Source organism: Schistocerca cancellata, chromosome 5 (genome assembly GCF_023864275.1).
Source record: "Schistocerca cancellata isolate TAMUIC-IGC-003103 chromosome 5, iqSchCanc2.1, whole genome shotgun sequence".
Classification (NCBI taxonomy): Eukaryota; Metazoa; Arthropoda; class Insecta; order Orthoptera; family Acrididae; genus Schistocerca; species Schistocerca cancellata.
Window position 1 is genome coordinate 257955466 of NC_064630.1, and position 1153433 is coordinate 259108898.

Sequence of the window (1153433 nt, forward strand, 5' to 3'; positions counted from 1 at the left end):
CGATCACATCAGTTCGTCTTCTTCCTGCTGGTATTGTAACTGAGTTTTGGCAACAAGACAAGGTATGTTTTGCAACTCTGTGATCGACGAGTTACTTCCTGGTGTGCACGGAATAAAGCCTCAAAGTTCACTTGATTTTTCCTCTCATTTCCATTGAATAATCTGAGTTATTATCGCTTGAGGTGTAGCAAAAGATTGTAAATTTACCGTTTTCAGCCCAGGAAAGCCATTGCACGTGCAAATCGCAACTAATCTCGTCCTTTAAATAGCGGTGTACGAGTTCTACCCGCTATTGGTCTCGTAAGAAGAAGCTAATATACATACTTCTTCGCTAGGTCTGTGGTGACGTGCTGACCTGTGAAAAATGACTGTTATGGTTCACGGTTGCACTATGCGCTCTCCCCATACATAATACAAAAGCTTCGCGATGCTTCTGCTGCCTGGCCGTCTATTAAACCTGAAAGAAAACAAAATGTCGCAGAAGTTAGCCCGTTCTCCACATGTGGCTATTTCGGGTTGAGAAGTGAAGGGAATTATATTCAAAGTTCTATTAAATTGATAACTTCAGCAGACAGCAGAATTGCGTTTTATTCGTCCGATAGCACTGCGTAAATGTTTTGTCTAAGAGGTATCACAAGAAGTGTTCCGGTAGCTGTGGGAATCATTGGTTGAAAACGAGTTTAACACCAGTGGTTACAGCACTTCTAAATTTTCAGAACTGACGTGTTGTCCAATGTATTGCCCGTTTACGTTATGTAATTTAAAGTTGATATTTGCTAACTGATACTGTCTAAAATCGAGGTATCTGTATGCCTACTCAGAAATTACTGTTAGTTTCCGCCAGTCACGAAATCATAGTCTGCATGACCTCGGTTTGAATCCATATGCAGAACGAGACTGTTCGTCCAGTCATTTGAAGTTCATACATATTCTCAACTAGCTGCTCGTGAATAACGTAAATTTTTTATGTCATTTAGTGTTAAATAACAAGTATGGTATGTCGCTTGAAGAGTAAATCATAAATACGACGAACTTACTACGTGCATCGCCTTAAGGACAATCTTATCTGTGATAAGGTGTTCCCTGGTACCTGTAGTATCGTGGTATTACTTTACATCTTGAGTTATTGCGATACAGAGTAGAGTTTTCTAGTGGTGACTTGTTGGAACCATTTTCAATAGTCAATCGACTGTACTAAGGAGCGATTAGAGGACCTGCTAGACAGCTGCGTTATGTGGGTTGCATGCGAATTAGGAGAAATGCAATTCAAGTCGTTCGGATACTTTTGAGCACGACTGTACATCAAACATGAACTGCCTCAGCTTCAGAATTTACATGCATGATCCCATGTCTTTGCTTGTATCTTTGGCAAAACCCAGGAATGGACACCAGAATCTGTGAAACAGCAAATGTTTGTCGTCACAGGTGATCAGACCATGATCATCTGCCACTGGAATCAGCTATGGCTGCAGCAAACCAACGTCACGACGACACTGCCTTCACTTCCGGGAGCAGCAGATACTTCCAGCGTCCATAGTCAGCTGACACCGCATTGCACAACCATAACTATCTCCTCTGGCTATACCGATATTTCCTGTCGTGGTGACTGGGCTGCTATAGACGTCACCCCTTTCCATACGCCAAGATATCGAACTCAGCGATAAAGGGTGAAAGCAATATTACACCATATCCATCACTACCATAGGTCAATGGGTGGGGTTACTCTCAACGGTCTCCCTCCTGCTGCATCAAACCGTGGATTGTCCATATTACTTCGAAAACTATGAGCCTATTAAAGGAGGGAGACATTTTGTATACCCATCTCACATCAAGATTCGCCATGACAACCAAGTACAAAATAAGCTACGAGTGGCGCCACCAGGTACTGGTTCAAGTACTCACCTGTTTCACTGCCAGTGGTGGGTCAGTGCAGTCGCGCATTAATCACACATTAGGCCTACAGTCACCATTCGGCGCTGAGAACGAGAGTGCTGTCCCACTCGCCATCTTTCTTCACTCGCACCGTCTCGATCTTTGCTTACCTCATAGCTTGTCAATCTAAGTGCTACTTTAGCATGACTTGGCTCCAACAGTAATTCTACTGCCATGTAGTAGAGCCTAGGAGAGCATGTTTTTGGAAAATTGAAGTGTGTGTCAGCAACAAAACAAAAGTTAAATTCAAAAAGAAACAATACTTGCTGCATAATCTCTGTTTATACGGGAATTACGAATATTAACGGAGCAACAGAGTTCATTGACCCTCTGCATTCTGACACATACCGTATATAACTTTTTCATATCTTGAATCAATCAAGAAATAAGAGGCATTTGTCTCGCTCGCCACATTTAACTGCAATTTAGCTATGGAATAATAAAAGAAATGATCCGGATGTAAAACTAAGGAAGAAAAGAAACATGCAATTACACAGAATAAGTCGCATTGCTAAAAACTCATTCTGAATGCAAATCCTTATCTCTTTCACTAACCACGGCATGTTATCTCTCGAAATTCGCTAGACATGTTCAAACTGCTTCAGCTATTTCATTTGGATACTCCACCTAGATGCACCCCATTTCATTTTTTATTATTGTTTGTAGTGATTGTGTTTTCGTTTCTCTTGCTTCTAGTCTTGTTTGTATTCACTGCGGTAACCTTTCCCGCTGATTGTTTCTGCCTTACTCACTATACAAGGTCCGAAGTCATAAGGACAATGTCATAATGTAGGTGGATCTATGTACAGGTACCCCTAACCTCCCTTCTTTCTATACGTGTCTCTCCTATTGAAGAAATTCTGTGTGACTTAATTAAATAAATGGCATGCCACCTCGAATCTTTCCCTAATTCCTTCTTCCATTTTCATGTCTCCACAGGCACTTCATTTAGAAACCTATTCTACTGGCTTTTTCGTCAACTGAGGTACTATATAACTCTTTTCATCTCTTTCCTTATCACGGTTTCCGTTTTCCGAGATTTTCAGTCAGTTCCTTCCTCATATCATTCCTACACATAATTAATTAATCAGACATTATTTTAATGTGCTTGAGTGATATTTATTGATCCGTACATCCTAGTATACAGCCTCAAAATGCAGTGTTATGATCAAACAACCAACACGTGTTCGTTGTCCATGGATGCAGCTCTTCACTCAATTTCCAGGGAGAGCAGTTCGTCGCGAGCTGCAGCGTAGTCGCTGTAGATGTCTGGGCTGGAGTACTCCTGGAACAGCTGGTCGTAGCTCTGGTGGTAGCTGTTCGCCAGCACCATGGCAGCCGCCGCTCTAGGGTACAGCGACTGCACAGAAAGAGATAACACGTCACTGTGACTTCGTCTGTCTCTGTTACTTAGGCCTAATTTCACTCTAGACAAAACCAAAGCTCAACGACGCCAGAGTTAAAACTTCAAGCACATCTAATAAATGAGAGCAAAAATTTTGAATAGGATGTTAGAAGACTTACAGGAAGAATGAACAGAATGGCAAAACTTTCACGTTTCAAGACTTCCCGTATCAGGAGAATAAATAGACTCTGATACAATAAATTCACATTTACAGAAATTAATAATTAACAATAACGATAAGAAGCTCTTCTACAATAAAACATTAATTTAGTCGATCAGTTTTCTGAATGGTTTGATGCACCAGCCACATGTTTCTCTCAAATGGCAATTTCTTCCCCTTAAAGTACCACTTAGATGGAATATCCCCAACAATATGTTCTATACAGGGTGAACCAAAATTTGCACACACATGGGACCCATAGCAATTTATTTACACTAACACCACAAAAGGATCTGCAACAAAATATTGTCCTGTATATTTTTCAGTAGAAAGTGGACGTTGAAAATACGCTATAATCACATTATAATAAAGGTCTTCAAGCTATAGCATGCAGCTGTGCTGGCCATATAGTACATTTCATAGAGCATCGCGGTAGAATGCACGAGTTGAAGTGCTCTATTCAGGGTGAAGGTGTAATTCTTTTAATTTTTGGTTCCTTGAGAAGGTACCTTACTTCCTAATCGTTGAGAACCAATACAGTAGGTCTTGCACAAAACAGGTATAATTATTTAATACCACATCAGAAAATCTACCTCGGGGATCTCGGAACTCTAACGCAAAACTGTACCCACTATACCAGTAACGTGATAACTGACGACTCGCTTGGCTTCCACGAGTAACATTATGTACCTATGGTAGGATACATTCTCTGGCGATGCGGTATCTGTTTTTAGGAGCCACTGTGTACAATTAGTATTAAAACTCAGAGAACAACGTTAGAAAAGGAAACTGCGTATCAACATTTTCATACAGGCTGATTCAGTTTCCCCTACCGCTGTCGTTTTATGCAATCCGCATTGAAATACCTACCCTTCGAAATCCAGGCACAAAATTTTCAAGCTCTCTCGCTCGCTACCCCCAGACTATTAGTCCTATAGAAAAAATTATCAGTAGCTTTCTGTAGGGAATTTCATGTAGTTTATGTTCGCAAAGGAGCGCGTTTTCGAGTTGTTCAAGGAAAACATATTCAAAAGTGATCTTCAAACGCACCTCACACTCATTCCTCACCAATCAGGATTTATACTGTGTTCGTGGCAGTCAGATGCTTTCACTGTAGTTCTTCGTGTATTCATACGCAGATCGCTCAGCATGTAATTGTACAAAGCTGATGGGTGCGCATTACCGTCACTATTTATGGCCTGCTCAGAAGATGCTGAATGATTTACAGCAGAAACTTTGGCAAAGGGTAAAATTAGTTTACGATTTAATTCTCGCAATATTACGTAAAAAGAAAGAAGAACATTTTGCTGGAGGAACTGATGCAGCAACGAAACACTGACCAGAAAGTAAAGGCGTAAAGACCTCGATTCACAGGACATGGGGCTTGCCTGCATGAACAGAGTGTAGCCAAAACTGCAATAATCTTGAAGAAATAATAAACAGCTAATTCTGTTGCAAAAGGGTTGTTTATTTAAACCCCTCTGCAATGGGTTTAAATAAACCTTGCATTTTGCAACTGATTGCTGTTTATTTTCTCCTCAATAATATTTGATCCTACGGTTACCGCTCCATTCTTATAAAAAGTTTAGAACCTGTAATGGTGTAAAACCCTAAGAACGGCTATGGTGCACGCGATATAAAGGCAGCGTTCTCCAAAAGAAGGAAACGTGATAATGCTGCAACCTCACAGGATGAAACACCGATTGCGGTTCTTCCTTTTTGTGGCGCAATTTCCAGCAAAATAGGAAGAGTCCTGCGTAGACGTGGTATTAGACCGATTTTTCGTACTCCTAAGAAAATTAAGGAGATGATGCGCCCTGTTAAGGACAATCTCGACCTCAGGGTCCCCGGTGTTTATAATATACCCTGTGAGTGTGGAAGCAATTATATAGGTCAGACTATTCGTACCGTTTCCGACCGCTGTGCAGAACACCAACGCCATATTAAAAATAGAGAGCTTGAGAAATCGGCAATTGCGGAGCACAGCCTCACGAACAAACACAAAATATTGTTCGATGAAACTAAAATTCTGTCCCATGCCTCCACGTACTGGGATTCTGTTCTTAAGGAGACTGTTGAAATAAGAATGAGCCAAAAGAACTTTAACCGCGATAGCGGATACCATCTGAGCTGTGCATGGAAACGAGCGCTTGATGCAGAGAAGCAGCAGAGACGTTCCTTCCAAGGTTTACGTTTAAACGGAAGCGGTGGCGCCACCGGCGCACACAGTGACACCGTCTGAGACAGCAGCACGTAATCGCCGACCAATCAGAAGCCGACCAATCAGAAGCCGTCTTCGGGCTATATAGAGGCTACCATAGCAGCAGTGGAGACAGTCAGCTCCTGACGATGACGATGGAGGTAATCGTCGAAAGCTCGAGATTTTATCTAGAACTGACGCGGCAAGAATACCGAGAATATTTTATACATAAATCCAAAGAGCCCAAGAGTGCAATTAGTGAAGATCGTTTCTACTGTCCACACAGTCTTCAAGACCGATAAACACTGAATAAGTAAACAGATGCTTTCCTCACTTCCTTCTCATTAACTGGTCTCCAGATCCGATCATTACAATGAACTTGTATCCGTCTGACAACATTAATCACGATAACCGACTTCTATTAACTCCCAATCATAATGGTCAGTACGCCACTGCGGCCTGACAGGGCAGTAGATGGAACCTGATACAGCGACTAGAAAAGCGTACAAGAGGTAAAATTGTTCAAGTATTCACAAAGCCTAAGACCTGTAATACAAATAAATCCGTCACACAAAACAGTCCATACAACACAACATAATCGTTTATCTTCCAGACACAAGCCAGGAGAGACGTATCTGATATTGACTTTCCCCACTGTAAATCCTGCAGTCCTCACCGTCACCCGGCGTTCCTCCATGATAGCTGGCAGCTCGGCAGTGGCGTTTGAGATGCCGATGTAAGCAAAGTCGACGATCCAGTCGTGCAGCCGCTGCAGGTCAGGTGCCACTGTCTCCGGCAGGTGGACGAACGCCTCGTCCATAGTCCAAATGCCGCTGTCCCTCTGCTGTCCAGCATCTGTTCTCAAGTTCCCCTGTGAAACATATCGAAACACTGATGAGCTAAGGCTATTTAATTGCGGTGTATGATTACGGCAGAAAAATGATGAGAGTACACAACAGAATCAGAGAACAGTCTCTTACTTGTGAATTGAAGTGTTTCGTGGATCTCAAGCCCCCCTTGACAGCAGAAGAGAAGTTGCGGTAGGCTGTGGCCAGCACTGGCAGGATGTTGTCGAATGAAGCATTGACTCCACTCTGGATGCTGCTAGCAGTGTATTCTATGCCCTCCTGCATGTTGCGAATCGACCTGAAAGTCCACCGGGCTGCGTTGGCTGTCTGGAAGCCGATTCCGTCCGTCATGTTGGCAAGGTAAGAAGAGACAGCGGCTATCATCATCTCCTTCATGGCTGTCCCATTCACGGAGAAGTATGATAAGCTGGGAGCAGGGATGATTTTTGTCGTATTCACGAAAGCTTCCTCCAGTGAGGCTGCGTCCCCTGTGGACAAGACCATACTCTCTCTATGCAATGTAGCTTCCAACGCCTTGTCGCTCACATTTCGATGAGTATTAGCGGTCGCAAGATAAATGCTATCGGATATTATTTAGTTAAAGGTGAAGTATTCACACACAGATAAACAAAGGATGGTTGAGAGATCTGACAGTGCACGCAGTTACAATGCTATGGTCCCCTTTCGATTTTAATGCAACCTGATTATTGCCAATTGAGGGTTCATAGATGGTAGGTTACCAGCTTCTCTTTCAGGTCCAGGGTTCTCTACTTGACTCTTCTCTCATTGTCTTTCCTCTACTTATCTATCACTGACATTTGTTTCGTCTTAAGTTTCAGTAATATTCAACACAATTCTGTTCCACCCAACGTGCTGTCTACATCGACTCCAGACGGCACACTCTCTGTGACTCTGATTCACATATTTTTTGTTTCTGTCTTCTTCTTTTTTAAAAAAAAAAGCAATAGCGTTCCAATCCTAAAACTTGGATTGTCAGGACTACAATGTTCGATGAATGCACGTCTCCCAAAGAACCCGCAACTCTGACGAAAATGATAAGCTTACAGTTGACGGAACAAACACCTGGTGACGTACCACAACCTGACTGTAGATGTACAAAAAGAAAAAAAAAAGACCTGTGGTGGTTGAGACAGGGTGCCTGTGGATCATCAGCACATGACGTCATGACGTGGAGACAACCAAGGAGAATCCGTGTGTTCTCTCCATTAAAGTGAACGAATGCGAGAAATCACTCTGGAAATTTCTCAAAAGAACCATTGGGTGCAAGCACAAATGCGCATATGGATAACTGCTGATTGAGAGAGAAATGCGCATTCATTAACAGTAGTGCCTTCTTTCAAATTCTCTCCCAGACACCCAGCTTTATGTTTTATTTGGTTCCACGAAATCCCTTAAGGCCAACGCCAGACATTTTTCCCCTCTACTGTTCACCTCTATCATCGTTGAGGCTCTCTTCTAGGACCTGTCTGTGATAAAATGCTTCTAAAACTTTAATGTTGTGGTGGAGGGAGAATTATTAGAATCATAATAGGCTCAAACGTTTCAATGAATTTGTTCCCCATTCTACGCTGCTGATGAGGTGAATGCGTTGAATAGCGTATGTCAAAATGTTCCCCTATAGCATAGATTTACTGAATAGTGAGTCGATCTTTGAACGACGTGACATTATAACTAAATATAAATTGCAAAGTGCAGTTTGCTTCTGGATATATCTTACCTGGGGAGACGGCAAGACAGACGACTGCGACGACAACAGCAAACGTGGTCTTCATGTTGAGGCTGTAGGTCTCCAAATGTGCCACTCGCTAGTCTTCACTTCCTATATATACCCGGTATTCTTTACCGTGATACTGTGAACGTCACAAGTGTTTTCATTAAATTAGTGGAAACGTTTAGTTATCTCTCCCTCGGAGTATGAAATGGCTTAAGGTTAGATAAAAGTACTTGTCCTTCAATTTTTCATCTGACATTTTCTGTGGCTGATAGGTTCCTGATAACAGTCGTACCGACATACATATGCCTATCATTAAACTCCATCTGAATTGCCAAATGTAAAAATAATGCTTATGTTATCTGATAGACATTTCCGTATGAATGAATTTTAAATTGAATAACACCGATTAGCAATTTGTTTATAACATATAGAGACAATGACGCATATACACTGAATGTCGTCAGTCGGCTGGTTTGATTATGTTAGAAGTCTAGACTTGCTCTGAAAAGGAGCACGTCAGCACAAATGCTGAATTGCTCTTGATCGAGCACATCGATCAATATTTATTCATCGTCTTTTATGTCTCGAACTTGACAAATACGATGCTGCAGCTCTGTCAACTGGAAGATCACAATACCCTCAAATGTATGACAGGTTGTCACTGCTGATCTTACACATCATGTCTTAATTTTTAGAACAATCACAGTAATTGTACATGTAAATATCTACCTCTACATACATATCCGCACGGTAATGTACAGTTCGTGGCCGAGGTTACCACGTACCTCTACTAGAGAATTTCTTTCCCGTTCTATTCGAAAACAGAGCTTTGGAAAAACGACTTTCTATAAGCCTATGTATGAACCGTAATTGCCTGCATGTTTTCCGCGTAGTACTTAGACAAATGTACGGCTGTGGCAAAAGACTCGTTCTTCAGTCGGTGTTAAATACCGATTTTCTAAACTTCCAAAACAGCACCGTGCGAAAAGAACTTTGTCTTCCGCTCGAGGAATTTCCATTTGAGTTTACGAATCATCTCCGTAATAAGAGCGTGCTCATCGAACCTACCGATAACATGTCTAGCAGCAATCTCTGAATCGCTTCTCAATGTCTTCTTGTAATGCCACCTGAAGGGGAGTCCAAATACTAGAGCAGTACTTACGAATGGTTCTCACTAGTGTTCTATAAGCCGTCTCTTTTATAGACGAGCTTTACTTCCTCAAAATCTTCCCAATAAAACATTGATCATTCGCCTATCTTACTACCATTCTGACTTGCTCGTTTCATTTCATTTCGCATTTCAGCGTAACGGTTCGGTATTTACTCGAGGTGGTTGTGTCAAGTATCACGCTACTATCGCTGTGTTCAAACGTAACAGGATTGTTTTTCCTTCGCTTCCTGATTAACTTATGTTTTCATAGATTTGGAGCAAGTTGACATATATCACACCAACAAATTTTGTCTAAGTCATTGTATACTCCTACAGTAGTCACTCGACGACGGCTCCATTCTGCGCACCACTGTGTCATCAACAAACAGTCTTAAATTGCTGTTCACACTTTCCCTCGATTCTGTTGCTTCATTTTGTAACACTCTCCGTAGTATTTGATGAAACACCCAATCTCAAAAGCTGTGTAGGTGGTTATAGCTTTGTTCATCCGTGGATGAATTGGTCAGACGTTTAATATATACAGGGATTGAACAATTTAAAAGTCTGCACGGGACAGGTAATGGACGTGGCTATATAGCAGTAACCATCCCAGCATTTACATGAAGTAATTCACGGAAATCACGGAAATTATAAATCGCGATTACCTGATGGAGAGTAGAGCCTCCATGCTCCTGAACGCAAGACCAGTCTCTTTAAAACAGCGCAACCTCCTTCGGGTTGTCCCTAGTATACAGTAGTATTTTGTTTACACATTCTTTCAGAGAAGTTATCTCATAATGTAAGAAGTTAGTGCTACACTGTTCTTCCATTTCAAGAGACCATACTCACCAAACATGTTGATATGCGTAACTGATGGGTAAAATTACTTACAGTCTGTGGTTAAAAGCTATAATGTTTTGAACAGATCTGTATAGTGATCCCAACAGCAGATTATAGCGTCTTTTTTCTTATGATCCTTCTTTGAAGTTTGTCAATTGTATTTAAATATTGTGTATTTGCCCCCATAAAATAGTGCTCGAGGATACTTAACACTAGTATCCAACGAAAATGTCATGACTATTAGACACTGATGACGCGGCTTTAACAACAAAACAGGCCGATGGCAACTGTTTACAAGTATATTTGTGTATTCAAGGTATTCAGTTGAGAATCATTAATCATTATGAAGTGGTTTATTTACAGTATGTGTGTTGTGTGGAATTCAGCAACATAGACGAGCTGGAAAACCACACAGACTACAGTAAAACAAATCCCCATCTACTGAACCTTGTTTAAGTAAATATAACTACGCTGATCATATATAAAAAATGCAAGCACTTTAGCGTATTTTTGTTAGTGAAACAACTTATGAAGTGGCACTAAATATTAAAATGTTCTTGTGCTGTGTGGAACAGATCACATGATGTTGGTCAAAACCCTATCTAAAAAAATATATTAGCCATCTGAAGATGGGCGTGGTGGCCCAACACCGCTTGTGGCATTAAAATGAAACATTTAAAAAGTATTTGTGTTTCATTAAGTCCTTCATCAACTATCATTAACAGCTACGGAGTTCAGAACTTCCAACATGGATAAAATAACAATGAAATTGTCAAGTCAGGCACTCCAAACATTTTATACATTTAAGAACTGAAAAGTGAGGATTATGAAACTAGTACAAGTTGTAAAGTTTAAAAAGACCTATCTCGCTTTCAGTGTAATCCCTAACTATATTAAGGTTAACATTAAGAGCCAGAGTAAATCTGCACAGATTCTCATATCTATGTATGAAATAATGTGGTTAAAAACTGAAGTCAGGTCCCTCTACAAGGAAAAAGACATACTAAACAGGTAAATATACAAACCGAATCTTGAACTTAGTAACCAGATGCTTCCTACAGCCGTCATGCACATCTTACGCAACATTAATTGACAAATAAGCAAAAACAGTTAATTATCTCTATGAAACATAAAAAGAAAATTCTGTCAATTACTTCAAAATTAACACCTTATCCTGCTGACACCCTCCATCATCACAGAATTGGCGCTTTATGATAGAAGAGTAGACTCCGCCATCATTCTACTTGATGGAGCTGAACTTGGTTTACTAAATAAAGGTCTCAGACATAACACTGTAGCAAAATGTAGCGACAAAAACATCGACGAATTGGTTGTCAGCCCTGTGACATTGCCAAACTAAGTGAACAAAATGCTTTAAGTTCAAAAGCCAGTAAAATAACTGCTAGAAATCTACATCAACACACAGGTCTAGGGAAACTTATTCAGAAATACTCGCTACCATTAATAAAAAAGTTACATATAACAAAACCCTTATTGTTAAGGCAGATAAAAGTAACGCTGCATTAGTTATTTATGAAGAAGATAGCATCGACAAAATGTTAAATGTCTTTCTTCAAAACAACACAAAATAACTGAAGACAATTCCCACACCTAATTATCAAGCCCAGCTTCGGAAATTAATTAAAAATTCCACCTACCTTTATCAGATGCTGATGTTTAACATAGTCTGGTTATGAACCTTGCCTCTCCTAAACTAAGATCTCAACCAAAGAAAAAACACAGTGTCCACTACAATCCGATTATTATCTCAAGGAACACCCTGCACCTTAATCCCTAAGAAGCTTAAGGATTTCTTCAGCAGTTTTTACGTATTTGAAGACAACTTCTCTATCAGAAATCCTCAGCAGTTTATTAATGATGTAAGTGATGTGGACGTACCAGACAGTGCCAGATTTGCACCTATAAACATCACATAACCAATTCCCATTCAATTACAAAGTCTGTATGCAGCCAAATGGCTTGGCAATGGGAACCAGTCTCATAGGACTTTTAGCTGATATTTACAGCAACGATTTGCAAAATAAATTTTTCAGGTCCAATGCTCATTTAAAAGATAAACTGATTTATTACAAAATGTATGTTGATGACACAGTCATCTTTTTCAGTCGTGCAGTAGATGAAGTGGAATAATTTGCAAATGCCATGAGTAACTTGCACCACAATATCAAATTCACTGTTGAGCATCAAGCAGAAGAGGGTATTAATTTTATTGGTCTTAGAATAAAAAGACTGATTCAAAAGCGTGCTTTTCAAAATCACAGAAAATTAACCACTACAGATGTAATTACGAACGATGCTTTGTGCCCTCCTATACAGCAAAAAATGGCTTATTTCACTTATTTGTTAAACTGTATAGTTAAAATTCGCCTAAGTTCATCTGCCAAGGAGAAAAAAATCAATATTATCAAAACTGTAGCTAAGAGTAATGGTTATAAACCACAAATAATTGACCATCTGTACAACAAAATTAGATAGTGTATCATCTGCAGCAAATTCACAACCAGCAGCAGGAAAGAAACTATCTGCTTTCATTCCATTGCTAGGCATAATCTCATTACAATTTCCACCTGGAGTTCACCAAACCCACCTGTCTAGGCTCAGAAACATCAGGAATTTAAAAGATTATTTGTGAAAAATGCCCCACCTTTTAACTTGGACAGACTGGCAGAAGCTTGAGTACAAGATATTAACACAATGATGCCTTTATACTAAAAAAATTAAATAGATCTGCAATTACTATTCACATTAATCAGTTGGAGTCTATTTCTATCATTAATGACAACTTACAGGCAACTTACAGGCCACTAGCAAAAGCAAGAAAATGGACCTCTTAGAGAAACTACAAATATATACTCACACCCTCAGCTCACCGTAGTACATTCTAAATTAGCAGCTGGAGGTAGCCAACAAACATTTTCTAAATAATTTCCTTGAGCTGTTCACAGAAATCAAACACCACAAAGTAGTCTCACCACTGCAGTTTGACATAACATTGTATAATTGTATAAATATAAACTACCATAATGAACAAATGTGTTACTCTGGTGCTACCCTCCAACATTTTAATTTTGTGTTTCCTAATATTAACTTATAAACTGGAATGATAATCAAATATCTGTATATTTAAATGTGTGTACATAAATGTCTATTTATAATATGCATCCAGTTGGCTTTAAAGTATTTTGACAATAATTTACAGTGACAGTAAAAAAAAAAAGATTTACTAAAAACAAAAACAATTTTTCCCACTCTTTTAATATTAAGTTTACTTTTAGAGTGCAAAAATTTTTCTATTATGAACAAGTTACATTTTGCATATCCCAAACTTCATCTGTACTGTGATTAGATCATTGGTCAATATTTAGTGAATAATGTCTTTGTATCTTTGCTTAATAATAATTTTTTGCATTATAAATAAGATGTCAAGTGTCTAGCACATATTTGATGCTCAACACTCGTTTTAAGAATATTCTGAAGTGTACTGTGGCGGAAATCAAAAATATATACAACGAGCTAGAAAAACACATGGACCTCCAACAAAACAAATCGCCTTCTACTGGAACATATGTAAGAGAACACAACTATTCTGAATCGTATATAAAAATGCAAGTACTTTAGCGTACTTTTATTAATGAAACAACTTATAAATTATTCTTGTGTAGTGTGAAGCAGACGACATACTATTCGTAAAAACATATACGTAACGAAAAATATTAGGCATCTAAAGATGGGAATTGTTGTCCAACAGCTGGCCGAGCGGTTCTAGCCTCTACAGACTAGAATCGCGCGACCGATACAGTCGCAGGTTCAAATCCTGCCTCTGGCATGGATGTGTGTGGTGTCCTTAGGTTAGTTAGGTTTAAGTAGTTCTAAGTTCTATGGGACTGATGACCTCAGAAGTTAAGTCCCATAGTGCTCAGAGCGATTTTTTTGCTGTCAAAAACCAGTTATGGCACTAAACTAAAACATTTATGAAGTATTTGTGGCACGTTGCCATATCGTCCGTCTCTCTCTCTGTTCTTTCCCCTTTTTTTAATGGAGGGTATCGGTTTGTTGTGTTTAGAATCGTGGATGAAAATATTTATGAGTCGTTACGTCGCGTATATTTCCCACACTCGGAGCAGCGGATAACTATCGTCAATGTTTCTACGTAGGCGAATACTTCTGAGTCAGTGTACTGGACTGGATTAGAACAGTTTACCTGTGTTCTTAACTCACACGGCTAGCTTAATAATACGCTTGATTTGTTTAAAACAGTAGAAGTTAATGCCTGATAAATAAATACTGTTGCAGAGAGAGACTCGACGTTATCACCCACATAGCTATACTATTATTCTCAATGTTACTTAAATTCTCTGTTAAATATTGTCCTTTCATCCTGTTAATTATGATTTGAATAAAATAAGCAAGTTTGAGTCTCACATTATTGTTAGTTAGCTTTGGGTTCGTCGAGTACATTTAATGAAAACTTCTCTGCAAAAAATATTTTCTTTTCCTAATAGCAAAATATATTAAGTATTTTTTTTTGTTATCTTGTGCATGATGCCCGAAAATCATGCGATTAATTATATTTGGCGTAATCGCTACCAGTGCTCCATTACGATAAGAGAAAGGCAGATGGCAAACGATAAAACTTAAATTCTAGCTATAAATAATTATTTCCATTGAATTATATTGACATGAAGAGAGAGGTAAGAAATGAGATTAAAAGGACAAACGCATGTAGTGTGAAAAAACTTATTCATCCAAGTCTTTATCCCACAATTATATAGAAATTCCTTGAATGGTATAGTCAAAGTCTTTATTTCTCTTAGTATTTACTATATTACTGTTCTGTTATTTTATTATGTTATATTACTATTTATTATTAATGTTTTTATGTTCAAAACACGTAGCAATGCAGTTTTTTCTTGTTCCAAAATCATATTTAGTCATTGATGTCACTTTTACATACACAAACACGCTTTCTTTTTTTCGTCATTGACTAAGGATTTTCCCTCCCAGCAGACATTACATTGCGTCATTCATCACTTATTAGTAGAAATTTCCTGTTTGGTATGTAGTATATGGAGGAGCCATCTACTTGTAAAAGTAAGTGTCAATTTGATTCTTCGAAGTGAAATTCATGCCATTTGTTTTCTTTATGTTCAATGTACCTTTATTGCACGTTGACCTAACTTCCTTGAGGGTTTCATTTGCATTTTATGTAATGCGTTTTATTGTTTCTTCAATGTTATACTGTCTCCTGGTAGCCACAGTGACTACGTAAATGATAAAAACGGGCTATTGATCTTATGTTATTGGTAACGTCATTTATCAGAGACAGTACTAGTCTTAAAGTTTTATTCTGAGGTCCTCTTCTATTAGTGACTTATAATTGTGACAAGTGTTTCGTTTAACTTTAGTCATATTCAAGGTTTTTTATATCTCTACTCTTGTCCCTATCTAATACCTAACTAGTCATTAGCTACAATTCTTTTCCTGTGATTCTGGTATAGTTCATAGAATACTGTGATCAACAGTATCAGTTACCTTTATGGATCTAATAACATCACTGTGACGCATTAATCGCTGTCACGAACATCAAAAATTATGCTATGGCGGTTTTTTCTGACTCATGCCTTCATCTCTGCCAATGCTCAGAGTGTTTGAAAAATTCCTTACACTACCGTAGTTTTGATTCCACATTAAAGTGTTGTTCTTCGAAATGTCTGGCTTGAAACCATGAGAACGCTTCATTCATTTTTATTAATGTTTCTTCGATTTCGAATTTTTTTTTATTTTGTGATGACAACAGAAGCAGTTCGCATATTCGCTGCAGTGATGTTGGAGCAATATTTGCGCTGTCTGGATATGATTTATTTTATTTCTTTTCTTACCTCCCTTTTTTCAAGTCTTGTAGAATGTTGTGAAATTTCATTGCTGAACAAAAAGGAAAGTAGAGTGGTAGGATTGAAGGGACCACAACTGTAGACAGAAGACACTAAGGAGTGAAGCATGTACCTCATGAAATATTTGACAACTGCCAGAACATGTTTGTATGTAAACATAGTGTATTTCACGAGTGCACATGATAACAGTGTAATATGGAGCTATACCTGATATATGGACGTGAAAATGACCATAAGTGTGTAACTAAGTGACAAAACTATCATCACAGCAGAACTGTAATAATGGTGCTTCATCTTTTTTGATCTCCAACGGTACAAACATGTAAATCAATGTATAAACACCTGAAGATGGGCGCAAGCGTGAAACCACTCGTGTGACGAATAAACAACCTGTTATTGTGACTGGTAGCGGATATTTTTCTACAACCGCATAAAGGAACAGTCACGGAGTTCGACAGCATCCACTATGAATAAAATTCATTTAAGAGCATTATTGTCAGAGAAGTAGGTGCCGCAGCCCATTGTGTTTCGCCTACAGACAGTGTCTACTCATCGTCCAGTTATGTTCTGCAGCACACGTCTACCCTGTTAGAAAATGATTAGAGTTTCTCGACTTGAAAATCTGTAGCTGAATTAGTCGCACTAACTGTATCTGCAGGATGCATCGAATATTTCGTACTACCGGTTTTCACTAGTTATTCAACGAGAGAAAGATATTGTGTGAAAATCTCAAAACATTGTTGCTTCTTAGCAACAAATTAACCCTGAAGTCTGCTCTTATTTGAATAAAAATTTCAATATTTACACTCTCATTAGCCAGTTCATCGCATCCGCCCAACCCGTTACCGGAAAATTTATTTAATAGAACGTTCTCTTGGCATTCTACATTTCGGGAACTTTGAACAATCAGTTCCCGGTCATGACTTGTGCAACACCCTACGCCTATTTAAGTTATCCACATACAAAAAAATACGGAATTCGCACATCGTTCATCCATATATACTGTCTGACATTCCATGGTTTTTTCTAGACTACAGTTTAGCAAAATAAAAAATATTTTCAGAGCTCAGTGTAAACACGTGCGATCATCTTGATGCCTGAGCCCCGAATTCCTTCTGCACTTAAAAGTAGTTATCTAGAGCAGCAAATGCCAGCAGATGCTCTCATTTCTGATTTGCAGACATCTATCATAGCCTATCAGCTATTAGTTCTAATCCTCGCTCGCCATCATCTTTTACTTTGGACCAATCACAACAATAGTATCTTTTAATGTAATTCATTAAATAAACAACCTCAGAAATTGCACAAATAATAATTTCTGGAGTATGTTTCCTGTTTCCGCAATACTGGTGAATTACATATTACTAATTTAACCTAGTGCATATGATTCACTCTCACTAACTAGATCCAAATTCCCTCGCTATCACACACCCAGTTAACATAAATTTAAATATTCACATACCACATTGCATCGCATTCATCCCTTATGCTTTCTAACAACAAAACACATTAAATGAGCAATCATTATCAGCAATAATGATCAGAAAACACTATATCATACGATGAAAATTATATATATCAGAAAACACTATATCATGCGATGAAAATTATATATATATATATATATATATATATATATATATATTCACATACCACATTGCATCGCATTCATCCCTTATGCTTTCTAACAACAAAACACATTATATGAGCAATAATTATCAGAAAACTCTATATCATACAATGAAATTTATATATATATATAAAAGATAGTGTTTTCTGATAATTATATCATATGATGAAAATTATATATATATATATATATATATATATATATATATATATATATATATATATATATATAAGATAGTGTTTTCTGATAATTATTGCTCATTTAATGTGTTTTGTTGTTAGAAAGCATAAGGGATGAATGCAATGCAATGTGGTATATATATATATATATATATATATATAATTTTCATCATATTATATTGTGTTTTCTGATAATTATTGCTCATTTAATGTGTTTTGTTGTTAGAAAGCGTAAGGGATGAATGCGATGCAATGTGGTATGTGAATATATAAAATTTTCATCATATTATATTGTTTTTTCTGATAATTATTGCTCATTTAATGTGTTTTGTTGTTAGAAAGCATAAGGGATGAATGCGATGCAATGTAGTATGTATTATATATATATATATATATATATATATATATATATATATATATATATATATATATATAGGGTGTTACAAAAAGGTATGGCCAGACTTTCAGGAAACATTCCTCACACACAAATAAAGAAAAGATGTTATGTGGACATGTGTCCGGAAACGCTTAATTTCCATGTTACAGCTCATTTTAGTTTCGTCCACCTACGCTCAATGGAGCACGTTATCATGATTTCATACGGCATACTCTACCTGTGCTGCTAGAACATGTACCCTTACAAGTACGACACAACATGTGGTTCAAGCGCGATGGAGTTGGACATTTCAGTCGAAGTGTTCCTACGCTTCTCAACAACAGATTCGGTGACCGATGGATTGGTAGAGGGGGACCAATTCCATGGCCTCCACGCTCTCCTGACCTCAAGCCTCTTGACTTTCATTTATGGGGGCATTTGAAAGCTCTTGTCTACGCAACTCCGGCACCAAATGTAGAGACTCTTCATGCTCGTATTGTGGACGGCTGTGAAAGAATACCCCATTCTCCAGGGCTGCATCAGCGCATCAGGGATTCCATGCAACGGAGGGTGGATGCATGTATCCTCGGTAACGGAGGACATTTTGAACATTTCCTGTAACAAAGTGTTTGAAGTCACGATTGTACGTTCTATTGCTGTGTGTTTCTATTCCATGATTAATGTGATTTGAAGAGAAGTAATAAAATGAGCTCTAACATGGAAAGGAAAGTTTCCTGACACATGTCCATATAACATATTTTCTTTCTTTGTGTGTGAGGAAAGTTTCCTGAAAGTTTGGCCGTACCTTTTTGTAATACCCTGTATATATTGCCTGCCGAACGTTTCATTGCCTGTACATTAGTCGCACATCTCGGCCGGCGCGTAACTACTAGCACTCAGCTAGATGGTAGTAACATACTTGTATATCTGTCACGAATGAGCGGTGACTCATCATATGTAAATGGCTGCTTGTTATTGAGAGACTTCTTGAGGAACGATGTAGGGTGCTACGCCATGAAGACTTATTGCAAATACGTTTGGCAGAAGATGTCATTAATCACGATGGCCGCTATCAACCTAACAAGGCGTGAGATCTAGCTGTTTCCTTGATATCTTTATATGGAATTTTTTTCACCAGGTGAGGAAATATTTTCCAAGTCCGTTTGTTTATGACCATTCTGATTTATCATGTTGTTAGATATAAAGTAAAGCCGTATGGCCTGAATGTCTAGACACCATGAAGGGCTTGTTCAGACACCTAATTGGAAAGGCTTTCTCTATCCTCAGTTTCCACATGCACCATTCCTTTGTGTAGTATGCACGCTGTGTGTGTAAGTGTCTTCGTTAAGTGTGTAGATAACTGTAAAAGTATGTGAGTCTACGTAGTGTCATGTTTGCATAGGAAATGGAGAGTATGAAATCCGGTTGGCACCACTACTATGAAAAAGAATCCAGTGGGCCACCGAACTTAAAGTCCTCATATGATGGATGGGTCACCATCAAATAGCGTCGCATGCACTGCAGAGAGATTTGGAATTTAATCTGCGACAATGGAGCAGATTGATAATCAGGGACTTCTAACCACGCCACCTGTCCCCTCCGTCGCAAAGGCAAAGGAAAGTTTGTCAACAGCGCAAAGCAGACCCAGACAGTCACCCATCCAACAACTGAGACTGTTTAGTCATTTTCACAACCTAATTTCACAGCAGCAACTTTCTGCTCGATTTTATGCACATCCTCGTTTATTTGATCTACCCCTTTCTTGCTTCCAATAATAATCTTTTTCTACAGTGAAATTTTGACTCTGCAGTGGATTATGCACTGATATCGTACTGGCTGCCACGTTAAATCTGTGTGCCGGACCGAGACTCGAAGTTGGGATCTTTGTCTTTCGCCAGCTGAGCTACCCAACCATGACTCACGCGCCGTCCACACAGCTTCAGTTCTCCCACTATCTCGTCTCCTACCTTCCAAACCTCACTGAAGTTCTCCTACGAAACTGCAGAACTAGCACTCCGAGAAGAAAGGATGTAGTGGGGACATGGCTTAGCCACAGCCTGGAGGTTGTTTCCAGATTGAACTTTTCGCTCTGCAACGGAGTCTGTGCGTTGATATGAAACTTCCTGGCAGATTAAAACCATGTTCCGGACCTAGACTCGAACTCGGGACCTACGCGTTTCGTGGGTAAGTGCTCTATCAGCTGGTTTCGGGTCTCGATCCGGCGCGCTGTTTTTATCTGCCAGACAGTTTCAGTCATCTTTTTAACAACCTGTGTTAATTGATATTTTATATCTTTTGTGGGCTGCCTATACTTATTCTAAACTCGATAAACATTTTCCTCAACCCTAGTGTCAAACAAACGCAAATCTGTCACTCACATTTGCTTTAGTTCAGCTGTCAGCTGTCTGGCGCCCTATTTTTCAATTAATATTAAATTTCAACTTTTTAACGTCACCAACTAAGCCACTGATGCGACTAGACTGTTGGTAGATTTTTTATCAAGACTAACTGTTGTTCCTTATTTTTATTAGTTCACAAAATTTTTGTTTACCCCCACAAAGTTGTTTTCATTTTTCCTTTCAGTACAGCAAACATTTCTTGTTCACTTTCTGTTCCACTTTCTTCAATTGATACCTCAACTTAACAGGCACCAAACCACTTTTGGCTTATACTTCCATTGTTTTTTGCTCATTACCTCAAATTGACTAACTTCAGTCACATTAGTATCACTAAAACCTTTCAGCGGATTGCTGTCAAAGTTTATACTACCTCTCATACTTACATTTCTCGAAACATTCTGTTCCAGTTCTGCCTGCACAACTGGAGACAACTGAAGTACACCTTCATCTGAAGCATCATTATTTTCTAATTCTGTTGCTGATATTGTTTAACTGGAATTCACACTAAAATGGAAATCATCCCCTTCTTCCATAATTACAGAACTGTCACCTTCCTTCATAATGACAAGTATTTTAATACAAACAAATGCTAGACAAAACAGTTTCGTCTTTCTGAGGTTTCAAAACTCCTCTTGACGCTTTCCCATGTTTGCCATTTAAAATTTGTTGGATGTAATGTAGAACAAGGTGCTGTAGATAAGTTAAACAGAGCAATTTTTGGCTTAAAGCAGGCATCAATGTCTACGAATTTAAGGCTTGTTAAAAATCTAGGCCGTTCTGAAATAGGTGCTGATGGGTGTCTATATATGTACAGGAACTTAAATACTGTGATTTACGTTTTGTTACATCTAAATGATATTATCATTTTAGGAGACAAGGTGAAAACTGAATACTTCAATTTAGCTCTAAGCAGTAAATTTCAAGTGAATATAAGACAGATAAGAGGCAAGCGCCGGTAATTTTTAGTCAGAAAATTTATTTGGAAAATCAGCTGAAGAGGTCTGATATGAATGAATGCAAACCAATTAAGACAACCTTGTAATTTATTACAGAGAAGTTAAGGGTGATAAGAGACCAAATGAGAATGTGCCTTGCTGAGAATTGATAGGACGTTTGCTTTATGTAACTCCGATAAAACGACCTGTTATAAGTTGTGCTGTTAATTATTTCACTTTTCTTCAAAATGATCCAAAGCAATGATAGTATATCACCCGCAGCTTGGCTTGTGGATTTGTAAATTGGTATGGGTATGAGAACGTGTTCCATAACCCAACAGTTTTAAAAAAGGAAGTCTTATAATTGACGAATACAGTCATTCCCATATTGCCCCTCTTTAAAAATGGAAATATAAAAGACTAATACACATAGATGGTAACTTTATTACAAACTTCAGTTTAGTCAAATACAGTTAGTTCATATTTTTAAAAAATCTTTGCGCAAACAAAATTTTGAAAACTGTAAATATGTAAAGCTGTAGACCATAGTTATTCAGAAATAAGACAGAAGGAAGTATTCCGTTTCTGTATTGCTCTCCTTGTGGTTCATCTTTGACACTGTGGAGTCATTTACTTGTTCTTTATAACGACTAACAATGTTTTTGTTGTCTGTGAATTGTCTCTGACGTACTGTCGTTTCACCAGTGAATACTAATGTTTCTTGCTTGTAATCATGCTTGGATCACAATTTTGTCACTAAGTTATGGGCCCAAAGTTGGAAAGTATATAGTCGGAAGGTTTAAAACGTAACTATCGTGCAAGGGTTTTTGTATTTCTGGTTTGTCAGCTTAGAAAATCAAGATGGTGAAAGAATATGAAAGAGTTTAGCACACTGTTCTTTCATCAGAAAACAAAATTAATTAAAACTAAATTTAATGCTTTCATTGCTACCACCTATTTTTTCAGCAGAAAATAACCTAAAGTGTAACAGAAGAACTACTAAAGAGAAGGTCATTGAATGAGTGATCAATAAAAGCGTTTAATGGACAGAACCATTTGAGATGAAAGTTTTCTGAATGTATAACCTGATAGTCACTTGCAGACGCAAAGGGATGCCCCTGCAACTGTGGCAAAATTTCTGATTTTTTCACCCAGTGACAGTTATTTTAAGATACGACACAGGTATACACCAGCAAAACTTCTGTGCTAGTGTACCGAAGAATCTGATAACCAAAACAGTTGACAGCAATAAAAATATAAAGGGAAATAAATAAAAACTTCTAATTATTAAAGAAGCCAGATGGCAAAGTCATTTTTGAAATTTAGTAGTTGCATTGCAAAAGATGGGAAATCAAGAGATGAAATTATTACATTCTGTGTAAAATATTACTTGAAGTGTACAAAGAAGTTGGAAGTACGAAAGTCACCTGGAGATCATAACGTTACGATACAAATTATTGTTCCAGTGGAAAAAGTAATGCAAAAGGGTTTAGTGTATATGCTACAATATGTTTGCAAAAGAAGAAAAGTTCTCATAATCGGTACGCTGCTGTAATTATTCTAATTGCCAAGAAAAGAGACAAACATAAAAAAATTGTAAACCTATGAACTTTTAATGAAATTAAATTAAAAAAAATTAAATAGTTACTTTTTTATAATGGTTTTTTTTATTATTTTTTCCTATTTTCTTTCAGTACGAACTTTGTTGTAGAACCCCTTATTTACGTGTGGTAATAAAAATCCATTTAGACAGAATTAAGTACATTTAAAATTACGTGAACTTAGTCAACCCTCTCATGCTGATAAATTCATATTAACTGATTAAGAATATTTAGTTGAGAATTAAATCCTTTACATAATTCGGCCTTGGCACACATTTTCTAAATGCAGTGTTTTTTTTTAAATATTTACTGAATTCTTTCCCGGCGTTAGCTATGGAACACAAGACTGTCTCTATTAGCAGAAAATGGTTAAATATTGCCAAGCCGACGTTTAATAATCATTGATAAAACACACTTCACTATAGATTTAAGTTATTTGAAAGAACCAACAAATTGTTAAATTTCAACGTTAACTATCCGCCTATGAATGCACAAATGTGAAACTAGTAATAAATTCCGTCAGTCTCAGGATCGCTGTAAAAGAAAAACATTTTCTTAATTCACTGCTAATTTTTATCTGCTCCCGATTTACGGGTTTGGTTAATTTTTCTTAGCGGAACAATTTTTTAAATGTTCCGCCGCTGCAAATCGTTCGGTCGCGGCACAGCCAAGCAACACCAACGATCATTGCTAAAAATGCTGAAAATTCTTTAAAGAAATATTATAGATGACATGGGGAAGCTAATTTACATTAGTAATACACACTTTTGATAAATTATAATGTATTTAGACCACAACAATAATTCAACTTACATTAGTTTGTAACTTCTCCTCTAATGGCGGCTAAATCTAGATACAGACAAATGATGTCTACCCATTCATAAAATGCTACGTCACAGGTTCCTCTCTCTCTCAGCTCTCGAGGAAGACGACAAAGAATACACACTACGTGGTGCTTTTTATACTGCTGCTGACCATTAACATCTCTTTGTAGTCTTACAACATTATTTTCCTCTGTGGCTGAATTTTACATTTTTGTTATCGCAGATATTGACACATTTCGCAATTACATTATGAGTATAGAAATATTACAATCATAAATACATCGAGAATATTACTACAGAAAATATTACAATAATAACGAATGTCCTTTACACAAAATTAAATAATATTTTTTGTTAAATAATTACAGTATATACAAATTGTTTCATAGCGGCGTATATAGTACAATTAAATTTTAGTTTATTAATAGTGTGAGTGTTGCCAGGGAACGTTACAAACTTCATCTCATAATGCAGAACATTAGGAGTAGTATAGAAAACACATTGGATCTTAATCAAGCCAAGGAACAAGATGCCTTAGAGATGTGTGCAGCAGAATGAATTATGTTCATCTAATGACCAAAATTATATGATGTAGTAGTGTGCATGGGCTACCTCGTCGTCTGGATTAATATATTTTGAGGAAGTTTTAGACAAAATTTCAACAGAATCTGTTCTTGAGAAGCAAGGCACTAATTCTGATTGTGTCAGATTATTGATGAACGTAATGCGAGGCCATCATTATGTTTCGGCGCAGTTTTGACGAGTCCCTGGCGTCGCCGCAAGCCGCCGAACGACGCCAGCCGCTAGCCTGCATCAGCGAGGTCGCACCCACTGTCTCCGGGCGACGCTGTTGTAGCTGCTTCTCTAATAAAATGTATGCTGAATTAGTAATGTTTTCTTGAGGGCTCCTCAGCTTTCTGTCAGGAATCAACTCTCTGCACCACTTTCACCCCGCCCTGCGTGATGAAACTACCAGCTGCTGCCGCTACCAACTTAGTTCTTCGACGTTCTGTAGTGGCCGACCATCTGTGGCCCATTCAGCACACACCAGTGCTAAAGCTCCCACTCTATCAGGATTGCAGTATATTCATAACTTCCAGAGTAAGCAGGAAAGGTTGTTCCATGTCAACAAAACTATTCTCAGTAGTCGTGGATTATGTTTTCATGGTCAGAAACTGGGAAAGCGAAGGGCGAAATTGTGACAATGCAAAAGCATTGTGCTATTTGCTCCTAGTGCAGATAAACTTCAACAAAGAATGACAGAATATAATAGAGCAATTTTGAGAGAAGTTCTGAAACTAATTTGTAAGTAGCTGAATTAATGCACGTTGAAAGCACTGGAAAGAAAATTGTACAACATAATAATGATGACAAATAAATATTCAGGTTTTGTATTTGGGGCAATTACAGACACTCACTGGATGGACAAGAAAGAAATCAACTGAAGAGTAAAAATGCGCTGTGGTACTTTTGGTAAACTAAACATAGTTTTTGAAAGCACTTTTGAAATAATATTCAATTAAACAACTGAGAGCTGTTAAGTGAGCATTGGAGAGACGCCTGTTGGGAATTAAAGTAAAATAAGCTAATGGATCACGGAACAAATGGACTGATAAATGTTACAACCTGGTAACAACTATGAAATGCAGATGGGCGAGACATGTAGCAAGGGGGATGAATGAATGAATGAAAACATGCATTAACGAAAGTTTGGTACGCGACAATAAGAGGGGTGCAGGAGCAACATGGATGCGAAGATGATAAAAAATATATATAGTTTACTTAAATGGTATTATTTTCATTTCCCGCGCACGGGGTCTCGGGTTTGATTATTGACGGGGTCACGGATTTTTCCCGCCTCGAGATGTATCGGTGTAGTGTCGTCATCATCATCATCATTCATCCCCATTACGATCGGAGGAAGGCAATGGCAAACCACCTCCGCTAGGACGTTGCCCAGTAGGACGGTGCGGGTCTCCCGCATCGTCTCTACGCTTCTCGAAGTATGGGTTCTCATCATCTACATGTTATTATACATAGAAGGAAAAAATCGCAACACCAAAAATTATTGAACATAGAGTAATGAAATGTCGGGAAAACATTCGTAGGACTACCATATTTAAGCGATTAACACTGCAAGATCACAGGTTAATGTAAGCATGAGAAAAGACATCGCGAATGGGAAATTCTGGTACATTCATAACCGGTGTAACCGCTTGAACATTGAATGCAAGCATGCAAAAGTGCAAGCGTTGTGTTCTACAAGTGCGGGAATTCGGTCTGTGGCAGAGGTCGGTCAGTCCAGGGACGGTTAATGCTGGAGACACATTAGCTTGGAGACACGTCAAGTGGTCGAGCATGCGGACGCAACGCGCCGGCATTCTACAGAATATGTTGGTTTATAACAGCGGTATGTAGGCGAGCGTTAGCCTGTTGGAAAACACCCCCTGGAATGCTAATCATGAATGGCACCATAACTGGTCGAATCATCATACTGACTCACAAATTACCAGGCTGGGTGCATGGGATAGTCACGAGAGTCCTCCTGCTGCCACACAAAGTTACACCACAGACCATAACTGCAGGTCTGTGTCCAGTGTGTCTAGCAAACAGACAGGTTTGTTGCTGGCCTTCAACTGGCCTCCAGCTGACCAACACACGGCTGTCACTGGCAACGAGGCAGCAACATCTTTCATCGGAAAACACAACAGACCTCCACACCGCCCTCCAACGAGCTCTCGCATGACACCACTGAAGTCGCAAATGGTGATGGTTTGTGGCCAGTGGAATGCGTGCCACAGGGCGTCTGGCTCGGAGCTGCCCTTAAGTAACTGGTTTGTAACAGTGCGTTGTGTCACTGTGGTGCCAACTGATGCTCAGGTTGTTGCTGCAGATGCAGTACGATTTGCCAGAGCCACACACCCAACACGATGGTCTTCCCTCTCAGTACATCTACATCTACATTTATACTCCGCAAGCCACCCAACGGTGTGTGGCGGAGGGCACTTTACGTGCCACTGTCATTACCTCCCTTTTCTGTTCCAGTCGCGTATGGTTCGTGGGAAGAACGACTGTCTGAAAGCCCTCGTGCGCGCTCGAATCTCTCTCATTTTACATTCGTGATCTCCTCGGGAGGTATAAGTAGGGGGAAGCAATATATTCGATACCTCATCCAGAAACGCACCCTCTCGAAACCTGGCGAGCAAGCTACACCGCGATGCAGAGAGCCTCTCTTGCAGACTCTGCCACTTGAGTTTGCTAAACATCTCCGTAACGCTATCACGGTTACCAAATAACCCTGTGACGAAACGCGCCGCTCTTCTTTGGATCTTCTCTATCTCCTCCGTCAACCCGATCTGGTACGGATCCCACACCGATGAGCAACACTCAAGTATAGGTCGAACGAGTGTTTTGTAAGCCACCTCCTTTGTTGATGGACTACATTTTCTAAGGACTCTCCCAATGAATCTCAACCTGGTACCCGCCTTACCAACAATTAATTTTATATGGTCATTCCACTTCAAATCGTTCCGCAGCAATACTCCCAGATATTTTACAGACGTAAAAGCTACCAGTGTTTGTTCCGCAATCATATAATCATACAATAAAGGATCCTTCTTTCTATGTATTCGCAATACATTACATTTGTCTATGTTAAGGGTCAGTTGCCACTCCCTGCACCAAGTGCCAATCCGCTGCAGATCTTCCTGCATTTCGCTACAATTTTCTAATGCTGCAACTTCTCTGTATACTACAGCATCATCCGCGAAAAGCGTCACGACCTTCTTGCGACCGTACCTTCTCATGAATACCGCTTGCAGTCTTTGCCGCCTTAAATTTTGTATTCGTGACAAGCATCAACTCACCATGTCCAATTTCAAAGGTAACTATGGCTCACGACCGTTGCAAGGTGTATTTAAAGTAAACCTGATTTGCTTTCTCATAGTTGCGCTACTAGCGCCACTATTATACGACTGGCGCGAAATTTGAATGGACATCATCTTTGAGATACAGAAACCCGCCCACCAACTTTCGTTTATGTCGCACAACTACTTCTTGATGTTGAGCTTTTTCGTCAGGGTACAATAAGGAATTTACAATAACGTGCCACTCCATATTTGCAGTCTGGGGGTGCTGGCAGTGTCAGTCATTTCCTTCGTTGTGTAATGTCCAGTATGGGCGCTGTCTGATAACCGAAAGCCACACACAATTCCCTCAACTCGATGTTACACTCGTGTCTGGAGACATTGTGCACCACACTACAAGAGAAGAAGAATAGTTCCTGGTGTTTCGTGATTGCTCGTGGCTTTCTGCATGGGGAAAGTAGATAGCAGGTGTGACGACATCTTATTCCATGGGGAACTCATTGCTCTCATCGTGTCTAAAATGTCGACTGCAGGTCCCTATAAAGCAAGCCTAGATTGCCTTTGTTCTATTTATAAATGAAATCTCGGCTTAAACTGCTAAAGGTAAATAAATCCCAATGAACCAATGGTGTCTCTCGCAAGATTTATGCTGATTTTTGAGTCAATCAGCTCCAATCTTGAACATACCTTACAGCAGATCTTAAATGACCACCCCCTTGGTAAAGAGACTAGGTCCCGAAGAAAAAGACGATTATGTGAGATTCAAATCACGCTCTTCCCCGTTGATACCGTCCGTCCCACGGATACACCAAACCAAGCTGTCTCATAAGAGTTTTAGTTAGGTTTGTGACTAGATAAAAACTATCCTGACGAAAAAGATGCAACTCTGTTTGTCCAGCGCCCACTCACTAAAAGCGGTACATTATAAAACACAAAAAATAAGGCACCACAGAGGAATTTTCCGAATGGGACGGAAATCGGTAGATATTCTGCACATGTGCAGAAAAACAAATGATCAAAATTTCAGAAGAAATGGTTGCTTTATTCAAGAGAAAGATCTCCTCAAATTCGGCAAGTCAATAACGCTTTGGTCCATCTGTGGTCATTATTCAGGCAGTTATTCGTCGTGGCACTGATTGGAGAGTTGTTGGATGTCCTGCCGAGGGATAACGTACCAAATTCTGTCCGATTGGAGCGTTACATTGTCAAAATCTCTAGCTGGTTGGGGGACATAGCCCATAATGCTCCGAACGTTGTCAGTTGGGCAGAGATCCGGCGACATTGCTGGCCAAGAGAGCGTTTGAGCAGGAAGACAAGCAGTAGAAACTCTCTCCCTGTGTGGGTGGAGATTATCTTGCTGAAATCTTGCTCAGGATGGCTTGCCACGAAGGACAAGAAAACGGGACGTGGAATATCGTGGAAGTACCGCCATGCTGTATGGTTGCTGCGGATGGCAACCAAAGGGATTCTGCTATGAAAAGAAATAGCACTCCAGGCCGTTATTCCTGGATGTCAGGCTGTATGAAGGGCGAGATTCAGGCTGTATTCCACCTCTGTATGGGCCTTTCCAGACACCTCTTCGGTCGGGATACTCAATGACTGGAATGCAATGAAGGTCTGATGATAAGCGCAAACATGTCTGGAACCGCTCCAGACAGCGGTGGGATACTAACCTGACTGTCACCCGCCATTCGGCCCAACAACCAACAGCGATGGTCTGGAGTGTCATCCTTCTCATAGCAGGCTCTCTTACAGCACAGCAGTATGTCGGAGATATTCTGCATCCCGTTTTGTTGCCCTTCATGGCAAACCGTCCTGGTCTTACATTTCAGCAAGATAATGGCCACCCGCACGTGGTAAGAGCTTCTATTACTTGTCTTTGTTTTTTTCAAACCCTTCCTAGGCCAGCAAGGTCGCCGGATCTCTCATAATCGGGAACGTTTGGAGAATTATGGGCATGGCCCTCCAACCAGCACGGGATTCTGACTATCCAACACGCCAGTTTAAGTTCGTACGACATCCTCCAGAAGGACACCCAACAACTGTGTCAACCAATGCTTAGCCGAATAATTTCCAGATTGCAATTTTCACTCTGCAGTGGAGTGTGCGGTGATATGAAACTTCCTGGCAGATTAAAACTGTGTTTTTGTAATACACGTACATCACGCCTACTAATTTCCGCCCCGTTCGGAGAATTCCTTGGGTTTTTTACTATTTCTTGTCTTAGAGTGCACAATACTTAAGGACTTCACAAAGTAAATTACACTTGTCATCCCACTCTAAGAATCCTGTGCAACAAGAGTGGTGTAATATCTGACGAGAGTACATGTTCCGGATTTCCTGCTGACACAGTTCTGTTGCGGTATGGATAACATGGACATCACAGAGTGAAAATGCAACTGCAGACGTACTCCAAAGTTGAAGTACGCGGAGGCAGTATGAGTCTTAACAACTAAATTTCGTAGACACATCATAAAAAGTTTTGGATCACCCCAGTTCCCAGAACTCCTGAAGATAGACGGACGTGGATATTGTATCAGAGAGACAGTCCACTTGACTGTTCAGTGATGTCACTAAACCCGCCCAAAGAAGTAAACAACCTTGCATGAGCAGCACATATTTAGACGAAGGGGGTCCGACAGACGATCAGTTCCAGCCGTTCCACCAGGAAGGAGGTACACAGCTCGTGTTGTCTGCAGTTCAACCAGGTCAATACCGCAGTTCGATCTTGTCCGCATTATTACATCGTGCCAGGAAGGGTTCTCAACAAGGGAAGTCTCTTGGCGTCTCGGAGTGAAGCAAACCGATGTTGTTCGGACATGCAGGAGATACAAAGAGACATTAATGTCGACGACATGCTTTGCTCAGGCAGCCCAAGGGCTACAACTGCAGTGGACGACCGCTACCTACGGATTATGGCCCGGTGGAACCCTCACAGCAACGCCACCTTGTTGGATAATGCTTTTCGTGCAGCCACAGGACGACGTGTTACGATTCAAACTGTGTGCAATAGGCTGCATGATGCCCAACTTCACTCCCGACGTCCAAGGCGAGGTCCATCTTTGCAACCACGACACCATGCAGCGCGGTAGAGATGGGCTCAACAACATGCAGAATGGACCGCTCAGTATTGGCATCACGTTCTCCTCACCGATCAGTCTCGCATATACCTTCATTCACACAATCGTAGGAGACGTGTTGGGAGGCATCCCGTTCAGGGTGAACGCCTTAGACACATTGTCCAGCGAGTGCAGCAAGCTGGATGTTTCCTGCTGTTTTGGGGTGGCATTATGTGGGGTCGACGTACGCCGCTGGTGGTCATGGAAGGCGCCGTAACGGCTGTACAATACGTGAATACCTTCCTCCGACCGATAGTGCAGCCATATCGGTAGCATATTGACGAGGCATTCTCCTTCATGGACGACAATTCGCTACCCCATCGTGCATATCTTGTGAATGACTTCCTTCAGGATAACGACATCGCTCGACTAGAGTGGCCAGCATATTCCCCAGACATGAACCCTATCAGACATGCCCGGGATAGATTGAAAATGTTTTTTATAGACGTCTGACCCACTAACCACACTGAGGGATTTGCGCCGAATGGGCGTTAAGAAGTGGGACAATCTGGACCAACAGTGCCTTGATGAACTTGTGCATAGTATGCCACGACGAATACAGGTATACATCGTTGCAAGGTGTCGTGCTACTGTGTATTAGACGTACCGGTGTGTACAGCAATCTGGACGACCACCTCTGAAGATCTCGGTGTATGGTGGTACAACATGCGATGTGTGATTTTCATGAGCAATAAAAAGGGCGAAAGTGATGTTTATGATGAACTCTATCCCAATTTTCTGTACAGGTCCCGGAACTCTCGGAACCGAGGTGATGCAAGAGATTTTTGATGTATGTAGATTCACTGCGAAATTCTGGTGGCGTGCGAACCAAATGCAGTGTCGTGTACAGTTACAGGGAATTGGTGCCAATAATTTTATAAAAGTCACCCAAATGTGGGCGACACTGTTCGGGAAGGTAGGCTGTCGATATCCACCACAGACGAAAATGTCCAGGCCGTCTTGCCGGTAAGCTGAAAGTACATCTGAGAGGAAAGAGTTACACAACGATAGGGACGTTCAAACAGCTTCGTGACCAAGGAACTGACCGACTGGTAGAACCTTCCGACTATTGTTTACAGAAACTTTGTACCAGTATCACCGTGAAGTGTAGTGCGGCATTAAATGAAAGTTACTTGGCCAGCCATAATAATGCGAAACTTACTGCTTGAAGTCCGCTCTTAAGGGACATGCAATGACTTAGCACATGGTTTAGCCGTAATCTCAGGCTTTTCACTGATGGTCGCAGAATATTGCAAAGTTCGTCCCACAGGAGATATGCCATAAACAGATGTACTTCACACGTATACAGAGATTAGCTTGGGTGTAGGAACACCGCCATTGTACGTCCCAATCCAATCTGGCAAGAGGTCGCTTACACCGATGTGTTGCGGTAAACGTTGTTATACGCCAGTGACAGTGAGGAGTAGATCCGAAACTTCATGAGGGGATGCATTCTACTTGCCCATCGGACACGTTTCAGACCTGTGACGGCTGAGGATGTTCTCATATGGGGAGAGAGGGAAAGGTGGCGCAACACACTACTTGACAGATGTGTAAAATTTAACTGTTCAACTGCGTAAAAATTCAGCTTTAATACTATATAGAGTTAATGGATAAAGAAATCTATAGTATGATAAACTACACTTTATTAGCATGGTAATGTTACAGTCTAGAAGACAACAGCTTCAGGTCGGAAACAACCAGGGTAAGGCACAGTATCGAGAGACTTCTTCCAAAATTCATCGATGGTCGTAAACGAGTTGTTCAGGTAGATTAGAAACAGTCTCCAGTTCTGAATATCAAAGTTATGTGGCTAGTGCCTTTGGAGCGAATTAGCAATGGATGTATTGAGAACACCGTCGTTTACCAGTTGCCGACACGTATCAAGAAGCAGCAACGGGCATGGTTACGTAAAAATCTGTGTATCTCACGGGATAATGAATCGCCTCGCCACTTCTGACGTTTCTGACGCAGAGCCTCTTATTTGCTATCCACTCGAAGAGTACATAGTTCGAAACTGTAAGAGAAAGGAAGTGTCAAGACCGTCGCGGTTTCCTAATCAGATAGCGAGGCTCAAATAGCCGCCAGATAACGTCAGCCCACGAAAAAGTGATTGAACCTGCCGCCATATCTCATTGAAGAAGCTATAACGGCTATCGTACAGGTGCGCTGCACACAGCGGGCCAATGTTGTTGGTGCAGATCTCTGTCCGAGGACTGGTTTGATTTGATGCAGCTCTCCACGCGAGTTTGTCCTGTACAAGCCTCTTCATTTCTGCGAAACAATTGTGTCCTACTACTGTCTGAACATGCTCACTGTACTTAGTGTCTCTCCCTGCCATTCCTCCACTATTGTCCAGACTTCCTTCTTTATCACATTTAATGTTCGCCGACGCTTCTAGAAGTGCCGTATCAATATAAATCTTTCCTTTACTAAAGTTTTACCATAAAACTCTTCTTTTACAACTCGATTCAGTGCATCTTCAATAGTTTTCCTATCTGCGCGTCTACTCCATTGCAGTATTCTTAAACGCAATATTTCTAAAGCTCCTATTGTCTTCTTGCCTGTATTGGACATCGTTCACGCTACCTATCCACATAACACTGTACTCAGAACAAATACCGTCAGAAAATGTTTCCCAACAGATTAATTTATATTCCATATTAACAAATTTCGCTACTTCAGAACCGCTTTTCTTGCTGTTGCCAGTGTGCACTTCATATGCTCTTTGCATCTGCCGTCATAAGTTACGTTGCCCAAATAACACAGATCCTCAACTGCTTTCAAAGTCTCTTTTTATAAAGTAAGAGGGTCATTTCAAAAGTCAAGTTGAAATTCACGTCAGTTCTGAGCGAGACTTTAGGTATGACGGTCATATATGTTTTTGCCGGTTCCCGTGGCTTTGTCGTGAGTAATTCAGATTTATAATGGAAGCTGAAACCGAGTCACGTCTGATTAGACGTAGTGACATCTACATCTACATCTACATTTATACTCCGCAAGCCACCCAACGGTGTGTGGCGGAGGGCACTTTACGTGCCACTGTCATTACCTCCCTTTCCTGTTCCAGTCGCGTATGGTTCGCGGGAAGAACGACTGTCTGAAAGCCTCTGTGCGCGCTCTAGTCTCTCTAATTTTACATTCGTGATCTCCTCGGGAGGTATAAGTAGGGGGAAGCAATATATTCGATACCTCATCCAGAAACGCACCCTCTCGAAACCTGGCGAGCAAGCTACACCACGATGCAGAGCGCCTCTCTTGCAGAGTCTGCCACTTGAGTTTGTTAAACATCTCCGTAACGCTATCACGGTTACCAAATAACCCTGTGACGAAACGCGCCGCTCTTCTTTGAATCTTCTCTATCTCCATATCACATATCACCAGCACTCATACATCAGAATCGAACCCCACAATGGAAATTTACAACGCTTAGACAGAGGTGTGTGGGAATAGAATAGTGGAAGTAACACAGTATCACGGTGGTCTGCTCGTCTCCATGAAGACAGGGTTAGCTCTGCGGACAATCCAAGAAATGGAAGGCCATCAACTACAACAGACAACACCTCTCAGGTATTCGTCAACAACATATTAAGAGAAGATGAAAGAAGCTTGTAAGATGACTGTATATGAGGCAAGAATGTCACTTCAGTTTACAGGAAGGTAACTGAAAAAAATGACAACAGTTGTTGCCAGGTGGCTTCCACATAGTCTGAGTGAAGAGCAGAAAGCAGGAAGCAAAAGAACCTCTGAAGAATTGCTCAAACGTTATCGAACAGAAGGAGAACAGTTTCTGAAAAGGGTGGTTGTACTCAATGAAACCTAGATACGAGATTTCAGTCATCAGAAAGGAAAAGTTTCGATCGTCTGAGCCCCAATTAATTCCACCACTAAAAATCTAAGGTGAAACAGATGATGATATTTAGGTGTGACATTAATGAAGTTAGAGAAAGAGTTTCCCACGGACGTCTAAACGACGCGTACTACACGCTGGTTCTTCAAAATACTTCACACCCGAAAATTCGTCAAACAAGTCCTCAGACTTGAAATGTTTGCAGATAGTGCCAGCAACACTGCTTATTGGCCTATTAGTGAGAGAAACGCTCAACAAATTTGGACGGTAAATACGTCCCCACCCACCATACAATTCTGTAATGAACCCACCAGTCTTTGATTTGTTTTCCAATTTGAAGGAACAACAGCGTGAAAAACTTTTTTATTCAACTGATGAAACTTCCAGAGGGGTGACCCTAGTAAAAAAGCAACTCAAAAATGAAAGTGACCTACCCCGAATACAGAATTTGCCGAAACTTTGGGAAGGTGTCATAAGCAAGAATGGAAGGATTCTGAGGGTAGTTTGAAAAACAAATAATTTTCTTCAGTTCTATGGTGTAGTGAGCAGAACTTCTTGTTGTACATTTATTTACGTTCATCCTATTAAGTGCAGAATGGCTATAACAAGAAACGCATTTCTGGAAAAGACAAATTTGTTGACCTTTCTCTGTAAGTGTTTACAAGTCTTTTCTGAATGTATTTTAAGTGTAGCCTTCGACGGAGTGCACACAAGAAGAGACTAAAAGCTTTTCAAATGCGATGCTACAGAAAAATACTGAAGGTAAGAAATGTAGATCGCGTAACTAATGAGGAGATACTGGATAAAACCGGGGAAAGAAATTCCTGGCACGACTTAATTATAAAACGGGTTCTGTTGATGGGACACATCCTGAGGTATCAAGGAATAGCCATATGGTAATGGAAGGAAGAATGGAGGATAAAAACTGTAAATAGAGACCAAGACATGAATAGAGTAAGCATATTAAAATCGATGTAGGTTGCGGTAGTAAAGCACAGTTGAAGAGGCTTGCACTGAATAAAATAGAATGAAGAGCTACATCAAACCATAAGAAGACAATAATGACAAAAACCGTTCATCCTTTAACGCCTTTTACAGATAACATCAATCCCATTCATTGAATCTCCAAATTCTTTGCTGTCTCTGCGTGGCAGGTTTCAGAACATTTTTCCACACAAGCGACTTATCATTAAGCGCTGCCCTCTCCCCCTACCCCTTGCGACGTACACTTTCGTTCACGTCAGTTTTGATTGTTAATTGTGTTACACACTGTACTGAAATCTTGTAGTTGCAGCGTCTCTGGCGCTCGTCTCGGCTTGGCGTAAGAAGGGACAGCTTGTGTCGCCTGGATCTTAAACGGAATTACAGCGAATCTGCAAACCAGAAAGTTGTTGTATATTTTCCCTGAAATGTTATTCACTTTCTAATTTTCTCTGTAGTTTCCTGTACTGCATGTTCTTTGTTCAAATAGACTGTAATGACAGATCGGCTACAACCGTGCTCCATTTCATTCTCAACTGCTGTCTTGCTATCGCAACCTCGACTTTTAGAACTGTTGTCAGGAACGACGCAAAGGTAGCGACAAGGCTGCTGACACGCGATCACTAACAATATAAAAAAGTATCGGCATCAAGATGTTTTGTGGAATTTCTAAAGTAGCAGGAAAAACATCAGCAGGAATTACCCTGGCACAACAGCTGATATAATACTGCACAAAGGGCGTCCACACTATAGTATGTTGGGTGTGGAGTCATATGTGGGAGGACAGAGTATTTTTAATATCTAGGAAGACGAATGACGAGTTATTAGCAGCCACAAAATATTTCGAATTCTGACCCTTTTAGAAACGTTGGCAATACCGATATTTAAATTACTTTCTTGAAAGAAAAACACCTGACTACACTGCATTTCTTTCTTTTTTCCGAGAGCTAGGGTTGGGGATGACAACTCACGCCCTTGCCCCTGGGTATGGACATCCTTGAACTGCACCACAGCAACACAAGCCGTTAATCCTCACTACAGTTGCTCCCAGGGGACAGGATCAGCAAAAACTATCAGCAGAAAAATGCACCTATCAGACCACAAGAAAGGCAAATATGCCCCTGTTTGAAAGAATCTTTCTGAAAAGTGGGTTATCAGGTGCCTCATTTTACCTTCCTCAGCACCTTTAAAATTTTTCCCTTACATTTTGACATGCCAACATCTTCGAGCTCTTTTAAGGTGCAACTCACCTCTGTTTCGCACAAGCTGCCCTGACTGTCACTCGCTCTCACTCAATAGCAAATCGCTGCAGTTCACTCTTACGGAATCACTCTCTCTTGCCCATTCAGACTCACTCACCGAGCCCAACGTATTGTCATGATCTCTTTGTGTCTTCCTAAGTATCACTGTCTCCTGTCTCACAGCCACAATCTCCTTCTCTCAGTCCTGCTTCTACAGTCTCCTTTCACCGTCAATATTGCCCTCTTATTCTCTCTTACTGCTACTACCTTATTCGTTCCTTCCCACTGCTGCTGTCTCTGCTCACCGTTACAATCCCTCCCTTCCTCATTTTCATTGTCGTAGACTCTGTCTGTCAATGTCACTAGCTCTCTCCCACTTCCCCTTTCTCCATCTCTTCATTCCTCTTCAACTGGTACTCTCTATTTTACTCTTTTCCTAGAACTGTTGTGTCACTGGGAACTGCCATTGCGTCCTTTTCCCACTCGCGATGACACACACTGCCATTACCTCCACTGCTTTCTCTATGCTAGACTACTGTTTATTACCTTCCAATATTTATTATTTTTCTGCCTCTTTCTCACTGACATTGTCTCTTTCCCTCCAAGCATAAAAAAGCGAATATCTTCGCATTCCAAATTTTTGGGAAATTTTGAAAAGTTCAGAGAACGGTAGAAGGGGAAAGTTGAGACCCCACTTTTTAGTCAGAGATTTTTAAATAAATAGGAATACATTCGTCTGTTTAGTGCTCCAATAGGAGCATTTTTCCCCTGGTTCCCTTCCTTTCTTTGCCAAAACAGCGTATGTCACTCATATGAAAAGAACTTTATGGGTAATTAAAATGTTAATAGTTTATTTATGTGAAATTGAGATAAAGCAAAAATTAATTTTACACCTCATACCTGATTATAAGTGCGCAAAAATTTTGTATGTGCTTCAGTACTACAACATGGAATTTCCAGAACCTTTCTGTTGATAACGGAAGCACTTTACACCAGATTTCTCCGTCACTTAATAAACTGAATTTTCACCTCTGACTGGATGTTGTGTGCATATTTTACGTGAACAAATAGGTTAACTTTGAACCTCTGTACCTCGAAAATGGATAAAAATGCCAAGAAAATATACGTTTAACATTGTGTCATTGAAAAGATCATGAACTTCCGTTAATGTGTTTCAAGGTACGTCCTAATGTTTCAGTAATGCTTATAGTGTTGAAATGCGACCATATATATATACCCCATATGAGTCATGAACCTTGCTATTTAAAGAATGGCTTCCATGTCTCGACGATACACATATCCATATTCTAGGTGCAACCACAATGGAGGGCTATCTGTTGAGAGGCCAGAGAAACGTGTGGTTCCTGAAGAGGGCAGCAGCTATTTCACTAGTTGCAGGATCAACAGTCTGGATGATTGACTGATGAGGCTTCTAATATCAACCAAAACAGTCTTGCTGTGATGGTACTGTGAATCCTGAAAGCAAGGGAAAACTACAGCCGCAATTTTCCCAAGGTCAAGCAGCTCTGCTGTGTGGTTAAATGATGATTGCATACTGTTGAGTAAAATATCCTGGAAGTAAAATAATCTCGCATTTGGATCTGCAGTCGACGACTACTCAGGAGTATGTCATCTCAGGAGAATCAAAGCAGTTGTCCTACAGCCCGGAGGGAGAAATGTTAGCTCCCGTAATGGGGCAGGTAGGTCAGAAAATTTTAAAAATGAAATGTATAGGTTGAAGCTGTATATTGTGGGAATCAGTGTAGCTCAGTGGAACGAGGAACAGAGCTTCTGATCAGGTGAATACAGGATTATAAATACAGAGTCAAATACGGGTAATGCAGGAGCGGGTTTAACCGTGGCAGGCAAGCTGCTATGAGCTACTTAGGTAACACATTATCAAAGCCAAGATAGGCACTAGGACCACATGTACCACAGTAGTGCAAGTTTATAAGCCAGCTAGCTCCGCAGATGACGTTGACATTGAAGAATTGTATCATGAGATAAAAGAAGTTATTGAGATAATAGAAGAAGATGAGAATTTAAATGTAATGGGTACTGGAATTCGATAGTAGGAAAAGGAAGAGACTGAAAAATAGTAGATATATATAGACTGGCGGAAAGGAATGAAAGATGACGCCACTTGGTAGAATTTTGAGCAGAGCATAAATTGAAACTTCCTGGCAGATTAAAACTGTGTGCCCGACCGAGACTCGAACTCTGGTCCCGAGTTCGAGTCTCGGTCGGGCACACAGTTTTAATCTGCCAGGAAGTTTCATATCAGCGCACACTCCGCTGCAGAGTGAAAATCTCATTCTGGAGAGCATAAATTAATCATCAGTAACTCTTGCTTCAAGAATCATGAAATAAAGCTGTATATATGGAAGAGACCTGGAGATACTGGAAGGTCATTATGTAACGATAAGAGAGAGATTTCGGAACCATATTTTAAACTGTAAGACATTTCTATGGGTAAACTTTGACACTGACTACGCTCTATTAGTCATGAGCTGTTGATTAAAACTGAATGAATTGCAAAAAAGGTGAAAAGTTAAGGAGCTGGGACCTGGATAAGTCGAAAGAACCAGAGATTGTTTAGAGTTTCAGAGGTAGCATTAGGCAATGGTCGACAAGAGCAAGAGAAAGGAGTACAGTAGCAGACACATGGGTACCTTTGAGAGACGAAACAGTGAAAGCAGGAGAGGATCAAACAGGTGAAGAGACAAGGCTAGTAAAAAGCTTGGATAATACAGGAGATATGGAATTTAATTGATGAAAGGAGAAAATATAAAAATCTAGTAAATGAACCAGCCGAAAGGGGATACAAATGTCTAAGAATTGAGACTGATAGGAAGTGTAAAATGGCTAAGCAGGAATAGTTAGAGTACAAATGTAAGGATTAGAAGCATGTTTTACTGAGGAATAGACAGCTACTGTCTACAGAAAAGTTAAAGCGGGCTTTAGAGGACAGAGAATCGGTTGTATGAATATCAATAGCTCAGATGACACCAGTCGTAAGCAAAGAAGGGAAAGGTGAAAGGTGGAAGTGTATATAGAGTATCTATAGAATGGAATTGAGCATGTAGGAAGTGGATGTAGTTGAGGCTGAGACGGGAGATATGATACAACAAAAGAATTTGATATAGGACTGAAACACGTAAGTCGCAAAAAGGCCCTGGAGATAGGCGACATTCTGTCTGAACGACTGATATACTTGGTGAAGTCAGCCATAACTCTTCCGTCTGGTGCGTAAGATACATGAGAAAGGCAAAATATCCTCATACTTTGTAATAATTTCAATTCCAAGAACTAACAGTTTAATGAATGATGGTTGCGAAATAGTAACACGAATTCTTTGCGGAAATGGAGGAACGTGTGAGGCAATAGCAGCCCTACGACTTATCTTAGAAGCTACGGTAAGAAGAAGCTAACCTACGTTTACAGTATTTATAGATGTAGAGAAAGGTTTCGACTATGTTGACAGGAATGCTCTCTTTAAAATTCTGAAGGTAGTAGGGACAAAACATAGGGAGCGAAAAGCTGTTTATAACTTGTAAAGAAAGCAGACAGCTGTTATATGAGTCGAGGGTCATTAAAGGGAAGCAATGGTTGAGAAGGGTGTGAGACAGGATTTTAGTCTGTCTCCGATGGTATTTAATCTATATACTGAGCAAACAGTAACAGAAAACACAGAAAAATTTCAAGTTGGAATTAAAGTTCAGGGAGAAGTAATAAAAAAGTTTCATGTACGCCGATGACATTGTAATCCTGTCAGGGACAACAAAGAAGTTGGAAGACCTGTTGAACGGAATGGACAGAGTGTTGAAAGGAGGATATAAGATGAATATTAAAAAAAGCTAAACAAATATAATGAAATGTAGCCGAATTAAACCGGGTGAGTCTGAAAGAATTAGATTAGGTAATGAGAATTATGTTACTTGTCGGCAATACAACTAATGACGGCCAAAGTACAGAGGCTATAAGATGGTGCAAAAATGGTTCCAATGGCTCTGAGCACTATGGGACTTAGCATCTGAGGTCATCAGCCCCCTAGAACTTAGAACTACTTAAACCTAACTAATCTAAGGACATCACACACATCCATGCCCAAGGCAGAATTCAAACCTGCGGCCGTAGTGGTCGCACGGTTCCAGACTAGAACCGCTCGGCCACACTGGCCGGATATAAAATGGTGACTGGCAATGCCTGGGAGAGGGTTTCTGAAAAAGAGAAATTTGTCAACATCGGATATAGATTTAAGAGTTAGAAATGCTTATGTGAAGGTACTTGACTGTGAGTGTAGCATGCATGTAACTGATGCATGGACGATAAACAGTTTAGACAGCAAGAGAACGTAAGCTTCTAAACTGTGGGCTACAGACAGATGGTGAAGATTACAGGGGTACATTACGTACCTAGTGAGGAGGTGCTGAATAGATCTGGGGAGAAAAGAAATTGGGGGCAGAACCTTTCTAGAAGAAGGGGTCCATGGATAAGACACATTCTGAGGCGTCTAGGGATCATCAGTGTAGCGCTGGTGGGAAATGTGGGGGTTAAAAATTATAGATGAAGACCAAGAGCAGACTCAGATCGATGACAGTTGTTCCGAGACGAAGAGGCTAGAGGCTTGTACAGGATAGAGTAGCATGGAGAGCGGCCTCAACTCAGTTTTTGGACTGAATACCACAATCGCAACAACTCTATACGTATTAGCCACCTCGACTTGCAATTTTTGTTTATTAAACTCTCATATTCGGTGATGACAGCAGAGATCTGTCAAAGACAGTAATAGTAAGAATATTTACAAGCCATCTCGGCGATTACGAGAATACCAACTTTGTATTGTAAGTAGGGCCAATTCGAGAAAATTTTCCCACACAAGTTAATTATCTTAAATTTGGGAGCCCCTCCTCCTTTATTTTTCCCTTGTACGATTTCACCCGTGTTAGGTTTCGCTACTAACAGTGATGTAAACTGTGCACATGTCTTCCGGATGGGCGCCCCTTTTAGTCTGGCACCCCAGGCAGTCGCTACTAATTGTGACAGGTTCCGTACAGAAACCTTACAGTTATGAAGCCTCTGGCGGCTCCCCTCACAGCGATTGTTTCTCTCTTTCGTATGCAAACTCAGCTCCAGTGGAGCCTCGACATTGCAGTCCATATCCACCTTTCCCGAAACTTTTCACAAATATCTGATGAGGTATTGTACACGCCCTAGTGAGATATGGTGCTACATAGCAAGACGCTTGTCCAGTTCTGTACTAGAGCGGCATTGCTCTCATGCCAACAACATCTCGTCCATCTGCCCCAAGTAAGTTCACACTACCAGCAACAATGCAACGATGTTTGGTAGAGTTTGTAACGGCCCCTTGCCTTAATACGATAAAATTCGGTTTTATGTTAGTAAATGAAATGCCACATGCTTTAGGAGAATATAACTTCTCATCAAAACATTTCAAAGATGTTTGCAGGGTGGTCGTCACAGTGCTGAATAATACTGTATCAAAGATAAAGTTTATGGCTCTTCACTTTTGTTGTCTAGGGTACTATATATTTATAAGAGGTCCGGATTTTTTAAAAAAGGTAACGCCGGAGACATCTAGTAATTTTATAAAAGTCATCACAAGTTTTTATTCCTCTTTAAAATACACACATAAAGTTTATATGGCGTCTCTGACAAAACAGTTACATCTTGTGGATGAACCTCTTTGGTTCTGCGATCCACACATGTTTACATACAATGGAATTAGCCCACACTAAAAACACTGACCAACGTGACTTTCACAACTACACTGAGCCAACTGCCTGCCGGTCTTTGACAGTGCTCGTATTTATAACCTTCCAAAGAGATCAACAAATTATCTCTTTTTTTAGAGTGAATTAAATTGTTATTAAATGAATTATTTACATGAAATAGTTACAAATGATTCTGGTGCTCAGGTGTTTAGATTAAAACCATAAATGGTGCAAGTGTCAACCAAGTGAAATAACTGGATTACAAAGTGTTGAATATGACCTTTCTCATTTGCATAATATTGGGGTCAAAAAGTGCAAATCTGTAAATTACGTGAGTATACAGTACAAAAGTATTATTAAACTTATTTGTTTTTCATACTAAGTGTAGTGAATAATCAGGTTTTCCTGGCCAAATTTTATAACAAACAATTTCGTAGTCACATATGTTGACACTTTGAATAATCCTATGTGAGCAAAACATAACAATTCCTAATGAAATATTCGTGTTAAAACATCATCATCATCATCATCATCATCATTTAAGACTGATTATGCCTTTCAGCGTTCAGTCTGGAGCATAGCCCCCCTTATACAGTTCCTCCATGATCCCCTATTCAGTGCTAACAATGGTGCCTCTTCTGATGTTAAACCTATTACTTCAAAATCATTCTTAACCGAATCCAGGGGTACCTTCTCCTTGGTCTGCCCCGACTCCTTCTACCCTCTACTGCTGAACCCATGAGTCTCTTGGGTAACCTTGCTTCTCCCATGCGTGTAACATGACCCCACCATCTAAGCCTGTTCGCCCTGACTGCTACATCTATAGAGTTCATTCCCAGTTTTTCTTTGATTTCCTCATTGTGGACACCTTCCTGCCATTGTTCCCATCTACTAGGACCTGCAATCATCCTAGCTACTTTCATATCCGTAACCTCAACCTTGTTGATAACGTAACCTGAATCCACCAAGCTTTCGCTCCCATACAACAAAGTTGGTCGAAAGATTGAACGGTGCACAGATAACTTAGTCTTGGTACTGACTTCCTTCTTGCAGAAGAGAGTAGATCGTAGCTTGGCGCTCACTGCATTAGCTTTGCTACACCTCGCTTCCAGTTCTTTCACTATGTTGCCATCCTGTGAGAATATGCATCCTAAGTACTTGAAACCGTCCACCTGTTCTAACTTTGTTCCTCCTATTTGGCACTCAATCCGTTCATATTTCTTGCCCACGGACATTACTTTCGTTTTGGAGATGCTAATCTTCATACCATAGTCCTTACATTTGAGATCTAGCTCTGAAATATTAGTTTGCAAACTTTCAATCGAATCTGCCATCACAACTAAGTCATCCGCATATGCAAGACTGCTTATTTTGTGTTCACATATCTTAATCTCACCCAGCCAGTCTATTGTTTTCAACATATGATCCATAAATAATATGAACAACAGTGGAGACAGGTTGCAGCCTTGTCTTACCCCTGAAACTACTCTGAACCATGAACTCAATTTACCGTCAACTCTAACTGCTGCCTGACTATCCATGTAAAGACCTTTAATTGCTTGCAAAAGTTTGCCTCCTATTCCATAATCTTGTAGAACAGACAATAACTTCCTCCTAGGAACCCGGTCATATGCCTTTTCTAGATCTATAAAGCATAGATACAATTCCCTGTTCCACTCATAACACTTCTCCATTATTTGCCGTAAGCTAAAGATCTGGTCCTGACAACCTCTAAGAGGCCTAAACCCACTCTGATTTTCACCCAATTGGTCCTCAACTAATACTCGCACTTTCCTTTCAACAATACCTGCGAAGATTTTACCCACAATGCTGATTAAAGAGATACCTCTGTAGTTGTTACAATCTTTTCTGTTTCCATGTTTAAAGATTGGTGTGATTACTGCTTTTGTCCAGTCTGATGGAACCTGTCCCGACTCCCAGGCCATTTCAATTATCCTGTGTAGCCATTTAAGACCTGACATTCCACTGTATTTGATGAGTTCCGACTTAATTTCATCCACCCCAGCCGCATTATTGCACTGCAATCTATTGACCATTTTTTCCACTTCCTCAAATGTGATCCTATTTCCATCATCATTCCTATCCCATTCTACCTCGAAATCTGAAACATTACTGATCGCATTTTCACCTACATTGAGCAACTCTTCAAAATATTCCCTCCATCTGCCCAAGGCATCCACAGGATTCACCAGCAGTTTTCCTGACCTGTCCAAAACACTTGTCATTTCCTTCTTACCTCCCTTTCGAAGACTGCTAATTACACTCCAGAATGGTTTTCCAGCAGCTTGGCCCATAGTCTCCAACCTGTTTCCAAAGTCTTCCCACGATTTCTTCATCGATGCTGCAATTATCTGTTTGGATTTGTTTCTTTCTTCAACATAACTTTCTCTATCTACCTGGGTTCTGGTATGTAGCCATTTTTGATACGCCTTCTTTTTCCTTTTACAGGCTGCCTTGACTGTATCATTCCACCAAGCTGTTTGCTTCATCCTACTTTTACACACTACTGTTCCAAGACATTCTTTAGCCACTTCTAGTACTGTGTCCCTGTACCTTGTCTATTCCTTTTCCAATGACTGTAATTGACTACATTCAACTAACTGGTACCTTTCTGAGATCGCTGTTATGTACTTGTGCCTGATTTCCTTATCCTGAAGTTTCTCCACTCTTATCCTCCTACATGTGGACCTGACCTCCTGCACTTTCGGCTTCACAATCCCAATTTCACTGCAGATTAAATAATGATCAGTGTCATCAAAGAATCCCCTGAATACACGTGTGTCCCTCACAGCCTTCCTGAATTCCTGATCTGTTATTATATAGTCAATGACAGATCTGGTTTCCCTGCCTTCCCAAGTATACCGGTGAATGTTCTTATGTTTAAAAAAGGAGTTTGTGATTACTAAGCCCATACTGGCACAGAAATCCAAGAGTTGTTTCCCGTTCCTGTTGGCCTCCATATCCTCTCCAAATTTACCCATAACCTTTTCATACCCTTCTGTTCGATTTCCAATCCTGGCGTTAAGATCACCCATGAGCAGAACACTGTCCTTGTCCTTTACTCTAACAACTACATCACTGAGTGCCTCATAAAAACTATCCATCTTATCTTGATCTGTCCCTTCACAATGCGAATATACTGACACAATCCTAACTTTCTTGCTAGACACTGTCAAATCTATCCACATCAGTCGTTCGTTTACATACCTTATTGCAACTATGCTGGGTTCCATTTCTTTCCTGATGTAAAGCCCTACACCCCATTGTGCTATTCCTGCTTTGACTCCTGACAGGTAGACCTTGTATTCTCCCACTTCCTCTTCTTTCTCACCCCTTACCCGAATGTCACTAACAGCTAAAACGTCCAGCCCCATCTTACTTGCAGCCTCTGCCAGCTCTACCTTCTTCCCAAAGTAGCCCCCATTGATATTAATAGCTCCCCATCTCATTACCATTTGTTTGCCAAGTCGTATCTTAGGAGTCCCTGGTTTGTCAGTTAGAGGTGGGACTCCGTCACCTCCAAAGGTCCGAGGCATTTTGCTCTGATTGTTGCCAGCGTCATATTTAAAGTACCAGGGAAGCAGGTTGCTAGCCTTACTTGCCCCGAGTCCCATTGGGTTTTACCCCTAACGGCTGAGGGACTACCCGGTGGATTTGGTAGTCTTTGCCGTATGAGCACAAAGGTGACCACGACTCAGAATATGTCCGAGATGCCCAGCCTTATTCCAAAGTAACTGGTATCCCGACTGTCGGGACCACTTACTTGGCCACTCATACGTTGCCCGTGGTTCATGAACTAGGACATGACTACAGGAACCCACACCATGAACCACGACCCACACCATGAACTGTTAAAACAGTTTAAATAAATGTACCTAGCTTTAGCAATCTCTTTTCGTTCGAAATATTATATATTAATGACATTGAAAATCATTGCATCATAATTGCACCCATACGAAATTTAACTAAATTAAGTTTCATTTACTGAAAAATCGTAATTAATCCCCAGTATCAAATACTTCCAAAATTCTTTTCCCTCCTATCGGGATCATTACAAGTTACAGCGAGAGTAAGTTACTTTTGTGTCCCTCATCAATGCACAAATTATATTGCGAACGCTTCATCAAAGACACAACCTACGAGTGGGTGAGTCTGAATTATAGTGCTGTCTGTACTGAGTTCATACAGATATCCTTGTGATCAATTTCACTTCTACTTGTGGTGTGACATGTGTGGTCCAAATAACATCCTGAAGAACGACAAACGGCTGTACGAATTGTTCTTTATTCTTTACCGGTTTGGGCCGCAGCGACCATCGTCACAATATATCACATGGCTAAGCGTTTTATCTTTACATAATCTGAAGATCCTCAAAGCTACAACATGCTTATATGACTATACTTGGCACACAATGACTCTAAATAACATAAAACTAGACTGACTATAGATCACAATAGAATATGAAAGAAAATAGCATGGGGCTGACCATAGTTCAGGTGTTGTCCTCCCAAATAATAATGGGTGGACCACCTGGAACCAGAATTAGCTAGAACTGTGGCAAACCAACGATATCATAGCTTCCCCTGCACCTCGGCAAGCAGCACTTACCTGCAGCGACCATACCTAGCTAACTCTAAACTAGTCATCCTCAGGTATCACTTCCGGCCCTGACACGATACACTACCGCCACACGAGCAGAGGAAACTGAGAGGTGAATTCTGGGCAGCTATGGAAGTCGAGCCCGCCACCAGTGACCAAGACGGCGAGTTCCGTGTTTCAGGACCAAGATAACATCACACCCACTCCTTACAACCAAGGATCCGTAGGTGAGTATACATTTGGCAGTTTCTCCTCTGCAACACCACACTCTGTAACAGACCCTTGGTGGGGGAGCACTGTTTCAGTCTGTTCGCATGGCGTAGCTGCTCTCCTATCTGGGCTTTGTTGGTTTTGTCGACAAATGAGCGAGACAGGAGTTTGTCGAAGGTGTGGATACCTGCAGAACGATGGACGGATTTCAGGAAACCTCTTTATTGTTACATCAAGTTCGAGCGGATACAGGCGTGCACTGTAGTCCAGTAGACACAGACTGGAATCGATCCGTGGCGTCTGTGGATTGGAGGCAGTCGTCACTGAAGTCCACGAGCACTGTTGAGCAAGTTGAGTGGCGTCGGCGGCAGCAGCAGCGTCCATCAGAAGCTAGCGCAGCATTGCACGAATGTGTGGAGGAAGAACAGACGCAACATATTCATATAATCTGATAAGCCTTGCTGGGCATTGAATCCACCTTCTTCACTGCGCATGCACAAATACGTCCGACCTCCTGTGGGGATCTCAGACAGCGAGTACGGAGGAATTGGACAGGTGAGGATCGATGGGAGTGCGGATCTGTCGTGAGGAGAGCCGAGATAGTCCGTGCAGTTACGGTAACACTGTGTCCCGTATGGCGCCGTGGTTACCGCACCTGCCTAATAAGCAGGACATCCCAGGTTCGAATCCCGGTCCGGTACACATTTACACATTTTCACTCGTCGCCGCCGTCTCCGCGTAATGTCCCAATGCAGCTGACAGCAGTGATCCCCTCCTATTCCTTTCCTTTCTTCCCCTCTCCACCTTCAGTTTACATGTGACATAGCATTCTTGCAGTCCTACTGCATCAGGCGGAAATCTGGTGTAGGCTCGCTGCATTCCAAGTGTAGCCCAACGACGTCGAACGTAATACCCTGAGAAGCGCGGCCTGCAGCTGGGTAGAGGGAGCTATCTGACGCGACATACAGATCTGCTACATTCTATCGCCTAACTCTTTGCTGCTGCTACGCTATCGAGACCGTCTGCCAAAATGTTGTGTCTACGTGTCGTTACGGAGCTGCACTTGGACTTTGTTTGGTGACTGGCATATATTGCCCATAACTCCTCAGACTCCTGTGAGTTTTTTTGTTCATTTTGCTGCTCCCAGCGTTGAGATAGCTGAACTGCAGTGAAACTACGTATGTAAACATATACCTGGCTATTCTGTAGTCACGTTGGACTGAAAGTGCTGTCTGTTGTCAGGTGGAGCAGGCTGAATGGCCCCGTGAAGCTTGCCAGGCTATGGAAACCCAAGCTGGCCTTCTTTATTCACAGTGGTTCAGTACACAGGCACTCTCGTGTCTCCGTCGCGAAGGCTGAACTGCTTTAACGGTTGCGACGGAAGTAAGGGCCAGCAAGCTGGAAGCAGAATTTGAACACCTCCGACTCCAACAGTCTTCTCTATGAAATCGCCTAGTTAATACCAACCTATTTGTAACTTCATCTTTTTGATAAAGTTGGGCTCAAATTTCACTCAAGACGTAGATAAGGTAAGGTAAAGTTCCTCCGAGTCACCTTCTGCCAATGACTTCATTGGGTGCGCTGTGGAGGGGCATGTGGCTGGCGCACTGCTCTCCCAGTGGTTGTCAGGTCTAAAATTAAAGAAACAAACTGCTATTTCGGCGCCTATGTCCAATACACAATATAATCATACAAACTGACAACAGATGTCCGTACGATAGTGTTCTGCACGAAAGGTGGCATTCCGGTCAACGGACAACCACGCAAACATTAACGTCAGGGCACCTATCAAACGGGTTAGTGTTTGCCGGGTAGCCCTGCATCTACAATCGCTGCGTGCGCAGTCACATACGGTGCAGTATGGCACAGAGGAGACGCCTATCAGATTCTCTGCGGTGGAGGGCTGTAGAAAGAACGGAAGCCGCGCTAGGAAATGCTCGACAGCCATGCACACGTCCTCTGTTAAACCAGGCCCATGCGGCAACAAGCCGCCGACACGAAACACTCTCCCAGAAACTAAGTAAGAGCAGTTGAGGAAAATAACTGTTTAACGGGACTTAACTACAGGTAAAGTTATAGTTTAACCATGATAGCACGAATAGAGCGCTTCCAATAACTTGATACGCCCTAAGAAATAAGCTTCGCTAACAGAGAACTGCAGAAAGGGGGCTGTAATTTCTTCCAGGAAGGAATGTAATAAACAATTCAAGAGGGTCTTATCATTAGGAGGAGCTCACAACATGCTTAAAAGGGCTGGATAATAGTGATATCAGAGAGCCCACCAGGTTCTAAAACATCGTCAAAACTAGTATTAAAACTTAGAAACAGCTGCTTCTCTTGTATAAGAATTTTAAACAAACACATTAAAAAAAACTATGTGAGACGTTAACATTAACCATGGCAAATTTTTTGAGACAAGTTACTTCATATCACACAGAGCAGACAGGGCAGTACGCTAGTCATAGACTCACAAAGCCAAATAATAAGGCGTGCATGACGACTCATTGAAGACAAACACGAACATCCGTTTAAACAGCTCGCGAAGCGGAAAATCGGTACACACAGCTGAACAACTTGTCGCGCACAACGTAAGCGGACGACACCTTTGTCTTCTGCCCAGTCCTGGCGCAGAGGAGTGAATGACGACCTGGAAAAGACGTTGTCCCGCTCTTCACCGCTTGTCTGTTGCTCCAAGCACTGGTGCTGTCCGCGGCTCCACACTTTGCGAAAACTACCCGTCAACTGCCTGCATCGCGCTCTCCGGAGGTCTCTCTGTAGAAGCGACTCCAGCGGCCGCTTTTGAAGACTAGGCGAGGCAGAAGAAACTGCACTATGGAGTAATCCGAGCCCACTGGTGAGACGCCAGCTAAAAGTTATCGATAGTGAAATTAGCCGCCACGGCTCAGCAATATTTTGTATAGTCTGTCATTGAGAAACTTTAATTGAAATACACTCCTGGAAATGGAAAAAAGAACACATTGACACAGGTGTGTCAGACCCACCATACTTGCTCCGGACACTGCGAGATGGCTGTACAAGCAATGATCACACGCACGGCACAGCGGACACACCAGGAACCGCGGTGTTGGCCGTCGAATGGCGCTAGCTGCGCAGCATTTGTGCACCGCCGCCATCAGTGTCAGCCAGTTTGCCGTGGCATACGGAGCTCCATCGCAGTCTTTAACACTGGTAGTATGCCGCGACAGCGTGGACGTGAACCGTATGTACAGTTGACGGACTTTGAGCGAGGGCGTATAGTGGGCATGCGGGAGGCCGGGTGGACGTACCGCCGAATTGCTCAACACGTGGGGCGTGAGGTCTCCACAGTACATCGATGTTGTCGCCAGTGGTCGGCGGAAGGTGCACGTGCTCGTCGACCTGGGACCGGACCGCAGCGACGCACGGATGCACGCCAAGACCGTAGGATCCTACGCAGTGCCGTAGGGCACCGCACCGCCACTTCCCAGCAAATTAGGGACACTGTTGCTCCTGGGGTATCGGGGAGGACCATTCGCAACCGTCTCCATGAAGCTGGGCTACGGTCCCGCACACCGTTAGGCCGTCTTCCGCTCACGCCCCAACATCGTGCAGCCCGCCTCCAGTGGTGTCGCGACAGGAGTGAATGGAGGGACGAATGGAGACGTGTCGTCTTCAGCGATGAGAGTCGCTTCTGCCTTGGTGCCAATGATGGTCGTATGCGTGTTTGGCGCCGTGCAGGTGAGCGCCACAGTCAGGACTGCATACGACCGAGGCACACAAGGCCAACACCCGGCATCATGGTGTGGGGAGCGATCTCCTACACTGGCTGTACACTACTGGTGATCGTCGAGGGGACACTGAATAGTGCACGGTACATCCAAACCGTCATCGAATCCATCGTTCTACCATTCCTAGACCGGCAAGGGAACTTGCTGTTCCAACAGGACAATGCACGTCCGCATGTATCCCGTGCCACCCAACGTGCTCTAGAAGGTGTAAGTCAACTACCCTGGCCAGCAAGATCTCCGGATCTGTCCCCCATTGAGCATGTTTGGGACTGGATGAAGCGTCGTCTCACGCGGTCTGCACGTCCAGCACGAACGCTGGTCCAACTGAGGCGCCAGGTGGAAATGGCATGGCAAGCCGTTCCACAGGACTACATCCAGCATCTCTACGATCGTCTCCATGGGAGAATAGCAGCCTGCATTGCTGCGAAAGGTGGATATACACTGTACTAGTGCCGACATTGTGCATGCTCTGTTGCCTGTGTGTATGTGCCTGTGGTTCTGTCAGTGTGATCATGTGATGTATCTGACCCCAGGAATGTGTCAATAAGGTTTTTCCTTCCTGGGACAATGAATTCACGGTGTTCTTATTTCAATTTCCAGGAGTGTATCTCAGTACACAAGAAAGTCACGTTTAAAACCATTACTGACAGGTCGAACGACTCCTCAGGTGGCCTCACGATGTTGGGTGCACATCGCACCTGTCCTCCCACCAAGGGAAAGTACCTGGCAGTAACAGGAATCGAACCCGAGTCCCCAGCATGGCACTCAGCCACGCTGACCACCTTTCTTTGCGATAGATTGTGGGGCGTAGTGGACAGAGATCGAGCTTGGAGGCATAGCCACTCTGTCCTCGCTTACTGACAGCATAAGGGAGAGACAGCGGTAAGGAAATATTGTACTTTCGTTTAAAATCTTTGCTTTTATTTGTATATCCCATAAAAAATCCGAACCACATCTGAAAAGAAGCGACTTCCTTGTCACTCCAATGGGAGGAATACCCCAGCGGCCTAGCCTGTGAAACTGCTCCGTGGAACTTCTCTCTGGATGGTCATGAAATATGTTGCCTAATAAGGAAGGTTGTTCCAGTAGATAGAACCAGTAAACCACAACTTATATCACTGTTCGAGAGGGCACGTAGTGCGAAGCATGTCCAGAAATCCAGCAGACTGCCGACATTTTCTGTGAGGGGAAGAGAGAGCGTTCGTGTAGAACTAAGCATCCTTTGTGATCGCGGAATCATCGGTGCGTTGGAGGAGTGCCGTGATGCGTTGCGTCAACCCCCAAACATTCTTCGCCTCACTGCACTGCAGACACCGTTCGTCGGTATCTGCATGCCACATATAAGGCACAGTGAGCAATTGACCATGTCAGTGCCGTACAGCCGTTGGAGTGTGACTGTCTTGCGGCTGATAAATGTATACCAAGACGATCTCGCTGCCGTGGTGAGGAGACGTGTATGGACAGCACACCAGGTCTGTCTCCAATCCCTCGAAGATATTCAACTTCGACGACATTGCTGCGATGATGACAAAGATCGATGTATCTCGCGGGTGGTGGGGATACTCGTGGAACTTATTTGTAAATGATCATAACCAAAATCAGCAAAGAACCGCACGACGAGGAAAAAAGAAGGCGATATTGTGCCCTCCACAACCGGCCGTTCAAACGACGGCAGAAGGAGAACGTCCAGAGTCGCCGACGTGATGGACTGCTGCTGTTGTTTCCAGGTCCATATCGTCCCTCGCAGGAATAGAGCGAGAGCCTTGTTCCGCACATGCGTGAGATTAAGTCCTTCAGAATGGTGATAAAGTCTTGTAATTGACCTTAAACTGTATTCCTTGGCTAAATAGCGGACAATTCCGCCATTATCCTGTCAGCAATACCATGGGGCATTTACAGTACCTGTGCCAGGTGTGGCAGTCGTGAGGCAAGATGAACTCTGGTATACACCGTCCTTTACAGCAGGTCCTGGGTTCGGAGCGAACTGTTGGGAGCAGTTGCCGTTAGCTCGCCGCCACTGATTGCCGTAGCGATAGGGTAAACAAAACCCCTAAGCTCGCACGATGTCCAACGTCGTAATCTGACTGTGCAGAGTGTTCAGCCCCAGTCCAGTGTGCATAATCTTGGTTTCATTCATGTTGACCCTTCTCCCACCACCACGCCATATGTTGTAGGAAGCGCAATCACGTGAGATGCTTCGTTTTCTCATCAGACGAGTATCATCATACATTGACAATACGTAAGCCATTCATGGTCATCACTAAATATTGGGCCGAAGCGATACAATCGAGGTCTCACGCCTGATTCCCTTCACGACTAAGATCGCCGTGCCACGTCCTACGTCTGCATCGGCGTTAGATAAACGTGGTATCGATAGTTCCGATGACACAGCGTAGGTTGGCACTACGAGAGCGGAAGACCTACACCGACGACAGCGCCCTCTAGCCGACGCCGTGCAGCTCTACGAGCGCCGCTCCACTTTCGGCCAGTTCATGAAGTGCAGACTGCCGAGAACCATCGCTTTAGCTTAACTTCCTATTGAGACTTTCTCATCTGGACTTTGTCTGCGCACCTACGTGCTCATCACCTAAAGTTATGTAATATGTTTGCATATGTTTATACTATAGTAAAACCACTTTTACTTTACTAGCAGTATCGACGTGTTGTCGTGTCCTGAGCGGGAGAAGAAGGACATGCGCAAAGCACGACATGGGAACTTACCTCGTTCGATGTTGACGAGTATCTACGTGTGGGCCGCCTACCGTTGCCTCCGACCGTAGCTGAAAGTAGACTAATGAGTGGTGTAGAGCACGGAACTCGGTTGGATAAGGTCGGAACTGGGGTGTAACTTAAAAGATGGTATATGGTATTACATTCCCTGAAAGTACCCCCTGGCGCTATTCCTATGTACAAGATTCTATTTACAAGTCTCCATAAGGATAAGCATCCATCTGGTGGACGTCTAATAAGTTTCAATAAAAGTCCCACTGAAACGGAGGCGAGTGAACTTCCCGAAGTGCTGCCTGCTGCAACATTTTGCAAGTCCAGACCCTGACCTCGAGCCACACAGTCGTAGCGTCCCAGACGGCTGCCACTGCACTTCCTCTTCCACTCGGTGGCCAGACCCTTTTATTAGGCCCGTTGCACACTGCACCACCCTTCTAGAACATTCTATGTTAACTGTGTCACTCAAGGGTCATGGTATCGCGACGCTTGACGATGATGGTAACTTTCCGTAGCGTTCCGAGGCGAAGCTTCATGAGTCGGGACTCTGTCATTGCTCAAGGGTCAAGCTGCCTCGCTCACTCAGCATAGTCCGCTCTGTATTAGCGGAGCAAGTATCAGATAGCCGCTTTCGGCGTTTACACTACTTTTCACAGCCTCTTGCCCAAGAAGATTTCCCAACTGACTTACTGGTTTCAAGTTAACTACTTATAACAATGAATATACTGCCCCTTGCAGATTTTTAACGTTCGCGACACCTCCGTTTCCCAAGGGAAAATTTTGAAATCTCGGTCCTCCGAGGTTAAAAAATTTTCGTTGTCTGTCACCGAGTGGACCTTGCCAGCTTTTATTTCTACTGAAAGATTGTTCTGATTTTACATACGTTTGCAGAAATTGTCATCACTTCAGTAGAACATACATTAATTGTAACTTCGGTTATATTTGTAACAAAACAGCACTCTTCGAGGTTACGTACCCCGGTCAAGTCATTGTTTGGTGTGAGTATTCTCCCCTCACAGTGCTTGTTGTCATTATTTGAAACTCATTTTCACTCCATTCACTTAGTTTGAATACATTACATATTTACACATTTGTGTCACATCAGAACCTTAATATCTTTCTTACCGTACTTACAGCTACGTTCATTTATCTTTTGTCAGATCGTAGCGCTGACGACTCCAACATAGGGGTGTCCTCCTCTATCTTTTTAGTGAGTCGTGGTCTCTGACTACGTTCCTTCCATACCACTTGATCCGGAAACGGGGTACGTTGTACGGATCTTACTTCCTACTGCACCACGTCTTCCTCGTCTTCACGCTGTACGGACTGGCGTGAAGGAGTGTACCTCATTCTGCTCTTAGGGCTACCTCACGGAACTACCGTATTTCTCACACACACTTTTGTACAACACCTCCCTCCAACTTCACAAAGCTGTTTGCCACACCTCCGGCAACATTTACAATATATACACAAACAACAAGTTATAATTATTACATAAATCACTACGGAAGCAGTGTATCCCCACAAAGAATACATACTCCTCGACCATCCTCTGAAGGTCGTCCGTTGTTGGTAATCTATTTCATCTTGCAAATCGTCTATTTTACGACCTGCTACCTTGAGCTCGTCTAAATGTCTAACTATGTGCACTAAGGGTAGGAGTATGGGAATTTGGGTTACATTCCTGTTTCTATTCTCTATGATACAACAGACTATATCTAGGGTTAACTTAAAAACTATATCGATCTTACTGATATTTGTACGAATTACATGGTCTGCTTGCAGCATAACCTGTGCACCATATGAACTGCATTTACTTAGAAAACTTAACTTGCCAGTGCCTCGCACAATGAGGTCACTGAGAGGTGGATTATTACATAATATGGTCAAACCCTCGTCCTTTGGGGCTACGTACAACCATTCACTGTCTTGTATCTGCGTCAGATACTTTCGTTTAATATGATGTATTTAAGATTGCAATCTTTGGGAATTTGTCGTACGGGTTGTAACATAGGAGCTTCACATCTCTCGTGGTCATAGGTAGATAACAGGACGAAATTTTGTTTACATATTTGATTTCTCAGAGTGACTGTTTTACAGCGTAGCTGGTAACTGCACAGTTGCGCATGCTGTCGCTTCGCTTCGGCAATAAGCAGGAATTCCTTTGCAGGAGTTATGTAAGTGAACAATTTCTTTGACTTGTCAAACTCAGTTGGTAGTGGCCATACTTTATATAATATACAGGGTTATCCAGTGAAACGGGCAGATTGGAGATGGACTTGACAGCTGGAATGTGAGTGGTGGGGGTAATGGTGGCCGGCTCCATTCTGCCTGCATGTCTTGCCATTTAGTTGCGATGGATCGTTGGACGGGTGAACATTGCGGCTACACAGTTAAAGCGTATTATACGAATGGTGAGAGTTTGGTGAAAATGCGACGCGCTTTTCGACGCCATTTCAATATACCGCGCAGCAGGCCTGTTCCCTCGGATAACTCAATTCGTTCATGGATAAACAACCTTGAACAAACTGGATCAACGTCTAAAAAACGAGGTGGGCGTGCAAAAACCGTTCGAACCCCTCAAAACATCGCTGCTGTTCAACAGGCAATGCTCAGAAGTCCACGCCGATCTGCCAAACAACATGCTCTACGTCTTGGAATAAGTAACACTTCGGTGAGACGGATTCTTCGTCAAGATTTACATTTTCACCAATACAAAATACAGATTGTGCAATCTCTCAAACCATGTGACTATCAGAAACGATTAAAATTTTATGAGGAAATAGCCAGAAGACTTGAAGAAAATGACGACCAAGTAAACCACTTGTGGATGAGTGATGAGGCGCATTTTCACCTCTCTGGCTTTGTTAATAAACAAAACTTCAGATACTGGTCGGAGGAAAACACTAGCGAACTTCATGAAACGCCTCTTCATGCTAAAAAAGTGACGGTTTGATGCGCAATGTCGGCAAGAGGAATCATAGGTTCATTTTCCTTCGAGGATATCAATGGAAGTGCTGTGACTGTTAACTCTGTGCGTTACGTTGCAATGATCCAGGACTTCCTTACGCCAGAACTCGCCCGTTTTCCAGTGAATGAACACACAATGTTCCAACAAGATGGCGCAACAAGCCACACTGCAAGAGTTGCCATGAATGCTTTGTTTCCAGGCGGCGTCGTTTCCCGAAGAGAGTTTTTCAGAGCGATCCACCAAGAACTATCCTAGCCCTAAAACAACGAATTCGGGACGAAATTGAAGGACTGCCGGTCAATATGCTGCAAAAAGTCATGATAAACTTCCAGGCCCGGCTGCAGAAGTGCATAGATTCCAATGGAGGACATTTGGCAGATGTTATATTCAAAAAATAATTTGTTCACTTATTGTACAGTAAATGGCTACCTTGGTACTTTATATTTATAACCATTAAATTCATCATCATCATCATCATCATCATTTAAGACTGATTATGCCTCTCAGCGTTCAGTCTGGAGCATAGCCCCCCTTATACAGTTCCTCCATGATCCCCTATTCAGTGCTAACATTGGTGCCTCTTCTGATGTTAAACCTATTACTTCAAAATCATTCTTAACCGAATCCAGGTACCTTCTCCTCGGTCTGTCCCGACTCCTCCTACCCTCTACTGCTGAATCCATGAGTCTCTTGGGTAACCTTGCTTCTCTCATGCGTGTAACATGACCCCACCATCTAAGCCTGTTCGCCCTGACTGCTACATCTACAGAGTTCATTCCCAGTTTTTCTTTGATTTCCTCATTGTGGACACCCTCCTGCTATTGTTCCCATCTACTAGTACCTGCAATCATCCTAGCTACTTTCATATCCGTAACCTCAGCCTTGTTGATAAGGTAACCTGAATCCACCCAGCTTTCACTCCCATACAACAAAGTTGGTCGAAAGATTGAACGGTGCACAGATAACTTAGTCTTGGTACTGACTTCCTTCTTGCAGAAGAGAGTAGATCGTAGCTGAGCGCTCACTGCATTAGCTTTGCTACACCTCGCTTCCAGTTCTTTCACTATGTTGCCATCCTGTGAGAATATGCATCCTAAGTACTTGAAACCGTCCACCTGTTCTAACTTTGTTCCTCCTATTTGGCACTCAATCCGTTTATATTTCTTTCCCACTGACATTACTTTCGTTTTGGAGATGCTAATCTTCATACCATAGTCCTTAAATTAAAAAATTAAATTTTCTTAAAGAATTAATTACTTATTTGAATCTTCCCATTTCACTGGCTAACCCTGTATATACCTTACTGTCAACTAAAGGAACATTTAACACATAGCTTAACCTACTGCCAGCTAGAAATACATCTAAATCTAGCATACGAAGTGACAGATACCCTTGGTCCGGCGTGAGTTCAACCGAGAACCTTTTGTCTTCCAGATCCCCTTTTATAAGTTCCAGTTACTCAACCAACTGTACCGAATTTATCGAGTGTGGTTCTAAAAGACTCTTCTGCGCATTCACTATGGCAAAAATCAACAAGTCATACGCTATTTCTAATTCATTAAACATGGCCGTGATTTGCACTAACTGTTCTGTGATAGTCATTAGAATCATGGCCTGCTGTACCTTCTTGCTGGTACAGTTTCCGTAATCGTCTACATGCGCACTAAACTTTCTGACACCATTAGCAATTATCTGCGTATTCTTTGTTACCGCGTTTAGCATCTGATTTTATTCCTCTTCTAACCCGTGTTGGCTCATGCCTAGCCTTAGCGGCCGTAACCTTAGCCACCTCCATTTTACCGTTGTCTGCACGCTTTCGCATTCTTTAGTGCTCACCCTGATGTGAAGCAACTTACTTACGCAATGCGTCACAGCTCTCTTAGTCGATATGTGCGTTTGCTCAAGCTTTGTGTGCAGCTCTCCTAAGTTGAAATAACTCACTATTCTCCAAGTTGTACTATACAGACTCACGCTTTCATGGTGGTCTTAATATATTGCCGGTGCTGACTTAAACTGTTGCGCCGGCCGGAGTGGCCGTGCGGTTCTAGGCGCTACAGTCTGGAACCGAGCGACCGCTACGGTCGCAGATTCGAATGCTGCCTCGGGCATGGATGTGTGTGACGTCCTTAGGTTAGTTACGTTTAATTAGTTCTAAGTTCTAGACGGCTGATGACTTCAGAAATTAAGTCGCATAGTGCTCAGAGCCATTTGAGCCATTTAAACTGTTGCGCCTGTATGTCCAGCGTCGGCGCATCTCGTTCAGCGATGCTAGTCAGCAACATACTCCCGATAATTGTTGTCACCCACTGTGCCTTCACCCCTGGCATCAGCAATATAGAGAAGGTCTCCTTAACCTCTTCATTTCAATCGAGCAAACCCCGGTTGCTAACATTACGTTCCCATTCCATGTACTACACTGACAGCGTAATTGACAAAATACTTTTATGGAATGGCTATTAGGCAAAACACACACCGTGTCGATGAAGTGAAGAAGACTTTTTTTTTCGTACTTCTTTCAACCTATGAAAGTCCCAGAATGAGATTTTCACTCTGCAGCGGAGTGTGCGCTGATATGAAACTTCCTGACAGTTCCGTAACTGCACTGCCCTTTTATAGCCTGCGTACGCGATACTACCGCAATATGTGTGTGTCCATATGACTATCACATGACTTTTGTTACCTCAGTGTACAGTTTAACGTGATCCGAACGACAACTTGTTTCTGCCATATTTCGCCATCACTGAGAAGTGAACGCTAGCGTAAAGGCATACTGAAAAGTTCCTGTGTCTGACCTGTATTGGACACCGTGACCTTCCGGTCTGCAGGAGCGTAATTCGCCTCTACACCAGCAAGGCCCACAGTGACCTGGTGCCCGGCTGCCGCAGTTGCATGGAGGACTGCCGGAAGGTGACGAGCGTGGTGGGAGCATACACACTCCCGAGCCGGAGCCGGCAAGATAATCAGCGCATCCGTTGTGAGGGCACAGGCGTTTGGCCCGCCACTGCTCGCTCCCTGACGCCTCTAGGAAGTTCGCTCGCGACCGTCGGAGCCAACATGCTTCTTGCCGGAGAAGTACCCGCAAAGGAGCAAAAACTTCGATGTCGGACACGTGGCGAGCTGCCAAGGCTACGAGAAATATAAAACTCGATAGCAAGCAGCCTGCTCCGCACGGAACACATTATTCCGCACGGTACGTCACTGCTACACCGGCAGCTATATTCCGCAAGCCGCTTTTCGGCGTTTGGCAGGCGGTACTTCTGATACCACTATTGCCCCTTGTTCCATACGCGGATGGCGCGTGGTAAGAATGACTATCAGTAAACTTCCATATTAGCTCTACCAAGAACCGACGGAAGATTCTGTTAATATATATTAAGATAGTTACCATGAGAGTAGATTGTTGCTGTAAGGTGTAAATTATTTATGTGAATAAAAATTATGCATTAATTACCGAAATTGATTCCTTCTCTCCGATTACTCAGTTTAGGAACTTATAGCATCTAAATAATATTCAATGTGAAGGGCTGGGACGCCATGGATAGCAGTAGTCATTAATAGGAGCTAGTCTGCGTGTACACTCTGAGCTTACCGCTTGAAATGTAAAGCAGGAATAGGTTACATTCGCTCTAAAAGCGGGAAAGACTAGTTGAAATAGTTTTTTGGTAAATCGAGCCCGTGTCAGTGAAACGCAGTGTTGTAAAATTTTCAGAGTCTCAAGACAGCCATCTATGTATGCTACAATGGAGCACGAAATCGCGGCACATTACAGCGCTCTAACATCTGTTGACGTTTCTCGCTAGTTAATAGTTAATGTTAATGTGAGGTTCCTAAGTGTGCGTTATTCTTTCTCTGACGTCATAAATCCTTTAGACCTGATTAAATAAATGCCAGTAACAATTATATGTTCACCTGATTTGATAGGAATCAACAATAATAATTTTCTAATTTGTTTCCTGCAAGCCTTCTATCTTTTTTGTTATGAATAGATTGCGTACTAGGTGACACTGTAGTTTCATTTACATTCCTTTTTTTTACAGTATAACAATCATAACCTGTAGTTTACAGATATCTGGAGAGAGATCTCAGAGGTATGGAATGAAATCAATGATGTACATTTTTGAGTGAAAATTAATGAAAAGACTTCATATTATAAAATATTACTGTATTACAATGTTAATATTAGTTATAATATCACCTCAAACAGTGGTAGCTGCTGTCGTATGAGCACAGGAGCACATGAACACCGTAACTTACGATACCTTGCGGATTTATTGCTTATTTTTCTTTGAATGCTATCAAACGTAATGTAGAAGCCGTAATCTGAAATACTCGCCACTAAATGTATCGCGCTATGCTACATTGCTCCTCTAGAGTCGGTGAAACTTGGCATCAGGGTCGCGACCACATCTTCAGTTGTTCACGTTTTAAGGAGTTTCTGCACATGCACAACTGGCGTGACGCAATTGCCTTACAGGCCAAATACATACGGATTTCGTAAACAACGTGCACGGTTCTCAGTGTGCACAGCTAGCCCTTACTCCTGATCTACAAGTTTATGTCAATACTACTAGGTGGTAGCACACTACAGCAGACTTTACCCCCATTCACTTGACAAATGGCAAATGGTTCAAATGGCTCTGAGCACTATGGGCCTTAACAGCTGAGGTCATCAGTCCCCTAGAACTTAGAACTACTTAAACCTAATTAACCTAAGGACAACACACACCCATGCCCGAGGCAGGATTCGAACCTGCGACCGTAGCGGTCGCGCGGTTCCAGACTGAAGCGCCTAGAACCGCTCGGTCACTCCGGCCAGCTTCACTTGACATAAATCCCGCTTGTCGGTGGCAGTTCCTCAGATATGACAATCCACTTACTATGTAATTAGGTTGGACATCAGTGCATGTTGTAGTCACCCTTATAGAAAAACCTATTTTGCGGGTTTCCGAATGAGATACATTATATTAAGTTTTGGATTTTATCATATAGTAATCCATTTGAGGTGCTGAGAACCATAAAGCACTTCATCCTCGATTGTGGGACTAGCATTTATTTATGCTTCTGACGTCTGTTGATCTTATGGTTGGTCTGGTTTATCTGTACTGTAGGCCCACATTGTAAGCATATATGAACATTCACGAAAAGCTGTCTCACTGGTTTCTCTGGTATTCACTTAAATATGGGGTCATAGACGGTGTGCTTTTGGCCCTTATGGTTCTCAGCACCTGGTTTGTATTCTCGTCATGTGACTTTGTTGATAGATAGCATTACTTGAATTTTATCATTTCCTCAAACGGCAGTTTGTGTTTGGAGTTGGTTATTTACTGTGCAGGAATCGGCTTTCCCCTGCAGTGTCGACATGAACCCTGTTGAATCCCTTTTAAGTGTTAACAGAAGAGAAAATTATCAGGAAGGAGTCCCAAAGGCACTAGGGCCTCTCAGACCACATGCATTGTCTGAGAAAGTGACGAAATCGAATAAGTGTGACTACAGGCAAACATTTAATAAATAGGTGTATAATAAGCGGAAGTTATAGTGAGGGGGCAAGGTAAGAATGTGTTATTTTCAGCTCGGAGGTTCATTCGTTAACTAATACTTGTATTAGGGATCTTGTCCATTTCTCTGAAAAAATAAAGAAGCATGAAAACTCCCACTCACACAAAAACGCGAAACGGAGAGTACTGAAAGCTTAAACACCATTTAGTTCTTGCCACAAATTGTACATAATTATTTTAAAAACAACAAAAGTCCACTAAACAATTCTTTCTTTTTTTCAGACAAGTTATGCATGGTATTATTATCATTACTATTGTTATTATTATTATTATTAAAAGTGACCGAAGTTCTATAAACAAGCTGATAAGCATAATTGGTATACAGCAGATGTTGTTAATTTCACACTGTCATAACCACCTGAGTTTAAAAATTTATGGACACCAAGAATATATAATTATGAGCCGCCATTGACCTAAAACATTAATTTTAAGAGTTTTTTTTTAAAACACTATTCCAAGGATTAAAAGGAGTTGCTCAAAATAAAGTTTTTTAAATCAGTCTTGAACTCCACTACATTTCAATGCGACTTTTAATATTCTCTATCAAGTTGTAGTATAATGTTAAGTTGTTGAACATGTATATATCCATTTATCTGACTACATTCTGCACTCTTGTAAAGCCACTATAGTTTTTATAGTGGTTGTTTTTGTCCCTAACATTCTTCTTTCTTCGTTTCAGCCAACTATGTACCATGTCAGTTCTCTTTCCTCTTGGCTCTATGCCGTACCTGTCTTCAGCTTTGGCTTTTACTGGAAACCTTTGTGTGTTTGTAATTTTTCATTAAGTAGATCACACTCCAGGATATCTTTAGGAAAGATTTCCAGTTCTCATAGCTCTTTGCTACCTTCTCTGAGCAATGCAATTTTGGTTTTTTTATCTTGAGGTTAATATTCTTTTAGACATCCTCTCTGGGCTCATTTGTGTCATGTGGTCATAAAACGCAATGCTTCTTTTCTGAATTGTATCACATATCTTCTCCGTCTGTTTATACAGTTAATGGTAGTAGGGAAGCTGGGCTGGTATTGCAACAAAGCCCACATTGCTCTCCTTAAGTAAACAAAGCAACTACTTGCCATGTCCTAATGTAACGGCCCTTAAAACAAACCACTCACTTGGGCTCTTGTTTTGTTTATTTATGACATAATTTATGATCTGTAACCATCATTATAATAACAATTAGTGGTCCATTACTGTCATTATAATTGCCATAATTTATAGCCAGTATGGCGACCGAGTAGTGCTCTTGCGCTCGTGTTTACCCATGTGTCCGAATGCTTCTAGCCTGAAATGATAACTGTCATCATAAAGATGGTATTTTATTGCGTAAAAATGGCCTGTATCCTTTATTCACAGCATCCTGATAGGTGACTTGGCGTTCATATCCTGTATCTCAATTGAGCCACGGCAACAAATTCAGGTGATATTCGCAAATTGCCAGCAGTGTACGGTACCCAAGGGTATTGGCTTAGTTTTCGCAAATTTCGAGCAGAATATCTCCCCTAATGCTGTTTTCTGCCACATATGACGCTATTAAAGTTTTTGCGGTTATTGTAGCGACTTATTAAAGAAAACACACGTGAATATTAGACTGTGAATATTCAAAAATTTCCACAATACATTATTTAGCAGCAAATAAAGTCTGCTATGCACCTTCTGTAAGCACAACACCGCTGTTTATGATTTTAACGATTTTTTCTTAGAGTTCTCCAAGTAGCCTCTTTTACTTTTTTTTCGAGAAGACACACATCAAAACATGTCAACTAACCACTACAACGACAGTTTAACAAATTACATGGATCTACAACATTCAACAATTTGTATTTGGCAATACATTCGCGGTATGCTTATGTTTCACTGAAACTAATTTATCTCCAACGCTATATGTGTGTGATGTCACGTATCACCTCGCCTAACACTATAACATCGTACTGGACTAGGATCAGTAACACCGAAAAATCTTTTACGGAGAAAGGATATGCTTTGCTAATGTCCCACACTCGCAAAGCCCACACTAGGCCGGGGGAGCACACTTATTTGTGTCCACATGACCCTGCATGCACCTAGCGTATAATTGTCACTTCCAGCTCGCAACCACGCAGCTACCACTGTTGCTATGCATTTTAGAGATGCAAACTGTGGGTACTGTATGTGAATAACTGTAACATCTATATTTAGAAAAAACTGTACTTATCTGTTGATCCAATAATTGTACATTGAGAGCGAATTAAACAACAAGTACATGCTGGACCAAATCAATGTCGATGTTTACTCCAGCAGCAGTAACATCAACACCATCAAAAACAGTTGTCTTTATGCCTCTTACACTTCAGTCTGAATTATAATGCCTCGGTCAGATGCTGACAGCATATGCAGACACTCGCCTCCTACTCACAAGTCGATCTGTCAGTTCTCAGTGGGTGGATTACATTCCCTAAAGATTCTCGCAAATGAATCTGAGACCGACATATTCACTGCTTTAGCTTGCTCCTAAGCAGAAGAATGTGTTGGGCTCAGATTTATTTGCAAGAATTTTAATAAAACGTAATCCACCCACTAAGAACTGCCTAGACGATTATGTTCAGCAAGTGAGTGGACGTAAATACTGTCGGCATCTCATCTAGCCACTAAAAATCAGACCAGAGAGTAAGAGGCACTATGACCACTACTGTTGCTAGTGTTGACATTGCTGCTGTTGGAGAAAACATCGACACTAATTTGATTCGGCACATACTTATTGCTTAATTCGCTATCGATGCACGACAGTTGGATGAGTGCGCAAGTGCAGGGTTTATTCCTAAATAATTAACTACCACTACACATGTGCGCTCTGTCAATTTGGAAAAGGATGAAGATATAGGCTACTCTAGCTGGAATGAGATATCATGGTCAGTCCACCCTCGAATAGCACATGAGGAGATTAGAGATGTTCAGGTTTCTGTTTTCTGGTCGGATGTTTGAAGGCAGTTGACTTTATAACTAGTTTGAATACTCTGAATAATTCCACTAGTCCTTCTCCATTGTGGTTAATTCTCCTGTCACTTGGCAAGTTCCAATAATCTTCGATATTTCCCTTTTTTACCGAGCTAGGCAGAGATATCCCCTTGGCAGAATGGTGGCGTGTTCGTCGGGTACCTTCCAGAAGATATCTTCTAGCTCCTCCCGGAATGCATCTGTTCCTTCTGGGTCCTTCTTATTAGCTTGACTGATTGGTACATTGTGTAAACTATTTGCGCATCGAAAAGAAAGCGAGTAAATTCGACTGCAAGGGGGATTAATTCTATAATGGAGCCCAAAATCTTTCTGCTGACAATAAATCCTGCTCATAGATGTGGGATGGTTTTTATACACGTTCATTGGTCTTGCCTTTGAACGTTATATAAACCTTTTGACTCGAAGCAATGTTCAGAGATGAATCTTCTTTCCTCATTTGCTGCGATCACTATCTGATATGAGGATAAAGAATCAGTGACTTGTTTCAGTTTGCTGGTCTTAAGAAAGGAGATTGCGTTGAAGGTAGCAAAAAATGCCCAGCGTCTGTGTCAAATCTTTCCTGGAGTCTCTGGTACCAATGAGCATGTCGTTGCAGGTTTTCCAGAATCCAAAAGCCCGTTTGCATCGTTCGAGACGACGATGGATTAGTTACCCCCAGGAGTAGTAGCTACTGATGAACTTTCCTCCTTGTTTGTGACATTTAAAAACATTAGGTTGGGGCCAGTGATGTTTCACATTGAACACGATACTGCTAATGTTGCAAGCCTTGGACAAAACCTGATATTTGCTTGCATTGGTACGTTTGGCCCGTGACAGTTATTTCATTTTGCTCAAGTCCACCGGAAAGCCGGTGAGGACCTCCCTATCCGCCACGCAAAATATGCCGCAGGGAATATCATGTCAGTCCTGCTAAGACAGCGTAGTAGGTCTTGGTTAGGCCCTATTATTTTTTCCATGTCTTGTACTATTTTTTGAGAGAACAGAAATGTTGGGAACTTTGAGGGACATTAATAAATGTAAGGTATTGTTCATTCATTCATTCTTTCAAACATCATGCTCCATAGATCCCATCAAGAAGGAGAACCTTGAGGGCAGAGGAACGAGTCAACGTATGTTACATAAGGCAAAGTTGTAAAACGGCTGCCCAAGTTGACGAGATCAGATGCTACTCTAAGAACACACTCCTGTATTTTGAGACAATTATCCCTCTCAGTTGTGTTGAGGTAAAACAAGCATTGTGTCATTGTAAGAGGTACAGAGGCGAGCGAGTGTTACCCCTGATCACTACTACAAGTGCCACATCATCATAACGCGTTAACATACAAATGATCTAAGAGTGAAATTTAAAATTAAAATAACTTTTCCAAACTTCTTCAGTGTATGCTTTAGAACATTAGGGTTAAAATTGTAAGGTCTCAGAATTTAAAATGGATATGTTACACAAAACACACGGTCTCTAGAAAAAATAAGTTGCGCTAAATAATAAAACTAGAAAGCTAACACTTGGTCAGAATATTCAATAATATGTCGAAATTAAAAGTTATAAGTCTGAATTCGATCAGAGCAATATTTTGGTCAAACTTGGCGTTTCTACTAAAATTTGAAAGTGCTAAATATTAGACTCAGAAAGACGAAAATTCGTATGTAGCCTCTGTTTGATGTAGAAATATCAAATAGATGACACCAATAAGCTATCTCTATTTGTTTTCAAGTTATTTACTAAAAACAAAATTTGGGACAAAAATGTATTTATTCATAATACACTACTGGCCATTAAATATATACACCACGAAGATGACGTGCTACAGACGCGAAATTTAACCGACAGGAAGAAGATGCTGTGATAAGCACATGATCGGCTTTTCAAAGCATTCACACATGGTTGGCGCCGGTGGCGACACCTACAATGTGCTGACGTGAGGAACGTTTCCTATCGATTTCTAATACACAAACAGCAGTTGACCGGCGTTGCCTGGTAAAACGTTGTTGTGATGTCTCGTGTAAGGAGGAGAAATGCGTACTATCACGTTTCCGACTTTGATAATGGTCGGATTGTAGCCTATCGGGATTGCGGTTTATCGTATCGCAACGTTGCTGCTCGCGTTGGTCGAGATCCAATGACTGTTAGCAGAATATGGAATCGATGGGTTCAAGAGGGTAATACGGAGCGCCGTACTGGATCCCAACGGCCTCGTATCACTAGCAGTCGAGATGAAAGCCATCTTATCCGAATGGCTGTAACGGATCGTGCAGCCACGACTCGATCCCTGAATCAGCAGATGGGGACGTTTGCAAGACAACAACCATCTGCACGAACAATTCGACGACGTTTGCAGCAGCATGGACTATCAGCTCGGAGACCATGGCTGCGGTTACCCTTGATACTGCATCACAGAGAGGAGCGCCTGCGATGGTGTACTCAACGACGAACCTGGGTTGCACGAATGGCAAAACGTCATTTTTTCGGATGAATCCAGGTTCTGTTTACAGCATCATGATGGTCGCATCCGTGTTTGGCGACATCGCGGTGAACGCACATTAGAAGCGTGTATTTGTCATCGCCATACTGGCGTATCACCCGGCGTGATGGTACGGGGTGCCATTGGTTACACGTCTCGGTCACCTCTTGTTTGCATTGACGGCACTTTGAACAGTGGGCGTTACATTTCAGATGTGTTACGACCCGTGGCTCTACCCTTCATTCGATCCTTGCGAAACCCTACATTTAAGCAGGATAATGCACGACCGCATGTTGCAGGTCCTGTACGGGCCATTCTGGATACAGAAAATGTTCGACTGCTGCCCTGGCCAGCACATTCTCCAGATCTCTCACCAATTGAAAACGTCTGGTCAGTGGTGGCCGAGCAACTGGCTTGTCACAATACGCCAGTCACTATACTTGATGAACTGTGATATCGTGTCGAAGCTGCATGTGCAGTTGTACCTGTACACGCCATCCAAGCTGTGTTTGACTCATGCCCAGACGTATCAAGGCCGTTATTACGGCCAGAGGTGGTTGTTCTGGGTACTGATTTCTCAGGATCTGTGCAGCCAAATTGCGTGAAAATGTAATCACACGTCAGTTCTAGTATAATATATTTGTCCAATGAATACCCGTTTATCATTTGCATTTCTTCCTGGTGTAGCAATTTTAATTGCCAGTAGTGTACTTTCTCTGGCTGTTCCCACTATCTGATTCTGCCTTCATTCGCTCAGATAATGGCCAATGGTGGCCGACATCGGTTAACAGTATAAAATATTTTCTGTGATTGCGTCAAAAAGAACACATTTAGTGTAATTTTTATGAATACTTTCTTGTGTTGTAATGTAACAGAGCTGATAGTATCATTATGAATTGCAATGCTGGTTGTAGCACGTTCGGAGCATAGTGCTTGGAAATGACAGTGCTACCTAGTCTTAGTTCTGTAGGAGCCTGGCGTCAGATGAAGCAGTCTGCCAGCGAGCGAAGTGCAGTACAATCGGATAGCGTTTCGAACAGCAGCCTCTGGAAACAGTTACGTCAGCAATTTTAATGGCCATTAGTGTAGATGGAGTGTCGTCTGTATTTGTAATAGAAAGTTCTACTTACAGCACTTCATTACATTCATGTAAAAGTACAGCTGTACCAAGCTTCAAGACTGTAATGTAAATAATAATAATTATAAAGAATCTTAAAGAGGTAGTTCAGAGGTCACATTTTACTGTCAGTTCTGTTGTAAATATTCTAGGCGACAAAGTTTAAATGCAGTGGAGCTAAAACCTTTTCAGTAATTAAAGCAGACTTAACTCTGTTCGTATAAAAATTTAGAAGATTCAAATTTTTAAACTACAGATAAATTAATCAGTAAGTGTCCAAGAAAGGGGCCATTTAAATACTGCAACTTGTGCCTATGGCGGTTGATAGCAGATGTTCCATTTGGTGGTCCGCTGAACCCACACATAAATACAGCCAGAGAAGCAGTGGAAAGAGTCACTTTGCAACGAGAAATCAATATGTCCGCCTCACTCAAACGCCTACATGCACTGTGACTCATATGATATCAGACCCGGGCAGGTACCAAAAGCGTTTTCGATAAAAGTAAGAAGTGAACTCAAGAAGACTGTACACCATCCCGAATTACTTAGACTTCACGTAAGTACTCGTTTGTTTGAAGCCCGCATTGTTGACAAAACCACGTCGCAAGTGGCGTGATTATTTTTCCACTTTTAAGGTGAACAATAAACTTTGGGTGATTAGAAGTCAAGGCGGTAGACCATTTTACTAGGAAGTTCCCATAGAAGTCGCCTCTAAATTGTTAATAGTACTGTTACCGTAATTGATATTATTATTATTGCTGATGTTATTAGTAGTAAGGCAAACTATATTCTGCCCTACACTGCAGGTTGCTTACATCAGGGGCAAGTATACATTCAGGGGTAAAAATATTGTTCTCTCTTGATTGATGGTTCCTTAACCTATTAGCACACTGGACTCCCATTCAGGAGGACGACGGTTCAATCCCACGTCTCGCCATCCTGGTTTAGGTTTTCTGTGATTTCCCAAAATCGCACCAGGCGAAGGCCAGAATGGTTTCTTTGAAAATGAATGGCTGGCTTCCTTCCACATCCTTCCCTAATCCGATGAGACTGATGACCTCGCAGTTTGGTCTCTTCCCCCAAACAACCTAACCCAACCCTTAACCTATTGTTCTACTAACAGGATTGCCGGCCGGAGTGGCCGAGCAGTTCTAGGCGCTACAGTCTGGAACCGCGCGACCGCTACGGTCGCAGGTTCGAATCCTGCTTCGGGCTTGGATGTGTGTGATGTCCTTAGGTTAGTTAGGTTTAAGTATTTCTAAGTTCTAGGGGACTGATGACGTAAGATGTTAAGTCCCACAGTGCTCAGAACCATTTGAACCCCCAGAGATAATCCATCTTATTGATTGACAGGTTATGACCCCCTGGGGATAAATATTTCTCTTGACTGACAGGTCCTTAATCTATTGTTCCCCCACCCCTACCCCTCCTACTCCTCCCCTCCACCTCATCCTCTCCCATCCCTCTGGGAACTCCCATCCCTGATACAAGCATGCTTTTGATACCAATTTGAGTGAATTATTAAATAAATCGTTCAATTAATTAAATCCGCCCTCTGGGAAAACCCCCAGACCTCCCTCTCCCTTTACCCTCCCGAAAATTGATGGGAAAAAGACTCATCTTTCATTTGGAGGGAAATCGATTGTAGTGTATAGAATATTGTTTAAACAATTTAGACATTGTGTGGAATATTGTTTATTTAAGCAATTTAGGTAATTCAAGGCAGTGTATGGAATATATTCGACTTATTTAGTTAAAATTTGGAAATTTGTGATAAGTTCCAGTGCGACCAAACTGCTGAGGTCATCGGTCCCTAGGCTTACACACTACTTAATTTAACTTAAACTACCATACACTAAGGACAACACACACACGCACCCATGCCCAAAGGAGGACTCGAACCTCCAATGGGGGGAGCCGCGTGAACCATGCCAAGGCACTTCAGACTATGTGGCTAAACTGCGTGGCTATTTAGTTAAAGAATTTCTCAGGAAACTGATTGCAGTGTATGGAATATTGTTTAAACAATTTAGACTATGTGTGGAATATGTTTATTTAAACAATTTGGGTGATACAAGGCGGTATTTGCAACATAGTTTGTTTTTGTTTAGTTAAAGAATTTCTCAGGAAATTGACTGCAGTGCGTGGATTACTGTTTATTTAAACAATTTATAGGATACAAGATGGTGTATGGAATATAGTTTATTTAAAGAATTTGTCAGGAAATTGATTGCAGTGTGGAATTTTTAAACGACTGCAGTTTTCTTTTTTTTTAACCTGATCTCACTTGGAAATGCTGAGCAGGATTAGTTTATATTTGCTGCCGGAGTCGGGGATGTTAAGGGTCTTGTTATTTATTTTCTCACTTTTCGAAGCACACTAGTATCTAAGCACGGACGGGAAAATCAGAACAATTACATATCTAAAAGTTCATGACATATTTAGAAACCCACCGTCACTTTTTGCAGATGTACAAATTACTAGACTCTCAGTAGCAAACTATTTGGTACAGGTCGATAAACATACAGCAGTCATATTGTAATGACAGTTAAACCCTCCAAAAGCGGTCTACAGATTGTGAATGGAATGAAGTGTGGTACAGTAGCCGCCATTTGTGGACTCCCGTGCGTGTCTCTACGCCAGGGCACCGCAACGAAGGTCAAAACCACCCAATGTCCTAATTACAGATCAGGTTTCTAAATACCACCGACCACCGACCACATATCGGCCTCCTTTGATCTCGCGGCCCTCAAACAAAGCGTCAATTGGCAGCATCCTGTCTCTGTCTTTCTCAAGAGGCCACTCCCTGATTGTCTGTGTGAACCACCGTGCTGAAACATGCAGACAGAGCGCTGCGTGTCTCCTCAGAGCACAGTTTTCCTATAGGGTAACGCTGGAGACAAAGGGAGAGCCGACACAATTTCTACTTCAGAAATAGAGTGAAATAAGCTGTTATCACTATCTTTTCAAATTAATTGTTTAACAATTTACAGCAGTCAAATAGATTGCTTACAATACTCACCTCCACCTTACGATGATCCTTCTTCGTAATAAAACATATTTTCAAAGTTTGGGTATCACACACAAACATTATGCAAATCAAGTAATGAAATTTCCACCACAAATAGATCGTAGCACTAAATATATCCGAGGTCTTGTGCACACCAACGTTTGAGAGCACAAAAACTCTCCTCCACCACAATGTTCCACTTGAAAAAAAATCCTACCGATCACACACACTAGCGATCGCGGGGAACGCGCTGTTCTCCGTCTACAGTGCAGTATCCCTCCACACCGGCTGAGAGAGAGAGACCCACACCCAAACGCATGCATGCACACAATTTGACATCGCGATTCGATTTTTAAAAGTACTGTAAAGTTCCTAAATTAATTCTCTCCGCTACATTCGGAAAGAGGGAGGTAGGAGCATCATACCACAGAGACAACAGCAAATACCACAGCAAGACAAAGCCCACTGCAAGGTATTGGGAAGCAGTAAACACGACACACGTAAACCATAATCCAGTCCGTGACAATAAGTTGTCATGGCTAGATGCAAGAGATCCGTAGGGAATCTCTCCCCACCATCCCTGCAGCTTTGCGCATGCGGTCGTTCCAATTTAAGTCGAACTGAGCAGAATTCAGAGAGCGCTGTATCTAGCTCCTTCTGCAACCCGTGTGGAAACAGGATAAGCTGAGTTAATGCGACAGGACCGCGTTTTGACATGTTTATGGAAATGAGAACATGCTGTCATAGTTCCGCCAACAGGTCAGCGCCAAAACGAAGCTTTCTCCAGCCACACGAAGTTGTTAAAAGACAGTTTGAACAGTTAGGGTGGTGTTTCTTACAGGGAAAATTTGAAAGACTCTATATCATACAGCATCTGGAAGAAGGACGAGGATTTTGCTACTGCATTGTGATGCGTTTTCGAACTACATACAGGTACTACAGTCTGAAGTAGATCTGCATCCCACAGGGTGCCTTGACGTCTGTTACCCAAACATTCGATCATCATTATTTTCTAACATCCAACAGAGAAAAACTATTAACTATAAATGCTCCGCTAACTTCACTCGACGGAGAAATCAATAAGATTTTTTCTGCATATCGAAAACAAATACCGTCTGCGTGCCGGTGTCGAGCATTTGTGTGATATTATTAAATATACAAGGGCTGATCCATTGGAGCTGGTGGCCAGTGATCGAATTCGCTTGCACAGACCAGTGTATAGTTTCATCACCTGCGCTGTAGCATAACTGTATCCCATGGACTATCTGTCACAACAGAGGGCCCCTGTTTTGTTGCCTGACACTTTTTTCTGCTGTAACACACTTTGTACACCGCTATACGTTTTTTTTCCGACATGACTTCGAGGTCTGTGTCAGGTTCGAAACAGACATTCACACGTTTCAGTCCATTGGTTCTCACAAAAAACTGGACATCGCATGGTGTAAATCATGTTGCTGCTGCTCCCAAAACACACACACTGGACGAGTGAAATAAAAGACAGTCACAACATAAGGAAACTGGAATAATTCTGCGACGTTGTGGGGCGTTTCCAAATTGCTGCCCGAAGGTGATTGACCACTTCTACGTTTAAAATCCTGTTTCACAGTGACAGGATAGCTGATGGCTCAGTGTTCCACTTCGATCGATTCCTCATACTGCAGTCATGTACGCAATCACTGTTTCGGCGCTAGCCATCCCCGGAAGGTGTTGCCCCTCCATCAAGACTCTTTTTCCATCTCAAACAAGCGATGTCAGTCCGTCATTATGTGGCAGTCAACAGCATACCAGTGGATGGATGGGATGGAAAAGACACCACCGATGTAATGTAATAAGCATCACAGTAGAAAGCTCGAACAATTGTAGCAATTTTTACAACAGCGACCAGTGACACAGCAGCATGCGTCCCAGTTTCTGAATCATCGCTAAACCGCCCCTCCTCTGTCCATTCATTGTTAATTCTCGAACATACATACGAAAGTACAGCAGACAGCACTCTACATATTTGTAGCACTTCGTTCATAGCACGTAATTTACAATTATGATTTGCCTACCTTTCCCTATGCGGCGGATGTGAGTCACAGAGCATTCTTGCAGTCTTAGAATAACGTTAGAGCCTGAAAGATCTCCTCACATTGTCTTTGACCAACGCTCCCTGCAACACTGTCATCGATTTCGTGAAGGAACGGAGCGAACAGAGTCTGCAACTGCTGTCCCGCACTCATTTACAAGCACAAGATTTCTCCCCTTATCGGTGTATAGTAGATATGAAAATGTTCTAATGATATAATAGATAGTTAAGAACAAGAAATGATGGTTTTTATGCGTCATTGAGCTCCAAATGAAAGTAGTTTGAAGCATTTTACGTAAATCATCTGCACTGTCAATTCTAAAGTATTGTTCTAGGATCTGGAGTCAGTACCAAGAAAGTATTGGTAAAAGAGAACATAAACACATGCATTCCTGAGGCTATATGGTTCTGCACTTTACTCTATAATGTTAGATCGTTGTGGTTTCTGACCTATTAGTCGTGTGGAATGTAGCATTGTTACTATCCCAATGTAAGAAATATTTTTCCAGCGCATGACATACATTCTCCTTGTAGGTTTCTCTACGGTAAATGATGGTGACGAACTGTAAAATGAAAAAACTACTTCCTTAAAACATCGATTCTTTATGATACTAGCACAATAAAGCTTTCCAGAGGTGTATAGCGCCCACTGTTCACATCCAAACATGGTTCACAAATTATACCATGCTCGCATCAGTCCTATATAGAATGATCGTTAGTAAGGGAGAATGCCTCTTACAAAGAAAGAGACAAACACATAACACGATATTTGATACGTGGAATTACAGTAACTCAGCCACTAACTGCATAAACAGCCACCTGTCAAACAGATGTATACATGGGGATTGCAGTAACTCACAAACACATGTCGCTAGCTTAGAATCGCCGTAGTTATGAAACTGATGACTTGATTTTACGCCATAGATGCTTCAGGGGAATGGAGTACGTCGCATAAATCTTCGGCCGTCTAGAGGAATATGTTGAAACAGGATGGACATGTTTCATCATACACGAGATAGAGGTACTCTGATGACTGAGAGGTTTGCTGTTAATGATCGCAAGCAGACAGTGCCCTAAGTCGGACACAGAACATAAGTGAAATGCAGGTTACGTCACGCAACTGGTGCATCTTGCCAGAATAACGGAAAAAAATGGTCAAATGACCTGCAGCAACATCTCCCTCTAGGTCTAGAATGCATCATCAGTCTACCAATAAATCATACCTCATTGCAACTCCATCTCAGCCGATCACTCCATCCACTCTCTGTCATCAAAAACAGCTGTCAACTCGCGTGTATCACTGTTACCTCAATAGACATACAGTAGAATGTTGCCTCGACGAAAAAAATGACTGTTCCTCTGGTTCCCAGTGCTTCCACGTCAACTTTTTCTCACATTCCTCTTCGTGTCACATACCTGCTCCCATGTACAAGAATTGTTCTGCACCCAGCAGAAGACATGCAAGTACTCCCTCAATTTTTCCCATTTCGGCGTGTTTCCCCTCAATTTATACGTATTTACCGTCATTTTTCGTAGTTAAATAGATTTTATGTCGCTTCTACCCATGCGATCATGACGTCACTTTTCGCCCTGTATTCTAAAATTGCTTGTAAATGTACTACATTTGCCAACACCTAGCGCAAATGTACTATTTTACTGGTCGGGCAGCATAGCGTATTAATGTACTCGAATGCATCCAGTCACTTCCAACCACATATTCGACATTTGCAGTGCGTTTGCTCTGTTTTCTGTATGTCTGTGTCTGTGCACGTATGACAGAAGGCTCCCATGACCCGGTCCTCCCTTAGATGTCTCCCATGATGCAGAGTAGACCCAAGTTAGCATTCAAGTGTGGATCTGCCACGCGTTATATTGGGAGTGATGTTGGGATGTAGATCCACAATTTACCACATCTGGGATAGAGTTTTAAGTTGGATCTGCTACACATTGTATCCAGACCGATATCAGAGGCAGATCCACAACACTTCACATCTGGGATAGCACTCGAAGGTGGACCAGCCACGCTTCATGTACAGAGATGTATTCTATGTTCGAAGATGTATGCACCGTGGGAGAACCCGGTTGGATAGTACAAAATAAGGATGATAGAATGTTTGGGTGACAGATGTAAAGGTACCTTGAGGGACACAGATCTCCTTCAGACTGTAGTTTGGAAACACCTCATAATGCAGTAGCAAAGTTCTTGTCCTTCTTCCAGTTCCTGTATGATATGGAGGCTTCCTAATTTTCCCTATAAGAAACACCAGCTTGACTGTTCGAACCGTCTTTCATACTACCTCGTGTTGCAGGTGAAAGCTTCGTTTTGACGCTGACCTTACACATCGATAAAAGTTGGCAGAGCTATGACAGCATGTTCCCATTTCCATCAACTGGTCAAAACGCGGTCCTGTCGTATTAACTCAGCTTATCCTGTTTCTGCACGGGTTGCAGAAGGCGGTAAATATAGCGCTCTCCGACTTCTGCTCAGTTCGACTTAAATTAGAATGATCATATGTGCAAAGCTGCAGGGATAGCAGGGAGAGACTGAGAAGCAGTTGCAAGATGCGTAGGGACTATCAAAAACCACGTTGGAGTTTACCTGTAGCAGATACAGTATGTGATCAGAAGTATCCGGACACCCCCAAAAACATACGTTTTGCACGTTAGGTACATTGTGCTGCCACCTACTGCCAGCCGGCCGCGGTGGTCTAGCGGTTCTGGCGCTGCAGTCCGGAACCGCGGGACTGCTACGGTCGCAGGTTCGAATCCTGCCCCGGGCATGGGTGTGTGTGATGTCATTAGGTTAGTTAGGTTTAAGTAGTTCTAAGTTCTAGGGGACTTATGACCTAAGATGTTGAGTCCCATAGTGCTCAGAGCCATTCACCTACTGCCAGGTACTCCACATCAGCGACCTCTGTAGTCATTAGACATCGTGAGAGAGCAGAATGGGGCACTCCGCAGATCTCATGGACTTCGAACGTTCTACATCTACATCTACATCCATACTCCGCAAGCCACCTGACGGTGTGTGGCGGAGGGTACCCTGAGTACCTCTATCGGTTCTCCCTTCTATTCCAGTCTCGTATTGTTCGTGGAAAGAAGGATTGTCGGTATGCTTCTGTGTGGGCTCTAATCTCTCTGATTTTATCCTCATGGTCTCTTCGCGAGATGTACGTAGGAGGGAGCAATATACTGCTTGATTCTTCGGTGAAGGTATGTCCTCGAAACTTTAACAAAAGCCCGTACCGAGCTGCTGAGCGTCTCTCCTGCAGAGTCTTCCACTGGAGTTTATCTATCATCTCTGTAACGCTTTCGCGATTACTAAATGATCCTGTAACGAAGCGCGCTGCTCTCCGTTGGATCTTCTCTATCTCTTCTATCAACCCCATCTGGTACGGATCCCACACTGCTGAGCAGTATTCAAGCAGTGGGCGAACAAGCTTACTGTAACCCACTTCCTTTGTTTTCGGATTGCATTTCCTTAGGATTCTACCAATGAATCTCAGTCTGGCATCTGCTTTATCGACGACCAACTTTATATGATCATTCCATTTTAAATCACTCCGAATGCGTACTCCCAGATAATTTATGGATTTAACTGCTTCCAGTTGCTGACCTCCTATTTTGTAGCTAAATGATAAGGGAACTATCTTTCTATGTATTCGCAGCACATTACACTTGTCTACATTGAGATTCAATTGCCATTCCCTGCACCATGCGTCAAATCGCTGCAGATCCTCCTGCATTTCAGTACAATTTTCCATTGTTACAATCTCTCGATACACCACAGCATCATCTGCAAAAAGCCTCAGTGAACTTCCGATGTCATCCACAAGGTCATTTATGTATACTGTGAACAGCAACGGTCCCATGACACTCCCCTGCGGCACACCTGAAGTCACTCTTACTTCGGAAGACTTCTCTCCATTGAGAATGACATGCTGCGTTCTGTTATCTAGGAACTCTTCAATCCAATCACACAATTGGTCTGATAGTCCATATGCTCTTACTTTGTTCATTAAAGGGCTGTGGGGAACTGTATCGAACGCCTTGCGGAAGTCAAGAAACACGGCATCAACCTGTGAACCCGTGTCTATGGCCCTCTGAGTCTCGTGGACGAATAGCGCGAGCCGTCACAGACTGTATGGACATTTTGTTTTGATCCACCTACCGCTTTGACATAAGACCAAAATTTCTTAGGATTTTCTGCCAAGTCAGTACATAGAACTTTACTTTCGAATTCATTGAACGCCTCTCGCATAACCCTCCTCACACTACATTTCGCTTCGCATAATTTTTGTTTGCCTGCAAGGCTTTGGCTATGTTTATGTTTGCTGTGAAGTTCCCTTTGCTTCCGCAGCAGCTTTCTAATTCGGTTGTTGTACCATGGTGGCTCTTGTCCATCTCTTACGATCTTGCTTCGCACATACTCATCTAACGCATATTGTACGATGGTTTTGAACTTTGTCCACTGATCCTCAACACTATCTGTACTTGAGACAAAACTTTTGTGTTGTGCCGTCAGGTACTCTGTAATCTACTTTTTGTCACTTTTGCTAAACAGAAAAATCTTCCTACCTTTTTTAATATTTATATTTACGGCTGAAATCATCGATGCAGTATCCGCTTTATGATCGCTGATTCCCTGTTCTGCGTTAACTGTTTCAAATAGTTCGGGTCTGTTTGTCACCAGAAGGTCTAATATGTTATCGCAACGAGTCGGTTCTCTGTTTAACTGCTCAAGGTAGTTTTCAGATAAAGCACTTAAAAAAATATAACTGGATGCTTTGTCCCTGCCACCCGTGATGAACGTTTGAGTCTCCCAGTCTATATCCGGCAAATTAAAATCTCCACCAAGAACTAAAACATAGTGGGGAAATCTACTCGAAATATTTTACAAATTATCCTTCAGGTGCTCAGCCACAACAGCTGCTGAGCCAGGGGGCCTATAGAGACATCCAATTACCATGTCTGAGCCTGCTTTAACCGTGACCTTCACCCAAATTATTTCTCGTTGTCAAGTAATTGGGTGTCATTTGTGTCATACGTCTACACGCGATATTTCCAAACATCCCTTATTTCCGATGCGATGGTGAAGTAGAAACGTGAAGGGACACGTACAGCACAAAAGCGTACAAGCCGACCTCGTCTGTTGACTGACAGAGACCGCCGACTGTTGAACAGGGTCATAATGTGTAATAGGCAGCCATCTATCCAGACTATCATATAGCAATTCCAAGATGCATCAGGATCCACTGCAAGTACTACAACAGTTAGGCGGAAGGTGAGAAAACTTGAATTTCATGGTCGAGCGGCTGCTCATAAGCCACACATCACGCCGGTAAATGCCAAACGACGCCTCGTTCGGTGTAAGAAATGTAAACATTGGACGACTGAACAGTGGAAAAATGTTGTGTGGAGTTACGAATCACAGTACACAATGTGGCGATCCGATGGCGGTGTGTGGGTATGGCGAATGCCCGGTGAACGTCACCTGCAAGCGTGTGTAGCGCCAACAATGAAATTAGGAGGCAGTGGTGTTATGGTGTGGTCGTGTTTTTCGTGCAAGGGGTTTGCACCCCTTGTTGTTTTGCATGGCACTATCACAGCACAGGCCTACATTGATGTTTTAAGCACCTTCTTGCTTCCCACTGTTAAAGAGCAATTCGGTGATGGCGATTGCAGCCGCGCGGGATTAGCCGAGCGGTCAGGGCGCTGCAGTCATGGACTGTGCGGCTGGTCCCAGCGGAGGTTCGAGTCCTCCCTCGGGCATGGGTGTGTGTGTTTGTCCTTAGGATAATTTAGTTTAAGTAGTGTGTAAGCTTGGGGACTGATGACCTTAGCAATTAAGTCCCATAAGATTTCACAGACATTTGCGATTGCATTTTTCAACACAATCAAGCACCTGTTCATAATGCGCAGCCTGTGGCGGAGTTGTTACACGACAATAAGATCCCTGTAATGGACTGGCCAGCACAGAGTCCTGACCTGAATCCTACAGAACAGCTTTGGGATGTTTTGGAACGCCGACTTTATGCCAGGCCTCACCGACCGATATCGATACCTCTTCTCAGTGCAGCACTCCGTGAAGAATGGGCTGCCATTCCCCAAGAAACCTTCCAGCGCCTGATTGAACGTATACCTGCGAGTGTGGAAACTGTCATAAAGACTAAGGGTGGTCCAACACCATATTGAATTCCAGCATTACCGATTGAGGGTGCTATAATCTTGTAAGTCATTTTCAGCCAGGTTTCCAGATACTTTTGATCACATAGTGTAGGCTCGAAAAAGGTGACTCGTTTTGAGATAAGAGAGTGGCACGAATATTATTTGCCAGTGGCTGTAATCATTGAATGACGTGTCCATAAGATCCAACGTAAGTATGTGGTAGAATGGAGAGACTTGATTCCAAATCGCATACAGCATTTCTACCAGAAAGCGTAACATTATCAGCGACTCTTGTGTGTGCCTGTAAAACCAAGACCGTTCTTTATATGCAGGGTGACGGTAACATAGCCGTTGTGATCCTGTTTCAATTGCGCGGTCCTTGCACATAATGTATGTTACTGGCGGTAGAATTCTTCTGTGGTCAGCTTCAAATGTCGGTTCACAATAGAGTTCCTAGGAAAGAACATCTTCTTCCCTGCAGGGATTCCCATTTGAACTACGTGGTGAGTGTAATCCGACTACTGAAAAAGAAACATTACTCGCTCTGCAAAGTGACCCGCATGATCAATTTACTTAATTAGCCTATCAATTTGATAACAATGACATGCCGCCTGGCGGGTGTAAGCGATGGGTAGGGCACTGCGGATATGATTCTTCACTTAGTGTTTTTTTTCGTTACGGCGATATCTTTTAATGATATCTCAATCGTCAGAGAGAGACAACCATCGTAATAAAACCGGATGTGTTACCAAATTTATAAAGTGATTCGTAGTATAAAACTTATATTTACAACTTCTCTGGGCTGCTACCTTAAAGAGACTTAGTATACGACGAGACATTAGGTTACGTTAAGAGAGAGTTCAAAAGTGTGGAGGCGTCCTGTGACAGTGGTAGATCTGAGCACTCCATCACGAGCAAAAAATGAGTTTCATATTCTAGTACTGTGATGCAAGACGTAATAGATAAGGAAAGATGATGAAAGACTGGCTCTGAGCTCTATGGGACTTAACACCTGAGGTCATCAGTCCCCTAGAACTTAGAACTACTTAAACCTAACTAACCTAATGACATCACACACATCCATGCCCGAGGCAGGATTCGAAGCTGCGACTGTAGCGTTCGCGCGGCTCCAGACTGAAGCGCCTAGAACCGCTCGGCCACATAGGCCGGCGATGAAAGAATATTTCGAGGGAATATAGCATATGACATAGTCCCGTACAGGATTTTCACAACAAGTGACAATACTTTAGCGACGTGAAAACATTTTTGTCCGACTTCTTCTATCTTCGAAAATAACTCGCATAAACGGGAGGAATCTACATCTCACATAGGAAATTCGAAGTTTAAGATCAACAACATCGTTGTCTCGGATTTGGTAAAGTCATTTTTTAAACTGGGGAGTCTATGTCAGGGTGTGATACTGTAAGTAGGCTGTTTATATTTTCTTATTGGCAACGTTACGTAGCGCTCTATATGAAAATCACTGGCTGTGCTGTGTGCAGTCTGTGGCTAGTTTTCATTGTTGTCTGCCGTTGTAGTGTTGGGCAGCGGCAGCTGGATGTGAACAGCGCGTAGCGTTGCGCAGTTGGAGGTGAGCCGCCAGCAGTGGTGGATGTGGGAAATGAGATGGTGGATTTTTGAGTACAGAATGGATGTCATGAACTGCTGTATATATTATGACTATTAAGGTAAATACATTGTTTGTTCTCTATTAATATCTTTCATTTGCTAACTATCCCTGTCAGTAGTTAGTGCCTTCCGTAGTTTGAATCTTTTATTTAGCTGGCAGTAGTGGCGCTCGCTGTATTGCAGTAGTTCGAGTAACGAAGATTTTTGTGAGGTAAGTGATTTCTGAAAAGTATAGTTTAATGTTACTCAGGGCCATTCTTTTGCAGGGATCTGTGATAGTCAGATTGCGTTGCGCTAAAAATATTGTGTGACAGTTTATGCACAGTCTCGTATACAATTGTTCTATGGGGACGTTCCAATACCTTAGAACTACTGTATACGTCGAAGCTGCAGCTGCTTGTTTCACAGTGCACTGCGACTTGCCTGCAAGGGTGGTCACGAGGAGTTGGCAACTGGAAGTAACGGATTAGCTCAGCCTTTATCGTGCACAAGGAATGAGTCTACCTATCTGATCTTGCCTGCGGCTGTGAGGGCTGGCGAAGTGACCAGTGTGCTGGGTGAGCGTGACAGAAGCGGACGCTTAGATGTTACGTGAGAGAAGATTCAAATGATGGATGTTTGTGCTGGAGGTATTGATAACATCCGAATTCATACCACTCCAATTCTCCCCAGATGCCCTCCGTTGCCGGGGGTGGTGCACTCTGGCATACACGCGCGGTCACGACTGCGGCTGCGGCTGCGGCGGTCATTTTCACCAACTTCTTTACGTGGCGCTGGCGCTGTACATGGGGGCCGGCGCGCTGCGTATGGACCTCGAGGCAGGAACTCGTCAGCGTGCGAGTTTTTTTAGATACCTCCGAAGCTAGTCATAATATCTACTGCTACGGATTGGATCGTGGTATAAGTGTGTCATGTTTAAGGCTTCCTAATACGTTGCAGTGGACTCTGTCTTGGAGTGGTATTTGCTGTTGTCTCTATCCTCTCATGCAGTAGACCTTTTCCTTCCTAACACAGCGGATACAATTAACACCACTACAGACTGGATGGTGGTTTATGTGTCTCTTGTTTCGGGCTTCTCAATACATCGCAGTGGGTTCTGCTGTACAGTGGTATTTACTGTTGTCTCTGTTGTATCACGCACCTACATCCCGCCTCCGTAATTTAGTAGAGAGAACCAGTTTAGGAATTTCTACAATACTTTTATAAACCCAGTCGCGACGTAAATTCCCGACTGATCAATTTATTGTTTCCAGTAGTTGTATTGCGCGCACTCTTGCGTTCGGGTATGGGTCTCTCTCTCAGCCGATGCGGAGGGATGCTATGCCGTAGACGGCGAACGGCGCGCTCCTCGCGATTGTTAGTTTGTGTAATCGGCAGGATTTTTTTTTTCGTCAGATTATTTAGGTGGAACATTGTGGCAGAGGAGGGTGTTTGTGCTCTCAAACGTCTACAAGACCTCGCATATATTTGGTGCTACTATCTATTTGTGGTAAAAATTTCATTACTTGATCTGAATAATGTTTGTGTGTGATACCCAAACTTTGAAAATATGTTTAATTACGAAGAATGATCACCGTAAGGTGGAGGTGAGTATTTTAAGCGATATATTTGACTGCTGTAAATTGTTATTTGAAAGTGTAGTGATAATGGCTTATTTCACTCTATTTTTTGTATCGAAATTGTATCGGCTTTCCCTTTGTCTCCAGCATTAGGCAAAATAAACACTGTGTTCTCAGGATACATGCAATCCTCTGTCTGCATGTTCAAAAAATGTTCAAATGTGTGTGAAATCTTATGGGACTTCACTGCTTAGGTCATCAGTCCCTAAGCTTACACACTACTTAACCTAAATTATCCTAAGGACAAACACACACACCCATGCCCGAGGGAGGACTCGAACCTCCGCCAGGACCAGCCGCAGAATCTGTCTGCATGTTTCAGGACAGTAATTCACACAGACAATCAGGGAGTGGCGTCTTGAGGAAGACAGAGACAGGAAGCTGCCACTTGACACTTTGTTTGAGGGCCGTGAGATGAAAGGAGGCCGATATGTGGTCTGTAGTCAGAGGTACGAGGGTCACTCCAAAAGAAATGCACACTATTTTTGTAAAAATACAGTTTTCATTCTGCATGTGTGAAAGTTTTACAGTGTGTAGATACATCCTTCCCGCTTGTTTTCAGACTTAGTTCAACCTGTTCCCGTGAGTGGTGCCATCACAGCATGTCTTCAAGATGGCTGCTACACTTGACGTTCGTCAGAAGCAACGTGTTGTCGTAGAATTCCTGTATTGTGAACACAAGACAGTGGGAAACATCCACAAGAGGTTGAAAAAGGTGTATGGAGATGCTGCTGTCAATCGCAGTACAGTTAGTTTGTGGGCAAGCAGGTTATGTGATGAAAGCGGGCACGGCAATATTGAGGATTGTCCTCGCTGCGGCAGGCGTCGTACTGCACACACTCCAGACAATGTGCAGAGAGTTAATGAATTGGTGACTGCTGACAGACACATCACAGTGAACGAACTGTCACGCTACGTTGAGATAGGGGAAGGAAGTGTTTGCAGAATACTGAAAGTGTTGGCGTTAAAAAAGTTTTGTGCCAGGTGGGTTCCCAGGATGTTGACAGTGGCCCACAAATAAACAAGAAAAACGGTATGCAGCGAAATTTTGGAACATTACGATAATGGTGGAGATGAATTTCTTGGAAGAATTGCGACAGGTGATGAAACATGGCTCCATCATTTTTCACCAGATACGAAGAGGCAATCAGTGGAGTGGCATCATGTAAATTCACCCAAGAAAAAAAAATTCAAAACCACACCTTCTGCTGGAAAAGTTATGGCTACGGTGTTTTTCGATTCCGAAGGACTTTTGCCTGTGGACATCATACCAAGTGGAACCACCATAAATTCTGATGCATAAGTGATGACACTGAAGAAACTTCAAGCTCGACTGAGTCGTGTTCGACCATAGAGGCAAAAGCAGGATGTTTTGCTGTTGCACGACAATGCACGGCCACATGTCAGTCAAAAAACCATGGAAGCGAACACAAAACTCGGATGGACAGCACTGAAACACCCGCCTTACAGTCCTGACCTGGCTCCATGTGACTATCATCTCTTTGGGAAACTGAAAGACTCTTCGTGGAACAAGGTTTGAAGATGATGACTCCCTTGTGCACGCTGCCAAACAGTAGCTCCATCAGGTTGGTCCAGAATTTTACCATGCGGGTATACGGGCGCTGGTTCCAAGATGGCGTAAGGCAGTTGAAAGGGATGCAAATTATGTGGAGAAATGAAAATATTGTTTCTAGAGGATGTATCTACACACTGTAAAACTTTCAAACATGTAGAATAAAAAATGTATTTAAAAAAAATAGTGTGCATTTCTTTTGGAGTGACCCTCATATTTAGTAACGACATCTGTAATTAGGAGATTGGTTGGTTTTGACCTTCGTTGCGGTGCCCTGACGATAGAAACACGCACATGAGACCACAAATGGTGGCTAATATACCAGACTTCATTCCATTCATGATCTGTAGACCACTTTTGCAGAGTTTAACTGTCAGTACAATATGACTGCTGTATGTTTCTCGATCTGGATAAAATAGTTTTCCGCTGAGATTCTAGTAATTTGTACATCTGCAAAAAGAGACAGTCGGTTTCTAAATACGTAATAAAGTTTTAGATATGTAATTGTTCTGATTTTCCCGTCTATGCTTAGACACCAGTGTGCTTCGAAAAGCGAAAAAATAAATAATAAGACCCTTAACATCCCCGACTCCGACAGCAAATATAAACTAAGCCTACTCAGCATTTCCAAGAGCGTTCAGAATAAAAAAGCGCGGCAATTGTTAAATATTCATACTGCGACCTATTTCCTGACAAATGCTTTAAATAAACTTTATTCCATACACTATCTTGTATCCTGTAAATTGTTCAAATAAACAGTATTCCATACATTGCAGTCAATATCCGACAAATTTTTTAACTAAATGAATAAACTATATTTCAAACCCCGCCTTGTATCGCGTAAATTGAGTAAATAATCAATATTCCACACATAGTCTAAATTGTTTAAACAATACTCCAGACGCTACAATCGATTTCCCTCCAAATGACAGATCAACTGAGATTTTTCCCACCAATTTCTGGGAGAGGGGGGGGGGGTCATTGGGAGGGTTGGGAGGGGGGGGGGTACCCAGAGAGTTTAATTAATTAGTCACTCAAACTGGTAGCAAAAGTGTGCTTGTATTGACGAGGGGATTTCTCAGAGGGTCTGGGGAGGATGAGGATGAGGTGGATGGGGTGAGATGGAGGGGTCATATCCTATCAATCAAAAGGATGGATTATCTCCAGGGGGTCTTAATCCTCCTATCAAAACAGTAGGTTAAGAACCTGTCAATCAAAAGAAAAGAGTAGGTTTGCCCCTGAATGTATACTTGCTCCTGATGTAGGCAACCCGCTATATGGGGCAGAACGTAGTTTGCCCTTCTACTGTTGTTAAATTTTGTGCGTATGAACTTTTACTGAATATGTCAATCATTTAAACCTCAAAACTTTGATTTATATTCATAGTTACTGATTCCACTGAGTAAACAGCACGAAGGAACATTTTTTTCTGTGAGTGCAGAGAGTAATGTGGACTTGCAGGCTGGAAATTATGGTCAGTATGTTCTCTATCGCTTTGTGGCTGACTGCAAAAATAATTTTCAGGCTCTTGTAAACGGCGAAGGTAGGTGTAATGCACGCACACACAAGTTAAGTGTATTTGCATAACGATATTGACGAAGTAACAACAGTTAGAATATTTATCTGACGCCGACAGTGTTACGCCAAGAAATAACGAATTAGTGAATGAAAATGTTTAGAACAAACTACTTTCATCATTGTTAAAACACATATATATTTTTGTTCTAGAGAGTAGTTTTTCCAATCCATTTATTCATTCGCTTACACATTGTGTTCCGTTATTACCATAATGAAAGTGAGCCTCCAGGGATGTGGGACAAGTAAAGTCCTGTTCAAATAACTGAAGTGAATGCAGCTGGGAGACGTCTTCGAAACCACCTTTATTTCGAACCTGGATGTTCGTCAGCTCAGTCAGCCCACCTCGAAGTCATCTTTTGCCAAAGTGGTTATAGTGAAAGACAGACCAGATACCAGATACGAAGGATTGCGTGGTGGAAATAACGAGATGGCTCCTAAGTCTTTGACCTTTTTTCCTTATGCAGGAAGCATTTTGAACAGTATTTTGTCGTATTCTGCCGAAACTCTGTGTGAAGTGTGTTTTCGACCACCAAATAAGGTTAGGGTCGTTTTATGGTCTGTAAAGGGTGATCTACGTTTGTGCAAGGTGGATGTCTATAGTATTCCTTGAAGCTGTGGCTTGTAATACACTGGTCAGACAGTAAGAACCATGGAACACCGGTGTATTAAGCATAAGCATCACATACGCCTACGACAGCTGAGCAAATCCGCTGTTACATAATACTGCCTTGACAGAGGTCATGTGTGCACCTGTAGAAATGTCGGCAGTTGTCGAACATGTCACCCAGCTACGTTTCCATAAGTTGTTTGAACGTTTTATATACCTGGAAAAACTAAAGTTTAACGTTTAAGTTACGCATTAACGGACAGTAACAGCCACCGCTGGCCAATACTGCAAAGTCCACTAATAAAAAAGTAGATCTACCTCTAATTTATTCAGACTGATAATTATATTGATTAAGCTACTTCTAGACCACTGCAAGTGTGAAAAGGTGCATCTACACACGTCTGTGAAATCAAAATATGCTGGTGAGTAGCATACAATACCGTTTCGTTCCACCCCTTGGACTGTAAAATATTTTGTTAATCTTTGGCATTCTGTCCACAAGGTAGTCGAGATGTTGTTGTTCAAGCCTGCCTCACTCTTCGACAGCGGCTCTTCAGAGGTCAGCTTACTGTGACTTGAGTTCCTACAGCAATGTACAGCAAGTTTCATTGGTTCCAATCATGCTCAATAATGAGATGCCATCATTCTATTCATTTGCTTCTTGCCTTTTGGGGAAAGTGTTCACGAAGTGGATGCAGTGTTACATTGAAAAACGAGCTCACTGGCGAAATATTGACTCTAGGCGAGGACAATAGGTTGAAGTATTCTATCCTGACGCTGCACTCCATCTGAACGGGCCTCAGAAGTCCCAACAGTGCTGACCGACAGCCACGTCATTCTCAGCCAACTAGTGTCATCAGATGTGGATGTGGAGTGACGTGGGGTCAGCAGACAATTTTCCCAGCCTTGTTAGTTGTGATCTGGAGTCACTACTGCTTGATCAAGTAGCTCCTTAGTCGCCATCAAGAGGCTAAGTGCATCCCGGTAGGTCAATAGGGCACAGTGGCCCAGATGGTCACCCATAGAAGCGCCAACAGTGTCCAATAGTGCCTAACTCCAGTGATTTGACGAGAGCTGGTGTATCCACCATGGCATGGCCGTTGACTAATATTAACAGCCCTCAAATTAACATCGATAGTTATGAGAGGTACGGTATAATACAAGCTCGAAACGTAGCTCAGCTAACTTGTTGTTGAGCAACATACCTGAGATGTTTGTTTGTTCCTGATTACCTCCACAATTTTCTATGATAATCACCAGACATCAGACAATTCCTGCACTCATTAGTAATGACAATAAGATGCATTCCTGCACTCATTAGTAATGACAACGAGATGCCATTTAGTCAGGTTCCAATACTGGTGTTGCATCACCGACCACCTTTGTGCAGCATTGGGCTAAGGGATTTGTACTGTTGTTGTGATCAATGTGCAGAGACGAAATAGAATGCATGGATACTTGCTTACTGTGTGGTTCAACATATGCCTTCAAAGTCAACCCCAAAAGGTGGTGTGCAGTTTTGTTGCATTTCTCTTGGCGTACTTAAGAGTGGTTCAACATATCCCTTCAAAGTCAACCCCAAAAAGTGATTTCAGTTCTGGTGCATTTCTCCTGGCGTATTTAAGAGTCTTAATTTGAAAGTACTGACCATCATCTAGTTTTGTCGATCATGAACAACCACAAAGAATCAGATATTAATATTTCATGGGTATTGATAGCATCTGAATGTTCGACTAACATCACTGCAACAAATGTCAGTGCTGTGGACAAGTTCCCAAGCTGACAACACTTCTTGCAATTTAAATTACATTACATTATATGTACTTTTCATTCCAACTGATCAACAGTGAGGAGATCCTCCATGTCAGAAGAATAAGAATACACAATGAACATTTACAATGAAAAACAAATAGGAATATGACAATGTACCTTCCACAGGTCCCAAGTGAGATTATCGTTGTGTATGTGGAATGAGTCAAAATATTTTTCAACATATTTTCATTTGTGAAATAATAAATGCTGAATAGAAAAATCATTCTATAACATTTATTTACAATGGTTTCATTACTGAACTGAATTTATGTAGAAATCAGATTGTACTAATATTCACATTATTCTATACAGTTACCCACTGCTTTGTTCACTTATCAGTAGTTTTGTTGAGCGATGGTGAGTAAGTAAGCTAGTAATTTTACAAGATGTCTGTGTCTACAGTGTTATAGAGATGCATGTATAAAAATGTATGCAATGCCAGTATGTAGGTACATAACGAATGTGTTTCTATTACTTTGCTGTATTTCAAATCTGAAAGTAGCATTACATTTTCTAATTATACTTATAAATGCCTTGATGCCTTACATTCATGCAGAAGTAGAGTTTCCAGGGTTTTCTCTGGCTCACCCAGTAGTAGATGCGAGATTTAGCCACCAGAACAACACATACTAACAGTTTCTCTCTTCTATTTTGATGTGTTATGATGCCTACTTTTCATCCATCCCCCTATGATGACTAATTTATGATTAACATAGTCATTTAATGGATCATAATCAAATGCAGTCTCACTAAAACCCTCCCACGTTCTACATGTTAAGGTAGAGCTCTCTGTTTGTCGTACACCCTTTAAAGGACACTGTCGTGATTCTTCAAGCGTCTGGAAGCTATAAGAGACGTTTGACCTTCAGCATCTAATATACGATGGGCTTATGACTGTTATAATGTCTTTGTAGGTCTTAAGGCCGCCGGACGTAGTGCATCCAAGTTCCAGCGGGCAAGAGCTTGCTCTGAGTTTTTTTGAGTTCGAGTAACTTCCAGAGCTTGAGCGAGGCTTGCAGTAATATGGTTCTCAGGCAGTAATATGGTTCCCAGGCTTATCTTCTGATTTTATTCTTATATTTCCACCAAAAACTCTCCAGCTACGCCAGCCTATGGTGTTCCTCAGGGCTCAAGATATCTCCACACCAAATACCAACGGAATCAGTTCAGCAGTAGAGTCGTGAAAATGTAGCAGAGAAAGTTACATTCGCAATTATTAATAGGCTGGTTGGTTGGTTTGTGGGATTAACGGGACCAGACTGCGATGGTCATCGGTCCCTTATTAATAGGTTGAGAATTGAATAAGCATTGTACTGATTACATTGAATCATATTATATAGAACACAGAAACCCATAAAAGAATTTTCACTAATATAATTAAGTTCAAAAGTGGAAGAGTAAATAGCTTTTTCGAAGAGCAAAATATTTTCCTTAATTTTCGCAATATTTTCAAATCAATAAATATCTTGTACTGCACACTTTTAAAGTAGCCTATCTTCTTCATCAGAGTCCAAGCTATATTACGCCAAATTTCATGCATATCGGTTATAATACTAGTGTGAGAATATGGATTGGCACAGATGTAACACATTGAGGACCGTATAAGCTTCGTGTTCCAGCTATTACCCATGTCTGGGCTCGCATATCAGTAAAATGAAACAAAATGTACATATGGTTTTATTGTCTGGGAGGCACCAGTTGGGATGTTCAGGAGCTTGGTGCAAGTCTTTTTATTTGACACCACTTCAGTGACTTGTATGTCGATAGTGATAAAATGATGACGAGGACAATGCACACATCCAGATGCGAAAAGAAAAACAAACCGACAGAGGCGGAAACTGAACCCACCATCATGAAGGACGAACGCTGACTGCATGACCAAGAAATATTCACACAAATTAGAATTCTACGAAGAAGTTATAAGAAAGCATGACGCTCAGTGGCTAAAATGTGATGAGCTTGAGACTGTTATTAATACTGAAGTATGGTTTGTACACACAGAGGATTTGTATAAAAATTATATTCGTGATGTTGAATCCATATTATGTATAACATGTCAATCAATAAAAGCATTTTCACGAATATAACCAATTGCTAAATCAAAGAGTAAATAGCTTTTTCAAAGAGTAACTGGTGTAGTCTTCAAATCAGTAAATGTGTTGTAATACATACTTTATACAGTAGCCTATGTTCCTCCTCAGTGTTAAAGGCACCTCCATACCAAATTTTACTAAAATCAGTTCAGCGATTTAGTCATACGAGTGCATAACAGACAGAGTTACTTTTGCATTTCTAATATTAATATGGATTATTAGTGAAACACACACACACACACACACACACACACACACACACACATCAGTTGTGTCTACTAAGAAATTCATCACTGAAGTAGAAGGAGTTGGCTATTCATAAATCCTTTAGGCTTATCTTAAACTGAACTTTATTGGTAGTTAAACTTTTCATGGGAGTTGGAAAATTATTTGTGGACCAAAGTAAGTGACATTAAGTCTTTGGGAAGATTATTCTTATTTCTAGTATTGATTCCATGAAATGCGCTGTTGGTTAAAAAAAGAGATGTATTTTTAATTACAAATTTCATTAAGGAATAAACGTAATGGGAAGTGTTTGAGTTCATACCACAAACAACTCTTATGACACTTTTTTGTACCTGGAAAACTTTAGCTTGGCTTGATGAGCAGTTCTGTGGTGTGCTCCTCCGAGTTGAATTTACACTGATGAGCCAAAATATTATGACCACTGCCCACCGCGAAGTTGTATGCTGCCCGGCGGCGCTGAGGGCACGTGACGCGATAAGAGAAGTATATGAGCGTAGCAGAGACAAATGTGTAATCATCCCAGCGATGATAAGTGGCGAAAACGAGGAAATACGCCAACTGAAGCGACTTTGACAAAATCCAGATTGTTGTGGCCCACTGCCTGGGGGGAACATCTCGAAAACAGCGAAGCGCGTCGACTGTTCGCGCGCTACTGTCGCGAGCATCAGTGGAAAGTTATTGAAGAATGCTGAAACCATGAGAAGGCGAAAAGAAATTGGAAGTCCATACCTCATCACAAAACATAGGGAAAGGCGCTTGCGCTCTCTTTAAAGCAGGATAGCAGGTGATCTGCGGCAGATCTGATAACAGAGTACATTGCTGGCGCAGGCACAATTTTTTTGGTGCACACCGTTCAGCACACAGTGTTGAACATGGTGATCCACAACAGATGTTAAGCCACGTCGATGGTTGTGTCCAGATACGCCGTCATTCAGGTGAACAACTGCTCGAAACATGCGGTGTGCCATGGATGCAGGCTGGTGGGAGCAGTATATGTTGTGGGGAAGATTCACCTGTGCTTCCATGGGATGTGAGGTAGTAATCAAAGATGCCTTGACAGCTATGGTCCACATGAACATTATTAGGGAACACCTGCAATCAGTTATGCTTGATGTCTTCCTCAACAGTGATGGCATCTTCCAGCAGGATGAGTGTCAGTGTCACAAGGCCAAGGGTTTGAGGAGCATGATAAAAGAATTCACGCTGATGTCTTGGGCATCAAATTTGGTTTATCTGAATCCACTGAAACCCAACTTACCAACTGAGACGCTATCGGGCACCAGCTCCGCGCCCACAGTCCAACCACCCATAAACTATGGGAAGTGTGTGACCTGTTCGTAGGCAGCTGATCCCACAAGTTCTGAATTGCATATGGCGTGTTTTTTCAAAGTTTAGTGATAGATAATTGGTTAGCAACTATTTATTCATGTCCATGAAATTTTAATTAACTGATCTTTCTAACATTACACTTCATTTGCTATTTATTACAATGTATCTATCATCTAAATACAGAACAAACTTGGGATCTGGTAATGTTGCTGATGGAAGGTCATTGACATACACAAGGAAAAGCAAGGGCTGTAAGAGAGGACCTTGTGGGATGCCACATATAATTAGTTCCCAGTTGGATGATGCCTGACAGTTTAATATATGTCTCTTCCTTAATAACACCCAACGTTTCCCATGAGAGATACAGGCATTGAACCATTCTGCAGCATTTCCTGTTACACTGTAATACTCTAATTTAGTTAAAAGGATGTTGTGATTTACACAGTCAAATGCTTTTGACAGATCACAAAATATACCAGTAGCCATAATTTATTTTCTAATGAATTAAGTAAATTTTCCCTGATTGTATAGATAGCTTTCTCAATATCAGAACCCTTTAGAAATAATAATGAGACTTGAACAATATATTATTTGTTGTCAAGTGTTTAAGAAGCTGACCATATATTACCTTTTCTAAAATTTTTGAGAAGGCTGGCAAAACTGGACGAAAATTTGACAGTAATTCTTTATCTCCTTTCTCAGACAAAGGCTTAACTTCAGCATATTTCAACCATTCAGTAAATGTCCCACTGATAAACGACTGGTTACATGGATACCTTAATATGTTATGAAACTTAGAAGCACATTCTTTAATTAACTTTGTTGATATTTTATCATAACCACTAGATTTTTTATTTTAGACTTTTATGATGGACACTAGTTCCGCTAGTGTAGTGAGGGTCATATTTATATTAGTGAATTTCTGTGTATTGTCTGGTCTGAGGTACTCTTATGACACCATCTACTGAACCTGACAACGCCATCTTTTCAGTGACAGCTATGAGATGTTTGTTAAAAGGTTTTGCAACACTGCACACATCTATTAGCAATGTATCATTTACTCTTAATGCTATTTGCTCCTCTTTAAGTCTGTTTCTACCAGTCCTTTCCTTTACTGTATCCCATATTGTCTTTATTTTGTTATCTGATGTGATTATCTTTTTCTTGTAGTGTATTTACTTCGGCATACCTCTTACTTCCTTCAATATTTTGTAGTATGTCTTGTAATGTGCTATAGCATCAACATCATAGCTCTTTCTGACTGACTGATACAGTTTCTTTTTTTTACAATAAACCTTTATTCCTTGTGTTATCCATAGTTTCTTGTAGACTTTGGTCTAATCTGCGTTAGTTTTGGGGAAAAACGGTGTTCAAATAAAATAAGCACTTATTATTAAAGGTGTTACTTTTTCATTCATGACATTAGCGCTGTATACATCATTCCAGTTCATGTTCTTGAGGAGTGTCCTAGAATAATCAATTTTTTGCTTACTGACCAGCCTCTTGGATTCAGATTTAATAGACTTTATACACAGTTCAGTATTAACATTTAACAAAAGGAACTGCATGTCGTGGTCTGAGTGACCATTGACTGTTGCTTTTATAATATAATTTTGTTCATTAGACCTGTATATAAAGATATTATCAATGGTAGGAATTAAGTTGAGTGGTAGTGTCACTGACTCTAATAGATCCTTGCTGTGAGAGTTCTTAAGGAAACCTACTTTAAAGTCACCAGCAAGCACTATTTCCTTTTTTTATGTTAAACAGGCTACTAAGCTTAAAGGTGATTTATGAACAGATTAAAATTACCTGCTGGTTCTCAGCATACGCTTACTATTATAATTCACTTATTATGAAATTCTACTTCTGTTGCATACACTTCCTTGTGTTTCTCTAGGCAAAATTTATGAATGTCTATGTTCTTAAATAAATGACAGTTCTTGATGAATGAGGCAACTCCTCCTTTTTCAATGTCTGCCCTACAGAAGTTAGATGCTAACCTAAATCCTGTACCAATTAACACATAGACAAGGCTATTCAAAAAGAAGTATCAGATTTCAAACACTTAATGCTTCCAAACTACAAAAGATAGAAACACAATTCTAACGTTCCTGGAAAGAGAAAAATTCATATTTCTGTCCATTGAATGTGAGCAGCATTCTCAGACAGGAGAGTACTGCAAATGTTAGAATAAGGAAAGGTTCTCATAAAAGTATAATTAAAAATAATGTAAGTATATTTCATCAAAATATCGGGAGTTTAAAGAATAAAATAGATGAGCTTCTGGTTTGTTTAGAAGATTTAGAAGCTGAGGATAAAATAGATATACTATGCCTGTCTGAGCATCACATTGTTACTGATATGGATAAGGTAAATGTAAGTGGGTATAAGCTCTCTGCACACGTAATGAGAGAAAATATGGAGAAAGGAGGAGTTGCCATATATGTCAAAAGTTATCATTGTGCAAAAAGTATAGAAACAAAAAAGTTTTGTGTAGAGAAACATATAGAAGCATGTGCCTGTGAGCTTAAATTAAATAAAGGCACATTTATAATTGTAACTGTATATAGGTCCCCATCAGGAAATTTTCATCTATTTCTGAAAAATTTGGACTCCTTGTTGTGCTATCTGTCAGACAGGGGGAAGCAAATTATTATTTGTGGGGACTTCAATGTAGATTCTATGAAAGAGGGTAATAGGAAAAATGACCTCGAAGTATTACTCGGTTCTTTCAATTTGACACCCGTTATCGATTTTCCTACTCGGGTGGTAAAGGATAGCAGCTCACTGATAGATAACTTCTTTATAGACCAAGATAAGTTTAACCAGATAAATGCTCAGCCTGTTGAGAATGGTCTTTCTGATCATGGTGCACAGCTAGTTACAATATATGACATAGCTCCATTCAGCAATACTAAACAGTCCTCCAAAGTAGTACGTTCAGTCAACGATTTAACAATTGCAAATTTCAGGGAAAGCCTACAGCAGTTAGACTGGGATGAGGTGTACTGTGAACCTGATGCCAATTTAAAATATAATTTATTTCACGACATTTTTGTAAATGCATGTGAAAACTGCTTCCCCAAGAAAATAGTTAAATATACTCATAAGAAACCTCGTAACAAACCATGGCTTACTAAGGGTATAAAAATATCTTGTAACTGGAAAAGGGAAATGTATCTGACGGCAAGAAAGAGTAGTGACCCAGAAACTATCAAACATTATAAAAACTACTGTGTTATATTAAGAAAAGTTATTAAAAAATCCAGAAGTATGTGTATCATGTCTGAAATCAGCAACTCTGATAATAAAATTAAAACAATTTGGAATATTATTAAAAGAGAAACAGGTCAACCAAGAGCACAGGAAGACAGTATTACCATCAAATTGAATGAAAACTTTAATAATCATTTTCTAAATGTTGTGGATATAGTAGGATCCAGTTGTTCATTAGAAGATGCTAGGCTGTTAATGGAAGAGGCCATACCTATGCAATTTGATACAATTGAAATCTCACCCACTTCTCCCTCTGAAATTAGGAAAATAATAAATTTGCTTAAAAGCAAAAACTCACATGGAATTGATGGCATTTCCAGCAAAATACTAAAAGCTTGTTCTCAACAGATGAGTAAGATTCTCAGCCACCTGTGTAATAGCTCTCTGGAACAGGGCATTTTCCCTGATAGACTGAAATATGCTATTGTTATACCTTTGCATAAAAAGGGGGATAGATCTGATGTCAACAATTACCGTCCAATCTCCCTTCTAACAGCCTTATCCAAAATTTTTGAGAAAGTAATGTATTCAAGAGTAGCTTCACATATCTGTAACAATGAAGTACTAACAAAATGTCAGTTTGGTTTCCAGAAAGGTTTTTCAACAGAAAATGCCATATATGCTTTCACCAATCAAATTTTGAATGATCTGAATAACCGAACACCACCCATTTGGATTTTTTGTGATCTCTCAAAGGCTTTTGATTGTGTAAATCATGAAATTCTGCTAGACAAGCTCAAGTATTGTGGCATGAGTGGGACAGTGCACAGATGGTTTAATTCGTACCTAACTGGAAGAGTGCAGAAAGTTGAAATAAGTAGTTCTCATAATATGCAAAGATCAGCACATTCCTCAAACTGGGGAACTATCAAGAATGGGGTTCCACAAGGGTCAGTCTTGGGTCCTTTGTTGTTCTTAATATATATTAATGACTTGCCATTCTATATTCATGAAGAGGCAAAGTTAGTTCTCTTTGCTGATGATACAAGTATAGTAATCACACCTGACAAACAAGAATTAACTGATGAAATTGTCAATACTGTCTTTCAGAAAATTACTAAGAGGTTCCTTGTAAACGGACTCTCACTGAATTTTGATAAGACACAGTACATACAGTTCCGTACAGTGAATGGTATGACGCCATTAATAGATATAGACCTTAATCAGAAGCATATAGCTAAGGTAGAATATTCCAAATTTTTAGGTGTGTCCATTGATGAGAGATTAAATTGGAAGAAACACATTGATGATCTGCTGAAACGTTTGAGTTCAGCTACTTATGCAATAAGGGTCATTGCAAATTTTGGTGATAAACATCTTAGTAAATCAGCTTACTACGCCTATTTTCACTCGTTGCTTTCATATGGCATCATATTTTGGGGTAATTCATCACTGAGGAATAAAGTATTTATTGCACAAAAGCGTGTAATCAGAATAATAGCTGGAGTCCACCCAAGATCATCCTGCAGACATTTATTTAAGGATCTAGGGATATTCACAGTAGCTTCTCAGTATATATACTCTCTTATGAAATTTGTTATTAACAACCAAACCCAATTCAAAAGTAATAGCAGTGTGCATAACTACAATACTAGGAGAAAGGATGATCTTCACTATTCAAGATTAAATCTAACTTTGGCACAGAAAGGGGTGAATTATACTGGCACTAAAGTCTTTGGTCACTTACCAAATAGTATCAAAAGTCTGACGGATAACCAACAAGTATTTAAGAAGAAATTAAAAGAATTTCTGAATGACAACTCCTTCTACTCCATAGAGGAATTTTTAGATATAAATTTAAAAAAAACAAAAACAAAAAATGTTAAGAAAAAATAAAAATAAAAAACACAAAAAAATGAAAGAGTTGTTATATTAACTTAAGTATGTTGTTAAATTAACTTAATTATGTCATATATTGGAAAATTTGACTCGTTCCACATCATTACGAAATATCGTATTCATGATCCATGGAACTAGTATTAATCTAATCTAATCTAATCTAATCAAGACAAATATAAAAACGGTGGCTCATTTCCTGCCACACACGAAGCAGCTTGTCTCTCGTTATTGAATTCACAGCTTCAACAATGTGATGTCGCAGACTTTCAAGAGTGTCTAGCATACAGGGGATAAAAACACAGTCTTTTACCTAACTCCACAGATGAAAGTCAAAAGGTGTTAAGTCTGGAGATCTTTGAGGCCACCAGCAATGAAGTTCATCTTCCGTTCCTCCCAGGTCTCAAAACTCACACCTTGTGACTTTTATATGTAAGGTTATGTAAAACACCGCTTTTGTATCCTCTCTATACTTGACACTCTTGAAAATCTGTGATATTGCAGTGTTGAAGCTGTGAATTCGATAATGAGTGACCAGCTGCTTTGTATGTGGCTGGAAACGAGCCACTGTTTTGAAATTTGTCTTGTAACACATGGTACTCACACTGGAGGGCTAAAAATTTGAAATTTCTCTTTCCAAGACCGTTTTGTAGTTTGGGAACAATAAATGATTGAAATCTGTTCCTTTTTTTGACTAGCCCTGTATATCAGTGGTCACAAGATGTTCGGAGAGGCCGTTTATGCCAGCTGAGTTTGATGACTGTAGTTCATCAGTGCTGATAATTATTTCATTTATTTTATTTTTTACTTCTCAAATATTTTGATGCAGTAAAGATAGCTGACATTCTCCACTGAATGAGTTAAAATTGGGTGGAAATAAGATTTCTGCCGATTGCTGAAAATTTTTAACCAACAGTTGTTTTTGCTGGTGGAATATGCCAAGATTATGTTATTTGCTTTTTTTCCTAAAGTGGAGATTTGTTTCACTCTTAACATCTCGTAAGACTTGGTGTCTTTCTGTCATCCCTAACCCTGAAAAGGTAATAACAATGTGCACATGATCTAACCCTGAAATGACCATCTGAGGCATGCTGACAGACTGAACAGTATAGTATACAAAAGCCGCATTGTCCCATTCACAACTGGAGACCTGCTACATCTACTGACTTACAATGAGATTACAGATTCACTTCTATCTCCATTACACAGGCGACTTCACATAACGATATCTTGTGATCCAAAGAGTATTTAGAAAGAGGTTTACGACAGAAAAGCCATGCCAGTGAAGCGAAACTTATCTGAACAGTTTTTCGGCGAATTTCACTAATTAAATCTTCATAGCGATCAGTCAGGTAGCATTGTCGTCTTGAAGTAAGTCGATGCTACTACACCGTTGATAACCCAAGATAATTTCATCATACTCATTATTATTCAACAATTTATGAATATTTCATTACTTATTGACCCTAGGTTGATCAATCTCTATAACATTCTGGAAAGTATCATGAGAAACAGTTGGAGATCAATGGAAGTCTTTGAACGAAAATAATTTGACTGTGTACCTCACATATGCTTATGATAAGCAAGTACGCGAAATTAATGACTAGATTGAGGATATCTTGGTTCGGAGGACACAGCCTGTTATATTGGATGGGGAGTCATCGAAATATATAGAAGTAATATCGGATATGCTACAGGAAAGTTTTTTGGGACCGTTGTACATTAATAACTTTCTAGTCACGTCAGTTTTTGCTGATGTTGCATTTATCTGTAATGACGTTACGTCTAAAAAATTCTGCACAAATGTTCATTCAAATCTCGATAAGATGTGAAAATCATTCAAAGGTTTGCAGCATGCCTTACATAATCGGAAATATCAAATTTGCTCCAGTCCAAAAAAAGAAAAAGACATATGAGCCTATAACTACGATATTAAAGACACACAGTAGGAATCGGTCAACTTATATGTGGAACAATTTGTAAATATATGAAATGAAACGAATCCATTCGTGGGTGAACCAAGTGGCAGACACGGATTTGGACTGCGAGGACAAGATTACAGTAACTACAGCGCGCACCTAGGCGTTTAAGTAATCATTCTTCCCACGCTGAATACGTGAATGGAACGGGAAATAGCACTAACAAATGGTGGAATGGGAATTACCACTCTGCCATGCAGTTTGCAGAGTATGGATATAAAAGTATACAAGAGCCACTTGAAATAATTGATAGTTTATTTATTAGTGCAGTTACAACCAAGTACAAGCTGCTCCTTGGGTGCGCTAAAGTAAAAGTGATTTCTATGTATCACCACAGTTATTAATTATATTAGCCTGTGATATCACTGATGAAAATTTACTTTTCGATACTAGTTTACTTTGATGTATAGTCGATATTATGCTGTATCTCGAAAAATCGACAACAGTACCATCGATTAAATGTCGACATATTACCGCTTGGTGTGGTTTGCAAATTGATTTCTGTACCTGCCAACAGGTGGCATTATCGTAGACGTCAGGGGGACTTTTGAATTCGAAACATAAACAAATCGGTGTACACAATAACTACACAGAATATGAGAAGCAGAAGGCATAGTGTGGCAATGCATTGCCCCGTCAGTTGCAGTTTTGGGTTGTACAGTGCAATACTTATTATTTTTGCATTCATTAGTGCAGAAGAACTTACCGATCCTCAAAGTTTGAGAGATCCTACGGTTGTCATCGCAATTCTAGTTCGAAATAAAGCTCATACATTGCCTTACTTTCTGACGCTCCTAGAGAGGTTAGAATACCCAAAAGACAGGATATCATTGTGGTACGTTCGTTTTCAAAATATCTTTTCATATTTTATCTATAAAACCCAAGTTTTCTTTAATGTAAGGCTAATTTCGAATCCCTCACTAAAAGAACCTGGGGGAGAAAATACAGCCCTTATAAGTTATAATGTTTTATTTGTTTAGTTTTAAATGATTACAATGTGTAAAACTCCGCGATGTGTTTCGTATATTGATGGTTAGTGAGTGCTATCCATGAAAAGTGTAAAATTATTTTTACATGTGCGCTGCCAGTGTTTTATTGTTCTTGTTAGAAGTAACATTGCAGTTCTGTTGCAGTAAACTTAAAAATATAGGCGTGAAATACTTGTATGTTCCTGTCATGGAAGTTGTTTGAGATGGACTGGTTGTAGATAGTCTTTCAGAGTAGAGTTCAGAAAACGCGATGATATGTATGACATTCAGTGTATTACTTACTCAGTGACAGTGTTGTTGAGTTTTGCAGTATTAGTTTATTTATATTTTGTAAGTAGGTTAGCTACGCTATAAATTGTGGTCAATGTGCTGTAAGTTTTGTATTTGTATCAGACAGGGAAAAATTGTTAACAGCTTGTTTTAAAATACGTGTAACATGTTACTTTTCTTTTTGTTTGCTATCCATATAACTGTTAATATAAAGACTGTGAGCTCACAGACTGGAGAGTTACTGATTTTCAGCTTGCTTGTATTTGCAGTCTCTGCTCATGATTGCTTCCTTGGAATTTATGTCCCAAAGTTATCCATGATGTACCTCTATGTGCCAGAATATATCCCTTACATCTGTATTTGACTGTTTATTTTTTACCCATGGGTATTCTGTCGGAATTTGCAAACATGCACCAAATTTGGTTGGCAACCACTTTGCCCAGTCTGTATCTCTTACAACTGGTGTATCAAGGTTATTATTTCTTGTTTGATATTCCAACTTCTTTTGGTATTGCTCCTTTAATTTAGATTAAGTATATGGTAAGTCAATTTTTAAAGACATAAGTTTATTACATTACAGCAGTGTCTGAAATTTGTTTTCAGCTACAGCTGATTCTCTGCTTTCTCTCACTGAAAAGCAAAATACTGATTTCAGCCTCTTACAGTAGGCCAATCTCACTTTTAATAGAAAAAGTTAATTTAATATACTGCAGAAACATAACAAATCAGGAATTGCTTGTACTTGATCTTTCATTACTAAACCACACCTATCCTTTCTTTTCTTTCTTTCTTTAAATTTATCTAACGATTACTGAGACAATAGCTACGGCTATATTATAAAATATTTTCTTTAGTAAGGACCCAAGCTGATCACAATATTTTGCAGTTCTTATTTGATTACCATTGTCAGACGGGTTTTTTGCCACCTATTAATCTCAACTAGGCCCTACTTAAGACAGTGGTATCTAGAAAGAGATTCATTGTCACACCATACCCTTGTGTCATAGTTTGAGTGTATGAATTTCAGTGAATTATCAACAGCTATTGTTGTCATCTTCAGCCTAACAGCTGGTTTGATGCAGCTCAAGGAAAAAGTTACAGTGTGTCCTTCTCATATTTTTTTGTAGTTAGTCTAACGTGTATACATAATATTCACCAAAATGTCCACTTGATATATATCTGTTATTTAATTCAGCTTCCAAAAACATATCGTGTGATTTGTTTTTTTATAAAGAAGGCTGATTGCATCTGTATCACTGGACTTCAGTCAACTGTACATCCTACAGGCTATTCTCAATATAGTATCCTTTCCATTCAGATGATTTTCCAAGTCTTTTGTGGCCTCTGACAAAATTATAATATCGGCAAATGTTATGAGTTTATTACTTCTCCTTAATGTTTAATTTCTTGTCTAAATTCTCTTGAATTTCTGCTACTACTTGTTTTGTATATGAATTGAACAAAGCGGGAGATAGACTATATCCTTGTCCCAGTTTCATCCCAGATGCTACCTCCCTTTCACATCATATGTCTCTTACAACTACAGTTTGGTTCTTTACATGTGTAGACAACATACCACCATACAAGGACTATGCCTAGCAAAGTACTGTGGGATCCAAACAAACAGTCGGTCAGATGACAGCATTACTTTCTTGGTACTGCCAGGTCAATTTCATCATGTTTGGCTCTCCTAAGGCTCTTAAGACTTCTGAGGGAATGTCATCTAGTCCAGCTTCCTTGTTTCGACTTACATCTTTCTGTGATGTATCAAATTATTCTCATAGTATTACTTCCCCCATGTTATCTTCATCCATTTTGTCATGCATTTCTGTAATATTGTTTCAACCTCCTTTCCTCTGCATAGTCCTCATATTTATTCCTTCCACCTATTGCCCTTTTCTCCTTTGTTTTGTGCTAGTTTGCCATCAGAAATTTGGATGTTCATGCATCCGCTTATCTTTCCTCCAAAGTTACACAACAGATCACACACACATTTACATAAACGCATTCTCTCTCTCTCTCTCTCTCTCTCTCTCTCTCTCTCTCTCTCTCTCTCTCACACACACACACACACACACACACACACACACACGACCATTGTGTCTGGCTGTCGAGGCCAGAGACAGTGGACGTCTGTGTGAGTTGTGTTTGTGTGAATGTGTGTGTGTGTGTGTGTTCTGTTGTTAATTCAGAAAAAAGGCCTTTTGGCTGAAAGCTCCCCTGTGTAGCAGCTTTTTTGTTGTGCCTGCCTGTGACTCAACATCTTCACTTTATGGCGAATAGCAGTTTATCCTTTTCGTTATATTGTCATTATTCCATTCTGGGTTTTCCATTGTTGGACTTTCTCAACAATTTCTGGCAGATTCAAATTACTGAGGCCTCTCTTCCTTTATTTCATTTTTTTTTTTTTTATTTTTTTTTTTATTTTTTTATGCAGTCTCTTCAAGTTTCGGTCTGCATGTCATAATTGTCAAATTAGGGTCAGAGCATTGTCTGCATATGGACACATTTTACAGTGTTAATTTGTCGTCTGGTCTCATTCATATGTACAACCATGCTCCAGTATTCTTAAGTCAGGTGCATACAGGGAGGCTTTATTCCTTTCTCACAGTCCACATTTTCGTAACTTTTTTTCCTCCTGTTCCTTTTCCCACTATCAAATTTGACCATTTTAGCTAATTTTTAATCTCCAGTAACATAGTGGATGATTTCTTTTAACTAAGCATACCTTTTCCATCCCTTCATCATGTGCAGAGCTATCAACCATGTATACTTTACTATTCTAGTTGTCATGTTTTGCTATCTACGGTGATTCATTCACTGTGCTGTTCATGGTAGTTAAGCCACATAACTATTTTTTTCTTTTGTTCATTATTAGATGCCCCAGATATAAATTCTATTTTGCATGTATACCAGTGCACTGAGACTCCTGTTCTTTGTGCCATTCCACTTCACTAATACCATCTATATTTAGCCTGGACCTATTAATAACTGTACATTCCACTGACCAAATTTTTGTATGGACAGCCACTCCTTTATTTTTATTAACTGTATAATACAGGGTGTACATAATGTCCAGGAACGCTTTCAATTATTTATTGCACAAGAAGTAAGCATTGTACAGATGTCATACATATTGATTGCATTTTGAAGAGAAACTCGGAAAGTTTTTTTTACAAACATTCGATATGTGAACCATGAGTGACCCGGCAGACATCAATGTGGTAATCCAATTCTTGCCATGCCCATCCCAGCATGGCATCGTCAACTGTGGCAGTCGCTTCCCGTATTCTCTCCCGGAGCTCTGCTTTATCACGTGGTAGAGGCGGTACCGACACCACATCTTTAATGTGTCCCCATAGAAAAAAGTCATGCAGAGTGAGATCTGGTGTTCGGGGAGGCCATTTCATGAAACAGCTGTCCTCTTCTGTAGCACGGCCGATCCTTCATGCCACAAGGTACCCACGAACTTCTTGATGAAAATGGGGTGGCGCCCCATCCTGCTGAAATGGCCTTCCATGTTGGTGGCTTCTTACCGTACTTGGTTCTAAACATCCGTTGAACAGCTGTAGCACACTTGTTTTCGTCAAACTCCAACACACAGAAAGCTCGCTCCACACGGGAACTTGCCACATTTGCGACTAGCGCTGACTTTTGGCATATTACCAAGCTACAATGTGGCGGTATATGTGAAAACAAAAAAACTTTCAGGGTTTCTCTTCAAAATGACATATATATATGATATGTGTGCAATGTTTGGTTCTTCTGCAATAGATAATTGAAAGTGTTCCTGGACTTTATATACACCCTGTATTATAATACACATGTGTATCTATCAAGGGGAAACCTCCAGTTTTACTGATTTTTCAAGTGATGCCCAAACAGAGATTACATATATGCGTGTTTTACACATTCTCTTCTTCTTCTTCCATGATTGACAAAGTCTGAATGGTTAAATTTTACCACACTGGCTATCATTGGATAAAATAAAATACCCATTTATTTTAATTCATTCAGTTACCAAAAGTGAAGGCTGTCATTCAGAATTTCAATATTGGTGTGAAAATCAAACACTTTATATTTAAGAAGCTTTTTATATCTAGGTGCATGTTTTGAAAAGTGTGTTGTTCATTTGTATTCTGTTTTCTCTATTCTAACCTTGCTACCCACTATCATTGTTTCTATTTCATCTGTAGATGTGGTGCAACTCTATGTTGTAGAATTATTTATGCTAAAAAAGTCCTTCGAAAAGGTTCTGCTCTTGGCTTACTAAGTGTGTTTGGTAATCAGCCTTGGAGGATAACTCAGCCAATGTTTCTTGATGAGAACAGTTCTTTGCATTATATGAAGGAGTGAGACATAATGTATTACAAAATTGTTAAGGCTCTCGTGATCACTTGTTGACAAATTGCCTGTTGGCTTGTCTCTGGTTCCTGGGCTGACGTACGTTTGACAACAAGTGTCAGCCACAGAACACGAGATGTGAGTTTTGCCCTTCTTTGAGTAACCTCATGAGCTTTGAATCCCTTGATCAGTTTGAATTTATTAAACTGTTATGCAGTTCCAGTATAAGCTGTTTTCAAATTTATGTTCCTCGAATAATGTATATTGTACTGTGCTGGTGTGTGACATCACTTCCTGTAACATGACACGGTAATAGTGTGAGTAGTTGTTTGCCGACATAACTTGCTATTATATAGTCGCTAGCATGTAACACAACAGTGGAAGCCTGCTTCTGCAAGACTTGTTTTTGTAGGAAGCAGTACTTTCCGTCAACATGTGATGAAATGATCAATAACATTACAGTGGTAAACAAGTTCCATAAACTTTAGGCAGTGAATTCAAGTTGATAAAAGTTATCAGTTTTGGCTTCAGCATATTAGCTAAAATAACAAGAAGACTATCAATGTCGCAGTTGTGTCTGTCATCAGAAGAAAAAAAGAAACATGAAATCTGTAAATAGTTATACATTTAAAAAGATTTATAAAATAAATTCAGTTAAATGCTGTAAATGTTTTATGATAAATGCAGTGCAAATGAATATAAATGACATTTTCACAACAAACTTGATCTGTGGAGGTTCCATTATGTTTCAGTAAACTCCTCTGAAGAACTGTACCAAAAGTGCTCAATGTTCCCTTATGGCTACATTTATGTAATTACTCTGCAATTCACAATTAAGTGCCTAGCAGATGGTTTATTGAACCACCTTCAAGCTAACGAGTGTGATAGCATAGCACTGGATGACGGTTCAAACCCATGTTTGGCCATCCTGATTTAGGTTTTATGCGATTTCCCTAAATAGCTTGAGGTAAATGCCAGACTGGTTCCTTCAAAAGGGCATGGCCACTTTTCTTCTCCGTCATTTCTTAATCTGAGCTTGTACTCCGTCTCTAAAGAACTCCTTGTCGACAGCTCATTAAACACTAAAGTCCTCCTCCTCCTCCTCCTTCAAGCGGTTTCTCTACCATTCCACTCTCAAACAGTGTGCAGGAAAATTAACACTTAAATCTTTCTGTGTTAGTGCTGAATTCTTATATTTTATTATGATGATCATTTCTGCATATGTATATGGGCACCCACAAAATGTTTTTCACTGTAAAGATATGATTGGTGATTGAAATGTCATAAGAAGACTCTGCTGCAGTGAAAAATGCCTTTATTTTAATGATTACCACCCTAACTCGTGTATCATATCCATCGCACCCTCTCCCCTATTTTGTGATAATATGAAATGAGCTGCCCCTCTTTGGACTTTTTTTGTGTCCTCTGTCAGTCCTATCTGAAGCATACCATGCAGCAATACTGCAAAAGAGGACGGACAAGCCTAGTGTAGGCAGTTTCTTTAGCAGACCTGTTAACATTTTGCAAGTGTTCTACCAGTAAGCCACAGTCTTCAGTTCCCTTTCCCAACAACATTATCTACATGATCATTCCAATTTAAGTTATTCGTAATTCTAATTCCTAAGTATTTAGTTAAGTTTACAGCCTTTAGATTTGTATGATTTATCATGTAACCAGTATTTAGTGGATTCGTTTTAGTACCTCTGCTGATGGCTTCACACTTTACATTACTTAGTCAATTGCCACTTTTCACGCCATACAGATATTTTGTTCAAATCATTTTGCAGTTAGTTTTGACCATCTGATGACTTAAAAGGACAGTAAATGACAGCATTATCTGCAAACAATCTAAGAACGCTGCTCAGATTGTCTCATAAGTTGTGTATGTATATCAGGAACAGCAGAAGGCCTATAACACTTTCTTGAGGAGCAGGGGATGTTACTTTCATTTTAGTCAATGACTTTGTCAGTTACTGTGAACTGTGATCTTTATGCCAGGAGATCATGATTACAGTTGCACAACAGAGATGATACCCCATAGACACACAATTTGATTAGAAGTTGCTTGTGTGGAATGGTGTCAAAAGCCTTCTGGAAATGTAAAAATATGGAATCACTTTGAAATCACCTGTTGATAGCACTCTTTACTTTGTGAGAATAAACAACTAATTGCGTTTCACAAGAACAATGTTTTCTGAATCCATGTTGACTGTTTGTTAATAAATCATTTTCTTTGAGGCAATTCATAATGTTAGAACACACAATATGTTCCAAAATCCTACTGCAAATCACTGTTAGTGATAGTGGTCTGTTTATATTGAAAGTGGCATAAATGTCTGACTGTTGTTTTTTTCCAACTTGATACACAACACAACAGAAGAATACCAATTGTAAATACATTTTTACTCCATAATTTGTCGTACCTCTGAACACACACGGGTCCTCTCTCTCTCTCTCTCTCTCTCTCTCTCTCTCTCTCTCTCTCTCTCTCTCTCTGTCTGTGTGTGTGTGTGTGTGTGTGTGTGTGTGTGTGTGTGTTTCTTTTTTTTTTTTTTTTTTTTTTTTTTTGTTTTTGATGATGAAGGTCAATGGCCAAAAGCATTAAATGTAAGAGTCTTTTCGTTGTGCCTATCTGCGACTCAGCATCTCCGCTATATGGTAACAACTTTCCTTCTCATAATATTGTTACATCCCATCCTGCATTTTCCATTATTTCATACCTCTGAAATAGTTAAATAACTGAATTTTCCACATCAAGCATCACTAATATGAAGTTTCATACAAAATAATGAAGTTGAAGTCCATGTCTCCTTCATCTGGTCACCTATACACCACATTAGGTTCCCCTTGCACTTCCAGTAACTTTTTACAAATGAATTTTCGAGTCACTAAAGTTGTCATAGTAGTAGTATAACAAGTATTTATTCCCATGGCTTCTCAAGGTAGTTTTCTTCCCATTCTGATGATAATTATTTTGTAAGCTCAATATCCAAAATCCTCAGTCTGACAATTCATTGCATATTCTGTTAATTTTTTTATGTGTGCAGTTACCTTGTCTTTTTATGATAGTGAACTCAGAGATTGAAATCTACCAAAATCTTTTGTTGAGATCTGCAAATCTAAATAAGAGACTACTTTTTATTACTGTAAGATGAAAATCCAGTTTGCAACTTGAGACTGTAATGTGTACAAAAGCAACACTTGAAGGCTGATTAGGTATCTGAGTAAGTGAGATATATTGTTAGATATGAAAATGCTGCTACATTCATAAGGGCAAAAATTCTGAATAAATAGCAGCACTGAAATTATCTGTTTTCAAAAATGACATATTTGGTTACCCCTAAAATGGTTTAAGTATTTTCTTATGTTTTGTCTGTATCTTCAGTCAGATTGACACACAAATGCTGTAGCCAATTGCATATGACTGCAATTTCATTAAGAAATTACATTGTTTTGCTTGGCAAATGTTTATCTATTGTTAATAAAGTTGCTGTTGTACTGTAATTATACTTTTCTCCAAGGATAAGAAGCGACCACAATGAAGATTCATCCCTGGAAATACTAAAGAAGTGGCTGACAACTGTTGAAAATGACTACCATTCTATAAGTGCTGAGCTGTTGTCATCACCACCCGACCGCTTGCCAGGGGAGAACAGTTCTGTTGCATGGTCTAAACAAAGATTTACTCATGTTATTCAACTGAGAGAAGAAGCACTAATGGTAGCGAGATATGTGTGGGCAGATTATGTTTGGGTGAGTGACAATATGTGTATCATCAGTTTACTACCAGGACAATATTGTGACTAATGTTACAGTCGAAGCCATTTTCAAATAACAAAATATACCTACATTTTTATAAATTTTTATTTGCAGCTATGAGATGCAATACACATTTAGGCAATTACACAAAGAATACGAATCTAATGAACTGCTTGTACTTTTATAAAATTGCTAGATAGTGAACATCTGTGGATAATTTTTTACTTGAGCAGTAACGTTTTTGCCATTGACTGGATATGTTTACTGTAAACTCCTCGATTTTTAATCTTGGATTTCAGTGTAGCAGCAAGTTGCTTAAATGCTGAAATAAACAAAATGGATGTTACCTTGTATTGTGGTTATCAACATTCGTAACACACACCACTGGTGTGTAACAGATGGAAATGATCTTTGAGGAACTGTTTTTATGCTCCCTACACCCGTCACTGAATTCAGTTCCTTGGGAACTGTTTACATCTGCTACAAACCAATGCTACACATAATGAATACTGATGAGCTGTACAAGCTCACATCCATTTTTATTTCTTTTACCTATTTTGACAGTTGCTATGTTTCAGTAAGTACACAAACCACTGTAATGGGGAGTAATGACTTAGAAGAAAATGTGATGTTTGATGATTTTGTACACTTTTGACGATCTTGGGGAACCTGGTAGAGATTGAAATTTCAGCTGTTCTGGAAAAAGTGATGAAAATGATGATGGACCAAAAGACAATTCTGTCTGTGATTTAAAAGGGAAAAAATTGTCATCAGAAATGTTGCACATGTGCAACCTCAGAACAGAAGTAGACAATGACGTATTTTTTACTTTGGTTGCAATAGAAAATGTGCTTCACCAAGCGTGCTGGGCATAACTGAAGCAGAAAATAATCACTGATTTCTTTGCAAAATAAAAATGAATTTTTTTGCATATTTTTAGAAATATTTATGTTCATTCAAAGTGTTAAAATAAATAAAAATTGGTACAAAAGATCAGCTTTCTCTTAATTTTAATTGTAGCTCTTCCTTTCACTTTTCATTGTAAAGAAATATGAATGTTTTTGAAACTGTTGCATTATTTTTTAACTATGTTCACATTTACTTTTTCTTGGTTCCCCTCGATCAGCCAAACATCTTCCACTTCAGTCCGTGAAAATTTTATTAAATTTGCTCTCAGTTATTTGAACTTTTGCTAAGCTCCCTTGAACTTCAAATTTTCAAGGGTCATGTTTGTATAAAAACTGAATGAAGAAAATCTCTTCATTTACTGTTTTCAGCATTGTCCCTGTGTTATTAGGCAGCTCCCTTACAGTGTGAATCTGTATAGCACCTCTTGTGTGCACACTGAGCAAGACCCACAAATGTGCTCCAGCTGTCTGGAATCATGTGGCACAAAGCTATTTAAATCGCATTTGCATGTATAAATTCCCTTGACCCCCTTTAATCGGCATCTATGACCAATAACACCTTGTGTGGTGGCTTGTATGACAAGGAAGGAAAGGAGATTGATGCTGGACGTCATACTAGTGTGTCCTGTGGCATACTGACATTGGGCTTGGCCAGAGATGGAGCTAGTGCAGGTGGGTTCTGCCACCTCTGGAGGGAGCTGTTGACTTTGCTGTGGTATGGTGAGTGCCATGTATGGCATGGGAGGATTAAAGGCTCAACCTCTATGGGCACCAACAGTTGTGTGAATGAGTATTTAGGCTCTTGTGACTTGTGGTGGGGCCTGAGGTTACAATGATGGTGCACTCAGGGCATGGACATGGGTGGTGCAGGCCTGTGGGCAGGATCACAGCAAGTTACACATGTCCTTGTGAGATGTGAGCAGGGGTATGGGCTATTCATGCTGCTGTGGCCAAAGCTGTTTCCTATGGCATACCATCTGAACTTTGTCTGCCTGTGATGTCATAAAGCTGGGGGACCCCTGTGATGAACGATGAGGCCTTGCAACCAACCTGGGTCCAATTGAAACTATGAGCCCAGTGGTGGGAGCATGTAGAGTATTAGGTGCTCAAATACCCTTTGTGAGCCCTCACAAAAATGGTTTAAAAAAATTTGAACACAAAGCAATATTTATGTAAGTGCAAAATTTTGGCCAGGCTGCAACTAATGTCAAGGGTTGTTCTATACATTGTAAGGAAGCTGGCGAGGGTTTCGTTGAATGATAACGTAGCTTTCCTCAGCTGCCCACTGAAGTTTGTGACAAACTACTCCTCTGCCTCTGAATTAGGTGCTGTGTGAAAAGGACAATGTCTGCAGAAATCCACATAACTTCTGGAAAATTTGACACTGTATCCACTACTAGAAACCACATTGCTCCCTGGACTGGTCTGGTGAAGTCTACATTCACTCACTCCCACAGGTGATCTGGAACAGGCTGTGAGTAAAATTCTTTGGTGGGGTCAGCCAGATTATACAGGCAAGTGACATGCTTGGCCCACATGTTAAATATCTTTGTCCAACTGGGGCCACGCCTGGGATATAATATCCCCAGTGCATTATGTGAATCCTCTGGACGATACAGGGGGGCAGAATCTGAGTAAGACAGTGACTTGGCATTCCTCCTCCTCAGTAGTGAGCAATGTAGCAGTAGAACATCTTTGTTGGCATTTAGTTGGAGATGGAGGAGAAGCATGTCTTAAATGCAGGTTCAGGCTCTGTAGGTAAGTGCTCTGGTCACCCTGCTCTACTGACAGTAGTAGCAGGTCCATCTTGTGGCTGTGGCTACTTCAAGAGCTGTATACTCATCAAGGGTATTTTGCATAGTACATCCAGGGTGAAACAGCATCTTGTGAATATTGAAGTCTGGGTGCATTCCCATAGATATGTGATGTACTGCATTGGCATTTGTTATTGGACAGGGAGGTGGTGATGTATTTCATAATTATAGTTACTTAAAAATGTCGCCCACTGTTGCAGTGTAGCATCATTTTATCTGGAAGCTTTTGATAGGGGACCAAAAAGTGAGAGCATTTGCACATGGAATGTTGTGCCCGTACAACAATACATTAAACTTTTTTGTAGCACAGATTATTGCCAAAGCATCCTTTTGAATGTGAAAGCAGTTCATCTGTGCTGCTGTCCATGTTTTATAAGCAACCACATTGGGTGATCCATGCTGCCATAGTTCTTGAGACAGTATAGTACCAATACTATATTGAGACGTACCAGTTGCTGAAGTTGGGTGCATGCTTGGCGTGAAGGTTGCCAGGCAAAGAGAAGATTTGAGACTTTCCTTTTTAGTTTAAGAATAGGCTGCAACTCACTCCATATCTGACGATTATCATCGCTGGACTCAGTGTGGAAGCAGTGGGGTTCAATTCCCAGTACCTCCTCAGAATTTTTCTGAGATAAGAATGGGGTTAACTCAGTCTTGTGACAGCAGCTGGGGAGCTGCATCAGTAATGAAGCAGCTGCATCGTCAGGATTCATCTATTGGCATTAACTGTGGGAGATATTGGCAACATGCCAGTCACAAGTCCCATGATCATACATCACTCATCTTATTGCCTTGTAGACAGCAGTTGGAACAGGCCTAAGCCCTGGGTGGTGGTTAAGTTTTTATTATAACTTGTTGGTAGCTGTTGGTGGACCAACAAATTTTATGCCCGTTTTACAAGTTATATTTGTAGGCCATGCAATTTAAACTGATTTAATTATACACTTACTATAATATTTACCTCTCCCCCAAAAGATTGAAACTCTTTTAAACCTGTAGGTACAGATAATTTAGTTATGCCTCATGTGTGCCCCAAATAGGCATAAAACGAAAGCTGAAAGTGTGACCCTATGCATTTAATGGTTAGCTCTTATTGAGTTGGCACTTCAAATGATTTTCTTCTCAGTGGGTAAACAGTGTTTGAAGACTTTAGATATACTGCTCTTGTGTGGTCCTCATTACAGAAATATTGACCAGGTAATCTGCACAGGCTATAGAAGCATATATAACTAGGGAAAAGATAGACACTGTGTATAGGAAAATTAAAGAGACAGTTGGAGAAAAGAAGAATAGATGTACGAATATCAAGAGCTCAGATGACAATCCAGTACTAACCAAAGAATGGGAAATTGAAAGGTGGAAGGAGTATCTACAGGGATTACAAGAGAAATGAACTTCAAGACAATATTATAGGAAGGGAAAATTATGTAGGTGGAGATGAGTTGGGAGATATGATATTGCAAGAAGAATTTGGCTGAGCAATGAAAGACTCAAGTTGAAACAAGGCCCATGGAGTAGATGACAATCCCTTAGAAATACTGGTACTCTTGGGAGAACCAGCCATAACGAAACTTTTCCACCCAGTGTGCAAGAGTACAAGATAGGTGAAAAACTTTCAGACTTCAAGGAGAATGTAATAATTCCAATTCCTAAGGGAGCAAGTGTTTCACAGATATGAATATTACCAGATTGTCAGTTTAGTACAACATGATTGCAAAGAACTTACCCAAATTATTAATAGAAGGATGGAAAAACTGTTAGAAGCCGATCTTGGGGAACAAATGTAAGAACATGTGAGGCAGTACTGATCTTATAACTTCAATTAAAAGATAGATTAAGGAAAGGCAAACACACACTTAATGCTTCCGACAATGTCAACTGGAATACACTCTTAGAAATTCTGAAGCCAGCATGCATAAAACACAGGTAGTGCAAGGTTTTATACAACTTGAAGGAAACCAGACAGTAGTTACAAGAATCAGGGAACATAAATGGGTAACAGCAGTTGAGAATGGAGGGAGACAGGGCTGTAGCCTATCCCTGATATTATTCAATCTGTACATTGAGCAAGCAATAAGGGAAACCAAAGAAATATATGGAGAAGGAATTAAAGTTTTAGGAGAATAAATAAAAACTTTGCTGTTTGCCAGTGATATAGCAATTCTGTCAGAGACCGTAAAGAGCTTGGAATAGCAGTTGTTTCAATGGATAATGTCTTGAAAGGAAGATATAAAATGAACATTAATAAAAGCAAAATGGAATGTAGTCAAATTAAATCAGTTGATACTGAGGGAATTTGATAGGAAATGAGACTCTGAAAGAAGTAAAAGTTCTGCTGCTTGGGCAATAAAATAACTGATGATGGTTGAAGTAGAGAGGATATAAAATGCAGTTGCAAGAAAAGCTTTTCCTAAGAAAAGAAATTTGTCAATACTGAAAAATAGATTTAAGTATTAGAAAGTCTTTTCTGAGGGTATTTGTCTCGAATGTAGCCTTGCATGTATGTGAAACATAGATGATAAACAGACAAGAAGAGAACAGGAACTTCTGAAATATAGTGTTTCAGAAGAATTTATTTTTAACATCGTGCAGCCGTGTCAGCAACTGTGATAAATGAACATGTAACAAGTCAGCCTCAGTTGCAAATAGAAACCTATCTTATCTCAGGTTTCAGCCAAAATAATTTGTCCTTCTTCAGAAGCCAGTGACACTAAACTATTGCATGCCAAAATTTGGCTATGTCAAGTATAAAACTGTAGCACCGTAGTAACCAGTCATAAATCTACATTACTTGGGCTGAAGACAAACAGCAGGCCCAGCTTCACGGATAAGATTGGTAGGCCACGAGAGCTGCGCCGGAACTCCAGCAGCTCTCGTGGCATACCAACCTCGTCCGCGCAGCGGGGCCTGCTGTTTCTCTTCAGCCCAAGAAATGTAGATTTATGACTGGTTACTACGGTGCTACAGTTTTATACTTGACATAACCAAATTTTAGCTGAAACCTGGGTAAAGATTGGTTTCTATTTGCAACTGAGGCTGATGTGTTACATGTTTCAGAAGAATGCTAAAGATTAGATAGGTAGATCTTGTAACCAATGAGGTGGTACTGAACAGAACTGGGGAAAGAAAAAAAAAGTGGCATAACTTGACTAAAAGAGGGGATCTGTTGACAGGACATGTTATGAGACATGAAGGGATCACCAGCTTACTGCTTGAGGGAACTGTGGGGGTAAAAATTGTAGAGGGAGACCAAGAGATGAATACAGGAAGCAGGTTCAGAAAGATGTAGGTTGCAGTAGTTATTTGGAGATAAAGGAGCTTGCACAGGATAGTGAATTATGGAGAGCTGTATCAAACCATTCTTTGATTGAAGACTACAGCAACAATTTGCACAGTTAGTAATATCTTGTATTAATTGTTCTAAGTAACATTGTGATAAGGGTGACGTATCAGTCAGGCTAAAAGGCTAGTGATTGTAACAGTAGATCCCAAAAAGTGTATTGAATGGTGTGATCTACGTGGTCTGCAAGTCCAGTGGCAACTATAAATGTGTGTCTGCTGAATCAATTTTAGATAAATATTGGCTGCCAGCCAGTTTTGCCAGTAATTCTATCAGCTGCAGGATTGCATACAGGTCAAATTTAGATTGTGTGTTAATGGTTATTGTAAAAATTATCACAGATCTATGTTTTTAAGTACAGTCATAGGCTTTGCCCACTGATATCGGCACAATGGATGTAATTAATGAAGTTTTATCTAGTGCTGATTTAACTGCATCAACAAAGTGAAGGCAACTCTCTGAGCTTAATAGATGCAAGGTTGAGTGATTTTATGATCACCAAAAGCTGTCACTTCTCCTTGTGCCAGCTAAATTGTTGTGAAAAAAAAACCTGTGATGTGTGTCCAGATATATCAGGGACACAATGGTTCCAGAATCAACTTGGAACTGCACTTGCTGATAGTTGATAGTTTTCTATGTATGTAAGTGTGTTTGCACACCTACTGAGATAACTATTTGAAATGGCAGAAACAGATGAGGGTACATACCTTCCATTAGTTGCTTCCCTAGGCACCCTAATGATTAAGTGAATCTAGGATGTTTTTTGTATTTCCAAGAATGAGTCAATCACTACCATTTAACAGCTATGTTGACAATTAGCTTCCAGTATCTTATGAGAAAATTGCATGGTGTGGAAGTGAATCAGTGTATATGATGTCTGAAATCACAATTACTTATGAATGGCATGGCTTGTGCACTATTAAAAGGCGTCCTTCTACTATTTTTACTGTTACTTGATGCATCTTTATCATTGAATACTTTTTCCACTTCTGGTATGCCATCCCATCTGCAGCAAAACATACAGTTGCAACAGTGTTCTTAATGAAGCAAAATTATTGTATCACAGCAGGTTACAACAAGATAGTTGGGAACCCCACTCCACATGGAAATATATTGGTTCTAATGGCATCAAACAGACGTGACCTCTTTGAGGATGTTCACATCAAAACTGGCATCAGTGATCATGATGCAATTGTGGCAACTGTGGTCACCAAAGTACAACAGACAGCTAAAACAAGCAGAAAGATATATATGTTCAGCAAATTAGATAACAAATTAGTAATGCCATATCTCAGTGAGGAACTTAAAACTTCCAGCACTGGTCAGGAGCATGTAGATCAACTCTGCCTCAAGTTCAAAGAATAGTTGACCACAAACTGGATAGATATGTACCCATTAGAACAGTTTGTAATGGAGGGGAATCTCCTTGGTACACAGTCACTGTAAAGAAATATCTATAGAAACAGAGATTACAGCATAATATGTGTAAAACAAAGCATAAAGCTATAGATAGAGATGCTGAATGAAACCCATTTGATTGTCAAGAGGGCAATGTGTGATGCCTTCAGTGACTACCGTAGCAGGATATTGTCAAATCGTATTTCCCAAAATCCAAAGAAATTATGGTTGTATGTAATGGCTGTTAGTGGCACCAAAGTTAGTGTCCAGTCCCTAGTGAATGAGACAGCAACTGAAACTAAGGGTAGCAAAGCAAATGCTGAAATGATTAACTCCATTTTCAAATGTTCCTTTACAAGGGAAAACCCAGGAGAATTGCCCCAATTTAATCCTGGTACCACTGAAATGATGAATCAGATAAGTATTATTGTCAGTGGTGTTGAGAAATAGCTGAAATCATTAAAATTGAACAAAGCTCCAGGCCCCAGTGGAATCACTATCAGATCCTATACTGAATTTGTGGCTGTATTAGCTCCTCTCCTCACTATAATCTATTGTAGATCCCTTGAACAAAAAACCTTGCCAGTTCTTGGAAAAAGACACAGGTCACAAGCATCTAAAAGGACAGTAGAAGTGACATGCTAAGTTACCGTTCAGTACCCTTGACATTGATTTGTTGTAGAATCTTGGAACATGTTCTGAGCTCATTATGTTTGAGGTACCTTGAACAGAGTGAAATCCTCAAATGCCAACCAGCATGGTTTTCGAAAATGTCGAACATGTGAAACCAATCTCACACTTTCCTCAAATGATGTACTGAAAGCATTGGATCAAGGCAACCAGGTAGATGGAGTGTTTCTTGATTTCCGAAAAGCATTTGACTCAGTACCACACCTATGCTTATTGTCAAAATTATGATTGTATGGGGTATCAAGTAAATTTTGTGACTGGATTGAGGACTTTTTGGTAAGGAGGACACAGCATGTTATCTCAGATTGAGAGTCATCATAATATGTCAAAGTAACTTTGGGTGTGCCCCAGGAAATTGTGTTGGACCTGTGCTGTTCATGTTGTGTATTAATGACCTTGCAGACAATATTAATTGTAAAATCAGGCTATTCATAGACGATGCAGTTATCTGTAATGAAGTACCGTCTGAGAGAAGCTGCATAAATATTCAGTCAAATCTTGATAAGATTTCAACGTGGTGTAGAGATTGGCAACATCCTCTAATGTTCAGAAATGTAAAACTTTGCACTTCACAAAACTGAAAAAATGTAATATTCTATGACTATAATATCAATGAGTAACTGTTGGAATTGGCCAACTCATACAAATACCTTAGGGATGTAAAATGGAATGATCACACAGGTTCAGTTGTTGGTAAAGCAGGTGGTAAACTTCAGTTTATTGGTAGAATACTAGGGAAATGCAATCGGTCTACAAAAGAGATTGCTTACAAATCACTTGTGTGACTGATCCTAGAATATTGCTCAAGTGTGTGGGACCAGATAGGACTAACAGGGGATGTTGAAAATACACAGAGAACAGCAGCATGAATGGTCACAGGTTTGTTTAATTCTGGGGAGAATGCCACAGAGACTCTTGAAGACAGTTTTAAACTATCCTGAGAGAGTCTATTAACAAAGTTCTGAGGACCAGCTTTAAATGATTACCATAGGGTATACTACAATGCCCTATGTATTGCTTACACAGGGACATGCTGATAAGATTAGAATAATTACTGCATGCACAGAGGCATTCAAACAATCTTCTTCACGCATTCCATACATGAATGGAACAGGAAGAAACCCTAATAACTGGTACAATGGGACGTACCCTCTGGCATGCACCTCATGGTGATTTGCAGAGTCTAGATGTAGATGTAGATGAGAAATATGTAGAACTCTTTAAAAAATACATAGCCCCCCCCCCCCACGTGGCACCTCATTTTAGTAGACAAGAGGTATGGGTTCTAATGTAAACTATGGTCTGGAACACTGATTAATGTATCTTATTTTTATATACTGGGACATATTTGTCAAAAACATCATAGACAGACTGTCTACAACTGCCTCAAAACTTCTTCATAGAATGGCCTTGGAACTGGCCTTTATATAAATGAATAACAGTAAAAAACTTAAATTCCATACAAGCAAAGAAATCATCTGAAATAATTTGTTTTGTTTAATATTAATTTCCCCTATATAAAAATTTGTGAAGATTTATGTCAAAACAATCACTTTAAAATATGTAAATTATAAACAAAATGTTCAAGTATTCCAGTTGCCTTCATTTACAAATGTTACCATGTTGAAGTATTTTTAATTTATACATTTTTAAAATAATGTTAATGGAGGGATGCACAGTGCCACAACAACAAAAAAAAAATTGTTTACTTACCCAGTGACATAAAATGTCTGACATACAGTAAAGAAAAGTTTAAAAACAAAGTGAGAAAATTTCTCCATGACAACTTCTTCTATTACTGTAATGTGTGAAAGATTGTGGGAAGAAACTACCTACTCACATATGCATATCCTTTTTTTTTAAAGCAATTAGCAATATTCAGCATGTAACCATACATACAAATTAATTTGCTATGTGAGTGTAAATGACTCATTCCACATCATTACAATTTATTGTGCAAAATGATCCCTGGAGGATGAAACTAACCAACCAGTGAAGTTTGAAATATTTACAGCTTGAACGACTGATTACGTTGTTCTACATTGTTTTCTACAGAGTTCTATAGTACAGATCTGGGTGTTTTACTCAAATATTTTAATGCATAAATGAATTTCTTTTTTGCTAAATATGGAAAAAAGTGGCTGAACTGAAATATATGTACACAAAGTTCTGATCTATATAATTTTGCAGTTTACACTATGAAATGTGATGATGAACTTTGCCATCTACAAGTCATTAAATTACTTTAAATGGTGACAGGAGAGGAATTCGTGATGGATCACGTCAAGTCAGTCAGAAGACTGATGGTTCTAAACAAGAAATTAAACAGTGATTAATATGTGTGCCAAGAATAATTGGAAATGTGGGTCAACGTAATAAAAATACAATATGTCAAATGCAGCATAACCACTGGTGTTATATAATTCATTTGAAAAGTGTATCACATACGTCTGTATGAACAAGGTCTCATGAATTGCATTATATAGCTCTCCTAATAACATAGCCGTTAACATCCAGATCAGCTGTTATAAGTTTTAATTATTTGATCATCTCATTTCAATAATGAAACCTCATGTTTGGTTGACTCTCTCTCTCTCTCTCTCTGCATTTTTCTGTTTGTGTGAAGGCTAATCTTAGAAACTACTGTACGGATTTTGGTACAATTTTCATTAATAGATAGTATGACTCACGAGGAAGGTTTGTTGATATGGTTTATTACTGCTATGCCAGGCAAGTCATCAGGTCATAAATTCTTACTGCTAACTGTGTGAAGCTGGTGTAAGGTGGAGGGAGGGAGGTAGGTAGGTAGGTAGGTAGGTAGGTAGGTAGTGTCAGATGCAGAAACACACACATATCTTGATACATGTGCACTCATGGCTTCTGCAGTGGGGGGGGGGGGGGGGGGGGGCGATGGTGGGACATAGTAGTGGCATGGGACTGGGAGGGGAGGGATAGCAGGGCAGGGGGGGTAGGGGAAGGTGCTATATCGTGGCAGGGAGTGTGTAGGGATGGGATTGTGGGCTGCTATAGTCTGTCTGTAAACTCAAGAGCGAGCAGCGCTTTTGGTGGGGGAAATGGCCTTTCTCAGAAGAATGCTGCCAACGGCTTATAGGGGCACCCAAAGTCAGTTGCTTGTTGCCTGCCTAGCGATATAGATTGGCGTGCAGTGATACACGTCATTTATGTTTGTGGGATCTTAGTTGCCAGCGTCAGTCAGTTAACTTTGTATACTCACTGATATACTTTGGTATCCGGAAGTGATGGCTGATCACCCTGCATTGCAAGAAAATGTGCAGAATATGAAGAAGAGGAGGTATTTGTGATGTAACAAGCATTCAATCATCTCTAATGATATTACAATGTGTATTGAAGAGTGACACAAAAAGAACAGTTGGCTAATATTACCAGTCACAATCAAAGGGCTGCAATTTGTGCAAACATCAGCCTCACCACAAAAGGATGCGTAAAGAAGGAACATGAAAATAAGCAGCATGGTTTACTGGAATTGCCATGAAGGAACAATAATAATTATGGGAGGAAACCTATCGTTATAGGCAGTTTCACAATCACAGAAAACCTTTGATGCTTATGGAACAGCAGCATTTGATTGTATTCAGTCACTAGATTTCTATCTCAGTTATTGTTCACCTGGTTCTAAGACATATTGCTTAAAACATGTGTGGAATAGCTATTCTAAACACTGCTGAAATTTCCTTCAAAACATATATATTGATTCTGGTCTTTTAAGTAAAAAGCTTGACATATGAGGTTGTTCACATATTAATTTTTATTTTTTGGTAGGAATTTTATTTGTTAATCTACAGCAATTTTATCCTCTTGAAAACATTCACCATTACATACTAAACACTTACACCAGTGCTTTTTCCAATTCCCGAAACACTGTAGGAACTATTTTCTTCTAATAGTTTATAGGTCTCTTAACTGTGCATTTTAAGTCTCATCCATGCTTGTAACACTGCTGTCCTTTAGGGCCAGCTTTGAAATGTTTATATCACTTGTATGCCCTTGGTCTACTCATAACAGATTCACCAAAAGCAAAATTTAACATTTCTAATAATTTGATACACTTTATTCCATTCTTATAACAAAATTTAATACAGATTCTCTAATCTATTTTTATACAAAACAAATAATTGTTGGTGGTACCAAAACACATGTCATCTTTTTGACAGCTGACAACAGAGTAAATATCCAATATGCATAGCACTGTACACATATTTTTCAGACATGTTTACGAAGACAGTGACAAAAAAAGTAGTGCACATTGGACTAATACAACACACAAAATTATAAATTTCTGCTTACTTTTTGAACACTCTTCATGTTGCAAGAATTGTGAAGTTTCAATGCAGCCCTCCAAAGAAAACTTCTACCTTTTAGTAGAAACAAAAAGTAAGAACAAGCCTTAAATTCTACAGATTAATTGCATTACATGGGGTTCGTTTCACGAACAGCAATAGACAAACATACATTCACTTGAACAGGCATTCAGTTCTATATTTGTAATAGAATTCTGACTTCTGTTCTTATGTTAGTATTATTTATTCAATAATGTTGTGTTTCAGAAAAAGCTACTGTCTTTTGTATTCCTTATGGTCTTAACGCATTTGTCTAAAAATAAATGCAACTGGGACATACTTGTATACTGCACTGCCACAGATTTAAAGCGTGTGTTGTGGCAGGGTCAGTACTACGTTGTGAAACAGCCTGTAGTAGTGCCATGTGTTGTAGCTGGGTAGGCAGAGTGGTGACTCGCTCACTCGCTCTTCAGTTTACAGAAATAGAGGCATATAAAGGACGGAGACCAGCAAAGGCTGTGTTGCATAGAGAGTTCCCACTTGCAGAATTCAATGTTTAAAATATGTGAGTAAACACAGTTTTTACATAAGTGACTTGAAAAGTGCATCACCTACTCCTGCATCTTGTATTGGGTATTTCAGTATGTAGTTCTCCTGAAATGTCAGTTAGGCCTTCCCACTGCAAACTGTTTAAAATCATAAGGATTTAAATTCTTTTACTTTTTGTCCTCTGTACCTGCTATTTATCATGACATCAACTTTAACTTCTATTAAATATCATGGGATTTGGCTGATACGTGAATGCTCCATGTGAAACTTCATTTCTTTCCAGGAAATAATTTTTTGTTTGTAATATTTTTCATTTATGTTTCAGTTTCTGGACTGTGATGTGTTTCTGACAAATCCAAATACACTCCAGCTGCTTGTGCAGGAAAATCTCACTGTAGCAGCCCCAATGCTCAGATCTGATGGAATGTATTCAAACTTCTGGGCTGGTATGACAGAGGAGTATTATTATCAGCGAACAGAGGATTACCAGCCTATACTGTACCGGGAACGTACTGGCTGCTTTTCGGTCCCAATGGTAAATTCTGCAACACTGATAAATCTAAAGAGAACAGCTTCCACAAAATTGACATTCGTGCAGAATAAAATTCCTGCTTATGATGGACCATATGATGACATTATTACCTTTGCCATTGGAGCAAACAAATCAGGTACATATGAGTAATAGTTTAAAGATTGATTTGTATATATTGTTGACATTAAATTTTCAAGTTGTGGCAACATGGAGGCAGGTAAAATGATACAGTAATTTGCCAAAAACAAATTTACTTGAAGGGGCTGTTAGATCCTGCACACAAGCAGAGTAAAGTAGTAAAGCAGAGTAGTGATAAACATCAGCATTTTTCCAGTTGTGTTTAGTGACCATTTTTAGCTGTCATGTTTCTGCAGCTTAGTTCTTCATATGTATAACTCCGAAGGAATCATTGATACTCTTTGAGGGAGTAAAGTTCACCATCTCTCTAACATATCTGAAGTAAAACCAAACAATGGAAAGTCCAGGACAGAGCAACAACAATACTATGGAAATGATAAGATTGTTACTCATCATATATAGGAGATGATGAAACACAGGCAGGCACATCAAAAAGACTGTACTTCTTCAGAAAAAGCCCCATTTCGTCTAAAGCTAAAATATATAACAGTCTTTTTGTTGCAGCCCAGCATCTCCTCTATATGGCGAGTTGCAGTTTATCCTTTTCATAATATTGTTGACATTTCTGAAGTACCTAGATGGGGCCAAATTTTGAATACAGTAGAGAGCTCAGTCAACACTTCCTGTGTTTGGGCTTCTAAGCCCAGGCTAGTGAAAGCTGATAAGCACCATCGTTCCTCTACAACCTCAGTAAGCTCAGATTCAGTTTCATTGGCCACTGGTGGTTGCAACACTGTACTAGTATACTCACAACACTGGTGATTCCATATCTGAAAGAGGACTGTGAGCTTCTTGGCAAAACAGTCCGTTGGATTGGATTGATAGTGTGAATTAAAGTGTGAAGTGAGTGGGCATCATGAAGGAGTGGAAAAGGAAGACATGAGAACAAGGAGAAATTACAGCAAGAGGAGCAGTAGATAGTTTTGCAAAGAGTCAGTGTAGGAAAAGTGCTCTTTTTTGATGCAGTGGTACAAAAAGTATGACATTCTGAAGTATCTTAGAGTCATAGGCACCACTTTTAAGGCCTCTGGACAATGATGATGATGTTACTGGCTGGAAACAAGAATTTAACAATGCTACTGGTGCTCTATGCAGAAACAGATTTTGTGACTAGTGGCATTTCACAGTCAGCCTCTACTGATACGTTGTGTTGCTATCATTGCCCTCGGGTGACATACTATCTCTATCTCTCTCTCTCTCTCTCTCTCTCTCTCTCTCTCTCTCTCTCTCTTCCTTCCTCCTCTCTCTTCCTCCCACATATAAACAGGAACAAATAGTTTGGTTTCTGGCTGAGTAATGATGGTCCCACAATAACCCAAGGAAGGTGCTGCCAGTGGCTCTAGAAATGTAATATCATGGAACAGTGTCAGAATGAGCTTCGGGTCTACAGGGAAAGTGTGCAAGGGAGCATGGTCTGCCTGGTGCATAGATTTTTGTGGTAGATTGCTGATTATGGCATTGTCATATTGATGGGCATGAATGTGATTCCAGCGTATGATCGCCAAAACTCATGGCCTATGCACTTCCACCATGGTTACCCTTTTGGTGGTGATCAAACTAGATGATCAAATCCTTCATTGTCTGATACATATAGCCAAAATTCAATCCTGGTGTGGAAATAGTGGACTGTGACCTCTGTGAAGTGGGCACAGCCATTCTGCTTGACAAGGTGGAGCATCATGGTGTCTTAACACCGATGGAGAAGTTCCACCCTCATCTTGTTCTTAAATGATTTGTTCTGTTTTAAGAAATAGTGAAAGTTGTTCTTCATCCTCAAAATGCAACGATTTTTCCATGTAATTTAAAAGAAATGCTAAGCGTCTGATCTTGCATTAGACTGAGCAATGAAATTATTCATTCCATTGCCCACTCATACTTTAAAGGACTGCACTTACAACTGGCACCCAAAGTTGATGCCTAACAGTTAAAGCAAAAATTATGTGAACACCAGGAGGTGGCCTTGCATGTTATAGAATTCCTCTTTATTGCATAAGGGATACATAAAATGTATCTACTACTGTTAGTTTAAAAAATAATGATAATAATAAATTAAATTCTTTTGTTCCTTTGACTATGTTGGTGTTGACCAAGATGTGAAAATCTGCATGGCAAATGCTTTGTTTTCTGAATAGGTGAGTAATGGTCACAATAGATGTTCAGTACAATTACTGTTACAATACTGGACACAATATCTTTCATGCCAACAACTTCGTGTAATAAGTGCATGATTTCTGGCTCTTATGTTGGAGAAACTAATATCCAACAGCATCTTTTTATGGTACTGTGGACAAGGATGAGGCCCTGTTGTAAAACTTGATGCTGTGGGATAAACAAATGCTGTACTTCTGGGTGCCTAACATTGAATCATTCCACATACCACCCAAAATGTATTTACTTATGGACATGCCTCAGTACTAAATAATTGTCAGTTTGTTGAGGACAGATTTTGCCTTTACTGGAAAAGCTTTTATATTTTTAGTCCTTCCTGTATCAATGGGAAAAAAATATATTTTCTGTGGTATCTAAAGTATTATTAGGTTCTGATAATAGGCATAACAATATGCATGCATTAGTACATTTCACTGTCAAATGAAAATGATAGTAATTGTTGTTGTTGTTGTGGTCTTCAGTCCTGAGACTGGTTTGATGCAGCTCTCCATGCTACTCTATCCTGTGCAAGCTTCTTCATCTCCCAGTACCTACTGCAACCTACATCCTTCTGAATCTGCTTAGTGTATTGATCTCTTGGTCTCTCTCTACGATTTTTACTCTCCACGCTGCCCTCCAATGCTAAATTTGTGATCCCTCGATGCCTCAGAACATGTCCTACCAACCGATCCCTTCTTCTAGTCAAGTTGTGCCACAAACTTCTCGTCTTGTAATTGTCTCGTCTAGTAATTGTAGTTGACCTAAAAGTATGTCCAGCAGTTCAGTTGGTGTGTTGCACTTAGTGTTTCTCTAGTGGGATTAGAAATTCAGTGATTCATTTGTGATCAGTAACCAGATGGAACTTGACCCCAGAAAGGTACTGGAGAAATTTCTGCTCCACATAGGTGATATAAGTACCTTTTTCTTGATTTGAAAGAGTTCCATTATATACATGTTGTAGTTTTTAAAAGCAGCTGTTAAGTCCATTCATTCCATCTTCAGCTTAATGTGAGATGATTGCTCCAGTTCCATGCATTCATTCATCAGTTGCTGCTGTGAGTGATTTTCGTAATGTATAGTGTACATGGAGGCTATAAACAGGACCCATAGGGCAAGAATTTGGTACACCTCTGCAGGGGAAGAGTCTGCAGAGGTGTACAAAATTCTTGCCAGTCATTTGACAGTAGTAATGGTGATTTCAAGCTGCTTACAAATGTCAGCCAACTCATTTTGTGTTAGAGAACAGCATTCACAGTGGGACTGCATTTTGGCTGGTGCTGTGTGTTACAGGATAGTGAATGAATAACCTTAAACTAAGCCCACTGATTGTCTTTTAATCTGAGCTAAAAGGTACCAGTTCCCTATAAGAATTGAAACAAATACACAAAATTAGGTTTCTATTAAGGCAACAGGAAAACCAGTGATAAAAATTGCCAATTTCCTATAGGTTTTTGAGGTTAATTTTAGTTGTTAGGAAACTCAAAAACAGAATTAATTTATGATAAATGTAGAAAATATGTAGGGCTACTCCTTTTTAAGGGAGAACTAGATGCAACACATATGTATATCTGGTATAGTAACTAAATCACAAACGCTGATTTACTGTGAATTAGATTGTGGACAGGACAATGGTATCTTATGAAAATTCTCAAAGATTCACATTTATATGCAGCAGTATACAATGAAAATCAGGAGTGATCTATTCTTTGGCAGTAACTGTGAACCGCAAATGCTGATTTGCTATGAAATAAGTTACGTATCCGAAACACTGATGTTGACAACTCATGAAAATACAGTTTTGTAAGTGTTCAAAAATTCCCAGAAATAACCTATTTCTCACAGTTATATAATGAAATTAGATAATGATTGTTTTGATCGAGGATAGGCCTACTTTCTCAAAAAATTTTACTAGAGCACAAATAAATTTAAGCCTATTGACGATAAAAGTAAGAGTTTATTGTGGCCCTTCCGATTATTTGAAATTTTACAATATATCACAGTACAAATGGCTAAAATTATGCAGAAGTGATGTGAACAGTAAAATATGTGAATCTAAAATTTCAAATAGGCACAGGAATCCGCACACATAGACTCACCAATGGTTCTGACCAGCTGCTGTGCCTCATCAGTCCACAGGCATCACTGGATGTGGATATGGAGGGCCATGTGGTTAGCACACTGCTCTCCTGGCTGTATATCAGTTTATGAGACCAGGGCTGCTCAATCAAGTTGATTGTCAGTTTGCCTCACAAGGGCTGAGTGAACCACAGTTGGCAGCCTGGATGGTCACCCATCCAAGTGCTAGTCCAGCCCGACAGCACGTAACTTCAGTGATCTGATGGGAACTGGTGTTACCACTGCAGCAAGGCCATTGGCCTTTTTTATATACAAACAAACATCCAAATTGCGTGGATTTTTCACATAGCTGTTTCTATGGCAATGTGAACATTGGTGTGCTGAAGAACAACACTGTGGCTTGAGTTTATTTCCGTCAAAATCTTGAAATTGTGTATCATTAACAAAGCACACAGATATTTGCCAAATAACAACACATTTGGAGGCAATAAAAGATTGGCATCTCCGAGAAATTTCAATTATGTGCAGTCTTTTTGTGGTGAGGTAATCACTGTCTCATAGTTATTCTGCAAGATGCCACTAACATGGCACTATACTATAAAACCAGTAATGAGTCTTTCAGTATGAAGATATAAAATCTACTCAGCAAACTGCAGCAGGAGGAAACCTATAAAAGATATGGAAATGTGTGCCATTTCAGAGCCAGTGGCCCTCTGTTCTGGCAGAAGGGTTGGATGAAAAAGAAGAGGATGAAGGAAAAGGGCTGGCAAGGTTTAAGAAATGGGTAGAGTTACTGGAAAGCCATCCAAAACCCCTGGGAAGGTCTCAACCACTTTTTGTTTCAGTGTGCAAATGGCAACTTCTGCAACTCATTGTTTGGTAGCATGCCTGAGAGTCGTGTCTGCAGTACTGGTACCAAAGGTACCACAAGTACTATCTTCTCCTGTGGATCCTGTCTTCTCGGCAAAAAGTATGGGATATGTCATTACTCATACACTTAATAGTGAGTGGCATTTCAATGATAGAGCTAGGTGTCTTGTACATGGTGCACAGGGACCAGGATAGACTCAGGGTCTTATATTGATTCACATAACCAACAAGTTAGAGGTGCTGTCATTCACTGAAAGTGACCTAGAGGGACACACTTCACATGTTTTGGGAAAACTAGTTTTGTCTGGTATAAAGAGGAGCAAATGCAAAAGGATAGGCATCTTTTAATCATCGGCAGTTCAAACATACGGTGAATGATGGTAACCCTTACAGCAATACCAGCTAGAGGCAGGAAAGGACACCAGGTGCACTCAGTGTGTATGCCCAGGGGCCTCATTCAGCATGTTCAAGAGTCTCTTCTGGCAGCTGTTGAGGGAACAGGGTGCAATCCATCCAGTCCAGACAATAGCTGTAGGAAACCAGAAGTATCCGTGTAAGATCAAAAGAAATGCCTCCCGAAAGTGAGAGTATTAAAATTGTAATGGTTAACTGCTGAAAAACTCAGGGAAAAGTGCCAGAGTTTCCGGTACTCTGAAAAGCACTGAAGCTCACATAATACTAGGCACAGAAAGCTGGTTGAAACCTTAAATTGACAATAGTGAGATTTGTGAGGAAAATTTAGGTGTATATCAAAATTATAGGCTAATTGGAAAAGAAGATAGATTATTTGTCACCTTAGACAAGAAACTCAAATCCACTGAGATAGAAATTGAAGCTGCATGTGAGATTCTTTGGGTAAACTCAATATCAGGGATGCGCATAAAATGTTAATTCGATCCTCTTATTGCCCCTGGACTCAGTTCCAGGGTAACCCAATACTTTAGAGAAAACCTCAGTTCACTTGTACTTAAGTTCCCCAGTCATACTGTAATCATCAGTGGAGATTTTAATCATCCAACAGTCAACAGGGAATACAGGGTGTACATAAAGTTTGGGAACACTTTCAATTATTTATTGCAGAATAACTAAACATTGTACAGATGTCATACATATTGATGAGAAACTCTGAGTCTTTTTTTTTTTTTTTTTTTTTTTTTTTTTTTTTTTTTTTTTTTATACAAAGATTCAATATGTGAACCATGAGTGACCCGGCAGATGTCAATACGCGCTCCACATTCACTTCATTCTCACTGGGATGTCCGCTTCTCTTTGCCAGGCAAGCAACCCATCATAACGAATTTGTTGTGCCAGTGGTAAATGGCTTTCCTTGTTGGTGTCTTCTTACCGAACTTGGTTCTAAACATCCATTGAATAGCTGTAGTACACTTGTATTTGTGGAACTCCAACACACAGAAAGCTCGCTCCGCACTGGAACTTGCCATGTTTGTGACTAGCGCTGACTATCAGCAAATTACCAAACTACATTGTGGCGTAGCAGAAAGATTCCTAAGTTTCAGTACACAAGCAAAAAAAAAAAGAAAATCAGTAGTGTGATATCTCAATGAGGAACTTGAAACTTTCAGCACAGTGTAGTAGCTTGTAGGCATATAAAGAAACTGTAGCTCAAGTATAAAAGAATAGATGACCATGCATTGGCAGACTTGTACGCAGATGTACCCAGTTACCCAGTAGAACAGCTCATAATAGGAGGGACCATACAGTCACTTTAAAGAAACAGAGACTACTGCATAATAGACTTAAAACAAGGGATAGGACTGTAGGTAATGAGACACTGAATGAAACACATTTGTCTGTCAAGAGAGCAATGCATGAAATCTTCAATGACTACCAAAGCTGAATGTTGTCAAATGATCTTTCACAAAAACCAAAGAAATTTGGTCATATGTAAAGACTGTTAGTGGCAGCAATCGAGTGAGATATTAACTGAAATTTAGGGTAGCAAAGCAAAAACTGAAATGCTTAACTCCATTTTCAGATGTTGCCTTACAAAAGAAAACCCAGGAGAATTGCCCCAGCTTAATCCCACACCACTGAAAAGATGATTGAAATAATTATTAGTGTCAGTGGTGTTGAGAAACGGCTGAAATCATTAAAAGTGAACAAAGCTCTAGGGCCTGATGGAATCTCTATCAGATTAACTACTGGGTTTGTTCAAAAAATTCTAGAAAATTTATCTGTACTTACCTTTTACATTTTGTGTATGGTTTGCTTTGAAATACTCTTCTCCACAATTGATACACTGCTCCCAATGCTGTTTCCACTTCTGGAAGCAGTCTTGGTACACCTCTTGCTGGATCACATGCAGGGCTATCTGCGAATTTTCTTTTATCTCATTTATCGTTGCAAATCTTCTTTCTCTCAATGGAGTTTTCAACTTCAGACACAAATACAATGTCCACAGGGGCCAGGTCTGGAGAGTACGGATGTTAAAGCAGCACAATGCTTCCATTTTTTGTGTAATAGCCACGCACCAACAGTCATGAATGTGCAAGTTTGTTATCATGATGCAAGTGTCGTGAATCATCTCTCCACATTTCAGGCCATTTCCTTCTCAGATTTTCTTACAAGTATCACAATATGTCCCGATAGTACCATTGAGTAACAGATTGTCCCTATGGACATGATGAACTAATCCTTCAAAGTCAAAGAAAACTATCAGCATGACTTTGACACCTGACCTGATGAGGTTTTTTTGGTCTTGGAGTACCTTTTCCAATCCAGAGTAAAGATTGAACCTTGGTCTCAACATTATAACTGTAGACCCACATCTCACCACAGATTATGATTGTCCTAAGGAACATCTCGTTTTCATTTGTGCGAACCAAAAGCTCTTCACAGAATGTGAAGTGAAGGTATTTCTGGTCTTGACATATGAGCCGTGGTGTGAACTTGGTGGCAAGACGGTGCATTCTAAGATGCTGTGTCATGATTTCATGACATGATCCAACTGAAATGTTACATTCTCTTGCAATCTCTCGGACAGTCTGTCTTCGATTGGCCCACACAATTTTGTTGACATTTCTGGCATGAGTATCACCGGTAGACATCGAATGGTACCCTGAACAAGGGCCATCTTTAACTTCCATATGACCATTTTTAAATCATGTGAACCTTTTGTAACATCAAGTACAACTTAAGCACTCATCACCATAGGCTTCCTGCATCATTTGGTGTAAGGTTTCTTGAGTTTCATGCAAAATGTAATGCAGGTGCAGTGCTCCTCTAACTCTGCCATCCTGAAATTCGCAAACTGTGCGACACAATGTTCTACTCAATAAGCACTGAACAGTAACTAACAGAAATACAACAATGAAACTTCCAGCAGCTACACTTTAAACTTAGACTTGTGCAGGGATGCAAACCACGTTTTGTTCCAATGAACCACTGACGTGAAATTATGACTGTTCTGGAATGTTTTGAACAGACCTCATGTAATCAGTTGTTGATACCTCAAATGAAAAACCATGCCCAGTTTTCGGAAGAAAGCACAGGTCACACCTGTCTACAAGAAAAGTAGTAGAACTGATCCACAAAACTACCATCCAGTATCCTTGACATCGATTTGTTGGCGAATCTTAGCACATACTCTGAGCTCAAGCATAATAAGGTACATGGAACAGAATTACTTCCCCCATGCCAGACATCTATCATGTGAAACTAAATTCACACTTCTCTCACATGACATAATTAAAGCTTTATATCAAGACTGTCAAGTGGATGCAGTATTTCTTGATTTCTGAAAAGCCTTTGACTCAGTACCACACCTACACTAATAGTCAAAGGTACAGTCATATTGGGTATCAGATGAAATTTTCACTGGATTGAGGACTTTTGGGTATGGGAGAATGCAGCTTGTGAACTTGGATGGAGAGTCATAATCAGATGTACAAGTAACTTCGAGTGTGCTCCAATGAAGTGTGTTTGGACCCTTGTTATTCATGTTGTATATTAATGACCTTGCAGACATTAATAGTAGTAACCTCAGACTTCCTGCAGGTAATGCAGTTATCTGTAATGAAGTACTGTCCGAAAGAAGCTGAATAAATATTCATTCAGATTTTGTTAAGATTTCAAAGTTGTGCAAAGACTGACAAATATATTATGTTATGACTATAACATCAGTAAGTCACTTTTGGAATCGGCCAACTCATACAGATACCATGGTGTAACACCTTGTAGGAATATGAAATGGAATGATAACATAGACTCAGTCAGGGATAAAGCAGTGGTAATTCTTTGGTTTGTTGGTAGAATATTGGGGAAGTGTAATCAATCTACAAAGGAAATTGCTTACAGATCACTTGTGCAATTCATTCTAGAGTATTGCTCAAGTATGTGGGATCCGTACAAAATAGGATTCGGAGAGGATATTGAATGTATACAGAGTAGGACAGCATGAATGGTCACTGTTTGTTTGATTCATGGGAGAGTGACATAGAGATGCTGAAGAAACTGAACTGGCAGAGTTTTGAAGATAGATGTAAACTGTATCAAGAAAGTCTAGTAACAAAGTTTGAAGGAACGGCTTTTAAAGATGACTCTAGGAACATACTACAAGCCTTTACATATTGCTCACATATGGATTGTAAGGACAAGATCAGAATAATTAAAGCATGCACAGAGGCATTCAAACAATCATTCTTCCTGTGCTCCATAAGTTAATGGAATGGGGAGAAACCCTAATAACTGGTACGGTGGAAAGTGCCATGCACTTAACATTGGTTTGCAGAGTATAGATATAGATGCAGATGTAGTAGGTCTCATATATATCAGTGATAGTCAGTCTATGGTTGACAATATTTAACTTTTTTCTGTTTCAGTTCAGTCCTTGATTTTTAATGTATGGAGCAATTTGTTGACGTGCTTTGTTTTGTTGCATGATAGTGATTCTGTACTCAAGATAACTGGGGCTGTCTAATGATATGCACTGGGCCAGTTGCTCCAGAAATGCGGGAATATCATCAGCACCTTAGAAATGCCAGATTGAAGTCACTGGTGTTGGTGAAACCCAAAGGGGGTATTTAGTATTGGGTATTGTTTTTATTCTTTTTCCAGTTGGTCAGTTTAGGAAAAGTGCTGTCCACTAATTATCTAGTAGCTCTGTGGGCTGAGAGGTGGAGTATTTCTTGATATTGTCGTAAGGTTGATTGTGACTCGAAATTGCTGCAAATGTGAATTGTTATGGATGGTTTCTTTATAATTAATGTGAAAATGATGAATGGGAAACAGTGATTTCAATTTAAAGATCCTTCAGGGTGCAGGCATCTAATGAAGCTTCATTAATGTAAATTGGATGTTGTGCACTCAGTAGAATTTTGGCTATGTTATCATTTAAAAGAATGTGGCCATTGACCACATTGTCACAATCTATGTTTCCTAAAGGTGTGTGAAAAAGTAATGAGACTTATTTTTTATGTAACAGAGTTTTTATTTCTTTCAGACAACATTTTCCTCTTCAGAGTAGTGCCCTTCAGCAGCTGTACACTGATAGAGCCATTGTTCACAATCTTGGTAGCAGTGCTGAAAGGCTTCAGCTGGTAGGGCCATTAACATGTCAGTCACATTCTTTTGAATGTTCGCCAAAGTCCCAAAATGACATCCTGTTAAGGCATTTTTCTATTTTGGAAAAAGAAAAAAGTCACGAGGACTTAGATGAGGGGAATACAGGGGCTGTGGAACAACAGGAATGCCTTTTGAGGTCAAAAATTCCATGATGGAAGTGGCCGTGTGACGTCAGGCATTGCCATGATGCAGCATCCACTTTCCTGTAGTGTCCAACCACACTCAATTCACCCTTGCCTGAGCCTTTCAAGGACATTTTGTAAACCATAGGTTGACAGTTTGTCCTGGAGGAACAAATTCTTAAGCACGATACCCATACTGTCAAAAAAGCAAATCAGCATTGTTTTGAGCTTTGATTTGCTCATTGTTCTTTTTTTTATTTATTTTTTAATTGTCAAGGAGATGTCTCAGTGTGCCACTCCTCACTTTGCTGCTTTTTCTCAGGATCATGCTAAAAATCCAGGGTTGACCACCTGTGATTACACAATTGAACCATTTGTGGTCATTGTCAGTCCTCTTAAGAAGACCAACGCAATCATTTCTTTGATTGTCTGTCTGATCAATTGTGAGGTTGTACGGCATCATTTTGGCACAAGCCTTTTGCATGTGCAAAATTTGGTCAAAATTTCATGTATGGTGAACGTGTTTAATAGGTCATCCATCATCCTTATTGTGAACCGTTGGTTTGATCTCTTGAGAGCATGCACACATTGGATGTTTCGATTGGTTTTTGAAATTGAAGGTCTTTCTAAGCAAGATTCATCTTCAGCATATTATCAGCCTTCCAAAAATGATAAGTGCCAGTGAAAAAGTTGTGCTCTTGGTAAGGAATGTTCCCTATAGGCCTGCTTCAACTTTTCAAAGGTGATGCTTGTGGATTCTCCAAGTTTAACACAAAACCTGATGGAAAACATTACTCTAAACAGCACTGTTCCATTTTTGTAACACACAACAAAAACAGTATTTCACTGATGCACTCTCAAAAATAAAGTGATGGCTGTCAGAGCTGAAACTTGGAATGAACATCTGGAAGGAATGAACACACCGGTCTACAGTGGTGGAACAACACAATGTTGCCAGATCACTTGTAGTGTTGCCAGTTCCATTAAGTTTCTCACACACCTTGTATATCTAGTCAGTAGGTTGTCTACAATTTAAATAGACAAAATTGATGATACCACATGAACATAAAACATTAATGTAATCACACACAACAAAACCAAATATTTAAATAAAAAAGCAGTCTAGATCAAAAACATTATTTATTTTCAGTTCCTGTAAACAGTTGTCATCTATAAGACCATCTTCAGACCAGAGGCTTTGCAAATATTACACAAAATAACTTAAACTCTACAAATAAATGACTTAAAAGTTACTAAAAATGAAATATAGTGCAGGCATCCATTCCGGCTATGTTGGATGTACCAAATCTGTTAATACTGGGTCAGTTAGAATTGATGTTATTTAACTTTGAAGATAACTACAACTCATATGGGTATTGTGTTATTCCTGTATGCAATACATATTGTTCGAAACACAGGCTGCCAATCTGCTATGTCTGCAATTTTAGTAGTGACATTGTAGCCACAATAACTACTTGAAACATTGCTTTTGTTCAGTTTATACAGAGGGAGAAATAACTGTGTTTTTATCTTGAAGTTGGAGAATTATAGCTATCTCTGTGACGGCACTGATGTACAATTGTACCACATGTTTTCAGACATTGTTTCTATAAGCCATTTGATGGAGATGCCTTTAGGTGAAGCAAAAGGTGCAAAAGACATTTTTATGGATGCACTCCAGTGGAATTTTGCATATATGACAATTTTGACATGATTTTGCAGCTCTACATAAGGCTGTTAGATGGCATAACTAGGGTACTGTAATCCTCACTCCACTGTTCCTCCTATTCACCATTGTTATATTGCTACATTTGAATGCACCAATAAAGCAAAGTCAGTAGTTAGGTACTTTCATTAGTTGTTCAGTATTCTACACAAGAATAATTTGTAATTCTAGAACTTTTTGTAACCTGTTTTGACAGAAAATAACTAAACTGTCAATTACAAACTCCACTCCTACCACACGGTCTTAACTTGTAAGTTGTAGTGATAATGCAGTATTGTGATGCCTAAATAATTAAAAATAATTTAATATGAAATGGTTTGGTTGCTACAAAAGCTTAATTATTGTAATAATATAAAATCTTATTATCAGTGTTATGTTCCTGCAGAAAGAAAACACTGTAAATTTCGATTTTTAAAATTTATCTGTATAATGTTAACAAAAAAACTCAAATTTATATTCAAAACATTTTTTTTAATGTTTAATGTCAAGGTAACTGCACAAAAACTTGTGTGATATTAACTATACTCTTACACAAAAGAGGAACAAAAATTAAATTGTAATCAAAAGGAGACTAATTTATTACGTGAGAGTTCAGTTTGATGGAAAGCACTAGTCTTATTTTTTGTGTCTGAAATGCTTGTCAGACCACCATTTTTACCACAAGAGACAGTAAAAATGTCATAAGCAACACTGATTGCACTTTCATCACTATAAGTCATTGAATTATTTTTGTTTTAACAGGAACAGAATAAAAGTTAACAAAACCGTAACCATTTTTCTACTCACAAATGATATACTGAAAACTAATCTTTAATTGTTTTGCTGCTGAAGATTACTCAATTGCTCCATCAAACTGACATCTATATCTATAGTACATACATACAGCCACCTTATGGTGCATGGTGGAAGGTATCCTTTACTTCTAGTCACGTGAAATGTACATTGGTGGCAGTAAAAATGTTCTGCAGTCAGCCTCAAATGCTGGTTCTCTCAATTTTATCAATAGCATCTCTCAAAGCGAATGTCACCTTCCCTCCAGTGATCCTGATTTAAGTTCCTGAAACATCTCCATAATACTTGTGTGTTGTTTGAACCTACCAGTAATAAATGTAGCAGCCCACCTCTGAATTGCTTCAGTGTCTTCCTTTAATCTGACCTGGTGAGGATCCCAGACACTTGAGCAGTATTCAAGAATGGGCCTCACCAGTGTTCTATATGCAGTCTCCTTTACAAATGAACCACACTTTCTTAGGGTGACCAGATGCAATTGTTTAAAAAGGAGGACAAACAGCTTCAAAAAGGAGGACAAAGGAAGAAAATAGAGGACACATCAAACAGGTCAACTGCAGATGAGGATACCACCCGTCAGCTTTGGACATGTTACATGACTGCCAGGAATTACCCGTGAAACTAGTAGTTAATTGTTACTGATGGTCAGGTGGTGGTTAACTGAGCAATATAAAAAAATTAAAAACATTGATTATGGTGACAGTGTGGCGTCAATTGTTTTGTTATGTTAGCAATGTAGAATTGTTTACAAAGCGAAAAATGTAAGACCATTCACCTCCCTTCATTCAATGCACCGCTACCAACATCTACAATTCAAGCAGCAGCTGACGACATGTAAACTGCACTTTAACCTTCCGAGTAAAAATAAATTGAATAACCTTCCAAGTGAAAATAAATTGAATGACTATGAAACAATGAACTAAAACCATGACGGTTAATCTGTTGAGTTATTTCTTACCTTTATTGGCTACTGATACGTATATTCCAGCTCCACATATCTTATATTCCGCTTCAAAATCATTTCTCCCTTTCTTACAGCTGGAAATTTGCAGGAAAGGACTTCAGAAAATGTACACTTTCATTTAGGCATAGCCAAATATTTTACGTAACTCACTTGGTTAAAAATTGCACTCACAAATCACACATGCACTACAGGAAGTCAAGCCAATACAAAGCGATGATACGAAACGAAAATTTTAAATAATCGATATTTGCATTCGCTTATAGGTAGATCAACGGTAACATCGACGATCCTGGTGCCACTTACTAACACCACCTTCGTGTGTGTTTATCACAAAGGCTGTGCCAATAGTTTAAGTATTTAAGAAAAGAGCAATAGAACGGGATGAATAGTAAAAATAACCATATTATGCTCAACTTTGTGAAAAAGCCGTACACTGTAAAAATCTGCCCGGATCCCGGACAAAGAGCTAAAAAGGACATTTCTGGATTAATCCAGATGCCTGGTCACCCTACGCTTTCCTAAAACTCTCAGTAAACCATAAACCAAAGTGGACCATTCACTTTCTTACTACAGTCCTTACATGCTTATACCATTTCATTTAGCTTTGCAATGTTACTCCTAGATATTTATTCGACATGATTGTGCCAACAGCACACTACTAATGCTTGATTTGAATGTTATGTGTTCATTTTTCATACTCATCTGCATTACCTTACTTTTTTCTATATTGAGAGCTAGCTGCTATTCATCACACCAAATAGAAATTTTGACACCTTCCCCTACACCACAGCATCATCAGCAAGCAGCTGTACACTGCTGCTTAATCTGTCTGTCTGGTCATTTATGTATGTAGAAAATAATAGTGGTCCTGTTACACTTCCCTGAGAAACTCTTGATGATACTTTTGCCTCTGAACACCCACTATCAAGGACAGCAAAAATTTCATTTGTCATCAAATGAGGTGATGCAGTGGTTAGCACACTGGACTCACATTCAGGAGGATGATGGTCCAAACCTGCATCGAGACATTCTGATTTGGGTTTTTCTGTGATTTCCATAGGTCACTTGAGGCAAATGCCAAGATGGTTTCTTTGAAAAGGCACAGCCGACTCCCTTCCCCAATCTTCCCTAAACCAATGGGACCAATGACTTCACTTTTTGGTCCCCTCCCACAAATCAACCAACCAACCAATCATTTACCAGTCTCCACCACCATGCCATGTAAGGCCACTGAGCATATTTTGAGATATGAAAAAATAAGCTTAAGTTTGCTACAGTACCTCATGCAGTTAGTGATGGAGACAGTGACTGCCAGCATGATTTGGGCAGCTACTCTTAAATTCTGGAAGACACTTTCATTAGTGTGTAACAGTGACCTGCAACAGTACTTCTACCTTTGATAGTTTGATGGAATTGCAGCTTGATGTCAACATCCTGTAGGTGAAAATTTTTCCATACAGTTGTGCACCATCCACACTGCAGCTGTAAATTTTGCTTTATCTGTGACATTTGCTATTCACTTCCTCCTTATCAGGACTAAACCATATTTTTCCTGTACTGAGGAGAAACTGAAAATTTTCATCCATTTTGTTTACTGTGGCGAACCTTGTGTTCATTTCCACATGAAAATGCTACATCATTCCTTTCATTACTCTTTCCATTTCTTGATCAGCCACCAATCCTGTGTCGGAGGTCCACACACCAGCCATTGGCTTTCTTCATCTAATGTTCCTTGCAATGTCAAGTTCCAATTCTTTGCATGATCTCATCCTTCCTCATGTGACTTGGGCCTTAACTTCTCTCTTTCTTCGTGGAACTTGTCACATACTGTCTTACTATCAAGCACAAAGTCATGCATATTCATATAAGTTTCTCGGAGGCTTTTCAGAACTTTGCCTTTGTGAAAATTTCATCCCAGAATCCCAGCATACTCAGGAAGTCAACTCTCAACATGCAGTTGTGTAGTTGACTTACATCATCTCTTGTTTCTCTGTTCTCAGAGTCATCTGCTTCCAACCTGAACTATCTTTGCAAGATACTGCCTGATGGGATGCAAGGCTTCTCTTTTTATGTTCTTCCTGGTCTTAAATTCACACAAGAAGACTACGGGCAAGCTTTTTTTAGGTACCTGTCAATATAGTGTCAAATGAGGAAAGAAAACATGCTACAGCTGAATAGTTCCAAAATGATACCATCATCGCATCTTAGTTGACCAAATGCACAGGTGCTAAATTAAAAGATTAGTTATCACAGTTCACGAAAAGAGCTGTATCGTGTCTGTCTTCAATCTGTCAACTAACTTTGCCCTAATGACTAGCCATCCTGCATCACTGCCAATCCATTTCCGTTTATCCTAAGATGTTGTTTCAAAGTGTTTTGGTTTCTTTCAGGCTTATTTTGATGAAGCCAAAGAAATACTCTTGAAGACACATAGTTTTATCTTCAGAATCCATGTCAACATATCTAACAACTTGTGATGTCTGCTTGTAATTTGCCTGATCAGGAGTCAAGTTGAACAAAAACTGTTAGTGTTTCACATTATGTATCTCATTGTGAAGGCTGCAGTGAACAGCAGATCCTCTTAGACGAATGGGAGGAGACATGTAAGATGTGGTAAATGTTTAAATTTCCACTTGGATGAGATATTCTTTCATGATAAGATGAATTTTCAAGTAGCTTCAACAGACCAAGAAGTTGTCCTGCACACGAGGTGTCATTTCTCACCAAAGCCACTCCCTGTGTCCAGAAAGCCAAATTTTGCAGTGTCAGGTATTTTAGGCAATGAACAACCCCTTTTAGAGTTTGCACTAGGTTTCCTCCTCCTCTTCAAACTCTTTCCACTGTGAGTGTAACAACTGTTTTTTTATGTTTCCATGAAGATCCAGTATTTCAACTGTTTTCCATCATGTACATCTACCTGCCTGCCTCAAAGAAGACAAGAAGGCCCAGTTGGTGAACAAAATACAGTACATACAAAATCATGATACCAGCGAGCAACTTATCACTTTGTCTTTACATCCATTGCCAACATTCCTCTTGAACCAGCATTTGCTCATTAGATTATTTATTGAATGAAATGATCCATCATAGTCCACAGTTTTGCTTGCATTTTCACTTGAAGCATCTTCGCTGCTGGATTTGTGCAAATCATCTTCGCTGCTAGCTTGAACTGTAGTTTCAGATCTAGCATTTTCTGTTTATGCTGTCAGATCAGGAGATATCACTGAAGACAAGCTACTTTCTCTACTGATTTCCAGAAATGCCTTGAGGTACCTTCTGTAGTTTCCACTTCTTCTGTCTTCAAATTTCCCTTCTTCCCTTCTTCCACTTCATTTCCCTTTTTCTTTGATACATTTGGTGGGACAAGAAAAAAAGGGAAGTAAGAAAGGTGCTATTCAAGAATTCAGTGAAATGCATGTGTAATGACTCTTTGGCGGACTGGGATTCAATTCTCCGTCTGGCCGTATCAATGCTTTTCGTAAGTCGCTTAAAGCAAATTCTGGGGTGATCCATTTGGACAATTTCTTTCCTCATCCATTCCCAATCCAAGCTTGAACTCCTTTTGTAATGACAAACACAGGTAATACAGGAGATACAGTTTGAGAGTACACATCAATGCAGCTGAATAAAATTCAGGAAGAGGGCTCCAGCATTGGAGCCAAAGTGTTGGTAACAGGAAGAATATAGTCTTACAAATACACACAAAATGTATGGCAATATGGTGAGAATGACTTTCTTTTTAAGTAGATTTTTATATCTCTTTGATTATTCTAAATACAGAAAGTTCCTGATGAGTCAGGTTGAGGTGAACCTGCAACTGCACAAATAACCAGAAAATGTGGATAATCCAAAATACAAATCTTTTACAGTGCTACTTATTGTATGTACTGTATTTAACGTTCATGCTACATGCCACATGTGAAAGCCCACTGTATTATTTATGTGTTACTTTTTGGAAACTGACAACTTGTTTACAAATTACATTTTTAATACACTGTATTTGGTGTCACTTGCTTTCAGTTCATTTTGGGAAATGAACTGACAATGGTTCTCATTTTATGGAGAGATAAAATATGGAAAATGTCAAACTTATTTTTTCCTTACACTCTAATAACAGATCATCACATTTGATTGCCTCAGTGCGCTTGTTAATGGAATCGTTGGTCATCTCTTCCTCTGCCAAACACACTTCATTCACTATATGTGCATCACTTAACTGTGCAAACCCCTGCTCATAGGCATCACTGTTTACCCAGTCATGGATGATTTATGTCGCCTGTGTCTTCACAATGAGAAATTTGTATTTTAAATGAAAATAATGATTATAATTACAACAGATTGTTTTGAGCTTCATTTTATTTTGTCAAAAATTCAATGGATAATCCTTAACCAGGATAGCCCACAAGCTGGATAATTGGTACATGGATAATCAGGAGCTTTCTGTAATTGAAATATGTCAGCTCTTCATACACATTCCACCTTCAAAACTTCAAAATGGGAATGGGAATGTGAAGAGTGATATTGAGTATATAACATGACCAGAGTTGACAACAAACATATGAAAAGTGACAGATGCAACATAACTTTCAGTACACTTCTCTCACCAGGCTACATAAAGTCTAGATGTGTGTTGCTTATATTTAACCTGATATTTTCCAAGGGATGATTTGCTTTAATTGCCAAGCCTGGATCTTCTCATGCTCAGGAAGAGGCAAATTATGGGAAATGCAGTCAGCAGTAATCACATACTTGCTCCTAGAAATGCGAGGCAACTTTTTAGGGAAACACCCAGTTAGGAGCAAGGAATGTCCAATGTTCCAAACAGAAGATAAATACAAGACTGGAAGTGACAGAAGATATACGGAACCATGAAGCCAAGAAGACGTATGAATGTTCGTACTGCCAATATTCTTTCTTTCACCATAAAATAAAGATGAAAAAAGTGTGTCTGAAAGCAGTTATCATTTAATAGATCAGAGATACTGAAGCAGAGTTGGAGCTAATGGTTAAAAATACATGATCTATAGGGATTCCTTCAGCCAGTTTATTGTCTCTGAATTGTACCCAGTAAATACAACAATCTAGATTCTTGTAGCTGCAGGTGTCTCGTAGGAAACAATAACAGCAACAGTATTTACATCATCATCACGCAAAGGGGGAAGCACATCAAAAGGGGAGGCACTAGAGGTGAAAGAGTTGCACTTTCACATACCTGCACTCTAAGACAGTGATAGAACTGTAATGAAGGTTGATATGTGTTGTAGGGTAACACTGCAAAAGTGAAAGGAAACATACCCATTTCACTTCGAACTTTATTCTCTCAGTATTTTTGACACATCTGCAAGATTTCTCTGAAAGAACAGCGTTCCTTAAGATGCACTTAAATCAGTTTGGTTGCCATAGCAATCAATAACACATTGTTGTCCATAAAGGGGGTAGACTCGTACTCGTGTAGGTTTCCTTTTGCTGTGCATCTAACATATTCACGACCTGCACATGGGTTTCACAATTTATAGGCAGGTGCTTGCACATCACACTCCTTAATGTCAACTTGCATGTGGGTAAGAACATGGCCCTAAACTGCACACCACAGCTCTGCACACGTTCAGACACACGCGCAGATGCACCCTTTTCAGTTGCATGGTTAAAACGCATGTGTGAGGGCCTATATTAACCTATGGCATGTGGGATCTTTTTTGCTTAGAGAAACAATTCAAAGCCACTTCAGTTTGACTGTATTAGGGCTGTTTAACAGTAACTTACATTTTAGAATAAAGAAGTGATAGGTAACATCTTTCGTTGCATACATTTGAAAGGAGCAGTTTTGAAAAATATTTTCAGCATAATCTCTCTAAACATTAAGACTCATCTTGTAATGATACCCCATCTTTCCAATACCATAATCATAAAATGTCATCACCTGAGACCTCAACCATGCAGGACCACCTGCACACAGTTCTTTATCATCATCAAAGTTTTGTGTTGTGAGACAGGTCCTCATGTGTGGAAACAAGTGAAAATCACTTGGAGCAGGGCCTGGACTGTACGGTGGATGGACAGAACACTCCCATCTGATACCGTATGAGATCTGTCAAGGTTTAATGGCTGTGTGGGGTTGTGCATTGTTGTGAAAGAAAAAAAAAATCCTTGGAAAACAACATCCCTCAATGTTTGTTTTGTATCTCTCTTCTTTATTATGTTAGTGTTTCACAGTATCTCTCACTATATATTGTTTTCACATTCAAAGAAATCCCCCGAAAGCTTACCTCTCCGTCCCACAAAACAGTTGCCCCATGGTCTTTCTTGATGGCAATGTTTGCAAAACATTTCCTCAGTTTCATGGGAAAACTTATATAATCTCATGCCATAAACTGTTGTTTTGTCGTGGAAGTTCATGAACTGTACCCAAGTCTCATCTCCTGTTATGACATGATCACGAAATGATTCACCATGCTTGTTGTAGTTGTCGAGAAACATCAAAGATGCCGTGTTGTGATTTTTGTGGTCTTCTAGCAAGAGTTTCAGTACCCATCATGAGCACAAAGCTCATGGTAGCCTAGGTTTTGTGTCCCAACACCAAATGATGAAGTTTGTGAAATTTGAGGAAACTGTAGTGACAGCTCAGAAATTGTGAAGCGTCACTTTTTGTAAATCCTTTACTGATTTTCTCCACTTGTTCAGCATAAACAGTGCTTGGGCATTTCGCATTTCATTATGAACCTTAGTGAAGCCATTGTTAAACATGATGCACCATCGCTTCACTCCAGGTTCACTCATTACATCATTTCCATACACTATACAAAATTTCTTTCAAGTTTCAAATTATCTCAGTTTTTTGGTGAACAAACACCAATTCAGTGGTCTTACTTATCAACTCATGGAATTTTCTACCGCAGCTCACACTATAAACATACACAGTGAACAAAGCCACTCCACCTCGCTCCCCCTCCCACCAAGGGCTGACCAAGCAAGGTGGCACAGTGGTTAGCACACTGGACTCACATTCGGGAGGATGACAGTTCAAACCTGCATCCAGCCACCCTGATTTAGGTTTTCAGTGATTTCCCTAAATCACTTCAGGCAAATGCTGGAATGGTTCCTTTGAAAGGGCACAACTGATTTCCTTCCCCATCCTTCCCTAATCCGATGGGACCAATGACCTCTCTGTTTGGTCCCTTTCCTCCAAGCCAACCAACCACCAGGGGCTTACCACATTTTGATGAGTTCATGTTTGGCTACCATGGTGCTCCAGCCTTTGCAGCACCTTTTTCCTTCTGTGCTCCTTGTCTATTCTCCTGCTATTCTTTTTCCCCCTCCCTTGGGGAACACATCTGGAATATTTTTGGGATTGTATTCTGAAGGCATAGTAGCCTGACATCAGAACAGTCCCTCCTCTGTTTTTTCTTTCTTTGTTCATCATCTCCTGTCCTTCCTCTACTTCAGCATTTGAGTTTCCTCTTTGTTTCTTCTTCGTCCATGTGCACTCCTGAAGGCCAGCCTGTGTGTCTGATGTGTAACGGGTGGATGAGTAAAGCATAATTCTCAGCCCTGGGTTGACAGGTAGGTTTCGCACATACCCTCTGGTACAGGCCAGGCTCAGGAGGAGCGATTGCCTGAGCTGTTACCTTCCCCAATTGCCAATTGGTACCTCTGCCAGGAGTTTGGGATGCATGACCTGAGGTGTGTTGATGCAACCTTAGTGCCTACATGCATTCTTTTTCTCATGTTTGATAAAGTAGTGTCAGAGACGTTGGCAATCATGGGGATTTTCTCGCAATGATCCAGTCACCACTTCACTCTGTCTACTAAATGTAAATGTAATGAGGCTTAAGATTCCAAGACTCTCCCCGCTGCACTTAGGTTCCTCATGGTATTATGTACTGAAGAAGGTCAGTCTTTTGCTAGGGTTAATCCGTTTATTTTTCAGAAAGATGTTGATACAATTGACAATCTTGTGAAATCATGCTCTCGTTTATGTAGTAGCACTTTGCTTTTGGAGACCAATTGTGATTCTCAAGTCCAACAACTGCTTGCAGCTTCATTCCTCCATGGCGTTCCTATTCATGTCAAAGGCCCATAGAAAGCTGAAATCTCCATGTACTGTTGTTTCAATTAGGCTGCTCAATGGTCTGGCTAAGGGAGAAATCCAGACTTCCTTCTCTGATCAGGGCGTCACTGCAGCCCATCGGGTAATGAAAAAGGTTGATGCAACCTTAATGCCTACACGCATTATTTTTCTCAGGTTTGATAGAGTAGTGCTTCCAACAAAGTTCAAAGTGGGCTATGAAGTCATCACAGTCCCACCATACATTCCAAACCCAATGTGCTTCTACCAGTGTCAACATTACAACCACACTTGAATGTCCTGTCAAAAGATGGCCCAGTGAGTTACTTGTGGTAGGGATGCTCATGATGTAATTTCCTACCTCCTCCTCCCTGCTGTATCAATTGCAATAGGGACCATGCAGCCTCATACCAAGAATGTCCCATGTATCTTGATGAGCGGGTCGTCTTGGAGATCTGGGTGAAAGAAAGATTGCATTGCACTGTTGCTTGCAAATTGTTGGCTAGTCATAAGCCCTGCATTTTACCATCTGGCACTTAAAGTACCGTTCTTGTTACACCTTGTTCCACAAAACACATGGTCATGCTGACTTGTGACTTCAAATTCAGCATTGCAGTTGTAAAATTGCCCAGTGCCACAACAGCATCTCCATCTCCTCCCCTACCTATGCAACAAGCCACCAAATCTTCACTTTCGTTGGCAAAATCACTTGCTACACAACCAGAATGCCAGAAAGGACAGAAGGAATACTTCTGCGAAGACATTTTATGTCCCTGCAGCCAACGAACATTGGAGTCTATATCAGCCAACCCGCAGACTCCAAGAAATCAAACAAAGGCAAACGGTATTTTCCTTTCACGGTCTTGGAGATCCTCTTCAATGGTGTCACCATACGATACCCTCACCTGGCTGACCTCCGTGTTGCCGGTGCACACTGTCAACCATTTTCTGCCCTGGACTCTGCAGACCGACCAAGGGAGAATGCCGACAACTCTGTAGGTCTCATGGAGCAGGATGCTCCATCCTCTGCACCCTGTAGCAGTGAGTCTTTAAAGGTTGTTGCTCAGCAGCCATCAAGGTGTTGAAAACACTTAACATTTTTCTCCTCCCCTTTGCCCGTCATAACTTTCCTCCAAAGGAATGTTTGCAGCATTAGATCCAACAATGAGGAGTTATGCCCTTGGAATCACAGTGTTCACTTGTTTTCTGCCTCCAAAACACAAAATTTCTCCTCGTAACTGCTTTGACCTAACCCATTTCTTTGTGGTCCTTTTTGACCTTCCTTCTGAGGACAACATTCCGTCTCATGAGGGAGTCACACTGCTCATCCAGGATGATGTTCAAAGTCAAATCGTCTCACTGAACACCTAGCTCCAAGCTGTGTCAGTCCACATTTTCCTTCCATGCTTCACCTTTTCTCTTTGTACTGTCTACATCCCCCCCTCCCCCCCCCCTCTCCCCATCATTCAGTGTCACTAGGACAGACTTCCTCCAGCTTACTGGGCAACTGTCACTCTTTTTTGCTGCTCAATAACTATAATGTGCACCATCCCTCTTGGGTCTCTTCCAGAGCCTGTCTATGAGGTGCCCTCTTGGCTGGTGTGAATCAACTCATCATCTGCCTTATCACTGGAGGACCCATGTTCCTTTCAGACTCCATGCACACCTATTGTCATTTGTACCACTCGTTCTGCAATGCCCAGCTTGCCCATATCTCAAGTGGTCCATTCTCTCTGACACATACTTGAGCAACCATTTCCAATGTGCTACCCTTTTGCTGACTCCCACCCCACCTGTGTGTAAACCCAACTGGCAGCTTTACTCCTCCCTGGCGACCTTTGACGAACAATACTTCCTCAGTTGTGATGATTAGGTTGAATACCATACAAATGTTATCCCTACCGCTGCAGACCATTCCATTCCTTGTACTGCACCTTAACCATGCCGTGTCATGCTCCCGTGGTGTACTGAGTCATGTGGTGATGCAATTCGCACATGGAGACATATGCTCTCAATGTTGTTAACCATTATCCTACAGTGGCAAACTGCATTCGTTATAAACAGTTGCATGCACACTGTCATGGCATCTTTGGGATAGCAAGAAAGCTATGTTGTTGTTGTTATTGTGGTCTTCAGTCCTGAGACTGGTTTGATGCAGCTCTCCATGCTACTCTATCCTGTACAAGCTGCTTCTTCTCCCAGTACCTACTGCAACCTACATCCTTCTGAATCTGCTTATTGTATTCATCTCTTGGTCTCCCTCTATGATTTTTACCCTCCACGCTGCCCTCCAATACTGAATTGGTGATCCCTCGATGTCTCAGAGCATGTCCTACCAACCGATCCCATCTTCTAGTCAAGCAGTGCCACAAACTCCTCTTCTCCCCAATTCTATTCAATACCTCCTCATTAGTTATGTGATCAACCCATCTAATCTTGAGCATTCTTCTGTAATTTACCATAATTTACAAGCCCACCAGGAAGATACAGGAATACCTTAGGCTTGCCAAGGACGCTCGCAAACCATTGGAAAAATCTGGAGTGTATAGGATCCCATGCAGCTGTGGTGATGTTTATGTGGGTACCACTAAAAGAACTGTTTCTAAACGTTTGGAAGAGCACAAGGGAAATTGTAGAAGAGGAGAAACAGAACGATCAGCTGTTGCGGAGCATGCTTTCCAGCCGGGGAACCACAATATTCGTTTCGAGGAGACGCAAGTACTAGCGGCCACGAGCGGATATTACGAAAGGCTCTACAGGGAGGCGATCGAAATCGCTAAACACCCAAATAATTTCAACAGAAAGGAGGAGGGCGTCAAATTAAACGGTATATGGATGCCGGTGTTAAAAAAGATGTGTACCACTCGTCCACTACTGGATGACGGCAACGGCGATCGACGGCGACGGACAGCGGCCAATTGCACTGACGTTTTCAAAACACGTGACGTCACGCCGCGGCGCGGGGGCGCGCGGACACGGAATGTAGCGGCAGTCAGTAGCGAGCCAGTGTGTGTGTTGGATCTTCCATCAAGCTACGGACCCCCTTGAAGATGTCTCCCGCAGTCGGAGACGAAACGTTGGGAATCACCACAGCATTCATCAACCGACCATGGCATAACAGCCCGGATAATTATAATGGACATCATTCTTCTGTAGCACCACATTTCAAAAGCTTCTATTCTCTTCTTGTCTAAGCTATTTATCGTCCACGTTTCACTTCCATACATGGCTACACTCCATACAAATACTTTCAGAAACGACTTCCTGACATTTAAATCTATACTCGATGTTAACAAATTTTTCATCTTCAGAAATGCTTTCCTTGCCATTGCCAGTCTACATTTTATATCCTCTCTACTTCGACCATCATCAGTTATTTTGCTCCCCAAATAGCAAAACTCCTTTACTACTTTCAGTGTCTCATTTCCTAATCTAATTCCCTCAGAATCACCTGACTTAATTCGACTACATTCCATTATCCTCGTTTTGATTTTGTTGATGTTCATCTTATACCCTCCTTTCAAGACACTGTCCATTCCGTTCAACTGCTCTTCCAAGACCTTTGCTGTCTCTGACAGAATTACAATGTCATCAGCGAACCTCAAAGTTTTTATTTCTTCTCCGTGGATTTTAATACCTACTCCGAACTTTTCTTTTGTTTCCTTTATTGCTTGCTCAATATACAGATTGAATAACATCGGGGATAGGTTACAACCCTGTCTTACTCCCTTCCCAACCACTGCTTCCCTTTCATACCCCTCGACTCTTATAACTGCCGTCTGCTTTCTGTACAAATTGTAAATAGCCTTTCGCTCTCTGTATTTTACCCCTGCCACCTTCAGAATTTGAAAGAGAGTATTCCAATCAACATTGTCAAAAGCTTTCTCTAAGTCTACAAATGCTAGAAATGTAGGTTTGCCTTTCTTTAATGTTTCTTGTAAGATAAGTCGTAGGGTCAGTATTGCCTCACGTGTTCCAACATTTCTACGGAATCCAAACTGATCTTCCCCGAGGTCGGCTTCTAGAAGTTTTTCCATTCGTCTGTAAAGAATTCGTGTTAGTAATTTGCAGCCGTGACTTATTAAACTGATAGTTCGGTAATTTTCACATCTGTCAACACCTGCTTTCTTTGGGATTGGGATTATTATATTCTTCTTGAAGTCTGAGGGTATTTCGCCTGTCTCATACATCTTGCTCACCAGATGGTAGAGTTTTGTCAGGACTGGCTCTCCCAAGGTTGTCAGTAGTTCTAATGGAATGTTGCCTACTCCCGGGGCCTTGTTTCGACTCAGGTCTTTCAGTGCTCTGTCAAACTCCTCACGCCGTATCATATCTCGCATTTCATCTTCATCTACATCCTCTTCCATTTCCATAATATTGTCCTCAAGTACATTGCCCTTGTATAGACCCTCTATATACTCCTTCCACTTTTCTGCTTTCCCTTCTTTGCTTAGAACTGTGATTCCATCTCAGCTCTTGATATTCATACAAGTGGTTCTCTTTTCTCCGAAGGTCTCTTTAATTTTCATGCAGGCAGTATCTATCTTACCCCTAGTGAGATAAGCCTCTACATCCTTACATTTCTCCTCTAGCCATCCCTGCTTAGCCATTTTGCACTTCCTGTCGATATCATTTTTGAGATGTTTGTATTCCTTTTTGCCTGCTTCATTTACTGCATTTTTATATTTTCTCCTTTCATCAATTAAATTCAATATTTCTTCTGTTACCCAAGGATTTCTACTAGCTCTCGTCTTTTTACCTACTTGATCCTCTGCTGCCTTCACTATTTCATCCCTCAAAGCTACCCATTCTTCTTCTACTGTATTTCTTTCCCCCATTCCTGTCAATTGTTCCCTTATGCTCTCCCTGGAACTCTGTACAACCTCTGGTTTAGGCAGTTTATCCAGGTCCCATCTCCTTAAATTCCCACCTTTTTGCAGTCTCTTCAGTTTTATCCTACATTTCATAACCAATAGATTGTGGTCAGAGTCCACATCTGCCCCTGGAAATGTCTTACAATTTAAAACCTGGTTCCTAAATCTCTGTCTTACCATTATATAATATATCTGATACCTTTTAGTATCTCCAGGGTTCTTCCATGTATACAACCTTCTTTCATGATTCTTGAACCAAGTATTAGCTATGATTAAGTTATGCTCTGCGCAAAATTCTACCAGGCGGCTTCCTCTTTCATTTCTTAGCCCCAATCCATATTCACCCACTATGTTTTCTTCTCTCCATTTTCCTACTGATGAATTCCAGCCACCCATAACTATTAAATTTTCGTCTCTCTTCACTACCTGAATAATTTCTTTTATCTCATCATACATTCCATCAATTTCTTCGTCATCTGCAGAGCTAGTTGGCATATAAACTTGTACTACTGTAGTAGGCGTGGGCTTCGTGTCTATCTTGGCCACAATAATGCGTTCACTATGTTGTTTGTAGTAGCCTACCTGTACACCTATTTTTTTATTCATTATTAAACCTACTCCTGCATTACCCCTATTTGATTTTGTATTTATAACCCTGTATTCACCTGACCAGAAGCCATGTTCTTCCTGCCACCGAACTTCACTAATTCCCACTATATCTAACTTTAACCTATCCATTTCCCTTTTTAAATTATCTAACCTACCTGCCCGATTAAGGGATCTGACATTCCACACTCCAATCCGTAGAACGCCAGTTTCCTTTCTTCTGATAACAACGTCTTCCTGAGTAGTCCCCGCCTGGAGATCCGAATGGGGGACTATTTTACCTCTGGAATATTTTACCCAAGAGGACACCATCATCATTTAATCATACAGTAAAGCTGCATGCCATCGGGAAAAATTACGGCTGTAGTTTCCCCTTGCTTTCAGCCGTTTGCAGTACCAGAACAGCAAGGCCGTTTTGGTTAGTGTTACAAGGCCAGATCAGTCAATCATCCAGACTGTTGTCCCTGCAACTACTGAAAAGGCTGCTGCCCCTCTTCAGGAACCCCACATTTGTCTGGCCTCTCAACAGATATCCCTCCGTTGTGGTTGCACCTACGGTACGGCTATCTGTATCATTGAGGCACGCAAGCCTCCCCACCAACGGCAAGGTCCATGGTTCATGGGGGGGGGGGGGGGGGGGGGGAGGAGGAAAGCTATCTGGATTTAATTTCTAGTTCTTTTAACAGTTTACTCCCTCTTCCCTCATGTGGGCCAATCTTTGACAGCTCTCTGGGACCAAGATCCATTCCCCAATTTCTGGCCTGACTGTAGCAGATGATGTCGCTGTGGACCACACTGTGTCTCCAACACCTTTGGCCACTATTTCTATGAAATTTAGAGCTCCACCCACCATCACCCTGCCTTCCTCCATTGGGAATGAGTGGAGGAGGCTCAGCTGATACCCATCTCCTCTCATAATCATGAATGCTACAATGCTGGCTTTACTGTGAGGGTGCTAGATCATGCTCTCATTTCATCCAGTCTCCCTCCCCAGGGCCGAACGATGTTCACATTCAGATGTTGCAGCACCTTTCCTTTATGGGCAAGCCCTTTCTCCTTCATGTGAACAAATGCATCCGGGCAGATGGCACATTTTTCAGGTGCTGGCGTGAAACCAGCCATACCTAAGGCCAGTAAGGACAAACACCTTCCTTCTAGCTACCACCAAATTTCTCTCACCAGCTGTGTTTGAAAGGTGGTGGAACATATGAGTCATGACTGGATGGTATGGTGGCTAGAGCCTCGCAATTTACTAACCACTGCACAGTATGGATTTTGAGCATGCCATTCTGCTGTTGACCATCTTGTCACTTTGTTAATCTATGTGATGATTGGTTTTCTGCAAAAAATATCAATCTGTGGCCATGATTTTTGATTTGTAGAATGGGGCTGTTACTCTTGCATTCACTAAAACTACAAAATTCCTGGGGCTCATGCTTGATAACATCTTCAGCAGTGTCTTGATCATCTTTACTTGTGGAGCATCAGCAATGGCATTGTGCTTTTCCCCTGACAAAGCCATTTGTTTGAATTTCTGGTGCACAGTGGGTTTCTTCCACTGTTTTTATATTTTGGGCCTGTTGCTCTTCCATTCACTGAAATTACAAAATACCTGGGCTCGTGCTTGATAGAAGACTTTCTTGGTCCTCCCACGTGACTTATCTGGCAATCCACTGTGCCTGGTCCCTAATGACCAATGTGTCCTAAGCGGTACTTCCTGTGGATCGGATCAGACCATCCTTATTTGTTTGTACCGATCCCTTGACCATTCAAAATTAGGCAATGGGTATTTCATTAATGCATCTACACATCCATCCATCTTATGCCATCTAAATACAATCCACCATTGTGGAATCCATTTGGCACTAGTGTCTTTTATGCTAGCCTGTTTGAGAGTCTCTATGCAGAAGCTGGCAAACTACCACTGTAATACTGACATGATGTTGCCCTCAGCAGAAATGCAAACCATTTGTCTGCCATGCCTGGCCACCCATCCTATGCCTCCTCCTTTGATGACTACTAAGACCGCTAGTATGGGGCAAATCATTCTTCTCTGTTACCACCTGGAGTTTGCTTTTGACTATTGCTGCAGCAGCTTAATTTCACATTACCTGCCACTTTCCCGATGGGTGTGAACCCTTCACCACCTTGGCTTCATGCAGTGGCCCATGTTCACCTTGGACTTCATTTGCTTCCTATGGAAACTACTTCAGATTTGATCTATCACTGTATGTTTCTCAACCTTCACACGGAACTTAGTGATAGTAACTTCGTGTACACTGATGGCTCTTGGTCTGACCGTAGTGCTGGGTTTGCCTTCATCATTGGCTCCGACGATTTTTGATATCGACTTCCAGAAGACAGCTTGGTATTTACAGCAGAGTTCTTTGCCCTGTATCAGGCCATGCAGTACATTTGGCAACAAAGGCTTTTCAGTTGTGTCATCTGCTTTGATTCTCTCAGTGCCCCTCAGAGCCTCTGAGTGCATAGACTGTCTACCCCATAGTGCAATGGGTCCAAGGAAACTTCCACTTACTCAGTCTTGAGGGAGCCACTGTGATGTTTGTGTAGGCTCCTGGTTTTATCTCTCTGATGGGAAATGAGTCTGCAGTCCTCCTACCTTGGCCCGCTGGTTCTTCCATTCCTTCCAATGATCTCCATGTTGCCATCTGTCAGCAGGTGGTGTCACTTTGGCATTGCCACTGCTCTTCCCTTCGTGGGAACAAGCCCTGGGGAATTAAACCCTTCCTAGCAGCTTGTCTGACCACCTCTCTGCCTTCACACTGCAAGGAGGTCATTTTAGCTAGGTTGCGTATTGGGCACTGTCATTTCAGCCATCACCATTTGTTAAGTGGTAATCCCCCACCGCTTTGTGCTCATTGTAATTAACCTTTGACGGTTCACCATTTCCTGAATGAATGCCCTTATTTTAACCACTTGTGTTCTAATGTATGTTTGCTGTTTGAGTTAACAGCTGTTATAGCGAATGACGCATGGGCTGTCGACTGGTTTTACTTTTTACCCATTGCAGCAATATGATGAAGGACATTTAATCTTTAGTTTGGGACCTCTGTTGTCTCTACAGCATATTTGGTGGACATTTCTCTAAGAGGAAGTCCTTGCTGTTAGTGCTATTTCATTCCATTGATTGGGCTTAACATGTAATTGTTCGGCCCCGGTAGCTGAGTGATCAGCGTGACGGAATGTCAATCCTTAGGTCCCGAGTTCAATTCCCGGCTGGGTCGGAGATTTTCTCCGCTCAGGGACTGGGTGTCGTGTTGTTCTAATCATCATCATTTCATCCCCATCGACGCGCAGGTCGCCGAAGTGGCGTCAACTCGAAAGACCTGCACCAGGTGAACGGTCCACCCGACGGGAGGCCCTAGCCACACATTTCATTTCAACATGTAATTGCTTTTAACTCCATTTTCATCTTAGTTTTCTAAGGTTCTGACATGGGCGTGTATGGACTCTGTTTTTGCACCCTTAAACAAACTGGACAGTGAACAAAGCAGAGGCAACAAGCACCATAAATGATTGAAACCTTATGCATAAAGATTCAGTGATACCAAGACAGCAAAATGGGGACATAAGTTTCACAAGCTACGACATAGTTGCGAATATAAACAGTGATCCAGGTACTGTCAGATGGTTTTTATTCCAGTCTTTGATCACAACATTAAGTCTTTCGATGATGACCGGTTTGAGTCAGTAATTGCCATCTTCAGATCTGTTCTACACCATGTCCTAATGTGATAAAGCCATAACGGCATCGTCAAAACGTAGAAATACACTCAGCAAAGCATCGTCATGTAGAATTAAAATATAATGTAAAATAGGCCACATCGTCCACACAGTCATTTTGCAACTTGTGTTATTATACAGTGCCATTGTACATTGACATAAGTGCCATTTCTTGCTGCTCTGATGAGAAATATTCTTCTTATGCTATTACCATTACTAAGATGCTGGTAATAGTAGTACTAGTAGTAGTGTAATATAAAAATGGAGATAAGGAAGTGATTTATAATTATATATCCATCTTCCTCCTTCCATTGTGCTCAAACTGTTTTGAGATACTACCTTAAAACACATTACTGAACCACTTTCATGACAGTAACCTCTTAACAACAACTCAATTTGTCTCTTGTAACATGGACAGTTAAAACAAACAAATGACCACTCACAAAATACTGGAGCTAATGGCACCCCACAAGGGCAGACTCAATTAAAATTTTTCATGATGAAGAACTACAACAATTGAATGGGCAAGTACTCAATAATAAAATAACTCGGCTTCATTTGGAAATATCCCAGTACTCATGTGTCAATGCAACCATCCTGCGACAACAGTATAGTTATGGCTGCACAAACTTCCAACCATTGCTTTAACTGACGATCTCCTTTGGGCAGCACCAGTATCGTGCAAACAAAGCACTCTTGCCTCCTTTCCAAATTACAGCATGCTAAACAATGGATCTCATCTACATCTAAGTCATACTATCACTCCAAATGTGACCAAGTCTTTTTTTGGCACATACATGGACTGCTGTCAGCACAGGGCCTTGCTCGCCACCTTCCTTGTGCACCACAAGCTTCTCTGGCAAAGAGCTTCTACACAACCAGCGGTTGCATCAAAGAGGCATAAAGTCAAAATATACCAAACTTTGCAGAAGGTTTCAACACATGACACATTATCGGTTTACCACTGGATGTTTCACATACCAGGAACATAAGTGGGGTAAGAACCTGGGTCACTTCATATGGACCCAAAGCCTGAGGGATCATCTTAGATGTGGTTTCATCAGTGTCTTTACTCTGCGTCCAAAATTTGTTTACATAAATCTGACTGCCAACGCGAAGAGTGATGAGACACCTATCCTTGCTGTATCACACAGTCTCCCTCTTGTGCACATGCAGATTGTTGTTCCTAGCAGCCCGCCAATTTTTACTTATAATCTCCAGACTACCATCCATGGGCAATGTGTGATTGATCGACTATAGACATTCGACAGTGGTGAATTAACAAATAAGGCAAAAATGAGACTAGCAGATATAGCCTGCTAAGCCTCATGGTGTACAGTATTCAATGAAAAGGTCAGCAACCATATTGACTAGTCCCACCGGGTCTGATCCTTCAAATGAAATATAATAAGGGCGGATTTCGAGCTGCGATTTCCCACGCTCTGCAAATGACAGTTGTGGGTCATAAGGTGTAGTAGTTACATGGTGGATAGCATTGCCAAAATAAAATTTTTTAAGTTCCTTTGACAGAAAGGCTTGAGCATTATCACTGACCAGGGCCCCCCCCTGTTAGCCATGTGGTCTAATGCACGGCTTTCTGTATTGGGAGGGAGCACCTAGTCCCCGGCATGAATCCACCCAGGGGACTTGTGTCGAGGTCCAGTGAGTTGGCCAGTCTGTGGATGGTTTTTGGGCGGTTTTGCATCAGCCTCGGTGAATGCGGGATGGTTCCCCTTATTCCGCCTCAGGTACACTATGTCAGCGATTGCTGTGCAAACAATTTCTCCATGTACCTGTACACTACCAATACTCTACCACGTAAACATAGGGGTTACACTCGTCTGGTGTGAGACGTTCCATGTGGGGATCCACTGGGGGCCAAACCGCACAATAACCCTGAAAGAGTGGTTCGGTGTGTGGTGGCGGAGGGGTGAAGTGGACTGCAGTAGTCGTCATGAGATTGTGAACCACTGCGGCTGCGGTGGGGATGGAGCCTCTCCGTCATTTCCATGCCCCCGGTTAACATAAAATACAATACAATACAATACAATCACTGACCCTATGTGCCCCAGAGATGGAGAAAACCTAAGACAAATGTTGAATATTTTCCTCAGCTGTATTCACCCTGCTGGGAACAACCAGGAGAGGATCAAGATAAACAATAAATAGCTTTTTCCCATGGGGTGTTCTGCCCTATCAGAACTTAATTCACCTTCCTTGGAATGCAGACTAGGTTTAGCTCTATGACACTCTTGGCATTGGCTAACCAACTGCCTCACCTTCTTATTTAGGTTTGGCCACATTAATTTCACCTCAATTTTCATGAGTCTTTAAGGTACCTAAGTGACTGCCCGAAGTGAATTCATGAAAATACTTAAATATGGCAGGCACTAATTCCTGGCCAGGCAAATCTTAGGCTTTCCATCAAGACAGGTAGTATAACACAAAATCCTCTTATTCAACCAGTACCCTGGAACTCCACCCCTCCCCTTTCTTTTAACCAGCCCTTAATTGCACCATCTGTGCATCCTTGTCTTGCATAGTACCCAGATCACCAAATAGTCCAGGTTCTTCCTCTAGTATAGTACAAACACACATTTCATTAATTTCTTCAGTCCCCAGCTCTGCTGTTTCCCCCTCAGGTTGGAACATCTGGCTTAGGGTATCAGCGACTTGGTTATCGGTTCCCCTAATGTGTCAGACCTCGAAGCAAAATGCCGATATCCACACCGCCTACCTAGCAAGTCTTCCCATCTTGCGTAGATGAGCCAGCACCCAGAAGAACGCTTGGTTGTTGGTTTCCAGTAGAAACTGCCTATGTTCAAGACAGAATTTTAACCTTTCAGGTACAAACAACACAGCCAAACCTTCCAGTTCATAAACAGAATATTTCGTTCCTGCTTCAGTTAATGCCCAGTAGGCTTAAGCTATTGGCTTCCTTTCTCCACTAATTTTCTGAAGCAAGATGGGGACAATACCAGTGTTCGAAGCATCAGTCTGCATGATAAATTAGCAACTAAAATAAGGCACCCCCAAATCAGGCTCATTGGCTAAAGCAGTTTTTATAGCATCAAAAGATGCATGCTGGGATGGTTGCCAGACAGAAAGTTCTCCCTTGTGCCGTAACTGTTTGAGGGGTGCGACTAATTGTGCAAAATGCGCCACAAACCTGCAAAAAAAAAAGTTTGCCATCCTGACAAATCTAGCGATGTCCTTCTTGCTTCTTGGTATTGGAAATTTCTGTACTGCTAGAGTCCGTTGCTGATTGATATACACACCATCAGCAGAAACTACATTCTGCAAAAATGAGATTTCCTTATGCACTAAATTGCCTTTGGAATGTTGAACTGTGAGACCAGCTTCACGCAACCTTTCCAGGACCTGGGCAATATGCAACAAATGATCATCAAAGGTACAACTATAGATCACGACATCATCAAGATGGTTGTAATACATTTTTATTTAAGATCTCCCCAAACTGAATCTAATAAACAAGATAACATTGCCACCCCTGTGGCAACACCAAAAGGCACTGATTATACTCAAACAGATTCTAGTTAGTGGTAAATGCAGTCAGTGCTTTAGATTCTTCAGCCAAAGGAATTTGATGATAGGCCTGGTTTAAGTCCATTATGGAAAAATACTTAGCCCCAGAAAACCAAGTAAAACAATTATGCAAATCAGGCAACAGGTTAGATTCCAAAATCATCTTTTTATTGAGCACTCTATAATCCACTACCGGTTGGTAACCTTACCCTTGAGTTCTAGCCACTAAGAACATGGCTGAGGCATAAGAAGACACAGATGGTCTGATTACTCCCTCCACCAGCATTTTATCCAACAACTGCCTCAACTCATTTTATAAACGACATGTGGCTGGCAAACCAGTATCTTATCATTCAACTGACTGATGTACTCAGTTTTATTTGTGATGCCCAAGCACTTCAGGAAGTTACCTCTAACAAGGCCTCGCTCTGTTCAGTACTGAAATGTGATGTATCAGATCTGGAAACACTAGATTGGATGGTACGTACATTAGCTCAACAACGATGCTGACACAAATGGTATTTTACACCCGGCCTAAATTTAAATTGAATGGCAGAATCCACATAATCTAAAACACAACCAGTTTTCTTTAAAAAAATCACATCCCAATATGACATGCATAGCCAGTTATCAGTAATAAATTGAATAGGCCAACTCAGCTCCTGAATTTTATCATATAAGAGAACAGTGTCTACTACAGGAAGAACCTCTCTGTTGACTCTGTAGCAACATAAATCCGAGTTCTGCGCCTGCGGGACCTTGGAAAGGTGTTCAAAATGCTGAGAGAAAAATTACTGTCCAAGTCTAGTAGTGGACAAACAGGTTCTCCATAAAACATTGCACATGTAAAGCAGCAGTTGCAGCACATAAATGCTTTCACTTATGTGTCTTTTCAATCAATACATTCATATTATTACAGTGCCCCTTTTCCGTGTGGTGTCAATTAGTTTTCCCTCTTCCCCGATTTTTCTCATAGTCACTTGCAAAATGGCCTTATTCATTATAACAGGAACACCTATAACTGTTTTTTTTAAAGGGTTTGTTTCTTCATTTGACCCTCGACACAATTACATGCAGAATGTCCTTTTCTGTTACATTGGAAACACACTATATCATTTCTAAATTCAGCCATAGACTAAGTTTGTTCACTTGTGGGAGCTTGTATTTGGTTGTTACAAGCATTTATTTCCTCATTCTTGTGTTTTGTATCACAAAACTGAAACTGCTCAATGTGCAACACTAATTGATGCATCATTGTGCAAGACTAATTGATGCAATTCAACAAATGTCTGTGACTTAGTGCAAAATATTGCCCTTGCTCTGTCTTCTACCCAAAGACCCTGAATTATATTTCCTAGCACATCACTCTTTGAGATTTATTCCCACAGCGTCAATAGTGCTACTCAGATTTCCTCAATATACTGAGCCAAATTCTCCGAACTCATTTTAACACAATATTCATGAGAATTTATAAATTCATGTTGTGCTTACTCTGAAAGCTGACATTGCAGAACTTTTCTCCTAAAGTTACTTAATGATAGATGTTCATTAATGGCATCGGTAATCACTCTTTTTAAGTTTCCCTACAGTGCGAGGAAATGTTTGTAACCCTACTATATCAGGCGCTTGCAAAGCTTTGCTCAAATTTTATAATCGAACTTTGAACCATAGTTATTTCCGTTCATTAGTATCTATTGCAAACTCTGATGCAGTTGCAAACAGGTTGAAAAAGGATTGGGTAGTTTATTATACATTTCCTAAACCCCTGTACCAGTGTCCACTCTATTACACTCACTGACCGTTTCACTTGCGTGACCAGAACCATGCATGCTTTCCTTCCCCTCATTTTATTGCCAGATTGGCAAACTACTTTGTAACTGCACTTTCATTATTTTCTTGCGCAAATCCTGAACAAGCACTTTCTCTTTGGAGTCAGCAACTACTTTTTAAGATCTTGAACATGATTGAGCAAAAGATGCATTTGCACTTGTATTCGGAACGCTTGCACATGGCTAGGAACGTTATCCTGCAATAACTCCATACTAGCCTGCACAGGTTCTAGGAGGCTATTACAACACACACAGGCATCTCTCACACGGCTCACAATTTCTGTGTTGACAACAAGGCAGCGTCCCAGCAATCCACGCAGCCATTGCATTAATCACAGTTACGCTTCCATCAACTTTTCCTTGATCAATGGCGAGCACATATTCAAGTTGACTTTTTGTTAAATATGATATCCCCAGCATGTTCCTGGCTTCCATAGTATGATTGGTGTAAACTGTAATGTAAGAATGGCTATATTAAGACAATGATAATTGGTGCCAAGCACTTAAAAATGGAAACTTGTCCATCCATACAACAGGCTCAGAAACCCACCACCTTCTTATTGCGCTCTGCTACCATTGGTATGGTAGAAGCTATTAAGGAGTGGTAAGGTGTCAGGCTAACATGAATTGAGACATTCTTTAAAACAAATTTATAACAACAGTTCTTATTCAAAAATTATTAGAAAACATTGTCTTTGAGCCCAAAGTAATTATAACATCAATTAAAAGTTTCAGCTGAAGCTTGATAATTATTTGTCATGAAAAGTTTAAAATGCCTGAGGCTATTTCAAAATATGTGTAGTAACCTTTAAATGAATTTGTAATAACAAAGTGACAGCAATTCAACTTAGAAAGGTAGTCAGATAAATCGAATTTAACAAAAGTATTTGAAATACACAGCAAATTACAGTGGAACCCCTTTATCACAAGTTTTGTACACACCAGTTTCTCATGCTACAATATAAAATTTGCTCAATTACTGTACAGAAATACTAAACAAATTACAAAATGTAATTACTTAATTCAAGAAAAAATTTGCGTCCACTGCTACCTCAATGGGTTTGCAGAGCTGTTATCTTGTGTCTTATTTTATTTCGTATGCCAGTCTTGTGCACACTTCCTGACAATACATTACACACATCATTAAATTGGCATGATAAGACCTGAAACATAAATCAATTACCACTGGTCCTGCAAATGCATACAAAAAATGGCCGCCCACCAGGGCAAGCTTAATGACAGCCTTGCAACATGAACAGTTAAAACAAACAAATGACCAGTCACGAAACATTGGAAATAATGGCACCCCACAAGGGCAGACTCAATCACAATTCTGCAAGATGAAGAACTACAACACACAGATGGGCAAGTACTCAATAATAAAATTATTCAGTTCATGTGGCATTATCCAGTACTCATGTGTCAATGCAACCAGGCACAGCGATAGTATAATTACAGCTGTACAGACTTCCAACCATTGCTGTAACTGCTGATCACCTTCAGGCAACACCAGTATTGTGCAATTGAAGTGTTCTTCCATGCAAAAGGGGAGCTCCTTTCCAAATTACAGCTTCCCAAACAACTGCTCTCAACTACAACCAGGTCACGCTATCACTCCAGATGCAGCCAATTCTTTTTCTGGCACATACATGGACTGCTCCCAGCACAGGACCCCACTTGGCTACCTTCCTCATGCTGCTGCTAATTTGAGACCCCCTTGTTGTCTGAGCCACACTGCCTCATGGACCATATTCACACCACAAGCCTCTCTGGCAAAGAGCTTCTACATAACCAGCAATTCTACTATAGAGGCACAAAGTTGAAAAATAGTGAACTTTGTGAAAGGTTTCAACATGGGGCACACTGTTAATGCAAATGAAGTTAATCTTTGAATTGGACTCATTACAGGAGTGCAGGCTCTAATGTCACTAAATGAAATTATAATTATTATTCAAGGAATGTAGGCTACCACCAGACAGAATACCAATGCATGCCACACTATAAAACCTGAATATTCCACTAAGTGAATGCTTTGTATGTGATCTTTACAGAAAATTTATTATCTACATCATAAATCAGGACTGAGGTACTTGTTAAGATGAACCCAAATATTTCATTTAAGATATTTATTTAACCTAGAATATTACACATACTACCTTCTCCTCAGAAGTGATCGCAAATGAGATCAATCAGAAGTGTGTGAAAGAGAGAGCCTTGAATAGTAATGATTTTATGTATTATAACTTTGTAATTTCCAATGATTGGAGTTGAGAATAGCATGGAATCCTTGTATTGCCTTTAGGTATAGATATCTTGAATACATATAATCTGAGCAAAGATAAATTTCAGGTGCAAAGTGCAGGCTTGTAAATGTGACATTGCGGTATCTCAAAGTCACACGTGATAGAAATGAACAAGAGCATTTTCTGTGATTATACTAGTGCCTAGATTTGTGTAAATCGTAAATATACTACTAGGGAAATCAAATGGCAAGGCATTAAAGATATTAGTGTTGAAACTTGTTGGGTGTGATGTATGCTACAGTCAATTATGTTAGCCAAGTTGCAGTAAAGAACACTTCTATTCACAGCATGAGCTCACAATATAATTCAATAAGCCTAACAGCTGAAAAATTTTTCATGATCACATAAGAGTAACAGAAACAGAGTCCACTGCTGATACCAGTCCCATTGTGGAGTGTCATCCCAGGTCAGTTCAAATCGACACCCAGCCATCCAGATTCAAGTTTTCTATGATTTCCCTAAATTACTCCAAGGCAGATACCAGGATGGTTCCTTTGAAAGAGCATGCCGATTTTCTTCCATATCCTTGGCACAGTCCAAGGTCGTGCTCTGCGTCTAATGACTTTGCTGTCAATGAGATGTTAAACCCCAATGAGAAGTTAAACCCAATCTTCCTTCCTTCCTTCCCATACGAGGGGGTGTTGGAGCGATGTCTGTAGTGCAGTGCAGTGCAGTGCAGTGCAACTTATTGGCCTTGCAGTACAGCCTGGAGAGGGTGGCGATGTAGATACAAGTGTCCGGGCTGGTCTTGACAAAGTTCTGACAGATTTGCTGCAAGGTGCAGCTGGCCCTTTGCCTGGAACTGAGTGTGTGATGGAATGCTACTTGCTAGAGGTTGTGCTCAGCTTTAAATATTCAGCAGGAGGAAGGATATCTGCAAGAGTCGGATGACCACATAACCCGTGGATGGAAATGCTCTGTCGATAGCAGCACCACTATTTTGCTGATGTGCATGTTGCTCGGGAGCATGGCTGATGCTATTTGGTGCACCTGTAACAGCCAGTGTCTCAACTGACTGTTAATAATGATATCGTGTACACAACATTTAATGACTGTGTGATATTTGTAAATAGTCATAGAATGGAAACACATGTGGGCCAAGGCTAGGCAAACCTGTTGGTTGAAGACATTGTGCTGGGAGTGTAATTCAGTTGCATACACCTCACCTGATGAACAGCAATTACCCTTACATAGATGGAGCCATATCTCAACAAGAGAAAGCAGAGAGTCACAGTAACAAGTGATATCAGAGGACTAAGATAAAATTTAGAGTGAGGAAACATTACTTACACAAAAATGTGCTCAGGAAATTTGAGGACTCTTCGAAAACTGTGATGTTTTCTGATGCCACAAGTATAGTGATAAAGGACCCAAACACATCAACACTCTGCACAAACAGGAGAATAGCTGAACAGGCTTGCAGCTGTTTCCTTAATCTTAAAAGAAAAATAAACTCATATTATGCAATTCCAAACAAACAAAATGACTTCCAAGTACCAGAAGCAGAGACCAATGTTCATGCACTGAGTGAGGTGCTATATGCGAGTTTCCTTGCCGTTATGATGGATAACAAACTGAGGTGGCACCAGCTCATAGATAAGTTAATTAAAAGGCTGAGTCCTGCATGCTTTGCACTCATGAAACACACTCGTTGTGTTGACCTGCTGACAGGATTGCTAGCAAACTTTCTCTCAATACTTCCCTGTAGCACATTCTTCTGGGGCAATTCAGCTAGGGTCAAAAACAGTATGTTCTACAGAAGTATGCAGTAAGAATATTAAGACAGGAAAGTTGCTAACTGAACCACTTTTAAAAGTCTTTTCAGGGTCGAAAGGTTTCTTACACTTACACCCACAATGACATTTGTATTTAACATCAGTAATGAATTTACAGTGAGCTGTGCAGTTCACAACCACTATACTAAAAGTAAAATTAATTAACAATGTATCCTTCTCCAAAGCTCAGAATGGAGTTTTATATTCTGATTACTATTAAAAGACCAGTCCTAGGTTGCACAGTGCTTTTTATTGGCTGAAAAACAATGCATTTCATCTGGTTAGGGCATCATTAGGTTATCTGAAAGCACAATGAAAAATGTACATAATAAATAACTAGGCATGGTGCTCAAAAGTAAAACAAAAAAGTAAGTATTTAGATGTAAAGGGTAGGAAATCACACAAATAATTTTATAATTACTGACAAAAAACATTTGTCAAACTGTCCTAAAATATCCAGTATAAAAACCACCAAGAATAAACCTAAAGAAGAATACTTAAAAAATTTAACTATTGGTACTCATACTACTAATTGGTCTTCAGCAGACCTAAGCATATTGTTAATTTTAACATTGGGTGGAAAATGGTTTTTCTCCATTATCCTGGCAGCCCTCATTGTGGGCTGTCCTGTATATGGAAGTAACACTAGGCACTTGTTTTCTTATTTGAGTTCTTGACGTGTGTGAACAGGGCCCTATGAGAGGTTTTATTACCTGTTTCAACTGTTTGGCTAAGCCATGCTTTGGGGATTTATAGTGTTCACTGTCAGGTGTAGTGAGACCCCCTATTCCTTTTTTTCAGATGCTTTAAATCCATAGTGTTATTGGTGCTGAAGGGTACAATATTCTGACCGTATCCTTGTCCAGTCCTGAGTTGCTGAGAAGTAAGATGGTCTTCTTTGTCACACTATGTGTGCGGGTCCTTCTTCACTTGCTTGTATGCTGCGTCCTGTGCAACATCTCAATCTTCTGTTAATAGTCATCTGACTGTTAGAGCACTGTCACGTTGCCTTTGTTGTCAGCTGCTAGGATGACTGACTCAGTGTCCTAATGGAGGGCATGTATAGCCCTGCACTCTGGCAGTGAGACATTATTATTCATAATTTTGGCTTTTTCACAGGTACGGCTCATTTCCCTTCTCATGTTTTTATCAGTATCAGAGGAGAGTCGACAGCTGGCTTGTTTGACACTGCTGATAATCTCTCACATAGGTAATATTCTTGGAACCAGTGTGGGGTGCATGTCCCCCGCCTTGAAGGCCACCCGCATTGCCAGTCAATCCACATTCTATTTGTTCATTTCTTTCATCAGTTGACTGAATCGAGTAGTTGTACTTTTCTATGTAGCACGCACATGCATGTCATCATCATTTTATACGTTTCTGTCTGACACGTAGATAGCCAACACATACGTATGAGAAAAGTCATGGCCATTCTAGTGATCACAATATGATATTCTGTCTGGCATTTGTTCGAGAAAAGTCGTGAATATTCTACTGTTTTCTTGTACAGAGAACCTTCGATACGTAGTGTTATAAATATGGACTGTTGCTGAACTGTAAGCTAGTTTACATTCAGAAGCAGAAATATTAAGACTGAGGTCGACTGTGGAGGAGGATCAACTTGAACTCTCACCCTGACATTGATTGTCCTATTGATGATGTAATTAACCAATTTGCCAGGAAGAATGGGCGAATAGAATTCATAATTTAAGGAAGAGAACCACAGCTGTAACTTTTTTATATCATAAGGTGGCATTGTCTTGTATGTATGTATAATCAGTTTAAATAAAACTTTCTTCAACTTTGCATGTGACTTGATTATTTTTTATTACTATAAAAGTAAAGGTAGCTCAAGGTATCTTTAGCACCCCCTCCTTTAGGTTTTTGTGTATCCACCACTGCTTGGAATTGGTGAAAAATTCAGACCTTTTGACAGCAGTAGCGTTGTCACCTTGTTCAGTTCCTTTCTTGTCAAACTGACTTATGTCACTAATGTCACTAATGTCAAGGTCAATGTTCTGCAGATGAGCCCCAGAAGTAGTTAAAACACATTCTCTTGTTTCACAGCAGCTTTCTGCTTGGAGATTTCACTGGTTGCAAAGATGTTTCATCCATCACCTGCCATATGCAAAGTGAGAGACTGAATGCTAATTGCAGGTAGCTAGTGAACAAAGTTTTTTTCAATTTTGTCCAGTTATAGCCTGTTGAATGTCACATTTGTTTTTGAACAGACTAAAGTGTTGTGCTACACTATAGGTCCTGAGATTTGATCATCGGTGGGCACAATAGAAAGTCAGCACCAGGACTCAACATCCAGACCCCCCCCCCCTGGCCCCCCACCCCACTATCCAGCTGGGGGGGGGGGGGGGATGGACCAGCACTGCTGGGCTCAGCGTCTTTTCTGGATGCATGTGACTGGCCAACCCAATGGCCTGTCTGCAGGGTCTGCCATCCAGCAGCTATAAAGGAATGAACATGACATGAACCCACCATCACTTCATCTGAAGATGAGGGGTAGGAAAACTTTGCACCATCACGGTGCCATGGCTTGTCTGATACCTCCAGAAGATTTCTCAAAGTTAAATAACATCTCATTAGCCATTCCTTCTATAATTCATTGGAATATTTGGACTCTGGGATGTAATTTATGCTTAATTCTGATGTTCATATTAAGTAGATTTTGACTTTGCCAATATACAGACAACTGGTAGTGTTCTGTTCTAGGCAAATATTTTTTTCAGGTATAAGATTAAGAAAAAGCATCTTGGAGTGTGAGAAGAGGAGCAATGGCTTTTTCAAATCAGCATTTACATTTATAAAGTAATCTAGAATTCCATAATTATCAGTGTGAGTAGATTAGCACTAGTCATAATTTGTTATGAGCATACTTTGCAGATGTAAGCTGCATAAGTAGCTTATGCCTGGAAATACTTGAGCTGTTCCACATGTCTGAAACTTTTCCTTCATGACGGAATTTACTAAACATAATGTGTGAATTAATTAATTAATTGGTAGCTGTTTCTGCATCCTTCATTTTCTGAGAACATCTACCATACCTTTTGCATTGTCAGTTAAAAGTGGTAAAAGAAAGGACCTTTTTAATCTTTGTTTAGTGCTTGCAAAAGAAGTTAAAAAGTTTCAAACTTCTTTGCCTCAAATAAGCTGCTGTTTGATCTCTCAATACAGGGGACAATTTTTCCGAACCATAAAGTTACAAACAGCTAACCAGGATTATTTTTCGCCACTTGTCGCCAGTCTCTCAAGTGAGTTATTATTGCCTTTAAATTTACAGTCAGAATGGCTGGCCAGAACTTGCATCCAGGAGGTAAAATTTTAGTATTTCTGATAGGTGCAAAAACTGAAAAAATATTCCTAACTTTTGGCATTATTAGTTCCTTCTTCAGGGAGGAATGACATATTTTTTTCTGTGCAGGATTAGAAAGAAGGCGAACATCACAATTCCGCACAATTGCTGAAAGAGGCCCACCTTATAATAGATATGGTTTTATATAAAAATATATGACTGGAGTGAATTGTATTGGAAGAAAGTTAGTTAGGGAGGGACTAGATGAGGAAAAGGGATATTGTAAAGTATTATTGGAAGGTTGGGTGTAATTGTATGCTATTGCTAAAGAATCTAACATGATGAATGCGAAAACTGAGAAACCTGTAAGAGAAGCAAAAACGAAGTATGCGACATAGACTGTTGGGGCTGCTGGTTTAGAGATGTACTGGATTCTTGTAGTTTGCCCAGTTTAACACCCTGTAGGATATATTTAATGGATTATCTGCAGCAGTTAATTCTGTCAATAGAAACAAAGCTACTCCTTATTCTCACGAGCTAGTAGAAATAGTAATAGAAGAGATGGGTAGCATTTGTAGGATTATTTTATACATGTAATGTAATGTTGAGCTCAGATTTGATAAGTTTTGTTAAATTTTGTAGCATCCTCTACTAAAGAATGTTTATGTTGCAGGAATTCCACTTCATATTTGCAACACAGAACCATTTGGGTACATCAGTATACCACTTGGAGATGAAGCAAAGCTTGAGGATGATTTTCTCCAGATAACTAATGTAAAGGTGTCAGCAATTGGTAAGCAACTTGTGTTATGCATTGAATCAGAAAGAGCAGCATTCAAATGAAGATTTTAAAGGGAGTTGACTATGTCTACTTAATTAAATGGATGAAATCAGAGGGCTCAAGTCTGAACCTTTCATTTTCTCAAACACTTTAGACAGAACGGATGTATGGATGGGTGGGTGGGTGGGGGGGGGGGGGGGGAGGGAGGGAAAAGAGGGGAGCTTAAGAGAAAATGTGGATTTCTGAAGCATTATGTATGTGACTTTATTACGGAAAAAGAAGTAACTACATGATCAGCACCAGAAGACAAGTCAGTGCTGACTTGTCATTCTGTCATCATTTGCCAAATTACATCATTTGGATGTTTTGTGGTGGGACATGGCATCAGCAAGCTGCTGTTCAAAGTGTTGAAGCGTTCCAGACATTTGAATCACTGCTTCTGATTCAAGTAGTTCCTCAGTTGGCCTCATAGGCTGAGTACATCACATTCTAGTCCTCCAACCAAGGAAGCATGTGTGGAAGTACCAGGAATTGTACTTGGGTATTCATCATTCCAGTCAGGCACATTGACCACTGAGCCAATGATTTGGAGCCTAATTGTATAATAATGAGGATTACGGGAGCTAGTCAAGGTAGTCCCAATGTACCATCCAAATGTTCACAGTGTTCAGCCTGCAAGTTCTCAGAAGATAATCTTGATGGATTGTCTCATCTTTATTTGCCCACAATGCAGAAATCATAGTGGATCAGTTCTCTGCTCTCCGCACTAATCTATTGTAGGTTACACAAAGAAAGAATGATTGACTGGGAAATGATAATGGTGACATGAGGTCCCTGCTCACATATGATCAGGTGGAAAACTATTTATGTTGAATCCAGGCACTGAGATTTAACAGCAGTCAGATGTGGACTGAGTCTGCTGAGATCATAAGACTGCTGCCAGTTAGCATTGTTCACACCTCATGAAGCTAGTGTACTGTGGGGAGGGTTCCTGGGATTATGATATTTTTGCACAGATGAAAGAGTATTACAAATAAAGGAAGAGGGGAAAATCAGGCAATTGCTTCAGGCCAAGTCACACATGCAGCTACTTCTGCACCCACCTTTGCTGCACAAAGTTTGGCAAAATGGACAATAACAAATCTTGAAGCCCATTGTTTCTGATGCTATAGTGTTCTATCATTCCATCTTTCCTTTTCTCCTAATGCAAAATCTCTCTCTCTCTCTCTCTCTCTCTCTCTCTCTCTCTCTCTCTCTGTCTCTCTCTCTCTAAACATTGTATATTTTGTTCTTATTATTTACTTTAAAAAAGTATTTACCATATGTTAAATTGATACCCTTTGTGTGTGTGTATGGGTGGAGGGGGGGGGGGGAGGCACATGTGTGGACTCAAGCATGTTTGTTTACTTACAGCTGACGGTGCTGACTTTCCAATAAATGACATTTTTCTGGACTACCTTATTTACCCAGTGCCAGATGCAATGGGCTTTGATGAAGTTTATATGATCAATTTACAAAGACGCCCAGAAAGGAGGAAAAAGATGCTGAAATGTTTCCAGGAATTAGGTATTGCAGCAAGTATCATTGACGCTGTCGACGGAAAGTGAGTAGCAAAGAAATAAAAACCTTTAGTTCTTTTTTGCCTTTCTATTATGTACTGTTTTCATATCTGTTTTTATGAACAAACACTGCCTTTTACATGAAATAATTGCTGACAATATTCGTGTAATATAAACAAAAACAATGAAAAGTGGTTGATATTGGACAGAAACACCAACATACAGTATTCACCATATAGCGGAGATGGTGAGTCGTGATAGACACAATAAAAAGATTCGCACAATTAAAGCTTTCAGCCATTAAGGCCTTTGTCAGCAGTAGACACACATACACACACACACACACATGCGTGCACACACACACACACACTCACATAAATGCAACTTGCACACAAGTCTGCAGTCTCAGAGAGCTGAGACCACACTGTGAGCAGCAGTGCCAGTGCATGATGGGAGTGGCGACTGGGTGGGGGTAAGGAGGAGGCTGGGGTGGGCAGGGGGAAGGGAGAGTATGGTGGGAATGGTGGACAGTCAAGTGTTGCAGTTTAGACGGAGAGCAGGAGAGAAGGTGCGGAGGGGGGAGGGAGTAAGTAGTGGAAAGGAGAGAAATAAAAGAAATTAAAAGACTGGGTGTGGCATGAAATGATGGCTATGTAGTGCTGGAATTGGAACAGGGAGGGGGCTGGATGGGTGAGGACACTGACTAATGAAGGTTGAGGCCAGGAGGGTTATGGGAACGTAGGATGTATTGCTGCGAAGCAGTCATTAAGATGAGGGATATCAGGAGGGTTATGGGAACGTAGGATGTATTGCTGCGAAGCAGTCATTAAGATGAGGGATATCATGTTCGGCAGCGTGTTCAGCAACAGGTTGGTCCACTTGTTTCTTGGCCACAGTTTGTTGGTGGCCCTTCATGCGGACAGACAGCTTGTTGGTTGTCATGCCTACATAGAATGCAGCACAAAGGTTGCAGCTTAGCTTGTAAATCACACGACTGGTTTCACAGGTAGCCCTGCCTTTGATGGGATAGGTGATGTTAGTGACTGGACTGTAGTAGGTGGTGGTAGATGGATGTATGGGACAGGTCTGGCATCTAGGTCTATTACAGGGGTATGAACCATGAGACTCCATGAGCAGGGGTTGTGTAAGGATGGACGACTATATTGTGTAGGTTCGGTGGACAGTGGAATACCACGGTAGGAAGGGTGGGAGGGATAGTGGGCAGGACATTTCTTATTTCAAGGCATGATGAGAGGTAATCTAAACCCTGGTGGAGAATGTAATTCTGTTGCTCCAGTCCCAGATGGTACTGAGTTACGAGGGGAATGCTCCTCTGTGGCCGGACTGTGGGCTTTGGGAGGTGGTGGGAGACTGGAAAGATAAGGCACAGGAGATTTGTTTTTGTACAAGGATAGGAGGATAATTACAGTCAGTGAAGGCTTCAGTGAGACCCGCGGTATATTTTGAGAGGGACTGCTCGTCACTGCAGATGCACAGCCACGGGTGGCTAGGCTATACGGAGGGGACTTCTTGGTATGGAATGGGTGGCAGCTGTCAAAGTGGAAGTATTGCTGGTGGCTAGAAGGTTTGATATGGATGGAGGTACTGATGTAGTCATCTCTGAGGTGAAGGTCAACATCTAGGAAGGTGGCTTGTTGGGTTGAGGCATTACCTACAAACAAATTCGCAGTACGGCTATGGGCACCCGCATGGCGCCATCCTATGCTAACCTATTCATGGGCCATGTAGAGGAATCCTTCCTAAAAACCCAAAATCCTAAGCCCCTCACCTGGTTCAGATTCATTGATGACATCTTTGCTATCTGGATTGAAGGTGAGGACACCTTATTCACATTCCTCCACAACCTCAACAGCTTCTCCCCCATTTGCTTCACCTGGTCCTGGTGGGGCAGATAATCAGCAATTTGTGTCATGGCCTCCACATTCTTCCGACACAACCCCGTGCGATTTCTTTGGGTGGCGTTATGTGAAAGATTCGCCGTTTACGCCTCCTCTACCAACAAAACTACCAGAACTACGAGCTCGCATCAGCAGTGCTTTTGAACAGATTGATATGAACATGGGAAGAACTTTACTATCAGCTTGATATCTCCAGAATCAGTAGGAGGGCAAATATGGAACACTTGAAAAAAAAAAAAAAAAAAACACCTTATTGAGTTTTTCTGTGCGTACAAAACCCTGTGACATTAAGTATATATACAGATTGATATATATACAATGAATCTGAGAAATCGCTTTAATCATTTATAATAACGTTGTATAATTGAACAAAATCAGGCTGATTTGACCACGAGGTTTTTGAAGATTTGTTTACATCACTTATTCTCCCAATTTTAAAGAAGAAAGTAAGCCTAAAAGCTAAAACTGGTGACAATCTTAAGTTTCCATATAATTCTCGATGTATTACATCCCTATGAGGAAAATAACATGAAGTTCATCTCGCTCCCGTCAAATGCAACCTGTCCATTGTAGCTTCTAAAATCCCATTGGAGAGAAGTATTGACAAACTGGAAAATGAGTTGCACCTCTGGAAGATGATGCTCCACAGTGCGAAGGGACGAATTCCCGCGCCTTCCCAAAGAGCTGATGACTAACTTTGATTCAGTTATAAAGAAGCAGAAGGATGATTCCGAAAAGACCAGAATTTTTCCTCTGGATAGGAAAAAAAAAAATTAAAACATCTTCCACAAGCAGTCCTTGAAAAAAGCATAGGACTAATGACTGGTCATGCGGGCGAAGCATTCTTGCAAGAATTAAATAATAAGAGGGAGGAATTGACGAAATGCCGTACCACTAATAGACGCAAAATGTTAATGTCCCACCAGGAAAAATCATCAGTCCTGTCGATTTTCAGGAAGCCATCGACAACAAAAAGATGATGGAAAAACTATTTGGGAAGAAAGGGAAACAGAATAAAATGTAATTTCCTGCAAAGGTTCAAAACCGTCCCATACAATTCCTGTGCTCACAGAAACGCCAGACAACGAGACTGACGACACCAGTGACACATTTTCCCTTCACAATTCTGACGAGAGCGTGGAATTGAATGAAGATGATTCGAATATGTCGGACGTAGAGCGTTCTCCATCAGCGTTGCTCACAAATTATACTAGCTTTCTGGAAACAAACGGTGCAGATGTCTTTCGAGTGGTCAGTTTCTTTTGGTTGTGTTTGAGGGCACCTCCTACCGTGGCAAAATTATGGGAGTAAAAAGTGGAGGATACATGGTGAGCGGCACGGAACGATAAAAAGTTAATTGGAGATGGCCGATCCATTCCGATGAAATTTTATACAAAAAGACAAAAGTTTTGTACGCTATTAATTTCGCAAAGCCAGAAGGAAACCGAGGGCATCGAAGTAAATGATATAAACTAAGATAAACAAATGCTAAGTTGTATCGCTGCTGAGGTGAAAAAGGAATGTTCTCACTGTATAAAAATCATGTACTACATAATTTAAATCACACACACACACACACACACACACACACACACACACACACACACACATATATATATATGTATATATATCATATTTCACGATTTCCGTAGCTGTGTGAACACAATTTTTTCTCTAACCTTTCAAGGATAAAAAAGAGCTGTTAACAGTGTAGCCCACCTGGCGGAGTATCATTGTGACAACTTTCAACCAAAATTTCTCTGTTGTTGTTAAAGATTTCAAAATAAGCGACAAATAACTATACCGAGGAAGACTATACATTTGTTATGCAGATAATGTGTTTTGATTATCTTTCGAATATAATATTTGACGTAACACAAACCATAAAATCTGCCACAATGTAACCCCTCTCTACAATATCGACAATGTCGAGAAATTTATGAAGAAAAAGACAGTGATTGAAGTTCAAATGGTTTAGTGCCTGACGTTTCTTCAACATCAAATCATAACAGGAGGTGGTATAGCCTGATGAACAAGTAAGAAATGCATGGAAGGTAATCCACTCAGAAATTTTATGCGCAATAGCAGTTTGTTGCTAGATTGACTAGTTGCATTACGAATAACTAAGGACGCAGATTCGATTACGGGATGTTTAGGGAAGTTACAGTAATTGCAAGGATTACCAAATTCACATTGTAAGATTCAATGCGGTAAATGACACTATTTCTTACGTCTGCTTAGATAACATTGGATTACCCGTTTACGTGATTTTATTTTATGTTATAACTGAGCAGCAGGAAATATTTCACACAGCAAGACATCACTGCCTGGAGCTCAGTCTACATGTTCTGTTTATGCACGGGATATTAAACGCCACAAAATTACCATGTAAATTGAAAACGGGCAATAAAGGCCTTGCCCTTGAACTGTGGAGGGTGGTTGATTCGTAAACATCAGCGAATCACGCACTTCAGTCTTCACTGTGTGACTCTTAATTCGATTACCAAGTGAAAAATGCACCGTAGAAACAGCCGTGAATGAAATTTATATTTATGGCGAAATCTGTTGTATTAGTTTTATAAGCCATATCTAGGTTAAATACGAGAAACCCAACAGACCAATAGATAGCTGTTATTATTATTATAAATTATCCACTCAATCTGTCATGTTTTTAATAACCATAACAGTTTCAAAGACAAGTTACCAGTATGTTAAATATATTCTGCGAAACCTGCCTTCTGCATTTGCCAAGGGCCGGCCGGAGTGGCCGTGTGGTTGTAGGCGCTGCAGTCTGGAACCGAGCGCCCGCTACGGTCGCAGGTTCGAATCCTGCCTCGGGCATGGAGTGTGTGATGTCCTTAGGTTAGTTAGGTTCAATTAGTTCTCTAAGTTCTAGGCGACTGATGACCTCAGAAGTTACGTCGCATAGCGCTCAGAGCCATTTGCACCATTTTCCAAGACAATGCAGATGGAGTTTCAGGCCCTACAGGCTCTTGAAAGTTGCCAAGAGAGTGCAGGCTGGAGTTTTAGGTCCTATAGGCTCTTGAAAGTTTTCTCTGAGATAATGCGAGTATCCGATATTATAAATCGAAGTATGTGCACAGATTCCTTGTTTCTGCATAGCTATCTCTTCACCTGCCGGAGCCTGCCTCCCTCTCATTCCAGAAAGTATGCAAATTGTGTGTTGAGTATAGAAGTGTTTATGAGCAAGGCAATTTGGTCAGCCTTGTTGATAACTGGTATATCAAATCGATTGCATTGTTCTGTTTTATCATTTGTTACACTGTGTTTCCAGTAAGTTTGGAATTTGCTGTTTTCTGAACACTGAGAAGAAAGTCTGTCAGTAACTAACTTCTGGTCGGCTATTTTCATCTCATGAAACCTTTTAAAACAGTCTGTAGATGCTAGAGCTTTATCGATTTTAATATGGGATACTCTTTCCTTCTGTTTCACCGACTTTCAGTGACCTAATCTTGTATCGCTTTCAGTATTGTTTTAGTTTCTGCAGGCAAATCAGTTGTTCACCACCAACAAATCAACACCGTCCTGCCTCAGGCCGTTCACATTTTAACCACTACTTCTTTTTCGATCAAAATTGTCATCGTACTGTTATTTATGCCTCATACCTATAATTATCAACATATAACGACTAATATAACTTAGATTGAAAATTGGGAATCAGAGAAAGCACGGTTTATGGCATGTTACAGTGCCTCACTCAGAAGTTCACATTTTTTCTGTAGCTGGGGAAATTCATTGCGAGCTTGCTGATCAGTTGACTTGCCTCTGCAACTTGACTCTTTCAGGATTCAGTGATAAATGGTTTCAATAGATCAGTACGGATATTTTTGTTTTTGTTTTGTCCATACGAGATTATTTCTCACGTGCCTCGGATGCTTCGTTCTTTGGCTAAGACTAACAGAAAAGCTGCATTTGTAACTGCAAATAAACTAAATAATTTGGTTGTTTCGCTGTGTATTTCAAACCTGATTCGTAAACTTAAAGACAAGCCAGTAGGTAATCACAGTGAAGTGACGCTCTGAAGACGTGAGCAAACAATAACAAGCGATCAAAAAGTTTCCGTTCGAAGGCAGTAAAGTCCAGAATCGGTGTGCCATTCGGGGAAAATCACCGTGAGCATTGCGGCGATCATCCCACCGATGCACCATGTTGACCATGTTGATGGTACCCGGTCGGTAAAACGCCACGTCCTGCTGCGTAAAAACGCCATGCCCTGCTGCATAAAGAATTACGTAATTGCTGGAAAATTGGCTCCTGCCACAACTGGAGACAGACAGTGTGGACTTCACCTACAAAAAGTATGGTGCTCCACCCCTCTTCCATCATTATGTTAATGATTTCTTAAACAAGAAATTGAAGAACCAGTGGGTCAGTCTTGGTGGGGCTGATAATCAGCAATTCGCGTCATGGCCTCCACATTCTTCCGACGCAACCCCGTGCGATATTTTTGTGTGGCGTTATATGAAAGATTCATCGTTTACGCCTCCTCTACCAACAAACCTACCAGAAATACGAGCTCGCATCAGCAGTGCTTTGGAATAAATTGATTGGAACATGGGAAGAACTTTATTATCGACTTGATATCTCCAGAATCAGTAGGAGGGCAAATATGGAACACTTGAAAAAAAAAAAAAAACTTATTGAGTTTTTCTGTGTGTACAAAACCCTGTGACATTAAGCATATATGCATACTGATATATATACAACGAATCTGAGAAATCGCTTTAATCATTAATAATAACGTGTAATCGAACCAGATCAGACTGATTTGACCGCAAGGTTTTTGAAGATTTGTTTACATCACTTATGCTCCCAATTTTAAAGAAGCAAGTAAGCCTAAAAGTTAAAACTGGTGACAATCTTAAGTTTTCATATAAGTCTCGATGTACTACGTCCCTGTGAGGAAAATAACATAAAGTTCATCTCGCTCCCGCCAGATGCAACCCGTCCATTGCAGCCTCTAAAATACCGTTGGAGAGAAGTATTGACAAAATGGAAAATGAGTTGCACCTCTGGAAGATGATGCTCCACAGTGCGAAGTTACGTATCCCCGCGCCTTCCCAAAGAGCTGATGACTAACTTTGATTCAGTTATAAAGAAGCAGAAGGATGATTCCGAAAAGACCGGAATTTTTCCCTTGGATAGAAAAAAAATTTAAACGTCTTCCACAAGCAGTCCTTGAAAAAAGCATGGGACTAACGACTGGTCATGCGGGTGAAGCATTCTTGCAAGAATTAAATAATAGGAGGGAAGAATTGAATTTCTTTGGCTGGTAGTATAAGGCGACTCTTGGAACGACCCTTGGAGTAAATAAGGCAAGTTTTGGAACGATGGCCGATTTTTGTTAATGATTTCTACGGTAAAGAACAACTTTTGCGTGGATATAGAATAATCAGTCAATGCGCCGGGTACGGAAGAAAATCGGAGTAGGCTTCACTCATTTCGTAAAAAAAATTGGATAAGACCAGTTTTGGAACGGACCGCCTCAAGTGAGCAAACAATAACAAGCGATCAAAAAGTTTCCGTTCGAGGACAGTGAAGTCCAGAATCGGTGTGCCATTCGGGGAAAATCACCGTGAGCATTGCGGCGATCATCCCAACGATGCACCATGTTGCTGGTACCCGGTCGGAAAACGCCACGTCCTGCTGAGTAGAAACGCCATGCCCTGCTGCATAAAGAATGACGTGATTGCATGCTGCTCATACTCATCCGACAGGAATCTCCGGCCCGTCAAGATCTCTTTTAAGGAACCGAAGGCGTGATAACAGCATGGGGAGAGATCAGGATTTCAAGGTGGGTGCTCAAATGTCTCTCACTTGGGTTGACGTTACGACATTTGCGATATGGGGACATGCGTTATCATGAAGCAACAACACCCCTTGTCGCAATATTTCCGGACGTTTCACCTTAATGGTAAAGACATTCGTCATTCTCAGACTGATGTTACCGGTGTTTGACATCCGGCGGCCAAGAAAAGAATAACGCCACGCTGGTCCTGTGTTGACGCATTTGGTAATAACGTCGCCTCACTTTACGTTTCCGCATTTACTGTACGCGCGTGGGAAAGACACGAATGCTACACTAATTCCGTGCCTACATGTCGCTGCTTACATACGCACATCGGAGTCACGCTACGTTGTATATACGCAGTGGCAACGTCCTCAAAAGTAAATTTTTTGATCGCCCTTATGTTTAATATTTTCTAAATGTTTATATTTCGTTAAGACAAGTAACGTTAAATTCGTTATTACATGTATGGGACATTCCTTCTTCGAAATTGTGCAGGCATCCATGTCTGTTCTGCTGAAAGATGACATCAGCCCCCATGATAGCGTGTTGTTGTACTTCTTGCACCCAAAACATATGCAGTTAGATAGAAAATACATTCTACAAGCCCAAGGTATGTGCTCAGAAGCAGATTTAACTAAATGTTCATGCGAAGATGCAGTTCATGAACCAAAGTTTTTTAGACAGTACTAGTATCCGGTGAATTTGAGTCCTACATATGATCTGGAGTTAATTATCATGTTCCACAAACTGTTATAGCAAATTTCTGGACTTATTGCACAGACAAGTTTCTGACTGGGAAATGCCATGTTCACCAGCGAAGTAGTCAGCCATAAAAGGATGGAAATGGGCGGCAATAGCACTATTTTAGTGTAACAACAGCAGGTAGCAAGAATACCGAAGCGATTTGAGTCCCTCAGTCATGTACAAACTCCACGGACTGGCATACATTCCAGATCCACGTGCTGAAGAGACATTCTTGGGAGGACAGCGTTTCCTGACAGTACCGCCTATGTAGCGTGATAGGAGTCGTTTAGTTGATATGTCAACTCGCTTTTGTTTTTCCATGATCCAATCAAGTTTCGGAGCCTCCAGCAGTCGTAAGTGATAATGTCACTCCATCAATAAATTCTCTCTTACATGTCGTTTGCTATTAACAATATGCTCATAAGCACTTCTGACTGTACCAACGTCGCTTTAAGGTTCTCAGTTGTAGTGCATATTGCACCCTGTTCTGCTGTGAGGAGCATGGAAGCCTGAAATATGTACGTTTTTGGCAAGGATATGGACATTAAACATTTATTCGTTCACTTGGTTTCCTATCAGTTTCGGTAGATACTTGCACGTGAACGTGCGACGAGCCAGGCCGTTTTCATGTTCTATTTCAGTTGCTGGACCATTTCAACACAACCAGCTTTGTGTCGAAGTCACATAAATCAGTAAAATTTTCCATTCTCATCTCACAGATTCGACCGAATGACTACTCTTCAGCCTTTGTAACATAAGATCCGTATCGCCCCATATGCCCTCGCGAGACAGACTGCAGTACAGTACCTCGCGCGATGGAAAATTGGCTTTATTATTTTACTGGGTCATTGTAAGAATACTGCAGTGAAACACTGCAGTTTCATGGCACTCAACAATGACGATAATCAGGACGCAGAAGGAGCTGGCCACTGTTCGCGAACAGCTGAACGTGTTGATGGCCGCGGTCAGCCGTCTTCAGGCTGCTGCCTCGGAGTGTAGCGGCAGTGGGGAGTCTGGTGCGTCGCATGGTACACCCCAGGTGTTACATGCTTCACCCACTGTCCCTGCTGTCGAGACACCTTCGCGGGTACTGGGCGCTGTTAGGCCACCCTCTCCCCAAGGGGAGTGGCGGGTTCGGCGGCGCTCGCGTCGCACGAGGCGGAGGGTCAATGTGGAGGCTGGCCGTGTGGCATCGCCCGCACTGCCTGTAAGTGGACATGTGGCCGCTCCTTCAGCAAGGTCCGAGCAGGCGCACGGGGGGAGGGGTTTATTAGTTATTGGGAGCTCCAACGTTAGGCGGGTGATGGAGCCCCTTAGGGAAATAGCGGAAAGATCGGGGAAGAAGGCCAGAGTTCACTCTGTCTGCTTGCCGGGGGGTCTCATCCGAGATGTGGAGGAGGCCCTGCCGGCGGCGATAGAGAGCACTGGGTGCACACGACTGCAAATTGTTGCTCATGTCGGCACCAATGACTCCTGCCGTCTGGGTTCAGAGATCATCCTCAGTTCATAGAGGCGGTTGGCGGAGTTGGTGAAGGCGGAAAGCCTCGCTCGCGGGGTGGAATCAGAGCTAACTATTTGTAGTATCGTTCCCAGAACCGATCACGTCCTCTGGTTTGGAGCCGAGTGGAAGGCTTAAACCAGAGGCTCAGACGATTCTGTGGAGATCTGGGGTGCAAATTTCTCGACCTCCGCTATCGGGTGGAGAAATGTAGGGTCCCCTTGAATAAGCAAGGCGTGCGCTACACACAGGAAGCGGCTATAAGGGTAGCGGAGTACGTGTGGAGTGCACATGTGGGTTTTTTAGGTTAGAGAATTCCCTCCCTAGGCCCGACAAGACGCCTCCTGAGACGCGACAAGGTAGTAGTAGGCAAAACGCAACAGGGAATAACAATATTATTGTGGTAATAGTAAACTGCAGGAGCGTCTATAGAAAGGTCCCAGAACTGCTCTCAATGAAATTATAAACTCAGATTGGAATGTTTACCGCAGAGACAGGCTGGACAGTGAAGGGGGAGGCGTGTTTACAGCGATAAAAAGTGCAATAGTATCGAAGGAAATTGACGGAGATCCGAAATGTGAAATAATTTGGGTGAAGGTCACGGTTAAAGCTGGCACAAACATGGTAATTGGATGTCTCTATACGCCCCCTGGCTCAGCAGCTGTTGTGGCAGGGCACCTGAAGGAAAATTTTGAAAATATTTCGAGTAGATTTCCCGACCATGTTGTGGTTCTGGGTGGAGATTTTAATTTACCAGATATAGACTGGGAAACTCAAACGTTTATAACGGGTGGCAGGGACAAAGAATCCAATGAATTTTTTTTTTAGTGCTATATCTGAAAACTGCCTTGAGCAGTTAAACAGAGAACCGACTCGTGGCGATAACATATTAGACCTCCTGGTGACAGCCGGCCGAAGTGGCCGTGCGGTTAAAGGCGCTGCAGTCTGGAACCGCGAGACCGCTACGGTCGCAGGTTCGAATCCTGCCTCGGGCATGGATGTTTGTGATGTCCTTAGGTTAGTTAGGTTTAACTCGTTCCAAGTTCTAGGGGACTAATGACCTCAGCAGTTGAGTCCCATAGTGCTCAGAGCCATTTTGAACCTCCTGGTGACAAACAGACCCGAACTATTTGAAACAGTTAACGCAGAACAGGGAATCAGCGATCATAAAGCGGTTACTGCGTCGATGATTTCAGCCGTAAATATAAATATTAAAAAAGGTAGGAAAATTTTTCTGTTTAGCAAAAGTGACAAAAAGCAGATTACAGAGTACCTGACGGCTCAACACAAAAGTTTTGTCTCAAGTACAGATAGTGTTGAGGATCAGTGGACAAAGTTCACAGCCATGCACAGTATGCATTAGATGAGTATGTGCCAAGCAAGATCGTAAGACATGGAAAAGAGCGACCGTGGTACAACAACCGAGTTAGAAAACTGCTACGGAAGCAAAGGAAACTTCACAGCAAACATAAACATAGCCAAAGCCTTGCAGACAAACAAAAATTACACGAAGCGAAATGTAGCGTGAGGAGGGCTATGCGAGAGACGTTCAATGACTTCGAAAGTAAAGTTCTTTGTACTGACTTGGCAGAAAATCCTAAGAAATTTTGGTCTTATGTCAAAGGGGTAGGTGGATCAAAACAAAATGTCCAGGCACTATGTGACAAAAAGGGTACTGAAACAGACGATGGCGGACTAAAGACCGAAATACTAAATGTCTTTTTCCGAAGCTGTTTCACAGAGGAAGACTGCACTGTAGTTCCTTCTCTAGATTGTCGCACAAATGACAAAATGGTAGATACCGAAATAGATGACAGAGGGATAGAAAAACTATTAAAATCGCTCAAAAGAGGAAAGGCCGCTGGACCTGATGGGATACCAGTTCAATTTTACACAGAGTACGCGAAGGAACTTGCCCCTCTTCTTGCAGCGGTGTACCGTAGGTCTCTAGAAGAGCGTAGCGTTCCAAAGGATTGGAAAAGGGCACAGGTCATCCCCGTTTTCAAGAAGGGACGTCGAACAGATGTGCAGAACTATAGACCTATATCTCTAACGTCGATCAATTGTAGAATTTTGGAACACGTTCGAGTATAATGACTTTTCTGGAGACTAGAAATCTACTCTGTAGGATTCAGCATGGGTTTTGAAAAGGACGATCGTGTGAAACCCAGCTCGCTCTATTCGTCCACGAGACTCAGAGGGCCATAGACACGGGTTCCCAGGTAGATGCCGTGTTTCTTGACTTCCGCAAGGCGTTTGATACAGTTCCCCACAGTCGTTTAATGAACAAAGTAAGAGCATATGGACTATCAGACCAATTGTGTGATTGGATTGAAGAGTTCCTAGATAACAGAACGCAGCATGTCATTCTCAATGGAGAGAAGTCTTCCGAAGTAAGAGTGATTTCAGGTGTGCCGCGGGGGTGTGTCGTAGGACTTTTTGCGGATGATGCTGTAGTATATCGAGAGGTTGTAACAATGGAAAATTGTACTGAAATGCAGGAGGATCTGCAACGAATTGACGCATGGTGCAGGGAATGGCAATTGAATCTCAATGTAGACAAGTGTAATGTGCTGCGAATACATAGAAAGAAAGATCCTTTATCATTTAGCTACAATATAGCAGTTCAGCAACTGGAAGCAGTTAATTCCATAAATTATCCGGGAATAGGCATTAGGAGTGATTTCAAATCGAATGACCATATAAAATTAGTCGTCGGTAAAGCAGGTGCCAGACTGAGAATCATTGGAAGAATCCTAAGGAAATGCAATCCGAAAACAAAGGAAGTAAGTTACAGTACACTTGTTCGCCACTGCTTGAATACCGCTCATCGGTGTGGGATCCTTAACAGACAGAACTGATAGAAGAGATAGAGAAGATCCAACGGAGAGCAGCGCGCTTTGTTACAGGATAATTTAGTAATCGCGAAAGCGTTACGGAGATGATAGATAAACTCCAGTGGAAGACTCTGCAAGAGAGACGCTCAGTAGATCGTTACGGGCTTTTGCTGAAGTTTCGAGAACATACCTTCACCGAGAAGTCAAGCAGTATATTGCTCCCTCCTACGTATGTCTCGCGAAGAGACCAAGAGGATAAAATCAGAGAGATTAGAGCCCACACAGAGGCATACCGACCATCTTTCTTTCCACGAACAATACGAGACTAGAATAGAAGGGAGAACCGATGGAGGTACTCAAAGTACCCTCCGCCACACACCGTCAGGTGGCTTGCGAAGTATGGATGTAGATGTAGATGTAAATCCGTTACATCCGTGCGCATATTGATTGTGCATACATGTCGTAGAATCGGTGCATATTTAACGTTGTATAGAAGAAAGCTATTATCTTTTGGAGTTACATGAAACGCTTTTGGTCTTTGAACCCTTACTACATCACAAGAATGAATGGAAACTTAATAAAATGTATTCAAAACTTTGAGACATACTCTCAATTAAGATTTACAATATGTAACAATATTATTTACTATTACAAAAATAAGGAAGTACGGATGGCTCAAGTTACGCCTTGATAAGGGGTTTCTTGAAACACTTCTGTTTCTGATATTAGGTCACCTGGTGAGAAATTCAGGTGTAAGTAATAACACTGTAGAAATGTTTTTAAAAAACCTGCAAAATAATTTAATTTAATTACTGTACTGGAAAGTTTGACGAATGTAGTGATTGTACACGTTACTGCTTATGTCACATCCACAGGCAGTTATGACACTTTAAATTGCATCGTAACATTGAATGCTAAAGAACGCCAGTAGCCACCAAAGACTTCTTTCTTTTTTTAAGAAAAAATTGAGCAACAAACCTCTTTGAAGCTTCCTTCTATGAGCGTCCATCGCACTTCAGGGACACTACAATAAAATCATTCACACTTAGATTGCGAAACTCGTAAAAATTACATTTTCAGACATTTCTTACTTGGTGATACTGAAGCTCATTTCTAAGTCACTACTGTACTGTAGTCAGTAGGTTATCACTGCGGGTTGGGGCAGCGGCGAGTCTTAGAAACACTGTTCACGTTACACGGCTCACTAAGGCAGGTTTTTGTCCGCCCGGCTAGCCGCGCGCTCTACCGCGCTGCTTCCCAAGCGGGAAGGCGTGCGGTCTCCGGCACGAATCTGCCCGGCGGATTAGTGTGCCGGCCAGCCTGTGGATGGTTTTTAATGTGGTTTTTCATCTGTCTCGGCGAATGCGGGCTGGTTCCCCTTATTCCGCCTCAGTTACACTATGTTGGCGATTGCTGACGTTCCTTCCGGTAGGGGGGGGGGGGGGGTCCAACCGCACAATTACCTTGGGTTCGGTTTGTGTGGGGTGGGGTAGGTAGACTTCTGTGGCCTGTTGTGGGGTTGTGAACCACTGAGGGCTACGACGGGACGGCACAATACATACACAAAAGACAGCTTTTGCCGAGTGGCAAATGAAAATATTCTGTGCGTATGGGTCTTGCAATAAGGTGACGTTATGTGAAGCAAAATGTTTGTCTCGCAGCACGGGACATCACAGTTTTCTTTTCTGTCTTTATTTGAGTAGTAGGCCATTAGTTAAACATAAAATTTTTGTGTGTATCACTACCTGATTGTTTGCACACAACGAATAAATGTGTTATTTTCAATTTTTATCACAATTGTGATGGTAAAATCAATTAATTTGATCTTACTTTAGGGATGGTTTAAAATTTATACGTTTCGTGTCTGGAATATTTCGTGTGTGATATGTTGTACTTTATTCAGTGTACTGTAATTCACTTTGCTATTTGGTGGCACATTGAAATGTCAATTTGCATGAGTATGTTAGATATTTTGAGTTATGTACTGACACAGCAGTAAAACTACGTTTTTTTAAAAAAAAAGGCGATAAAAATACTGAATATTTAAAGCATGCTCAGCATTCAGATTCCAACCCGAAAAAGATTATTTGGAAAAATTATAATTAAACTCCTTAAAAGTCCTGAAAAAAAAAACAGGGAAATTTAGTCAGCTAGTAGGGTGTCCACTTTGTCCCTCTTCTGCCCACCCTCCACTGCCCCAAGGACAATGAGATTGAAGCATCCCCTCCTCCATCTTCGTCTGTTATAACTGCGGCACTTGAGTAGGAGGGGTTCATTCTGGAGCTGGAAACCATAGGGTTTGGATCAGGCTGTGTGTATTTGTTTATAACAAAATGCATTAAGTCATCTCTTGAGTTCTCTTTGTCAACAACAGTTTAATATTACATCATTTCAGACGCCAGCAGAGACAATACCGTAACAGTTATAGACTGAGGTGGCAGAAGTCATGAGATAGCGATATGCACATATACAGACGGCGGTAGTATCGCGTACACAAGGTATAAAAGGCCAGTGCGTTGGCGGAGTTGTCATTTGTACTAAGGTGATTCATGTGAACAGGTTTGAGACGTGATTATAGCCGGACGATGGGAATCAACAGACTTTGAATGCGGAGTGATAGTTGGAGCTAGAAGCATAGGGCATTCCATTTCAGAAATCTTTAGGGGATTAAGTATTACAGTGTCAAGATTGTGCCGAAAATACCAGATTTCAGGCACTACCTCTCACCCCGTAAACGCAGTGGCTGATGATTTTCGTTTAACGAGGGAGAGCTGCGGCGTTTGCGTAGAATCGTCAGTGCTGACTGACAAGCAACGCTGCGTGAAATAACCGCAGAAATCAATACGGGACGTACGACTAATGTATCCGTTAGGACAGTATGGCGAAAAGGGGCGTTAATACTGTAACTACCGTATAGTGTGGGGTCAACATTTAAACGTTACACGCGTCCTCCAAGCCAGATAAATTTAGCAGATCGGTTGGTTGTTTTGCAATAGGTGTGGTCTAGAGTGGACTTCAGGCGTCTTATAAAAGCACATTCTGTTCATGGGTTCCTGAGAAAACCCCGAAAAACTGAGTTTTGCGTACGAAAAGGACGAATTGTGGGGAGTCTTCTTTTGCAATTTCTATTCACGGCAGATAGTCGGAAATCTTACCATACATGCTTAAGAAGATTTTCTCGGGGAACTTGAAACATTTTTTACACCATTATCCGTTACTGTGATCCAGAGGTTCGAAGGTACGTACTTATAAGCGTTAAACATGCACGTGATATCCAGTCTGAGGAGGCAGTTTGGGTTTTAAGTGACGTAGTGAAGGGTTCTAGTGTCATCCAAAGGGTTCCGATATCACTAAAGTACGAATTTAGTCACCAGCGAAGCTTTATGACGCGCTATCTCTGTAGAACGGGCGCTTCACGCCTATACGGATATGCCCAATGTGGTACTGCGATAACAAAAAATGAGCTGAAAAGGGCCATACCATGCCTGAAAGTAACTCAAAATGACCACCAAAAATTATGTAACACTACAGAGAGTACAATCTCAGTAAAATATTTCTAATATTTTCACTCTTTTAAAATATATTCTGGGCTTTTCGATTAATTGCGATCGATGAGCAAAATACACAGAAAACATGTAAAGCAAACGATTTTGTGTTAACTTTATATTTGTGTTGTTTATGTGTGTCAAAATACATAAACGTGCTGAAGTACATATATAAACTGTCAAAACTGTACTGACCTACACAGTTCGTTTTATACGAGCAGTACACCCTGCTGTAATGGGGGGCGGTGGGGGTGGGGCAGAAGGGTACAGCTGAAAAAGGCTCCCGTCAGACCACAGAGAAGGTGAATAAGCACCTATTTAAAAGACTCAGTCAGAGAAGTGGATAATCAGCTGCCTGAGTCCTCATTTCACCTTCCTCAACAAAATAATGACACGTGAACATATTCGCGCTTTTTGTGCCTGAAAGAGAGTAGCAGAGGTACAGTCGACGATGGAAGAGAGAGGAGACAGTGCCAGTGGGAGAGAAATAATAGAGAGAGAGAGAGAGAGAGAGAGAGAGAGAGAGAGAGAGAGAGAGAGAGAAGGGGGGAGGGGGGAGAGGTGAAGGGAGGGAGGGGGGGTGATAGAAGCAGTGGGAGGAAAAGAGAGAGAGGAGATAGTGGAAACCATACATAGGCTTAGGTGGTCTGGACTTCACGAGACCACTTTAACACGAAAGTGTAGGGGAGGACATATTTTGGACCGAAATTTTAAACACGTCTGTGTAGGCCACCGTCCAGGATTTTTGAGCTGCCTAGGTATGCTGGGGCCAATGGCAATGGGAAAAGAAGACAAAAGGAGACAATGTGACATGTAATGTAAATGAATGGGAGAAAAAGGAGACAGTGGGAGAGAGACATATAGAGACATTGACAGTGAAAGCAAGAAGCTATGAAATTGTAACTACAAACGGAGACTGGGTAAAAGGTTTTGGAATGTTCTGTGTTAAAAGAGCACAAATATGTTAGCATGCCAAAGTTCTTGGTGAGGAAGGCGGAATGAGGCTGCTGGTTCTTCCACACCTTTCTGAAATAGCCTTCCGAGAGGAGCATTTTTCCGCTGGTTTTGCGTACTTTTCACACATTTTCGAATTTTTACGTATTTTCCACTATTTGTTTTTCCACATTTCTTTGTATTTTTTCCCAAGTTTTATCGACTTACGTGAGTTCAGTTCCACCGCTCCTGATGTCACTTCAATGTCGCGTTGGGTCGACGTCATGGCGCTCTCACCGAATCACAGTGCACTATGGATTTGTGTGATTATATAAAAGAACTGTACAGGAAATATTCGGGAGATAAATTGGGGTGTAAACTGAAAAGCGAGCAGCGCTCGTAGTGGAGGAATCCGCCTTTCCCGGAAGAACACTGCACCTGCCGTACAGGATGACTAAGAATAAATTTCCGCCGTAACAGTACAGAACACAATGCTACGATTCACGCAGAATGTGTCCATATGCTTTCCTTTCGTTTGTGTTATTAGAAACTCATATCTGTATAAACTGTAATGTTAACATACTTTGTGGAAAATAAACACTCTTCCAGCGGGACTGTTCGCGCACTCCGTCGCCAGTGATTCATAAGGAAGGATCGGTATAACTTCGTGAAATACCCTGTAGTTACTTTTTGTGACGTATTGCGGTAGAGAGAATGGGGAACTGCCTGTACGTTCTTCATTTTGAAGTCCTCTGAAGGAGGGAATTGCACGATGACAATCCAGCGACTACCTTCCCACACGGTCCACCACCTACTTTCCACCCTGTTACACCTCCAGAACACAATTTATCCCTTAATACGATTCTACTACACTGAGATGTGGTACTTAAGTTTCATATTTGCTCTTACCCCACGTCATTTAACAATAAACATCAATTTTACACAGTAGAAACACTATTTTTAATAATCAGCGACTTTCCCATCCCTTACAATGAGGAAAAGACGTATAGGAATTTTTTGTAGGGAATTTAATTTAGTTTAATTTTATATTGGGATACTTTTGGCTAGAAACCGCTGTTTTCGAGATGTTAGAGACAAACCTTAAAAAGTGACCTTTACACCACCTCTCACCCGCACGCTCACACCCCACTGGTCAAGATTTTTAGTATATTGTGCATAACACTCCCCCCCCCCCCCCCCTTGTCACTATACAAAAAATTTGAAACTGTACGAAGTTTTCTGCAGTCGACATTTTTTCGTGTTCATTGGCTAGGATAATTGCACTGCTGGAGAAAAACTATGGAGAAGAAAGATACATCTGTCCATAAAATATTAACTGGATCATACATTGATCTACATTACTGTCATGTGCGAATGCGAGCCCAGTGGTTTTAAGATTTGCTTTTCTTCTGTCGTCATTGTAGGATAGTTCGTTTCGATGACAATACACAGCACAAAACTCGCTTTACAGGTGTTTCAAGCATTCATTTACACCATTTGCAGCTTTACAGGTAGGAGGAAGGCAACGACATATTTATTTGACATCTGAGAGAATCTCCTCAATACGGTTCTGTGGAACAGAAAAAAAACTTTTGGAAGGCCCAACGGTACCGACCTGCCGCCGTGTCGTCTTCAGCCCACAGGTGTCACTGGAGGTGGATACAGAGGGGCATGTGGTCAGCACACCGCTCTCCCGGCCGTCTGTCAGATAACGAGACCGGAGCCACTACTTCTCAATTAAGTAGCTCCTCAGTTTGCCTCTCAACGGCTGAGTGCACCCCACTTGCCAACAGCGCTCGGCAGAACGGATGGTCACTCATTCGAGTGCTAGGCCAGCACGACATCGCTTAACTTCGGTGATCTGACGGGAACCGGTGTTACCACTGCGGCAAGGCCGTTGGCTGTGGAACAAGGAGTTCACCTAAACTGACCTAATCTTTACTTTGGGAGATGCTCATGAGCGCGGTGATCATTGTCATCGCACTGCAGCATTGAGTATACGTACTTACCCCCAATCAGCAGTCTGTTGCACAATGAATAAATGTATTTTGTCCCTGTAGCATATCTTTTCTGTTAGGAATTGTTTGTTTTACACGAAAACATGACGAGACGCCAGTCATACTGTAGGAGTGCGTCGTTTCCTTGTTTTCTAGTTTGTGCTGAGCTCCGTACATGTGGTTTAGCATGCAAGAGAATACGTTGAAGAAAAATATTTTACACGACACATATGAATATCTCGAACACAGAAGTACGTTTCTGTCGAGCTGCTTCAAAGGATTTGCGGCTTCAACTGTAATACAGAAAGTTTCATTCGTTTTTATTTGTAATAAACATTCAAAATTTAAATCACAAAAGTATTACAAACATTAATTATTACAGTAAATTTGTACACAAAACACACGTAATACTGAAAAAATTTTTTGTATCTCAAATCAAGTACAGACAAGCTACGTAACGTTTTTATGCACGCACCATTTGCATCGTAGTGGCTCTGGGGTCTGATACTAATTATTCACAGAACACTATCACGACCACCAATCAGTTTATTGTGTTGCGTATAAGGACTGTTATTCTCATACGCAATTAACCGAAAGATTACACTCTTATGTTAAGCGTACTCTTTTAATCAATTTAAAGTCTTGACGATGGAATTACTCTTGTGTTCAAAGACGTTCGTGAGAATGATTTATAGTAAACTGCCCTTGGTGCTGTGGAGTTAACCACAGCCCTCATACTCATAATTGGTTTTTATTTTATTTTACCGATGCAATTTCTTATCACTTAATATGGTTCATCAACGAGTTTCATCAGTATCGTTGACTATTATGATCAGTTAACTGCTAGATAATATTCTCTTCATTGCATTTAATAGTATTCTCTTCATAGCATTTAATCTTCCAGTTGTTATACAGATCGTAGCGAGTTTCGTGGCGATTTCCTCGGAGTGTTACCATCTAGCACGTGAGCAAATCGTCACCAAATGTTTTGAGCATCGAAAAATTGTAGGTGGAGATGACCTGCTGTGAGTCTTCGGGGCAGACGAGATTGTGTTGGGGTTACTAAAGGACGTATTTGTGCCCAACTCTATGAAGTTCTCGTACCCTACCCGTCGTGTCTGATGCCATATATTGGCTGCTGCGTTCTGCGACTGGTCATACTCTTACTCCAACTTCTTACACGACTTTCGGGAGATACTGTAACGAGTAGCGCTAAGACTGTGTTCCCACTGGCGCCGACAACGATCGCCATAGTTCGCCCGATAACATCGGCCGACATCGTCGTCACAGTATGTCTGTTACAGTATGTCCGACCTCCCTCGTCAGTTTGCCGTGGGGGATAGCCGTGCGGTCTAGGGGCCTTGCCACGGTTCGCGCGGCTCTCCCCGCCAGAGGTTGGGTCCTCCTTTGGGTATGGGTGTGTGTGTGTGTGTGTGTGTGTGTGTGTGTGTGTGTGTGTGTGTGTGTTGTCCTCAGCGTCAGTTAGTTTAAGCTATATTAAATAGTGTGTAAGCCTAGGGACCAATGACCTCAGCAGTTTGGTCCCATAGAACTTACCACAAATTTCCAAATTCCCACGTCAGTTTTTGGCGGGATCAAGGAGATCATATTCCATTAGAATCAGTTCTGTCCAGGAGGTTAGATTCGTGGTGACGTTGAGAAGCAAGATTACGAATACTGGCCAACTTAAAATAAATTCAGCAAAACATACATGCGTCAATTAGCCTTCAATGAGTGTCATTCATAGTACATGTGAAAGATACTCATAAGTTTTAGAAGAACATACCTTGAACATGTAAAGAACTGAAAAGTGAGAACACACAGACGTACGCCCCACTTGCTAACCACATCGTCTAACAGAATCACAATCCTACTGGCATGGTTGGTTGGTTGGTTTGGGGGAGAGGGCCAAACAGCGGGGTCATCGGTTCCATCACATTAGGGAAGGAAATTGGCCCTGCCCTTTCAAAAGAACCATCCCGGCATTTGCCTGACGCGATTTCGGGAAATCACCCTACTAGCATGAAAATGCCAATAAACGGTAATAATAACTTCTAGACAGCTAATGCCTCCCTACCACAACCCAATAAAAGATCCACTACTGTAACTTTAAGCATAAGATTCACCATCCAACTCACCTGACAAATTATTTTTTGAGGTCATAATTTACGCTCAGAATTTCCAATAAAGGTTTCGCCTATTTTTGGTTTCCAGTAGAACTGCGATTTCAGTCCAGAGATTCAGAGTTATATCCCGATAATGAGATTTTTATCCTCACGATGCCACAAATTGCCTGTGTCTTGCAGCAGACTTAACAGTTTCTCACAGCCCCATTTCGTGTGTGAGGACATCGGCCTATTGGACCAAAGAAAACAAACTGATTGGAATTTTACCGATTGTCATCCGAAGAGTGCACGTTCGAGCGCTGAGACGAGCTGTTTTGTTACCGCGCAAGTAGTCGTGTACTTTCTTGAAAATGTCGGCCGATGTCGGTCGTCAGCGGAAACCACCGATGTCGGTGCCAGTGTGAGCACCTAACTGTGTCTACAATCGGCGTATAGCAACTTTTGTTTGCAAGCCACTGCGTAAGTTATGATTAAAAATGCAGCCAACAGCATTAGGTAACGGACATAACTTTTATGTAAGTTAAACTATTTAAGCAGTACACGCAAGGAATGTTGGGAGGAGGCACGAATGTTACCTGTTCCATGTTTAATTGACGTTTGGGGGTGACATCTCGTGGCAGTGATGAGAGATGTAACCGCGCCATCTATCAGCCTAATCGCAGCGCCCGTTTGGTGCGAATTACGGCCACTTTTCGGGCTCCCGACTTAGGCGACAGCCCGGCGCGAACTATATTTACATTTCCTATGCGATTTTACTGTCATTTCTCTTCACGTCGCTTAAATATGTACTACTCAGCGTAATATCTGATACGTCCCGCATTGCATGTCGTGTAAGAAGTTGGCGGTAGGTGACGCTAGCCTCCCGGTAACGGCAGCTAGCGCCGACCTTGTGCTGTATTCGGGTGACCTTATGCCTATCCTTGGTGGCCACTAACCTTACACGCGAATTAGTCGATCTGTTTGTGAAAACAGTATCAAAATCCCTGCAGTATTTCCTTAGGTTAGCCTTTATGTAAAGGCAGAAACTGCGGCGAGGACTTCAATTTATACAGGGTGGTCCATTGATAGTGACGGGGCCAAATATCTCACGAAATAAGCATCAAACGATAAAACTACAAATAACGAAACTCGTCTAGATTGAAGGGGGAAACCAGATGTCGCTATGGTTGGCCCACTAGATGGCGCTGCAATAGGTCAAACGGATATAAACTGCGTTTTATTAAATAGGAACCTTCATTTTTTATTACATATTCGTGTAGTACGTAAAGAAATATGAATGTTTGGGTTGGACCACTTTTTTCGCTTTGTGATAGATGGCGATGTAATAGTCACAAATGTATAAGTACGTGGTATCACGTAACATTCCGCCAGTGCGGACGGTATTTGCTTCGTGATACTTTACCCGTGTTAAAATGGACCGTTTACCAATTGCAGAAAAGGTCGATATCGTGTTGATGTATGGCTGTTGTGGTCAAAATGCCCACCGGGCGTGTGCTATGTATGCTGCTCGGTATCCTGAATCACATCATCTAAGTGGTCCAACTCAAACATTAATATTTCTTTACGTACTACGCGAATATCTAATAAATATGGGGTTCCCATTAAAAAAAAAGAAAACGCAGTTGATATCCGTTTGACCTATTGCAGCGCCATCTAGCGGGCCAACCATAGCGCCATCTGGTTTCTCCCTTCAAGCTAGACAAGTTTCGTTCTTTGTAGTTTTTTTCGTTTGACGCTTATTTCGTGAGATATTTGGCCCGGTCACGATCAATGGACCAGCCTGTATATGGATAGATAGATAGACAGGATAAGATGAGTGAAGCGTTAACCGCACCCGGCTGTCACTAGCTTCCCGTTCAGCGGTCGAGCCACAGAAATTGAAGAGCGAATCGTTGACTACTGAGCTGTTCCGGGGACATTAATTGGTCTACTGCTTTGCCTAATGACGGTAATCAGCTTCCAGCCGCTCCGACGGGCAGTAGCAGCGAAGTAGTAGAGTTAACTGAGAGGGATTTTCTCTGGCCGAACGACCTGCAGACGTTTTAGCTCGGACACATGATGAAGCACACATTGTTCAGTTGCGAAGTTTACAAACAGACGCGTCCACTGGCGGCGTCGACGACGAATCGGTGGGCGACGGCGGCTCTACAGCGCGACGCCAAGCTGTTCGTGGCGCAGGCCGCTGGTCCTGCGCGCGCTGGCTCGTAGGCTGCCGTTGCGGCTGGGCGAGCGCAGGGAGCGCATGCGGAAGGAGGAGGGCCCCGCGCTGCCCGACAGCTGGCGCAGCTGCGTCGCCTCGCTGGAGCTGCCGGCGCCGCCGCCCGCCTCCGCCTCCGCCTCTCGCCGCCCGGCCGCACGCCGGCAGCACACGCCTCGCACCGTCGCGTTCATCCGCTTCGTAGCTGCCTGCAACACGCCACGCACGCACAGCGATTAGTGAAAGAACAGAAAGAAAGCTGAAAATTCTTGGCAGATTATAACTGTGTGTCGGACCGAGACTCGAACTCGGGGCCTTTGCCTTTCCCGGGCAAGTGCTCTACCATCTGAGCTACTCAAGTACGACTCACGCCCCGTCCTCACAGCTTTACTTCTGCCAGTCTCGGTCCGGCACACAGTTTTAATCTGCCTGCAAGTTTCATATCAGCGCACACTCCGCTGCAGAGTGAAAATCTCATTCTAGAAAGAGAGCTGGTTGCCTGCGTGCAGACTCGCCGCGCTGTCCAGCGCAGCTGCCCTCGTCTTTGGGTGCACACATTATCGCTGGTTACGGTGCAGCAGTGCCATTATGAGTAGAGCGTCAAGCACGCTCCGTTAGCTCAGTAGTCTTTCTCACACAATTTTACACAAACTAATCATAAAAAAATCTATTTTGAGGCTACGTATAGCTTTATAGCCAGCTTAATGATGAACTGCCCATCATCTCGCTGATGGTTATACTTACTGTGATATTCTCATTTAAGTAAGTCGCTGTGCGAAGTTTGCCGTAAAATACCGGGTGATCAAAAAGTCAGTATAAATTTGAAAACAATTTCGCCATGCTAGGTACATTTGGCACACAGCATTGTATGAAGTAAAATGCACCCAACGTAAACTGGCCAGCGTCTGCATTTTTTACTACAAGTTTTTCAGGATTGTGCTTTCCTTAATTTCGATGTATCACAGTGACTATGGAAAATAGCGGAAAGAAAACACGTTGTCATATCAAACTATAAGATGCCAAAAAAAAAAAGCTTTTACCGAATAGTTTCCTCAAAATTGAATGAGAAAGATTGCCTTGCGGAGAACTTGCAAACAGTAATTTTAATTTTTATGCAAAAAGTAAAAGTCTTACTGAGAAATTAACTACAGAGATTACCTCATCTACATAAAACAATTTTTTTAGGCATATCAGTTTACCTTAAATTCCCTCCTTGTGTCTCTTGTGGTATACTTGCGTAAAGCAAAAACCACTGTGTGTTGCGCTGGCCGATACAATAGAAAGTTGTACTACTGTTCTGCAGCTGTAAGTTAAGTCGCTTCACCCACGTTTCTACGCGATCCACCTACACTGTGTGATCAAAAGTAACCGGACACCTGGCTGAAAATGACTTACAAGTTCTTAGCGCTCACCATCGGTAATGCTGGAATTCAGTATGGTGTTGATCGACCTTTAGCTTTGATGATGGCTTCCACTCTCGCAGGCCTACGTTCATTCAGGTGCTGGAAGGTTTCTAGGGGAATGGCAGACCACTCTTCACGGAGTGCTGCACTGAGGAGAGGTATCGAGGTCGGTCGGTGAGGCCTGGCACGAAATCAGCGTTCCAAAACATCCCAAAGCTGTTCTATAGGATTCAGGTCAGGACTCTGTGCAGGCCAGTCCATTATAGGGATGTTACTGTCGTGTAACCACTCCGCCACAGGCCGTGCATTATGAACAATCGCCATTCCCGAATTGCTCTTCAACAGTGGGAAGCAAGAAGGTACTTAAAACATCAAAGCAGGCCTCTGCTATGATAGTGCCACACAAGACAACAAGGGCTGCAAGCCCCCTCCATGAAAAACACGACCATACCATTACACCACCGCCTCCGTATTTTACTGTTGGCACTACACACGCTGGCAGATGACGTTCACCGGGCATTCGCCATAACCACACCCTGCCATCGGATCGCCCCACTGTGTACCGTGATTCGTAACTCCACACAACGTTTCTACACTGTTCAATCGTCCAATGTTTACGCCCCTTACACCAAGAGAGGCGTCGTTTGGCATTTACCGGCGTGATGTGTGGCTTATGAGCAGCCGCTCGACCATGAAATCCAAGTTTTCTCACCGCCCCCCTAACTGTCATGATACTTGCAGTGGATCCTGGTGCAGTGTGGAATTCCTGTGTGATGGTCTGGGTAGATGTCTGCCTGTTACACATTACGACCCTCTTCAACTGTCGGTGGTCTTTGTCAGTTCAAATGGTTCAAATGGCTCTGAGCACTATGGGACTCAACTGCTGAGGTCATTAGTCCCCTAGAACTTAGAAATAGTTAAACCTAACTAACCTAAGGACATCACAAACATCCATGCCCGAGGCAGGATTCGAACCTGCGACCGTAGCGGTCTTGCGGTTCCAGACTGCAGCGCCTTTAACCGCACGGCCACTTCGGCCGGCGGTCTTTGTCAGTCAACAGACGAGGTAGGCCTGTACGCTTTTGTGCTGTACGTGTCCCTTCACGTTTCCACTTCACTATCACGTCGGAAACATTGGACCTAGGGATGTTTAGGAGTGTGGAAATTTCACGTACAGACGTTTGACGCAAGTGACACCCAATCACCTGAGCACGTTCGAAGTACGTGAGTTCCGCGGAGCGTCCCTTTGTGCTCTCTCACGGTGTTTAATGACTACTGATGTCGCTGGTATGGAGTACCTGGCATTAGGTGGCAGCACAATGTACCTAACATGAAAAACGTTTGTTTTTGGGGGTGTCCGGATACTTATGATCACATAGTGTATGTAGGTTGCTTCTGCGACATATGCATCACGTCGCGTGTCGTATCGCATATCTTGTAGCCTTAGTGATAACTGCGTCTTGCCCTAGTTATGCCACAGCACAGACTAATTCCCAGTCAAAAACGACACTAGAAAATGACTTACAGCTTTAATGCAAATCTACACGAGAATAGCTCGCACAGCAAAGTATACAATACCTTTATTTCGTGCATACGCGCAGCATATATGATGGGATTGATGAGTGTCTTGAGGATTACGAGGAAGTTGACGGTAATGAAGATGAAGAACATGTTGATCCTCTCGTTCGTGCGCGTGGGCAGAGGGTAGAGGCAGTCGTCGCAGTAGAGCACGAAGACGAGGACGGCTGGCATGAGCGCGACCAGGTAGGAGCCCAGGATGAGCAGCGTGGTGTAGACGGCCTTGACGTTGCGCGCCATCTGCCGGCTGCGCTTCTTCTGCGGGCAGTTCCACTCCTGGACGTACTTCATGCGGCTGAAGCGCAGCCGGCTCGCCTGGTGGCGCTGCACGATCACGAAGATGTGTGAGTAGATGAGCAGCATGAGTAGCAGCGGCCCGAAGAACAGCGACGAGAAGACCGCGCGGAACTTATACTGCCGCAGGAACCTGCCACACGCCGGACACACCTGGTCAGATACACCAATATTTGGCGTAATTTAGTGCGTGCATAAATATTCTTGATCAAAATGCAGAAGTTGCCGAACATCTCCGGGCTTTGATCAAAAATTTGTTTGCAGACTAATGCAGTGGTTAGTGTGTAAGACACAAGGTCTGAACACTTTATTCCCAAAGAAGTTACACAAGGATTAATTCCACTACAGGCTTTTTCAACATACACTATCTGATCAAAAGTATCTGGACACATGTTAGTAAATGTTAATGTAGTGTGTCCACGCTTTGTGTGTGTGACGGCTTGAACTTTGCTGGGGACACTTTCAGTGAGGTTTTTCAATGTCATGGTGGAATGATAGCACACATATTTCTTCAAGAACGAAACCAAAGAAGGTAGTGATTTTGGGCGCTGGATCTGTAGTGAAGTCGACGTTCTGACTTATCCCAAAGGGGTTCCATTGGATTCATGCCAGCACTTCGGGCAGGCCAGTCCATTTTAGATATGTTATTGTCCACAGACCATTGTCTCGCAGATGCTGGATTATGGCAGGGTGAACTGTCATGCTGACACAAACAAACATTGTCTCCAAATTATTCCTCTTCTGTCAGCGCTGTAAAATATGTTCGTATCCTTCCGCTTTTAGTGTATTCTGAAGTGCAGTTTGGGGACCACACCCTAATCACGAAAAACAACCCATACTGTAACACCACCTCCTCCATTCTCATTGTTGGCATTGCACATGACGACAAGTAACGATCTCCAGGAATTCGCTAAACTCGAACCTTTACATCGGCTTGCCTCAGGGCATAGCGTGATTGTTCTTCTTCTTTTCATTTTCCTGGTCTCTTGGGGGTCGGCTTTGTTATATGGGTTTTTGGCTATGTTAGTGACAGCTGGCAGCCGACTGCGCTTCCTGACGCCAGAACATAACTTGATCAATCATTCCGTATCACTCGCTTCCAGTCATCTACTGTCCAGTGGCTTTGCCCTTGCATCACCTCGAGTGTCGCGTATCATTCGCTAAAGAACTGTGTGGCGTATGAGGAGATGCTTCAACATTGTATCTTACTCTTTTTAACTGCCTTTTTAACTGCCTGCGCACAATCTTTGTGCTAACTGGACTTCTGTAGCACATTCGAGCTAACCTGTGATTCATTCCGCTGATTTCGTGTGACTTTTCACAACCACCCTCCACAATTCTCGACGGTCCCTATGCGCCAGTTGAATTATCCTTGGTGGTTTTGTTGCTCAGGGGACAGCAGGTGTCCAGTCCACTTCCGAAGCCACTGATCTCTCCTGGCCGACCCATTGTGCTGTTACTTCTTCTCTACTGACAACACAATTCTGCCGGCCTCTCGTGGCATCTACTGGTCAGTTCTGCATTGCGTACATGTTTTCGGATACTTCTGATCAGATAGTGTATTTAAAGAGTATGTTATCAGTAGAATTATTGATGACTGGCATGGGGGAATTTGAGTTAAAGGATTCCGAATTAGGAATTTCAGATTTTCTAATTTTTATATTTTCCACAGTTTCTTAAACAGAGTTGAAGGAACTGTTTGGATGAATGGAGTAGGAAAGCAGGAAATTTCGTTCAAAAAAATGGTTCAAATGGCTTTGAGCACTATGGGACTTAACAACTTAGGTCATCAGTCCCCTAGAACTTAGAACTACTTAAACCTAACTAACCTAAGGACATCACACAACACCCAGCCATCACGAGGCAGAGAAAATCCCTGACCCCGCCGGGAATCGAACCCGAGAACCCGGGCGTGGGAAGCGAGAACGCTACCGCACGACCACGAGATGCGGACGAAATTTCGTTCAGTGCTGAACAAAAGCAAGACCAAAGTTACAAACCCTAATCGCCACGCCGGGTAGCCGCGCGGTCTTAGGCGCCTTGTCATGGTCCGCGCGGCTCCCCACGTCGGAGGTTCGAGTCCTCCCTCGGGCATGGGGGTGTTTGTGTTGTCCTAAGCGTAAGTTAGTTGAAGTTCGATTAAGTAGTGTGCAAGCAGTTTGGTCCTGTAAGATCTTACCATAAATTTCCAGTAAACCCTAATCGTGATGAATTCTGCCGTAAATAATGACTGATTACTTCATTTTATAAGCATGACAGCTGCGTCAAAAAAAAAAAAATCGCGAGTGAAACACAATTAATGTTAAGAGTTGTATGGAAAGGCCCTGGTATTAGTACACACTAAAAATACCCCATTGTGGCTCGTAAGAACACTATAAGAGGAGCTGAACATAAAATAGGTATTTTTAACGTGAGTATATAGGAGACTATTCCGAATATTCTTCATTGAATGGAGGACCATTGTCGCAATTATCATACGGTGTGAAAATCTAGAATCGTAATCGAACTTCTCGTTTTTTGTTCCTTTATCATTCTATCAAATTGTCTTATTACTGATGTCGAGCAGATTGTGTAATCTTCGAAGTATAATATTCGTCAGAGTTGTTGCTTACGTTGGGAAAGGAAATAATGTCATGCGTCCAAAAATTACGTGAAACACAAATATCGTATCTGTAATCTCGAAATAAGTAAATCGGACAAGAAAACCGAAATGGGAATGATGATTGAATGTTTCAATTTGGTTCGCACTGTATCTGAATACAATAGTATAGTGCTCTAACATTTGTGACGAGCTCATCAATACACCGTGAAGTAATGCTATACATTGGCTAGTACCTGAACTTAAGGTCAGGTGGAAACTTGATGATACGTGTCAGTGTGTTTTTACGCCTCCCTCTATGGGAAGGGGACAGTGTTGAAATCTTTTCAGGGATTCGTTTCGGCTAGGGATAGTGTAATGTTATTGTTTGCTAGCAGCTCATTCGATTCAGTTTTACATCTAGTCGTCTGTTATTGTGAGAATTCAGTGAAGTCGCTAGTGGAGCCAGAAGACAGCAATTATGGCAGTACACCCTAATTAAAAAAAGAACTGCCGACTGCGTCCGATATTTGCGTGAAAAGGAGCACAAATTTTCGCCGTTTGTCTGTCGTATTCTGTTTGCTATGAATTAATAACAGGAGAGTGATGCATCTGCTCAGCAACAGAAGCTTTTTTGCACTCCGTGAACAAACTTTAAATCTATAGAAAAGCTTATAGTGTTTCGGTTGTCTTGTGTGTACTGTGTAGCAAGAAGGCTTTGCTGTTAATGGAAGACTGGAAACCTATCCTCTCGAAAGCTAGGCGAAATTAATGCTCTGCATTACGCGCGAGTGATGGGAAACTAAAGACCAGTACTGGGCTCTGTTGTATGGAAGCCCAAATAATGGGAGTTCCAGAATGCTGATGTAACTCTCGTTTAAACAAATTACAGCGTTTACTCTGCGGAAAATGTCCCTATCAAGTAATGCATGATGGAATTTATGTCGCTTGTTGTTTCCCTGCATACAACGATGAGTGATATTGACTTAGGAGATCGTAAAATTGTGCTAGAAGGCGTTAAATGTCCTGATATGGCGTCATAACGATGACCCTCGTGTTTTGGGAGGGTCGTATAGAAAAGTTACAGAGAAAGCCTTTATCCAGTAATGACACTGAAAAGTACGAAGAAAATGGTTCAAATGGCTCTAAGCACTATGGGACTTAACATCTGAGGTCATCAGTCCCCTAGACTTAGAACTACTTAAACCTAACTAACCTAAGGACACCACACACAGCCATGCCCGAAGCAGGATTCTAACCTGCGAACGTAGCAGCAGCGCGGTTCCGGACTGAAGCGCCTAGAACCGCTCGGCCGCAGCGGCCGGTAAATCCGAAGATGCTCATTGCTTCCTTAGGTAGGCGGCGTTGTAACTCTGGTTAACGTTTACATCTTTGGACGTGAATAGTTGCGAATTGTGTGTCAGGATGGGAGGAGAACTGATCTTCTTCAGCCATCAGGGAAACTATTCGTAGCTAAAATCCAATGAATGAAATACTCCTGGAATCTTCCAGGTCATTTAGACGAACTACGTTTTAATTTTTTGTATGATTTTGCGAGATATTGGGCGCATTTGAGTTTAACGCCGTAAGTATTCTTGTCCATCTACGATAGCTCTATCCCCTCTCTCTGTCTTTCTCTCTATCGCGCGTGGTTATAATAGAAAACACGCTTGCTCACTTTTCGCAGTGATTATCGGCAAATTCATTCCACAGTTTCATAAACAAAATATTGTACTGTATAAAATAGCGTAAGAAACCTTGTAAAATCTGAAGCAGAGTGAAATTACTAACGGATTAAAACTGTTTGCCATACTCTGTCTCAAAACCGATTCTAGTATACCTTTCGGAACAAGCGAGGTGACATATTGGTCATTCTGGCACAGTTTCGATTTTTAAGGACGAATTCTTGAGTATTCTTGTTGGTCTGGGATCCATACTAAATTTGGTACTTCGGAAAAATAATCTTCTAATTCAGTGACTGAAGTATACAGCATGCAGAAAAAAGCCTATGCTATTAAAGTCACGGCAGGGATTGCCGGACCGAGCAAAACTATCCAGATAACATAGGAAATACATCGTTATGGCATGAAATAGCTGCCAATCAGCGTCGACCGTGCGCAGGTATCAGCATTTTTCTGTCTTGCCCCAGATAGTGACCTTAAGGTTAAGAACTGCAGATACTGGTTAAATTAAGTTAATTATGTTAATAGCTTAAGCTGAAAAGTCTAGATTAGGCAAACTTTAGATTCGTATCCCTGGTTTGATTGTTAGACGAAATTTTTCTGTGATGTTAACCGATTGAAGTGGCTGCTAAATCGTGCACGCTTGAAGTAGTACAATACTATCGTTTTGTAAAAGTAATAAGCTGCGCTAAAGAAACAGCAGTATAGTGAAATAGTTGACATGAGCCACTGTGACACTCAGTGCTGGCAGTGATGAAATATTAAGGACACTTGTTACAATTTTTGCTAATGTACAGATAACAAGATTTGAGCTTTATTCTAACAAATATATCAATAACTATACACTAAGATCATGATAAAAAAGTTTACTGTAACTACTCTAATTTTGTTTCTAAATGAGGCTTAAGATTTCTTGCTGTTTAGCCATGACATTTTGTTGCACGCAGAAGCGTCATCGGCGGAATGTACAGACAATTTGCTGACGAAAATTCCTCTTCCGTTGTCGTTGTTACCGTCAGTTTGTACAATGACTGATGTCAAAAGTTTTTATTGATGGGAAGGCCACACACTGGAAACTTTCTATGGCCAGAATACACAGCCAAGCGTTAATGTAGGTCATGTACAAGGAGAAAATCGGTGTTTCGCTTGGATCACGAGTCCAACTTTTCGTGGATTTTGCGGACAACGTGCTCTGTTGATAGAAAACGGCTCAACCTCATTATTTTACATATGAATTAGTTTTGTATTTGTCTTAATTGTATCTAAACTACAGAAAAGTATTGATGGCTATACAAAGTGTATCATAATTAATGGCGTAAACGCATACATTTGAATGTACACGATACTAGAAGCCAAAACATTGTAGTTCCCATCCACCACTGACTTGATTTTGTGTAAACGTTATCCCGGTTAATGACAGGTGGCAATACTGTACGACATTAAGAAAAGTTATTAGAGATACTTTGGTAGAAATGGAGACGTTCTGAATGAAAACAAAAATTGCGTGACTGTACTCGTAGTTAAACTAGGTGTGCCAAATGTCGTTCCTGTATCCGGATGCAGGCCTGTATCCGTCGCCGAAATGAGTTTCGATTCCTTTCAAACACATCTAGATAATTTCGAAACTCTTTACAACCATTGACTAGTCTCTTATCCAATTCTTGAACCGTGTTAACCTTGATACACTAAGGTTATCACGGTTTAAGAATTGGATAAGAGACTAGTCAGTGGTTGTACACTGCACCTTTAATGTGGTCCCAAGCACAGAAGTCCCTGGGGTTCTGATCAAGTGCTCTTGGAGGCCACGGTCTAGGTCCTCCTCGTCCAGTTCACATTGGGCCATATCTGCGCGTTTGATGTCTTAAAATTGCAGCAAAATGTGTCAGTGCTTCGTCTGGCATGTGCCACATCCTCTGGCGTTGCTCTAAGGGAACTTCAATCAATCCTGCGAGATGATGCTGCCAAACTGTAGGTAATTTCGTCCACTGAGTTTGTTTGACAACATGTATGGCCCAATAAGACGATCACCTACTGCGCCTAACCACTGCAGTAAGCATCTGGGTTGGAGCCTAGATGACTCCAAATATGAGAATTGTGATAATTACGCACACCATCACGAGTGAATCCTGCTTGATCTGTAAATAAATCCTGCTTGATCTGTAAATAAAATGTAATTATAAAAGGTAGGATTGCCTAAAACGTATTTTTGCATCCACTGAAAGAACTTTAGTCTGGGAAACTAAACTCGTCGATGGTCATACCGCTAGATTGCATCGCATGCGTTATGCTTCAAACACTACCGTGGTGGCTCATTCCAGGAATTTCTATGGCAAGTGTCCTTGTCGAGATTCCTAGAGAGTGTTTGACTGTGTCCAGCGCCACACTTTCAAGCACAAGTGTAATTCGTGCAGGCCTACCGGCTTCCGCAGCATGTGCAAAGCTCTCAGTTTCTCGGAGACGTTGATGTGGACTTTTAAACGGGATGCCTTCTGGCAGCGTATGCTTCTTGGTGCAAGCGTGCAGCCTCCCGTGCATTGCTGTTAGCGCTACCATACATGAAGTATCTGCATACTCCTCGCTACTGTGACGTTACATGCTACCACCAACACTCGTACAACACAGCTGTCGCTCCATAAACAACTGACGCGAGTGGCACTCTGTGTACTGTACTGTCGTATCCATTCTGCTTACAGCTCTACGCCTCGAAACTGTAAATAAAAACCACGCCACGGACTGGCATACAGTGTTTACACGCAGTCACGTCAGTAGTGACTGATAACCACAAAGTCGCAATTTTCTCGGAAACGGTTCGTTTGCAGACCTATGTTTACTGAGACTTCTTGTTTCTAGTGACGTGTACTTTAAACTGTAAACTTTACGCCATTGATTATGATACATTTTTATAAGATGGCAAAAGACACCGCCCTGGCTGTAGAATTTTTTTTAACTACCAGCGATTTCATGCTGATTTAGGAGCATCCAAAGGTGATCTAAGCAGCGTTTGAAAAGGAGGTATTTTACAATCTTTGTTCTTACACTGGCTTATAAAATATTTTTATACGAGGTACAGTGGACATACTTTCTCCAGCGCCATCTCGGAGGGTTTTTGGAAACCACGGCCATTGCAGTTTTCCTGGTGGCTGTTTGTGTAGGGCGCTAACTAGTTCAATTTTCTTTATGGCTATGCCCACATTACCTCCAGCTGATAATACGGTATGTTTTTGTTGAAGCTTATATACACTTCCGCGCGCTTTGTAGGACTTATTTTAATCTGTCCTTACCAACTACTCGTTTTATTTTCTTTTAGGTACCACACCTCCTTTTATCATTTTGACTAGTGCTTCTAGCGGGTTTTAATTTATCAGTAACGTGAAGGACGGGGGGAGGCTTCAGGACAGCGTAAAATAATGTTGTAGACAGGACTAATCTACTTCACATAATAATTTTTAATAAACGAATGTAAAGTGGAACGTTGTAAAATACTTCTTTTCTAATTCCTGTATAGATTAACTGAGGATGATGCGCCTAAATTGGCGTGAAAGTGGTTGTGGTTTTAATAAAAAGACTTCCTACAACCAGGAAAGTGCTTTTTACATTCTTAAAAAAATGTGTACATTTGGCTGCTGTTGCCCGCAATTCAAAATACACTGAGATGACAAAAGTCACGGGATAGCGATATGCACATATATAGATATCGCGTACACAGGGTATAAAAAGGCAGTGTCAATTGTACATGTGTTAAGATTTCCGTCGTGATTATGATCACACGACTGTAATTAGCAGGCTTTGAACTCGGAATGTAGTTGGAGCTAGACGCTGGGACATTTCATGTCGGAAATCGTTCGGAAATTCAGTATTCCGAGATCCAGAGTGTCAAAGCTGCGCCGAGAATACCAAATTTCAGACATTATCTCTCACCACAGGCAACGCAGTCCGCAGTGACCGACGGTCTTCACTTAACGACCGTGAGCATCGGCGTTGGCGTAGAATTGTCAACGTTTACAGACAAGTAACACTTCGTGAAATAACCACAGAAATCAATACAGGAAGCACGACGAAAGTGTCCGTTAAGACAGTGCGGCGAAATTTGGCGTTAGTGGGTTATGGAAGCACACAACCGACGCGAGGGCCTTTGCTAAGAACACGACATCGCCTGTAGCGCCGCTCCTGGGCTCGTGGCCGTATCGGTTGGACCCTAGACGAGGTGAGCCTCGATTTCAGTTAGTAAGAGCTGATGGTAGGATTCGTGTGTGACGCAGACCCCACGAGGCCATGGATCCAGGTTGTCAAAAAGACACTGTGCAAGTGGGTGGTGGCTCCATAATGGTGTGGTGTGTGTTTACATGGAATGGAATCGGACCTGTTGTCCACCTGAACCTGTTATTGAGTGGAAGTGGTTGTGTTCGGCTACTTGGAGACCATTTGTTCCCAAACAATGATGGAATGATGAGCACGCACAATGCACCACGTCACCGGACCACAGCTGTCCGCAATTGATTTGAAGGACATCCTGGACAGGTCAAGCGTCGATCTGGTCACGCAACTCACCTCCCATTAAGCCCATCGAACATTTATGGGACATATTTGAGAGGTCAGTTTATGCACCGGGAACATTTTTGGGATTATGGATGTCTATAGAGGTACAATATATCTGGAGGTGACTACCAACGACTCGATGAGTCCATTTCCATGTAGTTGCTACACTACACCGGGAAAAAGGTCTAACACGATATTACGTGGTATCCCATAACTTCTGTCACCTCAGTGTTTGATACACTCTGTATAATTATTGGTTTGCGTGAAAGGTGGTACTTAATAAATATTGAAAAATAAATAGGAAATTCGGAATTACTGTTATTTTGGCAATTTTTGCTCAGTTAGACGTCCCCTACTCAAAATCTCAGCTTAAACCATGGCGACCAGATTAAAACTGGTGTGAACTTTGCTGACAGCGTAATTTACACATTGCAGAAATCATGCGTCCGTGACAGTGGTGGTATTTTCAACGTCTGCTGTGAAGACATGCCAATATGGGCGTGCAGCTGCATAAATTCCACTTCTTCTGATATTTCAGCAGTGTATCGTTCAACCATCTTCAGAGTGAGCCGAATGACTGACGCCGCATCACTCGCTCCGTCCTTTCAAACTCACGGACCGCGCCAATGCGCATGCGGCCACACATGCACAAGGCGCCAGAGAATTTGATCGGCAGCAAAGAAGTACAACATATGCATAAATTAGATCTGTATCTGCACGGTCGATCCACACTGTGATATTGATGCATAACTGCGAGCTGTACTGTGGCGACATCTTTGGAAGTTTATTATAGAAAGTGCCGGATTCCATAATCTATGCCGGCCGGTGTGGCCGTGCGGTTAAAGGCGCTTCAGTCTGGAACCGCGTGACCGCTACGGTTGCAGGTTCGAATCCTGCCTCGGGCATGGATGTGTGTGATGTCCTTAGGTTAGTTAGGTTTAAGTAGTTCTAAGTTCTAGGGGACTGATGACCACAGATGTTAAGTCCCATAGTGCTCAGAGCCGTTTGAACCATAATCTATCCAAGCTAAAGCCGCTATCTCTCTTAATTAAATTCGTCGCCAACCAATTTTCAATTGATTCTTTCGAATTCGATTGGCGACGAATGTAATTAATAGAGATAACGGCTTCTGCTTGGATAAATCATGGAATCTGACACTTTATGTGGTAAACTCATAGAGTAAATATCTCTGGAGTGAGCATTGTGTTCTGCACATGTTGTCAACATTAAACCAGGACTGTCACGTGTTTTCGGGACTTCGCTGTGCGTGTGCTTTCTGCAGCATTTGCAGTTTATAATATCAAGAGTTTTTGTTGTGTTTCACCGTTTGTTGATAGTGTATTAGCGATGGTCAATTACTGTTGTTGCTACGGATGCAAAGAACAATATGTGAATGGAGGGATAGTAACTTTTCATGGGTACATACCATGTAGCTCTAATTATAGTTATCAAATTAGTAAGAGACACTGTATATGTTTAAAAATTTCGAGGCGCATTATAATTAAGGCTTCATTCTGTAGATCTATTTTTCTACGATTTTATGACTTTATAATAGATATTACGGCTCGTACAAAAGCTTACAAACAATCGCTTCCTCTCGTAAATTTGCTAGTGGAACAGGAAAGGGAATGGTTAGTTGTTTCAGCAAATACTGTCCTCCATGCATTTATGAGTGACCTGTCGATTATGTCTATAGATTACTTAGTCTACTCTTTATTTAATAAACTGGGAGCAAGTACGTAAAATGCGTTAAATAAATACTTCAAAGCGCCACCAGTAAGAAAGATTGTGCTTTAGGCCGCAAAAACGAGAAAATAAATACGCAAAAATAGCAGAAAAAAGGACCAATTAGCAGGGATAGAATCGCTAATGTGTGGCAAATTCGGTGTTTTTCGGACAGTTGCAAAAGTTCTAGCGTACTGTCAAGTCGTTTTGCAAGACTATCACAGCAAAAATGTACGTCAGTCTCTGGAATACTATAAAGTGCCGTATCATACCGAAAACTACCAAAAATCGATTGCATCTGAACTGCGACACCTATCGCAAAAAAGCAGGATGTAATATCACTTGCTCTTGAAAGTACGTAGCTGGTTTATTCCCTGTATCATATGGATACTGTTACAATGTCTGCGCAACATATATAAATAATCCACGACACGTACGAAAAGAATCCGTCTGTACTAGGGATGTAGTGACATTCTAAATGTACAGGGCGTTATTCGGACACACGCACGACGTCCCGAGATCACGTGACCAGGCCGGCGATGTATGTTGACAACACAAAATCTGTTCTGCGCATGTGAATACTCACTCCAGAAATATTTACTCTATGGGTAAACTTACAAAGACATCGCTACAGCACAGCTCACAGTGTTACATCGATATTCCAGCGTGGATCGACCGTGGAGTCACAGATGTAATTCATGCGTATGTTGCACCCACAGACATACATTACTAGACCGGCAATACCGTATACAGAAGCATTAGTGTCACTGAATAGCAATATGGCGGCGAGCGCAACGAACCTATGAACAGCTGTTTATTTACTGATAAAACACTCGTAAGAAGTGGGAATAGATTGATAAAACTACGTTACCTTTAGAGTTTTAACATAATGGTTATTACATGCGTCGTGTTTATCTGTAATTTTTGGTACAGCAGACGAAACATGCAAGGAAAGGAACAAGTCTCAATGCAAGCATAACTAGAAACATCTTACGAATTTTGGCTTTTGTAAGCCTAAATAATTACATTTCAGTTTGTTGTATCCGAAGTACCGGCAGTATTTAAATAGGTTGTGTATATTTTAGGTGGTTTAATAATCTAATATTAATAGACGTAGCTTAATGAAGCGCGTTTAACCAGTTTTGATCAACTTCGGCTTTTCTTCGAATAGTATGCTCGTTATGAAAGTGCTCCTATACGCAGAACGTGCTATTTGTCGTTGATAACAAGTTTTTTTTTCTTCATTTGAGTGCTCATATGAAAACTACAGTCTGCTTTAAACGTGTTTTATGTGACTTGATGCTTTCTCGAAACACCTTTCTACATTGAATGTGTTAAACTCAACTAATACATAAATTTAAGAACCTTGAACATTGCAGCGCGTCCGCAATCGTTGGTTAATATATTAAACTAAAAATCCGCCTCGATTGCGAAAAAAGCACCTAGTGTTAAGTACCTGAGTTTATGGCGGGTCATGGCCCATCGAACATAGGCCGGTGTGAGGTGGAGCGTACACCATTAAGTTAAGTAGTGGTTTTGACTTTGTACATATGTACTGTTTGTGTTTTCCTTTTCTTTTTCGTTTATAAATGTATAGCTATGGTGTTCTTTTAATCATTGACAAAGGTCTTCTTAGGCACTTGTTGGTTTTATTGTTGTTCTGGAGAAGGTGGAGTTATCTATGCCGAAACCTTGGTTAACACTTAACACTAGGTGCTTTTTTTCGCAATCGAGGCGGGTTTTTAGTTTTTTAATATAATTCATAAATATTTGCTCAATTGAAGAAATTCTTTAAAACACCTCGTGTAGCTTACAACGCCACATTTTTTCAAAAAATCGTGTTAGTACCACACACAAACTTCCTGACGACGCCATCTTATGTTACCAAATGTCAGGCTTCAGTAAAAGCTACGTCTTTGCCAGTCTAGTAATGTATATTTGTGGTTATATCTCTTTGCCGTCGGTCAACATCTCTGGTGTCTTGTGTATTTGTGACGGCATACGCAGCGACTGTGTCACCTGGTTTAAAAAGGACGGAGCGAGTGCTGTGGCGTCATTCATTGGGCTCACTTTGAAGATGGTAAACGATACACAGCCGAAACATCACGAGGAGGAGGAGTGGAATTTATGCGGCTTAAATTACAATGAAATGAACACCCTTAGCTACTTACAGGCGTTGACATTCGTCAACGGGTACAGATGAAAATGTGTGCCCCGACCGGGACTCGAACCTGGGATCTCCTAGGATTACAACATGGCAGACGATCTATCCATTTTTTTTCTTTTTTTTTCGTTGTGTTTGGTCGTCGCGGACGTCGCAAGACATCCTGTTCAAGTTCGGTGGTTGATCCTTCCACTCAGTTTTTTATTACAGAGGCCAACCGGCTCTCTGACCGAACACGCTGAGCTACTGTGCCGGCGAGCCATCTGAGCCACCGAGGACACAGAGGATAGCGCGACTGCGGGGATTTATCTCTGGCACGCCTCCCACGAAACCCACATTCTCAATGTATTGTCCCACACTACATTCGTAGTGCCCCCGCCCATTATACTCATTACTCGCGCCGCGTTGCTTTTCCCGTAAGAGTTCGGGCACTGTTTGTGCATTCGCACAGAAGAAGAAGAAGAAGAAGAGGGTCAAGTGACCGGTGAGCCTATATATATATATATATATATATATATATATATATACTAAGATGGTATCTGTTCTTTCGTTCATGTCCGAAGGAACAGATACCAACTTAGTATATATTAATGCGGCTGCATGCCTGTAGTTTAATGGAGCAGTCATTGTGGCGCGAGAACGTGAAGATACACATCTTATTGGCCAGTTTTATGTCGCTCACTCTGTACCAAGTTTTCTTTTTTGGGCGCGTTTGTAGTCACTGACTGACAAAAAGACAAAAATGCCGCCCGCAGTACGTACGTGTAGTGGCACTCGGGGCTCTGGAAGCCCTGGTCAGGCACGAACGAAAAGTAGGCGAAGAAGAAGAAGGTCGGCAGCAGCCAGAGGGCGGCGATGCAGGCGGCCGTGTTGCGGTGCGTCATGATGGTGAGGTAGTGCAGCGGGCGCAGAATGCCCAGGTAGTGGTTGGCGGCGAGCGCCAGCAGGTGCGCCACGGTGATGATGACGCCGGCGAGGCGCAGCGCCTCGAGCAGCAGCGGCACGCACTGGTCGTGCTGCCAGCGCGCCAGCAGGCTGTTGACGATGAGCCCGGCGGCCAGCACGGCCGACGCGAAGCCGTCCGCGGCCGCCAGGCTCAGCGAGATGTGCAGCGTGGGCGACAGCGGCCGCCGGATCCAGTAGGCGGACAGCAGCACGCGCGCGTTCACCGCCAGCGACGCGGCGCACAGCAGCAGCAGCGACGGCACGCTGAAGGCGTACAGCTGCCGCAGCGTCTCCTCGCCCCCGCCTCCCACGCCGCCGTCTGCGGCCTCCTCCCCCGCCACGCCCACCGGTCCCGTCGCGTTCGGCGCCAGCGTCGCGGCGCCGGGCGCCCCGTCGCCGTCGGCCGCGTCGTCGCCGTGCATGCCCTGGCGACGTCGCGGATGTGCCTTACCGGGAACACTCACCGCTCGTCGTCATGGAGTCCTTAAGTGTGGCCTCACTACCTTGCATCGCTGACAGGCACTGTGCCAGCGGCCGACGTAAACCTACCGCAGTCAACATTTCGTACCAGTTCGAGGGCGAATATCACCATATCAGAGTAGTCCCACACTGTACCTCACAAACTAGGACACTTCATTTTCCCAGTTCGCTGCTAGAGTACGGTAGCAGTTGTTCCTGCATTTACATCTTCGCTGTCCAGTAGTAGATTAGTGCCTCTGCGCTGTTAAAACCACATCTCAGAAAAAACCTGCAACAGAGAAAACATATATTAGGTACGTATAAGAATGAAAGCAAAGAGAACATTCCTCACTAAATAATAATAATAATAATAATAATAATAATAATAATAATAATAATAATAATAGTTACATGTGGCTCACAAGGGGACCATCAAGCTGTTAAGCACGGATTTTGATGAGTGTTAATTATGTTGAAGAGGCATCTGTCCTGAGCACTTGGCTAGCGACTTTTAATGCGACGGTCCCTAGTTAATGAGAAAATTGTTCTCGAAGTTTTATGCGTTCCCCCCTGTATCCGTAATGTTATCACGTCTTGACCAAGCGACCGTAGCGGAGCGGCTAGAATTCACAGCCACCACGCTGGTGGAGCCGGTTTAAATCTTACTCATGTACTTTTTTTCAGTTTCACCGTACAGAATATCATTACCAGAATGAGATTTTCGCTGTGCAGCGGAGTGTGCGCTGATACGAAACTTCCTGGCAGATTAAAACTGTGTGCCGGACCGAGACTCTAACTCGGGACCCTTGCCTTGGTAGAGCACTTGCCCGCGAAAGGTAAAGGTCCCGAGTTCGAATCTCGGTCCGGCACACGCTTTTAATCTGCCAGGAAGTTTCATAGCAGCGCACATTCCGCTGCAGAGTGAAAATCTCATTCTGGAAACATCCCCCAGGCTGTGGCTAAGCCACATTTCCGCAATATCCTTTCTTTCAGGGGTGCTAGTTCTGCAAGGCTCGCAGGAGAACTTCTGTAAAGTTTGGAAGGTAGCAGACGAGGTACTGGCAGAAGTAAAGCTGTGAGGACGGGGCGTGAGTCATGCTTGAGTAGATCAGATGGTAGAGCATTTTCTCCCGAAAGGCAAAGGTACCGAGTTCGATTCTCGGTCCGGCACACAGTTTTAATCTGCCAGGAAGTTTCAGAATACCATTAAATAGGAAAAAGGGTGATTCAGCTACCCCTTCCAATGTCGTTTTGTGCAACCCGCCTTCCTAAACCAAGCGTAGGACTTTCATATTCTGACTGAATTTCCTGGTATTGAGAAGACAGAAAAAGCGATCTGGTTTTCCTAAGAACATTCGAAAGCCAAGATCGTATAAATATTTATTTAAAACAACTGGTTTCGAAAGTTTTGATGTCATCTTCAGATCTAAAAAAAAATCTCATCGGAATGAAACGTGTGTCTAGTGATCGTGACAGGACGTCGTTGAAGAGGCCCGCACACTCGCGAGCCCTGTCAGCACCAAAACAACCTGAATGAACGCTCTATACGTTGGGAATTACAGGGCGAGCTGGAATTCGAAAATCACTCATCAGGTTTGCAAATTCCCATGGCGGGAATATGTGATGTCGAAGCCATAGAAGCTCGGCTATGGTGAAATGGAAGAAAGTCTCTTTGTAGGGCGAGTCTTATTTCACACTGTTGACAACTTCTGGCCGAAGTTACACCCCAAGAGTGAAACATGGCGGGTGTTCGGTGATGGTTTTGACAGCCATATCGTGGTATTCTATGGGCCTCATGGTTACTCTGCAAGGTCGCATTGGTGCCAAGGATTATGTGACCATTTTGGCTATTAGGTCCATCCCATGGTACAGTCTGTGTTCCCTAATGCTGATGCTGTGTTCAGAGGCGATAGGGACCCTATTCACTCAATTCACACCGCCCAGAACCGCTTTTGTCAGCACGAGGATGAATTGTCGCGTGTTCGCTGGCCACCACAGTGACGAGACCTAAGTGTTATTGAGCCTTTGCGGTCTGCTGTGTAGAGAATTGTATGTGATCGCTATCAACCTTCATCATCGTTATCTGAAGTTGCCACTATTTTGCAGGAAGAATAGTGTAATATTCCATTGAAAACTATACAGGACTTGCGTTTGTCTATTCAGAGTCAGTCGACTGGAAGCTGCATTGAATGCCAACGGCTTTCCTACACCGTATTACACATGGTAATGTGTTGTGTTTTTGGTGTCCCGTATTTTTGTCCACTCACTTAATATGCTGAAAATGCAGTTTCATTTGAGTAAAACGCACGTACGAATTTTGGAATTTCAGTGGTTAGGCAGAACGAGAAACTGACAACTCATGTACCTGCGCAGAGTGAAATATTCCCGTTAGTTATTTGGTAGTAATGGAATTAGACCAGTTGACACCATTATTTTAGAACAACATGTTGCATCGAATAATTTTCCTAATTTGCGCTTGCAGACTATTGTGGAAATACCTCTAACCTGTTTGTGAGCCTTATTTTGTCCGACTGCACTATAATTAAATGTTGTCTTGGCATTCCTTGGACGAATTATCGCCGAGAAGTGATTAAAACACTGCACTAGCATTCAGGAAGAGTGGCTTCCATGATTCCGGCCAGAGAAAGAATGTACCTAGAGAGTTACTCTATCGAGGGAATACCCGAAAACTCGTATATTTCCGTCGTCTCCAAATGAGCCAAAATTTTATCGGTAATTTCCTCCCTGTTATTGAGTTCCTACTAATGCACTTCATTCTTCCCTCTTGCCACACTGCAAACGTGTAAGAGAATTCTCAATAGAACTATGTAAGTCATACGAGATCCTGGGGAACACTTCAATGTGGATACAGGGGGAATTGGTTTTCCCTCATATAAAAGGGTGTGATCGACAGCGGCGTCGATATACCTTTTACAGCGCTGATATAGGCATTTATCGCACAGTAACGTCGAAAGATGCGTGAGATGATGCCACCTGTGTAAATGAAAATCCCCGGTTCGTTGTGGCCGCATTTATGCTGCCATGGCAGCTGCAGCTCCTCCGCAACATGTCTCGCAGGACTCGTTAGGTCTAATGCGCTCTCTTCACTGCAGGTTTGTTTAGCGCTGTACTAAAATAATATATCTGCATATTGATTCATGCCCCTCAAACAAAAATACTTCATTCTGTTAGCAAAAGAAAAGAAGTGCTATTATTGGTGTTGTCGTCTTCAGTTTGAAGACTTGTTTGGCGCAACTCTCCACAACAGTGTAGTAAACAAGACTCGTCTTTGCATAACTATTGCAACCTACATCTACTTGAACCTCGGTACCCCTCTATAGTTTTCCCGGTCCCCGTCACCGTTCCAGACTGATTATTCCTTGTTACCTCAGAACGTGCCCTATCAACCGACCCCTTCTTTCATTCAGTTGCACCATAAATTTCGATTCATTGCCTCCTCATTTTTAATGCGATCTAACTGTCTATTGTTCAGCATTCTTCTGTAGTCCCACATCTCAAAAGCTTTTATTCTGTTCTTGCTTACGCTGTTTATCATGTACGTTTCACCTCTACACACCGCTACGCTCCAGACGTATACCTTAAGAAAAGACTTCTTAAAATCTGAATTTATATCTGATGTTAACAAATTTCTCTTTTTCAGAAACGCTTTTCTTGTTACTGCCCATTTGCTGTATGTATGCTCTCTACTTTGGCCATCGACTGTTATTTTTCTGCACAAATAGCAGAACTCATCGAATCCTTATAGTGTCTTGATTCCCCTAATCTAATTCTGTCAGCATCACGTGATTTAATTCACCTATACTTTATTATTCTTACTTTAAGTTTTTCAAGACACTGTCCATTCTGTTCATATACCCATCAAAGTCCTTTGCCGTCTTTTAAAGAATTACAATGTCTTCAGCAAATCTTGAAGTTTTCCGACCCAAATTTCTTTATGATTTCCGTTGTTGCTTGCTCAATATACAGACTGAATAAAATCTGGGAGAGGCAACAACCCTCTCCCATTCCCATCTGCACTACTGCAGTCTAGTATCTGTACAACCTGCATACAACCTTCCACTCCTTGCATTTACACCTGCTACCTTTAGAATTTTAATGGCTGTATACTAGTCGACATTGTCAAAAACTTTATATAAGTCAAAATATAAGATAAACATATAAAAATTGCAGTACTTTAGAGGAAAAACGCTATTTGCTAATTAATTTTTATATTATTTCTATACACAGACACGCTTCGCCTCCTCAGACACTCTAAACCCAGAAAATGGCAGTTAAAGTGCTACGCTACGAAAACACAGTGACTAAAGAAAAAAAAGGGGGGCAGCAGTACGTGCGCGGTTGAGTACGTGACTCTATGGATGTGCCATCTGTCGAGGCTTAACGACTCAGCTGTGCTTGCTTACTACGGTGACTCATTTTTGGATCAGTGAGTCAAAGTACCCGCTTGGTGAATATTTGGGCATATGTATTGTCTATGAAGCCCATTAGAAAAAAATACTGAGAACAAACCCAGCTGCATCCCAGCGCTGGGGTGCTTACGAAACTCAAGTACAGAAAAATTTACACTTGCCCAAAATGCCGTTGCGTGTGTCTAGCAGTTATTGTTCAAAAATTCAGTCTTTTTAGGTAGTGTTGCAGAAGTTAAGTTATGCACTTAGAAACTGTAGGTGGTTTGAAAATGTTGGAGATGGGGAGGATTAAAAATGAATTTAATCTGGCAAACAATTTGTCTATATTATAAATTGGATTCTGTTATTTCTAGCATAGGCGGTCTCTAAATGTGATGACGAAGTAATCATTGATTATAATGACTTACTGATGTTGTGAGTGTTTGGCTACTAATTTACTGCCAACCATTGCCAGAGTTCTCAAGCGACCACCGTGCATGCCAGTGTAGGGTCTAGGGACAGTCTGCCAACGCGTCTTCGATGTGTAGTCTGAGATGGTATTGTGGAGACGGAATCCGATACTGGACGTTAACAATCCTTTTCTAATAAAAAATATTATTAAACTTTACACCCCCACCCTCCCAGTTACCTTGGTATTGTATACGAAGAGTTTTAGTAGAAGTGTTCCTAACTTCTAAGAAACTTTCCAGTATTTACTGCTGTTGCGGCTACAGAAAGTTGAGTTTCATGTTTACTTTAACTAATCGTCATTAAAACATTCATGTAATAGAGTATTCGATAAGTTAGGGGATCTATGACGGAGTGTATCAGCAGGTGCTTGAACTAGTTTTACTTAACGGAAACATTCACAAAAGAGACTCACTTCATCAGTTGTTTGCTGTTTAATATTTGTCTTGTTAGACGTATAGTAACCTTAATTATGACAGTAATTGGACCGTCTACTAACGAGCGGAAACGTACAGGTCAACAGGCGTCGTTGAAACTGGTGCAGACTTTTTTTAAATAGTTCGTCACAGCGTTACAGACTGCTTTTGAGGATTGTTTCTATTGTTTCGAAACTGTGTTCCTCGTACAATTAGTGCAATCCCTACAGAAAATGGCATGAAAGACAATACTTTAAGAATCTTATCTTCGTAATCAGATTATCGCCCGAAGTCTCATCGTTCATTGTTCTTTGTTCTTCATGTTGAATTGTTGTTACAGTGCAGCGTCTATAATCTTTAGAAAAGCGTTTTGGAGATCAGCCTGTAATTTGTCTATGCTTATTGCTACCACGAATTGTATAATTTACAAAAGATGTGCTTGAAAGATTTTGTCACTGGAACGTTTGCTCAATCGTGAAACGTATTTATAGTTCATCAGATAAATGAAACTTTAGCGTATTTATTTTCCAGAACTTTTCTTCCAGTATGGTTTGTAATGCAGACGTGATACCTGATTGACATTGGTACAACCAGTCTACATATACATCTACATGTACATGGATACTCTGCAAATAACACTTAAGTGCTTGGCAGAGGTTTCATCGAACCATCTTCTCAATAATTCTCTATTATTCAACACTCTGACAGCACGCGGAGAAAACGAACATCTGTACCTTTCCGCGCGACCTCCGATTTCCCTTATTTTATTTTGAATCGTTTCTGCTTCTGTAGGTGGGCGTCAACAAAACATTTTCGCACTAGAAGGACAAAGTTGGTGATTTAAATTTCGTGAGAAGATCTCGCCGCAACAAGAAACGTCTTTGTTTTAGTGTGATCCACCTCAAATCCTCTACGGAGAATTTCTGATTCTACTGTTCCCTGTCTTCAGCTTCTTTCTCCAGTCTGTTTTATCTCCTTCCATCTTTCATGTCGTCCAGATGTTGAATTCTTCTTCTTCCTCGTCCTGCATTTCCTCTGAGTTTCCCTTCGATGAAATCATGTATGAGTCCCTCGTGTCTAAGAGCATGTCCAATCCAGTTGGCCTTTCTCTGAAGAATTGTATGCAGAATACTTCTCTCCTACTCTTCGCAGTACATCCTCATTTTTTTTGCGATCTGTCCACTTGATCTTTTCCATTCTCCTCCAGCACTACATTTCAAAGCTCTCTAAGTATTTTTTCTCCTTCTTTCTCGTGGTCCAAGTCATTACTGTGACTTTTTGAAGTACAAGGAGTGTTAACATCACTGTTTCATTTTATCCATCGTCCTTGACTAGGGTTTTAACCTTCACAGATTAAAAACTCCTTCACGGATAGCAATATAACAGTAGCCGCCGTACATACTGTGCGGTAACTACCGCGAACTGATGAAAAATACTGTAAGTAACTCATTTACAGCCCTATTAAAGCGAAGCGATCGTGCAGCCACACAGCAAGTGGTTTCTACTTTCTAAAAGAAAACAAAGTTTCCATCTCTCCAGCACAGTTGTGGCAGCGAGGTCGCTTCTAGAGTTATCGCTGGCCAGCATTATAACCGACTCGCAGATAAGGAGCTGCGGGAGGTCCTTGATCTTCCGCTTAGCCGCTAACCTCTCCGCGGTGCTCGCTGCGTTGAGACCTGGCCAGAAATGATTTCTCCGGTGAGTAAAGCGCATCTGCGAAAACAACTAAAGCTGCGCTGTATAGAGGCATCGTTTCTGAAGCCTTATGTGCATGAGAGTAAGCGAAATGGCTTTCCACTGTCCGTATGCGAAGTCTCTAGCAACAACTCCTTATATGAACCGTCCAGCAGATTAGGATTTTCAACACTTACTGGTCTAAAGATGACTTGGACAACATACAGAGAAGGCACAGATCACTAAACGCACAGTCAACAAAACAAATTGTTGAGGCTTTCTTTGGCCACCTGTTGGCAGACTACCTGTTGGTGTATGTCTCGAATTCTTCGGCTGACAGATGTTTGATGATTTTGCTGACGTTTCACCAGCACAAGTCATAGCTTCACTCTCCATTGCTGGAGTTTGCCACCAACAGTGGACGGTGAAGCTTACGCAGTGTCAGCCGCTCGTGCTGCGGTAACATCAGCAACATCATCAAACGAACGTCGGCCAAAGAACACGAGACAGAAGCCAACAGGCAATTTGTGACGGCGAGCAATACCCGTCTCTCAGCCGAGTCCATAATGCCTCTACTATAGAACCTGAAATTACCCCGGGGAAATAACCTGCAGTTGTCTTTACCTGATCACGCGCAACCCGGAATGATTGTTGGCCGATTGTGAACTAAGCTTGAGTGGTTAGTAGACGGGTGGGCAACCGACGGCCAGTGTTTCGGATCCGGCCCCCGATTGGTTTCAATCCCGCCTGCGGAACAAATTCATTGAACAGAGAGCAAGGCGCTCGCATTGTATTCATGTAGGGTTACACAAAGGACCGGTACGCTTAATGTGGCCTTGACATGTAAAGAGGTCCAGCGATAATATACCGTAGTTGTTGAAACCTTTACTAATTGCCCATCTGGTAGTCAAGAGCGTTTGAATTACGGTCTACCTATAAGCAGATTCAGAAGGATGTAAGCTGCAGTAGGTACTGGGAGATGAAGAAGCTTGCACAGGATAGAGTAGCATGGAGAGCTGCATCAAACCAGTCTCAGGACTGAAGACCTCAACAACAACAACTATATGCCGATTTATGCTTTTGTTTGCACTTATTTCATCTGAATCGTCTTGTTTTTAAGAAGCTTGCTTATACTGTGCATATACGTATGAGCTTCTTATGAATAAGAAAAATGAAATTTTGTTGGGAGATAGGGATTGAATTTTTAATTGCGCACATAATATTTTCTTTGGCACCATCATAGAAAGTGTTTTTGTTTTATACTGTTAAACGGCCTCGGCCACCATTAGCCATCATCAAAACCACAGAAAGCACCATCAGGTGGTCACCAAGTAATACACTACTGGCCATTAAAATTGCTACACCACGAAGATGATGTGCTACAGACACGAAATTTAACCGACAGGAAATAGATGCTGTGATATGCAAATCATTAGCTTTTCAGAGCATTCACACAAGGTTGGCGCCGGTGGCGACACCGACAACGTGCTAACATGAGGAAAGTTTCCAACTGATTTCTCATACACAAACAGCAGTTGACCGGCGTTGCCTGTTGAAACGTTGTTGTGATGTCTCGTGTAAGGAGGAAATATGCGTCCCATCACGTCTCCGACTTTGATAAAGGTCGGATTGTAGCCTATCGCGATTGCGGTTTATCGTATCACGACATTGCTGCTTGCGTTGGTCGAGATCCAATAACTGTTAGCAGAATATGGAATCGATGGGTTCAGGAGGGTAATTACTGAACGCCGTGCTGAATCCCAACGGTCTCGTATCACTAGCAGTCGGGATGTCAGGCATCTTATCCGCATGGCTGTAACGGATCGTGCAGCCACACCTCGATCCGTGACTCAACAGATGGGGACGTTTGCAAGACAACAACCATCTGCACGAACCTGGGTGCACGAATGGCAAAACGTCATTTTTTCGGATGAATCCAGGTTCTGTTTACAGCATCATGATGGTCGCATCCGTGTTTGGCGGCATCGTGGTGAACGCACATTGGAAGCGTGTATTCGTCATCGACATAGTGGCGTATCACCTGGCGTGATGGTATGGGATGCCATTTGTTACACGTCTCGGTCACCTCTTGTTCGCATTGACGGCATTCAAAAAAAATGTTTCAAATGGCTCTGAGCACTGTGGGACTTAACATCTATGGTCATCAGTCCCCTAGAACTTAGAACTACTTAAACCTAACTAACCTAAGGACAGCACACAACACCCAGTCATCACGAGGCAGAGAAAATCCCTGTCCCCGCTGGGAATCGAACCCGGGAACTCGGGCGTGGGAAGCGAGAACGCTATCGCACGACCACGAGCTGCGGACATTGACGGAATTTTGAACAGTGGACGTTACATTTCAAATGTGTTACGACCCGTGGCTCTACCCTTCATTCGATCCCTGTGAAACCCTACATTTCAGCAGTATAATGCACGACCGCATGTTGCAGGTCCTGTATGGGTCTTTCTGGATACAGAAAATGTTCTACTGCTGCCGTGGCCAGCACATTCTCCAGATTTCTCCCCAACTGAAAACGTCTGGTCAATGGTGGCCAAGCAACTGGCTCATCACAATACGCCAGTCACTATTCTTGATGAACTGTGGTATCGTGTTGAAGCTGGATGGGCAGTTGTACCTGTAAACGCCATCCAAGCTCTGTTCGACTGAATGCCCAGGCGTATCAAGGCTGTTATTACGGCCAGAGGTGGTTGTTCTGGGTACTGATTTCTCAGGGTCTATGCACCCAGATTGAGTGAAAATGTAATCACACGTCAGTTCTAGTATAATATATTGGTCCAATGAATACCCGTTTATCATTTGCATTTCTTCTTGGTGTAGCAATTTTAATGGCCAGTAGTGTACTTTCTCAGGCTGTTCCCACTATCTGATTCTGCCTCCATTCGCTCAGATAATGGCCAATGGTGGCTGACATCGGTTAAGAGTATAAAACATTTTCTGTGATTGCGTCAAAAAGAAAACATTTAGCGTAATTCTTATGAATACTTTGTTGTGTGGTAATGTACCAGAGATGATAGTATCATTATGAATTGCTGTCCTGGTTTTAGCACGTTCGGAGCATAGTGCTTGAAATGATATTGCTACCTAGTCTTAGTTCTGTAGGAGCCTGGCGTCAGATGAAGCAGTCTGTCAGCGAGCGAAGTGCAGTGCAGACGGATAGCGTTTCGAGCAGCAGCCTCTGGAAACAGTTACGTCAGCGCGGCGGAGCTGCGGAGGAAGCCGTGTGTTGTGTTCTGTGCTCGGCGGGCACAGCTGTCGCTACACCCATCCTCCGAGTGCAGAACTTTGTCAGCAGCTCAGTCGAAGCGGCAGCGGTCTGCTACAAACCGCGGATCACATCGCACTGCGAGTGCCGCAGCTGAGGAAAATGCACTGCGCGCCTTTACGAGATACTAGCGAAAGCATGTCGCCAATTAAATAGTGCAGTTACTAAACGAGAGAGGATGTTTGTCTTAGACTAAAACATTAAGCGATGACGCAATGTTCACCACTCTGATAACTACTGTGAAGTTGTGGCGGGTTTTGTTAAAGACCGTCATGGCCTCAGAGTCGCAGCCGTTTAATGATATTCCATGAGAATGTGGCATTAGCTACGTGGGACAAACTATTCGAACCCTTTCGCAGTCATCTACGAATATCAGTTGCGCGGCAAGTACGAGAATCTAGAAACATTTCCTGTCGTCAAACACAGACCTACGAGTAAGCACAAAACCTTGTTAGAGCAGACGCGGAACTTCTAGGTTCTGAGAATCATCAAACGGTCTGTGGGTATTATAGTTTGTCAACAGTTGTAATATACTCATGGAAAAAAATCGCAACATTAAGAAGTTGTGCGACGTAATGGAAGTTGGTAGGCGTGTTACTACATGTGAAAGATGTCTATTCAAACTCCGCGATGGTCGCATAAGAGTGGCGCCACTATGAGGATGCAAATCAGAATTGCTTTAAATACACGCTGTAACGGTCATGAGCGTTAGTTTCCTGGCAGACTGGACCTGGAGTTGGCGTTAGTTGAAAATGCCTTTAAGACGACGAAGACGCCATTATCAACACCTCACTGAGTATGAACGAGGGCGTGTAATAAGGCTACAAGAAGCTGAATGTTCCTTGTGTGATACTGCAGAAAGACTGGGCAGGAATGTAGCCGCCGTGCATTATTGCTTTCAGCGAAGGCGACGGGAATGTAAGGTTGCAAGAAGAGCGGTTTCCGGACAGGCACGTGGCACTACCGAGAGGGAAGACCTTCGTGTTCGGTGCATGTCTCTGTCGCATCGTACTGCATCCGCAACAGCAATTTCAGCAGCAGTTGGCACCACAGTGACACAACGAACTGTTACATATGAGTTACTTCAAGGACAGCTCCGAGCCAGATGCCCTATAGCGTGCCTTCTACTGACGCCAAAGAAGCACCGTCAATTTCGACTTCAGTGGTGTCAAACTATGATTCGACAATAGATGGATTTCAGAGCTGTTGGGCGGTAGTTTTGTCCATCATTTTGGCTACCCTTCTTGCAGACGGATGTAACCTGTGCTTTCTTCCTACTGCTGGACACAGGTTTTTTGTTCAAGGTATCAGCCGAATATAAGGTTAAAAGACGGGCTAACTCAACAACAGATTCTGAATAGAATTTGATAGGGATTTCATCTAGGCAGTTTTGTTCAATTTTCATAGTGTAATAACAGTGATACGAAGATGCTAAGGAAGCAGACAGTGCTGCACTAAAGATTCAGAATAGATGAGATGAATGTGGAGAAACTCCAGTTCAAGGAAATGAAAATAAAGCTAGTCAAAACCCATTCGAGATATGTGTAAGATACAAGCCCTTCACTGCCGGAGTCGATTTCCACGAAATTGTTCTGGGTTGTAGGCCGCGCCATGTTGTAAATGTTCCAGATACCTAGGTATGGTATATTTTACATGGCCCGGTCTGCATCTCAGAAGTACTTTATGGAAATTTTCTATGTGCCTTAAACGAAAACAGGACACAGAAGTATATTATTACGACAATAAGAATACTGCGTCAAGTTTCAATTCTAAATGAAATCAGTAAGCGGAGTGAAATCATTAGCCCAGTTCTGATTTTTTAAGCGTTGTCGGCAAAACTATTCTCGATATATTCAAGTTCGGAGCCGAGTTAATGTTATTTTTCGTGGTGTTTCTGTTTCCCTACCTATCTTCCTGAGGTTTCAAGAGCACAGATCTCTGTTGCCGTTGTGCGCACTTTTCACATACCTAAAACTCCAAAATGCACACTGCGAGAAATAGAGATTATATATATCACGAAAATGCGATTTTTCTGGGAGTCATATCGGGTTCTGTTGATCATATTTATAGGGAGTCAAGTGTTATGAATAGCCCTTGGCCTAGTGAGCATTTGTATACATATCGGAAGAACGGGTATACTGTAGCTATCTTGCAGTATAGGCTCAAAGTTTTAACATTACACACTTCCTCCAGCCTATGGAAACTGAGCAAATAGGTTGGTTATTTTGCATTAGGTGTGGTCCAAAGTGATCCCTAGGCGGCCTATAAAAGCAAGCACAGTTTGCTCGTGTTTGGTTTCTGAGAAAACCCCGAAAAAATTGGTTTTTGCGGACCAAAAGTACAGATTGTGGGGGATGGCTACTATTATAATTGCTGTTCGTGGCAAATCGTTGAAATTTTTACTGCATGATATGTACTACAAGAGAGATGATGTTCCCAGGGAACCTTGAATCTTTTTTTCGATATCATTATCCGTTACCGAGATCCAGAAGTTCAAAGTGATCGTACGTACACATGTAAAATATGCACGTAATATGCAGTTTTAATTGATTTAATCAACGCATGGAAAGAATTCTGGGGTCATCGCAAGGTTTCTGAGGTCATCAGGGTAGGTTTTTTTCGCCAATTTTTCACCAGTTAAACTTTGATTCTCTGTCTCTGTACAACGGGCACTTCACGCCTTTACAGGCTGTCTTAACCAAGAAATTATTCGATGGTGCCGTCTGGCGCCGTAAGCACCTTACAAAAAATAGTTTTGTCATACGAAATTCGTGGTACTTGCAAATAAAACGCCACATTTTTTGCTGTAGTGTAACCTAAAAATGTTGTGCATTTTCATGTAAGGTATTGTAAAGTGGACTTGGGTTAGATGGAACACGACTTTGTGTGACATTATATGATGCGTGCTTATTTGTTGTTTATATGTTTCGAAGAATAAAAATTTGTCAAAACTTTACTGGCCTACAGATTTCGTTTCATGTAACAGGGAGAAGAAGGGTAGCAGCTAAAAAATTCTTCTGTTGGAACACAAAAAAAAAAAAAAACCAAATGAATATGCTCCTCCTTAAAAGACGCTGACAGAAATGTGGGGAGCCAGATACCTCAATCCTCATTCCGTCATCCTCACCAAAAATTTTGGCATTAGAATATACGTGGCAGAGAGTCAGTGACGGTTGAAGAGAGATAAGACAGTGGCAGTGGAGAACGGAGGGGGGGGAGAGAGAGAGAGAGAGAGAGAGAGAGAGAGAGAGAGAGAGAGAGAGAGAGAGAGAGAGAGAGGGGGGGGGGGCGAGAGGGGAGGGACAGTGATGGTGGGAGAGGGAAAGTAGCGGTGAAAGAGAAAGAGAGATGGATGAAGACAATAGCAGTAGGAGCCGTAGAGAGAGTAGTTAGTAATGATCAGTGAGAGGCATTGGAGGTAAAAGAGAAAAAGAGCATGAGAGAGAGGAGGCGGTGTATATATATAAACATAAGCTTCGGGGATTTGAACTACTCTCTGACCGGCGAACTTTGACATCGAAAAACTTTGTCTACTTTCCTCCATCTACTATACCCTCGTGTCAAAGTTTCCCCTTCTAGGGCTCAAAACACCGAGCAATCTACCCCCAAAGAGATATGCGTCGAGAGGAGACAATGGCGGTTGAAGACATGTAAATGTGGAAAAAGGAAGCAGGAACAATCAAAGAGAAAAATAATGGGAGAAAGATATTGTCAGTGGGACAGAGTGAAAGTGTCAGAGAAGGAGAAAGCGGTAAGGAAGATCGAGAGTAAGGAATGAAGACAGTGACAGTGGGAGAGACACATATAGACAGTGGCAGTCAGAGAGATGCTTAGTATGAAAGCTTTACTAGCAAGAGAGACTGGGTAGAAGGATTAAACTATTCCATGTTAAAAGAGCGCGAATATTCTCGCTTGCCAAACTTTTTTGGCGAGGAAGGCGGAATGAGGATTGAGGCAACTGGCTCTCCAATTTTCTATCAGAGTCTTTTAAGGAGGAATGTATTCTCCTTTTATGTGCTCCGGCAAGAGTATTTTGCAGCTGGCTTTTCTATCCCTCTCCGGAAGGGCGGAAGCTTGTTCATGGGAGGCCTTGCAGTACTTAGATAATTCTATAGGGGCGCCTTTTGTGCTTTATGTGAACTGGATAAGCTGCACTCCGCTTTTTTTAACAGTAATTGTTTTCCAGCACCGATAAAAACGTTCCGTCCAAAGAACACTGGTCCAAAGAGCACTGCGCTGTGAAAAAGAAGAGGAAGCCGCTCCGAAGGCGCGCAGAAACTAAGACAGGTTTTCTAAACGAAAAAGTACTCATATCAACATATCGATCGTGATCTGCGACAGTAGACAGTGCCACCTTTAAACGAGATCAGCGCGAAGAAGGAAAAAATTCACAATGGTTCATATTGCTCTGGGAGGCATTTCTTGCGCTACTGCCCTGCTCCCGGTCACTTAGCTCGTAACATAGCTGTAGCCCTGGTGTGGTGATACCGTACTGCCCACTCCATCTATTACCGCTGCGTCCAGGAGGTTTTGCAGAGTACGGCTAGCCCGTCTCGCAAGCCCTTTGCGTACATGTTGCCGTAACCTACATGTCGCGACACTCCGCTTATCGACCAGCGGTAGCTAACGCAACATTCCACGGCAGTTTCTTTGGCGCTTCAGTTTCTTGCTTGATCTAATGCTGTTTCATCAGTATCATTCTGCCATTAGAGTTTATCTCGTTCATTATTTTATTGTTATTGCTCTTGTTTTCGTGCATCGTACGGTATATTGAAGTTTGTTCTCCTGGCACTATATATTGAAGTAGAGCTCTAATTTTGGAGCGACTGGAAGAGGAAAGGTTGGAAGTGACATAATAAATGGTTCAAATGGCTCTGAGCACTATGGGACTTAACATCTGAGGTCATCAGTCCCCTAGAACTTAGAACTACTTAAACCTAACTAACCTAAGGACATCACAAACATCCATGCCCGAGGCAGGATTCGAACCTGCGACCTCAGCGGTCGCGCGGGTCCAGACTTGTGACATAATACTCTCCGCTACGTGTCGTAAAGTGCCTTGAGGAGGAAATATGTACTAAATGTAGATATAGAATTGAAAGGGTCTCTACGTTAAAGCCTTGCCTTTGTGAGCCTATACAGGCATCAGCAAAATGCTTCGGTTGTTTGACTCAATTCTGTTACCCTTTTTATGCAATAGGGCGCATTTTTATCCCCAGAGAAATCATGTTTCTTCCTCTATATCGTAGGTTATACGATAAAACTTACCTAATGTCTTACTTATTGTTATTAAGCACTCCTGCGGCCGAGTACCAACATCACATTGAAGCTTGGCACTTAGCGCAGGGTACCGCGAATAGAGCTAAATGACAGTACGCGTACAGTACGCAGCATCGACGGGCCTTCGAGCAGCGCGCTAATCTGTGAGCTACTGGCCCACAGGAGACGAGGAATTTACACTGCCAGGACCAAGTGTTACCGGCGCGTGTTCACACGTGGCCGCCATCACAAGAGGGGTGCGCCTCAAAGAGGTGTTTGCTTGGTTCCGGCATCGTTTTCCGCGGCCACCCGTCAACCTGGACTGCAATTAACTGGGCGGTTGTTTGAACATTGGGCGGGCCTTGTGTACTCTCTACGTCCGGTCCACTCCATTCCCTCCCTCTCTCTCTCTCTCTCTCTCTCTGCCGGCCGGGGTGGCCGTGCGGTTCTGGCGCTGCAGTCGGGAACCGCGGGACTGCTACGGTCGCAGATTCGAATCCTGCCTCGGGCATGGATGTGTGTGATGTCCTTAGGTTAGTTAGGTTTAAGTAGTTCTAAGTTCTAGGGGACTGATGACCTAAGATGTTAAGTCCCATAGTGCTCAGAGCCATTAGAACCATTCTCTCTCTCTCTCTCTCTCTCTCTCTCTCTCTCTCTCTCTCTCCCCCCCCCTGTAACCTGGTCTTGCTCAGTTTTATTCTGGAGAAATCACGGTTGCTGAAAATCATTTCTCTTACCTCCAAATAACGCGTTGTAATCATCAAAATATGTTATAGATACAGTTAATGTTCTTTAGACACTTCCCAAATTACATACAATTTTCGATCTGCGAAGTGTATACAATTTGTCCAAGAAATTGCAGATAATTGAAACGTTTGAGGAGAGTGGTTCAGTTGCTGATGTTACGTTGCTAAATCGATACCATACGGCCGGCCTGCTGAAAATATTGCCACCGTGAGAGTGAGTATAGCCCAAAGTCCCCGAATGTCGATTCAGAGTCGAAGACTTTAATATTTCGAGGAGCATTATGCAGCGAATGCTGACAAAGCGTCTACATCTGCACCCTTCCAAGATTTAGCTGGCGCAACAACTACTGACAACCGACCATTTGCAGTGGCTTGAATTCTCCGATTGTGTGTTGAAATATCAAAATCTGGATGGCGCATTTGCGAGAAGTACCATCTTTAGCGCTGTTTTGCGTTTCCAATTGCACCACTATGTCAACAAATGTAACTGTCGGATCTGGGGCGTCTGGGACTCTCGCATAACACAGTAACAGCCGATACAACCACGAGGGACCACTGTTTAGTTCGGATTTTATGCGGGTGGACTGATTGAGCCTTCCGTTTTAGAGAATGCTGGAGATAATGCATGTCATCGCAAAATGTCATGAGTTTTTTGCCCCCAGCTGGAGATATGGACCTCGAAAACAAGTGGTTCTAGCAAGGTGGCTCTATACGCCGGCGTTGTACCAGGACCTCACGCAACGGAGACCAGAACTGTCCACTAATGTCTTTTTTTGAGTCGTCAGTCTTCAGACGGTTGATGCGCCCCGCCATAAATTCATCTCTTGTACCAACCTCTTCACCTCATAGTAACACATGCAGTCTACGTCCTCAGTTACTTGCTAGATGTTCCAAAATCTTGTTTTCCTCTACCATTTTTACCCTCTACAGCTCCCTCTAGTACCATAGGAGTTTTTCTGTGATGTGATCTACCATCCCGCCCATTGTTCTTGTCAGTGTTCCCTTACATTCCTTTCCTCGCCGATTCTCCGGAGAACCTATTCATTTCTTACCTAATCAATCCACCTAACAAAACTAATCCCCGAGTCAAAGGGCCAAACAGAGCGCATCATTGCAGAAATCGACTGAAAAATTTGCGAGAATCTCATTGTAATTTTGTAAACTAGTGTTTGCAACTAAGTTTTGGCGAGCTTTATGATTACCACAAGTGATTGCATTGTATACTGATGAGATTAAAATAAATCTATTTCAACCTTTCAAGTAACTAATGTGTTGTTCAAAAATTAAATTTGCTTTCTTATTGAGACTTAGTACTAGAGGCAACTGCAGAGGGTAAAAACTGTAGAGGAAGGCAGAGAGTGGAACACATACGCAAATAATTGAGGACGTAGGTTGCGAGTGGTACTCTGAGATGGAAAAAAAAGGCCCACATGGAGGGCAAAAAACATTTTAGAGTTCAGGGGAGAAAATTGATTATAGCTTTGTGGGAAGGTTTCGCTGCACTGAAGAAGCTTTCCTTTTTTAAAATGATTGCATTCCCGATTCGCTTATTATACCCGTGACATAATCTCTCTCATTTCGAGTATTTTGTCAGTCCCGTATGGTAAGCATCCGATACTGCACATATACAGTTTAGAATATTAGGACAAGGGTTGTGTAAGGAGTTTCTTCAGCGGATCCGTTGCGTCTTGTAAGTGTTCTACCAACAAATGGCAGTATCTGGTTCGCATTCTCTACAAAGTTCTCATCAGGATGAAGACGAACGCCATCGACAGAATTTCGGCGTTTGTTCAGGGATGGCTGCTTAGGAACACCATTTGTGAATTTCTCACAAGCCGCTAGATGAGCATTACTTAAGGCCCTAACCATTCCAGACATTTAAAAATACATTTGTCTAAACATTTTATAGTCTAATAGCAGGAAACAGCTGACACACAGTGGAGCGTGAATTCGTTAAATACTTTTTTAATGTAAATAAACCCCAATGAGGTACTGTTTGTTTTTTTAAAGTACCTATTGACTCATGTAATTTATAAATGTGTTTATACATTTATATTATCCATATTGTCTTTCCTTTTTCATGTGTAAGCTTTGTTATCAAGAGAAAAGACTTCGTTACACTGATTGTGTTGCTCCGGTTATCGAGAGTAGAAAAGGTAAGGAAGAGCTTCTGGAAGTATATACATTCTGCAACAGTATTTTATTTGTTAAACAGCAAGGACGTGCTGTGTTTTACTAGCATCGATCATAAACAAAACGTATGACGTTTAGTAGATGTTACTGTTCCGTTATCGACGAGAAGCTACCAGTCACAGTTAGTATTGCAGTGCAAGTGCTCTTATTTTTAATTTTTGTGTTGCTGGATTAAACTTAACCTTACACCATTTTTTTAGTGCATAAATCATAGAAGTCCAAAATTTCTAGTCAAGACCTGCGTGAAGCGACGCAGTGATAACATGTTCCACTAGTCTTCGGGAGAATTGACACTGAAATGAGCGTAATAACAGGATCTGTTTTTGAGCACAGCGAACGGCAGCTCCCGCCTTCCTTGCGTCTGTCCGTAGTGGCTATGACTGTGCAGCTACAACCTTCGCATCTCCAGCAGAAAAATGGCAGAGAGGTATTACTTTCCAGCGTCGTGTTATTCCGGATCGGATCACTCACTCTGCAGCGGAACGTGCGTTGAAAAGTCCCTTTCTGATAAGTTACAATCTCATAGTTATTGTCCAGAAATACGATTGTTAATGTTTCTTAAATCTGAAAATCTGTACGTTTTTAAATACTGTAGGCGAAAGTCATAAAATAGAGAAGGGTCAGCGCATAACCATTTCCCTAACAAGTAGCAATAAAAAAATGCGTTCCATGTACTTACAGGAAAGTATCTATCACAACTCTTCTACAGTGTCCGTAGAAACAGTGTGGATTGTTTGGGTCCGGATTTGTATGTTTTCGATATGGTAATTACAGTGATAGGGAAAAATCGCGACACCAAAAAATAATTAATGTAAAGTAATGAAGTTTTGAGAATACGTTTGTCTAGGTTACATATTCAAGTAAGTAACATTGCAAGATCACAGGTAGGTGCGAGTTAAGCCAATGCAGATGTCAAATGCTGGTACAGTAATAACCGTTCTAACTGCCAATATGTCGAATGGAGACATGCAGTCGTGCATGCACTATATGTTCAGATTCCGGATGTGATTTTGTGTGTGCTGCGCTTGGTCTGTCATTACAGGGATAGTTAGTAACGCTGAAGTTCTCGTCCGCTGATGTCAAATATGTGCTCGATTCGAGACAGATCTGGCGATCGAGCTGGCCAATCTGTACAACAGCAGTATTTAGGCGAGCGTTATCCTGTTGGAAACACTCCCTGAAATACTGTTCATGAATAGCAGCACGACAGGTCGAATCACCAGACTGACGTACAGATTTGCAGTCGGGGTGCTTGGCTTGGGATAACGACGAGAGTGCTCCTGCTGTCATACGAAGTCGCATCCCTGTCCATAGCACCAGGTGCAGGTCCAGTGTGTCTAGCACGGAGACAGGTTGGTTGCAGGCCCTCAACTGGTCTCCTAACCTGGCCATCGCTGGCATCGAGGCAGATCCAGTTTTCATCAGAAAACACAACACACCTCCACGCTGCAGTTCGATGAGCTCTCGCTTGACAGCACTGATGTCGCAAATGCCGGTGCTTTGGGGTCAGTGCAGTGAGGGCCTCGGAGTGTCTGGCTCGGAGATGTCTTTGATGTAACAGATTTTTAACGGTTCGTTGTCACTGCGGTGCCAACTGCTGCTCAGATTACTGCTGCAGATGCAATACGATGCCAAACGCCAAACAGAATGGTCTTCCCTCTCTGTAGTGCCACGTGGCTGCCTGGAGTCCGGTCCTCTTGCGACGGTACAGTGCCAACATTCCTGCCAAGGCTTTCTGCAATATGGCAGAAGGAACATCAAGCTTTTCGTAGCCGTTACACGACCTCGTTCAAACTACGTGAGATTTTGATAATGGCATCTTTGTCACCTTAAAGTAATTGTTGACTAACATCAAATCACCACGCCCAAAGATAACTAACGCTTACGACTTTTACAGTGTGTATGTGAAGCAAAAATTGATTTGTATCCTCATAATCGTCTTGATGTTGCGGGTTTTTTTTCTGTCGGTATATGTCGTCTGTTGTGGCTCGGCAGGTCAGGGTTTATGCATGAGACTTGTAATTGAAGGTTTCGGGATTCGATGCCTTGTCCGTTCTAGGATTTTATTCTGTCACTGTCATTTCCTTCACTCTGACGATGATTTATTAATGTTATTAACCTGTGGGGAAAATGCCATTTTCATCGTCAATCGTTGTCCACGTTGAACTGTGCGTTCCCTTAGAACAGACTGGGTAAGACATTCCGTAAGCCGTACCACCTTCATTACGACCAACCAGTGTTCAAACCAACTTTCAGATTGAGCACAGGTTTACCTAACCTACAGACTGCTGCGGACAGTATTTTGGTATTTCGACATCTCCATTGAAACGTAAAATCTGTATGCAAATAGCGTAAGTTCTCTCCAATGATCGCATCCACAAACAATGATTTCACTCATTTCTACGTTCCCGACTTGAAAACGAATAGGTGTTGGTCTCATACCTCGTACACTGATCGCAAATTCCTGCCCGAACTATGCAGGTGCCGATACGAGTGTGGTAATGGTTATCGGCTGACATCCGATGACAGATCACAACTAAATGCGAACATGCTAAATTTCTAGTGAAAACTACAACCTTTGCGTGGTGCATGCACAAAAGTAGCAGCCGTGTCGCAGTGTTTGCAGGACTCACCAACGGAGCTTGTTTTCCGAATGTAGTGTCGTGTAACAGGCAGTGCACATTTCTGTAATGAGCTTTGTTTAACATGAATAGGTCTTAAATTAATAGTTCCTAACAATTGAAGGCTTTTTACTTCTTATTTCAGACATCACCTTTAAATTACATTTTACGTTAACTTATTCCATTGGCGTGCTGCATCAAGACAAGCGCTAATCCATTCAAACTGATTTAGTCATACTGTGACAAAGGGGCGAAAGAGTTGCACTCCTCTTCTCTCTGTAACTGTGTGTGGTCAGCACAAGTGTAGATCGAAGATAGGATTTAACATCCTGTCAACATCATGCTCAGTAGAGACGGCAATGTCCTTTTCAGTGCAACCATTCCAGCACTTGAGTTAAGCGACACAGGGACACCACGGAAAACCTAGATCTGAAGGCCGCTAGACGTGGATTTAATCTAAAAGTATAGGAGAGAGAAACTGTATTATCATGCGCAGTTCAAAGGTGGCAACCGTCTCCCGTACGAAAGAGAGACAGCCACAGAGAGAAGAAAAACTACCACTCTGCAAGTTCTGCACGCCGTAGACGTTGACAGGGAAACGACACCGTGTAAACCTAGAACAGATTTATTATGTTTGTGCTGTGGCCGTCTAGATGAAAAAGACGAGTCCTTTTTCCACCAACTTCCAGAACTGCCGCTGCTCCTCAAGTTCAAATTAACGTTCGTGTAAGAGCAGACTATAAATGAAGCTAATTAGCGTTCCCTGTTTTCAAGGCAACAGTGAAAGACGAGACTTACGTCGCATTGACAGCGGGAAGTTTTTATGACCTATTACACCTTTGCAGCATTCTACTTGTGAATCTCTAATTCCTGCTTACGTCTGCTGCACGATGTATAATGATATGCACATCGACTGTTGTGAATGAATACATTGAGACAGTAAATTGTAATCTTAATCACTATCCAAGAATAATCAGTGAAAAATAGAAAATAAGTAAAGAGTACAATAAGAAGAAAGTTCCAGTACTCGGAATACAAGATATTTAAAAAAAACATTCGTCCAATTTCACAAGACTGTATCTTGTACTGGGTGGTATAATTAAAGTGCAGGTACTCATGGAGGTCCAGTGTGGGCTATAAATATCGTATGGCAACGAAACTGTGTAGATGTGCTAATTCGTTAATACGGAACCTATGTTCGATGGACAAAAATTAATCCCAGTTTTGGCCACCAGATGCAAATCTGCCGCTGTACGCTGTATGTATGACGGCTTGACATCAACGTAACCATAACGTAAATGAACAGTACGGCTATTGAGGAGAGAGACGGTGAGCTGTTGGTGAATCTGTATTATGTGAACGGCAGCAATTTCAGTAGTGAATTGAGTGATTGTCGCCAATGAAAGGTCTGAGGAGAGACTCGATGTCATTAATCGTTTTGAAGAACAGGATAGTGAAATCCGAAGACACGGTTGTTGTTCACTTGTCTCCTTCCAGCACTTAAATTCAATATCTGCTCTGATATCCAAGGATTTTGCTACACCTGTCTTCTTACCTATTTGATCCCTTGCTGTCTTCACTATTTCATCTCTCAAAGGTACCCATTCGTCTCCTTCTGTATTGCATTCCCCTGTTCTACATCTACATCTACATCTACATCCATACTCCGCAAGCCACCTGACGGTGTGTGGCGGAGGGTACCTTCAGTACCTCTATCGGTTCTCCCTTCTATTCCAGTCTCGTATTGTTCGTGGAAAGAAGGATTGTCGGTATGCCTCTGTGTGGGCTCTAATCTCTCTGATTTTATACTCATGGTCTCTTCGCGAGATATACGTAGGAGATAGCAATATACTGCTTGACTCTTCGGTGAAGGTATGTTCTCGAAACTTTGACAAAAGCCCGTACCGAGCTACTGAGCGTCTCTCCTGCAGAGACTTCCACTGGAGTTTATCTATCATCTCCGTAACGCTTTCGCGATTACTAAATGATCCTGTAACGAAGCGCGCTGCTCTCCGTTGGATCTTCTCTATGTCTTGTTTCAACCCTATCTGGTACGGATCCCACACTGCTGAGCAGTATTCAAGCAGTGGGCGAACAAGCGTACTGTAACCTACTTCCTTTGTTTTCGGATTGCATTTCCTTAGGATTCTTCCAATGAATCTCAGTCTGGCATCTGCTTTACCGACAATCAACATTATATGATCATTCCATTTTAAATCACTCCTAATGCGTACTCCCAGATAATTTATGGTATTAACTGCTTCCAGTTGCTGACCTGCTATTTTGTAGCTAAATGATAAAGGATCTATCTTTCTGTGTATTCGCAGCACATTACACTTGTCTACATTGAGATTCAGTTGCCATTCCCTGCACCATGCGTCAATTCGCTGCAGATCCTCCTGCATTTCAGTACAATTTTCCATTGTTACAACCTCTCGATACACCACAGCATCATCTGAAAAAAGCCTCAGTGAACTTCCGATGTCATCCACCAGGTCATTTATGTATATTGTGAATAGCAACGGTCCTATGACACTCCCCTGCGGCACACCTGAAATTACTCTTACTTCGGAAGACTTCTCCCCATTGAGAATAACATGCTGCGTCCTGTTATCTAGGAACTCCTCAATCCAATCACACAATTGGTCTGATAGTCCATATGCTCTTACTTTGTTCAATAAACGACTGTGGGGAACTGTATCGAACGCCTTGCGGAAGTCAAGAAACACGGCATCTACCTGTGAACCCGTGTCTATGGCCCTCTGAGTCTCGTGGACGAATAGCGCGAGCTGGGTTTCACATGACCGTCTTTTTCGAAACCCATGCTGATTCCTACAGAGTAGATTTCTCGTCTCCAGAAAAGTCATTATACTCGAACACAATACGTGTTCTGAACAACCTCTCGTTCTTTCAACTTATTCAGGTCCCATCTCTTTAATTTCCTACCTTCTTACGATTTCTTCAGTTTTAATCTACAGTTCAAAACCAATAAATTGTGACCAGAGTCCACATTTACCCCTGGAAATGCCTTATAATTTCAAATCTAGTTCCGAAATCTCTGTCTTACCATTTTATAATCAATCTGAAATCTTCCGGTGCCTCCAGGTCTCTACCACGTATACGACCCTCTTGCATGATTCTTAGCCGGCCGTGGTGGCCGAGCGGTTCTAGGCGCTACAGTCTGAAACTGCGCTACCGCTACGGTCGCAGGTTCGAATCCTGCCTCGGGCATGGATGTGTGTGATGTCCTTGTTAGTTAGGTTCAAGTAGTTCTAAGTTCTAGGGGACTGAAGACCTCAGAAGTTAAGTCCCATAGTGCTCAGAGCCATTTGAACCATAATTCTTAAACCAAGTGTTAGATATGATTAAATTATGCTCTGTGCAAAATTGTACTGGGCGGAATCCTCTTTCATTCTTTTCCCCCAGTCCACATTCGCCTTCTATTTTTCCTTCTCTTCCTTTTCCTGCTATCGAATTCCAGTCCACCATCACAGTTAAATTTTCGTCTCCCTTGACTATCTGAATGATTTCTTTTATCCTATCACACATTTTTCCATTTTCTTCATCATCTTCAGATTTAGTTGCCATATAAACTTTTACTGCTACGGTGGGTGTGGGCTTCGTATCTATTTTGGCTACAATAATGCTTTCACTGTGCTGTTAATAGTAGTCTACACACACTATTTTCTTACTCATTACGAAAGTTACTACTGCATTACTCCTATTAGGTTTTGTATTAATATCCGGTATTCATCTGACCAGAAGAACTGTTTCTCCTGCCATCGAATTTCACTAGTTCCCACTGTATCTAACTTCAAAACTATCGATTCCCCTTTTTAAGTTTTCTAACCTACCTCAGGAGGACGTCGTTACGGGAGAAAGAAATCTGACATTGTACGGATCGCAGTGTGGAATGTCGCGCGGGATTAGCCGAGCGGTCTAAAAGCGCAGCAGTCGTGGACTGTGCGGCTGGTCCCGGCGGAGGTTCGAGTCCTCCCTCGGACATGGGTGTGTGTGTTTGCCCTTAGGATACTTTAGGTTATGTAGCGTGCAAGCTTAGGGATTGATGACCTTAGCAGTTAAGTCCCATAAGATTTCACACACATTTTTTTGGAGCGTGGAATGCCAGATCCCTTAATCGCTCAGGTAGGTTAGAAAATTTAAAAAGGGAAATGGATAGGTTAAAGGTAGATATAGTGGCAATTAGTGAAGTTCGGTGGCAGCAGGAATGAGACTTCTGATCAGGTAACGCAGGAGTAGCTTTAATAATGAATAAAAATGTAGGAGCGCGGGTAAGCTACTACGAACAGCATAGTGAACGCATTATTGTAGCCACGATAGACACGAAGCCCATGCCTACCACTATACTACAAGTTTATATGCCAACTAGCTCCGCAGTTGACGAAGAGATTGAAGAAATCTATGATGCGATAAAAGAAATTATTCAGATAATGAAGGGAGACGAAATTTAATAGTCATGGGGGATTGGAATTCGGTAGTAGGAAAAGTAAGAGAAGGAAAAGTAGTAGGTGAATATGGAGTGGAAGTAAGGAATGAAAGAGGACGCCGCCTGCTAGAATTTTGCACGGAGAATAACTTAATCATAGCTAACAATTGGTTTAAGAATCATGAAAGAAGGTTGTATACATGGAAGAGGCCTGGAGACACTGGAAGCTTTCAGATAGATTATATAATGGTTAGACTGAGATTTAGGAACCAGGTTTTCAATTGTAAGACTTTTCCAGGGGCAGATGTGGACTCTGACCACAATCTATTTGTTATGAACTGTAGATTAAAACTGAAGAAACTGCAAAAAGGTGGGAATTTAAGGAGATGGGACGTGGATAAACTGAAAGAACCAGAGGTTGTACAGAGTTTCAGGGTGAGCATAAGGGAACAAATGGCAGGAATGGGGAAAAGAAATACAGTAGAAGAAGAATGGGTAGCTTTGAGAGATGAAATAGTGAAGGCAGCAGAGGATCTAGTAGGTAAAAAGACGAGGGCTAGTAGAAATCCTTTGGTAACAGAAGAGATATCGAGTTTAATTTATGAAAGGAGAAAATATAAAAATGCAGAAAATGAAGCAGGCAAAAAGGAATACAAATGTCGCAAAAATAAGATCGACAGGAAATTCAAAATGGCTAAGCAAGGATGGCTAGAGGAAAAATGTAACGAGGTAGAGGCATGTATCACTTGGGGTAAGATAGATAATACCTACTGAAAAATTAAAGAAACCTTTGGAGAAACGAGAACCATCAGTATGAATATCAAGCGCTCAGAAGGAAATCAATTTCAAAGCAAAGATGGGAAAGCAGAAAGGTGGAAGAAATATATAGAGGATCTATAAAAGGACGATGTACTTGAGGGCAATATTATAGAAATGGAAGAGGAGGTGGATGAGGATGAAATGAGAGATATGATACTGCGTGAAGAATTTGACAGGGCACTGAAAGACCTGAGTCGAAACAAAGCCCCAGGAGTAGACAACATTCCATTACAACTACTGATAGCCTTGGGAGAGACAAAACTCTGCCATCTGGTGAGCAAGATGTATGAGACAGGCGGAATACCCTCAGACTTCAAGAAGGATATAATAATTCCAGTCCCAAAGAAAACTGATATTGACAGGTGTGAAAATTACCGAACTATCAGTTTAATAAGTCACGGCTGCAAAATACTAACACGAATTCTTTACAGGCGAATGGAAAAACTGATATAAGCCAAACCTCGGGGAAGATCAGTTTGGATTCCGTAGAAATGTTGGAACGCGAGAGGCAATACTGACCCTACTTTTCTAGCATTTGTAGACTTGGAGAAAGCTTTTCACATTGTTGACTGGAAAACTCTCTTTCAAATTCTGAAGGTGGCAGGGGTCAAATACAGGAAGTGAAAGGCTATTTAAAATGTGTACAGAAACCAGATGGCAGTTGTAAGAGTCGATGGGCATGAAAGAAAGTTGTTGGGAAGGGATTGAGACAGGGTTGTAGCCTCATCCCGATATTATTCAATCTGTATATTGAGCAAGAGGTAAAGGAAACAAAAGAAAAATTTGGAGTAGGAATTAAAATCCATGGAGAAGAAATAAAAACTTTGAGGTTTGCCGATGACATTGTAATTCTGTCAGACAGAGCAAAGGATCTGGAAGAGCAGTTGAACGGAATGGACAGTGTCTTGAAAGGAGGATGTATGATGAACATCAACAATAGCAAAACGAGGATAATGGAATGTAGTGGAATTAAATCAGGTGATGCTGAGGGATTAGTAAATGAGACGCATAAAGTAGTAGATGAGTTTTGCTATTTGGGAAGCAAAATGACTGATGGTCGATGTAGAGAGGTTTTAATGTAGACTGGCTACGTCAAGAAAAGCGTTTCTGAAGAAAAGAAATTTGTTAACATCGAGTATAAATTTAAGTGTCAGGAAGTCTTTTCTGAAAGTATTTGTATGGAGTGTAGCCATGTATGGAAGTGAAACATGGACGATAAATAGTTTGGATAAGAATAGAATAGACGCTTTCGAAATGTGGTGCTACAGAAGAGTGCTGAAGATTAGGTGGGTAGATCACGTAATTAATGAGGAGGTACTGAATAGAATTGGAGAGAAGAGGAATTTGTGACACAACTCGACTAGAAGAAGCGATCGGTTGGTACGACATGTTCTGAGGCATCAAGGGTCACCAATTTAGTATTGGAAGGCAGCGTGGAGGGTAAGAATGGTAGAGGGAGACAAAGAGATGAAGACACTAAGCAGATTCAGAAGGGTATAGCCTGCAGTAGTTACTTGGAGATGAAGAAGCTTGCGCAAGATAGGGTAGCATGGAGAGCTGTATTAAACCAGTCTCTGGACTGAAGACCACAACAAGATCAACAACCTATCTGTCCGATTCAGAGATCCAACGTTCCACGCTCCGATCCGTAGATGCCAATTTTGTTTCTTCTGATAACGACGTCCTCGTGAGTAGTCCCCGCCCGGAAATCCGAATGAGCGCTGCATGCCCTCGGGGACACAATTGTTCAACAAATGCTGCATCTATTTTGTACAAACCTTGATCATAATTAAATCTTGGTGTAAAAATATAGCGTCCCCTTTCTTCTGATACGCCTCTTGCGTGCGGCATTCCGCATGCCTCAACTATCACACAGCACCGTATTTCACGATGACATCCTGTGTGGTTGCAGTTTCGGATGTCTGCAGCATTGATTATTTTAAAGAGTAATATAGCATAATTTGAAGGTAGCCGCTCGTATTCTAACTATTGGAAAATGAAGAAATAGCTAAATGAGACCTTTGGCAGTTTGAATGATCGGTAACAAAGGATTTTATAAGAGGGCGTTATTCCAGGTCATTCATTTGAACGAAACACACATCACTAAATTTTTCAGAAAGGCATACGGACAAAACTATTCCGCAGGTCACGTTAAGGCTTTCCTAACCTAGCATACAATACGTGCTACCACAATAGTAAGATAATTTGTTTACAGTCAACATCGTTTCTTGTGTTGTATGACATTCGGCGTGTAGAGAACCTATCCGTTTTCGCTCCTATCCAGGAAGGTTCCAAGAGCTCTGCGGGACCTGTGCGATACACCACGAATTTGCAATTGTTTTTACTCTGGTGCTCTTGTGCAACTGCACCGCTGTAATGAACACCAGCCAGATTTGCACTGACTTCAAAGCTCCCTAAATGAGCGTTCTGCTGGACCCCAAGGGCAATTTACTCGGGTTTCTGGATCATGAATATTCACGTAATGTCCGTGCTCGCATAATTTTGCGGTCACTGTTGCCGTTGAGAGTGCAGCACGACTACGGACTCGATATGTTTCTCCATGACCATAAGTATTTACTTTCTAAGATCCAGTCAGATGAGGAACAGAGCTAGGATGCTATAGTAAGCAATATGTAACAGATAATTTTTCATAAAGCAACGAAATGTTTCCGTTGTATGGAAATGCTCCTCATTTCGCTTCTTGGAAAGAATTCAGAAATTTTACAAAGAAAAAGTAAATTGTTGGGATACTTTAATCCAAAATTTATACAGTTCGTTGTATGACAAATAAATCTCTGTAGCTTCAATACCTGTGGCCACTTCCAGTATTTTGCCGGCCGGTGTGGCCGTGCGGTTCTAGGCGCTACAGTCTGGAACTGCGTGACCGCTACGGTCGCAGGTTCGAATCCTGCCTCAGGCATGGATGTGTGTGACGTATTTAGGTTAGTTAGGTTTAAGTAGTTCTAAGTTCTAGGGGACTGATGATCTCGGATGTTAAGTCCCATAGTGCTCAGTGCCATTTGAAGCAACTTCCAGTATTTATCCCAAGTCCGTTTCTGTATTTGCAGTTTTTAAGCCGCTATCTTTAAGTAGCCTGTGGATTTTAGTGGATGCCTGTAGCATACATTTGTAACGTTTTTCACACATGCGTTGAGAATTATCAAATTAGCTTTTTAATGACAGAAAAGTACTCATTGAGCCTCTTCACATATGACATGTTATCCTTTTATATGGCAGAGAATGGATGGGTCCTTTGACCAAATAGAACTTTTCAAAATGAATACACTAGGCTCAACATCGACATAGCTATGTTTCACAACGTAATCAGTAAATGAGTGAAGTAGGCTAGCCCTCCTTCAGTTGAATGCACTGCAAGCTAGCACTTGTCACAACAAACAAACATTCTCTGTCATACTCGAAAAAATGGCTCTGCAACCATTTACACTCCTGGCTGCACCGTGTGCCCTGGATTCGCAAAGCCAAGCACCGTCCATTCCCCTGGCGAGAACGGTACCTAGCGTTGTCACTAAACCACCACCAGCCTCTGCCATCTTCTGCTCTACCCCGAGCTTCCTGCTTTGTTTCTCTGGGTGATATTACTGGTCCTCCAAGTTGTTAGCTACTGTATCTTCTCCATCGCTGGCAATTCCGAACTCTGCTCCACCGAGGCCGTCCATCCCATGGCGAAAGCCCTTTCCTCGATCTATGCGGACTGCACTGACACCGGCAACTCTCTGGGCCAGCTACGCTGATACACAAACAAGCCCGCCCAGTGCGCCGTGCATGATCCTGGCGCCACACCGATGACTCAGCCGCCCCTATCCGTGGGGACGAGGGGCTGGTTGCAAGATCTTGTTGCCACTACAGTTTCGGTCAGTAGAATTGCCTCCACTGTCCTACTAAGCTGGCCGAGCGGTTCTAGGCGCTTCAGTCTGGAACTGCGCGACTGCTGCGGTCGCAGGTTCGAATCCTGCCTCGGGCATGGATGTGTGTGATGTCGTTAGGTTAGTTAGGTTTAAGTAGTTCTAAGTTCTAGGGGACTGATGACCTCAGATGTTAAGTCCCATAGTGCTCAGAGCCATTTGAACAATTTTTTCCTACTAAGCCATATCTTACCTCGGCGTGATGCGGCGTCTGAAAAACTCGCCGATACGCGCACCCGCACGGCGCATCGTGGGCCAGTTCAATACCTGGTCAGGATACAAATATAAGAAGGTGCACGTTCCGAAATCTTGTGTAGAATGGACTGGTGCGTACTTGTCCAATGCCACGGTGGCATTCTATCACAAGTCGATATGATATGTGCCGTGACAGTTGGCGATAAACAGTGAATGCGACAAAGATAAGTTTTCAGATATTGTTTGTGTTGCCTGTTTAATGTATAACAGCGATCCTACCCAGTTGTCAGGATAAAATAAGATGGATATCATTGCAGAAAGGTGTATTTATGTCATTTTCAACTGACCCAATGAAGTATATTGAGCCACCGAGAATTCTTCCGGGTTGTATGGGCGTGGTCCATGGAACTCTTCAATCCCTGACGTTTCGTCCAAAGCTACGTTGGACATCTTCGGAGGTGTTCCTCGTTGTGCTGAGTCTTGTAGGCAAGACTCAGCACAACCAGGAGCACCTCCGAAGATGTCGAACGTAACTTTGGACGAAACGTCAGGGATTGAAGAGTTCTGTGGATCACGGCCATGCAACCAGGGAGAATTCTCGGCAGCCGAAACATCCGGTCGTGAAAGCCGTCATTGTATGAAGTATATCGACTTACAACTAAACCACTACCGATATTAGTCGAAATAGTCGGCTACAAAATTTCCTCTGAGCTAAATGCCAATTTTCTTTTCTTTTCTTTTTCTTTTTTTTTTTTAAAAAAAAAAACCTTTGCGTGGCTCCACTTTAGTGGATAGCTCTCCTGCTACCTTGATAATATAGTTAACAAATTCAAATATATGTTCGTGCTCATACTTGTCCATTTTTAGTGGACGGTCATGTGTCTGCAATACGGCACTTTCACACGGTAGAAAATTACTGTCGAACAGTGCACAGTATTTTGCAATAATGAAGGATGCCTACATTACTCCACATAGTTTTAATGTGCGGATATGTTATAACCGAAGATGCGTCTTTGTCTATTTGTCGGCTGTCTGAAGAGGCGCAGGAAGATCGGAATAAGGATATTTTGCGTTAGCAAGGAGATTCTGTGCTTAAATATTTACGTGATGAAACGATGCAGTACTTATTCTAGCGTATTTCGTACCTTCGGATCCACTCATCGCCGGACGGTGTGGCCGAGCGGTTCTAGGCGTTTCAGTCTGGAACCGCGCGACCGCTACGGTCGCAGGTTCGAATTCTGCCTCGGGCATGGATGTGTGCCAAGTCCTTAGGTTAGTTAGGTTTAAGTTCTAGGGGACTGATGAGTCCCATAGTGCTCAGAGCCTTTTGAACCATTTGATCCACTCATCTACAGATTCTAAAAATGACAGTTGAAGAAGAAAAACAGATGCCATCTACATCTACATCTACATGATTACTCTGCAATTCACATTTAAGTGCTTGGCAGAGGGTTCATCGCCGGCCGCGGTGGTCTAGCGGTTCTAGGCGCTCAGTCCGGAGTCGCGCGACTGCTACGGTCGCAGGTTCGAATCCTGCCTCTGACATGGATGTGTGTGATGTCCTTAGGTTAGTTAGGTTTAAGTAGTTCTAGGTTCTAGGGGACTGATGACCATAGATGTTAAGTCCCATAGTGCTCAGAGCCATTTGAACCACAATCATACTATCTCCCTACCATTCCACTCCCGAACAGCGCGTGGGAAAAACGAACACCTAAACCTTTGTATTCGAGCTCTGATTTCTCTTATTTTATTTTGATGATCATTCCTACCTATGTAGGTTGGGCTCAACAAAATAGTTTCGCATTCGGAAGAGAAAGTTGGTGACTGAAATTTCGTAAATAGATCTCGCCGCCACGAAAAACGTCTTTGCTTTAATGACTTCCATCCCAACTCGCGTATCATATCTGCCACACTCTCTCCCCTATTACGCGATAATACAAAACGAGCTGCCCTCTTTTGCACCCTTTCGATGTCCTCGGTCAATCCCACCTCGTAAGGATCCCACACCGCGCAGCAATATTCTAACAGAGGACGAACGAGTGTAGTGTAAGCCGTCTTTTTAGTGGACTTGTTGCATCTTCTAAGTGTCCTGCCAATGAAACGCAACCTTTGGCTCGCCTTCCCCACAATATTATCTATGTGGTCTTTCCAACTGAAGTTGTTCGTAATTTTTACACCCAGATACTTAGTTGAATTGACAGCCTTGAGAATTGTACTATTTATCGGGTAATCGAATTCCAACGGATTTCTTTTGGAACTCATGTGGATCACCTCACACTTATCGTTATTTATCGTCAACTGCCACCTGCCACACCATACAGCAATCTTTTCTAAATCGCTTTGCAACTGATACTGGTCTTGAGGTATAAGCTCTGGTTTTCGGACCATCTCCCGATGGACAACCCGATAATGACACAAGCGACGAATTTGACTAAGATTTCAAATTAAAATCTTTAAAGTATCGAATAAAACTTTTCAATACAGCAAATTGAGCTTCTGTTTCGTTAGCAGCGACGTCAAAATACTTTATACCCGATGTTTTACTCGAATCCGCTAAATTTATAATTTTTGATGCATCAAATTGGATCCGCCATTTTGAATTTTGTAATTCCGACATCGGACTCGAAATGAGCGACGTATGTTTGTATTACGTCCATGTTTTGAAGCGAGTTGACCCACTGTGTGGCGGCGGGAACACTAGCCAAGCTGGCCCCGCCACTAGACAGTGAGGGAAATCAGCTTCGCCATGAATTGCTAATTCTCGGGGCAACTAGAAGCAATCAAAATTAGTCACTGAACCGTTTAACTCCTTCATCTCGAGCACATTGTTAGCAGTCAGCATGTCAGTCCCCAAGAGCACTGTGATATGGAAGCGTGATATTTTCTCAGACAGCGGAAAACGTTAATATTCGCTCGCCTGATACCAGTTAAATCAGTGATCGTTTTCAGTATTCTTAGAAAACCTACGCAGGCGCAAAATTTAGAAAAAAAAAGACATTTTATGTTATGACCGGTTCCTAGTGAAAGAGTATCACAAACAGTTGTTGGGAATTCTTACTTGTCATAGTGTTCATCATTGTTCAACTACTAACTGTATCTGTGATTAAATTGAAGAAATGACAGCAAATACTGGAAACGGTTTGATGATGTGTCATCGCGCAGAACTAGTCTTGTACTACAGTGAAGAACTTTTTGAAGAATTACCCTGACTGGCTGTGTTTTCTTCAAGTATCGTATAAGTTTGAAAAGTTCTTGGCCAGGGAAACAACATACTGGCTGCGACGCATTGGGCGCTTGATGTTGCATTCGTGTCGACTTAAAATGGTAAATAACTTTCAGGTGGAGATATTGTAGCTAGTGGGTTCTTGTTTCTGTAATGTTGATGCTGTCAAAGATTTGATCAGTCGACTGGGCCTGTTGACATTTCACTTTAGCACTTACTGTTAAGGCGACAATTTTGAGCTGCCAACACAAGTCGATTAAACAGCTAATTTATTATACAGCTGATAGTGTAAAGACACAAATATTTTCACAGAAACTAACGTTCGCTGGAGTGATTACACACCGTTTCATTTTCGATTGACATAAGCTAAAGTAACTTTGAGGTTAAGGAAGGATTTAAGAACAGATGGAAATCTATAGACAAATGGTTTGCTCTTTCTTTAAAAGACATTACTGGTTGTTTTAACGAGTTTTTTCAAACTTTTTCTGGATTTCGTACATTGAGCGCGCACTACGGAGATAGAATCTTCTGAATGAAAATTATTGTAAAATGTTGTTATAGTTTTCGTTTAGTTGATTCTTCGTCATGTCAGTGGAGAACTAAAAAAGGAAATGACACTTCCATATATACATGTATGAAACCTACGAAAACCAGTAAATCAGTGTATCAGCGTTGGACAAACTGTTATTTAGAGTGGTCAAGATAAATGGGACACCCTGTAATATAACTATTTGCTGTGACCGGACGAAACTTCAATCAAAATATTTGATCGAACATCCGCAACTGAGGAAGGTATTGATAGAATAAAAATCCGCTTCAGCTGCCAGTAATTTCTTAATTTATTCCACGACCGGTTTTGAAAATCACAGCGCCTGGAGAGCACAATACTGAAGCGAGTAGTGCAGATGGGCCAGAAGCCAGGTGACCGCGGCGGCGGAAGGCACTGACCATCACAAAATGGTTCAAATGGCTCTAAGCACTATGGGACTTAACATCTGAGGTCATCAGCCCCCTAGACTCAAGCGCCTAGAACCGCTCATCCACAGCGGCCTGTGACTGACCGACATACTATGGTATTGTGGCGCAGGGATTATAATCTGTACCAGGACTGCAGATGCTAATCTTCGTACGCTCACCACTACGTTTCATTTTTAGCTATTACGTGAGATAATGAATCGAACTAATTTTATCCGGAATCTTAGAGAGCGCAAGAAGGAACATGATTGTGTAAACGAAAAGGAGAGCACAAAACTCGATTTTCTGCATTGACTACAAAGCTGAAAAGCTCAGAAATTAGTGTAATTTGCAAACTGCTGACCGCTCGTGGCACAGTAATGTGTTACTGACGTGACAAAAGTCATGGGTACCTCCCAATATCGCGTCGGACCTCCTCCTGCCCGGCGTAATGCAGCACCTCGACTTGGCATGGACTCGACAAGTCGTTTGAAGTTCCTTGCAGAAATATTGAGCGATGCTGCCTCTTTAGCCGTCTATAATGGCGAAAGTGTTGCCGGTACACAGTTTTGTGCACGAACTGATCTCTCGATTATGTACCATAAATGTTCGATATGATTCATTTCGGGCGATTTGTGTGGCCAGTTCATTCGCTTGCCCAGAATGTTCTTCAATACAAACGTAGAAAAATGTGGTGCGGTGACATGGGATATTGTCATCCACAAAAATTCTTTGTTTGTTTGGGAACATGAAGTCTATGAATGGCTGCAGATGGCCAGCGATTGGTTCAGTTGGATAGCCACAACCAGCTTGCGGAGTGCCTAGTTGTCAACTTGGGTCCATGGCTTCGTGGGGTCTGTGCCACTGTTGAACCCTACCAGCAGCTCTTACCAACTGAAATCGGGACTCAACAGACCATGGTTTTCCAGTGTCTTGAGCAAAGAGCGTTCGCATAGGTCGTCTGCTACCTTAACCCGTTAACACCAGATTTCACCGCACTGTCCTAACGAAACATTCGTCGTACGCCCTTTATTAATTTCTGCGATTATTTCACGCAATGCTGATTATATGTTAGCTCTGACAACTCTACGAAAAACGCCGCTGCTCTCTGTCGTGAGGTGAAGACTGTCGGCCACTGCGTTGTTCGAGGTGAGAGTTAATGCCTGAAACTTGGTGTTCTCGGCACACTCTTAACACTATGGATCTCGGAATGTTGAAGTCCATAACGATTTCAGAAACAGTCTCTCTCATGCGTCTAGCTCCAACTACGATTTCGCCTTCAGAATTTGAAAATTCCCGCCGTGCTGCCATAATCGCGTTGGAAACCTTTTCACATGAATCACCTGAGTGCAAATGAGAGCTCCACCAATGCAGTGCCCTTTTATACCTTGTGCACGAGATACTACCGCCATCTGTGTACGTACATTTCGCTGTCTCATGAGTTAGGCACCTCAATATACAGCTCTACACTTAGCGTGCGTTGCATAATAAATGAGAGAATACGAAATGACGGTTGTTTTCAGTTAATTGAGGCCATTGTCTCATCTGTGGAGCCTCGAATCTCGGTATCTGCTTTAAACATCCATACGAAATGAAATGGCCGAGTTGTCCACGATTAGTTCCCTTTATGCTCTGGATTCAAACGTCCCTCGTAATTCCCATTCTCAAAAGCGTCTGTGAGGTGGTTGGCAGGTCGAGTGTTTTGACGAGAGGATACGAGATGCAGGAAGTGGGGAGGTGAATATTGAGCCGGCCAGCGCAGGGGCGGCTCTGCCGTCGCAGTGGTCTGTTCCCGATGGGCGCCTACAGTCACCCGGCCGGCAAAAAAGTCGCAGTCCGCCAGCTGTGGCTGTCCGCGTCTCTGCTTTTTAATCCGCCGCCACCGCCTTCTCCGCGTGTTCATTTGCAGCGCTATTTTGACCTGACAGCAGCAGCTCAGCGTCATAATACTAGACGGACAGAGCGCTATTGAAAGATGACGGCACAGAAACTTTGGTTATACAATGAATTTTCATTCAGTAATGAAGAGTGTATGCTCTGATATGAAACAACCAGGAGGCTGTCGCGGAACCGAAAGGGCGCATCTGTGTAGCTGTAGCAATTGCTCCTATGCACAGCAATTTAGTTTAGATACTGTGTTCGTACGTACTTCTGCGAGGAAGTTAATAGTGCATGTGTATTTTTGTGTAATGACTACTGTTTTACTGATTTTTTAAGGTTTTTGCGTTAATTTCTTGAGATCTTAGGCTAAAGTAAGACCTTTACGGAGCAGATTTTAGTACATGTTTCTTCTTCTCGTTTACATCTTGCTGACATAGCAGCTTCAGCAGCGCCACAATCGAGTAATTTTGTCTTTTGCAGTAGTCTGCTTGAGACTACTCTGACTGTATGTTTTCAGACCTAATACAGCTTGTTGCACAGTACGGTATAGATAGAGACTGTGGTGGCCGAGCGGTTCTAGGCGCTTCAGTCCGGAACCGCGCGACTGCTACGGTCGCAGGTTCGAATCCTGCCTCGGGCATGGATGTATGTGATGTCATTAGGTTAGCTAGGTTTAATTAGTTCTAAGTTCTAGGGGACTGATGACCACAGACGGTAAGTCCCATAGTGCTCAGAGTCATTTGAACAATTTGATACAGACTGTGCTTTTTGCGTGCGGACACGAGGATGAATTGATCGCTGTCCGTATGAACAGTTGGATACTGCGTTGATCACTGCCAGAGGCTTCTGGCTGCTGCTGAAATTTACGCCGACATTGTGGCATCAAAAATGGCTCTGAGCACTATGGGACTTAACATCTGAGGTCATCAGTCCCCTAGAACTTAGAACCACTTAAACCTAACTAACCCAAGGACATCACACACATCCATGCCCGAGGCAGGATCCGAACCTGCGACCGTAGCGGTTGCGCGGTTCCAGACTGAAGCGCCTAGAACCGCTTGGCCACATCGGCCGGCATTGTGGCGTCGAAGGCGAGATCTGCGAAACCTTTGGTTCCATTGGAATCCGCTGGTGACTCGTCTGTCGTTGCGACTTCCAGTAAGCACCATATGACCAGTCTGTCTTTACTCGAGAATCAGCGGCGGACAATGGTGGGTTCGCGTGTCTCTGGGCGGAAGACGAAAGTGGGAAATTGCTACACGTTTGACTCCTTACACCTTAGCAACAGGGACAACGGGCTGCCGAGTGTTCATAGCACTTGTGAGCGAGCACGGACGTCTCTCCTGTTGCGCCAATGGTCAGTTTTCCTATTCAGTCCGGACAATGCGAAGGGCTAGTCAGAGGGAGCTCCACTGTTAGGCAGGTAAGGGAGACCTTTCGGGAAATAGCAGATATATTGCCAGCGTGTACATTTGCGGGGGGTCTTGTCGAAGACATGGAGGAGTCTCTGCTGGTGGCTGTCAAGTGCGATGGGTGCAACCGACTGCAAATCGTGTCTCAGGTCGGCACGAATGACGCCTGCAGATGGCGTATTTGGTGAACACACTTAGCATCGCATGTGGGGTGCAGACTAAGCTCGCTATTTATAGCATCGTTTTGAGAAGCGTGGAAGGTTTAAACCAGAGGCTCAGAAAATTCGGCGACGGCTTCGATTGCGCATTTCTCGATCTGCGCTATTGGGTGGAGAGTTGTAGGGTTCCCCTTAATAGACCAGGCGTGCACTACGTGCAGGGAGCGGCTGCTAAGGTAACGGAGTACCTGTGGTGTGCACATGGGTGTTTTTTTTTTTTTAAATGTTTGAGGTACCCCCCTTGGCGTCAGAGATGAACTGTCTATCGAAATCAAAGAGGCATCTTCCACATTATTCTCAGAGAATTGTCGTTCCATAAGGTAGGTAACAGAAAAGTTTTATATGATATCAGTAAATTGCAAGAGCATCCACGGTAAAGTTTCAGAATTAGTATCGCCTACTGAAGGTTGTTAAAATACCCAGGTAGTATAAGGAACAGAAAGCTAATTGAAGCCGAATGTGAACAACCACGAAATTCTAAATTCAGATCGCAATATTTGACGTAAGGATAGGTTAGTCGCCAATGGTAGCAGCGTATTTATTCCAATAAGGAATCCGATAAAATCTGGTGAGGTTATCTCGGATTCCAAGTGTGAATTAATGTGAGTAAAGCTAAGTATCAAAGATGGGTCAAAAATTAAAATCGTATGCTTTCATAGACTATCAGCAACATGAGGTGTAGTGGTATAGCGTTTCCGAGAGAACTTCCAGAATTTCGTAAATAAGTTTACTGATCATGCTGTTGTAACTTCAGCTTGGCAGATATAGATTGCGAGGGTCATGCTATCAAAACTGTTACCAGAGACAGGGATTCATGTGGTGTTATTTTGAATGTCTTTTCCGAAAATTACTTCGAGCAGATAGAGGACTAACTCGTGCAAACGGACATGATAGTCTCGAATCAGTTAACATAAAAGAGGGTATCAATGATCATAAGGCTGTGATAGCATATTTGATTATGGGTATTACAAGGAATGTTAAGAAAGACAGGAAAATATTTTCGCTTAGCAAGAGTGAAAGGATACAAACTGAAGAGCATCTTAGCAGTCAACAAGAAATAGTGAGTGCTCAGCACCAAAAGCGTCGAGAACAAATGGAAAAATTCAAAAGCATCGTTCAATATGCCTTATGTAAGTATGATCCCAGCAAGATCTTAAGGGAGGGCAAGACCCGCCGTGTTAAATAGCTGTGTTTGAACACTGCTACGTAAACAAAGACACTTTCATCGCAGTTTCAAGAGAAGTGAAAACCTAGCTGAAAAACAAAAGCTGAAGAATCGAAAATGAGCGTGAGAAGAACAATGAGAGAAGCGTTCAGTGACTCGGAAATTTTGTTAACCGATCGAACTAAACACCCTAAGAGGTTTTGGGCTTACGTAAAATCAGTAAGCGGTTTGAAATCATCTATTCACTCACTCAGTCAAAAAAATGGTTCAAATGGCTCTGACCACTATGAGACTTAACTGCTGTGGTCATCAGTCCCCTAAAACTTAGAACTACTTAAACCTAACTAACCTAAGTACATCACACACATCCATGCCCGAGACAGGATTCGAACCTGCGACCGTAGCAGTCGCGCGGTTCCAGACTGTAGCGCCTAGAACCGCTCGGCCACTCCGGCCGGCCTCACTCAATCACCATATAGGTAACGAAATGGAAGATACAGAGATAATACCGGGATACTCAATTCGGTCTTCCGAAATTCTTTCACCGCGGAAAATCGTAATACGGTCCCTCCTCTTAGTCATCGTACAAACCTCGAAATGGCTGATATTGAGATAAGCAATTGTGGAATAGAAAAGCAACTATAATCTCTTAGTGGTGGAAAGCCATCAGGACCAGATGTGATACCTGTAAGGTTCTGCAGACATAATGCGAAATAAGAAATAACTTACTCCCCTTCTAGCAGCAGTTTACCGTAGGTCGCCGGGGTAACGAAGGGTACCTAGCTTTTGGGAGGGGGGGGGAGGGGGGGAACACACACCAGAAGGTCAGATCATTCCCCTTTTCAAGAAGAGTCAAGAACGTGCACGTAATTATAGGCTTATATCGTCGACATCAACATGCTGAATTATGGAACAGGTTGTATGCTCAAGAATTTGACGTTTTTGGAGAACGAAAATCTCCTCTATATAATGCAACATGGATTACGCAAACAGAGATCTTGCGAAACTTCGCTCACTCTGTTCCTCCATGATATCCATAGAGTTTTAGACAACACTCAGGTTGATGCCGCGTTCCTGATTTCACAAAGGCTTTTAACACCGTCCCACACTGCCATTAAGTGAGAAAAATATGAGCTTACCGGGTATCGGATCAGATTTGCGACTGTTTTGCAGATAGAACTCAACACGTCGCTCTTAATGGAAGAAAATCGGCGGATGTAAAGGTGCTTTTAAGGCGTACTCCAGGGAAGTGTCATAGAGCCGTTACGACTGTTACTATTGACAATTGGTGTATATGATGTAGTAGAATGCGTCGGAACCTCTTTAAGACTTTTTATCAGTGTAGTGTAATACCTCTTTCATCCTGCACCGAACTAAACCATAATGGTGTATTAGCGTTAGCTTCCATGATAATATAGATCCGCGATTCTCAACGTGTTTGGCTTGGTTCACAACAGAGTAGTTCGTAACTATCGCGACACCCCTACATGTATTGTTTTTTCCTAGATGCAAACAAGCAAACACGTAAAGCACATTATTTTAACTGAGGAACGACTATGAGATGCAAGTTTATTACGTAAGACTCTTGAATAGCAGTATGTGGACATAAAAGAAATTTCTGACTCTTAAGCACGAACATAGAAAATAAATATTAATATCAGAAATATAAAAAGATATGAAACCTTAAAATAGTGAGATACTTGTCCTGGCGAACTTCACAGAGGAGATCTATGCGCGGACGAACTCTTGATAGGCACACTCTCATCTCGCCGTTCACATCAAGGAGGCGAGACCTGTAGTCACATTTTATTTTCTTCAAGGTAGAAAATCCAGACTCGCACAAGTAGGACGTTGAGAAAGGTAGTAAAAAAGATAGTGCTTTATTCGCGATATCTGGATACTCGCTTTGAATTAAGATCGGAAAACATCAGGAGCATTTTCTTTAAATTTCGATTTCAGGACTGTATTCGATTATATCTCGATAAGCTGCTCTTTTTCGAAGCTGTTTAATTCTGCTTCGGATGCGGTTTCCTCGTCAGGTGCGATCAGCCATTCCCAGCCAAGTCTAAAGCGAGGAAAAGTCTTTGGATTTCCCTTCTTGCAACTCAGTTAGATGCCTTTCACGTGTTACTTTATCTGATTTCTTTCTTCTGCGTACAGCTGTTATCCCTGTAATGCGCTGGTCGTAGCTGGGAAAGCAGTTAGATCGTTCTTTCCTGTAGTCGACGTCCAATGGACGAGTTTTTTTCGAAAATGCTCTGATTTTATCATTTGATGATATGATCGTTTCTGCTAATCCCTGCGTACATTAAGTGTATTGAAAACATCGGGAAAGGTAAGCCAGCTCAGCACGCTAAACGGGGTTTTTAGGTTATTCACAGTAATCAAACTTACAGTTATCATTTTCACCTTTAAGTTCTGGAACTCTGGTATCTTTTCTTTGGAAAGCCAACGGATTTAGTCGTGGAGTAACAACACTTTATGATATGCACCCGTTTCCTTACACGTTTCTCGAACACTCAGAATTTTACTGAACGACTATTTACATAGTTGATCATCGTTTGGATGACGTCACCAAACGATTTCCGTCTTTATCTAAAAAAACAATAACTCTCAACGGTAGCAAATATATCAGGTTCAGTTGTTGTTTTCTATTCTCGAAAAACAGACGTAGTTCAGTAATTTCTGATCCGCAAACAAATCTCACAAAAGATAAGAATTGGGTGTTTCGAGAAATGTGTTTTCAGCCTTCTGTCGAGCAACTCACGTGTTTGTTACGTTTCTATAACATTACCTACAATATCAGCTGACATGTCTATAATGCACCGATGAACTGTATTGTTTGACAGAGGTACTTTCTAAATCTGTTCAACTGTTTTCGGTCCCAGAATAATAGGAACAATTTCCTGACAAACCGGTAAAATAAGTTCTTCGCCGATGTTATGGGGTTTCTGGTTCTTGGCTGTCATTTCAGAAAGGGCTTTATCTGAGAGCTTTATTCGTTTTTCCATCATGACAAAAGAGGCTTCGGTGGAAGTATACAGACGTTGAAAATATTTGCGCGGTTTTTGAGAGACGCTTTGGTGTGGTTTCGATCCAAATGCCTTTTCACCTTTTTGGGTACCAAACAACCCGGAGCCGCGTACCAGACTTTTCGGTGTAGGCTTGCCGTCCTCGCCTGACCATGTGAATCCGAAATTTATATATTCTTCTTTATAGTGGCGTAGCGGTTCTATTGGACCTTGCTTGATCCTGGTTTTACATTTTTCTGGTTAGTAGATGAGGCAAACGGCGCAATTTTTGTTATCTTTCGAATTTTAGAATTTCTATCGCTTCATAAGTAAAAGAGTTGCCGACGGTCTAAGGCTTTCTTTTTCCTTATCATCAAAATGTTAACGTTGAAAAGATCGGACCAGCAACTAGCAGATGCACGAAACTACAGAAACCAATATGAAATTGTACCGAGCAACGAAACAGAAGACACACGACAGCTGATTCGTAGAGAGAGAGAGAGAGAGAGAGAGAGAGAGAGAAGTTGAAGTCGACTCTCTTGGTATATACTGAGAAAGGAATAATCCAGAATTTCCAGGAGTGCAATATGAGTACCCACCGACATTTTGTACTGACGGAACCGAAGAAAAAGTATGTGCTGTGATGCATGTTTGAGTGCATACAATCACGTATAATGAGCGACGATTTCTTACAAACTGGACTACTCCAAGAAACGATTTCGTAATAAATTATTTATGTCCTAGATTTTTTATCTGCAGAAAATTAGAAGACATTAAAAGTCTCGTGACACACCTGAACTGTATTCGCAAAGCACCAATGTGTCGCGACACGGCGTTCGAGAGACGCTGGTATAGATAACTGGCTTCATGCGGCCAAGGAGACTGATGCCTTTAAATTGCTGTACGTGCCCATCTGTGGGTGTCACTGAAATGGAAATACATTGAGACAAAAATCAAAGCTCCAGTGACTGTCAGAACTTCGTCGTAAGTCAGGTGGTCTTCAAAATCTAGTGCTATTGTTGTAGTTGAGATTTTCTTATTAAATGTGACAGTAGCTGCATCAGTTTTTGACCTGAGCTGCGCCGGCATTCTAGAGATTTTTCCACCTTTTGTGTATGATTCCTGTAAGCCTAAAATGTCGAACTTCATTTCCTCCTCTATTTCCTAGATGTGATGTATACAGCATGTTAACTACTGGGTTATATTACTTCCTCTACGGCTCACGATCTCAATGATTTGTTATGTACACAAAGCCCCGACGCAGTAGAGAAAATATCAGTTTCCACAGTCATAGACAGTTATGATAATAAAGCAATACAAACAATATTCTTTATACCGCCAAGGGTATTAAACAAGCCACTTTCGAAACGCATTATTCAAAGCTAGAACTTGGGTGGGCAAACCCTATTGGTGCTTCTGCGACCCAAATGTGCGCATTCCAGACGTCGCTACGCAGTTAGCTCTGTGCTGTGACGGGTGTATCGTGTACTTCCTTTCTTTCCAAGTTACGACGAGGAAAGACCAACGTCTTGCGGGTCATAGGTAACAGTATTTATGAAACAGCGAGTTTTATGAACTACACACAAATTCATGTGAATACTTAGAGAGCACTACTATATGGAAATTATGGAGCTTACTATCTCATTGATGTTAGAGATGAAAGAAAATTACACTAGTGCATGAACATTCGTAGTAAAGATCGTATCGACATAAAAAATACTTGAATGTTCTCCACTATATCCGAAACTGAACTGCTGCTGAACTGGGACGTGTAGTCCACGTCGGTAACTTGTCTTGACCTAACATTGGTTACGAGTAAGAAGAGTGGCAGGCATTATTTATTCCGTGTTTGAGATATTCAATAAAGTTGCACGAGTGAGGCAATGTTGGCCCCCGTTTGGGACTGTTAAGCCACTTATTTGCAAGGTCTTTCCTATCTGACGGACGGTGAATCTTTCATTCGTTATCTGGAAGTGTTGTGTGTTGTGAGTGGCAAATTTCCATCAACAGTGTCACATTCCCTTACTCTACGAAATTTTGCGGAGAGGTTTTAAATTTAACACAGGACACCTCTCTCCTCTTACTGACGGTCAAGTACTAACGACGAAGTTCATTTCAATAACATTCTGTTGGATATGGGACCGCGTTATCATATGGTAAAACTACAATTATTGACAACCACCAGAGTTCGAACCGGCTACATCAGAGTCCCGCACAAGCGAACGTTACCGACCATCTCCTATGGAGCGGGGTGAAGCCTTCAATGTTTCTCGGGAAGGACACACTCTTTCTCCAAATACGTGATTTCCATGTATGAGTAAGTTACCCTGTGAGCCTACGTTACACTGTCTGACTGAACCGGCTTGTTAGGGTTTTGTTTTAGTTTTTCTTTGTTTCGTATGACCTGTCGTGCTTCATTAGGATACAAACGATGCAATGTTCTAACGTGGAGTGATGAGGTGGCCATTCTCGCAGCATGGGGTCGTTTTCACTCGGCAGATTAAGCTGTCCCGGTCTTCTTTCGTTTTCTGCCAAGCCAAACGTCCAGTTGTGAATTTTCTGCCTGCATTTGTTTGTGTTTGTAATATAAAATTGTATTATTTCTTACTTCCTTCATGTCTTCTTCAACTGAAGCGATCAATTTTATTATTTCAGTGTTAGATTTCTTGCGGGTTTCATAGAAGTCCGTTACATGGCTGGGTAATCTGGTTGAAATCATAGCTTGTGTTTTTTCATTTCTGGATAAATATTGATTATGTTCCAGATATCTTTTCAAGATTACCCGGAATTATCTGGCGCAAGAGCCTGAACCTAGAATAGGGCCACTGATGCCGCAGTGGAATTCTGTTAGAGTTCTTTTTACGTTGTTTATTCATATTTTGCTGTATTTATTCATATATAATGTAAGATTGCCGTTCAGTACCCGAAGTGCAGGTCTATTCCTATGTGTGTCTGAGTTCACTTGTAGTAATTCAACGATGATGCTTTTGCTGTAGACATCAGGATCGTTAGTGTTGCTCCCTTCGTCTGTTGTATTGCTTATGTTGAGGAGATGAAAGGTCCTGATGTGCTTCATTGTGACACGAGCGGAGCTGTGTTCTGACGTGGAGTGATGAGGTGGCCATTCTATGCATAAAAAATGTAATGTCCCCATGCGGCAATCAGCGGTACATTCTGTTACTGTGTCACTATTTTACTGGTGGCGTGCTCGTAGGGGTGAAGCAGTGCGCACGTTCAGCTGCCCCGGTACGCCAACGCTTCCAAGTGACGAGCTCATCAATATGGAAATACGCTGCTTTTATCGTTAAACTCACTGGCACTGGCCTCGCTGTAGCCACCATCAGTCAGTTGCAGCATTTTCTTTTCGGATACTCTTTTTCTACCATAATGAAACTACAAACGGTAAACGTTTTCGAGTTGTATTTGGAAACAATTTTTTATATGATTGCAGTAATTTGTAATAGTATTCGACATACATGGTCATTCCCTGCTGTGTTTCGGAGCATCTTTAGACAACGTAACACTGTAGTTTTGTGCATGTGTTTGGTCTTAGATTCAAAGGGAATTTGGAAGAATAAATCTTATAAATCATGATCAACTTACAAAGGGACCGCATGAACTCCCCCCTCACCGATCTGATTCATTAGAACACGATGTGCAGGGCTCGACTACGGCTTCATCATATGTAAACAGGAAGTCCCAATTGTCACTTGTTTCGAAAAAATCATGTTCAATAATTTTAGCGTATTTATTTATTTGTATGGTCGGTAATACTCTAGAAATCGGCAGCCGAGGCAGTGAAGAAAGTCTTCTCGAATGAAGGACATATGCTACTGTTGTAGACTGAATAACATTCCTCATTCTATGAATGCTGTAATTGACGACTGTAATTAGATGTCACTTATTTATGTCATAGCTTGAAAGCGAATCATTTTTTTTACTACTTTGTGGAATCGGAAATACACCTATTGTTTCTCTTAAAAATTTTTAAAAATATAAAAGGAGACGTGTTAAGCGTTTAGTTTCAAGAGCGGGAGGTCCAAGAATCAAATATCCCGGCCTACACTTAATTTTTAGTTCTTCCCACGTAATTATTATTATGACTGTGCAGATCGTCATTATTGAACTATTCAATTATTATTTTCATAATATTTATCCTAAAAAAAAGAAGAGGAGAATTTTCGTAGTGAAATTGAAAAAAAAACGGATACACAAGAACGTTCAGTCGAATCGGTATAGTCATTCTGTTTATATTATTTTATGTACATGTGTGGCACTTATAATGTGTAACCTATGGGGCACAGTACGAATCAGGATGATACTGATCATAGAAACATGGAGAACAACAATTATTGTGACATAGAGCACTTGTAATGAACGCTGAGTCTTTGTGTTTGTGCATGTTTTATTTTTTTCAATTCTAATTGCTATTGCTAAACAAACTTGGATTATATTCCTAAGCGGGTCTCGGTCATCACACAACGTCGCGGCGTACTACGCGTATCTGTTGTTCGAATTATGTGGAGATGAAATAAAAACAGAGTAGCAGAAGCGAGATTTGATCCACAGACTTCGAGGTTGTGGAACTATGCTCCTACCCGCTTGGCAGCAGAATATTTGTTTACTAATGACCATAAAAAGAATATAAGCAGCCGTAAAATGTTCAATCTCGATTTTCTCGAAAACGGTTGAGAGTTTCGTCTTGCTGTTGGCATACACTGAACTCGTGGTCTTGCCTAACACAGCCTCATAATGTGAATTACATCGGTGCAGGGAAGTTCGTACGGTCCCCTTGTTAGCTGTGAAATAAAAATAAAACAATAACCCAAATCAAAGCAGTCCTTTAAAAACTACGCAGTTGTGTAACATCTGTGAAACAAAATACACTCCTGGAAATTGAAATAAGAACACCGTGAATTCATTGTCCCAGGAAGGGGAAACTTTATTGACACATTCCTGGGGTCAGATACATCACATGATCACACTGACAGAACCACAGGCACATAGACACAGGCAACAGAGCATGCACAATGTTGGCACTAGTACAGTGTATATCCACCTTTCGCAGCAATGCAGGCTGCTATTCTCCCATGGAGACGATCGTAGAGATGCTGGATGTAGTCCTGTGGAACGGCTTGCCATGCCATTTCCACCTGGCGCCTCAGTTGGACCAGCGTTCGTGCTGGACGTGCAGACCGCGTGAGACGACGCTTCATCCAGTCCCAAACATGCTCAATGGGGGACAGATCCGGAGATCTTGCTGGCCAGGGTAGTTGACTTACACCTTCTAGAGCACGTTGGGTGGCACGGGATACATGCGGACGTGCATTGTCCTGTTGGAACAGCAAGTTCCCTTGCCGGTCTAGGAATGGTAGAACGATGGGTTCGATGACGTTTTGGATGTACCGTGCACTATTCAGTGTCCCCTCGACGATCACCAGTGGTGTACGGCCAGTGTAGGAGATCGCTCCCCACACCATGATGCCGGGTGTTGGCCCTGTGTGCCTCGGTCGTATGCAGTCCTGATTGTGGCGCTCACCTGCACGGCGCCAAACACGCATACGACCATCATTGGCACCAAGGCAGAAGCGACTCTCATCGCTGAAGACGACACGTCTCCATTCGTCCCTCCATTCACGCCTGTCGCGACACCACTGGAGGCGGGCTGCACGATGTTGGGGCGTGAGCGGAAGACGGCCTAACGGTGTGCGGGACCGTAGCCCAGCTTCATGGAGACGGTTGCGAATGGTCCTCGCCGATACCCCAGGAGCAACAGTGTCCCTAATTTGCTGGGAAGTGGCGGTGCGGTCCCCTACGGCACTGCGTAGGATCCTACGGTCTTGGCGTGCATCCGTGCGTCGCTGCGGTCCGGTCCCAGGTCGACGGGCACGGGCACGTGCACCTTCCGCCGACCACTGGCGACAACATCGATGTACTGTGGAGACCTCACGCCCCACGTGTTGAGCAATTCGGCGGTACGTCCACCCGGCCTCCCGCATGCCCACTATACGCCCTCGCTCAAAGTCCGTCAACTGCACATACGGTTCACGTCCACGCTGTCGCGGCATGCTACCAGTGTTAAAGACTGCGATGGAGCTCCGTATGCCACGGCAAACTGGCTGACACTGACGGCGGCGGTGCACAAATGCTGCGCAGCTAGCGCCATTCGACGGCCAACACCGCGGTTCCTGGTGTGTCCGCTGTGCCGTGCGTGTGATCATTGCTTGTACAGCCCTCTCGCAGTGTCCGGAGGAAGTATGGTGGGTCTGACACACCGGTGTCAATGTGTTCTTTTTTCCATTTCCAGGAGTGTATGATGCTGGGCCACATTCGATAGCGCATTGTTTCATTGCGTAACGTTCTGTGATCCTCCTCCACATCCTGTTCAAAAGGTAGCAGAAGCATTGCAGCCCATAACTGCCTGGCGCCCCCATCCCCCCCCCCCCCCCAATCCCCCTTCGAGATCATCCATTTTGTGAAAAGGGTTCTCGCGACGACGCGCTGCACGTTTCAACTTACACTAATTATGCGGCCCGCCCAGCTAGCCGCGCGGTTTAACGCGCTGCTTCCCCGAGTGGGAAGGCGTGCCGGTCCCCGGCACGAATCCGCCCGGCAGATTGATGTCGAGGTCAGATGTGCCGGCCAACCTGTGGATGGTTTTTAAGGCGATTTTCCAGTTACCACGGCAAATGCCGGCTGGTTCCCCGTATTCCGCCTCGCGTTACACTACGTCGGCGATTGCTGTGCAAACACTGTCTCTACGTATGCGTACGCAATAATTACTCTACCACGCAAACATTTGGCTATTTGGCGTTACCACTCGTCTGGTATGAGACGTTCCCGGGAGGGGGGGATCAACTGGTGGCCGAACCGAACAAAAACCGTGTGTTTGGTGTGGGGCGGCGGTGGGATGGGTGGACTTCTGTGGCTTGTTGTGGGGTTGTGAACCACTAAGGGCTACGGCGGAACGAAGCCTCTCCATCGGTCCAGGTCCCCGGTTTATTACACATAATACACAGAATGCTCAGTCGGTTTCATTTCAACATATACTGCAGGCCATTACATTTTATTGATAACTACTACTTGGAGGAATATGTGCACGAAGTGAACGACTGCAGACCTGGTTCCATGGCACCGCTAAACTCTTCTCCGACGGTCATGAGGCTTAGAACAAATTCTGCATTTGTCGATAAAAGGAATCCGATTCTTTCGATTCAGTTACATTTTAGGTGTTTAGTTGGCGGTTTTCTTCGTGCATACTGTCGCGGGGGTTGCGTAATATTATTCATAATGGAATCCTAGCCATTTGATCGTGTGGTGACGGTAGATTACTGTCTGGATCGACACAGCCGTCCTAGTTGCCTCTATAAAGATGGCATGCAGTTCGGTTGCTTTCCCCTAAAGGTACCTTCGAGCCACAATTTTGTAGGTAGCGGCCGTCAAATGGTGTGGACTTGACGGCACTACGAAACGTAATTTCAATGTTGTGTTCAAGTTTATAATGATGTCGCCGTGGTGTACTCCAGTTCGGCTGTCAACACCCAGCGCTGACAGCCTTAGTTGCCGTAATGCGCCCTCAGTGTAATCGTGAAATGACATTTCAAGGAATACTGACAAAGTGAACAGTATACACAGGCCCCATTGCCCTGTTCACTATTGCAGCAGACACAGCATGCTTTACTGAACCACACTGAGAAGTGGGAATGAGAAATTACTTTTACGTCCATTACTCAAGTTGGTGTCCCTATAAATTTACTTTGGTTAAAGGAGTATCAAAATAAGGTTTCCGATAAAATACAAACAGTACAAAAACATATTTTGTCCAGTTTGTATCAGTTGCAGGCCGCTCGGATTTCTGTAGCCAAAACGTTTTTTTTTTTTTTTTTTGTCATGCACATATTCCACCCTCATCTATAATGTAGTTTAGGCTCTTGTTTGCGAACACGGTAATCGTATACACGATCGGAACCTGTCGCAAAAGTTTCCTGTCCGTCTATCGTGATGTTTTTCGTGGATGACCTAAATTGGTTAATGTAAATGCCAAGAAGGTTCATTTGAAAAAAGAGACACGGCCGGATTCTTTCCCCAATCCGAGTCTGTGCTCCATATCTAATGAACTTGAAGTCAACGAGACATCTTCCCTTTCCCGATGAATATCACTGTATCTGTCGTCCAAATATTGTCCACGAAAGCGTATTACACAGCTCGGCCGGACACGCGATATAATTTCGTGTATCAATAACGCCGGGACGCCATTACAAATCACAAACGGAATATTAAATAGCTCGTAAACTATGTTTGTTGCACGGTTACAAAATTCAGTCCTTTACACCGAAAAGAAGTTAATTTGCTCTGCGTTTTACTTCCCTGCGAGCTAGTACGCAGAGGAGTGAGGTTTTCAGGGGACCGTGGAAGGAGCAAGTTATTGCGCAAAAGTTACGGACGATCGACCATCTATCTTACTTTCCGTAGGGCGGGCAGCTTTGAGGTGGTCTCCAGGTTTTGGACGGAGGCGGATTAGCGGGATGACGTATCACCGGGGTGGGTGGACCGGTAGAATCCAGAAGCCAGGAAAGCGCACGCCAGATGATCAGGTTCAGCGGGCAAGCTGTAGCGGGGCACAAGTCGTGCGAGCGCTAGCGACAGAGTGGCAATCCAATAAACTGCCGCAGCCCTCGCTGCCGCCTCCGCGCCGAGGCGTGGGTGCCGTGGAAGGTGCTGCACGGTTTCCTTTGCTGGTATTACTCTTCCCTGTGCATACATCACTGCGCCGCTGCAAACGGGAGTGCGTTAAAGCGCTTCACCGTATCTAATACCGGAGGTTCCCTACAATCCGCAGTGATTAACCCACTCCCACACAGACTAGTTGTCTGTCCTCCAAAAAACGGTAACAGATACTATGGTTTCAACATTCTTCAGTTTACATTGTACAAGAGGACATTTCAATTCACTTCACCTGAACGAAGGCATATCAAACTAAGCTATTTACTCGAAATATATCTCTCGCGAAGAATCACTCAGTTACAGACAAATAAATTCATCCATGTTGCCCTGAAAATAGCGTCGATCACGCACCATTCTAACAAAATTCCATATCACCAGCTTAAAACCAAAATAGTCCTATTATTATTTTGTCAAAAGAAAATTTAGTATCTGCTGGATGACGACCACTTTGGCTAGAGATAGTATTGACGGTGCGATGGATAACGGAAGCAAGACTTAGGAAAAATCAAGATTTCTTCATAGGATTTGTCGACTTAGAAAGAAAAACAACGTAAAATAGTTCAAGATGTGTGAAATTCTCAGTAAAATAAATGTACGCTACAAGGAAAGAAGGGCGTTATACAGTGTGATCGAAGGTAAAGGTTGTTACACCGTATCATGTTCCTCTTACATTTCATCTCACACAATCGACGTTTCGTCCTCTCTGCTGGGATCTCATTCAGGTTCTTCTGGTGTCCTTCGATAGTTGAACACTATCAAGATCGCATTCGCGTTCACTTATTAAAGGGACTTTTCCCGGATTTATTCTGAAGAAGTGGCGTTATTAGGTGATAATTTTCTGACTAATATTGGTGGGCCATCGTTATCGGGTAGATAATGAGAAAAGCAGAGAAAGAGGGGCGGAATATTTACAAAAATACCCTGCGCAACACAGTTACACGATCATTTTTTCGAAACAGCGTAAGTGCCTCCCATTGCGCTGTAGAAGTCTGAAATTTGACTACAGCCTTCCTCCGTAATGTTGCAAAAGCATAGCGCTCTGCGACGTAATCCTCGGCCTGTGTCGATGCATCCAAAGACAGCTCAGAAGTTCATGAGAGGAATCACTGTGGTAATAACTTGGCACTGGAACAAAATTTCTCCACAAGTCTGTCAAACGTCTTGTTGGACGTGTCTCTCAATGCGAAGGTTTTCACATTCCTTCTTAGATTTCACCTCTTCTTTGACGCCGCTGCTATTGAGATCAGAAACGCGAGACTCCCGTGTTGAAATCACAGGTACAGGGTGGAACTACTACGGGCCGTCCAAAACCATTCCACGAAATTTCAACGCGATCCGAAGCAGCAGAGAGTGATTGTTTTTTCAACCCTCTTTCGCCCACTCCTACGACGTGATCACGGGGGTGAAACATTGACGCGTGTGTGCATAGAACGCCAATAGGTCTTTCTAAGACCCCCAGTTTGGCAACACCCTCAGTGTCATCTGCTCATCTTTGTTGAGCACTTTATTGTACAGAGACCCATGCAGCTGAATGGCGCTCCGCTGCTGCAATAGGGCCTACACCGACAGTTTTGCCGAGTTGGCGGGTCTTAAAGTGACCCTTTGCCGTTTTACTCACTCTTGTGACTTCGTTGCACCCATCCGTGATCACACGACAGGAGCACGCGAAACAGGACTGAAAAAGCTTAACCACCCTTCGCGGCTTCGTATCTTGTTCAAATTTCGTCGAATGGTTTTGAACGGTCCGTACTAGTTCTACCCTGTATACCAGAGGGAAGACTGGAGCTGCGCTACACCCCAATGGGGTCAGATAACGTTCAGTGTCTTTGCAGCTCCATTGTGTCCCTAGAAGGCTGTCAGCAGTGTCGAATGTTGTCAATATTGTCGTCCTTTTGCTCATCACACTGCGAATTGCTGTTTTCGAGCGCCGCGCGGGATTAGCCGAGCGGTCTCATGCGCTGCAGTCATGGACTGTGCAGCTGATCCCAGCGGAGGTTCGAGTCCTCCCTCGGGCATGGGTTATGTTTTTGTCTTTAGGATAATTTAGGTTAAGTAACGTGTAAGCTTAGGGACTAATGACCTTAGCAGTTAAGTCCCATAAGATTTAACACACATTTGAACATTTTTTGTTTTGTTTTCGAGCGCGAAATTGTGGGAATCAACGCCCTATGGCAAGGGGTGGCTTCATTGACTGCCTTTATGCCATCTCTTGAGACGTTGGCGTTTTCATGACGATTTTTCGCGGCGGTGAGTCTGAAATGTTTCCTTGGCCACATCTGAGAAAACAGCGTGATTTAACTGTTGGTATCGCGGTTCTGACTTCCATGGCAGAGACTCAAAAGAAGAGGTGAAATCCAGAATGAAATTTTCACTCTGCAGCGGAGTGTGCGCTGATATGTAATTTTCTGGAAGATTAAAACTGTGTCCTTCCTTCCAGGGGATCTTTTTCTGCAAGGCTTGAAAGAAGAGCTTCTGTGAAGTCTGGAAGGTAGGAGACGGGGTACTTGGCAGAATTGAAGGTGAGAGGACGCGTCGTGAATCGTGGTTCGGTAGAGCATTTGCCCGCGAAAGGCAAAGGTTCCGAGTTCGAGTCTCGGTCCGGCACTCACTTTCAATCTGCCAGGAAGTATCAAGAAATGATATGTGGGTAAGAAACTGTGTCACGACTTTTGCGTCGTGTGACGCTTCCACCGTGGCGTTGGGAAGAATTGTGATGAAATTTGGTGCCAATGTGACATCATTGTCAAAGTGATACCTCATTTGAACTTCAGAGCTGTAGCCTTCTTTTCGCATATGTACGACACCGTGCTGTTCAAAGCGTCGCCGAACTCGAGAGTGGCGTCGTAGGGAGCTTCGCTTTTGTACCATTACAGAGGAAGGTTGTAGGCATCTTTGACCCAAATTTAAAACTCCATAGTCTCAATGGGGTACAGTTGCGAGTTTTAAAAAACTGGCTCTTTAATTGTTTTGTATAGCATATATTTTTTCATTCACATCCATCAGATGAAAACAAGTCCAATTCCAGACAAACGAACGTAACGTGAATTCCGAGAAAAGCATGCAAGTCGTCGGATGAGACATTTAAAAGTGGAAAACCAAATTGTTGGTGGTTGCTGCTGTTTGTTATCGACAATCTACAAAAATATCCTTCTTGATGCTGTAGTTTCCATTTTGTGGATTACTAACGAAAGTAGCGGTGATACTGTGGCATACTGCAAGTTGATTAGATTTGGCTATTTCCTAAATAGCAGATGACTTGTGAATTGAGTCTCGTATTTAATGCGTAGTTAGTGCACATACACCCATCCATAAGATTAGACTGAGTACTCCCTGTGACTCGAGATATCTACTACAGATAATGAGCTTTTGAAAAGCGGTAGCGTTTGACACATCATTCATGAGATGCGGTACGTCGAAGGAAACCTGTTTCAGTTGGGGGATAGAGGAAAATCATCAGCAATGGCAACCGAAGACTTTCACCATATGATGTCAGCCCAATACTGCCAACGGCCTTGTCAAAGAGGGCGAAGGCGCGGATAGAGGTTCAGGGCACTTTCTTGCCACTGTGATGGGAAACTGCCTTTAAAAATGCGGAAGAATCAGCAATGATCAATGGCATGAGGATGCAGAAGACAATGGAAACCACTTCATTGGAAACACACAACGTGTATCCGCAGAACATGTGGCCTGTAATTGAAAAAGCGTTATGATGATCTTTCCATTGGCAAAAGATTTCGGACTACTCCCCCCATTCGCATCTCCGGGAGGCGACTGCCAAGGAAGAGGTGACCATGAAAAAAGATGGAATAACCAACGAAAAGACAGGTTCTACGAGTCGAGGCGTGGAATGTCAGAAGTTTCAATGAGGTAGGGAAGCTAGAAATTCTGAAAAGGGAAATGGTAAGGCTCAATATAGAGATAGTGGGCGTCAGTGATGTGAAATGGAAAGAACACAAGGGTTTTTGGTCAGATGAGTTTAGGGTGATATCAACATCAGCAGAAAAGGGGATAGGATTCGTTATGAATAGGAAGACAGGGCAGAGAGTGACTTATTGTGAATAGTTCAGTGATAGGGTTGTACTCATTAGGATCTACAGCAAACCAACGCCGACAGAAATAGTTCAGGTATACATGCCACATCGCAAGCAGTAGATGAAGGCATGGAGAAAGTATATGAGGATACTAAACGAGTAATTCAGTACGTAAAGGGAGATAAGAATCTAATAGTCATGGGGGATTAGAATGCGGTTGTAGCGGAATGTTCAAATGGTTCTGAGCACTATGGGACTCAACTTCTGAGGTCATTAGTCCCCTAGAACTTAGAACTAGTTAAACGTAACTAACCTAAGTACATCACAAACATCCATGCCCGAGGCAGGATTCGAACCTGCGACCGTAGCGGTCTTGCGGTTCCAGATTGCAGAGCCTTTAACCGCACGGCCACTTCGGCCGGTGTAGCGGAAGGAGTAGAAGAAAGAGTTACGGCAGAATATGAGGTTGGCAGTAAGGGTGACAGAGGAGAAAGACTAATTGAGTTCCACAATAAATTTCAGATTCTAACAGCGAATGCTCTGTTCACGAATCACAAGAGGAGGAGGTATACTTGGAAAAGGCCGGAGATACTGGAAGATTTCAGTTAGGTTACAACATAGGTAAGGAGAGATTCCGAAATCAGATATTGGATTGTAAGGCGTACCCAGGCGCTGATATGGATTCAGATCACAGTTTGGTAATTATGAAGTGTAGGCTGGAGTTTAAGAGACCAGGCAGAAAGAATCAATGCACAAAGAAGTGATTTACGGAAGTAACTAAGGAATGAATCGAAACGCCTGAAGTTCTCCGAGGATATAGAAACTGCGATAATGAATAGCTCTGAAGCCAGTTCAGCTGAAGAGGAAAAGATATCTTTAAATGGCAATCCCAGAAATTGGAGGTACAAGGAAGGTAACAGCGATAACATAAGAAATATAATTGATCGACGAAAAAGGGAATTACAGAAATGTTCAGGGAATTCAGGAATGCAGAAATATAAGTGCTTAGGAACGAAGTAAATAGGAAATGCAGGGTAGCTAAGGCGAAACGGCTACGTAAAAATGTGAAGAAATCGGAAGGACGGACTCGGCATGTAAAAAGTCAAAACAACCTTCGGTGAAATGAAAAGCAATGACTGTAACATTAAAAGCACAATGGGAATTTCACTGTTAAATGCAGAGAAGAGGGTGGATAGGTGGAAAGAGTACATTGAGGGCGTCGACCTCTCTGATGACACGGTAGAAGAATAAATAGGAGTCGACAGGGAAGAGATAGGGGATCCAGTATTAAAGAGACAGGGGATCCAATATTATTAGAATTTAGTAGAGCTTTGGAAGACTTAAAATCAAATAAGGCATAAGGTATAGATAATATCCTCGGTGAAAGTAAAGAAGAATTACCGGATGTTTTGAATGTAATGAACGATTTAATGAGTACAGAATATGGATCAGAGAAATCAAAGATAAACGAACATAGAAGTATCAGAAATGAGAACTGCGAGAGACTTAACATACGAGTTGGTGATCACGAAGCAGATGAAATTAGGAATTATGCTGTCTAATTACCCTAATAACCCATGACAGAGGGAGCAAGGAGGACAGGAAAAAAAACAGACTAGCACTGACAAGAAGGGATTTTTGGGCAAGAGATATCTACTAATATCAAACGTAGGTCTTAATTTGAGGAAGTAATTTCTAAGAATGTTCGTTTGGAACATAGCTTGTATGGCAATGAAACATGGACTGCGGCAATTCCGGAACAGAAGAGAACAGAAGCGTTTAAGATGTGGTGCTACAGAAGAATGTTGAAAATTAGGTGGACTGATAAGGTAAGAAATGAAGTGATTCTCCGCAGAATGGACGAGGAACGGAATATATGGAAAGCGTTGACAATAAGTTGGAACAGAATGACAGGACATCTGTTAAGATATCAGGGGCTAACTTCCAGCGTACTAAAGGGAGCTGTACAAGGTAAAAAGGGTAGAGGAAGACAGATATTGGGTACATCCAGCAAATAATTGAGGGCGTAGGTTGCAATTGCTGCTCTGAGATGAAAAGATTGGCAAAGAAGAGGAATTCTTGGCGGGCCGCATCAAACCATACAGGAGACTGGTGAATATATTCAGCGGAAAGTTATGAGAAGTTGATGAAGGTTTATAAAACGTATGCTTTGTGATTTTTCAGCAGTTACAAAATCGACGGCTGAATGGAAGCACAGGCGTACCTCTTTTGGAAGTGAACCTCTTGGAGGGCGCTGTGCAACAAAAGATGAACTGATTGTGAAAATTCAAATTATGGTATTCAGTAATCGGCTCTTAAATGTGGATATAAGAGCCAAATCCATGGATACATTACCAGCGTACATTGTATGTTAATAATTCTGCTCGATTTGGCCTCCCATACCCTGCTCTGACCTTATTAACGCGCTGTTTGTTTCCATCCTTTAGATCGTACACTCACACTTCGAAGAGAAGGCATAAGAAATAAGAATAACAGTGTAATGCGGCTCATAGTCGAGTGCAAGTCTTTTCGTCCGGCGTCATTTCGACAGCTTGTGTCAGTGTGCCTTCTTGCTTATTAAACCATTTTCTGAGATGGATCTATAATACAAGTTCGACACAGAAAAGGTGAACCGGACTTCATTGACGTAATTCAGCATCGTTAACAAAGAAAACACAGAGATAGCCAGTAAAAGAGTGTAAAACAGTACGCTTGCGCCTGTAGAAGAAAAGAAGCTAAAAATGGAAGACAGGCATGGATGTACTGTATACCCCTTTTGGGTAACATGTGGCAATTTCTAGCAGAAGAAGAGAAAGAAAAAGCGGTTTTAGTACAAAGCTCAGAATGTATGTGGAGGTTTTGACTGGCATCTTTCAGTAGTCACAGGCTGCTTTTCAATTCGTATTTACATCACACACACACACACACACACACACACACACACACACACACACACTCCTACACACTGTAGTAAGCAAAGATGGCGTATTAGAAGCTAGTAAGTACAAATAACAACAATAATAATAATAATAATGCAGTCAACATGAGCAAATTGTATACAACATTTTAAAGTTGTTGTTTTGTGTGTGTGTGTGTGTGTGTGTGTGTGTGTGTGATATATTTTTTTCAATTGATACGATGGTCACGGTCAAGTCAACTTCCGCATTATTATCTATTTCTAGGTTCACAGTGAGTTATGTGATAGTAAATATTTATACTAATAAATCAGGAGCACAAGATCTGTGCTGAAAAACTTTGACAGATTTGCAAGAAATTAACGGTGTTAAGTTCTGTTGGGAAACATATGCCCTTAGGAGAAAGACATTTCCCAAAGTGATGGTATTGACAACCAATTTTAGACCACGTATATAAATTCATAATTGCAGCCACTTCAGTATCAGTCATACTTTACGAAATCCTTCTTCGAGCACAGGAAAAATATGTCCTACCTGCTGCATCTGGACTGTACACTTACCCCGCTGGTATACTTCATACTGTGTTATCAGAATACCGTCAGTTACTTTAGTAGTGTTTGAAACTGTATACATAATAACTACAACATCTGCATCAAAGCCTCCTCCAAATTCTCTAACATCTGCATGAGCCATGGAAATACGCCACCTCAATAGATGTAGTAAAAAACAATAAAATTAAATAAAATAAATCGCGACTATCAGTATGATCTCTTTAACTATAAACACCACAAAAAAGAGTAACTAATTGCCTATTAAATTCATCCATGTGCGTAAACTGTTTCAGTCATACTGCGTATTTCCAGTAATCATCTGTAATGTGTGCATTGTGAGCGGAAATAATAAATCGTATGTAAGCGGCTACCATTTTAGAAGTAACTTGTTAAACAGAGTATCTATAATGTTCCAGTTTCCTTTGAAGAAACATTTCGCAGCATGAAATCAGTAAAGGTGGATGTAGCTGGTGACTGTTTTTACGACAATCCTTTTGTTTCCATAAACTAGCAGTAAATATGCTTAAAAACGGCTCCCGTGTTGATCTTATGCTTACTAATGTAGGAAATGTTACTGTGAACTGAACTCACCATCGTTTATATCAGCTGTGACGAATGCTATCTGAATACAAAGCCAGATCTGAAGACGAGTGTCTCAAAGGCCATCGGTAAATATTCATGTCTTTACTCACATTTTCGCCGATATCTCAAGCGCACTGACTTAGAAACACGAAAATGGTATTCATACTTACCAGAGAAACTAATGTGAATATACTAATAACGGTTCTTGTAGTAAATAAAGTAATTTTTTGGCATTGGCACTGAGCAGTATGGGAGTTAACATCTATGGTCATCAGTCCCCTAGAACTTTGAACTACTTAAACCTAACTAACCTAAGGACATCACACACATCCATGCCCGAGGCAGGATTCGAACCTGCGACCGTAACGGTCACGCAGTTCCAGACTGAATCGCCTAGAACCGCACGGCCACACCGGCCGGCTAAATAAAGTAATAAGCAGCATTTAAGACGAGTAGTATACACAAGCGTTGCAGAATAAAGTTTTAAAAATTTGGAAGATTGTAGAGGATAAAATTAGAAACGTTTTGATATAAGGAACCTTTATCCAGAAATACGGAATACCGCCACTGCTGGGCTGTTGAAAATCCACGCACTGACTGTACGAGAAGTTACCAGCTGAGATTTTCAGCCAACATTTGGGCTGGAATTCCTGGAGATCACCTTACTGGAGCACAGAACTAACCAGATCTTTTGAATGGTGCATGATATTTGAGTGGTGTGGATGATGCTTTGGCTGTACTTCTGGAGGATGTTCCCTCGCCCACTGCGCGCTAATTTCTGGTTTTAGCACGATGCTGTTCCAGCACCCTTTGACTGTCGGGCCAGGGAATATCTCACAGACTCCGGGCAGAGAGTAATTAGAAGGGGGTGTCCATCCCTCGGCCTTCGTGCTCTCCTGACATCACCCCTCTGGACTTTTTTTCCCTCTGGCAGTATGTAGAGTCCCTTGTGTACTCAATCCCAGTAGGAATATGTACTGAATTTATTAAGCATATTTTTACAATTAAAACTTTTGATATAATCAGAGAGGAACGGGATACTTACAGAGAATCAGACAAACGAAGTTTGTCGTCGTACATTATGTAACGATATTGATGTTCGTCACATTAAACAGTTACTGTACGGTATTGAAACCACGGACTCGGTTTACAGTATTTGATTGTACTCTACTGTTATTAAACGTCTCCCAAACAACAGTATTCTGGTGTTTCATTTAGCCTTCCGAAAGCGCAGAAACGTGGTGTAGAAACTTTATTTCACATTTCTGGCTGTTGTTCCCACATTTAAAACGCCATTCTTTAAGGCCTTGTGTACATACTAATCTCACTTAAACGGTTAAAGTTCGCCGCTCTACTCGGTCAATGGGATGACAGTGAACTGATGAGCGTAAACCGCGTGTGAAGTCTACTGCCTTCAATCAGCGTGCAGGGCCCAGGTTTTAACGACGTTAGTGCCAATACCTTTACCTTGTTGACAGGACTAAAAGGGAGTTTTCTTCAACTTTGTGAGGATAATTAAGGGGTACTTGAAAATAAATAACGATTCTAGTTTGCAAAGACTTTAACGGTTGGTAACACTTCCTGCGAATAGTGGCGCCCGTTGACGCAGTGCGAATGAAAAAAAGGGGGCACTGTATTTGTAGTGAGAAAAAAGAAGTGGCAGCAGTGTATTGGCGAGATGCGCTAATTAGCTTACTACGATGCGAGCAGTGCACCGCCAGACGTGCTTCGGAATAATAGTGGAGTTTATCCATGACGGGCGTCGATAATTGAGCGAGTTCGTGTTTCCGGGCCCTCAGAGACTGTAGGTGTCTCCGACGTATTGTCGCATAACAGAACAATGCCACAATGTGCCAATTAAAACAGTTTTCCATTACATGTGTAACAGGAAACTACTGGAACGATCGCAAAAGTGAAATTTTGCTGAACTGTGTCGCGACTATCGCAGTACATACAGTCAATAGCAAATTAATTAGTGACATCTATCTACCTGTAACAGTAGCGCACAGCACAACATATTATTGCCCTGATGACTCTGTTGCATGGACTTCACGTGTCACGGAAAGTACTGACGTGCCATCGTGACCCAAGGCCGTTAATCCACCGTCTATAAAGAGACCGGCATGGATGAACTCAAAAAATCAAAACTCGAATCACTTTTGCAAGGCCCTTGGTAGATACTTATTGGTATGTGTTGATTAAATCGTATATGTTTATTTTAGACTGAACGTGTCGCGTAGCCTTTACTTCTGCTTTTGTATTCCCTGTCTTCTAACTCGGCATTGCCTAAGTTTCAATTCGCATTAAAACAATAGTGAAAGGTTATTATTTTCGTCTGTACTAATTGAATATCTGCTGTTACACATATCAGTTACATCGAGACAACCTACATGACCCATATCCATAGTGAGTGTAATACATGCGCCACATTATTGGGCCGGTACACCATCGTACATTGGTACGAGTTTTTGTCGATTATCCACACTTGTGTAGCTAAACTCTGTAGTAGCTTTTCATTGCGACATAATAAACTGTATCTACAAACAGTTAAAATAAGACAACACACGAAACACAGTTTACGCGTATTCGAGGAATCATCTTTACAATCATCACCATTATCACCATCAGGAAGGGTATCTGGCCAAAGAAAGTAGTGCCACATTCACTATAAGCCAAGATTCATAACCTGCAGCATTTGCACTGGTTCAAATGACTCAAATGGCTCTGAGCACTTTGGGACTTAACATCTGAGGTCATCAGTCCCCTAGAACTTAGAACGATTTAAACCTAACTAACCTAAGGACGCCACACACATCCATGCCCGGGTCAGGATTCGAACCAGCGACCGTAGCGGTCGCGCGGTTCCAGACTGAAGCGCCTAGAACCGCTCAGTCACAACGGCCGGCAGCATTTGCACTGAAGACGGTAACGCCATAGAGCAGAGGAAGTGTCTAACTGTTAAACTCTTGAGGATCGAGAGGTTGTGTGTAAGGTGTCAGAAAAATAAAGCTTCTGCTGCCAATTGGAATCCTCCTAATATATTTTTTTAAAATTAAACAGCACACGCTAATGTTTGTCACACATGCAGACATTAGAAGCAGTAATATATAATATTAAATGTCGAAAATCAAAATTTTATGCAGCCACCAAGTGCTGGAATAGGAGCAGAGGCCTCCTACTATGTAGTATAGATTTCTGCTTGAAGAGAGGCAATGTAAATAACTCCTCTCTGAGTCCTAAAATCCAGTTAGAATACTTCCTGGTTCAGCTTAACAAAAGAGACTCTCAGTTACGAAGATCACCACATGTATAATGTCCAACAAGTGAGGTGAAGGAGTTGCTATCTGTCATACAGAGGAGGGGTCTTAATCATTCTTGACAATAATTTGAAAAACCATTATCCTGTTGGAATGCAGCTCCTCGAATGCCTTTGAGAGGGGGTTCGAGTTTGTTATCTTCATCTTTTACACACATCAAAAAAGTTTTTACATCACTTTGGTTCCCAGATCTCCTAAAGATAGACGTAGACTGTGGGTATTGCATCACAGACACAGTCCCTTTGACTATTCAGAGATGTCACTAAACCCGCCCAGAGATGTAAACAACCATGCGAGAGCAGCGCTTATTAGACGGAGGGGGTCTGACAGCCGATCAGTTCCAGTCATTCCACCAGGAAGGATGTACACCGCTCGTGTTGTCTATAGTTCAACCATGCCTAGACAGTCAATACCGCGGTTCGATCGTATCCACATTGTTACTTTGTGCCAGGAAGGTCTCTCAACAAGGGAAGTGTCCAGGTGTCTCGGAGTGAACCAAAGCGATGTTGTTCGGACATGGAGGAGATACAGAGAGACAGGAACTGTCGATGACATGCCTCGCTCAGGCCGCCCAAGGGCTACTACTGCAGTGGATGACCGCTACCTACGGATTATGGCTCGGAGGAACTCTGACAGCAACGCCACCATGTTGAAGAATGCTTTCCGTGCAGCCACAGGACGTCGTGTTACGACTCACTATGAGTAATAGGCTTCATGATGCGCAAATTCACTCCCGACGTCCATGGCGAGATCCATCTTTGCAACCACGCAGCGCAGTACAGATGGGCCCAACAACGTGCTGAATGGAGCATTCAGGATTGGCATGTTCTCTTCACCGATGAGTATCGCATATGCCTTCAACCAGACGATTGTCGGAGACGTGTTTGGAGACAACCCGGTCAGGCTGAATGAATGCCTTAGACACACTGTCCAGCGAGTGCAGTAACATGAAGGTTCCCTGCTGTTTTGGACTGGCATTACGGGGGCCGACGTACGCTGCTGGTGGTCATGGAAGGTGCCGTAACGGCTGTACGATGCGTCAATACCATCCTCCGACCGATAGTGGAAACATATCGGCAGCATATTGGCGAGGCATCCGTATTCATGGATGACAATTCGCGCTCCCATCGTGCACATCTTGTGAATGACTTTCTTCAGGATAGCGACATCGCTCGACTAGAGTGGCCAGCATGTTCTCCCGACATGAATCCTATCGAACATGTCTGGGATAGGTTGTAAAGGGCTGTTTATGAACGACGTGACCGACCAACCACTCTGAGGGATCTACGGCGAATCGCCGTTGAGGAGTGGGACAGTCTGGACCAACAGTGCCTTGATGAACTTTTGGATAGTATGCCACGACGAACACAGGCATGCATCAATGCAAGGGGACGTGCTACTGGGTATTAGAGGTACCGGTGTGTACAGCAATCTGGACTACCTCCTTAGATGGTCTCGCTGTTTAGTGGTACAACATGCTGAGTGTAGGTTCCATGAGCAATAAAAAGGGAAATCTCGGAACCGAGGTGATGCAAAACTTTTTTTGATATGTGTAGAATGTAACGATAGCTATCGAGAGTACAATACGTTCGATGTCGAGAAGCCGAGTTTCCCCATGATACGCAGTGTTGCGAACTAGCGTCACCCGTTGATTGGCTCTGAGCACTATGCGACTTACCTTCTGAGGTCATCAGTCGCCTAGAACTTAGAACTAATTAAACCTAACTAACCTAAGGACATCACACACATCCATGCCCGAGGCAGGATTCGAACACGCGACCGTAGCGGTCGCTCGGTTACAGACTGTAACGCCTAGAACCGCACGGCCACTCCGGCCGGCTCACCCGGTGATTGTGCCCGGTTTCTCACTAAATAAAGCACCCTGAAAGATGGCCATTTTTGTGTATATTGCTTCGTGCGTGCTTATCAAAACTGGAGCGAGAATGATCGAAAAAATCTGTTTGTTGCCAGTTGGGACTCCATTGTGCTGACCACACCGTTTCAACTGAAATCTCCGATTTGATAACCAAGTGTCAGAGAGAGAGAGAGAGAGAGAGAGAGAAATGGTTGCTGCGGTAGGAAGAAAGAATACGTGCAGGCAATGCATGTTTCTGCAAGTCTTGAGAAATTGTTGTGACAACACATGATGTGACTGACAGCGGTACACAAAACACCCTTCGTCCATACCGTAAGGTGGCTTGAGGAGTATAGATGTAGATTTAAATCAGTGCTCCAGTTTTTCACATGTAGAGGTTAAAGACGTAATATTACGTGTGATTCGCAGCAGAGGTGTTCCTTTTTCAGTGTTTTCCACTCTTTTAAGCAATAGTAATGTATGCCGTATGGGTTACAATTTAAGCTGCTCGTGTAGGTTAACATACAATGCGAAACAGGAAGCTGGGTTAGGTAGGGATTAAGTCTGGGCACCGGCAGGACAACTAAGTGTTTTTTATGCTATTTTTCTAACGTATCTTCTTAAATGCTGACTGGTTCCTCATCTACACTTCAGAAACACAACCCTTAAACATTACATAATTACCAAACAGTAGATCAGCTGTTATCCAATTTGAGGAGATCCTTCAACAGGCGAGACAAAAACTAAAGGAGTAGAACTAATACACTCGATAGTTTCACAACACGACCAATCACACAGGGGACAGATCAGTTCAGACCTCTTCTGGGCCAACCTCTTCACCTTAGAGTAACACTTGCAACATACGTTCTCTATTGTTTGCTGGATATTTTCCAGTATCTGTTTACCTCTACAGCTTTTAACTTCTACTGCTCCCCTTAGTACCACAGAAATTATTCTATGATATCTTAACAGATGTCCTACCAACCTTTAATAGTTACAATAATTTAAGCCGTACGTCGGCTGTGCCGTTCTAATTCGCATGATATACATGGTCCACTTACGGTGCATTTTTACAGGCAGTGTAGAAGTAAGTGGCTTCCGTAAAATGTTCTTTGTCGTTGTCAGCCGTGCCTGGCGTCGTTGAAAAGGCATACTCCAGCGTCGTTCATGCGTTTACCATATATTATTTGTTATTAGAAATACATCTAGATATGCATCCTAGTTTTAAGCTTCCGGCGTACTCTTCAACAACTCTTATTCTCCAGAAGGCCTAGAAGTGCCGTTTTTCCACACAGTGCGGTGTCAGTCATGCATCCTTGAGTATAAATGGATTTTACGTTATTTTTCGAGCCTGCATGCAGTGTCCTGAAACAACATGGCTTTATATACGTTCCGGAATTTTATTGCTTCCTTTACTCACGCCGTGCCGCGTCGTATGTATGTCGTTAAACCTCAAATATCTTGCTAGTTTTCGTTTCCGGACCGACAATAAATCACTACTAGTAGTCGCGTACGCGGTTCATGAACTTGGCCAACAGCGACTTTCTAATTTTATTTTTTATTCCTTAAAACCTCTGTAATGTAACGCTTTCAGCAGACATTAAATGAAAAAAAAACAAGAACACTAAGTGGGCAGTAATAATTATTATTACAATAATAGTGTGGTGGTGACGATAGTGTGTGTGCGTAAAAAAGTCCTGAAACCAGGAAAGAAATGGCGACGCGAAATATCAGTCCATAGAAGGGCACATGGTTTACTGTCCCCGAACTACAACTGTACTTTGTATGCAAGCAAAATAATGCAGGTTCACTACACCATGAATGTCAGCACCGACTGAAACTGTATGCGTCAAGGCGTGTAATAGCAAAGAAATGTGGTCTTCACTTGCATTTAGTCCATCTACATCTACATCCATACTCCGCAAGCCACCTGACGGTGTGTGGCGGAGGGTACCTTCAGTACCTCTATCGGTTCTCCCTTCTATTCCAGTCTCGTATTGTTCGTGGAAAGAAGGATTGTCGGTATGCCTCTGTGTGGGCTCTAATCTCTCTGATTTTATACTCATGGTCTCTTCGCGAGATATACGTAGGAGGGAGCAATATACTGCTTGACTCTTCGGTGAAGGTATGTTCTCGAAACTTTGACAAAAGCCCGTACCGAGCTACTGAGCGTCTCTCCTGCAGAGTCTTCCACTGGAGTTTATCTATCATCTCCGTAACGCTTTCACGATTACTAAATGATCCTGTAACGAAGCGCGCTGCTCTCCGTTGGATCTTCTCTATGTCTTGTATCAACCCTATCTGGTACGGATCCCACACTGCTGAGCAGTATTCAAGCAGTGGGCGAACAAGCGTACTGTAACCTACTTCCTTTGTTTTCGGATTGCATTTCCTTAGGATTCTTCCAATGAATCTCAGTCTGGCATCTGCTTTACCGACGATCAACTTTATATGATCATTCCATTTTAAATCACTCCTAATGCGTACTCCCAGATAATTTATGGTATTAACTGCTTCCAGTTTGGAGTTTCTTTGAGCATATCATATTCCATGGTCTTTTCGTTGCAGATTTAACAAAAAGTCGCGTTGTGGGTGCATGATCCAATGTGAAGATTTTAATGGCGTGATTTGTGTTCATAACATGCAAGACCATCTTTCAATTATGAGCTAAATTTAAACTAAAAATTATCGCGAGAGATATATGAGAAAGTCTTGAGTGTATTTTTGTTCTGTCATTGCAACTACAAAAATGCGGATTTTTGTCACCAGACACGTTTCGCTTTATTGCATCGCTTTATTGCACCGCATCTGGTGAAAAAAAATGCATTTTTGTAGTTGCAATGACAGAACTAAAATACCCTCAAGAATTATAAATCAACTACTGTCACTATGGCCACACAAATGAAGAATTATACGAGAAAGCGGCTGCATTTCGCTCATTGCTATCATGTGTAAAGAAAATCAATTATTTGAAAATTGCACGAATCGCACAATAATAGGCTGTAAACCCGTATGGGGAGGGTTTCTTATGAAAAGGTGACATTAGTGATACGTGCCTCTGTGGTATAAGTGTCTCTTAGATGTGATATGATTTGCAATAATCGTTGACTTCGACAGTCAACTAAATCCTCTGACATGCTATACTGGAACAGCAAACCGGCATCTATACTCACAACGGAAGTGATATAACCTTGGGAATGTTTTGGTGATGCTCCGCAGCACATTTACTCCATCTGCGTGGCACATTTAGTACGAAGAGTGAGGCAGCATATTACTTTCTCCCAATTATATCTCGCAAAATGACCGCAACGGGAGAAAGGAGAATTTGAGCACGTTAGGACTTAGCAGCAGTTTGTCATGCCGGCATTCGATGATGGAACAGTAAATGGGGGAACATTTCCTCTATATTGCTTCTTCATTGTACTGTTTTGCTTCTCTTCTGAAGTATTTGCACCAATTTTCTCACCTGTTTCAAAAAATATTATTATTAATAATAATTGCTACACATGAACTTTCTTGTACAATGCACTGCTCTCTTTAACATAAATAATGACAGCTTCTGTGGCTTCTTTCCTCATCTTTCTTCTAACAATATTGCGTGTTGATTTTATTTTACATTCCAGGAGAAAAAAAATCAACGCACCACGAAGGGATTATCCGAATAAGATGTGTGTACAAGTGCAGATAAACAAGTGATTATAATTTCAGAAAAATTGTATGATTTATTCAAGAGAAAGAGCGTAAGTTGAGCAAGTCAGTGACGCATTGGTCCAACTCTGGCCTTCATGCAAGAAGTTATTCGGCTTGGTATTGATTGATGGATTTGAGGATGTCCTCCTGAGGTATATCTTGCCAAATTCTATCAAGCTGGCGCGTCAGTCGTCAAAACCGTGAGATGGTTGGGAGCCTTGCCCATAATGCTCCAAACGTTCTCAACTGTGGACAGATCCGACAGCGTTTATGGCCAGCACAAAAACAACTAGTAGTAACTCTGGCTGTGTGCGAGTGGGCACTATATTGCTGAAATGTAAGCCCATAATGGCTTGCCATGAGGGCAACAAAATGGACCATAAGACATCGTCGCTATACCCTGTGGTGTAAGGATGTTTTAGATGGCAACAGAAGCGGTCCTAATTGTCGGACCGTTTGGTGGATGACAGTCAGGTTGGTGGCCCTCTCCAATCTGGGGCGTCTTCGTACACCTCTTCGGACCTCACTGAGTAGAATTGCCTACGGTGATAAGTCCCGGTAAAATTGAGCTCCGATGATCAGTGAAGACACGTCTGGAGACGCCCTCGACAGCGGTGGGATACCAACCTTACTGTCGTCCGCCATACGGCGCGACAACCACCAGTGATGTTCTGGGATGCCGTTTCATTTCATAGCAGAACCCCTTTGGTTGTCATGAGCGTCACTCTTACAGCACAGCATTATGGCGAAGATAATCTATACGCCGTTTTGTTCCCCTTCATGGTAAGCCACCCTGGGCTTACATTTCAGCAAGATAATGCTCGTCCGTACACCGGGAGAGTTTCTACTGCTTCTCTTCGTGCTTGCCAAACCTTACCTTGGCCAGCGAGGCCGACGGATCTCTCCTAACTGAGAACGTTTGGAGCACTATTGGTAAGCCCCACCAACCAGCTCGGAATAATGACGATCTGATGTGCCAGTTGGACAGAATTTGCCATGCTATTCCTGAGAAGGACGTCTGACAATACTATTAATCAATTCCAAGCCAAATAACAACTTGCATAAAGGCCAGAGGCGGACCAACGCATTATTGGCTTGCTCAATGTGTGAAGCTCTTTCGCTTGACAAAATCATCTAACTTTTCCGAAAGTCTAATCATTTGTTTGTCAGTACATGTACGCCACATCTATCGATATTCGCCCTACTTCGATAACTCCTTCGTGGTGCGCTTTTTTTTTCTCTCAGTGTGTATGAAATGACCTTTAAGTTTCTGATGGATGTGCATACCACTGTACTTTTTTTTTTTTTTTTTGTTTTACAAGTTTCGTTGGTGTGTTACAGTACGTTAATAATAAAGTATTTCTGTGTCATACTTGTTCTAGCGATTTTGTAAGTCCTTTTTCCATTGCGAAGAGGCTCTGATACCCATAGTGATCCAATGTCTCTTTAATGACTTGACATTATTACAGTTAATTCACCTTTTAGTAAAATCACTTTTAACTCATTAAGAAATGCTTGGAATTTAGAGTTAGTATTAGGCTCATTGTAACCTCACCTCCCGCCTCCCCCCTATAAATGTTCAAATGTGTGTGAAATCTTATGGGACGTAACTGCTAAGGTCATCAGTCCCTAAGGTTACACACTACTTAACCTAAATTATCCTAAGGACAAACACACACAACCACACACCAATGCCCAAGGGAGGACTCGAACCTACGCCGGGACCAGCCGTACAGTCCATGACTGCAGCGCCTTACACCGATCGGCTAACCCCGCGCGGCCTCCCCCCTCCCTCTGCCTGCTTTCTTTAAAATCGTCAACAGTTTTGTCGTTAATCAGCTTCACAGTTTTCTTAGAGTGTTTTCGAACTACGCGAAAATAAGTTACATAATGTGACTAACTCCGCATTGTAATCTGACAACCCGTTTACCTCAGGATAGGCAAGTGTCTCATTAGCTTATGCTTGTCGAATCATTACATCTGCAACGCTACTTCTATCTTGAGCAACTAGGGTTGGGAAATTTATGACTGACAGCAATTGATAAGCGGTTAAAAGCACCTCTAGTTAACTTCTCCTCTCAGATTCTTTCAAGAAATTTACATTATAATCAATTTACCTTTGGCGTGCACCCTAAGGTGACTTCTAAGTATAGCCTCTGATGTTGATCGAACAACTTAAGAGTTCATCCTTGGAAAATTTTCGACATGTACCTACTGTTGACTGCTCTGAGAACGAAAGGGTCTTTCAGCAAATTACTGTACCGTAGCATTTTGCACTAGTTTGCTACTTGATGAAACGACACTAGTTTCTCTGGCCCCATGAGCCCGAGCGTTTTGTTCTATGTGGCTCCTTTGTACACACGTTTCGCTAAGTGTGGGAACCAGTGCAGGTAACAGAGCAGGGTTCTGCCTGTCCGTAGAAACATCCAGTGTTGCCAAGATTAAACTGGCTATAGAAGTGTTTGTGGCATTTCGAAACAACATAGTTTAAACAAAACAGATATCTTCGGAGAACTAAGACTGTAGAAGCAAAGGATCAAAACGTACTTGATAATTCGTGTCGTGTTATGCAAGTGAAATTGTAGGCTGCAGAAAAGTTGACAAAATAGAAACGTCCTTTACATGTGCAAGTGAGAGTTCCGAGCTCATGGTGTCAGAACGTAATGAAAAAGAACTTCCATCTTGGTACCGATGAAGTTGCTCTTGTGCGTGAGCTACAGCATTCGTACCAACTTGCACCTATTCATTTCTGCCAGAGGTTTATGAATGAATGAAGTGCTACTGAGACATTTGGATACACAGTTTTTCAGTTCTTCACATGACGCCACGTTCAGTTTGTCGCGGTATTTGAAGTCACGGAAAACGCACAATTATGCATCTGAAGATAGCCTTCAATATGTTGAACAGCCGTCGCATTTTTTAAAATTGGTGTTTGATGCACGATTTCTGTGCCAGATTTATTTTGACCATCCTATGTAAGCAAATGCCTGAGTCACTTGATGTTCTTCTCACTGTTGTGTATGTCACAAACAACTAACAATAAAGCCAATCTACAGTTTAGTTATATGTATTTGACAACGGTTATTGGCAACATCTGTAAGCTGACAGATTGCGATTCCCATACGATCTGGAGATATACACTGAATCACCCAAAACTCGTGGGTAGGTTGTGGATTGTACTAGATGTGACGGCCGTCCGTTGCTGAAGTCTGCGCGGTGCATTTCTTTCCGCACTATCCTGATAGAAATGCGGTCCCAAATGCCCAACATTCCAATTGGGAGAGAGTGTTTACGATTTATCTGAGTTTACCTTTTAGTTTTTCTATCACATTTTCTTCGATTTAATCACACGCGTTTCAGTTCATCTTCGTATCAACGCTGATTACCTCCACGTTGAGCGCCCCTAGTCTCGACCTTCTCCCCGCCCCCCCCCCCCCCTTCCCCACATACACACACGCACGAGACAGAGAAAACGCAGTTTCTTGTGTAGTGTCCAATGTGCTACGACCCATGCGTCATGCACCGATTATAGCCCTACGTTCAAAGCAGGCTAATTAGCGACGTCCTGCCATGTTGAGGGTTCAGATGAAGTATCCACACTCGCGACAATTCAGAGAAATGGTATCGACAGCAATTGAGAGATTTATAACAAACGATGGAGCGCAGTCCCCGTGGAACACAAAACGGATCAGAACACTGTTGCAGTAACAACGAAAAGAGCATGCCAATTTTAAACGAACGCAAAACCTGCAAGAAGCGATATTTTACAGAATCTCGAAATTTAGCGCAGACTCCAGTGCGAGATACTTATATCAGTTTCCACAACGAAACTTTGTCTCGAAACCTGGCGGAAAATCGTAAGAGATTTTGGTCATATGTAATGCATGCTAGCGGCAAGACACAGTCATTGCCTTCCCTGCTCGATAACAATGGAAATATACTATCAACGGCAGTGCTTAACGCAGCCTTCCGAAATTCATTCACCAAAGAAGACGAAGTAAACATTCTAGAATTCGAATCAAGAACGGCTGCCAACAGGATGGTTCAAATGGCTCTGAGCACTATGGGACTTAAAATCTAAGGTCATCAGTCCCCTAGACTTAGAACTACTTAAACCTAACAAACCTAAGGACATCACACACATCCATGCCCGAGGCAGGATTTGAATCTGCGACCGTAGCAGCAGCGCAGTTCCGGACTGAAGCGCCTAGAACCGCTCAGCCACAACAGCCGGCTGCCAACAGGAGTAACTTATAAGTGGATATCTTCCGATTAAGTCTTCCGGTCAAGACTGTTTATTAATTTGTATGCTGGTCCAATAGCTTCATAATATATAGCCGCTCGCTCGACGAAAGACTGGAAAGTTGCACAAGTCACACCAATATTCAAGAAAGGTAGTAGGAGTAATCCACTAAATTACAGACCCGTGTAATTAATGTCGATATGCAGCAGGATTTAGGAGCATATATTGTGTTCGAACATTATGAATTACCTAAAGGAGAATCGTCTATTGACACATAGTCAATACGGATTTAGAAAACATTGTTCTTGTGAAACACAACTAGCTCTTTATACACACAAAGTGTAGAATGCTATTGACAATGGATTTTCAGATTGATTTCATATTTCTAGATTTCCAAAAGGTTTTTCTCACTGTACCACACACGTGACTTTTAGTGGAACTCGTGCTTATGGAATATCGTCTCAGTTTATCAGAGAGGTCACAGTCCGTAGTAGTTGACGGAAAGTCATTGAGCAAAACAGGAGCGATTTCTGGCGTCCCTCAAGGTACTGCTATAGGCTCTCTGCTGTTCCTTAACTATATAAATGATTTAGGAGAAATTATGAGCAGCCGTTGTATGTCGTTTGCAGATGGTGCTGTTGTTTATCGTCTAGTAAAGTCATCAGAAGATCAAAACGATTGATAAAAGATGTCTGTCTGGCGCGAAAATTGGCTATTGACCATAAATAATGAAAAGTGTGAGGTCATCCACATGAGTGCTAAAAGGAATCCGTTGAATTTCGGACACACCATAAATCAGTCAAATCTAAAGACAACAATCAACTAAATATCTGTTGTTGTTGTTGTTGTTGTCTTTAGTCCTGAGACTGGCCTGATGCAGCTCTCCATGCTACTCTATCCTGTCCAAGCTCCTTCATCTCCCAGTACCTACTGCAACCTACATCCTTCTGAATATGCTTAGTATATTCATTTCTTGGTCTCCCTCTACGATTTTTACCCTCCACGCTGCCCTCCAGTGCTAAATTTGTGATCCCTTGATGCCTCATAAGACGTCCTACCAACCGATCCCTTCTTCTAGTCAAGTTACTAAATATCTAGGAACTACAATTACGAACAGCTTAAATTGGAAAGAACACACAGAAAATGTTGTGTGGAAGGCAAACCAAATATTGCGTTTTATTGGCAGAACACTTAGAAAACAGATCTACTAAAGAGCCTGCCTACATGACGCTTGTCCGTTCTCTTTTGGAGAACTGCTGCGCGATCTAAAACCTTTGCCAGATAGGATTAACGAATTTAATCGAAAAAGCTCAAAGAAGAGCAGTTCATTTTGTATTATGGTGAAATAGGGGAGAGAGTGTCACCGAAATAAGACAGGATTTTTGGCGGACATCATTAAAACAAAGGCGTTTTCCGTTGCGGCAGAATCTTCTCCGAATGCGGAAATATTTTGTTGACGCAGACCTACAAAGGGAGAAACGATCATCATAATAAAATAAGGGAAATCAGAGCTGGCACGGAAAGATATAGGTTTTTGTTTCTTCCGTGCGCTGTTCGAGATGGGAATAATAGAGAATTATTGTGAAGGTGGTCGACGAAACCTCTGCCAGGCACTAAAGTGTGATCTGCAGTGTCCACGTAGATGTAGATACGCCGAATTTAGCCGCAACATCAGGACGTCATACACGGTATCTCTTCAAATAGAACAGCACTTACCGTGACTGTTGGCAAGCAGGTTATAGAACTTCCAGCTAACTGAAAGTACTGGTCAAAATATTATACGGTGCGGTAAAGGGTCTGAGGGAATGCCCAGTGGCTGAAGCTTTCGGTCACGGCGCAGAAACTGTGCGCCAGTGAGAAGCAGCTTGTTCAGTGCGCAGCATCGAACTGTCGATAGGTTTTCCTAAGGAAAAATCCGCGGAATTTCGGTAGAATGAGCACAACGAAAAGTGACAAGGCATTATCATGCTCGAAAGAACTGTAAAGGGGAGCAGTAGCTACGGAAACCGTATAATGGAGAAAAGAAAATTCTCGCAAAAATGCACGTTCCGCGTAGTCGTTTTGTAATTACACCATATCTTTTCAATTGGAAATCTGTGTTGCTGTTGCTTTTCGCTGGTAAAACGTGGGCGTTAAGAATGTTTTATTAGTTAACCGTTCCAATATTACATGGAAATCTATCCGATCTCGTTTTACGGTGTCATCGCTGACTAGCAAGAAAGTAACGGTACTACAATAACTCTGCTTGGATTTGTCATTACAGTCTTCACACCTGTGTTACAGATGAAATACGTAACATTTTGCTTTCTCATGTTTTGTTCTCGTTCCGACCCTTTTTTTTCTCTCATTCCTTTTGGGGATGGCAGCTATCTCTGGGACAACCGGTTTTTGGTTACATCAATCATTTTCAACGCCAATTTAACCTGAATGTTAAAACCCCACAAAATAGACAGTTTCTAAAATGACCGATTTTCGTTTTTTTTATTGCTATTACTTCCTGTAATAAACATAGAAATCGAAGAAAGATTGAAAAATTTTGCCTCCCCCTGTTTCAAAACATTCGGAATCAAAATATGAAATTAACTAGTCACGAAAAAGAAAACTGTGTCAACCGTTCGTGACTCTTCTCGAAAAGTGATAAGACTTTGAATACTACAAAAAACCACTAGTACTCTCCTGCTATTTGTAATTTTTTTATAGTCTGCCCAAAAATCATGTCATCGCGGCTAGGTCACTATTTGGGCGTTACGAATAGTCAATGCCAAAGGATGAAAACTGAGGTTGAAGAACTTTATTTTTGATGCTGATTTGTCTGTTTTCAAAAGCAACAGTCAGATAAAGGCTGGTCTAGGGGTAGCGTATTTGATTCATAATCAAAACGTCTTCGATCCCGGGTTCGATTCTCCCCACTGCCTAAATTTTGATAAATAATCAGCATTGGCGGCCGAAGACTTCCGGCATAAGAAGTCAGCCTCATTCTGCCAACGGCCTTGTCAAAGAGGGCGGAAGATCGGATAGAGGTTCAGGGCACTCTCTTGTCCTAGGGGTGGGAAATTGCCCCTAAAAGGCGGAAGAATCAGCAATGATCAACGACATTAGGATGCAGAAGGCAATGGAAACCACTGCATTAAAGACACGTAACGTGTATCCACAGGACATGTGGCCTGTATTTGAAGAAGTGTCATGATGATCTCTCCATTGGCAAAAGATTCCGAAATAGTCCCCCATTCGGATCTCCGGGAGGGGACTGCCAAGGGGGAGGTTACCATGAGAAAAAGATTGAATAATCAACGAAAGGATAACGTTCTACGTGTCGGGGCGTGAAATGTCAGAAGCTTGAACGTGGTGGGGAAACTAGAAAATCTGAAAAGAGAAATGCAAAGGCTCAATCTAGATATAGTAGGGGTCAGTGAAGTGAAGTGGAAGGAAGACAAGGATTTCTGGTCAGATGAGTATCGGGTAATATCAACAGCAGCAGAAAATGGTATAACAGGTGTAGGATTCGTTATGAATAGGAAGGTAGGGCAGAGGGTGTGTTACTGTGAACAGTTCAGTGACCGGGTTGTTCTAATCAGAATCGACAGCAGACCAACACCGACAACGATAGTTCAGGTATACATGCCGACGTCGCAAGCTGAAGATAAACAGATAGAGAAAGTGTATGAGGATATTGAAAGGGTAATGCAGTATGTAAAGGGGGACGAAAATCTAATAGTCATGGGCGACTGGAATGCAGTTGTAGGGGAAGGAGTAGAAAAAAAGGTTACAGGAGAATATGGGCTTGGGACAAGGAATGAAAGAGGAGAAAGACTAATTGAGTTCTGTAACAAGTTTCAGCTAGTAAAAGCGAATACCCTGTTCAAGAATCACAAGAGGAGGAGGTATACTTGGAAAAGACCGGGAGATACGGGAAGATTTCAATTAGATTACATCATGGTCAGACAGAGATTCCGAAATCAGATGCTGGATTGTAAGGCGTACCCAGGAGCAGATATAGACTCAGATCACAATATAGTAATGATGAAGAGTAGGCTGAAGTTCAAGACATTAGTCAGGAAGAATCAATACGCAAAGAAGTGGGATACGGAAGTACTAAGGAATGACGAGATACGTTTGAAGTTCTCTAACGCTATAGATACAGCAATAAGGAATAGCGCAGCAGGCAGTACAGTTGAAGAGGAATGGACATCTCTAAAAAGGGCCATCAGAGAAGTTGGGAAGGAAAACATAGGTACAAAGAAGGTAGCTGCGGAGAAACCATGGGTAACAGAAGAAATACTTCAGTTGATTGATGAAATGAGGAAGTACAAAGATGTTCCGGGAAAATCAAGAATAGAAAAATACAAGTCGCCGAGGAATGAAATAAATAGGAAGTGCAGGGAAGCTAAGACGAAATGGCTGCAGGAAAAATGTGAAGACATCGAAAAAGATATGATTGTCGGAAGGACAGTCTCAGCATACAGGAAAGTCAAAACAACCTTTGGTGACATTAAAAGCAACGGTGGTAACATTAAGAGTGCAACTGGAATTCCACTGTTAAATGCAGAGGAGAGAGCAGCTAGGTGGAAAGAATACATTGAAAGCCTCTACGAGGGTGAATATTTGTCTGATGTGATAGAAGAAGAAACAGGAGTCGATTTAGAAGAGATAGGGGATCCAGTATTAGAATCGGAATTTAAAAGAGCTTTGGAGGACTTACGGTCAAATAAGGCAGGAGGGATAGATAACATTCCATCAGAATTTCTAAAATCATTGGGAGAAGTGGCAACAAAACGACTATTCACGTTGGTGTGTAGAATATATGAGTCTGGCGATATACCATCTGACTTTCGGAAAAGCATCATCCACACAATTCCGAAGACGGCAAGAGCTGACAAGTGCGAGAATTATCGCACAATCAGCTTAACAGCTCATGCATCGAAGCTGATTACAAGAATAATATACAGAAGAATGGGAAAGAAAATTGAGAATGCGCTAGGTGACGATCAGTTTGGCTTTAGGAAAAGTAAAAGGACGAGAGAGGCAATTCTGACGTTACGGCTAGTAATGGAAGCAAGGCTAAAGAAAAATCAAGACACTTTCATAGGATTTGCCGACCTGGAAAAAGCATTCGACAATATAAAATGGTGCAAGCTGTTCGAGATTCTGAAAAAAGTAGGGGTAAGCTATAAGGAGAGACGGGTCATATACAATATGTACAACAACCAAGAGGGAATAATAAGAGTGGACGATCAAGAACGAAGTGCTCGTATTAAGAAGGGTGTAAGACAAGGCTGTAGCCTTTCGCCCCTACTCTTCAATCTGTACATCGAGGAAGCAATGATGGAAATAAAAGAAAGGTTCAGGAGTGGACTACACACAACGTCTCCACACTAGGAGTGGTGCCATTCTACAATACAACGGACGCCCAAAGACAACAATGAGAAACTTCAATGTCGACCAGATGCGTTAAGTCTCGCACACTGCATGTACACGCATACGATCCAGTAGGCCACGCCACACGGTGATACATTGTCTCAGCAGTGCCGTGCCCATTCTTACGCTATTTGTTTGTTGCTCGTTTCTGTCGGCATTGTCATTAAAACAGCACTGATCCCTTCTCTCATTTTATATCATAACGCAATGTTTCAAAGCAGTGGAAATTTTACGAACAAAAATTACTTGCTTTTTAAATAAGATATATTTAAAAACCAAAATTTTAACACTGCTGCTATCGCTAATTGACATTTTTTTTACTCAGTTATCAGAAAAAATCAAAAGAACATTTGTTACAATAGAGACCAAAGAAATATACACTTGACGAATGACATACGACTACGCTGCTATGTGAGACATGAAAGGTTAGTGTAAGAAGATTTTATGTATTGTGTACACACAGTGTAGTAGGAAGAACAAATGATTAAATTTGGAGATGATGTGTGTAAAGAGTAATGATAACCACCCCACTGCCTTTGCAAATTTGGTAACGTGCAGTACTGGTTCAAATGGCTCTGAGCACTATGGGACTCAACATCTTAGGTCATAAGTCCCCTAGAACTTAGAACTACTTAAACCTAACTAACCTAAGGACATCACACACACCCATGCCCGAGGCAGGATTCGAACCTGCGACCGTAGCAGTCCCGCGGTTCCGGACTGCAGCGCCAGAACCGCTAGACCACCGCGGCTGGCGTGCAGTACTGTTCGACCAGTTTTCATCACTTCTGAACCTCCGTAATTTCTGGGAATGTTCCTTATTTTTGGAGAGCGGTGAGGTACAAGTCTGTGTTGCTCTACTCAGGTATACGTGTCTGAGGCTTGGTTTGAAACGGAAATCATCTACATCTACACACTTCACCGTTCCTTCTTATTCACGAGGAGTCTACGGGAAGAACAGTTGTTGGTAGACCTCCGTCTGGGTTCAGATTTCGGTAATTTTGCCTTAATGGTCTCTTCGCGAGATATACCCATAAAGAAGCAACATTTTTGTTGATTCTTCTAGAAACCCACGCTATCGCAATTTTAGCAGTAAACCATAGTGGGATGCACAAAAACCTCTCTTGTAGCATCTACCACTGGAGTTGGATGAGCTTACTAAACGAGCAAGTGACGAAACGTACTGCACTGCTCTGGATCCTCTCTACTTCCATTATCAGTTCTACGTGATAAGGGTTCTAGACTAATGTGCAACATTCTGTTATACACTACTGGCCATTACAATTGCTACACCACGAAGATGACGTGCTACAGAAGCGAAATTTAACCGACAGGAAGAAGATGCTGTGATATGCAAATGATTAGCTTTTCAGAGCATTCAACAAGGTTGGCGCCGGTGGCGACACCTACACCGTGCTGACATGAGAAAGTTTTCCAACCGATTTCTCATACACAAACAGTAGTTGACCGGCGTTGCCTGGTGAAACGTTGTTGTGATGCCTCGTGTAAGGAGGAGAAATGCGTACCATCACGTTTTCGACTTTGACAAAGGTCGGATTGTAGCCTATCGCGATTGCGGTTTATCGTATCGCGACATTGCTGCTCGCGTTGGTCGAGATCCAATGACTGTTAGCAGAATATGGAATCGTTGGGTTCAGGAGGGTAATACGGAACGCCGTGCTGGATCCCAACGGCCTCGTATCACTAGCGGTCGAGATGACAGTCATCTTATCCGCATGGCTGTAACGGATCGTGCAGCAACGTCTCGATCCCTGAGTCAACAGATGGGGACTTTTGCAATACAACAACCATCAGCACGAACAGTTCGACGACATTTGCAGCAGCATGGACTATCAGCTCGGAGACCATGGCTGCGGCTACCCTTGACGCAGCATCACAGACAGGAGCGCCTGCGATGGTGTACTCAACGACGAACCTGAGTGCACGAATGGCGAAACGTCATTTTTTCGGATGAATCCAGGTTCTCTTTACAGCATCATGACGGTCGCATCTGTGTTTGGCGACATCTCGGTGAACGCACATTGGAAGCGCGTATTCTTCATCGCCATACTGGCGTATCACCCGGCGTGATGGTATGGGGTGCCATTGGTTACACGTCTCGGTCACCTCTTGTTCGCAGCGACGGCACTTTGAACAGTGAACGTAACATTTCAGATGTGTTACGACCCGTGGCTCTACCCTTCACTCGTTCCCTGCGAAACCATACATTTCAGCAGGATAATGCACGACCGCATGTTGCAGGTCCAGTACGGGCCTTTCTGGATACATAAAATGTTCGACTGTTGCCCTGGCCAGCACATTCTCCAGATCTCTCACCGATTGAAAACGTCTGGTCAATGGTGGCTGAGCAACTGTGGTATCGTGTTGAAGTTGCATGGGCAGCTGACCCTGTACACGCCATCCAAGCTCTGTTTGACTTAATGCCCAGGCGTATCAAGGCCGTTATTACGGCCAGAGGTGGTTGTTCTGGGTACTGATTTCTCAGGATCTATGCACCCAAATTGCGTGAAAATGTAATCACATGTCAGTTCTAATATAATATATTTGTCCAATGAATACCCGTTTATCATCTGTATTTCTTCTTGGTGTAGTGGCCAGATGTGTAGTAGCGGTCGAACTAGGAGTTTGTTAGCTGCCTCTTTCATGGGTCAACTACACATCGTGTGGATTATTCCAGCGGTATCTGTCTATCTGTACAAATGGTTTTATGTCTTCGTTCCACTTTCTTTTTCGACTGCTCTCGGATATTCAACGGGTGTAACTGTTTCCAGTAATTAATTGGCAATAACGTATAAAGGCAGTAATTCATACAGCAATGGTCATTACTGTGTATTTATTCGCATTACGTTACTTTTTTGTTAACATCGAGTATAGATTTAAGTGTCAGGAAGTCATTTCTAAAAGTATTTGTATGGAGTGTAGCCATGTATGGAAGCGAAACATGGACGGTAAATAGTTTGGACAAGAAGAGAATAGAAGCTTTCGAAATGTGGTGCTACAGAAGAATGCTGAAGATTAGATGGGTAGATCACATAACTGATGAGGAAGTATTGAATAGGATTGGGGAGAAGAGAAGTTTGTGGCACAACTTGACCAGAAGAAGGGATCGGTTGGTAGGACATGTTCTGAGGCATCAAGGGATCACCAATTTAGTATTGGAGGGCAGCGTGGAGGGTAAAAATCGTAGGGGGAGACCAAGAGATGAATACACTAAGCAGATTCAGAAAGATGTAGGTTGCAGTAGGTACTGGGAGATGAAGAAGCTTGCACAGGATAGAGTAGCATGGAGAGCTGCATCAAACCAGTCTCAGGACTGAAGACCACAACAACAACAACAACGTTACTTTTGTATATGTCGAGGGTCAACTGCCAATCCCTGCGCCAAGCTCCTATTCTCCACAGGTCTTCCTGCAATTCACAACAACTTTCTAGAATTGTGACGTCTCTACATACAACAGCGTCATTTGTGAACTGCTTCGTGTAGCCTCCGACGTTATCTGCTATGTCACTTACATACACACATCAAAAATTTTTTGCATCACCCCGGTTCCCAGAACTCCTCGCGATAGTCGTTGACTGTGGATATTGTATCACAGACACAATCCCTTTGACTGTTCAGAGATGTCACTAAACCCGCCCAAAGATGTAAACAACCATGCGAGAGTAGCGCCTATTAGACGGAGTAGGTCCGACAGCGTATCGGTTCCACTCATTCCTCAAGGAAGGAGGTACACGGCTCGTATTGTCTGTAGCTCAACCATGCCTAGAGACAGTCAGTACCACGGTTCGATCGTGTCTGAATTGTTACTTTGTGCCAGGAAGTGGTCTCAACAGGGGAAGTTTTCAGGTGTCTCGGAGTGAACCAAAGCGATGTTGTTCGGACATGGAGGAGATACAGAGACAGGAACTGTTGATGACATGCTTCGCTCATGCCGCTCAAGGGCTAATATTGCAGTGGATGACCGCTACCTACGGATTATGGCTTGGAGGAACCCTGACAGCAACACCACCATGTTGAATTATGCTTTTCGTGCAGCCACAGGACGTCGTGTTACGACTCAAATTGTGCATAATAGGCGTCATGATGCGCAACTTCACTCCCGACGTCCATTCCGAGGTCCATCTTTGCAACCACGACACCATGCAGCGCCGTACAAATGGGCCCAACAACATGCCGAATGGATTAGCATTACGTTCTCTTCACCGAAGAGTGTCGCATATGCCTTCAACCAGACAGTCGTCGGAGACGTGTTTGGAGGCAACCTAGTCAGTCTGAACGCCTTAGACACACTGTCCAGCGAGTGCAACAAGGTGGAGGTTCCCTGCTGTTTTGAGGTGGCATTATGTGGTGCCGACGTACGCTGCTGGTGGTCGTGTAAGGCGCCATAAGGCTGTACAATATGTGAGTGCCATCCTCCAACAAATAGTGCAACCAAATGGGCAGCATATTGTCGAGGTATTCTTCATGGACAACAATTCGTACCCCCCATCGTGCAAATCTTGTGAATGAGTCCCTTCACGTTTTCCAGTATGTTATAATTTCTGAGATCATGTGCATATCTCTGATTCGTGTTTACTTTGACCGTTGGTCACTGTCACCCCAGGATTACTGGGACACGATTCATTAAACAATGTTGATGCCAATGACATTGTAGAAGTAAGGATTACAAATATTAACGATAGCTATATCGACGAAGGGTTATTTGTAACTGTTAATGTGCCTACAACTAAGAAAAACAAATAACAGTTATATATTGCTCAAATTGCAAGCTGTTGTGGTTCGACCAGTGGTTAAGCTATAACGTATAAAGTCAAATGTCTCCAGAAACAAGGAATGAAGTTTTTTTGGGCACATGTTGCCAGATGTTGATTCGATAAAGGAAGAACAGATAACTTTAGTTCTAGCTACATCAGATGTTTTGAAACGAGATTTTAGCTTTAAGAGGGATGAAACTGAAAGTATTTTGCACAGTGAAATTTGGAGCTGTACGTGTGGTACTCGATCATAGTATCTTCCATTAGTAGTTATAATTCTGAAGATGGATCAAAAATGGTTCAAATGGCTCTGAGCACTATGGGACTTAACTTCTGAGGTCATCAGTCCCCTAGAACTTAGAACTACTTAAACCTAACTAACCTAAGGACATCACAAACATCCATGCCCGAGGCAGGATTCGAACGTGCGACCGTAGCGGTCGCGTGGTTCCAGACTGTAGCGCCTAGGACCGCTCGGCCACCCCGGCAGACGAAGATGGATCATAATGCTTGATTTACGTCTAGGCTTTTTCTCTTTTGAGGCTTAACAAAGCAGTAAAGAAAACGAAAGATCAATGTATTTATTTGCGGATGGTTAACGCTTAATTGTGTTTTTGAAGTTTTGACCATAAACGGAATGGTAGTTGACAGATGTGGTGGAAGTATAGGCCGGTCAGTGTACCCCCAAACCCATGCCAACTTTGACCCTCTACACTGCATTGTGTAGAAAATGTATTGTGATAGTTAGTGTGTAATCCTTTCATACAAGCTCCTATGTTCATTAAGACGTTAGAAACCTGTCAATATAATCACATCAGTCAATTACGGTATGTGGAGCAGTATAGGTATCTCACAAGGTCCAGTCACTTTGTTGAGCGAATTAGTTGTTTCTTTGCTAACTAATTAACCTGTTGTTGTTGCAGAATAACAAGCTCTCATAAAATGCTACACCGGTTAAAGATGTCCTACAGTGAAGACTGCATTCCGTAATGCGCCTGTTTAATCGTTTGTAGTGACTGGTTTTAAACGAAAAAGATTTGCAGCGGATTAATGTGCTTCGGTGGTAGGCTGGTTGAGTGCCAGGTGTTCGAAGCTCAGAAATATGGCGTTTCCACGGAAACTGGGCTCTCGCACGTGCGGCTATCGCTGACGTAGTGTAGAGCCACTGCGTATCGTTGGGACCGTGGCGTGGCGGCGCTACTGGCTGCCGTCTGCTGCAATCTCCGGATCAGAGTAGATAACGCGCGCCACTCATCTCCACTACTGGACACGTGGGCGCGTGAGCTATCGCTCCAGTGGCTACAAAGCAGCAGCTGCCATCGTGTTGTGGATGCTACATTCCCCGTAAATAGAGATCGCGACGTTAACAACGCAGTATAAAGTTGTCATTGAAAGTGACCTAGCTGGCCGGTGTGGCCGAGCGGTTCTAGGCGCTTCAGTCTGGAACCGCGCGACCGCTACGGTCGCAGGTTCGACTCCTGAATCCTGCCTCGGGCATGGATGTTGTGATGTCCTTAGGTTAGTTAGGTTTAAGTAGTTCTAAGTTCTAGGGAACTGATGACCTCAGATGTTAAGTCCCATAGTGCTCAGAGCCATTTGAACCATTTTTTTGAATGTGACCTAAAGTGTAGAAGTTGTGACATAAATAAAATATAATGACAAAATTATACAGCTTAGGCTTTCACGGCCAACGTGTACAATGAGCGTGTACACCGAGGTGATAAAAGTCATGGGATAACTCCTAATGTCGTGTCGGACCTCCTTTTGCCTGGCGTTGTTCGGCAGTTCCACGTGGTATGGACTCAACAAGTCGTTCCAAGTCCCTGCTCAGCTGCCTCTATAGACATCCACAGCTGAGAAACTGTTGCCGCTCGATGACGTGCCATATGTCTTCGATGGGATTCACGTCAAGCGATCCAGGTGGCCAAATCATTCCGTCGAATTGTCCAGAATGTTCTTCACACCAATCACGAACAGTTGTGGGCCGGAGACGTGGCGCACTGTCATGAAGTCCATGAATGGCTGCAAATGGTCTCCAAATAGCCGAGCATAACCATTTCCAGTCAATGATCGGTTCAGTTGGACCAGCAGATACATCAATTCCATTTAAACACAGCCCATGCCAATATGGAGCCACCATCTGCTTGCACAGTGCCTTTTTGACGGTTTGCGTCCGTGGCGTCGAGGGGTCTGCGCCACACACGAACCCTACCGTCAGCTCTTACCAATTGAAATCTGGACTCATCTGATTAGGCCACGGGTTTCCAGTCGTTTAGGGTGCAACCGACATGGTCACGAGCCCAGGAAGAGGGGCTACGAAGTACGTCGTGCTGTCAGCGAAGTCGCTCTCGTCGGTCGTCTGCTGCCATAGCCCATAAGGCCAAATGTCGCCGCGCTATCCTAACGGATACATTCGTCGTTTGTCCCACATTGATTTCTGTGGTTATTTCACGCAGTTATCCTTGTCTCTTAGCACTGATAACTCTACGCAAACGCCGCTGTTCTCGGTCGTTAAATAAAGGCCGTCGGCCACTGCGTTGTCCGTGGTGAGAAATAACGCCTGAAATTTGGTATTCTCGCCACACACTTGAGGCTGTGTATCTCGGAATATTGAATTCCCCAGCGATTTCCGAAATGGAATGTCAAATGCGTATAGCTCTATCATTTCGCATTCAGAGTCTTTTAATTCCCGTCGTGCGGCCATTATCACTTCGGAAACCGCTTCACATGAATCATCTGTGTACAAATGACAGCTTTGCCAATGCATCCCCCTTTTATAGTTTGTGTACGCTATACTACCACCGTATGTATGTGTGCATATCGCTATCCCATGACTTTTGTCAGCTCAGTGTACTACAGTTAAAACTTGCGGACTGGGAGGCCATGGTCGATATATAAAACTAATCACTAACGTTTCGCCACCATCTGCGGAAGACATCTTCGGATACAAACCGGCTATTTCATCGAAAGTTCAATGGGCCCCTGAATTTATAGAATTGCATAGAGGGTACTTGATGCCGAATGTGTGATTATTGAACGTAACCAATCGGAAACGATGTCACAACGCATTCGGCATTGCGTGACGAATGGTTGTGTCCTATGTGTATCTCGATAGATCAAGAGGCCCCTAAGCTTTTGGTGTACTTGCCGATCTATGTACAAAAGTAGTACAATCCTGGGGTTTGTATTGTATTGTATGGAATTGGGGACCTAGAAACGACGGAGAGGCTTCTCCCCGCCGTATCCCGCAGTGATACACAACTCGACAACAGGCTACAACAGTCCACTGACCCCATAGCCGCCCCACACCGAACCCAGGGTTATTGTGCGGTTCGGCCCATAGTGGATCTCACCCCCCCCCCCCCCCCCCCCCGCCTCCCCGGGAACGTCTCACACCAGACCATTGTAATCCCAAATGGTTGCTTGGTAATTATGATGGTGTACGCATCGTGGAGAAAGTGTTTGCGCAGCAATCGCCGACATAGTGTAACTGAGGCGGAATAAGGGGAACCAGCCTGAATTCGCCGAGGCAGATGGAAAACCACTTTAAAAACCATCCAGAGGCTGGCCGGCACACCGGACTTCGACACTAATCCGCTGGGCGGATTCGTGCCGGGGACCGGCACGCCTTCCCGCCCGGAAAGCAGTGCGTTAGACAGCAAGACTAAACGAGCGGGCTAAAATTAAAGGTAACAAAAATTTGTTGAAAGCTGTAACTTGCAATGATAAATAGGTTTTAATGGTTACTAAGTGTTTTATTCTGTTCCCCCTCATACGTCATGTCAGTAATCCTGTCGCCAGCAATATTCGATAATTTTGTAAATTTAATCCAGCAACTTTGCATCTACATGGTTACTCTGCAATTCTCAATTAAGTGCGTGGCAGACGGTTCATCAAACAACCTCTAAACTACTTCTCTACCGTTCTACTCTCGTGCAGCACGCGGGAAAAACGAACACTTAAATCTTTCCGTGCGAGCTCTGATTTCCTTTATTCTATTATGGTGATGATTTCTTCCTATGTAGATGGGCGCAACAAAATGTTTTCCCGCTCGGAGGAGAAAGGATTGAAATTTTATGAGAAGGTCCTGCCCCAGCGAAAAATTGCCCCCCTGTTCGTGTGATATATTCGTTGCACTCTCTCCCCTATTTCGCGATAATACAAAACGAGCTGCCCTTCTTTGAACCTTTTTCCTTGTCCTCCGGTAATCCTGTCAGATGTGGACCCCACAACGCTCAGAATATTCCAGAGGAGGACGGACAAGCGTAATACAATCAGTCTCTTTAGTAGACGTGTTACATTACTAAGTGTTCTGCCAATAAATCACGTTCTTTGCTTTGCTTTCCCCAAAACATTGTTTGCGTGGACGTTCCAATTTAAGTTATTCGTAATTGTAGTCACTAAGTATTTAGTTTACAACCTTCAGATTTGTGTGATTTATTGTGTGACTGAAATTTAGCGGATTTCTGTTAGTGCTTATGTGGATGATTTCACACTTTTCATGATGTAGAGCCAATAGCCACTTTTTGCACCATACAGATATCTTGTCTAAATCATTTTGCAATTTGTTTTGATCATCTGATGACTTCAAATGACGCTAAATGGCAGCTTCCTCTGCAAACAATTTAAGTCGGCTATTCAGATTGTCTCCTAATTCATTTATGTAGACCTCGAACAACAGAAGTCCTATAACATTTCCTTGGGGGACGCTTGATATTACTTCCGTGTAACTCGAAGCGTTTCCGTCTATTACTACGAACTGTGACCTATCTGACAGGAACTGAGACGACACTCCATAGGCACTCAATTTATTTAGAAGTCGCTTGTGACTAACGGTGTCGAAAGCCTTCTGGAAATATAAAAATGTGGAATCAATTTGACATCTCTTGTCGATAGCACTTACTACATCATGAGTATAAAGAGCTAGATGTGTTTCACAAGAACGATATTTTCTGAATCAGTGTTGGCTGTTTATCAATAAATCGTTGTCTTCGAGGTGATTCATAATGTTTGAGCATTAACGCATGCCGCGACGCAGCGAGGACCACAGCGAAAGTACTAACAATACTGAAATTCGCTTGTAGTCGGCGATGAAAACTAGCCGCAGTCGGCTACTTGCTAGGCGCGGCACGTTCATTATTGGCTCCACCGAATTATCGGCTTGCTTATTGTTGTTCTACATCTACATTTATACTCCGCAAGCCACCCTAAGGTGTGTGGCGGAGGGCACTTTACGTGACACTGTCATACCTCCCTTTCCGGTTCCAGTCGCGTATTGTTCGCGGGAAGAACGACTGCCGGAAAGCCTCCGTGCGCGCTCGAATCTCTGTAATTTTATATATAATATTATATATATATATATATTATATATTATATATATATATTTATAATATTATATATATATATATATATATATATAATATAAGTAGGGGGAAGCAATATATTCGATACGTCATCCAGAAATGCACCCTCTCGAAATCTGGACAGCAAGCTACACCGCGATGCAGAGCGCCTCTCTTGCAGAGTCTGCCACTTGAGTTTGTTAAACATCTCCGTAACGCTGTCACGCTTACCAAATAACCCTGTGACGAAACGCGCCGCTCTTCTTTGGATCTTCTCTATATCCTCCGTCAACCCGACCTGGTACGGATCCCACCCTGATGAGCAATACTCAAGTACAGGTCGAACGAGTGTTTTGTAAGCCACCTCCTTTGTTGATGGACTACATTTTCTAACGACTCTCCCAGTGAATCTCAACCTGGTACCCGCCTTACCAACAATTTTATATGATCATTCCACTTCAAATCGTTCCGCACGCGTACTGCCAGATATTTTACGGAAGTAACTGCTACCAGTGTTTGTTCTGCTATCATATAATCATACAATAAAGGATCCTTCTTTCTATGTACTCGCAATACATTACATTTGTTCTTTCGTTACGTAGTCGTTGTACTCATTTTTAAAGTGATATTACTTGCGGATTTCTTTGAAGAAACGTATAGGCTTAACCTCATCTTGTAAGGAAATACGGCGAATATTTTGGCATACAAGATAAGATGTCAGTTTTCTTCGCAGATTGGACCTTTACCGAAGCGGGGCTGACGCTTGAGATATTTCGATGTTCCCAGAACTGATATTGTCAACGTCAAACGTGAAAGATGCTGATTCACACATGAAATTAGTCCGTATTTATCACCAGAAACATTTTCTGTCGGTATCATTAACTGGAGAATCGACGAGTAAATGCCTAGGTTTTACGACCGTTTTCAGCGAATGAAAGTATATTCTGAGATAGTGGAGTTCAAGTGAAAGAAGAATTTCTTGGACTACGTGAAGATGACACACTGGAAATAGATTTTTCTGAAACACAAGTAACAACACTTTGAATAGATTGTTATCAGAAAAAGACATTAGAGAACTGATCCCATCCGACACAGCGTACAGGTGGGAAAGACGATTTGGATCTACAGTGGCAATGAAGATAAGACCAAGGAACCAGTTGAACTTGGAACACGATTTACGATATGCATTGGCCGAGACCAAACCGAATATAAAAATTATTGCTAGAAATAAGCAGTAAAAAACCCTCTTCACTGGCTTTCATGATCACAAAAACAAGTTTTGTTTGTTTGACGATAGCGAAATATATATTTTTTCGTGTAATATTAAAAATATTAGAACACTATTTTACCAATCTAAACTTTATTTAGATACTAAACAATGTTGGGGGTATTGGTTTGTATATGATCTCGTTCAGTGGCAATACGTAATGGATGATTAATAGAGCGTGGCCTTGAACGAACTGAGACAGAAGCCCGAACAACAGGGGATTGACGTACTAAGACATGCATTGGTACCATGAAATAGTGCATTGATAATGGCTAGGCACTAGCCGAACTCTAGATTTGCTCAATAAAACCTGAAAGCAAACGACGATTGATTTCTGTGCTCTATCATTTGAAAGATTTATTGAGCAACTGACCCTTAGCATTTATCGACTACATAGAGCTTTCGTCTTAAAACGAGTGGGGTTATTGCCAGTTCCGCTTCCGTAACTGATATAGGTGTCGTTTTAATATGGCCTCCACAAATACGCAAAGGTACTGATTGTATTCAGTCTAAGGGATAAACTTAGGTGGTGAGTTGCTGCAGAACAGTCTGCGTACTGAAGACAGCAGCAGTAAGAAAGACAAAAACTACAACCACCATAAACTTCCGTCTTGATACTGCCTTTATTCAACACTATTTTTCAAAATTAAGAAAATTAAGACCCAGGTAATGATGCTACCGGCGCGTTCTTTGTTGCTAACTATTCTCTTCTCACGCGCAATTCTTCCTTTGTTTGTTACCACACATTCCCCATGCCAAGCGAGTAAAACACGTTTTATATAGTGTAATCAGTAAATATCAGAATCCTTCGTCATTCATGTAGTTTTTAGAAAATTACAGCCTTCTTTTTCGATTTATTTCAACAACGATTGCTTTGCACGTAACAGCACTATTCTTGTAACCTTATTTCCTAATAACTCCTGAATTTGTTACATTGTTTCAAGCCGTACTCGTTCATGTCGTTGCTGCAACGGTTGGAAATAAAAAATGCGAGTTTCTTTTCTTTGCTTCACATTTCATTAACTACTTCGTCTGGTCGATCTCAGGTGATGAGTCCAATTTATCTTTCATCTTAAGTCGTCAAATACATCACCTAACTAATTAAGATTGTCACAAACATATGTTTCTTCGTCACTTCATTCTGTTCTTTTAAATTAAATTATGTTTTGTATTGCCTGTGTGCCCACTAACAGTTTCACGGCAAAAGAATGATATTTAAAATAACTATACTTAAAAACCAAAAGGTGCGAAAATTGCTTTGCCACAAATGTTCTTGTTCGATAGAGAGTTTTTCGCATTTACGTAAATCTAAATACTGGCGTGACATTCGGAACGTCGTAATGTAGCGAAACACCTCCGGTAGTTTAGAACATTTCGTAAGTGCAAATTGCTGTTAAACATTTTTCCATAAACTGTCATTTCATCCGCATTTTCTGCTCGTGTAAGGATATGCACACCCTGTAGCCTCAGTGCGCCAGATCTGATGCGTTCGCTGTCTTAATTATTGCCCAAAAGAAAGGGGGTCACATTCAGAAAGAAGGTCGTTAGCAACGGACGCGCGCGCCATTGTTTATTTTCCTGTTCCCGCGTGCGTCTTGGCTCGTGGCTTCGATTATTTGGGATCCAGCTTGCCTTTTGGTTCGTTACTCTTGACGTGCGATGGTATGGGTGTGGCGCATTGTGTATCACTGGTGGAAACGGCTCCAAACTCTTCGGTGGTGGTGTTACAAGCAGTGCGGTATAGCAGAGCGGCATAGGAGTTGGTCTGTATTCAGAAAGTACAGATTCATAATACTGGTCCAGCTACCATACAGCTTTCTTCACTTTCTTAAGTCATCTCAGCACGCACTATCGTATTACGTTTCACAAAGATGACGTTGATTTCTTCTGGCTACATTAGAAATCGCTATTTGCTTTGAAGACGTTTGTTTTCGGCAATTGTACGAAGGCCGTTTAATAAATAAATCCTAAAACTTTTTTAACATCCGTTAATATATTAAACTTCCTATTACGTGGTTCAGATCTTATGTTTATTCTGCATTTGTCGGAAATTTCAAACAATTCTGACTGATGGCAGAGCCGTAGTGAACCATCAAAATGGCATCTGTCCATGACACTCGTTTCAGGGAAGGTACTATAATCAAATTCTGGCTGCGGTGAAAGAAACCGTAGTCAACATCTATAACCGTCTGTGGGCAAAGTATGCAGTTGACAGGAATACTATTCGGCAATGGGTAAAGATAGTTAAAGCACCAGGAAGCGCAGGAACTGAAACCAGCCACGTTTAGGACGTCCTGTAATGGTGAAATGTGCCCTCTCGTTAAAGTTCTTCAGAGGAAAATTCTCCAGCTAAATGACGCTGGAGAAGGCGAATGATTAAAGTTTCTCCTGCGTATTTTTTCGCTTCAAGAAGGCGATGGGATTGTCTTTGATGCTTCCAAAATGCATGAAACCTTTTGTGATCTGAAAAAAGTAATAAATGCGATTAATAATTATTCCCACGGCCCATCCCAAAAAAATGCTAATACCTCAGGCCAAACGCTTTGGCTGTCTGCCGTCATTCTTAATAGAATGTAGACTCTTGTGACTCACTCTGAGGATGGCCGGACGATACGCGGCCGAAATATCAGTGGAGGAAATTTTATTTGCACGGCTGCATGCGCGAAATTTAATGGATTATTCATTACGCCGCGAGAAAGTTGAAAATGCACATAGACTGTGGAAGTTTAAAAAATTCTTATACTGAAAAAATGTAGAAATTAATGTAATCGAACTTCGATATTGACGAAGACAGGTTCTTTGTCAATTAAAAGGATGATTAACGAAAGGGCATAAATGAAGTCTAATGTTGACGTATTATTCCGTAAGCAGGCAGTACACGACACATGGATGGTGTACGAGAAGACAGACAGACAGAGGAGGGGAGGGAGAGAGGGGGAGGAGGGAAGTAAGTAAGTAAGTACGAAAGTGACATGTGAAGCTAAAACATAAGCCTGGTAAAACAAAAAAGTGTGGCATATGGTTAGCCTCTCAGACTCGTCGTCTTGTTAGTAAATAAGGGGCGTTCAAAAAGAAACGTGCCGAAGGCGTAATTACAGAAACCAGTACCTGTATGTTAGAAGTATTGACCCTGGTTGTTGAGACAATTGTCGCTCTGTGACACAAGACAGTCAATGGCTGTCTCATAAAATTCTCGGGGCTGTGATGTTAACCAGTTCCGCACGTACAGATGGACGTCGTCGTCGGAGTTGAGTCGTTTGCCCCTAGAGCCTTTTTAAGGGGACCAGAAATGGTGTAATCACAGGGAGAGAAGTCCGGACTGTATGGAGGGAGGCCGAGAACCTCCCTTTTGAATTTCTGCAGGAGTTCCGCGACTGTGTTGGCCGTATGAGGCTTTGCACTGTCGTGGAGCAGAATGACGCCAAGTGTGAGATTGCCTGGTGGTTTTGATTTGATCTCTTGGCGAAGGGTGGTCAAGGTTTGCCAGTAACGCTAGGAATTCACTGTTGTCCCGTGCTGCAGGAAGTGAATGAGAAGGGGGCCATCTTGGTCAAAGAAGAACGTCAACATAGCCTTTCTTGCACGCATGTGGATGGCCTTGGCTTTTTTTGGTGGTGGTGACCCTGGGTGCTTTCACTGGAGACTTTGTCGTTTTGATTCTGGTTCGAAGTGATGACACCGTGACTCGTCTCCAGCCACCACTCGTGCCAGGAACGCATTCCCTTCCCGAGCATAGCGCTGCAGATGAGCAAGATAGTGGGCCATTCGACATGCTTTCTGGTGTAATTGAAGACTGTGGGCACACATTGACATTGACACATACTTTGCGAATGTACAGTCGTTCCTGCATGATGATGTGAACACTTCCGACGCCCAATCCGACCACGGCGGCTATGGCTTTCACTGTCAGTCGGCGGTCCTGGGTAATGAGCGCATCCACCAGCTGGACGATGTCATCGGTAATGCAGTGCGGTGCTCCAGACCGTGCATCATCGGCTAACGACAACCGTCCTTCCCTGAAGCGCTAGCGCCACACCTTGACCCTTGCAAGGGACATGCAGCGTTCGCCGTACACTTCCGGCATTCGTTGATGAATGTCCGTTCCTCCTACTCCTTCCGCTGTCAGAAAGCGAATAACACCTCTTTGCTCTTCTTTTGATGCCTCCATCTCACTGCTAGTAATGCGTTACAGCATCCCAATTTCTCTGTCTAATGGCAACATCACAGGGTTGCAACGTCTGACGATCTTCCTTCTTACAGCTGGTGTGGAGACGGATCCGTGGCGGACGGTCACTCCAAAGAGTATTATTCTACGATGCCAACTGTCGCAAAATAGGTTTAGACATGAGCGTGTCTGTTCCTTTGTGTGTGTGTGTGTGTGGGGGGGGGGGGGGGGGGCGGAGCAGGAGTTGTATGAAGATTGCGGAATGCGTGTCCAGTCAGTACCAAAATACGAAAATAAAAGAGCTACCCACTAGTAAACAGCGTATATTATTGTATAAAGAAACATAAATTGCGTGTAACATCGTCAACAATTACATGTACGTGGTTAGAGGCACTGCACGTTACCCTTACGAATAACAGGAAATCTTTTTTTCGCATAGTGATTCAGACATAAATATTATTTACCACACGGAAGTAGTGTTTAATTCTACAATCTCTTAAGTCGTGAGTAAACGACTAAAGGCAGAGTGAACGTGCAATCGTATCTGGTTACAGCACACCTTCAATCTGAAAAATAAGAATGCAGGCACAGTCTGCTGTTAACTGATACATTCAAGTTGGGTTTAGTATCAAACCAAAAGGTCTGGTCGCTCGTTGACTCAGTCACCCATTGTGAATTTTGAATTTCATGAGTAACGCACAACTTACATTTCATATTATTCTCCACATGGTGATGTAAAATGGTGAAGAACTTCAATATTAAAGGTACCAGAATACAACGTACACAAAAATCTGCATGAAGGAAACTCGTTGTAAGTTATGAACAAAATATCATGTTTCAGACTACGAAGATGGTTTCCAGTTCTCAGCACCTGTGGCTTTCTTGCTGCTACGTTTTCCCTTTCCTTACGTTTTACTTTCTTATGTAGCAGTTTCCTTCTTTTCGTGCTTTCTTTGCGTGTGTGCTTCAGTTTTATTAGGTCTGTCCACATTCGTTCCTTTTAATGTGTGTCAGGGCGCTGATGACCTCGACGGTGAGCGCCCATAAGCCCCAACACACACACACTCCAGTTCTCAGCGAGGAAGAGAGCTAGAATTGTAATTGAAGGTTTGTTTTAGTCATTCCCTCTTAAAGGGAGTACGTATGGTGAAACTGGTCAATAAATGACATTTTCTGATTATTATCTCTTAATAATATCTGATCTCTCCTAAATAATTTGATGGGTCTTTCATCGATTAATTCCAATTGGAAGTGTACTTTTTATCATTTCAAAGTTAATAGTGCAAGTGCAAAAAAATCCGGTCTCTCTGCATTGACTTGCTATCCATGGAACTATTCAGTCTACAAGGCTGTGGTTTTCAGCTATTTATTCCTTGAATTCATGTTTGGAGGTTGGATGCACTGTGTAAACAGAAATGACAGTATTACACATGCATCTTGTGGATTTACTTTGTGGGTGTAGTGTTTTGTAGGTGTTGAACTATAAACATAGTGCTCTGGTGTACTATTACATGTTCTTATACCTCTCTTCAACATGACGAAAAGAAAGTTCTTTTAAGAAGCGACGTTTCCATGGAAATCAGCATACGACTGGATCTGAATCCAGGCTGATCCTGAAATAGATGTTTCACAGACACACGGAAAGGACACACCTACTAGTGATTTGAGGAAGAAACTTGGAAACCATGGGAATTTATTTATTGACAAAGGAGATCATGTAAATAGTTTAGTTATGTTTTATTAAATTTGAATGTGTTAGGACAAGTTTTACAAGACGCTGTATAAAGTAAGGTTTGTGGTGGGCAAATTAGCATCTTTGAGGGCACACCTGCAAGGACTGGACCAGCTAACAAACGTGTTGTTGAGTGCAAAGTCTGCAGGCTCTCTACGTCATTTTTGACTTCTCAAAAGTGCAAGGATGACTTGTTTGAGAGCAGTGTTCTTGTATGGAATGAGGTGCATAGGTAAAGGATTGACTGCAGCTCAAGTATTATGTGCGACGCTGAACTTGTCAAACCCACCAACCAGATCAAGTAAGTACACAGAAGTAATTGGTGAATGTGTCAAATCTGTTGCTGTTGCTTCTATAAGAGCCGCTGCTAAAGAAGCAGTAGAATTAAATAACACGGCATACTTACCTGCGGCAGTTGATGGTACATGGCAGAAGAGAGGTCACACATTAAAAATCCAGTTGAAACTGTCATTAGTTAGACACAGGTAAAGTTTTAGACATCGAAGTGCTAACTAAATAGTGCCATCAGTGTCAATCAGTTGACAATGAAACAAGTGAAAGTCATAAAACAGATTGTGCCAAGAATTATGAAGGAACTAGTGCGGGTATGGAGGCTGCTGCAGTTGTTTCTGTGTTCAGACGCTCACAGCAGGAAAGACCGTGTGCCACGCTGAGTACTTGGGGGCGATGATGATTCGAACGCCTTACAATCAGTTCGTGGAAAGCCAACCTTATGTTGAAAAGCATATTTTGAAGATTGAATGTGTGAGCCACGTTCAGAAACGGATGGGAACACGCCATCGAAAATATAAACAGACAAAAGGAAAAGTTATCGGATGGAAGGACTAAATGGTAAAGGGAGACTTACAGACAAAAACATTGATGGACTCCAGCAATATTATAGAATGGCAATAAGGAACAACACACATGACCTACAAGGAATAAAAAGAGCAGTGTGGGCTACATTCTTCCACAGATCCATTGATCATACACCTATACATGGTCTTTGCCCATCTGGTGCTAATTCATGGTGCAAGTACCGCAAAGCTCAGGCAGCGGGTACAGAGGAACAATTTAGGCACAAACACAGCATACTATCTGCAGTGATGGAGGTAATTAAGCCAATAATATATAGAGTGTTAGCACATCCTGATCATCTTTCCAAATGTCTTCATGGTCGAAAGCAAAACTCGAATGAGTCTTTCAACAATGTTACTTGAACCCGCATACCAAAAAAATGTCTTTGCAGACATGAAAACTCTATGCTTGGGTGTTTTTGATACTGTGGCAACGTTTAATGATGGCAATAAGGGAAGAATTAAGGGTACTAGAGCAACTTGGTAGCACTCCAGGAGCCAGCACAATGCAAGCCTTCCAGCGAATGGATGGACACAGGTTCATGAAAGGGCAGCGTGTAGCAGAGGAAACGACGAAAGAAGCAAGAGGCGGGAAAAGAAAGAAGTTTCAAGGTTTGCAGGATGATCAAGTATACGGTCCAGATAATGCTGATCATGGGCCTGGCTGTTTCTATGTGTTGGCATGGCTCCATTTGTGAGTTAATATCAAGTAAAATGTTAAAACTTGATTTTCTGGAAATGAATTTTTAAAAACATTTGACACATTATCTCAGGAACTATTACAGATACGTATGTCTTATTTTACACTATGTTACCTCTTAATATACTGCACCTACTAAACCACCAAAACATCTCTACTTGTAACGGTTATTACTTAGAGAAGGAACAGGGGACTTTCTCCAAAATAAATTGAACATAATTTTTGAAAAATCATAACTATCTAATTATTTGTCTTTATGTTCTGATCCTGGTTCAGTAATCAGAGAAGGAGTGAAACTATACTTCCTAAACATTTCAGATCTCTATCTCTCAAAAGTTATGAGATAATGGGTTATCAATAATGCAAATTTAACACTGTAGGTATAGGAAGTACGTACTCCCCTTAAGACAAAAGACACACCATGGGGGAATTATCTGAGTGGGACGAAAATTGGCAGATTGGATGTACATGTACAGGTAAACAAATGATTTCAGTTTCAGATAATTTGAATTATTTATTAAAGAGAAAGAGCTTGACAGATTGAGCAAGTCAAGAACACGTTGGTCCATCTGTGGCCATTATGAAAGCAGTTATTCAACTTGGCACTGATTGAGGAGCGTTGTTGGATGTCATCCTGAGGGATGTCGTGCCAAATTCTATCCAATTGGCGCCTTAGATCGTCAAAATCCCGAGCTGATTGGAGGGCTGCGCCCATAATGCTGCAAACGTTCACAGTTGAGACGAGAGTTGACGGCCTTGCTGGCCAAGGTAGGGTTTGGCAAGCACGAAGACAAGTCGTAGAACCTCCCACCGATAGCGGGCGGGCATTAACTTGCAAAAATTTAAACCCAGGATGGCCAGCCATGAAGGGCAACAAAAGGGAGGCTTAGAATATCGTCGACATACCGCTGTGCTGTAATGGTGCCTCGGATGAGAACCAAAGTGGTCCTGCTATGAAAAGAAATGGCATCCCAGACCATTACTTCTGGTTGTCGGGCCGTATGGCGGACGTCAGTCAGGTTGGTAACCCAGCACTGTCTGGGGCGTCTCAAGACACGTCTTCGCTTGTCGTTGGCGCTCAGTTCGATGCGAGATTCACCACTGAAGACAGTTCTGCTCCAGTCAATGGTATTCCAGGCCGAATGTGACAGACACCACTGCAAACGGACCTGTTGGTGTACCGAAGTTAATGGAATGGCCACATAAAACAAATAGTGGGAAAAGCAGATGTTAGACTCAAATCCATAGGAAGAATCTTATGGAAACGTAACTCATCCACGAAGGTGGTAACGCACTTGTTCGACCGATTCTTGAGCATTGTTTATCTATCTAGGATCCATACCAGATAGTAGAACTGACAGAAGAGATAGAGAAGATCCAACGAAGAGTGTTGCGTTTCGTCACGGGATCGTTTAGCATGCTGTGTAGCATGCTCGACTGGCAGACAGGCGTTGTGCAGCACGAGGAGATTTACTATGGAAATTTTGAGAGAATACTTTCTGGGAAGAGTCGGACAACATATTACTTCCCTCCACATTTGTTTCGCGTAGTGACCACGAGGAGAAACTCCGAGTAGTTAGAACCAATACAAAGGATACCGACGATAATTCTTCCCACGCGCTATTCGCGAGTTGAACAGAGTTGGTGGGCTCAGTTAGTTGTACAAAAGTACCCTCCGACAAACACACCATTAGGTGACTTGCGTAGTATGATGTAGATGAATGTGTAGGTAGTGGGTGCAGTGGGCATTGTGAGCTCAGCCCAAGTTTTGTGAACGGCCTATTAACGGTCCGTGTGGTCACAGAAGCGCCAGTTACACGTCGGATCACGATGATGATGAATCTGACGATTGCTTGGTCCTCACGTTCTGTCGTCTCTCTTGGTCGACCGGTTCCTTCTTGACGCTGTGTTGGGCCACGATTCACTCATTCCTGCCAACATCGTCGAATAGTGGCATTAGTCCTACTCAAACGTCGAGCGATTCTACAACTATTCCAAATGGCTTCTTTGCGCCCAACTACAGTCCTCTCTCAGATGCTGACTCTTAATATAAAAGACTCTTCATGCAGCATTTCAGTGAATTGCTTTTGTCTAGTGCGAAACTGAATGGTTTGAAACACGAATTGTTGGACCATCCGTGCAATTCAGTGCGCATCTAACTTCTGCTTATTCCCACATGAAATAATTACGACGGTGTTTGACTGAGCTTCCAGAACCGCACTTGAACTATGGAATCTACGTGAACCCATCCGTTTCATTTCCGTGCATGTAATTCATTTCATATATATCCCTTGAGTAGAGTCAGCCACGGCCCTTCACCGAATGTTTCATCAGTGGCGTTATTCACGCAGATCCTGTGGTAAAATCTCTGTTAGTAGTTTTCGGAAATCATTGGAGTCCAATCTGGAGACGTGCTCAGGTAGCTTAAAATAAATTGCGAGTACGCACAATAAATGGAGAGTCCAAGTTCGACTCCAGGTCTGGTGTAAATTTTCGACTGACACAGCATATTCGCCGCGCGGGATTAGCCGAGCGGTCTGAGGCGCTGCAGTCATGGACTGTGCGGCTGGTCCCAGCGGAGGTTCGAGTCCTCCCTCGTGCATGGGTGTTTGTGTTTGTCCTTAGGATAGTTTAGGTTAAGTAGTGAGTAACCCTAGGGACTGATGACCTTAGCAGATTTCACACACATTTGAACTGTATAGAATATTCGTTACAATGGAAAAAAATAGGACAAAGTGCGTTTGCTAACATGGAAGTATATCAAAGCATGACCCCATTTTTGACCTAATCAAACTAGAGATTGTTTTCGCCATTGATGCAAATGCATCTAAAACAATTTTAGCGAATACAGTATACTTCTCGCCGATACAGACTGACACAGGGTAAAGTGTACGCAGCTTTATTAGATCAGAGAAGATCCAGAAACAACCTTAATTCAAATAGGTCTTCGAAATTCAGTCAGAATACGGTGGTTGTTTGCCGCCGTCTTTTCCGGTCTATTTAAAAGTACAAATTCGCAGATTGGTTATGGAAATAGCCGCGATAAGGGATGGGGCCATGCCTGGCAGGCTGTCGGTGTGTATTATGAAAAGCCGCGCTGCTTTGGCGGCCCTGCGAGGACAGAGGACGGGCCGATAGCACCACACTCTATCAGGCTCCGCCCTTAATTAAAGCCGCAGAATGCGTCGGCAGCGCTCAAGTGGGCGGCTATCGCCCAGACGGTCGCGCCGCACAGCAGCCGGATGGTGCTCGTTTAATCACTCCTTTCTTTCCCATATCTCCGCTCCGCCGTTTTGTTTCTCGCTGAGGAGCAGCAGTTGATCGCTTATTTCTCGTGTGCACACGCGTTCACTGCTGGTAGTTTTGTCACTAGGCCGTTGTCATTTTAGTAGCCCCTCTACGAATAATCGTCATCTTCGTCATAATCTTTATCAGTATATAGTACAGAGGAGAACGAGACATAGTACACTGCCGGAAAAATTGGTACATCCTTTTAGAGATTTTCAGTTCATTCAAAATTTATTGACGCAACAGTGCATATGGAGTAGATGAAATGATTACATGTATAGATAATAACACGGGCCGCAGTGCAGGCGCTGACTCCAGAATCCAGTTGATCGTGCAAATGGCGAATACTGCCGTGGAATACGTTATGCCACTCCTACCCGCCCTGTTCACGTAGTTCTGTAAGAGTTGTTGGTTGACGAGTTGCACGAGTCACTTCTCGTCCCATCATATCCCACGTGTTCTCGATTGGAGACAAGTGTAGAGATAGTGCGGGCCGGGAAGGTTGTTGCACGTCGTGCAGAGCACATCGGGTTTCATGGGCAGTGTTTGAGTAGCATTATCCTATTCGAACAGCACGTCACTTTCTTGTAGCAAGAACGGCAAAAGAACTTGTCTAACAAAAGTCTACATGTACCGAGCTCCAGAAACACCAGACTTTATCGGGAGTTGTAGGGTATCGCACCACAGACTACAATAGCTCGGGTCTTGGACGAATGCATTCTGCAAGATAGCGCTCATCAGCTCTACATCGTGCACGCAAACGACCATTGCTTCCGTTGAAGTCTGTGGCGCTCCATTCCATCTTCCAAGTGATCCTCTAACGGCATCAGTCGAGCCGTGCACGTCGATGCTGTGGCGTGAATGGAAGACGGCCTAGAGGTGTGTGTGCCCATAGTCCCATCGCTAATAGCCAGTTCGCAACAGTTCGCGTTGACACATCTGGGCCCGCAAGCCCTCCTATCTGTGCTGTGGTATCTGCACGATCGGCCACTGCTGCCCTAACAATACGACGATCCTGCTGGGTGTCTGTGCTGCGTGGACGTCCAGAACCTCGTCTACAGGTGTGAGAATGTCCACGTGACAACCAGCATCGTTCCACCACTGACGCAGCAGGTCCAACATGTGTGGTAATTCTCCGAAAGGACCATTTCGCGACTCCGAAGGACACAATTTGACCCCTTTCAAACTCTTTCTCTTGGTTGCAGGAAGCACGAGCGCGTCTCCATGGCATGGTTGTCTGCTTGCTTCACGCGTCTGCACCACGCTGAACGTTCTGGCTGTAGGAATGGCGGTTATCGCTAAAACAACCGGTTTTCCGCTACATTGTTTTTTAACGCCAGCTTAACCGGATTGTTAAAACCGCTCAATATAATCAGTTCTAAAATAATTGATTTTCGCTTTTTTATTCCTATTATTTCTTGTAATGAACGTAGAAATCGAACAAAGATTGAAAAATTTTAACTCCGTCACTTTGAATATACATTGAATGAAAATATTAAATTGAATAGGCAAGTAAAAGAAAACTTAACAAACCCAGTGTTGACTGCTACAAAAAAAATCACAAGTATTCTCCTACCGACTTTTTTTATTTTTTTATTTTATAAACTTTGCTCAAAAGACGTGTTGTAATCGGGAACAATACCACTGTTTGAATGTTACGAATAGTCAGTTGTAAAGGCTGAAAACTGACGCTGTTGATTTGTCCGTTTTCAAGGGCTACAAGCAGAGGCGTGTTGTGTAGACACAAGCAGCAGATCAGCAGCTGTAACTATGAATGAACTGTACAGCTGTAAGTTTTCTCCTTATATTATGCCAGAAGCTTATTGCGCCTTCTACCATTTTTAATCTTTTAAAGCGAATGGGGCAGTATACTTCACTGATAGCACATTTCGTAAAATACTTCCAACCTAGGAATGGTGGCATTCTGTAATACAGCTGAGGTCAGACGACGACTCTGAGAAACTACCATATAGACCAAGTGGGGGCAAGTCTTGCACATGACATGTACACACCATCTAGTAGGCCATATCCTTTCTTCCAGGAGTGCTAGTTCTGCAAGGTCTGCAGAAGAACTTTTGTGAAGTTTGGAGGTAGTAGACGAGATACTGGCAGAAGTAAAGCTGTGGGAACGGGTCGTGAGTCGTGCGTAGGTAGCTCAGTCGGTAGAGCACTTGCCCGCGAAAGGCAAAGGTCCCGAGTTCGAGTCTCGGTCCGGCACACAGATTTAATCTGCCAGGAAGTGTCATATCAGCGCTCACTCCGCTGCAGAGTGAAAATCTCAACTTGGTCATGGTTCCCTAAACATCGTGAGGATGGCGTAAGATATTACATAAGTAAATGGCGGGTACATTTTCGAAAGCCTATATTAACTGCCGGGAGAAGGGCTGTGCTGACTAGATTGCCTTTCAGAACAGCCGTCCAATAAGGCCTTCGTCATAGGACATGTTCTGTGGGACGAAAACTCCAAGAAGTTTTATAGTTTAATTAGATCGTGGAAAGTAAATGTGATTACAAGTAGCAACTTCCGTTGTTCTATAGATACATGTATTACAGCACTCATCGTATAGTTTGAACTGTAGTTTATTCAACTTATCAGTAGACTACGTCCAAGTAACTCTGTGGCTTGCATCATTCTCTCACCCACTAATCTCACAAACACATTTGCAATTGCATCGTTTCGCTAGTCTTAGAAAAAGGGAAGAAAAAGAAAACTTGGACTCGGTACATTCGAACACTGTTTGGGGTTTCCAGGTGTAATTGATGGGAGTTCCGAGAGAAAAATTTTCAGTGATCTTAGACATACTTGCAGCGGCTTACAGAGCTGAACTAACTTAAGACGATTACGGAAATATGGAAGTAGTCAGTAATGAGTAGTGAACATACCTGGAGACCTGAAAATAATACTTCTATTCACACAATATTGTTTTGTGATAAGTGTTAAAGAACGTTAGTTCAATGCAATACACGAAAAAACAGAATGAGATCACAATATTGGTATTTACAAACACCAAAAGCCTTTTCAGCACAATGCATTACTTCAGGAACAACACATTTCCTCTGTGCGAAAAATCTGCGACAAAATATATGTAAACTGGAACAAAAATGAAGATAGACTCTGAGACATTTAATATGAAACACATCTCAGAATTCTATAGTCATTTTTGATTTTCAGGGAAGAAATACCTTTTGAGACATTTCTTTAAGCATTTTTTAAATACAGTGTGTTTCATAACTCCTATTACAGGCTTGTATAGATTGGGGCTTCGTAGATAAAGTTTTGATGAAGAATCAGTGTCCGCAAATGTGTATTTTGGATCTGAAATCTCGAACTACACGGTTCGCACACAAACTGAGAAGAGACGCGCGGTTGTCAGTTCCTGTTGTAATTATGACTGGTAGATTCGTAAAAAGGAGGGATGACTGGTGCTGCAAGGAAGAGAATGTCCTACGTCACGTAGAAGAGAACCCGAAACATTATCCATGCCAGAGGCTCCTTATAGCACAGCTCACTGCTCAGCGTCTTTGCTGTGTGCGTACCGTGAAGCGGGAGCTATGAAAGTGGTCTGACCTTCATACTTATTTTACATTCAAACGATAAATGTCAGGGCATAGGTCCTAATAAAAACTTTATCTATTAAGACCCCTCTACAAACACTAAAAGTTTATAATAAGAATCGTGAAACACCTTGTATAAAGTACATGATCTAGAATTCACTTCGTTTTAAGAACAATTGAAGTCTCTGCAGATGGAAAAACGACACCCTTTCTAGCAATAACATTTAGGAGTGAAATTACTTTTATCATTGATTGCGCGATTCGGAGACCGTTAAAAATTGTCAACAGTCCGGACAGCAGTACTTGAATTGGTAGTAATACTTGTGACATTCTGTGTATAAGGCTCTATAAAATCTGCTTTTCGTGTGAAAACCGTACTCATTTGGCAGACCCAGATTTAAAATTAAATTACGTTCTGTCGAAAGGCAGCAGTAAGGGTAGGATTCTTGGAGATGTCTGCAGAGGTGTAGCACCAATAGATATCTACTGTGTGTAAACTAGCGGAAAAAGTCGATAACGATGAAGGTGATATCCAATCTCTGTCTGTCTCATCGATAAAATAACTTCAGATAAGGAAGTTGAGCGATAAGAACAGTAGTAATGTTGTACTGTTGTATACCTTGTAGTGTCTGTAGATTAGCTGCAGGCCTTTGTACCGAAAAAAAAAATGGCCAGGAGGTCTTCAGCAATCGTGGAGTTTGTCGTACTGTTATAAATTCCACATGTCTTGGGAAGATAACAGATTTCGTAGGTTTTCTGATTGTGGTGGTGATAGTAACAATAATCAATCGGAAACAAGTTGGATGCAACTCGCCAAGCTAGTCCATCCTGTGTAAATCTGCTCATGCATAATTACTGCAGCCCACATCTTCTCGTAGTTGTTGATCTTTCATTTCTTTTAGTCAATAAATATGATTTCTTCCCTATTCGTTTCAGTGCTTCTTCATTTAATTTTTTTCTTTCTTTCTTTTTTTAAATTCCTATGCTCTAGACAGATACCTCAGGAAACACTTCAGAACACTTAAATATGTATTTGATGTCAGCAAATGTTTTTCTTGGTGTTGCTAATCAGCATTTTATATATTGTTTACCTCAACGCTCAATTGAAAAGGTACGCTCAATTGGTTCATTTAATCTTTTTCTCTCTTTCTTTTTTTAAATTGCTACGCTCTAGACAGATACCTCAGGAAAGACTTCCAAACACTTAAATGTATATTTGATGTCAGCAAGTATTTTTCCTGGTGATGCTAATCAGCATTTTATATATTGTTTACCTTTGCTATCGTAATAGCAAAAAGCTCAATTGAAAAGGTACGCTCAATTGAAAAGCAGACCTCCGCTGTAGCGGCGTTGTATGCAACCCTACTTGTTCAATATTTTTGCAAAAAGATGGTGTCGTGGCATTCCCAGTTGCACAAGCGGAGTTAACGGCTTCACAGTAAAGAGTGCCGTTTCGGCACTACGTTGCATTATGGATTCGTACCGATCAGCAGAAAGAGCGGTTATCCAATTTATTCGCGCAGAAGAGAAGCCTGCTTCACAAATTTAACGCGGGATGAAAGAGGTGTAGGGAGAGCACTATTCCGCACGTTGCAAAATTTTCCGATGGTGTCAGAGTTATGGGGCGGGATGTATGGCCAAGAAAACCCACAAGCTCATTCAAAAGTTTCGATAGGAGCTTCTGGAACATGCACCCAATAGCCCCGATATCTTCCCATGTGACTCGCATATCTTTGGCCACTTAAAACAATCACTGAAAGGTCGGAGACCTATGACAAGATGTTCAGGAACCGTGGAAAACTGGATCCGTCTTCAGCAGAAGAGTTTTCAGTATTGTTATTTTGTTCATTTATCACACCTCATACTTTTAGTGCCACATTTCCTAATCTAATTCCCTCGCTTGATCTCATCAGACTCAATCATTATAGTCATTTCAGATTTAATTACGTTCATATTTACAATCTTCTCAAGAGGCTACGCTGTACATTCTACTGTTGTACCAAGTTCTTGGCGTCTCCGACATAACTACAACGACGTTACGAAACCTATTTACGTCTTCTGCCAAAACTTTAACTCTTTTTCCAAATTTCTTTTTAATTTTATTTGCTAATTGCTTATTCTACATTTTGAATAACTCGGGGATGGTCTACAATTTTGTATCACTCCCTTTACTGCTTCTGTCATCCTTTCATGTCCTCGGTCGTAGAACAGAAGTCTAGTTTCTGTATAAATTGTAGATAACCTTTCGCTACCTGATTAGTCGTAGGGACATGGCACCAATTGTGATCTGGATCTTTATCAAGAGGATTATCCAATTTAACAGTCGGCTATTCTATCATATTACAAAAAAAAATGTTTTGTTTCGTCCTATACAATACTTAATCATCTTTCTGGCCCTTTTTGCTACCACGAAAACGTACAAAGAAGTAGGATACTTGCAACATCATTCGGCCAGGGACTCTTTTCTTAGTGTTCTTGCTGTGAACAATGCAGGACCAACAATAACATAAATAAATGCTTTTAGCTTCATGGCGTTTGCGTGGCTGGAAAACGAAACTTTGAAGATCACAATGCGGCAGTCGGTTATCTATTTTGTTCACCAATGTGTAAGCAGCAAGCGATTGAAGTGACCGATGTTACTGCGTTTCCCACCACTTGCGCGGTACGCTGTCATTCGCTTCTTGCAAGCAGGTGTCAGTACCGCTGAGATTCATCGTCTGGCATGTCATGTGTAAGAGGATTGGATTACGAGTAACAATATTGTGAGTGAATGGTGTAGAAACTTCAAGATCGGTCGCACGGATATGCACGATGAAAGTGGTCGAGGAAGACAGTCAGATGTGACTGATGAACTTGCACAACATTATGACGAAATTGTGATTGAGAGACGTCGGTTCACATTTTCCGAAGTTTCTGAATATGTACCTTAGATTTTAAGGACAAACCTCTTTATACTGCCACAGAGAGGTTAAGATATCATAAATTTTGTTCACGCCCGGTGCCAAATTGTCAAACCGGTGTTCACAAAACTAAAAAAAATGGGTTCGGATTCGGCATTTCTTCATCGCTACCGTGAAGACCGGCAGGAATTTGTTAACAGAGTGGTGACTGAGGGTGAGCCATGGGTGCAGTACGTTAAGTCCAAAATTAAGGAACAATCCAAAGAGATTATGCACACTCATTCTCCCAATAAACCGAAAACTGCTTGTATGTTCAATCTTTTGTTCTATTTAAAGTAAGGAATGCTTTTCCGTACTGAATGTCCATTTGCTGTGAAGATGACTGCAGAAAGCTAGCTCGAATTTCCATAAAAAGTGCCCGTCGTCATGCACCTGAGGAACGAGCGGACTGCGCAACGTATGTGAGCGGCTGACTACGGCCGGCTGCCCTCGCGATGCAGCAAGCGCAGTGGACCGAGCAGGCGAGGCGCCCTGCCCGCTTGCAGTCCGTATCGCTTGGATGGTACTTCACTGCTACACTCTCCGTGTTCCTCGCTCTCCTATTGCAGCACTCCGAGAATAGTTGCAAAACATTTTTCTCTGCCCCTGCGATTTTTTCTGATAAAAAAGGACGCTCCTGCTAGTTCGCAGTTTGTAAAATTGCGCAGATACCACAGTACCAATGTAGTCGCCCTTTATTCGCTCATGTCTTCTGTCCATCACGCAGAAGTAAGTCAGATGGTGGTAACAGAACCTATCTATTTGTACTGCACAGTCCGCACTACCAAACCTGGATTCCATTATTTCAAGACGCTTTCGAAAAGTAAGCCGTTTGCTTGTATTTAAAGCTCAGTACAAAGCTGCGCTTATGCAGTATCGCCTATTGATTGTTTACGAATCCATAGATTCAGTAGTCGTTTGACTGTGTATGAAAGCAAACAACAGTGGCTTCGAACATAGCTGTTAGCGCAAGGTTCTAAGTGCGCGCTGTAATTCGATTTTTCTGTGCCAAAGGGTCAACAGCTGCTGAAATTCATCAAGAGTTGTGCTTGTTTTGTGGGGTCACAGAGGTGAGGTAATGATATGTAGACTATTGAAGTGATTGTACAGATGTACTTAATGAAGAGCTAAGCGGCAGTACCCAGCCTGATGAAATCATGTCGCAAGTGGACCAATAACTATGATACATCAACTACTGACGATTACTTTGCTAGCTGATGAATTTCCTTTCCATTATTTAGACGATTCTCTTAAGACTGAATAAATATGATTTTCTTGAAATGAACGATGCCTGTTTTTATGGCTTTAAGTAACTCATGAGAAGAAAAGTCATTTATGTTACACCTGTCAATACGTCGAATCCTTCACGAAAAAAAATGGCTCTGAGCACTATGGGACTCAACTGCTGAGGTCATAAGTCCCCTAGAACTTAGAGCTACTTAAACCTAACTAACCTAAGGACATCACACACATCCATGCCCGAGGCAGGATTCGAACCTGCGACCGTAGCGGTCGCGCGGATCCAGACTGTAGCGCCTAGAACCGCTCGGCCACTCCGCCCGGCCCTTCACGAAAGCAGCCGGAAATATGATAAGTGGGAGACCGAAAACACAATGTATTATCTGCCCATTTGTTTCATGTTGACATTACAGTTAACTGATTGCCCAATTTGCGAACTATGAACTCTGAACTGCCTTCAGCAAATAGAGGACAACTTCAATCGCTCTCACTATTCCATTACTATATCACTCGATTGCTGTTAATCTTCATTGTGGGCGGGAGAGATTCAAAGGGTTTGGTGGGGCTGTCTGCGGTAGGTGTGTGCCCACTGTCGCTTTAAAAACGCCACAACTGTTTCGTGGTCCTTACTGTTCAAGTAGGCTGTAGCTTCATTGGTTATGTTCTTGTTGTCAACGGGCTTAAATCTTAGTAAGAAATATTGCGCGGTGCATAAATTCGTAGCATTTCTCCATAAGTTTAATAATCACAACAGAAACACATAACAGAGACTATAGTCATCAATAATATATTCTCCTTCACTGTTTACTAGCCTGCCAACGCTGCGGCAACTTCCCGATTCCGCGACTATAGAAATCAAGTGGTTTTGAGGCGAAGAACGCGTCTAGCCATGTTCGGAGCGCATTTTCATCGGAAAGAAAGTTCCTGCAAGGATGTTCTACAGAGAGCAGAAAAGGTGAAAATTTGAGGGGCAAGATCAGGTGAATAAAGTGGGTGCGAAACGACTTCCCAACCCACCTCCTGTATAGTGTTTCTTCTCAGTCTAGCAGAATGTGAACGGGTGTTATCATCACTTCATGCAAAGTCTTCCTGGTCGTTTTGCTTGGATCGCGTCTGCAAGACGTCTCAGTTGTTGACAATAGTTATCAACAGTGATTGTTACACCTCGGAGAAGCAGTCCGTAGTACACCACACTGTCGCTGTTCCTTCACAAGCATATCTTTTGTGGATGCGCGTAGATCTTTGTACGGGAGTTGCTGCTTTGTTTGGGTTCAACGATTCTTTCTTTTCCTCATGTTACCATGAAGACACCGTTTCTCATCACCTGTAACGATACAGTATAGGAATGAAGGGTGTTGTTCTTGAGCCAATCGATGACCAGCGGCAGAGATGCACCCGCTGATTTTTGTGGTTTTTGCCTTAGAGCATGCAGTACCCTTACACCCGATATTTGAACCTTCCTCATTGCACGAAAATGCCGCACGAGGGTACAATGATCACAGTTCATCACGTTTTCCAGTTCTCGAGTACACTCACATGGACCATTGTGGATTAATGCGTTTAAACGATCTTCATGAAACTCCGAAGGTGTTCTTCAACGTGGAGAGTCACTAATGTCAAAACGATACTTTTTAAACGAGATAATCATTCTCTCGTCGTACTCTGCCCAATGTTATTAACCCGTTCACGGCGCAAATGTTTCTGGCTGCCTCCGCGGCTGTTATCCCTATACTGAACTCAAACAGAAGAATATGTCGGAAATTTTCCGATTTCTCAACTTGGCACTCCATTTCCTAGCGTCCACAGCTCCACTCAATATCTCAAAATGACAAAATGATAATATTTAAACTCAAATAGGAACAGTGAACTACAAATAAAAGATGTCATTCAATAAATAAACCGAAATACGAACGTGAAAAACAAAAACGTCCTGAATTTATGCACCAGCCGAATAGGAGAGGCGAAGAAAAGTTTGGAACCGTTTCTCCATTTGTTGAATTTACGCGTGGTGGTTTGCACATGGGATAAAAATAGCTCTTAGTCTGTCGAACATGGAGGGTAATACGACTAGCGCAATTTTGCCTTATGCTGGACTGTTGAATATGCGATAATGGGTCTAACAATGCTTCTGGACTCAGTCAGCAGTTGAAATGATTGTGAGATGACTTGTTCATTTCTAGGTGAAATACTGTCAAAACTTTGAGGTTCAGTGGAACAGTTTCAATTCTCTCACTGACGTCTATGTGGAGCTTTTAACACTTGAAGACCCATGTTGGATTCAGACAATTGCTTGTCTGTGTGCCCCGTCGCCACGACGTGCAGGCTAAAGTAATCAGCCTCCCTGGTTAGCAAAGCTCCTCTAAAGTTTTCTCATTTTCTCCCCGAATGCAGTCCTTGAGCAAAGTAATCGGCTTTCCGGAATGCGCAACACCCATTCGCAACAGTCTGAAGTGTGGAGCAAAAAACAGTTCCACATCTCTCGCAACTGAAGTGTGTGTGTATAACACAGAAATCAGCGTTGTATAGACAAGCATCCTGCCATTAAGTGAGGGGTTTGTAACTGACAACTTGCTGGACGACCTGCTGTTCACGTTATGTTTATTTTTATGCATCTCTTGCTACGGTCACGTATGACTGTACGTCAGGGAAGATACGTTCTTCGCAGTATTGACTTTATACAACGGGAACTTTTACATTATGTATGAACGCCAACCGTCATAAATTAAACAAGCGTAGAAAACACAGTTAACAATAAAATGTCGTGGAACAAGTAGTTTAGTTACAGTATAAAAAACTTGATACATTCGCGAAGTGTCCATGTAAACTATGAAATTAACTAAAAATTTTCAGGCAAATAATCGCTAGGGAATCTGAACCTCGAAGGCATTTCCCATTTCTTTCGCGGGTTTGTTATTTCTGCACCTGGCTATAGAAAATGAGTGATGTCAGTGTTCCGAGCACTCCAGCAGCGCTCTGAGGCTACCCTAACTTTTCAGTACATAGCGTCCACTCTAGATCCTATCGCAGACTGCTCGTTAAACAGTTAGGTTTGGCCGCGGTGACCAAGCGGTTCTAGGCGCTTCAGTCCGGAGCCGCGCGACCGCTATGGTCGCAGGTTCGAATCCTGCCTCGGGACTGGATGTGTGTGATGTCCTTAGGTTAGTTAGGTTTAAGTAGTTCTAAGTTCAAGGGTACTGATGACCTCAGATGTTAAGTCCCATAGTGCTCAGAGCCATTTGAACCATTTTTTAAAACAGTTAGGTTCGCTGACCATCTACCTTGAGATGTGAAGAATTTAATAAATAAATTTAATTTCAAACATAAGCTGAAATCTTAGCTGCTTGAGAATTCCTTCTACTGCGTACAAGAACTTACGTGTAAAAATATGGTGTGTGTGTGTGTGTGTGTGTGTGTGTGTGTGGAGAACGGGAGACGGGAAGCTTAAGAGTGAGAGGATGAACGTGGTTCAGTACAAATCGTTGTATGCATAAATAATGCTTAACTTAAGATTTAAACGATCAGTATTTTTCAAATTTTCACGGAGAAAGTGTGCTGCGATGTTATAAACTGACTCATTACACACCACAGAATTCACAAAACATGAAAATAACTAAGCTAATCTAAACTTCTTACAACTGTGACTCTCATGAATTGCGGATTTATTTAGCAGTTAGATGGTACACAGGGCAGAAAAGGTGTGCTCTTTGTCTTCGTCAACTACTGGATTGGTCCCGTGTGCTAAGCTAACTGTGACGAGTCGCCGATTCATCCTCCTTTTTCCCCGAGCTTAAACGAGTTCAAATGGTTCAAATGGCTCTGAGCACTATGGGACTCAACATCTTAAGTCATAAGTCCCCTAGAACTTAGAACTACTTAAACCTAACTAACCTAAGGACATCACACACACCCATGCCCGAGGCAGGATTCGAACCTGCGACCGTAGCAGTCCCGCGGTTCCGGACTGCAGCGCCAGAACCGCTAGACCACCGCGGCCGGCTTAAACGAGTATTAGCGTGCAGTCAGCTGCCGGTCGACGTCACACTCACATCGGTGCGCTAAGCTAAATGCTATTGGAGGTAGATGGAACTAAATGACCTATTGTGCCTTCTCACAAGGGAAGGATGCACCCAACGAGTCAGCATTTTACTCGTTCTTAGCATCTTCTTATTACGTAATTATATACAACAAGCGCTGCTCTACTACGCTACACTCCTCAAGCAATTTCTAAATTCCTTGTTCAAAGTTTAATCCCCCCCCCCCCCCCGCTACACTACTCAAGCAATTTCGAAATTCCTTGTTCAAAGTTTAATCCCCCCCACCCGGTCGAGCACAACACCGGCGTTAACGCAACCAGCGTGGCCAATAAACAGCAAGTCTGCTTGTACCGCATTCTCTACAACGAATGTTGTTTTTTTCATAAAGGAATAATAATAATATCAGTGTGCTAAATTCTTGGCAAAGTATAATAAGTAACCGTGGTGAAATGTATAATGTTGTGTGTATTGCAGTGAAGTCATACCAGTTGCCACCTGCTATGAATAATGTACACTGTATTTGCGATATGCGCATGACCGTATCGATAAATAAATGTTATTTCATCACGATTCATAATTATATCTCTATTACACACTATTATGCAAAATTTAAGGACGAAAGTGACCTCTGCATGTTCTGTTACTGCCAAGTAACATACCTCAATCAAGCTTGGAACACACATAGAAAGAACTGCTACGGTATAGCACAGAATAAAACTGAAAGATATACGGAATGACACGAACAGAAATGATACTTTTGTTCAAGGACAATAGTTACACTGAAGTCACCAGATTTATGATGGTACCCTGGACATTACAAAAGGCGAGAAATGGTTCGTAATAGAGTTCATGATCATCAGGGATGACAGTGCAGACTCTGCAAAGTGTTCGCATGCCGGCCACAAGGTTGGTAAGAAGTTATTGTTATAGGGCGTTCCATTCCTCCACTAGTGCGGTTGACAACTGGAGGACTTACCCTTAAACGGCGAGAGGTGGGAACACTTAATGTACCCAGGGACACTGTCAAATATAATAGTCATTGTGTTGCATGTGTTATGGTGTTGGAAGGCACTATTCCATGGGCGTATTGACGTCCACAGCTTTGAACTTGGTACACTCACGGGTTACGTTATTGTGAAAATGTTCTTCTCCTTGTGCGTGTTCTCAGAGCTGTATTCCGCCCTGACTTCATTTTTATGGATAACAGTGCGCGACTGCATCGGATAACGCAGGTGGAGTAGTACTTGGAATGACAAGTGGACTGACTGCCCGTTTTCACCACCAAACTCCCATCGAGCACTTTAGGTGTGCGTTGGGGAAACGTATTGTAGCACATCCGTCCGCACCAACGAGGACCCAGCCCTTGGCCGGCCAGGGTGGCCGAGCGGTTCTAGGCGCTGCAGTCTGGAACCACGCGAGATGTTAAGTCCCATAGTCCTCAGAGCCATTTGAGCCAACCCAGCCCTTGTCAGCTGCGCTGGTGGCGGAATGAAATTCCCTACCACGATCTTGTGGCCAGCATGGGAGCAATTTGCAGAGCATGTATTGCTGTCCATGGGGATCACACACCTTATTAAGAATCATGTCCGACCGTTTGTAATATACAGAGGATCACCATAAATGGTGGTAGCTTCAGTATAATTATTATCTTCGAATAAAAGTGTCATTTCGGTTCGTCTCATTGCCTGTTTGTTTCAGTCATCTTGTGTACTGTATTATACTTCAGTAGTTCTTTCTATGTTGGCAGTGACACATCATGCGAAAGTTACTTTCGCCCTCAAGTTTTGCACAACGATGTACATTGCCAAGAATATACCACAGCTTTTATCATTATTGTTATCGTTGTTCCTTTACAGGAAACGACATTACTTGAGCAGTAAAAGTGTTTGGTGGTTGATTAGGGAAAAAAATTGAAACTAAAACTGAGACTTGAGCGCACTATATACAGACTTCTAGTCTTGATGGGTGGCGCTCTCCTACGTTACTCAGCAGCCTCATGAAAGTTGAAAAGATCACCGTAGTAAAGGAGCGTTTGTTACATCTAACTGTTGCACGTATGAGTCTCGTACACATCTTTAGGAGCCAGGTGCGGAGAGGAATTTCACGGCAGGAGGAGACGCCGCGCTCTACATTATCTCCTGTGACATTCTCCTACCCAGAGAATGATAGTGCCAAAACTGAGAGAAGTAGTGAGATTAAATTATCAGTAGCTGATACATATTTCAGATTTATTACAAACGTCGTTGACGGCTTTGGGAGTAGCAGACATGCTGATATGAAGTTGATGAGGCATAGGAGGGAAATATGTGGAACGCCATGTCAAACCAACGAGAAGAAACCAATGAGAAGACTATATTCCAGTGATTGGTCTCACTAGGATGTTCCGATCGATCAATATTTGACACAAAACGTGGCTGCCGGCAGTTGTGGACCAAACTCATGGATCTGTATCTTCACTGCGCGACGTTTATCATTAGGCCACGTTCAGATACAGCGCTATAACAGCTCGAGTGGGAAACAACACTTGCCCTGGAAATTTCCATATCATACAACGTTGCCAGATCATGCAGATGGTTGGACTTGGAATTCTGTTTCGTTGCCGCCTTAGGTGGACAACTCAGTCTCTGTAGCAGCCGACCGTTGGCCGGGTTTTGTGAGACTATACGTAGTCAGTGAACGGATCGAAACATTCCAGTCAATCTGTCGTGGATCCGTCTGGCACTGAAATTGTGGAGGGCACAAAGAAAGCAGGAATATTAAATTCTGAAATTGAAAATGTATTTACGCTTAAGGATAATACTATATTAATATATCACTACTGCACAGACTAATAAATGAGAGTAGTTAGTATTAGCATTCTTAGCATTAAAAACAGCTAAGACTATTTAAAGCCAACAAGGAATCGACCCCTGTCGGAATTCCGGTTTTATTTCACACGAAAATGCTTGTAATTAGCTTCTTTGGTGGAGGGGGAACTAGCTTCAGTCGACGAGTTACCAAAGACGCAGGAAAATCCACTCATCTGAAACACAGCTTGCTTTATTCATACATCGCCTCTTGCACATAACAGGTACAAATGATCAGGTATACTCCAACGTCTTATATTGTCCAACTTCTAGATAAGCAGAAAGCGTTAGACACCGTGCCACATAGTCGATATCTAATTGAGGACACTTGGTTGACGATATATGCAAGTTCACAGAGGCTTTTTGCAGATGATGCTGTTGTGTATCGAGAGGTTGTAACAATGGAAAATTGTACTGAAATGCAGGAGGATCTGCAGCGAATTGACGCATGGTGCAGTGAATGGCAATTCAATCTCAATGTAGAAAAGTGTAATGTGCTGCGAATACATAGAAAGATAGATCTCTTATCATTTAGCTACAAAATAGCAGGTCAGCAACTGGAAGCAGTTAATTCCATAAATTACCTGGGAGTACGCATTAGGAGTGATTTAAAATGGAATGATCATATAAAGTTGATCGTCGGTAAAGCAGATGCCAGACTGAGATTCATTGGAAGAATCCTAAGGAAATGCAATCCGAAAACAAAGGAAGTAGGTTACAGTACGCTTGTTCGCCCACTGCTTGAATACTGCTCAGCAGTGTGGGATCCGTACCAGATAGGGTTGATACAAGAGTTAGAGAAGATCCAACGGAGAGCAGCGCGCTTCTTTACAGGATCATTTAGTAATCGCGAAAGCGTTACAGAGATGATAGACAAACTCCAGTGGAAGACTCTGCAGGAGAGACGCTCAGTAGCTCGGTACGGGCTTTTGTTAAAGTTTCGAGAACATACCTTCACCGAAGAGTCAGGTAGTATATTGCTCCCTCCTACGTATATCTCGCGAAGAGACCATGAGGATAAAATCAGAGAGATTAGAGCCCACACAGAAGCATACCGACAATCCTTCTTTCCACGAACAATACGAGACTCGAATAGAAGGGAGAACCGATAGAGGTTCTCAGGGTACCCTCCGCCACACACCGTCAGGTGGCTTGCGGCGTATGGATGTGGATGTAGATGTTTAGGTCTGATCGTAAGTCATATTCGGATACCCTAATGGTAAGGTGACCGCTCGCTGTAAGTGGGACAGTCGGGTTCGAATTCTGGTCTGGTCCAAATTTTCATTGTCGTCATTCCATTATACAGATGATGATTGTCCATATTCGCAAATGCTGTTGTCTACAAGAAAAGATTGTTTTTGAAAAATTTTAAGTAATCGCATAGAGACTTTGACAAAATTTCCTCTTGGTGTAATCCATGGAAAATGTATAAAGCCTACAACAAAGAGAAAGAACCCGATATTGGTACGGAGCCATGCACTGTTAAGTAGCTTGCGGATTGAATGTATACATGTAGATGTGTGTGTATGAAAGAAAAATGCTTTTCATTATAACTTTGCATATTACCAGTCGTATTCGATAAGCTATTAGAATTTTTATATACCTTTGAGATTTATTCTCAGTTATCTTTTGATCTCGGATCTTTTTTTTTGCGGATCAAACAATGACCTAAAAGCGATTGAGTTATTCGCTATTTCAGTACTGTCTGTAATTTGTATTGGACTGTCAGTTTAATAGTTGTTTCAGTATTGTGAGCGTTCATGAATATCAAAGTAAACGTGTAGCCTCAAAACGACTAATTTAATTACAGAATGTTCAAAAGCGTGAATTGGTTGCAGTCTATTGGTATACTACAATCAAAACGGCTAAAATTAGATGCAAGTGCTCGAAACCAGGTCGCCAATAATGATTGTGCAAACTCAGAGTTTGTGAAGAAGGGCGAAAAAACGGTATACTAGTCCACTAGCAGCCGGATGTTTTGATTGTTACAGAGCTTTTATATCTACGCTCTTAGCTTAGCAGCTGTTGTAAGGGGATTTTCTAAACGATACAGTGTCAAAATTTAAGGCTGAATTTTAATTATCACGAGGGCATGTTGGAAAGTAATTCCTCCGAATTTATGTGAAAACACTTAAAAGCTTTTCAAGTAAATCAAATGTCATTAACATTTTCTATCTTTATTCTTCATATATTTATTTTTCATCATAGTCATCCTGACGACGAACGCATTTCTCCCAACGAGAGATCACTTTGTTGATCCGTGACTTTAAAATTTGCGTTGCCATACCTAAACTGACTGCCACAATTCTCGTATCCTGGCAGCCGATAAGAAAACAACTTGCCCCAGCTATCAGGCGAGATAAATATTGATGGGATATCCTATTAATATTCTACCCAGTTTCAAATCGTGGAGAAGGCATGGACTACTACCTTACTTGCAGGGAGCCATGATGTAAATGATCACTGGGGAAAGGTGGCAGTAATGGCAGCATTAATAAATAACATAGTTAGGAATAAACAAAGATATGTTCTGCAATCAGTGCAGAACGAGGTACTCTTAACAGAAGTCAGCCCCCTGTGTCATAGAACATTCATAGAACAGCTTACACGAGGGTTGCCACTTCAATAGTGGCAACTATTTACTTACAGCTTGTACAAAGTAGATACGTGTTCCAAAGTTTTACTGACCTTTAAAGTAGTCACCAGCATTGCGTATAACCCGTTGCCGTCGATGTGGAAGTCGTAGGATACTCTTAGCAGTACCAGTTGTGTTGACAGTTCGAGCGGCGCGGTGTAATGCCCGACGAATTTGTAGCAGTTATGAAGCAAAGTGTTTCCTTCAGTTTAGAAATCGAGTTGAACTCACGATGGCTTAAGTCAGGGGAGTGCAGTAGGTGGTATAGCACATAGCAGCCACATCAGTCAGACAAATCAATAACAGCTTGCACTGTACGTGCTTGAGCATTGTCCTGCAAAATGATGGTCAGGTCCTGCAGAAAGTGTCATCACTTCTGTCTCTATGCTGTTCATTTTTGGAACAAAACCTACGACCAGCTTAGAGACAGAAGTAATGAAGCTTTCTGCAGGATCTGACCATTGCTTTGTAGAACAATGCTCAAGCACGTACAGTGCAACCTGTAACTGATTTGTTGGACTGATGGGGCTGATAAATGCTATAGCACCCACTGCACTCCTCTGACTTAAGCCCTCGTGAGTTCAACTCGATTTCTGAACTGAAAGAAACAGTTCACGGCATTTGCTTCAGAACTGCTACAAATTCGTCGGGCAATACACCGCTCCGCTCAAACTATCAGCACAACTGCCACTGCTAAGAAATGGCTCTGAGCACTATGGGACTTAACATCTGTGGTCATCAGTCCCCTAGAACTTAGAACTACACTCCTGGAAATTGAAATAAGAAGACCGTGAATTCATTGTCCCAGGAAGGGGAAACTTTATTGACACATTCCTGGGGTCAGATACATCACATGATCACACTGACAGAACCACAGGCACATAGACACAGGCAACAGAGCATGCACAATGTCGGCACTAGTACAGTGTATATCCACCTTTCGCAGCAATGCAGGCTGCTATTCTCCCATGGAGACGATCGTAGAGATGCTGGATGTAGTCCTGTGGAACGGCTTGCCATGCCATTTCCACCTGGCGCCTCAGTTGGACCAGCGTTCGTGCTGGACGTGCAGACCGCGTGAGACGACGCTTCATCCAGTCCCAAACATGCTCAATGGGGGACAGATCCGGAGATCTTGCTGGCCAGGGTAGTTGACTTACACCTTCTAGAGCACGTTGGGTGGCACGGGATACATGCGGACGTGCATTGTCCAGTTGGAACAGCAAGTTCCCTTGCCGGTCTAGGAATGGTAGAACGATGGGTTCGATGACGGTTTGGATGTACCGTGCACTATTCAGTGTCTCCTCGACGATCACCAGTGGTGTACGGCCAGTGTAGGAGATCGCTCCCCACACCATGATGCCGGGTGTTGGCCCTGTGTGCCTCGGTCGTATGCAGTCCTGATTGTGGCGCTCACCTGCACGGCGCCAAACACGCATACGACCATCATTGGCACCAAGGCAGAAGCGACTCTCATCGCTGAAGACGACACGTCTCCATTCGTCCCTCCATTCACGCCTGTCGCGACACCACTGGAGGCGGGCTGCACGATGTTGGGGCGTGAGCGGAAGACGGCCTAACGGTGTGCGGGACCGTAGCCCAGCTTCATGGAGACGGTTGCGAATGGTCCTCGCCGATACCCCAGGAGCAACAGTGTCCCTAATTTGCTGGGAAGTGGCGGTGCGGTCCCCTACGGCACTGCGTAGGATCCTACGGTCTTGGCGTGCATCCGTGCGTCGCTGCGGTCCGGTCCCAGGTCGACGGGCACGTGCACCTTCCGCCGACCACTGGCGACAACATCGATGTACTGTGGAGACCTCACGCCCCACGTGTTGAGCAATTCGGCGGTACGTCCACCCGGCCTCCCGCATGCCCACTATACGCCCTCGCTCAAAGTCCGTCAACTGCACATACGGTTCACGTCCACGCTGTCGCGGCATGCTACCAGTGTTAAAGACTGCGATGGAGCTCCGTATGCCACGGCAAACTGGCTGACACTGACGGCGGCGGTGCACAAATGCTGCGCAGCTAGCGCCATTCGACGGCCAACACCGCGGTTCCTGGTGTGTCCGCTGTGCCGTGCGTGTGATCATTGCTTGTACAGCCCTCTCGCAGTGTCCGGAGCAAGTATGGTGGGTCTGACACACCGGTGTCAATGTGTTCTTTTTTCCATTTCCAGGAGTGTACTTAAACCTAACCAACCTAAGGACATCACACACATCCTTGCCCGAGGCAGGATTCGAACCTGCGACTGTAACGGTCACGCGGTTCCAGATTGAAGCGCCTAGAACCGCACGGCCACACCGGCCGGCGCCACTGCTAAGAGTATCCTATAACTTCCGCATCGCTAACAACGGGTTATACACAATGATGGTGACTACTCTGATGGTCAGTAAAACTTTGAAACACGTGTCTATTTTGTATGAGCTGTACATAAATAGTTGCCAGTATTAAAGTTCCAACCCTCGTAGAAAGAGCATTGACCCATAACTACGTAACTTCAATGAAACACTTCAAAGAGAGAATACTGAACCACGAGATCTGGATTTAGCTAACAAAAAGGGCTACGTAACTTTAATGAAACACTTCGAAGAGAATACTGAACCACGAGATCTGGATTTAGCTAACAAAAAGGGGGTGAACCTTACGGTATGGCTGGCACTCCTGCTCTCCCGTAGTGTCGCGAAATAATCACGATCGCCAGACTGTCGAAACGACAGTCCGAGCGTCATTACTACACAGTGTCCGAAGTAACTAACAGCTGAATTGTACTGCAGCATGGCGGAGCATGCCTATAGCTAAGACGCAGTTGCGGCCGAGACGGTAGCTGGTGGTCCATCCCAGGACAAGTTGCAGAATGGCCCGGAGCGGCGATGCTCAGGGAATTTGTTAGCTGGCCGGCACCTCACACTCGTGTGCCTACGGCTGAAAATATTTTTGTGCCAACTTGATAGGCGGTCAGGAAGCTACATTATGCTTGCTAGACCATCGAGCTGGCCGCTTCCATTTTGCACGCCGTGGCCATATTAAACAAATGAAGGCAGCCGAAATATGTTTACAGATTTCAGTTCCTCTGAATGGAGGGAGTTGTTATCATAAAGTTTTTTCTCCCTCTAGATACTTTAATTCACGGTTGAATCTTTAGACATTACGAAATAGAACTTCTATGTAAAGAACTTCTATGTAAATTATGGATCCGCAGCGGTTGGGTCCTCGTCAGAAAGTCTCGAAACCTGTCATCTAACTTCATATGCATTAATTATTTCTCGGCTCATCCTTTGTTTCCGGCCTTGAGTGGCGTCTGATGCGTCATAAAATTTTTGACTTTGTTGATGGAGCCACAACCTCACCTCTGTTTCCATGGTTTCATTACTGTCAAAGTGAAATCGTCGAAGAAGTTCTTTAAGTTTAGGAAACAGACAAAAATCGGAAGCCAAGTCGGGACTATATGGAGGATGATCGATGACAGTAATCCCAAGGTATTGGATTGTTGCACATGTCGCAGCGCTCGTGTGTGGTCTGCCATTGTCAAGCTGAACCAGAAAGTTCTCCATGTGTGGCTTATTTTCTGCGGTTAGAAACTCGATTACCTCACACTGTTTGTCACGCACCGAGATAGTAACGTTACACACCGCCATATTAAACACTACGCTTCGGAGCGCTCTTGCAGCAGAAGGTTGCAACTGGCGCCTGCGAAGTTGAAAGTCGACTGACTGTGTAATACGCATGACATGTAATAAATACCTCAACCGATACTGAGAAAAAATTCGGAGGCATTACCTTTCAGCACGCCTTCGTACTCTTAGTTGCTATGGGAGCTGACCTCTATCTTTCTCGTATCCAGTCTCCAAGCGAGTGAGATGACCGCAGCTCGTGATCGTGCGGTAGCGTTCTCGCTTCCCGCGCCCGGGTTCCCAGGTTCGATTCCCGGCGGGGTCAGGGATTTTCTCTGCCTCGTGATGACTGGGTGTTGTGTGATGTCCTTAGGTTAGTTAGGTTTAAGTAGTTCTAAGTTCTAGGGGACTGATGACCATAGATGTTAAGTCCCATAGTGCTCAGAGCCATTTGAACCAAGCGAGTCAGATGGCGCAGAGCCAACGGGAGATACAGGAATCGTATGAGCGAGGGTGGTGGTTCGGATCTTCATTCAGCCGCACGGTTATGGTTTCTTAGCAAGAGCACAGCCGATTTTGTTCTCCAATCCAAGCCTTTCTTTCGTCTCCAATGACATCTCTATCGAGTGGATGTTAAACCATAATCTTCCCTACAATTGTGGTAACTTTAAAGATATTGTTTTGTGCAAACGATGCTTACAATAATCTTACCGCTTAATGCTTCATGTGGTACGAATAAAACAGCACGAGTTTATTTCCGTATCTTATGGTCATCCAGAGATAAATGGTACTTTCAAATCCTTCACTTCTTCCAATATTTTTCTATATTTTCACCCTTTTTTCCCTCAGACAAACGATACCTGTTCTCTTACATCTTCAGCCTACTAATTTTTGAATTTATTAGCGCTTTAGTGGTGAAGGCATTTATTTTTGCTGTTTCTCCTCTTTGATGTGAATCTTTTTTAACTGATCAGTTCCGTATGGTTAAATTACAGGAGATGGTTCAAATGGCTCTGAGCACTATGGGACTCAACATCTTAGGTCATAAGTCCCCTAGAACTTAGAACTACTTAAACCTAACTAACCTAAGGACATCACACACACCCATGCCCGAGGCAGGATTCGAACCTGCGACCGTAGCAGTCCCGCGGTTCCGGACTGCAGCGCCAGAACCGCTAGACCACCGCGGCCGGCAAATTACAGGAGAATATGGGCTTGGGGCAAGGAACAAGAAAGGAGAAAGACTAATTGAGTTCTGTCATAAATTTCACCTACGATTAGCGAATACTCTGTTCACGAATCACAAGAGGAGGAGGTATATTTGGAAAAGGTTGGGTGATACGGTAAGCTTTCGGGTAGATAACATCAAGGTCCGACAGAGATTCTGAAATCAGATACTGGATTGTGAGGCTTACCCAGGAACAGATATAGATTAAGATCACGTTGTAGTAGTGATGAAGAGTAGGCTGAAGTTTAAGAGATTAGTCAGGAAGAATTAAAACGAAAAGAATTGGGATACGGAAGTACTAAGAATGAGGAGATATCCTAGACGTTCTCTGAGGCTATAGATACAGCGATAAGGTATAGCTCAGTAGGCAGTACATTTGAAAAGTACTACCATCTCTAAGAAAGGCAATCACAGAAGTTGGAAAGAAAAACGTAATTTCCAAGGAAGGTAACTGCGAAGAGACCGTGGGTAACAGAAGAAATAATTCAGTATATCGATGAAAGGAGGAAATACAAAAATGTTCCGGGAAACTCAGGAATAGAGAAATACAAGTCGCTGAGCAGGGAAATAAATAGGAAGTGTAGGGAATCTAAGAAGAAATAAGTTCATAAAAAACGTGAAGAGTCGGAACGACAGCCTAAACAACCTTGTGTGACGTTAAAAGCAAGGGTGGTAACATTAGGAATGCAACGCGAATTCCACTGTTAAATGCAGAGGAGAGAGCAGATAGGTGGAAGTACATTGAAGGCCTCCATGAGGGGAAAGATTTGTCTGATGTGATAGAAGAAGAAGAAGAAGAAGAAGAAGAAGAAGAAGAAGAGGGCTAAGCTATAGGATTAGACGAGTAATATACAACACGTACAAGAGCCAAGAGGGAATAATAAGAGTGGACGACCAAGAACGAAGTGTTCGGAATAAAAAGGGTGTAAGACATTGATGTAGTCTTTCGCCTCTAGTGTTTAACCTGTACATCGAAGAAAAATAATGGAAATAAAAGAAAGATTCAGGAGTGGCATTTAAATTCAAGATGAAAGGATATCAATCATAAAATTCGCTTGTGACGTTGCTATCTTGAGTGAGAGTTACATGATTTGATGAATGGAATGAACAGTCTAATGAGTACAGAATATGGACTGAGAGTACACCGAAGAAAGACGGAAGTAATGAGAAGTAGGAGAAATGAGAACAGCGAGAAACTTAACATTAGGATTGACGGTCACGAAGGCAGCAAAATAACCAACTACGGACGGAGCAAGGAGGACATCAAAAGCAGTCTAGCAATGGCAAAAAGGATATTCCTGGTCAAGAGAAGTCTGCTAGTAGCAAATGTAGGCCTTAATTTGAGGAAGAAATTTCTGAGAATGTACGTTTGGAGCACCGCATTGTTTGGCAGTGAAACATGGACTGTTGGAAAATCGAAACAGAAGAGAATCGAAGAATTTGAGATGTGATGCTACAGACGAAAGTTGAGATTTGGTGGCGTGATAAGGTAAGGAATGAGGAGGTTCTGCGCAGTATCGGAGAGGAAAGGAATATGTGGAAAGCACTGATAATTAGAAGGGACAGGATGATAGGACATCTGTTAAGACATCAGGGATTGGCTTCCATGGTACTACAGGGAGCTGTAGAGGGCAAAAACTGTAGAAGAAGAGAGATATTGGAATACATCCAGCAAATTATTGTGGACGTGGGTAGCAAGTGCTACTCTCAGTTGAAGAGGTTGGCACAGGAGAGGAATTCGTGCCGGGCCGCATCAAACCAGTCAGAAAGCTGATGGCAAAAAAAGGTCAAATTCATTTCCTGATATACTTGAAGATCTATCTTATTAGTCTATTGTCTTTCATTGTGTTATTTATTATATGCCTTGACAGTCGGGCACGACGGTGTACCGTTAAACCGAAAGGTACGGGATTGAGTCCCGGTTGAACAGCGGAATTTTGCAGTTGGCCTTCAACTTAGCTATACCAGGAACGACATGTAGTTCGGAAACAAACGTGAAACTTTTAGTCGCTTTCCCTAGGTAGGCTTATCGGGGTTGGTTACGAAAACACAAGTCGCCAAAGTGGCGTCCAGTCCAAAGACTTACAGGAGGTCGTTTGAGCCATTCACACTGTCGTCGTCGTCGTCGTCGTCACCATCATCATCATCATCATCAGCATCATCATCACCAACAACGTTTTGACGTATTTCATCACTACTTTTAAAATTACGTGCTTGTGTGCTTCTTATTCGATCTAAAATTTTGCTCATAACTCTTATGTTGAGTACCTCTCCTTCGTCCTGTTTTTTGTTCACTGCTAGGCATTCGCTTGCTTCGAGACGTGGTTTCACTACCTTATTATAATGCATTGTTGTGTTTCTCGATATGCACTTTTTATAATGGACGATCAAACAGTTGCCGTTTGAGGGTGTTGCTGCAGCGTATATGCAACGTAGCGCCACTCCGATGCGGGTATGTAAGCACAGACAAGTAGGCAAGAGATTAGTTTTGCGTTTATGTCTTTCTGGCGTGTATAGGTAAATACGGGCGCGTGAGCTATGGCGATGGTATTAACAAATGCATCGAAACAGGACCAATGTGCTGTTAATCTTTCCTTGGCTACCGAAGGAAAAACATCGATAGGTATCAATCGGAGAATGAAAGATGTGTATGGAGTAGTGGGTCGTCGGAAACCGCCTTTGCAAAATCGTACTGGATGCTGCTGCTTCGTGATAACGCGCGTACCCATACCGCAAATGTAACGCAGAAGTTACGCCAACTCAAGAGGAAGACACTCGAGTACACGCCCTACACTCATGATCTCCCTCTATGAGATTATCGCCGGCCGCGGTGGTCTAGCGGTTCTGGCGCTGCAGTCCGGAACCGCAGGACTGCTACGGTCGCAGGTTCGAATCCTGCCTCGGGCATGGGTGTGTGTGATGTCCTTAGGTTAGTCAGATTTAAGTAGTTCTAAGTTCTAGGGGACTTATGACCTAAGATGTTGAGTCCCATAGTGCTCAGAGCCATTTGAACCATTTTTTATGAGATTATCACGCTTTGGGATGAGGATGTGCAACAGGCATTTACGGACGTCTTCACGCAACAGGACACGGTGTTTTAGGAAACGGGTATCTTTAATCCATTGCTCATTCATACAAGAAGAAATGTAGACAGCTGCTAATTACATAGAAAGTTGAGCACCCCAATCCAGGCCCTCAATATTGCATCGCATAGCAGCGTTAGGCCCTCGTTTTCCCTACGTCGTTACATGGTACCGTGTAACCTGAGTGTGAAGGGTGTTGTGTGTAATAAATGTGCTAAGAACTATCTTAATTTTGCAGTTTAAATGGACAGCAGTGTAATAGGAAATATATGTACGTTAGGGCAGAAGAATAAAGAGATATACATGCAGAAGTCCCACGCACGGGAAAAAGTATTCGTTGAGTCTGTTTGGGATTCTAATAGGATCAACACAACAAAGAGTATGTTGCTTAGGAACACAAAATGAACACTGTCGGAAGCGAGCATAAATTTAGGTTGTGACTGAAGAACGTAATAACCTGTTACAAGACACTGCTAAATATAGGTTGACTGCAGTTGTTTTTTTCCTTTTTCTTTTTGTACGAGCTTATGGGGCTTGTAACAGTCTGCTTGCAGAAGCTAATCTTTCGTGTTTTGAGCAGACGCTTCCACGTGGTGTATATTTTAAGGCAATGGACACCTAAATCTCAAGGAGCGGATTTCGTAACCCAAGCCGACAAGCCAAATTGTATCTTTTTTCGTATTCTGTCTACATCATTTAAGGCGAAAGCCGAGATGACTATTGAAAAGTGATGGCTGATTTACTTCCCATTCCGTGTCAAATCCGAGCCAATGCTGTATCTCTCCTCTCCTTTTATTTTTATTCGACGACGTCATTTGTACTCTATGTGACATTAAACATTAGAATTGCTTGTAGAGAGCCGTCCAAATAACAGACACCAGTAATAGTAGCAATAATATAAAGAACAGGTACGATGTTGGATTTCGTACCATTTTCCTTGCGGGAGAGAGGGCAGAGTCTTGCTTCCTAACCAGATACTTAATTTACTTTGACGTTTCGCTGATTCGTGGCTTGATACAAGGGCGCTACTTTTGCTGAGCAGTGGTCTCGCAGTCAGACCGAGTGACTGACTGTTCCCCTTGGTGAGCGCAGTCCAGCGTGCACAAAGCCCGTGCACTCAGCCTGAGTGGGCGTGGTGGCTCCCCGGTCTCGGGGGAAGTCCCCTACTCTCGTCTTCCGTCAAGCGCTTCGCGACGGGTGTTCCAGGCAGGCAGGCAGGCAAACTTTACCATTAGGCACCGAGTGAGGTGGCGTCGTGGTAGCAGGCTGCACTCCGATTTAAGAGCAGTCAGATCATTACTCCTAACGACAGTACTAATAAGCCTTTCGTTTTTCTGTACCTGACTTCCTATGAATACCTCTATGCCCAGTTCAGTATTTCAACGGTTAATTCCCCCTCCCGTCCTTGCTCCTGTCATATTTATAGAAGCAGAAAACTGTTATTAGATAAAATTCAAATCAATAGTAAAACCATATGACGTTCTAGGACTTTAGCACAACCAGACCACAACACAGTTGTCACTACCTCTCTCCTTTAAGCCAAGATTTGGCTCAGATACGCCTGCTAATCCTACATATCTGACAACTACGACATGAAGAAGGGAATATTAGGGTTTAACGTTCCATCGAACAATAGAGGTAGTCTGCCTACCACCTGCTTTACCTGTGAGTGAGTCTATGTGATCATTCCATTCGGGGGACAACGGAAAGGAAATCGGCTGTGCCCTTTAAGGCGGTTTAGGTAAACGATGGAAAATTTAAAGTTCGAAGGTTGAAAGGTTATTTGAACCGTCGTCTTCCAGAATAGTAGCCCCGGCGGAGGTTCCAGTCCTCCCTCGGGCATGGGTGTGTGTGTGTTTGTCCTTAGGATAATTTAGGTTAAGTAGTGTGTAAGCTTAGGGACTGATGACCTTAGCAGTTAAGTCCCATAAGATTTCACACACATTTGAACATTTGAACAATATGAGTCCAGTGTTTGGCCAACGGGCAGTGAGAAATCGTTGTGTTCCTCGAGGCCTCAGCTGACAGGGAACTGTCGGCAAAATAATGGTTATGACTCGAGCCCAGTCTGTAATGGCATTCAGTGCTATGAATTTTTCGCCATAAATAGAAGGTTAAAAATCTATACATAATGTTTGTGCTTACACGACGTAATATAGTGTGATTTCTGCGATGTGCTACTTCATCTTTGTTTCGCAGGTACACGAAGGACCTGGAATCACAGCCTGTGTAATAATAGTTGTAAGGCTGCAGATGCTATCTTGCCGACAGACGACTGTTCTACTTGAAGATATTGTCAGGCAAAAACTTCGACATGAACATCAGTTAAATGTGTCGATGGAGTATCTCTGTCATATATAACGTGGGCGTAATGTGAACTTCTGACTGGATTGGTCTAAAAGTTTTCCTGTACGCCAAGTGTTTTATAGACCACATCAAAGAATACAGCGTTTACAAAACTATTCGATATTCATTACTTATTTCTTACAGCTTTGCAAATAGCGTCAAGCACCGACACTATACAGCCAACTTGTACCGTGCAATGCAACCTTCCACATTGCGTTAAACCGAGAAAATGTGCCGAGCCCTTTCGATGCAAATAATTAACTCCGTAAAAGTGCTCACTAGTTTCACTGTATCGTAATAAGAACAAAACTATGATTGAAATTGAAGTGTTAAAGTACTTTATGGCAGTTAAAATCCAAAACTTGCGTCGTAGTCTCACCAGTGTGAACTCGCCTGGTTTTTAAAGTTTCGTCTTGTCTCTTTGGATTGTTAAAATTTAGTTCTTTCTAACACATTTATATCACTTTTTCTCATTGTATCATTGCGACGGGTTTTTGTGACGTATAACGCCCTGAGGTTAATTTTCGTAGCTTTTATGGCATCTGTGCCTGTCAAATATGGTATGTACCACTGCGTGTAAAATAGGCAAGAGCCCATAATTAACTCAACGTGAAGCTAGTTTGAGTGAACACACACGTGAATTTGTTTAAAAGAACATAACTCAAATTTTGTAAGGTAAAAGTTAGTAATTAAAAAATAATTGTGACTTAATGCTCGCAGGTATCAAATATTTTATATTTTTCTCTAAATTATTAATGAATGGACGTATATTTACATTAATCGGAAACAACGTTAGACAGCTATTATCATTTATTCAGCGCTATTAACGTATTTCTTCCCTTTTATTGCGCCTTAGAAACTGAAACATAGGGAGATAGGCTCATAATGAAATCATAGAATTCTTTTTCCTGTTGGCTATGAATGAAATTCTTTTACAGCACACAAATGTTCTTAAAGCTGATGTCGTATTTACTTTTTGGTCGAGAATAGGTAAATATTGCTGCCCCTGTACACAAAAAGCTGAACGCTTCAACCAAACTGCGACATTATCAACTTGTCCACATGGTCTGTCATCATTGCACCCAGTTAGTGTACTTGGAAAAGTGCTACATTTGGCGTCTGCCTCAAGCTATGTACGGAAAATACACTAAACTTAATTCTGGAATTCAGGCCCACTATCTTAACCACTGTGCTGTCACGCTAGGTAAATGTCTTTGACGAAAACCATAAACTGTCTTTTCGAAAACGATGTGCAATCCTTCGGAAAATCTGGAAAGTATTAGTTCTGTTCAATAGTTGGACTCGCAAGTATTTCCCTTGGCGGTTGAAGACGTTGACTTTTGCCTGGTATTTAATTCTTAAGAACGCCTGAATTCTTTCAGAAGTTACTAACAAATTAGCGGTCTCATAATGTGACGTGAAATCTGTCGGTAAGTGGCTAGTAGTTCTTGCTAGTTACGAAATTACTTGTTTCAGAATCAAATGTCGACACACTTTCTTCTGCTACCAAACTCTGCAAGTTCTTTGTTTCTTAGGAATATGTTTTCAGTATAGTATTATGTGGGCTGGGTACACAGCCTTCATGTAATTATGGAACATGTTCGTTTCTGTATTTTACTTATTACTTACTGAGATTGGTATTTCGAACATTAATTACCTTCAGGCAACTCGAAGCATGCTAAATTACCGTTATATACAGCGATTCGCAATAAAGAGAGTGTGTTCTATATAAAATACAAGAAACTAAGGAATAGTGATACTTACAAATCTCAAATGCAAAAGTACACACATGTATAAACACGCTTTCTATCCCAACATACAAGCGAATACAAGCGGTGTCAGCAACATACGGCTCAGAACGAAATATAAAACCAAACGAAAACTACGTATGGTGCAGTTTGACAGTTGGATTACAAATGTGGCACAGCCACACTTCGGAGACAACTTCAAAGAAAGTATCAAGGCAACGATAAAAACATAACAGACAAAGGCAGAGATAATTTCTCCTGCTTGCAACAAGGCGGAGCAGCGATTTGAACATTACGCCACTTCAATGTTAAAATATATACGTTTGTATTTAAAAACAAATGGAATAACAATGTAAAAAGAGAGCCCTGATAAGCGTGTGTTACTAGCGATAAACTGTTGGTACAAGTTTTAAAAAAATCGTCTCTGATGGTAACCTTAAAATCACTTGTGCATTTAGCCTTATGTGGTCTGTCGTGACATAACTACCAGTTTTTTATATTTTTATATTGTAGTAAATATTATGGCACGGTATTGTTGTCATCGTAGTGCCCAGCTGCAATATTTATTGTCCAACTGTCAAGTGGGACCATACGAACATGAGCAAATATTTCAGCATGACGGTTTTTGATCGGTTTTACGTCTACTTGTGTATTGTATGACATGAACACCATTCGTACCTGCTTGAATTTTATAGTAATGCCTATATTTACGCCTGCGTGATTTGTAAGCAGCACTCACTCACTGTTTCTGGTATTTTATATAGAACACCTACTCTTTGTGAACCATAAACAGATATGTGGAATGTTTCCAGTTGCCTGAAATTATGTTTTGACAGCCGTAAGCAGAAACGACTATGTTTAATAAACTATTCAGTGTGTCCTGCGTTAGATCCGCGTTATCTGTAATCAGAGCGAAGGCATCACAGAAATAACAAGTTCCAAAGGAAGATGGAAAAAAGGCGTAAGTCATCAAAGAAACCGCTGTTCTCAAAATTCGGAGTGACGCTGTTCTAATACGACCCAAGAAACATGTTATATTCTCCATATCATACGCCAAGTCTTGGCCACGTAGGTAAAAACAGAGAAATTTGGCCGTACGCTGAGACACCGACAGCGAACAAAAAATGCGACATGTTGCGAGGACAGCCTAACTGTATAGGCTGCAAGCACAACTTTTAAAGCCATGATCGAATCCTAGGTGATGTTTGACTGCAAAGACGTGAAACGTTCGCTCCTACAGCCAACCCAGACCTCTCATTCGTGGTGTCTGTGGTTATGTAGCAAGTGTAGTAAAATGCGAGATTGAAATCAATGTGTAAACATTAAAGAAACGGGAGAGTTCAAAAAGCAATGTCTGGAATAAGTTTCTGTTGGATGAAGACGAAACCACCAAGCCTGCTAGGTACGTGTCGTACATAAACTGCTGTACATTATTGCGTTTCCAATCGGGAACTATTTATTTAAAGAAACACGGCTGTAAGAAATCCCACACAGAAACAGCTCCTTCAGTGATCCCGGCAGTAATAAAAAATAATAGATCAACAATGTGTGTTGCAGTATGTGCTAAATATATGAGACCGTTTGATGCTATTTCAGGTGAAGGTTTCAAGGAACTAAACCTAGAATAAGCCGATCTAAGTGCACATTATGGTGAAGTCAGCGTCTTAGATGTAATTCCGCATCCATCCACTGTAAGTAGACATATCAGAGAACGGATTGATGCGATCCGCAGCCGTTGGTGCATTACTTGACGCTTATAGAACATACTTAAATACAGACTGTCCTCATGTTTATAATGTTTTATTTACAACTAATTCCCCGAATATTAAGAAGGTAGGAGTAAATACTGCAAAATAAGTAGAAGGAGGATAGCTGATTGGAAAATTTCGCTATACATATTGCATAATTGTTTTTTTCCTCGGTCTGAATTCCAGTACAATAAAAGATTTGAAAACGCACGGAAGTCTACTCTTGGCTGCCCATTGTATAGCACTTAGCCACACTTTCCATGAAGAAAGTTTCTTGTTAAATCCTGCCGTGAACATCGCAGCAACAATAAATACTGCAAAATGCATTTTACAGTACATGAAGATGGATGCTCTGCGCTCATCTTTGAAACAAGAGGTCAGCACGTGATGGAACAGCTTGTACACTGTGCCAAAATCCTTTCAAACTCAGTATTACGAATTTGCTCTTTTTCTGGCGGGAAAGAACTCCACTTACAGATTGCAGGGATATGATAATGAGCTTGCAGGAAGAGCAGGGGAATTTCTGAAACGATTTAAAGATGCTACAGATGAATGAGAAGGTGAAAAAGAACATGGAATCCTGTTAGTTCTTCCCAATGTTCACAGTGTCAATTACTTACTGCTGCGTCAAGTACGGCTTCATTATGATACGATGAAAGGACAGATTTGTATTTATGTAGCGTAATTTATGGGTTCTAACATACATGTATTTTTAACAGGAACTTCAAGGGGTTGAAAATCGAACCCCAACTTGCCTGTGTGAGAAGGTTGTAATTATTTCTAAACATAAAATTGATACGTTCCTCTGGTCGTGTTTCCGTGATGTCAATATTCTTGACATGAATGAAAAGCAGGAAATTCTTTGCAGTGTGGAACAAATGTGCCCAAGTTTATGTAGCCAAAACAAGCAATCACTAAAGTAATCGTTTTTGTATATTTGGTTTGATCCATTATTGAAATGAGGTCGCGGCTGTAAAAATCAGTGTTAAAATGTCAGGTCAACCACCTATTTAGTATGTAAACACTAGAATTAACCGTTTCGAAGATCAAGCCTTCATTTTCAGAATTAATGTATAAGAAACCTCTAATAGCAAACAACATAAAACAAACAAGAGTAATGAAAATATTGAATTAAAGTAGCTACTTCCCTCGCAGCCGTGTCTTCTTAAGATGTATATCCATATCATCGACAACTGTTAATATCGGTTAAAATGAAATGGCATGTGTTGCACATAAGCACCGGCCGGCTGAAAAGAACAGCCGTATGCCTGAAAAGTCTGTGTACCTTCCTGAAACCTATATCCCTCAGACAAATGAGGCGCTAGAAGTCATAAAAACAAACATGTTAAAGTCGTAAAAGCTATCTCAGCAAGAAATTGTCGAATTCATTTATCATCGAGAATTCGTTCGCAGATTAGTGATTATTCTTTTAACATTTAATTTTGAATGCAAAAAGACGGTCTGGCTACGGTCTCCGGTATATCTGGAACCGTAGCAGACTGTTCATCAATCATCTCCCGGAACACACCGTGGATAAGATTTTATATACAAGTGCTACGTAGACGATACGCTTCTTGTGATCGATGGCGGGGAAAAAGATTTTACCGAAATTATAAGTAAACGTAATGACCCACACGATAAAACTGAATTCACTGTAGAACATGAAAAAAGTAGTAAACTACAATTTCTCGGTTTAAATATTATGAAGCAACATGGCACATGCATTCCAAGTATTCAGGAAACCGACAACATATATTTTAATGCACAGTAACTCTTGTTAACCGAAGAGCCAAAAACTTTCTGCCTTCCGATATCTAATAGCTAGAGAATTTAGGGCCCCAATGAATAAGCAAGACAGAATGATTGAGCTGAACATAGTAAAGCAGCTAGCCAGAGCCAAACGGTTATCACGAAAACATTTAATAAATTTTTGATACGCAAGAAACAGCGCTCGCGTATTAAGGAGAGTGCCGCGCGGAATAGTAAGAGATTCGCATTCACCTACCTCGGTAATCTTTTTCAGTCGATGCCGTATTTGAGACCAACAATAAGCTGCTTGATTTAAGCTAAGGAGCAGTTTACAACATGAAGTCGACAAATACGAGAGAGGCGGTATCTACAAAACTCAGTGTGACGCCTGTAAAGCTGACTATATTGTCCAAAATAGTAAGTCCAGTAAATTAAGGTACAAGAAATACAGGGACGCTATTCGCCTTAATAATTTCGAGAAGTCTGCAGCAGCCATGTATATTCACGAAACTGTCTACGCAATGTTGGGTATTCATATAGAAAATGTTGGCAAGAAACTGCATCTATAAGGACGATTAGAAATTACGATACATAGCACGAGAAATCATAATAAATTAAATGAACGGCTTACAGGACACAGAAGTAACTTTTTGAGAAGCTTTGTAGATCCTTTGTAATACCTATAATTATTTAGTGACCTCACGGTATACCGTGTTGTTGTTGTTGTTGTGGTCTTCAGTCCTGAGACTGGTTTGATGCAGCTCTCCATGCTACTCTATCCTGTGCAAGCTTCTTCATCTCCCAGTACCTACTGCAACCTACATCCTTCTGAATCTGCTTAGTGTATTCATCTCTTGGTCTCCCCCTACGATTTTTACCCTCCACACTGCCCTCCAATACTAAATTGGTGATCCCTTGATGCCTCAGAACATGTCCTACCAGCCGATCCCTTCTTCTGGTCAAGTTGTGCCACAAACTTCTCTTCTCCCCAATCCTATTCAATACTTCCTCATTAGTTATGTGATCTACCCATCTAATCTTCAGCATTCTTCTGTAGCACCACATTTCGAAAGCTTCTATTCTCTTCTTGTCCATACTAGTTATCGTCCATGTTTCACTTCCATACATGGCTACACTCCATACAAATACTTTCAGAAATGACTTCCTGACACTTAAATCTATACTCGATGTTAACGAATTTCTCTTCTTCAGAAACGCTTTCCTTGCCATTGCCAGTCTACATTTTATATCCTCTCTACTTCGACCATCATCAGTTATTTTGCTCCCCAAATAGCAAAACTCCTTTACTACTTTAAGTGTCTCATTACCTAATCTAATTCCCTCAGCATCACCCGACTTAATTCGACTACATTCCATTATCCTCGTTTTGCTTTTGTTGATGTTCATCTTATATCCTCCTTTCAAGACACTATCCATTCCATTCAACTGCTCTTCCAAGTCCTTTGCTGTCTCTGACAGAATTACAATGTCATCGGCGATTCTCAAAGTTTTTATTTCTTCTCCATGGATTTTAATACCTACTCCGAATTTTTCTTTTGTTTCCTTTACTGCTTGCTCAATATACAGATTGAATAACATCGGGGAGAGGCTACAACCCTGTCTTACTCCCTTCCCAACAACTGCTTCCCTTTCATGTCCCTCGACTCTTATAACTGCCATCTGGTTTCTGTACAAATTGTAAATAGCCTTTCGCTCCCTGTATTTTACCCCTGCCACCCTTAGAATTTGAAAGAGAGTATTCCAGTCAACATTGTCAAAAGCTTTCTCTAAGTCTACAAACGCTAGAAACGTAGGTTTGCCTTTCCTTAATCTTTCTTCTAAGATAAGTCGTAAGGTCAGTATTGCCTCACGTGTTCCAGTATTTCTACGGAATCCAAACTGATCTTCCCCGAGGTCGGCTTCTACTAGTTTTTCCATTCGTCTGTAAAGAATACGTGTTAGGATTTTGCAGCTGTGGCTTATTAAACTGATTGTTCGGTAATTTTCACATCTATCAACACCTGCTTTCTTTGGGATTGGAATTATTATATTCTTCTTGAAGTCTGAGGGTATTTCGCCTGTTTCATACATCTTGCTCACCAGATGGTAGAGTTTTGTCAGGACTGGCTCTCCCAAGGCCGTCAGTAGTTCCAATGGAATGGTGTCTACTCCGGGGGCCTTGTTTCGGCTCAGGTCTTTCAGCGCTCTGTCAAACTCTTCACGCAGTATCGTATCTCCCATTTCATCTTCATCCACATACTCTTCCATTTCCATAACATTGTACTCAAGTACATCGCCCTTGTATAGGCCCTCTATATACTCCTTCCACTTTTCTGCTTTCCCTTCTTTGCTTAGAACTGGCTTTCCATCTGAGCTCTTGATATTCATACAAGTGGTTCTCTTATCTCCAAAGGTCTCTTTAATTTTCCTGTAGGCAGTATCTATCTTACCCCTAGTGAGATAAGCCTCTACATCCTTACATTTGTCCTCTAGCCATCCTTGCTTAGCCATTTTGCACTTCCTGTCGATCTCATTTTTGAGACGTTTGTATTCCTTTTTGCCTGCTTGATTTACTGCATTTTTATATTTTCTCCTTTCATCCATTAAATTCAATATTTCTTCTGTTACCCAAGGATTTCTACTAGCCCTCGTCTTTTTACCTACTTGATCCTCTGCTGCCTTCACTACTTCATCCCTCAAAGCTACCCATTCTTCTTCTACTGTATTTCTTTCCCCCATTCCTGTCAATTGTTCCCTTATGCTCTCCCTGAAACTCTGTACAACCTCTGGTTCTTTCAGTTTATCCAGGCCCCATCTCGTTAAATTCCCACCTTTTTGCAGTTTCTTCAGTTTTAATCTACAGGTCATAACCAATAGATTGTGGTCAGAGTCCACATCTGCCCCTGGAAATGTCTTACAATTTAAAACCTGGTTCCTAAATCTCTGTCTTACCATTATATAATCTATCTGATACCTTTTAGTATCTCCAGGGTTCTTCCATGTATACAACCTTCTATCATGATTCTTAAACCAAGTGTTAGCTATGATTAAGTTGTGCTCTGTGCAAAATTCTACCAGGCGGCTTCCTCTTTCATTTCTTAGCCCCAATCCATATTCACCTACTACATTTCCTTCTCTCCCTTTTCCTACACTCGAATTCCAGTCACCCATGACTATTAAATTTTCGTCTCCCTTCACTATCTGAATAATTTCTTTTATTTCATCATACATTTCTTCAATTTCTTCGTCATCTGCAGAGCTAGTTGGCATATAAACTTGTACTACTGTAGTAGGTGTGGGCTTCGTATCTATCTTGGCCAAAATAATGCGTTCACTATGCTGTTTGTAGTAGCTTACCCGCATTCCTATTTTCCTATTCATTATTAAACCTACTCCTGCATTACCCCTATTTGACTTTGTGTTTATAACCCTGTAGTCACCTGACCAGAAGTCTTGTTCCTCCTACCACCGAACTTCACTAATTCCCACTATATCTAACTTTAACCTATCCATTTCCCTTTTTAAATTTTCTAACCTACCTGCCCGATTAAGGGATCTGACATTCCACGCTCCGATCCGTAGAACGCCAGTTTTCTTTCTCCTGATAACGACATCCTCTTGAGTAGTCCCCGCCCGGAGATCCGAATGGGGGACTATTTTACCTCCGGAATATTTTACCCATTTAATCATACAGTAAAGCTGCATGCCCTCGGGAAAAATTACGGCCGTAGTTTCCCCTTGCTTTCAGCCGTTCGCAGCACCAGCACAGCAAGGCCGTTTTGGTTATTGTTACAAGGCCAGATCAGTCAATCATCCAGACTGTTGCCCTTGCAACTACTGAAAAGGCTGCTGCCCCTCTTCAGGAACCACACGTGTGTCTGGCCTCTCAACAGATACCCCTCCGTTGTGGTTGTACCTACGGTACGGCTATCTGTATCGCTGAAGCACGCAAGCCTCCCCACCAACGGCAAGGTCTATGGTTCATGGGGGGGGGGGGGGGGGGGGGGGGTGTTAGCTTTCTGATTCATGATGGAATTTGAATTTCTGGATTATCCGCCATGGATATGCATCATCTTTGTTTCTTCAGTATCACTTTGATTTCTTGTTTACGTTCACGGAGAACTCACACATATTACATCTGTGCTTTTCTGCGGCGTATGGCTTTCAGAAAGATACATGGGCAGTGATGCTACCAATATATATGTAAAGCATAAGCCATTCCATTTTAATCTGTTTTATCAGTTGACGCTCTTATGGATGTACGACTTAAAAAGACACGGCTGCAAGGGAAGTGTCTCTGTTATTTTATTATTTCTATTGCTCTTGTTTATGTTTTTTATTGGTCTCTCGCAGAGGGTTTTCGTACAATAATTCTGAAGATGAAGGCTTGACATTCGACTCGCATATATTGTAGTGTTTGTTACACAGCGGTAGGTGGTTGAGCCGACATTTTAAAATTGATTCGTTTGTGTTTAGTTGGTGCCTAGTATCTTACAGCTAAACGGAAGTATACATAATTCGTATAATATTTCATTAACGTACGGTTTCATGTTTTTCACATCAGTTCCGTGTTATTCTCTCTCTCTCTCTCTCTCTCTCTCTCTCTCTCTCTCTCTCTCTCTCTCTCTCTCACACACACACACACACACACACACACACACACACACACACACACACACACACTTTTAAACACACAGCTTGCAACTGCAATGTCATCGCCACCTGAATATAGAGATCGTTTCAAGGACTGAAAGAGTTAGAAATCCACCGCAGCAGATGAAGTAGATACCTATATTTTAACGCACTCCGGCGATGATTGTATCTTAAAGGAGTGGAGTGAAAATAAAAAGGACCTGCCAAGGCAGGCTCCAGTCGCACGTCAGCAACAACCGCACGGAGTAAACGGTTGTACAGTGAAGCTAGCATGTTTTATTAATAAATCATTGCAGCCAGTTCCAGAACGCATCAGTGATCTACTGTTGATCAAGAGTAGGTAACTATAAATCTTCTTCTGTTTCGAACAAGTAAACAGTGTGGAAATTTAGAGCTGCAAATATATAGTGTTCTTCGTATGTTTTCTTCATAAATATACTAGTGCCATACATTTCAGGGGTAGTATATGTTTAATGTGTACCTAGTTTCTTTTTAATGATAATCAGAATAAATCTCCTGCTTGGAAATGAGTGTTACCTTTTTGACGGTTGCACTACAGTATTATTTTCGACGTGCTGTATTCAGTTAACTGTGTCGCGAAAGCGCTACTGGAAACGTTGCATTTTTGACCAAGAGAGAGAGAGAGAGAGAGAGAGAGAGAGATGGATAGAAAGAAAGAGAGCGAGAGCGAAAGCAAGAGGAAGGGAGTTGGAATTGGATGTGTGCTGTGCGGCTAGGGCAGCGACGCGTCAGCAAAGACTGGCCATGCTCGGTTGTTCACGTGTCTGATTCCAGACTTCAGACTCATCCGGGACGGCCACTAGCGTCTCGGTCTTCAGCAGGCGAGTTCTAACCGGTCAAACAAACCGTTGCAGAGCTATAACCGACACTTCTTCTTCCCGCACACAGCTGCGGATGGAGTAAGAAGGGGGAAAATAATTCTGCTAAAGCATACACCGCACAGTAGTTTGTGCAGCACAAATATTGACGTATCTCTACGCCGTAGGACCTACACATACATGTAGTTCCTTTTGCACTTGGTAAGGGGTAGCAAGAACCAGTGTAACGAGGCCACGTTTACTTTTAGTTCACTTCAATTACCATTTACGTCTCACATGATATATTAATGTTTACACATTCCTCGTCGAATCCACGCTAACGAAACTTAAGTCTACTATAAAAAGCACTTCCGTCATCCGAATCCACTGAGTGACATGAGCAAAGCTTCGTCCATATGACCGAGTATCACTTCGTCTCATAGCCATAGACATCATGTGTTTATTGTCGTCACGTTAGAAGCAGTTTTTTTTATTCTATCCGGAGTTATGAAATCTCAACTGGGTGACTGATAGATGCTACGCCGAACTCGTCCAACAGTTTGCGAACCGTCATACGTTTTGCGTTATTTCCACGGCGTAGGTTAAAACCAAACGTCCTGATCATAATGATTGTGTCAAGCAGCCCATTTTCTTTGGAAAATTATTGGTTATCGGAGCATCATCCTTCACACGAATAAGTATGTACGGCCTCGGCAACTGAGTGCGCTGTCAATGTATGAGTCCTACACATTTCTCAAAGAGATGCGGTCTGTCGCCATGTGCCTCCGACATAAATGTTGCTTATAAGGTATGTAACAGTTTAGAACAGATGATTGTAACTTATTCTTAAGAAACACGATTCTTTATTTTTGTTTCTGGATGTACGGAAGTGAGAACGACTGTGTTAAAGCCAATACAAAGGTGTAATCCTGGAAAACGATCAACGAGGCGACCAGTTGAATGTCTTTATATTTGTAATTGTGGTCCAAAAACAAATTGACAATTTCTTTATGTCTCCCAACGTGTCCTATTAACCTATCCCTCCTTTTAGTCAAGTTGTGCCATACATGTCTTTTCTACATAATTCCCTTCAGTATCTTCTCATTAGTTACGTAATCTACCTATCTAATCTTCAGTATTCTTCTACAGCACCACAGTTAAAAAGTTTCCCTTCTTGTCTGAACTGCTTGTCGTCCACGTCTCAGTTCCGTATAAGATTACACTTCAAAGAAATTCCTTCATGAAAGACTTGTTAGCACTTAAACTGATAGCCGGCCGCTGTGGCCGAGCGGTTCTAGGCGCTTCAGTCTGGAACCGCGCTGCTGCTACAGTCGCAGGTTCGAATCCTGCCTCGGGAATGGTTGTGTGTGGTGTCCTTAGGTTTAAGTAGTTCTAGGTCTAGGGGACGGACGACCTCAGATGTTAAGTCCCATAGTGCTTAGAGCCATTTTGAACCTAAACTGCCGGCCGGTGTGGCCGTGCGGTTGTAGGCGCTTCAGTCTGGAACCGCGTGACCGCTACGGTCGCAGGTTCGAATCCTGCCTCGGGCATGGATGTGTGTGATGTCCTTAGGTTAGTTAGGTTTAAGTAGTTCTAAGTTCTAAGGGATTGATGACCACAGATGTTAAGTCCCATAGTGCTCAGAGCCATTTGAACCTAAACTAATATTAGGTGTTAACAAATTGCTCTTTTTCAGAAATACTTTGCTTCCTGGTGTCATTCTACATTTCACATCCTCCCTACTTCGGCTATCATCAGTTATTGAACTGCTACCAGTCACTTTATTGTTAACGTTTTGCTTTTTTCAGGACGCGACGACGCTTTTAGAAGTGTAAATCCTCATCTTCATGTATTATATAAATTGCAGCTGACAGTGACACTATGAGATATTCCATCCTGCAACGACCACATCAATTGAATGTTCATTCTAGTTTATACTTATGAGTCAGTTTTAGTGTAAGTAACTACGATACTTTTATAACGTGTGGTCAAGGGTAGCTTCTTCGACTACTGATCAAAACGTCGTAGGTCCTGGGTTAAAACTCAGCCACTGCTTAAATCTTGAATAAAAATCAGTAACATTGACGGTCGAAGATTTGCGGTCAAAGAACTCATCTTCTTTCCGGCAACGGCCTTGTCAAAGAGGGTAGAAAACCTGACAGAGGTTCGGGGCACTCTATGCACTAGAAGTGGAGGAGGAGGAGATTAGTGTTTAATGGTGACTATGCAGCTCTCACAGAATGAAATTATAATTAAATCTAGACCCTAAGTTGTCGACAGGCGTTGATATACACTCCTGGAAATTGAAATAAGAACACCGTGAATTCATTGTCCCAGGAAGGGGAAACTTTATTGACACATTCCTGGAGTCAGATACATCACATGATCACACTGACAGAACCACAGGCACATAGACACAGGCAACAGAGCATGCACAATGTCGGCACTAGTACAGTGTATATCTACCTTTCGCAGCAATGCAGGCTGCTATTCTCCCATGGAGACGATCGTAGAGATGCTGGATGTAGTCCTGTGGAACGGCTTGCCATGCCATTTCCACCTGGCGCCTCAGTTGGACCAGCGTTCGTGCTGGACGTGCAGACCGCGTGAGACGACGCTTCATCCAGTCCCAAACATGCTCAATGGGGGACAGATCCGGAGATCTTGCTGGCCAGGGTAGTTGACTTACACCTTCTAGAGCACGTTGGGTGGCACGGGATACATGCGGACGTGCATTGTCCTGTTGGAACAGCAAGTTCCCTTGCCGGTCTAGGAATGGTAGAACGATGGGTTCAATGACGGTTTGGATGTACCGTGCACTATTCAGTGTCCCCTCGACGATCACCAGTGGTGTACGGCCAGTGTAGGAGATCGCTCCCCACACCATGATGCCGGGTGTTGGCCCTGTGTGCCTCGGTCGTATGCAGTCCTGATTGTGGCGCTCACCTGCACGGCGCCAAACACGCATACGACCATCATTGGCACCAAGGCAGAAGCGACTCTCATCGCTGAAGACGACACGTCTCCATTCGTCCCTCCATTCACGCCTGTCGCGACACCACTGGAGGCGGGCTGCACGATGTTGGGGCGTGAGCGGAAGACGGCCTAACGGTGTGCGGGACCGTAGCCCAGCTTCATGGAGACGGTTGCGAATGGTCCTCGCCGATACCCCAGGAGCAACAGTGTCCCTAATTTGCTGGGAAGTGGCGGTGCGGTCCCCTACGGCACTGCGTAGGATCCTACGGTCTTGGCGTGCATCCGTGCGTCGCTGCGGTCCGGCCCCAGGTCGACGGGCACGTGCATCTTCCGCCGACCACTGGCGACAACATCGATGTACTGTGGAGACCTCACGCCCCACGTGTTGAGCAATTCGGCGGTACGTCCACCCGGCCTCCCGCATGCCCACTATACGCCCTCGCTCAAAGTCCGTCAACTGCACATACGGTTCACGTCCACGCTGTCGCGGCATGCTACCAATGTTAAAGACTGCGATGGAGCTCCGTATGCCACGGCAAACTGGCTGACACTGACGGCGGCGGTGCACAAATGCTGCGCAGCTAGCGCCATTCGACGGCCAACACCGCGGTTCCTGGTGTGTCCGCTGTGCCGTGCGTGTGATCATTGCTTGTACAGCCCTCTCGCAGTGTCCGGAGCAAGTATGGTGGGTCTGACACACCGGTGTCAATGTGTTCTTTTTTCCATTTCCAGGAGTGTACATCAACGGAGACAGTTGAAAATGTGTTCCCCGACCGGGACTCGAACCCGTCTCCTGCTTACATGGCAGACGCTCTATCCATCTTTTTTTAATTTTTTATTCCACAAAAACAGTAACAAAAATGGCTACAATGAAATGACATCTGAGCCACGGAGGGCACAGAGAGTAGTGCGACTACAGGAATTTATCCCTTGCACGCTCCCCGTGAAACCCACATTCCCGACGTAATGTCCACACATCACTCGCGGCAGACAATCTTACCTAGTAATGAGTGTAATGGGCAGGGGCACTACGAATGTAAACTACTCAGAAAAGGTTCATGTTAAGATGCATCTTGTGAATTTTAAATTTCCCGGCGTAAGCTGCTGACGAAATCATCTGGCGTTTTCCATACGGATGTCTGCGCCTAAATTTCATGATGTTTTGATGAGTGTCACTCTCATCATCTTACGACGAAGTGGCGAGAGGGACACTCATCGAAACGTCGTGAAATTTCAGTGCATCACCTGTATAGAAAATCCCGAAGATTTCGTCACATGTATCTTATTTGTACACCTACTGACACGCTTCACAATACAGTTAGTTATTGCGAATGTGATCAATGGAACATGCAAAAAAGTAAACTAACTAAACCAGACATTGTTGCAACTATGGAATTTCGCTGGAGATTGCTCCAATATGTCGTGTTTTTGAGTCAATGTCGTCAGAGAAAACTTTTATTTGACGCTAGTTGCCTGGTAAGCTCAACCATATTTTTTCTATTACGTCAATGGTCGTGTCACGATAGGCGGTATCTCAAGAAAAGGATGCATGATGTTCACTGGCAGCGGCTGGAGGGTCTGTGGATGTTGTTTTCTTCACCGTATCAAGTTGGCGCAGCGTCGGTGTTATTGTGGATAACTTGCACTCTACCTTGGGTACTGTAGATGGACGCGGGACATGAGATTTTTATAAGCTCTGCTTTCATACCACAAGGTTTAGTAATACTATAAATAGGCTTCATTAATTTGTTAATGGATTACAGTTAACGCCATTTCACTAAAATTTGCCTTACATTATTTGGAACTTAAAGAAATTACACGTGTGTTCGATGAAGATTTTAGACGGTAGGCCAGATCTGGTAAAGTGTGGCTTGCGAGCTCTCCCCTCTAGAGAGTGCTTCCCGTTCCTACTCTACCGCCACAGCCACACCGGCCAATACAGGTATGTCAGTTGTTTTGGATCGTAAGGCTTACCTATTCCTGAACGTAAACATCAATAAGACATAAACTATTAAAAGTTGTCTCGAAAATACTGTACTTATATTTAAGAGTCTTTTGAATATTTAGGTTAGAGTTATTTAACTTGCTCTTGGCAAGTGCTGTGATGTCGATTATGACTGGCGTTGTAGCGAAACTAAATTTGTTGCAACAACTCATTTGCCACTGTGCAGATTTAATGCACTTCATTGAAGAAAATGTACGTATCAGATGTATGTTGATATGAAAAAAAGATTTTAAAGACGAAGTCTGCGAGTGGTGGTGTCCGGAATATAGACTATATGTACACTCTCGAAATTTTATTAGTAAACATCTCCGTGACGAACAACGAATCTCTTATAGCATCTGCCACTGTTGTTTGTTGAGTATTTCCGGTGCGTATTCACGTCAACCAAGCGATACAGCGTGATTAAAAGAAATTGCAAATTCTACATCTACATGATTACTTTGCAATTCAAATTTAAGTGCTTGGCAGAGGATTCATCGAACCACAATCATACTATCTCTCTACCATTCCACTCCCGAACAGCGCGCGGGAAAAACGAACACCTACACCTTTCTGTTCGAGCTCTGATTTCTCTTATTTTATTTTGATGATCATTCCTACGTATGTAGGTTGGGCTCAACAAAATATTTTCGCATTCGGAAGAGAAAGTTGGTGGCTGAAATTTCGTAAATAGATCTCGCCGCCATCCCAACTCGCGTATCATATCTGCCACACTCTCTCCCCTATTACGTGATAATACAAAACGAGCTGTCCATTTTTGCACCCTTTCATCCCAACTCGCGTATCATATCTGCCACACTCTCTCCCCTATTACGTGATAATACAAAACGAGCTGTCCTTTTTTGCACCCTTTCGATGTCCTCCGTCAGTCCCACCTGGTAAGGATCCCACACCGCGCAGCAATATTCTAACAGAGGACGAACGAGTGTAGTGTATGCTGTCTCTTTAGTGGACTTGTTGCAACTTCTAAGTGTCCTGCCAATGAAACGCAACCTTTGGCTCGCCTTCCCCACAATATTATCTATGTGGTCTTTCCAACTGAAGTTGTTCGTAATTTTAACACCCAGGTACTTTGTTCAACTGACAGCCTTGAGAATTGTACTATTTATCGAGTAATCGAATTCCAACGGACTTCTTTTGGAACTCATGTGGATCACCTCACACTTTTCGTTATTTAGCGTCAACTGCCACCTGCCACACCATACAGCAATCTTTTCTAAATCGCTTTGCAACTGATACTGGTTTTCGGATGACCTTACTAGACGGTAAATTACAGCATCATCTGCGAACAACCTAAGAGAACTGCTCAGATTGTCACCCAGGTCGTTTATATAGATCAGGAACAGCAGAGGTCCCAGGACGCTTCCCTGGGGAACACCTGATATCACTTCAGTTTTACTCGATGATTTGCCTTCTATTACTACGAACTGCGACCTTTCTGACAGGAAATCACGAATCCAGTCGCACAACTGAGACGATACCTCATAGTCCCGCAGCTTGAATAGAAGTCGCTTGTGAGGAACGGTGTCAAAAGCTTTCCGGAAATCTAGAAATACGGAATCAACTTGAGATCCCCTGTCGGTAGCGGCCATTACTTCGTGCGAATAAAGAGCTATCTGTGTTGCACAAGAACGATGTTTTCTGAAACCATGCTGATTACGTATCAATAGATCGTTCCCTTCGAGGTGATTCATAGTTTTTGAATACAGTATACGTTCCAAAACCCTACTGCAAACCGACGTCAATGATATAGGTCTGTAGTTCGATGGATTACTCCTACTACCCTGCTTAAACACTGCTGCGACCTGCGCAATTTTCCAATCTGTAGGTACAGATCTGTCGGTGAGCGAGCGGTTGAATATGATGGCTAATTAGGGAGCTATTGTATCAGCGTAATCTGAAAGGAACCTAATCTGTATACAATCCGGACCTGAAGACTTACCCGTATCAAGCAATTTGAGTTGCTTCGCAAACCCTTAAGGTATCTACTTCTAAGAAACTCATGCTAGCAGCTGTTCGTGTTACAAATTCTGGAATATTCCATTCGTCTTCCCTGGTGAAGGAATTTCGGTAAACTGCGTTCAATAACTCCGCTTTAGCGGCACAGTCGTCGGCAACAGTACCATCGGCACTGCGCAGCGAAGGTATTGACTGCGTCTTGCCGCTTGTGTACTTTACATACGACCGGAATTTCTTCGGTTCAAATTCAAATGGCTCTGAGCACTATGGGACTTAACATCTATGGTCATCAGTCCCCTAGAACTTAGAACTACTTAAACCTAACTAACCTAAGGACAGCACACAACACCCAGCCATCACGAGGCAGAGAAAATTCCTGACCCCGCCGGGAATCGAACCCGGGAACCCGGGTGTGGGAAGCGTGAACGCTACCGCACAACCACGAGATGCGGGCGAATTTCTTCGGATTTTCTACCAAATTTCGAGACAATGTTTCGTTGTGGAACCTATTAAAGGCATCTCGCATTGAAGTCCGTGCCAAATTTCGCGCGTCTGTAAATTTTAGCCAATCTTCGGGATTTCGTGTTCTTCTGAACTTCGCATGCAGTTTCTTTGCGTGTCAAGCAGTATAAGTAAATGGAAGGTGGAGGGTGGGGGTGTAGGGAAAGAAAAGGAAAGGGAAGGGAAGAAACTGTTGATGGCAGCTGCATCGGAACTTTATGCGGAATCAGTAGCAACGAGTGAGAAAGTGTGTCAGACTGGATTCGAACCCGGGATCTCCTGCTTACTGTTCAGTTGCGTGAATCATTGCACTACCCGAACACGTTGTTGGTCACAGTTGTGCCGACCATGTCGGCACGCCTCCCGACCGACTCATACTCCCAACTAGCGCCAACTTTCTGCAGTCCCCCTCCGTGTTCTTCATGCTCTCTACTTTGAGATTCCCACAGGAGGCCGAACGCAACTGTGTATCCATACAGAAGGTGGCAGATTCATTACCCATCGAGGCGAATCAATTATATGACTGCGTGGTGTCTTCTCTTTCGGACATGCCCGAAAGAACAGATACCATGGATTCGTGTAACGTATGTGAATCACTGTAGTACGTACTACCCTCTCCTGGCACGGCTACGGGCGGCTAGCAGCAGCGACGGCGGAGCCACCTGCCGACAACCGAGAGCTCTCAGCGCTGTCGCCTCATTAGCCTAGTGAAGGCGGACTCATCACGCCTGCTGGCCCGCTGTTAGACCACCCCGCGCTACATACATTACAACACGCTCCATCTGAGCACCTCTCTCCGGTGTTGATTCGAATTGTAGCGCGTAGCGGCGAGGTCGTTAGCATACAAATGTTAACAACACAGTGTTGTGTAAAGGAAACCAGTTCGTAAACTATGTACCCCAAAGAACAATTGTAACAACTAACAAGTTTAGAACAACGGAAAACTGGTAGAAGCCAAGCTCTGGGAAGATCAGTTTGGGTTTCGAACAAAGAACAAAATGTACGGTAATACTGACCCTACGACTTATCTTAGAAATAGGTTGAAGAAAGGCAAAGCTACGTTAATGGCATCTGTAACTTGAAGAGAAAGCTTTTGAAAATTTTGGCTGGAAAGCACTCTGTGAAATTCTCAACGTGAAGAGAAAAAATATGGGGAGCGAAAAGTTGTTGATAACTTGTACAGGAACCATACCGTAGTCATACGAGTGGGAGGCCTGAGAAGGAAGTAATAATTGAGTAGGTAGTAGGACAGGGCTGTCACCAGCCCCATATTATTGAGTTTATGCGTTGAGAAATTTATGGTTGAAAGCAAGGAGAAATATGGAAAGGAAATTAAAGTTCAGGGGTAAAAAAATTAAAACCCTCAGGTTCGTCGAAGACATCGTATTTAGTCTCACAGATACAGCAAAAGTCTTGGAACAGCAACTGAACGGACTATAGTGTCCTGAAAAAATGTTATAAAGTGAATATCAAGAGAAGTAAAACAAATTTAATGAAATGTAATCAAATAAAACCAGGGGTCACCAAGAGAGTTACTAGCTTAGGGAATGAGACTTCAGAGGTGAGAGATGAGAGTTTCTATTTCGGCAGGAAAGCAACTGACGACGGCCGAACAAGCGGGGAAATAAAATACAGACTGACAGTAGCGGGAAACGCATCACTTAAAACAAAAGAGAACTTGGTTAACAAATGGTTCAAATAGCTCTGAGCACTATGGGACTCAACTTCTGAGGTCATCAGTCCCCTAGAACTTAGAACTACTTAAAACTAACTAACCTAAGGACATCACACACATCCATGCCCGAGGTAGGATTCGAACCTGCGACCGTAGCGGTCCCGCGGTTCCAGACTGCAGCGCCTAGAACCGCACGGCCACTTCGGCCGGCACTTGGTTAACATCGAATAGAAATTCAAATGCTAGGAAGTCTTTTCTGAAAGTATTAATTTGGAGTGTAACCTTTTAGAGAAGTGAAGCGTGAACCATAAACAATTCAGACGAGAATGGAAGTTTTTAAATGTGGTACTACAGAAGAATGCTAAAGATTAAATTAATATATTGGATAAGGAATGAGGGTTCTGAATGAAATTTTGGAGAAAAAACAATTTGACTAAAACAAAATATTGTTTTATAGCGCACATTGAATGCTAAAGATTAAATTAGTATATTGGATAAAGAATGAAGGCTCTGAATCCAATTTTGGAGAAAAAAATTGTAACGCAGTTTGCCTAAAGGAAAATTTCGGTTTATAGGGCACATTGTTAGGCATCAGGGAATCGTCAGTTTGGTAATGGTTGTAAGTATGAAGGTAAAAACTGTAGGAGGAGACCAAGGGTTGAATATTGTTATCAGGCTGACTACAGTACTCTGGGTCAAATGGGTTTAGATTGCATTATTTATACGGGAAGGAAGAAACCTGCACAAGATAGATTAGCATGAAGAGCTGCGTTAGACTACTATTTGTACTGAATACCATCACGACAAATAAAAGCTGAAAAATATGTAAGAAAGTATATGTATACAGATGGAAAAAAAATAATTACAAGAATTAGCTGTATCAAGCAGTTTCAGGGGAAGTTACGCGATACTTCCTAACAATTTGACTAGGTGCTTCATGTCTCAGAAAATCTAAAAAGGCTCTTGAAACGTCCTGTGATATTGCCGAAATCGAGGGCGAGTCCTCACCAGAGCTGCGAGTTCTCGTGTGAAAGCTGCGTGCACGCTTCCAAAATGTGGTAAGATACTTTCGCACGCACCAAACACCGCACACGCGTGGGTGCTCTCGTCGGTGTGGGAATCCCTGCATCCACGCTGACCAGTAAGAGGACTGCCGCAGTGACTGGAAGGAGTCACATCATGGCCAGGATTTTGGTTTTATCAACTGCAGCTCGCACCCCAACGCTACTCACTCATTCTCCCTTTGATTCTCAAACCTTTGCATTAGTTACGAGGTCACTGCACGTCGAGAGACGAAACAATTGCCATAGTGGATCCGTGCCGGTCTAATTTGGTTGCTGCATCCCATAATTTCTTTCCCTGAATTATCGCACGGTGTTTTACCCAGCAGTTATTATCGAAAAAGCCTCAACGATAACTAGCTTATTTCCTTCGACAAATGACGCACTTTTTCTCGTAGTTCCCTGTTTCCAAATAAATATACTACCAGACTTCTAACTACTTTTTTGAAGGATTTTATTAAATTCCAGTCGATTTTTTCAGTCATATTCTAAGTGTCTACATCGTCATGTACCTTTTTGGATATTCATGTTGACGCAGTCGCGTAGAATAACGTGAAACAAACGCGAGCCGAGGCATTTTCCAATTGTAGTTACAGTCAACCCACTATGGATTTTCTGTTCTTCCCCAGCGTCAACATCTTCCACTATTAGAGCTAATACAAATGAAGTGCTCACATTTAATACGTGTTTTGGTTTATCGGGTGGCAACTGTTTTACCGTCTTCCCTGATCAGCCATAACAGCCAGCAGAAATGAAAATTTCCTTTGCAAAGTGGGAGGTTCGGGAATTTATTTTGCCGCTTGGACGTCTGTTAGAGGCGATTTGGGAACCGGTCCAGATCTTCAGACGTGCTTTAAAATAGACCACGAAACCGTTTATTTTCCGGTGGGTATTATCGGAAAGAAACCAGCACCATTGACAACAGCTTAAAGCTCACTGGCGTCTAAAGATGCGCATTCTTAGGACGCGCCGCACGACCCAGAAATAGTACTGAAATTCTCCATGATTATTATATCTTTTGTTGTAGGTTATATGCACTTAAAATGATCTGCCCAGACCACGAATCGCAGTAATCATTGCCACTTGTTTTATCGCTGTGTGATATGATGGAAGATGTGCAACTTAAAATTGAGCAACGGATAGAGCACGCTTCTGACGTTTTCGATACAGGGCGATAAACACACTCCATTTAAATAGTCCGTGTCTTACGATGTGGCCTATTGATCGCTTATCTTTGTATGATATACGGGAACGCTGAGTGAATACATCAATTGTGTCAGTCAGAGTTATGTGTGTGTGTTTCCTTCATCGTTACAACTCCTCCTAATATATAGAGAATGTTCATACCTCTATGGCATAACTTCATAAACTTTCCACAATTATCAACCCACGTATAGCTTTTGCACTGCTGTCTTTTAGAGATATCTTTTGAGAAAAACCGTTATTGAAGTTCAAAGAGCATCTTAATTAAAAATAATGAAGTTGAGGTAAAATCTAGGGAAAGTAAAATTACTGTACCTGAATTACAGATCACAGATTTCATTTTACTGCCTTCGTAATTATGCCTCTGTATTAAATGATAGTTATCAATTATTTAACATATTTTTTATTATCAGCAATATTAATTTGTCTATCGGTATACTTTAGCCACTGCGTACGTTTTAGCAGATTCGACTGCTTGTATTTTTTGTAATATGATGCAAATAAGGCAAGATAAAGTCTTGAAGTCAGGCTTCAGGTGAAGTTATTACATTACTTATTAAAGAATAGTAGGTAATCTAGCGGTTTCGTTCTGATTTGTTCGAATTTTTAATTGGCATCGTTTCAGAAGTTAAGAGACGATTTCGTTAGAAATCGTAATGCAAGGATGACTCTATAGAATTCCAGTATCTACCGTCACTCGATGGTTTCAAAGTCTGAAGAGAATACGTCACTTAAAGAAAAACACTTTGGAAGTATCCAAGTGAATTCAGATTTTGTGGTTGGTGTTCGTCATTCTCAGATACGGACACCGTCGGCGTCAAAATTTATCCTCGCTTCTTTTAATATACGTTTTCCAAAATATTAGGTTTTCAGTCGTTGTTGCTATTTTCCCAGTTACTTTGTAAGACTGTGACTAAGCTTCTGTCAACATCCAAACCTGTTTTACTTTTAGGAAAAGATTTGATTGAGGACATGGCTGTAAGGACGACTGCTATCATTTGCAACCAGTCTAAACCGATTACCATAAAGACTAGAGAATAAAAGTAATTTACCTGCGGAGGCTACCCACTGTTTTAAGCTGAGACCTGAACATCATGCAGTATCGTGATGGTAATTAAAAAATCTTTCTCGTTTCATCTCCATCACAGTCCATTACTTCATGTCTAATTTCAGCTTACGACGATTCAAAGCTTATTCGTAGCTAATATTTCCCCACGGGCATAAATGAATTTTGTGTATTATAAAATGCGGTACTATACCAGTTACCCAGCGCATTACATTTCAGTAGGAGTTGTGGAGTGTAAGTTTTACTACAGTTATATATGAGAATTACTTAGTGACTGTTAATGTTATTGGAACATTTTCTTCCTCCGTTTGTGAAATGCATCTGGTTGTTCGTTTATGCAGTGTCACTCAAAGCTGAGAGAAAGAAAGAGAAAATGATATATACTATTTTAATGTAAAGAAGATTCCCACTCACTCCCTCGGTTTTTTTTAGTCAAGGTAACCAGTTGAGTTGGACAAATTCGAAAGAAATAATAGGTTGCTTCGTTATTAAGAGAATAAGAACCACTATTGAGGTAGCCAAAAACGACTAACTACAAACTTCTTACACAACAGTCCGTTTCGGGAGGCGTAGGGTATGTTTGTAGCGTACTAACTGCCAGCTGCGGCAGAAGTCCATTGACTCACATGAGCCCGTTGGCGAACGTACGAGTTACATAAAAGTTCAGCAGGGGCCAAGTCTTTGACCTCAAAGGCTAGGAAACTGTATGCGATGTACAGAAGAAGCTATCAAGGATTCATGCAACATGCAGTTGGATGTTGCCCGGTTGCAATATAGCACCAACATATGCTTAAGGTTGAGCGCATCGAACGCGGTAGAGTTTTCAAGGGGTAGCTGCTACTTCGCAGGAAGGTCACCGTATTTTTTACTAGCCATAATTAGCTAGGCTACAATATGCACATAATCCTATCGGCCCTGGAAGCAGAAATCTCTTTTAATGTATGTTTAGCCGTAATTATATATCAAACTTGAAATAATTCTTCGAAAATGAGGGAGAAACGAAGATGCGTTGGGATCTGACGTTTCCTCTGTACGGGGGTCATTACAGATGGAAAATTCCCTCGGTTGGTGCAGGTAGTACCAAGGAATTCGATTGCGGCCTTACCAGATGAATCAGGTCTGTACTCCCTTAGAGTGATGGAGGGGAAATATAAGAATGCCAAATCGGGAGGAACAGACAAGGATTTGAACACTACTTCTCGTAAATGAAGGCCTTGCCTCTTAACCAATACACCACCCTGTTCACTATCTGTCCGGTTCCTGTATTGTCACAAGTTTTATTTCATCGTTCGCTTTGAAGTTTCCACTTTTGTCTGAGGAGTTTGTGGTTCAGCTTCATGTTCCCGTATGCGATCTAGAGCATCATATTAAACGGACAGCAAGTGTTGACATACCACATGTTTGGATATTTCTACAACACTTCGGAACATCTTTCAATACTGAACACCATGCGGTTTAACTGGGCGGTTAAGGGTCTGAATTTGTATTACGAAGGAGTCGAGAGCAAAGCCCTGTTGGGTGAAAAACGATGTATGCTTTGTGATTACCCATAGTAATAGAGAATCCGGGAGAGTTCCGTTGAGAAAATTTCCTTTCTCGTCCTTGTCCAATCCGAGATTCTGCTCAGTCCATAATAAACGCGTCGACAGCGGGACATCAGACCTTCTATCTTCATCCCTTTTTTCAGTTCGAGGAAATTGGGTCACCGGTAGGAAGTCTCCCATTTGCATGATCCTAGAGCTGTGTGGGGTCCTAGCTGAACGTTATGCCTCCTTTCTTATCCTTCACGCGGTTTGTAACGTAGTAACCATGAACTTGTCGCACTTGCGGAAACCTTCTAGTTCAGCACACTCGATTTACAGCTTCTAACATCAACAGATGGCAAAACTGTATAAGTTTAGAAAATAGTCAACATTGACGTACGTATTAGTCAGCGTTCTGTGATTGAATTCGTTTCTGCAGAAGATGAAACGCGTTCGTGAAAAGCTGAAGAAACTTCCTGACATGTTAAAACCGTGAGCCAGATCGTAACGTGAACCTGGGATGTCTGCCTTACCGGAATAATCTATCCAAGTATGACTCACGATCCACCCTCACAGCTTCACTTCCGTCAGTAACTCACCTCCTACCTTCGCAACTTTACAGAAGTTCTTCATACTTTGCGGGACTAGCACTCTTAGAAGTAACGGATATTGCGGAGATGTGACTTAGCCACAGCTTGGGGGATTGGTTCCAGAAATAATTTTCACATTGCAGCATAATGTGCGCTGATTTGAAACTTCTTGGCAGATTAAAAGTGTATACTGGGCCGGGTGCCTACGAATTTAGTTACGATGAACAGCGATCCGGCCGGCCGCTGTGGCCAAGAGGTTCTAGGCGCTTCAGTGTGGAACAGCACGACCGCTAGGGTCGCAGATTCGAATCCTGCCTCGGGCATGGATGTGTGTGATGTCCTTAGGTTAGTTAGGTTTAAGTAGTTCTAAGTTCTAGGAAACTGATGACGTCAGATGTTAAGTCCCATAGTGCTCAGAGCCATTTGAACCATTTTGAACAGCGATCCGTAGCTGAAGCAGCCTGGAGCCCCATGCTACGACCCTACAGGGTCTAATGGCGACTTGCTATAACGTATACGTTGTGTTGATTTTAGATATTTTGTTACTCAATTTTGGCCCTTTTCCATTACTTCTTTCCGCTGCGGCAGTTTTTAAGAATTTGACGGCGTGTAATAACCGTTTGGTGCTGTTCGTCATCGGATTCGATGGAGAAATAGTTACAGCTTCTCAATCCCAAGTACGACACTGGAAGAACATGATGTTCGTCATCAGCAAGTCAAGAGCGTTTTTTGTTCCATTGTGATCCTTCAGTGGAGAGGTAAGAAATACGAAACGTAAAGGATATATTGAGGATTAAAATTTCATTTGCCCTGTGTACAGAAACAACTGCATCTGTTTCTCTCCAGAGCACAACACAGCACAGTGCTGCTCCCATCGCGAGGCATGCTTGGTTGGGCTATAAATTATTGGTTATTACTACTTGTGTTTGTCTCGAATTCTCGCAGTTAAAATTACTTGATGGCTTACTAGTTCTGTTTTCGAGAAGAACTGTCAGGAGAAATATTAGTTTTTGCACTGCCATCAACGTTGAGACAGTGACGTTACAATCTTTGTTGGACAAGGATAGAGTTGAAAATCGACTGTAACCTTGTTGGTAATTTGCGCTCAGCACTTTTCTTCTCTTCTAAATGTTGCTGACTGGAGCGAAATCAGAAATCATTGTTTGTTTGTCCTTTGTCTCAGATGGTATGTCCCAAAACCTATCTGACAAATAAAGGTTTTCGAAATACAGCTCATGGTTTATGACAAATTCTTCTTTATGAATTCTATACAAGCTGCGTAGCATCCAACATAAGAAAGATAACTCTGTTGTCGTATGTATTTGTTATTCGACGACATTACCCGTTTGCATTTTTTTTTTTAATTTGGAGAAAGGTCGTTAGTGATTATATGTCCAACTTCAGTACTCACGTCTATGGCGTATTGTATTAGCAGCGTCACATAATAGGTTGACCCCCAAAGTATTGCTTAGGGGTTGCGGAGGGTTTAACAGGAACGATGTGGATACACTTTCTGGCCTTTTTTTTTTTTTAAAGTGTCTTGGCTTACAATTCACACCAATTCTGAAATATCTGATCAGCAAGACATATTTATAATTTTCGTACACCATTAAAAGCTACAGATTGTAACCAGTACTCTTGATCAAGTTAACTATCACTTTACATAGACGAACGTCTTTAGTACACAAAAGATAAGAAGCTGATTGAGGAAGATTGTAGCCCATACTCAGCAAGGTCTTCAGAAAGACCAACCGTTCACGGTCAAATTTGGGACACATAAATAAGATGTGGTTGACATCAGCTTCCGACTCAGGATCACACTCACATGCTGGTGAACTGTAAACGTTGATGCGATGTAGATGTTGTGGGAAAGAGGCATGATTGAAGCAGAGTCTTATGATGGTAGAAATCATGGATCGGTCCAGATGTGTCCTCATGAACCACGGCTGTGAAGGAATCCGAGGTTGTAGCACTGCGTAATAACCGCCTTTTGTTTGTTGAGAAACGTTCCACATTTCCTGCCATTGTTGTCTTGCGTGATCCTTGACTTCACGTAAGTAGTCTGTATAAGGAAGGTGCAGATCCAGGACGGTGCCTAAGGTTGCCGCTTGTTTGGCTAATGCATCAATATCATAATAGAGGATACCAGAGTGAGAAGGTACCCACAACAAATGGATCGTCCGGCCCGTGCGTGTGCTGCGAATATATTCAGATATCACATCCAAGATATAACTGTTGGTTGTTTTGTTCCATCGACTGTACTGAATGATTTTAAGAACCCTTTGCGAGTCAGATACTATCAATATCTTGGGGAAGGAAGTGCTAGAGACAGACTTAAGTGCTTCCAAAACTGCCACTGTTTCCGCCGTAAAAATAGAAGTGCTCGTAGGCAGTTTAAAGGTTTTGCGGATCTGGATCTGAGGGCACAAAAAAGCGCATCCTGTACACTCTTCTTGCGGAATTTTGGAGCCATCGGTCTATACACAGAGAAAACCCGGCCATTGTGCTTGAACGAGACGATTGAAGCCAACGTTGACATTAGTACTGTCCAGCCAGGTCGTACTTAAATAATGAACTGGGATCTGGGAGCAGAGCGTTTGAAGATCATATTCAAAAACAGGTAGATGCGCTGAACGCCGTATAGAATGTATGACAGGTGGCCAAGTGTCAAAGCTGGCACAAACGGCTGGCACTTTATTCCTTCTGTGGGATGCAATCCACAGTTGATAAATGCAGTCTCTACTTTGATAGACGGAACTGTCCATAATGGCTATGCCTTGAATGTAGAATTTGTCCGATAACATTTGGCGCCTAATGCTCAAGGGCATCTCCCCTGCTTCTATTAAAAAGGCGTTGGTGGGCGTCGATCGCATGGCACCAAGACAGGTACGAATGGCTCTGTATTGAAATCTAATTTGGAGAGATGAATCTTTGACGCATCGTGCTAGAATTGACAGCCATAGTCTAATCGAGATCGAATTATCCCTCGGTACATGGTGAGTAAAACACTCTGCGCTCCCCACCAGACACGAGTGAGTGATCTGATTACATTTAAACCTTCTTCACACTTGGTAACGGTGGAGCGGATGTGGGGCGCCCAGCTTAACCGAGAGTCAAAAATCATCCCCAGAAATCGAACGTGAGATTTTATTTGGAAGGTGTACTTGCCACAGGTAATGTGATCTTCAGTGCGAGCTGTCGTTGACTTGGAGAAGGGAACGACTGCTGATTTCTCAGCTGAGATCTCCAGCCCATTGATAGACAGCCACCCATCGATGTGTGCGATGGTTGTGGTTAATGCCGTTTTGGCCTGAAGATATGAAGCAGCAGTAGAATAAACACATATATCATCAGCATACTGTAGGGTTTTTGTGGGGGGAGTAAGTATGCGTTCTAGGTCGTGCGTATATAGAGTATACAGGAGAGGACTTAAAATTGCACCTTGCGGCAAGCCCTGGGAGACATAAAAATGTCCGATCATGGTACCTTTGAAACGGACGTAGATCGTTCTTTGAGTAATCAGGGTACTGATACCGTAGATCATCCGTGAAGGAATTCCGAATCCTGCCAGCTTGTCCAAGAGTATCGGTATTTGTACGTGATCATATGCACCCTTAACGTCAAGAAAAGCTGCCACTACTGTCTCATTCGTTTGAAAGGCTGACGTGATATCCATATTAAGCAAAAACAGGTTATCCATGGTTATCTGAAGCCGTATTGATTCCGAGGCAACAAATTACTTTTTTCAAGCCACCATTCTAGTTTCCTTTTTACCATTCGTTCCAGTGTTTTTGCAACACAAGACGACAAGGCAATAGGACTATAATTAAAAATGGTTCAAATGGCTCTGAGCACTATGGGACTTAACATCTATGGTCATCAGTCCCCTAGAACTTAGAACTACTTAAACCTAACTAACCTAAGGACAGCACACAACACCCAGCCATCACGAGACTATAGTTGGTACCGACATCTGGATCTTTACCACTTTTGAGAATTGGAATTATTACTTGCGTCTTCCATGTTGATATGAGGTCTTTCTTCATCCAGTACTGATTAAAAATGTTCAAGAGAAAGTTTTCGCTTCTATAGGCAGGTGTGCAGGCATAGAGTAGTGTATATGATCAGTGCCAGGGCAACTGTCGCTCGATACTTTAGTAGCTTCGTTGAGTTCTTCTTTAGAGAAAGGACGAAGGAGAACATGATAGCGGTCTTCTTCAGCAGGGAACCGATGGTTTAAAAATGGCACCGTGGGAGGAGCGATTGTATCTATGAATTCCTCTAACCAGGCCGTGGTAGCAGGAGGGGAGGAAGACAGTCTTCTTGTTCTAAAAGCTTTCATTTTATGCCAGATGCTTGCCATACTGGTTTCATTATTTAGGGACAGGCAAAATTGTTTCCAACTGTCCTTCTTGGTTTTCTTCAGGAATTTATTAACTCGTGCATTCACTTTTTGCACAGCCAAGAAGTTGTCTAATGAAGGATTCTGACGATAGGTTTTCAAGGCGAGCCGGCCGCGGTGGTCTAGCGGTTCCCGCGCTGCAGTCCGGAACCGCGGGACTGCTACGGTCGCAGGTTCGAATCCTGCCGCGGGCATGGGTGTGTGTGATGTCCTTAGGTTAGTTAGGTTTAAGTAGTTCTAAGTTCTAGGGGACTTGTGACCTAAGATGTTGAGTCCCATAGTGCTCAGAGCCATTTGAACCATTTTTTTTCAAGGCGAGTCGTCGCTTCGCAACTTCCCGAGAGCATTCAGAATTCCACCAAGGAGGAGAACGGTGCTTCATTACTGTAAACTCATTTTTCTTAGGGATGCTGATGCCAGCCGCGACGTTCATAGCATTGAGTAAAACTGGGTATGCATCTTCGTCCCCTAAGTCACGTCTCGTATTTGCGAGTGCCCGCCGAACCGTTTCCTTATAAGAGGCCCAATTGGCTTCCTTGATTTTCCACGTACTATTAGAGTAACAGATGTGCGTAGTATCGACGTTGATGTTAATGTGAAACTCTATTGGGAGATGATCGGATCTCATTGAATCCTTTTTAACGCACCAATTAGATATTTCAGTAAAGCAGAGGGTGCAAAGAGTTACATCAGCTGCGGAGGGTCTACGGAGAGGTGAAGTTATCGTAGTAGGAGAGCCATCGTTGAGTATCACTAGGTTATTATCTTCGATAACGCTTATCAAGGTCCTGCCGTTCCTGTCTGTCACGTCTCCTCCCCACGCTACATGGTGGGCATTCACGTCTCCAGCTATGATAAAGGGAGGACGAAGCTGACTTATTAATTGTCTCCAGTCATCTTCCACGATACTGTGGTGGGGAGCGTTATACAACGAGACAACTGTAAAGGTTTTGTGGGCAGTTCGTATCTCCACAGCAACTAATTCAAGGTTGGTGACAGGTACGTGTAACGGGTGTGGTCGAGGCGGCAGCGAAGTTTTTACCAGTATAGCTACGCCGCCGCACCCATCGAGACGGTCTTCCCTTACTATAGAATAATTTTGAAAGCGAACAGTTCGTTCGAATTTGAACCAAGTTTCACATAACAGAACGATATCAGGCTGACTTACGAACAGTTCTCGTTGCAAGGTTTCTCTATTAGAATTAGCCGATCACGCATTCCACTGCAATACTTTTAAAGCCGCCATAATTTAGGGAGAGAGAGATTGAAATATGCCAGTAACGAGGTGCCGGATATTGGAATTGTTCATAGCACTATTTTGTCTCATGTTTTGCATGACAATATCAGTCACATTTATTATCTTATCTATAAGTTCAGCATGACCTTGAGGCTGTCGTTGATTCGGCGCTTGTGGGGTTGCTAATCTGTGAGCAGCAGGCTGGTATGGATTTTGGCTGATAGGAGTGAATGAATGTTGCATGGGATATAACAGGCTGCGGTACTGAGACCACTCACGAACGTTACTTTGGTTGTTTACTTGCGCCTGCCGCCGGGGAGGCCGGTAAGCGACGTGTGTCTGCTGGGGTACAGTTGCACACTGAGTTGCGTCGCTACATCCGCGTTGTTGACTCTGCATGCTTGCGGCGGGCAGCGGCAGGAAGAGTTGTGGGTTTTGAAAGTCCGGAGAGCTCAAATTTGTTGGAGCAGGAATGATCGGAGCCGGCAAGTGATGTTGTTGAACCCCGGTGACGGATGCATAGGTTGGCATACGAGCAATAGACAGCGCATCCCTGAAGTCAATGTTGTTGAACGTAGCTAATTCTTGAGCTCGTCGCCGTATATGGTATTCCGGGCAGGAACGGTCCGTAGATGCGTGTTGTCCCCCGCAATGAGCGCAAATAGTGATAGGTGAGACACAGGATTCAACATTATGTGGACCACTACATTTAATGCATCTCATCTGAGATCGACATTGTTTGCTGATGTGCCCGTAACGAAGACAATTAAAGCACTGTCTGACAGTTGGTACATAAAGGTCTACGGGACATCTTGTTCTGTGAATAGACACGGCTTCCGGTAAGGTTTGAAAGTCGAAGGTTAACAAACAGGTCTGCAATTTAAAGATTTGGTCTTTACCATATCTCTTCGTAAACCTCCGAACGCGAACAACAGGGAAGGGAGATTGTACGACTTCCAAAATCGCTTCTTCAAGGTTGGTGTCTACTTTCCTGATTACTCCCAGCTTCTGGACAACTAAGGAAGGAATGTAAGCTTCTATATTTTTTGACTTTAATACCTCACTGGTAACTAGGAAATTAGCCTTGTCTGGGGTTTTCAGTTCCACCTTAACTTTTGTTTTTCCTGCTGAAGAGATGTTAAGTATAGAATTCTTCACTTCTGGCAAGGAAATATGCAATAATTTCCCTAGTGCCATAGGGTGCAAGCGGCCTAGGTTTTTGTCCAAACATTCCATGTAAACTACGAATGGTCCCCTATCTGTACGTTTGTAAAAGTAGAGAGACATCGGAGTGGGTGCAGGTCCCACAGGAAGTGTGTTAGTTGCAGCATGTTGGTTAGGAGTGAGCCCAGAAGCAGTTGCTACAGGGGGTCAGCTATATTTGTAACGTCAGTTACTGGTAAGAGTTGATTAGCGTCTGCTATGAAGGTTTTGGAATTTCTTAAATCCTGACTGATCACTTTGTCGCTTGTTTCTCGTAGCGGAGAAGCTGGAGGAATCCTGTTCCGATAAATCCATATGCTCTTCTGCCGGCTGCATTCCAGATTCTCCCCGAACAACTGCTAACGAGTGGCTCATCACAGCCGTCGTGTTGTTCAATGTAGTTCCTGGAGGAGCTGGTAAGGTTGCTGCATCTGGATGTATCCGCTGGGCAGGTGGTTGTTGTTGATGTTGTCCCATAGGGGCGTCGAAGTCACCACCCCCTTCTCCATACACCCCACCAGACATGGCGGGGCTTGCCGTCACTGATAGTAATGTCAGGTGTTAAAGTGCCTAACAGCAAACCGTACCAAACGAAAGCTGTTACGCGCGTGCACTAGTAGGTAAACACAAGCGTCACTCGGAAGAGCGACCGCGTAGCACTTCTTAACACTTCCGCGTCTGCAAGCGAACTGACTTTCTGGCTTAGTGATGGTGGCAAAACAACCGCCTTTATCGCATCAACAATTTATCGGTCAAATGGAAGCCTCATTGTAGGAACTGCTTCACAGAGAGCGTTGGAGTGTGATACGCGTATGCGTGTTTGAGCGTCACCAAATGTGAATCTGTGTTGCCATAATGAACATGACAAAAGGAAAAAGCCCTCTGACAGCAGCAACATCAAATTTATTGCTCGGTACTCACGGAATCCAGCGACAAATACGTAGCAGCGAAGGCTAATGTCGCTCATTTTCTATCCTTTTTTTTCCGGAGGTTGAAGCATTGTGCATCTGCTTATGAAAGAATGTCGTGTCGCGCTGAAATTCCCAGTCGTAATAATCTTGTGTTCTTAATTTCTGAATTAAAAGGAGGACAAAACACGTTCCTGTGGATTGTGCATAGATCATGGCAAAGCAGTAGCAAAATACTGGAGTATATGGATACAATGCGTCTCTGTTTTTTGTTAACCACATTAACAGGAATTTCGCCTTCCTTTGTGTGGACGACTATACACTCTGCTTCGATGAAAAATACGAAAGGTTTGTACACTGATCAGCCAAAACATTGTGATGACCGACTTACTGTCGATATAAACCCGTCCAGGTGATAACAGCGCCACCTGGCGAGAAATGACTGCTAATCAGATACACGCACGGTGCATGTAGTATCAGTGAGGGTGCTGTCCGTGTGTAGAACGGGAAAGGCGCACGATCTGTCTGAGTTTGACCGAGGGCAGATTGTGATGGCCCGGAGGCTCAGGTATTGGAGTAGTGCTATGGTGAGTGTTTTCAACACGTGACGAAACCAAGGTGAAACCACGTCCAGATGTCGTGGTGTTGGACGGCCACCCCTCATTACAGATGTAGGACGTTGTAGGTTGGGTGGGCTGATAAAACACTACAAGCGGCGAACTGTGGCGGAACTAACATCAGACTATAATGCCGAGCAGAGTATAAGTGTGTCTGAAGACATAGTGGACCGAATACTCCTAACGATAGGCCTGAGCAGCCGATGACTCATGCATGCGTCGACGTCGCCTTCCAGCTCCTTGACATTTGTACAGCGGGACGGAGACAAGCTGGCGGCGGCTGCATTACGCTCTGGGGAACATTCACGTGGGCATCCATGGGTCCAGTGGAGCTGGTGCAATTCCCCATGATGGCCAAGGAGTATCGTACTTTGGTTACAGACCACGTACATCCCTTCATGACGATCATGTTTCCTTACAGCAGTGGCATTTTTCAACAAGATAATGCACCATGTCACAAGGCCAAGAGTGTGATAGAGTGGTTCGAGGAACACAGTGTCGAGTTCTAATTGTGCTGGCACCCCAACTGGCCAGATTTGAATCCAATCGAACACATCTGGGATGTGATTGAACGGGGCGTTAGAACTCATCGGCCCCCTCCCCGGAATTTACGGGAATTAGGTAACTTTTGTGTGCAGATGTAGTGCCAACTTCCAACAGCGACCTACCAAGGCCTCATTCTTTCCAAGCCACGTTGCGTCACCACTGTTGTCGCCACATAACGACTGTTAGGTAGGTGGTCATAATGTTTTAGCTTATCAGTGAATGTTTGAATGGTGTTAGTTATTGTCTCCGAGTTGTGCTGAGATGGCTGGGAACTCCTTAATCGGTTTACAAGTATTAATTTTGGGCTTTTATACGAAGTTACTAGGGGATAAGGCCCTAACAAATTGATAAGACTGAGAAACGTCGTGAGTTCTCATCGATACTGTAGATTTAGTTTTGTTACCGTGGTCAAACTACACTTACCCTAGTTTACACATAAAATGTTTATAGATTGTTTCCGTGACTATATTTGTATCGTAAATAAATAATTAAACAAGTTACTAAACTTCAGTTATGGCCCTTTTTGTTTTGTAGGCTATCGTTATAAATAGGTTTAAATGGTGGCTTAATTCCTTGTATGCCATGTTAGTACCCGAAAAGTTTGCAACTCAACTCCCTGTCAGTCGGACGATATTTCCGTGGCAATTCATTTCGTAGCGAACGGATTGCCTCACCGGCAAAATATTTGCTTTCCACTGAGAGGGAAATATGACTGTAAATACATCTTTCTTATGCGGGGGAACAACGGATTTTAGATTGTGGCTGTGCTGTAACTGCGTACAAAATCGAAAACTATTTTTTAAAGTAATCTTTGGAAGTCAATTAATCTCGCGTGAAAAACATAATTTCCTGAGTCAGCGTCTAGAATGGAAATTTTCAGTTGCCTTCAATCTCCTCATTCGTAACATTGTTATTTAACGTGTCCCACGTTTCCGTTAGTAATCGGTTCCTATCATTTATTCGGCCGAGCCCCGCACACTGTTGGAAAATCTTCAGTCTGGTGGATTCCTTGGTATACATGTTTATTTCGGAGCTAAGCACTGATCCCTCTCGAACGGTTGTCCATTCTGGTTCGTACTCCGAACTGCAGGTCGTGCCGACTGGTACGGCCCTGCTTGCCCCACGGCTGACTAGAACGCTCGCCCATTCACGTATCACTGCTGTCCTGTTTACGTTGTGAGACATAGCTCAGATGGCTCAAATGGCTCTGAGCACTATGGGAGTTAACTTCTGAGGTCATCAGTCCCCTAGAACTTAGAACTACTTAAACCTAACTAACCTAAGGACATCACACACATCCATGTCCGATGCAGGATTCGAACCTGCGACCGTAGCGGTCGCGCGGTTCCAGACTGTAGCGCCTAGAACCGCTGGGCCATTTCGGCCGGCTTGAGACATAGCCTCTGCCAAAATATGTAAGCTGGAAATAAAAACAGCGGTTGTCAGAGTGTAACATCACAAATTACTTATACATGTTAGAAAGTGTCTGTTTTGTCGAACAGTTCGTAATGATTTGACAGTATTGCAAATGACAAATTTTTCGTGTGGTTGTTTTGGTACAAGGACTGCACATGATCCTCTTAATGAACAATCTGGTTGAGCGAGACTTGCCATTGACTAGCTCTTCGATTTTTCCGTCCTATCCATTTAAGAGGTCTCGGCAAATGCCTGTTTATAAATCTAACAGATGCAGATTGCCATATCTTTAACGTTAACAGAAAAACACAAAATCATTGATAACGTAGTGCGTAAATCTTTTCCGAATAGTCCTATAAGCAAGATAACCACATTTTTAAAGTGGTCTCACAGCAGATACATCATCACAGTTAGTCACAGCATCAGGCGGAGTGACGGGACGAACTCCATGTGAAGTGAATGATGCACACTGTCTTCAATTGAATACACTCTCTATTGCATACTATTTCTGTGTGTGTGTGTGTGTGTGTCTGTTTTATTTATGTGCGTGCTTGTAGCGGGATGTACATGGGTGCGTGGGGAGTCGGCTTGTGGGAGAACACTGTAATAAAGGGATGGGTAAACACGGAATCATCCCATCACTAAACGGTACTTACTTCGGACGGATAATGGCTTCCATTATTTCTAATGGCTAAAAACCTCAGTAGCTCGTAGTTTAGCTTACAGGCGCGACTGACTGAGATACATAAATATTCATTGCAGCAAGTTCTCTATCCAGTTTAATCCAAATGAAAATGCCACGAAAGCCACGTTCGGCTTGTGAAGCCGAAATAGACGCAGTTTGTGGTTGCGGAATAACTAAACTGTTACTGCATTCAAGGTGAAATTGTGTTTGCCGTAATAACTATTCACTATTCCTGGTTTGTCCGGGGGAACTGCGAAAGGATGCTTTGAACTTGGGTATTTTCGTTTCTTTGATTGGTAATCTGTTGAGGACAAGGTGATGCGACATTATAGCGTTAGACTCGTAGTCCGGAGGACTGTGTCTCAAATATCCTTCCTGCTAGAGCAATTTTGATTTTAGTCAACTGTGCATCCTTCAGGGTATTAAGAGCAAGTATGTAAATGGTTTCTCTGAACTATTCTCCAAACTTTAATTTTAAAAGGTTCATCATCAACTGATTTTTCGATGTATTTTGTTTTAAAGAATACTGTTCCGAAATTGATTTATTTTGAACTATTTACTCCACTTCTTATGAAGATAACATACATTAGACCGTAAACATCAAATTTATTTCGTTGGGAATCATCTGAAAAGTTCTTCATCTCAACATAATTATATTTTTGCTAATCTTTACACTTGTTTCAAATCCTACGATATGTTTTTCAAACTCCAGTAGGAGCGACATTTAAAACAAATGAGAACATCAGAAATGGTTGATGCACAGAAACTACATGTGTATTTTTCGACAATGTCACTATGGCAGTAGCGATTTTTACTTCAACGACATACTAGCTTTCTTATCCTTCTTGCATGGAAGGCGGCCCAGTGCTGGTAGAATGTGTCGTTACGATGATGACTAGCAGTTCCCCATTTCAGTCAGAAAATCTCAGCACCGAATCCGAACTGCATGGAAGGTGATTCACCGTCTCACCTTTAAAACGTTGTTAGAATGTGCTGAGTGCAGCAGAACACCGTCGGATTTTTCAGTGTAGCAGAAGGACGCCTGATGACAACGTGACGCCTTGTTTTTAATGGACCCGTGTAGCTTTCGCTGCGTCTGACAACATGCTGCCACAGTGATTGTTTTTCCGCTTTGTGTGGTGTTCTGCGGCTTCCACAGATGAAGGACTGCAGAACACGATTGTGATCTGGTTCAACCAACAGCCGGCAGACCTTTTCTTTCAGAGGAGACAGAAAAGCTGGTAGACATTGTGTCAAATATCGGAATCGACATGGGCATTATGTTGAAAAAGATGTAGCATTTATAAGTAAGCGCCATCTGATATTTACTGTTGTCTTAATTTCTGGCCATATTGGAAGCCGCAAGTAGTTCACATATTTATTTAATTTATGTTTAAAAAGTAAGAACTTGTGTTACCTCATAAGAATCGGTTGTCTTCAGCAAAAGTTGTATAAAAATAAATTATAACAAATTTAGTCGATGCTTATTATTTAGTACAGTGCTTGGACAGACCGAACCCGCCGTCATATGAAGAAATGAAAAAAAAACCTGAGGCCCTCGTGATCAAACACGAATCGGAACCCCTGCAGTGAAAAATACTTTCTTTTCATGAAACACTGTTGAAAAAATTTAGAGAATTGGTACTTATAGCAGACTAGAGAACGGTTCTACTGACACCAGCATGCACCTTGCATAAGGACGATGAAGACAAAAGAAGAGAAATCAGGGCTTGTATTGAAGCATGTATATAGTCGTTATTTCCTCATTCCATTTGTGAGTGGAGCAGGAAGTGTACGAGTAGTTGTGGTTCACGGTCCCGTTCGTCATACACCGTATGGTGCTTTGCAGAGTATGTATATATACATATATGCAAATGTGGATGTAATTGATTTGCAGTTGTTAAAGGTATGTCACATCCTTCTTTCCAGCTACTAAAAATTTTAACAGATTGCTTGTATGTTCAGGGTCTCCTCCTAAGCCTGTGGATCGTTTTCAACCAAATTTGGCACACAAACACCAGACTTCACGAGTATCAGCACTGTGGCGATTGTTACGTTCTAGCTTCAATAGTAGCCGAGGTGTAGGCGAAAACGTTTCTTCCAACCTTGGCATACAGGCTGCCCTGCTTGATAGACTTGTCATGTGGGAACAGTATCGGCCTGCCAAATCAACTGCTTTGCAGGGAGACTAACGGTTTTCCTGACCATGACACATTGGCTGCCATGCAGGACAGACATGTTGTGTTGGTGTAGTATTGGTATGTTTTATCGATCTGCTTTGTATTGAGGCCTGTACGTCAGGGGCAAATAATTGAGTTTCAAGACCCTGATGTGTAGCTTGCCCTGCATAACAGGTGTGCTGTGGAAGTAATATCGGTCTGATTTATTGAAATGCATTGCAGGGACCACACTTACTGATCAGAATGGCTTGGGGCGACTTGAGATGGATAGAGGAGGGGATGAACAGAATGAGAGGTAGGAGGAAATGGACGGAGAGAGGGGAAAAGGGGGAGATGCATGAAGCAGGTGCAAGGTGTAGGGGGAAGAGCGGAAGGTGGAGATGAAAAGAGGGAGGGGATGGAGGATTAGGTCAGAGGGTGAGGCAAGGAATGTATGGTCAGAGAGAGGAGGTAGAGTAAGTGAACAAAGAGAGGGGAGGAGGAGATCAAGAGAGAGAGAAAGAGAGAGAGAGAGAGTGAAGGAGCGGATAGACAAAGGTCAGAGGATGACTTGGACAGACAGAGGGAAGAAGAGGTGAGCAAAGGAGGAGAGGTAGCAGAAGATGTGTTCAATGTATGTATGTGCTGAACGCATACGCCGGCCGGTGTGGCCGAGCGGTTCTAGGCGCTTCAGTCTGGAACCGCGCGACCGCTACGTCGCAGGTTCGAATCCTACCTCGGACATGGATGTGTGTGATGTCCTTAGGTTAGTTAGGTTTAAGTAGTTCTAAGTCCTAGGGGCTGAAGACCACAGATGTTAAGTCCCATAGTGCTCAGAGCCTTTTTGATCCATTTTTTGAACGCATACGCGGGGAAAGCCGTGTAGAAAAATCTAGTCCATTTTATACATCGTCTAAATAATGCAACATTAGTGGAGACACTACGATGCAATATTTTGCCGTGTTTTTTGTCAAGAAATGTGCAATGCTGGAACCCTAAGTGAAATTAGACCAAAAACATCAGTGTCACTCGCAGGCATACTTGTAAAACATGCATGTAGTCGACACTTTCAGATGTTAGACAATAATGATGCTGCTGGCGATATTTTAAATGAATAAAACGAAGCGCGTGTGGCAAAATAAATACGCACTTTCAGTAGCTGCGGAAGTGGTTGTCAAATGTGTTTCACAGTTCACAGTATCCCTTCGCTGCCTCTATTATGTTGTCATGAAACGCTGAAAGCTCTTTTGGGGTCTGTTTACTTTTGGCCGCCCAGTATAATCCGATCCATTGCTGCGCCCTCTCATGGCCTCCTCGCCCACGGAACGCTAAAGCCTAACCTCCCCTCTTCTTAACAGCAAGCAGACGCCTGCGTTGTTGGAGGACACGATAATGGAAAGAAGGAAGGAAGGAAGAAAGTAAGTGGCACTTATCTCGTCCGGTCGCGGTTCTGCGCCAGCAGCAGCTGTGGCGGCGCCATATATCAGTGCAGTGGCCGGGAGTGAACTGCCTTATCTGCCTGCAGTCTTTGCCCAGATGCTTACGACCGAGTGTTCTCAAAAGACTCAGCGCGCCTCAGTCCGCCTGCGCGCCGTATCTACTGCACCGCTAACACGGTGAGGACGAGCGAGATTGGCTGTTTGGATAACCGGTACAGCTAGAGATCTAGTTTCATCTGAGCAAAGCTTAGACTGAGAGCAAACCTCTCACGAGAGTACATGTTCACTCAGAAACAGCAAAAAAAGATGTGGAGCATATGAAGATATGAAAACTGTACAGTACGTTTTAGACACGTATGTACCGCGGGATGGTAGAGACCCGCCGTGGTTCACTAGCCGTGTTAGAAGCTTGCTGTGAAACCAAAGAGATTTTCGTCACAGATTTTTACCATGTTAGAGTCTTGTTCACAAATAACAGCTGAGTGGTTCCAAAATGATGATCAAGAGAGCATTGTGAGAAACCGTTCACTGAATTATAAAGTAATATTTTGCCAGCTAATTTGGTCAGAAATTCTTAGGATTCAGTCACTGAGTGCGGAAACGGAAGATGACAGAAGGAAGGTGCAAATACTGAATTCGAAGTTATTTCACTACGGAAGTTCATAATACGGTTGCACCTTCCAATCATCGTACGAACGCTGAAATGACAGATATTGAGCTAAATGATTACGGTATAGGAACTCAAAAATGGAAGAGCACCTAAAACGGATGAGATATCAGGGGTATTCTATACAGATGATGTGATGGACCTTGCTCCCTTCTAGTAGCACTTAGAGTTGGTCGCTGGAGCAAGAGATTTAAAAATTAGCATCACTTCCGTTTTCAGGAAGGGTAGTCAGACGGGTGCCCATAATTATAGGCCTATATCGCTGACGTCAGTTGCAGAATTATGAGTACATTCTGTGTTCGTGACTCCGAAATGGCAGATACTGAGACCTTTTTTGCAGAATGAAGATAACCTCTTTGGGACTCGGCTTAAATTCCTCAGAGAACTTGTGAAACGCAGCTCACTCTGTTCGCTCATAAGAAGAGCGCCGTAAGCAATAGTGCACAAGTTACTGCTGCTTTCCTTCACTTTCGGAAAACGTTCAGTAAAGTTTCGCACTGTCTTTTAGTGAACAAAATAAGGTCACCGGACAAATAATTAGTCACCTCTATGCACACGAGCGAATGCTAGATGCGCAGCGATCGAATGACTACCTCAACCACGTGTGCATGGCCAATAGGTGACCATAAAGCAGTATCAATCAATGGGACGTTTATATTTGAGCGGATATACTACACAAACATGGGTAAATGTAAAGACGTGACTATGGTGTTTAGCTGCACTCATGGCCATACGGTGTGCGAAATTGCTGCATTTGTTGATGTTTTTTGGCCGACTGTTCAACGTGTCTACAAGCAATAGTGTAACACACGTGGCCACGAAACACGACGCCAGAACTGTGGTCCGAAAAAGATCCGGACTAAGATGGACTGGAGACGAGTTTCACGGCTAATGAATCAAAATCACTTCCAAGCCCAGCAGGAATGGTTGCAGGCAGTAAGAGAAGGTCCATTCCCATCTACACCACAGGCCATTAAAATTGCTACACCACGAAGATGACGTGCTACAGACGCGAAATTTAACCGACAGGAAGAAGATGCTGTGATATGCAAATGATTAGCTTTCCAGAGCATTCACACAAGGTTGGCGCCGGTGACGACATCTACAACGTGCTGACATGAGGAAAGTTTCCAACAGATTTCTCATACACAAACAGCAGTTGACCGGCGTTGCCTGGTGAAACGTTGTTTTGGTGCCTCGTGTACGGAGGAGAAATGCGTACCATCACGTTTCCGAATTTGATAAAGGTGGGATTGCGGTTTATAGTATAGCGACATTGCTGCTCGCGTTGGTCGAGATCCAATGACTGTTAGCGGAATAAGGAATCGGTGGGTTCCGGAGGGTAATACGGAACGCCGTGCTGGATCCCAACGGGCTCGTATCACTAGCAGTCGAGGTGACAGGCATCGTATCCGCATGGCTGTAACGGATCATGCAGCCACGTCTCGATCCTGGAGTCAACAGATGGGGACGTTTGCAAGACAACAACCATCTGCACGAACAGTTCGACGACGTTTGCAGCAGCACGGACTATTAGCTCGGAGACCATGGCTACGGTTACCCTTGATGCTGCATCAAAGACAAAATGGCAAAACGTCATTTTTCCGGATGAATCGAAGTTCTGTTTACAGCATCATGATGGTCGCATCCGTGTTTGGCGATATCGCGGTGATCGCACATTGGAAGCGTGTATTCGTCATCGCCATACTGGCGTATCACCCGGCGTGATGGTATGGGGTGCCATTGGTTACACGTCTCGGTCATCTCTTGTTCGCGTTGACGGCACTTTGAACAGTGGACGTTACATTTCAGATGTGTTACGACCCGTGGCTCTACCCTTCATTCGACCCCTGCGAAACCCTACATTTCAGCAGGATAATGCACGACCGCATGTTGCAGGTTTTGTACGGGCCTTTCTGGATACAGAAAATGTTCGACTGCTGCCCTGACCAGCACATTCTCCAGATCTCTCACCAATTGAAAACGCCTGGTCAATGGTGGCCGAGCAACTCGCTCGTCACAATGTGCCAGTCACTCTCTTGATGAACTGTGGTATCGTGTTGAAGCTGCATGGGCAGCTGTACCTGTACACGCCATCCAAGCTCTGTTTGACTGAATGCCCAGGCGTATCAAGGCCATTATTACGGCCAGAGGTTGTTGTTCTGGGTACTGATTTCTCAGGATCTATGCACCCAAATTGCGTTAAAATGTGATCACATGTCAGTTCTAGTATAATGTGTTTGTCCAATTAATACTCTTTATTATCTGCATTTCTTCTTTGTGTAGCAATTTTAATGACCAGTAGTGTATTATCGAGAGATTATTGCGACAGGTACTGCGTACAATGAATATTTGGAGTCGGTCACCTTGCAAGATATCGTTGCACATACAGGCACCTAAAGGCCACAACAGCAAAGTTTATCGGATGGGAAGAACATATGACTTTCTGGACACTCCAGCACTCTGTGAAATTGCGATTGGCCTGCAAAATCACGTGACGTGAAGCCGGTAGAAAATCTGCGGGACATGTTGGAACGGTGGGTAAATCGTCAGCATCAGCATCCACACAATTTCGTGGATCTGTGCTATCTGATCCTCAGCAATTGGCTTTCCCCGGATGCAACGTATCTGCACAACCTTGTCTACTCAGTTCCTAACCGAATCTAGGCGGTATTTATGGCCAGTCGCGGAATTCAAGGCATTAAATGATGCTTGTCATGATATCCAGTGAGCTTACGAGATTGCCGAATATCTCATTAGATTTGTACTGGATGCAGAGCCTCCACACAAGCACAACTTAACATGTCATACTTAAAGGGGGCTAAATCGGCAGATATAAATGTAACTTGCATCTCACGTGAGCGTTACAGGGCAGAGTGATTCAACGGCCCTTACCTATGGGCTTCACACAACCCTCAACAACAAATACTAAGCGCAAGGTTTTCATATTCTCTCAGTCGCTGCGCCCAAAGTATTAGTCCTACAGAAGAAATGAACAAGACCTTTTTTTAGGAAATTTAATGTAAGTAAATTTTTTATTTTGAGATACATTTTTGCTAGAGGCCATAGGTCTCTAATTATTCAGGAAAAATCGTTCAAAAGTAGCCGTCAGACGCGTTTTTCTTGAATAATTTGAAATCCGGGGCCTCCAGCGAAAACGTATCCCGGTACAAAATTTAATTACACAAAATTTTTTCTGTAGGGCTATTAGTTTGCCCATGAGGAGCAAGAGAGTATAAAAATCTCGCAAGTGGCTCGTGAAGGCGTTGCGGGTTCCATAAAACCCATAGGCAGAAGCAGCTGAAACACCCTTTGTGAATCTATAGGAAAGGCAGATGCTGAAATTCATTGAAAGAATCTTGTAAATCATTCATGAAAGAAGTATCTTACAAAACAATAGGCTGAGCGATTTTAGAGTATTGCTTGTTCATCTGGAACCCACATCAGTTAGGATTAACAGAAGAAAAGATTCAATGAAGAGCGATGGATTTTGTCACATGTTCGTTTCACTACCATGAGTACATTATTGAGATGGTCGTCAATCTCCAGTGCTATAGGCTACAAGAAAGGCGTTTTGCGTCATTGGAAAATTTACTAGTGAAATTCCGAGAGCAGAAGTTCGAAGGAGAGTTGGGAAACGTGTTACATCTAGCTACATACATCTCGGGCACATATATCTCACTAAATGGCCACGATAAGAAAATCAGACATATTAAAGCTGTTTCGCCGGCTCTACATCTGGTCAATACTACAGTTTTATTTAGTATTTATCACTTATTTCTCCTCTGGAAATTTTTATTGATGTGAAAAATGTCGAGTCGCACCATGGTCCAGAGTCAAGCTGTAGGTCCCCCTACAACTGGCTGGGTAAATCTGTTGAAAGGTCGGAGGAGACAACGGTTTTCAAACCGAACTCTGAGTTGAAGACAGTTGCACTGACAGTATTTCTTGCCATGCATTATTCCTGAAATGAGAAGGGAAGAGGGTGAATGATGGTGGTACCACGAGTACCCATTGCCACTCACTTGCTGTGTTTACGTATATCTGTAGGTGTGAATCAGTATGGAAATGAAGCTGCTTCGCTAATCCCATCTAGTACGGGATCCTCTGTACTCACGATTTGGAAAATTTATTTTATTTAACCTTGCCCCCAGTGCTCTTCCTGTCGCCGCAGGCATCTAAGAAGGGTTCGTCATACTCTCCACTTGTGTGTGACTTGTATAAACTTTCTTCTGTGTATGATTGTATTTTGTTTGCCTATAATAGGGAACCAAACCATCTTTTTCCTAGACGAGTGTGGAAAACTGCCTAAAAGCACACTCAAACTCAATGGATTCGATCCGTGCCTTCTGATCTTCCTGCGTTGAAAACTAGCGCGCTACGCGTTACGCTATACGAGGAGCTCCAGTATGGAAAAGTAACCTTGAATTAACAATTAATTATTATTCAGCTCGTGTTTATACGCACGTACCCTTCAATCCATCCTCTTATAGATGGATAGTTGTATGCTGGTCCATTTTTGCTGTGTAAACAATGCCCACTAGCGGCATCAGTTTTGTGGTCCGCTGTAGTTGTTTGAGTCATTATGTAGTTAAAACATATCCTCACGCATCTGTTTATTCACGACGCAGCTTATCTTTCAAGCGTATCAGCTAAAGGTGACTACTATTGTGTCGCCACTCGATTAAATTAGCGTGGTTTACAATTTTCTATAAGTCGTGTTAAAAACTATCTGATTTAAAAGGAACGGATTGGAAACGTGATTAGCTGTTAACTACGTTGGAGTCGTATGCCATATCCGTCCACACAAATATCAATCAATTCTTGCAGCCTATTACAGTAATGCGTGGCATAACACACTTCTTAATACTACGATCGTATTCATGGAGAGGGGAATTCAAATTATCGTTGACATCCTAATTTGGAATTTTTATGGCTATGAAATCTTTTGTATGCTGCTCCATTCATTCAAAACGATCTGGTCGAGTTCTTTTCAAGTCGTTGTCCAAATAAACTAGTGCTCTTTTTCTGATGATTTTCATGTCGATTGGACGTCATATTGTAACTTAACTTTCTTTTTCCAAACCGAACTGGTCCGAAACGTTGTATATTATTATTACCTGTCAGCGTCGAAGATAAAAGTAGAAAAATACGGAAATTTGGTTGAGCGTCGTAGGACATAGATTTTAAACAAAATTAAAGCATCATCGCCTTCACCGAGGATTGGCCGGAGAGAACCCGGGGAAAAGTGTGGCGTTACTGTCAATGGTAAATGGTCAAAGGTACGGAGATACTTGTAATGTTACGACTGCTGTCGAGCAGTTATATTATAGCACTCAGTTTGTGAATATACGAACACGCCGAAGTTTTCATTATCCATTACTCGACCTTGGATGCAGAGGTTACTACAAACAAGGCTTATGTCGGAGGGAAGTGATACTGAACAATTACATCCGAAGCCAAGACAGAAGCATATTCTTCGAAAGAACAATAATGTGTGATTTTGTAGTCCCAAACGTGTTACTTTCCAGTCAACACACTGCGTATTATGCGATTTCAGGTCGTGCAGCCGTTGTGTCTTAGTGGCAACCTCACATAATCGCCTCCTTGTGTTGATATTATTTAAACTGTACTCTTCTTTATTACTGAAATGCAAAAGTTATCAATTCCCGCTGGTTTTTGTTCCTTACGTTTTCAACAGTTTCATGTAAGTTCAGTAGAATTACTTTTCTTTAAATTGTGATTATTATTATTATTATTATTATTATTATTATTATTATTATTATTATTATTGTGTGTGGCAACAAAAATTTGTATTCCATATTATTAGCGTACTGCATGAGCTACAACAAGCGCTACGTTAATTATATAAGAATTCACTGTGCAGCATTCCTGAGTCCACTAGGGAACAATGTCGTATGAAGATGCAAAATTAAAACGTTAAAGTGCGTCCCGTATTTACAGAGAGAAAATAAGGAGGCAAAATGAGTGCACACGTGAAATGACGTGAGTTTACAGACGGTAATGGAGTTTAGTTTTGCTCTTAAAGTAAATGCAATGTGGGCAGCGAGCTCACACCCCTGCAGATTAAAAAACTGTGTAGTGGAGTTAACGGCGAAGCCAATGCAGTAACTCTGCATCGACACTGCTGTGGCTACGCAGCCTCTATCGGTGCGCGTTTGCAATTAACTTTTTCTTTACCAGCAATCAAGTCCTTGTTGAAACTGCTATTTCTTAAACATGGGAACTGGATGGTTATAATAAAACTGCAGCTGCTGAGGGAGGACCAGGCAACGAAACTTGGTAGATATTCTAACGCGTTGATGTGGAACCGATTTACGCTCGAAAAAAATTAGTTCCAATTTTGACCACCAGGCGCAAACCTGACACTGTGAATGCAAGAAAGGCATACAGAAGTGTTTCCAAATATGATGGACAAAGAACGGGATGTGAGCAGAACGTGTCAGATAAGTGAGAAAGGAATATTGTTCATTTTATTAATAACTGCCACTTGCACTGTTTGTTCAGTATGAGCACTGGAGTCATCAACAAGATGCTGCATCCATAAAACGACGTGACCAATAGGTTCTCGCAGCAATTCCGGTCTATTCTGAACAACGTTTTCCTGTATACCGACCTTCAGATCACGCAGAGACTGATCGTGTGCTGGTAAACGCTTTCTTTTAGATGTCCCCAGAGCCAAAAATCATATGGATTTATATCAACTGATCTTCACCTGGAAAACGTCTGGAGGTAACACGTTCGTGGACAGCTGCATTAGGCAGATCTCTCATTAGTGTTGCCACATTTCACAGATAACAGTGGTTCCCACACTGTTGCACTCTTCCAAAGCGGGAATGACATACTTTACAAGGTCCTCTCGATAATGCGCATGTCATCACAGCACGTCCCTGACCAGCCGAAAGCAGCAAATAAAGTTGGCCACTGCTTCTGAAAAAACGAAACAACTCATCCAGCGCTTTGGACGAAGTTGGTCACAGCATATTGGCCATTGTATTGTGTGCAGACTCTACCCAGGGCAGGTATTGCATGGTCAGTTACGCAACAGGTACCTCAATAGCTTCCACTGGGATATTACGGCTACCTCTTCTAGGTACCACCCCAAGCTCAACCATGTTTTCGAATTTCATTAGTATCTTTTTTCCAGTAGGCAATATTGTCTCAATGCAGCACTGTAATTGCTGCCGTTCACATGAAACAGTTTCACTAACAGTGCACAGTCCCTCTTCTCGATAGCCATTCTGTTCACTTACGATATGGCTTGTCAAACGACGGCGGTGATGTCATACCATCATAGAAACGAGTGTATAGTGCCAGATTTGTGTGGGGTGGCCAAAATAGTAAATAATTTTTATCCCACTGTAAATTGATTTCAGATTAATGCATTAGCAAGTATCGCTGCCATAATTACATCCCACTCTGGACCATGAGTAACTGCACTTTAATTATAATCATCCAGTACAATCAAGTACGTGTCAGACTGATATTATTAGTAACATTTTCAAAAAAAGGGCTTTACAGAATGTTTATTGGATGTTGTTTCACATCGAAACCTCTGGTAAGTACCATATTGTTCACTTTCTGTGGTACCCTCCCAGAACGGTGCTTACTGTTACTCAAGGAGAGTCCAACGCCACAAGTCTTACTCAAGCATTTGTTATGATATGGGTGTCCGACTGTGTTGAACGCCATACACTGTCTTGATGATCTCTCTGCAGACAGATGTGCTACCTGATTTATCTGTTTAACTTGTGGAGCCCATGGTATGTACTTGTTGCTGGTTAATTCCTCTTGTTGTTGCTCTTGAACTCTTTGATGTGCTCACATGCCTTGCAGTGGCAGCTACACAAAACCGCTACAGACTCTTTGTATCTTCTGTAATAAAATCGCTGAACATTATGCTAGCTTTGAGCACAACTATATTAAGAAAGTGGGATATTATACGGTGCAACATTTCACTTTCATTCTTACTGTCGGAGATTACTGACTACTTAATACTTGCTCATAGCTTGGTCAGGTCGCAGTGCGGATATAATACGATTCCGTTGCTGAAAAAGGAGACGATGCGTCCCTTATTTGCTAGTGGGTACAGGACAAAAGGCATCTGACCCTGCTAACAGTGCATAAGGCGGCAGCTTCCGTGAGTATATCATTTTGTCTGCAAAGACGAGTTGGTGAGATTAAATTCTGACATCAGATATTCCCAAAGTCGTGTAGGACACAAGGAAGCAGAAAACTATAGTGAACTGCGATAGTTACGAAGTGATGACCGGGTCACTGATACTGTTTATCAGACTGTAGTGTAAAACACACACACAGACACTCAGACACACAAACACACACGGAAAAATAATTCGCTCGGGTACTATGTTGGGAAGATGCTTGTGTTTTAACTGGTCGAAGTGCGATTTGAAGTAAGAGTGCCTGTGAGAAGCAAAAATCAAGCAGCGGATCCACTGAGAACAGAGAAGAAGCGTAGGCACGATGTTTGCAATTGTGGCGACTAAGGCGGTCGAGCGGCTGGCAGCCGAGATGAGCTGACAAAACGCAACTGTCAACGAGGTTCGCGTGCCGGCTGCGAGGAGGGCTGACATGTACTTACTCCTAGAGAGCCTGTATACGGAGAGAGTGGCCAACCGGACGATACGGCAGCCATTTTTCTGCCAAACTGAGGGCGGAATTTGTAAATGGCCAGTAGTAGAGTAGTGGAGTACACACTCACCGAATCAAAAGCACAAGACAATATGGCGAAATCATTCGTTAAATGCCTTTCTTTACAGCTGTGATATACTCAATAGTAGCCTACTACGTACATCACAGGAAAATTTGATGCAGTGGCTGTAAAAATTATTCGTTACTTGCGTTTATCTCCTTTAAAGTTCGTTTACTAGACATATTGCAATGAAAGTAACGTAAATAAACAAAATATAGTGTATAGCATTTGTTCTGTATCGGAAGCGCACAACGCTAAAGATTTAACGTACCTGTATTACGTCGGATGAATGAAAGTCGTAAGTTGTTTACTTGTGACATGCAAAAAGTGTGAGACGTATTAGTACTTCTTGTCACGTCAAACAGAATACCTCTCGTAGATAATAAACGAAAAAGATTACAAAAATCAGGTAATGTTAAATGTAGGCTACTGTAATAACGACCAAATACGAGGTGCATTGAAGTTCTAAGGCCTCCGATTTTTTTTCTCCGGACTGGAAAGAGATAGAAACATGCGCATTGTTTTAAAATGAGGCCGCCTTCATTGCCAATGCGTCCCAGAGATGGCAGCACCGTACAGCAGATGGAATTTTACCGCCAGCGGCGAGAATGAGAACTGTTTTAAATACTTAAAATGGCGACGTTTTTCCTACTTGAACAGCGTGCAATCATTCGTTTCCTGAATTGAAATTCATCGATAGTTGAAGGAGACATGTGGTGATGGAGTTATGGATGTGTTGAAATTGTGCTCGTGGTTGCAACACTTTCATGAAGGCAGAACATCGTGTGACAACAAACCGAAACAAATGTGAATGTATGCTTTCCCGGCGTATACAGCTGGCGAAGAGTTCTCGGGCTTCCAGCCGGGTGGCGGTGTCTTCAAACTGCGACATTTCGACGAGTGACATACTCATCATCTTCTGGCGAAGTGCCGAGACTTTGCGGATGCCGGTCCCTTTATACCTGCGGTGTGCCCCCCACCACCTGGCCGCGGGAGGCTGGGTCCAGATGAGCCGGCGGGCGAGGTGGAGGGGGAAGCGGGTGCGCCGTTCGTGTCTCCGTCAGAGCATTGTGATCGCGTCTCGTGAGCTGGACGGTTCTTGTTGCGTTCCTGGCGTATTGCGGCTAATGCTGGATTCCAGGCCGCGCTCAGTTGATAGCCTTCGTCCCTGTTCACAAGATTCTCGTGGACCCGTATTTCTATTGATTCTTTAATGACGCTATCCCAATAGCTCCCGGCTCGGCACAGCACCCTGGTGTTTTCGAAGTCAAAGGTGTGGTTTTCTTTGATGCTATGTTCCGCTATAGCAGATTTCTCTATCTGTCCCAGTCGAACATGCCTGATGTGTTCTTCGCACCTTTTAGAGATGCAGCGCTGCGTTTGACCAATGTACTGCACACCACATTCGCAGGCAATGTTGTATATACCAGGTGTGTTTAGTTTGAGTGGGTCTTTAGCTGAGCCCAGCAGCTCTTTCGTCTTCGGCGGTGGTCGGAAGACGGTATTTATGTTAGATTTTCTTAATAGCCTCCCGATTTTGGCCGATATGGGCCCCAAATATGGGAGAAAGGCGAGTCTCTTGCTAACTTCCTCGCCTTTCTCCCAGAAATCTGCTATAGCGGAACATAGCATCAAAGAAAACCACACCTTTGACTTCGAAAACACCAGGGTGCTGTGCCGAGCCGGGAGCTATTGGGATAGCGTCATTAAAGAATCAATAGAAATACGGGTCCACGAGAATCTTGTGAACAGGGACGAAGGCTATCAACTGAGCGCGGCCTGGAATCCAGCATTAGCCGCAATACGCCAGGAACGCAACAAGAACCGTCCAGCTCACGAGACGCGATCACAATGCTCTGACGGAGACACGAACGGCGCACCCGCTTCCCCCTCCACCTCGCCCGCCGGCTCCTCTGGACCCAGCCTCCCGCAGCCAGGTGGTGGGGGGCACATCGCAGGTATAAAGGGACCGGCATCCGCAAAGTCTCGGCACTTCGCCAGAAGATGATGAGTATGTCACTCGTCGAAACGTCGCAGTTTGAAGACACCGCCACCCGGCTGGAAGTCCGAGAACTCTTCGCAAACCGAAACAACCTCGGGCTCGCACAAGCTGGTCTGACGACATGATCGAGAAAGTGGAGAGAACTGTTTTGGGCGATCGCCGGATGACTGTTGAACAGATCGCCTCCAGAGCTGGCATTTCTGTGGGTTCTGTGCGCACAATCCTGCATGACGACCTGAAAATGCGAAAAGTGTTATCCAGGTGGGTCCCACGAATGCTGACGGACGACCACATGGCTGCCCGTGTGGCATGTTGCCAAGCAATGTTGACGCGCAACGACAGCATGAATGGGACTTTCTTTTCGTCGGTTGTGACAATGGATGAGACGTGGATGCCATTTTTCAATCCAGAAACAAAGCGCCAGTCAGCTCAATGGAAGCACACAGATTCACCGCCACCAAAAAAATTTCGGGTAACCGCCAGTGCTGAAAAAATGATGGTGTCCATGTTGTGGGACAGCGAGGGCGTAATCCTTACCCATTGCGTTCCAAAGGGCACTACGGTAACAGGTGCATCCTACGAAAATGTTTTGAAGAACAAATTCCTTCCTGCACTGCAACAAAAACGTCCGGTAAAGGCTGCGCGTGTGCTGTTTCACCAAGACAACGCACCCGAACATTGAGCTAACGTTACGCAACAGTTTCTTCGTGATAACAACTTTGAAGTGATTCCTCATGCTCCCTACTCACCTGACCTGGCTCCTAATGACTTTTGGCTTTTTCCAACAATGAAAGACACTCTCCGTGGCCGCACATTCATCAGTCGTGCTGCTATTGCCTCAGCGATTTTCCAGTGGTCAAAACAAACTCCTAAAGAAGCCTTCGCCGCTGCCATGGAATCATGGCGTCAGCGTTGTGAAAAATGTGTACGTTTGCAGGGCGATTACTTCGAGAAGTAACGCCAGTTTCATCGATTTCGGGTGAGTAGTTAATTAGAAAAAAAAATCGGAGGCCTTAGAACTTGAATGCACCTCGTATAACAAGGAAACTACCGTATCCCTACTACCCCACGGTAAGTAGGCCTATTAAAAACTGTCTTCAAGAGTACCTACAATTATTTACTACGAATAATGTTTCACCAACCACGACAAAATGAAGACAGAAATCTGGGAAACTTCCTGCCTTAACAGCATTAATGAAATAGTTATAAAACTACAATCATATTACCTGGAATTACGAACAGTGGCCTAGAAATCAAATGACACTCGTGGAAATCTTCAATACAGTACTGTAAAAAAAAAAAAAAAAAAAAAAAAAAAAAAAAAAAAAAAAAAAAAACCTTATGACACTGAAGGACGTAATTATGACGTCTGCAGCTTAGCAAAATTCTTACACAATCCCATTTTAATTTTATGTTTATAAGAATAATGTGTTATAGTAATTTTCACACAGCCAATTTACAGGTCTGTTTTCAAATTTAACTATGTATATTGCAAGTTGTATTATATGAAGTAAAAAGCAAAAACGAATTCCTTCGCATATATAAGAGTACTTGGTTGGTTTCCACAAGGCTCCTGCTTGATTTATGTCAGCCCTGTTGACTGCGACTGCCAACTCCTTTCGTTTTTCTTCATTGTGTGGAAATGTTAACATCCGAAATCCACCTCGCCTCTATTGGAACAACCAAATGCAGCACAGCCTGGCATCGTTTACGAACATCTGCAGAACGAATTACAGATGTAAAAAACAATACTGTACAATTACTAACGTGTTTACTTCAAACATGTAGGCCTAACGACTTCATCACAAAACGCTTCATTATATCAACTCGTATTTAAGATCGCGAACGCTAATTACGTACTAAAAACGATATACAACTGAATCGAGCATGCATGCACAACGCATAACAAGTCTCTCAGTAATTCAAATACCTGTTAATCGTTTCCAAAAGTTCTCTGAACTTCAAATCAAAAGCACGGCGAACATAGGAAGCGCGAGAGACGTTTGGCGCCGTTTTTCTACCAAAGCTAATCAACCAATCAAGGGCAACTTCATCTATGGCCACTCTCTATGTATACAGACTCTCTACTTACTCTTGCCGGGTTCCATGACTTTTAAACGATGTGCTACGTTATAATTGTTCTGTTGCTGATTTCACAGATCGTTTCTGGGGAGTTCTACCCAAGTTTTCTGTAACGTTCCATTGGGTATTATTGTGTAATCACTGCCTATGTTACATGTTCTTTCCTGAGTGATCTTCAATAAAACATGATAAACGTAGAAGACGTACTTCTTCCACAATAAGAAGGCGATAGTGAGTCGCGAGCCTAACGCTCAGTGGGAACGCAAGACAATGTTTCAGTGTTGAGGAATATGCAGGTGTCTTCAACGTTTACAGGTCTTAAGACGTATGAAATGTTTTGGGAGCTGCATAAGGGAATGACGACAACGAAACTGTGCCGGACCGGAACTCGAGCCCGGATTATCCGCTATGTGCGAGCGGTCGCCCTAACCGCATTGGCTATCCGTGTACGACCCACGGTCAGACGCAAACCTCTATATGTTGTCGTTCCTGCGTCACAACCTGAACTCGAACACATATATTACAATGTTCTTTCTTCATCGTTCTCCTTAGCAACGCAGTCACTGCCGTATCGTAGTTCATCTACCCACAGCGACCCTTATTCCACGACTATGGCCAGAGTCTCGTGTTATCGAGACCTTGTATATACCTTTTTCTCCGTTTCTGAAAACTGAATGAAGTTGGTGCTACTGCCGTGCGAGACAGTCACCATGCGGAAATGCGTTGTGCTGCTGTGTGGTGATGCTGCATAAAGCTGCAACCATGAGCTCCGCACCTAAGCGGCATTGTTACGGGTATTGTACCCTAATTCATGCGTCGACATGAAACGCGTGACCGTTCATATGTGTCGCTGAGTTAAATAAGCATTCACAGCTAATTAGCTGTGTTCGAAATTTTCGCTTTACAAGCACCGCATTCATGTTTATTCATTTTGATTTCACAAACAGCGGAACTGCCGCAAATATGTTTTCATTGCAAAGTGAGGACTAAAGCTCTTTATTTGCTAAGGCTCGAATTTCTCGATGAAAAACATTCATCCTCCAAGCTAACTAATTACTCGTTTTCCTCTGTGCCTCTTCAATGAAACTAGTGCGCAACAGTCCTGCTATTTCATGACTGGCTGATATTTACATATTGTAGTTGATGTATAGCTGTCGAGACATTCTCTGTTTTATTTTTGTGTAAATCTTTGAAAGAAAGAGAGATTCGTGTACATAAATACGACGGAGACGCTAAGATTCGTCACCCCCGGATGGAGGTGAAGTGTTTTAAGAAATAATCATGAAAAGTTGTTAAACCCATCTCATGGGCGTTAGTGAACCTATAACATACGCAACCTTTAAGAATCGTTTTGATCTGTTCATGTACAGATTCCTTCGTCACTCAGAGAAAAAAACAAGGAACATGAAAAGCTATATAAATCGAACGTTAAATTTTCTGCATAAACATATGTTAAAGGTGCTTAGAATTTTTAAATTCTTTACTTTTTGTAAGGTAAGATGAACCTTGGTTCTGGTCATAAAATGTAATAAATTTATACTTTGTGTACTTACATTACCGACGAATTCTTCAGGGATAATATGCTCAACGCATTGTAAAGTCCAAGTTTTACAAGGATTTATGTTACACCATCATATCACGAACCATTAGCAGACGTTTGCCTTTGAAGACTCTTTCTCAGCCCGAACCAATGCTCCAGTTTGAAAGTAACTTTGATGCTCACTCGTTGGTCAAATGTGTGCTCAAGAATTTCACATGACATGCGTTCTGGAAGTAACGCATTATCTTTTATTCATTCGACCCATTTTTCATCTTACCTCCAAGGAACAAAATGTATTCCAAAAGTTCTAATTAGTGATGTTTTCGTCTTCACTAAAATTTTCATTACTTTCGTAGTTTCAAATATCTTCTTCCAATATGCTGCAACGTTTCAAGCGCTTGCATAGATACTGTATCTGAACAGCGAACGATGTCTTCATATGTTGTTGTACGTTTCCTATGTGTAAATCGATATGAAACATTGACGGAGAATTACAAGACTGGAAAAGAGTCTTGGAAGGCAGGAGGTCTGAAAACCACCATCAAAAAAATTAGTGTATCTTACGTAATAACAACAACAAATGGGTCAAGTTACAGACACAGCAACAAAAACAGACCACTTTTGATAATTACAGTATGTGATAAAAGAGCGAGTGCAGGGAGATAAATCTCTAATTAAATGTAGGGGAGTAAAGTTTCGGCAATACTTTTGTAGAAACCAACATATATCGGTTAAGAGGTTAGTTTATATTGTCGCAAGGAAGTCAGCAGCAATTTATAACATCCTAGAGTTAAGCGTTATTGAAACTAGGAAACAGAGACCTATGTGTGGAAATATAGGCTGAGGGAGTGATAGTTTTGAGATCATATAAGATGAAAAGAAAACTATCAGTAAAAAAAAAATACACTGAAATGTGGGATCATGCACTGACACGAGACAAGAAAATATACCAAAATCGAAGCTGGCGGTTAGTCAAAAATGGTTCAAATGGCTCTAAGCACTGTGGGACTTAACTGTTGTGTCATCAGTCCCCTAGAACTTAGAACTACTGAAACCTAGCTCACCTAAGGACATCACACACATCCATGCCCGAAGCAGGATTCGAACCTGCGACCGTAGCAGTCGCACGGTTCCAGACTGTAGCGCCTAGAACCGCTTGTCCACTCCGGCCGGCGGCGGTTAGTCACCAAAGGATGTTTGTAATCCATGTATGAATAATGTGATAAATGGAAGACTCATCAGGTCAACAAACGTCTACATAATATACTTTGTTTTCGTCTATAGAGAAGTACTGCTCGTTTGGAAGTAAGTAATGCAACTGTAAGGTTGTTTGAGGAAGTCCCGAAAAGTAAAGCCTCCGAATTTTTTATATGTGAAAATAACGGTTTTTAGATAAAACAAACGTAGCTGCATGTCTACATATTTATTTTCCAACATAGTCACCCTGGCGACGAACACATTACTCCCAACGGAAGACCGGTTTTTGATACAGTCATTGTAACATGTTTGACATCGTTGACGGAGCCACAACCTTACCTCTACTGGCACCGCTTCTACGCTATTAAATTGAAATCTTCGAAGGCCTCCTTTAAGTTTTGCAAGAATATGAAAATCGGATGGGGCCAAGTTTGGACTTTGTGGACCATGACCGACGTCAGTGAAATCAAGGTTGTCGGATTGTTGCAGATGCCACAGCGTCCGTGTGTTGTCCGGCACTGTCACGTTGAAGGAGAAGATGCTCCATGTCTGGACGAACTCTTCGAATTCGAGCTCTGATTACAGTACACTGTTTCTCATGCTCCGACATAGTCAGGTTACGCATTGCCATATTACACGCTACAATTCGGAGCCCCTCTAGCGACATCGGGCTGAAAATATGTATACGCGAAGAATAAACATGTAGAATGTATACATTGTTTGTTTTATTTAAAAATCTTTTAGTGTTTTCTCATAATAAATTCAGAGGCATTATTTTTCAGTTTGCCCTCGTATATCCAACTGTGACAAGTTTGGTATTTCGTCATAATTGAAAATATGTTCGAGATTTTTACGTACTCCACATCTAAGAGCACCATTTCACTTAGGATCTGTGAAAAGAACATTAACATATTTGTTTTTTGGAAAATTTATAAATTTATTATTCTTGTTTCGTGGCATATTCTATATCTTTGGAGATGTTATCAGTATAGAACGAAAAGTATATCTCGCTTAATATGTAATCTTATATAAAAGACTCGAAGATTAGTAGTCTGTGTAATCATTTTTTGATGACTACATAGGGCCAATAATGATTCCACCGACAAACGTTGCGAGATTGTTCATGAATGTTCGCCGGTCGGTCTGATGTCAGAAAATTTGGCCTCTAGTATCTCGTTACCGAGCAACTACAATCCTGATATACTGAATGAATGTCTGTACTGAACGACCCTTGAGCAAGTATTCGCATGCTTCCCAGAAGATTTTCCGCTGATAATTCTCAGACTTATGTACTTAAATAGCTTAAACATGACGCTTGACACAGGTCCTTAGGGATCACCTAAATGAAGAATTTCTGGAACTGCTTTTACTTTGCCACTTCGGACCTCAGATATACTTGTATGGTCATTTCGCGTCGCCAGCCTTCAGTGAAAAGTCAAGTTGTCTAAGTTACCCTAACAGCTGAAATTCTACATCAGTCTCCAGAGGCCCCGGAGTGTACATGTCAGGTTCCATGATGCCTCGTTATGCTGTGTGTGATGATTGGTAGTGGTAATTTGAACAGCATCTTAATAGAAATGTGTATACAGTAGCGAAACATTTATTGAACTTTGTTTGCCCTGGAGTGGTTTCATTACATATATTATAAATATTACGTGTCCAACATCTCATCATGCTCGTAAAGTTCACTGATTACCAGCTATTGCAGACTATAGATTCATTGTGTCGAACCACTGAAAAAAAAAAAAAACTGGATGTTGATATTCATGTATTGAAAATTTCTAAATGAAATTCGGCTATAGAGTACGAAAAGTTATCTAGAAAAAAATTAGTTCGTTTTTAAAATTAAGTCTAGCATTCGTCAAGCATCGTAAATGTGAAATATGCATGATACGCAAAATTGGCTATTACCTTTAAATGACTAATAACTAACTTTCACTAGTACCACAGGCAAAATGAATGTAATATCTTAAGCTGCACTCAAGGTTTATTGTAACACCGTCATAAGGTAACATTCATGTTAATATCAAGGCATCCCAAAGTATGCCACCTCCTCTTACAGCCGAAAGCTAAGCAGGGCCACACTCAACTTACGTCACTTCAGCTCATCCAAACTCTTATCAGGAGACTGTGCGTTGTACTGTCACAAAAGCTCGTGAATTTCCGCAAAGTTTAATTAATCCCTTCTTGAACCAGATACCCCAAGAGTAGTGTAGATCATCTTCAGCTATGGCATGGCAGTGGATTCTTTCTAATAAAAGTGCTAGAGAATTATAAATAGGTACTACAAATTATTCTTACACGCTATTATACAAAGAAGATTTTTTACCTAAAAAAATCATCGTTGGGAAAGAGTATAAAAGCGTCTCACGGTTGCGACGAGTTCACAGTATACACCTGCCAGTGTTTTAAGGTCGAATGCTGACGTAAAGACGCGCAGACGAGGTGACAGCTTCCTTTTGGAGGGCATTGTGGGCCACGTGGTTGGTGCATCTTTTAAGCGTCAGAGTACACAGCCCGGCGCCGCCCCTCATTTCGCACAATGCATAATGCAGAGCCCATAATTCATAGCTCTGTGCTGGGGTGCGTCAGAGCGAGTACGGCGGCGACATTGCCGCTTGGTGCCACGTGTCGGGAAAGTACCATTACTGTCGATTTCGGTACGAACGTACGTAGCAACCTTAGTGCTCATTTGGCGCAGAGTAGACGTGAATGTGTTGTTTACCATTGCATACGTACTAGTACACTGTCCACATCTTATGAGTACCTGTTAACGCACAGAGCAAAGGCCGTTTCTAGCGCACTAACGGGAGCTAGATGAGGAAGAAGCATAGGGGTAACGATAGGTCTCCACGGGCTTTCAGTACTCCTCACAGCTAATGATTTATTCGTGACGCTGTAGCCTCACATCGAACACAACGACTAAGGTGTCACAAAATGTGCAGTTCAGGCATTATTCAAGGAAATTAAGGAGAGGATGGGGGCTAGGGGACGTACGTTGGAACCTTGAAATATTTCTCCCGCGTTTTTGTGCACACATCACACATGAGACAAGGTACAATAGCCTTCTGCTGGAGGATATCATCCTTCGTCGGAAAGACAGTAATTTTGTGTGGCTTGAGGCAGTCTTCGACAGCCACATATAATACTGATAGTAAAATACATAGCTAGGTGACTAGTGTTGTCTCAGTCGATTTATACTGAGGTGACGAAAGTCATGCGATAGTACTCCTAACATGTACATATGCAGATGACGGTAGTACCGCGCAGACAAGATATAAAAGGGCAATAAATTGCCAAAACTGTCATTTGTACTCAGGTGGTCCTTGTGAAAAGATTTCCGACGTCTTTATGGCCGCACGACGGGAATTAACAGACTTTGAACACAAAGTGTTAGGTGGAGCTCGACGCATGGGGCATTGCATTTCGGATATCGTTAGGGAATTCAATAATCCGAGATAAAAATTGTCATGAGTGTGCCGAGAACACCAAATTTCAGGCATTATCTCTCACCATGGACAACGCAGTGGTCGATGGCCTTCACTTAATGACCGAGAGTTGCGGCGTTTGCGTAGAGTTGTCAGTGCTAACAGACAAGCAATAATGCGTGAAATAACCGCAGATATCCATGTATGACGTACGACGAACGTATCCGTTAGGACAGTGCGGCGGAATTTGTCGTTAATGGGCGGAATTTGTCGTTAATGGGCTACGACAACAGACGACCGACGCGAGTGCCTTTGCTAAGAGCACATCACCTGCAGTGGCGTTACTGTGCTCGTAACCATATCTGTTGGACTCTAGACGACTAGAAAACTGTGAACAGATAAGATTAGTCCCAATTTCACTTGGTAATAGCTGATGGTAGTGCTCGAGTGGGCGCAGACCCAATGAAGTCATGGGCCCAGGTTGTCAACAAAACACTGTGCAAGCTGGTGGTGGCTCCGTAACAGTGTGGGCTTTGTTTACTTGTAATGGATTGAGATCTCTGGTCTAACTGAATCATCTTTATTTTCGGCTACTTGGAGACCATTTGCGGCCATTCACGGACTTCATGTTCCAAAACAACGATGGAATTTTTATGGATGACAGTGCGTCATGTCATCGGTTCACAATTGTGGAACACATTTCACATATATTTTCTCAGCATGTTATAGTCTTAGGTGGAGATTTCAATTTACCAGATGTAGACTGGGACACTCAGATGTTTAGGACTGGTGGTAAGGACAGAGCATCGAGTGACATTATACTGAGTGCACTATCCGAAGATTACCTCGAGCAATTAAACAGAGAACCAACTCGTGGAGATAACATCTTGGACCTACTGATAACAAACAGATCCGAACTTTTCGACTCTGTAAGTGCAGAACAGGGAATCAGTGATCATAAGGCCGTTGCAGCATCTTTGAATATGGAAGTAAATAGGAATATAAAAAAAGGGAGGAAGGTTTATCTGTTTAGCAAGAGTAATAGAAGGCAGATTTCAGACTACCTAACAGATCAAAACGAAAATTTCTGTTCCAACGCTGACAATGTTGAGTGTTTATAGAAAAAGTTCAAGGCAATCGTAAAATGCGTTTTAGACAGGTACGTGCCGAGTAAACCTGTGAGGGACGGGAAAAACCCACCGTGGTTCAACAATAAAGTTAGGAAACTACTGCGAAAGCAAAGAGAGCTTCACTGCAAGTTTAAACGCAGCCAAAACCTCTCAGACAAACAGAAGCTAAACGATGTCAAAGTTAGCGTAAGGAGGGCTATGCGTAAAGCGTTCAGTGAATTCGGAAGTAAAATTCTATGTACCGACTTGGCAGAAAATCCTAGGAAGTTCTGGTCTTACGTTAAATCAGTAAGTGGCTCGAAACAGCATATCCAGGCACTCCGGGATGATGATGGAATTGAAACAGAGGATGGCACGCGTAAAGCTGAAATACTAAACACCTTTTTCCAAAGCTGTTTCACAGAAGAAGACCGCACTGCATTTCCTTCTCTAAATCCTCGCACAAACGAAAAAATGGCTGACATCGAAATAAGTGTCCAAGGAATAGAAAAGCAACTGGAATCACTCAACAGAGGAAAGTCCACTGGACCTGACGGGATACCAATTCGATTCTTCACAGAGTACGCGAAAGAACTTGCCCCCTTCTAACAGCCATGTACCGCAAGTTTCTAGAGGAACGGAAGGTTCCAAATGATTGGAAAAGAGCACAGGTAGTCCCAGTCTTCAAGAAGGGTCGTCGAGCAGATGCGCAAAACTATAGACCTATATCTCTGTCGTCGATCTGTTGTAGAATTTTAGAACATGTTTTTTGCTCGCATATCATGTCGTTTCTGGAAACACAGAATCTACTGTGTAGGAATCAACATGTATTCCGGAAACAGCGATCATGTGAGACCCAACTCGCTTTATTTGTTCATGAGACCCAGAAAATATTAGATACAGGCTTCCAGGTAGACGCTATTTTCCTTGACTTCCGGAAGGCGTTCAATGCAGTTCCGCACTGTCGCCTGATAAACAAAGTAAGAGCCTACGGAATATCAGACCAGCTGTGTGACTGGATTGAAGAGTTTTTAGCAAACAGAACACAGCATGTTGTTCTCAATGGAGAGACGTCTACAGACGTTAAAGTAACCTCTGGCGTGCCACAGGGGAGTGTTATGGGACCATTGCTTTTCACAATATATATAAATGACCTAGTAGATAATGTCGGAAGTTCCATGCGGCTTTTCGCGGATGATGCTGTAGTATACAGAGAAGTTGCAGCATTAGAAAATTGTAGCGAAATTCAGGAAGATCTGCAGCGGATAGGCACTTGGTGCAGGGAGTGGCAACTGACCCTTAACATAGACAAATGTAATGTATTGCGAATACATAGCAAGAAGGATCCTTTATTGTATGATTATATGATACCGGAACAAACACTGGTAGCAGTTACTTCTGTAAAATATCTGGGAGTATGCGTGCGGAATGATTTGAAGTGGAATGATCATATAAAATTAATTGTTGGTAAGGCGGGTAACAGGTTGAGATTCATTGGGAGAGTCCTTAGAAAATGTAGTCCATCAACAAAGGAGGTGGCTTACAAAACACTCGTTCGACCTATACTTCAGTATTGCTCATCAGTGTGGGATCCGTACCAGATCGGGTTGACGGACGAGATAGAGAAGATCCAAAGAAGAGCGGCTCTTTTCGTCACGGGGTTATTTGGTGAGCGTGATAGCGTTACAGAGATGTTTAGCAAACTCAAGTGGCAGACTCTGCAAGAGAGGCGCTCTGCATCGCGGTGTAGCTTGCTGTCCAGGTTTCGAAAGGGTGCGTTTCTGGATGAGATATCAAATACATTGCTTCCCCCTACTTATACCTCCCGAGGAGATCACGAATGTAAAATTAGAGAGATTCGAGCGCGCACGGAGGCTTTCCGGCAGTCGTTCTTCCCGCGAACCATACGCGACTGGAACAGGAGAGGGAGGTAATGACAGTGGCAAGTAAAGTGCCCTCCGCCACACACCGTTGGGTGGCTTGCGGAGTAAAAATGTAGATGTAGATTGGTTTGCAGAACCTTTTGGACAATTCGGACGACTGGTCGGGTCACTCGGATAACCCACCATGAATCTCATTGTACATTTTTGGGACATAATCGAGAGGTCAATTCGTACACAGAACGCTACACCGGCAACTTTCGCATGTGTGTACGGCTATAGGGGAAGCATGGCCGAGTATTTCTGCAGGAGACTTCCAGCGACTTGCTGAGTGAATCCCACGTTGGGTTGCTGCATCATGCTGGACAAAAGGAGGTCCGACACGACATTAGCAGGTACCCATAACTATTGTCACCTCAGTGTGTGTAAAATACAGAATGTCTAAAAAAGAGTGATCTAATTTTGGCAATTTGTTAATGGAAGCATACTACAGAATAGTAATAATTTGCAACTGGGCACAAAACCTTAAAATATTTTTCTTATTACAAGTGACCTATGCTCTGTGTCAACGTATAGCCTCAGGAACAAAACTAATTGATAGCTCAATTCCTCATACTCTCAAGTGCGATTTTTTTTGAAGTCATTAATGTCACGTACCCCCAAAAAGGAATGGCATGATGTGATGTTAGGGGATCTTGAAGGGCAAGAGTATAGGGCAGTCTCTCGGACTCCTGAAGGCCAAGAACGTAGAGCAGTATCTCATGGTTCTAACAGCGCTCAGGCATTGTCACTGGGAAATTGTTGTCCGTTGTTGTGCCCGTGGCAGTGCTCCATTCTGTTGCAATACGTAACCAAAGTAGTAGCCCGGAACGTGCAAAATTTCAAAATAGTTCATTTGAATGATTTTGTTGCCCTCAAAAAAGAATTGGCCGTCGAGGAATGGTCACAAAATCTGTTCATTTTAGGCGGATTTCTTTCGTGACATTTCACGTCAAAGCTTTTCTGAGGATTCTGAACACTTGATACCGTTTAAATTTACTGCTTCATCACTGAATCTTAATCGCCGAAACGTCTGTCGTTTTCAATGCGTTTAAGAGAGCGTAGCGAATGTCAAAACTTTCTCTTTTATCAGCAGCATGAAGAGATTGCACTTATTGTGGTCGCTACGGTGTTTAGACTAAACTTCGCCTTAATACTCGCGGGCATTCCTGTGATAAACTCGAAAGTTCCCTGCATTCACGACGAGTAGATTTTCGTGCTACGCTCTAAAGCTTCGAGTGCTCACCGCTCTTTCACGGGAAGAGCGCAGTCGATCTGCACTCATATCTTTGCACACACATTCTGACGATTCCTACTACCAATATTTTCCGCACAGACGGAACAATCCCATAACGACGACGAAAAACACACTACCTCAGAATGATGTTACCAACACAAGCAATGACTGAAATTACGTATACAGACTTTTGTCGAAATTTCTAGGACATGTCGTTTTCATGAACATTCATTTCCTCCCGGAATGCACGTTATGTCCTAATTTAGAAAGAGCCAGACAGCAATTGTAATAACACAGAAAAAGTAAAAAAGAAACAGCACAGCAAAGCACTTGACGGTTTTATGGGTAATTAGAATCTGTTGCATGCGACTGATCAGCTGTTCTCCATAGCGCATTGATCCTTTCGCTACAGAGGCAGGCAAAAATTTTAGAAATTTCCCATCTCAGAAATACTAAGATCACCGGCCACAAAACCTGCCCTAATTTGTTTTTGAAGTCCCGAATAAATCGCTTCCTTTATCCAAGACGACAGTGATGAAAATGAGCAACAAATCTGCCTTTGAGATTATATGCAAGTTGACTTATCAGTTGTATATGTAACATTGAGGAGGTGATACCATTAGTGATATGCACACTGAAGCCACCGTTCCATATACAGGGTCTCTCAGAAATGTTTCGGCGAACTTTGAGGTGTTGCAGAGAATGTCTTGAGGAAGAAATCGAGGATAGGAACGTGAGTGGATGAAGGTTTCGGACAAGGGTTTCCATCTGCAGTTTGTTTTTCCGCTGTATATCGAAAAACATTGGAGATTTTAGAGGGTTCCAGGGGAATAATAAACTGTAGATGGGAAACCTGTGTCCGAAACCTTCATCCACCGAAGCAACGGAGCATCGCATTAATAGGAGACAAGGACTGTCTGTGCAGCAAGTAGCTCCATCTTCTTCGCTGGTGATTGTGGCAATCAGTTGCCATCACTGAATAACACCATTGCGAGACAACAATATTGCGAGACGTTCCGGCTACGGTCCCTCGGCTTGGAGAATCACCTTGCTGCCAAAGATGTGGTCTAGTGGCAAGCACCGGTGCCTATAACTTCGATGCTCTGTAGTATCGTCGGATGACGTGTCCAGACACGGGTTCGTATCCTTGATTTGTTGCTCAACACATCCTCTACAGCTGCTCGAAGTTTGTCACAACATAAGGGCCCCCTGTATAGAGGTTTATTCATAAGTACCTTCCGTTCGATGTTTCACAAGATGACTGTGCGAAAATTACAAGAAATACAGAAAATGACACTTACCAGTGGATGTGGAATTTCTCCAAGTTTCGATTCATAAAACGCGCCGCGGTGTAGTTGCACTAGGGGGCCGGCTTGTCAGAACATGTAGACAAATGATCTGTTACATATTGTCGCATTGAACTAGTTTGCGCCTGAAGATAGACAAGCCAGTTTACAGATACCAGAGTGGGCTGCTGTAGCACCTTCCGCAGCAAATGGTGTTAGTGACTTCAATGAATTGCATGCACCTATTGACGTTTGCCACTTCACAAACTGTTCGCTTATTGAAGATCAGTAAAGTGAGTTAAAAATTTGCAGAGGTGCTCTGTCCACTGATAGGTGTGACTTTTCTGTATGTTTCGTAGTTTTCACCCCAGAGGTGCTTCTGAATGATCGTATACAATTTCCTCTTCTTTTAGGTGGTTTGAAATGCGTTCATGAACAATCGTGTTAAAGACGCCTAACCCCGTTGTATGTAGGGACTGCGGTGACGCATTCTGCCGCGGCCTCAGTGAGACAGAGAGAGCGTTGGAATGCTGGGCCACAACTCGCGGAGACTGGTCTCGCTGGATCACGTCCCATCAAGCAGTCATGCCTCTTGATTGACGCCTAGTAAAGTCGGTTAATACACTGGACTCCTCTCCGAGAGGTGTAACCCCTCACATTTACTCTTTACCGCAAATAATTCGCGATGCCGGAATTGTTATTTCAACTTGTGATTCCTTTCACTATCTTTGTCCACATGAGTTCTTTCTTCATGATCTCTATGTCAACGAAACGTTAAAGTTGTGAACGCCGTTAACCATTTTTTGATTAAAGCGTCCATTGCGACTGAAATCAGCACAAAAAGACGCTAAAATTCTATTTCGTGAACATAGAGATCAACAGTTTGTTGGTTAAAGAGGTTATATCATAAGCGATGTGATGTGAAGCACGGAACTCAGTGAAAAAGGTATATGCTACATTTTTGCACACTAAAATGTAGAGTCGCGTTGTTTTTTTTCTCAGGTGGCCGGTCTTGCGTTTCCTATAGCATAAGATAACAGTGCGAACGATATCTAAGTTGCAAAAGTGGCGTGTTCGACATTACAAACAATTTCATATGCACGTAAGGTCCAAGTACAAAATTTCATGCTGTCGCCGATCAGTAAGAGAATTTTCTAGGCCGTCTTGTGTTGAATAACCTATAGAATCTCAGGAGATTACCGTAGCCCCGAGTGTAAGAGGCAGTCAGTGAGATGGTGTAGCATATACTCACCGTAAAAATTTGCTAACTTCAGCTTTACATCGAAGAGAAAGGAACACTATTTTCTTTGCAACACGCTTCAGTCCCATACTTACTGTTAATGCTATTGTCAAGTGTGTGACGAAAACCAACCTTGAGATATTCTGTAACAAGGAATGGTGTAATGCACACTGTGCCTGGCGTAAATGAAGTTTTTCAGTCCTATGGGTTGGAAGTATTATACCCATCGTCTAGACCAGTTGCCGTCAGACTGCGGAGCGCATGCGGCATGAATGAAGTGAGATCTGCGGTTCTTAGCCGTATTTTAGTATGCCTCTAGCAATTAAGTGTGGAATCCAAAAAAGACAACTAATGTTCAGAGCTGCGTATTTTTCTTGCTCAGCAAGAAACAAGTGTGCTTACAGAGACAGGAACGTATTAAGATGTATGACGTTGGTGAATTCGGCTAAGCAAAGTTTTCCTCTTACCTCAGGGGCAGAGTTGTATGTAGCGCGGTCACTGCGGAGTTAATAGAAGTGGGAGTGGGAAATATTTGATTGCTTGTACGCCAACGCTGACAACTCACGAACGTTCGCACCTCGCACCGATCAGCAGCTACAGTATGTATGTCAAACGGACATAACATGGATTCATAAGCGCTTGTAACAGAGATGCTCGTCTTCAAGTGTGGTAAATGTTCGTAGCACGTAATTTGAACTCAAAGTAAAGCTGTCATAACACAAGAGAATGCGTAAAAGGAAAACCACATTCAAAACATTTAGTAATCATTTGTGATAGTGTCTCGATCGCATTTGTTGTTATTTAATGTGACGTACCATTTTATGTACGTTACTAATTAACAGTAAGCTCGGAAGGGGTAGGTGGGGTAAAGTGAGGAGGACGGGAAAAGTGGCCATTGCATAGCTTTTGCGCTGTGCAGTGCTGCTGCCTGCCGAGAAGCGGTCGGACTAGTTCTAATGTGCATCGCCATTGTTATGAGTGAGATTGACCGGGGAAGGTTGTGCCGTTATTTTTTTTAGTAGAGACTTTTTTGATGGTGACTCGTTTTTTATGTGTTTATGTTAGTCTTGTTACCTTACTTGTAAGGAGAGCAATGACTTTTTACACTATCAATGTTTAAACAAAGTCTTTTAGCCTAAACTGCAAATGTAGTTCCTTATTATTTCTTTCAGTTTGATAGTTTCTTCTGTGGATCAGTGAAGCCGACATGGCGTCCGATCGGGAAAAATAACCACGCTTCTCGCCGGGAAAAGTGGCTAAGATGCTCACCCCAATAAGAGTTGGTTACTGCAGTATATGACACGTAATACTACAGATTAGATTGAGATTTACACCCTTTTTTATAAAAACTATCATTCGCCTTCTCTCCCCCTATGGCAGTTTTGAATTAATAAATTTGTATTTTTTAAAACCGCCTCTGTTCTGTTATATTTGGCATAATACAAAAGTCGAATTGAAAACAGTCTGGTGCAGCCGCTTGGCATTGTTTCAGATACAAGGGCATCAATATGCCTGGTAGATATGTCCGGATGGCAGAGAAACATGCGTGGGATCGCACTGGCCACGTTCACGTATAGGCACAGAAAACTGGTCACTACGCAAGCCTTCAGAAAAATGCATGTAGTTCCCATACCTTACTTTCTTTTTCACGTTAAAAATATTCGGTGTGATTTCTTATAACGTGGAAAGCAAAATTGAAAATGCTTAAGCGGTGAGCTTCTATGGTTTGGTGGCCACTTTACCCCCCTTCCGCCGCCATTCCCTACCCCTACATAAGCGGCCCGAGGTGTCGCCCAAGAATGTCAGTGTTGGCTGTTGAACAAAACGATTTGACAACCACTGGCCTAGACACACCAGAGGACTTTAACATGTATTGATGGAGCAAACTTGACACTTTCTAGACAATGAAAAATTCTCGTACTCAGACTCCATGTTCATACTGTCATCATCGCCATAGCTGACAATACAGGCACTTCCTATGACACATGCAATGAAGGAAAGGGAAACAATAAACTGTAAGATGGATGGGGAACTTGAAATTCAGAGAAGAAAACATAAGGGTTCCATAAGTTTAAAACTACGTAATAGTTATCTCCGTCGAGGACGAGATTTTCTAAGTTGGTGTGGAATATAAGGCATTGTCATTCCAGAGCTGTTACACTACAGGAAAAGAAAAATTTAGTGGCAGTAGACTGCATTACTTATCCACTCGTAATTTATTTGACATTAATAAGTGTCTGTAAAAGTATTTTAGCGGAACAGTAATCTCGAAAAAATAAGTAAAGTGGAGCTTCCATTAACCTGAAAATTAGTTTTATCACAAAAGCCTTTAGTAAGCATGGCACTGGCCATTATTCGCCCTGAGGATCTACTCATCCAGATATTTATACAAGAGGTGGAGTCTACTCTGTTGTTACAGCCGCGGTATTGTGTGTATCGGAACATGTATATGACAAAAGTAAAAACTGTTTGCGGATTAATGATAACTGGAAGACGGATGACCTCTAAATGAAGAAATGAGGCTCTCCTTGATTAAATTTGGTCGAACGCTCGTCTCCTGCGTCCATTTTCCACCTGCTCGTGACGAAATAACGTATAGCAAGCATGGAAGCACACATTTTAGAAGCAGGTCAGAGCTACAGCAGACCTACGGTCAGTTACACCTGCCCAATTTCCGTTGCTACACTGAACTGTTTGCAGTCAGCCCGGCTGGCTAACAGTCACTCCCTGCTCCGCTGGCAGGACTGCCCGCGGCGCAACTTTAACGGTCGCACGGCTTTGTACCGTATATCGTCCTACATCAGCAGCTGCAGTTCACAACCAACATGCATGCATATGTGCGCTAATCGTCGCCAGGTGGTCAACTGTTATATGGTGGCAAATATTCCGCAGGTCAAACGACCGCGTGTGTCTGCTCTCTCAAGCGGCAAAGCGTTGATTCTCAAAACGAAGTTTTGTTCGCTAACCCCATTCGGTCCGTTTATTACACATTGGTCGATCTATGGAAGAGCACACACCTCCAGGGTTAGTACCAGAGAGAGAGGTGACGCAGCTTCTCTCCAGCCGCAACAGTGCGGAGCACGATCAGGTTGCTCAGTCTAAGATTGATTATGATCCGCTCTAATTCCGATCAAAGTTTCAAAATTCTCCCGCCTCCTAAAACAAATAAATATTATACGAGACTAGAACTGAGGTGTAAAAACTACTACTAAGCCCTACTGGGAAAGACGATAGCTTCCATTAGATTTATGATGTCTCCTTCAGGCTAAGCTGAATGTCGCAGGACTTTGTCTAAGTGTCGTACTCCTCACTAAAGACTGACATTAATAAGGTATTCTCGTTTTGAGGAAGATCACTAGTCACACAAATCTGATATACGTTTTTGGAGTTTTCTTGAGTTACACGTTTTTCACAAACTCTGTGGTTTCCTAATAGAGTGTTAGTTGCTGAATGCGCATAAAACTTCTTGACAAAGGTGCTGGAATATCACGATGTGAAATCTAATGAGCATCCGACTGTAGCGCCACAGTATACGAGGAGTTAATAGTGCCGTTCGACGGATAGGGTCTACGAGATTCATTGTCACCACGTCAGTAATCACTATGATGATCGCTGGCGATGATGGTTACGCAGTGGATGGATTGAGTCCTTTTCTAAAAGTTAGACGGAGTAGTGTGTGACAAAAAAATGTACATGCTTTTTCAACAACTTACTCAATGTGTAATAAATAATATACACATAAGTGACCCTGACGGCTATACAATACGTCTTATTGAGCACCTGAGTGCCGTTAGTAAGGAGCAGACTAACTGTCGGCTACGGCATTTACGCTATACTATCATTCTACGAATCGAGGAAGCGCGGTGGTATGATACTGGGAGGGAGGCGGTTCATCGGGATGCTTCCTTTGAAAAGGACACGACAGCTTTCCTTCCGTGCTCTTTCACCCATCCGTAATTGTGCTCGTTTCTAACGATCTCACCGTTGACGAGGCATGAAATCCCAATGTTTCTGTTCCTCGTACACACTTCCGTTATAGGTGTAATACTCACTGCTTTAAGGAAAAGACAGGGATCCTACCTCACATATTTCGATATGCACACCGAATATACACTCCTGGAAATGGAAAAAAGAACACATTGACACCGGTGTGTCAGACCCACCATACTTGCTCCGGACACTGCGAGAGGGCTGTACAAGCAATGATCACACGCACGGCACAGCGGACACACCAGGAACCGCGGTGTTGGCCGTCGAATGGCGCTAGCTGCGCAGCATTTGTGCACCGCCGCCGTCAGTGTCAGCCAGTTTGCCGTGGCATACGGAGCTCCATCGCAGTCTCTAACACTGGTAGCACGCCGCGACAGCGTGGACGTGACCCGTATGTGCAGTTGACGGACTTTGAGCGAGGGCGTATAGTGGGCATGCGGGAGGCCGGGTGGACGTACCGCCGAATTGCTCAACACGTGGGGCGTGAGGTCTCCACAGTACATCGATGTTGTCGCCAGTGGTCGGCGGAAGGTGCACGTGCCCGTCGACCTGGGACCGGACCGCAGCGACGCACGGATGCACGCCAAGACCGTAGGATCCTACGCAGTGCCGTAGGGGACCGCACCGCCACTTCCCAGCAAATTAGGGACACTGTTGCTCCTGGGGTATCGGCGAGGACCATTCGCAACCGTCTCCATGAAGCTGGGCTACGGTCCCGCACACCGTTAGGCCGTCTTCCGCTCACGCCCCAACATCGTGCAGCCCGCCTCCAGTGGTGTCGCGACAGGCGTGAATGGAGGGACGAATGGAGACGTGTCGTCTTCAGCGATGAGAGTCGCTTCTGCCTTGGTGCCAATGATAGTCGTATGCGTGTTTGGCGCCGTGCAGGTGAGCGCCACAATCAGGACTGCATACGACCGAGGCACACAGGGCCAACATCCGGCATCATGGTGTGGGGAGCGATCTCCTACACTGGCCGTACACCACTGGTGATCGTCGAGGGGACACTGAATAGTGCACGGTACATCCAAACCGTCATCGAACCCATCGTTCTACCATTCCTAGACCGGCAAGGGAACTTGCTGTTCCAACAGGACAATGCACGTCCGCATGTATCCCGTGCCACCCAACGTGCTCTAGAAGGTGTAAGTCAACTACCCTGGCCAGCAAGATCTCCGGATCTGTCCCCCATTGAGCATGTTTGGGACTGGATGAAGCGTCGTCTCACGCGGTCTGCACGTCCAGCACGAACGCTGGTCCAACTGAGGCGCCAGGTGGAAATGGCATGGCAAGCCGTTCCACAGGACTACATCCAGCATCTCTACGATCGTCTCCATGGGAGAATAGCAGCCTGCATTGCTGCGAAAGGTGGATATACACTGTACTAGTGCCGACATTGTGCATGCTCTGTTGCCTGTGTCTATGTGCCTGTGGTTCTGTCAGTGTGATCATGTGATGTATCTGACCCCAGGAATGTGTCAATAAAGTTTCCCCTTCCTGGGACAATGAATTCACGGTGTTCTTATTTCAATTTCCAGGAGTGTATATATGGTAAGAAGACACATTGTTTGTGCACATACTATTACCTATGTCTAGACAATACACAAGGGAAATTTCTTGTTCTTTTGTTATCATTATTATTATTACTAATTAGACAGAGCAGCATTTCCCTATTCGGGCTGTCACACCTAACCAGGAAAGGTTCGATCTGTCCATAAAACATATCTCTCACTGCGCCATTACGTTTGTCTCTAGGGTTCCTTTGTCAGTGCAACATTAGCTTTGATTGATTGGGGGAGAGGGGGAAGGCAAGAGCGAAGACAAATGAATCTCTGTGGTTCCTTGTCTCGCTCCTGTCGATTTTATCTCCGTTGGGCGATCACGTACTTCTCATTTCTGTTGTCGAATTGAGAGTTTTTTCCTTGTAGGTGTCATTATTTTGAGGCTGTTAATCATGAGACGCAGAGAGATTATCAGCAGCTTTCTGTATCAGTATGCTGGATATAAAGAAATACCTGTGCTGTAAACGAACATGGTGTTAAAAAAAGTGTGCCCTATTTTGATGGGTGATAGTATAGTCCAAAACAAGAAAAAATCTCCAGTAAACATGATAAGAGGTATGAGCACTTCCTCATGTTAGCTACCTTGAAACACATCCCCTCATTGAACATTCTTTCGAATTGCGAAGGACCTACTGAAAGCAGTAAACAAATGGGAGCACGCAGTTCTGTTACTGTGAAACATCAGAGCTTCTATAACGTAATCTGCTTGCTATTACGTATAACGTGCCCTTGTGGGCCATCGGTAAAGGGGGTATTTAATATGGGACCCACTCGTAACAAGGCATGCTTTTGCTCGACGACTTAAGAAATCTCGTACTCTGAAAAACTCGAGACTACTCTCGGATTCGCTGGCAAGCATTGACGATGCCTAATCCAAGGGATTAAGACTGGAGGAACGAGCTGGCTAACGTACTGCACCTCGCCAACTAATCCATTGCTCATTAAATGAGTGTGTGAGCTGCCCTTGAACATTTCGGAAACAATGGGCTGGTGCTTCATCATGCTTGAACCACATCTGCGGTTGTTGGATTGGTACCTCCTCTAGCAGGACAGGCAAGTCGTTTGATAGGAATTGACGATGCCTTACACCAGCAAACCTGTTTGTTAGTAAGAAAGATTATATTGCTAATAATTCCTGCCCATATACTGACTGAAAATCGGTGCTGGTGCCTTGTTTGTTCAACTTTGTCTCAGCATGACATTGATAATCCCATCGTGCTTTAAACCATTTTCATCTTTGACTGTTTCTTATGAAAAGTAGATTGTGACTACATCTTTGCAAAAACCACTGGCAGATCTGCACTCTGGCAGGCTAACCTTGTGGCCGAAGGACACGCTGTGCATAATAAGGGTACAGCAACTGTTCTTTCAGAATTAGCCATACAAGAGGATGACTAATTCCGGTAGCTGCTAAAATTGCACGTACACTCCTTGAAGTACTCGCTTCCCCGCAAGAGGAGGACAAGTGGTACGAGGTGTGCCATGATCAGCAGTTATTGGAGGTATGGAACACAAATATGCTAGTCACTGGACAAGGCGGCTCAACAATTGTGCAGATGGTAACCTGCGCTCTGCCTATTTTCAGTGTACAGGACACGGGCTCGATAATTACTTCAATTTGCCTAGTACAGAAGATCAAGTCTGTCATTTCTCGTGTGGAACAGTAGGCTTTCCTTATGCTCGTAAATGCAAAGATAAAACTTCATTGTAAAACCGTTTCAGAAACTTATTAATCCACAATCTGATTCATTAAAACTAATCTATGCCCTGCAATTACGCAGAACTGTGTTACGGTTTACAGTAGTAACACTAACAGCTGTTTTCTGCATGCTGTATACATTTACAATAATAGATGGATGTGGCTTCATTTGTTACCTCTTTCTATAGGTCATCCGTAATAGGAAAGGTCTCTTACAGTAGAGGAGATGTGTTTCACAGTAGCGAAGATGAACAAGTGCTCGTAAAGTATACATTTTAAGCGCATGGCAACTGGACATTTTTTCTTTGTTTTGGTTCATACTGTCATCCCTCAAAATATGGAACTTCTTTTTTTTCCGCCCTGTACAATTTGAACGAGAACTCCACCGAGAAAATTTCGACGTCGTTGTGGGATATTTTCTGAGTGTTTTGGTGTAAGGGATCTGTTGTTTCCGATGGCTCTTTATAGAGAACTGTTTCCCAAAATTTCATAGACCATTACTTCTGAGTGTAGTCACTTATTAGTTAGTACCCAACCCGTTCTCTCACCGTCATCCCCCGCCCCTCCCTGCACGCCGCTTCCAACTACAACATAAGCGCGTATCTAAACTTAAGGTGAAAAATGATTTTTTTACCACTTTTATTATTAAAACGATAAATGATATTTCGTTGTTGCGTGCGATTTATTAAGCCTCGAACTAATGAATCAATCAAACGGTTGGTACTGCTTATACAATCCTGGAAATTGAAATAAGAACACCGTGAATTCATTGTCCCAGGAAGGGGAAACTTTATTGACACATTCCTGGGGTCAGATACATCACATGATCACACTGACAGAACCACAGGCACATAGACACAGGCAACAGAGCATGCACAATGTCGGCACTAGTACAGTGTATATCCACCTTTCGCAGCAATGCAGGCTGCTATTCTCCCATGGAGACGATCGTAGAGATGCTGGATGTAGTCCTGTGGAACGGCTTGCCGTGCCATTTCCACCTGGCGCCTCAGTTGGACCAGCGTTCGTGCTGGACGTGCAGACCGCGTGAGACGACGCTTCATCCAGTCCCAAACATGCTCAATGGGGGACAGATCCGGAGATCTTGCTGGCCAGGGTAGTTGACTTACACCTTCTAGAGCACGTTGGGTGGCACGGGATACATGCGGACGTGCATTGTCCTGTTGGAACAGCAAGTTCCCTTGCCGGTCTAGGAATGGTAGAACGATGGGTTCGATGACGGTTTGGATGTACCGTGCACTATTCAGTGTCCCCTCGACGATCACCAGTGGTGTACGGCCAGTGTAGGAGATCGCTCCCCACACCATGATGCCGGGTGTTGGCCCTGTGTGCCTCGGTCGTATGCAGTCCTGATTGTGGCGCTCACCTGCACGGCGCCAAACACGCATACGACCATCATTGGCACCAAGGCAGAAGCGACTCTCATCGCTGAAGACGACACGTCTCCATTCGTCCCTCCATTCACGCCTGTCGCGACACCACTGGAGGCGGGCTGCACGATGTTGGGGCGTGAGCGGAAGACGGCCTAACGGTGTGCGGGACCGTAGCCCAGCTTCATGGAGACGGTTGCGAATGGTCCTCGCCGATACCCCAGGAGCAACAGTGTCCCTAATTAGCTGGGAAGTGGCGGTGCGGTCCCCTACGGCACTGCGTAGGATCCTACGGTCTTGGCGTGCATCCGTGCGTCGCTGCGGCCCGGTCCCAGGTCGACGGGCACGTGCACCTTCCGCCGACCACTGGCGACAACATCGATGTACTGTGGAGACCTCACGCCCCACGTGTTGAGCAATTCGGCGGTACGTCCATCCGGCCTCCCGCATGCCCACTATACGCCCTCGCTCAAAGTCCGTCAACTGCACATACGGTTCACGTCCACGCTGTCGCGGCATGCTACCAGTGTTAAAGACTGCGATGGAGCTCCGTATGCCACGGCAAACTGGCTGACACTGACGGCGGCGGTGCACAAATGCTGCGCAGCTAGCGCCATTCGACGGCCAACACCGCGGTTCCTGGTGTGTCCGCTGTGCCGTGCGTGTGATCATTGCTTGTACAGCCCTCTCGCAGTGTCCGGAGCAAGTATGGTGGGTCTGACACACCGGTGTCAATGTGTTCTTTTTTCCATTTCCAGGAGTGTATATAACAACCTTTTTATAGTTAAATTATTTTACGACTCCTTCTTAGATAAGAAAGCCAATTATCCCGCGGGAGGGTAGGCACTTACTACAAAACCTGCTTCCCCTGCACTACTGCTCTCCCTAGCGGCACTTGCTTCATCTGCACCATGCAACACCATTTAAAATCCTCCTCCTGAACAGGCCATGAAGGCCCAATGGTACCGTTCGGCCGCCGTGTCATCCTAAGCCCACAGGCGTCACTGGGTGCCGATATGGAGGGGCATATGGTCAGCACACCGCACTCCCGGCCGTATGTCAGTTTCCGAGACTGGAGCCGCTACTTCTCAATCAAGTAACTCCTCAGTTTGCCTTACAAGAGCTGAGTGCACCCCGCTTGCCAACAACACTCGGCAGACCAGATGGTCACCCATCCAAGTGCTAGCCCAGCCCGACAGCGCTTAACTTCGGTGATCTGACGGGAACCGGTGTTACCACTGCGGGAAGGCCGTTGGCCGTCCGTTTAAAATCACCCAAGTCAAAATGTGTTCACTGTATGTTTGTAAATCATTTGATTGCTGAATTGTCGGAACTTGGAAGATATCAGGCTGTTAAAGCTTTTCCTCTGAGCACTCCGATGATAATAATAATACTGGGTACAGCACTATACTATCCCTTACGCAGTTTTTGCTGTGTCGTGCTGTGAATGTCTCCAGTTATCTGTTTCTTAGTGAATAATGAAGCAATTCGTGGTCTATTGCAGTAATTGTCTAAAACTCGGAGAAGACATTCCATGAGACATTTAGCGTTTGTTACACATTTATGTCAATTTTACCGTAATCGATGTATGTCACAAAGTATGTGTGTAGTGAGTGGGCTGTGTAACACACTTGTAATACCGAGCGAGGTGGCGCAGTGGTTAGCACACTGGACTTGCATTCGGGAGGACGACGGTTCAATCCCGTCTCCGGCCATCCTGATTTAGGTTTTCCGTGATTTCCCTAAATCGTTTCAGGCAAATGCCGGGATGGTTCCTTTGAAAGGGCACGGCCGATTTCCTTCCCAATCCTTCCCTAACCCGAGCTTGCGCTCCGTCTCTAATGACCTCGTTGTCGCCGGGACGTTAAACACTAACCACCACCACCACACTTGTAATCACGACTGCATAGTGTGATGCATTAATGCAAGTAATCGAGAAAAAAATCGGTATTGATAACTTACACGCTGACGGAAAAAAAATCTCAACACTAAAAAGTAATTACTGTTTAGTAATGAAATTTCTGGAATACATTTGTCTAGGTAATACGTTACAGTGATTAACATTGCAAGCTCATAGGTAAGCACGAGATAAGCTATTGCAGTTGTGAAATGCTGGTACGTCAGTAACCGGTGTAAGCGCTAAGAATGTTGGATGCAAGCATGCTTACGTGCATACATTCTGTTGTACAGGAGCCGGATGTCACTTTGTAGGATGGAGCTCTATGCTTGCTGCATTTCGTCGGTCAGTACAGAGCTGTTAATGGTGTTTGAGGATGAAGCTGGAGTTACCGTCGAATGATGTGCCATATCTGCTCGATTAGGGACAGATATAGTGGTCGAGCAGGCCAAAGCAACATGTCGACACATAGTAGAGCATGTTGGGCTACAACAGCTGTTTGTGAACAAGCGTTACTCTGTTGTAGCCGAACGAGGTGGCCGAGCGGTTCTAGGCGCTTCAGTCTGGAACCGCGCGACTGCTTCGGTCGCAGGTTCGAATCCCGCCTCGGGCATGAATGTGTTTGATGTCTTTAGGTTAGTTAGGTTTAAGTAGTTCTAAGTTCTAGGGGACTTATGACCTAAGATGTTGAGTCCCATAGTGCTCAGAGCCATTTGAGCCATTCTGTTGTAGAACAACCACTGGAATGCTGTTCATGAATGGTAGCACAACAGGTCGAATAACCAGACTGATGTATTATCCTGCAGTCGGGATGCCGGGATAACCATGAGAATGTTCCTGCTGTCATACTAAATCTCATCCCAGTCCATAACTCCAGGTGCAGCTCCAGTGGGTGTAACACGCAGACTACGTATGTTGCAGGCTCTCAATTGGCCTCCTCTTAACCAACACACGGCCATCACAGACACCGAGGTAGAACCAGCTCGTATCAGAAAATGAACCATACCTCCAGCCTGCCCTCCAATGGCCTTTCGCTTGACACTACTGAAATCGTAAATGGTGGTGGTTTGAGGTCAGTGGAATCCACGGTAGAGAACATATGGGTCGGGGCTATCCTTTAATTAACAAATTTGTAACAGTTCGTTCTGTTACTGCGGTGCCAACTGGTGCTGAAATTGCTGCTACAGATGCAGTTCGATGCGCCAGATCTGTACGCTGAACACTAAAGTCTTCCCTGTCGGTTGTGCCACGTGGCTGTGCGGAGCTGTGGTTTTCTTGCGACTGTACATTCTCTTGACCACCGCTGCCAGCTATCACGTACAGTGACTACATCTCTGCCAAGTCTTTCTGCAGTATCGCTTCTCGTAGCCCTACCATCCGCCTCCATTCAAACTGAGTGAGTGCAATAATGGCGTTTCTGACACCTTAAAGGCATTTCTCACTAACATCAACTCACCATGTCCAACATCAACTCGGCACGTCCTGTCTCAAAGGTAAATAACGCTCATGACCGTTACAGCATGTATTTAAAGCAAAACTGATTTACATCCTTATGGTGGCATTAATACTTCCACTTCTATGCGACTCGCGTGAAATTTGAATAGACGTCATGTAGAAACATGCCTACCAACTTTCGTTTATGTCGCACAGCTTCTTCTTGGTGCTCAGATATTTTTTTACCCTCGTCCTATACCCAGTATTAGAGTCTTGCGAAACTGTGATAACAGTAATGATCTTCCAGAAATAATTTAGTTTCATGATTGAAACACAAACAAACATTTTCGGTTTTTACCCCTCAGAAAATTACATTTAACCCTTCAGGGATTAATTACCCTTCACGTGGGGAACCTTTTATAAATCATTAATGCAAATGTAATTTTTCGATTTTTTACTAGTTACATTTGTACCGCCACTACAGTGAAAAAGCCTGAAATACGCAATCACCAAAACCTACAGCACGAAACAAGAGTGCTCCAAACCTTGGACGAAGCAAAAGTACCGTGACGTGGTTGACGTCGCTTCGGGACAGCCCTGCATAGCGTCGTTTTGTCGCTTTCTCTTTGCGTTCACTGAACCCAAACGCTTGGCGCATATTGGCAAACCCCTGTCAGTGAACCTATCCCTATTGCTGTGTATCATTATTAACGTACTACCAACATGCCAGGAAAAACAAATCCGGCATATTGTAAACAGTATCGAATGCAAGCTTGAGGCCAAAGCGAAAAATGTGCATTACTGCTGTCAACATAAAGTTCCATGAGTTTGTTTCCAAGCAGCGCACGCCTTCGACATTTGTACTGTTCTACAAATATTTTTAGTGTAATACAGATAAATTGATAAATTCGGATAAGAAATCAAACGAAGGAAAGAAGGTGCGCAATAACATGAAACACAGCGAGTAATGCACGCTTGAACGTAAATGCAGATGCTGGCCAATCCTGCAGGTTGCACTGTTGTATTTGATCACGAACGGCACCTGCGTATTGTCGCCAATGTGTTGCAAGTGTCGGTCGTGGCCGGAACAGTGACCTTAATAGTCTTCAGTGCGTTGTGTCAGAGCCCAGTGCATTCGAACGTGGACAAATTGTTGGTGCTCGTGTGATGGTTGCTTCCGTAACCAACGGAGCCGGAGTGTTTGGTGTTTCAAGAAGCACCGTATGGGAAATTTATACCGCACGTGGCGAAAGAAAATCATCCTCTAATTTAGAACGCGGACGAATGTGTATGTGTTGCTTGGTCGTGACAGAAGAGGATTGTCACGGAAAACCACAGGTCGACAGCTCCAAAAGTCAATGTAGAACTGAATGTCACACTCGCGAACCCTGTCAGCATGAAAACAACACGAAGGGAGCTACAGAAGCAGGGTATTTCAAGGCGAACTGGAATTACAAAACCACTCGACAGTGACGCAGAAAAACATGGTACCCAAGCAACAAAACCTGAACCGTGGAGCAACGGAAGGAAGTCATTTGCTCGGATGAGACTCGTTTCACACCGTGGCGGAGGATACGTCCTAAGATTGAAATATGGCGGGGGTTCGGTAATGATCTGGACAGCCATATCGTGACGTTCTATGGGCCCCTTCGTAACATCGGAAGGTCGCTTTACTGCCAAGGGTTATGTGAACCATTTTGGGCCGGCCGGGGTGGTCGAGCGGTTCTAGGCGCTATAGTCTGGGACAGCGCTACCGCTACGGTCGCAGGTTCGAATCCTGCTTCGGGCATGGATGTGTGTGATGTCCTTAGGTTAGTTAGGTTTAGGTCTAGGGGACTGATGACCTCAGATGTTAAGTTCAAATGGTTCAAATCGCTCTGAGCACTATGGGACTTAATATCTGAGGTCATCAGTCCCCTAGAGCTTAGAACTACTTAAACCTAACTAACCCAAGGACATCACAGACATCCATGCCCGAGGTAGGATTCGAACCTGCGACCGTAGCGGTCGCGCGGTTCCATGCGGAAGCGGATAGAACCGGCCGGACAGAACGGCCGGCAGATGTTACGTTCCATAGTTCTTAGAGCCTTTTGAACTTCATTCTTCTCTCTTTTTTCCCGCCATTTAAGATTTCAGTAGTGTCAAACGAAAGGCCATTGGACATCAGGCTGGAGGTATGGTTCGTTTTCTGATAAGAGCTGGCAGTGATGGCCATGTGTCGGTTAGAAAGGCCGGCCGGAGTGGCCGAGCGGTTCTGGGCGCTACAGTCTGGAACCGCACTACCGCTACGGTCGCAGGTTCGAATCCTGTCTCGGGCATGGATGTGTGTGATGTCTTTATGTTAGTTAGGTTTAACAAGTTCTATGTTCTAGGGGACTGATGACCTCAGAAGTTAAGTCCCATAGTGCTCCGAGCCATTTTGAACCATTTTGGCTGATCAGGTCCTTCTCACGGCACAATATTTTTCCGCATTGGTGGTGATGTGTGCCAAGACGACGGTGCTCCTGGCCACAAAGATCGGTTTGAGCACAAGGATGAATTGTCGCATCTCTCCTGGCCACCACTGTCGCCAGACCTCAACATCAGTGAGCTTTTGTGGTCTACTTTGGAGAGCAGGTAGCGCGATCGCTATCCGCCTCCGTTGCCGTCAGCTGAACTTTTCACCATTTTGCCCGAAGAATGGTACGCAGTTTCGTTGAAAACAATATACCTGACACAACCTCCGAAATTATTTGGACGTAATTCGGATTTACTCCCCCTGTGAAAGCTCGTTCTACACTACTGCCCAATAAAATTGCTACACCACGACGAAGACGCGCTACAGACGCGAAATTTAACCGACAGGAAGAAGATGCTGTGATATGCAAATCATTAGCTTTCAGAAGATTCACACAAGGCTGGCGCCGATGGCGACACCTACGACGTGCTGACATGAGGAAAGTTTCCAACCGATTTCTCATACACAAACAGCAGTTGACCGGCGTTGTCTGGTGAAACGTTGTTGTGATACCTCGTGTAAGGAGGAGAAATGCGTACCATCACGTTTCCGACTTTGATAAAGGTCGGATTGTGGCCTGTCGCGATTGCGGTTTATTGTATCGCGACATTGCTGCTCGCGTTGGTCGAGATCCAATTACTGTTAGCAGAATATGGAATCGGTGAGTTCAGGAGGGTAATACGAAACGCCGTGCTGGATCCCAATGGCCTCGTATCACTAGCAGTCGAGATCACAGGCATCTTATCCGCATGGCTGTAACGGATCGTAGAGCCACGTCTCGATCCCTGAGTCAGCAGATGGGGACGTTTGCAAGACAACAACCGTCTGCACGAACAGTTCTACGACGTTTGCAGCAGCATGGACTATCAGATCGGAGACCATGGCTGCGGTTACTCTTGACGCTACATCACAGACAGGAGCGCCTGCGATGGTGTACTCAACGACGAGCCTGGGTGCACGAATGGCAAAACGTCTTTTTTTCGGATGAATCAAGGTTCTGTTTACAGCATCATAATGGTCGCATCCGTGTTTGGCGACATCGCGGTGAACGCACATTGGAAGCGTATATTCGTCATCGCCATATTGGCGTATCACCCGGCGTGATGGTATGGGGTGCCATTGGTTACACGTCTAGGTCACCTCTTGTTCGTATTGACGGCACTTTGAACAGTGGACGTTACATGTCAGATGTGTTACGACCCGTGGCTCTACCCTTAATTCGATCCCTGCGAAACCGTACATATCAGCAGGATAATGCACGACTGCATGTTGCACGGGCCTTTCTGTATACAGAAAATGTTCGACTGCTGCCCTGGCCAGCACATTCTCCAGATCTCTCACCAATTGAAAACGTCTGGTCAATGGTGGCCGAGCAACTGGCTCGTCACAATACGCCAGTCACTACTCTTGATGAACTGTGGTATCGTGTTGAAGATGCATGGGCAGCTGTACCTGTACACGCCATCCAAGCTCTGTTTGACTCAATGCCCAGGCGTATCAAGGCCGTTATTACGGCCAGAGGTGGTTGTTCTGGGTACTGATTTCTTAGGATCTATGCACCCAAATTGCGTGTAAATGTAATCACATGTCAGTTCTAGTATAATATATTTGTCCAACGAATACCCATTTACCATCAGCATTTCTTCTTGGTGTATCACCTAATGGCCAGTAGTGTTCATATGGACTCACATTCGGTATGACGACGGTGCAAACCCGTGTCCGGCCATCCTGATTTAGATTTTCTGCGATGTCGCTAAATCGCTTCAGGCAAATGCCGGGATGGTTCCTTTGAAAGGACACAGCCGAGTTCCTTCCCCGTCCTTCCCAAATCCGAGCTTTTGCTCCGTCTCTAATGACATCGTTGTCGATGGGACGTAAAACGCTAATCTCGTCCTCCATAACTTGGCAAAGTGCATTACAGTGGCGCCGTCTGAAGGTAAAATTAGAGCTTAACTTCTCGTCGATGACGAGTTCATTTGTGTTGGTGCACAAGCTCATATTTGGGGAAGAATAGGGAAGGAAATCTGCCATGTCTTTGTCAAAGGAACCATCCCGACCGTTGCCTTAACAGATTTAGGGAATCTGCTGAAAGCTTAAATCTTGTTGTTCGGACAGATACTTGAACATTGATCTCCCCGAACTCGATTCCACTGCGCTAATCACTGGGCCATTAGTTAATCAAGAATAGTGAGACAGAGTTGGAAGGCAGTACTGTATCAACTAACAAAACTTCAGTTATTTGCAGTTAAGGTGTCATTTTCAATCCTTTTTCTTGACTGAGTTTAGGTGAAGATGAATGAAAAGTGCTTAAATAAAGAACTTTACGCGAAGCGCAGTTCAACGATATTTACTGAGAGAACCTACAGAATTTTATGTAGCTTTACAGATACATACTAAATGTTTGACATCTCTGAACAACAGCTACAGTGACGGTGCATATCGAAATACCTACTGTGGCACCTTCATAAAGTACACTCTGTTGGTTTTGCTTTCATGAAATTAATTCAGCAACTCTATTAAGTGTATATTTCTCGATCGTGTACAAGAAGATCTTTCCAGTGACATGTGAGTACCGCTTGTGACGATTTTTTAGTTCTGTGGATTGGTGCTCGTGGATATGTTATTTGCCGAATTCGTTTCCTGATTATCAGCTTTTACCATTCTTTTAATTATCGCCCTCCCTAATATTATACGTTGTTTAGTTACTTTACTGAACTTGTAAATTTGTAAGTTGGCAGGAACAGCTTATTGTGGCAGGAAATTAAACTTTGGTGTTACTGACAGAGTGCTCAGTGCTCAACATGGTGGCAATTAATGCATCCATCATTGTACTTTTGGCAGTGAGGTAGGGGAGCATTTTTCCCTTTGACTTCTCCGTCATATGCATGATGTGTCGGGTATTTGTATCCTGCAGATAACTGGAAAGTGTGTGTGCAGTGTAGTACGTGTTCTGTTATGGCTGATCATGGATATGAAAGGAGAAGATGTTGTAATTCGGGTATTTGTCTTACCCTTCTCGAACAGCACAAGGGCGTTTGTCTTACCTTTCTCGAACAACACAAAAAGAGGCCACCTAGCTCCTCAATTACAAGACGCCTAAGACTCGGTGTGGAGGTGGAGTGTTTAGGTCGCTGCCGGCCGAAGTGGCCGTGCGGTTAAAGGCGCTGCAGTCTGGAACCGCAAGACCGCTCCGGTCGCAGGTTCGAATCCTGCCTCGGGCATGGATGTTTGTGATGTCCTTAGGTTAGTTAGGTTTAACTAGTTCTAAGTTCTAGGGGACTAATGACCTCAGCAGTTGAGTCCCATAGTGCTCAGAGCCATTTGTTTAGGTCGCTAAGAAATCTATCTCACATCGCATCAGCAGTATTGTAAGCCTTCAACACCGCGAAGAGTGAAGGAGAAAGAAACGTTAGCTTATCGTTTCATCGCCGACGGAACGAAATAGTAACTCTGTTGTACAAGGAAAGTGAAGGATCTTGCCCATGTCTCTTCTGCAGGAACGATTGCGAAATTCATTCGCCTGGAGTAATTTTTGGGAATTAATAAGAAGCTAAGTCGGAATGACAAGGTGGACTTACTTTGCGCCCTCGCTTCTACCAAATAATAGTTCAGTATGTTACCCATCGCAGCTCGTCGCCACCGATGGCTACTGGAATTTGAACTGTTTCCTCCAGCGTCGACTACTATCGCTTTAGATTCGTTAACGACGTGGCTACGGACGTGAGTAGACGATTGTTCCTCTTTACATCGACCAAAAATTCATTCCTTGTTTTCATCCGCTGATTATAGCGACACTAATTCAGAATCTTCGGAGTTAGCGCAAGTATTAATTATTACTTCCAGATAACGAAGCTACGGGTCCCTAATTAATGGTATCAGAAACTACTAAAGAGCACCAGCTCTGGTATCAGGGTCTTCCCAGAGTTCCTCGAATAAAAGGTCGAACAGCAACAAAATAAAGTAGAACTAGCGTTACAAAGAATATTCATAATTACTTTTTAGTATGACACAACATAAATTTGTAAGCAATTTACTGGGCTATATTCGCCATGCCTGAGATTCTCACGATGGAAAGGGTTAGCTTTGTGATCTACAGATTTTGCTATTTGATCGGTCGTGTTGCTCCTTAATTCCACAAGATGGCTGAGACTCGATGTGAAGGTGGAGTTTTTAGCCTGTCGCTGAGAAATCTCCCAAGAACGAGACACTTGTTTAGCTGATGTGTAACTCCTGCTCATTACGACGCTCTTAAAGACGGACCTTCTTTTTGCCTGGCTATTTGGCCCGTGAACGAACAAACAAATCGAATGGCATCAGCCTATTTTTAAGTGGCGTGTCTACGCAGCTCTGTAGTTGTGAAGTATAAACCGTAAATATTTTGAATGCTGTACTGTAGCTTAAATTCACGAGGTCGCGGAATCCTTAATTTTGGTCTACCTGTTCTGTGCTACATTCACTCGCATTTCTTTTAAAATCGTGATTCCATATCGACATTAATTTTTGCTACGTAGTATGACTTTTTTCCCCTCTGTAGTTTTTTCTCTCAGCTGGTGCCTCAGTGAAGCGCGATCTTACTACTGTTCTAGTGCGTTTCTCAGCTGATGAAGGTTTTCCATAGAGTCACACATGTATGTAACAAAATATTGAGATTTTCCATAGAGTCACACATGTATGTAACAAAATATTTTGTTCTTAATTTGTCCCCCTTGTTTGTTCGTTTACTGAAACACTGAACGCCGGCCGGAGTGGCCGAGCGGTTCTAGGCGCTTCAGTCTGGAACCACGCGACCTCTACGGTCGCAGGTTCGAATCCTGCCTCGGGCATGGATGTGTGTGATGTCCTTAGGTTAGCTAGGTTTAAGTAGTTCTAAGTTCTAGGGGACTGATGACCTCCGATGTTAAGTCCCATAGTGCTCAGAGCCAATTTTTTATTTATTTATTTTTTTTTTTTTAACACTGAACGCGGGATTCAAACTACAGAGTTGAGCACTGAAAAGCTCTCGCGAATGTATATGCGTCTAAATAACTAATGGAAAATGACAGTGATTAAAAAAGGTCTTGTACTTTACAATCTATCTATCGATGGAGTTTTCGAGCTTTCTTCTTTCTCACACGTAAAAATGCAAGACACACTTCAGTGGAGCATTAAGAGCAGTATTGTCAGTAAAATCTGAAGACCTCCACATCTCAGATCGTGTTCTTGAAGAAAGGAAATACTGGAAGATATTCCCACCAGTGACTACTCTCGCTATGATTCCACCTCTGCGAGAGCCGCACATCTGTCGTGAAAAATAGATTACATTATGTATCGACTGTTTTCTCGTGTTCAGTAGACATAAAGTAGAAGATGAACTCAACCGTACCTGAAAACTTACATGTTTAACTTATTTGATTATTTCTTTCGATTCTTCTTCTTTTGCTTGTACCTTTACCCGAAACTGCACTAGGGTCGGTATTATTATGTAAGGATTTGGCAGGGTTAGTTTGAACAGTGGTCGGCGCCCTTCCTGTCTCCATCTCGCTACCTCCCGTGGTGGAATATGTGTACTCCAACTGCCAGCGTGTAGTTTTAGTAATGTGAAAATGAGCGAAAGCTTTCGAAATGTTTGTGAATCGTGTAACTGAGGCTAGACTTGGGTATCGGCCCAGTATTCGCCTAGTGCGATGTGGGAAACCGCCGAAAAACCATCTAGACTGGCAAGCATACCGACCCTCGTCGTTAATTCACGGATGGGTTCGATACGGGGCCGGCACATCCCCCTTCCCGGAAGCGGCGCCTTAACATGCACGGCTATCCAGACACGTTGATTACTTCTTTTGGTTGACTGATCTAAAGTAAGTTATGTACGTTACAACAATGGAAAATTCATACTAGACCGGGGATTCTGCATTTCTAACAGTTCATTTCATATGACTGCAGCTTCGGTGATTTCATCTTCTTTAACTCCATACTCATTTCGGAGAGTTCAATTCATTTCATGTAAAGTGACATGGTCGCTGGTGAAGTATGCTTGCAACTTCTTTGCTCGTACTGAATTACTTCATTATTATTTCAAGGTATGGGGGAGATGTGTCGAAGAATAAATGAAACAAGAAGCAATAGCACTCATAGGTTAAATAAAATCTATTTTCGTACCACTTCCTTCTTGTTTCCATTTGGCATTTTTGTTGCGTTATGTGGTCAGTACTGCCAGGAAAAGGACGAGTAATGAGGTATGTTATCCTGGTCAATTGATACCGCTGTTTTCCTACTGGTCGTGTCCATGTAAAATGAGGTATTTTAACTTAATTAATACTGCTCTGTATGTGTGGTGCATTTAGTGTGATCAAAAATATATACATGCTTGCCTAGTTGAAAGTTAGACTGATGTTATTTGCCGGAACACACAACACGAGAGACTACCAAGACGGTTTCGTCTCTGTCTTTAAGCCTGATGATGTTACCAACTGGTGCAGGAGTCACGTTAACTCTCAAAAACAGAATTACTTGTTGTGATATAGGGAAGTGAAAATCCCATAGGACGTTCGTAGCTCCAAACCTATGTGACAGAGCTAAAATATTTAGATGGAAACAAAGTCGTACAAAAGTGACGGTCGTTTTGAGTAACCTCTCCGTGGAATGTCGACTCTGATGTGAAGGATGCGATACGCAGAGGCCGTATATCCATGGTCGGTACAACAATTGTCAACCTGTTCCAGACATCATGTTGGCCAATTATTGGTAGTGTCTCACGTACTATGTGAAGGATTACTAAGAGATGCGGAACACGGTAAAGCAATTTCCGGACTGGTGCATTGCGTTATTCAGTGGGTTAGTGCAAACGTTGCTAATGGCATCGAAGGAAAAGGACGTGCTTTTTCTTGTCCGGTCTGAAACGGAACTGTTGATGACAGGCCACATTTTCTGCTCCATAAGAGGGAAGGACGTCTGCGTAATCGACAGGAGTTGCGGGAGAACAAGTACTAACAAGGGAACCTCCCCATCGCACCCCTCTCAGATTTAGTTATAATTTGGCACAGTGGATAGCCCTTGAAAAACTGAACACAGATCAATCGAGAAAACAGGAAGAAGTTGTGTGGAACTATGAAAAATTAAGCAAAATATACAAATTGAGTAGTCCATGGGCAACATAGGCAACATCAAGGATGATGTGGGCACAAGAGCGCCGTGGTCCCGTGGTTAGCGTGAGCAGCTGTGGAAAAAGAGGTCCTTGGTTCAGTTCTTCCCTCCCGTAAAAAGTTTAAAATTTTATTTTCACGCAATTATCAGAGTTCAGGCACTCACACATAATCAATTTCGCTCTCCAAAATTCCAGGACATGTTCAGATTTGCTTGGACATATGCAGGATTTGACGGTCTACACACGGAACAATTTGAAAACGTTAAAAACATATGTTTTGACAGAGCACAGAGAAAACTGTGCTACTGTGAAACTGTTGCATTCATTTGCTGCAGTTTATGTGACACACTCTTATGTTTTCATCAATTTTTTGGGAGTGATTATCACATCCACAAGAAAACCTAAATAGGGCAAGGTAGAAGAATCTTTTTCCCCTTTCGCAAAGTGTGCAAGTTAGGTGGGTCGACAACATATTCCTGTCATGTGACGCACATGCCGTCACCAGTGTCGTATAGAATATATCAGACGTGTTTTCCTTGATCAAATGTTTTCGGTTCCCATTGGAGAGGCACGTCATTTCGTCTACTAATCGCACGGTTTTGCGGTGCGGTCGCAAAACGCAGACACTAAACTTATTACAGTGAACAGAGACGCAGTGAACGAACGGACAGATCATAACTTTGCAAAAATAAAGTACGTAAACTTTTCGCTCGAGTGTAGACCTGAACCAAGGACCTCTCGCTCTGCAGCTACTCACGCTAACCACAGGACCACGGCGCCCCCGTGCCCATATCATCCTTGATGTTGCCTATGTTGCCCATGGACTACTCAGTTTGTATATTTTGCTTATTTTTTCATAGTTCCACACAACTTCTTCCTGTAATCTCGACTGATCTGTGTTCAGTTTTTCAAGGCCTCTCCACTGTGCCAAATTATAACTAAATCTGAGGGGGGTGCGATGGGGAGGTTCCCTTGTAAGCACCCATTGATGAAAGTACACTAGCCAGCAGAGACGGTGTCACGATGTAAGGAACGTGGTCGCCGTATTCTCTAGGGTGCTAATCCATGTGAAGGCCACTCGGACGATGTGTTTACTGCTGAATTCTCACGGTGGACGTTAATCCACATGTGATAATCATCTCGCCCGAAGAGGATGAAATCTTTCGGTAAGACAATGTTCCCTACCACATGGCGAGAGATGTTTGCAACTCACTGGCTACCACCAAAAACAGCAACGGACAATAAACCAGTTATCACAAAGGAGATGTAGTAACCATTGTCATCAAAAGAAAATCTTGAATAAAAATTATTATCTATTATCAACTTATGCCGTCCATGTTGGTCTGAGATTTGGAAAGTGCAATTGTTTATGATCTAAAAGACAGTGTTTTAATTTATCTGCCGGCCGTAGTGGCCGTGCGCTTCTAGGCGCTGCAGTCTGGAACCCCAGCCGCTACGGTCGCAGGTTCGAATCCTGCCTCGGGCATCGATGTGTGTGATGTCCTTCGGTTAGTTAGATTTAATTAGTTCTAAGATCTACGCGACTGATGACCTCAGAAGTTAAGTCGCATAGTGCTCAGAGACATTTTGAACCAAGCCATTTAATTTATCTTTTATAGCACAATCGTTACTTCAGGCTAATTTCTTGGCTCTCTAATTGTGCTCGCCTTAACGCAGTTAAACATCTGTTCAACTCCTTTCGTAGTGCGCCCTCTGCAACCCTGTCTTTGACAGCTGTGGAAGAGATCTGATGTAAGAGTCCCTCGGACAGGGAAAGGAAAGGTTGTTCAACTTATTTATTGCATACCAAATTAAGATTTAGGGACGAAAGAACATTTAAATATATAGAAATGTGAGTCAGTCGTGTTTTCAACAAAGTAACAGAAGATCGCTTGTTTCCTGTGCAGTTTGACGTATCTCGATATAGAGGATGTCCGACTGTTGCCAGAGTGGCCGAGCGGTTCTAGGCGCTTCAGTCTGGAACCGCGCAGCTGCTACGGTCGTAGATTCGAATCCTGCCTCGGACATGGATGTGTGTGATGTCTTTAGGTTAGTTAGGTTTAAGTAGTTCTAAGTTCTAGGGGACTGATGACCTCAGATGTTAAGTCACATAGTGCTCACAAGGGAACTTCCCCATCACAGCCCCCTCGGATTTAGTTATAAGTTGGCACAGTGGATAGGCCTTGAAAAACTGAACACAGCTCAATCGAGAAAACAGGAAGAAGTTGTGTGGAATTATGAAAAAAATAAGCAAAATATACAAACTGAGTAGTCACTCGAGTGAAAAGTTTACTTTCTTTATTTTCGCAAAGTTATGATCTGTCCTTTCGTTCATTGACGTCTCTGTTCACTGTAATAAGTTTAGTGTCTGTGTTTTGCGACCACACCGCAACACCGTGCGATTAGTAGAGACGAAAGGACGTGCCGCTCCAATAGGAACCGAAAACATTTGATCGCAAGGTCATAGGTCAACCGATTCCTCCACAGAAAAACACGTCTGATATATTCTATATGACACTGGTGATGGCATGTGTGTCACATCACAGGAATATGTTGTCGACCCACTTAACTTGTACACTTGGCGAGTGGGTAAAAAAAATTCTTCTACCTTGACCGATTTAGGTTTTCTTGTGGATGTGATAATCACTCCCAAAGTGATGAAAACATAAGAGTTCGTCACATAAACTGCAACAAATGAATGCAACAGTTTCACAGTTTTCCCTGTGCTCTGTCAAAACATATGTTTTCAAATTTTTCCGTGTACCGTCAAATCCTTCATATGTCCAAGCAAATCTCAACATGTCCTTTAATTTTGGAGAGCGAAGTTGATTATGTGTGAGTGCCTGAACTTTGATAATTGTCTGAAAATAAAGAATTAAACTTTTCACTCGGGGGGAAATAAAGAATTAAACTTTTCACTCGGGGGAAGACATGAACCTGGGACCTCTCGTTCCACAGGTGCTAACGCTAACCACGGGACCACGGCGCTCCTGAGCTCACATTATCCTTGATGTTGCCCATCTTGCGCATGGACTACTCAGTTTGTATATTTTGCTTATTTTTTCATAGTTCCACACAACCTCTTCCCGTTTTTTCGATTGATCTGTGTTCAGTTTTCAAGGCCTATCCACTGTGCCAACTTATAACTAAATCTGAGGGGGATGCGATGGGGAGGTTCCCTTGTCAGAGCCATTTGAACCATTTGAACTGTTGCTCTGACCAGCACATTGTTCAGTTTTTTCATCCACTGGAAACATCTGGTGCCGGCCGGTATGGTGGTGCGGTTCTAGGCGCTTCAGTCTGGAACCGCGTGACCGGTACGGTCGCAGGTTCGAATCCTGCCTCGGGCATGGATGTGTGTGATGTCCTTAGGTTAGTAAGGTTTAAGTAACTTTCTGGCAGATTAAAACTGTGTGCGATTAAAACTGTGTGCCCGACCGGGACTCGAACTCGGGAGCTTTGCAGAAGCTCTCCTGCGTTTTGTGTTCGCAGGAGAGCTTCTGTAAAGTTTGGAAGGTAGCAGACGAGATACTGGCAGAAGTAAAGCTGTGAGACGGGGCGTGAGTCGTGCTTCGGTAGCTCAGATGGTAGAGCACTTGCCCGCGAAAGGCGAAGGTCCCGAGTTCGAGTCTCGGTCGGGCACACAGTTTTAATCTGCCAGGAAATTTCATATCAGCGCACACTCCGCTGCAGAGTGAAAATCTCATTCTGGAAGGTTTAAGTAGTTCTAAGGTCTAGGGGAATGATGACCACAGATGTTAAGTCCCATAGTGCTCAGAGCCATTTTGAAACATCTGGTGATGGACAGCCAAGAGACAGGCAGACGACCTCTCGCCAGCTATATTATTTGATAAACTGTTTGATAGAGTTGAAACTGCTTAGATTCACATACTCGTGTCCGTCATTCAAGCACAGTTCGACTGGAAACGCAGATGTTGCTGCCAATCATGGAAGTTGTATGCACTAAATTTCGTACCCTGTACACCCGCTAGTCACCCTACAAATTCAGTCGTGCGTTCTTCCTATTATACTATATAATCACAATAACTAAAACAGCGTAATTTTATACCCTTCCTGCTGTTCCAATTTTAATATCACCATTTGCACTTGTTCTGTGGAATCCAGCATCGCGTCGGAAAGCTTGCCCGACGTACCGCAGTCGGAGTAATTCTCTTTTTTCCGTGGCGTATGCTTCTTAAAAGTAGCTCGGCGGCGATAAGGACCTGTCCGGCGCAGTGTAAGCTACGGCGGCGCGCCCGCTTGTGCGGGCCTCGGCAGGTAAATATTTGCGCGTTTTGTGTTTAGCGAGGCAGCGGCGGCGGCAGCGGCCAACGCAACAGAAAGCAGCCCGCCCCGCGCCGCTCCTCTCTGCTGTTCTGTATTCAAGGCCCGCAGTGGCCGCTGCACGCGTATACGGGCCGTTTCGCAAAATAGAAAATCCACTGAGTAGACGAAGTGAAGAAAATATCCCACTTTAGAAGCAGATTAACACTGTGTTGACGATAGAAGAAGGATATTAAAAAGGAAAAGGGTGGGAAGCAAAGAGGGCATTTATGGCCAAAGTATCAAAGTATCAAAAATCGGTCTTAATTTGAGGAAGAAATTTCTGGAGCATATCACTGTACGAATGTAAATAAAGGGCTGCGGAAAAATCGCTAAATAAGAGAATCGAAGCATTGTAGATGAGGAGAGCCTCTACAGAATTAGACAGGAAAGGAACATCTGGAACACACCAACAAGAAAAGGGACTGGCTGATAAGACACGTGTTACGACATCGGGGAATAAACTGCAATATATTAGAGGTAGCTGTGGAGGGTAAAAGCCGTAGAGAAAGAGAGAGATCAGAATATATCCAACAATTAATATCGGACGTTGGTTGTAAATGCTACTCAGAGATGAAAGGACTGGAACAGGAGAAGAATTCGTGGCGGGCCGCATCAGACCAGTCAGAAGACTGATGACCCTAACCAGAACTCCGCCGACAAACTTTCAGAATTGGTAATGCGTGCCAAAAGAAGAAAAAAGTTTAGTAATTCTGTTTTCTAAAATTCATACCTTTAGCTATGAGCACTTGTTCACTTTTGCTATTGTGAAACACGCATCTACAGCATACTAGCGACTGCCTGACATAACGTGTCGTGAGTGTTTACATTTTATCATGATTTCACTCTGTGACGTCCTTTATGCCTATATATTTTGTTTTCTATCACTGTCAACGTCATGAAGACGTCACGAAAGACAACATTCCGACATCAAATGCAATTATGTATAGGAAGAAATCCAATGGCGACAAGTGAAAATTTATGCCGGGCCAGGACTCGAACCCAGATTTTCCGCTTATCGTGAGCGGTCGCCATAATAATTTCAGCTATTCAAGCATGCTACCCATACAAACCAAATTTTCATATTTCGCACACAACATACGTAGTGTCCCCTGTACCTTATCCTCATTGCATGGAGCCTCACCTAATTCTCGCAAGAGATCGAGCGAAGAGTGCATCCGCACTGAAGGTATAATTATTTACCGTTGAGGAGCATATGCGTATTTATATTTGTATTATCCTTTCTTTAGGGAATACACTGACGGAAAAAATCGCAAAACCAAGAAAATAATCAATGTAGAGGAATGAAATTCGGGAATACGTTCGTGGTGGTGGTGGTTAGTGTTTAACGTCCCGTCGACAACGAGGTCATTAGAGACGGAGCGCAAGCTCGGGTTGGGGAAGGATTGGGAAGGAAATCGGCCGTGCCCTTTCAAAGGAACCATCCCGGCATTTGCCTGAAACGATTTAAGGAAATCACGGAAAACCTAAATCAGGATGGCCGGAGACGGGATTGAACCGTCGTCCTCCCGAATGCGAATCCAGTGTGCTAACCACTGCGCCACCTCGCTCGGTAATACGTTCGTGTAGTAACATATTTAACTGAGTAACAAACACTGCAAGACCACAGGTTAAGCCATTGTATGGCTTGTTCATTATTATAGGTGTAACAGACAGGCTGCTGAATGCAAGCTTGCGAACGTGCATGCATTGTGTTGTGCGGGTGTAGAATGTCAGTTTGTGGGACGGAGTTCCACGACTGTTGCACTTGGTCGGTCAATACAGGGATGGATAGTGCTGTTCGTGTATGACGCTAATGTTGTTGTCTGATCATGTCCCATTCGTGCTTGCTTGGAGGCAGATGTGGTGATCGAGCAGGCCAAGGCAACATGTCTACACGTAGTAGAGCATGTTGGGTTACAACAGCGGTATGTGGCCGTGCCTTATCCTGTTGGAAAACACAGGTCTGGTGATCGGTATGTGGGAAACACCCCTTGCAATGCTGTTCATGAATGGCAGCACAACAGGCCGAATCAGCCAAAAATGGTTCAAATGGCTCTAAGCACTATGGGACTTAACATCTGAGGTCATCAGTCTCCTAGACTTAGAATTACTTCAACCTAAGAACATCACACACATCCATGCTCAAGGAAGGATTCGAACCTGCTACCGTAGCAGCAGCGAATCAGCCAGATTGACGTAGAAATACGCAGTTAGGGAGCGTGGGATAAACACGACAGTGCTCCTGCTTTCATACGAAATCGCACTCCAGACTATAACTCCACCCTACCCTCCAATGAGCTCTCGCTCGACACCACTGAAACTGTAAATGACGGTAGTTTGGGGACAGTGGAATGCACGTTACAAGGCGAGTGCACGGAGCTCTCCTTGAAGAAACCTATTTGTAACAGTTCGTTGTAACACTGCGGTGCCAACTGCTGTTCAAATTGCTGCTGCAGATGCAGTAAGAAGCGTCAGAGCCATGCGCCGTACACGAAGGTCTTTACTCTCGGCAGTGACACGTGACCGACCTGGAGCCTGGTTTCCTTGCGATCGTACATTCTCGCGATTATCGCTGCCAGTAATCATGACTACATCTGTATCAAGTCTTTCTGCAGTATCGCAGAAGGAACATGCAGCTGCTCGTAGCCCTATTACTGGTCAAACTCAATGGCGTGCTGACAATGGCGTCCCTGTCGCCCTAAAGGCATTCTTGACTAACGTCAATGCAACGCGTCCAGCCTCAAAGATATCTAATGCCCAAGGCCGTTACGGCGTTTATTTGAAACAAACCTGATTTCCATCCTCATAGTGGCGTTACAACGCCACTCTTACGCAAATGGCGCGAAATTTGAATAGACATCATCTTTCAGATGTCGAAACACGCCCAACAACTTTCGTTTATGTACCATAGCTTCTTCTTGGTGCTGTAATTTTTTTCCATCAGTGTATACACACACCTTGATGGGAAATAATGATATCTTCAGTGCGCTTGCATTCTTTATTAGACTTTTTGCAGGTATCATAGTATACACACACCAGTAAAATATGCCTTCGATGTAGTTGGGCTCTCCAGTACAATATAGTGGTTGTAAGAGTATGTGGAGTTTTTTCAGTGATTATTTGGAAACAAATTTACGAAGAACTTGGCAGTAATAGGCCACTTACTAGTATGACGTTGCACTCCCTTTGGCCTGGATACGTACTCTGATTCGGCTGCGAAGGGTGTCTTAAAGCCGTTGAATACTTTGTTCAGACAAGCTGGTCCACAGCTGTTGCAGGTGGTTCTTGATGACCTGGATACTGCTACAGGGTTGGAGTAGGAAAACGGCTCTGAGCACTATGGAACTTAACATCTGAGGTCATCGGTCCCCTAGAACTTAGAACTACGTAAACCTAACTAAGCTAAGGACGTCACACACATCCATGCCGAGGCAGGATTCGAACCTGCGACCGTAGCAGTCGCGCGGTTCCGGACTGAAGCGCCTAGAACCGCTCGGCCACCGCTGCCGGCGATGGAGTTGGGGTTTGGAACTGGACCGATACATGTTCTATGGGGGCAGATCTGGGGATCTTGCATGTCAGGCGAGCACTTCAGCATTACGCAGACAGTTCATAGACACACTTGCCATTTATGGACGAGCAGAAAAAAGGCACTACGGAACAGCCAAGTGAGAAGTAACGTATCGTACGCAGAATGTCCGCACGTACTGTTTGCTTTCACAATTAGCCGTACCTGAACTCGTACCCCATGTTTCCCAACACCAAGATGCCGGACGTAACACCGGAGTGACACTCCAAAATATTGGAAGAATGAGACCTCTCCTCACGCTGCGTCCATACTTGCCGTCTGTTCTTCCGGATTAGTGTGTGAAGTTATACCCATTAGTGATAGGTGCCTTTTTCTCTTTTTCTGTAATTTCTTTTGCTTTCTAATAGAAAGTACTCATATCTTTGATGGCGTAGGATGGCTGTGTTTGGAAGTACTGTTAAAACGTAACTGCAATTTATTTCTTTATCTGTAATGGACAAATGTGTTTCCTTATTATTATTTGAATATGGAAGAGACTAAATTATTTTGTTTATTTTATATGTATTTGTAATATTAACTGTGATGTGAAAAACTGCTATTAAAATCGTAGACGTGAAAGCACAGAGAGCGATATCGAAAGTAACAGTGCAGCGAAATGTAGTGAGGGGGAGTTAGTGAGTGTGTGTACGGCAATATTGCGAGACGCACGTTGTTAAAGTGAGATGCAAAACCTTGCCGAGACAATGAATCGTCGAACTTAACGACTGACGATTGGAATTACTGTCGCAGTGCATAATGAAAGGTGAAGTGATCTTTATGAACAAAAAGATCGTACGGTTTCTGTATTACTGAATGAAATGTCTTTCAACCGGTAGTGACAATGCTTACGCGAGTAGGTATTACATTTATTACTACCGTGTGAATTAAGCTGTTCTTACATTTAGCGCCCGCATCTCGTGGTCGTGTGGTAGCGTTCTCGCTTCCCACGCCCGGGTTCCCGGGTTCGATTCCCGGCGGGGTCAGGGATTTTCTCTGCCTCGTGATGGCTGGGTGTTGTGTGCTGTCCTTAGGTTAGTTAAGTTTAAGTAGTTCTAAGTTCTAGGGGACTGATGACCATAGATGTTAATTCCCATAGTGCTCAAAGCCATTTGAACCATTTGAATCTTACATTTAGCCTAGGCTCCATGAAACTGTGCGATATATTTGTCTACTTTATGAAGAGGCGAGTGTTCGAAGCCGCAAACTGTCGTGATGAACATAACGACTGTGGAACAGGTGCAAGAACTGTTTTACTGCATGTGAATTTGCGATTGCGGTAGTCATATGCAAACACGACGAACAGTTATATTGCGGTCGAAAATTGTCACGAACTTATGTAAAGTACTGAAACGGGAACTAATTGTTTTTAAGGAGTAATAAACCGTGATGATGCTAAACCTGTGGATTATCACCAACAATAACGTATATTCAGCCAGTGGCCTGTTAAACGCCGCTGTAGTTGACTTTGCAGCATATCCGACAAGAGACATTGCCAGCGTAGTTCGTCGTGGAACTACGACGAACGGAGTTTCTGTAATAACTTTATCTGCAACATCACAAGCCGGCGCCGTCATTTGAACGCGCCGCCGCGCCTCTCCGACAACAAACAGAAAACCTGCATTGCTGTGCGCTAACAGTTTGTAAATTGCTTGTTTCATTATAAAACTATATTCTTTCTTTTCCTTTTATTCATTTACGCTACGTAAATAAAATTGCATTTAGTGGATTCCTAACTTTCAATGTAACTTTGTTGAACTACCGTTAGTTACACGTATTTCTCTTTTACTCACTCTCTCTCTTTCTTGTAAATTAATGCTGCTGCAGTTGCACTGAAGAGTTGCAAATGCAGGTGCAGTGTAATTAGAAGTGAGTTTGCATCGTTTAATGTCTGATACGGTCGCGCGCGTAAATCGCCGCGTCCGTCATTAACTTCTGGGCACCGAATAATAGAATTAGAGCTGCTTGTTCGCTATTGATCTACGCTTCGGAGCGAGGGTAAATTGAATGTGGCTGCTGTCAAACCATGCAGGTTATTTTCATATCGTACTTACTCATGTTTTCCAGATTTTCATGAGTAATAACGTGGTTGTTAACGTTTACGGAGATAAGTGAACAGGGGTATAGTCTAATCTTACAGTGTTTACTGGGTCAGTAAGAGAATGTGTGTGGTTCAAATGGCTCTGAGCACTATGGGACTTAACGTCTGAGGTCATCAGTCCCCTAGAACTTAGAACTACTTAAACCTAACTAACCTAAGGACATCACACACATCCATGCCCGAGGCAGGATTCTCCATGCCCACACAGTATGGAAGTAAAACGAGTTCTTCTGGCGGGGGAGGGGGGGGGGGGGGGAGTTGGGAATACTCGGACATCAACTCAGTTAGATTATTAACCTCGTATAAATTCACGGTCTATAATCTCGCTAAGTACACTCCTGAGAACCGTTTTGTCCACAAGTGCGAAATCTGGATTCATCAGTGAACACAGTTCAACGCCATTCATCAGCAGTCCATGCTTCCTGGTCGCGGCACCACACCAAACATAGCCGTTTGTGTTTTGGTGCTTACGGCTGCTGCTAGTCTCCGACCACTGGGGCAGGCTGACACACAGTGTCGTAGGGAGTCCATTACTTGTTCTCTGAGGGCAGGCGCAGAAGTGAAGGAGCTACGATGTGCTTGATGCACAGTACGGCGATTCTCTATTGTGGGGGTCACAGGTGATCGACTGGAGCATTGACGACGTGTAAGCCTACCCTGACTTTCCCGTGCAATGCAACATCGGCGACTGCCTCATATGGATGCCCCGCAAATATGGATATTGTACGATTCGACTAGCCGGCCAAATGGCGACCAACAGTGACGCCCCTTTCAAAAGTCTGCCAGGGTTGGTAACACTGTCTCTCAGAAGCACTCAGCATCTCCATACCGTTCACAGTATTCACTCAACACTTGACGCTGTTCACGCCTCTTTTTCTGTATATCGTTGTGGGACTGATGACAACACTCAATACGAACAACGTTAATGGACCCTGGTGTCCATGTTTTAATTTCATTCCACTCTTCTTGACTTTTTTTTCTTTTCTCCTTTATGTTTTAATATAGATGTAGATACTAATATTACATATTTAATGTCAAACTGAAATGTATAGAATATAACCACCCCCCTTGGAATCACAAGACGGCTTTGTCAAATTTACAGCTATAAATAAATGTCCTAGAGAACTGCTTCTCTGATTATTTACGTACTCTTCGATGGTATATTATGTACGCGTATGAAGTTACACTGTCTTCTGGGTGCTTCACTTTGTCAGGCAGTGCTTTCCATGAGCATATTTTCATTCCTCTAGCGTAAAAGATCTTTGGCAATAGGTTATCGCAAATAACAGGAGAATGAATATAGCAGAACAAATTCGTGTTCGCCTATCGAAATCTTTCGGAAGAGAGACGTTACCTGTATCCACGCCAACTGGTAGACCTAAGGAAGACTGACAGAAGTGAGTTGTCCGTACACCTTGTAGTTTCTTATTTTTCGTTAGTCGATTCTTCTAATTCTGTTTTCGTCCGCCAAATATCATTCTTACTGTGCGGTTAACATACGCATCTCTCGGTTAAGAACCAGCTACGTAGATAGGTATGCTGTATAACTCTTTGTTTGTGGGTTTGCGCTCACCAGCTGGAAAGATTTTTCTTCGCTGAAATGATGCGGTGAATGTACTAGGGGTAAAGGGGTGTCTACAGCAAAGCATTAGCAGCTGTTTGACAGAGCGAGAGGATGTGCCACTTCAGATGGTGAATTCTGCACCAAAACGCTTTGCTTTTCAACGGCACTAGGCTTCTTGTCGGCTCCATGTTTCCTTACCTTTTGTTTTCATAATTACCCGTAAAAAAAAAAAACAAAATAGAACTATACACATTAGGACCATCTACAATAAAAATCCCCCGCAGTTAAGGCAAGGAACAACTTTCCAGGCCAGGTCAAAAGGGACTGCTGGAAAATACGAAGAGGAACGCACTGTTTAGCTGTTGATTATTCGTAGATGTGCAACACACAAAATATGTGACACAACGTTCGAAAATTCAAGGCTATATAAATGCCACTGCACAAACGGCAGATATTGACAGAGCTATTAAAAATAACTGTTTCAGTTCGCAGCATTCCATTTGAAAGCTATCTCATTTTCTGAATGCAGACTTTCCCAGCGTGTAATGCCGGTGGAAAGCTCTCGGCTTTCCACCCAGGTGGCAGTACTGAAATACCCCGACCTAGAACGTCACGGTTTTTCAACACTGCCACCCGGCTGGAAACTCGAGAGCTTTTCATTAGCAGTCTCATTTCAACGCAAAATGTTGTTAACCATGTAAGGTTTCTTCTCGACAATGGTGCAATGTGAATTCTCTAGCGCAAGTATTCTACATTTGTTGTTTGTGTGTGCATTATTTTTCGACCGCCACGCCCTCTACCTGGATTGAATTCTCTATGCTATGAAGGGTTTTTTCCTTCCTAGGAGAACTGGAAATGGGTGTGCTCTGCCTCGTAAGGACACATGCGTAGCTGTCTGAACGAAAAACGGTAACTCTAGTGTGGAAAAACCGACATTGACGTCCACATGACTACAAAGACGAATGGATAACGCAAAGATGCATTAACATTCCGTGGGACACTTACAGAGTTTTTAAATGTAAATGTTTCATTCCGCGACAGTACGTTGCTGAAGCTCGCCTCTACGTGCTTATATTTCTGTACTGATTCATGTTCCAATGAGCTGGCGGTCCTCCTACAGTGACTACATTGTAACGTTGTTTCCTTCGAAAGACTTCTTTGCTACTGCAAGTGTCACCACAGGATTATGGCTTGTTTGAGATCGCTAAGTATACGAGTACACACACAATGTAATGTTATGTAGCTATCAATACCTTTCACGTTTTATATCGCCATAAAGGTGCACAGATATACAAGTAAAAACAACATTAGTACTGGCGTGAGCTGAAGTGCATACTGCGTCTATGACTTGAAAATGCTGTGTTTTCGAAATTCATTCCTACGTAGAAATTATGAGTGGTGCGTTGTTCATGAGTGATACGCTATTCGTCTTGCTACCCAAATTTTTAAGGAAATCTTAGGAAGTAAAAACAACATTTTTTTTCAAATTCATGTATCATGGATATCCTGTAACCATTAAACGTTATCAAATAATAAAATTTTTCTTTCCATTCAAATTTCGTATAATTTTACGTCTTATCAGAGCAAACTATAAAGCTGTATATTGAAATACGAAAGGGTCCAGAAAAATGTAGACACTCTTGATAGTTAATATCTTTGGAACAAAATGACATATCGTTGCAGTTTTGCGCAGTAGCGTAGTCCATTGTTTTCTCAACAGACCTTGGCGCGGATTTTCCAGCAGCTGACAGTGCAGCAATGACTGAAGTCAGATTATCGTTTCAGCATCGCAAAGCTCTATTGAAGTGGTACTGGAAGTACAGCAATGGCATAGTGTGTACGAAACTCATCCACCAACACGTACAACAATTTATCGCATTCGGAATAAATTTGAAGTCGACAGTACTGCTCAAGATGTGCCTAGGGAAAGGGCTGGCCGACCAATAACATCAACAAGTCCAGCTTCCAGTGCTGCTGTATTGTAACATTTTTACTAGGTCACCTCAAAAATCTGCGAAGCAGGGTGGACGTGAAAGCGGAGTTAGCTGATCAAGCGAACGACGCATTCTGAAGGCTGCAAAGTGGAAAGTGTACATTCCAAGATCGCTGCACGATATGAACGATGACGACCAGGATCGAAGGATGGAGTACTGCGAGTGGTCTAAAGGCATGCTTCGCATGGATGTACGGTTTGAGGGGTGGTTATCTGGCCTGACGAAACGCAGTTCAATCTGAACGTTACTGCAAACCACCACAACTGCGTTTACTGAGCTCCTGAAAATTCTCACGTTCCCGTGGTCAAACGTGTTAATCAATCGGGAGTTAATGTGTAGTGTGATCCGTCATCGCGCAGTTTGATTGGCTCATTCTTCTTTGAAGGTACCGTAATTGGTGAGGTGTATCTTCATATGCTGCAGACATCGATTTTACTTGCCATCCGAGAGGTGTTTGGAAGTGAAAGATTTTACGTAAAGTACTACTACCACGGATATGTCACAGCCTACGTGAATGGAAACCTACCTAGACGATGGACAGGTCGAAGAGAAGCTGTTGAGTACCCACCAAGGTCTCCAGGTGTTACACTGCTTGACTTCCACCAGTGAGGGACCGTGAAAAATAAGTTTATCGACAGAAACCAGCTACGCCGAACGAGCTACGAGAAACCATCGTGGCGTCCTGTGCGGCCATCACACCGGCAACACTGACAGCCGTAGATCGATCAACAATTCCGCGGCATCGACATTGATGGACTGCAAATGTGGATTCCTTTCAACACATAAAGTAACATTCCCCTCCCCCCGCATGTAAAAATTATAACGATATGTAATTTTGTTCCATTAATATTGACTATCAAAGAGTGTTTGCATTTTTCTGGACCACTCTGTCGTCTTAACCTTCACAGTTATTAAAGCAGAACGGAGGTTAGATTAGTCTGCCATATTAATATCGCTTGAAGTCACTATTTTTTTGTCCTACATTCAACGTAGAGATAATGAATGTTAAAACTTTGCACGTACATCCTCGCTGCATTATACAGGGTGAGTCACCTAACATTACCGCTGGATATATTTCGTAAACCACAACAAATACTGACGAACCGATTCCACAGACCGAACGCGAGGAGAGGGACTAGTGTAATTGGTTAATACAAACCATAAAAAAATGCACGGAAGTATGTTTTTTAACACAAACCTACGTTTTTTTAAGTGGAACTCCGTTAGTTTTGTTAGCACATCTGAACATATAAACAAATACGTAATCATTGCCGTTTGTTGCATTGTAAAATGTTAATTACATCCGGAGATATTGTAACCTAAAGTTGACACTTGAGTACCACTCCTCCGCTGTTCGATCGTGTGTATCGGAGAGCACCGAATTACGTAGGGATCCAAAGGGAACGGTGATGGACCTTAGGTACAGAAGAGACTGTAACAGCACATTACGTCCACATGTTAACACCTTTTTATTGGTCTTTTTCACTGACGCACATGTACATTACCATGAGGGGTGAGGTACACGTCCACACGTGGTTTCCGCTTTCAATTACAGAGTGGAATAGAGTGTGTCCCGACATGTCAGGCCAATAGATGTTCAATGTGGTGGCCATCATTTGCTGCACACAATTGCAATCTCTGGCGTAATGAATGTCGTACACGCCGCAGTACATCTGGTGTAATGTCGCCGCAGGCTGCCACAATACGTTGTTCCATATCCTCTGGGGTTGTAGGCACATCACGGTACACATTCTCCTTTAACGTACCCCACAGAAAGAAGTACAGAGGTGTAAGATCAGGAGAACGGGCTGGCCAATTTACGCGTCCTCCACATCCTATGAAACGCCCGTCGAACATCCTGTCAAGGGTCAGCCTAGTGTTAATTGCGGAATGTGCAGGTGCACCATCATGCTGATACCACATACGTCGACGCGTTTCCAGTGGGACACACTCTATTCCACTTCGTAATTGAAAACGGAAACCACGTGTGTACGTTTACCTCACCACTCATGGTAATGTACATGTGCGTCATTGAAAAAGACCAATAAAAAGGTGTTAGCATGTGGACGTAATGTGCTCTTCCAGTCTCTTGTGTACCTATGGTCCATCACCGTTCCCTTTGGATCCCTACGTAATTCGGTGCTCTCCGATACACACGATCGAACAGCGGAGGAGTGGAACTCAAGCGTCAACTTTAGGTTTCAATATCTCCGGATGTAATTAACATTTTACAATGCAACAAAAGGCACTGATTACGTATTTGTTTATATGTTCAGATGTGCTAACAAAACTAACTGGGTTCCATTAAAAAAAACGTAGGTTTGTGTTAAAAAACACACTTCCGTGAATTTTTTTATGGTTTGTATTAACCAATTACACTAGCCCCTCTCCTCATGTTCGGTCTGTGGAAACGATTCGTCAGTATTTGATGTGGTTTACGAAATTTATCCAGCGGTAACGTTAGGTGACTCACCCTGTATAAGCATGTTAACTGTGCCAGATTCTGTATTACCTGTCAGTTAATGGGTATTTGAACTTTGTCAAATAGCAAAACAGTGAGACATGTAACATTTTCTGATAACTGGCTACGTCTTAGTAGCCTCCGTTGAGATCCTAACGAAACCTAGGTCAAAAGACTTCCTTTATTAGACCGAGGGCTGTTATTACTTTAATTTTACTCTGTAAACGGTCGCTGACCACGCAGACATGTTCAAAACTCTGACTTAAGTTACATTTCAATTTTTTATGAGCTGAGCTGCAGAAGTTTCCAGAAACTTTTATTAGAGAAATTATTTTCCAATCCATGGTGGGGTGATAAAGCAACCAGTAATAATTGTTTTAAAGATACAAACAGTATTGGCTGCAAAACGGGCTATATTATTTTATGCTTCACCAATAGTGCGTTTCACGTTTTTTCAGGCATCTCCAGATAGGCTGGCGGGACAGTTGCCTTACACATAGGCTGCCGCCTATGCAAATGAATTAGCAAGCAGTGGCGGTTGTCGATAATTCATGAACATTGTGCGGCGCCCTTATTTAAAATATCGATAAGTATACGGGAAGTCCCGTTTGAAACACACAAAAGACCTCAGTAGGTAGTTCCCCTTGGCGAGTTTTAAGAGACTTCGCGCAGTGCCTTTGTAGAGAAAATAGCGCAGTCCAAAAAATCCAAGAACGGGATCAGGCCTACAGAAATTCATCAATAAATGCAAACATGTACAGTTGCCTCTCTTACGTGTTTACATTTTGTGATGCGTTACTGTAGGCCTGATCCCGTTCTCGGCGTCTTTTGGACTGCGCTACATTCTCTACAAGGGCAATGCGCGAAGTCATAAAACTCGGAAACGGCAATTACCTGCTGATATCTGTTATATGTCGTTCAAACGTGACTTCCCATGTACTCAACACTATCTTACACAAGGGCGCCGCGCAATGTTTTAAAAATATTGACCACGATCTTTGCCTGCTAAAATATTGCATGGGCGGCAGCCTGTGTGTCTAACATCTGTTGTGACAACAAATGTGAAGATGCTGTAAACAAGGCGAAACGCATTATTGGAAAAATATAAAATAATAAATCCTGTTTTGCAGCCAAGACTGTTTATCTCTTGAAAACATTAATTAAAAGAAGATGGTCTATCGAACTCCGTCGGTAATCATGAAGTGCCTGGGAGCAATGGGGGATGTTGAAGGGTTAGTAATAGTCGATATCGCGGTCATCAGAAATTGAGAACGTAGCACAGCTGGAGTAAGAAAAACATAGTGTGTGACCTTTCGAAGGAATCATCTCAGTATTCATTTGAAAAGATTTGGGAATGGGTGGCCAAAAGGAGTTATTAACTCCGTGCCTCTAGAACATCAGTCTACTGCCTTAACGATTGCGCTGGACACTAATGAATTACAAAGGTTAGCAACTGCTCACCTTTCCCAAGACTACACTGTGGTGAGACTGTTACAGATATACGTACTAAAACGGTACTGTTGAGACACCATAATTTGACAATGAGGCCGCCCGGTCTAAGGCGCCTAGCCACGGTTCGTGCGGCTCTCCTAGTCGGATGTTCGAGTCCTCCCTCGGTCTTGGGTGTGTGTGTTGTCCTTAGAGTTAGTTAGTTTAAGCTAGATTAAATATTTGTGTAAGCCTAGGGACCGATGACCTCAGCAGTTTGGTCCCACAGGAACTTACTACAAATTTCCAGAAATTTGATTATGACATCAGTAAAGATTCCGTATATAAAGTGTATAAATATAATATATGAAGTATATAAATCTTAAAATAATGCATCCTTTTATTTACTTCGTACCGATTAAACAAAGTTTTTGTTTCTCGACAAAATTGATGTAAATAAGTTCAGATAGCAAATTTGAAGCACTGATGCGTTCTGATATAGAGGTGACGGAACTGGTTGCGTGGATCTACAGACATCTTGCATTGCAGAGACTAGAATATTTCAGCTATGTAATTTTACTACTAGAAACAGCAACGGATATTTAGCGTGCTGCAGAAACAAAGAAAACACTTGCCCTTTTACGAGCTAGGATTGAAGAAGTTGAATAGTGTCGTTTAGTTCAGACCAGCCGCGAGTCCTTTCTACCTAGAGTAAGCGTGTTAAGCGACTCGGACGGTCCGGGGTAAATTAGCACATGGCCCACAGTGTAGTGTCCGCGTTAATGAAAGGCCGCTTCCAGCCCCGGAATCCAAACGAGTTTTACATTCGGGACGCAGACTTGCAGTTTGACTGTTCGATAGTCAATGATTGCTCTGCTCTCCAGCGAGAGTAATTTGTGAAACTCCCCTGAACGCTACTGCATGACAAAAGCAAGGCGAAAAATACTCTGTTGTGGTGCAGTGATGCCTTTTGTGTCAATGAAGTTTTGTATTTGCTAACTCAGCATATGTCGCGCAGTAAAGTAAGTTATGGGAAATCTTGTTATGCGGAATAGTTTAGTTTTCGCAAGTCTTTAAGTAACTGCGTTGTATGCGCTGAAGTTTCGGGAATAGTTTGGTTTTTGATTTTCAAAATTTAAGATGAAGGTTAATTTAAATGTGACTGAAGGTTGAAAATTATCCACCGGGAGGATGTAGAAAGCTATAACCACAGGTGAACACATGAAGAAAGTTCAGAAAGTTGCGTTCATGATCGGCGATTATAGAGGTGTGAAATAGCAAACACCATAGGCGTATCAGAGGAGAGAGATTTTACATTAAGGATTTGTAACCAGTGACTTTTAAATTAATATTATAGGACGATTGTCAGTCGCAGAAAAGTTAATTGCATTGAATTCTTGAAACTTTTTCGCCGTTGTTCTCTTTACAGCTGACAATGTCAAATGGATCTGGGTCCTAAAAACCTCTACTAGCATTTTAGCTTCAATTCTTGATGCCACAATATACTGAATACTAGAATTAAAGGAAAATCGTTTTCCGTACATAACTCAGTTTATAGGAAGTGTATGTGATGTAAATACGATTGGCAGAGCATCCACAGTTGCCCACATACAAATCGTCCATGCCTCATTAAATGACACAAATCACTTCGAAATCCATGGCGTGAAGAACAATAAATATGCCTGCTTACAGAAACTTTTATTTTCAGTTAATATTCAGAAGACATTTTAGTGTTCTCCAATTTAGTTTTCGAAAACCACGATAACTTTTTGTAGTGATATCAATCGTTTTCGGGCTCGGAGTTTTTCCATGGTCATCGGTGATAGTGCTTTAAGGTAAGAACAGAGAAGGAAAGGAAAGGACACACAAAACGGAATGGGCATTTGCAAAATAGTGCATATTTAAAAAATGCAAAAAATAGTACTTTAAAACACGACAGTGTAACCAGAATGCAGTAGCATTGATCTATAAATTAGACAAACTAGAAATATTAGAGAGAAGAGTCATGACGAAACTGTTAGACTAGTAAGAAGCAAAGACCTGGAAATCAATGAGCAATGACACATTATGTCGAAACAATCAGCAAAAGAAGACTGATTTTCTGGGGCATTTATACTGGACAAGCAGATCTTAAAGTACCTCTGGGAAAAGATGTTAATAACAAGGTGGCTCCCAAAATTTACAAAGAGAGGTTTAAAAATACTCTACGTAAAGGTAGAAAAACACGAGAAACGGGTATTTTCAAGAAGGAAAGTATTAAATTTAGGAAGATTCCAAGGCAGAAACATTAAGAGGACGGGTATGGAGTGGTCGGAAGAAATACAAAAAAAGAGGCACGGGTGACAAGGAATTGGAATTGTCTCGTGCTGGAAAAAAAGTGCTGTTTAGCCTTTCAGCTGACATTGGGCACTGCTCATCCTAAGTAAAGAAGACAGAACTATTGTATGCAATGGACTGACTCCATAATACAGTACACGACTAAATAATTAAGGAAAGGAGAAAAATAACTTGGACACATTTCTGTTGTTTTTCTGTTGTTTGTACCATTTCTGGCCTGAAATCACAGAATCGAAGTGAACTAATTTGGTTTCTTGAAGGGAGTGATTTACAAGATTAAGAAAAACTGATTATAATAAGAGAAGAAGAGTTTCGTCAAGATAGATTTGTTGGTACCAGCACTCGCTAAAAACAGGATTGTTGGGAAGGGAGTCGTGAACAGCTGGGAAGTGTTAATGATGGCAATGGAAATATTTATAAAGCGGCATTGGTAAATGAATGTCAGACAGAGCAGAAACGAGAAAGTCTTAATTCGAGAACCAACTTTAGAGGTATCAGAATCGTTACAGGAGACACGTAGTTATTTCCACTAAGGCTACCATATAAAATAACTGTATCATCATTGTAAAATATCGCTTTCTCTGTATTTGCTTAATGTACAATAAGAGCAGCTAGAAAAGTAATGAAAGACACAGTCAGAGACTGTGCATCATACTAAGAAAACAGTTTAAAATCTTAAGAAAATTTCAGGTAACACCTAAAAATCTGAAACGCATATCACACTCGTCTTCTCTTGGTCTAACAGGTACGGTACGTCGCTATTTAAATTAGCAGTTGCCCCCTGTTGTTTTATAAAAAGTAGTGTTTCAAATTTGGCTTTTTGGGTCTTGCACGAGCTAAGATTCGTCCTGCACGAGTTTGGAGACATGCATCATGCGAAGATGGGTCAGGTTGACTTTGTTATATCACAGTAACCAGAAGGAGGTGTACCACTGTAGACAATCACTTCAGGTGACTGCACTTTGCTGTCGCACACATTCACACACTCACCCTCCCTCCCAAACAGCGAGTGATGGCCCACAGCGCAGTGGTCCATAGCGATTCTTGCAAGCTTCCTTAGCCGTTAAACTGAGGTGACAAAAGTCATGGAACACCTCCTAATACCGTATCGGTGGCCCTTTTGTCCTTCGTAATGCAACGATTCGACGTGACATGGACTCAAGAAGTCGTTGGAAGTCCCATGCAGAAATATTGAGTCATGCTGCCAACACAGACGTCCACAATTGCGAAAGTGTTGCAGGTGCTGGTTTTTGTGCACAAACTGATCTCTCGATTATATCACATAAATGTTCGATGTCGGGCTATATGTGCGGCCAAATGATTCGCTCGAATTGTCCAAAATGTTCTTCAAACCAATCGCAAATAATTGCAGCCCGGTGATATGGAGTCTATGAATTGTTGCAAACGGTTGCCAAACAGCCGAACATAAAAGTTTCCTGTCAATAATAGATTCAGGTGGACCAGAGGACCTAGTCCATTCAATGCAAACACAGCCATGTTGATAACCTGGGTCCACGGCTTCGTGGGGACTGCGCCGCAGTCGAACCCTACCATCAGCTCTTAATAACTGAAATCTGAACTCATTGACCAGGCCACAGCTTTCGAGTCGTCTAGGATCCAGCCGATATGATCAGGAGCCCAAGAGAGACGCTGCAGGCGATGTGATGTTAGCAAAGGCACTCTCGGCGGCCGTCTGCTGCCTTAGCCCGTTAACGCCAAATTTCGCCTGTGTCCTAAAGGGTACGTTCGCCCTACATCCTGCATTGATTTCTGTGGTTATTTCATCCAGTGTTGCTAGTCTGCCCTCGGTTGTTAGGTGAAGGCCGTCGGCCACTGCATTGTCCCTGGTATTCCGGCACACTGTTGACACTAACGATTTCCGAAATAGAATGTTCTATGCGTCTAGCTCCATCTACCAGCCGGCCGCCGTGGCCGGTGCGGTGGGGCTAGTCGGATGCTACGCTCGAATCTCTGCGTGGACATTTTTGATCCACCTCAAGTGCTGGGCGCGCTCTCGTATTATAAGAGATAACGCGGGATTCCATGCTGAATTTTGTGACAACCTACAAGATTCTTTTGTAACCTTATTTCTACAGATTCATCGTTATACTTCCACATTAGCCACGCACAGACACTTAGTCTTCTGAAAATAAAAACGTATGTGTTTCATTTGGGAGGAGCTCTGCCACTGGTGATTTCTTTGTGTCTCCTAGACACACACACACACACACACACACACCACACCACACCTAATGTGTTTCTCGATGCGTTTAAAGATGCAGCTCTGCGTTTGCCCGATGTTCTGGCGACCCTACCGCTACGGTCGCAGGTTCGAATCCTGCCTCGGGCATGGATGTGTGTGATAGTCTTAGGTTTGTTAGGTTTAAGTAGTTCTAAGTTCTGGGGGACTGATGACCTCAGATGTTAAGTCCCATAGTGCTTAGAGCCATTTGAACCATCCATCTACCATTCCCCGTTCGAAGTCTGTTAATTCCCTCCGTGCGGCCATAAGAACGTGGGAAAGCTTTTCACATCAATCACCTGAGTACAAATGACACCTCCGCTAATGCACTGCCTTTTTGTATCTTGCAAACGCGACACTACCGCCGTCTGTGTATATGCGTGTCGCTATCCAGTAACTTTCGTAACCTGACTGTATCTGCTTGCTCGTTTTCGTTACAGGATGACGAAGCTTGTATAAGGAAAACCGTGAGCGACAGGGGGACCATGTGGTTAATAAATGTGCCAGGACTAGTCACGTGGGAGTCGAGAGACAGACTAAAGACAGACACTGTTGATGCGGGGAAGAGGAGACTGAGAAACTGTTAGCGAGGATAATTATAGGTTCAAATGGCTCTGAGCACTATGGGACTTAACGTCTTAGGTCATCAGTCCCCTAGAACTTAGAACTACTTAAACCTAACTAACCTAAGGACATCACACACAGCCATGCCCGAGGCAGGATTCGAACCTGCGACCGTAGCAGTCCCGCGGTTCCGGACTGCAGTCACTAGAACCGCACGGCCGCAATTATGGGTAATCGATGAAGAAATAAGAAGATCGGAACAAGAGGAACCGGAAAAGAAGACTTGTAAAATCGGTAGTCGACGGCTGTCACTAAATAAGGTGCCGCTAAATTCCAGTAATTATGAGCATTTCAGGCACAGAAGAACATTGGATTAGAGTCGCCAAAAAGCGTGCTTACGGAGTGAACCGTCGTCGAGATAACGGTAGTAACCTGATCGTGTGATTCCGGTAGAGCTCGTTACCGGCGCTCTGTCAGATTATGCGGCCAGCTCGCTCATGTTTTATGAATCAGCAGAGAAGAGTGCGCAGTGAGAGGGAGCTCGCGTTGTTTGCCTCGACGCGCGCAATTTTAGCGACCCACCAGCGCGTCGGCGAGCGCGGCCGAAAGGCAGGCGCTGAGGGAGACAGACTCGCTGCTCGTAAAGGCCGGATATAGAATTCGGGGGATGCTCGACACTTGCGGAGCTGGTGACCTGTCAGGTCCGGTGTGGGAAGGCGCACTAACCGAGCGAGGTGGTACGTTTGCTTCGATAGGTTACAGTGTAAAGTCCTAACATCACCAGCGTCTTTGCTCGTTACAGCGCAGTTATGTTAGCGTTTAACTTTCCGTCGGTCTTGATGGCGTTAAAGAGCGAGCACCAGCCAGGGCTGGACAAAAATTGCAAAGTAAACGAGCCGTAACCTACCAACAGAAATGGTGCCTCGATGCATTTCATAGTGAAACCAAAATTATGGTGGACAGATGTGATTTGACTGCTAACATTTCTTATAAGACCCCACCGTCTTCACCACTTCGCCGCGTTTTTCGTTCCTTGGTGATGTGTCCTGTGTGTATTTTTTACTCTCCCAATGCTCTCATTTATTCAGTATACTGAATGAGGAACTGCTTGATTCAAAGTAAGATATAAAAGGAGATTCGGCGATGAAAATAAAGGTCTTAGCCGCTTCTATTGATTTAGTAATAAGGAATTCGACAACTAGTTTTCATGGTAGTTATAGTGGGTATTCTTGACGAAACCGAGAGAATAAAATGAATCGAAAATTCTCTGATGAAATCCGGCTAATGACCTGTTTAATGTCGAATTTACTTTGCCAGTGTGAATTTCGAAGCGCAGTTTCATCGTTAGTTGTTGTCGAAAGACGTTAATTCCGACGTCAGCACTCCACAAACGTGAATCTGTTATTGTGCATTCCTTATACACTTTGGGAAACTCTGTTGGAACAGATGCATTTACAGTAAAATACATGTATGTTTTTGCTAAAACATACTAGTTACCCGAATTTTGCTGGTTTCTGTTGGATGTGACAACTGAAGTGGGAGTTACTTCATTCTGATGTAGTCTACAACAAAAATCAGCAATATTCCTGGTATGTTCGAAGTTTTTACATAAAACTCGATGTAGGTTATTCCGTTATTCTGCATAAATGTTCCACCACCTCCGCAGACTGCAATTAAGAACGCATTGTCACTCCATCACGTAAGCGTTTCTGGCGTTTTGTCATCTTAATGAAGGCCTTACATAATAACTGAAGCCCTGACCAGGCTGTTTTGATAGTGTGTAAACTGGCGAAGAAAGAACTTTCAATTGCGTAGTCGGATTGCATTATGACGTTTTCAGTTCAACAATTGTTCCTATTTCGGTGGCGTTCTCAGTTTGCAATATTGTAGAGGAGATAACATTTGGGTACAGTTCAAATACAACATTTCTTTATTATGCGTGGAATAATAAACATATTTTTCCAAAAATCCTATAAAACTATTTTTTTTCACCTAGGAAAGCGGTGTAAAACATGGATTTAGAAAGTATGCAGCATTTGTTCACCGCTGAATGGCTCTTGTAATTATGGATAGTGTTTGGCGATACATTACCAAATCGCAGTTTCGATTTTACACATACGCTGAGGTGTCAAAAGTCATGCGATACCTCCTAATATTGTGTTGAACCTCTTTTTTCCCGACGTAGTGCAGCAACTCGACAAGTCATTGGATTCCCCTCATAAATACTGGGCCATGCTGCCTCTATAGCCGCCGGTAAATTGGGAAGTGTTGCCGGTGCACGACTGTGTGCGGGCACTGTCCTCTTGATTATGTCCCATAACTGTTCATGGGACTCATGTGGGGCGATCTGGGTGGCCAAATCACTCACTCGAACTGTCCAGAATGTTCTCCAAACCAGTCAGTAACAGTTGTGGCCCAGTGATATGATATCGTTATCTGGCAACATGAATTCTATGAATGGCTGCAAATGGTCTCCTAATAGCCAGACAAAACCATTTCCAGTCAACGATCGGTTCAGTTGGACCAAAGCATCCATTCCATTCCGTATAAATACAGCCTACACCATTATGGAGCCACCACCAGCTTGCGCAATGCGTTGTTGACAACTTGTGTGGTCTGCCCATCCTCGAACACCACCACCACCACCACCAGCTCTTACCAGCTGAAATCGCGACTCATTTCAAGAGATCACGGTTTCCCTGTCGTCTAGGGTCCAACTGATATGGTCACGAGCGCGCTGCAGGCGATGTCACGCTGTTAGCAAAGTCATTCGCGACGGTCGCCTGTTGCCGTAGACCGTTAACGCCAAATTTCGCTGCACTGTCCTAACGGATACGTTCGTCATATGGCCCACGTTGATTTCTACGGTTATTTCACTCAGTGTTGCTTGTCTGTTAGCACTGACAACTCTACGCATATGCCGCTGCTCTCGGTCGTATAGTGAAAGCCGCCGGCCATTGCGTTGCCCGTCGTGAGAGGTAGTGTCTGAAATTTGGTATTATCGGCACACTCTTGACACTGTGGTTCTGAGAATATTGAATTCCCTAACGATTTCCGAAATGGAATGTCCCATGCGTCTGCCTGTCCGAAAGAACAGACACCAGGCATTCATATAATTGATTCGCCTAGACGGGCAATGGATCCACCTTGTTCAGTGCTGACGCACAAGTGCGTCCGGCCACCTGCGGGAATCTCAGAGCAGCGAGCAGGGAGGTAATGGACAGGGACTGCGGATAGTTGGCACCCGGTGGGAATGTGGGTCGGCCTCGAGGCGGCGTGCCTACGTAGTCCGCGCAGTTGCGATAACACTGTGTCCCAGATGGCGCAGTGGTTGATGCACCTTCCTAGTAATTAGGAAATCCTGGGTTCGATTTACGCTCCGATACACATTTTTACTTGTAGGCGCTGATTCCGCCTAATGTCCCGACACTACTGATATCGGTAATCCCTTCCCTTCCCTTTGCTTTCTGCCCCTCCCCACACTGCCCCCTGCCTCTCACTTTCAGTTAACCAGTAGTGTCAACTATTGTGATCAGCAACTTGAAATGCTGCGTCTCGTTGCTTTTAGAATAGAATTCCACTACAGAAACTTTGTGAGGAAAGGTGAAGATGTTAAAGAGTTCTTGGGCGGTCTCATTCGCGCATCAGAATGTTCCATTCCGACGTTGTGGCCTTGTTGCCGAGACCTTCGTCTGTGCAGTTTGTTCCCGGAAGAAGGCTGAACCGTCGAACTGGAAGATTTTGGCAAGAATGACGCCGTGCAAAAACCCAAGAACTTTAAACATCTTTGGCAAAGGCAAGAGAAAAGCTTACGTTCTTAAGGACATAGAAGATTACTATGGTGCAAGAATTGTATAACTCACTATGTCGGCCTTCCAAGGGTTCCTTCGGCGCGTATTTCTTGCTGGGGTACTATACTGCATTTCCGTGCAGCACTACTCTGCAACACGGTGCAGCTTATCGGTAAATCTGAAGAATTTCACCTCGCGATCCTCACATAACACTCACAAGCTTATCGCAATAAGGAAGGCATGTAATTTATGGCAGAATGTCTACTACCGATATTTGTAATTTAAAAATTTAAACAGTCGTTTGTTTCTCGCTAGAACAGCTTATATCAAAGTTTTTTTTTTTTTTTGCATTAAGGCTATTAAATAAATTTAAGTTTTAAAATCTTCGTGTTAATTAAGAACAGCATGTGAATGCACTATGGTATATATAAATATTTCAATTTTTTATGATTTCCTCCCTTTTACATTTATCGATTTTGTACAGAATTGTCATGTTGCCTTCGTTTTCCAAAAAATGACGTACGTCTCTGACGTCCTGTTACTAGAGAAAATATGTATTTCTCCAGCTTCGGTAAGCATATAGAACTAGATGCAAAGGGTTTTCCGTAAATATCATTTTTATTACACTTCTGAACATACCAAATCTAGTCAGTTTAGTCTAATTTTTATTTATATTTGTATCGGTTGCCAGATTTTGTCCTCCGTCGACCTTTTGTTCTGGGGTTGTAATGTAGAACGAGTGCTTGATGCCGATGTGTTCACAAATTGGATTCAAATACGACATCTGCCAGATCACAAAAATCTTCGTAATATGCTATAAAAGGAAGCTGAAATTTAGTAGTGAGTGGTTGAAGATACGAACGAATATCGCAATCGGGCTGGTAGTGTACATTAACCTGACGTTAGTGCCACCTGAATGCGGTTTGTCTGAAACGGAAATATAATTTTATGAAAAGTCTAATAAGGTATAACAAGAAATTAAGTAAGGTGAACATCGTATCAAGTGGAACTATAGTCTACAGTTTTTAGTGGTCTCCAGAAACCTGCATTGACGGATTGAACAAGAAGGTATATGTAAATATAAAAAGACACGAAATTTATATGTGAATGCAGCAAATGATGGCAGCGATTTATACCGATCGAGGTGGCGCAGTGGTTAGCACACTGGACTCGCGTTCGGTAGCAAGACTGTTCAAACACCGTCCTGCCATCCAGGTTTAGATTTTCCGTGATTTCTCTAAATTGCTCCAGGCAAACGCCGGGATGATTCCTTTGAAAATGGCACGGCCGATTTGTTTCCCCATCCTTGACATAATCCGAGCTTGTGGTCTCTAATAACCTCGATGTCGACGGGACGTTACACCCAATCTACCTTCCTCTTCCTTCTAGCAGCGATTTATTTAGGAAATGTATGTAGCTGAGGCAGGCAGCTATAGGTTTTCATAAATGGTAAGGAGCAACTGATAACGTTTTCTCTCTTAGCGAATTTGTTGGTCTGGCCTCACGTAAAACAAACGTAGATTGCAGTGAAAGCCTTCAAAAATCCAGAATAAGTTATGTCTATTTAGATTTGCAACGAAGTAATAGCGACTGCTTTACACAATATTTCGATGACGTGGCTACTGATAGAGACCACGAGATGGTATCGACAGTGAGACGCAGTATAGAAATAGAGTATCAAATATAAGGGACAGTTACATGAAAACGAAACAAATGGAAAAAACAGAAAAAACTATTTATTATTTATTTTTTGGTCCCGTCCACATGTTTCCACAGTTCCTTCGACTGCGCTGCAGAAGTTTCTCTGGGAAGCCCTTTTAACATCCTTCATATAGTTCCGATCTCTCCCCATGCAAGATCCAAGTTTTTGGAGCCGTGAAGAGAGACATTCGTAGCCGTCCATTTGCTTCGGACGAAGAGGTGCACGGTTGGGTACAATCAACCGCAAACATGTTTCCATGAAACCATTGACCGACGTAACTCACAATGGGGTACATGTATTAACAATTACAGCGATTACTTTTGAAGTAATAAATAGTTTACGTACTTTTTTCCTTTTGTCTTGGTTTCGTTTGACTGCCCCTTATACGTACCACTATCCACGTGCATTCACGAGAAGACAAAGCACCGTCTCCGGCACAACAGACTTCTTTACTTACAGAATAATCATTTTTCAATAAAAGCTAGTAAATAGTCTGCTTTCATGTTACGCCTGTCATCGCTAGAGCTAAAGAAACAAACCATAAACCATACCATTGTTGTCCTGTTGTCACAGTATTTCAATCTTCTGCGGGAACAATGCTAGGCTTCCAGAAATTATGAAACTGGACAGGTCGGCTTCTATTGTACCAGTATTGACTTAAAGATAGTTTTCGATACTCCGTGAACAGTATGACACATATCGTGACGGTCACATAATAAACGAAAGTATCTTTAGGTAACAAACAGAAGCAAAACGATGTTCAGTGGTGGCACAATGTTCATTTCGATGCAAGTGACGTTTCATTTCTCGGTCGGTATTCCTGATCCAGGTTTTCTGCTGTTTACCGAGATCAGTTCAGCGGATGTAACTCTCAGAAGGCTACGATATTTTCTACTCCGTTCTTTCCAAAGCCAGGCAAGTGCTCAACAACCTCTGTCGGATCTGTGAATAGGTAGAAGTCAGTCAACAACAGTGCAAGGAAAGCATTTGTCTGTGAGTTGCATGAGAGAGAATATCTATATAAGAATCTGATCTCGTATCTGTTACTTCAGGCACTGTTACTGCAGCCGACTTTTATACTGAACAGAAATGACTGAGGAAATAACTCCGTACGAAAACCACGCAGGGAACTGTAGTTATTACTTATAATTAGATCGGGCTTAAACTTTCATTAATTAAATCATTGTAACTGTAGGCAGACGCGCCACGCTGTAGCACTGTTGGGGAACGCTTTGGAAAGGAGTTCACTTGTTTGTTAGTCAGCTGTGGCGGCACCGATCGATGAGATTTTATGGAAGCCACAGAAAACCTCCATTACACGTCACTTTATGATGTACATGAATTTATCCCAAAATGGTATTCATGAAAATCAAAACGAGCACCAGATATATGACTGTGGAAGTTTCACGTCAATACAGCGTATAAAAATGTTCAGTATTATTAAAGACACACCGGAAGTGGGTGCTTTTTGAACTGTGGACGTAATTGAGTGTGAACTAATGCTGGAGGCGACAGATTTCGTTAACTGTGCCAGGATCGATTTAAAGACGTGTTTCAGTGGTAGAGGCCCTTTAATTTTCAGATTGCTGTAATGTAGATGGACCGCACCTTCAACTAGATTATACGTAGTACATAGAAACGTTAGAGACACAGCGCAGGAAGATGACACACGTCATTACTGTTCCATTCAGTAGCGTGAGTGAATTAGAGACATACTTTTGAACGCAAAGACAGATGAGATTTATGTGCCCTTTGACAACAAGATGCCACTGTAATTTGGTGGCAGATTATCGCTGTGTGCCACTTATCTAGCACATATATTATTAACTACTGCCATCTAGGTTGAATGTCACTACAAAATTTAATTGAGCTTCATTGCTAAAGGTATATTAAGAAAAGTAGTGAAAACCTACCAAGCCAAAACCATTCATCTCTTAACATTTAACTGCGAAACATAGAGCACTGTCATTCAAAGTAAGTGTTGTCGCTTGTTAATGTTCGGGATTAAAAGTTTCGCTAAGATAAGTAAGGCTCAGTTCTACCACACCATATGGTTTCTGTTCAGTTTTGCTCTTTTTACATATCTGAAAGTACACTTACTGAAATATGGCTGTAGGTACAAAAGTTACATCTTGTAACCGTACTGAAAAATACATGTATCTATTGCGTACTGTCAGTTATCGAGAACAGTTTTCCGATCTCTATCACACGTTTCCAAATATTAGCATTGTCTACTTTGCGTTTGACCTTTTAATCCTCGTGGCTCGCCTGCTAGCTTAGTTTCTACAGTGTAGTCTAAGAATATTCTGCAGCCTCCAACGTATCACTTTCACACGGATCGTAAAGATAAGATTACATTAATTACAGCTCTCTCTCTCTCTCTCTCTCTCTCTCTCTCTCTCTCTCTCTCTCTCTCTTTCTCCCTTTCTCCCCCCCCCCCTCACGCGTACTAACACATGCATACTCGTGTGTATACGTTAGCAGCCGTTCTTACCACACTCCATTCGTGAATGAAACATAAAGAACTGGCATGTACAAAGTGACATGCCTCGTGGAGTCGTGGAGTACGAATATGGAATTAGACAAAATTCAAGATCTATACAGAAGAACATCTGTGGTTAAAACTGTTTTTTTTAACTGTTTTACCTTATTAGTACCCATTTCTAACATACTTTAAGACCACGTGTGTCACACACAAGCCACAGTACGACGGTATATATTTCGTAGAATATGCTTTTATTTCTTTCTATATCACTCACACGTGGCAACAGTCTCGATAAAACTCCGTATAAATCAGATATTGCCTAATATAGTTGATTTGACATTACATAAATCGCTCGACTACGGTGTGATTGGACAATTCAACTCTGCGCATATTTACGTGTTTCACATGTGTTATTTGTGATCGACGTCTATGATCAATTGCCAACCTTTGTCGTAAGCGGTGATCATCTGCAGGTTTTTCTTTATTCCGCCACAAATTTATGACGACGCTATACTATTACGTTGTCCATGATAAGCTTCAGACGGATGCCGACACTAAACAGGTTATACTGTGTGAATCAAATAACACAACCAATATTTGATGAGCGGTTGAACATATGGAAGAAAGATTTTTGGCAAATCTTATTACGTAAAAAGGCAAGTATTTTGCTACATCATTAGTGCTCGAAACATTTTCATCTACCAACGTAAAGAAGCAACCATTCATTTCTGTAGAAATGGGAGACTGCAGTGACACAGCGCATGTTAATGATTACAATGATACTTGCCACGGAAACAAAGGTGGAAAAATTGTTAAAAGCCATGATGGAGCGATAGGTACAAGGCAGGAACTGGGTTACTGCTTCGGACTTTGGCTCCACTTTTAGAAATTTTTACAGCTCTGTTTTGCGTGGATTTATTCCATCACCATTGACTTGTGCCTATATCACGGTGCTCCGGTTTTCCCGAGTTGTCGAATACCGCTATTCCATTAAAAATGGGTAACAAGATTAACTTCTTCTGGATGGTGGGTAACAAGATTAACTTCTTCTGGATGGGCAACATACCCTTCATAAATTTAAAGAACCACATCATTTCCTCCTGGCTGTACATTTCTGGTTTTGAGGGGCAGAAATATAAAACAGAAATCACACGCCGTGCACAATTACGCATGACATGTGAATTCTGATGTATACTACTGCACTTGAGAATCTGTAACTCCCGAAAGTAGCTAGTAGTGTTTAAATGCACTCCTATTTTAAATTAAGGGACAGGTCAAAACGATATCGTTCTTTAAGAACAGATTTCTATACGTGCGTAACTAATAGTACCCATACAGCAAAATGAAAATGAAAGTTCCAGTAAGATGGTATATTTCTAATGTTTTACGCGACAGACATGTTTCACGTTACTGCCATTATAAAGTGACCTGCGAAAATTACTTTGGTAAGATTATCTATACGTATATCGTGGGTGTTTTATGTTTACATCTGCATTGCTACTTACTTCCAGTTGGAAGTGACGACCGTGTTGCCTCTATAACAATGTTTTTCTGTCACGTCGTGTTAAGTATAATATTTTTTGTTGTTACGAGACGGAAAAAATGTTTTTGCTAGTTCTTTACTACGAAGCTATATGTTTACAAAGTATATACAGATTATCAGAGATGATATTATATTTCGTTGTTCTTATTTTCCTTTAATTTTTTGTCTATGGTCTGAGTATGCTTTTGTTTTTCATATTAATATCCCTATTCGATTCTGTTATGTCAATTAAGTTTTCGCGATAGTATTTATGTTTAAAATTTAAATGAACAAAACAAACAATGATGACATAAAATTTAAAGCAAAATGAGAACAACGAAATATATCTCTGGTAAGCGGTATTATCGTGATATCGTAATAAAGAAGTGTCACAATACGGAACTGTCAAAGTATCTCTCAAATATAATTTTTTTACTTTCCGCAACTATGAAAAGTATTATACTTACCACTGAGTGACAGAAAAATTTACTATAGATACAATACACTCCTCACCTCCAACTCGACATAAGTACCAATGCATATGTAAACATAAAACAGCCACGATTTACGTAAGATAATCTTTCTAATGTCACTTTCGCAGGGGAATTGCTAATAGCAATCAGCCAAAACAGGCGTGTCGTGTAAAAAAATGAAAAATACGTCTTATAGCAGCTAGTTTTGGAGCATTCATTTTCATTATTTTTATAATGTATACTACGCTGCGAGCTAAACGGAACGTAAAATACAGAAAAATATAAGCATTTTGCGTGCCATCAGTTACCGATAATCTCGCTTTGCTGTTTTGGACGGACTCTCAAATACTGATAATACTTTTCGATATTTTGTACTGACTCTGAAATATTGGTGTTTTTGTGAAGTATATGATTAGTGAATATCAACGAATTTTCCCTAAGGCATGTCGTCACCATCGTCCCCCCACCTCCACTGCCTTTTACCCCGAAATCAAGTTCTGTCTCCAGAAACCCACACTGCTAATATAATGCTGATAAAATCCACACACACGATTTCCCCTTCGACTAGAGATTGAATTGGTCGCGGCGATTGACCTGCAAGAAGCAGTGATCTTCGGACTCGCTGTGTGGCAGTAGCGGCGGCGTCGGAGCCCCGTGAGTATGTGGCCGGTTACCTGTACCTGTGCGAGGCGCGGCGCGTTGCCGGAGCAGCAGCAGGTTGGGCGCCGACTGCCGCCACCGTCGCGACGCCCAGCGCCGCCGCCGCGGCCCGTGGCGCGCACGCGCCGACCTCCGGCGTCGGCGTCGGCGTGCGTCAGCTGCAGGCGGCGGCTCCCGGCCACAGACCGCGGCTGTCGGCTGCATTACGCGACGCCACACCACGCCACCCGACGCTGCGTCTTCCGTCGCACAGTGCTCCAGATCGAACTTCTGCTGTGCCGAGAAAAGCATTGATGGTACTCCAACGCCATAGGCTGTCCGAACACATGCGAAAACCTCTTCTTAACTCGTAGCGAGTGCTGGTCTGACGTTCATAATTCGTATTAATTGGGCAATTTTGAACCTTACGAATTTCCATTTATTCATGGGTTGTTTCATGCCTTCACTCGCTGCCCAGACGCTTGCCCGAAGCGCGAATTGTCGCGATCCTTTTATTATTCTCCTCGCCCCATTGTTGTTTTCAGTCCCAAGAGTGATTCGATGCGCCTCTCGACACAAATACACTTGAGGTGGAAAAATTCGTGGGCTATCTCCTAATAGCGTGTCGGCCCTCGTCTGGCCAAGGGTAGTGCAGCAACTCAACGTGGCTTGGAGTCAACAGGTCGTTCGAATTTCCTCTGTAGCCGTCCATAATTTTGAAGGTATCGCCGGCGCAGAATTTTGTGACCTCCCGATTATATCCCATAAATCTTCAATCGAATCCATGTCGGGTGATCTGCATGGCCATACCACTTGATCGAATTGTTCAGAATGTTCTTCAAACCAATCGCGAACAACAGTGGTCCCGTGACTTGACACATTGTCACCCATAAAAATTCCATTGATGTTTGGAAACATTCATTCCATTAAGAGCTGCAAATGGTCTCCAGGCAGCCGACCAAAACCATTTCCAATCAGTGATCGGTTCAGTTAGACCAGCGGACCCAGTCCATTCCATGTAAACACAGGCCACACCATTATGGAGCCACCACCAGCTTGCACGGTGCTTTGTTGACTGCTTGGGGCCCATTGCTTCGTGGGCTCTGCAGCACACTCGAACCCTACCATCAGCTCTCACCAGCTGAAATTGGGACTTACCTGACCAGACGACGGCTTTACAGTCGTCTAGAGTCCAACCGAAATGGTCACGAGCACACTACAGGCGCATCAAGAGATGTCGTGATGTTGGCAAGGGCACTAACGTCAGTCGTCTGCTGCCATAGTCTATCAACGCCAAATTTGGCCGCACGGTCCTAACGATTAAATACGTCCCACATTAATTTCTCCGGTTATTTCACTCGGTATTGCTTGTCTCAACTCTGTACAAACGCTCTCGGCCGTTAAATGAAGGCCGTCGGCCACTGCATTGTCCGTGGCAGGGGCTAATGCCTGAAATTTGGTTTTCTTGCCACAATCTTTTACACTGTGGTTCTCGTAATGTTGAGCACCATATCATTTCCGATATGAATTTCCCCATACATGGAGCTCCAACCACCATTCCACGTTCAAAGTCTGTTAATTCCCGTCGTGCCGCCGTAATTAAACCGGAAACCTTTACATATGAAACACCTGAGTACAAATGACAGCTACGCCAATGCACTACTCTTCCATACCTTGTGTATGCGATACTACCGCCATCTATATATGTGCATACCGCTCCCCCATGACTTCTGTCACCTCAGTGTAATTTCACAAAGGCGGATTTTAGCCATTCTGTTGGAATGCATCCTATTTCGTGTAGCATCATGTTCACTATGTGATCAAAAGTATCGGGACACCCCCAAAAACATACGTTTTTCATATTAGGCGCATTGTGCTGCCACCTACTGCCAGTTACTCCATATCGGCGACCTCTGTAGTCGTTAGACATCGTGAGAGAGCAGAATTAGGCGCTCTGCAAAACTCACGGACTTCGAATGTGTTCTGGTGATTGGGTGTCACCTTTGTCTTACGTCTGTACGCGAGATTTCCACACCGCTAAACATACCTAGGTCCACTGTTTCCGATGTCATAGTGAAGTGGAAACGTGAATGGACACGTACAGCACAAAAGCGTACAAGCCGAACTCGTCTGTTGACTGACAGAGACCGCAGACAGTTGAAGAGGGTCGTAATGTGTACATCTGTCCAAATCGTCACACATGAATTCCAAACTGCATCAGGATCCACAGCAAGTAATATGACACGCGAGAGATGAGAAAACTAGGATTTCATGGTCGAGCGGCTGCTCATAAGCCATACAAGACGCCGGTAAATGCCAAACGACGCCTCGCTTGGTGTAAGCAGCGTAAACACTGGACGATTGAACAATTCAAAAACGTTGTGTGGAGTGACAAATCTCGGTACTCAAAGTGGAGATCCGATGGCAAGGTATGGGTATGGCGTATGCCCGGTGAACGTCATCTGCCAGCATATGTATTGCCAACAGTAAAATCCGGAAGCGGTGGTGTGCTCGTGTTTTTCATGGAGGGAGCTTGCACCCCTTGTTGTTCTGCGTTGCACTATCACAGCACAGGCCTACAGTGATGTTTTAAGCACTTTCTTGCTTACCATTGTTAAAGAGAAATTTGGGGATGGCAATTGCATCTTTCAACATGATCGAGCTCGTGTTCATAATGCACGGCCTGTGACGGAGTGGTTACACAACAATAACATCGCTGTAATGGACTGGCCTGCACAGAGTCCTGACTTGAATCCTGCAGAACACCTTTGGGATGTTTTGGAACGCCGACTTCGTGCTAGGCCTCACCGACCGACATCGATATCTCTCCTCAGTGCAGCACCCCGTGAAGAATGGGCTGCCATTCCGCAAGAAACCTTCAAGCACCTGATTGAAGGTTGCGAGAGTGGAAGTTGTCATCAAGGCTAAGGGTGGGCCAACACCATACTGAATTCCAGCATTACCAATGGAGGACACCACGAACTTGTAATTCATTTTCAGCCAGATGTCTGGATACTTTTGATCTCATAGTGTAAATCAACTAGCTCCTGCAGTTGGTTATTTTCTATCAGCTTTAGGAGATCTGCCTAAGTATCATCTGGACTGGGTGATTTCCTCGTTTTTGCACATTCTAGTTTATATTTCACTTTTTGCTACGGATGGACCATATGCTGCCAACTCCTCTTTCAGCTCTCCTCTGCCGTCTTTAGAAAATTGTTTCTTGTATTCTTCCATCTTCTAAGTCTCTGGGAAATGTCCAGGATTAGGTTCCATTTTTTATCTTACCGTTGCAGTAAATTCTTTAATCTTTTTATGGACTCTAAAAGTATAATGATTTTTTGTCTAAGTCTTGTGTTTTATCACATGTTTCTCTCATAAAATTTTCGTAGACTGAATTATCTACAAACTGATCATTTGGTCTATTTCTTTGTACTTTCTTTTTCATTATCTTATACAGTATTTCATTCTGTCGTCCATTATAGACAGGCTGTCGTGCGTTATTCATTGTTGTTTTCAAATACGTTTTGTGTTGTTAATGTTTCCTTGGGTAGCTTCAAGTAGAATCCCTTTTATTGTTTTCGTGAATATTGTTTCCTTTTTCTTTGTGGGTTAGTATTGCTTTTATATGATGTTTCATTTTTGTTCTACTGCCCTTTCTTCAAATAATGCTGTATTAATTTTATTCAGTGGTATTTTCCTTTTCAGTTGTTTTTTATTTTAAATCTTACGTTGAGCATTGCTACGAGGGGATTACTGTCCGAGTTGATGTTAGCTGCTGGATAGGTATTACAACTGCATTTATGGCATTTCGATACCTTTCGGTAATGAGGATGAAGTTGTTTCAATTGTAGGTTCTGTAGTGCGTATCGATGATTTACGTGTATATAACCGACATTTGGGCTATTTGTATCTCGTATTCATTGTCACAAATCTGTATTGTTAAGAGAACTCAATTTTTCGCCACGCTCTTGCCTGACTCCCCAGTCCAGTGTCCACTACAAGTTCACCAACTTTTCCTAGTCCAACTTCGGAATTAGAGTTACCTATAATCGTTGTAACGTCTGCTTTCTTTGTTGTTTTATGAACCATATCTAGTTCACCACAGAACTGCCCGCCTTCATGAATGTTATCCGATTTATTAGCCATGGATTGGTGTATCTTTATTATCTTGGTCTTACCATTCGGTTAATTTAGCTGTAACAAAATAATACGTTCAGATAATATTAATACCTGTACAAGTGATTTGTTGTGGACTGTCAAGGCAGCCAGTCCACAGTGACGGGTAGCCGATAGAAAGGCACGCGTACACACACGCCGACTGGCGTGATTTCTGGAACGGGATAATTAGTGAATGCGATAAAGAAAAGAACGTAGCTACTAGAACACTTAACTTTTATGCATCCTTTGGTATACAGCAATCTTGATGATACAAGTGAGACTCATTAAGATACATGCAATGTTACAAATGGCGCCTTGCTAGGTCGTAGCCATTAACTTAGCAGAAGGCTATTCTAACTGTCTCTCGGCAAATGAGAGGAAGGCTTCGTACGTCTAGTCGCTAGCAATGTCGTCCGTACAACTGGGGCGAGTGCTAGTCCGCCTCTCTAGACCTGCCATGTGGTGGCGCTAGGTCTGCAAGTACTGACAGTGGCGACACGCGGGTCCGACATGTACTAATGGACCGCGGCCGATTTAAGCTACCACCTAGCAAGTGTGGTGTCTGGCGGTGACACCACATGATTCACCTATGTTTTCTTTTATTAATATGCATACTCCATATCTTTGGCGTCTATCAATTTCTTTAACATTGTTGTCAAACTGAAATGATCGGAACATGCTTAGACCATTCCTAGTAGCTATTTTGTAAAGGCATTCGCGGATTCTTGGCACGCTCTTAACGCTAAGGATCTGAATTTGCGTCTGATTTAACCATAATGATTTGTAATGGGAAAATAGTGGAGTGTTATCCCGTTGCCTTTCCCATCGTAGTAATACAGCCATTTCAATACAGCCGCGTTAAAAATATATTGCAGCGCTAGTTTTGGAGCTTTCATTTTCATTATGTTGTATAATGACGTGAACTATGCTGTGGGCCCAGTGGAACGTAAAATGCAGCTGCCCTTCACCAAGTGCTTTTAATATCACATTTGAAAGCAGACTTGCCACTTGAGCCGGATCCGTCGAACCGAAGTCCTTTCTGTCCACTTTCACCACCGGTGTGGTCTTCGCCCATTTCCCTGGACAAGGGAGATGGATTATACCGCGCAACACTGGGTCCTCAGTGTAATATAGAACAGACTGATTTTGAGTCGTCGTCTTCGTCGTCGTCCCTGTCCCCGTCCCCGTCCCCGTCCCTTCCTCACCCGACGTGGACGCGTAAAGGCCAAGTTCTGTTACAACAGTCTTTTTCTCTAATTCAGTTCATTGCCTCTTCATTAGTTATTCAATCTACCCATAAAATCTGCAGCATTCCTCTGTAGCACTGCATTTCAAAAGTTACTATTTTTATGTAATCTGAACCGTTTATTGTCCACATATCAATTCTATTCGAGGTTACATTCCAGACAAATACCTTCAGAAAACGCTTGTTGCTACTGGAATATTATTCGATGTTAGGAAATCGTCTTCTACATAAACGTTGTTCTTGTTATTGCCAGCCTCCCTCCTTCGATAATTGTCGTTAGTTTTGCTGTCCAAATAGCAAAAAATCGTTTATTATATTATTAGTGTCTCATTTGCTAATCTGTTTGCCTCATCGTTGCTTAATTTAATTCGACTACGGACCATTAATCTTGTTCCGTTTGTTAATCACCTTATAACTTTTTTCAGGACACTGTCTGTTTAATGTATCTCCTAAGTCCATTGCCAGAATGACAATGTCAGTGCCAAATCTCGAAGTTTTAATTTGTTATCCCAGGACGTTAATTCCAAATTTCTCCTTTGTTACTGCTTGCTTAACGTACACACTGAACAACATCGGGGGTAGGCTACAACCCTGACCCACTTCCATGTCAGTTATTGCTTCCATTTCATGCCCTTCGTATCTTATAATTGTAGTTTGGTATCTGTACAGGCTGCGGATCGTCTAGCTAGCACTGTAAAAACTACTGTATTCTGAGTAAAAACATACTTTCGAAAATGCAATTCCTTTAAAATTCAGTCTGACTGCCGAGTCCGTATCCAACTGATGATTTCTTGGTAGGAAGGACGCTTGTTGAATCGAGAGTCATAGCCTTCAAACGTTCCCCCTGGAAGTGTGTTGGAGAATATGCATTAATTTGTGTATTTTGACCTTGCATAAAATGAGCGGGGTGGCGCAGTGGTTAGACACTGGACTCGCATTCGGGAGGACGACGGTTCAATCCCGCGTCCGGCCATCCTGATTTAGGTTTTCCGTGATTTCCCTAAATCACTCCAGGCAAATGCCGGGATGGTTCCTCTGAAAGGGCACGGCCGACTTCCTTCCCAATCCTTCCCTAATCCGATGAGACCGATGACCACGCTGTCTGGTCTCCTTCCCCAAACCAACCAACCAACCAACCAACCTTGCATACAATATTAATAGTAATCTCAGACTTTTACAAATGGTTCAAATGGCTCTGAGCACTATGGGACTTAACATCTGTGGTCATCAGTCCCCTAGAACTTAGAACTACTTAAACCTAACTAACCTAAGGACATCACACACATCCATGCCCGAGACAGGATTCGAACTTGCGACCGTAGCAGTCGCAGACTTTTACACATGATGTAGTTGTCTATAATGGAAAAAAAAATCTACTCAAATATTCAGTCATATCTTAATAAGAGTTCAGTTGGTGCAAAGATTGGCAACTTGCTTTAAACGTTCCGAAATGTAAAATTTTGCATAGTCACCGAGGGTATGAAATCACATAGACTCAGTCGTAGACAAAGCAGGTAGCAGACTCCGGTTCATCAATAACATACTCGAGAAATGCTGTCTACAAAATAAATTCCGTGCAGAATAATTTTGCGACGTGTTCTTGAACGTAGATCTGTTATGTGGGACTGATACCACATAGAACGTGGGATGCTGAACACATACATAGAAGAGTGGCACGAATGGTAGCATGTTTGTTAGAATGAGTAGTAATGCTAACAAGGAAAACTACCAAACGCAAACACCTCAGATTTAGTAGTAAGATGGCTCAGCCCATCAAAAACTGAACACAGATAAAGCATGGAAGCAGGTAGAAGGCGTACTGAATTGTGAAACAAGAAGGAAAATAGAAACAATGAATGGTCCAAGCTCAAGATGTGCAGCATCGAGCGTAGTTGTGTAGCCACGGCGTCGCAGCTATGTGGTCGCGGTATTGGACTGCGAAGGTGGAGATCCGTGTTCAAATCTCGCACGTGCCACAATTTTTTTCCCACAAAATTATGAACTTTCCGTCCGGTCTTTGACGTGTCTTTTCTCCTTGTGTAGTCTTGGAAATTTTCGTACTGTACACTGGTTACAGAGTATGTCATGTTGTAAGAATATATTACCGTCGCAAGTAAATATGATGAATAGTGAAAGCAGGTGAAATGTCGCACCGACCTTTCACAGAAAAAAAAACAACAAATAAGCGTGTGTGAACTATGGTACAACAAAGGAATTCAAAAGTCAAAACTTCCGAAACGGAACGCAAGAGTTATAACATGTGGCACTGGTGCAGAAAAAATAGAAGGTACACACGTCTGGAGAACGGATGTTGCACCACGGCACAGGCGGAAATCTGAGTACAGCGAGCAGATAAGGGGCACGAGTGAGATTTGAACACGGATCTCCCTCTTTGCAGTCCATCACCGAAACCACAAAACCACAACGCCGTAACGCAAGTATGCTCGATGCTGCACGTATTGAGCGTGGACCTTTTACTGTTTCTATTTTGCTTCCTTTTCACAATTCGATACACCTTTTTCCTGTTTGCATGCATGATCTGTGTTCAGTGTTTGACGGGTTATCCACTGGGCCATCTTACAACTAAATCTGAGTTGTGTGTGATGGGCAGATTTCCTTGTAAGAAACTTGAACAGGCAGACAACTGAACAAGGACTCTCCACAAAAACGTACAAAGTTCGAGAGCAAATGTCTAGTATGGAATGTAGAACAATACTACAATCCCCTACGTATCCCACCTATAGGACCACAAAGACAAAATTACATCTAGTACATCTTGCACAACGAAACTGAAGCAGTCATTCTGTCAACGCTCCGTAAGCGTATGCTGTTTTTGGAATGATGTGGATAAACGATCAATCTGTAAGTAACACAATACGTTCTTCCGGTGCTAGTCTTTCCTGGTATTTTCGTGAACTGAAGGGAATGGTAGTGGCTCAAATGGCTCTAAGCACTACGGGACAACATCTGAGGTCAACAGTCCCCTAGACTGAGAACTACTTAAACCTAACTAACCTAAGGACATCATAAAGACATCACACGCATCCATGCTCGAGGCAGCATTCGAACCTGTGGATGGTTGTAAGTATACTGTGTTTCACTGTCGTAACCATCTCGTGATCCCTGCCAGTAGGCAAGTCTTCGAAACATTGTGTCAAATACACCGTATTATTAAGGCTGCATATCCGAGAAAACATGAGGCAGATAGGAATTATTTATTTGGCATATTGTAAGTTGTTTAGTGCAACATTGATTTATTACACGTGAGACCAGTCCTAGAAAATCCGCTAATTCACAAGCAAAAAACTTTTATCAGTTGCTCCTTAAAGGAAATCTGTAAATTTGATTCTATCTCCCCGTATTTCTTAGGTAAATGGCTACTATCACTTGCTACCAATGACCTCACAATTTTGGAAATCCTTAGGCGGCGGCGGTTCTTTGTGCAGATTATAGACCAAAGCGATATCACAATAAGCTGAATAGCTGAGGGATAGCTACGAGGGTTATTCGGAAAGTAAGGAACGATCGATTGCGAAATGGAAAATAAAGTGAAAATCTGCTGAAGCTTTGCACAGATGCATTGGGTACTGTGTCTAGTATGCCTGTCGATCGCATCATGTCGCTCTTTTCAGTTCTGAACTCACAGTGAAAATCTAGAGATCGTTAGAAATTAGCCTCTCCCGCCAAGTATGAGAGCCTGGCGATAGATTTCGCCTGAGGCTATGCAACCCACATAACGTAACTGTCATGCTGTTCGTTCTACACGGCAATTCTCGCCCGCACTCTGCAGGGCCAATGAAGATGCTCCTGCAGCGTTTTCGATGGGAAGTGTTTGACCACCCACAATACAGCCCTTATTTGGCTACCCCTGAGTTTCATCTCTGCTCAGATGAACCGCTTGCTATGGAGACAATATTTTGACACAGACAACGAAATGCAGTCCAGAGTAGAAAATTGTCAAAAAGCACTGGCGGCTGTTTTCTATAAAGATTGGCATTGAGGCGTTGAACAGTTGGTACAACGCTACGACAGATGTCTATGTATGAGCGGCGACTGTATAAAGAAGTAGCTGGAAGGTGTAGCTAACCGTTGCAAATAAAACAGTTTTGATTTTCACTGTGGTTTCCATTTCGCGAGCTATCGTTCTTTACTTTCCGAATAGCCCTCGTATAAGAGAAGTGCCGCTACGTGTGTAGTGAACAATCAAAATGATAAGTATTCCACATCTTCGGTGGGGGAATTCTGCTTTGCGAAGGAGGCCTCACCGCCTACAAAAACAGAACCAGAAAACCTTCTGCTGCGTGCCTGCAGATCAGAACCGTCCGGTCGATACTGGTTTGCGACCAAACCTGATTCGGACTTCAGATTTCCTGCGAGCTCCAGTTGCGTCTCTCTGATTCCTGTGAATTTATAAATAATAAATTTTGCGATTTTATGTGGATTCGTGGAACAAATTATAAAGATATGTATGGTAGCGAGTCCTGACATCATATAAAAAAGTATCAAGAATACCACGAGATAAATAAATTGGACAAATAGTTAATAAAAGTGAAGAAGATTGAGACAATTGCAACGAAGATTGATAACATCAGAACGTCTACCGAAAATAAAAAGGATAATAAACAAATGAAAATAAATCGAAACATAAGGGGTCATTCAAATTAGGAACGTCTACTGACAGTGTATATCAGCTGATGCTGTGGTACAATCAAAAGTTGATGTACCTTTTTTATATTGTATGTCAGTTTTTTTCATTTTGATCCCAGTTACCGGAGAGGTAACTGTTCCATAATTTAAAGTGTGACCAATTACGGCACAGGCAAATAAGACTAATTCTGATCGACTGACAGAAAACCACAAAATCCCAGAAAACTTTTAGTACGAGAGAATTTTCTTCTCTTCTGTAGCCACATCATGCAGGATATACTGATTCCTGATCATCTTCAACGCACGCGTCTTTACCTGACACGGAGCTATCATATGACAACTCATACCGAAGAAACTCATGAAGATATGAACAGAGTTTTTACTTGTATGCACACGACGGCTTTCCGCTTCAGGCAGTTAATATCATTTGGTGCCAGTGAAGAGGCAGTTCACTTTATATAATACGAACCCCAACAATATTTCATAAAACTTTCAAGATATAGAACTAAGCTTATCCACAAGCAGTACCATATCTCCGTCCTTCCTCTCTGTCAACAATCATTCACACACACACACACACACACACACACACACACACACACACACACACACACACAGTTGAATTTAATTTTTATGACTGAAATATTGCCAACGGCTACCCATGATGTATTTTAAATTTATTATGTTTGACCAATATAGGGGTCACATGACCTCCTTCAGCGGCGCGGTAACGTTCCAGCGTAATAAATTTAAAATAACTCCTATGCGGCCAACGTCAATTTAGTCATAAAAGATAAAGTTCGTGACTTTCGTGAAAGTTGCAGAGCAACGAGTTAACAAAAGATTTAGATTCTTCCTCTCTTCACCAATAAAAAAACGTACTTACCATCTGGAATGGGGATTTACCTGAAATAATAAATAAATAGAAATGGAATGTAGACTTATTAATAGAATGTACACCGAATATACAGCCTGGACACCAGTGATCCGCTCAGGATATATTGCCATAAAAATTCCGTAATACGAGGACTTATTCGGAAAGTAAGTTGTGGTGTGCGTTCTGTAAGACCTTCGGTACACACACCATCAGATTATTTGACTTGTCGCTCTAACGAAGTAGGTGAGTGTCAGCAATGTGTCTCGTGGTCTTATCGTGGCGTGTTTATCTTCTGCCGTTAGGTCAGACGATAGAAATGCCACTTACACGCTTAGCGTAACAGATTGACGGTGACCAACTTTAAACAGAACTTAAGTTTCACACACATTTATTAAAATAATAAAAACCATAGATATTACGTAACTTCGTTCTGAATGCTGTTTACAATTGACAATCTGAAGTTCCTCTGGTCTTGGTACGTTAATCTTATTCTCACATATCTCTGATACTTGACAAAGTGTCTATTCATTTATCTTTATGGCTATGTACAGGAATATGGTAATCTTATTAGGCGCAGACTGAAACTTGGCTATAGACTGGTACAGACTAATGCAGACTGACTAATCGGAGGTCTGTACACTCGTTATAATACCTCGCGCGTTCAGATATCACTGCGCGAGTGTGATCCGCGAGGAGAAAAGGTTCTACGTTAGCAGCAATCTCATTGGCTGCGTTACATATTAATACGCGGATCGGCGGAAGCAGAATTTGGTACGTCTCTAAGACAGCGCCATCTCGTAGTGCGGAGACGGACGAGCGCTGCGCCTGCGCTGTTGTGCTTAGCGGGGCGCGCTCTAGTGGGAAAGTTGTGTACGCGCTGACTACGCGGAACTATGTACACAACATAAGGTCGATTGGTCGCGAAATGGAAACGACAGTGAAAATCCGGTGAGGCGTTGCACAAATAGGTTGAACAGTGTCTCTAGTATGCCTGTCGATCGCGTCGCGTCACTCTTTTCATTTCTAAACACACAGCGAGGACATAAAGATGATTGTAACAGTAGTCTTCTCGCTTAGTAGGTGTGCCCGTTGTGAGGATTCACCTGATTTCATGAAATCTCGCATAATGTACTTGTGAAACATCTTCTCCATGACATTCTCAGCTGCACACTACAAAGGCAATGAGGACGCCTCTACAGCGTTTTCAATGGAAAGCCTTTAATCACTCACCATACAGCTCAGAATTCGCCCAGTCATCTCTGCTCACATGAACTGCTGGCCATGAAGATAAAATTTTGGCACGGACAACGAACTGAAGATGAGCGTAGAGAAGTGGCGGAAAGTGCAGGTGGCTGGCTTTTTATGATGAGGCTACTGGAAAGTTGGTACAGATGTCTCAGTCGGAGCGACGGCTATGTAGAGATGTAAGTAGAAGGTGTAGCAAACTGTTATAAATAAAATTCCGAACATTCCGACTCAATTGTCATAGAGACAAAGCCGTGACTAAAAATACTGAGACAGAGGCAATAAGCCATCGATAGCTGTTACCGGCAGCTGCCGGTGAGTAAGTAAGTTGTTTTACATTCAATAACTTCAGCTCCCTTCAGAAGTCTGTCGCTTGGGGTTGGGGTTCGGGTAGGCACAGCTCGTGATCTGCGTTCCCCCGCCCCCCTAACTCACACACACACACACACACACACACACACACACACTCACCAAACGCACGACAACCGACTTCTTTTCTCTTCCTCATTCTTCCTTGTGACTCAGGGTACCTCCTTACCAGATTTCCAAGAAATCTGTTCAGCTGTTTAGCGGTGAAAACGTGATGGAGTTACATTCGCATTTATAATATTAGTATGGAAGAACGGATTAAACACGTTGAGGATTGTTGTATAAGCATTGTATTCATTACGTTGAATCATATTATGTAGAACATGTAAACCAATGAAAGCTTTTCCACACATGTTCAAAAGTCAAAAGAGTAAATAACTTTTTCAAAGAATGAATCATATGCTTAGCGTCTTTGTCCCACTTCAACACGTGGTGAGCCTTGTTAGTACGGATTTGGTGACGTTAGTGTCAGTGGATGGTCAGATGCCCTTCCTGTCGCCACCCCGAATCCCCCAGGACAGAATTAGTGTACTCCAGCTGTCTGCGTCTAGTGTAAGCCATGAAATAGTTCGAACTTTTTTCGAATGTCTGCGAGTCGTGTGACTGAGGCAGGACGCAGGGACCAGCCCAGTATTCTCCTAGTGGGATGCGGAAAACCGCCTAAAACCACATCCAGGCTGGCCGGCACACCGGCCCTCGTCTTTAATCCGCCATGCGGATTCGATCCGGGGCCGGTGCCCCTACCCGAGTCCAGGAAGCAACGCAATAGCGCCCTCGGCTAACGTGGTGGATTACTTTTTTTTTTCAAATAATAAATATTTCCCTAATTTGTATTATATTCTTGAAGTCAGAAAATATGATATACTATAAACTCTTTAAGTAGCCTATGTTCTTCCTCATCATTCAAGCTGTTTCACATCAAATTTCATCAAAATCAGTTCATCGGTTTAGTCATGCGAAAGTAACAGATGGAGTTTCTTCCTCATCTACAATTTTGGTGTGGATTGACTAACGGTACTGAACGAAAAGCTAAGAAAGAGAGAAGATGCAAAATAATTAAGCACACCAAAGTAAATATTTTGCTACCGGCTGGTGAACACGAAAAACACTTTTAAAAAGGCTGGAAGAAGTCAAAAAAGTGATCACTGTTGCTCTGAGAAAAGTTTCATACATCCAGAATGACGCTTTTATTTCCTAAGCTGTTACAATACCTCGAGACAAACGTCCTACGTAAATTCATTCAATGGGGCGAAGACTTTTGCTCAGATGTCCGTAGTTCAAGATGGGACCGAAACGGACGAAGTCTGAAATTGTTATATGTTTCGAAATTTCTTTGTCGTAGAATATCACATTCACTGTCAAACAACCTGTGAAAATAACAGACAAATAACTGAGCACGGGAAAGAAGATCTCATAGAAACTAAAGTGCACAAAATGGAAAGAGTGTTTCATATGACCAAAAACGTTTATAATAAAAAATCCTTGTCCTGGAACACGAAATTAAGACACTACCAAACAGTGGCCAGACCTGAAGCTCTCTATGCGGCAGAAACATTTAAACTAACAAGAAATGGAGATCTTGAGAATCTAGAGAAGGTCGAAAGAAGAATTTTAAGGAAAACACTGGGAGCTAAAAGAAACGATAATGCTGAATACAGGTTAAGACCAAACAGAGAGCTATATCTGAAAACGGAGAAACTAACTGATGTAATGAGGAAGAAGAGACTACAGTTTTTTGGACATATATTCAGAATGGATAACAACAGACTAACCAAGCGGATATTCACATTACTCAATAGCTACAAATCCAAGCCAGCATGGTTCATAGAGACTGAAAAGGACATTGAAAATGCTGAAGTTACAATAGACACAATAGAAAACAACACATTTCAGAAAGGCAGTTCAAAAGGCAGAATTTCAGGAGAGAAAGAAAATAACTAGACGAAAGTGGACTCAAGAAGAAAGGGAACAACACTCTAAAAGGATGAAGGAAATTTGGAAACTGAAGAAATCTAATACAATGAAGAGTAGCCAAAGTTGATTCATCGTACCCTCCAAATGGGTTATTCGAAAGAAAAAAAAAAAAAAAATATGACGTTGGCGATGAACGATGGGACCTGGCTTTTAGCATTCACTTTGCCGCGCCGTTACTGTTTAAAAAAAATAAAGAAACCTATGTCCTGAAGATCCATTTCCACTTATCTCAAACCGACCGTGAGTTTTAATAAATATTTTAACAGCCAGCGTGCAAGAGTTTATTTACTATGTGCATTTCACGTTGCGGTTGCCCGACCTCTAAAATAATATGTAGGATCGCTCAGTAGCCGAAAGGTAACCAGACTCGATGGAATTCACTTTACATTTTACTAGGAATTCGCAGAGGGAAAGATCCCCAAAAGTCTATCATAGGTAGTTGGAGAAATGGAGTGTGCTACATGACTGGAAGAAGGCGCAGCTCATTATAGCCTTCAAGAAGGGTTGTCGGACGAATGCAAAAGTTAAAGACATTGTATTGTAGAATCACATAACATATTTAGTATCTGCGTCTGATGACTTTTATACTGACTGGACAATTCTTCTGTGGGGAATCAGCATTGTTACCGCAAGCACTGATTATGTGAAACTAGAGATTTTGAAGGCAATATATACCAGAACTCTGGCTGATGCTACGCTCTTTGACTTCCAGAAAGTCTTCGATACAGTTCCGCAGCGTCACCTAATAAAATAAGAAGTCACGCGGAATACCCAAGCAGATGTGCTACTGGACTGGAGATTTCTCAGCAAGTGGAACCAAGTTTGTCATCATCGATGGGGATGCTCCGACAGAAAGTCACAACTACCGTAAGTTGTATCTCCACGCGTTGATATAGCACTTCCACTGTTCATGACGTATACGTGATCTGGCAGGCAACGCCTCAAGTTGTTGATACTGTTATGTGATGCTGCTTTTTTGCCTCTGCAATTAGGCAGTGTGCAAGTGACACCATGAAGTCAGTCACAATGGCCACTGGCGTGACACCATTAGGATGCAGTGTCAATTAAAGTGGGCCAGGTGCAGTGTAGATGTGCTACTACTCTCTACTGTTATAATTCTGATCGGTGGCGGGAGGAATTTTGCATTGGCTGTATAAGTGTTATAATGTAGACTCGAACTGACATTACGAACTGTGAACAACTCATCTTCTGACAAAGCTTTTTTGAAGTCTGTGGTCATTACACTGGTGGTCCGATTTATCCCAAGTGGGTTTTATGGAATATGCGTGCACAGAATTTCAAGTGCAACGTGAATAATGATAATAGCTGTGGAACAGTGTGATTTCTGGCACAAAGGGTCCCACTGTTCTCCTTATCAGCAAAATTAAAGGTCAGCTCCCTCCTAGGTCAATGTCGTTCCTTCTGAGACAGTTATGTGCCTTATCTCCAAGATCAATCCCCACTCCCCTCCTACCTCCTCCCCACCGTCTCTCCTCATTTTGCTCGTCCCCCTTACTTGTCCTCCCTCCTCACCCTACCCATGATTTGCGCCAGCGGCAAATTCGTGTTCTTGATAAGAATGTTCCCCATAGACCTATTTCAACTTTTCAACTGTCACACTCTCGGATTCCCCACGTTTAACACAAAACTTTGTGGCGTAACTTTGCTGTGTATTCCACAGTTCCATTTTGGTAACACACAACAAAGACACTTCACTGATGACACTCTCAAAAATCACGTGATGTCTATATGGAGCTGAAGTTCGGACTGAGCATCTGAAAGGGATGAACACGCCGGTGTACACAAGTAGAAAAATACAGCGTTACCAGTTTGCTCGCAGTGTTGGCAGTCTCATTACTTTTCTCAAACAACCGTACACCAATATGTGCTAGTCGAATGGTACATGACGCGCGAAATACGTATAATTCCACGTCAGCTGGTCAGATGGACAATTCCAGTTCGCGCGTAAATTAGCGACTCACTCGGTGAGTGATATTCACTAACAAGTGTGCAACGAGAAATTTAAGTAGTTCTTGAGATGGCTGACTGAGACGTTTGACAATGGATGTACAGACGTCAAAAAAGTTTGATCACCCCGGAATCGAGAACTCCTGAAGAAAGACGTTGACTGTGGATATTCTATCACAGACACAGTCCCTTTGACTGCTCAGAGATTCCACTAAACCAGCTCAAAGATGTAAACAACCATACATGAGATTCGCCTATTAGACGGAGGCGGGCCGACAGCCGATCAGTTCCAGTCATTCCACCGGAATGGAGGTACACGGCTCGTGTTGTCTGTAGTTCAGCCATGCCTAGACGGTCAGTACCGCGGTTCGATCGCGTCCGCATTGTAACTTTGTGCCAGGAAGGGCTGTCAACAAGGGAAGTGTCCAGGCGTCTCGCAGTGAACCAAAGCGATGTTGTTCGGACATGGAGGAGATACAGAGAGACAAGAACTGTGGGTGACACGCCTCGCTCAGGCCGCCCAAGGGCTGCTACTGCAGTGGATGACCGCTACTTACGGATTATGGCTCGGAGGAACCCTGACAGCAACGGCACCATGTTGAATAATGCTTTTCGTGCAGCCACAGGACGTTGTGTTACGATTCAAACTGTGCGCAATAGGCTGCATGATGCACAACTTCACTCCCGACGTCCATGGCGAGGTCCATCTTTGCAACCACGACACCATGCAGCGCGGTACAGATGGGCCCAACAACTTGCCGAATGGACCGCTCAGGATTGGCATCACATTCTCTTCACCGATGAGTGTCGCATATGCCTTGAACCAGACAATCGTCGGAGACGTGTTTGGGGGGAACCCGGTCAGCCTGAACGCCTTAGACACACTGTCCAGCGAGTGCAGCAAGGTGAAGGTTCCCTGATGTTTTGGGGTGGCATTATGTGGGGCCGACCTACGCCACTGATGGTCATGGAAGGCGCCGTAACTACTGTACGATACGTGAATGTCGTCCTCCGACCGACAGTGCAACCATATCGGCAGCATATTGGCGAGTCATTCGTCTTCATGGACGGCAATTCGCGCCACCATCGTGCACATCTTGCAAATGACCTCCTTCAGGATAACGACATCGCTCGACTAGAGTGTCCAGCATGTTCTCCAGACATGAACCCTATCGACCATATCTGGGATAGATTGTAAAGGGCTGTTTATGAATGACAGGACCCACCAACCACTCTGAGTGAAGTACGCCAAATCGCCTTTGGGGAATGGGACAATCTGGACCAACAGTGCCTAGATGAACTTCTGGATAGTATCCCACGACGAATACAGGCCGGCATCAATGCAAGAGGACGTGCTACTGGGTATTAGAGGCACCGCTGTGTACAGCAATCTGGACCACCACTTCTGAAGGTCTCGCTGTATGGTGGTACAACGTGCAATGTGTGGTTTTCATGAGCAATAAAAAGAGCGGAAATGATGTTTATGTTGACCTCTATTCCAATTTTCTGTGCAGGTTCCGGAACTCTCGGAACCGAGTTGATGCAAGCCTTTTGTCGATGTGTGTAATTTAGATTTATTCTAATGACATCATTAACACGATTGAATTTTGACGTTTATAAACTGTATTTTATTTCATGAAATTAAATTGAAATTGGTTAGCTGATATCCTTGAGCAGAACCTACTGCCGTACAACTTTCTGGAACACAGAGAGATATCAGCAGACACTGTTATTGTGGAGTTGCAGCTAGTACACTAGGCGACTGACAGCGCTCTGTTTGTTTGCCCCTCACTTAGCAGCGGAATCATAAACAGGAACTCACGGGACTGTGACATTTGTGCCAACGCAAACTGTGACCAGCGTTTCTTTTTGCATTAGAATCGCACGCGAGAACAGTCATAAACAATATTCGAAAGTGTGGCCCAGGGTAGCGTTCTCGCTTCCCGCGCCCGGGTTCCTGGATTCGAGTCCCGGCGGGGTCAGGGATTTTCTCTGCCTCGTGATGACTGGGTGTTGTGTGATGTCCTTAGGTTAGTTAGGTTTAAGTAGTTCTAAGCTCTAGGGGACTGATGCCCATAGATGTTAAGTCCCATAGTGCTCAGAGCCATTTGAACTATTTTTTGGTGGCCGATTTCGACGAGAATCTAAGAATGCGCATTAACGGAAGACGCACAGCGCACAGGCTACCAAGTCCAGATTCCCTTGTAGGGCAGAGAACGAGCAAGGCGAGAATGGTGAATGACCAAGTTCAGTCAAAAACTTTGTTTCGATGAAGACACAAAGTTAAAGTGTCGGCAACTAAAGTCATAGTGTCACAGTTCAGTCAAAAATAAATTTTTTAATACTTTCCCAAGTATTAGTTTGGTGGTTGAGGGCGTAGCGATTTTGTTGTGCATTTTGGTATTCCGGTGACTACGGGTTTATTTATCGGTTTTCATTTTTTTAATTTGTGATTCACTGTTTGCTATTTGATTTTACATGTTGTGATATTGTAATTTGTAGATAGTAAGTGATTCTGTGGTCGCTAGTAAATGGAGTGGCAAGTGGAGAAATCGCAACAAAAATGGTTCAAATGGCTCTGACAACTATGGGACTTAACTGCTGTGGTCATAAGTCTGGAACCGCGCGAGCGCTGCGGTCGCAGGTTCGAATCCTGCCTTGGGAATGGATGTGTGTGATGTCCTTAGGTTAGTTAGGTTTAAGTAGTTCTAAGTTCTAGGGGACTGATGACCTCAGATGTTAAGTCCCATAGTGCTCAGAACCATTTGAACCATTTTTTTGTACACCATTATCAGTGTTTTCTTGATGCCTATCACGATCCACTTGGGCATCATGCGTATGGGGTGATGTTTAAGAACGATTCCCATCAACACCCAGTTTTTATAAGAGATTTCCGACGAAAGAAGACCATCGGGTGTGGTATAGATTTGGCTCATCGTAGTCTAGCCCTTCTAGACAGCATTTGATTTCACAAATCTGTCATAGTCGCACCCTTATAAAACTGTATCATTGTAGAAATTTTCTAAAATATAGTTTTCGGAAAGGGGGACAGTCTTTCCTTACGGACGCCATAAGCAGCCCTGTGCGAAACGTTCACTACTGAAAACAGGATTATTTGTACTTACAGTTCAAAAGATAATTTGTAATTTCCTTGAATTCCGTAATTTGGAGACTAACAATGCGGATGGTAGATCACGCGGATAATCAGCGGTTCGAGGACTGCATTTTCTGGGTGTTTGGAAAAATAGGTACTTGGATTAAAATCTTCAAAATTGATGACTGGGTTGTTTATTGTACTACTAATTTCCTGGATTTATCGGTCAAGTTTTGTTATCAATTATAGGCTGATACCCCATGATTCAACACAGGACACGAACAAAGAACTGCCCTTATTCGAAAGGCAGTATAAGACAATGGTTTACGATCCGCCTAGAAACTCCCCCGATTAAACTGATGAGTACAACGACTCTGAAAACACTATGGCATGTTCGGTCTTTCCCAGATATCTAAAACGGATAATAAGTATAGACTTATTCCAGATTTTTGGAAGTAAACTTGTTTCCCGCACTCAGGTAAATAGATTGCGTTCCCAGTGAGTCGCAACGACATAGTGTAAAGCACTGTGTCCTAAGCGCCTTGTCAAGAGCTGCAGAATATGTCGAATCTAACCGCACATGAAGAACTGGACATTTATTGAACTATTGTTCCCTGCTTACACTGTTCACATCCCAAGAACCCATACTGGCGACGACTCGGAGTTGTCTGTATTCGAGAACTCAGGCAAGACGATGTTTTACCATCAGCTCTAAATCCTTTCCCACGCAGCTGGGTCAGATTATGCCGAATTGCTTAGGAGAGTGAGAAGAGACCTTTACGTGACATCCTGAACAGCATAATTCGTCCTGCACAGTCTCTATTAGTGCGGGAGGCCATCAGAAAGATTTCTTGGCAGTTTCTGGCTAACGAGACAGACATCGCGCAAGTTATGGTGAAGCGTTATCAAATGCTCCTGGGTTTTCAACTGAGCAGATTCTGCGATATTTGGACGAGAGTGGTACTTAATATACTATGCTGAAGTGTCGACATACTACAGAAACCCTTAGTTATTGGTGGGGCGCTGCGCGGTCCGCCTGGCTGTGGGTGCCAGGGTCTAGGGTATCAAGCGGATGGGAAGAAGTAACTTACAGTTCATAAGACTTCTTACAAACGTTACGTCATTTTGACGTATACGCTGTATCGAAGACGAAAGAAACCATCTGTCGACTGCCGTGACCGTTGAGTTCACAGCACGTGAGGGCGCTCGGAGGATATGACGTTCAAAGCAATAACATTCACTTCAGCCAGAGAAAACTGGAAGTTGCTGTTTCTTTGGTGTGACGTCATAATCGAGTGACTGCGTGTGACATCGCTCTCTAAGTTTTTATATATTTTTAGGTTTCAGATACATATTTTAACGGTTTTTGTGATATTATTTACTATACACGTGACTTATTAGTGGTTTCTTCATTCACCTCTGCCTTTCTTGTGTTGTGACTTGATATTTGTGAGTGTTTCGTATCGAGCAACTTAACCTCTTACCTGTGTTTACATTCCGCGCTGAGCAGTTGCAGCTGTAGCGGCGCATCGAAAGCTAAGTACTAATTAATTGTGTGTGTATAGTGGTTTTATTTAGGAACTATAGTAGTCTTCAACCGGTGTTCTTGGTGTTTTCTGGTGAAATAATTTCAGAAGAACCTTTTGGGAACTGTTTTCAGTTTCGTTACTGTGTTATTAGACGTTTGATTCTCTTTCTGTATTAGTCTTTTGTTATATTCTCATTTGTTGTTGATTAATACTGTTAATAATAGTAGTTACTTCCCTTGTAGAGTAAGTCTGCGATTATTGTAGTCAGGTTTTTAACATCTTCTTATTGTAGTAGCGGAACTTAGATAAGTAGTTTTCTTGTTTCAATAAGTGTAAAATTTTACCATGAGTGAGAAGTGTGGGCTTTGCCGTAGGTTCGTGAGTAGTGGATTGCGGTGTGAGACTTGTTCGAAGTATTTTCACTGGGGGGAATGCGGTGGGGAAGCCAGTGGGCATTCTGCTGAGATCCTCTCCTGGAACTGCAGGTTATGTAGCAAGAGTAAGTTGATAGAGGAGCAGGAGCGTAAGATCTGTGCCCTTCAGATGCAGTTGAAAAACGCACTTGTGGAGCTAGATAGGATGAGGAGGGTGAAGGGGGTTGGGGAATGGGAGCTGGCTGTTGGCAAGAGATCTGCTAGGAGAAGAAGATTTTCAGATAGTTTTACTATTGGTGTTTGCAATAGATATGACCAACTGTCAGAGTCTAGTGGAGAGGAATCTCTAGTAGCTGTAGATGTAGGAAGTATGCAGCAGACCTCAGCAGTTACAGTGGCTAGGATAGTTGCAAAGTTGAAGAGGAAGAAGAAGGCTCTGCTGGTAGGTAGTTCTCATGGCAGGGGTGGAGGCCAGCAGTTGCAGGAAGTGTTGGGCAGTGAGTACCAGGTCACCAGCATTGTGAAGCCCAATGCAGGATTGGCTCAGGTGACTGTTAACATAGGGGGGTTATGTAGGGATTTTACTAAAGAGGATCAGGTAGTGATTGTGGGTGGGGCTGGTAATAGTGTTGATAGGGATGGGGAGTATGTCATAGATGGTGACCTGGAAAAGATAGCCACTCAGACTGGCAACACGAATGTGCATTTCGTGGAACTGTTTCAGCGTCACGATCGGCCTCATCTTAATACAGCCGTCAGGCGTAATAACATGAGACTTGGGGGTGCACTGATGACAGAAAGCATGAGTCACATTTCAGTGGTGTCGGTGGAGTCTATCAGCAGGACGGGTTTCACTAGACATGGCCTGCACCTCAACAGGTATGGGAAGGGGAGGTTGGCAAAGCTTATAGGTGACAGCATAGGTGGGGGTGGTGGGATCACTCATGAGAAAATTCCTGCAGTAGTGGGTTAGAGCTGCACCTGTTTCAGATTGAAGTCAGCTGATAGGTATTCCTGCTTAAGGGAAGTCTCTCTAACAAAGGAACCACTTTTGACAAAGCTTAGGTATCCGACTAATGAGGGAATTAGTGTATTTCATCAAAATATACAAAGTATTAGAGATAAAGTTAGTGAACTGCTTATAGATGTTGACTCTGAAATTATTGGTACATCTGAACACTTCTTAAATAAGGAGATAATTCAGAGGATTCCTTTACCAGGATACAGGTTGGCTGGCAGCTTTTCTAGGAGCTCTTTGCGGTGTGGGGAGTAGCATCCCATTTGAGTCAATTGATGTTTCAAAGTACTGCACTGAAAAGGTGTTTGAATGTTGTGCAGGTGTGGTTAAATTTAATGGAGCTAAACTTCTAACCGTCGATATTTATAGATCCTGAGACTCTGACTTCACAACATTTTTGCTAAAGCTAGAGGAGGTTCTTGGTTCACTTTATAGGAAATACAAAACGTTAGTTACATGTGGTGACTTCAACATTAATTGTGTAAGTGATTGTGAAAGGAAAAGGATGCTGGTAGACCTCCTTAATTCATATAATCTTATGCAAACGGTATTCTTTCCAACGAGAGTGCAAGGGAACAGTAGAACAACCATAGACAACATTTTTGTTCATTCTTCATTACTAGAAGGGCATTCTGTTAGCAAAAAGGTGAATGGCCTTTCAGATCATGATGCACAAATTTTAACTCTAAAAGATTTTTGTGCTGCAACACTTGTTAAATATAGTTATCAACTGTTTAGGAAAGCTGATCCAGTTGCTGTAGAGACCTTTGTAAACCTTATCAAGGAACAAGAGTGGCAAGATGTTTATAGCGCTGATACAGTAGATGATAAATATAATGCTTTTCTCAAGACTTTTCTCGTGCTCTTTGAAAGTTGCTTTCCGTTAGAACGTTCAAAACAGGATACCAGCACAAACAGGCAGCCTGGGTGGCTGACAAGAGGGATAAGAATATCTTGTAGAACAAAGTGGCACTTATATCAAAACGGTAGAAACAGGCAAAATCTAAATGCAGTAGCCCATTACAAACAGTATGGTAAGGTGCTTAAAAATGTTATTAGGAAGACGAAAAGTATGTGGTATGCAGATAGAATAGCTAAGTCTCAGGATAAAATTAAAACCATATGGTCAGCCGTAAAGGAAGTGGCTGGTCTGCAGAGACGCCGGCCGAAGTGGCCGTGCGGTTAAAGGCGCTGCAGTCTGGAACCGCAAGACCGCTACGGTCGCAGGTTCGAATCCTGCCTTGGGCATGGATGTTTGTGATGTCCTTAGGTTAGTTAGGTTTAACTAGTTCTAAGTTCTAGGGGACTAATGACCTCAGCAGTTGAGTCCCATAGTGCTCAGAGCCATTTGGTCTGCAGAGACAGGTCGAGGATGTAGAATCAGTGCGTAGTGGGAATTTCCGTGTTACTGATAAGTCGCATATATGTACAGTATTTAATAATCACTTTCTGAATATAGCAGGTGAACTAAATAGAAACCTAGTCCCGACAGGGAACCACATAGCGCTCTTAGAAAAAAGTGTTCCAAGACTGTTACCTGAAATGCACCTCCATGATACTGACAAGAGGGAGATTGAGTTAATAGTTAAATCACTAAAGACCAAGAACTCTCATGGGTATGACGGGGTATCTAGCAGAATACTGAAGTATTGTTCTACGTATGTTAGCCCAGTACTTAGCATATCTGTAACTTTTCCTTGAGGAGTGGTCGGTTTCCTGACCGATTAAAGTACTCGGTAGTGAAGCCACTTTATAAAAAGGGAGACAGGGATAATGTTGACAATTATAGACCTATTTCTATGCCATCGGTGTTTGCTAAAGTTATCGAGAAGGTTGTATATACAAGGTTACTGGAGAATTTAAATTCACATAATTTGCTGTCAAATGTACAGTTTGGTTTTAGAAATGGTTTAACAACTGAAAATGCTATATTCTCTTTTCTCTGTGAGGTTTTGTACGGATTAAATAAAAGGTTGCGAACGCTAGGTGTTTTCTTTGATTTAACGATGACTTTTGACTGTGTTGACCACAAAACATTACTGCAGAAGTTGGACCATTATGGAGTAAGGGGAGTAGCTTACAATTGGTTCGCCTCTTACTTTAAGAACAGAAAGCAGAAGGTAATTCCCGCAATATTGAGAGTGGTAGTGATGTTCAGTCCCAATGGGGCACTGTTAAGTAGGGCGTTCCCCAAGGGTCGGTGCTGGGGCCACTGCTGTTTCTTATTTATATAAATGATATACCTTCTAGTATTACAGGTGATTCAAAAATATTTCTGTTTGCTGATGACACCAGCTTGGTAGTGAAGGATCTTGTATGTAATATTGAAACAGTATCAAATAATGTAATTCATAAAATAAGTTCGTGGCTTGTGGAAAATAATTTGATGCTAAATCACAGTAAGACTCAGTTTTTACCGTTTCTAACTCACAATTCAACAAGAACCGATATTTTGATCAGACAGAATGGGCATATTATAAGCGAGACGGAACAGTTCAAGTTCCTAGGCGGTCGGATAGATAGTAAGCTGTTGTGGAAAGCCCATGTCCAGGATCTTGTTCAGAAACTAAATGCTGCTTTATTTACCATTAGAACAGTATCTGAAATAAGTGACAGTTCAACACGAAAAGTAGTCTACTTCGCATATTTTCATACACTTATGTCGTATGGTATTATTTTTTGGGGTGATTCTTCTGATTCAAAAAGTGTATTTTTGGCTCAAAAACGGGCTGTTCGAGCTATATGTGGTGTAAGTTCGAGAACCTCTTGTCGACCCCTATTCAATAGTCTGGGAATTCTGACATTGCCTTCACAGTATATATTTTCTTTAATGTCGTTTGTTGTTAGCAATATTAGCCTATTCCCAAGAGTTAGCAGCTTTCACTCAGTCAATACTAGGCAGAAATCAAATCTGCATGTGGAATGCACTTCCTTGACTCTTGGGCAGAAAGGAGTGCAGTATTCTGCTGCATCCTTTTTCAAGCAGCTACCACAAGAACTCAAAAATCTTAGCAGTAGCCCAAACTCTTTTAAGTCTAAACTGAAGAGTTTCCTCATGTCTCACTCCTTCTATTCTGTCGAGGAGCTCCTGGAAGAGCTAAAAAATTAAGCAAATTCCAGTGTTACATTGTTGATTTTATTTATTTAAACTTAAGACTTATCGCCTGAATATGTTTTTTATCTCTCATTTTATCTGTTACCACTATCGTGTTATTCCATGTATTGACTCGTTCCATGACCATGGAGACTTCTCCTTAATTTGGTCCCACGGAACAATAAATAAAAAAAAATAAAAAGTCAGTTAAACTCGAGGTTAATTTGTTTAAAATTATGCAAAGTTCTGCATTCGTGTGGACTGGGCAGTGGATGATAGAGAGATTTCAATGTATGCAAGAATTACGTCCGAAATTTACCGAAAACTTTTACTGTTTTTCCTAATATGCCTTCATCAGCCCCAAAAGTGAAATGACTTTCTGGATTGCAAGCAAGAAACAAGCTGAGCGAAAGAGCACTGACTACTATAACGCATATATACAAAAATATTCATTAAGGTGTTTCAACGAAGTAAGATTATTTTTAGAAAGGCTGGAAACTAATTTCGGCAGTTGGTCTGTAATTGTAAAGTGTGGTTAGCCACTATACCAGACGAATTAAAGCAGCACCTCATTTAACGTGTGTCCTGTAAATAAATGCTGTTCCAAAACGCCAACACGTTGATCTCTCGAAGGCGCGTTGATAAAATATGTTGTAATAAAATAACGAAAAAAGAAATATTGATGGTTGGGAATGTAGTTTAATTGAAGACTTTCTCGTTTGGATTTCTAAAAAAACTAGCACTTAAATTTTCTTTTATGCCTTATAGATGGCTGAGTTTAAGTTGCCTTTTCTGTATTTGTTTTACAGATGTGTCATTCATTTCTATGTTTTTTATTCAGAGAGGTAGATTGTTTTACCCGATAATCTACTTGTTTTAAATATTGATAGGCATTTGCGTGTTTCATGCTGAATTTGTAAAAATGGTTCAAATGGCTCTGATCACTATGGGACTTAACATCGCCGGCCGCGGTGGCCGTGCGGTTCTGGCGCTGCAGTCCGGAACCGCGGGACTGCTACGGTCGCAGGTTCGAATTCTGCCTCGGGCATGGGTGTGTGTGATGTCCTTAGGTTAGTTCGATTTAAGTAGTTCTAAGTTCTAGGGGACTTATGACCTAAGATGTTGAGGCCCATAGTGCTCAGAGCCATTTGAACCATTTTTTTTTTTTTTTTTGGACTTAACATCTGAGGTCATCAGTCCACTAGAACTTAGAATTACTTAAAACTAACTAACCTAAGGACATCACACACATCCATGCCTGAGGCAGGATTCGAACCTGCGACCGTAGCAGTCGCACGGTTCCGGACTGAAGCGCGTAGAACCGCTCGTCCACCGTGGCCGGCGCGGAATTTGTAAAATGAGAGAGAGAGAGAGAGAGAGAGAGAGAGAGCATTCTTACACGTATATATCACTGAATGTTACAGAATACATTTCTGTTAAATTAATAAGGAACTCTCAGAACCTTTTAGAAACGCAAAGGTGAAAAATAAAGAAAAAAAAAACAATTAGATGTGGCATGAGGTCAACCAATCACTGTGCTACATTGCTTCGTTGCTTCGTAACGATATGCTTCGTAACTTCGGCCTTTGTGCTGTAACGTACAGGTAATAAAGGCTTTAACCGCCATAAGTCATTATTTTATGTTTCATTATATCAGATAGTACCGAAAATGACGTGTTTTATAAAATTTCAATGTGCCGTTTCCTTGAAACAACACAGTTTTGTAATACGCAAGTTTCGATATGAAAACTGTCAACCTCAGAGTCCGATATGGTGTCTCTGTCACCCAAGAACTCCACATCGAACGCAAACAAAAGTCGATAGCAGTTCCTGTGGTCTTGGGTAACTTTGTGTGACGTCAAAATGTCACGTTTCCACAAAGTCTTGTGAACTGTGGGTGGTGGCGGAGCCGTGTTGTGGGGCTAGTCGGGTGCTACGCTCAAATCTCTGCGTGGACATTCTTGATCCACCTTAAGTGCTGGGCGCGCTCTCGTAAGAGATAACGCGGGATTTCATGCTGAATTTTGTGATAACCTACGTCTATAATGACAAGATTCTTTTGCAACATTATTTTTGCAGATTCGTCGTTATACTTCCACATTAGCCACGCACAGAAAATTAGTCTTTTGAAAATAAAAACGTATGTGTTTGATTTGGGAAGAGCTCTGCCACTGGTGATTTCTTTGTGTCTTCTAGACACACACACACACACACACACACACACACACACACACACACACACACACACATCTAATGTGTTCTTCGATGCGTTTAAAGATACAGCTCTGTGTTTGCCCGATATATTGGCGACCCGACCGCTTTGGTAGCAGGTTGGAATCCTGCCACGGGCATGGATGTGTGTGATGTCCTTAAGTTAGTTAGTTTTAAGTAGTTCTACGTTCTAGGGGACTGATGACCTCAGATGTTAGGTCCCATAGTGCTCCGAGCCATTTTGAACTGGCGACCACATTCGCTTGGGATGCTATTTATCGCTGACACGTGAACTTTCAGTGTAGAATCAGTAATATCTTAACGACTTCGGTGGCTGTCGGAAGACGGTTCTAAAGTTGTAGTTTCCCAACAACCTCGCGATCTTGGCTGAGAGTGGCCCCATGAAGGTATGGAAAGCGAGTCTCTTGCCTCCTTCCTGTTTTCCCCGGTTTGCTACATCTTTTCTTTCCTTGAACGCTCCTCTAACCAGGATTTCACTGTACCAATGTTGACGCAAATCTTTCTTCAGATGTTGTAGCTCAGCTTAATTTTTCGCGCAACTGACCACCATCCTTTGCCAGGATTCAACCACGCGCCATGATAGATCTGTCGCTAGGATACGCAATTGGAACTGTCATTTCACCCCTTCCCGGCTCTAGCTCCCACCCAGTGCTCGTCGCTTGCGACGCAACATGTGGAAATTTGGTTAGAATGAACATTATTTGTATGTTTGTTTGCAATATGTACATCTTCTCACTCAGTTTTTATTTTTTTTGCTATTAATTTTCCTGGTTGTTCTCGTAATATAGGAGATTTTCTTTATTTTGTTCTGTACTTACAAACATCATCTTGAATGGAGGTGATAAATTTTAAATGAGGTTTTTTTTAACCGTTAAAAAGAGATACCAGTAATTATTTAAAGTCAGATGTATTCAGAATACACAGTAATCATGAATAATTTTATCACATTTGGGGGATACTTTTGCCAGAAAGTATTCATACTGGCTTTTACCTGAAGTTGAATTCCAGTGCACAACTCAGCTAGCAATCTACCGGCCGGCAAGCCTCCTCTCGTTGCCGTCTCTATGCAGAACGAAGCTGAGACCGCCCACCCATTAAGCAAAATATTTATTCCTGGTTTTAGCACTTACCTGAACTCTTACTTGTGGCCCTATATGTTTCCTACAATTCTCGTTACATTTCGCATACACTAACAACAATAACAGTTATTGTCGTTGTCCTTGTCCTTTTCTCAGTTGCTTTTGATAACTTCAATTATGTTTTATCATAAAGATAAGACATTATGACTACTGCCCACCGCCACATTAGATGCCGCCCGGTGGCGTTGGAGGAACGTGACGCGGTTACAGAAGTAGGTAAACGGAACAGACACGGACGGGGGATCACCCTTAGCGAAGATATGGGATGCAAATGGGGAAATCTATTGAGATGAGTGACTTTGACAAAACGCAGATTATTATTACTCAGTGCCTGTGAACGAGTATCTGAAAAATGGCGAAGCTATTCGAATGTTCTCGTGCTACTGTCGTGAGCATCTAAGGAAAGAGGCAGAAGGAATTTGAAACTACCACTAGGCCCTAAATGGTTGGACATCCGCAGACTATTCACACAACGTGGAATTCGGAGGCTTGTCTGCTCTGTACACTAGGATAGATGCTGCTCTGTGCCATCATGCCGAAGGAGCTCAGCGCTGGCACACGCACAAGTGTTTCGTTCGGAGTACATCGTTCATTGTCCATTGTTGAACATGGAGCTCCGCCGCAGACCATCCCTACGTGTTCACCTGTTGACCCAACGACATCGTCAGTTACCAGTGCATTCGGAACGGGTCCATAGAGATTGGACGTCCATCAGTGGAAACTTATCGGTTTTTCGGGCGAATCACAATTTTGCTACACTAGGTCGATGTTCGTCTCCTTAAACGCCGTCATCGAGGTGGACGGCGGCTCCAAACGCGCAGCGTGCCAAGCGCGCTGGCTGGTAGCAGCAGTATCATGCTATGAAAGTCATTCTCTTGCACTTGCATGGCACCTGAGATAGTGAGAGCCACGAACCACCTGCCTGCCTTCATGATTGATGTTTTCCCCGACGGCGACGTCATCCTTCGCCAGTATAATTGTCCATGTCTCTGAAGCAGGACCGCGCTACTGTGGTTTGAGGAGCATTATAGTGAACTCACGTTGATGTCTTGGCGACCAAATTCGCCTGATGTAAATCCTATGGAACCCATCTGGGTTGCTATCGGTCGCCACCACCGCATACGCAAATCAGCGGACCGTTATTTACGCGAATGACATAACTATACCAGCAAACTGTCGATTCTAATTTTAAGATTTATCTTTTAACTTTTATTTTTTGAATGTTTATTTTGGTGGTATTATGATACGCATAATCAGTGATGTACGGACAAACAGGCTGTAAGCAGATGGTCATAATGTTTTAGCTTATCGGTGTATCATTGTAATTAGAAACAGTTAGGTTTAAACAAACTGGCAAAGAATCGCTGATCAATATATGTATCATTAAATAATTTTGTGTGTGTTATAGACCATTCAAGAAGTCTACATTAGTAGACAACATGTCTGGTATTCAAGAATAAATTAAAATTACGAAACATGGAAATTTCCATAAATTTATAATAAAACGTAATTAAAGTGAAAAGAATTAACACTGAAATCTGTTGATCGTTCCTTGGTTCGGGTTCTAAGTCATAAAAGATATTTCGAAAGACAACATCGTCGAAAATTTTAAAATATCTGACACGTACGTACGTCGTCATCAGGTTAAATACTCATCCTGTGGTTGCGATGGTGATGTATGTATTCGAGGAGTGTGAGAAAAATAATGAGCGTGACAAAAATGCAAGAGATCTGGCGACGCTGTGTTGTTCTGCTTGAGTAGACCGATGTGTTCATCCCTTCCAGATGCTCAGTCCGAGTTTCAGCTGCGTACAGCTGTCACATGATTTTCGAGAGCGCCAACGGCGAAGTTGTTTTTTTGTTGGTCGTTACGAAAACACTCGTTCGACCTATACGTTCGACCTATACTTGAGTATTGCTCATCAGTGTGGGATCCGTACCAAGTCGGGTTGACAGAGGAGATAGATAAGATCCAAAGAAGAGCGGCGCGTTTCGTCATAGGGATATTTGGTAAGCGTGATGGCGTTACGGAGATGTTTAGCAAATTCAAGTGGCAGACTCTGCAAGAGAGGCGCTCTGCATCGCGGTGTAGCTTGCTGTCCAGGTTTCGAGAGGGTGCGTTTCTGGATGAGGTATCGAATATATAGCTTCCCCCTACTTATACTTCCCGAGGAGATCACGAATGTAAAATTAGAGAGATTCAAACGTGCATGGAGGCTTTCCGGCAGTCGTTCTTCCGCGAACCATACGCGACTGGGACAGGAAATGGAGGTAATGACACTGGCACGTAAAGTGCCCTCCGCCACACACCGATGGGTGGCTTGCTGAGTATAAATGTAGATGTAGATGTAGAAAAGAGAACAGCGGAATTTAGAGCAACGTTGTGCCAACAAGTTTTGTGTTAAAACTTGGGGCATCCGCGAGTGTGACCTTTGAAAAGTTGAAACGAACCCATGGGGAACATTCTTTATCAAGAGCAAAAGATTTTAGGGGACACAAATCATTTTCGAAAGGCCAAGAACGCATTGAAGATGGACCGCGGTCAGGGATACCTTCAACGTCAAAAACCGATGGACACATCGAACGTATGTGTGCTCGTTTGAGATCACACCGATGTTTAGCAATAAGATGAAGAGACAGTCGGATAACATATAACAAAAAATACTTCTTTCATGTGATACAATTACAGATTAACAGTTTTCGGATTTTTTCTTTACATGTACAGTGAAGCCTTGCATCTTACCAATTTTCATCATTTTAGGTCAGCGGGATGTACGCTATAGGTTTTGATGTGTGAGTTTACAAGTATCAAAATACTCGTATAGGACACAAAAGGCCGTTTTTTTTAATTGCATTAGCTTACAAGCGTAAATGTTTTACATTGCTAAACAAGTGTAGACATTAGTATTTGACATAAATTGCAACTTGATACGTCGATTTGTTTCTGTGAAAAAGGTTTCTTAACAGTCGGACAGGTATACAATAGACACACACACATGGACAACAAAGTGATCCTATAAGAGTTTTCGTTTTTACCGATTGAGGTACGAAACCTTAAATACAGCAGAATAAAAATAAAGAAAATAAAACTAACACTAAAATTAGGCGAAATAAAAATTGAGAATAAAAGAGAGTTCGCGGAGTTCAAATATTGCTGTCCAATATCTTTCTAGGGAATGGGATTGAAGAATGATGGTAAAGGAATGCTCAAAAGCTAGAAGGTACTTTCGGACAACACATGTGGGATAAGTCTTGTCCGCTATAATCAATAATTCTATTCCAGCTCCAGCATATCAGCAGAATTTATGAAGCATATTCAACACTGTTTGTCGTTTCGCTGTTTTTATTTACTTTTAGCCGTCAATTTCTTATGGCTAGGTCGATGCGGGTCGCCACCACGTCGTCCTGTGTCAACCTCTTCTATTTGATACTAGTAGACTTCTTGTTGGCGTGGAATACACTCTTCGCGTGAGCTAGTGTGCTTTTTATATCCTCTTTGCTTCGTCCGTCATACGTTACTTTGCTTCCAAAGTAACAGAATTCCTGCACCACATCTACTTATTTGTCACCAGTTTTGATGTTAAGTGACTCGCTAATCGCATATTTATATTGTGCCATAATGGGGATACTTTTATTTTTCGTGTGAAAGATGTGGACTGTACAAGTTTTTGCCTCTCTTTTTGCGAGCGATTAGGCGCAGTGGTTAAAACAATTTAATTGCATTGCGGAGAAGCGACGATCATATCCCCACACGACTGTCTCGATTTGGTTTCCCATCATTCTGTTACGCTGCAGGATAGTATCCGCGGCGGTCACTAAAAATTCTTCCAAGTTCTACCTTGGCGTTTCCTGGAAGCTGAAACGCTTATGTCAGTGATCAGCAGTGTCCTGTCAATTAGTGGCAAATGCCGAGCAAATTGCGGCAAATACGGAAGCTATCGCAGCACGAGGGAACGACCGAGCGCCCAAGTCTGCAAACGAAGCATAATGACATCATGTAAGCTGAGAGGTAGCATGATACTAGCGACAAAGCAGAGCGTCAGAACGAAGACTAGGTACAACGCAACAGTAAGTATTTAGGTGCCGAACCAGCGGGAAAGAGCCTCTGAAAGATGAAGTTGCGGAAGTCTGAAGTCACTAGGACAGCTGACAGTGAGGGAAAAGCAGTACACACAGCCGTTCCCACTGCCGCAGAGCGCACGGGAAGTATCCCACCCTTCTTAACGTATCTCTCATTGCTGAGTGCTGACTGGCGACTGCCAGGTACGTAGTCTCAGCCCTCGTCTATGCAGTGAGTGAGGAGTCTATGGAGGTCAATCCTCGGCTCGTCTTACTGTCTCTGATTGTCTATGGACCCGCGAGTGTGAATGAAAGGACGCTGCCGCTGCCAGCTGTACAGCCAACTTCCGAGGCAACACTGATGGTGCGCGGAGGCCACCATCAGCCTGGAGGCCTGCTGAAGGCTTGACCTGCGTGACCTGGATGCTGTCCGTCACCTGGCTTTGAGAGGGGGTCACTGCTACTGCTCATCCTGGTCCTGTGGCAGACACTGATGCTGCCGGCTGCTGTCTCCTAAACAGATGCCGAGTGCCGACCACAGCTAGCCAATGAGTACTTCAGTTGGACCAGGAGCGAGACTCCTGAGTGCAAATCTTCGATGTCAACGAGGGCACTTTGTAGATGGATACGTAGAGCTGAAGGGCGCTGGAGTCAATGGGTCTACGACCATTCCGTGACGCGACAGCCGCCAGCTGACGCTTCACTGTGGTGGCGGTACTGCAAGTCGAGCCCACGCTGCCCTTCTTCCGCTGGCGAGGCGCTACTCTGTGAAACCAGCTGAGGCGCAGCGCCTTGGAAGACAATCCTGTATTACTGCTTAATATATGTTATTGTCAATTATGTTTTCTCGGCGTTCTCAGGTGTAACTAGGTCATCACCACCGCTTCCCGCCCGGCTCTCCCAAGACGACTGTAAGAGGCTGGGACCAGACTCTACAGTTCTTTAAATGTCAGAATGGTTTCTTTAAAAAGGACGCGACAGATTTTCTTCCCCACCCTTACCCACTCCAAGCTTGCGCTCTGTTTTTTTTTTTTTTTTTTTTTTTTGACACATTGTCCTCTTGACACTGAATCCTTATGTTCCGTTCCTCCTCCTCTTTTTTACTATTTAGTAGTGCGTTTCTTGTTTTTTTTTTTAGTTATGATTAGCAAAAATATACCTATTCTACAGCATATATGTAGTATAACAATTTTAGAAGTAACCAGTCTTGGAATGTTTCGCCTTATGTCAGATTGATCATTATACACTGTAATGTGTACTTATTACGAGAGAACTTCAGTGCTTTATTGCTTCTATATGGTTTTATAGTCACGTTTCGGGTGCTGAGAATGACTGTGCACTTCCTGTTTCTCGGAATTGTACAATGAGTGGTGTTCTTTTTTTTCATGCCGTACAGCAGATTTATTTACAGGTCAACAAGTAAAATGTCACTCAATGTGCCATACGACAGTATTACGCCTATATAAAATTCTTAAGAAAAGAGTGTGCGACTGAAAGACACATTTTTCTTTAACTTGTGTGTTTATCTATAACTCTTCATAGTCTTACCATATTGAGATTCAACGGGAGCCATATTTGCGTACAGCGGCGTCGAGTATTGCAGCGCTAACTAACCTACTTAGAACAGGACAGGTACAACTCAGTTGCAAAAAAGGTCATGTGTTCACGTGGAATGTCATGTGTTCACTTAGAAACAAAATCCAAAGATCCAGAAACATACATGAATTTTAATCGTGCTTCAAAGAAGTTTCAAATCACAGCATAATAAGGCTGTAAATACGAGTACTGGTAAGATAGTACTAAAGTAACAAATTTAACCTAGTTCAAGGGAAACGTAAGTCTTAATTACTTGCATTTGAACAAAATCTTTTGATATTATTTTTCGAAAGTTAAAAATTAACCGCCGGTTGTGTTCAGGTCTGTATCAAGCAAACGACCAGTGGTTAAGCGTTTTGGAAGTGGTGGAATGTCTCTGACTGGCCAGACAGGACTTACTTTTGTTTACGTTCACTTAACAGTGCAGGATACCTACTGCACATACTCCGTAGAGCCTTATTCTACGTCTAATTTTGCATCAACATCTAATTTTACATTAGTATCTTCTATGGACACGAAGAAAGCTCCTTGCTTCACTACCGCAAACTAGATGAGGATTGTTTGGAAATGGGAGAGTAAACACAATTAATGATGAATTCTTTTGGGGTTATCAGCCGCGTGACAAGACGACGCCACCACTCGGCTGATAACCCGAGAAGAATTCATCATTGGAATACACCGAGAAAGATTGCAATCGCATATAACACAATTAATGCAACAGTTGCTTTTGATCTCTCGGTCACAGGTGCAACACAGAGTCATGTGCGATTAAGGCTACTTGTTTATCTTTACGTAAACGCCTAAGCGATCACTTCACTTAAAAACTTAACACACGTTACTCTTAGTGCTCTGTCTTGTGACACAAATGACGAAGCTTGTTGAAATCTCTTAAATCGAATCGCTTTAAAGTTTTAACTTGCATAAAGTCGGATGTAACATGGAAACTGTAATAGCCACTTCGTGTTTTTATAACATATAACAATACCGCTGTAGAAGTTTCGAATATAGCAACGACAACATTAAACTGGTAGTGTGTAGGAACTACCTCTTATCCGAAATTACGAAAATTCACTAGAAATTTTGTGTGAAGATTCATCACCAGCACCCACCACTACCACTACCACCACCACCACCACCACCACCGTCGATTTGATACCCATTGTTGAATTAAAGCCCTCTGTAGAGTTTTTTTTTTCCTTTCATTAATATCTTCATATACATGATATCGTTCAGCCGTCGTCTCGGTCTTTTCTTACTTTTTGGAAATCAGCAAAGAACGTGAACCTGGTTGCATGTCCACCCACATCCCTTTAATTTTCATTACGTTACATTGCGGCTTCTCTGAAGTGTGTTACATGATTGATTTGTTCGCTTTCCCTTCTCTCTAGTTATTCTCGACATACGAGGTCTGTTTAAAAAAATCCGTAACTTTGTCCACATAATTTTTCCACGCTTACCTTTTATTTATTGTGCATGGTCTTCTTCGAAACACTTTCCTCCACAATTGATACACCGCTCCCGACGCCGTTTCACTTCCGGAAGCAGTCTTGGTAGACCTCTTTCTGCATCGCGCGAAGCGCCGTCCGCGAATTTTATTTCGTCCATCGCCACAAATCTTCAGCCTTTTCAACGGGGTTTTCAACTTTGGAAATAAAAACATCCGCAGGGACCAGGTCTGAAGAGTACGGAGGATGAAGCAGCACAGTGATTTCGTTGTTTGTGCAATAGTCATGCACCAACAGGGACGAATGTGCGGGTGCGCTATCGTGATGCAAGAGCCTGAAGTGTCGGCTCACATTACAGGTTGTTTGTTTTTACATTTTCTCACAGACGTCGCAACATGTCCAGATAGTACCATCGATTAACGGTTTGCCCCTGTGACATGAATCCACGATGAACTAATCCTTCAAAGTCAAATAAAACTATTAGCATGGCTTTGAGATTTGCCCTGACCTGACGTGCTGTTTTTGATATTGGGGGACCTTTCCCGACCCGTTGTCAAGATTGAACCTTGATGTTAACATCCTAACCATAGACCCACGTCTCTTCGCCAGTTGTGATTATCTTAAGGAACATCTCGTTCTTATTTGCGCGATACAAAAGCTGTTCACAAATTGCGAGACGAAGGTCTTTATGGTCTTGACCCATGAGCTCTGGGACGTAGAGGGTGGCAACACGGTGCATTCCAAAATACTACGTCAGGATTTGAAGACATGATCCAACTGAAATGTTACATTCTTCTGTAATCTCTCGGACTGTCAGTCTTAGATTGGCACGCACAATTTTGTTGACGTTACTGAGATGAGCGTCGTCGATAGACGTCGAAGGGCGTCCAGAACGAGGCCATCTTTAACTTCCTACAGGTCATTTTTAAACCGTATGAACCATTCGTAACACCGATTACGGCTTGAGTTTCACGTAAAATTTAATGCAGTTGCATTAGTCCTCTAACTCTGCCATCTCGAAATTCGAAAACTGTGCAACAAAACGTTCTACTCAATACATCACTGAACAACAACAACTAACAGACATACATCGATGGGACTTCCGACAGTTACCATTAAAGACAGGCCTGTGCAGGGACGCCAATCGCATTTCGCTCCAACACACCACTGGCGCGAAATTACGAATGTTGCACCATTTTGAGTGTGGGAAGTCGAAGCAGGCTGTACACACTGATTGGTAACTTTTCGATTCATACATACAGGGAAGTTAGTTTTGAAAGCACTATTTAGTAGAAAAAAGCACTTTAGGTCGTTTATAGTCTTTTATTTATTTCTTTTCTTGCCCATCCACTCTTTTTTTCAGCTACCCTAAGTACAAAAGCTTACCGTCTCGGATTAAGACCTAATTATTATGGTTTCTTTCCGATATGTTGGTTATTCGTTGTTTTAGTGACATTACAGATCATTTTCGGGACTACTTTCAGACTCTTTCTTATTAAGATGTTCCATTTATTATTGACATTTATCTGTACTAGAAGCAACCTTCTTCTAGGTGTGCGGCGTCCTGCAGAAGAGGTTCTGTGAAGTTTGACGGAAATAAAGCTGTAATGGTGGGTAGTTAGCCGTGCTTAGATAGCTCAGTTGGTAGAGCACTTACTCGTGAAACGCAAACGTAGCATATTCTAGTTCCGTGCTGACACACGGTTCGAATCTGCCAGGCAGTTTCAAGTCAGCGTACACTAGAGTGAAAATTCGTTTTGGAAGCATTATATCTTATTTTCGAGAGAAGCAAGAGCTCTATGCGTAATGTAAATGATGAATAGTGCACGTGTGCATATCGCATGCTCCATTTAGCAACTTACGCAGGTGACAGTTGGCAATAACCGTGTGCTCAGCTCACACCAATGAATCACATGTCCCACAGGCCTTTCGATCTTGTACACTTCAGTTAAAAGAGTAACTGTACTTGTAGATGTCCATACGTCAGTTGACGTCATTGTCGTGCTGATCGCCAACGTACGTCAGGTGTAAGAACTGAAAACTTAAGAGTTCAGTACAGAGCTCTGTGTTTTAGCGATCAGTAATTCTCATTGCCTGTAATCGTTGCACTGAAGATTTGTAATTATTTGTGGATAGTTAAGTGTGTTTCAGTGCCGAATAAAATACTGAATCAGCAGGAACTACAGCGCATTTGTTTCTTAAAGAATATCGCGTTAAGTACAGGTAATTGTAGTAAGTAAACCTCATAGCTGACGTTCTACCTCTGTATTAGCTGCACAACCATGACCAGTAACGCAGATCACCAGTTCTACAAATCACCACCGTATGGTGTTAGTTTGGTATTTTAAACTTATGTAAACCGCAGTTATTATCGGACGTGACGAAATGTGAGCACAGCGTTTTAATACAATTTCAGACATGTAGCTTTTGAATTACGTAAAAGCGGCTTTAGTCAGTTTATTTCGCTTTTGACGCATCAAGCATAATCATGTTTTGTATAACAGGCGTTATTGGATTATGTCAGAGTGTTTTTTTTTTAAATAATATATATTGTCATAGTTCCTCCACAGGGTGCCAGGCGCCTTAATACGTGGCCTGATAACGTAATATTCATTTTACTTACGCATGGATACCCATTTCGCGCCCAGACCATAATGGTATTATCATCGCCCCCCCCCCCCCCCACGCACCCCGAGCCTACACAATCACATGAGGAGTGTGATAGGTCGGGAAAGGAAACGTAAGATTCATCCCGACAAAAATTGAGATGAAGTTATGGATTTAATTTTTATACAACAGCTCGGCAGCAGTATCCGCATAGATTTTTCCCGCGACACTGTAAGTTGTACGGAGTGGAGACCGAAGTGTACTAGGAACAGTTTATTCCTGCGCTGCTCCATTTGCAGAATATTAACAACCGGTACACGTCTACATAGAAACAAATGTCTCTCATTTTACGGTCATGATCATTATGAGAGAGAGTGTGTGCTAGCTAGACGCAGTTCACAATGCTTCTCCCCATAGCATACGGCGAGCATCTCCGTCACGTTCTTGCAACGAGAAATCTGACGAAAAACTCCAAAGAACTGGTCAGATATGAATTTTGGAGGAGGCGTCTTTCGTGTGTCAACTACAATTCCTTACTACTCTTCAAACGTCTGCCGCCAAATTGGTTACCACACTACTAATTTCTGTATTCGTTTCGGTTTTAATCGATCCAAATGTATATCCCTATTTGTTTTACGGTTGTTAATAAATAACAGAAATAGCACGAATTTGTAAAATCACATAATATCAACTGTTTTCTCCTATTTATGTCATATTACTTTTTTTATGTCCCAACATACATTTTGCTGTGCGCAGCATCCTTATTTTTAAAGTTTATTCGCTTTCGGGACGTGCCGGTACAGTCGTCTCAACTGTCGAATGTCCGTTACGACGATACGAACGTAAGGACAACTCAACACCCAGGCCCCGAGCAGAGAAGAGGGTAGGAATCCGCCTAGCGATCCTGCAGCAACTGTGGCGTACTCGAGTCATTTGAGTAGCGTAGAAATTCTTCCTATGACAACCCTGAAGGATTGTATACGACACTGAACCCAGACAGAACCTTTGTGCACCGTCTGTGTGCATAAATAACCACTAGACAAGCGTACTGAACGGATATATGTTTAAAATTCCACAAATCCTAACTTCAGGACTCGAGTCCTCTAGCATTAAGGAGAGCGATTTCATGCAGTATTACTTGCGAATATCGATACTGCTTACAAGGGCCTGCTTTATGCCGACAATGATAGAAACTATCTGCAGCTTTTCACACGAGATCAAAAGTTGAAGGTTCTTAAAGATCTACGCAAGGACAAGGAGAACGGCGGAAACGTGTGCACTAAAAGTTTCCCTGACGACGTGACACAGTGATACGGAGACGTTAAACCGTCGCTTACTGTAAGTGGTGTCCCCTGGTGGAGTACAGTGCGTCAATGTGGAACCGTGCCGTCCAGCAGAACTTGAGGTTGCCATCTCCCACTACCTGATAAGCACCATCTGAATGTCCAACAATGGTTGTGATGGTGGTGAGCTTCGTGGCTGAAAGCGTAACATGAATTTTTATCTGATTTAAGTCTGATGTCATGTGGGAAGTACCTGTCCACCTTATCAACTCCATGTCTTGGTTATTTACTTGATCAGATGGAACCTGGGTCCATATAAAACGTGAAAAATAAGCACATATCATTGCAGAATATTATCCCCACACTGTAACTATGTCATCTAGAAACAGGACGCTACCTCGTTGTTCCTTGGCCGGTTCGCGGTTGGCAACGCAACTAAAATTGCCCAACTACGCGGTGTCTTAATGAGGGGTGAGTGATTCTTTGGGTCTCTGAGAACGAAGAGTACGCATGTGAAATCAACAGTAGAAGTTATAATTGGAAATGTATAAAAAGAGAAGAGGCCGCAAAATTTGTAGCCAGAAAGAGTGCTGTGTTGGTTGGATGTCTTTTGGCAGTTACAACAACACCGTTTCGCCATAATTTAGTGCTGACTGTGGCACCATAATGTAATGTATTTCATGGATCTCGAAGCCCCTTACCTGATGAATTATATTACCTTAACGATTATGGATGGTGTAATTAATTGTTCTGAAACACCAGTTTTTGTGAGTTTTTCATCGGGATGTGTAATTTAATTCAGACGTATCCGTTGCCGTACCAGAACTGGTTATTACCGTGATAACATGTTCATTAGGATTTTCGTGTTATCTATCCATAAAATTCTTTAGGCCTGGGTAAATGTAAGAGGGGTGCGAAATGTGGTGAATACCGATAATTTTTCAACAACTCTTTTATCCGGTCACGAAGTTTTCCCAGAAAAAATGATTCTCTCTCTTACAATATAGGCTTCTTTGTGTTTTTTTAACCACTCGGTACAGTAGACTTCTGTAGTATTCTCTAGACGTTATTACACTCGGTGAAAGGTAATTAATAAAGGGATCCTCGCTTGTATACCAGAAAACATTAGCTACGCCCTTAGTGACGTACGAAATCTACTTTGCCTTTCTTATTGCTAGGGCTACTTATCTCGAACCACGATTTGTCCGCTGTTTTGTTTCTGGTGTGAACTAAAGGGCTTCCTTTTCAGCCACAGTTGCAAATTGACGCTCAGAACCAATATGATTTTAAAACAGTGTAGAATTTCTGAGAAGTTCGTTTCCGCTACAAATGTGTCTCCGTCTTCCACAAAACGTTCTCAAGTTTAATACTTGATACGAAAATTTTTTTGTACTTGTTCTTCTGATTTCATTCTTTTCTAATCACCGATCGTCCAGCATCACATTGTGCACTTTCCCAATGTGTTCGTCTGTGCTTGTGGATCATTCTGAAAATGAGTATGACTGAATTCAGACTTCCATTTGTTGACTGTTGAAATTACAGGAGCAGACTATTTGTAAACAGAGCCAGGCATGGTGATAAAATATCCTAAGCAGAGGGTTGTAATTGTGTATAACTATATCGATCTGAACAGAAAATGCACAACAGTAATTTAAAAGCCGTAAAAAAGCGAAACTATTCCGAATAATTATTCCGTAATATGTACCACTGGAGTAAAAAGAAAATTCCGTTAATATCATCACCTTTTATCTCCGCAGAGAAATATTAGGTTATCTTAGTATTTCGCCCACCTCGGGAAAAGGAATTTCATCTTTCAAGTATATGATGACCTTCGTAAAGTTGTTATAGTATATTCGACAGAACTGGGTCCCCGACAGAACTGGGTCCTTTGGGCGAACCTTTGTCCCCATGTACGCAGGTAATCCGTGTCCGGTCTCGTTTCGACGGTACGCACGGCTTCAACGCTTTTCTCGCTCGGAGGCCTTGCACTCGTTACACATAGAATTTTCCTGCGTGGCGGGCAACCGTGTATAGCGTCGTTGCCGATTTTGTTAAACTAACATCAGTATACATCTCTTGGCATTGACTTCCGCGCGCGTCAGTGATCCCTCCTCCCCCTTCGAACAAAAAAAAAAGGAACCATTCGCGTTGTAACTACTTCGTGGGCCGCCGCTAGTTTACCTCTTCATGGCTGCCCTGGGAACATCGTGGCCTGAGGGCTTGTCTGGGTGCCCGGGCATCTCGTCGCTCTGATCGGTCGTACCCGCAAGAATAACAGAGAAAGGCGATAGTCCAGCACTGACAGTTCACTGAAATACTTCCCATTACAGGTTTTCTGACTGCTCCTTCAGTGTTCAGAAATGCCTTTATTGAATACTAGCGAATACGGTAGTGCTTCGCAATTGCTAAATATATGTGGGAATTGGCTGTTGTTGCTGTGGTCTTCAGTCCTGAGACTGGTTTGATGCAGCTCTCCATGCTACTCTATCCTGTGCAAGCTTCTTCATCTCCCAGTACCTACTGCAGCCTACATCCTTCTGAATCTGCTTAGTGTATTCATCTCTTGGTCTCCCTCTGCGATTTTTACCCTCCACGCTGCCCTCCAATACTAAATTGGTGATCCCTTGATGCCTCAGAACATGTCCTACCAACCGATCCCTTCTTCTAGTCAAGTTGTCTCGTGATGACTGGGTGTTGAGTGATGTCCTTAGGTTAGTTAGGTTTAAGTAGTTCTAAGTTCTAGGGGACTGATGACCATAGATGTTAGTCCCATAGTGCTCAGACCCCTTTAGTCAAGTTGTGCCACAAACTCCTTTTCTCCCCAGTTCTATTCAATACCTCCTCATTAGTTATGTGATCTACCCATCTAATCTTCAGCATTCTTCTGTAGCACCACATTTCGAAAGCTTCTATTCTCTTCTTCTCCAAACTATTTATCGTCCATGTTTCACTTCCATACATGGCTACACTCCATATAAATACTTTCAGAAGCGACTTCCTGACACTTAAATCTATACTCGATGTTAACAAATTTCTCTTCTTCAGAAACGCTTTCATTGCCATTGCCAGTCTACATTTTATATCCTCTCTACTTCGACCATCATCAGTTATTTTGTTCCCCAAATAGCAAATCTCCTTTATTACTTTAAGTGTATCATTTCCTAATCTAATTCCCTCAGCATCCCCCGACTTAGTCCGACTACATTCCATTATCCTCGTTTTGCTTTTGTTGATGTTCATCTTACATCCTCCTTTCAAGACACTATCCAACTGCTCTTCCAAGGCATTTGCTGTCTCTGGCAGAATTACGATGTCATCGGCGAACCTCAAACTTTTTATTTCTTCTCCATGGATTTTAATACCTACTCCGAATTTTTCTTTTGTTTCCTTCACTGCTTGCTTAGTATACAGATTGAATAACATCGGGGAGAGGCTACAACCCTGTCTCACTCCCTTCCCAACCGCTGCTTCCCTTTCATGCCCCTCGACTCTAATAACTGCCATCTGCTTTCTGTACAAATTGTAAATAGCCTTTCGCTCCCTGTAATTTACCCCTGCCACCTTCAGAATTTGAAAGAGAGTATTCCAGTCAACAGTGTCAAAACTTTCTCTAAGTCTACAAACGTAGGTTTGCCTTTCCTTAATCTAGCTTCTAAGAGAAGTCGTAGGGTCAGTATTGCCTCACGTGTTCCAATATTTCTACGCCCCAGGTTGGCTTCTACCAGTTTTTCCATTGGCCTGTAAAGAATTTGCGTTAGTATTTTGCATCCGTGACTAATTTTCACATCTGTCAACACCTGCTTTCTTTGGGATTAGAATTATTGTATTCTTCTTGACGGTATTTCGCCTGTCTCATACATCTTGCTCACCAGATGGAAGAGATTTGTCAGGACTGGCTCTCCCAAGGCCGTCAGTAGTTCTAATGGAATGTTGTCTACTCCCGGGAACTTGTTTCGACTCAGGTCTTACAGTGCTCTGTCAAACTCTTCACACAGTATCGTATCTCCCATTTCATCTTCGTCTACATCCTCTTCCATTTCCATAATATTGTCCTGAAGTACATCGCCCTTGTATAGAACCTCTATATACTCCTTCCACCTTTCTGTCTTTCCCTTCTTTGCTTAGAACTGGGTTTCCATCTGAGCTCTTGATATTCATACAAGTGGTTCTCTTTCCTCCAAAGGTCTCTTTAATTTTCCTGTAGGCAGTATCTATCTTACCCCTAGTGAGATAAGCCTCTACATCCTTACATTTGTCCTCTAGCCATCCCTGCTTAGCCATTTTGCACTTCCTCTCTATCTGATTTTTGAGACGTTTGTATTCCTTTTTGCCTGCTTCATTTACTGCATTTTTATATTTTCTCCTTTCATCAATTAAATTCAATATTTCTTCTGTAACCCAAGGATTTCTACTGAACGTCCCTGAACATTTTTGTACTTCTTTCTTTCGTCAATTAACTGAAGTATTTCACCTGTTACCGATGGTTTCTTTGCAGTTACCTTCCTTGTACCTACATTTTCGAACTTCAGTTTAGAGGTGTCCATTCCTCTTCAGCTGAACTGCGTATTGAGTTATACATTATCGCATTATCTACAGCCTCAGAGAAGGTGAAGCGCATGTCTTCTGTCCTTAGTACTTCCATATATCACTTCTTTACGCTTTGATTCTTCCTAATTAGTTTTCTAAACGTCAGCCTACTCTTCATCATTTCAAATTGTGATCTCAGTCCACACCTGCCCCTGGGTACGCCTTACAATCGAATATCTGATTTCGGAATCTCTGCCTGACCATGATGTAATCCAGCTGAAGTCTTCCGCTACCTCCCGGCCTTTCTCATGTATACCTCCTCCTCTTGTGATTCTTGAACAGAGTATTCGCTTGTACCATCCGAAATTTATTGGATAACTCAATTAGGCTTTCTCCTGTGTCATTCCTAGTACCGACCCCTTATTCTCCCGTAACCCTTTATTCTACTCTTTGTCCTACAACCGCATTCCAATCCCTCATGACTGTTAGTATTTTCGTGTCCTTTTAAGTGCTGAATTACCTTTTCAGCATCCTCATATACTTATCTATTTAAACATCTTTTTCTTGCCACGTCGGCGTGTATACCTGAACTATTGCCGGTTTTGATTTGCTGTCGATTCTGATGAGAACAACCCTATCGCTGAACTCTTCACAGTAACTCATTCTCTGCCCTATCTTCCTATTCATAAGGAATCCTACTCCCGGTACACCATTTTCTGCTGCTGTTGATATTATCCTATACTAGTCTGACCAGAAATTCTTGTCTTCTTTCCATTTTACATAACTAACGCCCAGTCCATCAGGATTGAACCTTAGCATTTCCCTTTTCAGACTTTACATCGTCCCTACTATGTTCAAACTTCTTATATTCTACGCCCCTACCCGTTGAACGTTACCCTTCCGTTGGTTATTCCATCTTCCTCTTCACTTCTCCCTTGGCAGTCCATTGCTGTAGATACAAATGCGGGAGTAGTCTGGAACCTTTTGCCAATGGAGAGATCATCTTGACACTTTTCCAATTACAGGCCACTTGTCCTGCGGATACACGTTATGTGTCTTTAATGTAGTGGTTTCCATTGCCTTCTGCCTCCGTAAGCCATTGGTCACTGCTGGTTCTTCCACCTTCACCGGCAGTTTCCCACCCCGAGGGCAAGCGAGTACCCTGAACCTCTGTCCACGCCTCCGCCCTCTTTGGCAAGGCAATTGGCAGAATGAGGGTGACGTCTTATGCCGGAAGTCTTGGGCTGCCATTGCTGATGATTTTTATTCAAAATTTAAGCGGTGGCGGGGTTCGGACCCAGGATCGAGGACGTTTGATTGTCAATAAATACTCTGCCCCTAGACCACGGGTGCAAAAGACTGGTAGAAGAGAGGAGTCCGTGGTGGGGCATGGTGGGGCGCATCGAACCTGTCGGAAGACTGATGAGACAAAATAAGTGTGGAGCGCATTATAAGTGTGTAGTTTTTCTGAGGCTTATTAGAAGAGTGGAAAAGCGTGTAGTAGGCTATACGTTTGACTATAAGTTAAATTTCCGAAGTATATCTTTAGCTAGGTATTTACTTAATCATCATCTATGGCCGTTCATTTTTACGCCCGAGTACGATCATTATCAATCAGTCGTCTTCATCGAATACCGCCTGCCTTTCCAACCTCTTTATTGGCGCCTCTTGAACATCAAAGTCGTCTGCAAATGCCTTTCCATTCACATATTCCTTCAGTTTCGGCACTAAGTGAATGTTGTCACTTTGCGCTACACCTGTAATCTACGATGAATGAGCCGTAAGGTCTCGCATGAAAGACTAAGATTAATACATGCCACGAAGAACGAGCGCAAAGACAGTGTCGTATCGTGGAGCTAATAAATTCACCATCACAACGGGGAGGTGGCGTATTGGTTAAGACGCTGGACCCGCAATCGGGAGAACAACGTTTCAGATCCGCAGTGCTCATCCATGCTCGTTTTCGGCGTTTTCCCTAAATTACTCTAGGAACGTGCTGGGATGATGCTCCGGAAGAGACATGACATATCCCTTTCCACAATCTGAGCTTGTTCTAGTGTCTCTAATGGCTTCGTTGCCGATGGGACGACAAAGCGTGATATTTGTTACTTTTCTTGCCGTTAGTTTTAAAAATCTGGTAGGAATTTCGTAATATGTCACAGAAGACATCAACACTGAAAGTCTAAAGAAAGTGATAGCATTTCATAGAACTCAAGAATTGTATTAAGACTCAGAGGAATGACAGTAATTGGCTGCTTGCGGCCATTGATCTAAATCAATGGAGAAAGTTGAAAATTTGTGCCAGACCTGGATTCGAACCTGTGTCTATTTACTAGGCAGATGCGCTGATCACTGCGCTATCTGGAAACAGTGATCATGCAACTGCACGGACTACCCTAGCACACCTCCCGTAAGACCCAAATTCTCAACTTACCCACACACAAATAATACAGTGCCCTTTCCCGTTATCCTCATTATTTGCGGCATTTCACCAATTCCCGTAGGAGTTCAGGCGTGGTGTGCATCTGTACAGAGGAGATCATTGGCCAGCTCACCTTATTATGTACTTTCCCAGCCGGCCGGAGTGGCCGAGCGGTTTCAGGCGCTTCAGTCTGGAACCGCGCGACCGCTACGGTCGCAGCTTCCAATCCTGCCTCGGGCATGGATGTGTGTGATGTCCTTAGGTTAGTTAGGTTTAGGTAGTTTTAAGTTGTAGGGGACTGATGACCTCAGATGTTAAGTCCCACAGTGCTCAGAGCCATTTGAACCATTTTGTACTTTCTTTTTAGACCTACACTGCCAGAGAAAATTAGTACACCATTTTACAGATTTACAGTTCACTATAGATATATTGTTGCAACAATCCATGTGGAATACGTGAAGTGATTGCATTTACATATCAATAACACAAGCTGTTCTGAGGTACCAGGTATTGACCCATGCTGAAACACCCGTATTAGTAGGTGGTGTAGCCTCCAGGGGGGGGGGGGGGGGGGGGGGGGGCAATGCAGTCAGTGACGCTGACATCCAGTCGATCGTCCAGTTGGCGAATGCTACATATGGAGAATACAATCCTGAGATATGTTATGCCATGTTGGACATGTTCACGTAGTTCTGTAAGAGTTGTTGGTTGACGAGTCGCACGAATCACTTCTCATCCCATCATATCGCAGGTGTACTCGACTGGAGACGGGTTCGGAGATCGTGCTGGCCAAGGAATTGCTGCACGTCTCGCAGAGCACATTGAGTTTCACGCGCAGTGTGTGGGCGAGCATTATCCTGTAGGAACAACGCACCACCTTCCTGTTGCAAGAACGGCAAAGGAATGGGTCTAACAGTATTCTACATGTACCGAGTGCTGGTTAGCATCGCCTCCAGAAACACCAAAGGAGAATGAGAATTGTAGCGTATCACATCCCAACCAAAATGTCTGGGGGGGGGGGGGTAGCCAGTGTCTCTTGGACGAATGCACTGTGGGAGATGGCCGAGAGGTGTGCTTGCCCATAGTACCACTGCTAATAACGGGTTCGCAACAGTTCATGTTGATACTTCTGGGCTGAAAAAACTCTCTTATCTGTACTGTACTAGCTGTACAATCCGCCACTGTTGCCCTTACAATACGAAGATCGTGGGGACGTCCAGAACGCCGTGTACGGCTAGAATGTTCTACATCTACATCTACATCCATACTCCGCAAGCCACCTGACGGTGTGTGGCGGAGGGCACCTTCAGTACCTCTATCGGTTCTCCCTTCTATTCCAGTCTCGTATTGTTCGTGGAAAGAAGGATTGTCGGTATGCCTCTGTGTGGGCTCTAATCTCTCTGATTTTATCCTCATGGTCTCTTCGCGAGATATACGTAGGAGGGAGCAATATACTGCTTGACTCTTCGGTGAAGGTATGTTCTCGAAACTTTGACAAAAGCCCGTACCGAGCTACTGAGCGTCTCTCCTGCAGAGTCTTCCACTGGAGTTTATCTATCATCTCCGTAACGCTTTCGCGATTACTAAATGATCCTGTAACGAAGCGCGCTGCTCTCCGTTGGATCTTCTCTATGTCTTGTATCAACCCTATCTGGTACGGATCCCACACTGCTGAGCAGTATTCAAGCAGTGGGCGAACAAGCGTACTGTAACCTACTTCCTTTGTTTTCGGATTGCATTTCCTTAGGATTCTTCCAATGAATCTCAGTCTGGCATCTGATTTACCGACAATCAACATTATATGATCATTCCACTTTAAATCACTCCTAATGCGTACTCCCAGATAATTTATGGTATTAACTGCTTCCAGTTGCTGACCTGCTATTTTGTAGCTAAATGATAAAGGATCTATCTTTCTGTGTATCCGCAACACATTACACTTGTCTACATTGAGATTCAGTTGCCATTCCCTGCACCATGCGTCAATTCGCTGCAGATCCTCCTGCATTTCAGTACAATTTTCCATTGTTACAACCTCTCGATACACCACAGCATCATCTGCAAAAAGCCTCAGTGAACTTCCGATGTCATCCTCCAGGTCATTTATGTTTACTGTGAACAGCAACGGTCCTATGACACTCCCCTGCGGCACACCTGAAATTACTCTTACTTCGGAAGACTTCTCTCCATTGAGAATAACATGCTGCGTCCTGTTATCTAGGAACTCCTCAATCCAATCACACAATTGGTCTGATAGTCCATATGCTCTTACTTTGTTCAATAAACGACTGTGGGGAACTGTATCGAACGCCTTGCGGAAGTCAAGAAACACGGCATCTACCTGTGAACCCGTGTCTATGGCCCTCTGAGTCTCGTGGACGAATAGCGCGAGCTGGGTTTCACATGACCGTCTTTTTCGAAACCCATGCTGATTCCTACAGAGTAGATTTCTAGTCTCCAGAAAAGTCATCATACTCGAACACAATACGTGTTCCAAAATTCTACAACTGATCGACGTTAGAGATATAGGTCTATAGTTCTGCACATCTGTTCGACGTCCCTTCTTGAAAACGGGGATGACCTGTGCCCTTTTCCAATCCTTTGGAACGCTACGCTCTTCTAGAGACCTACGGTACACCGCTGCAAGAAGGGGGGCAAGTTCCTTCGCGTACTCTGTGTAAAATTGAACTGGTATCCCATCAGGTCCAGAGGCCTTTCCTCTTTTGAGCGATTTTAATTGTTTCTCTATCCCTCTGTCGTCTATTTCGATATCTACCATTTTGTCATCTGTGCGACAATCTAGAGAAGGAACTACAGTGCAATCTTCCTCTGTGAAACAACTTTGGAAAAAGACATTTAGTATTTCAGTACCATTTTGGTCACAGAGTGTCTGGACATTTTGTTTTGATCCACCTACCGCTTTGACATAAGACCAAAATTTCTTAGGATTTTCTGCCAAGTCAGTACATAGAACTTTACTTTCGAATTCATTGAACGCCTCTCGCATAGCTCTCTTCACACTACATTTCGCTTCGCGTAATTTTTGTTTGTCTGCAAGGCTTTGGCTATGTTTATGTTTGCTGTGAAGTTCCCTTTGCTTCCGCAGCAGTTTTCTAACTCGGTTGTTGAACCACGGTGGCTCTTTTCCATCTCTTACGATCTTGCTTGGCACATACTCATCTAACGCATATTGTACGATGGTTTTGAACTTTGTCCACTGATCCTCAACACTATCAGTACTTGAGACAAAACTTTTGTGTTGAGCCAACAGGTACTCTGAAATCTGCTTTTTGTCACTTTTTCTAAACAGAAAAATCTTCCTACCCATTTTAATATTCCTATTTACCGCTGAAATCATCGATGCCGTAACCGCTTTATGATCACTGATTCCCTGTTCTGCGTTAACTTTTTCAAATAGTTCGGGTCTGTTTGTCACCAGAAGGTCTAATATGTTATCGCCACGAGTCGGTTCTCTGTTTAACTGCTCAAGGTAGTTTTCAGATAAAGCACTTAAAAAAATTTCACTGGATTCTTTGTCCCTGCCACCCGTTATGAACGTCTGAGTCTCCCAGTCTATATCCGGCAAATTAAAATCTCCACCCAGAACTATAACATGGTGGGGAAATCTACTCGAAATATTTTCCAAATTAAATGTTCACGTGACCTCTGATACTAGCATCGTTATACAACGGACGTAGCCCGTCCAACTTGTTTGGCAATTATCTGAAAGGACCATTCCACCACATGGAAGTCCACAATTCGACTCCTTGGAGATACGTGGTCCTCGATGGTGAGTGTACATCGGAGGTGAGGGTGTCATCTGGAGTGCCCCAGGGAAGTGTGGTAGGTCCGCTGTTGTTTTCTATCTACATAAATGATCTTTTGTATAGGGTGGATAGCAATGTGCGGCTGTTTGCTGATGATGCTGTGGTGTACGGGAAGGTGTAGTCGTTGAGTGACTGTCGGAGGATACAAGATGACTTGGACAGGATTTGTGATTGGTGTAAAGAATGGCAGCTAACTCTAAATATAGATAAATGTAAATTAATGCAGATGAATAGGAAAAAGAATCCCGTAATGTTTGAATACTCTATTAGTAGTGTAGCGATTAAATATTTGGGCGTAACATTGCAGAGCGATATGAAGTGGGACAAGCATGTAATGGCAGTTGTGGGGAAGGCGGATAGTCGTCTTCGGTTCATTGGTAGAATTTTGGGAAGATGTGGTTCATCTATAAAGGAGACCGCTTATAAAACACTAATATGACCTATTCTTGAGTACTGCTCGAACGTTTGGGATCCCTATCAGGTCGGATTGAGGGAGGACATAGAAGCAATTCAGAGGCGGGCTGCTAGATTTGTTACTGGTACGTTTGATCATCACGCGAGTGTTACGGAAATGCTTCAGGAACTCGGGTGGGAGTCTCTAAAGGAAAGGAGGCGTTCTTTTCCTGAATCGCTACTGAGGAAATTTAGAGAACCAGCATTTGAGGCTGACTGCAGTACAGTTTTACTGCCGCCAACTTATATTTCGCTCAAAGACCACAAAGATAAGATAAGAGAGATTAGGTCTCGTACAGAGGCATATAGGCAGTCATTTTTTCTTCGTTCTGTGGAACACAGGGAGAGAAGATGTTAGTTGTGGTACGAGGTACCCCGCCGACACGCACCGTATGGTTGATTGCGGAGTATGTATGTAGATGCAGATGTAGATTCGCTCAGTTGGCTGAAGGAAGCACGAGTGCGTCACCATGGCATCGTTGCGTGCTTGTTTCATAAGTTTGCACCACACTGAGCCTATTGGCTGTGACCAGTCTCTATTAAAGGGTAGACACAGTTGACAATCTGGTAGCTATGCCACTACGCTATCTGTTGGCGGATGACGTTGAAACCATTATTGGCACATCTACTATCCCCCAAGTGGCATATGCCATCATTGGATCAAACTCGATGTCGTTTCCCAGCAAGGTATGTTTAATCGTCCTCATAGTGTTTCACAAGAATCTATTCGCTCTTACATGTTATGATGTTGGAAAACTGAATAGTTAATGAAACTTCCTGGCAAATTAAAACTGTGTGCCGGACCGATACTCGAACTCGGGACCTTTGCCATTCGCGGGCAAGTTCTGCAAGGTTCGCAGTAGAGCTTATGTGAAGTTTGGAAGGCAGGAGACGAGATACTGGCAGAAGTAAAGCTGTGAGGACGGGGCGTTAGTCGTGCTTGGGTAGCTCAGATGGTAGAGCACTTGCCCGCTAAAGGCAAAGGTCACGAGTTCGAGTCTCGGTCCAGCACACAGTTTTAATCTGCCAGTAAGTTTCATATCAGCGCACCCTCCGCTGCAGAGTTAAAATCTCATTCTGCAAAGTTAATACTTATGGACTACTAATTTTTCATTCGTTGCTCTTTTGTCTTTCCATCATTTCATACTGATGGAGATTTGCTATAATATGGCCAGTATAAAAAAACAGACATCTTAAAAATCACCAACATGTACGTCAGTGTTTTTATAGCCGTGATAGGGAGAAAATCACATTGCATCTCGTACCCGTTCAAATTGAAAGTTGTGATTGAGAGACCCGCCCAATCCGAAATCAACTATGTAACAAGATTTTTAGTGGCAACAAGTCTAGATGCTACTGACATTCATCACGAAAATTTTGCAGTTTACGGACCGAATGTGACGAATGAATGTATTGTGCGTCAGTAGTGTCTTTAAGTAAAAGAAGGAATATTGTAGTTTAATGTCCCTTCGACAGTGAGGTCATTAGAGACAGTGTTTAGTTTAAATAATGGACGGACGAATGCCCATGACGGTGGTGGAATGTCAGTACGAACAGGTGCAAAAACCTGATGAAAAATTTTCACGGTATCTTCGATATCAGACAATTTCCTACCAGATTTCTCGGAAGGTTTTGCATGTGACGGTGTCGAAACAGTTAATTTGTTGCAAGATCTGCGCCTGTATAACTGCAGAATCCCTTTCTGAGAGTCAGACCGAGGTGCTGAAGCATGAACTCACTGTCAGACGATGGTGGTCCGAGTGCCCGTCTGTCCATCCAGATTTAGATTTTCCGTGGTTTCTCTGAATCGCTTAAGGTAGATGCCGAAATTGTTCATTTGAGAAGACATGCCTGATATCCTTCACTTTCCCAGCAGGGGAGAGAGAGCTCCATCTCTAAAACCATAATCTTGCTTTCTTTTGTGAAAACCTTAAAATTCAACCGATTACTGCTTCCCTGGAACCCTCTTCCGTTCAGTGCGTAAGCAGAAGCGCTAAAAAAGCACTCAGTGGTCTTGGGTCATATTACCTTATATAATGGAACGTGGAAGGGGAATCAGTTGTGAGGCCTACTGTTAACCATTAAGAGAACTGAAAAAAAAAACTGAAATGAGTGATGCTGTCTCTTGTGGCTTAATACGACAATGCTCTGCTATAGTCTGCCTGACAAATGCAAATGCAAGAATTTTTTTGTCAGTTGTCCTTTCTAAACATCTCTCCTGTAGCTGCTGGGCTCCAAGTGATATATGGGCTCCAAGTGATAAATGAAAAAGTGATATGTTTCCCAATTCTTAGCAAAACCTGCTGTCAGCCGGCAGGGCTTTATGCATAGAGAAAAATCTCACTTCATTAAGAGATATTGTAATTTCCTAAATTTGTACAGTGAGGTCACAAAGGTCATAGCATACCTCCTAATATCGTTTCAGATCTCCATTTGTCCAACGTAGAGCAGCAGTACGACGTGGCACGGACTCAGCAAGTCATTGGAACTCTTCTGCACAGATATTGGTCCACGCTGCTTCTATAGCCATCCATGATTGCGAAACTGTTGTCACTGCAGGATGTCGCGCACAATCTGGCTTCTCGATGAAGTCCCTTATGTGCTCGATGGGGTTCATGTCGGGCCAGCATGGTGGCCAAATCAGTCGCTCGTATCGTTCAGAATGTTCTCCAAAACAATCGTGAACAGTTGTGGCCCGGTGTCATGGCGCATTGTTATGCGAACATGAATGGCTGCAAATGACCTCCAGGAGCCAAAAGTAACCATTTACAGTCGATGATCGGTTCAACTGGACCAGAGAACACTGTCGATTCCACCTAAACACAGTTCACACCATTATGCAGCCACTACCAGCTTCCACAGTGAGTTTTTGAGTACGTGGGTCCATGGCTTCGTAGGGTATGCGCCACACTCGAACTGTACCATCGGCTCTTACACTTAAATCGGGACTCATCTAACCAGGTCACGGTTTTCCTTTTGTCTAGGGTCCAACCGATATGGTCACGAATACAAGAGAGGCACTGCAGGCAATGTCGCGCAGTTAGCAGTCGGTCGTCTGCTGGCATAGCCCATTAACGCCAAATTTCGCCGCACTGCCCTAACTGATACGTACCTCGCACGTCCCAAATTGATTCCTGCGGTTATTTCACGCTATGCTGCTTGTCTGTTAGCACTGATCACTCTGCACAAACGCCGCTGCTCTCAGTCATTAACTGAAGGCCGTCGGCCACTGTGTTGTCTAAGAGCTAACGCCTGAAATTTGATATTCTCGACACACTCTTGTCACTGTGGATCTCGGAATATTGAATTCCCTAACGATTTTCGAAATGGAATGTCCCATGCGTTTAAGCTCAAACCACCATTTTGCGTACAAATACTGTCAATTCCCGTCGTTTGGCCGTAATTACTTCGGAAACCTTTTCACCTGAGCTCCGCCAATTGACTGCCCTTTTATATCTCGTGTACACGATACTACTACCATCTGCACATAAGCTATTTCATGACTTTCGTCATCTCAGTGAACGTCACCACATTAAGAGATATTGAATGTAAATAAGTCATACAAAACTGCAACCAGTCACTTTTTTGAATAATTATGTTTTATTCCACGAACCTTTTCAGGTTCATCTTCAGATGGTTTCAGGAAGTTACATCATTGTTGCTAGCTCTATGACAAAAAGATGGAACACACTTTAATGTATCGCCATGACTATATCTTATCTGTTGATATGGATGTAAATTTAGTTTTTTATTTACTGCGACAGTATAGGCGGCTTTTTTCGGTTAGAGTCCATCTGTCTACCTCCATTTTGATGTCCAGTTGTTATATTACTACACACACTTCCACACAAACTATGTTAATTTACACTCTGACAGCGAGACTTTTCCAGCATCTAGAATGCACTTTACAACTGTTGCTTGTAACAAAGATCTTGATAGAAAGATATGGCATAGGCATCCTTTGCACAGAGATGTAATTTGTTCTTCTTTACATGTATTAACGTCGATATAAGGGCAAATATTTTAATCAGACTGGCGATAACATAAGAGTACAAGATAAAATAGATAGATAAATTACTACAAGAACAAACTTCAGGTGATCTGATATCTTACCTCTATTTGTATGTTACGTATAATACAGGCAGTTTAAGAGATATTATAATGATTGAATTCGGTTATTTTTAGAGTACATTGTAATGACTGAATTTGGTTATTCTGAGAGTACTGAAGGGCGATGTTTTAATTTTTAGAAACCATTCAAAAGCCAAGATGGGATAAAATATTTCTTTAACTGAGACAACCGATTTCAATTGTCCTTTCTGTCATCTTATGGTCTTAACCATGTTTTTGTTGGAAAACATTTTCATTTTACGCTGAACCTCACGCACAAAATGTCAAGTGAATAAAACTTGGTGCATTGCAAACGTTAGTAATCGCTAAAATATTTAAAAACATGAACCGCCTTGTCCGAAAGACCATGTCTGTATACATATTGCTCACAGATGCTTGTTCAACCATACAAGCACGGTACACAATAGCACTTCTGTCTGGTTGTAAGATGTTTGTAACGAATTTGGTAGTATGGTGTTTTACTTATACTCTAACGGAGGTTATTTTCCAGATAGTTCTCGTTGTATTAGCCACGCACGGGAAACTAAGAATAGTAGTTCATCTCGCGGTTTAGAAGTCCCGCTGCTTCAGAGGGTTAAGGGTTTCCATAATAAAGTGGGTGGAGTGCAGGGAGCGGTGTGCCGGGGGAAGCTAACAGCTGGGGATCCCGAGTCACAGCGGGCGTTAAGTAAGTTGCCGCTTGTGAAGTTGCAAAACTCTCCGCGAGGGGAGCTGTCGTCCGGAGAGCCGTGGGCGCCTGCCACACGGCCTCTACTAGGGCACACACACACACACACACACACACACACACACCGAAGCTCACTTGCGCTGTATCAGGTGCCAGTGCGACGAAAGAAGCGCCCTGACCGTTAAAGTGGGTGCGTCTTAAGTTTACCACAACCAGTCATGTAAGGCGATATTCTGTTCGTCTCTGTTGCAACGCCTTAATGTTTCGCGGCTCTTTTGACGACTTGTTTTAAGTCACGTTGCTTCGAATTTGCATTTGAAAGCCGACAACAGCGCTGCCATTTGTCAGGCCTGTCGCAGTACAAAGTCTACACGTAAGTCATCTGAAGATAGCTACCACCAGACTGAAACTAGTGAAGTAGCCGGTAAAACAATACTTGACTTACAGGAGCAATCCCTCTCAAACATTCTAAATTTCTCACCAAGAATTCTCTATAACTTATTTGTCAATTAGTACTGCACGGAAAAATGCGCTCGGCAACCAGAAACGGTGCAAAATATATGAAATCCTCAGAAAAGGAAGGTGGTCGCTACTGGGAATGACGAGAAATATGCAGTACGTACAACTACCAAGAGGGCATAATAAGAAAGGAAGACCACAGCGAAAGTACTAGGATTAAAAAGGGCATAAACGCAGAAAGGGTATTAAAGTTCATGGAGAAGATATCAGTTTTGTTAATGGCGTTATTGTTCTATCAGAGAGGGCAAAGAGCTTGTATGACCATTTGAACGTAATGGATATTGTCTTATAAAGAGGCTATAAAGTGAATATCAATAAAAATTGAACAAGAGTAATGGAGAACTGGGTTAGGAAATGAGACACCAAATGTGGTAGACGAGTTTTGCTGTTCGTGCAGTGAGGTGATGGTGGTGACTGAACTAGAAAAGGCATAAAATGCAGACTTGCAACAGCAGGAAGAACGTTTCTGAAAAGAGACGTTTATTTGACATCTATTATAAATTTAAATCCTTGGCAATCTGTTTTGAAGGTATTTGTCTGGAGTGTACCTGATTTGGAAGTGAAAGTAGGATGACAAGCAGTGTAGGTAAAAAGAGAATAGAAGATTTTAAAATGATACGGTACAGAAAAATGCTGTTAATTAGATCGGTATATCGAATAGCTAGTGAACAGGTATTGAATACAATTTGAGAGAAAAGAGCGTTTGGTACATCTGAACTAAAAGTAGTGATCTTGTTACCTCGTTAAAGTGGGAAATGTTAGGGATAAGAACAGTTGTAAGGGGAGGGAGAGAGAGAGAGAGAGAGAGAGAGAGAGAGAGAGAGAGAGAGAGATAGAGAGACTTGTCTAAAGAAGGTTCAAGTGGTTGTAGGGTGTAGTAGTTATTCAGAGATGGATAGGCTTGCACAGGATAGACCAGTGCGGAGAGCTGCATCAAGCCAATCTTCGGACTTCAGACATCAATCTATAACAAGAAGAAATGTTGCCAGTCTGCACCAAATCCACTTGTACAAAATATTGTATCAATCAATGAACAATAAGTAATTAATTTCAGGAACTCCATCACCCATCGCACACTGTGTGCTACATGGTTTAATAAATGTAGCTTGTTTAAAAGACAGTCTTTCACAGTTCAGAAATAACTACGAGTTACATTGATTCCAAATACAACCCTTGAAAAACTTTTGCTGTAGTTACCATGCTAATCAGTGTCCTACTCGCTTCTGATTTGTTAATTTGTTTGTCTGGTAAACTAGTCAGTTATTCCAGGCAAATACCTATTTTTACGCTAAGGAATAATAAGTTAACTGCTTTGCATGTTGTGTTCTGTGTTCAATGTAACTAAGAGAAATTAAAATTTTCATGTTTTTGTCTTTGACAAGCATCTTTCACACCAGTTGTCATTAGTTACTCTTATTTTGGGTTCTCTGCTACTACGCTGCTTCGGCTCTGTAGCCGTTTTCAAGTATATGTAGTATAACCCATCGAAAGCTGTCTGTAATGCAAATATATCGGTTTGACGTGTTATACTAAACATTTGAAAATGGCTAAACTGCCAGAACTGTTCAAAAGGGGAGAACCCAAATAAGGGAAGTTTTAATTCAGTTAGCGACAGCTAATGTGAAATACTGTTGTCATTAAGGAAATTTGTTTTGAATGTGAACACCATTACAACTAAAATACTGGAATTCACAGTTACTTTCATTGTTTCTTAGCGTCATATTCATAAAAACAATTAGCTAGTCAATGAAACATTTCTTTCGTATTTACAATGTAGAACTCACTTCTGCTTCCTCTAACTTGCAATTCATTGATCAAGTTAGGAGTCGACTTGAAGTCAAATCTGAAGAGATTTAGAATGAAAATTGTATCGTTACTCAAGAGCAAAACATGTCATGAATGAATTTGCCTGCGTCATCAAATCGCTCACAGGCTATTCACGTACACGTTATTAATTCGAGTAACTAGCAAGATAGTGGAATGTTCAATACGTCAAATTTATCAGGGGTAGATGGACTCAAACCTCAGACTGTCCTGAATTAAACGCGCGGTATAGTTTCCTTGACGAAGGGAGACTTTCTTCCCCATCATTATTCATTCGAGCGATGTAGCTGTTTCATGTAGCCTCAGTGTCGACGGGATTTAAATGGAGAGAGGAAGGAGGGGGATCATTACGTGGGAGTTGCACAGGATTTCTCCCTTTCATGCCGTAGCTGTAGTGATTACGTAGCTGTGTTGAAGTAGTTACGAATGTTAGCCTGCATATCGTTAATTAAGTGCAGCTTCTTAGAGCGGAGGCGTGGTGTCTGCTGTTAGTCGTGGCTAAATATAAAAGTCCCGAGGGGAAGGAGACGTCAGTGAAAAACTATCTTCCGAACGCTAGCCAACGCCTTCCACGCTTCACTCCCTTATCCCTCCTCTGTAGAAGGCACTAGATTTTAATTAAGGACAAACAACTGCGCGCTGCCTCCGGACATCCCCAATCTCTGAGATACATTCCCATTTAGTTTTTTTTACATGACTGACGCTGCCATGACGAAGGTCTGACACAATTAGCCTCTATTGGGCAATATCCGACATTACGTTTTTCTTGCACCTCTATGATCCACTAGTTAACGTTATAGACTGCCAACGTGGAAGATCTTATTTCGAAAATCCGCTTACTAACTAATACTAATACGAAATAACACAATCTCTTTTAGTAATACTATACACGTAGTCACCCCCCCCCTGCCCCCACCCCCCAAAAAAGAATACACCAGCAAACTTCAGCAACAGGTTCCTTATGCAAAAATAAGTAAAAAAGATTAGTAAACATTGGGTCTGAAATGCATACCTTAAGCTGTGAACAATAGTTCCTCTTCACTAGTCTGAAACACATATGTTCTATCGAACTAGTGCTCATAGCTCTTAAGGCATGCATTTTGGAACCCATGTTCAGCAGACATTGTTTTCTTGTTTTCATTCATACTGCCACCTACCAAAGAATGAAAAGCAAAAAAGATTGCAATAGAAGAGAGGTGTTTTATAGTATCGAAGATAAGCAAGTGTTCTTATCTCGTAAGGTATGCGCTTTAGAGTCCTGGTTTAACTAATACTTTTTTCTTATTTTGGTGTAAAGAACCTGTCCCTGAAGTTTGTCGGTGTTTTTTCTTGGGACATCCTGTATAATAAACAGATTATATGCCATTGGTACATATAGGGTTGGGTGGAATAAACTGAACATCTTGCTATAAACACCTGAATTCTGATGATCTAAGGAACTGATTGGATGTCGGACTTCCCAGACATCCAACAAGGGAGCAAGAGGGGTGGCTAGGGCAGCGGTAAGACACTGGGCTCATATTCAGGAGAACAGTGGTTCAAACTTTCATCCAGCCATACGGAGTTACGTTTTCCGAGATTACCGTAAATCACTTAAGGCAAATGTCGGGATGGTTCTATTAAAAGGGTACGGCTGATTTCTTTCCTCCGAGTTTTTTTCCATCTTTAATGTAGTCACCGACGGAACGATAAACCCTACTATTCAATTCCAACAAGGGCACGTTATCGGCTGCCGCTTTGTTCATGTATCTGTGGCATAGTCGCAAATGTATTCTCACTAGCAGTAGTTAGAACAGTAGTATCTGATGTCCGACAGCGTGCTTCGTCTGCTAAATACGACAGTGGTAGAGGACCTACACTTCTTGGTGGGAAGGGCGGGCTGTAAAGAGGATTATTAGCTCGAAAGTAATAACACTGCCACAAAAGTGACTACTGAGCATAGTATACGGTTAGAGAGACACTGTCATCTAGAACTGTGGGAACTGCGTGTACAAAATACACCTGGGAAAACTGCTACTCACAAATCTTTTGTAAAACAGGAAGACATAAAGATACGAGTTTCAGTGGGTGAAAAAGAATAGCTAACGTAGTTTCCGTTACAATGTTCTTTCACTGATGCAGACCAGATTGTCATCAGAGGACTGCATGCCATCATAATGTCTCGACTGCTTCCGGTAAATAAGATCAAAATTAGTTTAATGAGCTTGGGGATGAAATATATAATTCTCATTAAGTTTCGAAATTTGAGTAATAGCTACTCATTGTGACCAGTAACGCTCTCATTTCCTCTTCCATCATCTCTCGAGGAACATTTTCTGTGCGAGAAACACAATAAAACCCAACCGAATGCAAGTCATTTAATCGTCTAATCCCAAGGAATTTTCCGGATGTTACGGGTCATAAACGTTACTCTATTGAGAAATAATAAATGTTCATATTAATTTGTCCTACCTTCATATATTTCCCCTCGTAGTTGTCTCAAGAGATGATATCTAACGAGATAGTGAAGCGATGTCAGTTGGCTCATATTCGCAAGAAAAAAGATTTAGATTTCTTACGGTGTGTCTTGAAGAATCACTTCTGGATGTATCGAAACGTTTATGGATAAATTTCTTTTCTCAGATATTTTCAACCGGACTTGTTCTTTGTCCTTGGTATCCAGACTCATGGCGAATCGCTGTATCTCAGACGCCCCTAATTTTTCTGCAGTCATTTAGTTTCCACGATACTGTTGTATCTTGCTACATGTCAATGCTGAAGGTAAACGAGAACTCGCACGTTGAAAAGTAGTTAGTCAGCAAGTGTTAAACCTCTGTTATCGTGATGTAATGTGTTAAGTATCATATTGAAAAACTTGTTAGTAAGTAGGGAAGTGTTATTTGGTGTTTTGAGCAGTATTATACGTCGTGATGAATAGGAAGAAATAAATTGTGGACTTATGTACATTTAACTTAAAAGTTTTGTAGCTGTAGAATCACATCATGCTTTAACTATCACTAAATGGATAATACTAATGTTTCGGTTATGAGTACTGAATACAGATTACTAATAAGCAAGTCTCTGTAAGTCCATCGTTATATAGATGGTTGTGGGACCTCCAGTCTTCCATACGGAATGTCGAATCAAAACATTTTCAGCCGTCGAAATTTCCAGTTATTTTATTTGGGCAATCGGTTTCTGCGTAACATTACATCGTCTTCCGGCCCCTGACCGACCTCTGGTCCAGTCAAAATAGGGGCCAGCGTTCACTGACTGGTTTACGTAGATTTCTTTTTGACACAGCAGTCCCTTCGACCATCGTTTGCCGAAAAAACTGACGATCGAAGGTATCGCTGTGTGAAGAAGAAATCTACAGATACCAGCCACTGAATGCTAGCCTCTATTTTGGCTGGACTAGAGGTGGGATTCTTCCTACACGTCTGTCGGGGGAGGCTGAAGATGGCGTAATGTAGCGCTGAGTTCAAATGGCTCTGAGCACTATGGGACTCAACTTCTGAGGTCATTAGTCCCCTAGAACTTAGAACTAGTTAAACCTAACTAACCTAAGGACATCACACACATCCATGCCCGAGGCAGGATTCGAACCTGCGACCGTAGCGGTCTCGCGGTTCCAGACTGCAGAGCCTAGAACCGCACGGCCACTTCGACCGGCAATGTAGCGCTGAGACTGGTTCCCCAAATAACACAACTTGAAATTTAGACGGTTGGCCAGCCGTGGTGGCCGAGCGGTTCTAGGCGCTACAGTCTGGTACCGCGCGACCGCTACGGTCGCACGTTCGAATCCTGTCTCGGGCATGGATGTATGTGATGTCCTTAGGTTAAGTTAGGTTTAAGTAGTTCTAAGCTCTAGGGGACTGATGACCACAGAAGTTAAGTCCCATAGTACTCAGAGCCATTTGAACCATTTTAGACGGTTGAATGCGTTACATACGACATTTTATACTAATAAACAGTTCTTATTTTCCTATGTATCCAACATAGAGGCAGTATTTTGTGTTTTTTTTTTTTCACGGATTTCAACTTCGATACAATTTGGTGTCCCTGTAATACAGTATCATTTAGTCGTCTACAGTTAATTCGGCTCGCAACTTCCAAAGTGAAATATCTCGCCCCCCCCCCCCCATTCCCCAACCCCCCGCACACTCCTTCCCCAATATCATGGATTGTACTGACTTCGAACGTAATCCTACAGCGTTATTATACCTGATGTGTACCTGCGTAGCACTCTGTGATTTTGATTTCATGGATTGGGTCTCCCACTACTTGGTGGACCCACTGTTCACACGTGTAATGAATAATTTGTGTTAACATCTTGCAAGATATTACAGTGAGTGCAGTCGTAAGTTCTGCATATCTTCTTAACTCCAAAAATAGTCCTTTGATTTCCTTCGATAATGTTCTTCAGCCCATCGCTTTCAGACTCCTGAACAGACTACCAATAAGCAAGGACAAGCCTTATTAAAGTACTCTACATATTTTCCTCTGTATATACGTTACAAGTCTACAAATAATTCACATCACGAATAGAGCGATAGAAAGGGCCCGCTTGCGGATGTTTTGCATCTTTACGATGCACAGATTGCTGCAGGACGTCAATATCTGTCTTCCCGTGAGCGTTTTCCACCAAACACTTCGGAGTGAATTGTATCACATTTGGGCCAGAATAACAAGTAAGAGAGCCCTGCTCACTCCTGCCCACAAATTTTCGCGTTTACAGTAGGTGAAAGGATACAAACAGTGAACCAACGAGGAATGGGCGTCTGGCATCCGATCAGGTTAATGACGATTATTCGTTTATGTGGCCGAAGCGCTAAGCTGAGCTCTTCATGGACATCGGCAGACCATCTGGAATATTTCATGCTGGATGTGATGCAAGCCAGTGGATACTTTGTTCTATTACGACACTATTTTAAAACATGATTTTTTTCGTTGCAAAGAAAAAGTCTTTCTAGCCAACGGCTACAATACGCTTCTGAACAACTGGTTTTAGCTGTTCACTCATCCTTACCAGAACCATATTATTACTAATATCAATATATCCGTTATGGATGACGAACTGAAACTGTGATTTAAATTGATAATTTATCAGGGTATAAATATGCAGCCCTTCACTTTTTTGGGTTTTAGATACGATTTATTGCATCATTAACTAGTTTTCGGACCACTGCAGGTTCATTATCAGATGGTGGTATTAGAGGAACATTATATCGTGGACCAATTGGAGCTAGTCGCTGTGTTGACTATGTTGGCGAAAATAACAGAAATTTAGTACTACTAAGATTGGATTGGATTGTTTGAGGGAAGAGACCAAACAGCGAGGTCATCGGTCTCATCGGATTAGGGAAGGACGGGGAAGGAAGTCGGCCGTGCCCTTTCAAAGGAACCATCCCGGCATTTGCCTAGAGCGATTTAGGGAAATCACGGAAAACCTAAATCAGGATGGCCGGACGCGGGATTGAACCGTCGTCCTCCCGAATGCGAGTCCAGTGTGCTAACCACTGCGCCACCTCGCTCGGTAGAAATTTAGTAATCGGTAACGAAACGTTTATGAAATGTAAATGTTGTTACATTTTGGGTATTTACAGTACACTCCATTGTGATTTCCATAGCAGTTGCTTTCCAATAACGTACATTATCAGTTGTACAAACAAATATAAACAATGTTCCATTAAGTTTCGGGTGTGTAGCCGCAAGAAATCTCCTTCTTCTCCTAATATTTCGGCTGTATAACGTTCAGCCATCATCAGAGTGAGCCGCAGGGCAGTCGCGCGGTACAACAGTATAAAGGGACGAAGCGAGCACTGGAGCGGCAGTCTTGCGGCTCACTCTGAAGATGGCTGAACGTTATACAGCCGAAATATTAGAAGAAGAAGGAGATTTCTTGCGGCTGCACACCCGAAACTTAATGGAACAGTCTTTGCGGTGCCAAAACCTGAAGATTCACATCAAATATAAACAATGTTCAGTAGCACTTGGTTTCAGTTATTCACAGAATGTAAACACTGGATGTAAATACAAAGGTATGTATGCAATAGATATAACATTTTGCTACATCATGATCTTCGACCTCAAATGAATTGTATTACAAAATATATATTTACAAGTACAGATAATGAATTTAAGTGAATCTTTCTAGTTGCAGGTGTGTTCTTATGTTGACGCGCCAAAGAAACTAGTATAGGCATGCGTATTCAGTATGCAAACAGACAGAATACGGCGCTGCGGTCGGCAGCACCTATGTAAGACAAGTGTCTGGCGCAGTTGTTAGGTCTGTTATTGCTGCTACAATGGCAGGTTATCAAGGTTTACGTAAGTTTGAACGTGGTGATATAGTCGGCTCACGAGCGATTGGATACGGCATCTCCGAGGTAGCAATAAAATGCGGATTTTCCCGTACGACCATTTCACGAGTGTTCCGTGAATATCAGGAATCCGGTAAAACATCAAATCTCCGACATCGCTGCGCCCGGAAAAGGTCCTGCAAGAAGGGGACCAACGACGACTGAAGAGAATCGTTCATCGTGACAGAAATGCAACCCTTCCGTATATTGCAGTAGATTTCAGTGCTGGGCCATAAAACACAATCAGCGTGCGAACCATTCAGCCAAACATCATTTATATGGGCTTTCGGTGCCGAAGGCCCATTCATATGCCCTACACGACTGCACGACACAAAGCTTTATGCCTCGCCTGGGCCCGTCAACACCGACATTCGACTGTTGATGACTGGAAACATGTTGCCTGGTCGGACGCGTCTTGTTTCAAATTGTGTCGAGCGGATGGACGTGTACGGGTATGGAGGCAGTCTCGTGAAGCCATGGACCCTGCATGTCAGTAGGGGACTGTTCTAGCTGGTGGAGGCCCTGTAATGGTGTGAGGCGTGTGCAGTTGGAGTGATATGAAACCCCTGAAACGTCTAGATACGACTCTGGCAGGTGACACGTACGTAACCCTATCTGATAACCTGCGTCCATTCATGTCCATTGTGCACTCCGACGGACTTGGGTAATTCCAGCAGGACAACGCGGCACCCCGCACGTCCAGAATTGTTACACAGTGGCTCCAGGCACACTCTTCTGAGTTTAAACATTTCCGTTGGCCACCAAACTCCCAAGATATGAACATTATTGAACATATAAGGGATGCCTTGCAATGTGGTGTTCATAAGAGATGTCCATTCCCTTGTACTCTTACGGATTTATGAACAGCCCTGCGGGATTCATGGTGTCAGTTCCCTCCAGCATTACTTCAGACATTAGTCGAGTCCTTGCCACGTCGTGTTGCTTCACTTCTGCGTGCTCGCGGGGCCTGCACCATATTAGGCAGGTGTGCGTTTCTTTGGCTCTTCGGTGCATTTATAATATACGAGGAATATGGCCTAAAAAGGTACACTAAAGACAAACAAATACAGTGACTATTTATTATGTATTCTTTGTATATTTTTAATAAGAACACATCTGCAGTTAGCCAGATTCCCTTAAATCTATTGCCTGTACTTGTAAATATTAATGTAACATCCAAAAAGTGTCTCGTTGCGTATTCATACCGGATAAATCGCCAGTTACAAATCTTATCCTCTAAGAAGAAAATATTCGCGTCCACGAATCTAAAACTGCGACTGTCTGGCGGTACAAACGCTCAACCTGCCCAGTTCCTTACCTCCTTTCTTTCCGCCTGTTAACGTCTGCCTGCCGATCCCATTAATATGTCGAAACAGTAACGAGTGCTTGTATTTTGTAAAGTCGTACTATATTACAGTGTTGATGACTTTCCACATTTGTACCGCTCTCCGTAGCCCGTTTCGCTAATGTACGCTAGAGCAGTGGCACTGACCTGGAGATAACCGGTTCGAATCTAAAAAATTTTCTCCCCCGAAATTTCACCAAAAGATGGAAAAGGGGAGTGGTGGTGTGATTCATGTACTGACCAACTGTTCGTTCACCAATGTGGAGGGATAGACTGAAATCCCCTCCTCAATGCCCCGTTGAGTAACACCAATACGACGTTGTTGGTGATAATTCACTGACGGAAAATCGCAACACCAAGAACCAAGTAATGTAGGGCAATGAAATTTGGGAATACGTTTGTCTAGAGAACATACTTAGGTGATTAACGTTGCAAGATCACAGGTCAATGCAAGCGCGAGGTAAGCAATTGCAAATGTGGAATTCTGATACGCTAATAACCTGTGTAACTGTCAAAAAGTTGAGCGCAAGCATGCGAACGCGCATGCATTGTGTCGTACAGGTGCCGGATGTCAGTTTGTGGGATGGAGTTCAATGCGTGCTGCAGTTGGTCGATCAGTACATGGACGGTTAATGCTGGCTTTGGGTGAGGTTGGAGCTGTCGTCCGATGATGTCCCATATGTACCCGATTGGAGAAGGATCTGGTGATCAAGCAGGTCAAGGCAAAATGACGACACTCTGTAGAGCACGTTGGGTTACAAGAGGGATATATGGAGTGTGGTGTCACCGCCAGACACCACACTTGCTAGGTGGTAGCTTTTAAATCGGCCGCGGTCCGCTAGTATACGACGGACCCGCGTGTCGCCACTGTCAGTGATGGCAGACCGAGCGCCGCCACACGGCAGGTCGAGAGAGACGTACTAGCACTCGCCCCAGTTGTACAGCCGACTTAGCCAGAGATGGATCACTGACAACTACGCTCTCATTTGCCGAGACGATAGTTAGCATAGCCTTCAGCTACGTCATTTGCTACGACCTAGCAAGGCGCCATAGCATTTGATATTGAGATTATAACTTGTACCGTCAAGAGCGATGTACACCAATTGTGGATTAAAGTTAAGTATTATATCAACTACGTATTTATTTGCTACTGTTAATTCCCTTAACTGTTCCAGACCTCACGCCAGTCAGCGTGTAATTAAACGCGTGCATTTCGGCCTCCTCTAGCAACACTTCATGGAGGAGCGTTATCCTCCTGGAATGGTATTCATGAATACGAAAAAACAAGTCGAATCCATATATCGACGTACAAATTTATAGTCAGGGTGCTGCTCTCATAAAAAACCGCATTCCAAACCAGAGCTCCAGTCGTACGTCCAGTGCCGCAGACAGGTTGGTTGCAGGTGCTGACCAGGTCTCCTCGTAACGAATATGCGGCCATCAATGGCAACGAGACATAACCAACTTTCATTAGAAAACACAATAGATGTCCATTTATCTAATGAGCTCCTGCTTGACAGCACTGAATTTGCAGTTGCGGCAGTTTAAGGTCAGTGGAATGCACGTTACACACCGTCTGGCTCGGAGCTGTCCTGTAACAGTTGTAACAGTTCATTGTGTCGCAGTGGTGCCAAGTGTTGCCCGAATCGTTGTTGCAGACGGAGGTACGATTCACCAGAGCGACGCGCTGAACACGACGGTCTTCCCTCCGCGTAGGTACCACCATTGTGGATTCTAGGAAGATAAGAGATGTCTCAGACAAAATTTCTAGATATACTTACATGGATGTCCGAAAGAACAGACACCATATCCATATAAGTATATAGTTCTGGCAACACCGGCCATGACCATGTTCTTCTGTGTGGATGCACACATATTCGCCAAACTCTTACGGGACTTGGTAAGAATGTCTTCCACGAGTAATGAATGTGTTGGGGTGGGACACTACGAATGTAGTGTGTGGACATACAAGGTGAGAATGTGGGTCTCCCGGGAGGCGTGCGCGAGATAGTCCCTGCAGTCGCGCTATCCTCTGTGTCCTCGGTGGTTCATATGGGTAGAGCGTCTTCCATGTAAGCAGGAAATCCCGGGTTCGAGTCCCGGTCGGGGCACACATTTTCACACGTCCCCGTTGCTATATATCAACGCCCATTGGCAGCTGAAGGTATTAATACAATTCAAATTTCTAGTTGGTCTGATGACTACGACGACTAGAGGAATCACTCTCCGCCTTGTCTCATTTGGTGGCTTGGTGAGTATGGTTCTTAGACAAGTAAAACGAAACCCATGGAGCCACATTTCCATCGAGAAATGTATGTGTTTTGTGTGTTGTAGAGTACAGTGCTGAATGCTTCTGTAGTGTAGTGTTACGTAGCTCATAGAGATGGAATTCGCATGACATATTGCTCTCGAATACCACTCGGAGCCTACATTAACATAAAATCATATGTGCATCTATACCGGTCAAGTTACTGTACGGTGTGTGGCGGAGGGACCTTCTGGTACCACTATCATTTCCCCCTTTCCTTTTTACATTCGCGAATGGTTCGTTGGAAAACGACTGTCGATATACCTTCATCTGAGCTCCAGCTTACAGATTTTCTCTTCGTCGTCATTTCTGCGAAACGCATGGGAGAAAGTAACAAATTCCCCGGGTCTTCTTGGGACGTACAGTCCCGCGACTTCTACTGTACACCTCTCCGAGGAGCGGAACGTCTCTTGTAGCTTCATTCATTGGATTTTATTGAGCAAATTCACATAACTATCGCACCGACTAAGCGCTCGCGTGACGGTGTGTGCTGCTCTTTCTTGGATCTTATACATTAATCCTATCTGAAACGAGTACCGGCCTGATGAACAACACAGCAATCAATGTTACAAGTGGTTTGTAAGCCACTTGCTTCATTAATAAATTGCCTCCCTTAAGATTCTTCCAGTGAATCTCAGCCCGGAATCTGAATTCCCTACAATTAGTTTTATGTGGTCATTCCAATTTAGGTTGTTACTGTTTCCAGCAGAGTAATTAAGCTTCGCTTACTTATGCCCAATTCGTTACGTTTATTTACATTCGGGGTCAACTGCTAGTCCCTGCAGTAACCATCGATCCCCCGCTGGTCTTCCTGCATCTCGCTAGGGGTCTTTGACGTTGCTACCTTCCTCTAAATTGTTGGATCCTCTGCGAACAGTCTCGTGCATTTTTCGACATATCACACCGTATCATTTATCCTGCATCGTAAAAAGGAAGGTACACTAATAGAAAAAAATCGCAACACCAATAAGGAGTTGTGCGAGATTATAAAAAATTGGTGTGCATGTTTCTACATCCGAAAGATGACGTCTATTGAAATTTGACGCTAGTCGGATAAGACTGGGGCTAGTGGCGCCTCTGTGAGGATGCAAATCAGGTTGGCATTGAATTTATGCTGTAACGGTCGCGAGCGTCAGTTGCCTTTGAGATTCGACGTAGTCATTTGACGCTAGTGAAGAACGTCTTTAAGACAACGACGATGCAGTTATCAAGAGCTTACTTCGTTCGAAAGAAGTCGTGTAATAGAGCTACGGCAAGTTGGATATTCCTTCTGCAATACTGCAGAAAGACTGGCAGGAATGTAGCCACTCTACATGGTTGCTGGCAGCGGTGGTCACGGGAAAGTACCGTAGCAAAACGATAGACCTCCGGACGGACTTCAAATAGTAGTTCTCTAAATTTTATCTGTAGTTTTTCGCGAAAAGGACGTCGTCTCGCCTCCACGGGTTCCCATTTGAGTTCAAGAAGCATCTCCGCAATACTTCGGTGTTGGTCGAACCTACCGCTAACAAATCTAGCAGACCGCCTCTGAATTGTTTCGATGTCTTCCTTTAATGCGATCTCGTGGGGATGCCAAACACCCGAGCATTACTCAATATTGGATAGTCCTAGGGTTCTATACGCGGGCTCCTGAGCTGCTTTTTCCCAAAATTCACCCAATAAAATGAAATCGACAGTTCACCTTCCTTACTAAAGTCCTTAAATGCTCCTTCGTTTCACATCGCTTTGCATAATTAATCTACACGACTATGTAAAACAGCACACTAATTATGTTGTATTCGAGTATCATGGATTTTTTTCGTACTAGTCTTGCGTTGCCTTGAATCTTTCTACATTTAGAGCAAGCTGCTAGTCATCAGAAATTTTGTCTGAGTGATCTCTTATCCTCCTACAGTTGTCCAATGGTGGTACCTTCCCGTACACCACAGCGTCATCAGCAAATAGCCGCAGATCGCTGCTCACTCTGTCCATCAGCTCATTTATGTATACGATTATTGAAAACAAGAGCGGCCCTATCACCATTCCGTGGTACAATCCTGACGATACTGTTGTGTCCGATGAACACTTGCCGTCGAGGACAACGTACCAGGCCCTGTCACTTGGCAATTCTTCGAGCCACTCACATATTTGGAACCTATTCCATATGTTCGTACCTTCGTTAACAGTCTGGAGTGGGGCACCGTGTCAGATGCTTTCCGGAATTCTAGGAATATGAAATTTGCCTGTTACCCTTCATCCATGATTCGCAGGAAATCATGAAATAAAACAGCTCTTTCTTTATTGTATTTTATGTGTACGGAGTCTTCTCGTGCACCTGAATCTACTTATTGAGAGGCGTGCTTAAATGCATGAGCCCCCCCCCCTGCCCCGCCTCTCCCGCTCTCTTCCTTTCTCTCCCTCCCTCTCTTTTGCCTTGTGGAAACGGATATCCTTCGTTAACTTCGGCACAAGCCGTATCCTCTCACTTGCTGAGGTGGCAAATGCAAGAGGATTCCGTGCCGAAACACATCTCGCGCTGCCGGCCTCAGTATTGGATTCATCGCTCGCTCGTTTGCGCCACACACGACAAGCCCAGACCTCGTTAGTACCTTCTTGCTGATCCCGCACTGATGGTGGACGGAGCTGCTGAGTCGCGTACTCCGAATGTGCGACTATTTTTGGTCTCAACTCTGAAGCCTCGAGTGCTGCAATTCAGTCTGAAAATAGCTATAGTGTTTTTGCATGCAAAACTGAGCTAGAGCACAGAGGGTTTACCCGTTCCACATATAATAAAACTTCAAAATAGGAACTACTTTGGAAAACATCACATCTCTCTCAATGAGGCAGCTACTGTTACATAAGATGGGAGAAGAATTATTGATGAGTTCTACGCCTATGTTGTATTTAATGCTATATTTTATTATAATTGATAAGAACTTAACAATGTACTTATTACCATAGTCATGTAATAGGGAGTATACATGCACTTTACGTTGGATTTAAAGTACATAGCATAAACCTGAACTTCACCGATAAAATTTCGGAGGCTGTAGATTTAATTTTCCAAGTATTTTTGTGTAAATAATCTGTGGCCTCTGTTGACTCGCTGCAGAATAATAATGTAGTTATCATTTATTCGGTTTCTAAGCCCTGTTACCTATGTTTTTGTGGCTATGCCTTCACAACAGTAAAAATGCCTGTGTTATGCGAACACCAAAACGAACAGGGCGAGGCAAATAAAAGTGGCCCGGAGAAAACAGTTCCATGGTACAACGACACACAGCACAGGGAAGAAAACACAGTACTAACGTGACTATAGCAGATGTTGAAATGACCATCATTCATCTCTTCGCACTTTTGGGCCCTGGTTAGCAAGTTACTGAAGGTGGATCGAAGCGACACTCATGGAATTGGTGAAGTCTCATCTGAAATGTTTTGCGGTCGCAGGTTCGAATCCTGCCTCGGTCATGAATATGTGTGATGTCCCTAGGTTAGTTAGGTTTAAGTAGTTCTAAGTTCTAGGGGACTGATGACCACAGATGTTAAGTCCCATAGTGCTCAGAGTCATTTGAACCATTTTTTTTTTTGCTTGGACTGAAACATTTTCTGGTGAAGTGCAGCCATATTTTCTGAAGCGAGGGTACATTTCGGAAGTTTTTGACTTATTGAAAACAGGTCCTATCTGATGCCTTCACAGACGAAGTGTAGCATGGCACTCTTTGATGGCACATTGGCACCGTTAACCTTCTCAGCAAGTAACTGACCACACCGGTTCCATGAGTTTTGTTGTCATGTAACATTCTTGAAGGAGCACCCGCTGCTCAACTGTGAGTGCCATCGTCCCCTTTGCACTGCACTATTCACACTGACACAGCCCACACTACGCTCTGAACAGGAGTGGATCACGTGGCTGGAGTACACGTAGTGTGCGCGTCACGGGGTATGGTTATATGTGTATATTCACGTCCAATCGTATCCACTCGTCCGGGCCACTTTTATTTGTCCCTCCCTGTACACGAGGTAGTGCAAGAATCTTCAGACGCAAAAGACCTGTGACGTGTTTGACGTCCCTGCGGGAACAGCATGGCATATGGTGCTTTCGTCGCTCTTCTGTGGCATTCAGTAAACCAACACACGAGGTGCATATCGGCCAGCTCTTCATCGTTAACCAATCCAAATCTCTGTTCATCACTGTAAAGTACAACAAACTAGAATAAAAATCGAGCAGTACTGAATACTAAATCCAGGATGAAGGAAAAAGTGGGCGTTATTGTTGTCAGTAGCAGATGCCTTTAGCAAACAGATCAAATTTGTTTACAAAGAAACCACTTAGCGCATATCGTCGACACTTGCTGTGTTGTGTAGATAATTTCTGTGCAATTCAGATACAAAGGTAAAGAAGGGGTAAGGAATCACCCGAAAAGCTAATTAGTCCTTAACGAGCCACCGGAGTCGACGAGTCCCAAAATCAAAATACTCAATGTTTCCTGAACACTTCCAAAATTTTATCGGTGGATTTCAAGTTCACCCTATGTATATACAGGAGAGGTAGCAAATGGAATCAAGTTAGATGTGGAATATTAAGAATAATCTATTAATGCAGTAAGATAGTAAGACTCTCAGTTACGTAATATACACTGAAGCACAAAAGGAACTGGTACAGGCATGCGTATTCAAATACAATGTAAAAAGACAGAATACGGCGCTGCGGTTGGCAACGCCTATGTAAGACAAGTGTGTGACACAGTTATTAGATCGGTTACTGCTGTTACAATGGCAGGTTATCAAGGTATAAGTAAGTTTGAACGCTGTGCTATAGCTGGCGCACGAGCGATAGGACACAGCATCTCAGAGGTAGTGAAGAAGTGGGGATTATCCCGTAAGACCATTTCACGAGTGTACCGTGAATATCAGGAATCCGGTAAAACATCAAATCTCTGATATCGCTGCGGCCGGAAAAGTTCCTGCAAGTACGTGACCAATGACGACTGAAAAGAATTGTTCAACGTGACATAAGTGCAACCCTTCCGCAAATTGCTGCACATTTCAACGCTGGGCCATCAAGATGTTTCAGCGTGCAAACCATTCAACGAAACATGATCGATATGGGCTTTCGGAGCCGAAGGCCTATTTGTGTGCCCTTCATGGCTGCACAATTCAAAGCTCAACACCTCGCCTGGGCCCATCGACACCGACATTGGACTGATGATGACTGGAAACATGTTGCCTGGTCGGACGAGTCTTGTTTCAGATTGTATCGAGCGCATGGACGTGTACGGGTTTCGAGACAACCTCACGAATCCAATGATCCTGCATGTCAGCAGCGGACTATTTAAGCTGGTGGAGGCTTTGTAATGGAGTGGAGCGAATGCAGTTGGAGTGATGTGGGACCTCTGATACGTCTAGATATGACTTTGACAAGTGACACGTACGTAAGCATCCTGTCTGATCGTCTGCATCCATTCATGTCCATTGTGCTTTCCGACGAATTTGGGCAATTCCAGCAGGACAATGCGACACCCCACACGTCCGAAATTGCTACAGAGTGACTCCAGGAACCTTCTTCTGAGTTTAAACACTTCCGCTGCCACCAAACTCCACAGACATGAACAATATTGAACATATCTGAAATGCCTTGCAGCATGCTGTTCAGATGAGTCCTCCACTTTGGCGTGCTCGCGTGTACCCTACATGATATTAAACAGCTGAACCAGTTTCTTTGGCTCTTCAGCGGAAGCCAAAAACAAAGCAAAAAATATGTAAAAATGTAGCAGTTTGGTTGTTAATCGAGTAGCTTAAAGAACATGCACAGTGACGTGGATTAGGCACGTAAGCTGTTCAGGCTGGTTTATATGCCCACACATCCAACGGGGAAACAGATACATCTACTGTAACATGAGGGTACGACCCGCACTACAGAAAGTGCGCGACGACTGAAGAGAATATAGCATAACATTTAATAGTTGACAAGCGGCGAATTGAGAACGTTGTAATTTTTGACATCTAGTCAATAACTGGAAATTCGAATTGTCGTTCAGAGAGAACAAATGACGGAGCCTCTAATAGACAGCAACCCATTCGACGACCATGCTTCATTCAAGTTCGTGTTCTTTGAAGGTTTGACCGCTCTGTAAAGCAGAAGATCACAACGTTTTTCGGGCCTCGTAGTTCCTTGGACGCCATAATAGTGGGAGCACACGATACGTATACCCGTGCCTAACCAAGCCAGCTATTCATTGGTTCACATGTGCCTGAATCCCATCTTTGCCTCATTTAAACGAAAAATTAATTATTTCAGAAACCTGTTTCAGATTTTGGGATAATGCAGAAAACTTTTTATTGGGATAATGCTGGACGAGCACGTAAATTAGCGTTAAAACTCTGTCTCATATGCCGGAAAATATATTCGTCTCATCATATTTTACAGAAACACACACAGCATATTTCTTCGGAGACAACAAAAGGACAGTTGTTGAGGTGTAACGTTGCGGCTGTCTTCGCTGTTGTACGTACTGTAAGTGTGCGAATCGATTGGGGTTCAGCAGTCGTTAGGGCAAGCTGCCTCTCACGTTCTCGCACTCAACACACTAACGGCCAGACAACCTAATGTTCTCAGATATTATCTAACAAAATCGTACACCTGTTAATTATTCACACTGCTATATACTAGTGCAACTGAAATTTAACTATAATTAAACTGACATAGCTAACATTCAAGATTAAAATAAAACTGTATATTTCTCGTCACGGTACGCAGATAACATTGGAAAAACCGTCACAGTGAGACTGCAGTTCACTGAGCAAGAATCCATTGACGATATTTTTCTTATAAGGGACGACTCATCAGAAAGCTGTGGGTGAAAATTATGGTGTTTTCTGTGCAGAAGGCACCTGAATGCTCTCTGGAAGACTGTAATTTGATATGGAAATCACTTTCCAACATCTAGGCAACTCACAAAACTCTTGTATAGTGGATAGCATCAAGTCTAGATCCCAGTATGATGAAGAATGAACGATAAAATGCCGTCACAAGTTGCCAAACAGAATCACATATTGTGAGTTATGCAGTGCAAAGACAAACGCATACATTAAACGCGACACGTATTCGAAATGCGCGCAAAGCTGCAGCCGTGCACTGAACAGCAAGTCTCCAACGAATGAGACACGAGCAGTCGCCATGTACTTGCCCATAAATCAGCACCCCGACACTCTAACCGAACCCTGACTAGACTGTGTCTCGGACACTGGTCAAAATTACTGTAGGAGATGAGGCAATTCCAAAGTTTGCCACAGTACCAACTGAACATCCCCCTCTATCTTTCTGCGTACAGGGAGAGCCTGCTGAATTTTCTCATCCAGCATTTGTTGTATTCTCTGTTAACAAGCTGAACTTGGTTGAATACAATCTCCCACTTTACGACTGACGAGAAGATATCTGGGCGCATAAATGCCGCTCGCTTCCCACGCTGCGAACACGAACGTAGCTGTGGTGTTGTTTTCCTTCATCTGCTTCTGGACCGCCTATGAGCGTTGTTCAGATCTCTCAGGACCTCTCGTGCTTAGCACGGCTTTGGAAGGCGCTTTTGCAGCATTCTGGCTTATAAGACATTCAAAGCGGTTCATTGGCGTGGTAGCTGCCCGTGGGAACTTCTGCTGAGAAACCTTTCGCAATTCCGCTATTGTCAACAAACTGCTGAAGACCTGCAGGTGCCATGCTTCGCCATATTCCACGAACTGAGAAAAACACGAGCTAATATGCCAGAATTCACAAGCCCTGCTTTTCCATTCAGAATATATTGTAACTTAGCGACGTGTGACTATATGTACACTATGTGATCAAAAGTATCCAAACACTTGGCTGAAAATGACTTACAAGTTCGTGTCGCCCTCCAACGGTAAAGCTGGAATTCAATATGGTGTTGGCCCACCCTTAGGCTTGATGACAGGTTCCACTCTCGCAACCTTCAATCAGGTGCTGGAAGGTTTCTTGGGGAATGGCAGCCCAGTCGTAACGGAGTGCTACACTGAGGAGATTTTTCGATGTCGGTCGATGAGGCCTAGAACGAAGTCGGCGTTCCAAAACATCCCAAAGGTGTTCTGTAGGATTCAGGTCAGGACTCCGTGCAGGCCAGTCCATTACAGGGATGTTACTGTGGTGCAACCACTCTGCCACAGGCCGTGCATTATGAACAGGTGGTCGATTGTGTTGACAGATGCAATCACTGTCCCCAAATTTCTCTTCAACAGTGGGGAGCAAGAAGGTGCTTAAAACATCAATGTAGGCCTGTGCTATGATAGTGCAACGCAGAACAATAAGGGGTGCAAGCCCCCTCCATGAAAAACACGACCACATCATAACATCACCGCCTCCGAATTTAACTGTTGGCACTACACAAACTGGCAATTGACTTCACCGGGCATTCGCTGTATTCACACCCTGCCATCGGATCGCCACATTGTGTACCGTGATTTGTCACTTCATACAATGTTTTTCCACTGTTCTATCGTACAATGTTTACGCTCCTTGCACCAAGCGAGGCGTCGTTCGGCATTTACCGTCATGATATGTGGCTTATGAGCAGCCGCCTGACCATGAAATCCAAGTTTTTCACCTTCTGCCTGTCATAGTACTTGCAGTGGATCCTGATGTAGTTTGGAATTCCGGTGTGATGGTCTGTCTATTACACATTACGACCTCCTTCAGCTGTCTGCGGTCTTTGTCAGTCAACAGACGACGTCGGCCTGTAACCTTTTGTGCTGTACGTGTTCCTTCACATTTCCACTTCACTATCACATCGGAAACAGTGGACCTATGGATGTTTAGGAGTGTGGAAATCTCGCGTACAGACATATGACACAAGTGACATCTAATCACCTGACCACGTTCGAAGTCCGTGAGTACCGCCGAGCGCTCCATACTGCTCTTTCACGATGTCTAATGACTACTGAGGTCACTGATATGTAGTACCTGGCAGTAGGTGACAGTACAATGCACCTAATATCAATATGTTTTTGGGGGTGTCCAGATTTTTTTGATCACATAGTGTATACTGTTACTTAGCGACATGTGACAAACCAATGTTTGCTTGTACCCAATATTCTGATGTCATACAACGAGGTGCCAACTTTGAAAAATCCCGGGCCCTCACTCTTAGCCTCCATTCTTCTGTAAGATAAATTACAACCATACCACTTATCACATTATTCCTTCCTGCAGTGTATTATATTGGTTCGACAGTCCGCAAGCGTCGTAACCATGCAGTTCGCTTGCTTTGTCCTCTTTCTGAGCGGGAACATCCGAAACAATCGCCTGCAGCCAAGAATCAAGAAATTTTTGCGTACATACTACGACCACTTGCCTTGCTTTTAAAAGCTGGACTCAGCCAAGTCAACTGCCTGATGAAACTTATTTAGATGAAGAAAAGCGAAACCCCAAGCTCCCGTGCTCAAGAGAAAGTCTTAATGGCAACAAAATATGGACAGAATCTAGGACTCAACCACCAACTACATTTTTATTTTCGATCACAAAGACCGATTTCGGCCACCCGCGATGTTTTCCAGTGGTTATGAGCGTATTGTGGTTCAACTGTTGCTGTTATTTGTTTCCTAGCAATTGCTACAGCTGCAGAACCTGCACCATCAGATTACGTACGTTGCGCGAGAAATTGTAACACGGGACGTTGTCAACAACACTCCATAACAGAGCGAAGTTCCTGGAATTTGCACCATAATATGAGGGGGTACCCAAAAGAAACCTAACAAATTTTTTGGTGGGCATATCTTGTTACAGTACCGCGTTTTGCCGCTAGGAGCGCATGGAGGAAACATTCCGGAGTCAGTAAGTGGATTGCCGTCGCTGGTCAGGAATACTTTCTGCAGCCTTTATGGTGACACTGTTTTGTGTGATTTCGTTTTTGCAATGGCTAATTTTGTGAACAGCGTGCGGCGGTGAAATTACGCTTTTTTCTCGAAAAAAAAAAAACGCTTGAAATGTAAAGAACGCCGTACAAGGACGATGAAGTGGGGAAAATTCAAGTGTTTGAATGGATTTCCCGTTTCAAAAATGGTGAAATGTCAGTTGATGACAAACCTTGTTCTGGTCGTCCTGCCATGGCCCGAATACATAAAAATGTTGACAACATTCGTGCAAACATCAATGAAGATCGATGAAGGACTATTGAAGAAATTCTGGAGGTGTTGCGAGTAAATTGTAGTTCAGTGCAGCGAATTTTAACAGAAGGTTTGGGAAGTGAAAAGGGTGGCTGCCAAATTCGTACCACGGCTGCTGAACAAAAACAAGGTCTCGTGGAAGCATGCTGTACTTTGAAAGGAGAGTCCCAATGTGATCTACACTTTGTTTCAAAAATTATCACAGATGGCGGAACTTGGTGCTAATCTACGATCGTGACTCAGAACAACAATCAAGCCAGGAAGTTCAAGTGAAATCAAAACTAAGAAAATGCTGATTTTTCGATGTGAGAAGAGTCGTCCATTCAGAGGTCGTTTCGTAGGGCCAGACAGTTAAGCAGGTTTTCTGCTTGGAAGTTTTGAAAAGACTGCGCAGCAGTGTGCGGCGGAAGCGGCCTGATTTGTGGCACTCGGGTGACTGGTTTTCCATCAAGACAACACCCCTGCTCATACAGCCATGTCTGTACCACAGTTCTTGACCAAAAATGGTATGAGCCTTGTTCCTCACTTTCCATACTCTCTCGACCTTGACCCATGCGACTTTTGTTTTCGGGAATGAAAAGAGACATGAAAGGAGAGCGTTTTGCTGATGTTCCTGAGGTGAAGAAAGAAACTACGGAGGCGCTGTCAAGCATCACAAGAGGTGAATTTAAACAATGTTTTGAATAATAGAATAAAAAGTTAGACAAGTGTATTAGTGCAAATGGAGAGTAGTTCTAAGGGTATTGGAGGTTTAGCTAACAAATAAGTTCGGATTCTTTTGGGTACCTCCTCCCATAATCAGTCACTGCGTGCCAGGAAATAACGTTTACGATAGTTCTTTCTGAGTATTTGTTTGTCTTGTTACTGTAAACACGCACCTAAACCACTATTATAGCTATATTTGGATGCAGTGCTTTTCCACCACTCCTATACCGCATCCGCCAATTATCGGGAACGCAGCTGCACTGTAAAAACGTTAACGTTTCAACATCACATGGCCCGGAACATTAAATTACGCTTTTATTAGCAAACGTTTCCGTGAATAATTGCTATCTACTGTAACTAGACGAGTTTTGTGTAACTGTACGCAAATGTTATAGATAACAATAACCAACGCAAAAATAAGAAATAATTTTCAATAACTTTTTATATTTTCGAAATAATTAGAATAGCGCATTAACGACGCAATAGCAATGGCAATGGCAGTGGATGATTGTAACCTAAACAGTTCTTTTGCACCATCCTTTTTGCAGCATATTGTAAAATGACTTTTCTAAAGTGTAACTGAGATTCATTGAACATTGTTTTGGAATACGTTGTAAGGGTCGTATTGTAAAAAATGGTGGAGAGGATAATAGAATGCAGGTAGGCTTGTATTTGCGTTATTCCTGACTTTTGTCTTATGGGCATAATTTCTTGGTCAAAGGCATAATACTCTGCCTAACGTTCCGTCTTCCAGTGTTGAGGACATCATCAGAAGTTTTTACGACTCAGAAAGAAGTTACATTCTCAAACAAGCTGAGCTCGATAAAGACGAAAAGTTAGGCAGAGAATTAATCTTTGGACCATGACTTTATTTAAAAAAAAAAAAAAAACAAATATCAGCTATGGAGTGGATCACGTAACGTATTTATTCCTTGCAGGACTTCTTGAAGTCGGCCTAATATTCTTTTTTCTCGGCTCGCATGGATGCATAAAACGTATATTGCATCTGAAAGTAATGTGAACCGTTTATGTTTCAACTTGAAAATAATTCGTTCAAATGGCTCTGAGCACTATGGGACTTAACATCCGAGGTCATCAGTCCCCTAGAACTTAGAACTGCTTAAACCTAACTAACCTAAGGACATCACACACATCTATGCCCGAAGCAGGATTCGAACCTGCGACCGTAGCAGTCGCTCGGTTCTGGACTGAACTGAAAATAATTCGTGATGTGTCTATGATGGCGTGAAATTTTTATGATTGTTGCATTTATATTGTTTGTTATGAACTAAATAAGCAAACATGCTATTACTGCGAAGCGACTCTATCAGAGACAAATATGCGTAGGTGCACAGATATATGTTTGCCAATAAGCAAACTAGTCTGCTTACAGAAGCGACTAGTCTGATGGGTTTGTAATTTCCGAGCCTGAGATTTCTTCAATATCTTCTCCGTAGATTGAAATCCTCTGCCATTTCCTTGCTTCCTTCCGGGTCCCGACAACACATTTTCGTATTGCATATTGTAATAATACGTGAGAGAGAGGGTTGATACATTTAGCTGGGAACAAACTTTATTAAATCACAAACACGTTTTATGACTGTCGTAGAGCTACGAATATTTGGAATTTCAGTAGAGTGAGCAAAACGTACTGCACACGTCATCAATATCAAACTGGGGTTGTTACATGATTTTCGTGTTACGCTGTTTGTTTACATTTTGCGCTAAAATCAAAACCTGCCCTATTTTTACATATCTGCTTACTGAGAACAGCAATGGTGAAGAATTTTTGCTGCCACGGATGCAAATCGAAATACGTCACAGGAAGGTAAGTTAGCTTTCATAAGTAAATGCCAGAAATGTCATAACTGTTATGGCACTCTTAAGAGAAGCGTAAGGTGTTGAAAAATATCGACTCAGTGAAATGGAGAGTTAATGTCATAGGGCTATTTTACGTTACTGGGCGGCCATAGACACTGAGGTGCCAAAGAAACTGGTATAGGCAGACGTATTCAAATACAGAGATACGTAATCTGGCGGAATAAGGCGCTGCGGTCGGTGACGCCTATATAATACAGCAAGTGTCTGGCGCAGTTGTTAGATCGGTTACTGCTACTACAATGGCACGTTATCAAGATTTAAGTGAGTTTGATTGTGATGTTACAGTCGGCGCACGAGCGATGGGACACAGCATCTCCGAGGCAGCGATGAAGCGGGGATTTTCTCGTACGGCCGTTTCAGGAGTGTACCGTGAATATCAGGAATCCGGTAAAACATCAAATCTCCGATTTCATTGCGGCCAGATAAAGATCCTGCAAGAACGTGACCAACGACGACTGAAAAGAATCGTTCAACGTGACAGAAGTGCAACCTTCCGCAAATTGCTGCAGATTTCAATGCTGGGCGATCAACAAGTGTCAGCGTGCGAACCATTCAACGAAACATCGTCGATATGGGCTTTCGGAGCCGAAGGCCCACTCGTGTACCTTGGTGACTGCACGACACAATGCTTTACGCCTTGCCTTGGCCTGTTAACACTGACATTGGACTGTTGATGACTGGAAAATATGTTACTGGTCGAACGAGTCTCGTTACAAATTGTGTCGAGCGGATGAACGTGTACGGGTACGGAGACAACCTCATGAATCCATGGACCCTGCATGTCAGCAGGTGGCAGTCCAAGCTGGTAGAGGCTCTGTAATGGTGTGGGGAGTGTGCATTTTGAGTGATATGGGGCCCCTCATACGTCTAGATACGACTCTGACAGGTGAGGTGTACGTAAGCATCCTGTCTGATCACCTGCATCCGTGCACGTCCATTGTGCTTTCCGAGGGTACTTCCGGCAGGACAACGTGACACCCACACGTACAGAATTTTTACAGAGTGGCTCTAGAAACACTCTTCTGAGTTTAAACACTTCCGCTGGCCACCAAACTCCCAAGACTTGAACATTATTGAGCGTATAAGAGATGCCTTGCAACGTGCTGTTCAGAAGAGATGTCGATCCCCTTGTACTCTTACGGATTTATAGGGAGTCCTGCAGGATTCATGGTGTCAATTCCCTCTATAACACTTCAAACATCAGTAGAGTCCATCCTACGTCGTTTTGCGGTACTTCTGCGTGCCCGCGGGCGCCCTACTCGATATTACACAGGCGTAACAATTTCTTTGGCCCTTCAGTGTATTTACTAGACAAGTGCTGGATAAATTCGGTAGTATGAAACTGTGCTTCCAGATAGTCAATGAAAGGTGCACATTCATGCAGCTTTGACCTGCAGATCAGATTTATATATGACCGTCTGAGTCATTACTGCCAGACTATAAGGATCACAGTAACATTTTAGCGTCGTTAGGGAACTGTAGAGTGTGGAGAATGATTTTGTGTGATTAATATTTTGGTTTTCATAAAGTTGAGCAAAGGTTAAAAAGGTCGCACCAGAACGTAAGAACGAAAGAGTTTCGTCACTAAAAATATGTCGAAATCGCTATTTGCTTCATGACATACTTCATATTAGAAATTTTTCTGGTTTTTTCATTTTGGCATACTAGCAATGCCGCTGTAGCTTAATTTATTAAAACAGTGACGCTAAATACGTCAAAGTACAGTACAAAACTAAAAAATAGTGATGGCTACCCATTCTTTTCCCCAAACAAGTAGCGATATCTGAGCTCCGACGCATGTCACAGAAGGCAGAATGCCCTTGCGGTTCTCTCTTCAGAGCGTTGACCAAAGTTCATTCCAGATACGGAATGCAAATTTTTAAAATTCCTATGAATCACGTGTTCAAAAGTCGTGAACAATCTGGACGGGGCTGTCTGCTTGAGCACTGTAAAGACATTCAAAATGTGCAGGGCGATTACGGACAAACCGCTCGCCGTACCCTAGACACATGGCTGGATGAAAATGTACGTTCACAACAAAAATTGTGTTCTTCGCATCCAAATGCTCACTTCAAATATATCCCTGTTCTCTGATGACTGCAAGACTGTACTGCCTCTCTGCATAAACAACGACGATGAATTTAACTGAAGATTAATGGTTTGATAACTGTGTTGTGCCTCCTTCGTTGCATATTCTCTGCTCGCCGGCACTGAACAGAGTGCTCTCCGCAGACGCACGTTGTCACAGTTGCGTACTCTGTCTGCTTGACAGTACATTACCGGTTCATGCATGTGAATAAGGACGTCCCCGTCAGCTTGATTTTCAAATGCCTTGTCCTATCAGACACAATGCACATGCACATCACCATACAAACGTACTCCCATTATGGGGCTGTCTGCGAAAGTTTAACGTTATTCAAGAAGTGAAAATCATAAAACAATTTCGAGTACTACACCTTCTCACATTCTCGAAACTTTTTTTAATCATTGTTGGAAACGAGTTTCGAGGCAAGTTTCTCTCTAATTTTCTTTCGCGGGTGTTAACAGCTTCTTTAGAACTTTTTTCGTGTATGCTATTCTTTGTAACAGCAAACGTAACTGCAGAAAAGATGAATCATGAGTTTCAATTGTGTTAGTCTGCGAACTGAGCAATAAAATTTCGCTGTCTGCGCGGATGAACGATGGAGGCTGAATGTTTCCTGCGGTCCTACAGTTCGCCGTCTTTCTCGTTAGCTTATCAAACATTTTAGGGACCATACTGTTGTGTTCAGTCGGACAGTAACGATCTTGTTTTTCTCCAGAAGTTGCATGACCAGCTTTTGTCCAAACAGTTGTGTCTATTTTCCTACCGGAGCCGCTTTACGGTGCATGTTGACCCGGACGGATCCTCACCACCCACTGACTCAATTTCTGGACAACTAAATCTTTGTTTTGATACCAGTAGCATCAGAAATGCTTGTAAAAGCATCCCGAATCAAATGTTCGTGCGACCCGCGGTTCTAAGCCGTATTTTATAATAATACGCATCTAGAAACTAACAGCCGAATTCAAAAACGTCAGCTACCATTAAGAGCTTCTTTACTTTTCCTGCTCAGTAATAAATAAAAATACTAACAGAGGCGGTATTTTTTTTACATGCGCTCAATTTCAGTTGACGTTGATGTATTTGGTCGTCAGCTAACAGTACAGGTGGCCGCTTACCTCAGGGGTAGAGGGTTAAGTAGCGCGGCCACTTCGGGGTTAGAGGCTGTGAGAGAGGGGGAATGTTCAGTACTGACAGTTCACTGGCGTGAGCGACTCGTACTGATCAGCTTCTTGAAACAGATTTCAAACGGAAGTAACGTGGATTCGTGAACGCGCATTATAGAGACGGTCGCCTTCCCGCATTGGGAAGGAACGCCTGGTCCCCGGCACGTATCCGCCCCGCGGACTTGTGTTGAGGTCCGGTGAGCCGGCCAGTCTGTGGATGGTTTTTAGTTGGTTTTCCATCTGCCTCGGCGTATGCGGGCTAGTTCCCCTTATTCCGCCTCGGCTACATTATGTCGGCGATTGCTGCGCAAACAAGTTCTCCACGTACGCGTACACCACCATTACTCTACCACGCAAACATAGGAGTTACACTCGTCTGGTGTGAGACGTTCCCTGGAGGGGTCCACCAGGGGCCGAACCGACCAATAACCCTGAAACAGTGGTTCGGTGTGGGTCGGCGGAGGGGTGAAGTGGACTGCGGCAGTCGTCGTGGAGTTGCGGACCTGTGCGGCTGCGGCGGGGACGGAGCCCCTCCGTCGTTTCTAGGCCCCTGGTTAACATTCAATACAATACAATATAATACAATACTGTCATTAACCAGGTAATCATCCACTCAGACAAGCAACACCATAACAAAAACAATACCACATGAGGCAATAACAGTGTGTGTGACCTTTTGAGTCTCTGAGGGTCGCAGCAATCTCAATCGACACGAAGCGTTCCGAATTTACACGATCTGCCGTTGGGGGCGCGTGGCCAGCTTGTCGCCTCCGTACTGTGGCTAATCTATTGGGTGTTCATATTTTACTTAATGTAGGTTAACAGATAACAATAATACCGGTACATAAGCGGCCCAAGATGCCGGTCCCCCAAAGTCGCTACTGGCTCTTGGGTAAAAAACTTTGACGATACTGATATATAGTAACCGTCGAGGAATATATCCGGCGTGTCTACGCACTTTTCAGTATAGATGTGGTCACTTGTTATATGTGTCAAAAACGAGACACCAATTATGATGAAACTTTCCTGACTCGAACACAATCGTGCAAATAATAGTCTGTACCTAAACTTTGTTGCCTTTAAATATAAAGGTGTTTTATTGATCCACTTTGTTTTCTTTTGTCAGTCGTCTTCTCATCTTCCATTCAAGTTCTGTCTCTTCAAAATTTCAAACACCAGCGAAAGACAGTAGCAAAGAAATCCGTTGCAGACGTTCAGGGTTTAAAACTACCCTAAACCACTCATACATCTACCAGTCTATTTATAAAAATCACTTTATATAAGCATGTATGAACGTACGGTCCACATCCGCTAAATCACTAGAAGGATTTCAGCCAAACTTGGTACACATATCACTATCCTCTAAAAACTGTTGGGAGTTATAATCACCTACCCCCAGTAAATGTTGGGGTGTAGGGCGTGTGAAAAGGGGGTGGCATACAGGCGTAACCCAGAAACGTCTGGAACAATTTCAACCAAATTTTGTATATACGTGACACACTATTTGTATAATTTTGTTTGCTTTAAGTAACATGGGGGGATATATATCGCTACCATCTCTAAAGTTGGGGGTGAGAGTGAGAAGCCGTAACATGTAAAATTATTCGATAACGGCCGTTATTAGCATCGAATTCGTAGATTCAGATGAAACTGCGAGGCCAAATTCGCTACAGACACAGATAAACTATACAATGTGGTCCATTGATAGTGACCGGGCCAAATATCTCACGAAATAAGCATCAAACGAAAAAAACTACAAAGAACGAAACTCGTCTAGCTTGAAGGGGGAAACCAGTTTGCCCTATGGTTGACCCGCTAGATGGTGCTGCCATAGGTCAAACGGATATCAACTGCGTTTTTTTAGACAGGAACCTCCATTTTTATTACATATTCGTGTAGTACGTAAAGAAATATGAATGTTTTAGTTGGACCACTGTTTTCGCTTTGATGGCGCTGTAATAGTCACAAACGTATAAGTACGTTGTATCACGTAACATTCCGCCAGTGAGGACGGTATTTGCTTCGTGATACATTACACGTGTTAAAATGGACCGTTTACCAATTGCGGAAAAGGTCGATATCGTGTTGATGTATGGCTATTGTGATCAAAATGCCCAACAGGCGTGTGATATGTATGCTGCTCGGTATCCTGGACGACACCATCCAAGTGTCCGGACCGTTCGCCGGATAGTTACTTCATTTAAGGAAACAGGAAGTGTTCAGCCACAAGTGAAACGTCAACCACGACCTGCAACAAACGATGATGCCCAAGTAGGTGTTTTAGCTGCTGTCGCGGCTAATCCGCACATAATTAGCAGACAAATTGCGCAAGAATCGAGACTCTCAAAAACGTCGGTGTTGAGAATGCTACATCAACATCGACTGCACTCGTACCATATTTCTGTGCACAAGGAATTGCATAGCGACGACTTTGAACAAGAGAAATTACGGGACGATGACAGATTTTTTGCACGCGTTCTATTTAGCGGTGAAGCGTCATTCACCAACAGCGGCAACGTAAACCGGCATAATATGCACTATTGACCAACGGAAAATCCACGATGGCTGCGAAAAGTGTAACATCAGCGACCTTGGCGGGTTAATGTATGGTGCGGCATTATGGGAGGAAGGATAATTGGCCCCATTTTATCGATGGCAATCTAAATGGTGCAATGTATGCTGATTTCCTACGTAATGTTCTACCGATGTTACTAAAAGATGTTTCACTGCATGACAGGATGGCGATGTACTTCCAACATGATGGATGGCCGGCACATAGCTCGCGTGCGGTTAAAGCGGTATTGAGTAGCATATTTCATGACAGGTGGATTGGTCGTCGAAGCACCACTACCATGGCCCGCACGTCCACCGGATCTGACGTCCCCGAATTTCTTTCTGTGGGGAACGTTGAAGGATATTTGCTATCTTGATCCACCGACAACGCCTGACAACATGCGTCAGCGCATCTCAATGCATGTGCGAACATTACGGAAGGCGAACATCTCGCTGTTGAGAGGAATGTCGTTACACGTATTGCCAAATGCATTGAGGTTGACGGACATCATTTTGAGCTTTTATTGCATTAATGTGGTGTTTACAGGTAATCACGCTGTAACAGCATGCGTTCTCAGAAATGATAAGTTCACAAAGGTACATGTATCACATTGGCACAACCGAAATAAAATGTTCAAACGTACCTACGTTTTGTATTTTAATTTGAAAAACGTACCTGTTTCCAACTGTTCGTCTAAAATTGTGAGTCATATGTTCGTGACTATTACAGCGCCATCTATCACAAAGCGAAAAAGTGGTCCAACTAAAACATTCATATTTCTTTACGTACTACGCGAATATGTAATAAAATTGGGGGTTGTTATTTAAAAAACGCAGTTGATATCCGTTTGACCTATGGCAGCGCCATCTAGCGGACCAACCATAGCGCCATCTTGTTTCCCCCTTCAAGCTAGACAAGTTTCGTTCTTTGTAGTTTTTTCGTTTGACGCTTACTTCGTGAGATATTTGACTCGGTCACTATCAATGGACCACCCTGTATATTCAAATATACGTAACGTGTACGTTACATATGAGTAGAAAGCTGAATTCGCAAGCAAAACGCTAGTGTTTCTATAAAGTGCAGCATAGCACAGCCCATTTAATAAATTTCATACTGGTCATCGTGTATGTAAACGGGCATCTTTAAATAAAAGATTACGAAAAGAAAAAGTTCGTGTTGACGCTTTTGGAAAAAGTAGCAATAGGATGTCATTTCTGACCATCATCCAACCAACAAATGCTTCTTTGTCTGTGACTTCCCAAATCACTTATAGAAGAAACTGAGGGACTTCCTCTGAGAGGCTACAACCGTTTACTTCGCTCATTCCAAAATAACATAGTGTCCAGTTTCTTCTGATTTTGAGCTTGAAGAGATTTTAAATTCTGAGCGTTCTTCCGTCTACAAAAATCGCTCGTACTCACTACTTCACTACCTGAAAAAAGGAAATATTAGGGAAGTACGAGTATGGTTAAGCTTTTTCGACGCTCCTAAGAGTAAGAAAGCGAACGCCAATAGAGAGGTAAACTGTTCTGGAGCACAACTAATTGAATCTTTTTTTTATAAATTTAACTTCCACCACGCCAAAATCCAAGTTATAAAACGCGCTTTCATATGAAAATTCTGCATTTGACTTTGTCATCACATTCATTTTAATTTTGTAATATCTTTTTTTTTTTTTTTTTTAATTGTGGTAAGATCTTATGGGACCAAACTGCTGAGGTCGTCGCTCCCTAAGTTTACACAATAATTAAACTAACTTACGCTAAGGACCACACACACACACACACACACACACACACACACACACCCAAGCCCGTGGGAGGACTCTAACCTCCGACGGGGGAAGTCAGGCGGACCGTTATAAGACCCCATAGACCGCTCGGCTACCTCGCGCGGATTAATTTTGTAGTGGAATCGACTTTAGCGAAAGATTGCTGATTCGACTTTGGCATGAAATTTTTTTTTCAATAGGGTCGCGAAAGATCACCTTTGGCCATATTTGCAGCTGCTTTTTGTCTTATTGCCCAAATGGGGCTATTGGGAAGTGGAAAATGGCTCTTAGCATTACGGGACTTAACATCTGAGGTCATCAGTCCCCTAGAACTTAGAACTACTTAAACCTAACTAACCTAAGGACATCACACACATCCATGCCCGAGGCAGGATTCGAACCTACGATCGTAGTGGTCGCGCGGTTCCAGACTGAAGCGTCTATAACCGCTCGGTATTGTGAGGTGGAACACCGACATAATGTCACATGATTTTGTTATTTATTTTTAGTGCAAATGTTTGTTCAACCGTCAGAATCAAAATTATTTGATTACATTACCTGATTTGGATGTTGTAGCAACTGTATATAAATCACATTTCTGGCGTGGTATTGTATTAACAAATTATTGCACGTTCAAATACATACGACGAAATGCGAGTTTAGTTTATTGCTTATCTTAGTAAGAAACATTTCTCCTTCGTAAATACTTGTAACTAGTGACCCCAGCAATGCTTCTCAGTTGCTAAATATCTATCAGAACTGGATATATATCCTAAACTCCTTCCTTCCTGTCTCTGTCCATCTTCTCCTTCCCCCTCCCTCTGTCCATTTCCTCACCCTCCTCTCTGTCCATCTCCTGTTTTTCCTCTCTCTGACCTTGAGCCTTGTTTATTTATATAGGAAACAAAATCTTAATGGAGAACTGAGGTCGCTGGTAATGAATGGATAAATCGTTTGGGATGTTTGGTATATGTGGTGTGAGAGACTTTCCAGCTGCCGAGTCTGTAAGGATAATAGGTTCAATGACAGTATTTCGCATGGTTTAGACCTGTGGATGAGTGGGAGGGATTGCAAAGTTTGACTATTCAGATTACGTAGTTGTATTCTAATCATAACCCTATAACCCATAAATACAAATTTCCCTCGGGCATGGGTGTGTGTGTGTGTGTCTGTGTGTGTGTTTCCTGTAAAACTGACGTCATGTGTTAAGAGAAAGAATACATATGGGTGAACGAATCTGTTTAATAGTTCACCTTCCCTGCTACCGTACTTGAAACTTAACTTACGTTCGGCTGAATATTTAGTAGAGCATCGCGTAATACTCTGAACTAAGCTGATCAAGTACTTTTCCATATTTTAGAGGTAGCACTCTTGAAGTTTGGAAGTTATGGTCAAAGACTGTTAAGAAAATGAAGTGCAGAGGGGGTCCCTTAAGTGTGGTCGGCTGGCGCAATTGACTGCACTGTGTCCGCGAAACGTGAGGATCTGCGCTGGAGTTTTGTCCTGACACATTCTTTCATCTTGTTGCGAATGTTCACCCAATCGTACTTACCCGTAAAGAGTAAAAACACGTCATCTCAACCACTACTTTAATTTCTACGGAGATGGTGCAGCGGTAAGAAACAAGACTCGCATTTAGGACGTTGGTCAAAATTACGTCCGGCCATCCAGATTTTGGTTTTCCGTGATATACGTCAATCACTTAAGACGAATTCCATGATCGTTCCAAGGACGCAGGCGATTCCCTTCCCTGTTGTTGCCAAGCCCGAGCTTCTGATCCGTCTATAGTCGTGGACAAGGCTTTATACCCTACCTCTGTAAATACATGGGTTGCATAAAAAGTACTGGCAACGCAGCCCTAACATGAAGGATGTGCGTCAAATGGCATGCCCACTGTCTGTAGATGATAGGTCAGTTGAAGTGGTGCAGTGAGCGGCAACGGCTATGTTTGAATCAGTTGCAGCGTGTACTGTCTGAAAGTACGGAAGGGCAGTTCAAGCGCCCTAACAGTATGTCACTGGAGCCTTCTGCTGCAATTTATTGCGACATCACCTTCATCTCGCACTAAGAAGAAAGCGCCGGCACCTTCTGACACTGCATGCCATTATCCTAATTGTCAATGCACGATCGGAGATACTGAAATTTCCACCGTAATCACCCGATAAGAGTCGCTAAAATGAAGGAACTTCTTCGTGGCCCGCGCTACAACAGAAGACATAATCCGTGCCACAGGGCGGTCCTTACGAGATGTTGACAGGGACGCACTGACATTATATGGCGCCTGTCATCTGTTTGGTGGAAGGTGATCCAAATGTGTGGAGGTTATATTGAGGGTATGTAACGGTGAACGTTTGTCAATTACGTCTGGTACGAATTAGTACAGTGTTGCTACTACTTTTCACACAACCCGTGTTTTAATGGGTGTTAGAAGGAACTGAACCTTTTCCCTCGTTCTTTCAAGCGCCATTTTTTACGTGAAGTCTGATTCCAGTACGTTATTCAGCATATAACTGAACGATACCCACGTAGCAAAAGAGAACAAAATGGCCTTGTTCTGTTAAAATAGTTTTGATTCCCAGCAAGTAGGTTCCTATTCGTGTAGTATGTCCTCGTTTTTACCTCTCTTTTCGTGAACGTGGTTTTATACGGGGTAGAACGTAGTACGCAGACAGACTGCACTCCGCAACTCACTGTGTCGCACACTGGAATTTTTCGAGCGTGGACCCAGATTGTTGAAGCCTTTAATTCGGGAACTGCAGCAGTGAAACAAAAGCGTCTGACGCATCGCCGCTCCCTGTGTGTAAACCAGGGTGGCCGGTCGGCAGGTACACGTGCGCGCGTTTCCGCCCAGTACCGTCCAATTACTGCTGTCCCTCCACCTCTCTCTACCTACTACCGCTGCGGCCGAGTATTTTGGTTCGCGCGCAGTCGCACATAAAGTGCTTTCCGCGGCGACTTTAAGCGTTTTAATGAGTACACACTGCTCCCTCCAAAAATACATACCCGCCACAGCGGTGTGAACGCTGGTCTCGGAATGTGCGCCTGCTTCTTGTGCTGGGCTGCAGCGTTGGGCTCCTAGCTGCAGCGTCATGTGTCAGAGGCAGCGTCTCGCCGATTCCCTTTGATATCATGGGCGTCACCTCCAGTACTCAGCTGTGCTACGCCCAAGACGTAAAAGAAAACTCTGCACAAATATACCAGTGGTAAACTGAAAATATTTCTTGACCGGAAGCCTCGTCCTCAGAGAGGATGCTTCAGTGTTCTGGTGAGTCTATGCAGCACTGAAACGTGAAAACTGTGTGCCAGACTGGGACCGAAATTCGGATCGTTGCTTTTGGTGGGCGTTGCACAAATAGAGCTGTCGAAGAAATCCCTCCACCATACTCACTTGCGTTACAGCTTATAGTGAGGTAAGAAAAGTCATGGGCCAGCGATATGTACATATACAGATGGCGGTAGTATCGCATGCACTGTTTGTAACAGGACAGCGTATTGATGGAGCCGTCTTTTGTACTCGAGTGGTTCATGTAAAAACGTTTCCGGCGTGATTATGACTTCACGACGGGAATTAACAGACTTTGAATGCTGAATGGTACTTCGAGATAGAAGCTAGAGACATTACATTGTGGAAGTCGTTAGGGAGCGTTGTCAATAGTGTGTCGAGAATACCAAATTTAGGATTATCCCTCACCACAAACGACACAGTGACCGACGGCCTTCACTCAGTGCCCGGGGGCAGCGGCGTGTTGTGTAGAGTTGTCAGTGCTAACAGACAAGCAACACTGCGTGAAATAACGACCTATACGCTGCGACTGTACCAAACGGTTACTGCTAAGTAGTTGCCCTTCTTGACAGAAGCATCTTTTGTTTCTCATTTCAGTTATGATGTCTGCTAACACATGCGATGGGCCACTTTTAAACAGTCACAATTTTTTAATAGCACTTGCCCTCAGCTTTTGAATCAAGTTACTGCAGAATTGTGAACTGTACATTAATTAAATACAGAAGTATGACAAAATATGAGACTGTCTTCATCTGGTGTGTAACTGTGGAGAATACGATCTTCTGATAAAGATTTGCGTAATAAAAAAACATAAAAGAAGTCATATGTCAAGGCCGCTTTCAGGGATGATAGATATCGTGCAGTACTATTACCTGAAATATTGTGTTTTGAAATAGCATGAAGCGTTTAAAAGTTGTTAATTCATTCATTGTGAAAATTTTTAATCACTGTGAAATATTAGCTTCTGTAGTTTTAGAGATACTGAAAATATTGTTATGTCATTGGATGTGTCTCATTTATCTGAGATCGCAGATGTATTCAGATTTGCTTTAATATGACTGTAAATTATTACAGACTCTCAAAGAATTGTGAGAATTCGTCTTTCAGTTCGTCGTAAAGCCCGACATTGCTGGTAATTCCGCATTCCAGGCATAAACTCTCACCATGGACAACGCAGTAGCCGTCGCCCTTCACTTAACGACCGATCTAAACAGTACAACAATGAGCATACCACACACACACACACACACACACACACACACACACACACACACACACACACAATCCTCACCCAACACAGGACAACACAAACAATGACCACTCACAAGACACAACAGAGCAACACCACACACGCAAAACGAAATGGCACATACTCACCTACAATAACAAGATTGTTCACAGAATGGGCAACATATTAAAGAAACAGGGACTCCAAATAGGAAACAGAACAGGGAAAATAACACAGAAAAAGATCAGAACACAAGAAACACCCACGGATAAATTTAACAGATCAGGAATATATGAACTCACATGCAACACTTGCCAGTCAGTGTACATAGGACAAACAAGCAGGCAATTCAAAACCAGATTCTCATAACATCTCAGAGCTTTGAAAAGCAACAGCAGCAATAGTACTTTTGCTGACCACCTTATAGCCCACAATCACCACCCAACTACAATAGAAAGAGTCTTAAGAATACTAAAACCCAGCCACAGCCTACACAGCAAACTCATTATTGAGGAAAACTTCCACATACAGAAGGCAATAGCAGAAGGAAAACAGGTAATAAATGAATACGCTACACTCTGCAAGGGCACACTATTTAACACATTAAAGGAACTTTACGAAAAGACAACACAAACAGATAAATTCCAACCCCCCCCCCCCCCCCACACACACACACACACGAAAAATGGATACACTTCACTCTGCAAAGACTCACCATTTTACACTCAAAGGAACACCATGTAAAAGACAACACAAACAGCTAAGAAGCGCACAGAAAACACACACACACACACACACACACACGCACACACACACACACACACACGCAAAGATAAAATGTGAACAAAATTTAAATTTGGCGCCGAACTCTCTGGTGAATAAATGAACACTGACTCGGCTGGAACACACAACAACCACAATTACACTGTGTTTTGGTGAAGTGTAAAGTGCTTTCTTATTTGTGAAAATACGTGTTATATTTACGTGTGCATCACGGCACCTCACCATGATGCTAAGAATAAAATGGCTTGCCACACGAAAACGTAAGTAAAAACGAATATAGGCGTGAAATATCGTGACAGACAAAATTACTTTAGATGATAGGTTAACTCCCAACAAAATTTCTCATCAACATCGTTTGCTTGCAGATGACAAGCTACCTGTAATAAATAATACAAAAGTAGTCCTGAAAAACCTTGCACACCAAGTATAAAGATATTAACAAAAAGAAATGAACTATTGTTTGAACGAAGTATCCACATAATTTTGTAATCATTTAGTAAAAATGTTCACATTATAGATTAAATAAAACGGAAACTCACTGATGATGGCACAGTGGTGCTGAATCAGGTTTGGGTACTTGGAAAAAACGATGTTTTACATAACTGGCGCACCTCACATCCTAAAATTTTAATGCAATGCTGTTTTCTTGAAAGCAGGTTAGGTTTACATAAGATTCCAATACATTACATTATTCCACACTCTTTTGGCTTCTGAACCAAATTTTTCAAAATAATCTCTGTTCAAAACGACGGCCCTGCGCCACCTTACAGGAAGGGTCTGTATACCTGCATGGTACCACTCTAATGGTCGGACCCAGCGTCTTGCAGAATCACCGGGGCCTTGTTCCGAACTTACGCTCTGTCAAATTCTTCTCGCAATATCTCATTCATCTACGTCCTCTTCCCTTTCTATAGTACTGCCTTCGACTTCATCTCCCTTGTATAGAACCGCTACATACTCTTTCCACCTTCCAGTTTTCCCTGGTTTGCTTAGTACTGGTTTACCATCAGAGTTCTTGATATTCATACGGCTGCTTCTCTTTTCCCCAAACGCATTTTTAATTTTGCTCTAGGCTGTATCTATCTTCCGCTGGTGAAATATGCATCTAAATCATCGCATTTGTTCTCTAGCCAGACCTGCCTAGCGATTTTACACTTCCTGTCAATCTCATTTTTAGGCTTTTATTCCCTTTCGTCTGTTTCATTTTCTGCATTTTTATATTTTCTCCGTTCTTCAAATAAACTGATTATGTCCAGTGATACCCTAGGATTTGTACTATGCTAACCTCTCAAAATTATCCATTCGTCTTCTAATGTACTCCTTTCCCGTGTTCTATTCAGTCGTTGCCTAATGATCTCTCTGAAACTCTCAACATCCTTTCTCTCTTTCTAAGTATTCAAGTTCAATCTCCTTAATTTCCTACTTTTTTACAATTTCTTCAGTTTTAACCTACAGTTCGTAGCCAATAAATTGTGCTTAGAGTCCACATCTTCCCTCGGAAATGAATTACAATTTAAAATTTGGTTCCGAAACCTCTGTCTTATCATTAAATACTCACCTTGAAACCTTCCGCTTGCTTCAGGTGTCTTCCACGTATACAACCTTCTTTCATGATTCTTAAACAAAGTATGAGATGATTAAATTAGGCTCTGTACAAAATTGTGCCTGGCGGCTTCCTCATTCATTCGTTTCCCCCAGTCCATATTGATAAATTAATTTTTCTTTTCTTCCTATTCCCACTTTCGAGTTCCAGTCCCCCATGACAGTTAAATTCTAGTCTCCCTAAACTATCTGAAAATTTTCTTTTATGCCTTCATATATTTCTTCAGTCTCTTCATCATCTGCAGAGCTACTTGACGTGTTAACTTTTACTTACTGTGGTGGGTTCGGGCTTCGTGTCTATCATGGCTACATAATGCGTTCGCAGTGTCTGTATATATCCTTTCTAAAATATAGAGAACCCATCTACGAATCAAAACACGTTTTCCTAGACCCCTACGCATGAGACACCAAACTATTACTTTAGGCCATACTTGAAGATAAGCGCAATATGCTATCGAATGCGCCTCTCGCATAACACGTATCAACAACAGTGGACCGGCGCCAGAGACCCCTCCCCTCCCCACACAGCAAAAGTAGAAGCACCACACTGGGACACTTCAGCTCGTCTAACTGCACACTGCTTGCGGTGATGGTAATGTATAATTAGTTTTTTGTGGCTTATCGCGATGACGTTAGTTAGGGAGACGTGTGAAGTAGGAAATCAGCCTTGTCTCCGTAGGTGAACAGACAATATAAGATTGGTTGTGGTGTACAGAACATCTAACGGCGTCTCTCTCAGTTTATTAAAAAATAAAAGAAGGAATATCAGAGATTTTTTTGCGTGATAAAAAAGTGTCTCTCTCTGTACATATGGAACACGAAATGTTATACGCGAAGATTTTTGGCACGCCATGCATGATCTTTTACTCCGTGCGCAAAACAACATCTCGCGAGATGAAAACAAAGTCACTGTTTTTACAGACTGCGGGTAGGCCGTTATCACTGTCCAGGGATTCCCGCCCACTGCACCGCTGCGCTTTAAGCAGGCTTAAAGCCGAATTTCCTACGGGGTATCCTAATATCTCAAAAGGTCTGCGATCCCAGCTTCCATAGAATATTTCCCGAGAAATGGAATCGTCCCGGCAGATACTTAGCTACTTCAGTAGACCAGTCGCGTTCTGTGGAAGTACTGTGTTTCGTGATGACGGCTGGTGCAATACAAGGCCTCTGAGTGTAATTTACATTTTTCTACAGCTGGATCGATGGGTTCAGCTTTGCTGTGGCGGAGTGAATAGTAAACACGTTCCATGCCGAGCTCCAAGTTGTCGTCTGCAAAGCGCTACAAATGATGTCCTTCGGTCGAAGAGCAGAAGATACATTTCAAAGAAGTACACACAATTCCTGGAACGAACGTCAGATAAAAATAAAAACGACGAAAATGTATAACGGATCAGTCGCGACGATATTTGCGATGTTTAAGGTACGGGAACGGTTTGTAACGATGGAAAGAAATTCCCCATAACTCACAGTTTCATCGAATCAGTGATAAATTTAGACGTAACTAGTTTTAGGTCTCAACCCATTTTCAGGCTGTGTCAATCATTTGTCGTGAAAATTACATGTTTTTATGTTATGGAATAGAACATATTGCCAAGTTTGTTTCGTCTCCGCCGCAGAAATTTCGCTGGGAAGCACTTACACTCTCTGTACAGTACTGAACTCTACCCATGCGATTTCCATGTTTTTGGAGTCCTGAAGAAAGACATTAGTGGCCGTCGTTTTGCTTCGGACGAATAGGTGCACGCCTGGTTACAAAAATGATTCCGTAGGCAACCACAGACATTTTTCCTTGACGGTATTGATTGTCTTCTCTCACAGTGGGATAAATGTATTAACAGTAACGGCGGGTACGTTTCAAATAATAAACAGTTTATTTACTTTTTTCTATGTGTCTCATTCTCGTTTCACTGCCCCTTATACTTTTAAATACATTTCATAGGATCGGTGTTCGCCTTTGTTTAAGTTTGACCTCGACACAAATAAAAATATAATGCACTTCAGTAAAACAGCAACGGAACACCAACTACTTTCGTTTTTATTAGCCATATGACGGCGGAGCACCTGCTATTTTTGATTAATGTAAAACATTATTATTTCAGCCACTATCGCAAACAACAGTATAGTCTGAACACTTGCAATTAATTTAAATTAGCCACACGGCAGAGGAACATCGGCGGTTGTTAGACATTATAAGAGTTAATTTTCAGTCATAATCGCAAACAAACTTCTGTCGTTCGTGATTGGCTTAGACTAAAATTATGTCAGACTAATTAAAACGTTGTTACGGAGCTGCTGTTAATCACTAATTTCGTATGTTTTCGAAAGACGAGAATACATGAGCACCGCAGCTGTTCGCACTTAGAGATGTCTGTACCACTATTCGCCCTTGTGAATAGCGAATGAAGCCTTGACGACGCACAGTCCTCTTTGTTGATCTTCTGTCTCTCTTTCAACCAGGTAAGATACCCCGGCTTCCAAGCACATTGCTAAAGAATCGGTGGTCGGAAGAACGAATGCCTTATAAAAATCCTAAAGAAATGTTATTCTTCCAATGAATCTCAAACTAATCTCCATAGATCAATCCTATTTAGATCGAGTCGAACGACTACTCCAAGGAATTCTACGATTGTTTACTGTTTCAAGTGAGAGGTTACATAAACATTATATTTTAAAAATCGACAGTTTATCACCCCATGGTCTAGAAATTGCATTTTCGACATACTGGGTCCCGGGTTCGAACCCAGCCACAGCTTAAATTTTTTATGAAAGTCATGAGCAGTGGCGGAATAAGCAGTCACTCTCATTCTGCCAAAGGCCTCGTTATAGAAGGCGGAAGAGCGGACGGAGATTCAGGGTACTTTCTTGCCCTTTGGCTGGGGAACTGGGCGGAATAATCAACAACGTTGAATAGTATGAGGATGCAGAAGGCAATAGGAACCACTACATTAAAGACCGTAATGTTTATCCACAGGACATGTGGCCTGTGGCTTAAAAAGTGTCATTATCATCTCTCCATAGACAAATGATGCCGGATCACTTCCCCATTCGGATCTCCAGGAGGGACTGCCGAGGGGGAGGTGACCGTGAGGAAAAGATTGAAGATTAAGAGACAGAGAACGTATGTGAGGTTAGCGAATGGATAATAAGTATATAAAGGCAGTTCTAGTTGTAATATTCATGGAGGATTTGAACGTGGTTGTGGGGGAAGCAATAGGGGGAAGAGGTACGGGAGAAAATGGACTTGATAATGGGTTCCAGAGAGGAGAAAGATTACGTGAGCCCTGCAGTACGTTTTCGGAATACTTGGAGAAGGTCCAGAGACGCGGGAACATTTCAGATAATTAAATCATGGTGAGACAGAGATTCCGAAATCAGATATTGGATCGCAAGGCGTACCAAGCGGCAGATAGGGACTCAGATCAAAATGTAGTAATGATCAAGAGTAGACTGGAATTTAAAAAATCTTCCAGAAGAATCAATGTGGAAGGAAATAAGATACTGAAGTACTGAAAAATGATGAGCCACGTATGAAGTTCTCTGAAGTGGATACAGCAATAAGCAATATCACAGTTGGCAGTTCAGTTGAAGAGGAGTGGCAGTCCCTAAAAAGGTCAATCACAGGTGTTGGAAAGACAAATATAGATACAAGGAAGGTAGCTGGGTAACAAAAGAAATATTTCAGTTTATCGGCAAACAAGCAAGTGCAAATCATGTTCAGGGAAAGACGGGAATACAGCAGTGTAAGTCACTTAGGTATGCGCTAATGGGAAGTGCGGGGAAGCCAAGGCGAAATGGACGCAGGAAAAATGTGAAGATATCGAAAAGGAAATGATCATGGGAAAGATTGACCCAGCATATAGAACAGTCAAAACAACTTTCAGTAAGATCAAAAGCGCCTTCCTTAGGAGCATTGTAGAAATTGCATTTTTAAACGCTCTCTGAGTGGGAGGCCTTTGCTGTCGACGTGATAGAAGAAAAAATTGGAGTCTGTGTCGGAGACATGGGGGATCCAGTATTAGAGTCAGAATTTGAAAAATCTGTGGACGACTTGAAATCAAGTAAGGCAGAAGGGATAGATAACATTCCTTTGAAATTTCTAAAATGATTCGGGTAAGTGGCAACCAAACAACTGTTAGAGTTGGTGTGCAGAGTCTGTGGAACTAAACCAGACTTTCGAGAAAATGTCATGCACAGAATTCCAAAGACAGCAAGAATACATAAATGCTTAACAGCTGATGACAAAAATAATAAACAGAATGGAAAAGAAAATTGAGGATCTATTAGATGGCGATCAGTCTAGCGTTAAGAAAAGTAAAGGCAGCAGAGAGGCAGTTTCTGACGTTGCTCTTGATAAAGAAAGAAAGCTGGAAGAAAAGTCAAGCCTTTTGATAGGATTCGTCGACCTAGAAAAACGTTCGATATTGTAAAATGGCAAAGACGTTCGAAATTCTGAGAAAATAGGAGTAATATTCTGAAAATTACAATACTTACAAGAACCAAGAGGGAACAATAATATTGAAAGACCACGAACGAAGTACTCGGATTAAATAGAGTGTGAGACAGGGATTCAGTCTTTCGCCATTGCTGCTCAATCTCTACATCGAAGAAGCAATGGCGGAAATAAAAGAAAGACGAAGAATGGGATTAAAATTTGGGATGGAAGGATATCCACGATAAAATTCGTTGATGACATTGCCATCTTCATTCAAAGTGAAGAACAATTTCAGGACCTGTCGAATGGCGTGGATAGTCTAACGAGCACAGAAAATTGATGGAAAGTAAAGAGAGAAAGAAGAAAGTAATGGGAAGTAGTATAAGTAAAAAGATCGAAAATCTTATCATCGCATGTACTGATTACAAAGTAGAATATGCCAAGGAATTCTGCTACCTTGGAAGCAGCGTCGTATGGTGGTGAATCGTGAACTGTGGGAAAACCAGAACAGAATCGGAAGCGTCTTGGATGTGGGGCTTCAGAAAATTTGGTACATTCAGTAGTAGCAGTGCATAATTGACGTATTGGTCACTAAGTAAGAAGCGACCAGGTGGTAAATTAATGACTTTACTTGACACGTTTCGTGTAGAATCCATCGTCTCATTGTCAGAAACATCTTGGTGATCAGATTTGTAGAGAGTGTATATAACAAACAAAGCTGCCATGACAGCCTTGTTCAAAAATGGTTCAAATGGCTCTGAGCACTATGGGACTTAACATCTGAGGTCATCAGTCCCCTAGAACTTAGAACTACTTAAACCTAACTAACATAAGGACATCACACACATCCATGCCCGAGGCAGGATTCGAACGTGCGACCGTAGCAGTCGTGCGATTCCGGACTGAAGCGCCTAGAATCGCTCGGCCACTGCGGCCGGCCCAGCCTTGTTTGTTACATACTCTATGTATGTAATCACTAAGATGTTCATGACGGTTTGAGGATGGATTGTACCTGAAACTCGTCAGATAAAGTCATTGGCTTATCAGCTGGTGGCTTCCTATTTAGGGACCAATACAGCAAAAGTGCAGTACTATTATTGATCTGCAGTATATCCGCATTCTTCCTGCGTGATTTTGTGGCACAACTGGAAGTTAGGTGCACTGATATGGTCAGAATTGAGGAGGTTGTCCGCAGATTTGGCTAAGAAAGGAACATATGGAAAACACTGCCAAGAAGAAGGAAGAGGTTCATAGGACATGTTTTAAGCACCAGCGAATAATTTCCATGGTACTAGAGGGAACTGTAGAAGATAAAAACTGTAGAGGGAGGTAGAGATTGGGATGCATCCAACACATAACTGAGAACATAGCATGCAACTTCTATTCTGAGACGAAGAATTTGCGGCTCGCCGCATCGAACCAGTCAGAAGACTGACGACTCAGAAACTTTGTAAGTACATATATTTGGCGAAACTGCAAAGGCGAAAGAAATTTAAAAAAATGAGCCGACTATCATTATACTTACACAACAATTGTTTAAGACAAGTGTGGAATACTCCTGAATTCGCGAGCAAATGTGAAACATTCGCGGTACCTAACCTGAAGACTATTTGATCGTTCCTCTGTCTTAGTGCTCCAGAAGGATTGTACACTCCTGGAAATAGAAATAAGAACACCGTGAATTCATTGTCCCAGGAAGGGGAAACTTTATTGACACATTCCTGGGGTCAGATACATCACATGATCACACTGACAGAACCACAGGCACATAGACACAGGCAACAGAGCATGCACAATGTCGGCACTAGTACAGTGTATATCCACCTTTCGCAGCAATGCAGGCTGCTATTCTCCCATGGAGACGATCGTAGAGATGCTGGATGTAGTCCTGTGGAACGGCTTGCCATGCCATTTCCACCTGGCGCCTCAGTTGGACCAGCGTTCGTGCTGGACGTGCAGACCGCGTGAGACGACGCTTCATCCAGTCCCAAACATGCTCAATGGGGGACAGATCCGGAGATCTTGCTGGCCAGGGTAGTTGACTTACACCTTCTAGAGCACGTTGGGTGGCACGGGATACATGCGGACGTGCATTGTCCTGTTGGAACAGCAAGTTACCTTGACGGTCTAGGAATGGTAGAACGATGGGTTCGATGACGGTTTGGATGTACCGTGCACTATTCAGTGTCCCCTCGACGATCACCAGTGGTGTACGGCCAGTGTAGGAGATCGCTCCCCACACCATGATGCCGGGTGTTGGCCCTGTGTGCCTCGGTCGTATGCAGTCCTGATTGTGGCGCTCACCTGCACGTCGCCAAACACGCATACGACCATCATTGGCACCAAGGCAGAAGCGACTCTCATCGCTGAAGACGACACGTCTCCATTCGTCCCTCCATTCACACCTGTCGCGACACCACTGGAGGCGGGCTGCACGATGTTGAGGCGTGAGCGGAAGACGGCCTAACGGTGTGCGGGACCGTAGCCCAGCTTCATGGAGACGGTTGCGAATGGTCCTCGCCGATACCCCAGGAGCAACAGTGTCCCTAATTTGCTGGGAAGTGGCGGTGCGGTCCCCTACGGCACTGCGTAGGATCCTACGGTCTTGGCGTGCATCCGTGCGTCGCTGCGGTCCGGTCCCAGGTCGACGGGCACGTGCACCTTCCGCCGACCACTGGCGACAACATCGATGTACTGTGGAGACCTCACGCCCCTCGTGTTGAGCAATTCGGCGGTACGTCCACCCGGCCTCCCGCATGCCCACTATACGCCCTCGCTCAAAGTCCGTCAACTGCACATACGGTTCACGTCCACGCTGTCGCGGCATGCTACCAGTGTTAAAGACTGCGATGGAGCTCCGTATGCCACGGCAAACTGGCTGACACTGACGGCGGCGGTGCACAAATGCTGCGCAGCTAGCGCCATTCGACGGCCAACACCGCGGTTCCTGGTGTGTCCGCTGTGCCGTGCGTGTGATCATTGCTTGTACAGCCCTCTCGCAGTGTCCGGAGCAAGTATGGTGGTGTCAATGTGTTCTTTTTTCCATTCCCAGGAGTGTATATTCCAAGTTAGAGTTCAAGCGTATGCGACGGAGGAAATTAACTATTAATTTTCTGTTTAAAAATATTCTTTCTTCGAGTGCGTTCAGAAAAACTACGAGGGCTTAGAGGTAGTCCATTCGCGCCTTCCAATTACAGGGCCAGTTGCTCTAGCCTGTCTGTGTTTCAGCCTGGCTGCAGAGCGTCTGCTTCCCTTGTGCAGAAACTTCGTGATGAGCACGGGAGCCCATCGCAGACTCGTGAACTACTACGTTTTCTGCTCTGCACCAAGGAACTGCTATGAGTGTTCTGCATACATGCAAACCAGTCCAGTCGCCATACCCAAGATCGCTACGCACTAATATGGTGGCAGTCGTCATTGAAGCAGCAAGTTCTATCCCTGATGATGGAAGTAAAGTGTATCACTGAGATTTGACCGTTGTCGCATATCACTAACTACATCTACGCTAGGGATCCAATTAGGCTCAGATTAGAATACAGCCATTAGCCTAACTTCAAAGACACTTCTTTAAACTGAAATATTGTATTGTGTTCATTATTGAATAACTAAAATAAATAACTGACACATCGAGTGAAATTATATCAAAATTTAGCAAAATTTTAATGGGTAATAAGGAAAGTAACTCAAGTCTGTTTGAGTAACTCAAGTATGCTCATTCGATAGTGGTACAGGAAGGTTCTTGTAGCGCCTCCAGTTCTCCGTTATTTCGAGGAGTGATGGTTTCTGCCAACTGTGCCAAGCTTGCGGTATTAATACGACTACTACATAATTATTCCTGGCTTCCAGACAACACTGAGCAGCGTTTCAATCTCTTTTCTGCAACTTCCATCTTCTCTTTTTTTTAGTCAGGTACCTCCTCCTGTAGGCGTTTCTCTGCATCGTATGACCCACATCCTTAGCAACTGATCTTACAACCGCTCTACTGTTCAATGTGAATAAACCAATTTTTGCCTACTGCTATTGTGGTGCTCGCGAAACGAGAGATGGACAAAAACCACACTACTGGCCATTAAAATTGCTACACCAAGAAGAAATGCAGATGATAAACGGGTATTCATTGGACAAATATATTATACTAGAACTGACATATGATTACATTTTCACGCAATTTGGGTGCGTAGATCCTGAGAAATCAGTACCCAGAACAACGACCTCTGGCCGTAATAACGGCCTTGATACGCCTCGGCATTGAGTCAAATAGAACGTGCGCTGTTCAAAGTGCCGTCAATGCGAACAAGAGGTAACCGAGACGTGTAACCGGTGGCACCCCATACCATCACGCCGGGTGATACGCCAGTATGGCGATGACGAATACGCGCTTCCAATGTGCATTCACCGCGATGTCGTCAAACACGGATGCGACCATCATGATGCTGTAAACAGAATTCATCCGAAAAAATTACGTTTTGCCATTCGTGCACCCGGGTTCGTCGTTGACTACACCATCGCAGGCGCTCTTGTCTGTGATGTAGCGTCAAGGGGAACCGCAGCCATGGTCTCCGAGCTGATAGTCCTTGCTGCTGCGAACGTCGTCGAACTGTTCGTGCAGGTGGTTGTTGTCTTGCAAACCTCCCCATCTGTTGACTCAGGGATCCGTTACAGCCATGCGGATAAGATGCCTGTCATCTCGACTGCTAGTGATACGAGGCCGTTAGGATCCAGCACGGCGTTCCGTATTACCCTCCTGAACCCACCGATTCAATATTCTGCTAACAGTCCTTGGACCTCGACCAACGCGAGCAGCAATGTCGCGATACGATAAACCGCAATCGCGATAGGCTACAATGCGATCTTTATCAAAGGCGTAAACGTGATGGTACGCATTTCTCCTCCTTACATGAGGCATCACAACGACGTTTCACCAAGCAACGCCGGTCAACTGCTGTTTGTGTATGAGAAATCGGTTGGAAACTTTCCTCATGTCAGCACGTTGTCGATGTCGCCACCGGCGCCAACCTTGTGTGAATGCTCTAAAAGCTAGTCATTTGCATATCACAGCAAATTCTTCCTGTCGGTTAAATTTCGCGTCTGTAGCACGCCAACTTCGTGGTGTAGCAATTTTAATAGCCAGTAGTGTAGATAACATTATTAGTTTCATACTAGTGTATTTTTGGCTCATTTTACTTTTGAGGTAACTTCTTTCATTTTATAATTATTGTGAGGGCCATATTGAAAGTAAAAAGCAAAAATTTTTTAAATTTTATATCTTTATTTTTTAGTCAAACAAAGTAAATTATAAATTGTCTTAATCCTGATACCAACTTTCTCTCACTTTACATCGTTTCTTTGCACGCATTTTTCCCGTCGTTCTGCAAGTTTGAACCTACCCTTACGATGGATCCCCTTTCCAGCTTCTGGAAGACACTGGCACGTTGCTTGCCGAACACGGTCTCGTAGCTTTGGTCTCACAGTATAGTGGCTTTGATGCCTGTGTCATGCAGTAGGCGCTCATCGTAGTTGACCTCGTGCTAGGTGCCATCTTGGTAAAGGCTTATTCTGAAAGGTTACACACTCAGATGAGTAGTAAGTGCCCCTAATATACATCACAATGTTCACCGTTTCCGAGGCATATATTCCATTCATAATTTAACGCCTTTCAAAGAAGACTCATTGCTCCACCGTCTGCAGCTACACGTAAGATGTTGTCACTTACACGCCTTTCTTTTCCACTGCTGCTTCTCGACAACATCTCTCTCTCTCTCTCTCTCTCTCTCTCAAGCACACACACACACACACACACACACACACACACACACACACACACTCGTTGCAACTCTCCAATGGATTTCTAAATATCAGTAGGTATTCATCTGTAAATGAATCCTCAATTGTGCGATACTTGATAACCACAACTTGTGCATTCTTTTCCTCCGATTGCGCTGCAAAATGTTTGCTCAGCTAAGTTCGTATAAGCTTTTGGCGCGTAGTATATTTCAGTCATGCAGTTACTTTTAGACTCTCACCGGTGCTTCCGTTTCACCTGAATTCTCAAGATTTACCTCGATCTGTTCCTGGAGTATCCAGTATCATGCCGAGACTACACGAAACAGACTCCTTTCGTTGCGTTGCATATCTGTGTCCCAGTTCCAACGAAGGATAGCAAATAACTAAGTTTTAGATATTGTGGTTATAGAGTATATTTGAGAGAAAATGTGATTATGTTTGGAGGTGATTTGGGTACACAGGATGAGAATCTCGGTACACGGAGTGGCCACTTCTGCCAGCAACAGCGGCTGAAATCTGGCTGGGCATCGAGTTGAACTGAGCGCCGATGACAGATAAGACTACGCCGTTCCGTGCCACCCGAGCTGTGTACCAGCCTTCGTAATGAGTCATAGTGGGTGGCGATTGTTGGTGTGCTGGGCTCTTGGCCACCGATGATCGAGTATTTTCAGTGAGCTGGAGATCTGGAGCACATGTTGGCTAGTGCAAAAGTCGAACACCCTCAGTATCGATGGAGGTCAGGACAGCAACGACTACATGCAGTCTGGCGTTATCTTATCGAAACAGAGACTTCAAAGATAGGACACAGCTGCTGGACTTAACACATGATACACTGAGGTGACAGATGGCGGTAGTATCGCGTACACAAGGTATTAAAAGGAGTGCATTGACGCAGCTGACTGAGGTGATTCAAGTGAAAAGGTTTCCTACGTAATTATAGCTGCACGATGGGAATTAACAGGCTTTCAACCCGAAATGATAGTTGGGTCTAGAGGCATGGGACGTTCCATTTCGGAAATCGTAAAGAATTCTATATTCAGAGATCCACAATGTCAACAGTGTGTCGAGAGTACCAAATTTCAGGCATTACCTCTCACCACAGACAACACAGTGGTCGACGGAATTCGTTTAACAACCGAGAGCAGCAACGTTTCCGTACAGTTGTCAGTGCTGACAGACAACCAACATTGCGTGAAATGACACGCAGAAATAATATGGGACGTACGACGAACGTATCTGTTGGGAAAATGGGGCGAAATCCGTCGTTAATGAACTATGATAGCAGACGACCGATGCGAGTGCCTTTAGTAACAGTACAACATCGACTGGAGCGCCTTTCCTGGGCTCGTGACCATAACGGTTGGACCTTAGGCGATAGGAGAATCGTGGTCTGGTAAGATGACACCCTATTGTAGTTGGTAAGATCCGATGGTAGTGTTCAACTGTGGTGCAGTCCCCACCAAGCCACAGACCCAAGTTGTCAACAAGACATTGTACAATCTGGTCATGGCTCCATAATGGCGTGGGCTGTATTTACATGGAGTGGACTGGGTCCTCTGGTACAACTGATCTGGTCATTGACTACGAATGGTTGTTTGGCTTCTTGGAAGCCACTTGCAGCCATTCATGAAAATGTTTCCAAACAACGATGTAATTTTTACGGATGCATGTCAGTGGGCTACACTTGTTCGCGGTTGATTTGAGGGTCATTCTGAACTATTCGAGAGAACGGTTTGGCCACCAATATCGCCCGACATGAATCTCATCGAACAATTATGGGGCATAATCGAAAGGTCAGTTCGTGCACAAAATCCTGCACCAGCAACACTTTCGCAGTTATCGACGACTGTAGAGGCCGCATGACTCAGTATTTCACAGAAGACTTCCAGCTACTTGTTTAGTCCATGCCGCATCGGGCAAAGGAGGTCCGTCGCTATCTTACGAGATATCCCATGACTTTTAACACCTCAACAGCAAGAGTGTAACAACTGCTGTATAAATTACTGGCTATACGAACCAGGTGTGGTGATGTTCTGTGTCCATGAAAATGGACTCTTCCTAAATTTTGAGAAAAAGAAAGCAAAAGAGACTACATTCCGTTCCGCACAACAGATAGCGTGACACAAACAACTGATGTAGCACATGAGCAGGAGTCAGTAAATAGGGTAGAACGCTACAAAGTTTTTGGCTGTGCATATGGATGGTGGTACTGGTTGATTTGCGTATGGATTTTCCGTTCCCTATATTCGACAATTCTGTGTCTGACATATCCTGTCAGATGGAAGTGGTTTGCACACCACCACTCGTCTCCTCCTACATTGCTGTGGCCACTGGTCCAACTGATGTCGAATCAATTCGTTTCCTCCCTCTAACAGGTTGCACACCAAAAGAACCCGCCTTTTCGAATTTACGAATCATTTTCTCCAGACCTACGGCAGTCATCGGACGAACGCCTTTGTTCGTATCCTTCAGTGTCTGCAACTTCTGCAGAGTGGCGTGTGCACAGTCTTCCTTCTTGTAATACAGGTTTTCAAGCAGAGCGCGATCCTGCATTGAGACAGTCATGGCGAACGTCACAGACGCGAAAGGAGGAAGCGCCGTGTACCCGGCGTGTTTATACCAACTTCAATGCGTTGTGCGCATGACAGGTGTTTTCATTTACGTATTCTGACACGTACAGCTCCATGTATCCATCAATTTTCACACTGTTTTTTTTTCTTCTTCCATTCGTATTTCCCCTGATCCGATAATGTTCCGTTGCAATTTGACGTCGTTCTGACCTGTGGTGTTATTTTTACAGCGTTTTGATAATTTAACATAAACTATAATCACCCTGCACTTTAAACTGTGAACGCAATTTTGGGGCCTGTGGATTCATATTAATAAGCTGTATTTTATGAAATGGTTTAAGCAAATGCGTAGCACTGTTAATGGCAAGCCTAATTTCCTTTTGTATCATGGCGGTCGGATCCTCATCACTTAAAAAAAAGCACAGATTAAATGAAGAGACATATGTCTTGTTTCTTGAACTCACTAAAATTTATCGATCACATTTGAATTTTCAAATTCATGTATCTTGGGATTTTATTAATGACTGCATGGATAACTATATGAATTGTACTGCAAAAAGACACAAGAAATAATCGATAATCTTAAAAACATTTTATCTGCAAAAAAGCGTGTTGTCAGTAGTTTTCAAAGATCCAAACATAAATTTTTCAATGAATTCTGAATAAGCCTGCAATAGATTTTACACCAAAAGAAATTACATTGTTGGTAAAAGGGCTTAAATTCAAGGGGTAATGCCTAACCTGTCAGACAAAACTGTTGTAGAAAGTACGATTATAGATCTCAAAATAGACCTCAAAATTGACCCTTCTTGACAAACGAGGGTAGCTAATGATGTATGTAGTGGTTTGGAAGAATATTGCGTTAAAAACTGTATTCAATGTGATTGTGACAAAAAAATAATAAAAAATTTCAAGCTTGAGCAAAACAACACTCTTATAACGAAACCTGACAAAGGGAATGCCTAACCGTTGCTACTCAGAACGAATATGTGTCTAAAGCATTACAATTTTTGGAAGAGAATAATGTTTCGGAGGTAGATGAGGATCTGACCCCCATGATACAAAACGAAATTAGGCTTGCCATTAACAGTGCTGTGCATTTCCTTAAACCATTTCATAAAAAAATAGCTTATTAATACCAATCCACAGGCCCCAAAATTGCATTCCCAGTTTAAAGTACATAAAATCACCATTGGATACGTCCAATTGTGAACAGTATGAACAGTGCATGCCATGAGTTAGCAAGGTTTCTTCATGATGAAGTAAAACAAATAATTTGTTTTTCGAAATAATTATTGTCGTCAATAGTCAAAATCTAGTCAATAAATTCAAAGCTCTGCAATGTGGTCAAGATACTAAATTGTTTTCATGAAATATTACGAACCTTTATACTAACATACGTGTTCAAACAACCACTGCCATCGTTGCAAAAAACCTACGTACTTTTAAAAAAGCTGTTTCTGACGAGCAAATCACTGCCTAATTAGTTTGCTAAGAATAGTAGTAAAGTACGATTATTCGATTATTGTGTTTTCAATGGCAAACAATAGCATCAGTCTGAGGCCTGGAAATTGATAACCCACTGACATGTATCTTAGCCGAGATTTTCACTAATTCGCTAGGAGAGAAATTCATCAATAATTTTTCTGCTGTTGACGTGGGTATTTTGTCACATGCACGGTACGTGGACGACATTCTTATCATATACAGTGGTTCCCGGAAAGGAATTCAGCATTTGTTTGAAATTATCAATAGTATTCATGAAAAAAATCACCTTCACTTATGAATGAGAGAATAACGATCGTCAGCTTAATTACATGGACCTAAGTATTACTGTTGACAACTGCAGACTTTCTTTCGATATTTTTCGACAAGCAACTAATACAGATCAAATTGTGCCCGCTAGTTCAGTGCATCCTCATTCCCATAAGGAAGCACTTATCCCATTCAGCTGTTCATCGTACAGTTTCTGTACCTCGGTCACCTGACAAGTTCAATAAAGAGATGAATATAAGAAAAAAAAAACATTGCAATTGATAATGGCTATGATCCCTCGATAGTTGACAAGATCTTTGAAGTTAAAACTGACTCTGACTTTAGGTATCAGTGCTGTTTCTGATAGGAACGAGCGCAAAAATATTTTCTCGGTTCCATTTCAAGTCTCTGTTTCTTATAAAATTCATCGTCTCCTTATTAAAAAATAGTGATGCAAAGTTACTTTCTCCACTAACAATAATTTAGATAAAAATCTTATTCACAATCTCATGTCCACAAGCTCCAATACATAATTCAGGAGTGTATAAAATCACTTGTGATACGTGTCCCGTTTATTATATAGGACAAACTGGAAGATCGTGTAGTGTCAGGTACAAAGAACATTTACTGTCGAAAAGAGGCACTAATGTACATAATTCCACTTTTGCTTATCGTCTGTTAATTTCCGGTCGCAAACCGAAAGATGTTGCAGAAAGTTCCATTTTACTTGGAGAAATGAAAGGTCATACACAGGATGTACTCGAAGAGCTGGAGATTTTCAAGCATGTTTCTAAGAACGATGGCCTCAGCCTCGATGAACAGTTACAGTTACGTAACAAAAATTTCTACTCGCAGAGTTTTGATTCCGCTATTTTTTAATACTTTTATCTGCCTCCAGTTCCGAAACATCATTTTCTTCGACTCTCACAGATGTGTACTACTGTTGTTACTCTCACGTAGATACTTTTTGTTTTTACAGCTATTTGTATAAATTTTCTATATTATTCTGTCCTTTACGTAATAGTAATTTCTGGAAAACCTAACATATGGCTCTAATTCTACAGCTGCTTGACTTCTCTATAGTTTTAGAAATACGTTACACTCTCTTCCGTTGTAATTTGGCTTCAAATTTAACTGTCGTTTTTTTCTCAATTATTTTTGTTATAATGTTTCAAATGGGCACATGTCACTGTCCGCGCCCGATAAGCAGCGCTATTGTGTACTATTTTCGTGGCAGCAACGTAAGCCACTGGACCGATCGGTCAGATATTATTTCTATCTAGGTATACGTGACAAAGCTGTAACCTGTTTTATTTTAGTTTTGACTTGAGCATAGCAGCTCAAACTTCTTACCATTGCTTTCTTGCAATGTAGTTTTAGGTAAGTAACCATTGTTCGTCATGACAGTTTCATTCTAGATAACATGTTATTGTCATACTTAATTTTCAATGTATTATTTTATAGATTTTTCAAAATTTCATTGCGACGAAGAAACTCTTGGTAGTTGTCGAAACCAAGGTGAATTGTACCAATTATTTGCAACACTTTGGCTATATAATTCCTGTGTTTGGAAAATAATAATCTTTCGGTATATCTTATCTGGGTTACTCACAAGTTAGAAAGAAAGTAGGCTGCTGAGTGTACGCATGTTTACACTAAGAGTAATATATGGCGCTCACCCACAGATGCCATGTAGTTACCTCTTCAAGGAGCTACGCATTATAATTGCGTTATCACAATAGATATATTCGCTAGTGAAATTCGTCATAAATAATCCATCATAATTCGAGAAGAATAGTAATATCCATACTAACAACACTAGAGCGAAAAATGATCTTTACTACCCATTGTTAAGGCTGTCAGTGGCCAGAAAGAAGTTTAAAATGCAGCAACAAAACTTTTCGATCATTTGTGCAGTGACGTAAAATGTCTGATAGGTGGCGAAGCAGGTTTTAAATCTGAAGTAAAATCATTTATCCTGGACACATTTCATTGGCAAGTTTCTACTTGAAAAATGGTAGCCAGTAAAAAAAAAAAAAATTAAAAAAATAAAATAAAATAAAAAAAAGAAGAAAAGGGGGTATTTGCATGTATAGATATCCTGTAAATTGACTCGTTCCACATCATTTCCAGACAGAAGTCATTCAGATGATCCATGCAACTAACTGACGGCATACCACACCATCATGCCAGACGCTGGGCCCGTGTGACAATGACGACTGCAGTCTGGCAACTATCTCCGCGGATCCTCCACATACGGACGCACGTAGAACATTGCATCTGAAAACGAGATGCCGTGCCACCGCGGTGTCCTTTTTTTATTGTTGGACGCACCACTGTCTGCACACCTCTCTCCTACCACAAGAGAACACGCACCTTCTGTCGTCGTGTTGTGAGTCCTTGGTGTTCCAGACGTCGCTCTGTTCGTGGGGATACTTGTCTCGCTGCACACAATAGTATTTCCTATGTCGTGCTTTCTGAGGTAGATGCAGGAGCCTGCACGACCGAGATAACAATATATCTGTCCTCTGGGACAGTAGTCCTGTGGCACCATTGAGATTCTGCTTTGCGTTTAGTATGGCTCTGCTGAAAAAAAAAATGGTTTAAATGGCTCTGAGCACTATGGGACTCAACTTCTGAGGTCATTAGTCCCCTAGAACTTAGAACTAATTAAACCTAACAAACCTAAGGACATCACACACATCCATGCCCGAGGCAGGATTCGAACCTGCGACCGTAGCGGTCTCGCGGTTCCAGACTGCAGCGCCTAGAACCGCATGGCCACTTCGGCCGGCGCTCTGCTGAACCCATGTTAACATGACAGTTGTAAGATCGCGAACAACGCCAGCAGTGACGTCGGGGAACGTTAAACAGATAGTTCTAGACAGGCCACGATCCTGCCACTGTAGCATTCTGACATGTAGTAGAAGAAGTTAATCCCTCTTACACAAGTCATAACACAATCTTCTGACAACCAGTCAACATTCAGTTGCGATTTATGAAAGAGGAATCCACTGTTTTATCTTTCCTTGTATACAGAATGTAGAAGGTGTTTCACCTATCTAGCTTGTGTGGTTGCACTAAAATATTGATCATTTGCGTATCCAACCATGTAGTGCAGTTCATCACAGTTAGACATTTGTTGCATTTAGTCTTCATGGTCTTGCTGTTTTAACGTCCAGAAGTGTACACAAGACTTTACATCGTATACATAGTCATGAATGTTTCGGTACCTACATGAAGGCAATAGACATTAACAAGAACCTATACACTAACATTTTATCCTTGGGTAATTTTTTCGTATTTCGGAGAGGGACTCAAAACCTTAAATAGACATGCTTTTCCGGAATTAGACGTTGTTTACTCTGAGGTGACGAAAGACGTGGGACACCTCCTAATAGAGTGTAGGACCTCCTTTTGCCCGGCGTAGTGCCGCAACTCGACGTGGCATGGACTCCACAAGTCGTTGGAAGTCCCCTGCCGAAATACTTAGCCACTCTGCCTCTATAGCCGCCAATAATTGCGAAAGTGTTGCCAGTACAGGATTGTGTGCACCAACTGATCTCTCGATTATGTCACATAAATGTTCGATACGATCCATATCGGGCGATCTGGGTGGCCAATTCATTCGCTCGAACTGTCTAGAATACTTTTCAAACCAATCGCGAAAAATTATGTCCCAGTGACGTGGCGTATTGTCATGGGAACGTGATAGGCTACAAATGGTCTCCAAGTAGCCGAACATAACCGTTTCCAATAAATAATCGGTTAATCTGGACCAGAGGACCCAGCCCATTCCATGTAAACGCAGCCCACACCATTATGGAGTCCACCCCCGGCAGCTGAATGGTCAGCGCGACAGAATGTCAATCCTAAGGACCTGGTTTCGATTCCCGGCTGGGTCGGAGATTTTCTCCGCTAAGGGACTGGGTGTTGTGTTGTCCTAATCATCATCATTTCATCCCCATCGACGCGCAAGTCGCCGAAGTGGCGTCAAATCGAAAGACTTGCACCCGGCGAACGGTCTACCCGACGGGACGCCCTAGTCACACGACATTTACATTTACCATTATGGAGCCATCAGCAACTGACACAGTGCCTTGTTGACAATTCGGCTCCATGGCTTGGTGGGGTCTGTGCGACACTCGAACATTAGCATCAGCTCTTAGCAACTAAAATCGGGTCTCATGTTACCAGCCGACGATTTTTCAGTCATCTAGGGTCCAACCGATATGGTCACGAGCCCAGAAGAGGCGCTGCAGGCGATGTCGAGCTATTAGCTAAGGCACTCGCGTCGGTCTTCTGCTACCATAGCCCATTAACGCCAGATTTCGCCGCACTCTCCTAACAGATACGTTCGTCGTGCGTCCCACATTGATTTCTGCAGTTATTTCCCGCAGTGTTGGGTGTCTGTTAGCACTGGCAACTTTACGCAAACATCACTGCTCTAGATCGTTAAGTGAAGGCCTACGGCCACTGCGTTGTCCTTGGTGAGAGGTAATAGCCGAAATTTGGCATTCTCAACAAACGCTTGAAACTGTGGAGCTATGAATATTAAATTCCCTGACAATTTCCGAAATCTAATGTCCCATGCAAGTAGCTCCAGTTACATTCCGCATTCAAAGCCTGTTAATTCTCGTCGTTCGGCCGTTATCAGGTCGGAAAGCATTTCACATGAATCACCTAAGAACAAATGACTTCATGACTCCCCTGCGAACGCTCTGCCCTCTTATACCTCGTGTCTGCGATACTAGCACCACATGTATATGTACATATCGCAGTCCCATGATATTTGTCACCTCAGTGTATGACGGCTGTAAAACATAGCATAAGAAGCAGATCCAACTCTGTATTTAATTGTGGCTGCACAGTTCCTGATTGTGTCTCTTGCACGTTCGGGAAAGTTTTCGGTTTCCTATACAAAAGAAAAAAGGCTTCTTTTGCAGTGAAGTATAGAGGAAACAGTTGTTTGCACCAGTCCATTGCTTGCATACAAACAGTTGTTTAGCTTGTCGTACATACGATTACAACGACGCGAAGAATATAGGCTGTATGATTGGTTAGGTCTTATCCACCGCGCACGAGCGAAATACGTGTTGCGGTTCGTTTGCAGCAGTTATTTCGGAGTTCGTCTGTAGTTTAATTCTGTGTGCAGTAACTGTTGCAGAATGCGAAAGTGGCTGTCAAGAAGCGCTAGAACAAGCGTTCTGTTCTGCTCATGCTTTACACTTTTGTTCCGCTGTAATATCACATTTAAACGAGAAACATAACATTTCTTTCTTTTTCTTTTTAACTGTGGATGGAGCTAAATCTGGTCAGACCACCAAAAATTCCGGTGAGAGATATCAACGTGTTACAGGAGGAGTGGTAAATGTTGTAGTAGGCGGTTACGGACAATTTCTAGTTAGAAAATTTATTCAAACGCTTTTTTAGTTTGCGGCGACTGTGGAACTACAGCTGTTCGAATGTTATGCATAAAACGAAAACCACACAAATATAGTCGAGCGCGCCCTCAGTTTCATTGGGGCAAAACGAGGCAACAATTTATTACAGCTTAAATTTAATTTTAAAAATTTCCTTTACGGACTTCAGCACACATTTCACATTGTACATAGTTATTACGGTAGTAGCATTCGGCGCTCTCAGGTTACACTCCGTTAAACAATACGAAATATTGTTCGTTCTTTCTGAACGTATTGGCGTGAAGGAGGACTGACATATGTGCGAAATTTTCGAACTTCACTTAATATTGGGAAAGACTGCAACAAATTTCAAGTAGTAATAGCGAATACTCTGTTCAAGAATCACAAGACGAGGAGGTATACTTGGAAAAGGCCGGGTGATACGGGAAATTTCCATTAGATTACATTACAGTCAGACAGAGAATCGGAAGTCAGATACTGGATTGTAAGGCGTACCCAGGAGTAGACATAGACTCAGATCACAATATAGTAGTGATGAAGAGTAGGCTGAAGTTCAAGACATTAGTCAGGAAGAATCAGTACGCAAAGAAGTGGGATAAGGAAGTACTAAGGAATGACGAGATACGCTTGAAGTTCTCTAAGGCTATAGATACAGCAATAAGGAATAGCTCAGTAGTCAGTACAATTGAAGAGGAATGGACATCTCTAAAAAGGGCCATCACAGAAGTTGGGAAGGAAAATATAGGTACAAAGAAGGTAACTGCGAACAAACCATGGGTAACAGAAGAAATATTACAATTGATCGATGAAAGGAGGAAGTACAAAAATGTTCCGGGGAAGTCAAGAATACAGAAATACAAATCGCTGAGGAATGAAATAAATAGGAAGTGCAGGGAAGCTAAGACGAAATGGCTGCAGGAAAAATGTGAAGACTTCGAAAAAAAAAAATGATTTTACGAAGAGCAGACTCTGCATACAGGAAAGTCAAAACAACCTTCGGTGACATTAAAAGCATGGGTGATAACATTAAGAGTGCAACGGGAATTCCACTGATAAATGCAGAGGAGAGAGCGGATAGGTGGAAAGGATACATTGAAAGCCTCTATGAGGGAGAAGATTTGTCTGATGTGATGGAAGAAGAAACAGGAGTCAATTTAGAAGAGATGGGGGATCCAGTATTAGAATCAGAATTTAAGAGCTTTGGAGGACTTAAGATCAAATGAGGCAGAAGGGATGGATAACATTCCATCACAATTTCTAAAATCATTGGGGGAAGTGGTAACAAAACGACTATTCACGTTGGTGTGTAGAATGTATGAGTCTGGCGACATACTATCTGACTTTCAGAAAAGCATCATCCACGCAGTTCCGAAGACGGCAAGTGCGAGAAATCAGCTTAACAGCTCATGCATCCAAGATGCTTACAAGAATAATATACAGAAGAATGGAAAAGAAAATCGAGGATGCGCTAGGTGACGATCAGTTTAGCTGTAGGAAAAGTAAAGGCCGAGAGAGGCAATTCTGACGTAGCTGTTAATAATGGAAGCAAGACTAAAGAAAAATCAAGACACATTCATAGGATTTGTCGACTTGGAAAAAGCTTTCGACAATGTAAAATGGTGCAAGATGTTCGAAATTCTGAGGAAAGTAGAGGTAAGCAATAGGGAGAGACTGGTCGTACACAATATCTACAACAGCCAAGAGGGAATAATAAGAGTAGAGGACCAAGAACGAAGTACTCGTATTAAAAAGGGTATAAGACAAGAATGTAGCCTTTCGCCCCTTACTGTTCAATCTGTACATCGAAGAAGTAATGATGGAAATAAAAGAAAGGTTCAGGAGTGGAATTAAAATTCAAGGTGAAATGATATCAGTGATTCGATTAGCTGATGACATTGCTATCCTGAGTAAAAGTGAAAAATTACATGATCTGCCGAACGGAATGAACAGTCTAATGAGTACAGAGTATGGATTGAGAGTAAATCGAAGAAAGACGAAGGTAGAAATGAGAAGAGCGAGAAACTTAACATCAGGATTGCTGGTCATGAAGTAGATGAATTTAAGGAATTCTGCTACCAATGCAGTAAAATAACCAATGACGGACGGAGCAAGGAGGACATTAAAAGCAGACTCGCTATGGCAACAAGGGAATTCTTGGCCAAGAGAAGTCTACTAATATCAAATATTGGCCTTAATTTGAGGAAGAGTCTGGAGTCTGGAGTACAGCATTGTACGGTAGTGAAACATGGACTGTGGGAGAATCTGAACAGAAGAGAATCGAAGCATTTGAGATATGGTGCTATAGACGAATGTTGAAAATTAGGTGGACTGATAAGGTAAGGAATGAGGGGGTTCTGCGCAGAATCGGAGAGGAAAGGAATATGTGCAAAACACTGATAAGAAGAAATGATAGGATGCTAGGATATCTGTTAAAACATGAGAGACTGACTTCCACGGTACTAGAGGTAACTGCAGAGGGCAAAAACTGTAGAGCAAGACAGAGATTGGAATACATCCAGCAAATAATAGAGGACGTAGGTTGTAAGTGCTGCTCTGAGATGAAGCGGTTAGCATTGGAGATGAATTCTTGGCGGGCCGCATCAAACCAGTCAGAAGACTGATCACAAAAAAAGAGTCGAAATTACGTTCCGAAATTTATATATATCTCTGTCCCTAAGCATTCTCACGGTGTGTGGCGAAGAATACATCGTGTGTCATCGTCGTCCGCAAAATGTTAGCAGGGTGACTGACGATTGGTAGATCTTTCTATAACCTTAAATTTCCGTGATTTTGGTTCAAATGGCTCTGAGCACTATGGGACTTAACTTCTGAGGTCATCGGTCCACTAGAAGTTAGAACTACTGAAACCTAACTAACCTAAGGACATCACACACATCTATGCCCGAAGCAGGATTCGAACTTGCGACCGTAGCGATCGCGCAGTTCCAGACTGTAGCGCCTAGAACCGCTCAGCCACCCCTGCCGGCCCGTGATTTTGCTGTACAGTATTTTTTTGTGAGATTCTTGAGGGAAGAAGTAAAATTTACTTGATTCTTCTTGAAACATGTGCTGTTAACAGTAATGGACGATTCACACTGGACGTCTGCGAAGCGTCAACGCATCGTCTCGTCGCTTAGACGATTGATGAACGTGAAAGTAAGGTTAAGAGCGATAGCCTCTCGCACAGAATGTTGCAATATAGAACCAACGTTAAGAAACTAGTAATGATAGTAGAATTAATAAATGCCGAAAGCAAAATTTATGTTCTTAACTAATTTTTCACGTTGCTGGGAGATGGAACAATACCAGAAGTGTTATCCAAATTTTTCCGTACTTGAACATTTATTTGTTCGCGTAAGTAAATACATACAAACAGATCTACCAATATTTAGAAGGCGTTGCGTAGGTCTCTTTTATGCTCCTGTCTTTTTTCTTTACATCTGCTAAACTACTTTAATTAAACTGTAGTTCATTTCTCTCAGTAGGAGTGGCCTTTTCATTATTGAAACAATTCTTATTAAAAAAAACTTCGTTTATTTGTTTATATCATCATCATCATCATCATCATCATCATCATCATTTAAGACTGATTATGCCTTTCAGCGTTCAGTCTGGAGCATAGTCCCCCTTACAAAATTCCTCCATGATCCCCTATTCAGTGCTAGCATTGGTGCCTCTTCTGATGTTAAGCCTATTACTTCAAAATCATTCTTAACCGAATACAGGTACCTTCTCCTTGGTCTACCCTGACTCCTCCTACCCTCTACTGCTGAACCCATGAGTCTCTTGGGTAACCTTGCTTCTCCCATGCGTGTAACATGACCCCACCATCTAAGCCTGTTCGCCCTGACTGCTACATCTATAGAGTTTATTCCCAGTTTTTCTTTGATTTCCTCATTGTGCACAGCCTCCTGCCATTGTTCCCATCTACTAGTACCTGCAATCATCCTAGCTACTTTCATATCTGTAACCTCAACCTTGTTGATAAGGTAATCTGAATCCACCCAGCTTTCGCTCCCATACAACAAAATTGGTCGAAAGATTGAACGGTGCACAGATAACTTAGTCTTGGTGCTGACTTCCTTCTTGCAGAAGAGAGTAGATCGTAGTTGAGCGCTCACTGCATTAGCTTTGTTACACCTCGCTTCCAGTTCTTTCACTATGTTGCCATTCTGTGAGAATATGCATCCTAAGTACTTGAAACTGTCCACCTGTTCTAACTTTGTTCCTCCTATTTGGCACTCAATTCGTTTATATCTCTTTCTCACTGACATTACTTTCGTTTTGGAGATGCTAACCTTCATACCATAGTTCTTACATTTCTGATCTAGCTCTGAAATATTACTTTGCAAACTTTCAATAGAATCTGCCATCACAACTAAGTCATCCGCATATGCATGACTGCTTATTTTGTGTTCACCTATCGTAGTCTCACCCAGCCAGTCTAGTGTTTTCAACATATGATCCATAAATAATATGAACAACAGTGGAGACAGGTTGCAGCCTTGTCTTACCCCTGAAACTACTCTGAACCATGGACTCAATTTACCGTCAACTCTAACTGCTGCCTGACTATCTATGTAAAGACCTTTAATTGCTTGCAAAAGTTTGCCTCCTATTCCATAATCACGTAGAACAGACAATAACTTCCTCCTAGGAACCCGGTCATATGCCTTTTCTAGATCTATAAAACATAGATACAATTCCCTGTTCCACTCGTAACACTTCTCCATTACTTGCCGTAAGCTAAAGATCTGGTCCTGACAACCTCTAAGAGGCCTAAACCCACACTTATTTTCATCCAATTTGTCCTCAACTAATACTCGCACTTTCCTTTCAACAATACCTGAGAAGATTTTACCCACAACGCTGATCAAAGAGATACCTCTGTAGTTGTTACAATCTTTTCTGTTTCCATGTTTAAAGATTGGTGTGATTACTGCTTTCGTCCAGTCTCATGGAACCTGTCCCGACTCCCACGCTATTTCAATTATCCTGTGTAGCCATTTAAGGCCTGGCATTCTACTGTATTTAAGGAGTTCCGACTTAATATCATCCACCCCAGCCGCTTTATTGCACTGCAATCTATTGACCATTTTCTCCACTTCCTCAAATGTGATCCTATTTCCATCATCATTCCTGTCCCATTGTTCATCGACATCTGAAACATTACTGATCGTATTTTCACCTACATTGAGCAACTCTTCAAAATATTCCCTCCATCTGCCCAAGGCATCAACAGGTTTCACCAGCAGTTTTCCTGACCTGTCCAAAATACTTGTCATTTCCTTCTTACCTCCCTTTCTAAGACTGCTAATTACACTCCAGAATGGTTTTCCTGCAGCTTGACCCAAAGTGTCCAACCTGTTTCCAAAATCTTCCCAAGATTTCTTCTTGAATGCTGCAATTATCTGTTTGGCTTTGTTTCTTTCTTCAACATAACTTTCTCTGTCTACCTGAGTTCTAGTATGTAGCCATTTTTTATATGCCTTCTTTTCCCTTTTACAGGCTGCTTTGATTGTGTCATTACACCACGCTGTTTGCTTCATCCTACCTTTACACACTACTGTTCCAAGACATTCTTTGGCCACTTCTAGTACTGTGTCCCTGTACCTTGTCCATTCCTTTTCCAGTGACTGCAATTGACTACATTCAACTAACTGGTACCATTCTGAGATCACTGTTACGTACTTGTGTCTGATTCCTTAGCCTGAAGTTTCTCCACTCTTATCCTCCTACACATGGACCTGACCTCCTGCACTTTCGGCCTCACAATACCAATTTCACTGCAGATTAAATAGTGATCAGTGTCATCAAAGAATCCCCTGAATACACGTGTGTCCCTCACAGCCTTCCTGAATTCCTGATCTGTTATTACATAGTCAATGACAGATCTGGTTCCCCTGCCTTACCAAGTATACCGGTGCATGTTCTTATGTTTAAAAAAGGAGTTTGTGTTTACTAAGCACATACTGGCACAGAAATCCAAGAGTTGTTTCCCGTTCCTGTTGGCCTCCATATCCTCTCCAAATTTACCCATAACCTTTTCATACCCTTCTGTTCGATTTCCAATCCTGGCATTAAAATCCCACATGAGCAGAACACTGTCCTTGTCCTTTACTCTAACAACTACATCACTGAGTGCCTCATAAAAACTATCCATCTTATCTTCATCTGTCCCTTCACAATGCGAATATACTGACACAATCCTAATTTTCTTGCTAGACACTGTAAAATCTATCCACATCAGTCGTTCGTTTACATACCTTATTGCAACTACGCTGGGTTCCATTTCTTTCCTGATGAAAAGCCCTACACCCCATTGTGCTATTCCTGCTTTGACTCCTGACAGGTAGATCTTGTATTCTCTCACTTCCTCACCCCCTCACCCCTTACTCGAATCTCACTAACAGCTAAAACGTCGAACCCCATCTTACATGCAGCCTCTGCCAGCTCTACCTTCTTCCCAGAGTAGCCCCCATTGATATTAATAGCTCCCCATCTCGTTACCATTCGTTTGCCAAGTCGTATTTTAGGAGTCCCTGGTTTGTCAGTTAGAGGTGGGACTCCGTCACCTCCAAAGGTCCGAGGCATTTTGCTCTGATTGTTGGCAGCATTATACAGGGCTATTACAAATGATTGAAGCGATTTCATAAATTCACTGTAGCTTCATTCATTGACATATGGTCACGACACACTACAGATAGGTAGAAAAACTCATAAAGTTTTGTTCGGCTGAAGCCGCACTTCAGGTTTCTGCCGCCAGAGCGCTCGAGAGCGCAGTGAGACAAAATGGCGACAGTAGCCGAGAAAGCGTATGTCGTGCTTGAAATGCACTCACATCAGTCAGTCATAACAGTGCAACCTCACTTTAGGACGAAGTTCAACAAAGATCCACCAACTGCTAACTCCATTCAGCGATGGTATGTGCAGTTTAAAGCTTCTGGGTGCCTCTGGATGCCTCTGGAAATCAACGGGTCGGCCTGCAGTGAACGAAGAAACGGTTGAACTCGTGCGGGCAAGTTTCACGGGTAGCCCGCGGAAGTCGACGAATAAAGCAAGCAGGGAGCTAAACGTACCACAGCCGACGGTGTGGAAAATCTTACGGAAAAGGCTAAAGCAGAAGCCTTACCGTTTACAATTGCTACAAGCCCTGACACCCGATGACAAGTCAAACGCTTTGAATTTTCGGCCCGGTTGCAACAGCTCGTGGAAGAGGATGCGTTCAGTGCGAAACTTGTTTTCAGTGATGAACCAACATTTTTTCTTAATGGTGAAGTGAACAGACACAATGTGCGAATCTGGGCGGTAGAGAATCCTCACGCATTCGTGCAGCAAATTCGCAATTCACCAAAGGTTAACGTGTTTTGTGCAATCTCACGGTTTAAAGTTTACGGCCCTTTTTCTTCTGCGAAAAAAACGTTACAGGGACACGTGTATCTGGACATGCTGGAAAATTGGCTCATGCCACAACTGGAGACCGACAGCGCCGACTTCATCTTTCAACAGGATGGTGCTCCACCGCACTTCCATCATGATGTTCGGCATTTCTTAAACGGGAGATTGGAAAACCTATGTATCGGTCGTGGTGAAGATCATGATCAGCAATTCATGTCATGGCCTCCACGCTCTCCCGACTTAACCGCATGCGATTTCTTTCTGTGGGGTTATGTGAAAGATTCAGTGTTTAAACCTCCTCTACCATGAAACGTGCCAGAACTGCGAGCTCGCATCAACGATGCTTTCGAACTCATTGATGGGGACATGCTGTGCCGAGTCTGGGAGGAACTTGATTATCGGCTTGATGTCTGCCGAATCACTAAAGGGGCACATATCGAACATTTCTGAATGCCTAAAAAAACTTTTTGAGTTTTTGTATGTGTGTGCAAAGCTTTGTGAAAATATCTCAAATAATAAAGTTACTGTAGAGCTGTGAAATCGCTTCAATCATTTGTAATAACCCTGTATTTATAGTACCAGGGGAGCAGGTTGCTAGCCCCGGGTCCCATTGAGTTTTACCCCTAACGCTTGAGGGACTAACCGGTGGATTTGGTAGTCTTTGCCGTCTGAGCACAAAGGTGGCCACGATTCGGAATATGTCCGAGATGCCCAGCCTTATTCCAAAGTAACTGGTATCCCGACTGTCAGGACCACTTACTTGGCCACTCATACGTTGCCCGTGGTTCATGAACTAGGACATGATACCAGGAACCCACACCATGAATCTGTTTATATTGTAGAAAATTTTTGACATTAAAATTTTTTACCGGTCCACGACTCAAACTTCAGTATATTCTGATTTATGGTTGGTTCAGATTGCTCTGAGCATTTTGGGACTTAACATCTGAGGTCATCAGTCCCCTAGAACTTAGAACTACTTAAACCTAACTAACCTAAGGACATTACACACATCCATGCCCGAGGCAGGATTCGAACCTGCGACCGTAGCGGTCGCGCGTTTCCAAACTGAAGCGCCTAGAACGGATCGGCCACACCGGCCGGCTCTGATTTATGCACTTGAAAACTTTAATATATTCAGGTATTGTAAAACATTAGTAATTTTTCGATTTCAGATATTTGGTCTCTTTTGTGGACGAACTCTTAGGAAAAATAAAATGTCTTCAAGCAGTCCTCCGAATTACGTCATGAAAACAAACGCTCAATAAAAGTAAGGTTTATAAAGACAAAAATGCACAAAATTCGATACCGTAATGTGAGTGAGCGATGCGGGAATAGGTTAACTTCCGGTGGTAGCAAACGACGCCGCCGTCTCCCACACTAACGCCAGAAGTTTCTTCCCGGAAACCTTCTGCCCTGTGTGAATGCAGCCATGCAATATGGTTCCCTCCGATCCCGTGATTGTGAACTGACCAGCTTCTTCGTTGAGCTTAACGCCATTATAGCCTTCGTCACTGGAGTTGAACGCCGTCTTCGTGACTTTCTCGCACTGACCTAATCAACCTATGAGTGTGGCACAAAAGGCAAAAATAATATAGTGTCCCAGAATGAAATTTTCACTCTGCAGCAATGTGTGCGCTAATACGAAACTTCCTGGCAGATTGTGTGCCGACCGAGTCTCGAACTCGGGATCTCTGCTCTTCGGGACCTTAGCTTTTCGGTTCGGCATGCAGTTGTAATCAGACAGGAAGTTTCATATCAGCGCACGCTCTGCAGAGTAAAAATTTCATTCTGGAACATCCTTCAGGCTGTAGCTAAACCATGTCTTCGCAATATCCTTTCCTCCACGTGTGCTAGTTCTGCAAATTTCGCAGGAAGCTTGTGTGAAGTTTGGAACATAGTAGATGAGATACTGGTGGAAATATAGCTGTTAGGAAGCATCATAGGTCGTACTGGGGTAGGTCAATCGGTAGAGCAAGGGCCTCGGGTTTGAGTCTCGGTCCGGCGAAGAGTTTTAATCTGCCAGGAACTTTTAATAGTATTGACAATTTTTTGTATCTTTTGTTAGCCACAGGACTAGAATCAGAAGCAGTCTCTGTGGATGCAATCTCTGTTTCCTAAGCTGAGTGCAGGTCTGTGTTCATAGTATGTGGCAAATTAAATTTGTGTTTGAATCGGGACTCCAACACGGAAACATTCTTTCGAGGGCAGAGCTGTTTCAGTAGGGCAACCAGGCACTCGCCACGATCCGAATTGAGAGGAAATGGGCAGAAGTCACAGGCAAGTTTATGGTTCTGCCTGCTCGGTCGAATTTGAAGAGCATTGCACCCCAGAGGAAGATGGTTCGTTTCACATTAGTTTTCTTCACAGACATTTATGTTGTAAAATGTAAAGTTTCACGGCCGGAATTGTCACAGTTATAAAATATTCTGGGTTATTATGCCGTAGTCGAAGGGATTTCACTTCGACCACGGCATAATAGCCTGGAATATTTTATTAACTGAGACTTTTGACGTGTTGAAACGTGATGTAAGCAGCTGTCCTTCGATTCTATATAAGCATTTACATATATGCTCTGTAAACTAGTGTGAAGTGCAAGGCAGATGGTACCACTTATTACGGCAAATTGCTGTTCAGTTTATGAATGGAGTGCTGTAAGAATATTTATACGGCACTGTGCTCATTCTAGTTTTCTGATCTCAACTTCCCGGAGTGAACGCTAAGTAATAAGAGGTTGTAGAGTGTTTCTAGATTCCTCACTGGTTCCTCCGAATTACCGGCGTTTGTTCAAATGGTTCAAATGGCTCTAAGCACTATGGGACGTAACATCTGAGGTCATAAATCCCCTAGACTTAGAACTATTTAAACCTAACTAACCTATGGACATCACACACATCCATGCCCGAGGCAGGATTCGAACCTGCGACCGTAGCAGCTGCGCGGTTCCGGACGGAAACGTCTAGAACTGCTCGGTCACAGCGGCCGGCATTGGCGTTTGTGTTCAAGAGTCAGCCAAGTCAGATTTTGCAGGATCTCAGTGATGTCTTGGCATGGGTCAGACAAACCTCTGAACATTCATGCCGTTCCGTTAGCCATATACAGTATGGCTCCCAGACACCTGAGCAATATTCTTGGGTGGGTCATACGAGTGAGATAAAACTCGTCTTTCTAGAATTGTACTACCCAACCAAAGCCAGCTACCTGCTTTACCTACGACTGAACCTCTTTGATGATTCCATTTCATATTCATACAAATTGTTACACGCAGTTATTTGTATGAGTTGAACGAGTCCAATTGTGGCTCGTTATTATAGACATCGGATACCTCTTTTGTCCGTTTTGTGAAGTTCATAATCTCACGTTTCTAGACATTTCAAGCAAGTAGCCAGTCTTTGCACCACTTTGAAATATCATCGAGGTCATACTGAATATTTGTGCATCTGTGTTCAGGTAGTACATACAGATAACTGCATCGTCTGCAAAGATTCTGAGGTTATTATTAATATGGTCTGTCAGGTCAGATGTACAAAAGACCAGTAATGGTTCCATCACACTTCGCTGAGGCACGCCTGAAGTTACGTCTACATCTATCGATGACTCTCCGACCAGTATAACATGCTGTGTCTTAACAAAAAAAAATCATCAATCTAGTAAAAAACTTTTTAATGCACCATGTAATAGTTCTTTGGTTAATACACGATGATGTACTACCGAGTCAAACTCTTCCGAAAGTCAAGAAGTACTGCACATTCATGATCGCCTTGATCCGTGGCTTTGAGGATGTCTTGTGAGTAAACCGAAAGTTGAGTTTCATGTGACCGATGTTTCCTGAATCCATGCTGGATGGCATGGAGGAGGTCATTGTTTTCCATATACCTCACTTCGTTTGAGCTCAGATTCTTCCAATATTTTATAGCAGATGTATGCCTAACATATTGAGCGGTAGTTTTGTGGATCACTTTCGCTATCCTTCTTGGGTGTGACCCATAAGCACAGCTACTGGGTACAATTTTTTGTTATAGACACTGAAATTAAAGAGCGAAAAGTTAGTAAGTTTGAAGGCGACTCCATTGCCAATCTACTTCCCTACTTCTATGAGTCACAGCGAGATCCGAGCATTTCCGCTCGGGTATATTGAAATTCCCGCTGTGCGAGTGCTGGCTCTTCCTTTTTTACTGGCCCTATCGAAAAAAAAACATTCGGCTCTTTTATATCTGTCCGCAGCGGATGTGGCGAATGTGTGCGCAATATGAGCGTGAAGCCCACACACGCTAGGATGGTCTCTGCGTTATTGCAGTACATTATAAATGCACTGTTTATTGCGATCGCGGCAGATGCCTGCAGGCTATAAATAAACTGAAATTCAATGTCATCGGAAGACGTCAGACGCTAATATATCGACAGCAGTCAGAGACTGTGCTCTCATTGCTATATTTATGCATTTAATTCTTCGATCGACAGTGTTATATGTAAGACTCCGAGAAATCCTAACACTTGTATCCGACGTATAACCTTTGTAAATATTGAATGGTGTGAAGTAAGTAAGTAACAAGTGGTGGGGAGCTGCTGTGAAACCTTTTTGTGAAGTTGTGGGCTTAAAGGTTCCATTCCGCTGTCATGAAACGGGTAATCCGTGACTATCATAAAAACTGCGCAATGGGTTCTCCGTCGTAAGCAAGGACGATGTATTCACCGGTTCTCATCAAGCTGAGCTATCGGTCCATCTTTAAATACATAAATATAAATCAATTCAAAATGACGCTTTGCATATGTTGTCTCAGAAATGGCTGGATACTAATTCAGAGATACGATAAAAGATGTCCCTTAAGCGGATAAAAGATAATTGGGAAACTGGAAGTGATGAAAGTGATACTACTATCCAAAATGAGTACTGCTGTGATAGGTTTCGTAACTCTACCGTAACTGTCTATGTAGCTCTCGAAATATTCGTCATCGCACACACACATTGAGCTGAGTTAGTATATCATTTCCTGCTGTTGTGTCATAAATGTGTATGAATGGTCGATTATGTTCGGAACTGTTTCATTCAGTAGTACTGGTACGTGTTGAAACCCACACGGGGAAACACACGATAGATTTCTGATGCCAAACAAGCTCTGAAAGAAGCGTCGTACTTGTCCCATTGTCACCTAAAAACGAAAATAAAATTTCCATTTAAACAAAGTGGCCTCTTGTCAACAAATAAAATGAAGCCAAATGAAGTTCGTTCACCGCCAACTGGTGCTGCTAATTTAGAAGGTAATCTGGAGACATAAACCTATAGTTAACCACATTAGATCGAACTCATCCCATCGGCATTGCAGCAGAAAAGTATCTGTTCATTGGTGGAACGTGTTTTTCATAATTGTAGACAACGCCTTAGAGGCAGCGTTCATCCATTCTCCTGCTTTTCAAAGCATAAAGGACGTACCTGCATTTGTTGAGTGGAATGTCTATTGGCTCGTGCCTAAGAAACGGGGAGAAAAGACGGAATACACGTGCAGCTATAATTCAGAGCAAAACAAATGTCCACAATTCGACCGAATGAGGAGCTGCAGTGCTTAAAGGATTGGCCTCTATGTTCGGTAGGAGACCTGTTCAGATCCCCATGTGGCGTCCGGATACAGGTTCTGTGTCCGAAAGAACGGACACAGTGTACACATAATTAAGGGGAGGGTGGTCAAGGATCCCTTCAATGCAGAAGTGGACCAAGCTCGAACTCTACAGGAATCGGCGAAATGTCGCGAGTAATGACAATGGACAGGGGGCACTACATCTGTAGTGTGAGGATAAATTGAGAATTTGGATCTGACGGATGACGTGCTAGGATAGTTAGTGCAACTGTGTTAACCACTGTGTCTGGGTGGCATAGCGGTCTGCGCATTGGCCTAGTAAGCAAAAGACCCAGGTTTGAATCCCGGTCCAGCACAAATTTTTAAATTTCTCCGTTTATATAAATCAATGCTCACTGGCAGCTAATGTCTTTCATTCCTTTGTGTCTTAATCTAGGTTCTCAACCCAACATCGCGTTAGGTTTCTTTGAAAACGTAGTGTCGCTGTCCCTTCACATCCTTGCAGCCTGAGCTTAGGCTAATCGTCGTCATCCAAAATTTAATTTTCTACTTCTTTCGGGGAATAAGACCTCCATTTAAGCTTTCAGGCTATCAGTAAGCTCTGTTTACATCTACTACTACATTTACATATACACTGCACAAACCTCTGTAAATTGTCTGCCGGAGGGTACTTCTAACGAATATTATCGATTTTTTTGTTCCATCCATTTGTGTACTGGGCGAGTGGAAAATAAGCGTCTGTATATTAGTTTACGCCCCATAAGTGCTGTTATCTTATTGTCGCAATCCATACGCGATATATGAGTTGGGAGCAGATCAGTGGTTACAAATTGTTCCTCGAATGCAGATTTTTCTAAATTTACACAATAGGGTTTCCCGAGAAGTACGCCGTCATTCTTGTATGGTTTCCATTTACATTTTCCGAGCATCCTTCTTACATTTTCGTATGGAATATACCGACATGCTACGATCCTGTCAGCGCATCTCTGCATTCATTCGGTGTTTGTTGTCAAGCCTGTGAGAACACTACGCATTCCGACAGTGGAGGAGTCACAGTTCTGTGCGGCCAGCCGGCACGCAGGTGATCGAACAGGTTTGCACGATCTTGTTGCGATGATGACAGACGCATCGCACAACTACTCACCGTGCTTTTTTTCACTGCCAGGTCTCCATAGACACTCTGAGGGCGCCTGTGAATATCTGTGATGCTCTGGCCGGCCGAAATGGCCGAGCGGTTCTAGGCGCTACAGTCTGGAACCGCGGGACCGCTGCGGTCGCAGGTTCGAATCCTGCCTCGGGCATGGATGTGCGTGATGTCCTTAGGTTAATTAGGTTTAAGTAGTTCTAAGTTCTAGGGGACTGATGATCACAGCAGTTAAGTCCCATAGTGCTCAGAGCCATTTTTTTGTGATGCTCTGGTTTTCTACCAAACGAAACTCAGTGACAGCTCTCTTCTTGGATCGCACCTCCTCTACAGACTCCATTTTGGAGGCTACGTATAGCGCCTCCACCTATCTGAACTTCATGAAACTATAGGGCCTGAAGCGGGAATATTCCACGATGCCCCACAACAAATTCTGCATTTTTTCAACAAAAATTGCCCGAAAAAATGTGTGGCATTACTTATTGAATGCCCCTCTTACTTCGTTTCTTTTCAACATTCGCCGTCCGGATATCCAATGACATCTGCTACAACGATTATTATGTTGAAAGACAATGCAGTTTTCACCCTGGCTGTTCTGCTGTACAATTATCATCATTTGTGCCACGATCAGCTGCTTTTCTCTATTTATTATTTTCAAGTGCGTATTTCTACACTCGTAAATTTACACCATTACCTTTTGTGTGTGTGTATATAAATGTACATCTCTCATTTCAATACGTAGCTGCTGCAGCGGGAAACACGTTCCTTATTCGTCTACGCTTTAAAATAATATTACTGCCGTAGTGGTATATGTACGTAAACGTAAAAATTCGTATCGCATAGAACACTGCTCGACCCAGGTTGATACAACACTATCCAGTTTACAGTAAACAGCCGTTCAAAGCTATGCTGACAAACAGTCTCCACTGTGCAGCTGGCCTCACCTATTAATACATGCTGGAGACACTGGTTACCCACTTTTGTCTCAAACGAAACCGCACACCTGGCTCAGCGGAACCATGGAATAGTGCCATTCGAAATTAATCACCTCACGCGTTAAGACAATTATTCTACGGGGAGACGATGTGATAAATTCCTTTTTCCTGGAACGTGGTCGGCCGCCGCTGATGGATCGAATCGAGAATTGCTCCCGCTTTTGCATTTCCTCGTCCGATTGAAACTGACGTCCATGCATGCCATTCTTCGGGTCGCCAGAAATGTGAAAATCACACGGTGTGCGATCCTGTCTGTACGGAGGATGTTGTAGTGTTTCCCAATCAAAGCCCTCATCCTATTGACAGTGAGGGGGCGGTTGTTACCGTGCGACGGGATGCTTCTTCTGTTCGTCAAGTTCCTCTACCTTGAGCGTGGAACCACCATCAGTGCACAGCGGTACAAAGACATTTTGCAGGATGTCCAGGAATGCTATTGGACAGAATCATCCTGTTGCACGATAACGCCAGGGCCTACACTGCCCGTCAGGCGAAGGCTACGCTACAGCGACTTGCTTTGGAAACACTGCAACATCCTCTGCATAGCTCGGATCTTTCACCGTGTGATTTTCACACCTTGGCGACCTGAAGAAAGATGTGCATGGACATCGGTTTCTGTAGGACGGCGAAGTGGTTGTGAATTCGTCAGCGCCCAACCACATTCTCTTCGCTGATGACAGCAGTAATATAGTCACTGAGAAAACAAGAGAACTCCTTGCAGAGAAAGCAAATGAAACTCTCAAGAAATTTTACGATTGGTAAATAAGCAATAAAGTGACATTGAACATAAAGAAAGCTAATGCCATGAATTTCAGTTTGAAGAGGGATATGACAATGTTAAATTAAATGTAGATGGCACCTATATAGACTGTTTAACAAATGAAAAATTTCTAGGAATGAATATTGATTCTCAGTTGAAGTGGTGTGAACACACAAAGGTACTTACAAACAGAATGTCATCAGCATATTATGCCCTTAGAAGCCTGTCATCAGTGTGTAACATACAGTGTCTTTTAGTTACGTACTATTCATATGTACACTCAATTCTTAGCTATTGCAGTTTTTGGCGACCAAGTGCACAAAATATGAACTCAGTTTTCAAACTCCAGAAAAGAACCATAAGAATAAAAATCAAAAATAGTAGTCGAGCTCATTGTAAAGATCTGTTCAAAACACTGGGGATTTTAACTGCTCCGTGTGAATACATTCATCAGTCAGTCGTACACATCAAAAATAATATTGGTAATTACTGCACAGGCAGCTCTGTCCATGACCATGAAACAAGACCTAGACTAAACTTACATTTACCAAGAAGAACTAAACATAAAACTGTAAACAGTATTTTCTACCAAGTAATAAGTCTGTACAATAAATTACCAAAAGAAATTTAAGAGCCCGGCCGTTGTGGCCTAGCGGTTGTATGCGCTTCAGTCCGGAACTACGCGGCTGCTACGGTCGCAGGTTCGAATCCTGCCTCGGGCATGGATGTGTGTGATATCCTTAGGTTAGTTAGGTTTAAGTGCTTCTAAGTCTAGGGTACTGATGACCTCAGATGTTAAGTCCCATAGTGCTTAGAGCCATTTTGAGATTAAAGAAACTGTGAAACGTCCCCTTAGAACAAATTATACATGACTGTGCTTAAAGTGACACACAATATTTTTAGCGCAACGCAATCTGACTTTCAAAAATCCCTGCAAAAGAATGGCCCTGACTAACATTAATCTATACCTTTCACAAATCACTTACCTCACCAAAAATCTCCGTTACTCGAACTACTGCAATACAGCGAGCGCCACTACTGCCAGCTAAATACAAGATTCAAACTACGGAAGGCACTAACTACTGATAGGGATAGTTAGCAAATGAAAGATATTAATAGAGAACAAACAATGTATTTACCTTAATAGTTATAATATATATAGCAGTTCATGACAAATTTCAAAACTCCGCCATCTCTCTCCCCACATCCACCACTGCTGGCGGCTCACCTCCAACTGCGCAACGCTACGCGCTGTTAACATCCAGCTGTCCAACAATACAATGGCAGACAACAATGCAAACTAGCCACAGACTGCACACAGCACAGCCAGTGATTTTCATATAGAGCGCTACGTAACGTTGCCAATAAGAAAACATAAACAGCCTACTTACATAAAGAAAACATAAACAGCCTACTTGTTGTTGTTATGGTCATCAGTCCTGAGACTGGTTTGATGCAGCTCTCCATGCTACTCTATCCTGTGCAAGCTTCTTCATCACCCAGTACCTACTGCAACCTACATCCTTTTGAATCTGCTTAGTGTATTCGTCTCTTGGTCTCCCCCTACGATTTTTACCCTCCACGCTGCCCTCCAATACTAAATTGGTGATCCCTTGATGCCTCAGAACATGTCCTACCAACCGATCCCTTCTTCTGGTCAAGTTGTGCCACAAACTTCTCTTCTCCCCAATCCTATTCAATACTTCCTCATTAGTTATGTGATCTACCCATCTAATCTTCAGCATTCTTCTGTAGCACCACATTTCGAAAGCTTCTATTCTCTTCTTGTCCAAACTACTTACCGTCCATTTTTCACTTCCATACATGGCTACACTCCATACAAATACTTTCAGAAATGACTTCCTGACACTTAAATCTATACTCGATGTTAACAAATTTCTCTTCTTCAGAAACGCTTTCCTTGCCATTGCCAGTCTACATTTTATATCCTCTCTACTTCGACCATCATCAGTTATTTTGCTCCCCAAATAGCAAAACTCCTTTACTACTTTAAGTGTCTCATTTCCTAATCTAATACCCTCAACATCACCTGACTTAATTCGACTACATTCCATTATCCTCGTTTTGCTTTTGTTGATATTCATCTTATATCCTCCCTTCAAGACACCATCCATTCCATTCAACTGCTCTTCCAAGTCCTTTGCTGTCTCTGACAGAATTACAATGTCATCGGCGAACCTCAACGTTTTTATTTCTTCTCCATGGATTTTAATACCTACTCCGAATTTTTCTTTTGTTTCCTTTACTGCTTGCTCAATATACAGACTGAATAACATCGGGGAGAGGCTACAACCCTGTCTTACTCCCTTCTTAATCACTGCTTCCCTTTCATGTCCCTCGACTCTTATAACTGCCATCTGGTTTCTGTACAAATTGTAAATAGCCTTTCGCTCCCTGTATTTTACCCCTGCCACCTTTAGAATTTGAAAGAGAGTATTCCAGTCAACATTGTCAAAAGCTTTCTCTAAGTCTACAAATGCTAGAAACGTAGGTTTGCCTTTCCTTAATCTTTCTTCTAAGATAAGTCGTAAGGTCAGTATTGCCTCACGTGTTCCAATATTTCTACGGAATCCAAACTGATCTTCCCCGAGGTCGGCTTCTACCAGTTTTTCCATTCATCTGTAAAGAATTCGTGTTAGTATTTTGCAGCTGTGGTTTATTAAACTGATTGTTCGGTAATTTTCACATCTGTCAACACCTGCTTTCTTCGGGATTGGAATTATTATATTCTTCTTGAAGTCTGAGGGTATTTCGCTTGTTTCATACATCTTTCTCACCAGATGGTAGAGTTTTGTCAGGACTGGCTCTCCCAAGGCCGTCAGTAGTTCCAATGGAATGTTGTCTACTCCGGGGGCCTTGTTTCGACTCAGGTCTTTCAGTGCTCTGTCAAACTCTTCACGCAGTATCGTATCTCCCATTTCATCTTCATCTACATCCTCTTCCATTTCCATAATATTGTCCTCAAGTTCATCGCCCTTGTATAGACCCTCTATATACTCCTTCCACCTTTCTGCTTTCCCTTCTTTGCTTACAACTGGGTTTCCATCTGAGCTCTTGATGTTCATACAAGTGGTTCTCATATCTCCAAAGGTCTCTTTAATTTTCCTGTAGGCAGTATCTATCTTACCCCTAGTGAGATAAGCCTCTACATCCTTACATTTGTCCTCTAGCCATCCCTGCTTAGCCATTTTGCACTTCCTGTCGATCTCATTTTTGAGACGTTTGTATTCCTTTTTGCCTGCTTCACTTACTGCATTTCTATATTTTCTCCTTTCATCAATTAAATTCAATATTTCTTCTGTTACCCAAGGATTTCTACTAGCCCTCGTCTTTTTACCTACTTGATCCTCTGCTGCCTTCACTATTTCATCCCTCAAAGCTACCCATTCTTCTTCTACTGTATTTCTTTCCCCCATTCCCGTCAATTGTTCCCTTGTGCTCTCCCTGAAACTGTACAACCTCTGGTTCTTTCAGTTTATCCAGGTCCCATCGCCTTAAATTCCCACCTTTTTGCAGTTTCTTCAGTTTTAATCTACAGTTCATAACCAATAGATTGTGGTCAGAATCCACATCTGCCCCAGGAAATGTCTTACAATTTAAAACCTGGTTCCTAAATCTCTGTCTTACCATTATATAATCTATCTGATACCTACTAGTATCTCCAGGGTTCTTCCATGTATACAACCTTCTATCATGATTCTTAAACCAAGTGTTAGCTATGATTAAGTTGTGCTCTGTGCAAAATTCTACCAGGCGGCTCCCTCTTTCATTTCTTAGCCCCAATCCATATTCACCTACTACGTTTCCTTCTCTCCCTTTTCCTACACTCGAATTCCAGTCACCCATGACTATTAAATTTTCGTCACCCTTCACTATCTGAATAATTTCTTTTATTTCATCATACATTTCTTCAATTTCTTCGTCATCTGCAGAGCTAGTTGGCATATAAACTTGTACTACTGTAGTAGGCATGGGCTTCGTATCTATCTTGGCCACAATAATGCGTTCACTATGCTGTTTGTAGTAGCTTACCCGCATTCCTATTTTCCTATTCATTATTAAACCTACTCCTGCATTACCCCTATTTGACTTTGTGTTTATAACCCTGTAGTCACCTGACCAGAAGTCTTGTTCCTCCTGCCACCGAACTTCACTAATTCCCACTATATCTAACTTTAACCTATCCATTTCGCTTTTTAAATTTTCTAACCTACCTGCCCGATTAAGGGATCTGACATTCCACGCTCCGATCCGTAGAACGCCAGTTTTCTTTCTCCTGATAACGACATCCTCTTGAGTAGTCCCCGCCCGGAGATCCGAATGGGGGACTATTTTACCTCCGGAATATTTTACCCAAGAGGATGCCATCATCATTTAACCATACACTAAAGCTGCATGCCCTCGGGAAAAATTACGGCCGTAGTTTCCCCTTGCTTTCAGCCGTTCGCAGTACCAGCACAGCAAGGCCGTTTTGGTTATTGTTACAAGGCCAGATCAGTCAATCATCCAGACTGTTGCCCTTGCAACTACTGAAAAGGCTGCTGCCCCTCTTCAGGAACCACACGTTTGTCTGGCCTCTCAACAGATACCCCTCCGTTGTGGTTGTACCTACGGTACGGCTATCTGTATCGCTGAGGCACGCAAGCCTCCACACCAACGGCAAGGTCCATGGTTCATTGGTACTTACAACTGCAAAAATACACTTATTTAAAAAGGGAGCTAAAAAGTGCCAGTTACGCAATACGTTTTATACATTGAATGATTACTTAGATAAAACAGAGTAGAGGTTTGATAAAAATAGTTGTGTTGTTGTTGTTGTGGTCTTCAGTCCTGAGACTGGTTTGATGCAGCTCTCCATGCTACTCTATCCTGTGCAAGCTTCTTCATCTCCCAGTATCTACTGCAACCTACATCCTTCTGAATCTGCTTAGTGTATTCATCTCTTGGTCTCCCTCTACGATTTTTACCCTCCACACTGCCCTCCAATGCTAAATTTGTGATCCCTTGATGCCTCAAAACATGTCCTACCAACCGATCCCTTCTTCTAGTCAAGTTGTGCCACAAACTTCTCTTCTCCCCAATCCTATTCAATACCTCCTCATTAGTTACGTGATCTACCCACCTTATCTTCAGCATTCTTCCGTAGCACCACATTTCGAAAGCTTCTATTCTCTTCTTGTCCAAACTAGTTATCGTCCATGTTTCACTTCCATACATGGCTACACTCCATACAAATACTTTCAGAAACGACTTCCTGACGCTTAAATCTATACTCGATGTTAACAAATTCCTCTTCTTGAGAAACGCTTTCCTTGCCATTGCCAGTCTACATTTTATATCCTCTCTACTTCGACCATCATCGGTTATTTTACTCCCTAAATAGCAAAACTCCTTTACTACTTTAAGTGTCTCATTTCCTAATCTAATTCCCTCAGCATCACCCGACTTAATTTGACTGCATTCCATTATCCTCGTTTTGCTTTTGTTGATGTTCATCTTATATCCTCCTTTCAAGACACTGTCCATTCCGTTCAACTGCACTTCCAAGTCCTTTGCTGTCTCTGACAGAATTACAATGTCATCGGCGAACCTCAAAGTTTTTACTTCTTCTCCATGAATTTTAATACCTACTCCGAATTTTTCTTTTGTTTCCTTTACTGCTTGCTCAATATACAGATTGAATAACATCGGGGAGAGGCTACAACCCTGTCTTACTCCTTTCCCAACCACTGCTTCCCTTTCATGCCCCTCGACTCTTATAACTGCCATCTGGTTTCTGTACAAACAGTAAATAGCCTTTCGCTCCCTGTATTTTACCCCTGCCACCTTCAGAATTTGAAAGAGAGTATTCCAGTTAACATTGTCAAAAGCTTTCTCTAAGTCTACAAATGCTATAAACGTAGGTTTGCCTTTTCTTAATCTTTCTTCTAAGATAAGTCGTAAGGTCAGTATTGCCTCACGTGTTCCAACATTTCTACGGAATCCAAACTGATCTTCCCCGAGGTCGGCTTCTACCAGTTTTTCCATTCGTCTGTAAAGAATTCGCGTTAGTATTTTGCAGCTGTGACTTATTAAACTGATAGTTCGGTAATTTTCACATCTGTCAACACCTGCTTTCTTTGGGATTGGAATTATTATATTCTTCTTGAAGTCTGAGGGTATTTCGCCTGTCTCATACATCGTGCTCACCAGATGGTAGAGTTTTGTCATGACTGGCTCTCCCGAGGCCATCAGTAGTTCAAATGGAATGTTGTCTACTCCCGGGGCCTTGTTTCGACTCAGGTCTTTCAGTGCTCTGTCAAACTCTTCACGCAGTATCTTATCTCCCATTTCGTCTTCATCTACATCCTCTTCCATTTCCATAATATTGTCCTCAAGTACATCGCCCTTGTATAAACCCTCTATATACTCCTTCCACCTTTCTGCCTTCCCTTCTTTGCTTAGAACTGGGTTGCCATCTGAGCTCTTGATATTCATACAAGTGGTTCTCTTCTCTCCAAAGGTCTCTTTAATTTTCCTGTAGGCAGTATCTATCTTACCCCTAGTGAGACAAGCCTCTACATCCTTACATTTGTCCTCTAGCCATCCCTGCTTAGCCATTTTGCACTTCCTGTCGATATCATTTTTGAGACGTCTGTATTCCTTTTTGCCTGCTTCATTTACTGCATTTTTGTATTTTCTCCTTTCATCAATTAAATTCAATATTTCTTCTGTTACCCAAGGATTTCTATTAGCCCTCGTCTTTTTACCTACTTGATCCTCTGCTGCCTTCACTACTTCATCCCTCAGAGCTACCCATTCCTCTTCTACTGTATTTCTTTCCCCCATTCCTGTCAATTGTTCCCTTATGCTCTCCCTGAAACTCTGTACAACCTCTGGTTCTTTCAGTTTATCCAGGTCCCATCTCCTTAAATTCCCACCTTTTTGCAGTTTCTTCAGTTTCAATCTGCAGTTCATAACCAATAGATTGTGGTCAGAATCCACATCTGCCCCAGGAAATGTCTTACAATTTAAAACCTGGTTCCTAAATCTCTGTCTTACCATTATATAATCTATCTGATACCTACTAGTATCTCCAGGATTCTTCCAGGTATACAACCTTCTTTTATGATTCTTGAACCAAGTGTTGGCTATGATTAAGTTATGCTCTGTGCAAAATTCTACGAGGCGGCTTCCTCTTTCATTCCTTCCCCCCAATCCATATTCACCTACTATGTTTCCTTCTCTCCCTTTTCCTACTGACGAATTCCAGTCACCCATGACTATTAAATTTTCGTCTCCTTTCACTACCTGTATAATTTCTTTTATCTCGTCATACATTTCATCTATTTCTTCATCATCTGCAGAGGTAGTTGGCATATAAACTTGTACTACTGTAGTAGGCATGGGCTTTGTGTCTATCTTGGCCACAATAATGCGTTCACTATGCTGTTTGTAGTAGCTAACCCGCACTCCTATTTTTTTATTCATTATTAAACCTACTCCTGCATTACCCCTATTTGATTTTGTATTTATAACCCTGTAATCACCTGACCAAAAGTCTTGTTCCTCCTGCCACCGAACTTCACTAATTCCCACTATATCTAACTTTAACCTATCCATTTCCCTTTTTAAATTTTCTAACCTACCTGCCCGATTAAGGGATCTGACATTCCACGCTCCGATCCGTAGGACGCCAGTTTTCTTTCTCCTGATAACGACGTCCTCCTGAGTAGTCCCCGCCCGGAGATCCGAATGGGGGACTATTTTACCTCCGGAATATTTTACCCAAGAGGACGCCATCATCATTTAATCATACAGTAAAGCTGCATGCCCTCGGGAAAAATTACGGCCGTAGTTTCCCCTTGCTTTCAGCCGTTCGCAGTACCAGCACAGCAAGGCCGTTTTGGTTAATGTTACAAGGCCAGATCAGTCAATCATCCAGACTGTTGCCCCTGCAACTACTGAAAAGGCTGCTGCCCCTCTTCAGGAACCACATGTTTGTCTGGCCTCTCAACAGATACCCCTCCGTTGTGGTTGCACCTACGGTACGGCCATCTGTATCGCTGAGGCACGCAAGCCTCCCCACCAGCGGCAAGGTCCATGGTTCATGGGGGGAAAAATAGTTGTACAAATAAATAATAATAATGATTATAAAACATACAACATTCCACATAACACTTTCACACTGTATTTTCCTTCTTTTTTCGTTTTCTAGAAAAACTTAGCCCAAAGTTATGCACCTCTTCCTCTTTCTGAGATCAACATCTCAGTCATTATAGATGGATGCTGACTCAGTTTTTCAGGATAGCAAATGGGTAGTTGCGCTACACAATATCGCCCAGAGATCACCAGTGTGTGTATGTTTGTGTTTGCAGTGAGTGAAGTGTTAGGAAACAATGTGTGTATAGTGTTTGCAGCGACTGATAGTGAGATATGAGTGAACAGTGTGGTATTACATTATTTAATAAGTTATTTGTAAAAAAAAAATATTGTATACCAGGAGTAAATCTAATGATCATCTCCAACTAGAAGTCTGTAAATGTATTCGTATACGAATTAGTTTATTTTAAATTGGTCTAAACCTGTAAACACTTTGACATGTCCTATATCCTTGTAAAAAGAGATCTACGGATGACTAAAGCTACTACTACTACTACTACTACTACTACTACTACTACTGCATTCCACGAAGCCGGCCGCGGTGGTCTAGCGGTTCTAGGCGCTCAGTCCGGAGCCGCGCGATTGCTACGGTTGCAGGTTCGAATCCTGCCTCGGGCATGGCTGTGTGTGATGTCCTTAGGTTAGTTAGGTTTAAGTAGTTCTAAGTTCTAGGGGACTGATGACCATAGCTGTTAAGTCCCATAGTGCTCAGAGCCATTTGAACCATTCCACGAAACAGGAACTGATTGTTTCGTCCCCCAGTGTGATAAATGTCGGAATGCGTGTCGTGATTACTTTTGAGTGGAACCAACTGCATGATCCCGTTGTGGCGGGTGTTCGGTTTTCATGTGACTGCCCCTCATTTACATTTTGTCGGGTTCCACCCGCACACACAAATATATTCACACTTACGTCTTGTCATACAGTAATTCATTCTCTAAAATGAAGTCAAAGCCTTAAAAACATACGCTTTCAGGCATCGAAATTTTAAATTTTCACAAGCTTGGCGAGGTTGTAAGTTGTCATATAACACTACTGACGTAATGGCAGGCTGTCTGGGCGTTTAAACGTTCCATTTTATCAAATACTCCGCTAAAACTCTACGCTACGTAATTCTGTGTTTGTTCAACATATTTAGCATTCATGCATTGTTCCATTTTCTCGATTGCATTCATAACTCTTTTCTTTCATGTCTACAGTATTTGTAGTGCTTTGGTGGCCTCTCAAGTAGTGTGGGCAACCATTGCAGATGTGGGGCTCCACTACGTAATTATTATTCTGAGTCAACCTACTGCGCTTTCTAATTCTAGTGTCGAAATTACGATCCATCTGACCTGTATAAAATCGATCACATTTAATTTTGTAGATCCCATAGCTTGGCAGTGTGTCCACTTGCTTGTTTGTTTGTTTTGCGCGTCAACCTACCCAGTGTATGCTCATTACGGAAACTGAGATTAACTTTTCTAAAAAATAAAAAAAATGAGAGATTCTGTCTGACGTTTTACCAATATACCTTACGGAGGCGGATTTGTTATTCCTCGCTACTTCATCTTTTTTAGCCGAGGTAATAGACGTATCAGTTGCACCTCTACTTTTCTTTAATATATCATCGTATATTCTTTTACTAGTGGTTTGAAACCGCTGTTTCGTTGCCTGTCGCAGTTACACATTTAAGTGACTTATGTGCATTTATATACACCCACGTTGTGTGAATGTATAAATTTACGAGTATGGAAGTATGCGTATGAATAACGGCTAAAAGATGGTGTATATTACAATGAGTGTATGAATAGTCAGGCAAGAAAATGAAATTGTCATTCAATATATTTGTGACACCAGAAATTTTAAAGAAACTTGCTTATGTTATGGCCGTATCAATCAGTCTGTCAGCATATTCCAATTGTTTCCTGTGCCATACAGATTACATGAAAAATTTATGTCACTGTCGAAATACTCTATGACTACCTATTCAGATCTGTGTATTCCTTGCGGTTTTACTACTGTAACTGGTCAAACTGCCGAATTAGCTAATCGTGAATACTGCAGCACATACCATTTCCATGTGATTGCTGTAAAAGCGGGACAGATGACGCGAGGGGACTGACATCACACTTCCAAGAAATTTCTTAGTAGACTTTGTCGTGCGGCGATGCTCATTGTTGTTGCATACGCCGGTGAGATCATCTTATTGGCAATTTTTTATACATCAGGAGAACAAAATAAAGGACATATTTAAGAAATCAGAGTTTTGAGACCAAGATAAGTGAAGCAAATTTTTCACGATTCCTTTCAGACTTAGAGAAATCTTTTGACAACGTTGATTGGAATACTCTCTTTCAAATTCTGAAGGTGGCAGCGGTAAAATACAGGGAGCGAAAGGCTATTTACAATTTGCAGATGGCAGTTATAAGAGTCGAGGGGCACGAAAGGAAAGCAGTGGTTGGGAAGGGAGTGAGACACGGTTGTAGCCTATCGCCGATGTTATTCAATCTGTATATTGAGCAAGCAGTAAGGGAAACAAAAGAAAAGTTTGGAGTAGGTATTAAAATCCATGGGGAAGAAATAAAAACTTTGAGGTTCGCCGATGACATTGTAATTCTGTCAGAGACAGCAAACGACTTGGAAGAGCAGTTGAATGGAATGGACAGTGTCTTGAAAGGAGGATATAAGATGAACATCAACAAAAGCAAAACGATGATAATGGAATGTAGTCGAATTAAGTCGGGTGATGCTGAGGGAATTAGATTAGGGAATGAGACACTTAAAGTAGTAAAGGAGTTTTGCTATTTGGGGAGCAAAATAACTGATGAAGGTCGAAGTAGAGGGGATATAAAATGTAGACAGGCAATGGCATGGAAAGAGTTTCTGAAGAAGAGAAATTTGTTAACATCGAGTATAGATTTAAATGTCAGGAAGTCGTTTCTGAAAGTATTTGTATGGAGTGTAGCCATGTATGGAAGTGAAACGTGGCCGATAAATAGTTTAGACAAGAAGAGAATAGAAGCTTTCGAAATGTGGTGCTACAGAAGAATGCTGAAGATTAGATGGGTAGATCACATAACTAATGAGGAGGTATTGAATAGAATTGGGGAGAAGAGGAGCACAACTTGACTGGAAGAAGGGATGAGTTGGTAGGGCATGTTCTGAGACATCGAGGGATCACCAATTTAGTATTGGAGGGCAGCGTGGAGGGTAAAAATCGAAGAGGGAGACTAAGAGATGAATAAGCAGATTCAGAAGGATGTAGGCTGCAGTAGGTACTGGGAGATGAAGATGCTTGCACAGGATAGAGTAGCATGAAGAGCTGCATCAAACCAGTCTCAGGACTGAAGACCACAACAACAACTAGAGACACGGGTCTGGCTTTGCTCCCAAACGGTCACACCTCAGGCAAATAGCTTTCAGTTCAGCTGATCAGATGGGTTTGAAAAATAAATTCAATGAAGAAAAGAAAAATGCAGAGAAAGATTTGCTTCTCTCGTTTTTAGTACGCAATGCAGACTGAAGCATCAGAAAAGCGCAAGGGCTCTCTGTTGCCAGATCGACTGGAATGAACAGAGACGAAGTCAATTCTTAACGTTGATCTACTGACAAAACCGTTGCCAGAAAACGGACTTTTCGATAAGCCAGGTATTATCTATAACGTAAAGAAAATTGGTGTACTGTTGAAAAATGAGCATGTGAAGGTTGTGGCGGCAAAAGGTAAGAGGGATAATAACGGTTAAGGCCTGCTGTACCACCTTAGTACATTTACAGATGGGTAAATAAAAAACAAGACGCTGGAGGCAAAATGCGTCCAGTTTCAGTTATTATGAGAAGAGAATCCGCTTATGTCAACACTGATATTTTCATGCACTGATTCAAAAACCGTTTCCTTCCTAGAAAGGCACCTGGCTCTGCTCTAATTCTGCTATATGGGCATACCTCTTACATGAATTATGTCACCCTTTCGGATGTAGCTGTTGAAAGCGAAATGTCAGTAGTTTGTTTGCCTAATGAACGACACACTTTTTACAGCCACTAGACCGATCGATTTTCAAGCCGCTAAAATCTTGCTTTAAAGAGGCTTGTCATTCACGGATTGTAGCTAATACAAACAAAGACAGATGAATTACAATGCAGCAGTTTAGAGAGCTGCTCTTCTAAGCATAGATCGTGCTGCAACTGTCCACATTGGTGTATCCGGATTTAGTGCTACTGGAATTATCCCTCTTGATAGAGCAGTAATTCCTGACAATGCCTTTGTGTCAGACATTAAAAATACTGAGACTGAACTCCCAACAACTGAAAATGTCTATAATGATTTGACTCCAGATCAGCCATCAACATCAGTGTCTGAGATAAATTTGTTAACAACACACCTTTCTACCTGCAAACATTGCACCAGTTTGGCTACTGTTCGACTAGCTGCACACGTCAACTACAGTGTAAATGACAGCTCAGTGACTCTCATGGAGGAACTCCATAAAATTACTGGAACAGATTTCACCTGTCCCTGCACTGCCTCAGAGAATTAAATCCAAAGGGAAACATCAGCAATAAATCTAATATGCGACGAGTTTATAGCAACTAAAAGAAAGAAAGACACTGAAGGAAAGAAGAAAGGGAAAGCCTGTGGACGAAAAAATGTAGCAGCTAAAAGAAATTAAACCCTCAAAACCTGAAGGGAAAAAAAAAACACCAAAAAAAGCGTCTGTTTGAAGACACAATTTAAGAAGTATATGATGATGATAATATTTCCATACACATTAATTCTGGCGATGAATTAAATTTTGAAGAAATTATATGTGTAGATAGCCTTGAACTTCATCAAGAAACGTCGTCTACCTCTGATTAGATTCAATGTGTAGGATGTTCTAAACTAGATGGTTTCATGAGTCACGCACTCTCTATGACAAAGTGTTGTTTGTGTGGGTTATTTAAAAATAAACTTGAAAAGCAAAAAATTAAAGAGAATTTCATTTTCAATGTCTCTTGCAGTTAGCGATCTCTCCCTTTCTTCTCCCCTCAAAAAAGAACACAAAGACACACACACCTGGCATGTAACCCACACAATATTCGCTATCTGAAAGTAGCTTTCTCCTTGTCCCACATCGAAATCAGGAGTAGTATCACTACTTACAAGCACAGAGGACAACGTGGACATGCGATAATAAAGCAAAATGCATTTGAAGCGGGAGTTTGAAGTTAATGCCCATGGGCAGCCAGCTCATTAGATATGGACAGCGAAGTCGGTGGGACTAGGATGGTAAAGGAAATCTGTCGTAACTATTCGCAGAAAGCGGTTTATGGACACAGCTGTAGATCTAGCATAGGGTAGCTGGACGGCAGCTCCTATCGGATAGGTATGCTGTATATTAATCCAGTGAAACCTGGGTTTCTCCCGACGTATTAAGTGTTCTAACATCGTAAGGGAATGCAGCCAGTTGACGTCCTCTACAACGCCGATATTTTCACGTTTTTCGTCATTTTCAAGCCACAAATGCAACAAGAGAGCGCTGTGCAAAGAAATTTAAACCCTAGGCTGGGGGGGAAGGGGGGGCTGCGCCAACCGAAAACCATCATACGACAAATGCAGAAGGACGACACGCACATCTAAAACAGTTAGTGCCACCACACAACCAAAGATGACCATGTTAGAAGTTATCGATACTGAATATTAATTACCGACGGATGAAGCAACAACAATGCAGTCCGTCTGTTGTTTCAGCAGGGAGAGAGAAAGATTCCAAGCACAATTTAAGCAGAAACCTCCGTCTCTCTGTAAAAAGTTACTTGCTAATTTAGTCGTAACTGCTTCCTGTATAACACTACCCCAATGGAAGTGACATAGGACTCTTCTTGTTGTTATATTTCATAGTATGACTGTTACCAAGGCAACTTCTGCAATAACGGATATGCTCAGCTGTTGGAAGCATGTGTGACGCTTGTGCTGTATAAACTGGTCCTCCATAGTCCTGATAGTCTGATCGACGTACGAGATGGCACAAGTACATAGGATACAGTACATAACCGCCTTGCGCAAACTGAGTTCATCCTTTACAGACCCAAAATTGGCGTTAATCTTATATGGTGATCGAAAAACGCACTTCACACCATGTTTCAGCAAAATACGAACAACCCTACTGAAAAAACTACATGCCGTAGACTTAGGTACCATCTCGTAATTGTCCTTACTCACCCGATTCTCGGTTAGTCGATAGCACAACTTGCGTCTGATCTGTCTTCCTCGTTAACCATTCTGGCGAAAGATGAATTCGAGGCGGGCTATCTCAGCTGACAAACTTTGAGAGTCAGAGATGACATAGGCCCTTTGAACCAAGCACTCCTTCACGCTGAGGTGGTTGGTAATACCTATCAGCTTAAAGATATCTGTTAATGTGGTTTAACTTCCTATAAAGGGCATTTTCCATTCTACAGTAAAGTAGAAGTATGTTCAAAAGATTCAGTGCTTACTACATGAGCCTGTGTAACGTACGCACAGTGCTGATCCCATAAAAAGGGCTGAGAGAATACAGCCTCCTGAAGAAAACTATCGTTGTTTTATTGTTCTGTCTCTCGTAGATTGTGTGGCTTTCCGAAGATCCACAACGAAGTGTTTTCTTTTAGGCCTATTATCAGTACACTGGTGCTCAGACATAGGTCTGCCTTGTAGCAAAACACCTTATCACACTTTTGAGCTCACTGGTATATTACATGAGGTACACGGCGGATTTGTTCCTTCAATTACAGAGCTTGCCTTTGAATGACTGGTATTTTAGTGAGATTTTATGTGGTCTTTTTCACTCGCGTTCCTCTGTCCAATTCGTTATGCTTAATTGACGTTAGATTTGGTATTGAATTAACTAATCTACTTCGACGTCCATTGAGTTTTTATTCAGTGACCAGTTCTAAGAGCAGGCAGATGCAGTTAGGTTGGGGAACCCTCTTTCACCTATTATTGCTAATCTGTTTGTGAAATATTTCGGCTTGAAACCTAAATAACATTTTAGATAGAGAGACTATACTTTTGTTATTTTGCCTGATGACAGCGATAATTCGAAAAGCTGATTAAACATCTGAATTCAGTCCACACGAATATTCGCTTCGCTATGGAGGTCGTAAAGGATGGCTGTTTCTCTTCCTTAAAGCTGAGCCGGCCGGGGTGGCCGAGCGGTTCTAAGCGCTGCAGTCTGGAACCGCGCGACCGCTACGGTCGCAGGTTCGAATCCTGCCTCGGGCACGAATGTGTGTGATGTCCTTAGGTTAGTTAGGTTTAAGTAGTTCTAAGTTCTAGGGGACTGATGACCTCAGAAGTTAAGTCCCATAGTGCTCAGGGCCATTTGAACCTTAAAGTTGTGACTAGGAGGAAGGTTGATTGTATGTTGGGACATGCCATTTACAGGAAGTCAACTGACATTAAATTGTATCTTCGGCAGATAGCCTTCAACAGTGCGGGTCAGCGTAAAGAGCTACTTCGTCCATTGGTTCACAGGGCGCATGTCGTCTTAGACCCTGAAAAATAATCAGCTGAGTAGCTCACCTTGAGGTGAATTTTCGCCAGAATGGTTTAAGTGAAAGACAGATCAGACACGCGTGGCGCTATCGACCAACCGTGAATCAGGTCAGTTACGAGTGGCACCCAAGTTTAGGGCCTTTTTGCTGTACGCAGGTAGCATTTCCATCAAGATCAGTCGTATTCTGCAGAAACGCGGTATGAAGTGTGTTTTTCGACCACCATCGGAGAATAAGATCCTTCTAGGGCGTGTAAGAGTGATCTTGTTTTCTTGAGGCGGATGTGTATTACAAGCCATGTTGTTGTGGCGTGTAATATACTCTAAAATAAAAATAAATAAATAAAATAGAAAACAAAAAGATGCGCACGACAAAGGAATTATATGAATGGGATGGAAATCACTAGATGTGGTGTATATTTACAGACAAAGATTACAATTTCAGAATAACTGGATGGTGTATTCAAGATAAAATGCTTCACCAACTGAGCAAGTCAATAACGCGTAGGTTCACCTCTGGCCCTTATGCACGCGGTTATTTGGCTGGCATTGATTGATAGAGTTGCATGATGTCCTCCTGAAGGATATCATGCATGGAATCTCATAGGCTAAGCCTCGATGACCGGAGAAGACGTGTCTGGATACGCCCTGGACAGTGGTGGGATACCAATCTGTCTGTCGCCCGCCGTACGGCCCAACAACGGGGAGTAATATTCTGAGGTGCCGTTTCCTTTCATGGTGGGACGCAGTTACAACGCAGCGTACGACGACGATATTATACGCCCAACTTTATTGCACTCCGTGACAAGCCATCCTGTGTTTACATTTCAGCAAGATAACGTCCGCCCGCACACAGTGAGAGTTCCTGCTGCTTGTATTTGCGCCTGTCAAATCCTATTTTGGCCAGCAAGTTCGCCGGATCTCTTCGCAGTTGAGAACGTTTATTACAGTATTATGCGCAGGGCCCGCCAACCAGATCCGGAATTAGATGATCTAACGCGCCAATTGGACAGAATTTGGCGCGATATCCCTCAGGAGGACATGCAACAACTCTGTAAATCAATGCACCGGCCGGTGTGGCCGAGCGGTTCTAGGCGCTACAGTCTGGAACCGCGCGACCGCTACGGTCACAGGTTCGAATCCTGCCTCGGGCATGGATGTGTGTGATGTCCTTAGGTTAGTTAGGTTTAAGTAGCTCTAAGTTCTAGGGGACTGATGACCTCAGATGTTAAGTCTCATAGTGCTCAGAGCCATTTGAAACATTTGTAAATTAGTGCCAAGTCGAATAATTGTTTGCATAAGGACCAATGCGTTACTAACTTGCCGAGTTTGTGAAGCTCTTTCTCGTGAATAAATCATCCAATTTTTTTTGAAATTGTACTAATTTGTTCGTCTGTACCTGTACATCACGTCTACCGATTTCCGTCCCATTCGGATAATTTCTTTGTGGTGCGTCTTTGTCTTGGAGTGTACGTTGGTCACATCATCAGGACCGTGGCTGACCGGTGTATAGAGCCCAAGCGTCACACACGCTTACAACAGCAGAGCGAATCTGCTCATATAGAACATTGCATCGATATTGGTCATCTATGATGTATAGCAGTACAGAGATTCTGGTGTTCGCTTCGAGATATCGGAACAGTTTTTTAAGGATGCAGTAGAGATTAAATTAGCCAGCGATCTTGTAAATAGAGGCAGACAATTTTTGTAAAATTCTGCTTGGAATCCTGCTCTCTCCCCGGTCGAACAACACAGGAGCACAGTTAATGCTACATTCTCACCCGTTGATAACTGATGTCAGCTGTCGATAACTTTTGAATTTCATCCTCTTTGTCTGTGTGGGGTGCTAGATGTTTAGGACGCGTGTGATGTGTTTCTGCGTATGCCGCATGATGGTTCTTGATAGGCGTAGCCTCCTCCCTCTACAGATGCCTTACATTTCCTTGGACAGCGCTGTCCCGTTGCATATGTGGCTTCAAAATGATGGGATGTTCCGGCTGTGACAATATCGGCATACGTGTACGACGCCACCCAGCCGCATTCCTGTAAGCTGTTTGAACAACCATTAAGCTTGCATTTGGATCAGTAAGCGTTTTATAGTGCAATGTGGGGTAATTTCGAGCTGAATCATCGTTAACGCCTGAGATATCTAGCTTCGCAAATATCATTAACGTGATACCGTGATACTAGATCACATTATTTATGGCGGTATATCGATGCTAGCTGTTAAACAGCGTGATCCTCCTCTTCCTTTCCGATTCTCCACCTCCTCTATCGTCCTTTGTTTTGATCTTTTCCCAGTTTTCCGTCTTTCTGACTCCAAGTTATGTGTCTGCGGGGATCACGAAAATGTATTACGTATTTAATCAAATGTAAAAACATGGAGTATTTCATTTACCTGCCGTACGCAATGTTCTCTCTTTACTTTTACACCTTCGATAAAATTTGGAGACCGAGCTCCTGACAATGGTTGCGACTTTGAAAACACAGCAGCCACTTTTATGTAGTAGGTATATCTACAATACAGTTTCCGGAGCATTTCGATAGACTTGATGGGAACTTATTATCCATCGCTCTGTAACTAATTGATTGATTGATAATTGAGAGGGGTATGGGACCAAATGGCGAGGTCATCAGTCCCGCGATTCCAAAGTGAGTTACAGAAGAAAGAGGGTCTGCTAAAAGTTTACGGATTCTGTCAGGGAGTCAAATTATAAAATAATGTACATTAAACAAATACAGTAAAAATATAAAACATAAGACCAAATCTAAAAATTGAAAAAAAAAGTGGGCGGTCATGGGGCACAGACCATGAAGACTGCAAAAGTAGTCCCAACCACAACCAACCTGCCCCTGCTCCAAAACTAAAGGACAACCTTTTATCTGGAAATAAAAACCACTTCCATAGAGGAAACCGAGGACCAGGTCAGCCATCCATGGATCGTCTGCTAATATTAAATTTAAGGAATCAAGAAGACCGTGCTTAATATGAAGGGCCGAAAGAAGGGAACATGCCATCAATAGTGAGATATCGTCAGTCTGGCGCCACAACCACATTGTGGGGGTGGGTCGTTACGTAGAAGGATACAATGGGTGAGCCGGGTATAACCAATGCGTAAACGGCATGAAACAGTGGACTCCTTCCGAGAGGAGCGGAAATAATAGTCCCAAACTGCAGAAGAGTCCTTGATTGTGCGGAGCTTATTGCTGTGAGCAGATGGCATAGCGCGAAGAGAGATTTTACGTAGATCTGCATACCGGCAGCTGGAATCATGAAAGGAAATGGGGGGTAAGTATCTGCATATCTAGCCAAACCATCAGTCAATTCATTCCCTGGGATGCCCTCGTGCCTTAGGACCCAGAGAAAGACGACTGAACAGGCGGCACGCTCAAGGACAGAGACAAGGTCATGGATAGCAGAAACCAAAGGGTGACGAGAGTAGTATCGATCAATAGCCTGCAGGCTGCTCATGGAGTCGGAACAAATTAAAACACTGTGGAGGGAGGCCTGAGAAACAAAAAGGAGGGCCATGTGAATGGCTAGAAGCTCTGTTGTGAACACACTACGTGATCCTGGCAACAAATGGTGCTCGAAGCCAGTAGTAGACATGAAAATGTATCCCACCTTATCAGTAGTCTTAGAACCATCTGTGTAGAAGATGGTGGCACTCTGGCACTCTGCAAGGATGACACATACAAGACACCAGTAAGCCATGGGAGCAACAGATACCTTAGGACCCTGGAATAGATCGGTCCTAATCCGTGGTCTAGGCATCATCCAACGAGGGGTATGGGAGGAAAGACACGGGGTGCAGTGCAGTGAATGCAGATGGAGATCCCGACAGAGGGTTGTGAGGCACATGCCAACTGGCAATAATCCCACCCATGGGTGGGTGTTAGGAGGGAGACATCCCTCATTGACGAAGAGCACGGGGTACACAGGATGGTCAGCGAATTGGTGTATGGCGATTGTGTAAGAGACAAGGAGTTGGCTCCGTCGGATGTGTAGAGAGAGAATCCCTGCTTTCGTGAGGGGACTATCAACAGAATTAGTGCGAAAGGCACCAATAGCCAGACGCATCCCACAATGATGAACAGGGTCAAGGAGTTTCAAAGTGAAAGGAGCTGCTGAATCATAAACGTGACTAGCATAATGCCTGGACAAGACCATAGCACGGTAAAGATGGAGAAGAGTGGAACGGTCTGCACCCCAAGTTGTGTGGGCCAGGAGGCGGAGAGCATTAAGCTTCCGCATGCATGTAGTCTTTAGGTGGCGAATGTGGGCAGCCATGTCAGCTCTTTATAAAAAATAAGACCCAAGAAACGGGACTGTGCTACAACATCGAGGAGCTGGTTGTCTAAATAAAGTTCTGGATCGGGGTGTGCTGTGGGTCGACGACAAGGCGCTGACCGTCAATGTGACCGCCACATGCAGAAGTGATACTCATAGCTGAATACTGTCGAATACATTTAATGTCCCATTTGACTATTGCTCGACACCATGAAAATCAGCTGTGGGTGATCCAGACGATCCTTGCTGGCAATGCACCTGCAACGTCTTCTCCGATTTCAACTGTTGTGATCCGTCTGTTCGCCAGTTCCCTTCTTTAACGCTTTGACTATAGTGATTCGGAGGGGGGGGGGGAGGGTGGTGAGATGGCAGTGGGAGGGACGGCCGCCATCGCAAACAGAGACACGGAGCACGAGTGCCTGGTCCCACTCACCTGCCCTGCTGACCCGATTATTACGGTCACCATATATTATTATGTCGGTCCAGCTGATGTCCATTAGGTTTTTAGCCTTTTCACGTTTAGTATTCCGAATCTCCCAGCTAGATGGCGTTCTTTGTAGCTGTCCTCGACCCTAATTGTACTGGCGGTAGGTCAGATGCAGGAGGGGTTTGTTTCGCCACAGATGAGTCCTCGGAGACCCATTGCATGCTCTGATTTACTTACCCATAACTTATATTTTATGATTAATTTAATTCCTAACTGTGGCATAAATATTGTTTTCCGTGCCTCAACTTACCACTCCTACATACTTTCATAATCCGATCACATTTCTGGCGGACGTCACTAACTCCAGATAAATTAGTTCTTGACAGAGGGCTGACGAGTTCCCTGTTTAGTCCCTTAAACAACCCAGCCAACCAGCCGCCTGTTCATCGGAGCTAGACAAACAATTCCATGATCTCCTCGTGGTGTAATTCTTTGGAAAGGAACGGTGATTACTATTTTTGCTACACTATCCACCTCTCTTTCTGCAGTCTTAGCGCTTCAGCCAGCTATATGTGAAATCTGTCGGAACGGTGCTCCCGTGTCCCTCATGCCATTTATTCGACCTTTGTCAAAGTCCGAATGACGGCGACTGGCTGCACGTGCACTCCCTCTGGTAATGGTGTGTTGCAGTCTCCACCTGAAATGTTCCAACAGCTTATGAGGTACCCATTAGCTAGCATGTACTCATATCGTTCTTCATTGGTAAAACTGGCTTTTTATTTACTGAAAACAATCTCTAAAAAAGGATGAAATTTTAATTAACATATCCATCAACCATAGTGCCGGGTTCGCTCAAGACGTTTGTTGTGTAATATTTTCCATTTCCATGAATGTATTTATGAGTGCTCTTACTTTGCCTATCGACAGCAACAACTGAATGAACTTATTTACGGAGTCACGGCTGCGAATGAGGGAGAACAATGAATATTAGTTATTCATTGTCCTCATTATAATAACTGTATCATTAATTGACCGAGGATGAATTCAAAATGTAAACTATGAACAATCTTCTTGACGATATCGAAGAAACACACAAGCTTTAGGTATTGATGCGATGCCTGTAGCAAATGCACTGAAAAGTAATGGCAGTATTATTGTTTATTCAAGCATTCGTTCCTTCGTTTGTAGACCACCATGTGAAGTGTCTGTATGCACAATACACCGGGCGATCAAACAATTTCCGTTTGAGGGCCTAGCTACCGCTTGTATTCAACGTAGTGTGACTCCGATGCGGGTATATAAGCGCCGATACGTAGGCAAGGGATTAGTGTGGCATTCGTGTCTTTCCGACGTGGATGCGATAAATGCGGAAAAGTGAGCTACGGCAACGTTATTACCAAATGCACCAAAACAGACCAATCCGCTATTATTCTTTTCTTGGCTACCGAAAGACAAACACTGGTAGACATCCATCAGAGAATGATGAATGCGTGTGGGCAGCATGCCTGTCGGAAACCACTAATACAGAGTGGTGCTGCTGCTGCTCCACGATAGCGCACGTCCCCGTATCGCAAATGTCGTAAAGCAGAAGTTATGCCAACTCAAGTGGAAGACACTCGAGCACCAGCCCTATAGTGCTGTTCAACCTGGTACATCGGTGATGTGATCGCCTCAATGCTTGCAGAGATTTTGCCTGATCGGTATATCAATTCTAGACTGTACGGCCTTCGAACGGAAACGTTTTCCTCGCTCCTTATATCATTCTCGAAACAATCTCATAGGCTGTGACAAAGCAATTTCTTCTCGATATCCTTTCTTCCAGCAGTGATAATACTGGAATGTGTGCAACATAGCTTCTGTAAGATATGGAGAGTAGGAGAGAGTTTCTTGTGGAAGTAAAGGTATGAGAGAGTGGACAGCTCAGTCGGTAGAAGATTCACCTGCGAAAGCCAAAGGTTCCAGTCTCGATTCCTGGTCCAGCACACGGTCTTAGTCTGCCAGGAAGTTTTCATCTGAAACTTCCTCGCAGATAAAAACTGCCTGGCGGACAGGGACGCGAACCCACAACCTTTGCCTTTCGCAGGCAAGTGCTCTTCCAACTGAGCTATCCAAGAGCAACTCAGCCGTCCACACAGATACACCTAGCTTGTTCCCCATCTCCTACCTTCCACAATTCAAAAATTGTTCGAATGGTTCTGAGCACTATGGGACTTAACATCTGAGGTCATCAATCCCCTAGAACTTAGAACTACTTAAACCTAGCTAACCTAAGGACATCACACACATCCATGCCCGAGGCAGGATTCGAACTCGCGACCGTAGCGGTCGCGCGATTCCAGACTACAGCGCTAGAACCGCTCGGCCACACCCGCCGGCCCCACACTTAATTCAAGTTCTTCTGCATGACTTGAAGCACTACAATTTCTAGGAGAAAAGATGTTGCGTAGATATGGCTTAACTATAACCTGAGGTTGTTTCCAGAATTAATGTTCACTCGGCGGTGGAGTGTGCGCTAAGCCATGACTCCGCAATATCCTTATTCCAGGGGTGCTAGACTCGCTCCAATGCGGGAGGATTTCTGTGAAGTTTCGGAGGTAAGAGGTGAAGTACTGTCGGAAATAAATCAGTGAGGATGGTCATGTATTGTGCTCTGATAGCTCAGTTGGTGGAGCACTTGCCTGCGAAAGGCCAAGATCGCGGTCTGGACTCTCGGCCCGGCATACTGTTCTGATGTGGTTCAAATGGTTCTGAGCACTATGGGACTTAACTTCTAAGGTCATCAGTCCCCTAGAACTTAGAACTACTTAAACCTAAATAACCTAAGGACATCACACACATCCATGCCGGAGGCAGGATTCGAACCTGCGACCATAGCGGTCACGCGGTTCCAGACTGTAGCGCCTTTAACCGCTTGGCCACACCGGCCGGCTGTTCTGATGTGCCAAGAAGTTTAATATCAGGGCACACTCAGCTGCAAAGTGAAAATTAATTCCCGAATTTTTGGTCCATTTATACTCCACATCAGTTTAATGGCAGACGAGCGGCGTTTCAGAGGTAATTATAATTCTCGATTCCTCACAAAAAAATGTTTCAAATTAGTGGATTACCTAATTGACAGAAATACTGCTGCTCTCAAATTATCTATTAATTTTACATCTGTACTGTAAGCCAGTTTTCGTCTACTACTGCATGTCATTCAACAATTATATGAGTATATTGATTAATTTTGCACAATAAATGCAGTATAGATTACGAAATATGCTTATTAACAGCATGTCTTTTTCCCAACAGTGCTAACACGTTTGCACAACCAGAATGCAAATAACCACATAGTTTATGGGAAGAGTCTCTAGAAAGACATGCTTCGAATTTAGTTTTTGATTTTCTCAGGACTCTCACTGTTATGTACTATACTTGCCAGTGCTTTCTTAAAAAGCGCCACATGAAGATGTCTAGTTTGAGCCATACATAAAAATGCAGAATCCGTATGGAATTTTGTTTACACCTTGTGCTCATATAAACTTGCTCCCTTACCTCGTTTATACTGCCATCACGGTGGTGGTAACATTCCGTGTCCTGCTTTTCTTACGCAGCATATTTCCTTATTTGAATCTGAAATCAGGAAAATCTGCGTGAGATACCAGTCATGTCGATGCTAAGAATAGAGGAATTCTATTCTAAAATTATTGTTATTTTCCCTAAAATATGTATGGAACTCGGTATCAGAAATGCCTTTCTTTCAGATGTACAAAACTAGCAGGAGAATTTACTACAGTCTAACTAAAGAATAAAGACATTAAAATTAATATTGATAGCAATGTAATTAGTGTTCCTAGGATACGAATAAACATAGTTCACCGAGGAGGTATTTTAAACGATTAAATGTCCAGGTAACTTGCCCTGTATGATGTACACTATGTATTACATTTCATTTGCAGATAAGTCAAATGGCGTGAAATAGTTGGGACACTCTGAAGTGTAGTTTAAGTCGCCTAATTCGAAAGGTCATACCTATCGTTCGCACCCATAGACATCTTTTCTTCGCGAGGTAGGAGAGCTGTGGGTGAAGCATATCTGTTAAATGTAGGCGACTGTAATGTATGTGTAGTGTAATATAGTGTGGTGTCGCGTTGGGTTCGAGATGACGTGAGACGGGAGAGGGTGAAACCCATTGCCAGCACGTAGCCTGCACCTCCCGAAGAGGACCGAGGGGGCCGCCGAGCTTAAAGTCCCTCTATGACGGACGGATCGCCATCAACAGTGTCGCACTCTCCCTTTTCATTAGACTTTGCAGAGAGGTTTGGAATTGGGTCCAGGACATTGTCGCAAATAATGACGATCAGGGACTTTATGTCACCACCTCTCCTCTCCCCTGGACCGCAAAGGCAACGGTAAAATTTGGCAACATCATGTGGTGTACTCGGGCGGTCAGCCATCCAAGTATTGACCGCGCCCAACAGTGCTTACTTCCATGCCCTGAAGAGAGCCAATGTGTCTACCTCGGTACGACCGTTGACATTTGCAAATTACATTGTTTTTGTTTATTAGGTACCTTTAACAAATCAAATATCAGAATCAAAAGCAGTTAATCTAGTAGAATCTGCCAATACAGAAATGCTATTTGTTAAAATATAGCACCTGCATTCACAGTTTCACTGATACAACGCTTGTTCCTCCCTCTACATCGCTTCTCTGATCATGTTTCTATACTGCAGTTAACCAGAAACTCCACAGCGGGGTGTCTGTCTGATGTATTGGTCTGACGCTGTTTGCTTCCCAGTAATGAGCCACCATGTGCACATCATTTGCAGTCAAATTTCACTGAGAGTGGTTTATATTTGCCATTATTTTATAGTCGCATTGTACGCTGCTTTCAGGTCTTTAGCCATATTTCTACTATGAAAATTGAGGGTATATATTTTACAGGTATAATTTTTCCGCATATCTTGTCCATTTATATTACGCAGGAAGACCAATTGTCCGAGCATTTGAGCCCTTGTATAGAAAGTATGGAGATCTTGAGAATTAGTTGATTCGAGTCCGAAGGCTTGTGCTAGGATCTGCGGAAGGTACGCATTCTTGCGACGCACAGACACTTCCATTCGAACTAGTTGGTTATTTCTATAAAGTCTCTTGACGGCTAAACGACTTTCCCAAAAGAAAATATTTCGATGTATTTGAGATGAGTTACGTTCGCATAGCTGCCAAGCTGATTAGTCTTTGATATTGTTCACCAATGTCGCCAGAAAACGTAAATCAGTGAGTGTACTCATTATCCACAAGAAAATGAAAAATGGTGCTATGGGTAACAGTGCATTCACTGCCCGCGAAAGCCGGAATAAATCGATCAAGCCCTTTGACGAATAGCGCTATTTTTTAGCCTTCTTTATCCCCTCTGTCATTTTTGTTTGTCAATGGTTCCACGGCCCTGAAAAGTTCTACTCTAACGATATTACTTGTATCATGCAGACGACATTAATATAACGGGGTTTCTTTAGCATTGTTGGAAATCTCTGATCGTGTTATTGGAAACTTTACAGTAGTGAAAATCAGTATAAAGGTAGGGTTCCTACGAAAGCAATATACAATGTCTGAAGAATACATGTATCTAATTTATTATGAAATCAGAAGATCCATGTAAGACATAAACAATCATGACGGAATTACATAGTTTCTTTCATAACACGTGTAACAAATTACGGCGTTTACATTTCCTGGTTGGAAATTGGCATAAAGGCAGTCGTTGTCCTATTGATTTTGTTAGGGTTTTTAGTTCTTGCAGTGAAATTGTTGCCATCTTTTCTCATATCGCTCTTTTCGACCCACAGTTGGCTTCCATTGCGATAAACACGCCTAGCAAATATTCCCCAAAAATTTTACACGGAATTCCAATCCAGGCTTCGTGCAGGCCAGGGCAAAGACATCGAAATCTTTATTTTCAAACCACATTTTTGTTGTAGCAGGAACATGCACTGATGCATTACCTTGTTAATACATTAGACTCTCGTGCCCTCGGTCTTCATAAACTCTAATCAGTTTTGTCTCCAGCATCCCAGTGAACGTATTGAGTAGATTCTAGTGTTCACCCAAGTAACGTGATTTACTTTCAGCGCAGGAGGTTTCCCGAATCATAGCACATCCACAACCAAAATTTCTGCTCATTGTTACCTGCTGCTCTGTTCTCATATCATGTCAGTCGTTCTGAAATGTATCCTGACCATCTAAAATAAACTTCTTCTCATCACTGAAGAACACTATCCCATCCTCAAGTCCATGATATACGGTTTTCAGCAAACTCTTATCCAGCCTGTTTATGTTTAAGAGTAGATTACTGCAGTCATTTTTTGAATGCAAAATGATTTAATTTCACAAAATTTGTACACTTCAGGCAGCTACTGGAAATTGTAAAACAGCAAAAAGTTGAGAAGAATAACGGTTTGTGATCCTTGGTTTACGCAAAAGTAATATTTTCGAAGCCTAAGATAATTTCCTACTTTGCCAATTTCCTGTTGTGTCCATATTGTGCACCCAATGTAACGAAATTATAAATCACTACTGAACGACTCAATTTCATGGCGATTTGACGATTAGAGTGTCCCATTTCCTTCTGCGCACCTATTTTTGTGTTTTCATCGACTTTTCCGCGTGGCATACGATAATCATGGTTTATGTACACAATACGCATGTCAAAAAAGACACGTACGCACAAACTAATAACGTACGGAGCCAACTGCCTTTATAACGAGTTCCATCCTCTACCACCTGGATTATTGATGTTTTGTTATATAATCTACTACTGACATCAATTTCGACACCATTTGACTGCATTTGTCAGTATACTAGCTCTCATACTATTGCGTATATACCATTCACAACTATATCAGTTTCCCGACTGACTTTATTCTGATTTCCACTACTCTCTTGAAACATTCCCCATACTGCATGCAAATGTTTAATACCGTATTAGTAATGGCATGGACCAGCTCTTTTGACATATGCAGCCTATTGTCATTCGAAAGCGGTAAACAACGATCGTAGGCTATGATCTCGTTGTTTTCCGTGACGACTAGAACTAATATAACATATTTCGTTTCCATCATTGTCAGAATGGCGGGACGTTAGGTGAATTTCATTCCTTTCATCTTTTGGCAAAGTGTCAAAACAAGGTATTCTTAGCGAAAAGTCCTCTTCTAGCATTCTAGAGAAGTGGAGCCTGAGTTCCAAAGCTGGGTCTTCAGCCTGACCCTACTCCCATCCATTATGCGTGGCGACGGGAGACAGCAAACCCCGCCGATGCGTCGCCTGTAAAGTCGACCCAGACATCTTTTCGACACTTCGTCACAAGATGAAGGAAGTAACGCAGAAGGGTCACACCATCTGAACAACCCATGTAGCTCGAACCTAGAGAACTTTTTATTAACTCTTGTGGTGCTTGTGAAGCGGTCGAAGGTAGCTAGGTACGTACAGAGGGCGTTCCCATACGCTCAACGAATTGGTTGGTAGTTATCACGCCATCATTTTGTTTTGTTAATATTGTACGATCATAAATAAATACTGGGCGACTGGATGTGCTCTTTGTTCACAGACATTATCATCATCTGGGGAACATGATTTCTTCTTTTCTTTCTTGCACAGTGAGTCAGGACAAGAGGTCACTCCTATGTGTGTAATCAGGTGCACCACATAGGTATCTGTCATTCAGTTTAACGCATGTCACTCCAGAATAAGTACGTCTTCATCGCGAATATGCGAGTTCTGTGCCATTGGTTGTATAGTAAGTCGTTCTTGTTTCAAACCGACGTCTGTGTGGGTGAAAGATACGAAAGAACATAAAATCAAACCCGGATGCAGATCCGAATCTTTCTACATTAGGGATACACAGTGCGTTTCGCAACTCGGGCAGTTTTGCCACAACCACTCATGATTGCCATTAGCATACCTTATCATCGACATATAGCTCATACAGTGTCAGCCGTTAGTGATATAGTGGCAGTGTTGGCGACTTATTGAGACAACTATGTGAGCGGCAGCAATTTTTCTTTACCTACTCCAAATAGCACAAAATCATTCATATAATGAATCATTGTCCACAGCGCAATTCTTCTTGCGGCAAGTTTTCTTCTGAGTCTTAACAAACTTTTTAAGGATAATCCGTCCTACAATGCTTCCAGCTAATAGTGGGAACGTCTTCGGAGAGCCTGTAATAGGTCTTGCCGCATAGTTACGTTTATTTAATCATTCAATTAGTTGAAGGTGAATTATCTAAGTTGAGGCCCCGAATTACCCCTAAAACTATGAATCCCACAAGAAAAGAATAAAGGCCAAATTAATATGATTTAGAGGAGCGTACAAGATAACACTATCAACTTTCTTCTAGATGAAACAGTGGGCAACATTTAAACAAAATGAGAACCTTCATTTTTAACTCCATATTCGTATTCTGTGAGAAGAGAACAAATGTATCCGGAAGGGTGACGTTAATGAAAGTCACAAGAGTTCTTTGGATTATAACTGTATTTAACTTTTCGTATGGAATTTAAAAATTCTATTTTCAAAAACTCTTAGAGAGATTCCTACCAAATTTTCTCTGTTTAATCTCTTTGCATACTGTAAACGTCTGTCATGAGGTTTTTCGACTATATCGAACACGAGAATTTTAATAATTTTTAATTATGATTCTGTAAGTGTAATATAAAATTCATTCAAAATTTCAAACACTTTGCCCCCATATCTCAGCTCACACACAGACTTTAAAAATGTGCTCGTGTTACAACATTTATTCGGTTTATAGAAATAGGTGTACAAAGCTTCATAACTATAGCCTTCGTAGACTACGAGAAAAACGTACATAAACTTTAAACACACAATTTTCAGGAAATGCAATTTTTTCAGTTCAGCCTAACATTTTTTCAGAAGGTTCTGTTGCCCTTCAAGACTTCTCTTCTGTTTTCTTGTTTGTTTTTTTTTTGCTTCATTTCCTTTACCAGGTCTTCATCTGAAGTTTCACCTGCAGAGAGGTTCTGCAATTCTATTTTTCTCAATATGTCTTGAGTGAAATTTCTTTTCTTAAAGCTCATTCTCTCTAATGCCTCCATTCTCTCTACGTTCCCATCATTAAATACAATAATCGAGCCCATGCGTATATCTCCGTCAGTTGCACAAGGAAAAACAAGAGTTGCTTGTTCATAAACAGAGCAGCTGGTTTTTTAATTGTTTCTAAGATACCCCCCCCCAGTCACATATCTATAATATCAAAGAGTATAGGTCACAGCCTCCTAGGAGTACCCCCGCGCAGGCTTTCTTGAAAGTAATACACTGAATCGTTGTTCACAGAGCTGGCATTGAAGTGTTGCTTCAAAAAGTTGGCATGGCATGGTCGCGTCACACATTTTGTGATTTTTCAGGCACGTCGGATGCGATTTCATCACTGAAGCTTTGGGAACTGACTGTCCGTGAGTTCTACTAATAAATGAAAAATCAAACGAATATTGGCATTTTCGGTCAATTTCGTGAACGCCCCCCCCCCCCCCCCCCCCGTAAACAGATTTCAAATCAGACGTGGAAGATAAGAACGGATCGGATGGACCACCACTACGTACGACTAGGGAGTCGCTTTCAATATATAACTGTAGAATTTTATTGTTAGCCCCACCGAAAGAAGTTCCAGTAAGACTGGAACTCGGATCCGCATTTTGAAGCCTCGACGCGCTTCGACCAGTCTGTCTCAGATGTCCTTCGTCTCTCTCATAAGACCAGCTATGTACGAGTACCCTAAAACATCGTTGTTAACCAAGAGAACTGTAGTGTTGTGATTTACCACGGTACCTTGTGTGGCGTCAGGTCTCTAATAGACTATAATACTCAACATTCTTTTCTACTGCATTGTATTTTTCGAATTTTCCTGTTACTTGTGGAAATCGGAAATAATATGAACTATAGTAGTCTTTTTCGAATTGTTCAAGTTATTCGTAGTTTTCTGTATTGTTCTAGTGTTCAAGACTTATTCCACAGGTGACATTTAAAAAAAGAATAATTTGTTGCTCGTAATTATACGTTTCCATCTTCCGTTTATTGTACAACCAATCGTGCTTCGCTTCCATCTTAGATTACTGGGGAAAGAGCTGGATATATTCTGCAGTATGAATCAGGCTCTTTCTTGATCGGAACACTGGGTGGAGTCTTATAACTTAGCCTTTGTCGCACGGTCCTTCCTTAGTGCCCTCACATAGACTCAGGGGTCTTTTTACAGTAATATGAGAGCCTCGTGTACTTCATATCTGGAAGACGGCAGCTATCTTGTTTGATTTCTGTTCTACAATAGACTCCATGCACACTGTTGGATTTTATTCTGAAGCTATCAAAGCATTTTCATCTGCCAAAGTTATATTTTGCGCTGTTACTTACACGTTGGGTTGCGGGATTATTGAGGTCATTAAAAACATTCTGACTTGTGTTTTAATGGCGACTTTGACCACTGTCAATCAAACGACGTTTATCCACTCAGTGCGGCTGCACTCTGCGTTTCTCTCTATGTATTAGAGCAGAGATGTACAACTCAAAAGTCGTCCAAGCCGAAACTAGAATCTAAAACGTGAGCCACAGTAGACTTCTTGTTGTGTTAACTGTAATCTTTAAAATTAATTATTATGCCAATTATGAATTATTATTTTATTGTAAATTTTCGTTGAACTGTGACATATAAATAACTGAAGTAGTGCTTAGATATCGACAACGTAACATAAGCAGTAACCAAAAACATTAACCTTGGCGAAACTAAACAAAATTTATTTTTGCACTCTTGACTAAATACTTTCTTTCCGAAATATTTTTATTAAAAGACATATTTATCGACAGTGAGGAATGACAGCTTTAGTAGCATACTGGCATGACGAACTGTTACTTATGAAAACAGTACAAAAACGTAATAAACCGAAACAAAGCTTAAATGTGAGACAATGCATATCATGTCAGCCACAAGTGTTTTAAAGTCTGGGGTCATATGTGGCACTGAAGTTTTTAGTTTGCATTGTGATTGATCGTCAGGTAAATAAGAGCGAAATTGGCTTCTATTTAAGTTCAGAAAATGTTTGTTCATATACGTAAGTGCAGCGAAACATGACGACTGCTTTTGTTACTGCTTCTCGTAGATTATTAAATTTATTTTTATTCAAGCTTTTATAGAAATCAAGACGACCACACTCAGTGTGCTGGGTTTTATAGACTGGAGAACACTGAATTTCTATGATATCTAGTTACAAGTCCTCGGATATCTCTTCTGGGATCACAGATTAAAGGGAAATTCAATCACATTGAACATGAATTCTTCCTCTTTTGACAACACAAACCCCTTGTGGAATTCAATTAAATTATCAACGACGAGAGAAAACACAGCATCTTTATCTGAAAACATTGTTTTGTAAGTAGGAAAATGGGTCATCGCTCCTTTCAACAATTGATATTTGAAGAGTCCAAGTTTCGTTTTGAAAGCACACACTATTGCCAACAGATGTAAAATAAAAAGTGACTTTCCCTGTAGTTTTTAGTTCAGCTAGTTTAAATGACCCGTCATATCAGTGAGAAAACTTACGTCATTAATCCAATATTAATTTTTCTATTCTGAAACGTAGATACTTTTTCATAAAATCAACTGTTTCCTTTCTTAGTGCAAAAAAGCACTGCAATACTTTCCCACGACCTACCAACGAACGTCCGTATGATACAATAAATCCCCGAATCTTGTGCCCAGTTTCTTCAATAAATCCACGAAATTTTCGTTGTTTAAGCCCTCTTCATCGGATTTAGTTGATAACAGAAACTACATTTAACATGATATGGTGGTATACCAGAAATTTACTGTATAACATTTATTGTAAACAATATAGTGGAACGTCCTTATTGTTTTTCCTGCTCCATTACTTTAAATGACCACAAGATTTTCAAAAGTCAAACCCTGTTTCTTCGTGGCGCATTCTTTCACTTCGTTAGAAGTGTCTCCATCGTTTGTTCAGTTCTTCTGTGATATTGAAACTGTTATCAACTCAACTGATGACAACTAAAAGCTGTGCAGTACCATTTTTGTCAGTACTGTCATCCATGGCTAGTGATTAGTATTTCAATTCTTCAGCTTCCTTTGTTAACTAGTCGTGGAGGTTGGTAGCGATATCATGCAGTCTTCTTTGAACTGTCATCCTGAACAAGCTTATGCTGTCAAAAAGTTGATTTTTTTTCTAGACCTAGTTCTGATACAGCAATCATCATGCACTCTTTTAAGAAATAACCTTCCTTGAAAGGTTTTCCAGCAGTGGCAATTTCTTTGAAATTGAGGAGCCTACTTTTATAGGTACTCCACTCTCTGTCTTTGCTTTCTTGAAAAATTACTGTTGACTGTACAAAGATTTTAGCAAATTTGACGCTTTGGGTTTCCTCTCGTTATCTTTTTCCTCTCGTTATCTTCTATCGTTACTAAATCGACATCTTTTAATTGAAAATAACGTCGGATATTATATTCCTTTACAACTGCGACTGATTCACAGAAAACCAATGAAATTACTTTACCTTTGTACAGTATAAAAAAGTAATTATTTATCCACTCCGTATTATACACTCTGCGTTCAGATAAAATTTTTCTTTTGAGGTTCGTCACCCACTCTTTCTGATCACCTTGAAGTGACCATTGATAGTTAAAACTCGTACTTTACCGTCCACGTACTTATCAAACAAAGGGCTCGTGATAATTAGCACGAGCTATAACTAAAGTTAACCAACGGTTTCGCTGCAGTGGTAACGCCGGTTCCCGTCAGATCAAAGAACTTAAGCATTATTGGGCATGGATAGCACTTGTATAGGTGGCCGTCTGGGTCTGCTGAGCTTTGTTGGCAAGCGGGATGCACTCAGCCCTTATGAGGCTAATTGAGGAGCTAGTTGACTGAGAAGTAGCGGCTCCGGTCACGAGAACTGACAACGGCTGGGAGAGCGGTGTGATGACCTCATGCCCCTCCTTATCCGCATCCAGTGACACAGCGGTCGATCAGTACCGTTGGGCCTTCGAGGCCTGTTCGGACGGGGACTAGAGTGTAAGTAAAATGGTACGGTCGCCTCAAGACACCTGATTTTGAACTTCTAACCAAGACTATGTCAGCAATATTAATTCCACAGGAGTACAACAGAAACACAGGCGTACGTATGAATCAATTCTAGCGGTGATATTAAATACTCATCTGAAATTAATTCAAATATTATGACACGACTTGTGGACACAGACATTTTTTCCTCTTTCAACGACCTGTAAATACCGAAACACTTCAAACGTCGCTTGAATGCGGAACAGTCACATGCAGTGTTTGTGTGTATAGAAGTAACTAGCTTAACGGGCGACTTTATCCGTGTGGGATAGCAGCCGATCAAGAAGCTTCCCGCACCCGAAATCATCACCAGTGTGGCACTTGGCAGGTGCGCATACCATATGTTCAGTGGAGTGCACTAACAGTGCATTTATGGCTCTGAGCACTATGGGACTTAACATCTGTGGTCATCAGTCTCCTAGAACTTAGAACTACTTAAACCTAACTAACCTAAGGACATCACACACATCCATGCCCGAGGCAGGATTCGAACCTGCGACCGTAGCAGTCCCGCGGTTCCGGACTGAGCGGCTAGAACCGCTAGACCACCGCGGCCGGCTAGTGCATTTATGTTCCGACTGCTGTTCAATGGTAGCGCCATTGTATCAAAGCCCAGAACAGCCACCTTGTCGCAAGCATTTCAATTACTAATAAGCTTAATAACGTAAATCTATTTTAACCTTACTGTCGCAGACACTGCCGTTGTTAAGAAGTCAAGGAATGTTTAAATGATACCTAAATTTATCGACATAAGAGAACTATGTGAAAAAAAAATATCGAACTGATCAATCTTGATTCTCCCGCGATCCACACCGAAAGATATAACGGTCAGCATGTGGTCCACTGGCCGTATGTTGTGCACCCCTGTAGTTAGAAGGATAAATCGTTTTTTCTGTAAGCGAAATATGATAAAAATTAAACTTTCATTGTTTGTTGACTCTACAGAAAATTTGTGTTTAATATCAACAAATCAAATACGCTGTAACTGTTCTATGTAAGCGAATCTTTTCGTATCAGCAAACGAGTGATATGAAGCTTTCAAAACTACTGGGAATCTACCTGTGTCGTATCGCTGAGGTTAGAAATTACATATAATTCCAACTTAAGTAGGGAAAAAATACGTAAGTCACATTTTAAATGATTTGTGAGTAAACAGACGCAGACTATCTGTATGATTTTTGATTTTCTGTGCATTAGTAACGTTACCACTGCAGTGATATTCGTACGCGATAAATCAGTGCACAGAGGCTCAGGTAACTTCCAAACAAAATACAACAAGCAACCATGGCCATTTTTGCACGACGGAGGTATATTCGAGATTAACGTGGTACTCACTGTGACTGAGTGATAACTGTTAGACGCTTTATTAATTACCTACAGAGTCGCAATTAATGACCTCCAGTGTACGTGAGCGAGAACCAGACGGCACGCAAGCGAGCGGAGATTGCTTTCTGTAACTCCTAAGTTTCGATCGTGAGTTCACGCCCTTCGCACCCTTCCAGTCGCCCCATTACTTCACGTTCTCTTTTCGGCTACTCCCTTGCGAACATCTTCGCCAGCTACAAACGAAACGCTTTATCGCATATTACTACGAATCGCCAGGGACCTTATATGCATTGAATCAGCAGCGGCGGCGTAGAAACATGTCTTTCCTAAGGCAGTCCCAAGTTCTCTCTTCCTGTATGATAGAGTGGTGGGCAGGTCTAAATCTTTCTGTCACTGTGTATAGTGACTTAGATGTTGATCAGGTATTACTTAACTTTCTTCTTCTATGTGCGTAAATTACTTCATGTTGTCGCGGATAACAAGCTATGTTATGAATGACGAGAAATCATTTGACCAATTACAAATATTGCTAGGTATGTGATGTGAAGAAATTTTCTTTAGTAGGCATTGATTTGAAAACTTAGTCCTTCGCTGGTGTGTAGTAAGAGATCCACCCTCCTGTGTTCACCAAGGGACCGAGCCAGAGTGTTTCGTTCAGTGCCTGTTCAGTGCGTTACGAGAAGCAGATCAACGGAATTTGCAGCAAGAGCTTGCAAACAAATTGTGCGTTGTGGCTCCGTGAGTGCACAAATCGACTTTTGTGATATTGCAATCTAGGGGGGGGGGGGGGGGGACAATAAAGCACCGGAGGAGCAGTGGAAGACGAAACTCGTTATGGGAGACCTCCATCGTAGGAAACTAACGGGAATGTTGATAAAGAACAGACTTCATTAGTACTGAAACCGAGGTTTTAAACCTCAATGGGTTTATCATTCACCTGATTTTCGCTGTTTATTAAGGCAAGATGGTTCCAAGAAACTTCGCAACTGAACAGGAAAAATTGGAGCCTTTATCTTCTCTACAGAATATAAAATTAGTCATATTACGTTATTAATGTGTTTATCAGGTGGAGAGTCATGGGGTTTCGTGTATAAATGCCGACAGAAAACGCCATAATGAAGAGTGGCACACTGACCAGCCCCTGCCACAGATGAAATTCGAATTAGCGTGTTAAAAATTAAGACCATACTTTTCGATAATGAATTTTTGCTCCTTGAACTGTTGCCAACCACGATGTATAATAAAAAATCCCATGAAAGGGTCAGTAAACAGCGTCATACCAGACACTGTGGACAGATGAATGCTCCCCCTTGGCAACGCTCCCTATCATGTGATCATTTTCATTAATCAATTTTTTAACAAAATGCAATCTCTTTGGCTTCTCAACCCACTATTCACTGGGTAACACTCCGCGTGACATCTTCGGCTACAAAAAAACACATGAAAGGATTACATCTTCTTAATGTCAACATTCATTTCCTAACATTCATACTTTATCCCAAGTTATTAGATTAAGATAAAAATTATTAGAATGACAGATTACCATAAAGATCTGGGGAACATTTAGTATACGGTCAATTATAAATATGAAAGGATGACTCACTGACTAGGCAAGAAGGGATACATGTTTATGAAGTACCATATCTGATGTAGTATCATCATAATAATTTTCCAGGCGCAGACAGATGCTGCGTCCTGCTAAGATAAAAAGGTACGGAAATGAGAAATCTGTGTGCTACTCTCGAATATGAGTGTGAACATCGGTTGAGCGGCTCATATAAATTACTACATAATTACCTGTGGTATACGCCGGTGACAAGGCGAAAAAATTTTAAACTCTTTATGAAGAGAAGTATGTTCTCTTATGCCATTATTGCAGTGCAGGTTCATCGCTACGTTGAACAACAGTACGAATCGCTACTGCGTGGAAGACGGGCGCCGTATTAATGGTTGTTGGCCTGCTATACTCACTAGCCAGTGTGCAGCTTTCAGGCCATTTGTGACACCCGTCTAGATAAATGCCACGTTGATTCGCCGTTTCCACCTCGTAAAAAATAACACTTAGAAATGGAAAGCTTAGTAATAAAATTCATATACTGTCTTTTCAGTAGCTTTTTTACTTGTCTCCATTGTACGAGTATAAGAGACTGCGGTGAAGAAATTTCCACGCGTAATGTTCAACCACAAGGTTTTGTGAAGAATAGTCTCTATGGCTACCGTGAAAGGACACGCAAACGCTTAAAATATGAGAACAGACGGAACGATGATTACTTAGTTTTACACACAGAAGGCATATACGACTGTCTACCTTGTGCTACATTACGTTTTGGTTACATGATTAGCATCCGACTTCAGAAAATGGTACCTGTTAAATCCTGAATGGACGAGCTCTCCAAATAGTGGAATAACTCCAGGAGAGAGTTCTTGCGCTAAATCAGTCTAGCATCTACCTTCTCTCTTGCACATCCTATACCCTGACTGGTTTTTTTATCCACGTGTGTTAAAATAACTCCTTGTAACAGACTATTGTTTTGCTTCGTATCTGAGAGCAGAAAATTATTATTTACTTGTGGTAGAAGCGCTACGTGAACTACGATTCAACGTGATGTGAACATGATGACATTGATAGAACTGTTTTGCGCTACGGATCTGTCGTCGGAGGCTAGCGGGCGCCGTGTGGTCACGCATCAATACTCGAACGAGAAGTGTGCGCAGTGGGCTCCATTCTTCAAAGTATAAACATCACAGAGAAGTTACCTGTTGAATTATATCACGAATAAGGATACTTGGTTTGAGCATTCGGCAAGAGGTAGTTCTTAGCACGACCCGTCTCTAAAGACGACAGCACAGACATTGGAAGTGACCTATAAACCAATACAATTGTGATTTCAAGTTCTATTTACCCCTTTAGGACCTGAGGTGATGTCGCTGTTTAGTCATCCGCACAGTGGCGAAAGCTTAAACATCGATCCATAATGCAAATTGCTGCTGGGGCTCGGCCGACAACAGGAAATGGACGCATGGCGTGCTGTTCTGGCGAGATAATGCTCGGCCACGTATCGGTTGCCTCATTGCCTCCACGCTGGTAGTTCTACGAATCCGTCCCTCGTTAGGCCCTATAATCGTGTTTTTTGTATCTAATTACTTATCTCTGTTCAATCCGTAAGGGCAGCAGCGCATTGTAACAGTTACTCCTGTAACGATTAGCTTTGCTGGATCCACATAAGTAACGTCCACGTACACCTAGTAAAGGTCTCCAAAACGGGAGCTGTGCGAACAATGTGACAAACAAAGAAAAATCTTCATTTACTCTGGACAGTATTTAATACAGCTAGATTACGACATTGATTTGAAAGAACCTATGAAAAGGGTCGTTGCGACAGGCGAGCCGTAGTTTCAGTAGACATTTCATCCTTCCAACTCTTATGTAAACATAATCTCGAGTGAATAATGTGAGATTCGCAGTATCATCTCAGAGTAGCACAATGAGGTGACAAACGTCATGAGATGCCTCCAAGCATCGTGTCGGTCATCCTTTTGGACGGCGTAGTGCAACAGCACAACGTGGCATGGACTCCACAAGTCGTTGGAAGGCTCCTGCAGAAGTATTGAGCTATGCTGCCCCTAAACCGTCCATAATCGCGTAAGTGTTGCCGATGCAGGATTTTATGCACAAAGTGACCCCTCAGTTATGTCCGAAAAACGTTCGATGGGATTCAAGTCGGGCGATGCGGATGGCCAAATCACTCGGTCGAATTGTTTTACAAACCAATCACAAACAATTGTGGCCCGGTGGCATTATTCGTTAATTGGGAAGATGAAGTCCATGAATGGCTGCAAATGTCTCGGGCATGGATGTGTGTGATGCCCTTAGGTTAGTTAGGTTTAAGTAGTTCTACGTTCTAGGGGACTGATGACCTCTGATGTTAAGTCCCATAGTGCTCAGAGCCATTTTGAAATGGTTTCCAAGTAGCCAAACATAACAGTTTCCAGCCAATTATTGGTTCAGCTGGGCCAGAGGACCCAGTCCATTCCATGCAAACAGGGTCGACACCGTTATGGAGCCATCACCAGCTTGTTCAGCGCGTTGCTGATAGCGTGGGTCCATGGCTTCGTGGAGTCTGCGCCACACTCGAAACCTACCATCAGCTCTTACCAACAGAACTCTTGGCTTACATGACCAGGCCATGGTGTTCTAGCCGCCCAGAATTCAACCGATATGGGTATGAGCCCAGGAAAGGCACTGCAGGTGATGTCGTGCTGTTAGGAAAAGAACTCTCATCGGTCATCTGCTGGCATAACCCGTTAAGGCCAGATTTCGCCGCACCGTCCTAACGGACACGTTCGTCGTACATCCTACATTGATTTGTGCGGTTATTTCGCGCAGTGTTGGTTGTCTGCTACTACTGACAACTGTACGCAAACGCCGCTGCTCTCGGTCGTTAAGCGAAGGCCGTCAGTGACCGTGTTGTTCGTGGTGAGAGGTAATACCCGACATTTGGTATTCTCGGCACACTCAGCCCTGTGAATTTCGGAACATCAAATTCTCTAACTCTTTCCGAAATGGAATGTCCCATACATCTAGATCCAAAAACTATTCTACGTTCAACGTCTGTTTATTGCCGTCCTGCGACCATAATCACGTCGGAAACTTTTTCACATGCGTCACCTTGTTACAAAGGACAGCTCTGCCAATGCACTGCCCTTTTATACCTTGTGTATGCGATGCTACCACCATCTATATACGTGCGTATCGCTATCGCATGACTTACGTCACCTCAATGTACAGCTGTCAAGGAGATGACACCGATATGCTGGAGCTAAGCCACTTCTCGCCAATATTCTTTCTTCCTGCTGTGCTAGTCCCAAAGGGTATGCAGGATAACTTCTGTAGTCAGTCGGTAAGGATATTACTCACGTAAGGCAATGGTCCGAATAAACGTTCCGGTCTGGTAAACACTTTCAGTGCGCCAGGAAGTTTCAAAGAGTAAGTAATTTTTCTTTGGTTTTCATGTACTCTTCTTGCCAGTAACACGGTGCGTACTAGAAGAAAGATCGACCCTTCGGAAGAAAGACGGTAAATCCTGTTAATTCGGAGATGCATGACTGTGAGGTGTTAAGCTGGAATCGTGGTACTGGAAGAAATTATCGTCACACTTACCGTACCTGCAAGGGAAGAAACGATGTGGGCGTGAGATTCTGATTATCAACGAGTTCACCGCTTTTCTGTATTGAATTTCACATTTCGACGCAATGTATCACGGAGTGAGAAAGTACTCCACTGACGTTATTGACTTATCCTCCGTAGAATCAATCTGTTTAACGGCAACAGAATTCATCCTCACGTTTCATATCCTGCCTCTGTGCTCTTGGGAAGGCGTCGCTGTCTCGTAAAGGTCAGGTCGCTTCTTAAAGTACTGCTTCGGACATAGGTGTGAATTTTTAATGGGTCGTTACAGTTTATATTCACTTCAGTGCGATAATTAAATGACATAACGCACTACATGTGTATTTGCATCGCATTCTAAATAAAAAGAAGAAATATTTGATGACTGACAGTAATGAACTGGCTCAGCTACCAATGCCCAGTTTAAATTTAGAAAAGTTCATAATTACGAGTAACAAACATTACGAACAAAAACAAAAACACACGAACTCATCATTAGCAACTGTACAACACAGATACACGATTGCCATGTTAGCAGACGACTGTGACTCTGCCTAGGTATTTTAATACATTGTATGAATACGCATTAAAACGGGCCACAACATGTCTTCGTGGTGGCTGGATATTCACGAAGTTGAACCAAAAGTAAAACTACGCTGATGAACCAAAACATCATGACACTCGGTTAATAGCGTGTTGGTCCGTGTCTCGAACGACGTGTGCGGTAGATTCGAGAAGTTCTTGTTTGGTTTCTAGAGCCATGAGAAACCAGATATCTACGTACAAGTCATGCAATTCCAGTAAATTGCGGGCGGTTAGTTAGTGGACGGAGCTGGCGCCCGATAGTGTCCCAGATATATTCATTTGGGTTCAGATCAGGCGAATTTGGTGGGCAACACATGAACGCGAGTTCACTACCATGGACAGTAGCCCTGTAGAGGATGCCATCGCCGTCGGGGAATACATCAAGACCGAAGGCATGCAGGTTGTCCACAATAATGTTCATTTAGCCCTTAGCTGGCGCTATGGTGCCATATATTACTATCACAGATCCCATGGAAGCCCAGGTGAATGCCGCAGTTGCATAATTCTGCTCATGTTTCGAGCAGTCGTTCGCCTTGATGAAAGCGAATCCGAACACGACCACTGATCTGATCTAACAAAAAAATGGATTCACCCGATCAGGCGACACATTTCCATTGTTCTATGGTTCAGTCTCCGCGACCATCGATCTGGTGTAACAAAAATTTGTCATCCGATCCGGCGACACATTTCCATTATTCCATGCTCCAATCTCCATGATCCTGTGCCCATTGCAGTCGTAAATGATTATTTAGGTCGATCAATATGGGAAAAAGCAGGGATGGAGCTCTTGACCAGGGCCGGCCGCAGTGGCCGATCGGTTCTGGGCGCTACAGTCTGGAACCGCGCGACCGCTACGGTCGCAGGTTCGAATCCTGTGTGTGTGATGGATGTGTGTGATGTCCTTAGGTTAGTTAGGTTTAAGTAGTTCTAAGTTCTAGGGGACTGATGACCTCAGAAGTTAAGTCCCATAGTGCTCAGAGCCATTTTTCTTGACCAGGGGTAGTCAACCTTTTTCACCTATCACTCACATTCGTATCTGTGTTGGTTGCAAAATTTTCTCATCGCCCAACATTTCCACCGTAAAAGGGCATTTATGAAGTAGAGAAGTAACATTACTTTATAAAACTTATAAGCCAGAGTCACTGAAGGGTAAAGCATATAATAAAAGTTACTTATTAGATGTTGTTGTTGTTGTTGTTGTTGTTGTTGTTGTGGTCTTCAGTCCTGAGACTGGTTTGATGCAGCTCTCCATGCTACTCTATCCTGTGCAAGCTACTTATTAGATACTTTATCTAAATATTATGGAGACCTAACGTAACTGTTTTTAAAAGCCTTTCCGCATCCCGCCCACTAGCCATTTCCGAAATTATCGTTTCCGGCCCATAGTAGTCTTCCCTTTGTCAAAGTAGCGTCTGACAAAGGATATCCACATCATCGGCCCGTATTGTGGTTAGAATTAATCCCCATTCTTCTCTGCTCCACTTATATATAGCCTACGTTCTTTACTACGTCATGTACCCACATCACCTCCAGGCGGCAATGATCCTAGCGGTGAGCAATGGTCATGTCTGAAAAAAAAACATACACTGAGGTGACAAAAGTCATGGGATGCCTCCGAATATCGTGTCGGACCTCATTTTTCCCGGCCTAGAGCAGGAACTTGACATGGTGTATACTAAACAAGTCGTTGAAAGTCTCCTGCAGAAATATTGACCTATATAGCCGTCCATAATTGCAAAAGTATTGTACATGAGATGCCCTCTCGATTATGTCCCATAAATGTTCGATGGTATTCATGTCGAGCGATATTGGTGGCTAAATCATTTGCTCGAATTGTCCAGAACGTTCTTCAAACCAATCGCGAACAATTGTGGCCCTGTGACATTACTTCGTTGTTTGGGAACATGAAGTCCATGAATGGCTGGCTGCAGATGGTCTCCAAGTAACCGAACATAACCATTTCCATTCAATGGTCGATTCAGTTGGACCAGAGGACCCAATACATTTCATGTAAACACAGCCTGCACCGCTTGGAGCCACCACCAGCTTGCACAGTGTCTTGTTGACAACTTGGGTCCATGGCTTCGTGGGGTTTGCGCCACAGTCGAATCCTACTATCAGATCATACGAACTGAAATCGCGACTCATCTGACCAGGCCACGTTTTTCCAGTCGTCTAGGGTCCAATCGACATTGTCACGAACCCAGAAGAGGCGCTGCAGACGATATCCTGCTGTTACCAAAGGCATTCGCATCGGTCGTCTGCTGCCATAGCTCATTAACGCCAAATTTCGCTGCATTGCCCTAAGGGGATACGTTAGTTGTACATCCCACATTGATTTCTGCGGTTATTTCACGCATTGATGCTTGTCTGTCAGCGCTGACAACTCTGCGCAAACGCAACTGCTTTCGGTCGTTAAGGGAAGGCTGTCGGCCACTGCGTTGTCCTTGATGAGACGTAATGTCCGAAGTGAGATGTTCTCGGTACACTCTCAACACTGTGGATCTCGGAATAATGATTTAATTCCCTAACGATTTCTGGATTGGAACGCTTCTAGCTTCAACTGCCATTCCGCGATGAAAGTCTATTACTTCCGTCGTGCGGCTATAAGCATATTGGAAACCTTTTCACGTGAGTCACCTGACTACAAATGACAGCCCCGCCAATGTACTACCCTTCTATACCTTGTGTAAGCGATACTACCGCCACCTCCATATGTGAATATTGCTATCCCATAATTTTTGTAACCTCAATGTGTACTTTGCAGCAAGTTCGCTGTTGCTGAGTTACAGATTGTCGACCTTCGTCTTCTTGGGGTTCTACTTCAGATGGCTAGCATCGTAATAGTGTGTCTGAAGTCAGTGTCCGTTTTTTTTGCATATATTAATTACAAACATGAACAGTTTGGTGTCATTTAGTACTAGCTGGTCATGAGAATCGGTAAGGAATTACAGTTTGCCATCGTTGAAGTACTCATCGTCGAATCATTGAGAAGAGATACGTATTGCTGGATGTTCGAACCAGTCTTATACGCAGTTACGTTTCCAATAGTTTCCATCCACACTAATTTAATTTTACTTCATTTGAATCACACTCATAATGGACTGTTAACTTCTGTCGGTAACAGCTGCGTTGTTGTAGGCCTTATGCTAATGGAACATTTCCATTAAGCCAGCAAGGACTTTGATGTATATTTTGCGACTAAACAAAGTAAGATAGGTCAAGTTTTTGGTTACGATAAAAGATGATAAACTGCCGGAATATCATCATCCTTCCCTGTGAGCTTCCAAAACTGTCAATGTTACAGTACGGAGAGATCATTCCGCAAACAGTTTCAGATGAGTACTCAGGGCTTTTGGAGCTGTTGAGCAATATTTAGGTTTACTATTCTTGAGAAATCGTTTTCTTCTGCCGGTTATCTTTGCCTGCAAGTGGTTACTATTACTACATGCGGAAAGACGTAAAGACTTCTGTACTTGTGTATTCATGCTCTACAGCCTAGATAATTTACAGCCTCCGCTGTGTATCCACGCAGTTAGCACTCCAGTCTGAGCAGGTCAGCAGAAGCAAGTGCCGGTTATATCCATCACAAAGCTTACTTTTCAGAAAGTAAGCGGCCATTGTTAAATATTTTCTTCCGTTTTGTTTCAGCTATATAAATTTTGCCCTGTTCGTGACGTCAAACTGTTAACTTAAGGATTTCCCCTCAGTCTTTTCCGTCTAAATCCGCGTCTTTGCCGGCCGGGGTGGCCGAGAGGTTCTAGGCGCTACAGTCTGGAACCGCGCGACCGCTACGGTCGCAGGTTCGCATCCTGCCTCGGGCATGGATGTGTGTGCTGTCTTTCGGTTAGTTAGGTTTAAGTAGTTCTAAGTTCTAGGGGACTTATGACCTCAGAGGTTAAGTCCCATAGTGCTCAGAGCCATTTGAACCAACCGCGTCTTTCTTCCAGCTCGCATTGTATTATAACCTGCATGAGGCTTTACAGTCCAAACAATGTACTTACCCATAGTGCAGTGCATCCAAGGCCGATTTTTACATACATCTCCATTTTTTTAAAACCGTGTCGAAAAACTTCATTTGTAACGTAGTGTACCTTTGAGATGGTCATTTTATATATATATTTCAAATACGCGAGCCGATTTTGCATGAGTTGGCATACATCCCGTCGTTGCACAACAACATTAAGCGAGAAACAGTCTGAAAACTTGTAAGAGTCGTGCAGGGTTAGTTGTGCTGAGATACAACTGTTAAGAAAAAAATTCAATACGTTGCACCGTTTTCGAGTTACAATGAAGTTAGCCAATCAGGTCGTTGCGCGCAAGAAAAACGCCAGATGAGGTATCGCCAAACGTGCTCTTCCTCTGATTTCCTAGAACCTAACAAGAGAACGATACAAAAAGTGGACATGAGAGTGTAGTGAGGATCGAACCCTAGGCAAAGGCTGAGTATTCTCGTGCGCTAACACCTACGCTGCAAGAACAAGTAACACTAGGACAGGCGGGACGCTTGAATTTGTGCACGAAACGCCCTTATTGGCTAATTTCAATGTTGATTAACTCGGTAGCGTCACAACTTATCGAATGTTTTTCTTAACAATTATTTCTTAGCACAACCTACCCTGAAACACCCTTACAAGCTTTTCTGATTGTTTCGACCATCCTGGATAACACTTAGTTACGTACTATCGGTTGCAACGTATATCTATTTAATTCTCAGTATTTAACTTGAGCCTCGGTTCTCTCTTACACCTTCAGCCTTGTATAAAAATGGTTGAGGATCCTGTGTTCTGCCATTTGTATTCCAATATCATGAATAGCGTTTGCTATTTGTCTTCGTTGTCTGTCGGCTCTTGCCGGCCGGAGTGACCGAGCGGTTCTAGGCGCTACAGTCTGGAACAGCGCGACCGCTACGGTCGCAGGTTCGAATCCTGCCTCGGGCATGGATGTGTGTGATGTCCTTAGGTTAGTTAGGTTTAAGTAGTTCTGAGTTGTAGGGGACTGATGACCTCAGCAGTTCAGTCTCATGGTGCTCAGAGCCTGTCGACTCTTATTTCCTTTCTGCACTTCGCTTGGTGCGTTATTAAGTAAGCCAGTTATGTGACCTCTAAGGGGCTTTATGATGTCACTGACAGAACTTCCAACTTTGATTTGACCTGTTTGGTTCCAGAATAAGCTTTTCTTTAAGTTTACCCCCTCACTATCAGGTACAGTGCGTTTTATTTGATGTATAGGAATATCATGCTTACTAGTATTTGTAAAAAAAAACGAAAGTATTTATCTGATGATCAAAACATTTCCCTATCGGACTTAAGTAGAAAACAATGCTTTTCGCAAGCCAAGGTCATTCGTAAATATAACCTGAGTTATGCTGATGTTCTCTAGCTTTTCCTCAATTCCTTCCATAAATTTCTCCTTCAGTTTCCTCCATTCTATCTATCTTCTCCATCCTTCCCACTCCCCATTCCTGTTCCATCGTTTTTGACTGTAACATCCTTCTGAAAGAAGTCTCTCCCTCCCTCCCCCTCTCCTTTCTCTGGAATGTGTTGTCACTGTCATTTCAGTCAGTATGGTGACACCATTATTTATATTCATTCTTGTTAACATTGCTTTAAAAACACTCAGGTTTTAAACGGATTTTCTCCCAGTGCTTCCTTGAATCTCGCATAGATACATTGACGGAAAAAAATCACAATACCACAAAGAATTTCTGCAGCATAAACGAAATTTTTGTAGGCGTGTTTCTACAACTGAAAGATGATGTCTGTTATAATCTCTCGTCAATCGCATAAGAGTGGCGCTAGCAGCTCCACTACGAGGATGCAAATCAGTTTTGTTTAAATAGACACTGTAACGGTCGTGAGCGTTACTTACCTTTGACATTGGACGTGCTGAGCCGATGCTGGGCAAGAATGCCTTTAAGGCGACAAAGCCGCCATTAACAGCACCTCGCTAAGTTCGAGCGAGGTGGTATAATATGGCTACGAGAAGCTGGATGTTCCTTCTACGATACTGCAGAAAGACTTGGCAGGAATGTAGCCACTGTACATGATTGCTGGCAGCAATGGTCACGAGGATGTACGGTCGCGAGAAGACCGAGTTCCGGACAGTCATGTGGCACTACCGAGAGGGAAGACCATGATGTTGGCACCAAAGTGACACGACGAACTGCTACAACTCGATTACTTCTGTAAAGTTAGGAGAGAATTAGTGGCGGTAGTGAGAGTGTGAGGACGGGTCGTGATTCGTGCGCGGATAGCTCAGTCGGTAAGGGTATTGCTTGCCAGACGCCTTGACGCCTGCATTCCACCGACCCCAAACCGCCGCCATTTGCGACTTCAGTAGTGTCAATCGAGAGCTCATTAGAGGAAGAGTGGACGTCTGTTGTGTTTTCTGATGAGACCTGTTTCTGATTCGGTGCCAGTCATGGCTGTGTGTTGTTTAGGAGGAGGTCAGTTGAGGGCGTGCAACCAACCTGTCAGCATCCTAGGCGCACTGGACGTACTCCTGGAGATGTGATCTGGATTGCGATTTCGTATCACAACCGAAACACTCTCGTGGTTGTCCCACGCACCCTGAAGTCGGGTGGTTCGATTTATTGTGCTGCCTTTCGTAAACAGAATTTCAGGGGTTGTTTTCCAACAGAATAACGCTTGCCCGCATACCGCCGTTGTAACCCAACATGCTCTACAGAGTCTCGACATGTTGCCTTGGCCTGCTCGATCACCAGATCTGTCTCCAGTCGAGCACGAGAACTCCAGCGACATCCAGAAACAGCATTAATCTTGGAGACATGGAATTCGATATCCGGCACCTGTAAAACACAACGCATTGACATTTTCATGCTTGAATTTAATATTCTGGCGGTTAAGACGGTTATTAATGTACGAGCATTTCACATTTACGATGGCTTATCTCGCGTGGTCTTTCAGTGTTAAGCACTTGCAATATTTCCTAGACAGATGTATTCCCGAAATTCCATTACTCTACATTAATATTATTTTTTGGTATTGCGACCTTTTTCCGTCAGTGTAACTGCGATTATCAGTGGCAGTAGTGAACTCGGTGGATGAGGGATCCCCTCAAAACGATGTTGGCATTGTTGAGCAAATTACGTGGACCTTGCGTTATCATATTCCTAAATTGCGCCCGTAGACTTTAATGCAAGTCCTAGTAAAATAATTTATAGCGGAGCCGAGTAAGAGGCAGTAATAAATAGTGTCTTGTACCCCCAATATAACACTTCGCTTGTCAAGAAAGCGGGTCAAGAGGAGGGAGAGAGGGTGGAGGTAAGCAAAGAGGAGAGAGAGGGAGGAGGTAATCAAAGAGGAGAGAGAAAGAGAAAGAGAGAGGAACAGAGAGAGGGAATTTTCTTTCATATTGTCGTGTTCAATACTTCATGGTTTTAATAAAGGCGAATTGTAACTTTCGACTCAATTCAAGACATCTTTTACAGCTACTGAAGGTTATTCAGTGCTCAAGTACATTATGTAATCTCTATAGAATATTGTTTGCATCGTTTGTGGCTGCCGTTCCAGCTCAGAGGTTAGTGATGCGATGTTTCAGTATATTTTACTACCCAGTTACATTTTACCTACTGACTCGCACTCGTAACATTATTTCTAAGGAATTGGAGCATGCAGTCCCTAACATATTCTCATCATTAACGCTGTGGACCTATATCGTCTATGCGGCATTACCATGTGGGCCGTTCTTTCTCTGTTGAGTCAGACAGCTCTTCAGTTATGGGATGAAGAGCAGCTGTGCTTTCCGAAACCAGCTGTTTGGTCGTGACGTACCTCATACCAATCAATCGAATGTTTAGAGCCTCGTCTCTGAATAGGCCACTGTCCATTGACAGACGACGTGATATCGCAGTGGGACAAGCGCCGTACCATCTTAAAAGAATATATTTTATGTGTTGATAAGAGCGGACCTGTAAATTTTGCTGGGCACCTGCTCTTTATTTTAAGTGACGAAGAGAGGAGTGAGATGAAGCTTTTAAAACTTTTTGTGGACTGAAACATTACTTTTAAAACGTTTTTGTGTGTATTGTAGAATGATTGTTTGAACAACGGTAAATTCCACTGGGGGAAGTGGCAACAAAACGACTATTCACGTTGGTGTGTAGAATATATGAGTCTGGCGATATACCATCTGACTTTCGGAAAAGCATCATCCACACAATTCCGAAGACGGAAAGAGCTGACAAGTGCGAGAATTATCGCACAATCAGCTTAACAGCTCATGCATCGAAGCTGCTTACAAGAATAATATACAGAAGAATGGAAAAGAAAATTGAGAATGCGCTAGGTGGCGATCAGTTTGGCTTTAGGAAAAGTAAATGGACGAGAGAGGCAATTATGACGATACGGCTAATAATGAAAGCAAGGCTAAATAAAAGTCAAGACACTTTCATAGGGTTTGTCGACCTGGAAAAAGCGTTCGACAATATAAAGTGGTGCAAGCTGTTCGAGATTCTGAAAAAAGTAGGGGTAAGCTATAGGGAGAGACGGGTCATATACAATATGTACAAGAACCAAGAGGGAATAATAAGAGTGGACGATCAAGAACGAAGTACTCGTATTAAGAAGGGTGTAAGACAAGGCTGTAGCCTTTCGCCCCTACTCTGCAATCTGTACATCGAGGAAGCAATGATGGAAATAAAAGAAAGGTTCAGGAGTGGAATCAAAATACAAGGTGAAAGGATATCAATGATACGATTCGCTGACGACATTGCTATCCTGAGTAAAAGAGTAAATAGGAGAAAGACGAAGGTAATGAGAAGTAGTAGAAATGAGAACAGCGAGAAACTTAACATCAGGATTGATGGTCACGAAGTCAATGAAGTTAAGGAATTCTGCTACCTAGGCAGTAAAATAACCAATGACGGACGGAGCAAGGAGGACATCAAAAGCAGACATCTGCCAAGACATGAGGGAATGACTTCCGTGGTACTAGAGGGAGCTGTAGAGGGCAAAAACTGTAGAGGAAGACAGAGATTGGAATACGTCAAGCAAATAATTGAGGACGTAGCTTGCAAGTGCTGCTCTGAGATGAAGAGGTTAGCACAGGAAAGGCATTCGTGGCGGGCCGCATCAAACCAGTCAGTAGACTGATGACAAAAAAAAAAAAAGAAATTCCACTAATCAGCCGAAGACATTTTTTCCTGCGATGTTGTATTAGGTCTTGCTGAACTCGTTTTTATCAAACTTTCTTGGAAGTTAATGCCGGCCGGAGTAGCCGAGCGGTTCTAGGCGCTTCAGTCTGGAACCGCGCGACAGCTACGGTCGCAAGTTCGAATCCTGCCTCGGGCATGGATGTGTGTGTCGTCCTTAGGTTAGTTAGGTTGAAGTAGTTCTACGTTCTAGGGGACTGATGACCTGAGATGTTAAGTTCCATAGCGCTCAGAGCCATTTGAACCATTTTTTAGAAATTACTGTGACCAATAGCGTGTGTGCGTGCGTGCGTGTGTGTGTGTGTGATTTTTGTTTTCTAGTACAAATATTATCGTACAAATTTAGTGGAGGAACTGCAGATACAGGCGGCATGTGCCCAAACGTATCTGTAATAATGATCTCTGAATCTCTCTGCAGTCTATCATGTAGCGGAGTTATGAGACACAATTAACAGTCATTCGATCTTCGGATGATAACGTCGAGATCTCCAACGATTTACTGATACAGTGCTGCCCATAAAGACTGCAACACCGTAAAGAGGACGTGCAACAAATGTCAAACTGGCATGAAGTGTGCAAGATTTTTATTCAAAAGTGCAACCATGCGGAATCGATTTGAGTAAATCGGTTTGAAGTCTGCCTATAAGCAAAAATTACACAGCAGGTTTCTCATTTTGAAATCGGACATGAAAATTATTTGGTTACGAGAACATCGTGTTATGTCTCATGTAAAGGGAGAAAAGTCTATCAATACGTGTTAGAAATCGACAGCGTCACGATCGTAGTCTATCAAGAGTGCGATTTATCGCCCCGCGATGTTGCTTCTCGCGTTAATCGGGAACCCATGACTTGCCTGCGTATATGGATTAGATGGGTTCAGAGCGCCATAGTCAACGCCCTTAATGCTAAAACTCTGAAGGAGGAAAAAGCTACACTGCTACTAAACCATCGTAAATAATAATATTCTACATCTTATTCAACGGAAGACACAATTTATAGTTTATGCATTCGTGTTTTTTCTTTCTTTCTGGTCCAAATACACTCCTGGAAATGGAAAAAAGAACACATTGACGCTGGTGTGTCAGACCCACCATACTTGCTCCGGACACTGCGAGAGGGCTGTACAAGCAATGATCACACGCACGGCACAGCGGACACACCAGGAACCGCGGTGTTGGCCGTCGAATGGCGCTAGCTGCGCAGCATTTGTGCACCGCCGCCGTCGGTGTCAGCCAGTTTGCCGTGGCATACGGAGCTCCATCGCAGTCTTTAACACTGGTAGCATGCCGCGACAGCGTGGACGTGAACCGTATGTGCAGTTGACGGACTTTGAGCGAGGGCGTATAGTGGGCATACGGGAGGCCGGGCGGACGTACCGCCGAATTGCTCAACACGTGGGGCGTGAGGTCTCCACAGTACATCGATGTTGTCGCCAGTGGTCGGCGGAAGGTGCACGTGCCCGTCGACCTGGGACCGGACCGCAGCGACGCACGGATGCACGCCAAGACCGTAGGATCCTACGCAGTGCCGTAGGGGACCGCACCGCCACTTCCCAGCAAATTAGGGACACTGTTGCTCCTGGGGTATCGGCGAGGATCATTCGCAACCGTCTCCATGAAGCTGGGCTACGGTTCCGCACACCGTTAGGCCGTCTTCCGCTCACGCCCCAACATCGTGCAGCCCGCCTCCAGTGGTGTCGCGACAGGCGTGAATGGAGGGACGAATGGAGACGTGTCGTCTTCAGCGATGAGAGTCGCTTCTGCCTTGGTGCCAATGATGGTCGTATGCGTGTTTGGCGCCGTGCAGGTGAGCGCCACAATCAGGACTGCATACGACCGAGGCACACAGGGCCAACACCCGGCATCATGGTGTGGGGAGCGATCTCCTACACTGGCCGTACACCACTGGTGATCGTCGAGGGGACACTGAATAGTGCACGGTACATCCGAACCGTCATCGAACCCATCGTTCTACCATTCCTAGACCGGCAAGGGAACTTGCTGTTCCAACAGGACAATGCACGTCCGCATGTATCCCGTGCCACCCAACGTGCTCTAGAAGGTGTAAGTCAACTACCCTGGCCAGCAAGATCTCCGGATCTGTCCCCCATTGAGCATGTTTGGGACTGGATGAAGCGTCGTCTCACGCGGTCTGCACGTCCAGCACGAACGCTGGTCCAACTGAGGCGCCAGGTGGAAATGGCATGGCAAGCCGTTCCACAGGACTACATCCAGCATCTCTACGATCGTCTCCATGGGAGAATAGCAGCCTGCATTGCTGCGAAAGGTGGATATACACTGTACTAGTGCCGACATTGTGCATGCTCTGTTGCCTGTGTCTATGTGCCTGTGGTTCTGTCAGTGTGATCATGTGATGTATCTGACCCCAGGAATGTGTCAATAAAGTTTCCCCTTCCTGGGACAATGAATTCACGGTGTTCTTATTTCAATTGCCAGGAGTGTAAATATACGAGACTGGCAATGATCCTTTCGTTCGAAGAGTGTACTCGAAGGTACTGAAAAATGTGGTGGAGAAAGTAACAAGTCACAAGAACCAAGAAGACCAAGCAAGGATTCCGAGCAGGAAGATTCGTAATGGACAACATCTTCACAATGAAATTAATATGAGGAAAAGGCACAAAGATTGTACTGGAGGTGAATATTGCATTGATTGACATAAAGAAAGCATTTGATAATGTACCTACCAAGAAAGTATGGTAGAATCTGAAAGAGAACGAGTTAGATCAAAGATTGCTTAAGGCTGTTATGTAATTGTGTGAAATAATTTAGCGAGAGGAAAGATTGGAATAGTTGGACAGAATAACTTGAGTAATGGTCTATGGCAGGGATGTGGGCTGTCTCCGAGCCTCTTTAAGCTCTATCTAGGAGCAATTCTGCAGACTAGACATCGACAATGCCAGGTTATGGGAGTGACAGTACAGGAAAGCAACATATTTAGCAGCTATTTTGCAGATGACCAGATTGTGCTAGCTGAAGATGAAGATGATCTGAGCTGTATGATAAAAGCGTGAAGTGGAATACAATAAGGCTGGCCTGAAGATGAATATGAAGAAATGTGAGTACTTGGCTGTTGGAACGGAAAAGTTAAATAATTTAGAGTTAGATGGAGAAGCAAAATATTTTGGAGTATCATTTAATATACAGGACACGGACAGTGATGAAATGGCTAGTAGGATTAATAAAGGACGAGCTGTACAACAGAAAGATAAGAACAACGAACAAGAGAATGTCTTTTTTTTTTAAAAAAAAAAGAACAAAAACCCTTTTGCCACTGAGATGGATTACTTAACACGAAGCTTGTGACGATATCCAACAAAACCAGCTGATGTGGTTTGGTCACGTGAAAAGGATAAATGAAGACAGGATACCAAATAGAATCCTGCCATAGATACCATCCCAGCGGAAGAAATGGGGTCCCTCATCAGGCAACTGGCAAAATGATGTGGAGGAGGCAATGCAAGGAAGTAACATGAATGTTGAGGGAAGTCAGGACAGGAGATGCCGATCGTGGGCGGAGAAGCGGCGCCAGCCATAGATAATCCCCAAGAGGATTATTTAATAACAGTTTTTACATCTCCAATGGTATATTACACAACAAATTAAATGCAAAAATCCTGTTTTATACATTACTGCAATCGTAAATTTTATGAGGGTTTAGTAATCTAGGGTTAATGGTACAACGTGGCAAGCGCCCGAGGCACAGCCATATTGTCCCCACGGGTAGGTATAGTCGTACAGCGAAGCCAGATACCTTGAGTGACGAGGTGAGGCCGGCCGGTGTGGCCGAGCGGTTCTAGGCGCTACAGTCTGGAAGCGCGCGACCGCTACGGTCGCAGGTTCGAATCCTGCCTGGGGAATGGATGTGTGTGATGTCCTTAGGTTAGTTAGGTTTAAGTCCTAGGGGACTGATGACCTCAGATGTTAAGTCCCATAGTGCTCAGGGCCATTTGAACTATTTGACGAGGTGAGATGCTTCGCAGTTCGACAAGCATCCACACAGGTAGCGCGGCTACGTCTGCAACACGACGGTAACTGTGTCTGCCCTTGACGCGGCAGGAGATGAGGGACGCGCCGATAGTGGTGCGCCCAACGGCAACCACGTAACCACGTTGTCATGTGAGACGAGTCACGGAACTGCGTGCAGCACCACGATGGGCACATCCATGTGTGGAGGCTCTAAGAAGAACAAAATTACCAGATTGCGTTCGTAATAGTCACGATGATTTCTTATTCGCGTAGGCGGTAATTGGAATGATGTGACAAAAGTCATGGAACAGTGATATGCATATTTACAGACAGCGATGGTATCGCGTGCGCAAGGTATAACAGAACCCTACATTGGCGGAGCTGTCATTTGTACTCACGTCATCCTTGTGACAAGCTTTCCGACGTGGATATGGCCCCACGACGGGAATTAACAGATTTTGAATGCGGAGTGGTAGTTAAAGCTAGACGCATGGGACATTCCATTTTGGATATCGTTACAGAATTCGATATTCCGATATCCACAGTGCCATTCAGGCATTACCTCTTATCATGGACAACGCTGTGCCCGACGGCCTTCCCTTAACTACCGAGAGCAGAGCCGTTTGCGTAGATTGGGTTGGTTGGGTTGTTTGGGGGAAGAGACCAAACAGCGAGGTCATCGGTCTCATGGGATTATGAAAGGACGGGGAAAGAAGTCAGCCGTGCCCTTTCAAAGGAACCATCCTGGCATTTGCCTGAAGCGATTTAGGAAAATCACGGAAAACCTAAATCAGGATGGCTGAACCCGTGTTTGAACCGTCGTCCTTCCAAATGCGAGGCCAGGTTTGCGTAGCGTTGTCAGTGCTAACAGACAAGCAACATCACCCGAAATAACCGCAGAAATCAATGTAGGGCATACGACGAACGTATCCGTTAGGACAGTGTGGCGAAATTGGGCGTTAATGGGCTATGTAAGCAGACGACCGACGCGAGTGCCTTGGCTAACTGCACAACATCGCCTGCAGCGCCTTTCCTGGGCTCATGAACATATCAACTAGACAACTGGAAAACCGTTGCTTGGTTAGATGATTCTCGATTGTAGTTGGTAAGAGCTGATGATAATGTTCGAGTGTGGCACAGGTCCCATGAACATGGACCCAACTTCTTAACAAGACACTTTACAAGCTGGTGGTGTCTCCATAACGGTGTCAACTGTCTTTACATGGAATGGACTGGGTCCTCTGACCCAACTGAACCAGTGATTGACTGGAAATGGTTATTTTCGGCTACTCGGAGACCATTTTCAGCCATTCATGGACTTCACGTACCCATTCAACGGTGTAATGTCACCGGGGTACAACTGTTCGCAAATGGTTTGAAGAACGTGCTGAACAGTTCGAGCGAATTATTTGGCCACCCAGATCGCCCGGAATGAGTTACTGTATAAGATGCTGCATGGGCAACACTTTCGCGACTGTTGACGGCTATAGAGGCAGCATGGCTCAATATTTATGTCAGTGACTTCCAACGACTTGTTGAGTCCATGCCACATCGAGTTGCTGCACTACGCCGGAAATAAGAAGATCCGACACCATTTAGGAGCTATCCCTAGACTTTTATCATCTCAATGTATTTATGATGGGCTATACTTCTGGCTGTGTCAGATCTTCAAAGGCACCGAAATGCTACCTGTCAACAAGATAACTCAAGACTACATGTTGCCTGTACTGTTTTGACGTATCTCGATACAGAGACTCCGTTCCTCTGTTGCCCTGGCGAACATTATCTCCAGATTTCACTCACTGGCAGAATCTGATAATTGATTGCCAATACGACTGATAAACCCAGGCACAAATGAAGTCGCACCGAATGACGTGCCCTTATCTGTTACTCAAGCTCAGCTCGACTCCGAGCACAGCCGAGTTAGAACCCTTACTGGTGCCGGAGGTGGTAGCTGTATGTACGAAACATTACGCCCTGTGTATTCCCAAATCACCTACGAGGTTAATAATGTGTGCTTCCAACAGTACTGTAGAGCATTATAAGTAAAATTTCTTTATTCGCTATCGCTCAAGGTGTTGCATTTCAGCAGTGGTTTACGGTAGAGTATTTGCTGGCCCCGAGTATGGCCCTCTCCAAAACTTTCATTTCCATAACCGCACAAACAGGAATCTTTATTGCGGAATCACTCAGCACAGTGCTCCACACTATACAAGAGTTCTCTTGACACATTACAGGGAGGAAATAACAGGGGCCCCACCTCATTATTCCATCATTCCGGTAAGAAAATGTGTCAGTGTGTTAGAGTTACGACTAATATATATGGAAGATCCTGACAGGCGCTTTCCTCCATAGCCCAGAACAGTGAGCATTATTGGTTTACAAGCAGCTTTTACAGTATTCTTCTTTTATTTGGGCATTCTATGGAACATGTTAATAGCAATCACAAGTACCTTTCATAAGTATTATTTCCATTATTATAATTATTATTATTATCAGATCAATCGTCATCATAGTAGAAGTTAATCTTACAAGGATTTTGGTATACAAGAAGGAATAACCGAAATTATTATACATTGAGTATGTGGAATCCGTAGCCAGCTTTAAGATAACAGCTTAACTCTAGAGCCACCAAGCACGGTTAAAAAGTGTTCTGTGTTTAGAGCCCTTTTTCTGTTTGTCATTCGCCTTCCTAAGTACTATATTGTACATTTCATTGGTTAAAATTTAAAGAATTGCAAATAAGAATTAGAAATTTTATGCCCAATGGCACATTTTGCCCTGGGTTGGTACTACATGCGACCATAATTTCATTGTCTTCCTTACAACCAACAAGCGTGGACAAAAGATCTCTGTAGATTTTTCTTTTATTAAATTTCGTTTGGCAACCTCGATTGTGACTTTTATAGTGCGTAGTTGAGAGTCTTACGTGTTTAATTTCATATTCATTCTTAAATACTAACCATTGTTATTAGCAGTCTGTCACAGTAGAGCAAACGCCTTTCTTGTGAAGTAGATTTTCTAAAATGAGCTATAGAGGCTTGAACGACGCAGAAATTCTTGCTGAACTTTTAGTAGACGACGAATTATCAGATTTTAGTGATTCTGAGTTGGGTCATACAGAAGTAGAAGTGAATTTAAATAAAGAAGCGGAGGATAAAAAAGAAACAAACCATGCAGGCAACGCTCCAAACAAATATGTTACAAGTTCTGGTAGAGTGTATCATGCAGAAGCTCCAAGACATTGTAAAAGGGATTTTGCTTACATAGTCCGTGAACATCAGGGAATAACTACTGCTGGGAAAGCAAAAAGTATGTACTTTTCACTCTTGAAATAGTACAGAAAGTTGTTGGCCATGCAGATGATGAAGCTGAAAAAAGCGTATCTCCTGCTGGTGTTTCTGAAAGATAGTTGAGCTGTCTGTGAACTAGGTCTACTTAAGATTGTGAAGAGACTGGTGGAGCCAATAAAGAAGACAGGCTGCAGTATCACAACTGACCGTTTCTACACTTCTGTGGAATTGGTGGATATTCAGTGTGAAGATTACAAACTTAAACTTTGGTTGGGACACTCAAATCCAACAGAAAACACATACCACAAGAACTTAAGACAACAGCAGGCAGAGAGCAGTATTCCTCCAAATTTACTTTCACATATCCATCTACTAAGAAGCCTCCAATAACAATTGTCTCTTTCACTGCAAAGGAAAAAAAAATCTGTGTTCTGCAGCCTGCTTGATATAGCTGTAGTAAACTCATACACATCGTTTAAGGTGAATGTGTCGAAGTGGAACGAAGGGAACTTTTGAAACCACATGTAGAAGAACAATCCAAAGACCTGAAAGGGCTCCAGTTGCCTATTATTTGCGCGATGGGAGAGATCGTTGGAAAGAAACTAGAGGTAACCAAAAGTGCTCCAGATGAGGAACCAACTATGAAAGTAAGATGCTACATATGCTTGAAGAACGCAAGTAACCAGAGACAGCATCGCGAAAACCAAGTTAACATGTGGACGCTGTGGTCTCTATCTGTGTAAGCGACATTCAGAATAAACCATTGTGTGTGCAGGAGGTTAATGTCATCTGTAAATAACGGTATTCTCTCCAGGTGAAGAGTGTCTTTTAAAAGTTTTCAGTGTACCATAACCTACGTGTGTGCAAATGTTTTTATTTCTGTTTTCGAAACTTTATGTGAAGTTATTCAGTTATTAGATCAAACAGTACATAGAAGCTGTGGACAGCCTATGTATTCAAGTACAGACTTAATGTTTCCAAATTATACAAACTTTCATTGTCCACGATTTGACCACTGTTTCGTGTTGTATTCACCCTGTGTGTTCAAAACATTACGTTTTTAGTTATGTTGTCGCTATTTCCTGTCTAACTGAATTCACATTGGAAACACAATTACTTAAAACAAATACATATTACTGGATTTACGGCTTATTATAACACGGGCAAAATTTGCAGCTGATTCGTGCCACGTGTAACCAAAAGTACGTTGGTTCTCCTAGGGCTAATATTAAGAGCTAGGATAAATTACTAATTTAGCAGTTAATTTGCATCCTTGCATCTAGATAATTGTTATTTGCTCCTGAGATTCGTAAATTTGTACATTCGGAACACTCTCTCGCTATTCATGTTTTTCGTAAAAGAAAGTTTCTTTGTAATACACTGGGATAAGCACCCACCTAGAAAACAAACGGAAGCTTATTTTCCACGATTCTCTCTTTTCATGTGAAACACTGTTCCGATTATTTTCTGTGTTTAGAGCTAGTGAAAGACTTGTCAGTATTTTCGTTAGGTGGCTATTGGAAAATAATTTCCAGTTTAATATATAAGCTGACGGGAAGCTTTGTAAACTTTGTACAAAGTCAACTGACGAACGCTGTGGAACACATTAAAGAAGAAATATTTACCAAATGAAGTTATATGAATTGTAAAAATGGAATCAAAAGTGTTAACAGACTTCTGCGTTTTAAAAACCAAAAGGGATGTAGATGTCTGCTTATTAGAAATGTTATTGAGTTAGTTATTGTTTTTCAAAATGTTATGACGGTTGTCATCGTAAAACTCTCTCTCTATCTCTCTCTCTCGTGTGCGCGCGCGCGCTGATGCTACGGTCGCAGGTTCGAATGTTGCCTCGGGCATGGATGTGTGTCATGTCCTTAGGTTAGTTAGGTTTAAGTAATTCTAAGTCTAGGGGACTGATGGCCTCAGATGTTAAGTCCCATATGCTTAGAGCCATTTGAACCCACACACACATTCAGCTTGAAGCAGAACCTTGACTATACTTCCACGATTCTATTGAATTCTTTGCGTTTTTCCGTTCGCCTCTCTAAAAAGCTAATTCAGCACCTAACCATAGCGAATAAATTGTTGAGTTAAAGAAAATGGAAAGAGTTTATATTTACCTGCTACAGATCCTTGGCATAGGATTTTGGTGTAAGGTTTATTGAACTACGACTGTTTGCTGTAGAATGACAGGTGCTTTTATTCATTAATGTTAATTTTTACCATTCCCCCCTTGTAGTATATATTATCTGAGGGATAGACTTCAATTGACTCTTTAAGCATCTGAATTTTTGTTCTCTGCTTAATGTCCTTAATCAATTTATTTTACAATTTCATTGCCGTATAGAAAATGCTGTTTTGTGTTTTTTGTTTTTTTATTCCTGATAAGTGTAAGTTGATCCTGGCTCTTGTTCTGTTAACACATTTGTTGCCTTGAAGCATTAAATAAAATATTAGAACACGAAACCTGTTTGTATAAACTGATTTTAAACTGATCCGTGAATATATTAAAAAGAATAAGACAAGTATCTAATAAACTATCGATCAACATTCGTGCGACTGTAAGGAGGAATTTCTCATAGTTTACAAAAACCGTTGAGAGTAATCTAGATATGGCTAATTTTTTTAAGTAGCTGCAAGGAGTTTGTATGTCGTATGCCAGACTTCACAGTAGACAACGTAAACAACAGCTATTTCTATTTAAACCAACCATAATTGTGTGACTGTTTCGACAAGTAAGGAAGTTGAAAGTATTAACCACGCTGGTACTACCTTCTGTAGTACCAGCCCTTGGAAACTTGCTTTCAGTACGATGAATCTTTTTCTAAATACTGTGTCAGGTCTTTCCATGCTCTGCAAGACATCTCACATAAGTGTTTTGAAGCATGTATAGAGGATACTATTACACTCCTGGAAATGGAAAAAAGAACACATTGACACCGGTGTGTCAGACCCACCATACTTGCTCCGGACACTGCGAGAGGGCTGTACAAGCAATGATCACACGCACGGCACAGCGGACACACCAGGAACCGCGGTGTTGGCCGTCGAATGGCGCTAGCTGCGCAGCATTTGTGCACCGCCGCCGTCAGTGTCAGCCAGTTTGCCGTGGCATACGGAGCTCCATCGCAGTCTTTAACACTGGTAGCATGCCGCGACAGCGTGGACGTGAACCGTATGTGCAGTTGACGGACTTTGAGCGAGGGCGTATAGTGGGCATGCGGGAGGCCGGGTGGACGTACCGCCGAATTGCTCAACACGTGGGGCGTGAGGTCTCCACAGTACATCGATGTTGTCGCCAGTGGTCGGCGGAAGGTGCACGTGCCCGTCGACCTGGGACCGGACCGCAGCGACGCACGGATGCACGCCAAGACCGTAGGATCCTACGCATTGCCGTAGGGGACCGCACCGCCACTTCCCAGCAAATTAGGGACACTGTTGCTCCTGGGGTATCGGCGAGGACCATTCGCAACCGTCTCCATGAAGCTGGGCTACGGTCCCGCACACCGTTAGGCCGTCTTCCGCTCACGCCCCAACATCGTGCAGCCCGCCTCCAATGGTGTCGCGACAGGCGTGAATGGAGGGACGAATGGAGACGTGTCGTCTTCAGCGATGAGAGTCGCTTCTGCCTTGGTGCCAATGATGGTCGTATGCGTGTTTGGCGCCGTGCAGGTGAGCGCCACAATCAGGACTGCATACGACCGAGGCACCAGGGCCAACACCCGGCATCATGGTGTGGGGAGCGATCTCCTACACTGGCCGTACACCACTGGTGATCGTCGAGGGGACACTGAATAGTGCACGGTACATCCAAACCGTCATCGAACCCATCGTTCTACCATTCCTAGACCGGCAAGGGAACTTGCTGTTATAACAGGACAATGCACGTCCGCATGTATCCCGTGCCACCCAACGTGCTCTAGAAGGTGTAAGTCAACTACCCTGGCCAGCAAGATCTCCGGATCTGTCCCCCATTGAGCATGTTTGGGACTGGATGAAGCGTCGTCTCACGCGGTCTGCACGTCCAGCACGAACGCTGGTCCAACTGAGGCGCCAGGTGGAAATGGCATGGCAAGCCGTTCCACAGGACTACATCCAGCATCTCTACGATCGTCTCCATGGGAGAATAGCAGCCTGCATTGCTGCGAAAGGTGGATATACACTGTACTAGTGCCGACATTGTGCATGCTCTGTTGCCTGTGTCTATGTGCCTGTGGTTCTGTCAGTGTGATCATGTGATGTATCTGACCCCAGGAATGTGTCAATAAAGTTTCCCCTTCCTGGGACAATGAATTCACGGTGTTCTTATTTCAATTTCCAGGAGTGTATGTGCAAAACGCTTATTTCAGAGTTTTTGTGTTACTTCTGATCTATATTCAGTACGCATGCAATCAAAGAGGTTCAAAAAATTAAATTCAGTTTATTAGTCAAACGTGGTTTACGTAATAAATTTTTAATATAGATAATGTTGAGTGTAATCTGACTGCAAAATGATGTCATTGCTGGCATGAATTTCAAGTTGCAGTCTGAGGTGTCAGATCTGGAGTACGAGAGATAGTTGTAAAATCTTAAGTAGTACCTCGAGAAGTAAAATAAAAGCACGTAATTAAGTTTTTGTTTCATTGCAGGTATGTGTCTGTAGGTCTGGTATACACTTAAATCCCTGTACCACATACTGTAGCAACATATAGAAAAATAAAACAAAATAGTGGAGCCCATTGGTGAGGTAGGGTATCGTCCGGTAATTCATTTATTGTATTTGAGGGGAAACAACACTTCAACAGTCAGCTGTGTTTGTGGAATTGGACGCCGACGTTTCACTTCCATATGAGACTGTGGTCTGGTAACACAGAATTTTCCTGTGTAGTAAACAAATCTGAATTACGAGGAACGATGTGCCAAACCACATCTCTGTGTATAATCGGGAATCACAATAGAAGTCGAGGCCCTGATGTTCAAAGACTGCCGTATCAAGATTTAGGTGATAGTGGAAAATGAGAGAATCAGCCCTGGATCAGGTTTCAACGTGTTGTATGACATTTTGAATATCATAAAGGTCGCCGACAGCTGGATTCCGTTATCGATGACACAGATTCAAGAAGCACATCGAACCGATGTAGCAGCGGAATCATTGCTGCTGCCAGGCCACTCAAGATGCCTTCTTTGCCGCCTAATCACCATGGACGAGTCCTGAGTGGATCACTACGGCCGCGAGACAGAGAAGCAAACCAAGCAGTGGAAACATGAATACACAACTGTCCACAAAGACGAACAAGGTAGTTTTGTGGACTGTCATGGTGTGGTGTGTCTAGAATATGACATATTGATTATTGCCTCTTGTCTCGGGAATTTCGGCCGACGTTAGTTTAACGGTGTTTCTGACATTTCGTCATCATGAGTGGCTGGCAATGTCAAGGACTCAGTGGAAAACACACCTCTGACAATGCCAACCACTCGTGCTGGAGAGTCATCGAAATCATTACACAAACGTAGGCCGAAGATTCCGAGACAAAAACCAACAGGCAGTACATCAACAAGTGCCACGAAAGCCTAAAAGAATTTGTTCTACAGTCTAAGACAAAAAGAAGATGCACCACGAAGGAATTATCTGTATGGGGCGGAAATCTGTAGATGTGATGTACATATACAGACAAACAAATGATTACAATCTCAGAAACATTGAGTGATCTGTTCAAGAGAAAGAGCTTCACAAATTGAGCTACGCAATAACATGTTGGCTTTTACGCAAGCAGCTATTCGGCTTAGCATTGATTGATAGAGTTGCTGCATATCCTCCTGAGGTATGTCGTGCTGAATTCTGTCCAATTGGGGCATTAGGATTAGGTTGTCAAAAACCCGAGCTGGGTGCAGGGCCTTGTCCATGATGCTCCATACGTTCTCATTTGGAGAGAGATCCAGCGAACTTGCTGACCAAGATAGGGTTTGGCAATCACAAAGACAAACAGTAGAGACTCTCGCCATGTGCGGGTGGGCATTATTTTGCTGAAATATAATCTAAGGGTAGCTTGCCATTAAGGGCAAAAAACCGGGACGTAGAATATCGTCGACGTACCGCTGTGCTGTAAGGTTACCACGGATGGCAATCAGAGAGGTCCTGTTACGAAATGAAATAGCAGCCCAGACGTAACGCGCCAGTTGGACAGAATCTGGCACGATATCCCTCAGGTGGACATGCAGCAACTCTGTCAATCAATGTCAAGGCGAATAACTGCTTGCATATGGGCCAAAGGTGGAAAAACGCACTACTGGCTTAGTTTGTGTATGTTCAAATTCTTCTGTGAAACTGTCATTTTTTTTATGTACACATGTACATCAGGTCTACAGATTTCCGCTCTATTTGCATAATTCCTTCGTCGTGCGTCTTTTTTTCTGTTGTCTTGGAGTGTAGTAGATATTGTTCGTAAGTCTCGTCACGAGGTTACGGGGCGTATCAAAGGGGAGATTCCGAAGGGGTGTTTTTCCCTCAACGACAGCGCTCCACTTCAATCTGTACAGTAGACAATCACATATTTTGCTTCTTTGGACTTCTCGCCTTTCATTGGATGAAGAAACCATTGCGTGTCAGGCGTTTGAAGAATAACGATGAAATTATTAAAAAGGTGAAAAGTTTCTTTAAGAACCGAAATTCCGATTTCTAAAACAAAGTATCCCATCAAGTCGTCCATCGTTGACAAAAATGTGTCACACTGAAGGATGAATATGTCGAGACGCACTAACATCATAAATTTTCACGCTTGCACCTTATTCTTTGTCATTCTGCAATTAAAGCTTTCCGACCACCCCTCGCATGAGATGAACTTCATCTCATTTGGAGAAGTATAGCTGAAAGAAATGTCCAAAGCCTTTGTTGAAACAAAATTCCCAGTATTTGCTTGAAGTGATTTAGGGGAACTGCAGGAAATCGACGACCACCCCTCGCATGAGATGAACTTCATCTCATTTGGAGAAGTATAGCTGAAAGAAATGTCCAAAGCCTTTGTTGAAACAAAATTCCCAGTATTTGCTTGAAGTGATTTAGTGGAACTGCAGAAAACCGAAATCCCTCTACTACGAAACAGTCAGAACACCCTTCAGATGTGTGTGAAATCTTATGGGACTTAACTGCTAAGGTCATCAGTCCCTAAGCTTACACACTACCTAACCTAAATTATCCTAAAGACAAACACACACACACACACACACACACACACACACACACACACACCCATGCCCGAGGGAGGACTCGAACCTCCGCCGGGACTAGCCGCACAGTTCATGACTGCAGCGCCTTAGACCCCTCGGCTAATCCCTCGCGGCAGAACACTCTTCCTCACGAATGTGTATCCAATATGTGCACGGTGTTTCACGTTCCTATCACAGGCTTCTAGGGGCTGTAGAGCGGGCTTAATAGATAGTGTGATAAGGACCCACGTCTAGAAATGTACCGTTTGTGTATAAAGTAAGTTTGAAGATGCGATCACATTGAAAACTCCCACTTCCACCGTACGCACGCTGTGGAGAAAATGAAATCTGAACAGTGTGCTCTATAGGGGCGCCTGATAGGGATATTATTTCCTGTATTCGTCTTCAAGCGTCCTTGGAACACCACTGTCAATCGTCTTACGAGGGCGTGCTAAAATATAATGCCCCTAAATTTTTATATGAAAACACTTAAAGCTTTTTAAATAAAACAGAAGTTATTAACAGTCTACATTTTCGTTCTTCATATCCACATATTTACAGCTCTCTGCCGCTAGAGGTCTCGGAATTGTAGCGTGTAACATGGCGGTGTGTAACATAGCTATGCCGGTGCGTGAGAAAGTGCGTGCTGTAATCGAGTTTCAAATCCGAAGAGTTCGTCCACACTTAGAGCACCTTCTCCTTCGACATGACAGTGTCAGACCACACACAAGCGCTGCGACATTTGCAACAATTCGACAACTTGGATTCACTGTCATCGATCGTCCTCCATACAGTCCCGACTCTGGCCCAACCCGATTTCCATCCATTTAAAGTACATCTTAGAGGACTTCACTTTGATAGTGAGGAAGCGGTACAAAAGAGATGGGGTTGTAGCACCCACAGCAAAATCAAACATTCTACAGTGACGGTATCAAGAAACTGGTCTTTCGTTGAGAGAAATGGGTTGGGCGCCAGGGTGACTGTTGAGAAATAAATATGTAGACATGAAGGATGAAGATGTAGAATTTTAATTAGGTTTTCTTTCTTTAAATATATTTAAAAGTTTTGAAATAAAAAATTCTCAGGCATCACGTTCAGCACGCTCGCATAGTTGCGAACGTACCAGTTTGTCGCAGCCGTTGTTGTAACAGACGTAAATAGTATCTGGTACCGTAATTATGACAGGGTCTACCGACGGCTCCCTTTCCTCATATTATGTGCGTACTGTGTACTGGGAGATTTAAAACTTATTACATATATCCAAATGGAACATATCCGAACGTGTGTTTATTATCAGAAATTTATGTACGAAGCCTCTGTAACATGTCACCTTATTAAGATGTGTGCAGAATGTTTATATTGATTTCACATTCGTTACCTGAAAGAGGTGGCATGCGGTTAAAGCACAGAACTCGTACTTCAAAGAAGCAGGGTCAAACACTAACTCCACTACTGATATAGACTGATGAGTCAAAACGTTATGACCACTTGCGTAATAGCTTGTTTCTCCGTCTTTGAAACAGAATACGTCACTGATTCTGTGTATCAGGAATCCGACAGTTTGTTGATAAGTTTGTGGAGGTATGTGGCATTAGATGTCTACGCCCAGGTAATCTAATTCGCGTAAATAAAGGGCCGCTGATTTGCGTACGCGGTGATGGCGCCCGATAGTGATCCAGATCGATTCCATGCGAATTTCGTCGCAGAGACATCAAAGTGAGTGCACTATAATGCTCCTCGAACCACTACAGGAGCCGCGCAGGATTACACGAGCGGTCTAGGGCGCTGCAGTCATGGACTGTGCGGCTGATCCCGGCGGAGGTTCGAGTCCTCCTTCGGGCACGGGTGTGTGTGTTTGTCCTTAGGATAATTTAGGTTAAGTAGTGTGTAAGCTTAGGGACTGATGACCTTAGCAGTTAAGTCCGATAAGATTTCACACACATTTGAAAATTTTGAACCACTACAGGACGGTTCTGACTCCGAGACGCAGACAATTATACTGCTGAAAGATGACATCGCCGTCGGGGAATACATAAAACATGAAGGGATGCAGGTGGTTCGCAGCTGTCAGCGTGTTTTCTATTACTACCGTAGGTCCCTTGCAACCGCAGGAGAATGTCTCCCATAATGCAGCTCTACTCCCACCAGCGTCGTCTGCGGTGCGCTGCATGTTTCGAGCCGCCGTTCACCTCGAGGCGGCATTTTTGCAGACGACTGTGACCTAGGTAGCAAAACTGTGATTCACCCGAAGACCTGACACGTTTCCATTGATCGACGATCGAATCCCGATGGTCCCGTGGCCACTGCAATCGCAATTGTCGATCTCGTTGGGTTAACATATGAACACGTAGGAGTGGTCTGCTGCGGAGCTCCATGTTCAACAATGTACGATGAACAGTGTGCTCCGAAACACTTGTGCGTGCACCAGCATTGTGCTTTATCGTTAGAGGTGCCACAGATTACTATCTGTCCTATTTTACAGAACAGACAAGTTTTCGAACCCAATGTTCTGTGAAGAGTCGAGGACTTCCAAGCATTTAGCGCCTAATGGTAGTTTCACAGACCACCTACCTCTCTCCCTAGATGCTCACGACAGTAGCATGTGATCGCTCGACAGGGTCTGCCATTTTCGACATACTCGTTCACAGGCTCTAACCTTTGTCGAAGTCCTTTATCTCAATGCACTTACCCATTTGTAGCCCATATCTTCGCTAGGGTGATCCCCCGTCCGCGTTTGGTCCACTGATATATTTTTGTTACCACGTCACGTGCCCGAAACGCCACCAGGCGTTATCCAACGTCCTGGTGGGCAGTAGTCATAATGTTTTGGCTTATCCGTGTAGGTTTCTAAAATCACTTCACATGAATGTTGGAATGTTTCCTGTTATAACCTTGTGCAATCCGAATTTGTTTTCAGTATCTAATGACGCCCTTGTACTGAACGTCAAACCCTTATCTCCTACTTCAATTACGCCTTCTTTTACTTTTCGTCACTACTCTCTTGCTCCCATTTTTTATTTCCTTACTAGCTGTTATCCGCGGCTGCCACCGCATGTCAGTACTTTCGTTATGATATGGTGCTAAGAAAGCTCTCGTAGAAATAGACGCTATGTTAGTCTAACTGTATCGGAGGATATCGTAAAATAAATAATTTGTTTCTGAAGGCTTTTCCGACGTAATAGTTTTAAATATGGTTCTCGGGCATACCTTCGGTTTTCTTGACGTATCTGCACAATATTTTGTCGTAAAAACTGACCAGCCTCGTCATTCGGCGTAGCATTTTTGAATTCCAGAAACTGCTCGCACGAGTAAACATTGGATCGCAATCGGAATGATTGTGTGGTTTTGAATCCTCACTACCCGATGTCCACATCGTCCGGAACGATGTTGTGAAACATTTTAAATATATTTCTCGGATATTCTGGTGTCATTGGCGTTTAAATGCAACACCTCCACTCCCTTATTGCTGCCAAAAACCTTATGATGCAGGTCGGACGTTGCAGTTGGACAAGCACACTTCAGGAACATATCACGAGTGTTCTTCCCACTTGGACGTTTAATAGCTATGAACCTTACACAGAAGATACTGCACGGTTGTAGGTCGCTTGACATGATGGACGGTACAACATACAGCAGCCTTAAGAAGGAAGCAATGGATCGCAGAAAATGGAGAGACAAAGGACCTGCTAATATAGCAAATAACTGATGATGATGATGTAGGTCACTTGGTAACACTCGCACTGCCTAGAGTGAGAATCACCACAAATTAATTGATAGGTGCTTGTTTATTGGCTATGAGTTTTAAACCAAATTTTAGGGACGGCGAGATACTTCTTATTTATCACGAATACCGTCTTTGTGTTTGTGTACTACTCATATTCTCAACCACTTTGAATAATGACCATACACAATCGAGTAAATCATTTAAAATTTTTTCATATTTAAAGCACGTACTCGCATTTTTTGCGTATTTCTGCATGGACATTGAGCCTGAGATACATGCAACGTCTTTGTCGACGTTCAGAAAGTAATGCCAGGTGAGGAAAATAAAGTCCTTAGAGGTCTGAACAAAGGGAAAGTGTTGAGTGATTATGGTATTACAGTGGAGTACGTACTATTAAATCGTGAGGAATACTAACACAACACGTAATTGAAAAATATTTTTACAAAATGGGCATGAAAGAAGACACAAAACAGGGAAAATGCTATAATTAGACTGCTGTACAGGAAAGGACACTGACAAGACACACACACACACACACACACACATATATATATATATATATATATATATATATATATATATATATATATATATATCTGTGAGCCTACTCTCTGTAAATGTACAACCTTACAAACAACAACAAAAGAAAAAGAAAACTGCGAGTAAAATTCGCGCTCTGAGGGTCCCGTAAAAATTTAATTATTTATGTAGGTAGTTCATCTACATGTTTTGATGCGAGAATTTTCAAGCATGAAATATGTGATATAAATGACATTTTTTACACCGCCAAGGGACCGTAGACATTAGTATTTGACATAAATTCCAACTTGATAGCTGCACCAGCCCATGAGAAAAAGGGATCTTAACAGACGGTTGGACAACAAAGTGATCCCATAAGGGGTTTACAGACGGAACTACGGAACCCTGAAAATACATTAGATTCTGAAATGTATGAGTCCGCCAGCTTAGCTGAGTAGTAACGTATTTGCCTACCATGCAGTTCGATCCCCGGCCGGGACGGAGGTTTTCTTCGCACGTGGACTGGGTGTTGTGTTATCCTCATCATCATCATCATCATCATCTGATCGTCACCGACACTCAAGTCGCCCAAAGGGGCGTCAGCTGAAGTAAGACTTGCAGCCCAGCGGCCGAACTTCCTCGAATGGGGCCTCCCGGCCATCAATGCCACATGATCATTTCATTTCATTTTAGAAATGTTTGAAAGCGAAACTTACGTTAGTATGCTAAAGAATATGTACGTCAGTAATAGTTTCCATTGGACCTCAGAGCGATAGTCAGGATTTCAAAATTGAAAGAGAAGTCACCCAAAGATATTTCATATTCCTAAAATTATTGTCAGCAGTCCTAGACAGCGAAAAATTTAACATACGTTAAAGGACAGTTCTTAAACGATGAGCTATGTCTTCTTTTGTACATATCACCAATCCTTTTTGTCCCGTATCAGTTTGCTTCCCTGTCGCGTCTCCATTGTAATATTAACTAATCCGATGATGTTAGTAAACTGCTCACCTACATTCAGAATAAACAACATAATTTATGGTGGATATAATTAAATGTCTTTCTCCGATAATACGTTTTCAGATTTGTTTCTCGCACACTAGACTGTGTAATGTATAGCCTTAACGGTAAATCATATAAGCACAGTGGACATCTCGTTATCTGCTGCAAATCTGTGGCTGTACACCGGCTTGCGGGGCTTGAGAGCCACTTAGCTGCACCGGCCCTGCGCCTAGTTGCAGACGGACACAGCGTAATGAGCCGTTCCAGGCAGTTAAACAGCCTATCCATAATTCTCTGTGACTGGCCGCCTCAGGTAATCTTTGTTACACATGCGTAGTGCGACTGGAACCGTAGCTGTTTCACCACCATGCCTAGATAGCGTACTGTACAAACAGAAAGTAGTGCTGCTACCAAGTGGTCACTGTAATGTCACCATGACATAATTATGTAGGTGTATGTGCTTAATTTGCGACTACCTGATGATTTACCACACCTGACTTGTTCCTACATACTACTTGAGAATATTACCAGGCTGTTACAACTGCATAAACAAACAGGAATGTATTTCGTTACCAAGTTTCGTCTCGCTACTCACAGTGCGGGTGTTTTACAATCATAGGCTCTGCTGTAACAGTACAGTAACAGATCAGAAAACACAACATTCCTGCCGACGTCATGTCAACATTACAGCAACCGTTTCGTACAGCGTTAGTCTCTGCTTGTGCAACGCTCTGTCTCGGGTTTGTGGCGAGAGAACTACGACCTCAGTCACGTCTCGCCTGTGTTACAAATGTTACCCGAGGCTGCGTGTCAAGGGGAATTCTGGATAGGCTGTTTAACAGCCTCTTAAGTCCTAAGTGGCTCACAATGTAGCGTCCGACTCCCGCACGGCGCAAGTCTGGAGGACATAAGTGGCTTCCGAGGACGGCACAGCTAGCGTCCGACCTGCGAGCTCTCCAACAGACAGCGACGCATCCAATGCCCTGGTGTAGTACAAGCGAGTGCGTCCCTGTACTTTGTGTAATGGACTTAGACGCTATGCGTTCACATTTACAAGTCCACTGTTTTTTGCAGGCTTTTGTTAATTACTAAGGCTGGCAGTGGCTCAGAAGCGACTACAGTACGCAGCCGCAAAATCCTTCGATCGCTGGTCGCTCGGCTTGCCCGATCATCTGTCCAATCATCGTATTTATCTTCAGTCCTGACACTACTCACTGAACACTATAACAGAAATACTCGTTCTGGACAAAGCAATACGCCCGTTACACCACTACGTAACACAGCCACCTCATTAAAATCATTCCCTTTATGAGTAACCGCTTTTTTTTAACGATCTTCCTGAAAATATCAGAGAAATTTAACTCCCCTCCAACCACAAAAGACAGTCGTTCACCTCCTATCACGCTAGGTATCTCTTCTTCACCCTTGTATGCAGCTCACTCTAGTCAAGCCTCTAATTAAAAAGTCTACACTTTTCTTAACAACTGACGATTGCTTAAAAATAATTTTGTATTATTATTATTGTTTAATATTATTAATTATTTTCGTACTGACGAATTAGGATCACGTAAGAACATCATTTCTCTTTTTTCTACGTTGCTTCTCCCCATATTGACTGTCCTTACGTCTAACCATGTTGTTTCTGACTTTTGCTTTATTCTGCTATGAAAGTCTTCTAAATTTAGCATTTCACTCTTAAAACATTTCTTTCTGTTATTTTCGATTATTTGCAACAGTATCTTTTAATTCCTTTGTTACTTCAGTACGCCATGCTATTGTTGAATTATTTTTCCAGAAATACACGAAAGTTTTTATCCGTTAGCTTGTTCTCATTCCTCTGTGAGAGGTGTTCAAAGAAAAGTAACATTCCATTTGCTTCTACTTCTTATATTTTCTGTACATCTTCGTAAATTTCCTTACTTAATCTCATTTTCGAAAAATTCTGTAGTTTGTATTGCACCCATTACTTTTCTGATAATACACCTTTCAAGGAAAGCTGTTCTGTCCAGCTTATACACAAAGTAGTTCACTCTTAAGCATTCACATGCATCCTGGTCTTACCAGTGTGGAAAACAAAAGTAAAAACTTTTTGTGTGTTGTATGAATTTCTTGTTGTATATCTTTTAGTTAAACTATCTTTCCATTTTATTAACTCTTACGCTTATAGCAATTTTTTCTAGTCCACTTTGATGCACGGATTCCCCAAGCTACCTGTTCGTATTTTTGTGTAGTTTGGCAGAATTTTTATATTTTCCAAGTTTTTTTCCATCTGAAATTGTGACACAGACTCTGTTGTTCTCAGAAGATTTATTTGAGTATCTGCTTTGGTCAGCTTTTCCGAAAGCATTGCAGAATCATCTGAGCAGGACGTTTACCTTACCTGTAACTGTAACTTCAATTTTGTAATCGTTTTAGCTCGATATTACAATTTTTCTAAAACACGATTTTCCAGTAAATTCGAGAAGCCATCCCCGTAACTTACACCAGATTTTGTTTCAGCTGCCTCAGATATTTCTAAAATAAATTTCACTTTAGGTATCGTTCTTAAAGTTTCGTAAATTATGTTTCCTAGTAATGCTAATGGTACTCGTTTGTCAGTGGTGAGGCAGTAACACGAAAATGGGTCATTCCGGAGAGCCCAGTGGCTTCGAACGTGGACTAGTCACTGGATGTCACCTGACTAACAGATACAGCAGACATATTTCAATCCTTGTATAGTTGTCCAGATCTACTGTTGGTGACATGATCGTGAAATGGGAATGCGAAGGAAGTCACAGCTAAACCAGGCAGACCTAATATTATGTCGGGTAGAGACCGTCGAGCATCGCAAAGGGTACTTCTAAAACATCGCATGAAATCAGCGATCACCCGGGAGTTCCAGAGGGGTACCAGCATTCCAGGTAGCATAATGACTGTGCGTAGGGAGATAAAAAGGAGCACAGTGGTCAAGCAGCTCGTCATTATCCACACATTTCTGTAGTCAGCGACGCTCCAGGTGGTGCAAAGAGCGATGCGACCGGGCGGTGGATAACTGAAAACTACCGATTTGGATTGATGGACCTCACTATACCATCCGGAAATCCGATGGAAAGGTTTGGATGTGGCGAAAGGCTGGAGGAACGTTATCTGCCATTAAGTGATGTGCCAACGGCGAAGTACGGCGGACGTGGTGTTCGATGTGGACTTTTTTTAGTTATTAGGGTGTCTTCCACGCTTAAGCAGAGAATGTAAACACACTTCATAGCTTGCAGCAGTGGAATAATTTGGGGACGATAACTGTTTGTATCAGCATGATAGTGCACCCTGGCATAAAGCACCATCGGTGAGCAAGTGGTTTGTGGACAAAAACATTCCTGAAATGGATTGGCCTGCACAGTGTCCCTGCCTAACCAACTGCACACTTTTGGGCTGAATTAGAATGCTGACGTTGCTCCAGACCGCAGAATCAAACACCACAGATTTCCGTGGGTTCGGCTGTAAAGGAATAACGGGCTGCCGTTCGTCTACAGACATTAAAAGACCTCACTCAAACTGTCCCCAGCAGAGATCAAGCCTTCGTTTGGGCGGACGCACCCCACAGTATTGTCTTGTAATAGGCGTCGAGATACTTGTAATCAGGTAGTAAACATATATGGACAGCAAGTAGGCATATGAATTGAGGTTGTTTTATCGCACTCTCTGGTACGTTTAGTGACTGGTTCGATTTAAGAGAGGCCCTGATGACCTTGACATGGACGGGTTAAATAAAATAATATGAAATGCATAACAGATAGCAAAGCAAATTTTAAATCCAGCATGAAATCATTTTTTCGGGACAACTTCTTCTGTTCCATAGACATTTTTAGTTGAAAACTACTAACATGTGTGGCTAAACAAGAAACTAAATAACACCAATAGTTATATGACTGGTATTAAAGACTGGGATGTTTGTTCTTAGTCAGTTTAAAGCAGTGCGCTATTTAGTAACCTGTAAGTGGCCGGAATGCAGCCATACCCACAATCAAATTATGTGCACGCAACCTGTAGGCCGATTCCTTCCACGTCATTCGATAAAAATCACACGAACGATCTACGGAACCCACAGCGTACTGGCCACCTGACTCTGAGATTTAGAGTGAGCGAAAATGAAGAGTCTGTGTAAACAGTGATGTTGAGAAACGCAATAAACAGAAACGGATGCTTCTTACTGGTATAGGGAACTTACTTTAAGATCTCATCAGCCGTCTCAGTCTTTCCAGACGAGAACTTTTAAGAGATGTGTATATGACGGAAAGCTGCGCGATGCGCAAGACGACCGCTCTGTCGTATTTCACACATTCTGAAGAAGTTTGTGGGACTTCAGTCCGTGCTTAGAATGCACAGAGTTACTATGTATTACCGTTTTTGTTTCATAAAATGAATGGAACAGAGAGCCGTTCACGGATGTAGCTGTCGATACGTTCGTGGTCATAAGAAACAGTGGACAAATTGATCCATAATGTTCGCTGCTAGAATGTTTTGTCTTCTTGGCACAAGATTTCGACAACGTAACTGCTCGTCATTCTCAGGTGCTCCGTGGCGACTCGCGGCAGCATACTTCAGCAAACATAAGCTTCATCAGCGCCAGCAACACCTGAGAATTTATAAAGTAAAATACTGTTACAAATAATACATTGTACACGTACAATGTTGCTACCCGTCCCCCTACGTGCTCAACGTGGGGTCCAGTAGGAATCACTTTAACTGTAATTACGTTTAACGAATGTATCCTGAAATGAGTCCAGTATGCAATCAGTGTTTATTGTGTTTAATGGCAATTGACTGTCATGACAAACATATTAGACTGTTTTTCATCAGTAGTACTCCCTCGGAAGGTCTAAAGCCACAAGAATTAGTCCCTACAAAATGAAAATATCACTTCTTTCGTACCAAGGATTGTCATTCACTAAAATCTCGTGAATCATTTACAGATTTTGGATTTTAATTTACATATTTTAGCTCGAAATGTTGACCGGAATACTCTCTTTCAAATTCTGAAGGTGGCAGGGGCAAAATGCAGGGAGCGAAAGGCTGTTCACAATTTGTACAGAAACCAGATGGCAGTTATAAGAGTCGAGGGGCGTGAAAGGGAAGCAGTTGTTGGGAAGGGAGTGAGACAGGGTTGCAGCCTATCCTCGATGGTATTCAATCTTTATATTGAGCAAGCAGTAAAGGAAACAAAAGAAAAATTCGGAGTACGAATTAAAATCCATGGAGAAGAAATAAAAACTTTGAGGTTCGCGGATAACTTTGTAATTCTGTCAGAGACAGCAAAGGACCTGGAAGAGCAGCTGAACGGAATGGACACTGTCTTGATAGGACGATATAAGATGAACTTCAACAAAAGCAAAACGAGGAAATGGAATGTAGTCGAATTAAATCGGGTGATGCTGAGGGAATTAGATTAGGAAAGGAGACACTTAAAGTAGTAAATGAGTTTTGCTATTTGGGGAGCAAAATAACTGATGATGATCGAAGTAGAGAGGATATAATATCCCACCTAAATTAGCATATTATTTTATTCTACTATAGCTACTACTAGAGTGTATGTTGTGATATTAACTCTACGTGATATGTGTATAAGATATGAGAGTAATATTTGTTACTACAACTGATTCCTCCATTTAAGCGCGCCATAAGCGAGAGAGTATCAAACGGTTCAAATAACTTTGAACACTATGGGACTCAACTTCTGAGGTCACCAGTCCCCTAGAACGAAGAACTTCTTAAACCTAACTAACCTAAGGACATCACACACATCCATGCCCGAAGCAGGATTCGAACCTGTGACCGTAGCGGTTGCTCGGTTCCAAACTGTAGCGCCTAGAACCGCTCGACCACCCCGGCCGGCTAGAGAGGATCCTCGGAACAAGACCTCCTGTCGGTTTTGGAACCGATTGTCATTGACAGGGAATGACATTCGTCGCAAATTCCTTTCAGTTAGGATCTTTTTACGGCTCTCGTTCTTATACCATGTTAAATGGATGCATGTGGTATACTTTTGTTCGTAGACTCGTTGATGGTCCGCGTTGATAGACCTACAAATCGGGCAACTTCATTTTTGTGTCGTCGTGAGCACGTTCAAACACGGTAACTCATTTCTTCCATTCTGTCGCTTATCCACCTCGACCCATCTTACTGCACTTACTCCATACAACCAATCGGCGCAAAGACACCACTAATTTAGTACCACGACTTAGGTCAGCGCCGAAGGTCACATGACTGCAATGTTAAGTTCTACCCCATCTATAGAGCTCTAAGGGAACCAGTGTGCTCTTTTAAGGTGTGACTAACATTTTATTCGGTGAGCTTATCACGCCGTTGTCCCAAAAATACTGATTTTTGCATGTAGAGCAACGTTTTCGAAAGAGTCCAACTTTAGTTTGTCCTACAGCAGTAGCTGTATACGTATTACGCGCTACCGAGGAGCTATTTTGGGAGACTGCACTGTCTATTTGCACCACGGATGAAACGCAACCACTGTAACCAACATCTGATGGCATTCAGTGTTAGGCGGTAGAGTGGTCAAACACAGTTCGAGTATGGAGCATTACCGACGCCCACGTAATGAAGGCGATTTGAACAGCAACCTCTACATGAAGTAGATTTTAGAGACATAGTTCCTGCTGCTATTTCGGACGGTAGAGTGTTACATACGGTTAGGGACGTGCAAGCTATCATTGAAGAACGGCGGGCAGCATTGCACTCACCTGCACTAGTGCACAAATACCTGATGCACTACCCATTGGAAATGTTTTGGAGTTGATTAGTGAGAATCTAACTTGTTCCATTGTTTTGGTTACTGCTGATGGCGATATGACTACCAGCGTACAAACATTGTTGGCGCAGCGGCCCCATACCATATATCACTCTATGCCTCCTGTTTAGACTCTGATCGCAGGAAGTGCATTGCTCGCACCACATTGCATTCTCAGATTCAGAGATAATATACAGTTTTATAATTGGAATTGTATTCGCATGGCTTTATATCTAATCTACGGTATAAAATTGTATCATTCACATGTGCCCCTCGTGCTGTTATAGCCACAAAAATGTTAGTGTGTGTTTTATTGAGTAAAGAGTTATGAAGTTGTAGACATGAAACGCTTTAAATCCATTTTTTGTTTTTGTTTTTGTTTGTGGTCATATCCATTCATCGTGTCTGTAGGTGTAATAAAGTTTTAAAACTAACAAAAATTTCTACGTTCTTTGTTGCAGACAGCTTACCGATGAGTCCTTGAAGGAGATAGACGTCCGTTTTCTGCCAGCTTATGAAGATCCTTACCACAAGAGGTAGGCAATGTATCACCTGCTCGAACTATGAGACTTATTTCTCTGTTAGTGTCGTACGATGCCTTTTCAAACCCAGTCGCTGTTACAGCTAGCTGATAGTACGTAAGTTGATTCTAGAGGGCTTGGGACAAATTGTACCACTTTTGGTCTGTTAATCAAATTCGGCCACGTACGTTCCTGTGTATTTCCGAGTTCGGTTTAAAATTTTGGCATATCACTGCAGAGCTCATATTAGATAAGTTTAGCACTCTGAAATTTCGAGTTAACCTGAACACATCAGGTTTTTTTTTTATGTCTTGCCCTTTCTGGTTTTAAGAGCGCAATATTTCATATCACTTCCACTGGACAAAAGTCAGTCACACGTTTTGAGTGTGTCTCTTCAAGTGCAATATCTGATGCGAGTGTTCCTTCATAGCTGAGAAATTTAGACGTATTGTGTAAAAAACAAATGTCCCATATTGTTGCAAGTGATAGTACTTGTCAAAACTATTGCGTTTAACTAGCGGAAAGATCCATTATTGTTCTGTTACATCAGGCCTGTTCGCCGATTAGCTAATGCGAACTGTCTCGGGCTCACACCACGAGAATGAGCAACCGGTCGACTGACAGTGCGTAATTTTAGTACATGGGAAGAGGAAGGGAGGAATGAGTCGAAACAACGCAGCTACGCACGACAAACTGTTGTCAAGGAGTCTATTCTACGCCACTTGCGTTAGTTCTACGGAGATGTATCGCTTCATGTTGAGTAATTAATGTTTTCATGGCAAAATTATTTTCTAAGACTTTTGCGTTGATGACCTTTAATTGATGAAGCACAAGCGGCGGGCGCGACCGCTCTACTCGCCTACCTACGAGCGCGGATGATCGCCTACCGCTTCCTGAACCCTTCTCGATTGCGCTATTGACGACAAATTACTGAAAACATTAAGAACCTAAAACAACTAGAAATAACCATTCCGATCAACATAAAATGAAATGACATAATCGTTGTGTAAAATGAGAGACGTAATTGTCGTGTACTACTTCATATACAACGGTAAGGAGAGTTGAGCTACAAAGTGATACGGTGACTGTCGTCGTAGGAAAGCTGGAGAGGAGCAGAAATGATTAGCGAATGAGTTAACAAAATAAACATAAGATTTACGTAACTTGTATTTCTCCAAGCATACGAAGACTTATTACAAATAATGCAGCAAGAAATGATGTCCAACGAATACGGTAGCAACAAGGATGAGGCAGTTTGTACTACAGGACGAATGATCGTAGTCGGAGCCACGAGTAGGCGGCTTCTGCCTAGCGTCACGTAGCGTAGCAGCTCCAAGTGCGAGCTGGGCTGTGTGGCAGCCGCCGGCCAAGCTACACTACCGACCATTAAAATTGCTACACCACGAAGATTACGAGCTACAGAAGCGAAATTTAACCGACAGGAAGAAGATGCTGTGATATGCAAATGATTAGCTTTTCAGAGCATTCACACAAGGATGGCGCTGGTGGCGACACCTACAACGTGCTGACATGAGGAAAGTTTCCAACCGATTTCCCATACACAAACAGCAGTTGACCGGCGTTGCCAGGTGAAACGTGTTTGTGATGCCTCTTGTAAGGAGGAGAAATGCGTACTATCAAGTTTCCGACTTTGATAAAGGTCGGATTGTAGCCTATCGCGATTTCGGTTTATCGTATCGTGACATTGCTGCTCGCGTTGGTCGAGATCCAATGACTGTTAGCAGAATATGCAATCGGTGGGTTCAGGAGGGCAATACGGAACGCCGTGCTGGATCCCAACGGCCTCGTATCGCTAGCAGTCGAGATGGCAGGCATCTTATCCGCATGGTTGTAACGGATCGTGCAGCCACGTCTCGATCCCTGAGTCAACAGACGGGGACGTTTGCAAGACAACAACCATCTGCACGAACAGTTCGACGACGTTTGCAGCAGCTCGGAGTCCATGGCTGCGGTTACCCTTGACGCTGCATCACAGACAGGAGATCCTGCGTGGTGTACTCAACGACGAACCTCGGTGCACGATGGAAAACGTCATTTTTTCGTATGAATCCAGGTTCTGTTTACAGCAACATGATGGTCGCATCCGTGTTTGGTGACATCACGGTGACCGCACATTGGAAGCGCGTATTCGTCATCGCCATACTGGCGTATCACCCGGCGTGATGGTATGGGGTGCCATGGCTTACACGTCTCGGTCATCTCTTGTTCGCATTGGCGGCACTTTGAACTGTGGACGTTACTCTTCAGATGTGTTACGACCCGTGACTCTACCCTTCATTCGATCCCTGCGAAACCCTACATTTCAGCAGGATAATGTACGACCGCATGTTGCAGGTCCTTTACGGGCCTTTCTGGATACAGAAAATGTTCGACTGCTGCCCTGGCCACCACATTCTCCAGATCTCTCTCCAATTGAAAACGTCTGGTCAATGATGGCCGAGCAACTGGCTCGTCACAATACTCCAGTCACTACTCTTGATGAACTGTGGTATCGTGTTGATGCTGCATGGGCAGCTGTACCTGTACACGCCATCCAAGCTCTGTTTGACTCAATGCCCATGCGTATCTAGGCCGTTATTGTGGTCAGAAGTGGTTGTTCTGGGTACTGATTTCTCCGGATCTATGCACCCAAACTGCGTGTAAATGTAATCACATGTCATGTTCTAGTGTAATATATTTGTCCAATGAATACCCGTTTATCATCTGCATTTCTTCTTGGTGTAGCAGTTTTAATGTCCAGTGGTGTATATCGCCACAGCAGAGGGCGCTCGCGGTAAGGAGCCGCTGGAGAATGGCTCTGTGGATGCGGGATGCGCACCATTGGGCAGCCAGATCCCGTGCGACCGCCATCGGCGTCTAACGGAAACTTACTATTCCGTTGTCAAGCCTGACACGCCAGTAGGGTGGTCTCAATACATCATACCAAAATAGTAAAACAAGTAGCAACTGGAAAATCAAATGGCAGGCGGAGGTTAGATGGAAGAATCTTAAGGAAAAGTGATTTATCCAGGAATGAAGTAACTTAGAAATCGCTCCAAAGACTGATTACTCGTTAGTCTGAAACTATTATCTGACTGGGCTGTTAGAAGAGAGAGTGAGGACGTACAGTGAGCAGTGGTGCACTCCGTTGTGGAATCGTTTAGGTAATGCCAGAGCTCAATAACTCCAGTGGCAGCTGCTACAAAAGAGCCTCGGTGCATTAGGGAGACGATTGCTGTTGAGATTCTGAGACGGTATATCCCGCGAAGGGTCAGACAGAGTACACACATCAGAAGCAGTTTCGCGTAACCCCGGTTCCCAGAACTCCTGAAGATAGACGTTTACTGTGGATATTGTATCACAAACACAGCCCCTTTGACTGTTCAGAGATGTCACTAAAACCGCCCAAAGATGTAAACAACCATGCCTTTCGCGAAAGGCAAAGGTCCCGAGTTCGAGTCTCGGTCGGGCACACAGTTTTAATCTTCCAGGAAGTTTCATATCAGCGCACACTCCGCTGCAAAGTGAAAATCTCATTCTGGATACCTGGGATAGATTGCAAAAGGCTGTTTATGGACGACGTGACCCACCAATCACTGTGAGGGATGTACGCCGAATCGCCATTGAGGAGTGGGACAATTTGTACCAACAGTGCCTTGATGTACTTGTGGATAGTATGCAACAACGAATACAGGGGCGTGCATCAATGCAAGGGGACGTGGTACTGTGTATTAGAGGTACCAGTGTTTAGAGCAGTCTGGACTACCGCCTCTGAAGTTCTCGCTGTATGGCGGTACAACGTGCAATGTGAGGTTTTCATGAGAAATAAAAAGGGGGGGAAATGATGTTAATGTTGATCTCTGTTGATGTTTATGTTGATCTCTATTTTCTGTACAGGTTCCGGAACTCTCGGAACTTACATGAGGCAAAACTTTTTTTGATGTGTTTATTGCTTCTTCCCTCATGCGTCTAGCGGAAAGTCCATGTCGAAATAATCGGAGAAAGTCGAGCTCCTGTGGAAGTTTACCGACGTTAATACGTCCCTCTCGCCGTTCACGAATGGAACAGGAAAGAGGGGTTAATATAGTAGTACCAGAAATACCCTCCGCGAAACGCCGTAAAGCCGTTAACGAAATTTGACATATATTGGGATAGAAAAGCTGCGTGTGCCCATGTGAACTGCCGTCATCGTAGCGTGCTGGACAAGCCTTGATGTCTGAGATTTAAGATTGTATCAGCTGATGAACACCGCCAAATTGAGGAGTGTTGTAGTCATCGTTGAAGGACAGCAACACGTGAGCAACTAGGAGTCACCATCTCACAAAGAGGATCACACGCCACGTCGCTACACGGATATTTTGGTAAACTTTTCATTATAAGACATTGAAATTAGTATGGGCAAAGCGCGGGAGAACATCGCCTGATGTTGTTTGCCACGGTATGTTTCGGAAGACGCCAACAGCACGGTGAGAGTGCCTCGGAAAGCTTTCGAGGTGACTTGGGAACAAGGTACAGCTCAGGTCTCAAGTGCTGTCTTCATGTAGGGAATATAAGATACCGTTCGCTTTCGGAAAACTTATAGTGCTTTAAAATAATTTTTTGTCTATGCCTCGAGTCCCACGTTCTTTTCATGGGTGAGGGAGTGACACAAAAAAATTACTTACACTTTCTGCTCTTCTGTAGCTAGGTTTCAGGAAATATAAAAAAACGGTTTTATTCACAACACAGAAGCCACAGAAATATATATATTTGCTGTTTATTTTGCTTCGAGCATTAAAATCTACAATGATCCAAGCAAGCACTCTTCATATACTTTTGAGTAAGATTATCTCTGTTAATTCTCCTCTTAACATGACAGTGATTGTGCCGCTTGTAATGGCGGATAAGAATAAATGCCGGTGCTCGTTACAGTAGCGTCTAATTCATTGAGCTGATGGACGTGGAATAAATTTTCCTTCTTGCCATCTTCGTCTTCGTAAAGAGGGTGAAAACTGAACACCCGGAGAGTGATATAGATCGTTTCTCCACACATCGTCACAATGAGACCATGGAATGGATCCATTCAAAAGTAATCACCATACGCCCTTAGAAAGTTATCTCACTGGGAATCGAGTCGATCAATTGTTGTATCATGGAACGCGGTAGGCCGTTGACAGATCCGCAACCGCACCCAGTCGTCCAACTGAAACCAACGCCCACGGATGACTTTCTTCAGGTCGCCATAGATGTGAAAATGACACGGTGAAAGATCTGGTCTGTACGGAGGATGTTGCATTGTTCCGATCACCTCGCTGAAGCGTAACCTTCGTCCGATCGGCAGTGTGGGGGCGTGCGTAATTGTGCAGTAGGATGATTCCGTCCGACAGCATTCCTGGGCATTTTGCATTTATGGTGCGTCACAGTTTCTGCAAAGCGTCATCATAGCTCTAAGAACTCGACGAGCAGAGGGCCTCTGCATTCGAAGGAGGCCACATGACCTTACCGGAACTTGTGTGAACAGCTTTGGGTTTCTTCGGCGGGGGCGATGTGGGATATTTCCAGTGTTGGCTCTACCGTTAGCCTTCGGGATGTCTGGATGCTGCCGGACGGAATCATCCTGTTGCACGATAACGCCCATTCGCATACTGCCAATTGGAGGAAGGCAACGATTCAGCGGGAATAATACAACATCCTCCGTACTGCCCGAAACTTTCACCTGTGAGTTTCACGTCTTTGACGACCCGTAGAAAGGCATGAAGTGAACGTCGGTTTCAGTCGAAAGAGGTAGCGCGGGAGCGCGTGCGGTTCTGGATCAGTCAGCGGCCAACCATATCCTACGAAACAGGAACTGATCATCTCCCAGTGGGATAAATATCTTAAGGCGCGTGGTGATCACTTTTGAATGGAACGATTCCAATGTCCCATTGTGGCGAGTGTCTGTTTCCATTTGAATGTGCCTAATAATATGTGTGGGCGTGAATCTTGCTGAGCTAAAGACGAAAAAAAAAGAAAAAAAACCCTGAAATACTACAGAAGTATCTACGTAGGATGGAGGAGGATCCCAAAGAGGCCGGCCGGAGTGGCCGAGCGGTTCTAGGCGCTACAGTCTGGAACCGCGCGACCGCAACGGTCGCAGGTTCGAATCGTGCCTTGGGCATGGATGTGTGTGATGTCCTTAGGTTAGTTAGGTTTCAGTAGTTCTACGTTCTAGGGGACTGATGACCTCAGAAGTTAAGTCCCATAGTACTCAGAGCCATTTGAACCATTTGATCCCGAAAACAGCGGCCTTCGCTCCACAAAGGTGAACGATACGACGAAGTACTCCTGATCAATCAAACGTAAATGTTTGTTCCTCATAGTGCCCCGATCTGTACTTTAGCTTTCAACAGGCAATGCATCATCTTTCAGTGCCAAGTTATTGCCATAGTGGTTCGATTAACATTTTCAAGACATGAGGGTACTTGCCTTTCTCTTGGCGTCTCTTGATGCCGTTTACTAGTACTGAACGCAAATCGGATGCCCTCGAAAAGAACGTTCTCGTGTAGTAAATCGTCCAAACTAGGCTGTATGAATTGTGATTGGATGTTGGTGGTCTTCGAACAACTTAGCTAACCAAGGTATTCGGTGTCTGTCCGAAGTCCGTACACGTTGTCGTCAATGCAAAACGCAGCTTGCATTATGTATCTGATTCAGTTGCTTGTGTATACAGGGTGTTACAAAAAGGTACGGCCAAACTTTCAGGAAACATTCCTCACACACAAAGAAAGAAAATATGTTATGTGGACATGTGTCCGGAAACGCTTATTTTCCATGTTAGAGCTCATTTTATACTTCTCTTCAAATCACATTAATCATGGAATGGAAACACACAGCAACAGAACGTACCAGCGTGACTTCAAACACTTTGTTGCAGGAAATGTTCAAAATTTCCTCCGTTAGCGAGGATACATGCATCCATCCTCCGTCGCATGGAAGCGCTGATGCAGCCCTGGAGAATGGCGTATTGTATCACAGCCGTCCACAATACGAGCACGAAGAGTCTCTACATTTGGTACCGGGGTTGCGTAGACAAGAGCTTTCAAATCCCCCCATAAATGAAAGTTAAGAGGGTTGAGGTCAGGAGAGCGTGGAGGCCATGGAATTGGTCCGCCTCTACCAATCCATCGGTCACCGAATCTGTTGTTGAGAAGGCCGGCCGGGGTGGCCGAGCGGTTCTAGGCGCTACAGTCGGGAACCGCGCGACCGCTACGGTCGCAGGTTCGAATCCTGCCTCGGGCATGGATATGTGTGATGTCCTTAGGTTAGTTAGGTTTAAGTAGTTCTAAGTTCTAGGGGACTGATGACCTTAGAAGTTAAGTCCCATAGTGCTCAGAGCCATTTGTTGTTGAGAAGCGTACGAACACTTCGACTGAAATGTGCAGGAGCTCAATCGTGCATGAACCACATCGCGTATGAAATCATGATAACGTGCTTCATTGAGCGTAGGTGACTGACGAAACTAAAATGAGCTCTAACATGGAAATTAAGCGTTTCCAGACACATGTCCACATAACATATTTTCTTTATTTGTGTGTGAGGAATGTTTCCTGAAAGTTTGGCCGTACCTTTTTGTAACACCCTGTATACTTTCGGCGCCCTCTCAAGCAAAGTATTCGATTACATGTACCATTATGCCGAATCGCTGAATTGTAATTTACGGAATGAGATATTTTCGATAGTAGTTTCGTTTGCTGATAAGTGAACTGATTCTAAAAACAGGTTATTTAAACCATAACACAGTCCTTCGCGTTGAACAATGCACACGTTACTGTTCTTTCGTTGCTAACAAGTACCCAACGTAAATTCTGAGCTGTGCTCACTACTCTTCAAAATGCTCCAGTCGAGCTAGATAATATCAGTGATTGAACGTTTATAGTGTATTACCCATCTCTGCGCAGTACGAACGGCGGCCAATCAACCATTGTCATGCATTCTCGCTGTGTAATTGCTTTGTACGACGAGAAAATTGCTGTGCGTTTAGCGGTGAGCGATCAAACGTTACCAGAGCTGTACTAATGTGGTACTGCACTGGTGCGTGCCTACTATTTTTCTCAGAGTCTATTATTGTCTAATTCGCATCTGTAGCGATACGTAAAGTAATTCTGTTCACTGTCCCATTCGAATTTTGTGCTTTCAAACGAGTATCCTCCCGTATAATTGTCCGTCTTTCCTTTCTATATTCTTTATTAGTTTCTGTGCAATATTTCACTATAACGCTGGTTTTATTGAGCGTTTATATTTGACGTAATTGATTGATAGAATTTGTGATGTTGCTGTGCGTTTCTAAGGAACAGTAGCTACTTTGGAAAATGAAGTACAACTTCCAGACTGGAAAACAGAAAGTAGAGAAATATTTGCTTCCGGAAATAAATAGTGTGGCTTTTGCATAGCTCGACGCCGAGGAAAACAGTATGTTTTTGTAGCTTCTATCACGTTGGCGGGAGCCCTTTGATGCGGCGCAGTTTACAGCTTTATAAACACACAGCAAGAGAGGAAGTGGCATGTGGGGAGAATGGAGACCAGACAGTGTGTCTTTCTTTCCTTTGACAATCACACGGTATTCTCAGTAGAACGTTAACGACTTTTCTCCCGCCAGTGTGTGTGGACTCTTTGATGCGTTCACAACACAGATTTTTGTTTAACTCAAAGAGAATGGGAGGGAGACGTAAAAGGACGAGGATGCAACGTATTAAGTTCTTTGATTACTTTTCATGAACGGAATGCATACTACGCATTTGCTCAGCGACCGTCACGTATTTCGCCTATTACACACTGAGGGCCATTTAGAGATTTGTGGCGATTGTAGGCTGTCGTATTGATGAAGACACCAAAGAGGTCAAACATATTTGGGACCATTAGCGTCCCTAAATTTACTGGATAAAAGTATTTGTGATGCTCCCTTATTATTGTCATCTGTCTCTGGATACATATATGGGTGATGTTCCAGTGTAGCATGGTTCCCGACGAAATCTAGAAGGGAAAACAAGCTTGTCTTCAGATCCTATTACCGATGTTGGAGGCGTTTTTGAGCTCTTGTTAAGTTTGCTGTGGAAGTAAAAAAGTGTGTTATCTCTTAGTCTGTACGTTTGTGATACGAGGAGGATTGAAAGACAAAGTATTACGAAACTAAACAAAAAAAGTAATAATGCTGGAAAAAACACTAACCTAAGTGAAGACAGTCTGTTCAAGTGTGTGGTTCCGCAAGATACTAGAGACGTTGGTACTCAAGCTTGTCCTACTCTTTGATAGCTGCTTCAAAATGGTTCAAATGTCTCTGAGCCCTAAGGGACTTAACATCTATCGTCATCAGTCCCCTAGAACTTAGATCTACTTAAACCTAACTAACCTAAGGACATCACACAACACCCAGCCATCATGAGGCAGTGAAAATCCCTGACACCGCCGGGAATCGAACCCGGGAACCCGGGCGTGTGAAGCGAAGACGCTACCGCACGACCACGAGCTGCGGACTTGATAGCTGCCCTCCCGAGTTTATTGCTGAAGATTACTATGGTGACTCACTACAGTTTCCACTGGTCCCAAACGTGCTCAGCGGATATCGTTAACCATTCCATTCTCGCTTCTCGGGCGAGGAGTGCTTTCGCGGTTCACCATTTTGAAAGAAGATGCGGTTTGCATGGCACATGACAGATGGTACCTACTTTTTCTCAAATGTCTTTGTTCTATCTGCAACCGGTTTCCGTAGCAGTAGAATAGTGAGAACAAGAAGATGCACCGACTACCAACGTCAGGTCTGCATTAGCGGCGAGTGAGCCAGGGGAGGGGGACGGAAGGGTGGAGGGGGACGGAAGGGTGGAGGGGAGTAGGAGCTCTTGGTCTGTGTCTATTTCCTTACATTGCTTGACACAAATAGGAAGCATCCACTGGAGAGACCGAGATAGATGGATAGATAGAGAGATAGATAGATAGATGGAGAGAGAGAGAGAGAGAGAGAGAGAGAGAGAGAGAGAGAGAGAGAGAGAGAGTTTTTGTTCAGGGATCATCCGGTCTGCCAGTCATGAGGTCTGAGCAGGCATGGTGAAGCCTTCGTGTGTGGGGATACACAAAGTGACTGACGCGTGGTGCGGCCAGGTTGACAGTGTGTATTTCATGACTGAATGATTTTTAACAATTTAATTATATTTGGTGAGTTATGTTGATGGTATTCCTTGCGCAACTGGAATAAATTAAAAGCGATCGATTTATTAATTCTTTTACAAGATCTGCATCTTCCCAAACAGGAGAGAATGCTGAGCAAGAGAGATCCAAACCCTGCAAATTAAATTTTATAACTAAACAATATATCCATTGCTGTGTAACTGAATTTCCTCAAGTGACAGCCCTCCTCTCCAGCACAAATCCACCAATTTTCATTCAGGTGTGCAGTGTGCGGGGGGGGGGGGGGTAGGAGTGGAGGGCTGGGGGGGATTTCCCAGAGTGGACAAGTTAATTAGTTATTGATATAATTAATTAGTCAATCAAATTGATAGAGTGGAAGGGGCTGTTCGAATAACTCAGGCATGTACCTGAATCAGGGAGAGGAGGGGCAGGTTGGAGATTTCCAGAGGGGGGCCGGAGGGATAAAGGGAATGTCTAGAAAGGGCGAATTATCCCCAGAGGGCCATAAGTCATACCTCAGTGGGTCATAATCCACTTAGTAGAACAGTAGGTTAAGGGGAGGGATGGGGTCATAAATCAATCAGATGTCACAATTTAATTAATTTACATATTTATTTGATGTCTGTAGTGGTGTAGAACAATATGTTAAGGATCTGTCAATGAAAAGAGGACAGTTGGTTAAAGGTTTACATGGAGCAGAACAACAGTTACTTTCCTTAATGTTCGTTTGTCCATGATGTAGGCAACGCACTGTAACAAAATGTTCCAGGACCGTCAGTGTCGTACTACTGATGATCAAAAACCCAGGAGACGGGCTATGGGCGATGTCATGCTGTTAGCAAAGGCACTCTCGTCGGTCTTCTGCTGCCATAGCCCATTATTGCCTAAGTTCGCCGCACTGTCCTAACGGATACGTTCGTCGTACGCCCCACATTAGTTGCTGCGGTTATTTAACGCAGTGATGCTTGTTTGTCAGTGCTGACAGCTCTACACAAACGCCGCTGCTCTCGGCCGTTAAGTGAGGCCGTCGGCCACTGCGTTGTCTGTGGCGAGAAGTAACACCTGAAACGTGTGTTCTGGACTCACTCTTGAAACCGCGGACCGCAGAATATTGTGTTCCCAAACGATCACCGAAATGGGTTGTCTCATATGTCTTGCTCCAACTACCATTCCGTGTCGAAAGTATTTTAATCCCGCCGTGCTGCCAAAACCACGGCGGAAACGTCACATGAACAGAGATTGAAAATACCACTTCAGTTGTAAGATTCTTTTTATATTTAAGTAGTTAAAACACAACAAGTTTAGGCCTTTTCTACGCCCATCATCAGGTGTTACAATGAAAATTAAGAAGAGACGGGAGCTAATAATAGGTTTTACACACAGTAGGACACACAAAAAGTAAGAAATAAGTTCGGTATTACATTTTAGAAAACAGCGATCGGGCTAGGTGTGATAAAATCTAAGTCAATCGCGAAGTGACACCAGATAATACTACGGGCGACTGCCTGGGTAAAGAAATATTCAGTCAACACCAAGACACTTACACTTTGTGGTGTAACTCCGAGCGCTACGATGGACGACTACAGGACGCGGTCATCACCAGCGAGCGCCGAACACAGATTAGCGTACACTAAGGGGAAAGCAAAAGTGATAATCCGGAGTTCAAAAGCACTACCATCTGTTGGCGGGAAATAGAATGCGTGGCCAACCAGCCCGGCCGTCACAACCTGAATTAGTGATTTACCTTCAGAATGAAAAGAAGCCATTACATAGAAAGTTATGTGAGTAACTTAAAAGTGCATTATGAGTGATAAAGGATTATATTGAACACAGGGCAGTGCAGAAGTGTAGTAAAACTAACTGGAATCCGGTGACCCGGTGACATAAAGTTTATACGACGACGTGAAATAACGTGCCATAGGCAAGGGTTAAAAAAACATGCGCATGTGCCATTCCTATAAAAAAAAACAATCTCGCTACAGGACAAAATGTAAGGTCGCATCACCTTACAGTCCGCAAGGTCAAAAAACTAGTATACCAATTGATAGCTGGTGGCAATAGTACTAAAGGGACACATTAAATGGTTCAAATGGCTCTGAGCACTATGGGACTCAACTTCTGAGGTCATCAGTCCCCTAGACTTAGAACTACTTAAACCTAACTAACCTAAGGACATCACACACATCCATGCCCGAGGCAGGATTCGAACCTGCGACCGTAGTGGTCTCGCGGTTCCAGACTGCAGCGCCTAGAACCGCACGGCCAGGACACATTAAAAGTAGGATCAATTTAAAACCAATTAACTAAAAGCCGGCGACTTCAGAGTCTTATATAGTAGTAGACATGAGACAAAACTTACATCTGGAAAGACAAATTTTAATTTATTGAGGACACAGATAATGACGCACAATAGTGCGCCGTAGTCATAGGATAAAAAAATTAAAAATATACAAACTTCTGTTAAAAGAGGACATTTTACTGCCATTTACGATAAACTGGGTGGAACTGACAGTCCTCACTATAGTAACTAACCCTAACTAAGCGCTACCAAAACAATGCCGAAAATACTGACCCATTTAAGAATTATACATGTGTGACGTACAATAATCAGAAACTAGGAGATGAGGCTGTGCGCTGTTTCATAAAATGAAAGTTATTCAGCAGGATTGCATACTTCAGCGAAGTTTGTTGATTCCAAATTCCCGACGGATCACGATTAATGCTACGGATAATTTCTATGTTTCCACAATATTTAAAACAGGGCCCTTACGTTGAATGTGTGGAATGATTATGATCCTTCAGATGATTAGTGAAGGCAGATCTAGAATTGCTAAGGCCCTGATGTTCTCTGAAGCGTATACTAAAGGAACTGCCAGTTTGGTCTATGTAGGCGGAAGGACACTCACTACAATATTTACGATAGACACCCGATTGCGTGTAGCGATTGTCTTCTATGGTTTTGTGGTGCTTCAGTAGGTGTCCGACCTTATAGATGGGTATAGAGGGTGGGTGTAATCCCCTCTTTTCTAAGCCAATTGCTGATTGTATCGGAATAACACTGAGTATGGCATCCAGCAGAATATATTTATAGAGTTATCATTACTAGCAGATGATAGGGTAGGCCGTTACCGATTGTGAGAAGCGATTTTCTATTGCATTTGCTGGTGAAGAACATCGACAACGTTTGGCTGGTAACCATTAACATGTGCTACAAATTTAACCAGATCCAACCCACGCTGGTAGTTTTGTTATGAGAGAGGAACTCTAGCCGCGCGGTAAAGCATTGCACGAAAAGCAGCCATCTTTTGCTGCTTTGGATGAACTGAAGAGCAATGAGTAATAGAACTGGTCGTGGTTGGTTTCCTAAATATATTAAAGTGAACTTTACAGTGTTCTACATAATTTACAAATCCAAAAATGTGAGTGTAAAGTCAGAGTGTTATTCTGTCGTACACTGAGTCATGGGGCACATTGTGTTAACTTCACGTTGAAAAAGTTGTAGCAGGGCGTCGGTCCCGTTATACAAAAATATGATGCCATCGACGCATCTTTTGTAACAAACTATGTGATTAAAAGTATCCGGACACGCTCAAAACATACGTTTTTCATATTAGGTGCATTGTGCTGCCATCTACTGCCAGGTACTCCATATCGGCTACCTCAGTAGTCATTAGACACCGTGAGAGAGCAGAATGGGGCGCTCTGCGGAACTCACGGACTTCGAACGTGGTCAGGTGATTGGGTGTCATACAACTGTTCGCGAGATTTCCACACTCCTAAACACTGTCCACTGCTTCCGATGTGATAGTGGAGTGGAAACTTGAAGGAACACGTACAGTACAAAAGCGCACAGGCAGACATCGTCTGTTGACTGACAGAGACCGCCGATAGTTGAAGAGGATCGTAATGTGTAACATCTATCCAGACCATCACACAGGAATTCCAAACTGCATCAGGATCCACTGCAAGTGCTATGACAGTTAGGCAGGAGGTGTGAAAAACTGGATTTCATGGTCGAGCCGCTGCTCATAAGCCACACATTGCACCGGGAAATGCCAAACGACGCCTCGCATGGTGTAGCGAGCGTAAACATTGGACGATTGAATAGTGCAAAAAACGTTGTGTGAAGTGACGAATCACGGTACACAATGTGCTGATCCGATGGCAGAATGTGGGTATGGCGAATGCCCGATGAACGTCATCTGCCAGCGTTTGTAGTGCCAACAGTAAAACTCGGAGGCGGTGGTGTTACTGTGTGGACTTGTTTTTCATAGAGGTGCTTGCACCCCTTGTTGTTTTGCGTTGCACTATCTCAGCACAGGCCTACATTAATGTTTTAAGCACCTTCTTGCTTCCCATTGTTGAAGAGCAATTCGGGGATGGCGATTGCATCTTTCAACACGATCGTGCCACCTGTTCATAATGCACGGCCTGCGGCGGAGTGGTTACACGACAGTAACATCCTTGTAATGGGCTGGCCTGCACAGAGTCCTGACATTCCCACAGAACACCTTTGGGACGTTTTGGAACGCCGACTTCATGTGAGGCCTCACCGACCCACATCGATACCTCTCCTCAGTGCAGCACTCCGTGAAGGATGGGCTGCCATTCTCCAAGAAACCTTCCAGCACCTGAAGTAATTTTCAGCTAGGTGTCCGGATACTTTTGATCACATAGTGTACTACTCTTTGGAGGTGGTGTGAGTGAGTCTCTTGACATGAAAACTAGTAACATTATCCTTCAGACAATCACTGAGATAGACAATATGCACAGGTGAGTCATAAAAAATAAAATGGCTCAGTTCCTTAGAATATTTAAAGTGAGCTACATAGGCTTTCTTATATAAATCATTTTTTTTAAATATAGACGTCTAATTTCTTCAATAATAGTTTTCATGAGCTGATGAATGTAACATGGCGAGCTACCAGTAATTCTATTGAATAGTCTTCTGGTAAAATTGGGAGTCATATTAAATGATAAACACGTCAGACATAGTCTCTCTCGTGTGACTCACCTGAGGAAAAATGACAGCTCAGCCAATGCACTGCCCTTTTATACCCTGGGTACACGATACCGCCGGTATCTGTATATTTGCATGTCGCTATCTCATGAGTTTCGTCACGTCAGTGGATTTTCAGTAAAGTCACAGTGCATGCAGGGTCCAAGCTTGAAGTGACTCTCGTTTTGTTGCGTAGAGGTGACATTTCTGTACACTCTATTGCGAAATATAGTACCTTTCATGAAATGTGTGAAAGATATCATAAAGCTGAAAAACAGAAAAAAATGTACCGGCAATATCATAAACAGGAGTGTATGCAACACGTTGCGAGAGCATCACATTTGTTGAAGTAGTTTATAATCTGCGCCCTAGGATGAGATGTCGGTGTTAGTTTCTTCTGAATCTGCTGAAACGTCGAACACTTAGAATTGTTCATTAAGGGGTAGCACTTTTTGGCCGTTATTCCTTATGTGGAACGAGTTGCTTCTCTGTCTTGGCAATGTTACCTTCTCCGGTCGGTATCGAGATACTCGTACACGCCTATAGCCAGATGACTTTTCGCCAGATGTTTGGATATACTTACTGTGGGAAACTATGTCATTCTGGATGTTGTAAAGCTGCAGTTATTTATGGCAAATGGTACGGAACCAGCATGTGGATGAACTACGTTGTATTCATATCGGGTCTCCAGCCGGAACATATCGACATCAGAACTCAATATTTCGGCGGTCCATCTGGCCGCCATCTACAGGTGAGTAGGCCATCGCACTGTCTCGCCGGAACTGAAATCAAATACGCCGCGGCGGCTCCCTTGTATGCCGGCCGTGCGTCCACCGCGCGTGTGCGGACATAACTGCCCCTTTAGCGACAGTTGTAATAGCACACCGGTGGTGAAAGCTCGCGGAAACGATAAATCGATATCAAACACTACTGACAGTTTTTGAAGACCGAGACAAGGACCTCTGTTTCTTAATGTCAAACTGAACAGGATTCCAACTCTTACTTAAAGGATACCTCTTACCTCTGTTTATAATATTGTTAGATAGCCGGATGAACTACGTGTTTGGTCGTGCTTAAAGACTGATACCCGTGTACATATTTTATTATTGTGTCTTCAAGTTAATGTTGCCAGTATTTCCTTAAACAGTTGCTAATGGTTTCTCGTTTATCTTGACATACTGACAATACTTCTTATGTGATATTGGTTGACTGGTTCGTCTATAGAGAACCGTTCAGTGTAACTGGACACTTATGGACATGCCAGTGCTTTTTGTTCAAATAATAACTTTTCAAATGTCATAAAGCAAATGCCTTTTGGAATGTTTTAGAAAGGAATTCATTGTGGTTACCTTAATGATTTCATGAATTTTTCTCCTGTGTACCTATGCATATCGTAAGAGTCGCAGAAGTCAAAATGTCAGAGTGCGCATACTTGTTGCCGTTTACTGTTGATATGCTCTACTTTTTGAGTGTCTTCTTTAACGAATACCTCATTCTGTTAATTTCTTCCGATTGTTTATCTCGTTTTGCCGTTTTGTAGAATTAAGTTTGGAGATATTAAGAATATTGCAATTTTGTGGTACACACACATTTGAGGAGAGATTAAAAAGAAGTTACAGTGACAATTCAGAATTTGTGTTCTAAATTTATGTAACATTTACGTCTGTTGTCACTGGAAACGAAAAGTATTTGTTCTCTTCAAATGCTTAAGATTATACGTGACTGTGACAACTAAAATTCAAGAAAGGTTATGTCTCGTGTTTTCATAGTGAATTAGCTTCGTACAATGATTTCAAGTGAAAGTAAAAAATCCTGCTTCTTCTGCGGAAAACCGAACATTGTTTCAGAGCGTAATCCGCGTTGTGAGTTTTTATCGCTCATGTCCTTTCGAGATACTTCAAAAAAGTAAAAACGAAAGTTGAAGGAATTTCTTAATTATATTTTTTCAGTATCAAAACTGCACCATCAAGAAAGACTGTTTATGTTTACTTATTGTACGGTATGAACACGATAAAATCATGCCCAGCTGACCAATATGACTCAAACACACATTACGCAGGCAAAATAATTTAACACTTGTAAAAGTATTTTACTTTTTATTTTGAAAGACCTTTTCATTTTCATGATAATGTACATTGCATACATCTGTACGCCTAGCTATTGTTTCAAGATTTCTTTCAGTTCCTTTTAGTGATTTGGAGAATGACTTGTAACATTTGCATTAATTTTCCGCTACGAGTACCAAAAAAGTTCCATTTGGAAAATAGTCCCTCGTATTGCAGACGGAATATACTAACGTCTGATATTTTTTTCGGAATTGTATTAATATTATCTGAAAATTTTGCATATTTACATCGCATTAATTTGGTAATGTGACCGTGACGTGCCTACTTTCGTGTTGAGCACTGTAGTATATATCGCCATTATTTTATAAAGAAAGGCACCCACGGTATTTTCCATTTGGTGTTCAGTATCACCACGATAACTAATTATCTATATGACAAATGGCACAAATTAATTTTTGACATGAGGAGTGACTAATTCTAGGCTCTCATTTTCAGAGTTAATTTAAAGATATGCTCTTCGGCGACAAAACTCATGGGGTAGCGATATCCACACATGGAGAAGGCGGTACTATCACGTACACAAGGTAAAAAATTGCAATGCATTCGCGGAGCTGTCATTTGTAGTTAGGTGATTAATATGAGAGTCATCCGACGTCATTATGGCCACACGACGGGAATTAACAGACTTTGAACACGGAATGGTAGTTGAAGGTAGACGCATGCGACATTCCATTTCGGAAATCGTTAGGGAGTTCAATATTCCAAGATCCACAATGTCAAGAGTGTGTCGAGAATAACAAATTTCAAGCATTACCTCTCACCACGGACAACGTAGTGGTCGATGGGTTTCTATTAACGACCGAGAGCAGCGGCGTGTGTGTAGAGTTCTCAGTGCTAACAGACAAGCAACACTTGCGCGAAATCAATGTGGGAAGTACGACGAACGTATCCGTTAGAACAATGCGGCGAAATCTGGCGTTAATGGGTTATGGTAGCAAATTACCGACGCAAGTGCCTTAGCTAATTGCGCGACATTGACTGCAGCACTTCTCCTGGGCTTGTGACCCTAGACGACTGGAAAACCGTGGCCTGGTCAGATGAGTCCCCACTTCAGTTGGTAAATGTCCATGCCCCACCATAAAAATAATAAGAAAGATCACAGAAAAGATGTGGATAAATTTTGGGAGCCTTTAAATAAAAATCACATCAGAAATTTAATTGGTGACTTTAATGCCCATTCAGGAAGGGGAAAGAGATACAGAGAGGTAATAGGAAAATGGCCAGCACAAAGAACACCTGGAATGGCGTGAGACTGCTGGAATTCTGCGGAAACCGTGCCATGATCTCAAAGTCAACATACTTCAAGATGAGAGGGAATAAGCTCAAGGCTTGGAAACATCCTGACCGGAAAAAAGCGGAATGGCAAATGGATCATGTCTATAAGGATAAAAATTACTACAGTGAAATCTATAATGTTACAGCTCTGACAGGGAAAGATGCTGGAACAGCTCATTACATGATAAAAATAAAAGTTAAATTCAACCAACTGACAAAAAAAATTCCACCCCCATAGAAAGAGAACCTACAACCCTCATCAACTGATGAGTAACAAGGAATACAAAGAACAAACAATGAATGTAAAAATAATAGAAGATGTAGAGGAAATAGTTCCCCAGTTGAAACAAACAATTGAACAGGTAGCCCCAATAAATCCAAGGGTAAAACACCAATGATAGATCGATGAGCGTGATAACACAGTGATAGATAGACACCAAGGCTGGGTAAGGTATCAGAGTCATAAAACAGAAGAGTCACATTCGGAACCCAATGAACAAAGGAAGATAATCCAAAAAATAGTAAAAAAGGTGAAATGCCAATATCAAAATGATATACTTCTAATGATACAAACAAATAGCGGGAAAACGAACTTAAGGGATTACTACAAAATATTTAGCAGGCAACTACAAAGTTATGGCCCTCCAACATTAATGCTAAAGATGGCCATAGCAGAAGAAAAATACAGAAACGTTAGCAGAAACATTTCAAATTACTAAATGACGATGAATCTTCAAAACTACTTCAGACAAACGCAGATTCTCCTATGTAAATGTAAATGTCGTGTGACTAGGGCCTCCTGTCGGGTAGACCGTTCGCTGGGTGCAAGTCTTTCGATTTGACGCCACTTCGGTGACTTGCATGTCGATGGGGATGAAATGATGATGATTCGGACAATTCAACACCCAGTCCCTGAGCGGAGAAAATCTCCGACCCAGCCGGGAATCGAACTCGGGCCCTTAGGATTGACATTCTGTCGCACTGACCACTCAGCTACCGGGGGCGGACACTCTCCTATTAAAACATCAGCAGAAAATGTAAACCCATCCTCGATCAACGAAGTCTGTAAAGCTTTCAAAGAGCTCAAACGGTTCAAATGGCTCTGAGCACTATGGGACTCAACTACTGTGGTCATAAGTCCCCTAGAACTTAGAACTACTTAAACCTAACTAACCTAAGGACATCACACACAACCATGCCCGAGGCAGGATTCGAACCTGCGACCGTAGCGGTCGTGCGGTTCCAGACTGTAGCGCCTTAAACCGCTCGGCCACTCCGGCCGGCTCAAAGAGCTCAAAAAACTAAAAAAGGATGTGCAGAAGATCGAACTTTCGCTTATCTTTGGAAGTATGCAGCAGAACTAGTGAAGATGACATTATGCAAGTGCATAGTGAAAATCTGGAATAAAGAAGAGGTACCAGAATATTGGACTGAAGCTCTATCCATCTATTACACAAAAAAGGAGACAAATCAATTCCAGACAACTCTAGAGGAATTTCCATTTTGGGTACCACGTCAAAAATTTCTGTACACCACTTGTAAAGCTCAACTTGAACTGAAACTAGGAGAATACCAAGGAAAGATTAGACCTTGGAGAAGCTTTCTGGAACAGCTAATCGCATTGAAGTAGCTAGTGATCTACTACAAAAGAAGACAAAAAACAAGAAGCCGTATCGTTCGTAGACTTAAAATAGTTTGTGATTGTATCCACACATCTTCAGTAATGATGATACTAAGGAATTTGGCTCTCCATCCCAAATTAATAAAAATTGTAAACTTAACTCTAACAAACACCAAATCCGAAGTAAAGTTGGGAGGTGAAATATCTGAGCCATTAACGATTAAAATGGGGTAAGACAGGGAGATGGTTTGTCACCATTATTTTTCGAATGTACTGTGGAATACGTTATGAGGCAATGGTACAAAGAAGAAGCTTGAAGACATAAGAACTGGAGCCAAGCAAAATCAAATAAACTTAAATTGCTTAGGATTCGCAGATAGCGCACTAGCTAGTAACATTCAGGAAGACAGAAATCAAATCACAAACCTACAAAATATGGCACAAAAGATAGAACTACAAATATCATTCGAAAAGACAGTGATAATGGAAGCAGATCCACATAACAATAAATAATAGAAAAATAAATATAGTAAAGCAGTTTAAATATCTTTTATCGCTCGATCTAAGGGTTTGTATCCTTTTTTGTGTTGCATCTGGCCTTTGGCCTACGGTTTTAGATTGTGGTTTTTAGTGTGTTACTTGGTGGTTGGCTTTTCTTTTTTTGTTTTCATGGTCGGCCAGCCACTGTCACAGGCTGTGTGCTTTTAATTCCTTTTGTCTGGTCTTAGTCTGTGTCTTTCTGGTTCTGTGCCGTCCCTTGTCATCTCAATTGCTTGTTTCTTTATGGCCGTGCAACAAGAGACCGATGGCCTTTGCAGTCCGGTCCCTTCAGCCCCCATAAACCAACCAACCAAACAAACTCTCTTCAAAGTCACCCGGAAAAACAGAGTCGACAAAGTCCTAAATGCAGCGAGATGAATAGCTAGAACAGGTACACATAAGAAATATAAAAAGTACAGTGACGGAAAGTACCAAATGAAGTGATGTACAGCGAACTTCAGCCCATTACAGAAAAAGCATATCTTTTTTTGTCACATTATGAGGACGCCAGAAACCAGATTACAGAGAATAATAATGGACACACTTTGGAATGTAAAGCAACAAGTAAGATGGCTAAAGGAAATCAGGGAATATGAAAGAGCTAGAATTAACAGTGTAAGTTTTGCAAAACGAAACAGAAAATATAAAGGAACTGAAAAAAGATAAAAATAAGATTTAAACCGAAAATAGAAAAACGACAAATAAAAAAACGGTATTTACAGATGAGGAACGACAAGAAATATCAGAAAGAATGGAAAGATACTGAGCAATTCGGAAAGAAAACGTATTGCAACAGATGACCAGAAAATGATTGGCTAAAGTGGTCCAGTGAGGCCTTAAAACCAGAAGAAAAAGAAGAAGAATAAGAAGAAGACAGAAAAAACCATCCCCCTCCTAAGTATAGAACTGAAAAAAAATGTAGACACACACACACACACACACACACACACACACACACACACACACACGCATATACATGCGCGTACTGGTGATGCTGGAAACACTAATAAAAACAAATGACTCTAGACACAGAAAATGGCAGTTTCAGTGCTAATGTTTCAAAAACAGTGACCACAAGGAAAACTGCAAGCTGTAAACCAGTTTTCTACATGAGAGAAAGTTTCTTGATTTACAAATAATTTATTAGACGCAGATCTGTGAGTACCTTTCCATTTAATTATAAAATTTTGCGTGAAGTGGTTTAAATCTATAACAAATATATGAAAACGGAAAAGTCATATATTTCACTACACCCACTCAATATGCCTTGTGAAAAAGAAGGAACACTTTCGGGTGCATAAGTAAATATTAATGTACAGCATGAAAAATGCGATTTTCTTGTAAACTATTACTATTCATTTACAGCTGCTCCAAAAATGGCCACCACAAGAAACTTGTCAGTATATTGTCATTAACTAAATAATCGTGTGTTCGAGCAGTAGGATACTAAGCTCACTTTTCGTGACGTTTTCTCCTTAACACAACTTATTTCCTCCAGGAGGCTCATAAGTTCGTAAACCAGAGCCGCACGCGAAAAACTAATTTGCCGCTACGTCAGTTTTACGCGGCTGTCTTCCCGTAGACAGGGAGACACAACTGTTTTGTTGGATCTGTTCTTATTGAGCCACGTTTTACCGTTTTCAGTATTATAAAGCTGGTTCATCTTAAATGCAATCGCTTTCTGTAGTATATTTATTTTACCGTACAGATGAACGAGTTACGCGATCCGCCTACTCGGTGATGCATATGTTAAGGATAACTTCAGTGTTGTCTCAAAGATATGTCCTTTTTTGTTTTCCACACTTTCTTTTCATATTGATTGTAATTTACTGGAATAGAGAACTATTGTTTAATTTTTTACTGTCTCAGAGCGTTCTGGTGCAATAAACACATTAATTATAATTATGTTCTGGACGTTTCCACATAGTTTGTTGCTTTATTTTGCTGCAATTTTTTCAAAGCATTTTGCTCAAACTTACCATATGGTTTGTTTGCTTGCACATATTTCTGAATGAAGAGACTCCGAAGGGTTGCACTTCCGTCACGTTGAATGATTCTCTTCAGACGTCGTTGGTCCCATTCTTGCAGACCTTTCTCCGGCCGCAGCGATGTCTGAGATTTGATGTTTTCACAGAGTCCTGATATTCGCCGGCCGATGTGGCCGAGCGGTTCTAGGCGCTTCAGTCTGGACTGCTACGGTCGCAGGTTCGAATCCTGCCTCGGGTATGGATATGTGTGATGTCCTTACGTTAGTTAGGTTCAAGTAGTTCTAAGTTCTAGGGGACTGATGACCTCAGCAGTTAAGTCACATAGTGCTCAGAGCAATTTTTTTTTCTTTTTTTCTTTTGAGATGTTAATAAATCTCCCAGAATTTTGAACTAACCTCAAGATTTGCGAAATATATCTTCCTTTATCGGAAACGTATTTGTCAGTAGTGCTTGTACTACAGAAACTCAGTCCCTGTCATGTAAGTGCAAGTAAAATTGCATTCTCAATTCATTTCAGTCAAGCATACTGTGGCTCCAATCGTTAACAGGTCACTGCGTCTTCTGACACGACTGAGTGTGACACTTCTCAAAAGATCTTTCAGACAGTAACTGTACAACAAGGAGGCGTATCAGCTCAGAAGGTTGGCCGCTGAACTGGCCCAGTGACGTCATTAGCACAGAAGGTTGGCCGCTGAACTGGCCCAGTGACGTCATTCGCGCCTTCAATGGGGCCTAGAGGTATACGGGCCCTGCAATGAACATGTGACATCACACTAGTCGCCTTACTTCTCGAATGCTCGGCTCCGTGCAGGGCCCAGGGGAAATCAATGTCAATGAAAATACAGCTACTAATGGTTTTAACTTTGCAGTGTGCTATCAGAAGCTTGCATGCATTTAAAAAAGCTGTTAAGAATTATTAACCTGCTCTGTAATAGTTATTCGCTGCCTGTCGGAAACGGCTGCTGGTACTCTTAAGACCTGCAGTGTTACGTACTGTGATGTGCACACTGCGGCCGGTCTTTCGCGTGGGCCTCGCCCCATCAGCTGCTGTTGTGAGACAAAAATCATCCGTTTCATAGTACTCGACCGAGACAGGTTATCCTAAGGAGAATGCAATGAAACTGTGAGCTGCCTTCTTGGCGGCAACTTGGAGTGATGCGGCAACTTGGAGTGATGCGTCAACCCAGGCGACATAAGAGAACGACGATTGGTACATACCGACGGATGGTATGGGTCTGTTGGTATTTCTCGGATTTGCTTTGAAACAGGAGACGCATGTATATCTTGGAGTAAAGCGCACATGTAAGTCCGCCATTTCCAAGAACTTGAGTGAGGCAGCTGTTGAATTTGTGTCACAAGTCAATTTTATTGGTCTTTGGGTATTTTTAATTTTGCTTTTGGGGCACGATGTAAGGCTGAAGAAGAAGCGTGCCAGTGAGGGTCGAGGGGAGTGGTCTTAGAGTGGAGAAAATCAACTAGTTTCAAGTGTTTTGTGACTGAAAGGGCTGCTCATGATCGTTTTAATCTTTCCATAATCATACAGAAAATCAGATCAGAATAAGTTGTAACGAATCAGAAGACATCTATGAGACTTCAGATAGGGTTTTTCAAACCAACACCTCAAGAAAACTGCGAAGAAATGCTTGTGACAAACGTGAGAGATTTAGATTGCAGGTAACTGCCGATAGCTAAGATTCAAATTTTGGCCTCGATTTGGCAGAAAATTTAAAACTGCCTTACAGGTTTGGCAGAGGATAATTGGCAGGTAAAGATGGGGTATGAAATCTTATGGAACTTAACTGTTAATGCCATCAGTCCCTAAGCTTACACACTACTTAACCTAAATTATCCTAAGTACAAACACATACACCCATGACCGAAGGAGGACTCGAACCTCCGCCAGGGCCAGCCGCACGGTCCATGACTTCAGAGCCTAAGACCGCTCGGCTAATCCCGCGCGGCGCAGGTAAAGATTTTTGAGAAAATTCTACGGAGTAGCACCCAAACTGACTTGGAAAAAACTCTAATCTACAAGTTTATTGCGTTGCCAGGTTCACTCGAGGCCAAGTTGAAAGTTTTTTTAACTAACCTTTTTTACCTATCTTGTCCTTTTGATGTATAAAAACGATGAATGTTTTGTGAACTACAAAAGCATCTTCCTTATGAGAAAACCTATATTTTCTTGTATGGCCCACATTACCCGACACTTTTCTTAACTTCTCTGATTGTACTAGAAATTTTTTCCTTGCTATGTGTAATTTTGGTTACAAATCTTTCTTTCGCCATTTACAACAGAACAAATGTTCAAGTAAAGCTTCACCCCTATAACCGCCTCCACATGATCAATTTGGCCCTTAGACGTCAATTCCTTACAACAGTAGAGACCACGTAGGAAGCTTATGCGCTAAGAAGATGGGCAAGGGAGCACCTGAAATGGAATGGAGATCAGTAGCATCGGATTCTCTTAACCAACTAGTGTAGGGTTTGTATGACGCGTGATGACGTGTAGAAGAAAGTGGAGGCGGTCAGGTCCCAAAGTACATCTCTGACTCCTACTCCCCGCTGAACCAATGGGAGTGCATGCCTGTCATATTTTGGGACGGTCATGTGAGGATACTGGATGTCTCTCCACGTTAATTTAAGGGCTGTGAAATATTTTGATAAAAATGCTACAAGGGTATTGTCCTATCTTACAGTCGACATTTCGCCGATGAGTTCGTGTTTGAAGACGATAATGGACGATCACATCACGCCCACGTCGTGAATACCCCATTGGAGAAACTCTGGAATAGCTAAAAGCTGCAGAGCATCGTCGCAAGAACCCTGATCTCACACTGGGCGAACACGGAAGCTCCGTCGTTAGATGCTACAGGCTTGAGGAGAAACGTCTCGACCACCTTACGGATAGCATGGCAAGGAGAATGCAAGTATGTTATAACCCACAGGATGGGGCAACATATACTGCTCTGCAAAACGAACGGACGAGGCAGATAAACTAACATGACATATTAACAACTCTGTAGAAATGAATGAAATTATGGGAGGATGTTGCCAGAAGTTTCCAGCAGTGCACTGAATGCTGGACGTCACATAGCGTGAGGATAGTGTGACTGTATGGTCACTTGTGCTGGCTCCGCAACACGAGGCTGTTGAAAGAACTGGAAAAGACTGTGTGTGCAATCAGCGAGCAGTTACGATGCACTGTGGTGCTCTTCATTACAACGTGACCCAGAGACAACATCTGTAGGACTTCACACGGAGAAGTATCATCGGGAGACTGGAAGAACGACAAAGTGCGACAAGTGTAGTCCAGGACTTTGGTATTGCTCACAGCATTGCTTGACGCGCATGGGGAGCGTTCCGAGCTACAGACAATGTTGCCCGGAGGAGAGGAAATTGGCGATCACGATTAACTACGGGAATAGGTGGCTGCTACATCGTGCGACAGGTAAGAAGAGACGAATGTCAAACAGTGGGTGCATTTACAACCACATTTAACATAAATGCAATGCATGCAGTCTCACGCTCGACAGCGACCTCGCGACTGTATGTGTTGGTCTCTGTGACAGACGACCAGCACGTTGTGTTCTGTTGATACCCGCACATCGGCGGCACCGTTTGCGATGTTGCCATTAGCGTAGGGAGTGAACAACGGATAAAAGCTGTTTCAATCTGAGTAGTGATCCTGAATATAGCCTCATATGGTGGTAGGTGAGAACATATCATGGATTCAGGAACATCGTCGAACGTGATCGTTTTGTTGGTCCAGATGTGGAGAGACTTAATATTGTACAGGTGTATTTACCTCCAGATCTTTGAAGACGGTACACATACCGGTCGATGTTGTTGCCACACTGTACTCCTTCTCCATGTACATCATTTCAGGAGTACATTTGGTCCTGACTTCATTTTTATGGGTGACAGTACGTGACAGCATCGAATAGCACAGATGAAGGAACGAGAGGGTATTTGGCGAATAGACTAGCCTTACCGTTCCCCTACTTGAATCCCATCGAGCACGTGTGGGATGTGTTTGTAAGATGTATTGCAGTAGGTCCACATGTAGCAACAACTACCCAGCAGTTATTATCAACCGCGCTAGTGGAAGAATGGAACGCCCTGCCACAAGAATTACTCACCAACCTAGGGGCCAGCGTGGGAGCTTGTTGCAAAGCATGCGTTGCTGTCCTTCGTGATCACACATCCTATTAAGAACCATGTCTCGCCTTTTGAAATGAAATGTCTGGGTGACCATTATAAATTGGTATGAGTTCAATGTAATTATTGTCTTTGAATAAAAGTGTCATTTCTGTTAGTCTCATTGCGTATGTCTTTCAGTTACGTTCTGTTCCTGTGCTGTAGCAGTTAATTCTATGTATAGTCCAACTTTCAAGCAGGTTCGTTGCTTTGCAGTGACACATGCGAAATTTATTTTCGTCTTTAAGTTTTGCATACGAGTGTATGCTTTCAATATTTTTGACTATCTTTATTTTGTAACGTGTGTGTGTGTGTGTGTGTGTGTGTGTGTGTGGCCTCTGCAGAGGGTGGTGGAACCGAGTTGTTAGTGGGAAGGAAGTCGATAGTATACCACTCTCGGCAGAGTAACTGTGGAGCGGTGCGTGGATATCTGGTAGTCGTCTGACATGACAACGTGAAAATATCAGTGTTAGAACATTTACATCAGTGTTAGTTCATTTACTACTCAGTAAACTACAGTGGCCGTAATGATGTTCAGAGATATCAACGTCCCCAGGATAGCTGGTATGAAACGTCCCCTTAGAACAATTTTAGAATTACTGTGCTGATAAACCTCTTACATTATTTGCTTTTCAAACAACTGAGCAAAACTGAACATACTCAAACATTCACTAAAGTGACACACAATATTTTTAGCGCAACACAATCTGACTTTCAAAAATCCCTACAAAAGAATGGCCCTGACTAACATTAACCTATACCTTTCACAAATCACTTACCTCACCAAAAATCTTCGTTACTCGAACTACTGCAATACAGCGAGCGCCACTACTGCCAGCTAAATAAGATTCAAACTACGGAAGGCACTAACTACTAGTAGGCATAGTTAGCAAACGGAATATTTTAATAGAGAACAAACAATGTATTTACCTTAACAGTCATAATGTATACAGCAGTTCATGACATCCATTTTTACAAATATCAAACCTCCGCCATTTCTCTCCCCACATCCACCACTGCTCGCGGCTCAGCTCCACCTGCGCAACGCTATGCGCTGTTCACATCCAGCTGCCCAACACTACAATGGCAGACAACAATGCAAACTAGCCCCAGACTGCACACATCACAGCCAGTGATTTTTCATACAGAGCGCTAAGTGGCGTTGCCAATAAGAAAACCTAAACAGCCTACTTACATAGCCCCCATGCTCCCCACAAAAAATTTTACAAATTGTTTTGGGCACTGGCCAATACAGATTTGAAAAAAATTTTCATAATTACAGTAAGAAAAATATCAAATGCACACACTTATTAATACAATGTTGGTCAAAAGCTAAAATTTTCTCACAGTCTATAAAGTCACTCCCGATCATTCATCACAGTAAAACTGCCGTTTCTTTTCTGAAAGTCTCAGCAGTAAAACACAATGCACATGGAAGTAGTGGATTTCCATACAGTCTTGAAGAAGTAGTGTTGTCCTTCCAACGGAAATACAGTGCTGACTTTTGACATGCTGACAGGTAATGGGCCACAACGGAGCAAACCCACAGCAGAGTCAGTCGAAGTTTTGAAGAATATTGGTAGGTAGGTCATCACAGAGCAGACCCACTGTAGTCCTGGTAGAGAGTATGGTATTGGTGGGCCACCAGAGGTGCAGACCCAGCGCAGTCCTTGTAGAAATAATGGTATTGGTGGGTCATCAAAGATGCAGACCCACTGTAGTCCTTGTAGAGATAGCTAGCAGCCATCTGTTGCGACTGTGCAGGTGCACAATCACCATCGAAGTGTCTTGCAGAGAATATAGCAAGTCCATAAACCACCACTTGTACACTCACAAAGTTTTTGGAATTGTCCTTAGAAACAGCAATGCTGTTATCAAGTCCCTTGCTGAATTATCAACACACGTGCAAACACTATCAGTCCCTACTTCTCACATATTGTTCATATACTATGACCAACAGAAAAGTTTGCAGTGAAATGGAACTTACAAGTTAATAGTATGATGAACTGGTGTCAATTACAATTTTATAACATAAGAATACAATTACAAAGGTACAAAATACATCATTAAAGAACTTAACAGTACAGATAACATTTGTAGTAATACAGGCTTTACAAAAGAATAGAAATAGGCATATACATCAGTGTTACAGGAATTATGACATAAGTAAATACATAAAAGATCAGAATAATTATTAAAACATCAACTTCACACATGAGCATTAAAACAGAACAGAATTAATAATGTCGAACATCTTTACAAAGTAAATAACATATTATTAATGCAAATTATATTTGAGGATAACAGTATCCTCATCATAGTTCATGTAGCTTAGTATTAGAAGAAGAAAAAATCTATGAAACTACACAGAGACAGGAAGAAAACAAATACACAAGGGTACACAAACACATAGTGGGATAACACAAAAGGAAAGGACAGGGTTTGTTTTCAGTGTAACATTTGGTACTGCAGTCCAACCCAAAACTTCATTCCATAGATCATTCCTCTTATTTCGACATTTGCTCCAGCCAAAAAAAAAAAAAAGAAAAAAAAAAGAAAAATCCTATCCAAGCATGCTTTCTATATTTATTTCACATATTTCTTACCTCATTATTTATTTCCAAGAAAATCCTGCCTATACTTGCTTTTTGTACTTTTTCGTATAACTTCTCAATGCATTACTTCCAATTCATCGCAACTCATTCTCTTATATAGTATACCCCCTCTTAAGCTAACTTAAATCTACTGAGCTCAGATGCTAAACTAAGGGGTGCGGCAATGCAGCAGCACAAAACAATTAACACAAACATCAATGACAAAAAATTCAAATTGGCAAAGCAATTGCAATATTACAACTAATATAAGGCACTGTGCAGCAAACAAGAAAAATAAATCTGTAGTAAAACTAGCTTAATAACTTATATCTAAACATGAGAAAGCTCAAGCAGAAAAAATATTACAGTAAAAATGGCCATGTTTAATACCTATGTCACATCTTAACACTAGAGTGATGCATCACAATTTATTCTACAAAAGAAATTACCAAGTACTTGAAAAGATAATTCTGTATGCCATGATGAGGAAAGTACTGTGCTGTAACGTATTGTTGTCCTACGGAAAAGGCTGTCTCCTTGTAGCTATAGCACAAAAGTTACTACTAAAACATGTTTTACTTTACAGAAGAATTCAGAAAAACTGTGCAGATATAAAACAGATACACCGCAAAAGCAATATTGTAAATTGTCACTCATTATTAGCGTCGTGATAAAATCGTGTAGCTGTCACATAAATTAACCACTGTGTCATCTGGTATTTCACAGAAAGTACTTTAAATCCAGAATGTATTTTCAAGTAAACCAAAATGTTTCATTGAAATCTCATTAGCAGTACCAGTATATGTTCTAAGTATGTGAGCCTTATAGTCGTTACGTAATTGTGCAACTAACAAGCAAGAATATACACACACAATAACACTGTGTCATCTGTTCACAATTACAATGCATTCGTAATTTCTGTTTAAATAAGTTCTCTTGGTTCTTGACTGGATATTTAACTTCAAACATTGTTGCATGTTAACAGATTCTAAGTCTGACAAAGCATATTAGTAATGTAAAGTGAAAAGTTATATGGCAAAGACAAAGTTAAAAGGCAGATTATCTTTCAATAAACGGTTTTACATGTGAAATGTGGTGTAATCCTTTACCTTTCCTCAGTACGCAAGTAAATCAACTTGAACGCAATTATGCGGTATATGTCAGTAAAGAATGCTAAAATTTTTCTCAAGGTTAGCGTCTATGTTATTTTTCACTGAGCCAGCCTGCGGTGCGAGTCATTGTCTGTTTCTTTGTTGGCGCGCGTCGTTACTGGGATTAGGAGACCCAACTTCTCCAAATTCGCCTTGCCGAGAGGGCCCAGCCTTGTTAGAATCCCGCCAGTTCTGATGAAATTCACGTCTGTCGTTATGATTATATCGTCTGTCGTCATGTCGGTAGATTCCATAGTTTCTTTCTTGTCGGTTAAGTGGTGGAGAATTTCTCCCTGAATTATCACTGAACAGTGGACCGTTGCGTCTGAAGTTATTCTGTCTCCCGTGATAATAATAGTTTTGGTTGCCAAATTGTCTGTTTCTATGATTGTCTCTGTCATATTCATTACTACAGAAATGCGATCTTTCTCTGTAACTATTACTCTGCCAGTGGTTCTTATACGGGTGGTGTCTGTTTTGGTCACAATTTACGTTGTGATAATAGCCTTGTCGTGTCCAGTTATTATTTCTTTCATCGCGGAATTGTGACGGATGTGACCTGTAATTGTTGTGTTCCTGTTTTCGCGTTCCACGATTGTCAGTGTCAATTTCTAATTCTTGTAAGAGTCCCTGAAAAGCTTCAATGTCGACTTTGCAACGTCCTGCCAAAATAATATGTCATAAATGTTCAGGCAATTTGATTAAGCAAATGCGGATGAGTTCTGACGGGCTGTATGGGTTTGACAGGTACTGATTCTTGTGCAACATGTCTTCAAAATATTTCACAAGACTGGAAAATTCAGATTGTTCGAAATGTTTCATCATTATGATGCCATGTTTTACTCGGTCTTGTGTGGCTTGAGACCAATATGCTGAGAGGAAGGCATGGTAAAATTCTCCTTCACTGTGGCAATCGTGAATGACCCGATCGCATTCTTACAGCTGGTTCATTCTCTAAGTAGCCACACATAAATTCTAATCTGTGTTCTAATGACCAGTTGGGAGGAAAACAATGAGAGAATTGATGAAGCCATGCTTGTGGATGAATCTCGTTGTCAGAATTCTTAAATGTTTTGAATTTACCTGTAGTAATGAACAGCTTATAGTCGAAATCATCGTGTCGGCGAGTCACACATCGCTCATTGTTACTTCGTTTCGGCGGTTCCATCTCAAAATCCAATGCGCCTTGCCAATTTCTTTCATAATTTCCGAAGTTTCCTGTGTTCTTATTTTGTGGTTGTTCCGTATTTCTATGTCCCTCTTCCCATACTGGAGCGCGAGTGTCCTCTGAAATATGAAATTTTTCTATTACTTGTGCCAACTGATCTTGTACTTCCCGGATTTCTCTTTTGTATTGAGTATTAATTTGATTCTGATTTTGTTTGAATTTCTTAATTTGTTCATACTCTTCTGTGTCAGTGATGGCTACAGGTCTTGTGTCATTCAGATCATCTACCTTTGCAGATAAGTTAGTGAACTGATCCGAAAGTTCAGCTACTTTCTCCGATAGTGTACTTATTTCCTCAGTGTGTTTTTCTGAACCAAGTTTCAGAGTGTCCATTTGTGTTGAAATCGTATCTACTGTGTCCTTTAAGTTTTCTGGAGTTTTTGCAAGTTGCGTAACCGAATCGGTAGATGCAACTGAGTCAATTTTAGCTTGCAAGGTGTCGTGATTTTCACTAACAATAGTTTGCAGTTCTTTTATGGCTGCTTCGTGATTCTGTAATGCATTTTCATGACGCGAAAAAATAGGTTAAAAATGCTCACAAATTTGTGTTTTTACGTCATTACAGACTTTTTGACATTTCGATTCAATGTTATGTAACTCAGTAGTTAAATCTTTACGTGTTTGTTCAAGTGTGGTGTCTAACTTCCGAAGATTTTGTTCCATTGTGTCTAACTTTTGAATCTTTTGCTGTGTTTGTCTCTGATTTTGTTCCATTGTGTCTAACTTTTGAATCTTTTGCTGTGTTTGTCTCTGATTTTGTTCAAGCGTTGTGTCTAACTTTTGTAGCCTTTGTCCCATTTGTTGCATTAACTGTAATAACAGTGCACTGGTGTCTGAAACATGTTCCTCAGTGCTATTCGGCAGTGCATTTGAACCGGCAATATTCGCATTTTGAAAAGCAGAAAATGTGTCTTGATTTATTTGAGAAAACGGTGAGGACGCAAAACCTGAATCTACAGTATTTGCGAGATTGTGTCCTGTCATTTCGGAATCCTGATGCTAGCTGTTGCCGACCGATCGATCAATAATGCTTCCCTGTTCACTAATTGTTTCACTGCCTACACCATTATTTGACGCCCGCTCCATTTCCCTATGCACAGTTACCAAATTTCTAATTTGAATATTTGTTAATTCATTACATGGTGGCGTTAACACACTGCTTTCGTCTTCACTGTTATTTCTCAGTTTACTTTGGAGCCTAGTATTACGTTTTTCACACGCTATTATTGTCACAATATTTCACACAACAACACAGAAGAACACAATTTGAAGAGCAAAAATAAGAGAACACATTAACATGGCACTGAAAATGATATCTAATTAATTGCAAGCGCAGCTGCGAAATACTTGGTGCAAATTTACATACGTGCCACACCTGTTTTACTGTACAACAATGAAAGACTGCAACTACAAAGGATATTCTCTCTACAATTACGCGCTAGCAATAAACAAAATCTACACTAGTTACACAAACTACAAGAAAAAATCAGAAGATTCCAGTGAGGTATCCTCGGCTAAGGGTCGACATATGAAACGTCCTCTTAGAACAATTTTAGAATTACTGTGCTGATAAACCTCTTACATTATTTGCTTTTCAAACAGCTGAGCAAAACTGAACGTACTCAAACATTCACTAAAGTGACACACAATATTTTTAGCGCAACGCAATCTGACTTTTAAAAATCCCTACAAAAGAATGGCCCTGACTAACATTAACCTATACCTTTCACAAATCACTTACCTCACCAAAAATCTTCGTTACTCGAACTACTGCAATACAGCGAGCGCCACTACTGCCAGCTAAATAACAGATTCAAACTACGGAAGGCACTAACTACTAGTAGGCATAGTTAGCAAACGGAATATTTTAATAGAGAACAAACAATGTATTTACCTTAACAGTCATGATGTATACAGCAGTTCATGACATCCATTTTTACAAATATCAAACCTCCGCCATTTCTCTCCCCACATCCACCACTGCTGGCGGCTCACCTCCACCTGCGCAACGCTACGCGCTGTTCACATCCAGCTGCCGCTGCCCAACACTACAATGGCAGACAACAATGCAAACTAGCCCCAGACTGCACACAGCACAGCCAGTGATTTTTCATACAGAGCGCTAAGTGGCGTTACCAATAAGAAAACCTAAACAGCCTACTTACAGTGGCATGTGAAAAGGTGTCCCACATGCGTATATGCGTTTAGCCTGAAGCGGAGCAAAGAGTGGAAGACTGAGCCTTAAGAATCCACAACAAAATAAATTTAATGCGGGATAATAACAGAACAATAACCAAATTGTAATACCACCACTATTTTTTGACACGGCGGAGCAAACACCACTGCCGCAACTAATGGAAGAGGCCATCGAAGTGGGACAGATCGGAGCTGGCCAGATGCAGTTACAAAAGTGGCTACCTGGCGATATGATTAGTAGTACTGGTCTCAAGACGTTGGATCGATTAGTAGAGGCTGCAACTGAGCAGAAGCAGCACTGACGCAGCTGTAGGCAGAGCCACTACTGCCCGGGTGCCCTACTTGCCTCACGTCTGAGCCATGGTTTGTTGTGGCTTAAGTGATAGAAACCGATGCTGTTGCAAAACAGGGACGGGCCAAATCTGTATAAATATTTTTAGTAAAAGGTACTGCAGTCTGCCAGACACGAGACTCGAGGGGGGACCTCTGACGCACTACGAAGCTACATGGATCAACAAGTCACCACCTCCGGACTTCACCGCTAACTGCGGCCTGATGCTTGAAATCCTTCAACCGACAGGTCACCTGGGGGCCCAATTGAGCTGCTTGCTGCTTCCTATTCTGTGGGTCGCCCACTCTAGCTTGGGACCGAACAGCACTCAGTTATCATCACTTGAGAGGGCAAATTCCTTCCTGCCCACCTCTGCTCTTGTGGGCAATTAATGATGCTGCTGTGAGCTGTCTCGTCCACGCAGGGACCATGGCGTGATTCGGCGCGCCTCAGCGTGTCTCGTTTGGTGCAGACTAGAAGCCTTTCGTCTGCAGTGCCGAAAACTGCTTGCTGTCCACTGTACTGTCACTGTAGGATAGAGTAGAACTGGATCCTGCTAGATGGGAAAGAGTTCTATTGTAATCTTCTGAGAATGTAGCGTTCGTCTTCCATCTGGAACTTTTCTAGTAAAAAACAAATTAATTCCCGAGGACATAAATAATTGTTTCTTGAAAAGTGCCGCATAAGAAAAAGCGGAATGTCATCTCTTGCTGCTAATTATTAACGTTGAAAGCATTGTGCAACAGTTCTGGAACAGTAGTCCCCGCTAGTTTCGATAAGATGTAGAATTTTCATGAATGATGGGCATCAGCTTCCAGAAAAATTATGTGTTATCTGTTCAAAACAATGTTTCTGCACAGTTGACAAAACGCCACAATAATAAATGTTGTAAACAAACAGCAGTTTGTAATAAATCTGATTTGTAAATAAAATTATCCTATAATAAATATTTTCGTGGTCGTAGTAGAAAATATCACTCCTAGCATCGGACTGTGGCAGCGAAAATAAAAATGTGTTCACCCTGTGTGCGTTACGCATCCAGTGACCATGCTTTCAGCCAAGACCATCTTTAATCGTCACGCCACCACTCTTCTCACAAATGCAATCTTTTTTAACGTATTTTGTGCCGGCAACAGTACTAAAATTTTAATTAGTAATTAAAGAAAAAATATCAGATTTACTGAGCACTAATGATTATGTAGTGGACTGGCCCGACAGCCAATCCACTATGACTGGTAGCCGAAAGGCACGCGTTTAAGCTCACGCATGCTGGCGTGAGGTCTGGAACAGGTCAGAGAAATAAGACTAGCAAAACAGGAGGTAACTGGTAGAATACTTAACTTTAATCCACAATTGGTGAACATCTCTCTTGACTGTACGTGCTTCACAATATAAATAGCAAAGGATATGGCGCCTTGCTAGGTCGTAGCAAATGACGTAGCTGAAGGCTATGCTAACTATCGTCTCGGCAAATGAGAGCGTATTTGTCAGTGAACCATTGCTCGCAACGTCAGCTGTACAACTGGGGCGAGTGCTAGGACGTCTCACTAGACTTGCCGTGTGGCGGCGCTCGGTATGCAATCACTGACAGTGGCGACACGCGGGTCCGACGTATACTAGCGGACCGCGGCCGATTTAAAGGCTACCACCTAGCAAGTGTGTTGTCTGGCGGTGACACCACAGATTACGCACACTGACTGACACTATTTCAAGCGGCATGCGTTTTCTGTAAAACAGTACTGACTGTCATAGTAGATTTAACACAATGTATCTTCATTTGGTAACGGTGAAATAGTGTTTGCACTAACTCTGCGAGACACCAGAAGAAAGGAAGAGGCAAAAGAAACATGGGCATAATGTCCCTCGGTGGCGCATAGGTTAGAGAAAGAGTACATACTGGAACTAGACAAAAATGCTTCAGGGTACATCCACTGCGAGTGATTTTGAGAAAGCACAGACTTAACAAGTGGACTGAGGCGTGAATGGGGATTTGGATTGAGGAAGGAAGCAACTTAGTATAGTCCATGCAGTTGTGCAAAGCCTCCGTGCCAGGGTGGTGTAGTGGTTAGCGCATCTACCTACCCAGGTTCGAATCCCGGTCGTGTTACAAATTTTCATCCGTCACTTTAGTCTGCGTATATACATAATAGACGTCTGAGACTTGGGTAGGTCTCTGAAACCATGTAGTTTCATTTGATAACAAAGAGAGGTTAAACCTGAATGCCTCGACAGGTATTTGTACCTCACTCATTCCGACACCATAAGTGTTGACTACAATTGTGTATACATGGGACCATAACAGCCGATCATAACTCCCAGAAACTAATATAAGCACGATGCTAGTCTTGAACATGTGATCAATATGTCAACTCAGAGGTCAGGCTCGTATGTTTATATTCTTGGAGCGACAATGTGATGCATTGTCCTGCCGAGAGAACATTCTTATAGCGTACGTCATGCTCCAGTAGGACTATGTATCTTTCAGTTATGGTGGGTGATGGGTATACCAGCGCTGCCCTTTCATCTCATAAAACCATTCTACGTGAACTGATATCAACTTAAGGTATATCATGACTTTCGACACCTTTGTACCACAACATCAGTGTGAACTAACATTAAAAAATGCTGGATATTTTTCTGCACGATCGACCACCCAGTAGCAGTATTTCCGTGCCCATGTGAGTCTCAGTGCAGTTTAGCAAAATCAGGCAGACTGAGCGGTGGGCGCTCTGGAATTTCGCATTTTATGGTTAATCATATATTGTTACTAATGATCTGTTATTCTGTGTCACCTTCCGACCTCGCTGTGGCAACCCCTGTCATCCACAAGTTCCCAACTGCAAAATCGATTCTGTAACAATTACTGCTTTTTGAATTTATTAACGTCACATGATTCTGCTGAGCGTCAGATCACTCTTATAATATCCGGAATTTTCTCGTAAATGAGAAAATATTTCAAGAGCAAGGAATTCTTTTGCAATCTCATAAGTGAAACAAGAAAATCGCTTAAGGGAATGAATATTCGTAAAATTCAGGATGGAATGTAACAATCTTATGTGAAGGAAAGTTGCTACTTACCATATAGCGGAGATGCTGATGCGCAAGCAGGCACATCAAAAAGACTCTCACAATTATAGTTTTCGGCCATTAAAGCCTTCGTCAACAATACACACACACACACACACACACACACACACACGACTGCAGTCTCAGGTAACTGAAATCACACTGGTTCTAAGAAGCCTGATGTGAAGAGGGGATCAGTGGAAGACGCTGTCTCGTGATCATTTCCTTGAAACAAGCTGAACGATGACAGTAGCAGTTTTTAATAGTGTGGTGGCGCGAATTAGTTTGCGGTAATGGTAAGTGTTACGTGGTTAGGCTAGTGTCGACTACCAGTACTTGGTTGGGTTTTATAGCAACTAACTGTCTCCTCTGGATGTTTACTTTTCTGGTGTGCTGCGTATGACCAGGTGGTCCCGTGGCTGCTTCTGTCATACGGCAGACACCAGGATCTCAGTTGGCAGCTTACTGAAAGAGCACGGCTGCGGCCTGACGACAAGTACTGCAATAATATTTCGTTGAAACCGACATATCTTTACCAAGGCCTTTCATATACTCGAGTCTGAACACCACCGACAAAATTTCGGAGTTTTTTCGGGAATTTTTCAGACTTATTGAACAAACTGAAATATGGTCCTGCCGGGCCGCAAGATAGGTGAATACGCTCCTTTTTATAAGTCTGACAGTAAAGTGGGGATCCAGTTGCCTCAGTCGTTATTCCGCTTTCCTCACCGAAAGTTTTGGTATGCGAACATATTCGCGCTCCTTTAACAAAGAACATTCTAAATCCTTTTACCCAGTCTCTCTTTGTAGTGAAGCCTTCATACTCAGCATCTTCTCTCGCTGCCATTGTATATATACGTCTCTCTACCACTGTCTCCTTTGTATCCCACTGTAAATTTCTCCTGTCGGTCCCTCCCACTGTCACTGTCTTCATCCCCTTCTCCCACCCTTTCTTGCCATTGTCTCCTTCTCTGATGTTGTTAATTTAAAATGGTTTTTGAAAGCCTGGTACTGTGAAAACAATGGATTTGTTTATAAACAACCTTTCTGCTACCAGTCGCGATTTTCTGTTCTTCGTATTTTACACGGCGGGTTTCGGGAAGTGATTCCCATTTTCAAGTTTGTCTCCTCTTTGTACTACACCACTTTTACGTAATCTTTTCGATGTGTGAGATTCCGCTGTCTAATGTTGCACGTTTTTTATATATTTCTGTAAAGCCAACAAAACAAAGCAGAACCTCACTGATCGAAAGCGTTACGTAAAAATGTCATAGTAAAAAAGGAAAACACATTTGCAAATGGGAATCTGTCCCGAAACTCGTCGTGTAAAATATGAAAAAAAAAGATAATCGTGACTAGTAACAGAAAAGTTATTTATAAACAAATCCATTGTCTCCTTAAATGCAGAGGAAAGAGCGGAAAGGTGGAAAGAGTACATTGAAGGCCTCTATGAGGGGAAGATTCCTCTGATGCGATAGAAGAAGAAATGGGAGTCGATTTAGAAGACATAGAGGATCCTGTATTAGAATTTAAGTGAGCTTTATAGGACTTAAGATTAAATAAGCCAGAAAGGATTGATAACATACCATCGGAATTTCTGAAATCATGGGGGATGTGGCAACAAAACGACTGTTCACGTTGGTTTGTAGAATGTGTGTGATATACTATCTGATATTCGGGAAAATATCATCCACACAATTCCAAAGACTGCAAGAGCTGACAAGTGCGAGAAGTATCGCACAATCAGCTTAACAACTAATGCATCCAAGTAGCTGGAAATAATAATATACTGTATAGAAGAATTGTAAAGAGAAGTGGGGATGTGCTAGATGACGATCAGTTTGGCTTTAGGAAAGGTAAAGGCACCAGACAGGCAATTATGACGTTGAGGTTAATGATGGAAGTAAGACTACAGAAAAATCAAGACACGTTCATAGGATTTGTCGACGTGGAAAAAGCGTTCGACAATGTAAAATGGTGCAAGATGTTCGAAATTCTGAGAAAGGGAGAGATGGTAAAATTCTGAGAAAGGGAGAGATGGTAATATACAATATGTACAAGAGTCAGGAGGGAATAAGAAGAGTGGACGACCAGGAACAGAGTGCTCAGATTAAAAAGGGTGTAAGACAGGGATGTAGTCTTTCGCCCCTACTGCTCAATCTGTACATCAAAGAAGCAATGATGTAAGTAAAAGAAAGGTTCAGGAGTGGGATTAAAATTAAAGCTGAAAGGATATCAGTGATACCATTTGCTGATGACAATGCTAAACTGTGTGAAAGTGAAGAAGAATTACGTTATCTGCTGAGTAGAATGAACAGTCTAATGAGTGCAGATTATGGATTGACAGTAAATCGAAGAAAGACGAAAGTAATGAGAAGTAGCAGAAGTGAGAACACCGAGAAAACCCCAGGATTGATGGTCGCGAAGTTGATGAAGTTAAGGAATTCTACTACCTTGGCAGCAGAATAACCAATGGCGGACGGAGCAAGGAGGACATCAAAAGCAGACTACCACTGGCAAAAAGGGCATTCCTGGCCAAGAGAAGTCTACTAGAATCAAAGATACGCCTTAAATTGAGGAAGAAATTTCTGAGAATGTACGTTTCGAGTAGAGCATAGTGCAACATGGATTCTGGGAAAACCGGAACGGAAGAGAACTGAAGCATTTGAGACGTGGTGTTGCACAGGAATGTTGAAAATTAGCTGTAGTGATAAGGTGAGGAATGAGGAGGTTCTGCACAGAATCGGAGAGGAAAGGAATATGTGTGAAACACTGAGAAAGGGAAGGGACAGGATGATAGACATCTGTTACGACATCAAGGAATGACATCCATAGTACTGGAGAGAGCAGTAGAGGTCAGAAACTGTAGAGGAAGACAGAGATTGGAATACATGCAGCAAATAATTGGGGATGTAGGTTGCAAGTGTTACTCTGAGATGAAGAGGTTGCAACAGGAGAGGAATTCGTGGCGGGCCGCATCAAACCAGCCGGAAGAGTGACGACTCAAAGAAGAATGGGGGATGGGGGGAAATGGGCAGATTTGTTCGTGTTAAAATTCAGCGGTGGGGGAGGGGGGGGGGGAGATCCAGACTCCCTAAGCTTATCTATAGTCTTCACTCATCTCTGTTTTTCATTTGCACTGCCTCTGCTCTCTTTTGCTCCCACTGCTACTATCTCCATCCATCTCTCTTTCTCTTTTTCTGCCATTGTCTCTCATTGTCTATCACTGCCTCCTCTCTCTCTCTCTCTCTCTCTCTCTCTCTCTCTCTCACTCTCTCTCTCTGGCTCCCACTGCTATTGTCTTCATCTCTCTCTCTCCCTTTCCCTTTCCCTCTCTACCTCTCCCTCTCTACCTCTCTCCCTCTCTACCTCTCTCCCTCTCTATCTCTCTATCTCTCTACCTCTCCCCCTCTCTCCCTTTGACTGTGACTTTCTCTCTCCCATTACTCACTAGCTCCCCACTCTTTCTCTCCCCCTCTCCCTCTCCCCCTCTTTCCCTTTGACTGTGACTTTCTCTCTCCCATTACTCACTAGCTCCCCACTCTTTCTCTCCCTCTGCCACTACCTCCTCTCTCATCCACTTTCACCGTCTGCCTTTTACTCTTTTTCAGCATAAAAAAAGGGCGAATATTTTCGGATGCCAAAATTTTTGGTGGGGATGACGGAATGAGGATTGAGGCAGTTGGTTCCACTCTTTTCTGTCAAAGTCTTTTAAAAAGTTGCATATTCGCCTTTTATCAGCTGGTGCCTTTCATTTCCATGTTACAGCAGAGTGTGTAGTTTATGTAAAACGAATTCTGTAGGTCAGTAATGTGTTAACAGTTTATACTTGGACACATTTACAGACTTCGAAACATATAAATAACAAATAAGTACTCATAATTAAAGGTTAACACAAAATCGTCACTCATCCAATGCATGTTCACTGTACACTACCTACTTTACAAAAAAACGCACAACATTTTTAGGCTTCGCCCACAGTATGCAAAAAATTGCGTTGTTTGATTTACAAGTTCAAAGAACTTAGTATAAAAAAATATTTTTGTCACATGCTTACGTTTCCAGGTGACACCATCGAATAACTTCCGAGTCAATTGACAGCACGTCATAAACTTATATTTGAAAAATGCGACTAAAATCATAGTTTGTTGATCTCAGAACTCTTGGGATGACTCCTGAACCCTTGCCATGTGTTCGCTATTTCAGTCGTAAGTACATTTACGCCTTATAAAGTACATTAGGTGCATACGTGACTTTGTATCAAGCCGTTGGAAACAGTCTTCAATCAGCGACATCTAGCGGCGACGCCCCCCTCAGCTGTTTGCTCTGTAGTTGTAAGCGCAGTACGCAAGCGACGACCCAACGTTACTGGCAACGAGTGTTTATCATTTTATCGTGATTTTATTCTATTTGACGATGCCATTTATTGCTGTATATTTCACTGGCTTAATCTGTTAACTTCGCGAAAACAGTTATGTTTCCTAACCTTCCAGACTGTGTGTACAATAGTTCGATAGTGCTTGTAACAGTTGACTGCCTTTCATTACATTTTTTTTCCCTCACGATTTGTCTATTTAGATCAGTCTTAAGGTGATCATGATGATTGAAAGATGTATCAGAATTAACAAATATTGGACAACAGAGACTTAAAGCGTTTTCTCCCAGGACTTTAAATGAGACCCACATGAGGCAGTATTCAAAAGGGCGCCAAGACTTTAACAGTTTACAAATACGAGGAGGGCTGTTTGGAAACAACAGAACTGCCGCGACATGGACGGAACGTTAATTAAGGATGGATGATTTTACTCAACAGTGGATAATGTAATGCATCACACCCTGCTTTAAAACATAACAGTTTCTTACTGAACTCCGCTCTCTTTGATTTTATCTGCAGATCGCGTGGTATAAAAGCCATAGACGTCATTGTTTGGAAACGGAATCCGATCAGACCCGTGCAGTTTACAGACGAGAAATGATCGGAATGAACATAACAGGGTGTTCGGGCACTTAACTGAGAAGTAATTAAGGAAATGATACTAATTATGTCCGATCATTCGTTTCCGAACAGTCCGCCCGTTTTGCCTGTAACACATGAAGAAAACAGCATAAAGGATTAAAAGAGGAAGTAATGGCTTGAATTAATAACGGAGCCGAGAAAACAGATTACATTTAAATAACATTTATTCGCGAAATATTGATATACACATACACCCGGTCAGCTCGAGCTACAACGATGAAAAGATGGTAGTAGAAGCAGAAGATAAAACAGCGTCGCTCTTCCCTTATTTTAGTTAATGGTTTTACATTCACCAGTTTTAAAATTTCTGGAAGTTTCGGTATGTTAAAAGCAATCTGTGAACGTGTCTCAGAACAATATTTCCTTTTATAACAACATTATCGACTGTGAGAATAAAAATTTAAGGCAAAAAAAAAGAAACAAGAAACGTTTTACACTGTTGTGTAATTTACAAAATTTCATAAAATTGGATCGCTGTCGCCTTCATAGTGACTAAGTCACCCCTGATAGCTGGATAGTCCGTTATCGCCTGTCGTGGCAAACCTATGCATGGACCACTTTGAAGCAAAGACGCTAAAATTACCCGAGTTGAGATGTTTGGTATGGCCACATGGAATGGAAACACTTTAAGAGCTCCTGAAACATTTAAACTCTGTCCACCGCAGTAGAAATTCGTGATGGAACTTGAAGCGACATATTACTTAAGAGAAATCTGGACCGATCCTGCGACACAATGCGTACAGGAAAGCCACACACCATGACCTCTGTCTCCACGCCTTCAGTATCGATCAAAAATAAAATCGATGCTAAGAACTCTGGTCTGTAGAGCTCGAACACTTTCAGACAAGGAGAGTCTTTCCGAAGAATTACAACGCCTGCGAATAGTGTTTCGAACGCATGCCTACTCAGATCGACAAACTGAGAAGACGTTTCAGTCAAAATCAAAAACGCCTGAGAAAGAGGCTGAGACTAACAAGGGGAGGCAACGACATTCGGATAACAGATTTAATTCAAATTTTGTACACCTTTAATAGGCCTTCAAAACAACGTAATGTGTTAGTAGTAAGATGCCCTTCTCTGACAATTCCGAGAACACCGCAAGAGTAGTTTTACGCATCTACTATGTAATTCATGTATCTGTTCATAGGTGCGAAACGTTAGAGTTCATGATGGGCAAGTGGTTAACGCTCGATCTACGAGGGCTATCCACAAAGTACATTACGTTTTGGAATTAAAAATAAATAAAGAATTGGAATTTTTTTTTATCATATACAGATGAAAGCCACACTTCAATACTACTTTTCTACATAGTTACCATTTAAATTAAGGCACTTATCGTAGCGATGGACGAGCTTGGAAATTCCTTCGTCGTAAAATTCGGCCGCCTGCGCCTTCAACCACGTGGTTACCTCTTCTTGAAGCTGTGCGTCGTCATCAAAACGCTGCATACCAACCACTTCTTCATTGCTGGGAATAAGTGGAAGTCGCTCGGTGCCAGGTCGGGACTGTACGGCGGATGAGGAAACAACTCCCACTTAAAAGATTCGAGAACTTCACGAGTGGCATTTGCCGTGTGGGTCCGGGCGTTGTCGTGAATCAGCAAGATCTTTGAGCCCAACTTTCCCCTGCGCTTGTTTTGTATTGCTCTTCTGAGGTTGTGCAGAGTTTGGCAATACCTTTGAGAGTTTATTGTAGTGCCTCTTTCCAGGAAATCCACAAAAATCGTATTTCTACCGGGTTACTGATTAACCACGTGGTTGAGGGCGCAGACGGCCGAATTTTACGACGAAGGAATTTCCAAGCTCGTCCATCGCTACGATAAGTGCCTTAATTTAAATGGCAACTATGTAGAAAAGTAGTATTTAAGTGTGGTTTTCATCTGTATATAAATAAAAAAATTTCCAATACTTTATTTATTTTTAATTCCAAAACGTAATGTACTTTGTGGATAGCCCTCGTATGTAAGACGAACGTGTATAACACGACGGTTCGACTCCTGCTCAAACTCAATTTTTAATCTATATTTTCTCATTGTTGGTCAGTATTATTTAGTTTACACTGAAGAGCCAAAGAAACTGGCACACCTGCCTAATATCGTGTAGGGCACTCGTGAGCATGCACAAGTGGCGCAACACGACGTAACATGATCTCGACTAATGTCTGAAGTAGTGCTCGAGGGAAGTGACACCGTGAATCCTGCAGGGCTGTCCATAAATCCGTAAGAAAATGAGGCGTTGTAGATTTCTTCTGAACAATGTGCTGTAAAGCATCCCAGATATGCTCAATAATGTTCGTGTCAGGGGAGTCTGCTGGTCATCGGAAGTGTTTAATCTTAGGAGAGTGTTCCTGGAGCCTCTCTGTAGCTATTCTGGAGCTGTGACGTGTCGTATTGTCCTGCTGGAATTTCCCAAGTCCGTCGGAATGCACAATGCACAGGAATGGATGCAGGTCATCAGACAGGATACTTACGTACGTGTCACCTGTCAGAGTCGCATCTAGATGTATCAGGGGTTCCATATCACTCCAACTGCACACGCCTCACAGAGCCTGCACCTGACAGAACAGTCCCTTGCTGACATGTAGGGTACACGGATTCATGTTTTGTTGTCTCTACATACCCGTACACGTCCATCCACTGTATACACTGAAACAACACTCGTCCGACCAGGCAACATGTTTCCAGTCATCAGCAGTCCGATGTCGGTGTTGAAGGGCCCAGGCGAGGCGAAAGCATTGTGTCGTGCAGTCATCAAGTACCCTTCGGCTCCGAAAGCCCGTATCGATGCTGTTTCGTTGAATGGTTCGCACGCTGACACTTGCTGACGGCCCGGCATTGAAATCCACAACAATCTACCGAAGGCTTGCACTTCTGTCGCGTTGAATGATTCTCTTCAGACGTCGTTGGTCCTGTTCTTGCAGACCTTTCTCCGGCCGCAGCGATGTCGGAGATTTGATGTTTTACCGGATTCCTGATATTCACGGCACACTCGTGAAATGATCGTACGGGAAAAACCCCACTTCATCGCTACCTCGGAGATTCTGTGTCCCATACGCCGACTATAACACCAGTTCAAAGTCACTTAAATCTTGATAACCTGCCATTGTAGCAGCAGTAACCAATCTAATAACTGCGCCAGACACTTGTCTTATATAGGCGTTGCCGACTGCAGCGCCTGTTCAGCCTGTTTACTTATGTCTCTATTTGAATACGCATCTATCGCACTTCAGTGTATATGACTTCGGAGAGGTAATATAATAAACATCCACATGTACTCGTATTTGCATAAAGTTGTAGTGGATTTCATGTTATTTGGTTGCTTACTAATTTTAATTAAATTCAATTACTAGGCCGGCCGCGGTGACCGAGCGGTTCTAGGTGCTTCAATCCGGAACCGCGCGACTGCTACGGTCGCAGGTTCGAATCCTGTCTCGGGCATGGGTGTGTGTGATGTCCTTAGGTTAGTTAGGTTTAAGTAGTTCTAAATTCTAGGGGACTAATGACGTCAGATGTTAAGTCCCATAGTGCTCAGAGCCATTTCAATTATTAGAATAAACCTAGTTATAACTATCGACTAGTAAATGAAGAAACTCATAGTTTTCATGAATATGTGTGCCTGTTGTGATTTGCGAAATCTCTTATGCATGCAACCTGGTAAGTTGCCCAGAACTACTATCCACCTCAACGCTTCGAGATACAATCACAAAGGAGGCCCGCATTTGGCAGTTAACCTGCGTGGCGGTGAGATGTTGCTAATGTAACAAGAACGAATAGTGTAGGTGCCAATTTTTTGAATATCACAGAATTTACACTTGTACTACAGAAATGAAAATTTGAGCGTGAGTCGAAACGTCACCTCATACACGTTCATCTTACGAAGCTGAAACGCTAACCACTTGACCGTTCTGAAATCTAGCATCCGGCAACTGCGCGCAGGTGCATCAGTTACGTAACAGAAGCGTAAAACTTTTTGCGATTTTCTTGGAGTTGCCGGAGTAGTGCATCTTACTACTTGCACATTATGTTGTTTTGATGGCCTACTAAAGTGTACAAAGTTTGAAGTAAATCCGTGATCCCAAAGTCATGGCCTCCCTTTGTACGAAAAGAGAAGCGAAGGATCATTTATCTACCTTGTGCTAGCCCTGGAACATCAGCGCCTCGCTCGAATAAAGTAACCAGTGGAATCAGCTGTGTCAAATGTCATCATGAACTGGAATGTGACGAGACGTGTATTTCCATTTAAACAAGGCTTCGTGTCTGGCACTCAGTTAAAATCTCACCAGCCCATACACCCACCAGAACTAAGAAACGCTGAGACAGTGCGCCTTTCGATGAATGTCAATGCGGGCTCTGAAAAACAAAAGAGAATCAACGGTATAGTGGGTGTCGGGAGTCGAACTTCCAATCAGTTATAAATAGCGGCGCGGGACCAACAATAGTCCAGGCAGCGAGTACACAAAACAGCACAATTCGCAGCGCCTCAAGAAGACGGCTGGGTCGGTTGTTGCAGTAATCTGCAGAAAATTGAAACACCAACTTGGCAACCATCTGGAAGTACACCATTAATCACTCATGCAGAGGAAAGCTGAGATAAGTGTACTCGTTCTCGGACTCAGTGTGCCCCACTAGGCATGGCGAAGATGATTTCCGCCGGCCGTTGTGGCCGAGCGGTTCTAGGCGCTTCAGTCCGGGACCGCGCGACCGCTACGGTCGCAGGTTCGAATCTTGCCTCGGGCATGGATGTGTGTGATGTCCTTAGGTTAGTTAGGTTTAAGTAGTTCTAAGTTCTAGGGGACTGATGATGACCTCAGAAGTTAAGTCCCATAGTGATCAGAGCCATTTGAACCATTTTTGAAGATGATTTCCGATCACTGAAGAATTTTACTGAGGAAAAATGAGATGCAGTGATTGTAGTTGGTAGGTGTACTTACAGGCCGAGTACCTTCTGTGTTCGGCTTTCGGTCTGTATTCCGCACATGGTTAAAATAAGTTGCTCCAAATGCAACATTTAACCCCTACGTTTATACACTTCGCCAGACACTTGTCTTATATAGGCGTAGCCAACTGCAGCGCCGTATTCTGCCTGTTTACATATCGCTGTATTTGAGCCGCGCGTTGTAGCCGCGTGATCTAGGGCGCTTTGCCACGATTCGCGCGACTCCCCCCGTGGGTGTTTCGAGTCCTCCCTCGGGCATGAGTGTTTGTGTATTGTCCTTAGCAGAAGTTAGTTTAAGTTGGATTAAGCAGTGTGTTAGCCGAGGGATCGATGACCTCAGCAGTTTGGTCCCATAGGAAGTTACTACAAATTTCCAAAAAAACTTTCTGTATTTGAATACGCATGCCTGTATCAATATCTTTGGCGCTTCAGTGTACATCATTAGGCTCTGGCAGTGAAAGTACTTCTGTCTCACTCAGATAGTTAAGATTACAAACCACATCCGATGAAATGCAAAGAACAGAAGACATCTCAGAGTTCGCAAAGAGGTTGGAGTCAAATGTTATATGATCTTTCTTCAAAAAAATGTACGATGGCTGTAACGTGGCAAGGCGTTGCATTGAGTGCTCGAGCTTTGACGACAAATTGCTTTGTTTTTGGAAAGGGTGAGGACGGAAAGGGAGAAAGGCTTCAGCGCCAAACAGCTAATTTATTAAAAGCGGTAATCTTTCGAATCTCTTTCTAGAAATAAATACGGTTAACCTCGGTTCGGTTTGCACGAAAATATGGTAAATACAGTATTTTGACAGTACAAAATAAAGTTGTCAGTTTTCTTCCCAGACGAGCTTTATCAAATGGTTCTGAGCACTATGGGACTTATCTTCTGAGGTCATCAGTCCCCTAGAACTTAGAACTACTTAAACCTAACTAACCTAAGGACATCACACACATCCATGCCCGAGGCAGGACTCGAACATGCGACCGCAGCGGTCGCGCGGCTCCAGACTGTAGCGCCTAGAACCGCTCGGCCACTCAGGCCGGCGAGCTTTATCAATTCAGCGTCGAAGTTCAAGGCGTTTTGATATTTCCAGAGTATTTCGACGCCAACAATGAAAAGTCACCATTCCCATATGAAATAAATGAGGACTTATCGTTAGTAATAGTAACTTGTGTCGAGCTCCAGTGAGCCGGCCAGTCTGTGGATGGTTTTTAGGTGGTCCTCCATCTGCCTCGGCGAATGCGGGCTGGTTCCCCTTATTCCGCCTCAGCTACACTATGTCGGCGATTGCTGCGCAAACAAGTTCTCCACGTACGCATATACCACCATTACTCTACCACGCAAACATATGGGTTACATTCGTCTGGTGTGAGACGTTCCGTGGGGAGGTGTGGGGAGGGGGGGTCCACCGGGTGCCGAACGGTACAATAACCCTGGGTTCAGTGTGGAGCAGCGGAGGGGTGAAGTGGACCACGGTAGTCGTCGTTGGGGCTGTGGCGGGGACGGAGTCTCTCCGTCGTTTCTAGGTTCCCGGTTAACATACATTACAATACAACTAATTTCGTGAACTGGAGACTCGGCAAATAAATGCCTAGGTTTTAAGACAGTTTTCAGTGAATGAAGGAATATTTTCGGAGATTGTACTTCAAGCCAAAATAGAATTTCTTGGACTATGTGAAGACAACACACTCTAAATATATTTCTCTAAAACAGAACTAGCGAATTTTGGAGGAAGATTACTGACTAGTACCCATTACGAGAAAAAGCCGTAAGAACACCAATTCCATTCGCCACAACTTCTAGGTGTGAAACTGGATTTGCGACTTTGCTCGAAGTGGGAACAAAACCATGGAACCGACTGAACTTGGAACACGATTTATAATGTGCATCGGCTGAAACGAAGCCGAATATGAAAAATAATGTTAAAAATATGCAATACTAACCGTCTTATTTACTTTCGTTATTTGTTGTTTTAATATAATGCTTACAAAAACGTGTGAGTTTTATTTGTTGATGTTTAGTAAAATACTATGCATTTTCCTGTGATTTTAAAAACAGGAATGTTCAAACTTTTTTATAATTTTAATTTTAGTTTGATACTAAACTTTGTTGGGGTACTGGTTTTATTTGATCCAATTCACGGGGGTGCTCTCAGATAAGCTGGAGCCACTGTTGTGGAGAAACGTAGACCATGTATCAGCAGCAAAGGGAACGATTCGATCTTTGACAACCGGAATCGATATCTGTACCTTTCGAGGCCAAAGACAAATAAGGACAGGCTTTGTCTGATTGAAATGCGTGGGACTTTGAAGACGATTCATTGAGCTTTCATCTGCCGTAGCACAAGAAATGTCATGAACTTGTACTGAGACTGGTCTTCATCTCCGCAATCTGTCTGTGAAAACTACTCGTGATATATGAGCTGAAGCGTACGACCAGTTTGGAGCCCCCGAGCACTGAACGCCGCCGAGTAAACTTCCTGTCCGATGCGTAGCAGACGTGATGGAGCTGGCGGTCAGCGCGCCGCGCCACGCCGAGGCTAGCAGCCAGCAGCGTTGAGTATTTGCCCTCGGCGCTGGCGGAAATTTACAGAGGCGTCCACGTGCCGTGAACGACAGTTTGTTTCTCCACCAGCAAATGTCTCCGGAATCCCTACTTGCTTGGGGGAAAAAAAGCGGCTCGGAGGTCGCCGTTTTGACGGCTTGCTGCCATGTGTTCTCCTGGTCACCACACGTATCTAACAGAAAGGATGTTTTCTTTTCCCTAGAATCGCTCACTGTATCCAGTAAACACCGTTCAGAGCACTGCTCATTTCCAGCAAGGAACTGTGCAGGAACTGGACATTTCACTTTCTCGAGCTAATGTAGTAAAAATTAGCGACTCAGTATTGACGCGTCATCTAAGAATATTACGTTGATAAACTAATTGCAGGTCCGTGAAGTTTTACAATCTTAGTTTAAATTCATTTCGGTTAAAGTAGCTTGCGACGAGCCTTATATTCGGGCATACCACCTACTTTCCATTTAAACGGACATCCTACCTTCTTTCCACCCACTATAACTAAAGAAGGTTGTTGTTGTTGTGGTCTTCAGTCCTGAGACTGGTTTGATGCAGCTCTCCATGCTACTCTATCCTGTGCAAGCTTCTTCATCTCCCAGTATCTACTGCAACCTACATCCTTCTGAATCTGCTTAGTGTATTCATTTCTTGGTCTCCCTCTACGATTTTTACCCTCCACACTGCCCTCCAATGCTAAATTTGTGATCCCTTGATGCCTCAAAACATGTCCTACCAAACGATCCCTTCTTCTAGTCAAGTTGTGCCACAAACTTCTCTTCTCCCCAATCCTATTCAATACCTCCTCATTAGTTACGTGATCTACCCACCTTATCTTCAGCATTCTTCTGTAGCACCACATTTCGAAAGCTTCTATTCTCTTCTTGTCCAAACTAGTTATCGTCCATGTTTCACTTCCATACATGGCTACACTCCATACAAATACTTTCAGAAACGACTTCCTGACACTTAAATCTATACTCGATGTTAACAAATTTCTCTTCTTGAGAAACGCTTTCCTTGCCATTGCCAGTCTACATTTTATACCCTCTCTACTTCGACCATCATCGGTTATTTTACTCCCTAAATAGCAAAACTCCTTTACTACTTTAAGTGTCTCATTTCCTAATCTAATTCCCTCAGCATCACCCGACTTAATTTGACTACATTCCATTATCCTCGTTTTGCTTTTGTTGATGTTCATCTTATATCCTCCTTTCAAGACACTGTCCATTCCGTTCAACTGCTCTTCCAAGTCCTTTGCTGTCTCTGACAGAATCACAATGTCATCGGCGAACCTCAAAGTTTTTACTTCTTCTCCATGAATTTTAATACCTACTCCGAATTTTTCTTTTGTTTCCTTTACTGCTTGCTCAATATACAGATTGAATAACATCGGGGAGAGGCTACAACCCTGTCTTACTCCTTTCCCAACCACTGCTTCCCTTTCATGCCCCTCGACTCTTATAACTGCCATCTGGTTTCTGTACAAATTGTGAACAGCCTTTCGCTCCCTGTATTTTACCCCTGCCACCTTCAGAATTTGAAAGAGAGTATTCCAGTTTCTCTAAGTCTACAAATGCTAGAAACGTATGTTTGCCTTTCCTTAATCTTTCTTCTAAGATAAGTCGTAAGGTCAGTATTGCCTCACGTGTTCCAACATTTCTACGGAATCCAAACTGATCTTCCCCGAGGTCGGCTTCTACCAGTTTTTCCATTCGTCTGTAAAGAATTCGTGTTAGTATTTTGCAGCTGTGGCTTATTAAACTGATAGTTCGGTAATTTTCACATCTGTCAACACCTGCTTTCTTTGGGATTGGAATTATTATATTCTTCTTGAAGTCTGAGGGTATTTCGCCTGTCTCATACATCGTGCTCACCAGATGGTAGAGTTTTTTCATGACTGGCTCTCCCAAGGCCGTCAGTAGTTCCAATGGAATGTTGTCTACTCCGGGGGCCTTGTTTCGACTCAGGTCTTTCAGTGCTCTGTCAAACTCTTCACACAGTATCGTATCTCCCATTTCGTCTTCATCTACAGCCTCTTCCATTTCCATAATATTGTCCTCAAGTACATCGCCCTTGTATAAACCCTCTATATACTCCTTCCACCTTTCTGCCTTCTCTTCTTTGCTTAGAACTGGGTTGCCATCTGAGCTCTTGATATTCATACAAGTGGTTCTCTTCTCTCCAAAGGTCTCTTTAATTTTCCTGTAGGCAGTATCTATCTTACCCCTAGTGAGACAAGCCTCTACATCCCTACATTTGTCCTCTAGCCATCCCTGCTTAGCCATTTTGCACTTCCTGGCGATATCATTTTTGAGACGTTTGTATTCCTTTTTGCCTGCTTCATTTACTGCATTTTTATATTTCCTCCTTTCATCAATTAAATTCAATATTTCTTCTGTTACCCAAGGATTTCTATTAGCCCTCGTCTTTTTACCTACTTGATCCTCTGCTGCCTTCACTACTTCATCCCTCAGAGCTACCCATTCTTCTTCTACTGTATTTCTTTCCCCCATTCCTGTCAATTGTTCCCTTATGCTCTCCCTGAAACACTCTACAACCTCTGGTTCTTTCAGTTTATCCAGGTCCCATCTCCTTAAATTCCCGCCTTTTTGCAGTTTCTTCAGTTTCAATCTGCAGTTCATAACCAATAGATTGTGGTCAGAATCCACATCTGCCCCAGGAAATGTCTTACAATTTAAAACCTGGTTCCTAAATCTCTGTCTTACCATTATATAATCTATCTGATACCTTTTAGTATCTCCAGGATTCTTCCAGGTATACAACCTTCTTTTATGGTTCTTGAACCAAGAGTTGGCTATGATTAAGTTATGCTCTGTGCAAAATTCTACAAGGCGGCTTCCTCTTTCATTCCTTCCCCCCAATCCATATTCACCTACTATGTTTCCTTCTCTCCCTTTTCCTACTGACGAATTCCAGTCACCCATGACTATTAAATTTTCGTCTCCCTTCACTACCTGAATAATTTCTTTTATCTCGTCATACATTTCATCTATTTCTTCATCATCTGCAGAGGTAGTTGGCATATAAACTTGTACTACTGTAGTAGGCATGGGCTTTGTGTCTATCTTGGCCGCAATAATGCGTTCACTATGCTGTTTGTAGTAGCTAATCCGCACTCCTATTTTTTTATTCATTATTAAACCTACTCCTGCATTACCCCTACGTGATTTTGTATTTATAACCCTGTAATTACCTGACCAAAAGTCTTGTTCCTCCTGCCACCGAACTTCATTCATTCCCACTATATCTAACTTTAACCTATCCATTTCCCTTTTTAAATTTTCTAACCTACCTGCCCGATTAAGGGATCTGACATTCCACGCTCCGATCCGTAGAACGCCAGTTTTCTTTCTCCTGATAACGACGTCCTCCTGAGTAGTCCCCGCCCGGAGATCCGAATGGGGGACTATTTTACCTCCGGAATATTTTACCCAAGAGGACGCCATCATCATTTAATCATACAGTAGAGCTGCATGTCTTCGGGAAAAATTACGGCCGTTCGCAGTACCAGCACAGCAAGGCCGTTTTGGTTAATGTTACAAGGCCAGATCAGTCAATCATCTAGACTGTTGCCCCTGCAACTACTGAAAAGGCTGCTGCCCCTCTTCAGGAACCACATGTTTGTCTGGCCTCTCAACAGATACCCCTCCGTTGTGGTTGCACCTACGGTACGGCCATCTGTATCGCTGAGGCACGCAAGCCTCCCCACCAACGGCAAGGTCAATGGTTCAAGGTAAGCGTCGTCAAACGTTCGTACGTTAGTTGCAACTGACCGTGATTGTCAATTCATTTGTATGGCCATGCTGTCCGTGGTTTCTTTATAATTATTGAAGGTATTCTGGATCTGTCTTTGTAACTGCAAGAAAATACGTATTTCTGTCAACAAATGCGTTTCGTTTCATTGAAACGAAACATCATCAGTTGTCGGTAATGGAAGATGTTTGTAATTTGGCTTCCTTTAAAGTTCTGAAAAATTTCGTTAAATAGACGTTGTTACTACTTACGGTATATTATGTCCCGTTTTCGCTCTGGTCGGGAAACGCCATCTGTTTGCACGTTTTTGAGGTATAGCTTCGTTTGGCCCTTTCTCACATTGTTTCGTGCTTTGCATTTCTTGATGTGAAACATCAGATAAATCTCGGAAACCAGACACTCGTCCATATTATTACCAACTCAGTCTCTATTCCCCTACTTTGCTTTACTTTTCATTTGCTCCCCCTCTCCCCCCCCCCCCCCCAAAAGTCCCCTTCCTGCGTCTGTCTCGTCATCTCCATGGCGAGATGGCAGTGGATCTATGGAACTACAGAACAAAAACGTAGTATATTTCGCGTCAATGTAAGTGCTGTATACATAAAGCTAGCGTATACGGTTGTTGTTGTTTTATGGGTGTATGGGTGCTCAACGGCGAGCTTCTCAGCTTATCAGCGCCCTTACAAATGTTAAATGAAACGAAAAAGGGCTAAAAACGTTGGGACGCTCATTCATTCATTCATTCATTCATTCATTCATTCACTCACTCACTCCTATCTCACTCGCGTTGATCCGCACAAGCACTTAATATCACAAGCTGTAAAACAAAGGAGAAATAGTGAAAGGCACTATACCTGTGAAGAAAACGGAAGGAAAACGACAGAGAGCATATATACAAGTGTCTGTAGACGAACGTTAAAACTGAAGTAGGGGGGGGGGGGGGGGACTGACTGCTGAAGATTCTTTAAAACAGAGCGAAACACGTACATTCTAAATAAGACTTTTATCAAATTCATAAAAGACGGCATCATCCGTACATAAATTGTTTGACTGCCACTGTGAAGAAAGAGGCCGAAAAACGAAGAAGACAACATGTATAAATGTAACAGAACACACGTAATTTTGCTAAGACAGCTGTTTGCAGTACTGTTAGTAAATTTCATAAAATAATGCAACTATAATTATGAAAATGTAGAAATTTAAATATTTGTGTTTCCATTATTTAAATATTTAAAATTTCTGATCTTACTTTGTGAAAAATCTTAATGTGACGAAATAAAATGGAAGTCGATATTAGAATAAACATTACAATTTGATATTAAAACACCTATCTTGAGAAATCTGACAAACTTTAAAGATACAGTATTGTGTAATTTATTAAATTTCAAAGTCACAGAATTCAATTGTGATACGTTGTTTTGCTTACTAGTTTATGTAAGAGCTCTTTCCTTTGAAGTGAGGTTGTGACGCCGTTGCTGTGATTATGAAACGTGAGAAATACCAGTGCTGAAAAAACAACAGATAAAATTTATGATACTTCTGAATCATCGTAAGTGTTGTGTGTAATAAGGTACACTCCGTAACATAATTCAAGCCATATCTAAATTTGTCGTCGTTAATTTCTGTTCATTACCTAGTTACTTTTACATCAGGGAAAAAATTGATACAAAGTAGTATTTTAACGTACGATTGTAATGAACAAATTTTGAAATTTCAAAGTGGATTTTGCGAATACTTATCGTATTTCAGGCCACTATCTTTTATTTATAAGAAAATAAACTTTGGGTTGGTGACTTCAAAACAATTTGCGTTCTTTCAGAGTGGCGACCGTATGATGTAAATTCATAGTGAGTTGAAGTTTTAGCAATATTAACATTTTAATACTCTCTTCCCTCCTGTTGTATATGTAGTAGCTCTAAAAGAGCCTCTCCAACACACAGCCGCAGTTATTTCCAGTTTAAACAGGAACACTTCATGAGGCGTAGCCGTGTTTGTTACTGCGTGTCAGAAGTCCGTAGGGGTGTTGTAAACAGAGCATGACCAACTCACGATTAAACCGTAAAATCATTATGTATTGTACACGTATTTTGATTCGTTCATTATTCTTGTTTAACTTGGTTACCCTGGTGGTAATCTAAAAAGGACTCGTAGCTCACAGTCGAAACCAGTGTTTGATACCATGTCTCTCATGTATCCAATGACGATCACAGTTTTCAACCAACCACAGCATGTCTTTGTTGAGAAAACTTTGTCATATTTCACTAAAGCTAAATTAGTGTAAACATATCGACATATTGGTATAAATTAACTTGTTAACCCCGCGAACCATTATTTACCTTATGCAAGCTCACGACTGTGAAATAACCAACATCTTGTACCCGTTTTTTTCCGATTTCCTTTCAAGTCACTCTTTCTTTTTTTGAAGAATTCGTTCCTGATAAAACTTTTTGTTTGTGTTTAGATTTTAATCTCTTAGGGTGGGATGGATGCTACGTGTTTGAAGACGACTGGTGCATTCCGTCTTTTCCTATTAAAAAAAAAAAAAAAAACGCTGAGCGCTTATGAATCCGCTATATGTGTCTCGAAAACAACGTGACGAGTACTGTACACTATTTTCTGTTATCGGAATAACCAGTTAAGTTTTAAGAATAAATGCGATGACGGGAAAATCGTTGTGTTGCATACTCGATATAATCGATATAATTCGTGGTGACCTTGAAAAGCAAGTTACAGACACGCTGTTTCATTGTATTTATTTAACGGAGTGCAGACTGACGTCAATTAAACTTCAGTTCCTGTTATTCAGCATAGGTGTCAAAGATAAGCATAAAATTTAGCATAAGATACTCTCAACACCTGAAGCACTGAAAAGTTGGCGCTGCGTTGTCCTTACTGAGAGGTAATACGAAATGCGGTATCATCAGCACACTCCTCACACAATGTATCTCGGAATAATGACGAAATTCCCAAATTATTTCCGAAATGGAATGTCTCGTCTAGCTCCAATTATTATACCACGTTCAAGGTCTGTAAATTCCCGTTGTGCGGCCGTAATCCCGTTGGAAACCTTGTCGCATGGATCACCAATACACTGCCCATTTGTACCTTGTGTATGCGATACTACTGCCATCTATAAATGTACATTGCTGTCCAACGGCTTTTATCACCTCAGTACACAAAGATTGTGTAATTTGCTGTAAACTAAAAATATAGGGTAACCAGCTGTTCAATAGCGTCAGGACGGATATTTATTTTGTCGAATTTTCTGTGCATTTTGTGTGGGCGCTGCAGCAGTAGAGCGTATTTGTCTGCTGTTAATAACTACCCCTTTTTAATAGAATTTGCTCTGTAAATAAATACATAATTTTTGCGGTTGTCCCGCTTTACGAGGAAATATTTAATCAACAATGTTTACGAGAAATGATAGTAGACAAAGGACCGACCATGGTATTTTATCATTAATGCTCGTAACTACAGTTTTCTGAAAGTGACGCCGTTAAAATCTGACAGCTCTTTAAAAGAGGAGAATAATGATATAACGACTGTGTCAGGACTGGAACGATTTGGAAAAACACCAGAGGATGCCAGTACATCATTGTTTCATTTACATTGCCACTTAAACATTGCATATCTGGTATGGAAGCACGCTATGCTGGCAGACCTCTGACGCATTGTACGTACTTCGTACATTAAATTAGTAATACTTTGATGCTCCGCAGACTTCACTGCATTGTAATCTGTTTCTCAACGGATTTTCCTATCATTAATCCGTTTAATATTGAAGGTTTACACACACACACACACACACACACACACACATATATATATATATATATATATATATATATATATATATATATATATATATATATATATATATATATATACTCCTGGAAATTGAAATATGAACACCGTGAATTCATTGTCCCAGGAAGGGGAAACTTTATTGACACATTCCTGGGGTCAGATACATCACATGATCACACTGACAGAACCACAGGCACATAGACACAGGCAACAGAGCATGCACAATGTCGGCACTAGTACAGTGTATATCCACCTTTCGCAGCAATGCAGGCTGCTATTCTCCCATGGAGACGATCGTAGAGATGCTGGATGTAGTCCTGTGGAACGGCTTGCCATGCCATTTCCACCTGGCGCCTCAGTTGGACCAGCGTTCGTGCTGGACGTGCAGACCGCGTGACACGACGCTTCATCCAGTCCCAAACGTGCTCAATGGGGGACAGATCCGGAGATCTTGCTGGCCAGGGTAGTTGACTTACACCTTCTAGAGCACGTTGGGTGGCACGGGATACATGCGGACGTGCATTGTCCTGTTGGAACAGCAAGTTCCCTTGCCGGTCTAGGAATGGTAGAACGATGGGTTCGATGACGGTTTGGATGTACCGTGCACTATTCAGTGTCCCCTCGACGATCACCAGTGGTGTACGACCAGTGTAGGAGATCGCTCCCCACACCATGATGCCGGGTGTTGGCCCTGTGTGCCTCGGTCGTATGCAGTCCTGATTGTGGCGCTCACCTGCACGGCGCCAAACACGCATACGACCATCATTGGCACCAAGGCAGAAGCGACTCTCATCGCTGAAGACGACACGTCTCCATTCGTCCCTCCATTCACGCCTGTCGCGACACCACTGGAGGCGGGCTGCACGATGTTGGGGCGTGAGCGGAAGACGGCCTAACGGTGTGCGGGACCGTAGCCCAGCTTCATGGAGACGGTTGCGAATGGTCCTCGCCGATACCCCAGGAGCAACAGTGTCCCTAATTTGCTGGGAAGTGGCGGTGCTGTCCCCTACGGCTCTGCGTAGGATCCTACGGTCTTGGCGTGCATCCGTGCGTCGCTGCGGTCCGGTCCCAGGTCGACGGGCACGTGCACCTTCCGCCGACCACTGGCGACAACATCGAGGTACTGTGGAGACCTCACGCCCCACGTGTTGAGCAATTCGGCGGTACGTCCACCCGGCCTCCCGCATGCCCACTATACGCCCTCGCTCAAAGTCCGTCAACTGCACATACGGTTCACGTCCACGCTGTCGCGGCATGCTACCAGTGTTAAAGACTGCGATGGAGCTCCGTATGCCACGGCAAACTGGCTGACACTGACGGCGGCGGTGCACAAATGCTGCGCAGCTAGCGCCATTCGACGGCCAACACCGCGGTTCCTGGTGTGTCCGCTGTGCCGTGCGTGTGATCATTGCTTGTACAGCCCTCTCGCAGTGTCCGGAGCAAGTATGGTGGGTCTGACACACCGGTGTCAATGTGTTCTTTTTTCCATTTCCAGGAGTATATATATATATATATCAGGTGACAAGTGTTTCCATTTTGTGACGACCAAACTGTCTTTTTTTCTGTAAGAAAGTTCTGTATTTGATGAGGAAAGTTTTTTCATGGTTAATTACCAATTATTAAAATAGTTGCCTTGTCTTGCCTCCAGACGGTGACGTCTGCGAGGCTCTTAGCTTTTTAGGAGCATGGTTGTGTGAAAATCATGCCAGATTTTCATTATTTTCTCAGGACTCAGCATGGTGAAGACCTTCATGACCATTGTTTTGCCGTTTAGTTTTACTGTTTCCTTTAGTGACATGACAGCACTTATTAAGTGCCACAGAGCGCGGACAAAACCTGTGAAACAACAGCTGGAATACAACTATCTGTCACTTCGTGTTGGTTTAAGGCTGTTGTTATCCACTGTACATTATACTGGGATTATTCGTTGTTTAATGTTTCTGGGGAGTATTGCTAAGATGTCAGCTGACATGTATTCACAGCTATTCTTCCTTGTTCTATGAGTTTTGTAATTCCGGGTGATAGGTTTGTATTAACACTATTTCAGGCAAGAGCTTTACCTGTTTTGTCTTCATAACGGAAAAATTGTCGATCATCTATTCTTTGAACTTGATACTATGTTTTATGGTAGTATTTCTTAAACCAAAAATCAGAATTGTAAAATGGCTGATCGAGATTCCGTCTGACCTCTAGTCTTCTGGACAATACAGATAACGATGCTAATTATGAAGTCGGAACTTCGCAAGTGCCACGTACAGCTGTGTAAGAACGCGGCCATTGATGACATAACAGTCAGTTACCACTTGATGGCATACGTAGCAGTCAGTTACCACATGACAATAGCCAAGGAGTACTCGGCAGAAAACTAGTGGGAACTTAACCCCTTTACGCGGTTGGAAGCCCGAGATGATTTTATTAATTCATGTCGCCACGGGACCATCCATTTTTAATACAACTGCTCCTTCCAAAAGAGCTCCAGTTCATCCGACTCCAAACGGTGGTAACGCATATATACCACCACGTACCTACAAACCTGTAAGAAACAAAATACGGAATGTAGAGCTAGTTCATTTTCGACCATCCCGTCGTCATAAATAATACACTCTTTTCACAATGTACAACGGATACAAAATCTGTGTTACATAGTGTTAATGTATGGTCTAAGGTTGCCTTAGAATTTGGCTTTTAGATTGGGTTTTTGCTTGAAGCTATTAAATTCACTTACACTCAGTTATCCAGAGGACTTAATATTTCTGTTATTTCGTGAGCAGGCCTTTAATAAGGAAATGATTAAGATACCAGTAGATATTACTTAATTTGAAGGAGTCCAGTACATGTGGCCGACGTAAAATATTGTTATGGAAGTTCGTACGAGCCTCAGGAACTACAGCTGTGAAGTTTTTTGATGCTTCAACGAATGTATGAAGAGTTAATTCGTTTGCTTTAGCAACTCCACGATCTCAGAATGCATGCGACGAGCTGAAATCTCTTTCTGGCGTTACAGTACGTTTCTCGGTTTGTTTTTCTTAGGTTAGGAGCAGGTATCGTCTTTACCGTCTTACTTATATTTACAGTCATTTTATTGTAACGAAGCTCTGGTGAGTACTGGAGTATAGAGTCTTGTGTACGTAGTATTGTTGTATACCGGGATAACTGAGGGGCCTCATAGTAAGTTGAATTGATCGGTCTTGTTTGGTACATAATTTCTGAATTTCAGGTTTCTGGTTTGACAAGAGGCAGTTCTAGCTTATTGAGGATATATCTACTTGGTGTGCATCAAATAATTCGTTCAATACTCGTCAGTGTTACAAATGTCGTTTGAATTGCATGTTCTGATGATAAACTTCAAGTGAATCGCTAAGTCCATTTATACATTTGCATTGCATTTCTTAATTTTCATAAGTGTGTCAGTGGTTTGCCTTACTTAGGATCCAGTTTATTGGTTTCGAAACTTTGTGGGAGATTAAGCGGAGAAATTATTCATAGTATTTATTGAACATTCAACAGGACGTTGACAGCCAGAGCCAGCGTAGGTAACAAACGGCAGCTGAGGCTGTCTTGATGTCTTAATGTGTATTAATGATTATTTGTTGGAGGTGGCATGAAATATCGAGCTGGTGAGATCCTTATTTGATGCTGCAGAAATGTTGTAAGTGTCTCCCGGTGGCGCGAAGCTATTTTCACGCTATAGTTTTAAGAGTTGTCTGTCTTCTCTAGTTTTCATAATTTCTTCGTAGATAAGCAGCTTCGGTAACAAAAACACACCACAAACGCAGCCAAAGAACTGCATAAATAATAATGTTAGAGGTAGAAATACATACGAAACACAGCTTCATTGAAATTTATGAATAAAGAAAATGCTGTACAGGGATGCATTATTGGTTGAGGAGATTCCGATATCTGCCTTCCTGGTAAAGACATATGAAAGTGTGGGTCCAGCCGTGATTCAAGCCTGATAGCCAAACCAGTTAAGGCGACTGCTCGTGCAAAGCAGGAAACCCGACCTAGAGTCCCTGTCCGGCACAAATTTTCGTTCTTGGCATTCCAATATACAGCCAGTTGTGTTTCACATTTCCAGTTTCAAATACATTTCCTGAACACAAAATTGATTTCTTAAAAGACATCAGGTGCACCTGAACTTGTATGTATGATAGATTATTAGAACGATGGTAACATCGACAGTTCAGCATGTAGTTAACAACATATTACGATGTAGTAAGTGTCGTAGTCATCAGATCTTGTGGGACTCTCACAGTCAAAATGCAGCATTTTGACGACGACATGTACTCATGTCAGATAGTTTTATATTCTGACAGAAGGTCACTTTGCAGTTTTACCTGAAAATGGCCTAAGGCCGAAATTGCAATAGTAACAATAAATATTTTATACAGTCAACGGCGACTACGATGTCTTGTAAGAAATATGACTGTGAATCCCAACCATGAGAACCAACCGCTCTGAGGGATCTACGACGAATCGCCGTTTAGGAGTGGGACAATCTGCCTTGATGAACTTGTGGATAGTATGCCACGACGAATGCAGGCATGCATCAATGCAAGAGGACGTGCTACTGGGTATTAGAGGTACCGGTGTTTACAGCAATCTGGACCACCATCTCTGAAGGTCTCACTGTATGGTGGTACAACATGCAATGTGTGGTTTTCATGAGCAATAAAAAGGGCAGAAATGATATTTATGTTGATCTCTATTCCAATTTTCTGTACAGGTTCCGGAACTCTCTGATTCTGGGGTGATGCAAAACTTTTTTTGAGTGTATTTCACAGTGACTAAATATTTTCATCGTGAATATTAGAGTTAACTTTAAACGCTTCACGTGATTCAAACAAACGATATCACAGGTGAAACCATTGCACTATTGCTATCATCCCTGAAAGCTATGTATCTGCATCTATTTTATTTATTAATTTATTACGCGTTTATATGTTTTTTATTCTGCAAATCTTTACCAGGACATCATATCCACCACAGTAACGTATCAACTGAATGTACCATGAGTACCTCGTATCTTTTCATACTTGTGTAGTTATTTAAGGAATATGTCACAATTTTTGCCAATAACTCTGTTTCAATGTAATTACTGTCAATATAATTAAAGTATTTTCAAGCGGTGAATCACACTGACACCACTATTGATAAGCACGGAAAAAGGCGCTTGTATCAAGCAAACATAAATAACTGTCTAAATGATATATAAAAACATTTTTGTCGTAATTTAATGCGAGTACTCTTGTACAATAATGCTGGCGTATTTATTATGAACAAACCTTTATTTTTATTTATTGTAAGTGACCTGACTGTGATAGAATGTTGAACATTTATTTATTTAAATGTTGTTATAATATATTAGTTTTGTGCAGAAAGTGGTCATGGCGAGTCAAATCACGTCTGTAGAGCGTAGGAACGATGTAATTTTGGTGGGAATGGGCTTCAGCCAATGGAGTTAGACAATGGCGGAGCACTGCTGCAGTCCTGCGGAGACAGACACTTTTTGAGTGGTGCGCTCAAGGAAGCTGATGGAAGGCAGACCTGACCATGTTAATGTGTGTTATACGGTCACGTAGGTGCCTGATTCTGAATGGCGAATGGCCGCCACAGTACTTGTGAAGGAACTCTGTCGCAACGTCTGAGTGTGCTCCAGTGCAGAACTTTAACTTTTCTGCCTGTATTTAAGAACTGAGATTAGACAGAGTATGAGCTTTCATGTGTTAATGTATGGATCGTCATGCTGAACTCTGAATTATTTTGAGCTGACGACTATTTTAGTGTACTATGATCAAGAAATAGACTTAGTTTTCAAACGTCTTTGATGCCTTTTTAGCTTGGGGATTCTGCTGTCATACTTGTAACGCTCTCAACGCAACTTTATTGCATTTTATAAGGCTATCTTTCTGTTTGTATTAAAACTGGCTATCATAGGATCACTTTTCGTTCATGTAAGATTTACATTCTGGAATAAACAATATTGCCGACCATAGTGGCCGTGCGGTTCTAGGCGTTACAGTCTGGAGCCGAGCGCCGCTACGGTCGCAGGTTCGAATCCTGCCTCGGGTATGGATGTGTGTGATGTCCTTAGGTTAGTTAGGTTTAATTAGTTCTAAGTTCTAGGCGACTGATGACCTCAAACGTTAAGTCGCATAGTGCTCAGAGCCATTTTAACCATTTTTTATCCTCTATATCAATTACAGGCGTTAGAATAGAACTTTGTTTATTAATTATTCATTTCTCTTTTATTTCGTATTTTATTATTTTATTAATTCGCAATTCTAGCTGATGTATATATTTGACTGCACTATCACAAAAAAATGGCTCTGAGCACTATGCGACTTTACTTCTGAGGTCATCAGTCGCCTAGAACTTAGAACTAATTAAACCTAACTAACCTAAGGACATCACACACATCCATGCCCGTGGCAGGATTCGAACCTGTGACTGTAGCGGTCGCTCGGCTCCAGACTATAGCGCCTAGAACCGCACGGCCACTCCGGCCGGCGCACTATCACAGATTCGAGTTATTATTTGCAGCGAGTTAGCTGCTGGGCATGAACAGATGTGTGTGGATTGACTGTACGACATTATCGAGCTATTCTTTTTAAGCAGAGCCATGCGCAACACATTTACCTAAGGTGCGAGCAACATCAGAAGATGAATCAGATAAAGTCACAAATAGTTTTCTCGTATGGAATGCTCATCCTTGACAAATAATATTAACAAGAGCCAGAGAGAGAGAGAGAGAAGACTCAAGGAGTAGCAGCTCTATCCGTCTCAGGTTTCTGTGATCAGCAAGAGAGTGCACCAGAGCTGCAGAAAAAATGCCTCGGGTGGGGGGGGGGGGGGGATGTACGCTACAGGAAAGGCGTTGTGCATCGCGGAAACCCTTATTCTCAAAATTCCAAGAATCTACGGTCCTGTAGGAATCAAGGGTCGCTTGTATCTCATGCAATGACCGCGAGTGTAAAATTAGAGAATTTCGGGTTCATACAGAGAAGTATCTTTCCTTGCATATGCTATACAAAATTGAAACACTGTATGAACAAGAGCTGACGGAAGCACATACAGGATGTTTCTAAAAGGGCTGTACAACTTGGAATAGCCATATTTATATGACTTACAGAATTCATCTTGGCGTAATTTTGTCGGGAAATAGATCGTTTCGACTTACTTAGTACGCTAGTAAAGAATCACATCACGCAAGCGCTAGCGACAGTTGGAGCAGAGATGACTGCCTTCACTGATCCCGGGTGTTCTCACTGTGTGTTTCAGTTTGACGAACAAAAGTCTGCGATAGTTGTGCAACGTAAGTTTCGTACCGACTACTGTTAAGATCCACCCAGTATACCTAACATTCGCGAGTGATACAAGTATTTTGAAAAAATTGGTCGCTCGATAAGTCATAAAAGAATCTTCAGATATACGACATATGAATGTCGTAGATTTGGATTGGATTGGTTTGGGGGAAGAGACCAAACAGCGAGATCATCGGTCTCATTAGATTAGGGAAGGACGGGGAAGGAAGTCGGCTGTGCCCTTTCAAAGGAACCAACCCGGCATTTGCCTGGAGTGATTTAGGGAAATCACGGAAAACCTAAATCAGGATGGCCCGACGCGGGATTGAACTGTCGTCCTCCCGAATGCGAGTCCAGTGTGTTAATTTGGTTCTTCTTTGTTTAAGTTCTCTAAAAATTGAACACCTCATTCATAAGGCGTTTTTCGCTTTTATTGACAAATCATCACTATCATTTATATTGTAATCACACTTTTGGTTCCTAAAGTTTTTGTAGAAGTATTGACAGTTTTGCTTCGGGACAACGCTAATTGTAATTTCATATCATCTTGGAAAATACTGGCAAGGCTTAATTAATAAGGATTTTAAAATATATCTCAGAAACATCATCGAGAAGTTACTATAGGCACTATTTGTTCCTTATTTTACATTCTCATCACAACTGCTTCTCGTTTCATGTTATCGGAAGCTGGAATCGAACTTACGGTGCAGTCATTCACTTGTTTAATTTTCTTCATGGATTTTGAGTCCGATTTTTGGTCATTGCTAAAGATTTCCTTGCAAAGTTTGCTTTTCCGATCTGAAGCTGTATGAAAGTCACATCTTATGATATTTCTTTCTAGATGTTATAACTTTGTGGTCAGTGTTATGTTGTCTGTACGTATGTGTTAGGTATTAGGGATGCTGCCAATGAAAGCAGTCAAATGAGAAACCGTTTTAAACTGTATGCTGTTAAAATGAATTTTATTTACTCATTGTGTTAATAGCTTCTGGTAAAGTTAAAAAATCGAATGGCTTGCAATTTGCTGTTTGCTTGAGGGAGGAAAACAAATATTGCTTGGGTAGCTACTGAAAAGTGACCCACCCAAATAATTTCCCCTGGTCATTATTAATGATCTGCATCTACATATATACCCCGCAAGCCACGGTACGGTGCGTCGCGGAGAGTACGTTGTAGTCATTTCTCTCCCTGTTACGCTCACAAGTAGATGATGGTGATGTTTGGTTTGTGGGGCACTCCACTGCGCGGTCATCAGCACCCTTAGTCCCAATTTTTTACACAATCCAATTTTTATACAATCCAATCTAGCCACTGTCGTGAATGATGATGATGAAATGATGGGGACAACACCCAGTCCCTGGGCAGAGAAAATCCCCAACCTGGCCGGGGATCGAACCCGGGCTCCCGTGGTCCAGAGGCAGCAACGCTAGCCACTAGAGCACGAGCTGTGGAGTCTCACAAATAGAGCGAGGGAAAAACGGCTGTCTTTATGCCTTTGTACGAGTCCCAGTTTTGTTTATCTTATGGTCGTATGTTGGCGGCAGTAGGATCGTTCTGCATTCAGTTTCAAACGCCGATTCTCTAAATTTCCTCAATAGTATTCCTGGAAAAGAATGTTGTCCTTCCTCTAAGGATTCCTACTTGAGCTCCCAAACCATCTACGTAATACTTGCTTGTTGACCGAAACTACCGGAAACAAATCTAGCAACTCGCCTCTGAATTGCTTAGATGTCTTCCTTTAATCCGACTTCATGGGGATTCCAGACACTCGAGCAGTACTCAAGAATGGGTCATAGTAGTGATCTATAAGTGGTTTCCTTTGCAGATGGACCAGTCTCGTTCACTTTCATATCGCTTTGCAACGTTACGCCTAGATATTTAATCGACCTTAATGTGTCAAATAGCACATTACTTTTGCTGTATTTGAACATTACGGCTTTGTTTTCCTACTCTTTTGCATTAACTTACATTTTTCTGCATTTAGATCTAACGTCATTCATCACACCATCGATAAATTTTGTGTAAATCATCTTGTAATCTCTTGCAGTGACTCAAAGACGCCACCTTCCAGTAGACCTCAGAATCATGAGCAAATAACCGTAGAGTGCTATTCACCCTGTCCGTCAGATCTCATACGTATATAAGGAATAACAGCGGCCCTGTCACTCTTCCCTGGGACATTCCTGCCGATATCCTTGTCTCTCATGATCTCTCGCCGTCGAGGGCAACGTAGACGTTCCTATGTTGTACGGTTCGCTCATCGATTTTTTTTTTAAAGACGGACGAATTTATACCAACTTTTGCTTGCGGTCATTTGCGAGTTCTCTATTGAACCGAGAGTGCAACAGCCTTTCTTTCCTCAGCATGTTCCGAATTTTTGTACTAAACCACGGTGCGTCAAATGGTTCAAATGGCTCTGAGCACTATGGGACTTACTTCTGAGGTCATCAGTCCCCTAGAACTTAGAACTACTTAAACCTAACTAACCTAAGGACATCACACACATCCATGCCCGAGGCAGGATTCGAACCTCCGACCGTAGCGGCGCTCGGCTCCAGACTGTAGCGCCTAGAACCGTACGGCCACTCCGGCCGGCACGGTGCGTCATTTCCGTCCTTAATCTACTTACTCAGCAGATACTTCTCCAGATCGCTATTTACAATCCTTTTAAACTTTGTCCATAATTCCTCTAATTCCATCACGCTGGGACTAAATGGTATCGTTTCATCGTGTACGTATGATGCTAGCAACTGCTTATTTGCTCTTTCTAGCAAAAATACTCTACTAGCCTTCTTGATAGATATGTTAACTTTTATAACCACTGTCGCCATGGTATCATGATCACTAATCCCTGTCTCTATACTGAGACCATCGATAAGGTCAAGCCTGTTTGTAACTACAAGCTCTCAAATATTACCGTTGCATGTGGGCTGTCGAACTAGTTGCTCACGACAGTTTTCGGGAAACGTCTTCAAAACTACTTTGCAAGGTTGCCTGTCCGTACACGCCGCATTGAATTCATATACATCCCAGTCTAATTCGGTAGGTTAAAGTCGCCTCCGACTACCATTATCTGATCTAGGTATTACCGCGTTGCTGAACGTACACTTTCTTTGAAGGACTCTACACCTGTAACGGCGAAATCTGTTGGAACATCCAAAAAGTAACTTGATTTCACCTAGATCTGTTAACATGCGTCCAGATAACTTCTCTGTCACACTCAAAATCGACCTCATCAGAGGCAATATTTTTGTGGACTGTAATGATCCCTCCCCCACCTGTGGCGTCGAATATCTTTCCGATACACGTTCTATGACTTTCTAAATATTTCAGAGCATTGTACTTCAGGTTTCAGCCAGCTCACGTTCCCGAGAATAATTTGAGCGTGACAAATTTCCTGGAGGGCAGTATATTTGGAAACTTTGTTAAGAATACTTCGACAATTTACTGATAAAATTTTGACAGTTGTCTTTACTCTGAACGTGGACTGCGTGTCAACTGACAAGTGTTCAGAGTACTTCAAACTAACCCCTAACTTAAAAGAATCGCTACCCAAGTAAATTCCTCATTTGTATAGTACACCCCTGAACTACCAAGGCGAGTCCTACAACTCTCCATGATGCGCCAGTTGGAGTGGCGCATCTGGATATTATTCATAATTACGCTTTAGACCCTAGTCACAGTTACAGAAATGCGAATAAAAAGCGCTGTCATATACTAGATCTTTTTGTTGGGGGAGACAGCCGGCGCATCTTCGAAGTGTGAGTTACCCCAGCGCTAACCAGCTCAAGCAACACATGGGATGAGCAAACGTATTATGCCTGCCGCTAATCTAATGGAGAATTGACAACACTGTAGAATATGTTTTGCAACTACATGACCGTATATTTTTCCTTCCTGGAGTTGTTCATAATCATCCTGGAAAATTCAGTTATTTCTTTTTTCATGTAGCTTAGACATACTGGATGATTCTCAGTTAAGGGGCGACGTAGTAGTAAATTTATGTTTTTGTGTCCAGGAAGCTCGCTCCAACAGGAACTGCGACTTACTTCGCCATATACTGCACGCTGCGAATTCTCCGTCTTACACATATTCAGGATAAAAATATATCTGTTGCGGTTGTATGCCAACTCAGCAAGAAAGTGCTCCATCGTCAAGGGGAAGAATGCGTTAGTTTTACGTTCGCATCCTGCTGGAGACAAATGTTTTTTTCGTCTTCTGTAAAAAAAAAAACTATTAGCAGGCAGGTCGATAATCAGTAGAGAAATCTTAAAGCAACTCTTCTCCCCCTTAAGTTTTGTCACTACCTTGATCCTGTACGCTGTAGATCCAAAGGTGAAAAATGTGCAGAATTCTACATTTGTTAATGCGTGTTTTGTCTGCTTCTTTTATTGACTTAACTGTGGCACTGAATGATCTGTTAACTGGATTTCGTTGTGTGTCCACCTCTACTGCTACATGTGTATACGTCCATAGTAGTTCTTCCTCTAACGCAACTTCAGTTTGACTATGGACAGAACGTAGACACATACAGTTCCAAAGCCGAAAGTGCATATTATCCTGATCATTCGCGACTTTGTCTGATTAAAAAAAGACTTTTCGTAACGTTACCATGATAAATTTTAATACATTTGCATTATTAAAGTGCATACTAAACATTTTTTCATTAGGGTTATTGAACACATGAGATCAATACAAGAGGTAAATGAAACAGCAGCATTATAGTCTCTCACGTTATCAGAAACAGTCTGACAATACTTGGACAGTTTTTCGACTTCACACCTGTATACAGTAGCATTTCGTCTCCTTGCATCTTACGCAGTGTAACAGACAGCAAAACAGTGGAGTTAAGCATAACGATGAGGCAAGGGGCTCTCGCGAAACCTGTCACCAACTGTACCTACGAGAAAAGATTTTAGTAAGAGTTGTGGTTAAGATACTGTAATGAAATATGTCTGGATCGAAAATATAGTTTTTTTCTCCTCTGGCGTCGTCTAATAATACGTCGTTTCCGTTTCGTGTTAAACGTTTTCAACTCGGTAATACTCAATGATTACCCTCATATTTTGTATGTACATCACCATTCTGTGTGCTTTCCTACATGATATTGCGACAAGTTATTGACCTGAATAAGGGCCTCAAATTTTGAGTTGCATCTGTGGCAGAGTGGCGTTACAGCTGTGTGAGAAGCTACTCAGCCGACCAATATAACTAATAAGAAAAACATTTGCACAAGGGTGAACAACAGTTCCGTCAGGCGTCTGCAACACATTTGTGCCCGTAAACATGCCTTCCAGTCTGCCCCTGTGCCAGGAGCAGATGTTTGTTTTCCTGGCGACGTCTTTGTCCCTCCAAGCTGTAAACCGGGTCTCAGGCCACTCAGTGCTCTTATTCTTGTGCATTCTCTTTTATTCAAACAGAATTTGTAAGATAGGAGATGAGTCATTCAATTCGTACTGGTACTTTTGTGAACATTTATCCTAACATCGGTCGCCTTTTGCCCCGTTATTTCATCATTTGTTGCTCTATTAAAGCTCTATTATGCTCTATTAAAGCAAAATAACACTTTCTTTTAAATTGTGCCTGTTGTGAAACAGTCCTTTTCTCGTATTTAGTTTTGCCGTTTAAAGTGTGCGTAATGGATGTCCGAAACAATCTTCTGTAATATGTCTGCTCAATATCTGCGTCAAGAAATAGTTGGGGCTTTTCTGCTTAAATATATGTCACGTCATGGGTGTCCCTTACTCATTTAATATTAAAAAGTTTGCTATTGGTGTTGAGCCACAGTCATACCATACCCTTTAAAAGAGTAAACCACCATTTGACTGCGTATTGCTATATTTATCTTCTGTACTGTCTAGATTCGGCTTTTATGCCATTGTCAAGTGCAATGCTAAAAGTTGGTAAACCAGTTTATGTCATATCTGTTAAGGCAGCGCAAAGCTGGGAAACAAGACTAACACCTGTCTTTAATATGTAAAAACAAGGTCCAAAGACCTCACCATGTCATTTACGTTAGAAAGAATATCACACATGATTAGTATTCTTGGATTTTAAATACGACTCAACTAATGGAAATTACTGCACATGGTCCTCTACATCTACATTTGCATCAGTACTCTGAAGAACCACTGTGAAGTGCGTGGCAGAGGATTACTTCCCATTGTACCAGCTAGCATGATTTCTTTCCGTTCTATTCACATATGGAGCGCGGAAGTAATGATATTTTAAAGCCTCTCTGAGCCATGTAATTAGTCTAATCTTGTGCCTGAAATGCTTATTCGAGCGGCACGTATGGGGTTCTAATATATTTTTAAATTAATCACCATAAGCTTGCTTCTGAAAATTTTTAAGTGGGCTTTCTCAAGCGCCTGTCAATATAGCGACCCCGTGACGCTCTCCCATGGGTCAAACAAATCTATGACCATTCGTACAGTCCTCCTCTGTATACATTTAATAGTTCTCTTAGTCCTGTTTAGTAAGGGTCCCACAGCTTGACCAATATTCTAGGATGGATCACCCGAGTGTTTTCTAAGCAATCTCCTTTATAGGGTGATCGCATTTCCCTTGTATTCCGCCAGTGAACCGAAGTCTGCCACCTATTTCACCTATTACTGAGACTATGTCATCGTTCCATTTTATATACCTACAATTTTTACACGTCGGTATTAGAATGAGTTGAACTATTCCAATTGTGAGTACTAATCACGGGATACTACTTTTTTCGTTTTGTGATGCGCGAAGTTTTACATTTCAGTATTTAAAGCAAGTTGGTAATGTGCACGGCACTTTAAATCTTATTAAGATCCAACAGAGTATTTGTTCAGCATTTTTAGACAATACTTCATTATGGATAGCTGCATCTTCTGCAAAAAGTCTGAAGCTGATGTTAATACTGTCTCCCGCGTCACTCATATATAAGGGGGCGATCAAAATTTCCCATTTGAGGGCGTTCCAAATTAACATGTGAGTGTAGACCAAATGTGGCTTGAATTCAAAGAAATGATATCGCCAGCAATTGAGAGATTTATACCAAATACACAAAACGGATCAGAACATGCCAAAATTAAAAGGGCGTAACATCTCCGAAATTGGCGATCTTTTACAAAAACTCGAAATTTAGCACGGACTTCAATGTGAGATGCTTATAACATTTTCCACAGCGAAACTTTGTCTCAAAACCTGGCAGACAATCCCAAGAGATTCTGTGAAATATGCTAGCACCAAGACAATCGATGCTTTCTCTGCGCGTTAGCAATGGAAATACCATCGATGACAGTGCTGCCAAGGAAAGTTATTAAACACAGCCTTTCGAAATTCCTTCACCAAAGAAGACGAAGTAAATATTCCAGAATTCGAATCAAGAAAGCTGCCAACATGAGTAATGTAGAAGTAAATATCCTCGGAGTAGTGAAACAACTTAAATCAATAAAAGAAAGTCGTCTGGTCCATACTGTATACCAATTGGGTTCCTTTCAGAGTATGCTGATTCAATAGCTCCATACTTAACAATGATATACATCCGTTCGATCGACGAAAGATCCGTATCCAAAGACTGGAAAGTTGCACAGGTCACACCAATATTCAAGAAAGGTGGTAGGAGTAATCCACTAAATTACAGGCCCATATCATTAACGTTGACAGGAAGCAGGATTTTGGAACATATATTTTGTTAGAACATTATGAACGACCTCGAAGAGAGCGGTCTATTAACACACATTCAACGTGGATTGAGAAAACTTGTGAAACAAGACGAGCTCTTTCCTCGCACTCGAACCGAGGAATTACAATTACGAATAACTTAAATTGGAAGGAACACATAGCAAATGTTGCGGGGAAGGCTAACCAAAGACTGCGTTTTATTGGCAGGACACTTTGAAAGTGTAACAGATCTACTAAAGAGGCTGCCCCACGGTACACTTGTCCGTCCTCTTTTAGAATACTGCTGCGCGGTGTAGGATCCTTACCAAAGATTGACGGAGTACATCGAGAAAGTTAAAAGAAGGGCAGAACGTTTCGTTTTGTCGCGAAATAGGTCAGAGAGTGTCACGAAATGACAAATGGTTCAAATGGCTCTGAGCACTATGGGACTTAACTGCTGAGGTCATCAGTCCCCTAGAACTTAGAACTACTTAAACCTAACTAACCTAAGGACATCACACACATCCATGCCCGAGGCAGGATTCGAACCTGCGACCGTAGCCGTCACGCGGTTCCAGACTGTAGCGCCCAGAACCACACGGCCACTACGGCCGGCTGAAATGACACAATATGTGGGATGTACATAATTAGAACAAAGGCGTTTCTCGTTGTGGCGGCATCTTCTCAGGAAATTTCAATAACCTACTTCCTCCTCTGAATGCGAAAGTATTTTGTTGAAGCCGACCTACATACGGAGAAACGATAATAATAATAATAATAAATTAAGGGAAATCGGAGCTCGCACGGAAAGATATAGGTGTTGGTTTATCCGCGTGGTTCAAATGGTTCAAATGGCTCTGAGCACTATGTGACTTAACATCTGAGGTCATCAGTCCCCTAGAACTTAGAACTATTTAAACCTAACTAACCTAAGGACATCACACACATCCATGCCCGAGGCAGGATTCGAACCTGCGACCGTAGCCGTCACGCGGTTCCAGACTGTAGCGCCCAGAACCACACGGCCACTCCGGCCGGCTGAAATGACACAGTATGTGGGATGTACATAATTAGAACAAAGGCGTTTCTCGTTGTGGCGGCATCTTCTCAGGAAATTTCAATAACCTACTTCCTCCTCTGAATGCGAAAGTATTTTGTTGAAGCCGACCTACATACGGAGAAACGATAATAATAATAATAAATTAAGGGAAATCGGAGCTCGCACGGAAAGATATAGGTGTTCGTTTATCCGCGTGATTCAAATGGTTCAAATGGCTCTGAGCACTATGTGACTTAACATCTGAGGTCATCAGTCCCCCAGAACTTAGAACTATTTAAACCTAACTAACCTAAGGACATCACACACAACCATGCCCGAGGCAGGATTCCAACCTGCGACTGTAGAGGTTGGCGCGATTCCAGACTGAAGCGCCTAGAACCGCTCGGCCACATCGGCCGGCCTTATCCGCGTGCTTTACGAGATTAGAATGGTAGAGAATTATTCTGAAGGTGGTTCGATGAATCCTCTGCCACTTAAATGTGATTTATAGAGTATCGATGTAGATGTAGATTTTATGCAATGTAGCGCGGATCAGATACGAGTATACAAAGCACCGACATGTAGGAAAGGCATTAGTGTCTTTCCGACTTGAGTGCGGTAAATGCGAAACGTGAACTATGGCGATGTTATAACCGAATGCGGCCAAACGGGACCATCATGCTGATATTCTTTCCTTGGCACCGAAGACATCTATCTGAGAATTAAGAATACACATGGGGCAGCAGGTCTGTCGAAAACCACCAGCGGGTGCAGTGCTTCATATCAGAAGTCCACACATCGCAAATGTCGAAACGTAGACGCCTACTCAAGCGGGAGACACTCGAGCACCCGCCCCATAGTCCTAATCTGTCCCCATGCGATTATCACGCCTTCGGTCCCTTGAAAAATCCTTTGAGTGGTCGACGATTTATGCCGAACGAGGATGTTCAGCAGGCAGTTACAGACTTCTTCCCGCAGCAGGACACACTGTTCTACCAAACGGGTATCTTCAGCATGGTGCGCCAGTGGGATGTTTGATTCACTGCTCAAGGCGATTATGCTTGATCGTCCTTCGAACGAAAACTTTTTTATCGCACCTTATACAACATTAACAGCAAGGTTCCCACATTGCCCAGGGGCATCCCTGAAGTTACTTCTGCGTCTGCCGATGACACTCTATCCGACGTAACATGGTGCATCCTCCTTACCAGGAAATAATCTACCCAGTTATATGTAATGCAACCGTATTTTCGAGAATAAGCGCGGGTCTGGTACTGAGCCAAATGCTTTCCGGAATTCAATAAATACTGCGTCTGCCTGATTGCCTTGTTTCGTAGTTTCCTGCATGTCACATCAGGAAAGTGAAAGTTGTGTTTCTTATGATCAATGTTTCCGGAACCTGTGCTAGTTGGCATGGAGGAGGTTATTCTGTTCGAGATATCGCATTAGGTTTGGCTCAGAATATGTTCTAAGATTCTGCAACAAATGCCCTTCCAAGTTACTGGACTGTTGCTCTGTGAATCATTTCTGTTAAACTTCATGTAGAGGCTTGTGACCTGTGCTTTCTACGAACTAACTGGCGTTTTTGTTTGAGGGTTCTGACGTAAACCTGATAATAATAATAATAATAATAATAATAATAATAATAATAATAATAATAAAGTGGGCTGCGAAAGCGCTGTTGCGCGTAGCGCCGGGTAACTTCATACTGACGATAATGACACACGCTTTTCGTTGTTTCCAAGAAACTACCGCAAGTAGGATGGATCATATAGACAGCCCAGTCCTTGCTTCGGAGGGAATTTCGAGGGCCGCTGAAGGAAATGGAAATCCTCGTCGATGTCTAATATTCCCAGTTTACATCGTACACACGGTCATTGACTTGTCGTGCCTCATAAATAACTCAACCATGCGGACGTTACAAAAGACTGAAACGATTTTTTAGATATCCAGTGGTAATGGTACTAATTACGAGTCGATAGTAGACGGTAAAGTTCGTTAGTTCACTCGTCGACTTACTGTACTTCGTGACGAATACACTCTTCAGCGCTTAGCGAAAATAAAGAGAGCTCACATTCCATATCTGACGTCACGTCAGATGATGATAATGCGAGATTCTGCACACAGAAGGTTCAAGTGGAGGCTAACACCTGAACTTCATGAAAAATGGAGAAACCAGCTTAAAGATTTACGCTGTTAAATGTTTTGATAACCTACCTGTCACTCGCAATTTCCTGTGAATAATTGCAAGCGAAGAGATAAGTATGGTATCAACCGGCAAATCGTTAATGATTAAAGTTATGGCACTTGAGAAACAATCCGCCGACTAATATTTGTTACCACGTCGGAGGAATTTGTAATCACTGTCCATCAGGGCACTGAAAGTCCTTAGATGCGTCTTCCATAGTTCTCTGGAGGTAGAATGCTATTTTTACCCCTCAGTTTCATGAAGTTTATGTGCAAGCCTTACTCATAACGTGTCAGAAAGCCCTCTACACAAAGATCATCGATGCCATCCATCTAAATGACGTGATCCATTACTCTCCTCTTTGCTGATGATGATGGGCCTCCATTATCCATAAGATGGCGACTCCTCAAGGGGAGTCAAGCGTACAGCTTCTTGTTTGGTCTTCAGGAACAATCATTCCACTCGGCTGTTAAACCAGCATGTAAATGCATTTTGTCAGCCATCGATATGCCATAAAACCATTCGTACCCATACAAAGAAAAATGTTAAGGTGACAGGTATGGCCGCGATTCCAACCCCTTCCCAAGCGTAGAACCAACTACTACCTTGAATGCTCGAGAAGCCTGGATAAGGGTCAGTCCTCTAAAGAGATGGACGACTACATATTTTATTTATCTGTTAGCACATTATGCCAGTACCATCGTTACATATCTATTGTGACTTACGGCTCCAAGCACTGCTCAGCGTTATGGTGTAGCTGTACCTTAAAGTTACACACACAGAGTGAGTTCATAGTTCATAAAGTGGAGGTACATGCGATCTTGGGGCACTGAGACAGATTGTATGCATTCGAGCTGCAAAGTTCCTGATCCGCCACAATTCCCTTAGTGGACTAGAAGTCATCCAGTATATGTATCCAACAGTCATTTTTACTGTATTTTGCAGGCAAATCTTTTGCATTCTGTCAAGGGTATCCTCATTTGCCTACAGCAAATTAAAAAGTGTGCCTTAGATGTTGTAATCCCTTTTCATCGCGTCTCTTTGAGAGGATTTGTTGCTGGAAGTGAAAAAAAGGCAGAAGTTGGTGAAATAAACCATCCAGATGTGGCTCAGGCTTCTAATCACACAGGGGGAATACGATACTGTTAACTCACGTTCTGAAAGAACACAACTCTTTGATGTGTCGTTGTCCCCTAGAGAGTGAACCCATGAATGTGCGTCGTACGTTTATTTATGTGCTGCACTGTAGTTGAGTGCACACTGTTTGAACCTTGGACAGCAGCCCACAGTTTTGGGTATACCCAGATTTGCTTTACTACACACAGTGTCAGATGTTTAATAAATTTTTGAGAGATTGTTGGGAAGAAATCCCTTAACTCGTCTTTGAAATCGACTTAACCAAACACGCTTCTATTCTTAATATAAGTAGACTTTCTGCTACCACATTTTGTGTACACTATTTTGTAACACTTTGGTATCGTAATTACTATTTTACATATACTTTGTGGATCAATATGACTCCACTAGAATCAGTGGTCGCCGCGTTTTCTGCATCCTCAAGAACAACAATAACTACTTAAAATGCATTTTGTCACCGCCAAAGAGCCATTGCTCGCACCTACGTAGTATTTTTATTTATACATGCTAAGACCATATTTTGTCAATATCACTCGCTTGATTGGGTAAAAAAATAAGTCGTGTCCTTTTGAAGTAACCTATTATGTTATACAAGTGGTTTGATTAACGGAAGCAGCAGAAAACTACACTGAATACCCAAAGAAACTGGTACACCTGCCAAATACCGTGTAGGGCCCCCACGAGCACGCAAAAGTGCCGCAACACGACGTGGCTTTGACTCGGCTAATGTCTGACGTAGTGCTGGAGGGAACTGACACCATGAATCCTGCAGGGCTGTCCATAAATCCGTAATAGTACGAGGAGGTGGAGATCTCTTCAGGACAGTACGTTGCGAAGCATCCCAGATATGCCCAATAATGTTCATGTCTGGGGAGTCTGATGGCCATCGGAAGTGTTTAAACTGAGAAGAGTGTTTCTAGAGCCACTCTGTTGGAATTCTGTACGTTTGGGGTGTCGTTTTGTTCTGCTGGAATTTCCCAAGTCCGCCAGAATGTACAATGAATATGAATGGATGCAGGTGATCAGACAGGAATGTTAGGTATGTGTCACCGGTATCTAGACGTATCAAGGGTCCCATATTACTCCAACTGTACACGCCCCACACCTTTACAGAGCGTTCACCAACTTGAACAGTCCCCTGCTGACATCCAGCGTCCATGTATTCACGAGGTTGTCTCCATACCCGTACACGTCCATGCGCCCGATACAATTTGAAAGGAAACTCGTCGGACCAGGCAACATGTTTCCAGTCATCAACAGTCCAATGTCGGTGTTGACGGGCCCAGGCGAGGCGTAAAGCTTTGTGTCGTGCAGTCCATCAAGGATAGACGAGTGCGCCTTCAGCTTCGGAAGCCCATTTCAATGACGTTTCGTTGAATTGTTCGCACGCTGACACTTGTAGATGGCCCAGCATTGAAATCTGAAACTATTCGCGGAAGGGTTGCACTTCTGTCACGTTGAACGATTCTCCTCAGTCGTCGTTGGTCCCATTCCTGCAGAATCTTCTTCCGCCCGCAGCGATGTCGGAGATTTGACGTTTTACCTGATTCCTGATATTCACAGAACACTCTGAAATGTTTGTACCGAAAAATCCCCACTTCATCGCTACCTCGGAGATGGTTAGTCTCATCGCTCGTGCGCCGACTATTACACAACGTTTAAACTCACTTAAATTTTGATAACTTGCCCTTGTTGTAGCAGTTATCGATCTAACAACTGCGCCAGACACTTGTCATATACAGGCGTTTTCTGCCTGTTTACATGCCTCTTTATTTTAATACGCATGACTATACCAGTTTCTTTGGTGCTTCAGTATAAATCGGAGTGACCGGTATGGGACCTGAATTCATTTCAATCACCAGGAAGTATCTGCAACGATTATAGTAATGAAGTGGCCTGTTGTTCGCATCGAAGGCGGAAAATTTTCTAATTCTGTGAGTGCAGTGGGCATGGCTCGGTGTGTTGTCTCACTGCCGATGAAGGGCGGTGTGTTGTGTACATGGTGTGGGTGATAGGTGTACAACAGCCATTGTAGATCGGTAGTCAGCCCCACTGGAGAAATCACGTAATTCGTTTAGTCCTACGCAAACTGTTATACTTTGTTTTTGTTCTTCGGGCTTTTCCACAGCCATTTAACAATACCGGTGAGTGACACTGACTCCTGACCCACTACGTAGTCAGGTATCAGTGGGCGTTGGACATCGTTTTGGATCGACGCTTGAGAGGTACAGTGAACGTTAAAGATGAATACCACTTAACTGTCATGAGCAGTATTGAATATAAACTGCTCTGCACTAGTAAAGCTTTACGTCATCCATAACAAAGAAGAACTGGACAATACGCTGTTTTTTAGACGTGCTGCCAGCGACGGGCATACGACCTGTTACCCTGTTAGAAGATATGGGGTAACGATAATTATTTCACTGCACAACAAAAGTAACACTGCCCAGAGAACGACGCGATGCTGACCTGCCGTCGTGTCATTTTCTTTCTAATGACGTCATGCAGATGCGGTGTGGGGTCCATGGCGTCAATACAACCCCCCCCCCTCCCCCAATCCTTCTGACAACCTTCGAGACCTTGGAGCGGCCACTTCTCATTCTAGTGCTCAGTTGGCTTCATAAGGCTGCGTGGACCGCATTTCAGTCTTGTCACAAAGAAAAAAAAAATCGTTAGCGGACCTGGGAACTGAATCTGAGTCCTCTACGTGGTAGTCAGGCTGCTCAGCTACAGAGGCGGAATTCCATTGCACGATGTAGTTTTCAGTTATTTATTGTTAACACCCTAGCCACGGTGAACTTTTGTTCTATACTGTGTAAATAATTTGAAAATATTTTGTAGACGTTCATATTGTCTTTTAATGACACAACAAAAAAGAACAAAAACTGAAACATATGAATTTTCTTTCATATTTGTCGCGCATTATAATTGGGCAATCACGCATTGCGTATATAGGCTGTCCGAAGTTTTCTCGATGTGATTGATCGGTGGTATATTTTTAGGTGTCCAGCAGGTTGGTCTCTCGGAGAGCACACTTATGAACTTCATTCGCACCACAATTAGGCCTATCGTCGAAATATTATGCGTAAAGGTACATTTCCACGGGGTGAGACAAGGTAGCTTGAGCCACGTATTCGTAGATTATGAACGAAACGTCGTGACAGATCCTATGGCATTACCGAAAAGCGTTCGGGCTCACGACTCATGTCTAAGCTGTCAGGTTTTCGCCACGTCAGCAGTACGTCGAAGTTGTTGCTGTTGTTGTTTTCCCTTTTCAGTTACTGCCTGTGTCATATCAGTATCAGATCTGGAATTCGATGGTGAAACGTCTTTCATAAGTTAATCGAACTGGTGTTCAGACAGGAATAGTATCTTCTTGAAATCATCTGGTTACCTACTAATGAGTTCCCTGTCAACAAAATAATATGGCCCTGATATGCTATTTAGAATCCACCATCATCCTTTCTTTAGCTTTGCTATCGGTGAAACCACCCGGTTCATTCTTTGCTCATAAAACGCCTCAAGTACTGAAATGACAATGTTACTTTGTACTAGTAGCTCGTCCATATTCTTCCCCCTGTGAACTGGGTCACTTCTCCATAGGTACATAGTCTTTGAAAACAACCCATGACATGACGGGTGGGGTCACGCCCACAAATGCGTGAAAGTTAAAACGAGAGGGTGATACGTCTCCTTATTCGCGCCCTGTGGTAACGTGGCATAAGAATGGGTCAATCTCATTTGAACTATGGGGGCGTGCTGATACGCAATGCCTCCGTATTTGTTATGTGAAAACACTTAAAGCTTTTTACATAAAACAAAGGTTATTAAGATTTTGCAACTCTATTCTTCATGTATACGTCTTTGCAGCCCTCTTCCGCTTGAGAGCTTCGAATTGTAGCGTGTGACATGGCTGTCTGTAACATTAACTATGTCGATGCGTGAGAAACAGCGTGCTGTATTCGAGTTTCGAATTACAAGAGTTTTCCAGTCATGGAGTACCCTCTCCTTTAGCATGACAATTCCAGACCACACACGATCGCTGCGACATCTGCAACAATCAGACACCTTGGATTCACTGTCCTCAATCATCATCCATACAGTTCGTACTTGACGCCATTCGATTTTCTTTTGGCACCAGATCCGAAAGAACACCTTCGAGGACTTCACTTTGTTAGTGATGAAGCGGTGCAAGCAGAAGTGAGACTGTCGCTCCGTCAACAAAGTCAAACAAACATTCTACAGTGACGGTATCAACAAATTGGTCTCTCGTTGGGAGATGTGTGTTCGTCACCAGTGTGACTATGTTGAAAAATAAATACACGTAGACATGAAGAGTAAAGATGTAAAATGTTAATAACGTTTGTTTTATTTGAAAAGCTTCAAGAGTTTTCATGTAAAGAATCCAGAGGCATTACTTTTCAGCACACCCTCGTATTCTTCATTCGGCTTCAGACGATCGCTGTTGTATAGCAGTCCTGTTGGCAGCTTTTAACAGCGTGCTGCAAAAAGGTGCTGGAAGGTTTCTTGGAGAATGGCAGCCCACTCCTGCACTGAGGAGAGGTATCGATGTCGGTCGGTGAGGCCTGACACGAAGTCGGCGGTCCAAAATGTCCCAAAGGTGTTCTATAGGATTCAAGTCAGGACTCTGTGCAGGCCAGTCCATTACAGGGATGTTATTGTCGTGTAACCACTCCGCCACAGGCCGTGCATTATGAACTGATGCTCGATCGTGTCGAAAGATGCAATCGCCGTCCCCGATTTTGCTATTCAACAATGGGAAACACGAATGTGCTTAAAATATCAATGTAGACCTGTGCTGCGATAGTGCCACGCAAAATAACAAGGGGTGCAAACCCCCTCCATGAAAAACACGTGCAAACGATAATACCGCCGCCTCCGAATTTCACTGTTGGCACTACACACGCTGGCAGATGACGTTCACCGATCATTTACCATATCCTCATCCTTCCATCGCTTTGCCACATTGTGTACCGTGATTCGTCACTCCACACAACCTTTTTCCACTGTTCAAACGTCCAATGTTTACACTCCTTACACCAAGCGAGGCGTCATTTGGCATTTACCGGCGCGATGTGTGGCTTATGAGCAGCCGCTCGACCATGAAATAGAAGTTTTCTCACCTCCTGCTTAACTGTCATAATACTTGCAGTTGATCCTGATGTAGTTTGGAATTCCTGCGTGATGGTCTGGATAGATGTCTGCCTGTTACACATTAGGACCCTCTTCAACTGTCGGTGGTCTCTGTCAGTCAACAGACGAGGTCGGCATGTTCACTTTTGTGCTGTGCGTGTCCCTTCAGTTTCCACTTCACTATCACATCGGAAACAGTGGACCTAGGGATGTTTAGGAGTGTGGAAATCTCGTGTAAATACGTATGACCACAGTGACACCCAACCACCTGACCACGTTAGAAGTCCGTGAGTTTCGCGGAGCGCCCCATTCTGCTCTCTCACTAAGTCTAATCACTACTGAGGTCGCTGATATGGAGTACCTGGCAGAAGGTGGCAGCACAACGCACCAAATATGAAAAATGTATGTTTTTACTATTGATCACATAGTGTATATAAGCATTGTTAGGGTTTTACCCACACAAAGAAGAACAAAGTACACAAACTACGGTATGAAATAACGAGGTCAGATATTACTTACAATTTTCTTGCTGGAGGATGGAAACACTAATATAATCATAATCAGGCTGATATGCTGTCGTCACAACCACACTGGCTTTGCAGCCTTCATTCGTAGTGAGCTCATGTGGCGATATACGCTCTCCATACGTCGCAAAGTATGTTCCCTTTTGCTCCACGTCATGTGCTTTAATTTAAGCCCAGTGACATTGAGGTGGCAGCGGTACCTTGAAGGACGTATAGCTTTTTGCGACGTGTTTCTGTGCTAATCAATAAATTATGAAAATACCGTTCTTTCTCTTGTTCGTATTATTTTACTATTTCATAGAGTTCAGCTTTTCATATATTTTGTTCAAGCAGACAATTTAGTTCAAGTTTCCTACTGACGCAGTTGTTACCATATTTAACTGCACGGAATAGCACGGCACATTATCATCATCATCATCATCATCATCTAAGACTGATTATGCCTTTCAGCGTTCAGTCTGGAGCATAGTCCCCCTTATAAAATTCCTCCATGATGCCCTATTCAGTGCTAACATTGGTACCTCTTCTGATGTTAAGCCTATTACTTCAAAATCATTCTTAACCGAATACAGGTACCTTCTCCTTGGTGTATCCCGACTCCTCCTACCCTCTACTGCTGAACCCTTGAGTCTCTTGGGTAACCTTGCTTCTCCCATGCGTGTGACATGACCCCACCATCTAAGCCTATTCGCCCTGACTGCTACATCTATAGAGTTCATTCCCAGTTTTTCTTTGATTTCCTCATTGTGGACACCCTCTTGCCATTGTTCCGATCTACTAGTACCTGCAATCATCCTAGCTACTTTCATATCCGTAACCTCAATCTTATTGATACGGTAACCTGAATCCACCCAGCTTTCGCTTCCATACAACAAAGTTGGTCGAAAGATTGAACGGTGCACAGATAACTTAGTCTTGGTACTGACTTCCTTCTTGCAGAAGAGAGTAGATCGTAGCTGAGCGCTCACTGCATTAGCTTTGCTACACCTCGCTTCCAGTTCCTTCACTATGTTGCCATCCTGTGAGAATATGTATCCTAAGTACTTGAAACTGTCCACCTGTTCTAACTTTGTTCCTCCTATTTGGCACTCAATCCGCTTATATCTCTTTCCCACTGACATTACATTCGTTTTGGAGATGCTAATCTTCGTACCATAGTCCTTACATTTCTGATCTAGCTCTGAAATATTACTTTGCAAACTTTCAATCGAATCTGCCATTACAACTAAGTCATCCGCATATGCGAGACTACTTATTTTGTGTTCACATATCTCAATCTCACCCAGCCAGTCTATTGTTTTCAACACATGATCCATAGATAATATGAACAACAGTGGAGACAGGTTGCAATCTTGTCTTACCCCTGAAACTACTCTGAACCACGAACTCAATTTACCGCCAACTGCTGCCTGACTATCTATGTAAAGACCTTTAATTGCTTGCAATACGTTATGTATTACAAAAATCTTCCCAAACTGACGTTTATTTGGAGCTAACTAACGAATCAGTCTTAAAAATATATCAGCGTTCTTTTTCAGTAGTAATCCATAGTTTTTTTAATCGAAAAATTAACGTAGCGCCGGGCACAAAACGTTTTATAGCAGCCGTTCCACCAGAAGCTAATTTAGTGGATTATGTGAACGTTATCGTGTGTCTAAAGGATTAAAGCAATCGGACAGTAAACTTCATTTCCAAACGTAGCATTATATTAAAAATGGAGAAGAAAGCTGTAAAAGTGATTCGAACGTAGATTCATCTAGCAATGGAAACAGTCTGTAAATGTACAAATATATATGCTCGCCAGTTCATATCGTACAAATAATATCAGAGTGGTTGTCAATAACTATTTCTTTCTTTACGTTCGTAATTCGGAAATAAAATGTAAACTCTTAATATTGGATTTAGGCGATATCGTTTTGGCATAATCAGTCACTCATAACTTCTATAAAGTCCCGTACTGTTAAACGCGAACAAAGTAATAAAACATTCGACACTACATAGTTTACTAACTGACCAGCTAATAACGAAAATACCTCAATCACTGATCAAACAGTGGTGACCGTAGGACTGTGATATCATTCAACAACACTTTTCGTAGAACTTCTGATTCACAGAACCGCGTATCACATACGTTAGATATTTTGTCAGTAATTTAAGCAAGAGTAATTTCAGAGCAGTATGAAAACTATTTCCAGCAGCAATTTGATTTTTAATCGGATTGAGCGATTCTTGTACAACAGTACCTTTTAATCTGATATAATTTTATTCTAATTATCTTCATATTTATACCGAGCGAGGTGGCGCAGTGGTTAGCACACTGGACTCGCATTCGGGAGGACGACGGTTCAATCCCGTCTCCGGCCATCCTGATTTAGGTTTTCCGTGATTTCCCTAAATCGTTTCAGGCAAATGCCGGGATGGTTCCTTTGAAAGGGCACGGCCGATTTCCTTCCCAATCCTTCCCTAACCCGAGCTTGCGCTCCGTCTCTAATGACCTCGTTGTCGACGGGACGTTAAACACTAACCACCACCACCTTCATATTTATGGATATTTAGAAACTTCCAGGATCAGGATCCTAACAAGGGCTACTTAACTTATATCACACGTACATTGAATATTACGAACAGTCTGACGCACTGCTATGAAATGACTGATTCATACACTGTTTAAGTATAGATAATCTGTAAATTGGCTTGAAGTTTTGAAATAAAGTAAAGTCGTTTGGCGTGACTTGCTGCGCGACCCCGGGTTCCCGGGTTCGATTCCCGGCGGGGTCAGGGATTTTCTCTGCCTCGTGATGACTGGGTGTTGTGTGATGTCCTTAGGTTCGTTAGGTTTAAGTAGTTCTAAGTTCTAGGGGACTGATGACCATAGATGTTAAGTCCCATAGTGCTCAGAGGCATTTGAACCATTTTTTTGCGCGACCCCAAGGGTTAGGTTCAGCCGCCTAATTGGAAAGATTTTCACTGTCCTTCACGCACACTGGCACCTTTCCTTCACGGAGTGTGAGGTTTTTGTCTTAAGTATATGTGATTTGTGTAGAAGACTGTAGTGTGTGTGGTGTGGTATGTTTGCGTCGTATGATGATGACAAAAGGCAGAGCGTGAAATCCGGTGCCTGCTTCTCTCGAATAGCACCAAGGAGACTGCAGAGTTTAACGTCCCTATGTTACGGACAGATCACCATCAACAGTGTCACATGCCCTCACTCAGTGATGATCTGCTGCGGCGATTGTGCCGGAAAGTATTACGGACAATCCTGGCTCTTCGTACTAGTCAGTCTATTTTCTTCTTTTCACTGTCAGTTATTTTGGAGCATTCCACGTTATGCTACATTGTAATATGCTGATAGTAGATCCACCGGGGCCCTTTTACAACACTTCGGAAATAATTTTGCCTCATTTCCACTCCAGGATGTTGAAACTTCGGCAGCTAGCTGCTGACTCCCTAAGTATCTCTTGGTGCGCTAGCTTCGCGCTTCTACGCCTATTCCTTCGGCACGCTAACATCTCTGATACACAGAAGGACTTCGCTCCACAGTTTGTTTCCTATCCATTGCAATTCTGACTGTCGATTACCTATTCACTGATCAGCGAAATAAAAATCTTTTTATATTTAATTTAAAAAAATGCACCCATTGATTACATTTAGTAAAGGGAACACATACATTTGAGAACAGGCAATAATACAATAACAATACAGCAATATTTACTTGAGTGGCACAAAAATGTTATTTTTACGTCAGTGGTGCTAGAAGTTCATATAGCCGGGATGTCGTGAAGCGCTCGCTGCTCCCTGTTCGCACACACATTGATCGGTGGTGCGTATCATCTGTCCGTGAGACGGATCATGTATGACGCACACATTAACCTATATTGGAGCGATCAATCAGTCGATCAAGCCCACTTCAACGGCCTCCTGTCTTCTGTGGTTTAGCATGACATAGACATCAGAAAATACAGGGTGTTTCAGAAAGCTTCATCCATCCTGTCTCAGAAGATCATATCTTCTGCATGAATGTAGATCTAAACTTGGGGTGGATTTTAACTTACGTCTCGAAACTGCAGGTTTACTGTGGCTCAGTTGTAAACCGCCGGTTCATGTGGTTATCGGTTAGGGCCTCACTGATGCAGCTGTATCGTTCATTGTCCAATGTGCATCGAGGCGAGAAGACGATAGCGCAATACCACGAGGAGTATATCCTTGCACGTTCTTCGTATCAACAGTTGCAGTTCAGTTTCAACTGAGCGGCATGAGTTTAGTCGTGAGTACGGTACTGCACCGCCGCCGGCCGGAGTGACCGAGCGGTTCTAGGCGCGTCAGTTTGGAACCGCGCTTCCGCTACGGTCGCAGGTTCGAATCCTGACTCGGGCATGGATGTGTGTGATGTCCTTAGGTTAGTTAGGTTTAAGTAGTTCTAAGTTCTAGGGGACTGATGACCTCAGAAGTTAAGTCCTATAGTGCTCAGAGTCATTTGAACCATTTTGAACTGCACCGCCTACATCTCAGAACTTTCGGCGATGATACCAGCAGTTTCAAGACACTGGTTGTGAAGTGAGACTAAGCCCTCAGGTTGCCCCTGCATGCTCTTTCAGCACGTGAAGCGCATCGAACGGACTCTGCACGTCAAGTCCGAAGTCTGCTCGTCGTGCCAGCCGAGAGTTTAGGCATTCATGTGTCCTTATAGTGTCATTTATGGCGACTTTTGTGTTCCAATCCATGGAGCATAGAGAATTCAATTGCTACTAGCCCGTCATGACGCCGATGAACAACAAGGCAAGACGTAGAGTTTTTTTATACTCATGCTAATTCTAAACGTAATAATAAACGATTTTATTTTACGCAAGTAGTAGGCACACCCTTGTAAAATCGGAGAGTATGTTTAAAATAAAAACTTTGTAGTCTTATGTGTAAGTTAAAATCTACCCACGTTGTTTTCTGCATTCATGTATCAGATCTAGTTTTGTGAAATCGAATGAGTCCCTTTAAAATACATTATACATCGAGTATTATATATAGTTATCTATGGGCTGTGAAATACAGAAAGAAAATAAAAATGTTACACGTTTCAGATTCACCGTTCCTTAAGGAAAATAAGTGTAACTGATAACTGGAATTTTTCGGTAGCTGCAAAACATCTGCCTCAAATGGAGAATTTAAATATTTTATTCAAATATTTCTGTGTTACGCAAATACGAATCCCGTTTTCAAGCAGCCATGAGCTACCTGACAGTGAGAAAATATCTGTCGATTACGAATTAAAACAATTTATTTACTTATTGCGAAGGAAATTCAATTAACCGGCTCTGCCAGTGGTCACGCCTAGTTAACTGCGTCTGGTATTGTTTGTACAGTATTTGCCTTTGTAGCTTCCGTCTGATGTGTATTGATCTCGCTTCGGCCATGGCTCTGTACTGCGCTGACGACTATTGTCAGTATCTTCTGCTTGGAAAACTGGCGCCCTTCAGCAATACAGTCGTTTCCTAAATGGTTTTTACACTGCCTGGTTAGCGTGTCACGCACCTTTTTTGGAGGTCTGCCGAAATATATACAACACTGGGCTTGGAAACTGCGATTTTTTGTCACATATGGTTCATAGAGATTCAACTGAAGAACTTAAGTTTCAGACCGTTATAGACGCGCTGGTGATACAGAATCGATACTTGGTGAAGCAGTTGGCCGTATAACTCCAGAAATCCTTTCTGACAAATGCCGGCTATCCTGCAGAGTGTGAATTTTAGTATAAAAATGTTCATAGTTGCAGCTCCATCATGTTGGTATCGATATCTCGATAAACATGGTTAGGAAACTACTCGTCATTCTGTGGTTGAAACATAGTGACTATGTTTTTAAGCGTGACGTAAACATTTTACTTCAATAGCTTGGGTGGTTCAAAATGTACATTTCCGTTTTCTATCCAAGCGTGACAGGTATATCACAAACCTCTGGGGTACACACACATCACGACTACTTGTTTACCATATAATAGTTACAAAACTGAAGACTGAGAATTACATTCGAAATTGCTGTGTGAACATGACATGTAAAACCGTGCTGGTCTCTGGAGGCACCACGTGGTCGTCTTCCAAAACACAGCGCCGCGGTACCAACTTCGAGTGAGATAACTGCAAGCCAGTGAATGTTTCTGCCGCTGCAGATATCTTCTTACTGCAACCTCAAAATGAAGGAGAGAATATTAATACGTAAAGTCCCGTCTAAGATGTCATTAGGATTAGCTACGGACGATTAAATACTCAGGCTTGACAAGCATAGGACAAGAAATTGGCCGTGGCCGCTTGCCAGAAACGCTAGCTGCATTCTCATTAACGGATTTAGAGTTTCCCCAGGAAGTATAAATCTGGACTTCAGGACGGAGATTTGAAGTATTTTGCTTCCTATTGTGTGTTATAGGTGTTGCCTGCAACTGTGACCAAAAGATTAAACCCTTGACTTTTTTTATTTTTTAAACCTTTTCATTGACGTTTCGTGTACGTATCACGCAGCCAGCAAAACATCTCTTCCTATCAACATTAATGGTAGAAACGATCTTGGCCATCTCATCAACCTCCACCTTACTAGAAAGGTCGTCCATCTGATGCGTAAACTGTTTGTGTAAGAACAAGCAAGCGCAAAATAGCTGATAGCAGTTCATGATGATACACAGAGGTAACTGGCAGCAAATGCAGTTCTTTTGGATTATTGAGGAGAAATACAAAGAATAGCAGAATTTTGAAGTGAAATCGCTACGTAATCTACAGATCATATGATGGTTTCAAAAAGTAAAGGTCAAGGAACGCGTATTACACAACCACCCATTTGTCTTTGTGATAATACACGAGAGATGTTGCAGGTTAAGTCTCTCGAAAAGTCTGTGATGAAATTTGTAAATTGTAGAATTCTCTGATGAGATGATGGTGGTGATACTAGTTGGAAGTTGGTGTTTGAAACTGCGTCGTCATTTGTTTAAGCTAACTTGCTGATCACTGTACCGTACCACCCAGACAAAAATAACAGTTCATATGAATAACTTTCTGAGGTTGAGTCGCACGAACAAGTTGAATAGTCTCTGACGCATATCCTATGGACAGAAGTTGCTATGAGTATATCCATTTGAAGGGCGTTAGGTGTCATGTACCGCTAGTTTCATCCGTAAATTTATAAAAATCACTTAGATACCGTAAATGTATATTTGTTGGTTTTTAAAGTGGTTGTGACCCAGTAGCGAAGTGGACAGGTGTCTGTAATTATTCTTAGGATTTTTTTCTGTCTCTTATTTCTCGGTCAATTTCTGTCAATGTTTTGCTCAAATGGCTCTGAGCTCTGTGAGTCTTTTGAGGTCATCAGTCCCCTAGTACCTAGAACTATTTAAACCTAACTAACCTAAGGACATCACAAGCATCCATGCCCGATGCAGGATTCGAACCTGCGACCGTAGCGGTCGCGCGGTTCCAAACTGTAGCGCCTAGAACCGCTTGGCCACCCCGGTCGGCAATGTTTTTCGAATATGCAAAAGGTGTAGCTGCGCCAGAGTTCGGAGTACCCCTTAAACTATATGTCCTCCTGTAACTGGATGCCTAAGTTCAAAAGCTTAACGAAGGCAAGGGTCTCGTAAGGCACTGCGGTGGTTCAATCATTCCTCGGGTGAACGAGAGGTTTGCCTTTCTCGTAACATCCCTCATAATCTGATCTGCCCACCTTCTTGAATACAGGCCACAGCCCTCTATAAAACAACTACGAATATCTGTCCCGAGCGACTTCACGTGGAATGATCGCATAAAACAAGTAGTAGAAAAAGCAGATACAGACTGAGAGTCATAGGAAGAAACTTAAGGAAATTTAATTCATCCGCTAAAGAAGTGGCTTACCAGGCGCTGTTCGGCTGTTTCTTGAGTATTTTTTTATCAGTCTGGGATCCTTACCAGGTAGGAATGAAAGGAGACAGAGAGAGAGAGAGAGAGAAAGAGAGAGAGAGAGAGAGAGAAGATCCAACGAAGAGCTGCGCGTTTCATTACGGGATGATTTAGTAGGCGCGAACGCGTTACAGAGCTGCTCAACAAACTCCAGTGGCAGACACACAAGAGAGGCCTTATGTATCACTGATAGGTTTACTATTGAAATTCCGAGAAGGTATCTTCCGGGAAAAATATTAATTCCTCCCACATATGTCTCGCGAAATGACACAACTTGAATGTTCAAGAAATTAGAGCTAATACAGAGCCCTACCGGCAATCATTCCTCCCATGCGCCTTACGCCAGTGCAACGGGGAAAGGAGAACCATAAGTACCCTCCGCCACACAGCGTTAGGGGGCTTGTGCAGCATTGATATTGATGTAGATGTACATTTTTCAGACCTAAAAACATCCAGTATAGTGCCATTCGCCTCACAGGCTTCCAAAGTTCTCTGTGCGTGATATTATTCAGTACTGACAGGTGTTACATTAATCATAGACTTAACGCCACAAAAAGATGTCCGACATGTTTGATTCATACGTGCACGGAGGCCAAGGAAATGGCCCTGCGCTACATATCCAATCACTAGGTTCAAAAAAAGGGCTCTGAGCAGTATGGGACTTAACATCTGTGGTCATCAGTCCCCTAGAACTGAGAACTACTTAAACCTAACTAACCTAAGGACATCACACACATCCATGCCCGAGGCAGGGTTCGAACCTGCGACCGTAGCGGTCAGGCGGTACCAGACTGAAGCGCCTAGTACCTAGTGGTGTACACGTTCCGCTTTTAACCCGCCCATGCTTGCCCGGTGGCCAGGCGGGCAGGCCGCCGCGCGTTGTCAACAGAACGGGCAGGCTGCTTCGCTCCCAGCCAAGCCAAGCACAACCCAACCCGGGCAGGCTGCGGGAAACTTGCTTGCCTGCCCATATTACTGCTGAGCTCCGCTACGCAGCCGTTTAGTCTGCGCGAGTCATTGTCGTATTATGAACGTTAATTAAAAGTTTTTATTTTACCTGAGCACCAAAAGACAAACCCCAACATTATATATATATATTAATTTCAGGTCAAAAAATATTGCATTTTATTTGTACTTTCTTCCTTTACGCGTACATTTCGGGCTTATTATCTATATTAATAAAAATGATTTGCGAAATATGTTGATAAGCATAAAACTCGAGAACGGCTGGACCAATTCGGCAATTTATTTTTTTTGTTGCATTCGTAATTCTCAGGACAATTTTTGGAAAATCGACCGAAAAATTTGAAAATTGAGAAAAACTGAAAGTGCATTTTCATTGTGTCCGTGTGTTTGTATTGCATACAATCTTGATAAAAATTTTGCACACTATACCTTGAAACCAAGAGGAAGGTCACAGTCTACATAAAATTTCGTAGGGTGCATTGCAGAGGTTACTTTACCTAACGGAATTCGCCAAATTGTACGTTTTTATTCCGATCTTGCCCGCATCTCGTGGTCGTGCGGTAGCGTTCTCGCTTCCCACGCCCGGGTTCCCGGGTTCGATTCCCGGCGGGGTCAGGGATTTTCTCTGCCTCGTGATGGCTGGGTGCTGTGTGCTGTCCTTAGGTTAGTTAGGTTTAAGTAGTTCTAAGTTCTATGGGACTGATGACCATAGCAGTTAAGTCCCATAGTGCTCAGAGCCATTTGAACCATTCCGATCTTGATGAAATTTGGCACACTTGATATTCAAAGCAGGATGAAGGGCGCTGTCTGCTTAAAATTTTCAATGGTGCATGGCGGAGGACACTTTACTTACACACTTCTACAGCAACCTACAGTTTTAGTCTGATCTTGAAGAAACTTTGCACACTTGACCATCAAGAGGAACATGACTGTCTCCGTAGTATTTCGGACAGTGCATGGAATAGAGTACCTTACAAAAGATTTCGACATCGTTTGCGGGTTACCATGAAAGTTGTATTTCCATGTGCATCTTTATATATATATATATATATATATATATATATGTGTGTGTGTGTGTGTGTGTGTGTGTGTGTGTGTGTGTGTGTGTGTGTGTATGTATATATATGTATGTGTATATGTATATATATATATATATATATATATATATATATATATATATATATATATATATATATATATGTGTGTGTGTGTGTGTGTGTGTGTGTGTGTGTGTGTGTGTGTGCGTGTGTGTATATATGTATGTATACATACATATTTGAAACGAAATGTCTAGGATCTTTTTGAAATTTGAGAGATTTCTGACACATTCACTGTCATCGTGTTTGACAATTCGCGCACAGCAAATGTCGCTTAACAGTTGCAAACCAGTTTTGGTTGAGCGAATGTGTTATATTGGCTGCAAAAAACCTTGATGTTAACGAAATGAATTTTCGGATTCAAAATATGATACTTGGCAAATTGATGACATACAAGTCGGTTTATTCCGTTACTAACCAAGAGGATGTAGTCAACTATCCTACGGAATTTTTAAATTCGCTAGATTTGCCCGGATTACCGCCTCCCAATCTGCAATTAAGTTGTATCGGCAATCATTACGTTGCGAAAGGTAAACCAGCCACGTCTTTGTAATGGCACCCGACTTGCGGTGAAGAAATTAAAGAACAACGTAATCGAAGCCACAATTTTAAAAGGAAAGTACAAAGGTTAAGACAGTTTGATTCCACGTATCACTATGATTCCGACCGACGTGCCACTCGGCTTTAAACGGTTATAATTTCCAGCGCAGCTTGCATTTGCCATGTCGATAGATAAATCGCAAGGGTAGTCGTTATATGTTTGAGGTATCAATCTTGAGAATCATGTTTTTCACATGGCCAATTGTATGTCGCATATTCCCCTGTCAGGACACCTTCAACATCATTTGTTTACGCACCAGAAAACAAAACTATCAATGCTGCGTATCAAAAGTATTACAATAAATGCTGCCTAGCAATAAACTTTGACACTGCTTCACTGACCACCACAAAAGTTGACAGATATATATGAGTTTTCATAGATAGGTGAAGAGGAGATGAACTGAAGTGGCGGAGTCCAACAGAGAGAGGACGCGGAGAAGGATAGAGGGTGGGGGGAGATGGGCCAAGGGATGGGGATGGAGGGGGGGAGGTGAACATAGAGATAGTGGGAGAGGAATAAATGGATAGAGAGAAAATAGGGGAGGGAACATGGACTACGAGAGTATGGAATAAATAAATGCCCAGGCAACGCCCGGTTTTCAGCTAGTTGTCAGATATAAAAGGATTTCTTCGAGAGTTCACAATCTCTCAGTTTTGGATATTCTCAATTCAAACCACCATCAGATCACGTCTCAAACAGGTTTGTGTAGCAAGCAGAACAATCACTGAAAATGGAGCTACTTTGTACACTAAAAGCTACAATTAACCACCAGGGGCGTAGGTAACGGGGAGGGGGGGCAGAGGTACCCCACCCCCTGGCCCCCAGAGCCCATGAACATAGTGTTTTTTGTTTTATTTGAACGCAATGCAATCTGTGTTGCAGGTTTCAACACTGAAATGGATGGATATTTGTACTAAAGAAGCGAACCTCCACCCCCCAAAAACAAAAAGAAGATTGGTCCCCTCCCCAGAAGAATAAATTATCTACGCCCTTAATAACCACTGTACTGCAATAAGAACCAAATTAAGATTTTGGAAGTCTAGATTCTTTAACTTTAGTATGTTTCAGCCAAATTTGACACCAGTTATACAAATATTTAACTACTTTTACAGGATGTATTTTACTGGTTCTGTGAATTCATTCAAAGTTGTCAAAAACATTCTAAATTGCCAAAATGCATTTTAACAAAATCGAAGCACTTGTTACGTACCCAGTTCGTCTAAAAACTATAGTACTGGGAATACAATGGCGACTCTGAGCCATTTTTCGCGGCGTCTACGTTTGCGTCATGAGAGTCCACACTTGTAGTCTAGGTCTGCGTCATAGGGACCATAGTTCGGATCCTCATGATGCAGACTTAGACGACGAGTGTTTACTTGCATGATGCGAACCTAAACGACGACTGTAGACCCTCATAACACAGACCTAAACGACGAGTCTGAATCCTCATGACGCAGACGTAGACGCTGTGGAGAGTGGCTCCGAGTTTCCATTATATTCCTACTACAACACATTCATGGAAAAAGACGCTCTTCATTTTAAAAGCATTTGTAGTGTCTAGGTCTTCAGCATCTTGACCCTGCTTGTGGGATTCCCCTTAATATAGAAATACAGGAATAAAATTACATTTCGCAATGTGTGTGGAACTCAACAAAATAAATTGTAATTTAAACTCATAATGTGTATTGCCTTAATCCACAAATGAATATTTTATTTTGCAGAACACTTTTCAACATAAAATATTTACAAATTTTCCTTCAGTTCCCCTGAAAGTATTATTTAGGCCAAACCAGATACTTCTAAAAATATTTGGCTACTTTTGCCAACACAAGTAACAGAAAATGGTTTACAAACAATAATAAATGTCACTTGGGAGGATTGAAATCAAAAAGTTTAGTCTAAAATAAAAATGAACTCTATGCATTACAAAATTTCTGTCTCAGAAATTGACGCCCAGAAAACACAATTCGAAAAGTGCTCTCTTAATTAGTAAATTTGCACTCAAACTCATAGTTTCCTGTTTAATGTTCTACTGTATTCTTAATGTGTATGCTGATTAGTGTTTGAATTAATTATGATGAGATCGTTAAGTCTGTCTGTATTAAGACGTGATCGTTTTTCGCTAATTAGGTTTCCAGCGCAACTAAAAATTCTCTCACTAGAGGCACTAGTGGCTGGTATATTTAATATTTATCTTGCCAGACACGCAAGTCGAGGAAGTCGTTGGGAGTTATATTTCCACCACTGTAGAATATCTCCCTCGTTCGCACAGTGTTCTTGCAAGTATCTGCTGACTTCATCATTTAGGAGAGGAGACTCTTCTGCCCAGTCCTCAAATTTCGCCATTTTGCACGGTCCTGAATTTGTTTCTTTGGTGCTGTGATTGGGCACTTGTACTGAAACTATACAGGTTGCAATTAATATTTGCAGAATAATGTGAAGATCGTACTACACATAGTTGAAATTATAATAGTTTTTAGATGATGCTATCATTTATCGTCCAGTAAAGTCATCAGATGATCAAACCTAACTGCAGGACGATTTAAATAATATATATATATATATATATATATATATATATATATATATATGGTGTGAAAATTGGCAGTTGGCAATAAATAATGAAAAGAGCGAGGTTATCCGTGTGTGTACTAAACTAAGTCCGTTAAACTTCGTTTACAAGATCAACCAGTCAAATCTAAAGGCTGCAGATTCTACTTAATACCTCTGATTACAATTACGACCTACTTAAATAGGAATGGACACACAGAAAATGTTGTAGGCGTTTTAATGACAAAACACTCTTTTGGAGCATAGCTACGCAGTTGGAGAGCCTTTTCTGGTACGATTGATGGAGGAGGTCGAAAGAGTCTAAAGAAGGGCAGCTCGTTTGGTATTATCGTGAAACAGGGGAAAGAGTGCCGCGGAAATTATACAGGAGTTGGGGTGGGAATCATTAAAACAATGGCGTTTTTTGACGTGGCGCGATCTATATATGAAATTTCGATAACCAACTTACACCTCCGAATTAGAAGATATATTGTTGAGTCCCATCTACATTGGAAGAAATGATCATGAGAATAAAATACAAAAAAGCAGCGCTCAGACGGAGAGATGTAGGAGTTTTATCCCGCGCGAAATTCGAGAATAGGAGACAAATAAGTTGAAAGTGGTTCGATGAACCCTCAACCAAGCACTTGCGTGTGACTTGCAGAGTACCCATGTACATGTAGATGAAGAATATATGCATTATCTTAGGAGCTTACCTTCAGCACACATCTGTCGTGCTGCTTGGTAAACATCAATTTTTTCATCCTCGGTTAACTTTCTTAATGTGCGGTAGTTAGGCACCATAAAAGTTGCAATTTTATGCACCATACTAACGCACATTTTCTGTTCTAGGAAGGCACCGTCGGCTTGTTTCAAATGTTTCATGTCCTGAAAATACATTTTATCAACATACATATTTCACAAGTGGTTCTATAATATTCAGAAGGAATAAAATTACAAACCTCTTCATCGTTATCCCGTACACTACAGTGAGCTTTTAAGGCATAAAACCACGGTAGAACTAAATGTAGGGTTGGCTCCTTGTCACCCTCTAGATCAACTGTGGCTTCTTTGAACGGCTTAAGAAATGCTATAAGCTGGCCAGTTATATGGTGCTCATAACCCAGCATTTTATCAGAGCCACCTTCGTTATGTAAGACAGCCTTCACTGCATCAATCTGAGAATGGACTGATACAAGCACGTCAAAATAACTATTCCAACGAGTTGAAACCCACTGCTTTAAAGATGAGTTCAGTCTCACACACAGACCTCTTCTCTTGAAGTAGGAAACCGTAGCCCGCACTGTATTAAGAATGGCTAATATATTTGGAACATTTTCTTTCAAAAACTGTTCGCTCAGAACATGTTTCAAGACTGTGTTTATACTATGAGCCATGCATGGAAGACGCTGATATATTTCGAGAGCTTTGACAATGTTACTGCCCTGGTCTGTGAAAATGTAATTTTGGCAATGTCTTCACGAGAAACACCTATAGTTTCTAAGCGATCTTCCAACTCGTTTCGAATATTCGAGCCAGTTTTTGGGCAGTGTGGAAACGCAGAGCATGTCAGTACATAGTTGTTCAAACCCCAGTCTGAATTTATGTAATGAATTGTCACGGACATGTAATGAACCCCTTTGTTTTTGTCTCTCCATAGATCAATTGTACTGGCACATATACCAGAACGAATCGCATGCACTATATCTGGGAGCATTTTGCTGCGCACTTTATCACCTAAGGTTTGAACTTTCCTAGCTACTGTCACTCGGGAAGGCATAATATTTTTAATATCAACTGAGCCATATTTTTTACCTATGTCGATCAGTGTCTGCCCTAAATTAAGAAATCCTTCTCCCTCTATACTGTAAAATGGTCTCAGGTCCTTCGCACACATTTCGACGCACTTTTCGGCCACTAAATCTTTGTCCTCTTTCAAGATATTTACGGAGTGAGGGAACTGCTTGTCAAATTTGCACACATGTCGTAACATACTCGTGGTTCCCGAATAAGTACTTAAGAGCTTTTTACATAGTTTGCACTGAGACACACCTACAGATTTATTTGCAGCGGCATCATAAACACACGAAAACGTTTCCCATGCGGCACTTGTGCTCTGTTTCGTTACCAGCATGTATTCGCCAGTTGTCAATTTTTTCTCAATCTCACTAAAGTTCGACCTATTCATTGTGCCGCCCCCACCTTTGCGATAAATGAACTGCGGGCTAACTGTACGGCTACTCTAGTCGCGGTAGCTTGACAGCGCAACCTGTTGTCAGGCGCAGCAAGCCGAGCGGGTCCCGTGAAGCTTGGCAAGCCTGCGGGAACCCAGGTAGCCCGGGCTTGCGGAAGCTCAAGTCGACCGCATTACCCACTATGCCTCAGTACACGCGCACTCTTGTGTTTACGTCGCGGCAGGCTGACCTGCATGAATGGTTGCAGAGGAGCTAGGGGCAAGCAGGCTGCAAGGGGAATTTGTACACCTCTGCTAGTACCGCACGGCCACACCGGCCGGCTCCAATCACTAGGGTAGCGCTGCTATTGCTGCCACTCGGCTAAACAATTTTACCAGCAGTGCATGGCCTTTCTCCTCAATAGGCTTTGCGGTTTGTACTGGAAACTTCAAAATTCTTAACCGTTTACACCAGAGGTCACTTAATAAAAGGAATTACCACGCATCGCCAAGTGAAGACAGCATACTGACGTCAAAACAGGAAACTTTCCACATTACGACTGTTTACACCGTCATATTTTCATCTGGTGGCAGGAAGCGGAACTATTATTAGTTTCAGAGTACACTGCGAGCGCACCGATCAATGAACGTAGCTATTGGGTTGATGCGTAAGTTCGAAGCGTTTCTCCGTAATGTTGATAAACACACCAGGTGTACATAGCACACATAATAGACTTACGTCATCATTAATGTACGCTGGGGTGACTTTTCGATTCCGCGACTGTAGAAAGCACGCAGTTTTGAGGCGAAGAGCTTGTCGATACATGTTCGGAACGTATTTTCATCCGCAAAGGAAGTTTCTCGAAGACTGTTCGATAGAGAGCGCAAAAGGTGAAAATCTGACGGTGCAAGATCAGGTGAATGAGGTGGGTGCAGAATGCTTCACACCCCAAGTCCTTTATAGTGTTTTCTTTGTCAGTTTTGCAGAATGAGGGCTGGCGTCATCTTGAAGTAGCATCACTTCACGCAGTCTTCCTGGCACTTGTTCTTGTAGTGTATCTGCAACACGTCTCAGTTGTTGATATAAATGTCAGCAGCTATGGTTATAACTCGGGGAAGGAACACCGTTGCTGTTCCACCATATGGATAATATTATGTTTTTTGGATGCGCCCACGTCGTTGTACGGGGAGCTGCTTCCTTGCTTCGGCTCAACCATTTCTTTCTTTTCCTTCTGTTGGCCTAAAGACACCGTTTATCGTCACCAGTAGCGATAAAGGATAGGAATGGTTGATGTTGTTCACGAGGCAGTTGATGACGAACAAGTAGAGTTGCACATATGGCCACCTACTGATTTTTGTGATTCTGCCTTAGCGCGCATGGTACAAACACCGATTTTTTAACCTTCCCAATACATGCAAAAGACACAAGATGGTGGAATGGTAAAAGTTCATAAAATTTGCCAATTCTCGAGTACACGTTAGTGCATGGTCGTGGATTAATGCATTTAAACGATCTTCATCAAACACTGAGGGTCTTTCTGGATTTGGAGAGTCACTAATGTCAAAACAATCCTTCTTAAAACGAGAAAACCATTGTCTTTCCGTGCTCTGTTCAGTGACATTACCCCCTTAATCGGCGCAAATGTTTCTGGCTGTTCCTGTCGATGTAACACCTCTATTACACTCAGGCAGAATACTTGATTTCTATACTTGGCACCACATTTTCTGCCGTCCACAACTCCACTCACTATCTCCAAATGACAGAATGACGGTACGTAAATTCAAATAGCGACAGTGAACTACAAATAAAAACGACAATATTAATAAACCCATAGCAATCGGAATAACAAGAGGCAAAACAAAAACGCTACGAACTTATTCTCCGACCTAATACAATGTTTCAGCAACGTGTGATGTATACAACCCGCATTGCAGCACGTGGAACACCGTCAGTGTAAATATAACCACTTTAAAATGCTTGTGTGCTGATAGTTGTATGTCATCACATCTTATGCAAGTGTTCATGAACTTTCTTGAAAGGATGATATGAAACTTGCAGCTGAATAGTTCATCAATTACTGAATTAAATAGTAGACCTACAATGTCTTATGCTTCAGCGGACAGTTATTCCTCTATGGAACAAGAATGCGACAGCTACATCTCTACTCTGCAGTGCATACTTACGTGCCTGGCAGAGGGTATATCGAACCACTTTTACATTATTTTTGTACCGTTTCACACTCTAACAGTGCTTGCGAAAAAGGAAAATTTGTCTCTTGCCTTGAGATCTCCGATTTCTCACACTATAATACAATGAACATTTGTCCCTATGTAGATGGGTGTGAACAAAAGATTCTCGCATACGGAGGAGAACGCTGGAGTTTGAAATTTCGAGAAAAGGTCTCACCGCAACGAGAAACGACATTGTTTTAATGATTACCACTATAGCTTGGGTATCATATCCCTGAAACACTCTCCCCTTTCTTCTTTACATTTATTTTGCATCCTATAGTATGATGATATGGTGAAAAGTTCGTAGCCTGCCAGGAAAAAACTCTTTTAAGTAAAAAATTTTATCGTAAAACCCTTTTAGGTTCATGTACTTTGTCCAACATTTTTCTCGTGATTGAATTCCGTCACTGATGTGGGATCCAAAAAGATGTACAAAATACTCATTGCACTCTCACAGCGTTCCAAATTCGCATTTGTTTGAAGTGACTGCTTTTCACTGATGTTTCGTTTTGGTCGTGAAGTTGGGAGCCTACGTTTCATAAATGTGGCAACTTATAGAACAGAATGAACTAGATGCTTTTTAAAACAATTCATTCATTTATAAGAAATTTGCTGTCGCATTTACTGGTCTTTATCCTGCAAAATACACAACACTGGTAAAGAGCTTTCCCGTTAACTATTCTCATTGTAAAACGTGAGGTACTACTTCTTCCGATACGTCTGAAGCGTCAACTGTTTCACAAGGTAGGTACTTTTTTTCGTGTAGCACACACTTTTATTTGCTGATCGTCCGAGCTGCATTATGAACTTGCTCAGTGTTTACGTCTGGTGAGCCTTGAGACGTGCATCAGATGGTTCAAATGGCTCTGAGCACTATGGGACTTAACGTCTGAGGTCATCAGTCCCCTAGAACTTAGATCTACTTAAACCTAAGTAACCTAAGGACATGACACACATCCATGCCCCAGGCAGGATTCGAACCTGCGACCGGAGCGGTCGCGCGGTTCCAGACTGAACCGCCTAGAACCGCTCGGCCACGCCGGCCGGCTTGCGTCAGATGAATAATTGTCAAAAAAGAGTACCCTCATGTTGAATTTAAGTTACCATTTTGTAACTGTCTAAAATTAATGAAAAGACTATTTATTAATCTTCATCACCTTTCGATGGATTAACATTGGCGATAAATCTTCTAAGACAACGGAAAAAAAAGTTGCTAGCACAATATTCCAGTCAATCTATTTGAACACCTGCGTGGCGGCTGTCTCTGCTGTTGTACATACGTGTGCGACTCGACGGCGATTGAGCAGTCATTAGTGCAAGCTGCCTGCTACACTCGCGAAATCAACACACAAAAGAAAAGACAACCAATTCTATGCTCAGCTAGAATCCAACACAATCATTAAACTGCGAATTATTCACAGTATTATGTACGAATGCAGGTGAAATTTTATTATCAACAGAATAAAAGGTTAATTACATTCATATAATTCAAAATGACCCAGCTAATTTCAAGACTAAAAGAAAACAATATTCTTCTCGTTGTGTTACCTGTATAACACTGGAAACACTGTGATAGTGAGACTGTAGTTCTGTAAGGTCACCTCATCACAATGTTGCGAAAGGAAATGACGGATTTGAGAAAAGTTATTTTCAAGTATACAAATTTATTTGGTCTTAATCACTATGATTTAAATTGAGATTGCATTGATTCACAATTAGTTTCGTATAAAACGTAAATAGCAATATGCTAAAGTTTGTAAGTTTCTCTGCTCACCAACGTGATAACATTCGATTTAATGAAAACTGTTCGTGTGCTGAAGGCACCTAAATACTCTCTGGAAGACTGTAGGTTATGCAGATCACTTTGCAAAGCGTAGACAACTCATGATACGCTCATACACTGGATAGTATCAAGTCTAGACCCCCAGGAAGACAAAGAAATAACGATAAATTGTTATCAAATGGTTCAAATGGCTCTGAGCACTATGGGACTCAACATCTATGGTCATCAGTCTCCTAGAACTTAGAACTACTTAAACCTAACTAACCTAAGGACATCACACAACAAATTTGTTATCACAAGTTGACAAACTGATTGACATATTGTGAGCTATGGAATATCGCTAGAGCGCGCCAAGATGCAGCCATGCACCGAACAGCAAGTCTCCGACGAACGAGGCACGATCAGCCGGCGTGGGCTCGCCCAGAAATAGAAACCTCCACCCTCCAATCGAATCTGACTAGAGTTTCTCTTGCACAATCCTCAAAATTACCAATGCAGCTGGCTTCCCATGCTGTTAACGGGAACATAACGGTGGCCCTACTTTTTTGCTTTCCTCTTCCGAAACATCTATGGGCTTTGTTCGAATCAGTCAGGATCTCCCGTTACTAGAATGGCTGTGAAAGGCGCTTTTGTAGCACGCTGTCTTATGAGAGACTCAAAGTGGCTTACTCGCGCGATGCTGTCCGTGAGAACTTGTTTTGGGAAACCTCTCGGAATTCCGGTATTTTTAAGCCACTTCCGAATATTTGCAGGTGCCACACCTCACAACATTCCACGAACTGAGAAAAATACGAGTTATTATGGCAGAATTCACAGGCCATGCTTCTCCATTCATAAAACCTACGAGAATACAACATGTAATGATTATATATATGGTCGCTTAAGGGCAGTGAGAAACCAGTGTCGTCACAAGAAAATACACGCTGCGCGACTACCATTAAAAACAAGCATTTAACGTAAGCCATAACACAAGTTGTGAGCATATGGACACAAAATTAGTAAGCCCTGGGAGACATTACGATAATATCGTGTAATGAGCCTGTGGCGTAGATAATAGTCTCAGTCCGATAAGGGAGATCAGTTTGCCCAGGTATACCGTACCCAGCTGAAACCACTCATCGGTGGTCATATCCTGTAGAGATATGAAATTGTGGCGTTGGCTGATTAGTTACACTCACTGTTGCAAAGTGTTCTACATAAAGGAATAAAAAATCGGGGCGTTTAGTGGACCGCACTACACGCCTCCAGACAGATCAAGTCCAGGTTCTGTGCTATTTGACCCATTGTATACATGCATTTTTATGTGATGCTATGTGCAATGAAATTGCTTGTAACTGAGCTGCATTCACTGGCATCAGCAGTACCTATGATGTTTGAAACAAGTTGTCTCTCAAAGGGTAGCAGAAGTGATCTACAAAACTACCGTTCAGTATCACAGACATCGATTTGTTGTAGAATTCTTAGAACATATTCTGAGCTAGAAAGTAAAGAGATATCTCTAACAGAATGACTTCTGGCTTTCCACTTACAATAGATTCAGAAAACACTGATCGTGTGAAACCCATCTCTCGCTTTTCTCACTTGACATACTCGAATGCTTTGGATCAACGCAGTCAAGTACAAGAGAAATCTTTGACTGGGTTGACTTTTTTTAAATTTTTTTCCGAAGGGAGGGGCAGCAAATTATCTTGGATGGAGAGTCATTAATAGATGCAGAAGTAACTTCGGGTGTGCCTCAGGGAAGAGTGTTGGGACCCTTGTTGTTCATGTTGTATATTAATGACCTTGCGGACAATATTAAAGGTAACGCCAGACTTCATGCAGATTGCACACTAACCTGTTGAAATAAATGGGTGCAGCTCCATTATAAGCTGCATAGAGAAGTATCTTTTCTTTTTAATTTTTTGATGGTGACTAGTTTCAGACATCTGTGTCGATTTTCAAACCATCCATCAGTATCGTAAGTGTGACAATACTGGAAATAGCCTACTTACAAAATTCCCTCTGCAGTGATGATCAAAGTGGCGCTATGACCGACTCAACAACAGTAACTAGACCACATAGGACGAACATTACAGTATTTTTGTACATAGGCTGTCGCCTCTACTGTCACACTTCATCAAGAAATAAAACAAAGATACTTCTCAATGCAACTTGTGACGGAGCTGCAACCATTTATTTCAATTATGAAACTAGTTTATGACCTATTTTTCACCTGCACCATGCTGCGAGGTCCTAAACACTTACCTATAATGAATTACTGTCTGAAAGAAGCTGCATAATTATCCGGTCAGATACTGATAAGATTTCAAAGTCGTACAACTTGGTTTAAATGTTCAGCAATGTAAAGTTGTACATTTCACAAAACAGAAAGAACTATGGTATCAATGAGTCAAAGTTGGAATCGGGTGACTCTCACACACATTTGGGTGTAACACTATGCAAGGATATGAAATGGAATGAGCACATAGGGTTCGTCGTGGGTAAAGCACGTAGCAGACTTCCGGTTATTGCTGGAATGGTGGTGGAATGCAATCAGTCTGCAAAGGAGATTGCATACAAATCACTTGTCTGACCCATCCTATCTGTTTAAGTGTGTGGGACCCGTACCTTATTGGAGTAACGGGGGATATTGAACGTAGACAGAGAAGAGCAGCACGACTGATCTCACGTCTCTTTGACTCATGGGTGAGTGTCACGGAGGTGGTTAAGAAACTCAGGCAGAGTCGTGAAGATAGACGTAAACCATCCCGAGTAAGCCTACTTACAAAATTTCAATAACCGGCTTTAAATTATGACTCCGTGACTGTAGTATAGCACTCTACAAAAATTATTGTAGATTAATTACGATCCGCAAGGAGGCATTTAAACAATTCTTCTTTCCGTGCTCTGTACATGAGTGGAACGGAAAAAACCCTCATAACTGCTACAATAGCACGTACTCTCTGCCGTGCACTACACAGTGGTTTTGCATAGTTCTAGACAAGGTTTGACTCCGGTACCTGTCGGTTACAATATTTTTACCACTACAATTCTTGCGCCGTGTTACGTGCTACGAGTGATGCATCATGCATAGGAACTCAGTAGGTGGTTCGCTTTGATGCTCCAACAAACCAGGCGGTTTTTTTTTCTGGATATGATCGTGGTCACATTGATAACACGATAACTTCTTTCTCTCATTCCATCATGCCTCCAAGTCAACCCATCTTATGCGCTGTTCCAACAACCCAATGGCACATCCACAGCACTTCACTATGGTTTAACGTCAGAGGCTCAGGAGTGTATGGCCGCCTGGTACCGGTCGTACTTCATGTACAACGCTCCGAAACTACCATTGTGCTTTTACGAGGGTGAATAAGAAAGGTACCCATTCGGTACAAGCCACATATTATTTCCTGATTTTTCAGTTTCAAAATATTGTATCGCGTCTGGAGATATCAAGTAGCATTCAGTGAGTAAAGCCGTACTGCAGAACGCATGTGAGGCACTGTGACTGGACACGAGAAGCCCGTCAGCAGCGAGGTACGCAGGGAAAGCACAGTCATTCTGGCCTGAAGCAAGTAATCTAGATTAATATACATTTGGTAATATAAGTCGCTTTTCCCGATACAGATATTAAGAGAAGCTTACAGGTCATCAGAATCATTTACACTCTACAGAGGGCCCAATGGCACAGATCTTGCTTCGGCGAGGGACATATACTACCAGACCTTCTCGGCAAAACAAGTAGAAAGAATCCTACAAGACGACTCTCTAAGATAGTCCAAGGACTGATTGTCTTAATCTCTGCAAAACTCGGATGGAATAAAAGCACGGCCTATCATAGTGTACGCCTCTTATATCATCATCTACAGACTCACTAACTAAACAGACATTTTTTAGATGTAATACAAATGGGGACGGGGATTGTCGCAAGTAGTACTTTTCCCGATAAATTTTTCCAAGTAATAAACATTAAATTTGATCAACGAACCTCGTACCAACACCGTCTGTATGCCAGACAGGGCTTTTAGCTATACACTCGTGTGCTGGCTCCGTACGGCTGTTCGTTCCAATGTAGGACGATGCATGGCCCTAGTTGTTGGCGAGAGACGCTGACGTGCACGTAGATAGGGCAGCTGCCTCCAGACACCGCAACCCCACCTCTGTACACTAACTCTATTGTGCAACTTGTGCTGTGATTCGGTGCCGCCATGAATCAGTAACGTATTGACATACAATTACGTGCTGCCGTACTCGTCGCCTACAAAGCAGTACCGCATTTCCCTGATTGTCCTCGCTCGTAATCCAGTTATAAGACTGGCAGAGACATTCAGAGCCGGCGGCCGCTATTGACATTTCACAACCGCATCTGTGCACCCGTACGTAACTTAAATCAGCCATTACTACCGCCTGAGCGGTATTCTACGATGTTAGCTGCAAGCATTATAATTATTTTGATGTGTCAACTGATTATTTTCTTCAACAGTCTTGCAAGACAGTGGTTTAAATCTCATTTATATATTCTACGTTATCCAGTCGGGTGTTACTTGTACATGTTAATTCAGTAGAGTAACCGTTGCATAATAGTTTCTGTCCTTATTTCGAGAGCAACTGATTTTTCCATCTCCAGAACAGCCGGCCATGTGCGGACAAAGCAGAAAATTCCTCCCATCTAACACGAGACCCAGCTAGTGCTCATCAGTCCTGTAACTAGCTGCATTCGGCACCCCGCACTTTCTTTTCTGTGGGTACCTCTTCATCTGAGAGGGTGATAATCATGCCAAATATCTTCAGTTATGTTTTGGATATACACTACTGGCCATTAAAATTGCTACACCACGAAGATGCCGTGCCACAGACGCGAAATTTAACCGACAGGAAGAAGATGCTGTGATATGCAAATGATTAGCTTTTCGGAGCATTCACAAAAGGTTGGCTCCAGTGGCAACACCTACAACGTGCTGACATGAGGAAAGTTTCCAACCGATTTCCCATATCAAACAGCAGTTGACCGGCGTTGCCTGTTGAAACGTTGTTGTGATGCCTCGTGTAAGGAGGAGAAATGCGTACCATCACGTTTCCGACTTTGATAAAGGTCGGATTGTAGCCTATCGCGATTGCGGTTTATCGTATCGCGACATTGCTGCTCTCGTTGGTCGAGATCCAATGGCTGTTAGCAGAATATGGAATCGGTGGGTTCAGGAGGGTGATACGGAACGCCGTGCTGGATCCCAACGGCCTCGTATCCCTAGCAGTCGAGATGACAGACATCCGCATGGCTGTAAGGTATCGTGCAGCCACTTCTCGATCCCTAAGGCAACAGATGGGAACGTTTGCAAGACAACAACCACCTGCACGAACAGTTCGACGACGTTTGCAGCAGCATGGACTATGAGCTCGGAGACCATGGCCGCGGTTACCCTTGACGCTGCATCACAGACAGGAGCGCCTGCGATGGTGTACTCAACGTCGAACCTGGGTGCACGAATGGCGAAACGTCATTTTTTCGGATGAATCCAGGTTCTGTTTACAGCATCATGATGGTCGCATCCGTGTTTGGCGACATCGCGGTGAACGCACATTGCAAGCGTATATTCGTCATCGCCATACTGGCATATCACCCGGCGTGATGGTATGGTGTGTCATTGCTTACACGTCTCTGTCACCTCTTATTCGCACTGACGGCACTTTGAACAGTGGACGTTACATTTCGGATATGTTACGACCCGTGGCTCTACCCTTCATTTGATCCCTGCGAAACCCTACATTTCAGCTGGATAATGTACGACCGCATGTTGCAGGTCCTGTACGGGCCTTTCTGGATACAGAAAATGTTCGACTGCTGCCCTGGCCAGCACATTCTCCAGATCTCTCACCAATTGAAAACGTCTGGTCAATGGTGGTCGAGCAACTGGCTCGTCACAATACGCCAGTCACTACTCTTGATAAACTGTGGTATCGTGTTGAAGCTGCACCTGTACCTGTACACGCCATCCAAGCTCTTTTCGACTCAATGCCCAGGCGTATCAAGAGCGTTATTACGGCCAGAGGTGGTTGTTCTGGGTACTGATTTCTCAGGATCTATGCACCCAAATTGCGTGAAAATGTAATCACGTGTCAGTCTAAGTATAATATATTTGTCCAATGAATACTTGTTAATCATCTGCATTTCTTATTGGTGTAGCAATTTTAATGGCCACTCTCTGCCTTTCCTTAGGATTTATACCCTGTACGGCACCTTCTAGTACCATGGAAATTATTCCCTTAAGTTTTAAGACATGTCCTATCAGCCTGTTACCTCTTCTTGCCAGTGTTTTCGATGTGTTATTTCCTTCGCCGATTCTGCGGAAAATTTCCTCACTCTTTAAGTTGCCTACTTAATTGTCAACATCCTTCTAGAGTACCACATCTCGATTGGATTCTCTTCTCTTTCTGATTTTCTCGTAGTCCATCAATGCTGCGCCACGGCCGTATAATCTCGAAAATGTCTTCCTCTAGTCAGGGGCAATGTTTGATATTAGCAGACTTATATTGGCGAGGAATGCCCTCTTCGCCTGAGGTAATATGCTTTTCTGTCCTCCTCCTTCGTACAACATGTATTATTTGTTTTTTTCATGCTTATCAAACGCATTTCGAAAATTAGTGCATTTGTTTACATAAATATTTTTATCATGTTTACATATATGATTTCCTGCCTACCTTGCATTGTAGTTGTGTTTTTGAGGTTATAAACTACTGTGACTCCTCCACTACAAAGAATATCACACACATAAAAATCATCACTTACACGTTTATTTTATAATCTACAGGGACAAATCACTAGAAAGGGTATTGGTTTTTCTTAAATCTTATTTCTAGTGTTAAGCTCTTCGTGAGACTTTATTCTCTGTCTACTTTACCTTTGTTAGAGCCGAACTGATAGTCATCTAACAGATCCTCATTTTTCTTTTCTGTTCTTTTGTATATTATTGTTGTCACAAATATGAATGCGTGAGTTGTGTTAAACTGATTGTGCGGTAGTTCTCGAATTTATCTGTGCGCCAGAAATAAATGACGAAGTGTAATATAGGACTGCCTGTGCTGGTTCTCATTTAGGAGCTAAGCAAGAGTATACCACGTGATGTATGGCCACGACCAATACTATCATGTAGGATTGAAACCAGACGGAGATACTGAAGACTGATTTATCAGATGTGGGGAAACGCTAACGACTTGGAAGAGCGCGATGTGAAAATGACTCCCCGAGCAAACAGGCCCTTAGCTCTCTCAAAACCTTGTCAAAGCTGTTTAGCGGTTAGGTAACATTTTGTGCAATATAACGACAAGTGTGCAGTGCCGTGCGATATTGCCAGGGCCTGTTCGCAGCCACGTCAGAGCGACTCGCGGGTAACGAGAGGCAAACATAAGGCGTTCGCGTGACCTGGCTGCCTGCTGCCGCCCCCACACTTGCTCCTTCCCACGCAGCACAGAGCGCTCTAGTGGGGAGCTGGGTGGGCGTTGCCCGCTGGCACGCTCTGCCCTTATATCCGAACTGCAAATACGCCGCGTATCGAGTCGCCGCCTGATTGAATTGCGGCCACGATAATCGTACACACCGACGAGCTGCGGTTACCGTTTACCGAAAAATAGGGCAGTGCTATTCTACCCACGAGCTTTGGCGTTCCATATAGAATCAGACGGTGTTGCTTCGATATTGCACCTCAACCGTTGTTCCTAGATGCTTTTCATACTGCAGTGAATCGGTGATTCGGAAAATTGTTATATCTAGAAGAAGCCTTGTGAAGTAACTTTGGTTAGGTAATAGATTTAATTTTTGTTTGTGTAGGCCGTCATCCCAACGCATTCTTTTGACTTAGCTCACAAATTTAACCATAGTGACGTCTGTCTTTACAACTGAAGGGAAACTTTGGTTTTGTAAAGTGTGCGGTTCTAGGCGCTTCAGTCTGGAACCGCAGGAGCGCTACGGTCGCAGGTTTGAATCCTGCATCGGGTATGGATGTGTGTGATGTCCTTAGGTTAGTTAGGTTTAAGTAGTTCTAAGTTCTATGGGGCTGATGATCTCGGATGTTAAGTCCCATAGTGCTCACAGCCATTTGAACCATTTTTTGTAAAGTGTGGGGTGTGCTTATATGGATAACGTATGTGTCGTAAAACATAATTCTTGTCCACTGCCGCACCCATCTTACTTAAATTAATACATTCTTGTGCCTTTTAGTGTTTTTCCTGCGTCATTTGGGGTTTTCTAGTGACTGTTCGATGTTCCTCCCTTTTTTACCTGTGTCTTTAGTGAAGCAGTATTGGCGTCAAAAGTGGCGTGCCGTATAAAGAGACAATGACTATTGTCACAGTCACCCTAAAATCAGCACCATAAGTAATAAGTAATTTAGCACTACCAGTCGCAGATGGCAACTGGTTGTCGACCGAGAATGAAGGAAGGTGTTCAACGGATTAGTTCCAAAAGATTCAACAATCAATAAATTCTTTCTTACCTTCCAAATCATCTTCTTTTGCCGCAAACTACTCTATAGGTGGGGTAACCACAGCTGCAATAATCCATGATTGATGGAACTAGAACCTTCATACCGTAGTGTCACGCAGAGTGTTATTAGCAAATAAGAATTAAAAAGAATGAAAGCCAAGATGACCGCATTGACTCTTTCATTCATTTTAATTCTGATTTTATAATAACACCTTGCGTTATAATATGAAAGTTCTAATTCTTCTTATGTGGTGCTGTAGTCCATTGTGCGCCTTCTACACATCCGTTTTCCGAGAGATGTCCCAATTTCATGCAAGTAATTTCCATTTCTTTTATGCCATTCTTCGTAGAGCTTCAACACCTCTATCAACAGATTTTCGATCGGTCGCGATCTCTCTGCCTTTCGGAACATTCTGTTAGCATCTTCTTCGGTACCTGTGTATCACTCGACCATGACAAATTCCCGGTGCGCCTCAATCTCGCTGATTTCACTATTTTTCTGATTCGTGGTTCATTACACACTTTAAGACAAAAAAAAAGCGACGCACAACGAAAGAAATATCCCAATGGGACGGAAATCGGTGGATGTGACAAACAAATGATCACAATTTTAGAAAAAAAAATGGATAATTTTTTCAAGAGAAAGATCTTCACAAATTAAGTCAGTAACGCTTTGGTCCACCTCTAGCGCTTGTGCAAGCACTTATTCTGCCCAATTGGCGCGTTAGATCGTCAAAATCCGACGGTGGTTGGAGGTTCCTGACCAAAATGCCCCAAAAGTTCTCAGTTATGGCCAACAAGACGGGGCGTAGAATACCATCTGAAACCTGGTAGTCAAGGGAAGGCAGGATTCGGTTATGATTGTGGACGGGGCCGTAATCAGTTACTATTGGTTGCCTTTTACAGTTACAATTTATTTTAAATCAGTAATTCCAGACTCAACAATAACTAAAAAATACCACACGTTATTAATGATGGAATAAACAACTGTGTAAATGATAGTGTTTTCAGTGAGTTACAATTTAGCAAATCACTATTAAATACAGGTACAGCAGATAATGTTTTAAAAGCAAGCCACTATGATCTGGGCAGAAGGCCTTACACGTCAGGAATGGCACTAAATTAAGAATCGTTTAAAGCTCGCTGCAAATTACTAATTACAGGTATTGAAATATTAAAGGCAAGTTGGTACAAACACAGCAGACGGCATCAGACGCCAGGAATGGCAGTAAATAAGGTTTTAAAGGCTTACTGCGTAAATACAAATACAAAATTAGAATATTAAGACAAATGACCACAATCACGGCTGAAGGCCTTACACACCAGGAACAGCAATAATACAAAGTTTTAGAAATATGCTGTAAAACAGCAAATACAATAGCAAAGGTTATTTAAAAATAAAAGAAAAAACAAGCAACTCATCACCAAACGGGTGAAATAAGATGATGGTAACTTTGTAACAACCCTTAACATCCACTGAACAATACACTGCTAGATTTATCCTAGAAGGCGACCAGAACTATCAACTAGACATATATAACCTTTAATGTAGGCATTACAAGGTATTGTAATAAATAATTCAATAATAACACAAAGACCAGTACATAAGTTCCTTAAAAGGTACTGAGGCAGATTATACACACAGACAGATTATACACGCAGAAGGTGTGGACTGAAGGAGCGTTACAAAAAATGGTTCAAATGGCTCTGAGCACTATGGGACTTAACATCTATGGTCATCAGTCCTCTAGAACTTAGAACTACTTAAACCTAACTAACCTAAGGACAGCACACAACACCCAGCCATCACGAGGCAGAGAAAATCCCTGACCCCGCCGGGAATCGAACCCGGGAACCCGGGCGTGGGAAACGAGAACGCTACCGCACGACCACGAGATGCGGGCAAGGAGCGTTACACTGAACTACTGGCCATCAGACCTCCTTTTAGAATACGCATGTTTTACAAGAACCAAGAGGCCACAGACGGTGCTCCAGGAATCGACCTATCGACCTCTGAGAAGGTCCGGCAACAAATACTTTAGCGAGCGATGAGATAGGCAGCCAACAGCCGCATTCACTTCACAAGATGGTAACTCAGACTATTGGTGGTCTAACGAATGACTAATGATAATCTTGATTAAACTACCTGACGTCCGATAAACCGAGTGCAACAATGGAACAATACGCCAAAGCCGGAACCGGCGGTCTGCACTACGTGCCCAGAATGCTGTGTTTAGAGCGCCCGGAACGAGAAAGGAATCACTACCACGAGAGTAGAAGAATCACCAAACGGCCTACATTCAAGGAAGCTGCCAAAACTACACGTCTTACCGGATAGCAGCGGCAAGGCGTGGGAAACGTAGACTGCCGACATACACTAACCCCCAGGACAGGTAACTGGGGTGTTAGCGGCCACCAGGCAAGAAAAATTACCGCTGGTTGAACTTAACAAATTGTAACAAGTTGAACGCAGTAAATAGTAGTAAGAAGTCGAGGAAAGCTAATCAGATCCGCCTTCCCCAAGCACTCCACTCAATGCTCTTCGCCTCGGCGAGACTACAAGCAACAACACGAACCCAAGTCACTGGAGAATCGCGAGATATCACAATGGTGGAGGTTTCTCTACTTGTATTGAAATGCACTCATCTTAAAGCATGTTGGATCCGGTTTACGACGAGGTCGTGCACCCTCGTGACCACAGCCCTTCAATCTGGCAGTCGATGCGTGCCGCCAGCGCTCCCGGCGTGTTCTGGCACTTCGAGGACGTGGCTCGTCCTGAGTCCCTAACCGAACTCGCCCACTCACACGACCCGGAAAAACGACGACGTCGCCCCAAAGATAGGGCAACAGTTACTACATATCGATAACCGCCGCTGCCGCCACTAGCGGACAGGCAACGCTTCTGAAACCGAGTGGCGCCAACATAAGAAGAAGACAAACAACCGCAACCATGCCAACTAAACGATACCGTCTGGCCTCCAACAGAGGGTGGAAACCTACAAACAGCACCAACGCGAGCCGCAGCACGGCTCACTATCGACGTATCACTGTGCTGTACGAGTGCCTTGGATGGCGCCAGAGGGGTCCTCCCACTCGTGCGAAAAGAAACGGCACCTAAGACCATCACTCCTGGTTGTCCGTATAGCGAATGACAGTTATGTTGGTATCCCAATCTGTCTGGGGCGTCTCCAGACATGTCTTTGCTGGTCATAGGGGATCATTTCTAAGCGGGACTCATCATTGAAGACATTTGTATCAATGAGATTTCAGGCCGAAGACGTCTCATGAGACGCCCCATGCAGCAGTTGGATACCGAACTGACTGTTTCCCGCCACATGGCCAGGAGTGATACCCTGGCGTGCCATTTCACTTCATAGCAAGAGCCGTTTGGTTGTCATCCGTGGCACCCTTACAGCACAGCGGTATATCGACGATATTCTACAACCCATTCAGTTGCTCTTCATGGCATACCACCCTGGGCTTAACATTTCAGCAACATAAAGCCCGCCTGCACACGTCGAGAGTTTTTACTGCTTGTCTTCGTGTTTTGCTAACGCCACCTTGGCCAGCAAGGTCGCCAGATCTCTCTCCAACTGAGAATGTTTGGAGCGTTATGTGCAGGGCCCTCCAACCAGCTCGGGATGTGGACCATCTAACGGCCAATTAAGTAAAGTCTGGCACGATATCCCCCACGAGGACATCCAACAACTCTCCTATCAATTAGTACCAATTCGAACAACTGATTGCATAAGTACGAGAGGTGAAACAACGCGTTATTGATTTGCTCAATTTGTGAGGCTCTTTCTCTTGAATAAATCAGTCAATTTTTCAATTTTTCTGAGATTGTAAACATTTGTTTGGCTGTACAAGTACATCACATCTACCGATATCCGTCCCATTCGGATAAGTCCTTCGTGGTGCGCCTTTTTTTTTACTTCATATAATGCAGGCCATACCGTCTTCTCCACCTCCCTCCTTCGCAAAAAAATGGCTCTGAGCTCTATGGGACTCAACATCTTAGGTCATAAGTCCCCTAGAACTTAGAACTACATAAACCTAACTAACCTAAGGACATCACATACACCCATGCCCGAGGCAGGATTCGAACCTGCGACCGTAGCTGTCCCGCGGTTCCGGAGTGCAGCACCAGAACCGCTAGACCACCGCGGCCGGCCCCTCCTTCGCAGCAAGGACCTATTAATCTGTGTAGTACCTTACTTTATAAGACAATCCAGCAGGCTGCCATTCATTATTGCTAGTGGCCAAGCTTCTGAGTCATGAGCATTTACGGGAAGTGTGGTACGTAAATGATTTTTTAGTGATGCGAGATAAGTCTTGAAAAAGTAGATTTTCTGTTGGAGGGTAAGCTCTGTAAGCTGTCACCAGCCATTGTTTAATTTTGCACGTGGTGTCGTTTTTGCAGGACACGACCTATCCGAGGTATTTAAGCTTTTCGAATTTGTCCAGTTCAGAATTAGACGCAATTCCAGAATCAGACGCAGTTACTGACTACGGTATATTTTCACTGTGTGCGCTTCCCCAAACCATACCATCGAAAGTACCTGGACAGCCCTACGTAATGCAGAATTGACCGCCACATGTGACGAGGGGCAGATCAGACGGTATTAAGCGGCACTGGGAGTATTTTGTTGGCAGTCGAGAAGAAATAACAGTAGGCTGGATCGGTCAGGTAGTCCAGTGACTTCGAACGCGTGCTCATTGGATGTCACCGGAGTAACAAATCCATCAGGATTTTCGTAGCCGATTGTCTACAGCTGTTAAATTGTTTGGAAAAAGCATATTTATGCCATCAGGTATATAATTTTATGTTTATCCACAAAACATAAAATTGTACAACGGATGACACAAATATGCTTTTTCCAGACCCATCGTGGACATTTTAGCTTTCGTAAATCTGCCCACGCCGTTTCTTGGTGACATTATTGTGAAGTAGAAAACGTGAGGGGACAACCACAGCTTACCCAAGAACAGGCAGACCTGCAGTACTGTGAGACACAGGCTGTCGATGACGGCAGAGGATGGATGTAAAATATTTTATGAATCATTTGTAGGAATCACCCGTGAGTTGCATAGTGCTACCAGCAGTCGAGCGGGCACAGTGACTGTGTGCATAGAATTGAATAGTAAGGATTACAACGGACGAGTAACTCCTGGTAAGGCACACATTTCTGTAGCCAGTGCTAAGCGACGCTGAAAACTAGAGATTTAGTGTGTTCAATCTCATTATATCCGGTCACAATCGGATGGAAGGATTTGGGTTCGGTTTCACGTGTTGTGCCAATGTGGTATAACGGTATGGGTTTTTGCCTTGGTTATGAGGTAGTACTCTTATTACTCTTAAGAAGACACTAAATGTAGAAGGATACGGCCACATTTTACAGCATTATGTACTGCGTACAGTAGAGGAAAGCTTCGGAGACGATGATTGTATCAGAATGACGATGCACCCTGTCATAAAGCAGCATCTATGAGGCAGTGGATTGTGAACAATAACGTTCCTGAAATGGACTGGATTGCTCAGAGTCCCGATCTGAACTCAGGGGAACACGCTTGGGATGTCAGAAACTCGATTTCGCTCCATACCCCAGCGCCCAACGCCACCACCTTCTCTGGTTTCGTCACTTGATTAAGAATGGCCTGTCATTCCACCACAGAGATTCAGCCGCCTTTTCAAAGGTTTACGAGCAACATTCCAGCCATAAAAAGGCCTAGGGTGAACGCACCGCATACTAATGTCCGCTAATACGCATCTCGATTCTTTTGACCAGATAATGTATTTATTCTTAGATCACTGATTGTAAGTGTGTCTCCTTAGCAGCCCTTTCTAATGCAATTAAGGGCTCGTTCATTGCCCTCTGACTTCTCAACGTTTTCCACGTAGCAGCGTTTGTGGGATCTCAGCTGTTTCCACCACACTGCTCCATGCCAATTTAGAAGAAAGCTACATATCTAATTGAACACTGTTTTCTGGACAAAGCCTGGTGGATCAGATTGAAGCAACCGTACCGCCTAAGGCGCGCAACGGTCAAGGAAAGAACCAGGCACGTAAGATGCGAAGCATCGCTTTTTAAATGAGGGATTGCACATTGCCCTGAAAGTGACTGCGATACAGTGGAGTAAACAGGAGACCACATTATTCGTGAGTGTCCAATAAAATGATTTGAAGAAGGCTGGAACGACTTCATCAAGACCTCTCCTAAAAAATACTACATGGTTAAGCTCCCTGAATATAGAGTTGTGATGGAACTGTGACCTTAATAACGTCTCTAAACTTTCAGCGCGCTACAGTTTTATTCTACTTTTTTTAATATTTTGTATGTTTGCTGTAAATTTTCTTTTTGTTTTTTACATGTCTCAAATTTTTTGTAGTTTTCCCTTACGCTAAATAGTGAGTAACGCAACAGTTTTTTCCTCGGACAGCTTCTGTTAAAAAATACAGAATTTGTTGTGGGACATTGCGGAATATTCCCGCCTCAGGCCGTATACACTCCTGGAAACGGAAAAAAGAACACATTGACACCGGTGTGTCAGACCCACCATACTTGCTCCGGACACTGCGAGAGGGCTGTACAAGCAATGATCACACGCACGGCACAGCGGACACACCAGGAACCGCGGTGTTGGCCGTCGAATGGCGCTAGCTGCGCAGCATTTGTGCACCGCCGCCGTCAGTGTCAGCCAGTTTGCCGTGGCATACGGAGCTCCATCGCAGTCTTTAACACTGGTAGCATGCCGCGACAGCGTGGACATGAACCGTATGTGCAGTTGACGGACTTTGAGCGAGGGCGTATAGTGGGCATGCGGGAGGCCGGGTGGACGTACCGCCGAATTGCTCAACACGTGGGGCGTGAGGTCTCCACAGTACATCGATGTTGTCGCCAGTGGTCGGCGGAAGGTGCACGTGCCCGTCGACCTGGGACCGGACCGCAGCGACGCACGGATGCACGCCAAGACCGTAGGATCCTACGCAGTGCCGTAGGGGACCGCACCGCTACTTCCCAGCAAATTAGGGACACTTGCTCCTGGGGTATCGGCGAGGACCATTCGCAACCGTCTCCATGAAGCTGGGCTACGGTCCCGCACACCGTTAGGCCGTCTTCCGCTCACGCCCCAACATCGTGCAGCCCGCCTCCAGTGGTGTCGCGACAGGCGTGAATGGAGGGACGAATGGAGACGTGTCGTCTTCAGCGATGAGAGTCGCTTCTGCCTTGGTGCCAATGATGGTCGTATGCGTGCTTGGCGCCGTGCAGGTGAGCGCCACAATCAGGACTGCATACGACCGAGGCACACAGGGCCAACACCCGGCATCATGGTGTGGGGAGCGATCTCCTACACTGGCCGTACACCACTGGTGATCGTCGAGGGGACACTGAATAGTGCACGGTACATCCAAACCGTCATCGAACCCATCTTTCTACCATTCCTAGACCGGCAAGGGAACTTGCTGTTCCAACAGGACAGTGCACGTCCGCATGTATCCCGTGCCACCCAACGTGCTCTAGAAGGTGTAAGTCAACTACCCTGGCCAGCAAGATCTCCGGATCTGTCCCCCATTGAGCATGTTTGGGACTGGATGAAGCGTCGTCTCACGCGGTCTGCACGTCCAGCACGAACGCTGGTCCAACTGAGGCGCCAGGTGGAAATGGCATGGCAAGCCGTTCCACAGGACTACATCCAGCATCTCTACGATCGTCTCCATGGGAGAATAGCAGCCTGCATTGCTGCGAAAGGTGGATATACACTGTACTAGTGCCGCCATTGTGCATGCTCTGTTACCTGTGTCTATGTGCCTGTGGTTCTGTCAGTGTGATCATGTGATGTATTTGACCCCAGGAATGTGTCAATAAAGTTTCTCCTTCCTGGGACAATGAATTCACGGTGTTCTTATTTCAATTTCCAGGAGTGTAGTTTAATGAAGTTCAGTAGGTGGCGGCGATATACGTAGCCTCCAAAATGTCATCTGTAACGGAGGAGCGATCCAAGCAGATAGCTGTTAGTGAGTTTCCTTTCGCGGAAACCCAGAGCATCACAGTTATTCATAGGCGCTTGCAGAACGTCTACGGAGACCTGGCAGTGAACAAAAGCACGGGGGTCGTTGGGCGAGGCGTCTGTCATCACCGCCGCAAGGTCGCGCAAACGTGGCCGATCTCCCGCGTGCCAGCCAGCCGCACACAGCTGTGACTCCTGCAATGTCTGAACATACGGACAGCGTCTTCGTCGCCACAAAAATGATAACGAACTTCTCCATGTAAAAACAACGCTTCACTCAAGTCTACGCACCCACGAGGAGACCACAAAGTCATTGGACAGTTCTTCCTCGTCCATCCTACAGCCCGACTCTCATACCTTCCGACTTCCTTCTGTGTGGGCCAGTGCACTGTGCGGGAAACATTACGTGGATGTTGGAGAGGTTATCGATGCAGAAAGATGTCGACCGGTAGAGACGTACCAAGCGGGCACACAGGTCATCCCAGTAAGGATTCCTTTCATAGGCATTTCCCCTTCGAATCCCGACTGGTCGAAGTTGGATCTAATTTCTTACTGAACGATGGGTTAAGATTGTTTATATGATCCACAAATTTTCGGACCGATTATCTGGAACCGCGCGACCACTACGGTCGCAGGTTCGAATCCTGCCTCGGGCATGGATGTGTGTGATGTCCTTAGTTAGGTTTTACGTAGTTCTAAGTTCTAGGGGACTGACGACCTCAGATGTTAAGTCCAATAGTACTCAGAGCCACGCAGTTTGCTGTACTTCGTCAAGTTAGCGCTCTGTTTGAAATTTCGTTATCTTACGTCTCACAATTCTGTAACACTGAAGTTATGCAGCCATCCACTGCTTCCCTTGAATTCACTGTAATGAAATCACTGTAATCTATGATGTGCGCAGTTTGAGTAATCTATGATGTGCCCAGTTTGATGTGCATAACGTAGGTTACTATTATGCACATCTTGTAAATTGTATCGAGCATCCTTGAACGCGCAAACGTCTTTTTGTAACAAGTGCGCCTTTTCCTCTCTTGAACATCCGTAGTTTTTCGTATGCATATACGGTCATATTGTTGCCGTCTAATTCGAAATCTTTTCATTTTTTTCCGTATGCTGCGGATGATCTTCCATCTATAAGTTATGTTTAGTACCTGCTCTTTGAACAACGATTGTCCTTCACTTTGTTTCACTGGAGACGGGATTTTGGCTCCCCGTCCAACAAAGATGGCAAACTACATGGCTCGACACGTGTTTCAGTATCACTTTCACTTGTTAAGCATGTATCGTCATCATTGTACTCCTCATGTACGTTGTCCGCACAGTCGATCGTTATGCGACACCAAACATTCCATCGACTCATCTTGCAGAAACGCTAATATTTCATCTGCCACTTCTTTCTCACTTTGCGAAATTCCTTGGGTCCTTTGTGACGAAACATCAACTTCGGCAACTGCTGTTGTAGATTAATGCAATGTGTGATTTGTTTATCTTTGCCATTGCTGTCCGTTTTATCAACTCCACTAGCACTGTAGCAATGTTGTGAGTTACTCGTCGGGTAACGCGGATATGCGCCCGGATTCTCATACTCGTAGAGGCCCGCCGATACCGGAAGAGAATCTAGCACTGGCGTGGGTTGTTGGCAGTGACACCGCAGTGGCCACGAACCGCTGCCCTCAAAAGTTGCTGAAGAGTCTGGAGACGACTAGTCCCAAGTCCACTGGTGCGGACTTAACCCTGTGAGTTGGTCTGGTAATGATGACTGCCCATACTGGCGTCGGCTGCACGATGGTCCATAACGCGATCGAGACTTGCGTACCCCTGGCGTTGCGAAGTGTGGTGCCAGAATGCACATACCCGTTCTACAATCGGAGGGTTTTTATAACGGTTAATGGCACGTTGGATAAGCAGCTGCAGCAGCAAGTCGTATACTCCTAGCTCACTCATTTGTTACATAGTTTAATTCTTAATTTCTTTGCGTGTTTTTGGTACTTGCATTGTTTAATTCATAAATTTCGGGCGTATTATAGTATTTGAGAGTTGTAGCATCGCGTTTTAGTACCTGAATAGTGTAAATTCGCGTAGTCGTCTGTCATCTGTTTTTGTTTTGAACGGCCAGTGTCGGTTGGTCACAGTCAGTGTGCTCCCTGCCGCCGTTGGATAAGCAGCTGCAGCAGCAAGTCGTATACTCCTAGCTCACTCATTTGTTACATAGTTTAATTCTTAATTTCTTTGCGTGTTTTTGGTACTTGCATTGTTTAATTCATAAATTTCGGGCGTATTATAGTATTTGAGAGTTGTAGCATCACGTTTTAGTACTCGAATAGTGTTAAATCGCGTAGTCTCCTTCCGCCGCCGAGCAGTGTGTCAGCAGTGTACAAGTGGCAGCATTACTGCATTTACTAGGCAATCTTGTATTTTAATAACCGCTTCAATTTTGTGTCGTTTTGTTTGCGCTCTCTGTAGATTAGTTCAGACGTTCTTTGCACAAGTTTTTAGCATGGATAGGGACTGCAACTGCTGTGTTCGGATGCAGGCTGAGTTGGCATCCCTTCGCTCCCAGCTTCAGGCAGTGTTGGCTTCGGTCACACAGCTTGAGGCTGTTGCCAATGGGCATCACTGTGGGGGTCCGGATGGGGGTTTGTCGGGGACGGCCAGCTCGTCCCACGCATCCCCCGATCGGACTACGACTGTGGTTGCCCGGGATACTGCCCGCATTGAGGCTGATCCCTCACCTGTGGTAGAGTGGGAGGTCGTCTCAAGGTGTGGCAGGGGGCGAAAGACATTCCGGAGGGCTGAACGGAAGGCCTCTCCAGTTTGTCTGACGAACCGGTTTCAGGCTCTGTCTCAGGCTGATACTGATCTTCAGCCTGACATGGCTGCTTGTCCTGTTCCAGAGGTTGCCCCTCAGTCTGCAAGATCCGGGCAGTCGCAGAGGGTGGGCTTACTGGTAGTTGGGAGCTCCAACGTCAGGCGCGTAATGGGGCCCCTTAGGGATATGGCAGCAAGGGAGGGGAAGAAAACCAAAGTGCACTCCGTGTGCATACCGGGGGGAGTCATTCCAGATGTGGAAAGGGTCCTTCCGGATGCCATGAAGGGTACAGGGTGCACCCATCTGCAGGTGGTCGCTCATGTCGGCACCAATGATGTGTGTCGCTATGGATCGGAGGAAATCCTCTCTGGCTTCCGGCGGCTATCTGATTTGGTGAAGACTGCCAGTCTCGCTAGCGGGATGAAAGCAGAGCTCACCATCTGCAGCATCGTCGACAGGACTGACTGCGGACCTTTGGTACAGAGCCGAGTGGAGGGTCTGAATCAGAGGTTGAGACGGTTCTGCGACCATGTGGGCTGCAGATTCCTCGACTTGCGCCATAGGGTGGTGGGGTTTCGGGTTCCGCTGGATAGGTCAGGAGTCCACTACACGCAACAAGCGGCTACACGGGTAGCAGGGGTTGTGTGGCGTGGGCTGGGCGGTTTTTTAGGTTAGATGGCCTCGGGCAAGTGCAGAAAGGGCAACAGCCTCAACGGGTGCGGGGCAAAGTCAGGACATGCGGGGACCAAGCAGCAATCGGTATTGTAATTGTAAACTGTCGAAGCTGCGTTGGTAAAGTACCGGAACTTCAAGCGCTGATAGAAAGCACCGAAGCTGAAATCGTTATAGGTACAGAAAGCTGGCTGAAGCCAGAGATAAATTCTGCCGAAATTTTTACAAAGGCACAGACGGTGTTTAGAAAGGATAGATTGCATGCAACCGGTGGTGGAGTGTTCGTCGCTGTTAGTAGTAGTTTATCCTGTAGTGAAGTAGAAGTGGATAGTTCCTGTGAATTATTATGGGTGGAGGTTACACTCAACAACCGAGCTAGGTTAATAATTGGCTCCTTTTACCGACCCCCCGACTCAGCAGCATTAGTGGCAGAACAACTGAGAGAAAATTTGGAATACATTTCACATAAATTTTCTCAGCATGTTATAGTCTTAGGTGGAGATTTCAATTTACCAGATATAGACTGGGACACTCAGTTGTTTAGGACGGGTGGTAGGGACAGAGCATCGAGTGACATTATACTGAGTGCACTATCCGAAAATTACCTCGAGCAATTAAACAGAGAACCGACTCGTGGAGATAACATCTTGGACCTACTGATAACAAACAGACCCGAACTTTTCGACTCTGTAAGTGCAGAACAGGGAATCAGTGATCATAAGGCCGTTGCAGCATCCCTGAATATGGAAGTTAATAGGAATATAAAAAAAGGGAGGAAGGTTTATCTGTTTAGCAAGAGTAATAGAAGGCAGATTTCAGACTACCTAACAGATCAAAACGAAAATTTCTGTTCCGACACTGACAATGTTGAGTGTTTATGGAAAAAGTTCAAGGCAATCGTAAAATGCGTTTTAGACAGGTACGTGCCGAGCAAAACTGTGAGGGACGGGAAAAACCCACCGTGGTACAACAACAAAGTTAGGAAACTACTGCGAAAGCAAAAAGAGCTTCACTCCAAGTTTAAACGCAGCCAAAACCTCTCAGACAAACAGAAGCTAAACGATGTCAAAGTTAGCGTAAGGAGGGCTATGCGTGAAGCGTTCAGTGAATTCGAAAGTAAAATACTAGGTACCGACTTGACAGAAAATCCTAGGAAGTTCTGGTCTTACGTTAAATCAGTAAGTGGCTCGAAACATCATGTCCAGACACTCCGGGATGATGATGGCATTGAAACAGAGGATGACAAGCGTAAAGCTGAAATACTAAACACCTTTTTCCAAAGCTGTTTCACAGAGGAAGACCGCACTGCAGTTCCTTCTCTAAATCCTCGCACCAACGAAAAAATGGCTGACATTGAAATAAGTGTCCAAGGAATAGAAAAGCAACTGGAATCACTCAACAGAGGAAAGTCCACTGGACCTGACGGGATACCAATTCGATTCTACACAGAGTACGCGAAAGAACTTGCCCCCCTTCTAACAGCCGTGTACCGCAAGTCTCTAGAGGAACAGAAGGTTCCAAATGATTGGAAAAGAGCACAGGTAGTCCCAGTCTTCAAGAAGGGTCGTCGAGCAGATGCGCAAAACTATAGACCTATCTCTCTGACGTCGATCTGTTGTAGAATTTTAGAACATGTCTTTTGCTCGAGTATCATGTCGTTTTTGGAAACTCAGAATCTACTATGTAGGAATCAACATGGATTCCGGAAACAGCGATCGTGTGAAACCCAACTCGCTTTATTTGTTCATGAAACCCAGAAAATATTAGATACAGGCTCCCAGGTAGATGCCATTTTCCTTGACTTCCGGAAGGCGTTCGATACAGTTCCGCACTGTCGCCTGATAAACAAAGTAAGAGCCTACGGAATATCAGACCAGCTGTGTGGCTGGATTGAAGAGTTTTTAGCAAACAGAACACAGCATGTTGTTCTCAATGGAGAGACATCTACAGACGTTAAAGTAACCTCTGGCGTGCCACAGGGGAGTGTTATGGGACCATTGCTTTTCACAATATATATAAATGACCTAGTAGATAGTGTCGGAAGTTCCATGCGGCTTTTCGCGGATGATGCTGTAGTATACAGAGAAGTTGCAGCATTAGAAAATTGTAGCGAAATGCAGGAAGATCTGCAGCGGATAGGCACTTGGTGCAGGGAGTGGCAACTGACCCTTAACATAGACAAATGTAATGTATTGCGAATACATAGAAAGAAGGATCCTTTATTGTATGATTATATGATAGCGGAACAAACACTGGTAGCAGTTACTTCTGTAAAATATCTGGGAGTATGCGTGCGGAACGATTTGAAGTGGAATGATCATATAAAATTAATTGTTGGTAATGCGGGTACCAGGTTGAGATTCATTGGGAGAGTCCTTAGAAAATGTAGTCCATCAACAAAGGAGGTGGCTTACAAAACACTCGTTCGACCTATACTTGAGTATTGCTCTTCAGTGTGGGATCCGTACCAGATCGGGTTGACGGAGGAGATAGAGAAGATCCAAAGAAGAGCGGCGCGTTTCGTCACAGGGTTATTTGGTAACCGTGATAGCGTTACGGAGATGTTTAACAAACTCAAGTGGCAGACTCTGCAAGAGAGGCGCTCTGCATCGCGGTGGAGCTTGCTCGCCAGGTTTCGAGAGGGTGCGTTTGTGGATGAGGTATCGAATATATTGCTTCCCCCTACTTATACCTCCCGAGGAGATCACGAATGTAAAATTAGAGAGATTAGAGCGCGCACAGAGGCTTTCAGACAGTCGTTCTTCCCGCGAACCATACGCGACTGGAACAGGAAAGGGAGATAATGACAGTGGCACGTAAAGTGCCCTCCGCTACACACCGTTGGGTGGCTTGCGGAGTATAAATGTTGATGTAGATGTAGATGTTTGTTGTGCCGCTATGTAGCTTGCAGGCACGTACAAATCGACACCTTTGTCGCCCACTGGGGGATCTGTCCTCAAGTCCATTCGTAGTTCCACGGCATTTTTGCGGCGTCGCCGAGGTTGCGTGGCTCGGCCTGGCCCGCCTTATGGTAGGTAAACAGACTCGTTTATGAAATCGCATACCAGCGCCTCTATGCCTGCCTGCTCGCCCCACATACTGCTACTGTGGAACTTACAACATTTTTGTCTGTAATTAGGTGGAAACTGCTTTATATTCTGAATACGATAATCGAGAATAATAAATTTTTGACAGACGCTTATAGATCGGAACGCTTTCCTTGGCGGTAACCGTACAAAAAAACTGGGGCCTGACAATCTTTGATTTAATCTTCTCGTAAAAATCAAGAAGGATTTACTTTAAAATTGCAAAATAACTATGGTCACAGTTAGCTTGGAAACAGTTCGTTTGGCATTTTACTGACCGCTAAAGGAAACGAAGATTACTTCGAGGATAATACGTGACTGCAGGTTCTAATAAATGCATTACGCAAATTGTAATTACACACGAGATTGCTTTTGAAATAAGCGCAAACCAAACTAATAGCTTCCTTATTTAATTTACGCATTTTTTGTGAATGAAATATATTTCTTCCTTTTCTCAAAAATGAAAGACGAACTTCGAATATCGTAGTAGTAATATACAGATTACTTTTTGTGCTTTAATGATGAATCAGTCTACACACGTCAACAAAACTTACACTTGTTATTACAGATCAGCAGCAAAGACCTAATTCCATCCAAGACCTGATAACAAGACCTCATAGTAAAACTAAAGGATAAGATGGCAGCTGTAGAACAGAAAGATAAGAGCCAAGAGAATTTTCCACACACGCACCTGTCCTTTTACACTGAAGAGCCAAAGAAACTGGTGCTCCTAACTAATATCGTGTAGGGACCTCGCGAGGACGAGAAGTGCTGCAATACTACGTAGCATGGACTCGACTAGTGCTGGAGGGAACTGACACCATGAATCCTGCAGGGCTGTCCGTAAATCCGTAAGAGTACGAGGTGGTGGAGGTATCTTCTGAACAGCGCGCTGCAAGGCATCCCAGATATGCTCAAAAATATTCATGTCTGGTGAGTTTGGTGGCCAACGGAAGTGTTTAAACTCGGAAGAGTGTTCCTGAAGCCACTCTGTAACAATTCTGGACTTGTGGGGTGTCGCATTGTCCTGCTGGAATTGCCCAAGTCAGTCGGAATGCACAATGTACATGAATGGATGCAGGTGATCAGACAGGGTGCTTACGTACGTGTCTCCTGTGAGTGTCGTATCAAGACGTATCAGGGATCCCATATCACTCGAAATGCACACGCCCCACACCACTACAGAGTCTCCACCAGCTTGAACAGTCCCCTACTGACATGCAGGGTCCATGGATTCATAAGGTTGTCTCCATACCCGTACACGTCCATCCACTGTATACACTTTGAAACAAGACTCGTTCGACCAGGCAACATGTTCCCAGTCATCAACAGACCAATGTCGGTGTTAAACGGCCAGGCGAGGCGTAAAGCTTTGTGTCGTGCAGTCATCAAGTGTACCCTTCGGCTCCGAAAGCGCATATCGATGCTGTTTCGTTGAATGGTTCACACGCTGACACTTGTTGACGGCCAAGCATTGAAATCCGCAAAATCTGCGGAAGGTTGCACTTCTGTCACGTTTAATGATTCTCTTCAGACGTCGTTAGTCCCGTTCTTGCAGACCTTTCTTCGCCCGCAGCGATGTCGGAGATTTGATGTTTCCCCGGATTCTTCATATTCACGCTACCCTCGTGAAATGATGGTACGGGAAGATCCCCACTTCGTCGGCCGCTGGTGGCCGAGCGGTTCTAGGCGCGTCAGTCTGGAACCGCGCGACCACTACGGTCGCAGGTTCAAATCCTGTCTCGGGCATGGATGTGTGTGATGTCCTCAGGTTAGTTAGGTTTAAGTAGTTCTGAGTTCTAGGGGACTGATGACCTTACATGTTAAGTCCCATAGTGCTCAGAGCCATTTGAACCATTTTTGAAGATCCCCACTTCATTGCTGTCTGGAAATTGCTGTGTCCCATCGCTCGTACGCCGACTATAACACCACGTTCAGATTCACTTAAATCTTGATAACCTGCCATTGTAGCAGCAGTAACCGATCTAATAACTGCGCCAGGTACTTGCTGTCTTGTTTCTTTTATACGGGTAAAAGTTCGTTAAGTCTGGCTTCGACGCCGTTCGCTGCTTTTCTTACAGTAACTCCCAAGACGTTACAATACGCAAATTCCGTTTTTATGTTAATTCCCCCAACCAAATTTTGGCAGTTATCATTTCAACTACCAGATGAATGAGTATGTGCATAAACCAGTCGTGATTAACCACGCGCTACTGCCACTTTCCAATTAGAAACTGGAAATGACTTATGAAGGCAAATACTGCGATACCATATACAGACTTCTAAACAGACAATTTCGACAGTAGAACATGCGAACTATTAAAGATATTAAATAGAAATTTGAATCAAAAATTATACTTTGCGGAACAAGGACGGTACGATGTGAAAAATTTAGAGGTAAAAAGTTGTGCAATATCACAATATGGAAACATCTTCGAATATGGTGGATTACATGGTATCCGAAGAGGAAGAGGAGATGGAGCAGGAGCAAGAAGAAGAAGAAACCAACGATGATTAAATACACTGACGGAAGAAAAAATCGTAACACCAAGAAGGTGCTTTTGCGATATAAACTGAAGTTGACAGACGTGTATCTACGTTTGAAAGAAGACGCTATTAACGGCACTGTGACGGTGCATATCAGGTTTGGATATAAGTACACGCTGTAACGATCGCGAGGTCCTGACAAAGACGACATTATGAACACCTCGCTGAGTTTGAACGACGTCGTGCAATAGGGGTACGAGAAGCTGGCTGTTCCTTCTGTGAAACTGCAGAAAGACTTGGCAAGATTGTAGCCATTGTACATGACTGCTGGCACCGGTGGTCACGACAATGTCCGGTCCCAAGAAAACCGGGTTCCGCACGGCTACGTGTCACACCCGAGAAGGAAGACTGTGCAGCATATAGCTGTGGCGCAACTTACTGCATCTGCAGCAGCGATCTGAGCAGCGGTTGGCACTACAGGGACACAACGAACTGTTACGAATCGGGTAGTTTAAGGACAACTCAGAGCCAGACGCCTTGTAGGGTTAATTCCACTAACATCAAAGCACTGCCGTGTGCGACTTCAGTGGTATCAAGCGAGAACTCATTGGAGGACAGGCCGGCAGTATGGTGTATTTTCTGATGAGATTCTCCGTCGGCGGCTGTAATAGCCTTGTGTTGAGGCCAGTTGAGAGCGTGCAAACAACCTATCTGCGTGCTAGACATCTGGACCTACACCTGGAGCTCGCGCGATTTCGTATGACAGCAGGAGCATTCTCGTGGTTATCCCATGCACCCTCATTGTAAATTTGCACGTCAATCTGGTGATTCGATCTGTTGTGCTGTCATACATTTACAGCATTACACAGCGTGTTTTCCAACAAGATAACGCTCGTCCACGCACCGCTGTTATAGCCCAACATGCTTTACAGAGTGTCGGCATGTTATCTTGGCCTCCTCGATCACCAGATCCATCTCCAGCCGAGCACGTATGGGACATCATGGCACGGCAACTCCAGCGTCACTGTATTAAGTGACCAAGTGCAACAGACATGCACATTTGAATTCTTGCATTCGACATTCTAGGTGATCAGCATTTCACATACATTAACCCTGTGTTGTGACAGTGTTAATCACTGAAATACATTTCCTAGACGAAATTTCGTTAGTCTACGTTAATTATTTTTTCGTATATGATTTCTTTGCGTCAGTGTATGACAACGCACAAACCACTTGTTACTATACCTGATGTGCGTACATTTGGCACAATGTGTGTTACGACCAGAAATGATGTAGACTTGGACTAGCCCTAATGTATCACGGTATAACATCAGACAGTATTACGTCTGCCCATTCGCTGCCTCGCAGTACCCCCGCGATTGCCGCATTGTACCCAGCAGACCAACTTATTTCTGGCTTTAATTCGCCCTCGGCAGCGTCTCAGCATCTGCTCAGAATGCGCCCACGCCACCCCAGTCAAGCCCAGCTCAACAGCTGTTCCCGTTAAACAGCACATCTCGATCTCGCTGCCGGCAGACCGTAACAGCACAGCAAGGTTTGCTCCGGCGAAAATAAAAAAAAAAATAATTTATTTGCGACGTCAGAATTTGTCTTCAGAGAATCTTAGGTGAGTGTTCTCATTATTAGAGCACTTAATTTACTCTGACGACAAAATGCTGTTTCTTTTTAACGCTGCCTGCAGGATAATTTGTACAGCGCTCCAGGCAGGTTTTTCTGATGCAGCTGTTTCTACAGTATACAGAATTTAAGGGGAGTCTGATATTTTACTTGCAGAATCTGTCCTGAAAGTTTTTATCGATGCTCTTGCAGCATCTAACTAACATTAACTGCTAACTGTTCGTCTTCGAAAAGTAAAAGCGATCTGGATTTTGTTCTGAACCGAATCTTGATATGTTTTCCATAATACAAATTTTGTTTCGAGAATGACAAACGGTAAATTTCTGTGATTAGCAGTGAAAATATTCCCACTTTTCTCTCACATTTCTATTTCCGTTGATATTTTACGCATCTTAATCCTTTTTTATCATGTTTCTGCTGTATTCATTCATAACCGTTGCTTCCCTTGTTATAGAATTTTCCTTTCGCAACCTTCGTGGTGTGTGTGTGTGTGTGTGTGTGTGTGTGTGTGTGTGTGTGTGTGTGTGTGTGTCCTTTTTTAAAAGTTTTTATTCTGCTAAACATTCTTCAGTGTCATGGTCTTTATTAGTATTATCGTTATGATTTCTTGTCTTAACAATAGGACTCCCCTCGATAGGCCAGGTGTGCACTACACAAAGGAAACAGCTAATCAGGGTAGCAGAGTACTTGCGGAGTGCACATGAAGTTTTTTTTTTTTAGGCTAAACGGTAATTTGAGGTGCTCTGATAAACATTCGCCAGTCGATATGCAACAAGGGAAGTTAGACAGTTGTTCAGAGTAAAGACACTTCGACTGTCAAAATTTTATCAGTAAACCGTCGAAGTAGCCGTAAGAAAGTTCCCGAATGTACTGCCCTCCAGAAAAGTTCTCGCGCTTAAATTATTCTTGGGGCCGAGAGCTGGCGGAAACCCGAAATGGAAAGCTGTGAGATATTTAGCGGGCCGTGAAACGTATGCCGGAAAGAGAGATTAGAGGGCACTGGAAGGAGAGTTTTCATTGCAGTTGGCAGAAATACTGTCTCTATCGAGATTAAAGTTGAGTGTGACAGTGAAGTTATCAGGTCTCGTCCAAAAGGTGTAGGTGAAACCAAGTTAATTGTTGGGTTTTTTACCGGCCACTCTTCTCCGCTGTTACAGTTATAGAGTCATTCGAAGAAAGTCTACTCGCAGTAGCGCGTAGATACCCAGATCATGCAATACTAGTTGGAGGCGACTTTACCGGGTATTGAGTGTGATGTCTATGGATTCATTGCGGGGGATACAGACAGACGGTCATGCGAAGTACTTTTGAACACGTTTTCTGAAAACGGTCTTGTGCAATTAGCTCGGTAGCGCACACGCTGTGGAAATATCTTAGACCTCGCAGCTACAAATAGGCCAGACCTTACTGATAATATCAGTATAGGAACATGGATTAGCGATCATGATGTCATTAGAACAACTATGGTTATGAAAATTAATGAATCATTCAAGAAGTCTAGGAGAGTGTTTTTGCTAAATAGAGCAGATAAGCATTTGTTAGCATCTCGCTTACACAGTGAATAGACTTCACTTAGTTCCAGTAAGGTAGATGTAGAGGAATTGTGGGCAAAGTTCAGCAGATTATAAATCGTGGTCTGGAGACTTATGTGCTCAGTAATTGGGTAAAGGATGGAAAAGATCCACCATGGTTTAATAACGAAATTCAGATGATGCTGAGGAAGCAGAGGCTGTTGCGCTCTCGGTTCAGAGCAGAACGCAGAAATGATGACAAGCAAAGTTTAGTAGAGATTTGTACGTCTGTGAAAAGATCTATGCGTGAAGCATGAAACAACTACCACTGTCACACCTTAGCAAAAGGTCTGGCAGAGAACCCAAGAACATTCTGGTCCTATGTCACTTGAAGATAACAAAACGAAATTCAGAGTTTTAAATTTCACATTCAAGAAATTTCTCACCCAGGAGAATCGCACAAACATACCTCACTTTACCATAGGATGGACTCCGGTATGAACGACATACGAGGCGTGTTTTTTTTAAAGTAAGAACCGTTTTTAAACTAAAAAAAGACGTGCTAAGCTATCTCAGTAATTTTATTTTTACATGAAAGCCTGTACCTTAATCTACTCACTGACGCCATTACAGTCTGATTCTTCCTTGTTTACCTTGGGTACTGAGTGTTTAAGATGCCTCCAATAATCGTGAGTCCCGCTGACTGTAAAGTACGGGCTGTTATAAGATTTCTTAGTTCGAAAGGCCTAAAAACGGTCGATATTCATCGTGAGATCTGTGCAGTTTACGGAGAAAACATTATAAGTGATGGAATGGTAAGAAAGTGGGTGAGAGCATTTAAAGATGGCCGCACAAATGCGCATGATGAACAACGGAGTGGGCGTCCTTCGGTCGTTAATGAAAGTTTGGTGCAGGAAGTGGACAATAAGGTGAGAGAAAAAAGACTCTTTACGAATTCCTCCTTGCGGGATGACTTTCCTAATGTTCCTCGTAGTGTTTTGTATGGCGTTGTGACCGAGCACTTGAATTACCGAAAATTGTGCGCACGTTGGGTACCGTGATGATTTCTTAAGCCAAATTGTTGCGGGCGATGAAACATGGGTGGCCTACGTCATACCAGAATCAAAGCACCAGTCCATGGGAGTTGAGCAAGGGCATCGTTTTGCTGCAAGACAATGCCCGTCTGCGTGTGGCGAATCAGACCAAGGATCTCATCGCGTCTTTTCGATGGGAAACTCTAGATCACCCTCCGTACAAGCCCGATCTTGTTCCTAGTGACTACCATCTGTTCCTGCACTTGAAGAAACACCTGGGAGGTCAGCGTCTTCAAGACGATGACGAAGTCAAAACAGTGGTGATGCAGTGGTTTAACAAGTCAGGCAGCAGACTTCTATGAGGAGGGTATTCAAAAACTGGTACAACATTATGGCAAGTGCCTCAATATTCACGGAAATTATGTAGAAAAGTAGTTTAAGGTACAGGCTTTAATGTAAAAATAAAATTATTGAGATATCTTAGCAGGTCCTATTTTAAATTTCAAAACGGTACTTACTTAAAAAACACGCCTCATAGTAATAAGCATCCCTAGTGCAGATCAACAACTGGAAGATTTCAAAGCAAATAAATCACCAAGTCCGGTTGGAATCCCAGTTCGGTTTTACAAAGAGTACTCTGCGGTATTGGCCCCTTATATTGCCTGCATTTATCACTAATCTCTCGCTCATCGCAAAGTCGCAAGTGACTGGAAAAAAGCGTAAGTGACTCCTGTGTACAAGGAGGGTAAAAGAACGGATACCCAAAATTCAGGCCAGTAGCCCTACTTTCGCTTTGCTGCGGAATGCTTGAACATATTCTCAGTTCGAATATAATAAACTTTCTTGAGACTGAGAAGCTTATGTCTACGAATCAGCATAGTTTCAGGTGATATACTGCGAAATATGGATGAAGGGCAACAGACAGATTCCATGTTTCTAGATTTCCGTAAAGCATTTGACACCGTGCCGCATTGCAGATTGTTAACGAAGGTACGAGCATATGCAATAATTCACGGATATATGAGTGGTCCGAGGACTTCTTAAGTGATAGAACCCAGTATGTTGTCCTCGATGACGAGTGAGACTTAAAAGTCTTCTAATCATTACCGCGTTCGTGATAGCGCGACTTTCTGTTCCAACAAAACTCTGTGCGTGTGAAATACATGTAATGTTTTCGTGGTTTCCGATTCTTTTTCCGAATTTATGTCCCTGCCGAAACGTGTAGTCATAAAGCATTGTAGGCTAGGAGACTCCAAGGGTTGTGTTTAGGCGCTGAGTCGGGAACGGTTTTCTTCCGCCGTGCACAATGGGCACTTCCCTTGCTGATATGTGAAAGTTGTGGCTTTTATGTATTTGTGGAGCGTAGGTCATTGTAATGGATTCGCTTATAGTGTGCTCTTATGTTTTTGTAGATGGTGGTGATGACAGACGGGAGAGGGTAAAATTGAGAGCTGGCACAAAGCTACGCCTCTCGCATAGCACCAATCGGTCCGCCGAGTTTAACGTTCCCATTCGACGGACAGACGACCGTCAACACTGTCCCATGTCATCACTTCGTGAGATACTGTGGACAGATTCAGAATTTAATCCAAGACGTTGACTCAGAAACTAGTGGTCAGGAAATTTATGACACCACATACCTTCGCCTCGGCTACCAATTACTGTCAGTGTAAGTTAGTCTCCTCCAGGATTCGAATCGGCGTAACTACGAGTCGAGCGCGACCGCACAGGCGTGCGTTATCTCCCATAGTATTGTTATAATATGACGTGTTTCATAAATAAAATAAGGGCAAGCACCTACCTCATCCTACAGTACCCTGGCTTGTGCGGTATGGTGGGGTTGAAACACATGGTCACAACTTCCCTTTACTTGTGGCATTCCTGCTTTCGAACGATAAAAGAGGTTTATTCTTCTCAGTGCCCGTATTTCAGACCTGGATTTCTTAATATATTCAACTTAGAATCATTCCAAAGAACCTGCGTGAGGAAAAGTTAAAAAACTGCCAAATCATGTTCAGTAGAGAAAAGGTTTATTAGAACATCTTGACCTAAGTTTCGAAGTCTTTAAAAACGTCTTCTTCAGAAAACTTGCACTGGTTACATAATGTTGTGGAGGTGACAATCACTGATCCTTTTTGAAGACCTTTTTGAAGATGTCGAAATCTAGGTGGAGGAGTTTTAACGAATTTTCCCATTAATGCAACTGATTTGGTTGTTTCTCAGTTTTTCCTCACCAAGACAGCGTTCTGCAGTTGCTCCCTGCAGTTAGGTTCAAGATATTAAAGATTCCAAAGAAGTTACTAATAAAGGCTTAGGAAAAGTAGCATAACACCGTAACGCGCTGTGCTGTTTCCCATCACCCCTGCTTATTTAGCATAAGCTGTTAGGAAGTTATTGGCATGTGACGCTCTAGTGACAGCCTGTACATAATAAATATCCACAACGATTTCACAAACATTAATTTCCCAGCCACGTTTACATCGGCAGCTGCTATGTAATTCTACAATATACTTCAAATTGAACCATGCCCGAGGTGCCCAGAAAACAATAAATATCTGTATATACAGGGTGGGGCAAATAAAAATGGTCCGAACGAGTGGATACTACTGGACATGAATGTATGCACATAACCACGATGAAAAGACGTACAGCTACTTCCAACGGGATGGAGGAACTGCCGATACAGCAGGCCGAACCTTAGAGTACATTTACACAATCTTCACGCCTGACAGAGATGTTAGCAGAGGTCAGTCTGGTAGTGGCCCTAGCTTGCCACCTAATCTGTCAGTGTGTAATTATTTTGTGTGGGGAGCCCTGAAGTATAAGGTGTGTCGCAACAGCGTTCATAGCCTTCAAGAACCCAGCAGAGCATTTTGGATGAGATTGCAGCAATTCCAGTGGTCCAGCTTCGATCCACCTTCAGCAATTTGTCGAGCAGGGCCCAAAAGTGCCGAGAGATGAATGGTGGTCACTTTCAACATGTGTTACACTCAGCTAAGCACTCTGTTTCCCTTCCTCTGCTGCGTTTCTTCGTATCCTGGAAGTCTGTTCTCCGGGCTCCTTTTATTTGCCCTATCCTGTGGACGTCGTTCAAGTAAGGGCTTCCAGAATAACCGCGTGAAAACCCTATTATGTAAGGCATAATGCAAAGCTGACAAAATATAAATTTCCAACCGGAAGTTCCATTAATGCTAATTTTGTGACGTGGAATAATTTTGAAGTACTGCATCGTTTGATGACGCAAAATTAGAAATATTAAGGCAACAAAAATGAAAATCAAATTAAAAACTGATTAAAAAATACAGAATTTCAATGGATTACTAATAACAGGTAACCAGTTGCAAAAATTGAGATTTAGTAAATCTTGACCTTGGTTTCGACGGTTTTAAAACCTTCTTATTCAGGAGATATTGTATGTAGAACCACATTTTCTATAGCCAATGTGGGAGTCGTTCACTCTGTCCAGTACATATCATCCACTTAACCACCATTTAAAATAATTATATAAAAGAAGTAGCCGTCTATTGTAGGACTTTGTCTTAAAACCTTTTAGAATATCACATATTTTATGGTTATTACTTTTATATAATGTATTTTAAATGGTGATTAAGTGGATGACATGTACTAGACAGAGTCAACCACTCCCACATTGGTTATAGATAGTATGATTCTGTGTCTAGCATCTTGTGAAGAAGGCGGTTTTAAAACCGTCAAGGTTTAATAAAACTGCATTTTGCAACTGGTTAGGTGTTATTTCTAATCCATTGAAGCTCTTGTATGCACAGCTGCTGAAGCGCAGCCATGTTCAAAATCTCGAAATACAAAATTCTTGGAATTTGTATGTGGTCTTGTTTTAGATTATTATTAATTCATGTACATAAACACTGATATTTAACATACAGTAACAACGAATCGCGTTTTCAGTCAATTCGCTACGTTCTTTATTGTAAATCTCAGTGCAGTCTCACTGCTGGGACAATGAAGCACTCGAATTTTCGTTTTCCGACAGACAGTAAAACATTATGTGCGTTTATTTCTGTAGCTTTCTTAATTTAAAAAAATACATTTTAGCGATTTATTTTATTTACCTTCCGGCAGCTGATTTCGAACGGGGCGTAGTAGTTGGACGAACGTATAATACAAATTTAATATGTCTAGGGAGGATTTTTATTTCATAAAAGCACTAATTGTAATCAGTGAAATGAACAGATTGTGAACGAGGTGAAAAACTATCAGGTGTATATTAACCTAATGCTATATGAGTTAAAACGACAACTCGTCATATGGTATACAATATATTCCCTTAAGTGTTACTATGCAAATACATTTGCTTCAACATTGTTTGAGCTGCGAAGTGCCGCGAGAACTATGTGTGTATGAAATAAACTGTTGACTGTGAGACTGAGGAACAGATCTATTATGTGAAAGTAGAATCTACTCCATCCACTTCAAGTAACATTAACCAAACACTAGAATATGCCCATGTTCAAGGATTTTAATAAGTAAATGTACCTGTGTAAGATTTAGAACAGCCTTCATAAAAGACATACTTGTTTTCAGACGTTATACTGTACTAATACGTACCAAAATTTATACACTGGAAAATATACAATACAGCATAACGATGCCATAAAGAAATCGCCAGGTTGAAACAACGTCTAACATATTTCTACCTTCAGACACAGCCTTTCTAATGGTTTTATGAATTTTAAATTCTTAATGGTTATTTTAGATGATGCTGGTGTTAACATGTGATCCATAGCGTGGAATAATAATTCTGGAAGATAAACGTCCCTCAATTCCTGTATGCAATCTCGTGAAATTATGTGCAAAGTGAAGCGAAGCACGGCGGTAGGCATTTGTGAAATGCGCCGTTCCCGTTTATGAATTTTCTATGCCGTGGTTTCTCCAGCACGTTTACGACGAAGTTTCCTGCAGAGTGGTACATTCCGTCGAAAATAACGGTTAATGTCGGATTCATAACGCGGAGGTCGCTATATTACACTCGTAAATTGCCTCGTAAAACTGACAAGTGCTTTTAATTTCAGCAGTTTCAATCAGAGTTGCTGTATCAATTACTGGCGCTACGTTATTGCTTTGCATTTCTCATCAACTGCTGGCGTGCATATTCTAAACCGTATCGGTGGCTTCCTGCGGAAATGAGGTCGAGAGCGTCTAGAATAAATTGTTGGCGATTTGATTGACTGCCCTTTGTGACTAATGTGTTAATGTTTCTTTGTTGGCAGGCCAATGACGATGGGAGAAGTGGGATGCTTCCTCAGCCACTACCTCATATGGAAAACGGTATGAATGCACAGAGCTCCTGCTCAGTTTGCTTCGCTTGTTTTATTTGTGTAAACAATTGTCTGCTGGCTGTGTTTCTTCTTTATTCTATGAAACTTCTCGTAAACATGCAGCGGTAATAACTGGCGTAAAATGCGAATCATAGTGTACACAGAAACCACGTGGGTGAAATATGTTCAGCGGTGAATTGTTAGGAAGGTGAACAGGCTACTATAGACTTCGGAGAATGTTTTCGAATTATCGTAATGTAACATTTATTTACTCTTAAAAATCAAGTTTGTGTTGAAAGAGTAAACAATAGAATTATATTTTTTCAGTCTCTTGTATTTTTTAGTTATTTATCAGGGGACCTGTGCGAAAGTTTTAAATAATGACAGTATTTGGAAGAAGTGCAGTCATTAGACGTTAGGATAAGGGCAGTTGTGGAAGTGAGGAGAAAACATCTTTAAAAATGAATCGAACGGCGTGAAATAATAATGAATTTATGATACTTCCGTGTATATACATTTCCATGCACATCGTTTTGAACAAAATTCTTTACAGACATTAAATACCTCGGTGTAACCGATATTTGACATAATAATGCAATTTTCGTGTGCTTTTGGTTTTTTCATTTTTATAAGGGATAGGGACAGAGTTGATGCACTACCGCAGCCGTCATGTTTATTACCTATGACAACGCTGTATACACATTAACCACTTATGAAGTACTTTAAAACAAGTAAAACGGTATTTTTAATAAGATGAAAACGGAGTCTCTCATTCGTGCTTAATAAGTTAGCTTCATAAAATATAGGTATGAAGCTGCGCATCCAAGATGTCCTTTTGCACATCAAAAGTCTCTTACGTTAAAATTTCCCAGGGATAGTACGATTTAGAGCAAAATTGGTATGCAATGCTAGAAGTCGATTAAAAAATCTTTAACGATAGTTCATTCCTCCCTATACGATTGGGATATGTAGAGAAGAAGGGATGTTGTCTTGAAACAGAAATATAATGGTAATAATATATGGAGGACATGCTGATCTAAAAAAAGTGGGAAATAATATTAAATCTTTTTTACGTATAAATTTATAAAAATACCTCTTTTCTCAAATTTATTCGTGCTTGCAATACATTTCTTGGTACAAAGCACCTCAGTTTAACCTCAATTTAGCCAAATTTAATGCAGTTAGAATGGCACTATTATTTTCCAATATGTCGCAGTAACTACCTCACATTTAACACAATTGACTACAAGACATTCTTGCAAATGTTTAATTATTCGCTCTGCTCAATAATTATTTTCGCGAATAAAAAAGAATGGAAGAAATTTAACTACTTTCCTAGTCTATACAACACGCGAGAACTTGAAGAGAAAATCTAATTTTATTTAAATTAGGAGATATTCGTTTTCATTAGATGTTTCTAGAAAACGAGCGTTCCCATTTCGTTCTTATCCCTGCCCTGTGGTGGCGCCTGTTCAGAACAGCTCCCTGCGTTTTCACAGAATCACACTGACGTTCCTCTGCCACATCTTTACGCACTTCCGAACTTTCCCGTTTGGGATATCGTCAGGTTGGTCAAACCGTCGATTAAACGCTGCCGAATAAACTTTCCTCGGAGTATCTCTAACACTTGCTATCACCTAGTGAAACTCCTGGCTAGTTACATTGTAGTGATGAAATCTTTGTCTCTCTTCCCTCTTGTAGTAAATAGATTTAAAGTTATTTCTATTTACAATATATAAAATGGTTCAAATGGCTCTGAGCACTATAGGACTTAACATCTGAGGTCATCAGTCTCTTAGAACTACTTAAACCTAACTAACCTAAGGACATCACACACATCCATGCCCGAGGCAGGATTCGAACCTGCGACCGTAGAGGTCGTGCGGTTCCAGACTGAAGCGCCTAGAACCACTCGGCCATAACGGCCAGCATATATATATATATATATATATATATATATATATATATATATATATATATATATATAGGGTGGTCCATTGATCGTGACCGGGCCAAATATCTCACGAAATAAGCATCAAACGAAAAACCTACAAAGAACGAAGCTGGTCTAGCTTGAATGGGGAAACCAGATGGCGCTACGGTTGGCCCGCTAGATGACGCTGCCATAGGTCAAACGGATATCAACTGCATTTTTTGAAATAGGAACCCCCATTTTTGTATTACATATTCGTGTAGTACGTAAAGAAATATTAATGTTTTAGTTGGACCACTTTTTTTCGCTTTGTGATAGTCGCAAACGTATACGTACGTGGTATCACGTAACATTCCACCAGTGCGGTCGGTATTTGCTTCGTGATACATCACCCGTGTTAAAATGGACCGTTTACCAATTGCGGAAAAGGTTGATATCGTGTTGATGTATGGCTATTGTGATGAAAATGTCCAGCGGGCGTGTGCTATGTATGCTGCTCGGTATCCCGGACGACAACATCCAAGTGTGCGGACCGTTCGTCGGATAGATACGTTATTTAAGGAAATAGGAAGCGTTCAGCCACATGTGAAACGTCAACCACGACCTGCAACAAATGATGATGACCAAGTAGGTGTTTTAGCTCCTGTAGCAGCTAATCCGCACATCAGTAGCAGACAACAATCGGGAATCTCAAAAACTTCGGTGTTGAGAATGCTACATCAACATCGATTGCACCCGCACCCTATTTCTATGCACCAGGAATTGATGGCGACGATTTTGAACGTCGTGTACAGTTGTGCCACTGGGCACAAGAGAAATTACGGGACGATGACAGATTTTTTGGACGCGTTCTATTTAGCGACGTAGCGTCATTCACCAACAGCGGTAACGTAAACCGGCATAATATGCACTATTGGGCAACGGAAAATCCACGATGGCTGCGACAAGTGGAACATCAGCGACCTTGGCTGGTTAATGTATGGTGCGGTATTATGGGAGGAAGGATATTTGGCCCCCATTTTATCGATGACAATCTAATTGGTGCAATGTATGCTGATTTACTACGTAATGTTCTACCGATGTTACTACAGGATGTTTCACTGTATGACAGAATGGCGATTTACTTCCAACATGATGGATGTCCAGCACATAGCTCGCGTGTGGTTGAAGCGGTACTGAATTGCATATTTCATGACAGGTGAATTGGTCGTCGGAGGACCATACCATGGCCTGCACGTTCACCGGATCTGACGTCCGCGGATTTCTTTCGGTGGGGAAAGTTGAAGGATATTTGCTATCGTGATCCACCGGCAACGCCTGACAACATGCGTCTGCGCATTGTCAGTGCATGTGCGAACATTACGGAAGGCGAACTACTCGCTGTTGAGAGGGAATGTCGTTACACATATTGCTAAATGCATTGAGGTTGACGGACATCATTTTGAGCATTTATTGCATTAATGTGGTATTTGCAGATAATCATGTTGTAACAGCGTGCGTTCTCAGAAATGATAAGTTCACAAAGGCACATGTATCACATTGGAACAACCGAAATAAAATGTTAAAACGTACCTACGTTCTGTATTTTAATTTAAAGAACCTACCTGTGACCAACAGTTGAAAATGGTTCAAATGGCTCTGAGCACTATGGGACTTAACATCTGAGGTCATCAGTCCCCTAGAACTTAGAACTACTTAAACCTAACTAACCTAAGGACATCACACGCATCCATGCCCGAGGCAGGATTCGAAACTGCGACCGTAGCGGTCGCGCGGTTGCAGACTGAAGCTCCTAGAACCGCTCGGCCACACTGGTTGGCTACCAACTGTTCGTCCAAAATTTTGAGCCATATGTTTGTGACTATTACAGCGCCATCTATTATAACAAAGCGAAAAAAGTGGTCCAACTAAAACATTCATATTTCTTTACGTACTACACGAATACGTAATAAAAAAAAGGGTTCCTATTTTAAAAAAAGCGCAGTTGATATCCGTTTGACCTAGGGCAGCGCCATCTAGCGGGCCAACCATAGCGCCATCTGGTTTCCCCCTTCAAGTTAAACAATTTTGTGAGATATTTGGCCCGGTCACGATCAATGGACTATATATATATATAGAGAGAGAGAGAGCGTAAAAAGAAATAACTTGAAATCTATTTACTACAAGTGGGAAGAGAGACAAAAGTTTCATCACTACTATGTAACTAGCCAGGAGTTTCATAAGGTGATAGCAAGTGTTTGGATATACTCTGAGGAAAGTTTATTCGGCAGCGTTTAATCGACCGTTTATACATAATTTGATATGTATTTTACATTACAAAGCTTACGTTAGAGCTTTTATTATTTATCTGTCAGAAATATGTACGTTACGGCTTTCAGTAAGGGATTTTTCTTTGCTCTTGTCTTTCAAATTCGAGTCAATGTATCTTTTGAAAGTAAGAAGCCGGCCGGGGTGGCCGAGCTGTTCTAGGCGCTACAGTGTGGAACCGCTTGACCGCTACGGTCGCAGGTTCGAATCCTGCCTCGGGCATGGATGTGTGTGATGTCCTAAGGTTAGGTAGGTTTAAGTAGTTCTAAGTTCTAGGGGACTGATGACCTCAGAAGTTAAGTCCCATTGTGCTCGGAGCCATTTGAACCATTTTTGAAAGTAGGAAGGGTCAGCTTTTAACTTAAGTGTGCATGTATCCAAACATCAACACACAAAAACATTTCTGTGTACTAGAAATTTATAATGACAGTTTTTTGTTCAGTTGTTACTGAAGAAACATACGGAGATATTTGCAGACAGTCATCTTCTGAAAACGGAACAGGAGTCTCCTTATGCACTGGAAACAGGCGTAACATTGTCTACGGCTAATTTTTTATGCTGCAACCACTCACGATCCATACTACGTGAAATTATTTGTATAATACAGCCACTTGGTTGCAACGACATTTAATTTGACGTGGTTTCCACACCGTCTGTGGGTGTCTTCATCAGGAAAAATAAAAACAATTACCTGCAAAGATAATAAAATCATTAACGTTGAGGAAAACGAAGAGCAGATGGTTAAAAAATACTAAACTTCTCCCGAACAGGCCATGAAGGCCAACGGTATCGACCGGCCGCCGTGCCATCCTCACCCATAGGCGTCACTGGATGCGGATGTGGAGGAGCATGTGGTCAGCGCACCACTCTCCCGGCCGTATGTCAGTTTGCGAGACCGGAGCCGCTACTTCTCAATCAAGTAGCTCCTCAGTTTGCTTCATAAGGGCTGAGTGCACCCCACTTGTCAACAGTGGTTGGCAGACCGGATGGTCACCCATCAAAGTGCTAGCCCAGCCCGACAGCGCTTAACTTCGGTGATCTGACAGGAACCTGTGTTACCACTGCGGCAAGGCTGTTGGCAGATGGTTATTATACCGAAAAAAATTATGAGGTGACTGTACTCATTTGTAGTGTCAGATGAAAACAGATTTACGAGCAAAATGCTCTCGTCATATAAAGGAACTTCGTAAAATCAGATCTAATACCGTATAAAAATTACGGTACTGGAACGGACACAACAATGGTATTTGCCAGTAAAAATTATAGCTACATGACGAAAGACACTGTACGCCGCGAAGGGCTGTGAGAGGAAACAGATACTGGAGGTGGCATCAGACTAAGAGGCTCACAGGTCAAACATGCCACAGATTGTATGGGGAAGATCACCAACATCGGTGTACATCCACCATTTGTTTTATTCTATCTTCGCACTTTTACTTTTCAGCAGAAGTAATATGCCCAAAACCCAATGCCATTGCCGTCCCATTGTGGTAGGGCCATCAAGTACCTAAACTGGGGTAGCTACCTGACCATACTGGGACTGCACTATTGATGCCAGCACTGGAAACTCCCTGTGTATGCCAAAGGGTATGTGCCAATTGTGGCTGGGGCACGGTAACTCTGGGCAATTTATCCAGCTGGATAGCCACTTCCACGGCTGGGTGGCGCCTTAGGGAGAATCCACATTTGTAGTGGGTGGCACCATGGTAGATGATTCACAAATGAAGCCGCTGTCTTCTGCCGGTGGCAGCGTAGCCCTAGTCGTCTCTTCTGAAGGTTAATAGAATGTGGACATACATGACTCCACAATGTAGGGTTGAGAAGCAAGAGGAGAAATACGCCACACAGGACGTTGCTCTAGGTCCGACAGAGATTTCGTGTTTGTCACAAAACCATTACTCTTTTTTGAGCAAGTGTTTGAATGGCATCCTGTACTGAGTTTTGGGTGTAGCTCACTTGTGATAATTTGTGTGACATTCCTGTAACCATCACCCAACCCCCGCCCTCTCATAACAGCCTCAATATGGTAAAAGACATCATCTTCAACCGCGACCTCCTTTTATAGATGTCTGCAAGTTTGGAGAAATGGGGTGTGCATTTTGTCCCTCATGTCCAGTGGAGACTGTAGGACAACAGGGTTAATACTGGAGCGTTCATCCTGGCCTTTGAAGGCGATTCATTGCCTGAAAACGTGATGGCGTATCGACCAATTTGAAAATGTATGTTACCCTTCCCATGCGGTGCTTCAAATGCATCAGATTTTGGCAGATGTCATCATGTTGTAATGCCAGCCCCGTCTTTAGGGATTGTGGTCGTCAGTTGCACATTAACACTCCTTGTACCGCTCCACCGATTTGTGTCATTCGTGGTGAGCACCATTCCCCATGTTCACTGGACCACACCATATTCCAAATAGAAAAGAAAGTACAAGGATACAAGACTCTTGACCGTCTCACTTCAGGAGACAAGGAGAAATGTGACCATTTGCGTCCTATAAGTATGACTGGTACTACAGCTATGACAAAGTCATCCTCTGTAGTGACAATACCCTTACTCTTTGAGTTTATTACGGCACGCCCTCGGGGCTGCTCGAATACTCCAGCTCACATGGTGATTGGGGCCCTCTTCCTACGAGGTGCATTCAAGTTCTAAGGCCTCCGATTTTTTTTCTAATTAACTACTCACCCGAAATCGATGAAACTGGCGTTTCTTCTCGACGTAATCGCCCTGCAGACGTACACATATTTCACAACGCTGACGCCATGATTCCATGGCAGCGGCGAAGGCTTCTTTAGGAGTCTGTTTTGACCACTGGAAAATCACTGAGGCAATAGCAGCACGGCTGGTGAATGTGCGGCCACGGAGAGTGTATTTCATTGTTGGAAAAAGTCAAAAGTCACTAGGAGCCAGGTCAGGTGAGTAGGGAGCATGAGGAATCACTTCAAAGTTGTTATCACGAAGAAACTGTTGCGTAACATTAGCTCGATGTGTGGGTGCGTTGTCTTGGTGAAACAGCACATGCTCAGCCCTTCCTGGACGTTTTTGTTGCAGTGCAGGAAGGAATTTGTTCTTCAAAACATTTTCGTAGGATGCACCTGTTACCGTAGTGCCCTTTGGAACGCAATGGGTAAGGATTACGCCCTCGCTGTCCCAGAACATGGACACCATCGTTTTTTCAGCACTGGCGGTTACCCGAAATTTTTTTGGTGGCGGTGAATCTGTGTGCTTCCATTGAGCTGACTGGCGCTTTGTTTCTGGTTTGAAAAATGGCATCCACGTCTCATCCATTGTCACAACCGACGAAAAGAAAGTCCCATTCATGCTGTCACTGCGCGTCAACATTGCTTGGCAACATGCGACACGGGCAGCCATGTGGTCGTCCGTCAGCATTCGTGGCACCCACCTGGATGACACTTTTCGCATTTTCAGTTCGTCATGCAGGATTGTGTGCACAGAACCCACAGAAATGCCAACTCTGGAGGCGATCTGTTCAACAGTCATTCGGCAGTCCCCCAAAACAATTCTCTCCACTTTCTCGATCATGTCGTCAGACCGGCTTGTGTGAGCCCGATGTTGTTTCGGTTTGTTGTCACACGATGTTCTGCCTTCATTAAACTGTCGCACCCACGAACGCACTTTCGACACATCCATAACTCCATCACCACATGTGTCCTTCAACTGTTGATGAATTTCAATTGGTTTCACACCACGCAAATTCAGAAAACGAATGATTGCACGCTGTTCAAGTAAGGAAAACGTCGCAATTTTAAGTATTTAAAACAGTTCTCATTCTCGCCGCTGGCGGTAAAATTTCATCTGCCGTACGTTGCTGCGATCTCTGGGACGTATTGACAATGAACGCGACCTCATTTTAAAACAATGCGCATGTTTCTATCTCTTTCCAGTCCAGAGAAAAAAAATCGGACGCCTTAGAACTTGAATGCACCTTGTACTGTTTCTTCCACACCCACTCTGGGAGCATTGAGTCACCACCCATTGGGGATGTTAGGCCTCAGCCCTGCTTCAGATAATCAACAGATCTCTCACCCATAAGGATCCCTCAGGATGCTCCCCATCCAAGATTTCGCTGATCTGCAACCAGATACCAGCCAGTGGCTGAATGAGCCACACGTTGCTTGTCGTGAGAGTTGACATTCCTCCTTTGTCCCTGAATCTGGGAGAGACAAACCCTTGCAAACGTCTGAATTATCCAAAGACAAGAGAGACAAAAAGATCTCCAAGATGAAGGATGTTCTGGTGATCCCCATGACACTGAATCCCACATGTTCTAACTCTGCACCCAAGATGGAGTTCCTGGTGCCCCCAATTCAAAACCGATGTATACTGATGCTATACACATGCAACTAGAGGTAACTGTTGTTCCTGGGGCATGACCTACATCGTTAGTCCCTCCATGCCCCCACAGGATACTGATGGTGTGATCCTCCAGTGGAAGTGTAGTGGTTTTTTCCATCACCTGGCTGAGCTATGAGGTTTTTTATGAGTTTCCCTGCTTTCCTCATTGCCCTCCAGTAAAACAGGCTCCCAGCTTTGCACTTCCATGGCTGTCGGGGCTATTTGAAGAATTGGACTGACTTTAACAGAATGTTGGGTGGAGTTTGCACAAACTGTCTGGACACTATCTACAGCAAAACACTGACACTCAGTACAGTTTTGAAGTTTAAACTATTTATTTGACGCCACAAACGGTCGTCAAGCTGCAGTCAGTAAAATAATAAAATTCTTAAAAGGTTACGTTACAAGTTTGGACGCACTCGTAATGTAGCCTCGTAAAATTTTATTGTTTTAATGTCTTCGGCTTGACGACTATTTGTGGCGCCTAATAAAAATTTTAAATTTCAAACCTGTACTTTACTACTTGTGGACAGTTATGTCGAAATACAAAAATAATTTTGTAAGCTGTGACTGTTTGTACGAGAATGTGTCTGGATTTTACGATTTTTAATGTACTCGTACATCTCCCTCCTGATGATGATGTGTCTCAGAAAGAGTTTTCTTTACTGATTCCTCAGTCATGTTCACACCCCTCCCCCCCCCCCCCCAACCCCACCCACTCTTCCTGATTTTGGGATGACTTTAATGCCCACAACCTTTTGTGGGTTGCAAGTGCGACCACTGAGTGCAGTAAAGCTGTCGCAATTTCGCTCACAGAGTTTGATCTTCGTCTCTTGAAAGCCTCTTATTCAGCCATGGATTTTCCTATTTGGAACCCTGGACTTCTCCATCCATTGGATATCAGTGATGACCTGTGGCAGTAATCAGTTTCCAGTTAGCCCATCCCACGCTCGGCATCATTCGCCAGGGTGTACACCCAGATGGGCTCTAAAAATGACAACTGGGATGGCCTTGAACTCTACCATCGCCCTTAACACTCTGCTGTGTGAAGATACCGATACAACTGTCCAGAGCACACCTATAGTCATTCTGATTGCACCAGACATAGTGATCCGCTGTTCCTCAGGATTTCCCCATCAGAAACAGCACCTTGGTGCACTTCAGAATTTGGCGTGGTCGTTACACATTGCTGGTGGGCTCTGCAATGCCATAAGTGAGCTCCATAAAAGGAGCAACTCGTATTCTTTAAAAGACTCTGTGTTTGGGACTGGCACCTACTAATACGACAGAAATAAGAATGCTGGGATCGATATGTTACTACCGTTGGGCTATTTACCCCGACTTCAAGTGTTTGGGCAAATGTTTGATGCCTTTAGGGAACACAAGTCCCCAGCAGGTGTTCCCAGTGCCTTCCTTAATTTTTTTGTCTACATGGCACAGATGCTGTCGCCAAATATTTTGCTGTGAATTATGCTTGAGCCTCAACAGAGATGTTGTTGTTGCTGTTGTTGTGTTCTTCAGCCCAAAGACTGTTTTGATGCAGCTCTCCATGCAACTCTGTCATGCACAAGCCTCTTCACTCTGGGTAACTATTGCAACATACATCCCTCTGAATCTGACCTCTCTCTACGATTTATATCCCTCACGCTTCCCTCCAGTACTAAATTGGTGATCCCTTGATGCCTCATAATGTGTCCTAGCAACCGATCCCTCCTTTTAGTCAAGTTGTACCACAAATTTCTCTTCTCCCCAATTCTGTTCAGCACCTCCTCATTAGTTATGTGATCTACCCATCGGATCTTCAGCATTCTTCTGTAGCACCATATTTCAAAATCTTCTATTCTCTTCTTGCTTGAACTGTTCATTGTCCATGCTATACTTTCATACGTGGTTACACTCCAGACAAATACTTTCATAAAAGTCTTCCTGACATTAAAGTCTATACTCGTTGCTAACAAATTTGTCTTCTTCAGAAACGCTTTTCTTGCTATTTCTCGTCTCCATTATCCTCGTTTTGCTTTTGTTGATATTCATCTCTTCATCTTATATCCTCCTTTCAAGACACTGTCCATTGTGTTCAACTGCTCATCCAAGTCCTTTTCTGTCTCTGACAGAATTACAGCGTCATCGAAAAACCTCAAAGTTTTATTTCTTCTCCCTGGACTACTCCAAGTTTTTCTTTTGTTTCCTTTACTGCTTGATCAAGATACAGATTCAATAACATCGGGGATAGACTACAACCCTTCTCGACCACTGCTTCCCTTTCATGCCTCTCGACTCTTGTAACTGCTATCTAGTTTCGGTACAAATTGTAAATAGCCTTTAACTCTCTGTATTTTACCCCTGCCACCTTTAGAATTTGAGAAAGGGTATTCCAGTCCACATTGTCAAAAGCTTTCTCTAAGTCTACAAATGCTATAAACGTAGGTTTACCTTTCCTTAACCTATCTTCTATGAGAGGTCGTAGGGTCAGTATTGCCTCACGTGTTCCTACATTTCCCCGAGGTCGGCTTCTACCAGTGTTTCCAGTCTTCTGTAAAGGATGCGTATTAGTATTTTCAGCCGTGACTAATTAAATTAATAGTTCGATAATTTTCAAACTTGTCAGCACATGCTTTCTTTGAAATTGGGATTATTATATTCTTCTTGAAGTCTGATGGTCTGAGGGTGTTTCGCCTGTTTGATACATCTAGCTCACCAGATGGAAGAGTTTTGTCATGGCTGACTCTGCTAAAGCAATCAGTAGCTCTAACAGAATGTTGTCTACTACCAGGGCCTTGTTTCGACTTAAGTCTTTCAGTTCTTTGCCAAACTCTTCTTGCAGTACCATGTCTCCCTTCTCATCTTCCTCTACATCGTGTTCCCTTTCCATAATATTGCCCTCAAGTACATCTTCCTAGTATAGATCCTCTGTATACACTTTATACCGTTCTGCTTTCCTGTCTTTGCTTAGGACTGGTTTTCTGTCTGAGTTCTGTATAATCATACATTCTTTTCTCCAAAGGTCTCTTTCATTTTCCTGTAGGAAGTATCTATCTTACCCATTGTGATATGTTTCTACATCCTTACATTTTTCCTCTAGCCGTTCCTGCTTGGCCATTTTGCACTTCTTGTCATTATCATTTTTTGCACGTTTGTTACTCCGTTTCGTCTGCTTCATTTCTTGTATTTTTATATTTTCTCCTTTCATCAATTAAATTCAGTATCTCATGTGTTACTCAAGGATTTGTACTAGCCCTCGTCTTTTTACCTACTTGATCCTATACTGCCTTCACCATTTCCTCTCTCAAAGGTACCTATTCTTCTTCTACTGTATTCCTTTTCCCTGTTCTTGTCAACCGTTCCTTAATACTCCCTCCAGAACCTTCTACAACCTCTGGTACTTTCCGTTTATCCAGGTCCAATACGCTTAAATTCCTGCCTTTTTGCAGTTTCTTCAGTTTTAATCTGCAGTTCATAATCAATAAATTGTGGTCAGAGTCCACATCTGCCTCTGGATATGTCTTATAATTTAAAATATTGGTCCTAAATATTTCCCTAACCGTTATATAATCAAACTGAAACCTTCCTGTATCTCCAGGTCTCTTCCACGTATTCAAACTTCTCTCATGGTTCTGAAACCAAGCGTTAGCTATGATTAAATTATGCTCTTTCATTCCCTTCCCCAGTCCATATTCACCTACTGCTTTTCCTTCTCTTCCTTTTCCTACTATCGAAATCCAGTCCCCCCATTACTATTAAATTTTCGTCTCCTTTCACTATCGGAATAATTTATTTTATCTCATCATACATTTACTCATCATCTTCCTCATCAGTAGACTTAGTTGGCACATAAACTTTTATTACTGTGGTGTGTGTGGGTTCCGTGTCTGTCTTGGCTACAATAATGCGTTCACTATGCTGTTCATAGTAGCTTATTCTCATCCCAATTTTTTTTTTTTTTTTACTCATCAATAAAGCTACTCCTGCATTACCCTGTTTGATTTTGTATTTATAACCCTGTATTCACCTGACCAGAAGTCCTGTTCCTCCTGCCACCGAACGTCGCCAATTCCCACTATATATATATATATATATATATATATATATATATATCGTTAACTTATCCGTTTCCCTTTTTGAATTTTCTAACCTACCTGCCGGATTAAGGGAGCCGACATCCGTAGAACGCCAGTTTTGTTTCTGCTGATAACGACGTCCTCCTGAGTAGTCCCCGCCTGGAGAACGGAATGGGAGAGTATTTTACGTCCGGAATATTTTACCCAAGCGGATGCCATCATCGTTTAACCATAAAGTAGAGCTGCATGCCCTCGGGAAAAATTAGGAGTGTAATTTCCCCTCGCTTTTAGCCGTTCGCAGTACCAGAACTGCAAGAACGTTTTGGCTGATGGTACAAGGCCAGGTCAGTATCTCATCCAGACTTACCCCTGAAACTACTGCAAATGCTGCCGCCCCTCCTCAGGAACCACTCATTTGTCTGGCCTCTCAACAGATACTCCTCTATTGTGGTTGCACCCACGGTACGACTATCCGTATCTCTGAGGCTCGCAAGCCTCCCCACCAACGACAAGATCCATGGTTCATGGAGGGGTTGTGGCGGGGGGGGGGGGGGGAGGGTGCTCTGAGAATTATCAGCCTGCATGTCCTCAAACAGCGGGTGAAGCGAATTCACTTCTGAACCTTTCTTTTATTTCCGTCATCGCTTCTTCGATGTACCGATTGAACAGTAGGGGCAGAAGACTACATCCCTCTTTTACACTCCTTTTATTCACTTAGTTCTTGGTCATCCACTCTTATTATTCCTATTTGGCTGTTGTACATATTTTACATTACCCGTCTCTCCCTATGATGATGATGATGACGTCCCATACACCGAGGAGCGTAGGGAACGATGCGGGAGACACGCACCACCGACTAGGCAAGGTACTAACGGAGGTGGTTTACCATTGCGTTCCTCCGACCGTAATGGAGATAAATGATGATGATGAAGACAACACAACAACACCCAGTCATCTCGAGGCAGGGAAAATCCCTGACCTCTTTCCGCTTGTCCGCCCTCTTTGGCCAGGCCGTTGGCAGAATGAGGGCAACTTCTTATGCCAGAAGTTTTCGGCCGCCAGTGCTGCTTACGAATCAAAATTTAACCAGTGGTCGGTTTTGAACCAGAGACCGATGAAGTTTTGATTACTAATCAACGATGTTACCCTAGACCAAGGTTGAGTTTCTCAATACGCCTTACCTGGAGCCATATAATGCTTCGTTCAGAGAACGAGAAATGCTCAGTGCCCTAGCCCTTTTACTCATATGGCTCCAGGCCCAGACCACGTCTACAGCCAAATTCTCGAACACTTGACACTGGATTACCAAAGTCAAACCCTTGCCGTTTCCTGTCGTATCTGGAGTGAGGGTGAGTTCCCATCTAAATGGCGAAAAGGCTTGCTCATCCCGCTACTGAAACTGGGTGAACGCCCCTTCATATGAAAAGCTGTCAGCGAATTAGACTTTATAATATTCTCTGCAAGTTGCTAAAATGTATGTTGAACTAGCGGCTGTATTGGTACCTTGAATTTCGGTATCTTTTGGCTCCATCCCTGTCTTCGTCGACTTGTAAACGGTTTATGATAACACCTGGTGTCATCAAGTTCTTGTTATTCTACATGAATAGGTCTCTGGAGCCCATTTCGATATTTTGTCTGGGTCTTTTTGTTACACCATACTTTCGGGATTGAAGCAGATGCTTCCCACAGTCTCTTCATCCGCCTTTACAAGAGAATGGGGCCCTGCAGGGCTCTGTATGCTAGTGGCTATCAACGATCCAGCTGCAACTGTGGGTTCTAAAGTGTCACCCTCCCTGTACGCAGACGATTTTTACATTTTGTATTGCTCTTCCACTGCGGGTTTTGCTGAACACCGACTGCAGGGTGCCATGTAAAATGTGCAGTACTGGGCTGTCACCCGTGGCTTACAGTTTTCAGCCAACTTAACATCATGCACTTCTGTCAAATAATACTGTCGATCCACAACCAGAACTTCAGCGACCAACTGCCTACATGTTGGAGTCCTTATGACTTTCTGGAATTGGTCTTCGATGCCTGATGACACCTTAATATTCTTCACTGTCCCAACAACACCAGCTGAGACACAGACTGTTTTTCACTTTGGGGCTTCACAAAGCTCTGATCCTGTCCGGTCATGATTATGGAATTCTGGTATATGGCTCAGCATTGCCTTCAGGTTTGCGGATGTTCTGCCCAATACACCACTGTGAGGTCCGACTTCAGACAGGTGCCCTTTGGACCAGTCCTGTGAATAGTGCACTCACAGAAGCTTTGGTCCCTCCAGCGAACGTGCTACTATATCGCACAGTCGAGCAAGCAGTTGTTAGTGCCGCGCGGGATTAGCCGAGCGGTCTAGGGCGCTGTAGTCATGGACTGTGCGGCTGGTCCCGGCGGAGGTTCGAGTCTTCCCTCGGGCATGGATGTGTGTGTTTGACCTTAGGATGATTTAGGTTATGTAGTGTGTCAGCTTAGGGACTGATGACCTTAGCAGTTAAGTCCCATAAGATTTCACACACAATTCAACATTTTTGAGTTGTTGGTACCTGATCTTTAGAGGAGGGACCACTAAGGATCAGGTGCCAACAATTGCTGCTCGAATGTGCGATATACCCTATGTTCGCCACCTCTTCAGCATTCAAACTAACGTATCCTTTTTTCTGATAGGGAGATCGACCCACAGTAACAGAAGCCTAGGATTGAAGGCACGATCGCATTTCACACATGGTATCTCTTGTCATGGAGCTATCGTGCGGGAGCAATGTTATGTCGCGGTCTATCCTTAGAACCGAAAGACTTTGTTGACTCCGCTTTTTCTCGTCGTCTGTTCGTGGCTAACGTCGGCTCCTTTTCCAGGTCTGGAAGTGGTATACACTGCTGAGAGCTTTACAGTTGACAGACGAATCGGTTTTGCCTTCACACATGCAAGGTGCAGTGAACTATGCTCCCTGCCACGCAGCTGCTGTGTCTTTATTGAAGAATTGCTGGTCATCGTTCGAGCTGTCAGCCACGTTCGTTCTTGCACCAGTGAGACGTTCTTAATCAGCATTGACTGTCTGAGTAGTCTTCCTGCAATTATGTCTTTTTGTTTTCCTTTTTGTGCGTACTTCGCTTTTCTGTATAATGTCTGTAGAGTCTGTAACATAAGTTCATTGGAAATATAATTTTCATATTTCATTTCGTACATCGTAGATGCCATTGTGTCACTTCCAACTTTCCAGCTAATCGCACATGCTATGACCATGGGGAAAACCCGCGTCCGGACCGAGCGAGATGGCACAGTAGTTAGCACACTGGATTAACATTCGGGAAGACGATGGTTCAAACCCGCGTCTCACCATCCTGATTTAGGTTTTCTGTGACTTCCCTAAATCGCTTTAGGTAAATGCCGCAACTGTTCCTTCCTTCCCTAATCCGATGGGACCGATGACATCGCTGTTTGGTCCCCTTCCCCGAATAAACCAACCAACCAATCAACCCACCCGCGTCCGGCGCTCAGCGACCTAGCGTGCCACGCTCGAATGATTATCCAGCGCAAGGCGCAAACCGTTAAAACACTCGCAATAGCCTTTCACTATGCGAGGCGACTTTTAATGTTGTCACAATGGGCTCCACATCTTCATCCTCAAAGATGAGTATTTGATGATGACTACTCAGATGCTCTGCAATTTGTATCACGTTGTCGCTCTTGCTGAAGAAACGCATTTTTCCAACCTTTACTAACATTCCTTGTAACACCTGGAGTTGTTGATGCATTTACAGCCTTGTAATCACTGTTGCCTTCCTCTTGTTAACTACAATTGGCGTTCAGTAAGTAATGCAACATATCTTTTTTGAAAGCAGCTTGGTTTTATTCCCCACTCTTTTGGCTACAAAACCCTGTTTTCAACGTAATCTCCGTTAACGAGTTGCGCCACCTTACTGGGAAGACCTGTTCAAATGGCTCTGAGCACTATGGGACTTAACATCTGAGGTCATCAGTCCCCTAGAACTTAGAACTACTTAAACCTAACTAACCTAAGGACATCACACACATCCATGCCTGAGGCAGGATTCGAACCTGCGACCGTAGCAGTCGCGCGGTTCCGGACTGAAGCGCCTAGAACCGCTCGTTCGCAGAGGGCGGCGGGAAGGCCTGTTTGCCCGCATGGTGCTGCTCTACTGGTCGACGTCGGAGCCAACGTCTCGCTACATCAATAACCTCCCCATCATCCGTATACTGCTTTCCGCAGAGCGCATCTTTCATTGGGCCAAAGAGATGGAAGTTGGAAGGAGCGAGATCTGGATGACAAAGAACATCCAAGCCGGCCGTGGTGGCCAAGCGGTTCTAGGCGCTACACATCCTGCCTCGGGCATCGATGTGTGTGATGTCCTTAGGTTAGTTAGGTTTAAGTAGTTCTAAGTTCTAGGGGACTGATGACCTCAGAAGTTAAGTCCCATAGAGCCATTTGAACCATTTTGAAAGAACATCCAATGAAGTTTTGTGAGTTCCCCTCAGGTATCAGCTTTACCAACAGAGGCGTTCAGTTTAGCAGCAAGGTGTTCGATAGTGATCCGTCGTTCACCTCGAATGTGAGTTTCCGTACGTTGCAACACTGCAGGAGTCACAGCTGTGTGCTGTCGGCTGGAACGCGGGTTTGCCCGACCTTGTTGCGATGATGATAGACCCTTCGCCCAACGACTCACCATGCTTTTATTGACTGCTAGGTCTCCGTAGAGATTCTGCAAGCGCCAGTGAATATCTAAGATGCTCTAGTTTTCCTCCAAAAGAAACTCAGTGACAGTTCTGTGTTTGGAACGCATCTCCGTTACAGATGCCATCTCGAAGGTTACGTATAGCGGCGCCGCCTCTCGGAACTTCTTGAAACTCTAAGGGCCGAAGCGAGAATATTCCACGGTGCTCCACATCTTTTCAACCGAAATTGACCGAGAGAAAAAAAACCTATTGCATTATTTATTGAACGCTCAACGTAATTCAAAAAGTTGGGTATTAGCAGCGTGATCGTGAAACTTACTCATGATATACTACAAATTTTCTCTGATGCACTCTTCTGCTGCAGCTTGAGGTGTGACACGTCATTTCTTGGGGAGTTATTGGTCACACATGTGCCCTGATAGATGATGAAAGGTGACCTTAAAGTTAAGTCACCGTTTTATTTTAGAATTAAGGCAGGAACGAACCATGATGTAGGAACTGGTATGCTGTTGCGTGGAAATGTCGGTAGTTTCATGGGCTCATCATATCGGTTGTGTAGAATGACGAACTTGTCGGCACCAGTTGATGAAAATGGGGTGGGGGGGCGCCAACTCTCGCAACGTGTAGCCCAAAGATGTGCTATGTCCATGGGACGCCAGCCACGAATAATCCGCGAGAAGTTATAAAAACGATGGAAATTATGTTCTTCCTTTATTATTAGTGAATTTTGTAGCACGAGATGAGATCTTGTCTTGTGAAATAACATGCACCTATCCAAGGAGAAAATGCATGGGCAGTTAACTGAAGAAAGGCTCTCGTCACTTAGTAGGTTTCAGAAGATAAAGTCGTTTTTCAAGCTTTATGTAACTCGGCACTTTGAGGCAGTGTAGCTGGTCCGAAGGAGAAGAATTAAAAGATGGAGGAGACAAATTTTTATTCAGTTTCATTATGGAGCACAGGCGAAAAGACTGTAAATCTAGTGTCACTCCACACCAGAAGCGAGACAGGAACAGCACAAGCTCTGAGGCAAGTTGTCTATAAAAGCATCCGATTATGATGTTGATCCATCTTTAAAGCTTATATGACGCAGATTGTCAGTTCCTTGTTTTTACAGAGCACATCCATGACAATTTCATAATGTTTATACAGTGATGCAAATGTGTTCTGCGTCTACTTTTCGTCACGTACAGAGGACACAGGTGTTCTGATGTATATGCATTCATAAAAATTCCCTAATTTTCCTAGTTATTATGTGGTAGAAGCTCCAGCGGAGGGCAGTCTATAAAGCTGCTGCCTGTACTATGTTGACGTGGCCGCTTCACAAAGTAGCTGTTCTCCAGTTCCATGGCCAAGGTTTGCATTAGGGAAGAGCTCCTTGTAATACAAAGGCTACAGGAGCCACTAAGGGAGCGTCTTAAGGCCTGTGCATCAGCTTACAACACACACACACACACACACACACACACACACACACACACATTGCTGTGATGGTCACCTGTCCGGAAGCGAAGGCACCACGGGTTACGATCTACGTGCACTAATTGCAACAAATGTCTTGTAAGTCTCGTAAGATGATTCACAGGCATATTATGCCGGTATTCTCTTTTACAAGCATGGATTTGCAAGTGATTAGTACTTAATCGCAACAACACAAAGTGGGTAGGAGAAACATCATCTTCGTTCTGTATATACACTGAGGTGACAAAAATTACAGGATACCTCGTAATATCGTGCCGGTCTGTTTTTACCCGGCTTAGTGCGCCAGCTCGATGTGGCATGGACTGAACAAGTCGTTGGAAGTTCCCTGCAGAAATATCGAGTCGTGCTTCATCATAGCCGTCCATAATTGCGAAAGTGTTGCTGGTGCAGAAATTTTTACACGAACTGACCTCTTCATTATCTCTGAAAATGTTCGATGGCATTCGTGTCAGGCGATCTGGGTCGCCAAATTATTCGCTCGAATTGTCCAGAATGTTCTTCAAACCACTCGCGAACAATTGTGGATTGGTGACATGACGCATTGTCATGCATAAAAAGACCATCGTTGTTTTTGGACATGAAGCCCATGAATGGCTGCAAATGGTCTCCAAAAAGTTCAGTTGGGTCAGAGGACCCAGTTGATTCCATGTAAACACAGTCTACAGTATTATGGAGTCACGAACAGCTTGCACACTGCCTTGTTGACAACTTCGGTCCGTGACTTCGTGGGGCCACGTTCGAACCCTAACATCAGCTCGTAGTGTTCGAAATCGGGACTCATCTGACCAGATCACGGTTTTTCCAGTTGTCTAGGACCCAACCGATATGATCACGACCCAAGGAGAGGCGCTAGAGGCAATGTCATGCTGCTAGCAAAGGCACTCGGGTGGGGCGTCTGCTGCCATAGTCCATTACCGTAAAATTTCGTGGCACCATCCTAACGGATAAGCTCGTCGTACGTCCCACACTGATTTTAGTAGTTATTTCACGCAGTGTTCCTTGTCTGTTAGCACGGACAACTCGACGCGAAATCCGCTGCTCTCGGTCGTTAAGCGGAGGCCTACGGCCATTGCGTTGTCCGTGGTGACAGGTAATGCCTGAAATTTGGTATTCTCGTCACATTCTTGACGCTGTGGATCTCGAATTTTGAATTCGCTAACGATATCCGAAACAAAATGTCCCATGCGTCTAACTCCAACTACTATTCCGCGTTCAAAGCCTGTTAATTCGCGTCGTCCGGCCATAATCACGTCGAAAACCTTTTTAAATGAATCACCTCAGTACAAATGACAGTTCCGCCAATGCACTGCCCTTTTATACCTTGTGTATGCGATACTACAGACACCTGTATTTGTGCATATCGGTATCCCATGACTTCTGTCACCTTAGTGTAAGGAAAAGATTATGAACCGGCCTTCTCATTCAGAAATCGCATTTTAATATTGGTTGTTTGTAGACGATTGTGTTACGGCTTGTATAAGAAAGAGAATCTTCTACTAGAATGCGCTGGAATGTAACAGCGACAGGGCAGCGGCTTGTGGAGACTTTGGTTTCTTTTTCCACGACGGTGCTGCTCACGACTCACGATGGTCGGAATCCCACAAGTCACGTGAGTATGCATACGACGGATTCGGGAATCCCAGGATCTTAGCATCACAGTGCTACTAGCGCCAGAGAGGACAGATCTCCATCGTGCGAGCATGTAGGATCTTAATGTCGCGTTACTTGAGTCAGGAAATGGGCTTGTTTGCTGCGAGACAAATATCCACAAACACAGCGACGACGTTAGTAGCACCACGGACTGTCACCAAGGTGACAGTTGTTGAAGCTTCCTTTCAAGCGGCAACAGAGAAAGGAGCGCCTATAGTGGTGCGCCCATCGACAATACTGGACGCAGTGTGTTTTCTCAGATGAGTCTTGGTCAGACGTGAAGCATGTTCGTATTCGATCTGGAAGAACGGGCGCCGCTGGACTGCTTTCGTCATCGTCATACAGGCCCAGCACCTGGTGTGAGGGAACGGTTCGCCATTGGTTTCACAACACGATCAACTCTAGTTCAAATAGGTCCGCTGCCTGTGAGATCTCCATGACTTTTTAAAGAGGATAATGCAATACTGCATGTTGCTCGTGCTTTCCTGACCTACCTCGATGCAGTGTGTTAGACTGTTGTCCTTCCTCTGTAGCTCTCACCCACTGAGAACATCTGGTAACGGGATGCCTAGAGACTCGTACCTCACAACTCGCCAGTCACTACAGTTATAGAACTCTGATAAAGAACTGAAACATCAAAGTATGACATACTCGTCATTGTCATCCAAACTCAGTTTGACGTGATACACAGTCGAGTTGCAGCTAGGGATGGGAGAAAATGACCGGTTAAAACCGACACCGGTATTTTAGTTCTGAAAAACCGGTATTTTTAGTACATGTTTGGTCTCGGCTGTAACAGGTATTTTTTGTTTTTATTAATAAACGATTGAAAAACCGAAAAGCAGACATAGTAGCAGTGGTAAAATTTTTCCATCTGTAAATGAACTTTTAAAAAAAATAGTTTTCATTCGTTAAATTTGCATTACATTGAAATATTGCGTTTTATAGAAAATGGGAAAAGCGATCATTGTTATTTTAATAATAATGCCGACTGGAACGATCAACAGACAATGGGATAAGAACTGGTGGAGCATTGTTGTGGCAGTAATGTCCCCGTTGCCGTGTGTCATGGCTGAATGTGCAAGACTTTCCCCCATCTTGTGTCTGCGGTAGTTTCTCGCTGTCATAGCCGGAAAGCTCTTGTATTGCAGAGTGGCACTAACCCTAGTCTGGAAATATTTTTACGAAGTGACGTAGCATTGAATTGCAATGCTTCATTTGCTTTAAAAGATTAAAGATTTGTCTGATATTTCTATGAAACAATAAAAGAGGAGGAAGTTACGGTAACATTAACAAATTAAAGACTTAACAACCCTTCATCCATAATATACAACAAAAATAGAAGTAGCTGACTTACTGTCTTTGTCTACGTAATATACGTCTGTCTGCTTCCAACCCTTGAAAACAGGAAAATTAACACGAAAAATAGAGTTCACCAACTTCCGTTTTCCCCGTTTAGCACTGACTGTTCCTAAAGCTCAAATAGTGTTACGATCCCCGATTACGGCTTGTTTTTTGAGAAGAGTTTGAAAAAAATTAGAAACAGTAGGAGGATACTTGGGATTTTTTGTAGTATTCAGCCAGTTATCACTTCTCCAGAATAGCAGCGATCGATGGACAAACTGTGTTTAATATTTTTATTCAGTGTTTCTTGAAACTGAGAGAGTAAAATTTTTTCAGTCTTATTTCGATGTATGTTTATTACATGGTATAATATGAACAAAAAACAAAAAATTGGTTTTTTCAGAAACCGGTTATTTTTAGCGGTTGCAGCAGTCAAGTTAAATTTGCGTGAAAAAAATCTACGTAAGAGAAAAGCAGTATCTTTATCGATAACCGCCATCTGTAGTTAGATCCACTGTTATAGCCCGACGTTGCAGCACCATGTACTGAATTCCGATCCCTGTATACTCCAATGTAGAAAGTTAAAACATTTGTTGTATTTAAAAACTTTAACAGTTTTCACATGAAAAATTCGCAGGCATTACTTTTCAGCACGCCCTAGTATATTGCATAATGCTTCACGTTGAGCAGAAATAATTTTACGGGATCAAATGTCAGCTTAAGCAATTTAGGCTAGTAAATGCCAATTGTTAGTGTCAAGGGCGCCTATTCCTGATGATATGGAGTATTTTTAATGTTTGGAAAGAAGAATGGCGACTTGTAAATAGAGATAAAAGAATTCAAGTCCGACACTGTTAAAAATGTAAGAATCACCAACTTTTCAATAATTTTCTTGAAAAAGAAACACCAGACTACGGTACTTTTTTCCTTTCCCTAAGAGCTAGGGAGGGCCTCCCCGTTGCCTTCGGATATGGATGCCCTCCGTTAGTTTGGGTGCCAGCACGTCGAATAAGTTATAACCGATCTTACGGTATTTGTAAACAGACTCGTCTGAAGCAACTTCAACGAACTACGGCTTCTCTAGAATAAATGGACTTTGATGTGTGAATTATGTCAGTGTGAATGAGAAGGACATAGTTAGGCGTGCTATATTGTTGGAAAATTAATAACTATGGACATCGTCTCGTATTGCAGAGGATTCTATCGTCATTGATCATTAATTATTCGTGGCAGTTAATTACATGCACGTCACCGACAGTAGAAAAAAAATGGCTCAAATGGCTCTGAGCACTATGGGACTTAACATCTGAGGTTATCACTCCCCTAGAACTTAGAACTACTTGAACCTAACTAACCTAAGGACATCACACACATCCACACCCGAGGCGTGATTCGAACCTGCGACCGTAGGGTCGCGCGATTGCAGGCTGAAACGCCTAGAACCGCTCGGCCACAGTGGCCGGCCCGACAGTTGACACGCAGTTCCATTTTACCAGGCGTGGTATGTTCTTAAGTTGTCTCCCATCTAAAAATCCGACGATCTTCAATTGAAATATACCGTAGTATGACGAGAAAATTAGAGTGGCAACTTATATTGCGAAATAATCTGTTCGAAGCTGGACAGATTTGTGTGGCATGTGTATAAATTCGGACAAACGCAGGAAATCGAACGTATACAGAAAAAACAGATTGAATGCTCCATGCGATTACTTAACAATCTAAAGCCTAAACTAATAAATGCCAAATGTTTCATTACAACATGTTAAAAAATTTCAAGACCTGTTTCTATAGATAGGTTCTATGAATAGTATGGTCTGCGCAGTCCTTTTACTATTATTTAAAGGATGTCCGTGGAAGTTTGTACCCGCCACTTCAACTGTTCCATTCGTGGAGTTCATTGAATTTGAGACACGATATTGAAATAAGCAGTAGTGTAGTAGTTATAAAGCGTTCTAAATCCACAACAACGTACAAAGACAACCATAAGTAAGTAGACTGGCACTGCTATTTACTTCTTATTTTAATGTCATCATTTCGCTTTTAGCTGCAACTGTTTTATTGGGCTACTGCAGTTATAGTTTTGTGCCTTTTCAAGCACCTGCAAAGACACGGTACAATATAATAAAATATAATATTTTATTATTGCTTTTTTTAAGATTAGTGAAGTGTGTGACACGGACATTGATACATCTTATTTTTAATTCTAGTATCTTCATATTGGTAGGACCCGCACTCATCGTGAGGTTGACGAGCCAAAGGCGATTTATGTGTGGTATAAAGGTGATGTGTGTAGAAGTGTAAATGTTGTTGGTGATACTCTATTTTATTTAGTGTAATACTGAGTAGACTACGTTCACAACAGTGGAGCTTTACGTAGACTAAAGCGTACTTATAGTACATTAGAGCAAATGTCTAAACCAGTCGAAGAATTCCGTTTATCGGAGGTCCGTTGGTTCATTGAGAATATTTTTCGATTGCTTTGGAGACACTGTAAATCACAAATTCTTCCAGAGCGCCCATTAACCTACCCTTCACCAAGCTGCGCAGTGTATTGAAAGATTCCTCACTGCTACTGATGTTATGGGTATAATTACGCAGATAATCACTAAGAGACGTTTAAGAATTCCCGCTTATGTACGTGTACTCTCTGAATCTCCTCTAGAAACACCTACCTGTTTGAACCACATAGTAACTTCCACATTCACCATATTTGACTGTATAAATTTGTGATTGCGTAAACGGTTTTGTTTTGCAGGTAGTGTGTGTGCCTGCAACGCCGTAATAATGCCAAGCAGTGAACTTCGGTTTTCCGTGTCCAGTTCTCATGTCAGTATGACTGGCATCATTTAAAAATGTTTTAAAGGCTTTGTATCCATATTACAAGAAGTTAGTACTGAGTACTTCGCTGTGTGACTTCATAACTGCAAGCTTTATTGGACTCCTGCAGTGACGAAAGACGTATTTATTTCCGGGAGTAGACGCCAGTACACCTGCCTATCGTAGAGAGATGTTTGCCAATTTGTTTCATGATCGATATTCAGAGCATGAAATACACTATTGATCATTAAAATTGCTACACCACGAAGATGACGTGCTACAGACGCGAAATTTAACCGACAGGAAAAAGATTCTGTGATATGCAAATGATTAGCTTTTCAGAGCATTCACACAAGGTTGGCGCCGGTGGCGACACCTACAACATGCTGACATGAGGAAAGTTTCCAACCGATTTCTCATACACAGACAGCAGTTGACAGGCGTTGCCTGGTGAAACGTTGTTGTGCTGCGGTTACCCTTGACGCTGCATCACAGACAGGAGCGCCCACGATGGTGTACTCAACGACGAACCTGGGTGCACGAATGGCAAAACGTCATTTTTTTCGGATGAATCCAGGTTCTGTTTACAGCATCATGATGGTCGCATCCGTGTTTGGCGACATCGCGGTGAACGGACATTGGAAGCGTGTACTCGTCATCGCCATACTGCCGTATCACCCGGCGTGATGGTATGGGGTGCCATTGGTTACACGTCTCGGTCACCTCGTGTTCGGATTGACGGCACTTTGAACAGTGGACTTTACATTTCAGATGTGTTACGACCCGTGGCTCTACCCTTCATTCGATCCCTGTGAAACCCTACATTTCAGCAGGCTAATGCACGACCGCATGTTGCAGGTCCTGTACGGGCCGTTCTGGATAGAGAAAATGTTCGACTGCTGCCCTGGCCAGCACATTCTCCAGATCTCTCACCAATCGAAAACGTCTGGTCAATCGTGGCCAAGCAACTGGCTCGTCACAATACGCCAGTCACTAATCTTGATGAACTGTGGTATCGTGTTGAAGCTGCATGGGCAGCTGTACCTGTACACGCCATCCAAGCTCTGTTTGACTCAATGAGCAGGCGTATCAAGGCCGTTATTACTGTCAGATGTGGTTGTTCTGGGTACTGATTTCTCAGGATCTATGCACACAAATTGCGTGAAAATGTAATCACATGTCAGTTCTAGTATAATATATTTGTCCAATGAATACCCGTTTATCAACTGCATTTCTTCTTGGTGTAGCAATTTTAATGGCCAGTAGTGTAGTTACAGTACGTCGGGCCGGGATAACGTAGGAGATATGACAAAGCGTCGTGTATAAATTTAGTTGCACCAGTACGGAAATCGTTAGTGGATATCCTGAATGCCACATGGGCAATATCTGAACATCATTCATCCCGCTTTCACGAGTCGACTACGACAGAGAGGCGCGAATAATGTGGGCTGCTTTACCATTGGTATGTGTGAACTCCTCTCAATGGCCAAAGTTTTATCAGCGGCAAGGACAAAACTCATCGTTGATAACGCGACCATGGCACTTACTGAGGACGGCGCTCTGCAGCAGCGAACACTGTTGCCCCTGGGTGTCGTGCAGCCCCGCATGGCGTGCCAGCGCCTCTCCAGCTCGCACCTCGGTGGTGTCCAGTGAGGAGAGCAGAGCAACAGAGCAAAGAAGAGCAGAGAAGAGCAGCCGGCAGCGCGGCCAGACGGACTGCTTTGTCCCGGGAGACGACTCATCTGCCGTCTGGGCGGCCGCGCCCGTCCTTTCGCTGCCAGCCCGCCCCGCTCCGCTGACACGAACCACACTCTGAAACCTTACAAAAGAGTGTGTTCGCGACGTTCTTGTGATGCTTGTACTTGCCACTGGAACTCAGACTGCAGCCCGTCACGGAAGGAAGCACCTGACAAGGTGCTGTTATCTTCAAAGTATTTGAGCTTTATAATCGCCTTTTCTCTTAATGTTAAATTTGTAAATGCTGGTTGTAAGGAATAAGATAAGCGAAGTAGAGAAATAACTAGGAGAGGAGGAATTAAAATCGGTGAAGCCTGTGTTGTCGGCCCACCTTTAACACTATGGTGCGTGACCGTGGAAAGACAACATGCAGAAAATTACGATCTGCAAGTTGTCCTTACCACAAATACTGATGCATGGACGTTCCTGCTGTATCGGCTGCTGTTGCGGTCGGTCACACATTCAAATACGCACGTCGCCAGTTACACCCCCGCGTTTCCTATAGCTGCCACCGTGGCACGACGGCAATGCCACCAACGATTGCGCCCCTGTCAATGAGATGCAAACGGCCACTCTCCGGAGGGCCAGTGGCGGGTGTACTTAAGTTCGAGAATTCATGCACTGGCCTCTTTTCGTGTGTTTGCCAGTTGAATAACATTTAAAGACTTTCATAGTGGCCAGGGCGCGGCGTATTCTAAATAGGCGTTGTACTGAAGAGTGACAGATTTATAAATCTTTTGTATCTGTAAATATATCTACATTCAATTCTACTGTTAACAACTAACGCTGCAAATACAGCTTCAGAGTTCTGTATTATTTTGCTATATGATATCAGATGTAGTATAAATTAGTATCTGAATTCTCTGGTCTTGAACGGAATTTGTTCCAAGCTCTTGTATCGACTAAGGAACCACACACCGTCTGAAGGAAGTCATAACAGTTCCAAATAATGTTTGGTTTAAAAGACTTTATGCATGAATATTTCTTTCGATTTCAGTTATTAATTTTCTTTCCTTCTAATTAATTTTTTTTTGTTTTTATGTGAAAAGTTCCCAATAATACGATGAACATCCAACATAAAAAAGGAAATGATAGATGATATGTTCAGTCACCGTCTCGCCATTTGTAATAGCCCTTTCTCTGAATATTAATTTTTTAAATTGTTGCTGGTATGGAATAAGATCAAACAGAGAGAAGGTGCGGTTTTAACTGGGAGAGGAGGAATTAAAATTGGCGAAGCCTGTGTTGCCGGCCCACCTTTAACACGATGGTACGTGACCAGGGAAACACGAATAAAAATTTTTGCGTCAGAATTGACCTTGTAATAAAATGACATAGTACTTCGTATTCTGGCTACTGTAAGGTTCATTTTTGGAACGTGTAATAAACATTAAAGGCTGCAACAATGGTGGTCATTCCATTGCTTCATCGTATGAAACGACCGACAATTAATATTTGCTGAAAGACATTAAAAATATAAGATGAGGACAAGGAGTAAATTAAATAATTAGAAGTGATTCAATTAAATAACCATAACATTATAATTTAACTCAATCAATGTATTAGTACACGTCACCTCATTTTAGTCCATCCGTTCAGGAGGAAGGTTAGAAAACAAGAGATTAAAAAACTGTGCTGCGACGCCAGTATGTGTCTTTTTTAAAACGAAATTGTCAGAGGATGAACTTCTAAGCTGTTTCCTATTTCTTTGAGATCAGGAAGCTGTGGGGATAAAGTAAAATGTTGTATTATAGATTTATCATACAGACTCAACTGTTGTTAATTGAAGACATATTATCTAGTCACAAAAATTATGTGGTTAATATCTGTCTTTATTTTGCCCAGTTCGGTATCTGCTGTAGTACGAATTATTATTACTAGCGTTTCTTGCGTTAAAACATACGGCCTGAGATTAGATTAGTACTTGTTACATAGATCATGAATACGACACTTTGTAATGATGTGGAACGTGTCAGGTTAATAAAAGGTGTCTATAAAAGATATTACATTAAACAAAACTTTACATGACACAGATTGTGGTAAATATTTAACTATTCTCTTATAACTATTGTGCTTCATTTAGAGAAAAAAAGTTTTATTTTAGATGGATAAGTGTTGCCCAATGTTGTGGCCCTTAAACCAAGCTGTGCTGTGCCGTTTGTAGGAATTCCTAATTAGGAAATGTTTGGTTGGTGTGACGGGGGGGTCTGCTGATTCATAGAGACAGCAAGAAGACTAATTTTATTTTTTAATTTGCCTTAGACAAACATGTCTGTGTAAGAAAATCAATAGAACAATACCAGTTGGAAACAGGTGTGGAAGCCAGTTCAGGAAGGTAAAGGGAACAGCCAACAGCTGGCTTTCATTATAGTGAGACAGGCAGAACGCCGCATAGTGCGACGTTAGACGTGGAGTAGTTTTGTTGGATGGTGAACGTGGTGAGTTGCGAGTGCGAGTGCTTTGACGTAGAAGTACAAATTACTTAAGTATTTAAAGACAGAATATATGTTGTGAATCGGAAGCAAGTGCGAAGGTGCAGTTCACTTTCATAAACAGATTCCGAATTCATAGGTCATATGGAACTTTCGCGTCAAAATTAGTGTTTAGGCGCTTGGTCCGCAAAACTGTGAACCAAGTCTTCACCACGATGTGAATCCTTTAATTGAAAATCACAAGCAGTTGGCTTCGACACATCTTTCAACAGGGATTTTTTTATTTATCCATGGTGGACTGTCCAAGTGGTAGTACAGCTGTTGATCGGACATCGACTGTAATTTTGAATGATTGCAAACAGTACTACCGCTTTCGCAACTGTCACAATTGATTATCGGCCTGCAGATTCATCTTAAAGCGCATTTTCAGTGTGCAGATGAAATTGATGTCAGAAAGTAAGGACTTCGCGGACATGCAGTACGCAGTAGTCGCTGTCACGGAGGGTGCTGCGCCGTCGAGATCGCCAAGAACTGAGTAATGCGGAACAGCATTGACAAAGATTCAGATACGAGGTGCTTTCAAGTTCTAAGGCCTCCGATTTTTTTTTTTCTAATTAACTACTCACCCGAAATCCATGAAACTGGCGTTACTTCTCGACGTAATCGCCCTGCAGACGTACACATTGTTCACAAGGCTGACGCCATGATTCCATGGCAGCAGCGAAGGCTTCTTTAGGAGTCTGTTTTGACCACTGCAAAATAGCTGAAGTTATAGCAGCACGGCTGGTGAATGAATGTGCTGCCGCGGAGAGTGTCTTTCATTGTTGGAAAAAGCCAAAAGTCACTAGGAGCCAGATCAGGTGAGTAGGGAGCATGAGGAATCACTTCAAAGTTGTTATCACGAAGGAACTGTTGCGTAACGTTAGCCCGATGTGCGGGTGCGTTTCTTGGTGAAACAGCACACGCGCAGCCCTTCCCGGACGTTTTTGTTGCAGTGCAGGAAGGAATTTGTTCTTCAAAACATTTTCGTAGGATGCACCTGTTAACGTAGCGCCCTTTGGAACGCAATGGGTAAGGATTACGCCCTCGCTGTCCCAGAACATGGACAACATCATTTTTTCAGCACTGGCGGTTACCCGAAATTTTTTTGGTGGCGGTGAATCTGTGTGCTTCCAAGGAGCTGACTGGCGCTTTGTTTCTGGATTGAAAAACGGCATCCACGTCTCATCCATCGTCACAACCGACGAAAAGAAAGTCCCATTCATGCTGTCGTTGCGCGTCAACATTGCTTGGCAACATGCCACATGGGCAGCCATGTGGTCGTCTCGTCAGCATTCGTGGCACCCACCTGGATGACACTTTTCGCATTTTCAGGTCGTCATGCAGGATTGTGTGCACAAAACCCACAGAAATGCCAACTCTGGAGGCGATCCGTTCAACAGTCATTCGGCGATCCCCCAAAACAATTCTCTCCACTTTCTCGATCATGTCGTCAGACCGGCTTGTGCGAGCCCGAGGTTGTTTCGGCTTGTTGTCACACGATGTTCTGCCTTCATTAAACTGTCGCACCCACGAACGCACATTCAACACATCCATAACTCCATCACCACATGTCTCCTTCAACTGTCGATGAATTTCAATTGGTTTCACACCACGCATATTCAGAAAACGAATGATTGCAGGCTGTTCAAGTAAGGAAAACGTCGCCATTTTAAGTATTTAAAACAGTTCTCATTCTCGTCGCTGGCGGTAAAATTCCATCTGCCATACGGTGCTGCCATCTCTGGGACGTATTGACAATGAACGCGGCCTCATTTTAAAACAATGCGCATGTTTCTATCTCTTTCCAGTCCCTTAAGAACTTGAATGCACCTCGTACATGCATTTCTGAGAATACCACGTGAGTCACTGGATCATGGAGAAGACACGATTACACATAACCAGTCTCTAGATTCATTTTCACTAACGCAAGTAAATGATGCCATGACCAAATGATATAACGACTATGTGAGAGTAACAGTAAAGTAACAAATATATCTAGTATATACATTGATTAAGACCCCATGTTGTTCCGTCTTTGTAACGCAAATTGGCTACTCTCCGAATCACTAATGCGACAAGTCCTTTGTAGGTTACAGGAGGTATGTGGGATCAGATACCTTCGCACAGGTCACGCTGCTTCAATTAATTACAAGCCTGTGGTTTATGGGAGAAGATGTGGCGTTCGACAGCGTCCCTGGTGTGTTCCATTGATTTTAAATCAGGCGAATTTTATGGCCGCGATATCAACATGAGTTTACCATCATGCTCCTCCACTGTTTCTCGATTCTGACCTTGTGACACGGACCTTTATACTGCTGTAAGATGCCATCGCCCTTCTTCTGTTACTACACACATTATTACCCCAACCGGCCCGCGTCCGTGATGTGATGTACGTTCCGAGCAGCCGTTCCCCTGGATGACGCCGTATGCGGACACGACGATCGATCTGGTATTACAAGAAACGTGATTCATCCGATCAGGGACACATTTTTCCATTGTACCAGTCTCGATGTTTCCGTGCGCACTGTAGCTGTAATTGACGATCTAGATTGGTCAACATGAGAACACGTAGGGGTCGGCTGTTCCGGACCCTCATGTTCCGTAATGTGAACGGTGTGCTCCGAAACACTCATGCCTGCCATCGGAACTACGGCAGACCACCGCATATCCAGCTTTAGGGAGCGTGAAAGCCTTCGAACTCACGTTCTGTAATCAGGGCTAACTCGAGTTTCCCACTGTTACAGGTCTAGAAGGCCAGTGTTCTGGACGTCAGTTTTCTAAGGCGGTATTGACACAGTTGTCAGAAGAGAGAGAGACTCAAAAAAAATTGCTACGAAAATCTGATTATGTCCGAGAGTTGTTAAGTAAAAAGCCAAGTGAACCAGTGTAACAAAGTCGTTGGTAACTGAGTGGCGAAAAAAGAAAAGAACTAACAGGACTTTTGGGCGTACCTCACGACAAGAGCACCATACACTTCAATGGACGATAACTTTAAAGCAGAATTTGCCAGTTTTTACTAATTGTCTTAAAAGTTGCACTTAACAACATTTTTAAAGACAAATATTCTTTAAGGAAGATAGATTGGTTTAATCTGTATTAGGAAGTTCTCAATGACATTAAATTCAGTCCCACTACTTGTCATATGATGAGAATATTTACGTACACTACTGGCCATTAAAATTGCAACACCAAAAGAAAATGCAGATGATAAAAGGGGATTCATTGGACAAATATATTATACTAGAACTGACATGTGATTACATTTTCACGCAATTTGTGTGCATAGACCCTGAGAAATCAGTACCCAGAACAACCACCTTTGGCCGTAGTAACGCCCTTGATACGCCTGGGCATTGAGTCAAAAAGAGCTTGGATGGCATGTACAGGTACAGGTGCAGCTTCAACACGATACCACAGTTTATCAAGAGTAGTGACTAGCGTATTGTGACGAGCCAGTTGCTCGACCACCATTGACCAGACGTTTTCAATTGGTGAGAGATCTGGAGAATGTGCTGGCCAGGGTAGCAGTCGAACATTTTCTGTATCCAGAAAGGCCCGTACAGGACCTGCAACATGCGGTCGTACATTATCCAGCTGAAATGTAGGGTTTCGCAGCGATCAAATGAAGGGTAGAGCCACGGGTCGTAAATGCCGTCAATGCGAACAAGAGGTGACAGTGACGTGTAACCAATGGCACCCCATACCATCACACCGGGTGATACGCCAGTATGGCGATGACGAATACACGCTTCCAATGTGCGTTCACCGCGATGACGCCAAACACGAATGCGATCATCATGATGCTGTAAACAGAACCTGGAATCATCCGAAAAAAAGGACGTTTTGCCATTCGTGCACCCAGGTTCGTCGTTGAGTCCACCATCGCAGGCGCTCTTGTCTGTGATGCAGCGTCAAGCGTAACCGCAGCAATGGTCTCCGAGCTGATAGTCCATACTGCTGCAAACGTCGTCGAACTGTTCGTGCAGATGGTTGTTGTCTTGCAAACGTCCCCATCTGTTGACTCCGGGATCGAGACGTGGCAGCACGATCCGTTACAACCATGCCTGTCATCTCGACTGCTAGTGATACGAGGCCTTTGGGATCCAGCACGGCGTTCCATATTACGCTCCTGAACCCACCGATTCCATATTCTGCTAACAGTCATTGGATCTCGACCAACGTGAGCAGCAATGTCGCGATACGATGAAGTGCAATCGCGATAGACTACAATCCGACCTTTATCAAAGTCTGAAACGTGATGGTACGCATTTCTCCTCCTTACACGAGGCATCACAACAACGTTTCACCAGGCAACGCCGGTCTGCTGTTGTTTGTGCATGAGAAATCGGTTGGAAACTTTCCTCATGTCAGCACTTTGTAGGTGTCGCCACCGGCGCCAACCTTGTGTGAATGCTCTGAAAAGCTAATCATTTACATATCAAAGCATCTTCTTCCTGTCGGTTAAATTTCGCGTCTGTAACGCGTCATCTTCGTGTTGTAGCAATTTTAATGGCCAGTAGTGTAATATTTATTGACGTGCTCTGTATTGTATTTGTAATACATGCGTGTGTGAGGCAAGAATTGTTTAGATATATAAGGATTGTAATGTCAATGATTTTTGTTAGTAAAGTTATTTTTTAAAAGTGCGTAGCATATAATACTTGTAATTGCTAGGTACCTGGTTCGAATCTTCCTTGTAACATTTTATTTAACTTTTATTTAAATTCTATATTCAGTACCAGATGAAAATTAATTCATAATATCTAAATGAAAGTAGTTTATTATTTTTAATTACTAAACAAAATAAAGTAAAATCACATTAAAACAAAAATCTAACATCAAAGTTTTACACAAAAATGTGGAACATCAGATAGAAAATAAAATACTTTTTTTATTACTAGAGACTGAACGCTGTTTATTGATGTACAAAATTTATTCATTTAACAAGGCTTTTCACTTTTATCTGACAAATTTTAAGTTATTTTCATCCAATTAGCAATTACTAAGGTTAAAAATTTTATTAAAGAAATTTTATTAAAAAAAACATGATTCAGTAATTTGTAGTTAACATTTCCATTTGATAATAAATCTGTTACGAAAATAAAACAAAAAAAAATAGTTGCTACTTGCGGTATCGAACTAGAGACTTTGCGATTTTTAGGCTTACGCGCTAGCATTCTGTTACCAGCTACTCTTGTTTCTTAATGCAAATGTTTTGTACGCTACCTGTAAAGCGCTCTAAAATCCAATCCTGATTTATTGAGGCCGTTTTTGCAAACTGTGTCATATTTCTTCAGGAAACTGATGCTGCACTGACCTTTAAATTCTATAAGTAAGAGGAAATCGAAGAGAGGCAGCTCGTGAGGAGACAGCCCATGCAGACCTGAGCTCTAGCCGTTTTCGGCACACATATTTTGTTACAATTATTCTAGTTTTGGCAAGTACTGTCTCACGTAAGAATATGGGATATGGTTTTAAAAGTCTTTTATTTCAAAGAACCAATTTACAAAACGCACATGTTTCGTTTTGCAATGTTCCTGTCGTTCTGGAAACATTAGCACGAAAATTGGAAAAAGAGCTGCACGACTTGTCGGACATCTCTTTCGCTGGTTTGAGAATGCTACAGAGCTGTTGAAGAAACCTAATTGGTACACTCATCATGGCTGCGGTCTGCCTCACCTGACATGCTACTTAAAAACACACAAAATAAAAGTTACTGGAGATAGCTGTTTTGTTTGAGAGAGAATTAGGTGCCACTGTTCCTAGTAAAATGATTGGTTTCATCACGTGACTGGGATGTAACTAGAGTTTGTGCTTGCCATCAGAGCAACAGCCGAGTGGAGGATGGTAGAAACACGCGATATCAGAGCATTTCATTGCTATTGGATGACGGGCGTGCTATTGGATGACGGGCGGTCGACGGATGAGACTCGCCTGCGCCCAGGTCATATAACCACAGGAGCTTTCCAGGCGCTATCCAGTCAACGGTGTATAGTCAGTACCTCTGACCGCGAAAAGTGATTGTTGAAAGAGTCAACTGCAATGTACAACACTGGCTGGTACCCGTCGACTGTCGGGATTGTATTAGGGGATTTACGGGTCCCTCGGTAAATCTATGTTGGACAATAATATCGGAAGTGGACGATCTCGAACGATCTAAAAAATACGAAAATGGGCTAAGAAAGTAAATTGCTGTTCCCAAAAACAGTGGTACGAGCTGTTCGCATGCACAACTGATCGTCTTAGCTCAAGAGACATTTGAATCATCACATATTGAAGGTCTAAGAGACGAACTTTGATAATGCGAAGAAAAAAAATATATCTGTAATAGGACCAAAAACTCACTGAAGGCAAAAAAATATTGTCAGTCTCTTGATTTGTACTTCTTTCGGCAATATAAGCTCTACGTAAGAAGGACCGTTGACTCTGAAAAACCGGAATCAAAGTTAGACGAACTTCATTTCATCACACTCCGCTCTGTGCTACGGACTCAACTTTCCGCACCGAAGTACGAATCTATCTTACAATATTCTTGGAGAAATCAGTTTATGACACTGACATACCAATACAATCTTTTGAAAATGTCATTAATGTAGCGTTTTGATATTGGACTGCTCGAATGCAAAATTATTTAATGTGCAAAAGCAGCTTTAGTCAGACGTGCATATTATTATTCTGTTCCACATCGCTTTGAGCATTTCACTGAAGTACCTTACCAGTACTTTGAAGACTGAACAGCTATTCAGCACTATCTGGGCAGTAGAAAAAGTTTATTGTTCAGACAGAACAATTATTTTAAGCCCGGGGGCTTATAGCAGTACGCATATAGCAATTTGAATGTTTGTGTTCCTCGGCATTTTGTTTCTCTACGTTGCCAAAGTTACTCTGTTACACGTTGAACATCCGATAATTCAAATGTCTGTCATGGTAAGACGCGTAGTTTTGAATGCGAATGACTCTCACGACGGGTTATGTGTTGAGTCAGTACATTTTCCTGCGGTTCCGAAGGTGTCAGGTTATCCAGATCCCTAGTAATGTTCTTTCAACTTACATGGAAGTGATTGATATTCTACTTCACGTGGTCTTTCCTGGTAATTTCGCTGGATAGTTTCAAATCGTTTAACCCCCACTACCGAAGATTTTTGTTCACTGTTTCGGTAGCATTATCTACATTCTTCCTCTGACGTAGTACAATCGAGTCATATTTGCACCGTCAGTTCCACTGCAGCTTGCACCTAGAAACTAGAGGTCACTCCTCGCTCTTTTCCCAATGGAGTAACTTCCTTCTACACCACAATACCTCAAGCGCTTTGGTTCTCTTCTTTTCCCGTTTTCTCACAGTCCTTGATCACAACTGCTCACCGCTGTGCTCCAACAGTACCTTATCAGAAATGCATTACTCAAATTAAGGTCTATGTTTAATACCAACAGCCTTCTCTTGGTAATAATTGTCTTCTTTGTCTGTGCAACTGTGCTCTTTATGCTCACCTTCCTCCGTCCATCGCCGGCCGCGGTGGTCTAGCGGTTCTGGCGCTGCAGTCCGAAACCGCGGGACTGCTACGGTCGCAGGTTCGAATCCTGCTTCGGGCATGGGTGAGTGTTATGTCCTTAGGTTAGTTAGGTTTAAGTAGTTCTACGTTCTAGGGGGCTTATGACCTAAGATGTTGAGTCCCATAGTGCTCAGAGCCATTTGAACCATTTGAACCTCCGTCCATCATGTTATTTTGCTCCCAGGATACCCGAATTTATTCACTTTGTCTACTTCGTGGTCACGTACTTTGATAAAGTTTGTCGTGATCCCAATTCTAGTATTTCACATTACTTTCGCCATTCTTTAACTTACTCTCAATCTATAGCTTGTAGTTACTGGGCCGTTCTGTTCATTCAAAACGCCGTGTAATTCTTCTTCTATCTTTGACACGGTGCGCCTGATAGGAAAATCCGTTGCACATGCGAATTCGGCAAAGTATTGATTGTTTTGGCTTGGCGCCTGGGAATGAGCAACTTGGAAACGGTCAAGGTAGTCGGCCGTTGATCGAGCCCCGCAACGAACTTCTGACGTTACACTGGTCGCCTTGCCCGCCATTTTCTGTCTTTTGCTTTTTATACGGGGTTGCTTGCTGTGTTATACTGCTATCCTGAAGTTACAGTTCAGAATATTTATTGCACAGATTCGCAATGAATTGTCTCAAAGGATACTACTGAAATATAGTTCCTGAACTACTGAAATAACAAACAGTTAACTGGCATGGTAATAGATCCGCAGTAAGCGTAATCCCGCATGGCTGCAGGACGGCGTCCGAAGAAGGACCGTGCAGCGTGGAGTAGCGTATGCACGACGTCGGTGTAAAGCAGAGTGAAGCGTCCTGCTTGTCTCTGTGGTTACACTGTGCTTTACTGGAACTCGTACTGCTGGAGGCTGTGGCTGGTATTATGTACCAAGCAGCCGAAAGTACGTTTCCATCCACGTGAAGTACGGACGATGTTTGTTCTTTGACAGCAGCGCCACTGGTTTCCTGGTGAGTGCTGCTCAGAAGCGTAGCTGGTGTCCCCCGGTGGAATCTGGAACAAATGTTGTTAAACATACTGTTTCTATACAGCACGGTGTCGTGACATGCCGTCTTGTACGGATACACAATCGCCGGAGGAGAGACAATTGTGAGCGACGGGTAGGCAACTCCGCACGCCAAAAAAAGTCGAGCTGGCAGCGGACATATGCGGCCAACTGCCAATATACACTACTGGCCATTAAAATTGCTACACCAAGAAGAAATGCAAATGATAAACGGGTATACATTGACAAAGATATTATACTAGAACTGACATGTGATAACATTTTCACGCGATTTGTGTGCATATTATTATTATTATTATTATTATTAAGCATTACAATCCATGAAGGCTTTTTGCTGCAGAATGGACAATGTTGAACCACTTTGCTCTGTCTTTACAAGTAATTTGCCACTGTCTGTCATGTCCTAGTTTTCTGAGATCGTCTTGAATATTGTCCAAGTATCTCATGCGTGGGCGTCCAAGAGGTCGTCTTCCGGTGGGAATCTCTTCAGTCACTTTCTTGATGGTCCTGTTTGGTGGTGCTCTGATGACATGCCCTATCCATTTCAGTCTTTTGGCTTTAATTTTGGCCACTATATCGGAGTCTTTATATAATTTGTAAATTTCATTGTTATTTAGCAATCTCCATTCATCACTGATCCTATCTCTTATGGGTCCAAATATTTTTCTCAAAATTTTTCGTTCAAATACTCTTAATCTGTTTTCCTCTTTTTTTGTGAGAGTCCAGGTTTCAGATCCATTTGTGTGCATAGATCCTGAGAAATCAGTACCCAGAATAACCACCTCTGGCCGTAATAACGGCCTAGATACCTGAGAATTGAGTTAAACAGAGTGTGTATGGCGTGTACAGGTGCAGCTGGCAATGCAGCTTCAACACGATACGACAGTTCAAGAGTAGTGACTGGCGTAGTATCGCGAGCCAGTTGCTCGGCCACCATTAACCAGACGTTTTCAGTTGGTGAGACATTTGTAGAATGTGCTGGCCAGGGCAGCAGTCGAACATTTTCTGTATCCAGAAAGGCCCGTACAAGACCTGCAACATGCGGTCGTGCATTATCCTGCTGAAATGTAGGGATCGAATGAAGGGTAGAGCCACGGGTCGTAACACATCTGAAATGTAATGTCCACTGTTCAAAGTGCCGTCAATGCGAACAAGAGGTGACCGAAACGTATAACCAATGGCACCCCACACCATCACGCCGTGTGATACGCCGGTATAGCGATGACGAATACACGCTTCCAACGTGCGTTCACCACGATGTCGCCAAACACGGATGCGACCGTCATGATGCTGTAAACAGAACCTGGATTCATCCGAAAAACTGACGTTTTGCCTTTCGTGCACCCAGGTTCGTCGTTGAGTACGCCATCGCAGGCGCTCCTGTCTGTGATGCAGCGTCAAGGGTAACCGCAGCAATGGTCTTCGAGCTGATAGTCCATGCTGCTGCAATCGTCGTCGAACTGTTCGTTCAGATGGTTGTTGTCTTGAAAATGTCCCCATGTGTTGACTCAGGGATCGAGACGTGGCTGCACGATCCGCACAGCCATGCGGATAAGATGCCTGTCATCTCGACTGCTAGTGATACGAGGCCTTTGGGATCCAGCACGGCGTCCCGTATTATCCTCCTGAACCCACCGATTCCATATTCTGCTAACAGTCATTGGATCTCGACCAACGCGAGCAGCAAAGTCGCGATACGATAACCGCAATCGCGATAGACTACAATCCGACCTTTATCAAAGTCTGAAACGTGATGGTACGCATTTCTCCTCCTTACACGAGGCATCACAACAACGTTTCACCAGGCAACGTCGGTCAACGTTTGTGTATAAGAAACCGGTTGGAAACTTTCCTCATGTCAGCACGTTATAGGTGTCGCCACCGGCGCCAACCTTGTGTGAATGCTCTGAAAAGCTAATCATTTGCATATCACAGAATCTTCATCCTGTCGGTTAAATTTCGCGTCTGTAGCACGCCATCTTCGTGGTGTAGCAATTTTAATTGCCAGTAGTGTACAATTCTCTAGACGTCACGAACGTTCGGCTCCGTTCAGGGCTCACGAGAAATCAGTACGTCAATGAAAAGGTATCAACTAAATGTCTCAACTTCGTCGTATATTATCGAGAGCGTGTAAGCATATAAATACGCAGTTAAGAGTTAGTAAACTTAATGTAATAAAGCTTCCAAAACAGGAGCTTTATTGCCCAGATCGCAGGTGATACACATTATGATTACTAGTTTCGGCAAAGTTATATTGCCATCTTCTTATCATCGGATACTTGAAATATAAAGCCGGTACATGTGGTACATTGCCAGAGCTTCACAATTCATGCATAAGAGGATCTGAAGATAGGAATATAATTTTGACGAAACTAGTAATCATGAGATATATTAACTGTGATCTGGGTAATAAAGGTTCGATTTTTGGAAGCTTTTTTACATGGATATAGAGACTGCTGTCGTTCCGACGATGTCAGGTAATTACAATTATTAAACTTGTTCGAAATAGTGATTCGCCTTCCGCCAGAGACGGTTGCTGACAATGGTACCCTGTAGTGTCACTTGCTGTGATGCGCGCCGCAGGGCCCATATATCCCGTTGTCCCCGCAGTTGTTGTACAGTTGTAAGCACTTATCGAGAACACGAGTAGACGGATTTCCCGCTTATCGCGTGCGGTCGCCTTACCATTTGGCTATCCGAGCAAGATTCACGACCAGACCTAAACTTTCATATGTCGTCAACCATACGTCTACAACCTGCACCCGTACATCCGTTACGCATACTCCCGTACAGGGGAAATATTTTACGTGAAAGTCGCTCGTATGGTGTCGGCGGATGAATATGATATTGCCGACCCTGTGTTATTCCGAATTACCACGTAATGTTCCTTCGGACATTGCGAAATAAAACAGGCACTGTAGTATCATATTTATCAGCCGACACCATGCAAGCGAAACAAGTAAAATGTCTCCCCTGTACGGGAGTATGCGTAATGGGTGTACGGGTACGGGTTGTAGACACATGGTTGACGACATATGAAAGTTTGGGTCTGGTCGTGAGTCTTGCTCGGACAGCCAAATGGTAAGACGACCGCTCACGATAAGCGGGAAAACCGGGTTCGAGTCCCGGTGCGATACAAATTTTCACTGTGCTTGTCCAGGGAACATTCCATCATACTTCGGAATAACACAGGCGTAGCAATGTCGTGTTACTGGTGACACTGTCAAAGGACTGTACTTTTTATCAGTCAAATTAACATATTTTGTTCAACACCATTTCTGTGCGATGCAGTACCCGAGCTGGTGGAGAACTTTACTGCTGTAGACAGACATTTCGCACCTTCTAAAGAATCACTGGAACTATGAATGCCATAGGACAGAAGGAACCGTATCTCAAGATGTGTTTGTTTCTGAACATATGTTTATAGAGTTTGTACTTAGTTTTGACCAGTACTATCTCATGTGAGTAAATGCGACACTAAAAATAATCCCGTATAAGCTTCGTTTCGTCATAACTCCGAATGAACCTCCGTCTGACACATATGTTGTGCACTATAACAGCCAAGTGATGGGGTCTTCACCTCTCCTGTCGCTTCAGACCTGCACAGTAAGACGTTTTAATGGTCACACTGTCCCGATCATATACAGAATGTTTGAAAAAATTTCACAATACCAATGAAATTTAGAGTGAATTTTAATATACGCATCGAAATTAATAGTTTACTCTGGTGTCAGGTGTGAATTGCCAGTTCATTTTCTGGCGCAGCCACATCGCTCACTCGTTCATAGACCAAAGCGCACCGAGACGAGATGACGATTACGCAACCGCAGAAGCCGTTTTGCTTTCTTCGTTTCAGGAGCTACAATTCCGTCAAGCACCGCGCAGCGCGATTTTCGTCGAGAATACGGCACTGCACCTCCTACAGCTGAGAGCATTCGACGATGGCAGCAGCAAATTCAGTACACTAACTGCTTACTCGTGTACAACGGGAACTCTGCAGGTCGCTCCCGTGTGTTCGTTCAAGAGCGCATTCAACGTTTTGTACGTAGACCAAACAACACTACTCGTCTTACTAGTCGAGAGGGAGCCGCTCCTTAGTCGTGTGTCTGGCCTGTTTTACAGCGAAGTTTGTATTTAAATCTGCGCAGAATTGAGTTAACACTGCCCCTTCCTGACGGCGATACCAACAACGTCTAGAGTTTTTTGAATTCATTCTGGTCGAGGAGATGGAAGATAAGAATGCTCTCTCGTTTAATGTTCACAGTTGAGGAAACCTTCCATTTGAGTGGAAATGTGACTACAGGGTATCACAATGTAAACCACATATCATAGCAGAGTACTGGGAGATGTAAAATACTTCATGCTTTCCGAGAAAAGATCAACGGTCCGTTTTTTCCCCCTCGGGAAGGATGGTTGCAGACACAAGTATATGATTCTCCACAATAAGGCGGATCACCACCACACGGGTATCTGCAGATAACAGCATTTCTCAACAATGGACTACCTCAATGACGGATCGGCTGTAAGGGGCATGTAAATTGTAAATTTATGGTAAGATCTTATGGGACCACACTGCTTAGGTAATAGGTCCCTAAGCTTACACACTGCTTAATCTAACTTAAACAAACTTACGCTATGGATAACACACACACCTCTGCCCGAGGAAGGACTCGAACCTCCGACGGGGGAAGCTGCGTAAGGGGAATGGAGATGTCGTACTGCACCATAGATCTCCAAGACTGCGTCATCTAAAGGTGGGGTTTATGAAGCACAGTGTCTGTTTGTCCCCGTTGCAACAACTTCAGGTAAATTTGCGTGACGAACAGTAACAGCTGTCGATGCATTAACTTCAGACATGCTCGCAAAAACATGAGAAGAATCTGGCTGTCGCCAAAATGATTGCCGTGAGTCTGCTGCAGCACACAGTGAACACTTGTGGAAGGTAGTCAAAACTATGATGCTAAATATAATTGTGAGAAGCGTGTGCGTGCGGGCAAAAGATATACCTATGTAAGGTCAGGTGGTCCATGCGGAAATAAAAACAATGTAGCCCTATGCTTAAGTTAAAATTTACTCCTAGTTTCTGTCTTCAATGGCATAGAACATATAGTGAAACCTGATGAATCTTTTTGAAATTTTCTGTACTAAAAATATTATTTTGAAAGAACAAAGGAAATTATAAGAAGTAATCGAAAAGATTCCGCTTTAGGGCGTTGCTACAGTGTATATGCAACGCAGCGCGACTTGGAAGCGGATATGTAATCACAGACGTGTAGGCAAGGGATTAATGTGGTATTCGTGTCTTTATGATGTGCATGCGGTCAATACAGAAATTTGAACTATGAAGACGTTATTACCAAGTGCTTCCAAACAGGAAGAACGGATTGTTGTTCTCTTGTTGGCTGCGGAAGCACGAACACCGGTAGACATCCATTAGATAGTGAAAAGTGTACGTGGGGTAGTCTCTCTGCCAAAAACCGTAGTTGTGGAAACCTGCTCGACAACGGGTGCTACTGCTTCATGATAACGCACGCCCCAATGTCGTATTGAGGGAGTTACGCCTAGTCAACTGGGAGACAATCGATCACTCTCCCTATAGATCTGATCTCTACCCATGCAATTACCACGCTTTTGGTCCCTTAAGAAAGGCTTTCATGGGTCGGCGATTGTTGTCGGACGGAGATGTGCAGCAAACAATTACGGACTTGTTCACGCATGAGCACACGGCGTTTTACCAAACCGGTATCTTCAACGTGGTGCGTCGGTGGAATGCTTGTCTCCATAGGCGATTTTGTATGATTGGGATACAGGTTGTGGACTGTAGGACCTTCGAATGGGAAGTTTGTTTTGGTGGAAAATCAGAGCATCGCAGATCATCATCGCAGCAAGGTCGCGCAAGCTCGTCCGATCTCGTGCTTGCTGGTCGGCCGCATACAGCTGTGTGTTCTGTAGTATTGCAACATGCAGAAAGTCTCATTCAAGCTCATCGACGAACCACAATCAAACGTCTCGCTTGTCACCAGAATGTGTGTGCTGGTAGTGCTGACACACTCGTCCACCAGTTAGGGTACTGGAAGATGTATTCCCGCTGGATTCCTCGCTACCCAACACAAGACCTTAAAGAGCAACGAAAGACCACCTGTGCGGAATTGCTTGCACATTACGAGGACGATCGTGACAATCGGCACAGGCGATGATCATCACTTCGAACCGGAAACGAAACGGCAATCCATGGAGTGGCGCCATGCCACCTCTCCTCCGAAGAAAACTTCCAAAGGCGCACTCTCAGCTAGTACAGTCATGGCGATTGTCTTCTGGGTCTCTGAAGGCGTTATTCTGTTTGTTGTCCTCCGTCATGGTGCAACTATCAACTCTGACGTGTATTGCGCTACCGTCATGAAAATGAAGAAACGACTTCAGCGTGCTCCTCGCCACAAACATACAACCCCCCCCCCCTGCGGCTGTGGAGTTTAGAATAGGCCCGAGGTATTCCTGCCTGTCGAAATAGGCGACTAAAAGGAGTCTCACAGTTTTCGGCCCCATGAGTTCAGGTTCCATTCTATGGCTTGACGTGCCACATTCAAAATTCTACAGAAGTGCGGGCCATATGACGAAGGACGCCTTACGTGGTGCATGAGTTATTCATAGTGCCTTTAGATTCGATCTCGTCAGTCTCTTGTCATGGCTTTGCATCTCCACCTACGATTCAACTATTTGGGTGAGGACACTTTCCGGGGTATGTCATCTTCTTCCGTAGTCTCCTGTCCACTTTCACCCCCATGACAATATTTGATTTCTCTGCGCCCAGTATCCAACACGGTAGCCAGACCGTTGTGATGAGGCCGTCATGTACTCATTTGCTGGTAGCCCCCTGAGCTGTTAACTCCCCCACGTATACTAAGGAGTAGATGCCTGTCTTCTTGAGGCATCAGGACTCCGGGCAACGGCCAACATGCCAGTTGGCCTTTGCTGTGGCTGGGTGGCACCCATGGGGAGAGTTCCTGATCGGAGTGGGTGGCATCAGAGCGGATGACCCGCAATGAAGCGGACCAGTCATCTCTTGCTGGTGACCGTACGACACCTGCAGTCTCTAAGAAGGACAAGATCGAATAAAACGCCGAAAGGTATGACCGTAAACCGTTTCCCTCCCTCGCTGCACCATGGGAGGAACGTAGGGCTACAGAACGGAGAGAGCCATATTCGTCTCAGTTTTTAGTCTGTAGCAGAAATGATGGGGACTCCTTTCTACCTATGAAGCCTCAACTTTTTGTTGAACACCTTGAGAATAAGTTTGGAGAAGTGACAGCGCTGTCCAAGACAGCGCAGTCTTGATTCAGACAGCATCCCGGGTGTTCATTTCATGCGGCTTGTTTGCAGGAGACCCAAAGACAACAGTGTTGCTACCAGTGCCTCCATCTTGGACTTTGAGGGTGATTCATTTCTTGAAAAGGTCAAGGTGATGGTTTACCGCTGTGAAGTTAAACCATACGTCCCTCCCCCTATTCTGTGCTTTAAGTGCTGGAAGTTCATGCACGTGTCTTCCCGCTGCACTTCCAGCGCCACATTTCGAGACTGCGGATGTCCACTGCACCCAGATATTCCATGTGCGCCTCCTCGCACTTGCGTCAGCCGTGGAGAGCACCACTTCCCCTGCTCGCCTGACTGCCCAGTATTCCAAAAGGAGTACAAGACCCTGGACTGGTTCACTTACACAGAGGCTAAAGTTAATTTGAAAGATTATATCCCATTCGGTTTACGTTGACATATGCTGCAGCTACGTCACCATCGCCGTCCCAAGTGCCAGTGTTTCCTCACTCTGTGCCACGAACAGTGGGCCGTCTGTGCCAGCAGAATACATCCGCCCCCTTGCCCCTAGGTGGTAGAGGGCAAATCTTCCTCCGTTGCTCACAACGCACCTACTTCGGGAAAAAGCGTGTCCCCCGCCCCCCCCCCCCCCCAAACGCAGGGGACATTGGTCCCCTCTGTAATGAACCTTTTGTATTTCTTACTTTTATGTTTTCGTTTTCTTTAAAGGTAAAGAGAAAAGGTGAAGCGGTAGCCCAGCGTAGAGCCTTTTGCCTATCGTCATGTATTTTTGATTTTCAGATGTTAAAAAACATAAGATGTTTTTCCTGTTTCTCAGTAAAAGGAAGGACTTGCTCTTTGTTAGTGAATGAGAGTAGACGCACGTTATCTTAGCGCGTAGTTGTAGACCGTTATTTTGGGCGATATGAATAAGTGAAGAGTATGTATTTTCAATGTGCATCGAACAGAAGAATGTAGTATTAATTTATTAACTGAAAGATTGCATGAGTTATTATTTCAAGTAATAATGTAATAAGAACAACTGAAGCCCATCTGTGTACTTTGGAAAATTTACAAAGATCCGATTAACGCAACATGGATATGGTCACGAGTTTGTAGGTGGATACGGCGATCGGACATAATATTATTAATTGGTAAGCATAAATATACCACAAGAGAAAGACTATTTCATGTATGTGAATCTAATATAAAAGGATTATTTACCCGTTTACAGGCATAGCCCAGCTTATTGTGCTTGTCCAAATGCTGAAAAAACAATCTCATTAATTCAATATATCTAAAAAGCTACACACTTTATTTATTATTATTATATATTTTTTATTATATTATACCTTCTCCCTGCCAGAGAAGCAACGGCCTCCTCCAGCTCCTCTCGTGCCGAAGGGGTCCCTTGGGGCCCTCTCTCCCAAGGTCTCCACTAATGCCGTGGTGGATACTCGCCGGTGGCTCAAGGAGCCAAAAGCTGCTGGACGAAGAGCTTCACGGTGTTCCTCTGTGCCTGAAGTTGCTTAGGAGAAATCTTCCCAGCAAGCCTCTGAGAAGAAGCGAGAGAGCAAGCAAACTAAGAAGAAGTCTGCTAAGAAACAGGACCCTCTGGTGGCCCCAACACCACCACCACCACCACTCCCTATCATTTCTGCATCTGAGGATGCGGTGGAGATCTCAGCATCCCCTGCGTACCTAGATCTCACTGATGCCTCATCCACCATAGAAATGGCTACAAATACTCAATCGGTGGCAGCAGGTGACCCTGTGGCACAACCTGCCTCCTTGCGCGCTTCATGCCTTCCCAACCTCACGATAACGTCATCCTACAGCGGAATTGAGGCGGTTTTTTCCACCCACTGTCTGCGATACGGCAACTCTTAAGCTCTACATCTGCTTTCTGAATTGCCCTTCAGGAAACCCGGTTCCCGGAAATGCGGACCCCTGCCCTCCGTGGCTATAGGGGATATTACAAGACCCGTAGTGACTATAATAGTGTGTCAGGTGGAGTTTGTGTCTATGTCCTGAACTCAGTATGCAGTGAATCTGAGCCCCTTTAAGCCACTCTTCAAGCTGCTGCTGTCAGGATAAGGACGACGCAGGAAATAACTGTCTGCAACGTATATCTTCCTCCAGATGGCGCAGTACCCCTTCATGCATTGGCTGCACTGATTGATCAACTCCCTAAACTTTTCCTACTTTTGGGAGATTTTAACGGTCATAACCCTTTGTGGGGTGGCACCATGCTTACTGGACGAAGCAGAGACGTCGAAACCTTACTTTATCAGTTCGACCGTTACTTCTTAAATACAGGTGCCCCCACACATTTCAGTGTGGCACACGGCACATATTCGGCCATTGATCTCTCGGTTTGCAGTCCTGGCCTTCTCTCATCTATCCATAGGAGAGCACATGATGACCTGTATGGTAGTGACCAATTCGCCATCTTCCAGTCACTGCTCCAGCGTCTTGCCCACATACGCCTGCCCAGGTGGGCTTTAAACAAGGCAGACTGGGACGCTTTCACCTCTGCTGTCACCATTGAATCTCCCCCACATGGTAACATCAATGTGGTGGTTAAGCAGGTAACTACAACTATCGTTTCTGCAGCGTAAAACGCGATCCCTCGTTCTTTACGGTGCCCCCGGCTAAAAACAGTCCCTTGGTGGTCGCCGGAAGTCGCTGAAGCAATTAAGGAGCATCGGTGAGCTCTACAGTGGAATAAGTGGCACCCTTCTCTGGAGCACCTCATAGCCGTTAAACAGCTCTGTGCCCGCTTTTGCCAGCTTATAAAAAGAGCAAACAGGATTGTTGGGAGGGATACATCTCGACCACTGGGTGCCATACATCAGTTTCTCAAGTCTGGGCAAAGATCAAACGAGTTTTTAGGTACCAGATCCCAACAGATGTTGCCGGTGTTAACATAAATGGCGTGTTATGTACCGACGCAGACGCGATTGACGAGCACTTTGCTGAGCACTACGCTCGCGCCTCTGTGTCAGAGAATTACACCCCAGCCTTTCGCACTCTCAAATGGCAGACGGAAGGGAAAGTTCTCTCGTTCACTACATTCCACAGTGAACCCTATAACGCCCCATATACAGAGTGGGAGCTCCTCAGTGCCCGTGCACATTGCCCGGACACAGCTCCTGGGCCAGATCCACAGTGTTCGGCCGCAAAGTCGTGTGTTATGCGCTTCTGTCGGCGTCGTGCCGTTCATCTCTCGTCTGACTACAAGCGACGTCTCCTCGTGAACTTCAACCGGATCTGGTGCGATGGCGTCTTTCCATCGCACTGGTGGGAGAGGACCATCATACCAGTGTTCAAACCCGACAAAAATCCTCTTGATGTGGATAGCTATCGGCCCGTCAGCCTCACCAACTTTCTTTGTAAGCTGCTGGAACGTATGGTGTGTTGACGATTGGGTTGGGTCCTGGAGTCACGTGGCCTTCTGGCTCCGTGCCAGGGCGTTTCCCGCCTGGGTCGCTCTACCACTGATAAACTTGTGTCCCTCGAGTCTGCCATCCTAACAGCCTTTTCCAGACGCTAACACCTGGTTACCATCTTTTTTGATCTATGAAAAGCTTACGACATGACCTAGCAACATCATATCCTTGCCACATTATACGAATGGTGTCTCCGAGGCCTGCTACCGATTTTTATCCAGAATTTCCTGTCGCTTCGTACTTTTCGTGTCCACGTTGGTGCCTCCCATAGTTCCCCCCATATCCGGAAGACTGGGGTCCCACAGGGCTCTGTATTGAGTGTATCTCTATTTTTAGTGGCCATTAAAAATCTAACAGCAGCTGTAAGTTACTGTCTGTATGCAGACAAGTTCTCCATTTCGTACTGCTCCACCAGTACTGGTGTTGCTGAGCGGCGCGTACATGGAGCCATCCACAAGGCGCACTCATATGCTCTATCCGACGGCTTCCAGTTTTCGACCACAGAGTCGTGTGTTATGCGCTTCTGTCGGCAAAACAAAATGGTTCAAATGGCTCCGAGCACTATGGGACTCAACTTCTGAGGTCATTAGTCCCCTAGAACTTAGAACTAGTTAAACCTAACTAACCTAAGAACATCACTCACATCCATGCCCGAGGCAGGATTCGAACCTGCGACCGTAGCGGTCGCTCGGTTCCAGACTGTAGCGCCTAGAACCGCAGGGCCACTCCGGCCGGCGCTTCTGTCTGCGTCGTACCGTTCTTCTGGAACCAGAACTTTACCTTACTGACGATCCCCTCACGGTAGTGGAGACATATCAATTTTTAGGACTGGTTTTCGACGCTGGATTGAATTGGCTTCCTCACCTTCGTCAGCTTAAGCGGAAGTGCTGGCAGCACCTCAATGCCCTCCGCTGCATGCGCAACACCAACTGGGGTGCAGATCGCTCTACTCTGCTGCAGCTCTACAGAGCCCTTGTTCGATTCCACCTTGACTATCGGAGTCTGGTTTATGTTTCGGCGGCTTCCTAAGCGTTGCGTTTACTCGACTCAGTGCACCACTGTGGCGTTCGACTAGCAACGGGAGCTTTTAGGACGAGTCCGGTGACCAGCGTCCTGGCGGAAGCTGGAATCCCTCCATTGGAGGTCAGGCGTGCGCAGCTGCTCGCCAGTTACGTCGCACACGTTCGTAGTTCTCCTGCGCATCCGAATTACCGTCTCCTTTTCTCACCCACGGCGGCTCATTTCCCGCATCGGCGGCCCAGGTCAGGGCTTACAATTTCAGTTCGCGTCCGATCCCTTCTATCTGAACTGGAGTCCTTGCCTTTACCACCTATACTCGAGTTCCATTTGCGTACACCTCCATGGTGTACACCTATGCCGCGACTTCGCCTGGACTTTTCACATGGCCCAAAGGACTCAGTTCACCCCGTGGCTCTCCGCTGTCACTTCCTCTCGATTCTTGACATGTACCGAGGCCATGAAGTGGTTTCCACAGACGGCTCGATGGCTGATGGTCACTTCGGCTTCGCGTATGTCCATGGAGGACATACTGAACAGCATTCCTTGCCCCATGGCTGCAGTTTTTTTCACTGCAGAGCTGGTGGCTGTATCTCTGGCTCTTGAGCACATCCGTTCATGCTCTGGAAAGTCGTTTCTTCTGACTCCCTGAGCAGCCTACAAGCTATCGACCAGTGCTACCGTCGTCATTGTTTGGTAGCGACCATCCAGGAGTCAATCTATGCCCTGGAACGGTACGGTCGTTCAGTGGTGTTTATGTGGACCCCAGGACACGTCGGAATCCCAGACAACGAACTTGCTGACAGGCTGGCCAAACAGGCTACACGGAAACCGCTTATGGAGATCGGCATTCCAGTAACTGACCTTTGTTAGATTTTACGCCGCCAATTTTTTCGGCTTTGGGAGACGGACTGGCATAGTCTCAGTACGCACAACAAACTGCGTGCCATTATGGAGACAACGAATGTGTGGCAGTATGTGTGGCAGTCCTCCATGTGCACCTCTCGCAGGGACTCCGGTTCTCTGCCGGCTCTGCATTGGCCACGCTTGGGCGATCCATGGCTACCTCCTGCGCCGTGAAGACGCGCCTCATTGTCGATGCGGCGCCCGGTTGACAGTGGCCCATATTCTGGTGCACTGTCCCACTTTGACTGCCCTGCAACGAAATCTTCGGCTACCGGACTCGTTGCCGCTAATTTTTTCTGACAACGACTCATCGGATGATGTGGTTTTGGTTTTTATTCGTGAGGTTGGGTTTTATCATTTGATCTAAGTTTTGGCTAAATGGCTCTGAGCACTATGGGACTTATCATCTCAGGTCATCAGTCCCCTAGATCTTAAAACTACGTAAACCCAACTAATCTAAGGACATCTGACACGTCCATGGCCAAGCCAGGATTCGGTCCTGCGACCGTAGCGGTCGCGCGGTTCCATACTGAAGCGCCTAGAACCGCACGGCCACATCGGCCGGCCATCTAACTTTTAACGCATGTCCTTTGTCCCTGTGTGTCCTCCACCCTAGTGCTTTTAAGTGGAGGTTTTAATGTGTTGCAGAGTGGCTGGCTTCTCTTTTTTATTCTGATGGTCAGCCAGCCATGGTAATCTGTTTTGTCGTGTTAATCTCTTCGACCTGTTTCTTGCGTTTCTGTGGTTTTCTTCTCCTCTTTTGTCCATTTAAGTGATTGTTGCCCTTCCGTCGTTCTTTATGTATTTCCTTTCTCTCCGTTTTGTGTTGTCAGTCTCGCTTGTTTTATTCTCACCCTTGTGGCATTGTTTCATTCGGAAAAAGGGACCGATGACCTAGCTGTTTGGTCGCTTCCCCCTATCTTTTAAACCAGCCAACCAAGCGTGCAAACCAAATTCTTCACGACAACGCAAGGCCTTCCATAAGTCTACGCATCCGAGATGAGTTCATAAAACTTCATCGGAATGGTAATCGTTATCCACCCTACAGCCCTGACTTCTCAGCTTCCGACTTCCATATGTATGGCCCATGAAGGATGCACTCTGCGGGAAACAGTTAATGGGTGATGGGGATGTTATTGATGCAGCAAGATGTTGACCTCGACGCAAGCCTCCCAGCAAAGTGCCGTAATGCCGTCGCAGTGAACGAAGACGATGTTGAGAAATAGGGATTTGTAGTCAAAAGTCTGGCGAATAATACGGTGTACTGACATCCTGAAAGAAACCAACATGCTTTCATAAAAAAAATGTGTACTGTGTTACTTATTGAACGCCCACCGTACTATCAGCGTATTCGTCTTACTTTGTATTGAACTGCAATGAGGCTAACTCGAACGCGAACCGGTCGTCGCTGCAAGGAGCAATAAATGTGGGCATGTGGAGTAGACGGGTGAGGAGCAGGCGGTGGCAGAGTGCGGCCGCAGTGCGCCGCCCGCGCCGTTGTTTGATGTGGGCCCGCAGCGCGGCGCACCCCAGGCTACCTCATCTGCTGCGCACACGCCGACCAGCCGCTGCACTGTTACGGCTGTATGCGCTCTGGTCGCATGTTTGCTAGAGATCAGGAACGGAGTGAAAGCGAGTCTAATGTATAGGGTTACGTAATGGATGGTTATAATTACACTTTCACTACTTCAGCCAGTGTAGACGGAAAACTATTAACCGTATTGGTACCCAGATATATTGGAATGATGTTTACACTGTGCGCTGCAGGATTTACGTTGTTAGTGCGTAGTTTTAGTGTCCTGATTCGCTGTTAGACGCCGGTATTGATAAGGTACACAGGCAACCGTGAGTAATACAGGTGCAAATGTAACGTTACGACGATGTAGGCGAGCTAATCGGCGGTCCACAGTATTGGTACGAGGTAAGATGAAATCGTTGTTCGCCTGAACACTAGCAGGCTCAGGGCGCCCCGCGGCAGGTCCGGCTAGGCAACCAGTACGACCGAGACCAGGTACAAAGGCGAGAAGCGTAGCCCGAAAGCTGGAAATCTGAACGGGTTTGTGCAAGAGATGCACCAAAAACGGCGGAGTGTCAGGCAAGCTAAAATATGGTTTCCTACAGCTCTCTGAGAATCTAGTATAGTTGATAGTCAAGAACTAAAGCAAATCTGAAGTCATTCACACCGGCCGCTGTGGTTGAGCGGTTCTAGGCCCTTCAGTCCGGAACCACGCTGCTGATATGGTAGCAGGTTCGAATCCTGCCTCGAGCATGGATGTATGTGATGTCCTTAGGTTAGTTAGGTTTAAGTCTAGGGGACCTCAGATGTTAAGGCCCATAGTGCTCAGAGCTATTTGAACCAATTCATTCACGATCTCAAAAAAATTAGGCACATCCAATGACACAACAGTATTCCAATACCTTTAAATCTATGGAAGTTAATATTTCACAGTGAATAAACATTTTCACAAGGAACGTCTGAATTAACATTGTATTGCACGATAGCTATCGTCGCAGAAAGACACTCATTTGCATCTACTTTATTTATTGACTTAGGGTGTCTCTTATATCTTTTTTATTACGCAAATGTGTGTAAAAAAATGGCTCTGAGCACTATGCGACTTAACTGCTGAGGTCATCAGTCCCCTAGAACTTAGAACTACTTAAACCTAACAAACCTAAGGACATCACACACACCATGCCCGAGGCAGGATTCGAACCTGCGACCGTAGCGGTCGCGCGGTTTGAGACTGAAGCGCCTAGAACCGCTCGGCCACACTGGCCGGCAATGTGTGTCAGGACATCCTTTTCTCCACAGTTACACAGCAAATGAACACACCATGAATACCTCATATTTTGTCATACTTGAGTACTTAATTAATGAAAAGTTCTTTATTTTGCCAGTAGCCTTCTTTAAATGCTAATTGCAAGTGTTATTAAAAAGCGAAGCTAATTTAGAAGTGATTGATCGTATGTGTTAGCGAACGCCACAAATGAAAAGAGAACCAAAAGACTCTTCTGAAACCATATTTAGGGACAATCTATGGTCTTTTATCGTGAACGCAGTTGCGGAAGTATACTGTCTTGTTTATTTATGGACAAACCTTTATATATATTTATTGTGAGTTTTCTGAGTTTGACTGAAAGTTTATAACGTTTCTTTGTTTAAAAATTGTAATATATTAGTGTAGTCCAGGAAGTATTCATGGTGAGTCAGATCATATCTGTAGAGCGTAAGAACGATGTATCTTTCATGCGTACGGCTTTCAGCCAGTGGAAATACAGACAATAGTGGGACAGTACGGGAGTCAAGTTGGGAGTGGCACATTGTCAGTGAAGAGCTCAAGGTAGCGATTCTGGACACATTAACGTTTTTGCTGGAGGAAGGCAGACCTGCCTGTGGTAATGTGGGGATTCGGACGTGTAGGCGATAGATTCTCAGCAGTGAAGAGCCGCTATGAGACTTTTAACTTATGAGGACACTTTCGGGTTACATCTTGAAGGTGACACTCGGAAGAAGACAGACCTGCCTGTGGTATCCTATATTTTCTGCAGGAGTGGGTCATAGATTCTGGGTGGTGAATGGCCGCTACCATAGCTTAATTTCTCAAAGATCTTTATATTTCGAGAGGTTTGAATGTGCTCCAAACGGGACTTGTAACGTTTCCTCTTGTGTTACGGAATTGAGGATAAACAGAGTATGCATTAGTATTCTTTGTGTAGCATGTGTTAAATTGTGAATCATCATGTTGGACTCTTCGGGTATTGTGATTACGAAATGGGCTTACTTATCGTGTACCTTCGATTCAGTTTGGGAATTTTGCTACCTTTCTCCTAATGCTCTCAACATAACTGGATCTACTAATTGTATTTTCTGACTGTATTTTAACTGAATGTGATAGGACCAGTTCCGTCTTATTTGAAATGTCCTTTCTTCGGTAAACATTATTCAGCGTAATTCTCTGTTGTCTATATAAGTTACATTCGTTAGAACAGAACGCTAGTCATTAAATTATTCATTTTCCTTTTATTTTGTATTTCTGTGTGTTATATTAATTCGCAATTCTAGCCTATGCATAGACTATCTGAAAGTAGGATCACAGCTACAGCTTATTATTTGCAGCGAATTAGCTGACAGGCATGAAAGCAAATGTACGCGGCTGGACCCTACGACATGATCGGGTTATTCTATTTAAAATTAAGAGTGCGTACCCCATGTACCTAAAGTGCAAGTGACCGCTGGTAAAGGCGCAACTGGTTTGCTGGTATGGGACGTTTTTTGAAAGATCAACTACACCATCAGCAACTGTTAGCTGTGGACGCAAAACAGTCAACATGGATCTGGACTAGGTGAGCAGGGCTCCACTCATAAAGCTGTTGTATCCAAACAGCAATAGAACTGCTGCTCTTCTCGAGTAGCGACGCATTCAAGGTATACCTAGAGGCGCTCTTTCCGCACAGTGGTTGAAGAACACGATTTGGAAGTTGGAATTAAGTGCGATTTCCGAATTGCTCCTGAGAGAGGCCAACGGCCAATAGCGTTACAAATTGTCGAAGAAGTTACTGTTGCCAAGGCCGAGAACGCTGGACGCAATGTGCGATCTTTAAGCCGTGCACGAGCTGTGTCACGACAGCTAACTCTTCCGTGGCCCACCGTTCGAAAAGTGTTGCAAATAATTGAGAAATGGTATCTTAGTGGGTTTCCAGCCTGTCGTGGATGCAGATGGTCGTCACATTGAGCAACGTTTGTAAAGTATACATGGTGCATAATTAACAGATATTACCCTCTCAAGTGAAAATTAAGGTATGTTTCTTTCAGTGGTCAGTTGACAAATGTTTCCACAAAGTTTCGTTGTTCTACGATCACTTGTTCTTCATTGGAGCCCTGTCAATTAGCGAAAGATTATTGTAACCACCCTGTAAACTAGACATCCAGGCGCAACTGTTACGTTAGAGCTGTACCTGCTTCTTTCTTTCTCGCTGTAGTTCCGCGAGTATGTGGCAATGCGATGGAAGAGATCGTGGAAATATTTTTAGTATATGGGGGTTGTCTTCCTATTGGTCGTTCGACGAAACACAATGCAATAAAAATTGTGGCCCGTACAGAAAATTTCAGGAACTGTATTATCAACGAATCAGTAGAAATACTGATGTCCGAGACAGCAAAGCGGTTTCCAGTTGGATTTTGGATGGGATTCTGCGATAGTGAAACTTCGTTCTCTGCGCAGTCGGCCTATTTGAAATTTTTTCCCGTGACGACGATCTATCTCGATATCGGTAGGCGAGTTTTCATCACGGAGGTCGCTCTCAGCTGCGCAAAGACATGCAGCCGAAATGCAAGCACTCAAGCAAAGCACGTGCAGCGAAAACTGGGTATATCATTATCGCACCTTGGGGTTTAAATGGAGAAACTCGATGTACTGTCGCCAGTATACACGTGTACGTGGACAGAAGACTGCGCCAAATATCGTGACAGCAGGTTACTGACTTACGGTAGTCCCCTGAAATTTTATGAAACAATTGAAATTTTTATTCTGTTACCCAAAATTTCTTCGCAGTTACCTCCCTCGCACCTATATTTCTGTATGCAACCATTTTAGAGAAGTTCATTCCTCTTCAACTGAACTACCTGTTGTGGTATTCAGTATCGTAGTATTTACAGCCTTATATAACTTCAAACGCACCTCATCATTCCTCTGTACTTTAGTATCTCTTTTCTTTCATATTGGTTCTTCTCGACGATTCTCTTAAACTTCACCCACCATTACTAAATGGTCTGTGTTAATATCTGGTATCTCAGTACATTTTACAATTCAATATCTGATTTTGGGATCTCTGTCTGACCTTGATGTAATCCGTCAGGAATCTTCTTTTCTCCGGGCCTTTCCACGTGTATATCCTCCTGTTTTGATTTAAGTGTGTATTCTCTGTTATTAGATGAAATTTATTGCGGAACTCAATTAGTCTTTGTCGTTCTTCATTCCTACTACCAAGACGATATTCTGCCGTAATTTTCTCTTTCATCCATTCCCCAACTCAAATGTCTAACTTGTTTTCCATAAAAATGTGCAGAGACTTTACGTACACTTTTTATAATCTGCGACCATGGTCTGCCACCGATAGTATGGGTTTTTCTTTGACAATGCCAACCACTAGCGCTGGCCAAACTTCAGAAAAAATACAAAATTGTGTAGGCTTTCGTGGCCACTTGTTGACAAACTGCCTATTGGCTCCTGTCTCGGGTTTTTCGGCCGACGTGTAAGTGCCTATTCACCACCGCCCAAGCACATCGTATCTACGACAGAATGGAACGAGCTTTTCTTCGTGAGCGAATTCATACAACACGGAGAGACTTGGCAAGAACGGATCAGGAACTTCTGAACATTTTCCATCTGCTAAGTAGCAGAATGCATCGAGACGACTGGGACAAGATCGACAGCATCACTCACAGGAAAATCCAGAACGAACTCGAGCGCTGCATCGACCGACAGAAGAAAAAAGTCTGAAAGATGCCGGAAGCAGACCGACAAGGCGATTCCCGACATGTCACACACAGTGGTCAACTTCGCTGAACGACAATTGACCGAAGAGGAAGTGTCTGTTCTTCAAAAAGGAGGGAATTTCGCTATCATCCTGAGAACTATACCTATGGAGGACATCATTGCCAACACCGAAGCAGCCATTCGGACCCTTCCTTGTGAAAGGGCAGAAGAAATACGCACTGAAACAGCCAGGATACTGCGACGAGCAAAACCACCAGTTTGCAACCTGAAGGAAGAAGAGGTACAAGCCATTAAGAATCTCATCCCCAACAAGCGTATATTGGTACTGCTTGCCGATAAGGGGAATGCGACCGTCATAATGAAGACCGAAGATTATGAGCAAAAGATCCGAGACCTATTAGATCCAACGACTTACCGAAAACTAAGCGCAGGTCCGACGCAGCGTATCACACGGAATACGAATCGATTAATCAAGGCGTCTTCTCTGCCGGCGGACATATAGAGAAACCTGTGCAACACAGAAGCCCTACCACCTCGGCTGTATGGATTACCCAATATCCACAAGAACAACGTTCCACTGAGACCGATCGTTAGCGCTCCTGGCTCACCGACGTATAAACTGGCAAAACACTTGGCCCCCTCTGCTCCAGCCACACGTGGAGAAGACCGACACAGGCGTAAAGGACTCAGGACATTTCATTGAGAATCTGAAGAAACTGAAACTTGCACCAAAAGACCTCCTTGTCAGCTTTGTTGTTGTTTCGTCGTTTACGAAAGTGCCACTCAGTGACCCTCTGGAGCACATCGGTTCCATTTTCCCTCAAAACATCAAAAAGCTCTTTCATGCATGTCTCACCACGAGCTATTTCACGTGGAATGGCGATTTCTACGAACACCTGGAAGGCGTCGCCATGGGTAGTACTCTTAGTCCAGTGGTGGCCAACTTCTCCATGGAATAATTCGAAGCACAGGCACTGGACTTGGCGACTTGCAAACCTAAAGTGTGGTACAGGTACGTCGATGATACTTTCGTGGTGTGGAGCCATGGTGAAGAACAGCTCGGTAACTTCCTAAGACACTTGAACAGCTTCCACACCAACATAACATTTACCATGGAAGTAGAAAAGGACACGAACCTGCCATTTCTAGATGTGCTGGTCACAATGGACGGCGAAAACATGGGACACAGCGTGTATCGAAAACCGACACACACGAACCGATACCTGCACAAACTATCAAACCACCACCCGAGCCAGAAAAGAGGCACGATTAATACGTTCATAACGAGAGCAGGAGGAATATGTGAGCCGCAGCACCTCAGACGAGAAATGCAACACCTGGAAAGTGTTCTGAGGAGCAATGGGTATTCCACAAATTATATTAGAAGTGTAACAGAGCCAAACACTCGGCGAAGTAAGGAATCAGAAAAAGAAATGTCGGGTACGGCCTTTCTGCCATACATTCCCAGAGTGACGGACAGAATATTGTGCAAACGTGGCGAAATACGATTTTCAAACCGACAAAGAAGATCAAAGAGTGTCTTAGATCGGCGAAGGGGAAAAGGGACCCACTTGCAATGTCGGGAATATACCGTATGCCGTGGACACGTGAAACAGTTTATGTCGGAATGAGTGGACGATCAATTAACACCAAGATCAAAGAGCATAAGCGACATTGTAGGTTGGGGCAGGTGGAGAAATCGGCCGTGGCAGAGCACGCACTGAGTGAGGCCGACCACGTAATAAAATTCGCCGACACGGAAGTTCTGGCTGTAGAGAAGCACTATCACACACGCTTGTTCGGAGAAGCTGTAGAAATACAAAAACACGCGAACAGTTTCAACAAGAAAGAGGAAAGCCTTAAGGTAAATGGATCCTGGCTTCCCGTACTGCAGCGAACGACCGTCGCAGGTAGCAAGATGAGAATCGCACCGGAAATGACCGTGGTGAAGCCCTCGGACGTTGGCGCCCCAGGTACATATAGTCTGCGGCCGCGAGCTCGGCTCCTATGACGATCTTCGACGATTAAGTCGAAGAGAAAATCCCAATACCCAATCCCTAATCCAGTTCCTTCCCATAAAACACCAATCATCTCGCCTACCTCAGGCAAGTACCAGACACATTCACAACTATTCATCACATATCACAGGCACCAAAAATATATAGAAAAATCACACACACATGTACACAGAGGAGTAAAAGCCGAAAGCTACAAACTCCCCCTCACACTTCCCCAAAGAGGGGAAAGTAATAGATGAGAGCAGCAGAGCTCGTCTCCAGTTCACCACCGACAATTGAGGGTGAAGCTTTGACAATGTCAGCCACTCGTGCTGGCGAAACGTCAGTAAAATCTTCAGAAAAATTATTAATCAGACGTCGGCCGAAGATTCCGAACCAAAAGGAAACAGGCATTAAGTCATCAATTGGTCACGAAAGCCTAAAAAATTCTGAATGATCTCAAAGTGTGTGCATACACGTGCAAGTAATTTAAATCTCTCAATATGTCGGGCCATGATTTTATGATTAAACCTGATTTTTCTGCAGCACAATTTTAGAGAAAAGCTGACATGTTGAAGTAGACAAAATAGAATACGTTTATCGTTATTTTTTCAGAAAGCTGACTTTATTTGTCCTTAATGGTGCCAACTTGACTAATATAAAACTGTAATAAATGTTATGGTTTCCTCGCTTGATGCAGTTCGTCTCGCTTATTTTAGTACGTCCCCTGTGTTGTGTTGTAACACCCCAAATGTAAGAATATACCCAGATTTGATGGGTGGTTACCACCCAACCAGAAATAGCTCGTATTATACCTTCTTAGAGTCAAGCCAGGCGTAGCTTCAAGAATGTCTTCCAGATACTTATTCAGAGAGCTGAGTATACTATCTCCTCTCAGTATATTTATACATTGACCATGTATGTTGTTAGTATGTGTAACTCAAACTAACAGCTCATTTCACAGAATCAGTACCACAAATAAGAACCGTCTTCATAAAAAGATACTCACTTTGGTCCAGAAATGTTCTCACTGTTCTACACGCCAGCTAAAATAAAGTCGGCTATTCAGTTTAAGATGTGCCTTAAGGGTTTATTGGCGGTCAACTCATTTTACCCAGTTGACGAATTTTGTTGCATAACCAGTTATATACGTTCTGCCAATAGTATCATACAGCAAAAAGTGTTACGCAGATCTGATTACGGAACAGTAGAATGAAGTGTTTGAAATTTAATCTATGAACAGTAAGTGGTTTAGAATGCAGAGAGATGTCGTAATGTAAATCTGGTAGCCTTGTATAGCCCTAAAGGTAATTTTCACGCCAAGCTCAGTGAAAGTGGAGCCATCGAACCAAGTGACGACTTCTGTTCTTAATGGATAAATTCCTCAAAGTGCATGGATGCGAACGGCTTCTTTGCCGTGTCGGGTGGTGAAACGCAATATTTCCGGGCGAGGCCCGCCACATACTCGTCAGACGCTAATCTGATGGCCACTGTCTGGAACCTACACTGATGAGCGACTTCACGTGATTCAAGTGTAACGGTTTGCGCAGCCGTTGGATACATGACATCAGTGGGTAGGATTCGAATCACAAACTGAGTAGCACTGGCAAGACCAGTAAACTTTTATTGCCCATGTTACTGCCTTCCTTCAGCAAACACTAAATGCCGTAGTTCATGGCACGTTTCCTGGCAACATGTGTCAAGGACTTTGTGATCCATCTTCGAGGAATGATGTGTGCCACAGCTTCCTCGGCTACTTGTTTGTCACACTATACCTGAAATCACTTTCCATGTTTGTGGACCCGCGTACTAGCCGCATGGAAGGAACATGTCGGTCCTTATTGATTTCACGCTATGACATTCAGAATCTCTGACTGCATTAGGAGGTTTTCACACCATAATAAACACACACACACACACACACACACACGAGAGAGAGGGAGAGAGAAGAGAGAGAGAGAGAGAGAGAGAGAGTGAGTGAGAGGGGGGTGGGTGGGAGAGGGAGAGAGAGAGGTTATCTATGAATACGTTTTTATCTTAGATACGTTGTCAACTATCTGTACAATACAGAATCAATTTACGTAAGCAATTCCACAAATTATCCTGAAGGCTGAAGGCAATTTTCCGGTTGCGCTTGTCTTCCCGTGCGAACTTCACAAAGGCGTTTCCTTCCAATGGGTGTTGGGCTCTTCGTGTTTTCGCATTAGATTGCTACGGATAGAATTCGTACGCTACGAGACTGCTTGTTTCACTCATGTTTACGCTTGCGTTGGATGTGAGGGAACAGGGTTGTTGTCAAACTTTGGCGCCCGTGCACTAAGCCCACACGCTTTGTTTGAACAGTCTCCCACGCTGTGCGCTCTGTAATTACGTGGTGCAGATTTACCGGCAATTTTGTCTCTGCACAAAATATTCCTCCTGTCAGTCCTCCAGTTAGTTCTGCGTAGGAAGAGAGAGAGAGAAGGGAGGGGGGAGTGAGAGGGACAGAGGGAGAGAGAAAATGTGGATTAAAATGTATGCACAAAATTAATATAATGTTCTTTCTAACTGATGTAACGCCGAATTAATCTCACAGTATGTTCCTGAAGGATGCAGAAATTAACGAAATCCAGAATACGCTTAAGCATAATCTCAAAAAATAACTAGTTTATTGTAAATGAGCGAGACTGGGGGATGGTGCACTGGTAAGAACTTGGACGTTTATTCGACGGGGCTGTGGTTCAAATCACCGTCCGGCTATGAAGATTTAGGTTTCCCGTGATTTCCATAAATCGCATAAGGCGAATTTCGGGATCGTCATCTTCAGCAGGTCCTTTGACTGTCCATTTATAGCAGTCCATCACTTCCTGCTTAATGCCTCTGTGTGTGCTGTCCCAGTATAGCGTCCAATATCTGATCTCCCTTCCACATATCTTCCTAAGACTGTTTTTACAATTTTACGAGTTTGTTTTCTGCCTTTTTATTACTCTGAGTAATTTGCTCTCCCTTTCTTCTAAGTACCTCTTCATTTTGCACTCTCCTCATTCAACTTTTTCTTTCATCATCCTCCGTCGCGTCAACATCTCAAAAGCCGCCAGTCTAACTATGTCTTTATTACTCATTGTGCACGTGTCAATTCCATACCCGAGGGCGCTCTATTTCTGCAGAAAATTATCTTTTTCTTACGAAATGTTCCTTTCACCATTGCTACCCTGGTTCTAATGTATATGTTGCACTTCGTCACTTTATCTTATGTGTCCTAGGCATGTAAAGCTTTAACTTTTAGAACTGAATGCTTATTTTTTTAACCAAACGTTTTTTCCTATTCATAGTAGGCGTCATTTTTGTTTTCAGTTGCAGTAGGTCAAAAGAAAAACGTCTGCGCAATAAGTTTTTTCTTTATCTTGTGCACCGAGACGCGTTTCGCTTTAGTTACAAGGCATCTTCAGTGGGTATCCTGAAACATGACACCCACATTCAGGTTATCGTTTGCACTTACAGGTTATAGATTTAAAACAGTTCGTTGATGTTTTTGTAATTAACTAGAAGATTAGTTACAGATTAGCGTTCAATTCATTATTTTTAAGGCAAACACCTTGCTCTCGGATGGTAAATTGGTTGGAAGTATGTACTTTCACTTTTGGTCACTGTTTTCAAAATATAGCAATTTCATAGCCTTTTGTGAGTATAGTATTGTTTGTTTACGCAACTGTTTGCAACTTCCTCAGGTTTAACTTTCAACTGTTTTTTTCTGTGACTATATGTTAGGGAAAAAAATTGAAAGCTAAAGCTGAGAAAGTTGGCAACACAGAAACAAATGGCAGTCAAATTGCCGTACATGAGAAACAATGACCAAAAGGAAAAGAGCAAACTTTTAACCTGTTTACCACCTGAGAGAAAACTGTTTAGCTTAAAAATAATGAATTAAATGCTAATTTGTAAGTAGTCTTCTATTTTATTATCAAAACCTGAAAGAATTGTTTTAAATCAATAACTTATAAGAGCAGACGATAACCTGAAGTGCAAACAAAAGTATCGTTTAATATTTCAGGAAACCCATTGAAGATGAACATGCCTAGTAACTAACATCGTTTTCACTTTGAACTACTATAATTTACCTACAGCTGCTGCGACAGTGGCCAGCACAAGCACCTTGTTATCTTCGTTTTCGTTTTTCTGTTCTTTTCATATGTCCACGTCTTATTTTGTAGGCACTAGGCACACTCAGTACAGGATTTCCGTTTATAGTATGTCACACTTACACATTTCACTACACCTAACCTTTCCAGTTACGCACTACACATGATCATCTCTTACTCTCTGACTATAGCTTGTCTCAGGTGTAGTCTATAGGACAGATTCCCCGTTGACAACTTAGCTTGTTCGTAGAACATCGAGTATATTTTTCCCCACTTATTTAGTTCATTTTACACCACATTTTCGTTTAACTAATGTTTGGTCTCTGCATCCGGCTTTGAACACTTTTCCAGATTTCTTAACAGAAGTGCGGAAAGTGCGAAGAAGGTCGACCAAAATCACTGTGGTAGCGAGGATAGCCGCATGCTGTTGGCCACCTGACAACGAAGAAAGTGCTGTATTGGTGTCTTACCTATTACTTCCCACCGCATGCTAGGAAGCAGATGTCTGTCGGTTTGGGGGTGTCGCGACTCCGCACAGTGTTTATCGGGCCATTTCTGTTTTACTCTGACTCGCTGGCACCTGTAGACAGAGCCCTCTTCCGAGTCATGGCGGATACTTTGGACAGTGGAAAGAACAAAATTATCAGCCGGTGGCCGTGAGGCTCCGACTGTCTACTCAGACAGACCTGAATCCTTCATCTCAAATCGTTGCGACCCCAAGAACTTGCCCACGCAATGGGAGGAAAGCAAAAGCAAACAAACTGTAGAAACTCACTCTCCTCTGATTAACTTTTCATGACTGCCGTTCACAATAATGTAGAATTTTTTAAAGGACATCGTAGTCGCCGTTGGCTCTAGAAATTATTTATTTCGCAACTGCAGTTTCTACCTTAAGGCGGTTATCTAGTGGCACTACTAAAATAAAGCACACAGAGTACATACAGAAGTGCACGAACATGCCATATATGCAATAGCGTATTACAAAAATTGGCAAAAATAAAATACCACTTTTTTCAGAATATGTGAATCTTTGAAATCCTCCGACATGTATACATGTCTCCTCAGGATTTCGTGTTTTGACGAAAAGAATACAGCAAGATTAAAACAGCACGAAGCTCCGTACATGTGAAATCATCTAAATTACATGAACTGTTATCAGTGTTAACATACTTAACACAAACAACAAAAAGACCTATGTTCTTACACACTACTTACATGTGAACTGAGGCATTTGGCGCGAAAATACATTCACAAGTCGTGTTTTCTTTGTTCGTGTCATAGATACTACATTTCACAGATAGCAATTGTAAGTTTAGTATCGTAAGATTGTTTTATATTTGTTGACAAGATACAGCTTTCTGTGTAATGACGTCGTCATACGTACAGGGGACGAAATGAGAAAACTTATTTCTATTAGAGGGGCATTACATATATACTTTTAACTGCCCTAAAAGACTTACAGTGACTTTGGTGCTCATACAAACATGGCAACAAATGGTTCAAATGGCTCTGAGCACTATGGGACTCAACTGCTGAGGTCATTAGTCCCCTAGAACTTAGAACTAGTTAAACCTAACTAACCTAAGGACATCACAAACATCCATGCCCGAGGCAGGATTCGAACCTGCGACCGTAGCGGTCTTGCGGTTCCAGACTGCAGCGCCTTTAACCGCACGGCCACTTCGGCCGGCTAAACATGGCAACAGTAGTTTTACTTATCACTCTGCACACGTATAGATTGCAACTAATGAAACAACACAGAATGCACAAATATACTTGACCATTAAATGCTCAAATAAAACAGCCAACACTGCACCACAGTGATTTGAGAAAAAATACACGACGAGACACCCACAAGCAAATACAGGGTATGTCTTTTTACCAACCTCTAAAATGTGAAATGCAATACAATTATCGACAAAAATCATATGTTTGTGTACCCATACAGTTCCACGGAGCTTAAAATGTTATCGAAAAAAGTCTGAAAAATAATTACACCATATTATGGTGAACTGCTAAAATATATTATACATGAGAGAACATATGCCCAAAAAATAAAATATACAAAGGATGAAAGGAAATTTAAAATAATAAAATAAAATGTTGGGGAGCGCACTTGATTTTCCATCGTTATCGTTTATAAAAATTCCGACGCAATAGAAACGTGTTACACAGTATTTCTGAAGAGCTGGTAAAATACATCAACTGCTAAAATACATCACATAATGTAAGACATTCTCAGAATCCCATCTGTGTTACTGGTTCGCAACAAAACTATCTAGTAAGCTGCCACTCTTTGTAAATAATATGGAAAATGTATTTAGAGAAACCTCTTCGTTCAGTAAATTATGAACTGGTTCTGTTTTAATTACACTACTGGCCATTAAAATTGCTACACCAAGAAGAAATGTAGATGATAAACGGGTATTCATTAGACAAATATATTATAGTAGAACTGACATGTGATTACATTTTCACACAGTTTGGGTGCATAGATGCTGAGAAATCAATACCCAGAACAACCACCTCTAACAACCACCTCTGGCCGTAATAACGACCGTGATACGCCTGGGCATTGAGTCAAACAGAGCTCGGATGGCGCGTACAGGTACAGCTGCCCATGCAGCTTCAACACGATCCCACAGATCAACAAGAGTAGTGACTGGCGTATTGTAACGAGCAAGTTGCTCGGCCACCAATGACCAGACGTTTTCAGTTGATGAGACATCTGGAGAATGTGCTGGCCAGGACAGCAGTCGAACATTTTCTGTATTCAGAAAGGCCCGTACAGGACCTGTAACATGCGGTCGTGCATTATCCTGCTGAAATGTAGAGTTTCGCAGGGATCGAATGAAGGGTAGTGCCACGGGTCGTCACACATCTGAAATGTAACGTTCACTGTTCAAAGTGCCGTCAATGCGAACAAGAGGTGACCGAGACGTGTAACCAATGGCACCCCATACCATCACGTCGTGTGATACGCCGGTATGGCGATGACGAATACACGCTTCCAACGTGCGTTCACCACGATGTCGCCAAACACGGATGCGACCATCATGATGCTGTAAACAGAACCTGGATTCATCCGAAAAAATGACGTTTTGCCATTCGCGCACCCAGGTTCGTCGTTGAGTACACCATCACAGGCGCTCCTGTCTGTGAAGGAGCGTCAAGGGCAACCGCAGCCATGGTCTCCGAGCTGATAGTCCATGCCGCTGCAAATGTCGTCGAACTGTTCGTGCAGATAATTGTCTTGCAAACGTCCTCGTCTGTTGACTCAGGGATCGAGACGTGGCTGCACCATCCGTTACAACCATGCGTGTAAGATGCCTGTCATCTCGACTGCTAGTGATTCGAGACCGTTGGGATACAGCACGGCGTTCCGTATCACCCTCCTTAACCCACCCATTCCATATTTTGCTAGCAGTCATTGGATCTCGACCGACGCGAGCAGCAATGTCGCGATAGGATAAACCGCAATCGCGATAGGCTACAATCCGACCTTTATCAAAGTCGGAAACGTGATGGTACGCATTTCTCCTCCTTACACGAGGCATCACAACAACGTTTCACCAGGCAACGCCGGTCAACTGCTGTTTGTGTATAAGAAATCGGTTGGAAACTTTCCTAATGTCTGCACGTTGTAGGTGACGCCACCGGCGCCAACCTTGTATGAATGCTCTGAAAAGCTAATCATTTGCATATTACAGCATCTTCTTCCTGTCGATTAAATTTCGCGTCCGTAGCACTTAATCTTTGTGGTGTAGCAATTTTAATGGCCAGTAGTGTAAAACAGTGAATCTTACCCCGGCCCGAGAGTTAGTCTTTTGCAAGATACTTGGTGACTCACCCATTACTGTGGTAACCTATAAAAACCTAAATATGGCACAGACTTTAATTTCTCGCAGTGACGTAATGCTGCAGGCAGATGAGGAATTCTGTACAAACATGGAGATGCGAGGAATCCACTTCATATGTCGTGTACGTGGAGGACCAGAGAACATGGCTGACACCAGACCATCGATCCTCTCTTTTAAGGGGGATCTGTCTCCTGAGAAAGTAAAAATCTTGATTCTACCATAGTGACATGAAGCCGTATTTCTCATCCCTGGTAAGGTGCTGTAAATGCCAGGGCTTCAGAAATATGTCTTCCTGTTCTGCGAATAACTCAGTTTGTGAAGTCTGTGGTCGGTCGCTTCATACTCACCAACCCCAAAATGTGCTACTTTAATGAAGATACAGGACCCTGAGATTTCCATATGTTTCTCATATATTGAAACCTAGAAAACGAAGAGCTTCCTGTACCTCATCCGAATTGAATCACATTTTGACACTTCTGTCGCCAAGTACTCGGCCGCATCTCGAGTACTTAGTCTTACCGTTCTATAATAGTGACATCTGGTTGTCACGAAAGTAAATTAGCCCATGCAAAATTTAGGCTCTCTCTTGTTGTGGTTCCTACAGCACCATCTTCAGGGACCTCAATTTCGCACACCTGGCCAGAGAAGCAGCTTTCTCCATTGGCACCTACCAGCGACAATACTCCATTTACGAAAACCTCTCCCTAGAAATCTACAGACCAGCAACCTGTTATAAGCCATCGGTTGAAGGAGACTGTGACTGTATGTCCGCTGCTGCCCATTCCTATTAAGTTTCTACCCTAACAACGGAGAATTCCTGGCAAGAGTCCATAACCTCTGAAGTTGTTAAAGAGAAAAATAAGTCGTGGGAAAAATCTAATCCAGTGATCTCGGAATCGCCAGATTCTGCACGCCGTCGATCTCAGAACTTTGTAGATGATGATCCATCTTCGTCACCGACAGTCAGTGATTCTAGGGCGTGATCGGTGCCCTTGCGACCTTCACACATAAAAAGGACGCCCTTGATTTTATAATTCAATGAAACTGCAATAAATATTACTGACACCTGCCTGATCTACAACAACAAAATTTCCTTGTGCTCTGCGTTTGTGCTACTCTGTAAGGAACTCCTTTCACTTACGATAATTCTCCAACCTATAGAAGCTACTGTGCCTTCTGTCGGAACCATCCTGGTCCCAAGAGAGCATCTGGCGTCTGGAGGGGTCTGTACATTGGTTCGTACTGATGTCAGTCGTGTGGATTCCCCTCCATACCACATTGCAAGTTAATAGCAGTGTGAGTGCTAGCGACCCCAGCAATCACCATTTGCAATGTTTATTTCCCCATGGCGAGTATATTTACGTGCCTAGAGATGGTCACCTTAATCTGAAAACTCTCCCTCCATTTTTCCTACTTGGGGAGTTCAGTGCGCACTTCCCTCCTGTTTTTGAGTACCAAGTCGTCTGGTAGTTGCTTTCTGGTTGAACAACTTACTGTACATATAGATCTGCCTCTCCTCAATCAAGGTACCCCTACCGATTTTGGTGACACCCACGATCTTTTCGGCTGTAGACCTTACAATTGCTTCCTGCAGTCTTGTGGCTTCACGACAGTGGTCTTTGTGACAGCGATCACTTTCTAGCGATACTGACCCTAAAGCCGTGAATAGGACAGGATACGCTCTTACATCTTCCGATAATCACAAATAACATTCGTTGGCGGGAATATGTAATGTTTTTGTATTGTAGAGCTAATAGCAATTAATAGAGCCCTACGTTTTAATAATCAGGCCTCCCTCGCCCGCATTTAATCTTTTAGTTACTTAATGAGCAGTCCTCAGGCTTTATCACTATTTTTCTTGGGACACAGTGATACCTGCTATTCACAATTTTCTCTCTGACCTTAGCTGTACTACCTGCTCATTTGTTTTTCTCTTGGTATCCCAAGGAAGAACTGACCAATCTTTTGGTTAGAGAAGGGATCACATACCCAACGTTCACTTTGGTGCAAAAATGGTGCAAACGGCTCTGAGCACTATGGGACTCAACATCTTAGGTCATAAGTCCCCTAGAACTTAGAACTACTTAAACCTAACTAACCTAAGGACACCACACACACCCATGCCCGAGGCAGGATTCGAACCTGCGACCGTAGCAGTCCCGCGGTTCCGGACTGCAGCGCCAGAACCGCTAGACCACCGCGGCCGGCCGTTCACTTTGGTGATTCTGGGTGCAGATGAGGCCTTTGTTCACTCAGAGATAATACATTATGACGTGGGCTATTGTTTCCTGTACTAAACTCCCCACAATCAAGGAGAGTACCGCTGCATGCCGTCCCTCCTTCCATTCTTCTCAGAAGGAAACCATCGTTCTACATCCCCTCCGCATCAATAGTACCAGATTAAGCCATAGTTTTATTTTATGCATTGGGCCACCACAACCCTGTGGTTGCGGCACTTTATAGACAGAAGCTTACATCCTGGTGGAACGTCCACTCCTTCTGGCTCTCCGTCAGGTCATCCTTTGTTATGGTGTATATGATTGTGGGCGAGTAGTTTTGTGGTGGAAGTGGAGAAGATATAGGCAGCCAGTGGTTGACAAAAATGCATTGATTGTCTAGTAAACAGGCACAGAAAATGCTTACCCATGGGTATCAGGTGCCAGACAGTGGGTGTTTAATCTCGGGCTGTAACAGGCTAGCGTAGACTGTAACAGGCTAGCGTAGACTAATCAGTGTCACTGCTGCTCGTACAAACGGCTCTACTGCCTCGTGACCTGAGTCAGGCGCAGTGCGTCAGTTTCCTGGCTGTGGGCGGACAAAATCTACATTCTGTGTCCATGGTAATCTGTGATGTTGCTCAGTGTCACATCCTGAACCTGTGGCTGGAGAGTGGCGGCTGGCAGTTGTATAGTCCAATGACTTAAGGAGTCAGTTCGTATCTCGGACCACGAGGTAGTGGCAGATCCACGTGTAAATGACGGCAGAATGTAGGCGCACGGGTAGTGGTCATTTACTCGTAAACCCACTGCATTGATGATAGCTGCGTCAGAAGAACGTCGACGATCCCGCGGCGGAGACTGGCATAGGGCGAGCGCCGATCTACAGCTTGGCTGTGCCTATGACGTACTCAGATGGACTGGGTTATATATACAGCGAAATAAGTCGCCTGTTAATGCGGAAGGCATCTACTACTGCATACTTTAGCGCTGTCTAAACTTCCTGAAGGCTGGTTATTGCGCAAAGAACGAAGTCACTATTGAGCAAGCTGTCAATATGACGAAATGCTGCACCCTGAATACGGCACTAGGTTCCTGCCGTGGCCCGAACCGTTACATTCCTTTTAACGTGTTTTTGATTACTTGATAACGATTCCTGAGAGATGGCTCCACACTGCTGTCGGGCCTGCTGGCCGCCCCAAACCATTTACACTGAGGTGACAAAGGTCATGGGATACCTCCTAATATCGTGTCGGACTTCGTTTTGCCCGGCATAGTGCAGCAACCCGACGAGGCACGGACTCAACAAGTCACTGGAAGTCCTCTGCACAAATACTGAGCCATGCTGCCTCTATAGCTGTCCATAATTGCGAAAGTGTTGCCGGTACAGGATTTTTTGCTCAAATTTACCTCTCGATAGTGTCCCATAAATGTCGGGCGATCTATGTGGCCAAACCATTCGCTCAAACTTACCAATCACGAACAATGTGGCCCAGGGACATGGCGCGTTGTCTTAATGGATACCTGCGTCGTACGTCCCAAACTGATTTCTGCGGTTACTTCATGCAGCGTTTACTGTCTGTTAGCACTGACAACTCTACACAAACACCGCTGCTCTCGGTCGTTACGTGAAGGCCGTCGGCTATTGCGTTGTCAGTGGTGAGAGACTATGCCTGAAATTTGGTATTCTCGGCATAAACTTGACACTGTGGATCTCGCAGTATTGAATTCCCTAACGATTTTCGAAATGGAATGTCCCATGAGTCTAGCTACAGCTATCATTCCGCGTTCAAAGTCTGTTAAATTCCGTCGTGCGGCTATAGTCACGTCGGAAAACTTTTCACGTGATGTATCTGAGTGCAAATGACAGCCCCGACAATGCATTACCCTTTTATACCTTGTTTACGCGATACTACCACCGTCTGTACATATGCATATCGCTATCCCATGACTTTTGTCACCTCAGTGTACCCGTACCTTTCATCCGATTATTTCTTATCTATGATATAACTTTTGCTATCAATGTCTCGATTTTACCACTCATGCATTCAATCACAATTCGATCACATTTCCGGCTGATGTCACTACTTCCAGATGGGCTATCCTCTGATTAAGGAATTGGTGACCTCGTTGTTAACATCCTTAATCTTCCCTCCTCCTCCCCCCCCCCCCCTCCTCCCCGACCCCTAACCAACCAACGAAGCTGTCACTATTTGGTTTCGTGGAAACAATTACGTTTAGTTCGTAAACTGGAATTGCATCTGTTCTGTGTTCGTGTTTTCGATGTGCCAAAGAAGCAACAACAGTAAATAGCTCCCACCATACACACGTTAACACACATTCACTCGTTTTTATGTATGTTGTATTGGATTATCAATGTAATTCAGTAATTATGTGGAAGTTAATAACGTAAGTGAATAATACCAAAATTTAATTTTTTTTTTTTCTTATAGGCCATCTACTGGGTACGTATTGGGGAAGCTTTTCCACGATAGTTTGCCATTGAAAGATGTGTTGTTGAATTATTTTAAACCAACAACCGAGAAGAAAATACGTTGATAAGGCAGTTCAGAGTTCATTAGAAAATTTCTGTTTTAACTCTTAATTCCCAGAAAGCAGGGAAAGCGGTCCATTCTTTCTATAGTACGCCTCCACAGGCCCATAGAAAAAAGAAACTGTTTATCTCATTATTGAAGGTTGGGTTACCCTTACAAAGAGCGACACGTTAATTGTTATACATAAAATGGTGCTGGGCGTTATGTAAAATTCCAGACAGAGCCAGACGAGAAGGAAGTCAAGATAATACACATAAAATTTGAAGATACTATCACAGTACCGTGCACACGGAATAATGTGGTTCGCTTGTCTGTAAAATTTAGGCTAAAAATGAGGCAGAGAAGAGTCAATGGAGATAGTCAAGTTCCTTCTCTATTCTCGTCAGCTTAAGCAGTTTTTGAGGCAAGCAAATAAATGTCAGCGCCTTTGACTCAAGAAATGATAGCTATCTACAGCCGTGTGTACCACACATTACTCGTGCAGTCACGAACTACACCAGAGTTGTGAAGATTCGCCAAACAAGTGGTTGCAAAAGTGTCAGTTTGACACATGATGGGCATTACTCCGCGTTGTTGGTAGAGTGTAGAGACGAGAGAGAGTTCGGTGCACAACTTTGCAGTGTTTGCCGTCCATGAGTGTTCCTCGCCTACTGTGGTGATGCAGTAGTTAGGATAATGGAAAAGTTTTCGGGGTTATTTGTTTCGAATAATTTACGATTCTTCTGTAGCTGTCTGACAAAGAGTAAACTTGCTATGTTAATCTAACTATTGGCATGATAATTTCATTGCGAGGCGTAGCCGACATCTTCATCACTTGCATAAAATCACTGCAACTTCAGTCTAATGCGTCTGTGAAGGTGACCAAACACTTAGGTGCCATTTAAACATCTCCACTTATCTGTGCCCTGTAAATCACCAAAGGATGTGTGTGACATTACAGGCAAAAATACGCAATAAAACGTTAACAAATCGTAAATCGTGAGCCGCTATAATCAATTTCGAAGCTTCATTTTTCTTGTACAGCACAAAGGAAGCAAGCAACAGGAGCGTAAAGAAAGATGAGGAGGTACGGATTACAGCAGTTGAACATTTCTGATATTGCAGTTGCTTTCACCATTTGTTATATGTTACACGTTACGTATTTAAATGTAGGTGTATGTAATTAATGCAGACTTCTTTGCTATACAGACGCTGATAAATGAGAGTTCGGTTATTTTTGTATCAGATTTTCGTGATACAAGCGACTTCTTTTCCTGCAAAAAGTGGTTTGTGCAGTTTATTGTTACTGTATAATACATAATTCGTTCATTTATCGTATTCTGATTAACTGTTCAATTGTAGAAAAACTTAGTTATATTTGCACTACACGTGTGCTGAGGTATTGAAACCAAGACGGAGGAACCTGCATGAAATCAATGACCAAAGTCAGCCTTTATGGAATTTTGCGATTGGAACTATGTCAATCCCCATACAACCCATGGTTTCATGTCATCCTTCGAGCAGATAACAGAAACAGCTAATAACTCCTAAATGATGGACTGAAATTAGAATTATTTCGAGACAGTCACAGATTAAGTTGGTTGGTTTTGGGGAAGGAGACCAGACAGCGAGGTCATCGGTCTCATCGGATTAGGGAAGGACGGGGAAGGAAGTCGGCCGTGCCATTTGAAAGGAACCATCCCGGCATTTGCCTGGAGCGATTTAGGGAAATCACGGGAAACCTAAATCAGGATGGCCGGACGCGGGATTGAACCGTCGTCCTCCCGAATGCGAGTCCAGACAGTCACAGAGCGGGAGACGAAGCGAGGTGGTGCAGCGGTAACACACTGGACTGGTGTTTTGGCGAGGCGATGTTTCAAATTCCTTTCTAGTCACCCACGTCACGGCCGAGATCCTCCCTCATCCTTACTCGGTGGAAGCTTGTGCTCCGTCTTTAACAACGTCGTCGACAGAACGCTAAACCATTTTGCTTCCATCCCTCATTCCTTCCTTACAGAGCACGAGAGCAAAAAATTGACTGTTTATAGTCACCGGAGGCTTAGTAAAGGTTCCTTTATGAACATTTTTTCCGGGTTTGTTTATTGCCCCACAATCGGTTTCTTTCTAAAGGGGAAGGTGCAAAATTATTAAGATTATCTGCCTTACTAGGCAAAACGTAGAGCCGTTTCGTTTCAACGGACAAGACTACAACTGTTCACCTGATGTTCTGTTAGAACGAAACCGGTTGTGGCACAATAAACAGCGTGAAATACATATATGAACATAACATTCTTTTAGGTTTTTACATCTTTCTATTCAAATATATTTTATATTGTGTAAATGCTGAAAATTAACGTGAAAATTTAAGTATCGTGTGTAACACGATATATTGCAGAATGAGATATGGAAATCAGCAGTTGGAATTGTATCAGGAAATACTAAAAATATGGTTAAAATTAATTGATGACCATCCACTTCTTAATTTTTTGTGGTTTCCCGAACACAACAGGTTTCCTCCCATGTCATCTACACTCCTGGAAATTGAAATAAGAACACCGTGAATTCATTGTCCCAGGAAGGGGAAACTTTATTGACACATTCCTGGGGTCAGATACATCACATGATCACACTGACAGAACCACAGGCACATAGACACAGGCAACAGAGCATGCACAATGTCGGCACTAGTACAGTGTATATCCACCTTTCGCAGCAATGCAGGCTGCTATTCTCCCATGGAGACGATCGTAGAGATGCTGGATGTAGTCCTGTGGAACGGCTTGCCATGCCATTTCCACCTGGCGCCTCAGTTGGACCAGCGTTCGTGCTGGACGTGCAGACCGCGTGAGACGACGCTTCATCCAGTCCCAAACATGCTCAATGGGGGACAGATCCGGAGATCTTGCTGGCCAGGGTAGTTGACTTACACCTTCTAGAGCACGTTGGGTGGCACGGGATACATGCGGACGTGCATTGTCCTGTTGGAACAGCAAGTTCCCTTGCCGGTCTAGGAATGGTAGAACGATGGGTTCGATGACGGTTTGGATGTACCGTGCACTATTCAGTGTCCCCTCGACGATCACCAGTGGTGTACGGCCAGTGTAGGAGATCGCTCCCCACACCATGATGCCGGGTGTTGGCCCTGTGTGCCTCGGTCGTATGCAGTCCTGATTGTGGCGCTCACCTGCACGGCGCCAAACACGCATACGACCATCATTGGCACCAAGGCAGAAGCGACTCTCATCGCTGAAGACGACACGTCTCCATTCGTCTCTCCATTCACGCCTGTCGCGACACCACTGGAGGCGGGCTGCACGATGTTGGGGCGTGAGCGGAAGACGGCCTAACGGTGTGCGGGACCGTAGCCCAGCTTCATGGAGACGGTTGCGAATGGTCCTCGCCGATACCCCAGGAGCAACAGTGTCCCTAATTTGCTGGGAAGTGGCGGTGCGGTCCCCTACGGCACTGCGTAGGATCCTACGGTCTTGGCGTGCATCCGTGCGTCGCTGCGGTCCGGTCCCAGGTCGACGGGCACGTGCACCTTCCGCCGACCACTGGCGACAACATCGATGTACTGTGGAGACCTCACGCCCCACGTGTTGAGCAATTCGGCGGTACGTCCACCCGGCCTCCCGCATGCCCACTATACGCCCTCGCTCAAAGTCCGTCAACTGCACATACGGTTCACGTCCACGCTGTCGCGGCATGCTACCAGTGTTAAAGACTGCGATGTAGCTCCGTATGCCACGGCAAACTGGCTGACACTGACGGCGGCGGTGCACAAATGCTGCGCAGTTAGCGCCATTCGACGGCCAACACCGCGGTTCCTGGTGTGTCCGCTGTGCCGTGCGTGTGATCATTGCTTGTACAGCCCTCTCGCAGTGTCCGGAGCAAGTATGGTGGGTGTGACACACCGGTGTCAATGTGTTCTTTTTTCCATTTCCAGGAGTGTATCACGTGACTGACTTAAATAACTGCATTGTCGTCAATGCGGTAAACTCTGTTTCTTTTTTTTTTTTCAGTTTAAGGCCAATTTCTCATTCTCTCTCTTATCGTATCTCGAGTGTCGTATATGGTTATCGCTGCGTCTGCCTCTCCATTATCTCATCAGCCATTCTCCTTCCTGGTCACCACCGGCCACCAACGTCTCGCTTTCCTTCCATCTTATAGAAGACCGTCTTCTGTTCCTTCATCCTTGGACAAGTCGATATACGCATTGCCTTTGACCACTTGTCGCCTTCCTAGATGTCGTAACCGCAATAACAGCTTTGGTTCTGTTGCATCAACTCTCGAGCGAAGTAGCGCAGGGATTAGAGCGGTTAGGAGGCTGGGTCCTCATTCAGTTGGACGACTGAGTTTCAGAACATCGTCCGGGTTTCCGTAAACCACTTAGAGTTGACAGCGGAGTAGTTAGTTTTAAAAAGGCACGGCCTATTTCCTTCCCCTCTTCGTCGACGGGATGTTAAACGCTAATCCTCATTCTTCCTTTACTTCGTTATTAACATGGTTCGTCCTCGCTCTCGTGAATGTCAGACAACTATCGAAATGTCCGTCTTCAGAACCGTAGTCAGTCGCTCTCTCTCTCTCTCTCTCTCTCTCTCTCTCTCTCTCTCTCTCTGTGTGTGTGTGTGTGTGTGTGTGTGTGTTGCTGTTGCAGAGAGGTATCTTAATGCTCTTTTCCATTTGCCTATGTCTATGTTTTCTATATTTTTATTCTTCTACTGTCAGTTTTTCGCATGTTAATCATCAGTTCCAGTTCACTGTCAACGGGGCCGGACTATTGCTGTTACAACTGTACAGATACACTGAAGAAGTAATTCTTTATAACCTTTCTCCAGCCTTCGAAACTCTACGTATTTGTGCGGTAAACAGGTGTCGTTTACTGAAATGGAACGCAGTTCCGCAATTGACGTTGTGGTCAAGTAGACTGCGACATTCTCAAGGATGGAAACTAACAGAACTTACCCGACTTTGTGCTGGAAGAGAAGACTACATTTAAACATTCACAATTTAAAAATGTGTATCGTTACGCCGGGACCTGTTCTGCCTGTCCGAGGGCAGTACTCATCCAGTTTAGCGACCAGATCACCCAAACTTGAAATGTACATCACTTTTACGTCATATCAGCCATGTATAATGAGAACAATACTAAAATATCGGTACGCCCAATGAGAAAATCTAAAATGTTACACGTTGGGAGGTATCTTGTGCGGAAGTGGTTGATATCAGAGGACTTCATGGAGTGAGCAGAAAGAAACATATACCAGAATGTTTTTGCTACACGACTCAAAATGGACAGCATTTAAAAATACACAAGGGAAACCCGTAAAGCCACAATAAACAGCAGACTGACAGTGAAGTCAAACCGTTGCCATTGAAACTGGGCATATACATTAAAGAAATGAGAAAATATATTTCCAAGAAAACACATCTGAAAGGCTCTGTAAGCAAGGTTGACACAGAAGGAGAAAAAGAGACTGGCTGGCATTCATGAGGATAATGTTTATAAATTTGTAAAACTTGTGTGCATGTAGTATTAATGTAGTATCGTGATGACGAAAAACTGAAATTTGAAATTTAGGTTTCAAGGACAATACTACCCAAGATCGGAACTCGAAAAACCACCCAAGATCGAAACTCGAAAATCGTGGAAGATCCACCAAAGGAGAATAGAGTCATTTAATATGCGATGTTGCAGAAGTACGCTACTAGTTAAATAGAAAGACATGCTGAGAATCAGGTAGAACAGGCGATAAAAAGGGTTCTAGTTATCAGGCAGAATAGGCGATAAAAAGCGTGTGTAGCAAAATCCGGCCAGAGGAAGGGATAGTACCATGCGACTTCTACGGCAGCGGGTTGCCAAATTGTGTTCTGTAGACTTTCCGAGTCCCGTAACACCCTCGTAGGAGTTTGAAACTTAAGTTATAGCTCACACCGAAGGAAGTGGGGAAATAGTTTATCCTGTAGTGAAGTAGAAGTGGATAGTTCCTGTGAATTATTATGGGTGGAGGTTACACTCAACAACCGAGCTAGGTTAATAATTGGCTCCTTTTACCGACCTCCCGACTCAGCAGCATTAGTGGCAGAACAACTGAGAGAAAATTTGGAATACATTTCACATAAATTTTCTCAGCATGTTATAGTCTTAGGTGGAGATTTCAATTTACCAGATATAGACTGGGACACTCAGATGTTCAGGACGGGTGGTAGGGACAGAGCATCGAGTGACATTATACTGAGTGCACTATCCGAAAATTACCTCGAGCAATTAAACAGAGAACCGACTCGTGGAGATAACATCTTGGGCCTACTGATAACAAACAGACCCGAACTTTTCGACTCTGTAAGCGCAGAACAGGGAATCAGTGATCATAAGGCCGTTGCAGCATCCCTGAATATGGAAGTAAATAGGAATATAAAAAAAAGGGAGGAAGGTTTATCCGTTTAGCAAGAGTAATAGAAGGCAGATTTCAGACTACCTAACAGATCAAAACGAAAATTTCTGTTCCGACACTGACAATGTTGAGTGTTTATGGAAAAATTTCAGGGCAATCGTAAAATGCGTTTTGGACAGGTACGTGCCGAGTAAAACTGTGAGGGACGGGAAAAACCCACCGTGGTACAACAACAAAGTTAGGAAACTACTGCGAAAGCAAAGAGAGCTTCACTCCAAGTTTAAACGCAGCCAAAACCTCTCAGACAAACAGAAGCTAAACGATGTCAAAGTTAGCGTAAGGAGGGCTGTGCGTGAAGCGTTCAGTGAATTCGAAAGTAAAATTCTATGTATTGACTTGACAGAAAATCCTAGAAAGTTCTGGTCTTACGTTAAATCAGTAACTGGCTCGAAACAGCATATCCAGACACTCCGGGATGATGAAGGCATTGAAACAGAGGATGACACGCGTAAAGCTGAAATACTAAACACCTTTTTCAAAAGCTGTTTCACAGAGGAAGACCGCACTGCAGTTCCTTCTCTAAATCCTCGCACAAACGAAAAAATGGCTGACATCGAAATAAGTGTCCAAGGAATAGAAAAGCAACTGGAATCACTCAACAGAGGAAAGTCCACTGGACCTGACGGGATACCAATTCGATTCTACACAGAGTACGCGAAAGAACTTGCCCCCCTTCTAACAGCCGTGTACCGCAAGTCTCTAGAGGAACGGAAGGTTCCAAATGATTGGAAAAGAGCACAGGTAGTCCCAGTCTTCAAGAAGGGTCGTCGAGCAGATGCGCAAAACTATAGGCCTATATCCCTGACCTCGATCTGTTGTAGAATTTTATAACAGTTTTTTTGCTCGCGTATCATGTCGTTTTTGGAAACCCAGAATCTACTCTGTAGGAATCAAAATGGATTCCGGAAACAGCGATCGTGTGAGACCCAACTCCCTTTATTTGTTCATGAGACCCAGAAAATATTAGATACAGGCTCCCAGGTAGATGCTATTTTCCTTGACTTCCGGAAGGCGTTCGATACAGTTCCGCACTGTCGCCTGATAAACAAAGTAAGAGCCTACGGAATATCAGACCAGCTGTGTGGCTGGATTGAAGAGTTTTTAGCAAACAGAACACAGCATGTTGTTATCAATGGAGAGACGTCTACAGACGTTAAAGTAACCTCTGGCGTGCCACAGGGGAGTGTTATGGGACCATTGCTTTTCACAATATATATAAATGACCTAGTAGATAGTGTCGGAAGTTCCATGCGGCTTTTCGCGGATGATGCTGTAATATACAGAGAAGTTGCAGCATTAGAAAACTGTAGCGAAATGCAGGAAGATCTGCAGCGGATAGGCACTTGGTGCAGGGAGTGGCAACTGACCCTTAACATAGACAAATGTAATGTATTGCGAATACATAGGAAGAAGGATCCTTTATTGTATGATTATATGATAGCAGAACAAACACTGGTAGCAGTTACTTGTGTAAAATATCTGGGAGTATGCGTGCGGAACGATTTGAAGGGGAATGATCATATAAAATTAATTGTTGGTAAGGCGGGTACCAGGTTGAGATTCATTGGGAGAGTCCTTAGGAAATGTAGTCCATCAACAAAGGAGGTGGCTTACAAAACACTCGTTCGACCTATACTTGAGTATTGCGCATCAGTGTGGGATCCGTACCAGATCGGGTTGACGGAGGAGATAGAGAAGATCCAAAGAAGAGCGGCGCGTTTCGTCACAGAATTATTTGGTAACCGTGATAGCGTTACGGAGATGTTTAACAAACTCGAGTGGCAGACTCTGCATGAGAGGCGCTCTGCATCGCGGTGTAGCTTGCTCGCCAGGTTTCGAGAGGGTGCGTTTGTGGATGAGGTATCGAATATATTGCTTCCCCCTACTTATACCTCCCGAGGAGATCACGAATGTAAAATTAGAGAGAATAGAGCGCGCACGGAGGCTTTCAGACAGTCGTTGTTCCCGCGAACCATACGCGACTGGAACAGGAAAGGGAGGTAATGACAGTGGCACGTAAAGTGCCCTCCGCCACACACCGTTGGGTGGCTTGCGGAGTATAAATGTAGATGTAGAATTATAGCAGTAACAAGAGACCTAGGGATGTATGATTTCCATCTGATTGCGAGAGTACAATTATACCATTCAGCACACGTTACTTGGTATACAGTGTTCAGTGAAAGTGCTGGCTATGGGCAGCGTTCTTTGATGTGAGAGCTGCTACTTGACAGCTTTTCGCGGTGACAAGGGAGAAGTGAAGTGTTGCATTACCAAATGCCCAACTGCTATCCTTGCGAGCCCGTTATCTATTTCCTCTTCAGAACCTGGAAGAACTGAACAGCACAAGTTGGCTATTGCGGTGACAAACTTAAGTGTGTTTTAATATTTCTGTTCATAACCCAAGCCAAGCAGAGCGAGTGGCAAAATAAAAAAAATAAATAAAAAAAGTACTTGTTCCCAACTATCTGCAGTCTGTGAAAATGGGCATGAACAGTTCAGTAATTTGTAATACACCTTATAAAAATGACGCCTCCACTCTCACCCACCCCCGTCTATACCTTCTACTCGACCTTTCGCCAGCGTCTAAATAGGGACCATCGCGGGACTTTGCAGGGAAATTAGTGTTTCGATTTTGAATTTACATTCAGATGACAGTGCTTAAGTTTGTCACTATCGTCGCTTCGAGGTCCATTGCTGTTGGATTATTTAACTAACGTGTTTTTTCCCAGTTACTGTACACTCTCGGACATCTAAAACTTTTTATTTACTGCTGAGTATTTATACAAGGTAGTCGGAAACAGTCTGAAAAGTTTAGAAGGGTATTTCAGTGTAGGTTGTGCTGGGAAATAAATGTTAAGAAAAAAGTCGATACGTTGCGCCGCTTCCGAGTTAATTGGCCTTGAATTTAGCTAAACAGACCGTAGTGCTCTCCAGTACAAGCGGCTCGCCAGAGATGGTATCGTCAAACATGTACTTCGTTTGGTTTCCTACAACCAGACAAGAGAGAGACGTGGGACGGTACTAAGAATCGAACTCAAACCAAAGGCTGAGCAGTCCTCACGCACCGTCATCTACACTATGAGAGCAACTGACACAAGTTGTATCTGACGGGCCGCTTGAATTTTCTCGCGCAACGACCTGATTGGCCAACTTTAAGCAACTCTGAAACGTCGCTTTGTATCGAATATTTTTTCTTAACGATTATTTCTCAACACAACCTACCCTGAACCACCCTTAGAAGCTTTTCACTATTCCTGTACACCATGTATAAATACTGGATGGCTTCGAAGCCGGAATCAGTAACCTCTTATTGTCTGTTCCAAGTAGAAACAGACTTGCATTAAAATCAGGAGTTTTTAAAAGCGAGCATGCTGTTCATTCGTTTTTGCCTGTATGACCTTGAAATTCCATTTGTAACAAACTGCTTCAGGTAGTTCATCCCTTCTTAATGTTTTGTATTTCCTCCTAAAACATACTGTGTCAATTACCTTTTATGGTTCATCCCTTCTTAACGTTTTATATTTTCTCGTAAAACCTACTGTATGTATTACATACTGTACTGCGGCCGTGCGTCATTTATGACGCAGTAAAGTCTTGTTGCGTGTGAAGTTTGTCTGTGGTCCACTGAAATGTGTAAATTTTTATATTACTGATTGACCTTTGGTTATGGTTGATCGCTGTAGAACGCTGGGATGTTTTCAGCGGGGTAAAGGGGCTCCCAGTTTTTTTTTTTTTTTATGAGTACTGGGATGGAGGGGAAATTGCATAGTAAGCATTTGGCAAATTAATGGCGTAAACATACAGGCTGGAAGTGGAGGATTGGAAGTATTTACAGTTCTTTTCTGGGAAAATATTGTCCCAAACAAAAAATTGAAATTTTTTATCCATTGTGACTATGCTTGTGGTTTTTATGTTCTCAGGTGTTGAAAGGTGGTTACGAGAAAGTCATGGTGCTAGAGGATGACATTCGCTTCGAATCGTATTTTCGTCATCGTGTGGCGAACATCATGCGGGATTTGGAGGAAGAAGACATCGAATGGGACCTCATGTGAGTAGCTAATTGCAGATAGATGATTTTACTCTTCGCTGCATTCTTAACGCTAAGTAATACCTGTTTACGTCGTGTCACCATGAATTTCTCTAATCTACTGATAATACTTTTCTTTTAACAATAGCAGCAATTGTAACTGCGTTTCTTGATCGATGACAGGCGTCAGATGCACTTGTGACGTAAACCTTGTCGCAGAATTAAATTAAATACCCGTAAATTTTGCCCATTTTCAATATTATCAGCGGAAGTAATGTTGGTTTTTGAGACGTACCATTTTTCGTCTAATTTCTGCCATTCCTAGTTCTTTCTTTTTTCTTTCTGTTTTTCCTTATTCCTTCCATCCTTCCTCCGTTTAGTTCCTGCTCCTTCTTCCTTCTCGTCACAGTATTATTATTATTATTATTATTATTATTATTATTAGGATATGGACCAAACGTCACACTGATTTCAGATTTATTTTCCTGATCATCTTTACAGCCCTCATTCTCTCTTCGTGAGCTATTTTACTGCCTTCAGTCCGTTTGGTTTGATAACCGTGTTGTGCTGTCCAATCTTTGTACCTGTGGAACTGCACTTCTTGTTGTAGATGGTATGCATACTCCCGCCTGGTCTCTTTTGTTTCTGTAATCCAACTCTATGCTTCCTTTCCTATCTTTGTTGGTGCTATGATCTCACCGAGATGCTTGAAGTGTCTGGCCCTGTTTATTTGTCCGTATATCGTGTTTCATTTCTGAAAGTTAAATTTAGCGCGAATGAACTCAGATTTTCCAGAAGAGACACGCAAACCAGCTTTTCTAGCGCGTTCTTTGAGGACTTCCATCTTTTTGATTGCTGTGATTTCGCTGCCCTCGTATATCGCTGTAGTCCGTTCAAGATGAGTAGGCACCCTGAGATTTCCTTCTTCCCTAATGACTTTATCCAGGGCGAGACTGAAGAGGAGTGGTGACAGTCCATCTCCTTTACGAACACTGGCCTTAATTAATGTGCGCTTTGGTATTTCTCCCATACTTTTTTTTAGATTTTGTGTCCGTGAGTGTTTGCTTGAAGAGAGTTGCTGAGTCTAGTTGCTGACATTATTATTATTATTTCTTTCCTTTCTCAGACGTTATGTCTGGTTAAAAATGGAAAGTGATGCGGACATTGATCAAGCATGACTTCCTTTTAACTGTACGGTATATGTTACATAGCATTTAGGAACTTTCGGGTAATTGAACATGTATCAATAATTACAGATTTCTTTAGTTGTATATATACGTTTTGATGCAGTTGTATTGCGTTGATGTACTGGTGGATATTGTGTGGTATGACTCCAGTAGTTCATAGTATAGTTGGTAAGATGTCAACTTTATCCTGATGCCACATGCCTTTGACTTCCTCAGCCAGTTGGATGTATTTTTCAATTTTTTCTCCTGTTTTCTTCTGTATATTTGTTGTATTGGGTATGGATATATCGATTAGTTGTGTTAATTTCTTCTTTTTATTGGTGAGTATGATGTCAGGTTTGTTATGTGGTGTTGTTTTATCTGTTATAATGGTTCTGTTCCAGTATAATTTGTATTCATCATTCTCCAGTACATTTTGTGGTGCATACTTGTATGTGGGAACATGTTGTTTTATTAGTTTATGTTGTATGGCAAGTTGTTGATGTATTACTTTTGCTACATTATCATGTCTTCTGGGGTATTCTGTATTTGCTAGTATTGTACATCCGCTTGTGATGTGATCTACTGTTTCTATTTGTTGTTTGCAAAGTCTGCATTTATCTGTTGTGGTATTGAGATCTTTAATAATATGCTTGCTGTAATATCTGGTGTTTATTGTTTGATCCTGTATTGTAATCACGAATCCTTCTGTCTCACTGAATATATTGCCTTCTCTTAGCGATGTGTTGGATGCGTCTTGATCGATGTGTGGCTGTGTTAGATGATACGGGTTCTTCTTTAATATTTGTATTATCTATCCCTATTTTTTGTCTGTATCCTAGATATTTTTAGGCATCTGTTTTTTCCATTGCTTCTATGCAGTCACTGTGGTTATCCAATATGTAATCTTCTTGTTTAGTGTGTTTTCCCTTGACTATGCTATTTTTCTTACATTTGTCTGTTCCAAAAGCCATATTTATATCACTGCTGAATACTTCTGTTATCTTTAGTAATCGGTTGAGTTGTTGATTTGTTGCTGCCAGTAGTTTTAGATCATCCATGTATAGCAAATGTGTGATTTTGTGTTGGTATGTTCCAGTAATATTATATCCATAATTTGTATTATTTAGCATGTTGGATAGTGGGTTCAGAGCAAGGCAGAACCAGAAAGGACTCATTGAGTCTCCTTGGTATATTCCACGCTTAATCTGTATTGGCTGTGGTGTGATATTATTTGAATTTGTTTGGATATTAAGTGTGGTTTTCCAATTTTTCATTACTATGTTTAAGAACTGTATCAATTTAGGATCTACTTTGTATATTTCCAATATCTGTAGTAACTATGAGTGGGGTACACTATCAAAAGCCACCTCTGCATCTGTTATCAGTTGCTCTTTACATCCTCGTGCTCCTTTGCAACAGTCTTTTTGTTCTTCATTTATAATTTTGTTCTGTGTTGTATGTGTCATTAATTTCTGTGTAATCACTGAAGTTAATATTTTGTATATTGTTGGTAGGCATGTTATGGGGCGATATTTTGCTGGGTTTGCTGTGTCTGCTTGATCTTTAGGTTTCAGATAAGTTATTACATGTGTAAGTGTATCAGGGAATGTGTATATGTCTGCAATGTAACTGTTAATAATTTAGTTAGATGTGAATGTGTTGAGGTGAACTTCTTTAGCCAGAAATTTGCTATTTTATCTTTTCCAGGGGCTTTCCAGTTGTGCGTAGAATTAATTGCTCGGGTGACTTCATGTTGCAAAATTATCATTTCGGCCATTTGTGGTATCATCTTGTATGTGTCTGTTTCTGCTTATATCCACCGTGCATGCCTGTTATGTTGTACCGGGTTTGACCAAATGTTGCTCCAGAAGTGTTCCATGTCTGTTATGTTTGGTGGATTTTCTATTTTAATGTGTGTGTTATCTATTGGCTGATTAAATTTCTTTTGGTTTGTGTTGAATGTTTGGTTTTGTTTCCTTCTATTTTCACTTTTTTTGTATCTTCTAAGTCGTTTGGCCAATGCTTGTAATTTCTGCTTGTTTTCATCTAATTGCTCTATCGCTTCTTGTTGTGAGATTTTACCTAACCTGTTTCGTTTTTTGTCTGATATTTCATTTCTTATAAATTGTGTTAGCTGTCTGATGTCTTTTCTCAGTTTTTCTATTTTAATCTGTAGCCTGTGTTGCCATGCTGGTTTTGTGGGTTGTTGGTTTGTTCTGATCTCTGTCTAGTGTGCATATTTAGTGTAGTGAGTGCTCCTATATAAACCAGTAGTTGTAACTCTTCCATAGTTGTATTTTGACTGATTTTGTAGTGTATGATTGTGTTGATAGTTGTTGTTGTTGTTTCGACTTGTGGGTTATTTGGTGGTCTATGCAAGAATCGTCTAATGTCTGTATTTGTGTCTTTGTATTCTATATATGTCAGCCGAAATATTTCTTCTATATCTAACATGTGTGTCACTTCGTGTTCTGTTTGTGCTTGTTCTGGTGGCTGTCTTAAGATTTCGTTTTCCTCTGATTGTTTAATTGATGCGTGGTGTTCTTTGTTTGTTTGCTGTGGGATGTTTGAGTCCATTACTGTATTTTCTTCTTCTTCTGATTGCACATTATTTTATTCCAGTATTTGTTGTACTTGTTGTTTGATGTTTTCTAATTCTGACTGGGGTATCCTGTTATTTTTGATTACTACACGGATCTGATCAGCTAGTCGTTGTTCTGTTAAAAATTTTAATTCTGGTATCTGGTAATAAATTTTGTGTATACTTGTGATCTGTATCCAGCAGTGTTGGTTCCTAAGTTTGTTGCTTGGTAATAACAGAACATGAGGTGTCGGTTAACTTCATCTGACCATTTCATCCTCTGCCTTTGTTTTCCTTCTAGAGTGGTTGCAGGAAGCATATCCTGCAAAACACCTCTATTTGGATTTAAATGATTTTCCATGTGGCTAGCAGAGTCGTTACCATTGTGGACGGGCATAGGGTTCAAGCGTTGTCCCCGACCATGACAGCGCTTGTTTGAGGCTTCATTAGTTCTGTCCTGAACCAACTAATCATACTAAAAGGGGGGTTAGCCCTATTAGTGATTTGTTCTTTTCGTCGCCTTTTACGACTGGCAGAACATACCGGAGGGCTATTCTTTTCCCGGGCCTCCACGGGGTAGATTACTATTATTAATATTATTATTATTCCTGCCCGTACAAATAGTTTTGTAACCAGTCACTAAACCTTAATATTTATTATTATTACTAGCTTACAAACCCGGCATTGCCGGGTAGCCATTTTGCCAATTTTCTATTAGTAATGGAAACTAAAAATGAACTGTGTTTTTGTTGTAATATCAGTTTAATAAGTCACAGCTGCAAAATACTAATGCGAATTCTTTACAGACGAATGGAGGAACTGGTAGAAGCCGACCTCGGGGAAGATCAGTTTAGATTCCGTAGAAATATTGGAACACGTGAGGCAATACTGACCCTACGACTTATCTTAGAAGAAAGATTAAGGAAAGGCAAACCTACGTTTCTAGCATTTGTAGACTTAGAGAAAGCTTTTGACAATGTTGACTGGAATACTCTCTTTCAAATTATTCTGAAGGTGGCAGGAGTAAAATACAGGGAGTGAAAGGCTATTTACAATTTGTACAGAAACCAGATGGCAGTTATAAGAGCCCGCATCTCGTGGTCGTGCGGTAGCGTTCTCGCTTCCCACGCACGGGTTCTCGGGTTCGATTCCCGGTGGGGTCAGGGATTTTCTCTGCCTCGTGATGGCTGGGTGTTGTGTGCCGACCTTAGGTTAGTTAGGTTTAACTAGTTCTAAGTTCTAGGGGACTGATGACCATAGCTGTTAAGTCCCATAGTGCTCAGAGCCGAGCAGTTATAAGAGTCGAGGGACATGAAAGGGAAGCAGTGGTTGGGAAGGGAGTGAGACAGGGTTATAGCCTCTCCCCGATGTTATTCAATCTGTATATTGAGCAAGCAGTGAAGGAAACAAAAGAAAAATTCGGAGTAGGTAGTAAAATCCATGGAGAAGAAATAAAAACGTTGAGGTTCGCCGATGACATTGTAATTCTGTCAGAGACAGCAAAGGATTTGGAGGAGCAGTTGAACGGAATGAACAGTGTCTTGAAAGGAGGATATAAGATGAACATCAACAAAAGCAAAACGAGGATAGTGGAATGTAGTCGAATTAAGTCGGGTGATGCTGAGGAAATTAGATTAGGAAATGAGACACGTAAAGTAGTAAAGGAGTTTTGCTATTTGGGGAGAAAAATAACTGATGATGGTCGAGGTAGAGCAGATATAAAATGTAGACTGGCAATGACAAGGAAAGCGTTTCTGAAGAAGAGAATTTTTTTAACATCGACTATAGATTTAAGTGTTAGGAATTCGTTTCTGAAAGTATTTGTATGGAGTGTAGCCATGTATGTAAGTGAAACATGGACGATAAATAATTTGGACAAAAAGAGAATAGAAGCTTTCGAAATGTGGTGCTACAGAAGAGTGCTGAAGATTAGATGGGTAGATCACATAACTAATGAGGAATTACTGAATAGAATTGGGGAGAAGAGGAGTTTGTGGCACAACTTGACTAGAAGAAGGAATCGGTTGGTAGGATATGTTCTGAGGCATCAAGGGATCGCCAGTTTAGTATTGGAGGGCAGCGTGGAGGGTAAAAATCGTAGAGGGAGACCAATAGATGAATACATAAGCTCTTACAGAAGGATGTAGGTTGCGGTAGGTACTGGGATATGAAGAAGCTTGCACAGGATAGAGTAGCATGGGGAGCCGCATCAAACCATTTCCAGGACTGAAGACCGCAACAACAACAACAACATCTTCTGAACAATGATGGTACGTAGTTTTTGCCCCCACGGCAGTTGTTGCGATAGTACGAGATACGTGTACAAAGTTTGGTTGAAATCGGTCCAGTGTTGTAGCAGGAGATAGGCAAAACACACACACACACTCATCGATTTTTGTAATATGTATAGATTATATGCTACTGGACCTTATGGGATCACGCAGAAACGCGTCCGGCTGTAGGCAGCCTGACATTTCGTTTATTAACCACCTGAATTAATTGCCTAATGTGATACGGAGGCTTCCTATTGATAAAACAATGTATGCGTAATATGGATTTGATTCTTATGAAAGGCAGGAATGACGATTGCGGAGGTCACCCCTATCTGGTAATGTTTATTTCTGTAGTGAGTCTGTATTTAGTTACTGATCGTAGCAGCCGAGCCCTGGACAGGGCGGTTCCGTTAGAATGGGACAGTTAGAACTGAGACTTGAAACGGGACGGGGCTGGGCTATTGAGTGGCAGTGGCCAACCGTCGTGTCGTCCCGTCTGCTCAGGTGGGCGGTCGGCAAGTGCCGTTTGAGGGGATAAACATTTCGGCGAACTGGGAGAGCCTATCGGGTGGGTCCTCCTACAGTCAAAAGCACATCCACGAGACTGTGACATTTATCAAAAGCGGTCACACGCAAGATAGGCGGAGACTACCGGACCTCGGACTGTGAACACGAGCGCCAACCGCCTACCCAGCGTTATAAGATCGTCTCATAACGTGAGAAATGCATAGCACCGTCATTAGGGGACGCCTCCGTGGTCTTCCGAGCCTTGCTGGCGCCACTATTTAAGGACACTCCACATGGAGTTCTGCACACACAAATCAAGCCGCGTTCTGTTGGGTCGGCCTTTGCAAACATTAGAAATAGAGTTGTGCCATTCATTGGAACTCACAGCCTTCTGAAGCAGCGGTTTCCCACTTCTTGCTTGGCCTAGCAAAAGTGATGCCATTGGCTAGAGCTTTGATAAAAATTCTGCGTAACCGAAAGCTTTGTTAGAGGCATAGACTGTCATTGGCAGTCTGAGACAGTCCTTCAGATTGTCTTACACGTAATTTTTCTGCGTCGTGAACGAAGATGGCGCAGCCCGAATGTGTTAGTCCCACTCACGGTTCACGATTCTGGACTCATTCACAATTCTGGATTAATTCACGATTCTAGACTCAAGATTGGTCATCGAAGTATCGACTTTGCAGTTCTACTATATGCATGCAAGGTTCGTCATTTGGGTTATAGATTCGGGCTTGGAGACTGGTACGGTTTCCACGTCTGACATTCGAGAGATGCGCGACGGGTTTCTGCAGCCCACCACGTGCTCCTGTGCTAGCTTACCATCCACCTTCACACATTGAGTCTAAGGTCACGCAGTAATGGTGCGAGTCAGCAGCAGTGACGTGGAAATAGGCGCGTTTGTTTTCTTCACTTAACTAGGACTTAGATCGAGGACGCATAGTGAGTTGATGCCCTGGCCGTGGCTTTGCTATTTGCTCTTCATGCATTCTTGCTCCCTTCACTTTTCAGAATTGACCAATCTCATGACCAATGCGATACTGCATTTGCTTTTCAGTTAGATAACTCACGAGTTAATTGCCAAGATTCTTCCATACCTCCTTGAGGTATTCTTTCCGATCCAGTATCATAAGAGACTAATTTTCAGGGATTTAGTTTCCGTCTTGCACTCATCTCCAGTTTGTGAGACAATCAGATTCGTAATTTCATGTCTTGCGTTGCTTTACATATAGTCAAACTTTGTCAATAAATCATGATTTCAATTAATCTCACTTTAATTCCAGTAGGTGAACATACCATCCGCTAAAGGGCTACACCCACGGGTATTAATTTAATACAAGACCTACAGCTATGATTCATTTGTCAGGGTCACCTACGCGTTCCGTTTCCCTGTGCATGCGTCATTATCGTACATGTGAACTACAGTCGGGCAATCTGCGTATCGGGAGGGGACCGCTGAATTACACTGTCCAGTCACATTAATGTTACCAGCTGTCAAAAACCTGGATAGCCACCTTTTACAACATGAATCACTGCGAGACGTGCAGTAGGAGAGTCAGTGAGGTTCTGGAAGGTACCAAGGATGTGGAGCCATGCCGACCCTAGTGCCGTGGCGAGCTGCGCTAGATTTCTGGGTTGAGGGTCCATGGCGCTTACAGCCCGATCGAGGTGGTCCCACCGACTTCAATTGGACTTAAATTCGGGGAGTTTGGTGGCCAGAAGAGTACGGTAAACTCATCGTAGTGCTCTTCTAACTACGCACGTTCACTTCAGCTGTATGGCATGTTGCATTGTCCTGCTGGTACAAGCCATCGTGCCGAGGAAAAAACAAACTGCATGTAGGGATGGAGATGATACCCAAGTATAAATGCATATTTTTGTTGATCTGCTGTGCCTTTTAGAATGACGAAATCGTACAGGAAATGCCACGAAAACGTTTTCCAGATCATAATGCTCCGTCCTCTGGCCTAGACCCTTCCGACGATTGTAGCATGGTGTTACCTGTCAGACGTTTCACGCCATACACGCCAACAGCCATCTATCCGATGAAACACAAACCATGAATGTTCCTCTGTGGCCGGACTGTGGGGCTTTGGGAGGTGGTGGGGGACTGGAAAGATAAGGCAAGGGAGATTTGTTTTTGTACAAGGATGGGAGGATAATTATGGTCAGTGAAGGCCACAGTGAGACCCACGGTATATTTTGAGAGGGACAGCTCGTCACTGTAGATGCGACGACCACGGATGGCTAGGCATTATGGAAGGGACTTCTTGGTATGGAATGGGTGGCAGCTGTCGAAGTGGAGGTATTGCTGGTGGTTAGTAGGTTTGATATGGACGGAGGTACTGATGTAGCCATCTCTGAGGTGAAGGTCAACATCTAGGAAGGTGGCTTGTTGGGTTGAGTAGTACCAGGTGAAGCAAATAGAGGAGAAGTTGTTGAGGTTCTGGAGGATTGTGAATAAGGTGTCCTCACCTTGAATCCAGATAGCAAAGATGTCATCAGTGAATCTCAACCAGGTGAGGGGTTTAGGATTCTGGGTTTTTAGGAAGGATTCTTCTAGATGGCCCATGAATAGGTTAGCATAGGATGGTGCCATGCAGGTGACGAGAGTTGTACCGCTGATTTGTTTGTAGGTAATGCCTTCAGAGGAGAAGTAATTGTGGGTGAGGATGCAGTTAGTCATGGGGACTAGGAAGGAGGTTGGTTTGAAATCCATAGGGCGTCTGGAAAGTTGGTGTTCGATAGCAATAAGGCCATGGGCATTAGGAATGTTAGTGTACAGGGAGGTGGCATCAATAGTGAAAATCAGGGCACCGTGTGGTAAAGGCACAGAAACTGTGGAGAGTCTGTCGAGGAAATGGTTGGTACCTTTTATATTGGAGGATAGGTTCTGGGTAATAGGTTGAAGGTGTTGGTCTACGAGAGCAGAGATTCTCTCAGTGGAGGCACAGTAACCGGCCACAATGGGGTGTCTTAGGTGGTTGGGTTTATGGACTTTAGGAAGCATGTAGGAGGTGGGAGTGTAGGGAGTGGTAGGGGTAAGTAGAGAGATGGACTCTGGGGAAAGGTTCTGGGATGAATCTAAGGATTTGAGTAGTGACTGGAGATCCTGCTAGATTACTGGAATGGGATCAGTGTGACATGGTTTGTAGGTGGAAGTATCTGACACAGCTGACTGAGTCCTTCTGCCACGTAATCCTTGCGGTTCAAAACAACGGTGGTGGAGCCTTTGTCAGCAGGTAGGATTATAAGGTTGGGATCAGTTTTTAGATGGTGGACCGTGATTCTTTCTGCGGATGTAAGGCTAGTTTGCATGTTGAGGGATTTGGGGAATGATGGTGAGGCAAGGTTCGAGGTTAAGAAATTCTGGAAAGTTAACAGGGGTGGTTTGGAGGCAGTGGGGGTGGATCACGGTTGGATGCAGGAGTGAACTGAGCTAAGAAAGGTACAATATTGGTCTTTGGTTGAGTCTGATTGGTCGGGTTGGTGGCGAAAACGTGTTTCCACTGTAGGGAGAAGGAGAGAAGGTATTTAATTAGTCCTGCATGGTTGAATTTGGGAGTGGGGCAAAAGGTGAGGCCTATGGAAAGGACTGATATTTCTGTGGGACTAAGGCTTCTGGAGGAAAGGCTCATAACTGTGTTGCGGGTCTGTTTAGGTTCTGGGTTCTGTGTGGTGGTGGGAGGAAGTTTTGGAGGGTGGGGTAAGTGTAGTAGGTCTGCGAGACAGGGTTTGTCAGCTATGAGGGGAAGTGGGGGAGGTTTGGAGGTTGTTGTAGAAGTGGTGGACAGTGGTTCTCCGAGGCGGGAGTAGGAAGTGAGTAGGATGGAGAGCTTTTTGATGTGGCGTTGTGGATGTTGCTCAAGTTCCTGCAGGGCAAGAGTTTCAATGTGTGTTATGGGTTCCAGGAATTCGGGATTACATAGCAGGAGAAATTTGCGGAAGGAGGGAATGTACTGCAAGGAAGATTTGTCTTCGTTGATATGGATTTGCAGGACTATGTTGGTGTGGGCTAAGGATTGGTGGAATCTGAACAGGTGAACAGTTGCTCTGTAAGCAAGGTAGACACAGAAGGAGAAAAAGAGACTGGCTGGCATTCTTGAGGATAACATTTATAAATGTGTAAAACTTGTGTGCATGTAGTATTAAGGTAGTATGGTGATGACGAAAAACTGAAATTTGAAATTTAGTTTTCAAGGACAGTACTACCCAAGATCGAAACTATAATATCGTGGAAGACCCACCAAAGGAGAATGGAGTTAATTAATATGCGATGTTGCGCAAGTACCCTACTAGTCAGATAGAAAGACGTGCTGCGAATCAGATAGAACAGGGATAAAAAGGGTACAAGTAATCAGGCAGAATAGGTGATAAAAAGTGCGTGTAGCAAAATCCGGCCAGAGGAAGGAATAGTACCATGGGAACTGCATGTAGGGATGAAGATGATCGCCAGGGATAGATGCATATTTTTGTTGATCTGTGCCTTTTAGAATGACGAAATCATACAGGGAATGCCACGAAAACGATTTACAGATAATAATGCTCCGTCCTCTGGCCTAGACCCTTCTAACAATTGTAGCACGGTGTTTGCTTTCAGACGTTTCACGCCATACACGCCAACAGCCATCTATTCGATGAAACACAAAACATGATTCATCTGAAAAGGCCACCCATCATCACTCAGCGGACGCCTATTTGCGGTACTGGCTTGCAAATTCCGGTCTTCGCCGCCGATGAACGGCAGCCAGACGGCTGCATGAACCAGGCACTTGCTGCGGACATCCGTACGCAGCAATGTTCGCTGAACGTCCGTTCAAAAGACATTGTTGGTAGCCCGAAACAAACTATATGCCCTCCACTGCTAGTGGTGCCACCTGCCGCTATCCCTCAGTGAGTGGTTCTTGCACGTTAACATCAAATATAGGCGGTGGTCACATTCATGTACTGGACCATGTAATACATACATGTATTTCCATAACCCTATTGGCATCTTGCAACTCAAAGCTTTTATGTTTCAAGCAGCTCTCATTTTTCTCCACTTTTCCCTTGTCTGGTGGTGAATTCGTTCTCTGGCAGTATTCCTCATTTGCTAATTTTTTGTCTGTATAAGTTACTGTTGAAAATATCTGATGGATTACAAGGGCATTTTCTAAATTATTTCTGACCTGCTGGATCCAGGGTATGGTTGGAGTTATTCTATGTACGTCGCAATTTTGTGATTGAGTCTTGTTGTTGGGAGTCTGCGGACATCTACATAAAATTTAAATCGTCTTTTTGTTACGTCTACCGCGAGATTCGATATTTTTTTTTCGGAATTGTGTGTGTATCCATCTGTTGTTCTTTTGGGCCGAGTATTTTTCTTAGAATTTTGCGGTCTTCTTTTAGGATACCTCCCAGATCATCTTTTCTGTCTAATGTAAGCGTTTTGCTAGGTACAAGGTGTGTAAACTTTGTTACAGTGCCTGATTTTCGTGTGTTTGATTACAAATTTTTTGCTGTAGGTGTTGTTGACATTACCGTAAGCTCTCCTAAGGTTTCACATTCGAATTTTCTGTGTAATTTTCTCTCCCGCTCTGGGTTCAATAGCTTCGCCTGAACACTTGTGAAGTATTGCACTCTCTCGATTTTTCTGTTTTTGTTATCATTTTTTGAGGAGGATGTACAGATGATGGACAAAAATATGGAAACACCAAAATCACAATACATTTCCATGCCTAATACGGCATAGGAAACTCCTTGCTATTCAAAACAGCTTCTAGTCGTCTTGGAATTGATAAATGCAGGTCTTGCATGGTTTTCAAGGGAGTCTGAAAAATAGTGGAAAGCTCAGGTAACGGTGTTGTAAGACGATAGCGACCACGCACCATTCTCTCTATAGTCGACCTCAAAGGGTCAGTGATATTGCTATGACGGTGACGGCGAGGGGAGATCCAACAGTTCATCTTGTTGTTGTTGTTGTTGTTGTTGTTGTGGTCTTCAGTCCTGAGACTGCTTTGATGCAGCTCTCCATGCTACTCTATCCTGTGAAAGCTTCTTCATCTCCAGTACCTACTGCAACCTACATCCTTCTGAATCTGTTTAGTGTATTCATCTCTTGGTCTCCCTCTACGATTTTTACCCTCCACGCTACCCTCCAATGCTAAATTGGTGATCCCTTGATGCCTCAGAACATGTCCTACCAACCGGTCCCTTCTTCTTGTCAAGTTGTGCCACAAACTCCTCTTCTCCCCAATCCTATTCAATACCTCCTCATTAGTTATGTGATCTACCCATCTAATCTTCACCATTCTTCTGTAGCACCACATTTAGGAAGCTTCTATTCTCTTATTGTTTAAACTATTTATCGTCCATGTTTCACTTCCATACATGGCCACACTCCATACAAATACTTTCAGAAATGACTTCCTCACACTTAAATCTACACTCGATGTTAACAAATTTCTCTTCTTCAGAAACGCTTTCCTTGCCATTGCTAGTCTATATTTTATATCCTCTCTACTTCGACCATCATCAGTTATTTTGCTCCCCAAATAGCAAAACTCCTTTACTACTTTAAGTGTCTCATTTCCTAATCTAATTCCCTCAGCATCACCCGACTTAATTCGACTACATTCCATTATCCTCGTTTTGCTTTTGTTTATGTTCATTTTATATCCTCCTTTCAAAACACTGTCCATTCCGTTCAACTGCTCTTCCAAGTCCTTTGCTGTCTCTGACAGAATTACAATGTCATCGGCGAACCTCAAAGTTTTTATTTCTCCTCCATGGATTTTAATACCTTCTCCGAATTTTTCTTTTGTTTTCTGTACTGCTTGCTCAATATAAAGATTGAATAACATCGGGGAGAGGCTACATCCCTGTCTCACTCCCTTCGCAACCGCTGCTTCCCTTTCATGTCCCTCGACTCTTATAACTGCCATCTGGTTTCTGTACAAATTGTAAATACCCTTTCACTCCCTGTATTTTACTCCTGCCACCTTCAGAATAATTTGAAAGAGAGTATTCCAGTCAACATTGTCAAAAGCTTTCTCTAAGTCTACAAATGCTAGAAACGTAGGTTTGCCTTTCCTTAATCTTTCTTCTAAGATAAGTCGTAGGGTCAGTATTGCCTCACGTGTTCCAACATTTCTACGGTATCCAAACTGATCTTCACCAAGATCGGCTTCTACTAGTTTTTCCATGCGTCTGTAAAGAATTCGCGTTAGTATTTTGCAGCTGTGGCTTATTAAACTGATTGTTCGGTAATTTTCACATCTGTCAACACCTGGTTTCTTTGGGATTGGAATTATCGTGCTCACAAAACAAGTCCTGAACGATGCAAGCTGTGTGAAAAGGGGACCTGTTGTCTTGGATCACAGCATCAGTATTGGGGATCAAACACTATACCAAGGGGTGGACCTGATCAGCCAAAATGCTCATATAAAACTTGTTAGTAATGAGACCCTGAAGGGTACCCATGGCGCTTACGGAATACCACGATATGGTTGCCCAAATCATCACACAACCCTCAAACCCTCACTCTTGGGATGTTAACTAGGCCAGAAGTTGGAAACAGTATGAAGCGAGACTCATCCGATCAAATGACTTTCTTCCATTTGTCTATAGTCCAGGATTTATAGCTTTGGCATCACGCTTTCTTATTAAGGGCATTTGGATTAGTGACGAGTGGTTTTGGAATTCCAGTTCGCCTTGCAATTTCCAGCTTATGGAACTCCCTTCCTGTTATTTTGGTGCTGACAGGGTCCACGAGTGAAACATTCAATTCTGCAGTAACTTTTGCAGCTGCCATCCTCTTATTTTTCGTCACAGTTCTCTTGAAACACCAAACACTTCAAACAACTGTGATTGACGCCCGAACAATAGGGACTTCCATGCATTGAGAATAGAAAATAGTACATTGAGAATGGCTGGCAAAAATCCGAAATCTGGATTTGCGTAATAAAATCTAAAAAAAAAGAACGACTTATTGCTGTACTCTATAGTTTATAAGACACATAACAGTCGCTGAGTGCACCCACTCGAATGGAAGGTAACCTGACCAAGCACTTTGGCTGTGTTGGTTTGCGGAGGCACCCACCACAAAAGCATGAACAACTTGCCCACGTTGGACTCACTTAGCTCAGATGTAATGCACTGACATGGAGACAGTATGTTCTGACTACGACTCACACTTGCAACGTATGTAGGACGAGGACATTGCACAGGTGCCCTTCATGGTCAAATACAACAGCGCAACCAGTAGGCCTGGTTAGGATCTGCATTTATGTTCAACTGTGATTTCTCGCATTGTTTTCATATTTTTGTGCAACCCCTGCAATTGGTTTCTGGAAAGGATAATTGGAGGCCAACACTTCCAGTACATTCCTTGAGAGTTTATATCTATGTAAAGAGAGAGTCTCGGTCGCAATGTTATTTTTATTTTAGATAATGGTTTCGCCAAGGCTTCCTTGAATTTTGAAAGGCTATCAAAATATTATGTGTCACCTGCTAGTGTAATGCTTTGGTAGCCTTCGAAAATATGAGATAGCCTTAACCGGGCGAAACGCGTTATTTGTTGTAAAAATAGCGTTGCAGCCGAGACTTTTGTACCAATTGGCTCATAAAGGAATGGAATAAGCTTTATAGAGTTTCCATCTGTTTGACTGCTGTTGTCTCCCTTGCCTACCAGTGTTGTCAGATTTGCGGAATCTAGGCAAGAAATTTAGATCTTCCAAGTCGTATTGGATCCAGTAATTTTGATTTATAAGTTCTTTTTCCCCACCTGCGGATGACTTTGACCAAAACATTGGAGAGGATAGGAGACAGGCTGTCATCCTACCGAACACCGGTTTTGATCAGCAATGGTTCTGACGACTCACCCATGAATTTTACTTTGGAGATTATGTGTGTGTGTGTGTGTGTGTGTGTGTGTGTGTGTGTGTGTGATGAGACTCACGGCTTTCCTGTCCTTTCGTGGCGAGTCCTCATTCTTTGAGGATGATAAAAACGGATTTACGATCAACTAAATGATAAGCCTTAAGTCCAAAAAGGAGCATATGATCGGGCTGTTCCTGCGCTTTGTATTTTTGCGTTGTTTCGAAATTGAATACTGTGTCACATCTGTTTACTGGTGTATGATCCTGGTCGGATATAGCGTTTGGTTTGTGTGCAGTGTGCTCCGGCTGGCAAAGTACCGTGGCTGGTTCAGCACGTGGCTTCTGTCAGAATTTGAACTCTCTGGACGTGACGTCAGATCCACCCACTAGCGAGCACAAAGAGTAGATTTACGTAATTCACATGTGCACACGCGTAGTGCAAACTGTTGCAGATATAGAAAAGCACGATACATCATGTAAAAGAGAAGGAGTAATGATTATTCTGTTGGTTTTCATAAATGCTCTGAAGATAATGTGTGTGGGAAGATAAAGCGCTAAGCAGTAAATAATTAAATAGCTTTTACAATTTTTATTACACAAGAGTGACCAAGCAGTAATTTGTAGTGCTCATCAACGCGCAACGACTCACCTATTGACGTGTTTCATAACGAAATTAATAACCTGTGAAGGACTTTTTTATTAAACTTTTGATTAAAATCAGCTTATCATTTTATCAAAGAAGCTTCAATAATGGCAAGACAATATGTGTTGAAAAACGAGATTACGCACCAGCTACAACATTTAGTTTGTAAGATTTACATTTTTGTTATTTTTAATTAATTATTTACAAATGTACATTGTTCTGCCCGTAATTCGTAACTGATGAGAGCTGCATTAATTCCGTTGTGGAAAGAGCAGCCAAATTCCCGTAAGATAAAGGGACCATAGCTATGTCTATTTTGTAATTACTGAAGGCATAGAGATCATGAAGTGTATTGCTTACTGCTGCTAAAATTCAGCTTTGCTTACAATTTAATTGTGGGAAACTACTGCTCGTAGAATTAAGCATGAGATACCGGTTCTGGTTAAATTTTTAGAGTGTATCTGATGGCATATTCAGAGTTGTTATTATACTTGTATATGGTGATAGCACGAATTCGTTAAGCACATAGAAGCTAGGATTTTCTGGAGATGGATGTGCTGAGGGCTTAAAAGGGCTGTGGCACGTTGCTCTTTCGCACTCTTCGGGATGGTTCGGTAGAGGCAAGACTTGTGCTAGTTAACGTGGTGATACACTACTGGCCGTTAAAATTGCTACACCAAGAAGAAATGCAGATGATAAACGGGTATTCATTGGACAAATATATTATACTAGAACTGACATGTCATTACATTTTCACGCAATTTGGGTGCATAGATCCTGAGAAATCGGTACCCAGAACAACCACCTCTGGCCGTAATAACGGGCTTGATACGCCTGGGCATTGAGTCAGGCAGAGCTTGGATGGCGTTGACAGGTACAGCTGCCAATGCAGCTTCGACATGATACTACAGTTCATCAAGAGTAGTGACTGGCGTATTGTGACGAGCCAGTTGCTCGGCCCTCATAGACCAGACGTTTTCAGTTGTTGAGAGATCTGGAGAATGTGTTGGCCAGGGCAGCAGTCAAACATTCTGTAACATGCGGTCGTGCATTATCCTGCTGAAATGTAGGGTTTCGCAGGGATCGAATAAAGGGTAGAGCCACGGGTCGTAACAAATCTGAAATGTAACGTCCACTGTTCGAAGCGCCGTCAGTGCGAACAAGAGGTGACCAATACGTGTAACCAATGGCACCACATACCATCACGCCAGGTGATACACCAGTATGGCGATGACGAATACAGGCATTCAATGTGCGTTCACCCTGATGTCGCCAAACACGGATGCGACCATCATGATGCTGTTAACAGAACCTGGATTCATCCGAAAAAATGACGTTTTGCCATACGTGCACCCAGGTTCGTCGTTGACTACACCATCGCAGGCGCTCCTGTCTGTGATGCAGCGTCAAGGGTAACCCGCAGCCATGGTCTCCTAGCTGATAGTCCATGCTGCTGCAAACGTCGCCGAACTGTTCGTGCAGATGGTTGCTGTCTTGCAAACGTCCCCATGTGTTGACTCAGGGATCGAGACGTGGCTGCACGATCCGTTACAGCCATGCCTGTCATCTCGACTGCTAGTGATACGAGGCCGTTGGGATCCAGCACGGCGTTCCGTATTATCCTCCTGAATCCGCGGATTGCAAATTCTGCTAACAGTCATTGGATCTCGACCAACGCGAGCAGCGATGTCGCGATACGATAAACCGCAATCGCGATGGGCTACAATCCGACTTTGACAAAAGTCGGAAACGTGATGGTACGCATATCTCCTCCTTACACGAGGCATCACAACAACGTTCCATCAGGCTACGTCGGTCAACTGCTGTTATTGTATGAGAAATCCGTTGGAAACTTTCCTCATGTCAGCACGTTGTAGGTGTCGCCACCGGCGCCAACCTTGTGTGAATACTCTGAAAAGCTAATCATTTGCGTATCATAGCATCTTCTTCCTATCGGTTAAATTTCGCGTCTGTAGCACGTCATCTTCGTGGTGTAGCAATTTTAATGGCCAGTAGTGTAGATATTTTCACGTTGTCAGTCGCTACACTTTCATATATTTCGCGTCAGTTCAGTGGGGACATAGAAATGTTCTACTGTGCTCAGGATTCTGTTTCATTTCTGCCAGTTGTTTAGCAGCGCTTGGATTTAGTTAAGCCGATTTGGACTTTGGGTTATTTGCACTGACTCTGATTCTTAACTCAGTTCGCCAGTGGGACTATATTTTCGTCACTGATAAGCTCTTAAGCTTACTGCACTGTATGTTGATTAGACTACCGTTTATTTGTGCTAGTGTAGAGTTTGACTTCGATTAATTTTAGATGTGGTGACCGCCTGCGTACTCCATGTTTCATTTATATACTACGCTTGCCAACCACTATATATGGGGCTCTAGCTAAAGTTTAATTCACGAAATTACGTAGATTTTATAATCAGTCTACGAAATTTTGTGTGATATTAAGAACAAATAAACTTCATTTGTTAAAATTATCCGCCTGTTGTTGGAGTATATTATTTAGATTTGCTGCACCTACGATCAACCTAACGTTATTTTAAATCTAATTAGTACATGAGAGACAATTTTATTATTGCTAATTTTTATGTAAAGCTACAAAAACTGGGGTCAGATAGGCATCCCCTAAGACGAAGTATTATCGATAAATACAACTACGTCTCGACTGAATTTATTCGATACATTACAATTTATTAATTGCTACGCGTTTCGGATACTTTGCTCTGTTAGCGGGTCACAGTTTAGATTCGTTGTTCAGCAGCTCTGTTCTCGTTCCCCCAGTGCCAAAGATGTCGATGATTCTAGAAATAATAGAAATTTATTTGCTTATAAGTAAAATTTGTTTTCTGTTTTGAAACTAAATCACGTGAGTTTAACTACGCGAACATTTTACTTTCAATGAATGAGGTAACTCAGTCCATTATGGAAAGAGCTGCACTTTTTCAGTCACCAACGCTTTGTTAGAGGTACGCAGTAAATTCATATGATAGTGTTGTTTTGTAGATTCCGAGGTGTGTAATCAGTAGGAAAGGTTTTTATTCTTTCTCTGTGGGTATTGGTGTCCTTCTGACATATGGATGTTGCGCATTAATTGTTTAGTGCCGATGAATGTGAGGAATATGCATAGATAACAATGTTGGGTTCTTGTTGTTGATAGGGGCGAGAGAAGAGTCGTTGCTGGGACGTAACCAAGGCCTTTTTAGAAGCACCGAATGGGCACCGATCTTACCGCCTCCATATCATGCTTCTCTAGTGCAAGGTTCACCATCAGACAAAGGCCTGACAGCTAAAAAGTACAGAAGTACGAGTCTAGATATGACTGTCGCGGTGCATTGTTACCTGCGGCATCAAATCATGCTTTTAACGTTTCTAAAACATATCATCAACAATTGCGTAACAGTTTGTGTGTTTTAAAGTGTATGTTATGGGAATACTTTACTATTAGTAGAACATTCGTGAACTTGTAAATGAAAGTCTGTCACCAACATTTTTAGAGCACTCACAATGAAACAGATGTGCCGCACATATATTGGTTGCACATAATCATTAAGAAACAGTGTTTCTGATAGGTAAATTGTTCTCTTCTTTACATTATGATTGTTTGTCTTTATTACTGTTTAGCATATTTCTAGTGTGATTGTTTTCTTTTATTTATTTCATTGTTTTGCTGTTGATAAAAAACACATTCTATTGTAGGCAGGTAACTGTAAAAGCTTACCATTACACACTGTCTTGTATTTCACATGTATGGTGAGAACAACTGAGAGTACAGTTGTAACTGTAAAGTTTATTGTAGTCAAAATCGCGCAAAATAATTTGTGACTCTACGTGTTTCAGCTGCAAAACCATTGTCAACATCCTACATGATGAGTCTTACTCAATGGATGTGCCATAATACGAGAGCTGTTCGGAAACTAATGTTTTATCGGGCGCGAAATGGAAACCACAGTGAGAATCCGGTGAAGCTTTAGTTCAAATGGCTCTAAGCACTTAACATCCGGTCATCAGTCCCATAGACTGAGAACTACTTAAACCTAACTAACTAACTAACTAACCTAAGGACATCACACACTCCCATGCCCGAGGCAGGATAAGAACCTGCCACCGTAGCAGCAGCACGTTTCCGGACTGAAGCGCCTAGAAACGCTCGGCCACCGCGGCCGGCCGGTGAAGCTTTGCACAGGTGCATTGGGCAGTGTATCTAGTACGTTCGTCCATCGCGTCATGTCGCTCTTTTCAGTTCTAACAGTGAGCACGTATAGATGCCTGGATAAATAGTGTCTCATGCCATGTATGAGGGCCCAGTGAGAGATTTCGCGTGTTATCATGCAGCCCACATAACGCAACTTTCATGCGTTTCCTTCGTCGTGACAATTCTTGGCCGCAATCTGCAAGGGCAATGAAGATGCTTCTGCAGCGTTTCCGATGGAATGTATTGATGTGTTGATCAGCCTAAAACAGCCCTTAATTGGCTCCCCCTGAGTTTCATCTCTACTCACATGAACCGCTGACTATGAAGACAAAATTATGGAACAGACAACGAGCTGTTGCCTAGTGTAGAGAATTGGTGGAAAGCGCGACAGTATTGGAAAGTTGGTACACCGCTACGACAAATGTCTGAAGTCGGAGAGACGACTATGTATGGAAGTAACTGGAAACTGTCGCAATTAGAAATTTTGTACCATCACAGTGGTTTCTATTTCAAGACCGATCGGACCTTACTTTCCGAATAGGCCTCCTATATCAAGAGACATGAGCTGTGTGAGGCTTCTTCCATTTGTGGCCTAAATTAAAATTCATCACAAGAACTGTTGATAACAATTATACAGTCAAAACTGATAGAGAGACAATATTATTTCGGGGTGCAATAAACACGTTACGGCACATGTTTTTATAGCGCACTTGCTAGCTTGTGAGACATGGTGATGGGCCAGACCGGATCGAATCCGCACGGCGGATTAACCACTGACCGGCTAGAATGTGGCTTGCAAGCGGTCTCTCATTCTCGTTTAGGCAAACTCTGGGATGGTCCTAACATCCACTTCAGGGACTACGATACGCAAACGGTTAAAATACAGTGACACACAGGATAAAGTGTCCACGATTCTCAGACAGATGGTGCACACGACTTTGCTCCCATAACTTGCCTTGATGACTGTGCAGTCAATGAATTAGTCTTTCCAGAAAGTTAAATAACAAAAATTAAATCCTCAAGCAACATAGTACAAACTAATTTTGCCAAACCCTGAAAAAGAGGACCGTGTAGACGTGATAAACGCTAGGGAAAATGCAAAAATAAAATGGAAAAGACATAATTTTAGAGACTTTTCTGGTCTCATACAGATATTATTTTATGTATATAGACTGAAGCAGCGAATGAAACTTGTACCAAGGCCGGGAATCAAACCCACGTCTGTTGCTTACTAGGCAGGTGCTTTGGCACAGCAGTTTACACAACTGAACGGATTACCCCATTACGCCTACCTCCTCGATCCAAATTCTCACTGCGTGCTCATCTACTTTAAATTACCCCTTACATAAGAATAGTACTGCCAACGCCGGCCGGGGCGGCCGAGCGGTTCTAGGCGCTTCAGTCTGGAACCGCGTAATCGTTGCAGTCGCAGTTTCGACTCCTGCCTCGGTCATGGATGTGTGTGATGTCCTTAGGTTAGTTCGGTTTAAGTAGTTCTAAGTTCTAGGGGACTGATGACCTCAGATGTTAAGTCCCATAGTGCTCAGAGCCATTTGAACCATTTGAACAAGCATCAGATTACAAAACTTTGCATGGTCATAAGATTTTCTTTTGTTCTGTAAGTCGAGTGACGTTTCTGGTAGACTTCCCGTATGTGCAAAAGCCAAACTATGATCACATTCCATGTAAATAGTAGGATCTCCTTCACAACTCAGTGCTTGTAGCAGTTTAGATCTCGGACGAAGAATTAATAAAGCACAATGGTATCCGAAACAACATTCATACTGATAACTTATGCTCATTGTTATAGAAGAGTAGTAGGTAGAATTCAGTCAGCTACAATAGATACGCTGAAAATTTGTTATCAATCTTTCGAACTAGTGTCGCAAGTAGCCACTGACCCACATTTTCAGTGGTCAGTATGGCACAACAGCTCTTGACGGGCCTTGGCCTCCTCAGCTATCTTCCTCTGTACGGGGTCTCTACTTTCTTCTTCCATCCTCGGATCTCCACCTTGGTGAGGTCAGCCAACACAATGTCCAGCCGTCTAGCTCTTGGACGGTCCTTCCTGCTGGTGGAATACAATCTGCCTTTCGTTATTGGTTTAGGCATCTTGTCATCCGATGTCCCCTTCACATGTCCTAATCATGGTGTTCTTTGAGATTTAACAAATTTCGCTATATCTGTCCCTTGTATAAGCTCTTGTATTTTATGGTTATACTTAACTCTCCAACCCTCTGCCTCTCTCAAGGGCTCTTAAATTTTCGCAGCGTTTCCCTCTCAAATTCCCTTAGGTTGTTCAAATCTGTTTATAACTCATGTATAACAACTGGTTGCACATGGGAACAGTATCTGCTTAGTTGACCTTGTAATTAGAGAATTTTTAATACCTATAAGTTAGCATAACAGCCTCTGTTTCCTGCTTATATCGTTTCTCTAATTTATTGTTTCACATTATTATTCCTGGTTAACAGCACACCTATGTGATCCAAATAGCTGACAGCTTTAAAAAATTTATTAGAGACCTTCAGTTCATGTGGTGTTCTCGTTGCCTTGAAAATGACATTACCATGTATTTGGTCTTGTTTTCGTTTACCATAAGTCCAATTTTTGCTCCTTCTGCCTTCATTGTTTCGTAATTTATTTTAGGGTGTTTACATCTCTTGCAATATTTCCAACATCATCCGCATATGCACGCATCTCACTGGATTTCATTATTATTGGTCCTCTCTTGTCTATTTATTGTGCAGTGCTGAGTCGTGCAGGATTGAAGATAAATAATCAGCCCGTTTCACTCCATCTGTGAAGTTAAAGCTCTTGGTCACTTTGTTGTTCACTTTTGCTTTTGCCTTTTTGTCCTTCGTTGTTAGCTCAACAAATCTTCTTAACTTGTCACAGGTGCCCGATTCTTTTAGTACTTTATACAATGCTGGCCTATAAAAAGCTTGTTTAAAGTCAACAAACAGGAAGTGGTGATCAATAAATATTCATTAAATTTCCCTTTATTTCTCTAATAACAGACAACTGATCAGAAGTGCCTCTATTTGACCGGAAACCATATTGATATTTTCCGAGCATATTTTCCGCGCAGTTCTTTATCCTTTCTTTCAGCACCCCAGAAAATAGGTTGTAGGCTGTATTTAATAAATTTAGGCCTCCATAAATTTCACAAGCTAACTTTTCTCCTTTTTTATATGTAGGGCATATTATTCCAGTTTCCCACTCCTCAGACATGCTTTATTTTCCCATATGTTATTTGTTATGACACTACCCTATCTTCACCAGGTGCATGGTTACTTTTCAATTTACGTATCATCGACTCCACGTCTTTCATTGTTGGTCTTTGTGCTTCTTCCCTTTCCTCTATTTTCTCCTCTTCTTTTGGATGTCTTGATACTTCATCTTATTTGGTATTGAGCATATCTTCAATATATTTTTCCCATCTCTGCAGTATTTCTTGTTCGTCTCTGATTATCTTTCCATTTCTTTTTTTACATGCATTTTCTGTTCGTTAAAATTTTTATCTCAGCTTTCCTGTGACATGATACAATTTTCTTGTTTCATTTTGTTCCTTCAGTTCTTCTATTTCTTAAAATTTTGCTTTCAACCATTCCTTTTTCTTGTTCTTACATGTTCTGTGAGCATTAGACATTAATTCTTTATACATCTCCACATTTCGTCTTGTCTCTCTCTGTAGCATTCCCTGTCTTGCTGCATTTTTTTATGGTCTGTTGCTAGACTGCATTCATCATCAAACCATTTGTTTCCTTCCTTTTTTATCCCAGTTGTTTCCTCTGCTTTGCATCCTCTTCCATCTGTCTCGATTTACCATTGTTTCCTCGCCGGCTGTCAGGAGGTCTTTAATTTTTCTTTGGTGTACTTTTACAATTTCTGGGTCATTCATAGTGGTCTGAAACGCAGTTTGGACTCTGCAGTTCGATACATTTATGACTGATATAGCATATCGTGCTTTTACTAACACATGGTTTATTTGGTTAACTACTCCACTTACGTTTGATTTCATGTTGGAAGATGTATTCTCTTATCTGGGAAACTCGTATCCTTGACTAGTAAATTATTTCTAGCAGCAAAATGACATATATTTCCATTCTCATTACTTTCTTCATGTCATACGGATACAGTATTCCCGATATTCTTCCACATTCGTTTCGCCGAACTTCTACATTAAAGTCCACCAAAACTAGTAGTAGGTCGTAGTTTTATCATTTTCTACATGTGCATTTTCTACATGTCAATCTTTATATTGAGCAAGCAATGAAGGAAACAAAGGAAAAATTCGGAGTAGGTATTAAAATCCATGAAGAATTAATAAAAACTTTGAGGTTTGCCGATGACATTGTAATTCTGTCAGAGACAGCGAAGGACTTGGAAGAGCAGTTGAACGCAATGGATAGTGTTTTGAAAGGAGTATATAAGATGAACATCAACAGAAGCAAAACGAGGATAATGGAATGTAGTCGAATTAAGTCGGGTGATGCTGAGGGTATTAGATTAGGAAATGAGACACTTAAAGTAGTAAAGGAGTTTTGCTATTTGGGGAGCAAAATAACTGATGATGGTCGAGGTAGAGAGGATATAAAATGTAGACTGGCAATGACAAGGAAAGCGTCTCTGAAGACATCGAGTGTAGATTTAAGTGTGAGAAAGTCATTTCTGAAAGTATTTGTATGGCGTGTGGCCATATATGGAAGTGAAACATGGACGATAAATAGTTTAAACAATAAGAGAATAGAAGCTTCCTAAATGTGGTGCTACAGAAGAATGGTGAAGATTAGATGGGTAGATCACATAACTAATGAGGAGGTATTGAATAGGATTGGGGAGAAGAGACGTTTGTGGCACAACTTGACTAGAAGAAGGGACCGGTTGGTAAGACATGTTCTGAGACGTCGAGGGATCACCAATTTAGTAATGGAGGGTAGCGTGGAAGGTAAAAATCGTAGAGGGAGACCAAGAGATGAATACACTAAGCAGATTCAAAAGGATGTAGGTTGCAGTAGGTACTGGGAGATGAAGAAGCTTGCACAGGATAGAATAGCATGGAGAGCTGCATCAAACCAGTCTCAGGACTGAAGACCACAACAACAACAACATGTGCTTTCAAGGTCTTCATAAAACTGTTCTGTTATTCCTTCTTCTGCTCGCTATGTTCGTGCACGTGCTGTTATTATAATTATACACTCCTGGAAATGGAAAAAAGAACACATTGACACCGGTGTGTCAGACCCACCATACTTGCTCCGGACACTGCGAGAGGGCTGTACAAGCAATGATCACACGCTCGGCACAGCGGACACAACAGGAACCGCGGTGTTGGCCGTCGAATGGCGCTAGCTGCGCAGCATTTGCGCACCGCCGACGTCAGTGTCAGCCAGTTTGCCGTGGCATACAGAGCTCCATCGCAGTCTTTAACACTGGTAGCATGCCGCGACAGCGTGGACGTGAACCGTATGTGCAGTTGACTGACTTTGAGCGAGGGCGTATAGTGGGCACGCGGGAGGCCGGGTGGACGTACCGCCGAATTGCTCAACACGTGGGGCGTGAGGTCTCCACAGTACATCGATGTTGTCGCCAGTGGTCGGCGGAAGGTGCACGTGCCCGTCGACCTGGGACCGGACCGCAGCGACGCACGGATGCACGCCAAGACCGTAGGATCCTACGCAGTGCCGTAGGGGACCGCACCGCCACTTCCCAGCAAATTAGGGACACTGTTGCTCCTGGGGTATCGGCGAGGACCATTCGCAACCGTCTCCATGAAGCTGGGCTACGGTCCCGCACACCGTTAGGCCGTCTTCCGCTCACGCCCCAACATCGTGCAGCCCGCCTCCAGTGGTGTCGCGACAGGCGTGAATGGAGAGACGAATGGAGACGTGTCGTCTTCAGCGATGAGAGTCGCTTCTGCCTTGGTGCCAATGATGGTCGTATGCGTGTTTGGCGCCGTGCAGGTGAGCGCCACAATCAGGACTGCATACGACCGAGGCACACAGGGCCAACACCCGGCATCATGGTGTGGGGAGCGATCTCCTACACTGGCCGTACACCACTGGTGATCGTCGAGGGGACACTGAATAGTGCACGGTACATACAAACCGTCATCGAACCCATCGTTCTACCATTCCTAGACCGGCAAGGGAACTTGCTGTTCCAACAGGACAATGCACGTCCGCATGTATCCCGTGCCACCCAACGTGCTCTAGAAGGTGTAAGTCAACTACCCTGGCCAGCAAGATCTCCGGATCTGTCCCCCATTGAGCATGTTTGGGACTGGATGAAGCGTCGTCTCACGCGGTCTGCACGTCCAGCACGAACGCTGGTCCAACTGAGGCGCCAGGTGGAAATGGCATGGCAAGCCGTTCCACAGGACTACATCCAGCATCTCTACGATCGTCTCCATGGGAGAATAGCAGCCTGCATTGCTGCGAAAGGTGGATATACACTGTACTAGTGCCGACATTGTGCATGCTCTGTTGCCTGTGTCTATGTGCCTGTGGTTCTGTCAGTGTGATCATGTGATGTATCTGACCCCAGGAATGTGTCAATAAAGTTTCCCCTTCCTGGGACAATGAATTCACGGTGTTCTTATTTCAATTTCCAGGAGTGTATTTCTGAATTTTCCTTTTATTAGAATAAATTTCATTATTTCCGTCTGTGATCACAAACTTGTTAAGTTCTCAGACTACCGACTTCGGTCGGCAATGACCATCTTCAGATCTGCAGCAAAACATGGGAAAAACAGAAATATAACTAATGGATTGTCTGCAGCTTAAAAGAATAAAACGGGCCATAATGAAGATTATTACTGACACACGTGTGAAAATTATGCGCTTTGTGTATGAAACCGTACCAGTCAATTAACAGGATTATCTAATTAATAAAATATATTATATAAACAGAGAAGGGACAAGAAAACACGAGAGTAGTAAGCACAACGTAAGGAAACGAAATAAATATATATAGCACCCTGTACTAGGTAAAGACAAAGGCAAGGTGAGAGGCGTTCAGTGATGAACCCTCCCGCCACATGTTGTGCGACACACTTCGCCTGGCCCCTCTGTCAAGACCACTCCGGTTTGGGTGAGCTCTCAGGTAGTTACGCCACCGCCCGCACAGTCCTTGACTTCGTCGGAGCACTTAAACTCTCAGTCCCGACACTGAGGGTGCCTTCCATAAGGCGGTGTCCCCTGGCAGGGCGTAGTTATAAATGAACCGTAGAATTTTGGTTGTTTTCGGTTGTAATTATATTTTTCCTCCGTGTCACAAGAATTCTTATTTCTTGTATAATTTTGTTATGTGTAGAACATAAAAACGCATTATTGTGCGTGTCCAGGTGGGAAATTAATACGAAATTTTGACAGTGTATTTCTTCTCCTTTTGAACAAGAATACACTAAGAATTTCACATAGTATGTCATGGCCGTCCTGTCCACATTCTTTATCCCGTTCTGTACCTCCTAATAACTTACCAGTCGAATGTAAAGTGATCCTTGTCCTGAATAATGAATCATATAATCCCGCCGTGCAATTTCGCTTCAGTTGGTGTACCGTTCAGATGAGGCTTTTTTTTGCATTGGCTCATATTTCTCGAAGCTAGATTCTATTCCTGTTGAGTTTTCAAGTACTGATTTTCTCTTTTTGCACTTACATTTGTGTTACATGAAAACAAAACTAAACTTTAATATTCAACTAAATAAGAATAATATTTCTTCTGCAATATAAAGTAATGAAGCATTCGCAACCTCGTTGTTCATATGAGACGTGGACGAGACTGCCATCTCGTTAATTGTGTCAACACTCCTGGCAACAATTGTCATCTGTAAAAATTTAGTTGATGAAAAAATGTTCAAATGTGTGTGAAATATTATGGGACTTAAATGCTAAGGTGATCAGTCCCTAAGCTTACTCACTATTTAACCTAAATTATCCTAAGGACAAACACACACACACCCATGCCCGAAGGAGGACTCGAACCTCCGCCGGGACCAGCCGCACAGTCCATGACTGCAGCGCCTTAGACCGCTCGGCCAATCCCGCGCGGCTTAGTTGATGATTTCCTGTAGTTTCTTTCATGTTGTTAACCAAAAATATATCTATCTTGTTTACTTTTTGTCGTTAATTTATTGAAGTTGGCATCACGTTAATTGCACATTGGAAAAAGATTTAAACGTGTGATGCTGGCAAAACTGAACACAAAATTGCTAAAATATAATAAGAAAACGCATTGGAGCCACCATACACGATAGAAATTCAGTAACCAGTACACGAACAATGTAGCCGGCTCAGTAGCAATTGAAAATGGATATACATTGATCTGATGATAACGCCATTTTTGCGACCAAGAGATGCCTTCAAATTATATATTGGCTGCCAACAATATGACCGAACATTGCTGAAAATGCTTCAAACATATATTTATCTTATCTCCAAGCATATTTGCTGTCTTCGTTTTCAATAATTCGCCGCCTTGGTCATAGATTTAGGTTTCCCGTGAGTTAGCATGAGTTTGAGTCCCTGTTATAAAGTGAAATGTGACGAAAAGGACTAACAGAGAGCAGTGTAAAGTCCTGTGTATTGCCAGATGGTGGAAATGAATGCCTGAAGACGCAGTGACCAATCAGAATGCGATCTACAACCACTGGCTATACATTTCCTCTTGCCTATGGGATATAGTAATCGGCCTTGAGGATCGACAGCAAAACCTTTCGTCATGGTAAAGGGAATTTCTATCGTAGGCTAATGTGATTTTAAATACCTGACGCATTAGGAAAGTAGATAAATGACTGCGAGCCGCGGCACTAGAAGGGGCAAGGTTGCCGGCCCATCGCGCCGGCCGATTTTGCTCCCAGAGGGGATCTCAGATAAGCTTCTGATAGCAAGCTGAGTGGACATGTTTGCTATAACGAAGTGGAACGAGGAAAAGTTGCCGCTCCAGTCTTGAAAGAACCCGAGTTCTTCAGGGCCGGAGTCTCGTACTCTACTCGCTAGACCTTCACGGCCACAAACTTAACAAAACATATGTTACAGAGTGCTGTAGTTGCAAGGAAACGAGTTCAGTGAAACTTGTTTAGTACGGTGCCTGCAAGCAAGTAGATGACTGATGTAACGAAGTGTTTTTACGTATTATGTATACGGTGGTTATAATTAACCTTTCGCTACTTGAGTCAGTGTAGACGAAGAACTATTTACCTTATGGGAACTCAACTTTACAAGAATGACTAGCTGAGTATCCAGCTATGTATTTATTCCAATTCTATTAATCCATCTCGTCTTTCTCCTGTCTCTGTCCATATCCACCTCCAATCTGTCTCTGCCCATCTACTTGTTTCCCTCTGTCCATCTGCTCCTCTTCCCGCCCCCCCCCCTCATCACTGTCCATCTCCTCCTCTCACTGTCCACCTCGTCCACTCCGTCTGTCAATCTCCACCTCTTTCTTTTATCTCTTCCTCTCCTCTTCCTCTCTCTGCCCATATCCTCTTCCCTTTTTCTGCCCATTTCTTCCTCCCCATTTCTCTGACAATCTCCTTCTCCCCATCTCACATCCCATCTTCTCCATCTGCTCCTCTTCCCTCTCTCTGCCAATCTCCTGCTCTTCCATCTCCTCCACCTCTTCCCTTTCTCTGCCCATTTCCCCACCCCCCCTCCTTATCTGTGTCCGTCTTCTCCTTCCCCCTCACTCTCTGTCCGTCTGTTCCTCCTCCCTTCTCTCTCCACGCCATCACACCCACCCATTAGGAGATTTCCAGTTCTTATCCTCAGAGTATTTCTTTCCAGATATTACGTAAAATCTCTACCAAATTTGATTGGCATCGTTGCAGGCTTTTAGAAGCAGCTTGTTACCACCCCCCACCCCCTTTCCCGCACACAATACTGTGCCTGCATACGCACATGTCGCATACATTTAACATATTTCGCACACATATTTGTACACATATTTCATCTGTATCTGTATCTCTACCGCATTTCCGTCTGCAGTTTTGTTTCGACGCTGCTCAATGTTTATGACGTCGAATCTCCTGGACTACGTTTAGAACAATAATACAACTTTGCAAGTACATCCAGTGGTGTATGTGGACAGTCTGCTGAATGTGCTGCGAATAGAAGTAGTAGTAAATGTACTGCGAAATGAAGTAATGGGAAACAACTAATAAATTGAAACTTCAAGCATTTTTTCACGCATCTCTGTGTTTATGAAGTCATATCTCCCCAACTATACGTCGTATAATATTATATACACACATAAAAAAAAAGTTTTGCATCACCTCGATTCTGAGAGTTCCGGAACCTGTACAGAAAATTGGAATAGAGATCAACATAAACATCATTTCCGCCCTTTTTATTGCTCATAAAAACCACACATTGCATGTTGTACCACCATACAGCGAGACCTTCAGATGTGGTGGTCAAGATTGCTGTACAAACCGGTACCTCTAAAATCCAGTAGCATGTCCTCTTGCATTGATGCATACCTGTATTCGTCGTGGCATACTATCCACAAGTTCATCAAGGCACTGTTAGTCCAGATTGTCCCACTCCTCAACGGTGATTCGGCGTAGATCCCTCTGGTTGGTGGGTCACGTCGTCCATAATCAGCCCTTTTCAATCTATCCCAGGCATGTTCAATAGTGTTCATGTGTGAAGAACATTCTGGCCACTCTAGTCGAGCAATGTCGTTATGCTGAAGGAAGTCATTCACAAGATGTGCACGATGTGGGCGCGAGTTGTCGTCCATGAAGACATGGTTGCACTATCGGCCGGAGGATGACATTCACGTATCTTACAGCCGTTACGGCGCCTTCCATGACCACCAGCGGCGTACGTCGGCCCCACATAATGTCACCCCAAAACAGCAGGGAACCTCCACCTTGGTGCACTCGCTGGGCAGTGTGTCTAAGTTCAGCCTGGCCGGGTTGCCTCCGACGATTGTCTGGTTGAAGGCATATGCCACACTCATCGGTGAAGAGAACGTGATACCAATCCTCAGCGGTCCATTCGGCATGTTGTTGGGCCCATCTATACCGTGCTGCATGGTGTCGTGGTTGCAAAGATGGACCTCGCCATGGACGTCGGGAGTGAAGTTGCGCATCAAGCAGCCTATTGGGTACAGTTTGAGTAGTAATGCGACGTCCTGTGACCACACGAAAAGTATTATTCAACATGGTGGCGTTGCTGTCACAGTTCCTCCGAGCCATAATCCGAAGATAGCGATCATCCATTGCAGTAGTAGCCCTTGGGCGGCCTGAGCGAGGCATGTCATCGACGGTTCCTGTCTCTTTGTACCTTCTCTATGTCCAACAATATCGTTTTGGTTCACTCAGAGACGCCTGAACACTTACCTTGTTGAGAGCCCTTCCTGGCACAAAGTAACAATGTGGATGCGATCAGACCGCGGTACTGACCGTCTAGGCATGGCTGAACTACAGACAACACGAGCCGCGTACCTGCTTCCTGGTGGAATGACTGGTACTGATCGGCTGTCAGACCACTTCCATGTAATAGGAGCTGCTCGTCCATGGTTGTTTACATCTTTGGGCGGGTTTAGTGCCATCTCGGAACCGTCAAAGGGACTGTGTCTGTGATACAATATCCACAGTCAACGTCTATCTTCAGGACTTTTGGGAACCAGAGTGACGCAAAACATTTTTTGATGTGTGCATTTGCAGGTGCATTCAGTGGTCTTGTGAATACTGTGCGTGGAAAATAGAGTTATTAATAAAGAAGGAATAAATTAATAAGTCATGCCTGATGCGCCAGTTCTATTGCGTAACATGGAAAATGTAGTAAGCGATAAACTTTTGTCCTGTGGTCATTTTTCGGCGGGTGTGAACGAGATAAAGTATCGAAAAGGTTTTAGTTTGTCTGGATGAATATAGTTGAATATAGTCTGGCTATTTGCGCGTCGTGAGGTATGCTTCATTTTTCACCTTCACCCCCACCCATATGAGAGGTAGGTAGTTCTTACGCCGACAGTGGTTCTTTCAAGAAAAAGTAAAATGGTGGTTTAGGAGGGATGTGGAACATACATAGATACTAATATGTAGGGTAATTCAGGGAATGATGGAGCACCGTTTTTGTAATGCGATTTTGGGACAATCCAGCCATTTTATAATAATTATAAAGACAAGCAGTTATCTAATACCAAATATATTAGCAATCCCCACAGGAAAACTTCCTGAAAATTGTCAACTGGGAAGCCAAGGTCAAAAAAGAATTGTTTACTGGTTCCTCTCAGCCGGAACATCCGTATGAAATGGACCGGCGATCACTAAGTAACAAATTCAAAACACTCTGTTAATTTATGCAATGTTTTATTGATTATAACATAAAATAAATCGTAGGAGATATTCAAAGCAAAGACAAAAGCGTTTTTCCTGTGCCCTTCACTGTTCAAACAGGTAACATTTGGAAATTATGAAACTCAGCAAAATTGAAAATTTCTCATTTCTTTCTTAGCTTCTCAAATTTATCACATATGTCACAAGCGTTATCGAATTTTGTGCAGCTTTCATGCAGTGAAAGGTTGCTTATAACACATTTGAGCCAAAAGCTTTGCTGGTTGTGCGATAGTAGTCCTTCCCTCAGCCCACACAAGCGTTCTCGTCACACTCTTCACCGTCATCCAGGCTGGGATCAGAGTCTCCTGAGCAAGAGGTGTGGCTCCTACTGTTCTTCTTCGCTGGTCGTGCTTTCGGCTTCTCCATTTTTTGACTATTCAACTCCTTGTTTTTTCTCTTAATTCTGTTGGCTTTGTCAGTTTACTGTTTAACGTTTCCCTGGAATTTAAGATTCTAGCAACACTTGTAGCAGCACCTCGTGACGTGATTTTTGTACACCTCCACGATCAGAGGGACTTTATTTAGGACTTTCTTTGGTAACTGAACTACCTCTGGATCCGATAGATCCTCTGGCATGTCTTGAAAACTCTTTCAAGGAGTACTGTTGGGTTCTCCACTGGTGGCAAGAGATACTTCTTCCAGTATTGGTTGTGCTGATTCGCCGGTGGCGAACTAAGCACGCACCGGAATAGCTGCCGTATTGAAAGATTTGATTTGAGCTGCCGTAAATCCAGACAAGCCGTTCGCTACAGTTGCTGCATTCTCCCAAGCAGATCCCAACAGTTTTCCGAATCGCAGCCTCGTTATTTGTTTGCCTGGGCTACTGCAGATGAAACTGTGACAAGCGGAGTAGTAAAACGTTTTCAAGAAACAGCGGTCAAGAGGCAGCATAGAGTGGGTCGCATGACTTGGCAGACTGAACAATTTAAGATAAGAAACTTATTCACAGTAGCAAATATGGACGACCATCAGCTGTATGACGGAATGACGCCAATGAAAATTTGTGTCACCGGGACGCCTAAACGGAGTTCCCGCTTATCGCGAGTGGTCGCCTTACTGTTTGGCTATCCGAACTTGTCGTATTAACAATATAATGTTCTTAGTCTCTGAACATCCTAACATGCCCACCATTGAGCAAGGGGAGGCATGCCCGTCCAAAATAAGGAGCACTTTTCCAGCTGGTTTCCTCGGAACAAAATAATTTCTCAGCTAATCATAAAATATGCCAGAAGCCACATAGGACGACTTCTCATTCATCGCAACTTGTGATCCAGGTGGCATTCCACCAGTAAGCTCTTACTTCGTATTCTTCTCCTTGTAAATACAGTAGACAGGAATGCACCCGCCACCCCCCCCCCCCCACCCCTCCTTCTCTTCAACATACAAGTAACAACTGCAATTGCTTCTCCTTTTTCACCAATAGTAATAGTGCTCACATTTTTTGAACCTCTCTTCGAAGTGTGAGCAGGTTTCCTGACTAAATCATTGTCCCGGAGGTTTCTCCCCAGCATGGTGAAATAGTTTTGTACTGTTTCCTTCTCCATCCCTGCAACTCTGTTTATCGACAGTCCCTTCGCTTTTCTAACTGATAACTTGGGGTTCCGTGCCAAGAATCTTTCAAGCCAGTTATACCGTGCTTCCTGGTTTTCCTTATTAACATTTATGGGGGATTTTGAGGCTTCTAGCTAATTTCAAAGCCATCACTCGAACTGTCTCTCTATTAGGACAAAAACCGCTGTACTGAAATTTTATTACTATGTGACGCACATTTTTTCTTAGCATCTTCTCCGAGAACAGGTGGTGGCCCAAGAAGGACTTTCGACACGTTGCCCTATTTTAATCTTCATTTTAATGTGGTTGACGGTGCCTCGTAATGTCTGGCAGCTACATTGACACACATTGCGCAGTTATTCACAACATTGCAGGCCTTATGCAGAGTTTCTTCGCTCCAGCATCTGTTATGGAATCAGCCTTTCCTTCATAACGTGTCAGCTTTTTACTGCGCAAATGAGAATAAAAAATTTGGTGTGAACCTAGATTTAAATTAAGGCAATTAAATGAAATTTCGGGAGGGTGACTGTGTATTATAATACTAGTTTGTAGCAAACTTAATAGTTAAATCAACAGTTATATTAACTGTCTAATTTGTTAAAAAATAAAAGTTTATTTAATATTATTCAACTAAGAACAAAGACAAATTTCAAATAGAAACTATTAAAAAGACAAAGAACATTAAAGGTATAATTTTAGCTACGTTCTTTGTAGTTTTTGTTATTGAAATCATAGTCGTTAATGAGGATGCTTAAAATCACAATTTTGCGTAACGGCACTGGACAGTTTGGCTTTTGCCAGTCAATTGCTCCACCTCTCCCGAGGACGGGCCATCATGGCGGCCCTGTTACTGGAAGACGCTTCTAACCTATAACTAGGGTCGTGAGATACATGACTGAATGAATACTGGAAGCTGGTGAGGCTGCGCAACATGATACTGGTGTTGAAAACGTTTATTGGAGGTGGAGAGAAAGCTTTTACACAGTTTATCGAAGGAAAACTTTTTAAAAAGCCAAGTTAAAAACACTAGGTGCTCTTATTTCATCCGCTGCGGTGGTACAAGACTGTCGGTGGCGCCATCAAGCGGATTAGCTAGAAACTAACAAGCTGGTCCATTTCGCCCAGTGGTGCATCAATCCCGGAATTACCCCACGGGTGATCGGACTGTGCACTGCAGGATTTGCGTTGTTTGTAGTGCGTGTCATGAATTGCGATTAGGTGCCAGCACAGTCGCAGACAGTTTGCGTGGGTCTGCACGAGTTTAGCAGGGCTTCACACGTAAATCTGTTTTGTGAAAACAGTAGCAATAGTGTCGCACTCCGTGAGTATTAAAGGAATACGGAGAAGTTAGAATTAACTGGCGATATGGGGGCTGCTCCTGGGAGAGCCGACGGCCAATTGCGCCACAAATTTTTGAAGTTATTGGTGCCATGACTAAAACTGCTGAAGGCAGCGTGCACATTTGGGGGCTGAAGATGAGCATATCGAGGGCGGTAGCCAACATCCCACATGAGCTGTTTCGACCAGCAGTAGAGCAGCCTCTAGTGCGGTTCCAGGCTGTCGTGGATGGGGTTGGTCGTCACATTGAGCAATGTTCGTAACCTGGAACGTACACATGGTACACGGCTAACAAATGTTATCGCGTCGTGTGGAAATTAAAATGAATTTCCTTCAACGGTTTATTTATTATTTCTCTTCCAAATGTGCTTATTAAAGTTTCACAAAGTTTCATTGTCCTACGATCATTCGTTTTTCATGGGGGCTTACTTAACTAGCAAAAGTTTAATCATAACCATCCTTTACAGCTAAGAAAATTTTATTTGTTGTGCTCAGTCTACAGTCCAAAGACTAGTTTGGTGCAACTCTTCTTGCTAGTCTGTGCTGTGCGGGCCTTTTCATCTCTGCAGAGCTACTGCACCACACAAACTGCAGAACCTGCGTACTGTTTTCAAGCCGTGATCTCTATTTGTGACCCCCCCCCCCCACACCAGTTTTTAATTTTACCTCCTCCACTTCCTTCAATTCTCAATTTAACTATAATTGTATGCCTCGGGACGAATCCAATCAAAGTATGCCATCTCTTAGTGATTTTGTTCCATAAATTTCTATTACCACCGATTTCTTTCAGTGCCTCTTCATTAGTTATCTTATGTGCCCAGGTAATTTTCTGCATTTTTCTGTAGCATCACATTTCAAAACCGTCTGTTCTCTTCTATTTGCACTGTTTATCGTCCACATTTCACTTCAGTACAACGTTACACTCCATGCAAATGCCTTCAGAAAAGACCTTCCAATACTCAAACTTATAATCAATATTAACAAACTTCTCTTCTTCAGAAACACTTTTCCTGCCATTGACACTCTAGAGGATGTCCGGGAAGGAGGAAGAATATTAAAGTGCTATAGAACATACAAAATGTATTGAAAATATAATGCTTTTTTACAAACACAATAACTACCTTCTCCTATTTATGTGTGAAAAATCTTTATGTCTGAAAAATCTTCCGTGAGACCACCCAAGGCCGCGCGGCAACGAGCAATGCGTTCATTGAAGTTCTCGATGACGTGTTCACATACATCTGGTGGGATGCCGTTAATAACCCTTCTAATTTCATCCTTCAATTGGTGTATTGTTTACGGTTTGTTCACGTACACTTTTCATTTCACAAGTCCCCATAAAAGAGTCGCAAATGCGTAAGATCGCGTGATCTGGCAGACAACTCCTGGTTGCCACGCAAAGAGAGAATTTTTTGAGGAAACTTTTCATTCAGCAGAGCAATCATTTCACGGTATGTGTGTCATGTCGCACCATCTTGTTGAAACGAAAAAATTTTCATCGATAAGAGGAAAAACGAATCAGAAAGCATGTTTCGGTAACGTTCGCCGTTCACAGTGACGCAACTCCTGCATCATTTTCAAAAAAGTACGGACCGATCACTCCTCCTGCCCAGAACCCACACCACACAGTCATGCGTTGTGCGTTGTGGATGGATGTCATCTTCCTCAGTCACTCGCGGATTTTCATTATCCCAAATTCTGCAGTTCTGCTTGTAGACGTGAGCCTCATCTGAGGAAATTATTCTTTTTGTGGAGTTCCCGTTCTCCGCTTGTCGAGCCAAGACCCATTGAGCAAAACGATATCACTTTCCATGATCTTCAGGCTTCAACTCTTGTGTAAGTTGTATCTTGTACGCATTCATTTTCAGATATTTTGAAAGGATTTCATGCAGTGAACTTGGCGACAAATTCAGTTGTTGAGCTCGCCGGCGAACAGGTTTTCTGGGGTTTACGATCACATTGTCACGCACGACAACAATGTTTTCTTGTGTTAGAACAGAACGCGGTCGTCCTGTTTTCTTAACGTTTGACATAGAACCCGTGGTCTCAAACTTCCGAATTAACTTCCGACCTGATGAGTCACACGCAATTCACGAACGGTTGCCGTGGCATTTTCACTGTTTTTGTAATATCTTTTTTATCGCTTGGATACGTTGCTCAGTTCTCATCTGCTACGAAAATAAACATCAAACAAAAATTCTCGCCACACAAAAGCTATCAGGCTACTAATGGGAAGGATCACAGGTAACAAACATGAAAAAGCACGGTTGCAAACAGTCATACGACAAAAATGTGCGAAATTCACATTTGTACTTACTTCTCGGACACCCGTTACATTTTGCATCCTCTTTACTTCGGTCACCATAAATTATGGTGGCCCGAATAGAAAAATTCGTTTACGACTTTTAGTGTGTCATTTCGTGATCTAATTCCCTCAGGATCTCCTGATTTAATTCGACTATATTCCGTTACACTTGTTCACGTGTATCTTGTAAACTCTTTGCTAGATGTTAGCCATTGAATTCAACTGAATTCGAAACCCTTTGACTTTCTGCGATAGCTGTAGAATGTTATCGCAAAGCCTTCAAAATTTTACCTCTTCTTTGCTGAAATTAAATTTTTTTTTCAGATGTCACCGCTGTTTCCTTTACTACTTACTCGATGTAGAGTCAGTTATATGGGAGTAAGCTGTAACCTTGCGTCACTCCCTTCTCCATGTACTTAGACTCCTATAACTCCAAATGCGATACCGTACATATTGTACATTACCTCACCCACCCTGCATATGAACCTTGATATCTTCAGCAATGCGAAGTGTGTTAATCTACAATTATAATGATTTCTTTAACATGACACGGGGATAAAGCAAAGAACGAAAGACATTTTAGTTTGCAACGTTAAAAGGTTGGAAGATCACTGCAGCAAATGATTCAGTCCACCGCCTGCTGTTCAGATTTGCTGGCAGCACACGAGAATGCAGATGAGAGGTAACTTCCGGCAGTGTCTGCAACGTATCGCCGTACCCCTCACTTTCCAGAGCCGACCGACCGTGTGGCATGTGGCCTCTGTTTGCGCGCACTTAGGTGCGGAGTGCAGCCTCTCAGATAACATACGTGTTACCCAGTCGCGACTACCCGCTAGTGCCCTTTCATATCACATATTTCGTCTTCACAGACAATCAGTGCAAACGTTGCTTACACGCTGCGACAAGCTACCTCTCTAATTGCACGTAAGATTTGGTTCAAATGGCTCTGAGCACTATGGGACTTAACAGCTGTGGTCATCAGTCCACTAGAACTTAGAATTACTTAAACCTAACTAACCTAAGGACATCACACACATCCATGCCGAGGCAGGATTCGAACCTGCGACCGTAGCGGTCACGCGGTTCCGGACTGAGCGCCTAGAACCGCTAGACCACCGCGGCCGGCTATGATTTGGTAAGTTGACTAAAAAGAAAGAGCGTTCTTCAAATACCCGTTAGGGCCAACAAATCATGGCGATATTTCCCTATTCTTCCAGCACAATCCAAATGGCTTAATTTGTGATTTCGGGTATTTAAAAATAAAGCAGAGTTATTTGCTTCAAGATTGAAAGACTGACATCGCCTGCAGGATGGCACCATAGTAAGTTATTTCCGTCTACGCCAAATGGAATTTGAGCATCTATTTTCTAAACAGGAGGGCATAGTTTTCTGTAATAATGTTTGTTCTTTGATGGAATCACTATATGTTGAACATAAACCAGAAGATTTCTTCACTGACTCCTTGAAAATAAGCTTTAAAGGGGTGTTACTACACAAAAGAAATACGTTTCGACCCATTCGTGTAGCTCTCGCACTTGGTATGAAGGAAAGTTACACGAACATGCATCTCTTGATATCCAGTACCTGATGCGATGACTATCCATGGCATATATGTGCAGATTTTAAAGTGATATCTGTTTTACTTGCATTACAACTTGGCCATACAAAATTTTGCTGCTTATTGTGCGTGTGGGATAGAAGAGATCAGAGATAGAATCAATCATTATATTAAGAAGAGCTTTCAAAAGATAGTCGTTCAGTCCAGAACTGGCAAATGTTGTCATCAGCGACTTCGAAGTGCTGACAAAATCTTATGGCCTCCATAACATATCATACTAGGTCCGGTCGAGAATTTTGTGAAATCAGTGGGTCGTGACGTCGGTGTATTTCTCTTCCTAAAAACCAAGTTTCCAAAGATCAGTGAAACGAAACTAAAAGAGGGAATATTTATTGGCCCTCAAATTAGGTGAAATGCAAAGGAGTCACAGTTTGAAAGCCTGTTAAATATGCAACAATCAGCCTCATGATACCCTTTCAAGAACATTGTTATAAACTTTCTAGAAAGCTACAGGTTTGAACATTACAGAGAACTAGTCATTGAGTTTATTGAGAACTACAACGTCGTGGGATGCAATGTATCGTTAACAATACACGTTTTCGACTGCTATCTCGATTTCGTCCTTGAAAACCTCGGCACCGTCAGCGAAGAACCTGGCGAGTGTTGGCACGAGGACATTGCTGAAATGGTAAAACGCCAACAGAGAAAATGGACTACAAATTACACTAGGTCCAAAAGTTAAGCACAAAAGTTAAGCATAATCAAAAGAACATATTGCTGTATCAGGACGTCGGAGCATTGGATGAACAAGCTGCAGCTTAACCACCGAATATTTGTCATACTTCAGTGCCCGAAATACAATGTTAGAAAAGTTCTGACAGCTAGGATAAACATTTGTAAGAAACTGACACAAATCGAAAAATCTCTTTCACCACAAAAGAAGCTGTTAACAGAGGATATGATTACATGTAACACCCAACCATATTGCACAGTGACGTGGCATGCTCTCTGCCCGATGGTTCAGGAGCTCTCTTGGCAGTCGATCCCTTTCTCAGCAAGAACAGTGCGCAGGCCTGGAAGTATCCTTGGTAGAGGCTGAAAGGATGCAATTTTCCTCTCTAATGCATCCAGGTATGTTCGATAGGGATTCGGGTCCGAGGACCTCGCTGGCCAGTCCATGCAACGAATATCTTCATTTTCAACCAAGCCGTCCACCAGAGCAGCTCTATGCGGACGGCATTTATCGTCCATAAAGAGGGAGTTTGGACCAGCTCCACCTCTGAAAAAACGAACATGTGGCAGCAGTACCGCACCTCTATACTTGTGAGTGGTTACAGTATTTCTCCGACCACCAAAGAAGATGTGCACCTCCAACGGCCATTCATATGATTGCTCCCCATACCATGAGGCCATCAAACTGGTCTGATTCCCCAATGTTCGTCGGGTGTTATCGGCAACTAGGTTCTCTAAAGAGTAACGTGCGACGAGAAACATTTCGCAAACTGAAGTGGGATTCATCAGTGAAGAGCACATTTCCCCATTCATTCATGGTCCTATTTTGATGTTGCCGATTCCACAATAGACTGGACAGTGTCTGTGCTGGAGAGAGCGCTGCATCCAATTGTCTTGCACGTGTACTCCGACTTCATCGGGCACTTACGGCCAATCTTGATCCGGCTGTGGGTAGTTATTTTGTTCAGTCTTGTACAGGCCTACGACGAACATATCCTGTGTGCCGAAATAGTCGCCAGAGCCTCAAAATGGCGCTCTGTGCACATCAAAGGATACAGAGCATTCGGTCTGTGTCTGGTCTGCTTAAGATGACATGCAGAACGGGGTCTAGATAGCGTCTTTATTAAATTCACCAAGGCATTATACTCTGCTCGCTGTGAACGAACAAACAAGACTGAAACATGGGTGCCCTTATGCATTTTTTGCGACCTTTCGGTTATTCACGCCACGGAGTGCTTCTTTCCTATACCACGCAACCACTAAACCACTATATTATTGAACTTGCTTGTCATGGGAAACACATGGTGACGTTAAAGTAAACAAGTATATTGATGACGACGGAAAACGCATCGCAGTGTCAATGCTTTCAGTACAGTTGTGCGTACACTGTTCAGCCAGACTACTTACCTACTAGCCGGTATGTCCACTTCCCGCACGGATAACAAAGGCGACGAGTCTTGGCATAGAGCCAATGAGACCTTGGTAGGTCGCTGGAGGGATATGGCACCACATCTGCAACTAAAGTCATCTGTCTTTTTCAAATCAGTTTTCTGACTGGTTGATGATGCAGCCTGCCACGAATTAGTTTCCTGCACCAACCTCTTCATCTCACAGTAGCATTGCAACCTACGTCATAAATTATTTGCTTGATGTATTACAATCTCTGTCTGCCTCTACAGTTTTTCCCCTCTACAGCTCCTTCGCCCACATTGGCTCTTATGTCTTCACAGATATCGTGTCATCCTGTCCTCCTTGTCAGTGTTTTCCACATATTCCTCTTCTGGTCTGATTCTGCGCAGACCTCCTCATTCCTTACTTTATCAGTCCACCTAATTTTAAACATTCGTTCTGTAGCACCACGGCTCAAATGCCTCGATTCTCTCCTGCTCCGTTTCCCCCGCAGTCCATATTTCACTACCGTACTATGCTGTGCTCCAAACGTACCATCTCAGAAATTTCTTTCTCAAATTAAGGACTGCGTTTGAAACTGCTGACTCTTCTTGACCAGGAATGCTCTTCTTGCCAGTGCTAGTCTGCTTTTGATGACCTCCTCCGCTCCGTCTGTCATTGGTTATTTTGCTGCCTCGGTAGTAGGATTCCTTACCTCATACTTCGTGACCATCAATCCTGATGTTAAGTTTCTCACTGTTCTCATTTCCGCTACTTCTCATTACTTTCGTCTTTCTTCGATTTACTCTCAGCACATATTCTGTACTCATTAGACTGTTCATTCCATTCAGCAAATCATTTAATTCTTCTTCACTTTCACTCAGATGTTCAGATTGAACAGTAGGCCGAAAGACTACATCCCTGTCTTATACCCTTTTTAATCCGAGAACTTTGTTCCTGGTCGTCCATTCTTATTATTCCCTCTTTGCTCTTGTACATATTGCATTCCAGTCCCCCATGACTAGTAGATTTTCATCTCCCTTTAAGTACTGTATTACCCTTTCAATATCCCATATACTTTCTCACTCTCTTCATCTTCAGCTTGCCACGTTCAGCATGTATACCTGAACTATCGTTGTCGGCAATGGTTTGTTGTCAGTTCTGATAAGAATAGCCCAATCACTGAACTGGTTCACAGTAACACACTTCATGCCCTACCCTTCCTATTCATAACGATTCCTACTCCCGTTATACCTTTTTCTGCTGCTGGTGATATTGCTCTATACTCAGCTGACCAGAAATCCTGTGTTCTTTCCATTTCACTTCACTGACCCGCACTATATCTACACTCCTGGAAATTGAAATAAGAACACCGTGAATTCATTGTCCAGGAAGGGGAAACTTTATGACACATTCCTGGGGTCAAATACATCACATGATCACACTGACAGAACCACAGGCACATAGACACAGGCAACAGAGCATGCACAATGTCGGCACTAGTACAGTGTATATCCACCTTTCGCAGCAATGCAGGCTGCTATTCTCCCATGGAGACAAATCGTGGAGATGCTGGATGTAGTCCTGTGGAACGGCTTGCCATGCCATTTCCACCTGGCGCCTCAGTTGGACCAGCGTTCGTGCTGGACGTGCAGACCGCGTGAGACGACGCTTCATCCAGTCCCAAACATGCTCAATGGGGGACAGATCCGGAGATATTGCTGGCCAGGGAGTTGACTTACACCTTCTAGAGCACGTTGGGTGGCACGGGATACATGCAGACGTGCATTATCCTGTTGGAACAGCAAGTTTCCTTGCCGGTCTAGGAATGGTAGAACGATGGGTACGATGACGGTTTGGATGTACCGTGCACTATTCAGTGTCCCCTCGACGATCACCAGTGGTGTACGGCCAGTGTAGGAGATCGCTCCCCACACCATGATGCCGGGTGTTGGCCCTGTGTGCCTCGGTCGTATGCAGTCCTGATTGTGGCGCTCACCCTGCACGTGCGCCAAACACGCATACGACCATCATTGGCACCAAGGCAGAAGCGACTCTCATCGCTGAAGACGACACGTCTCTATTCGTCCCTCCATTCACGCCTGTCGCGACACCACTGGAGGCGGGCTGCACGATGTTGGGGCGTGAGGCGGAAGACGGCCTAACGGTGTGCGGGACCGTAGCCCAGCTTCATGGAGACGGTTGCGAATGGTCCTCACCGATACCCCAGGAGCAACAGTGTCCCTAATTTGCTGGGAAGTGGCGGTGCGGTCCCCTACGGCACTGCGTAGGATCCTACGGTCTTGGCGTGCATCCGTGCGTCGCTGCGGTCCGGTCCCAGGTCGACGGGCACGTGCACCTTCCGCCGACCACTGGCGACAACATCGATGTACTGTGGAGACCTCACGCCCCACGTGTTGAGCAATTCGGCGGTACGTCCACCCGGCCTCCCGCATGCCCACTATACGCCCTCGCTCAAAGTCCGTCAACTGCACATACGGTTCACGTCCACGCTGTCGCGGCATGCTACCAGTGTTAAAGACTGCGATGGAGCTCCGTATGCCACGGCAAACTGGCTGACACTGACGGCGGCGGTGCACAAATGCTGCGCAGCTAGCGCCATTCGACGGCCAACACCGCGGTTCCTGGTGTGTCCGCTGTGCCGTGCGTGTGATCATTGCTTGTACAGCCCTCTCGCAGTGTCCGGAGCAAGTATGGTGGGTCTGACACACTGGTGTCAATGTGTTCTTTTTTCCATTTCCAGGAGTGTAGATGTAGCCTCTGCATTTCCCATTTCAGATTTTCTAGCTTCCGACAAACCACGCCTCGACTCGTAGAACTTTATCCTTTCGTTAGTCGTTCAATCTTTTTCTCATGGACACCTCCTCCTTGTCAATCCCCTCCCAGAGATCTGAATGGGGGTTATTCCGGAATCGTTTGCCAATGGAGATATCATCATGACCCTTCTTCAGTTACAGGCCACATGTGCTGTGGACACACATTATGTGTCTTTAATGCAGATGTTTCCATTGCCTTCTACATCCTCTCGCCGTTGATCATTGCTAATTCTTCTGCCTTTAGGGGCACTTTGCTACACCAAGGGCACGAGCATGCCCTGAACCTTTGAACGCTCCTCCGCCCTGTTTGACAAGGCCGTTGGCAGAATCAGGGCGACTTGTTGTGCCAGATGTCTTCGGCCGGCAGTGTTGGTTATTAATCAAAATTTAAGCGGTTGCGGGTTTCTAACCCGGGACCAAGAACGTTTTGATCACTAAGCAAAGACGCTACCCCTAGACCGTGGGTACACTTAAGTCCTGCAACTTCCATGGAAGGAGACGACCACTTGTGGTGCCACATTAAATGACATCCCAGATGAGTTCGATCTGGTTCAGATCTGGCGAGTTGGGGGCCAGTGCATCAATTGGAACTCGCCACTGTGTTCCTCGAACCATTCGTCACACTTATGGCCTTGTGACATGGCGCATTATCTTCTTGAAAAATGCCACTGCCGTCGAGAAACATGATCGTCATGAAGGGGTGTACATGTTGTGCAACCAGTGTACGATAACCCTTGGCCGTCATAGCGCCTTGTATGAGCTCCACTGGACCCACTGATGCCCATGTGAATATTTCCCAGAGCATAATGAAGCCGCCGCTAATTTGTCTGCATCCGGCAGTAAAGGTGCCAAGGAGCTATTCCCTTTGAAGACAACGGATTCGCGCCCTCCCATCGGCATGATGAAGAAGGTACCGAGATTCATCAGACCATGCAAAGCTCTGCCACTGTGCCAGTGTCCAGTGCTGATGGTCAAGTGCCCATTTCAGTCATAGTTGCCGATGTCGTGGTGTTAACATTGGCACATGCATGGGTCGTCAGCTGCGGACACCGATTGTTGGGAGTGTTAGTTCCGCCACAACTCGTCACCTGTCACGTTTCACCAATCTGCCCAGTCTACGATGTCCGACATCTGCACTGGCGGATGGCCGCTCAAACCCACGACGTCTGGACGTGGTTTCATCTTGGTTTCGCCACATGTTAAAGACACGCACCGCAGCACTCCTCGAATACCCGACAAGTCGGGCTATTTCCGAAATGCCGTGCCGAGCCTCCGGGCCACCACGATCTGTCCCTCCGTCAAACTCAGACAGATCGCGCGCCTTCTCCATTCTACACACGGATAGCACGCCCACTGATACTACATGCATCGTGCGTGTGTTTGACGAGCAGTCATTCCTCGCCAGGCGACGCAGCTGTCGCCTGGACAGCTTTTTGTCGGTAGCAGGTCGGTGGTCATAATTTTCTGGCTGATCAATGTATACATTAACCCGATTGACTGACGATAAGCCGACTAAAGCCATCTAATTCCCATATGCAGTAATATTGTGGTCGACGAATACAGAGCGAACAAGAGGAGTTCGTAGGTGAATATTTACGGTTATGTTGGGTGATTGCACTCCATTTCCCTGTTCATATTTGCGTTTTTGTGATTATTCTTAATTTTTGGACGCTAGTGTATGTTGGCAGACTACTGTTGGACACTGAAGAGAGATGTTCCTCAAGAAAACTATACTCTAAAATCTACTTCACTTACGTCTTAGGTAGGTAAAATGTATTCTAGGTTAGGTTTCACATTTACTGAAATGTATAATTACCAGAAATGTTACTAATAAGATTACTCACCAACTGTGGGTGATGGAAAAATTCTGTAAAGCATTTGAAATCTGCAAAAAAAACTCAGTAAAGTTCATCCATTATACTTCTTTTAATATTAAAAAACTTGTGTTATTTCTGCGTTTTGTAACATAATAAGTAATATACATACAGTGTTTGGTTGAAATTCCAAAGCATTCCAAGGCTAGCCTTACGTTTCACCTATTTGCCACCCCCCCCCCCCCCCACACACACACACAAAAGGAATTCTGTGGAAATCTTACCCTCAACTTATCCTCCCCAGATACTTAGTCGTAAATCTCCCAAGTTTGGTTGACATTTTTTACAGCGTTTCTAGAACTATGGTACAAAATACACACACATGCATGTATACAGGGTGATGTTAGTAAATGAGAACAAGCTGCAGGAAACGATCCCTGATGGAATAAGCAGCAAAACCGTTCATATTATGGACATATTTTCGGAAACGCTATCTAATAGAGGTGCACTCACTTGAAAGTGGAGAGAGAAGATCTTGTTTCAGTGATTGAACGCACACATGATGATAACCCAGGGAAGTGGAATGTTCTGTCAGCACTACTGTTTTAGCTCTACACTCAAGAAAGCAGTTAGAGCGCTATAATACAGTAGCCAGTGACCAGTCGTACACCAAACGGATGTCTTCCGGCATGGGAGACAGATTCACTCGTAGAAAATGCAGATATGCCTCGCTTATGAGGCGTTGTGAATGGATGACTAGTTACACTAGGCGATCACCAATAATCCCCGCCTACATATGGAGGCTGAATTAGTGCTAAAAATACACCGCCACCAAATGATTGGCGTTCTCTGAAGCACACTAGGCTTTTTCGTAAAGCTTGGCTACACTGAGGTGACGAAAGTAATGGGATGCATCTTAATATGGTGTCGGATCCCTTTTTGCCTGGCGTAGTGCAGCAGTCGTTGGAAGCCCCCTGCAGAAATACTGAGCCAGGCTGCCTCTATAGCCGTCCATAACCGTGAAAGTGTTTCCGGTGCAGGATGTTGTGCACGAACTTACCTCTCGTTTATGTCGAATAAATGCTCGATGGGATTCATGTCGGCCAATCTGTGTGGCCAAATCATTCACTCGAACTGTCCTGTATCTTCTTCAAACCAATTGCGAACAATAGCCCAGTGACACGGCGCATCGTTGTTTGGGAACATGAAGTCCATGAATGATCGGTTCATTTGGAGCAAAGGACCCAGTCCGTTCCACGTAAACACAGCCCACACTATTATCGAGCCACCACCCGCTCGCCCAGTTCGTCCGCAGCTCGTAGTCTAGTGGCTAGTGTTGCTGTCTCTGAGTCCCGGGGTACCGGGTTCGATTCCCAGCCGGGTTGGAGAGTTTCCCTGCCTGGGAACTGGGTGTTTGTGTTTTCCTCATCATTCCATCATCATCACCGTCATTCCTGACAGTGGACTGTGTAAAAAAATGGACTGTAAAAATATTGGGACTTTGTACAGGTGCTGATGACTGCACAGTTGAGCGTCCTACAAACTAAACATCATCATCGTCATCGATCAGTGCCTTGTTGACGACTTGGATCAATGGCTTCGTGGGTCAGCTCCCACTAACTGAAATCGAGACTCATCTGATCAGGCCATGGTTTTCCAGTCGTCTAGGGTATAACCGACAAGATCGCGAGACCAGGATGTCGTGTTGTTAGCAAAGGCACACACGTCGGTCGTCTGCTGCCGTAGCCTTTTAACGCCAAATTGAGCGGCAGTCTCCCAAGGGAAACGTTTATCGTACGTCCCACGTTGATTTCTCCAGTTACTTCACGCAGTGTTGTTTGTGTGTTAGCACTGACAGCTTTACACAAACGCTGCTGCTCTCGATTGTTTAGTGAAGGCTGTCAGCCACTGCGTTGTCCGTGGTGAGACGTAATGCCTGAAATTTAGTATTCTCGGCACACTCGTGACACTGTGGATCTCCTAATACCGAATTTTCTTACGACTTCCTGAATGGAATGTCGCATGCGTCTAGCGTCAACTGCCATTCGCCGTTCAAAGTCTACTGATTCCAATCGTGCTACCGCAATCATGTCGGACACCGTTTTACTTGAATCACCTGAGTACAAAAGACATCTCCACCAATGCATCGCACTTTTCTACCTTGTTTACGCGATGCTACCGCCATTTCTATATGTGCATATCGGTATCCAATTACTTTTGTCTACTCATTATATATCGTCCCTCATAAAGGTAGGCCTCCTCTGGGAAAGGAATCGGTGACGTAAGTCCCAGCACCGTAGTGGCCTGTGCGACGAACCAGCGACAAAGGCGTCGCCGTGGAGTCGAGTCTGTAGGTAATAAGGTCTGCACGCGTTGTGAGTAAAATGGATAGCGGCAGCTGTGGGTATTCACACAAGGTCGTCTGCTCAGCAGCAGTGTCCTTCAACAATTTTCTTTGATCTGTTCTGCACTGCCTATAAATATTTTTGCCCGTGAACGCTACCACTTTCTTTCTTTGCGATGTTATTTTACACTCGCAACAAATATGGGCAATACAGTATTGTTCAGCTCAGTGTTAACATGCACACTGACACCTAGCCAGGATGTGTGCTAGATTAAAAAAAATAATACTTCTCGTCGTAAATTGATGCCGCTATTTCGTCCACGGTAGCAAACACAGAACAAAACAAAAAATAAAAGCTAAGTGATCGATCGAGTTGCACCGGCGATCAGGCTTAACGAGGGCCGGGTAAATAATGTTCCACTGTACATGAATCCTGTTCAGCTGTGAGACTTCACAGTATAATGCAGCATTCGTGCCTGCAGATCGGATTATCGTTCATCAAACGGAACTCTTGTGGCAGCGACAGTAGGCGTCTCCAGCTAGAAACAGTGTCGCCCCAGCAGGTAGGGAATGCGCCAGCCTGAAGAGAAGCAGCATTGTCTGGTGGGCAGCTGTGTTTCTTCAGTGCCGGGACTCACTCTAAAAACTTTCACTTGGGCCCGCTGAGCCTCCATAATCAGAAGTGACGAACTCCAAAGCAAAAATCCACTTGCCGCGTTTCCAATAGTGTCTAGACCTAGAGTGTCCTGGGAACCGGAGTCTACAACACGCCGATTTGCCAGCTTTTGCAATTTACTCTGCCCTAGGAAACTCGTTATAAGAACTGCAGCACCATGCGACCTCATACTGGCAGCGAAATAGTCACTCTAACATCCCTATAGACCAGTCTTTTTTACATCTATTTGATCTAATAGCATTCCTTGTCTACATCTACATCTACATTTATACTCCGCAAGCCACCCAACGGTGTGTGGCGGAGGGCACTTTACGTGCCACTGTCATTACCTCCCTTTCCTGTTCCAGTCGCGTATGGTTCGCGGAAAGAACGACTGTCTGAAACCCTCCGTGCGCGCTCGAATCTCTCTAATTTTACATTCGTGATCTCCTCGGGAGGTATAAGTAGGGGGAAGAAATATATTCGATACCTCATCCAGAAACACACCCTCTCGAAACCTGGCGAGCAAGCTACACCGCGATGCAGAGCGCCTCTCTTGCAGAGTCTGCCACTTGAGTTTGTTAAACATCTCCGTAACGCTATCACGGTTACCAAATAACCCTGTGACGAAACGCGCCGCTCTTCTTTGGATCTTCTCTATCTCCTCCGTCAACCCGATCTGGTGCGGATCCCACACTGATGAGCAATACTCAAGTATAGGTCGAACGAGTGTTTTGTAAGCCACCTCCTTTGTTGATGGACTACATTTTCTAAGGACTCTCCCAATGAATCTCAACCTGGTACCCACCTTACCAACAATTAATTTTATATGATCATTCCACTTCAAATCGTTCCGCACGCATACTCCCAGATATTTTACAGAAGTAACTGCTACCAGTGTTTGTTCCGCTATCATATAATCATACAATAAAGGATCCTTCTTTCTATGTATTCTCAATACATTACATTTGTCTATGTTAAGGGTCAGTTGCCTCTCCATGCACCAAGTGCCTATCCGCTGCAGATCTTCCTGCATTTCGCTACAATTTTCTAATGCTGCAACTTCTCTGTATACTACAGCATCATCCGCGAAAAGCCGCATGGAACTTCCGACACTATCTACTAGGTCATTTATATATATTGTGAAAAGCAATGGTCCCATAACACTCCCCTGTGGCACGCCAGAGGTTACTTTAACATCTGTAGACGTCTCTCCGTTGATAACAACATGCTGTGTTCTGTTTGCTAAAAACTCTTCAATCCAGCCACACAGCTGGTCTGATATTCCGTAGGCTCTTACTTTGTTTATCAGGCGACAGTGCGGAACTGTATCGAACGCCTTCCGGAAGTCAAGAAAAATAGCATCTACCTGGGAGCCTGTATCTAATATTTTCTGGGTCTCATGAACAAATAGAGCGAGTTGGGTCTCACACGATCGCTGTTTCCGGAATCCATGTTGATTCCTACATAGTAGATTCTGAGTTTCCAAAAACGACATGATACTCGAGCAAAAAACATGTTCTAAAATTCTACAACAGATCGACGTCAGAGATATAGGTCTATAGTTTTGCGCATCTGCTCGACGACCCTTCTTGAAGACTGGGACTACCTGTGCTCTTTTCCAATCATTTGGAACCTTCTGTTCCTCTAGAGACTTGCGGTACACGGCTGTTAGAAGGGGGCAAGTTCTTTCGCGTACTCTGTGTAGAATCGAATTGGTATCCCGTCAGGTCCAGTGGACTTTCCTCTGTTGAGTGATTCCAGTTGCTTTTCTATTCCTTGGACACTTATTTCGATGTCAGCCATTTTTTCGTTTGTGCGAGGATTTAGAGAAGGAACTGCAGTGCGGTCTTCATCTGTGAAACAGCTTTGGAAAAAGCTGTCCTGTCTAGAAAACTAGATTTTGGCGTTTATTGTGCTACTATTGTGTGTGTGTGTGTGTGTGTGTGTGTGTGTGTGTGTGAGAGAGAGAGAGAGAGAGAGAGAGAGAGAGAGAGAGAGAGAGAGAGAGAGAGAGAGAGAGAGGGAGGGGGGGGGGGGGGAGCGACTGTGAGTGAAAAGTTCATATGTAGGTTTTTCTTCTCTCTCGTCTGCATAAGGTAAAAGTTCAGATCTCCACGTGCGTTCGCAAAGCGACATAACAATCATCTGCTTTCCTCCTCCTGTTTCTAACACAGAGTTACAATAAGATGAAACCCAAAGTAATCAAATGGCTCTGAGCACTATGGGACTTAACATCTGAGGTCATCAGTCCCCTAGACTTAGAACTACTTAAACCTAACTATCCTAAGGACATCACACACATCCATGCCCGAGGCAGGATTCGAACCTGCGACCGTAGGACCCAAAGTAATCAAATGAATGTTTATTCAATAGTGTATGTTCTATTTCATGCATCACTTGTGAACATAAAGGATGTACACTGCTGATTATTAAGTCTGTGTGCAGCAACGTCAGATTAGCATGAAGCGTACAGCTTAGTTGGATACGCAAATGGTTAGCATTTAAGTCCAACGGCACAGAATAAGCATCTATATTTTGTATACGTGGTGTCCCCGGAGAAGTTCATGGATATGACAGAAACGATCATTCGATACAAAAAAAGTAGTAAACATGGCTTCTGAACTGCATATCTTAAGAGTTATGATCGTTTGTTCAGTACCAGGGTAGCGAAGATGAACAAGTGCTCATTGTCTTTAACGTATGTATTTTTAGAGCGCAGCATCATTAGACTTTTTTGCTTCGAATGATCGTTGTTATCATATCCCTGATTATTGACCACGTTTCCTGTGACACCCTGTATAAGAGAAGATTACGCAGCGGGTCTCTCATTAATAAATTACGTTCGAACGTTGGTTTTTGGTGTTACGCATTGTCTAAGAAGCAGAAACAGCTACCAGCACGTGTCGGAATTCGATAGCTTCAGGTTTTTGGCCTACGGAGGATGCGGTTGCAAGTACCACAGTATTAGTGCTTGCGCTGTTAGGTACCCGCGACTGTCATGGGAGTATGGAATCGGAGGGCTGAGGAGAACCGCGCCCAACATCGTGAAGGATCTCAGAGGCGCCGCGTGATTAGCGCACGAGGGGGATAGACATAATGCCCACTTGGCCGTGCAGGATCGTACAGCCACGTCTCGCACCTCGAGTCTGGAAATGTGCAATATGGCAAGCATCCACACCGGCAGAGCGATGACGTCTGGCTCACCATGCACTGTCGACACCGTAACCATTGTTCCGGTTTCCGTTGACGTGGGAACAGAGTGGTGGTGTGCCGCCACAGACGCGCCCAACGGAAACACTGGACGCAGTATCGCATCCTCTTTTCAGGCCAGTTCAGGTTCTTTGCACAGCGTCAACGATGGATATATCGTTGTGTGGGAGCTCCGAGGCGAAATGACGTTGCCAGGTTGCATTCGTCTCGTCACAGTAGCGCAACACCTAGTGCGATAGTATGTTGTACCTCTGGCTACTCATAAAGATCACTTCTGGTTCGCATAGCCGGTAATTTGAACAGAAGCAGTTTCATTTCGGACGTGTTCAATCTGATGACTGTGGTCTGTCATCGAGGTTCTCTGCCAACAAAATAAAGCAAGGCTGTGCTGTCATTTCTTACGTCACAGGTCGTCAGCCACTACGATTAATGTACTGTGGCGTAGAGTTGAAGGAGCACGGAAGGCAACTTAAAGGTAAAAAGTTGAACAATAAATAAATATGACGGGAGCAAACAGGAAAAAATATCAACACTAAACTCAGAAACTGTGCCTTCTCAACAGTTTACATTAATAAATAAATCCAATATAATTAGTTCTTGACAAGGCTTCTACAGGAGGTATTAAACGTTGAAAGTGATACAAAAACCCGTTAAAACAAAGAATTAACATTTGTATCAACAGGACATAGGCAATCTCAATAAAAAAAAGGGGAATACACAGTGTGGGAAGTAATGGAAAACTGATAGGATTATGTGATGTTTAGAAGAGGGGAGGTATTAAGCTGTGTTTAGTCATTTAAGATTAGATCAAGACTGCGGGCTAGATGTTTGTTGATTTTCAGGGCTTCCAACATATTGGGTTTTTGGCTTTTGTTTGCTAAGTGAAGGATATTAGTCTGTGGCTAGTGGCTGTGGCCCTCACTCAGTACATGCTCGGAGAATGTAGAGTCAGTATTCTGCAACATCCAGTTGCATTAATGCTCAGCCAGCCTAGATGCTGCGTGTGTGTCTGATTGATCAGTATAAAACTTACCACAATCAGAAAAAGTAATTTTGTATACCCCGCTGTTTGCTAGTAATTAGGTCTTATCTGTGCTACTGAAATACACTGAATTGTGGTGGTTTTGACGTATCAGGAAATAATTCTATAGTTGCAGGATTTAAGTAGTTTTGCTACAATCTGTGATACCTCTCCAGGTATAGTACTGTACATCACTTATTGTAGACACTGGAAGGATCAGGGGCAGTATCCGGGGCGAGAAGGAGGAGGTGAAATTACGTGTTCTGACTGTTTAAGTTTTATATTGTTCAATCAGGCAGCGACATAGCAACAAATGTGAACATGAACGCAACTGCGGGTTCCAGAATTATGACTTCGCATTTGCTGAGCATGTACTGAGTGAGGGCTACAACTACAAGCCACAGTTTCATGTCCTTCACTTAGCAAACAAGGGCCAAAAACTTAGTCCGTTTGAAGCCCTGGAAACCAACAAACATCTTGCCCACAGCCCTGATGTAATCGTATATGACCAAACGCAGTTAGTACTTCCCCTCCACTAAACTTCACGCAATCCTCTCAGTTTTCCATTTCTTCCCATACTGTGTGTTCCTTCATATTGCTCCATTTTCCTTTATTTGTTGATTTCTTTTATTTTATTGAGAGTGCGTATGTATTCCGTTGTTACAATTCTTAACTCTTTCCTTTAATTGGTTTCTGTAACACTTTCCATATCTAATACATCTTGTAGTAGCCTTATCAAGTACTAATTTTACTTTACTTTATTGGGTTTGCTTTTTTAATGTAAGCCGGTCGGGGTGGCCGAGCGGTTCTAGGCGTTACAGTCTGGAACCGCGCGACCGCTACGGCAGCAGGTTCGAATCCTGCCTCGGGCATGCATGTGTGTGATGTCCTTAGGTTAGTTAGGTTTAAGTAGTTATAAGTTCTAGGGGACGGATGACCTTAGAAGTTAAGTCCCATAGTGCTCAGAGTTATTTTTTAATGTAAACTGTTATGCAGGCACGGTTTTCGGATTTAGTGTTAATGTTTTTCATCTTTCCTCCGATTGTATTTATTTATTGTTGAGGTTTTTACCTTTTAAATTGCATAACCACTACAGTGTCAAAAATGTCATTTACTGTGTGCCTCAATCTAGATGTGAAATATCTTTTCCAGTGTTTTTGCAAACATTGTAACATCTTTGGCGACAACAGTCAGTTAAAGTCTGATGACGGACTTGGAAGCCGAAAACCGGTCAACTCGTTAAATTAATCCTGTAGAATAGAAGCTATATAATTCTTTCATTTATTATAATGTTCTTTTACCAAGAACCGACGGAAGAATCAGTTCCTTCAGCGTTATCTGATTTGATTCGATTACATTTCGCTACCCTTGTTTGTTCAAATGTTCTTTTTTGTTATTTTGTTATTTTATTTTTTAAGTCCTTAGCTGTTTCTGACAGAATTACAATGTCACCAGAAAACTTCGAAGTTTGTATTTCTTTTCCGCGAACTTTAATTCACTCTCCAAATTTCATTTTGCTTTCGTTTCTGCTCCCTCTGTGTACAGCTTATATAACTCCAGGAATAGGCTACAGCCCTACATCTTTCCCTCCCAAACTACTGCTTTCCTTCCATGTCCCGGCTCTTATAACTGCAGTCTGGTTATTGTACAAGTTGTAAATGACCGTTCGTTTCCTGTACTTTATACGTGTTAGCTTTAGAATTTCAAAGGATGTATCCCACTCAGTATTATCAAAAGCTTTCTCTAAATCTACAGAATCTGTAAACATAGGTGTGTCTCTTTTTAACTTACGTTTAAGATAAGTCGTATGGTTAGTATTGCCTCGCGTGTTCCTACATTTCTACTGGAACCTAACTGATCTTCCCCGAGGACGGTTTCGGTAATAATCACATCTGTCAGTACCTGTCCGAAGAACAAGAAGAACGGAAAATGAACCATCTTTACTTAGTGTCTTCCACTCTGGGAGCTTTGCGACTAATAATAATAATAATAATAATAATAATAATAATAATATATAGTCCGCAGCTCGTGGTCATGCGGTAGCGTTCTCGCTTCCCACGCCCGGGTTCCCGGGTTCGATTCCCGGCGGGGTCAGGGATTTTCTCTGCCTCGTGATGACTGGGTGTTGTGTGCTGTCCTTAGGTTAGTTAGGTTTAAGTAGTTCTAAGTTCTAGGGGACTGATGACCATAGATGTTAAGTCCCATAGTGCTCAGAGCCATTTGAACCATTTGAATAATAATATATAAATAAATCTTTATTTTGTAACGAGGAATCGTTATAACCAAAACCCTCGAAAATATCTTTACCGATTTACTTTATCTTCTTACCCAGTACTCTAATGAACATTCAGATGGACACACGCCATGTATTTTTAATTTATATAATATTTAAATATATGTATAATATAGAAAGGGGAATTGTTACCAAAAATCTCATAACGTGCTCGAACGATTTATTTCAAATTTTAAACGTTACTGTCATAAACGCTTGCACACATAAAGACTAAAAATTTTTAATTGATGATATAATAGTGAGACGTTGTTATCAAACGGGAAAATTGTATTTATGGCTTACCAGCTTATGGTTTGATAACTACTACATAATTTGAATTTGCAATAACAATAAACAAGGCCCAAGGTAAGAGAGAGGGTGTCGGTGGACAGAGGGGTGGGAAGAAATGGTCACAGAAAGGGGAAAGGAGAGACTGGAGAGAGGGGGCAGAAATGGACAGAGAGGGGGAGAAGAGATGGCTATAGAAAAGGTGAGGAAGTGACGGTCAGAGAGCGGGGAGAGAGGGGGGACAGGACTCGGAGAGTGACAAGGGAAAGAGGAGATGGACAGTAAAAGGGGAAGGAGGAGGAGATGGAGAGAGGGAGGGAGGAGGAGGAGATGGAGAGAGGGAGGGAGGAGAAGGTGATGAACAGAGAGAGGGAGACGGAGATGGAGAAAGAGAAGGTGAGGAGGAGATGGACAGACACAGGAGGGAGAAGGAGATTAGGACGTATATCCAATACATACAATTCCCATACGTATTAAGAATGTGTGCTTTCTCTTTTCTTTCTTTTCTGTTTAATGAGACTGAGCCCCATCAGTGTGTAGCCAGGAACAGCTAGTTAATACTAATAATAATAATAATAATAATAATAATAATAATAGCTATTGGATAACCACAGCGACTGCATAGAAGCGATGGAAAAAACAGATGCCTATAAATATCTAGGATACAGACAAAAAATAGGAATAGATAATAGAAATATTAAAGAAGAACTAAAAGAAAAATATAGACAAAGACTAACAAAAATACTGAAAACAGAATTGACAGCAAGAAACAAGACAAAAGCTATAAATACTTATGCTACACCAACACTGACCTACTCATTTGGAGTAATGAAATGGAGTAACACAGACGTAGAAGCACTCAATACACTTACACGATCACAATGCCACAAATATAGAATACATCACATACATTCAGCAACAGAAAGATTCACATTAAGCAGAAAGGGAGGAGGAAGCAGATTTATCGACATAAAAAACCTACATTATGGACATGTAGACAATTTAAGAAAATTCTTTATAGAACGAGCAGAAACTAGCAAAATACACAAAGCAATCATTCATATAAATACATCGGCTACACCATTGCAATTTCATAACCACTTCTACAACCCTTCAGGTCACATTACATCAACAGATACGAAGAAAGAAAATTGGTAAAAGAAAACACTACATGGCAAGCACCCGTATCATCTAACACAGCCACACATCGATCAAGACGCATCCAACACATGGCTAAGAAAAGCCAATATATTCAGTGAGACAGAAGGATTCGTGATTACAATACAGGATGAAACAATAAACACCAGATATTACAGCAAGGATATTATTAAAGATCCCAATACCACAACAGATAAATGCAGACTTTGCAAACAACAAATAGAAACAGTAGATCACATCACAAGCGGATGTACAGTACTAGCAAAAAGAGAATACATCAGAAGACTTGACAGTGTAGCAAAAATAATACATCAGCAACTTGACATACAACATAAACTAATAAAACAACATGTTCCCACATACAAGTATGCACCACAAAATGTACTGGAGAATCATGAATACACTTTATAATGAAACAGAACCATTATAACAGATAAAACAACACCACATAACAAATCTGACATCATACTCACCAATAAAAAGAAGAAATTAACAAAACTAATCGAAATATCCATACCCAAGACAACAAATATACAGAATAAAACAGGAGAAAAAATTGAAAAATTCATCCAACTGGCTGAGGAAGTCAATGACATGTGGCATCGGGATAAAGTTGACATTATACCGATTATACTATCGACTACAGGAGTCATACCACACAATATCCACCAGTACATCAATGCAATACAGCTACATCCAAACGTATATATACAACTACAGAAATCTGTAATTATTGATACATGTTCAATTGCCCGAAAGTTCCTAAATGCAATGTAACATATACCTTACAGTTAAAAAGAAGTCACGCTTGATCAAGGTCCGCGTCACTTTCCATTTTTAACCAGACATAACGTCTGAGAAAGGAAAGAAATAATAATAATAGCTGTAATTACTAGCACAATAACCCTGGGTACGGTGTGGGTCGGCGCTGGGGTGAATGGACTACTGTATCCTGTTGTGGGGTTGTGAACCGCAGGGGGCTACGGTGGGGACGAAGCCTCTCCGTCGTTTCTAGGTCTGGAACAATGCACACACAGTACACACACTGCTTGGACATGTGTGAGAGGGGCGCTCACGGAACGTTTTGTAGAGTGAAGAATGCAAACTTCCTGAATTTACGAGTCTATTCATGCATCAGTCATATGTGCACGTATAATACTTTGGAAAATGCAAAACTTTGAAAACGAATGAATCATTCATAGTAGCTCTGTAGTGTACAAGTGGAACAGTGCCACTTGCTACAAATCTATACGCCAGTGCCATGCATAGCTTAATATAACAGTTAAATATTAACCGGAACTTCTGTTTAACAGTTACTTCTCAATCCACGACATTTAATAGTGTGACATGTATGCTTGTGTGCTTCATTTGAGAAAACTACTGGCCACTTTAATTCAGATGCTTTATTTTTTGTAAGAAAGTGCAGGAACTTCCGTGTAACAAATCAACACGATTACCCGCATATGTATTGCGTACGCTTTACTGCTTCTTCTATGTGGTGGATACAGAACTTGAATCCCAGTGCGCTTTGGACCTTGCCATAATTTGCAAGCCATCTAACTATGATACTTTTAACATCTTGTTTGCACGTTCAGTCTCATTTTCTGGTAGGTACTGTCACTCAATAGTATTCTCATTGTCAATAATTTAATGTTAACAAGAAATCATTGCTATCTTTTTATGCTTGGCGTAGTACTGGCTGTTGGTGAAATGGCCCATTATTGAGCTTCCGTTGCTTTCATTCAAAAACAAGCCGAGCATGTTTGTGCTTCAGAAGAATTACAAGTTAAAATGAGTGGAAGGGGGCTTTCCTCCAGAAAAACCTTGAACGAAACCATTTTTAATGTATCTGTGTCCATTGTCGCAGACAAAAATCCAGAATTTCTGTGTGTTTCCGTACACATGATGTAGATCTCGAACGCAATTTCAGTGATTCCTTTCCGTTCTTGTACTTTGAGATAATGTAAGAGCGCGCACTACTTTGAACTGGAACGTTGCTGTAACTAGTCACGTGACCAAATTGGTTATCGCTACGGCCAAGTCTGCGTTGTACTTTGCCGAATATTAATAATAAAATTATTATTATTATTATTATCGTTATTACTATATCCTTCCTTTGAACGTGATCAGCAATATGCAATTTGGTACCCAGCACCGAGATAATATATTGTCGACGTCTTCAATATGAAGACGGTTTGATGCTGAACTCCATGAGCCTGCCCTACGCAAGCCATTTCATCTCTGCATAATTATTGTATCTCCCTCTATAATTTTACCATCGTCCCTCCACCCTCACCCTCTCCACTTCAACTCCATTATCAAATTAACTGTTTCTTGATGTCTGAGGATGTGTCCTGTCACGGATCCCTTCTTTTAGTCACTCTGTGCCATAAATTTCTTTCCTCCCTAAATCGATTTCTTGTCTCTTCACTATTCATGCCATCAACTCATTTAATTTTCAGTATTCTTCTTTACCACCCTTTCCAGACGATTCTATTCTGTTCTTGCCAGTTCTTTCTATTGCCCTTGTTTCACGTCCCAGACATGTCTTCCTGGCACATTGATATTGGGTATTAAGAAATACTTTTTCTCAGAAATACTTTAGTTGCTATTGCCATGCTGTATTTTATATACACTCAACTCCGGCCATTCTTATTTATTTTGCTACCCAAATAGCAAAAACTCATCTATTACAGTTACTATCTCATTTCCTATTTTGAATCCTCCAGTATCGTCTGCTTTAACTCGACTAACTACATCACATTCTCCTTATTTTACTTCTATTCACTCATAACCTTTTTTCAAGACACTATTCATACGGATCAGTTTATCTTCAGAGTCCTTTGCCATCTCTGACAGGATTACAAATGCAGCAGGCAAACCTTAAAGTATTTTGTAATGTTTCCATCAGACAAGAAACCAACCGCTGTTTAGTATTTTAGAAAATGCATTATAACTGGCAGCTGTTTCATTTAACATATATATCATCTATCGATTTCGGTGATGTATGGATGTCAACATCGAATTTGAAGAAACGTTTTAAGAAATCCAGTGTACACGAAGATGACATAACTAATCAAAAATACACATACTGCAAGGTAAAACAGATCAGTTAAAAACATATTCCATTTTCCTTTTAAGCTGGTACAAAATCAAGGTCGTGGGTCGTGGCGGATACATGTGGGGAGCGCGCAGGTCCCCCCCCCCCCCCCCCCCTGCGGAGCCAATGTCATTGCCATTGCCACCTGCGTGCTTCGTCAGCTGAATCGAGTTATCGAATAGTTGTACTTCGCGCGTCCGTGTCATTGTATTTTATATGTTTCTGTCTGGCACGTAGATAGCTAACACATACCTACGAGAAAAGTCGCGGCCATTCTAGTGACATCGATACGTTATCCTCCCCTCTAGTGGCATTTGTTCGAGAAAAGTCGCGAATATTCTACTGTTTTCTTGTACAGAGAACTTTCGATACGTAGCATTTTAACTACGGACTATTCGCCTAATAGGAAGCTAGTTTCATTCAGAAGCAGAAATATTAAGACTGAAGAATGAATAAGTAAACAGTACTAGTTGTAGCAAGTGCAAGTGTGTAGATTAGTCAAGAGTGAGAGTGATCAGTTCATTGTGAAGTATTAATAATAGTAATTCATAGCAATTACATAGTTTTACTAATAACGTAACAGTAGTTTCTCATACCTAACTTGTAATACAGAGTAGGTATGGGAAACTACTGATGCATGTATCTCCGGTTGATGCGTATATCTCTGGTAATAGTGACTTTCGAGAAGATTCCTAAAAACGCATTGTTGCGATATAGGCCATCTATCGAAAGCACTAGAAAGGAACGGAATGGACAATAAAAGCTACACACACACACACACACACACACACACATATTGCTGGATGACACCATCATTGGAAACTCGCCCTTATATTTAGCCCCTCCCCCCCCACTCCTCGAGGTTTTTCTGTACCGCCACTGTCACAGTGAAACCACCCAAACAACTATCGTAACCCGTCCTTGTGAAATATGTTCGTTAATAATTCAAGGAGTTGTTTGGGTGGTTTCACTGTGACAATCTCAATGATCTCGTATCAGCTTCTAAGGAAATCGGGTCATGTTTGTAACTGATCTGTTTTACCATGTGAGTGTACATATGTAAATTTGATCCATATTTTTGGTTTGTTATGTCATTTTCGTGTACATTGCATTCTTTCAAAAAAAAATGTTTTTTTTTTCAAGTTCGTTGTTGACAGACATTCAACGATGATAGTCTATAACCGAAATCAATAAATAAAACAACTGATGGTTAAAATTCATTTTCTAAAGTGTTATTGTTCAACGTTGAATGTTAATTCTGTTTCCAAACTTCTTCTTGGTTTTTACTGCTCGCTCAGTGTACGGGTTGAAACATGCAGCGACCCGTCGTATCGCTTCCTGTGTAGTGCGAAATGAAATAATTCGGGTCTAGTGAAGCAGGGGGTCAAGTTTATCAGGGGATACAACCACCACCACCTAAACTTTGGATCAATATCTGCTTCCAATCTCGAAAAATTTGAGCATCTGCAGCAACTTCACTTCCGATCGCAACGCGCGGGAATGAAATATTCATAACGCCTGTCATATCTCGTAAACCGCTGGAGATAACGAAACGAGATCTTGGCAAATGATACCACGCAAAGAGGAGAGTACTTTGCCGAATGGTTAAAATAAGTAACTTTATCAATCGCGATATAGCAGAAACTATAGTTTATAATTCTTTTTTACCGGTAATGTAATTGCATAAGACTTATCATTAGCCAGTGAAAACGTACGAGTGCGGGATGTAAATAATATTGCGATATACATGATAAAACAAGGTACATTTGTGAAAAATGCACTGTGATAAAGTACATTCTTTCTGGACCAGACAACTATTATTTACACTCACTTGAAAAATTCTGCACTAATACAGTGTATAATATTAAATTCCTCTGCCTTCAGTATCCTAAATAAATATTGTGTAGCTGTTTATAGAGCTCCCTCAGGAAAGCTGAGTACATTCCCCAAGCAAACAATCACTTTTAACTCACCTCACAAAAACAATTATGCGTTGTTATTGTAATGTAAATTTTCTTTCCTGTAAAAATATGGCAGATTTTGAGCATAAGTCAACAGTGAAAATCTACAAACCTTCAGCAGACATTTGCAGCTGTTGGAATGAGACAATGTGTCAAGCTAAAAACGTAAATAATAAATTTAACCTATTTCTAGATTAATTTGTTCCATTGTTTGACACATCGAAAAATAACACAGATATGCTTCATACAGAGAGATCGCTTTTTAAACATGAAAACAGCAGTTTCAACATTCGTTAGCACTCATGCTAACTAATGCGAGAGTGAAAAACAACACCCACTCACAAATAGAGAATAAAACGTATCGGTAATGCGTAACAAAATACGAACTGCAGAGAAATTTAAACATGAATAAAAAGTAACACGAGCCACAAATTTATATTTCGTTTTCAAAATCAAAATAAAGCCACTTGATAACGAATACTAGGCCTACTTACTGCGAACTTTTGCACACAATTTTAGTCAAATGTATCCAAAATGCAAGATATTCCACCAGAAAAAATAACAATTGTACTAGGTATATAGTTTTTACATACCTTCGTGTGCTCAGTGGGTTGGAAATTGTCCCGATGAATCGCTAAAAGACATTACCAACGCAGATTCGCATCTTTCGGAAAGGAAAACAACATTACTTTCGGTCGAGTTCCGTAATTCACACGACACCTTGGCACACAGCACTTTTAAACCATGTTCACAGTAGCTTCACTACACGCAAACACTGTAATCGCTAGTTTTAAGCACGAATATAGCACTCGATCCAACAAACGTGTAAATAAACAAACGCTTCGAAACACAACATGGTGGCCCGCTTGGAGTGACGTCACGACCTGCTATGAATTTCGCGCCGCGGCCTTGTCTCTAGGTGGTGGTGATACAACCTGTCGACTTTGTCCAATGACGACAGAATTGGCCAGAGAGCATGTATTACGAAGATGAAAGAGCTGAGAAGAATATTCAGAAACAAAACAATGCGAGAGAGAAAAGCTGTACTTCACATATATAAGGGCCTGTAGTATTTTCACGTTAACGATATCGCGTGTTTGTATCTTAGTATTTATCCGCACAATACAATGGAAAGAAATGAATGACACATATTACTAGCAAAGAATACATCACGTTACGTGTATGTCAGTTGTATCTAGAAACTCTTTCGAACTGTATTGCATAAGTGCAGTACGGGATACAAGTTTAGCGTACGTCGATTTCTTAGTTTTAGCTAACATTGCTGTACCGTTGTTCACTTGAACTACACTCCTGGAAATGGAAAAAAGAACACATTGACACCGGTGTGTCAGACCCACCATACTTGCTCCGGACACTGCGAGAGGGCTGTACAAGCAATGATCACACGCACGGCACAGCGGACACACCAGGAACCGCGGTGTTGGCCGTCGAATGGCGCTAGCTGCGCAGCATTTGTGCACCGCCGCCGTCAGTGTCAGCCAGTTTGCCGTGGCATACGGAGCTCCATCGCAGTCTTTAACACTGGTAGCATGCCGCGACAGCGTGGACGTGAACCGTATGTGCAGTTGACGGACTTTGAGCGAGGGCGTATAGTGGGCATGCGGGAGGCCGGGTGGACGTACCGCCGAATTGCTCAACATGTGGGGCGTGAGGTCTCCACAGTACATCGATGTTGTCGCCAGTGGTCGGCGGAAGGTGCACGTGCCCGTCGACCTGGGACCGGACCGCAGCGACGCACGGATGCACGCCAAGACCGTAGGATCCTACGCAGTGCCGTAGGGGACCGCACCGCCACTTCCCAGCAAATTAGGGACACTGTTGCTCCTGGGGTATCGGCGAGGACCATTCGCAACCGTCTCCATGAAGCTGGGCTACGGTCCCGCACACCGTTAGGCCGTCTTCCGCTCACGCCCCAACATCGTGCAGCCCGCCTCCAGTGGTGTCGCGACAGGCGTGAATGGAGGGACGAATGGAGACGTGTCGTCTTCAGCGATGAGAGTCGCTTCTGCCTTGGTGCCAATGATGGTCGTATACGTGTTTGGCGCCGTGCAGGTGAGCGCCACAATCAGGACTGCATACGACCGAGGCACACAGGGCCAACACCCGGCATCATGGTGTGGGGAGCGATCTCCTACACTGGCCGTACACCACTGGTGATCGTCGAGGGGACACTGAATAGTGCACGGTACATCCAAACCGTCATCGAACCCATCGTTCTACCATTCCTAGACCGCCAAGGGAACTTGCTGTTCCAACAGGACAATGCACGTCCACATGTATCCCGTGCCACCCAACGTGCTCTAGAAGGTGTAAGTCAACTACCCTGGCCAGCAAGATCTCCGGATCTGTCCCCCATTGAGCATGTTTGGGACTGGATGAAGCGTCGTCTCACGCGGTCTGCACGTCCAGCACGAACGCTGGTCCAACTGAGGCGCCAGGTGGAAATGGCATGGCAAGCCGTTCCACAGGACTACATCCAGCATCTCTACGATCGTCTCCATGAGAGAATAGCAGCCTGCATTGCTGCGAAAGGTGGATATACACTGTACTAGTGCCGACATTGTGCATGCTCTGTTGCCTGTGTCTATGTGCCTGTGGTTCTGTCAGTGTGATCATGTGATGTATCTGACCCCAGGAATGTGTCAATAAAGTTTCCCCTTCCTGGGACAATGAATTCACGGTGTTCTTATTTCAATTTCCAGGAGTGTATGTATCGCTTGCTTCACTAAACCTTAAATGAAACACCCGATACAAATTAAAAGCTCATTCGAAGTGTGTTGCCTAAGTACAGTACGGAATACGAGTTTGTCGTAAGTCAATTTCTTCGTTTTCACTAGCATTATTGTCGTGTTCTTCACTTGAACGATGTATCCTCCGCTTCAGTAAACCCTAAATGGAACACGGGATACAAATTGTAGATGTGTTTTTTATTTCGTCTCCGCTATTACTAACAGTCTTTTCTTACGTACATATCAGTACTACTGATGACAGAAGCACCTTCGTATGTAATATCTGTATACCAGACTTCCGTTGACCTCTATATATGTACACTGGTAACAAAAAGGTGGAAATAGAGGTACGTTACATTTGAAACCTGTACTTCAATTGAACTACACGGAGACAAGAAGACGACACATGTACAATTTGTATCCCGTACGTCACTATGCGGTACAGTTTTTTGTTGCCTTGGACGCTAATAGTATCCCATTCGTTACATGAGCTATATAGCTGTACCCAGCATTTGTATCTTGCTCTCCAATTGACATATATAGTGTCAGTGTGATGGCGAAGTGAAGGATGGGATACAAATTGTAGTTGTGTCGGGGGTTTAGCAAGTACACATTAGAAAATGTCGTACTTATACTAGTGCGACCTAGCAACTACATTTCTCACGAAGGTCTGCTGCTAAGTGCCGGTGACGACGTTTTGTTTTTGTGCGCAGATACCTGGGACGCAAGAGGATGCAGGAAGCCGAGGAGCCGTTTGTGGATGGCAGTGACAACCTGGTGAAGGCCAGCTACTCCTACTGGACGCTGGGGTACCTGCTGAGCCGGCAGGGCGCCCGGAAGCTGGTGGACGCCAAGCCGCTCGACAAGCTCATGCCCGTGGACGAGTACCTGCCCGTCATGTTCGACAAGCACCCCAAGTGAGTTTCTTCTGCCATTTCCGTACTAAATACACTCCTGGAAATTGAAATACGAACACCGTGAATTCATTGTCCCAGGAAGGGGAAACTTTATTGACACATTCCTGGGTTCAGATACATCACATGATCACACTGACAGAACCACAGGCACATAGACACAGGCAACAGAGCATGCACAATGTCGGCACTAGTACAGTGTATATCCACCTTTCGCAGCAATGCAGGCTGCTATTCTCCCATGGAGACGATCGTAGAGATGCTGGATGTAGTCCTGTGGAACGGCTTGCCATGCCATTTCCACCTGGCGCCTCAGTTGGACCAGCGTTCGTGCTGGACGTGCAGACCGCGTGAGACGACGCTTCATCCAGTCCCAAACATGCTCAATGGGGGACAGATCCGGAGATCTTGCTGGCCAGGGTAGTTGACTTACACCTTCTAGAGCACGTTGGGTGGCACGGAATACATGCGGACGTGCATTGTCCTGTTGGAACAGCAAGTTCCCTTGCCGGTCTAGGAATGGTAGAACGATGGGTTCGATGACGGTTTGGATGTACCGTGCACTATTCAGTGTCCCCTCGACGATCACCAGTGGTGTGCGGCCAGTGTAGGAGATCGCTCCCCACACCATGATGCCGGGTGTTGGCCCTGTGTGCCTCGGTCGTATGCAGTCCTGATTGTGGCGCTCACCTGCACGGCGCCAAACACGCATACGACCATCATTGACACCAAGGCAGAAGCGACTCTCATCGCTGAAGACGACACGTCTCCATTCGTCCCTCCATTCAGCCTGTCGCGACACCACTGGAGGCGGGCTGCACGATGTTGGGGCGTGAGCGGAAGACGGCCTAACGGTGTGCGGGACCGTAGCCCAGCTTCATGGAGACGGTTGCGAATGGTCCTCGCCGATACCCCAGGAGCAACAGTGTCCCTAATTTGCTGGGAAGTGGCGGTGAGATCCCCTACGGCACTGCGTAGGATCCTACGGTCTTGGCGTGCATCCGTGCGTCGCTGCGGTCCGGTCCCAGGTCGACGGGCACGTGCACCTTCCGCCGACCACTGGCGACAACATCGATGTACTGTGGAGACCTCACGCCCCACGTGTTGAGCAATTCGGCGGTACGTCCACCCGGCCTCCCGCATGCCCACTATACGCCCTCGCTCAAAGTCCGTCAGCTGCACATACGGTTCACGTCCACGCTGTCGCGGCATGCTACCAGTGTTAAAGACTGCGATGGAGCTCCGTATGCCACGGCAAATTGGCTGACACTGACGGCGGCGGTGCACAAATGCTGCGCAGCTAGCGCCATTCGACGGCCAACACCGCGGTTCCTGGTGTGTCCGCTGTGCCGTGCGTGTGATCATTGCTTGTACAGCCCTCTCGCAGTGTCCGGAGCAAGTATAGTGGGTCTGACACACCGGTGTCAATGTGTTCTTTTTTCCATTTCCAGGAGTGTAGACCGAGAAATAAAAAAAAGATCGTATGGGCGTTGATGCCAAGTCCTCTTCAAACTTCTCCCAAAAGTTCAGGAGTCGTATGTTATTCCCGGCTGACGGAACGGTATCGAAAAACTGCGTCGCGATCGTTTATAAAAATGATATTTTCTCGCATTTTTCCGAAGAGATGGCGCTGTAAAATAAAGTTCCAACCTCTCACTGGTGGATAGTCATCATTGGGTAGATGTAATAAAATAGATAGGGTGTAGTACCAAATTATTGTTGTCTCTGTGCTGTCGCACTGGTTTCCTAATTATTGTTTATATTCTTCTAGTTCCTATATGGTTGGGTAGTTACTTCTTTGATGTCTGGAAGCCACGTAAACTTGATAGCCGTCATTCCTACTAAATTGACACTCACGCTTAGAGATCTCAACTTCCAGAGTCTCTTCCTTTACCTAGGCCTTGTGTGTTGTTAAAATGTGTTTTCTGGCTAGCAAATGTTTCTCTGGTACTCCGCTACACTTTGTATCGCATTGGTGCTCAATTTAAAGCGATTTTTTACTGTCCCCCAGATTCTACTATGTAAACTTTCCCACTACCATTACGAAATACACTACTGGCCATTAAAATTGCTACACCACGAAGTTGATTAGCTTTTCAGAGAATTCACACAAGGTTGGCGCCGGTGGCGACACCTACAACGTGCTGGCATGAGGAAAGTTTCCAACCGATTTCTCATACACAAACAGCAGTTGACCGGCGTTGCCTGGTGAAACGTTGTTGTGATGCCTCGTGTAAGGAGGAGAAATGCGTACCATTACGTTTCCGACTTTGATAAAGGTCGGATTGTAGCCTATCGCGATTGCGGTTTATCGTATCGCGACATTGCTGCTCGCGTTGGTCGAGATCCAATGACTGTTAGCAGAATATGGAATCGGTGGGTTCAGGAGGGTAATGCGGAAGCCCGTGCTAGATCCCAACGGCCTCGTATCACTAGCAGTCGAGATGACAGGCAACTTATCCGCATGGCTGTAACGGATCCTGCAGCCACGTCTCGATCCCTGAGTCAACAGATGGGTACGTTTCCAAGACAACAACCATCTGCACGAACAGGTCGACGACGTTTACAGCACCATGGACTATCAGCTCGGAGACCATGGCTGCGGTTACCCTTGAAGCTGCATCAAAGACAGGAGCGCGTGCAATGGTGTACTCAACGACGAACCTGGGTGCACGAATGGCAAAACGTCATTTTTTCGGGTGAATCCAGGTTATGTTTACAGCATCATGATGGTCGCATCCGTGTTTGGCGTCACCACAGTGAACGCACATTGGAAGCGTGTATTCGTCATCGCCATACTGGCGTATCACCCGGCGTGATGGTATGGGGTGCCATTGGTCACCTCTTGTTCGCATTGACGGCACTTTGAACAGTGGACGTTACATTTCAGATTGTGACGACCCGTGGCTCTACCCTTCATTCGATCCCTGCGAAACCCTACATTTCAGCAGGATAATGCACGACTGCATGTTGCAGGTCCTGTACGGGCCTTTCTGGATACAGAAAATGTTCGACTGCTGCCCTGGCCAGCGCATTCTCCAAATCTCTCACCAACTGAAAAAGTCTGGTCAATGGTGACCGAGCAACTGGCTCGTCACAATACGCCAGTCACTACTCTTGATGAACTGTGGTATTGTGTTGAAGCTGCATGGGCAGCTGTACCTGTACACGCCATCCAAGCTCTGTTTGACTCAATGCCCAGGCGTGTCAAGGACGTTATTACGGCCAGAGGTGGTTGTTCTGGGTACTGATTTCTGAGGATCTATGCACCCAAATTGCGTGAAAATGTAATCACATGTCAGTTGTAGTATAATATATTTGTCCAATGAATATCCGTTTATCATCTGCATTTCATCTTGGTGTAGCAATTTTAATGGCCAATAGTGTAGTTTCCGAATTCTGTGACCATGTATTGACGCCAGCTGTTTGTGGCATAAGAAAATTTGTGCCGGGCAGGGACTCGAACCCGGACTGCCCGCTTATCGCAAGCGGTCGCCTTAATTACTTCGAATGTCAGAGCACGCCCCCATGACCGATCCAAACCTCCATATGTCACCCACTCAGAACCCTTATGCTTGTGCAATTCGTGTTTCCGGCAGAGGGAGTTTTGCGAGCGTAAGGGTTGTTACCACGTCGCATGTGGAAATTTGGATCGGTCCTAGAGGTGTGCTTTGATAGCCGAAGTAATTAAGGTGACAGCACACGATAAGCTGGAAATTAGGGTTCAAGTCCCAGTCCTTTACAAATTTTTATATGTCGCAAACAGCTGACATTAATGCATAATCGCAGAATCTGAAATTATTTAGCTATGTTTACCACAACAGTAATCAGCAATGATAGTCTTTCCCTTCAGACGTGCATTCATTAGAAACTATTTCGTAATGTTTACCACGGCTGTAATCGTTCAAATGGTTCAAGTGGCTCCGAGCACTATGGGACTTAACATCTTAGGTCAGCAGTCCCCCAGAACTTAGAACTACTTAACCCTAACCAACCTAAGGACATCACACACACCCATGACCGAGGCAGGATTCGAACCTGCGACCGTAGCGGTAGCGCGGTTCCAGACTGTAGCGCCTAGAACCGCTCGGCCACCCCGGGCGTCCTGCATATCTGAAGGATATTGTGTTGTGGAGATACAGACATTGTATAAACACAGACATAGTAACCATCAGTGATGTCACACTGCTGTACATCACTTCATAGACACTTTAGTTTGGTTGTGATTAAGTGCGTCAGTTGTAAGCCGACTTGTGGCTGAAAATGAAGTTTTTTATCAATTTTCCACGGGATTTTTACTAGTGCTTTCAGTTACGATACTACCGTGATGTGATGATACAAAATAAGGTGGTGGTTTCCGTATCTTCTTGTTTGTATTGTAAACACAAATTTTTCTGGAGGCTCTATCTACACTATGTGATCAAAAGCATCTGGACATCTGGCTGAAAATGACTTACAAGTTCGTGGCGCTCTCCATCGGCAATGCAAGAATTCAATATTGTGTTGGCCCACCCCTAGCCTTGATGAGAGCTTTCACTCTCGCAGGCATATATTCAGTCAGGTGCTGGAAGGCGTCTTGGAGAATGGCAGCCCATTCTTCATGGAGTGCTAGACTTAGAAGAGGTATCGATGTTGGTCGGTGAGGGCTGACACGAAGTCAGCTTTCCAAAACATACCAAAGGTGTTCTACAGGGTTCAGGTCAGTCTGTGCAGGCCAGTCCATTACAGGGAAGTTATCGTCGTGTAACCACTCCGCCACAGGTCATGCATTATGAACAGGTGCTCGATCGTGTTGAAAGATGCAATCGCCATCCCCAAATTTGTCTTCAACAGTGGGAAGCAAGAAGGTGCTAAAAACACCAATGTAGGCCTGTGCTGTGATAGTGCTACGCAAAACAACAAGGGGTGCAAGCCCCCTCCATATAAAACACGACCACACCATAACACCACCACCTCCGAATTTTATTGTTGGCAGTACACACGCTGGCAGATGACGTTCATCGGGCATTCGCCACACCCACACACTGCCATCGGATCGTTACATTGTGTACCGTGATTCGTCACTCCACACAATGTTCTCCACTGTTCTGCCGTCCAATGTTTGTGATCCTTACATCAACCGAGGTGTCATTTGGCATTTACGGCCGTGATGTGTGGTTTATGAGCAGCCGCTCTATCATGAATTCCAAGTTTTCTCACATCCCGCCTAACTGCCATAATACTTGCAGTGGATCCTGATGCAGTTTGGAATTCCTGTGTGATGGTCTGGATAGATGTCTGCCTATTACACTTTACGACCCTCTACAACTGTCGTTGGTCTCCGTCAGTCAACAGACTAGGTTACCCAGTACGCTTTTGTGCTGTACGTGTCCCTTCACGTTTCCACTACAATATCACATCTGAAACATTGGCCCTGGGGATGTTTAGGATTGTGGAGATCTCGCGTACAGACGTATGACACAAGTGACACCCAATCACCTGACCACGTTCGAAGTCCGTGAGTTCCGCAGAGCGCCCCATTTTGTTCTCTCACAATGTCTAATGACCACTGAGGTCGCTGATATGGAGTAGCTGGCAGTAGGTGGCAGCACAATACACCTAATATGGTAAACGTATGTTTTGGCGGGTGCGCGGATACTTTTGATCACATAGTGTATATTGATCATCAACATTTCTCGTAACACGTCCTACTCCAATCCCAAGCTTTTATCGTTACCGATGAGGAAGTTATGACAAGACAGAGTCTTTAGATTACTTGCTTCTCGACTGGTTGATGGTGTGAAGTGATGTCTAAATACTTATCTGTGTTGGCAGGCTTCCTATAAATTGTTTATCATATAGTAAGCCAGGCTTTCTATAAACCAACTCACATAGGAAAGAGAGAATTTAACAGAATTAAAGGACCACTTTTCGAACCCCCGTAATATGAGTTAATGATGTCACATTGGCACCAAATTTTACCATAATCCTGCCCAATGCCATCGAGAATGTGTCACACGATGGGAAGGTAGGCACAACGTCTCTTACTCACATTTCATCCCTTTTTTTTAAACCTCTGTGATGGAGATCAGAACCTCGATGTTCAGCTTTGAAATCGCGTGGTTTTCTTGTGAGTGGCCGGGAAAAACATTGCAGACACACCATCTTTCAGCATTGGCACGAAAAGGCCTCAGATGGTCGCATAAAGGGTGGGAATGAAACCACCCATTTCCCTGGAGTGTTGATGCCCACACATTTCGCGATCGAAAACGTTAGTTCGCAGTGCGATTAGCAACGGGAAGACGTTCTTGACAACCTTTGACACTGCTGATACCCTTGGACGTTTCAGTCCTTCTCTAAGGACATAATGGGGTTGCATCCCCATTACATGTGATCGACCCCTTTGGAAATCCAGTGCGACCGCAATGTTTACTCTCGTGTACAGTTGTAACCACTAGGGACCTTTAAAAACGGTTCGAAGAAATTTGAACGTGATACGAAGCAGCAAATGGTGCTTATCCCTTCTCTGCCCTCCTGTTTTACGTCCTCCTGTGGCGTGATCATGGAGGAGTGTGATATTGACTCATGCATGAATAAAACTAATACCCCCCAGTTCGACAAAACCGTTGTTGTCACCCACCCACCTTTACTGAGAATTTTAGTAATGAATGTGTAATGATACAACCCATAAAGTGTCAAGGCACAAGTAGACAAGCGACTGGAATCACAAGTGTGTTACGGAGTTGCCTACTTGCATGTGTGTGTATGTATGTTAGGGGTGATTAATTTATACTACACTGACAGAAACTGTGTTACACCACGAAACCCAAACCAATATTTATCAAATTTTAAAGATATTCGCCACATTATAAATATTAAATGCTTTAACTTTTGTTCCATTCAGAATTGATGCCCATTTTGAAAAACATTTTGAGGCATAACCTCCATGGGTATACGTGCTCTCTTCTGTTCATTGTGGCATGGAAGCACACTACTGAATGTCATCTTAAAGAATTTCTTCCAATGCCTGAAACACATGAAGAATGCTGGTTGGAGTCTCATATGAAAACATGTGTTTCCCATTGCATCCCAGACATGCTCTACAGATGAAAAATCAGGGAACTGGGAATACCAGTTAGTGGTTAGTACATCCCTCAAGGCATCTGTGATGTGGATTGCAGTGTTGGATCTTCCCTTACACTGTTGAAATATACCATTTGGTGCCCCGGTAATAAAGGGTGTGAAAAAATAACCTTTCCATTCTTGCAAAATACTGGCAAGCATTCAGATTCCCTTCAGCAATTACCAGATTGTTCCTGTTGTTATAACAAATAACTACTCACTATGATCCCAGTGGTTGGAGACACGGATCTCAAGAATTGCTCTTTCCTGTGATCTTTCACCACATCATTTATGGACACATCAGTATTAATCTGACCACCTGAAGTTAAAGCAAGACTCATTGCTGAGGACCACATAATGCCACTTGATGCTCCAGTCAACTTTTGATCCACACCATGCAAGTCTATTCTCTGTGGTATGATGTTAGCAGTAAACAAAGATTGATAATCTTACACCATCTTCCAGTAATCTGTTCCCCATGGTTTATGGTGACAATATCTCCAACCTCTGCCTGGATTTCAACTGTTGTCACCTGTCTATTTGTCAGAGACAGTGTGACAGTCCTGTGATCTTTTAATGGTCATCTCATCACGACTCCTTTGCAGTTGTTACACTACAGCCCATTGTCTGTGCAGTCTGTTGGTGTGTTGCTTCCATGTCTGTTGTGCCAATGATTCAACCTTCTTGAAATCGGAATGATGACAATGACTTGTATGTGCACTTCCTCTGTGATATGTCTTATGTCACTGACGGTGCACAGATATTCATATAAACAATGCAACACAATTTCATTGGATTATTCATAAACACATAAAAAGTACACTTCTCAGTTTGGAGGCAATAATATGCATTGGACCAAAACTCAAATCCCCTTCCGGGAGTTTGATTTACATGCAAATCAAAATTTCCTTACTAGCTCAAGTCCCAACAAGAATGGCAATCGATGATTAACTGGAAGATTGCCAAAACTGAAAAACAGAAAGTTAAAGTTCTGGATTCATTATAAATGTCTTAAAGTTAATGACACAATTATAAATTCACTATTTAGTCTTGGTGTCTGCAAACAGAGACAATATACACTTAATCAAAATAAGATCTAACTCAGGACAACATTGTGACAGACTAATATTAATGTGTCCACAAGCCCACACTGCAGAACAAGCCATATCTTTGTGGGCTCTGATGACAGAAATGGCTGTTCCACATAGCAGCAGTTTCCAGAAGGATAACAGGTGTCAAAGATCCTGCAGGTGCAATGGTTTGTAAGTGAGACTTAATGAACTGCTACTGCGGTCAGTGTCTGGCCCACAAAGCTCACTGGGAATGACCTGGCTTCCCACCACTGAGCACCAGCCTCATATTCAAGAGAGTGAGTAGTTGAGACACAGCACTCTGGGTGTGCTGTATTGTTGCATCTACGTAAAAAGTTACAGTAATGATACACACATAAATAATCATCATATAGAATTGGATTTTTGTATTATCAAAATACAGAAAACAAGCTTGTGTGAGGATGGATTTTAAGCAACATATTCCACAGGCATGGATATACTGAGGTATCGGAATGAATGTCCCCTCTGCATGGCTCTAGACTGTGGCTAAACCATTTCTCTGCAATATCCTTTCTCCCAAGATTTGTGAATTTTGGTTGGTAGAAGAAGAGTTATTAGTGTAAATAAAGCTTTGAGGGTGGGTCATGAGTCAAGGTGGACAGCTCAGTCAGTAGAGCTGATGCCCGTGAAAGGCAAAGGTCCCAGAGTCAAGCCCTGGCCCAGCACAATTTTAATCTACCACGATGTTTCTTAGAAGTATCAGTTTGGTGTAACACTTTCATTTGTGTCTCTGTAGAATAGTCAGCAGTATCATGTGTAATAAGGGATCCCTGACCCATTTAGTTACAGTGTGAATATGCTTTAATGTTTCTTTACATAAAATATCTTAAGATTTTTCTGCTGTAAATTTGTCTATTAATGACAATTAAAATTTAGTATGATTTGGCATATGAAATTTTTTAATAATATAATATCGCTGAAAGGCTCTTGAATTGCTTAATATCAGTTACTCTGATTTACCATATTAAAAATATCTCTAGAATTATACATTTTACTTAAGAAGAATTTCATTTTGTAGATGATATTTAAGCCAGTCATAAATGTAACAACTGATGTTCTCCATTTCTCAGTGATACATGGAAGGAATACTTCCCAAATCGAAACCTGATAGCATTTTCAGCTGAGCCTCTGCTTGTCTACCCAACACACTACACTGGCGAAGAAGGTTATATTAGTGACACAGAGGATTCTACAGTAGTGAAGGAACCAGAGAAGCATTATCATGTTACAGGAGAAGAGCTGTAAACGAGTTCCATTATAGAAAGATAGTATCCTGTCATTTTACAGATTTCATATAGTCAGACCTCAACATTTATGTAAGGAATAAAATTTTCATTATATCACTACTGACCAGCTACACTGTTGTTTACAAAAATGTATGGTTCGTCTGTCATCATGACACTGTAGTGAATGATTTTACTAGAAAAGAGAATATATATACATATATACACTTCACAGGTTACAGATTTTTTTTATCATAAAATTAATGCATAGATCTGTTGAAAGACTTTCGTGTCCTCACTCTCCTTTCACTAATTCTAATAAAATATACTGAACTGTAACAGATATTAAAAATTCACATTTTTCTTTTGCTGACAAACCTTGCTTCATTTCATTTCTATACAACACATTTCAAAATTGTAGTTGGTCAGCTCAGTGAAACATAAAGTTTAGAATTATTAAACATGATCGGTCTCTTAGCAGGGAGTTTAACATTATTACTACATGAGGAGAAAAGAGAGAGATTGAAACTATAAAAGTAATGTTTACAGAACTGTGTTTTAATATTATTAATAATGGTCACATTGGGGACATTCAGATTAAGAAACTTTACAATGAAAAGGGCATGAGTAAAGACTAGGTATTCATAAAAACTTGGAAAGGTCATGTTGATCTTCATATGTCCAAAGTAAAATGTATAATATTGCCACCAGATATAATACAAAAGTTTTGTGACTGAATGTGGCTGAAATTCTTACTGTTAGTCTGTCACTAATAAGCTGACAAAATTAAAGTTCTTTCAGTGAACAGATGTTGCGTATTATAAGTGAAAATTTAATGACACCATAGACTTCACTCAAAATGCTGTTACAGCTTTGGAAGTGCTTGGTACTGTAATAAGAAGAATTTTAATACTATTATCTCCAAGACTGAGCTTTTTAAGTAGGGCATATCATTTTCTTATACAGATCTTTTTTTTTTTTTTTTTTTACTGCTACCCATGAATGTTTAGTTGGTAGTGATAATGTGATGATAAAACCAGATTTTTTTTTGTATACCCTGTGCTTCTGCTGTACAATTACTCAGTCTATATTGCTTCTAAGGCTACGCAATCTACATTTAACAAACATTTGTTTGCATACATTTCTTTCATATCTGATTTATGGACCTAATTATGATGATGTGTTATTTATTTGTGCTAAAGTTTTCTTGTATGTCTTTGTTGTAAAAGATATGTTGTAATGCTTCAATGTTATGGTGTCCCCAAAGAACAGTGTTTCTTATAATATTCTTTTGCTTATTTTTGAGATTTATAGAGAAGTAGACTTCAGTTGAAATTAGTGCATGTCTACACTGATGTTGCAGTTGTCTAACAGAGAGGTAAAGTGAAATGGTGTTGATAGAATGACAGCTCACACCATTAGGACAAAACAGTGAAGCATATTTCTGTGAAGTCATAGTAATCTCTTTAGTGAAAATTATACAGCCATGAGTGAATGAATGGTATAACAGTTACCTAACATAACGCTTCAAACCTGATGGTGCCATATTTTGTAGCTTTTATTTTATTTTGTAATTTTAACTGCCATTCATAAATATTTTATATATTGTTAAATATTTTATGCATTGTTCATTGTGCTTAATTGGCAATGTCACTGTTAATTTTAGTGCCATCATTTTACATGTGTATGTTTTATGTTTTATATTTGATGGAATATTTTTTGAAAAATAAAGTTATTTAATAATAAAAAGTGTTTTTATTTATTTTTTGCTATATACTCTATTGCAAGTTTTGAACTACCCTACAGTGCCCTGAATATGTCCATTGTTTTAACTCAAATAATAGTGATTTATGCTCTGTTTTATTTTATTTTTTTTTTTTTTTGTGGCTGTTCAGACTGTTTTTCATAAATTCATGGTAAACATTCATAAAGCACCTTAAGTGAATAACCTAAAGATGAATGGGAAGTTAATTAAAAGTAGTAATTAAGTAAAATTTTTCAAGGCAGCTCGTGGTTGGTTGTTTTCTTAAAGTCTGTGAGTGTTCTTAGCAATAGGGAACTAATTCAGTTGGACAAGGATAGGGAAGGTCTCAAGAGTATCATTGTCAAAGCGATGACTTTGACTTTCACTTCAGGGGATTCATGGTAACTGTTGCAGACTGTAATGAAATAGCTGAACAGAGATATGGAAATTCCTAAGCATGATTCCACTATTTTGTGAATATGTCAATTCATTCATTACAATTTCAGACTCAGTAAATGAACCTCAATGATTATTTTCTTGAAAAAACATGTCTAATCTTGGCCCCTTAGTGCTTAAGAGGAATAAATTAGGTTGATCACAGTGTATTCTTCCTGTTACTTGGAAAGCATAGTTTACATTCCTGTCTGGCCATCTGCCTTTAGGTTTTCCATTGTTTCTCTAAATTTATTGAGGGAAATACTGGGACAGTTATAAGTATTTGCTTTTTCTAGCTTTGCCCAGTCTGAGATTGTGATCCATCTCAAACAACTTTGTTACTGGCATGTCATTAAGCTCTAATCTTCCTTTTTTTGCCCAGTATGTAGGGGGTTTCAGCTTACATTAACTGTGGCAAAAGATTTTTTTTTCTAGGATCGTATGATGGTGTGGGTATGCCAAATCTAAATTTTTGACCTCAAAGATGGGAGGAGGGGGAGGGGAGGGACAACTTTTGGTGGCTGAGAAACATCGAGATTTTTGGACTTTTTCCAGTGTTTTGCTTATAACTTGACAACAGTCCATATTCTGGAAATAACTGTTCTATAGTAAAATAAAGAAGACAAACTGCTGTGCCAATTAAAAGTAAAAAATTGAAAACTGCTCTAGTAATTAAATTTTTATGGGGATCCAAATAAAAGCAAATTTTTCCAACTTTGCCTTAAAACAGTTTTTTATCCATTTTAAATGTGCTGTTGTGAAATTCACCTGCTTTATTTCCTCGTTGATGGACCGCAGTGATGATGTACTGCATTACTATACTGGCTGAAAAATCAGGGGTGGAAGTCAAACACTGACTACTTTAAATGATGTAGCCGACAGGTGCACATTTGTGTGTTTCACAGTTACTTACTTTCACTGTTCACCCCCCCCCCCCTCCCCCCCCAATGATATGCAGTTATATGGCCAGTGCACTATTCTTTAGCTTTCGATAAGCCTCATTAATAGTTTGCAGACAAACATCCACATACTGCTACAATAGTTTTCTGTTGAACATCTGAGCAGTAAAAGCCTAGTCACACATTTCATAATTCTTGAAGAATAAAAAGGTACATATGGAACAGACACTGTCATTGTTTTACAACACAGCCTAATTGTGTTACACTTATTTCACAGTTAAGTTGATGTATTGTTGTTGATCCAACCATTAGGGGGGGTCTCGGCTGAAATTCGGCCATGGAATGACTGTCTCAGAACCAAAAATAGGGTCCTTATATGAGGGGCATTTGAAAAGACTGCTCAAAAATAAGAACTACTTACATGTTTGGGGTAAACCTTTTTTTATTTTTCAAAATAGTTTCCTTTTAGACTTATACCCTTCATCCAACCCTGTACTAATTTGCTGATCCCTTATGAAAAATAGGAATTGTCCAAGTCTGCAAAATTGCTATTAGTTGCTGCAATCACCTCCTTGTTTGAATAAAATCTTTGTCCCGCCAGCCATTTCTTCAAATTGGGGAAGAAATAGTAGTCCGAGGGAGCCAAGTTTGGAGAATAGGGGGGGGTGTGAACTGAGTTGGAAAGCTATTTTCATTAATTTTGTGAACCACAACTGCTGTGGTGTGTGCTGGTGCATTGTCGTGATGGAAAAGGACTTTTTTCCAGTCCAGTCACCAGCATTTATCTTGCTGCTCGGTTTCAAAGGGTCCAATAACGATGAATAATATGCACCTGTAATAGTTTTACCCTTTTCCAGATAGTCGATGAGAATTATCCCTTGCGAATCCCAAAAGACAGTCACCATAACCTTTCCAGCCAAAGTAATGGTCTTCGCCTTTTTTGGTGCAGATTCTCCCTTGGTAACCCATTGTTTAGATTGTTGTTTGGTCTCAGGAGTATAATAATGTATCTGTGTTTCATCCACAGTGACAAAATGATGCTTAAAGTCCTGCAGATTCTTCCTGAACAGCTCCAAACCATCCTTGCAACACTTCATGAAATTTTGTTTTTGGTCAAGCGTGAGCAATCGCAGAACCCATCTTGCAGATAGCTTTCTCATGTCCAAATGTTAATGCAAAATATTATGTACCCATTCATTCAAGATGCCCACAGCACTGGCAATCTCATGCACCTTAACTCTTCTGTCATCCATCACCATATCATGGATATTATCAATGATTTCTGGAGTTGTAAACTCCACAGGGCGTCCAGAAAGGTCAGCATCACTTGTGCCCATGTGGCCACTCCAAAATTTTTGAAACCACTTATAAACTGTTCTAATCGAAGGTACAGAGTCACCGTAATGTTTATCAAGCTTCTCTTAAGTGTTCTGAGGCATTTTGTCTTTCATAAAGTAATGTTTAATCACCACACGAAATTCTTTTTCGTCCATTTTTTGACAATCAATCGACTACCTTGATTCAAATGAATTCCAAACACAAAGATAGACCAATATGGCTGAAACTTGGTGTGTGTTCTTTCCAAAGATGCTACTAACCAAACATGACCTCGATACACGCCAGTGGTGCCATCTCTCGGACTTTGCACGGACTTTTTAAACGCCCCTCGTATATCCTCACAATAATAGGCACTGAAATTACACATTGTTTGATGTTTAATTTACAGAAATTACATTTAAAAACTTAACTCATTAAATTGACTGAATACATCGAAAAATTGGTTCTTTTTAACAGTTTCTTCTACTACAAGGGGTAAACCAAATTTTTCGTTTAAATGATTAAATTAACAAATATAGTTATGCAAACAACACTTTTGACAAAATATGAAATTATTTGAGAATTAATGAAGGGCTGCCTTTGCTAACATGTTCTCAAATAGAGCCAAATAGATCCTTCGAGAAAAATATTAGTTGCTCCTCCAAATGTACAGAATTTATATTTGTTCAATAGTCAACAATGGAATTTATGTTACAAAACAATTACTGATTTCACTCTATAAGAAAAGATACTAATTAGTCATAGTCAAAATAAATTATAAAATCAATTACATACATAAGACTAACCACAAAATTAGACCTGGTGATATATTATTTAAAACTGAGAGCCAACCTTCCTCTTTTATGAAAATGCAGATTATACTCACTTACATTAATGATAATTAGTCAGACACGAAAAAAATGAATTTAAGTATGCAGATGGCAAAACAAGAGGGAAAGTAAAAATATCACAGCTTTCTTTGTCACACTGTGACTTTCCATCAACTTTTATCAATGCCCCTCTGCCTAAAACTGGTAGAGCATCAATTCATTAGTTCCAAATGCACCAATGTTTCTAAATTAGTCCAATTTTGAAATTTTTTCGACTCGTAAAGAAAATTTGAGGAAAGTCTTAAATTCACACTGTTGGGTTTCCGCAAATTTTTATGTCACTAATTATGAGAAACAATTTTAGCTTCATTCTGTGGCTATATTATGCCATTTGAATGCTTTTTAAATTAGTTTTAATGAATTCAGTGAAAATTTTAAAATTTAAATTCTTCATTACTTTAATCTGTTCCTAAAATTTAAAATCTATATTTTTCATGAGTTTGACATGTACAGCTGGTTTCTTGTTTCCTAAATATGTATTTAATGCCTGAAGACTGTTCTAAATATGTTAGGTATTTTATTTATTTCCATGAACATATTATACAAAAGTTATTGGGAAAAAGATATTAAGTAAATACTTATAAAAATCATTTATTTACACCTTAAAATACAGGACAGATAACTTATTTATCTATTTTTAATTCCAATGTTGCATAAAAGGTTAGGAATTATACTTATTTACAGAAATGCTTACAATAATTACATAGGTAATGGAAATATTTACAATTTTGATCATTTTGATGGCCCTGGTTTAGGCTCTTCTTCCTCATCCTGACTGCTGTTATTTGCAGGTCTGTCATCATCAGTCTCCTCAAAATCCTTGCCTCCAAGTTCCTCATCAGGCTCATCCTCATATTCCTCCTCAGTGAGAGCGCTGTCCAAGTCTACGTTGAGTTCCACATATGGAAAAAGTCCCCACACAGTTCTTGCACACAGTGATGTACTTGAGGCCTAATCTGCAGCAAATGCATGCACTGATGCATTCCTTTTTTGCAGCTGCAGAACACCAGTTTCAGAAGTTCTTGGGGAGCATGTTCTTTTATTACAGGAATGGAAGTGAGTCCGAGGCTGTCCTGCTTCTAACCCCATTCAAGTGAGTCTAGCATGTTTCCCATCCATCACTGAACCTGGAGGAATGCTCTGTAACTGTGCAGGGCTGCAGTGTCGAGTGTTGGAAGTTGGGGCAAGATGAACTTCACCTTTGTTAACATCTTCACAAAAATATGATGTCTCAGCTTATTGATACTGTGGCTGGTCATTGTTCCAGTGTCATACATTGCTATCAGGATCCTCTCCTCAGCTCCACTGATCTCTGCTTGAGTTGCAGATGCCTTGTAGAACACCATACCTGCTGCCCTCAATGCTGGGGTACTGTTGATGAGATTAACAGTTTGATTTTCCCATGTCCAATTGCCTTAGAGGTTGTGTCACACCCAGGAAATTCATCCAAGAGCAGGAGGTGTTTCTTTTCAAACTGGTACTATGAGATGGTATAGTATGTGTCAGCTTGCCCCTTCTTTCCTGGCTTCAGTAGGTAGATGTTGCTGTAGGTGGCATTGCTAGGAGCCGCACCAGGATGACTCGCTGACCACAAGCACAGTGTCGAATCTGGGTGACTGAGAACAAGTTGTTCTCACTATCAGTAAATCAGCATCCTCTGCTGCTTCCAGTACTTGAATGGAAGATTCTTCCAAATGTTTTCTCAACATTTGAATGAGGTGGATCTTATTCATTTCATTTCCCAAGACTTCTCCTGGGAAAGAGCCAGTAGTGTACTCTCATCAAACATTCTATTGGCTGAAGTCTTCAGTTTGAATGCCAAGCTCTTTATGAGCTTTTAGTGCCTCACTGATTTGCCTGTCCTGAGTACCCTTCAAACACAACAGTCACTGTAGATCTGTAGTGCCAGCTGACAAACATTTTGCAGATGACACCAAAAGATTCGTGCTTGTTCCACATAACTTTGTGAAAAAGGAAGCCTCCATCCACAACAACCATTTTATTTCGTAACCCTATGTGAACAGCTGCTGGCTTGAAAGCCTTGTACAATAGAGATTGGTTCCCTTTCGTAATCCATCTTCGTTGAACAATGATAATGGTTATGGTACCATTTCATGGGTGAATAAGTGCTTCAGATCTTCATCAGACTGTTTCACTATGTGGGTTCATTGAAACAACATTGTAGGGTCCCCAGCAGTCAGCATTTGGGAGCCAACTTTCAAGGTTTGTGTGGTCTGGGTGAGTGTGACAACTTTATCCATGCATTTGAACTTAAGGCTGTGGAAGTTTTGGGCAATCATCTTTATCAAACAGCCATTGCCTATTTCTTGGGCTGAATGGCAATTCACCTGCTCCCCACCAACTACTCCACTGCATACTGACATGAGCATGTCTGTCTCTGGAAATGGGGGGATGCCGGTGAAACCATGCCTTCAGTTTGCAAGAGTCAGTATTGTCTCAAGCGACTCCAAAGTCTGCTCTATTGTCATGTCTGACCAAATGCCCCACCAAAATTTTTCATGTAATGGTTGAAGGTCATCCTGTATTGTATAAAGATGAGTGCTTTTGGCATGCAGCAAGTACCCAGCTTCATGACAGAAGATCAACATTTTTTTAAAGTAGTGACCGGGAGTAGATTCCAGTTACCCATTCATTCTTTCTCTCTGAACTGTTTCAGCAGGGTGACAATCTTGAAATACATAACCCACAATGTTGAAGTAGACCCTCTTTGCTGAAGGGATTCCAAGGTGATTTGAAATTTGTTAATGACTGACAGTACCACATTTTTCTTATCAAAGATCAATGATTGATCTCCTCCCAACAGCCTTTCCATTTCAACTCTTTCCTCCTCATTCAGCTTAACCATGTCCTAAGTCAGCGATGCCATTGTATTGTGGATGAGGATGTGTGCTCTGACTGCCCGCCCGGAGACATGGCCAGTTAGCATTTTGTCAACATTGTTTTTAGCATAGGTAACTGACAGCAGATCCTTCAACCAACTCCCTATTATAATAGTTCAAAAACATTTTTTAGGTACATGGTGAAAGACCCCCTGGATATGGTAAATTTATTAAAAAAAGAAACAGCGGTAACGACATAATCAAAGACCGACTATAAGCATTGGCAAAGACATTAGTTATGAACCATATAGCATGGGGGCCAGTGTTTCCATTAACTCTCATTGTGCCCTGAAATGAGAAAGTCCTGCCCACTATCCTTCCTACACCTCCCACAGTGGTATTGTGCCATCCACCGAACCTACACAATATACTCGCCCATCCTTACACAACCCCTGCTCCCAAGCCCTTACCTCATGGCTCATACCCCTGTAATAGACGTAGATGCAAGACCTGTCCCATACATCCTCCCACCACCACCTACTCCAGTCTGGTCACTAACATCACCTATCCCATCAAAGGCAGGGCTGCATGTGAAACCAGTCATGTGGTCTACAAGCTAAGCTGCAATCACTGTGCTGCATTCTATGTTGGCATGACAACCAACAAGCTATCTGTCTGCATGAATGGCCACTGTCAAACTGTGGCCAAGAAACAAGACCCTGTTGCTGAACACTTTGCCAAACATGATATCCTTCATTTCAATGATTGCTTTGCAGCCTTTGCCATATGGATGCTTCCCACCAACATCAGCTTTTCTGAACTGCGCAGATGGGAACTTTCCCTGTGATACATCATACATTCCCATAACCCTCCTTGCCTCAATCTTAGCTGCATGGGATTAGCCGAGTGATCTAAGGCGCTGCAGTCATGGACCTTGCAGCTGGTCCCGGCGGAGGTTCGAGTCCTCCCTCGGGCGTGGGTGTGTGTGTTTGTCCTTAGGATAATTTAGGTTAAGTAGTGTGTAAGCTTAGGGACTGATGACCTTAGCAGTTAAGTCCCATAAGATTTCATACACATTTGTTTGTTTGTTTGCCTTAACCTTCATTAGTCACTGTCCTGACCCATCAGCCTCTTCCCTGCTCCCATTGCAGCACCACACAGCTGTCATTCCATTACCACATCCAGTCTTTTGTATTTTATTTTTTATTTTTTAAAATTTATTTCTCTCTATTTCTCTCCATTTCCACTTCTCCCTGTCCCCCCCTCCCTACCTCTCCCCAGCACACCACCCAACCTGCAGCAATTCATTGTCCACCATCCCCACCATACTATCCCTACCCCTCCCCAGCCCAGCCTCCTCCTTTCCCCCACCCAGTCACCACTCTCATCATGCACTGGTGCTGCTGCTTGCAGTGTGGTTTCAGTTGCCTGAGACTGCAGTCGTGTGTGTGAGTTGCATTTGCGTGACTGTGTGTGTGCGTATTATGTCTATTGTTGACAAAGGCCTTTGGCTGAAAGCTTTAAGTGTCAAAATCTTTTTGTTGTGCCTTTCTGCAACTCAGCATCTCCACTATATGGTGAGTAGCAACTTTCCTTCTCATAATATTGTTGCATTCCATCCTGGACTTTACATTAGTTATGAATGCACAGTAAAGTGCAGACAAATGACCATAAAACATCATTCACTTTTTTGTACATGATTTTGTTTCACTCTCTTGTAAATAGAAATTTTGTTACACTGTACTGCTTGGAGTATGATAGGCTACAAGTCTTTTGTATCATACGTGTTTCTGAATGGGAGAAGACTTGATAACAGTATTAAGTATTTTTATTAAAGTGAAGCAAAACGAAGTTAAGATGAATTCCTTCATATTTTATATGATCTTGAGAGGCACTGGTGTTCCCTGGAGTCAGCTGCCTGCATCTACAATTAAAGTTGAGGAGAAGGAGTCCACAATCATCTTTCATAAAATTAAAAGGAGAAACTTTCAGAAGACAAGAAATATAATTAAAATATGTATAGTAATGGTCACAGAAAAAGAAATGACGCAAGATAAAGTAAATAAACAATAACACAATTTTGTACATGCAGAAAATTTCATAATAATGCAATTGTACTTATATTCTCTTTTCATTGCAAGCAAAAAGACAATTACCAATCAATTTCCTTCTTTTCTTCCTCTCATTGTTTTATTTTATTATAATACAAATGGCAATCTAAGTGCCAGGACTTCAGGACACCAGTTGTAAATAGGGTTTGATAACTATTTATATTGTAAGAAATTTCTATGACATTGTAATTAGTCATAGAAACCAACTGTGTGTTTTTTCTGTTTGCATGAATCACAATGGTGAGCAAGTAAAGCAAAAAGGCAAAAACTGAGGAGGAATTCTGGAAAGAAATAAGAGTTGGTCCCAGGTTACGTAAAATTTTCCACAGTAAGCTGTTTTGTTCGGCGGAGCAAAGGCAGGGCAGCTATGCAAGTTGCTTACATGGTTACGCTTGGTAGCACCTCTTTTGATGTAGATAGAAACCTGGTCCTCATTATTCCCTTCCTTGAATTTTACTGTGGAAAATTTACAGATATTTTTCAGTGTGATATGTGTTGTCAGTAAAACATAAAGAATTGCAACACAATACCTAGTGTGTCATATTAGACGTAAAACAGGCTTTGACATCGCATAAATTACAATTGTCAAGTGTAATAATTAGCATATGAAGTTTTTCCATTTGTTGTGAAATTTTAATTTTTTGCATATTCATACAACATGGCAGAAAAATATGTGTGCATTGTTGATAACAATAGCGAAAACACAATCAGGGAAGATGGTGTAGAATTCCACGATTGAACAATTGAAGTTCAGGTGCCATGGATGCCTACTGTAGAAAGTTTAAGTAAGTCAGAGATGAGTGTTGCAGGTGCAGCAAATTACAGCGATGCTGCACAGCAGACTAACTTTGACGACACAATGTTTACAATTGGTGAGACAATGTCATGCACCTCCCAGAGTGATATACCATTCATTAATGAAACATTGAAGAGAGATGAAAATATGACTCTTGACAACACATTACAAACACTACTTTTTCACAACACAAACATTAACTTGGAAAGTACAGCTGACAGAAACCACAGTAATACAACTGATGCACTGCTATATCAGTTATTATCTAACATAAAACATAATTAGATGTACATCTACATGTATACTCTACTAGCCACCAAGTGGTGTGTGGCTGAGGGCACTATTTGCTCCAAAGTCACATTTCCTCCCCCTACTCCACTCGTGGATCGTGTAAGGGAAAAACGGCTGTCTGAACACCTCAGTACGAGCTCTAATTTCCCTTCTCTTTGAATGGTGGTCATTGTGCGATATGAAAGTTGGTGGTAATAATGTATGCTCTACATCCTTGGTGAAGATCAGATTTTGGAATTTAGTGAGCAGCCCCTTCCATTTAGCGTGTCATCTATCTACAAGTGTGTCCCACTTCAAACTTTCCTTGAGATTTGTACTGCTCTCGTGATGGCTAAATGTACCAGTCATGAATCATGCTGCTCTTCTTTGCGCCTTCTCAATCTCTTGAATAAGAGCCGACAGGTAAGGTTCGCATACAGGTGAACAATACTACAAGACTGGACAAATAATAATAATATGAACACCAATTTAAGTGATATGAAGCAAGATACGAATACCAAAATTGATAATTTGACCCAGAATCTGAACACTGTTACACAAAATATGAATATGTTAAAACGGCAACAAAACACTGTTACACAAGATCTAAATACAATGAAACAAGAACAAAAACAAGTATTCAAGGGTTTGCAAGACACAGTCTCATAGAAGTTTAATGACTTAGCCAAAAATCTTCACACTGAAATCAACAAAAAATTGAATGATATGAAGAAACAAGTAAAGCATGAAGTACTTTCTGAAGTTAACAGTAACAATACGCATTTAAAACAGAAGGTAGATTATTTTAACAACCATCGTGATCTAGTAGAGCAACAGATAAAGAAAATTGCAGACACAAACACAAACATGGCAGCCACCAAGAACCAGTTGTGTTTGACAGTAAAAGAGTTAACTAGCATCATTAACAAACTAAACAAAGACTATGAAGGTGTACCTCTAGCTGTAGAAGAGCTTACTTTAATGGTAGCAGCATTAGAAGCTAACTCGGCATTTGCTAAGGAGGATAGAGAGAAGATAATTGAAAATCTAAGTGATATCATTAGTCAAGCTGAAGCAGGTACATTAGATAAGAGTAATACCATTGCAGAGAAGTTAGTAACTGATGGTAAGTAATACACAGATGTAGTAGAAAAACCTATTCAGAAAAAAGGAAATGAAATAGTGAACAAGGTAAATGTTAACCTACAAGCAATGGAAGGTAGGATCTGCAATCTTTTAGAAGAAAATATTAACCTGATCTCGAAATATGCACATGAATAATACACAGGCTACAGTGAATAAACCACAACCTATCGTGTCTAAACACATATTGTCATGAGTCCTACATCTGGTACTAGTGACAGTTGCAGCATACAAAATGTAAACATACCCACAGCTCCAACACATGAGCAATACCAACCGGAGTTACAGGTAACTTTTATAACATTAAGAAGACATTAGTCAACACAAAAATTCTTAGTCAACCTGACATGTGCAAGGATTTTTGTCTATGCACAGGTGCCTCATCTCAGGGGCTGGGGATATGCTTGTTCCAGATGCAAGATGATGAAGGTAAAGAAATACCCAATGTCATCAGTTTTGCTAGTCGAACATTATCAGAAACAGAAAGATCTTACTGTGTGTCAGAATTGGAAAGTTTAGCTGTAATATGGGTATTTAAAAAGTTTGAATATTTTTGTGGGGTAAGAATATCAAAGTTTACTGTGATCATCAGTCACTATCACAACACCTGATACATTAATAAGTGAACTATAGTTGTTCAAGCCAGTACTTACCTCATCAACAGATGCTGTTGGCCAGGGTTCTCTCCATTGAAAATGAAAGTACAACGGGTAATAATGACACCCGTGCCATAAGAATGGAGATCTTCTGCCACAGCATTGGATTATGAACAACAAGCACACACATGCTGCACTGAGAATGAAGATAAACACCACGGCAATCCTTTAATATGTAATACTCAGGTGAAAGTGTGACACTCAGTGTGAAATTAACACTAAGAAAGGAATGCCCACATGTACAATGGTAGAAACTAGGATGTTGACTGTTAGCAGCTTGTGCTTAGCTGCCAAACATACTAGGGCACAGGTGCAAAACCTGTCAATGAAGCCAAAGCATACTGAACATTATTGTCAGGGTGCTAAATTCAAATATGTAATGAACTGTCATAATATGTGTATAATCTATTAATTTCTTGTAGAACTCTAACATACATAGGATAAGCTGACGTATCCACTCTATTAAATAGAAAAGAAACTTACAAATAAGGGGCATCAACCCCTATTGGCAAATGTAAATATAAGTTATGCACATACAAAAACACTGTTAGTCTCTATACCATTTCAACATTCAGTGTGGGGACAATTGTGTAGGTACATCGTGAAAGCCCCCCCCCCCCCCCACCCCCCACCCCTCCCTCCTCCCCAAGATAAGGTAAAGTTTAAATTTATTAAAAAATGAAACAGCACTAACAATATAATCAAAGACCGACTATAAGCATTGGCAAAGACATTAGTCATGAACACGCAGTAAAGTGCAGACAAATGACCATAAAACATCATTCACATTTTTTTACATGATTTAGTTTCACTCACTCTTAAGTAGAAGTTTTGTTACACTGTACTGCTCGGAGTATGACAAGTCTTTTGTATCATATGTGTTTCTGAATAAGAGAAGACTTAATAACAGTATCAAACATTTTTATTAAAGTGATTTAGAACCAAGTTAAGAAGAATTCCTTCATAGTTTATATGATGTTGAGAGGTACTGGAGTTCCCTGGAGTCAGCTGCCTGCATCTACAGTTAAAGTTGAGGAAAAGAAGTCCATGGTCATATTTTCATAAAATTAACAGAAGGAGAAGCTTTATTTTATATGTGAAATATAATTAAATTATGTATAGTGATGGACACAAAAAAGAAATCATGCAAAGGTAAAGTGAATAAACAATAACACAATTTCATACATGCAGAACATTTCATAATAATGCAGTTGTACTAATATTCTCTTTTCACTGCAAGCCAAAAGACAATTACCAATCAATTTTCTTCAGTCCTTCCTTTAATATTTTTTAAATTATTTTATTTATTATAATAAAATGTCTCATAAAAGACATAATAAGATGAAAGCCTCCAAGCTTCATAATCACACTTTTTGAATCAGGAACTATATCCATAGCCTTCGTGTACAATGGTTGGTCAAAGGTCACTGCACAACTCTTTTGTCCAATTTCTTGACATATTTTGGTCGCTTCTTGAAGAAAAGTGTAGACAGTGTTGACATCAGAAGGTGGTACAATGATGGATGGGGGATATATAATAGCTGAGCAGACGTATTCAGCATTCTCATTGCTTCCTCCATGAATCCATTCCATCCAGGGTCTTCTGGGAAATTCCTCCACTTCCCATACAGCCAGATAATGTTAGTAAATGATGGTAGGATGTCATCAGCAATATTTATGTTGCAAACAATGATATTTTTGAAACCGTCCTTCATTCTAAATGACTGGAGTTGAACAATGTTTGAACCTTTAACAACCTCTGCAAAGGAGCAAGCAGACACACTCTTCATTCATTGTTTCAACAGGAACCATTGAAGAGTGAGGAGTATACACAAGATGCGCCCCCCCCCCTCCCCCGCCTTTGAATGTAATGTACTCAATCCATACTGACGTTACTGTCAGCTTTCTCAAAGACTAATTGACAATAAGAGTGCTACAATAATGAATTTGTCTGAGAACTGTGTATGCAAGGTGTCTCAAAACGAATTGCTTCCCAGTAGGATGCAGAAAATCCCAGGCATGACAACAAATCTATGAGGAGCCTGGAGTCAAATCTTTTGCACAGATAAACACTTGTTCCAGTCAAGACTGGAGAAAAATGAACTGGGCCTGACTGCTGCAGTAATGCAAGAGCTCAACAGTCTTTTTTCTCCACTTTCCCAACTCACCTTTCTTGTGTTTTGTGACTACTGTTTCAAGGAAGAGTTTCAAAGTGCTTGGTATTGCAGACTCAGCTTTGGACAGGAAATTGTTGCCAGGAGGTGAACATTCCTCTAAGTCATGTACAACACAGTGGGTATATTCCAGAACTACTTCTGCTGATGCTTTCACAATTCTGTTTCATTCTTTTTCTGTGTTTTGGTTCCTCTTGTCATAGAAAGCATCAGTGAGGATTTTGTGCACAACATTCTGGAAACAAATCAATGGTGACTTTTGACCCCATTCAACATACAGCAAATCATCACTGTTTCAACAGACAAACTTAACACTGTCCTTACATTTGGGTGATTTTCCTCTTCCACCTGATTCATTAACTTGTCAACAGCAAACTGGCATTCATCTGAGTGTTTTTCAAGGTACAAGACTATTTTTTCCACTGCCCTATCAATTTTGGCTGGAGGTTTACATCCTGCTCCCTGCTGACCATCTGATGAAGGCTTCCAGTAAAGTTTGTTCTTACATACAAAGTGATACCATAAGTCAACTGCAACCAAGTCTAACCACTCATCATTCAGATGAGCTACTATGTCTTGATCCCCACAAGAAATAGCTGCATTTATTGTGCTCTGTCTGACTTCAAGTTTCATGATCTTGTGAATTTGTTATTACTTGTCATTTGGTCTCTGTTTATGACACTCTTTGAATTCTTCTGAGTCCCTTGCCACATAAAAAACAGTGTTCTTCAAAATTGAAGGTACAACTATTACCATGAACTCCTCCTGCTACAGTTGATTGTGCAGCTTCTTTATATCCACGGTGAACATAAATGTCAATCAGTTTGGGTTACTGTAATGTTTTGACATGCAATATGAGCAGGTACCTCTCAACTCTCTCTGTCAAACAAGTGTGATCAGCATTATTTCTTTTTCTACTTGCCTCTAACCATTTCTCGTTCTTCTTTGACAATTATCAATTTGTCTTCATCAACACCAACTTGACAGGTGAAACAAACATTTCCACTCATGTTGAAACAATAACACAACATCTGGCTCACAGTACATTGACATCCATTCACTTTGGTGGAAAGATTTGAACTGAAGAGCTTGAAGGGAAAATGAAGGTGGGGGTAGTAGGGCATCCCTCCTATCCTTCAGTCTTGTTAAGGAGCAATAGGCCCACATGAAGGGAACTGGTTACCTGCTCACCCCTTTCTATGATCTAGCTCTCCATCCCACTGCCTCCTTATCTTAATGTTACAAAGTAGCTCACTAAATGCCCTTCTTTGATATGCTTGTATACCTACCTATTTGCTGAAGGTATAAATCATGTAGGATTTTCTTCAGACAGAAAGTATTCTGGATGCTCTGGAAGTTAGAAATGAAATCCAATCTTGTCATATGGGTGTATAAGTATATGCATGGAAAATACGTGTTTGGACCCAATATAGCTTTTCTATTATTAGAATATACGTTGCAAACAAGAAACCATCAGTACTAAGCGAAAATTATGAAAAAAATAGATTTTTTACAAAATTCCTTAAAACCAGTTTTAAACACATTCAGATGACATATTATAGCCTCAGAATGAAGTCAGACTTGTAGGCATCAAAAACGTGTGAAAACCAATTGTATGAATTTCCTCAATTTCGATTTATGAGTAAAAAAAATTTCAAAATCGGCCCAATTTCGAAAAATTCACACGTTTGGGGCTCACGGATTGGTGATCAATAACTTTCAGGCAGTGGGGTATTGATAAAAGTTGATGTTGGAAAGTTACAGAGCATTAAAAAGGGGGAAAACACAGTTTTTGCAAAGGGAAAAATTTGCTGATTTTTGGATCCCCATCAAAATCAAACTATTGGATCAACTTTTAATTTTTTTGTATTAATCAAATCAGGATTTTGCTCTAATTATTTTACTATGTAATGGTTATTTCCAAAATATGAACCATTTTCGTGTCATAAGCAAAAACTGGAAAAAGTCCGAAAATTTAGAGATTCTTCAGTCTAACCCCCCCCCCCCCCCGCCCCCCTCCCCTTTTGAGATCGAAAACTGAGATTTGGTTCACTCACACCATACCAAATGATTCTAAAAATACATATTTTGCCAGAATTAATATAAGATTAGCACTTTTTGGATCCTCTAAGTACTAGGCTATATTGTTACACATGAAAATAATTTGCTTGAGATTATAAAAATGTACAGATTGTAAATGTGAAAGAACATTAAGTGTTATATGTATTCAGAATAGACAATAAGGTTCAAGGGACTGTTTCATGGACTAGAAATGAATAGCTACACTTTGTGAATATTTTAAATTGTTTAATCTGGCAGTATATGGTGACAGTTAGTATTACTTACGTATTCCAAAAATCCACTGTAATGGTTGTGTGTGGAAAAACATAGTCAAATTTTTTCTCTGTTCCTACAGGCATACATCATTTTTCCTGCATCTCAGAATGGAGAAGAACTTTGTAACATAATTAAAGATTTCCATTTTATTTAGTTCAGTTATTCGTCCTTTGATATTGTGCACCATATGGATTTTGCCCACTTAGCACAAATTAGACAAAAAAAGTTACGACATTAAACATAAATGTCAGTCTACAATATTAGTGAAAGGATAGACTACCACGCACCATAAAGATGACACACTGATCTGCAGACAGGCACAACAAGAAGGCTGTTAAACATTGTGTGTGTGTGTGTGTGTGTGTGTGTGTGTGTGTGTGTGTGTGTGTGTGTGTGTGTGTGTGTGTAACAGAAAAGAAACAGGCAGCAAAATATGAGAGGAACAGGGAAGGGTAAAGATAGATGTGTGCATTACAATGAAGGTGAGGGAACGTGAATAGGGAGGGGGCTATAGGATAGAAGAGGATATGGGAACAATAGGTTACCATAGATTGAGGCCAATATAATTCTGGGACTTGAGAATGTTTTATAAGGATGTAGTTCAGTTGTTCCACTCTGGAGTGGTACTGGATGATGAAGGGGTCACCCATTTGTATGTGATTCTGGAGGGTGGTGGGAAAATTGATTGGGGCTATGTTGGGAAATGGCATGGGGGGATCTGTTTGCAGACTAAGTCTGGAGGATAGTGTATGTCTGTGAAGGCCTTGGTGAGACCTTCAGCATACTGGACAAGGTAGTTTTGCAAGGCAGTCACTGCAGATGCGCTGCCCTGTGTGGCCAGGTTGTATGTGAGGGATTTTTGGGTTGGATGGGATAACAGCTATTGAAATGCAGGTTTTGTCAGTGATTGGTGGGTTTAATGTGGACAGAGATATGGATGGAGTTATCAGAGAGGAGGAAGAAGAGGAGAAGGAAGTCAACGTCCAGGAAGGTGACACGTTGCATTGAGGAGGACGAGGTGAAGCAGATAGGAGAGAAGGTACTGACATTGTGAAAGAATGGGAATAGGGTGTCTTGGCCCTGAGACCAGATGAAGCAGATATCATCAAGAAATTGAACCAACCCAGGTATACAGAGTTTTGGAAGGCTAGGAAGGTTTCCTATAGATGCCCATAAACCTGGCAGAGGAGGGTGCCGTGTGAGTGTCCATGACTGTGCTGTGAATTTGTTTGGATACCTTCTCTTCAAAGGAGAAGTAGTTGAGTGTTAGGATAAAGTTAGTAAGGTATATGAGGGATGAGGTAGTGGTTTTGGAGTCTGAAGGACGTTGCGGAAGGTAGTGTTCAGTGGTGGTAAGACCATGGGCATGAGGGGCATGTTAGTGTATAGGAAAATGGCGTCAACCGTGATGTGTGGGATTCGAGGAGGTAAAGAGATGGAGTGTCCTAGAGTTTGTGAAGAAAGTGGTAGGTGTCTCTGTGTCTCTGATGTGGGAGGCTAGATTTCAGGAAATTGTTTGGTGGTGTTGGTCCATGACAGCCAAATTTCTTTCAGTGGGGACACAATAACCAGTTGTAATGGGGTGTCTAGGATTATTGGGTTTGTGGATTTTGGGGAGCATGTAGAAGGTAGATGTGTAGGATGTCACAGGCTTGAGTGGGGAAGGATCTAAAGGTTTAAGCAGGGATTGTAGGTGTTGATAGCCTCCTGGGATGGATCTCTCAGACAGGAGTCAGATAATTGGCAGAGGCCTTCTACCAGGTAATCATTGCAATTCATAATGACGGTGGTTGAACCTTTGTCTGCAGGTAGGATGATTAGGTCAGGATCCTGCATACTCCACCAGACAGCACTTTTCTCTCCCCCCACTATAATGTGCTATTGCTCAGAAGTTATTTACGTAAGTTAGAACCATGAGAGCCTATAATCCTAAAAATTTCAGCTTCAAGAATCAGCCCCTAGATGTGAAGAACTGGAGCCAACTAGGAGAAAAGAAGATAAGTAAAAAGTTTATTGTGAATCTTATTCCTCTCAAAGCTTATTAAAAGAGTTAATTATGAAGTCAGTGACAATTAACAAATGATGTGAGGGGAAAGTAGACTACAACCACCTAAACATACTCATTATGTTCATAACCCCTTCACTGTTAGCTATTTTGATTTGTGAAAAAAAAAAAAAGAAATCAGCAGGGTGTTATTCCTTCTGCAGGTAAGCTCATACTTGATGGAATTTCTTACTGATGTCTTTCACAGAACTGGACACTACAATGTGAGTTTATGTACTACTCTGTTCCTGAAATGCTTGCTATGGTCAGGAGATTCTCCTTTACCACTCACTGTTGCCTGCCCTCAAAAAACAGCAGCCAGTTCTGCTCACAGAACACTTACTTTCAGAACAAGCCTCATAAAATGAACCATACTTCTGGTAGAGACAATATGATTCATTAGCAGTTTCTCTTTTATTACTGGAAGGAGACTATATACCTGCCATCCTGTAGTTCGACTATCCCAAATCTTCTTCCACTCACCAAGTGTCCAGTTTGAAAGATCTAATTTATTACTTACTTTGGAACCTGTAATTTCTATGTTATCTCACTGCACCAATGTGTTATGGCAAGATGTTATCCTATTCTGCTGTCAGTGGGCATACTCTGAGAGTAATGAGAAGAGCCTCTGCCAGTATATTACAGTATTGTCCAGTCACCCATAGGAGAACCCCTTGCTGTGCATGTCTTATGGTGGTTCTGTGTCATACCAGATGGAACCAGTGAACCCAATCACTTGGTGGAAAGCCCAGAATGGACACCAGTATTGCATTGTGGAACAGTTTCACAGCCTCCAGAGGTAAGTTACATGTGGCAGTTCTGGTGTTGGCAAATTTGTGCATAATTTTAGCAGCATTTAGACAAACTGTACGTGGTGAGAAGTTTCCTCTGTCATTGAGGAAGAACTCCAAAATACCTGCAAACAGTGCATTATGTATGCAGTTTAATTTGCAGCTGTTGTTAATTTGTTGCTTTTGTACCACCACTACATCTCTTTGGGCACCTGCTTACCATTTTCTTCATGTGCCGCAACCTTCAGAAGCAACCACAGAGCTATTATCAGCATAATCCACAACTCCAATCATTTCTTCATTCCTATCCAGGACTTCCAGCAGTGGCTCAATTGTCAAGTTCCAAAATACTGGTCCATGTATTGAGCCTTGTGGCAGCCTTTAGTTTTTTTTTAATTACCTTTTGCTGCCCAACAGGCAATTCAAGTGTGCATCCTTTATGGTAGGCCATGAAATATAGATGAAGGCATTTTGGAATCAAGAGATCTGTTAAGAAATTGAACATTTCAGGCCACTATATATTATTGAATGCACCTGCAATGTCGATAATAACTGTGGCACAGTATTTATTGTTTGGCCTCTCTACAATGTGTAGACCCTGATTTTGATGTCATCTATAGATCTATCTTTGTGGAACCCTAGCTAAAGTCCTGAGAGCCTGTAGCTGCCTGCACTCGAAGATATTGCAGATTAGCTGCTTCAGCTGTGGGGTATCTTTGTTGCAACTTTCTTTAAGATAACTGCACGTGCAGATTTCCAAATCTCCTGTATCCTGCCCTATCCTCAATGCGCCATTCAGTGATGTGTTAAGGATGGCACTACAGTGGGAACAGCTTTCTGTATCACCTCTGAACAGATACCATCTGCTTCACACATTTTAGTGTGGCTATCACTACTGCTACTTCTTCCTGAGCAAACATGAGTTGGGCATCATTATTAGCATAACAATAGTAGTAGTAGTAGTAGTAGTAGTAGTAGTTGTAGTTTAATTCACCTATAGATCTCTTTTAGAAACATATTGGAGATGTCTTGGTGTTACAATTTAAGAAGAACAAAAAAATAAAGCAATTCACTTGTACAGACATTTACATACTTATGGGTCTCCCATGACAAGAATGGAACAGGCCCACAGTCTTATAGTAGGAACCAATCTGGCATTTGCCTGAAATAATTTAGGGAAATCATGAAAAGCCTAAATTAGGATAGCTGGATAAAGATTGGTGTCTCCACCCTCCGTTATACAAGGCTACTCTATTTCAAACAATGCTGTCTCATTCATTTCATCCCTTGTGTACAAGACAATTTACAAATAAGTTGTTTAATAATGTAAAAGGCTATTGTTTCACTGTTCATTCATTTCTCACTCATAGCCACTGCACACACTATACACACATTTTTATAACATTACTCACACAGCATGCTGACATTAGGACCATTTTGTGTATTGCAACTACCTGTGGTGTTATATATTGTGCCATGTTGGGAGTAAGTTTTTCTAAAAAAGAAGGAAAAATGGTGTGTGAAAGAGTTATGTGGAATGATAGGTGTTTTATTGTCATTATTATTATTATTATTATTTATTTGTTATGTTTTTTTACCAAATCCCAACTCTGTGTTGTCTAAGTAAGCCTACAATTTATAGAATGTATTTCTTAACAGCTACTTTCCAGCTTTTTTTTAAAAAAAAATAAGTTTGTTTCAGCAATATCTTGAATTGCTTTTGGCAATTTGTTGTACACTTTTATTCCTTGAAGGAAAATAATGTTTTGAGTTCTATGTTTCTTCATTCTTGGTGAATGTAATTCAGTCAAGATCTTATTGCTGGTCATGGACTACTGTTTATGCAATAATTATCAATGTTATTTTTGGTATGTAACAACTGAAAAGTACATGTTCTCACATGGTGAAATTAAAACCTCCTGTGTTTTGAACAGGTCCTTACAATGAACCCTACTACTATTTTTGGTTGTTATCCTTATGGCCCTTTTCTGTAGTTTGAAAACTGTATTCATATTTTGTGCATTTGTTCTCCAGAACACGCTATAGCTGAGAATGAAGTGCACATATGGATAGTACATAACTAAAAGACATTGTTACACATGGATGAAGGGCATGACATTCTGTTTGCATGTATCTTCTTGTTTTCACACTTCAACTGAGAATCAGTATTCATTCCTATAAATTTTGTATTTCTTGCACAGTGTATAGAGGTGTCATATAGATTTAATAGCAGTGTCATTTTACCCTCTTGAAACTGAAATTCATGGCATTGGGTTTTTATGTTCATTGTCACTTTATTGCTTATTTACCAGGTGTAAACTTTTACGAGGATTTCTCTGATTTGTCTGCAAGGAGTTCCATTATATTCTCTTGACTATAATACAGCTGTCATCAGTAAAGAAAAATTTTTCCCCATGACCAACACAACTGGAAAATCAAACAACAGAAATTCCAGGTTGAAATAACAATAATATTATGGAAAGTGTGGATTGCTACTCACCATAGAGATGGCACAAGTTGCATACAGGCACAATGGAACCTTTTTGCCAGATACATTTTCAGAAAAGAGAGGAATACTTCACACAAGCAAGCACCCACACATACGCCCATGACTGCAAACCTCTGGCCACTGTTTCCAGATTGCAGCAGAAACATGTTGAATGGGAGCAAAAATCCAGAGCATGGCAAGGAAGGGGGAGGCATAGCAGGTTGCAGGTGGGGGAACAGAAAGTAGCTCTGCCTGGTGGAGCATGCAGGGACTGAAGTTGACAGGACAGGGCTGACGGATGCAATGTCTGGAGGTAGTGGGGGAGGAAGAGGCTGGGGGAAAATGGGAAGTGGAAAGGAAAGGAGCAGAGAAGGGGAAAATGGACTGGTGGATGAGCAGGCAGAGGACAGCACACAATGAGGGTGAAGGGAGCTGACTTATGAGGAGGTGACAAGATTGAGGGGGGAGAAACAGTAGAGTGGAATTTTTTATGGGACAATAGGTTACTGTAGGTTGAGGCTGGAACGATTTTGGGAGTAAAGAATGTGTTGTAAAGATAACTCCCACGTGTGCAGTTCAGAGAAGTTAAAAAAATGGTTCAAATGGCTCTGAGCACTATGGGACTTAACATCTATGGTCGTCAGTCCCCTAGAACTTAGAACTACTTAAACCTAACTAACCTAAGGACATCACACAACACCCAGCCATCACGAGGCAGAGAAAATCCCTGACCCCGCCGGGAATCGAACCCGGGAACCCGGGCATGAGAAGCGCGAACGCTACCGCACGACCACGAGATGCGGGCTCAGAGAAGTTGGTGGTGGAGAGGGAGATCCAGATGGCCCAGGTTGTGAAGTAGCCATTCAAATCAAGTATGTTATGTGTAGCTGCATGTTGTGCCACATGGTGATCCAATTTGTCTTTGTCCACATATCAGTGGTGGCCATTCATCCTTGTGGACAGCTGGTTAGTAGTCATAGCAGTACAACAAGCTGAACAATGATTGCAGAACAGCTGGTATATAACACAGCTGCTTTCACAGCTGGCCTGGCATCTGATGTGGTAGGATAAGCCTGTGAAATACTGGAATAGGAAGTGCAGGGTAGGATGATTGGACAGGTCTTGCACCTGCATTCTTCCAAAGGGTTAGGATTGGGAGAGGCATAGGGATTGACTTGGATCTTGTGGAGTTTGGGTGGGAAAAGAACACCACTTTAGGAGGGTTGGAAAGATCTCGGGTAGGATGCCCCTAATTACAGGGCATGACGATAGATAATCAAAGCCCCGACAAAGGATGTGGTTCAGTTGTTCCAGTCTGGTTTGGCACAGGGTGACAAAGAAGGTGTTCCTTTGTAGCTGGTTCTTGGGGGTTGTGGGAGGATTGGGGAAATGTGGAGATATGGCATGGTAAATCTGTTTGTGGACTAAGTCTTGGGGGAAGTGTCTGTCTGTGAAGACCTTTCTGAGAACTTCAGCATATGGGGCAGGGGAGACCCTGCCACTGCAGATATAGCATCCGCTGGTGGGCAGGCTGTATGGGAGGGATTTTTTGGTGAGTAAGGGCTGGCAGTTGTTGAAATGCAGGTACTATTGGTTGTTTGTTGTTTCGTTGGTTTAATGTGGACAGATGTGTGCATGGAACCATCAGAGAGAAGGAGGCAACATCCAGCAAGGTGGCACGCTGGGTTAAGGAGGACAAGTGAAGTGGAAGGAAGAGAAGGTGTTGTGGTTGTGAAGGAATGAGGGTAGGGTGACCTGGCCGAGCTCAGATCATGAGGGTATCATCAATGAACCTGAACCAGATCAGTGTTTAGGGTTTTGGGAGGCTAGGAAGGTTCCCTCTAGATGGCACAAAAACAGGTTGGCACAGGAGTGTGCCATGCAGTAGACCAAGGCTGTGCCACATATTTGTTTGTATACCTGTTGCAGTCTGGCTGTAGTGGCTGCAGGTAGTGGTCAAGTGTGTGTAAGGGGTGCTTGCTTGTGTAAATGCATGCACATTTCTCTTTTCTGAAGAAGGCTCTGGCTGAAATCTGATATGTAACAGTCTTTTCATCATGCCTGTCTGCAACTCAATGTGTCATCTTTCCATAATACCACTGGGAAATTCATTGATGCATGTTAGGGACAGTATTGGTTCTAACGCAGGAACCCCCTTATTAAAGCATTTTGGTTGTCATAAGAATGTTACTAAAAGTTCAGACTTATTTGAGGTATGTGTTATCTCTTCTTTATATACTCTGTCTGCTAGCTATGATCAGAATCAGTCATTAACTATCCTCTTATTCCTAATGCTTGTTGCTTATTTAGTAGAACCTTGTGGTAAATGATATCAAAAGCCCTAGGAAGATCTAAAAATATCCCTGTTGCACACCCATTTTTGTCAATAGCACCAAGAGATTGAATATTGTAATCTGCAAATCTTCCAAAAATAAGTGAAAAACATACCTATTCAAAAAAGCAGATAAAAATTCACTTGATGCCTTCCTGACAGACAATCTCCACTCATTCCAAATTAATAATATAAGTGTAGACCAGATGTGGTTTGAATTCAAAGAAATAATATCAGCAGCAATTAAGAGATTTATACCAAATAAATTAACAAACGACAGAGCTGATCCTCCTTGGTACACAAAATGGGTTAGAACACTGATGCCACAAATAACAAAACAAACATGCCAAATTTAAACAGATACAAAATCCCAAAGATTGGTGATCTTTTACAGAAGCTCAAAATTTAACATGGACTTCAATGCAAGATGCTTATAACAGTTTCCACAGCAAAACTTTGTCTCGAAACCTGGCAGAAAATCCAAAGAGATTCTGGCCTTATGTGAAGTATGTTAGTGGCAAGAAACAATCAGTGCCTTCTCTGTGTGATAGCAATGGAAATACTATCAAAGACAGTGCTGCCAAAGAGAGTTACTAAACACAGCCCTCTGAAATGCCTTCACAAAAGAAGACAAAGTAAATACTCCAGAATTCGAATCAAGAACAGCTGTCAACATGAGTAATGTAGAAGTAAATATCCTCAGACTACTGAAGTAACTTAAATCACTTAATAAAAGCAAGTCTTCTGGTCCAGACTGTATACCAATTAGGTTCCTTTCAGATTATGCTGATGCATTAGCTCTTTACTTAAGACTCATATACAACCGTTTGCTCGACGAAAGATCTGTAACTAAAGACTGGAAACTTGCACAGGTCACACCAATATTCAAGAAAGGTAGTAGGAATAAGCCCCTAAATTACAGGCCCATATCGTTAATGTCAATATGCAGCAGGATTTTGGAAGATATATTGTGTTCAGACATTATCAATTACCTAGAAGAAAACTGTCTATTGACACACAGTCAACATAGGTTTAGAAAACATTGTTCCTGTGAAACAAAACTAGCTCTTTGTTCACATGAAATGTTGAGTGCTATTGACAAGGGATTTCAGATCGATTCCATATTTCTGGATTTCCAGAAGGCTTTTGACTCTGTTCCACACAAGCGGCTTGTAGTGAAATTGCATGCTTATAGAATATCATCTCAGTTATGTGACTGGATTTGTGATTTCCTGTCAGATAGGTCACAGTTCATTGAAATTGATGAAAAGTCATCGAGTAAAACAGAAGTGATTTCTGGCGCTCCCCAAGGTAGTGTTATAGACCCTCTGCTGTTCCTTACCTATATAAACGATTTGAGAGACAATCTGAGCAGCCGTCTTCTGGTGTTTGCAGATGACACTGTCTTTTATCAACTAATAACGTCATCAGAAGATCAAAGTAAATTTCAAAATGATTTAGAAAAGATATCTGAATGTTGCAAAAATTGGCAGTTGACCCTAAATAACAAAAAGTGTGGGGTTACCCACATGAATGCTAAAAAGAATTCGTTAAACTTTGGTTACATGATAAATCAGTCTAATCTAAAAGCCAAAAATTCAACTAAATACCTAGGTATTACAATTACAAACAACTTAAATTGGAAGGGATAAATAGAAAGTTGTGAGGAAGGCTAACCAAAGACTACGTTTTATTGGCAGGACACTTAGAAAATGTAACAGATCTATTACAGAGACTGCCTACACTACACTTGTCCATTCTCTTTTAGAATACTGCTGCGCGGTGTGGTATCCTTACCAGATATGACTGACGGAGTACATCAAAAAAATTCAAAGAAGGGCAACACATCTTGTATTATCACGAAATATGGGAGGGAGTGTCACAGAAATGATACAGGATTTGGGCTGGCCATCATTAAAAGAAAGGCATTTTTAATTGCGATGGAATCTTTTCATGAAATTCCAATCATCAACTTTCTCCTCTGAATGCAAAAATATTTTGTTGACACCAACCTGGATAGGGAGAAACGATCACCATGAAAAAATAAGAGAAATCAGAGCTCATATGGAAAGATATAGGTGTTTGCTCTTTCCATGCCCTATACGAGATTGGAATAATAGAGATTTGTGAAGATGTTTTAATGAACCGCCTGCCAGGCACTTAAATGTGATTTACAGAGTATTCATGTATATATAGATGTAGAAGTATTCTTTTGTGAATTATGTTGTGACTGATTCCATACTTTTATTACTTTATGAACCAAACTGTGTGTATTTATTCAAGTAATTCATTAATCTGTCTTTCGTAATATTTGAAGTTGGGAAAAAAAATGAACTCCTGTGTCTCAGGCTGTCAGAATTTATGGTCATGTGCATGTGAGGCATGCTTGCTTGGTGAATGAATAGTGCATGTTTCTTTTTCTTTCAATGAAGGCTATGGCTGAAAGCTGATGTGTAAATGTCTTTTAATTATGCCTCTCTGCAACTTATCATATTACCTTTATGCTAAGTAGCAACTTATCTTTTCCTTCAATCATTGAACTTGTTAGTTTGCTTGACTACATGAAGATGAAACTAAACACAACTTTTCTGCTATGTTTCTGATACATATTTGAAAAGAGCTTTTTAAAAGTATTAACTGCAATGCTGTCTTTTTCACAGAAAGTATCTCTTGATGATTCATTGTCATGTTGTGGTTGGCATAATCCCTCAAACTGACTTAATTAATTTGAAAATTAGTGCCTTGATTGCATACATTTGTTATACACATGGGTAACAACAGTTTATTATTTGTTCCAGGTTTCTGGATAACCGATGAAAATTAGTAACACTGTATTACATTATTTCATTACAGTCAGTTAAAACAGAATGTGATAATATCCAATGTTCCTTCCAATGAATTAGAATTCTATAAATTAGATGTACTGAAGTTCCATAGTTATTTACATTTTATGTCATCTAAGGTTGTTCTGACATTATAATTGTCCCTATGAAAAAACTGTTGTTCATTATGACTCTTTTTTATGGCAATGAGGTACTTCAGTGTTTGGGAAGGTCTCTTAACATCTACTGTTATCAGTTTGTTTTTATGAGGCTTTGATACTGTTGTGGATACTTTAAGAAATGTCTTTCCACAGTTCAGTTTAAATAGTGTTGAGAATTTAAGAATTTCTCATTTATTTTTCTTTCTGTATGCACTTCTTTCCAGCATTGGTGTGTTAGTTCTTTAGAAAAATTTTATATTTTTATTCCTGATAATTGTCTTTTGTAGGCCTGTAATTTAGAGAATTTTTCCACACCCAATTTTACTATTATTATTTGGGAGAAATGATCTGATAGTCCAAGATGTTTTATATCTACATCACACTTTTTCCTGCCCATATTTGTGGCCACTTAGTCAACTACTGATGCTGTCAAAATAATTCCATATTCATCTGGTCATGCAGCACTGACTGATGGTTATTGTCTCTATTTGCAGAGTGTCTGGCAAAAGAGTATTTAGTCAGTATTTGACATTTGGCATTGTTCCATCAGTATTGTGAAAAGTGGAAAGGATTATTGCTGGTAAGAACCCTCTTCAGTTGACCCCTCAAGCTTTTTTTTAGTTGTTCATTCAGAAAGTGCTCCCAGATCTGCTTCTTAGTGTCTTGACTCTTTTTTCAGTATATTTAAGCTGGCAGTATATATTTAGTCTTCTATCTTATTTGTACCTCCCTACTGAAATAAGTAATTCCTCCTTCTATTATGGACTTTTGTCCACAACTCTTTCTAAGATGCCTTTGGGCTAACTCTATATCGTCTCTGCTGGATATGACTTGCCTTCACCAGCTGATGGATCTCCGTAAGAGAGGCATGCTTTCAGGTAAATGCTTTAGACTGAAAGAAGCTGTTTTGGCAATAAGTGCATTCTAATTTGATCTCTTCAAATTCCAGCCTTCCATTTCCCTATCGCCTTCACTTCTTCTGGAGTTTTCAATCACTGTTCTGATTTCAAAGGTTGTGACTGTATGGTTGCTAATGGTCCTGTGCCAGTTAACCTCCCAAGATACAAAATTATTAGTCACTGCCTGCTTTTCCAGGGTATTGTCTACATTGTCCTCTGCACTGGTACATTTACAAATGTGCTAGGTTGCCATTCTTTATTGATCTCAGATTAGCCTAGTTCTTGGATCAAGCGTTGCACCATTACACCCCACTTATCTGCCATTCTATTATGCCACAGTGTCAATTTTGCATTTGCCTCAGGCTCTGTAATGTGATATGCACTGTGACTGTACATTGTTGCACCTCTTAATTTGTCAAGATATGGATAAATTATGTAGGTCTATTGTACATATATGCAAGTGATAACCCAATTGCTTTAAAGAGTTAATATTTGTACTGTTACAGCATGCTCATCACTCTAACTGTATGATTTTAGTGGCAAGATATCTGCAGTTGAGAACGATGGTTGCTGTTGTGGCATTCTGGTTCCCAACTATTGTGGTAACATGTACCAAGGAGTGTGGAAGTTTCTCATTCCTGAATTATAGTTCCTGGACCACCATGACATCACCACTCAGTTCCTCTATGATCTTTCATGGTTCACTCATGATCTGTGCACAGTACATTTTGTTGATCTGCAGGAATCTGTTGGGGCTAGATATATCTTGTATGGACATAGCACTTAGGTAAATGTTGGGTGATGTTGAAACAGCTATCCATGTACCTTCACAAAATCTTTGTGAACCTGTTCAAAATTGAAAATTCATTCCAGTATGTAAAAACTTATCTGAGTAAATTTCAGAGGTCATTTATTTCTGTAGGAGGATCAATGATCCTCCTACAGAAATTAATGACCTCTGAAATTGTACTTAAGCAATATATGATCAACTGTCTGTGGCACTGAAATTGTAATTAAGTAATTGCATCTCCTCTTGGACATAAAAAATTTATTGATTCTAAAGTTATTATCCATGCATGGTTTCTTTTTTCTTTTATTTAATACAGCTGGCTGTTAAAATCTTCATTGTTTGTCTCTCACTGCTGTCTCAGTATCCAACTCTCATACTGGTATTTATGACAGAACAACAGTTATCTAATTATTTACTGTATAATATCTTGTATGTTTATGGTGAGCATTATTGCTCATCACAAAAATAGCAGAACTGTTTTATTCATTAATCTCGATAAACTATAATTAGTAGGAAAATAAGAATACATTGGTGTGAGAAATGGAAACTTGCTGAAAGTCTTTACACTAGAGTACAGTACCCCGCTCTGACTCTAAGACAGGAGGGCAATGTCTAAGTTGATATTTTTCTTTTTTTCTGTACTGTGGTTATGTAATTCACAGCTCAGATGGGCTCTGAGCACTATGGGACTCAACTTCTGAGGTCATCAGTCCCCTAGAACTTCGAACTACTTAAACCTAACTAACCTAAGGACATCACACACATCCATGCCTGAGGCAGGATTCGAACCTGCGACCGTAGCGGTCGCGCAGTTCCAGACTATAGCACCTAGAACTGCTCGGCCACACCGGCCGGCCACAGCTCAGATGAAAGTGGTTTTTATTATATACCTCCAGGTATGATTAAGAGTAAATGTATTGAGAGTTAAGTGTAGGAACTCCAAGGGCTTCAAAAATGGAATGTAACAACAAGAAACAATAAATAACATGAAAGTTCTATGTTATTTGCTGTGTATATTCATGGCTACTTTTTTTAAAAAAAGTACATACTAGACCTACTAAGCCAATGGCCTTGCCACAGTGATCTGCCTAGTGCTGTTGGCAAGCAGGGCGCACTCAGCCCTTGTGTGACCAATTGAGGAACAACATGATTGAAAAGTAGCGGCTCCAATTACAAAAATTGATAGCAGCAAGGAGAGCAGTGTGCTGACCATGTCCCTCCACATCCTCATCCAGTGATGTCTATGAGCTGAGGATGATACAGCAGTCAGTTGGTACTGTTGTGCCTTATGAGGCCTGTTCAGGCAGAGAGGAGGAGAGACCTACTAAACTGCTTAAGATCACCTATTTTTTTCATAAGAAAATGTTTACACTTTAGCATTGCAAAAAAACATTAAGTCAATATATTTTGATTATTTTCATTCAATTATGTTACATGGGATAATATTTTTGGGTACATCTAATGCATCCAAGAAATTAACATTATGTTATACCACCATTATTAACTTGCAGAAGAGGGTAAGAGTATAGTCAGAAATCCAAAGCTTACTCATTCTTCTCCCATTTCTTTGTCATACAGATAAATGTTGTAGACCCTTTGCAACATGCCCAGCTGGCCAGTTTACATTACTGAATAACATCTATCTATTGGTTAGTGCTGAGAAATTAATGAAGAGTGTGGCAGTAATTTCTTTACATTGTGAAAGAAAGCTTTTTTGGAAGAATTATAAACAAAGCAATATTGTACACCAGAGCTTCACTATGTGAATTAGAAACAATGGTATTGTGTACCCAGTGGACCCCATACCATTTCACAAGTTGCTTAAAGCGATCTGGCAGTGTTGATTCTGCTCATGGCCTCTACACATGGGTACATCAAGTGCTATGCTGAATACAGAACTAGGACTCATCTGATCAGAAGAAATGGTGCCCCTCCTGTGTCCAATATTGCTATAGGGAGCACCCTTCTTGGTTCACGGTGTACCTCCCTCTGCTGCCAATTCAAGGGAAGCTGCAGCAACAGTCACCATGCTGACCATCAGTGCTGCTTCAGACACAGTGGATAATTTTCTTGTTGCAAACCAACTCATTTCATGACTCAAGATGTGAGATTTGGTTGTATGCTCCTGCACAGTTAAGCAAACAATATGTCTGTCCTTTTGAGAGTTAGTCATATGGACCATTGGAATCCTGCATGGCACTGAGTATGGCCCTCCTGAACCGATCATTTCCATAATCACATGATGTCATGGTATCCCATCTGATGCATGCTGTAAAATATGGAAGGATAAGCCACAGTCTTGATAGGCTAAAATCTGGCTACTGCTGGATTGTGACACATGTTGACACTCTTCTTCTTATACCACAAATAACACAGCAACACTCTTCTCACAAATAATCAATATTCATACATGATTTCTGATTGACAAATCTGCTAAGTGATTTTCCTTATAATCAGAATATGCATGATGATGTTACACTGAAATACTAATTGTTTGCATATCCAAACATGTTGAACACCTTATTCCTGTATGATGTTTTTTGCAAGTTATCTTAGTGGTGTTACAATGCCAAAGAACAGCAGTATAATAAACATCCTACAATTAATACTTCAGAGACATGAGTCAGGTGTATCCACCAGGTTAGCTGAGAGTTCTAATGCGCCGCTTCCTGGACTCAGGTAGGTGCGCCAGCCCTGGATCAAATCCACCCGATGGATTGACAAGGGCCAGTGTGCCGGCCAGCCTGGATGTTGTTTTTAGGTAGTTTTCCACATCCCCCTAGGTGAATACTGGGCTGGTTCCCACATCCTGCCTCAGTTACGTGACTCACAGACATCTGAACATGTTCACACTATTCCATGGATTACAGTAGATGCAGACAGCTGGGGTACACTAATTTCCATCCCAGGGGGTTCGAGATGGCAGCCAGAAGGGCACCTGGCAACCCCTTAACATTAGCATTGCCAAATCCATTCTGAAAATGCTGACCCTGTGACACCCCAGGATAAAGGCACAGGTGACTGAAGAAGAAGAAGAAGAAGAAGAAGAAGAAAAAGACATGAGTCTCATGTAATCATTCCGTGTGTGAAATGCTGCTGTTGTGCATCATCTTTTGGCACAAGTAATGCTTTTAAATTTGTATGTTTTCATGTAAGGTTAGATTACAAAACTCAGATGGTCAAAAAATGTGGTTGGAATATATTAATTTAAAAAACTAATCCTCATGGAATTTATGCTTCTGTTTATTTAGCATCCGTCTCACCAAGATACTGACACAGGATTCGTCAAGAAAATTACAAAGCAGACAAGATTTACATGTTATCACTGTACTCACTTTCATACACCTACAAATGAATACAAGATTCTAATGAAGTTGAGCATAGCATTGGTGGAAGGGTTTTTTATAGCTTCACATATGAAACAAAATTTATATCAAGTTATTATGCTCATGCATATGTGCTAGGCAGTCAGTAATATTTGCAGATATAATATGCAGAAAATATGCAGGGCATGCAATATATGTTCAGAATATAATTATATGGCACTGTAACTGGTCATAGAGCACTGTCACTGACGTAACCATATTGCAACAATGCAGCATCACAATACTATATCATTAATCTCAGAGAAATGAGACATATCATGGCAGGAAGTGTGAAGCAATGTTACAAATTTTCATAGATTATATTTAATTGAATAGTGTTGTTGTTGTTAAGGTCTTCAGTCCAAAGACTGGTCTGATACAGCTCTCCATGCTACTCTGTCCTGTGTAAGCCTCATCATCTCTGAATAACTACTGCAACTTACATCTTCTAAATCTGCTTGCTGTATTCATCTTTTGGTCTGCCTCTATAATTTTAACCCTGCCACTCTTCCCTCCAACACTATATTGGTGATTTCTTGATGTCTCAGAATGTGCCCTATCAGCTGATCCATTCTTCTAGACAGGATGTGCCACAAGTTTCTTTTCTCTCCAGTTCTGTTCAGTGCCTCCTCATTAGTTATGTGATCTACCCAACTGGTCTTCAGCATTCTTCTGTTGCACCACATTTCAAAAGCTTCTAATTTCTTCTTGTCAAAACTGATTTTAGTCCATATATGGCTACACTCCAAACAAATACCTTCAGAAAAGACTTCCCAACACTTAAATCTATATTTGATGTTAACAGATTTCTCTTTTTCAGAACCACTTTGTTTGCCATTGCCATTTTATATCATGTCTACTTCTGCAATCATCAGTTATTTTGATGCCCAAATAGCAAAACTCCTCTACTCTTTTCAGAGTCTCACTTCCTAATCTATTTCCTTTAGCATCTCCTTATTTAATTATACTACATTCCATTATCCTTCTTTTGCTCTTATTAATGTTCATTTTATGTCCTACTTTCAAGATGCTGTCCACTCCATTAAACATCTCCTCTAAGTCCTTTGCTGTCTCTGACAAAATTACAATGTTGTTGGCAAACCTCAAAGTTCTTTTTTCTTCTCACTTGAACTTTAATTTCTACTGTTTGCACAGTGGACAGACTGAAAAAGATCAAGTATATGCTAACCTTGTCTGTTTCCGTTCTCAACCACTGCTTCCCTTTCATGCCTCTGAACTCTTATATCCACCATCTGGTTTCTGTACAAGTTGTAAATAGCCTTTTGCTTCCTGTATTTTACCTCAGCTACCTTCAAAATTTCAAAGAGAGTATTAAGTAGTAGAGCCAGTAATGCCTAATGTGTTCCTACATTTCTGCATAATCCAAACTGATATTCCCCAAGGTCAGTTTCTACCAGTTTTTCCATTCTTCTGTAAAGAATTTGTATTAGTATTTTGTACCCAATACATTTTAAATTTATATTTTGGCAATGTTCACACTTGTTGGCACCTGCATGCTTTGGAACTGGAATTATCATATTCTTCTTGAAGGTTGCGGGTATGTCACCTGTCTCATACATTTTGCTCATCAAATGGAAGAGTTTTGTCATGGCTGGCTATCCAAAGTCTATTAGTAGTTTTGATGGAATGTTGCCTACTTCTGCGACCTAATTTTACAGTAACAATCTAGCAGAGATGCTGAGTCATAATAGGCACAATAAAAAGATTCACACAATCATAGCTTTTGGCCAATAAAGGCTTTTTCAGCAGTAGATACACACACACACACACACACACACACACACACACACACACACACACACACACACACACACACACATTCACACTAGCACAACATAAACACACACATCTGCAGTCTCAGAGAGCTGAACTACACTGCGAGCAGCAGCACCATTGCATGATGGGAGTGGTGACTGGGTGGGGGTAAGGAGGAGGCTGGGGCAGAGAGGGGGAGAGATAGTATGGTGGGAGTGGCGGACAGTGAAGTGTTGCAGTTTAGATGGAGGTTAGGAGAGAAGGTGCAGAAGGGGGAGGGGGTAAGTAGTGGAAAGGAGAGAAATAAAAATAAAAGAAGTTAAAAGACTAGGTGTGGCGGTGAAATGACAGCTGTGTAGTGCTGGAATGGGAACAAGGAGGGGGCTGGATGGGTGAGGACAGTGACTAATGAAAGTTGAGGCCAGGAGGGTTACAGGAATGTAGGATGTATTGCAGGGAAAGTTCCCACCTGCACAATTCAGAAAAGCTGGTGTTGGTGGGAAGGATCCATATGGCACAGGTGGTGAAGCAGTTATTGAGATGAGGGGTATCATGTTTGGCAGGATGTTCAGCTACAGGGTGGTCCACTTGTTTCTTGGCCACAGTTTGTCAGTGGCCATTCATGTGGACAGACAGCTTGTTGGTTGTCATGCCTACATTGGATGCAGCGCAGTGGTTGCAGCTTAGCTTGTAGATCAAATGACAGGTTTCACAGGTTGCCCTGCCTCTGATATGATAGGTAATGTTAGTGACCGGACTGGATAGGTGGTGGTAGGAGGATGTATGAGACAGGTCTTGCATATAGGTCTATTACAGGGGCATGAGCCATGAGGTAAGGGATTGGGAGCAAGGGTTGTTTAAGGACGGACGGGTATATTGCGTAGGTTCAGTGGACAGTGAAGTACCATGGTAGGAGGGGTGGGAAGGATAGTGGGTAGGACATTTCTCATTTCAGGGCATGACAAGAGGTAATCAAAACCCATGTGGAGAATGCATTTAGTTGCTCCAGTCCCAGATGGTACTGAGTTACGAGGGGAATGCTCCTCTGTGGTCGGACTGTGGGACTTGGGAGGTGGTGGGAGACTGGAAAGATAAGGCATGGGAGATTTGTTTTTGTACAAGGATGGGAGAATAATTATGGTCAGTGAAGGCTTCAGTGAGACCCTCAGTATATTTAGAGAGGGACTGCTCGTCACTGCGACGACCATGGGTGGCTAGGCTGTACCGAAAGGACTTCTCGGTATGAAACGGGTGGCAGCTGTCGAAGTGGAGGTGTTGCTGGTGGTTAGTAGGTTTGATATGGATGGAGGTACTGATGTAGCCATCTCTGAGGTGGAGGGCAACGTCTAGGAAGGTGGCTTGTTGGGTTGAGTAGGACCAGGTGAAGCAGATGGGGGAGAATTTGTTGAGGTTCTGGAGGAATGTGAATAAGGTGTCCTCACCTTCAATTCAGGTAGCAAAGATGTCATCAATGCATCTGAACCAGGTAAGTGGTTTAGGATTCTGGGTTTTTAGGAAGGATTCCTCTAGATGGCCCATGAATAGGTTAGCATAGGATGGTGCCATGCAGGTGCCCGTAACTGTACCGTGGACTTGTTTGTAGGTAATGCCTTCAAAGGAGAAGTAATTGTGGGTGAGGATATAGTTGGTCATGGAGACTAGGAAGGAGGTTGTTGGTTTGGAATCGATAGGGCATCTGGAAAGGCAGTGTTCGACAGCAGTAAGGCCATGGGCATTAGGAATGTTAGTTTACAGGGAGGTGGCATCAGTAGTTACATTCAATTCTCAACATCCTCTGGTTCTTTCAACTTATCCAGATCTTATCTTGTTAACTTCCTATCTTTTTTGCAATTTCTTGAGTTGTAAGCTACATAACTAAGCAATGAATTGTGATCAATCAAATACCTTACAGTGTTTCCAGGTCTCTTCCATGTATACAGCCTTCTTTCATGACTGCTAAACCAAGTATTAGTTATGATTAAATTATTCTCTATGCAAAATTCTACCAGGCAGCTTCTTCTTTCATTCCATTCCCCCAATCCATATTCACCTACTACTTTTCCTTCTCTTCCTCTTCCTTCTGTCAAATTTCAATCTCCCATCACCATTAAATTTTCATCTCCCTTAATCTCCATTACTTCTTTTATCTTATTATACATTTCTTCAATCTCTTCATCATCTGCAGAGCTTGTTGGCATATAAATTTGTACCACTGTGATGGGTGCGTGGGTGGGGGCTTCATTATGCATAAAGTCATTAATGTTGCAGAAGGTGTTGAATATTGACTTTTTCTTTTTTAAAAAAAAAAAAAATCTGGACTAGTATGAAAACTTACTTGATTCTTCGAGGTAAAACTCTAAATAACAGTTTTGGTTGATATATCACATATTTTTGTTTTAGGGCTGTTATGCGTTTCTCCCTGTGAAAGTTGTTTTTGTTTCATGTTTCATAAGTATGAACTTTACTGTTCAATACTAAAGAACTCTCGTGACAGTTGAGCAACAGATGTGCTTGTAAATACAAATAGCTAGGAAAGTCAAAATTTTAAGTTCCTTAAAAATTACTCTGCATGTTTTTTTTTTTTTTTTTGCCAACCCCTTTTCTGATTCTTACAGCTCTTTTTCTGAAGTTTAATGTTTTGTTCAAGTGAACTTACACTACTACGGAATAGATGGCTGTACACTGATGAAACTTGTGTTAATGAGTAATATCAAAAGAACATCAACATGCATGTAGTGGAATGTTATCCCAGAGTAGAACCTTGTACTTTAGTATACTGTGCATGAATGAGTAGTATGCTGATATCAGAATAGAGATAGTGATTTGTCTTCATGCTTACTGAATTTCCTGATTTCATTGTCTTACAAATTGTAACTTTTTCTTCGTATGTTTAGTGATACAGTTCATCTTTATGTTTTTGAGGATACTGAACACAAAATTACTATTAAATTATCAGCTTAATTCTAAGTCTGTCTCTTTTTCAACTTTCAGAATCATGCTTAAAATCACATGCATGTATTTGCTTTAGTAGTAATAGTAGTAGTACACACATTGTTTCATAACACCTCACTCACTACACACACACACACACACACACACACACACACACACACACACACACACACACACACACACACACTTGTGATCTCTGGGTCATTTTCTGCACCATTCAACTTTCAGAATCATGCTTAAAATCAAATTGTAGTACACACATTGTTTCATAACACCTCACTCACTACACACACACACACAAACACACACACACACACACACACACACACACACACACGCACACACACACACACACACTTGTGATATCTGGATCATTTTCTGCACCATTCAACTTTCAGAATCATGCTTAAAATCACAGTAGTAGTACACACATTGTTTCATAACATCTCACTCACTACACACACACACACACACACACACACACACACACACACACACACTTGTGATCTCTGGGTCACTTTCTGCACCACAATATTTCCCATTTGCTATCCTGAGAAACAGAGTCAGTATCACTCTATAATGAGTGAGATGCTGAGCTCAGAAAGAGGAAGTGGTGTTAGTATTATGCAATGCATAGCTTGGGGGTAAGGTTTTCTAGAAAAGGAAAAAAAAGGAAGGACAAAACATAGTGTGAAGGTGTTATGTGGGATGTTGGATGTTTTATAATCATTATTATTATTTCTTTGTATAACATTTTTCTTACCAAACCCCTACTCTTTTATCTAAGTAATCCTTCAATGTATAAATGTATTGCTTAACAGGTACTTTTTAGCTGCATTTTTAAATAAGTGTATTTTTGCAATTTCTTTTATCTGTGTTGGTAATTTATTGTACAGTTTTATTCCTTGGTAGAAAATGCTGTTTTGAGTTTTATGTTTATTTTTTCTTGGCAAATGTAAGTTGAGTCTAGCTCTTGTTCCATGGTCATGGACAGAACTGTTCATGCAGTAATTACCAATGTTATTTTTGATGTGTACAACTGACTGGTAAATGTATTCAGACCGAGCAGCTAAAATCCCGTGTTCTGAACAGATCTTTTCAATGAGCTCAACTACCATTTTTGGTTATGATTCTTATGGCTATTTTCTGGAGTTTGAAAGTTGTGTTCATATTTTGTGCATTTGTTCCAAAGAAAGGAATGAAATAGCTAAGAATTGAGTGTACATATGAATAGTATGTAACTAAAAGACACTCCATGTTACACACTGATGATAGGATTCTAAGGGCATAACATGCTGATGATATTCTGTTTGCAAGTACCTTTGTGTGTTCACACCACTTCAGCTGAGAATCAATATTCATTCCTAGAAATTTTGCATTTGTTACACAGTCTATAGAGGTGCCAGCTACATTTAATTTAACATTGTCATTTTCCCTCTTCAAACTGAAATACATGGCATTAGTTTTCTTTATGTTCAGTGTCACTTTATTGCTTATTGACCAGTCATAAACTTCCTTGGGAGCTTCATTTGCTTTCTCTGCAATGAGTTCTCTTGTTTTCTCAGTGACTATAATTTTGCTTCATCAGCGAAGAGAATTTTTTCACCATGAGTAACACTGCTGGGAAAGTCATTGATGTATATCAGGAATATTATTGGTCCTAATATGCTGCCTTGTGGAACACCTATATTAATGTATTTTGGTTCTGGTAAGTGTTTTACTAAAAGTTTAGATCTATTTGAAGAATATGTTATCTCTTCTATTTGTACCCTATCTGCTAGGTATGATTTAAACCAGTCATTAGCCACCCTTCTTGTTCCTAATGCGTCTAATTTATTTAATAGACTCTTGTGGTCAACTGTGTCAAAGGCCTTAGAAAGATCCAAAAATATGCCTGACACACACTCATCTTTGTTAAGAGCATCAAGTGCAACCTTTGTGAATTCTACTGTGACTGACTCCGTATTTTTGCCACTTTGGAAACCAAACTGTGATTCCCTTAAAAGGTTGTGTTTATTCAGGTAATTCATTAATCTGTCTTTCATAATTGGTTCTATTATTTTCGAGAATGGTGACAGCAGGGAAATGGGCTGGTAATTTTCTATGTCTTCCGGATTCCCTTTCTTAAGCAAAGGTACAACTCTTGCCTGTTTTAACTGCTCTGGAAATGTCCCTGATGTGAAGGATTCATTTATTATATTTGTTAATGGTCCTTGTATAATCTCTATGCATTGTTTCAGTACACACATTGGTACTTAATGTAAGCCTACTGACTATGTATTTTTTTAGTTTTTGAACAGTTTCATTGACTTCATTTTCTGTGGTTGGAAGTAACATCATAATATTTGCTACAACATTATTTACAGTTGTTATATTTGTTTGGGGGAATTTTTGCTGTAACTTCTCTGTAATACTTTAAAAATGCTCATTTACATAGCTTGCTAAGTGTTATGGATCATTTATTACCTTATCCTTCTTCCTCAGCAGTACATTATTCTCCATTTCTTTGCCTCTCCCCATTTCCTTTTTTATAACATCCCAGACTGCTTTACTTTTATTCTCTGCATTATATATTATTTTATCATTAAATGACTTTTTTCCAGCAATCAGCACCTTCCTATAGATCTTTTTGTACCTATGATAGAAATGTAAGAATTCTGGATCATTGCAGCTCTTTTTCATGGAACTGAGGTATTTAAGTGTCTGGGAGGACTTCTTAGTACCTGCTGTTATCCATCTATTTTTGTGAAATGTTGATACAGATATGAATACTTTTGGAAACGCCTTTTCAGAGTTCAATTTAAATAATGTGGAGAATTTAGAAAATTTCATAATCACATTTGTTCCCTTATACACTTCATCTCAGCTTTTCTTTTGCAAGTTCCTTTGAAAAACCTTTTATTTTGATTTCTGATAGATATCACTTGTAGGCTTGTAGTTTAGGGAATGATTCGATCCTTGATTTTACTGATGGTCTGCTAATCTGAGATCTTTTACAGCTACATCACATTTTTCCCTGTCCATATTTGTGACCACATGGATAATTACTGATGAGTCATTGTAGTAACCCTTGTCGCACTATTGACCAACAGGGACATACCAAAACTTTGAAGGATATTTATGAGGGTGCTGCTGGATTCATTTATGATATTGTTGATGTTAATGTCCTCACACAGAATTACATGGACCTTCATACTTGAGACTTTATCTAGAACTTCTGTAAATTAATTGAAAAAAAAAAAAAGTGTCCACACTACCAGTGGGAGATCTATACACACATAAAATTATTAATTCCTTGGTGATATCAAGCCCTGTTAATTCAATAACTGATATTTCAAAGTATTTTTCTTCACTTGCTGTACTGAGGTCAAGTCTTTATATGAACTGTGTTCGTTTTCTGATATAAATGCATGAGCCTCCACCGATTGAAGCAGTTCTGCAGTAAGAGTGTGCCCTTTCATAAGATAACACTACAAGTTGGATTTCTGTCTCCCTACACCAGTACTCAGTAACACAAACTACTGTGCAGCTCAAAGACTGGAGCTCAACTTCTAACAGTTGTATTTTATTTTTTATTGATTGCATGTTTTGATGAAGGATTATTAAGTCTGTGGAATGCCCCATGTTACTCTTTCCAAATATTTGTTTTTCTGTGTGACATCTGGTGTATGTGATTATTGGAGTGGTAAAATCTGTCTTTTCAGTGGCTTTTCAGTATTTTTTAAAGGTGATATTCTTTAGGCAGGGGAACCTGTTGTCTGGATTTATCCTAAAAAGGACTTACTTTTCCTACCCATGACAACAGGTATTTGGCCATGTGTGGCCTGAGATCCACCCTATTGTTTCCCTTATGATGTTGGCCACTACAGACACAATGACTTTTATGCTGTTTATGTATGTTTGCTTTTGATGGTGTGTGTCCAGTAGCAACCAAATACCAATGATTCACATTTAATTCACTGATACTTCCCTTCCATTTTCACCATTGATTAGTGCTGACTTGGTAGGACTTTCCTAAAACTATCTCTGTAGACAACCTGTTACATAAAGCTTGTTTCCTTACATACTTAAATATGCTTCATTAACACACATCTACATAACAGGACTTTAGCAGATTACTAACCCAATTTGCTCCTTTCAGCCATTTCAAAAATGATGTTATCGTAGAATACTGACTCCATTTTGTAAGCAGAACTTATTAAATGCCTCTAAGTTTGCCTTAAGTAAAGAATTCTTCAGAGAAACCAATACAAGACATCAAGTACTGTAACAGTTGTTGTTTGTGGAAGGACTAGTTTGAAAGGTGTGTGTCATATTCCTTTAAACAACATTGCCCTTATTGCAATTGCAACATCCAACATACATACTTCTTTAAATAATTTTAAAATCTTCAGTAAGAATTTCTTTATTATGATTTCAATCCCATAATCCTCAGCAAATGTTAATTACATTGTGTAGCAACTCATCCATTACTACACCTTGGCTGCCTCTGACACAGTGTGCATCATGCAGTTCAAGTAGCATGCTGCTTGACTGCTCCAGCCCCCCCCCCCTCCCCACCTCTCTCACCAAAGCCACTGATCATGCTCCAGCATCTAAATCACCTGCAGCTGAGAGACCTGGCAGCCCCTGGTGGACAGAATGCTCATTATGTAACCATGCAGCAGCTCCAGTCAGCAGTCTGTAACTGTCAACCATTCTGTACTTGTCGCTATTCTGTATCTGTCAGTCTGTACCTTTTAGTCTGTACCTGTTAATCTGTATGCATCAACATGTCTGTATTAGTCATATGATTACAAGTACATCTAGTCTGTTCATGTTCTGTATGAGTTCACCGCATGACCCATAACTTATGCACTCTGTGATTGAATAAACTGTGTATTATGTGTAACCCCATTCCTCATTGTGAACCCATGCTACAACACAATGATTTCTCACACTATTAATAAGACAGTATTTTAAAACACTTAATTGCCATTAGCAACTGTGGTATAATTGTACAACTTGGTTACCCAAGCTAGAAACACAACATAAATGATTTCAGAGAATGCACCTTTTTAACTATGAAATATTTTAACTGAGGACATTACAATAATCTCAGCTAATGAATGACATCTTATTATTCATGCTTGGAATAACTAGTTCTGCTAGTGACTCAGGTAATGTTACTTATCTGAGTATTACAATTTTGCACTGTTCTTAATTTTCAAAATGGGTCATTCCCCAATAACCTCAGGTGAACTACAAACCAGTCAATTTTTCTTGCATTAAGATAACATTGACCCCTATTTATGTACAGTAACCAGCCACACCAGCCACATGAAAAACTCAGCCAAGGCATTTAGCAGCACGTAACAAATTCAGACAACAGAAAACAAGCTTTCTTAAGCATCAACACCAACTACTACAAAAATAGCATTGAAGTTTGTGATTCCGTAGATTTTTCTGGCATCTTACATGTTTATGCTCCTCTCAGGTATTCTGCTGAATATAACCATCTTCACCACACAGTATTTCAGCAGTCCATCTGGACACCATCTACAGGTGGGATTGCTGAGTACACAATCATGATCCCTGTTTGGATCTGTTAAAGATGATTTGGCAGTGGGAAGGCCTGGAGTTAATAAAATTCCCTGTCATTGTGGAAAGGCCTATATTGGACAGACTATTGACATGTTTCATGGCCAATGGGTGGAACATCAGCATCACATACATTTGCTCCAGCCTGACAAATCTGCTGTTGCTGAACATTGTCTCAGTTAAGGGCACAATATGTTATTTAAAGAGACACTCCGATCCGGCTTCTCGTTACTGGGACTGTGTGCTCAAGGAGTCCATCAAAATATAATTATCTGATGACATTATTAATAGAGATAAAAGTTTTCCTTTAAGCAAGATACGGAACCCCATTTTATCTGATATAAAACAACAGTTTGGTTTTCAACCCACTACCTCTTAATTTGTCATTTATCACTTTTGCCAATTTCTACTGCTGGCAGCGCTGCAATTCATCATTTTTCAGGAGGCAGTTCTTCTGCTTCTTGCACAGGTGCAGTGGCGGGTACCCAGGCAATAAAAGAGCCTCTGTTTCTGATGTTCATTCAGTTCCAGCATGATTGTGTACTCAGTGGTCACACCTGAAGATGGTGGCCAGATGGATTGCCGAAATATTGTGTAGTGAAGATGATCATATCCGGCAGCATTCCTGTGAAGATCATAAACATTAATGTTTGATGGTAACCAACACTGTCACCAATATGGACCAAGTAGAGGACTCTGCAGCAGTATGGATAGTGACATCCTGCAGAAAAGTGAGTGAAATAGTGGATACTTCTGAATCTAGGAGACCACTGTACCTGATAAGAAGCAGCTGAAACTAGGTGGTGCCACACACATGCTGATTTCAGCACCATGCTAGAATGAGACAGTGAGAGGAATGTGTGAGAAATCATGTTGCTGCAACTTCTGATGACTTAAGGTCAGCACATAAATAAAGTCCTGTTAGACTTAAACAAGAAAATTTATCCTCTCAGCTTAACCAGTGACCTTGCAAAAGCATTTAATTGTCCAGATCATAATATTATACTTGGCAAACTGAAGTGTTGGGCCACTGACTGCATCCCTCTTTTGTGTATGACCTTCTTAACAGAACACTGAGAGTCACACTGACAGACTGTGTCACAGGGATTAAACTCACCTCAGAGCGGGAGAGTATGATGTACAGGGTATCACAAGTATCTTTACTGCTCCCAGTCTTGTTTTTACCTACACTAGTGATTTTACAATGGCTTTAAAGGATGTTTCAGTAACTGTGATGTTTGCTGGTGACACAAGCATACTTACAAAGCCTCCAACTTTAGCTTACCAGTCATGATAGTGAAACAGGCTCTCAATTAGCCCACAGGAAAAAGTATAAGCCTTAATCTCACAAAGATTCTCTGTTGCCACACCCTCAGCAGGTGGGGTGATATCAAGATTATGTATTATCTGTTAAGAGAAGCCAATGAGAACAAAAACTTAATAAAAAATCTATTAATTGATGAGTTTTAAAACTGAATACTAATATTATTTCTGTTTTGCTGATAACCAAAGATACAGTGATAATATTATGATGTTCTGCAACTACAGGAGTACATTTTTTGTGATTTGTGTTAGTTGATGCACAATCACATTATGAGTCATGTTGGCTAGTATCAATTTCTCTTTTTGGTGTCTTCCCCTGATTCGTTTATCCTCTGGCCATACGGTGGTGCTGCTGAGACACTGCAGCTGATAGGCAAAATTTCTGCAGTGTGCAAATCTCATTCAGGCAGTGCTGGGAGGAAATTGGGGCTCTGAGCTGAAGTGGCTGGGACAATGGTTGGCCAGTTGTGTGGGAAGTGATCAAAGGCTCCATTCCATTAGAGGCTGATGGCAATAGGTTTTCCATAAAAAGTATGTTGCTACTGCTGCCCATTGTGTTGCTGTCCATCCACTTTTGAAGACATTTTGGTAATAAGCTGTCAGTTGGTAATTCATTTCCCTTCCCTGTGATTTAATTGGGAATGACCATTGGCTGGTTGGTTGGTTGTCTCAGCGGACAACATGCATTGGGTCTTTTGGCAACTTCTGGTCTCTGTGTGCCCCTGATTACTTGTAATTCATCCCTGTTGCTGCACAGTGACTGGTTTTAGTATTGTTTGAGTTGCTTGTGGTACTGTTTTTTTGGAAGGTCTGTGAAGAGGTCCAACTAATAGGAGTCCTACTGAGATAGACAGGGCAATTATTTTGCTGAGCTGTTAAACTCCTTTTTAATTGTTTTTATAATTACATTGGCCATTCAATGGGGTGTACACTAGCCCTAGCTACACAGAGAGATGGCTGTCATGTAGCAGACACTGTGAACTGTTGTGACTGTTTATGCATATCTTGTATTGGTGAGGTTTAGTGTTTGTATCTAGCAAAATTTTTTGTCCTAATACTAGGTTTGTGGAGGCAACTTGTTGTAATTACCCTGGATTAATCTTGTGTTTCTTGTTTAAATGTTTGTCAGCGTGTGCATGAGTGTGTGTGTGAATGTCTACTTTTTTCAGAATTCTGGAGAAAAATAATAGTTCTAATAGTTTTATTGCAGTTATCTGTGGTTATTTCTTGGGATTAAGTATTACAATATTATGTAAGTGTTTGGTATCTTTGATTTTTTAAAAAAGGGAACATATTTGCAGAAGGTTCAAGTGGTGAATAATTCTTATGTTTTATGTGATTACTGTCTAAGTTGATCCAACAGTAATATCAGGTTCTCAGTTTTGCAGGCTGGGCTAATTGGCCATAATGTATGCTGAATTGGCTCCTTGTTGTCCGACGAGCCAACAAATCGTTCTGGTGTGCCTTGCCAGCCAGCCTACTTGATACTGATAGGGGAATCAGGCACAATTCTGGCCCAGAGGCTGATACTAGGACCTCATTGGGACCACTAACCCATCCCCAGTTGCAGTTTTGGACTGATGGTCACTTTAGTTAAGTTCTTATGCTTATTGCAATGCTATGTTCCGGGTAGTCACCACTAAGGCCTAGTTGTTATGAAGTGGGAGATTTACTCTCTTAATTGTTTTTGGAAGAACTGTAAAATATTTTGATCTGTTTCTGTTAAAGTGTTCCTAATTTTTTGAAAAGGGAACATTTCTAAGCCTTCTTGGGCTCCGTATTAATCTTAAGCTTGTTGTAATACTTAAAAATTTCTAAACCTTCTGGCACTTCATGATTATTGATTTTGATCTTGCTGTGAATAGTTTTAAGAGAGAGTTTTAAAGTATATTCAAGCCTTCTGGCACTCTATGATTATTGATGTTGATCTTGTTATAATTTTTTTAAAGGGATAAATTTCAAAGCAAGTTTTTAAGCCCTTCTGGCACTCTGTGGTTATTGGTTGATGTTAACTGACTTTTTGCTTCATTCCATTGTAAAGGAAAATTCTAAATGTTTTCACAGAATAAGTTTACATGATGTCAACCACAAGTGATGTTAACTGGGGCTCGGCCCTTCCATGAATTCCAGCAGCTGGCAATGGAAGGCCATTTCACATTAATATATTATAATTTATCACCATTGTGCTGATTTCTATTAAAATCAAGTCTTTGTATGGGATAAACCTACCTTCACATATAGGGATACAACTACAAAAGGTGAAATTCACAGTAAAAGGTCACCAGAACCTAAAAAAATAACAACCCAGACTTATCCTACCAGAACTTTTTACAAAGACCCAGTTGGGTTGTGCAACTGCACCAACAGTTTTAAAATCCACAATTAGTGTGGACAGTGCATGACCTGCACTATTAGCTTAGCTCACTTCAGTGTCATTGATGTCATTCATACACCAGTGCTTTGAAGTCTGTACATTTACTAATTTGACAATCTGACAATTATAATTTAAGTTATAAAAATAAATTGCATTGACAAATTTTGTGAGATTAATAATGTTGTCAAAACATGTAATTATCATTTTCATCAAATAAAAGTTTATTGATAGTAATTAACATGCTTGCAAATAGTGGCCTTCCCCAACTGAAGATGGAAACAAAAACCAAGATAAATAATAATTAATATAGCCCAGCAGTGCGATGTAAACAGGATACATGTGTGCAAAGTTCTTTTAACAGCCTTTCAGTCATGAAATTTGTGGACAAACACTTAACATCTAACAGCACAATTTCTCACTATTATTCATTCATTACCCCAACCATCACTGCAAAAATAAGCAGATAATTCCATCACAGGTGAGTCTCAATACCGACAGCTGCAAAACAAATAAAGTTGTCTGTTGTCTCCAGCCCCACAACTAAAACTGATATTCTTATGGGCTCTCAAAGTCAATCATCAATATCACTATCAAATGTTGTAAGTATAGTGAGTAGTTAAAGTATAATCTGTGTCCACTCAAAACTCTTCTAAGTCCAACAATAAGAAAGTATGTGCCTGACCTCTCCAAAAATAATTCTTAGTCAAATGATTGACACCCAAACAAGGTCTGATGTGCTTAACTAGCAAAACTACTTTTATCCTCGATTACCTTGACTACACCACCAACACAGCCTCCAACAATCACATATTAACGTCCAAGGATAAAGACCATGTGTGTGCAGCTGATCACCATTAAATACTTTCTACGACATGATACACTACTGAATCCATGTTAAATATCAAAACAATGATCACCATTCAAAACTAAGGCTATTTACATATTTACACATAATGTTAGAATAATCTCACTATTATTACAGTTATTTTGTGACTTCTTATTACAAAACAATAGAGTATTCTGTAATTTATCAGCAGACTTCCTACACATCTACACATTTGCTTTTAAAGTGTGAAATATTTGTGTTAAAATTGATAAAAATATAACACTAGCTTGAACAAAGTATGACCATCTGCCCTCTAGATGCACATTATTTCATGCAAATATTTTATTTTTTGTTCACTCTTTCATAGTGATTTAATACAGAAATGGAAATGAAGTCCCATGCTTCTTGACAGAGCGTAGGGGAATGATACGGGAGACCCGCACCACCATAATAGGCGAAGTCCTAATGAAGGTGGTTTGCCACTGCCTTCCTCCAACCGTAATGTCGATTAATGATGATTGTGATGATACAACAACACCCAGTCATCTCAGGGCAGATGAAAATCCCTGACCCCAACGGGAATTGAATGCGGGACCCTGTGCTCGGGAATGGAGAACACTACTGCGAGACCACGAGTGGCGGACTGATTTAATATAATTTTTTATTAATGGTCATTTACATAAATAATCATTTAAGCTATATCTAGTAGTTAACTGTAGGTAGCTATTACTTGGAATGAATTGGTGAGGACCTCAGTAATTGATGGTGACTTCATACTATGTATAGCTTGCAGTACTATGACCAAGTCTCTGGTTGGAAAATTATTAGTCTTTAACAAAAGTAAGAAAAAGTTGCATGGAAGCTCCATTGAGTGCTATGTTAACAGTGGTGCATTGGTAAACACAAGTGTGGGGCCATGTGCGTTACAATAACAGACATACCAGTGAATTGCAGAGCAAGGATAGCCAGGCTCAGCAGTAAATTGTGGTGCACAGCCATAACAATGTAGAAAGTGGGGCAGTCATTGAACCAGGGCAAGCCTCTTGTTTTGGCAGTGTGACTAGATTCCAGGTTTTAATGAAACAAATGGCACTGGAGGCATATAAATGAGCCTGAATTTTAAGGTGGGGATTACTTGTCATCACTGGAGGCTAGCAGTATCGCCATAACATCAGAGTGATGCTGGATGTTGAGATGACTGGTCCCTGCTAGCTGCAGCCATGAGTTTAAAACCAGGCTGTGCCTATCATGTGCACTAAGTTCTTCATGCGCCTTTGTGTCTCAGCCCTGCCAATCTGTCATCTGTGCCTGCTGACTCTGATGCTGAGTTCCTAGCAGGACTCAGAGCCACAACACCAGCCATCAGCTGTCTACTGCCCAATGGCAATGAGTCTGTCCAACACAGCCAAATTTGCGTTCTCTCACAGTGGCACGAGTGGTTCAAGTGGCCACCAGCCCTATGCAATGCCGAGTGAAGCAGCACATGTCAGTCTCCTCATGCCACCATTGTGGCTGTGTGCAGAACCAATGGGTCATCTCCTGTGAGTGGAGCATTGCCATAGCACAACCTGACACACTGCTGCTGATGTCAATACCTGCAGCCTACAGAGGCTTCCATCCTCGGCAGTGTGAGATGCCAGGCCAGCAGCACCAAGCAGAAGCCTTTGCCAGTTCATCAGCCCCAGCCAGGGTCAGTGAGGAGAGGCGTGTCTGCTTCACTGAGCCATATAACAAGATCAAAACATTATTTGTAATTGTTATCAGTGTTTTCTCTGTACCCCACAGCCTGTCACCATCACTCACTCATTCCCAAGCATCCCAGCATCCTACAGCCTCCTTACGTAGTGTTGTTGTCTCTTGTTATTTGTACAGATAATCAAGTAATGTATACATGATTTATTTTATGTACTTGTTGAATAGCTTTAGCTCATATGCTATCTGTTTTACTGCAATTACATACATAAAATGTGATCTGCTTCATACATGTAGTTGAACATTTCAACATATCCATTTATTTAAGACTGAATATGATTCTTATGTGCACTGTTTTTGTTGTTGTTGTTGTTGCAATTGTGATTGTGACTGTCAGTTCAAATACTAGTTTTATGCAGCTTTCAAAGCTAGTCTGTCCTCTTCATTTCTGCATAACTAATGCAACCTGCATCAATTTGAATCTTCTTATTGCACAGGGTCTGTTTATGCAGTTTTTAGCCCCAACACACCCTTCCATTTCCAAACTAATGATTCCTTCATGCCTCAGTATATGTCCTACCAAGTGATCCTTTCTTTTAGTCAAGCTGTGCCATGAAGTTCAATTTAATTCAATACCTCCCCATTAGTTATTTGAGCTACCCATCTAATCTTAAGCATTCTTCTGTGGCACCACATTTTGAAAGCTTCTATTCACTTCTTATCTGAAATGGTTAATGTCCATGTTACAATTCTGTGCAAGGTTACATTCCACACAAATAGCTTCAGAAAAGATTTCGTACATTCAATTTTATGTTAAATGTTATCAAAGTCCTCTTTCTAAAAATTGCTATTCTTGCTGCTGCCAGTCCACATTTTATACTCTCTTTACTTTGACCACCATTTTATCTGGATACCTATACAACAAAACTCATCTACTACTTTTAGCACCTAATGTCCTAATCCAATTCCTTTAGCGTCACTTGATTTAAATCAACTATACTCTATTATGCTTGTTTCACTTTTGTTGATGTTCATCTTATAATCTATTTTCAGGACTATCCATTTAGATGAACTGCTCTTCCAAGGCCTTCACCATTTTTGACAGAATTAGAATGTCATTGGCAAACCTCAAAGTTTTTATTTCTGTTCCATGAAGTTTAAAGTAAATGAAGACCTGTATGTAAAATTCCTTTGGATCTAACTGGATAACAAGTTAAAACTGATTCAACAAATTTGCAAAGTAAACAAGAAGTTTTGTTCAGCTTATTGTTCCCTTGGAGGTATCTCCCGTTGTATTCACTTAAAGACATAAATGTTGAATTATTTCGAATATTGTAACTCCCTGTTGTTTTATGGAATTTTTGTCAGGGTATCTATTTAGCAGAAATAAGCAACTGCATTGCTGACAAATAAAACGAATGTCAGCTGAACTACAGTGAATAAAATAACAACACAAGACATAAAAATGATTATCATATAGTCTTTACCTTCTTGTCTAGGGCTTAATGTAGAAGGAAGGAAGATTAGAGTTCATGGCCCATTGACAATGGGATCATTGTAGACAAGTTCACAATGGAGTCATGGATTCTGGTGTGAAATGAAAGTTTTCAAAAGCTCCTGTACAGCATTAATCAGCCAACCTATTTAAAACAAAATTAAATATATTTCTCTTTAACCATTCCTACAAATTACATGAATATCTAGATCTATGTTTGAAAAGTTCAGTGAAGTATAGTGCTGTGTTTATAGCAGCCTATTTATGTGTTATAAATAGGACTCTATATTCATAAATGTATGTATGGTTTTTTTTAAATACAAATGTATTCAAGTACTTATTAAGCTCACAATAGGACATAAACAACAGTTATTCAATATAACTGAGAAACCAGTGTTTTTTTCATTATAGTATATTTTTTAATTTATAACAATAATGGAAATTCCTGGATGGAGAAATATGTAAAATAAGGGAAACGTGACCACTCATTTATAGTGGATCATTATATGGTGCACAGTAATATATAACAGAAAACAGTTTTCACAACAATAGCTTTTGAGCACTAGCTCTTTTTCTAACAATGCACATAATCACATACATACAACCACACAGACATCCAAACACACACTCCCTTGGTCACACCAAGACTGAAGATTATTATGATTTCTTGTCTTTTTTTAATGTACACTTTGACTTGTTCCATGTTCATATAAGGTTTCCTTTCTTGATGGGATCTATAGAACATGATGAACAGGTGAAGAAATTAACAAACTACGATTTTATTTAAGGTATTTATTTTAATTTTCATAGAGCACATTGTTGTTGTTGTTGTTGAGGTCTTCAGTCCTGAAACTGGTTTGATGCAGCTCTCCATGCTACTGTGCAAGCTTCTTCATCTCCCAGTACCTACTGCAGCCTACATCCTTCTGAATCTGCTTAGTGTATTCACCTCTTGGTCTCCCTCTACGATTTTTACCCTCCTTGCTGCCCTCCAGTACTAATTTGGTGATCCCTTGATGCCTCAGAACATGTCCTACCAACCGATCCCTTCTTCTAGTCAAGTTGTGCCACAAACCCCTCTTCTCCCCAGTTCTGTTCAATACCTCATCATTAGTTATGTGATCTACCCATTTAATCTTCAGCATTCTTCTGTAGCACCACATTTTGAAAGCTTCTATTCTCTTCTTGTCTAAACTATTTATCGTTCATGTTTCACTTCCATACATGGCTACACTCCATACAAATACTTTTAGAAACGACTTCCTGACACTTAAATCAATACTTGATGTTAACAAATTTATCTTCTTCAGAAACGCTTTCCTTGCCATTGCCAGTCTACATTTTATATCCTCTCTACTTCGACCATCATCAGTTATTTTGCTCCCCAAATAGCAAAACTCCTTTACTACTTTAAGAGTCTCATTTCCTAATCTAATTCACTCAGCATCACCCAACTTCATTTGGCTACATTCCATTATCCTCGTTTTGCTTTTGTTGATGTTCATCTTATACCCTCCTTTCAAGGTACTGTCCATTCAGTTCAGCTGCTCTTCCAAGTCCTTTGCTGTCTCTGATAGAATTACAATGTCATCGGTGAATCTCAAAGTTTTTATTTCTTCTCCATGGATTTTAATACCTATTCCGAATTACAAAATTTTAAAATAATACCATATTTCAGATTACAGACCTCTGAAACTTATTTGATGTATTTCATTGCAACAGTAATAGCTTTTATCATTCATTCAGTCAGTCATTCACACATTGTGCTTTGTGAATTCCACCGTGAAGAAGAGCATTCACATAGGTCAATGAGTCAAACAATACATTAACTGCTGTAAGCATCTGATGCATGCCACTTCTATACTTACAACTAATGCCACTTCTGTACTCATGACTAGTACTATTTTGCTCACATTACTAACTATGAAAATTTCTTTTACTTCTGTATTTTTTATACATTATAAATCAGAATATAACGTATTTCAGTAGAAAAGTGGCTACTTTGGAAGAAACTACTGCTCTTTCTTCTACTCTTCTTGCATTTGCATGACTTTTCTTCAGAAAAGTCAGCTGTCTGTGCACTGGAAAGCTTAAAACTTGCTTAATATGAACAATATTTACACTTCTGGGACCAAATATTCTGATAATTACTACCTAATAATGTATCATTTTATTTTGTTTTTGAATACTTGCGGGTTTCCAGTTTTCTTTCTGATGTCTGCCACCAATGTGTTAAACACTTTTGTATCAGAATTTAAAAATCTCTAGTTCAAGATGCAAAGTCTAAAAATAAATTATTTTTACTTCCAATATTGTGCTTTTGGTTTTCACAGTTTATTCTAAATTTATTCTTACTATTAATCACAACTGCAAATGTGGAGTAAGTATATTAGCGGAGTAAGACTGCTAAGGCAACTGAAGGGGCTTCTATAAGCTGTTCATCTGTCAAATTCAAATAATACTCTTACTGAATTTTTCTGTAAGATAGATACTTTATTGCTTCAGAAGATTATGCCATATGACAATATGGGGTGAATGTATAGAAAGTACAGTGACAATCTTGTCTGCAGATCAAAACATTGAGGAGGATTTCTACATGAAAAACAGACAGAACTTAGAATTTTAGTTAGCTTACCTTTCCACAGTGTCATGTAATTTTGTTATTCATTTAGATGCCTACAAATGTCAGACATCAACTTTCATTTAGTGTGTGCCCACTGAGCTCAGTTTTTGGTAACTCTCAGTCATGGAATGTAAATCAGGAACTGCATAGTATGAGTATTTGTAGGAGCTATAGTTGTGATTTGCTGTGGACCAGTTGTTAGCAACAAATACCATTAAGGAGTAAAGTTACTGAGAACTGAATATAAGAATACAAGATTTGTTAAGAATGTAGAGCATCAATAGAATTTAGTAAACAGGGAGGAAAGTTCTCTGTTCTTGGGGATTGATACAAATGAGAGGATACTGATATGACAAAGAATAAATCATTGAGAAGTGACTTATTTGGAAACATAAATATTGATCTAATTTTAGACAGTTCTCATCAAGGGCACTTATAGTTCCTCACATCCAGCTTTATAATTGTGGAACATCAGTGCATAGTCTGCCTGCTTAGCTGAGTGATAACTTGTTTGCCTACCATGCAGCGGAGCCGGGTTTGATTCCTGGCCAGGTTGGAGATTTTCTCTGATGTAGACTGGGTGTTGTCTTGTGCTCATCATCATCTCACCATCACTAATATATAAATTGCCCAATGTGTTGCCACCTTGAATAAGACTTGCAACCTGGCAGCCAAACTTCCTCTGATGGGGTCTCTCTCGGCCATCAGTGGGACATGATTTCATTTTTTTCCCCAGAACATAGTGAAGCCTCCCCCCCTCCCCCACCCATGTGGAGCATGGTGTTGGGGTGATGACTGATGAGTGAAAGTGCTGGTGAGGGTGGTTTGGTGCAGGGTGTAGAGATGATAGTCACAGAAATGGGCTGGTGTGTGGTTGGCATGGCCTGTGCAGATGAGTGTAGGAAGGGGAGGTTGGGAAGTGGGTATGTGTGCATCGCATGGCTCCATGAGGAGCTCATTGTTTAGAGGGTGTGAGCAAGTTGTGGAGATAACCATGAAGCTGTTGTTGGTGAAATGTGCGTACAGAGTTGCATGGTCAGTGTTATAAAGTAATGCGAAACCTTCCTGGAAATTGTGTGCTGGGGACTCAAATGAGACTGTGCAGTCACTGTGGGCCCCTATGACTTCCAGATCCTTGTCTGTTATCATGAGGCTAAGATCATCTGGGTGGAAGCAGCTGACATTGAGTATCATCTGGAAAGGAGGGGATGCAGTCATAGGGGAGGAGGGTTAGGAGTAAGTAGGGAAGCCATCATGATGGTAGGGTCCATATCAGGGGCTCATTGATGAGATACCAGGCAGGTTTCAGTCATGTGATGGAGACCATGACTGGCTTGCCATTTAGCAGAATGTCATAGTGTTGGGGCCATGTTGGAGAACTCTATGCAGGCATGATAATTGGGGCCACTGCAGTGTGGACAGTATCATAATGCAGCATGATGTGGTTGTACGTGGCTAGGTCTTTAGAGACAAAAATTTTAGGAGATGCATTGGGGGAGGAATGGAGGGAATGTGAAGGTTAGTAATGTGATGCTAGATGCTTTCTACCAAGGCAGAAGTGAGGTTGGTGTAGGGGAGGTGGTCAGAAGAGACGGAATCACCAGGGAGGGATAGTGTCACACCACATAAAATCTGAGCTAGTATACATTGAGGTCTTGTTTATGCACCATGCAGACACCCAGCAGCACCCATTGGAGTGCATCACACCATTCACCCCTGTGGCACATCAGAGCAGCCTTTAGAGTCCAATGCCAGCTCTCAACAAGCCCACTAGCTTGAGGGTGGTAGGCAGTGGTTTTGTAACAGGTAATGCCGCATAGTTCACAGAGTTCAGCAAACAGTAGGACTCAAATTGCCTACCTTGACCCATGGTTTTTGAGGCAGGACAGCCAAAACATGCAAACCAGGCACACATGACAGTCTGTTTTAGCAATGGTGTCTCGGATGAGGGTAGCCTATACCCATCTTGTTTCTGGGTCAACAATCGAGAGGGGGTAGCGGTAATTGCCAGGTAGGGGTAGGGGGCTAACCAGCTCCACTCGAATGTGTTGGAAGTGTTCCTTCAATATCTGGAAGGTGCCTATTGGGCACTGAGTGTGTCAGGTGGTTTTACATTGCCGGATCAATACACAGGCCCTCATCCACAACTTCCAGTCTCATTTAACATAAGGTCAAACATTTTACTCAATTATCAGGTGAGCAGTAGGTTTGACACTGGGATGGGCGAGGTTGTGAAACAGGTCAAAAATAATCTTATTGTGTGATGAGCAGCCATATGTACCTCTGGGACATGTCACAGAGAAGGGTGGATTGAACCAGTGATAAACTTTGCCTCAATAATGAGAGAGGAGAAGGCATTGTTTAACAGATCCTGTAACTGAGTGTCATCCTAATGAGTCTACGGGAGCTTGTTGAAGTCATTTGCAGCTGAGATGGTGTTGATGCCTGACAAGTAGTCAGCAACTACACTGTCTGCACCTTTCACATTATGGACATCTGTAGTGAATTGTGTAATGCCTTTGGTGGTGATGGTAATAGCAGAGGCACTCATCCTTGGATGGGCTACAGATGGTGTCAGCAATGGTCAGTGGTCCACGTAAATGACAAGGGGCTATCCTTCAGTATCTTCTCTGAAGTACTGCACTGCCTTGTAAATGGCCAGTAGCTCTGAGTAATAAGCTGGCTGCATCTGCTGTGCCTCCATCAGCTTATGGGAGAAGAAGCACAAGGGCTGATTGGAGCCATAGACCTGTTGCTGAAGAATGACTCCTATCACTAAACTGCTAGCATCAGCAGTGATGGACAGGGGATCTTCTAGAATCAGGTGAGTTAAGGTGGCTACCTGAACCAGACTCCTTGATCACTTGGGAGGTGCACTGCATATACTTGGTCCACGTGACCTTCCTGTAACCAGTTGTATTTTTGCCTTTGAGGACCTGTGTTAAAGGTTCCTGCAGGGCAGCTTTGTGGAGAAAGTGACAGTAATAGAAATTGACCATCCTGAGGAAAGAGTGGAGTTCGGAAAGTGGCAGTAGGCTATGAATCAGCTCAGTGCACTCTGGAGTTGGGAGGATGATGGAAGTGTTAATAATGTGGCCCAAGAAGGTAGCTTGCAGCTGAAAGAGTTGACATTTATCAGTGTTGATCACTACACTGTTGCCTTCAAGAGCACTGCAAACTTGTTCAAGGTGGGCAGAGCATGAGCTGATGTGATGAAAAAATTAGGATATCACCCAGATATACATAATATACATACAAATAAGAAAATTTAAAGATCAGACAGTCTATAAAGCATTGCCAGGCTTGTGCAGCAGTTTTCAGTCCATAAGGCATAAAAAGGAACTTAAAAAATCCAGAAGGTGTGGTTATGGCAGTCTTGTGAATGTCATGTCATTGGTGTCTCCAGATATGCTTCCTTACAATCAATTACACTGAACACTTAGCATCAGTAAGATAGTGTGTGAAATCTTGGATGTTAGGAACCTGGTAATTACTAATGGTTGTGTGAGCATTCAAGGCATGAAGGTGCCTGCAAAATTTGACTGAGTTGTCCTTCTTGGGAACAAAGTGGATGGATGAGGCCCAGATGCTTCTGTGGATGAACAGTGCCACCTTGCAACAACTCGCCCACCACTGTCTTCATCATGCAGAGGTGGTCAGAGGGTAGATGTCTGGAGTGCTGAACTAACTGGCAGGCTGGGTTCAATGTTAATGTGGTGCACAATGTCATTGTTGATAGCTGACATGATAAAAAGATTAGGTGGGGTGGAGATTACGGTTGAGAGTTTGTCAGCACGGGTCACATGGATGTTGGTGTCCCAAGCAGCGGAACAGGGTTGCCTGAGCAAGACAGTAGTCTGCATGTGCATGTGGCATCATCAGCAAACTGTAGAAATTTGGACATAGCATCACAGGCAGTGCTGCATGCAGGTGCTGGCTCAGCACGGGCAGTGGCATATTACGCAGGCATAGGTACGGGCATGGTGTAGGTGGTGGCATATTGCACAGGCACAGATGTGGTGTGTGAGGCATCATCTTTCTGCGTGGGTGGGTGTTTGGGGGAGGTGAGTGGCGTTACCACGAGCATGATGCGGGTGACCTAAGGTAGTGAAGGAGGCATGGAATAAGCAGCAGTTGACATAATGACGTGAGTAAACAGTGAGGCAGGGGTGGCTGTGTCAGGTGACTCGAGGTGTTGATTGACAGGTGCAGTTCTGTAAGTGTAGATGATGGGTGAGGAATGGAGGTGCTTGAGGATGGAGTGAGCCTCTGCAAGTTTTGCCTGTGCTGTTTATGTGGCTGCATAGGGATGCATTGTCCTGCTGGAGGATGTCCATATGCTGTTGACAGATGTGTAGTAAGAAGTCAGCACAGGCCACTGTTGCATGCACTTTTGTGTGGGCATGGCTGAAGACAAAGGAGTGTCAGCTTTGTCGTGTTGGAACAGTGAGGCAGCAGGGGGCTGGTGGGCAGGCAGTGACACTGTGTCGAGGTGGCTTACACATTGCTCACGGCTTGGGGCATCTCTTGTGAGCCATGGGGTTAGTTTTGGGTAGGAACAAGGTTGACAACAGAGCATGCAGGGTCACCAAAGTTGGTGTGTTACCAACAAAGGTGAGACTGTGTGTGCATAGCTGCTGCTGTACCGGGAGTGACAGCTGGAGGGAAATTCGCTTTATAAACACAAGGGGATTGGCTGCTGTGACCTGTACATCCATACCATTATTGGGAGTTCTGTTGATGCTGTACCTATGTTGAGAAATGGCGAAAATGCAGTCAGCCAGGGACAGGTGGGCATCAAGAGACTGGTTACTAGTGGGAGTAAAGTCATATGTACTTGAGATGGGAGCTTGAGAATACAGATTATCCACAGCACCTCATGTGCAGGGTGCATGGGTCTGTTTTGCTGCAATAATGCCACAACAGTTTGGAGGGGGTCCCACCCTGTAAATATTCATCATAAAGTACATGGTGTAGTTTCACTCTGGGACTCTGGGAGAGGTGTCATAAGAGCATTGTTTTGGTGGTCCCATACTTGTCCACAGATGGTGGTGCCCAGATGACATCATAGATAACGTCATATTGGATGTCAAGGTGGCTAAATAGAGTGATGTACTTTGTGTCATCTGTGATGTTGAAAGTGGAGGCAAAATTGCTTTCAAGAATTGCAGACCACAGGCATGGGTTGTCCACACAAAATGGCAATAGTGTGAGCCATGAAGTAGTCCACAGCTCAGTTCGGTAATGTGGTTGGAATAAGGTTGCACAGCACAGGGAGATTTAGGGGTGGGCATTGGTCAGTAATGTAGGTGGCTGCGCAGACCAGTGGATGTACGGCCTGCTGTGCAGTGCAGATGAGATGGCATGCGTTTCAGGCAGTTGCATGTCTAACGTGTACGATAATGACTGTGATGCAGTTGGCACTGATCAGTAGTCCAGCTCATGAAAATGTTGATGGAATAGGAAGAGGGGGTAGACATTACAATGACAGAGTACGTAACTAAATCAACAAGCAGATTGTCAACTGCACAACATTATTGTGCCCCTGTGATTTACGATGATGCTGCAGCGTGGGAAGTGTCCCTGTCACTTTTAATCACTTGGGCATTGTACAGAGCACTGTTCATGTCTGTTGACAGTGAGGGCACCACAAGTTGACAAAATTTTTGGTCAGCATAATACAATGGGGGCTGTGATGGCCACATTGCCACAACACAAATTTATGCTGTTTTAGCATAAGTTCAGGTCATCAATGTGGGACTCCAGTACACAGTGATAGTAAATGATAGACAACACAGTGGTACATTTCCACTAATTGATTGCTACAGTAACATTCCCTCTAAGAAGAGAAGGGCATAGTGCAAAAATAGACATTGCAAATTTATTTATAAGTCCCACAGTTTTTCATGAAATAGATGTTAACTCCATAATAAATGGTTTATCTGATGGTGACAGACAAACTGCAGCAATGAAGCATTGACCTGTTAGTTTTAATTAAGGTGGGAAAAGTAAAATTTATCAGAATCATGAAACTTGGGAGAATTTACACAATTTGAGATGTGATGAAGTTTACTAATAACATGCAGTAGATTTGAAATTTAATTCTTTCCTAAAATATTCTCTCAACTATAAATCTAGCTTTTCTCTATAACAGGTCAGGGGCAGTCACAGTGGAAGCCAAGAGAAAGAGTGGTTAAAACCTGAAATAAAGTACCTGGTACCAGGAAGGGAGAGCTTTTGTTTCATGCAGAGAATTTACTTAAAAGAGCACTACAGTCAATATTGCAAGATTCTTCACCATGTGATTGGAAAGGCAGAAACTACACTCCTGGAAATGGAAAAAAGAACACATTGACACCGGTGTGTCAGACCCACCATACTTGCTCCGGACACTGCGAGAGGGCTGTACAAGCAATGATCACACGCACGGCACAGCGGACACACCAGGAACCGCGGTGTTGGCCGTCGAATGGCGCTAGCTGCGCAGCAATTGTGCACCGCCGCCGTCAGTGTCAGCCAGTTTACCGTGGCATACGGAGCTCCATCGCAGTCTTTAACACTGGTAGCATGCCGCAACAGCGTGGACGTGAACCGTATGTGCAGTTGACGGACTTTGAGCGAGGGCGTATAGTGGGCATGCGGGTGGCCGGGTGGACGTACCGTCGAATTGCTCAACACGTGGGGCGTGAGGTCTCCACAGTACATCGATGTTGTCGCCAGTGGCCGGTGGAAGGTGCACGTGCCCGTCGACCTGGGACCGGACCGCAGCGACGCACGGATGCACGCCAAGACCGCAGGATCCTACGCAGTGCCGTAGGGGACCGCACCGCCACTTCCCAGCAAATTAGGGACACTGTTGCTCCTGGGGTATCAGCGAGGACCATTCGCAACCATCTCCATGAAGCTGGGCTACGGTCCCGCACACCGTTAGGCCGTCTTCCGCTCACGCCCCAACATCGTGCAGCCCGCCTCCAGTGGTGTCGCGACAGGCATGAATGGAGGGACGAATGGAGACGTGTCGTCTTCAGCGATGAGAGTCGCTTCTGCCTTGGTGCCAATGATGGTCGTATGTGTGTTTGGCGCCGTGCAGGTGAGCGCCACAATCAGGACTGCATACGACCGAGGCACACAGGGCCAACACCCGGCATCATGGTGTGGGGAGCGATCTCCTACACTGGCCGTACACCACTGGTGATCGTCGAGGGGACACTGAATAGTGCACGGTACATCCAAACCGTCATCGAACCCATTGTTCTACCATTCCTAGACCGGCATGGGAACTTGCTGTTCCAACAGGACAATGCACGTCCGCATGTATCCCGTGCCACCCAACGTGCTCTAGAAGGTGTAAGTCAACTACCCTGGCCAGCAAGATCTCCGGATCTGTCCCCCATTGAGCATGTTTGGGACTGGATGAAGCGTCGTCTCACGCGGTCTGCACGTCCAGCACGAACGCTGGTCCAACTGAGGCGCCAGGTGGAAATGGCATGGCAAGCCATTCCACAGGACTACATCCAGCATCTCTACGATCGTCTCCATGGGAGAATAGCAGCCTGCATTGCTGCGAAAGGTGGATATACACTGTACTAGTGCCGACATTGTGCATGCTCTGTTGCCTGTGTCTATGTGCCTGTGGTTCTGTCAGTGTGATCATGTGATGTATCTGACCCCAGGAATGTGTCAATAAAGTTTCCCCTTCCTGGGACAATGAATTCATGGTGTTCTTATTTCAATTTCCAGGAGTGTATTTATTATATGTACAAAAATTTAAACTCCAAGATAAAAAGCAAAGGTAATATGTAGAATTATTGGGTATGAAATGAAGTATGGCAAACTTTATTCACTTTCCTAGCAACAATAGCAATGATGCAGATGATATTATATTCAAATTATTGTTATCTAAATTCATTGAATTCTTCCTAAGAGAAGCTGAACACCAGGAACAAAAACAGCACTATTTAAAACAGATCTATTAGATGTGTAAAGTGTTATTTATGATATATTCATAATATTGTTGCTATTACATGGAAAATTCAGGATGGAATAATGACAATACTATAAAAAGGATATAATGCTACTCATCACACAGTGGAAATGTTGAGTCACAGACAGGCACAACAAAAAGCCAGAGACAATGGTTATGTGTGTGTAAGTTGCACTTTTATATATATATATATATATATATATATATATATATATATATATATATATATATATATATATATATATATATATAATAGAGGGAAACATTCCACGTGGGAAAATATATTACTCTTTGCCTTTACAAATGTCTGCTTGTGTCTGTGTATGTGTGGATGGATATGTGTGTGTGTGCGAGTGTATACCTGTCCTTTTTTCCCCCTAAGGTAAGTCTTTCCGCTCCCGGGATTGGGATGACTCCTTACCCTCTCCCTTAAAACCCATATCCTTTTGTCTTTCCTTCTCCTCCCCTCTTTCCTGACGAGGCAACCGTTGGTTGTGAAAGCTAGATTTTTGTGTGTATGTTTGTGTTTGGTTGTGTGTCTATCGACCTGCCAGCGCTTTTGTTTGGTAAGTCTAAATATATATATATATATATATATATATATATATATATATATATATATATATATATATATATATATATATATATATATATATATATGCAAATGCAACTTGCACACACACATGACTACTGTCTCTGGCTTCTGAGGCCAGACTGCATACAACTGAACTTGGTCTGAGAAGTAATCTATGTGGTACTGGTAAGGAGTAGGCTTGGAGGGGGAAGAGTAAGAGGGAAGGAACAGTAAAGTGCTGATTGTGGGAGCATACACAGACAATGTGGAAGGAGGGTAGGGTAGCTGGGTGCAGTTGGGATGTTAGATTGTGGGCAGGGGGAGGGGGGGGGCAGTGGAAAAGGAGTTAATTAGAAAGACTATGGGTGCATTGGGCTGCATAGTGTGGGAGTGGGATCAAGTAAAGGGATAGGTGGGTGTAAGACAATGACTAATGAAGGTTGAGGCCAGGAGCGTTACAGAAATGTAACATATACTGTACAGAGAGTTTCCACTGGCACAGTTCAGAAAAGCTGGTGTTGTCGGGAAGGATCCAGATGGCACAGGCTGTCAAGCAGTCATTAAATTGTAGTATGTTTTGTTGGGCAGTGTGCTCAGCAACTGGGTGGTCCAGCTGTTTCTTGGTCACCGTTTGTCAGTGGTCATTCACATGGACAGACAACTTGTTGGCTGTCATGCCCACATAGAATGCAGCACAGTGCTTGCAGCCTAACTCATAAATCCATGACTGGTTTCACAGGTGTCTGTGACTGGACTAAAGTAGGTGGTGGTGGGAGGATGTATGGGGCAGGTCTTGTATCTAGGTCTGTTATATGGATATGAGCCATGAGGCAAGGGTTTGGGAGCAGGGGTTGTACACGGTGGGAGAGGTGGGACCAATAGTGTGTAGGACATTTGTCATTCGGGGATTGATGAGAGGTAGTCAAATCCCTGGCAGAGAATGAGATTCAGTTGCTCCAGTCCTGGGTGGTACTGAATCACTAGCAGAATGCTCCTCTGTGGACAGACATTGGAACTTTGGAAGACAGTGGGTGATTAGAGATATTAGGACATGAGAGATCTGTTTATGTACAAGGCTGAGAGGGTAATTATGGTCTGTGAAGGTCTCAGTGGGATCCTTGGTATATGTTGAGAGGAAGTGATCATCACTGCAGATGTGACAGTCACAGTTGGCTAGGCTGCATGGAAGGGACTTCTTGGTACGGAATGGCTGGCAGCTGTTGAAGTGCCTTTTTTTTTACCATGAGTAGTGGACTACTATATGGTGACAATGAGGTCTCAATAATATTCCAAGACAACATCTTTTTTATCTCCTGAGCTACTGCCTCTCTTTGTGGCCATGATATGGAGTATGCGTTCTTACAAAACGTGTCATGGGGCCCAATATCCATGTGCTACTGATACATCCTAATTAATCCGGGTCCTTTATTGAACACACATGCATATCCAAACAATAAAGTTCTAAGTTCTTCTTTTTGTAGTGGGGAAATCTCTGTGTGTTCTTCTATCTTATTTTCAATTTCACTGTGCTCCATTTATTGGCACCACTGTTCTGTTGAGTCATGGCAGTGAAACACTTTGACCTTCAAAATTTGAATGTGTATGTTTTTACAAGGCTACCAATCCTACCTTTAGCCTTTATTAAATCTATTACACAGTTTTGACCACTTATAAATGGATGACATTCCCCAGGTTCTAAATCAATTTTAGCACACTTTTCACTCAGGAAATCCAGTATGAAAATACGTTGTTCTGTCAACCCTTTGACCACCAGGAAAATTGACTGGAATACGATCTCCTCAGTCTGTACTCTGATTATGGTTTGCGCTGTAATCAGCTTGTATTTGGCACCTATGGCACCTAGTATTCCACAGTTTTGTACTGGGTAGGTTGTTAGAGCCTTGTGACTGCCAATCTCTTTGAAAAGGGCTTCTGATATTACACTAATCTTGGCACCAGTGTCCATTAAGATACTGGTCAGTATTTTTCCTACTAGTGGCTGTATACTTCCTTGAACTAAGCAATCCTCCTCATACAGAGTATTTCATTGTTTGTCAACACATCACTTATGTCAGCTTCATCTTGATATCTCAGTACATTTTTATGCTGATTGCATGGATTGCTTTTACGACTATCCATGGCCAGCACTGGAGGGTCTAGTGTGGCCATGTTTAGTTTAACACCACATTATTGTCCATTGGTGTCTCATTCACCACTTTGGTACTGTTTACAGCCAGTGCGTTATTTGTACATTGCACATCTTGGTCATTGTTTGGTTCTTGAGTCAACAGGCATAATATTATTTTACACTTGAAATTGATACGGTTGGTTCATTTGAATATACTGCCATTGCATATTTCTGGGATCGGCTAAGTTGTTATTGCTATTGTACTGTGGTTGACACTGGTTATAAGCATTTCCCACTGATTTCTACCATCCTAACTATTCTAGTTTCGATTTACATTGCCAGAATAGCCATAATAATTCCTATAACCGTTCTTCCTCTTTCTTTTAAAGTCCTGGTTGTAATTAGAACTGTAATTGTAATTAAAATTACCTCCTGAATTCAGGTTTTGCATTTGCACTGCAGAGGCTGGATCAACAAAAGCCAGTCATGGCTCAGCCGTATGCTCAGCATTGTTGATGCCATATTGTGCTTGGTGTGGTGGAGACTGATTTCCACCACAATTATGATAACTATTTTGGCTGTTACCACTGTGCTTCACATCTTCATAAATCAGATCTATGGAATCTAAAATGGATAAGAACTTCTCCAAATTGCTCTCAGATATCTGTACAAGTTTTTCTCTAATGTTAATGGGCAGTTTGGCTTTCAAAGTCCATATAAAATCAGTATGTGAAACTGGTTCATCCCAGGAACACGTTTTGTTTAGTTATGGTTTGAAGTATTTTTGTAAAGCTCCAGACTTTGGATTGTATTGTTCAGGAGTGAACACTGATTTCCTCAATCATTCCTGTACACAATGCAGCCAGTACTTAGAAAGAAAAGTGTTTCCAAATTGCTCTAATGTTTGGCAAGTTTGAGACATTTCAGTCATCCACAGTGCACTGTCATTTTGAATGCATCCAGTAACATAGCGAATCTTTTGCTGTTCGGATCATGCCTTGGGCAAATGCTTGAATGACATGATAAAAGTAACAGGATGTACTGACTTTTGTTCAGGGATGAGCACCTGAAACTTCCAATGTTTTATAAGACTCTCTTCAAACAATGCAGTGACAAAGTTGGTTCTACTGTTGTCTGTTTCCTTTTCACATTCTGGTGTCATTGGTTGCCATATCCCTAGTAGTTAGGTGAATACATATTAACATTGGTACTGAGATAGTCACTATAGGCACTGTTGTCTTTACCTGCATGCATGTTTTCAGGTTCTTGCTCTTCTTCTGCATCTCTGCGTCATGCCTTAATGTCATGAAGTTGCCAGTTAATTTGCTCTATGTCCATCTGTAATTTTGTAACAGATGTGTTCTGTTTAGTGTAAACTTGTTCCATTGTGTTATTTCTAGCTTTCTGTATTTCTGTTTCTAAAGTGTGGTTGATATGAATACCTTTCTCCTGCAAAAATTCATCAAACTGACACTCCTGGTTTTTAGTTACCTCTTCAGCTTGAGTGACAGCTTGCTGCAATTTTGTATTAAGTGTTGTTTGTTTTAAGTGCATAGCATTAAAGTCTTTGGTTAGTTTTCTTATTTGGTCAGGTATATTGTTTATATTGTTTTTAATTTCAATGTCCTGAGTCATATTATTTAAATCTTTCCACATTACTTCAATCACCTGATCAGCCACTTCAGTTTTCAACTGCATTATCTGTGTTGTCAGGCAATTTATGTAAGATACTTTACATCAGTTTCTAAACTGCTCATCTGTGTATTGACATTAGTTTCTAAACTGCTCATCTGTGTAGTCATTTGCGTGAACAGGTTAGTTTGCATAGTTTTGAACAATTTTAATAAGTTTGGCTCTGCCGGAACCTGTGTAAGAGCATAATCCGATATGGTTTCTAGTTTAGGAGTGTTAGTTTGAGACCTAAGTTTCACTATCATTATCTGTACTCATTAGTCAATGTATAACCAAGCTTCACAGCAATTTGTATCACACATAGACAGATCACAAATGACATATAGTGCTGTTCATTTAAATGAATGCAGTAAAATATCTCTCTGCTCAAACAATAGGCTGACGAGCCAGAATAATACACAACTACAAAAAATTTACCGCCATCTTGTGATACATTCACGTATAATATATCTACAAAAATCTACAAAAATATCTGAAAAAAAAATTGAAAAAAAAAAAAAAAAATAAAAGAAAATGTGGTAGGTGTTGCACAAAATGTGATTCTGTCCCACACTTATGATCAACCAAAAGTGTAGTAATGCTCTTGCTGTTACTTTATGTATTTTCTTTTGATGGTCAGTTTCCTTAGTAGTTGGTTTAATGTTACTTCTTGTCCAAATTTTTAGGATAAATATTTGTCAATTTTATGGACTCATTTCAGTGATAATTTTCTTGTCTGGTGCGCAGTTGGTGTAACATGTAACAGAAGCAATTGGTTATAGTCACAATAATGGTTGGAAAATTTTTTTAAATATTTCAGCTTAAGATTTGTACTAATTTTTTCTGAAACAAGGGTCATGGCACTCAGTCGCCATTGTTAAAAAGTTAGTCAGCTGGTGTTGTAATTTTGAAATGAGAGTTAGTATGAATGTCACATCACAAATATTTTGTGTGAAGTGCCGTTGCAACATAGACAAGGTCAATTGTGGAAACTAAGCTACTGAATATTAAAAGTAATGTTATTAAGGAATGCACCTAACTGACTACACACAAATACTATAAGAGAAATGGGTCATAAGTATAGTTACATCACTACACACTCAGTTGTTATGAATGTACAATCAGGATAGAGGCACATACGTTCTAATTACTATCATTCCCCATGGCCTGGGTATGAAGAATTGTGGTTAAATGCATTTATTCATCTGAGAAAGAAAATAATCAGACTTCGTAATTAAATGAGAAGAAACATAGCAGGTTCTGAATGTCATGGCAAATATGACCTAAATACTGAAAGTGACATTGGTGGCCACAAAGGGAAAGAGGTGAATACATGCATGTACCTATATTGTCGAGCAGCACCATTGTGAAGATCACCTCCATCTAAATTCTCCATAAAAAATTAAAATAATAATAATCTTGCAGAGTTACAGTAGTTGGTATCCATGTAAATGAGAAAATTGTATTGTTTCAGAAATTGCTTTCATTATTTAGCACAATTTCACCTGAAATTGCAGAGCACTTGTTTATATATCTTATCACCAGGACATAAGAAAAACAAATAAAAACTAATAAATGAAGAATGTAAATCTTCTTTTGTCCATCAGTGTTAAATACTTTTCAAATAAATCTTTGGTATGCGAGTCAAAAATTATCTATACATTTATCAATAAGAAAAAAATTATTAAGTTTCTTTCCAAGACCTCTGTCATGATATTGCTGATGGGGTTGGCTGTGGCATGTGCACTGATTGTGCCAGCCAACAGGTGTTTCAACGTTTATCTTGTGAACTACTGAGAACATCTGCTACGTAACTACAGGCAAGTGTCCATTCAGTGACACAGGTGGATATGGCACTGGTGTTGCTGAGGGCAAATAAGGCTGTACTGATGATGCAGTCTCGTTGTCCATGACTGCTGTCACTCAAAAACACTTGGAGCAACTTCAACCATGGCTGCAGAGTGACTGTGTAGGTGGGCACAGGTTGATCCCCTTAATCTGTATGACAGAGTTGTTGGAAGACCCGTGCACATAGGTGTGAAGCAGCAGCAAGGACTGCTCAGGAGAAGCAGGCTGGGCTGCAGGCAGCATGTCTGGAAATGAAAATCTACAAATAAATCTAATAAACATTAGAGAATCTAATAGCTGCTGTCGCAAATGGCTGAGCCAGTATGAATGCATTGGAATAATTTTGTGCATATACTTTTTAGGTTTTACAGTTTTCTGTGATTCTGCTACAGATACATCATGTTTGTTGAGTGAGCAAGAAACTTGGGATCTCAAGGGAAAGAAATTGCTTAATATCTCATCTTGCACTTTTTTCTTGGAAAGATAGTTATACTTTCTTTCATCAGTATTTTAAAATTTGTAATCTGCCAAAGAAATAAAGAAAATATGTAACATAAATCTTGGTCTGTTTTTAGTGTGTATTACTCCTGAAGATGTACCAATTACATATGCACCATTAACACTTAAAATAAGAGCATAAATGGCTGGTTTCCTAGGACTAATATTCTTCTAAGTGGCTTGTCTCCAAAATGTTAACAGTATTTTATTGCCAGAGAGAAACATGCAATATGTCCACTCAATACAAAACTCTGATCCAAACTGCTTTCAGCTCAGTTCCACAGATATCACACACCAGAGCAGCAACACTTATAGTCTGCAAAGCTGATGGTGTTGTCATCCCCACATAAGGATATGGGGATGTGTACTAATAACTTCATTTACATGGTTATGAATGAACAGTGCTCTATTGCAAGAGAGGATATGCAGCCCATCTATTTGATACAAAGCTCTGAACTGAATTATCTTTGACTCTCAGTTCCACAGATATCACACTGCCAGCTGTGGCACTTTGATCTGCAATAGGAATGGTGCTGCCTCCCCCCTATCTTTATTGTCAGAGAGAAACATAGAACATATCTAGTTGATACAAGGCTCTGAACCGAAGTATCTTTGACTCTCTGTTCCACATCTATCACACACTGGGGCTGCGACAATTTGGTCTGTGATATTGATAGTACTGTTTCTTTTTTGTTGTTGTCTGATGTGACCTTTTTTGTTTTAATCCAAATATCTTGACATCTAAATGACTTTCTTCAATATCTTGCAGTGTGTCTTGTAATGAGCTATAGCATCAACATCAGAGTACTTTCTCTTATTTCCTGAGAGGTACCTTTATACATTGACAAAGCCATGAAGTGGTACATGGCTCTTATATCACATTTTCTGAAAAGACCTCAGCTTTATTGCCTATGGTCTAATGTAGACAAACTATGGCATGAAAAAGTTTGAAAAATTAAAGGAAAAGTAGATGGGATAATTTTGTTCATTCAGTTTAGTTATAGATTAATTTTTAATGATATGAATGAAACATCTCTGGAAAATACCAGGCACAGAAGCCAAACTGATAGACACAGTACAAGTTTTCCTCTAAAAAGCATTATGTATGCCATTCTGATAAAAGTCTGGAAGATTTTACAGTGTTGATGTTTTTGAACTTTCAACTCTTCATTACAGTCTAGCATGTAAACTAGATACTGCATTCTCCTTTGGGCACCAGATCCTTCAATCCCATGACTTAGCTACCATTTCCCCATGATTCTGTTTAATTTCATTCATCTAACTTAGAGAAAATATGGATTTAAGTCCATGGTTTAGATTTGTCTTACTTGGCTGATATAAAGTTTTACCTCTTTTCTCAGACAGACAATCTGCAGCTCTTACCATTGTAACAAATTCCAGGAATTGATATATTTTGTGGGGCTTCTTGTGCAATCTGTATGGGAATTCACTTTCATATTGAACATACTTTTTGAAATTGAGTAAAATCACATTGATTTGTTTCATACATACATACATAAACCACTCAAAACACACACACACACACACACACACACACACACACACACACACACACACACACACACAGGAAAGCTTTCAGAATGAATTTTCACTCTGCAGTGGAGTGGGAGTTGATTTGAAACTTCTTGGCAGATTAAAACTGTATGCCGGGACTTGGGACTGAGCCCTTTGCCTTTCTCAGGCAAGTGTCGACTCATGAACTGTCCTAAGAGATTTACTTCAGTCAGTGCATCTTTTCCCATATTCCAAATGTCTCGGAAATTCTCCTGCATACCTTGCTGTGAGATTGATTGGAAGTTGTGATTAGATATATCTGTTAGGAAACCACTTGATGCAATAGATATTGTAAGTAATAGAACACATGGTGTAGTTATAGACTATTTTAGAGATCCAATATTTTTGTGTTATGTTCATGAAATGACTAGAAGAGGAAGAGTAACTGATTAAGTGCCAATATATGGCCACAATATGCAAATGTGCCAAAGGATTAATAACTAAACACAATAACTGGGATCATTTTAAACATACTTTTAAATGATTCTGTCATTGTATCAGCAACATCTGAGTAATTCTACCAATCTGTTAGGTACATTTGGAAAAATGTGACATTACATTGCATTAGCAATTATTACACTAACAGCTTGAAATGCACCAACTGCTGTAGTCAGTACAAATCCAGTACTCATCTTTTAAGTCTCCAGTCTGATGAAAGGGTTCTGCTTTTCTATAAACAGTGACTTTTACATTTTTGTTATGCCTACTTCTTATTGTTCAAATTCTCTGAATGATTTACTACCACATTAGCTACTAAATGATCAAGTTCACATGGTAACTTTTGCTTTAGATGTTTATTACATTGTGACAAGAAGATACACTGAGCTAACACAGATAGTTTGATTCTGAGTAACACTGATTGACCCTCAGGACTTCAACTAAGTTCTTTATATAAAATCACAGTAATGAAAGTTGAAAAAGGACATTGTTAAATCTCTACATTACAATTTTTACAATTAATTATTTGCTTGTCTGGATAATTTAGACATAGATTACTAGTCTTGACATGTATTTGAACATACAATAATGGCATTGATAACTTAGAAAAAAATAACTTTTGTAAATATGTGATTTAAGTTGGGCTAACAATGTATAAAATGAATTCCTTAATAACTTTAGAACCTAGGAGGTTTTAATATTACTAAAATGTTCTCATTATTATAAAGCTGCTTCAAATACAATTGCTGTGAGTCCACCTACATAATTAGCACAAGTCATAATACTTCTATTTCTTTATATTAAAAATCAGGTTACATCATTTAAAGAGTAGTATATACTGAATTTATATTGACAAGCAGCTAAATGTATCTCCAATGTGATCACTGTGGACATAAAAGTTCATGCATAAACCAGATTCTCAATGGTAATGTAGCTACAGTGCACCTTTATAATAACTCCCATGTAGTACCATAGCTTGTCATTGAATTGGTATCAAAGTGTTTAAATATATTGTCTTATTCCACCAAATTATAAGCTCTGTTACTGATTGTGGGCACACTGGACTCGCATTCGGGAGGACGAAGGTTCAATCCTGTGTCCGGCCATCCTGATTTAGGTTTTCCGTGATTTCCCTAAATCGCTCCAGGCAAATGCCGGGATGGTTCCTGTGAAAGGGCGTGGCTGACTTCCTTCCCCATCCTTCCCTAATCCGATGAGACCGATGACCTCGCTGTTTGGTCTCTTCCCCCAAACAACCCAACCCAACCCCTGATTGTGGGGCAACATCCAGGTTATAGTTATAAATACCACGAGAAGCTAAACAAAAGAATGAAAACAATATTTTCTGCTGGATAATAAAACTGTGCAATAAATCTTTCTCAGACCTTAAAGATATATATTTTCAGTTGGTGGTGCCCAACAGCTCATAAATATTTGGATAATGTCTGTTACCACCTTGAAGGAGTTCATTAAAATGAACATGTTTTAAAAATGTAGTTAAAGTATAACAGTTAAATAAGTCATAGCATACAGTAAAGGATTGATTCAGTGATACAAAGTTAGTATTGGTAAAAAAACTGTAAGGAATGGTAAACAATAAAACCTGTCTATTATTCCATGAAGAATTTTCAGAGTGTAAAGCATGTTGATAGTTAGCTAAAGCAGGCATTGCTTCCAGATCCCAAAATCAACATGATTCGATATTTTAGCAATTTATGTATCTGCCATCTTCAGGATAGATGCTACTACTGCTGAGTGTCACTGAAAACTGATGCTGAGAGTAGAAATTCTCATCCTATATAGGACCAATACCATATATAGCACATTTTCAGTGCACCACCACTGGTCATGTAACCCCAAGACTGTGCTTATGGCACTACCTGTGGTAGACACTGTTGCTATTGATATATCACAATTACAAAGTATCTTAAAATACTAGGGCTTCACGTAAAAAAGAGCATTGTGCTTTGATGCTAGATAATATGGGGTTATTCTAAGAGAAAAACTCTATTAATCAAATTGCCTGCCAACCTGATTTTAATGGATTCCAGCCTCAAAGATTTCAGCTGTCAAACTTCACAGTCTTATAGGTACAGTGTTTGCACTTGCAAATAAATGGACCAAGAACAGATGTAAACTACAACACCAGGTTATAAGTGGGTGCACCAGATTACTATCTATAGGGCATAAGGATATCCCTATCTTGTGCATTTTTACCAGAACATAAAAATTTGGCAGAATGGCAGCTCCAGGATAAAGTTTCTTGCACAAATCTTCTGACAACATGCTTGTTTTCAGAAGTGAAACAGTCTTTTGTTTAATCCTTTCCATAGGTCACTAAGTACTCTCCTAAAAGCCATGTCATTGAGCAGTGAGTCCATTTTAAGGATAAAATCATCCCCTGTCGAAACAACCATGGTATTCCCCTTATCAGTTGGTAAAACTGCTACTTCATCATCATTCGTATGGGAATGAATAGCTCTTTGCAGAAGAGATATTCTTCCATGGTGACTGAGGCTGATGTAAGGTATGAGACAATTCTTACTAAATTTCTTGTGTTTGATCCTCAGGGAAGCTGTGCAATGCTTGCTCTATACAGCAGATAATTTTTGTGACTGGAAGACACCTTGGAGCAGGAAAAAATGTAAACCTTTCACCAACACCACCTCTGTGGGCCCATTCAACTCGTTACGTAATGGATCAGTCACAGTACAACGATATATATTCTCTTCCTGCACCATAGAACAAGAAAGAAGCTATTCTAATTTGCCTGAATATTTGGTAATGGTGTTCCTATGTGCCCAGTTCAATAGTGTCTATATAGAATAATCATCAAACTTCCACCCATCTCTGTGATGAAAGGCTCAAATATAAGTAGAGTAAATCCTTGGAAATAAAGTCCACCTGTCTATAGTTAAAATGAATGCAGAATCTAATCGGTGTTTGACTGACATGCTCCTTAATCCTATTAACCATCCTGTTATAAATAAAATGAACAAATCTAGCAAAATCAGGAATGATACCTCCCTCCTTTCACCACAGAAAGAAGATGAGGGCACTGAACTGCATCCATATTGTCCTCTGAAGATTATCCAACTCCTGTATGAGTTTCACCATCTCCCAGTAAAATATGTTGTTGGAAAATTGTATGCTCAAGTAGTATGATAAGAAAAATGTACATACCAGGTTTTAATCATGTGAAACAATTTTTATGACATTGTAATGAAAACACAAATACAGTGTTTAACTTTTTCCTCCATTTTTAATTAAATTTGGTAATTTTATGGAACATACTAATTAAAAATGACACAGAATGAATCTGAGACTGAGACATATGAGCTTCAGTGTCTGAGTGCTTATACATTTGCAATAAACAAAATTTGTCTACACATCATGAAATTTACAAGTCTGATAAATTTAGAGTTACAAAAGTTCATGTTAATTTAATTAAATTGCTCTGTGGCATACATATTGAAGTATAAAGCAGTTGCATTGCTCAAAATACTAAAACATCTGAAATTTATAAAATAATGTCTTAATGGTATGTGGTCATTAGGTTTCCATTAATGACTTGATTACTATGTGGAGAGATATACTAATATTCTCAGTGTATTATATAACTGTGTGACAATATAATGAAAAGGATAGTTAAAGGATAGTTGCTACTCAACATACAACAGAGATGCTGAGTTGCAGAAAGGCACAACAAAAAGACTGTTGGAATGTTAGCTTTCGGCCAACAAGGCCTCTGTCAAAAATAGACAACACAAAAATACACACACACACACACATGCAAATGCATATGCAATTCCCACACACATGACTACGGCCCCTGGCAGCTGGAGCCAGACTCCAGAAGTTTTTACCAAAACTCCGGTAAACACTCTACGATTAGGAATTCAACACATTGGGAAGTGCCAACAGTATTCTTCAACAGCAGTAGGAGCACTATCATCACAGAAGCTATAAACATACACCTCCTCTGCCTATTCTTAATTATGGTAGATCTGTGGCATTTTAGCTCAGTGTTTCTACAACTGATGCTTGTCTCTGATACACTCTCAGTCCATCACACTACTTCACTCACAAAACAGCATGGACAATGGTCCATTGAATGTGCTAGTGTAACGGCAGAAAGACATATTGGACAAAGAAGTTGAAAGCAATGAAATAGGTTGGGCTACAATAAAATGAAAACCTCAAAGAGACTGGGTGAGTAAGAAACAGATGTGCACACTAACTCAAAAACAAATATATATTAAATTTGTTCTACCTTGGACATGACTTTTTGCAGCAAATGAACGTTCCTGTCATATCCTTGAATATTGTGTAGTGTCATCTCTGATTACATATGAATGGAAAGAAGAGGCATTTGCATGAATGACAACATAAACTTTTACATGTCTGATAAAATAGTTATGTTATCATGCAGATACTGGCAGTAAATTTATTGGTAAATAACAGAAATGAATAAACAAATCCAAGAATTTCAATATTTGCATAATGAGACAAATATGGATCGTGTTGTATGCTACAGGTATAACTGGTATAAGTCACTTCCATATTGTGTCACATAGTCTGCCATATTACATTGCACTCAGTGTCACAAATCCAAGAATTTCAATATTTGCATAATGAGACAAATATGGATCGTGTTGTATGCTACAGGTATAACTGGAATCAGTCACTTCCATATTGTGTCACATAGTTTGCCATATTACATTGCACTCAGTGTCTATTTGCTCATATCTCATCAGTAAATACAAGGTTTGTCATTACGGAAGAATGTTGACTCAAATCAGGCCAGAGAAATGGAAGTACAAAAAGGAGGTAATGAACAGGCAGAGCATTCACCACGGTCTTGATGTTGGAAACAAGGATGATTCCATGGCATTGCTACTATTTCTACAAACTTTCTGAAAAATCTAGATTCTGGGACTGAAAGGTTCTGTTAGACACATGGCAAACAGCAATATTTATCATGAAACTATGACAAGTCAAAAAGTAATAAAAATAGAACTAGTATAGATACATAGATGTAAAACTCATTTTTTTTAGAAACATGCAGTTGTAATCAGATAAATATTAAGCTAATAACAGAAAATAAATAACTGCCATATAGTAAAACTGAGGAAGCAGCAGATTTTTATTTTATTTATTTATTCATTTTAAGTAGTAGCTTCTCTATTAATGTACTTGATTAAATTCAGATGTCTTAAGTGTGACAAGCACTAAGAATGGCAGTGATAGTTTATTATTAATACACTATGCACACCTTATTAAGTTCTTATGACCTCTTCATCTTATGTTGTATACCTAAGCTCACTGCACATTGCTGACAGTTCTCCTCCTATATGGGTTCTATGTAGCTTGATGAAAGAATGAAAGGTAAAGTGTGGCTAAATAGTGTAACATTAATGTTTGGATTAACTAGATCTGGAAGTAACTGAACACTTGCATTAAGTTAATTTTTAAACATTTTTTATCATCACATTAAGCTGACCTACCTAATATCAGTATGTTGACTGAAAGATTCTGTTAGTCACATGGCAAGAAGCAGAATTTATTATAAAATTATATGACTAGTAAAACCGTACGAAAAGTAGGATTTGGTATTTATAAGTGTAAAAAGTATTTTTGAAAAAATACCATTCAATAAATAACTGATCAGGCAATTTATGGAAATGTGTGCATGAAGCAATGATGAATTTTTTGTTCAGTAGTGTTATTGAAAATCACATACTTTTAGTGCTTTTAAATACTGGTATACGAAGCATTTTAAGGAGAAAATGCAGTCCTCATTTAAAGTTTTCGCCACACTTTCCCTAACATTTCAAAGTTTACTAATTACTATACTTTACTAATTTTCCCCTCCCATGTGAAACATATTGAATAAAATCCATTGGTGTCCAAGCACCTAAAAAACAAAAATGGATTAACCTACCAGCAAACTCAGATTAGCTTGTTTTGTTCTAGGGACCATCAAATCTGTCACAGTGATTTCTCTCACCCTTGTCTTATGAGATTATGTTCTTGACTTGTACAACACAAACCAATAACATATTAGTTTTTCTAACCTTTGTGACAATATCTTTCTAAAAGGAAAATTTATATTTTACCCAATCGTATTATACTTATTCAGTGAGTCCTGAAATGCAGAGGAGTCTTCTTTGAAATAGTTTATTCCGTTCTCTTGTATTCTAGGCCAAATCCATGTTTATAGAAGAGACATTTCAATTTCAAAGATTATAAATATTTTGTTAAGGTCACTGACTTACAACAGTTAAGTTTACATGCCTGTATCATTTTTGGAATACACTTCAAACTGAAACTGAAAACGTCAACTTTTTAAGGAAACAATTTCTGCACTAATGAAAGTAACTGTTTCTTGCACCATTTATATGTAGTTTACAATAAGCTGTTAAGCATGCCTTGAGGGTTAAGTTTTCATGTGCCTTTAGGAGATTTCCCATATTAAAACCACATCTTTGTTGTTGTTGTTCTTCTAGACTTCTGTTCAAAGAGTGGTTTGATGTAGTTCTCCACATTGATGTATCCTCTACCATCTTCTTGTAGTTGTTCCAGTCTACATCTACTTGGACCTGATGATTCTGTTTCTGTAGTTATGCCTTTGTTTCTCTCTGCAATCCCCTCTCCCCACACACACAAGTCTCTCTTCCCACAGTGCTGGAAGATACGTTCAAATAATTTATCCATCATTTTGACTACAAGATAATATCACAATGTGTATTTAACTGAAAACTATCTACTATTTTCATCACAAGCCAAATGACTGTCTATGCTGGCAACTTAGCTGGTGTAGTGGAAGAAGACCACTAGCAACCACCATCTTACATCATCAGTGTGCCAAAGCTTCCACTAGAGGGAATTAAAGTCATCTGAATTTCTATGTAAAATTAATAAGCAGCAGTGTTGCTGTCCAAGAATCATAATTAAGACGCAAAGAGTTATCATACAAAAAATGTCAAATATTGTTTGGCTAGGTGAAAGCTGTCATTGTAGTTAAAAAAGTAGTTCATAATGTGTAAAGTAGGATCATAATTTTTGTTCACTTCTTGTCTTATGCTTTACTGGATTGGTTCACTTGAGGTAAAGTTCTGCCTCATAATCATATGGTCAGCACAACAAATCACCGTGAGAGCGACCTGGGTTTGGTACCCAGTACTAATAGGAATTCTTCCTTGTGGGAGGACTGAACGGGGTGCCCTCAGCCTCATGATGTTAACTGAGGAGTTAACTGATTGACAAGTAACAGCTCTAAGGTCGGAACAGGAACAATGACCAGGAGTGCGGTGTGATGAACCCATGCTCCTCCACATCGCATCTGATGATAAACGATTTAGGTGACATGGCATTTGCTTGACAATCACATTCTCTTCTCAGCAGGTTCCAATTTTCGCATTTTTTCTCATAGCCATAGTGTAGCAAACTTATTTTCAAATGGAACGAGATTAATAATTTCCAAACCAAGCCACAATTTTTTATATTTGTAACATTTGGTGCTCAGAAGACTATTTTAGAGACGTATTTTGTGCTATTGCTGGAAACTGAATTTAAATGTAAATTTGATCATAAAACTTATTATTGGATGAAACAATTTTGATGACAAACAGGAATTTTCATATTTGTTCTCCAAACAGAAAACAAGTATTTAGAAATGTATACGTCCTTCTAATCTTACCATTAATTCATAGATGCTGTAATTAATTTTCTTGAAAATATTTTAATTTTTTCCACTGCTTGGTCATTATGCCGCAGCCAATATTGATAGCCATCATTATTAGATAATACAATATTAATTACAATTAGTACTAAAAGTTGCAGAAAATTAACCATGACGGAAGTTTCCATTGGATAATTTGATAAAGGAATAGATTATTTAGCAGGCACAAATCAAAGGGACGTGTGGGAGGTGTGGAAGGGGAGGGGTTGGGGACAAGCTGGTGTATCTACCCCAGGTGGCGATTTCAGGGGGCGCCAAATTCATATTCTTGAAGAAAAGTACCTTGTTTTATAAAGCGCCTAGCATCCAGTGCATGTTGGTCTATTCATTATTCATATGATTTTGAAACACATCCCAGTTGGTTTTTGAACATTTTCGAACACATTCTGAGTTTATTTCTGAACGAATCATAAGCTGATTTTTTAATGCGTCTGTAGTGTACTTGATGTCTTTGCAAGGGGAATCCCTGTCACACCTAGAAATAAAAACATTTCCAGCAGACAAAAGGTGATGGCACTATACGAGCTGAGCTCAATAAACCCAAACAGGTAAATGCCAGTCAATATTTGTTTATCCGGTTAACTGGGTGTGTGGATGATCAGCGTTGTTACAATTATTAGTGAAATCCATAGATTCAGGCTACCAGAGTCGAAATAAACGACTGACAGGAATAACAGGGCAGAAACGTTACGTATTATTTTCTTGGTGTTTCCAAGAAAGTGAAATTTTAACACAAAATTTTTGCCAGCACGCTACACTACTTAAGGACCAGATGTACAGTAGTCGCTTAAGTCCTGCTCTCTGAATGGTGCGGAAAATGATTTGTACGAACACGTAATGACGCGTAACCGAAGAATAAACGAGGCAAAACTGAACTGTTGATTCTAACAGGGTTAGTGAAGCAGTGCTGGAGTGAACTGACACCATGAATTCTGCAGGGCTGACCATAAATACGTAAAAGTACGAGGAGGTCGGGCTCTCTTCTGAACAGTACGTTGCAAGGCAACCCAGATATGCTCAATAATGTTAATGTTTGGGGAGTTTGATGGCCAGCGGAGGTGTTTAAAACTCCGAAGAGTGTTCCTGGAGCCACTCTGTAGCAGTTCTGGGCGTGTGGGGTGTCGTGTTGTCCTGCTGATTGCCCAAGTCCGTCGGAAGGCACAATGGACATGAATGGTGCAGGTGATCAGACACGATGCTTACATATGTGCCACCTGTCAGGGTAGTATTTAGACGTATCAGCGGTCCATATCACTCCAACTGCAAACGCCCCTCACCATTACAGAGCCTCTACCACCTCGAACAGTCCCATGCTGACATGCAGGGTCCATGGATTCATGAGGTCGTCTCCATACTCATACACGTCCATCTGCTCGGTACAATTTGAAACAAGACACGCCTGACCAGTCTCCAGTCATCAACAATCCAATGTCAGTGTTGATGGGCACGGGCGAGGCGTAAAGCTTTCTGTCGTGCAGTTGTCGCAGGTACACGAGTGGGCCTTCAGCTCTGAAAGCTGATATCGATGATGTTTCGTTGAATGGTTCACACAGTGACACTTGTTGATGGCCTAGCACTGAAATCTGCAGCAATTTGAGGAAGGGTACAAAGTTTCGTAGCTGTCTTCAGATTTGTAACAATATTTATTCTACGAGTCATGTTAATCACTTAGAAAGGAAAGCTTGTTATGAAATTATATGGAGTTATGTCAATATCTGCTTTGAGTAGTATAACTCTTTTAAAATCTAGAAATACATCGTAAGCTTTCAGAAAACTATTTGGAGGGTTAATATTTCACGTTTCCGCTGAAAAAATTTCGTTTCTTCCATTTTTTCAGGTATATATTCTGTAACGTAACGTGATCTGATAATGACGAGTGAAGTAAGTGATTATTATCGCGATTTGTCTGAAATGTAAAAAATACGAAATATGGCACATTAAATTCTGTAGAGTTAATAGAAATCTGTAATATCTAATCCAAAAATCTTATTTTCTACAGTTTGAAGCTCATAAAAAGATATTCGAATTTTCGGATTTTTCAGTATATTTTCTCGCTGTTCAAGTTCATAATTCTGTTCATATTTAACAATTAGCACACGAATTTCCATAGATTTTACAAGAAGTTTACCTTCTTTTGGAAGAGTGTCTTTTATTTCAACTCCAGCTTGGTTGAAATCAGGCCATCATAAAATAGCATCTCCAGCACTTGCTCCAAGTAAAATTACGCTCAAATCACTTGCCCATTTCCTTATAATCTCTAAAAATCCTCCAAGTATTCCAAGTGGATAAAGTACTTCATTTCTTACTCTTGATTTTTCCGTTATTATTAAGAGTATTGCCTTCCATACATATCTTAAATTGGATGAAGTCAAATTCTACAGAACTGATGATGACCTAAAAGGATGCACAATTGTAGATAAAATATAGTTTCCTTTCTTTATGGTTATGAAGTCAAACAGTTTTGCCACGTAATTATCGATTAATTTGAATTGAGTTTTCCATCATATGTTGGATAATCTGTACCATCAATTCCGGCAGTATTGTAATTCGTGTATAATTTTGCATGGAATGGCTGTAACCATCCATCACCAATATTTATATTAATTTCTGTACCCCTGTTGGATTACATTTAAATTATTTCTAATTTTCTCATTCACAAGAAATGAGTAAAAATGACAACTCTTGATTTTGTTCATGATTTCTCAAAGCAAAAATAAGACAGTTCTAAACTAACTTTTACACAAGCATCATTAAATTCAATCAAATTATCATTTTAATCGGTTATAGTAATCTCTAAATATTTAATAGGATCAAAAGTTGGAATATTTACAGGAAAATTTAGTCCATAAGTTACTGCTCCACCAAATTCAAAATTACGCTTGAATTAAAAAATAACTTTACTTCTGTGATCCAAATGATCAGTATATTTTACAAACATTCCATCAGCTAGACTAAAATTTATATTAATTAATTCGAATAGAATAATTGTGTTTATTTAAAGGAAACCTGATTGGGAACTAAAAACAGGAATTCCTGAAAAGAAGTCAAAGTATGAAAATGTTAAACTATTACCAATTCTATTCGATGTACAACCATAGGCCCACATAGTTGTGGGAAAACGACATTAGTAATTGATAATTGTATTATGGCACTAGGATGGTTAAACTGGAATAAAATTAATCATTTGTACATTAATTCTAAATGTTTAGATCAACTGAAATACTCGTAATTTATAAAAAGATGTGAAAAAATTGAATATAAGTGCAACGAAAAAATTGTTACTTTTATTGAAAAAATGATGAAATTATTTCATTAGATCATTGTCAAAACAATTCAGTTGTAGCTTTTGATGACCTCATTCTTGAAAATCAAGATATAGTTAAAGAATATTTTACTAGAGGTAGACAAAGGAATAGAGTGTTTTTACTTAGCTCAGATTTATTCTAAAATACCAAAACAATTAGAGATATTATTGTTTTAAATGTTTTCAGACAAGGTGACACAAATTTAAATCATATTTTTCATAAGTTTGTTGGTGGAGATTTACAGAAGCTTGACGATTTTAAGGAAATATATGGTAAATGCTGGACTGATCAGTAAACCAAATTGTTGATGACTATTTCCCAAATTGAAGAAGACAAGTTAATACAGATCCAAGTTCAGATGAAAAAAACAGGTCAAGATCTAGCAAAGAAATATTCAGAAAAACCAATCGAATATGTCTGGATGGATATAATAATCGATAGATTAGTAGTAATTCATAGTGAATAATTATCTGGAAATAAAAATTATAGTAAAGAAAAAGTTGGAATAACTCACATGTTGACAAATACACTATGTGATCAAAAGTATCCGGACAACCCCAGAAACATACGTTTTTCATATTAGGTGTACTGTGCTGCCACCTTCTGCCAGGTACTCCATATTAGCGACCTCAGTAGTCATTAGCCATCGTAAGAGAGCAGAATGGGGCGCTCAGCGGAACACACGGGCTTTGAACGTGGTCAGGTGGTTGTGTGTCACTTGTGTCATACGTCTGTACGTGAGATTTGCAAACTCCTAAACATCCCTAGGTCCGCTGTTTCCGATGTGATGGTGAAGTGGAGACGTGAAGGGACACGTACAGCACAAAAGCGTACGGGTTGGCCTCGTTTGTTGGCTGGCAGAGACCACCGTCAGTTGAAGAGGGTCGTAATGTGTAATAGGCAGACATCTATCCAGACCATCACACAGGAATTCCAAAGTGTATCAGGATCCACTGCAAGTACTATGATAGTTAGCCGGCGACTGATGACCTTAGCAGTTAAGTCCCTTAAGATTACACACATTTCTCGCAGTTAGCCGGCGGGTAAGAAACCTTGGATTTCATGGTCGAGCGGCTGCTCATAAGCCACACATCACGCCGGTAAATGCTAAACGACGCCTTGCTTGGTTTAAGGAGCGTAAACATTGGACGATTGAACAGTGGAAAAACGTTGTGTGGAGTGACGAATCACGGTACACAACGTGGCGATCCGATGGTAGGGTGTGGGTATGGCGAATGACCGGTGAACGTTATCTGCCAGCGTGTGCAGTGGCAATAGTAAAATTCGGGGGCGATGGTGTTATGGTGTGGTCGTGTTTTTCAGATGGTTCAAATGGCTCTGAGCACTATGGGACTTAACAGCTATGGTCATCAGTCCCCTAGAACTTAGAACTACTTAAACCTAACTAACCTAAGGACATCACACAACACCCAGTCATCACGAGGCAGAGAAAATCCCTGACCCCGCCGGGAGTGTTTTTCATGGAGGGGGCTTGCACCCCTTGTTGTTTTGCGTGGCACTATCACAGCACAGGCATACATTGATGTTTTAAGCACCTTCTTGCTTCCCACTGTTGAATAGCGATTCGGGTGTCGCTATTGCATCTTGCAACACGATAGAGCACTTGTTCATAATGAACGGCCTGTGGCGGAGTGGTTACACGACAATAACATCCCTGTAATGGACTGGCCTGCACTGGGTACTGACATGAATCCTATAGAACACCTTTGGGATGTTTTGGAACGCCGACTTCGTGCCAGGCCTCAATGCAACATTCCGTGAAGAATTGGCTGCCATTCCCCAAGAAACCTTCCAAAACATGATTGAACGTATGCCTGCGAGAGTGGAAGGTGTCATCAAGGCTGAGGGTGGGCCAACACTATATTGAATTCCAGAATTACCGATGGAGAGCGCCACGAACTTTTAATTCATTTTCAGCCAGGTGTCCGGATACTTTTGATCAAATAGTGTAAATTTAGCGATTTTATCATCAACAGTCCAACAGGAATTCCATACTTGATCAGATTTTTAAATAATTTTCCTCACGCATTTTGGAGAAGAGAAAAACGGTCGTAGGAATCTGTCACGGGTTCGATTCTGAGTATTACGTCATCCAGAGTTTCCAGTTGGCTCAAAAGAACGTCGTATTTCATGGATCCCAACGCCACTCCTGATACGGTTGCTGAGGTGGGATTGAAATTCATTGTGGCAGCTACAAATCTTTGAATGAAATTCGTCTACAACTATTCCGGAAAGCTTTAAAGAAAAATTATTTCAGTTTGACACGTTTGGTCTCCACTGAAGTCGCCACTAGGGAGCACTCCGTCAGGGTTGGAACAATCAACTAGATCAACTGAAATGGGGATGATCCCCACTGCGAACCATCCAAACAACAGCGCTCCAGGGACTACTCAACACAATGTCTTGCATGTGTAAGAAGGGATGCCAAGCAACTTGTTCCTACAGGAAAGTGTCAAAAATTGTTCAAATGTCTCTGAGCACTATGGCACTTAACATCTGAGGTCATCAGTCCCCTAGAACTTACAACTACTTAAACCTAACTAACCTAAGGACATCACACACATCCATGCCAGAGGCAGGATTCGAACCTGCGACAGCAGCAGTCACGCGGTTCCGGACTGAAGCGCCTAGAACCGCTCTGCCACCGCAGCCGGCCAGGAAAGTGTCTATAAAGTGTTCGGCTATTTGAAGCGATTGCAAGGAGCTTTCATGCGTTAACTCTATAACAGAAGAGGAAATCTTCTTGGTTCGACGTAGATCGATGGTGAGATTGACATCGTGGAGGATGAAATCGATTTCGGTCTCATGCTTGAAGATGACGAAGAACTGGACGACGATATTTGCCCCCAAGGACCTTCTTCGCCGAAACGTAGAAAATCATCAGAAAAATAAACTGTAAATGAATTTAAATACAGAACAATAATTGCTTGAAAGATATCTGCAAAAAAAAATCTGTCATCAGTTTTAAATTTTAACTGAAGTATTTTTTCATTAATAAGACCTTTGATATGATTTTTTTCATTTCTATACACATATTGTACTCTTGGACTGACATAGTAATTGATTAATACATACAGTTAACTACCAGAGTGGGTCGGTACCTAAGTAAAGTGCTCTTAACTATTTGGACAAATGTGGATGATTTTGCGTTCGAAAATAATTTGCCTCCACAAAAAGTCAGCAGGAATTTAGCGCTACAAATATTTTCACGTTTTTACTTGTTTCTTTGCAAAGGAGTGAGTGAATTTTCAAGTTTAGGAGCGCTTTTTATTCAGAATTCGATGCTCTACAACTTTCATAACTGATACTTTTAATTTATAGTAGCTTTTTTGAGTTACAGACGTTGGAACATGAGCATAACCACTTTTCCTCAACGTTGATACAAATAGCCGATCTTTGACAATATATTTCGACTGAACGGCTGAACCGATTTGAACTTATGAGTAAATCGTTCTACACGCTGTTTTATGCTCTTTAATTTTGGTGTTTTGAAATTTTTCTGTAGTGTATCGTTTTCGAGTTATAAGCGAAAAAATGAAAAAAGTCCAAAAATTTCGAGATTTTTCGACCCTCAAAAGTTTAGCCCAAACCAGAAGTCGTCGCAAGCTCATTTAACTCCTGTTTGGGGTTTATTTACGGTTGTACGTATTTATTAGTTCGGGAAAGTATAATTTGCTTACTCTGGTGAAGCATTTGGAACGGTTGCCGTCACTCCGTATACATTTTTAAATGAAGAAATTGCTGTCTTCCACTTTATATAGAGGCATGCTAATGGCAATACACAAGAGGCAGCACAAAAAAATGGCTCAACTGGCTCTGAGCACTATGGGACTTAAGTTCTGAGGTCATCAGTCCCCTAGAACTTGAACTACTTAAACCTAACTATCCTAAGGACATCACACACATCCATGCCCGAGGCAGGATTTGAACCTGCGACCGTAGCGCCTAGAATAGCTCGGCCACCCGGTCGGCGAGTCAGCACAGTTGTATTACTAAGCGTATCCTCAGAGAATATAGCCAGACTTCGGAATGTTCACTATGTCTCATCAGCGCCTACGAGAGGCCGGTTTATTTATACCCATTATGCCAATGAGACGGCACGTCAACGGAGTTACCCAATTAACGTTTGGGCAGGCGGACTTACAGATCTTATGTACCTTCATTTCCTGCAACACAATCTAAACGCCAGTTTGGATGATGGTCCTTGTGGTGAAAAGAATCGGCTGTGGTACATGAATGGCTGATCCGGTCCTCCGATTTAAACCGCTGTTTTTTTGTGTAATGACATTTAAAAACTTTGATGTATTCCAAGCCCTGTTGATAGAGTCGATAAACTCCAAGAACTTATTGTGGACGGTTATCATTGCATTCGGTACACGCTTGGGATTTTTGAACTTGTACGGGCATCGTTGTAGAGACGTGTTTACGCCTACATTCACATGAAAGGTGGCCATGTGGAACATTAGCTGATGAATTTGTCCTTAAGTCCTTATCTGCAGTTTGGATCGCGGGGGATACTGTCATAAGGTGGTTATGTAGTAATCTGCAATACGTCGTGTCGGGGAAACCTTTGGTTTTCGGACCTATGTTTATTAGAATTATATGCGTGTTCTTTTTTGTCCGCTATTTGCCCTTCGTTTGTACCTTTAATAGTGAAACACACTGTAGAGAGGGCGCCATTGGCTGCTGCGCCCCGTGGAAACATCTGTTGTTCGAGCAGGAAGAAAAGTGGCTAATATTAGTATTAGTGGACTTACTAGTTGTGTAATGGGGAAATGGTTGGTAGTAGCATAAGTAACGTATTTTATTACCATGGCAGTAAAAATCAAACAAATTGTAATCATTCATGATTATAGGTTTTTTTTAAGCATATGATAGACGATAGCTATGAAAGAATAAGTAAGTGCCGGCCTTGGTGGCCGAGCGGTTCTAGGCGCTTCAGTGTAGAACCGCGCGACGGCTACGGTCGCAGGCTCGAATCCTGCCTCGGGCATGGATGTGTGTGATGTCCTCAGGTTAGTTAGGTTTAAGTAGTTCTAAGTTCTAGGGGACTGATGACCTCAGCTGTTAAGTCCCATAGTGCTCAGAGCCATTTGAACCAATAAATAAGTAATCCAATAACAACAGCGGATACTGCAATAATAAAAGTTTTTATTTGTCCGTAGTAGACTGAAAAAGTCAGTATTTATTACTGTTCTCAGTAGTCGAGACTGGGGGAATACCGACACCTCAAGAAATTTTTCGTTTTATTTTGGAACTGAGACTTCCATGGAAAAATTCATGGCACACTGTGTGACTGGAATTTAGACGCAAAACTGTATCATAAAAATCCAAAAATGTTAAATTCCTTCGGAGCTATGCAGACTGAATCGCCTAAAACTTGCACCGCAGTTATTGTGGAAATGGAAAGTGGTATTGATGTGCGGTTTTCACAGAATAGTTTGATAATCAGGGGTTAGTTTTGTTAGCTAATACACAAATTGTTATAATACTTAGAAAGCATATTTTTTGTGCAAACATACACATTTTAAACGGAGAAATGCCTATTGATATTAAATCGTAGTAGTATGGTAAATAAGAATGTCAGTGACGTATGTTTTGGGATTCTAGTGCGAGTGATTTACGAAATACCGCTTTTCGAAAAGTTCCCACACCAACACTTGTACAATACCTGCGGTAGCACACACTAAGAGACAACATAAATGCATGCACTAGTTGTGTGGATTGTGACCAGCAACGAGACAATTTACCATCACAGGCTGTATTCAAAATGAACATCGAAAGCGGTAATACACGCTTTCAGTCCGATATGGAACGACTACTGCACGCATTTCAGCGGAGTTATTCGAGCAGGCTGTAGTAATACGTCGTTGCATATCATTTGGCGTAGTTGGTGTATCCTTGTAGACAGTGTCGTTCGGCTTTCCCCACATAAAAAAAATGTACAGGTGTCAAATCCGGGAAAGCCATGATATTGGTACCATAGTTTCGTCCTAGTGTACAGAGGAACTCTTCTAGCATTCGTGGAAGTTGGAGATGGTCTATTAGACTGCGGTACTCATGAGCGTTCAGTGATCCGTCTATGAAAAACGGGCCTATGAGGTGGTGGTTCAAAGTCCCACACCACATGTTTACACTCCATGGACGCTGACGTTCCACCTGAGAAAGCCAACGGGAATTGTCAACAGACCAACAACTTATGTTTCGGTGGTTTACCTGGGTATGATTATTAATTGTGACTTCATCACTGAACAAGATGCACGGTACATCTGGAGTATCCTGTCGTAATGCTCATACAGGGTGTTACAAAAAGGTACGGCCAAACTTTCAGGAAACATTACTCACACGCAAAGAAAGAAAATATGTTACGTGGACATGTGTCCGGAAATGCTTACTTTCCATGTTAGAGCTCATTTTATTACTTCTCTTCAAATCACATCAATCATGGAAAGGAAACACACAGCAACAGAACGTACCAGCGTGACTTCAAACACTTTGTTACAGGAAATGTTCAAAATGTCCTCCGTTAGCGAGGATACATGCATCCACCCTCCGTCACGGAATCCCTGGTGCGCTGATGCAGCGCTGGAGAATGGCGTATTGTATCACAGCCGTCCACAATACGAGCACGAAGAGTCTCTACATTTGGTACCGGGGTTGCGTAGACAAGAGCTTTCAAGTGCCCCCATAAATGAAAGTCAAGAGGGTTGAGGTCAGGAGAGCGTGGAGGCCACGGAATTGGTCCGCCTCCTCTACCAATCCATCGGTCACCGAATCTGTTGTTGAGAAGCGTACGAACACTTCGACTGAAATGTGCAGGAGCTCCATCGTGCATGAACCACATGTTGTGTCGTACTTGTAAAGGCACATGTTCTAGCAGCACAGGTAGAGTATCCCGTATGAAATCATGGTAACGTGCTCCATGGAGCGTAGAAGGAAGAACATGGGGCCCAATCAAGACATCACCAACAGAAACAGAAAATCTGTGTTGATGACGTGATTGCACAATTGCGTGCGGATTCTCGTCAGCCCACACATGTTGATTGTGAAAATTTACAATTTGATCACGTTGGAATGAAGCCTCATCCGTAAAGAGAACATTTGCACTGAAATGAAATTGACACATTGATGGATGAACCATTCGCAGAAGTGTACCCGTGGAGGGCAAGCAGCTGCTGATAGTGCCAGCATACGATGTACATGGTACGTAAGCAACTGGTTCTCCCGTAGCACTCTCCATACAGTGACGTGGTCAACGTTACCTTGTACAGCAGCAACTTCTCTGACACTGACATTAGGGTTATCGTCAAATGCACGAAGAATTGCCTCGTCCATTGCAAGTGTCCTCGTCGTTCTAGATCTTCCCCAGTCGCGAGTCATAGGCTGGAATGTTCCGTGCTCCATAAGACGCCGATCAATTGCTTCGAACGTCTTCCTGTCGGGACATCTTCGTTCTGGAAATCTGTCTCGATACAAACGTACCGCGCCACGGCTATTGCCCCGTGCTAATCCATACATCAAATGGGCATCTGCCAACTCCGAATTTGTAAACACTGCACTGACTGCACAACCACGTTCGTGATGAACACTAACCTGTTTTACTGATGTGCTTGATGCTAGTACTGTAGAGCAATGAGTCGCATGTCAACACAAGCACCGAAGTCAACATTACCTTCCTTCAATTGGGCCAACTGGCGGTGAATCGAGGAAGTACAGTACATACTGACGAAACTAAAATGAGCTCTAACATGGAAATTAAGCGTTTCCGGACACATGTCCACATAACATCTTTTCTTTATTTGTGTGTGAGGAATGTTTCCTGAAAGTTTGGCCGTACCTTTTTGTAACACCCTGTATACAGAAGATATGGTTCTCATAACCGTTTCCATGTAGCTTTTGATGGAGAGAGATGTGATGAGGATGGAACCTATGTCGATGGAGAATGCGTAAGGCACTTACTTGACTCATGTCACTTACTCGTGCGATTACGTGGACGAACTGGAACAGCAGCAAGAACATTAATTTCCCCTCTTCTGTCGTCGCCTGTTTCCTTCTGTTGAGTTGTCTAGGTGTTGCACTACCACTTCCACGTAACTGGTTGAAGAGACTGATAAATAACTGCCGAACTGGTTGACGTCTATTGTGATGTGTTGCCGCATACACCGTACAAGAACGAACTGCATTCTTCTTACACTCTCCATACACTACGAGCATGTATGCTTTTTCTGCGTTTGCAAATCCCATCTTCCGCCTACGGCCTAGTGTATGCATTGTCACACACTAGCTGATTTGCAAGTCACAATGCACTGAAGGAACGCACAAGCGAACTGTGAGCATACTTAATCCACCTAGCAACCAGGCAGGTGGAGTGGCATAAACAAGTGTCGGTGTGGTAACTTTTAAAAATAAGGGATCTCGCATACAACTCGGACTAAAATTCTGAAACAAACATTACTCACTTTCGAATTTACCCTGCTTTTAGTTCGTTGATGTCAATAGGCATTGTTCGGTTTAAAAAAGTGTACGTTTGCACAAAAAATACACTTTCTAAGTATTATTACGATCTGTGTATTGGCTAACAATACGAGTCCCCGGACTAACAATCTATTCTGTGACTACCGCACGTCAGTAGAACTTTCCATTTCCTCAACATTTGCGGTGCCAGTTTTAGGTGATTCACACTGTGTAAACATCTTTTTTCATATCTACAACCTGCAAACATTTCCTCGAGTACATGGGTAATATCGAAACAGTAAGAAATACAGACAGAATAAAAAGTAACACGTTTCGTTATCTTAACATATATCAAAAAACGTATACAGCACTTTTTTCCGCAAATGGAGTTCACGTTACAAAAAATCAACTTCAGCTTTATTAAAACTAGAACTCTGTTCATACTTGTTGTTGGTGGTTCTATTACTCTTATTTTAGGATTTGTCGTTTGAATACCAGAAACCCAGTCTTCTCCAGGAATTTTAGTACTTTTATTGAAATTGTGTTTAAGACCTAGTTTTTCGGAAGGGTCATAGCCAATTCGCTGCAACTCAACCAGGGACAAGCCACAGAATAATTGTACTAATTTAGCCACATGGTTGGCTAATTGTTGTTCTTGTTCAAAAGTAAAGAACAGACTTTCTCGCCAATCATTGTTCCTTGTCTGAATTTTATTCGATCATAAAGTATTATTTTTGGTGCATTCAGCTCCTTTGACAACCTGTTCAGTGATCTCCCTGACTTCTCTAAACTTAATGTCTTGTTTACTGTTCCTTCAGTCCATGTAGCCCTCCCTCAATTTCTTTTACTTCTCTTCCCCATCTGAAATTAGATGTAAGACCTTACTTAAATGTAAACAACTTTTAGTCCTAAGTTTGGAGTAAGAGATAATATCGACACCCTGCCGAAGTTGGCCCATGTTCTTCTGCCGATATTACCACACTCAGGTCAGGCTCAGAACAGACCAGATTTCAATTGCTTTGCTAAAGCTTGAACAGTTACACAAACCCATCCTGAAACTCACACTAGAAATCATACTATCCATTTACATTATAATTATTACCGTTAAACAAGTACTGAAACGCTTATTTCAATGTAAGAATAAACCAAAAGTAGCATTAAAATTCAAAGAAAATTAATTTTTAGCACCACGTGAAGAAAGTCGTTTGCAAGAACTCGTCACCTCTGCACCCTACTTCTGGCGTTGTATGCTAAGCTGCAGCACTGCCTCCCACTGAATGCAGTGCTTCTCAGCTGAGAAAAAATAGTGCCTGTGTTGCTTGGTATGGTGGTATTTCACAGATCTTTCCTAGTAGTAACCAATGACAAATTATAGATCCGTGAAACCTTGACAAAATTCACGCATGTCTTTGCCATTGCTACATCTGTAGTAACCAATGACAAATTATAGATCCGTGAAACCTTGACAAAATTCACGCACGTCTTTGCCATTGCTACTTCTGTAGACACAGTTATCATTTAACCCTGTGTTATCTTTTTACAACCAGTCTATTATCTGCTGCCCATACCCATACCCATATCGGAGCGTGGAATGTCAGATCCCTTAATCGGGCAGGTAGGTTAGAAAATTTAAAAAGGGAAATGGATAGGTTAAAGTTAGATATAATGGGAATTAGTGAAGTTCGGTGGCAGGAGGAACAAGACTTTTGGTCAGGTGATTACAGGGTTATAAATACAAAATCAAATAGGGGTAATGCAGGAGTAGGTTTAATAATGAATAAAAAAATAGGAGTGCGGGTTAGCTACTACAAACAGCATAGTGAACGCATTATTGTGGCCAAGATAGACACAAAGCCCATGCCTACTACAGTAGTACAAGTTTATATGCCAACTACCTCTGCAGATGATGAAGAAATAGATGAAATGTATGACGAGATAAAAGAAATTATTCAGATAGTGAAGGGAGACGAAAATTTAATAGTCATGGGTGACTGGAATTCGTCAGTAGGAAAAGGGAGAGAAGGAAACATAGTAGGTGAATATGGATTGGGGGGGAAGGAATGAAAGAGGAAGCCGCCTTGTAGAATTTTGCACAGAGCATAACTTAATCATAGCCAACACTTGGTTCAAGAATCATAAAAGAAGGTTGTATACCTGGAAGAATCCTGGAGATACTAAAAGGTATCAGATATATTATATAATGGTAAGACAGAGATTTAGGAACCAGGTTTTAAATTGTAAGACATTTCCTGGGGCAGATGTGGATTCTGACCACAATCTATTGGTTATGAACTGCAGATTGAAACTAAAGAAACTGCAAAAAGGTGGGAATTTAAGGAGATGGGACCTGGATAAACTGAAAGAACCAGAGGTTGTAGAGAGTTTCAGGGAGAGCATAAGGGAACAATTGACAGGAATGGGGGAAAGAAATACAGTAGAAGAAGAATGGGTAGCTTTGAGGGATGAAGTAGTGAAGGCAGCAGAGGATCAAGTAGGTAAAAAGACGAGGGCTAATAGAAATCCTTGGGTAACAGAAGAAATATTGATTTTAATTGATGAAAGGAGAAAATATAAAAATGCAGTAAATGAAGCAGGCAAAAAGGAATACAAACGTCTCAAAAATGATATCGACAGGAAGTGCAAAATGGCTAAGCAGGGATGGCTAGAGGACAAATGTAAGGATGTAGAGGCTTGTCTCACTAGGGGTAAGATAGATACTGCCTACAGGATAATCAAAGAGACCTTTGGAGAAAGGAGAACCACTTGTATGAATATCAAGAGCTCAGATGGAAACCCAGCTCTAAGCAAAGAAGGGAAAGCAGAAAGGTGGAAGGAGTATATAGAGGGTCTATACAAGGGAGATGTACTTGAGGACAATATTATAGAAATGGAAGAGGATGTAGATGAAGACGAAATGGGAGATAAGATACTGCGTGAAGAGTTTGACAGAGCACTGAAACACCTGAGTCGAAACAAGGCCCCGGGAGTAGACAACATTCCATTTGAACTACTGATGGCCTCGGGAGAGCCAGTCATGACAAAACTCTACCATCTGGTGAGCACGATGTATGAGACAGGCGAAATACCCCCAGACTTCAAGAAGAATATAATAATTCCAATCCCAAAGAAAGCAGGTGTTGACAGATGTGAAAATTACCGAACTATCAGTTTAATAAGTCACAGCTGCAAAATACTAACGCGAATTCTTTACAGACGAATGGAAAAACTGGTAGAAGCCGACCTCGGGGAAGATCAGTTTGGATTCCGTAGAAATGTTGGAACACGTGAGGCAATACTGACCTTACGACTTATCTTAGAAGAAAGATTAAGAAAAGGCAAACCTACGTTTCTAGCATTTGTAGACTTAGAGAAAGCTTTTGACAATGTTGACTGGAATACTCTCTTTCAAATTTTAAAGGTTGCAGAGGTAAAATACAGGGAGCGAAAGGCTATTTACAATTTGTACAGAAACCAGATGGCAGTTATACGAGTCGAGGGGCATGAAAGGGAAGCAGTGGTTGGGAAGGGAGTGAGACAGGGTTGTAGCCTATCCCCGATGTTATTCAATCTGTTTATTGAGCAAGCAGTAAAGGTAGCAAAAGAAAAATATGGAGTAGGTATTAAAATCCAGGGAGAAGAAATAAAAACGTTGAGGTTCGCCAATGACATTGTAATTCTGTCAGGGACAGCAAAGGACTTGGAAGAGCAGTTGAATGGAATGTACAGTGTCTTGAAAGGAGAATATAAGATGAACATGAACAAAAGCAAAACGAGGGTAATGGAGTGTAGTCGAATTAAGTCGGGTGATGCTGAGGGAATTAGATTAGGAAATGAGACACTTAAAGTAGTAAAGGAGTTTTGCTATTTGGGGAGGAAAATAACTGATGATGGTCGAAGTAGAGAGGATATAAAATGTAGACTGGCAATGGCAAGGAAAGCGTTTCTGAAGAAGAGAAATTTGTTAACATCGAATATAGATTTAAGTGTCAGGAAGTCGTTTCTGAAAGTATTTGTATGGAGTGTAGCCATGTATGGAAGTGAAACATGGACGATAACTAGTTTGGACCAGAAGAGAATAGAAGCTTTCGAAATGTGGTGCTACAGAAGAAAGCTGAAGATAAGGTGGGTAGATCACGTAACTAATGAGGAGGTATTGAATAGGATTGGGGAGAAGAGAAGTTTATGGCACAACTTAACTAGAAGAAGGGATCGGTTGGTAGGACATGTTTTGAGGCATCAAGGGATCACAAATTTAGCATTGTAGGGCAGTGTGGAGGGTAAAAATCGTAGAGGGAGACCAAGAGATGAGTACACTAAGCAGATTCAGAAGGATGTAGGTTGCAGTAGATACTGGGAGATGAAGAAGCTTGCACAGGATAGAGTAGCATGGAGAGCTGCATCAAACCAGTCTCAGGACTGAAGACCACAACAACAACATACCCTTTCTGTGCTAAGATCTATACACAAAACGATTAAGTATGACAGTCACATTTCCAATGATAGAGTTGGACTTCACAATACTAATGACTTTGTAACCTACGTTTAATTACCTGTGTATCATCTATCCATAAGTCGCCTCTGACACTTTTCTTCGCATTACTTTCACTTTCTATACAGAGACAGTTTGGTTCTGAATAATGTGCTACATATTACTTTCTTCTGCACCTAGGTGCCTCATGTTTAGAAAACCTTTTGTCTGTTTTGCAAAAACTGCAGCTCTGTATGTGTCTAAATTTACTTACTACAACTACCCCAGTTAAAAACCTCATAATACAAAAAGTTCAATCCACAATAAAGTTCTACCCTGAGCACTAGCTCTGTAAGTACTTTATTTACGTACAATTTCTTTATTAATACAATAATGATGGAAAATGATTTCTTACACATTTATGAGTAGTAATTGTACGTAATAGTTGAGCTATTGCGGTACATATTACAATATCTTCAATTATCTTACTGGTTATAAAGTAATATATGCACGACCAGAAACGACTTCTGTTACTTTCATGTATTAGATAATATTAATACTTATCGACTGTCATCATTGCCAAATCTTTCTGGGAGGAAGTGTGTGGAGTGTTTACAATGTGTTGAGGGTCTAGTGATGAGGTTTGACTGAATATTGTAATGATATTTTTGGAATGGTCGGTTTATTAGTTTACAAAAATATATATATGACTAGCAATTGTATACACTGCATAAACCCCAGTCAAACCAGACCTGTACGTAATTATCTGTCTCCACCTATGAATTACATTAAGGAACATAGAAAAAGAAACTACTCTTGGCCACAGCAGAATCATCGTCAGAGAATGACGCTTACATAACAATATATGCAAGCAATGCACAGGTCATCACGAAAGTTGTGTGTCATCTTTATGCGACAACGACTTAGGAAAAAACTTTGATAACGTGAAACATTCAGTTATTAAACAATCTTGAACATGGTTGCGAAACAGCAACTGCGTAAATCTGAAGACGTAAAAATCTTGAACATGGTTGCGAAACAGCAACTGCGTAAATCTGAAGACGTTGAAAAACAAGCCAACCAGTTAAAAAAAAATGTTTACTAGCCCTTGACCTAGGTTTCGACATTTTTAAAAATTCTGAAGAAGATATTTTTAAAAATATCGAAACCTAGGTTTTGCAACTGGTTGGTTGATTTTTCTGATTTTTCAACTCTTTCTATTCCGTTATTAGTGCAGACTAATACAGAGAGCTACATCAGTACGGTCTTCAGTCTGAAGACCACGAGAACAACAAATCAAAACATTGCTGCAAACAAGACAATTTCCCAAAATATTTTTTGGGAATTTCTACCAGAGTTAAGTCCAAGCGACGTTCACTTGTGGCAGATACTGATGCAGGAGGCGTAGATTATAGCTTTCATTCATATGTTCAGCGTATCGACGATCACTCAGAGACAATTCTGTGCGTAGGTCACTTACCCGCAACTGAAATGACACGGGTTTTGCTGCAGGTTACTGTTCTTTGAACTGCAGCCGGCTTTTTTTCTGGAGTCACTTTATTCTTTTCAAGATTTGTTGTAGTGTACGCTAAAAACTGGTGAATGAAATTTTAAAGTTTGATCAAGGCCAATTATTTCAGATCTTCGAAGATGTTCTTCAGTGTAACACATATTTCCCTTGCGACACATATCTTTATACACGATCTTCCTTGTTCTTTAATTTTATTTCATGATTGCTTCACGAGAATAAATAATATATGTGCAATGCAAAACAAAAGAAATTCTGTAGACATGTTGTTGCCATCAGTGCACAGAGTAGTTTGAGGCATCTCTTCACCGATGCTATCTTGTGCAAATCTATTAATATGTGCGTAACTACTGCACATTACACACATTTACAGCTGTTTAGTGTATTAAGTCCTAAATACCTCTCTTCAACTACCCCATCTCCTCGCCCCCCCCCCTCCCAAACGCACACTTCCCTTTATTAAGTAATTAACTATTCCTTGATACTTCAGGATGTGTGCCATCATCCTATCCCTTTCTTTAGTCAGCTTGTGCCATAAAGCTCTTTCCTCCACGTATCTGATGTCATATGTCACGTTTCTGCATCGTATTGGTTAATGGTGTGTTTTCTGGTGTTCATCCGCCGGGAGTAGCTCGGGGTTGTCGGGTAGTGCAGTCCCTCCAGTTAGCTCCGGTACTACCATGGCAGCCTACAAGCAAATTGAGCCCGGCAGGAACAAACGGAGGAAGCGGTCATTCGACCAGTGTATAGCTAGTTAGCGGATTCGACTAACTGGAGAGTAAGTCGCAGCTCTCGACAAGTGCGGACCTTTCAGTTATCTAAAGTATTATTGAAAGAGGCCATGAGGAAACGAATGCTGTGTTCGTTTGACGAAAGACACAGCACGGAAGTTTGGACTGTGTGTGTTCTAACATAATTCATGTGTCATACAGAGAAGCAATTGATGTAAAGTCTCCTTGCAAAAATAGTGTGTGTGTGTGTATGTGTGTGTGTTGAGGGGAGAGGAAAGAAGTGCCATTTTGCATTAGAATAGGTAGGGTATTTAGGACATGTAATTAGTAAAGAAGGAGTAACGACACATCAGAAGCTAGTGCAAGCTGTACGCGAGTTCTCAAAGCCTAAGGCGGTTAAGCAGCTGAAATTAGTGGTTCATAGCTGCCCCTTCCTCCATTTGGGGCGGTATAAAGTATATGAATCTCAACAAACAGCAAAATTTGTTTTACTTATTGTTAATTCCATGTTACATTGTTCTCAGCATGATGTATTACGTTTTGTAAATGCTTGAAAGTGGTAAAAATGCGGAAACTGCAGTAGCAAAATAAAAGTAAGAACAGCTAAAAGCGACATGACATTTAAAAAGCTTTTAGAAGCTGTGGACCCACATTAGGAGAAAGTAGTAATCTTACTCTCAGATTCCATAGCTTGTCCAACCTTGAGACATAAATGAGGGTTATTTTTTTCCAAGCTCCGATTGGTCGCAAAATGAAAGTGAAATATGTTTTATTTGCAATAGTTAGCTCTACCTTCCAGCTGCTTCTCTACATAGTCGCCAATCAGAATTAGACGTTTGTTATAACATGATACCAATTTTCCGGTGCCCTCGTCATTCATTCGTTGTCTGTGCCCAAATACTGTCCTCATAGCCAGCGGTTCATGTAAGCGAAGAGATGAAAGTCAGAGGGAGTCGAGTCCTGGTGGTATGGTGGGTGATCAAACACATTGAAAACGCAGCAGTATGTGGCCAAGAATTGTCATGAAGAAGGAAAAGCATGACAGTTACGTTGTGCAGGTTGCATGAAATCAGGCGAAAACACTCAACAGCACTTGAAACTTGGTGGGAAACACTATTTCCTAGGGATCTTCACGTGCTCACACTGTGTGCTCAGAACTGAAAAGTACGACGTAACGCGATAGACGGGCATACTATAGGCACTACACATCACATATGTATAAAAGTTCACCGCATTTCACTGTACCTTTAATGTCGCGAACGATCGGAGATGAAAAATAATTGCACTCGTATAACCATCTCCTGAAGACCCTGAAGACATGCAATGTGTTTTTGGAAGATTTTTCCACAGACAGAATATTTCATCATATTTCAAGAAACACATCGCATACCACTTGTTTGGGGAAGTGGTTTTATAGATTTGGAGGCTGGACAAGTTCAAAATCTGAGAGCAAGATCACAACGTCTGCACTCTCGGGAATTGTTTGTAGTCTTTGCTTGCTGGCATTGCAACATGTGTCATCCGTTTCAGTAAGTAATCACATAATTCGTAAGCACTGTGAATTTGCTGACAAGATGCTTGCTACGTTTTACTGTCTTTCATCTCATGCACGCGCTTTACTCCACAGTAATGTGTCAAGTGGTTCTAGCTCTGTGACCGACTCACATTGAAGATGCCGGCACAATTACAAGCCGAAGTATCGGAAAAATAAATAATAACATCTCAGATGCAGGATGGCGGAGTATTCTGTCTAACGGGAAAACTTCAAGAAACACAAACCACAACTGAATTATGTAATTGTACATTTTAGTGGTTATAATTAAAACTTTACGGCTTCCTCTCGTTTGCGTAGATCAGGGGCGGCAAAAGTTGCACGCGGCTCATGAGCGCACAGCTCTGCACGTGTGCTACTCGTGTGCAATCGTCGACCGGGCAGTGGCGACAGCCGGCAGATTGCGGCAGTGTAGTGCCAGGGTAAGCTGCGGACGTTGATGCGAGGCGACCACTACGTAGTGAACGTTGTATTTCAAGAACCGGAAAATTCAGAGTGAAACAAGGAAACGGTGAAGTGGAGATTTGCTATCTTTTAAAAAGTAATGGGAGAATAATTTTTTCTTTGTGCAAAAACGTGAAAATTCGAAATGTTTAATATGTGGCAGTATTCTTGCTGGTCAGCGGAAGTTTAGTACTGAAGGTCATTATAATAAATTTCACAAGGACGAGTACAATTTATTGTCGGATTCTCAGCGGATGGGGAAATTGACTGAGCTTCAGAAAGCGATCTGAAGATACTAGATGAATCTGTCATAGTTGTTGTTGTCACGAGAGATCTGCGACTTTCTTTCGTCATGTCTCTGATCTAACTGATTTAACATTTTATGGAGCACTGTTTTCAATTTTCCAGGACGACAACAATAATAGCCCAGCGGTACGTGCAACTTATAAGATTGCGCTTAATATAGCGAGAGCTGGAAAACCATTTGCTGAATTAATAAGTCTCGGTTAAGAGCAAACATCAGTGATGAAAATTTACGTAAATGTTTGCGTTTGTCTGTGTGCAGAAATTTTGTTCCAGATATTAAACGGATTGTAAACTTCACCTGTGATAATTAAATAAAACGTGTCTTACGTAATAGCTAATCTTTCAAACCATGATTTCTTTCAAGCACTCCTACTTACCTTGTTCCTTCATTCAATAAAGCAAGCTAGGAAACAAAACGCATTACAGAGGAAGGAGCGGACAGAAGGTATGGTGGGGAGGGGAGATAAGCGGGTGGTCAGCTTGCCCCTGAGTGCACACAGAACATCTGTTAACTGCGCGCGTGCAAGTGCACTGCACACGTGCAGGATTGCTGCCCGCCCCCTGGCGTAGATAATACTTAAGCCATTAAATCTGTGGCGGTGGACACATGTACAGCTGACGACGCTGCTGAATTATCGTATAGGGGAAGGCGGAGTGAGCGCCCTTCCGCACGGCAGGCAGTAGCAGGGAGCAACAGCGCCTTCGTAACTTAGCCTACCCGGCGGGGCTGTGGCTGCGTGGCTGCACCGCCGTCAGTGCGTGGCGGGTTGCGGCGGCCGCAGGCGTCTCGCAATTACCTGCGGCCTGCCGCGGGGCTCGGCTGAGAGCCAGCGCGGCAGACCGGCACACCTTGCGACTCCACAGCGGGCAAGCCTCGTTTCACTGCGGCGACCGCTTTCTGTTCTGGGAGTAACTCGACGATGCACTGCGGCACAGAGGTGTCGTCTGTCAATGACGTATTACGTTTCTGGTTAACTGAAAATACCACTACTTCCTATTAAGGAGAGGTCTACTATCTTTGGCCCGAAAAAAACATGTTCTATGAGAATTTTTTTCTCTGGAGATGTTTTAGATATCAACGTCAAATTTGGTCAAAATGTTTATAGATATTCCCTCTACAAACTGGTATTTTTTCTATCGGAAATGTCGAAGATTAAAGGCGGAAGTGCCGTCGCAACGATACAAATTTTCGATGTAGACCTCCACGCGCGGTATGTCACAGGTCAACCGGCTCGTCTGAAAACAAAATTGAGTTGACGTTAGCGAAGTATATAAGATTCTTTAGGAGTCGCGCCTCGCTTAAGTAATTTGGACTATAGGAAACGAAGTGGTGGCCATTTGAAAAAAATAGGGGTTTTTCATCGATTTTTCCACTTCTTCGGCCAAGTATATATATTTATAGTTGATGGATCGGAATAAAAGTGGTACAACTCCTAGACAGTTTAGTTAGCTTCGTCGGAAACCAACAATCATGGCAATCCGTTCAGTAGATTTTAAGTTACCATACCGCGCGATAGAAAAGAAGTCATTTTCAGAAAAACGCGTTTGAAGTTTTGACTACATATAAATGCAATGTTATGCAACTTACGTTCAATCTGATTTTCCGGGTCCATAAATTAGTTCTTCCTCTTCCTCATAGAGGGCGTTCTGCTCGATCTGAGCCATCCTGCGCTGCTCCAGAGCCGCTCGTACGGCCGGTGGCAAGCGGTTTTCGGCCGCTTGAATCTGGTGGTCGCCCGAATGCCTGACGAACTGCGTCGAATAGTGTCCCAGAGTGACGTCCATCGTTGACATGGTCTTCAGAATTGCTGAGTACCCTTCGTTGAAGCTGCTCACTGCCAGGAAAGTCACAATCTCCAGCCCTCACGCCAGAATGCAAATGCTTGGGGGCTAACTTCCAAACACACACGTTCAAACTTTCATTTGAACTTAGTATATTTCCTCCCAAGCTCCGGTACAATAACTCGTCCTCCGAAAGGAAAGAAAAAAAAAAAAACTGGTGTGTGAAAACGGCCGATTTCAGGCAGGTGCATTTTTTTGTTCAACCGGGAATAACAAACACTTCCGTTCCGTATTCGGAAAAACCGTTTCAGGGGTGGATTCTGAACACTTTTATGGATCCAAAAATGCAATTAAAAAAAATGAAGTTTTGAACCAAAAGGTAGTAAACCTCCCCTTAATGAAGCGTCTTTGTTCTGCTTCATTTCGCTACTGCTTTAGGTGATTTAAAAATGAGGAACATAGTGTCCTGCGTATTTCCGTTCACTAACGACTTTTGGAACCGTTTCTTGATGAAACTCAATTTTTTGAGAATTTCGACTGTCTAGGACAAGGAGTACGAGGGCTATTAGGAAAGTAGGGTCTCATCGGTCGCAAAGTGGAGACCACAGTAAAAAAAAAAAGAATTTTTTTTTATTTACAACAGTTAACTACAGCTTTCAGCTACAACTCTCTACATAGTCGCCATTCCGACTTAGACATTTGTCGTAGTATTGTACCAAATTTCCAGTCATAGAAGGCAGCCTCCTGTGAATTCTGTCAATTCTCTACGCTGATCTACAGCTTGTTGTCTCTGCCAAAAAGGGGCATCGTAGCCAGCGATTCATGTGAGCAGAGATAAACTCAGCGCTGTAGGGTGGGTGATCAAACACTACCCGTCGGAAACGCTGCAGTGGCGTCCTCGTTGCCGCTGCAGTGTGCCGGCCGGAGTGGCCGAGCGGTTCTAGGCGCTACAGTCTGGAACCGCGCGACCGCTACGGTCACATGTTCGAATCCTGCCTCGGGCATGGATGTGTGTGATGTCCTTAGGTTAGTTAGGTTTAACTGGTTCTAAGTTCTAGGCGACTGATGACCTCAGAAGTTAAGTCGCATAGTGCTCAGAGCCATTTGAACCATTTTTGAACCCTGCAGTGTGCGGCAGGAAATTGTCATGAAGAAGGAAATGCATTACAGTGTGGGCTGCGTGAAATCAGGCAAAATCTCTTACAGGCGCTCATACCTGAGTCTGTGATACTTGCGCGCAGTGGCATTTGTACGAAGAGGCAATGTGTTGACATTTTTACGGAGCCGAGGACACTGTAGGTAGTGGACAAGTTGTTCCAGAAGTAAGATACACCGATATGTTCGCAGCTACCTGCGACGTGTTCAAGGTACATTTTCTGCACAATGTTCCCCGTCCCCGCACCAGTTCGTTGCTGCAGTTGACCTCTGACTGGCAAGCAGTGGTACGTTTTTTAGTGCTACTAAATGGAAACCTTTACTGATTTACAGCGGGCACTAATAGATAGTGGATTATAAAAGTGAGCAAGAAGTCACTTACTGGCGTTGTGTAAACTTTAAAAAGAATAAGTGCGAAGGAAGGTTATCCACACAAAAATAACACAGTTTTAGCGGAGGGTAGACACGTCTGTATTCCAGATGAAGCAGCAAATGAAGTGATGATGATGTTTGGTTTGTGGGGCGCTCAACTGCGTGGTTATCAGCGCCCGTACAATTTCCCAACCTTTGCTCAGTCCAATTTCGCCACTTTCCTGGATGATGATGAAATGATGAGGACAACGCAAACACGCAGTCATCTCGAGGCAGGTGAAAATCCCTGACCCCGCCGGGAATCGAACCCGGGACCCCGTGCTCTGGAAGCGAGAACGCTACCGCGAGACCACGAGCGGCGGACAGCAAATAAAGTGCAAAGACGTTTTGTCAGCTCAAGAAGTTTACCTTTAATCGAGGCAACGACTTTGTAACACCGATACCATCATATAGAGATGCGAAACAATCGTTAGATAGAATTAGGCGAAAGTATCTTGGAACTACACAAGAACTCACCGATTCTGGAGGAATATCCTGTCAAGAAAATAATTTACTGCTGAATGATACTAGCAATTTTTTACTTGCAGATGATGACAGGGGACTGAATGACAGAACACAGGTGTTTGCCAGAGAAAAGTGCGTTTATCAAACTGCGAATCATTCTTTGTGGCTGGAACGTTGAAGAGTTCGAGCAAGCAGTTTAGACAGCTGTTTATACCCCACGCCGACAATAATAGTTCTTGGAGGAAACAAACCTCATTCCAGTTGTTTACGTTTTGATGCCAAATAAATAGAGAGAAATATATGTACATTTTTTTAAAGCTATTAAGACTAACGCGCTGGATGGAACCCTGCATCTCTGATGATGGACTTCGAAATTGCTATTGTCTTGGCAGCTAACAGTTTATTTCCTGGAACACAGGTTACTGGTTATCATTTTAATCGATGTTTGTGGAAACAAATTCCGTGTTGCGACCTCGTTTCATCTTATAAGGAAAACGAGGAATTACACTGTGACATAGGAGTGTATTCTGCTCTAGCACATCTTCCCCTGTAAATGTTGGTTTATGATTGGCTGTGTATTCGGGAGAATACGCCTGAAAATCAAAAGATTCAGAACTTTTTCTGACTATCTTGTGAACCAGTTACTCGATAACAAACATATTACAAGAGAGATTTGGAATTGCAGTGGAAGACGCCATCGTACTAATAACGTTTCAGAAGGATGGAACCGAAGAATAAATGCATTAGTATCAAAAGTTCATCCGCTTTACTAATTAGTGAAAAAACTTCGAGATGATGCAGAGTACCAAGGCCACCAGTTTGACTGACTAATTTTAAACCTTAATAGAAAAAGAAGAAAAAAGTCAGCAATCAAGACTGATGAGACGATTGCAAAGGCTTTGAAGAAACTCCAAACTGGTGGGAACTTAAAATCATTGTGGACTTGTGTGGCCTATGCAAAGAAATCACAGCGACGAAGGAAACTTCAAAATCATTTGTGAATATTAAAAAGTAGAATAATATAATCATTAGCAATCTTGTAAATAAATTTAATGGGGGACGAAAAGAGACTACGCTCCCGTGGTGTTCCCTCGAAACGACACAAATTGGCCTAAATATCTTTTGAAATTTGTAAAAAATTACCCAATGAAAACCGAAAGACTGTCTCAAAGACCAAGACTTTTCCAGAGAATAGTCGCAGAATGACCTTGACCTGATCTTGAAGATTTGCTCCTCAATTTGGTACTACGGAACTTCACGTGTAAAAAAACGGCCTTGAGACGTTCTTCGAATCAAAATCTGCATGGGCGGTGTAACGTCTTCTGGCAAGACATTCACAAAATCGTTGTAACATATGAAAAAAAGAAACATTTAGCTGTATTATTATTATTATTTCATTACTGTATGAATGGTTGTCGATTATGTAGACTCTGTAAAAAAGAAATAATCTTTTTCATTTTTATGTTTGTTCAATAACTATGGATCAATATTTTACAAATAACGTCTGTGGTCGGCGAGTGTAGAAATAGAAAAAGACAATGGTAATTAAAAAAGATAGCAAAGATGCATATTAAATTGCCTATAAATAGTGGAGGTTAAGACATTACTCTGTCGGTCTTCGTGTGGTAGTCACAGTTGTAAGAGCCTGTAACGCTCGTTTGAATGCTTGGTCAGCTTTCTTTTGTTCCTTGTTCGAGATAGACGTCATTGGAGGCTGATGAATGTAAAAGGTGTGTACTTCAAATTTATGTTCATTCTTGAATATAGAGATTGTTAAAAATACTTGTAATAATTTATTGCTAGCTTCCCCAGTATTTCATTCAACATTTTAGCCTTTTCAGTATATTTAGGATTTTTCATGACGCCGAGCTGTGCAGCAATCGCGGGAGCCGCTGCCGCGGCAAATTTCAAATTAAATTGAATGGCAGTAGTTTTCCCGCAATTAAGCGGACAGGTAACGTTGCATTAAAATTATTTCTTTGAGCTTCCCAGAAACCTCAGAGGTGCATGGTGGATTTTATTATGTCATTTTCAGGTGGGCATGGGCAACTGCTATTACAATATCAGTGACGTAAATAATTTAAGTAAATCAGAGCAATAAAATTTTACTTGTGTGATATCAAAGACTGCTCTGATGAAACCTGTTCTGGCTAACAACACAAAAACCAAATTTGATTTTTAGTCTCATGCTCTTGTGTTAGTCGTGGCAATCGATAGTGCTCATATATTAAAAACTCCACTGCAGCTTTTACGTTTAACGAACACAGCATACTGTAACTTCTGTACTTATAATGAGAGTAATTTTCAGTGCATTTCAGAGATGAAAGTAGCGACGGACATGGTTAATTTCGTAATTACTTACAGTAATGATACCCTGTTCCATTTCTAACAAGCCAGATCAGGGTTATATAAAAATAGTTTGCAAATTAAAGATCATACGTGCACAGCAGGAAATCTTTTAGTGTTGTGTGAATCCCCACGTAACAGATCAAGGTTCACAAAGTTAAAATATTTTTAACTGCAGAAACTAATAGCGAGAATCGCATTTTATCTGTTGTGCTCGCAACAATAAGCAATATACAGTTAATTAAAATATCGTGCCATATAAAATGCATGTAAAGTCAAAAGCGCGGTGGGGATTACGCGACAGCGGACACCGGATACAAAATCTTTGCAACGGAAATAAAAAACATTCCTAAACATGGGGAGCCTCTTACTGGCGCGAATAAATTGCAGCAGGGTACGGATTAAGCTGTCGTTGTGCAAGAGAGAACTGAGATATTGTAACATAGCGGTGCAAGTTGCCACTGGCTAGAGTCATGTTCTTCGGAAGCCCGGAAAGCCTCCATACATACAGGGGGTTACAAAAATGTCGGATCGGAAGGAACCAGAGCTGCGTAGTATGTGATAAGAGGCAAGCTTCGATATGTAGGGACTACGTGACCGAATGAAGGTCAGAAGGCGTCCAGGGATATATGAGTTTCCCCTGAGGTTGTGGAAGCTTCTGGAAAGAGCAGAGGTCAGGAGGACAGCGCGTGATCGCATGGGAAGTGCGTCGTGAGAGCCTAGCGTAACTGGCCTGAGGGATTCCGTCTTAGACTCCACTTTCGACGCCGTCTCTGCGCTGCTCTGCTCTCGGGGCGGGACTTAGATTTGCGCGGCACAGGGTAGCGACGCCTCTCTCACTTTCCTCAATGGCTCAGTTATATTCACCGTACCTCGTAAGCTTGCAGCACAACTTAAACCTTCCTTTGTACGGCCTTTTTAAAGACATCTTTCCTCTGCATACCGAGTTTCCTGGTCTGAAACTGTTTCAACTTGCAGCTCTAACTCCAGACAACTACGGGTTGGAAGAGCCCACTCTACTTCTGGAAACTAAACATCAATGCTTCCTCATTAGTGATCCGCTCGCATGAATTCGCAGACACGACATAAAAAATTTTTCGGTACTAGGTGTCGGGTGGGTATCAGTTATTGACGCTTGGTTTCATTAGGCATAGGGTTGCCCCAATTTAATTACAAGCACACAGGCCTGAGAAAACTCAGCCCGAAGTTCAGACGAACTGACGGCTTAGACGAGGTGGGGATAAGAAGTTAGGCGGGGCGGACTTCGGGAGGCAAGGCGAGCAGAAATAAGAAGACAATTCGGACGGGACAGGGAGGTCCGCTACAGATCGGGTTCGCCTTCGCGGGAAGCGAATTGGCACCAGGCGCGGGAGAACGCCGTTCCAGAGCGGCAGGCGGCGACATCGCTTAGCAGAGGGGCCAGAGGAGTCCGCCACCAGCAAGGAAGGAGATAACAATCAGAGGCGCGTGGCAGCTGGCTCTGGGCCGACAGCGTTCACAGCTTGGCTGGGAAGCGGTGCGATGAGAGAGGCGGCGCAGAAGACAGCACACGGCCGCGAGTTACGACGCACCGCATTGGAAGGTGAGAAAGGGATTCTTCAGAAAAATGCTGTCTAACGAGCAGGAGGTATCTGGGAATCAGGGACCATCCTCGGCTCTGCAAAGGTTAGATTATGTGACACAAATTGTTGCAACATTCTTTTGATGGTAATAAGGCACAACTCAATGAGTTTCTTGACAATCGTGACAATGCTTTCGACCTGGTTACACCAGAGCAGCATGATGTGCTCCTGAAATTTGTAAAGGCGCGAGTACTAGTTGCAACACTTAGCAAATTGTTAGTCAAAGATTTGAATGCTACCCGGCTTTCAGTATATGCTACTTTAGTAGAAAATTATGGTTGTAAAAGTACTCTTGACTACTACGCCAGCAAAATGTTTGTAAGTAGGCAGGAATCATTGGAAAGCATAGCACAATGGGGTTGTAGAACAGATTCACTTCAGCATCAACTCAGGGAGGTGGTCAAGGGATTTATGATGGAATCAGAATTAGCAGATAGCCTTGCGTTAATTTTCAAGTTTGGTTGAGTCGACCTTATCCAAGGGTTATACGACAAAGAGATTAAGACAGTGGTAACAGCATGGTGAGAGTCAATAACCTGCCTGAAGCGATAGATTTTGCATCTACAGGGGAAAGTACTATAACTTCTGGAAAAGAAAAGCCTTTTGAACGACACACCACCAGGACAGGTAATCATAAAAGCCAGAACTGTTTTCACTGTGGAAAACCGGAGCACATATCAAAAAGATGTCCTAACAGTAGGAAAATGCGAAGTGTAGAGACAGTACCAGTTAAAATGACAACTCGAAAGGAGGATAAATAAAGCAAAAAGCATGTAGCGGGCACGCCTTGGATTTTAAGGTAGGTGAAGGGTCCCACACTTCGATGATGAATGTTACTTGTTTCAATTGTAATCAGGTAGGTCACTATGCTAGGCAATGTAAAGACGAAAGAAACCTAGTGAACAGGGAAACTAAAGGGAAGCGCAATAAGGCAGTCGCATTGCGTCCCTCCACGATAAATATTTGAAGTGGACTGCACAAATAAGAATCAATATATTAATATACTGTGCAAAAGGAGCGTACGATATCCCACGAGATTTTTTGATAGATAGTAGTGGTCAAATTACTATTTTAAAGAAGGACCAGAAAAACGTGATTCTGCTGATAAACTAAGAACAAGGGGAATTAGCAATAATGTTGTTAAAACAAAAGGCGCCCTACAGATAGAATTAAGAGTTGAAAGAGACCTAACTGTGGAGCGCAAGTTTTATGTAATCGGGGCAGACAAAAATGGTTCAAATGGCTCTGAGCAATATGGGACTTAACATCTTAGGTCATCAGTCTCCTGGAACTTAGAACTACTTAAACCTAATTAACCTAAGGACATCACACACATCCATGCCCGAGGCAGGGTTCGAACCAACGACCGTAGCGGTCGCGCGGTTCCAGACTGTAGCGCCTAGAACCGCTCGGCCACACCGGCCGGCTCGGGGCAGACATAGATTTGCCATTTGCTGGACTTCTCGCTAGAGATTCCTAAAGCCATTACAGATTACAGCTACAGAAATGTTATGATTTGTGGGGAATGCGTTTTGTTGAGAACGTTTCTTGAGTCGTTTCGAGAGAATGTTGTTAAGAAGGTGTTAAGTAACGGGAAGAGTGCCAAGGAGTCGATGTCAAGAAGTGATAATGCCGAATCGGTAGGTACCGAGGAGGTGAAAATGGAATACCCAAAAGGGCGTAAACGTAGTTATTCAGAAGTGGTAAAAAACGAAATTTTCCAGCGAGCGGGGTGCGTTTGGAGCAGCAGAACGCGCGGGATTAGCCGAGCGGTCTTGGGCGCTGCAGTCATGGACTGTGCGGCTGGTCCCGGCGGAAGTTCGAGTCCTTCCTCGGGCATGGGTGTGTATGTCTGTCCTTAGGATAATTTAGGTTAAGTAGTGTGTAAGCTTAGGGACTGATGGCCTTAGAAGTTAAGTCCCGTAAGATTTCACACACATCTGAACATTTTTTAAGCAGCAGAACGAGAAAAATTCACGTAGAATACGGCAGGAGCCACGAGAGAGCTATGTGTTTGTTCGTTTGCGGTCGAAGCCACAGGACGAGGTGAAGGTGTGTCGAACACGTTAGGTGTCGGTTCGATGGGGGTCGGAGTCGCAGAAGTAGGAGTTTATTACGAGAGTAATCACGCCGGGGAAGGAGAAGTAAAACAGAAGTGTAAGTTAAGTATCGGTCCCAGGGAATAGAAAATTGCAAAAGTACGAATTGGTTTAAGGGATGTATCAGAAGCGATAGTCCCAAAACAAGAGTTGACGTCAGGTGTACTTATATCTGAAGCGTTAGTCGCAGTGAAAGACGCTATGTCCATAGTAAGTATTTAAATGCTACCGAAGAAAAGGTTGAAATCGATGATCCTCAGGTAAGGATAGAAGAATTACCTTCAGTGGAAGAGACATGTAAAAGGTGCGTTCGGAAATGACATCAAGAGCTAGTAAACTGAAAGAGAGCTTCCGGGATGATCACTTGAATAGTGAGGAGAGAAAAGGTATTTTAGAACTATATCTAGCTTAGAACGATATATTTCATCTGCCCGGAGACAACCTGATCTGTAGCGACTTTGTCAAACACAAAATTCTGTTGATTTCAGAGACATAATTGAAGGTAATTAATTTAAGGCCATATCGAATACCGCAGGCACAAAAGGAGATTTAACAAGCTGAAACAGAAACAGTGTTAAGAGGTGATATTGTGGCACCTAGTAACAGTGCATGGAACTCAACCCTCCCTTTAATTCCGACAAAGGTGGACGCCAGTGGAAATCAAAAGTAGCTTGTAAAAGCGGATTATAGGAGTCTAAGTGAAATGACAGTAAATGATGTATATCCCTCGCCGAGAATAGATGAGAAATTAAATGGACTAGGCAAAGCGAAATATTTCTCCATCTTGATCTAGCTAAGGGTTATCATCATGTTTTATTAGACGAAAGAGATCAAGGAAAAGACAGCTTTTAGCACTCCCTACGGGCACTATGTGTATAAAAGATTACTCGTGGGACTAAAGACGGCCCCAACCACATTTCACAAATTAATGAACTTTGTCCTGATGGGACTTCAGGTTGAGAAGGTATTTATCTACTTGAATGACATAATTGTTTTTGAGATTCGTTAAAAGAACATAATCGCAGGATGGAAGATCTCTTTAAGAGACGCAGAAAGTACAATTTAAAGTTACAAATCCGCAAATGTGGATTCCTGCATAAAGAAGTTACCTTCCTAGGACATGTCCTTACTGTTGATGGATTAAAGCCGGATCCAAAGGAAGTGGAAGCGGTACAGCAATATCCATAACCAAAGACTGCAGTACAAGTGAATGCGTTCCTATCTGTAAGCGGATATTATCGTCGATTTTTAAGTAATTTCTGTAAAATGGCAAAGTCATTATATGACTTGCTAAAAAAGGGAACTGTCTGTACATGGTAGGCCGGGATGGCCGAGCGGTTTTAGGCGCTACTGTCTGGAGCCGAGCGACCGCTACGGTCGCAGGTCTGAATCCTGCCTCGGGCGTGGATGTGTGTGATGTCCTTAGGTCCGTTAGGTTTAAGTAGTTCTAAGTTCTAGGGGACTGATGACCCCAGAAGTTAAGTCCCATAGTGCTCAGAGCCATTTGAACCATTTATTGTCTGTACATGGGGAACAGAATAAGAAGAGGCGTTTCAACGATTGAAGGAGAAGTTGTTGAACCCTCCAATACTGGAATACCCTGATTTTAGTAAAGACTTTAGAGTCACAGCTGATGAGAGCCTGAGCTGTATACGAGCCATTTTAAGTCGGGGCAAATTTGCCAGTGATTTACCTATTGCCTATGCGTCACGAACTCTAAATAAAGCAGAGAGAAATTATAGTACCACAGAGAGGGAAATGTTGGATATTTGTTGGGCGATCAAACATTTCCAACCTTATTTGTTCGGCCGCAATTTTACAATTTGTACGGATCATAAGCCACTAATGTAGATCAGCAACATCTCAGATTCGTCGTACCGACTGTTGAAATTCCGGCTCAAATTGGAGGAGTATGATTATCAAATTACCTATGTTATTGTTGTTGTTGTCGTCTTCAGTCCTGAGACTGGTTTCATGAAGCTCTCCATGCTACTCTATCCTGTGCAAGCTTCTTCATCTCCCAGTACCTATTGCAGCCTACATCCTTCTGAATCTGTTTAGTGTATTCATCTCTTGGTCTCCCTCTACGATTTTTACCCTCCAAGCTGCCCTCCAATACTAAATTGGTGATCCCTTGATGCCTCAGAACATGTCTTACCAACCGATCCCTTCTTCTAGTCAAGTTGTGCCACAAATTTCTCTTCTCCCCAATCCATTCAATACCTCCTCATTAGTTATATGATCTACCCATCTAATCTTCAGCATCAAATTATCTATAAAAGTGGTAAAAGAAACTTGGTCGCAGACGCCCTCTCAAGAATACGGAACATTAGGGCGACCGAAGATAATGATACGAAATAGCGTGCAAGGAATGTTGATGAGCAAGAGTAAAGTCATAACGCGGAGTCAGACACGCCCATGAATGACCAAGAGGCCGTGGTAGATGTTCCCGAAGCCTCAGATAGTGATGACATGACCGTTATTTATTTTAAGGATATTTTAAATCAGGAAGACAAACTGAAAATTCTTAACCTGTATCATGACTTACCAATTGATTGACACCAAAGCATAGGCAGGAAGTATGAAAGGATCAAAAAGTATTGTAAATGGGATGGCATGAAAGCTGATATCGAGCAGTATATTTGCAAATGAGAAAGTTGTCAAAGGAATAAGGTAACACAAAATAGAATAAAGAACCCTATGGAGATTACTACAATTTAAGAACACGGGTTCGAACGCTGAGACGTGGATATTGTAGGTTCACTCACTCAGACAGATCGAGGCAATAAATATATACTAACCTTTCAAGATGCCTTAACCAAATTTTTGGTAGCACAACTGATCGGACAGCAAGACGCAGAAACAGTCGCTAGAGTACTCGTAGAGAAGATAATATTAAAATAGGCTATCACATCGATATTATTCAGCGACGTGGGTAGTAATTTTATGGGTGAAACCATGCATCGTGTATGCAGATTACTACATATAGTAATTCATACCACCAGTACCACCAGAAAGCCAACGGAAAATTTGAACGAACACATAGAACACTAACAGACACACTCCGATATCAACAGAGATCAACTAAATTGGGACACTTGGGTTCCATATGCAGTGTTTCTATTTAATACCACACCTCATAGTACAACAGGCTGTACTCCACACGAATTAGTCTTCGGAAGAGAATGTAATATGCCGGGACGGCATCTACAGTTACGATGATTTTGCAACTGAGTTGGAGGGACGGTTAAGAATAATGCTTCAGAATGCAAGAGACGTAATGGTCCAAACAAAAATCAGAAACAAAGAATATTATTATTAGACAACAAGCATCCAAAAACTTTCCGACAAGGCTATCACATTCTTCTGTTTGATGTAAGCGTACGACGTGATCGCCCCAAAAAATTAGACGGCCAGTGGCGCGGTACATTTACTGTTAGTGAAGTCAAAGGACCAAATGCTGCAATTCATTTAAGACCAAATAAATATCTAAAAGTACATGCTAAATTAAAGGAGTTCTTTTAACTTACAGGATCATGGCAACGTACACAAGAGGAGGATTGGCCTTGCTAGTTTTTGGTATTACGACAGTACTGCAACAGCAAGACTTGCAAGTGACAAAATTCCAGTCGTCCCCAGGCTTATACACTGAAGCGCCGAAGAAGCTGGTGTAGGCATGTGTATTCAAATACAGAGATATGTAAACAGACAACGTCTGTATAATACAACAAATGCCTGACGCAGTTGATAGATCGGTTACTGCTGCTACAATGACAGGTTATCAAGATTTAAGTGAGTTTGAACGTGGTGCCATAGTCGGCGCACAAGCGAATTAGCGATGAAATGGGGAGTTTCCCGTACAACCATTTCACGAGTGTACCGTTAATATCAGGAAGACGGTAAAACATCAAATCTAAGATGTAGCTGCGGCCGGAAAAATACGCTGCAATAACGGGACCAACGACGATTGAACACAATCTTTCAGCGAGGTGCGATATGGGTTTTCGGAGCCGAAAGCCCATTCGTGTAGCCTTGATGACTCTACGCCACGAATCTTTACGCTAGCCTTGGCCTGTCAACACCGACACTGGACTGTTCATGACTGTTGCCTGGTCTGACGAGTCTCATTTCAAATTGTATTGAGCGGATTGACGTGTACAGGTATGGAGACAACCTCATGAAATCCATGGCCCATGCATGTCAGCATGGGACTATTCAAGCTGGTGGAGGCTCTGTAGTGGCGTGGGGCGTGTGCAGTTGGAGTGATATGGGACCCCTGACAAATGACACGTACGTAAGCATCCCATCTGATCAACTGCATTCATCACGTCCATTGTACATTGTAACGAACTTGAGCAATTACAGCAGGACAATATGACAATCCATGTGTCCAGAATTGCTACAGAGAGGCTACAGGAACACTCCTAGAATTTAAACAATTTAGTTGGCCATCAGACTCCTGAGACATTGTTAAGTACACTCTTGGAAATGGAAAAAAGAACACATTGACACCGGTGTGTCAGACCCACCATACTTGCTCCGGACACTGCGAGAGGGCTGTACAAGCAATGATCACACGCACGGCACAGCGGACACACCAGGAACCGCGGTGTTGGCCGTCGAATGGCGCTAGCTGCGCAGCATTTGTGCACCGCCGCCGTCAGTGTCAGCCAGTTTGCCGTGGCATACGGAGCTCCATCGCAGTCTTTAACACTGGTAGCATGCCGCGACAGCGTGGACGTGAACCGTATGTGCAGTTGACGGACTTTGAGCGAGGGCGTATAGTGGGCATGCGGGAGGCCGGGTGGACGTACCGCCCAATTGCTCAACACGTGGGGCGTGAGGTCTCCACAGTACATCGATGTTGTCGCCAGTGGTCGGCGGAAGGTGCACGTGCCCGTCGACCTGGGACCGGACCGCAGCGACGCACGGATGCACGCCAAGACCGTAGGATCCTACGCAGTGCCGTAGGGGACCACACCGCCACTTCCCAGAAAATTAGGGACACTGTAGCTCCTGGGGTATCGGCGAGGACCATTCGCAACCGTCTCCATGAAGCTGGGCTACGGTCCCGCACACCGTTAGGCCGTCTTCCGCTCACGCCCCAACATCGTGCAGCCCGCCTCCAGTGGTGTCGCGACAGGCGTGAATGGAGGGACGAATGGAGACGTGTCGTCTTCAGCGATGAGAGTCGCTTCTGCCTTGGTGCCAATGATGGTCGTATGCGTGTTTGGCGCCGTGCAGGTGAGCGCCACAATCAGGACTGCATACGACCGAGGCACACAGGGCCAACACCCGGCATCATGGTGTGGGGAGCGATCTCCTACACTGGCCGTACACCACTGGTGATCGTCGAGGGGACACTGAATAGTGCACGGTACATCCAAACCGTCATCGAACCCATCGTTCTACCATTCCTAGACCGGCAAGGGAACTTGCTGTTCCAACAGGACAATGCACGTCCGCATGTATCCCGTGCCACCCAACGTGCTCTAGAAGGTGTAAGTCAACTACCCTGGCCAGCAAGTTCTCCGGATCTGTCCCCCATTGAGCATGTTTGGGACTGGATGAAGCGTCGTCTCACGCGGTCTGCACGTCCAGCACGAACGCTGGTCCAACTGAGGCGCCAGGTGGAAATGGCATGGCAAGCCGTTCCACAGGACTACATCCAGCATCTCTACGATCGTCTCCATGGGAGAATAGCAGCCTGCATTGCTGCGACAGGTGGATATACACTGTACTAGTGCCGACATTGTGCATGCTCTGTTGCCTGTGTCTATGTGCCTGTGGTTCTGTCAGTGTGATCATGTGATGTATCTGACCCCAGGAATGTGTCAATAAAGTTTCCCCTTCCTGGGACAATGAATTCACGGTGTTCTTATTTCAATTTCCAGGAGTGTATATCTGGGATGCGTTGCAACGTGCTGTTCAGAAGAGATCTCTATCCCCTTGTACTCTATCCGATATATGGGCAGCCCTGCAGGATTCTTGGTGTCAATTCCTTCCAGCTCTACTTCAGACATTAGTAGAGTCCATGCCACGTGGGTGACATCATTGGGGTGGTGGTAGGGGAAAGGGTGGCTATCGACCTGGGCGGAGAGGGTATCCCGGTAGGCATTCCAGTTGGCACAGGAATAGTCATGGACGTACTGGGGGGAGGGTCATTACAAGGGTCGGGTCGGGGGCGTTGACTGTCTGATACAGTGAGGAGGAAGGGAGATGGTCGCTACCAATAGGCTCCAGAACATCCACCGTTATGCGGCCGAGGAGGTTGGGGGAGGAGAGGATAACCTCGGGAGTGGAGTTGGATTCAGGATGGGTGTGCTGGGGGATGGGGATGAGGTCGCCTTGAAGGGAGGAGAAGAACTGATGCCACCGCCGTAACTGGGCAGCGGAATGACTATGGATGTTGAGGTCGGCGGCGATCACGTAGGAGGAGGAGGTACGGTCGATGTGGGAGAGGAAGTCGAAGGGAATAGGGGCGTTGGGGCGGACATAGGTGGTGGCGCAGGTAACAGTAAGGCCGGGGAAGGAGAGACTAAGGATCAGGTGTTTGGTGTGGTCGGGAAGGAGAGGTTGGAGCCGAACGGGGATCTGGCAGTGGTGCCCAATGGCAACTCCGCCACGCGCAATCGGGAGGGGATTATCGGAGCAGTGGAGGAGGTAGGGTGAAGTGTGGACGGTGTGGTGGGGTTGCAGGAAGGTTTCATTGAGGAGGAAGGCATCCACGCGGTGGGTGGCAAGGGTGTGTAGGAAGAGGTTCTTGTTGGCGGGAAGGGAGCGGATGTTGTTGAAAAGGATACGGTGCTGTCGCGCCATGACAGGGATTTAAACGAAGGTGTCAAGACGGGAGAAGGTGAAATGGGCCTGGTTGTTGGAGTAGGTGGCGTACATTTTGAGTTGGAAAATGGAACGGGCGGCGAGGGAGATCTGTTGGAGGGTGTGCGGGCGCTGAAAACGATGAACATTCTGAAGGACGATGGTGAGGAATCTGATGATGTCCTCAGCGGTAGGGGGTGGGCGAAGGGAGTTGCCGGGAGGGGTGGGGGCATCCAGAGGGCGGACGGGAATGGTGAGTTCGGGAGTGGTAGGAGGGGGTCGGGCCTTACACTTCTGGGAGTAGGTAGGATGAGGGAGGTTACAGGAATTACAGGAGGGGGGGGACTGGAGATTGGGGCACTGCCGTAAAAAGTGGGTTTGCCTACAGTGCGGGCAGGTGGGGGCCTCGCGGAACTCAGATGTTGGGTGCGCATTATACTGCAAGCACGTTTGGAAGCGGAGGGATTGAGGAGGGGAACAGGAGGGGTCAACTTTATAACGTTGGTTAAAAAGGAGGGCACCCTCCTTCAGGAGATGATCGATGGAGGGGGCGTGCTCAGAAAAAACCTGCATAAGGTGGGTGGGGGCGGCAGCGTTGTGGAGGAGGTAGCGGTAGGAGGAGGGGGTAGAGGAGGAGGAGGAGGAGGGGGCAGGGACGGGTGGGGAGACATCCATGGCATCATGGGTGGGGGAAGGGGGACGAGGCAGAGCCTTTTTGGGAGCAGAGGACGCAGGGGTGTCACTGGGGCGCTTGACGGCGGCGGAGGAGGTGTGGGGGATGGGAACAACTGGAATGTGGTGGGGAGTGGCAGGTCCCGGGGCTGGAGTCGGCGCCGGAGATGGTGAGGGCGATGGCGAAGGCGACGGTGAAGACGATGATGAGGACGATGAAGGTGAAGGGGAGAGTGGAGCGTGGGACATAGCCCGCCAGGCGACCACCCTGGCGGGGGCCGCAGAAATGGAGGGAGCAGAGGGATGGAGTGGAGGGAAGGAATCAGAGGAGGCGCGGGAGGGAGGAGCCGGGGACGGGGCAACAAATAGGGAGGGAGATGAGAGAGTGAGGAGTGGTGGGATGGACTGAGGGGGGAGTGAAGCGGCACACCACGTGATAGTGGTGGCAGCAGCGGAGGGGGAGGTGTATATAATGGCAGTGGTGGTGGCTGTAGAAGAGGTGGTGGGGGTTGACATTATGATAAGGGGGAAAAACACAGTACTAGACAAAGGAGCAAACGAGAGACGGGCAGGGCAACGAGAGACACAGAGGTGAAAGGGACGGAGAATGACGAAGGAGACTGGGGCCTAAGCCCCACTCTGCTGCCACGGGGGGGGGGGGGGGCGAGCTGGCTGGCTGGCTGGTGGGGACGCCTCTGCTGCTGCTGCTGCTGGCGGATGGAGGGGGCAGCTAGGACCATTGCTGGCTGCTGGCTGCGACCGCTGGTGGCTGCGACCGCTGGTGGCCGCTGGAAGCTGGCTGCTGGCTGTTGGCTGGGGCCGGCGCAGGCGAGGACCACTGCGTGTTGCTGGCGGGGACGCTGCTGGCTGCAGGCGTAGACTGCTGCTGGCTGCTGGCGGGGACAGCTGCTGGTTGCTGGCGGGGACCGCTGCTGGCGAGGACCGCTGCTGGCTGCTGGCTACTGGCTGGAACCTGCAACACCTATCGCTTCGATTGGTACCAACACAACAGCACAATCGAAGGGCGGTATTCAACTGAATTACCGCCAGAGATGGATGTGCGGCAGCGCGCCGGCCTTTATAGTGCTTTGGCGGATGAGTACCTCGGGACTATTTTACATCACGTGATTTAACGTGTGAAAATAGTTCTGGGATCTGCAGCGACCTCTTCCTCATGTTTATGTGGGCCGGTGGTGGCCCCTGGTGGCCGCTGGTATCTTTGCTGTGTTGTTGTTGTTGTTGTTGTGGCCGTTCATCAATATTGCCTGTCGGTTGTGTAGTGCTTCAGTGCGAAGCGGGCAACCCTCAGCTGCAGGCTGTCAGTTTGGTTTCTGATACTCTAGGTGCCGAGATGTCTGGTGGCGAAGGCCACAGCAAAATGGTTCAAATGGCTCTGAGCACTATGGGACTCAACTTCTGAGGTCATTAGTCCCCTAGAACTTAGAACTAGTTAAACCTAACTAACCTAAGGACATCACAAACATCCATGCCCGAGGCAGGATTCGAACCTGCGACCGTAGCGGTCTTGCGGTTCCAGACTGCAGCGCCTGTAACCGCACGGCTACTTCGGCCGGCCAGGCCACAGCACAAGCATTCTCTCCCACCTCGGTATTTTGTACCATCCAATAGAGAAAACCTATAAACTATAAAAACTCCGCTAACATTGTCCGTTACAGAACTCGATAAGATATTACCGCATCCTTGTATTCTGATATATCGAAAACAAATACAGTCTGCGTGGCAGCATTGACCAAATGTGGCTATCCTATTAAATATACGGGTACCGGTTCACTGGAACAGCTGCCTCATGATTGAAGTCGCTTCTACAGACCAGTGTAAAATTTCGTCACCTGTACTGTAGGAGGACTGGGTCCCACAGACTATCAATCGCAAGAGAGGGTCCCTATATTGTTGTTTGATAGAGTGTAGTTTTCTGCTGTAGCACTTCAATTCAGTGCGTGAATAAATTTATATACACCACTACCATTTTGTTTTTTTCCTCCACAAATTCGAGGTCTGTGTCAGATGCCAAACCATTCGCTTCAATTATAGATTGTTGTTGTCGAACGTAAAATGATTGTATTTTGGCCAATATATGAGCCAAGGGCGGGAAAGACTGTATTCCCTAATGTTGTGTCACATCTCTGAAATGTTTGTAATACACACGAGTGTTACAGTTTATTGACAGACACTGATTAGAACGTGAGAGGTGCCCTCGGGTCGCGTAATTCGTCCATCAAGCAGAAAGAAATTCTTTAACATAGATTATTTTATTTGGATTTTAAATTTTCCCTTTTTCTTTACTCTAATGTAGATTTTGAAACAATGAGGACATTCTGTGGTGGAATTCTTTTTCCCGAGTTTATGCAGGGCGGACATGTCTATGCTGATCATCTGTAATCGGCAGAGGTACACCTCGCTGGATGCCGCATATTAATGAGATGCGAATTGTATCCTGAAGTTGAACATAAAAGCTATACCGATTTTGCTCATAAAACTAAAAGAAATTGGACTGATCCTATTTTCGATGGAAGAGGATCTTTATTACCGTCACAATTGTGTTTTCCTTTTTTTAATAGATGCTCTACCAAGGAGATGCATCGACGTCAAATGCAATTGCTCTCCATTGCAGAATGGTGGACTTCTGGGGCGAAGGGGGCATGTCTACTTTGGATGTTCGCCAGACACAGCTGCGCTCTGATTAGGGGGCAGCGTGTGTGGGCTGTGTCACTATATTTTAGAAGAACAAGTTGCACTTGGGGTGGCCGTCCTTTTATCTCTTACTATTTAGTTGACTATACATTCTTTTGTGTGGGCGAAGGACCGTCACCTCAAGGCAGATGGCTACCGCAGTCAGCTCGTGTTGCGAGGCACTGAGTGGAGCAGCTGGACATTTGAAAAAAGCATGTGTCCCCATCGTAGGTGGATGGATGGAGGCAGGGAGGGAGGTAGGGGAGGAGTGAGGGGAGATAAGAGGGTCTTGAATTTCGACAGTTTGTGAGCGCCTCTTGAGGAGAACGCACGTTCAACTACCGCCCCCTCTGCAGTCTTTTTGGACGACGTTTTTCCTCAGTAAATGTGTTTCGTTATGTGCCATTTATTACAAGTGCTGGTTTTTCACGACAATTTCGAAGTGTAAATAGAACTGTGACGCATCTTTTCGATCAGTTGCGGTAGTGTGTATTTGCTTCGATTACCTTGGCTGGCCGGTGATTTTTGAGCAATCATCTGTAGCGAGCTTTGACGTCAAACAACTACTGATACTGTCCTCAGCTGTATGCTTACAGGTAATACACTTATTAAACTACCAGCATCTCGTCAGTTGAACATATTTCGTGTCATAAAGAATAAAGGTAGTAAATTTAACCCCAGCCTTTTTCCCACCAGCGTGTAGATGAAGTGTAGTGTTTGAGTGTGTCTGTCACTAGGTTCGAGTGATGTGAATTTTTTTCCAGCAGGATAACACCAGATGTATGGTATCGCCGATTTTTGAGATGAATACCGATTTTAGGCCGTCCTTGTGTAGCTCTATCCACATAGTTGTGTAATTAGACCCAATCTTTAGGATTAATTACGCAATTATGACCGATTTTTACGTCATTTTCCCAACCAAAATAAGTACACTAACCTAACCCTCTTCTGCATGTGGACAGTTTCCACGTGTTGGTGGGGGTACTTGGGCTTTCCATCCAGGAGAATCAGGGTTTTGAGTCGCAGAAAGGGTACTGCCATTTTTAATTTCCTGGGAGTTCCCGATTGGTCGGTGGAGTGGGAGGTCAGTATCCGAGCAACTTGAGAAACAGTTTCGCAGAATGGTGAAGTGCAATCTCGATAAAACCTCAGGATGAACTTATGTCTGTAGTATTGTATTTCTGTATATTTACGTAAAAGTTTATGAACATTTTCTATAAAACCAAATGTATTTGGACAAGCTTTAAGAAACAAGTACACAAAGACAGTGAAGTATAAAGCATTTCTACCGAAGATTTTCTCCAGAAGAACTGCCAAGTGGATAGTGTATTTTGTTAATGTTTATTTTGGAATATCATGTTTATTTACTCCTCTGTATCACAGTATATACGAATCTTACCACAGCTGAACCTTTGTTCTGTATTTCTAGGGACAAAGTAAGAACCAAGTCTTCAACGGAGCCGTGAAATTTTGCTTTTTCAATAGTTCATAAAATATGCCCCAAAAGTTTAATTAATGCTAAAAGACATTAAGAATATATTTTCTGTTCGTAAATTATCTGTAAATTAGGGAGTAAAAGTCATAAGTTGATATTAAAAATGAAATTTTACTGTTCATTTAAAATATGGTCCAGGGAAACGTTGATGTATATTGAAACTTTATAAAAGACGATCTGTAAAGCAAGCTGAAGGCAGTCGCCGTAATTTGTTTTCACTGTATAAAGGTAGGCGATGATGTCTCTGTCGACGAAACTTTCCAGGCCGGGAACATTGGGAACTCCAGTGCCACCACGTACAATTGCCACTGTTAGCCTTCCGTTACCATGTGAAAAAGAATCGTTCAGATCAATGCTGAAGTTGAGTCTACAGCCACAGAATACAGCAGGTCCGTCGAGAAGTGCAGTTGAAGCAATGTTCTTCACAGCGTTCTTCTTCTTGTCAGCAGCAGACGTTTGTTATTAATTGCTGTCTCATAAAACGTAAATGTCGCTCTTGTATCTGTAACTTTTAGTGAAATAATTACGTTAATTCAATGGTAACAGCCGTGTCTGAATAAAGAAACCTACTTCCCTCTTCCATTAATCCCACATCTCATTTTATTATGTTGCATTTTAGAACTTTTTCACGATGCAGCGAAGGAGTCTTTCTAAACTCCGCCTTCCTAATCGGCCTACTGGATTGCGATATAACTGACCTTGATCACATATGCCTAATGAAATTTTACAGTGAGTAAGGCTATCGCTACCAAAGGAAAATAACACCGGTTAGTTGGAGGAAAGTGTGCAACAGACTCTTCTGAACAAAGAATCTATCCTAAACTTAAGCTAAATACTGATGATAATTTCAAACGGGTGGAATGTAGTGCAATCAATCACGAACCACCCAGGGGGAAATAGGGTACTATGTAATATTTACTACAAAAATTAGTGATAATACAAAGCAAATACTTATTAGCTAAAAAGGGAATAACTGAACGGTCACCCTCCCGCCAGGGCAATGAATCTCCAGAACTTAAGAAAAGTAATGGCAAAGAAAATTAAGCAATAATCACTGGCATGGCAACAGAAGGTTGTTATGCTTTTCCACAGCATAACAGTTCACGAGAAAATAAGTGAATCAGAAAGCACAGAGTTTACAGCTACTTATTCTGTAATACTGAATTTTGAAAGTAAAATTAAATGAATTTACTGGTTAAGTAAATGACTGGCTTAATTTAAACTTTGTAATGTACAAAAATGACATAAAGTAACCTCAGTGTAAAGTAATGCAAATTTAGAAATAGGCAAGCAGTTTACTTTTGATTATAGAAAGAAGCCATCAGAAGCCACTGACTAAGCTAAATACAGAATAAATGGAATGTGCACTCTTAGTTTGTGCTGTACATTGGTTATTAGTTTTGCCAGTGAAATTTTACGTTACTTTAAGTGAATGGAGTTAATACGCAAAACTGTAAATTATTTAAGCCTCAGTCGTGCAATATAAGAATGAAAAGTTGCAGAGGCAGAATATTTAGACTGAAACTGGTCATTATCAAACAAACAAATCCGGCAGTAAATAGTTAACCAATTTTCATATTTTGAAGACACTCGGTGATTGCATGGAAAGGAAAGAGGACCCTGCTTGGTAATAATGTCTGCGGACAATGACAACACAGATACCCTACAAGTTTTAACTTTCGCAGGTTATTATTAAGGTTAGCCATACTTTGTGAAAGAAATGATGCTGGGTGAAGCCTCTACATTACTATATCTGTCAGTTACCAGTCTTACTATGTTGTAGCTGTGCGGAATACGAAGAATGTAGCCGATGACAGTGCTGGGCTGCCGCTGCTGCTGCTGCTGCAGTCTGAGAACTCCGAGTCCTCTCCCGAGCCACGGACAATTATGGGACAGGCAGTAGTTAGAATTTGCAGCTTCCTCCTGTCCACCCCTATCGTGCTCTCAATACTCGCGAGCTTACGAATCAGGCGCGTCTACGCTTGTGCGAGCATAGCTGCACGCCGTGTCTGCGGTAGCGCCCAACAAACACTTCCGCACTCTTTCATAATTCAAACTACTCTGCTTCCTCTGTGCTCACAACGCGACAGAGTTCCATACGCAAAGACAAATAACGGCACAGCTATTACCATTTCGTCGTTGCTATCGATACATTTAAACAAAGTTTCTTTAGCTGTTACCCAGCAATTTACAATATTTTCATTATAATTATTATATACAGTCAGAAAAAAATACTCTATTACTTATTAAATACATCTCTGTAATACAGCTTACAGCTTGGGAATCAGAAGTACAGTACCAGTTATAAACGGATATTAAACGGCGAAAATTTTGCATGATGCAGAAGGTATTTTATCTGAATTTTCAGAGTTACAAATTGTCGACGAATTGTCTGGTGGCCACAGCCAAATGCTACTAGTATACAATCGGCATTTACTTTATCAAACTTTAATTTCAGTGTTCCCGGGATCACTTTTACCGATGTTTCCTATCATTATCCGGGCAATGTAATTACGCGAACTGCGTAATTTTGAGATCGGTCACTGGCCTCTGAACAATGCTGTCGGTCAATGTTCTCGTCGGACTGATGGGAATCTAATGCTGGTGGCGGAATGCAAATCAATTAATAAGCAAGTAAAATTTTTATGCACCGTTTTATCATTTCGAAAGCTTTTCCATCAGCAGACGTGATTAAAAGTTTTATAATATTATTTAATAACGGTATAACAAACAGTAAATGTCTTCCGGGGAGGTAAATTAATTTCAATCAGGAATATTTGAAGCAAATATCAGGAATTAACTTCCACAGCTAATATGAAACTCAGTATTTGAAATTAACTTCCCCACTTATAAAAAGTGTAGTAATTTAATATTAGTTATATTATATCTACCATCATCGTGGTAGGAATTATGTTCGTAAAGTATTTAATAAAATATAAAAATAATAGTCCAGCATTTAATCCCGGCTTGAGATAATGGTAAGACACATACAGGTTGAGTCAGATACACTTACCGCCGTCGTTCGATGCAACCTGGAATGTTATTGCTAGCCTACATATGTTGTGCATGAGTTTTTCGTATTCTTTCGCTCGCTGCGTGCAAATTATTAATACTACAGAAAAAAACAAGCAGGCCAGTTTTGCAGGTAAATTGTTGTTGTTGTGGTCTTCAGTCCTGAAACTTGTTTGATGCAGCTCTCCATGCTACTCTATCCTATGCAAGCTTCTTCATCTCCCACTACCTACTGCAGCCTACATCCTTCTGAATCTGCTTAGTGTATTCATCTCTTGGTCTCCCTCTACGATTTTTACCCTCCACGCTGCCCTCCAGTACTAAATTGGTGATCCCTTGATGCCTCAGATCATGTCCTACCAACCAATCCCTTCTTCGAGTCAACTCCTCTTCTCCCCAATTCTATTCAATACCTCCTCGTTAGTTATGTAATCTACCCATCTAATCTTCAGCATTCTTCTGTAGCATCACGTTTCGAAAGCTTCTATTATCTTCTTGTCTAAACTATTTATCGTCCATGTTTCACTTCCATACATGGCTACACTCCATACAAATACTTTCAGAAACGACTTCCTGACACTTAAATCAATACTCGATGTTAACAAATTTCTCTTCTTCAGAAACGCTTTCCTTGCCATTGCCAGTCTACATTTTATATCCTCTCTATTTCGGCCATCATCAGTTATTTTGCTCCCCAAATAGCAAAACTCCTTTACTACTTTAAGTGTCTCATTTCCTAAACTAATGCCCTCAGCATCACCCGACTTAATTCGACTTCATTCCATTGTCCTCGTGTTCCTTTTGTTGATGTTCATCTTATACCCTCCTTTCAAGACACTGTCCATTCCGTTCAACTGGTCTTCCAAGTCTTTTGCTGTCTCTGACAGAATTACAATGTCATCGGCGAACCTCGAAGTTTTTATTTCTTCTCCACGGATTTTAATATCTACTCCGAGTTTTTCTTTTGTTTCCTTTTCACTGCTTGCTCAATATACAGATTGAATAACATCGGTGAGAGGCTACAACCTTGTCTCACTCCCTTCCCAACCACTGCTTCCCTTTCATGTCCCTCGACTCTTATAACTGCCATCTGGTTTCTGTACAAATTGTAAATAGCCTTTCGCTCCTTGTATTTTATCCCTGCCACCTCCAGAATTTGAAAGAGAGTATTCCAGTCAACATTGTCGAAAGCTTTCTCTAAGTCTACAAATGCTAGAAACGTAGGTTTTTCTTTCCTTAACCTTTCTTCTAAGATAAGTCATCGGGTCAGTATTGCCTCACGTGTTCCAACATTTCTACGGACTCCAAACTGATCTTCCCCGAGGTCAGCTTCTACCAGTTTTCCCATTCGTCTGTAAAGAATTCGCGTTAGTTTTTTGTAGCTGTGACTTGTTAAACTGACAGTTCGGTAATTTTCACATCTGTCAACACCTGCTTTCTTTTGATTGGAATTATTATATTCTTCTTGAAGTCTGAGGGAAGCAGGTAAATTAATGGAGTTAAATTTTTACTTGGATTAGTTTTTACTAGGATTTCGAGTTGATCAAGAGCACCATGCAAAAGTGACTATCAAACGCAGCCCCACTATCACACTCAGCCTCCACTTGTCAGGATATCTAGTATATTGTTTATGGCACTGCGTCCTACCACCGAACAGAAATTGAGACTGCACGAATTATTTCCCACATTCGACTTTTCTCTCTTCATTAATCAATTTGACAATAGTGTCATCATCAGAAGATACACACAAAATCAGCTTAGTATCGTTGCGCATGTTTAAAATATGGTATATACTAAGCCACAGTGTCGTTGCAGTCGACATGTTCACAGCGCTACTGTTCATATTAATCTACAGTACTGTATCCACAAAATGTTTGTGTCGTAAGCTCGTTAGATTTCTATGTTGTTTGACAACACTTATTCGTCAGTTATATAATTAATAAGATCTCTGAATTGAATCGGATTTCTATTACGGCTCGTGGTCATTAATTTAATACTATCAGAGGCAGTTTGTTATAGTAGAAATTGATACAATTGACGCTGGTTTAATGTTTGTTGCAAGCCGTCTTCACGATGTTGCTGTTGTGATGGTCAGCAGCTTTTAAACCTGGTCAAATATGGCTCTTATTTCTGAATGTGACCAATATTTATGGAAACAGAAAGTGCGTGAAAGTTATATCTGCTGTCATTGACTGACTGAGCATAGCACTTTGTACAGTGATAGTGGCTTGGTGTCCACTCTCCACTTCGACTCATTCTGCCTTTGTGGAACCTATTTTGATTACTTAAATCGGGATAAGACAGTGTGACATTAGAGACATTTTTGTTTGACGATGAATGTATGCCTAACGATTTTACGAGATACAATGAGCTCGAGGATAATGCCCAACAGAGAAAAAGAAATGGAAAATAATCTGAAGAACTTCCTTGTGGGGAACTTCTATTCAGAAACTTCTAGCTTCTTTATTGCAATTTTTGTTATCAAACTTAACTTTACTTACATGTCTGAAAGAATAGATGTTGTTGATGATGCATAGCTGCACGAAATACTTCGAAACGTATTCGCTGACTGCGAATTTCTTAACATCAGCTGTACATGTATAGATATACTATCCATTATTGATATATAACCTATATTGATATATGACCTAAGAATGTAGACAGTGTGACATATGGAAGTTTGGATCAATCCAGGGAGCGTGCATGGATACGGTAACTAAAGTTAAGTCGACCGCTTGCAATAAGTGTTAAATGCCGATTCGAGTTCCGGTCCTGTGCAAATTTTGATATGTCACTAATTGGTAGTATATCTGTATCTATACTGCCGATGCCAAGGAATTCGCAGTCAGCGAATATATTAGATTGGTGCATAAGTTCGTAGCGTTTTGTTTTGCGTGTTGATATTCCGGTTGCTATGGGTTTATCCATCGATTATTGTGTTTTGTTTGTCGCTCACTGTTGCTGTGTGAGTTTACATACTGTCATTTTGTTGGTTCCAGAGAGTTAGCAACAACGAGATCGCATAACAAGGGAATCAGGGAGACGAAAGCGAGATGGCTTTTCTTGAGGGGTCAGGCAGTGTCAGATCGCGTGTGATAGAGGATGTGAGTGTTCCACAACATATCGAGGCAGATGTGCTTATTAGAAATCCGGAAAGAGAAAATAGGGCGATATCAGAAAGCAATGATGCGAAAACTACAACCAAGAAATAATATATGAGTTCCGTCGATCACGATACTGAGGAAAACGAAGAGGACTTCAGTCTAGTGGCATTTTTAATGGGAATAGAGAAGAAACTTGATAGACTAGAATGAATGGGGGAGAAAATTGATGAGACGAGGTCGGACATAAAAAATATCGGGGCTCAGGTAAATCAGATGCGAGAGGAAGACAAGTCATGGGCAAATAAACTCCAGGAATACCTACAGAAAGTAAACAGGAAAGCAACGAAAGGTTTAAAGATGGCACATGATGCTAAGAAGACGGCAGAGAGTACCAAGACAGTTGCAAGTTTCGCAAGACGAGTAACAGCTGAAGCGTTGAAAGCGAGTAAACCAATAGCATTGCAAGGATGAGAGGCGATGATCAATTTGAACAAGAAGGTCGAATGCATGGGAAAGCGCAACAATGGCGACTCAGCGGCCATGGACAAATTAGAATGTGAGCTGCGCAAGTTAGGGACAGGTTCGGAGGTAACAACTGCAACTCCAGTGAGCGAGACTGAAGAGGTCCGGACTCTCCTTTCGTTCAAAGCGCAACAGGAGGAGGGAGCACAAATGAGGGGACGTCGAACGAAACCTTGAAAGGTCTGATATTTTCCGAAGGGCGGAAGTTGTTGATGAAACGCCATTTGATTTTCAACAGTTTTTGTAAGTCCGAAAATTCGAAATTATCCGAGATGAGGGTAGTTTTACTCACCCACGCACTTGGATATCACAATTTGACCTTTCTTTACCTTCAAATTGGCCTTTAAAATACAAGCTGGACTTTATATGCGGACATTTGCAAGGGTCAGTTGCGGAGAAAATGCTCGGAATATCAGCCACGTGTAGAAGTTACCAGGAGTTCAAGTCCAGCTTACTAAATATCTACCTGTCCGAGGAGACGCAAGAGGGCATAAAATACGAGATGATTGGTGGCAAAGATTTCGAGAGTTCAAGCTACACGCACAGTCGTGACACGGAGTCAAATTGGTTTGTTAGACTAGTAAACGGGTCCACCTGCACACTGGAATCCACCGGGGTTTCAGACGCTCATAGGAAAGTACATGCGTTCCGAATTAACCAAACGAGAGACCGTCTACTTACTTTTTTCGGGAACGCGCCATTAATAACAGATTGCCGCCGCCCACGACTTCCATCGCCGTAAGCATCGTGGTGTCCGCCTTCACCAGTAGGAGGATAAAGTATTGGCTGCTGTGGCGTAGGGCTCTAATATCTGTTTCTCAGCACCCTGTTCTTTCGAAACATATTTTTATTTTTTGAATAGATGCTTGGTGGTGGCATAGTTTTGTGCCATAACCCGCATTCACGTGTATGAAGTCAGATAAAGCGATTAGTGTTCTGGTTAGTGTCGTGTGTCGATCCCCAGGTGATCACTTTGTACACTATAGGCTCCATGATAGTGAAAGCGTTGGTTCAATAAAGAATGTGTTTGTAATGTTTCTTTCGTCATTTTTGTTGTCTTGTAATGTTAATAATGAATAAATCTATTGTGATTTAGATCACAACTTCTCCCTGAGCTCTGATTAACAGTTCCTCCCCATTTTTTTTATTACAGTCTAAATTAGATACATAAGTAGAAGCTTTTCATCTGGCGTCCTCTCCCAGGATCTCTTACTTTATCAATCGAGCTTTTCAAAGTTACCCCAGAGATGGCAGACTGTTGTAAATAGTGAAGAAGCATATACTGTTGATCACTGAAGCCTCTGTTATTTGTATCTTTCCGTTTATTAAACGCTACGAACTTATGCAACACCCGATATTTCTAAGTAAATGTAATTTTGTGGCCGAGCGGTTCTAGGCGCTACAGTCTGGAACCGCGCGACCGCTACGGTCGCAGGTTCGAATCCTGCCTCGGGCATGGATATGTGTGATGTCCTTAGGTTTGTTAGATTTAAGTAGTTCTAAGTTCTAGGGGACTGATGACCTTAGAAGTTAAGTCCCATAGTGCTCAGAGCCATTTGAACCATTTATTTGTAATTTTGTTTCCTGTTATGAGAACTCATCTGTATATGATCAGTATGCTGCCACAATTATATAGCAGATACATTAATATTCTGTAAACTAAGTTGTTCCTTGACTTTATGGCACATCATGAAAGTTAACCCACGGAATATGAATCTGGCAGCTACAGACGACAATAAAATTTGTTACAATTTCGCCAAGAATGTTGGAAAAATTCATCACCTTGTAGTGTTCCGGCAGAAAATTTATTCAGTACACTATGGATACCGCGATCTATGGGCTGATGTAGCGAGAGAAACTGCCAGAGAGGCGCATTTGTCGCCGAATGCACTGTGAGCGGTCTGTGGCGGTTCACGAATCAGCAGCTCGCTGTTAACTGTCGCCAGGCGGCGTGTAACGCGATTTGCCACGTCTGCCGACCGCCGGCCTTTGAGCTGAAACTACCACGGAAACTGTTTGTACACGCGGCATGTGAGTGGCCTTGCGGCGAACTGATTGCTTCCACGTATGTTGCCTGCCGCATGCTGTACAGAGGGGGCAAGGGGAGGGACTGTTCTGCTTCCAGCTAGTCCATCTCCGATAGCCCCCTGCGAGAGGCGTGTTTGTAATGACGTTTGTTCAGAATTAAGTCCGAACAACGCTGCCACGTGACGACATGAGAGTACAGCAGACTTTTGTTCTCAGCTTCCTGCAATAATTAGTTTCTGATAGCAAATGACATATAAAAAACGAAATAATTAATTCCCCCACAGTAATAAAATAATCTGTCCCCCGAAGTGACCATCAGTAATATAGAGTGAAAACTTATGCTAGGATAGGGCCTATATTATATAGATAAAACAATACTGCTTTTCCCCATAAATGGCTTTACAAGAGGACACCAAAATAAAATAGCAACAAACGGAATGACTTAATAGGATAATATACATCCACTGCTACGAACATCTGCACCGTGTTCCAGACCGCCATCATACAGACAATGCAACGCAATCCATACCGATTTAGCCGGCCGAAGTGGCCGTGCAGTTCTAGGCGCTGCAGTCTGGAACCGCGAGACCGCTACAGTAGCAGGTTCGGATCCTGCCTCGGGCATGGATGTGTGTGCTGTCCTTAGGTTAGTTAGGTTTAACTAGTTCTAAGTTCTAGGGGACTAATGACCTCAGAAGTTGAGTCCCATAGTGCTCAGAGCCCTTTTTGAGCCATACCGATTTACAACTTACTACCGATCTACGAGCAAATCACATAAATAATAAGAAACTACGATGACTTTTCGCTAATGCACAAGGGTCCCACAACGTCCTCACCATATTTTCAGAGCCACAGTTGCATTGTACTCGAAAAGAGTTATAGCACAATCAATTTCCTCGCGGCGTCAGCGTACTTCCTCACAACAAAGAATACGAGACCGTGTTCACCAGTCCAGTCGTCTGCAAGTGTTTGAATATTCAAGTGACCACTGATACCAACTGATGCACAACTGATGCAGCACATCCAAATTGTGTGGCAGTTCTCCGAATGAGCTATCAGGTGTCACACATGAGGTCACAGTCTGACCCCTGACACACTCGCTCAGTTGGCTGTACGAAACGTGAGTGCGTCTCCGTGGCATGTTGTTTGTTTGTTTCACACGCCTGCACCACAGTGAGCCTCCTGTTTTTTTCCCTTTAGTGTTATTTCATCCCCCTCGCTGCACGTGGCAGGGTGTAGGTTTTCATCAATACAGTACGCCGCTCTTCAGCCAATCAAATTTATAATGAGAATATACAAACAAAACTTGAGGTTCAAGTCCTCCCCCAGGTATGGGTGTGTGTGTTGTTCTTAGCGTAAGTTACTTTAAATAGTGTGTAAGTGTAGGGACCGATGAGCTCTGCAGTTTGGTCCCTTATGAATTTGCACACATTTGAACATTTTTTTTGTTAGGTAGGAAAACTGTGGAGATGAGAGGTAGGGGAAATATGTTGGTAGGAAAGACGGAGGGTGAGGAGTAGTGAGATGTGTCGGTAGAGCAGTGGTTGCACAAGGAAAGGGATGAGGATGGATGGAGAGGGAAAGGAGAGAGGGAGCCTGATGTGGAATAGGATAGGTGGGGAAGAGTTAAATTTAGAAAGAGGGATAAATATGGGGCTGGATATCATTGTGTTGCAGAGGGAGATGGTTGAAGTTGCATTGGGAGAGGATATGGAATGTGTGTTGGTTTAGGGACAGAGGAATATGGTTGTGTAGGCATGGCAGGACTTGTGATAACAGTGGAGACAATACGGTGATTGGAATCTACTTTGTGAACAGTATAGGAGATACAGAGGTAAAAAGTGATCATGTGGCATTGTTGGCCAGGAGGCCCCACCCAGGAAAGCTCAGCTTCCAGGTCAGATGACACCACATTGGGTGACTTGTGCATCGGTGATGATGAAATGATGATGAGGACAACACAACACCCAATCTTCGAGTGGAGAAAATCTCCCACCTGATCAGGAATTGAACCCGGGCCCATTGCATGACAGGCAACATGTTACCACTCAGCTAAGCAGGAAGACAATATGGGGGTGTTTGGTATGGTTGAGGAGGGGTGGGAATTTGATGAGATGGTGGAGGATCAAAATGGGGGAAGGTTAATGGATGTGGTGACAGAGTGCTTGGCGTTTGAGAATTTGGAGGAACTTATAGAACTTTGCTGAGGGTAGAAATCCATGCAAATTTGTATAGGTGAGAATGGCCAGATAAGGATTTTGTAGGTTTAGAGAACAGTGGAGGCATGTAATCCCCAAGCTCGACCTGTTAGGAGTTTCAGTAGTTTTAGTCTATTGTGGGTTTTCTGTTGGATGGTTGGTAGTTGAGTTGCTGGTTAGTTGCTGGTCGAGTTTTAGTTCAAGATACACTCCTGGAAATTGAAATAAGAACACCGTGAATTCATTGTCCCAGGAAGGGGAAACTTTATTGACATATTCCTGGGGTCAGATACATCACATGATCACAGTGACAGAACCACAGCACATAGACACAGGCAACAGAGCATGCACAATGTCGGCACTAGTACAGTGTATATCCACCTTTCGCAGCAATGCAGGCTGCTATTCTCCCATGGAGACGATCGTAGAGATGCTGGATGTAGTCTTGTGGAACGGCTTGCCATGCCATTTCCACCTGGCGCCTCAGTTGGACCAGCGTTCGTGCTGGACGTGCAGACCGCGTGAGACGACGCTTCATCCAGTCCCAAACATGCTCAATGGGGGACAGATCCGGAGATCTTGCTGGCCAGGGTAGTTGACTTACACCTTCTAGAGCACATTGGGTGGCACGGGATACATGCGGACGTGCATTGTCCTGTTGGAACAGCAAGTTCCCTTGCCGGTCTAGGAATGGTAGAACGATGGGTTCGATGACGGTTTGGATGTACCGTGCACTATTCAGTGTCCGCTCGACGATCACCAGTGGTGTACGGCCAGTGTAGGAAATCGCTCCCCACACCATGATGCCGGGTGTTGGCCCTGTGTGCCTCGGTCGTATGCAGTCCTGATTGTGGCGCTCACCTGCACGGCGCCAAACACGCATACGACCATCATTGGCACCAAGGCAGAAGCGACTCTCATCGCTGAAGACGACACGTCTCCGTTCGTCCCTCCATTCACGCCTGTCACGACACCACCGGAGGCGGGCTGAACGATGTTGGGGCGTGAGCGGAAGACGGCCTAACGGTGTGCGGGACCGTAGCCCAGCTTCATGGAGACGGTTGCGAATAGTCCTCGCCGATACCCCAGGAGCAACAGTGTCCCTAATTTGCTGGGAAGTGGCGGTGCGGTTCCCTACGGCACTGCGTAGGATCCTACGGTCTTGGCGTGCATCCGTGCGTCGCTGCGGTCCGGTCCCAGGTCGACGGGCACGTGCACCTTCCGCCGACCACTGGTGACAACATCGATGTACTGTGGAGACCTCACGCCCCACGTGTTGAGCAATTCGGCGGTACGTCCACCCGGCCTCCCGCATGCCCACTATACGCCCTCGCTCAAAGTCCGTCAACTGCACATACGGTTCACGTCCACACTGTCGCGGCATGCTACCAGTGTTAAAGACTGCGATGGAGCTCCGTATGCCACGGCAAACTGGCTGACACTGACGGCGGCGGTGCACAAATGCTGCGTAGCTAGCGCCATTCGACGGCCAACACCGCGGTTCCTGGTGTGTCCGCTGTGCCGTGCGTGTGATCATTGCTTGTACAGCCCTCTCGCAGTGTCCGGAGCAAGTATGGTGGGTCTGACACACCGGTGTCAATGTGTTCTTTTTTCCATTTCCAGGAGTGTATTTTAGTATGTTAATTAATGGGATAAGACAGTTGTAAATGGTGAGGTAGAAATCATGGAGGCAGAAGGTGTGGGAGGTTCATCCAATAATTATTTATTGGGTTTTGGAGGCGTTGATCTTGAGGAGCCATTGGTTACATCCGGAGGTAAACTGATTGAGGTGGTTAGGAGGAATCGTGAGGCTTCCAGAGTGTAGGGTAGAGGGCGAGGAAAGTGGTGTCGTCAGCATACTGAAGGAGCTGAACTGGTGGAGGTGGTTTAGGCATATCAGCAGTGTAGAGCAGATAAACGAGAGGAGAGAAGACAGAGCCTTGGGGAATTATTGCAGAGGGATGGAAGGTATGGGAATTGGTATTCTTAACAGTGACGAAGAATGAGCTGTTAAACAGAAAAGATGAAACAGGCCGGAAATAGTTAATTAGAGGTGCATTTGTCTAGAGTCTGAAAAGGAGACTGGAATGCCATACCTGGTCATAGGTTTTCTTTAGAGCGAGGGACACAAAAATAGTAGCTTTACAGTAATTGAGTGAGTGGGATTGGAGGTGGGTGAGGTGCAGGAGCAGGTCATCAGGGGAGAAACTGTGATGGAAGTCATACTGGTTAAGAGGAAAAAAGTGGTGTTAGTTCATTGTTAATGGATGCATTGGGAGAGGATGGATTCTAAAAACCTTGCCGAACACTGAGGCGTGGCAGATGGAGCGATAGGAGAAGGCATCAGTAGGGGTTTGTGCACTTTTAGAAAAGTATGATTTGGACGTTTTCCAGAGATCAGGATAGTAACCTGTAAGAGAGGATAATGGGATAGAGTGTCGCGAGTGTGACGAAAAAAGGAGAGGGGTTTTTCTTTAAGGTGTCAGTAGGTGATACAATTGTGATCAGGGGATGTGTTGTATTTTCTGTGAAGTACATGTTTTGCGTCATATGCTGTGATTGGTATATTTAATTCTGTATGTGGTATGTTGCCCAAGCACTGGAAGCTGGGAGCAAGGGGTTCCACAGCAGTCTTAGAAGTTTCTTGGATGGTAGGAAACAGGGACCAATAAAAATGAGTGTCATCAAGTTAGGAGAAGATGTCTGAGACATATCGCCAAAGTGGTCAGCTTTGCTCAGGTTATCAGGTAAGGAATGGTTGTTGTGGATGAGTGAGTAGAGAGAGATAGCGTCATTGCATCTGAATCGATGGAGTGCTTTCCAGTACTTGGAAGAGTTTATGGAGAGTGTAATGTTGAGTCTGGTGCATATATGGCACCAGTGCTGGCGTTTCTTGCATTTAATAAATTCCTGATGCGTCTCTGTATTTTCCAGTGGTATGAAAGGTTTTCTGGTAACGAGTTTGCGGAAATAAGTGGCACATGCAACAGGATTCTCGAAGCAGTAGTTGGTTTGTATGGTGAGGTGATGCTGGTGATGACATCTGAGGCCACTGTTGCTCAGGGGGCTGTTACATGTGCAGCAGTGGTGGATGAGGTGGCTGAAAAAGAAATTATAAGGGGAGCTGGGGTGCAGAGAGATGCATGAATTACGACTGTTCGGGGTGTGGTAATAGTAGGTAAGGGCGAATAGGCATAGGGGGTGGGTGATGGGACGTGCTCCATGTGGTAACGGTGGGAGCAGGAAAAGGGGAGGATCAGATGATAGTTGTTGTGGTACGATCCACTATGGCGGACAGTGATGAGTGGCGTTGACTGGGGTGAGCGGCCTCCAAAGTGGCGTTTAGACGAGTGTGACGAGCTTTGGTACATACGAGAGTAGTGATGCAGTGGTGGCGATAATAGATGGAGGCGAAGGCGTTGACCAACAGGCGATGAAACGGCGATGACGGACTGATGGAAGCGAAGACTGGCACTGTTGATGCTGGCTGATGATGACCAGAAGCGAGGGCGAGGTCGAGATGCGACAATGACAGTTAGCGATTACTGGCAGCAAGGACGGTGACTGACACCGAAGAGACGATGATGACGATGACGTAGACGGATAGAAACTTATCCTTATTGAAATTGTAACCCTAAGAGCAGTCCAGGCAGTTCTTATTCCTGTGAGGCAGAGATGTTACAACCCTCGAATGGAGCCTTCTGGCTGTGAGCATCCCCTGTTGAAGGGTAGACACAGATGGCTCTCTGGTAGCGATGCCAATATGCTGTGTGATGTCGGACGGTGCCGAGACCAATATCAGTACATCTGCTACGCCCCAGGTGGTATATGCCATCGTTCCAGCTGTACTTATTTTTTATCCGGCAGCGTATTATCTAAGACATTAATTTCATACACACATGTAGCTTTGTTTAGTTTAAAAAGATTGCTTTCTTTAAAAAAAGAAGCAAATAACATGAAATTTTGCATTCTGCTATGACAGGTGCTGTGATTAACCGCTGGTAATTTTTAAGGGATGAGGGGGAGGGGTTGCTGAGGTACTTGTAGACAGTGTGTGAGATCCTATGTGTCGAGAAGGCGCTGAGGGAGATGTGTTTGCCAGATAAGTGAATTTTTCATATGGTTCAGTGTTAGTGAAAGGTGTCTGTTAAATGGTTATAGACGGACAGAAACACTGTTGTTTTATAATGGCTCCACGAGTTTGACCTATGTTCGAACGACCAGTAGATTAAAACCGAATGTGGAAGGTGAATAAAGTTTATTTTTACCAATAAACCTGCGATCGTGTATGTCATTTGGTAGCTGCACACATCTATAAGTTTCACTCACATCGCACAGAAAAACATTGGAAAATAATGGACTTTTGGCGAGGATTCGCGCGAATTACCTCGTAGAAAACGATTTATTGACAAATAGCCAACATGGATTCAAAAAACGTCGCTCTTGTGAAACACAACAAGACCTTTATTCTCAAGAAGTAACTGACTCCATGTTTTTAGATTTCCAGAAGGCTTTTGATACTGTTCCTCACAAGAATCATTTAATCAACGATAATGATGGAAGCTGATGAAATGAATTAAAGTTTGTGCCGCGGCCGGGGCTCCAACCCAGGTCTTCTTGCTTACTAGGCAGAAATGTTAACCATTTCACCATCGCAGCACTGTGGTTACTATTGCTGCACTAACCACCCAAGTCCAATGCCCTCCGTAACACAAACCAATGCCGGAGGGCCCCGACAATAGTGACAATTTAGAGGAAAATAAGCTGAGGATATGAACTGACGTTTGTGTTGGGGAGGACATTGGACTTCGGAATTTTGTGCAGCATTGTTGACCGTAATGCTGCTATGGTGTAATGCTCAGCATTTCTTCCTAATTATCAAGAAAACTGGGGTTAGAGTCCCGACAGTAACACAAATTTTAATTCATATCATCAGCTTCCATCTTTTCGTAGATAAGGATGAGCTTTAAATGTCTCGGGAAAAATTTAATTATAACATGTAATCAAATTGCATACCTGTGGAGTATCATCTCAATTGTGCGTCTGGATTCGAGATTTCCTGTCAGAAAGCTCACAGTTCGTAGTAACTGACGGAAAGGCATCGAGTAAAACAGAAGTAATATCTGGCTTTCCCGAAGGAAGTGTCATAGGACCTCCACTGCGCCTGATCTATGTAAACGATTTAGGAGAAAATCTGAGCAGCCCTCTCATACCATTTGCAGATGATGCTGTAGTTTACCGCCTTGTGAAGCCACCAGGTGACCTAAATCAATTGCAAAATGATTTACACAAGATATCTGTATGATGTGAAAAGTGGCAATTAACTTTAAATAATGAAAAGTGTGAGGTCATCCACTGGCTTACAAAAGGGAATCCGATAAATTTTGGTTACACAATAAATCGCAAAAATCTAAATACTTTAAATTCCACTAAATACTTAGGAATTGCAATTACTTAAACTTGAACGATCACATAGATAATGTAGGGAAACCGACACAAACTGCGATTTATTTACGGAACACTTAGAAAATGTAACGGGTCTACTAAAGAGACTGCCTGCTTTACGACTGTGCGTCCGCTTCTGGGTTGTGGCATCTTCATCAGATAGGCCTAATGAAGGACATCGAAAAAGTTCAAAGAAGGGCAGCTCGTTTTGCACTATCACGAAATAGGAGAGAAGTTGCCACGGATTTGATATGTGAATTGGGGCGGCAGTCATTAGAAGAAACGAGCTCTTCTTGCGGGAGGATCTTCTCACAAAATCTGAGCCACTTTTTCCTCCGAGTCCGAAAAAATTCTGTTGCCACCCAACGATGTAGGGAGAACTGGTACTTCATTGTCAGTTACAGAGTAATCACATAGAGGTCCGGATGGGGATTTGTCGGGGACGGCCAGCTCGTCCCACGCATCCCCCGATCGGACTACGACTGTGACTGCTCGGGATACTGCCCACATTGAGGCTGATACCTCACCTGTGGTAGAGTGGGAGGTCGTCTCGTGGTGTGGCAGGGGGCGAAAGACATTCCGGAGGGCTGAACGGAAGGCCTCTTTCATTTTGTCTGACGAACCGGTTTCAGGCTCTGTCTCAGGCTGATACTGATCTTCGGCCGGACATGGCTGCTTGTCCTGTTCCAGAGGTTGCCCCTCAGTCTGCAAGATCCTGGCGGTCGCAGAGGGTGGGCTTATTGGTAGTTGGGAGCTCCAACGTCAGGCGCGTAATGGGGATATGGCAGCAAGAGAGGGGAAGAAAACCAATGTGCACTCCGTGTGCATACCGGGGGGAGTCATTCCAGATGTGGAAAGGGTCCTTCCGGATGCCATGAAGGGTACAAGGTGCACCCATCTGCAGGTGGTCGCTCATGTCGGCACCAATGATGTGTGTCGCTATGGATCGGAGGAAATCCTCTCTGGCTTCCGGCGGCTATCTGATTTGGTGAAGGCTGACAGTCTCGCTAGTGGGATGAAAGCAGAGCTCACCATCTGCAGCATCGTCGACAGGACTGACTGCGGACCTTTGGTACAGAGCCGAGTGGAGGGTCTGAATCAGAGGCTGAGACGGTTCTGCGACCGTGTGGACTGTAGATTCCTCGACTTGCGCCATAGGGTGGTGGGGTTTCGGGTTCCGCTGAATAGGTCAGGAGTCCACTACACGCAGCAAGCGGCTACACGGGTAGCAGGGGTTGTGTGGCGTGGACTGGGCGGTTTTTTAGGTTAGATGGCCTCGGGCAAGTACAGAAAGGGCAACTGCCTCAAAGGGTGCGGGGCAAAGTCAGGACATGCGGGGACCAAGCAGCAATCGGTATTGTAGTTGAAAACTGTCTAAGCTGCATTGGTAAAGTACCGGAACTTCAAGCGCTGATAGAAAGCACCGAATCTGAAATAGTTATAGGTACAGAAAGCTGGCTGAAGCCAGAGATAAATTCTGCCGAAATTTTTACAGAAGCACAGACGGTATTTAGAAAGGACAGATTGCATGCAACCGGTGGTGGCGTGTTTGTCGCTGTTAGTAGTAGTTTATCCTGTAGTGAAGTAGAAGTGGATAGTTCCTGTGAATTATTATGGGTAGAGGTTACACTCAACAACCGGGCTAGGTTAAGAGTTGGCTCCTTTTACCGACCTCCCGACTCAGCAGCATTAGTGGCAGAACAACTGAGAGAAAATTTGGAATACACTTCACATAAATTTTCTCAGCATGTTATAGTCTTAGGTGGAAATTTCAATTTACCAGATATAGACTGGGACACTCAGGTGTTTAGGACGGGTGGTAGGGACAGAGCATCGAGTGACATTATACTGAATGCACTATCCGAAAATTACCTCGAGCAATTAAACAGAGAACCGACTCGTGGAGATAACATCTTGGACCTACTGATAACAAACAGACCCGAACTTTTCGACTCTGTAAGTGCAGAACAGGGAATCAGCGATCATAAGGCCGTTGCAGCATCCCTGAATATGGAAGTTAATAGGAATATAAAAAAGAGAGGAAGGTTTATCTGTTTAGCAAGAGTAATAGAAGGCAGATTTCAGACTACCTAACAGATCAAAACGAAACTTTCTGTCCCGACACTGACAATGTTGAGTGTTTATGGAAAAAGTTCAAGGCAATCGTAAAATGCGTTTTAGACAGGTACGTGCCGAGTAAAACTATGAGGGACGGGAAAAACCCACCGTGGTTCAACAACAAAGTTAGGGAACTACTGCGAAAGCAAATAGAGCTTCACTCTAACTTTAAACGCAGCCAAAACCTCTCAGACAAACAGAAGCTAAACGATGTCAATGTTAGCGTAAGGAAGGTTATGCGTGAAGCGTTCAGTGAATTCGAAAGTATGTACCGACTTGACAGAAAATCCTAGGAAGTTCTGGTCTTACGTTAAATCAGTAAGTGGCTCGAAACAACATATCCAGACACTCCGGGATGATGATGGCATTGAAACAGAGGATGACACGCGTAAAGCTGAAATACTAAACATCTTTTTCCAAAGCTGTTTCACAGAGGAAGACCGCACTGCAGTTCCTTCTCTAAATCCTCGCACAAACGAAAAAATGGCTGACATCGAAATAATTGTCCAAGGAATAGAAAAGCTACTGAAATCACTCAACAGAAGAAAGTCCACTGGACCTGACGGGATACCAATTCGATTCTACACAGAGTACGCGAAAGAACTCGCCCCCTTCTAACAGCCGTGTACCGCAGGTCTCGAAAGAACTCGCCCTCTTCTAACAGCCGTGTACCGCAGGTCTCTAGAGGAACGGAAGGTTCCAAATGATTGGAAAAGGGCACAGGTAGTCCCAGTTTTCAAGAAGGGTCCTCGAGCAGATGTGCAAAACTATAGACCTATATCTCTGATGTCGATCTGTTGCAGAATTTTAGAACACGTTTTTTGCTCGCGTATCATGTCGTTTTTGGAAACCCAGAATCTACTCTGTAGGAATCAACATGGATTCCGGAAACAGCGATCGTGTGAGACCCAACTCGCTTTATTTGTTCACGAGACCCAGAAAATATTAGATACAGGCTCCCAGGTAGATGCTATTTTTCCTGACTTCCGGAAGGCGTTCGATACAGTTCCGCACTGTCGCCTGATAAACAAAGTAAGAGCCTACGGAATATCAGACCAGCTGTGTGGCTGGATTGAAGAGTTTTTAGCAAACAGAACACAGCATGTTGTTATGAATGGAGAGACGCCTACAGACGTTAAAGTAACCACTGGCGTGCCACAGGGGAGTGTTATTGGACCATTGCTTTTCACTATATATATAAATGACCCCAGTAGATAGTGTCGGAAGTTCCATGCGGCTTTTCGCGGATGATGCTGTAGTATACAGAGAAGTTGCAGCTTTAGAAAATTGTAGCGAAATGCAGGAAGAGCTGCAGCGGATAGCAACTTGGTGCAGGGAGTGGCAACTGACCCTTAACATAGACAAATGTAATGTATTGCGAATTTATAGAAAGAAGGATCCTATATTGTATGATTACACGATAGGGGAACAAACACTGGCAGCAGTTAGTTCTGTAAAATATCTGGGAGTATGCGTAGGGAACGCTTTGAAGTGGAATGATCATATAAAATTAATTGTTGGTAAGGCGGGTACCAGGTTGAGATTCATTGGGAGAGTACTTAGAAAATGTAGTCCATCAACAAAGGAGGTGGCTTACAAAACACTCGTTCGACCTATACTTGAGTATTGCTCATCAGTGTGGGATCCGTACCAGATCGGGTTGACGGAGGAGATAGAGGAGATCCAAAGAAGAGCGGCGCGTTTCGTCACAGGGTTATTTGGTAAGCGTGATAGCGTTACGGAGATGTTTAGCAAACTCAAGTGGCAGACTCTGCAAGAGAGGCGCTCTGCATCGCGGTGTAGCTTGCTCGCTAGGTTTCGAGAGGGTGCGTTTCTGGATGAGGTATCGAATATATTTCTTCCTCCTACTTATACCTCCCGAGGAGATCACGAATGTAAAATTAGAGAGATTCGTGCGTGCACGGAGGGCTTCAGACAGTCGTTCTTCCCACGAACCATACGCGACTGGAACAGGAAAGGGAGGTAATGACAGTGGCACGTAAAGTGCCCTCCGCCAAACACCGTTGGGTGGCTTGCGGAGTATAAATGTAGATGTAGATGTAGATGTAGGTAGATATAGAACCCCTAAGCGGCAGAGTTATCGCAGTGCTATGGACGTAGGCACGCTAAATAAACTTCAGAGAACATTACAAGCTCAATGCCTGCGTAGATGAAAGCCTTTCCGACAGCTTCAGCTCGTAATGTTCTCGTTTCTCAGATGTGTATTGGATCCCTTTTCAGCATCGAGAACAGAGTTCTGGATTCACTGAAGTTCTCGAGTATGTCAATGATTGTCTCAGATAGCTTAATGGTTAAGGCGACTGCTCCCATAATCCGGAAAATCAGTTTTGAATCTCAGTTTGGGACCGGTATTTATGAGCCACAGCATGTTACGTATAACGTAATGGAAGTACTGCAGTCAAGAGATTTATAATGCCTGACAAAAAAAAGTGAAGACACGGTCGGGTGTCAATGTAATTTCGTACACGTTCAAACCACAGACGGGTACGTAAATTTTTATTGCTGTACATGCTTGGAATTGTTAGCAGACACGGTAAAACGTATAGGGAGCGTAAACAGTGTCAGATGTTGAATGAACACTTGAAGGATACGGAGATGCCGCGTTCTTGGGTGAAAAAGCGTTATCAGAGCCCGATAGTCATAAAAATTATATGGGGCTCATTGTAGGTCTCAATCTGGCCGACTTGTCGAATAGTTCAATCCAGATTCGTGGGGCTTTGTAACGTGACTGCGACCTCAAATTGGACTGCATGAGAAAGTGAGGGCAGGCATACTTGCCGTCGAGTTACCGGTCTCTACTTCTGACCACCACAGGGGAGGTCCACGCATAGTGCACCAAACACATCAAACCGCTTCACTTCTGCGTCTGCCATCCGAAAACAGCTAATTGTATACCTGTAACATTCTGTCATTCAGCACCATTGACTGCAGACTGGTAGCAGCTGCATTAGAGAATTAACGTCACATGCGTAGGCTGCTGTCAAGACCACAACACGAATGGCTGCATTTGGAGGGATGCAGTGGCCGAAAAGCATGGACTGTTGAAGAATGATGTTGCATTGTATCTAGTGACCATCATTGTCGAGCACAGCGGCAACCTGTGCATGCACCGAGGGCAGAGGCAATGCCATGTCATACTGATAAGCCGACTCATACTCTTTTCGTCTTGCCTTTCAGTGAACACCACTTTTTTTTTTCTCAAACAGTGTAAGTTACACTCCTGGAAATTGAAATAAGAACACCGTGAATTCATTGTCCCAGGAAGGGGAAACTTTATCGACACATTCCTGGGGTCAGATACATCATATGATCACACTGACAGAACCACAGGCACATAGACACAGGCAACAGAGCATGCACAATGTCGGCACTAGTACAGTGTATATCCACCTTTCGCAGCAACGCAGGCTGCTATTCTCCCATGGAGACGATCGTAGAGATGCTGGATGTAGTCCTGTGGAACGGCTTGCCATGCCATTTCCACCTGGCGCCTCAGTTGGACCAGCGCTCGTGCTGGACGTGCAGACCGCGTGAGACGACGCTTCATCCAGTCCCAAACATGCTCAATGGGGGACAGATCCGGAGATCTTGCTGGCCAGGGTAGTTGACTTACACCTTCTAGAGCACGTTGGGTGGCACGGGATACATGCGGACGTGCATTGTCCTGTTGGAACAGCAAGTTCCCTTGCCGGTCTAGGAATGGTAGAACGATGGGTTCGATGACGGTTTGGATGTACCGTGCACTATTCAGTGTCCCCTCGACGATCACCAGTGGTGTACGGCCAGTGTAGGAGATCGCTCCCCACACCATGATGCCGGGTGTTGGCCCTGTGTGCCTCGGTCGTATGCAGTCTTGATTGTGGCGCTCACCTGCACGGCGCCAAACACGCATACGACCATCATTGGCACCAAGGCAGAAGCGACTCTCATCGCTGAAGACGACACGTCTCCATTCGTCCCTCCATTCACGCCTGTCGCGACACCACTGGAGGCGGGCTGCACGATGTTGGGGCGTGAGCGGAAGACGGCCTAACGGTGTGCGGGACCGTAGCCCAGCTTCATGGAGACGGTTGCGAATGGTCCTCGCCGATACCCCAGGAGCAACAGTGTCCCTAATTTGCTGGGAAGTGGCGGTGCGGTCCCCTACGGCACTGCGTAGGATCCTACGGTCTTGGCGTGCATCCGTGCGTCGCTGCAGTCCGGTCCCAGGTCGACGGGCACGTGCACCTTCCGCCGACCACTGGCGACAACATCGATGTACTGTGGAGATCTCACGCCCCACGTGTTGAGCAATTCGGCGGTACGTCCACCCGGCCTCCCGCATGCCCACTATACGCCCTCGCTCAAAGTCCGTCAACTGCACATACGGTTCACGTCCACGCTGTCGCGGCATGCTACCAGTGTTAAAGACTGCGATGGAGCTCCGTATGCCACGGCAAACTGGCTGACACTGACGGCGGTGGTGCACAAATGCTGCGCAGCTAGCGCCATTCGACGGCCAACACCGCGGTTCCTGGTGTGTCCGCTGTGCCGTGCGTGTGATCATTGCTTGTACAGCCCTCTCGCAGTGTCCGGAGCAAGTATGGTGGGTCTGACACACCGGTGTCAATGTGTTCTTTTTTCCATTTCCAGGAGTGTATATACGATCCAGTCACATTAATGTGACACATTAATGTCACCGTTCAATAACCACTCACAGATGGCAGGTAGCAGCGCTAGCAGTTGAGGACATATAAAGGGTGTCTCTGGGGGGGGGGGGGGGGACGCGGAAAACAGTGCACTCGTTGTCATGTGATGTGGAAATGGAGCGATTTGTCTGACGCCTGGAAGGGAATGATCATTGGCTTTCGTGACAAAGGTTCAAGCATTTCCGAAATGGCTAATTTTGTAAACTGTTCTGTTCGCTTGCCACTGTGGTTAAAGTACAATGTGTATGAAAAAATGACGTTATCCAAAATCGGCGTCGAGGTAACTACGGAGCTCCTCAGGTTGTAGATGATGGGGTCAACAACGGCTGTGGAGGACTTTAAGGCTGAATAGAAGTGCAACTGTTAAGCAACTGACCACCCAGATGAATCAAGGGGCTACCAACAGTGTGTACTCAATGACTGTTCAGTGAACATTACAGCTGTAGTGGCAGCTTCTACCACCGAATATATCAGGATGACCAAATGTAGCGGGAATAGGTTGAATGCACCTTATTAAGACTCGTCCAAACTTTTCAAGTGATTTATTAACTACAGTGCCGTGTTCCCCTCAGTCTTCATCACTGGGTCCCGTAATGCTGAGGTCACCACTTTGCTGTCTGCAAAACGGGTTGGCGTGGAATGGCTGCCTCAGCAACCCATGCACACACTGTGTGTCATCCTTGTACGCCAGTGGAGTTGTGGCGTAATCAGGATGCCAACAGTCGGCTCAACAGTCAATATCCCTGCCGACTCAGCGCTGCTTGGTATGAGCCGCAGGCGGCCAGCTGTGTCCTTCTCGCTGGCGTGGCTGAGATCATGGTGACAGTTAGTGCCTACAATCTGGCGTCCGAATCTGTGGCCCTAGCCTCGGGATGCCTGCAGCATGTTTTGAAAGCCAGGACGAGTGCCCGTGGTAGCGAGCCGTGGAGTGGCCCACCGTTGGCTGGTTACAGACACCGCATTGGCCTTAGAGGGTCAAACTCGTGACCCGTCGTGGACTGAAATGCTGGCGCCCCATCTGCTGCTTGTAGGTGGTGGTGTGACATGCCCTGCCATTCAGGAGAGCTGCCACACTTGAATGAATCTCATTAGAAAATCGCACCTATTTATACGTGGCTGTGCACTCTGTTTTGTCAGACGCACCGCTTCACCACACGTAATCATAACACGCTAGGTTGGCCAGTGGGCCCCTTCTGCTGTGATTTGTGACATGCAAAACTGCTACGTATACTCTTTCATTAATTTGACGTCCTTGTGGCCTCTATTCTATTTCGCAACTGTTGGTATGCGTAACTCACTGCAATCCAGCCCGCACCTGACTATAACTTGCGCTCAGAATATTGCACAAAACTGACTTTCACTATCCTAAACGGTGGTGCCGCTACACAGCATATGAGCCTTCGCAACAGGCGCTTGGTTCATGCTCCCATGCTGACTACTGTTCGTCGGCCACGAAGGTTGGAATTTGCACAACTATACCGCTACTGGACGTCTACTGAGTAGCAACACGTAGCCTCTTCAGATGAATCTTGTTTCATGTTGCATCGGAAAGATCGCAGTTGAGCTGCATGACATGAAACGTCTGCAAGAAAACATCCTGCTACCAGGAGAGAGTGTTGTGGTCTGTGGAATGCTTTCGTGGCATTTCTTGGGTTAGCATTCTGGAAGGCACAGTGGATCAAACAAGTAGCCTTGGAGACCTTATTCGCTCTACATCAGGGGCGGGCAAACGTTGCACGCGGCTCATGAGCGAAAAGCGCTGCACGTGTGCTGCTCGCGTGCAGGCGTCGACCGGGGCTGTGGCGACAGCCGGCAGGTTGCGGCAGTGTAGTGCCAGGCTAAGCTGCGGACGTTGATGCGAAGCGAGCACTATGTAGTGAACGTTGTATTTCAAGAAACGGAGAAGTGGAGATTTGATATCTTTTAAAAAGAAATGGGAGAATCATTTTGTCTTTGTGCAAAAACGTGAATATTCGAAATGTTTAATATGTGGCAGTATTCTTGCTGGTCAACGGAAGTTTATTGAAGGCCATTATAATAAATTTCACAAGGACGAGTACAATTTATTGTCGGATCCTGAGCGGATGGGGAATTGACTGAGCTTAAGAAGAGCGATCTGACGATACCAGATGAATCTGTCGTAGTAGGCCGGCCGAAGTGGCCGAGCGGTTCTAGGCACTACAGTCTGGAAACGCGCGACCGCTATGGTCGCATGTTCGAATCCTGCCTCCGGCATGGATGTGTGTGATGTCCTTAGGTTAGTTAGATTTAAGTAGTTCTAAGTTCTAGGGGACTGATGACCACAGCAGTTAAGTCCCATAGTGCTCAGAGCCATTTGAATTTGTCGTAGTTGCTGTTGTCACGAGTGATCTGCGTCTTTCTCTCGTCATGTCTCTCATCTAACTGATCTAACATTTTATGGAGCACTGTTCTCAAGTTTTCAGGAGGACAACAATAATAGCCCAGCGGTATGTGCAAGTTATAAGACTGCGCTTAATATAGCGAGAGCTGGAAAACCATTTGCTGAATTAATAAGTCTCGGTTAAGAGCAAACATCAGTGATGAAAATTTACGTAACTGTTTGTATTTGTATGTAGAAATTTTGTTTCAGATATTAAACGTATTGTAAACTCCACCTGTGATAATTAAATAAAACGTATCGTGGGTAATAGGTACTCTTTCAAACCATGATGTCTTTCAAGCACTCCTACTAACCCAAGCTAGGAAACAAAACGCATTACAGAGGAAGGAGCGGACAGAAGGTATGGTGGGGATGGGAGATAAGCGGGTGGCCAGCTTGCCCCTGTGTGTACGCGGAACACCTGTTAACTGCACGCGTGCAAGTGCACCGCACATGTGCAGGATTCCTGCCCACCCCTGCTCTAGATGCAGTTAGTTTTTCCTAGGCACGATGGAATGTACCAGCAGGACAATGCAACATGCCACACAGCTCTCAGTGCACGTACGTGGTTCGAAGAGCACCAGGATGGGTTTACCGCACTCCCCATGCCACCAAACTCCCCTCACTCAAACCCAATCAAAATCTGTGGGATCACCTCGATCAGATGGTTCACGCCATGGATCCTCAGTCGAGAAACCACCGCAGCTGGCACGGAGTCGGCATTGCTCTACACATCTGTCGGTACCTTGCAGCACCTCAATGACTCCCATTATGCACATCTTGCGCTGCGAAAGATAGTTATTCAAGGCTATTAACAAGTGGTCACATTAATGTGCCTGGACGGGGTATAACACAAGAATCTCACTGTTTTAAGGTGACTGGCGACACTGCTCATATTAGGATCGGATTTTGTGTGCAAAGCTATTGTCATTCAGGATGTAAGACCTACAGCCTAACAGTCTCAAAGAAGATTATAGGAATAGGAGCGAACGGAAGGCCATTTGATTGACAAGTCATCTGTTTACGATTAGCTGGGCAGAAGAAGCAAAGCGAAACCTTGAATACTGAAAAAAAAGAAAGAAAAGCAGAAACCAGGAAACGGAAAGATTTTGACTGGGAGACAGCATTTAGGTCAATGAGGACGTTTCACGATAGTAATCCAACGTTCGAACTTAATGGATGGGGACACATGGGTGTTTAAGAGGCTGATAGCAGAAGCGGATGGAGACAGTAGAGAGGTGTGAAGGAAGGAAATTATAATCCGGCCGCGCCGTAAGCTCAGGAGAGGAGCAAACAGCGCTTATCTGACGGGATTGAAGGGGAAGCGACAAAAGACGGGCATGGGGCTCCGAGCGAGCAACGGCAGCGAGCAGCGAGTCTCATACTCCCCAGAAAAACCACTCCTGTGCGGATCGTTCGCTACCCCAGCAACAAAGAAATATATAGGAAATAAGGAACAGAAATATATTACTTATTTAGTTATTTCTCACACAGTAGATTTCTGACTTTAAAAGCGGGCTGTTTTCATCCTTACTTAGGTTACCAATACTACAGTTAAAATTATTTTATAAACCGCTTACGAATGTTTTGAAACTATCAGACCACCCTCAAGCAAGGCTCAGAAGAACCCGCGCCGTCTTCACACGCGATGGGGATGACGTCTTAGCCCCGTTTCGTATTATTTCTAGTCTCATGCTTTGCTATCTCCAGTTTCAAGTCTCGCAGGCGATGTTTCTGCTGTCTAGTCGAGCTTCTGATGGGCATTTGGGAAAAGAAGACGACGGAGAGATCCCATTTTATTCTCTTTCAAATCAGCAACGTCTTTCTTTTCCCTGCCACATCCCGAATAACACATGTGGTGTGTAGACGCGTAGGTGAATAGGTGAATGATTTCAGAAGTATTAGTGAAGGTCGGACAAGTTTCAGTTCTTCAGAGTATCGTGGTAACAATCTCACTGGCTCCTTTCCATAGAAATCCAATAACAAAGCGTGCTGTATACTGAAGACTTGCCCGTACTTTTGGTTAATTTGATTTGTTAGGTTCACGTAAAGGAGTGTTCCACCACCATACAAAAAAAAAAAAAAAAGGCCGTACGTTGAGTGGGTTTTCAAGACACTTCTGTTACAGCCGTCAAGTCAGGAGTATCTCTGTTCTTCGGAACATGGTTTGTTTGTAAGATTAGATTGCTTTGTTTAAAATTTAGGATCCAACGTCTTTATATCGGTTTAGCAATAAAATATGTTTTTGATAAAGATCGATTTTGATGCCAATAAAATTTGCCCATAATGCACGAACTTGTGATTGTAACTTGTTTGTAATCCAGAGCAGATCACGTCCCCCTCAGTAAGTCACTTTTCGTCAAGTTTGACGTTCTCCCGTGTCTAATAATTAACGCATGCTCATTTCTGGGGTATGGATTTTGTTGGACTGTGTAATAACAATGAAATTTTTCGAAAACAATGGGATTCGCCTATCATGGTGGTGGGCTCCTGTGCTGGATCCTAATAATGTGAAGTTCCTAGATCATTCTATTGATCCTCTTCAGTGGTTGTTTTTTTTTGCAACATTTGTACGCCAATAAAGTTTGCCCATAATGCACGAACTTGTGATTGTAACTTGCTTGTAATCCAGAGCAGATCACGTCCCCTCAGTAACTCACTTTTCGTCAAGTTTGACGTTCTCCCGTGTCTAATAATTAACGCATGCTTATTTCTGGGGTATGGATTTTGTTGGACTGTGTAATAACAATGAAATTTTTCGAAAACAATGGGATTCGCCTATCATGGTGATGGGCTCCTGTGCTGGATCCTAATAATGTAAAGTTCCTAGATCATTCTATTGATCCTCTTCAGTGGTTTTTTTGCATCATTTGTACGTGATTCCCATCAGTTATTGGGTTTTCCCGTAGGGTCGAGTTGTCTTTTGTTGACTATCAACCAGCACGTGTAACCGAATTCATGACTTTCTCTTAGGGAACATCCCAATTAGTTTGAGCTAAATTTACTGCTTGACACGAACCCCTACAGATATGGTAACATTTACATAAATTGTGTTTTACCGAAATTATTGTGGTTCTTAGGCTGGCTCTGAACTAGATTTATTACTTCAAAAAAATAGCTCTGAGCACTATGGGACTTAACTTCTCAGGTCATCAGTCCCCTAGAACTTAGAACTACTTAAACCTAACTAACCTAAGGACATCACACCCATCCATGCCCGAGGCAGGATTCGAACCTGCGACCGTAGCGGTCGCGTGGGTCCAGACTGTAGCGCCTAGAACCGCTCGGCTACTCCGGCTGTCTTATAACTTCAGTAATTCTCTCTGATCGCATAGGGCTAGCTAGTATTGTAGTATTTCCATACATCAAGTCTTATCACAATCACTGCCTTTTCTTTATGTGTAGTGGTCTTCAGCTTCCGTCCTTTGTAGACCTCTGCAACCAAAAGGCCTTCACGTATTGGTACAGTTGGTAGCAATTCTCGCTGTGTGAGTGATCACTCAAGGCATGGTATGGTTCCTCAACAACTCCTGGTAGTTGTATCCTATCATGAGGCGTCTAAGCAGATTATTACGCTAAGGAATTTCGTTAATTGATGGTTACAATGTCTGAGTTTATACAGTGTCTGTATCTTCAGATTACAGTGTCCTTCAGACATGCATGCACATCTGAAGTACATTGTAATATAAAGACACTGTATAAACACAGACATGGTAACCATTAGTGGTGTATTCTTGCCTCGACAGGCAGTAATCACTAAATATGCGAATATGAGAGTTTTGGACTCAGTGACGTGTAGAAATTTGGGTCGGTCGTGGAGGCGGATAGCCGAAGTTGTTAAGGCGACCGCTCGCTATAAGCGGGATATCTGGGTTCGTGTCCAGGTGTGGCACAAATTTTATTGTTTCACAAACAAGTGACATCAATGAGGATTCGCGAAAACGTGAATCAGTTTCTTAAAATTTCATTAATGTTTCCCCTGTGCATGTGCGGCTGTGTGTGTGCGTGTATTTGTTTCTGTGTGTGTGCGTGCGCATGTGTAAGGTAACATAAAGAAACAGTCTCTTATCCCACCAAGCCCAGAATTTAGAATTCAGAAAGGGCTGGTTACTCCGCTATTTTTCATAATCCCTCAATCTGTCATCACTGCGAGGTCGTGTTGAAGCCACATTAATTTCCGTTGCGCATTCTAAATGTTAGGCTACCAGTTTACCACTACTTCTCACGACACTGCGCACACAAAAGCACATGAATAAGTTTCTCTCTCCTTTTACCGAGAGGTCCAAGTGTTTAAACAAGTCCACGTTAAATGGCGGAAGAGACAATTTACGAATAACGGCAGTCGGTGCAAAGAAAGGAAAGTGTCCAGTATCCATTGTGCTGCCACTAAAGATAGGGACCTCTTGTAACTGATACGAGAACCATTAAGAACGGTTCCTTGTTTTGTTCTGAAGCGCATCCGTCACGAGACGATCGGCAACGTGAAACGGGAGGTAGTGCTTTCGAATGTGTCGGTCGAATGCTCGATTTCGTTTCACGAGGACACCGCGAAAACAGTGGAACCGGGAACATTTGTACCCTCCGGTTCCCCAACACTAACGTGATCACGCCTCCATCCTGACTCCAACTTTTATGGCCTCTGGTGTTTCCTCCTACGTTTACTGCCGCTGTCTGCGAGCGGCATAGCCCTTCTTCCCTTCACTTTTTCACTGTGGTGTGGAATTAGGACCAGGTCCACAGTTACCTGCAATTTCCGAACCAGCCGTTTTATTTGAGTTGTAATGAAAGGATCCCCTGTGTTCCCCACAGTCTTGTCGTTTGCTCCTTCGTTTTCTTGGTTAACATTTATGGGCCATTCACGTCCATTTACTTGCCTATTCCCGTTAATTGTGAAAACGAGAAGAGAAAATACGTTTCGGGTGCCGAAACAGTCACCGTGTACCCACTCTGGTACTACCGCATTCTGATTGCGACTAGCATTATTATTTGTACTATCTACGATATGGAGAACTTGCCTTCGTTAAAAAAAACACTTAATTTGACCTTTTCTTAAAGGAAGATAGAATTAGAAACATGTAATTTCTTTTTGTAGTGTACACCATTGCATCTTAGTCATAGACGGAAAAAAATAATAGGCGTTAAACCACACATCAGGCCACGTGTTGGAAACGTGTACAAATCATGTATGCCTATCGCATCATCAGTATATGTCTCAGCCATATGTTCATAGAATTCAGACTGTAAACGAATGTTGCCATAGAAATAGTCATAACACGTTTCAGTACCCTGTCCTGTATGAGTATCGTTCGAACAAGCAATAAGAATTTCGTGTTACATATACGAGTCTTTATTTCTGTTCTTTCACGTTTAGCCAACCTCAGTATTTTTTCTAGTAATTATATTTGTTTTTAGGTCGTTTGTATTTTTCATTTGTCCTTGTTTGTTCTTTAACCTGCCAGTCTGGATTCGTTTCAAACTGAGTAGACTGTTCTTCTTGGAGTTTTCATATCACTCTTTCTTATTTATTTTTCAGTTTATCACCTCCCTCGTTCTTGTCACCATTCATTTTTGGTAGCTGTCAGTAATTTAAACCTCAGTCTTCAGCATGTGCAGTTGTGCCGCTTCTTTCATAATCACTCTTTCCGTTTTTAAAATTGTCTGAATGTTTTTTGTACAGGAAAAGATGAGCAAATTAAGGAAAGGACGATTATGATGATGAGAGGAGAAACTAAAATCGGCGGGTCCTTTTTGTCGGCCTATTTTCAAGCCGATGATGGGTGACCGTGGAAAGACAATTAAAAAGCTTTTTCGTCAGAACGAACCTTGTAAAAATATTTTTTGCTAAAAAGCATTAAAAAACTCAGATTAGGACAAGGAATAAATTAAATATTAGATTATAAAGTTAATAAATGAAGTATTCATGACATTTAATTAAATTCGAACAATGTATTATTACAGGACACCACCATATAGTCCATCCGTATAGACGGGAGGCTAACGAAAATGAGAGAAAGACAGTGTTGAGACACCAACATTTGTCCTTCTAGGAAACATGTTCGGAATGAAATAAAGTCAGAGAAAGAACTACTGTGCAGTTTGCTATATCTTTGAGATCGGCAAACTGTGGGGATAATGTTAAATGTTGTATTTATTATTCTTTCCATTTGAACGTGTTGCATTTCTTGTCACCCAGTGTTTTACTTACACACACCAAAAAATTTTTGTATCACCCTGGTTCCCAGAACTCCAGGAAGGCAGACGTTGACCTTGGATATTGTATCACAGACGCAGTCTGAGTGTTCAAAGATGTCACTAAACCAGCCCAAAGATGTAAACAACCATGAATGAGTAGCACCTATTAGACGGAAGGGATTCGACAGCCGATCAGTTCCAGTCATTCCACCAGGAAGGAGGCACACGGCTCATGTTGTCTGTAGTTCAACCACGCCTAGACGGTCAATAAACCGTTTCGATCGTGTCCGCATTGTTGCCAGGAAGAGCTCTCAACAAGGGAAGTGTCCAGGCGTCTCGGAGTGAACCAAAGCGATATTGTTCGGACCTGGAGGAGATACAGAGAGACAGGAACTGTCGATGACATGACCTCGCTCAGGCCGCCCGGAGGCTACTACTACAGTGGATGACCGCTACCGACGGATTGTGGCTCGGAGGAACTCTGACAGCAACCCCACCATTCTGAATGATGCTTTTCGTGCAGCCACAATACGTCGTGTTACGACTCAAACTTTGCTCAATAGGCTGCTTGATGTGCAACTTCACCCCCGACGTACATGGCGAGGTCCATCTTTGCAACCACGACACCATGCAGTGCGGTACAGATGGGCCCAACAACATGCCGAATGGACTGCTCAGGATTGGCATCGCGTTCTCTTCACCGATGAGTGTCGCATAGGAATTCAACCAGACAATCGTCGGAGACGTGTTTGGAGACAAACCGGGAGGCTGAACCCCTTAGGTACAATGCCCAGCGAGTGCAGCAAGGTGGAGGTTCCCTGCTGTTTTGGGGTGGCAGTACGTGGGGCCGAGGTACGCCGCTGGTGGTCATGGAAGGCACCGTAACGGCTGTACGATACTTGAATGCTATCCTCTGACCAATAGTGCAGCCATATCGGCAGCATAATGGCGAGCCATTCTTCGTCATGGACGACAGTTCGCGTCCCCAACGTGCACATCTTGTGAATGAGTTCCTTCAGGATAACGACATCGTTCGACTGGAGTGGCCAGTATGTTCTACAGACATGAACCCTTTCGAACATGCCTGGGATAGACTGGAAAGTGCTATGTATGGGCGGCGTGACACATCAACCACTCTGAGGGATCTACGCCGAATCGCTGTTGAGGAGTGGGACAATCTGGACCAACAGTGCCTTGATGAACTTTTGGGTAGTATTCCACGACGAATACAGACATGCATCAATGCAAGAGGACGTGCTACTGGGTATTAGAGGTACCGGTGCGTACAGCATTCTGGACCACCACCTCTGAAGGTCTTGCTGTATGGTGGTACAACATGCAATGCGTGGTTTTCATGAGCAATAAAAAGGGGTTGAAATGATGTTAATGTTGATCTCTATTCCAATTTTCTGTACAGGTTTCGGAAATCTCGGAACCGAGATGATGCAAAACATTTTTATTTGTGTATTTAGCGCTCCTACTTCCCGCAATCAGGTTCCTCTGCTACACTACAGGGTACACCACTGTTAACGCAATACACCTGAGACTCTACTAAAACATTTCAAGAAGAAATCAGCTTACCACTTAATGCTGCACAGTTATGAACTTCTGCTACTTACACTCCTGCTACTTAATCTGATGAGATGCGTAAAGACTTTTTTTTTTAATTTTTGGCAGCGGAACAGATGCCAGTGACTGTTTGCCCTGACGACTTGGATTCTGCACAACGGATCCAATTCACCTATCCCAATATATCTCTCTACCAGAATGCTGGAGCTTCGCTGTCAGTCACATCTGACGCGCGATATTGCTTCCTCCCTCTACACCAGCACAAATATGATGAAAAGACTCTGATTCGATACAAGCTTAAGTGATGGATCCTAATCTGCTGATTTATCAGGGCGTATGTTGTTCTGATATTGTATGTCAAGTTTTATAAAAAGACGCAACATTTTTTTAATTTCTTTCCCTTGTTTATTTCGTCACGAATAGGGATGAGTTGGGAATTGATGTCTTGGTAATTACAAATAAGATATTTCAGTCAAAACGAAATAAAGTTATTAAAAATAAGAGTAAAAGAAGAGCTGAGAAATCAACTGAAAATTTGTGCTTCTGTTTATTTTCTGTGTTACAGCATTGCCGTGGTGTGTCGAGAGAAGTTTTTGCTGTTTAAGGAAGTACGAAAGGGGTGATAAAATAAAACTAAATCCTGATTATTGTAGTTAGCGCCTACAGACAGCAGCATCCGACACAGAAAAAATTAGAATTTGGAAGCGGACATTCGAAATGACTCACAGAACAAGTTTTACTCAACAGAACATGTAATGAGAAACGATTGTCTCTGAAAAATGAGCAGGCATTGTAAGTTTAAGTTTTTTGACCTTTCTCTCTGACGGACATTTTGAATACGGTACATGTGTAAAGAAAAAGCGATCGATATAAAATATTAAGTAATGCTGTACGTCAGTATTACTGAAATTTATTCTGAACAAAGATTTTTGCATCTTTGGTTTTCTTGTACTTAAATGAGAAAAATATAATGTTCTATACTTCGTAATATGAATGAATATGCACTGACATGTTCGTTTTTGTTGTACTACAATTGTGCAAGCAAAGTGAAATATGATTTTTAAGTCTGCTTGCATCGATGTGTCCGCTGTTACCAGAGCAGACAGAGCAGGCGAACTCCGACTAAATGTGGTAAATGATAATTACAAACATTGCAAATGAATTGAAGAAATTCATTTCAGGGCGTTTGTGAGCTGTACATTTCGCTTTCAGGAATATTTCACAACGAGTTAGATCACATTGCGCCTTCATGGTCTGTTTACAAAGCAAAAATGTAGTAAATATAATAAACCTATATTTCAGACATTTATCTCACTAAGATTAAGCTTTTATTATTGATGGATTCGCAGTGCTGGAGCTATGATCCTAAATTCTGAACTATGATAATAAGCTCGCATATTACATTGCTGACAATTTGAAGTCACAGCCAAAAGTAATTTTATAGATTGTTTCTTAGGAAAACTCAGTTTTTAACTTATGACTAGTGCCGTCTAAAATACAGACATCAAACTCAGCAGTAGGAACTCTTTTGACTTGGTTTATATGTCTAGCGGCGAATATCAATGAGTCCTATTAATACCGTTTCCTTAGCAGTGACAGACACGTGCACTAAGTAATAGCAAGGACTGCTATGATTTTATCACCTTTCGGTGAAGCGCGATATTTTTTAAGCGGCTTTGGCGGGTCTTTTTTATGGGAATTTTCTCGATAAAACAGTCCGGAGGACTTTACAATCTTTGAATTTTTAGTTTGCCTACGCTAATAACGTAATTATAGAGGTTTGAAACGGAAAAGTTCGTTTAGTTATTAGTGTTTAATAAAGTCTGATACTTCCCAATTAGTTCAATTTTCAGCTGAGCTGAGCAGAGCAGTTGCCGATCCAAAGACTATGATGTTACACAGACGAAGGCTACGAGAGGAGAGGAATGTTGTCGTTACGTGTATCTGAGGCAGGACTGTACTACACGTTACGTGAAGTCGAAAAGGGACAAAAGTAAATAAATATTGACGTTTTCTAGGTGTAGAGCACGTGCAGGGCTAATTATCAATTGAGCTGCAACTGCTGTGATGAGGTGCGTTCATTTTTTGTGGCTCTGATAGTGGGAACTTAGTAGACCGAGTAAAAGGAATATAAAATGGACAGAGACAGTAGATAATGATTAGACATTTTTACTGTGGCTGTAAAGTGAGTAGACGCTTCTGTTCCATTTGGTGATTATTCTGTAGTGATACACATGTAAATGATTTCTTTTGTTCTAAAGAGCTTTTGAAGGTACTTTTATTACCTCACGATATCGTAAAAAGAAGATACCATGTGTAATTAACCACTGAGAAACTAGTGCTTTGCAATTGGATTGATTAAATGTGAACCAATTTCAGTTGCATCCAGAATCTGAGAGGAAGTACAAAGCAAAATTCGGGTCATATGACACAACATCCGAAATTATTTTCGTCCTTAAGTTTGGCACACCAGTGTACTTCACCCAGCAAACTTCTTCGTTTTAAATGTTACATCGAAACTATAAAATCCATACCAGCTATAGCTCCTATACTCTGCTTCACTCTATAATCAGAGCCCAAGTACATTCTCATCCTCACCTTCTAAAAAAGTCTGATACTTCATATCTGCTCGCCTCATTCCAGTTATTCTCTCCAGCTGCTTCATGCTGGCTACTGCAATTTTTTGTTGTTGCTGATCGCGAAGTCTCCCTTGTCAAATAAATCTCCTAAAGCAATTTGATCTATACTATCTTCTCTTGACTGAACACATAAATCGATGCACTACTTTAGCGTTAAGACTAATCCTTAGGACTGTGGCTATCAAGTTAAGACACGAATCAACTTGCCGTAGCTGACGCGACTTCAAACGCAGTTGTTATGCTCCCAAAACGAAATGTCACGCCCGGCATTCATGCTTGTTGACACACGATCCTAAGCCGTCGCTGGAATATCTGCTTTCATTTAGTATGATAACAAGCTTACTTATAATAATAAGTTACTTAAATAATAGTGGTATTAAAAACCAAAAAAACATTTTATTGTTTTCGACTGAATAAAATTGTATATGGTTTTCCATAGAAATAGCCCGTGATCTCTTTCTTCTGAACTTTTTGTCGAAAATTATAAATGGTTATCCGAAAAAAGCACGTAGGTGAATTAAAGAAGTTTTGCTAAATATCGTATTTAATTAGTAAAATAAAATTAAATAATATAAGGAAGTAGTTGAAGAATCACAAAAATTTCAGATTGTTCAGACAATTTATTTACAAAAATACGAAACGCTGCTCGTCTACCCCGACGAATAATACAAGGTTTACCACTTGAAGTTCCCTGGGTGAAGGCCAAAGTTTGGAAACCAAGTTAGTCGCACAAATGAAAATGCTAAGTCTCCCTGAGACCGCCCTGAAGCGAAGTTCAGCTAAGAGGTTAAGTTCATCCGTCTTGGCACGGTCATAAAATCTTACAAACAATGTAAGTTCTTCCATCTACGCACAGAATTAAAGTTTAACAAAAGTTTTAAGTTCTTCTGTCTTTCCACGGAGTTCAAGTTCTCTTCGAACAGTCTACTGTCAATGTACTACAAGAATAATTTAAGCAAAGTTTGACAGCATCCACAGCCACGAAAGAACGGTCTGTCGGAGGCGCTGCAGCGATGCAGGGCGCATCCGTTGCGACGGTGTCGGTGTGGAGCTGGAGGTCCGAACTGGAGTCTGCCTCAGAGTGAACTGTCGACGGACGGCCGACAGATTTCTAGCTCCTCAGAGCTTATCGAAGAAATATTGTCAAACAGAAAGATCATGCAATGGAAATGAGCTTTTGGCGTCATTGGCCGGGAAGCCCCTTGCAGGGCTAGTCCGGCCGCCTTGGTGCAGGTCTCATTACATTCGGCGCCACAATGGGCGACCTGCGCGCCGGATAGAGATGAAAGGATGATGAAGAAACACAACACCGCGGAGAAAATCTCCGACTCAGCCAGGAACCGAACCCGTGCCCGTAGGATGGCATTCCGTCATGTTGACCACACAGCTATCGGGGCGGACATGCAATAAGCATTGGCTCAAGGGGACCTCTATACACATAAGCAACATAGTCTACCTATCAACGAAAATTGAATCAAAATACCTGTCCTTGAGATTAGCCGTCTGATACAAACAGAAATTTGTAATATGTGTAGAAACGCTAAGATGATTCCCAGCATTTGCACAGGAATTTAAAATTACTTGCCGCAGCGTCTTGTACAGCGGCGCCATCAGACGTCACTTAAGCCGCGGGAGGGGAGTCGTGTACGCCACCTGTCTGTGTAGCATGTAGACGTCGTGAGATCTGTTTCACAGTATTGAAGGTGAAGAAGTGCTCATAAATTTTAATGTATGCTTGGTGGAGTTCGTGCTTGGTGAAACTTCCTTGCTTGTAGTGTCGTATGCGTTTATGCCATTAATTGTGAAACACCGAGTATATAAGTACACAGCGCAGTTTTCTGAAAAAAAGACTCATAGTAATACTATTATGGTTCTGATCACTATTTTGCACATATAGCTTATTACTATCTGAAAGTTTTACTAAGAACTTGTGGGGCGGCAGGTGGAATATATGTGTTGTTATTTAAATGTAGAGTGTAATGTAGAAAAGATGCATTTCATGGCTGATTAACCATATGTGGGGCGGCGGGTGGAATTAATTGTTGTTAAAATGTTCCTATTATTTATTTATTGCTGTTGTTCGCTGTTCTCAACACTGGCTCTCTAACTACAATATTGGCAACCAGAAAGTGATTAGCAAAACGTGAAGTCTGTAATTAGAATTCCTAGTGCCCACTTCATTTGAGAAATACATTTATAGCTACAGCCTATAGCTCTGAGGAATTAGGAGATTGTCTGGGATTCATAATCAAAAACGATTCTCTAAAAATGTTCACTATATTCTGAAAGTCACAGACAAAAAGGATCCACACAATCCAACTAACTACCAGAGCAGTTCAGAGTCTAATACGCTGATTCAACTATAACTGTTCAAATTAAATGTTTAAGTGAATGCTCGCCATAATTTGATGATAATGTTCATCAAACGCCACGCTAAATAATGGTAGAATGTCTGTCCCGTGATGGCACATGAAAATACGACATACGCAAACTGAAGATAGATCATTAAAGTCATCCCAGAATTAACACTTCACTCGAAAACGATTTCATGGTTAAGAGTATCCCGAGTAACTTATTACGGCATCCGTGGCTGTTTATAGCAATGATACCGACGCGACGCGACTCCCGACACAGGTGGTGCGCTAATCAGCATCTGGAGAGAACTGGGGCCTTCCTTTCTCGCGCAGCGTTCTTATACATAAAGCCGCGGTGCGGACGGCTAAGGGAACGCCTGATCAAAATTGCTCTCCCGACTAGCCGCTGGGCTAGTAATGTACCACTTTAAGTTATCGAATAAATCATTGCTTCCTTTGCTGATGGCCGATGAAGCTCACAATTTAAGTGTGCATTCAGCACACAGGTGAGTAATCATAATAAAAGTCTGACGTGGCTAAGTCAAATATTTTGGGCGAGAGAATTAATCTAATTACACTACACGCAGTAGACGAGCTCTGAACTTGCTCTTTGGAGATACGCTATAGCTATAGTTTTATAGTTGTTCTGTTGAAACTTCTCACATCTTTATGATTATAGCGGATCTCCCTTCTACTTAAATTTAAACAACCTAGCCTTATTTATTCGCCAACTTAATCTATCTTGCTTCCTTAATTTCTAAGACAAAAACCAGAAAATCATGAATTTCAACAAAAATTTTAATTTGTGAGATCCAGAATACTGTTTCTACTAAATTATTATGCAAAAGGAATCTAAATACAAATTTTTAAGTTTCTAGCTCTCTTCTGTTGCGCCAATGATTTTTACAGAAAAACGTCCAAATTTCGAAAATGGTTAAAGTTATTGAACTGATATTCAACACATATTGGTTTAGTATTACTCCTGATATGCTAGAAACGTTTCAGGTTATTTACTTGATTTTTAAAGTATTGCGCAGCATTTATGACGTCAGAGCTAGTTACAGCTGACTAGGCTGGCACACAATGGAAAGACTGATGTGAATTTTATACGGCGTGAGTAGGCTGCTTCCCTACAAACTGTATTTTGGTTGAATCTGCAGTAATGAACGACCTTCGATGGCACCGAATTTCGTATTATTTTCAAAACTTTATTATGAAAATGGCTCAAATGGCTCTGAGCACTATGGGACTTAACATCTGTGGTCATCAGTCCCCTAGAACTTAGAACTACTTAAACCTAACTAACCTAAGGACATCACACACATCCATGCCCGAGGCAGGATTCGAACCTGCGACCGTAGCAGTCGCGCGGTTCCGGACTGAGCGCCTAGAACCGCTAGACCACCGCGGCCGGCCTTTATTATGAGGCAAGATTCCCATATCTACTTGCTGCGTCGACAGAAAACCGACAAAATATCAGTCTAAATGTCGTGAACAGTACGCCCTATTACTCTCTGTTTCGCACTCCATAGCGTCGACTCGCGGTGCCTCTCGCAGTACTAACCGAACGGCTACTACAGTAAGTTAACGCCAAAGCCTATTGTAACGCACCACTGTTACACGGTTCCGGCGTTTTTTCCAGCGTAGCACGCAATTCGTTGTCTCTCCCCACACAAATGACTTCACAGCTCCAGTTGGTCAGCAGTATGAGCAAAATGTGCTGCAAGTTTCTTAGTAAACAGGTAAAGACAGTATATACGTTGACATCTTGTTAAGACAGCTATACTGAGTGCTACAACTTAAACCTAAAAGATAAACTTTATTAGTTCTTCGCTTGAGAGGCTCGAATAGGATTGCGACTCCAACATTCTCTTTGTTTCAGAATAAAGTTCAACCGAATATTGGTTCAGCATGAGTCGCTGAGAAAACATAAAACAAACCGGCTTGTGATGATTGAGAATGAGTATTTCAAATGTTCCTTCACGAAGGAAAACCGAGGATTATTGCCTGGATATAATTTCCGTAACACTGAAAAGGTGAGCCGCGCCTGATAGCCGTGCGGTCTTAGGCGCCTTGTCACGGTTCGCCCTGCTTCCCTAAGTCGGAGATTCGAGTCCTCCCCGGGGAATGGGTGTGTGTGTTGCCCTTATTGTAAGTTAGCTTAAGTTAGCTTAAGTAGAGTGTAAGCCTAGGGACCGATAACCTTAGCAGTTTGGTCCCATAGGTAATTACCACAAATTTCCGAACTGAAAAGATGACCGAATAGCGGCATTAGGGAGAAAGCAGCTGAAATTGCTAAAACCGAACAAATTCGCAAGGCCCCCTGGAATGTCAAATTGATTGCATATTTTTAGATTTCCAGAAGGCTTTCGAAACCGTTCCTCACAAGCGTCTTCTATCCACATTGCGTGCGTACGGAGTATCGTCTCAGCTGTGCGACTGGATTCGTGATTTCCTGTCAGAAAGGTCACAGTTCGTAGTAATAGACGGAAAGTCATCGAGTAAAACAGAAGTAATATCCGGCGTTCCCCAAGGAAGTGTTAAAGGCCCACTATTGTTCCTGATCTATATTAACGACATAGGAGACAATCTGAGTAGCCGTCTTAGATTGTTTGCACATGATGCTGTCATTTACCGTCTTGTAAAGATGTCAGATGATCAAAAACACTTGCAAAATGATTTATATAAGATATCTGTATGGTGCGAAAAGTGACAATTGATCCTGAATAAAGAAAAGTGTGAAGTTATTCACATGAGTACTAAAATAAATCAGCTAAATTTCGATTACGCGATAAGTCACACAAATCTGAGGGCTGTAAATTCAACTAAATACTTAGGGATTACAATTACAAATAACCTAAATTGGAACGATCACATAGATAATGCTATGGGTAGAGCAAACCAAAGACTGCGATTCATTGGCAGAACACTTAGAAGGTGCAACAGGTCTACCAAAGAGACTGCTCACACCACGCTTGTCCGCCCTATTCTGGAGTATTGCTGTGCGGCGTGGCATCCGCATCAGGTGGGACTGACGGATGTCATCGAAAAAGTACAAAGAAGGGCAGTTCGTTTTGTATTATAGCCAAATAGGGGAGATAGTGTCACAGACATGATATATGAATTGGACTGGCAATCATTAAAACAAAGGCGTTTTTCGTTGCGACGGGATCTTCTCATGAAATTTCAATCAGCAGTTTTATCCTCCGATTGTGAAAACATTCTGTTGGCACCCACCTACATAGGGAGAAATGATCGTCACGATAAAATAAAAGAAATCAGAGCTTGCACAGAAAAATTTAAGTGCTCGTTTTTTCCCACGTGCAGTTCGAGAGTGGAAGGGTAGAGAGACAGCATGAAGGTGGTTCACTGAATCCTCTGCCAGGCACTTTATTGTGAATAGCAGAGTAATCACGTAGATGTAGATGTAGAATCTCTATCAGATTCTGCTCCCACCTGGCTGTCGAGTTAGCCCAGCTATTGACTATAATCTAACGTGGATCCCTCGAACAGAAAACCGAGCCCAGTAGCGGGAAGAAAGCACACGTCACACCTCTCTACACGGTGATGCAATACCTTGACCTCCTGAGAGCCATGGGTCTAGGCCATCAGGTACTGCAGTATTTCTCGATTTCGGAAAAGCATTTGACTCTGTATCACAACTATGCTTGCTGCCAAAAGTACTATCGTATGGGCTATAAAATAAAATTTGTGACACGATTGAGCATTTCTTAGTAGGAAGGACGCAACATATTATCTTGGATGGAGAGTTATCGACAGTTGTAGAAGTAACTTTGAGTGTACCCCAGGAAGTGTGTGGGATGCCTTGCTGTTCGAGTTGTATATTAATGACCTTCCGGACAATATTAATAGTACCCTCAAGATTTTCGTAAATTATGTAGCTATTTTCATTGAAGTAAAGTCTGAAAGAAGCTGTACAAATTTCCAGTCAGACCCGGATAAGATTTCAAAGTTTTGAAAAGACCAGCATTTACCTTTAAATGTTATGAAATATAAAATTCTGCACATCACAAAAGAAAAAAAACAGAGTATCCTACGAATATATCAGTGAATCACAGTAGGAAACGGTAAACTCACAGAAATATCTGGGTGTTACACAGAGTAGGGACAGGAGATGGAACGACCACTTAGGCTCAGTATTGGGTAAAGCAGATAGGAGACTTCGGTTTATTAATAGAATACTAGGAAAATACAAGTAGTCTACACAGGAGATTGCTAAAAAATGCCCCATGCGACCCACACTAGAATACTGCTCAAGTGTGTGGGACCTGTACAAAGTAGGACTAGCAGGAGATATTGAATGTGCATGGAGAAGGGCAGCAGGAATGGTCGTAGGTTTGTTTACCTGTGAGCGAGAATCAGAGAAATGGTGAAAGAACTGAACTGATAGACTCTTGAAGATAGGTGGAAACTATTCCTAGAAACTCTATTAACAATGATTCAAAAACCTGCCTTAAATAGTGACTCTAATAATATACTACAACTGCCTAAATATCGCTCTAATACGGATCGTGAGGACAAGGCTAGATTAACTGCAGTACGTAAAGAGGCATTTAAACAATCGTTCTTGCCGCACTCTATACGTCAATGGAAAAAGAAACGTCGTAATAACTGGTACAACGGTATGTATCCTCTGCTGTGCGCTCCACAGTGGTTCGTAAAGTATAGATGTAAATATTGTGTTCAGGTGATTATTTACTAGCTAATTGTTGTTTCAGAGCGTCAGGTGATGATTCTGTGTGCAGTGTACTTCAACAGAGGACTTGGGGATTAAATTGGGAAATTTTAACTAGAAATTTCTCTTCTAATACCGTCATCATTTGTAGGCACACCATTCCGAAGAATACCGGTATCAATGTGGGTGCCAGACGCCAGGACTGTTTAGAGTAAAGCACTTTAGCTTTTACATTTAATAGCCAAATTTAGAGCTTTAAATTTCTGGCATGAACGCGTTTCTGGATCAAACGATTTCTCAGTTTTGTAGCTAACAGGATCATTGGTTAAGTGTTTAGGGAATTTACTAGAGACACTAAAATAGAGGTTACTGGTCTGCAAAACTTGCAGATGTTAGTTATGGTGAATGAAAGGGAGCTATACATATAGCTAAAACATCTAAGTGAGATGGAAGTTAGATTAAGGAGTAAGAGAAATGATAGAGACAGGAGGAAAAATGGGTGTTTCTCATCTAACATTGAAATACACTAAGCGATATGAGGTATTCAGGTACCAATTTGTTATTATTTTGAAGGTTGTTCATGAGTTCATCTCATGAGGTGGCCTCTTTATCGTTAATTATTCACCCCATTACTTCATAACAATGTTCTTTGAGTAGGAGGGCTATTTTCCTTCTTGGATACTTTGAACTTGAACAGGTGCTTAAGTTCATAAATCGTCATGGGGAAAGACTTCAAATGTGGCCTAGATGCAGGGGCAAGGTCCTTTCCTAGCAGAAACCTGATACACAGTTACATAAACAAACATTCTACCTTGTCATAAAAAATGCTACCTTTTTAACGTAAATTCTGCCCCCTTAGCAACGCACACACACACACACACACACACACACACACACACACACACACACAGACACACTAAAAAACACACTACAAACACATCGTTTTCTCTCTCACACGAACAACCCAGTATTTTACGAGCCATTAAAACAAAACAGCCATTCACATCGCAGTATTTTACCGCCAATTTAAACAAAAAAGTGTACACCAGTATATAGCAGCCATCATCTTGGTCATGTACAAAAGTGTCTGAACGACTTGAATTTTGTGTCAAGTTCAAGAGTATCTGATCATTTATGAAAATAAACGAAGAAATTGATTTAAAATATTTCCGTGTCAAAAATTGGTATAATTCCCTATCTTACAACTTAAGCTGCGCTTGTCAATGGGCATAGTTTGATTAATTTACCACACTTGTTACAAGATACAAAAGAATAATAAATTAAATATTTCCATGTCTAAAGTCTCTGAATTATTTGTCGAACATACATAAGCACTCAAACACATAAAGTGCTTTGTCCAAGCTATTTCCTCGCCTAAAAAGTAGTATATGAAAGGTCCTCCTAGGCCTAAATGAGGCTACGTCACTGTAGCAGAATACTATGTTTTATTTATCAAAAGCAATGGCTCTCAAAAGGAATGGCTAGTCAAAATCATTGCCATATCAAGTGTCAAAAACGTTGTAAGTTAGAATACTATCATGTCTAAAATGTACATTAAAAACACGTCAACTGTACAATGTTGATGTAAAGTGTCCCAATGTGATTTTCATTTAAAATTTCCATCAAAATATCTAACGATTTTCATCACAATTAATTTAGGTCCGTTTTAGGTTTGGTACAAAACAAACTTTCGAGAAACGCTGCGGCATTTACCGACTGGAACTATGGTTCCAAGCCTCTCTAAAACGCATTTTTCTTAATCAACTTCTAAATAATACCAAAATCTAACTGGAGTGCTCTGAATGTGAGACATAAACACCCATGACCAAAGACAAACAAACTTATAGTATTTCCTTCGCTAAAATGTGTGTCAAAATACTTCAGCAACACATACAATGCTTATGTCAAATGTTAGGATATAATTTGCACATCTAAAATATCTGTTAACATATGAGAAAGGTGTTGGAATTTTGATTTCAGGCTTCCTTGTGTTTATGTTGCTCATGGTGCAAAGATCGAACTGTGAGCATCTAATATTTTTAGAAGTATTTAAGTAATAGTTCACCTCATCACAAGGAAAACACATGACAATAACATAATCAGTGTTATGATAGGCTAATAATGCTTTTTATTGCAATTAATTTAGACCTATTTTAGGTTCTGTACAAAACCATCATTTGATGCCACTGTGACTTCATAATCCTGTGAATACAAGACATAAACACTTAACACTTAACATAGTTCAAGAAAATGATAGCGAATCTATCACACAGAGAGCAGAAAGTCTGATACCTCGAAAATGTTATCTTCGCACTTAAATAAAATTATTCATCACCACACACACAGATTGCTTAGCGTAAAATGCGACTATATTTACTAATCTCTGATTGCAAATGAAAATTCAAACTAAGCACTAACATCAAATTATTTATAAAATAACATAACGAATTTGGATACAAAATAAATATGACATTGCTATTGTGATTGAACTGTTCTGTAAGATGTGTATTGATAGACATTTGCACTAATGTTAAAACATACAGATTAAGGATGACTTGTCGGTGACTTAAGTTCAACATCTGTGCCATACTTAACCCCTTAATGCCGGGTGTCGGGAATTTGCACCATTATCAGTGTCACTCAAACCAGTGGAAAGATAACTGTTTTAGAGCATCAGTGCTGGTAGATGCAGATTGTACATGAAGGTACCATTGCTTCTGACGTGTGTTGGTATCTCCTTTGGTTACATACAGAGACACATAGATTTTAATTTTCTTCTTCCACGAAGAAATTTATTCAGGTATTAAGGGATTAAATATTTCCACATCTAAATTGCCTGTATCACTTATCAAAATACACAAAGCCCGCCTAACAACTGCTGGTAAGACTTAGCGGTTAAGCAGCATTTGTGGATGATTAAAGTTTGATATGTGTACCACACATTGCAAAGCACAATGGGCCTTCAAATGAAATACTTATACATCTAGATTGTCTGTCTTATTTACCAAATTACATGCAGTTTTCTTATAGACATTAATGATGTAACTTAAATGTTAGTCAGTGAGCTTAATTTTACCTCTATACTATATTTTAAATAAATCCAAGATTGTACTTATTATTTGTCAAAATACGTAAATATTTGTTCTATAACATCGCAAAACATGCATAAATACTACTAATGATCTAACTTACAAGTTATAGTGCATTTGAAAATGAGCATACTTCAGTCATTGTACCAAATGTACTGGTATACAGTGCAAAATATTAAATCGTGCGACGACAAATCGAGCACAAAACGAACTAAAATGAAAACTGTAAAACATCATTGAACATATCACGCATGGACTCTGAAAATGGGCTGTGTAATTAACTGTCAGAACAGTAATTTGTAATGAAACGAAATAATAAAAAAGCAAAAGACCCTACATGATAACTGTATAGAACCTATTGGTATGTAGCAAAGTAATTGTTCTTTTACTCGCTGGTGCAAGAAACCAAAAAGACCGTCGTTGTTATTCACTCCCTGTACACATGGTGAACATCGTTCTTGCCAAGTCCAGACTGTATGCGTTGTTTCTCAAAAATTCGTCTTGGCTCGGCTGAAACCAACATCAAAGTCAGCCAAACATTAGTGTGATCCCCATGCTAGCGTATTAACTTCAATTTGCTGTACAAAACGTTTGTTATCAGTTGCAGATATATCATCATACAGTATCATGTTACAGCAAAATTATAACGGATTGCTCCATATATCACTATGTTGCAGCAATATATATATGACGACTTCTGTTACGAAATGATGTAAATACAGATTGTGTTAGTTACGTAGTTTTAACGATGTAATTCCTTTGTTTTATGACCATCATTCAATTACACTGGTCACAAGCAATGAAAAGTTGCTTGAACCATTTCCTGTATGGATGCTGTCATTTTAAGATAGAGTATAACGATGTGTGAAACTGTAACGGCTCCAACACTAATCAAGAAAGTTTTGTGATCTGAAAATGACTAGTGCTAGCTGAATCTTGTAATTCATCCAGATAAAGAAGATTTCATCATCGACCTTGACTTATGAGTTTTAAGTCCCTGACAGAAAGAAAAAAAAATTGGAACAGGTTTCCCATACATTGCCATGCTGCAGCAAAAGTTGTAAAAAATAACTCTTACATCGACATGTTACAACAAAATTGTTACAAATGCCCCCTGCTAAAGCTAAATTGTAACAAATTGTCCCATATTACAGCAAAACTGTTACAAATTACTCTATACATCAGTATGTTACAACACTGAAACAAATTCTCCAATACATTATCATGCTACAGCAAACTTGAAACAGATTACTTTGTACTTTGAAATGTTACAGGAAAATTGAAACAAATTGTCCCATACATCATCATGTTACAGCAAAATTAAAACAAACTAGCCTATAAATCAACAGTGGTGTTAGAACTGGATCTTAAATATTATTTAAACATCAAACAAAACAGACAAGTAGTCCCATATATCGTGATTGTTACAGAGAACTGTAACAAATACGCTCATACATCACCATTGTTACACAAAGCCATAACATACTGCACTATTCTTTGCCAACAAGAAAAAGCAGTTAGTCAGCAAGTTGAGATACGTTGAAGCCAACTAGTCAAGACTTCTTCCAACAAGTAAAAAGCTTTGTCAATTGGTCAGTCTTCAGCAGGCTGCATGCTTGTTGCCTCCATTTGTTTGGTAATGTCACCTATTTGCCTTCCATTAACTTTTTGTCTTGGTCTCTTCTAATCCCTTGGGATCCAGTTAAGAATTTCCTTGACCCATTACAATCCTTTTGACAGGTTACATGTTCCACACAGCTCATTTCGTTTTCGATACAGTGATAATTTCCTCATCCAGTCTGCAATGCTCATTTAGCATCCTTAATGAGCTTAATGTATTTAGAAGTGCAATTCCTCTGTTGCCTCTATACTTCAACACTGTTACACACACTGATGGTAAGTCTTACTTTTCTGCCAAACTAAAGAATTACATGTGGATCCCGATCTATTTTGCCAGAAGCACTCCCCACCATTTACAGTCTTCTGCTCATTTGTTTTACTGCTCCTCCTGCTGTTGTCTGCAACATTCATCAAACTCAACCACTACTCAGAAATTATTTTGGTATTTACAAAAATTAGCATCCATCTTGAACAGAGTTATCCCATGGTTAATTAATTCTTAATGTAATAAGTGATGTAAAGTTTTTTCCTGATATACATACATTAGGAGAGAAAATTACTCTTTGAATGTGGGAGGAGAGCAAAGTGCTTTTTCCATCATGGGAGGAGAGCAAAGTACTCTTTGTCTGGATCAAATTTGATCTCTGATTATCAGGTTGTCTACATGCAGATACAAGCAGATAACATCTTCATGCACCTACCATCTCTTAAACCATGCCCCCATCCTTAGTAATGATCACCCTCACTTGCTCTTGGCACCACCTCTCACTTTCGTATTTAAGTTTTTGGAAATATGACAATGAGAGAGTTTCTGTGCCAACAGTGCTACATATATTTAGCACAGTCACAGCTTAGTACTTTAATGCCATATCAACTGATTCAATTACTCTTCTACTCTCAAGGCCAAAGCAACTGTCTAATATCGTGTAGGGCGCCCGCGAGCCGTCAGAAGTGACTCAATGCGACGTGGGATAGGCTCGACTAATGTCTGATGTAATGGTGGGGGCAAATAACACCATGAATCCTGCAGGGCTGTCCACAAATCCGTAAGAGTACGAGGGGATGGAGATCTCTTCTGAACAGCACGTTGAAAGGAATCCCAGATATGTTCAATAATGTTCATGTCTGGGGCGTTTAGTGGCCAGTGGAAGTGTTTAAACTGGAAGAGTGTTCCAGGAGCCACTCTGTAGCAATTATGGAGGTGTGTTCTGCTGGAATTGCCCAAGTCCGTCGGAATGCATAATGGACATGAATGGATGCAGGTGATCAGACAGGATACTTACATACGTGTCATCTGTCAGAGTCGTATTGTGACATATCAGGGCTCAATCATCACTCCAACTGCAAATGCCCCACACCGTTACAGAGCCTCCACCAGCTTGAACAGTCCCCTGCAGGATACATGGATTCATGAGGTTGTCTCCATACCCCTACACGTACATCCGCTTGATACGATTTGAAACGAGACACGCCCGACCAGGCAACGTGTTTCCAGTCATCAGCAATCCAACATCGGTGTTGACGGCCCTAAACGAGGCGTAAAACTGTGTCGTGCAGTCATCAAGAGTACACTAATGGTTCGGTCCCAAAAGCCCATATCGATGATGTTTCGTTGCATAGTTCTCATCCTGACACTTGTTGATGGTCCAACATTGAAATCTACGGAAGGGTCGCACTTCTATCAGTTGAACCATTCTCTTCCGTCGTCGTTGGTCCCGTTCTTGCAGGATCTTTTTCCGGCAACAGCGATGAAGGAGATTTGATGTTTCACCAGATTCCTGGTATTCACCTTAGACTCGTGAAATGGTCGTACGGGTACTCTACCTCGGAGTTGCTTTGTCCCATCGCTTGTGCGCCAACTATAACACCACGTTCAAACTCACTTAAATCTTGATAATGTGACATTTTAGCTGGAGTAACCGATCTAACACTGCGCCTGACACTTGTCTTATACAGGCGTTGTCCATCGTAGAGCCGTATTCTGCCCGTTTACATATCTCTGTATTTGAATTCGCATACGTACACCAATTTCTTTGGCGCTGCAGTGTAGAATCTCCCTAAGCCACGCAACGTTCTTGGATATTGGCCAGTCAGAGAGGTTCCCACAGCATGGAAGTGTGGAGCAAAGCGTTACGCTCTTCCAGTGGTGCTGGCTATTGTATAAAGTCTACATGGCGTCAGACGTATTCGCACCATTGCCAACGTTAGTATGTTTTCCATCCCTGGAGGTCTAAAATGGCGAAACATTATACTAAGAACAATTGGACAGGATATTTAGCTGCAAAATTTCCTAGACATTTTTGTCTTTATAGAAACTATTGTGAACAGTTATACCCGATTAACTTCTGTTGTTCAGTCTAGTGCCATACAGAGAGATACATAAATCCTTCAGCTCGATGTGCTAGACTCGATGGACTAATTTTGTTACTGTTTAATATGAAAAAAGGATGTTCCTTAGGGTTCTAGTAACACCACTCACTTTATTCTGTCTAGATGCATCTAAGACCACCATGTTTGTAGCTTTAAGTTAATTATGAATTATCATCTTGTACTGAGTTAAAATGACCTAATATTTATTGAGTATGTATCTTAAATATTACTAATTGTGTGTACAAGTTTCTTACATGTTTCAGCAGTTTAATTCCGCTGGGAAGCGAAAGTTTGGCGACGTAATAGTTACATGCCACGAGCATGCTATAACATGCATAACTGCGTTCTTTCTTTTAGAGCAAACAGTTTAAATTGTCTGTTATAAGAAGTCCAATTATTCTTGGTGTGCAGTGTGACTGTAGCGATTTATGCATCTAATTTCATCATAATGGGAAAAATTATGGCAACACCGCACAGAATCAACTTCAGTTAGGAGACTGTTCAAATCATATCTTACCTGGAATATAAACATGATCAATTTCACTCTCGCAGCAGCCTTTCTGATTTATCCTGCCTCAGAACAATTCGTATCCTGAGTCACAATGCAGTCTAGCATTTCATCTGTACTTTGATTTGATTTACAGGATTAGAGAGTCTTAGGGTATATGCACAAACATATGGGATTTGGCCTTGTGGGCATCGCATACGGGGGCTAATATAACGCTCCAAGTAGCTTTTATTCGTATTTTAATGTTTATTGAGAAAAAAACGAAGTTACAGTCGTATTGACAGCTAAACCAATAGCATAGTTTTGTTTAGCTATATTTGAAAGTATTTGTGAAGAAAATGTAAAATAGTTTTACTACCTACTGTATAGCATAGTCTTTTGTTGTTAAGTAACAATGTTAAAGTAACACGTGCTGAATTTTGTCGATACTGTTGTCTGCGATGTGGTGGCAACATCTGTTATAGCAAACATTGTTCACGGAATGGCGGGTACGAAAGTAGATCTTTATTCACCTAACGTTTTAAAAGTTATTCATGGATAGTGCTCTCTACCAGTCAGTATTTTGGGGGACGAGATGATAAATGATAACACGTAATGTTCTACAACAGCAACAATACAGTTTCAGTTTTACGCGTAGGACCATTGGCGGTACGAAAACTGACTGTAATTCCCTGACTTTCTTTTAAATCTTTTCAGCAATGCTTCACTTAAGAAACCACCATTTTATTCATTTATTTGTTTATTTATTTATTGCTTACATAACGTGACTAGATTAGGGCCTTAAGACCCTTTCTTACATCTGAGCAGGAACAACACATACAAATGTGTGAATATTACAAAACATTCACAATAATGATAATAATAATAATAAACCTAAACAGAAAAAAGGAAACAACAAGGACAATTAGATTAACTAAAAGAGATGTTGAAAGGAGGAAACTTTCAGAAATTGAAGAAAACTTTTCGAAAATAGTACCTGCGTTTTTCATCAGGCATTTAAGGGCAAAATGAAGGGATATTAGAGAATGAATGTGTGTTTGATAAACGAAAATGTCAGCCTTGTCTTAATTAACACAGAAAATTCCAGAATACATATTTTCGTCAGCTTTTCTATTGGCCTTCTTTATTGGCCTCGAATTCTATAACTCATGAAAATATCGATAGAAATTTACCTCTGCCTCACAAAGAAAGTAAAAAAGTAATTGAAAGTGAAAGAAAGGCTCTAGGGAAATGGCTTCGATCACCGCCAGGTACCACAGGCGATTTCTGGTGAGACACGTCAGAATACCACCACCGACGAAGAGAACAAGAAACTTGCCATTCTGTGGCACAGTGTTAGGAACGATTAGCAAGCTCGTGAAGAGTCACAGCATGTCATCAGTGTTCACGGCCCCAACGAAAGTATGAGAGCTCATGAGGCCTGTGTAGGACGAATTGCAGCTTAGAACACCTGGGGTGTACAAAGTACCATGTCAGTATGGCTGCCCCTAGGTCGCCGAAACAGTGCGCATTGTGAAGCACGCCGGAAGGAACAACAGAAGTGCTCACACCTACACTGTCCTGAAAAATCAGCCCTGTCAGAACTCTATTCAATGAAAAATCTGTCATTATGAAAACGAAACGTTTTTTTGATAGAGTCATAAAAGAGGCGGCAGACATAACAATATCAAAGCATCCACAAGAAAGGTGGTTTGTAGCTCAGCACAGGCTGGGACCCTGCCATCGCAAGGCTGAAGCGGATGCGACGGACGCAGGAGTAATTGCCAAAGTTGCCGAGGAAGAGAGTAACAATAGCGTCACAGCCAGAAACGTATGTATACAATGGCGAGGCCGTTATTTAGCACCTGACGATGGCCAAGGAGAGCTCGTTCGGGGATTTTAACAGCTGGAAGCCCGAGAAGATTTTATTAATTCATATCGCCGCAAGACCATGGATTCATACATATAGACAAAATAATCCACAAATTTGGTGTATGTCTAAATTAGCAACTTTAGTTTGTGAAAAACTTATAGACACAGTATCTAAAGGGAAACTTATGGCAGAAATTTCTCAATCCTTCGAAATAAACACAGGTTTACAGTAAGATCATAGTCCATCCCCGTTTATTTTTAATTCTGTTCTTAAAAAACAACGAGTATTTGGAATGAAAAACTGAATGAATATACGATTTCGCCCATAATGTCAGGCAGAGGAGACAAAAATATTGGAATAAATTGTCCCTCACTAGCTATACCTTCTGAAAATGTGTCATTTGACGTAACACAAATATATCTTTTAGAAGAAAATGCGAGTGGGATCAGCTTAAGATTTTCAGTAGAAAAAATGACTTTTTTACAATAATTAAAGATGCCAAAATTTCTGTAAGACACATATTGGCCAAATTCAAAACGTTAAAAAAATTTCAGTATCTTGTGGAGATAACCCAAGAAAATGGTTTGGAAAAAGCTGTTATAGAAGAAAGTACACACAAAATGGGAGGGGCATATGACATAACTAAATACATGTCTAAAAATGCAAATAAAAGGTTGTACAGTTCAGTACAGTAGTAAAGACAGAATATCTGTAAGCAGGTGGTTGCCTAGCATTAAAATATAAATTAGATAAAACAGAAATAATAGAAAAGCCAACCAATGTGGGGCAAACAACCAAGAAAGCTTGGAAACTATGGTAATGATTGAAATTATCAGACCGTAGATAGCATATCAGAAAGAAGACTTTTATTTTTTGGACATTAATATCGAGTGACAGACAGTAGATTAACCAAAAAAAGACTTTCAAATATTTATGGGATACGAAGCCATCAAATTGCAGCCAGGAAAAAATTATATAAAAGCTGAATAACAACTGACAAAGAAGCGTTTCGGAAAAAGTATTGAATGGGGAAGACCCCGAGGCAGGAGAGTGAAAAAAGCTGGTTTTAAGTGGTCAGAACACAGGAAGAAGAAATGCAGTGAACGGATGAAAGATTACTGGAGGAGAAGAGAACAACGAATAAGAAATTGGAATTGGCCTGTGGTCCTTAGTTAGCCCATCCGAGAAGGAAAATAATAGTATTATTGTGCATTAAGAATGATTCACATTAGGTTGCCACATTTAAAACCCTGTGTAATACTATCATAAATGGGAGGTATAAGAAAAAAGAAGAAGACTGAAATGACAGAGACAGTGGTTCTTAAGGGAAAACAGAATTTAAATAGAAAACTCGGTAGACAATAGGGAGAGAGGGGAGGGGGATTTTGTAGGATGTGGAAGTTGATGAGGAAAAGCTGCTGACAAGTGTATAGAAGAGATAGTTATTATAGTTGAAAGTGCGGCATTAGCTGTCTTTTGAAGTATGAAATCATTTTAATTTCTGATATTTTGAGGAAGGTTGTTACAGAGTCGAGTTCGTGATACAGAAAATCATTAAGAGAACATAGCAGTGTTGTGTAATGGTAAATAAGTGATTTTACTTCGTTGAAAACCAGAATTTCTGTTGTGCCGTTCAGATAGTAATGTAAGAGTTGAAGATAAATAAGAGGGAATGGAATGATAGAGAAGGCGATCAAGCAGGTATAGACCATAGAGTAACAGAGTTTCTACGTTTATGAGCACGCAGCCATGATCATCGTTCGTATGCAGGAGTCATACGGTCGAAATAGCGTACATCATAATTGAATAGCACACAAGCATTCATCGCTAGTTCTAGCCTGCGTGAGCTTTGGTACCAAAGTCTTTAGAGAACAGCATCACCACAGTCAAGGTTGGGGAGTAGTGGTGACCATGAGGGTTTCTTTTTAAGCTCTAAAGGAAGTACTTGTCTGTATGTTTCTGTAGTATAAGAGGTAACGCTGGCATCTTACAAACTGCTGTTGTGTGTTCAGTCCAGCCTAACTGATGGTCGAGAATTATCCGCAAATTCTATGTAGAAGAATGAAAGGTAATTTCCATATTGTTTAGGATTGTGGGTGAAGAGATTCTCTGAACTAAGGGGTAATAAGTCTTCTGTGAGCTAGTAAGATTGCTCGCGTCTTATGTAGAGAGAAGATGAGAACACATGATGCTCTGCAATAGAAAGATTGTAATTCTCATTGTTTTCTGGCAAATTTTGGTAGCCATTTCCCTTTCGTTGATCTCAATGTTTGTTTTGGGTGGAGAGGGAGGGAGGATAAAAAGGTGATACAATATATTATCAACATTTTCAGAAGACATTATTGGTTTATTTTGTTAGATGTTTTGTTCTGTAGCTATTGTGAGCAGCATGTATTCAGACACATGTTTATTCACCTTGAAAGAGTCAACAACAGAAGACAGCTTTATTTTGCATTTTGAAGCTTTACGAGAAAAAATTGTAGTTACAGTCACTTACACAGCTAAATCAATAACCTATTTGAAACTGAGTATTATTTACTCGAGGGTAACGTAAAACAACATTGTTTACAAAAATTCAGAGCGCTTTACTTGGAATATAATGGATTAATAGCGCTAGAGGGATTTGCACTGTATCGTATAACATGACGTTGTGTAAAGTAACTATGTCGGGTCATGAGACTGCGTGCTGTAATCAAGTTCCAAATTCCAACAGTTCATCCACACATGGCATGACAATATCATACCACACACGAGTGCTGCGATATCTGCATCAACATGACGTAATGGAGACCCTGTCACCGATTATCCTCCACACAGTCCATACTTGGTCCCTTCCGATTTTCATCTGTTTCCAAAACTTAAAGAACACTTTCGAAGACTTCACATTGATAGTGATGAAGCGATGCAAGCAGATGTGAGGTTGTGGCGCTGCCAACGAACTCAGACGTTTTATAGTGATGGTTTGTACAAAATGACCTCTCATTGGAAGAAAAGTTTTCGTCGTCAAGGTAATTGTGATGAGGTTAAAATGTGTAGAAATGAAGAATAAGTAAATCAACTGGTTTACATTTATGTTCACAATTACACACTTTCAAATATAGACAAACTAAAATATGTTTACGATTTAGCTGTTGGGATGACTACAAAAAGATTTATAGGAAGTCTAATCACACTGACTTGTATCTAGATGCTTATAGTTATCACCATCCGGCTTAGCGTGAAGGTGTACATCGTACCTTGGTTCACAGGACCCACGTCATCTAGGACTCTCAGAGTCTGTCGGCTAAGTTAGTCCATCTTGAGGTCTCCTTTGGTGAGAGCGGTTATAGTGGAAGACAGATCAGACGAGCGTTGCACTATCCACCAACCATGTAGTGGGTGAGTGATGATAGTAACTGAGTTGGCACCAAGTTCTGCGGTCTTTCTAACTTAGGCAGGAACCATTTATAACAGCATTGGTCGTATTTTGCGGAATTATAATGTGAAATGCGTTTCGCAACCATCCTCTTGAGTCTTTTAGGTCCCGTAAACGATGATCTTGGTTTGCGTTAGGCGGTTTTCTATGTATTACACGCAGCTGTGGCATGTTGTATATTGGTTAGGTTATCAAGACTGTGGAGGTCCAATGTACTAAGCATAAGCGTCACACATGCCTACAACTGTCAATTAAATCTGCTATTGCAGAACATTGTCTTGGAACCGGTCATCCTATGGAATGTAATAACATGGAGATGCTGGCATGCGCTCCCAACCACTGGGATAGTGTTATTAAGGAAGTACTCAAAGTTAAATTAGCAAGTAACCTTATAACTATAGATGGGGTTTTTTGTTTAAATTATGCGTGAAATTCTGCTCTCTCTCCCTTGTCAAAAACGGAGGGACAGAGAAAATGCTACTTCACCCATCGGTTATCAATTTCCACTATCACTAACTTATGATGTCTGTCATATTTGTCTGTGTGATGGCACTTGTGTGTGTTTTTTATGTTTCTGGAATTACTCTGCAAAATGAGATTTTAAATTCCCTTGCACACTGCACACTTGCTGCAGTTTGGTCTTGAAAACGACGGATTGTGTACATGTTGCAATGTCGGCTGTTGTCGACGACGTCACCTGGCTGCAGTCCCGTAAATTGTTTGATCATTGTATATACTGGGAGAAACTCAGGTCTCACATTGTGTAATATTTGCTCTCTACATGATAAACATAATTAACACAAGGGAGTATAAATATGATTTATATCATTATGCACTCTGTACTTGGGGCCATGTTTTTGGGGCACTTGAGTTCTTTTACTGCCTACCCTTGTTAGCGATCGCAGCTATACATTACCTACTGTCATATCTAACAGTGCAGCTATATCAAGTAAAGCACCTACACTGATTTCATACGTATAAGACTTGGGCTTCGATTTTTACGCTGACAGAACCTCCAGATTTTGCTTGTTACCCCAAGACTACCTCCCTCCCAGAGCCAGCAGCAGAGCGCCGCCGTGACGTCACGACATGTGCGACGCTTCACCTTTACGATCTCCCTTTTTTATTTGGACAGACTCTGTGTCGCTTTGGCGCCTTTTACGACGGTGTCGGCGCCACTGGTCAGCGGGCTTGGCTGTGTCCACTCTGCCCGTAGCGTCCGCTCTTCCAGCAGTCCCTCGAGTAGACTCTTCTGTGAGAGCTTGTGGCCTGTCGCAAAGGGGCAATGGCCGAGCTATGCCCTAGAGAGTGCAGCATCTCCTACGTTTTATCCTAAAGCTCCAGCCTGACACTTTGTTGAATTTGTTTGGTGGTTGGAAAAAAGGTGCAGGTCATTCTAGTCCTTAAAAAAGATCACATGGCAGATGCACAGCACTACATACCTATCTGCATAATGTACATCTTTTATCCAGGGTGTTCTGCAATTCCTGTTACAACCTTCTCGGACATGTAGAGGCAGTATGTGCATAGGAACCCATGTTCGGAAATGTCATCCAACGACGCTACAGAGCGTCAAAGTTACAGGCGCCGGCCCCTGTAAATGTTTGTATATGCAGAGTGACTCCATGATGATGTTACAAACTTTCTAGGATGATGGAGACGGATAAATATTAAGTTTGAGGCAAGGTTGACCGTATCAGAAATGAACGACTCCGAAGTTACGAGCGTAAATCACTCTGATACCTTTCACAGTGGGGTACATGTACTGGTATAGTTGCTGCAAAGGTTGTAGGATAGGTAAATTTCAGAGGTGGTAGTATGGACCAAAACAAGAAAAAAACGTCTAGTAAACATGGGATATAAAATGGATACCTTAAGAGCTATGGGGACTGTTCAATAGAGAAGATGGGTTTTATATTAGCGAAGATAAACGAGCGCTCGTAGCTCCTCGGGTATGCATTTTAGTGCCCATGTTTACTGGACTTTTTTGTTTTGTTTTGATTCATACTGTCAACTCTGAAAGTTGCATACCCTATGACTTAGCAACAACAGCACCAGTACATTATTCCACTGTCAGAGGTATCAGAATTATTTTTGCTTGTAACTTTCGACTCGTTCGTTTAAGAACCAGAGACCCTTACCTCAAATTGATGCATTTGTTCTTCTCCATCATCCTTGAAAATTTGTAACACCATACAGGGTATTCGGAAATTCCCGTTCTAAACTTCTAGAACTTGTAAAGGAGAGTGAGTACATAATATTATGAATAGGAACCCTTGTCAGAAAGCATCTTGTTTCCAATACAAAATTAAATTTATTGATTTTTTGAAAAGATAAAAAATTATGGGTATAGAACTGTAAATCTAGAATTTTTGAAAGTCTTTTTTACGGACTGTATTGACCGGCTTGAATGAGGACAAATTCAGTGCTATGTGGAATTTGCCTGTAATATAATTTACCATTCCAATTAATTGCATTTTTGAACTCTACGTCATCGTTGATTTATTCAGAGTTCTCACCTTAGACGTAGAATTCGTCCTTCTGCCACAATATTAATTCATTAGTAGCCATCGATGTTCTTCTCTTTGTTGACCGTGTGTATCTTCCTGAGTCGGCGTCGGTTCACTTCACGAAGACGGTGGAAACCAAGGAATACAATGCTACGTCGCTTTGAATAATTCTCGTAAAACTTAGATACTTCTCACTGAAAAAATGAACTTCTCACTATTTTTTATTCACAACACAATAAAACTAGCTCTGCTCGTCGCACAAACCATAAATACTAACAAGATGGCTGCGTTTCCGCACACACCAAAAATTACGTCCATCCCCTACAAGATGACAATCGGAAGTGTCTCTTAACTCCTTCTTGGAGTATGAAACAAAAGAGAATCCAATATGAACATTACAGAGATTATATTCTACATCCCTCTCAATTTAATCTTTGGCGCAACCTTTAAGGTATTGTATATCTCTGCGTCAGAATGTGTCATTAAAACTGCCCCCCTACTGTATACTGTTACTAGAAAATTTTATTTGGTTGACAGGATACAGTAGTCGACCTTGCAATTGATAGGTTTGGGGGTCTTTTATTTACAAACTGCATTTTTACTGTCTCGTTTTCATGGCACTGTGAATTCTTTGGTACTACTGAGTGTGTGTCAGGTTTTTGGCATACTTATGCTAATATTTACAAACCTTAATCCTAATACACAAACTTTTGATTAATACTGAGAAAACGACATCATATAGTAAAGTTTGTACAATAAAATATACAATGAATACAACGTTAATTACAAATGTTTCTTTCCTCATCAGAGGTGAAAATTGAGTCCTTGTATTGCTATCTGTATTTATTCTGGGGCGACGAGCTTTTTTCGCTGGCCCCGGTGTTGAACATGGGCGGGCGATACGCGCGCCTTATTGTTTAGTCGTCCATTAGTGGGCGACGTTGGTTGAACGCGCGAGCCAGTGAAGCAAATATACACCAACGTGCGGGTACCGTATCAGCTTCCGAACCTCAGTATTTGTGTGCTTTTTGTAGTTCCTTCCAGTACTCAGACCGGATACGCTGAGGTACATTGGAATATGTGCCCCGAAGAACACACCACAGTATGTGCGAGGCGGAGGACGATCCCGTCGATGCAGCTCCAGATTCGAAGCGTACCATGTCAAACGTGTTCAAGCGTGTTTGGCATTGACTTCTCTTATTGACTCGCCATGGTCGTTTGACGATAGAAACTTCAATTTTCCATGTCCCTTGTTTAGGCTCGCTGACACTTGCAACGTAGCACTACTTTGCACAATTTTAATTCCAACACACACCACTTTAACCGCGAGTATTTCTATCGAAACTTGCTTTTTCACTACACTTTTTTCTTCGCATTAACCCCTTTTACCTATTGCACTGAGATTCATTCTCCTCGATACTTCTGGTCAATGCACATAAGTATTCACAAATTTGTACGTCACGAGACTTGGCATGAAATACAAAATACATCACACACAATCGAATCACATATAACACGTAATACATTGTTTACATTAATTACAGGAAAAAACTATCGACGAAAATTGAAAAATTTTTTGACCATTCATAGTGACTTCTTCGTCTTGGATTTTACTGACACACACACCCTTTTCCATTAATCTGTTAGAAGGAACAAGTCCTTTGTTTTCATTCTTGAACTCTAGTGTAAGTTAAGGTTTACCGTACGTTACGTATGCTTCATACGCAACGACATGCATCAGCATGCAGAGAATACATCTGTAGCCGCTCCACTGAAGCTTGGGAAGGGAATTTTCTACCCTTTACTTAGGTTAATGGCAACGACTACGTGTATGCTACGGTTCTTACGTATAAAATCTGAAAATGCACGAAATAATAATTTATATGCAGCATAACCCTAATATGTACAGTGTTTTGTGCTTAAGCACTTCCTACATTAACATGGGCATATAAACATAAAATCTTGAAGCTCAGGGTGTAGCTACTATTTCTATGTACAGTGTTTCATAGTAGCGGCACGCCCTTGTGTGCGTGTATCATCTTCAATTAAAGGGCGCTTATATGCGTCTTCTGTCATCATGAGGAAAAAAATGCAAACATTTTAATGCAACGGTTCTCATGAAAATCTATGTACACGAATAATCCGACTTTCATAGCTTCAGTGCAACATAAAATTCTGTATGAGGTTTTTGTTCATAATTCATTTTATAGACGATTCCTTTGCTTACAGGTCGTCGACACGCTCCCTTACCTGTTTCTCGTATAGCAGCGATATCATTTTCATTCTTTGTGACTGTAAATCGTGATATGTATGAAAGATATAATTTTGACATGATTTATCATTTCATGTTTCAAATGTGTAAATAATTCATACCTTCCTTCTGCATACATGAGTGAAGCATCGCTAATGTTGCACTTGTAACCTCCCCCTCGCTTATCGACTTTAATGTCAGTGAAACATTAAACCGCGTGCACCTAATGGAAATTTGGGAAAAGCAATCGTCACCGAAGTTAATTTGTCGATAAAGAGGGAGGAAAGGGTTACATCTAAATGAAAGGAAAAATGCAAATGAAATTGGTGGAAATCAATTTTGAAAAGGGGTAAAGTTAATAAAGAAAGTAAATGTGCGGTCGTTACGTTAACAATTAATTGGCGTTAATTAGATATTTGAGGTTTGGGGATAATTACAGTCGCCAGTCCCATGGACAATTATTATAATAACTGAAAATGAAAGATTAATGCACATATATTTAGCACTAAAAGCGTGGCAACTGAAGGTTGACACGTGTTGTGTGAAAACTGAATGTCAGAAGTAATAAATTTCGCTACACTCTGACTTAATTTAGCAAAAGAATTAATAAAACCGGAAAATTGAAAGTTAATTTAGTGACTGAAATTAATAGCGAAATTTGTTTCTGAATCACTACGAAATTCAATAAAATAAAGTTAGTCTTGGGCTACCTCAACAATCATTTAAAAAGCTACTTGAATCTACGCAATTTATCAATAAGAGATTTAACTTTGAACCTGAATTAAATGATTCTGAACAATTAACAATAGTAAAATTTAGTACGTACCAAGCTGAGCTGCAGTCACAGATAAGCTAAAATATGGTAACAAAACTCGCACTCTTAATTTTTCTTGTGTAATCTAAATATTGTAGCCAGCTATGAATACTTTAACTGAATTTTGAAATTAAAGCAGTGAAATGGAATGATATTACTTTAATGCTGGCGTTTGAATTTCAACGACACTCGGGTTCATTCCGGAAAAGGAAGTGACCTTCCTTTGTAATGCAATTGGGACAATGAGCAACAAATGTTCATGCTAAGTTGCTGTAATTTTAGTTATGCAAATGGAACAGTTTGAAAAGCTGAGATCTGCCATACAGTTCTAAAACTTAACGTGCTTCTAGTCTTCCTTGTTGGTTGATTGAAGGTTTGAAGCCGTCGATCGAGGAGGTGGCGACAGTAACTCATTGTCGGCCATCGCTGTTGCAGAAGCTGGATGTTGGCGTGCCTTCTTCTTGACACGGTCACCAGGCGAAATGGGCTCTTGATGTGCGCAAGCTAATGCTTCCCGTCCGCGACACCGTGGTAGGAACTATCTTAGCAAGTCGTGCCCAATTACATGCTGCCAAACCCCAGAAGTGCGGCAACTCGCAGGAGCGTCACTCAACACACTTGCTCCACCGCCCTACTCCAGCCAGACTCTCCCTGCCCACGCTCCATGCGGCAGAGTTAACACTACCAAAGATCCTAAACACTGGTTCTCCACACGACCTATCGATGTATTCGTTCGATAGCATAGTTTTCCCTAGGCCAGACCCAGCGATAAATACAAACAATATTCACAAAACAAACCAATTATACATCGACATAAATACACTCCTGGAAATTGAAGTAAGAACACCGTGAATTCATTGTCCCAGGAAGGGGAAACTTTATTGACACATTCCTGGGGTCAGATACATCACATGATCACACTGACAGAACCACAGGCACATAGACACAGGCAACAGAGCATGCACAATGTCGGCACTAGTACAGTGTATATCCACCTTTCGCAGCAATGCAGGCTGCTATTCTCCCATGGAGACGATCGTAGAGATGCTGGATGTAGTCCTGTGGAACGGCTTGCCATGCCATTTCCACCTGGCGCCTCAGTTGGACCAGCGTTCGTGCTGGACGTGCAGACCGCGTGAGACGACGCTTCATCCAGTCCCAAACATGCTCAATGGGGGACAGATCCGGAGATCTTGCTGGCCAGGGTAGTTGACTTACACCTTCTAGAGCACGTTGGGTGACACGGGATACATGCGGACGTGCATTGTCCTGTTGGAACAGCAAGTTCCCTTGCCGGTCTAGGAATGGTAGAACGATGGGTTCGATGACGGTTTGGATGTACCGTGCACTATTCAGTGTCCCCTCGACGATCACCAGCGGTGTACGGCCAGTGTAGGAGATCGCTCCCCACACCATGATGCCGGGTGTTGGCCCTGTGTGCCTCGGTCGTATGCAGTCCTGATTGTGGCGCTCACCTGCACGGCTCCAAACACGCATACGACCATCATTGGCACCAAGGCAGAAGCGACTCTCATCGCTGAAGACGACACGTCTCCATTCGTCCCTCCATTCACGCCTGTCGCGACACCACTGGAGGCGGGCTGCACGATGTTGGGGCGTGAGCGGAGGACGGCCTAACGGTGTGCGGGACCGTAGCCCAGCTTCATGGAGACGGTTGCGAATGGTCCTCGCCGATACCCCAGGAGCAACAGTGTCCCTAATTTGCTGGGAAGTGGCGGTGCGGTCCCCTACGGCACTGCGTAGGATCCTACGGTCTTGGCGTGCATCCGTGCGTCGCTGCGGTCCGGTCGCAGGTCGACGGGCACGTGCACCTTCCGCCGACCACTGGCGACAACATCGATGTACTGTGGAGACCTCACGCCCCACGTGTTGAGCAATTCGGCGGTACGTCCACCCGGCCTCCCGCATGCCCACTATACGCCCTCGCTCAAAGTCCGTCAACTGCACATACGGTTCACGTCCACGCTGTCGCGGCATGCTACCAGTGTTAAAGACTGCGATGGAGCTCTGTATGCCACGGCAAACTGGCTGACACTGACGGCGGCGGTGCACAAATGCTGCGCTGCTAGCGCCATTCGACGGCCAACACCGCGGTTCCTGGTGTGTCCGCTGTGCCGTGCGTGTGATCATTGCTTGTACAGCTCTCTCGCAGTGTCCGGAGCAAGTATGGTGGGTCTGACACACCGGTGTCAATGTGTTCTTTTTTCCATTTCCAGGAGTATATATATATATATATATATATATATATATATATATATATATATATATATATATATATATATAGTAAAACAATTAGAATATATAAAGACACAGAAATGTCATATCTTCAGGTAAAAAATAAGGAAAAAAATTTATAGTACAATAGATGGAAATCGGAGGATATGCATTTCCGGCGTTACACACTGTGTATCATATTTTTCGTATTTTCTCGTAAACTCGTAGAGTCTTACAGTTTTAATTACGTTGTTTCTTGACGGTAGGTATACATGTCCATACGAGGTTGTCTTAGAGTTTAATTTTCCTTAAAGACTTCTATGTTGTTTAGGTTCCGTACACGTACAGAGCTTCTTTCGCCTTTCACATATTCATACATACGTTTTTTACAAACAAAAAATATCTACTACTATAATATACACTTTGCTGGTGGGGCCCTTTTTCGGTACCCTGCACCATTCCCTCAATATTACCAAATAATTCAGGGTGTGCTGAGCATCGTCCCGTCATACTAATAATACTTACAACTAAATATTTTTTCTTACATACATAACTGCCTTACAGTCCATTAATGCGCAATCATTCCATATTTTCCTCCTTTACACTTTAGCTCTTCGGTCTTCACGTCTCTGTTTGGCTGAATTCCTCCGATTTCCGTAATTCCGGTTTCCATTATTTGGCCTTGTAGCATACGGATGCCAACTGTGCTGGTTTTGTCCACTGCCATGATTTCCGTTACCGTTGTTTTGATTGGTTCCGGAATGTTCATTCCGATTACTTGTGCTCGGCTCTTCTTCATATATTTGATCAATTGAGCCAAGCACGGAAAGAAAGTATTAAAGGTCGTTCTCCGGTATGCTTACCAATTTTTCGCGTAAGTTCGCGGGTAGTCTGTTTTTCAGAATTTTGAGAACTTCTACGTGCGGTATTGGATTGTTCCAATAGCGCGTCTTATACAAATACTTTCTCATCCCGCCGTTTTTAGGTTGAACAGTCGTGGGTTGAATATCTCATGTCGCAGTCTTTCTTGGACCCCAGTAGACCAATATTTCTTCAAGAAAGCCCGTTCAAGTTGTTCGTAGGTGATGAACTGTTCAGCCATGTCTGTGGCCCACAAAAGTGAGTAGCCTTGTGTGAAGCCTACTTTTGTGCCTCAGTCCAGTTTCTTGGTAAGACATTTTTGAATGCTCTTGCGAATACGACTGGATGGGTTTTTCTGGATTCTGTGGAGAAAACTGGAAACTGTCTATGTTTTAACAGGCTCTCATCGAATAGAATCGTCGAAATGCAAGGCAGCACGCCTACTGCCTGTTGCAGCACCGCGTTTGGCGAACAGCCATTGTTTGCCTGCGCCGGTGCGTGTACATACGCCGGACTGGGCGCGTGATGTTCTGAGTTATTGACATCGTAATCTGGCACGGGCGAGTGCCTGTTGCTTGACGTAGGCAAATCATTTGAAACATTCAGTCTACCCGCAATTTCCTTACGTATTCTGTCCTCGGCTAGTGCTTTATCTGAAAACTACCTTGAGCAGTTAAACAGAGAACCGACTCGTGGCGATAACATATTAGACCTTCTGGTGACAAACAGACCCGAACTATTTGAAAAGGTTAACGCAGAACAATGAATCAGCGATCATACAGCGGTTACGGCATCGATGATTTCAGCCGTAAATAGGAATATTAAAAAGGGTAGGAAGATTTTTCTGTTTAGAAAAAGTGACAAAAAGCAGATTTCAGAGTACCTGTTGGCTCAACACAAAAGTTTTGTCTCAAGTACAGATAGTGTTGAGGATCAGTGGACAAAGTTCAAAACCGTCGTACATTATGCGTTAGATGAGTATGTGCCAAGCAAGGTCGCAAGAGATGGAAAAGAGCCACCGTGGTACAACAACCGAGTTAGAAAACTGCTGCGGAAGCAAAGGGAACTTCACAGCAAACATAAACATAGCCAAAGCCTTGCAGACAAACAAAAATTGCGCGAAGCGAAATGTAGTGTGAGGAGGGCTATGCGAGAGGCGTTCAATGAATTCGAAAGTAAAGTTCTATGTACTGACTTGGCAGAAAATCCTAAGAAATTTTGGTCTTATGTCAAAGCGGTAGGTGGAGCAAAACAAAATGTCCAGACACTCTGTGACCAAAATGGTACTGAAACAGAGGATGACAGACTAAAGGCCGAAATACTAAATGTCTTTTTCCAAAGTTGTTTCACAGAGGAAGATTGCACTGTAGTTCCTTCTCTAGATTGTCGCACAAATGACAAAATGGTAGATATCGAAATAGACGACAGAGGGATAGAGAAACAATTAAAATCGCTCAAAAGAGGAAAGGCCTCTGGACCTGATGGGATACCAGTTCAATTTTACACAGAGTACGCGAAGGAACTTGCCCCCCTTCTTGCAGCGGTGTACCGTAGGTCTCTAGAAGAGCGTAGCGTTCCAAAGGATTGGAAAAGGGCACAGGTCATCCCCGTTTTCAAGAAGGGACGTCGAACAGATGTGCAGAACTATAGACCTATATCTCTAACGTCGATCAGTTGTAGAATTTTGGAACACGTATTGTGTTCGAGTATAATGACTTTTCTGGAGACGAGAAATCTACTCTGTAGGAATCAGCATGGGTTTCGAAAAAGACGGTCATGTGAAACCCAGCTCGCGCTATTCGTCCACGAGACTCAGAGGGCCATAGACACGGGTTCACAGGTAGATGCCGTGTTTCTTGACTTCCGCAAGGCGTTCGATACAGTTCCCCACAGTCGTTTAATGAACAAAGTAAGAGCATATGGACTATCAGACCAATTGTGTGATTGGATTGAAGAGTTCCTAGATAACAGGACGCAGCATGTTATTCTCAATGGAGAGAAGTCTTCCGAAGTAAGAGTGATTTCAGGTGTGCCGCAGGGGAGTGTCATAGGACCGTTGCTATTCACAATATACACTCCTGGAAATTGAAATAAGAACACCGTGAATTCATTGTCCCAGGAAGGGGAAACTTTATTGACACATTCCTGGGGTCAGATACATCACATGATCACACTGACAGAACCACAGGCACATAGACACAGGCAACAGAGCATGCACAATGTCGGCACTAGTACAGTGTATATCCACCTTTCGCAGCAATGCAGGCTGCTATTCTCCCATGGAGACGATCGTAGAGATGCTGGATGTAGTCCTGTGGAACGGCTTGCCATGCCATTTCCACCTGGCGCCTCAGTTGGACCAGCGTTCGTGCTGGACGTGCAGACCGCGTGAGACGACGCTTCATCCAGTCCCAAACAAGCTCAATGGGGGACAGATCCGGAGATCTTGCTGGCCAGGGTAGTTGACTTACACCTTCTAGAGCACGTTGGGTGGCACGGGATACATGCGGACGTGCATTGTCCTGTTGGAACAGCAAGTTCCCTTGCCGGTCTAGGAATGGTAGAACGATGGGTTCGATGACGGTTTGGATGTACCGTGCACTATTCAGTGTCCCCTCGACGATCACCAGTGGTGTACGGCCAGTGTAGGAGATCGCTCCCCACACCATGATGCCGGGTGTTGGCCCTGTCTGCCTCGGTCGTATGCAGTCCTGGTTGTGGCGCTCACCTGCACGGCGCCAAACACGCATACGACCATCATTGGCACCAAGGCAGAAGCGACTCTCATCGCTGAAGATGACACGTCTCCATTCGTCCCTCCATTCACGCCTGTCGCGACACCACTGGAGGCGGGCTGCACGATGTTGGGGCGTGAGCGGAAGACGGCCTAACGGTGTGCGGCACCGTAGCCCAGCTTCATGGAGACGGTTGCGAATGGTCCTCGCCGATACCCCAGGAGCAACAGTGTCCCTAATTTGCTGGGAAGTGGCGGTGCGGTCCCCTACGGCACTGCGTAGCATCCTACGGTCTTGGCGTGCATCCGTGCGTCGCTGCGGTCCGGTCTCAGGTCGACGGGCACGTGCACCTTCCGCCGACCACTGGCGACAACATCGATGTACTGTGGAGACCTCACGCCCCACGTGTTGGCAATTCGGCGGTACGTCCACCCGGCCTCCCGCATGCCCACCATACGCCCTCGCTCAAAGTCCGTCAACTGCACATACGGTTCACGTCCACGCTGTCGCGGCATGCTACCAGTGTTAAAGACTGCGATGGAGCTCCGTATGCCACGGTAAACTGGCTGACACTGTCGGCGGCGGTGCACAAATGCTGCGCAGCTAGCGCCATTCGACGGCCAACACCGCGGTTCCTGGTGTGTCCGCTGTGCCGTGCGTGTGATCATTGCTTGTACAGCCCTCTCGCAGTGTCCGGAGCAAGTATGGTGGGTCTGACACACCGGTGTCAATGTGTTCTTTTTTCCATTTCCAGGAGTATACATAAATGACCTGGTGGATGACATGGGAAGTTCACTGAGGCTTTTTGCAGATGATGCTGTGGTGGATCGAGAGGTTGTAACAATGGAAAATTGTACTGAAATGCAGGAGGATCTGCAGCGAATTGACGCATGGTGCAGGGAATGGCAATTGAATCTCAATGTTGACAAGTGTAATGTGCTGCGAATACACAGAGATAGATCCCTTATCATTTAGCTACAAAATAGCAGGTCAGCAACTGGAAGCAGTTAATACCATAAATTATCTGGGAGTACGCATTAGGAGTGATTTAAAATGGAATGATCATATAATGTTGATTGTCGGTAAAGCAGATGCCAGACTGAGATTCATTGGAAGAATCCTAAGGAAATGCAATCCGAAAACAAAGGAAGTAGGTTACAGTACGCTTGTTCGCCCACTGCTTGAATACTGCTCAGCAGTGTGGGATCCGTACCAGATAGGGTTGATACAAGACATAGAGAAGATCCAACGGAGAGCAGCGCGCTTCGTTACAGGATCATTTAGTAATCGCGAAAGCGTTACGGATATGATAGATAAACTCCAGTGGAAGACTCTGCAGGAGAGACGCTCAGTAGCTCGGTACGGGCTTTTGTCAAAGTTTCGAGAACATACCTTCACCGAAGAGTCAAGCAGTATATTGCTCGCTCCTACGTATATCTCGCGAAGAGACCATGAGTACAAAATCAGAGAGATTAGAGCCCACACAGAGGCATACCGACAATCCTTCTTTCCACGAACAATACGAGACTGGAATAGAAGGGAGAACCGATAGAGGTACTGAAGGTACCCTCCGCCACACGCCGTCAGGTGGCTTGCGGAGTATGGATGTAGATGTAGATGTAGATGATTTCGTTACCTAATTTTTCAAAATTTTTTTTCCCGGTCAGTTATTGATTCATTTACATTGCCGGTTTCTAAAGTTTCATTTATTTTGATAATGTCCGCCTTGATACTTCGAGTCTCCTGTTTCAGAAGACCGACTTCTTCGTTAACTTTATTAACTTGATCAGGTATTTCTTCACATGCGGATTGTACTCTGGTTAAATTTAATTGAATAGCCTGTACTTTTTCATGTATTTGTTTTTGTACCGTTTGTGTTTAATTGTGTGTTTCTGCGATTTCTGACAGTTCCTGTTCCTGTTTGTTTGTAAGATCTGACAATTTCTTCTCTAAATCATTTGCCAATACATTGTATACACTATTGACTGTTTTGATGACTTTGTCTTCGAATTTTTGATCGATTTCATTGGCGAGTTTATTTAAGCGTTGATCGAAATGTTTGTGCATACGTTCAAATTGCGTGTTTACACTTGAAAACAGCAGTTGGAACCCAATTTCCATGTTTGACAATTTTGTGTTTGTCACTTTGTGGCTGATTTCTACATTCGACAATTTTGTGTTCGTTGTGTTGTAACTGATCTTTAAATCAGATAATTGCGTGCTCACGTTTGACATCAGACTATATAATGCCTCAAGCGTAACTGACGAAGCTTGTGTGTTTATATTTATGCCATTATTTGTAACCATTGTTTCTCTACCAAGGTTTGATTGAATCGAAACCGGGCTAGGTTCACTGATTTCACGCGAAGTATTTTTATCTGATCTGGTAATCGACGCTTCATCGACTGTGTACAAGGTTTCATTTGCAGGTGGTTCGTTATTGTTAATCCCTGTGGAGTGCAATTGAATTGTATTTACTTCTACATTATGTTGTGCTGAAAAACTAATTGCGTCATCATTTACGTCACTATTGTCAGAATCGGTGACGTGTCCATGAACATCTGTCAAATTACAATTCTCCGATTCCATTGTGAAGATATTATTTTTATCTGGACTTTAACGTTAATCTAAATCTTTAAATTCTCTCGCGATAGGTATTTGGTGCACATCGAAAATTTACAAGATGGCGGACTACATCTTCTAATTCTGCCATTGCTGAACTTAAAGAAGTAATTATCAAAGTGTAATTGTGTGTTGCCACCAACACTACCAGGATTTTAATATGGAATGGAAAAGGTTCGGCTTTAAGTGGAGCTAAGCCAAGGTGCAGCCGCTGCAAGCGTTTGCGCTTTCCTACCTTAAAGCCGGCTGAGCTACGTCACTCACGATTACGTTAGTTTTCTAAATCCTTGTCCTTGTTCCTTCTTGTTATTGTGCCATCCGTTTATACAATTAATATTGTTTCAACTTATTCGTCATTTTCCATGTGCATCATGTAACAGAGAAACAGTAATTAGTATAAGTACATTTGTAGTACAACAATCAAGTACTTACTCTTTGTTCCACTGTCCATGTCAGCGGTCGCCAATGTGGCGAAATAAAATAAAAAAATTAAATTTATTGATTTTTTGAAAAGAGGTAAAATTATGGATATGGAACTGTAAATTTAGAATTTTTTAAAGGTTTCTTTACGGACTGTATTGACCGGCTTGAATGAGGACAAATTCAGTGCTGTGTGACATTTGCCTGTAATATAATTTACCATTCCGATTAATTACATTTTTGAATTCTACGTCATTGTTGAGTTATTCAGAGTTCTCACCTTAGACGTAGAATTCGTCCTTCTGCCACAATATTAATTCATTAGTCGCCATCGATGTTCTTCTCTTTGTTGACCGTGTGTATCTTCCTGAGTCGGCATCGGTTCACTTCATGAAGACGGTGGAAACCAAGGAATACAATGCTACGTCGCTTTAAATAATTCTCGTAAGACTTAGATACTTCTCAATATTTTTTATTCACAACACAATAAGACTTGCTCTGCTTGTCGCACAAACCATAAATACTAACAAGATGGCTGCGTTTCCGCACACACCAAAAATTACGTCCATCCCCTACAAGGTAACAATCGAAAGTGTCTCTTAACTCCTTCTTGGAGTATGAAACAAAAGAGAATCCAATATGAACATTACAGAGATTATATTCTACATCCCTCTAAATTTAATCTTTGGCGCAGCCTTTAAGGTGTTGTATATATCTGCGTCGGAATGTGTCATTACACGTGCTACTGCCGTTTGAAAACATGTATGCTAGGTAGCTATTTAACAGGGTTGTCATGGTTGGAGGGAGTGTTTACGTCTGATCGGCCGATGTCATTGAGATCCATCCTACTTCTCTGAAGTTGTTCGAACCTTTGAGTGTTAGAACAACATGGTTGAGTGCACGGTTGTAGAATACACCGACTTGATCCTTCTGTACGCCGAAGCATATGCTAATAGAAGAGCTGTTGGTCGGCTGCATCGCATACTCTTTTTGCCACAATTTCGCAACGGATTGGAGAAATGGTCACCCTCACCGTTAGCTGGCGTGACTGTGGTGCTCCAAGGAACTGTCGCAGACCCGAATTGGAGGAGGCCGTACTGCATTACGTTTTCTTTTTGTTTCTTAGGTTATTAATGACTGGAATTGTTACTGGG

At 42.5% G+C, this 1153433-nt stretch overlaps 2 protein-coding genes and 1 pseudogene across 2 annotated transcripts; 1 reads left to right on the top strand and 2 right to left on the bottom strand.

Annotated features, from left to right (window-relative positions):
* Nucleotides 1–3044: 3044 nt before the first annotated feature.
* LOC126187692 (uncharacterized) lies at nucleotides 3045–8407 on the bottom strand. Its single transcript, XM_049928932.1, has 4 exons — nucleotides 8284–8407; nucleotides 6678–7033; nucleotides 6374–6568; nucleotides 3045–3292 (listed from the first exon to the last, which is right to left on the bottom strand). The coding sequence occupies exons 1-4, from the start codon at nucleotides 8336–8338 to the stop codon at nucleotides 3143–3145; spliced, it is 756 nt and encodes a 251-aa protein (XP_049784889.1). The 5' UTR covers nucleotides 8339–8407; the 3' UTR covers nucleotides 3045–3142.
* Nucleotides 8408–100625: 92218 nt separating this feature from the next.
* On the top strand, nucleotides 100626–962202 carry LOC126187926 (glycosyltransferase 25 family member). The gene is made up of 10 exons (XM_049929289.1): nucleotides 100626–100994; nucleotides 109284–109515; nucleotides 122865–123207; nucleotides 168207–168326; nucleotides 169728–169917; nucleotides 667292–667366; nucleotides 804143–804200; nucleotides 885894–886021; nucleotides 951583–951786; nucleotides 961067–962202. Exons 1-10 carry the CDS (start codon nucleotides 100756–100758, stop codon nucleotides 961239–961241), a joined length of 1764 nt encoding a protein of 587 aa, XP_049785246.1. The 5' UTR covers nucleotides 100626–100755; the 3' UTR covers nucleotides 961242–962202.
* Nucleotides 414245–414362, bottom strand: LOC126189736 (5S ribosomal RNA; annotated as a pseudogene).
* Nucleotides 962203–1153433: the final 191231 nt, after the last annotated feature.

Excerpts from the sequence above, each read along its gene's own strand:
- LOC126187692 (XM_049928932.1), bottom strand. The coding sequence starts at position 8,338 with ATGAAGACCACGTTTGCTGTTGTCGTCGCAGTCGTCTGTCTTGCCGTC. Across the intron at positions 7,034-8,283 it reads CTGTCTTGCCGTCTCCCCAG|GGGACGCAGCCTCACTGGAG; the intron begins GTAAGATATATC and ends TCTTGTCCACAG. Across the intron at positions 6,569-6,677 it reads CGAAACACTTCAATTCACAA|GGGAACTTGAGAACAGATGC; the intron begins GTAAGAGACTGT and ends TATGTTTCACAG.
- LOC126187926 (XM_049929289.1), top strand. The coding sequence starts at position 100,756 with ATGAGAAGCAGAAGGCATAGTGTGGCAATGCATTGCCCCGTCAGTTGC. Across the intron at positions 168,327-169,727 it reads TGTAAAGGTGTCAGCAATTG|CTGACGGTGCTGACTTTCCA; the intron begins GTAAGCAACTTG and ends GTTTACTTACAG. Across the intron at positions 667,367-804,142 it reads GAAGATCCTTACCACAAGAG|GCCAATGACGATGGGAGAAG; the intron begins GTAGGCAATGTA and ends CTTTGTTGGCAG.